Below are 1153433 nucleotides of genomic sequence, written 5' to 3'. Positions count from 1 at the left end.
GGTTCTCCCGTTTCCTCCTATTTTCTTCATTCCACCATTTCACTCATTTCTCATTATCTCCGTCTCCTGTAGCCTAACCGGCATAATCGTGGGACGTTAAACTTAAAGATTTCATTTTTTATTAATCTCTGTATTTTATAGTGTATTCTCAAGCTTAAGGTGATGTATAATTAAATTTTGAATTCAGTTAACTTATTTTGTTTCTCAGATTGTTTTTAAAATGTATGTACAAACGTTTATTTTCATTTTTGAGAGTTTAAAGTGACGTATAGTTATTAAACATAGTATTTAATATTGTACTCTTAACGTGGAAGTGATATACAGTTAACTTTTGAATTCAGTTAACATTTTTCTCTCTGAAATTGCTTTAAAAAGTATGTAAAAACGTTTTTATTTTATTTCTTGAGTGCTAAAAGTGATGCAAAGTTATTAAGCTTACTACTTTATATTGTATTCTTAACCCTAAACTGATACACAGTGCGTTTTTGAATAAATTATGTCAAGTTATTTGAGTGACGAACACTGGTAGAAAATCCTGACTACTACTGGAACATTTTGATTTTAAGGTGACGACTACTGGTGCAAGGATTTTAAAATATTGTTTTTCCTCCAACGGCTACTCCTTTTTTAATTCTAACTACATGGTCATTATAGGAAGGATCAGTGAGTCTTTCCAACTATGGTACAGCTCCGACAGATTCACGATGCTCAGAGAAGAGACAAAATAGTATGTTTTCAACCTTAAAGTGAGAACCACTGGCGTTTTTACCCTGCTATGCAAAAGTAAGTGAGTACTCCAATGGAGTTCCAATGCGGTACTTAATTTCTGCGTTTTAGATATATGGAAATACATGTCTCTAAAATGTAAAGAACTGATTTTTTTTTTTTTTACTGAAAACTGCAACTCGGTAAGCCTTATGGATACCGAGGTATGGGAAAATAAACTATAGGTATGTGGGGCTTGCATACTTGACGCTACAATTCGGAAATTGAATTAAAATATGACTAACGGCTATCAAGATGTTGTCAAATAAAGGGAGGACCAACACAGTTAAGGGGTTTTCGTGTTAGATGCTAAAATTTCCGAAATCGGTCATGGAAAGTTAATAAACACCAGTAGCAATTTCATCTTAAAGTAATTAGATATCTTCATGGGGTGTTAGAACATCATGGAGTCTACCAAAATTAAATTTTAAAAGCTTTTGAAAATATAATCTGACATTTGTAAACAGTATTTGAAATATGTATTTACCCAAAACTTCCAGCTAGTACATCTAACATCTGGAGAAACACTGTGAAATAAAAGCTTGAAATTTCGGAAACAATTATTGGTCGCAACAAAATTAAATAAGATGGTACTTCTATGGGTTAAATCAGTACCTCAGTACAATTTCGATCGAAAGATTAGTTCAGTCCTAGGTTTTCTTCAGGCAATTCCAAGGGTTCATCGAGCTGTGCAAAAGAATGAAAATTCGCTGTCAATATCTAAGATAGTAAATAAGATATAAGGAATTATATATTTTATGACGTGAAAATAGAGATCTTTATGGATTTGTACTTTTGGGTCTTTCCTAAAAGAAAAAAATTCAGAAAACTACTGTATATACCTTAATAGACAATTCAGTGGGCGGGGACACAGTAGCTTAGTGGTAGGGTATTTAACTAATCTTTTTTTTTTTTTTGCAGAAACTATTGGAGTATTCACTTAACCCATAGAAATACGATCATACTTAACTCCCTATTTAATTTTAAAATTAAATAAAAGGAAATATTTCAGTGTAGCGACCCACGATTATGCATTTTAGTCTCAGGGAGATTATGATTAAAGCAAGTGAATGCTGTTGACAGAATTGATGGAATGCAAAGGTGGGAGGAGAGTACCCCGAGAAAACCCACGAATACGATGTCCACTACAAACTGACTTGGCCGTGGATCGAACCAAGAACCCAATACACCAGAGGTAAGCACTCTACCACTAAGCCACTGTGCCCCCGCCCATTTAATTGTCTATTAAGGTATATACGGTTGTTTTCTGAAATTTCTTCTTCTTACAGCAAATACTCAAAAGTACAAATCCATGTGGGTCTCTATTTTTACGACGTCATAAAATACATAATTCCTTATATCTCGCTTGCTATATTAGATATTGACAAAAAATGTTCACTTTATTTCAGAGCCCGATGAACGCTTGGAATTGTCCAAAGAAAATTTAGAGCTGAATTAATCTTTCGATCGAAATTGTACTGACGAGTCTGAGGTTCTCACTTAACCCATATAAGTACCATCTTATTTAACTTTTGTTAGGATCAATAATTGTTTTCTGAAATTTCAAGATCTAATACGCTTTTATTGTATGGTGTCTCTCTAGCTGCTAGATGTACTAGCTGGAACTTTTAGGTAAATACATATTTCTAATACTCTTTACAAATGTCAAAATATATTTTACAAAACTTTTAAAATTTAATCTTGGTAGACCCCATGATGTTCTTAAACTCCATGGAAATACCTAATTATTTTAAGATGAAATTGCTACTGATGCTTATTAACTTTACATGACCGGTTTCGGAAATTTTACCACCTAACACGAAAACCCCATAACTATATGGATCCTCCCTTTATTTGACAATATCTTGATAGTCATATTTTAATTAATTTTCTAAATTGTACTGTCTAATATGCAAGCTCCACGTACCTATGGTGTCGCTTTTTATTTCACCATATTTCGGTAACTGTTAGGCGTACCGACTTGCGGTTTCGGTAAACACACACCTCTAACGTTCTTTAAAACGTTATTAAGACATATTTTAGAATATTTAGAAATGAGAGTTCTGGGAATATCATGGTACCCGAAAACCCCCATCAGGGCGTGTGTGTAGTGTATTTAATTGAAACTACTTTTGAGGTTGTTGTAAGCCCTCGTAATTACGTTTCCGAAACTGCACCATCTAGTACGCAAACTCCACAGTTCTGTAGTGTCGCTCTTTATTTTCCCATATCTCGATATCCATAAGGCTTACCGAGTTGAGGTTTTCGGTAAACAGATGTCAGTTCCTTACATTTTAGAGACATATATTTTCATATATCTAAAAAATACAGACATTAGGTACCCTATGGTAGCCCGAACACCATTGAGGTACCCACTTACTTTTGAATGGTAATACATTTTGAGTTGTTGTTCAGCATCAATAAACACTTCATAGTTTTTCTACGTGCAACCCAAAAGTCCATACCTGACCTAACAGATTTTGTCCATTTAATCTCAAAAATGTTAAGATACTTTGTATTGTTAAGTACAACCAAATTAAGCACACTGAATATAACATTTTAAATATTTTCTGATTTTTGTTGCAGGTATTTCGTGCATCAAACCAGGATTCTGCTTGAAAGACAGTCAAAAGAAGCAGTGTAGGTTGTGGCTAAATGTACGCCCTTTCTGAAGACAGACTCAGTTGTACTTACATTATTTTGTACGAATATATAACCCTAATAAAGATACTGTACTACAAATTATTTCTTTCTTCCATAAATTATAATAAAATATTATCTCTGTTTAAAGAAAATGATTTGTTAAGTCATTTTAATTCTTTTTCTCTGTAATAAGAACATTATCCCTAGCAATATTTTTTATCTTTGTGCTATTGCGATTGGATGAAGTAAAATTCTATACGAAGCACTATTATTTCAGACATGCATTAATAACTAATGTATTGTTCTGTATGTAAGACAATGTGTATACTGAACATGTCTAGCGAAGGTGTTGTTTTAATACAGAATCTATAACTCAGCTTTTCAGTAGTCAACTTTATTGGGAATCCGAAGAAAGAAGTTAAAAAAAAAAAATGTTGGACTTACCAGCGTGTGTGTGTTCGAATTCTGGACTAATCCAAATTATCCAGAGAAATCATTATATATTTCTTTGTTGCTATTTCAGATGTATCCTTTATCCAAGTCGTATGAAACGGAGACTTCATACATCGCTATACTTTGTATGAACTATGTTCCGTATTTACTTAATCACTTTGTAACTTTCTCTAGTGTTGACAAGGCCGCAGGTGTCAATCGAATAGTTTAGTGTTTCACTCATGTCACCTTGTGACTAAGGTACGTCCTGTCGGTATATATATGGTACTGGGTTCAATTAGCGATAAAATACATTTTTAGCGTTAAACAAATGCAAAAATCTATACGAAATGAGATACCGTGATCTCTGACTTACGGATAACACCAAGCAACTAATGGTACTGAGTGTGATTGAGTTTACTAATTACTATTTGGCTAAAATCAGTGTTCCTTTATCTATAGTTCTTTTCGTGCTTTGAATTGCAAAGTTTGAAATAACCGTTTTAAATTATTGTGTATATATATCTTCCGAGTAATTCTGAGAATCATTGCTCTTTCTTTAAGCAATGTATGAGACTGTTAAATTGCTCTTTCCTTAAAATGTTGCACTAAGAAGGATGCATCCAGGAAAGTCCAAATTTGCAGAATGTCTATAGCAGGGAAGAATAAATATGTTTAGTCGATGGCTGCACAACGCCTCCGCTGTCACCACGTTGTCACACAGCGAATACAGCGAACGTTTAAGAGTATTCTGCACTTACTATTAGGTATCGGCCTGGGAACTTTGGCGCATCTACCCAGTCTCCTTCTTGGTGTTTCATTTTTAATGGCGAGTACTGAGTAGGAATAATATTGTAAGCGAATGCGTTTCCGGCTGACACCACACTTTTAATTATTGCGACATTTAAAAAAAAAAAAAACCTGTTAATTAAAATGTACAGAGAAGTTATTTCTGGAAAATTCTATTCAGGCCTCTTGTGGTAACAACTGCACTTTAGTAGAAGATACTATTAAGGAAAAGAATGAGGTAAAATAATCTTTATATCGTACAAGCAATGGATGATAACAGCTTAATAAATGATTGTACGTAAATCTTGTTTGAGTTTGAATATAGGATTGTATAAGGCTGTGCATTTTGCATTATTATTGAGGTGCTGCAACTAACTAACTGCAAACCATATGATAAATTCTTACAGTAATATATCACATATTGATTTACTCTGTATGGAAACGAAAATAGTTTAATATATGGTTAACCTCCTTTGTGCCAGGGGCGGATCCAGAGGGGGGCGATCGGGGCGATCGCCCCCCCCACAAGAGGAAACTTTCTTATTTTATATATAAATAAACCCATCCATAACAAGTTTGGAGCTCTTAAAAGTAGCAGTATTACCGCCGACCGCCCCCCCCAGAAGTCCGTCCTGGATCCGCCCCTGCTTTGTGCCCATAATTTTAAAATTAACGCTTGTGTCACTTTTCAACACTTGACTTTGCAGTAGCTTTCCAACGAATTAGCAGGAAGCCCAAACTTATAGGACACCCTGCAGGTAAATACATTTCTTTGGACAGTTTCACTGCTCCAAACTAAGATTTGAAAAGTGTAGTATTGTTAATTTTATTATTATTGGCACAAAGGAGATCAACCATATTTTAAGCTATTTTTGTTTTCATACAGAGTAAAACAATATTTGACAACATTACAGTAAGAATGTATCATGCACTTTGCAGTATGTTGCAGCACTTTAATAATGGTGCACTATACGTACACTCTAGATCCTGCATATGTCCGATCCATACATTACAAGAAGGCAATACGTATTCGATACAGGTAAAATCTGTATATTTCATATGGACAACCTATTAGCTATATACATCCAATCTATACATTACATATGGCCAACCTGTACGCGACATACGTATAATCTATATGCTGCATGCAGACAGTCTGTAAGCTACATATATGCACTCTGTATGGTGCATACGGATATTCTGTATGCTGTATCTGGACAAGCTGTGTGCGACATAAGGAAAATCTGTATAATACATACGTACAATACGTATACTGTATCTAGTCGTACGTATGGGGCACAAGTACAATATAGATGCTGTCTCGGGGTTGAACGCAAGAAACATACGTACAGAACGTATATTGCATACTTCTTGAAATCATGCTCCGTCCTGATAGTCAGTGTATGTCGTCATTATTAACCCACATGCTACATACGACCCTGACGTCACAAAGCTAGATATTACCTCCGTATATACTTGTTACTGCAGATAACGTCACACGAATGACGTCATTGCACTTGTGCAGACAGTACGTATAATACATACTTTTTCAGCTATACGTTTGCTGCAGGATGTTATATACGGTTGTACGTTAAGTCCAGAAACTACAGGAATTACGAATGTAACCTACGTTTTTAAGTATGCCACCTACATTTTTTTTTCTCAGTGTAGAGACGCACATATTTAATTTTGGATCTGTTGAGTCATCTACTATACGTTTTTTATTAGAAGGTTCCCGTTGTCATCTAATTTTACTTTTCTATAAGTCTCTTCAAAATCGTTTCTTGCCTTCCTAAGATGAGATACCGTCCCTTGTACTTTTTCGATGCAATATTTCACATCGAATGTTTTACTTTAAAGAATAGTAGTATGTCCGTGCGCATAAAAATATGACTGAAAACTTTTAGTAGAAATGCAAAATCGAAATCGTTCAATGATAACACAGCCTTTTGCATTCATGAAAGCTTCGGTGTCACAATTATCTGAACCTTCTGCAGTGTCCTCAAAACACCGTAAGAGCTATATTTGATTTTCATTCACTGCATTCACAATTCTGGAATTGTAATTCCATCTTATATTGGGAACCGTTGGAAATCGCTTAGTTACTTTTGATTCAGCAAGCGTGTTACAGCATTTCGATGAATGTGAAAAGAAATTTGGAATGCCACTTATTGTTCTAAAAAATATTTTACATTCCTTGATGTGATTAACAGACTGTGGAACAACGAGATTGAGTCTGTGAGCATAACAGTGTATGGAGAATTCACTGGGACACCTTTTCTCAAAAGATTGTAAACGGTTCAAATGTCCAGAAAACGTGGCAGATCCATCATAGCCTAGTGCTACAACCTTTTGCTTGCAATTAAAGTGAGAGAGAACTTGGAAAACATGCTCACATAGAGCAGTCACAGTGTAATCACTACTGCAAAACAAACCTTCCATGAATACTGCCGTTATTCACGTACCGAATACGATTGAAAGTTGAGAGAGCTTTGCAATGTCGCAGTTTTGTCCAACATTATTGCTGTAAAAAGTGTATTGTTTATTTCTGACTTAATTTTATCCAGAACTACATCACCAACACATTTAATAATATAATTCTGAATCCTGTTTGAAGTTCCTTTAAACACTCCCGTGCTGTGAAGATGACAAGTCAATTTAGTGTCGTACTTAGAAAGTAACTGAATTACTTCAATATGGTTTTCCTAATTGACAGACTCTTCCTGTTTGTTATGTCCTCTAAATGATAGCTCTTCTTTAGCCATAAAACAAGAAACATGACTCAATTGTTTCATTAGTTCTCTGTTTGAATCAACTTCTGCATTATGCTTTAAAACATCTAACCTTCTTTGCTCACTCAAAAGAAAATCAATTCTCTCTCTCCCGAAAGTTTTCAATTTAGTTATTGTGGCCACGTGTGAATAACACTTTTCGTGGCGCAACTTGGCTTTTTGAAAATCGTTCATGTTACAAAAACCATCATTATTCCGCACGTCCTTTTCTCTGTGGAACAGAATATAAGACCAGCAATACTGTTTGTTTCTTGACTCACATGCAGGTAACTATTTTGAAGAAGCAAAATAATCCGTTTTGATATTATGTATATAATCTTTCATTTTTGTCTGAATGGAAATGCTTGAGTTGGTTTACCATTGGCTATTATTTGTTGCTTTTCTTGAAAACTAAGAAATCCAAATGATACCATGAATAATTCGTCAAGAATATAACACTGAAACGGACGATCAGCACCTCTACTGTCTCCTGTACCAATTGAAGTAATACCACTGCTTGCGCTATCGCTTTGTTGCAAGGGACTCGATTTCTCAGATGAGTCCCCTTCCATGCTTTACTCTTCGAGCCAATTTCAAAATATATTGATAATCTAAAACGTTCACACTTCACAAGATCTTTTATAGTGTCAAGATTAATACTGTAACTTTAATTGCGTTGAAACTATTAAACGTAAAAAGCAAACGAACATTAAATTCGCTTACAACAGAACGACCGAGCTTAGAGCCCAGACAACACGGTATGCGGACTTGCTGGTTGAACCCTGTTCCTTACCCCGAGAAAAACAGATTAAAACCCGAGCGTTTCCGATCTCTACTTAGCTGTCGCACCCACACACAGGCGCGGACTAAATTTGTGTGAGAACAATTGAAGCAGTGTTATTTTACGAAAATAGAGAAATATAAACAATGTTTTCGTTTTCTTTGGTATATATTTATCACAAAATACTTTAATTTAAAATGCCGGGGGACTAGCCAAGTTCCCTAGTCCCCTTGACGGCACGCCGTTGGTAGTTCTCCAGATATAAGGCCTACAAGAAAATTTTCGATTGAAATATATTGGATCTTCTGATGCATTTTTAGATCAGGGGCCACAAAATTTTTGAACAGCCCCTAAATCGAGTTTTCGTATTTTTTGCGGAATAAGCACATTATACTTGTTAAGTGATAGTTTGGGTTTGGCTACACTATATGTAGTTCTCGAGATATAAGACCTACAAGATTTTTTTTTTGCCTGAAATATATTGGATCTTTTGATCATAAAAGAACAATTGATACAATGTTCTTCATCACAAACTCACAAGATCATGGATCGAAAGTGGGGCCACTTGCCATAGTGCACACTACTACTGAGTTACCATGTACCCCTTTTCTTCCTCCCATGTAGCGAACAATAGATTATTGACAATGTATGGGAGGTGATGACATATAAAAGCAACAATACTGGATATGTAACAAAAAGAAGGAAAAATAGTGTTAAGAAGGTAGGTATCTCGAGAAGAGTTGGTACCTTATCCTCCCAGATTTGTTTTAAATAAATTAATATTCTACAGTGTTGCTCTTATGCTAAAGGAGGGCGATGATTAAAGGAATATAAAAAGGGTTGAGGGAATGAGACAATAAGAGAACCGCGGGGATACCCATGGACACTTTTGGAAAGGTACCTGCTCATTTCGGCAACCAACATGAAAAGTTCCTTGGCCATGTGTGTCTCGTGGTAGATAATAATAGGAAAGAGGACACATGGTATTGCCAAGTATTCACAATGGTGAGAGTGTTATTGAAAGAATCAGAGACGATCAAAGTCAACATTTACATAGTGTCATGGAAGACCACATGGACATGTCTAGGAACAATAGTACAATCTACACTGAAAGTACTTCCCCTACCTTCACCTCCCCCTCCCTCTTTGATGTATGAACATATGAGATTATCAGAGGGACAGCGAAACAAATTACGTGTAACTTGGTTACTCGTTCTTTACGGATGCACTCACATTGGCCATAATGGATGAATATAACGTGCCCTAGCTCTGAAACTATGCACTTCTAACCACAGGTCCATATGAACTTTTTTCCCTTATTTTTATGTGAGGTACAACCTCTTTTAGTTTGTCATTAAGCTGGCCCGTATGTAGCATAATAGAGATGCCTTTGCAAATAACATGTATTGTTTGTAAATAAAGAATGCTCAACAGTATGTGTATTAAAACATTTAACAATAATATAGATAAAATACTGAATATTTTCATGGTAAGAAGTACACACTAATTATTGTAGGTGATCTGAATGAAAATTTTCACAGTAAAAAACTTAATGAAGGTCTTGAATCTTTTTCTTCAAACATACAATTCAACTTTCACACTAACAATAATAACAAAATGTAAATATCAAAACGTAAATATCAAATATCATTATGATTCAGATGTTACAAATACAGACTTCTCAGATCATGAAGCACAAATTGTTAAAATAAACATTTTAAAAAAATATCTCGAACTATAGTGAAAACAAATGAAACACATAATAACAAGGATATTTAATCCAAATAATATTAGTTACATTCCTTGGAGACGTGGGATAATATTGATAAACTAACTAACGTGGATAATGTGTATGTGATAACAAGCCTTTGACTTACAAGCAATGTACAGAACAAGGCACAATCAGATCCGACTCAAACTTCGCCCAGAGAACGTATAATAGAAAAGAAAAAATGCCAAATTGGAGCTGCCCCATCCAGAAACACCGGAGATATGCTCCGCAACATAACGCACCACGCGACAATATGATATAAGGTAAACATCGCAAGATACCTGTTTATGTTGGAAACGGAAAGGATGAGCAGCACCAGGATATCAAGATATTTGATATGCTATAACACTGACTTGGCGGCCATCTTGAAAGCAGCCATCTTGGATATAGCGTAAGGTATTGAAATGAGAATATCAATGATATATCAATGTATATATCATTGATGATATATCAATGTAAGGTAAAATGTAAAAGGAAAACCAATGATGAAACCGCGAAAAACATATTGTGATGGTATGGACGGGACGAAGTGTAAAAGGTTCGGGCAAAACAAACGTGTATTCGAAGGGCAGAATAATAGGGCAAGACTTCATGATAAATGGTACCCGACAAGTAACTGCAACAGTGTCTGTGCATGGAAGTGCATCCGCCTTGACAGATTATGCCTTCCGAGGATATTGGGATTCCGTTTGGTACAGTAAAAACCACAATTGCAACCCGCGATACGAGCACTCGTTTGGAGACTACATAAGCTATAAAGGACTATCTCTTATGGAACAGCAATTCGGCACCTCACTCCGGAGTGTAGGACATATCATCTTGGATTGGTGATCAAAAGCACAACCTACCCGTGATTGAAGCCCACTTCTGGACACCGTTTTGTACGTTTCTTGTTCAATTTTCTTGCTATTTCATGTAAGCAAACGACATTTCGGCCCACGTTTGTTTAAACAACACTATCTGAAACAAAGTGTGTACACATGAGAAAGACCAGCAATTTCTGGCTTACATTCCTTTACGAATGCTTATTTTCCTTTGCGCGGTTTGCTGCATTGTTTTGCGACGGTCTCAAATAGTCACAATATCAGGGAAAGGCAGCATTCTGCATTGACTCCATGAATTCCATGAGTTGTTGCAGTCTCCCATTAGAAGGCTAGTTTACAACACAATGAGACGACTCGAATTGTGTCTACTGGTTTCACTGACACATATGGAACGAAGTGAACGTGATAGCAGGGGCCGGCCAGTGAGAATCTATAATGTGTTTGTGGCATTCGCAAGCCAAAACACGCAATATTTTGTGTAGTGAATGTGTCCGCAGTATCGTTTATCTACAAACACCAATGTAGAGCTGCAATGGTGAACCCTCTGAATGTGGTGCTACTGATGCAAAGTGTACTTCCAAAGCAAGTGTAAGTCCAATCTGCAGAACCGACAGTGGACGAACGAGAAGCAACTGAACATATGGTGGAGATTTTGAACAACCACGATGTAACAGAAGTGTATGTGGATGAGACTGTCGGGACCAGTAGACACAATTCGAGTCGTTTCATTGTGTGGTAAAGTAGCCTCCTCGTAGGAGACTACAACAACTCAGGGAACTCATCGAGTCAATGCAGAATACTGCCTTTCCCTGATATTGTGACTGTTTGGGACCGTCGTGAAACCGTGTAGCAAACCGTGCAAAGGAAAAGATACATTCGTAAAGAAATGTAAGCTAGAACAGGACTGGCCTTTTTCATCCGTACAAACTTTGTTTCAGATAGTGTTGTTTAAACAAACGTGGGCCGAAATGTCCTTTCCTTACATGAAATAGCAAGAAAATTGAACAAGAAACGTACAAAATGGTGTCCAGGAGTGGGCTACAATCACAGTAGGTTGTGCTTTTGATCACCAATCCAAGATGATATATCCTACACTCCGGAGTGAGGTGCCGAATTGCTGTTCCATAAGAGATAGTCCTTTATAGCTTATGTAGTCTCCAAACGAGTGCTCGTATCGCGGGTTGCAATTGTGGTTTTTACTGTTCCAAACGAAATCCCAATATCCTCGGAAGGCATAATCTGTCAAGGCGGATGCACTTCCATGCACACACTGTTGCAGTTACTTGTCGCGTACCATTTATCGTGAAGTCTTGCCCTATTATTCTGCCCTTCGAATACACGTTTGTTTTGTCCGAGTCTTCTACACTTTGTCCCGTCCATACCATCACAATATGTTTTTCGCGGTTACATCATTGGTTTTCCTTTTGCATTTTACCTTACATTGATATATCATTGATATTCTCATTTCAATACCTTACGCTATATCCAAGATGGCTGCTTTCAAGATGGCCGCCAAGTCAGTGTTATAGCATATCAAATATCTAGATATCCTGGTGCTGCTCATTCTCTCCGTTTCCAACATAAACAGGTATCTTGCGACGTTTACCTTATATCATATTGTCGCGTGGTGCGTTATGTTGCGGAGCATATCTCCGGTGTTTCTGGATGGGGGCAGCTCCAATTTGGCATTTTTCTTCTTTTCTATTATACGTTCTCTGGGCGAAGTTTGAGTCGGATCTGATTGTGCTTTGTTCTGTACGTTGCTTGTTAGTAAATTATAATGTATTACTAGAAAATTTTCGTTGCTATGATATTAGAGGCCTAGCAAATAAATAGTTTGAAGCATACGTTAAAAATCGGAAGCAAGTAACTGAAATCACAGGAATAATTAATAATAAAAATAAATCATGTGTATCAAGTGAAGAGATTATTAGTTGTTGAGTACCACAGGGATCAACTTTAGGGCCACTTCTCTTTCTTCTTTATACTAGGAATGCAATGGATATACCCGATTGCAATGAAATGAGCTGAGCGAGCTTAAACTACGTAATCAGGAAGCGTTTTTCGGTGATTATTCCTCGATGGTACATCGGAATTTTGATTTCGACCTATGTGGTCACTCAGCACGACATACTCTATCAGCGTGCTAAGTTTGGTTGAGATCGGCCAAACGGTCTAGGAGTAAGCGTTTTTCGGTGATTATTCCTCGATGGTACATCGGATTTTTGATTTCGACCTATGTTGTCACTCAGCACGACATACTCTATCAGCGTGCTAAGTTTGGTTGAGATCGGCAAACGGTCTAGGAGGAAGCGTTTTTTGGTGATTATTCCTCGATGGTACATCGGATTTTTTATTTCGACCTATGTTGGTCACTCAGCACGACATACTCTATCAGCGTGCTAAGTTTGGTTGAGATCGGCCAAACGGTCTAGGAGGAGTTCGCGGACAACCAAACGGCTAACCCGAGTATAAGAGCTTCGCTTCGCTCAGCTCAATAAATGTTTCTTCTGAAAATACCAGGAGAGCACTATAATGATTTACATTTTCGTTTTTAGTTCCAGGCGCAGTAAACCACTGAAGTTGGGAAGGCAGTCGCAGGCACCTATTACTTTTATATACCAACTGGGAGCGTCACTGGCAACTGGAACAAGAGCAGCGCCCTGTGTAGGCCATTTCTTGAACTCCCGTGAGTGTTACTAACGGGCAATATAGAAAGTGATTATGAAGGACAGAACAGGACGTCGTGATTCCTGTGGAAAGAGGGCGTGGCCCTCCTGAAATCCATAGGCGATTTATGGCAGTATGTGAAGAACATGCACCGTCGCGGAAAACAGTGTACAACACATTCTCCGAAAAGGAGGCTACAAAGGAACTAATCAAAAACATCCTGCAGCGCATCGTGCACAACCAGTTGGGGAAAATCAGTGCAAGATGAGTTCCAAAACTCTTGTCTGCAGAGCAAAAACAATGTCGTGTGGACATGTGCAGGGAACTTTTACGCCATGATCATGAACCCGAAGATTTCATGTCTAGGCTTGTGACTGGTGATGAGACCTGCCATTACTGGTGATTATTATGAGCCGACGACGAAGCAAATGTCAATGCAGCAGATATCAATACACAATCCACCGTCAGAGAAATTTCGAACAACACCTTCAGCTGGGAAGCGTATGGACACATTGTTCTGAGATACGACAGACATTGCCCTAATCGGCTGGCTGGAAGGTAGAGCCACGATTAACAGTGCAGCATATGTGGAGACCCTCGGATGCTTACGTCGTGCCATTCAAATGAAGCGGCCAAGGAAGTGGGAGAATGGAATGCTTCTGCAACATGTTAATGCACGTTCTCACACCACTCGGGAATCCACTGCTGCCACGGATTAATTAGAGTTCACAGTGCTGTCACAACTCCCTACTTTTCGGATTTGGGCTCCCATCAATTACCACCTGTTCGGGTCAATGAGAAACCTCAGTGTGGTTTTCAGTTTGCAGATCCTCATATACTTGAATAAGTTATCCAAACATGAATATTTGACTCCAAACACTTGGTTCCTAGATGATCTTCTGAAACTAACACACCACTGGCAAAAGTGTATAAAGGGAGATAATATACTATTACACTCCTCGTATTAACAGTTTATGTGTGACTTTATATCAACTAATACAAATATACAGGTAAGTCATAGGGAAAAATGAAAGCGAATTAGCTTCAAATTGCCAACTGACAATGAACCAAATTTCAAGTTGGATGAATAAAAATTAGCTAATCTATATATATAAAAGAGAACGCACAAAATCCTTTGTCCGCTCATCACGCTAATACGGCTGAACCGATTTCTTTCATTTTTGGGGGGTTGTTAGGATTTGGACCCTAGATGGTTTTTATCATATCACTTTAATTTTCAATTACCAGTGTCTTGAGATAATTGACCAATCAGGTGTCAATACGTAAAAAAAATCCTTTGTCCGCTCATCACGCTAATACGGCTGAACCGATTTCTTTCATTTTTGGGGGGTTGTTAGGATGTGGACCCTAGATGGTTTTTATCATATCACTTTAATTTTCAATTACCAGTGTCTTGAGATAATTGACCATTCAGGTGTCCATACGTACAAATCCTTTGTTATTAGTTCATCATAGGTATAAAAATAAACGTATTTATATGCAACCCGCATGACCCTGTGACTCGGCGGGTTAACATAACTGACAGGCGTTATAAATCACTTGAAAGCGAAAAAGTAAAAATTATCTAAGTAACAAAGTTTATTGCGTTCGGGGGTGACCGCAGCGAAGCGGGGCGGGTTGGGGTGACCGCAGCGAAGCGGGGCGGGTTAACATAAATGACAGGCGCTATAATGTTAACATTTACTGCAATCTTCTATGGTTTTTATCATATCACTTGAAAGCGAAAAAGTAAAAATTATCTAAGTAACAAAGTTTATTGCGTTCCGGGGTGACCGCAGCGAAGCGGGGTGAACGCTGCTAGTTATTAATACAAACAAAGCATGTGCTTTAAATTTTCATATTGTTGAAAGTAATCAAACCAACACAACAATAAGCATAGGTAATAAAACAACTAAATATGTACAAACTTCTACCTTTGTCGGAATTAAGATATCTAATGAGTTCAACTGGGAACCACACATAGAACATGTAGGATGTAAGTTAAGCAAGCTGTGTTTATGCAATATTAGATGTGCAAGATATAAGATTAATGTAAAAACAACTAAGTGTATATATTTCTCAATTTTTCATTCTGTAATAAAATATGGCTTGATAATCTGGGGAAGTACACCTAAAAATCTTTTCATCTTCAGACTACATAAGAATATATATATATATATATATATATATATATATATATATATATATATATATATATATATATATATATGTGTGTGTGTGTGTGTGTGTGTGTGTGTGTGTACAGCGTGACTGGCGGGGTCGAAAAAATACAGCTTTTTGAAGAAGAACAAAACAAATGTTTAAAACATGAAAAAGGTGTTCAAAATGTTTTAAACGTGTTTTAAAACACACACATACGGAAAAAATGCTTTAAACATTTTGAACAGTTTAAAACATGATTTTAAACATTTTTCAAAATCGTGTAATAACGTATTTATTAAGACTTTTTTGCTCTTGCAACTGACCTTTTCATTTATTTTATTCTCTTTAAGGCTACACTGTGTTGGGTATAGAATATTTCAGTATAGATCAGTAATTCTCAACTTATTTCGTATCACGATCCCCTTTTATTACACCCTTTTGCCTGTGACTCTCGTAAGTACTTTTGGTTGTAATAAGCTTTTTAGGTAGGTTTTAAAATCTACCTACTATAGAGATTTCACATAATCTATCATCGTACATGGCAAAACAAGAGTCCTCATCATCCTTGTGTATTGAGAACGGATTGAGGGAGAATGATGAAACTTGGAAGTAGTCTGACACATCAGATGGTGCTATCAAGCAGCATGGCGGACATCTTCGATTGGTATGCCAAGTTACAAGTGCAAAAGGAGTCATGTTACATGTTTTAAAGCTATAATTTACCAAAAATACGGTTGTGCAGTAATTTTAGCCCTAAAGCAAGTCATTTCGGACTTACCTTTCCTGAAAATTTTCCAGTTATGCCTTTAAGAGCTAAGCTCGTGTTTCGCGGAGGCGGATGAGATTTTTGTTGCAAAATTTGATTACTATTTCAGAATACTGACTCTAATAAAATTATTTTAAAATAATAAATTTTGGAAAGTAATGTTTGAACCACACTTCATATTTTCTGCAAGTCTATGAAATTTGTTGTTTTTGAGTCAATAATTTTTCTTTTTGAAAAAAGGTAATATTTGGGGCGTTCAGAGCACAATGGATCCAAATCCATTTTCAATAAAGTTCAGTTTTGCTCAGCAAATGAATTCTATTTCAAAACGTAATATTTTCGCAGTCAAGAGTCCAAAACAAATGTAACTAAAACCATGCGAAACGGCGTGTGATAGTTTCATATGACAGCCGCTAGGCAGGGGCATTTGTGGGACAGGAGGGCAACCGTTTCCATCTCCACTGTGGATTTCAGATTTTGAGGGCAATAAGGCAATTTTATAATTCTTTTGATAAGCAAAGTCTAGCAGAACAAACTTGAGGTCCTTACACCGAATAAATACGGATAACATACAGATGATTAAAACTGGAAAGCTGCTTAGGAGCAATTTCCAGAATCTTAAACATGCCCGAAACTCGAAAGTAGAGTCACCTTTGGATTCCTTGGGCCAAAAAAAAAATATACAAGAGAGCAATATAAGTCTATAGCTCCTCACGGTTAATAGAAATGGATTCGATGTAAGGACTTCAATTTTTTTATGTTGGACTTTGCTCAGCAAAAGCTTTCTAAATCTATATTACTGCCCCCAAAATCTGAAATTCAGGGTAAGGGGCGGATGACCTCTAAACGAACGCTCCTCTCTGGCGGCAATTATATAAAATTCTAGATTGCATTTTGTCATGTAGTTTTTCTTTCTTTCATCTCGGATTCGTGGTTGTGAAAGTATGACATTTTCCGTCGGTGTATTCTTTTGGACAAAGTTTTATTTATTTGACGTAATTATGCATCGTTGACTATGACATTTTGAGCTTGACTTGTTAATCATTCCCACGCTGCAGCGTACACAATATAATGTTAATATCATAAATTTATGTACAAGGAGGGGGAAATTAGCCCTCCCCCCATTCCATCAACGTCTTTGTCTAGCGGTTGTCCTACAAAACTCTAGTCCACACGCTTTCACGTTTTTTTTCTTCGTTTTTTTCATTTATTTCATACCCTACGCTACTAAGATACTACGTTTGCTGAGCAAAAGTGAAACTTTCTGAAAATGGACTTGGATCCCTTGTGCTCTGAATGCTCCATATCTAAAAATATTTTATAAAAACTGAGTTGGAGCCAAATTTATCCTGGAACCCAAGTTTGTTCGAAATGCACACAATTAGGTTGTTTAGTTTGATTTATTACAGTCTTGCATCAGTAGCAGGGCTATATGAGACAGGACTTTTTGTTTGAAGTGGAATCCGAACCACTAATTTTGAAATTTTACGTCGGATCGCAGTCAAAATCTATACAGCAAATTCCGACTTCTTGTGCCTCTACCCTCAAAATTTAATGTTAAAAGATCGAATATTGCGCCCTGTAGCGTGATGCATACATACAACCAGACGAACAAATTGAGATCAAATTGAATCACTGATTGGAAAAAGGGAATAAGTGCATCAGACCTAAGTTTTCAATAACACTAAAAAACCTTCTCGAGGCGTTGTTTGTATTTGTTTTAAAAGTGTATAATTGAATACTTGTAGCAAAACAACTAACAAACACTAAGACAACAAGAAGAATATTGTATTGCAGCACTATAATTGATTAGAAAAGCTTAAAAATGGAAAAAATATTCCCTTTTTCCAATCAATTAAAGTTGGACGCAATTGTAATTGTGTGTAACGTATGTAATGTGCAGTTTATGATAGAGAGCTATGAAAATGTACATGTTGAATGCAATGTTGTATGTTAATCTTGGATAAATGTATTCGAACTATCACACATGTTAGGTTTCTAACACTTTAATTGCCACCGTTCGTTTTTCTGTACAGCACATGTTATTCGTACAGCAACAAAAGTAATACAATAGACAACTGACGTTGTCACAGTAGAATGGGTTTACATAGGGTCCTGTCTGTCTGAATCTTCCTCTTCTACAGTTTCTTGGTCAGTGGTTTTCCATGAACAAATCATCCTATAAAACTGTTTGTATTGGTCAGGTATGTATTTGATGATTTCTGAAGAATCGTTGATCTTTATCTGATTGATCGAGACTTGCCAATCGTATGCCTTTGACGTTGGAAGTGGAACGTTTGTGACATTACTTTTGAGTAATCGAAAAATATCAGTTCTTAGCCCATTGATAAACTTCTGAGCTTACACATAACCTGGAGATTTTGTTTTGTAAACAGTGTCTCTGTTTACTTAGTTGGAATTTCACTGTTTTGTCCACATTGCTACCTGAAGATTTCTTGTAAAACGGTTACCACGAATGTTTAAAATCTAAGATTTCTTCATTGACAACTTCGTAAACCTGAAATGGAGTATCAGTATTTCTTGCATTCGCAATCATGAGGGTATACTGCGCTGGTAAATAAATCCGATTGTGTCGTTTGAGTTCTGGTTTGATTAGAGCAAAATTTCGGTCACATAGTAAAAACTGTGACCTCTGACAGGCAAATATTGCTGTATAGTGTTGAACCGTTATGACACGATTAGGCTGGAAAGCATCCATGTCATCGAAAGATTGCAGTTTTGACTACCACTTGTATCACTGAAAACATGTAAATCTGTAACTGATTGAGGCAAAAAGTTCTCTGTAGATTATGCAATGCGAAAAGAAGGCGAAGTATCGTAACGCCAGCAGAGGGTTCTGGTGGTTGTCTACTTACACACAGTCTCACAGTTGTGGTGGTGTTCTGTAGTGACTGGAAGAAGGAAATAAGAAACGTAGTTATTCCCTTTTTCTAATCAGCGAGAGATTTTGTCTTCTACATTGGTCATATAGAGTTGCCGAAACATTCCTATTTTCTAGTCAACGATGTAACTATCTTAAAGGAACACATCTGCTATCTCAGGTTAAAATCGCAAAAAAAATGTACTTATTCCCTTTTTCCAATCAGTGGTTCAATTGTCCCAGACACTGACGTTCGGCACTGATGTTACAATAAGTATCACGCTTTAATGGTTAGTTACTGAGGCGACTTCCATATCTTGCGCTTTCTCACCTGGTCCCTTCATACACTGAGAAAAAAGTGTATGTGGCGTACATAAAATCGTATGTTACATTTGTAAATCCTGTAGTTTTTGAACTTAACGTATAGCAAACATATAACTGAAAATGCATGTTTTATAATACTTTCTGTATAAGTGATCCATCTGGACGTACTTTCCGTATGAAAAAATATATACGGTCAGGACCTCACATACAAATGAACGTATATAACATATTGCTGACGAAGGTAACATATATATATGCATGTAATTTAAGTAAGACTGTTAGATATCAGACATCCTGTAACGGCATGATGTAACATCTAAGTGCAGTGCCTATGTAGCATACGAATAACGCATGTTCCCTACTGATTTCTGTAGTAAGCAAGAGGATTCCGCATATTTGTACAATATACAACTGTCCGGAGAACGGATTTTTCTCAGTGTACAAGCTATGCCAAGATGTACAGTTTTAAAGAAAATTTAGAACTGAGGTGGGGAAGAGAGACGAAATAAAATTTTCATAACATAATGAGAAAGATATTGTTGATACAAAATTAATTCTTACTTGAAGTTTCTAGTTGCATCTCAACCACAACACTGATATTAGAATCTTCAGAAGCAATTTACGAATCAACACTTTTACCATTTGTTGGGTTTCCAGTTTTTTCACAGCATTGCATTTTTTATAATCACTCTTCATTCTTTGACCTAAACCAACCATTATTCTCTTATACGTTTTGCAACGAGTTCGTATGATCGTTTGCTTATCTGATGGAGTTTGAATTACTTTAATAAATTTCCTCCAAATGATGTCCTTTTTTTCTTCCCGTAAAACTCATGTTAAACGATTCCAAGTTGTATGGAGACTAAGAATCAACATGTACTGTATCAACCAATGCCTGCGATATTTTAATCTCAGAACCGCAATTTAGCAAAGAACCTTTTGCTTGTTTTCTGAATAGAGCACAAACATTTGTTTCCATGATAATTATTTTATTTATTTTTTAATATCAATTCTACAAGTAGTCTAACCTTCGACTACGACACTTTCTCGCCAGGTAACCGAGAAGCATTTAAACAATACAACATACGTTTAAAATAATAGGAAAAAGAGAGAAAATAAATTGTAAATCACCAGATTGACCTGCTGTAGCCACGAGAAATCGAAGCATTCACATGGAAAGAAACTGAATGGGGAGCACTTTTGACAATTTTCTTTCTTTGGCAGATGTTTTTTACAAAAATAAAATAAAAATAAACATATGTTTAAAACAAGTCTTAAAAATACACGTGTTTAAAACAAAATGTTTAAAACGTCTACAAAATTTGTTTTAAACAAAATCAATTGTTTAAAACAAGTTTGAATCATTTGTTTTAAACAATTTGTTTTAAATAAAACAGCCCTGTTGACTGGTAATTCGATGCATTCCTTGCAAGGGGATATTCTACCAGTACTTTGGAACACTTTCACCTATATGAACCGGGAGTGGAAAATCAATAGTTTCTGAGTAATTTGCATTCGTGTGATTTCTTTGAAATTTGCCGGTAACGAAAGGTGCGAGAGGAAGTTTTACCCCGACCCACTTTCAAAGATAGTACAGAAATGAAATTTTACATGTGTAATCCTGCGTACATGTGTAAGTCATATGGTAACGCACGGCTCGAAACTCTGCACCGTTGCTGTGTTATACGTCCGAATGCAAAGTAAGATGTAGTGGTTCAAAATTCATTACTGCACTCCACAAAGCAGTGTGGCAACGTCGCAGAAGTACTTGCTTCTAGGAAATACATGCATGGTTGGGAAGAGGTGAAATGAAGGTGGTGTGCGGTCAAGAGAAAACAAGAACTATGACGGAACTCATACTCAGGGTCGTGCATCTGTCTGGCCAGCATTCAATCAGTGAACGGTAGCGTTGTTTTCCAGGAGGCATACACCTTTTGTCAGCATGCCACGCTCTGGGATTTCACAGAATCCCGCAACGCACCCAGGAGCAAGGCATAGTATATCCTGGTAATTGTGGTACCCTTTGCCTGGAAGACAAATAGCAATACCCCATGCTGATCCGAAGTAAACGTGATCATCACTTTGGTCGCTCAGAATTGATCACGGACTTCCACGTTTTGAGTTATTAAAGCGATGTATTCGATTGCTATTTCTTTCTTTCCTTCTTATTTATTTATTTATTTATTTATTTATTTATTTATGGTAGGAAATGACTCAAGAAAGGGTTCGGACCTCCAACTCCGGAGTCACATCGGTCTTTTAGATAGGTCTGGAATTTGGGAAGGAACTGGCCCTGGCCTTCTGTAAGGTACAATCTCGACCTTCGCCTGTAGTGAGTGAGGAAAACCAAGGAAAACTAGTCAAACTAATGACAGTATGCCGATGTACCACCACCAAAGGAAGTCTGTGTTCAACTCTGAGCGACCGAAGTGATTGAGTAGGAAAAATCAATCAACTCAATGTTGCACCTCCTAAAATTGCCATCACTACTAATCCTAATATTCCCATTTATTTGGGATCAGCATGGAATATTACTACTTTCTTTCCAGGTAAAGGGTACCACAATTACCAGGATATACTATGCCTCACTGCTGCGTGCGTTACGGAGTTCGGTGAAATCCCAGAGCGTGGCATGCTGAGAGAAGGTGTATGCCTCCTGGAAAACAAAGCAACTTTTCACTTATTGAATGCTGGCCAGAGATGCACGACCCTGGCTATGAGATCCGTCATAGTTCTTGTTTTCTCTTGACCGCACACCACCTTCATTTCACCTCTTCCCAACCATGCATGTATTTCCTAGAAGCAAGTACTCCTGCGACGTTGCCACGCTGCTTTGTGGAGTGCAGTAATGAATTTTGAACCACTACATCTTACTTTGCGTTCGGACGTATAACACAGCAACGGTACAGAGTTTCGAGCTGTGCGTTACCATATGACTTACACATGTATGCAGGATTACACATGTAAAATTTCATTGCTCTAATCTCTTTGGAAGTGTTTCGGGCTAAAACTTTCTCTCGCACCTTTCGTTACCGGCAAATTTCAAAGAAATCACACATGTGCAAATTACTCAGAAACTATTGATTTGAGACCCCTGGTTCATATAGCTGAAAATGTCCCAAAGTACTTGTACAATATCCCTTTGAAAGGAATACATCGAATTACCAGTTACCCTGTATATATGTATATACATGAAAATACTGTATAGTAGTGAATTCATTGTCAACAAAGATGTTCACAGTTAGAAAACAAGAAGCAAAAAAAAAAATCACTTGCATACCCACAGAACAAACATATATAATAAATCAATTCCACAAATTTACTCTATTATACAATCTACTTCCATCGTGTATATAAAGTAGAGATGCAAAAAAGCCGGCTTTTTTAAATCGATGGTTTTTTTCACATAAAAAGCCGGCTTTTTTGGGAAAAAAACGAGAATTTTGGAAATTTTGGCTTTTTTCAACTTAATGATTTTTCTATCTAAATAGCTTTCTTATAGTATATTCTATAGTTAGATAAGAATTCCATGACCTGAATGTGATATTTCGCTCTGAAATTCACCATCAAGATGGATGGAGCACATGTTTTACGAATTAAAGCTAACATGAAGAATGTAGTATTTGAGGGTAATTTTAAAGGCTATTTAACTTTATTTTAACTTTTGAGTTATCGACATCTTTTTTCTTCTCTAGTTTGTCATCCGTGTTTCATTTCTAAGAGCTTTTAGTACTCTAGCTTCTAGCGCAAAAGTTAAACTTGCCCGTTTTTCTATTTATCCGTCAAAGCGTACGTTTTTCAATATATCCGTCAAACCGTACTTCCACATTTCTGTTATACTGTAGCTGTGAAGTGATTTAGCAATAATTTTCCGGACACAACCTTGAATACCAATTTATACAAATAATCAGTAGCGGATTTAGAAAAGTACTTTAGGAGGGTTTTTTCTGATTGTTTCGTTTCCTAAAAAGTCCTAATTTTATTTGGGAAGTGCTTGAAGTTTATGAGTACAGGCATAACTAATATTTCGTTTCGTTTATATGTTTAGCAATAATCTTCCGGATACAACTTTAAAAATCATTTTATACTGAGAATCAGTGGCGGATTTAGAAAAGTATTTTGGGAAGGGTTTCTTACTAATGTTTAGTTTTTTTAAACATTCGTAATTTTTGTTTGACGGGAGCTTAAAGTTTATGAGTAAAGGCATAAATAATAGATATTTCGTTTGTTGCAGACATTCCGTAACTTTGGGGAACGGGCTTCAGTCCGAAAGACCGCTCCCCTAACCTTCGCAAAACCGTCACTGCTGGTAATTAGTAATAATAACGATTTAAAAACAATAAAAAAAGAAGTCGCCCAACTCACGCACTATTTCTACATTCACAGATGGAATGAAGAAAAGCTTTGTCAGAATGGTCGAATGCTGGTTGAATCCCGGACTTCCCGATAGAAGCGCAAAAGCTAATCACTCAGTCCTGTTTGTTGTGCAGTTGTATTTAGCTTAACATTCCGTAGTCTTAGCCTATATTCCGTAGTCTTTTTTTTTTGGGGGGGGGAGTTCCGTAATGATATGTTGAATCCCTCTTGTTAAAAATTCAGAAAACTTGAGGATTGGGTAAACTGTGATGGTGGTTCTATAAGACTTAACTGTAGAATTTCAAGAATATACAGAACCAAAAGCTCTAGATGTGCAGCCTTTAAGTGTATCATATAAATCTAAGTATTTCTCTTATGTTTTATTTTAATTTTATTTTGTTTCAAAAAGAGGGTATGGAATATTTTGAAGTAAAAATACTACATACTATTTTGCTAGTTATTTGTGTATTCTTTAAAAAGAAGTGTTTACTTTTAGGGTTGGCTGGTTTACACCAACTTTTTTTTTTAATAACTGGTTTAAACCACAAAAATAAAAAGAATAAAAAATGCGAATCGTGTGAACTTCATGGTAACGTTTCCAGATATCAAACCACCTGCCATAGTTTTATTTCCCTTTCACCTTTTAATCAAGGCGTCCCATGCTCAATTCTCGGTCGAACCACAAACCTTCTTTCATGCGTAACCCAATTAGCGGTTCGGATGTCAGTTTAAGCGAAAGTCTTCTCCTTGATAACCTCGGTATTTCGTAAGGATGTTAAGCCTAAATATACGAAACAAACCAAATTGTATATTTCTGCATGCCTAAATGCGTGTTGTTTTATAAAGAAGCCAATATTGCTTAAATATATTGATAGAAATTGGCAAAATTTATCGATTGCCTACGTAGCTTCCAACATTAGCTTGGATTGGACTTTCAATGATATCTACGTACCGGTACTAAATTTGTAATTTAATACCTCAGTTTTAGCGTACCGATTATGGTACGTTGACCTTTAAATTTTACATGCAAAGCAATAACAGGATTTTCCCGTTATTGTCTTACATTTCAAGTAATGACGGGATTTTCCCAATGGCTAGGGCGGGAGATTCTCAACTTAAGAAATTTACTGACCGCACTTCTTTAAGCTTATGGGAGTTCTTCCGGCATAACCCCGCTGTTGCATAATAACATCAAGGCGAAACAAACTTATTTCTGTGAATATGTAATATAAATACATAAAGCAAAAAATCTAAGTCAAAAAAGCCTGGTTTAAACATCCCCCAAAAAACGGGTTTTTGGCATTTTCAAAAACAACCACTGTTCTTGCCAACTCTGCTTACTTTTGTATATAGGAGGTTAAAAAATTCTTATTATATACATTGGTTAATCCTGTGGAATTCATAATGTAAATATGTTGAAGAAAAATTGTTTGAAATATTTTTTCGAAATTCATAGTTTATTTTCGATGTTTTATATTATTATCAGCATCAACCACTAATTAAATGATTTTTTGTGTTATAGAGAAGCGATGCAAAGTCTGTTTTATCAATTTAAAGCAGTATTTTGAAAAAAAGCCCAAAATTTCCCAAGCAAAAAAGCAAAGCAGAAAAAACCGAGTTTTTTCCCAAAAAAGCCGGTTTTTTCCCGAGCCCTTGCATCTCTAATATAAAGTCAAGGTTTCAATAAACAGATTTAGAATCAAACTTAAATAGCACTTGAGAGAACAATGCTTTTATTCTTTTGAATAGTAGGTTCAAAATAATTCGTATGCGTAAAATTAAATTTGTTCCATATATAATAATTTATATATGTTTATATATATATAAAGTATTTAAAACTGATATGTACAATTTTATTGTATGACAATGAGTGGATGCAATAACTTATTATTATGTTTCTAAAGTTACAAATTCGAGCACTGTTGCCAACGTCATCAGTTTCTTTCTAAACTTGCTCTCCTGCTTTAATAATCGCATCTAGCGGTGAAAGTTGGTCGTCGGTTAGTTGGCAGGAAATCTGATGATTTGAAATCTATTCGTAACATATTTCGAAAGCAACTAATATTTCGATAGCGTATATTTATGTGCATCTTTCTCCTCCGTGTAGGGTACTAGGATTAGTTTTAGAGATGCTTTCGAATTGCTGATAAGATTACTGTTACAACACGAAGTAACAGTCGATTTCACATATCTTCCTTTATTCTCTCATTGTGTATGTGTCGCTCGTTATTTGTTGCTTGACAGGCCCTCAACCAGAGGGAGGATAGGGGGCCAGGTCCCCGTAAACTTTTCGTGGCTCCTCCAGACCTCAATATAAAATGCTATTATTAATGCAAACATCATAATTTAGATATCTAAAAGAGAACTTTTAATGACTTGGGCCCCCTTAATATATTCACGGCCCCCAAACCTTTGTGGCTGGTTTCGGGCCTGTTGCTTGACAGTTAATTTTTTCGGTATGTGACATTTAGCTTCGTGTTTAGGTGTACTGTGAATGTATTTGTGATCAAATACTGATAACAAAAACAGGATATTCTCACACATTTAGAAAAACTGATTAAACGACCAAAATCTGAAGGATAGAGTGCAAGGTTAAAAAGAACACGGAAATTCTGCCTTGATTTTGACATGCCTACTTCTGTATTACGAAATGCGAGACAATGGCAAGAGCATTTCGTTCTAACTCGGAAGCTGAAAATGTCAAAACTGACGATGATTTGACGCTGATCGTGCTGTTAGTAGTAAGTGCTTTTTAGTTTCTAATTCTTTTTTGCATGTAGACTAAAATTAACTAAAATATTATGCATATTTCTTAGCAATAGTGGAATTCTGGAAATATCTTCATATCACATGTCTTTTGACAGTATTAGATCAGGGTTGTGCACGAATATGACACAATTTTGAGTTAATTCGTTGGCAACACGGTATTAGAGCTTTTGTTGACATGTTTCCGTCAGTAATTCCGGCATTATTTGTTTCCTATAGTTTTCAAATGTTTCGCATTTGCTTTTAAATATTATAATGAAATAGAAAACTGCAATTTTCCTTTGAATTTCCGAAAGAAAGAACTTAAAGAACAAATGAATCAAAGATAAAGTAGGTGAGCAAACGTATTTACATGAAACACATAATATGCTTTATTCACCTAGGAGAGCATAGGAATGACTTTAACGACATTATCTTCAAAACATAATGCCAATGAGGTAGCAGACATATTGTTTAGAACCGAGAATATGAATTTTGGAACCTTGCACTTAGGTTGATAATGGAAATGACGAAATTACTTGACATACATAGCGTTAACCCTTTTCTTTTTCGTAGAATGTCTTACGGTTAGGATAACATTTAAACATAGACAACCTCACGTCTCAAAAAATGAAATCTTATATTAGACATGGAACAACTATTCGCAGAAAGAATTACAGATATATAATAATACTGTACACATTATAAAGGAAACAAAACTTACGCAATACTATTAGGTAATAAAACTTTGAGCTTGATCCTTTGTCCGTTACTACAATGCATGTGTAGTTTCCTTCCAGTTCAGCGCTGGCATTGGTAATGTTGATGTTCCAAACAGGATTGGAAGATGTAATATACTTTTTATATGTGCCTAGAACTGAAGCATACAATTACATATAAATTAAGTGTGGCATAATGTTAAGCTAGTGTTATTCTTGGGACGATAGATAACTGTCATAAGGTAACTGATATACCAACGGGATTTTAAATAGAATGGTGAATGATATAAAATAATAATAATAATAATAATAATAATAATAATAATAATAATAATAATAATAATAATAATAATAATAATGTGTCACGTTTATTGCATAATTTACAAGAAAGAGTTGGTATAAGTTCAACTTAAAACTTGTGTTTTTGTATAACTAAAGTTTAAAAGTAACCAAGAAAGTTCTGTAGCTTTTTCACCCAAATTCTTCGAACATCGATGTATCACCTAAGATGTACCTGGAATATCAAAAATAGTACCCATCAGCATAGAAGACCTTCTGCCAACGTTCTGGAAGGCCATGGATTCCATCGCGGTAAAACTTGGTTTGCCGTGAAGCGAAGAAGGTATCAAGTGCATTTTGCACTTCACTACTAGGGTTTTAACTAGCGTCCTCTAAAGTGATTGTCCAAGGAATGTAACATGTGATAATCGTACGGTGCAATGTCCGGGAAGTATGACGAATGCAATAGTGTTTCCCACCCAAGGCGTAGAATGGTGTCCCGGATCACCCTAGCCACGTGGAGCTTAACGTTTCCTATAACAGGAGGACACTTTTGCGATTCGGAAGTGTTGGCTCCAGAGTTTTGAATTTTCTTGAACACGGCTCAACTGCTGACAGTAAACAGCTGCATTGATGCTCTGACCAACTGGTAGAAGTTCTCGATGCACGATGCCGCGAGCAGTCCAGCAAATACACAGAAGAACCTTTTTCTATTACAGTGCTGGTTTCGGCTGTTTGGAACAGGTTCATGGGATGCTAACTAATGATGACGGCGCCGCGCCGTGGAGCTTCGTACGAGACCCACTTCTCATCACATGTCAACACCCTTTCCACAAATGGCTCCTTCCTCAAACGAGAGAGTAAAGAAACATAGGTGTCCGTTCGCGCTGCCTTCTGACCCGGAGTTAAATCATGTGGGACTTATCGACCCAACTTGAAGTACTTCCCAAGATGATGCAGGTGCTCCCGAATAGTTTCTCCGTTCACACTGAATTGTAGACCCAGTCCCTAACATGCCTGGCCACTGTTCGCCTCAATTGCTGCCTGAAGATCTTCATTTTGTACTTGTGTCGGTCTTCCGGTACGTTGTGCGTCTTCGATTGTTTCGTCACCGTTCTTAAACTTGCTAAACCGCCGTTGCACTGTCCGGGTAGTCACGACACCCTCACCAAATGCCGGGCATATCTTCCGCCCCACTGCAGCGGTGTTTGACTCAAGTTTGAACTCGTACAACATATAAGCCCTTATGACGCTCTGTGGAGGTCCCATGCTTACTCTGTCCTTATGCAAGTTCACGGTGTAACTGAACTGCCAGAACCAGGTAGTATGTTGGATATACCCACAGCAACATCTGACCTTTGCCTTATCTCGATTCGCATTCAGCTTACGGTGTGAGGGCCAATTGAACACAGACCTCCACAAAAAGCGACAAAACTTTCTTGGGACTAAAGACTGATAGTTGTAGAAAAGTGCTATATTTTGCCATTTTTACAAGAAATCTAGATTAATTGCCATTTATTGTAATCCCTGGTCATACTTGTAATTTTATGGTTGCTTCTTAAGTTTTTCTCACCTTTCTATCATTTTTTCTCACCAGTCACATTGTTTACCATTATCGTGGAAGATAGGTCACTGAGGGTATGAAATTTAACGCTTCCCACCGGGGAGGATGAATTTTTGTTGATCAACTAACTACATGGAAAGCGTGATTGGGATCCTAAAGTTCTAACATACTTCAAATATGCACCTGTCAAATCGGGAGATGTTGAATGATCGTATTTAAACCGCAAAAGAATCTTAGCAAATACACAATACAATTTATATGTGGACAACTTGAATAAAATGGTTGTGATATCGTGCAATCAGAATAAACTACATGTTGTATTGGACGATAGTTCTATCAAATACATGGTAGGGTTTAAGCAAAATAAGCTTTACTAATTTAAACCGTTAACGGTTTTTCACTATATTAATTAGTATATTTTCTTTTCAGATTTATGTTCAAAATATTAATATTACTTATTGATATATGCTATAATTAATAATTTTCTTCTTTACCATAATTATGATGTTTTCCAATTTGATACTTTCAAAGTTATTGATTAGTGCTATATATTACAATGCTTAATGCTTTTAATATAATCTTTTAATAAATTGGTGGAACAAAAATACAATAAATATATGTGTTTGCAACATAAATTGTCATTTTTAAATTTTACGTACTTTAAAAATTTATTTTGCCATTTTGTCTGTCATTTTCGGTATCTTATTTTGCACCAAGTGCTGGTCTTTAGTAATTGCAAATAAATTAATTAACAAATAAGACCATCTAACACCTTTCGGACTTTTGAATCGGACTATATATATATAAAATTTAAACTTAAATGTATTATTTTCCCGTATAATATATTTAATATGTTTACTGGAATTATAGGCAAATAATATGAATTAATTTCTAATAATGCATGAATAAGTTGAGCTACATACGAAAAATCAATGAGTAACTATTTGTTATGAATTCTTTCAGTGAGAAAAATAGTTTGAGAGGGGCTTCACTCACAAAGACTTCGGTTTTTATAAAAATCACTAGATGTTTTTTTCGGGGGGGAGGGCTTGAAGCTTATACGCATAGGAATGACTAACATTAGATTTTTTAAAAAAGAAATCATGCACTTTGGATGGGCTTCAGCCTCAATGTCCCAAAGCCCGTAAATCTTCCACTGATTATGGTTGGGATGATTTTATTGGGCGTAATGAATAACCAAGCCAAATCAGTTCACGGGGATTGTCTTTTCTGTTCCTGAGTTGGCGTTTTTGTGGGACATATGCTAAACTATTAGAATGTGGTTCCTGTGCTGCTACCAGAAAATGCATAATTTTCTTTACAAATATTGGTAATTCGTAGTAAGTATTGATACCGGTACCATCATTCTAATATCAATATTTGTAGTGTGTATGCAGTTTTGTGTAGAAAGTAAAATGTATAAATACTGAAGGAAAACGTTGCACAGAAACGTTATGTTCATATGTTGAACATACTTTTTTATATGTTGTGCAAAGTAACCCCACCTATGGGGTTACGTTACACCAAAGTTTATATTTCAATAACTATGGTCATACTGAATGTTTACTAATGAACTTGCACTAATGTTTTCCTTATATATATATACAGGGTGGGCCATTTTAATTAATCCACGGAAATATCTGAAAAATGATAAAACATAGAAGAAATGTTTCAAGTACACGTTATATATTGCTAAGGGGGAAACCCAATTCCGCCAAAAGTACCCCTCCCCGCCCCCCTAAATGGGGGTAACGGGGAGTAACTTTGAAATGTCAAATGGGAACATGGGTCGAGTAATACCTCGTTCGAAAGGTCTTGGAAAACTAAGTAACGCTGTACCAAAAGATGTTTCATATTGTGCACCAGTTTCAAAATGGCCGCCATGACATGGTTCCGAAACTCCAGTACCCGTAGTATGAAAACCATGGAAGGTAAATGAATGGAACAAAATTGAAATACGTAAATATCATAGGGCATATCGAATGATGTAATCCCTGTGATCCCAGTGGCCTCCCTAAAGGGGTCTTGTGGGCTAACTTCAAAATTTCAATGTCCGACCGGACAACGGTTCGGGCGTACGCTTGACCTACCAAATGCTGTTTGGAAGGCAGACTTCATGGATAGAGAATTGGTGCACTAAGTTAACGCGGATGGCCACAGTTACATTTTGATTAACTATTAGCATTCATGTCATATTGTGAGCTTGAGGGACGAAACGGTGTGTACGTATATCCCCGAAATGCTTCCTGAATAACCAGCACGCATTGCATAAAAGTTTCTCTTTATTTAGTCACTACAGCGTCATCCTTACAAACAAATGTTTCAACCACACCATACCTATTTGTAAGGTTAGCCTTAATTTACGAATTAAAGTAGAGTTCTCGTTTGAACTTTCTCTTTACTTTCCACCCCACTCACATACTGAGCGCAGGGAGAGATTATTTTGCAGGACTTGGATTTCTCTCTATACATTATGGCAATTTTACTCTAATATTTTTATCTCTGTTGTATTATTCTCGAGCCTTGGAAAGCCTCCGTGGTTTTCCTATTTAATTTTCGTTATTTTCATTTATGTCTAACCGTATTCATACTATGGGCACTAGACGTTTTCTTAGACACAGTCACCATGTCTTTGCGATCATTTTGAAAACGGTGTCTCATGTCGAAAATTTTCTTACAGAAGCTGTTTGATATTAATTTGTCTATGTAACGTGATGTTACTCGCTTCAAGCTGCTATTTGAAATTTTCAAGTTGGCCCCGGATACCTTTCAGTTGGCCCTTGGAGTCACCCCGACAACACCTCTCGATGTGCCTTACGTCAGTTAGCTACTCCAGTTTTTCTTTTGTTGATTTATCTCCAATCGCTTGCATACTACGGGTACTAAACCTTTTCTCTGACACGGATACTATGTTTCGGCGGCCTTTTGAGAACACTGCCATTTCACCTCAATCGTTTTCTCCTGCGAGATGTTTGATTTTGCAAGATTTATCGAACGAGGTACCACTCGACTCATGTTACTATTTGAAATTTTGAAGTTAGCCCCCAAGACCCCTTTAGGGAGGCCACTGGGATCACAGGGACCACACCGTTCGATATGCCCTATGATATTTAAGTATTTCAGTTTTGTTCCATTCATTTACCTTCCATGGTTTTCACACTACGGGTACTGGAGTTTCCGAACCATATTATGGCGGCCATTTTGAAACCGGTGCACAATATGGAACATCTTTTGGTACAGCGTTACTTAGTTTTTCAAGACCTTTCGAACGAGGTATTACTCGACCCATGTTCCCATTTGACATTTCAAAGTTACCCCACGTTACCCCCATTTAGGGGGGCGAGGAGGGGTACTTTTGGCGGAATTGGGTTTCCCCCTTAGCAATATATAACGTGTACTTGAAATATTTCTTCTATGTTTTATCATTTTTCAGATATTTCCGTGGATTAATTAAAATGGCCCACCCTGTATATATACGTATATAGCTATGCGATTTTCTTTAAAATGGCTTAAATCTTGTGCAAAATAACCCCCTCTTACGGTATTTGTAAATGATCCGATTTTAATCAAATTTGCCATGATGGTAGATCTTAATCAGTTATATAGGTGTATAAAATACGTTACGGTTCTCAAGTTATGCTGTAAAAAACGGGGTAGGTACACACACATAGTAGTATTGGCTGCACTTTGCCTAACTTTTTGGCCCCTGGGTCCCTGCCTCAGGACCCATGGTCCCTGGCCGGGGTCAATGACCTAGGGGTACCTAGGACCACCCCCTCTAAATTTTGGCAGGGGTACCATGGCCCACCCCCTAAATTTTGGCAGGGGTACATAGGACCACCCCCTTAAATTTTGGAAATTGCCAAATCTAAAAATTTGGTATGGTAGGGTAGGACCATAGTATGTACCTCTATCAGTATTGGGGGTCTATGTCGTTCCCTTTCATGGGTAAAAAATTGCCAAAAAGTCAAATTTCGGGGGTTTTTGACCTAATTTATCCCCTTGGATGAGGTGTTATTACCCTATATGGTTATATGGGCGTATACAGGGGTCCATTCCCTTTCATAAGACATGGGTATATTAATGCACCCCTTGAAAAATTTGGGAGGGGTACCTTGGCCCACCCCTTAACTTTTGGAAATTGCCAAATCTAAAAATTTGGTATGGTAGCCTAGGACCACAGTATGCACCTCTATCAGTATTGGGGGTCAATGTCGTTCCCTTTCATGGGTAAAAAATTGCCAAAAATTCACATTTCGGAGGTTTTTGACCTAATTTATCCCCTTGGATGAGGTGTTATTACCCTATATAGTTATATGGGCGCATACAGGGGTCCATTACCTTTCATAAGACATGGGTATATTAATGCACCCATTGAAAAATTTGGGAGGGGTACCTTAGCCCACCCCTTAAATTTTGGAAATTGCCCAATTTAAACATTTGGTATTATAGTATAGGACCCTAATATGTATTATGATAAATTTGGATGGTCCACCTCGTTCCCTTTTAGGGGTACCAAATTGCCAAAATATAAACGTAAGCAATACGTAGTACCACGTGTTTGGTTTTGACCTAATTTATCCCCTTGGATGAGGTCCTATTACCTTATATGTTTATATGAGCGTATACAGGAGTCTATTACCTTTCATAAGACATGGATATATTGGTGCACCCCGGGAGGGGTACCTTGGCCCACCCCTTCAATTTTAGAAATTGCCCAATTTAAACATTTGGTATAATAGTATAGAGCCCTAGTATGTATCACTATAAATTTGGGTGGTCCACCTTGTTCCCTTTCATGGGTACACAATTGCCAAATTTTAGTACAACCACGTGTTTGGTCTTTTGACCTAATTTATCACCTTTGATGAGGTGTTATTATCCTATATCGTTATATGGGCGTATACAGGGGTTCATTACCTTTCATAAGATATGGGTATATTAATGCACCCCCAGGAGGGGTACCTTGGACCACCCTTTAATTTTGGAAATTGCCCAATTTAAACATTCGGTATAATAGTATAGGACCCTAATATATATTAATGTAATTTCGTTCCCTTTTAGGGGTACAAAATTGCCAAAATATAAATGTAAGCAATACGTTGTACAATCCGCGGCAAAAAACCTGCAACATGAGCATATAAGTTTATTGTGAAATGACGAAGTCTTTTGCTCCAAAATAAGTGTGCACAGAAGGAGGCCGAGGTTTTTCCTGGCGTGATTCGTTTCACTTAGACGTTATGTTCATTCCCTGTGCTGTTAGGCGTAGTTTCACAATAAACTTACATCCTCATGTTGCAGGTTTTTTGCCGCGGATTGTACCACGTGTTTCGTTTTTTTACCTAATCTATTCCATTGGACGAGGTCCTATTACCTTATACGTTATATGGTCACGTATGGGGATTCATTTCCTATCATAAGACATAGGTACATTTGTGCACCCGGGAGGGGTACTTTGACCCACCCCTTTAATTTTGGAAATTGTCCCTTTTATATGTTTGGTATTATAGTATAGGACCCTAATATAAATTACTATAAATTTTGGTGGTACACCTCGTTCCCTTTCATGGGTACACATTTGCCAAATTTTAGTACAACCACGTGTTTGGTTTTGGCTCAATTTATCCCCTTGGATGAGGTCCTATTACCTTATATGGTTATATGGTCATGTATATATTGGTCCATTTCCTATTATAAGACATGGGTACATTGATGCATTCTTTAAATTTTTGGAAGGGGTGCCATGGCTTACCCCTAAAATTTTGGAAATTTTCCAATTTGAGCATTCGGTATCATAGTACATGCCTCAACATGTATCATGATAAATTTGGGTGGTCCACCTCGTTCCCTTTTAGGGGTACAAAATTGCCAAATTTTAGTACAACCACGTGTTTGGTTTTGGCTCAATTTATCCCCTTGGATGAGGTCCTATTACCTTATATGGTTATATGGTCATGTATATGGGTTCATTTCCTATCATAAGACATGGGTACATTGACGCACCCTTTAAAAATTTGGGAGGGGTATCTTGGCTCATCCACTCGGTTTTAGAAATTTTTTAATATAAGCATTTGGTATCATAGTACAGGACTTCAATATGTACCACTATAAATTTGGATGGTCCACATCGTTCCCTTTCATGGGTAAAGAACTACCAAAAAATCAAATTTCGGAGGTTATTGACACCTATTTAGCACGTTATATGGGTATGTACAGAGGTTTATTACCTTTATATGTTTATGTTCCCTTTTAAATTTGGGAATTATCAAATAACAAAATTCGGTAAACGTTTTCTAGGACCCATTGGTGTTCCTCTTATGACCAAATATTCAAAATTTAAAGGTTATTGACCGGCTTTATTATTGAATAAGTACAGGATTTATTACTTTTTCATAAGACACAGGTGTATTTGTGTACCAATCTTAAATTTTGGGAGGAGGTACATTTCTTATTGTCATATCAATAATTGGTAATTGGATAGTATCTCATTCATTGGGTAAATCATTGTCAAATATGAGTATGATCACGTGATCAGTTATTAACCTATGATGGGATTAGGAGTCCAGAACATTGGTACATTGAAACTTTGTAGAATAATTTGAGAATGCGTCATTGGTTTTGATTATTCCCGCCAAATATAAACGTAAGCAAGACATTGTACCACGTGATTGTCCTTGATGAGGTAGTGTACAGGGATTCATTTCCTTTGTTGTGGTACTTCTTAAGTTTGAGTACACACACACACTTCTAGAAAACAGTTGGTTCTACTCAGGTAAACAATTGACGGACATTATTGACCTTATTGAACATATAATGATATGATTAACTCTAAGACTTAGGTATATCAAGAGAAGTATTCTTTAAATTTGGGAATGGTGATAAACAGAATTTTAACATAAGGTGCGAAATTTGAAACAATACATTGAACTTTAGTCACAGCTCATAGTCTAAGATCATTGGTGGTGATTGATTTGAAATCTGATAGCTAACCTTATTGAATCTTATGACTCATAGACGAAAGGCAATACATGCTACAACAGTTTGAAATTTAATCATAAGGTGATGTAATCTGACACTAGCAAAGTTATTGTTAATGCAATTTGATTGGATGATCACTATCTTTCCTGCAATCTGATTGGTTGATCACTATCTTTCGTGCAATCTGATAGGTTGATGAGTTTTAAATCTTTTTCTGCATTCAGTTTTGTTTTAACATTTAAAAAGTTTTTGAATTTTTTTTGTTTGAAACTTTGGTTTGAAATTTTTTGTTTGAAAATTTTCAAAATTTTGTTTGGGATTTTTTCGTTTGAAATTTTTGTTTGAAAATTTTTTTCGTTTGAAATTTTTTGTTTGAAAATTTTTGTTCGAAAATTTTGTTTAAAATTTTTTTGTTTGAAATTTTTCGTTTCCAAATTTTTTGTTTGAAATTTTTTGTTTCAAAATTTTGTTTGAAAATTTTTTCGCTTCAAAATTTTGTTTGAATTTTTTTCGTTTGAAATTTTTTGTTTGAATATTTTTTCGTTTCAAAATTTTGTTTCAAAGATTTTTGTTCTAAATTTTTGTTTCAAAGTTTGGTTTGACATTTTTAAAAGTTTGTGCACTTATTAGTAAAGAACTGGAACTGTTTAGAGCAAAAACCTCTGGCAACATTGTGGTGCAATAGTACACGTCAGAACATGATAATGCAACGTCATCAGTTTTGCATCATATATAAGTATCGTTCGAGTTAGTATTCATGATAACATCATCATGGCTACTTGTCTGCAGTTTCTAAACACGCGTGATGTGATGAAATCATTTACCAAGATTACTGATTTACAACAGAATGTACCTTATAGAATCTTAGCTAGCCAAATGATCCCTACAAAGTTTGGATTAAGAATCGTAGTGAAGCTTGAAAATGATAAGAATATAATTTTACCAGCAAGATATTTACCCATGGAAGCATCAAAACAAGAAGAACTGCTGCGTTTCTTAAATTCTGGATCTGTATCTTTATGTTACAAAGGATTCTTGGGTCGAAGTCATCAACTTGAATTTAGTACATAGCCAGATTCGTCAGCAATTGTGATGAAATCATGAATTCAAACGTCAGCACATCAGACATAGTTGTATGAATGTGATTGGTCGGCATGACGTCAGCAACTGTGATGAAACTATAAATTCAAACGTCAGCACATTCCTTACCAATGACGTCAGCAATAACTATAAACCAGCAAATACAGTGTCATCCCACGAAATCATTTGAGCAAGTGCTTTTCAGGAGGAAAGATGTGTACTTCTAACGATAAAGAGTTCATCTTCGCAAGCTATTATCCAATAAATATATTTCAAACAAAACATGTGATGATTGGTATCAGTGCTAAAACATTTGAACCTGTGATTCGATTGGGCAAAGCAGAACAATTTGGTGTACAACTGACCTGTGAAGAATGGCAAATATTATGTTCACGAATCGACCAAATGAACGATTATTTTCATGATGAGCTAAATGTGACCATAGTCAAATCATTAGGCTCAAATCATGAAGTGGTGCTGCGTACAGTCCTCGAAGAGAAGATGGTGCTGTTACGTAAAAAGAGTACATTTCATGTCCCTCGCAATATGGTGTATCTAACACAAACGGAATGGAACAAATTCATCAGCGTATTTCAGTGTGCGAAACATGCAGTGGAAGTGTGCAACAAAACTAGTATATTCCTGAAAAAGTACTATTTTGAAAAATGTGTTATGCATATTGTACAACATGTATCTAGATATTGTGATGGTTGTCAACATCGTTCGTGGGTGCATACCTGCATTGATAAACAGTTTATTTGTGATCAAATGGACATTGAGTTTCCACCAATTGATATTGCAATAGACCTTAAAAGACTTCAATTGGAATTAAAATTATATGCTAAAGACAATCTAGTGCACGAAGTTCAAAATACATTGTATCGACAATATCCAGAACCACTATCTGGTATGGATGTATGTGGAGTGTAATAAAATGATCCATTTCAATGAATTGTGTTTTTTCATTTCAAGTACAACCCCAGGTTCTGACGTGTACTATTGCACCACAATGTTGTCAAAGGTTTTTGTTCTAAACAGTTCCAGTTCTTTACTAATAAGTGCACAAACTTTTAAAAATGTCAAACCAAACTTTGAAACAAAAATTTAGAACAAAAATCTTTGAAACAAAATTTTGAAACGAAAAAATATTCAAACAAAAAATTTCAAACGAAAAAAATTCAAACAAAATTTTGAAGCGAAAAAATTTTCAAACAAAATTTTGAAACAAAAAATTTCAAACAAAAAATTTGGAAACGAAAAATTTCAAACAAAAAAATTTTAAACAAAATTTTCGAACAAAAATTTTCAAACAAAAAATTTCAAACGAAAAAAATTTTCAAACAAAAATTTCAAACGAAAAAATCCCAAACAAAATTTTGAAAATTTTCAAACAAAAAATTTCAAACCAAAGTTTCAAACAAAAAAAATTCAAAAACTTTTTAAATGTTAAAACAAAACTGAATGCAGAAAAAGATTTAAAACTCATCAACCTATCATGAATACTAACTCGAACGATACTTATATATGATGCAAAACTGATGACGTTGCATTATCATGTTCTGACGTGTACTATTGCACCACAATGTTGCCAGAGGTTTTTGCTCTAAACAGTTCCAGTTCTTTACTAATAAGTGCACAAACTTTTAAAAATGTCAAACCAAACTTTGAAACAAAAATTTAGAACAAAAATCTTTGAAACAAAATTTTGAAACGAAAAAATATTCAAACAAAAAATTTCAAACGAAAAAAATTCAAACAAAATTTTGAAGCGAAAAAATTTTCAAACAAAATTTTGAAACAAAAAATTTCAAACAAAAAATTTGGAAACGAAAAATTTCAAACAAAAAAATTTTAAACAAAATTTTCGAACAAAAATTTTCAAACAAAAAATTTCAAACGAAAAAAATTTTCAAACAAAAATTTCAAACGAAAAAATCCCAAACAAAATTTTGAAAATTTTCAAACAAAAAATTTCAAACCAAAGTTTCAAACAAAAAAAATTCAAAAACTTTTTAAATGTTAAAACAAAACTGAATGCAGAAAAAGATTTAAAACTCATCAACCTATCAGATTGCACGAAAGATAGTGATCAACCAATCAGATTGCAGGAAAGATAGTGATCATCCAATCAAATTGCATTAACAATAACTTTGCTAGTGTCAGATTACATCACCTTATGATTAAATTTCAAACTGTTGTAGCATGTATTGCCTTTCGTCTATGAGTCATAAGATTCAATAAGGTTAGCTATCAGATTTCAAATCAATCACCACCAATGATCTTAGACTATGAGCTGTGACTAAAGTTCAATGTATTGTTTCAAATTTCGCACCTTATGTTAAAATTCTGTTTATCACCATTCCCAAATTTAAAGAATACTTCTCTTGATATACCTAAGTCTTAGAGTTAATCATATCATTATATGTTCAATAAGGTCAATAATGTCCGTCAATTGTTTACCTGAGTAGAACCAACTGTTTTCTAGAAGTGTGTGTGTGTACTCAAACTTAAGAAGTACCACAACAAAGGAAATGAATCCCTGTACACTACCTCATCAAGGACAATCACGTGGTACAATGTCTTGCTTACGTTTATATTTGGCGGGAATAATCAAAACCAATGACGCATTCTCAAATTATTCTACAAAGTTTCAATGTACCAATGTTCTGGACTCCTAATCCCATCATAGGTTAATAACTGATCACGTGATCATACTCATATTTGACAATGATTTACCCAATGAATGAGATACTATCCAATTACCAATTATTGATATGACAATAAGAAATGTACCTCCTCCCAAAATTTAAGATTGGTACACAAATACACCTGTGTCTTATGAAAAAGTAATAAATCCTGTACTTATTCAATAATAAAGCCGGTCAATAACCTTTAAATTTTGAATATTTGGTCATAAGAGGAACACCAATGGGTCCTAGAAAACGTTTACCGAATTTTGTTATTTGATAATTCCCAAATTTAAAAGGGAACATAAACATATAAAGGTAATAAACCTCTGTACATACCCATATAACGTGCTAAATAGGTGTCAATAACCTCCGAAATTTGATTTTTTGGTAGTTCTTTACCCATGAAAGGGAACGATGTGGACCATCCAAATTTATAGTGGTACATATTGAAGTCCTGTACTATGATACCAAATGCTTATATTAAAAAATTTCTAAAACCGAGTGGATGAGCCAAGATACCCCTCCCAAATTTTTAAAGGGTGCGTCAATGTACCCATGTCTTATGATAGGAAATGAACCCATATACATGACCATATAACCATATAAGGTAATAGGACCTCATCCAAGGGGATAAATTGAGCCAAAACCAAACACGTGGTTGTACTAAAATTTGGCAATTTTGTACCCCTAAAAGGGAACGAGGTGGACCACCCAAATTTATCATGATACATGTTGAGGCATGTACTATGATACCGAATGCTCAAATTGGAAAATTTCCAAAATTTTAGGGGTAAGCCATGGTACCCCTTCCAAAAATTTAAAGGGTGCATCAATGTACCCATGTCTTATAATAGGAAATGGACCAATATATACATGACCATATAACCATATAAGGTAATAGGACCTCATCCAAGGGGATAAATTAGGTCAAAACCAAACACGTGGTACTACGTATTGCTTACGTTTATATTTTGGCAATTTGGTACCCCTAAAAGGGAACAAGGTGGACCATCCAAATTTATCATAATACATATTAGGGTCCTATACTATAATACCAAATGTTTAAATTGGGCAATTTCCAAAATTTAAGGGGTGGGCCAAGGTACCCCTCCCAAATTTTTCAATGGGTGCATTAATATACCCATGTCTTATGAAAGGTAATGGACCCCTGTATGCGCCCATATAACTATATAGGGTAATAACACCTCATCGAAGGGGATAAATTAGGTCAAAAACCTCCGAAATGTGAATTTTTGGCAATTTTTTACCCATGAAAGGGAACGACATTGACCCCCAATACTGATAGAGGTGCATACTGTGGTCCTAGGCTACCATACCAAATTTTTAGATTTGGCAATTTCCAAAAGTTAAGGGGTGGGCCAAGGTACCCCTCCCAAATTTTTCAAGGGGTGCATTAATATACCCATGTCTTATGAAAGGGAATGGACCCCTGTATACGCCCATATAACCATATAGGGTAATAACACCTCATCCAAGGGGATAAATTAGGTCAAAAACCCCCGAAATTTGACTTTTTGGCAATTTTTTACCCATGAAAGGGAACGACATAGACCCCCAATACTGATAGAGGTACATACTATGGTCCTACCCTACCATACCAAATTTTTAGATTTGGCAATTTCCAAAATTTAAGGGGGGTGGTCCTATGTACCCCTGCCAAAATTTAGGGGGTGGGCCATGGTACCCCTGCCAAAATTTAGAGGGGGTGGTCCTAGGTACCCCTAGGTCATTGACCCCGGCCAGGGACCATGGGTCCTGAGGCAGGGACCCAGGGGCCAAAAAGTTAGGCAAAGTGCAGCCAATACTACTCACATACTATATATATATATATATATATATATATATATATATATATATATATATATATATATATATATATAGTATTTGTAAGATATATGTTTACTCTGTTCCTTTAAGTATAAAATTTTATAATTAGTGAAATTTGGTGTACAGTATTTTTTTTCCGAAGTATAGATTTCTGAATGGTACCAAATTTGGTAGAAATGAGGGCATTACTTCTCCATACCCTCTTTATGGATAGTCATTTCTAAATACCTTAGAAATGAGATGTAAAGTAAACAAAAAACAAAAAGGAAAAAACGATAGAAGTAAAAAACAAGCACCTTACAACATCTAATACCAAATACCTTATCTAATACCTTACGGTCTTGTAAATGAGCTACATACCCTCTTCATTTCGGCGAAAATATTAATAGCTCTTTTTTTGAATTCAGGTATCTTAGAAAGCTTCCACACCAAGTTCTTTATTGTAAGTGTTCGTAATTTAGAATGTTTGTCATGCTGCTCGTTAAGTAAGTTACACACTTTTCACGGCATTCATTGAGTGTTTACAAAGACTGGAGTTGATGGAATGCTCAATGCCATATTTAGCAGCTTTGTTGTTTCCCGATTTATGCTTTGATGTTCATTACTGAGAATATATTTCAAGTATTCGGGAAGAGAAATGTGTTTGTTACTACCGGAACATAAGTTCATTCTTAAGTTGATCTGAGCAAAAAGTATTAGGAAAGGTGGATATCAAGTCATTCAGTTTGTCGCATGGAAGAATTTGTTAATGCATACTAAATTTTCTATAATTTATTAGTTTTACAATGACCAGATTTTTGTATTTTTCAAAACTTTCATCTGCACAATTATTGAGCGAAGAATCTAATATAAATAAAATAGAGTTTGTTTGTGTGTCAATATGTCTGTCTTTGTATCTGTGTGCGCCAGGGGACTAGACGGGTGGATCCAGTAACCAAAATTTGGTCACGGGTACCTTGATCCAGGCTTCAGATCAAGACGAAGCGTTTTTTTAAAATTCTAACCAGGGGTGGGGGCGTTTTCCGGGACATAGAAAAGTACTTGTCACTCTCGCGAAAAATATAAAAGTGATAGAATTGCCAATACTTCTCAACTTTTCGTTAGGGGTCTTCTTTTTTTATTCTGATGTTGGAGACACATAGGGACAAAATGTATATACTAATGTTCTTCGAGGGTACGTTTTAACAATTCAACATTTTATAGAGGGAGCTCGAAAGATGGTTTAAAATAAAAACAACCCCATAAGCATTCTGTCAAAGGGCTGCCTGCTCGACTACACTAATTACACCTTCGTCCCGCCGCAGGGTATCCGCCCTAATCCCGACTTTAGCCGATACCCAGCCGCTGAAATTTCCCCACGTATTTCCCCTTGTGTAAGACGTAATCGGATCTACCGCAAACCACGGCGGATTGCCCCACAAAATTTCTCTTCATGCTTCCTTTAATCATCTACTCTCAATTTTGACAACAACGTATTGGCACTTAAGTGATACCAATACATGGTTAAAATACAAATATGTAACACCATTTTTTTTTTCAAGAATTCCATTCCCATCCGGGGATGCGTAGGGTGTAGAAGATTTTTTAAAATTTGCTAGCATGGGCTAGCAACCTCTAAGAGGGCTACACCCTCTTTTAGAGAAGGGAGTTGAGAGGATCACTATGGTAGTGAAGGACTGGTTGTTGAGCTATGGGCTGTGTTATTTATTTATTAAACTTTATTATTATCTTTATCATTCTGGTGGAAAGGTCTTTATGATCTTTACGATCATAAACATATTTGCGGTTATGTTGAAATATAAACAAGGTATAGACATGAGGATAAATACAACAGAGTTTATAATTCAGAAATAGGGATATAAATACATTCATATATAATTACCTTCACATATACATTTACAGGATAGAAAACATATTCGCATTCAGTTAGAGTAGCAAACACAATATAACGAGTGTGAAAAATTTAATACAAGAGACAAAGAGCAAAGAAAGAGAAATCATAAGGCATGATGAAAATGAGTGATGAGGTGAAGTGCACTTGACGCCACAACACAACGTAAGTTTGTTAGAAAGACGAATGAAGTTACCTTCTGCCTAGGGGTAGCTCTAGGCTAATGGAGACGTGTTGAATCCTGTTAGTGAAATGGAATCACTGTGCATAGGATGGAGAAAGATGGGGAAGATGGACATGCAAACGATAATCTTCGAGGATCTGTAGATCGAGATGGTCTTGAGGGACTGCGTAGCAATATAATGTAAAGAGAAGATGAAGTGGAGTATTATGGTAGCGTGCAGGCGATGAGTGAAGTGCAAGATGGTGCATAGTTTCAAACAGTAGAGGATGGTGATGTGTGTAGCGTTGAGTGATAAATTTTAAGCGGAGACTTTCGAGATGGTAGCTGAGTATGGGAAATGATATTATGGAATATAAATCACGGGTTGGGCTGGAGAGAGAAATGCGGAAAGCATGTCTTTCTGAAAGGGCTAGTTTCTGGTAGTATGAGGAAGGAGCGAAGATCCATGCCGGAAAACCATATGTGAGAATGGATCGTAGGAAAGCCTTACATGTGTTGAGAACAACGGGGGCTTTGAGTTCCCAGGTTGTGCCGGTGAGTCATTTCACGAGTTTTAGGTGGTTATAGGCTTTAGTTTTAACTTGAGTAAGATGAGGCTTCCAAGTTAAATGATGGTCGAAAATTATACCTAAGTATGTAACGGTTCGTGTGAGAATGATGGGTGCATTATGGACATGAAGTGACAGAAGAGACGGATTCCGGTGGACTTTAGTGCGTTTACGGGGTGGTATGAATACAATAGCTTGAGTTTTTGTCGCTTTAATCTTGAGTCTCCATTTAGAACACCAGTGGGTGAAACGATCGAAGGCTATTTGTAATGAGAGGTTGATATCCTGAATAGCTTTGCCAAGAGCAAGAAAGGCTGTATCATCTGCATATTGAAACAGGTGGACGTCAGTAGGAAGAGGTGGAAGGTCGGCAACAAAAAGGATGTACAATAATGGGGAAAGAGCAGAACCTTGAGGAACACCGCACACGAGGAAAATTGAATGAGATAGCTGTTCGTTAATGGCAATGTAAGAGATGCGACAGACGAGAAAATGATAAATGATGCGAATGTATGCCATCGGAATTTGAAATTTAATGAGTTTATAAATTAACGCTATATGCCAAACCTTGTCGAAAGCTTTTTCAAGATCGGAAAGGACAAGACATGATAGTTGAATAGAGTTGTAGTGATTGTTACGAAGGTTGTGAAACGAAGTAACTGATCGTTAATAGAGAAGGAGGGACGGAAAGCAGCTTAATGAGGCGGTAGTAGTTGACGGTCTAGGAAATATAGGTGTAGGCGTTTCACAAGAATGCGCTCGAATATTTTGCTGAAATTAGATGTTAACTGAATAGGTCGGTAAGAAGAAACATCGGACGGTGGTTTAGCTGGTTTGGGAAACATGAGTGTCTTAGATTCTTTCCAGTGTGTGGGGAGAAAACCTGTGCGTAATATGAACGTATAAATGAGTGCCAGAAGAGTGAGTAGTATAGCGGGGCTTTCTTTAATATGTCGATAGGTGATGCAGTCGAAGCCTGGTGAGGTATTGCGTTAGTGCTGGATGAAAGAGGTGATTTCTAATACTGTGATGGAAATGGTAAGAACATGATTGGGAAGTGTATGAGAGACATGAGGTTGAAGTGAAGGACAGTTAAGATCAACTTGATCTACTGGATGATTGTTGCCTATGGTATCTGATTCTGAGGGTATGAATATAGTTTGGAGATAGTCCGCAAAGGCATTGGCTTTTTCGGTGTCGGAATGCAATGGCGTATTGTGTAAAAGAATCGGATATGGAGTCTTGGAGTGTTTGCCACAAAGGGCATTGAACCGTTTCCAGTAGCGAGTAGGATGAGTTGTATCGGATAGATGATTACAAGTTTTAACCCACTGGCGCAATTTGTAAGCAGAAACATAGTTGTGGACTGTGCGTTGAAATTGGCGATGAAGTCTTAGAGCTTCTGGATTTCTGATGCGAAGAAATTTGCGGCAAGTTTGACGTGATCGACGGACTAAGGCTAGATATTGTGGTGGTAGTTTTGGACGATATGGGATTGATTCAGATTGAGGGATATAAAGTGAAGATGCCTGTTGAATGGAAGTGGTTATGATGGCAACCTGTTGTGTAAGTTCATCTGGTGTGGTAGGAGGTTCGGAATCGACCAAGACATTTTCAAGATAGGAACGATATTGAGGCCAGTCGGCTTTGTCATAACGGAGTGATAGACGTGATAAAGGTAAGTATTGCGCAGGAGCAAGACCTGAATGATATATGAGCTTGATGGGTGCATGATCACTGTCGATTAAGTCCAGAACATCTATAGTGCAACGATTAATGGTGGTATTTGAAACAATTGCTATATCGGGAGGGGTATTGCTGACAGGGCGAGTACAGTGAGGAGGATTGAGATTAGTGCCTATAGTATGGACTGTGATAAAAACAGTAAAGAAGGTTTGGTCGGCGTGTGAACGATTATGAAAGTTGACATCGGCCAGAATAAAGAAGTGTCTATAAGTGTTTGAAATGTGTGAGAAGAAGGCATGAGGTATAGGGAGGCCAGAGCGCACATAGATGGTAGCAAGAGTGAGAGCTATATTACGGAAATATAATGTAGTGATGACATATTCTAGAAGATGCAAGATAGGACATTTGTGTGATCGAAACGGGATTGTGTGTCGAAAACCTATTGCGGCTCCACCATTGGCTCTCAGTGCTGATATATGACTATCATGACGGAGTAAAGTGTAACGAGAAATAGAGCAAGATGAAGTGGGTTTAAGAAAGGTTTCGTTAAGGAGGAAAGCTGTGACGTGTTCTTCTAGCAAGAGTGTTTCGAATACCACTTTGTGCTTAAGAAGAGAGCGAATGTTGAGAAACAGAATACCGATATCCATGACGAATACGATTATACAGATGTTTCGAGTCGAGTTGTGTGGAAGTGAACGTAGGTTTTTGAATAAGTGGCGTATAATGAGACATGAAACGTAGATTTCGCAGCGACTATGATTTGTTGAAGGACGTGCTGACGTTGAAAATGGCGAATATTTTGTAGAGTAAGAGCTAGAAATTCAAGAAGTTTGCTAACCGTGAAGGGATCGTTAACTGAGTTGTCAGTGGAAGTAGATGATTCGACAGTTTCCAGGGGAACAAAGAGTTCAGGGCGGGACTCCTGAGCGGGAGGTTTGCCTTTTCACTTATAGCTATAAGCTGCGTGTTGATCGGTGCAAGTAAGACATTTCGGAGGCTGTGCCATATTAGGACAAACTCGAGTCTAATGAGGTCCAGAGCAAAAGCCGCATACGGTCGGATTTGGACAGGCTGATGTGTGATGTGGATTATATTGCTGACATTTTTCACATCGTAGCGACAGAGGTGTAGACGACCTGGAGGGCTCAACACGATGTTTCCGTTTGTAAATATATGCTCCATGGGTGTGCAAATTGTCGATTGTGTCCTGGGAGGATGTAAGAATACGCACAATATAGGTGGCACCAACATTGTTTCTGATTCGAACAGCCTTTTGGATAATAGGCTATGCCCTTCATACTGAAGCTCTTCTTGAACCTCCTCATCGGTGTAAGAGGGGTCGACTCCACGAATAACAACTGAAAGACGTGGAGGTCGTTTTGGTGGAGGCATTTGTTTACGTTTGGTCGAGTTGAGAGGTGTAATTTTAGCCTGCTTGCCAAAGATCTCAAATGAGGCTTTATTCCGAATAAGTATGGCGAAATTAGGATCTGATGATTTTAATATAATGCCATTGCCTGATTTGATGACTTGGGACAGAGGAGGACTCGATAAGTATTTGCAAAGTTGAATAGTCACGAATTTCTCGTTGGAGTACTTAGTATGCAAATTTTACAGCATAAATGAGTAAAATATCGGATGAGTTGGTGAGGAAGATGGAAGATGAGATGTATGATTGATGTCTGTTGGCTGGGCTTCCATGTCAGAAGTATCCGGAAGATTATCTCGATGTTGTTTCTTTAATATGGCGTGGCTGTTTAATATAATTAGCATAGAGCTGTTAACTATGTGGTGATCTGGATCTCGTGGAGACATTGGGAGGTGTAGAGGCAGTAGAACTGCTTGATTCCGTACGCTGTCTGTTGATCAAATCCTTCCGCTTGGTCACTTTCACAGCCGAAGCAGACGGAACGGCAAACACAGCAGGAAGGCCATGATGGCGTCCATCCACTGAGGATCCAGTGGCACCAGGAGGATCAGCCATAATAGAGAGGCGTGTGACGAAACAATGAAGCAATGATGAGTGATGTGAGTGGGATGAGCAAAGGTGGGACAAACCGTTTGAATAGTTGTACAGGTGGGGCAACTCCCCTGGCTCGATCTGTGGATCCGGCTGCCCTTGGCTAGATAAGTCTGACAGACAGTTCGTGAGAAAGAGACAGAAGGTGAGGCCCAGGATGTGGAACAGGAAGGAATTTATAAAAATCGTCACCATACAATTAGCGACGATTCAGAGCACAGCTCTGGGAAAGTATCTCTGTAGAAGGCAATACCTTCCAAGCATATCTGAAGTATCTCGTAATTATCAGTGAGAATTTTAATTTTGGAGTTGATTGTTTCCAATGAGCAAAGCTTTAGGCAGTATATTTGACATTTTTGCCAAGTAACAAATAACGTACATGTTCTGCTGTAACCGGTCACGAAACTAGTTTTGTAGCCCAACGAACTGTCTGACAATAGTTATATGAGTACAGTGCTGCCACTTGTTGCTCTTATATCCTAGGTCAGCAGACGTTACCGAGTTCTCTTCTGTTCATATGAAAACCAGAACAAATGACGTTCACCACGCGAAGAATGAAGAATTGTGGGTAATGCAAAGTAGATCCTTTCCCGCCACACGACAGTAAGCAGGGAAACCCGCCACGATCAGTGTATGGTCCGAAGGCTACATCCGTCGCAGTACCGCGTTCGCGATTACCCCGACAAAACCGTCATCGGTCCGCCAGTGGTTGCAGTTACTCAATCGACTCGATGTCACGCCTCGTTCCCGCTCGAAATCCACTTATATACCGTCATAGTAGCGATCGGCCCGACGATGTGCGGCGGACAATTGCTCATGGGGAAATGAGAAGAAACGGCGGTCTGTTTCTGTCACTTACAAATCCAGCTTAAAATAAACAAGATAGACAGCCCTGTAAACGTAGACAGAACAGCAAACTTTTTCGCAAGTACACTCATGTCCAAAATGATTATCGGATATCTATAACTGTCTTCTTGTAAGAATATAATTTGACAATGGTTTTGCAGGGTACTTTTAATACTGATACTATGTGTATAATCGGGAAATGTATATTTGTGGTAAATTTCATAGGAAAAGAATTATAAATACGAAAATTAGAATGAGTGAAAAAGAATGTTGCTAAATGGACAAGAAAGTTTTATTTTCGTTTTATTGTTCTTATTTATTGCTCTTTTGATACGGAATTTGCCACATACATGTCTTTACCGATTATACACATACTAACATTATAAGAAATACCGGGCGAATTCGTTATCAAATTATATTCCTACAATAACATATTTATAGACATGCGACAATAATTTTGGACAGGAGTGTACAACTACACAGCGCGAGTCGTTGGACTTTAACTTCTAACGTGGCTGTTTCTCCTACGCTTCTATAGGTTGATGCAATTAAATAGGTGCAGCAGAGGAATAATGTTCAACAGTGTTGTCACACTTGGTACAATTGCACCAATTTCAGCTCTTTTTGTCATTCGTCGGCCCGTTGGTACCACACTGGCATTTTCAGAACCTTTTGTGAAAAAGTTGGTACAATTCTACCCAATTCAGCACGATTTAACAAATACTTGTCACATTTTCAAAAGTGTCAGTAAGAAGTTTCCTACATCTCACGTTACTCATACTGTGTGTTGGACTTTTCAAAACTGCTGTTGAACATTCATTGTGTGACGTTGGGGACCGCATAACGCTACGAAATTTGTGTGTAAAAATTCGTAATTCGAACTATCGAGAAACAAATGACGCTAGATGGGTGAATTCGCGCAGCGCATAAAGGAGACGAGAAAGAAGCAGCGTAGTGGAAATTTTAGCCTAAAATCTTGAAAAGAAGAAGAAGCACACACATGTTGAATCAAGTGTTGAATATTCTGGCGAAGACCAGTGTGTGCTCAAGCAAGTCTATAATTTATGTGTCGTTGCAAAGATTCTACACCAAAACTATAATAGAACGAAAAAATACGCTGACGTACCGTGCTATGTTGTTTACTAGTGACGTCATATTGATGCTAAATAGAAATGCGCTTTATAGATCTATATCGACGCGTTGTAACAAAGTTTATGTAAGAAAAGGAGGAGCGTTCTATAACTTTACTCCTATTAATTTCGTGTTATAGAGCCATATATTAAACTGGTATAAAATAATGAATTCTGCCTTTTTTTTCAATTTGGTACTATTTTTCAGCCCACTCCAGTGCTAGGACTGTGGCAACACTGATGTTCAAGGTTTCGCGAGACACTTTGTTTTCTGTCTCTCATATGGAAACATTTTTTAAAAAGAAAGAGCTCAGAATAAATTATAGGAAATATTAAGTTCAGAATCTTTAAATTACAAAATTTTAAGTTAGTAATTTAGGACTAATGGCTTAATAGATATAAAATTCTAAAGGGTAGACGCTGTCTATCCTGTCTCCCCTCAAGCCTCGCCACTGTAAATATTACATTGAGCAGACTTGTGGTTCCTGAGTTGTCTGTAGCCAAATTTTACGTTATATTTTTGAAAGCAAACACCCATCAACAAGCTCGTCCGATTGAGATCAAAGTTGGCGTGGTATTAGACCTTGATTTGTTATATAGGCATGAGAAATATTATGTTGTGCAGGCTTTGGCTACCAAAGTATGGGCTCCAGTAGATGGATAACGGGCATTTTGGGCCATCTTTCCGTTAAAAATTCCAACGGGAAAATAAATAGTACAAGCCTCGACAATTTTTAGTCGCGTGACCCTACCCACCAGAGCGGTTGATTTCTCTTACGTGATCCATACCCCTCCCGATTGACTAATATCAGCATATGATTCGTGCCCAGCTCACTAATCCGCCCCGTCCCTGTTCCACGGTTCGTGGTCCCACCACGTAACCAACTTTGACCTCTTTGGTTTCCTTTGACTCTAATTAGAATAGGGGAAACCGGGGTATTCGCGAACACTAGGGTAGTGCAGAACATCCAAGTTTACGCCCAAGGAAGCTTTTTAGAAAACAGACGATTTTGCTGCATGCTACCGAAGAGACCTGGAAAAGTATAACATAAATTTGGTGACAGACAATTGAGTGGATTACCAGGAAGAAGACGTTTTGTTGTTTTTTCGATTCACTTATAACGTTGATTCAACAATTTGGACAGGGTAAATTGGTTCTTATCGTACCTATATTGTTACAGATAAGGCTATATGTTCACCTATGTTTGAGCATTAGTTCTTTGTAATCTTACTACAATGTATATAGTCAACAATTAGTTTCAACTTTAACAATAAAATGGTGTCTTATGAGAAAATGCCAGAGAGAATGTTTGCCAGTACACCGGAGTGTTCGGGATTGCTCCATGGTGTGAAATAAATTATCAAAAGTTTTTAAATAGTTTTATTTTTCGTTGAAAAGTAAGTAATATGTTAATGAAATTGGTTTGAAAAATAGATCATGTCTTGGTAATAAGCGTTATTAGCTTTATTAATTAGAATAGTTTGCTATATTTATTATTTTTGGCCATTAGTAGCCTACTTCATTATCCTATAATCAGTAACCCTATTTTAGATATCTGATCCATCATAGGTCGGTTTTTTTTTCTGTGTGTGATTCACAGAGTGTTTTATAAATTTATTTAGCCTAGTAGCGTCTATTAGCAGTTAGCTAATTTTGTACAGCCTATTAACCACACTTGAACATTGGACTAATAGAGAATACTGTCTTTGGGAGCAAAACATGAATGCTTATGTCTGTGATTTCTACAATTCCAAATAATTTTAATAAATATTTTACTTAATGCACCGTTGTGTCTTAAATTGTTCGAAAAGAGTGTATTTTGTTTAACCTATTACATAGTAGCATTCATTTTTAATATTCTCAAAGATGATGAGGTCTGGTCATGTTTCTTATTAACTTATGTTTGTAATTATAGTTCTTATTAAAGATTTAAATACTAAATTACGGTATAATCTTAATGTATTTTAATGCATTTCGCTTCTTTAGTAAAGGAAAGTTTAAAGTACAGTATGTTGGGGATTACCCCGACCCCTGGAGCAATCCAGAACATAGGTACATTTTTAAAACATTTCAGTGTTTTGTCGAAAAATGTTACTTTTGACTTTCCTCTGCACTTTAGTAAACAGCAGAAACTCCATGCTTTCAATACACAAAAAATCTTAATTTTATTTCTAGAAACAAAAGAGTTATTTATAATCAAAGATTAAGTGTTAGTGAATACCCCGGTCTCCCTTATGTGACCCCCTTTAGTCTCCAGTTAAACCACGTGACTCTCTTTGGCATATCTTAACTCCTTTTTGAGTTCCTGTTGGACCATGTAGCCCCCTTTGGCTTCCTTTGGACCACTTTAACTCCCTTTGGCTTCTTGGGGTCCTATGGCTTCCTTTGGGCCCCTTTATGCCCTTGGAATCTTTTTCACTTCTTTTGGCCTCCATTTAGACCAAATGATTCAGCAGTTAGCTCCCGTCACTGTAGTCCGATGTTTCATTATTGCTTCACAACAGACATAGAATAGTCTGCATTAACAGTGTGGTCTGCCGGGATACACTATCCACGATAATGGAAGAAAGTGGTCCCCTTCACTTTTGAGTTGAGTTGAGTTGATTTTGAGTTTAACGTCCCTTTTCAGCAGCGAGGCTATATGAGACGTGGACCTACTGATTAACGTGGAATCCGAACCACATGAGCTCCCTTCACTTTTGTTGCAGACTTGTGTACCTCTTGCCACCAAGAATACGATCGTTTACTCATAATTGAATCGGCAAATGATTTTTTTTCTCTCTAAACATTTCTGTAGCTGTTGTCATCAATAACACGCAAAATTTAATGACATATTGTTGTTCGCGGAAATTGTCCATGATGAAGCTTCTAGCTGAAAAACAAGAACGTTCACTTTGGATGGCCGTACTCACTCAGATAAACCACTGATGCTTATCAAATGCGCCCTGCTTCCAATTCACATCACCAGGTGTTCACATCTATGTTCGAACAAGAGCGTGCTTCGCTTTTTGGCCGTCAATGGCGCTTGTTTCAATTTTTTTTGAACATCCGTCATACAGTATATACGTACGGTATACCTAAAACACTGAATCCAACGTACGGTACACATGTAGTTCATACTTGCTCCTTCATATTATTTCATGTTTTTGACTAGTGATGGGTAAATTCCCGGGAATATATTTTTTGGGAATACTCCCAGGGAAAATTCCCGGGAAGATTCCCAAAAATGGGAATATTCCGGAAATTTATGTGTAAACAAAAGAAACTTGCATTCTATTACTATATTGATTTAAAAATCAAATTCCTTTTTTTAATCATAGTATATTTATTACTGTTGTCTCCAGAGGATTCCTTAAATTGTATATTCTGAACGGTATTATGTTATTTTATGTTTAGAGAGTACGGACAAATGTATATTTACTTACAATATATTTTATGGGAGTAAATATGTTGAAAACCATTTGGTATTGGAAGTCCACATAATTTTACACCGCTAAACAGTTTATATTTATATGTAAGTGGATTTTCTAAAGTTGACCCTACTACTGATGTTATAAATATATTAAATTTTTAAATGATATAAACAAATTAAGTTGGGCAACTGCCAGAAAACACATGTCTCACCATTTTATCAACATTTGTGCATACATATTTGTCCACAATATTTGCAAGATACTGACTTATCTTTAGAATTTTGGACATAAAATTGCCACACACGACCTTTCTTCCTACCCATATCTCGAAATTTCATGCGTTAATTCACATGTAAGAGAAACCTGAGTACCTATTCAGAAGCTCTGAGTCAGACAGCAGACAGACACGTCTATTACGAACGGTGATTCGGGGTGTATTGATAGTACTTCAACTCTACCTGCACAGAATTTCTGATTATTTTACTGAGTTGTTCCTTTTCATTTATAAATTAATGTTTTGCTACTTTATAGCACAAATGGAAATGGAAATTTAAAAATCATATTATTAACTATCATAAAAAGTACAGTCAACAAATTTCAATATTTTAACCACCAAATTATTTAAAACCTGGTAGTAAATGATAATAAGTGAAAATAAAGTAATTAGTCATATAGTTCTTATAATTTAGAAAATAAAATAAAGAAATAAAAATAAATTTCATCCCAGGAATTTATATGCCAAGGAAAAAATCCGGGAATATTTCCAATTTTTATTTTCCTTCCCACCTGGAATATTCCCACTGCCCATCACTATTTCTGACTGTGGCAACACTTTCCCGTGGGTGATATTTAGTTTCTGGTGATGACCTGGAGAAACATACTGCGATTTTTTTTTTTGCAGGTCAGGTATCAATGAATATATTACATACGTTTTTCATTGTTCACTTTTAAATAGTTTATTTTAAAGTATAAAAACATGAAACACGTTTTTCCCTTTTCTTGTGGGATGAATTAGGTATTTCCTTTTCCGAAAGAGCACTAACAGAACTTTTTCTTTGATTTCGTTCGAAAATGTGTTACCTGTACTTTTTGAGCCAAGAGATGGTTTACTGTGCAGATAATTTGAAATATCCTGAACAATATTACTTTAAAAAACAAAAGTGCAGTAAAACGCTAGAAGTAAATAGTTCACTTATTATTATTATTATTATTATTATTATTATTATTATTATTATTATTATTATTATTATTATTATTATTATTAATGAGAAAGGAAGATGATTTCTTTATTGTAACCAAAATATAAACGTAGAGCACAATGTTCTCTTTAATTCAGTGAATTATCAATTCTTGTAAATGCTCTCGAAATTTGTACGTCGTTTGGGAAATTCACTAACAGAATTTAATATGGTCATATTCTAATAACTTTAAATAATTTTCTAAGTTTCTCAAAATATAAGGAAATATTCAGGAAGAGAGCACATCTTTCTTGAACTACTCTAGAGATTAAACTCTTCAAGATGAAATCTTCGAATAACAATAAAAATAAATACCTTGAGAACCTTGTTGGTGTTGCCAAATGTAGACTATTTCATTGTCTTTTCTCCACGTGACATCTAACAATTTCTCATTTTCTTCTAAAGTAAAATTACATGATAACGTCCCAGAACTACCAAGTTTGATGTACTTTGCATCTACTAATCCTACATGGTGTACACGTACAGCGTATTGTCCTGTAAATATACAAATAATTATTTTAATATTAGATCTTTATTCTAGATGCAAATTTTGATATGAATATAATCAGATTTGCTTTATTATAGCGCTGGAATATGTCCATATTATCTATCACTTCTATTTATGTATACAGAAGGGCGCCGATTTCTCTGTAATTTTTTTTTTGGGGGGGGGCAGGAATTCAGATGTGTGTTTGGTTCCAGACAAGGATTTACGAAGACATATATGAGGATTTTAATATATTAAATTCAAATTATGCCAAATATTGTATATTAATAAAAAATGCATATAACAATACATATAACAATAAAATACATATTCATAAAAATATATGGGAGCCCACATGAACATTGGGGACTCGGTCCCTCCTAGCCCCCCCCCCCTTCCCAGGATCGGCGACCTTGTATATATATAACTAGCATATAGCATACGCAAGTTTGTCTTATGCTAATATTCGGGTGTCTATACAGGAATTCAACAGTGTTTTTTTTTTGTCAGCCCTAGTGAGAAAAAGAAAAGGCTATTGGTAATTGAATTTTTGTTGTCAGAATATAGCAGCGTTTCCCAACCTTTTTCAACCTGCGGCACACTACGGGTGTAACCTGAATTTTCGCGGCACACTCATAGATATTATTATTAGTAGTAGTCGTAGTAGTAAATAGAAAATACCGTCGTATTTTTTTTCTGTGATTACTGATCTCCTTCTCACAGAGAAAAAAGCTCGATCACTAGTTTTCACCCATCGTAAATCATTATACTTATTTTTCATTCTAATTCAAAAATAGAAAACAATTCCAATGAAATATAGGACTCAGGCTTTTAAAAATATACTTTCTTTTTGAAGACTGTATCCAACCTTTCACTAAGGAAGATCACTAAATAACAAATAAACAAACAAATCTCTTGTACTTTTAAAACAGATGGAGGTAATTTGTATGAGTATTTGCTTTGTCGAAAGGGTAGAATGAGATTTTAAATTTCAACTTACCAAATAACCTGTAACAATAAAGAAGCAATAATGGTTATAACAATGATAATAAATACTTTTTTGAACATTAAAAATGTACAGACAAGTAACACAGTGTGAAACTTACAATTTATTAACATGGTTAATACACATCACAATTTTTAAATATTAATAAAATTCTGTTTTTGAAATACAATCTGGGTAGTAGTAATGTATGTATATAAAATAATATATTACAATTACAGTATTTTTTCCATTACAGAGGTTCATAGTAATGTGAAATACAAATACACATTTTTCCTGTCTTGTAATTTGGTTGCTATATAATTAATAATAGGCCTATTAATAATTTTGTTTTCATTTCCTCGCGGCACACCAGCGGCCCATTCGCGGCACACCAGTGTGCCGCGGCACACCGGTTGGGAAACGCTGGAATATAGGATTGACGAAAACTCCATTTAGCGTAATATGAATTGTTGAGCATAAATTAAACATAAGTTTCTTACAAGGCTGTCTATATTCTTTATTATAAATTAACGAGAAATGTTACAGTTTCGGAAGTATATCACTTCCTTCTTCAGACTACTATTCCAACTGAAGGGAGACAACTGGTCAGGAAGTGGAAAGAAGCGAAGAGGATAAAAGAAGTGTACGTTAAAGCTATGAACTTGAATAGTGGTTTGAGTATTAATGAAGAATGGGAGGACATTTTGAAAAGGGAAGAAAGAAGAAAGAAGAAAAGTAGAATATAAGGACAATATAGGGTTAAATTTTATTTATATGTTTTTCAATATTCACGTAGTTAATTAGTAATCAATATTCAAATAGAAAATTTAGTATTCAATATTAGGTAGAAAATTTCAATATTTAGATAGTTAATTAGTATTTAATTTAGTTAATATATGTTAAAAGAAATATAAAGATTAATTAACAATGTATTATTTCTGTTAAGAGTTTGAAATTATCACAACAATGGACATATATTTTGAATTTTAATGAAAAATGAAAAAAATGATTCTTGATTGGTAGAGATAACAAATTATGTTACGTTATCTATGATTTCAGTTGGAATAGTAGTCTGAAGAAGGAAGTGATATACTTCCGAAACTGTAACATTTCTCGTTAATTTATAATAAAGAATATAGACAGCCTTGTAAGAAACTTATGTTTAATTTATGTTTAAGATGGACACAAGGCCTTTTTATAAAAATATCTATGAATTGTTGAGATATTTCTATATTATAGATTGCAGTTTAGTAACTCTAGTTCAACAACTCCTGTGTAAATTAGATCCTTTGAGAAATTGTAGCGGAATCTAATGTATACTTTAATAGGTATCAGCAACAGTTAAGTCTATTGTTACATTTTTATTTTAAAAAGATAAATGAAACTGCAGTGTTTCAAAATGTCTTTGCCGGAAAATATTTGAACTACTTCATTACCCCGTGCCCTACGAGTACCAAATGAACGAGACCGCTCAACCACAAAACATTACAATGATTAACAAGGTTTTCTAAGAGGAAAGGAAAATTGCAGCAAAATCGAGCGACTGTACAGGAAATGAGTATGGTAACACCTTGATATCGTGGCCATATACGAGACCAGCAGTTGAAAAGAAATGTGTAATGATAATAAAATTTCCCACATGAATATGTTTCTTCTCTTTTAACTCTTCACTCCTCGATTGGTAAATAAAAAATATTTTTTAACATCTTATAATGTTATTGCAAGAACATCAAATAGGTAGGGGAGTCCGGGATCAATTGTAACAAATTTTACATTTTATTTTTTCTCATATGTTTATGATCTAATAAGTCTGAAAATTATACAATATCTTAAGTCAAGCTTTGTTGTTCCATTCATTTTTTTTCATACAAGACAATTTCTAATATAGAAAGTTACAAAGCATTTTATGACAGCGTCTGTCTTGTTACAAACGACCCCGTGCCTGGGTCAATTGTAACAGAGCTTTGGGACAATTGTAACATGATGTTTTTAATGAAAAGTTCAACATATATGGCATGTCAAAACAATATATCTATGGTTAAATAATACTGATACTACTAATAATAATACTGATAGGTTTAACAAGGGATGGGGACCATAAACTAAGAGTATAGACTACTTCCTCAAATTTAAAATTAGACTTATTTTTAAAAAAATACAATTTCCACGCATCAATAAAATGCATGAATGATGTGTTACTTGTTAGCGGTACTATGTCATATTAACCCCAAATAACTTTTCTTTGACCTAACTTAAACATGGACAAGCAAGCCAAGATTAAAATATGACCTAACATTAAAAAGTCAGTGACGTAAGAATGACGTTTGGCTTCACTAGGCAAAATCCGTAGTGGCGCCCCATACACTATAAAGTGGCCAAGCCCACTGCGCCCCTAGGCAATGCCTACCCTGCATACCCTATTGTTATGCCACTGTTTCAAGTCCCAATGATATTCTACTAATAGACATCCACACTGCATTTGTAACCTCTATACACATCCCTCACACAACGACGCGAACAGAGAATGCGGTATCGTGCGAGAGAGATTAAGTAAAACAAGTGAAAAGTTACATTGTTGATTATTTCTGATGATTAGAAAGGGAGCCTATTTGACAAAGGGTATTTAAAAATTTATAGGCTATTTAAAGACATCTCAAGGAACAGAGATATTGACACATTAGCCTATTGTGATACAACATCGAAAAGCAGTGATCCCCAGCCAGCCACAGACGTTTGTGAGCGAGTATAAAGTAGTTAGAAGGCTCCATAATGAAATATGGGATGAAATCTTTCTTTCTCTATAGTAACCATAATGATATATAATACGCTAAGGCCGCCAAAGATTTTTTGGGGGTCGAGCCCCTCTATATACTTGTGATCCCAGACAAGCCTACTTAATACATACATTGTTTTATTAATTACATCAATTTTATTATTTTCAGTCATATCTAGTTTATTTTAATAATGTTTCAGTTCAACTTTGTCTAGGACGATTGTAACGTGTTACAATCGTCCCCGATCGCCATGTTACATTTGTACCCGTTCAACGGTCAGTGATAAATACCATGATTTCTCATAATTACATTGAGTCTAAGCATCAAACACAATATCCACGTTGCCAAGGAAAGAACATTATCCACGCACAGGGTATTTGTTTACAGTAAACGCATATCCATCAAGAGAAAATAAAAACAAGTCAGTTAAAAGTTTACTTGCGCCTGTCAAAATCACGTTTCTTCTCTCCAGTCTTCCGTACTTTACTAACGACGCTCTTTTTTCATCCCACATACACCATGCATGAGTGACTTCAATGACAAGTTCAAGCGATATTTCGAAACTCATTTCTACAAGTAATGGCCAATGTTACAAATAACCCGTGTTACAATTTTGCCCGGTCTCCCCTACACGAATCATTCGAAATAATTTGGCGTAGGTATATTTGCACTGATGTTCTCCTCAGACTCTTAACCTGGGTAAGGGGATTTTCTAGAGCTCAACATTTAAAACCATGGAAAGAAGATTTAAACCTTTCCTTGTTTTAGGAAGTTGAAATTTTATATGAATATTCTCTACACATTTTAACGGAGAAACTGTAAGTGAATTAAATGGTTTTTCAATATTATTACCAACTCTTCAAAATGTCCATTCTTTGCACAGGCAGACTAGATGTTTGGAAAGCACTTAAACCAGAAATCTTAGTATTAAATTACCTAATGTCACTTCTTCCCACTTACATCCTTTACCTCTTCTCAATTTACAACAGCTAACTCGAACTTAGACGGCATTGGAGGTGTCAGTATTCATCTCAGTGATCCCAAAAACAATAGAAATGGACACTTATTATTGGGCGGTTTCGATTATTTTTTCACGTCACCCAGTTTCTACTCCTACTCCTCAGGCAGTATTACACTCAGAGACCCCGGAAACTATAGATTCGACATTAATATCGGTTGTCTTCTAGATTTTTTACATGTCACTCTCTCAGACTCCATAGGAGTGTCTTACCCTCACAGTCAGGCACTAGGAATATCATTGTTCATCTCATAGATGCTAAAAACTATGGATTCGACACTTATGTTGGTCATTTTGTTTATTTCTACATGTCACCCTTTCGCACTCCTAGGGGTGTTAGGGGTATCATACCCCACAATATTTGTTACCATATTGTGTATTAATATGTGTACAAAGTTAAGAAAATTAAATTGCTCCCTGAGTAAAAGATTTATGCTGGAGTATACACATACATACATGCACACACACACACACAAATATATATATATATATATATATATGCAGGGTTTTCATAAAGTCTGGACGGATTTAATTTGCTTATAATTTTCATAAAAAATGCTCATAATGAAATCAAATAAAGTGCAAACGGTAGCGGAAGGATCAAATTTGTACTTGGCAACACTGTTAGATAAGCGGCAACTCTGAACACGTTGAGAGAAGGAAAGGGAGGGCAAGGGTCAGTTTCTTACCAAATTCCATCCATTGTTGTTTTAATTGTTCTTTCAATGTTGACTGTTAAAAGTAAGTTGTAAGCTGTATTGGTGTGTGTGTCTTTTAAAGAAATAAATAAATGAAAAACTCATCTGAGAAGACTATTTTTTTTACCGTATCAAAAATGGCGTCGGTGAAAGAGAAAGCGCAATGTGTTCTGTGGTACGCAGAGCTAAAATCACCAATTCTGGTGTGTCGAAAGTTCACCAAAGAGTTCAAAAAGCCGGCACCGACTGAGAGTGCAATGCGAAAGTGGCATGCTAAGTTCTTGGAGACAGGAAGCGTCCTGGACCGTCCTCGAAGTGGGAGGCCGCCAACATCGCCTGCAACAGTGAGCAGGGTAAGGGAAAGCATCATCCGCCTACGCGAATGTGTGGACGTAAATGGCGCCCAGTTGGAGGTGTGGCGGTGAATGAACTGAGCTAGTGCAGATTACAGGTAAAAATTTAATCCTTCCGCTACCGTTTGCACTTTATTTGATTTCAATATGAGCATTTTTATGTAAATTATAAGCGAATTAAATCCGTGTATATATATATTCACGGATATAATATATATATACAGATGGTGATCAGAAAAATGGAAACACCTGAACGAAATTGCAACTTACGCAACTTACCAGTTCTGTGAGAGAGGATGAAAGTGGAAATCGTCGCCGGAGTCGTGTTTCCAAGACAGACCACAGATGTTCAATTATGTTGAGATCTGCAAATTGGGCGGGCCAGGGGAGGTGTTGAACTTCATCCCGATGTTCCTCAAGCCACGCTGCAACAACGCCAGCTGTGTGAATGGGTGCATTATCATCCTGGAAGATGGCGTCATTGTCCGGGAACAACATCCGGACCATAGGATGCAAGTGGTCTCCTAAAATTGCGACATAATCGTTGGCAGTGATTCGTCCGCTAAGTGTGACCACAGGACCCAATGAAAACCATGATATGGCGGCCCACAGCATCACCGAGCCGCCGTCATGTTTCACAGTTGGGCGGAGACACTGCAGATCATAAGGTTCTTCGGGCGTTCTCCACACATAAACACGGCTCGTGGTTGGGAATAGGGTGAAGGATGACTCATCCGACCATATCACACGTTTCCAGTCCTCAGCGGTCCAAGTTGCATGGTCGTGGCACCTTTTGCGGCGTGCGAAAGCGTTATGGTCCCTGATGAGCGGTTTGGCCCGTGCAACACGACCCCGTAAGTTCATGTTCTGTAATTCGCGGCGGACTGTGATTGTCGAAACAGGGTGGGGGAGGTGCTGATTGAGTTCCTCCGTCACTTGCTCCAAGTGGCACGACGGTTTTGCGTGACAATGCGCTTTAATACCCGACGCGATCTTTCACTCATGATTTTCTTCCGCCCACTGTTCCGCTTCCCCGATGTGGTTTCCCGCGTGTTGTGTAGGCCGTCATCACCTTCGACACTGTCCCACGCGACACACCTAACACAGTAGCCACTGCCGTCACAAACACTCCACATAACCGCGCACCAACAATTTGCCCTCTTTGAAAATCTGAGAGGTCTCCCATTTTACACTACCTCCGTCTGCTGCAGCCACTGGACACTGCTGTTCCACTGCGCCTGACGTAGTATGGAGACCGACCTAACACACCACCACCAGCGGTCCGGCGCTGCGGGCGCCGTTCGTTTATTTTTAGTGAGGGGTTTATATACAGAAACATGTTTCTAGCTTGACAGTTTCGTGAGACACTCAATTTTCTTCACATGAATTGAAAACCATCTATGGAATTGGATGTGGTGCTTATTTTAAACATTTTTTCGAAATAAAAACTTTTTAAAAGACAAACTTTCAACTACTTGTGTTTTTGATCCTATTCCTTCGAAATTCGTCATACCATGATCATAGCATAAGATGCTAAATTACTTTGGATATGCTTTGCCCCGTTCGACCCACTTACATTATTGCTGCTAAAGAAGCTACCAAAATTTGGATGTGTGTGATACTTTCATTCGGACGCGTCCTTAGTTTGGAATAAGTGTAAAATTGTAAGTATTCGTTTAAAATATCTATTTGAAAATATAGAGTAGTAGTTAGTGTATGTTTTTAAAATATAAATCCATGTTGCGTTGATAACACTGTTAGCCTGATGGTATCATATAAAATGTGAGACAATGCATTCATGCCGATATGTGCATGGTACACAATGTCATGCTTTTTTCCATTAGTTTCAAAGTTACAAGGACGTATCAAGACAGGTGGTCCATTCTGTAGGGGTATATACAGGGTGTTTCAAAACAACTCCGACAAAGCTTGGGAGGTGATTCCTGACACTAAGATAAAACAAAAATTATAGATCAACCTGCGTGCAGAAATGCTTCCTTTCGGAGTTATAGGCTGCCGAAAACATGAGAAAATGAACTTTAAAGGCACATAGCTCCAAAACTATGAGATCTACCGTAGTCGGGTCAAGAATTCACTTAGGAACTAACATGTGTGCTATTCAAAAATACATGTTTCAGAGTCCCAGGGTACTCACGCAACAATTTTTATAGAGATTTTGGCTATGGGCATATAATTTGAAGCACTCACCAACTCCCTCTAAAAATTGTTGCGGAAGGATTCTGAAACTGGGATATTTGGATAGGGCGCATACTATTTCCTAAGTGGTCTTGGCCCGACTACGGTAGGTCCCATAGTTCTGGAGCTATGGACCTTTAAATGTCATTTTTCATATTTCCGGCAGGCTATAATTCCGAAAGGGAGCATTTGTGCACCCAGGTTGGTTTATACTCCTTGTCTTATCTTGGTATCATGAAACACCTCCCAAAAGTTATCGATGTTGTTTTGAAACACCCTGTATATTTACACACCGTACATACCAAAAAACTAACATTTGGACTTTTTTCTCTTTGTTACACAGCAAACCTGAAAACCTCACAAAACTTCGAGATCCTGTAGTTTCTGGAAGCATCTAAACATTTTGGGATGTGGAAGTAGTCTCATTTAAAATACACGGGGTTGAACTAGAAACAAAACCAAATGGAGAGCATACTAAAAACTTTGTTTTATTATTATTTTTGACATTTTCTTGTTTGCTGGCTCTAAACACTTATGAGCATCCCAAGTTTTGAGTATCTATTCCAATTTCAAGAGTCTAAACTTTTAAGTTTCTTTTTTTAATTGGAAAATAACTTCCAGTTTACCAACAGGGATTTTTTCTTCTTTTAGACCCCCCATCAAACTAAAAACATTCACTTTTTTGGCAATTTTTCTGTAAGTTTTGAGAAGCTACAAACATATTAAACTTCATTATTGTAGTCCTTCCGGAAGTTCGTGAGGGAGTGTAGAAGGTGTCTCATATAGAAGAGTTTTCAGTTCCCCATAAAACTCCACAAAAGTTGGAAATTTTAACTTTTGGTGATTTAGTTACATTACGCTATCAAAAGTCTACAATAATACCAAAGTTAAAGTGTCTATTCCAATTTCAATTACCTAAAACGATATATTATGTAATAAATAACTAAATAATAGGGACTTTTCATCTCCCATTTTTCTTTATATATATATATATATACAGGGTGACCGCGTGACTATGTTACAAAATTTAAGGGATGATTCCTGACACGGAAACAAGAAAAAAAGTTCAAATAAACTTTTGTCCAACGTACATAATTTCGGAGCTACAAGGTGCCGAAAGCGTGGGAAACTGACATTCAAAGCTCTATAGCTCGACTATGGTGAATGATAGAGCTAATGCGACATGGTCACGTCAAAGACACCGAAGCTGCTGTATTCAAAAATGCTTAGGTCGAGATCGTGCAATTCGTGCACAAGGGATTCCCCAAAGGAGCGTAGGGATTCCCGGATAATCTGTCAAGAAAGATGGGTCGAAAAGGATACAGATGAATAGCTGTCCCAACTGCTAGCAATAATGCGCCTGTACTAAGTCGATATCTCGCACAAGCACAAAATGGCGAACAGTTTTATACGTGCCATGTGTGGTTGCATAACGCGCACTAAATAAGAGTGGGGAAAATATGAAAGGAAAATGTGAATAATTTAGTACAAATGGTAAATACATGATAGTACACTGTCCTGTTCATTGTACGTATAGACGCGTTTAATAAAGGGAATAATCATGAAACGTACTAAAATGTTGTACAAACATCACACTATCATTGTTTTCTTTCATGTAGTTTTGTCATTGAAAGCAAGTAAAACTAAGGGGAAAAACCGGGGGATATGGGTGCTTTCTTCCAGGCAGAAACTTTATTTCATTTGATGATACGAGCCGAGGATACTTTTTACGAGAGGGGGATTTTTCCGCCATCCCATGTTAATTTGACCACTGCCAGAGAACAACAGTAAAATATCCGTTTCTTATCATTAGCCGTAATGTGCGTTACCCGAACATTGAAAAAGAACAAGGAAAAACAATTTATCAGGACGTTTGTTTTAGTCGCTGCTTCCGATGTTTTGCAGGACTAATTCCGAGATTTTGTCTAGAATGCTTAACATGTCGTATTGTTATCGTTTAGAAGATATTTTGTTTTCACAGACGGTGCTATCACCTGAAGTACACCACAGTTTGCAGGTTCGATCACAAGCATTTGTTCTTCCTTCTGTCGTAGAAAACAATCGAAGGTAAGGAAAGTATAAGGCAACCCTACTAGAAGGTGTTGTGGAAGGTGGAAGGTCATTCTTCATGTGGTTTTGTTCGTAGCGTACGAGTTCCTTAGTGCAGTTTGTGCTTTGCTTGTTCGAATGTGAGATCAAATGGAGTATTCGATAGCAGAACTTGCGCACATGATATTTGTATACGGTCAAGCAAATGGCAACAGTCGACAAGCTAATAGGTTATATCGACTGAAGTATCCAGAAAGAAGACATCCAGCCCATACTATGTTTGCCAGACTTTTTGAACGCTTACGAGACACGGGGAATTTACAACCTCAATACTACGACCAAGGAAGACGAAGAACCACAAGTACTCCGAACTTTGAAGAACAAGTGCTTGACCGTTTCACCCAAGACCCAACAGTAAGTACCCGGAAAGTAGCACGTGAAAGGGGAGTAGCACAAGATACTGTTTGGAAAGTAGTACACGAGCAACAGTTACACCCCTATCACCCGCAGAGGGTTCAGGCCTTACGTCCAACTGACTTTCAACCTCGCGTTCGGTTTTGAGAGTGGTTTCTCCAACGCTCTGTAATTGATCCACAGTTTGCTTCCTACCTGCTTTTCACCGACGAAGCTTGTTTTACGAAAGACGGGATATTTAATAGTCACAATAGTCATGTATGGGCAGACGAAAATCCTTATGCAATTGTGGAAAGGGGCCACCAAGACCGATTCGCCATAAATATGTGGGCGGGTATTATCAGTGATCAGATAATAGGTCCATATTTACTACCATCACGATTAACTGCACCAGTATATACGAGATTCCTGCGAGACATACTTCCAGAGTTATTAGAGGATGTCCCTCTCGGTGTTCGTCAACGGATGTGGTTTCAACATGATGGCGCCCCAGCCCACTTTTCAGCTAGTGCTCGAGAGTATTTGAATCAAACGTTTCGTGACAGATGGATTGGAAGAGGCGGTCCTTGTAATTGGCATGCACGTTCCCCAGATTTGCATCCACTTAATTTTTTCTTGTGGGGTCATGTCAAAACACTTGTCTATGAAACGTCTATAGACAACGCAGAAGAACTTAGCACGAATACTCGCTGTCTGTGATACTATAAGAACAGATCCTGGGTTGTTACAGCGGATGCGTCAGATCTTACTGCGACGCTGTTACGTCTGTGTTGAAGTAGAGGGACGCCATGTCCATCACCTATTGTAGGATAATTGGGAGATTTGTCTCGTTTACAGGTAATTGATGATGTTCTTGGCTGCATTCAATCCTGCTGTAAAATGTTGATTGAAGACATTATTTCCATTCTTGTGACTTTTGTTTTTAGGAAACAACCTCTTTTGCATTATGGTTGTTTCGGTCAGTTTTGTTTATTTGTTTTCAATGACAACAATACATGGAAGAAAGACTAATAGTGTGATCCTTTTACAACATTTTAGAACGTTTCATGACTATTGCCTTTTATTAAATGCGTATGTTCAATGATAGGACAGCGTAATATCATGTATTTAACATTTGTACTAAATTATTCACATTTTCCTTTCATGTTTCCCATTCTTATTTAGTGCGCGTTATGCAACCACACATGGCACGTATAAAACTGTTCGCCATTTTGTGCTTGTGCGAGATATCGACTTAGTACAGGCGCATTATTGCTAGCAGTTGGGACAGCTATTCATCCGTATCCTTTTCGACCCATCTTTCTTGACAGATTATCCGGGAATCCCTACGCTCCTTTGGGGAATCCCTTGTGCACGAATTGCACGATCTCGACCTAAGCATTTTTGAATACAGCAGCTTCGGTGTCTTTGACGTGACCATGCCGCATTAGCTTTATCATTCACCATAGTCGAGCTATAGAGCTTTGAATGTCAGTTTCCCACGCTTTCGGCACCTTGTAGCTCCGAAATTATGTACGTTGGACAAAAGTTTATTTGAACTTTTTTTCTTGTTTCCGTGTCAGGAATCATCTCTTAAATTTTGTAACATAGTCACGCGGTCACCCTATATATATATATATATATATATATATATATATATATATATATATATATATATATATATATATATAGGATGTTAATGAACTATACCGACAAACTGTAAGAGATGATTCCTTACATCAAAATAAGAGAAAAATTCATATGGACCTGTGGGGAAAAGTGCATAGTTTCAGAGCTGTCCAAACTCGCAAAAAAAAAAAAAAAAAAAAAGCAAAATTTGAAGAGGCCCTATTTCGAATTCGAGAGACTGTGGATGGTGGTCCTTATCAGCGTAAAGGATGTCACACATACGCAATACAAAAATGCATATTTCATTAAGTTCAATGGGTGTACAGCGTATTCCCTGCAGGGTGAATTTCAGATACATGCCATCAACTGAATTTTGAGATATGCTCTGACCTTATGATTGGTCAAAAGTAGGCAAATGATAAACTTTGATAGCACTAAACACGAAATCATTTGACGCAATGTCGGAAGTGTTAAGAATCCTCAGCAGCACGGTCTCTCGTACTTGGGAAAACGCATGCTGCGATGTTTTCTTTCACGTTTATAAGTGGAGAAAACCTGAAATACACCATGACGAAATACATCGCATCACACGTTATTCCGAACACAAAAAACATGGAACTGTCGGTTCTTAACACTTTCGACTCCCCTCCGAAGCATTGGATTTCCATTTTTTTCAAGGCTTACCTCCTGTCTACTTTGGACCATCCTTGAATTCAGCGTATATCTGAAAATTGTATTGAGAGCATATTTGAGAATTAAATCCTGTAGGGAATACCCTGTACACTTATTGAAAATTCATGAAATATGCAATTTTGGAGTGTCTATGCGTGGCTTCCTTTACGCTGATAAGAGACAACATGCACAGTTTCTGGATTCGAAATAGGGCCTGTTGAAATTTAGCTCTTTCGCGAATTTAGACAGTCCTAGCTCTGAAATTATGCACTTTTCGCCATAAGTTCATATGAATTTTTTCTCTTATTTTGATATGAGAAATCACCTCGTACAGTTTGTCCGTATAGTTGATTAACACCCTATATATATATATATATATATATATATATATATATATATATATATATATATATATATATATATATATATATATAGGCTGTAATTCTGCCAAATTTCACCTTGATTTTGTGCCAAGGGGTGAAAATAACACTTTAAAAATACTCGAAACTCACGCTGAGCATAATCGGAAGTATGTGGGAGTTTTGTAACTCTGGAGATTTTTTTTCTTCGAGCCACCCCATGAAATTATCCTTGTTCGTCTTAATATCTACGATTTTTCCAGAAATCTTACATGGGGTTGGAATGCGTTAAATGCGTTTTCTGCCAATCCAATCGCAGTTCAGTTGCAAAAATTTGTACGAGTAAGTACTTATTTTAACACACTGAATTCGAAGAATATTGTTTCAGCTCCATTCTAACGTTTTCTTGCTATCCTAGAAACGTAAATTAAATTAACGTGTCGTACTGGCTTTTCGTCATACATTTCCCCATCAGTTTAAATACAGACTTTCATAGAACAAGAACGGAAGAGATATCAAGATTTGGTTTTTAGCAATCGGTTCAGTTTCCCAAAAGTAGATTCCATCTCCTCCCTTGATCCTTTATTGAATTCGGAAGGGATTGAAAGTAACCATTTCCGGTTTCAATCGCCATAGAACAAAAATGGTAATAGATAGCAACAAGCTGCCTTATGCAGAATCGTTTTGACGTATGATTAGCGTCAAACTAAAGACCTGACTACTGCAGGAAACATACGTCAGTCGAACTCTTTAGTATGGCACTGATCAGGCTTCAGAACGACTCTGCATAAAACCCAAGCGGTTTTCTGCAATCGTTTAAGGATCTCAAGAGTACACTCATGTCTAAAATGATTGTCGCATATCTATAACTGTCTTCTTGTAAGGATATAATTTGATAATGATTTTGCAGGGTACTTTTAATACTGATACTATGTGTATAATCGGGAAATGTATATTTGTAGTCAATTTCATAGGAAAAGAATTATAAATACGAAAATTAGAATGAGTAAAACAAAATGTTGCTAAATGGACAAGGAAGTTTTATTTTCGTTTTATTGTTCTCATTTACCGCTCTTTTGACATGAAAATTGCCACATACATGTCTTTGCCGATTATACACATACTAACATTATAAGAAATACCGGGCGAATTCGTTATCAAATTATACAGGGTTTTCATAAAGTCTGGACGGATTTAATTTGCTTATAATTTTCATAAAAATGCTCATAATGAAATCAAATAAAGTGCAAACGGTAGCGGAAGGATTAAATTTTTAGTTGGCAGCACTGTTAGATAAGCGGCAACTCAGAACACGTTGAGTGTTCCATGCTCAAGCAGTTGGAACATGACGACGTTCTCCTTTCAGCCATCATGTTCTTAGATGAGGCAACCTTCCATGTCTCCGGGAAGGTTAACCGACACAACTGTCGCATTTGGGGCACGCAAAACCCAAAGGAATTTGAGATACATGAGAGAGATAGCCCTAAAGTGAACGTTTGGTGCGCTGTGTCCTATGATCATCTGATTGGAACGTTCTTTTTAGAAGAGGAGACCGTGAATGGAGATTCGTACCTGGATATGTTGCAGAAATACCTCATTCCGGAACTGGAGGCACGTGGAATCCAGAACGACATCGTGTTCCAACAGGACGGGGCACCCCCTCACTATGCAATCAAGGTGAGACAGTTCCTTGACGAGAAATTCCCTAACCGATGGATTGGCCACGGTGGCCCGACCGCTTGGCCGCCAAGATCACCCGACCTTACCCCCTGCGACTTCTGGCTTTTGGGTCATGTGAAAACGGAAGTTTATGCAAAGAAGCCAAGTGGTTTGGAGAACTTAAAGGACAAAATCAGGGCGTCTGTGGCTGGCATTTCGGATCAAACACGGCGGAACGCTGTGAGTGGATTCCAGCGCCGCCCACGCGAATGTGTGGACGTAAATGGCGCCCAGTTGGAGGTGTGGCGGTGAATGAACTGAGCTGGTGCAGATTACAGGTAAAAATTTAATCCTTCCGCTACCGTTTGCACTTTATTTGATTTCAATATGAACATTTTTATGTAAATTATAAGCGAATTAAATCTGTCCATACTTTATGAAAACCCTGTACACCTACAACAACATATTTATAGACGTAATTTTGGACTTGAGTGTACATACCAACACAACGCACAACACTTTACCGAAATCGGAAGTGGTTGAAATTTACTACTAATTCCTGTTTCAACACTGATTTCTGTATAGCAAAAACGGCAAGAGATATCGAAATGCAGTTTGTGTAATTGATTCAACTTCCCAAGACAGGATTCTATCTTCTCTCTTAACCATCTATATACAATTTATATTTGATTCAAATTAACGATTTCCCGTTTCATCCTTTATTGCTATACAACAAAAATTCTTAAGACATAGCAAGCAATTGCATTTTGATATGGATTCAAAGTCCGAGGAACACATTCTACCTTTGATCTTATTAATTTAGTGGATCCAGTAGTTATACATGTACTACCTCAAGTTTGAGTGTTGATTGCCATAGTACGAAATCCACCTTATTTTCACACTGTAAAGCAAAACTCGCCTGTATTTATAGCCAATTTAAATATGGAAGAAAAGGATGTGAAAATTTAGATGTTATGTGGCGCTATAAAATAGTGATTTAGATTCACAGATGTTTTTTCAATAAATCAAGACGCTTGCGAATTCATATTACATACAGCATATTCAATGCTAGTAGTATTAGGAATTGGTTTAAAATTTGAAGGTAATTTTTTAAAATTGAGTCTAATAGGAAAGACTTCATTTCTAACACAACAAGGTAATATTTCCTCCATCATAATCTACAGGTCGATAACTGTACCGTAAATTTAACTGAAGAAGTTAATTTTGTTTCACAATGTAAAACTACGGTAGATTTTCAAACTGTGGGAATTCAACACTCAAACTTGAAGTAGTACATCTGCAGCTACTGGTTGCAATATATTAATAAGATCAAAGATAAAACCTGTTCTTTGAATGCTGAATCCAAATCAAGAAGCCAGTACTCGCTACGACTTACTGTTTTTGCTTTATGTTGATAAAGGTTGGAAGCAAAAATCGTTAAATTGAACCACTTTCGAATTCAATATAGGGTTAATGGAGATGGCGGAACCTATTTTTGGGAATGAGAATTAATTGCATTCTTGTGCCATTATTGTTCTGTGACGATAAATGTTGTAACTGGAAATTGTTAATTGAACCACTTTCGGTTTGAATAGAAGCTTAACAGAGCAGATGCGACTTATTCTTGGGACGGTGAATCAATTGAAAAAAAAAACTGTATCTCTATATTTCTTACCGTTTTTACTGTATGAAAATCAGTACTGAAACCGGAAGTAGTAGTAAATTTGAACCACTTTTGGTTTCGGTGTTGAGGCTTGTGATGGTATGCTTTCTTGAAATATTGAATCAACTACAGGAAACCACTTATCGCCGCTATTTATTACCATTTTTGATCTCTGCTGATAAATGTTGAAACCAGAAGTGGCTGATTTAAACCGCTTTCGATTAGAATAGAGGACTAATGGAGAATATAGAACCTATTCTTGGAACGCGCAGTCAGTTGCAAGGAACCACATCCCGATATTTTTTATATTTTTTGCTCTTTGGAAATCAGTATTGAAACCAAAAGTGATATTAAATTGTAATCTTCGCCACTTAAAAGTCATAAATAAATAAACAAATTTGAACCAGTTCCACTTTGGGTAGAGTATTCGGGATAGTCATGGTACGTTGTCTCGTGACGCTGAATTGTTTTTTTTTTTAAAAAAACTCGCTATCTTTTACCGTTTTCGTTCTATTGCGATAAACGGTGAAACCGGAAAGTACTAATTTGAAGCACTTCTGGTTTGAATGGACAGTTAACAGAGGAGATGAGTTGATTGCAAAAAAAAAAAAAAAAAAAAATCTTACCGTTTTTGCTCTGATATAAATGTCAACAGACGGACGGGCAGAAAACCCTTTCTATAAGACTTCCGACACTTATGCATAGCATAGTTTGAAAGCGTAATGATTCTGTAAAGATTTATTCTTTTTTATAACGATATAATTCTGATGTTTATTATTTGCCTTTGATTTGGAGCGTTCCTTCCACGAAGGTAACTAACGTGCCTAATAGTTATTTGCGGGTGACTAATCGTCATTATTTGCCCTTAAATTCAGCATTTTAGACATGCCTATAATACGTATGTCTTTGGCACACTCCGAATATCTCCACAAGTTATTCGATATTATAGCTCAGAATCGTTCAAGACAAGGAGAAGACGTTGTAAAGCAAAAGTGTCCATAGACCGACTTCTTTCTTCCTTTGGATACTATTGTAACAAATTTTTGGACCAAATTTAACAAAAGACTTCTAGTCTTTGCAAGTTCACACCAGTAACAACATTACCCTAAATACAGTTCTGCTTTCATTAAAATAGGTCGATGTCCTCCCATATTGTTCTGGTTAGTAACTCATGGATAGCCAATTTCTTTCCAATGTCGTTCTAATACAGTGCAACACTCTCCAACAATTGAGTTCGTTAATCAAATTATAAGGATAAATAGTTATATTTGGTAGAATCAACTTGCAAGAAGACACAAACAATTGAAATGACAGCGTTTGATAAATACATACATGTAAATTATGAACAATAAGCTTACTATTTTTCGTAAAATAGATAGCTTTTAAAGCGATCCCTGTATATCCTAAGCCTTACTTGTATAACCACAACTTCTTTATCTATTTTTGAAGAATCAGTAATTTTTATGATGATCTCTTATAAAAAAAAATAAGTAAAAAATGAGATTTAGAACGTGCATGACCTTTCAAATAATCTTTGTTCCCTGTTACGCTAAAGTAAAAACCACTTACCTGGATAATATGATATGAATATAAACAGGCAAAACCACTTCGTGATCATTCCAATACTTGAACTTTTTTGTGTAAAATACTGTTTCCGTTTCAATTACATCAAGAAAACTGGTTACATCAACCACATTCGTACCACAAGTTATTCAAGCACGTTGTTTCAGTACACCACATTGTTTCATTCGACGGTTTGGTTGCTTAGCAACTCGCTAAATAATCGATTTAAACAACTCCTTTTTTTTTTAAAAAAAAAAAAATCTACTTGACATATGGTCAGGTAGGGAGTTGCGTGCTGAAGTAGTATGCTGTAACTGTCTCTCCACCTCTTGCTATCAATAAAAACAAATGAGTTTTGTTTTACAGTTGTATAACTACGGTAGACTTCCGAACTATATGAGTTCAGTATTCAAACAGATCTGTAGCTGGAGGCTGCAATAGAGAGATAGTGACAGATTAAACCTTTAAGTAGTAAATATCCACCACTTCCGGTATTAGCAGAGGGGTACAGGAGAAGATTGAACCTTTTCTTAAGACACTAAATCGATTTTTTTTTTTAAAAATCTACCTCTGTTGTCATTTATGTTTTTTGGCTACAAAAGGTTGAAATGTATGATTTCTAGCACTTTTTGTTTGAATAGAGAGTTAACACAGAAGATGGAATCTACTTTTGGGACGCTGAATCGATTTCAAAACATCATTTCTTGTTATCTCTAATCTTTTCTTTTTTCTTTTTTTTTTTTTACGAAAATAAATATTGAAACCGGAAGTATTAAAATAAGTTTACCACTTCCGATTTTGGTGGAGTGTTAAGGGGTGAAAATGTTATTATTTCTTAACGCATTAAGTCGATTGAATAAATGTCGCTCTCTCTTACCATTTTGTTCTATGGTGATCAATATTAAAACCATAAGAACCAGTGATTGTAACCGTTTCCGATTTTAGTAGAGTAATACAGTAAGAGATGGCACCATTTCTTGGTACATTGAATCAATCTCTAAAAACTATCTATGGTTATTAAAGTTAAAACCAGAAACGATTGTTTTCTAGTACTTCAGGTTTGTCTTGAGAATTAACGGAGAAGATAGTCCATTCTTGAGACGCTGAATCGATTCCAGAAAATCGTTTCTCGTTGTTTCTCTGTTTCAGCTCTACGTGAATCAATATTGAAACCAGAAGTACTAGTAAATTTCAATCATTTCCGACTTTGGTAGAAAGTTATGGCTAGTTATGTATGTTTTTGAGCCACTGGATCGACTGCAGAAATCAGTTTCTCGCCATCTATTATCGTATTTGCTCTATGATAATCAACGTTGGAATCGGAAAATGTTGATTTCTACCACTTCCGGTTTGAATAGGGAGTCAACGGAGAAAATGAAACATATTCTACGGACGCTGAATCGGTTGCAAACGCCAATTCTAAATATTTCTTACATTTTTGCTTTATATAAATCAACATAGAAACCCGAAGTACAGTACAACTTCATTTATCCGGACTAACTGGGATCAAAGGCAATCCGGAAAATTGAAAATCCGGATAATCTGGCTAATATGGGTAATAAATACAGCCCGGATTTATATGCAAAATGCATGTTTGTAGTAACACGCAGAAGCATATGGAAAATATTTTTCTTTCCGACAAACCTGTAAGGATTCGTTTGAGACAAATATGATAGTGCATGTAAGTGCATATTTTGAACTAATTTCGACGTGCATACATATTTCGTAAACTTTGCAGAATATTGCATATTTCCGAATTTTATTGCTGCATATTAGCATATTTCAGAGCATATCACACGGAAGGAGGTTATATTTAAAGTCAAATGAATTACTTTGTAAACGTAGATGAAGAAAAAAATTATAGAATAATAGAATAAAGTGTTGTATCCTAAGTTAGTTCACTTGACTTGTCTTGCACACGGTCTTCATCGAGTAGCAGAAACAATCAGATCCCAATATCCGATAGTAGAGGCGCTTGTATCAAATGTAAAGAAAATATTTATGTGTCACAAAAAATGTTTCTCTACAAGTGGCATTGAGAACAAAGTTAAGCATGCACATCCACTTCTCAAGAATCACTGAAATTATCAGACAATTGGAATCCCGTAAGAATGCTTTGCAACATTCACTCTCCTCGTTGGGCGAATTATCGCAGACTTTGTCCAGTGAAACTCACGGTCTTACGAAAATAGCGTCAGATAAACTTTGCCGAGTAAAAATCCCGGGTACAGAACAATCTGTGACATTGCGAATGTACTTAATGGTGAAAGCATGGAACTGAAAGAGGACTTAACACTGAAAGACATCTTGTGTTTTTCACATGCATCAATGACTTCTGCTGATGCAGAAAAAAAGGAATTTTTCGATATACAAAACAATTTTCACTGATAAACACAGAGGATTTACAGAAGAAAACCTAAGGAAGACGTTCATAATACGTTGCAACACAGGTTATTAAGATATTTTTGTAAGAAATTCAAATTTTAATTTCTTAGTGTATGTTTCAGTGCATATGTTAAATTTTTAAATGCATATTTTAGTGCAGATTTTTTATATTTTTTGTGCATATTTTGGGGTTTGTTTGTGCATGGAATTGTGGCCTCTAGTAATAAGCAAAACAAAACCTTAAATAAACATACTTACCGTTTATTACGATAACTTTTCACATCATTTATTAACAAAGAATTGATCCACTTCTTTTGTTTCAAGCTTTTTAAAACTCGACAAAAAATATTTTATGTACTGCATTTTATGTACTGTATTTATTGTATATACAATTCATTCATTAACTGTACATTTAATCAAAAAGCGAATTTGACATACTATAGTTACATTTTGCTATCATAGTCTAGTTCAAAATTATTATGTATGTGAACATTAAATTTTAGAAAAAAAGTCTACAAATCTGATCCGGATTATCCTGATATCCAGGTAAACGAGGGCTGGATAAACGACGTTGTACTATACTAGTAAATTTCAACCATTCCATTTTTGGTCAAATGTTAGTGTGGTAATCGTATGTTTTCTTGAAACATTGAATCGATTTCAAAAACCGCTTGTCTGTAGGCCCATCTATCAGATTGTCTATAAAGCACTGAGGCTTTTCAAGCCAAAATAGGAATTCATTTATTGTGATTTGAAAATAACATTATGAAATCTAATATGCACTATTTTATTCGATGATCTTCTGCATTTTTTCCGGTAATATAACTATTCAGTTGGTACGGTACTACTGCTGCTTCTGGTTCCAAAAAAAGTGATACTTAATTTCAGATTCAACTTTTGAAACTAAATTAACACTATTCTGAGAATTCAGCGTAGGCCAAAACAAATGATAGCCTGACATTTACAGGTCCGGGCTATACGGTGGGTTTATTGAAACTTGCCAGCGAATTTCTCTCAATTTCTGACGGGTCTTTAAAAATTATGCACTCTGGCATTCTGTCTGTAGTATACGACATCCTCTCTGCTGACTAGTTCCAACCGTTTCCTTTGAATTGCTAGGTGCGCCCGGGCTAATTGTTGACACTAAAGATCCGTGCCAATCGTTCTTCCCGGCAGCAGCAGCTTGCGATGTACGATACTTTTCCAATCCCACCAAACGAACACTATTATAGCTTATCTGATTATCAGTGTGGGCTTTACCACAAACTGTAGAGCATCAGTACCTATCTTCTTAATTGTTTAGTTCGAACTTAAGTAAATAGAAGGAAAAATCGAATAAAACCACTTGAATTTTATACCTAAAGGCGGAGACAAATACGCACATAAAATACCTAAAAATATATCAGTTAAGACGCGAACAAACACTATATAAACTTATGATAGAAAATATTATCGTGACCATAAGAGGGCATCAAGAACTCACTTGAAATTATCACTTCTCAGAGTCGAAGGGATTTTGGGGTTTTAATCTCATCCCTTGAACAAGATATTATGAAAAATATATATTTATCATATTAAACAATATAACAATTCTAAATCGATGGCTTATGAATTAGAAGCTTGAGTCCCTCCTTAATGAAATTTTGGGTACGCCACTGAACTTATGTAATACTACGAAGTATCAAGGCCCCTACTCAAACCACAAGTTAGAAATATAACCCTTTAGCTAAGTTGCAGCCTGTTCCAAAGGTAACCATGCACAGCATTGCACATGAGCATTGCCAGAGGGGTTCGAACGGATAAGTCGATGTCCTTTCACCCTGAAGATTTGGTCACTACTTTCATCTTGAAAATAAGAAAGTTCAAAAAGAGATACTGTTTTCAACTAAATGAAATCTTTATTCAACAAGGCAATATTGACTTTCGCATACGTTACCTAATTCTACATGTATATTTTGGTTTCCAGCCATCTCAGTGTATATTGTTCAAACTCTCTGCAAATAGTAAATCATCTTAAAAGATTATTGCAATGATAACATTGTAATACTGTTTACATTTTAAGAATAAGTGTGCTGCATGGAAGGAATGATGCTTTTATTAAAAGGAACAAAAGGCACTATATGAAAAGTGGTTTTGTAAATTGTTTTGATTGATTGATTTGTACTCTTTGTCAATTGGCACTCTTTGTCAATTTAAAATGGGATCATACCACTGTAGTGGTTTTGATACTTACCAACCGGGAATCGAACCCGAGACCTCGTGCACCAAAGGTATGAGCGCCAGCCACTAGATCAGTGAGAAAATCGTCAATAATTTTGAATCTAACGTCAATTTTGACCACCGAATCTCAGAGCCGTAGCTAGGGGTGCCGAGCGGGATGGTTGCTCCGGGCGCTGATAGCAAGGGGGCACCGGACGAGCAAGAAGAAAGAATAAGTGTTGAAAATGAGTAATAGACGCATGGCCCCGAAAAAAGTCCCCCTATTAAGTCAATATTGTTGTCGGTTTACAAACAGTTTTGTTAAAAATTTTCTTGCTCGCTCCGTTCGCAACCCAAACTTTTCAGTAAGAGTCACAAGTTTTTACTTTTACTTTAAAAAAAATATTATATATGATTTCTTACTATGTGATATACAAGGTACCGAGTAATGACTTATAGTGTACGTGGGAGCGTTTTCAGAATCACGAACGGTCAAAGTCTGAAATTCATGTCGGCGTTTTGATGGTGATCAGTTTGGTTAATTTATCACGCTTTACTACCTTTTCGGATTAATCACGACGGTGAGAACGAAGGTTTGAAAATGAGATGAGTGAAAAGAAACGCGCAATCTTCTGTTTGCAATGGAATATTAAAAGTAAAGGTAAAAAGGATAATAATAACATTTTCGAAGCGTTGTAAAATAATGGCTTAACGGGTCAGAACTTAACCCAACGAATTTGATCTTTTTCAAAGACAAATTACTACCAATGCTTTTCTTATTCAATGACAATTTTTGAGCGTGTCTCGTTGTGTGATATCTTTAGATACAAACACGTTGAGTTAGAAAGGACTTTATAACATTCAAAGCATATACAATTATATTGAAATAACTTAGAGAATCGATATAGGTGTCAATTTGTAGCAAAACATTTAAAGTTTGACTCGCGTAATGCCGTAGTACCATACTCGGCCCCCGCGAGCGCCACCGTAGTGCATCCATAAAATAACTAGTTTCACTGGATCGGAGAGTTCTCAGTGTGTGTTGTTATTTTATGAAACGAACTCTGCAATAGCTGCTCAGCGTAGATTTCATAGGGAACAAGCTAAAGAACCTCCAAGCAGGCCTACAATTTAGAGCTGGCACAAGAAATTTGTTGAGACTGGTTGTGCTGTTCGTCACGTGAAATCACCATGTTGCCTGCCCATTGCTTTTGCTGTTGTCGAACACATTAGGGAAAACTTAGCCCGTAGTACCAAAACGATCAATGCAGCGTGAGTCTCGTGAGACATGCACTTCACAAAAGACGGTTTGGCGAGTGCTATGTAAACGTTGACACTTGAAACCACGCAGATTTATAATGGTGCATAAAATTACTCACGTAGGTAAGGTTGCTAGTGGAGAATTCTGTGTGCAAATGTTCGATCGGATAGAGGAAGACAAGACGTCATTAATATAATTATCTTCAGTAATGAGAGTACATTCCACATCAGTGACATGGTGAACACCCACAACTGTAGAATCTGGGACAGCGAAAACCCCGTCAAACTATTGAACACGTCCGTGACTGTCCAAAGTGTGTTTCGTGCGCGTAGCAAATTTAAAGTGTACGACGGTCCTTATTTCTTCATGGAGAACACTGTCACTGGTACTGTGTATCTTAATATGTTGAAAAATTGTTTAATTCTTCAGATAGATAAAGACAAAAACAACAAGTCGTGACCTATTACTACAGCAAAACTGCTCACCGTCTCATGTTTTCAAGTACACCCTGCTTCAAAAAGAATATACGTATTTCGAATACATATATTTATTAAACTTTACGACATACGAATATGAAATTTCACACACATATTTACGAACCTCTCAAGTTCAAATTACAGTTCAAAGTTCAAATTACAGATGTTCAATATGTCCTCCATCAGCGACACGAACAATATCACATCGATACTCAAATTCCTCCCATAATCGTGCAAGAATGTCCTGCGTCACTGATGTTATGGCAGTACGAATCCGGTTCTTCAGCTCTTCCAGGTTCTGTGGGAGTGCTGGTACATAAACGTTGCCTTTAACGAAACCCCACAGGAAGAAGTCACAGGATGTCAAATCCGGTAACCGTGGAGGCTAGCTGAGACATGCTAAGTCGGCAGCTCCTTGACGACCAATCCAATGGTTCTGTAGAGTTTCATTCAGATATTCAAGCACTTGGTGACTCCAGTGAGGAGGTGCCTCGTCTTGTTAAAAAATGAAGTTGTCTTCGTGCAGCTTCGGAAACAACCAGTTTTGTAACATAGCGTGATACTGCTGATTATTAACCGTGTTTCCATTAAAGAAGAATGGGCCGTAAACAGATGATCGGGATATCGCAAAAAACACATTGACTTTGAGCGAATCTTGTACATGTTCAGTAACTGCATGTGGGTTCTGTGGGTCCCAAATTCGAACATTTTGTTTGTTTACCTGACCACTAACACGGAAAGTCGCTTCACCACTGAACACGATGAATTGTGCAAAAGTGTTATCATTGTCAATAGCATCCAGAATCTCGTTACAAAATGCCATACGTTTGCGTTTGTCATCAGGACACAGAGCTTGTAACAGTTGTAACTTGTACGGCTTCATAATCAACCGACGTCTCAAAACACGCCAAATTGTTGTTGTTGGCACGTATAACTCCTGACTGGATCGACGAATTGATTTTGAAGGACTACGTTGGAAAGCAGTTTGAATTCGTGCAACATTTTCTTCAGGAACACGAGGGCGGTCAGAACTCTTTCCTTTACATACACATCCTGTATCTACAAACTGTAGATACCATCTGCAAATGTTCCACCCATTCGGAGAATCAATTTGGTACCTCAACCTGAAACGTCTTTGCACTGTAATCACGGAATTGCACTTCGCAAACTCGAGAACACAAAATGATTTCTGCTACGGAGTAGCCATTTTAAACATATGACGGTTACCAAGCAAAACAGAAGGCAACTGACATCTAGTGGCTACTAATATAAAGATACTATGTATTCGTTACTCCAATAGCAGAGCCGAGGCGCAGCGATCGATATTTTGGACAAAATAATTTTTCGTAATACTTATATTCTTTTTGAAACAGGGTGTAAGTTCGAGATTTCAATTATATTCGCTTCTCACGCCTGTGGATTGCCTGACTACCTCGCTCCACAGATTTGGCACTTATGGATTTCTTTCCGTGGGGTTTTGTTAAGGATCTAGTGTATGTTCCAGACAATTTTGCAGGCCTGAGAAATCGCATCCACGCTACCTTTGCAGAAGTTAGACACATTCAGTTGGAGCGAGTATGGGAAGAAATTGTGTTCGGTGGTACGTTTGCATCACCAATCGCAGTCAGATCGAACCAAAATGAGACCTTGATGTTAAACTCGAAATGTTTTGCTACAAATTGACAGCTCTCTCGTTCCTGTAAGTAATCTTAATAAACTTATATATGCTTTCAAATTTGTAAATTCCTTTGTGACTCACCCTATACAAACATTAAACATATTCTTCACCTTTATCGATCAGTATTGAGAAATTCTCAAAGAAGGCTCCTGAATTTCGGTTACATTTCATATTTTTTTTTACTGTAAGAGAATAGAAATTAAAATGCTATTTGCGTGGTCCCATACGGAATATAATTACAAAAGTTTATACTTACTACTGGAAATTAATGCTGTTACACATTTCGAACATTTTGAAAGCACATAGTTTGTAATATGTTCAAATTTCATTTCTTATCTATAGTATGAAACGTTAGAAATAGTTGTAAATTTCCACAACTGTTCTCCAAGTGGATTTGTATGCAACCAAAGGCAGTTTTGTCAAGTTTAACAAAAATTCCAAAATAAGCGTGTTTAAAACAGCTCGTATTTGTTAAAGAATACATAATGATCGTATTTGGCTGTTGCAATGGCTTGTTCAAGCAGCTTGATAAAATTTCAGCGTAGTATGACAAAAGCTGCTTCTCTTATATATAAAAAAAGAAAGAAAAAAGAAAAGAAAAGCTTGGTAAGGTGAGTGAAGGGGCGCCGGAATCTCTAGATACGGCTCTGCCGAATCTACAATATAAGACGTAGGACTGTAAGCTAACATGCAATCTGCATTGCAAGAGCCTTACTCACGAGAAACACATATTACAATATACTATTCATGTTTCTGGCAGTGTCCCCACTACCAGAGCAGAAAAAAACAACTGCTTTCGCTGATCATTTTGAGGTCGTTTTCACCCCTCATTCTACTCCACTCTTCACACATCCATCTCAGCCACATTACCTGGGTTGGCGATCCTACCCGACTGTTGTTTACACCTTTCATAGAAAATCACCTTGATGCTACTGAACTACTCACAGCTCCAATTACCAGTAATGATGTTGTCGAAGTTCTCCGTAATAGTCCTAATAAAATTCCTGAAGCGTATACTTACAACGAAATTCGGCAAGCACTATCGGCATTTCATACTGTCTTAGCTCTCCCGTATGCGGCTATTCTCACTACAGGCTCTTTCCCTACCTTATGGAAACTCACCAAATTAGTGGTATTCCTAAAAGTGCATAAAGTTCCTACCAATATAGACTCCTATCGACCAATCAGTCTCACAAATGTATTCAGCAAAACATTGGAACGAGTTCTGGTCAAATGACTCCGCTCTTATCTTATTCTCCTCTGCCATCTACACAAGTATCGACCATTATTAAGTAATGCTGATCAACTTTAGAAATTTTCTAGTTATTATTAACCATTTCAATAAATATATGCCTTCTGTACTAATTTCACTTGATATTTAGCTCGCATTTGATACAGTCTGGCACCAGGGACTTCTTTTCAAGTTGCTGTGCATCTTATAATTAACATATGCCCGACTTCTATCCAATTTTCTTCACCACTGATCAGCTTTAATCCAAATTATTCAAACTCAATCCCACGACTTTGTAGTTCAAGCAGGAGTACCGCAAAGCTCTGTTTTGTTGCCCTCTCTACATCTTATATGCCACAATCTCAGCTACCAATATGTTATCTGCAGTTTGTAGATGATACTGCATACGTAGCATTATGTTCCTCAGTGGATCGTATTAACGCTAAACTGCAACCGGCAATCGAGAAACTTGTTAGTTGGTTTCTCAAATGGAAACTAAAATTAAATGCAAGAAAAACTCATATGACTTATTTGGACTCAAACGCAATAAATATTGTGAATCTGCAAATCGTGATCGTTTACATTCCACACTCTTAAATTCCCCCTTAACCTTACAAAACAGTGTTTAGTATTTTTATGTCACCTTTGACAAACATCTCACTTGGAAAGCTCATCTTTCCAACATTGAAGCTGATATTCGCCGTCGAATCAATTTGTTGCCTAGTTTACGAGGCATCAACTATGGCCTCAATACAAGACTGATACCTTATACTTATGAAGCGTTTGTACGCCCTGCTCTAACTCATGGGCATATCACTTGGTTGTCAGTTTCATTAAAGTTTTAAGACAGATTACAAATCCAAAATGTTATGCTTTACGCCTTACATATTCTCTACCACCTCACACTCCAACACAAGAAACCTATCGCTGTACCGATATACCAACACTTCTACCACATCTCTACCGATTTCACTCTCGTTATATTCACAAGCGTACCAAAGACTCTCGTCCAACTCTGCATGAACTTCTCGAGCAGATTCCATCCTTACCACGTTACACACATTCGTAACTCGTCAGTCGGCCATCACGCTATTCATAAATATGAGCAATCCTCAGCCTTCTATAACCCTCGCATTTATAGTCGAAATTCATACCTCTATAGCGCATGATTTCATCACTGCATTACTTCGTTTTCAGTAACAGTGCTAAAAGAGTATACATCCGCTCTCAGTAGCAAAAAGAGCAGAATATTAACACCCTAATTCAAACTAACACAGGGGGCGCAGTGGCTCAATGGTAGAGCGGTGACTTGGGGTCACTGTTTCGATCCCAGCTCGCGCTGTGTGGACTTTGTGGTGGACAAACACCGTGCTCGTGGGTTCCCCCGTTTCCTCCCACTTTCTTCATTCCACCGTTTCACTCATCTCTCATCATCACCGTCTCCTTTAGCCTAACTGGCATAACTGTGGGACGTAAAACTTCAAGATTTCAGTTCATTTTTTCAAACTAACACATCCCTTGTGCCTTGTTCACTGTACTTTACATCATCATTTAAATCATACGTTCTCTCATAACGTTAATATGTCTTACCAACAATCAAGCATGAATAAATAATTATAATAAACCCTGGAACCATCTCAAATTTCTTACCTAGTATTAATTTAATGCCACGGCCTCGGAGAAGGCGTTACCTTTTGCGGCCAGCCTTTTAAGGATGGAAATGAAACTGCACTTATAGACCAAGGGACTGATAACTTGCCCTTAGGGAACTTTTGCCACTATATTAGAAATATTTCGTAGGGTCCTTAGAATCAAAAAATACTTGTTGGTCAATATATAAGTGCAACACCTGGGTCCTGGGGCCCTTAACCCCTTAACACCCGTGTATATTTACAGACATCGATGGGATCTCTTTAAATAACCGTAAATCAGGCCGTAATGCAATACTGGAACAAGTTATACCTTGATCGATTTGTAAGAGTCTAGGCTTTCAGTTTACGTAATGAATGGGACATTTCTGTATACAAAGGAAAACTAATAGAGGGATATTTAAGAAAGTTTTCCTTAAAAACGTCCCTTCTCGCGATTCCTTTAGTTATTACGTGACAACACTACAAACTAGGTGAATAATAGTAAAGTGTATTTAGGTGTCCTATTTTATGTTCAAATCAAACTGAAAATTTCATCTTGATCCATTAAATAGCAGTAGAGGAAATATATTTTTTTATAGTTTTCACAAAGTTCATAATAACAGATTTTCATTGAAGTACGACTATGACTTCGTGTTGATGTTCTGACCATCAGTGCAACACTTGAACAAGTTATACCTCGATCGATTTGTAAGAGTCTAGGCTTTCAGTTAACGTAACGAACGAGACATTTCTGCGTACAAAGGAAAAATAATTGATTGATATTTAAGAAAATTTGCAAACTAGGTGAACAATAAAATGTATTTAGGTGTCGTATTTTATGTTCAACTTAAATTCAAAATTTCGTCTTCACCCATCATATATCAGCAGAGGAAATGTACTTTATAGTCTTCACAGGGTTCATAATAATTTATTTTCATGGAAGTACGAGTACAACTTTGTGTCAATGTACAGCTATTACGTGGCAACACTGGGAACTACGTGAATAATAAAATGTATTTATGTGTCCCATTTTATGTTCAACTTAAACTGAAACTTTCGTCTTGATCCATCAAATAACAGCATAATAGTCTTCACAGGTTTCATAATAATTAATTTTCATGGAAGTACGAGTGAGACTTTGTGTCACGGTTCAATTCAGTGTTGCCAATTTAGCGACTTTGTCGCTCGAACTAGCGACTTTTGGAAGTGTCTAACGACAATTTTTTTTATTTAGCGCCTAGCGACAAATCTAGCGACATTTAGTAATTCAGATATTTTGTTCTATATTCATATTAAAGGTTCCAAAATTTTGCAGTTCGTGATACTAATAATTACTTTTACATACTCGGTTGCATTACTACTATGTGCGACTTACTTCGTTGGATTTATCGCTACTATGAGGAGTTTGCCCTTCTTCTCTGCGGGATCGGAAATCTGGGAATTTCCCATATCTAACTAGTTGCGCCATAGCTGGTAACTTCTTGCATTGCTCAGTGCGTGTAGTCTGCAGTGACAGTGGCGCTGGACAACATTGTGTTTTTCTTGTTCAGTGTAGTGCGTGTGATTTATATATTAATATAACTGCGGTTGTTCTTAATATAAATTATACAAAATTTTTCGTGGGGTGAGTTGGGTGAAAGGTTGCAATACGAAAGCAATATGAATTTCCCCCTCCAAAAAAAATCGTATATCCAACATTATAGGAAGGAATGAGAACACATTCCATCTGTAGATGATTCTTCGGAAGAAATTGTGGAAGAGGTTTTGGATTCATTTTCCGATGACTCTGATGATGAATAAATGGGTGAGTATGTGCAAACTTTTAATGCTATATTTATTAATTTCGTATTGTTCAAAGTGCGCAGTGCAATGGTCGGTCAAGATGATCATTTGTTTTCAAAGAAAAAATACTCGAGTCTCCCATTGTACATCGAAAACATTTAAATTGTTTTAATTGCTTTGTAAAATTATATAGCGACTTTTTAGCGACTTGACAGGAGGCGTTTAGCGACTTCTAGCGACTTTAGAGTACTAAACTAGCGACATTTCACACTCGCGAGTTGGCAACAGTGGTTCAATTTTCCTATAGAAAACAAGTTATACAAATTATTCTAGTTTATTTTCTCATTCGTTATATTATGACAGATTGCCAGTTCCGAGAATTCCCCCAAGAAGGTTTTATGATTTGTTGGTCCATGGTATAATAGAAAATATTTCAAAGCAATATTTTTTACTGTTGTGCGGTTCCATTATGTTCCTTTGAAAATACTTGTTGTTTTGGTATTCTACAAAGAATACACTTCCAAACATGCCTGTTGGTATAACACAACCAGCGAACGAGTGCGGGCGGCCGGTTTTGGAACTAAAATGCAAGCAGCAGTGTTTCTAACCGGACTACTTGTAATCAATCTATCACAGTTCTGTAATCAACCTATTACAGTTCCGTAATCAATCTATCACAGTTCTTTCTGTCTAGTTCGTAATAAACCACTTCACGCATATGCTAAAGTCAGGGGCGGAGCGATCGGGGTCTTGAGTAAGAAAATTCTTTTGCATTGACATCATATTCGGATGTACTTCAAAAGTTTGGTGAGAGAGAGAACTGATAATCTTTCACCGCCAGGGTCCTACCCGTCTTAACCGTCTCCCCAGGGGTCCTGGGTCCACCCCCTGATTGAGATGGTACATAAATATAATTTTGTCTAATCTCTGTCATTATTTAGCATGGTTTAGTAATTTAAAAAACTATATTTCTGCCACATTTTGAAAACTTTCAAATAAAGTTTTCAAAATGTGGCAGAAATATAGTTTTTAAAAAAATACTAAACCATGCTAAATAATGACAGATTAGACAAAGTTATTTTTATGTACCATCTCAATCAGGGGTGGACCCAGGATCCCTGGGGAGACGGTTAGAAGTGTTGCATTGACGGCGGAGGGGGAGCGATTAAAATGGGGTGCCTGATAATTGAAGGTTCCTTATAACTCCAGCAAAATTCAGACAAAATCTCTGAATTACGTAAAAAAGAAAACATACAAAATACATTTTCAGGGTAACTCTTACAGCCATTACGTTATTCTAAGATTAATTTTACTTCTAAAATTGATTAGAGCGAATATGTATTTGAATAACAAAACCACTTTCATAAGTTTTTCAAAGTATCAAGTTTGAAAAGAACGAAGTTTGTCTTCCATTGTTATCTCATTGCTGAAAGATACCGGTGATGAAGTAATTGGCTGGAAATCAATCGACCGTTTCTTACATCAATTTATAAAGAAGATGAGTGCCAATGTTAGATATGTCAGTTCAGTATTTTAAAAAAAGCCACCCAACCTCTTGCAACCATGCGTAGCGCATTTTAATACTTACATTTGAAATAAAAATACAACTGATAAAGACGATTGACTGTGCCTTTGAATTTCATATGTGAATAACAATATAGGACTTTTCAGATAGAGGACAGGGAGAAGCAGGTTTTATTAAACAAGACCGTACATCTGATATGTTTGAACTATAGGCAACTTGTGTTTACGGGCTAAACTCAGTCCTCTGAAGTCAATCGACAAATACCTTTAAGATGTTCAACAGAATAACGTATCAGCATTATTACATACTACAGACACAAATATAACACTAGGCTCCCAAGTTTCAAAATTATATTGTGTGTGAAAACAGTTAGTAGATTAAATTCTTTGTGACCTGATAGCTAAAACCTGAGAGAAATTCAGAGTTAGTACAGAGGTAATTTCTTTCCTCATAAATAAAATTTATTGTGTGCTGAAGCAATGATACTTACTCTTACACTACCCATACGCTGATGTTTTATCAATACTTTTATTCGAACTCTACCAAAGGGCTGGATTTCTATAATGATCCTAAAAGAAGGGTGCACTGAACCAAATTGTACAAATCAATCCCTAAAGGCAAGTTATCCAATCCCATAAATCTTTAAAAAATGAAGGAAACATTTCTTCACCTCCTTTTCCCCCAAAGGATTCACATTTCTCGAACAAAAAAATGAAATTTCTTTATTTTAACGTCCCATGATTATGTTATTTATGCTAGAGGAGACAGATGATTAATGAAAGTGAAGGATTGTAAAATTAAATTTTGTTCTCTCAATGGGAATCAAACCCAGAACCACATACAATAAAAGCACATGCGCTGGCCAATAGACCAGCGGAAAGGACTTTCACAGTTATCGAGAGGAAACGTTTCGAGATTCCTCCCTGGCTAAAACTCGAAAAAAAAAAATAATTTATTTGTCAATCGATAAACATACACTTAAACAGCAGCATCATGAGCTTAACCTTAACTTGATTTAAACTTACAGTTACAAGATATTGCGCAAAACTCTAAGCCAGCGTTTCCCATCCGGTGTGCCGTGAATGGGCCGCTGGTGTGCCGCGGGGAAATCGAAACAAAATTATTAATTCTATAAAAATCAAATTGCAAGACATAAAGGAAAATGTATATTTGTATTTCACATTAGTATGAACCTCTAGTATGAATCTACAATTTTAAGTTTCATACCGTGTTACTCTTGTGTACAATTTTAATGTTGAAAAAAGTATTGGTTATCATTGTTGTGACTGTTGTTGCTCCTTTATTGTTGCAGACTATTTCGTAACTTGAAATTTTAAAATATCATTCAATACTTTCGACAAAGCAAGCATACAAATTATCTACATTTGTGTTTTGAAAGTAAAAGAGATTTCTTTTTCCGTTCGTTATTTAGTGATCTATCTTCTTAGTGAAAGGTTGGATACAGTTTTTGTAAAAGAAAGTGTAGTTTTTAAAACCAGAGTCCAATATTTCATTGAATTGTTTTCTATTTTTAAATTAGAATGAAAAGTAAGCATAATGATTAACCACGGGGGGAAACCAGTGATCGAGCTTTCTTTGTGAGAAGATCATTAATTAGGAAAAAATACCACGGTATTTTATATTTACAAATAATAATATTTATGAGTGTGCCGCGAGATTTCAAGTTACACCCGTAGTGTGCCGCAAGTTGAAAAAGGCTGGGAAACGCTGCTCTAAGCTATCAACCCAAAATTAATCTTTTAGTCACTGACATTGTCATTCCTGCGTTTTACAGGATGCTACTGTTTTATAATGAAATCGAATAAAACGTAATCAATTTTTATACAATTTCCTTAATACACGGTAGAAGCTCACTGAATTGTCAACTGTGCTATGTTGTTCTTAAATTGGTAATTTCCATTCATAAATCACTATTCACAATACATCTGCATTACTTCAGGAATGGTTCACTACAATACATACATAAGTTACGGCGTTTTTTATTAAGCGTAAAGAGATTAGACTATGCATAACATCTAAACTGCAACTTTAAAAAGCCGTTGGATACACTGCAAAGTGAAACTCTCCGCTCCCCTGTCCCACCGCGCTTGCCAAGAAACTGATGTAAACACAACAGCAGCGCCATCCTCCCAAAACCGCACAGCTATCCTGGTCAGGTTATATGTGAAGTTATCAAACAACTCTCGAAGTTACTGCCTAGGGCATGTATTCTTATTACATGTGCACACAGATAATCTCACTTAATATAGTATGTAATATGAAGTTTTTTAATTGCCGTAATATTAAACTTTTTTTTATATTCTTTGTTTTCGTGTCTGTCTGTAATTTGATAATAGTAGATAATAGTAGCACATTCGCCCTGAAATCCACGTGTTCTCAGTTATTCTGGAGAAGAATGACAAACAAAAAGAAGTCAGTCATACAGACGACAATTGCAACAAGAAAATATATTACTGTTGTGAAAAATCGAAAATTCTGTGTAATACACTACGCATAAAACGAAACTGATATAAGGACGACAAATTTTATATATATATATAAAAAAAAAGACTTCCATAAGAACTTTCAGGTCAAAATACTGCGGCAAGGGACTGACACTGCAAAACTGCACCGCTTAACATCAATTTGCATCCAAATTCCTACAGAATACGACACAAACAAACACGGTCTATCGCTAGGACTACCAAAGTTTCACAAAATTATCACGATTGCTAAGTCAGTCTGCTGAATCATGTATGGCGGAAAACTGTACACTCTTAGTAGATAATTTACCATACTTGGAGCGTACTGCTATACGGCAATGTGTAGCAGCATCCTGTTTAACGAGGATCAGTGCGTATTTGACCAGAAATAGAGCTAAAATGGGGATCACGACAAAATGGAAAGCGTGTTTCATGGGAAACTTCAGTGACATACCAACAGGCATGTTTGGAAGTGTATTCTTTGTAGAATACCAAAACAACAAGTATTTTCAAAGGAACATAGTGGAACCGCACAACAGTAAAAAATATTGCTTTGAAATATTTTCTATTATACCATGGACCAACAAACCATAAAACCTTCCTGGGGGATTTCTCGGTACTGACAATCTGTCATAATATAACGAATGAAAAAATAAACTAGAATAATTTATATAATTTGTTTTCTATAGAAAAAATAAAAATGAACAGTGACACAAAGTCTTACTCGTACTTCCATGAAAATTAATTATTATGAAACCTGTGAAGACTATTATGCTGTTATTTGATGGATCAAGACGAAAGTTTCAGTTTAAGTTGAACATAAAATGGGACACATAAATACATTTTATTATTCACGTAGTTTGCAATGTTGCCACTAATAACTGCACATTGACACAAAGTCGTACTCGGACTTCAATGAAAATCTATTATTATGAACTTTGTGAAAACTATTAAAAAAATATATATATTTTCTCTGCTGCTATTTTATGGATCAAGATGAAATTTTTCAATTTGAGTTGAACATAAAATAGGACACCTAAATACACTTTATTATTATTTACCTAGTTTGTAGTGTTGCCACGTAATAACTAAAGGAATCGGGAGAAGAGACGTTTTTAAGGGAATTTTTCTTAAATATCCCTCAATTAGTTTTCTTTTGTATACAGAAATGTCCCGTTCATTACGTAAACTGAAAGCCTGGACTCTTACAAATCGATCGAGTTATAACGTGTTCCAGTGTTACACTAACGGCCTGATCTACTGTTATTTAAAGAGATCCCATCGATATCTGTAAATATACACGGGTGTTAAGGGATTAAGGGCCACAAGACCCAGGTGTTGCACTTATATGTTGACCGACAAGTATTTTTTGATTCTAAAGACCCTACGGAACATTTCTAATATAGTGGCGAAAGTTCCTTGGGGGGGGGGGAGTTATCACCCCCTTGGCCCTTGGTCTATTAAAGAAACACTCTATATTTTCTCTGGGTTAACCTAACCTATTTTAAAGCTATTATTGCACTCTTTGATGAATACGTACTTCTGAGATCAGTGCAAATACGCCTTTTACTGTGCGGACGAAAGGATTATACGCCTTTTGGAGGATTTTGTACTATATTCTTTTTTTTATTTCTTTTCCTCTAATTACTTCATTATCACGTTACTGCTACCGTAAAACTTGAAGGGCAATAGGCCTTTTACTATTATGGCTACGAGATTCTATCCAGGGTTACCTGCACAGGTATGTGGTCCACTCGTTAGTGATAAACACAAAAATCGTAAAAGGAAATCCACTGGGTGTAACTACTCCTACAATACCAAATCTCTTTCTGTGCGCTCGAGTTATCGATAACCAGGGCCAGTCTTAGATGATGTGGGGCCCGATTGGGAACATTTTGCGGGGCCTCAGGTTTACAACTAACTTGTAGCAAAGTCTATAGAACCTATATATATATATATATATATATATATATATATATATATATATATATATATATATGTATGTATGTATGTATGTATATATATATATATACAGGGTGTCCATAGAGTCGTTGTCACCCCATGTATCTTTGAAACAACTGGGAACATCATGAAACGCAAAAACGCCTCCATTATTATTAAGAGTTGCTTGAATTTTGAGCTATAAAAGATCCATCCCGGACACCCCCATATAGGGGTAAGAGAGGTCAACTTGAAAATTTCAAATGGCAAAGGGGGTCGAGTAATATATCGCTGAAAAAGTCTCAACAAGATAAATATTTTGTCCAAAGTCTCAAGTCACCATGTTGACCCCATCGAAAAAGGCGGGTTTCATATTTCGTGTTCAAAAAGTCCGTTGCAATTCCATATATATCTGCAAAACGACTGCGAATATGACAAAACGCAAAAACACGTCCGTCATTATTGAAGGAATTGCAATTGTATGTTGTAAAAGTTCCACCCCCGACCCCTCCCCCAAATAGGACTAAGGGTTAACTTAAACATTTCAAATAGCAAATTGGGTCGAGTAATTTGAACAGGCTCGACAAAAGATCTTTAGCTGTAAGTTCTAAATTTGCTAGGTTGCCGACATCTAAATTGGCGGTGAAATCAAAGTTCGAAGTGAAGGCATTTGATGACTTTTAGATATATATGGCTTGTGAATGTGGTCTTCTACGTTCTTGTGATTTGTAGGCAGGGTGTAAGTATCGTATAAATGCGCTTGTAAAACTAGAAAATGATGAGTTATTTGGTGGAGACTTTGTTTGTGTTTATGTTGCTCCTAGTTTGGGAAGCGGAGGCCAATTTTGGTGTTATATTGTGTTGACATGAAAGTAAGGTTTTATGGAATGGTTACGTCAAAAGTGGAAATAAAAGTTGCGAAAATATCGACATCAGAAAAAGGTGCTTGTTTTCCCTTACATTTATATTTGCAAACGAATATTAGAAAACAACGATAAATACTATTTCAAGATTAAATGTAATTATGTATATAAAATTCAAACACAACATATCATCAACTTGAATATAATATAATAGTTTACAAAAATCTAGTTGGTTTATGAAAATCTAGTTCCTTTTATGCTTAAGACTAAACGTTTGGAAAATTACTTAGAGTAAACTTGTTTTAACACAATATTTCAAAACAAAATGATCTTAGCAAATGATTTCAAAGACAAGTAATATATTCAAATAAAAGTGTTTCATAACATTTATCTTTTAAAATGATTACAAAAATTCTTCAAATGTTAATTTTAGTAACTAATAATTTTATCATAAAGTATTAGAACTCAAAACTTTTCTCATATATATCTGTAAAGGAACTAATTCACTAAGCAATAATTGAGGTTTCAGGTTATTTTTACAATGTGTCGTTTTTGCAATAAAATAAACGAATATTAATTACGTTAAAATTTATTCACATTACTCAACACAAACAAATAATATTAATATAATAAAATATTTTTATGCAATTATTTCTTTGCATAAAATATTTCAACAAGTAATAACATGGAAAAATACAAACTTGTTAATCTTACACGATAAACAATATTTTATGTTGAGACTTAAAATTTATAATATTTCGGTGCTTTCGAGGTTCAAACTTAATTTGCACACTGCAATAGTTCAATTATGAACATTCTGGTCTTTAGATAATGGCCTACCTCGCTATAATATGAAGAAATCTTACACACTAAGCCAGCGTTTCCCAACCGGTCTGCCATGGCACACTGGTGTGCCGCGAATGGGCCGCACATAGGGAAAATTGTATATTTGTATTTAACATTAACATGAACCTCTACTATGAATTTCGAGTTTCACACTGTTACTTTTCTGTACATTTTTAATGTTGAAAATAGTTTTTGTTATCATTGTAATGACTATTATTGCTTCTTTATTGTTGCAGACTTGAAATTTTAAAATACATTCAGTTCTTTCGACAAAGCAAACATGCATACAAATTACCTACATTTTTGTTTTAAAAGTAAAAGAGATTTGTTTGTTCATTCGTTATTTAGTGATCTTCCTTCTTAGTGAAAGGTTGGATACAGTTTTCAAGAAAAAGTGAACGCTCTGCCATTGAGACACCGCGGCCTCAGGAACGAGAGAGTACTAAGTTTAAAATTCCAAAGAAGAATAATAGGGACGTTAAGAAAATTGCCTATGCTGGACTTTACATAAATATAATACAACCCATATATGGGAGGAATCCTCACTCCATAACAAACGATATCACTTAGCTTTTCTTCCATACCCCGGGAAAAGGCTACGACCGTCTGGAAATTCGTCTAGGGGTTACAGACGCCTGCTTTCTCCAACACAGTTTATGGATAACTAAGTTGACATGAATCTTGTAATTAAGATACTAGTACGTCATTCTGTCTTTTACGATAAACTTTCTGTAACATTATTCAAAGTTTTTCACATATCATGATCTAATTGAAATCGATTATGCAGGATAATGTAAGAATTCCGTAAATTTACTAATGTTATTTCTAACGGAACAAAAGAACAAAATAATTGACTATATAGGAAATCCAAAATATGTATAAACCTCCAAAATTTCTTCCAAAATTGGCTTTTCAAAGCACAGCACATTCAAAAAGACAATTTTCATTCTTCAGAATCCAAGAACAACTTAGGTGTCTAATTTTTACAAAGTAAACAGTCCGGCTACAGAAATGTTTCTCTTTTTCACTATATATACTTGAATTATCTTTAACATAACAATAATTTTGAATTTCATTGGAAAATAGCAGACCAACGGGAATTCATATGAAACTGAATGGTTTCTACCGATTGTATTTGCTTTAGAAAACAAAGGTTTGACACACAGATTGGGTTTCTCAACATTAGCAATAACAAAGTTGTACAACAAATCAATTGACATATTGAACTTTAATTCAGAAGATCGATTCACTTATTTCTGATTTGCATTAAGATATACACCATTTTTCTTCAGTGATTTTTTGCTGCACAAAATTTCCTTTCTGTAACTAAAAATTGAACACTATATTGACTTTTCATTTTCATTTTGTTTTTCAATTTCTCTGTGTGATCTTGATTTATTGTTGCAATAAAATCAGTTGCAAGCTTAGCACTACTAACTATTCGTGATTTACTTTAATTTTGCTACCAATTTTCGTATAAAATACCTATTTCGTATGTGGTTTACTCACTTGATTTTAACAATTTTTACAAAACGGTTTACCATTTTTGTTATTTACTTCCGATACGCGGTCGTCACCTAAAGCAATTACTAACTTATTATTACTACAATAACTAGGTTCAGATTAACCATTCTGTTTTCCAAACGAATCAACAGAATGTTGTTTATTTGTGCGCACCAGAACAGCATCATGTTTACAATGACTTATGGATCTATTGTATTGACTGTTGCATTTACCTATTTAAGATACTTTACAGAAAACATTTGCAAATTTACGAAAAGAATATGATATGCGCTCATTTTCCCTACCCTTTGCTTTAATTTACGTATCAACCTCTTGTTTCGCTGGCATCTTTTTCTACAAATCTACAAATGGTTATATCTCTTGACAGTTTTACTAAGGCAGTTCAGGCAGTTTTTCAATCTACTGAAATTTTGTTGACAGCTTTCGATTCCTTTCTGCCATGTTACTCTATTACAGTTACTGTTGTTAGGTTTACCTGGTTCCAAACTATTTTCAATATTTTCTAAACTTATAACTTCTAAACTTCTAAACTTAAACATACAGTTGAACATACAGAAAGCTATTCAATCTACATGTCTTACTTGCACTTGGTTTAATACTAGCTCACAGCTGACAAAATCATTTCGCCTTGGGACTACTTTAACAATTGCAGTGTTTACATAACGGAAAGTTAGTATGCATACGGATACATTCTAACTTACTTATCAGTAACGAGCCAGATATGCAATCATGCTCCAGCGAAAACAAAATGCCAATAATGTGCATAGAGATATAATTTCTGCCCCCGTTTCTACCTCAAAATGCAACTACATTAGTGCAAACTTTCACAAAACTGCAGGTACAAAACCAACGAATATTTATCAACACTTTGTGCAATGAACAATTTGCTTTTGAAGTATCTATCTGTTGCTTAAACTCTGTTTTAACACTAAATGTATCTAAGATAACAGTTTGGTAGCTCAAACTTTTGTGAACAGCAGACGCATATTTGTCACCCTTTTCTTCATCTACACAATTAGAAATAAAGCCGTGTCACTTACAGGGAATACAACAAATTCTTCGACCTTATAAAATTTAGTCGTGACATATCTAATGGCAGTTATTATTTCTTTTTCTTTCAAAGCATTTGAATTAGAATGCACCATTTCCTTAATTTGTTCAAACATATTGTCAACAATTTTAATATTATCCTCAATAACAATAACAGAAGGTGGTTGAACAATGACAGGTGACGAGATTTTACATTGCTCCGTGGATTCACTTATTACCGTTTTTACGTTTCCTCTTTGGGCTACCGGAGAATTATCCTTTAATGAGCTTTCAAAATCAGATACAATGCAATCTAATTTTGTTTTAGTATGTTTTTTTTTGTTTAAGTACACTACTCTGTTTTTATTATCTTTTTTCTATTGAACACTTTCAAGGTTAACTGCTTCTGCGGATCTCTACTCTAATGTTGCTATTTTAGGAGAATCTGCAAAATTAACTCATTTTAGCTGAACAGCTTTACAATTGGTTTTAACGCAATTTACGTTATGTAAAGTGCTACTTACTGTTTGGTCATCGGTACAAGTTTATTACTGCACATCTCATGATTTTCCAAGTGCTTTCTAATATATTCTTTGAGCTAACTGTTCTTTTGCTTTTCGTATAATGTCGGGACTTTCAAGACACTTTTAATTTATCTTCCATATATGAAAAAGTAACAGATTCCTTTTGATGAACACATTTTTTCCAATTTTTTGATAGTGCTCAGAATTACTTATTTCAAACATTTTTTAATTCATTTCATTTTCAATTTCAGCCTAATAATTTACGTTTGCTTGACAAATGAATTTGTTATATTTTGCTTCGCCTATATACGAAAGTTACACACATCATTCTGTATGCCTAAAGTATTGTCAATTTTATTTATTTTGAAAGTTTCTTTTCAATATTCAAGTTGACTTTATGCTATTAAATATTTCCTTTCTCTATATATGTTTCGCATTTCACGCATTATCTTTCCACGTTTACTCAAGCTTCACATGTTGTTCAAAATAATGTAACAAATAGACATGCAAAATAATGTATTCAGGCATTAGATTCTTTGGTTCCTTGTTTCAGTGATCGCGCCGTGTTTCAGTAGTCACTTGTCACTTTTCGTTACGGAGCCAAAATTATACCGTGCCCTGTTTCTGTTCCTTTTCGTAACGCCAAATTTATAACTATGGTGCTGTCCTCACATCTTCTTGTGTTCAGGGAGCCAAATTTATAGCATCAATGTTCCAGGACAGGTCCCTGTTCGGGCGCTAAATTTATAACATGGTTCGGTTCCGACACTTGTCTCTGTTTGGAGAGTCAAATTTATAACATTAAGGATTCGACTCCAGGACTCGTCGCTATTTGGAAAACCAATATGTAACAATAATTTAGTTCGATTTTCTGCTTGTACTGTTCGAAAGGCTAAAGATATAGCGTAAAATTATGATTTGTGGTTCCTTAACAATCATTATTTAACTCGTATAGCCTAAATTAATAGCACAGTTTTTACACAGAGAACGATTCCAATTGAATATCTCATATGTAATGCACCCTTATCTGGAACGTTAAACCACAGTTTCTCGTATTCCAAATAACGATTGAAATGATTTTCTCCCCGTTTTCGATAGTCCTAGCTTTAAAACTTATGTTCACAACACAACCCAAAATCATTTTTTCTTATTTTAATGTGACGCATCTCCTCTTAAATCATACATCGTTGACTTGGCATACTTCTGAGTGATTTTCTCAGAGTGAATGAGACCGTAGGATATATATAACTTTTTGGTTCGTATCCTAAGGGAGGAGGAGGGAAGCTTCAATGAGGAAGAAGTAGTTTAAAATTGATGTAAGAAATTGAATATATCACGAACTTTTCATACTACGAATATGAATCTCGGTATATAACCTCGTTTCTAGAAACAATTAGCATACTCATATATTCTTATAATCTAAAGAGTACGGTGGTAAGACAAACCTAGGGGAGTGGAAAGGAATATTTGTAAAAATCATGGAAAGTGACTTCCGGGCTTGCTGAGATGAATAGTGATATTTTCCGGTGCCGTTTAAGTCCTACTGCAGCCCCATCGTTAATAGATGGTTAGGGAGCCTTGCAAAATAATATGTCCAAATGATGGATATTAGATTTACTGATATTAACAGGAGTAACACCAAAGGAATTTCTTTTCTTCATATATATATATATAATACTGATATGAAAAAGCGAAAATCGCCAGAGGCGTTAAACTAATTTATTTATATATTTCACTCATTTCTTCACCTTCAAATATGGCATATTGCTGAAATCTTATCCTTCCTGTGCGAAGAACGTGCATATCAGTTAGTATATACTATTTATCATATATTTCTATTAGGATTTATTTTACAACTAATTTGGAGCAAAATTGTCCTTATGAACCGGAGTCGGAATTCAGTTGCTTCGGAGCAATCTAAAAATATTGCAAACTGCTCCGAAACCACTGGAGTAGGAGGGGACACCTTGGGGAGTTTTTCATACTGCGCATGCGCAAACAAGCCACGCCCCCTTTTAGCTGATTGGCTGGCGCAGGTCACGTGATCCCGCCCCCTAGCCCCGCCCACGTTTGGCCACGACCCCTGGCCACGCCCACTGGACTCAAGTACTCGTTCCCTTTTATGACCTACTGCGCAAAGAAAATCTACATCTAGGCCATTCCTATGTCAAACTCGGGATATGGGAGTTTTCGAACATGCCACACTTATTTTACCTGGGTCTTATAGTTTATGTGGGGATATGCCCTTTGTATGACACTTAAAACCCAATCACTCGTCAACGAAGCCGCATATTGAGGTGGTGTTTAAACTCACCAACAACTACATATTCCAAAAATACCGACCATCGAGGTCAAAGGTCAAAATACTTAAAACCTAATAACTCGAAAACGGAGCCACATATTGAGGTGCCTTTCCACATCATCAACCACCACATGTCCCAAAGGTCAAAGGTCAAAATACTTAAAACCTAATAACTTGAAAACGGAGCCACGTATTGAGGTGCTGTTTCTACATGTCAACGAAGCCGCATATTGAGGTGGTGTTTCCACTCACCAACAACTACATGTTCCAAAAATACCGACCATCGAGGTCAAAGGTCAAAATACTTTAAACCTAATAACTCGAAAACGGAGCCACATATTGAGGTGCCGTTTCCTCATCATCAACCACCACGTGTCCCAAAGGTCAAAGGTCAAAATACTTAAAACCTAATAACTCGAAAACGGAGCTACGTATTGAGGTGGTGTAGTAATTGGTCATCAACTACCACATGGCCCAAAGGTCAAAGGTCAAAATACTTAAAACCTAATAACTCGAAAACGGAGCCATATATTGAGGTGGTGTTTCCACATTTAGTAATTGACCATCAACTACTGACCATCGAGGTCAAAGGTCAAAATACTTAAAACCTAATAACTCGAAAACGGAGCCACATATTGAGGTGCCATTTCCACATTTAGCAATTGGTCATCAATTACCACATGTCCAAAAGTGTTGACCATCGAGGTCAAAAGTCAAAATATAAAATCTAATAACTCAAAAACGGAGCCACGTATTGATGTGCTTTTTCCATATTTAGTAAAGAGTATGGACTATTTAACATAGCACAGATTACATAAGAGTCGTTCTCTTTTTCAACTCCTATTTTAACATAGCATAGAATACACACACACACACAATAGATATTATTTTCTTTTACGGTGGTAGCTACCCCAACACTCTTGGGTTCGGCAATGACGGAGTTAAATATTAGCCTTTTTAGCAGTGTTTAAAAAAATAACAACACCATTTAACAAGTCTGGTTATTCACACCCACACACATACATGGTTTACGGAGAACTTAATCTCGCGCCAGTGACCATCATCATCATCATACTCTCATAAATGAATAAAGCATAATATCATTAGCATCAATAATGGTGAGTGAGAATTTGTTTAAGAAATCGCGTAGTGAATAACCAGACGCACGACAAGCTAGATATAGGAAACAATAATGTCCACAAATTTGAGATAAATCACCTTGAATACGTCTATTATTCCATGTATAATACAGACGGTTTCGTTTTAAAAACCTTATATGATGTTGTATATAGGAAGGTATACCATAGCTATCGAAATACAATCTCACACGCATATTAGATATATAAACCGCAACCCAATGTTCACCAGACTTATCACTAGAAAGTGTATTTATAATTATGGCTGCTGGAGATGTATGAATAAACAGAGGTAACTCATCTGCAGCATATACACCAATAACATGATTTTTAGGCAGATTTTGTTGTAGTGCCTCATAAAGTTCAATTGTATTTAACATTTTTTAATTAATTAATATATATTTTCTCTGGAAATCAATTTCTAATTCTGAGGAGAATTCACCATAAATAATTGCTGTTACAGGAGATGGCAGTGCTTCTTTAAAATGAACCTCTAAACGTACACTTCCTTGCCGTTGTGGACTAGTATGAAATGCAGCTCTAGCACTAGAATCGGGGGTTATATCAAACACCAGTAGAGTACAACCATTAGGATTATATCATTACGGCAAGTGAAATATCATTAATTACCTTGATTAGAATAATAAATACCTGAACCTGTAAATAACGTGGAATATGCCTGTATATATAGCTTATTATCAAAAACAGGTTGTATTGGTTTGGATGGTACAGGCGTTCCATCAACATACAATGCAAAAAATGACATACTAAAATGTTGAAAATTGAACGGATTTGTCTGATAAGTATCATTGAAAGCAGTATTAGTAACAAACCCAATAATAACATGTTTAGGCACTATGCCTGAAAACAGATCTGGAAGTGTACTACCCATAATTCCTTGTGGCAGAGTTTGTCTTTACCTGCACTTTTGTTATAGGATATTTTATTGTAAATTTAGGATTTTGTAATACTTTATTTTGCGCTATTTTAACTGCTGGTGATACATCAACCTTTTTCACAAGCAATGTTGCATCTGCAATTACAACTTTTCCATCAACATCTGTGTCACCCATTAGACAAAATGCAGGTTTAGCTGGAATTTCTTTAATACGCAGTTGTAAACCATTCAGTAAAAATTTCTCCTGATTAAATATATCAGCATGAATATAACCCAATAATTCAAATGACTGACTTAAAGTAGTGAGAAGAAAACGTTGTTTAAATCCTACATTACCATCGGACACACTGTCCATATGCCCTGCAGTATCTTTAAACCACATTGATATTTGAAGATGCGTTGATTTAGCATTAGCATTATAATGTAGTAGTTTTTCAATATATGATCGATATGGATATGTATGTGAAGAGTAGGAAATAAGTTGATTATTCAAATATAATTGCACTTCACTGAACATTGCATTGAGAAAATCATTTACAGGACCAATTTTCTTATCGGCAGAAGTTAAATTAGAACCATCTCATTTAGTAATTTTACCTTTAATATATAACATTGTGTGCGGTAAGTCCATATAGTCTTCCCCATGACCGTGGACAACAAATTATATTGGTGCATTATCAGATATTGAAGCCACAGGCTTATATGGAACTATTTTATTACCTATAATACTAGTTTGAGTGGGTAAACCAGCAAATAAATCTAATTCTGATTTCACACACTCACACTGCATTTTTGATTTTTTTCTTTTTCTTCCTATTAATATTCACACAAGTTAAAATTTACAATACCGTATTACGTTTGCGAAAATGTAATTTTACACATACACTGCCATATTGGAAAGGAAGTGGATTACCTGTACTATCTCTTAAATCAACAATAATTTGATCAAATTGTTTACGTTGTACGGGGACATAATGATGATTGTCAAAGTATGTACATTATTAATACCATACTCTGTAATATTTGTATTTATAATACGTAACAATGGAGCTATAGTATAGCCTACCATTTGTGGTTCTACAATATCACTGCAAATATACATAAGTGTAGGTATCGATTTTTGTAAATCAGGTGGATAACGAGCATGATGCACAACTGCAATATCTTCTTGTTGTATATGATCAAAACCTAGTATTCTGGCTAGTTCAGGAGATAGACGTACTTCTATAAGCTTCTCCTGGTCATTGCTTACTCTGCTGACTTCAATTCGTTTTACTGATGCTTTAACTTTTAATTGTAAATTTAATATATCACTTTTATGATTAATTTGAGATAGAATATCATCAACATTATAATAGTGTCCTGGTAAGATTTTAGTTATGTTCCAGCTTTTTGTATTCATGAGACGATAATAAATATTATTAGTATATTTGCAAACATCCTGAAATGAATTTGTATAATGTACTTCAACAACTGCTGTCTCCCACTCACCTTTCTCTGGCACAAATGGATGATATAGTTCGGTAGTATAACATGACAAAGTATTTTGTGAAAATACTCCATAGAACTGTTACTTGGTAATGTAAGATAAAAGCTAGTACTCTGTTCCATATTAATCAAAAATATCACTCTCCTTCTTCCTTTTCTTCCTCTTATTATTTTTACCACCAGTTTGTGCAAAATGAACTTTTCTTCGTTTTCTTCTCCTGCCTGATACTTCCAATACTTGATTTATTTTATTTTGAGCTTTAATTTTTAAATTATTTTTAGCTTCTTGCCAACGTGATTTTAAAGCTTTTTTCAATAGGTCTATTATCACCTAATACATCTCCAGCTACATTAATTCCTGTACGTAACAATTCTTTACCAACAGTTTTTTCACCTTGTTTAATTAATGGAAATACACTTCGAAATAAACCACCTAAAAACTTCCAATACCATAGCCTTCTTGATATGGCGCACTCCTATACACGTTATAACCACCTCCTGCTTGATGCGTATAGTATTTAAAGTATGGATCATTCATTTTTTCTATATACACAAATATAACATTAATTTATAATATTGTATTGTGGCTAAATGTTTTTTAAATGTGACACAGGAATCCATGAATTAAAGGAAGGGGGTATCCACGCCAACGAACAAGTACACGTTTACCTTTAACTTTTAAATTTCGTCTATTTCATAAACTTTAGGCAGAGGCACTCCTTGTAATTCCTCTTCGTAAAATGTACCATCAATTACTTCACCATTTAAATCCTCCAACACATAAACCACTTTCTTTTCCTTATGTATCACCTGTTTTATTTTAAATATTTCTACAGTCCACTTTTCTTTGTACCCTTTTTCAAAATGCCGTTTCGCTTTAGTAATGCGTACAGTATCACCTTTTTTTATATTTTGCAATGTTACTATGAGGCATCGGTTTTTTTTTATTCCAAACTTGTTGAAAAGTGTCTTGGTTCACACTGGCGGGTGGTAATTGATGAGCTCTATGTGGTCTAGAATTATATGCCTGAACAAGTTTCGATACCACATCTATGTATCGGTAAGTCTTCTTTGCTGTAAAATATTTCCACATTCGTTCTTTAAGAGTTCGAGTAAAACGTTCCACTACACTTGCCTTAATATCGAGGTTTTGTGTTGTGAAGAATTTAATATTTTTCTTTTTTAAGTATAACTGAAATGGTTTATTAACAAACTCTGTACCTTTATCTGTTTGTAGACGTAAGGGTCTACGACGGGTAGATGCAAATATTTGCTTAAATGCTTTTATAATGTTTTCACCAGTTTTTGTACGTACAGGCACAGCCCATGAATAACGATTAAACAAATCAATCACTGTTAAAGTATACCTGCAACCATCATTATACTTCTGCAGACTTTGCATATCGTTTAAATCAGCTTGCCACTGATCGTCAATATTGAACACTAAATAGGGATTACGTGGAAACTTTTTACGTGCTGGCTTATGCAGTGTATAAGTCGGCTGTTCTTTTACCCACTGTTGCACCTTGTGTAAAGGAATTGATTTTTTCACAGCTCTTCATAATGTCGTAGCAGTTGAAAACGAGGCAGGGTGTGAAGTGTTATAATAAATATCGGACAGCTTCTTCATATTTTATAATCACGCTATCTGCTGACAACTTTACGCTTACGTGGTGGCTCCTCCTCTTCTTCTTCCTCCTGTTTTGGATCAGCAGCAGCAGCAGCAGATGATGTCAACTTACGAATATATTCTATACGCTGTGGGTTATTTATATATTCTAAAGGTATATTGGATTTTGCTAACAGTACAGCAAAGGGTTCCAACCTGTAAGGGGAATATTTTTCTTGCGACACCTAACAAAATCTGATATTAGATCTACTATATTTGCACCAGGAATTAATTTATAATAAATATTAACATTACCATTGTCATCCCAATGAATGTTGGAATTTTGTTTTATTTACGTAATAAAGGTCTTGCTTTACTCAGACAATTTTCGGGGAGAGTAGATAGTATTTCATCGTCCTCCTCCTCCTCCTTAGTACCAATACTAGTTGATGTTGTGGCAGTAGGTTTTTGCACAATGTGTAAATATTTTTATAACACCTCTTTATATCGTATCCATTTTTCTTCAACACTCATATTTTTAGTATTTAAAATATTTTTCATCTCATCATCTAAATTAGATATAGTTTGATATTGGTGCAATTTTTCAGGCGAAATTAAAACAAGTTTCTGTGCATGCTGCATAATTATTTAACTAAACTAGATAGTATACCTCCAATAATAGGTGCAAGCAATGCAGTAAGAAACCCACCTTTTTGTACAATTATTCGTTTTTTCTTTTGTTTTAATGACGGACCTTTTTCACTAAATACCTCAATTCCTTTTTATATCTTTTTAATTTATTTTTCTCTTTTTTATTTAACGGAACATTTCCCTGTAATACGTTATAGGAACATTCACAAATAGAGCGAATTAATTCGGGATCAGCATTTTGTAAAATTGCTTTACGTACTTTAGGTTTTGCCTTTGCTAAAAGTTTTAGTTAATGCGCACTCTCTTTGCTAATCATTTTTATTTATTTGTACCTATTATACTAAAATTGAATATTAAAATATAAAAGTTATTGAGATTATTTTTTTACTGGTACATAAACATAATTGTAAGAATCTGAGGGGAAAATTTTTGTTCGAACACGATGTTCGTCATGAATGCCCTGTTTTAAATCAAAATCCAAATAACTATGAGTATCTCGAGTTGCGTCCTGATAGGCCTCCTGCACAAATTTTGTTACCAGGATATTATTGGCGTGCTAGATAATTAATTTGAGCCTGGTCTCTGGGATTTTTAAAACATATAATATAATGGCAATTTAATGATATGTCTCGGATACCTTTAGCTTGGTGAAAAATATTTTGCGTTATAAAAATAACACTTAAATTTCGGTGGTGGCTACCTTTAGTAAAAAAAGTCAACGATTCGTGTATCACACTCTCACATTAAATCATCAATAATTACAAGATGTGGGCCAGCTTGTGCTGAAAAATCATCTATTTTGGGGACCCCTTCTTTAAATGTACAACGTGAGGATAGAGTTTCATACAGAGGTTGCCACTCACCATAACACCATACTATATTTTTCCATTTTTCGGCATAATGTTTTAAAAACTCTTTTACCACACCCAGTGGGACCAGCTGTAATACAAGTAAATAGATGTTGAAACTCCATATTCTAATACACCACAAAATAATTATGAATATAATAACATATTATTATTATTACGATTCAAAAATGTGAATACTTCTAGTGCAATACGTTCAGACGGTAGATTGGTAGTAGTAGTAGTAGTAGTAAATTCTGGAATGGTTGTAGTAGTAGTAGTAGTACTCTCTTTCATACATGTTTGAACATACTTTGTTACATCTATACATAATTGAGAAAAGTAATTATGGCCTGCTAAATGCATGGCAAATAAAGCTGGAGTTTTCTCCATGTATAAACACAAAAATTTACCTGACCATTACTATCGTCATCTGACGAGAGAATAAAACACTGACGAATACCTTTAAGAGTATCTGACAATGATATTTCCTAATTTTTACTAACGGAAAATTGTGTAGGCAATGAAGAATTTGTAACAGCATTAAAGTAGTTTTCAATATATAAATAATATGACAGAAAAGTATACCACTCATCAGGTGAAAGACGAATACGATCATAGTAATTATGTAAAGTGATAATAACAGAAAATTCTCCCCCATCATCGTATGCTAGACCAACACATATCTCGATTTCATTAAAATAATAATAATGATTTAAAATTTGATTATCCATTTTTTTACTCACCACTCTCTCTCTACTTAATTAAAAACTTTCGTTTCTACTAATACTGTATTTACCCTATTCGTTTTCTTTTATACCCGTATGGAAGTGTGTCAAAATTTTCTATTCGTTTCCTTTTACTAGCAGTAACCTGATAGATTTTATGCGCCTCAGGCTTAGTAATCAATTTATAATCTTTGACCGAGTACAATTTGTCGACCGAGAGGAACGCTAATAGAAGGTGAATTATTTAAAATCATATCTTTCATCTGTTCAAAGTTAACATATTTTAATGTTTTATTATTCAGTGTGATTCCCTTGATTTAACATATTGTCTTTGTTTTACCATTAAGAATGTTAACAACGGTATAGCCGTAACATTTGGGACCACCAGCACAAAAATTCTTCGATATATGCATCCGGACCATATTCTGCTAACTCATTCTTTCATTCCCCTAAATACACTCCAATTTTTAACTGTGGCTCACAAGGTGATTGAGTGTAAATAATACTGTCGGTATCATAATATAACACACGCTCGACAAGTAAATCCATATAACGAAATAACTCGAGGAGTGCGTGTGTCGTGGTGTATGTGGTGATTATCACGTTAATATTTTTAAAAGGAGCAATAACGCTCTCATTAACACTCCAGTTGAGCATACGGATTTTGTCGCCGATTGGAATTCATGATTTAACTTCAATATTCGGATTTGTTAATTTATCGAAATACTCCTCGGGAGTTTTAATGATAATGATTTGCTCCATGTTTTCTCTTTTGTGCGAACTTACCCCACAGGCCGTTTAACCTCAGCTTTGAAATTCGTTTCTTAGGTTTGTTGCACATAATCTTTTCTCGGTCTGATTGGATACTCTCTTTCTCATAATACTTGTGTATGAACTGGTCTTTGTGTTGTTCAGTGACGCATCCTGCAGGCCAACCGTTACATTCAGTCTTGATCTTCATAAAACAGGTTAATGTAGAGGTCATAAACCGTCCTCTTTCTTTTCAGCGTCATTCATTACAACCTCATAGCTCCATACCTCATGTTTTTCGAGCACTCTGTATCCTTTCTCAACAGCTACCCGCACTTCGTCTACAACCCATACTCCAGTCAAAGCTCTCTCCTCATCCGAATGCGTGTTCTTTTTCATTAAGAGTGTCCGCGCATGTTCGGCATAAGGGGAATAATAACTTTTCACCACTCCCATAGGGCAGCACTGGGTGGTAGAGATTGTCCGGGGCTAATACCGTGCACTTTATTATTCCCTAAATTCCGAAACATCAGGACACTCGTCATCTCCCAAATAAATTTTCGGATGACCCACAGGATAATTTTTCACTTTACAACAATAAGGATAAAGGGAGATTATATCGGTATACATGATACGTTCTCCCTCTTTCACCTTTTTGTAAAGTTTCATGGCGTCGACCCTGCCACCATACAGGGCATCCCGCGGATGAATTGGGCATTTCTTAGCCATGCGTTGGTTTTTTTACAAATATATTCACTGTCGGGTGTTCTTTTAAAGAGTCGTTCTCTTTTTCAACTCCTATTTTAACATAGCATAGAATACACACACACACACAATAGAGATTATTTTGTTTTACGGTGGTAGCTACCCCAACACTCTTGGGTTAGGAAATGGCGGTCAATACTTTTTGGTCATTTGGTGGTTGATGACCAAAACAGCACCTCAATATGTGGCTCCGTTTTCGAGTTATTAGGTTTTAAGTATTTTGACCTTTGACCTTTGGGACATGTGGTGGTTGATGATGTGGAAAGGCACCTCAATATGTAGCTCCGCTTTCGAGTTATTAGGTTTAAAGTATTTTGACCTTTGACCTCGATGGTCGGTATTTTTGGAACATGTAGTTTTTGGTGAGTGGAAACACCACCTCAATATGCGGCTTCGTTGACATGTAGAAACAGCACCTCAATACGTGGCTCCGTTTTCAAGTCATTAGGTTTTAAGTATTTTGACCTTTGACCCTTGGGACATGTGGTGGTTGATGATGTGGAAACGGCACTTCAATATGTGGCTCCGTTTTCGAGTTATTAGGTTTTAAGTATTTTTACCTTTGACCTCCATGGTCGGTATTTTTGGAACATGTAGTTTTTGGTGAGTGGAAACACCACCTCAATATGCGGCTTCGTTGACATGTAGAAACAGCACCTCAATATGTGGCTCCGTTTTCAAGTCATTAGGTTTTAAGTATTTTGACCTTTGACCCTTGGGACATGTGGTGGTTGATGATGTGGAAACGGCACTTCAATATGTGGCTCCGTTTTCGAGTTATTAGGTTTTAAGTAGTTTTACCTTTGACCTCCATGGTCGGTATTTTTGGAATATGTAGTTGTTGGTGAGTTTAAACACCACCTCAATATGCCGCTTCGTTGACAAGTGATTGGAAAAAATGAAATGAAATCTTTAAGTTTAACGTCCCACGATTATGCCGGTTAGGCTAAAGGAGACGATGATAATGAGAAATGAGTGAAAAATGGTGCAATGAAGAAAGTGGGAGGAAACGGGAGAACCCCGAGAAAACCCACGAGCACGGTGTTTGTCCACCACAAAGTCCACACGGCGCGAGCTGGGATCGAACCAGGGACCCCAAGCACCGGAGGTGAACGCTCCACCATTGAGCCACCGCGCCCCCAGGATTAGTAGCATAAAATTATTACAAGAGCTATACAATGATTAAAATAAATAAGTGCATATGAGAAAGGTCTGTACTGTGTTTACACAGTACAAAAATGCTGTATTTTTATTTTACAAGTGAGCGTTACAAGTCTTAAAGCATTACAACTGATATTGGAGCTCGCATCACTGAGAACATCATCCTGTTCTCACTACTCTTGCTTGCGCATTTATTTAACATCGCTGATGCGCCTGTTTCCTACGGACATCCCCTGTACTGCAGCGCGTCTCCATCAGCTTGGCCTTGCCCTGACTCGGTTAGATAGCATTCGTGGGGTTTAGAGGCCTCATAGTACAAGTTAGTTTGTGTTATTGCAGTAGCTTTTATGCCATATGTCCAGATGTGTACTTATACGTATATTGTGAAAGTATTTTAATTTATTTACAATTACTTCTGGTGGTCCCCTTGAATTTCATCTTTGTTAAATGGGATAGTGTCATGTCGTCCAGCGCAAATCTTTTGGAGGACTATAAGAAGAGTGTTAGTGAAGAGTTTTAATTGTTCCACACAATTCTTCCGTGTGCCGTACTTAACCTTTACCTTGCACGGCTTCTATATACATAAAATATAGAAAAATATATTTCTTCATTTCTGTTTGAGAACTTTCATTCTTCTCATGCTTGGACTTCATTCCATATTATCTAGATACAAAGGAACGCAAATTTTACGTTTTATTTTGTGGTGACAAGAATAGCACTTAGAATTAATTGTAGCATTTTAGTCTACGAATTTTGTAAAGAGAGGTATGGAATGAGATTCCTTCTTTATATTTTTTTTTACCACTATATCTTTGTACCGATGGTACAATTGGAGTTCATATGTGGATTAAAGTTTGATTATGTCTTGTCAATACTGATGTTCACTCAGTGTTGCCAATTTGGGGGAAACGTCGCTAAATCTGGGTTACTCGACTTCCAGGATGCATATTTGCGGATCCCAAACGTTTCAGATATCCTCTGATCTGATTGGCCGATACAGATACGATATCACGAGTCATGATCTACATATAGCACAAAGTAAGGAGCAATTATTGTCTGCTCTGGTAGCCGAGTGGGCTAGTGTAACATGCTAGTAAGGAAAGTCGTTTTTCGCGTGGGTTCAACTCCTGCCCACGGAGTTTTTTTTACTATTTTTAAAATTTTTATAACACTTCTTTTGTTAAATTAAGATTAAAAATAATATTCAAAAAGTGATTTAACGATTATTTTTTAAAATTTTCATTAAACTTCTTTCATTAAAATAAGTTTGCCCTTGTACTATATAGATCCACAGCTAATGTAGTAGTAGTAGTCAGTGGCGGCGATTGGACGTTAAAAGTGGGGGGGGGGGCAAGACATGATTTGAATATTTGTATATCAATGTTAGTTTTCCTGGTTGTTTCTAACACTTTGTTGGACGAAAAGTTCTATAACTAATATGATACTATCTTTTTCAGTTAAAATACCGTATATCGTGTTTCATATTTAATTAAGTAAATTGACAAGAGGAACGCACATTAGTTACTAACCCTTGATTCCTTGCTCGTGAACATCTTAAAATTCTGTCTGGAAAATTGTGTGATCAGATTATTTAATAACATATTTGCAAAACAAATAAATAGAAAGGATATTATTAATCATACTAATGAATAATGAGGCTTGTTTTGTAGAAGTTATATTGAAACTGGGGATTAATAAACAACTTACATTTTTAATTCCACACTTGCCATTAAATGTATGTTATTATTCTTAGAAAATGAAAGACTGTAAATACTACAAGCATATGCTACGACGCAATTGTAATATTAATTCCTTTGAATTGCAGTTCCTGTAGCTGCCATGAGAAGACAAATAACCAATACCCACTTACGCAACGACAAATATTATGTGCTAACATTTTTTTCTATGAACCAGTAATATATGCAAAAACTTTATATTTCCAAATGAAACTATATACATTAACCATTTTAAATTATGGCTTTTTAAAGGTAAATTATTGAATTCAGCCAATCAACTATAGCATCATCCCTATTTATCCTAGTATAATGCTTTGTACCTCATTTTCTTCAGAATAGAACAAACTTTCAAACGGCTTCATTTACGTTTTCCTATCATGTCCCTAAGGCGGGAAATTTTGAAGAAAATCTGGATTTTTCCCTGATTTTTTCAAACTTTGATCCCCTCTGGACTCCCTATGTTAACGCACAGATCTCAAAATCAACTGAAAAATATGAAGGGGTGTACTAGATGTGTATAAAAAAAAATTCAAGCTTCAATCTTGAAAACTAAGTGCGGGAAAATGTTTACCAATGAGTTAAGAACATTCCCGCAATGCCCCAGATGTCCTAGATGTAATATAAAATTTTCCTGAGACATCCCTATTTATCCTATGATCATTGTTAGTACATCATTCCCTTCAGAATAGAACACACTTTCAAATGGTATACACCTACCACTCACATGTCTCCATCCTGTACCTGAGGTGGGAAAATCATGAAAAAATGGATTATTTGTTTGAAAAATATTCCTTCTTTGTACTTTTTTGCCCCTCTGTGCCCCCCTGTTTTAACGCAGAGATCTGAAACAAATCTGAAAAATACAAAGGGATGTACTAAATGTGTGTGCAAAATTTCAATCTTCTAGGTACAAAAGTAAGCCCGCCAAAAATAATATATCTACAATACTCCAGATTCCCGTATAAAAAAGGATCTCAGGTAAAAATTTCATGAGATATCCTTATTTATACTAGGATCATGTTTCGTACCTAATTCCTTTTAGAACAGAACAGCCTTTCACACGGTACCATTCACATGTCCCATCATGTATTTGAGGAGAGAAAATCGCGAAAAAAGGGATCTTTGATAAAAATATATCCTTTTTTTTTTTACCTTTTTGCCCCTCTGGACCTCCCTGTTTTATCACAGAAATCGGAAAAGAATCTGAAAAATAATAAGGGGTGCACTGAATGTGTGTGCAAAATTTCAATCTTCTAGGTGCAAAAGTAAGCCCTGCAAAAAATAATAAAAAAGTCATATCAATTTTTTTAGTTATGACGTCATCACACTCTACGTCTTCACTGAGAAAGGCGCGAAAGCATATGTAATGTGTTCTACAATGCCTTCCAGGCTTGATTAAAAAAAAAACAGAAGCAAAAAAAATTTTTGGGTACTTTTTAAAATCGAATAATGAATATTCTAGCCTTTCACCGAAAAATAGATGATATAATTTAAAAGAGTTACGTGGTCACTTCAAAAAAGTGGGGGGTAACTGTCCCCTCTTGCCCCCCCTAATCGCTGCCCATGGTAGTAGTAGTAGTAGTAGTAGTAGTAGTAGTAGGAACGGGGTAGAAGCCCTGCATGGGTTGTTTGGGTTCTCTTCTCGACATCAAATTGGCAAGAATGCTGAAACGTTTGGGATCGGCAAAAATGCTTCCAGGCTAGCAACAAAAACTCATTTTTCCGATTGGCGACTTTTCTGGTGATTTTTAAATGACGATTTAGCTACTTACTTACAAATTTAGCGACTTTTTGCTGCAAATAACCTGTTTATCTGTAGAGAAGCATTATTAGTTCAAAACAGTTTCTTAATGTTTTTTTCTTTCTTTTTGTTTGTTTTAATCAACGCAAGTGATGAAAAGTTTGGAAATAAAATGTATAACCCCCCACAATCCTGCATTGTTATCTGTTACAATTGCCATCTAACGGAGAACAATTACAAACTTGATGCCCTTTAGTTCGCAGAGCTTCCGTTGAGAGACACAAGTAATACAGCATTACCGATAGCAACAAGATTCACTATAGATGCGTGAATAAAAGCGAAGTGGATGTTTGTTATATTTGTCCTTTGGGATCTTTTAATTGTTCTACACTTTTTCTATAAACAAATTGCATAATGTAAGTACTGTAGTGTTAATTATTTCGGTACAATTATGACTCCAAAATATGAACAAAAGTACCCGAAACAATGTGAAATGATCCCTGAATTCAAGGATTAGTTGGGCCCTGTTGATAAAGATGTGAGTACAACATATTGTTTACTTTTACATCTACAACTTTAAAACAATGCTTATAGACAACAGATTTCACCAATAACTTTTTAAAACGACTTTTCACCCAAAATTAGAGTCTTTTCACATCTCATTTAGCGATATTTTGTGTCAACATTTTGGCAACACTGTGCTCACTGTTTGGGTGTCATGTCTGCCCTCATGAAAGCGGGGCGGGAGGTTAAGTGAATGATAATGGGCAATTTTTATAGTTTATAAAAGAATCTGAAGTCGTTTATTTGCCCAAAATTTTCAGCAATTAAAAACACAATGAGCGTGAAGGCATTTGAATTTGCCCCAGTGTTGGAAACATTGCAGTTAACGGGAGAAAAAACTCATAGGGTAATTTGAAAGTGACAAGTATCAGTGAAACCTGTTTTTAACTTTTAGTTTATTTTTCATGTACAAATTTAGTAGGATATATTAATGACAACTCAAAACAAATAAAGGAGGAGGAGGGAAGATAAATTATATTCTAAGTTACTTTGAATGATGATTCTTCGATAGGTTTGAGGTTGTCTAATAAATATAAGCTTACTTCAGCATCCAATATTTAATTCGTGGTCATTCATAATACCTATATTCATTGAGAGTATTCTATTCTGGTATAGTATAATTTTAGGTAAGGCAAACTCATTTGTAGAATCACTTTACATACTGCTTGTGGTAGATATTAAGAATACGGAACACACTTTTAGGGTTAATTCCGTTAAACACTGCCACAAACAATATGGTAAACTAAACAAACTAAGCTAACCTAATCAAAACTAGACCAAACGTATGTTTTATAAGCAGGCGGAGGTTAACGGAATTTATACCACTTTCCATAACAGTGAAATATTCTATTCATTCCTTCGTGTAGATGGTACAGTAATTTGTACAGTCGTCTGTTTCTGACACATGCTGATGTACCACTTGGAACAGGTGAACTTCAGAGGATGCTGCATAAAAACAGAGTTTACAATTTTTCAATAATTGTTAATGCTTTCTAATTTTTTTTCGCCTACGTATGCATTATTTACGTATTTGTAATCCCCGTACAAATTTAAATGCCATGAACAGTATTCCTGCATATTTATATATCATGGATAATGTACCTACAAACACATTCCATTAAAAGAATTACTTGTGAGGGAAACCCATAGCAACCTATGCTATGTAGTCAGTACGAGCAGACATACTCCGGGTCAAGACAATGTAAAACTGGAATGTTTTCGCGATAATGTAAGGATACGTTCGTACAAAGAAGGCACTTAAATAACTGTCGGTATAGAGGAAGACATGCGAAAAATACGCATAACCTGTCTTAAGTAGTGATTAGAGTATGCCTTTGTATTACAGTGCGTAGTAATGACAGATCACTTACATATTCTCCACGGGTACGTGACGTTTGGGCGCCGCCGTTTGGGCGCGGATGTTTGGGCCCCGCCGTTTGGACACTGGACGTTTGGGCGCGAAGCCATTTGGGCGCCAGACGTTTGGGCGCGAGTTAAATTAAAAAGTCATTATGTTAGGCGCTGAGTACTAAGTTCGAATCAAGATATCACAAGGTGTCTACTGTAGTGGAAGTCCTTGAATTATACTGGATTTTGTTTTAACAATTAAATTTTGTAAATTTAAGTTTCAACCAAAGTTAAGTGTGCTTTTTATTTGATAACTTTTCAAGCCAAAGGTAAGTAGACCAGACTAGATATGATTGACTGCATTACGTACATAGTGAGCCTATTCCATTAAAAAACTTAAAGCAGGACTTCTACTGTAGTTATGTTAAGTTTGTTAAGTTAAGTTTTGATTTTTATATCGGAATGTTAATTAAAAAAAATGATACCAGAAATATGGCATACTACAGTTCCTAAACTCAATGTCTTAGACACCCTGTATTAACATCTTTCCCTCAACTCGATTAGGATTTATGATTATTAGATTTCTGGGCTCTCGGCATCTAAGGCCATTTAGCCCGTCACGTTTGAGGGGGCACACTATCCGGGGAAAGTGAAGGAAGAAAGGATTGGGGAAGGAAGGAAGAGGTCTGAACCTATAAGTTAGGTATCACCCCGGCATTTGCCTGGTGTGAATGAGGAAAACCTCATTCAGGGTGGCTGGCCTGAAAATGCTTTTACACTTTTTCGACCGAGTGCCCCTACCGGGAGTCGAACCTGGGACCGCTCGCACTGAAGGCGAGAGCGTTAGCGACTACGTTACGCGGGGCCACTTCTCTCAACTCGAGTGCGCGGAAATCTTTTATTGGTAGTTCTTTATTGGACTTAAGGAAGAGAAGAGTTTGGCAAACGTAATACGAAAGAAAACAAATTTTAATATTCATAAGTATGTAATTATTAACTTTTTTAAAAAATACAAAAATTAGATCAACATTAGATCAGAAGTACAAGAATCGTGAACAAGCGAAAAATCAATCCATGACGAGATTAGGCAACAAATGCTACAAACGCATTAAACTACTTAATTTAGATGAATAAATAAGATAGAGATAGAAAATAGATAAATGAGGTGAGATAAAGATAGAAGTGTAGAAAATGTATATATCTTGATTCGCGCTTAGTTTTCAGTGCCTAGCTTGCTTTATATTTCGTAAATTGTGATTTTTACTATGTACCTCGCGCCCAAACGTCTGGCGCCTAAACGGCTTCGCGCCCAAACGTCCGGCGCCCAAACGGCAGCGCCGAAACGTCCGCGCCCAAATGGTGGCGCCCAAACGTCCTGTCCCGTTCTCCACTGTCTTATATATTATTCTTCCCTTGTGAATTAACATGTTCTACCTGTAAATTTTTAAAGATGTTCGCTTACCCTTAATCTCCATCTTGCTTTATCTGTATTTCCAGTTATAGTAATTTTGGGTATAATTCTGCGCTATTTAAAGAGATGGCGTACATTGAGCGCTGAACTATATTGAAATCACTACACACAGTAATTTTGAAGGGTCGATAGCATGACAACTAGTGTGCAATAATATAGTACAGCTATTTCTTTTTTTTTTAAAGGGACAGCTTTACCTTTAACTCGTTTATATTAAGGGCTTTGTGAGGCAAGGTTGGTTTCATACTAAGAAAATATGAACTTTTATTTATTTAGAATGTACACATAATTGGTTAAACTATACTCTTGTTTACACAAGTTTCTCTTCATTGGCTGGAAATAAGGACGCAAAGACCAGGACTGAGGATAGATTTGTTTTAAACTGTTACTAAGATATATTCCTTGTGAGAACAAGTACAATAAGTTAGAAACTGAGATACGAACAACTGAGCTCTTGAATTTAAATACACGAAGGTTACTGTATGGTAACCGGTTCTCTTTCACATAAAATATCTAGTAAGTGATAAAATGGATTGTGAATCAACACAGCTCTATGCAGATGTAGTTTATATTGCTAGATAGTTGGATCTCATGAAAAATTGTAGTTCTATAGAAATTCGTCGTGATATGTTTATTATTATTATTATTATTATTATTATTATTATTATTATTATTATTTAAGTATTCCTGTTATATTACTGGATACTAAGTCCAGCGCAAACACCTTTTAAAGGAGTTTGGTATCACAACCACTTTCCTAAATGTCATTATACGCGTTACGATTTTGCCTTTTCTAGGTAATCTCGTACAAATTAGTATCTTTACCCACCTGAAAGAGCGAAGTCAGACTAATGCAAAACACTTATTCTGAACTATTACTTTTCATGACGAAGCGGATAATACATGTAGTCCCGAATACCTTACTAGGTTATAAAGCCAATTATGTAATTCAGGCTCCACTGTAAGTTGTACCTTTGCTTTTTAACGTAACCTGCGTGCTAAAAACGACGTTAATCAATCAGCTAATTCACAACATTAATTACGCTCCAATTACGTTACGGTTACAGTATGTTCTTTGATGTTACGCTGATTTCAATGTGACGGAATCCAGTGGGAAATAGCTTTACTTTGAGTCATTCTTTTATATTTGTTTTTAGGATATTGAGGTGTCACCATCTCTCAGACAGCTTCTGGTCGATCGTCAGAATTTCATGCACATGTTGTTGTAACATGAAGCGAGGAACTTTCTTGTATATTTGAACTTATGACAGTTGCTTAGTAATATTTCACACTTGACTATTACCATACTTGTTCGTAATTGAGTACAATATGTTCTCTAGTTGAGATGATATAGTACACTATGCACTATTTTTGATAATATGAAAGAACTGGAGGTATTTACATTTACATAATATATATATAACAGCTCACGGAAGGTGGTGTATGTAAACTTTCCACGCCAGATATTAATATACTGGAACCATTCTATTTCTTATCCTGAAACTAAACAAAGAGGAGCATGAGTCAGCATTGTACAGCACCTGCTGTGAGCTGCATTATATAATCGCGTTATATAAATGTGCTATTTTGAAATCCGACTTTTTGGAATTCAAAACCCTTAATATTAGAGTGCTCCAGCTTTATTTCTTAACTTTAAGAGCCAAAAATGTAGCATCCATTTTTACAACCGACATGAGAATTCAATTGATTTAGTGTTCTGGGAGTAATATAATTTTAATTACTGTGGAATATTATGTAAATGAATGAATTTGGTTACACGTGTTAACGCCTTCGGTCCCAGACTACCAACTTACCAACCTTTTAAAACCATCCTTCAATTATTTGTATGCTGCATCATTTGAAATCATACTTTTCAATTTACTTTTCAGAATTTGAATTTGTTTATTGTTTTACAAGAAAATTCTATGTCCACGTTTGTGCACATTGGTTCAGTAACAAGCAATTGCATATTTAAATATTTGTGAACAATTATGATACATTTTATTCCGTTTCTTGCTATACTACACCTTTCTTTGACTTATTGCATTGCTGTGATACAATAAAACAACAGCTACATTTATATACTCAAAATAGCATGAACGGAATACTGTACTATTTTATTTAGTAATGTTTTCTTTACATTTTTCTCCTTTCTTGAGAACATAACATGACATCAAATTGTTTGTTGTGTTTCTGAATATCCATTTTCTTATTTTTGTGGAACAAAAGCAATTTTCACCTCTACTTTTCAAAAACAAGCATATAGTCAATGTTTTCGTTCTTTTCATTCTTAGGAGAGCTAATCACAGAAGATGTTTTAAATTTGCTTTAGGATCAGATATCAACGATTCAAATAATCCAGATTTTAGGGATGATGACTCCAATAACTCTAGCAGTGAAGATAGCAATGGTGATGTTGTAAGAGACGAAAATGGTAAACAATAAATGTACTCGTTATCTATTCTAAAGAATTGAATTATCTACACAAAGTTATTTGACCAATCACAAGTTTGTTTATTTAGAAGATGTCGCACTATAGATAATTGAAGTGGCCACATTTTGAAATGGCCCTCCGTCGTTTATTTGGATTGTACAATTTTTTTTCTTGGTTGAACAAAATTCTGAGGTAGTTAAAATTCAAATTAGAACGTGTTGCACTACAACTAAATGGACCCACATCTGATTGGCCAAATAACCTCGTGTATGTAATTTAGTTCTTTAGAACAGATAACGAGTACAACAATTTATTGCTTGCCATTCTCCCCTGTTGCAACACCGCCATCGTTATCTTTACTGCTAGAGTTACTGGAGTCATTATCCATAAAATCTGGATCGTCGATATCTGTATCCTAAAGCAAATCTAGAATATATTCTGTCGTTAGCTCTCCGAAGAATGAAAAGAACGAAACCATTGACTATATGCTTGCAGTATTTGTTATATCAATGATTAGCACAAATAGTGGAAATTATTTTAGTTACAAATTCTCCTATACTCTCTAATAATGAAAATGAAATAATGCTATCGTTAAAAATAGATATTTTACTTCTTTCAATGCATTTATATCGTGTTTTGTTTCCAACATGTACAATTTTGTAGCAAAACAAACCTAAAAATGTATACGAAAGAATGTAGAGAAACAAATTATCTAATATAAAACCAGTGTACACAATTGTGGACATTAAAAAATAAGTTTTCATTATTTTTTGTTCTCCAGAGATAAAGCGAAGCTAATAGTCGCCAACAAGTCTCTGAAACTTTAATTGCTTATCACAAAAATACCTTGATTGTAGCAATAATATATTTGGGCGAAAATGATACTTGCTTTTCCAACTTACAAAAGTCTGTGTTCCACCAAGACCTGCCATCTAAAAACAATTGAAAGGTAGTTGCCACTTGCACTCGAGCTTACCGGAAAAAATCTATGTGGTGTTCAGACGTCCACGCGTGTGTACGACAGGAATTAATTGAGCAGATTTAACGAAACGATCAGGAAAAATATATCAATTTGTGTGCACAAATGTGCACATAGGGACCAAAGGGGTTAAAGTACGTAATTGATCAGTTAGAATTGCTATAATAAAATAATAGCCCTACTTATTTTACGCGTTCATTCACAATAAAATAAAACCGCTTATAAAGTAAATGATATTACAAACACATTGGAAAAGGAGTATAAAGTATTTCTTTATATATTTATTTGATAATGGAGGGTGTAAAAAAGTACGAATGACGCTTTCCATAAACACGACGATGCAAGAGATTTGCAACTTGGAAGCACGACAAAATAATAATAATAAAAGAGTGCTGAGATTTGTTTGATTATTAGTTTTTATTCAGATTGTAGCGGTTGCCACCCTTATACAATCGAGCAGTGATCACTTTAATTTGAAGGCCAAGAGAAAAGGAAAATTATTTTAGCAAAGCCACTCAATTTCCAGGTGTGAACTTAATTTTGAAGATACTTTTACATTAGGTCATGAGCAGAAAGTCTGCTACTGAAACTTAAATTATATCAGTTTTAGGAGTCATCGTATTGTGTGTGAAAAGGCTGAATAAAAAAATCCACAAGTCCTCTTTATATTATCGTTTACTTTTCGGTTTTGTTGTATTAAACAATTAAGTATGTACAGTATGCAAGGTAATTTTCTAACATTTTCAACTCACACATTTATAATACCATACATTCAGGATATATTCCAAACATATATAAAGATTTTACTTTTTTTGGCAGTTGAATGCTGCTGTGTTTTATTTGTTGCAAGATTTCATTTTTACCTAACTTTTCTTTTGTCATACCGATTTTTGAAAATTGTAAATAGAAGTTTTGGTTTTGTTAACTTTTGTATGTTCGTGTCTGAGCTGGAAACTTTTCACGAGTCCAGAATCTTTGAAATGTACTCTAGAAATAAGTGCATATTTCTGTGAACAGACATGTATGTAATTATGGAAACAATGGAGGACCAAAGATAAAGTTTGGTTGGTCTGAGCTTGAAAGTTGCATGGTTTTTGTAATTCACATGTATGAACTTAATGTGCTAGTAAAAAATTTGAGCGCGATTCTAGCACTTAATCTTTCCTGCCTCCTGAAAGTGTCAGTTGCTTCCATCTTATGATTACAGAATATATACTGAATATTTCTGGATCCAAGACGGTTGTTTTTACGTGAATTTCGTGCCCAAGAATATGGGTCGTTTTACTTTCGCGACATATAATGTGGAGGTTTTCGTTACTGAACAGAATCAAAAGCTTTCATTAAGCTCTAACTTCACCATCTACCTCACCTACGCTTTAAACTTGAACGTTCGGAGACTCAGTAGATTTTTCAAGTAAGGAAGGTCTGTATCTTATTTGATTTTTAGTGTAATTGTATAGTAAGTTCCAAAAAGATACGCAGTATGTACTCTAGATTTTTCTATATGTTTTTTTCTATCTTTTTTGGTAATACGTTGCTAAACATAAGGTGTCATCTTGGATTCAGAAGTAAGAGGTATCTTTTACCCCTCCCCCGTATATATATAATCATAGCCAACCATTGCCAATTCACTACTGCATTAAGGTCTCTCCAATTCTTCTCCATAACCATATGTCTTGAGCAGTTCTTTTCTACGCTACGCCACAATGCTTCTTGACTTCCTTACACCACCTTGTGTATCAGAAATGAGTAGGAACATAATCACAACGTTGAAGATGTACAACATCATTTTGAAACAGTTATATTTGTTAAGAATACTGTAAAGAGAGAGAGTACCAAAATCAGAAGAGAAGTTTATGTATGTAATTATATATATGTATAAAAGAATGTTAGAAATATTAAAATAAAGTTTATGAGAAATATTTACATAATTTTGAAAATGAAATAATAGAAAATAATACAAATTAAAATGTACGTATGGAAAATAATTAGAGAATATATAAAAAGAAATTAGTAAGGCTAAAAATAGCTGTTTGCAAACAGTTCATATGGAATATTTCTATAATCATTACTGTGTGCGTTTGATAACTGTGTAACTTGAACTGATAATTGTTGTTCAGTTGATTATTAAGTAGTTCAATAGCTTTACCGAGCTCTCATTTATTAAATGTAGGCAGGGACGGTAGAACAGTAGCAGAGGACTTATACCTAATACAAGGAATTTGATGCCTTGTCATTTGAGTTATGATGATAGGAAATATTGTAGCAGTTGTTTTTCTCGGCGTTCTTTTTTTTCACTTTTTACATTTTACAAATTCTTTTATAATTCAATTGTAGTTATCATCAGTATTTTTCAGATTACAAGGCACAGCAGCACAATATTAAACTTTCTTGTAAATATTTCACTTTTTTTAGTATCAGAGGATTGATTGAAAAGAAGGTTGGCCAGGAAGCATTAATCATATTTCTGCACTAGTTATCTGTAGCTATTCGTGTTCACGCTGCTCCGAAAATGTATACTAGTACTTATAATTAATATATGTCACTCGTTCTTTTATTAGACGAACAAGCAGATCACCTTTTCGAAGAAAAAATAATGTTGGCACGGTGACTCAGTGGTAAATGTTCACTTGTGGTGCGAGGGGTTCATGGTTTGATTCTAGGTTACCTGAAATTTTGGTAGAGAAAACTGGTACGTAGTTTCTTTTCAAGGTTCTACATTTTCGCCCCAATTCTTCCACGATCGTTCACTTTTATTAATCACCTGTTTCCTTAGCTTGCATGCCATAATCTTGGGACACTAAACTAGAAATTTCATTTCGAGAAATATTATTTAAGTGTTCTGCTGTTTACTCCTAAGATGAGTTGCTGCTGGTGCAGTCAATTCCATCCTCTTTCCCATCAGATGTATAATGACTATTCGTTACACAAATATGATCCTGTCGATCGTGAATTTACTATTGTTGTCAAATAATCGCAAAGTTCTTGGATAGTGCTGTACTATAGAAAAAAAATATTGTTGAGAATATTGTTATATATCTTTCTTTTTCTAATTTCAGATTGAATGTATAGAGTGCTGTGGCAAAGAATTATATATTGGAACAACTCATAGGTAGGTATTTAAGTATATTATTTATAGCTAGCGAAAAGAAAAAGAAGAGAGCTGCCAGAACAACTTGGAGGATGTGCTAATTTGAATTCTTGTCTAAATTTGGGGAAGGGACATGTGTGAAGTATCTATTGTTTGATAAAAACTGATGTTCGATAACGCAAGTGAGATATCAACTTATGCATTTTCCGTAATGCAATACATAATGAATTATTTACCAGAAAATAATGAACACAAGCTCTCTCTCTGTCGCTCGCTCGCTCTCTTACGGTCACACGAAAGTACAACATACAATCTTTCGCTAAACTGCTTCATCAGATAGGGAGGAGAGAAAATAAGTCAAAAAACAAACAAACAAACAAAAAAAAAAAAAAAGTTGTGAACGTCCAGGTGAGAGTAAATGAAGTTTAGAGAAGGAAAAAGAAAACGGCAGAAGATGGTGCAGAAACGAAAGAATGATAAATTAACAGAATAGGTTCAATAAATAGAGGAAAAGACGCAACCTGTGAAACTTCTCCGATCTTAACCAAACCTGGCTTAGTTGTAGAGCTTGACGAGCATATTTGCGATTAAGGAAAACTGTTGTCTGACGGTTGAACAGAACACGTGGTGCATTGGAGCCGATGTTTTAAAGACTTTGCGGCAATAGAAACAGCAGCTTTGGCAAAAAATTTAGAACATTCACCAAGTGATATTTCTAAAATAATATAACAAGATTCTTTGTAACTTACGATTTCCAAATAACAGAAATAATGATACTTGGATTCAGGATTCAGCTGCTCACAACAGTACAGTCAGTGATCTAGGCGAGCGACTCTCTTCTTGCTTTACAGCTCGTGCAAGTATCAGGCACGAAGTTTTGTTAATCGTACAATAATACGCTTATGAAATATGGTATATAGGCCGTTGGTTCTCAAGTTAAGGTCATCAAAGTTGGGGTTTGGACGTACTCAAATTCTCGTTTATTATTAATAATAATGAGAGTAATAATTATTGCTGTTTAGAACAGAAATACATTGAACAAACCTGCTAAAACATTAATTTGAGCCATAAAGAGGAAATGCTGAGAAGGTTGATTAGCTATGTTGTAATATGCGCTACTTATAATAAAAAAATCCTAAAATCAATGAAAGAAGAGTTTTCTTCGCAGTAAGGAAATGCACTCTTACCGACCTATCCATCTCATTAGTTTTACATTCTTCCACTGAGGTCCACCTATATTCAGCCTGCTAACATTATCACGTGATTTTGTATTCCAACGTGGCGCATTTGGATGTTACATAGCTTTTTCTCTGTTCTTTAATTTTTGTTTCATTACACTGTCTATTTGATGAAATTATTGAAGTTGATTTGGAGTTTAACGTTTTGTTGAGGACTGAGATGATATGATACATGGATCTGTAGCTTAACGTGGGATCCAAACTACATAAGAGCTCCACTCATGAATCAAACTCGTGTCTCCTGCACCAATCTGATTTTTAAAGCTGAAATTCGTAAACTGAACTTTTTAAGTGTTTAATTACATTTTCTCTTGGGACTCCATTGTATATTGACAGACACATCAGTTTCGATAGCTCTTAACGCTCTGAAGAGAGATGTAGTATTATAATGAACTCGTTAGCATTCGATACTTTTGTAGTGTGATTATGGTGTTGGATATTGAGATTTCTATGCCGACTGTCACGTTAGGTAATGTGAAATGGAATTCTTTTGCATAGAAGTAATCAGAACTGTACATGGCTTTTAATTTAACACGTACTTTTATACGATATATGTTGGTTCAGCCTCAGGTTGTTCTTTGGTATCTCTCGTTTAATCCTTAAAAATAATAATAATAATAATAATAATAAAGAAGTGATAATGACTGAAACTGAAATGCTGAACAAAAGCAAAGATGGCATTAGGTTACAGCAAATATTATGAACAGAAATTTATGCTTTTAGTGTATGCATTTAATAGCATTAATACCTGTGCACTGGAGCATGTACTCACGGGTTCGGATAATTTACCGAAGTTTATGTTTGTATTTCAAGGCATGTTTATGCTTTTGGCCAGAAGAAAAGGAAAGGGTGATATGTAAAACAGAATAAAAGGATAAAGGCAAAATAAGTAGAAACTACAATATGTTAACAAGTAACATTGAATTTGTTAAAACGGCCTTTACAGTAACCTTCTACCTGAGAACGTCGATTTCTAGGGTTCAGCTATGTGCTGTTATTCTCTAACAGTCATCCCACAATGTCCATTTTATTTCTCTTGCTACTCTTCCATCATTGTGCAGAAAAATTCAGTAAGCTTTCTCGTCATTTGTCCATCTTTTCTCCATTACAATTTTGTTGAAGTTTTTTGTGCCTAATGTTCCATACTTCATTGTTGTAGCTTATAAATTTAGAGTAAATGTTGAAAAGCTTTTCTTTCAATTTAGTAAGCTTACACAAAAACGTGGAATTGTACATAGCTATACGAAAAGAAATACTAACGTCAAGTTGAAGCAACATATCACGGGAAAAGAAAATCCCGTTTCAGGCTTCATTGAATACTTTTAAAATAACATTGAAGTTTTACGTAAGAGTTGAAGCCTTACATAAAACAACACTGATCAGTTCAAGATTGATCATTATAATCAACGAAATCTTAATGCTGAGCTGTTTAATAAAGTGATGGGTAAAGTTGGGAAACTTGAAAGAATTTGTGGAGTTCATTGGAAGAGTATTATGAGGAATAAAATGGACAACGTAATGTTACGGTGCTGCAGGAAATAAGCACATGGCTGAGCATAGAACTTCGATGTTACCTGGCAAGAGCTTATTGTAAACATGATTTGAAGAAATTCAATGTAACAGATTCGGAAAAATATACGAAGCAGTGGATACGTGCAAGTTTTGAGTAATTGAACAGTGCACTGGTATCAGGACACTAGAGCAAGTTCTTATGAAAGTGTTCGGTTTACAATGTTCCACACGTTTCATCAAGTAATAAAATGATCTGGACAACATTTCGCAAGATTGTTATGAATGGATATGTGGTATTTGCAGAAGATGGCATATTGTGTGAAATTTAGCATATCTGAATTAAGAGTTAAAAATAAGTAAATAAATAAAGGATTTGCATTTTAGATTTAAGACTTGTAAATAAATATAAATAAATAGATTTAAAATTAGTCTCTATGTTAAGTACTTTACAGCTCTAAGTGTGTCAACTTTGAGTAGTTAAAATAAGAAATTGTGAACTAAGAGTGCTTCACAATAACTAAGGATAAAAACTTAGATATTTACCTTGTGAGAGTTGCAGAGGAATGAGACAAATGTTCAACTGGCGGTGTTTTTTTTTTTTTTTTTTTTTTTTTTTTTTTTTTTTTTTTTTTACGTTACTTTTACTGTACCAGGGAAGAGATACAATACAAGTATGAATATCTCTTCATTTACCTTTTGTTTCTGAAAAATCTTCGTCTTAAAGTGTTAAGTGAAAATTAGATGATATTTCATGTAGACGCTAAGGGTGATCTAAGTTTAAGAAATGGAGAATCAAGGAAAACCGTTGCTTAAGTATGAAATTTAACTGGATCCTTTTTAGGGAGAAATATTTGCGGAAGAAACTGCTCTTCCATACTTTCAGTTCAGTCTTCAACTATTTCCTTTAAAGTAATAACAACTGTGTTAACTATAGTCTAATAATTGTTCTAAGTATATATGAATATTTTCGTATTAAATTTAATCTTGTATTATGTAATATTGCAGTATTTAAATTTTTATTGCAGTTTTGTTGTACTGTATGAGTTGGAAGAAAAACAACACCCTAATGGTAAAGTTGTGTACAGCACCAGAAGAATGAACCACAAGTATTTGGATTTGGTAAGTATTTTATGTAAATTTTACCTTTAAAGTTAGAACAAAAATATGAATACCTCAATTGAACAATGTTGAATGTCCATGCTTCTCAGCAGCAAATCCATTTAATGCTTTCTGTCTTTTTTTTTTTCTTCTTTTTTTTTTCATCAACTCCACAACAACATTGTTGAGAATTTGAGTCAATTAAAGAATCGTTTAACTTTTGAGAAACAGTCTATTTCATTGTATTGATATCAGTATATTTCAGTCAGATTTCATCTTGCTGCAGAGCAAAATTCGTCTATTACGCTACACACTCGGAGGTGCCGCATTTTGCAAATGGAAAGTTTCTTTTTCAGGTTATTTATTAGAAAATGTTATTAAATACTTGAAAAGTTCTAACAAAAATCCACTTTAAAATGCCACGTCTTCGCGTTTCCTTCACCCGACGTGTGAACATCTGTTCCTTTTGTTTTTAAGTTTTTCTCAGTGTTCAATGTGTAATTTTATATGCCTGGATATCATATTTGTCCTTAAAAGCCATATTTAGGAACAAATGCGACAATGATAATGATAACTATGGACCTCAATTGAGGATCGTTGGTAGTTTATATTTAAGAGAGTTGTCTATGTTAAATCCTGAGAAAGCGTAATTAATGAATGTTTTAATGAATGCCTCTATTTAATATTTAATGAATGTTTCTATATGAGTACATGAAAATCTTTAGAAACTATTCTGACTGTCTTAGATTGTGTTGAATGTGCACCTTTTTTATATTGGTTGTTCAATAAATGTTTAGGCCTAATTCACGGCTGAAGTTCTTGTAGTCGCGGAGGTTTTTTTTTTTTTTTTTTTTTTTTTTTTTTTTTTTTTTTTTTTTTTTTTTTTCTCCTTCCTTCAGAGGAACTAAGGTATGTACTTTTTTGAACGCCTTTGTCAAGTTGGTTATGATTGGAATAAGCGGAATACATATTCTGCTAGATTTTTTGTTTTCATCAAGTAGCTTTTTTGTATCTTGTTTAGATGTGCATTCCCTAACGTTATTTCTCTTTTGAAAACATCAGTTGCACTTTAGTTTCCGTTTCTGCCGTCTTACACATTTGTGGCTAAGCATACTCACATCAGAACTTGATTGAAATAAAATACGAAATTGCCACCTCATGAGTCGTAGAAACAAGTACAGTAAAACCTGTGAACTTGGCCATCTCTCTAAGTTGGCCACCTGCTTATCTTGGCCTGGTTCGTCTTGAACCTGCATTTTTTCCATAATACATTCGTTACTTATTACTCTGTAAGTTGGCCACCTGTCTATCTTGGAAGTTGGCCACATTGAAGCAATGTTTACCCTATGATAATGGTAAATTTACCTGCGTATCTTGGCCACGCAAAATACCGTTTTGTTATTTTTCTTAATTCTTTCGTATTCCCATATGAGAGGCAGATGTTCTGTATTTGTGACTGGAGACAAGAAGCATGGATTCCCAGGATTTGTTCTTGGAGGTCAATGGCCAGAACACTACCCTGATTAAGGTGGTGGTGAGGGAACATATGAATAAGAAATAACACGTACAGGAATTCAGGAAATGATTGTACGTATTTGCTTATCCTGTTTGTTTTGGTGAAACCATTAGCTGTATCGGCTCCTTTCATTAGTGGGGAGATTTAGTAATTCTGGAAAATTCTCAAGGTTAAAGCTAACCACCTCAATTCTCAACTATTGACACCTGACGGCTTGTCGAAAGGTAGCGGAGGTTATGAGATATGAATATCCTTAGCATCCTTCTCAAAACATTTTTGCTCCGAGGGAAGCACTTGTAGCTCATTAACAAGAGGTAGTTAACTACAAAATTAGAATGTGCATATGTGCCAAAAAGAATACAAGAAATACGTTTAGAAAGAACCACCATGGATAATAATTGTATAATAAATTATTTCTATTTTTTCGAAAGGTATCTACAGAAAATATTTGTCACTCTCGAGAAAAAGTCACATAAACTGCATATAAAGTGTTCAATTTATAATTTTGCTTTTCATATTTTCAATCTGAATAACTTAGTGAGCCACAATATTGATTTCAATAAACTGCGTACAGTTTCTATTTTATGGTTGTTTGTGTTAATGTGTTTTCAATACGAATAATTCAGTGTGCCAAATTGTAGTAATTTTTCCTGGTACTGTATATTATGATTACTCTATATACATTATTTAAAAGTAGCTGTTGTGCCATTGCTTAGTAAAATTTTACAATCAAGTATTACTAGAAATCCTATTCTAAAAATACAATGATCACACTTATTATTTGTAAGTTGGCCACTTTTCAATGGAACCGATGGTGGCCAACATAGACAGGTTTCACTGTATATTTAGTCATCTTCGGCTCTCAATACATTGGGAGAATGGTGAGAAATGCTAACTATAGGTATCGGTTGAAAATTACGAGGCTAATCTCAAAAGTAAGGACTCCCAAAGCGCTGGGGAAGTAGGGGAAACTGTTCGTACCACTGTTGGCAACACTGTTGTATTTGTTGTTTCCCGTATTCCCAGACAAGTCTGCGCGCACCTCGCTGGGATGCTCAATCTTTGCTTGGCAGCCGTTTGTAATGAGACCCTTTTCCTTGTTGCTAGTTCCAAATGCAAAGTTTGCGCAGGTATTCGGTTTTTAAACGCAAAACACATTAAACGGATTGAAATTCATCGCCAATTGATGGAAGTGTAAGACAGATTGTGCATGCATGTCAAAAACGTCCGCAAGCGGTGTAGGTAGTTTGCAGCTGGTCATACTGAAATTCACGACGAAGGGAGGAGCGGAAGACCCTCAATTTCCGAAGAGGCAGTCATGAAGGTTGAGCAAACCAGTGACTAGTACCTGTTTCCTAAGTTGAAAGAATATTCGGCCGGAACGCGTTTTAGCAACGACGTCGAGCTGAAAGATTAGGTTCAATGGTTCCTCAAACACATGCAAGCAAGCTGGTATGACATGGGTATATAGATACTGCCACAGCACCTATACATATAAGCTTTAAAATGATTGAAAATAAACATTTCTTTGTATTTCTAAAAAGTGGAGATCGTACTTTTGGAGGTTCCGTTGTAGGTTCAAAACTCAAATTCTTTTCGAGTATAAATATACTGCTAGACATTTACCATATACACTACTGTTGTGAGTGTCATCTGTTCTATCTCAAAAGATGTATACAAATAGTCACTACTTTGCACACCGTCTCTTCTTTACGTCTTTACTTTGTGACGTCTCGACTTGAAGTATATGAGTTTTCAGTTCAAAGTTTTCTCTTTGCCCATCAACACCAAATTCAGATTCCAGCTTGCTTTCGAAACAAAGAATTTAGTTGTCAAGGCCTTCATCTACAGATAATTAGATGAACCAATAGCAATTTTGAGCACATATACTAGTTATCGAGTATAGGAAAAATAATATAATAATGACATTCTATTTTAAAATAATATACAAAAATGAAATACACAGTGCAATGAAATAATGGCTAATTCTATACGAAGATGACAACATGATATCTACATTTTTGTAGGAGAGCAAATTTCAACCTTTTGAATTGAATTTTAAATGATTTCAGTGCACTGTTCAAAACGAAATATATAATGCTAAATAGGATATATTCAATGAAGCCATTATCATCTTTCTCCAGCATACAGATCTCAGTCTGACCAAATGCTGGAACGAAAAATCAGAAAATGGCCAGAAAGTAAAATGCCATGTTTTAGCATTCTCGTATAGATTTAATTAATAAGGTTGTGATTTGCATTTCTGAAAAAAAAATGTACATACCATGTTTTGCCATCCTCGTATAGAATTATTATTATTATTATTATTTTTATTCTTCATCAAAGTGATATCCAGTAAGAATACCAGGCTAAATACTTAATGAATCTGGAAAATTCAGTTTCTTAATCAGTGGTTAGCTTAATACAAACAATGAGAGTCTATAAGGTGTTCCGAAATTGGTAATACCCATGGGTGACTTAACAAATTTGCATAGTTAATGCTTGTTCTAAATTAATGTAAGTAGGATTATATAAATGAAAATACCTATAAAATACGAGTAAAGGTCGCATGTAGTTCCTAATGATGAATTGTTACATGAAGGAAACTACAAATTCTAGAGCTCTACAGGACCTTGATAAATCAGCATGGCGTTAAGCTTCCACGTGCTGCAATCAGAGCCTCAATGTATTGTGACATCGAATCAAACATGCGCTGGATACCTTCGTAAGAAATTATCTGTGACCTTGCTTGTATGAGAATCCACAACACATCAATATTGTCTTGTGGAAGACTATAACGAACAAGGTACCCACCATCCGTACCCCGTGCGTGTTCAATGGGCAATATATCAGGCGGGCTAAGGAAGCAAGTGAAAGTGCGGGCTAAGGAAGCAGCGATTCCCGTCATTCCTCAAGAGCGCTTGGCCATTCCTGAATACATGTGACCAAGTATCGTCCTGCTGAAATATGACGTCCGGGGTTGTCTGAGGGAGTGTTAATTTTACCTCTAGAGCCTCCCTGATGTAGCTGTCACTTACGAGGTTGCCCTTAATACGATGCAGCCAAGATTTCTTGTACCAATGGCATCCCACACAATTACACATGCCGCTCGGCCACTATAATGTTTAACAGAGCACATTGGTAGATTGAACTTAACCACAGTAGCATCTAACGCGTATACAGCCATAACTGTAGTATAGTTTGAAGCAGGACTTGTCCGAAAACACGACCGTTTGCCATTCAACACGCCAGCGACGATTACACTGTGCAATAAATTTTCAACTTTTTTCTCTTTCTTGAAAAAGAAGGACTGATTCCTATAGAACTTTTTACGCTGATTACAGTGATGTAACTGGAATTTCTGTATCAGCCTCCAATTCCGAGAAATATCCGATTAAGTTTTACTATATATAATATGATTAATATGCTAGGTTAAACATTACAGAACTCGTAAAGACCTTCTAAATTTTGAAGGAACCCTATGAAATTTAACAGACATCTTGCAGATAAATTCCTACTAATGCCTGACAGTGAGTGCCTCAAAAGGGCATTTGCCCCCTTGATTGTCAATTAGAAAAACTGGTTTTATGCAATTTTACCTACAGTCTAAACGATTTGGGGGGGAAATTGCCTACTTTCCAGGGGTTTGTTCCCTTGGGAAAAATTCTGGGGTGTCCATGCACCTGAGAATGTTTTTTGTGTTTGACGGTCAATTGGGAGGACTAGAGTCATCCACGTACCTTATAGTTACATTACAATGAGAGAAAGACCTAAATGTACATATAAACATTAACTTAAAATTCACATAAAATATGTATTAAAACAAAATTAGTGAAACACAACATACAGAAGTGAAATAAAATAATACTGTACTGCTTCAAAAAATGTTCTTATCGGCGTTACCTTTTGTACGCGCTTTCATGTTCTCTGGTACTAAAACAAAATAAGAATACTGTCTAGATTCACAAACTGATAAACATTCTCATCGACGTTTCCTTTTGTACGCACCCTCATATTCTCTTTGCACGGCCCAACAATAGTCAGCTAGCATGGAGACCCCCTCTCATTTCCCCGAGTATCTTTCTTCCAGCACACGCACTGTTTGATCATGTTCATCTGATATTGCACCTAAGTTCTCGGGAAAGAAGTCTAAGTGGCTGTGGAGGAAATGAAGTTTCAAAGACATGTTGCAACCCATTTCTTGAAAACTCAGTATCAGTTCTTCAACAATTTGTTCATATTGTTCAGATTTTCTGTTTCCCAGGAAAGAATTTGCCACATTCTTCAGCGAAACCCACGCTCTTCTCTCGTTTTCGCTTAGGGTTGTGTCGGATTGTGGATCTTTCATCACTTTCCTTATTTCTGGTCCAACGAATATCCCTTCCTTAAGTTTTGCATCTGTGATGCGGGGAAATAGTGCCTTGAGGTAACTGAAGCCACCACCCTCTTTATCTAGTGCCTTGACGAAAATCTTCATTAATCCTAACTTTATGTGTAATGGCGGTAAGTACACATTTTGCGGTTCGACAAGAGGTTCATAACTAACACATTTTTGTCCAGGGGTCCAAAATGTCCTTGCAGGCCATTGTTTTACGTTGTAGTGTTGATCTCTTGCCCTGCTGATCGCACAAAAACCAACAATATTTCGTATACCCCGATTGCATCCCCAGAAGAAGGCCAAGAACTTTAAAATCACCACAAATGTGCTATGGATGTTTCGCGTAGTCAAGTTTCTCAAGTAAAAGTTCCATATTTCCGTACGTTTCTTTCATACCTACAGCATAAGCAACGGAATAGCAGGGTAGCTGTTTCCATTGTGTAATAACACGGTTTTTAAACTGAATTTGAAAAAATCAATGAATAACCGCCAATCATTCATATTGTATTCAACGTTCAATGCAGACATGAGTCTGCAAACATCCGTACAGAACACCAAACCTTCGTGAGAGTAGAAAAACTTCACTAGATCACATCCGCGAAAACGATACGTAATTACTTTAGTGTTCTTCCCTAAAGGTTCCACTCTTGTAGTCTCGAAGCTAGTAGTTCAGCTTGGGACTTGGACAAGTGCAAATCGCTAACGAGATCATTTAACTTACTTTGAGATATTAATTGTGGCTCCAACGATATTTCAGTATACACAGGATCTTCCACTTCTTCAATTTCGGAATCACGATCTACGGAAGTAGCACACTCATCAGAATCAACCATCGACCATTTTCAAGGTGGAACAGGTACAGGTAACTCTTTGCTGTGTGGAACCGGTCGAACAGCGGAAGGTAAATTTGGATATATGATTGACTTATTGGTTTCTGAGGTTATTCCACTTACGTTTGTCAAACAAAAATAACAGTCTGACGTGTGGTCTCTCGGCTCACGCCACACCATTGGCACGGCAAATGGCATTGCTTTGTGTGCTCCATTCAACCACCCCCGAAGATTCACTGCACAAGATTGATAACTCACATGTGGAGCCCATTTTTTATCCTGATCCCCAACTTTGCACCCGAAGTACAATTCATAACCTTTCTTCATAAGCGGTGTTATATGTGTAATATTGGATTTAACAGTCACTCTCCCACATATAATCTGTTAGGGTTATTCAAGCAATTTTTCGGCATGACTCACTGCACACAACACTCACACAAATACTTTTTAGAAGAAAAAAGTATTAGAGTAATATCCAGCAAAACACTTTTATCTTTGTCCAAGTTCAGTTGTCAACAACAAGAGCTGTACATTCCCAGTCCTTCCACCTGCAGCAAAATCACAAATAAGAAAGTCAAAACAATGAACCACAATTCCACTGATAAAGACTTTTGCACAGTGTTGCAACTACAGAGCAGAAAGTGTTGTAAATTCAAGAAGGGAAAACTTATTATTAAAAATTCCCTTTTCCCCCAATTTTGGGAAAATGGAGGCTGATACAAATGAACGACTTACGGTTTTAAGATCAGGGCACGAAATACTACTACAATCAGTGAACAACTTCCAGGAAAGAAAACCACTGTAACACAGTGTAATCATACGCCAGTTATAGTCTGTGCTTTTGTGGTTTTGGGTACTGACACGAAGACATGCATGCCACTACCCCAGCGTTCAGCGACGCCATTGCATAGTGCTTCTGACGCTGACAGATTCTTACGTGTTACCGTGCTAAGGTATGCAACTAACAGTGTGGAATGCGCTGTACACTTTGTCACGGCGATTCGGACAAAATGTCTGTCATCCGTGATGTTACATTGCGCGGTTGCCTTTTCCAAAAGGCCAAACGATTGCCTTGTGAGGCTGGTAGGTAGAGACCATAAGGCACCATTTCAAAGTTGTTACGAAGAAAATTCTACGCTAGAAGTGACCGATGAGCAGAAGCTTTGTCTTAATGCAAATGCATATGAGCAACCTTCCCGGGTTGTTTTGCTTCCAATGCTGGAATAAGCTTAGTCTTCAAAACCTTTCGTAAGATACGGGCTTGACTGTAGTGCCCTGTAGAACACAATGAGTGATAATTACGCCTTTGCTGTTCCAAAACATGACTACTATCATTTACTGAGTACTGGCGGTATCGCAAAATTTCTCTTGTGGCGGGGAGTCTGTGTTCTTCCATTGTAACGATTGACATTTCGCTTCAGGATTGAAAGGTGGTTGGCATGTCTCATCCATTATGACAGTTGGCGAAAAGAAAGCACCATTCATGGCGTCAGCACATGTTAACATTGATTGACACGTTGATATCCGCACAGCTTTATGCATTAATAAAATAATAATAATAATAATAACTTTGCATTTTCAAGTTTTCACGGAGAATGGTATCAAGAGATCCCGTGAAAATGCTAAATTTAGAGGCGATATCACAGAAACCTAATCAGCGGTGTTCCATAACTTTATCGACTCACTGAATCACATTGTCGGTCCAGCATGTTCGTGGTGGAGGCTACTTGGATTCGTTACCACACGACATTCAGCCTTTAAACTTCCCCACCTACGAACGCACATTTTTCACGTCCATTATACCTTCATCACATGTCTTACTGAGTTACAAAGGAAAAACCTTAGGTGCTACAGCAAAACAGATGGAGAAAGCGGATAATCACGCTGCTCTTACACACAATATTGCCATTTGTAGTATCGAAAAGCTGCTCACTTTAGCGGTGGCTGTAGAAACTAGAGCGCTGAAGGGTGCTGCGTGCTGCCTTCTATATCACAAATTTACAAAGGATTTCGTGTATTTGAAAGTGAACTGCATTCTTTTGCACGCGCCTCTAAAATAAAAACTTTTCAGACTAAGTATAAACTAAGTTTATTAGGATAAAGCTCTGTACAGAGCCATATAGGATAATACAAATTGTCGCCATGGTAGGTGATACGTCGCTGACTCTTACATGTTGTTCAAAAGTAATCTTAGAGATTTATTATTTTTATAGTTTATCTATTATTGAAGATAGTAGTTATCTGTGAAAGATATTGTTTTAGTGAATGTTATCTACATCTGGTTGTGAACATATTTTCCAGCGGAAGCCGGTGAAATTGATAAAGGCAGCGTCAGCACTGAAGAGGATCTTGGTTCAATGTGATTCGAGTTTCCTTATTTTAGACATGTCCGATGAGATGGATATTATAGGTGGTGGTCCAAGACTGAGGGGAATTAGCACGTTTTGTGTTAATGAGAACCCCAATGTTTCAAATCCTTTTAGTATTCAGGTAAGTTGTAAGAGATTTTTTTTTTTCTAATATACGAATGAAGCAAAATATTTATAATGTATGTCCTGAAGTATGTTGAACGAAAACTTTATTGGTTTTATTATTTAAAATAAACTTTATTTGCTAACTTATTTAAAATACTGCAGAAAACTGCAGTATTGGTTTTCTGCTTTCAATTTAAACTTCAAAACTAAACACGAAATTTCGTGATAGTCTACTAGCAAAATTGTCAGCAGAAAAAAATATTTCTAGAATATGTTCTGGTAATCAGGATTAAGTTCATACATTTCATCTTTTTTCAGACTACTTTATAATAATAACACTAATGTAGTAATGTAGATTGAGTTGGTGGTAGTAAAATCATGGAGTCACTAAATGAGCTAGAATTGAAACTGTCCAGACTTTTAACAAAAGATTGAAGTGGATTATAATTCTTTGCTTTCCATCTAGAGTAGTACTTTAGTAACATTTCATCTTGTAGCTAGAAGGTTTCGAATTCAAAATATATGATACAATATTTCTAAACTTATTGATTTCCTTAGCTTCTAACAGGGTTGGCAAAAACCATGGTTTTTATTAAAAAAACCAAATAAACCGTTTTTTTTGGTTTAAACCAGGTTTTTTTTTGGTTTAAACCAGGTTTTTATGGTTTAAATAATTTGCTCTATATATTCATATCATATATGGACAGAAATAAGTTTGTTTCGCCTTGACGTTATTATGCAACAACCGGGTTATGCTGAAAGGGGCCACATAAGCTTAAAGCGGAATAAAAACCGCTTCTCGAGTTACATCCGAGAGAAATTGTCCTCCATTTGAACTCGGAACCAGGACTAATTGGTCACAAATGCGATACGTCTACCGACTCATTCATGAAGGAATCCTGATAAAAAAAAATACGTTGTACTGATCTTTACATGCTTCTTAATATAACTGTCAAGAGTCATTTCAGAAGGACAAAAAGATAAACAGTTGCACAAGTGAAACCATTACACAGAATTACATATGAACAATTTTAAAGTACTACGGAGTACAGAAGAACTAATTTAGTTCAAGTTAGTTAACAACTTTTATTGGTCCAAATTAAAGAAATACACCGACTTAATCTGCATATCAATAAGAAAAGTGAGTAAAGATACGAATTATCATTTGAGAATTATTTGGCTCAGACTCATTTATACATAAATAGATACCAAAGATACTTATTTCACTAAATGCCTCTCGTGGGGTCTGTATGACCCCCCCCCCCGCACACACACAAAAAGTACGCATTTTCGATTTTTTTAATCAATAGTAAACATTGAAACGCAACAATATTTAGAATTTTTCTTCGATTGCAATTACATAATAATAATAATAACTACAAAAAATCACAAAATAAACATTTATAAACTTATTAAAAAAAGTTGCTTTTGTAGTATAATCTTTTGGAGTAATGAATGGGGAATTTAGGTCTGAATATAATACGAATAATATACGGGAGTGAAACGTGATAACCCACAAATGTGTGTTCAAGATTTTACAAACACTTACACTTTTACGAACATTTTTTTGTTGTTTGGTTTAAACCAGTTGGTTTTTTTTAAAAAAACCAGCTGGTTTAAACCTTGGTTTAAACCATGGTTTAAACCACCTTGGTTTAAACCAGCCAACCCTGGAAGGACCAATATTGTAATTTCGCGTTGTGAAATTTTAATTTTCTCGCAACGTTACCACATACGTGTTACAAATAAGGAAGTATTTTTTGTTTGTTATTTGGTGTTCTTGAATCGGAAATTAAAACTATTAATAATGCAGCAGTTACATTTATTTTCAATATGTTGTTTTGAAATTCTTATATGAGCGTACCTGTTATTATTTGTAGAGCAGTACTATAAAAGGTGAAACAAAATATTAGCAGTTGCTGGGTGCAGTAAAATCGTAGTTATTTTTCTGTGGATGTGACATAATGCTAAGTCAAAGATTCTAGTTGTTACACTGGTAGAATTTGATTTCTGTCGCAGATTTGTGTCTCGAAGAGGAAACATCTACAGATATTTAACGTAACGGAGGATAAACTAATTCCGGTGAAAGATATTAGTACTGTGGAGCCTGCAACAGCAGTGGCTGCGGATGGGAGCTACATATGTGCAGCGTTGACCACACAGTATGTGGTATATAATTTCGAGACTAATAGCATGCAGGAGTTGTTTACTTACGGAGGCGAGAACTTTTTGCCTGTCATTAGAAGAGTGACAAAGGTGAGATGATTATTTTTCGTGTATAAAAAAAATCTGAATTGATTTTCTTGTTAAAATAAAATGTATTTTTGATGTAAATGTTATCATTAAAGATAAAGTATTTTCCTTTTTTTTCTTAAGTAAAAAAGAAAGATAGGTCTGAATATATTTTGGTAGGTAGTGTTCTGTAGATAACGCTAGTACATTGTACGTCAATAGTGCTAAAGAAAGAAAGATATTCCTTCAGACTTTGTGTATGCTTAAGTGACACAATATATTATCGTGCTCAACAAACCTCAATCCTCTCTTGCCTTTGGCGTGGGAGACCCGGGTTCGATTCTGGTGGGAGCTCATGTGGTTCAAATTCCACGTTAATCAGTAGGTCCACGTCTCATGTAGCCTGCTCGCTGTTAAAATACACTCAACTCAATCCTTTCTCTTCGTTCGGGAGCTTTATTCTTTTAATCAGTGTTGGGCAAAATCAATTGAAATCAATTGCAATTGATCAATCAATTGAAAGTAATTGCTCTGAAAATCAATTGCAATTGATTTCAATTGCAATTGATTTCAATTTGTAATTGACAATTAATTTCAATTGCAATTGAATTCAATCATAAAATTTGCAATTAAATTTTCGTCAATTGTTAATTGTTAATTGGTCACCAGGCAATTGAAACTTTTAATTGTTAATTGTCAATTGCAAAGGGTGCAATTGAAACATTTAATTGTTAATTGCAATTGACAATTGAAACTTGTAATTGTTAATTGTAATTGTTAATTGTAATTGAAATCAGCAATTAAAACTGAAGATAAGAAGATGTGTGTGTATTGTGTTGTCCACTTGTTACTGTTTTACATATTTCAAATAAGGTACTTATAAGAAATGCTGGATACCTACCATCCCTTCCCCCCCCCCTGGGAAGAAAGCCAGGAAACTAAGTATTTTTTAAAATATATTATGTTTATGGTTCTATCCCCCTCGAAAGAACTCTATATGCCCGTCATGCATACAATAGGAATGGGCACCAGCGAGTTCGAGCGAGTTTTCTTTAAAACTCGACTCGACTCGAAGCAGACATCTTTGAGCTCGACTTGAGATCTCGGCTCGAAAAATTTCCCCCAACTCGACTCGAATTCGGATCGAGTTTCCAGTCGAGTCGAGCCAATTCGAGCTAAATCCTTTGTGTAGTTCCAAGTACTACTATCTTCAAGTATCCTACATAGACAATATAATAATCAATGATACTACTACTACTACTATAATTAATTATCATTATAACACCGTGTACCTGTATAAACATGGAATATAGGCGGTTTGTATCGGAATACTAAAAATTAGTTGACTGTCGATCTTGGTCGTCAAGAAATCTTCAGGAGGCAAGGACATCGGTCACGAGGTTCTTGGTTTGAGTTCAGGAGGAGCAAGTATTCGGGCTCGAGCCAAAAATTGTTAGAAGTTATGGGACTCCAGCCAAACATGTTCAAAACTGCTCGACCCGGGCTTAGGGTTGTCAACAGCTCAAGCGGCTCGCTCACAGCTTATTCACTTATCGAGCCGAACCGAGAAGTAAGCCGAGCCAACAGCTCATCCAACCGAGCCAGCTCCAGCCGATGGCTCACACGAGCCGAGCCGAATTGAGCTGATTGCTTACCCCAACCGAGCCCGTTCGAGCCATCGGCTCAGTTGAGCTGACTCGAACCCAGCCTATGGACTCGTTTCAACGTAGCTGGTTCGAGCCATTGGCTCCAATCGAGCCGAGCCAATGACTCGTCTTTACCGAGCCGGTTCAAGCCATTGGCTCAATTGAGCCCAGTCGATGGGTAATCCCAACCAAGCCAGCTCAAGCTGTACGCTCAGTTGAACCAAGCCGAGTCGGTTGACATCACTATTCCGGTTGGGCTTCTACTTTGGCTAAAAAATTGGACCGTGCAGTTCTCAGCCTTGATGGTAAGAACTACAAAAAATGATAAGAAATCTTTAGTTTTACGTCTCACGCTTATGCCGGATAGGCAAAAGGAGACGGTGATGATATGACATGAATGAAATGAAGAAAGTGGGAGGAAACGGGAGAACCCCGAGAAAATCCACGTGCACGGTGTTTGTCCACCACAAAGTACAAACTGCGCGAGCTGGGATCGAACCAGGGACCTCAAGCACCGGAGGTGAACGCTCTACCACTGACCCACCGCGCCAACTGGTAAGAACTACAGTATATACTTATATTGGTGCTCACGGCGTCATTAACTTGTTCCGCCACCAACGAATTTCAAGGTACTTTGTTCTGCATCTTTTGTGCGTGTTTTGTGTCGCTTTATGCGCCTATTCCCACATTTTGTGCATCACCGGAAGTGGGTCAAAATGGGCCTACAAATATGGCGGAACAAGTTATTGCTCTTCTGCCACCAATGAATTTCGAGATTGTTTCCTTCACATCGTTTTGTGCCGTTTTGTGCGTCTACTTCCGTTTTGTACGTCGTGGGAAGTGGGTTAAAATGAGCCCCCAAGGTGGGACGAAAACGATCAAGAGTTCTGCCACTATTAAATCTCGAGGTCGTTTATTTCACATCGCGTACCCTTTTGTACGTCTATTTCGACGTTTTGTGCGTCACTGGAAGACGGTCAAAATGGGCCTCGAAGGTGGGACGAAAATGACCCACTGCTCCGCCACTACCGAATTTCGATATCCTTCCTTTCGCATCGACTACTGAATTTTCGTGCTGTTTCGTGCCCCCATTTCCACGTTTCGTGCGTCACCAGAAATGGGTCAAAATAGGCTTCCAAGGTAGGACGAAAATGACACACACTGTTCCGCCACTATCGAATTTCGAGGTCGTTAATTTTACATCGCGTACCCTTTTGTGCGCCTATTTCGACGTTTTGTACGTCACTGGAAGATGGTCAAAATGGGCCTTGAAGGTGGGATGAAAATGACCAAGAGTTTCACCACTATTGAATTTCGATATCCTTCCTTTTGCATCGACTAGTGGATTTTCGTGCCGTTTCGTGCCCTTATTTCCACGTTTTGTGCGTCACCGTAAGTGGGTCAAAATGGGCTTCCAAGATGGGACGAAAATGACCAAGAGTTCCGCTACTATGGAATTTCGAGGTCGTTAATTTCACATTGCATACCCTTTTGTGCGCGTATTTCGACGTTTTGTGCGTCACTGGAAGACGGTCAAAATGGGCCTCGAAGGTGGGACGAAAATGACCCACTGCTCCACCACTATACCTACCGAATTTCGTGGTCCTTCCTTTCGCGTCGAGTAGTGAATGTTTCGTGCCGTTTCGTGCTCTTATTTCCACGTTTTGCGCGTCACCAGAAGTGTGTGAAAATGGACGTCCAAAGTGTGACCAAAATGACCCATTGTTCCGACACTATCGAATTTCTAGGTCGTTTCTTTCGCATCGTTTAGTGATTATTTTTTTAAAAGTTTTCTGTGCCTACTTCCTCGTCTTGTGGTCACCAGAAGTGAGTTAAACGGGCCTTTAAAGTGGGAGTTAAATGGCTCACTATTCCGCCACTATCGAATTTCGGGGTTGGTTCTTTCGCATCGTTTAGTGTGTATTTTGTACCGTTCTGTTCGCCTACTTCCACGTTTTGAGCATCACCAGAAATGCGTCAAAATGGTCCGAGAAACTAGAGCCATTGTTCCGCCACTATCGAATTTGGGGGGTCGTTTCTTTCGCATCGTATAGTGCCTGCTTTGTACCGTTTTGTGCTCCTATTTCCACTTTAGTGCTTCTATTTCCACTTTAGTGCGACAACAAAAATGGGTCAAAATGGCCTACAAGTATAGCGGAATAACTTAATGCTGTTCCGTCACCATCAAATGAGGTCGTTTCTTTCACACTTTTTATATATGATTTGTGTCGCTTTGTGCATCAGTGGAAGAGGGTCAAAATGGACCTTGAAAGTGGAATGAATATGTCTTCCTCTGCCATATTTGTAGGTCACCTTTGACCCACTTTCGTTGGCCTACAAAACGTGAAAGTATGCGCAGAAACGGTATAAATATGCACTAAACAATGCGAAAAAAGCGACCTTGAAATTCGATACTGGTGGGAGAGTGGATCAGTTTTCTTCCCACATTGAATGCCCATTTTGACCCACTACCATTGATTCACAAAACGTGGAAATAGGCTTACAAAACGGTAGAAAACACGCACAAGACGATGTGAAGGAAACGACCTCGAAATCGTTCCTGACGGAACAACATTAACTTGTTCCGCCATATTTGTAGGATAACGTTGACCCATTTCAGGTGACGCAGAAAACGAGGAAATAGGCGCACAAAACGACACAAAAATGGTAATTTAGCTTAATTACATGGAAATTTTAAGTTTGTAAGCTTAATTATATGGAAAATTTTATACATTTTTCCTTTAAGTTGGTCTACTTTACGTTGATTTGGGACTTTTAAATTGTATTCATTTTTCCACTGAAAAATATGTGTAATTCAACAAGTTGATTTGATTTTGAGTTGCTTTTGGGGTTTAACGTCCCGGTCAGCAGCGAGGCTATATGAGACATGGACCTACTGATTAACGTGGAATCCGAACCACATGAGCTCCCGCAGGGAATCGAACCCGGGTTTCCCACGCCAAAGGCGCGTACGCTAACCGCTTAGCCACGGAGGAGCTCTATGATTCAACAAGGAAATATTTATTAGTTATAATTATAATAATTATCTATTTATATATAATTGAATTCATTGTAATTTGGTCCATAACAAACACTTTACCATTTCGTACTAGCTGTTATACCCGTTCTTCGCACGGATCAGATAAAATATCAATGTAAACAAATTGAACAACGGGAGAACAATTAAGAAACATTTCTAACATTGGATATATTTTGTGTGAATATATATCCAACAACGTACATGTGCTTTCATTGGGAAGGCCGATGGGGCTGAATTTGAACGTAAACACTATCGGGGGTGTCACTATACGTCTGAGCAACCCCGATAAATATGGATTCGACACAAATTGAATCACTGATTGGAAAAAGGGAATAAGTGCATCAGACCTAAGTTTTCAATAACGCTAAAAAACCTTCTAGAGGCGTTGTTTGTATTTGTTGCAAAAAGTGTATAATTGATTACTTGCAGCAAAACAACTAACAAACACTAAGAGAAGAAGAAGAATCTTGTATTGCAGCCCTGGAATTGGTTAGAAAAGCTTAAAAATGGAAAAAATATTCCCTTTTTCCAATCAATTAAAGTTGGGTGCAATTGTAATTGTGTGTAGGGTATGTAATGTGCAGTTTGATAGAAAGCTATGAAAATGTACATGTTGAATGCAATGTTGTATGTTATTCTTGGATATATGTATTCGAACTATCACGCATATTAGGCTTCTAACACTCTTATTGTCACCGTTCGTTTTTCTGTACAGCACATGTTATTCGTACAGCAAGAAAAGTAATACAATAGACAACTCCACAATGCTACCTGAAGATTTCTAAAGCGGTTACCACCAATGTTTAAAATCTAAGATTTCTTCATTGACAACTTCGTAATCCTGAAATGGAGGATCAGTATTTGTTGCATTCGTAATCATGTGGTTATACTGTGCTGGTAAATAAATGCGATTGTGTCGTTTGAGTTCTGGTTTGATTACAGCAAAATTTCGGTCACATGGTAAAAACTGTGACCTCTGACAGGCAAATATTGGTGTATAGTGGGAACCGTTATGATACGGTCAGGCTGAAAAGCATTCATGTCATTGAATTATTGCAGTTTTGACCACCACTTGTATCACTGAAAACATGTAAATCTGTAACTGATTGGGGCAAAAAGTTCTCCATAGATTGTGCAATGCAAAAAGAAGGCGAAGTATCGTAACGAAAGCAGAGGGCTCTGGTGGTTGTCTACTTACACACAGTCTCACAGTTGTGGTCGTGTCCTGTAGTGACTGTAAGAAGGAAATAAGAAACGTAGTTATTCCCTTTTTCTAATGAGCAAGAGATTTTGCCTTCTACATTGGTCACATAGAGTTGCCCAAACATTCCAATTTTCTACTCAACGATGTAACTATCTTAAAGGAACACATCTGCTATCTCAGGTTAAAATCGCAAAAAATTGTACTTATTCCCTTTTTCCAATCAGTGGTTCAATTCTACTACTTTTACATGTCCCGGTGAACACCCCCTCAGACCCCCTTGGTTCGTATTGTGAAACAATCTCCTCTGGCCCCCACCAACCCCCAACTAATACCACGAAAACTATGAATGTGACACTAACATCTGCCCTTTTCTACTACTTTTTACATATGCCTGTAAAAATCCCTATAATCCTCTGGTTCCAATTTTGAAAAAAACAATGCCTCTGGTCTGCAGCCGATGGGGGCTGTATTTGGAAGTCAACGCCTGTGGAAGTATCACCATTCATCTCAGCGACAGCTAAAACTATGGATTTGACACTAATATCGGTCACTTTCCATTAGTTTTACATGTCTCGCAATTCCCCACCCCCGGTGACTCCCGGCCCGCATACAATGCTGGCTAAATTTGAAAATCATCGCTAATGAAAGTATCACCATTAATCTCAGCCACCGCGAAAACTACGGAATTGACATCGGTCATTGTGAATTATTTTTACATGTCTCGTGATCCCCTTCATAATGCCCCCGTTTCTTATCTGATGGGGGCTAAATGTGAAAGTAAACGCGGTCTTGAGTTTCACCAATGAGCTCAGCTACCCCGAAAATTATGAATTTGACATTAATATCGGTCATTTTCGATTATTTTTTTTACATGTCTCGGAATTCCCCCCTCTGGTGACCCAAGGCCCGCATACAACGGTGGATGAATTTGAAAGCCATCGCTAATGGTAGTGTCACCATTGATATCAGCAACCGCGAAAACTATGGATTTGACACTAATATCGGTCATTTTGGATTACTTGTACGTTTCGGTATTTCCCCCCTCCCCCCCATTGACCCACGGCCCGTAGCAGAATACGGTGAATTTGGAAGTTAATGCGATCGGAGTTTCACCATTGATCTCAGCGACCGCGAAAACTATGAAATCGACACTGATATCGGTCATTTTCTACTACTTTTACATGTCCCGGTAAACGCCCCCCTGAGACCCCCTGGTTCGAATTTTTTCGAAAAAGCTTTGCCTTGGTGTGAAACCTGGACCAAGGTATCTTTGACCAAAATTTGGTAACTCTCGGTCGACTTGTCTGGTCCCCAGGCCGGTCCCGGTAAACGTCTCCTGGAGACCCCATAGTAAGGAATAAAAAAAAAACTCTTCGTCTTGGTCTGGGGCCTAGACCAAGCTACCCGTGACCAAATTTTGAAAACTTTCGGTCCACTCGTCCCGTCCACAGGCCGCACAAAGATAGACACACAGACACACGAACAAACTATTTTATTTATATTAGAAAGGTCAGATCCGCTGTTATTGTATTAGTGCGATGCTTGAGCGATTGATCGTAGAAATTCAAACTCCGATGAGTGATAATTTTATAGGCATGTTTTATTACAAGTTTAAACTCTTTAGTCAGTAGAGAAGAGGGCGTGAATCATGGGTCAGAGTTGATGACAATGGGTTTTGGCGGGTCTGTGGGTCACAGTGGGTAAGAGTGATTTATGGTGGGTGGTGGGTCAGAGTGGGTCACGGTGGGTCGTGGGTCACGACGGGTGGTGAGTCTATTGGTCGTGGCTAAAGTTTTCATTGCCCCACGCCCTCTCTGAACTAGTGTTGAAAATTAATCAGTGAAAATCAATTGCAATTGATCAATCAATTGAAAGTAATTGCTGTGGAAATCAATTGCAATTGAATCAATTGCCAATTAATTTCAATTGCAATTGAATTACAGAATTCAATTGCAATTACTTTCCACTGCAATTACTTTCAATCAATTGATCAATTGCAATTGATTCTCCTTTTTTAATGGCCAACTGCAATTAACAATTAACCATTACTTATTTCAATTGTTAATTGCAATTAACAATTAAATTTACAGATTAATTGTTAATTGTTAATTCAATTGAAATTTGCCCAACACTGCTTTTAATCTAGATAGTACGATTCTATATATGTGCTTACAAGAAATGAATATCCACAAGACAAACACTATATGCTTTAATTTGTTATAATTCTATCTAGGGTTAAGTATATAAGAGTTTTTGAAAAGAGGAGGATTTTTTGTTTAATGTGCAGTTGTTGTAAGTCTAGGTAAAAATATTTATATAGGGTGTTTCAAAAGTCCCTACCACCCCTTTTAAAATCCGTACGGATGTATTTATATTGAAATCGATGTAGAAAATATACAACCTTTTGGATGATGGTTCGCGAATCTTGAATTTGAATTTCAATTTTTTATTTCAAACGATAGGTTGGTTATGTGATGACCGTAGGCTATCATTTGATCAGCATGTCCAATTGGAATTAGATTCATATATATATATATATATATATATATATATATATATATATATATGGTGAGAAGTTATTCCTCTTTTTGGAGGTGGTGGACCATACGTTAACAACTGAGGAACGCATCCAGATCGTCAAACTGTGGGGTGGGAGAAGTGCCCGTGCAGTAACAGCCGATTTCAATCTGCGTCATCCACAACGTCACCCAGTGTCACATGTTGCAGTGGCACAGTTATTAACCAAATTTGAGGAGACAGGCACGGTCGCGGACAGAGAGCGTGGTGGACGACCGCGGACAGCAACGGACGACGCAATAGCTCCGGCAGTGCTGGTCTCCTCGATGTCACCACAGCGAAGCACACGTCCTCTTTCCATGCAATGTAGTGAGAGTCCCAGTTCAGTGTACAGGGTGCTACAGAGGCACGAGTGGCATCCGTATAAGGTGCAAATGCAGTGACATCATCTTTAACTGCGGAACAATGCCTGGATATGTTTCAGGATCAGATACTGCCAGGTCTGCTGTCGGAAGATGATACATTTCTTAGTTTTTTCAACAAGACGGTGCGTCACCTCACTTTGGCATCCGGGTACATCATTACCTGGAGGAACAATTTCCTGGGGTATGGATTGGTCGCCGTGGGCCAGTTGAATGGCCTACCCGATTACCAGACCTTACCCTAATGGACTTCTACCTTTGGGGACATATTAAAGCTATGGTGCATGATGTGAAAATTCGTGATCTTCGTTATCTTGAGCAATGTGTCATGACTGCCTGTGAGCAAATTTCCCCAGCTATCCTGTTTTGTGTTTATAGCAATTTGGAGAAGCGTCTGCGTCTGGAGATTTCAGATTTGACATCCTGAGCGAATTCTAGCCTAAGGTCATGTATTGCATGACCCATCTATCTTTGGAATAAAAGATGGAAATTCACGATGGTGGCCGTCCGCAAAGTGTTTGCCCTAGCTGTATTGTATATTTCCTACATCAAATTCAATACAAATACATCCGTATGGATTTTAAAAGGGGTAGTAAGAGACTCTTGAAACACCCTATATATATATATAAACGTGGCTATATTTAATATGGTATATTTTTTTGAGTTTAGTGTCCTTTTCAGCACCGAGGCCTTTCGAGACATGAACCTACAGTTTTATGGTGGAATCGGAACCACCACAATATGTTGATTGCTCTCCTACCGGGAATCGAACCTGGACCACGTGCATCAAAGGCGAAACGCGCTAAACACTAGAATAGCTGGGCAGATTAATATTGCGATAGTTGTCTATTTAGAAGTAACTGCAATCTGAATAAAAATATACGGAAAGAGGTGGATCCAGACAATATGGTAAACTGCAGTTATACGGTACTAAAGGTTACTTAAGAGAGGCAAAGTCAGTTATAGAAATAAATTATTATAACTATATAAATGAGCATATTTGAATCATTGTCTTATTGTACGTGGCTAGTAGAGCTAACATGATAAACGGAAGATCCCTAATTAGGAACTAGGATTCAAGAAAGTTCTGTAAATTGCAGCTCTTAATGTGATTGTTTAGGTTTATTGAATGCAAAAACCGGTTTTATTTACATGGAACAACTGCTTAGTTTAAGAGTAAGATTTTTGAATAACTTATGTCATTTTTCAGGAGGAGTTTCTTCTGAGTGCCCCGGGAGGACTCGGCATGTTCGTGACCTCAGCGGGAGAATCAGAACGTCCGCCAATTCAGTGGTCTTATCCTGTTTTGTCTGTAGCATATTGCCATCCATATATTTTAGGACTAAGTGAAGAAGTTGTTATGATTTACAGGTAATACTCTGAACTTAATCGGTTTAAAATGTTAATCTCCTTTCTGTTAAACCTACTTGAGAGTACCTTGAGATAGGCTTCATGGAATGCATTCCATTTTGTGGATATTTTAAGATTAAATATTATCTAACAGATACATTCTAGAAACATTACAGCTAAGTGGTTAGCGTACGCGCTTTTGGCGTGGGAGACCGGGATTCGATTCCAAGCGGGAGCTCAGATGGTTTTCATTCCATATTAAGCTGTAGATCCCTACTGAAAGCGACACTAAACTGATATATATATATTCCAATGCTCAGTTAATAGTGAAATAATGGACGATGCATGGGTTCAGATTTTGTAATGTCCTCTTTTTATCAGTGACTTAAAAAAGTACATTTTCCTATTATTTACATTAGTTTCTAGTATTTTTTCTACATAGAAGACCGTACTTCGTTATGGTTGTTGACTAATTAGAAGATACAACTGGTTTATATTTGCTAGCTACTGATCATCTTGAATTGATCCTTCTTTCAATCTCCGACTTGTAGAAGCTTGTCGATATTGACTGGTCACAATTTGAATTGTTAATTAATAGAGATGCAAAAAAGCCGGCTTTTTTGAATCGATGGTTTTTTTCACATAAAAAGCCGGCTTTTTTGGGAAAAAAACGAGAATTTTGGAAATTTTGGCTTTTTTCATTTTCATGATTTTTCTATCTAAATAGCTTTCTTATAGTATATTCTATACTTAGATAAGAATTCCATGACCTAGATGCCATATTTCGCTCTAAAATTCACCATCAAGATGGATGGAGCACATGTTTTACGAATTAAAGCTAACATGAAGAATGTAGTATTTGAGGGCAATTTTAGAGGCTATTTAACTTTATTTTAACTTTTGAGTTATCGATATTTTTTCTTCTCGATATCATTTCAGTTTGTCGTCTGTTTCATTTCTAAGAGCTTAGTACTCTAGCTTCTAACGCAGAAGTTAAACTTACGTTTTTCTATATATCCGTCAAAGTGTACGTTTTTCAATATATCCGTCTAACCGTACTTCCACATTTCTGTTATACTGTAGCTGTGCAACGATTTAGCAATAATTTTCCGGATACAACCTTGAATACTAATTTATACAAATAATCAGTAGCGGATTTAGAAACGTACTTTGGGACGGGTTTCTCTGATTGTTTCATTTTCTAAAATCTCCTAATTTTATTTGGGAGGAGCTTGAAGTTTATGAGTACAGGCATAACTAATACTGTATTTCGTTTCGTTTATATATTTAGCGATAATCTTCCGGATACAACCTTGAAGATCATTTTATACTGAGAATCAGTGGCGGATTTAGAAAAGTATTTTGGGAGGGTTTTTCTTCTTATTAATGTTTAGTTTTTCTAAACATTCGTAATTTTTATTTGACGGCAGCTTAAAGTTTATGAGTAAAGGCATAACTAATAGATATTTCGTTTGTTTTAGACATTCCGTAATTTTGGGGAACAGGCTTCAGTCCGAAAGACCGCCCCCCCCTAACCCTCGCAAAACCGTCACTGCTGGTAATTAGTAATAATAACGATTTAAAAACAATAAGAAATGAAGTCAGCCAACTCACAGTACACGCACTATTTCTACTTCATAGATGGAATGAAGAAACGTTTTGTCAGAATGGTCGAATGCTGAGTTGAATTCCGGACTTCTCGATAGAACCACAAAAGCTCCAGTCAATCATGTTTGTTGTGCAGTTGTATTTATCTTAACTTAAATGTATATTCCGTAGTCCTTTTTTTGTGTGTGTGTGTGTGTGTTGGTGGGGTGGGGAGAGTTCCATAATGATATGAAGGGTGTGAGCCAAGAACATGGTAACTAACAAATTTTCAATTGCTGAGTTACGCAGCATCAGATAGGCAGCAACGCATACCGCTTCGTTTAATCCCTCATGTATAGACTTATGTGAAAAATCAGCTTTCCGAGGGGCCGCGGTGGCTCCGTGGTAGAGCGTTCACCTCTGGTGCTAGGGGTCCCGGGTTCGATCCCAGCCCCCGCCAAGTGAACTTTGTGGTGGACAAACACCGTGTGCGTGGGTTTTCTCGGGGTTCTCCCGTTTCCTCCCACTTTCTTCATTCCACCATTTTCATTCATTACTCATCATCACCGTCTCCTTTAGCCTTACCGGCATAACCGTGGGACGTAAAACTCAAAGATTTCATTTTTTCAGCTTTCCGACTTTCAAAATGGATTGTGCAGCAGAAAATTTCTAATTTCTTAAAATAGTAAAATTATGTTCTTATCTCACACCCTTCATGTTCAATCCCTCTTGTTAAAAATACAGAAAACTTGAGGACTGAATAAACCGTGATGGTGCTTATATAAAACTGTAGAATTTCAAGAATATACAAAACCAAAAGCTCTAGGTGTGCAGCCTTTAAGTGTATCATATAAATCTAAGTATTTTTCTTATGTTTTATTTTAATTTTATTTTGTTCCAAAAAGAGGGTATGGAATATTTTGAAGTAAAAATACTACATAGAATTTTGCTACTTATTTGAGTATTTTTTTAAAAGTAGTATTTACTTTTAGGGTTGGCTGGTTTACAACAGCTGTTTTTCTTCTTTTTTTTAAATAAACAACTGGTTTAAACCGAAAAAAAAAGGTACGAAAAATGCGAATCGTGTGAACTTCATGGTGACGTTTCCATACATCAAACCATCTGCATTAGTTTTATTTCCTTTTCACCTTTTAATCAAGGTGTCCCATGTTCAATTCTCGGTCGAACCACAACCCTTCTTTCATGCGGAAACAAAGTAGCGGTTCGGATGTCACTTTAAGCGAAAGTCTTCTCCTTGATAACCTCGGTATTACGTAAGGATGTTAAGCCTGAACATACGAAACGAAACTAAATTGTATATTTCTGCATGCCTGAATGCCTGTTGTTTTATAAAGAAGCCAAGGTTGCTTAAATATACTGATATAAATTGACAAAATTTATCGATTGCCTACGTAGCTTCCAGCATTAGCTTGGATTGTACTTTCAATGATATGTACGCACTAAATTTGTAATTTAATACCTCAGTTTTAGCGTACTGATTATGATACGTTGACCTTTAAATTTTACATGCAAAGCAATAACAGGATTTTTTCCGTTATTGTTTTACATTTAGAGTAATGACGGGATTTTCCCGATGGCTAGGGCGGGAGTTTCTCAATTTAAGAAATTTACTGACCGGACTTCTTTAAGCTTATGTGACCTCTTCCAGCATAACCCCGTTGTTACATAATAACACCAAGGCGAAACAAACTTATTTCTGTCAATATGTAATATAAATACATAAAGCAAAATATCTAAACCCAAAAAAAACTGGTTTAAACCAAAAAAGCCTAGTTTAAACTCCCCCCAAAAAACGGGTTTTTGGCATTTTCAAAAACAACCATGGCTCTTGCCAACCCTGCTTACTTTTGTATGTAGGAGGTTAAAAAAAATCTTCTTATATACATTGGTTAATCCTTTGAAATTCATAATGTAAATATGTTGAGAAGTAAAACTGTTTGAAATATCTTTTCGAAATTCATGGTTTATTTTCGAGGTTTTATATTATTATCGGCATCAACCACTAATTAAATGACTTTTTGTGTTGTAGAGAAGCGAAACAAAATCTGGTTTATCAATTTAAAGCAGAATTTTCAAAAAAGCCCAAAATTTCCCAAGCAAAAAAGCGAAGCAGAAAAAACCGAGTTTTTTTTCCAAAAAAGCCGGTTTTTTTCCGAGCCCTTGCATCTCTATTAATTAATCAATTTTAGTGAAATTGTTAATGGAATTGTAGAAGAAAATGTCCCGAAACACACATTTCGGGCAACAGTGCTCAGCATAGAAAGTGTTATGTCCTTGGAACTTACCAAACAAAGGCAATAGAAGATTTCAAGCTCTTACTTCAGAATTAGAAGGATTATATAATACGTAAATAAAAGTACGGCAGTAGATGTATATGTATGCTGTTTGTTAGTACCAGAAATGTTCGTATATTCATAAATGACACAGATATGTAAATGATTGATCTGTCGTATTTAAACGAAATGTTCTTTCTTTCCAATAGATGATTATCATAATTATGTAATCCGTGTGTTTTCCCAGATTTTATGTTTGAGCCTGGACTGTAACTAAGTTCCTTACTGATTGTATGTTTCAGGGAAGGGTTTTTTTAATTTTCAGAGGGTTAAAATCGGGTCGGAATGACCAGATACTTTATTTTTTATTTACTAGCAGAAGAGCCCGGCACCACTCGGGAAAAATAGTGTACCACTACTCATATACACAATGTTTGAAAACAAAGAATTGAGTAGGAAAAAATAACGAAGAGCAACGTCATCCTTCTGTTGTTTCCTGGGTCTGCTGACGTGCACGTTCTTGACCATACTTGAACGTAAATATCATCGGGAGCTTCTTCGTGGCTAAGCGGTTAGCGTACGCGCCTTTGGTGCGGGTGACCCGGGTTCGGTTCCCGGCAGGAGCTCATGTGGTTCGGATTCCACGTTAATCAGTAGGTCCACGCCTCATATAGCCTCGCTGCTGAACGGGACGTAAAACTCAAAATTAATCAATCAATTAAATATCATCGGGACAGTCACCAGTCAGGCGAGTGTTTCCGAAAGTTATGGATTTGACAGCAATCATGGTAATTTTGAACTGCTGTCAAAGCTGCTAGAAATTAAGTGATTTTCTATTTTATATATATATATATTTTTCTATTTGTTAAACGTTTTATTTTGTTATATGGATTCTGTTTTAACAATATTTCAATTTTTGTTTTAGTATTTTGGACCAACAACAAAAGCAAGCTTTGCCCTTTTCCGGTGGCCTTACAATTGGTAACTTTGATGGACGTATTTATGTATGCTCAGGGACTGTAGTATATGGCCTTATACCTATACCTTGGGAGAAACAAGTACAGGTAATTGTTAATCTAATTATTGAGTTGAAGTCTGTAATTACAGAATAAGCTATTAACAAAATGATGTCATTGTTGTTACTACATGTTATCTGTAGTAAAAACAAATTGAAAATTTGTTTCTTACTAGTACTTCCGGTTTCAGTATTTATTTACGTAGAGCAAAAATGGTAAGAAATATCGAGCTGTTTTTTTTTTCTTAATTTTTTAAAATCCATTTATCGTCCCAAGAATAAATACAATTTTCTTTATTAACTCTCTGTTGAATCCTGAAGTGATAGAAATGAACCGTTTCCGGTTTCAGTATTTCTATAATAGATAGCGACAAGCGTTTTTTTTTTTTTTTTTTTTTTTTTTTTTTTTTTACTGAATCGGTTAAACCTTTCATGAAAGGATATCAGTTCCATCCATATTACTCTACTAAAACCGGAAGTAGCAAAAAATTACTGATACTTTCGGTTTCATCTTTGATCGTCATGCAATACAAACCAGTATAATAGGGATAAGCAATTTCTTTGGAGTCTCTTCGTATGTCTTTTACCAGTATTATCCTACTGAAATTGTAAGTAATAGAAATTTCCTAATACTTCGGGTTTCAATAATGATCTTCGTAGAGCAAAAACGGTAAGACATATCGACAAATGATTTTTCGGAATACATTCAGCGTGTAAAGAAATACGTCCCATCTCCTCCATTAACTCTCTGTTGAAAGGGAAATTTGGTAGAAATCAACCGTTTTCACTTTCAACGTTGGTAGCCATAGAACAAATGCTATTATAGGTTACGACAAGCGGTTTTCTGGAATCGATTCAACGCCTTAAGAAATGAGACCATCTCCACCCGTATTACTGTACTAAAACCAGGAATGGTAAGTACTTAAATAGCTTTTCTTGTTTCAACGTTCATCGCCATGCAACAAACACGATAACATAGAGCGACCATCAGTTTTATGGAATCTATTTACTATGTGAAGAAAAGGTACCATCTTTACCTGTATTATTGTACTACAACCGGAAATGGTAAAAATTACTAGTACTTCCAGTTTCAACGTGATCGCAATAGAACAAAAACGGTAACAGTGACAAGTGGTTGTTTGGAATTGATTCAGCGTCACAAGAAAGGATATCATCTCCGCTCATAACACACATCTAAAACTGGAAATGTTAGAAATATACTACTTCCGGTTTCGATATTGATTTAGAGCAAAAGCAGAAGAGAAATCGAGAAACGGTTTTTTGAAATCGATTCAGCGTCTCAAGGATAGGTTTAATCTCCTTTATTTACCCTTTGTTGAAACCAGAAGTGGTAGAAATCAACGGTTTCCGATTTCAGTCTTTGCTTACTATAGAACAAAATGGTAAAGCAGTTTTTGAAATCGTCTCAGGTTGTCAAGGGAGGATACAAGGGGGGAAGTTGTCAAGGGTATTATTTTTAACCGTATTACCCTACTAATATCGGAGAGGGTAAATATTATTTGTACTTTCTGTGTCAATATTGGTCTCCAGTGAGCAAGAATGGTAATATATATCGAGAATTGACTTTTCGGAATAGATTCATTGTGCGAAGCATAGGTTCAATCTCCTTTTTTAACCCTGTATTCAAGTCGGAAGTGGTTGAAATCATCCAGCTCCGGTTTCAATCTTTTTCACCATAGAACAAAAACGGTAACATATAGCGGTTTTTCCCTATCAATTCAGTGTCTGGAACAAAGATTCCATCTTCTCCTGCATCTCTCTGCCAAGAACGGAAATTATAGAAATTTACTACCTAACTGATTTAATCTCAGACTATGCCTCTAATGCACCCGTAAGTGATAGGTTTGTTTCAGTATTGAAATCACATAGTTTGGAAGTTACCATTGTTTCACAACTGTGTATGAAACTCATTTGTTTTGTTGGTGGATACCCAGTAGCAAGGTGAATATGACTGTGAAATCTGGAACTGACGATCTTATCTGCATATATTATCACATGGAAGAGAGAAAAAAATGATTGTGCCATTGCGTGTTATAGGTAATTAGCATATTGAAATTATAACATTTAAGTCATAAAGCATAGTTATAGGACCCACAGAATACCAGGAGTTTGTGGCCCACAGCATCACAATCGCCACCATGTTTCACGGAAAGTAGGACACACGTCGGAACATAATTTTCTTTCGGCGTTCTTCATACATAAATACGGCCTGTTGTTGGAAATAAGGTAAAAGGGGATCATCGGTGCATATTTCGCATTTCGAGTAATTTGCTGTCCACTTTGCATGCTCCTGGTACCATTTTCTTGACACTAAAGTGTTGTTGATAGCGATTACCGGTTTGAAAATTGCGACCCGACCGCAGATGTTTAGGTTATGCAACTCGGTTATGATTGTGATTGTCACAGTAAGGTATTCCAGGTGCTTATTTTCGTCTGCAGTCACTTTCGCCTCTTTAGCTCTAGCGTTCCTTGGTAAATAGTATCAATATTGTGCGGTTTCTGTCACTGAAACTTCTGTTCCTTTCACTATTACTCCCCGGATATTTTTTTTTTTTTTTTTTTTTTTTTTGTGAGTTTTATACACCGTCATCTCTTTGGATACTGTTACTCATGACAAGCTTAACACATGTTTCATCTTACAAGGGACCATTCCGATTTGGTGAATTCAATTGCTAAAAGTGATTGCTAGCACTGGATTCAGCACCAAAAGAAACAGAAAAAGACAGTGGCAGACCGTATACAGACTGGAAGATAAATGAGGGCAAAGTGCGAAGATAGAACGTAGAAAATGTCTAGATATGTCATGTTAATTTTGAAACAAGTAGAGGGATTGAGGTCAAATGATGATGAATGCATGTAGAGCTCCACTGAATAGGTGAAATGTGAACAGTGTTTTAACTGTCTGTTGTATGTAACTGGTTTGGAGAAGAGTTACCAGTGTTACAACCGGCACGTTTTGTTGGAAGGGGTTATTAATATATCAAAATCCTGAATAGGACAGGTGTCTTTGTGCAAGATGCTACGCCACCATTCATCCAGTCAAAGTACTTCTCATTCCGTTACACGTTACAAATATTTTTCTTGATGTTTTAGGATTCGATTCTACCCCTCGCAGATACAGCGTGCTTATGGAACGTACTACAGAGCCTCTAGTTACTCATTCACGTCACCTTTACGACAGTATTGATACATTGCCATAGCGTGGAACACCTGTTACAGAGGTCTCAAACTGTATTGCCCACTATTGATTTCAATAGATGATGTGCATCAAGAGCCGTAAGTCACAAAACCCCTTTCCCGTATATTATTATTGCGCTAAGTCCAACGTGATGGCTTTTCAGATGTCCTCCATGATTCACAATACGCCTATTCAGTGGAGCTGTACATGCATTCCTCATATTCCACATTTGTCCTCGATCTCTCTACTCGGGTTTCAAAATTAACATCTCATACGAAAAAAAAAAAAAAAAAAAAAAAAAAAAAAAAAAAAAAAAAAAAAAAAAAAAAAACAGGCACCTGTACAGTTAATGTCAAACATGTGCCTGAAAATTGAACACGACTTTTCACCTGCACAGTGCCTGGACTTATCCAATGATTGTGCCTGTATAGACACAGAGAACATGCATTTACAGGCGTGAAGCACATACAAGAAACCTGTACATGCAATGTACAGTATATGTTCAGAGAAAGAAACAGTTTATTTACAGGTGAGGAACATGCTGTTTTCAGGATCACAAGCACAAACACAAATTCGTATACATGCACATGTCCAGAGAAAGAAACAGTACATGTACATTGTGTATAAGGCGAAATACATGTGCTTTTCAGGTATGCAGCACCCATTTAGAACACTCAACACCCATTTAGAACACTCAACACCCATTTAGAGCACCCAACACAATAACTGTGAAGTGTTTGTACTTTGCCTGTACAGGTATATGCACATGTACATTGCATGATTATTATTTTTTAATTTTTTACATGCACTGAACAGACAATGTGTATAATGCTTGTACAGGTTACTTTGTATTGCATGTTGATTAACTTCTTACATGCACTGAACAGTCAACGTGTACAGTACCTGTACAGGATACGTGTGCATTGCATGTTCATTTACTTCTATGATTTTATATTTTATCATTTTATTTTATATGCAGTTAGAATTAAATAAAGAAAATTACGTAATTCCGTTCACATTTTTGCTGACATCTTGTGAGGATATTTTCAATCATTAAACCTGTGCATGTATTGTGGCTGTACTTCACAATTAACATAGCCTTGACAGTTAGCAACCTCAGTTTGCAGGCAAATATTACTAACATGAAAGACATACAAACTACTATAAAGATCCATGTTTCCTTTACACGAACATGCTCTGTATATCAGTGGCGTAGCCAGAAACTCATCGAAGGGGAGGCTTAAGCCATTGACTTACTAGAATATTTAGCTGAGGGGGCATGGCTCTTACTTCTGAGAATTGAAAGAATTTTTCAGTGATCATATAGTATTGTAATGGTATTCTGGAGGACTACATTGCCTCCTGTAGTTACGCCTATGACTTAAACACATACACATATCTCAATATACAAAATACAAAGCTCAGAGTGACTGAATAACTGATTGATTAACGCATGGGTCAAACCACTTAAGCTAGAAACTTGAAATTTGGACAGTACGTAAGATATTTCATGTAGGGTACCAGTAAGGAAGGATTTTTGGAAATTCAACGGGGAAGAGGGAGAATGGGATGGGAAGAATTTTTAAAAGATGGCCGTATCTCCGAATCCCTTTCGGTTAAAGACTTGAAATCTGGTATTTGGATTTCTCATTTGAAATAATTTGACACATGTTTTAGCGTTTGTAAAAACATTTTAGTAAAAAGGGGAAGAAAAGTGGTGAGAAAAAGTTGTGGAGATTACAATTATTGTAATAAGACGTCGATATTTCGGAATCTCTGAAGGTTAGAAACATGAAATTTGGTATTTGAACCTCTTATTTAAAATAGATCTATATTTCTGTTTTTATATCTATATGTAAACTAGAAGGAAAGAAAAGGGCGGGAAGAAAAATGTGTGGAGGAATACAATTACTAAAATAAAATGTTTATATCTTGGAATCTGGGAACAGAGTAATAAAATTTGGTATTTCAACTTAAATTCGGTATGGTTGCAGGTTCATGAAGTGCGAGGCCATAGGCCGAGTTACAAGCAAAAGCGGTGGGTTTGCCCCCTGTTACTTGAACTGAAATTCGGTATAGCTTGGAATTCTGGAAGGTAAGAGACATGACACTTGGTATTTGAACTGAAATTCGGTATATTTACAGGTTTATGAGGTGCGAGGCCGTAGGCCGAGCCATTACGGGCGTCTGAGGGAAGAGGCGTAGCTAGGGAGGATCCAGGGATCTGAACACCCCGAAATTTTTAATAGTTGTTAAAATAGAGCCTAAAATCGCGTTTTCAGTGAAAATTTTTCCGGGAGAAGACCCCCGGCTCTCCTCGAAATGAAATCCTGTCTACGCCATTGTTTGTGTGCGAAGCCTCCAGCTAGCCGAAGGCTAGTAAAATTAAAAGTTACTATATTGGCCATTTCATCACGGCCAAACGATAAGACCGAATGAAATAATTTTTGGTATACAGTTAGGCCCAATCTGGGTTATACAGGGGATTTATAATATTCACTTTGATTATAATACGTACCCTAAGGGGGAACAGTGGTGATTTTTTTTTTCTTAACGAAGGATTAGTATCTCACGAGCTATTCAACTTATTAAGCTGAAATTGGGTATATTAGCTCGTAATTAAAAATAAACAGATATGTCCCCTCGTGTTTTCGAAAATTCACTCTTTTAGGGAGGGGAGGGGATATTTTCTATATTCTATATGGGGAATTGATAATGCGTTATATGTTAAAAAAAAAAAAAAAAAGTCAATATTTGTATTGAATCTATAGTTTTCAGGATCGCTGAGATGAACAATGACAATTACGAAGTCGTTCAATCCAAGTTTAGCCCCCATCGACATTAAGGGAGGGGTAATAAAATATTCAGACCAAGATAAGTATAATACATAGTTGTTGGGATCGCTGAGATGATTAGTACTAATCCAGAAGCCATTCAAATCCAAGTTTAGCCCCATCGGCAAGGTGGGAGTGAGGAGGCGCGGTATTTCATCAATTGTTGGTCTGACGAAGCGAAGCGGGTACGTTCAATGTTAACATTAAAATCTGCTTCTCTGCAAGGAATCTTTCGGTAGTCTGGAAATCGCTTGTACAACACATGTTTAACTATTCCTTGTTGGGTGTTAACCGTGTAGCTGTACATCACCTGTACATTGTTAGCAGTAGCTTTGTATAGCCAATGTATAGTCAATGCAAAACAGACATCAATGCAGATGTACTTTTCTGTCGAATTGCATGTATTCTTCACAGGAACATTCGCTGTGCCTGTAACATGTAATACGCCTGTGTACAGGCTACTGAACAGACAGTGTACAACCCAAGGTTTGAGTGACTGTACAGTGCTTGTTTATTTCAAACATGTTAACGTTAAGAACATCCAATGTAAAGGGAATGTTTCGGAAGTCTGGAAAGGGTTTATACAACACATGTTCAGGCATTTCTTATTAGGTGTTAAACATGCAGCTGTAGATCGCCTGTACATTGCTGTTAGCACGAACTGTGTGCTACCAATGTACGATCAATGCAGAACAAACATCAATCCAGCTATACCTTTTCTGTCGAATTGCATGTATTCTCCAAATATACATTCATTGTACATGCAACATGTAACGTTTCTGTGTACAGGCTATCAAACACATACTGTACAACGCATGTTTTGAACACATGTGCAGTGCCTGTTCATTCCTTATATGTTAACATTAAAAACAGCCTTTGTAAAGGGCGTGTGTTTGGGGTCTGGAAGCCGTTTGTGCAATACGTACTCAACTATTCTTTGTCAGATGTTAAACATGCAGATGTACATCGCATATACATTTCTGTTAACAATAGCAATGTACAGCCAATGTACGATCAATGCAGAACAGACGCCATTCAAGGTATACTTCGTGGTCGATTTGCATGTATTCTTTTAAAAAACATTAATTGTACATGCAACATGTAACATGTCTGTGTACAGGCTATCAAACACATAACATGCAATGCATGTTTTGAACGCATGTGGAGTGCCTGTTCATTTCAAACATGTTAACGTTAAAAACAGTCTCTGTAAAGGGAATGTTTCTGGAGCCTGGAAGTCATTCCTACAACATTTGTTCAACTATTCCTTGTCAGGTGTTAAACATGAAGCTGTTCATCGCCTGTGCATTGCTGTTAGGAAGGGCTATGTACAGGCAGTGTATGGTCAGTGCTCAACAGACGTCAATACAGGTGCACTTTTCTGTCAAATTGCATGTTTTCTTCACAGAATCATTCATTGATATCCAACATGTACCATGTCTGGGTACAGGCTATCAAACCTATACTGTACAACGCATGTTTTGAACCCATGTGCAGTGCCTGTTCATTCCTAACATGTTAATATTAAAAACAGCCTCTGTAAAGGGAATGTTTCTGGAGTCTAGAAGTAGTTTGTACAACACCTGTTCAGTTATTCCCTGTCAGGTATTAGACATGCAGCTGTACATTGTCTGTACATTGCTGTTAGGAAGGGAAGTTACAGACAATGTATGGTCAGTGCAGAACAGACGTCAATCCAGGTGTACTTTTCTGTCGAATTGCATGTATTTTTCACAGGAACATTCACTGTACATGCAACAGGTAAAATGCTTGTATTTAAACTATTAAATATTCACTGTTCAACCACTGTTCAACGCATTTTTGAGCGCTTGTACAGTGCTTGTTACTTTTTTAACATGTTGAAGGCAAAACCAGTGTCTGTACATGCACTATACATTGATGTTACCGAGCTCACTGTACAGCGTATGTCCGTTTACCTCAAAATAGATCTCAATACATGCACTTACAGATCAAGAAACGCATGTTTTCTTTCATGAAACAGGTACGTAACATGCAACATGCATAAAACAGGACCTGGAAAAATGTAACACACGTACTACACATGCGTTTCCAGTGCCTGTACAGTACCTGTACAGATTTTTCATTTTCGTATGGGATGGTATTTCTAGGCATTTTCTACTTTCTGTCTTCACACTTTGTCCTCATTTCTCTCCCACCCTGTATTACGGTCTGCCATTAAACACCCTCTTTTTTTCTGTTTCTTTTGGTGCTGAATCCAGTGCTAGCAATCATTTTTAGCAATTGGATTTACCAAATCGGATTGGTCCCTTGTTAGGTGCATTTGCAGCAAGCAACTGCACATCTACAATTCAGCCTGTTTGAAACTCAGAGAGGTGTTCGATTTTACATCACCACCATCTGAACGCTTCAAAACACAAGCCTTTGTTTATCCCACCTGACGTACTACAGACAATTACCTAACACAACACTAACAACGGCCATGCCCTGTATACCTGTTCTAAGTGTGACCAAATCATAAATTTTACGCGTTGCAAACTGCAGATGCTTTCATTATTTTGGTACCTATATGTAAGTCAAATAAAGTGCTTTGCACTGCGTGGTTTGCGATATGCTGCGTACTCTCCAATGACTTTATCAGTGTTGTGTTTGTACACCATATTTTTAATCTCATATGTGTTGAAATGCAACAGCTCGTAATTTAATAAATTAATAGACAAAATAATTACTGTGTAATATCTCAAATTTTGGAGGCATGGTTTACAAATAGATAATTGTTTCCAAAACAGAGAAAAGACTGATAAATGTTAATAATACGAATCATATCAAATGTTGTACTGGTTGCTGTGTTTTGATGGGAAAATTATTTTTAGTGTGAGTGTCCCAACGTGCTTCCGGCGACACATATATATTAATTAAATGTTTTTGCAATGATGTCTTTCTTAATTCAGGTTTTGCTAACTGATGGGCGTGTAGAGGAGGCTTTGAAATTAGCTGAAAATGCAAATAGAGTAGGATTAAGTACAGCTCAGTTCGCAAGAATATATGATAGGATACGACAACAAGCCGCTTTTATCCATTTCTCTAATGGAAGTTTTGATGAAGCCCTTGAATTATTTCTCGATACTGGAGTAGATGTGAGAGAGGTAAGTACGGTTATTTTCTAAACCATACTTCATTACTCATTTTATCATTTTCTGTTTGTTAATTTAGTGGGTATTACGTATTGTTCTTTTGCTGCTTGCTGCTTCAGAAGTGATCCTGAACATTCAGGTTTACAGTGAACGTAAACATAAGAATTGAAGAACATCAGTATGCGTAAGTAGTTTGCGTTTGGCGAGTCCAAGGCTTGACTGACCGTTGCGTGTCACATTTTCACCGTAATTTAATATTGTAATGCAGTTGGAGAATTGCTTAAATTCAGAAACGAAAACTTCACTGTATTAAATATCACAATAAGAATCACTCATTTGAAAAATAATTATTTCGATAGACCCGGAAACTACAATGGGGCACAAGAGTGTATGTGCTTTTTAAGGAGATAATATTACATACGAAATAGGAGAAAGCAACTGATTTTTCCTTACAAAATATTCCCCATAGGCGCGATTTCAGTGATTTGCCACATGTTCAGGTTTGATTCCAGCTAAAGTCGCACTTTTCCACTAGTTTGATTTATGACAAGTTAAAAGTTCCTAGAGAAGTTCACACAATATAGATATGATGGCAAGTTAGATGTTTGCAACTGATTTGCACAGAAACTGGTGTTGTTATTAGTATCTCACAGAGGGCGCATAAATGATACGTACACACACCGGAATGATATTAGATTATTAAGCTCCCTAAGCTAAATCAATATGATGAGAGGCGTCGTAAATAAAGGCAGAACCATAAATTGTTAACATTTTTTTTTTTTTTTAAGAAAAGAAGTAAAAACTAACTAAATAAATAAATGATATAAATAAATATAATAAATTCTTTTCCAATCGAGTTCAGCGATGATCAAGTTTTAATTCAGAAATAAGCTTCCCATAGAAGTAGAACTTACGTAACATGTATTCGAATAAACAAAATAGGTGCACTCTGTTTATCTTCACAAACATAATTCAGTATTATGTTTTACCCAAAATGACACCCACAGTGAGTTAACCTGGGATCGAGAAAGTATATTTGATGAAGGTAATAAAATAATAATAATAATAATAATAAAGAACGTATAACACGGTTTTAGAGAAGAATTTCTTCCTTTGTTGCATCATTCCTTCGTAATTTGTTTGCTGTACTCTAAACATATTAAATAATATTAATGTAACGCACTAACACATGCCTGACTTGAACTATTCTGATAACTTTCCGAATGAATTCAAATACCAGTACAGAATTCAACGTCATAATCTTCAATATTGCCAGATAATAAGAAAGAAAAAAAAAAGAATAATTTATACCAAATAAACACCAAAGAGAATCAATCATTGATATCCGTACAAAGCAGGGTTGGCAAAAACCATGGTTTTTATTAAAAAAAAACAAAAAAACCGTTTTTTTTGGTTTAAACCAGGTTTTTATGGTTTAAATGATTTGCTCTATATATTCATATCATATATGGACAGAAATAAGTTTGTTTCGCCTTGATGTTATTATGCAACAACCGGGTTATGCTGGAAGGGGTCACATAAGCTTAAAGCGGAATAAAAACCGCTTCTCGAGTTACATCCGAGAGAAATTGTCCTCCATTTGAACTCGGAACCAGGACTAATTGGCCACAAATGCGATACGTCTGCCGACTCACTCACGAAGGACTCCTGATAAAAAAAAAAATACGTTGTACTGATCTTTACATGCTTCTTAATATAACTGTCAAGAGTCATTTCAGAAGGACAAAAAAATAAATAGTTGCTCAAGTGAAACCATTATACAGAATTACATATGGATAAATTTCAAAGTTCCTCGGAGTACAGAAGAACTAATTTAGTTCAAGTTAGTTAACAACGACTTTTATTGGTCCAAATTAAAGAAATACACCGACTTAATCTGCATATCAATAAGAAAAGTGAATAAAGATAAGAATTATTTGAGTCCACTTTGGCTCAGACTCATTTATACATAAATAGATACCAAAGATACTTATTTCACTAAATGCCTCTCGTGTTGTCTGTATGACTCCCCACACACACACACAAAAAAAGTACGGCATTTTCGATGTATTTTATCAATAGTAAACATTGAAACGAAACAATATTTAGAATTTTTCTTCGATTGCAATTACATAACAATAATAACAACTACAAAAAAATCACAAAATAAACATTTATAAACTTGTAAAAAAAAAAGTTGCTTTTGTAGAATAATCTTTTTGAGTAGTGAATGGGGAATTTAGATCTGAATATAATACGAATAATATACGGGAGTGAAACGTGATAACCCACAAATGTGTGTTCATCAAGATTTTACAAACACTTACACTTTTACGAAAATTTTTTTGTTTTTTGGTTTAAACCAGTTGGTTTAAACCAGCCAACCCTGGTACAAAGTATACTACAGTAAGAAGAATAGAAAGAAAAGAACAACAAGGTGCATAAATGGTACACAGCGGTATGTTATTAGATTGCTAGTCCCCGTAAGGCCCACCAATATTACCAAGGCGCCATGTAAAACTTCCAAATCGGTGATAGTGTTGCCAGAGAGAATGCAGGGAGATTTTATTGGAGAAATATAAAAGTAATGAATAGGATAGGTGGATCGTTAAGATTAGAAGGGAACGAAGGAATAATAAATGGAAGGAAACAAAAAAAGTTGTATACCAATAATATAGGAAAGAACAGAAAATCTGATAGAGAAAAATCACTATTAATGAGGAAAGTAACAAATCTATTTATAATGCAAAATCATCTCAGGGGCCGCAGTGGCTTAGTGGTAGAGCGTTCATCTCTGGTGCGTGGGATCCATAGTTCGATCCCAGCTCGTCCTAAGTAGGCTTTTTAGATTTGTAATCGCCAAACACCATATGCGAGGGTTTTCTCGAGATTCTCCCCTTCCCTCCGACTTCTTCATTCCACCGTTTCATTTAATCTCATTATCACGTCTCCTTTATCCTATACGGCATAAGAGTGGGACGTAAAACTGAAAGATTTTATTTCATTTTCAAAATCATCTGAGTCTGTAAGTAACGCTGATTCCTAATAGTAACCAATCTTCGCTCCGCTACATTCGCTACCTGCCTTTATTTGAAAATGTGTACTATTGATGTTTTGTTGTTTGTTATTAAGACAAGTGTTGTATTGTGATGGTATAAACAGTTTCTGATAGCTTTAGTTGTGCTAAAGTGAGTTTGATTTTGATTCACAGTCTTCCCATGTAATTGTTCATATGTATGCGACATTTTTTGAGTATCTTATATGTGAAACTTTACTTTCTTTTTCATATCTATATTTTTCTTTAGCGTCCCAACACGGTAAGAACTCTGTCGTTTGTAATTTGGCTCTACTTTAATTTGGGATATCTTGATTATACGTCTGGGTTCTATGAAGTTGTTGTTTGTCACTGAGATATTCCACGAGGACCTATGGGATCTACTATAAAATTGGTTTGTTGTTCTCCCGGGAAATCCTTGTGATATTACCATTCTCTGTAATCCAAATCATAGATCATAGCCTACCTCACTGCACTAATTTCGTTTCCCCGTACATTTTTTTTAATATATATCTTTTCGTCATTCATTTATTTTTCTTCAAACAAGTCAATATCACAAGAACAGTATATATCATACGTTACCCAGCGAAATCATCCATCTTCATCAAACATTGCGCAGTGGTAGACCTGCGTAGCACACATGTGAAATATTTTCCTGTACAGTCCTTTCGTGCAGTTATTTCACATGAATTTAAAAAATATGTTTCCCAGATACGGTCCTGGACTAACTAGAACTCCCTCAGTTAATTTTGGAAGATCTTTATGTTAAAAATTTAGTTTACAGACAAAGAAGTGGGAGGAAGTATGGATGATTTAGCCTGGGAGTGTCAAAACAAATGTTTGGAAATAACGAAAAGGGATGTAAATGTTAAGATTAAGAACGTATCCTGGAATCCAGAAACATTGAAAACGCAGTATCTGGTTTATCGAAGTACTCATTTAGCAACAAACATTAAAAATTGTCCACTATTCCAAAACACAGATCTTTTTCATTTTGACCAAAGAAATAACACGGAATTTGTATATAGGTAACTTTAATAAAATGTGGTAAATATTATAAACAAGATTTTTCATTGTACCTAACCAAATACATCCCACCCCCTCTCTTTTTCTGCAGAACAATTTCTTTGAATGTTGTAGCAAATGACAGAAAATTATCTTGAAACTAATTTGGAAAGCAGAATTTGCAGTAGTTTTCTAATAACTATGTTTTTCTGCTTGTGTTCACTCATTAATACTAAGATGTTAATGCTAATTGTATTTCTCCTTTTCAGCTTATATCTCTGTTTCCTCGCCTTCTCCCATCATCATCGACGTTTGTACGAGCTATTCCTCCTCTGCATAGTATTGCTGATGTCACCCAGTTGTTTCGAGGAGACGAAGCCAAAATTAACATGGCCAAAGATTTCTTGATTTCGTTTTTGCACAAGTTTGGAAATGTAGTATATCGCTCAGTTCCACATAGCTATGTAAGTTTTCCGTTACATTTGTTTCTTACCTTACATATCAAATCACTGTTGTAATAAGACAACCTAAGTGTTACTTACGTCGATGTTCTATGCTCAAAGTTTATAATTAGAAGGGAATGTTTGAGATGGTTCTGAAATTCATCGTTTGATGAATGTTCTTGTTCAGTGTATGATATTGTTCTGGAAGTATTACATAAGAATATTATAGTTTACATTATTTTTGGTGCATATTGTTAGACCTTCCCGCGTGGGATGTCAGGTAGAATATTTTTTTAGCGATAATTTTCTATTATATGCGATTTTAGCTTACAGTTGGTGTTCCGTTTTTGCTTTTAGTATGATAAGAGAATGTTATACGGAAACGGGCAACGCTGTAGGGACATAAGTTCAAGAATGCAGGTCAATGTGCCACAGTGGGCTGATGAGAATTTTCCCAGACGAGAACATGTTAAAGAGTGTTTCCAGATAATGCCACCTAATGTTTCACCGAACCACACTAGTTTACTCTTGGGACGAATTGTTTGACTGTTTTGTGAAGTACGACTTCTGCGATTTTGTTATTTTGTATACGAATATTTCATTAATACCCCTGTATGGTATGTCATTTTCTTACGGAAAATCTACAAGGGTTAGTTTACTTTTTGTGATAAGTTTTCTTTGGACGAAATTTTCCGAAAACCCCTTAAAATTTTGTTTGTATTTCACAAGAAAATATTTCATTAATAACTGCAGCACAACAAAATTTATTTTAATGAATTGGAGTGACGAAGTTTAGTGCAGTGACCCGTACTTTCATTATCTTTTTATTTCTCCTAACCTCCACTCATACTGTTTCCAGTTTCCTTACTTTCTTTTATCCTGTCTCTTTGCCTATACTTTACAATACATTTGGTTTATTCTCAAACTTCTTAGCAGTAAATTTCTCTGTGCTCTGCTTTCTTTAGACATCTAATCAGACTTTGACACTCTCATAAGATATTCTGCTAATATTTCAATTTACCAATTATGATTCTTGACCGAATTTTCTTTTTATATCTTTCTATATTTGTACAAGGTGCGGCAGCGTTCGTAGCTTAATTTGACCTGCGTAGTACAATGTCGTACTGCATGAATGCGCACCAGCTCGTGCCGCATTCGTGTACTAATGAGCTGCCATTTCGAGTGTGACAGTGATATGGAGCGGTGGAGTGCACAGCATCGTAACTTTGCTGTTGAAAGTTATTTCAAGAATAACGACCCTGTTATTGCTACCCAGCGTCTATTTCGGGAACATTTCAACTTGGAACGTCATGGAAAAGTTCCAGATAGACGGACCATTGTACGGTGGGTACGTGCATTTCGAACAACAGGTCCTGCTTGGCCAAACCGGGAAGAAGTGAAAGAACTGTGCGGACACCAGAAGCCGTGGAAAATGTTCGTGTTGCAATATTGCGTAGCCCAAAAATATCTGCTCGTCGTCATTCGCAAACTGTGCATATGTCCGATCGCTCATTCAGGAGAATATTGCACGAAGATGTCCATTTTCACCCATATAAGCTGTAGATTGTTCAGGTAATTAGGCCTCACGATTGGGTTTCACGAGAAACATTCTGCTTAACCATGTGTGATCTCCTTCGCCAAAATCCACAAATGTTGCACACCATCCTGATGTCAGATGAAGCTCATTTCGAGTTATGTGGTTCAGTGAATAAACAGAATATGCGTTATTGGACTGATGTAAACCCGCATGAACTGCACATCAAGCCGTTGCACAGTTCTCGTGTGACAGTGGTGTGGAGTTGCTTCCTTTGGGATTATTGGACCTTACTTCTTTGAGGATGACAGCAGTGTGGCTGTAACTGTCACCAGTGAACGCTACCTAAAGATGCTGCAAGACTTCGTTCTTCCCCAATTAGGTATGGTCGATGTGGATATGGAACAATTATGGTTTCAACAAGACGGAGCGACCTCGCATACAGCCAGAATTTGCATGGATTTCTTGCGACAGACATTTCCAGGTAGAGTAATTTCCCGTTTTGGTGACATTTCCTGGCCGCCTCGCTCACCTGATCTTTCATGTGCAGACTTTTTTCTTTGGGGCTACCTGAAGCAAGAAGTTTTCCGAACACGTTGTGCCACCATTCCTGAGTTGAAGGATCGCATCAGAACTGCCGTCGGCAATGTCCCAGGGAATATGTTACGCCGAGTTATGGAAAACTTCCAACGCCGCCTAGATGAAAGTGTTGTGCAGAGGGAGCGTCATTTGACAGGAGTCATATTCAAAAGTAATCCACGCAATGGACAATGACTTACACATTAGTAAATGGCATACCTTTAACTATTAATTGACATAAGAGGTAATAAATAAATTACAGTTACTGCCTGATGGTGTGTTTTTAATATCCTACTATGAACTTTGCCGCACCCTGTATGATCTGTCACGAAAGTTTGGTAGTTTGTATCTAGTCTTTTCAATGTTCGCGTTTATAACTGTCATGAAAGTACGATTTATTTTATTTCGATTTATAAAACTATGTAATGAAAACAATATAAAAGTATACTTTTTCAGGGTGCACAGTTGAACACAAAATTGCACACGTGTCTAGCAGTTCATTGTAACCATATATATTATTTTAGACTTACTGTTCATTTTTTAAAAATGTAATCATAGTTTTTTTTATTATTATTTCAAGGAAATTAATACAGCGCTTCTTAAATTATACGCGGAACGAGATCAAGAAGCCTTAATTACATATATTAATATAGTTAAAGGAGACTGTGATATCAAAGATGTTGTCGAGTGGTTGGAGTCATATCATTGCTACCATGCCATAGCAACGCTGCATCGTAATCTTGGAGATTATGACAAAGCTACAGCTGTGTGGGCAAAGCTTGTTACTGAAGAATTGAAAGACGACATGTTTCCAGGATTGAAAGACTTCACAGACAACTTAGCAACGTAAGTGCAGTATAACATTTTATCTTTTCTTCTTTTTTCGTACAGCATATAGTTGTAAGGATATTATCTTAGGTTTACATGTCTAAGACTTTTTTTAATTGTAGCATATGGGCTATCTCCAACTCTTGTGTTTGTTATTTGCAGTTGCCAGTTCATCATGACTGTTGTTTGTTTTTTTTGTAAGACTTTCGCTAGATTGTAATGGAAATTCACTATTATTAGTATCTTCTAGTCAAAGGAGGTAGCGAGGAAAAGCGGACACGCAGCCTATGCTTTCACTTATTTAGCCGCCAGACGCAGGCAAACCGGCTAAGACACTCGTGCTCCTTTTTGTACGTATGTCCAAATTTGAATCCTGATTAAGCTTGATCGTTACAATGGACAAAAGTGGAACGAACAAATGTAAAACACATACAGATCAAGTATACTATAATTGGTATGAGATATTAAAGAGTGCAAAGAGCGAAAGAGGTGACGACGAACCCATGAGTTCTCTCTATATTTATATCTCAAGCACACTTTTTGTACGTACAGCGTATATATATTTCGAATCAATTTAAAATAGATTATACGAGATGAAACTGAGTTGTGGTGCAGTGATTAACTGTGATGGGAAAACAAAGAGTACGTCAATAAAGATCTCTAGGATAGAAGTGGAGTTGTGCGGTGTGTAAATTCTAGAGAGACAAAATGTACGGTTTTGTGGTTTTGTTCCAAGCAGTTTACGAATGAAGGTACATGATTATGGAGAAAAGGGAGGTATTATATTTTAAAGAGGACTGTTTTTATGAATTCTATGTGAATCCGTCATAGCAGTACCATATACTTGTCAAGATATTGTTGATAATTGTTACATATAGCTGTAAAGGTAACTAAATCTGAGCAAAATACAAGGTGAAGTTATTACGATGTAAAAAATCGATCGCCAAAATGTTTTTAGATAACAGACACGTTGGATCCCATAAGAAACAAAACAATACTTGCTCCCAATAATACAAGAAAAATTGGTATAGTACTATGAAATCAATTCATCTCTTAACTTTTTTTTTTTTTTTTTTTTTTTTTCAGTATACCAAATCCTGATGTAATATGGCGATATGCGGATCTTGTCTTGGAGAAAGATGAAGAAATCGGAGTTAGAATCTTTACGGAACGTACCTGTTCTGAATCACAGATTGATGAATTAGCCCCTGACAAGGTTATTGAATATCTTCAAAAAAGATTTCCTAAAGCTGCCATATTATACTTAGAGGACCTTTTAATAAACAAAGAAAAACAGGTAAGTGGATTGTTAGGTGCGGGAATTTATTAATTAATTCTGTCGATTTCTTTATTAACTTTATTTACTTATTTATTTGGTTCGTAAAACACTCATACCCTTTGATGTAGTTTATCGAGTGGATAAGCTAATTGAAATATAGTCCCTATACGTGAAAATTACTCTAGTATGTACTGAGAAGTGCAACTTGGAAACTATTTCATGATTTTTTTTTCTTTATTTTGTTTCGTTACAAAAGCAAAGTAATTATGAACATAACTATATTTCAAAATAGCCACTTGGGGCACATACCAAAACTGAAGTTCTAAAGTGTGACAACTTTGTTTTCAGTATAGAGTGGTTTATAACGATTTCCAATTATTTACTATTATAATGTACCTTAAAGAATTGTAATATGGCGCAGTGAGTCTTTAAAAAGTCAAATGTATAGACTTCACTTTATTCATAATCCTCATGTTGAATGTAATTTACTTTTTAATATTGTTCTGCAAACGTTGATAATTTAGTTGATTGTTCATTTCACACTATACCAGTAGTGTTTGGAGAATCATATAGCTGTGTTAGCGGGAATATATTGATGGAGTATGAGGAGCGCTCTTATTTACTTATATATAAAACAATGCGTGTGTCTTATGCATAAAAATATTAATGTTAATGATGAATAGAAGACTACATAATACAAAGTAAATATAGTCAATGTATGTGGGAGGTTGGTGGAATTTCTGTCTCGGGAGGGAGGTTGCTAGGAAGACCCTTCTGTATTTGTCTTTTTTTTTTTTTTTTTTTTTTTTTTTTTTTTTTTTTTAACTATAAGTGAATTTGCAATGAGTTTCGGCGATTCAGTTCTTAGTATTGCACTTTGTTTCATAAAAAGTGTGATTGCAGTTTTTTTTTTTTTTTTTTTTCATTTTCATTTCTTCAGTGTACCATTTCTGTAAACATCACGTAGCTGAAAATGCTGTTTTGTAGGATTATTACCCAGTAATCCATTTCCAAATAAATATTTTTGCCATATGGCCATTACCAGTTATTTAATTAGAATTATAACAGGTACAAACATTTATGAAACAGTCCTTTTTGTTGGCATCTTTTGTATGTATCTTTTGGCACTATCTGTGCCCATTTCAGATGATCAACTTGTTGACGAGTAGTAATGTCTGCAGCGTGAGCATGAACCTGCAGAAAGTGAAACCACTTCTTCGTGTATTGACAGTTACTGGACTTCTTTCATGTAATTGAAGGAGGAGGATGGTTCACCAAAGCTTCCTCTGGTGAGTAAAGTGATAAAAGGTGCACTCTGCCTGTCTCATTGAAAGAAGATTCTCTGTATCAAAAAATACTCTTGCAGAGGAAAAGACACAGATGTCTTGTAGAACCTTAAACATTATTCTGATAGATAAAGATGCTCTGATAGTTAAACGTGTCTCATTTCGTTCCAATTTCTAAAAAAAAAAACTATTACCTTGGGTCAAATACCAACTGTTTCTGGAGGAACAGTGACCAGCCCAGGAAAGAAGTGCCGCACTTAGGGAAGAGAAAATGAAGTTAAAAATGCAGAAGAAGAAAAGTTGGAAAATGCTAGAAGTGCTAAGAAGAACATAGAAGAAATTGAAATAAAACTTAATGAAAAGAAGTACAGTGACACAAAAGAATCTGGAAATTCTGTGTTTGAAGCCACAGATCGACTTCGAAAAGCTCTTAAGAAGAGGAACGAGGCACAAATTGTTCAAGGGATGTTGAAAGTTATCATGTCTTGGAAAGGAGAGCTCAAGGATATTCAGTCTCGTCAGAAAAATATCATGGCACCATTCTTTAATGTGCAATCAAAGAAAAAGTAAAATTTACTCAGGTGAAAATGCTTTGTCTATTTTATTTTATTTACTTATTTATTTATTGTTGTGTTTCTGAGATGTGTGTCTAAATACAGATTATGTAAATATATCTTTGAAAAAAACAATCCCATCCAGGACCACAAATAAAAGTTTTGTTCAGCTGAAGACTGTGCAGCTGAGTTGTCATTCAGCTTTCTTTACAGATACGTTCAAAAATTAAAAACACCTTTAATCATTTCTAAAAATTAGAAGCTATGCATATATATTACTTTCATTTGTTTCCTTAACGGCCGTATTGGTATGGATAAATCACTATTTTTTTTTTCTTTTAAATGGTACATTTTTAAATATCTTAATGACTGAGTCTTAATGTACGAAGTATCTCATCAGGGAATGGTCAGTCTACAGCGTCTTTTTATTTTATTTTATTTTTTTTTAAATACATGATTTAATTTACAAAGTATTTTTTTTTTTCAATATCATTAGGCAGTCCTTCGCCTGAATTTCCTTTTTAAAGACCTATTTTGGAAACAAAAGTTTTTCGTTCTTTTTGATACAGTTCATTTTATTTTTTTAACTTTTTAGTAGGATATATTTTATTTTTAAGCAAAGTATGTCTTTTAAACATTTTTAAAATTCTATTTTATTTTCTAGTTTGTAGTCATAATTAAATACATTTTCTATTTACCTTTTATTCTGTTTCATACATCTAATATTTACATTTTATTTCTCACTAGCAGAAGACCCTTTCTGCGGTTTATGAAGAATAAGTTTATGGAAAATATTTTAATCGCCTTCCGCCTCAGAAAACAAATTTCAATGAAAATATAGTAATAAAAGTTCATAAGATTACTTTTGACATAGATTTTGAAACATTGTAGCCTCTAAAATACGGCCTTTAATGAAAGTGACCCGATAAAATCCCAGCTTGAGGTGGGTACTAACTATATTCCAAGTCATTTCAAACGGGTCAGCAGTTTTCCTGACACCATAAACTATGGATTCAAGACTAATCTAAGCTAATTTAGACATTTTATTTTTTACACCTCACCCAACATTAATGGGGGAAGGGATAGGGAGGGATGATGAACTTGGACATAAACGGCATTCAGAAGTCATTATTCATCTCATTGATCCCGAAAACTATGGATTCAACACTAATATCCGCGGTTCACGATTACCTTTATATATCATCCCTTTCCTCCCGACCTTTAAGGGTGCTAAAGATGTCTTAACCCCATAGTTTTTTAATTGTAAGTCGTGTGTACCAAGTTTGGTTGAAATTTCTCTAAGCGTTTCCCAGAGTTTAAAGAAGAGCTTACCGACATACACGACGAGGTCGGCCAAGGGTTGAAATCTGTGGCGGCAGAAAACTTCGCTGAACGCGAGAAAGCATAGATTACGATTTCTGAATTGTCTCGTGGGTTCCCTTTTAGAGCTCGCTGCTTCACAACAATTGAACGGCAGAGTCTGTCTGTCTCGTGGGGGCGAAGTCCATTGAACAGGTTTGTCTTATCTCCGTTGTTGGCTTAGCGAAAATTTATATCCCCTTATGTATATAAATGTTTATATAATATAGAATGTTAATACGTGTCATAAATTTAGAAGGTAATGGCGTTATATCAAATGAAAGAAAGAGGTTCTAATAAACATGGGTTGGAAACTCATGAACCGCCGAAAATGCGAAACATAACGTTTCAAAAAGTGCTCACTTAAAAATTATGAAACCTCGGAAGTGTTTTACGAAATTATCGAGAAACTATTATGCTCTTATCTAAATATTCATGTTTCACAATCCACTGTTACAGGCAACCGGTACGTAATCGGTACAGAAAAGTGAATGGGCATATCCGAACTTTATACAATTCCTTACGGCTACACCGTAAGATTGCGTAACGTGGATATTTAGATAGAGCGCATACTAGTTCATGTGTAATTTCTTGAACCGCTTGCAAGCCAAATGGACAACATCGTGTCGGCGGGTTTTCTCGGGGTATTCCCGCTTGCAAGAGCTCCTATAATTTTTAAACTAGGGCGTTTTAAAACATGATGTGTCACAATTTCGACGGTTTATAACACTGAAAGGAGGTGCTTTCCGACCCGTGTGTGTTAGAACTTTGTTCTATCATTTGATACAAGGAACTAATTCCTAAATTTATGACACTGAGTTCATTAACAAATCCTGTATATATACATTGTGTATAGTGCATATACATGGCTCTTAACTGGAAGTGTCTTCGACTTAGGAGGAGGAACAATTTTAAGTTACAGCACAGCAAGAAATGTGTATCTTTAATGAAACATAAAATTATTTTAATTTCCAATCCGTACAGATACAGGATAAGTTTCCTTGAAGTCTCTTTGGCTTACGATAAGGAACTCTCTTCTTCAAAGTAAGCTTTTAAATCATATTTATTTATTTTTCTTTTTCAGATGGCAGAAAAATACCATACACTTCTATGTATGTTACATTTGGAAAATGTGCTAAAATTAAGACGAGAGGGTAATGCAAAATCTTTGTTCCAAGCGCGAAAATCATTCCAAACTTTTCTACATTGGTCAGAGGCATACAGAGTTCAGCTGCTCATAGGCAAAACTACAAGTGCAGGTTTACACGAGGAAACTGCTATTCTCTATGGCAAGGTAAGATTTTGAAAAGAATATAGAAGTGCATCATTTTGACAACTAATAGTGAATACTTACATTAAATTACAAATTTTTGTCCTAATAATGAAATGGTAATTAGCGTAGGTGGACTGATACCTATATCGATTTGTACCCTTTTATGCTGATATTACTTTTTCTTCTTCTTCCAGTTTCAACAGTCAAACACGTTATTTTTTTTTCTGTGTCAGACATAATTAACAGATTTGTTCAGTTAAAATAAGTAAGTTACTTTCTTATCTTCTAACTCTTTTAGGTGATTTTTTAATATCTACTTCTTTTGGATTTTATTTAATATCGTTTGCTACTTGGTTGTATACAAGAGAAAAAGAGCATTATTAAATAGATAAAAGAGCCTTTTTGAAGTGTTGATACTTTACTGACGGAAATATTAAAAAAAAAGCATTATGTGAATGTTCCGAAAAGTAACAAGAATCAGGGGGCACAGTGGTTCAAATAGAGCGCTTACCAGTGGTGCTTGGGGTCCCTGGTTCGATCCCCGGCCAAGAAAATTTGCGATGAACAACATCCCCCATGCCGTAGGCGTCGGAGGACCACCGATGGACAACTAGAGATATCTTGCCTAAAATTGGCAGCCTCGCAGCGACGATCCACGGTGGCCCCACGTCCGTTTTGAAAATTATACCACCAGTGGCCCACAGTGGCAGAGACGCGACGAAACGCCAATGAACAACAAAATTACTCCCCCAAAATATGTTAAATCACCTATATGCGTAATTTGTTACATTAAGGAGAGTCTAAAAACACTTCAAAAAAGTAAACAAACATGTGCCCCAGGGTAGGCGCGAACCACCAAACTTTGGATTACTAGGCGTGTGCTCTTCCGACTTGGCCACGAAGGCGATGGAGAAAACGTCGCTTGTAGAGGCATAAATCGTTGAGATATTTCTAATTTAGCTAATCAGAGTGCTCCTGTAACCGTGTATATTCGACGGTAACCGTTTGGGATTAGGTAAAATCCGTTCGCCATGTAATTTTATAACAAAATGACGCGCGTCTATTTACTTTATTTCATGGTTCTCCCATATTTACTTTCAAATGATCAGCTACAGTTGTCATCTAAATTCATAAAATTATACGCACTCATCTCAAGATTTTTCACTTCATGATGTAGAGCCAGTGGTTACTCTTGACCCCGTAGCTCACTTTAGGAACGTCAGGAAAAAATAATATATAACAATAACCGCATGCACACGACTGGCGATAGTTCGTGTTGGTCCCTTCGCGATTCTCCGCGACGAATCGAAGAAGCGCGGACCAAAATGAAGTCCTCGCTGCTACGCGGTGGTAACTTCAATATCCCGACTATAGTTATCTCTTTCGACTCGACGAAACCCTGCCGCCAGTGGCACACTAGCGGCAGTCTTTCGACGCGTTGCTATAGCGACGATCGACATTTACCGGCAAGAGGGCTACTAGGTATTGGCGACGTTTACGGCATGGGGATCGTGTCCACGGATTTTCTCGGATCGTGTCCTGTTTCCTCCTACATTCTCATTCCATCAATTCTTCCATTATCATTCACTTGCCTTAATCACCTGTCTCCTTAGCCTAAAGGGCATAACTCTGAGACGTTAAACTGAAAGATTTCATTTTTCATTTTAATTGTCGAAAAGTAACAAGATCTTCGGTCAACGTTCATAAACATTACGGTCTTCCAAGTATCAGAGGTTATGTAATATCGAAAGTATCAACTCATTATTGTAGTTATTAGATATTTCGTCAGTTTAGCTATCTCAGTACTTGATTTGATTTGATTTTCAGTTTAGCGTCCCTTTCAGCAACGAGGCTATATGAGACATGGACCTATTGATTAACGTAAAATCCGAACCACATGAGCTCCCGCCGGGAATCGAACCCGGGTCTCTCACGCCAAAGGTACGTATGCTAGCCGCTTAGCCACGAAGGAGCTCACTATTTCAGTATCTTTTATTGTTTCGCCTCTGTTTGTTGTTGATAATACATTATATCATACTAAACTAAAAACTCGTATTTTTTACTGTTGTAGTACTAAATGTTATTTCAGGATTCCTACTGGTCAAGGAAGTCAGGGAAAACTCAGGGATAATTGTGCAGGTCAGGGAAACTCAGGGAAAAGACTGGAAATCAGGGAAAGTCAAGGAAATTTTATAAAATATATTCGTGAGACATTGAACTAAAGAATAACAAAAAGGAAAAAGAAATGTCGCACACGGGAACCCACGAAGCTAATCAGCGTTTCGTAGATACACGTTGTACAGTCCGCAGCATTAAACCTGCAACATGAGCATGTAAGTTTATTGTGAAACGACGAAATCTTTTGCTTCAAAATAAGTGTGCAAGGGAGGACGCCGAGGTTTCTCCTGGCGTGATTCGAACCACTTAGACGTTATGTTGATTCCCTCGGTGTTAGGCGTAGTTTTTCAATAAACTTACATGCTCATGTTGCAGGTTTCTTGCTGTGGACTGTATGCCAATTTGAGCTCAGCTAACCATTAATGATCACAGTTTGGAATGTTGCTCATATTTTTATAGGTAGTAAGTGGAATGTACGTATGAGCAGTTGATTATTATTTTTCTCTATAGAATAAATGTTCTCATATATAAATATTCACCGTTATTTATCCTTATTTATGACGTCATTCGACACCTGTCATGAAAGTCAGGGAATTTCCTGCCAAAGGTCAGGGAGAAGTCAGGAAAATAATTTCTCCAGATCAGTAGGAATCCTGTATTTGTCACTGAAGGAAACTTACATTGAATGTCTGGTACGGTGAACTTTATATTAGTTTATTCAGGTGACTACACTGAATTTTCTGTGATTCTTAAGAGATGAACGAAATGGTTTTAGTGACTATTTTAGTCTTCGTAAAAGGTTAACGTCTGTTTACCTCAGAACACCTCAAGCTTCGACACCACACCCATTAACGATCATCATTAGCTCCAAAGCAAAACTGGCTCCCATTACTAAATACAATGACGCACCACTAATCCCTCGCAATTGCTCGCAATAGTATTGGAGGCGGACTGCAAGATGGTGTGACCTGAGGGAATGTCTGGTTAATATCGCCTTTTATTGTAGTCCTGTGTCTAGCAAATGGTCGTTGGTCGTAGCTGCCATCCTGATTGCAACATTGGTCCTAATATGTAATGTAACCGCCGTGTTATCCGTAATAGTAGCTCATGTGATGCGAATGTCTAGGCATTTATCTGTAGATCGCTGCCATCCAGAAAGGGGCTGACATGCGTATGTAGTTTCCTTGGCGCGGAACGAGCTACTCGATCTCCCGCAAGTCCATGATATGTTCCCACACAAGCTCTATTAAGTGCACGAAGTGTACTTGCTTACGCTGTCTTGGTATATCTCCACCGTTTAGAAGTAGTTTGATGCACAATATCGTGCGGTTTGATATGTTACCGACTTCTCTTACGAGCTAGAAATTTACACGGCTAGTACTCGCTTCATGCTGTGTCCACAGTACGATGCTCATCATGGCATGTGCAGACCTCTACCAGTAACCCAGGCAAATACGGTGTTGCTTTCTTCAGGATGTTCATTTTGTAGTAGAGTATATATACGTATTGGGTGCTGAAGAAATGGCGATGTCGGAGATACCATCATGTAGGGGAACTCGTAGCATGCAAAATGTGTCCATTAAATATACAGGATCAGCCAATAAAAATTCCCACATTTTAAGGGCTAATGAAGCATAAAGTATTGTAGATAGAAAGTTGTTTATTCAAGAAGTATAAAATGGTGTTGAAAACAGTTTGTAATTATTTATTCTGATTTGAAATGACACAATTGACAATACAATTAGAAGACGATTTCTAAAGGCTACAGTTTGTAATTATTTTAAGTTTGCTAAATGTCTGTTACTATCAATACACACTTGAAGACGATTCCTTAAGACTATCATCACCCGATGTCTCATCTCTTGTGGAATAGCTGCTACCTCCGCTTGAATAACTCTCTTGAGGTCGTTAGGAGTGTGGGCCGATGTATGTAAACCTCAGATTTTGGATAACTCCAGAAAAAAGATCATTTGGGCTGAGATCTGGTTAAAGGGAGCGGCCAAGCAGCATCACCACACAACGAGATAAACTTTGCAGGAAGCAGGTCTCTGAGCACTGCCATTGATATCCCATCATTGTGCGTTGTAGCGCAATCTTGCTGTAACCGTACATCAAAGTTATCCACTCCTAGGTTATGAAGTTTAATCGTTAATAAGTTGCCAAGCATGGTAGCGTAATGATGGAACGTCACCGTAAGTGTTGTATCTTCCTCTTAAAAATCACAAGGATTAATAATGCCATCTCTGTAAATTGCAGAAAAGAAAGTCACTTTATCAGAGTGCAGTGGTCTTTCGTGCAAGATTCATGAGTTATTATCAGACCAACAGCAGGAAATTTGTTTGTTTACATAACCACTTAAGTAGAAATATTCTTCTTCAATACACAAAGGTACAGCATTTTCTGGGACACTTTTGAAGTATGTTCTCACACGAGTGTTGACATCTGAAAAAAAATCTCCCGATTTAACTTGTTGGTCAGTCATAATTTTGTAAGGGTGAAAGTGCAGGCTTTGTAAATTTCTTCTTACACTCTCTATGGAAAGCCAAACAGTTACAGCATGCTTCCGTGCAGAACGTTTTTTGGGCTGCAAAATATACTGTCGTCTCACAGCATCAATATTCTCAATACAGACGTACGGGCACTTATACGCCGGCCAGTTTTTTTTTTTTTTTTTTTTTTTTTTTCAAATGCAGAACACGTTGTTCGGAAATTCTCGACCTACAGTCTTCGATCAAGAACAGTTTCATTACATGAAATACCAAATTATAAGCGAAAAGCTCTTTGCACTGTAATCACGGAACTGCTGCTTTGAAACACATTTCGACTGCTTACGTGCGATGAGCTCCTGACTAAACCATAAGGACGACTAAAGACGGCGAGTGAGTGGTGAGTGGAAGCGACGACCATCATTGACAGCGCTACAGTCGACCAAACATTGGGAGGTTTTATTGGGTATTGTCTTTATCATTAATAATAAGTCAGTCTGTCTGTCATCAGATCTTCACATAAAAAGGAGCGACGTAGAACCACCAAATTTGTTATACCCAAGTTTAGGCAAGAAGGGACATAACAGATAGTCCGGGAACTGAGAGGAGCAACTCCAAAGGAGTATCTCTTCGGCCATTCAAATTGAGAGGAATAGTGCCGAAAACGTTGCAATTGGTAATTTTTAAATTTATTTATTACACTCATATTAACAGGGGCAACTCTTCGTTATTTATTTATTTCACTGGTCGGCGTTGCTCTTTCTTCTTTAGTTATCGCACTCATTTCTTGACCTTTAGATATGATATATTGCATAAATCTTATGCTCCCCGTGCGAAGAGCGGGTATTTCAGCTAGTTGACAACAATTGTTGTGTCATTTCAACAAACAAAAGAATAGAGTAATTATAAACTGTTTTCGATACCATTTTATGTTTTTGAATAGATAAGTTTTTATATTCAATACTCCTTGTTTTATTACTCATTTAAATATGGTAAGTTTTATTGAGTCACTCTGTAGGACAGAGAATGCGTCATTCCAAAGTTATAAGCTGGCGAGAACGACGGAAAGTGAACTTTAACGTAACAGGCTGTACGGGTTTTTCGTATACAATTGCTGTAGGTGGCTTAGAATGTCACCAATGAAGCTGACAGTTTTCTATGTTGCAGTGTTTTTGGGAATACATCTTTTTTTTTTTTTTTTTCCCGCTTCATCCTTGCAGTGTTTCCTCTTCCTCAGTCTCCATTGGGCATCCAGGTCATTCTTCATCATCATGTGTGAACTTCTCTACCAAGTTGTGCGCTGCTTGCCGCGACAAACATTTTTCCCTATTCATTGGTAACATTTCATTGCAGGAAGACCTCCCACAGAAATTGGTACAGAAACTACAATCCGCTACTTCTCTAACGTACATTCTTCCAGCACGTCATTTTGTAACACTGACATATCACGAAGTTATATAATCACCTTCAGAAGTTTGTTCCCATAGTTCGTGTACTCTTTGTATATAGTTACATTAATATTCATAACTAGCTTTATGGAAGGCTAAGAAAGGAATGAGTAAAATAAGTTTTATATAAAAGTTAGGTTCTAAGGTATCTGTATGGTATTCTATGGATTAAATAAATCGATTGAGAGAAGTAAATATTCATTGAATGATTGGTGGAAAATTGGAATACCTTCGAAACTCCTTGTCCCACATACCTTTTTCGTACACCTCAAAGTATACGGTGCAAATTGTACGAAAATTGGTACTCCAATAAGTGGTTTATAACTTAACATCTTCATCTTAAGTATTGCTTTCCGTGGACAGAAAAGATCAATTCCGAAAATAATATCGTGAGTTATAATCGCAGTACACCGCATCTGAGATATTTCCGATCAAATTTGACATAGTAAGTTACTTAATCCAGTAGGTCTGGGAAGGACATTTTTAGAAAAGAATTCTGAATGTTGCTATAGATAATACCATTTAGGTTATAGATAGTATTTGATTGACAATCAGCATGCTCAGTTTGATAGTGAAGATAGGTGCGCATGATTTTAGTATAAGGAAGCACTTGTTAAAGATTGTAGTCTTTTGTAGATATGTTGGAAGTGGAATTATTATTTTATCTTAGAAAATGTACACAGAGAATTCAAAGCTATTAAGAAATAATTCGCCCTATATTATGTCATTGTATACACAAAGAAAAGCCTTTTATTTCAGGCTGGTGACCATGAAAAAGCTTTAGGAATTCTAGTACATGAATTGAAAGATTATGATGGTGCCGAGGAATATTGTGTGAAAAGTTCTTTAGGGAGAGGTCAGGAGTACAGATGGAACGTATTTTACACACTGTTGAGCATTTATCTCGATCCTAGTCTTAGGTAAGTGTCTTATAATTATTATTATTATTATTATTTTTTTTTTTTTTTTAATTCTAAATTTTTATATAAATTAGTTTGTGCTTGTTCGTGTTTAATCTGGGTGCTAGCCATCATCTCTTGTGGACAACTTTCATGCATTAGTAAGTTTAAGAGTGTCAGAGTGGAGAACCAGAGTTTAAGCAAAGAATGCCATTTATGGAAATGATAAATCTATAATTGCCATGAAAATCTGGTTCTCCTTTTCAGTTTAGTTCAGTACCAAAAAAGAACAGTTCAAATAAGTATTTCTTTTTTCCTCAAAGGCAATTTTATCAAAAGCATTTTTTTAAAATGTAACTAATTATTCTAGAGGAAAAGTGTTGAAATTGTACATTACAACGTATTTTAAGTATAAGAAATGATGATGTATCAGTAGCAAATAACGTGATTCATTACCGTGCGGACCTGACACTTACATCGGGCATCCTTGTGATGAAATTTCCTGATTTAACTTAATTGATTCCAGTGTATGCTAGGATTGTACAGTCATGAAGTTCTTTGCCACTTATAAAAAAAATTTTTGGGAAGCTTTAGTTGTGTTCAGTAGTTCCTTTTGTATTATTGGAAAATGTACTATGTAAAAGGATACTGAAATCACTAAAGAAAGTAGGAACTTGTGAGGATTATCATTTATATTAATGCAAAAATGACTATATTATATATAGAAGGTAATTGGGACCTACCTGAAATATTTGTTTGGGAATCCTTGCTCTCTCAAAACTTAGTGGCGCCATTTCTTCTGTTACAACAGCAGCTGAGCCTTTGAGGCATGCTCTCGACAAGGTTGACGAATACATCCTTTGGAACGTTCCACCATTACTCATGTAAAATGGGGCCGGTGGCTCAGTGGTAGAGCGTTCACCTCCGGTGCTTGGGGTCCCTGGTTCGATTCCAGCTCGCGCCGTGTGGACTTTGTGGTGGACAAACACCGTGTTCGTGGGTTTTCTCGGGCTTCTCCCGTTTCCTTCCACTATATTCATTCCACCATTTCACTCATTTCTCATTATCACCGCTTCCTTTAGCTTAAACGGCATAAACGTGGGACGTTAAACTTAAAGATTTCATTTTTTTTTCATGTAAAATGGCAAGCAGATGAGCAAAGGAAGTTGACTGTATCTACACAGACTTTACTTGGTATTCCAATTCACTCTAAATGTGTACTGTAAGAGTGAGACTTGAACTAAGTCCATCCAGGCGTTGAGTATTTATCTCTTCATACTACAGCATAGCAGCAGCGGTAACATGGAACCAGGCATTGTCCTGGAAGCAGCAAGGGTGTTCACTCCATAGTAACGTGACAATGTTGATGCCACTTCATTGTGTAGAATTTTACAGTATGACTTGAGTCCAGAGTACACGAACAACATCATTGGTACCACACTAGGGTGGGTCGTTTTGCCACTTTTTTTTTTTTTTCTTTTCGGAACAAAATGTAATACCTGGCAAAAGTGGTCCACCCACATGGACATTACAGGTATAGATTTTTTTTTTCAAATCAGATAATATCTTCTGTGAGAACTATTGCCTCAAAGTTTCAAAATTCCATTGAAAATTACAAAAAATACCAAAATTGTTCATTATTTTTAGTTATGTTAAAGTAAACATATTTTTGGATTTATACATGCCAGATGCTATGAAAACTGGCATTCAAGTCTCCAAATGTCAGTTATATGCCCCTGCGGTGGGATAGGGGTGCCTACTCTGGGGCCGACAAAGGGGGCAAATTCAGTACAATTAAGCGTTTCTACAGCTATTTTCGTCCTTGCCTTTTCCTTCTACTGGTGGTTCATAGTGGTAGCAGAGCATTATTATTTTTCACCATAACACTCCCACCCCTCCACCTCACAGTACTGCAACGCCCTTCTCCTGTCCCGATCTGCGTAACGCAGCGTCACTATCAGGAACGAGTCGGATACGCTTCAAATTGGGCGCCATTTCTCAAGCGCTATATTTGGTTACTGTTGCCTCCAGCTTATATGAATTGGCCGTTACAGATAATAGTTTGCTAAACACTATTTTCACAGAAAATTCTGTATTTCTTTTTTTAAAAAGTCAATATTATTTAATATATCACAAAAATGACTTCAGTGACAATGAAGCAGACCTTAAAGAGAAGGCAGAGGAAAGCTCTTCTGAGGAAGAGACCAAACCCAGAGACAGAACATCTAAACCGAAGCCAGATTTGACTGAAACTGCTATGATTGCTCAGAGATACAGTGTAATCAAAAGGGCTGTGGTACATATAACATCAACTGTGCTTCAGGCAGCTTTAAAGGCTGGAACTATAACCTCTCAACAATCTAGCAACGTAATTCTTCTTTAATTGTGGACAGGAGCAAAATAAGGCGTGCGAAACTTAAGGTTGCTCGGAATTTAAAAGTAAGTTCTCAAAATGATGATCCCATTAAAAGCCTATACTTTGATGGTAGGGAAGACACTAAAACACACGCAGGCATCGTTAGAGAAGAGCACTTATCACTTGTGGCTGAACCTAACTCTCAATACGTTGGTGACGTGACACCATCCTCTGGCTCTGGCCATGACAAGACCACGGCTATTTTCGAGTACATCATGAACCAAATCGAAGGTGGCTTTGATGAAGTAGAGGTTCTTGGGTGTGATGGAACAAATACTAACACTGGTTGGAAGGGAGGTATACGTCGAAAATTAAAGGAACTAACAGGCTATTTGTCTCTTGCATTTTAATGAACTGCTTTTCCGAGCTCTCTTCACGCATATCGGCACTAATTCAAGCCCCTATTCTTACACAGGTCCCATAGGTTCAAAACTATCTGACTGTGAAAAGCTTCCAGTGGTGTCATTCAAATCAACAAAATGTGACTTACCTCATCATAGTCAGAAGAGCTCAGAAAACTCAGTAAAGACCTGAGATACTTATCTCAAGTCTTCCATTGCTAATGGTCCTCGTCACGTCTTTGAGACCATTCATAGGTTTAGATAATTACCAAATGAATACCAGGCTGTAATCCGTTCATCCATTCAGACGAATGCATTTCTCACACTCCCAGAGAATGTTCTTTTCGCCATGATGAATGATGTCTATTTGCTGTCCGACAAGATGCATTATATAAGATTCTTAGTGCTCGAAAACACGAAGCAGAGATTAGATATAACATCATTCCCAGACTGAATTTTGAGGCGAAAGATTACACTGAAATGATCTTTTGGGAAAGCACTGATATTTCAATAGCTGTACCACCAGTTCTAAGGACGGTATCAAACAAACAGCTCGTGGACAAACTTTCACTTTCTGACAACACTGTGCCAGAATAGTCCTCCAACGTCTATCCATGCCACACGATGGCAATAGAACGGATAGTGAAATTAGTCACTGAAGCAGCCTCTGAGTATATGGCAGTGATACTAGGGACGGGATAATCACTTCAACCTTACTTTCTAGGCAAGCTGTGTCTAAATTGCAATCAAAGTCCCAATTTGTGACAATTTTTCCTGACAGTGACGAATTGGATGAGTTCATCCGTCCCTATATATGGTTGGTTGGTTGGGTAGGGCTGGCGCAGGAGCCCTACGTGCACCCACCTCCACGTGGTACACTCTGGGACGCTTGGACAGCCTATATGACCAGGTGAGCGAGTACCTGCACAACCGCTTAAATGTACTGAATTTGCCCCCTTTTCTGGCCCCAGAGGAGGCATCCCTGTCCCCCCAAGGGCAAATAACTGGCATTTTTATACTTAAATGTCAGTTTTCCAAGCAATTAACATGTACTTAACCAAAAAATGTTTACTTTAACATAACTAAAATTCATGAAGAACTTTGGTATTTTTTCTACTTTTCAGTGAAATTTTGAAACTTTGAGGCAATAATTCTCACAGAAGATATCCGATTTAAAAAAAAAAAAAAAAATCTGTACTTGTAATACCCATGTGGGTTGGCCACTTTTGCCAGGTATTACATTTCGTTCCGAAAAAAAAAGAGGTAAAACGCTGCACCCTAGTACCACACCGTAATACATCAAACACCTCCGCCCATGAATGACTACCAAATTTCCCAATGCGTACTATGCACTCTGGTAGAAGACATTTTTCAAGTAGCCACCATACCTATGTACGCTTATCGGGCTCGAGTAGTCATTCAATTGTACAGTCTGCAGCAAAAAACCTGCAACATGAGCATGCAAGTTTATTGTGAAACTACGCGTAACAGCGCAGGGAATCAACATAACGTCTAAGTGGCACGAATCACGTCAGGAGAAATTTCGGCGTCCTCCCCTGTACACTTATTTTGGAGCAAAAGACCTCGTCGTTTCACAATAAACTTATATGCTCATGTTGCAGGTTTTTTGCTGCGGACTGTACAGTTCTAGTAAGGGCTAATGTAACCTCTTGTGACCGAGTAGCTAACGCGCTTTCTTTGAGGTCACGTGATCGTGGGTTCTATTCCCAATGGGGTACTTGCCCTAAATACTGACTCGAGTAGTTCTTTGGATTCCACGTGAAGCAAGTAAGTCCCGTCTCATATCTTTGACACTGAAAAGGAATGTTAAACTCCAGTCAATCATTTAATCATGTTTTCCTAGTATGTTTTTGAAAAATCCCAAAATGCTCAATTTCAATCTCAAAGTACTAACTTTGCTCCTCCAAATCATTATATATATATATATCAGACTTCGATTTTTCACTGAGAGCTGTCAGCATTGTCAACACTTAGGTAAGGAAAAGTGTCTAGTAGGAACAGTACAGTGGCGTGTTGATAATTATGAGGGCCCACTTGCAAACAAGATATTTCAACCCTCCCAAAAATGTAATAAAAACTTTAAGAAACTAAATTAATCACAGTTATGGCTTATTGTAGCAGACAAAAATGCAAGTTAATGCACTGCTTATTATTAGGCTATTTTATCTGTAGGAGTTACTCAGTTATGTAGCAGAGAAATTAATAATCTATATTATAAAATTGAAAGTTACTTTGTTTTTGACTCTTAATCTCTTGAACCGCCCGACCGATCTCGATCAAATTTTTAACGTAGATGCGTTCTGGCCTGGGAGTGATTGACGGTAGAACTTAGGGGGGGGGAAGGGAAGGGGACATAGAAAAAAATAACTAAAACATAATAACTCTTGAACCACCCAACCGACCTTGATCAAATTTTCAACGTAGTTGAGGTTCGGGACTGGGATGATTTTTTTTTTAATTTCACTTTGAAGGAGCAATGTAGGGGAGGGGGAGGAGGGGAAGATATACAAAAATCAATAAATATAAAAATAAAAGTGACTATGTTCGTGAATTAATAACTCTTGAGCCACCCGATCAATCTCAATTAAATTTTCAACATATATGAAGTTCAGACCTCGGAAATTTTTTATCATCTCATTTTGACAGTAGATCTTAGGGGAGAGGGGGAAATATATGAAAATGAATAAAATTTAATAACTCGTGAACCACCCAACCGACGTTGATCAAATTTTCGACATAGATGAGGTTTGGGCCTGGTATTTATCTATTCACTTTGACGATGGAACTTAGGGCAGGGGGAGGAAGGAGTTGAAAAATAAGTAAAACTTAATAACTCTTGAACCAAATGATCAATCTCTATTAAATTTTTAACGTAGATGAGGTTCGGGACTGAGAGATTTTCTATCATTTCACTTTGACGGTAAAACTTAGAAGAGGGGAAGGAGGGGGAGATATATAAAAATAAATAAAACTTAATAGCTCTTGAACCACAGGACCGATCACGATCAAATTTTCAACCTATATGAAGTTCGAACATGAGATGATTTTCATCATATCACTTTGACAATGTAACTTAAAGGAGGGGAAAGACATTTACAAATGATCGAAAATGAAAATGACCGATATTAGTGTCGAATCTATAGTTTTTAAGGTCGCTGAGATAAACAGTGACACTTCTGATGCCTTTTAAATCCAAATTTAGCCCCGACAATTTTGGGAGGGGAGGGAGAATATATAAAAATAATCGAAAATGACCAATATCAAGTAGCGCTTAGTAATAGTAAAAAGTGACTGACTCGAAACATATTATTATTGTTTCTTAATTAAACCCAGCGAAGCGGGTAATTGATAATAGTATTTTTGTATTAATGTAGAGGACATTTCAGTTTTCAGTTACCATACATTATCTGCTGCTGTGTAAGAAAGAGTGAAAATTCTTCTGCATTTCAGACCTACCGTAGCAGGCCCTAACGTTTCGGCACTGGGATAGGATGCATAGAATTTAACATTTACACTCATAAGCAAAAGAACCTCTTGATTTTATTTACGAGTGTAATTTTTGATACATCCAGTCCCCACTAAATACGTTTCCTTACTTAATCTTAATCCTCCCGGCGAACGACTGGTGAGTTTTAATGGAGAAGGTATTGTAGTTTTAATATAAGTTACAAATTGTGAGGATCGACTATCATATAGTAATATTCTGCACGTGGTTATTTATAAACATCAACATGTGCTTTTATTTATAAACAAACCCACGTGTCCTTCTACTACAAGTTACTACATGAAGCACACGACAGGAATTATCGTTACTTGGTCATGTGATGTAAGATGAACACCAGCGCCACTGCTGCTCAGAAGAGGTATAAAACTTCAAGCATCTCCACAATTGACATCAGTTTCGATTGGTCAACTCCCCACTGTTAGCTTTCTTGGAGCTTTGAGGCGTCCTGCCCACTTTGCTTACCTTGAGCATTTTGGGAACTTAACCGCTCTCTTAGCTTGCATGGAGCTCTGATAGATTCCTAACTGCAACCATTCAACTTGTGTGGAGCACTGAGAATCCTGGCCCACCTCCGCTTATCGTGCCTAGAGCTTTGTTGGGATCCTTTTCTTGGGTGCCTGAGCCTTGGGACACTATTTACCTGAATTACTTAGTGGATTTTATATTGATCTTAGTGAATCTGTGTTGTATTGTTTTATAGCAGAAACTTTTATAATAAAAGGTTGTGGGGGAAAATCGAATCCTCTGTGTGAATTGATCTATCTTCTACCTAATTAGGTAATTTTAGAAGATGTATACACGTACATGCTTCATGTTACACATTATCTGCATTTGTTAATGAATATTTACTTTTATTTTGTGTGGAATTGAATTATATTTAGTATTCTAAACCCAATGCATGTATAAATTTCCGGGACCTTGAATTTAATAACTTCCATTTTTTTAATGTTTTTCAGTATGGAACGACGAGAGGAATTAATGAATCCTGCGCTAGATTTACTTAATAAGCGGCCAACTGATTTTGATGCTGCCAAAGTACTTGATATCCTTCCACAAACCTGGTCACTTGGTGTCCTTGGGCCTTTTCTCCGTGGGGCACTGCGCTCATCGCTACATCAGGTGAGTGACAATGCTTGTGTCCCAATAAATGAGGACGATAATAGGTTAGGTGGTGAAGCAGGAATTATCGGTGGAATAGATAAAGAGAAATTGATTTCGAAAACAAGTTTCTTCCTTTATTTCTAAGTCTTCATTACTCATATTCTGTTTGAATATATTCTTGAGAGTGTTTAATATTTCCCATGATTATAAATATAAATATGTGAAAGAGAGATGAAAGATCTCTTGAATGAATGAAAAGTACAGTTAAGTAATTGGTAGTGGTGAAAAGCGGCGAAACGTGTATCTCATCTTAACTTTTTTTTTTTTATCTATCATATTCAGCCATCCGCATTGAATATCAAATTAGATATTTTCAATTTCTTTCATTTCTTTCTTTTTTTTCAATATTCGAATCCTGAAAAACAAGGGATTTTTCAGATTTACAGATTTTCTTTTTTTCTTTCTTTTCTTTTTTTTTAAATACAGTTTGCAGGGCACTATTATCGTAACTTCATAGTGGGACACGTGAACACGTCTACCGGGAGTACGGAAGTTGATGTATTTCCAGGCAGGCGAAATACAAAAGACAGTTGATGCACATGAAAGTTGCACCACTAATGTATCTGCCAGCGAAGTAGTGGTATTTTGCAAGGTGTAATGGCACCAAAAGTGGATCGATTCTAGGAAGACTAGATTGTGCACTTTCCGATGCACACTTTAGTTGCTCCAACGTAGTTAAACAGTATCATAAACTCAAATTTTCTGCTGGATGCTCATTGTAAATGCCGTAAGGCAATGATATGAAACGTAACTGACCCAGGATTGTGTGTTACCGAGTAAGTCACATCCGGAAGACATAAAAATTAAGCTGACCTCACCGGTGTTAGGCGGACTCAAGACACTGACTGTGTCGAAGAATCCATCAACAGAACATGTCGTGACCACCTAGTTCCATGTGTCCCAACCAATTAGCCACAGAGAAAGTTACGCCTCAAGGTGGTCTGAAAAAGCGTATGTTCTTGCTCTGAAAGCCAACCATGTCGTGTAACAAGAAACAGTTGCAGAAAGCTATACGAGTGCCATGTGGCGGAAGTCGGTGGAAGTTTGTAGTCACTGTAGACGAGACATGAATATATATGACCGATTGCTGAAAGATTTGAGGAAGTACTTCTATAAGTGTTGATGTAAAAGGATGAAGCAATTTCGTTCGTTAGTCACCGAAAGTTATTTATGCAGTTTCATGATTCTGACTGGATTTACAGGGCAAAACTAAAGCTAAGAAGCGTTGCCAACAATGTAAAAATGAGTGGTGCGTATTGTCAATATCTCGTTTAGATGGATATTTACAACAACGAAATCCCCACATTGTATGAAGCGAGGAAAAACTAGGTACAACTGCATTATGAAAAGGCCAATCAAATCATCGCTGGACATACAGACTAATGGAAACTAGAACGAGGATTCGTGCTATTCTTTCCACCGAAATTTCATTGAAGAGCCCCTATTCCAGCCCGATGGACTACTGCGCTATTGGAATTCAGAAACACAGCCTTTCGTGTAAGGTGCGTATGATTTATGGCCCCTGGAAAGTGAGGAACGAAATAGATTACCCATTGTACACCTGCAAAGAATTCTTCAGTAGAAGATGCGCTGTCGCGCAGTCGTCAAAAGTGTTGGTAGCCGCATAGAACACAATCGACAGTGTTAGGCTACTAAACACTTTAAAAGTCGTTTGTGTGGAAACCTATTAGCAAATACCTTGTTCAATCTTAGCTAAGAGTAGTATCCACAAACCTGAGAGGCAATTAGTCTCATTTTAAGTATATGTCCCCTGCCCATGATTTCTGTATTCATAAAGTCGCAAAACACAATCTGCTGTTAGAAGCATACTTTCATCGTCTGCTATATTATATAGCTCATCTGTTTGGTATACAAGTTGGTAGAAAGTTTCCTGCTGGCTATGTTGTTAATATATGAGCCTTCGGCATTGGAAGAACCAGGTTCTGGCACTTAACACTGCGTTGGTCGCGCCCTCCACCTTTACGTGAGTGGTCGCGCGTTCTACTATTGTAGAACATCAGTATTTTTCTATAGCGATATGATTTTTGGCGATATTTGGTCTTAGGTATGTAAGTTATAGTATTATTCACGTTTTAAAATAATTAAAATTATTTTGATGGATTAATACAAGAACATTGACAGAAATAAACATTTGGTATATCGTATTTAATCGAACAAGTGTTGAACGGACAATCGAACAAGTGTTTCGGTATAAGTGTTCATATAACAGCATAAATCTTTTTCTATAAGGTAGAATGATTCGATGTAATCTTTTTGAATGTCTGTCTACTCCAAGCAATCGTCACACATGCTTTTCTCCTGGTCTGGGCACACCCATCTCTGGCGTTTTCCAAAAGTTTTTACTTGTTGACTTGTTGCGAGAATGGCCACAAAGGAAACATTTTCCAAACCCAGAATCTCCGTCTTGTGGTAATGGAACACCTTCAGAAGCCAAACAGAAGTCTTTCCATGCGTCAGAGCTCGTTTGGCAAGGATTCCATGGCTAAACGTTGGCTTATTGCTGGTTTTATCAACCTAGATCAAAACCTAGATCAATGAGGAAATCCTTTCGTCTGACATTCTCATTATTTTTATTTGCTGTAAATATATTAAGAGCATTAACAATAGCTACGTTTTTTCATCAATTCGTCATCAATTAGGCATAAAAAAGATGCCTTGCGGGCCAAGCCTATGAAAAGCTGGTATTATATTCGAATTGCAAGTACGTGAGTTTCTTGTTATTATGGGATCTACATACCAGCGAGAAGGTTCTACTTTCTTCTCTATACCGATATAAAACGCACGTGTATCGAGAGACGGTGGTGCAGCAAAATCCATGACTTCAACACTGGCCTGTACTGGTATGTTTTCTTCTTCTTCTTCTTCCGGTATATTACCTCGTACATCTTCGGTATCACTGCACTCAACTTTTTCTTCATCAAAATCTTCCTCGAGCTACTACATGTCATCAATCCCAAATGCACTTTCACAGTCACTTTCTGCCTTTTCTAACTAAAGACGCACTTGCTATCTGTCATGCACTGCCATTTCATATATTACAAACACGTATTCCACAAAAATAAAGTGAAAATGTAAAACGAAATAAATCACTAATACGAAAGAAATTGGTACGCCAATAGTCGCGTGATCTACAATGGTAGAACACTTATGAAATCATGGAACAAATCTGAGCAGGTGCAAGAGCAAACGCTGAAAATTGACTCGAATGTACTGAAGGTTTTCGGAGAAAGGTACATAAACGCTTAAGGTCGAGCGTGTTGCCAATTGCTCAGGATTGTAAAAATAAAACACCTGTTCTACAATAGTAGAACGCGCGACCACTGCAGTGTTAATGGAGAGTTCATGTGGTTTGGATTCCACTTTAAGCTGCAGGTCCACATCTGTCGTATCCTTATTGCCGAATTGAACTTTAAAAAAAGAAATCAACCAAGTTAATATATTTATTTTGATCGTTTCTCAAGTAAATACATTGGCGTGGGAGACCCGGGTTCGATTCCCGACGGGAGCTCATGTGGTTCGGATTCCACGTTAATCAGTAGGTCCACGTCTCATATAGCCTCGCTGCTGAACGGGACGTTAAACTCAAAATCAAATCAAATCAAAATCAAGTAAATACTTGTATATAATACACAGACTCTTGAGGGACCCCGATTAGCCAGTGTATAACTCTCATTTCTGGAGTGAAAGTTTGCCAGTTCGAATACTAGTCGCAGTATGTGGGTTTTGTGGATGAATAAAGTAAGTCTGAATCTGATTTAGTTGATTCTTCTCTAGGACTAATTTTTGTACTTATCACTTCACCAATTATTTCAGAATAATTGTTCTGTTCGTGGACATTTATCGTAAGATTTCATTTCTTCGTGTATTATTTGCCTCTTGTTAATGTTATAAACTGTTAGCAGTATGAGAATAATTTGACTTCAGTCGTGAGTTATTTCTGTTGTGATTTCCATAGTTTTTAAACAGACGAGGGATCACTTCATGTTATGACTTACATTCTCAATCAGTGAACAATCGGTAAAGAAACAGTTACTAGAAATAGGCAAGAGGCAATGGGTAATAAGAATAGAAGTAGAAAGGAAGTTCAAAAATCAATTAATTATATAGTCTGCTCGTATTAGATCAGTTTTCTCTTCATAGACGGGGGGATAGCTGCTATTGCAGCTAACATTTGACGTGAGATAGTAGTTATTTTTATACTATCACATTGATGTTTTAGAAGAAACAGCATCAAAGCAAGATTTTCATTAAATGAAACGCATCCTTTAATATGAATTGGTAAGAATTTCGCAGAAACTAACACATGTAATACATACATTAGAAACTAATATAATAACGTACGTTAAAAAGAATAATATTTTTAAGAGTACTTAAGCCTTTAAATGATTTTGGCAATCATAGTTCGTAAAGAGATATGTTAGTAATGTGTGTTGATGCCATTACTGCATTCGGTAGTCATAGGATTACGTAACTTATCCTTTGTAAAAAGGGAACATGAAAATGTAAGTTGATCGTAAAATATAGAAACATGACGTGAGTATAGACAGGCAGCTATTTGTTGTCTTTAAAACTGGGCACCTTGTAGACATTAGGTGTGATCAGTACTTCTTGCTACGTCGTATTCCTATGTAATAAATAAACATAAAGAAAGTAAAATATGGTCGTGCTTTTCGTCTGATGTTCAGTAGCTTGGCAGGACCTGACCCAGCAAATTAAAAACAAATAATAATTTATGGGTTTTCTCAGAGATGAGTATCTTCCTTTTTAATTACTTTCTCGCTTGTTCTTCAAATATGGATTTTTAATAATAACAAAAATTGATCTTCGGCACTAGTCAACTTGATTTAGGCGTTTCAAGTTTTCCTCTTAAATGTCCGCGACAGGTGTTGGGATAATGACATTAGTTAAGATTAGTCATTTTATTTTGTGTACCCATCTAATGATGTAAATTGTATTTGATGAAACCATCTAAATAAATGGGGTTATTCAAAAAGCGCGCCGGTTTTGTTAAATCAAATTATGGACTTTGTTTTTTCAAAGCTCAAAACTAACAAAATTCATGAACATGTTCACTATACATTCCGATTTCAGGTATGACGTCGGGCATATGACCTCCTCTACTGCACTGGTCGTGAAATTCCTATGACTGCCTGACTAACAGCCACACTGTCACAAACCACCACAATGTTTGGCTCAGAATGACCAATACGATGACACCTATGACTTTTAATGGTCACTGTTGAAACCGTTTCAATGAACTTTTTCGTAAGTCTTCGAACTGTTGATTCATTTAGTGTCTCATTTCACCCTAGAATCGCGCGAAGTCGCCTGACAGTACAGTGTACTAGTCACTGTATGTGGGTTTTAGTACACTAGTACACTTTACGTTCTTTATGTTGGACTATAGTAAACTGCATCATGGCTAGACACAGACTGAAGAAATGTGAGAAATTCAGACTAAGGCGACAATCGGAATGTTTGTGGGTAGAGCAACAATACAAAACAAAGTCGGCAACCGAGAATCAAAAATTTGCCACACGATCCAAAACCGGTCTGCTTTTTGAATAACCCTATAGTTAGAATTTCTTTTGAGAGTAGTCAGACTTGGAATTGCAAATAAAATTAACGCTATTTGTTCTGTTTTTCCGTAGTTTCGAATGTCTAAAATCGAGTGTTCTCTTGCTCGCGGGGAAAATCTACAGAAGAAATTTACTCTCTATGACCTCCAGCGACAAGTCATATCTCTACATGAAATTAAGTAAGTATAGAATGAACTTTTTAATTTGTATGTAGTGATGTTAAATTGTATTAAGAAAGTGATCAGTGACCGGTAATATCATTTCGTATCGTCGTATTCCTAAGACTATGTGATTGAATTTCGATACGTTTCTTCTAATTGCGTTTTTTTAAGTAATTTTAGAACAGTGAATCCAATGGAACTGATTTGAAACCTATTCGTTAATCAGATTAACCCTTTCCGGATCCTGGCTTTTTGGGCTATTTTTGAGACTTTCAGTCAAGCAGCTACTGTATCGTCACTATTTATCCTAGGATCATGGTTCATACCTCATTCTCTTCAGAATAGAGCTGGCTTTCAAATGGTACCACTTGCATGCTCATACCATATACCAGAAGCGGGAAAAATGTCAAAGTGAAAATTTCAGAGGGAAAAATTTTTTTCTCGAACTTTGGCCCCCTGCCCCCCCCCCCCCTGTGTGAACGTAGCCATCTAAAAAGAAAAATCTAATAAATAGTACTTGGTATACTGAATGTGTGTGCCAAATTTCAAGTTTCTATCTTGAATAGTAAGGGCGGGAGAATTTTTATCAGGAATTCCCACCATGCCCCAAATTCCATAAAACACTACGATCTCAGGGAAAAAAAATTCCTGAGACATCCCTAATTACCCTAGGACTATAATCCGCCAATCATTCTCTTCAGAATAGAACTGTCTTTCAGGCGGTACCATTCACATGTCTCCATCATGTATCTAAGGCGGGAAATTCTTGAAAAAAGGGATTTTTTGGTCTAAAAATCCCTTTTTTCAACTTTTAGCCCCTCTGGACCCCCCTGTTTAAACGCAGAAATCTGAAAAAAATCTGTTAAATACTACTAGGTGGACTGAATGTTTGTGCACAATTTCAATCTTCTACGTGAAAAAATAGGCCCGCCAGGAAAAATTTCCCGACCATGCCCCACTTTTACCCTATACAGAAGTATATTTGGATAAAAATTCACTGAGACGGCCCTAATTACCCTAGAATAATAATTCGACCGTCATTCTCTTCAGAGTAGAACTGTCTTTCAGACGGTATGACTCACGTGTCTTCATCATGTATGTGAGACGGGAAAATCGTAAAAAACGGGATTTTTTTGGTCTATAAATCCCTTTTTTCAATTTTTTCCCCCCTCTGGACCCCCTGTTTTATTGCAGAGATCTGAAAAAAATCTGAGAAGTACTACTAGGTGGGCTGAATGTTTGTGCACAATTTCAATCTTCTAGGTTCAAAAATAAGCCCGCCAAAAAAAAAAAAAAAAAAAAAAAAAACCATGTCCCATTTTTCCCTATATAGAAGTATATTTTTCAAAAAATCCCTGAGACGTCCCTAATTACCCTAGAATAATAATTCGACCTTCGTTCTCCTCAGAATGGAACTGCCTTTCAGACGATATGACTCACGTGTCCCCATCATGTATGTAAGGCGGGAAAATGACGAAAAACGGGATTTTGGGGGTAAAAATATCCCTTTTTTTACCCCTTTGCCCCTCTGGTTCCCCCCCTGTTTTAGCACTGACATCGGAACAAAAAATCTGGTAAATACTAATCGGTGGACTAAATGTTTGTGCAAAATTTCAATTTCTACGTAGAAAAATAAGCCCGCCAAAAAATATTGAACATACGCTTAGAAAATGAGAAAAGAAATTTTTGACTTATGACGTCATCACCTCCTATGTCTGGACGCAGGACGGTCTGAAACCATACGTGTAGTGTCTTCTATAAGGCCTCTGGACTTAAAAAAAAAAAAAAAAAAAACGGACGAAAAAGCTCAAATAGAAGAGAAATAACGCAATGTACCATGAAAAATGCGTCTGGTACAAATTGTACCATAGGATCCGGAAAGGGGAGAAAAATGGCCTCAAAGTTGTTATCTTCATACTTCTGCTTATGACAACGGTTAAATTGATCATTCTTAAATACGTTTCTCCTTGCGCTTTTTATACCAATTTGAGGATGCTGAATCTAATGGATCTATTTTAAAACATATGTGTCCATGATATCACACACAAAACTCAAAGTTTCCTTGTTTGAATAATATAAGAAAATATTTTCCTTGTTAACTTTCACCGAATTTATTCGTTTTTGATGTAATAGAGCACATATTTTCATTAATGCTTCTCATTAATCCCAACTGCAATTCCAAATCAGTAAAGAAACAGGGGTAGTATTTATTTATTTCCCTCCACCCTCCGATATGCTCTCTATATATAGTTCAGTGTTAACTTTCGTAACAATTTCCCGTCTCATATAGCCTCGCTGCTGAAAGGGACGTTAAACACTAAATCAACTCAACTTTTGTAACAATTACTAGATTTTTATACAATAAGGTCTATATATATATGGTCTATATATATATATATGGTATATATATATGGTCTCTGAATCTTTTCTACAATCAGTTCATCTGAATTGATTGAAAACTTTGTATCAAAGAAGTAACCTTTAAAGAAAATAACTTAAGCATGTTACATCAGAGTGTCTACTGACCTGAAAAACCTGGAATTTATTTTTTAATCTGGAAAACCTGAAAAAAAGCCTGGAATTTAACAACAAACCTGGATTTTTCTCAATTTTACCTTTTTTCAGTGCATAGAATAGAAAACTCCTCACTTTTCTCAAAGACTTATGTTTTGTGAGTATGTTGATGGCGACCACGGGGATACCTGAGCTGAGTTCTGTCACTGCACCCACTTCCTTGTAACAGACTTTTTTTATTATTATTATTATTATTTCATTACGCTTTCCTATGGCAGAGTTCCCATAGACCTAGAGTCTTTAGGTGGAATTTCTATCTATATTTTATGAGACATTCGAAAACGTTTTTTGCTACAGTATAAACCTAGAAATCAGGGGAAAAATAAGGGACCTGTCAGGGCAAATAGTACTTAAACTGGGAATCAAGGAAAATTGGAGAGTTTTTGCTCAGGAAGTGAAACTTTTTACGTTTTGCCTGTTTGTTCAGCGAGAACCCAATGAACCAAACTGAGGACAAAACATGCCCCAGTGTGCCGTAACACACACTGTTGTTAGCATTTTCTTTTAGGAATCCTTTTTCGGAACCTAAGTTTCAACATATCATATCGTAAAATTAAGTAGTAACTTCTAATATTTTTTGCTGGTAGGGAATATTAACAGCAACAAAATTTTCTTTGTTAAGAAAATAGAGATCTGGAAAATAATATAAATAGACCTGGAAAAACCTGGAAAAAGCCTGGAATTTAAAAACAAAAATCTAGTAGATACCCTCAATATGCTTTTGTATAAAGAAGTGCGTCATAAGTTTGTCGAGTATATTATGTACGATTCATATATACGAATCTTTTTTTTTTTTCTTTCTTTCTTTCTTTCTTTCTTTCTTTAACCGGTTGGAGGTAAATACTAGAAACACTGTTCGATACAAATTATGAATACCACTGTAACATTAAATAGTTCTGATTATTATTATTATTATTTATCGCTTAAGATTTCCTGTAGCTCAAAGACATTCAATGTGGTATCTTCTCATTATCCTCACCTGGGTTTCGTCACCAGTTTTCGTACTTTCCTTAAAGATAATAAGTTAGTAAAACTATAGATCTATGTCTTATATCTAGTAAATACTTTAAGCATCCGTTAGTAAGCTATAATAATCTGCAAACAACCATATTATCTCTGTACCTACTTCTAGAATATGTACAGTTATGCTCAAACAAGTACATTTCCAAAATTTACTGCAAGTTCTGCCTGGTTGTTGAGCTGAAACGTACTATAAAATGTTAAAACCAATTATGAATATTTACTGGTTATGAAAACATTTCTTCTTTTCTACTAATGTCATTTTGTTTGTTACTAAAAACAGTCCAGAACTGTTTCAGTTGTATGGAGTGAAGCATTCGAATTATAACGATTTTCCGAAAAATTTTTAAATCGGAATATTCACGATAATTTTTAGATAACAGGAAATTTTAAATTCTTTTAGATCTTCCGTCATATAGTTAATTACAGAATATCACAGGATTCTTTAACATGAGTTCCGTGATGCAATAATAATAATGATTCTTATTCAAGCATTTTTCATTAAGAACGGAATTTTTCAAAATAGTAAATTAATTTCTGGAATACCTCATTCGGCTCATTTACAGAAGTATGTTATTTTCTGTTGCAAAGAATTTATACAGGTGAAAGAGACATTATGCTTGTTTTCACATATTAAGCTGTCTGAAATATACCCTTTTAAAACATAAAATTCGTTTTAGAACAAATATGTAAGCAATGGAAGCTACATAACAAAAGTAACGTACATTAATTTTCTGTGTTTAATAATTTCATTCCTGTTTGTTTATTCATTTCGTTTAGTAATATATCTATATTAGGTATGACTATACTGGACTGGGTCGTCACAAAACCTCCTCTCGTGAACTTGAAAACAACAGATTCACCATTATTAAAGGAGTAATAAATACCCCTTAGATATCAAACTGACATTACGTACACATATCAGTGTTACTATATTTAGTACATTATGTCAGTACCTTTTGTTGTTGATGAAGTTCAACATCGAAACGTAGACTACATTCGAACCACCGTAATGCATTCAAATTTTAATTCTCTGTCATCGGGAGTCGAAGCTGGGATCCTGTACACCAAATGCACTCGCGCCGGCCATTAGCCCTGCAAAGAGTGCTATATCTGTCTATAGCATTGATAAAATTATTCCGAAATTTTATGACAATTTCATTTATTAATTATCAGTTTTGTTTGAAAATATTAACTGTTCATAATAATCAGTTAATTTTCCCATGTTAATAATTTTATCCATTACATTTTACAGTAACTGTTAAATTTTTCATTATTTTTTTTTTTAACTATGGTAAGGCCCTACGGAAAGTACGAGTATCATTGAGAGTTCACAACCGCTACAGGTCGATACACCAATACTAGCGCAAAACTATATACAGAAATCATTCAACTCTTTTCAGTACTAACATTAAAGAAGCTAAACAGAGAAGGATTAACAGTTGTTTCTGTTTCCGCTTCAAGTGTGAACTGTAAATACATGACAACAAAATATAGTAGGGTAGTGTTGCTGACATATTGTTTCGATTTTCAACAGTTTTTATCATATTTGCACAGCGCACCACCTTTCGAGATTTCACGATACCAAAAACAAACCTCAACTCATAAAACTAGCCAGATCTTAGTGATCAAATTTTAACCTCTTGTTAGTACGCAAATAATATATACAGATGGTGATCAGAAAAATGGAAACACCTGAACGAAATTGCAACTTACCAGATTAATATGGTGTCGGACCACCTTTCGCCTTCAGAACAGCCTTGATGCTACGTGGGATGGAGGCATAGAGGTCGTGAATGGTACCAAGTGGAATTTTACACCATTCCTCGTACAGGGCATCGGCCAGTTCATGGAGAGAGGATGGAGGTGGAAATAGTTGCCGGAGTCGTGTTTCCAAGACGGACCACAGATGTTCAATTATGTTGAGATCTGGGGATTGGGCGGGCCAGGAGAGGTGTTGAACTTCATCCCGATGTTCCTCAAACCACGCTGCAACAACGCCAGCTGTGTGAATGGGTGCATTATCATCCTGGAATATAGCGTCATTGTCCGGGAACAACATCCGGACCATAGGATGCAAGTGGTATCCTAAAATTGCGACATAATCGTTGGCAGTGATTCGTCCGCTAAGTGTGACCACAGGACCCAATGAAAACCATGATATGGCGGCCCACAGCATCACCGAGCTGCCGCTATGTTTCACAGTTGGGCGGAGACACTGCAGATCATAAGTTTCTTTGGGCGTTCTCCACACATAAACACGGCCCGTGGTTGGGAATAGGGTAACGGATGACTCATCCGACCATATCACACGTTTCTAGTCCTCAACGGTCCAAGTTGCATGGTCGCGGCACCATTTGCGGCGTGAGAAAGCGTTATGGTCCCTGATGAGCGGTTTGGCCCGTGCAACACGACCCCGTAAGTTCATGTCATGTAATTCGCGGCGGACTGTGATTGTCGAAACAGGGTGAGGGAGGTGCTGATTGAGTTCCTCCGTCACTTGCTCCGCAGTGGCACGACGGTTCTGCGTAAAAATGCGCTTTAATACCCGGCGTGACCTGTCACTCATGATTTTCTTCCGCCCACTGTTCCGCTTCCCCAATGTGCTTTTCCCGTGTGTTGTGTAGGCCGTCATCACCTTCGACACCGTCCCACGCGACACACCTAACACAGTAGCCACTGCCGTCACACCCACTCCACATAACCGAGCACCAACAATTTGCCCTCTTTGAAAATGTGAGAGGTCTCACATTTTACACTACCTCCGTCTGCTGCAGCCACTGGACACTGCTGTTCCACTGCGCCTGACGTAGTATGGAGACCGACCTAACACACCACCACCAGCGGTCCGGCGCTGCGGGCGCCACGACACCACTGCCAATCCATACATCTGACGTGTTGCCAACTACAGGTGTTTCCATTTTTCTGATCACCATCTGTATATATATTGGAGAAAACTTGAGATTTTTCAAGTGTGCCCCTTTTGAGATATTTAAGGTTGAACATAACTAATTTTCGAAAAATTGCAATGTTTGAAGAGCGGTAACTATATATATATATATAATGCTTTCAGACATCAAACTTTTTTAGGAAGTAGTACACCACAATTCTTATATCTAAAAGGATAACGGTAAGTGTTTTTTATTCTTTCTTGAAACTGTAACAAACTGCAAACATGGCGTTTTTCAAACTTTATCTTTCGATATTTAAAATATTGTGGTATATCTAATTCTCTTTCAAATGTTTTTTGTTTGATGTCAATAACTTTAAGAATAAAGCAGCCATGATATTTACTGCGAAATCTGTATAAAGTGCAAAGTAGGCTTACAAAATATGTAAAATGCTTATACAGAATGGCTGCCCAATGTGGTGGCTCAATGGTAGAGCGTTGCGTGGGGTTCCTGGTTCCATCCCCACTCACGCTAAGTGAACTTCGTGGTGGACAAACACCGTGTGCGTGGGTTTTCTCGGGGTTCTTCCGTTTCCTCCCATTTTCTTCATTTTACCACTTCATTCATTTCTCATGATCACCGTCTCCTTCAGCCTAGCCGGCATAAGTGTGGGACGTAAAACTTAAATTTCATTTCATTTCAAAAGTGCTGCTCAAAAAGAAACTAACGTAAGTATCTGAAAATGAATAAATGCTTCAACTCTAAATACAGTACAATTTTGTGTACAAAAATTTAAGAAAATAAAATTTGACCTTTTAATCTCAAATTGGGTGATTTCAAATTAATTGTCCCTATGTTAAGCTACCTGTGTTGTGTCGACATAAAATATGCTGGAAATTAAAACTGTTTGAGGTTACAAAAGGACAACTGTAGGCTGTTTTCTAATGTGAAGCATTCATACTTCTATTATTTTAATTTTCTCGTTATTCCCTCGCTTTCCTTCATTATTTCCATTTAACCAATCCATTCGGTACCATTCATAAACATTTATCATCCATCTTCTGTAATCGGCAGAGCATAATCTGTGAGATGGTGCTTTTTCTGTTTTCTGTTCACTTCTCGTGAGATGCTCTGGTAAGCTTAATAATCATCGTTGTTAAAAGGTTTTAATAATATTGACAACCAGCAAAAGGAAAAGTGTAAATAACTTCTAGCTTTCTTATTCGTTTTGCAGCTACTGTTGTGTCTGCAAGAAACCGTTTCAGGACGGAACATTCGCCCGCTACCCAAACAACGTTATCACTCATATAGCATGTGCACGTCATAGCAATATATGCCCAGTAACAGGAAAGTTGTTTAAACCTCTACGAACACCTGCAGGAAGTAGGTAGCATTACCCTAGTATGTATGGAAGTGTGAGTTGGTGTTTGAGTTAAAAGTGTTTGCGTTTATAACATATATTTATTATAGTGAGACATGTATGTTAAAACAAGTGCAAAAGTGTATAGTGTATAAATTTATTGTTCCAGTGCTTAAATTTCAAAAAGTAAAAATAAAATGAAATAACAGTTGATTTTTTTTTTCGTAATACAAAGTTTTGATAAATTCACCAGAGTAAATGAAATATTTGTATTCTTGTCATTATCGTCTGCAGGGCGCGTCAGTGAATCGAGCTAATTGAAATATGGTATGAACAGTGATTATCACACTATTTGGTTACAATACTTAAGAGTACAAGGTACACATACCACCATTTAGTTTTCTCAGTTTAATTTACTGAAAACCTGTTCAAAGAACAATTTCCTCAGATGAGTATCATTCCGCTAGGCACTGGATACGTCTATTCATAACGGCACTCATTACTCTTTGCAGCATCTCTACAAAAATTCGTTCTACTTCTTCACAAATTCAGTTTCAACTCCTGAATCATGTAGGGTACTGGAGCTTGAAAATCTTGGTCTTTCAGGTATTTCCAAAGAATAAAGATTGCATGCAGAAAGATCGGTGACCTGGCTGGCCTTTCGATATTCCTCCCTTATGTCAAGATAATCAGGGAACAAGTCCCTCACAACTGCCATAGAAACTCGTACAGTATGGCATATATCTCCACCTTGCTTGAGAAACGTTTCGTCGTTGACTGAACGACTGAATTAGGCTGCTAAGTGGAAGTATTAGCATCCTCTCATTTTGAGGGAATTCAGGAAGAAGCATTGTTGCCAAATCGCCAGATTCCCTGACGCACTCTGTAGTTTTGTTTTCGTTTCCTAAAACCGAATATGCAAAATTAATTTGTATCTTATTAAAGAATGTATTGGATAATATGTAACCTACTACTAAAAGAAGCGAAACGTTTTCGGTATTGATTTGTTATGTTGTTTTTTTACCAAATATGTAAATTTATTAAAAGTTGTTAAATATACTTAGTGTATATGTTTTTGTATTACCTGATTTCCTCTTCCTAATACGCTGTCTTCTACTTTTTTCCCTTTTATGTAAACATTCAAGATGAGGCAAGATTCTCTAGGCACAATTTTACTTTAACATTTGGCATTATATTAATGTAATGACAATTGGCTAAGGGTTCTTTCTTTTCAAATGAAGACTGGCTCATGCAATATATGTATACATTGTCAAAATCCTGCAAATTTATTTCTAATATACAAATTGTTTTTGAGATATATTGTTCGTTTTTCGAATTCGGCTAAGTTGACTATAAAACAGAAGTTAACTACCTATAAGTATAAAATGTAGATTTTTAGCGATTTTCACAGCAATTAAGTTGAAATTTCTTAACAAAATGCATCTGTGTAAGGTGATATAAGAATTAAGTGAAATAGTATTTGGTTGATGCGATGAAAATGATCGATTTTATAACTGGTGGGAAACCACGCTCCGTAACGCAATCAATGGTTGCTCTGAAGTCACGCGTACGACGTCATAAACTACTCTGACAAACCAAATATTGTAGTTTTTGCTTTGAGAGTGATAAATCAGTTAATATTTCAATCTCACCAACGCAATAGAACACAATTTCTGTATTCACAACAAAATCTAGCGACAACATAATCAAGTGAAAACACTGTAATTCTGTTGTATCAGATACTGCTGTCTTGAAAGAAAAGATTAATCGGGGGTTCATTGTATTTCACAAGATCTTAGACTTTGGAATGGATTTTCGTTTACTTATATTTGAAAGATTTGTATGGATAGGTGATAATTACTTAAATAATAATAATAATAATAATAATAATAATAATAATAATAATAATAATAATAATAATAATAATAATAATAAAAAGAAAAAGAAAACGCTTGTTGAGGTATTCAGTGGCTTTGAATGTTTATATGCATGTAGACTTTTCTTTCCTATTCTGGTCTTATCAGTTCGTGAACGATGTGCTTCATGTACGCAGAACTTAATTCTTCTGTATGTTTTACGTACGGTACGTACAACTTATGGAGTCATCTTTTTATATTTCAATCGAGACGCAATATCTGATGCAACAATATTTGATTCATCATCATCTAGATTATTATGCAGTTGGTAGGTTTCGTTATTATTAATTTTCTTCGTTGTCATCTGCAAGTGAAATGGAGTTCAGAAACGTAAGACATCTCAATTATGATAGTTGAAACGTAGAACATCACTCTATATACATACTAAACAAATTAACTGGCCATTATATTCTGCTAGTTTAAACTTGGCAGTGGTGTGAATCGCTGGTGTCAGTATAGTTGCTTAGATCCTTTTCTCAAGCTCTTGCAAGAATGACTAAAGTTCAAGAACTTTGCAGTGCTTAAACATTCATGTAAGTAGAAGAGATTCAAGTTGTCTTGCTTTATAGTAGGAAAGGTCATACTTTTAAATGTAAACCTTACTTTTGAATCAGAAATAAATATTTGCAAGTTACATTTTTATGGAGTTTGCGATGCATGCTTGTTGAAACACAATTGACCTTGATCTCAGCTGCTGGAAAAGTGATAACTCAATGGGAAGCAACAAATGCAGATAAAAATCTGAAACGTCTGAAACGAGACTACAACTTACAACAAGACAGTTTGTATAAATGGAAACTGCAGTGTGTAAAAGATTATTCTTTGAGAACTTTGAGCCAGTTTGCATTTTATAGTACGTACGTCATGTTCGTTTAAGAAAATGTTAAAGTTGTTTCAGCAAGAACAGCCATTAATTTATATATTTCATCAAGAAGCTTGGACCATATCAAAATTTTGTTAAGTTGTTCGTAAATATCAGTAAGTTAAAGAACTTATTCAGATAAAATTTCCAAGTTCTTATCAAGAGTTAAATAATAATGATCTTTAAGTAGGATCAAAAACGAGGAAAGTTGTAGAAAAAAAGAAAGTAAAATTAAACTGAAACTCAGTCTGATTCCTTGCTTGAGATGAGTTTTATATATATATATTATACAGACGTGTGCAAATTATTAGAGTAAACTTCGATTTTTCATGATTTTCGATGAATTTTTGTTTTTTGCCCAATTGTATTATGTACACTTGATATTTTTTAAAGCTAAAGTATGTTCTGGACTTTATGTGTACCTTGACAATAGAAAGTAAGGATTATTTTTATTATTGCTGGCAACAGTGCTAAGAAACTGACGATAGTGGTTAACAACTGCATCACTGTATACTTACATTAGTAGATGAACTGGAGTTGGTCCTTTCTATATACGTCGTACTAAGTTTGCTTTGCATGTTTTAGTATTCCAAATAATATTTTGATGGATATTAGGTGCAAAACACATGAATGTTTGCTTTTTTAAGGTTTTTTTTTTTTTTTTTTTTTTTTTTTTTAACTGAAGGTCTGTAGAAAGAAAATGTATTAACATTTATTTTGTTCTGTATGTGGAGGTTTAGTGAAAGTGACAATTATGGACAAAACCAAAGACTTATCGTCACGTAAAATTGTCTTGACTGAATGTCTTGTGGAAGAGAAACGTTACACATAGCAAGAAATAGCTAGAAAACTGTTTATTCTCAAAAAACAGTCAGTCGAATAAGTCATACACGCAAAACTGCTCAGGTAAATGTGGGCGTAAACCGAAAATCAGCCCTCGTGTTCAAAGGAAACTACTACAGATGGGCAAATCAAATAGAAGAGCTACTAGAAAGGATTTGTCAAATCAGTTAAAGGCGTACGGAAGTGATATATTTCTGTCTACAGTGAGAAAGCGATTATGTGCAGCGGGCTTACCAGCGCGAAGACCCCGGAGAAATGCAAAGTTAACCCCAACAATGGCAAAGAAGAGGTTGACATTGGTAAAGGAAATGAAAAATAGATCTGGAGCTAGGTAAGGTAGAAAATATATAAAAATCAGGTTGGGTCCAGTTTGCTTCCATGGTCACTTTATGTTCGAATATCTCGAGTTTCGACATTCGAAATGTCAAAATTCCTTCAGATTCGTGTTCCTCGTGGTCTAATTTACAAAATATATGAAAATCAGATGGGGTCCAGTTTGCTTCCCTGAAGCCGAAAAGTACATTGGAAGTGTCATCAAAGGAATAAGTAAAAAAAAAAAAAAAAAAAAAAAAAAAAAAAAAAAAAAAAAAAAAAAAAAAAAAAAGCGAAAGATACTAGAGCAGTATTTGTAACACACAAGTTCACATCAGTACTTACGGTTTAGAACTCCCCATTTTTTTTATTTTAAAATATGGCAACCGTAATTTAGCCTGTGGACTTGTACAACCATCGAATTATCCCTTTCGCACAGTGGTGCACATATTACCATAATAGTCTTGGAGCAAATAAAAAAAGTTAAAAAACACATATAAACTAATACAATTGTCTCGATTGATAGATGCTTTCACAATTGTTAAAAGGTGTAATTAAAAACAGCAAACTTCGTTTCTGCTTTGAAAAGGACAAACATGGCTTCGCTTATAAAACCGCAAACACAGTTTCGGGCGGCTTTCGCTTTCGAAAACCACCTTTGCGGTTTCGGTTTTAAAAACCGTGTTTGCGGTTTCGGTTTTGAAAACCGCTTTTGCAGTTTCGGTTAGGAAACCGTACTTTCGGTTTTCAGAAAACCGGTTTTCTCAGAAACCGAAAATAGTAAAATGTCTCAAAAAATCGACAGCACTACTGTCAACTGAAACCTGAGTTTGGTTATCTGGGATGTTTGTACCTTTTTACTTTACAACTTGAGATGGGAGGGGATATGAGCGTCAGGGGACAGCTAGTAATACACCGCTGAAAGAAATGTTTCAGAGCTGTGTCGGAAGCGGCGTGTTTTCTAAATATTTCTTAAAATGTTATCCATTTATAAAATATAGATTCGCCCCTCCTCCTCTGCCCTCTTTTCAATACAGAGAACCAAGTTTTTGCTGAAGAAAGAACCCTGAAACTTCCCCCAAAATACTAAAAGCAACAATAAGTGCAAATATATAGGGTCTATAACAAATCTGTCGGTGAATGAAATAATGCAGACAAATGGGAAGATGATGATGAAATTTCGTTTGAACAGTACTTGAAGCAGCGCAGTCACCACATGTAAATAGCCTTGAAGTGTACATATTTGTGTATATGCCCGTGTTTGTGTGCTTGATTCGGAATATTTATACACTTGTGTCTTATAATTGTTATAATAATATCCACTGGATTAAGTGAAAATATAAAGCGGATTTGATGGCTGCCAAATTCACGTCATCTTGGTAAGTCATTATTCTTAAATATTTAGTAATATTAATTTGGATTATGGTTTAGAGTCCCTTTCAGGAGGAAAGCTCTATAAGATCTGAACCTACAGCTTAACGTAGGATTTGAAACACATTAGCTCATACCGGGAATGAAACAACGGTTGCCAAAGTCGCGTACGCTAACTACATAGCAATCGGGGGGGGGGGGGGGGGGCTTAATATTTACTAATAGGTGTATTAAGCTGTATTTGTATAACTTTCACTAATATAAACTTCACAATGTAGTCTCAGCAAGGCACGTTATCTCTCTTAAAAATAGAAAGCCCTCTCTTGTGTTTCAGTCTTGTGTTGGTCTGCGGGATGATAGATATCCGAATGAGATGTTTTTTTTTTTAATTCTATTTTGTACAGTAGATCCGATCCTTCATAATCTCCGTTTTTCTTTTTTTCCTTTTTACTGTTCACCAGGTCTCTGTAATAGTTCGGCATGAAAACTCTGAAATTTGCACAAATGTTGCTTCAGGCTGTTAATAAGGTAAGTTTTCTGAGAAAAGGGTTCTCCAGGAGCGGTTTTTGGGGTAATTCCTGAGTTTGGTTGAACACAGTCACGCCCCCATATATATATATATATATATATATATATATATATATATATACAGAGAGAGAGAATGATACGTCATTTACCAATTTATTTCATTATCACTCATGACAGTGTCATATTAGTTTTGAACACGAATACAAATATTTCATTAAAATAATGAAGATAAGTAGGGGGCGGGCCTTTAAAATAAGCTCGGAAAGATAATTTCAAAATCTGACATAATACACAAAAATCTAGCATAATTCAGGCCCATTTTTGGCATCATCACGAGTCTGGCAACCCTGCTGACAATGCTATTTCACAACTTCTTCCATTTCCATCAACACATTTGTGTGAACACGGTTTTTCTGCATTAACATCAATAAAAATGAAGTACAGAAATTGCTTGAATCAAGAATCAGCTCTGATTCTCGCACTTTCGAAGATTCGACCAAGAATCGAAGAGTTTTCGTCTCGGAAACCAGCTTACTCATTTCATTAACAGGTTATTCTTCAGTTACTTTTTTTTTTTTTTTTTTTTTTTTAAATTTTTAACATTGTCCTCATTGTGCGAGTTATTAAGGAGGACAAGGGGAAAATCTCCCATATATTTTGAAATTTCCCATGTTAATTTTTTCGGGTGTGCACTTTATCCCCTATAAATAGTTTTTTGATTGACACACTGATTTTCTTTATGTTGGGTCCCTATTTGTCCCCCCTTTTGCTCAACAGAACATGTGTATTAAGTTTAATAAGTTAATTTCGATTTAGTTTCTTTTAAACTACTTCAGGGGTACCCGATTGGGTGGCGAACTGTGGCTAGGGGTACGCAAGAAAAAAGTTTGAATAGCACTGGTGTAAAGAACAAAAAATCTACAGTCTTTTCGAATTACAATATACTTCCTGCTATTGGAAGAACCAGATGTCTACTTTGATCTAACCTCACTCAACCTCACACTCACAAACTCATTTCGACCTTACACTCACTCGACCTCACGCTCACGTCATCAGTCTGACCTCACGCTTACATCACCAGTCTGACATCACGCTCACTCAACCTCACACTCACAGAACCAGCCTCACCTCAAGCTCACATAATCAGTAAATTAAAATAGTAAATTAATTTCTGGAATACCTCATTCGGCTCATTTACAGAAGTATGTTATTTTCTGTTGCAAAGAATTTATACAGGTGAAAGAGACATTATGCTTGTTTTCACATATTAAGCTGTCTGAAATATACCCTTTTAAAACATAAAATTCGTTTTAGAACAAATATGTAAGCAATGGAAGCTACATAACAAAAGTAACGTACATTAATTTTCTGTGTTTAATAATTTCATTCCTGTTTGTTTATTCATTTCGTTTAGTAATATATCTATATTAGGTATGACTATACTGGACTGGGTCGTCACAAAACCTCCTCTCGTGAACTTGAAAACAACAGATTCACCATTATTAAAGGAGTAATAAATACCCCTTAGATATCAAACTGACATTACGTACACATATCAGTGTTACTATATTTAGTACATTATGTCAGTACCTTTTGTTGTTGATGAAGTTCAACATCGAAACGTAGACTACATTCGAACCACCGTAATGCATTCAAATTTTAATTCTCTGTCATCGGGAGTCGAAGCTGGGATCCTGTACACCAAATGCACTCGCGCCGGCCATTAGCCCTGCAAAGAGTGCTATATCTATCTATAGCATTGATAAAATTATTTCGAAATTTTATGACAATTTCATTTATTAATTATCAGTTTTGTTTGAAAATATTAACTGTTCATAATAATCAGTTAATTTTCCCATGTTAATAATTTTATCCATTACATTTTACAGTAACTGTTAAATTTTTCATTATTTTTTTTTTAACTATGGTAAGGCCCTACGGAAAGTACGAGTATCATCGAGAGTTCACAACCGCTACAGGTCGATACACCAATACTAGCGCAAAACTATATACAGAAATCATTCAACTCTTTTCAGTACTAACATTAAAGAAGCTAAACAGAGAAGGATTAACAGTTGTTTCTGTTTCCGCTTCAAGTGTGAACTGTAAATACATGACAACAAAATATAGTAGGGTAGTGTTGCTGACATATTGTTTCGATTTTCAACAGTTTTTATCATATTTGCACAGCGCACCACCTTTCGAGATTTCACCATACCAAAAACAAACCTCAACTCAAAAAACTAGCCAGATCTTAGTGATCAAATTTTAACCTCTTGTTAGTACGCAAATAATATATACAGATGGTGATCAGAAAAATGGAAACACCTGAACGAAATTGCAACTTACCAGATTAATATGGTGTCGGACCACCTTTCGCCTTCAGAACAGCCTTGATGCTACGTGGGATGGAGGCATAGAGGTCGTGAATGGTACCAAGTGGAATTTTACACCATTCCTCGTACAGGGCATCGGCCAGTTCATGGAGAGAGGATGGAGGTGGAAATAGTTGCCGGAGTCGTGTTTCCAAGACGGACCACAGATGTTCAATTATGTTGAGATCTGGGGATTGGGCGGGCCAGGAGAGGTGTTGAACTTCATCCCGATGTTCCTCAAACCACGCTGCAACAACGCCAGCTGTGTGAATGGGTGCATTATCATCCTGGAATATAGCGTCATTGTCTGGGAACAACATCCGGACCATAGGATGCAAGTGGTATCCTAAAATTGCGACATAATCGTTGGCAGTGATTCGTCCGCTAAGTGTGACCACAGGACCCAATGAAAACCATGATATGGCGGCCCACAGCATCACCGAGCTGCCGCTATGTTTCACAGTTGGGCGGAGACACTGCAGATCATAAGCTTCTTTGGGCGTTCTCCACACATAAACACGGCCCGTGGTTGGGAATAGGGTAACGGATGACTCATCCGACCATATCACACGTTTCTAGTCCTCAACGGTCCAAGTTGCATGGTCGCGGCACCATTTGCGGCGTGAGAAAGCGTTATGGTCCCTGATGAGCGGTTTGGCCCGTGCAACACGACCCCGTAAGTTCATGTCATGTAATTCGCGGCGGACTGTGATTGTCGAAACAGGGTGGGGGAGGTGCTGATTGAGTTCCTCCGTCACTTGCTCCGCAGTGGCACGACGGTTCTGCGTAACAATGCGCTTTAATACCCGGCGTGACCTGTCACTCATGATTTTCTTCCGCCCACTGTTCCGCTTCCCCGATGTGGTTTTCCCGTGTGTTTTGTAGGCCGTCATCACCTTCGACACCGTCCCACGCGACACACCTAACACAGTAGCCACTGCCGTCACACCCACTCCACATAACCGAGCACCAACAATTTGCCCTCTTTGAAAATGTGAGAGGTCTCACATTTTACACTACCTCCGTCTGCTGCAGCCACTGGACACTGCTGTTCCACTGCGTCTGACGTAGTATGGAGACCGACCTAACACACCACCACCAGCGGTCCGGCGCTGCGGGCGCCACGACACCACTGCCAATCCATACATCTGACGTGTTGCCAACTACAGGTGTTTCCATTTTTCTGATCACCATCTGTATATATATTGGAGAAAACTTGAGATTTTTCAAGTGTGCCCCTTTTGAGATATTTAAGGTTGAACATAACTAATTTTCGAAAAATTGCAATGTTTGAAGAGCGGTAACTATATATATATATATATATATAATGCTTTCAGATATCAAACTTTTTTAGGAAGTAGTATACCACAATTCTTATATCTAAAAGGATAACGGTAAGTGTTTCTTATTCTTTCTTGAAACTGTAACAAACTGCAAACATGGCGTTTTTCAAACTTTATCTTTCGATATTTAAAATATTGTGGTATATCTAATTCTCTTTCAAATGTTTTTTGTTTGATGTCAATAACTTTAAGAATAAAGCAGCCATGATATTTACTGCGAAATATGTATAAAGTGCAAAGTAGGCTTACAAAATATGTAAAATGCTTATACAGAATGGCTGCCCAATGTGGTGGCTCAATGGCAGAGCGTTGCGTGGGGTTCCTGGTTCCATCCCCACTCACGCTAAGTGAACTTCGTGGTGGACAAACACCGTGTGCGTGGGTTTTCTCGGGGTTCTTCCGTTTCCTCCCATTTTCTTCATTTTACCACTTCATTCATTTCTCATGATCACCGTCTCCTTCAGCCTAGCCGGCATAAGTGTGGGACGTAAAACTTAAATTTCATTTCATTTCAAAAGTGCTGCTCAAAAAGAAACTAACGTAAGTATCTGAAAATGAATAAATGCTTCAACTCTAAATACAGTACAATTTTGTGTACAAAAATTTAAGAAAATAAATTTTGACCTTTTAATCTCAAATTGGGTGATTTCAAATTAATTGTCCCTATGTTAAGCTACCTGTGTTGTGTCGGCATAAAATATGCTGGAAATTAAAACTGTTTGAGGTTACAAAAGAACAACTGTAGGCTGTTTTCTAATGTGAAGCATTCATACTTCTATTATTTTAATTTTCTCGTTATTCCCTCGCTTTCCTTCATTATTTCCATTTAACCAATCCATTCGATACCATTCATAAACATTTATCATCCATCTTCTGTAATCGGCAGAGCATAATCTGTGAGATGGTGCTTTTTCTGTTTTCTGTTCACTTCTCGTGAGATGCTCTGGTAAGCTTAATAATCATCGTTGTTAAAAGGTTTTAATAATATTGACAACCAGCAAAAGGAAAAGTGTAAATAGTTCGGCATGACGAGGATGACGGCAAAATATTTAGCAAGTTTCACTTTATCAATAATTTTCCCCTCTACTTCTGACGCCATGAAGTCAATAAGCTCGTTTTGGATCCTATGCCCGAGGTAATGGTTGTGAGCCTCGTCGTTCTTAATTCGGCGGAGATGTTCTTGCATGGTTGGATCAAATTTGGCCAGCATCTCAACTAAGTCTAAAACTGACCATTGTTCGGCGCATAAACTTTCTCCCCCGTTCTCCCACGAAATGCGCTGTTGTTTTCGGCAAGATACTGTACAATCGCTAGAATTCTTGTTAACACTGCGCGCCAATGCAGCTTTTCTTTTCTAATTCGTTCTACCATCATGTTATCTATTGCGCTACCATTGGACATTCTCCGACCTGATTCCAACCACGCTGTCATGCACTTAACGTGATTTACAGAAGCTTCGTGCTGCTGAATTTTATAGCCAAGATGCTTCCAGTCGCAGCAACCTTCGTTTGCTAACTGGCCTATAGTAGCTGTCGTGCCAAACAACTTACAAGGAAAGCAAAATACTCTGTCTCTGATCTTCGAATAACTTAGCCATTGCCTATCCACTGTTTCTCCGTTCAGCATCCTCCGTGTAAAGAAATTGTTCGAGAAATGTCTATTACCTTCGTCCTTTGGGTGTTCACAGTCACTTAGTCTGATTGGACCCTTCTCCACTAACATGTCACGCACTTCACTGTTAATATGTTTCCAATTACCTGGATCGTATATGTCCTCGAACAGTGTGCTCGTCATTTGAAGAGTGTCAGAAGTATGCAGAGGAATGGTCGCGCTTTCACAGGAGAGGTCACTTTCTGGGGCTGTTGCAACAACGTTGTCCCCAGAGAATTGCACCAAGTTTCCATTGTTGCTTGTGGGACAACAGGGCGTAGAAACAGTTTTGTTGACGGCTAGTTTGTTTTATTCGTCGGACGCAAAATTTGGTATCACAACCTGGTTTGTCGCATCACACCGGTCGCTCACAGTCCCATACAAATCATCATCCGTGTTCTCAAGTTTTTGGTGTTGATCCGCTTATTTTACCGCTACAGCAAACTTGTCCAAAAATCCCTTTTGCTTCTGAATGAAATCTTTATATTTCCGTTTCTTGGCTTTCGCAGCCCCACTTTCGTATTTACGGAATTTGTCTCTGTCTCTGTCACTCATGATGGTCACTTATTCTTTGCCCAGTAAACGAATAATCGGAAGACACTCAGGCACTAATCATAATATTACGTATCCACATCTCACTACGACTGCGCGGTCCGAATTCCGAAGCCAAACTGAGGTGCTACACAAGGCGTGCAATAGGAGCTATTTCTTGGAAGCGATGACTCAGAGGTGTCCGTAGCAACAGGACCACTCTTCTGACCCAAAAGCAACAAAGAACATGACTTCTCACTCTATTTCGACAACAAAGAAAAGTTGAGATAAGGCCATTTAGAGTAACGTGCATGGTATTAGCGTCGCCTTGTTTGCTGACCCATTGTTAATCCGAAACTCAAGGGCGTAATTATTACGGTACTTTAAAACCAAAAATATCATGCTAAACGCTTTCATAGTAATGGTGTAGATTTCTGGAATTTAAGGCTTCTAAAAGTAAAATATTGAGTAAGAAGTTCTGGTTTATGAAAACTGGTTTCCGAAGAAATCCACCACACCGTATTATTGGCCAAAGTATTCACTTAACTCTAAGCTACGGTACATTAGAATGTTGCTGAGGCCTCGCATATTTGAACTGACTGTGACAAGAGAATATCTTATCGCGGGGCCTGGGGCGGACGCCCCAGTCGCCACCTCCAAAGGCCGCCTCTGCTGTCACCCTACGTTTCCATCGCCAATATCTTCGTATGGTGCAAAATTACATCCGAGCATATAAGAAACGTAACTGGATCAGAATTGTCAACACTTTAGCCACAGAAAGTCATCCAACAAGTTACTGGAAACATTTCAATCGTCTTATTGGGAAAACGAGCGCACCTCACTATCCGCTAGTTGAGAACAATACTGCCTTGACCACAGATACAGAGAAAGCTAATGCTTTTGCCTGGATTCTTCAAACCACCTTTACACCAGAAGTCCCTCTTCGAGACAGGTCAAATCTCTATCAACGTGTTGCGAAGTACAGCAACCCTCATAATGGGTACCTAAGAATAAATATGGATCATACTCTGGACGATTAGAATCCTTTGACAGCACCTATAACTCCACTAGACATTACCAAGGTCCTACGCCACAAAAAGAACACTGCGCCTGGCTTCGATCGTATCACTTACCGTCACATTAAGGAAGGTCCAGCTCTTTTATTCCACATTTTGGCGTCGCTGTATACTTTCCTTCTCCGAACCGGCCATTACCCACCAGATTGGAAGGTTTCCAAGGTACTCATGTTTCTTAAGCCACATAAAGATAAGTCAGACCCAGCATCATACAGGCCAATTCAACTGACGTCAACGTTAGGCAAAATATTTGAATGTATAATCGTTCGCAAACTTCATCACCACTTGTCAACCCATGATCTTTTGCCTACACACCAAGCCGGTTTTCGACCTAATCACAGCCTCCTCGATAATCTCGTACGTCTAGTTACTATTCTCACGAATCATTATAATAAAACAGCACCTTCCTGCTTACTTCTCTTCGACCTAGAAAAGGCGTTTGACCGAGTGTGGCACAGTGGTCTTATCTATAAATTACATTTTTTCGTCTTCCCGCTGCCTATCTTCGGATGGTATATCATTTTCTCACCAACCGTCTTGCTTATATTTCAATAAACAACAGTCTATCCCTTCCAATTTTTCCTTGCACTGGCGTCCCACAAGGTTCAGATTTATCGTCTTTATTATATATTCTATTTGTTAGTGATCTACCTGTTAGGCCAGAAGCGATTTACACTTTCACCTTTGCGGATGATACAGCGCTGCTCGCTTGCTGTCAAACCATGCATCAAATCAATACCCATTTACAACGGGTCATTGATGCTTTCAGCAACTGGTGTAGTCGGTGGCAATTAAAATTAAACTGTGACAAAACACAGGCGTTAGTCATCCTTCCGCATAAGAGGCGTAGTCGAGTGAGACGTAATCCATCCTTGCTTAATATTCAAGTCCAAGGTGTATCCATCCATGCAAGTACTACCGCTAAATATCTGGGAGTGATCTTTGATGCTAAATTAAACTGGAAACCTCACCTTCTTTCAGTCAAAGAGAAGGCCCAAAACAGCTTAAATCTATTGAAGCGCCTGGTTGGTATCACCTGGGGCTTACATGCTGACACATTGTTAAAAAAGTATAAATCGTTTTTCCGTCCGTGTCTCACATATGGCCACACTGCCTGGGTTAGCGCTGGAGATGAATTTTATAAGCGGCTTCTTATCCTCGAACGTCATGTATTACGTCTAGCCTACCGCATCACCTTGCCTAGCCCTACTCGCCTTTTGTACGATAAGCTGACCTTTCCGCATATCACTCGACATCTTGAAGACGTCGAATGATCTACTTACAGCATCTACTTACAATCTATAGTTAGAAACATCCAGAGCATCCGGATCAACATTTCTTTCAATCATATCATCCACCAGAATTCAATCATCACGTTTATCCATCACTTGTACAGTGACTCTCATTCTAACAAGGGCTTCCCCATGTCGAACATCAGTGTTGAGTAGCCCCAACACAGAAGATAACCTCATTTGTGACTACTAACACTGCCCTATGAACTGTGGCGTCCATGCACTTCATCTCTTCATCATAACCTTACGACTACTCAGATTTCATAATATTCCTTCCTTGTTTATTTGTTTTCATTTCTAATGTAAAACTTATGATTATTGCAGTCTCATTTTGATGTTACTTAGGCTCTGTGTATTTTTCCTTATGTCTCTAAACTAGTTTACTGGAACATATATTGATTCGTTTAGCCAGGATTTCGTAACGGGGGGGGGGGGGGGAGAGTGACATGAAATTCTGAAGGCACAGGAGCTCGATCAATCTAAACTACTTTACTATCAACATACACCGTGTATATTGGGTTGTTAGGACAATAAAATGAGGATATGTTGGCAAGTATTTTAATAAACTATGAAGAAATTTCGAGCAAAATAATAATAAAAAAAAAGTATTGAAAAAGATTTTACAATATTTACGTCCTTGTTCTGTTTATTCAAATATTACAATTTTCCTTTCGTTATGCCCTCAATTATTATAAAAAGTACATACTCAATACTGTATTGTAAACTATCTTCTAATATAAATAAAATAAAGAGTTTGTTTGTGTGTTTGTCTGTCTGTGTGCGGCCTGGGGACCAGACGAGTGGACCGAGAGTTACCAAATTTTGGTCAGGGGTATCTTGGCCCAGGCCCCAGATCAAGACGAAGCATTTTTTTTAATTTCTAAACAGGGGGTCTCAGGGGGCGTTTACCGGAACCGGCTTGGGAACCAGACAAATTGACCGAGAGTTACCAAATTTTAGTCACGAATACCTTGGGCCAGGCTCCAGACCAGCGTTAAACGTTTTTGTCGAAATTAGAACTAGGGGGGTCTCAGAGGGGCGTTTACCGGGACATGTAAAAGTAGTAGAAAATGACCGATATTTATTTATTTATTTAACAATCACCAGATACAGATCAGAGGCCATTTTACACTGGATATCCAACAACATTAACAATGGAAAGGATTTGGGAAGGTATCGGCCAGGGCCTGTTTAGTAGGTACCATCCCGGCATTTGCCTGGTAGGACTGAGGGAAACCCTGGAAAATGTCAGTCAGGATGATCAGCAGCGGGATTCGAAGCCACGACCTCTCGAGTGCGAAGCCAACGCTCTACTACTTGAGCTATAAGTGTCACATTCATATTTTCGCGGTCGTTGAAATCAATGGTGAAACTCGGATTGCATTAACTTCCAAATTCACGCTATTCGGCTCCGGGCCGGGGTCACCGGAGGGGGTGAGATACCAAGACAGTAATCCAAAATGACCGATATTAGTTTCAAATCCATAGTTTTCGCGGTCGCTGAAATCAATGGTGACATTTCCATTAGCGATGACTTGCAAATTTAGTTACAATTGTATGCGGGCTGAGAGTCAGCGGGGGGTGGATACCGAGACATGTAAAAAAAATAGCCCAAAATGACCGATATTAGTATCAAATCCATAGTTTTCGCCGTCGCTGAGATCCATGGTGATACTCCCACAGGCGTTGACTTCCAAATACAGTCCCTGTGGCGAAGCATGTGTATGTCCAACTAGTTTTACAATATATACGTTCCTTTCTCTGTTGAATCAAATGCTAACAGAACTTCCTTTCAACATAAATTTTTGTTTTTATTATTCCGTCAATTATTGTCGGTTCCAAGTGACAGGTTAAAGGAGCAATAGGAAATTGTCCTCGAAATAACATGTTTGATACTGCAAGGATGCGATGACGAAAAATTATGATTTAAAATATCCACGCTGTTACACAACGGCACTATGCTTTCGAAAGCTTGAAATCTCCCTGACTAGTAGCAGAAATTCTGAGAATTCCATAACTTTTCTTGAAATTTCAAATTCTCTGACTCTTCCAGAATATCTCGCTTATCTCGACACCATATTGCAAATAATATAAATCTCTTCATAAGAAAGAGTAAGCAAAAGCTTCCTGTAGTTTTCTTTTTAATTTTTAACGCTGATCCTTCTTTTCGTCATTTCATTTTGTTTTATCCTTCCTTATTTTTTTCATTTCTGGTCTCGAAGGGGGGGGGTCCGGACCCCCCGGACACCCCCTTGGCTACGTGCCTGCTATATGGGACAGAGTTTTACAATATAAATATATACTAAGCCAGGGACGGTGTTAGGGGTGAGTGATGGAAGATGACACGCTGCCTAAAAAGCTACTCCTCTAACAGAGTGGCTCTAATTGGCTGTCACACATATTCCAGTGCATCAGGAGTATCCTGATCATTCACTTAATTCTGCAAAGGATGAGTGATGGTGGGCATGGGATCATAAGTTTTCAGGTACATATATACTTCCTAAAAGATCATCACTTTAACGATACTTTTTGGATACGAGAAAGCCAGAAACTTTGTCTCCTAGACAATCGTCGTAGTCTGTATATTCGAGTATCTTTAGACTTACAATCTATGCTATGCCTAGGTGTAGGAAATCTGATGGAATGATTACACCTGCCCGTCTATCTGCATTAGGGAATAAACTTTAACAGATAACGAGGATCCTGTTTTTCTTTTTTCCAATTGACTAAATGACCCGATAATAGGATTCATCTCTTCCCTTCGCCCTCTATTGAAACCTAAGTTGTAGAAAACAATATTTCCGTTTTGAATACTAAAGACCACGAACGGTAATAGATAGTGAGAAGCTTCTTTCTTTTTATTTTTAACATAAAGAATACTTTCACTTTTCACTATACCTCTCAACTAAAATCCAATGCTACTTCCTATTTTAAAATTAGTTTTCATAATACAAAAATGACAAAAGTCACCTAAATTATACTTTTATATAGATTCAGTGTCCTAAGAATAAGTTTAATCTCTTTAACGATTCTCTATTCAAGCCAGTTCTGGTGAAAATATACGAAAACTATAAAGGTAACCAAGAAAGGTTTTTTTCGCTTTTTGTGGAGGTCTGTGTTCAATTGGCCCTCACACCGTGAGTTGAATGCGAATGGTGATAAGGCGAAGGTCAGTTGTTGGTGTGGGTATATCCAACATACTACCTGGTTGTGGCAGTACAGTTACACCGTGAATTTGCGTAAGGACAGAGTGAACATGGGACCTCCACAAAGCGTCATATGGGCGTGAATGCAGTAACAGGAAGCTCCACGGCGCCGTCATCATTGATTAGCATCCCATAAATCGGTTGTAAAACAGCCGAAACCAGCACGTTCGTGGCACGAGCCGTGTTCAAGAAAAATTCAAAACTCTGGAGCCGGCACTTCTGAATTGCAAACGAGTCCTCCTGTTAGAGGACAACGCTAAGCCCCACGTATCTACGAAGACCCAGGACACCATTCTACGCCTTGGATGGGAAACACTATTGCACCTGGTATACTTCGCGGACATTGCGCCGTCCGATTATCACCTTTTCCATTCCTTGGGCAATCACATTAGAGGACGCCAGTTTGAATCCCTAGTAGAGGTGCAAAATGCACTTAATACATTCTTCGCTTCACGACCCACGAAGTTCTACCGTGATGGAATCCATGGCCTTCCAGAACGTTTTCAGAAGGTCGTCGATGATGATGGGGATTGTTTTTGATTTTGCAGGTACGTCATAGGTGACATATGGTGTGGTGACATAGGTGACATATGATGTTCGAACGTGGTGGGTGAAAAAACGACAGAACTTTGTTGGTTACTTTTATAATTGACATAGTGAAAAAAAAAACAGTAATGAATAAGTAAAGTAGTTATTTTGATAATGAATCACTATCGCAATAATATAATAATTTTATCTCTGAATTTACTCTTCCTGCAACCAGAAGTGGCACAAATCCACTATCAATCTGCATAGTGCAAAAACTAAGAGAAAACCGTTGGCAACGGATATGATTTTCCTCCGGAATATAAACCCAGAACCTCCTGAACGATGTCATTGCCTCTTAGCCTTCACAACTATCGAGGTCGGCAGTCATCTAGTTTTTGGCATTCAGATACAAACCATCTATCTTTCATGTTTATACATGGTGTAATAATAATAATAATAATAATAATAATAATAATAATAATAATAATAATAATAATAATAATAATAATAATAATAATAATAATAATAATAATAATAATAATTTGTAGTAGTAGTATTATTATTGATAATTAGATTGATACTTGAAGACGTACTTGAAACTATACACATGATTTGGCTCGACCCGAATTCGAGTCGAGTTGGAGGAAATTTTTCGAGCCGAGTTCTTGAGTAGAGCTCAAACATGTCTGGTTCGAATCGAGTCGAGTTTTTTTTTTTTTTTTTTAAATCGCTCCTGCCCATCCATACTATAAATTCCCAATCCAGCTTACATACCCGTTTATGCCTAAACTTGAGATTAAATGTCATCGTAAATGCAACCTAATAGCTTGACAAACTCAAACTATGAATTCGACACTAATCTCAGTCATTTGAGACATTTTGTTTTTCACCTCTTTTCACCTACCATACCAATGGGTGCTTCACTTGGACTTGAACGCTATCAGAAGTGCCATTATTAACATCAGCAACATCGAGAACTGAATTCGACACTGGGACATATAGCCTAGCTGCTGACGTCCCCATTACCCCCCTAATCACTCACTCACTGAATTCGACACTAATGTTGACCATTTTTATTATTTTTACATTGCAACCACTTCTCAATACTCTAGGGTCATTAATAGGGATTAAACGTAGACTTAAATGGTATAGGGAGCGTCGCAATCAACTTATGGGCCCGGAGAACTATGGATTTAATATTAATATTTTTCATTTTTGATTAGTTTTTTTCCATGTCAACATCCTATCGGGTAACTAATGGGGGTTAAACTTGGATTTAAACTTCAATAGAAGCAAACTATGGATTCGATATTAACATCGGTAATTTTCAGTTTTTTTTTACATGTCACAGCTTCACCCCCCTCCAGGATGCTACTGGGGGCTGAACTTGAACTTAAATGGCATCTGGAGTATCATTGTTCATCTCAGAGACTCCCCCTAAAAGAACTATGGATACGACACTAATATCGGTCATTTTTTAATCATTTTTATGTCTGCCCCTCCTACTCTTCCTTATTGTGCTAGTGGAGTCTTACCTCAATAATGCTCTTTTCTGGACTGCAAGTATTATATACACCAAGTTCGGTAAAAAGTGGTCGAGGCGTTCTAGAGTTATGTTGAAACACATACACAGGTATATACATTTAAGGTCTTTTACGAAATACTCTTTGTGAAACGAAGCAGATTTTTGTATATTTGGATTGGGAGAAGAAGCTAATTTTAATTAAAATATCGGAAAATCACTTTGAGTTTTATTTATATATTGCATTACAACCGATTTTTCATAACTATTTTTATAGTCCTGCTAGTATCTTTCACTTCACCACTTCTATTGCTTCAATGCTTTTTGTTTCATTTTCCCTTGTGGATTTTCTTATTTGAGCACTGTAAGTTTGAGACAGGAATTCAGTTCTAGCATGATTTTTCCATTTCTGCATTTCATACTCATTATGTCCGTTTTTCCAGGGATGTATGTAATATTCTGTATTTCTTCGTCTTGGAATTTTTCATTTGAACAGTCTATAGGCTATTCGGTAAAAACTTGAAATGAAATGAAATTTTGAGTTTTACGTCCCACGGTTATGCCGGTTAGGCTAAAGGAGACGGTGATAATGAATAATGAATGAAATGGTGGAATGGAGAAAGTGGGAGGAAAGGGGAGAACCCCGAGAAAACCCACGCACACGGTGTTTGTACTCTGTAAAAACTTGTCCAAATGTTCAGTTTTTGTGAGTGTAGATGGTAGGAAGTAGTATGAAGGGAACTGTAGCCTTAATTTGGTTTGGAATACAATTTTTGTATCAAAAGAAGTAGATTTTTAAATGGAAATATCTAATAAATTTATTTTCGAATATTCGTCATATTCTATTGTGGAGTTTACTTCGGCACGAATAGTGTTTAGACCTCTAAAGAGTTGAAATAGGTTTCGGGGGGGGGGGGGTGCATATATTTATTTGCTTATAAATGGATTTGTTAGCATTTTTCTTTCAAAATGGTTCATGGTGAAAGTTGCTGAGAAAGGTGAGAGGAAGTTACCCATTGCTAACCCAGAGATTTGTTTAAAATATTGATATTTGAATTGGAAACAGTTTTTCTCAAGGTACAGTTATAGAAGCTGAATTGTCGATGTGGTTATGTGAATAGGTGTTTGTTTTTGTTTAGACTTTCTCGTGGATGCTTTCTGAAAGATTTATTTATTTTTTATTTACTATGAATAAAGTTGTGCGTGTTGTATTTGACGTTTACATCAAGTAACGAACAAAGTTTTTTTTTTTTTTTTTGTAATCTTTGAAGTAAGTAGTTTTGTGAGCGTACGCATTTTCTGACAAAAGTTACATTAGCAGAAGTTGTCCAGCTGCTTTCGATATTCTTACACGTGTTCGGTGTATTTCAATCCATAAATCTCTTCGAAATGGGGTTAAGCTAAAAATATTTGACAGCGCGTTGATTACTTAGCTGGTCATTTCCTTATATTCTTTTATTCAGGAAGCGTGGTTGCCAAATCGCAACTTTAAAAACTTTCTCGCCGACTATATTTCCTTTCCCTTAACCACTTATAAATAATTTATGTCATACTTTGTTATTCCTCATAATAGACACTTTAATTTCATTAGAAAAAATGTAATTGTAGTTGTTTGGGAACTGTGCACAAAACAACACCAATAGTTGTAAACTGTCATACCAAGTGGTTGATTTACCCACTGCCATTTTAACTTTTTTCTTCAGAATGCAATGGAGTAGAAGAACCATCATGCTTGTTTCAAAATTTACAAAACTGGAGTCCTAGTGTTGAATTTACAGTCATTTTTATTGTATAAAAAATAAACAGAAAACTGTCTGTTTATAAGAATCACAATTTTCTTTGCAAAAAATAAATTTAATATATATTTAAAATAAAATAAAATCAAACTGTAAAATGTTTTTCACAATTCCAAGAACTTTTCTGAAAGTTTTCATGAAAAATATTTTCGCGGTTTATCACATACTTTAAAATACTACTTGTATACACAAGAAACCTTACCGTTCACTGCGATAGGATGACATATATTTTTATTATTTGAATAAGCAAACATATAGAATAATAGACAAGAATACTTGACTTGCATATTTCGCGTTCGGTTCAATAAATTTCATGGTCCTCAAATGAAAGTTTTTTTTTTTTTGTAAATTTTTATATGTATAGAATTAACACATTAAATCTGCAATTGCAAATAACATTTTGAAACATTTCCGTGTAAGAAACGAAATGAATATGTATATGAAGCTTGAAATAATTATAATTCACTTTTTCATAAAACAAACAAAGAATCCCAGAAAGTGAGGATGGTATCTATTAAAGTCAACGTGAAGAAAGCAGCATTTATTTCCAGTACTATTAAAAATAAATCTACAGGCTAACAAGAAATGTACAATATATACAGATATACAAGTGGAAAAAAATATATCTCATTACAAGATACAAGTGAACCATTTTTTAGAATGTATGAAGAGGGGGATGTGAGAAAATCTGTTTCTACAAATCACAATCATGATGCAGATGAAATGAACAATAGATGAATGGTCTTATGATGTCAATTTGGAAGAATGTATCTTAATTCAAAGAGACAAATAAATTATTCTATCTTCTGTTCTAGATTGGCTTGAGAATAATATCATTTTACAAAATTCAATAAAAATGTGAGAATAATTGTATATATATATATATGGGGTGTTAGTGAACTATATACTGTAAAAGTTGATAACACATCAAAATAAGAGAAAAAGCACAGCTCATATAGACCTGTGGGGAAAGCACATATTTTTGGAGTTAGGGCTGTCCAAAATCGCTGCAAAACTAAATTTCAACACGAGCTATTTTGAATTCGAGAAAACGTGAACTGGCGGTTCATATCAGCTTAAAGGAAGATATAAATACGTAATCCCAAAATACTTATTTCATCAATGTGCAATAAGTGTGCAAGGAATTCCCCAGAGAGTATAATTTCCAGACATGCTCTCAACAAAATTCTCAGATACATGCTATTGAAATATGCTCTAGTTTCAAGGTGGGTTTAGGGTAGGCAAAAGTTAATCCTTGACAACGGTGGACACGGAATGGTTGGGAGGGATATTTTGTGTTAGAGACCGCCAGCACCACTGTCCCTTGTGTTCGGAAACGAGTGTTGCGATGTTTATTTTATGCTTATATATAAAAAAAACGTAAAATGTACCGTGACAAGCATACAGTAACTCCTAGTTTATTTAAATTCGAAATTGCGCCCTTTGACATTTAGCCCAGTAAACAAAGTCCCAAAAAGGAGCTCGAGCTGAAATAATTCTTAAAAATATGAAATTTTCAGGACTTGCTTTTAGTTCCAAATACAATGAAACCTCAAAAGTCCCAAAATATCCCATGTGAGCTTCATCCTCAAAATGGCGGTCAAAGATGGCCGCCAACCCACACGCTCCTGGTTTTCTATTTCAGCCTGAATCTGGTAAACCAATAATGATATTTCAATTTAGAAGACAACATTTTACTCTGCAGGAACTTCACTTTAATTTGGTATATTGTGCATTTAAATAAAATCACACCCAAAACGATTATCCGTGATCTAAATTGATAATTTCGGCATTTTGAAAGGCATTCTGCAGTATTTTGCGCTTAAGCTCCTAAACCATTAGAAAATCGTGAAAACATGTTCATATATTTTTATTATGTGTTTCATAAGCTGCATTTTAAAGGAAAGATCATCAAAATCGGATCATAACTTTTCGAAATATTTACTCCGTTGTGAGCCTAGTTGTTACCGATAAGTTTAAAAAAGCACTAACTGGTGGTTAAATATAATTTTTTATATATTTTATATTTATTTATATTTATTCAACAAAACATGTAGAACCTTCTTCGAAAGAGTTTTGGTGAACGACTGATCGTTACAGAGGGATGCATTGGTTATGGATGGGAATTCATTCTAACTTTCAAGGGAGCAAGTAAGAGATTGCTACACGATGTTTGGTACGAGAAAAGGGAAAAGAGCGAGGAAAATGAAAGAACTCGCATTGTATAAATAGCAGCAAAAATAATTTTAAAAATATTCAATCAAAAGTATAGGATAATATGTCATATCCTCAAGCAGAACAAATCTTTGAGGGGCACAATGATCTCATCCCACCATCACTAAAACTAATGGTCGACGAAGTGACATCTCCAAAGAAAAGTTATCTCAGGATAGCCCGAAAACAGAGCATGATATGTAGTTCTATTAGTTCGTTATGTAGATCCAGAACTTTTATATTTCACAATCAGCTTGCTATACGAGCATACAGCCTGTGTAGTTTTGGTTCTCAGCAGCCAATTGATATCTTTCAAAGTCTTGGAATTTGTGAAAGTTATAATGAGATTCGACGATACGAATTCTCAAGTATTACATATTGTGCTCCACAATCGCTATTACATTTTATTCAGTATTGACTTTGTTAATATACATATATATGGTACACAAATGAAATATTTCGAAGTGAAAATGTCATTTTGGTTATCTTTTTTAAAATTAGCTGTTCACATTTTCTACGATCTAACGAACAGCGGGCGAACAAAATTTAGAAATTAATATTTAATCAACAGTTAGTACTTTTCTTTCAAATCACTGGTAACAGCTAGGCTCACAACGGAGTAAATATCTCTTAAAGTTATGATCCGATTTTGATTATCTTTTCTTTAAAATGCAGCTTATAAAACACATAATAAAAAATAAATGAACATGTTTCCATGATTTTCTAATGGTTTAGGAGCTTAAGCGAAAAATTATATAGAATGGCTTTCTGAAATGCTGAAATTATCAACTTTGATCACGAATAACCGTTTTGAGTGTGACTTTATTTAAATACTTAATATATCAAATTAAAGTGCAGTTTCTGCAGAGTAAAATGCTGTCTTCTAACTTGAAATGTCGTTATTGGTTTGCCAGATTCAGGCTGAAATAGAAAACCAGGCGTGCATGGGATGGCGGCCATCTTTGACCGCCATTTTGAGGATGAAGCTCACATGGGATATTTTGGGACTTTTGAGGTTTCACTATATTCGATACAAAGAGCAAATCCTGAAAGTTTCAGCTTTTTAAGAATTTTTTCAGCTCGTTGAACTACTTTTACTGGGCTAATTTAACTTTTTGATGATTTTGGACAGCTATAGATCTGAAACTATGCACTTTTCTCCCACAAGTCCATATGAACTTTTTCTTTTATTTTTGATGAGAGGAGTATGCTCTTACATTTTGTCGGTATAGTTCATTAACACCAAATATATACAAGGTGTTAATGAACTATACCGACAAACTTTAAGGGGTGATTCCTCACATCAAAATAAGAGAAAAAGTTCATATTGACCTATAGCGAAAAGTGCATAATTTCAGAGCTAGGGCTGTCCAAAATCGCGAGAAAGCCAAATTTCGAGAGGCCCTATTTTGAATTCGAGAAACTGTGAATGGTGGTCCTTATCAGCGTAAAGGAAGTCACGCATACGCAATCCAAAAATGCATATTTCATTAATGTTCAATGGTTGTACAGAGTGTTTCATACAGGGTGAAATTCTCAGACATGCCATAAACCGAATTTTGAGATATGCTCTGATTTTATGATTGGTCCAAAGTAGGCAAAGAATAAGCCTTGATAGCAGTGAACACGGAATCATTTGGTGCGATGTCGGAAGTCTTAAGAATCGTCAGCACCCCGTTATCTCGTACTCGGAAAAACGCATGGTGCAATATTTTCTTTCACGCTTATAAGTGAAGAAAACGTGAAATATATCGTGTCGAAATACATATCATCACACGCTATTCTGAACACAAAAAAGTATGGAGCTGCCGGTTCCTAACCCTTCGGCCTTCTCTCCGAAACATTGGATATCCATTGCTGTCAAGGCTTACCTCCTGCCTACTTTGAACCCTTCTTGAAATCAGGGTATATCTGAGAACTCTATTGAGAGCAAACTACACCCTATAGGGAATAACCTCTACACCTATTGACAGTTGATGAAAATATGCACTTTTGGATTGTGTATTGCGTGGCTTCCTTTACGCTGAAAAGAACCATTATCCACAGTTTCTGGAATTCGAAATATGGCCTATTGAAATTTAGCTTTTTCGCGATTTTGGAGAGCCCTAGCTCTGAAACTATGCACTTTTCGCAATAGGTCCATTGAACTTTTTCTCTTATTTTGATGTGAGGAATCACCTTTTACAGTTTGTCGGTATAGTTCATTAATACAGATATATATATATATATATATATATATATATAAATTTCAACATCAACCTTTCTCTTCAATTTTCTTTTCGTAGCACACGTCTACGTACCAACACTTGTACATTGCTTCTCTTACTAAAATTTATCGACCGAAGTAAGCTATTTTATGCTAACATAATTACAATATAATCCGTACTTACAAAAATGCGATAATTCTTTGGCATTATTTTATATTAATAAATGTCAAAATTAGCATATTTGCAACACAAGCAAAACAATATATAATTAAGCTGTGTAGTTTGTTGTTGCTCGTATTGCTGCAATAAGCAAAAAATCAGTGACCCAAACAGGGGAAATGCAAAGTTATGACACAAAAGTTTCATATTTGATGCGACACCACTCAACAAGAATTATTAAACTTGTATTTCTTCTCGGCCAATCTTCTTTTTGGCATTAATTATCACTTTTCATTTTCTGTAAAACATCGTTGTTCTATAAGAACTCTGAGTTCACATTTTAATCCACACTTTCCAGTAAAAAGAGAAACGTTTTATAAGATTTGGCATTAACAGTTATTAATCTTTTAGTTTATTTCTTCAAAGTCACATTCACACTGTCACAATTTATATCACCAAATCACATGAAAGGGATTGTTCAACTTATATGAAATTTCTTAACTCAACAGAGATTGTTCTTAATAACAAGAAAATAATAATCACACATTACATATCCAGGATTAATTATTTATTTAAGTAACATTCCTTTATTTCTGTTTAAGATGTTCCCAAGTATGCTGGTTAAATAATTATAATGAAAGTCGATAAATGTAACTGTATATATAGATAACTGTATATTTGAAAATATTAGCAAATTGTAATAAAGAAAAGTAAAAACATTGTAGTTTATCTGTCATGATCAATTGCATATATATCTTCTAGTTGTTTATTTTCCTCCATTTGTTGATGCAATTTGATCCAATCCAAAATAAGCTGATTATTGAGTTCCATTATTTAATCATATTTTAGATAGAAAGTTAAATTGATTATTTGATGTTGTCGTTTGATCTTGAAGTTGATTATAAGTGATAAAATTGTCCTTTTTGAAAGAAAAAAATATTATTAAAGCTATTAAGAAATAAATGATTGTTTCTTACGTAATTGTCAAATACGACATTTTTGATTTCGATGTTAGAGTATTTATGATTATCTGATACCTTGGAAAATTATTTAGCAAATCAGCCTTTAAATAAAATAATACTTTCGTATTTCTTCCCATTTTCTAAACCATTTTCGCAAAAGTTTTATCACGGAATTACCTATAAAATTAATCAATTTTGAAACATAAATGCCTATTAAATAAAGTTAATTTCAATATTTATTGTGTACTTTGTAGTAGTGCAAAAAACGTTTTCCTTTTGCTTTTCTGTTTTGAAGGGACGCACAACGTATGTGACACTATAAAATGTAGTTAATTCCCTATTTAACTTTCAAGCGTATTGGAACTTTGGGGTTATCCAACATCAAGAGAAAGTTTCCTCAAAAACTTATGAGTTCAAATTTGTATATAAATTTTAAATTTACTTTTATAAACTGAAAGTTTCAAAATTATATTGTAGGAAAATAATAATTATAATATTTAAATATATAAACTTTCACATAGTGTCAAAGTTTGGAGCATTTATTACTTGATCTTTTATTTTGAAGAGTAAATGTCTTATTTTAGCAATTTACAACATTGATTTCAATTTCCAGTAAAGATCAATTTTCTCTAAATTATGGGTTTTGTGTAATCTTATTCTAATTGGGTAATTTTACTTAAGAATCCCTTTTAAGGAACCAAGATACCTTGATAGTATTTGTTTGCAGTATATTCATTTACAAAATAGAAACATTGCATCTGAACGGAAAGAATGATAAAATATGAATTATTGTTTTCCGAGTACAATTGACACAGTCAAAATATTTGGGGAGGTAAACAGGTAAACTTTTTTCATTGAAATTTTCTGATACCAATATACTCCTTTTCAATATGTTATGTGTTCATTGCTGATCCTCTTATTTTTTAAATATATGTAATGAAATACTGCAAAATGCAAAGGATAATTTAAGAATTTATGCAATTCTTTATCTCAAAATACGATTTACTACAATGATGAATGCTATCCAGGTGTTTCTCATTGTCATCGAAACAAATACATCTTCTAATCAAGTATGTCCTTTTGTGTTTTAGTGACGAACTGCTCAACAAAGGAACACTTTACAAACTATAAATATATTACAAGGAAGTATTTTATAAATATCATAAAACTAAGAAGAGAAATTGTAAAATTATTCCTCGGCTCTTATAATATTTTGATAAATAAAAAAACTGGGTATGGGACTGATAAACTTTCATAAGTTAGTTTAAATATTTGTTTCAGTGGAAGCGTAGTTAGAATAACACATTATTGCCCGGTCAAAGGACATAATTATTGTTGCATTTTTAACTGTCCAATTCTCAGTGCTTGTAACATACTAAAATACAATAGGAATTGAACAGCTTTCTCATTATGCTTTGTATAACGTAGTTCTATTTGTAGTTCTAGTGAACTAAATATCTGGCAGATTATTCGTAATTACATCTAATCATAAAATATATCTTCAAACGCATACTTGGGAGGTTCTTTTCCGGAAATTTATTAGGTTTACTTGACTAGAAATATAGGAGAACTATTCAAATTTATTTGGAAATTTGCACATAACATCAAATAGCAAAATAGGTATTAAACGTTTATGTATATGTGTGTATGTATATATACATATTCATCTGAATATGCAAAGTATTAAAATAACATTAAATGTGAGCTTATTTATTGAGCTTGAATTTAATATGTATTAATCAATAAGTTAGTAAAGAAGTTATAAATTTTAATAAAGCGAACAATGAATTCTATACTTCATAAAATAACAGTGAGCTCTTATAATTTAAATACATGTTCATAAATATATCAATTGACATAAATCGTGAAACATTAATTTGTGCTAAGTGGGCAAAAAGAGTATGGTTCCAAGTTGGCATTTTTATAATACGCTAAATCATATTGTAAATTGCATGTATGTTTATAACGATTTCTAAGTACTGTATTAAGATAATGTCTTAAACTAGTGTTTTACGTAGATCAGAAATTTGAAAAAAAAAGTTTATATGTGAGCGACAAAAACAGTGAATTATTTTAAAAATACATTTTGATAATCTGAACTTTCGCTATTAAATTGAAAAATATTCTAATTGATCATGTAATAGTTCCATACTCATGATTGTCTAGCAAGGCAATAGGTATGCAACATTGATAATCACACCACAAAATATATTTATGTATATAATAGTATATGATACACTTTATACAATTATGTACAACCTTATAATTTACACGTTTGCTTGGCACCATTGTCAGTAACGGCACAATTAAGCGGTCAATCATTATACAAATTTGAGTAATTTTACGAACAGTATTTTTCTTTCAAGTTTAAACAAATAATACTTAAATGTAATAGGAATTTAAAACTTCAATTCCTTGGAAAGCAAATGCAGTCAATGATAATTTTTGTTATGTTATGTTGACACTATACTTGAACCCTATAAGTTTACTCTTTCACAAACGTTTTATTTACTAGTTAAATCTATTTAATGCTCATGTCATTTGACTTTGTTGTCTGTACGAAAAAGTATTAACTTCATATGTCAATTAAGGTGATTAATTTATTCTTAATATGTACAGTGACCGGTAATAGGAAAAGACATATTTTATATTACAAAATGTGAAAATAAACCATGCCGTTTCCTTTTGTAGTAGACTGTACACTAGATGTTAAGCACATCTGTCTATTCTCTTTCATTAAGTTTTGAAAGCTTTCGAAATGTACGATAATGAGTAGTAAACTTATTTTGTTCAAGAAAAGTGCCTATTTTGCGACCAAGTGGAAAGGAAAATAATAAATAGATTATTGATGACCAGAAAAAATATAAATCCGTAAATTTTGATTTGGAAACATGTGATCACGATTTAGAAAACTAATAATGATGTTCACCTTTTAATATTCTCACAAAATACTTCTCACTGTGTACACAAATTAGGTGAGAATATTTCGGAAAATGAGACTGATAATTTGAGCTTGATATATCAAATACTTCGATTTTTTAATGTTTTTTTCGGCATGTTTGAAACATACGAAAAAATTACATTTTAACTCAAAGTTTAGGTCAAATATATTCATATTCAAGGAATTCAGACTCTGTTGTTCAGATTAAAATTTACATTTTTCAAGTTTTGGCCTAATTTGTAATTAGATATCAAAATACGATATACGATTTATGAGTTTTTACTATTGTTTCACAAACTATACAATTTAATACTAGAAAAGATGCAACATTTTTCTATTAACACTCTTCCTTAGAATAAATAAAAGTTCTAAATTTTATTTTTCAAAATGAGACAAGAGGTTGACAAATTATTAGTGATCGTTGCCCTAACACGTTGAAATTAAATTAAACTGATTTTGGAACCTTCAAAGGCACAGGTGAATATAGACCACATTTTATTTAGATACAATATTACATATCTCGCTGCGACCTAGGTATTAGTTGATTTCAACTTGTATCCAGTCTGAGTATTTCGTTTACAAAATTAGGAGTCACCTTAAGACCTTCATTGGGAAAAGCGTTAGGTATGGAACTATGAAACACGAAGGTTGATTTCTTTTTTTTATTACTAATTACTAGATGCATATAATTAATTATAAGTTACGATGGTATCCAATGAATACATATATGCATCCGTAGAAAGATGTTGGATATTTCCAATTTTTATTTCCCTCAGAAAAAAAATAATTGCTATATCTCAATAATGGGCTACGTAGTACTCTCATGGATTGTTTGGTACGAATAGCAAAGTTTGAAAATTTTTAAAACATTAAAGAGAAAGAAAAACATTAAAGCATTTTATACAGTCAGCAATATAATTATTTACATTCTTGAAATGTACAATACGTTCTTACACTTACATTAAACAGTTTACTTCCACATAAAATTTATCATATTGCACATCACTGTTTGTAGTCCTGGGAATATGAACTAGTCTTTCTCAAAGTATGAGCAAAATCAAAAACTAAATAATAACCGAAATGGAAGAGAAGCTTCATTATAGCACCGCTGTGAGTTTTACGCTCATTCAGTGCAGGAGGTCCAATTCACTTCTAGGTTGAATGCATATTGTTTCTTATCCCATTTTAAGCTTTAGATCCAAGTTTCACGTGGTTTCAGTACTACGAAGGCATGTTAAACTATAAATGAACTAACCAACCGAAGCGAAAGAGGTAACTGAAATATAAAGACCATTAACTTATATATGATAAAGATGGCACAACAATACATTCTACTGGAAGCCTAGTCAGTACTGAAGCTTAAGCTACAAAAGTAGCGCCTTAAGGTATAATTTGGAACGTCCAAGATTCGTAAGAAATGGATTCTATGCTTGTGATTTCTTTTTGCTTTTTGGAATTTAATTACTATGAATTCATGCATTGATTTGGTAGCTGTAGCCGTAGCTTTGGATTTTTACGTAGAGGTGTTGTGCGAGAAAATTTGGTGTCAAAACCGTTTCCGGAAGTTAGATTTTGTCGTGTTTATTGTTCAACTGCTTATGGATGAAATTCAAGGATAACCACGGAGTATGAAAATTGACGATAGTATTTTGTGTTTGTCGAGGAATAAAAGTTTGGAGAAGGTGGAAGAGGAGGAGTGCACATGAAGTAAAAATGTTGTCGGTTTGTGATTTAGGATAACAAGATGACGTTCAAATCTGAAAAGTGGAAATAATGAAGTATCAGGTAAATTTTACAAAGGGTTTATGTTTAGGGGGGAGTAGGAATAAGTCTAGAACTTGTTGGTTGAATTTGTTTCCAGGCTAGAAATATGAAAGAACTGATCAAAAGATCAATGATGGTGATGGTGAATTGATATACTCTCCACTTTAATCTATAACTTCGTAAATATGAGCATGGTGCAGCTTACAATACTACTTTTGTTTCCTAAAATGAAAGGTTTCATTACTTGTATACGCCCACTTCGTTACCCTAAATGATAAATACTGTACTTAAATTCCATAATTCTGTATCAATGTAGAAGTAATAAGCCATTAACATTTCTTATCACAATGATTTATTTAGGCTAATGTAACAGAGAAATAGAGAGAGTAAACAAAAATTGGCTTTCTCATACTGATATAGACATGGGTCTACATGTGCTCTTGTTCATTTTCAAAGAAAACTTACATTGATGTGTTATTTTACCTAAGTTTGGAAACATGTTACATGCATTTCCTCAGAACCTACCTCGACAAGATATTTTAAATTAGGCTGCAAGTGTGGATCAGTGTAAACTTCAATTGAGAAAGATATTAAGCAAGTATTGAAACATTTTGTACAGAAATGATCTTTGAAAGTACACATTGTGTCAATATAGCAAGTTCTCATATATGAAAAATATTTTTCGCAAATTTTCGAATATGCGTCATCTATTAAGTAATGAAGCCATGCTTACTTTAACCAGATTCCTTAGTTCACTAATTAAAAACAGATTTCTTTTGTGTTATACTTTTTGTCATTGTCATTTTTAGATATATTGTCAACAGCTGCAAAACAATCGTTTGATAAATTTGAATGAGATTGTTTAGTTAATCATTTGAGATTCCATCTGGTAAATATTGATTTATCTCTCAGCATAAGGTCTTGGAAATTACATGCGTGAGAAACATGTACATTAGAATGATCAGTTTATCTGCAATGAAAATATCTAGATCCAGAGAAGCTCCTCACACCGTGGTCATAGGAATGAATCCTTGAAAGTAAACTGAATAATTGTTTATATGTCTATTATTTGATATTTTCTTAATGGCTAGAAATAGATCTAGGGTACTCATGTACAAGATAATATTTTAGCATTTATGCGTGTTTATGAAAAAATAAGAACTTAATCTAAACTATTCTACAGTATTGTGAATATTGCAAGATTTTCGAAAATATCCCTTCTTCTAAGATCTTTATGCATTGTTTACAATTGAAGTGGAATAATATTTATACTTAGCATAAATTAAAATGTCACTATCATACTTTGTGAGCATTTGTTTTTATTTGAAACATTTTGGTATTTTTTTTAAAATATAAATTAGCTAAGTAAACAAGATAAAAAAAGGTTTGTTAGACTTCTTATTACTGTAGAATATTAATTGATTTTGTACACCTTATTCATAGATTCTTTCGACTATAGTTATAAAGAGGAAAATATATTGATTCAATTATCAGCATTATGACTATTAAACAAGTTAAAAGTCGATATGTAGCAACATTGTATGTGGAGGACCGTTACATTTTGTTAACAAAAATGCAAGTTTAATTCTTAAGAGAATTAAAGAAATGCTGTACTCAAGAGTTAGAAAATGTTACAGTTTATGAAAGTAATTCTATTTACTTTCTTTCCGATAGCTTTTATATGTACTACTTTTGATATATAGATTGTGTCAAGAACAAATTGTCTAGGATACAGGTTAAATTGTTTATCATTGACTGCTAATAATTCGTAATAGTAAACATGAACAATCCCTTTCACTTTGTGCCACACTTATTCTCATTGCCCTATGTCGTGGATGGTATTCGCCTCGTCAGGCATGATGTCATCTCCATTGTTACATGGGCGGGGGAGGCTTGTGCTGTACTGGGTACAGGACTAAAACGACTTCTTTCTTGAATATGGAGTGTTAGTCGTCTATGCTCCTGAAACGGAATCAATAATTCATCATAACAATATAGAAATATAAAATTATAATAATCTGTTATTTATATAAAAACAATGTTGTGATACAAATGGAAGAGAACAAAGTAATTATTCATAGTTGTGGTCAAAGCTTTCTCGTTACTACTTTCACTGACAACAAATATCTTGGAAGAAACAACGCTAGTTGTAGTATAATTGATATTTCCCTTTTTTCTAGCATGCCATATAATAAAACACTTTCGGTATGAATTGACGCGGTCACTGAGTTGATTCAACCCCTGTTAGGAAATAAAGGGAAAGTTAAATCTTATGAAATAATCATCACCAAGGATTTTCATATAATTCACTTTGTCAAAAAATCATTGTGAACTAGCTTTGATTTCTTTAATGTGTTGTTCGGAATCTATATAAAAATATTATCTGTTTTCCCTTGTAATGAAGGAGAATTTAGATTTCTGATCTCACAAATGTATTCCTCATTGTTATTTTAAAGTCCATTTATTTTCAAAAGTTAAGTCACTCAAGATATATATGTGAGCCCGTGCCATGCATACGGATCTTAGTTTGCAAGTCCCAGCACATTGGTCAAAGCAGAGAGCAGGCTGATTGGAATTTCTCTAGAGGACATGTTGCATGCAGTTTGAATACGATTATTCAATACGACCACTGTAGTTTTGTGTGGATCACAGTCTATATTTGCTATGGCAGGGCGATGTCAGCTTATGCCTAGTTCTACAGGATTTCCATTTGAGTGAGTTATGATATTTCAGTAGTACATCTGTAATGTACACAGTGAGAGGTATACAATTCTCACAGCATGGAGCCGTCAAAATTCCTCTTAGATATATGGGGACATATTTCTGCAGGAAGTTCATTCGAGCCACTCTAATCATAGGATGCTAAACGTCAGTCCAAAGAGAACCAGAGTGGGCCACTTTGTGAGAGCAAGAACACTAACGAATCGGTTGAATGCACGTATATGTTTCCACGTTTCTCACACAACGATTATTTCAAACAATTTCTAATCACTGAGAGCTTCTTCGATGGTGTAGGACCACATTGTAATGAGGAGGGAATGGTATACAGTGATGATATTTGTTTCTGCATATACAACGGCAACCGTACACGTATCCGTAGATGTGCAGTTGAGTGGAAAAACTTCTTGTATGCACTCTCTATACAGGATCTGCATCTGACATTTTAGTGTGGGAGCAATATAATGCGCGTTTCCACACCGCCGAAACAAGCCATCGTGCTTTGCTTGATATACGCCACAACTTGCCTGCTAGATTTTAAAATCTAAGGTTTATCGAACACGTGTGGTACATGGTGGATTGGCACCTAATTGCCATCCGGGCTTTGCAAACCACCTTTACCTAGACCAAGATTTACAATAAGAGCTGGATACCATACCCTGGGAAACGGACAAAATCTCGCGACCGAAACATCGCCGCCCAAAATCTCTTGTGCCAAAACCTCGCGTGGCCAAAACCTCGCCACCCAAAATCTCACGTGGCCAAAATCTCGCTACCCAAAACCTCGCGGGACAAAATCTTGCCGGGACAAAACCTCGCCGCCTAAAACCTCGCAGACAAAAATCTCGCCGGGCCAAACATCGCGTTGCCCAACCCTCGCCGCCCAAATTCTCGCGTGACCAAAACTTCGCTTGGTCAAAACCTCGCCGCCCAAAAACCTCGCGGACCAAAATCTCGCTTGGCCAAAACCTTGCGAAACGAAACCTTTCCTGAAATTTACCCAATGAGTTTCTGAATATGCAATTCCATATTACAAATAATAATAATAATAATAATAATAATAATAATAATAATAATAATAATAATAATAATAATAATAATAATAAAAGAAGAAGAAAAGAAGAATATACAAAATATAGTGTGCATGGGCTTTCTCGGTGTATTCCCGTTTCCTCTCACTTTCTTTATTCCATCATTTCCTTCACCCTAATCATCTACATCTCCTTTAACCTGTAAGACATAATCGAGGGACGTAAAAACTCAGATATTATTTCATACTTTCATAATTATTATTCGATTTTGTTAGAATTTTTTAAGATCACCATCAAAGTGAAACAAAAACCATCTCAGGCTCAAACCCCATATAAGTTGAAAATTTGGTCGAGACCGGTCATGTGGTTCAAGAGTTATTAAGTCACAAACGGAGCCACTTTATTTTTTTTATGTATTTCTATATGTCTTCCCCTTTCCCTTCCCTTCTCTTTAAAGTGAAATGATATAAACCATCCCAGGCTCTAACCTGATCTGTGTAGCAAAATAAATCGAAATTGGTCTCGTGGTTCAAGAGTTATTAAGCTTCATTTATTTTTATATATCTTCCCCTTTCCTTCGTTGTGCCGTCAAAATGAAATTATAAAATACATCCCAGGCCCGAACCTCTGTTGAAAATTTCATTGAGATCGGTCGGGTGGCTTAAGAGGTAAGATATCCCAAGTTCTCTCTCCCTCCTCTCTCTCTCTCTCTCGCAATATATAGAGCATTCTTCATTGAAGAAATCGTCGTGACGACGTTTCTTCCCAGGCAAGATTACGTCCCACGTAGTTTAGACCAGGCGAGATTGTGTGTTAGGAGATCAGGACGCCGAGGTTTTGGCCAGGCGAGATTTTGGGTATGACGAGATTTTGGGCGGCGAGGTTTGGACAAGCGAGGTTTTGGCCAGGCGATATTTTGGGCCGCGAGGTTTTGGTCGGCGATGTTTTGGCCAGGCGAGGTTTTGACCAGGCGAGGTTCTGGCTGCGAGATTTTGTACCCGTACTCCATACCCTATACCATTGCTTTCCAATTGATGTGTTGCTGATTTTTAGAATTTAAAAATCAAGAAGCACTTAGTAATGAGTTAAGGTCAATCTGAGACAAACTTTACTAGTGAACGTCTGTAGCGACAGCAACAAAGCTCAGTACTACCTAGTCATTACTTAATAGATAGATACTTACTATCTTATACTATTATAATTTGCAGTATCATCAATAAAAAATCAAACAGGTCTACCGCGATGTTGTGGGCATTCAGTAAATGTGTTATCAGTCACTTAGGTTGATAACCAGTACCCTAAACAGGTATTCAGCATATTTGAGTTGCTACCTCCCCAAACAAGTAATTTTGTATCCGTTCGGGGCTGCCAATGAGGTATTAAGGTGAGTTCTATAAATTTCTTTCTCGCTTACTGTTTGAGTCTGTGTGTGCTAAAGCATTACACTCAATGATAACTACAAGGTTTATTAGAGCATAAAAGCGTGAGAACAATATAAAAGATGCTACATGTTTTCCTTATGAACGATTGTGGAAGTTTAATCAAGCCAACCTGTAGAACTTGTCGTTTAGAGGATAAAAGATGCCGTTAATTAAATATTTTTGTATGTTCAATGTTCAGAAAGAAGTGTATTACTTTTTGGTATCGGGAGATGAATAAACATGGAATTATCTTTGAAATATTCAAGACATGTATCTTGATTAAGGTATGTCACACCAGGATTCAAACAAATAAATGATCAAACTTGAGTAGTGAACATCGTTAATCAACTGTAACATATTGAGCTAATACTGTAGAGATAATATATTGGCTGTTTCTGAAACTCCGGACCTGTTCAGATTTGTTTGCGTGTCAGGGTCTGTTTGAGTTTCCAGACCGAGATCCAGACCTGAATGACCCGGACAAAAATGATGATCCAAGTGATCCGGTGACCCATGACCCGTTCCGTAAATGGAGTATTGTATGTTTATTACTATCAATTATATATATACACATACATATACACAAATAATAATAATAGAAGTTCTGTGCACCGATGTCACACAGAATCAAAATTTCGAAGCCTCAGGACGATCGACAATGTCGATTTTGTTTTATAAGAGAAAAACGTGTGTCCTCCCTATCCAAAATCTCTTAAATTTTTTGATAATAAAAAATTGATACGGTCAATCGTCCTGGGGTTTCAAAATTTGGATTCTGTGTAACAAAGTATATCGAATCCATACCGTAGAGTCCGCTGCACGGAACGTTTGTTTCTTGTAAGGCTGCGTTACACGTATCTCCCTTATCCAAAATTGCTCGTTTTTCGCTCATAAAAAAGGAATTGACATGGTCAATCGTCCTGGCGTTTCGAAATTTAGATTCTGTGTAACAAGATACATAGAATGCATACCCTGGGTCCGGTGCACAAAACCTCTATTATTTTGTGGCTGTGTTACCAATACCACATTCTTACCCCCAAATTCGAGAATTTATACTGGGAGTTTCAGAATGCGTTTCTAGCAGTATATTTATACAATGATCGATTTACATAAGTAATATTGAATTTATAAAGTATCTGAAAATATTAATTTTTACGGGTTAAGAAATATCAAAATAATAATAAAGAAAATATCAATAAAAATAAATATTGAAAGTACTCTTTATTTTGTCAAGGAATGAAGACAATTTTCTACAAATTTAATTGATTACATTTTTGTATTATGCTAGTTTATCTTAGACAATCCATACATCTTCGTTGCAGCTTTTGTGTTGAAAGATGCTCATGTACTTTCATGGGAATCAATAGAGCATGACATTTTCAACTCCCACGTTTAAATAATAACAATAATAATAATAATAATAATAATAATAATAATAATAATAATAATAATAATAATAATAATAATAATAATAATAATAATAATAATAATAAAATTAGAAGAAGAATAAACCATCTTATTTGGGAGGGTAGTCTTCTCCACTGTGGAATATCTACAACCAGGAGTTAAATCAATCACTAATCCAATCACTCCAATATATACTCCCCTTATACTCCAATCACTAATTAATCAAGCTTCACTACAGTGCACAATCTTTTTTATACACGTTACGAGGAAGATAGTGTAAAATCTAAGTGATTGGAGTATAAGGCAAGTGCCAATTATTTAAATTTCTTATCCTTAATCTTAATTATATGAGTTGGTGCAACATATACAAAGTTAAGATGAGGTCTTTTTAGATGAGCTTTATTCAAAATAACAATGTTAGTAATCTCAGTATCCGATTTAAGCTCAAAGACACAAGAAAGTGAATCAATTTTTATATCTACTCCTGAAATATATCTACACCTGAAAAATATATACATAATAGTTACTTAGTGCTGTCAGTTTTAATATTCTAGTGTCAACTATTATAGTTCCTATTGGTAATTTGAAAACACAAGTTGGTGAATCCATTACACAGTAAGCAATTGTAAATCTCAGGCAAAGCTTCTTCCGGATATTCATCAGGTTGATTTGAAGAAAATAAATGAGGTAGTTCAATCAGGATATCTCACTAGAGAAACTCTCGAAATCATTTGAGCTACTCATTTGTGGTTGTAGGGTTTGTATGCCACTGGATCATGCTACCTGAATTATACTTATCATTACACAGGGTAATTAATTGATTTATTTTTGTTTTGCATTATTATGCAACAAAGACAAGATGACAGAAGCTACTTCGCATACAAGCCCTAAATCACACCTTGAAATGAATTTCGTGCAGCTAGAGGATAAACAGACTATCGCGCAAAATAACTTTGCATAGAATATACCTTCTTTCGCCGCATAATATTGCCTGAAGAATGATGGAGTTTGGCAAAACCATTGTGCAAGATGTTAAATAGAAAGATCAGCAACTCAAACAGAATCTATCGGTAACCAATTGATTCAGTAATGAAGATAATTTTGCATTAACGTAAGTTAAATGCACTGTCGGCAACATTCTTATTTTCTTCGGTTTTGCCTACATATGAGAACACTTTGGCACAACACACAACATAATAGTATTTAATGTCAGCCACAATTGACCAAAAATGACGAAGTAATGCAGTGGAATATTGCAATAATTCTTACTTTGAAATGAGCATCATTTCATTTTAAAAAATGTGAACGTTACTTTTGATATAAACCCAAAGCTAGAAGCATAGCAGGGTAATTCCTGGACTCTACTGGGAGTGAGAATTGTTTTCTATGTTCCATTCCAGACGTTACACAGGATACAGAAATTAAGGAAATACTTCATCTTAAAATATGATCTAAAATGGGTCAATTTTCAATTTGTCAAACTAAGGAAACAATGTTTTCGAGTTATATCCCAACGTTCCATGCTCTCAATGATCAGTTTGTCGAAAAAAATGGCTCTGAAATCTTATTGTGCATTAATATTCACTGTTCAGACACACACATTTGATAGCTGTTTCACTTTAATATACAATCGTTAACAAATAGTTTCTTCGGAGAAGAGCATAAAGAAAATGCCGTGTCATTCTTCAACCTTTGTAGTATATTAACATCAAATTAAATAGGTTTTATCCCACAGCTTGATCTTATATAATAATGCAGTTTTGTAGGCAATCAACTATGACATTCACCACACACTGACGATTGAAATCTAATTGTTAATCATTTTGTGGCCGCATCACGGCGCTACATTCTGATAGATAGTATTTTCAGAAACTGTTTCTAAATGAAAAGATTAAAACAACTCAAGACATACTTGATAAAATATATTTTACAATAACATTTTCGAAACTAGTCGTTCATTTTCGTAAACCCTTTGCTTATTATCTACAATTCATTTACTGTCATCGAGTCTTGATAGGAAAATCACTGCTTTCATAATACTGGTTGGAACTGAAATACAAACATAAATATATTTATCCTTACCCGCTGGTCTAATGACTAGCGTGCGTGCTTTTGGTGCATGGGGTCTCGGGTTGAGTTTTCGGTGGGGGAACCTTGAAATTTAAATGCATCTGGTTCGTATTCCACCTTAAACTATAGGTGCATTGGCCTACGTTTCATATAGCATCGGTGTTGAAAACGGATCATAAACTATAATCTGCGGACCAATAAATAAGTTTTAAAACTTGCAAGAACGGAAGGCCTATAGTGCACTTGGTAGAATGGATAATCATCTTGAAATTACGTTCCACACATTGCGAATTTTTATATAAAATGATGTGATTAAGATGTAAGAAGTTGATTAATGTTGTCGAGATTAACAATGAAACAATGTAATTTGTATTAAGTGCGTCTCTTGGAGTTCTTTGATTAAAACAAAAGAACGAAAATATGAAACACCTTCTTCTCTTTTCTGGTAAAACAAATTTTGAATTCTTGAGTAGACATATGTTTCTATCCAACATTTCGTTCAGCTGAACACTTTATTAGACAATGTGTGAACGAATTAGCAGTATGGGAAATAAATTTTAAATATTAATGATAAACGTACTTAGTATTGAGCATGTCTGATAGAAGGGATGTACGAGGATAAGTTGTGAAATAGGATTCCCTTGGCTATTGTGAACAGAGGCTTTTATGCAAGGCAAATAATATTTTATGAAAATAAATAACAATACTTCCTTTACTTTTAAAAATAAGAGCCAAGGACGTTGATGCATCTGTCATAACGTTTTACTACGTTTAAAAACCGGTGCTGGAAAAAGTGCGTGCCCTAAATACAAACAATTTTTCGACAATCTTCACTTCGTCGTTAGTTCCAAAGTACCTACCGCTGAGAACCTTTTTGAATGCCGTAAAGAGATGGACATGAGTTCGATCAAGGTGTCAGCGACCAAGGGATGCTAGACAGCTTTGCGTTATCACTGCCGGAAGGCCACGTTGCTTGTTTCGAGTCAGTGTCTAACAATACTGCTTAGTATTGATTCTCCAACCTCCATACCTGCTGGGCACAGAATGGGCTGCTCATACGAATTTTCTGCTAACACTGCAATAGCACTATTTACAGGATCTTGGAATGCATGGACGGATCTTTACTTAAACCGATGTCTTATTTGTCTTTTTTTAAAAAAAGAAATTCTTGCGGAAAAAGGAGATAAATCTTATTTTCCATCTTCTCGTATATTTTTGAATAGATAGATTAGGGAATGGAGTCATTCGGTCTTAAAGACCAAAGAAGCAAATGCGTTTTATTTAGTGAAAGGAAAGTGAACTGAAGTGCCCTTTAGATTGAGGAAAGTTTTTCCTCAAATTGACGTTCAAAATATGCTTTTAAAATTTTTCTATATACAGAGGCGGACTGGGACGCTCGGATACGCGAAAATTTCCGAGTGGGCCCTGCCCTCTGCAAAATCATTTAAGATATTGCTCGATTAGTTTTATAACTAATTCAAAACTCCATTCACGTTCAAAGTAACCATTGGCGTAACTAACGGGACCGCAGCGCTAGCGAAAGAGGAGTACTAGGTAGAGGGACCCCCAGCCCAACCCGTAGCCTTGTTTGTTGAAAAATCAATAAGGCAATAAAAAAGTCTCAAAAATACATGTAAGTTATTAACTAGAAAATGTAATCTCGTCCATAATTTATTTATTCAATAATATGATGTGCAATCGATATCATATAAAGAGCACGGAGCTGATCCTCCTACGGTAGGGAAACGTGTAAGACATGGAGTTGTTAGGTGCGACTGGTGGCGACAAAAAATGAAATGAAATCTTTAAGTTTTACGTCCCACGGTTATGCCGATTAGGCTAAAGGAGACGGTGATAATGAGAGATGAGTGAAATGAAGAAAATGGGAGGAAACGGGAGAACCCCGGGAAACCCCACGAGCACGGTGTTTGTCCAGCACAAAGTCCACACGGCGCGAGCTGGGATCGAACCAGGGACCCCAAGCACCGGAGGTGAACACTCTACCACTGAGACACTGCGCCCCCCTGGTGGCGACAAATAATGGTCCTCTGAGCACAGCGGTGATGTCAGAAAACGGGCCCCAAGCTCCATAAATCTAGCTCCGAAGTTTCGACCTTGGGTACCTTCTATTCACCAATGAAAATACGTAGTTCTTGAACGTGGGAGGTGGCAATGGAAAGGTCATGGTCCCCTCAGTACAGCCGTGATGTCACAAATCGAGCCCGGGGCGTGATGTACCCGATATCGAGCACCGAAAGTATAGGATCAGGTCCCTTCTATTCACCAATGAAGCGCGGAGTTTTTGGACGTGGGTGGTTGCATTAGAAAGGGTTCGTTTCCTCTGAGCACACCGGTGATTTCGTAAATCTAGCCCGGGGCTGGAAGACGAAGAAATCGGGCCTCAAAGGATGTTCATGCCATATTCTCTATGTTTTTTGCTCACAAAAGTAAGCTTCATTATTATCCTGCCTCAATGTTATTCAACCAAACATTACAAGACAATGCTGTGATGCTGCATGTCAGTAAGGGACTGCGCAATATATTTAATATCGAATAAAAGGGACCTGAACCGAATTATATGGGGCCCGAATTCTTGGGTTTTGGGCCACGGGACCGTTTTCTAAAATCCCCGCTGTGCTCAGAGGACCCAGTTCTTTCCAATGCCACAACACGCGTTTCCAACTTCATGTCTAACACGGTTTCCTTACTGTAGGAGAATTTTCATGAAATATTCTCCATGTTCTTATCCAAGAGTAATAAAGACATTACAAAGCTGTGGGAATTAACAGGGTATTAGTTTGGGACAATTTATTTTTATCGTATATATAAAGTACAAGGGAAATAGTGAACCCCAATAGAAACGCACCACTCCTTTCTTGTAAATCTTTATTTTTTTAACTTATGATTTTTATTTATTATTTTTACTTGTTTCGAGAACTCCGGTAGAGGGAGGTTTCCATTGCTGACGCAATCATAGTTTTTTAAAGTTCGAGTTAATAAAGAGGAAAGAGAGTAGCAAGATGGGGTTTCTAACTCGGTATACCTAACAATAGACCACGAATATTGACGGGGTCACATTTGCGAATATTACGCGGGGTTAGGGGTACACGACCTTAGTTACGCTACTAATAGTAACATTGAAAATAATCAGGCACGTAGCCAAGGGGAGTCCGGGGGTGAGGATCCCCATCAAACCCTGAAATAAAAAAATAAGGAATACATGAAGGTGAAAGAGCGGGATAGCCTGGAAATTCAGGGAATTTGAAATTTCTAGAAAAGTTACGCTATTCTCAGAATTTCTGCTACTAGTCAGGGAAATTTCAAACTTTCGAAAACATAGTGCCGTTCTGTAATAGTGTGGACGTTTTTTAATCAATTTTTCGTCATCGCGTCTCTGCAGTATCTAGCATGTTATTCCAGAGACAGTTTTTTACTGCTCTTTTAATTTGTCATTTGAAATAGACGGTAGTTGACGGAGTAATAAAAACAAAAAAGTTATATGGAAAGAAAGCTCTGTTAATATTTGATTCAACGGAGCAAGGAACACACATAAACGAACCAATTTATGTTGCCAGTAAAATAGTTTAAAATGATCGAGTCTTTGGTGTGATAACCACAGTATTTCATCTCACGGACTCCCCCCATTACGAAATCATGGTTACGTGCCTGAAATAATGCAATTTGAATTGTTTTTATGTGTGATATGTGGAATAATTCATCCCAGGGAAATGTATGGATCACGAAGGTCATATGGGTCTTTAATACGGATTCCCCCTCCCCCGATGCAAATAGGAAAGATATTACCATTATATTGCCATAATTAATCGTTGTCGTAACTTGGAACCCGATTAACTATGAGATTTCTGGTATTTTATTAACACTTCATTTCACAGCGATTAGCAATAAAGCATAATCTCATTAGGGGTAAAAGTGGATCTTTGAAGGTAAGGGGATGGATAACATCACGCAGTCCCCCGTGCCTATCTTTGTCCATTGTATGTTTTTAGGAAGTGGAAGGACACCATAGATAATTTTTGAAAGTAGGGGAACGGCGTCCTGCGTTCCCCTAACTTTTCCCCCTAAATCTCACCCTTTCCAATCACTAGAAAATAAATTTTCTATCATAAAATCACACATTTTTATTAAGTTGGTACACCGATTGTTTTCACTATCATCTAAAACCTTGAGAAGATAAAAAAAAACTGCGCTCTTTGTTGTAACCCGAACTTATTCTTTTTTAAAAAAGATTGAATTGAAAAGCGTTAAAAAATAAATTAGATTATAGCTAAGTAATCACTATTCGAAGTATTCTTGTTTAGTTTCTGTACAGTTCCACTAGGTTTGCAAACCATTGCTAAGAGTTAGAAAGTACAGTAGGCAAATAGCTGCATATTTGTGGCGCCAAAACTGTAGCAAGGATCATGGGCGCTCCAAGGCTCCAGCAGCCGCACAAATAATCTTGTGGGTGTGGCGCAACCACAAGATTTTTAGTTTGATAGGAACAATATAAAATAAATATTTCTCACTTGCCATTATCAAAAATAATAAGCAATTAAAACATTGGGATGGAAGTTAAAATTTCTAACCTGTAAAACATATTTTCTTTTATTTCAAATGTGTCTGTGAAAAGGCAACCAAGCAACAACTTGCCTTCTTCTTTGCCTCTCTCTGGCCTAGTCAAAGGCAGTCCCCACAATAATAATAATAATAATAATAATAATAATAATAAATGAAACTATATTCTGAATATATTCGAGCGCAGCCCTTTATGACAATAAAAGATAAATAAAAGGAAATCAATCAAAAAAATATCGACACTCTCCTGAAAACGCATAACACGTCCCACCATTGATATGCATCCAAATAAATTTTGGAAAGTCGGCGCCGTTGGTAAGGATTATGTTCTATATTCGATACTCTAAGCGTAGAACTCTTTTGTTTGGTGAATTTGGTTTTCTTTAAAATCTGAAAGTGATAGGATCGAGGAAAGGTACACGATTAACACAAAATCGAAAGAATCCGGAAATTCGGATATCAGGAACGTAAAAAGCAGAGAATAATGCACTTTTCTCAGCTAGAAGTGATCCAAAGCAGCGGAAACTTTTCAAGTGGCCATCTTCATCAAGGCCCTTAAGCATCATTCTACAGGTGGGCCTTTGTACTCCCAGTCCGCCTCTGTCTATATGCACATTACCTAACAGAAAGATTTAGGCGTTTCTAGAAAATTTACCTTAAGATAATATAAATGAAACAAAATTTAATGAAACAATAGGAAGAATGAAACTAGGCCACCGGAGAATAATAAAAGAAGTTTGAATTTTTAAGGCGTCTGAACATGTGTTATTATATGTTATATGAAATATTATAAAACAAAACTTAATATTTTGTTTATCATTCAACCTTAGCAAATGAATCATACCAAAGATATCACTTAAAAGAATGAATGGTAATAAGGAATGCGTATAAGAAGCTCAGACAAAGTTTCGAATCCAATTAACTGTTGAGAAATTGCTAGCTAAGGGACATGATTCGGTAACATAGAAAGTAATTTGAAAATACAACAAAAAAGTGAAATATTATTACTTACTTTGCTTGCTGTTTCTAGCTACCGACAAATGGTTAGGCTCTTTGTTTCGAAGATGATTTTGACATCTTGATGTGTAAAGGTAAATTATCTAAGATATTTATGAATGTTTTATTCGTTCTGTGAACATAAACTATGCAGCTTACAAAGTATACTGCAAATAATGGAAATGTGTTTCAAATCACACTTCAGTCATATTGATACCATGTAAAGCTCAAATATGTCTCCTTAATAAGAAAGGAGTCTAACATCGTCTTGAAATATTCTTGAAGGAAATGTCGCAACCCTATATGACATTACCTTTCATAATTATTTTATTAACCTTGGGGTTTATCTTCTGAAAATAAATCTACATTAAAGGAAAATAAAAATGCTGTTTTTATAGATTAAAGAGTTTTTACTCTTTCATTGAGGGAATATTTACCCAAATATCTATCGTGAGTGTTTTTCTAAATGCAGCAACTATTTAATTATATGCTGTTTGTTATTTGTGGGAAAGCATGCATAATACACGAGTGGAAGTTTATAGAAAATATGCAAGGATTCCAAATTTCTTCAATATTGCGAACATTTATTTTGAAGTTGATAAACGGAAATTTTGAAGGTGATGAATGAATGGAAATGAGAAACATTATGACTCTATAATTTACGAATGAGACTCATAACGAGTGCATTTTATCTTGGATTTAACAAAACAATTCTAGAGATTCATGCTTTCTTCAGCTATATTACCGGCTTTTTCGTAAGGTTGATCTGTACAGTCCGTAACTCAATGTCTAATTTATTAAGAATGATCAAAATTGTACTTTCGAGATATGCAGATTTATTATCTGAATTAGCAATTAATAACAGAAATATATCTCCATGAGTGATCCATTCTTTCTAATATTGCAAGAAAAATAAGATCCATTTAAACAAATTAAAAGTTTGTTTATTTCGCTAGGATTAGTTATCTTACCTATGAAAAGGTATAATTGTGTTACTCGTAAACATAAACAGGAAACGAAAACTATTCCTCTAAATTTTTCGATCCAGATAACTGGATCAAATTTACTGAATAATTCAAGATACATTATCAATGATTATGTGCAAAAACGTATCGGTTTACTGTTCTTAATTTGTATGTAAAAATAATACTCGTTTTCGTATGTTTAGAACCTGATTCGCCTCGACTTACCTTCTTTTGCATACTCCTCTAAACACGTGTTTCTGTTTTCTTTCTGTGTTTTTTAAACTCTATGCAATACAACATTTTGGGTTTAAGTATGAATTTAATATATTCTGTTATTTACCAGTTTCATTTTCATTGATGCGTATTTCGCATTATCTAATAATTAGAAAGAATAATCACTACTTTCTTGAACAAACAACAAGGCATACGGAATACAACTCACAACTCATGTACTAAGAAAACAATTGAACTATTTCCTCTTTAATTATGCTTTACCGAAATACTTCATTTGTTAAATACCAGGTTTTGTCAGAATATATGTATAAAGTATTAGTATGATATATTCTTTGTGATCGCTCTTGAGTATTCCCTACTAATTCTTTTTCTTCATCCACGTAGTTTAAGGACATTCGTAGCAGATAATGTGTAAGACATCCAGCTATGAATATTATAAGGAATCCCTGCAATATGGAACACTAAGTTATTATGTATGTTGCTGTCACAATATTCCGAAATACACTGGATATATGATCCTAAGAATTATATATATTTTTATGATTCTGCGATGTTCTTTCCATAATATTATAGAAAATAGCAATTATTTTAAAATACACTTTTTTCACGTGCTTATTATTGTTTTCAATAGCTAACATTCATACCTATGCTTTGCAATTATCATTCTAAAACAATGTACAATTCCCATGGGTTCTCATTTCATATTTTGAAATGTTTGGAAAATATTTTATAAAGTTTAAAAACCAGAAGAAAAAAAACATATTCCACGGATATAAATGGACATAAGAACTATGCTCTATTTGTGTGGATTTCAACTTCTCTTGTTAGCAAATAAGGTATATCAGAGATGAGTCTGTATGATATCCAAACTATATATTTTTTGTACTTTAACCAGAAAATAAACCTGGGCCTTCCACAACAAAGAGAAGAACACGAGTACTTAACCGTATATGAGCCAATAAATATGTACAAAGTATTGGGTTGGTGGATCGAAATGCCCAACTGACTTGTATTATTAGCAAATGAAAAAAAACAACATAACAACAATATCAAAACCAGTTATTCAAAGTAATCTCCAGCTGCAGCCACACATTCCACAGATCAACCAAGATTTAATTCCATGACGAAAGAAACCTGGAGTCTGCAATGCGAAATCATACTCAACCGCACGTTCCACCACCTGACCATCAGGAGAGTTTATCCCTGCTAAGAAATCAACGAGACGTCAGGGAAATACGGTATGGAAGGAAGAGTTTCATACTTCAACACATGGAGAGTCTACACCGTCGTTTGAATAACATTTTGGATTACATTGTCGTGCAAAATGAGTACATGATATTTGTTGACTATTGATGGATACTTGCGGACAAGTTTGCAGTTCATTTCATAGAGTTCAACACTGTAACGATTCGTAGTGATGCTTTCGCCTCAATAGAGAAACCACCTCAAAGATAGGCCGCTAGACAGTATCACGTCACACACAGACCACTATAACTATTTTATCAGACCTTGTTTACATATTGTCAAACTAAACACAACAATACACCGAGCAAGGTTATGTGATAAAAATACACGGAAACACAATCAGGTGACAATTTTAATTCACTAACCGTGTCTTCATCAGACTTCCATTTCCAGGCTTCCACACACTTCCAGTGCATTGTTGTGTTTAGTTCGATAATAGACTGCTATACAGTAATAATACCTTGTGTTGGTGGAAAAGTGACTTAGGAGGAAATCGTCTTGGATGCTGAGCACGAGCAAACCGTTCTCCTCACTGTTTACGATTTCATAGCAGGCCCATTATTTATCAGTAGTCAAAATATGATTGAGGAAACCTTCCAGTTATTCCAAAGAAAACTGCACTACTTATTTTCAAATGTTGTGTCGCCAGCACGGAATTTCATAAACAAACGAAGTATACTGTATTCATTTACCACTCCTATTCCAAATACACTGATTTTAATTTTTTGCGGATAGATGTTTAGAATGTTCCACTTTGAAATAGTAAAAGAAAATGACCCGCAATTATGTACTCTCCATTAATTCTCAATTATGCATTTTTACATGACACACTGTCTCCAGATTGACTGAGTATCCCATCTAATTTTCTGAACATACATGAAATTTTTGAGGATCAATGCGTTCCTCGGGGCGTCCCTGCTGGCCTAGTTGCTGGAGAGCGCGCCTTTGGTACGCGAGGTTCTGAATTTGATTACTGATGAATCTTGAAAGCTTTGAACGCATTACCGTGGTTCTGACTCCACTTTAAACCGTATGTCTACTTCCCATAAAACCTCGGCACTGAAATTGACTTCAAACTCCAATCCAACCAACCTGCGTTCACTCAGACAATCCATTGGCGTTAGAAAGGTTGTTTTTTTCACCAGACGTAAAACTGGACATTTCAATCGCATCAACTCAAAAACTAACATCTTTTGCGTACACAATATATTGCTTGGTTTTCAGACCGCGACTTCTGTTTCAAAAGTACTGTATGTCCTTAAAATTTATGCTATAATCATCATCGCATAGACCCAATAATTGTATGCCTAGTAAAATTAGAAGTGCTCAATATACATTAGGAGGAGCGTATCGTATATGTGTACACTTTTTTGTAATATGAATATATTTAAGTTGATAACTTTTACGTCAAGAGGAAAAGGCAAGCAGAGTATCTTATTGCCTGAAAGCTTTCCTATTTTTGTCTAGTGACGTGCAAGTGACCTGTCGGCCAGAATACTGAAGGCAATGATACTATTACATTGAACTCGTCTGCAAAATATTCATAAATTAAATTTTGTTTAGTTTGAAGATTTTGTGCTTGAAATAAATACTATGCAATTTAGGTCTTCTTAAGATAGGACACATTTAGAAGTTCAACCTTAATTAATTTCTTTCAAATTCAAATCAATTAATGAAATAGCTTGGAATATTAAGCTATTTTTGTTGTAGTTTACTGGTGTTAGTGGAAGTGGAACAAAAACAACTTCTAACTTCAATTTTGCAACTTCGTGGTTTGAAACAGAAAAATCAGCCGTGTATAGATTTCTTAGAAACATTTATGCTGAGTATTTAGATTAATTAACCTTCACTTTTCATATAATTGTATTACACCACGAGACACTGGAACTCAAAAATTATAGCCCAAAATTTAGTGTCAAATTCCACTTTTATTTCCAGAAAATCTTGTGATAAATAACCCCACTTTCCATTATATTTTATAACGCCTAAATCAGATGGAATAAAATTCTGTCCGCATAGTTACGACTAGAGCATCGAGAGTTTTATCTACCATTAATGTATCTCAAAACTGCAGAATTACATATTAATTTCCAAGAGCCAAATAGTTGAATATAGAATTTAACAAAAATCATCACTAAATACTGATGTCCTAAATTTCTTTGCCCTTGTCTTCAACACGAGACTGAAAAATGTAGTAGTGATTGTGCAACATTTCTTAATGTTCACGTTTTCATTAAAATATACTTACGCAATTCTATTAATTTACTGAAGGGATCATATATAAAATTATTTATTTGACTTGTTCTGAGTATTGACTCTTCTATAAAAGTACATGGATTGTGAGATGCTTCATATTAACTATCTTGCTTTGATAACCTTTCTTTAATAAAATAACGAATATAATTTTGCCCCTTTCTTTCTCCCTGAACTATCTTTAAATATAATTCTTCTTAGTTTCCCAAGTTGTATATAACTACTAACTACAACACGCGGTAGTAAATCGTATCTGTATATGCTAAAACAAGCCCTAAAACTAAATATATGCGTTTTTTCGTATATATAGACAATATTATTTTTATGTGTAGTTTTCACAATATTTAAAAGCATTATTGCAAAGCTATCATTGAATAAATTAATAAAATAAAACAAATTATAATAGGATAGACGCGGAAAACATTTTTTCTAGTCATAGTTGGGTGTGGTAAGTAATTTAAACCCTTTTGAAAGGATAGAAACTTATATTTCAAATATTACTATCCAAATTTTATTGCGAATTTTTCAGTTCCTACATGTCAATAATGTATAATAAAATAATATTATTCTTGTATCATATATATATCTTCTACTTTGCGCTGCAAAGTAATGCTTTGCTGTTTGATTTTCGCATTGCAATAGTACATATGCTTTCAGTTATAAATAAATATAACTGACTACAAATTAATGTACATTTATAGTGAAAGTTGTTTGAAATTAACATCTTACACTCTTAGAAAAAAATTTGAACATACTAGTTATACGATTAGCAATACTACCCTTGTTAATTTGCAAATTATACGTTTTTCTTTCATGTGTTTGAGCGAAGCAAGTACTAACAAAAGAAAGGTATGCACTCCTACATTGCATTTTGATAAAAATGAACACAGTGGTAGATGTTTTGATGGTAAACAATATGGTGAAGATTAATCGTTGCATGTTCGCCTAGTTTCGACTAGAGCGATTTTAAAAGTATCCATTGGCGAAACACACTCGCTATCAACGAGCACGCACTCGTGCCGGTGTGCCTGTCAAGCAAAATATAGTCAGCATTATGTCTTCAGTGTTAGAATTGTATAACATTGAAGGATTATAGAATACGAATAGAGTATATAAGATAAATGATCGGAAACTTGGTACTGTAACCAAAGAAAATACCTAGTCATTTAAAGTTAAAAGCATGAAAATAAGTGCCTTACTGTTTACATGTAAAATAAAAATAGAAATAGAAATGAAATCTTTAAGTTTTACGTCCCACGTTTATGCCGGTTAAGCTAAAGGAGACGGTGATGATGAGAGATGAGTGAAATGGTGGAATGAAGAAAGTGGTAGGAAACGGGAGAACCCCGAGAAAACTCACGAGCACGGTGTTTGTCCACCACAAATTCCACACGGCGCGAGCTGGGATCGAACCAGGGACCCCAAGCACCGGAGGTGAACGCTCTACCACTGAGCCACCGCGCCCCCCAAAATAGAAATAGAACCAAATTTAATTGAATTATCTGTCTCTTGCTCTAGCTTGTGGTAATGTAAATCTATGATAATTTGGTCAGGATAGAGTGTAATTTTGTAAAACAATCATGACACAATTGCAGCTTTCTCAAACTTATAGAATTCACAAACGAAATTTCCAACACGGAATATTGTCTCAAGAATATTGAGGAAGTTTGGAACATTTTTTCTGTGACTTATTCATATTTCAACTAAGCGTACAGGTATACTAACATATCTTGAGAAGCTTGCGATCAAAACTGGTGGCAGACTACACAATGTTGTTTTAATATAAATATTCTGCCACGGAATTTGCTTCAGGCTTGTTTTTGATTTGCTCGTGTTTAAGGACCACAAATACACGAATACAAGTTCATGTTACCTCTTAAAGCTGACATGCAGTGATTATGTTGTGTAACATTATTTTAAGTGACACTATCTTCATCGGTATCGTGTTTTGCTTAACAACTACTTAAAATGTGAGGCAGTATTTGTGTCTTTCTGTCAACTTTAGAAATCTAATAAAAACTGGATCGTATTCTTGTGAGATTTGTAGAATGAAAACGTTACACAAATTAAAAATGGTTTACTTTTAGAAGTTCGGATTCATATATAAACTCTCTCTTTTATTTTTAAGGAAGAGAAGAGATGTCATGGTTCTTAGATTTTTGATAATGCTTGCAATGCTATTAGAGGATATTTGTCTGTTTGCAGATATTTTTGCTCAGATTTTTAGATGATAATCATAACTGATAAACTTTGGCGGCGCGAATGTTTAAATTTAAGCCTGCTATATTGTTTACTTGTCACTAAGATGCTGATTTATGTGATAGACGATTCTCAATACCCAACGGTTTTTATACAAGCGTTTTCGTATGCTTGAACACTTTTGTTGTAGATGTGATTACAGGTTTATTAGTTCGTGCCCTTTTTATGTTTAACGTCATTTATATTTAATGCCATTCTTTAAATTATATTTTTAGATAAATAACAACATGGGAAGGATTTTGTTGGAGATGATATTTCATGCTCACTGTTGAAGTACCTGTGTCAATATTATCTCCGGAGATCAATAATTCTTCAGTCTTCTTATATACTCTTTCAGATCTAGTTTTCACATGCAGCGAGTCACATATCACACAAAAAGCGCGCAATTTTTGTGTTTATTATGAGTGAAAACGACATAATCAGAAATAGCAAATGTTTTCTCTTATATTTTTCCTTCATTGGCTTCACAACAGCGTGCATTAACTAGGTTTTGTACTGTTTTTAAAACATATTTCTGACTGGTGAACATCATAACGACAATGAGTCTTAACATACAATAGAATACATACCATAAACTTTTGCCAATTTCCTTCAACGTTGCGATACATTGAAATCAAATATTATGCTTTGCAATTTTACTAAAACCTAGTATGAGCACTACCGATCGATGTAATATTAATTACGAGGACTTATAATTCCAATAGTTGATTTGGAATTAGGAGTGTAAACGTAAGATTAGATGTTTCAGATCTATTGCATTAGCATTAGCGTATTACTAGGGACTGTGCATGACAATGACTGTTACTCGATCGCTATATGCATAATAGTCATATGGGACTCTTAAAAACATAATAACGAGAACACAATAAATAACCATCACCATACTGCTTAACATCGAAAAACTGTAGCATTGGTTTTTATTTGAATTCCGCAGTGAGGGTACATACCTTTACCTTATAAGAACATTATTTTAAGCCATTACAGTTAGGCAGGAGAAATAAAATAATGTCAAAACGTTCAGCAAAGCATTTGAGATCGGAGTTACTAATATGCTAATGCCTCCTGTAGCATTTATTCTTTGAAAATATTATTATGTGAAAATTATTTTTCTACTTAAAATTTAGCTGAGACTTACATCTCAATCAATATTTTAACGATTTGTCTTTCAAGTAATAATAAAAGAAGCAAAAACATAACCTTAGAAATAAATGTATATAATGATAGTACTAATTTCGAAATATTACTTCCCGATATTGATTAGAAATGAAAAGAAACGAAAATGTAGGAACAACCCAATGACTTCTATAAGTTCTGAGATCACTATATCACGTTGAACTGCACGATTTCACAAACTTTAACATCTAAATGCTCACTGGAAATAACCTATAGCATTTCCTTGACAATTCACTGATTTTTGTTTCGTTTTCTCTGGCACAGAGAGTTTTAGATGATGTACAGAACGTATGTGTTCACCACATCTTGCTGAAAATAGAGTATACTTTCAAATGCACTGAAAATCACCAGCCAGCTGGTGTAATGTTATTATTAAGATATTTCTCTTCTTGTCTTTTATCCTGAAGTATGTGATGATTTGAACACTAACAATAATACAAAATTATTTTCAATTCCAATATGCAACGATGTTCTCAATAAGGCTGTATTTTACTGTTTCTTTCTTTTGTTATACGCACAAAAGTTACAACAAAGAATTTCCACAATATCCATAAAAGCTCTACAAACATTTGAGTGTGGAATTCTTTAACATGCACGGACTTAAGATAAAAGAGATACACTGTTACAGATAATTATGATGAATAGAATCTCTGAAGTTCTTAATTTCGTTGCTGAACATTTCTGCTCGTTGGAGGAGTCGATGGTTTATTTAAGTAGTACTCTTTTTTGTTTCACAGAAAATCACAAGCCACTAAGAAGGCACCTCAGTCGAAACATGTAGCCACAAGCCTATCCAGACTTTATTTGCTTCAAAGAAAGTTATGATGAATGAAGAGAGACCAAGTTAAAGTAGCACTTCTTTAGGTGAATGCGAATCTATAACAGGTGCTTGTAGTATATAGTTGAACGCCTGAAAAAAGATGGACGGTTAAAATTTAATGTCGATTCACAATTAGAAGCATGAATACAGTTAATGTTTGTGATGACTTAAGTATTATTAGAAGATCATGAGGAGAAGTGCACCTAACATGATTGAAGCGACTAGAGATCGATATAAAATATCAAAGAAGATAACAATGAATATAGTGAAATATTTAAGTTTATTCAAATTATACTTAATTGAGGACAATTGTTTTAAATTTCCGCCGCAGCAGCTGAAATGGTCCTGTCATTGCATGGGTTAAATTCAAATAAACTATTTGTGATCTTAGGAATACATCAAGTTCTCGCTTTCAGTTGAAAAAGTTAACACCAAATTCAAGAAGTTTTTATATTGATGATTTGAAGAAAGAAAATGATTAATTTTATATGCATTAGTTCGAACATAGCAAATGTTGTTTTGGAAATCTGCTAGTTAGATATTTACTAGAACTATCACATAACTTTACTCTAGATTAATATCTGCACCCACCAATGTTAGTAACTGTTGACCATTAGAAATACAATAACACTGTGATAAAATTTGTTGGTGACCACTAAAGATTGTCACAAAGAAGAAATTAAACACATTATAGTTATATATTTGAATTTAACGATTCGTGAATAATTTTGTGTTTTCAATGAATCTGTGCTGCTGCTTATTTGCATGTTGAGTTTTCATTTAAAGTATTCATTTACTACTTTGAAATTGAACAATCTAAACACGTTATTGATTGGCTGATATGTATTTACGTCATGTGTCATCATTGAACCTACATGGGACGAGACCTACAACTTCAAACTGAGATCCCAACTTCTGGAAATCAAATCCGGGACATCGTATATCAAAAGCGCACGCACTAACTGCTAAGCTACAAATGATTGCTAGAAGAAGCCTCATGGCACGAGGTATATCTTAATAGCATGCCATAAATTCAACTTGCATAAATTTGTTACTATATTCGCAGATAAGATATGATAAGGATAATTGAAGTTCACAACTGGAATCGAAATCTTGTCGAAACGTTCTAAATTCAACGTACTTAATAAGTATTTTGTCTGCTGATTTAAATGTATTTTCTTTAAAAAAAAATGTCTTTCGCTGAACATATTGCAATTTTCTTCTATCACCTAAACCTATTAGAATTGATTTTCTTTCTTTCGGAAATATTGAACAATTACTGTAGATTTGCAAAACATCACATTTAAAATATGGCTGATGCAATTACAATAAGATTTTGGGTAAATTTGAATTGTAACAATATTCCAATACAACAAGACATCATGACGAGGAAATAGGCATAACATTTTCAATAGAATTTGGCTGATCAAATTTAAATTTCATACATTTCCAAAACATACAACATTATCCAAAAGTAGGATAATAATGAAATCGAAATTATTTTGGAATATCTTAGAATGCAAACTGCAAAAGAATTTGCACTAAAAATTGATATTTTGTTTTAAACTATATCAAAGATCTGGGTGTATAAGGGGCCGTCCACACATTACTTAGCGCTACTTTTGATCAATGTTTACCCCTTCCTCCCCCTTGTCACACTGTAACGCAAGGCCGAACCTCCCCTTTGTTACGTAATACTTTTTGATTTTTCTTTTGTCGCTAATTTTGCTTATTTTGGGATTTACTTGGAATAGTAGAACTTTTTATTAAAAAATGCTTGTATTTTGAATATATTTGTAATGATTTTCGACAACAAATCAAAGTATTAAAAATGGTAGCATCTTAGTAATATTTTAACCCCAAAAGGTTGTTTAATTAACCAGTCTTAAATCTTCGAAATTACGTAATGTCGTTTTCCCAAGGAGATCGCACCCATCCTTTTAGGACACCGACGAGTGGCAAGGAGGAAATACCGATGGGAAAATACAAGTAAAAAAGGATTTAAAGAACTGACATTGACCTTTTTTTCGGGTCCAGGGTGCTTCGTGCAATTTGAAGTTCGCCAGTGTCAACGATGCAAAGAAGTTCCCTTCCTCGTCGACCACAGATTCAAAGTCACTGAACACCTGAAGAAGCGGGGACATCTCGTTTATGAACACGTTTACTCTGGACTTTGGTTTTCAATTTTGGAATAGAGTGTGAAATGATTCAAATCAAAAGTTTTAATTAATATTCTTAGAAATAGCAATACGAGTGGAAAGGCGAGGGCATTTTCAAGCGGTGGTTACGATCACTAACTCCAGAAAAGCGTGTGCCGTAAATGAAAATCTGCGATAGCCACAGAAAGGAGTTTTATTATATTGTAATATACACAGGGTGTCACTAGTCATACTGGTGTCTAGTAGCATCTTTGAATACCTTCTGCATGATTCAACTTATATAGGTTATATGTTCGCAATTCGCCAAAACAATAGTAATATTTATTTGTTTATAAAAAAGGAAAAGAACTAAATAAAATTATTTGTTTAAAAGACTGCATATAAGCCTGAGAACAATAGCAATACACGCGTACGTAACGAAGAATTAAACCACCTCCTCCTTCCTGGTCACATTTCGTAACGCAAGACCGAACCCCCTCCCCAATTGCCGCGTTACATAATATGTGGATGACCCCTAAGGTATTAAGTATTAACTGATCCAAACAATGACCGTCACATTCAAGTGCAGACAATTTTTCACATTTCAATGTAACAGGAAAGAATGATTAATTAAACGATTAAAATTGCCCCGTACAATACAATAACTAAATACGGTAAAACGAATATTACTGCAATATATTCGAAATATGAATGACGTTCTGTAAATATGACATATAACCATTATGAAAATGATGGAGTCTAGAAGAATATTAGCCTTTTATAAAAGAAAACATTTCTGTGGTAATTAATATTGAGGGATTTTTTTTAGCAACTTGTCCGTAGCTAGCTGTTTGTTAATGTTTATCGCAGCAAACCAATTGAATCTATTTTATATATTCAAAAATAGCATATTTAGCAATAGTTATAAGAAACAAAACATTTTCCTGATAGATGACACATCTAGGTTGCAAAGTGCAAAAACCAAACTGAAATTGCACAAATTATAAAACTTTCCCAGAAATACAGAATTTTGTATATCAAGACTCACGACATGATATGAGAATAAGTAATGGTGGCTCTTCCAATATTGATCTTGAAGAAAACATTCACTTTAAAATACTACTTTTTTAAGTTTTGGAAAGAGTTACATCTCTTTGAGCACCCTTACATCTAGGTCGTTACTGTAGAATGATCAGTTTCGGGTCTGAGACAATACACACCCAAATAAGGATGGTAACCGCTCAGCTCAATGGGTGCTAAATATTCTTGGATTACATGTTACTACTAGCGTTATCAGCAATATCTCCTTGTACAAGGTAAAATTATAACCTGATTTGAATTTAAAAAAGTGTATGCCAAATATCTTAGAATGATAGATACACACACCTTGCATCCAATTTGAAAGTAAATGAAATATAAATATTAACTTCATTATTTGTGAACATTTTCTCTATATATGAGTATAGACTTAGAAACTCAGAGTGTTTTATCACACCTTAATGTACATCATTAGGTACAAATAATAATATACAACCTGTATTCAATCTTCATCTATATGTTTTACTGTATTGTAGGTAGCACACTGTCAATAATGAAACTATTGTATTAGCGTAGCTGAAGAAGATAACATTCTGGTATTTAGTGCATTTGACTCTTGACAAAATCAAGTGGAAACTGAATAGAGAAACGTTTAGAGATTATGAGATAAAGGGGATGGAATGAGAGCATGTATTAAGTTCAGGAAATTAACTCACCGTCTGCAGAAAATACTTACCATCTGCATTTAATGGCAACCTTATTGAAATATAATTTATGTGCAAGTTAAGGCACAGCGTACAATAACATTACCAGGAAATCGGTTCTGCAGAGAAGAATGGAACTACGATCCTGTCCATCATTACAACTTACCAGATACACAATATGACAAAATCACGTTTGTACTCTCACACATGAGAATCCCTCAAACTCCTCATTATTTCCAATAAACCTCCATGATCCGTGATATATTGCCATCTTCTACAAGGACATTCAATCATGCAATGTTTCATTTTATCCCATTGTAGTCAAAACGCATTTCACAAAGTCTTTCCAGTATGGTTAGTAATCAGTTCTGAAGTTTGTACGTTTCTACGCCCGATATATTTTGAACAGAAACATGCAATGTGGACGAAATATACACAACTCAATCATAGCATATTTAATATACTTGATGGGACAACATTGGAGACCCGTATAAATTTCATCAATAACACCACGGATAACTTAAACTTAACATGCTTTGTGACTAGAAAGCACCCTTGGTACACCCAGATGTTTGCCTCGTTTCAGAACGGATACTAGGTCGAAATATCAACGGTTGCTCAAAGCTGGTATTCATATCGAAAAAAAAGTATCTGAGTCACAGACCTTACAGATGACATTTTGCTTTGTAATAACGTAGCTGTTAATGTTGTGTGTTCATTTCCTCACGGAAACAAAGTACTTGCGTGCATGCACAAAGTAAAAATATTTAATTATTAAATCGCTTGTGGTATAAATTCTGTTCTGAAATCTGAAACCCCCTCCCTTGACCATAAAGGATTTTGGTTTGTCTCCAGATCAACGTATTCAATACAAAAAGCTGATAACTATCATCAATCTTAGTAGCAGCGAAATTTACTCTTTTAACGAATGATTGTAGAAACCAATTTCTATACAGAAGTAGAATGCAAACATCTAATTTTGTATGTTTTGTTTAACTAAGAAGTGCAATATAGTTGATTCCTTCCCAACCTTACCAACTTCAAGAATTTTGCCTAATGAAATTCCATAAGTTACGTTTCTTCATTTGCGTTTTCTAGTTATAACAAAAACTCCAGTTTAATTGATCATCATGATTTATTTACATGTCAGCGTTGATTTCTTGCTTACATCAAATCATCGCCTTTGTGTTTTGCTGGTATCACGGAAGAAACTATGAACTAGAAAGGTTTACGCCAACAAGCGAGAACGACGGATGAAAACACCAAATTATTTCTGTGTTGGAAAAGCAACCTCTAGACGTCGCATGCCTAACCAAGTACCACCTAAAAGCTGAGAACGAAAATTTCAAGACGTCATCAACTCGGAAGAGAATTACACACTAGTCTTGAAAAATAACAACCGTGCACCTAAGATGTCAAAGAACTGGGTTTCTTACGTTATGATCGCCACACTACAGAAGGAAGACTGATCAAAAATATAAGGAGACTATCAAATATGGCAATGCTACTTTGCGGAGAAGGAAAATTCCAAGCCACCAGGGATATTAAACAATTTGGAAGAGATTAATGGATGTTGAGAACTGAAAGTTAATACTATAGGATTTTAGAAGACCACAAAGTCAATATTTGTGGTCATTTGCAGATAAGAACGTATAGAGTCAACAACAGCAGACTTCTACTTTAAGGAATAACTTTCTAGTTTCTGATACAATATCGATGATGTTGGGTTTTATCTACAATTTTAACCTTCTGCGTTCGAACTCTTGACATTATCAGTATAAATATTACGTCCAGTTATTCATAACACTATCTTTGTTTGGATTCGTGGCAATCCAATCACTAGTGTAACAATACACTAATGGAAAAATTTTAATAATACTTTTTACGTACAGTCTGATTCGCACTAAATTTCCACAACGGAATGTGTGTCTATAGAGTGCTGAGCTGAGCTTAGTTTGAAGATCTCAGTACACTGGACACTGTAGTCAGAAGAGTTATACTGCTGATAGAGGAACAAGTTTTATGTGAGGCATGAATTCTAACTTGAGTTAATTAGTTTCTGAGTCAGAAGATATTTATTTGAATACATTTCAAATATGTTCCATTAATATTATGTTATCGTACAAAGAAATGACATTTCTGCTAGTATATGCTTACAGAGTTAGGCAAAAAGTGGTCCCAACTGGAATTGCACCCTTCTACAAAGGTGAGGGACAAAATTTTAATATGCAAAACTGACGCCATGAACGCTAAGTACACCTGATATATGTTCGGTAAGGCACATCAAGAACCGGACCAAATGCTAAAGGTCGGTGTAGGCACAAACTGTAGTGGAAGTATGTCACGGATGGGATCATCAACACTGCACTGCACTATCAGTGGAACAACGGAGTAAATACCAACGGGTATACCATAATTTGTGGAGGTTAAAGTATCAGCAAGAAATACAATGGAAAATTCATTCGTCAGTTAATTTATTGAAGAGAAACTCGAGTATGGTTACTTTCAACAGACAGGCCACGAGCCTATATCGGTAGGATAACATTGTGCCACATTTGCGGATTCTTAGACGTACAGAGATTTGAATCGTTCAATCCGCAAATAATTGAACTCCACTTTTGGTCATTTTGAAAATATTTTACCTTTAAGATCTCTCTCTGAAGTTCCTTTCAGAGTTTAAAAAATCATGTCTAGACATTATAAATAATTCTTATGACGTAAAAAAAGATTAACTTTCCCATGTACTTAAGCGTTCTGTACAAACTTCGCGTATCTTTTTCTGACAATTTTGGTAATTGCACTTTATTTCATTGTGCTCTGAACATCTCATTTTGTTAGCAGAAGCCAGATCCAAAAGGGCACCGTATTACCTCCAGACGGGAAACTTTTGCAATGCTTTTTATTCTGGATATTCCTTGGTCACAAATAACGTTATTCCAAAAAAATCACATTATTGAGAAGCTGCAGCAAGACATTCGGCGACTATTAGTGTATACACCATCTGATATCTGCGATGAATCTTCAGTATCTGTATGACCAGTGCTCAGACGTATCTAGAGAGGAACAACAGTCATTGTTTGCATCCCGTATGAGACGTTTCAGTAAAAAAAAAAGACTTTGTCTCCAACTGTGCTCCAAGATTCTATCTTTGCCATGTCTACTCTTATTTGCACCACTCCATATATGTGATATTGCTCTCTGATTACAAATGAAACACAGTACTAAGAGAAGAAAACTGAGTGGGTAAGATTCTTCTTTGTCTAACAAAAGGATGAGTTGACATCAGAGGTAACTGAAGGTCCAAGTTCAAGTACTTCCGTAAGGTCAAGAAACTATAATTAAGTTTAAAAATGATTTAAAAGCAGCAAAACAGGGTCAGTTAAAGATAAGCAACTTTATGGCACACTGCTGGTAGATAAAGAGACGACAATTGCAGAGACAACAGATTTTTTCAAGCTTTATGTTAGATTCTTAAAATCAGTCAGGCGTACGAGCACTAAACAGCTCTCTCTCGCAGCACGAAACCGGATATTTTGAAACTAAATGTTTTCATTCGTAGAAGTTTCAGATCTTCCATTACCTACTGAAGAACAATCTTTAAAGCAAGATTCAAATATATATAGCTCGTGTTCGAAATTTATATACATACGAGTATGTATTCTTGGCGGGAGTGATTTTCAGTGACCTGACGAAATGCTGCTACTAAGGAAGTGAACAAAGAGTTACCTATACTGTTGTATTGGTGAGTGAGTCCTTACTGGTCCACAGGTTTACTGACAACGATTTGCTAGGATATACAAAATTGATAGTTTGATTTGGCTTACTACTGTTTAAATTGGTAGGTATATTACAAGGTGTATCTGTGAATTTTCGCATAAAAATAAGTAAAGAGTACAAATATACTGAATTGAAATTAAAGTGTGTTGAATGAGATAGACACGTGGAAAATATATAAAAGCGTACAAATTATTCGAAACCAATACATTAATGCTTTTATTACATAAAATATATTTTTCATCAGACTAAGTTTATGAATAAAAGGCTTTTGTTACTTCTTATTTACTTAGGAAGAATGTTCATACTTTTTACTTAATAAAATCTTATATTTTGAGTGCAATTGACAAATGACAACATATTATAATTTGAAACTCTAATGGTTCTACGGATTAATATTTTACCAAATATGAAGTTAAAATAATCAATCAAACAAAAAAATGCAATAATTCAGGAGGTAAATACGTGCAATTTAGAAAAAAAGCAATAGGTGAAAGTACACGAATCAAATTCTTAAATAAATAAGTTTAAAAAGTCAGACACATCTAAAATAAAACTTTTTATTGAAACTTGGAGAGAAGATAGAAAGTCACACTCTATACTAAAGTTGAACACGTGGAACTCAGCATGTTATAAAAGGTAAGACAAAAGAAAATTCGTAACTGCAAGGGTGATAAGTCCAAGATTTTTGGTTTGCTACAGTCCATTTGAAAGATTGGACATTTTTGTAAATTTTGTGTATGGAGATTTGGCATTTTAATAATGTATTTTCCTTACATCTTAAAATGTACATAGACCAACTAAATCATTATGGCCACCTACGTAATATATCACATGTCAAAGAAAGATTTACAATACTATATTTATTATTCAGTGTTCCAATCTAAGGGTGCTACAATCTCACAAACGTCAATGTTCTGGAGGTCTCTACAGCAATAATAACGCAAGTAAGACGAATGATACAATTTATATCCAAAGTGTTTTAGTGTTTTAGTTAGATATGATAAAAAGTTCTATCCTTTCGTGATAGGTGAAAAATGTTGTGACCGAATAGATGGCGATTCAGGAACTGGAATTGATGGTCAGGTTATTGGGAGAAGATTACAGCAGCAACATGCAGTGAGGTGTACTAGTGGTTTGTAAATGAAGAGAGTGTTGTTTCAATCAAATAGAAATCAATAACGAACGCATTATACACTGTTTACTGTTTGCGTTCGATACGACAGTAGTGCTACCTTGGCCTGGCAAAATGTTAGGCAAGTGTATGATGTGGATGCAATTGACTGGTCACTGGTTTCAAAAATTCAAGAATGGTGACAGAAGCTGTCAAGTTCAACCATGGTCCATCAATGGTTTTCGAAGAGGATATAGACCAAACCATAAGTCAGTCCGAATCTAACTGTAGAACTAGTGGAAACGTTCTAAGTACAGAGAATAGCAGCGGAAAGAGCGCTTTTGACGCTGGGTTTCACAAAGTTAGATCATCGGCTTCACATAATTTGAGTGCAACTAAACGAGAGGAACGAGTCATGACATGAGTTTCCTTATTTTCTCGGTATAAAAATGACCCCTTGTTGAAACGGATCATCACAGGAGATGAGAATTGTGTTATGTACCAGACCGTTAAGCGCCGTAGGACTATGTGTCGCGTTTTTGAACTTCTGTCAACAAGAACTTCATCACAAGAATGCTGTTTAAGAATGTGGAGGGATGTCCAAAGCTTATTTCATTGGGAGGTCCTGACGCATAATCAAACCATTAATGCGACTCTCTATTGTCAACTGCTAGACAGACTTCAGACATCGTTGCGGTCGAAGCGGTTAGACCTTGTTATTCACCAAATTGTTATCTTCCAACATGATATCGCTAAGGCACATACTGCTGCGATAACACATTAGAAATTGATGGACTTTGCTTATGAAGTTTACCCCTTTCCCTGCAGACTTCCACCATTTCCACGCTTTGCAAACTTCCTTCACTGGGAAGACCTTTAATGATGCGAAGGCTTGGAAAATTTCTTACGTGATTTTTTTTTTTATCTTCAGACCTGCGGAGTTTTATCGGCGTGGGGTTAACCTTCTACCGGAAGGATAATAAGAGGTCATTGATCATTCCGATGACTTTATACGGTCCTAGGCGAATTACGTTTTGTTTTATTTGCACTTCCATATGCACACCAAACACGAGTAGAAGTTTTGCACCATACCTAATATGATCACGATATTATGTATTTCAAATGAATGGGAGCAAAGTTATGAAGAACTTGAAATTGGACTTTTCTTTTCGAAAGGCTTTATTACGAAAAAGAAAAATACACACCAATCAAGTACATAGTTTTTACAAGACATGTGAAGCAAAATGTAGTTTACACCAATGTGATTTCTCAAGCCAGTTTTGAAGATACAGAAAACATGAGTGTGCTTTGGATGGCCATTAAATCATTTCTTACTTGCGTTATTGCTGTTGAGTCCTTCAGAATTAGCTTGTGAAAAAGTGTGATATTGTAGAATCCTTAGCGTGTAACATGGAATAATACGTTTTGTATTGTAAGTTTGTTTTTAGTATATGAGCTTGAAATTTGTAATCATTTGACGTAATGCCATTTAAAAGTATAACATTTTTTTGGTTGGCAATCCTGCTAACCTTCTGGAATTGCAAAATATGACAAACAATTTCTTCTGTCGATATTTGCATTCTACAAACTTTCAGCGTTTTTCAATATATTAAAGTTACAAGTTTGGATTAAGATAAATGGTCTATTGTGTAGATGCGTTCGTTACTAATTTCGTGTACATTAAATTCGCCTTAGAAGCGCATCACATGCTTCTGATGACAGAGTAAATAATATAAAACTACCATACGGTAATGCTTGGATCCTCTCTTAAGGACAATAAAATAAAACATTTTTCTCCTGCTCCCGCTTTACAAACATCTCCAAGACCGTCAAACATTATTTATCTTCAAGAAATTACTTTGATATCTTATCGTACAGAAGGCTTAGGGTTCTAACGGCTGCTGGTTCTTGTCTGGCATAGGTAAAAGTATAGTTGTAAAAATGCATAGCTTCTCCTGTCGATATTTGCATTCTACAAACTTTCAGCGTTTTTCAATATATTAAAGTTACAAGTTTGGATTAAGATAAATGGTCTATTGTGTAGATGCGTTCGTTACTAATTTCGTGTACATTAAATTCGCCTTAGAAGCGCATCACATGCTTCTGATGACAGAGTAAATAATATAAAACTACCATACGGTAATGCTTGGATCCTCTCTTAAGGACAATAAAATAAAACATTTTTCTCCTGCTCCCGCTTTACAAACATCTCCAAGACCGTCAAACATTATTTATCTTCAAGAAATTACTTTGATATCTTATCGTACAGAAGGCTTAGGGTTCTAACGGCTGCTGGTTCTTGTCTGGCATCTGGCGCTGGCTTTCGAGCTAACATTAAAACCAAATGAATAACCTCTTTAAAAGGTTCACAGAGATAGAGGCGTAACTAGTATTCCTGATTAACATATTACTATCTTCATAGTTTTCAAAACATTTTGAAGCAAGATTACAGCAAACCAAAATATGAACTTATCACCTGTTACTCACAAAGTAGGAAAACATGTGAGTTCAGTGCCAAAGCCATCCTCCTTAAAGCGAAAACCGTCAGACATTGTGAAATTAATATTAGAGGACACTCCCAAACAAAAACTTGAAGTTCTGGAAATGAATATGCAGTTGTGACTGATTTGAATTCAAAGAGCATCGAAGAACATTAACATATATTTTCAGACTTCAGAATGACAAAACGTAGATTAATTTAAATATTCAAAACGTTTCCGAATTAAAATGACATGAAAATTGTCAGTTTAACGTCTCACAATTATGCCCTTTAGGCTAAAGGAGACGATGATTAATGCAAGTGAAGAATGGTGGAATAATTGGTGGAATGAGAATGTGGGAGAGGAAAGTTAGTATCTCGAGAAAACTCACGGACATTCTGTTGTCCACCTCAAACTTAATTGGCCTCGGATCGAACCAGGGACCTCACACGCCAGAGTAAGCGCTCTACCATTGAGCCATCCTGCCCTCCGTTTCCGAACTGACGTCTTGCCAGAAAGGAAAATGATACATTCTATACAATTTTTTGGCGTGGGAGACTCGGATTCGATTCCCGATGGGAGCTAATTTGGTTCGGATTCCACTTAATCAGAAGATCCCGTCTCATGTAGCCTCGCTACTGAAAGGACGTTAAACTCAAAATCACTCAATTCTACACAAATTTGATTTTTAAAAATCTAATTAATAGAACATACATTTTCGAATGGAAATTCACGTTCGGACAATGATCCGGACTTTTTCCTCGGTACTTGTCTCGAAAAGAAAGTACTTTTACAACTGATGTAATGGAAAAGTATAACAGACCGTAACATCCAAATTGATCAATTTTATGATGACATTAGCTTTATGATAAAGAAATACAAGATATTTGTCTAGATTATTTCCTATCACCGTATCCCTAACTCAAACTTGAAATGTCTATTTCAGTTCACAATGTACGGTTTGTAGCGTTAGAGCTCATTGGTTTTTATTATAAGGGGACCCTTTTTAATTTTAATTCAGCAGTTTGGCAGGTTTAAGCATCATCCAAACTTGAGTATTGGTTATGTCAACGCTATTCTGTATTTAAAAGTATTTTAAATAGTAACATCTGGCATGTTTAACGACAAATACTAATATCTTTTAGATGAATGTTAATAGAGGTGAAAAAATGCTTTCGTTCTTCATGATTATTGTCTCCTATTATGCACGAAAGTTTCCGCGACATGTTGAACATATATATACAGGGTGACTGGTAATTCGATGCATTCCTTTCAAGGAGATATTCTACTAGTACTTTGGAACACTTTCACCCATGTGATCCGGGAGTCGCAAATCAATAGTTTCTGAGTAATTTGCACATATTTGTTTCTTTTTTAAATTTGCAGACTAACGAGAGGTGCGCGAGAAAGTTTCACCCTGACCCACTTCCACAAACCGTAGAGCGATGAAATTTTACATCTGTAATCCTGCATACCTGTGCGGGACATGTAATAATGTACAGCTTTTAACTCTGCATCGTTGCTGTGTTATAAGTCCAAACGTGAAGTAAAGTGTAGTGATTCAAAATCCATTACTACTCCTCAGAAAGCAGCCTGGCAACATTGCAAAAGTACTTGCCCTTAGGAAATGACTTACTGGTTGGGAAAATGTGAAATGAAGATGGTATGCGGTCAAGAGAAAACACGAAGTATGGTGGATTTAATACCCAGGGTTGTGCATCAATCTTGTCAACATTTGAGCAGTGGACGGGTGCGTTGCTTTCCACGAGGCAGACGCCCTTCAGCATGTCACGCTGTTTCTATTTTTCACAAGCTTTTGTTTGTGCTACAGTGCTAAATGTATTATTTTGTTATGACATTTTTACCTTCGTAGAAAATTTATAACATTAGGTTGCCATTGTAGCAATTGGTACGGCAATGGTCGTAGTTTTGTTTCGAGATATTAAAGTGGTGTGTTCGATTGCTATTTCTCTCTAACTAACTAACTAACTAACTAACTAACTCTATGGCCTATGGAACCCGGAGGTTCAGTGCCGCGTTCACAAAAGCTCTCCACTGACTTCTATCCTTAGCTAATTGGATCCAGTTTCTACTTTGTATTTCTATCTCTGCGAGATCCATCTTAATATTATCCTCCCATCTGCGCCTAGGTCTTCCTAATGGTCGTTTCCCGATTGGTCTTCCAGTCAAGACTTTGAAAGCGTTTCTACTTTCTTCCATTCTAGCTACATGACCTGCCCACCTAAGCCTCCTAGACTTGACGACCCTAACAATGTTGGGTAAACCGTATAAACTATGTAGTTCCTCGTTATGAAGCTTTCGCCATTCCCCATTCTCGTTCCTCTTGGGTCCGAATATTCTTCTCAGGATCCTGTTCTCAAATACTTTCAGTCTATGTTCTTCCCTCAGAGTAAGCGACCATGTTTCGCAACCATACAGAACAACAGGCATGATTATCGTTTTATATATTTTAAGCTTCAAATTCCTCGACAGAATTGCTATTTCTCTCTTTATTAATTAATTTATTTACGTATGTATTTATGCAAGAGAATGACTCAAAGAAGGGTTCGGACCTCCAACTCCGGGGCCGCATCGGTCTTTTAGGTGGGTCAAGGATTTCAAAAGGAACTAGTCCTGGGTTTCTAGAAGGTACCATCCCCGCCTTCGCCTGGTGGGGGTGAAGAAAACAAGGGAAAACCTAGTCAAACCAATGGCAGCGTGTCGACGTACCAAAGATAGTCCGTGTTCAACTACGAGTGACGAAACTGATGATTTGGGATCGTTTATTTGGGATCAGCACGGATTACTACTTGCTTTCCAGGCAAAAGGTACCACAATTATCAGGATATACTATGCGTTACTGCTGCGTGCGTTGTGGTATTGTGTGAAATTCCAGAGCTTTGCATGTTAACAAAAGGTGTCCTCCTCCTGGAAAACAACGCAACCGTTGACTGCTCAAATATTGGCGAGACAGATGCACGACCATGAGTATGAAATCTGTCATAGTTCGCGTTTTCTCTTGTCCGCAAATCATCTTCATTCCAACTCTTCCTAACCAGTAAGTCATTTCCGAGGGGCAAGTATTTCTGCGGTTTCCAAGCTGCTTTCTGAGGTGTAGTAATGGATTTTGGACATGCCGTTCGGACCTATAACACAGCAACGATGCAGAGTTACGAGCTGTACAGTACCACATGACCTACACAGGCATGCAGGCGTGTAAAATTCCATCGTTCTACGATATGTGGAAATGGGTCAGGGTGTAACTTTCTCGCGCACCTCTCGTTAGCAGGCAAATTTCAATGAAATCACATATGTGCAAATTACTCTGAAACTATTGATTTGCGACACCCGGTTCATATAGGTGAATGTGTTCCAAGGTACTTGTAGAATATCCACTTGCAGGGAATGCATCGAATTACCAGTAACTCTGCATATATATATATGAGTGGTACAAAATGACACATACAAAATATCCATACGATAATTTACACAAAAATAATGAAAACTCCCAATCCATCGGGGTGTTGTTTAGGACTACGGATCCGTACATATTAATTATTTTATATATTTAAGAAATAAATTTAAAACAATTATATTACACGTAGCAACATCTATTCTATAGCGAAAGTAAGAAATAACATTTTAGATTTCATTGGTAAAGATATCATATCAATAGTTTAACGGGATCGAGTAATTACAATTTTTCTCCCTTTCTAGTGAATGCATTTTCCCACACCCTGTTGGAGCAATCATCCAGCTACAAATTCTATGGGAGTGGGTTATGACTTCTTATGTTTGTCGTTGAATTGGCATACAAATATGTAACAGTTTCAGGTATGTTTATTTATTAGAAAGAAAACCATAGCAAACCTAGCTCGATTGCTGATGCGAATCAGTTTTCATTAGTGTGATGATGCAACTAAACGTGAAACTAAAGTTAACACAAAAGACGCTGAAAAGAAGCTTGGTTTTTCGATGCTCTTCGACGCATACCAGTTATTCATAACTCTCTATTAATATTATTTGCCTTTCTATTCTATCAAGGCAATGTTGGTATTCATGAAATGTTGAAATACTTTACCGTTTTCCATATATTGCACATTTTCTTCTTCCAGGAATCAGTCTTATTTGTTTGTGCCAATATCCAATAGCGTACTGAAATGTGAATAATTCTATATTTGTCTATTCAGTTTGACATATCGTTGAATTTCAAAATTCTGTGCTTTTTGAGATTTGTAGTTTTGTTCACAGCTATAATTATCAACTTGCATCACATTTGTTCCTTAATGAAAGATCATAATTTTCTTTTCCAAATATGTATGGTATACAATAAGTTAAAAACAAACACAGATAACATGTTTTATACATAACATTATAAAGCTTCAATGAGAATTGAAGTAGACATGTAAATTTATTAATAATATACGAATATACAATATGTTCCGGAGTATTTCTCGCCCCTCAAAAAGGTGAACAGGCTTCAGATCTTATAGGGAGTGAAACATGAGCATTAAAAAAATTCTGGTATAAAATTACATTTAATCTCTCTTGTTCAATTACGTTTTGAGTATTTAATTATGACCACAATCTTTTCTAACATGAATAAGTATCTCGCCTCCGGTGCTCGGGGTCCCTGGTTCGATCCCAGCTCGCGCCGTGTGGACTTGTGGTGGACAAACACCGTGCTCGTGGGTTTTCTCGGGGTTCTCCCGTTTCCTCCCACTTTCTTCATTCCACCATTTCACTCATTTCTCATCATCACCGTCTCCTTTAGCCTAACCGGCATAACCGTGGGACGTAAAACTTAAAGATTTCATTTTTTTCATGAATAAGTATCCAAATGTAAGTAGGAGCAGAATCGGAAAGTAACTACTATTCTGACGATGATAATTCCAATCTGTCCTAAGATGCTATGGAATATATCTTTCGAAGAGTAAAGAAAGTAGAACCACAACAATCGGCGGTGAAAGCGATGCAAAGCATCGTGATCCCTGGATAAAAGGACTCCTGCAACCGCTAGTTGAAGCTCATATTAGACTTACTTATTACTGTACATTTAAGCTACTCTGTTATTCATTTTGTGTATGGGAACTATGTGCGTTATAAATTTTATATTACTAACTAAATAGTGATCTCCCTTCTTAAAATGGAAGTAATGTTCAAAATGTAAAAAAATAAATAAATAAATAAATAAATAAATATCAAAACCATCAAAACAGCTTACATTGTATAATACAAAATTTGTAATAGATACAAAGCTTAATCTGGGCCCTTGAATATAGTTAAAGAGTCACTGAAATGACGGTGAAACCGGTCGTCAATATTTTCTATCATTATAACAATTATCAAAACTTCATGTGTAATATACTTTTGTTGGGATCGAAAAACCTAGTAGGTTTATTTGTTTTGTTTTAGTGGTGTCACCCGTACAGGCTCTCCAGAAAAAGAGGATAATATCTGTGGGAAGGAAATCCAATAAGAGATGGCTCCGCAGAACCAATCGGGATATCATATTCATAAATGAATTCAAGGAGACCTGTTATACGAATGATTTGGGGTGCCTATGATCCTACAAGCTTCAACTGTTACATTTTAAAATTAACTCACTGATAATGGGCTCTACAAATTCCTTTCTGAATTGAGGCGCAAGAAGAGTTGTTACGGCACTGATAAAAAGCCATTAACAGACAATGGAAAAGTATGTAATAGATTATATATGCTGCAACAAAATGAACTAAGGCAATGTAAACAATTTAAAACGATTATGATAAATCGAAGCGTTATAGTTTCATTTTGTGAAATATAGCGTATCAAATTGTCAACAAATAAAATAATACATATATGTTTATGTTAGAATTATTTGGTGTGGTTAAGTATCTCTATATTGTTTCGGAATAACATACGAAATAACGCATTTCGGAATTAAGTTGTGCCAATGAAACGATGCAAAGTTTATTCTGTCTTGTGACGATAATAAATTTTCCTATTGTTATTTTCAGTGGTGTACGAAGAAAAGATGAACGCCCAGTTATCTTTGTTAGATGGCTATAACATAATGAATGAGGTATACATCGTTTTTCATATGCAATCAATGAAGTTCAGATTAGAGGAACAATGATATACCTAGGATTCAGGAAAGTGTTCATCAAAACAGCATATTTTGAATTGCGTTATGGTTCTTTTAATAAGACATCATTGTTACTTGGATACACAAATACTGTAAAGTAGTGGCATAGCAAGTAGGAAAATCTATGCCTAACAAAATAATTTCACTAAATGCATTTCAATTCCCACATAAAGCAACATTTTTACGAGAGGTAAAATCAGCTTTTATAGTATTCTACTGACACAATGAAAGTATTATGAAATGTAATAATCTTATAAAATTCAAACTATACTCCAAATGGCTGTACACACAATTGTTCAAAACATACAACACGGCCCTGTTCATCCTCTGCTCCCGGTCGATGACTTTTTAGGCTACAAAAGCCTTATTATTCATGATTGCGGCTATTACAGGTAATCCTATTGATCAATGAATACCAACCATTATAATATGGAGTATTATATGTACAATCCGCGGCAAAAAACCTGCAACATGAGCATATAAGTTTATTGTGAAATGACGAAGTCTCTTGCTCCAAAATAAGTGTGCATGGGAGGAGACCGAGGTTTATTCTGGCGTGATTCGTTCCACTTGGAAGTTATGTTCATTCCCTGTGCTGTTAGGCGTAGTTTCACAATAAACTTACATCCTCATGTTGCAGGTTTTTTGCCGCGGATTGTACAATCCATTGTCAGCAATCGTAGAAATGTTTCACAATCTGTGCTGAAACTGGTTGTTCACCCTAACCGAACTCTATGACATTTACGTATCTTAGTATGTACTACTTGCCACTGTTGCAAGAAAGAAAACTAAGAGCATTCACTACCTGGTAGACAAAATGTCTCATATTTCTAGTTAATTCTCTGCAATTCATTATAAAATAATGACAATCTTGTCTAAATCGTATGATTATTACCACTACGGTCTGAGGTAATAGGACCTCTATCCTAACTCTTACATAGAATTTAAATATACAGGCTGTATCCACTTGTTGCGGAAATCTGCCTCTTATGTTTTGGAGTGTTTTCTTTCATTAGTAGCACTTCTAATGTACTACTGACTCAAATATTTGTGCCTTTTTTTAGACATAATTCAAATTCGATTCTGCAGTAAGGCTACAATGGTGAAGCAAACTTACTTCGATTTTGATTTAACGGATTTAATAAAGGAAGGCATGATTGTAAATGTTCGGAAAGTAAATGCTGATCTCTTCAAACCAACTGCACTTACTGGGCTTACAAAACCATCGTTTCAAAACTGAACAGTAAGTGACCAAAACACAGCCACTATAAGCTCATTCTTTGATTATAGGAGAAGTAACTAATAGAGTTGTTTAACACACAAGGAGTATCAGTATACAAATAAGTGCTAACTATGCTGCTGGTATTCACAATATCATGACCGAAGTATGATTTCTAGCATGTTACTGTGAGTGAAGTAAAACCAGAATCAGAATGCGAATTTGCTAGAGAGAATTGAAACAAATTAAAATGTAAATATCCAGTAAGAAGTATCACATATAATTTTTAAAATAATACTAAAAGTTGAATTTTGATCATAGGGAAAAAGCAGCATGATGTGAAGAATTCGATTTTTCATAGTGCCATGTCGATGTTTTTACGACAATGGAAGGAAACAGTAAATTTATGAATCACAATATTGAAGAGAAGTTGACGGTCAATGGCAAAGTGTAATACCACGCTTGGGATAAGCCCAAAAAAATATTGTAGTAATAAGAGAGTAAGATTTGGTTATATAAAAATAAAATACTTACCTTATACTCACCAAATAGTTGAAAGGAAAACAATATTTTTGACTTTAACTTTGTGATTTACAATTTACGTATTTCGTGACAGGAATTTTACTTGAATTTTGCTAGAACCAATGTAAAATATGTAGCTATTTATTACAGAAAATAACTATTAAATCATTATACATTCTTAAATCCCATTGATAACTGTACTTCAAGGAGATTTGAATCTAAAGTATGCATGGAATTATTTATTGTGGACCGGCTATTTTAGATACTTTCGAAGGAATCTAGGACATTGATATACAAGACACACATATACAGGGAGAGAGAGAGTCAGAGAGAGAGAGAGAGAGGCAAAAAGAGAGAGAGAAAGAGAGAGAGAGAAGGATGACAGAGAGGGAGGAGGAGAAATAAGAGAAGAGTGATCAGTGTTATTTTTTTTGATCATCTCATGATTTTATGTGTTTGTGGTAGTTTCTCGGATCGCTGCTTAGAACAACAAAATATCTTCAAAGGAGGTCCATGTGAGAAAGAAATTGAAACTTCTTTCTCCAACTGGTTAAGAGGTGGTAAGCTTAAACGTTCGTATATATATTTTTTCTGTGCTATTCTCAGACTTCTGGTGTTTTTCCAATGTGATCACTTTGCATTGCTAGTGAAACAACGTCTAATTTATATGCTTAGTTTTGCATTGTAAACATAAAATCGCTCAGAAATATTTCATTTCTAAAGCATAGAATAACATGATCTCTGCTTTCTTTTCTTTCTTTCTTTCTTTCTTTCTTTTTTTCTGAGAAGTTTGTGTACAAATTTTTCTAGGAACTTCCGTGCTTTCTCACTTATTGTTCTGTCAGATTTTGACTTTAAATTTCACATTCCTGACACTAACGTGCATGTTATAGCCACAGGAAGCTCAAATAAACCATTAATTCATTTAATTGCGTTAGTAAGTATCGCAATGACTTGATCTATATAGCACAACATATTCTACACGTTTCTAAATTATTCATTATCTGGGATGTTGGAACATTATAATGACATTTCTTGGACATTCATTTCTTGCAAATATATTTAGTTTTGGCAAACAAAATTTAAAATTCCGTTTCGCAAGCAAATTTTGCTAAATTACTTCAGTTCACATCTTCTAAGATAGTATATCTTCTAGCGCAAGTATTTCGTAATCGAACGACCTTAACGATTCATTGTTAAATTATCAGATATTTGTTTTGTTAGTTTCTAATATTTTGTGCAATGTGTACCACTTGTTACTTTAGCAGAAAACTGGTTCCTGTTACAACTATGTCATTCTTATTGTACAGGTAGTAATATATATCCACGAAACTTTCTCGTTTCGAGATATAGTATAATTGAAATTACAAGGAAAGTAAATCAATAGAAAAAAGATACATACTTAAAACACCGAAAACTGACCAACATATGTATTTTATGTTGCTTAATCACACGAAGTGGAATTCTATGAAGTGTAGTATCTAAGCTCTGAAACTACTGTGCTCAGATGCAGTAAGTGATCATTCTATCCCTAGCAGAGAGCTAGTAGCTAGTGCAAGAATTCTGTATTAACCAGTGGGCAGAAGGGTCATATCTGAAATATCTCTATCCACGTGCAACGCATTGTAAATCCCTCTTGTCATATTAGATAAGTAAAATATAATATCTTAGTTATGGCACATTATATGACTATAGAATCGAAAATAATTCAAAAAGTTATGAAATTATTTTCAACTAGGGCAATGTTTATTATCCACACACTACATTATATTGCACAGACATGTACACTTTATGGGATATGATTGGCGATTTGTGCGGTCACAGGACCTTCTGTGGCAATATTTTGGACATACTATATGTGCTGTGTAATTAGATAATATATCAATGCCACGTTGTACTTTTTGGATAGTTTGCAGAATTTGTATATCGAAATAACACAAACTTATTAAATCTTAGTATCATATTAGCAATAACAGTATAACAGATGATATAAATTTTATACAGTCATTTCGTAGTAGTATGCAGTATCAGACGTTCAATATTCATTCTTTATGCTTTCATTCGATATCGACTTAGAAATGTTTCAATCAATTTTAAACTTGAAATCAACCACCTAATACATAACTGCGAAACAAATGAGTGGCAACAAATTAGTTTTGTTTTTTACATGTAGAACTTACTAGCCTGTATCATGTTTGTTAGTTTTCCGTTCCTCCAAAGAAATGTTTGATTTTTATTGTGAAATTAGTTTGAGAAGACTATTATTATCCTCACAATGTATTTCTAATTCCAGTAGGATTTTAGAAGTTCTACGGAATCTTTGACTGCAATAATTGCAAATATTAAATTATTTGATTAATAAAAAATGTAAAGATCACTTAACATAGGTCATATATTGTTTATTCAGCCAAGAGTGCTCTTGCTATCTTGTCTATTGGAATTCATCGCGTTATAGAAAACAAAATATTTCTTAAGCCGTCTGCAAAGTAGCAGCTAGATGAAGGGGATTATCTTAGTTAAATATAATTTAACATTCACAAATTCAGAAGTTAACTTGGCAACGTACCTCCGTTGGTAATATATCACTATCACATGGTCCACCTAATTCAATGTCACCAATATTACTGTCTACCGCTATTGCTGATGCTTCACCGTCCGCGTCGTCGTCATCTCCATCACTAGCACCGTCCAGGACAGACAAGGAAGCTTGTGGCGTTGTGTAGAGGGAAGATGTTGGGGATCCAGGTACTTGTTCGCTCTCTCCCTGATTCGCGGTTGTTGATTGGGATCGTTGCTTTTTGACATTACCACTGGAATTAAACACACAACGCACAATTCCAATTTTAATGCTGAAGACCATTAGCAATGGCAATTCTCAATATTCTAAACTATATATTTCTTATCGTTAAACTTAACGTTTAGACCGTCTGTTTCAATGACCATCGAGTAACATTTAACACATTATCAATAGAAATGATAATTCTACTAACGTTTTCCTGTACCATTTAATATATAATGACTATTTCTTTTAAATAACGCGGAGATCTTTTTACTACTGCTGGACAGTGAGTAACCTACACAACTATATCGTTCCAGAAGCGTGCGAAAATAACCGTGTTGTGTTGCATGACAGACACAAAATTTATTGGGCCTTTATTCTAAAGTTATAATGAATGAAGAGCAATGTTTAGACTTACTGACAGAATCTAACTGATGAATTAATATGGATCAGGACCCTCTACATATTATGCAACTTGAAACTTCTAATTATGCCCTTGATGCCAAAGAATGACTTTATCCGTATTTTTTTCGGAAGATAGCTCAGTAAATGTGAATCTTATGATTGGACTGTCCATAGTCTAGATCTCACACTTTACGTTTTTTAGGGTGAAAAAAGATGATAATGGAATTTTGAAAACTCTCGATCCATTAGAAGGAAGAATTACTGAAGTAGTCAATACAGTATATTCCTAAACATTGTAGACAGCAGATGGTTACATAAAAATATTACAGAAGTATAGTGAACATGGAGGAGGTTGTATTAAATTTTGACACCACATTGAGAAATAATTCTCTTATATTTTAGAAAAGAAACATTTTGTGTCAATAAGGAAAAAAAAATACGTGTTCATAAAATAATTATGTGCTTTTCTAGCCAACGAAAGCACTGTTTACTACCTTAATAGTGTAACGTGCACTATTCAGGAGACCAACTATACAAGTTTGTGGTGCGGGAATTACAGTCCGTGAATATATGCAGCCAAGGCCATACGGCACATATGCACACGATAACTACATTTCTGTTATACCATGTGCTGTTACAGAGAATGCTGTATTAGCTTGCCACCAAAATCCTGAAAGGACATGGGGAATTGGTTTACATAAAATTGGTTGACATATGGTCTGGCGAGCAGAATGGCTACGAGAAAAGTTGTCTTGAATGCAACATGGCCAGTTCATCATTATGAAAGAATATGATTGAGAAGTTCTAGCACGTTTCTGTGAAAATGATGATGGAAGGAGAAAAGAGTTTCACACTATTCCTAGCATATTTCAATCATAAACACTATTCCTTCCCAATTGGATATGTTTAACGTAAATAAGTCAGTAAACAGTGTTTCTCTACTTATGAAACCCTATCAATCTTTATTGAACATAAAAAATAACGATATTGATTTTAAGTAACACCATTTGTTGATAAAATAAAGTGAATCCACATTAATGTTCATTCTTATCTATATTTTAGAGACAAAGTTACTGCACGGAATGTTAAGATTTTACTGACTAGTTTCTTGACACAAATCATACACGTATTATAAGCTAGAGAATACATAAGGCATGGCAATATTTAATTATACGAAGGATATGGTTGGCACATTAAATGACATTTTTATGCTATTTGTATATATAAACAACATCCTAATCTAATTTTATTAAGATTACTTATATCTTATTTATGACGATGATTGGATCCCAAGAATTCATTAAACTCCTTTATTGTTAAATGGTTTAATGTTCTCTTCTTGTTGAATGAGGCTCTTGTTCGATTTGGTAAAAGTACATATAGTTTGGCTGTAGGTTATATTAAAAGTGATTAATATCTGAGACATTTATTAGACAATAATCGATCATTGGACCGATATTGATTGATTGACCCATTATTTGAAAAATTTAACAACTATCATTACATTGAAAAAAGTGTATTTTTTATTGTTTTACCGTGGTTTATGAATGCAATAACACCGGACATTGTAAATTCTTATTGACTAGCTTTATTGACTAGCATTCATTGGCGAATATCCTTAGCTTTGAATGTCGTTTACCGCCAGCTCAACAAGGAAGGAGACTACCATTGAGGAGACGAAATACCAAACTCTTTACGAGAATGGCGGAGGTAAATTCTCCCTTTTACCTATGATTTCTTCTCTACACCGTCTACCCAGTCTCTCATTTTTCAAGAAACCTATATTTATTTCTTTATTCAATGTTTCCAATTACGGCGACATGCCTCATATTTGTTCTCTGAAATACGCATACTGTCTTCGAACCCAGGACTATCACTACTGAGTTACCCCAACAACGTCGTGACAGTTCCGTTTTTCTCAAAATTCCCTTTCGATAAAGGCAAGCATTAAAATATTATAGGTCCACTTCTCATATAGAATCCGTACTGAAAAGGAAACTTCAACTAGTGAACTAACAAATAGTGACAATGTCTTTTCAAAATACGAAGTGTCAGAGAAAAGAAGATCGTTGCTATATTACTAAAAATAATTAAGTTGATGCGTATTGCTTTTGCAGGGATAACGTATCATATCCTCCCTAGCACCGTGAATCGGAGTCACCCGACTCAGCCAATCTCCAGATAAGCATAACTTTGTAAACATTTGGGTCAGCGCTTTGCCGGAAAATGACGAGGAAAAAGTAGAACAAAGAGTCGTCATCAAGTTTCTCGTGAAACTTCGAAAATCTGTTCTGAAACATTTCATATGTCGAGAGAAGTTTATCGTGAAGTGTGCATGGAAAGCATATAAGTTTTTGAGTGACACAGTGGGTTTATGAAGGTTAGGGTGAGTTGTGATGATGATGAATAAGCAGATCACTCGCATTCTTCTGTGACTGAAACAAACGTCAAAATGTTCGTCATGTGAGAAATGACAGCAGATTGAATGTTAGAGCAATTTCTGAGTCTGGGAACATAGACATGGAGTCAGTTACATGCATCTTGACAGAAGAATTACAAATGATAAAAGAAATGTGCGATGGTGGTTCTCAAAGTGTTGATACATGATCATATACAGTGTCGAATTAAATTGTGTATGGACATCTTGGAAAGGATTGGCGACGATCCAAATTTGTCGAATTTGGTTGTAACTGTCAAAAAACTTGGATTTTTACCTACTACTAAAATACAAAAGGACAATTGATGCAGCGGGAGTTCCCAGACTCTCCCTTCCCAAAACGGCTCGAATGTCAAAATCTAAATTTAAGGCAAAGTTATTGCAGTTCTTTGACATTCGCAAGGTTGGGACGATTGATTGAGTACCCAACGGAGAAACTGTAAATCAACATTACCATCTTGGATATTGGAGAAACTTCGTGATAAAGTTTCGAAGAAATGTTCCAGTTGTGGGAAAGTGGATGGAACTTGCAGGACAATGCACTCACTTACAAGGCACCATACGTACAACAGTTTTTGGCTAAAAATATTGTAGTGCTAGAACACCGGACGTACTCACCTGACTTGGTACCTTATGACATATTTTTTCGAAAATCAAAATTCAGCTGAAGAGAACGCATTTTACCTCCATTAATGAGTTTAAAGAAAACGGAAAACGTACTAAAAATCCTTACAGAAGATGTTTTCCAGGAATGTTACAAATAATGGCAGCGACGAATGAAGAAGTGGGTTGAAGCAGAGGGGGACTGTTTAAAGGTGACACCACTACCTCAGAATAATGTTAATATTCTGAGCTATTACTTCATTCTGATTTTTTTTTTTTTTGTGTCACATCTCGTATAATCAAATTTAGTGTTAGCTGAGCAACGTCTTCATGGAAATAGTTCGTAACACTTTCACGAAAGTACTTCATGCTATCCAATTCTACTGTTTTCTCATCTGACTTTCAAGAAATGTTCACTTTTATTCGCCCAGAACGAAAGGTCTGAAAGGGTAATCAAACGAGTGAGTTAACGTAGAATCGAAGGGGAAACAATAATTCTCTTTTACTAAATTTTACTTTATTGATATTATATTGACTAATTCAAAATGTATATTGACTAGTTTGAATATAGTTTTCTACAGGATACATAGAATAATATTATTCGACAACAAGCAAACTTTACACAAATCTATCAATTTATTCTCAAGCTATTTGTAAATTAAACTCTAGCAGTAAAAAGGACTGCTCTTGACAGTACAATGATAAATATCGTATGGAACGCATAAGCTGTGAGCGTATTATTGAAATTCTGCTCAATATACAAGCCTGTGGATGAATAAAGGAAATGAATATGTTAATGTTACGTCTAGATATTCATTTGTCTTGAAATTGAAATTACGAAATGTTTTTCAACACAATATTTTATTTCCAAATCCTACTTTGTTAAAACTGTATCTATCAAAAAGTGGTTTTAATAGAAATTGTGGATGAGGAAACACCAACTTGGAAATATAAACCAAAGTTTTACTTACGAGAAGGATTTTTGATATATTTCAAGTGTCAGGTTACTTTATGACGTTGATCTTATTAGGTTCTAAGATAATTTAATTTATAAAAGTGATATTTAAGAGTATAAATTTAATGTCTTAGGTTAAGTGGTTAAGTACTATTTATAAAATGTTCTTCTGCAAAATAATAATAATAATAATAATAATAATAATAATAATAATAATAATAATAATAATAATAATAATAATATACGATATCAAACGACACTTTCTCTACTATAATAATATTTTAAATAATCTAGAAGAAAATATAAGTATATAAGTATCTTTAAATATTTATAATTAACGAAAGTAATTGCAAGGTTATTTTTGACAATATAAAATTTAAAATACACAATTCTAAGTCTATGATTTGGAGATGATATAACAAATGTGTTGTCTAGTTTAGTATACCTGAAATTCTAAAATTATTATACTGAAAGTATCTGCGTACCACTTGTTACACCAAGCGACTGGCAATAGTATTTTAAAACTGAAGTTCTTCTGTTTATTGAATCTCGTAATACTTATTACTTATGTTGGTTTTATTTTCCTTAACCCATTTTTGAAAGCCAAATTTTGAAAGTACTCTTTATCTGACTTGTTCTTGCATATTTCTTTAGTCTAACTTTCAACAACTTTGAAAACAAAATGAACAGTACTTAAATATTTGAATGAAATTAGCATAAAAATGCAAGTATTATGATGGCAAAAAATAGAAGAATAGGAAAGAGACCACATGTTTAAATTTCTCTTTCTCTTTATTCTTGAAGCAACATACTCATACATTGAAATATTCAAAGAGAGGCTAAATCAAGCATCATCTCTCCGAATAAGTATGAATTACTATATAGTTCCTCGATAATAATAATAATAAAGTACTAAAAGCAGGATTCAGCATTATTTCTTATTTACTTCTGACAAATCTGATATCTGAATCAAGGTTTAAGGAAAAGAAAAAAATGAATTTAAATTACGTTCGATTCTCGGATGATTCACGTAATCAAATGAGCGAAATAGTATTTAAGAACAAAAATTGAATGTTGAGGTATGTTTGCATATATATTAATTTGATTACCTGTGTTGCAAACTCGATGAATTGTCCTTCACAAACTCAAAATTTACTTCCTTCAAAATATTAACTTCGTAATTGTTATCAACAAATTTATTCAGTTTTTGTTATTAACTATTTGAAAATTCTGAATTACATACTAAAGATACGTAAACCGACATACATGTATATCATATGCATAAGTTAATCTGACTTTTTTTGTTTTCTTTTCTAAAACACTTTTTATTTTTAAGCAATCATATAAATACTATGATTCCAAACTAATTACCCAGTAAAATACTATTTGGAACAATCAAAGAAAGGATAAGAACCCAGTCAGATTGAACGAATAAAAATACAAATCTTTGCAAAACAAAACTATATAGCTTTAAACAAATATATTGAGATAGGAATTTCTTTTTTTCATAAATTAAAGATAAGAAAATCTTATTTTATATTTTGTCTGACCTGAATCTTTTAAAAGTATACACGCAACTTAAACTTCGTTTCTACAACGTTAATTAATAATAAATAATCAATTTTCTTCACATATTTTAATATTTCGTTTTACAAACTATTGAAAATATTTATTATATACAGTATATCAAAAGTAAGAACATGAATTGATTTTGGAATTGTAGAAATGATTATGTTCGCTTAAACGTAACGAAAGGAATTCCCTCTCCGTAAATTTTAAATAAAATAAAACGTGATGATTTGATGGTTATGCAAAAAAAAATCTTACATTTTCCATGTACGATATTATTAGTAGATCATATTTTTCTTACTTTGAACATTATCTATCTATCTATATCTATATTCAGATTCAGTTGTTTCTTTACCATATACAGTTTTTCTCTAATTTGTTTTTAAGTAGAACTTCATGCATTTTAAGTATATATATATAATTTAGTAAAAGCAATGTGTTTTAAAACTAAGGCATATTTGTACTTGTTCAGAAATATTCATAAATAGTTTTCATAATTAACTAAATATTATTACAGCTGATTTCTATCTAATAAGCAAACTGAATACTCACGGAGAAAATACTTCTAGATGGAGATCTGGATTGTTGTCTTTTCCTTGTTGGATTTCCTGACAATTGCTTCTTCCAAAACTGCTAATAGAAAATAATTAATTCAGAAGATGTATTTTTATAGAAACATCTACAAACTTATATTCCAGTTCTATTGACTATTTCATGTTTTTTCTTGGTTTGTTAACACTGACAACTTATTTATCCATTTATATAATATAATATTTTTCATTTTTTCTTTGCTTCGAAAGCGATGTGATCAGATATATCCATTAGAGACTCGAAATGAATTCTTTGAAGTGAATGCGTCTTAAAGGTCGTTATTCACGCTATACCAATTGAACTCATTAGCAGTATTAGTCATGAAAAATTATATGGAAACTATAATTTGACATTGAACGTTTACAAGTATTGAATGTCAGTTAAGTTTGATTAATCAGTGATTATTATTCTTATGCTTCGATATCCCCTAGATATAATCATGATCAATTGAGTTAGATATATTTGGGGAAATGACAGTATGCTCGGCTCAGCGAATGTAATAGGAGGGTCCAGTGTGCAACAACGAGAACATCAGATCTTGTACTGGCTATATGAGTGACAGTTGACTACAAGATGGATAAGAGACGAGACCTTAGTGTATTTGATCTTGGCTAGATTGTCAAGTTCGAGCTTATGGGTCACTCCATCTCTGGAGGCACTGAACTTTCCAAGGGCCATCATATCAAGGGAGTACTGTGAGTATGTGATTTCTGGTAAAATCACTGCCTCCAGAGTCGACTGTCTGATGTATGATCCGTTGAAAACAAAGGTCGGCGTTGGCTAGCTCGAATGATAACAGCAGATAAGTGGGCTACAGTGAAACAGATCAATCCTCAATTCAATGTTGGACTAGAACCATATGTGAGCATCCAGAACCATCTCCTCAACATTAGATATATAAGCAAATATCCCACGAGGGTACCTTTGCACAACACTCATCACAAGGCACAACCACTGACATGGGTAAAGAAACACCGCCAATAGACGCTCGAAACATGAAATAAATCGCATGGACAGATTATTTGACGTACCAGTTAGTGCATGGCTGGGTACGAATGCGTCGTCAATCACATGAGGCAATGAACATCACTTTCCAGTAGGGTATAGTTTAAGTGATTGTGGTATCTTCGTATGGGAACTGTTCAAGTAAAATGAAATGGGACCCCTGGTATCTGGCAATTTCCTGCACCGGCGAAAGTTTCGGGAACTTGCTGGCAAATCACACTCATCCTTTTTTTCGAATCTAGCATCCTGGAAACTGCCTCTACCTAGAGCAAGACCCATTACTCCCGATTTATGGCTGACTGAGTACTCCATGAGTACTCCACGGATGTCAATATTCTTACTTCGCCCCCCAAATGACCCGATCTGAATTCCATTGAGCACATATAAGATGGTGTCGAGAAGGTTGTGCGTGTCATAGACCGTACTCCAACCAACCTTCGGGGTTATGGGAAGCTGTGCTGCGATCATGGAATAACATGGATCTCCAACAATTCCACTGTCTCACGAATCCATGTAATGCTGCATTGCTGCCGCCATTAAGATTCCAATTCAATTGCTCATGATTGTATACATGTATAGCAAACTGTAGTTTTTTGACAGTTGCAACATTTCAGGGATGACCCTTATACTTCATGGCAGTAGGTAATATATATATATATATATATATATATATATATATATATATATATATATATATATATATATATATATATATATATATTTTTGTATGGAATTAATGGAATTTTGTCAGAAAAGTACCAAAAGTTATTTCACACAAGATTGTTTCATTTTTCTTTATAGACATAACCTATATATGTTAAGTATTAACTTATCCGATATTGATACGTTAATATGCGATTGCTTGTATAAATTAAAAAAAAAGAACTCATGTCAACCAAGTTTGTATACCTGCTGTGCGCAGTTTATTTGTATCTTTTCCTTAGAAATAGTTTCCAATTATTTCGACATAAATTGTTAAAAATGAACATCATAATTTAATTTTCCTAGGCTACTATTTTATATTATTGAATACTTCATATACAATATATGTACATACTATGTTTCTAAACAAAGATATTATCCTAAAACGAACATGCTGAATTTGTTTCTGTATCCCTAAAATTAAGTAACTGTTGATTTACTTGTTCATTTCACCAGTGGCACTGGGAATGTCGTTAAGTTTTATTCTAAATTTGTCAACAATCATAATTTAATAACGAATATACTTATATCACTATACGCTTCCTTAAGATGTTACTAATATTCAACACTTATACTTGCTTTGATAGTTTCTCTTTCAATGTGTGTTGCTATGGACGAGATTATTACAGTTAAAATGTAATAATTTTACTCTAGTTGTATGACTATTCTGTTTGCGTTAAGAACATACAGCTAATTTAACACTATCAACATCATTTCTGTAATCGGTTTGTAGGATTAATACTGGATTTTCTTTCATTCTATTGCTTTCTCTGTGAGATGTAAAGTCGATGCTTCCCCACCACTACTTGTCACCAGTGTGATGTTATAAAATAAAATGATCTAACTAGAAACTATTGAAAAATTATCAATATTTTCACTTCAATTTACACCGGTAATTATATTATCGTTTAGTCTATGACTTTGTAACTCCTAGATATACCTTCATTAACAGGTAATCTACAAGTGTTAACCTGATTGCGTGATGCCTCCTCACACTTTTAGCAATGATGGATAATTTGAGACTTTTTTTCCCTAAGGTGACGTTTCTCTAGTTGGTGGGCAGTCATTACATTACACCTCTTGCAGTCTTATGCATGAATCTTGAATTCTTACCCACAGCTGATTACTTAATAATGTCGTAAGACGTAAATTCTACACTACTTGTTGCTTGTATCAAATAAAATCATAATAGTGTATGGCCCGAAATGAAATAAGACATAGTTGTTATAAAACTTGCATGTTCTGTGTAACATACCATACGAAGACAAAAAGCGGAATACAAAAATAGCAAAAAGTAACAAAAGAATTACTATAGCAAACTGAATGACTGATATATTTTACCTCTAGGCAAGCCAAACATCATAGACGTCGGCAAAGTGTCTGTGTGCACATAGAAAAACAGAAATAATGTGAATTAATAAAAACGTGCACTGATTGTGATAAAGGTGACACAATGCAAGTAGCACAAGAATAAGGTAAGACAATGCACACAACTGTTACACAAAAACACATACAATACAGCAAATTAGACCCACGCACACACCACTCTCACTCATACACGGGATGAAAATACAAAAATTACCACGCAAAAAGTCTCAATTACAAAATACGAAATTGTTTCATATTTTTACTTGAAATTTATTAATTTCTTGTAAAATATATCATTAGGCAATTTACTTGTGAAATTCGTTAACACATTTGAGTTAAGAAAAAAATAGAAAAATGAAAGTATCAGTAGTGTTTATGCTTGATTTTAGTATACAAAATACTTTAAATATATCTACTGATATGAAACATTTCTATTACGCCAAGTTAAACAAAAAGAATAGGAAGTACGAAAATAAGCAGGTATCAAATTAACATGCACATGCGTTTCATTACAGGTTGTGTAATACGTAATTACCGTTTTGACAACAGCAAGCAGAAGCACAGAAGTAAACCAACCATGTTGGTATAAAGGATAATAGTAATTTCAGTTTCTAGAGTCAACTAGAAAATAAACTCTAAAAGTAAACTGCAAATTGATTTTGCAAATAATTTCATTTATGTCCATTATGTAATGTGAAAATTTAGTAAGTGAGGGAAAAACGTTGTGGATACATTTTCGTTGGTACTGTTCAGCTTTATCATTTAATATCATACCCTAATTTATTTTCTTTCTTTAATTTTCGTAGTGACTCTTTAAGGGGGAAGAAACTTTCACGTACGTTTTGTGTCTCTGTCGTGGTATTTGCAGTGTGATCTGTTACACCTAATATTTCGAGACCAAAAAGAGTTATCGAAAATTTGATTTGACATCAATTCATTTGTCCGTTTCATTGAAATGATATGTTTATCAGTGGCAATGATATCTTCAGAGCATTATTTTAGAGAGCTTCTATTGTGTCTGGAAAAATAAAAGAGAAGTCTATAAAATGATTTTAGATACCGAACTAATACGCTTGATTTATTCGCTGTTTTCAATAGCGTGACCATTGGCGTCACCAGGTATATAGATTCTCCATTCACGTCATGGTGCTTATAGTGCCTTATATCTGGAATACGAAATGACTTATTGATAAACTGTTTTCATATTTTGAACCAGCACCTTTGATTTACTTAATCATTTTCAATGACACAATATATATGCCATGGATTCTCCAAGAATCTATTTCAGTGGTTACCCAAGCCGAAACGAATATAAACAACCTTTGTCGTGTGTTTCTCTACTTGATCGTTTCCAAAACAATATTCATAATCATTGTCGTCGGTAGCAAGTCGCAAACCAAGCCACTCACGTCTATCCTGTATGATTTTACGTTCTACTTAATAATTATTTCCTGGAACAAAAACTATACTGTTGTACGAATATTTGAAGGGGTTAATTTTAGCAAGTTGTTAACTAGAGATAAGATGACAACATTTATTTTTACCACTTATTTTAGACACTAAATACTTTGCGTTGGGTACTTTGATGTATTATGAATTACAAGAAAGTTACTAAACATTATTATTATTATTATTATTATTATTATTATTATTATTATTATTATTATTATTATTATTATTATTATTATTATCTTGAGTGGTTTGACAACAACTTGTAAAGAATATTTTAAACAATTTTAGGTAAGTTAGTATTTATATATGAATACGACTCATAAACCTGATTATAATTAAATTAATGTGCTTCAGCTGTGTGACAAACCTAACTGACCAACAACAAAGAACATTTGATTTATACATTTAATGATTAATTATTAAGGAATTTATCTCTCATGTGTTTAATATTGAGTAAGGTGGTGACCTAATGTAAATGTGCGTACATATGGTGTTCTTACCATATGTACTTCATTCTTTAACGTCATCGTAGATTTTATGGAAACTGTCCTAATGACCTAGTGGGTTAGTGGATGCAGACCTTTGTGATTAGATTGAATGTTATTAAGTTGACATAATTAACATTGATTGACATAATTAACATAATCAACATTTTTTAAATGTATCATTTAAACTAGTTGCTGTCTTTAATTCAGTTATTGATTTTACATGTTGATGACATGTAACGAAAGATAAACTTGTATCGTGATAATAAAATATACTACGAAATAATATTTTGAGAATTAACTCAATATAATAGTATATTATATCGCTTTTATGTAAAAACATGAACGTTATTATGCAATTCAACGTAGCCAAAAACTATACGTAGCCTTTGTTATTTTACACATTATTCATGTTAGCTTAATCGATTTGTACGAGTTTAATTTTTTTTTCGTTTATTCAAAATAAACTCGTATTTTATTTATTGAAAGTTATTGTTTACCAAAATTTGTTGTTTTAATACCTATAAGGTGAACTTGTCTTTGTGTTTTCAAAACTAAGAACTTTATCTCAAATTCCACATAAAATATCTTTTTTTCTTTGGAAATTTGAATTCTGGGGTGCTTGCTATTAGATGTAATTAAATTGTGACTGATTTTTGCTGTGCAGGAATCGATATTATTTTCATTACTTAGTGTTCGGCCGGGGATTAAAATTTATTGCTGAGTAGAGAAAAGCCGTGGCCAGGAACCCACTTACATAACAAATGTAAATGTGCTAACGTTAGGCAAATCATTAGCTCTGAATTTAATATGAATGGTCTTTATTACCGCATTGTGTGCGGGTATTCGTACCATATGTACTTCATTCTTCAACGTCATGGTAGACTTTATGGAAACTGTTCCGTATTTCTGAAATTATATTATTGCTCATTTCAAGGTTGAAATATTTGAACAGTAGACTTTGGAAGTACTAAGTAGGTACAATAGAGTATCAGCTCAGCATGTGATGCTAAATTTTAGTGTACGATTAGCTCAATTATAGTTCCACTAGAGAATAAATAGATTCACTCCACTGTTTATCCCAGCCGATGCAAATCAATCCACGAAATCTCTACTGTGCACAACATGTTATACATGGTGTATCAAAAGTACATAGTCATAGGGTAACTCCATTTTCACTAAAGATACGGTAAAATGGAAAGATAGGAAAGTTATTGGAAATAGGTGGTTTTCAATATAAAATTGTTTTTTTTTTCTTAATCACACTATTCGGTTTGTCTCCACACTGGTAAGGTGCTCTATGTTGAATGAAAAAATCAACCTTGTCAATTCAGCGAGATGTTCCCTTCAATATCAATAATACAGCATTGGTGGGAAACGAATTCGAAGTGGGTTCGAAGAAGGTTCAATCATACAACAATGTGCACGTTCCTCGTGTCAGTTTTGCATGCTTTTACATTTCATTCGAATAGCCTACTGAACGGGAAAGGTTGCTTTGTCATTTAACATAAGGTACCTTATCAGTGTGTAACCCAAACAGTGCAATTGGAAATCTTATATCATTTTAGATTGAAAACCACCTATCTCTTTTCACAGTGTTTCGTATCTTTATTCATAACAGAGTTGGCGTATGGCCCCAGACTTTTCATGCATTTGGTATAGTAATATTTTCAGATACAAATATTCTTCTTTACTATCAAACACATTAAATCATATTGTCTGTTACTAATAGTCATTTAGGCGAGCTAGTTACACGCAAGTAACATTTGAAGTTTATTTATTTGCGCAAAATTGTATGTTTTTTACTGGAAATGTTTACACATAAAGTTCGTGAATGCAAAATAGTTCTAATTTAAGCATGCTATAACTGTATGCGGTACGTAAAATTTATTGAATATTTATCTGAGCTTTCTGTAGTGACTATATCTAAATGTTCAGGATGTATAGTGTAAGAATAATCTAACGTAGTATACAGTGATCAATTCTACTTCTATTTAAAGGTCTATCAACGTAGCTACATATCTAAGTATATTTGGATAAATCTATTTCCAAAACTAAGGAAAACTAAAACTTCTATCTAATGTTTAGTTTCAGGGGAAATATATTGTTCCATACGTACCAAATAGTTTACCAAATATCGATTGCACCTATCTATCTGTTTATGAAGGATATATATAATATTTAGAATAATTGTAACGGTATATGATATTTTCATAAACTTATAATATCATTACTATAAAACACATTATGGTCCGATTGTAATGGTTTCAGTAATGTTAAGCATGTAATACATTGTGCTTAATTTTAGGTTTTTTAAAATGACTTTACTTATATACCATATCTTATTAGATTACAGGAAATTTTGAATGATATATTTCGTCTGTTCAGCTTGAAATTGAATTTCCTACCTTACTATAAAACTGTGCCTTAGAGGCATATGTTGAATTAATTATGCATAGCATAAAAAATCAACACAAATATTAAAAAAGAACTGTTTTAAATCAATATTTTCATTCAACTATGCATTTTTACTGGCTTCCTCCTTATATCTTAGAGTTTTGAAGAATCATTTTGTTTTATTATTCAACCTAGGAATTTTGGATATTATACTTACTAATTTCGTGTTCGTGAATTGACTGTTCGTTTACTGACTTGTTTGTAGTAATATAAAAGACGTAAGAGATCAAGCTTACTGGGTTATCTCCTCAAGACTACATTGCATTAAGAAACTACCCATAGGAAGTAATATCATAGTGTAATATTCGCAAACGATGAATGAAACATGGAAAACTGGAAAGAAAGAGGAAACTGCATCCAATATATATTTTGATAAAAGATACTGACCTGCAATCTTTAAGTTCGGACGACGGGTGTTCAGTAGTTGGGGACTCTGCCGCGGAGGAAGGTTGCGATCTTCTGCTTCTGAAACAAATAATTATGTTTATGAATATATGAATTTATGAATATACATTTATGAATACAATATAATCTCGATAACTACAGTCTTGATAATTCAATGTGGCGTAAGAAGAACCAGTCGGTTACAAACAGCGGCAGTGCGTTTGCCGTTGGCAGTGTGTCTTTGAAGTTAAACAAAAATAAATAGTTATGTTTGAACAACATGGTCTTAAACACACTTAATTCTTTCTTATTTCTTCAATCAATTTATTTTCATTTTACAGCTATTTGGTCCATTTCTGTTTTGTAATACAGCAACCTTTAGTTTGAGGTCTTGACTGAAAGAATGAGTGCCAAAAGTAAAAGGAAGTTCGTTACTACACACACATTTTTCTAGATGTGGTCACAAAAAAAAGAAAAAAAAAGAAATAGTTGCAGAATGTGGTGTGATGAAGAGACACGTCCTTGTAACTTTTAAACAAATGGGCAAAAAATACTTAAATTTTGTACCATGCAAATATCAACAGAGGAACATCGTTTGCCATACCATGTGATACCACAACGCTAAAAGAGTTGCCAATCAGGGATAAAGCTGTATGCTTTCAAACAGCACTAGGACACGTTATTACATATTTCAGATCTCCATATAAAATGAAAACTTACAATGATACTTGTCATGCAGTGTTGAAAACTAAGGACTCTATAATATTAGAAACTTTGTAAACCAACCAATTATTGGAGGATTCTATACTCGCCGCGACCTTATCCTGATAGTCGAGATACGCAGCTTCAATTCAGGCGACTCCGCGCACATTACATAGTTCTTTACGTTACACACGTAAAACATTACTTAGGAGATCAATTCAAAGAGCTAATTGAGTTCAAGTATATAAAAATGTTAACACAGAAACAATATTTAAAATAAAAGGTACTAGATTTATTAGTAACGGGTTATGAAAATGACGTCACGACCCAGAATCGGAAAGAGAGAAGGAAAGAAAGGAGTGAAAAGCCGGCAGCTAAGATGCGAGTCTCTTGCAAGTGTTGCAAGATTATAAACTTGAAAAATCTTATATAAAAAACAGAGGACGAGTAAAATTAGTTAATTGATCAATGTTAGAAACCGTCCACAATGGATAGGAAATGGCTTAATATTTTTATATGATATATAAATTAAATAGAGTAGCTACCCCGTAAGAAACATCTTTGCCTGTTGATAAATGAAACAAAAGAAAGAACGGGACTCACAAGTAACTTCTGCAATTTTTGTGCAGAGAGTAAGACTGCCCTGCCAAATATCGTCTTCGCCCGTGCGTTAGAATGGGTACCTTGGTGTACTGAAACTGAAACCATGGAGATTGTTAAGCGCGAAGTTGAAAATATGAATGAATCCGAATTATCATCTTCTCAGTATTATCGCAAACACGAGGAAGGGAAACCTCTTTAAAGTCAAGCAAAGTAAATTGTCATCAATGTGTACGCTCGACTGAGGGACAGACAATACTATGCAGACAAAACTATTGAATAAATTGTTGAAATGATTGTTGCCGGTTCGCTGCTGGTTTACTCTGCCAATGTAGAGTTGCTGTGCTTTGAGAAAAAAATCGTATTTTTAATTTATTGTGTGGGAGGGTGGCTGCTGTATGTTTCTGTTTATGATTGACCTTTCATAACTTCATTTCTTATCCTTTCTTACCTTAATCAATTGAAATGAATTAGCAAAATAGTTTTCATGCTCTCGGGTTTTAATTGTGACGATTGCAAATACATGACGTACGAATTTCCAATATATTTATTACTATTGTCGTGTCTTCATGAATTATTAAAACAAATAGACCAAGAAACATATTTTTCGTAAGCGGCAGGAAAAGGACGAGAAATCACCGCTCCGTGCATATCAGCTGAAACCCAGAGCAGCGCCAGTTGAAACCCTGGCGATTGAGAGCCAAACCAAAACACACACACACACATACAAATGCTTCTCTGTGAAAAGATTCGCGCGCCGACATGTACTAATGCGCTTGTGATGCGGCTCTCAAGTTAACATTGCTTTTAGTATACAATAGTAATAACGCAAGTGATACGGATGGGTAAACACATCCAAAATACCTTATTGTCGAATATTACGGTCATCATATGACGTATTTCGAACAAGTAGAAACAAAGTTACAAGAAATTAGAAGTTTGACTTTTTTCAGAGGACTTTATTTGTAAAAAGTGTTTAGATAAATATCAAATCCAATTACATACATGACTTTCAAAAGACATGAAGATCGTAATACGTTTACAGCAATTTGATATCTCAAACGACTAGAGAGAGATGAAAAAATGGTGAAATTTGACATATTGCTTAAAATGGAGTATTTGTGGATATTAACTTCTTAAAACATGTTTTATTTATTTTTCTTATATAGCCTAACGACATTACTTTTTGGTAAGTACATATACAATGAGTTTTCGATATTACATAAGTTTAGCAGTGTAGCAAGCTTTAACATTTATTATTAAATCTCCAGAATGGCTTGAAATATCAAATTGCTGTAAATTGTATTGTAACCTTCGTGTTTATTGAAAATTATCTATGCAATTGGATAACGTATTTGTCTAGGCAATTTTTGGAAATAAAGGCTTTATAAGAAATTCAAATTTTGAATCCCTTGTAACTTTGTTCGTATTCATTCTAAATTGATTATATCATAGTCATAATATTATAACTAAAGTGCTTTTTATGTGCATTGTTGCATTTGTCTAACTTACGTTATCACTGCTGTAGAGGAAACCAACATTTTGATGTTTGTGATACTGTAGTGTCCTTAGTTTGAAACATTGAATAATAAATGTAACATTGTAGGTTTTAGTTTATGCATTTTTTAAATATGCAACAACCTGACGTAGTGTTGTTAAAAGAGGAACAACTTTATGTTTTGTCGGCCACACTGTTAATTTTGTGGTATCGGCTGATGTGCCATACGGTGTCCCACTTCCGATGTTTTCCTGGTACAAAATTTCAACGTTTTTGCCCATTAGTTAAAAGTTATAATATTGTAACAAAATAAATGGACCACTCTATATATTGAAATAAGGTAATAATAAAAGTAGATACCTTGTAGGACATCTCAAAAGTGGCAAAAATATCTAGTAAACAGGGCACAAAATGCATATTTCCAGAGTTATACGAAGCCGAAAAGTACGGAAAATAAATTTTAAAGCGACATAGCTCAAGAACTATGGGACTTGTTGCAATTGCATCTACGATTTACACAGGAACTTGTATATTCTATATAACTATCCACGTTTCAGCATCCTCAGATAAAGACACCATGAATTCTATAGAGGAAGTTGGGATATAAAGAGACACTTTTAACTACCACTTAAGCATAAATGAGAATTTGTTGGAAGACAACATTTAAAAATAATTTTCTGCCAGATCAATGATCACTGGTTGATAGAATTCAAGTTTGGAATTCCATTTAACACCGAGGCTATATGAGACGTGAATTCGTTTCATACGAGCTCCCACCGGGAATCGAATTCGGGTCCCCCGCGCCAAAGGTGATTACGCAAACCACATAGGAATATCAACGACCAGGCTTCTTTATCCTACATACATAGTTTCTAACAAACAGTGAGGCTACAATCACTCAATGGTATTCAACAAGTAGAATAATTGTTATTTTCGAACAGTAATAATAGTCGAACTGTTTAATGTAATGCATTTTTTGATAGTTTACTTCCAAAAGAAACAATTAGTAAATGTGCTGTAAGAAAGTCGAGAAAGGATATTTTAAGAATAAAGTTAGATTCCACTTGTTATTAAAACTTTTCTTTGAAGGAAAAATGTGTTCTATGTGGTTGCATTACTCTTGATGATAATAATATTTGGTTCTGTATGTCAATAAAAGTTGATATTACTCATTTTCGATAAGCAATAGAGGTTATTTTTAACTGTTATCTTCCAACAGATTGTTATTTATGCTTAATTAGTAGTTAAAAGTGTCTCTTTAACCCCGAATTCCTCTATAGAATTCATTGTGTTTTTAGCTGAAACATGGATATTTAGACAGCGTACACTAGATCTTGTGTAAATCTTAGACACAATTACGATAGGTTCCACAGTTCTCGAGTTCCAGAACTTATAACTCTGGAAATACGCATTTTACGCCTTATGTTTACTATACATTTTTTCTTATGTTGAGGTGCCCTACAAGGTGACTATCTTTGTTATCGCCATTATTCCAAGCACCCAATATATGTATGTATATATGTGTATATATCGAACCACCAAGACCCTACTATACTTATGTGATAGCTTCATATGCTAAAACCTGAGGTCACTAAAGATTAGAGCAGATTGTATAGTAACCATTCCTTTCTTCAAACCATGGCAGCCAACATATATTCAAGTGAATGCCAAACCAAACCAGCGGTTGAACCAATAATTAAAAAAAAGAAGTAGTACTCCCAACTTTGAAGAGTATACACTATAGTAAAACCGACAAATCGCTTTGTGATCCAGACACCATTGAAGATAAACTATACATCATGAGATTTTCCATAACATACGCCCAGTTCCCAGATAACACGTCTTGTCACAAATTGATTTTACGGTTCAGAGAATGTGCAACTTCAGTTTTCAAGCTACATACTCAGAACTAAGTATTTACTTCCAAATTATCCAAGTGATGGGCATTACAGCATTAATAATAAATAGAAGATGAAGCTGAGCATTTCTCTATAGAAACATCCAATCATTGATAACACACAAAAATATACTGTCGCATCCCATTTAAATGGACACAATCGTACTAAATAAAAGAAAACGACGCTTAAGTAATAGGGTGGAGCGTTTTGCACTTTTGTTGGAAATTCGATGACGGCTAGTGCGGAAAAGGTGCCATTAGTGGCACCGACCTTACAGATTTTTGGGGGGGGGGGGACAACTCCTTACCCTGCCCCAATGGACTTAAAGTTTTTTAAGTTTTTGGTTAGGCAACACGCACAACACCAATGACAGAAAAGCTACTTGTGGTCTTTTTTAGAGTTACCTGATGGCTATAATACAATTATTTTGTCAAAAGAAACTTGTAGCAATGCCAGTCAATAATTTTAAAATGTTTATGAGGCAAAGTACAGCCATATTAGCTCAGTAGTTGGAATGAATGTCCAGATTTTGTTTGGAATGCCACGTTAACGATGATTATAGGCATAGCTCTTGATACAGCACGATTTGTTTTCGGCAACTCTTCGCTTCTTATGTACACTGACAGCAAATGCCATCTAGCGGCAGGCTACACAACTTCGTACTTTGGCCACGCTCTTCGAGCGTCGTCGCAACGTCCGGCTCCGTCCAGAAGATTCACGCACCTCCCGCTCGCCTCGTTGGCTACAGAACCTACGCCGACGTTTCTAGAATATTCTCGCTCGAAGTTCGGCGGTGGTATAAATATTGCGTACTTCGGCCAAACAATCCAACAGGCCAGTTTATTGTAGCTTAAGCTTTAACGGTTTTAGTTCGCTACTGTTTCTGTTAAGACAGAGAGTTTAGCATAGTTAAGCGTTTTCCGCATGCATCTGTTTAGCGTTTTCTGCCAGAAAATCTATAACACATAGTTCTTTCTGTTCTACAAACAAACAGATACTACGCTCATCATGAAAACCTGCTGATAGCGATGACAGCAGATGAAAATCCGCATATTCGAACGTTAGGCAGGAGAAGGACAAAAAAGTGCCTCAGCCAGAAGACTCCGAGATCAAGCCGCCCACATGACTTCATTGTTCCGAAATTAAACTTTACAACTGCAAATTACTACGACATGATTAATTGGCCTAAATGTCTATCAGAGCCGCCAATCACACGCAACATAACGGACAAGCAGTTTGAAGGAAACATCCGAACTTAAGCTACTCTAACAACAACATTCCCTTGCCATAGTCAAGCTGTGGAACGCACAGTGAAGCTGGTGTCCGAGGCAGCGTCGAAAAAGTGCGGCCAGAACGCAAGAGAAATCTACGTTAGAGCGAAACTGAAGTCTAGAACAAGAATGCCCCGCTTCGAGACCAAGAAGAACTACGTGACCTAAGGTCAAATGTCAGCGTATGAATAGTGGGTGGGAGGAATTCGATGTGCAACCACCTCCCAGTGGTGAGTTCTGGGTTATTTTGCGTACAGAGCAAAATAACCGAAGAGTTGCACAAATAAAATCGTGTTATATCAAGGGCTATGTCTATAATCATCGTTAACGTGGCATTCCAAACAAAATCTGGACATTCATTCCAACAACTGAGCTAATATGGCTGTACTTTGACTCATAAACATTTTAAAATTATTTACTGGCATTGCTACAAGTTTCTTTTAATAAAATAATTGTATTATAGCCATCAGGTAACTCTAAAAACGACCACAAGTAGCTTTTCTGTCATTGGTGTTGTGCGTGTTGCCTAACCAAACACTTTAAAAACTTTAAGTCCGTTGGGTCAGGGTAAGGAGTTGTCCCCCCCCAAAAAAAAATCTGTAAGGTCGGTGCCACTAATGGCACCTTTTCCGCACTAGCCGTCATCGAATTTCCAACAAAGTGCACCATAGTAAATAATATACATACATGTCCCACTGTACTCTCTCACACGGAGTGATGTGGTTTATGGTGGTGGAACAGTAACTGGAATCCATATTAAACTCCCATATCGGGAACATAGACGTGTTATTCATAATAATATTGCTGTGCACATCATAGCTACTATTAATTTTAAAGGTTTCTATCTCATTGTCTCTATTCCCAAAATTGGGTGTTGTATGGTCAGCATATAGAATTGCTATTTGTTTCTGAATTTCTTGATATAAATTAGGCATTTTGCTTCTTAATTCAGATACTTCTGCTGGGATTCATGACGCTCGGTCAAGACCAAAACTTAATAAATATCGTCCTATTAAAACAATGAACCACCTAAGACTTTTTTTTTTAGTAAGGTGTCTGATATTAATTTCTCTTCTTCAATAATACTCAATATAAAGGATGAATTTATATTTTTGGTGAACATGTTTGCTAATTTCATATAACGATAAAACAAATACAAACCAAGAAGTACATAACACTGGAAAAAGGAAGCAAAATATTCCACAAGATCGTAATTAATAAAAAAATGTTTAACAACTCAAGGGAAATAATTTTAGCCTTATCTGAATCTAATTTTTGTTTCACCTACCTTCTACTATTTTGTTGCCGTTTGATGTCATTAAGAAGGCTCAAGGTTGACGGCGATAATCGTGCTTGGAACACAGTCTGGAAGTGAGGTAAATACATTTTATATTTCACATACTGAAAATATTTTGTCTTAAGTGTTCTAAAACATCTACGACATAACAGTATGAACATATCTTGTAGAAACAAGCGTTGTTCAATTTAGCTCGAGGATTACTAAACCTATTATATATACTTATTTTTTTTTAAATCGCCATCCTAATCAATACACGTTTAAGATTTAGCAGATACATTAACTCACTAATGAAGATATCTTCAGTTCTTTTTGAGGATGACACGACATTTGAATCTCTTTAGAATATAAATACCATAGTCACTGCGATAATATATCTAAGACGATTATAATATAATCTATAAGCGAATTGATGGATATCTGCACACGAGTCTAATATTTTACCAAACTAATTTTCTTTTAATTTTGATCACAATGATATTTGATCAAGGCAACAATCAACAAAATATGCACTGGGATTTTTCTATATAAACCTTCAAAGTTATTAATAATATATCATCGCAACTAGCAATGAGACATTTCTTAATGTTGAATATTTAATACAGAATAATTGATTTAATGTATTAAATATTATTCAGCTCTTTGTTTTCTTATACATTTCAGTGGAATATTTTAATTTGTTCCAGATTAATATGTCACTGAAGTCAAAATTTTAAAAAAAATCAACTTTTTGTACACAGGAAAGGTATAATACATATCTTAAAGTTATTTCTAAGTACACTTCCTGAATTTGTAAATCGTATTATTTACCATGAAAAGATCTTAAAAGGAAGCTCAACTTGGTGTAGAAACAAACAAACAAACAACAAACAAAAAAAAAAAACTCAACAATCTTTAATTGAAAAGTCATAATTTAAAAATGCATTTGCTTTCTAGGCATGATTTACTTGGATAAGGAAGGGTAATAAAAAATTGCATAGATTTGTTTAAGACACCACGAACTCTATATTCAAGAGAAAGAAAATATGGAATCCTACAGGGTCACAATTCTGATATATTACTTTCAACTTCATCATCTTTTGTTAGGCTGCGCTTTTGTCAACTTTGCAAAAGTTTCTTAAGGTTTGATGCTTATTGCAGTTCCTAGATTCAGCCTGACAATGTAAGATAAAGAATTGACACTTACGAACTGTTGTCATGGTAATCTATTGAAGGAATTGCCGTTGTCAATGCTTAGAACTCAGATGAAACTCAGCACAATACTACGACACTTGCGGAACACTTTAAGCCGCATACGCACATACATGGCAAATAAACAATGTCATTTACGACTAATAAAATTGCCTCACTTAATTGGGTGTCTGACAACCAAACTCAACTATGAGAAAGCAGTCAGAAGTATATTGAATTAACAGATACATAAATAAAATGGCGTAAAGCACGTAGTAGATCAAGCATTTGCCTTGGTGTGGGAAGATAAATTTTACTTTCTTTCTAATGGAAAAAATACCAGGATATGAACGGAATAATTGTCTATTCTATAGTAAAAAAAAATCTTACCGGAAGTGGCATTGATCTCATTTCCCTTAAGTCTAAATTTCTGAAAAAGTCGTTCACGGAAATTTCTTCTATGGAGGGAAACCTGCCTTGTGGGTTGTGGAAGATAAGGTCTAATATTTGCACCACCTGCAAAAGAAGATTCATTTTAGTTTATCCTAAACAAAAACTTACTTAGAAAATAGAAGAAAATATTCCTATTTGACCCCTAAAAGAAAATGTATGGGTGCATAACTGTTGAAATAATGTATAATTTAAACAAAATTGGATATTTGGGGGGGGGGATATGAAAATTATTTGCAATTCGATGAAAAAAGACAGTGGAAGGTTTCCTCTACATTTAAAATATCACTAGACAAATCTTTAATAAAAAACAGCAGGTTCTTAATATTTTCTATCTTTCAAAATATTGTCTATTTTCTAAATACAATTTCAATATTTATACAACTTTAGTCAAATGTAAGGGATGAAAATTGCTATTTGCTCAAAGGTAAACTGAATCTAGGGTCAGATGATTATCCATGCCCCTTTTCTTTATTTGTTTGTTCCTTATTAAGGAGTTCAGTTATTTGCGGCATATTGCAGAGGCGTAAGTTAAATCGTTGTGACCAATAAAATAAACAAAATAATTGCCAACTGGTGGTCGTTTGAACTCATCTTAAAGGCTTCTCATATCCAATACAAAACAAACAAAAGCCATGTTAAAAATCTTACCTGAGGATAGTCCTGGATATCAAGGAGGTGACATGGCATAGGCTGAGGGGTACACAGTTCATAACCAGCACACATTTCAAAAAGTATGTGACCTGAAATAGAATAAAAATAATTTTTAGCTGTATATCAGAATTTATTTCCTTCATTATAACTTTGTACTTACGTCCACAAAAATAATAAACTTGATTTAAAATTCTTGTATTAAGTTAAGTTTGAGTACTTTTGATATCTTGGTTTGCCTTCCCATTGTTATATAAAGGAGGGAGAGGGGTATTATTTTTTGCTTGAAGTGAACAGCGTATTTTACTGCTTTCTTCAATCAATTTTACATCAATGTCTCCTTTTTTTTTTTTTTTTTTTTTTTTGGTGAAAATTAAATATTGTATTTCAGTAATATGAAATTTATGTATGATATCGTACATACTCAAGAACGTTAAGTACTCAATTTCCGATATAGTTTAAGTCTCTAATTAAGTGGGATTTCACAAGTTTAAATCTAAAAGTCATCTCGTAACTTCCTTGAGCGAGAGAGTTGAGGAAGAATATGCCACGACAAGATGCGCATCCAAAAAGTTTTGTTGGGAAAGATTTACAGTTTCGGTGGTTTGATACTATAGGTCACCAAGCCTATGTAGTATTGAACTTGTGTTATTCCATACCTGAAAAGACGATAAGTAATATTGTTAAGTACTGCCATCCATATTCTTAGAAGAAATTATAGAGAAGTAGATTGTTTTATAAGAAAAGAAAGACCATGGAAGTGCAAGATCAAAACTTTAGGCTATGCCAATCATTTCTCTGCTAAACAAGTATAATGCTATTAAGAAAATGCACAAATGTGTGGCGGCTAATATTAGTGCTGCAGCGTTGCGCAGCGACCAAATATTTCAAGAAAGAATATTATTAGCAATAGTAGTAAATAACAGAAAAAAATACTTTCTAATAATTCCATATATACTTTAAATAAAATATTTTTTACTTCTGTAACTGTCCGTTCCGTTAATCCGTTTTAAAAAAGCGAAAAATAATTCGTCACAGAGTCTCTAATTTATACTGTGTTGCAACGAGCGTACAACGACCAGATTCCTTCAGCGTGTCAATTGGAGCAAATGTTAAGTCTCCTTTCCCCTATCTCAGAAATTACAGGCTCTGGTCGTTGCAGTGCTTCTGCAACACAGCACAGTTTCCAGTGAACGATAAGGATTTTCGCACTAAATAAGATTTCTCAATTTTATTTCACTAGCAATTAACAAATAGAATTTGTTTTTATGCATTCATATTTTTAAATTACGGTACTATACTGAAGCAAATCAATATAATGACAATTAAAAAAAAGAGTGATTGCAGAATTACAAAATAAGAAAGAAATATGTAGTAGAGCAGAAAACAAATGAAAGTAGACCCCATTACAAGATAATTCTTAGCTTATATAGATAATGAAGGCTTCTTGTATAGCAATTTGTGAACCAAATATTAATAAGTCAATATATAGAATCCCCCCCCCCTTTGTGGATAGTATTTTAGCATATACATTTTTTTTTATAAAACAAGTGTATTTTATACTCTTGATAACTTTCCACCTAAAACTGCATGATGGGAAACGCCACATTGAATTTGGGACTAGTTAGCAATGCTCAGGGGCGTAGCCACAAGGGTGGTCCACCGGATTCGGACCTCCTCAAAACTTTGAAACTCGACTAACATTTGTAGACTTTCGTAACGAAATATACTTGTTTAACAGAGAAGTGATTAAAGTAGGCTAAATTTTATATTTTACTCCTAATCATGTACTCTTTCTTTTCTTATAAAAATAATCGTTCTAAAAAATATAGGTAAAAATAATTAAGAATCACTTATCGTATTTTCGGGTGCAGTATAAGGTAGTTTCGATATTACGTAGACGTATTGGACCTCCCTCAAATACTTTGAACCCCTCCCAGCCAACATTTCTGGGTGTAGAACTGGCAATGCTGTTTGTTTTGACCAGTACCTCTTTGATTGTTGTCTTCTGTTACATGCTGATCCTACATTCGGCGGATTTCAAGGCTTGCTTTCCAGAAAGTATAACATTGATAAGTGTTGTTTCGCCTCATGTGGAAATATGTTCTGTTCATCGTGCTTTGCGTAACAACCAAGACGGATGATTTGGAATGTAGTTTTTTTCCTTTTACGCATATATGTGTGTGTTGATGTTTGAATATGTGACATTCGCAATTCATATACCAGTACGTCTTTTTGTGTCAGCTGTTTTAGTTATTAGTTATTAGATTTAATTTTATTGTGTGTGCTTTAATTCTGTAAATAACCTACAAATTCTGAATGAATTGTATACCATGACTTCTGTAAATAACTTACAAAAAAATTCGAGATTTCAACTGAGGAAAAACTTGCAATTAAAGCTTAGACAAAACAAGCAAAGGGCAATTCAGGAGTGTGGTGGAAAAAATCCGGTTTAAATTTACAGGACATCTTATGGCAGTAATGTTTGCGCTAGATACATTTCCACAATTTATTTTAAATTTCCTAGATAAACTGTGAATAAAGGGTGTTCAATGTACATTTTTATAACACTGATCTCTGCTACGAACTCTCTTCAGTCTACGCTGAAGAGGAATCCGGATCACTGTCAGGGACTGAGTTTGCTAGAATGAATTGTTTGCAATAATCTAGAAAAACATATTTAGTGAATCTACAAAGCTTCTGAAATTAATATTAACTATACCTATGGCGTCAGCAAAAGAAGAAAAGTTTTTTACACATTAAAAAGAATTGACACTTTCAAGGAATTGAATGTCCCAAGAAAGGTTATCTCCATTAGTTATGCTTTCGAGAGAAAAAGACGTGACAATAAGAATACCAGAGTTCAACCAGCATGTATTAGGCAGATTTGCTCCAATCAAAGAGAGGAAAATGAACTTACTAATTAAATAAGGTGATTAATTGGATAACATGTTCTGCATTTTTTTTATTTTTTAAACACAGAAATTTATTTAATTTCACATGTCACATAGCATTTACATCTGAAGTTATGCTGATTAGTCAATGTGTCTACTTTATATCTTCTTTCTCCGATCGTTCGTACTGCAACACCCGAAACCACAATCCACCGGCCGCCACTGGTACAAATGCATGTAGAGTGACGAATTTTGGGGAGAAGGGGGTCTGGATCCAGTAGACCCTTGCGTGGCTGCACTCTTGAAAGACGCGCACCCAGAATTTTTTGTTGCGAGGGATCCAGTACTACAAGACACTATTGAAACGGTATTATTACAGACCCGAAAATATGAGGAGCATTTGTTAAATAATGGTACCTATATTCCTAGAAAGAGAGAGGAAGCTAGATTTTTTTTTATAAGCAAGAAACAAAACAAAAAAGAGTACACATGAAGTGTAAGATCTAATTTTTATGGTACATCAAATATTTCTCTACTAAAAAGTATAGTTTTCTTTTTTCTGAAATAAAGAAAGTCAACAAATGTACAAGTTACAAATTTTGAGGGGATCCGGACCAGGTGTACACCAGGCGTGTATGCGCCCCTGCTCGCTTATACAAAGTGACTATTGGAGGAAAAACTGAAAAATATATTTAAAAAATGAATGAATGCTTGTTTTCAACTTTCTAAATGAAGTACAACTTTGTGTTAAAACTTTTTTAAACTACAAATTCTATCAGAAACCTTTAAATTTAAAACTGAGTGACTTCAAATATACTGACTCAATTGCTATATAATATAAAAACATATTTGTTTTTACTTTTAATGAAATAATATCACATAAACTGCCTTCACACGATTTTTACATTGCTAGTTACCGCTTTATAATTAGAGGGACAAAATAATAAACTGCAGGGAAACTATTTGCAGCAAAAAATGGAACCTTGTAAGCCGCAAAAGGCCAACTGTGGTAAAATGATAGTAACACATCGTGTGGAATATAAGGACTATGTACACATTAATAATTAAATTAAAAATTGCTAACGTTCAGAAGTCAGAAGTAAAAAATATTGTAATTATATTTGAGATGAATATGCACACATTTAAAGAAATCCGAGGAGGTAGAAGTGAATGAAAGAAAATTCTTGAACAATTTCACCTAAACAGAGAAGCATTTTTACACGAAGTATGTAATTAACTATAACTTAGTACCTACATTAATTGTGTTCATTAAATCAACAATAATAAATATTCTGTTTACAACATGTTTTCTGTTATTTATCAATTATCAGAATAACAATTCTCAAGTTTGTAATATTGTAAATTCACGAGTTTTGCTACACACTTCATGCCCTCTTGCGACCTGACTTGATGGTCGATATATCAACCACTAGAATTTCCCATTTGAAAGAACTGAGGTATAGAATAGTGATATTATTTACCTCAGTTCTTTCATACGGGAAATTCTAGTGGTCGGTATATCGAATATCAGGTCCCAGGAGGATATGCATATATCAGAAGGTGATGAACTATATACCTAGACTTACCAAAACAAACTGTGTCTATAGCTGAAGGCTCGTTTTTAACTCGTGTCCAAATTATTGGGTGAATTCGAGATGTGTATCCTAGAAGTGTGTTTTCCAACCCTGTTAGCCTGAAAAACAGAAGAAAATATTTAACCAATTATTAGGATTTTATTGTTAAGAAATTTTAAAGATAAACATTTTGCGTCATTTAGTAATCTACTCGAAATTTCGCAAATGAAGACAAAGCTGGAGTTCTAAAATAGTACAGAAGTTCATAATGCTATTTATCAAGCGACCACATAGGTTTTACATGTGTATTCTTGAACTAATTGGAGACAATACATGTAATAAATCTGAGCATATGCCTGTTCCTGTGAGGTTTTATGTATAATTTATCTTTATGTTATATTTTTAATTGTGCCTAAGAGTGAAGTTTACTTTATAAGACACTGAAATACTTATATTCTTACCTGGCAACACCGTTTTGTAAAATGATGTTACCAGAATGAAGATGTCCACATGGTGGAAATCCTCGATCCCGTAGAAATAGTAGAGCTTCTAAAATCTGTCTCCCTAGCCTCTGGACTTGAGAAACTGGGAGGCCTGCACTGCGTTGACCGTATTTTTGACTCCAGTCGTCCTGCCACCGGCTCTAAAAAAGAAGTATTAAGTTGTGATTCGATCGCAAATATGATGATGTAAGTATTCATTGAATAGAACTAATAGCAAAAGAAGGCATGCATTACAACAGAATCACAATTCAAATTTTCCGGGACGCACAGTGCGTCGACCAATGGACAAAAATGAGAAAAGAAACAATTTTCTTCGAACTTGCAAATAGCACGGATTGAAGCACAAATGATTCACAAGACAGAAATCCGCAGCCAAAAATTGATGACAACCCGTCAGCCCACAGAGGGCCCGCGTAAAGTTACCACACTAGACCGACCCGAGTCGAGATGACACTCTTACAGATAACAATTCGCATGCATAACTACTATACTAGACCGACCTGAGTCATTATCTCTACAGCGATCGCACTGTGTTTCAGACCAAAGCGAAAGTTGAGATCTTTTATCACTAGTGGGCAGTTATAGCACAGGTGTGTTCTTTCTTTTACGACGAACGATTGGTAATCATTTTTACTGGTATATTTGGAATATCTCAAAAAAGCCTAAACATGTCTTGAGATCTCTGCAGGAATATCTTCCTTTAATGATTTCCTTTGGATTCAGGAATAGTGTGTGTGCAAGTGTCCGCAATAATGACTGTAATTAGAGAAACTGCGAAAGAAAAACATCATGAAAAACAAGGACATTTTTGAAAGATGGATAACAACCACCAGTGCTAGTCGGAAGAAAACGGAAACTATGCAGGCTATTTGTAGTCGTTATAAAGTTGAAGTAAAATTTTGTTGGCTAGAGATAATTATTTCACTTGTATTACATTTTGTTGATTTGTATTTCGCCTTTTTTCTTTTTTTATAATAAAGGATAATGTGTTTTCTATTTTCACATATTTTCAAATCACAAGGAATTAAAGTGAAATAAAATACTGTATTTAAATGATATACCAGAAGTTAATTACTTTATTAATGGTGGCATTTTTTTTTAATTTTGAAGAAGGAACCCCAATATTCTATAGACAGTAAAAATATATATCAAATAAGGTATCCGATGTACGTTGGTATTTGCATATTTTGTTATTTGATTAGAACATTCATATTTGGTTCTTATTTCAACCATTCTAAAATAAGGTTATATCAGAATATAAAATATATAAGAATCGATTGTTGAACCTACTCAGGTCCAATTCATATAACACTAAATGTTTTGAAGTCTGACGAGCACATACCTCAGTTACTAGAGTTGAGAAGGGAACCTCTGAGTCAAGACTTAAGTTGGACAATTAACATGTCTCATCAAATTAATACTATGCTGCAAATTAACACATAAATATGAAAAATTTAATGTCTTTAAAGTAATAACCTACAATCTTAACAATGCATGAAACGTTACGTAATTCCTTTTATAAGATATTGAAGTAAGGTAACTGTTCTAAAGAGCTTTAATATTTTATGGGTGGAAGCCAAGTGTTGGCTTTTCAAATAAATGTTGAAAATTATTTTCCTTCATCACATTAAAGAAGTTAGAATATCATGAACTCCAATGAGTTAGTTTTTCAGACACTTTGCATGAATAGTGTCCTTCTGACAGCATAATAAATTATCCGCTTTCTTGTTTGAAAGTCGATTGAGCAATCCTCTGAAACACATTTTATTTCCTCATTTCGTAATTCAAAATGAAACTTTTGCTACTATACCTGCATCTTCAAACTTCTCACGACTTTCGTTTTCATGTGTAAAAACTGGGCGTGACTTTTATGATGGATAATATAGTTTCTATTTTCTTTATAAATGTAAAACCATTGAAAGGTAAATTAGAAATTTGTAACACCTAACCTTAGTGTATAAAATAGTAGAACTTTTCATCTAGCAGAAACCCAAAGATAAACATACGAACGTTGGAGATTTAGGAATTTGAATTTATCTTCTATTGTCAGTAGAATCACTAAAAAATGAATACGCAATGTTTCCCAATGAACATAATATGTATTAAAAAAAAACTATACACTGTCTGCAGTAGTAACATAATGACGCCAAGATTTACTTCGTGGTTATAAGGTTAGCATATGCGTTTTCGACAGGGCAGATCCGGGTTCGATTCACGGAAGCAGACCATAAGGTTTGGATCTCACGTTAAGCTGTAATTCCGCGTCTCATATAACTTCGTTATTGAACGGGACGCTTAAGTTCAAACTCATGAAACTCGCATAGTGATTCCAGGAACAACGTTGATACATTGAAATTTATTAACTAGCAGTCGTTCACTAATCTAGCCTAAACAAAGGGAACGATACATGAATTTTGAGTGAATCTTAGATTCAGTTAAATAATTGTTATTTCATTGTTTAAAATACTTTAAAATTTAATCTTTTCATTAAAGCAAACATATATCTCTAATTGTATACATTAACTAGCCGAAATACCCATTCTTCGCATGGGTCAGATAAACTATCTATGGAAACAAACTGAACAAAGAAAGGGAAAACATAAGATCATTTTCTACTACTTTTACATATCCCGGTAAACACCCCCTATAGCATATTTTGCACATAAACTGTATATATAATATCCTTATTGCAGATTCTACTAGAAGAATAAAATAAGTATTCATTTTAGGACATACATTACTCAGCAGGCAAGAATTATTTTGTTTCTACGGTATGAATAATAGTTAAATTTAAACTCTAACGAAGATGTTGTCTCTCTATTTTTTTAAAATCTTTGTTAGGTCCTACATTTACATACATTTATTTCTCTTTTCTCTATTTCGCTAATTAACAATCTACTGTGCTGAAATGACGGCAGAATGGTTGCTTTATTTCCTGTAACGTGTCAATAGCTATGTTAGCAGGATTATGCGGGTACAGCTACTAACTCTACTTCAAACATCCGCATTTATATCACCAAAAACCAGATACATCTCTCGATGGACGAACCAAGAGAAACAGTAATTTGATTTTAAGATGTATGCTAAATAGTTACTAAATAAATTTGTTACCGAAATTACTTTGAAATAGCATTAATAGTCTAAGGACTGCAAAACTTAATATTGAAATACGAGTACATATATTAAAGACATTCCATTCACATTTACTAGAGGGGGCACGGTGGCTCAGTAGTAGAGCGTGTACTTCTGGTGCGTGGGGTACCTGGTTCGATCTCCGATCAAGTACGCTTGTGGTGGACAGCATTGTGCCCGTAGGTTTTCTCGGGTACTTCCATTCCTCCCACATTCTCATTCCACCAGTTATTCCATCATCATTCACTTGCTCTAATCATTCGCCTCCCTTAGCCTAACGGGCATAATCGTGGGACGTCAAACTGAAAGATTTCATTTCATTTTTCATATTTACTAGATTTATTTTAAGAGAGTTTACGTATTGTTTTAAGTTTTGATCCAAAGAACGGAAATGAGGTATTTAGTTTGCTGCTACAGATATTATTACAGTAACTAAAACTCACAATTGCAAACTTTATCCAAGCTGTATTATACTCTTTGTTTACAATATGTTAGAAACTTTAGTTCTACCAAAGCTCAATCGGCCTTCCAAAATTGTACTGTTGGTTTTTCACGTGCTGACACTGCTCCTGATCCCTTAGCTTTCATTCCAAGATATTTTTAAGAGTAAGACAATGTTTCTTATGTTAGTGAATGTTTCTTAATTGTAGCTTGTTGCGATCGTTATAACTAAACGGAGACGCCACTAAGGGCAGATCAAATATGATGACACAAAATAGTGTAATGCATAACTGTATGATTTGCGTGTTTAAACTAGGGACAAACACTAATGAGACGGGCAAAAATGTATACAGGGTTAGTTAAAATAAATGTTACAAACAAATATCTCGCGAACTATACATCAAATAAGAAAAATGTTAAGAGTCAATGTACAATACAGAGGGGCCTAAAAATGAGTTAAACACGAGGTTCCCCCCGCCTCCATTTTGAAGGGAGGGGGTGTAGGTGAAATTTTTAAATGGGAACATACGTCGAGTGATAATTCTTTCGAAAGAGCTTGGTAAATGGAACAATTGTTGTAGGAAACAATTTTTGATATGAGGCACCGCACCGTTTTCAAGATGGCACCCCAAAATAGTCCCGTATCAGATAAAATTTCCAGTACTTATAAATCAGAAACGGCTGAGTAGAAAAAGATGAAACAAAAAATGAAAAAGGGAAACGCCATAGGTAACGTGTAATGGCCAGGCCCAGGCCCAAAAAATGGCTCAAACGCGAGGTCCTAATTTTGTACTAACGTAAGCTGTTTGTTATTTCACGATCTATCAAAGAAGGTTGCACTCGCCCTATGTTGCCATTTGAAAATTCCTCATACACCCCTCCCTACAAAATGAGGGGCGGGGTAACCTCGTCTTTAACCCATATTTTAGGCAGTCTATATTGTACATTGACTCTTAACACTTTTCTTACTTGATGCATAGTTTGCTGGATATTGGCGTGTAACACTCAATTTGAACACTGCACTTCGTAAGTGAATGGGGAACCATTTTCGACGTCCATTTTGAAACAGGCTTGCTCGAAATAAAAAATAATTTTGTACTAAGGTGTTTGGCTTTCCACGATCTATCAAACAAGGTATCACTTGACCTATATTCCCATTTGAAATTTTCAAGTTGGTCCCGCGGCCCCATGATGCGGGCCCTGGGGACACCGCGACATCATTCCGGGAGACACAGAGAAGAATGGGAAAAAGATAACTTATTACATTATTTGTTCACTATTCAGGTTTATTTCACGAATATTCAGTCATGCTTTAATTGGACAAGGCATCTATCCTTCTAGGTTCCTGTGTATTGAATACAATGCAAAAACTATGTTTCAGCAATACAGTATTCAATGAATAATTGAATGCAGGGGCGGATCCAGGGGGGGGGGGCGATCAGAAGAGGAAGTTTTCTTATTATATATATATATATATATATATATATATATATATATATATATATATATATATATATATATATAATAAGAAAACTTCCTCTTCTGAAGAAAACTTCTGGTTATATATATATATAACCTATCCCAGAGTTTGGAGTTCTTAAAAGTAGCTCTAAGTAGCAGTATTACAACTCACCGTCCCCCACCCCCCTCACATATGTCCGTTCTGGCGAGGACGGAATTGTTTCGAACGGGCAAGGTGGCAATGCCTCCAGGGTAAAGTGGTAGTGGTCTAATCGTTAAGGCAACAGACTGCTCATCCAAAGGGTAGCAGTTAGAATCCGTAGATGGAACCTTTTATTTTTATTTTTTTGAATTTATATATATATATATATATATATATATATATATATATATATATTTTTTTTTTTTTTTTTTGCGGTGCTTGATAGGTAACGCCAAACGTTGTTTTAATATTTTACTGTAAAGCAAGGACGACATGCTATTGTTGTTGATAATAAAATTATGACAATGACTATTACGTTTATCTGGTCACAAACACAGTAATGTTTAATTTATTCTCTTGTCGTGGGAAAATCGCAATACATTTTGAATCGATTGCTCCAAACCTTGACATGATTGCAATTTTTAAAATTTTAAATATTTTTTTTCTACACTGGGGTTATGTAAAGATGAGACCTACAGTTTAACGTTGGCTTCGAATCATTCGCCCCCATCAGGAATAGAACCTGGAACCAGACGCACCACCTTTGACATGGAAACGAGTTACAAAATGTGTAATTTCCCAAAATTTAAGGTATCACTTTCTATAAACTACTGGACAAATCGAAAAGCGTTTAACACAACTTTAAAGTTTACAATGAATTGTGATAACTTCTCAAATTTTGTTGCAAAAATTTCATAAATATCAAACTTGTATTATATTTAACAGAGGAACATAAGTTAGTTTTAAGTGAAATTCAAATTACCTGAAACACGAAAAAAATGAAATAGCTTATTATACATTGCCCGCTGATTTGCTAGGGTAGACATTTCTGGTTTTCTTGATTAGTCTTAACCTAAACCTTAATACAATGTCTATGAGGGCTATTTTGCCAAAAATAAGAAAAAAATGCGACCTGAGTCTCACGCATTTGATCCTCTCGTAACTGGTTGCGAAATGCACGTATATTTAAGTACTTGAGAAGTTACCCACCTTCACATGACGATCATCCTAAACTACAATTTTACATTGGTTCCTCCCCATATTAGATAATTCCTTTTGAAACAGAGAATGAAAACCAGAAGTTATAATTTAGATTCAAAACGAAGAAACGAGCTAGTTTGTAAGCGCCCTTTCATTTGTGGATGTGATGACTCAATACCAACGTCTAACTGAACAGAGACTTACTGCGTGTAGTTATTGTAAAGGGTTATTTGGAGACGTTCTTGGCCATATATATTAGTAGGATGAAGTGGAAAATAGAGGCAAGTTTCGCTTAAATTATAAATGAAAAACAAGTTTACAACAGAATTTAATCCTCAACCTTCAATTTATTAGACCAACGCAGTAATTATTTACACCAGTGAAAACAACACGCTGCTTACTTTTAATTTTACTGAGTTACGTTTGATAACTAATTGCGTGATGATAGAGGTGAAGTTTGATCATATGTGTTTCGTGTAAGAGTCTTTGCTTTCAAAAATATGACGCAAAATTCGACCACCGATAACTCTGGAACCATAATCCTACATAACAGAATATTTCACACTCTTATATAGGAGGTATATGATTGTGAGAAATTATATATATATTCTTGAAGTACTAACCGAAGTTAGTAAAAATACCATATCTTAGCGGGCGGACATGAAAGGGTGCAGGAGTTAAATGGATTTCAAGCTAATATTGTAACCTTGGGAAATCTTTACAAGTTAGTCTTGAACTTATACAAGCTCTCGTAAGTGTCTACTGACTAGCGTAGCGTATCTTTGGTGCATGTGGTACTGACTTCGATTCTCGGTGAATTGCGCCTGTCCGCCAGATCACTTTACTACTTTTTCCTCGCTCTCTTCCTCATTTACCTGAAAAGGTAACCCTCTGTGTATAAATGTTTGTCCACGTTTCTCTTGCACTCTAACTGTGCAATTTCTGTCTCTTAGATCTTTGTCAGTCTTAGTTTGTCTGCATATAAACATTTTATACAGTAGAAGTTCGGAAAATGAATTTTTTAGTTTAATGTCTCACGATTATGCCCTTTATACTAAAGATGACGAATGACTAATGGAAGTGAATGATTATACAATTAAAAATTTAAGCTGTCCCACTGGAAATCGAACCCGGGGGCCACATGCACCAAACGCACACGTGCTAACCGGTAGACCAGCGAGGAGAATTTGTATAAGTTCCAGACTAACATGCAAATAAGATTTTCATAGATTGCAATGTTAGCTTTAGTTAGCTGTCTTCAGTTCTTGCCATACGGTTTTCCGGGGATAGCCGTACTCTACAGCCTTGTCCAGCAAGACAGATCTATGGCGTATTTGAATATTCTGATATATTCAATTAACGCTTCATCCTGAACTGCAGTTCTTCTATGTCTACCTAACCTCGACGAATTGGATATTTATTATATTCGCTTTTATATTTTGTAACATTAAAGGCTCCAAACCATTGGCCATGGTTAAGTGGTTGTTTTGAGCCTAAACAGAATATTTTGATTAAGTGACGGTAGCCAAATCGGAAACAACGAAGTGTTGAGCCGAGCCTACCAAAAATTACGAAGACGCAGATCGAAAAAACAGAAACATTTTTTGTATATTTGAAATAAAGTAAAAAGGAGGAAAAACACAAAAGAATACTTACTCTATAAATAAGGTCCTTTAGACTGCCTTTTCCATTAAACGGCAGTATGGCGATAACATAGGCCTGTCCACTGATTTCTCGAAAGTCAAGGTCGAGCACAGGGTAGATATACGGGTGTTGCAGAGCGAGGAAGAGTTCCAATAACGTATTGCGCGTGGCAGGGCTACATGGGACGGGGGAATGAGGGGTGCGTGGCACCAAGGTGAGCAAGCGTTCCGTTTTGACCGAGGTGTCCCGCACCAGGAACCAATGTTTGTCCAGTCGTGAACCTGCAATAGAAACAAATTAAACAATTTTGTACATGTGTCCCCAGTGGATAAAAAATATTACAAAATATATAACAAAATACAGTATTATTCACAATACAAAGTGACACAAAATTACCTATAGCTGCGTTGGCGCCTGCAATATTTAAAACAAAATTGTACCCAAAAAGTTCACAGCAAATTAGGAGACATTATCGCCTTATCGCCTTTCATAAGAGTGACGAAGTGCAGCGAATGATATTTTAGACATTTTGGACTGGTTACGAATCAATATTTAATTCGTTACATCATATTTAAGCCACATTTACCAGTGACTATATCAAAGATACTCACAAATGGCATAATTGGCCTACAGAAAATCCGCATGCGGTTGTCACAATGCAATTTCATAATCATAATGAATCATGAAGAAATGCAATATCCTAATGTAACGCATTGTTTCAATTTTAAATTAAAAACTAGCTGATTGCCCTTGAAAATAGATTGATAGGAAATATTTGGAAACTGTATATGAACCCCCTTTCCCCTTAGAAAGTGTATTTCAATCTAAATGGAATAGTGAGAACAGAACTCGCTCCAAGTGACAAATATCTTTACTCGCTTCCATCGTCTAACCGCTTCCGCGTGATTTACTCTTTCTCTGCTGTTCTGGATTCAATAGTGTAATTTATATTGAAATGCTGCGTTAGTAAGAGTGGAAAATAGTTTCTAACGTGCAACAGAAAGAAAGTGTACTATTTATAAGTAATAACTAAAGACCAGGGGCCTTATGCAGAGTCGTTCTAAGGCGTGATTAGTGCCATACTAAAGAGTTTGACTAACATGTGTTTCTTGCAATAGTTAGACTTTTAGTGTGACGCTAATCATACGTCAAAACGACTCTGCATTAGACCCCAGATGTTTAGGCAATAAAAACGTGGAAAATAGTCGCTTATAATTCAGATAGTAGGCAGTAAAATACACACTTATTTTTTAAAGATGGCAGTGAAATAGTACTAAAATCTAACTCAAATTAGTGAAGATAAACACACTGTAATTTGGAACCTTTTTTTTGACGGCAAACATCAAAATATGTTCCCTCTAGAAAATATGAAATTTGACCCTCCCTAGAATTTAAGACGTTAATAAACATTTTTATTACTTCTAGGGGACCCGGCTGGTGCTGCACTGAAGTAAAACCAAGATTACATGGATACTTCGTGTTAGGGTAATTTATTTTTTTAGGCGGTGGGACAACAGCAACACCTTTATTATTTTAGGTTATTTTGGGAACGTTAAGGTGGGTCGATTCCATGCTTCGCTAGTTCAATTGAGGGAAGGATTATTTGACACAACCTAATTGAGAACTACATCTTATTTCTGAGAGCCCTAATAGTAGATATTTTACTAAATGAGCCCAGATTATATATTCGTTTCGTTTAAGTTTTTATACAGGGTATAACAAAAGATTGGTTACAGCGCTTGGGAAGTGATTCTACACATGAAAACATAGAGAGAGAACTGGGATACGCACAAAATCTCGCGGCCAAAACCTTGCCGCCCAAAATCTCGCGGGTCAAAACCTCACGTGCCAAAAACCTCACTGAACAAAAACAGCCTGCACAAAACCTCGCAGACTATAATCCCGCCGAGAGAAAACATCGCCTGACCACCACCTAAAGCGCTCAGAACCTCGCGTACCCAAACCCTCACCGTGCAAAACGTTGCGTGCCCAAAACCTTGTCGCCCAAAACTAGGGATGGCCACAAAGTTCCGGCCCCGGCGGAACCGGTTCCCAGAACCGGTTCTCGGAGATCCGGTTTGCAGAACCGGTTTCGGACCTGGATCCGAAAACCGGGATTCAGAACCGGATCTTAGGAACCGGTTCCAGACCTGAATCCGATAACCCGATTCCAGAACCAGATGTTAGGAACCGGATCCAGACCTGGATCAGAATACCCGGTTCCAGAACCAGATCTTAGGAAACAGTTCCAGATCTGGATCTGAAAACCCGCTTCCTGAACTGGATCTTAGGAACCGGTTCCAGACCTGGATCCGAAAGCTCCCAAAGTCAGTAAAGAGAGGCACAAAGTTCACCTTTAAAACACTACAAAGAGGGCCATGCGCTTGTGCCTTCCCCGCCCAGACCCGTTTGTGCCCCAGAAAAAAAAATTGGTCTACCAGTGGATGTTTAGCCAAATGAGTTGGCCAGTTTGCCTGTTTAGCCAATGAGTTTGCCAGTTACCCAGTTTATTTAGCCAAATGAGACAAGCGGCCGCCGCCTGGGCGCCTACCTGTCGCTTCCACCATTTCATCTAGCACACTGTTCACAGCCTACCAGCTGCTCGGGTTTAGTGTAGGGATGGTCACAAAGTTTCGGTTCCAGCGGAACCGGTTCCGCGAGGAACCAGTTCTTGGAGATCCGGTTTTCAGAACCGGTTCCAGACCTAGATCCGAAAACCCGGTTCCAAAACCGGATCTTGGGAACCGGTTCCACACTTGGATCCGAAGAACTGGTCCCAGACCTGGACCCGAAAACCGTTTCCGGAACTGGATATTCTAGAACCGGATCCGTTCAGTCCCGAAAACCGGTTCCACCAGGAACCGGTTCTGTCCATCCCTACCCAAAACCCTACGGGCCAAAATCTCGCCGTTCAAAGCTTTGCGGACCAAAATCTTGCTTATCCAAAAAATTGTTGGATGAAACTTTTCCATAAAATTTACACAATAATTTTTTTAATATGCAATTCCATTTTACAAATATAATAATAATAATAATAATAATAATAATAATAATAATAATAATAATAATAATAATAATAATAATAATAAGAAGAAGAAGAAGAAGAAGAAGAAGATGAAAAAGAACAGACTTAGATACCATGTTTACTTTAGAGATTAGAAGTCTAAAATATTGACGGGTTTAAAATGAACGGACATATACATGTAAAATAAATTCTCAATCTCCAATTAGTCTTGGGTGACAACACTGAATAATACAATCTACAAACTCCAGAGACGTGTTCAGGATCTCAAGACAAGAACAAAGTTTATCTGCGACTTTGGGCGGAAATGCTTAATTATAGCAATAGGGATAATTGTAAAGGTAAATAGTAGAGTTGGTCATAGGGTGATCACACTGAACAAAACAAGAGTTAATCTTCACATGAATTAACCTCAATACAAGAAAAACGTTTATGTTTAACCCTTTTAAATTTTTTGGCCTGTTTACAGACCATGGCATCGACCTTCGGAATTTGCCTTATAAATCTCTAGTAAAGCTTTTCACATCGTTTTTTTTTTTTTGCATTTAATCAAGTATGGAAGCACCAAAGAACATGTTTTATGTGCATTTTGCAGTCACGCGTGCGATACCTGGGGCAGTGACGTCACAAACAACGAAGGCGGCTTTTTAAAAAGGATAAATTTCACAACTTTTTTTTTCTTTAATCGTGACGCATGCATATTAATCTTAGAAACATAGTTTGTACCTCGCTGGTTTCGTTGTCAAGCAAAGTTTCCAAATGTAGCTCTCAAATTTCCTTATTATGTACCAGATGCGAAAAAATCCCGCACAAATGGAAAAAAGGCATTTTTTTCAGGAGTAAATTTCCCTTTTTTTCTATATTTCTCCCCTCAGGGACATATAGACATATTAGATGTGGTACCATTGGAAACCCACTCTTATTTAAAACAAATCGAGATACAAATCGTGATCCTAGAGTAAATAGAAATGTGCCAGGAAATTTTCCAATGTTTGAATTCTTGCTTTATTTACACATTTTTAGTCAATTAGTTTAGTAAAGTATCTACTGTATTATTACCATTTATCTTAAAATCATGAACCGTACCTCGTTCTCTTCGGCATGAATCGGCCTTTCAAACGGTATAACTTGTATATCCGTATCGTGCACTTGAGGGGAGAAATTCCCCAAAAGGAAAATTTTTGTTAAAAAAGGAAATTTTCTAACCTTTGCGGTGATTTTCTCCCCTCAGGTGCACGATACGGATACCGTTCGAAAGGCCGATTCATGCCAAAGAAAACGAGGTGTGATTCGTGTTCCTACAACAATTAGGAATGTGTCAGGAAATGTTTATTTAGAATTCGGGTTTTTTTCATGCTATAAGGGAACATGCGTATTGTTGAAACATGGGTCAATATTTTTTCTCGCTCTTAGTTTTCAAGATATGAGATTGATATTTCGTACAGTTATTACATACACTATGTAGTATATTTCGAAATATTTTGGGCGCTGAGCGTTACCACCCGGGGCGCACAGAGGGGCCCAAAATTGAAAAAAAAAGGGGTTTTAAAAAATCAATTTTGGGAGAATGGATATGGAAGTGATATGGAACTTATACCGTTCAAAAGGCCGATTCATGCCAAACAAGACGAGGTACGATTCATGTTCCTACAATGAATAGTCTTTATACTGAACCGGATTGGGTAGAAATTGAATGGAACTGTATTATTGAGGGAAAATTGGTAAATCGGCTATAGTGTCAAGACTATTTTTCCCCGTACATTCTTCGTTCTTCATTATTTTCACAATAAAGCAAAGTTTTTTTTTGGTACCATTCGCATGTGTGTGTCATACCTGAGCGGAGAAATTTGCGATAAAAGAGGATTTTTTAAAAAAAATCCCTTTTTCCCACCTTGAGCGTGAATTTCTCACATTGGTACGTAATAAGGAAATTTGACTGCTGCAGTTGGAAACTCTGCTTCATTACAAATAAAACGAGGTACGAACTATGATCCTAGCGGCAATAGTATTGGTACTGTAGCTGCTTGACTGAAAGCCTAAAAAATATCTTTAAAAAAACCCAAAATTTACCAATTCCACTAATTAGCCTTAGTTATGTATTAATACTAAATATATACATATAGCAATATATAGAATATTCTACATCAAAGAAATCGTTATGACGAGGTTTCATACTGACATTTTTTCCTAAGGGATAAGTCCTGCATAGTTTAGGCCAGGCGAGATTTTGGGACTCGAAGATTTGTACAGCGAGATTTTGGGACGCGAGCTTTTCGGCGGCGACATTTGTTCAGGCGAGATATTGACTCGACGAGATTTTGGCGGGCGAGGTTTCAACCAAGTGGGGTTTTCGCCCAGCGAGATTTTGTTCCGCGAGGTTTTGGGCGGCGAGATTTTGGTCCGCGAAGTTTTCGCCGCGAAGTTCTGGCCGCGAGGTTTTGTACCCAGACCTAAAGAACTATGTAATAAAAATTCCAGCGCGGACTCCTACCCCAATTACAGATGCTCGAAGGCGTGAGAAAATGAACTTTAGAGGCGAATAGTAGTAAAACGAGGAGACGTAGAAGTGCGGTGTCAGCTGGCCAACAAACAAACAGAACATGGACTATCCAAAGACACAACAATAAGACGTGGAGCGGATCGTAAAGGATTTCCCAAAGAAAGTGAAGTTTTACGTGGACGTCACGAGGGCAAGGTGTAGTGAGAATGTGTGTGGAATGTGCACGAACACAAACGAATTTCTGAAGTGGGAATAAAATATCATGAGCGCATTCAAGATGGCGGGAGAAGTGCGTGGTTGCATAACCGTACAGGAAAGCAACTCTCCTGTGTACAAGGACGATAGGTTGAAGTAAAACATGTTCGCGAAACAGCAGAATAGGAGGGCCGAAAGTGGGATAGTGATGTACCGCGTGCTACGTATAGGGTTCTCAGGGGTGTAACGAAAAGTCGCTAATGGGAAGGTGGTGCGCCGTTGACGATAGAGGAACCGAAATGAAGGAAATATATGGGTTCATGCTTAAAAAAAGGAAAAAAAAGGAAATATTTTTTGAAGCAATGAGTCCAAATGCAATAACATGTTTTTATTTCACAAGGCATGAGTCTGTCAACCAGCTATTATCAGTCAATTTGGATGATGCAATGGGAGGATTAAAGTTATATGGGAGTCAAAAACATAACACAGTAACACGAAGGAATGTTTACTAGTTATTATACCTATATATTCGTAAGGACTATTTTACACTGTGTTAGACTGTTTTAATAGTCACAATATAAATAACAAATAATTATCAGATCTTCTCTCGATATAACAAACGAAACCACTTGGAATGGCAGCCCTTTGTGGACCTAGGCTTCTCCAACGCCACCTATTTGCGTCCAGTTGAACTACGTCCAGCCTAGTGACTTATACATGGTTAGCGCGCTGCATCGTTCTGGCTCTAACAGGCGTATCAGGAGCTTTCTAGACCTAGGGGCCGTCACATCTTTTATTCGTGTGATTTCCCAGTTTGCCTCACGACGTTGGGTAAACTCCGAAAATTGGGACACACCGGCCAGGAATCGAGCCCAGGAACACGCGGACGTGATCCCCACGCTTCAGCCACTAAATTAGGTATCATCCTGTCGATACAACAAACAAACAAAAAATCTTATTAACACTTCAGTGGCACGTCATAAATATGAATTAGGAGGAAACAGAGGCTCCTTTTAAATGAATTACAAACTACTGTTCTCTTGTAGATCATAATCTATTTTGATTATGGCATCACAGAAATCAGAATTTTTAGGAATTATTCAATGCTACCTTACTTTTTCATTAGTCTATTCAATATGGCAAACCCGAATTGGTTTCATAGTTAGAATTCATGTAGTTCAGTTCCACGCTAAAATATAATTCCACTTTTCATTTGACTCTGTTCTGAAAATAAACGATAAACTAGAAATAACAAATAACCAGTATATTAACAAAATTTATTTAAAAAATATAGTTATTGATGAGAATATTAACGTAGAATAAAATAAATCTTGAAAATATTAAACGCTATAAATTTGATTTAATATATATTAACAATAATTAATGCAAAGTTGTTTGTGATTGCATCACGGCCGAGTAGTTGAAATGATTGACGTAAATGTTTAAACATAGTCAGTACCCATCTTGAACTGCGATTTATATTGTCACTTTCAGTAAAATGTGTACAGTAACGGAATTAGCATTAGCTGAAAATGTATGCCAAAATATAGTATGTATCACCGTAACAATGAATGCATTGGTTACTATAGATGTTGGATGTTAGACAAAATACCTATTTCATGCTCATTCTTATTGTCAGTCTCAGTTTTCTGTACATTTGTATAAAACATTTATAGAAGTTGGTATTCGTCTGTGGAAATTAGAAAATACCTCTTTGTTTCCTGTCAAAGTGCACAGATAAAGAGATACCGAATGGTCAACATTGCGTAGAATTTACGTAGACGGGTGTTACTCGGCAGTCATTTAAAGAATTAGGAACCGTTTTGTAATATTGTAGTTGGCACAACGGAATGTGATCACGGGCCCAAAATATTTTCCCTTGCATCTGAGCAATTACAGGAAACAAATAAAAAAGGAATTGCCCAAGTATTCACTTTGGCAATAAATTTGCTTTGGCCAGATGATGTAAAATTTAAAATTGTTTGTCACAGATGCCCCACCGTACACGAGAGGTGCAACGCCTTTTAAAGTCCTTTCCGAGCTATGATTCACATAACTTATCTAGCACACGCCCTCCATCAAATTGCAGAGGAAACTCATAGTTAATTTCACGAATTCGATGTCTTAATTTTGAGCACCAAGCAAATGTTTTCCAAAACTCGATCTGTAATTCAGTTGTCTAAAGAAATTGTCCCTGAATTTGTTTTACCTCCACAATAAACACTAACGAGGTGGGGTGATTGGATATCTGCTGCTGTATATTATGCGACCAACTATCAGAAGCTAGCAGGTGTAGTTAATTTTCTATTTGAAGAGGATGCATCGTTAATTCGCATAACATAAAGACTATTCAACAACACTGTTGTGCGAAAAAACTTAGCATTCATTGCTATCCATTATTTGATTTTTTCAGCAGCAATAACATTTCTGGAAGATATAAACGGAACACTCACAAATTCTATAGAACATTTTCATTCTGTAGTATTCAAAATTTAAGCTGCGCCAGGTGCTAAGGATGAGAATGTTCGTGAGATATGTGAACAAGTTGGGGCTAATAAAATCTTGAATAAATTAAGAACAATTGGGCAAATACTCCAAGATGAAACTGCTCAAAGTGAACATGATCCAAATGTTCTTGCGTGCTTAAAGTATACTCAGATTCCATCTGTAGAAGTAGAAAGGTCATTTTCAATTTTTTTTTTAAGTGTGTTGTCCAACCGAAGACATAATTTATCAACTGACAACTTCAAAAAATACCTTATTATCATGCACAATTACAGTTAAAGATTTCTTGTGACAGACTGCCGAAGTGTACTGAATTAAAACACATTTAGTAATCCATAATTTTGCTCGAAATTGATCAGCATTTTTTTTCTTTGTGTGGCAGTGTGTACGGATAAAGTGCTATTAAAACTTGGACTGCTGTGTGTGCTAATAAAGTGCTCAGAAACTTCTAGGAAACTACGAAATGACAAAATGCTATAAATGAAATCAAATTAAATCTTTCAGTTTAACGTCCCACGATTATGACATTTTGTCCGAGGGAGAAATTGATTAAGGCAAGTGAATGATGATGAAAAGATTGGTGAAATGGGAACGTAGGGGGAAACGGAAGTACCCCCGAGAAAACCCACGGACACTATGTTGTCCACTACAAACTTACTTGGCCGGGGTAAGTGCTGTAAATATTTATTTTAGTAAATAAATGTGCAAATAATGTCATGCCTCTTTCTATATATGAATAAATATTCTACAAACAACTATCAGATATATATTTCTGAATTCCTTGAATATTATTTACTATTTTATTTCAGGATTTGTATGCCATTCAGTGCCGTAATTTGTGGCAAGAAGTAACTATTCGTTTAAGCTCTTTAGGGTCAGCAGATCAAGATAAAACTTTCTTACTTCATTTGATATGATAAGAACATTCATGTGTAAATGAAGCAATACTTCTGATATTGCATATCAGAAGAAACAGCAATATCAGGTTATATATCAATGCTTATATATAGTGAACCTATTTTTATATATAGTGTGTAACGAAAGGTTGTTAACAATGCTTGGGAGGTGATTCTATACATGAAAACAAAGAGAAGGAAGTATGTAGTAAAATGTTTAGTGGGGCCTCCTACCACGTTACGGACGCCCGAAAGCGTGACAAAATGAACTTCAGAGGCGAATAGTAGTAAAATGAGAAGACATAGAAGTGCGGTGTCAGGTGACCAACAAACAAATAGAACATGGACTGTCCAAAGATGCAACAATGAGATGTGGACACTGCGAGGGCAAGGGATTCCCCAAAGGACTTCAAGGATTCCGTGGAAGTCATGAGGGCAAAGTGTGGTGAGAATGTGTGTTGAATGTGCACGCACACATAAACGAATATCTGAAGTGGGAATAAAATATAATAAGCGCATTCAAGACGGCGAGAGAAGTGCGTGGTTGCATAACTGTACAGGAAAGAAACTTTCCTGTGTACAGGGGCGACAGGTTGACGTATCGCACATTTGCGAAACAAGCAGAAAAGGAACGCTGAATGTGGGATAGTGATATACAGCGCGCTACGTATAGGGTCTTCAGGGGTGTAACGAAAAATCGATAATGGGGAGGTGATGCACTGTGGAAGATAGAGGAACCGATAGAAGTGCAGGTGATATTAGGCGTAGCAGATGAGCTGTAGCTGAGCACTACAATTGCAATACAAAGAATAAGAATAAGAAACTGATTAGTTAGAGGTAAAGAGAGTCACACAGTATTGCAATATGCTAAAACACACCAAAAGTGGGAACACGCATCCAAGAATCAACCGGTAATGCTGCGCATGGACGGCAAGAGTGAAATTCCACTATAATAATAATAATAATAATAATAATAATAATAATAATAATAATAATAATAATAATACAATCTAATCCTGCAGTGTATTATTATAAATACTATCAGTAGTATTATTAGTATTGTGAGCATTATTAGTATTAGTATTAGCACAGTCACTACCATAATTGAACTAACTGTAAGATACCTATTGTCCCAACCATATGCTGACCTAAAGCAACGTCCAATTACCTCTGTAACTATGTATTGCAGATACATGTTTAAATATGTCAACGCACCTCGCAATGTTCTGTGCGTATGCGCAGCAAAGGTGAATCGAGAAACTCAAAGTGTGTGTTGAAACTAGCCTCCATTAGCAGCATTGCACAAGTGACATCGGGAAATGACAGACTCTCTAGTACGGCCAAATACGTCCGGTGTATCGGAAATATGCGCCGCAGCTGCAGAAATACTGGCCATGGGTTCTTCGGCTGTTGCGACTGGTGTTTCATAGACAAGACGTTTCATCTCAGAGAAAGAAATCCATTGATGTGAGATCAGGTGAGCGAGGTGGTCGTGATACTGGATCACCCTTACCAATCCAATCATCACCGAACGTTTCATTCAGGAATCTCCGTACATCTGCGTCAAAATGAGCAGGCGTGCCGTCATGTTGGAACCAGAGTATCTGTATCAATGCCAAGGGTACATTCTCGAGAAGTCCAGGTAAGACTTCACACAGAAAGACAAAATAATTTCCATCAGTAAGACGATTAGGTAAGATGTAACGTCCAATCGGATAGTCGTATAGTATGCTGATTCTGATGCACAAGGGTTGCGTGCGGATTTTCCACAGCCAGACATGACTGTTGTGCTAGTTTAGCACGCCTGGTCTGGTGAATATTCCCTTGTCCGTTCATAACATAACTGTTGGGAAGTCTGGGTTAGCAATAGAGAGCTTCAGAAACCACCGGCAAAAGTCCACATGAAGCTGAAAGTCTGCAGGGATTAAGTCATGCAACTTTTGTAACTTAAAATGGTGCATTTGTTCTTTGTGCACAACGTGGCACACTTTGATGTAGCCTATGTCGAACTCCTGGCCTATGGAGCGTGTGCTGGCTTCAAGATGGGACTTAACTGCATCTAGCAAACTTTTCTCAAATCCAATTGTTCGCCCACTTCAAGGTTGTCGTATTTATTGTCAACATTCTTTTTCTAAGAGATTCTTTATCCCTAAGTCGACGATCGCTAGCTTGAAAGAAAACGTGCGAAGGTATCCTCCTATTCAGGAACCGTTCTTCATACAAACGCCTTGCGTCCCGGCTGTTACCTCTAGTCTTTCCTAAATGAGGACCATATCGGCCAGCTCAGCCAAAGAGTATTCCGCCACCTTATCGGTTTCACTATCACTCAAGCTTCCGGGAGTACCATATTGAACACATTTGCAACTATTTTCATACGTATATCCACACTATCGTTTATAAGGTCAGGCACATACGGGTTAACAGTTGCCCAATTCTATCCACTGACGTTCTCATACACTATTCACGAACACGAACACACATACAAACACGCACAAGAAGCTCAGTTGCTAGAAGGCAACAAGCTTCAACTATGAACGCTGCGCCAACTAAATTGTGGAGTTCAGTTCTTATTCCCGTGTATTTGATACACCACCTCGTGCCAAACCTTAGACTAACGAGGGAACTGTTTCTGGTGTCACACGAAATGTGGAACAAAACTATGGTCAATCGATTTGTGTTAGTGAACACAAAAGTCCATAGGCGGGAAAAACTCTCGATCGCAACTGTTCCGTATATTTGGGAAGAAGATTAGGGGCACTGGCAACACAACACGTTGTAGATAATGAGACGAAATATGCCGCGAGTTCGATGAAAATATGCGTAGAACCACAGCATATACTACAGTGTGACATTATATTCAACAATACTCTGAAAAATGAGGGCAGAGGCGTAGCACATAACGACAGAGGAGGGGGCGGGTAGGCGCAAGTGAAAATACAAATATAATTGAGGAAAACGGAGAAGCAAGATGTCAGGGGAATGGTACATGTCAATAATACATGGTCAAGTAAACAGTCACAAACTATAGACAGCCTGTAGACGACGCGGTGAAGCAGAAGTGGAAGAAAGAGAGCTATGGAGGGGATTGTCCGCAGGGTCCGGACCTCCTCCCCTCTTAATGTCCGATGTATATGGACTGTTGCATACATGTAAGCGCTTATTCTCATATGTTGTTGATGACGACGATGATGACAAAAGTAAGACCACAATATACGCTCCTGTCTGGATGCACTGCTAAGTCCAATACACCACTATACATTGAAAGGTCAGTTCAGAAATTTGGGGGTCGTTGCCCACTTACCTTTCTAATCTCCACCCGTACTTGACCATGTCCATGATATATTACTATGCTATTCCCGGCTCATATGCTCAAGTCCGGCTCATATGTGATCATATCTTCTATGGAACTTTTCCCCTACGCTATACTCCACGCTACCCGCCCTTCTCCTCTGTCGTTACGTGCTACGCCTCTGTCCTCACTTGTCAGAGTATTGTTGAATGTAATGTCACATTATAGTATGAATTTAATTGCGCTTCTATGCATATTTTCATCGAACTCGCGCCATATTTCGTCTCATTATCCACAACGTATTGTTTTGCTAGTGCCCCTACTCTTTCCCCATAAGTACGGAACGGTTGTAATCGAGGGTTTTTCCTACCTATGAATTTTCGTGTTCACTAACACAATTCAATTGACCATAGTCTCGTTCCACATTTCGTGTAACACCAGAAAAAAGTTTCCTCGTAAGTATAGATGGAACTACACATTTTTCGTAGTGAACAAAGCAAGTACGTCACTTACAGCCCGGGATAATTATCTGATTCAATAATAGGCAAAACGTGGTAGTCACGTTATTCTATTGATTACAGTTAGAAACCGAACCAGTACCTTTTACATTCAATCCTTGATTTCATTATTTGCATGTGCTTATTTCTGCCACTTATTTCTGTCTCTGTTTATTTATTGAACGTTCATTATGGGTTCCGGATTCATTATATGTTCAACTGAACAGCATTCTCATATCCAATGAACCGCACTTTATGTAGCTAAATCTAATATCATACCTGTACATCCAAGAGTTTAAAAGAAACATTGAACGACCTCATGAAATTACAGTGAACAAGTACAATCTTATTTGTAGTCTAACAGGGGAAGAGAGGGAGATTATATATCGAAGTGGAAGATGGTTTATATACCAATCGAAAGCACTAATGACGCCTATTACAAAACTGTAATAAAAATTTTCCGAATGCATATACTGTGCGAGTTATATGAATATATAGAGTGTCCAAATAATCCGTTTCCACCCCTTGCAATCGAAAACGATGAGACAGATGTCAAAACTGGAAAACACGTGTTTGATCATTTTAAAAGTACAACGTGTCAAAGCAAAAACTCTTGTCACAAGGCCACCCGCAGTGTACTGGGCGGGGTCCAACTCAAAAATTACAAAAGGTAAAGGGGTCAAGTAGCATATCGTTCGAAACTTCTTGGGAAATGAAAGAAGACGAAACAAGTCTCAATACTCTAAAATTACCCTGCGCAAAATGGCGGCCGGTCGAACTGTCAGCAGAAACGTCATTGTAAAGTCGATGGCCACCCCCAAAACGATCCTGAAACGGTGAGACAGATGTCAAAACAGGAAAACACGTGCGTCATCATTTCAAAAGTACAATGGTTGGAAGTAAAAATATTTGTCTCAGGGTCCTCCACAATGTCCCAGACGGGGTCATACTCAAAATGTTCAAATGGCAAGGGAGGTCAAGTAGCACATCGTTTAAAGCTGTTATTAAATGAAAGCAGATAGAACAAGTATGGACGCTCTACGATAATACTGTGCAAACATCTTGCATTTTAGTTCTTCTTTTTGTAACCGGATTTTAGTTTATTTTCACTTTAATTCTTGTACTCAACGGAAAGAAAGGAAATGCCCCTACTGTGAGATTCTGCTCTTTGATCCCAGTAATGTCTAAATAAATAAAAAATAAAAAAAAAATAAAAGCAAATTAAGAAATAAAGAAAAGAAAGACAACATTTGACATCTTTGAGTATAGAACTGACTAGTTAACATATAATGTACTTCCGCGAACATAAATAAGTAGAGGTTGGAGCCATCAGAAATAAAGACACTTACCTGTAATTATTTATGTTTATGACTGCACAACAGTGGTACTTATGCTCATTACCTGGTTTATCAATTATAAAATGATTCAAACGAAAGAATTCCTTGCACCAGGAAGAGTGAATACGTACAAATGTCTCAGAATGAAAACAAATGCCGATTGCAAAATGGAAAGTGAATGTGCTCAGAAAATCCAAATGAAGATGTACATTTTGACCGGCCGCCATTTTACACAGGGTAATTTTAGAGGATCGAGACTTGATCCGTATTCTTTCATTTCTCAACAGCTTTATTTGACCATATTTGCCAATTGAAAATATTGAGTAGGACCCCGTCTGGAACCTTGTGGAGGACCCTGGGACAAACATTTTTACTTTCAATCATTGTACTTTTGAAAAGATGACGCACATGTTTTTCTTTTTTGACATCTGTATTACCGTTTCAGTTTTTTTTTGACGGGGGTTGGCCATAGACTTTACAATGACGTTTTTGATGAAAGTTTGACCGGCCGCCATTTTGCACAGGGTAATTTTAGAGAGTTGGGACTTGTTCGTCTTCTTTCATTTCCCAAGAAGTTTCGAACGATATGCTACTTGACCCCATTACCTTTTGTAATTTTTGAGTTGGACACCGCCTGGGACCCTGCGGGTGGCCCTGAGACAACAATGTTTGCTTTGATACATTGTACTTTTATAATGATCAAACACGTGTTTTCCAGTTTTGACATCTGTCACATCGTTTGCGATTTCAAGGAGTGGAAACGGATTTTCTGGACACTCTGTATATTCATATAACTCGCACAGTATATACATTCGGAAAATTTTTATTACAGTTTCGTAATAGGAGTCATTAGTGCTTTCGATTGGCATATAAACCATCTTCCACTTCGATATATAATCTCCCTCTCTTCCCTTGTAAGGTTCAAGATAAGCCAGTTGAGAATGCTCCAAGAGCATTGCCAAAACGACCGTAAAAATAATGGAGAGATGGAGCGGGAAGGATGACAGATATTGTTCCAAGATGTAAAGGTAAATCTTTTTATCCGTATCTTCTTCTCTTTCTCGCAAAAATTAGCGAAATATCATGTCTCTATGACTTACAGTTCTTTAGATACGGCTGTTTAAATATCTAGAAATTCTTACTTTTTTGGCCAATATCTGGGGAACGTGCCCAGTTGGCCAGTAGACAGTTAATCAGGGGCCACCGGTTACTGTTTGGTACCAAAATGTTCACATTTTCTTAGGTATTGATCAACATCAATATCGTATTTGTACAACTTAGCTATTTCTGAGCTATTTCTTGTTAAATACCTAGAAATTTGCCATTTTTGGCCAATATCACAGGAACGGTAAGTCATAGAGAGGACATTGATGTTAATCAATACCTAAGAGTATGGGAAACATTTTGGTACCGATATTAATTGGTGGCCACTGCTCATCTGGCCATTGGCCAAACCAGTGGCCAGTTGGACAGTGGCCACCGGTTACTATTTGGTACCAAAATATTTACTATCCTTTTAGATATTGATCAACACCAACATGATCTCTCTATGAATTGCGGTTCCCGAGATATGGCTCCTTAAATCTCTGGAAGTCGGCCATTTTTTGGCCAATATTTCGGGAACGGTAAGAGTGACGCGAAAAATTTATTCGCTTTCTCTGATAGTTTTTGATGCTCCATCGAATGCAGGGTTCAAAATTGAAAAGAAAAAATCGCAATAAACAGACAGACGGACAGACAGACACACATACAGACATAGATAATTCAGTAACGAACTTTTTAAGTTCGTTGATAATTGTACAAAATATTAAATTTCTTGTCCACCACGTTTGAGATCTAATGAAACCCGAGGAAATTAAAAAAAAAAAAAAGAGTTTTCCTCATTCAGGGATCGAATTTCCAAATATCTGCCTTACTGACAATCTAGAGTATAATGATAAAAAATATGTATACCAAATTAGCAACTGGCGCCAAGTGAACTTCGTGGTGGACAAACATAGTGTGCGTGGGTTTTCTCGGGGGTACTCCCGTTTCCTCCCACTTTCTTCATGCCATCACTTCATTCATTTCTCAGCACCGTCTCCTTTAACCTAGCCGGCATAATCGTAGGACGTAAAACTTAAAGATTTCATTTCATTTCATTTTCACCAAACTAACAAAAATCTCGTACTTGACACGAAAAGAATAAGATTAATAAATATAGTCCGGGAACCACATTACATGCCCGTAAAAATTTGTGGGTGCACGGAGTTTTATTATTGTATCGTGTTCTTCGACCTATCGCTTTCTATTTTTTCTTGGGTAGACATCTCAATTATGGTCGCTTATCTCCACAGTCGCCATTTTCCAATATGGCCGCCAAATAAGCAATCAGCATACATAACTAAGGAACTAAGCCATCTAGGAAAGTCATCTTGGTGTCAAATCATAGGTTTTCGGGATCAGAGAATTCAAGTATTATCTTAAATTTGCTATATATTGTAGTCCGATTCAAAATATAGCCAGGGGCATATGCAGAAATTTATTTAGGGGGGGGGTCCAAAGCTTTTCGGGGAGTCCAAGTTCAATATGAGGACAAATTGAATTAAAAGCGGTCATTAACCACTTCCCACCGAGGTCCTAATAAGGAAGAATTCTAAGATAACCTTCCATGCATTATCTGTGGAAACATTTCGGCTACAATAACTGGAGTGCTTGGAGTAAAGAAGTTTCGTGTGTGTGAAGAGAATAGAGCCCACAAATTTCTGGCAGCTGCAAACTTCTTTAAAGATGAAGTATTAAATCGTATTGAAGATTTAGATAGTTCCCACAAGTTGTTTTCAGCCGATGTACTCGCCCATGGAAATTGCATGAAAGCTTATCTTCGAAAATATGACCACCTATCAAATGTTAAAGAGCCGAAAATACAAAATTGTTACAGAAATTCCTATTATTCAACAAACAAGACAGTTATTGACCCTTTGCTCAGTAAGGATTATGGCTTCATGCTTTCTAAAATTAGAGAGCTGTTGAACAACTTCGATGACAGTATTCCAATTTATAACAATGAGTGTGAAGATATTTTTGGTTATCGAATATGAGGACAAAATCAAGTTTTGTCCATCAAAAAACCGAAACGAACCTTTGCTAATATTCTCTTCTGATCTGAGTTCAGAAGTTTTAGCCCAAATGGTTAGATCTCAGAATGCGTAAGGACTGCAGAGATACTTCTACGTAATGCTATTAAGTAAGTAGATATTAACTTAGGCGACAACTTCTGGGATTCCACAGACCTTCTAGAATGCTGGAAGATGACGACGGTGTCTGGTGTTGTATTACCATTCTTTTCATCAATATTCAATATTAGCAAAAGAGTACAACCAAACCTGTTCTTCCGAACAACTTTAAAGTTGCTGAAGATATTGGCATTCATGTATCTAATGAGGCATCCACATGTGCTCTAAAACCTGAGGTTGTTATTTCTCTTACTCGATGTGGTGCGTGTTTAGGCAACACTCAGCCTGTATCACCAAGTGGAGCAATATACACTCTTTAATTTCATCAGAGGTTGTACCAATTAAACAAGTCGGGTTTCTGCCAATTATTTCTTCCTCAATTACTGATTACCTACTGTATGTACTGCCCTTAAAAACGTTTAATCTGTGAGACAACAATTGATACAACCCAATCTTCCGGTCTTCTGTGACAAAGCAGTGTTTTATATAGTTATGGACATAGTACTTAGTAACCCAGAGGAATTTCATGGATAATTGCCAATGTTTGGAATGTTTCATTGCACAAAAATGGCTCTACGTTGTGCTGGGAGGTACCCCCTTGGTAGCGGTTTCGATGATGCTCTGGTTGAAACAGAGAGCTTAGGAGTGAACTCAGTTAAGAGTGCACAAAATGGAAAATCTTATGTATGGGCGTTTCAAGGAATGTTAATCGTCTCTGAGTACTCGAGAAAATAATTTGGGATGCTTTCTGGAGCGATAACGAAGATAAAGCATACAGCAATTTGCTTAAAGAAGTAAATCAGTTTCGACTAGCCTTGCAAAATAAAGAAAAAGGAAAGTGTAAATGCCCCTCTTTGTCAATGTGAACAAATAAAATGTGTCAATATGAACAAACATAATTGAAAACTCCCCTTGATTCGATTTGTAGTTTTCGAGATATTCCCGTGGATGAATTAAAATAAATTCTTCCTTTACATATAAAATGTACTTTTGTCGGTAATATGTTAAAAAAAAACAACTTCAATATATAGCAATTTTATTGTAATATTTGAATTTCCTGACCTCGAACACCTATGACTCGACACCAAGATGACTTTCCTCGGTGACTTAGTTCCTTAATTACGTATGCTGATTATTTATTTGGCGGCCATATTGGAAAATGGCGTCTGTGGAGATAAGCGACCATAATTGAGATGTTACCCAAGAAAAAGTAGAAAACGGTAAGTCGAAGAACACGATACAAGAACAAAACTTCGTGCACCCATAAATTTTTACGGGCATGTACTGTGGATCCAGGACTAATATTGAAAATGAACTTTTTTCTCGTTTCATGGTATCTGTTGACTCAAATTTTGTATCAGTGGATCCATAAAATTATCAGACAATGGCCTCTCGTTCACAATGTCAGGACAGAGTCAATACATTTTCTCGCACTAGAAAAAAGTGAAAAAAGAAAACAATTCCTTCAAATCATTAAGGAACATATTTGTCCTTCCGCTTTTTGGAAAATCAATTTTCTCAGAGAAGCCCAAAAACCGTTTTGGCAAGACTGATACAAAGTTAAATTGCCTTCCTGCAACCGAAATAGAAAGATACTCTGTGAAAATTACTGGTCACACTTCTTAATTCAGAAAACAACTTTTCAAAAGTCGTCTTTAAATGACTTTCTTCATTCTCGAAAGTGGAATGAGGGCTTAGCGGTGCAATAGCCTCGATTCCTGGTAGAGAACATTGTGATTGTGAATTTTCCTGTGTTTTCTTGTTTCCTCTCACATTCTCATTCCACCATTTCCTTCGTATTCATTCTCTTTTGTTAATCATCCGCTTTTTAGCATAAAAAGCTAAATCGTAGGATGTTAAACTAGAAATGTCCTTTTGTTTCCCATCTTCAGTTTCAAACTTTCTGAAATCGCCTTTTATATTTAAAATTATATAATTTTACATTTAAGACACGATTGTATGCTCACTGTTTGAAATAAAACATGTAATATGAATGGGAAATTTCCCTACCCTTCGGATTGAAATTTGTCAAACCACCGTCTTACCTATAACCTATATACAAGCAGAACATTTTTAAAATTTCATGTTCTTTATAGAAAGATTTTATTACTTTGTTGAAGACTGAGTAAAGACTTACCATTTCACTCTCTTACTTGCTGAATTCCATAAAATTCTACCTAATCCATAGTCTAGAATCTAAGGAGTAAAATTGTGCAAAGGTTCTGATTTATACGCTCGAAGTTTTGGAAATCCTTCAAATCTTACCCCTTGTTGGTTGCATTGAGAACGTTTACACAAAACTTCAAATGCGGCTGTGGTGGCTCAGTGGACACTCTGTTTTTCACTCGTAACATTTGCCTTGCTGTCTCATTTCCGGGAAACTTACAAAGCAATATGTTCAAATATGGTTCACTGAAGTGTGCTTTCCTACAACTAAACAGAACACTGTCTTGCTCTTAGATGCGTGGAGCTGCCATTGCGACTATACCAGGTGGTCCATTTGCACTGTACAATTAATAAAGTTGGACAGCCGATCATACAGCAAAGTAAACAGTGTTGCCTGTATCCATAGGCGCCGACACGAAGAAAACATTGGGGAGGCTCAACTACTCTAAATAGGAACAATGCATGTAGGGTTAGTTGGTTGAAAACCAACTGGTTTTAATCAGGGTGGACCTAAACACATTGTAGCCTAAGCCCCCCCTTCTTTCTGGTTAACAGTTTTCATTCGCTTTCTCCCCATGTACGTTCCCCGTTTCTGTGTGAAAATAATGGACTACTGACAGCTCGCCACAATGCAGTTGCAGCCTTCCACTCTGGTCTAGTGGCTAGTGCGTGCAGTTGGTACACAGAGTTCCGGGTTCGATTCCCGGTGGGAGAGCATAGGACGACAGTGGGTCGGATTTCAGTTTAAATTGTAGATCCACGTCTCATATAACCTTGCTGCTGAAAAGTACGATGAATGATAAACAAGTCAATTCAACAATACAATTGCAACATTTCAGAAACGATAATGGCTAAGAATTCGCTATAACCAATAAACTGTTTGGCTTTTTATTTCATAATAGGTTCAGTTAAACCTCTTAATAACGGACATCAATGGGACATGACTATTTGTTCGTATATAAAAGGTGTCTGTAAAAGGGAGTGTTCTCTCCCGTAACAATACACATATTTTTGCTGGGAGGCACAAGAAAAAAGTTTGAACATTTCCAATGTTTGAACGATACAATGAGACAATAAAATAGATGTAGGAATAAGATATGACTACCAAATTTTAAATTTCTTATTAAATTGTAATATTATGTTCATATTAACTTACTTGTATTTAGTTGATTTTCTTCCATCCAGGTTCTGGTTTGTAGGTGGCAAACGGAGAATTACTTCTTTTTCATAGTTGGTTTGCCTGCGAATTTCGACGCGCATTATAAATTCGTCTGCAGTAAGATCAAGATCGAGTGCTGCAGAAAGTTCTTGGTGACAATTTAAAATTGCTAACGCGTTGAGCCGTTTTTGTCCCATGGTAGGTCGTGGATAGGACTTTAGTCGTCTTAAAGAAGAAAAGGATCTTTCCGCTGTGCAAGTAGTGGATGGTACCGTCAAAAATAATCGAACGAACTTAACGATTTCTGGCAACATGGTTTCTGAAGAGAGACATGCCGTACTGTCATTCTTGTTCGACAAAACGGTCGTAAATAAATCGACTTATCATTTTCACTTTGCAGTTGATGAAAGAAAGCCAGTCTCTTAGAGGAATGTTTTACAAAAAAACAATTATTTCCCTAACCAGGTTGAGGACATTTCGACAGCCTGTCACATTTCTTAAAGTATCTTGAACAACCAAGCTAAGAGAGTGAGCAAAGCAATGTACATAAGGAGCCCTCGATTATAATTAAGAAATTTTTGCTTGAAGTCCTCCACGTACGCTAGCCATATTGGAAGCGCCATTATAATAGTGGCCTCTGCAATACGTTATTTCTAGACTGAAACGTAGAAGAACATCTTAAATTATTTTGAAAAGAGCTTCTGAATGTGTGTCATTTGTTGCATAAAAACCTAGGAAAATTTCATCGATTTCAAGATCGTTGGTGACTATTCTAAAGCAAAAGGAAATCTGTTCTTTCACTGAGATATCTGTTGTTTCGTCAATAATCAAAGCGTAATACTTTGTGGATTTTATAGTGGACACAAGTTGCATCACTACAGCATTACTCATAATTGATAACATTTCGTTACATATATCGTGTGATATCCATTTTTTCTCTCTCTCTCGGTCAAGCCACAACTTAAGGATAGGGCTGTCCTCGCTTCTCAATCGGAGCAAATGATTGAAATTGCTTTTGTCGTCAGTATAACTCCTTATAGCTAATCCCTGAACAGCCACATAAGGCAAAGAAGAAAGTATCTTCAGTAGGACAATTCTACTCTTTTCCATCTGAATTCTTTTGCCATCTGAGAGCTGGGAAGATACATTGATCTTGCTGTTCAGAACATGAAGTTTTGAAAACGATTCTCGATGACAATCAGAGCTTTCATGTTTTCTCATTCTTTCCAGCGCATTCTCCCAATTACAGAAACCAGTTTCAATAAAGCTTAACTCCATTTTTGATGAAAACCTCAAAAGTTTTTTCTCATATGCGTCTTTGCAAATTTTACATCACGCCGCGTCTACTTTAGCGTCATAAAACAACCAAGGAAACTTCTCACCCCAATGTACCTGAAATGTTCTTTTATATGGTATAGATCTGTCTGTAGATGAAGACGGCATTGAAATTTCCTCTCTCTTTTCCTCAGCAACAGAAGCACTACTATCAATATTGTCAATCACTGAAATAGAAGATTCATTTTGCACTTTTTTTCCCGTTCTCACTATGACGCGGTCCACTTTTCAAATGTTCAATTAACACTATTTACCCGCAAATAATGAATGAGTGAATAAATAAAACAAACATTTCACTAAAACTCACACTCCTCTTCTTCCAGAACACTGAAACCATAACACGTCACCACAATAATGCTTTATTTGTTCTGTCAACACTATCGATAAACTAACACACCGACACGGCACGAAATCTTTGGAACAAAACATATCGGAGTATACGTTATTACTGACAGCGTTATCTCCACAAAATGACCAAAACTCAATAATTGAAAATATAGAAAGAAAAAATTCAGAAGAAAGGAAGGGAAGCAGGGTTGATTTTCTGCAACCAGGGGTCATAAACACCTATATAAACTACTATGTGTTGCAACTCCTAGCAGGGAAAGTTCAGAGGGCTTCCAGAATTCCTAGAAAGAAAGGTCCACTTTACTTGTCCTTTACATCCGCTCATATAGTAATAAAACGACGGCAATTCTCTCTCTCTTTCTCTCTCTCTCTGTGTGTGTGTGTGTGTATGTGTGTTTTGATGCTCCAGGAGGTAGAGACCTGCACGGGCCGGGCTTGGGCGGGCCGACTCTGTTATTTCTTTGGGCCGGGCCGGGCTTGGGCGGGCCGACACTGTTATTTCTTCAGGCCGGGCCGGGCTTGGGTTGGCCGACACTGATTTCTCCTCAGGTCGGGCCGGCCTGGGGCCGATCAATTGCAATTCTTTAATACTTATTGACTTTCGTTAAACGATAATTGGAATAAAGCCAAACGTTGAAGAAGTGTGTTCGTGAAAAATGTTACAAACAATGCAATAGCTATTTACAGTTTGTGTTGGTTAGCGGCTACACTTTCACTATAGAGGATTGCAGGCATTATGCGGTAAATTGAGCTCTGACCTTGACCTTCACTGAACTCAAAATATAAAAAGAAGGGGTGGGAATGTTTTGCCTGTCGCTAAACAATATTGCCATCTTCACTTTATGCTAAAAATCAATTAAGTTAGATTTTTGTTACAGGGAATGCAGTTTTTGTTTTCTCTATGACAGGCAAAGTTCTAGGAGGCAATGGTACCATTCGGGAGGCAAGCGTCAGATTGTGAACCAGAGTTTAGAAAATGTTTCTGAGGGTTAGGTGAAATTTAGTACTAAATTTTGAAAAAGATTCGGGCTCTATCTATTTTTTAAATTATCGGGCCGGGGTCGGGCCAAAAACTTTTAATATTTATCGGGCCCGGGCCGGGCTTGGGCCAAGAATTTTGAAAAACTTATCGGGCCGGGCCGGGCTCGGGCCGAAAATCTCCAAAACTTTTCGGGCCCGGGCTGGGCCGGGCCTAGGTACGTTCGGGCTGGATTGGGCTCGAGCCGAAATATTCGGCCCGTGCAGGTCTCTACCAGGAGGACAATGCTCACCAATACAGTCCCCAGTAAAGAATTGAAGCTGGGAGCGGGAGGAAAAAAGGTATTCTCTTTCCTCTTTTCAATAAAAGTTCTGAAACGGAAAAATAGTTGTTTGGCGACACTAATTTTACTAAAGAAAACTAAATATTATATTCTGAAAATGAAAACGCACCTCAGTAGTTATTTTCTAAAACTGTCTGGAAAAAGTACTTTGAAGAAATAAGGATACGGAAACATAACTGAAATATTGGGGGGCTCAGCCCCCTCATCGGTAATATTGGGGGGCTGAAGGGGTCTGAGCCCGCAGGTTCCGGCGCTTATGCCTGTATCCAAGGGATAACGTCCTGCATGCACATTGTCTTCGTATAAACAAATGCACATCATACACTTAAGAATTATATTGGAAGTATCATGCGAATCGCTTTTACCGATACTAAAAGAAACACGTTAAAGTCGTATAGCATAAGAGATATGAAAGTTGTTTAGAAATCAATTACTATTCCAAGAAAGTATAGATTTAATAACAATCTACATTTAAGGAAAATGAGGTAAAAGAAATAAAAGATAGAAAAAGCCATTTTCAAAAATCCGAGTGAAGAAAATTCTCGGTAGAATTTCTAAGGTAGGTCACGTGTTTCAGCAATTAGTTTATTATGAGAGTGAGATCCATGAACAAAAGTATGTTGTATCAATCATAAGCGAATGTTTCTAATGAAGTCCAGCCGAGATTCCTGAATAATATACTTGCAATTAGTAATCAAAATACTGATATAAATTATTCATCATTTTTAAAAACTATTTTATTTCAGATAATCTAAACTACACCTGTAGTTTCCAATTGGCAGAAATTAGTAGGTTCCCAAAACTATCACTAAATAATACATCTTCCATCTAAAATAAATATCCACTTGTTACATATGTAAATCTTCGATTGCAACTAATTTTTAAAATCTCCTATTTCATTTAACTAACTTGATCCAGATATGCTAGATAATAACTTTAAATCTATCAATATAAGCATTAGGAATAAAATTAAGTCAAATAGAAACCATCTTGTTTATCAGAAGATATAAGATTACACGATTTTGATTTGCCTAACGTTCCTAAAGAAGCTTGCACACCGAAGCGAACGATAGAGAATACTAGCAAACGAGCATTTGGAGAACGTACGTAGATGTGCATTGCGAATTCCGTGTATCGTTTAGAACAACAACAACAGCTTAATTTGAATCGTGTTATAATAGGCAAGTGCCGAAATATTATAAACAAGTGTCTTTCAAATTGTACGTCGAGTTCCACACAATTTACTTCACACACAGGTTGATTTTCAAATAATCTATACTACACTATGTTGAACATTCATATTAATCCTATTTTCGACTAGTAATTATACTATTATGTGCACAGGATGTAGGAACTTTGACGGTTTGTATTAATACGACGGAACTGTGACGAAATTTAGAAGCATGTGGGCTAACTTGAAAATGGACTGACCAAGACATAGTTGTGGAGAAATATTGTAGAGACTTTCATAGAGCAGTGAATCGACAACGTTGAAAATTATTATTATTATTATTATTATTATTATTATTATTATTATTATTATTATTATTATTATTATTATTATTATTATTATTATTATTATTATTATTATTGTATTGCTAAATGCAGGTCGGACAGTTCATTGTGTCTGCAATTATGTTCAAATAAGCAGGAAAAACACTAAATGCTAAACTGACAGCAATCGAAGCTCTGTCTCTCCGAAGCAGTCTCTTACATGTTGGATAATTGTTTTACCACTAATCAAGGCTCTCTCATCAATTCTTGCTTTACATGCGTGTGTTATTCGTTTTTATTTTCTTGTTCTTCCCAGTAGGAGGTGACCAAATGTTTGCATACAAAATACTCCAGGTAGACATATTTACGTATGTTTGGTCATTTTTTTTTTGTTCGTTTGTTTTCCACGTGTATACACGTTTTCCTATCTTTTCAATTGGAAACGCATAGGTAATCAAGCTTCACGGCACAAGTTGTGGACATATCAATCTAATATTTTATTTCAAAGTAAGTTTACGATTATTATTATTTGGCAGGTTAATAGACATCTACAATATCGAAGTCTGTTTTCAGTATTTCGGAATGATATCCCAGAATAATAGGTAATAAGACAGAAATCCAGTTGTGCTGGGTAACATCTTTAGAAAAGTATATACGCAATTTACTTTAAAGCCTTTGAATGAAGGTTGGATAGAAAGGATACGTTCTCGAAGGCAATTGTAAGATTGAATTATTTTGCTTTACAACAGAGAGGGAGAGAGAGAGAGAGAGAGAGAGAGAGAGAGAGAGTGTGTGTGTGAGTGTGAGAAAGTAAGAGAATTAGAATTAACATCTTAATCGATAAGAATTTTCCTGAACGTAAAATATAATATTGTTCATATATGCATTTATATGGGTAATAAAGACAATGTTTACACGTTGACAAGAGTTGGAAATTTGTTTATATTTTATTAAACTATGGATGGACAAAACCGTTTTTTATAAAAATACGGAAACCTGTTTCCAGAAAAAACGAAATCGATATTTCGGTTCTCTCCAAAACCCAGTTCGGTTTCTCACCAGAGTAGAGTTTCGTTATTCTCCCAAAACCGGATCCGTTTACAACAAAAGTAGTTTTATTTTTAAACATATTGGTTTTTAAGCTTACCGGTTTCGGTTTGCACTTCTTTTTTAATGAGAATTTACACACACTTTTGAACTTCTTTCATAAATGTTCTCGACGCATGTTAAATGCCGTAAAATAAATATATCTGAGAGGATAAAATGCGTAACTCACAAATCCTTATTTTCCAGAAAACAGAAAAGAAAACACTTACTTAGGCATTTGTCCAAGATTTGCTGATTTGTTTTGAAACATATAGAACCAGTTTTGAAAAACTGAAACCGGTTTCGATTAAAAACTAAACCAGTTTTGGAGGAAACCGATAACCGGTTTCGGTGAAAACCGATTTAAGCGAAAAACCGTTTTTTTAAATTCTCAAAAACACGTTTCTGTTTTCCTGAAAACAGAAAACCGAAAAAAAAACGGTTTCTGTGTCGACCACTATGTTAGGTATATAAAAAATACATGATAAAAATATGTCATAGAAATCTGAGCCTTAGTAATAGCTTTATGAACTTATTTTGTAATTCCGTAGAATAATAGCTTGTTATCTGGATTTCACGTGTCATAGTTCGTTTGAGCTGCTCAATGTAAGACAATGGTAAATCACATTTTCTAACTTTCAAGTAAACTGGAGAAGGAAGTTCAACATTCACATTCAACTCAATACCTACGGTATGTATAATGACACATACCAAACAAGCTTTCCCTGTCGATACATTTACAAAATTGAACCACCTACATACTGTTCTGTGTTCCAAACTCAAACCGTTCCACCTAATAACCCAATTTCATAAAAAAAAAGTTGCGCTTACCATTGTCTTTCCCAGAGCTACTCGTTTAATGAAATTATCTTCTACACTTCCAAGTTCTATTAACGTCAGAAGTCACTTTATTTGCAACCACTACTTCCTGGCAGATTACAGGTCAGAGTGTAAGCAAGAAGTACGTACACACAGAGATGTAGCTAGGCCGGCGTATAGGTCCCCCAACTAACCGGAAAACGTTAAAATTCATTTTCATTGTAGACTCTAGGGTGCTGCTATTAAAGTACGTAGAGAAATTGGAGAGTGAGTACTGACAAGTAAATCTGTAACAGACTACAGTAATTAAGAAGGTGTTGGCAAGGGCGCCGATTTCTCTGTAAATTTTGGGGGGCCCGTTTAGATGCAGATATATCAGGATTTTAAGACAAATTGAATTCAAATTATGCCAAATATTGTGTATTCATAAATACAATAGGGGGCCACATGAGCTTTGGTGGGCCGGGCCCCCTAGTCCCACAGGATCGGTGCCCTTGGGTGTGGGCCTAAGTGTATATGCTGGACTAGAAGCCACGCTTGGCTTGTATATGAAAGAACACTACACTTAAATAGATTATTTCGTCCCGAGGTTATTAACAAAATGTGATATATAGGCTGAATGTATTCTTTTGCTGGCTATACTCTTTCTACCGCGATTGCTTTTCAACATTATAAAGGGAAGAACATGAACGTTTGAGAGCGTGTAGTAGTATTTCGAAACAAATTAATATTTAATACGCTTTACTAACAAATTATTATCAATGACTAACTCTAACGTAAGCAGACCTTTAGTAGCCCTTCTTCAGTAATAAATTTTTAATTTCAGTAGTAGGAGTAGCAGTAGAACAAAATACATACAATAATGCTGAAACATTTGTTACAGCATTGTTTGCCAGTAAACCATCTTGTAGTATTTAGTTTAAATTCTTTTCCAGAAGTTACTCATTTCCTTTGGTCGATATCCAATGCAAAGGTAAGGTAGGCGACGTTCCATTTATTAATAAAGCATAACGTACGGTGCCATTTACTACACAGGATCGATGCAGACCGTGCAAACACAATGTCACATCTTGCCGCGCGTCCACTCTCTAGCTCTCCGAAAAAGAAAGGGTAGGTGACAATGGAAATCGATACTTGAAGTATTTCGAAGTTTCATACTGCTTTCTACCTGTTTAGGTAAAGTCTGAAGGGGTAAAGAGAGGCTACGCAATGAGTGGCTATCCTACAGATGCTTCCCAAACACCATCTGAAGAACTTTACGTGACACATTTAGTCACGAAGTGTCCATACATTTTATTTAGCTCAGCGCTTTTACTTCCTCCAGATTAAAGAGAACCATAATACATGTAAATGAAAAAATAGTAGGAGTGTAAGAAAATCCATGCAACACACGATTTCTTTCGGCATAGAACATACATAAATTGATAAGATTTCATACTGTGCTCCATTATTCTGTCCCTTGTGTCGTGCCGCACGTGTTGCATAGTTTATTTAAAAAGTTACTATAGTGTAACATTTGATAGTATAATGTTCTAATTTTGATTTCAGTGTATGTTGTCCTAGCCTAAATACCAATAGGTAATCTTCCTCCTCGTTGTGAAGGGCCCGCGTTTGATTTTCGGTGGGAGTTCATGTGGTTCGAACCTCACATTAGGCTGTAGACCCACGTCTCATATAACTTTCTGCTGAAAGAGACGCTAAACTCTATTTTAACTAACTAACTAAATACCAATATGATAATTCATTATTTGAATTCCACTATCAGTTCGTGTTTCATAGGTACTGAAAATAGACGTTATACTCAGAGGAGATAAACTATAGAAAGTTAGGAAAGTTTGAGACTTTTGCCCTTATTTAAGATTATTTCCTCAGAGCATTTTTTTATTTTGCAAAACGTAACTTCCTTTAGTATTTCAGATCATGCGGATAAAAGTCAAAAACATTGACAACATAAAAACAAAATAAAGTTGTAGGCAGGGCGGCTCTGTAATATAGTCACAAAGTCACGTGCTTTCCCCTTAATCCAAAGAAAATATTTTAAAAAAGAAAGAAACGAATGACATTTATTGCTGTTTAAGAATGAGGAACGACCCAACACAAATTTTAGTTATCCTAATGTGGAGCCTGTAACTCTGACGTCGATAAGAGATATTTCAACATAACGTAAATCACAATGCTTGACGTTACCCTCTGCCCACTGGTATTGACTTTGTCCTTTCTATGTGCCAGCTGTTACTTAAGAACAACCCTTATGTACACCCAGCCACAAAAGCATCTCCCCCCTAAGTGCTCTAATTCCATTACTTGGGTTCCAGGTCTTTTGCAGTTGTGAGAACGCCTAGACAGATGCAACCCAACTTACACGTAACTTTTCTCGGCACTGACAGTAGTTGGTAGCACTGAGTTAAGTCTGTATGGAAGTATAATTGTGAGTAGATGACGCACGAAACATTTCTCTATTCTGAGATCAATTATCTCTGGTTAAGAGCGTGTTGTCCAATGAACATCGTGTGTTAATCTCAATATTGATGTGCATGTAATGTATCTTTTCATTATATACTGTATATTCAAAGAAATAAAGGTACTGATCACATATGAATCAGAAAATGCTTGAAAGTAGCTGAAAATATCAAATCTAGAACAACTGCTGGAAATAACTTTGTAAATGATTGCCTCCATTGAGAGACCTTCTCCAATTCTCCTCATTGCAACATCTTCATCTTTCTGGAGGAGAGAAGATCTTGCTTGTCACACTGGGTATGCATTGAAATTGAAATTGAAAAAGAAACACTTGAAAAAGTTTCATCCTGGCCGGGATTCGAACCCGGGACCAACAAATAGAAGTTTAATGCGCTAACCACTCACCTACCGTGCCATTTAAACTTCCACCCAAACTAATACCTATTAAAGTCGTTTCATGGAAAAATATAAAAAATATACTCAAATATAACAAAAAAAAAATATAAACAAAATATAAATAAGAAAATATAAGCAACTTGTGTGAATGTCTTAATGACTTACTCGAGATTTCCTTGTTTAACTCAAATACAAGTTATTTAGACAAGTTATTTTGCTCAATGAGGAAAATATCACGAAATGTTCTTCAAGTTGACCCTACGTCATCGGCAGAGCCGTAACTTGTGGGGAGCACTGCCTCCAAGAGAAGCTCAACGCCGTGCGAGGGGGCCCATTTTGAGACAAAATTTTCTTACTCCATATACAATACGAACATGAAATTAGAAATGAAGCATCATATAGGATCGCTACATTACATAACAAAACACCACACAAAACGTAAATAGAACAAAAATGAGTCGTGGACCCATTTCAGTAATATTTATTCGTATGGCTTTGAGATATATCAATATTGTCCCCTTAATTATTTTGTCATGTATGGAATGGGCCCAGGGAATAACTAACGGAATCGCAGACCTTGCCGTCTGGGAAGGCCCACAGGCTCGGGGGCCCATAAAGATGAAGAGAAAGCTGGAGAGAAGGGACCCAATAATTAGAAACTCAACTTTTTCTAAGGGGCCCAATAAGTTTATTAATGCTATTTCCTCCCAGAAAAGAATTTAGGTTACGGTGCTGGTCATCGGTTGCAGAGATGGTGCAGATGTACATTATATTTCGTCTTTAATATAACTTCTAATTTCCAAAGAAGAAAAGACAGAAATTATTTTCACATTCTTTGAAATGTATCAACACATGTAGAAATAGACAGTTCTATGTTTATGTTCCATAACTACTAGTTTATTTTCTTATATTCATATGAGGAGTTTGTGGCAAACTGAACCGGCGGCACTAGCCGAGTAATCCCGGGTATTCGGCTTCTGATCAGGAGGCGCAATCCACTAGGGGTTCGAATTCCTCTGAAGAGTAAGGTCGGAACTTTAGTTGTCCTCAGTATTTGTGTTCGTGTTCCAGTAGTATTTAGAATACGTCGAAAGGACATGAGGTGCAAGTGGCAAACAATACTCCGGTTGGGGCGATTTGTTTAAAAAAAATATGTGAAAGCAGGAATCTCCCATTGCAGCTACTTGGGTTCAAATCCCGTCGTGGTAATTAGTAATTTTTCTGAATGGGAAGATAATGTTTATGTAATTGGTATTGTAATTATGTTATTCCTTTATTATTATTATTATTATTATTATTATTATTATTATTATTATTATTATTATTATTATTATTATTATTATTACCACAATGGAAAGAAAAAAGTAGCACAGTCGAAGGTATTCATAGAAACAGAAAAGATATAGAGAATGTCAGATGTTTCTTAGGTTTACACATGAACGCAATAATATTATTACGTTTACGGATTTACAGATAGAATTATCATTTTATGACAACAAGAAGACATGGAACATAAAGATTTGTTAGCTGATAACAGTAATGCATTTTGTTTCGCCATTCTTCTAAGTAGAAAGGTGAGGTGACTTCTTAAATAGGATCATTCTCGTGACTAGCGATCCATATTGTAAGTTCGATCACTATTTGCAATTTGTGCACAGCTAGGAACAATTTTTTGGAACTCATTTTTGGTACATACTATAGCAGTAAGGACGTGTTTAGCCCTTATATGTTCATCAATTCTTGTCCAAACACGTTACTTGCCAGACAGTTACAAAGGTTGATACGGATGACGTAATTTTGTGTTGTTGGCATTTCACCTGTAAAGGAAGTTGTCTCTACTCTTAGACCGAGAGGTATTGAATATTTTTATGTTAATATACATCAGAAGTATCAGTTTTGTAGATTATAAATATTTCCTGAATTGCCACAGCGGGATTCGAACTCGCGTCCCCAACATTATGAAACTAACGCTTAAGCCAACACTCTAAGACATCACTGTTCTGGGAGAAGAAAAAAATAAAGCTGCAGTAAAGTCAATAATTACACGACTTTTACGATTCCAGTGTAATAATACTGAAACTTTCTGATTTTAGTCACGATAAAATAGGAAAGTATTATGCAGAAAGAATAGTTCAAAGAAGCCAACTTTAAATTGACAACTCACATGTACGGAGGCACTGCCGTATTCTATCGCCTCGGACCCTGATTTTTCACGGCAGGGCATTGTACAGATACTTATATTGATTGGAATCTGGCGTTTCAGGGCACTGGATTATTTTTTTTAAGTTAATTAATTTAACGAACATTTCTCAGTACCTTGTTTCCTATTTTTACGCATTTTACTCACTTTTACAGTTTTTCCACTAACTTTTTAAGAACAGGGACAAAAACACAGAAACTTGGAGGACCGTAAAAATCAAAAACACTATTCACGCGTTCTCCCCTTGCCTGAAGTAAAACAATAAAATATGATGACCTTTCCATTTTTGGTCTTCCATGTGGTGTCAAATCCAGAGTTGGAGTGGGTCAAAGTGATCGAGTTTTCTGAGTCGGTAAGTGGGTCAACAGCATGTGATCCACTGCGACACATCATCCACCTTACTCACTGCGACGCACCACCCACCGTGACCCACCTCTCACTATGACGCACCCTGAGCAACCGACCCTCTCTGCTCACTGCATTGTAGACAACATCTTTAGACGCGAGAAAACGCCAACGAACCACAAAATTTCTCCCCCAAAATATGTTAAATCTCCTATATGTGTGGTTTGTTTACATTAAGATGACTCTAAAACACTAAAAAAATAACAAAAACTACCACGGAAGAGGCTCGAACCACCAACCTTATAATTACTGGGCGGGTGTTCTCACGACATCGCCACAGAGGAGATGAAGGTGGCGATGAAGGTGGCTCAGTGGTAGAGCGTCCACCTCCGGTGCTTGGGGTCCCTGGGTCGATCCCAGCTCGCGCTGTGTGGACTTCGTGGTGGACAAACACCGTGCTCGTGGGTTTTCTCTGGGTTCTCCCGTTTCCTCCCACTTTCTTCATTCCACCATTTCATTCATTTCCCATCATCACCGTCTCTTTTAGCCTAACCGGCATTAGCGTGGGACGTAAAACAAAACATTTCATTTATATTTTAAAAGGCAATAAATATAAATGTACTAAAAAATGTAGCTAGTTAACATTTTTTAGTACATAGAGTGAACAAGCTGCGGTGCAAGGTGGATGTGTTGAGTGAGTGCTCTCTGCAAATAATTTAATTTAAAAAGTTCTACTGATTTTTCAACTCATTTGAAGACAGCGACATGAATATGAATAGCCAGAGATTGTGATAATACCATCTGTAGGTGATAGAAGTGAATAATTATCCAGTTTAGGCGTTTAGTTACAAATGTAAACAAACAACTGAGCAGAGCTGTGTCTGTTATTGCAATTGTGAAATTATCTTCAACAAGTAAGTTGAATAGTTAGACTTATATGCTAGAAGTTTAATCTAGTACATTACTGAAGTTTATTTTCCTTTACTAAATACTATTTCTGTGATTCAATCTCAGTATTAGTACTGTATATAGCATACAACATATTACTTATGTGTTTTTGCTTCTCCGAATCCCTGTGTTATGGAAAATTAGTGTGCCAATTTCTAAAGCGATGACTAGCAGCAACCACTATTAAAACTTGCCGCCATTTTGGATCCCGATATAAGTATAATTAACATAGTGTGCTGTATAGTATAAATATACTGTTATATGTGGTTCAATTTGGTTATCGAGAATTAGATTACTAGTGCCAAATTCTTTGATAAGGAGGAACCATACTGAACGGATACCAAAGCAGGAACATAAGCAGAAACGTAAACTTTGACGCCATTTTGAATCCCGATTTAAATATATTTAATACAGTAGTGCGATCACAATGTCTTCTTGTACAATTTGTAATTCAAAAGTTAGTCGCTATGATGACGCACTACAGTGTTCAAAAAAGAATTGTAATAAATTATTTCATATAGTGTGTTACAAAATATCTGTGGAGAAATATACGGACATGAAGCAGACGGGTATTATAAAGGAATGGGTATGTAGAGATTGTAGTGGTTCTAATCCGAGGGAGGTAGTAATTACAAAAACTGTACCACCGAGCGCAACTGAGTCAATGCTAATTAACAAAAGTACATCCTCAAAATTGGATGACAAATCTTTGAATCCTTCTGATATAGGAATGAAGCTTGAGGAACTCTGTGCTCAAATAGCTCAATTAACAGCTAGTGTTCAATTTATGTCTAATCAACACGATGAATTGTTGAAGAAACTTGAACTAGAGATTAAGGGTAATATTCAACGGGATAAGGATATAGCCAAGCTAAAAGCAGAAAACATAGAATTGAAAAAGCAATTAAAATTACAGGATGTAGAAATAAATGATCTTAATCAGTATGGACGTAATAAAAATATTGAAATACATGGTATACAGGAGCGTACTGGTGAAAATTTAAAGGAAGTTGTAATCGACATGGCTCAAAAATTAAGAATAAAATGTGGGGAGGAAGATATTGATGTTGTTCACCGATTATCAAACGGTAAAAATAAACCAAAAGCAATAATTGTACAATTTACAACGCGCACAGTGAGAGATATGTGGTTGACTAAAAGAAATACGGGTTTAGTTAGTAATAATTTAGTATCTGGAAGTAATGATAGTAGAATATTTGTGAATGTAAATTTAACACCTAAAAATAAGCAATTATTTTGGAAAGCTAGAACAGCTGCAAGAAATACACAGCATAAATACTGTTGGGTAAATGGCAATGGACAAATTTTAATTAGGAAAAACGAAAATAGCCAGGTTATGATTATTAAAACTGAAGAAGATGTACCAGGATTTCCAAATTCTATTCCAGTGTAATCTTGAAATATGTAGGCTATAATTTAAGATGGCAGTAGTTAAAAGTACGTTTGATATATATTACCAGAATGTGAATGGGTTAAAAACTAAAATTAACGAATTTTACCTAAGCTCAACCATGTTTAATTTTGATTGTGTTGCCATTACTGAATCATGGCTAAGACATGAAATATTTAATAATGAGTTGTTTGACGATAAATATTTGGTCTACAGAAAAGATCGTAACCTAGAGCGTAGTAATATGAAAGATGGAGGTGGTGTTCTCTTAGCTGTTCACAATAATTATATCTCTGAAAGAATAACAAGATTTGAATTGCCAGATAATGAGGATTTGTGGGTTAAAATTCAGTTATCAGATTTAACATGTATATATATTTGTGTAGTTTATTTCCCGCCACATAGTTCAGAAGAATTATATTTAAATTTTTTTCGAAATATTGAAAGATTTAATGAACTAACATTATCTCAAAATGTTTTTATTATAGGAGATTTGAATTTGGCGCTTTTAACAGATTATTTGGATGGTAACTATTTTTTAAATTTGCCTAATTTGGAGAACAATGTCTTACATAAAGTAAATTTTTTAAATTTCTCACAAATCAATAAAGTAAGAAATCTAAACAATAGAATTTTAGATGTTGTATTTACTAATGTATTACACGTTGAAGTTCTTGAATCTGATGTTCATTTTGTTCAACCAGATCGTCATCACCCATGTTTGAATATTAGTATTCCGTTTTATAAAAACTGTAAAACACGAAATGAAATGGAAGACGTAGTCTACAACTTTTGTAAGTGTGATTTCTTGAAACTTTATCAGTTATTGAGATGTAAGAAATGGGATTCCTTATATGAGATTAAGGATATTGATAATTGTGTCGAGTTTTTCTATTCTGAATTATATGGAGTTTTAAATGAATGTACACCTAAAAATATCAAGAGGAAACGTTCATATCCAACCTGGTTTACTCCTGAAATAATAAAAATGTTAAGGAAGAAAGAACGTTATAGAAAGAAATTTAAAAAATCAAGACTTTACTCAGATTACATGCAATTTGTTGCACTAAGGACACAAGTAAAAAATAGTATTGAAATAGCTTTTCGTGATTATAACAACGCAATAGAAGAGCAAATTGTAAAGGAACCTAGGAAATTTTGGAACTATATTAATAAGAAAAAATCTTCAAACATAAATCAATTTGTACTTGAATATAACAAAGAAAAAATTGTTGACAATAAATTGAAATGCGAAGCTTTTGCTAAGCATTTTCAATCAGTATATAGTTCTGAAATACCTAATATTAAACTATCAGATATTTTTCTGAATGATGTTTCTTCGATTGTAGATACAATGTCACTGGATAGGATCACTGAAACAGAAGTAATCGAAGCTATTGACAAAATGAAAGGCAAAAGGACAATTAGTAATGATGGTATACCATCTTACATTTTTAAAGGTTGTAAGGAATTTATTGTTAAGCCATTGACCTACATATTTAATCTGTCTATCACTCAGTGTTATTTTCCTGCAAAATTTAAAATATCAGCAATATGTCCAGTTCCAAAAATTAATCCTGTAAAATTAATACAAGACCATAGGCCAATAAGTTTGATTTCTTCTCCAGCTAAAATATTCGAATCAGTAATCTGTAAACACCTGTTTAATCACATCTCACGATATCTCTCTGAGTCCCAATATGGTTTTAGACATAATAGATCAACAGTAACAAATTTGTTGAATATAAGTCAAGCAATTAGTGAAGCTCTTACCGTAAGGTCTCAAATTGATGTAGTGTATACAGATTTTAAGCGAGCCTTTGATTTGATTAATCACGAAATACTTCTTAAAAAGATTAAAGGATTTGGTATTTCAAATGAATTAATCCGACTATTTAAGTCATATTTAAGCAACAGAATCCAATATGTAACATATAATAATTGTAAATCTAAACAATATTCTGTATATTCTGGAGTACCACAAGGATCCAATTTAGGGCCTTTGCTATTTTTAATTATGATAAACGATTTACCTGAAGAGTTTCAATATTCTTCGTGTCTAATGTTTGCTGATGATACTAAATTATACAAACAAATTTCTACAAGAGATGATTGTGAAAAATTACAGAGAGATCTGGTGAGGTTGAGTGAATGGTGTCAAAGAAACAAATTTGAACTCAATATTTCAAAATGCAATGTTGTAACATTTTCAATCACAAAGAAACCTGTTATATTTAAATATATTATAGGGAATCAAGTACTGGAGAGGAAAGAAGTTGTCAGGGATCTGGGAGTATGGTTTGATGCAAATCTAAAGTTTACATATCATATGGATATCAAAACAAATGAGGCGTTTAAAATGCTTGGATTTATTAAACGATCGTGCTGTCATTTTAAAAACATAAAAACAATATTAACTTTATATAACTCTTTTGTAAGAACAAAATTAGAGTACGCTTCTATAATTTGGGAACCATATTACCAAAAACCAAAGCAACAAATAGAAAAGGTACAAAAGAAAATGTTAAAATATATTAGTTATAAAATAGATAATATACCAACTCGTTATGTATCTTACAATATACTTCTCAGGAGGTTTCAGCTTTTGTCCCTGGAGGATAGAAGGTTTATTCAATGTGTATTGTACTTGAAAAAACTTATTGATAACCAAGAGGATAATATGTCTTTCTTAGGTAAATTACCATTCTATTGTCCTCGTCAAAACCTGAGATTCAGACAAATGTTTTATATGCCTGACAACAAAACAAATTTAGCAAAAAACTCTCCGTTGTATGGGATATGTGATAGAGGCAATAAAATACATTCTATGGGTCTGGACATATTTCAATTAAGATGCTCAATATTTAAACAAAAATGCCTCCAAATGTTACTTAATAAAGTGTAAAGATTGTTATTATATCTGGTACTTATTGACTGTACGTGAACAAAACAAGAGTAATGGATAGTTTTTAGAATTACTTTACATGTAGCACATTCTGCACCATTATAAAATTAACAATTTGTGCTTTGTAATTGCCTTCGGGTGTTAAGTACAAATAAATTATTATTATTATTATTATTATTATTAACATTTCAACATTACTTATTGTTTTAAATCCATTTCCAATTACACTGTTAATATGTATGTTAAGGGATGTGTAACCGAATTATTTTTTTACAGAGTCTTAAAAAAACAATCTGAAGAAATAGGCTGACTAGCGTTGGAGAGACATATAATTTCCCACTTCTTGATCAGCTTGAATTCTTTGTGCTTAAAAATGTTTTTGAAACTAAGTTCAATAATTGAACGCCTCGTTATGCTTCATTTTCTAACTTCCCAGAAACTAGAAAATAATACTCAAAGTTCTCATGCAACTCAATGCATTGGCACGTACCAAAATATATCCCCGTGCCTTTTGCAGATACATTTCCGGAATAAAACTACCTACATACTATTCTGTAGTTCGCTCAGAACCGATTCAACCTAGCAATACAATTTCACCGAAAGTCGTACTTATCATTATGTTCACCCGAGCCACTCAATTCAGTATGTAAAACTGGATAAATTGTTATGCAATGCCTATTCGGTATTTTTCTGTAATATTTCTACGTCACATCAGAGTTTAAAGACTGCCTTCATAGTGAAAAGTCACTAGAGGCTACAAAACCGGGCGGTGTTGCGGAAAGGGGAGAAGAATTTGGTTTTACTGCCACTCCAAATGGAACTCATCCTTTATTGATCTCTCCAGCTCTAACTGGTTTTAAGTATATTTGAAATTTTGTACAGAAAACTGTTTTAGTATAGAAATCAATGCATAACCCTATCTATCTTGGAATATATTACGTATTACAAAAGGATGTTCGCTTTATATACGACCATTTTTGACGGGTTCTTACCTTAAGAGATACCAAGCCGCCACTACTGATCATGTTCTATTGGATCCCCAGCATTGTGGACTATCACCCGGCATCGCAGTTTTCATTTTAGATCCCTCGCAGGACAGGCATGGGAATTCTGGCCCATTCCTCCCTGCACTTTTTTCATAGACCATTCAGAGTGAATGGGCAGCGATGTTGAAGACTTCGTCTGAACAGTTCAAATGCGTGAAAATCCATTGGACTGGTATCTGGGATTTTCATGGGAATGTCTTCAAACGGAATGACACGAGTTTCTAATTCCTCTGCCATTTCCTGATAAAAACGAAGTGATATTCTGGCGGTATCAGTCGGAGCCATGTTCATACGGAACATCACCTGGTTTACGTCTATTCCATACAATAGTTTGAAGTCTCTTATATAGATAGGTGTCAGAATGGACTCTTGGAAGCATGCTGGATCCACTTTTACGTTTTTGTTCATCGTGCATGTCAACAACGTAGCTTCATATCCGAATCCCGTAATGGCATAAAGCCACGAGGGAAACTTGCCCTGCACTGACGAGCAAAGTTGCTACGCCCCCTACCGTCATTGTCACTTTATATGATCGCCTAAATGCGACCACCAGCAGTGAGATGGACATATAATTCATTCATTGTGACAACTTTCTTCCATTTAGAATCCGCCAGGTACTTTTCATACAGTTTCCTACAGTTCGTGTTACGTTCGGCAATGTGACGTGATAGAAGGTGGTTTACAAGGGTCGTCCGCACACACTTCAACCTGAGACGCTTGCGAATTGTTTTGTTCACAGTTGACGGTGCAAGGTGGAATCTGTGGCCTATATAATGTTGCGCCGGGGAATTTTGTTGGCACGCCAATCGATGGAACCCCCTTAGGACTACGGATGTCAGTTTGCTTGCAGCCCCTCTCCTGGTGGTTTTCGTGGGTAGGTGTTTTGCAAGGGAATCCTATTGTGTATAACGGTCCACAATAGTTTTCTGAGTAGTCATCCCTAGTGTTAACCTATTCTGCCTGCACTATTTCGCAATGAGTACATATGAAAACTTAGTATAGAAAAGGGCCATTATGTACCCTCCCAATATCGGTTGATTTTCGGCGCTAATTTGATAACACACACTACCAATTCTCACGCACCTATAATGCCAGACACAATACTACTCCCGCCAGTAAACTCACAGTTACAGGATGATACGTCAGGTGACAGGACTGATTCGAAAATGGTCGGATATACAGCGAACAACTTTCTATATTTATGTATTGAATGAAAAATGTCCATCATTAACTATCAAATTGTATCTATTGTTGTATGATTTCTCCTAACAGTGCTCCACATAGTACTTGTAAACTAGCGAAAAGCTTTTTTTCCACCTAAACGTTAGAAAGGAAAGAAATTTTTTGTTTCTTTCTGCATTATGTCAGAAAATGTGCGTGTTCCAGTTATCCATTCTATTGATGATTATCAGGGTCTTTATAGGTATTGCAAGACGAATCTTTATATGAAGATTTTAACAGTTTGGGAGAAGATTATTTGCAAGCGACACTTCTTAACTTTAGAGTAAACTGGAGGAGAAAGTTCAATATTCCTTAGAACATTATTTCTCCTCAGAAGCATTATTGCTCAGAAGATTATTTCCTCAGAGCTTTTTCTCATTTTTTGAAACGCAACTCTCTTTAATTTTTCGGATCGTGTAGATAACAGTGACAGTATAACATTGAAAATATACCAAGAAATAAAGTTGCTAGCAGGGGCGACTCTGTATTGTAGTCATAAAGGCACGTGCTTTACCCCTTAATCCGAAGAAAATATTTAAAACAAGAAACAAACAATTATAATATTTATTTCTGTTTATGAATGTGGAACGACCCAACACAAATTTTAGTTACTTTAATATGGAGCCTGTAAGCCAAGAGTAAACTGAAATGTAAAGTTCAATATTCCTATGCAATGCAATACAATGATACACACCGAAAAAGTTTCATTGCTATCTGCAGGTACAATTAAGAATTTAAGCTACCTACATACCGTTCTATGGTGCATTCTCAACTCTTAACTCAATTTGCCTGAAGTGAACTTACCATTATCTTCCCCCGAGCCGCTAATTTTATTTCAATTTCCTTACTTGTTTTCCTTGAATATATGCTGCGCAATGGAATCACTCTCCGAAAGAAATAATAAATATGTCGGTGTATGACAGCAAAGGCAAACAAAAAGGTTTTGCTTGAATATTTATTGCCAGTACAAGAAAAATTTCAAGTATAGGTCAGAGTCACATCAGAAATTCCTTCCCCAAATATTCGCTTATCAATAGAAAACTCCAAAGCAAATATTTTGATAATGTTTACATTTGTCTCTGCTCACGAATTCTTTTGACATTTACCTATAGTATGTTTTGACAATAAATATCAACATATTCTAATAGCGCTTGTCCAGTACTTTAAACTCAAGAGTAAGTAGCTCATGTATTTGGATATAATAGAATGACTACTTACCAATGTCATTGAGCTGTTCCAGGAGAACATATCTGGTGGAGGATCGCAGATAAGTCTGACACATGCTGTGAGCCCGCTCCCGCGCAGCCGACCTCTGAGCCTTCCTCTCCAGCTCAAGACGCTCCTGGAGATTTGAGTCATCCTCCAAAGCCGTGTATTCGTAGCGGCCGCCGTGCCTGTAATGATACAGAAACAGCTGCTGTTATAAAATTCAACATGCGTATAAGCATAACATACATGAAAGTTATAATAAGCAGTTGTATATCGAACATTATTTTGGAAAATACTAAGCGCAAAATTTCAGATTTCAACTCAAGTGACATTAGGCAAGAATTAGTGAGAGAATAAAGCTCAGAATGGTTTTATATTTTCTGCCTTAATATATATATATATATATATATATATATATATATATATATATATATATATATATATATATATATATATAAGGATATTAACTTCTGTACATAGTCTCGTTTAGGAAGACGAATATTATAATCTTTGAACTGATAATTTGCTGGTTTATTCTAGTAGATTTGATAGTTGTCAAAAGCGATAATACTTATGTAGGAGAAATGTAGCGCCATTATAGACAACATGCATCGCATTGCATTATACTGATTATAAATTTATGTAGAAAGAGCATTCGGAAGTCACGGAGACTGAGATTGATAATTTCGATTTTCTTATGTGCCCTTGCAAAATATATAGATCTCCGTTTTTATATATTAAAAAATATTCAAAAACTCATTTATCAAAATCATTTTCTTTTCTAGCATATAAATTATATTCTTCACTAGTCTTTTGTAACAAATCTGTGAAAAATCTTTTTGCAATTGTCATGGGCTATTGTAAATTTAATGAAATCTCCCTCGGATCTGAAAATTTGCTACACATTTGAAATGACTAAAAGTCCATCATTGTTATTAGTACACTATTTTGTCAGTAACTATGTGTTCGAAGAGATACAACACTTTAATTAGTACTAAATGTTAAGTATAATAGTTTTCATTGTATTCGATCCAATATTTAGTCTTGTGAATCTGGAATAATATTAGTTTTAAATAAGTAAATTTAGTAATTAGGTCCAAAATTTCCGAAGGGATTCTTGACCCAGCAAAAAGGTGCCTGATATTCCTTTCCTCTGTGGGGTGGTACTCTACCACCTGGCATATTTACTTGAAATTAAATAGGTATTTTTTTACTGTTGAACTTTCACGTATATTATATTTTTGTCGTGTACCAAAGCATGAAATAATTCTTCCTACTTTCAACATAAGCACTTGTGTCATTTATCATAACTGCTTAAAACTTTATGATAATGGCTGTTTGCTGTTGTGAATTTTGTATGTTTTAATTGATATTTCGATGTAAAGTAAAAGAAAATCTTTTGAGATTATGGTTATCTAAGACACTAATAATCAGAGTTAAAATCAATTAATCAGTTGTCGAGCTGTAAACAGCAAAGAAATCCAGAGTGAGTCCACATCTTTCCTAACACGTAGTTCAACATAAAGGTAAATGTATTATCATTTGTATTAATAGACTCGTTTCTAATTATAGCGGTGATCTACTTATTATGGTGTGTGACAAATGTCAGTCTGTTTTCACTTTCTTTAGTTCTCCTATTATTGTTGCCATAGATGGAAGATACAATTTTCTGTTTAGTACAAAAGATTGCTTTATTATTTGATATTCACTTTGTCTATTTAAATAATACAATATCGTTCAAGATTAACTATATATTATCTCAATTTTTTGATCTTATTTGTTAAAAATTTACTTCCATACTATCTTCCATAATATGTTTTAAAAACTGACACGCGGCCACAAATTTTTGTTGGGAGGGGTCCAACGTTGGGGGTCAAAAACTATAAGACACTACATCCATGTAGTATTGAATCAGTATTTTTATTCATCCGAAAATACTATAAGTAATTTTTAGTTGTTAAGTACTGCCACTTATATTCTCAGAAAAACTCTTCACTAGATTGTTTAAAAAATGAAAATAATGAGTAGAGGTGAAATGTAACATCTTCTTGATACACCAATTATTTCTGTGCTATACAAATATAATTCTATTAAGAAAGCCTAATGTACGTTGAATTACGAACTTTTGAAAGGAGTCCGGGTCCAATGCGCCCTTGTTTTAAAACAATATCCATATTTTTATATGCACTTCTTTAAATAATAGTAAGCACGTTCTGTTTGTGCTTTTGTTGGAGATAGGTTGACAATACATTCGTTTAGCAATTTTGAAATAAATACCGAGAGATATGTTGTTTTGATGCCATGTACGTGTAATGCTGACAACTGAATAGAATTTCTGAAAACATCAATTATAGGTACGTAGAACATCCATTGTTAAGTAGTGGTCCAAAGTTATAGAGACGTGAGTATGTAGACGGTCAAGCAATGTCCGACGTTGCTTACAGCTCCCTTTGACTATATACAGTACAGATACAGCTATTATGGTGCAATAAAGAATGTGCATGGACAGCCAAATGAGACGACACATATTTTCGGATAAATCCTATTTCTATGTCCAGCATCATGATGGTCACATCCATATCTGTCGTTACCGTACCAACAGGTTGTCCGATTCTTATATTCTTTATCGTCACACCAATCCGTCACCGGTAGTTATTATACCACTAAATTACTTGTCTACACACGCTTCATAAGCATTACTATATCTTTGATAGTCACTAGACCAGCCAACTGGCTAGACCTGGTTGTGGTCCCTTTATTGCAGAGCTTACATAGAAGAACTTTCCAATACGATAGCACGAGACAGAAAATGGAACGCAAACATCCTAAAATTCTTAGATGGAAATAGTGTTCAACTGCTTTGTTGGTCGATGTGTTCACCTGTTTCTTCACCGATTCAATTTATCTTGTCCATGGATACACAACACCACGCATACGGGAAATTTCCTTCCGGTCACAGATGCATGACTTACTATTTCCCAGTAGCACATTCCAGATATCATACCTGTTCAACGCACTTTAAAAAGTTCGTTGCTGAATTCTCTATGTCTGTGTGTCTGTCTGTCTGTCCGTCTGTCTGTTATTTGCGATTTTTTTTTAAAATTTGGAACCCTGCATTCGATAGAGCATCAAAAACTATCAGAGAAAGTGATTAAATTTTTCGCGTCACTCTTACAATTCCCGTGATATTGGCCAAAAATGGCCAATTTCCATATATTTAAGGAGCCATAGCTCGGAAACCATAAGTTGTAGAGAGATGATATTGATGTTGATCAATATCTAACAGAATGGTAAATATTTTGGTACCAAATAGTAACCGGTGGCCACTGATTAACTGTCTACTGGCCTACTGGCCACCGTTCCCCAGATATTGGCCAAAAAGTTTGAATTTCTAGATATTTAAGCACCCATATCTCGAGAACCATAAGTCATAGAGAGATATTTTGCTAACTTTTGCGAGAAAGAGAAGAAAGTGTGGATAAAAGGATTTACTTTTACATCTAGAAACAATGACAGTTATCCTTCCCGCTCCATCTCTCCATTCTTTTTAAGTTCGTTTTGGCAATGCTCTTCGAACATTCTCAACTGGTTTATTGAGTAACCGTTCTGCACCTCCACGTTGAACCTACCATACCGACTTTTGGCTTTTGTACGTGCTAGTATCTGGCGGAACATCATACATCTCACTGAACGGTATGTGTAATCATTTTACTATTGTACTACCTTAACTTGTCTATCACATTTGGGGCTTCTTCACCTTCTTCTTGGGATTTCATTTTAATGTTCAGCAGTATCTAATGCTAAACTTATGTATACATGTTCTGAGGAGCTAGCAAAACCCCTCAGACCATTTCCAGAATAGATAATATATTTCTAATGGTGAAGATGCATTAAACTATTATCAATTTCATCATACAAATTTTCTATAAATGTCAATAACTGAATGCAAGAGTTAAAATAAATGCGCACATTTCAAAAATTTTAACTTTAAGGAATAGAGACATTTTTTTACAAAAAATGCACTGATGAATTGTACTATTCATGTACTATTCAATAAAATACGTTAAATAAACTACACTCTTGAATTATGCGATTGATGTGTGGTCAGCACACTGATCCCAGCCCGATCGTTACTGGATTTCTAGACCTGCCAGAATGGTTTTAGTTCACTGATGTATGGTCAGCAAATTGACCACAATACATTTATTACTGGGCTTTCTTGGGTACCAGATGTCATTTAGTTCAGTGATGTGTGGTAGGCAGATCGACCCAAACGCGATTGTTACTGGAATTTCTAGATAAGAGAAACGATTTTAGTTGAATGATGTCTGGTAATCATATCAACTCCAATGCGATTGTTGCTGGGTTTATATGTCTTCCAGAAGGCCTTGGAAATTTGCTCTCGTTGGAAATTAGAGAATCATCTATTTTATAGTTTCACGTCCTTTTAGTTCACAGCACACTGACTTACTACTCCTTCTTACGTAGTGCGGACTTCGGCCTAACATACTACCACCAACAAACAGACCTGACCGTTGCCAACCCAGATATTTGGCGTGCGTGTCACTAGGAAAAAAAAGAGAGGGATCTAACAATACAACGCAATGTTCTAAAATTTCGAATTATGTTTCCCTCAAATTATAATTAACTGTAGCAAGCGCACATAGACGTTTGTCTATACATGGGATAACACTAGAATAACTTTAGTGTTATGAAAATACATCCTTGTTAATATTGTCGATTTCGCGTGTATTTTATTTTTCTTGTTACTTCCTTGGTACCAGTACTACGAAATGTATCTCTTATGCATAAAGTTAATATATTCAATTAAATTGTAAGTTTAAAAACTTTCAGCCTACTAGATCGTTCTGAACAGCATTTATCTTCACAAAATGTGTCAATTTCTTTTCAGTATCATGGCTGTGTGAGGCATAGACGAACCGTCGTGTCGTGAGATCCGAATATGACCTGTCGCCAAGTCGAAAATCAATCTTCCACTTCCCAAGTGTTAATAGTAGTCATTTATTTACGGCTGAAGAAATGAAAATGCAATAGATGCCCTTAAGGGTCGATTTTCTCTTTATGTGCATGTGCAAAAAGAAAAACAAACATACATTTTGGTTTATTAACTAATGGTTAATTAACTAACTTTGATTAATCTAATTATTCCCCTTATAAATAAGAAATACATAAAATTTAGAAGAAAGCAAGTTAAAATTTCCGTGGATCATATCCAGAATTATCAAAATAAGGAACGCGAAAGCATCCACTTCTTTTAATCATACTAAAAAAGAACAGCTTTATCAGTTTTATCATTAATTACCATATATACGCGTATTTTCTCGTGTTAACATATTTTATAACCATTTAATGATGGTGAGTCTGATAATACAGCATGACAAGTCCAATACAAAACATAGAAAACAGTCAACAGTACAGCCAGGGGCAGAGACAAACAGATAAACAATCCTTGCTGGAAGGCATATAAATAAAGGCACGACAAATACTCTACCTATCTTGCAGTATCTCTTCTAAATCTCTTATCTTCGAGCGAGTGCAATGTTGCCAGATGTTTTTTACGATGAAAAAAATATATTTCTTCCAGTGTATGTATCAAAGTGTAATACTTGAAACATTAATCGTGTTTCTTTACATTTTATATGGATGAGTTATTTTTCGCAATATAAAATCTTTCAGTCAGGCTTATTAAAACTGTATCCTAAACATTTCTAGACCTGCCACTGTATAGAATCTTAATAATATTATATTTTCGCTCATTAGTAGAATTACTTATGTATATTTTTCTTTTACTCACAGTTGAGTCCGATTGTTTTGGCTTGGACGAGTAGCCGTTTCAAGGTAACAAACTCCTCATCCTCCGCTAGTTTTTCTTTTTTCTTCACTTGTTTTTATTTATCAACTTTCTCCTCTTTTATGTAAAGGTTCTGCACTGTTAAAATCTGTTCCTGGCAGTTTAAACAAAAGTAATAAAATTTAATCAGCTCAATATAACATTCTTTATACTAGTTCACGGGACTAAATATTTGTAACCTAAAAGAGCTCGTCTGACAATTTGAATAAATAAGTGATCACTAGTGCTGCAACGAGTATGAACAACATTTGCGCAACACTGAATATTGAGAGGAACACATTTCAGAAATATGTTCCTTTTCCATCTCATACGTTTTTGCTGACCGTATAGCATACATAAGATAAAGAAATATACATCTTGTTCCTTTCAAGGGGTGCAAGTTGTTATAAAAACAAAATAGCTATATTAATTTAGTCCGTCAGTTATTTATATCACTCAATAAATTGCTATTTTAGAATTCTTATATTCTTGACATACGGGGGCCACGTTGATTCATTGTACAGCGCTTACCTTTGTTACGTGGGGTCCTTGGTTTGATCCCTGGCCAAGTAAGTTTGTAGTGAACAACATTGTGCCCGTGATTTTCTTGGGGTACTCTCCTTTCCTCTCGCATTATAATTTCACCAATTCTTCCATCATCATTTACTTACCTCAATCACTGTTCCTTTTAACGTAAAGAACAAAATTCGTGGTACGTTAAACTGAAAGATTTCTTGACATCCTTTGTAAATTGTTACGGTAATAGAGGTTGTTTTCGTGTTCTATCGAACGAACAGTTTTACCATAAATGATATATTGCATTTACAATGGAGAGCTTTAATTTTCTAACAAAAATAACGAACAGTTTTTGCTTCATATGAGACCGATTGCATGAATATATATATATATATATATATATATATATATATATATATATATATATATATATATATATATATATATATATCGAACTGTTTTGCCATTGGTGTTCTAAGGAAGCAAATTTGGAATTGTTATTCATTAAGCAAAGAAGTTCTGTTATCTCTCCGTTGTTTAGTTTGAAATTGATTTCATGTAATTCATATGGGAGTTCACATTCATAGTAATTCTACTAACAAGGAAAGCTACTCAACTCCTCGGCGAGTATCGCATTGAAACTTGCACAAGTGGAAGGACATATTGAAAGATGGAAATATGCTTACTCTTACGATTCGCGTCGTCGAACCGGAAGTAGAATGATCGTTCTCCCATAGTCCCTGAAAGTTAGGTACTCTGGTCATGCATGCCAGAATGTGATACATTGGAACCTGTTTTCTCACGAAGACAAATACTGCAAACTCAAGATGATAACAGTTGGTGATGATTGGGGTCTCTAGTGCCTCATTGATGCGAATCGATGTCAAATGGAGCACGATACGATACACCGATCGTATGTTCCAAACGAACACGTTTACCCGCTGGAGAAAAGGGACAGGCTGAAACCACAACGCAAAAATGGCTTTCTATGAATATTTTATTTTTATTATTATTATTATTATTATTATTATTATTATTATTATTATTATTATTATTATTATTATTAGTAGTAGTAGTAGTAGTAGTAGTAGTAGTAGTAGTATGATCAGTATTAATAATATGAGCAGTATGATGAGTAAAGATAATAATAATGAGAAGAAGAAGACAACAAATGTATTGTTGGGCCCGTTCAGTAACGAAGGACTTCAGACCGTCTTCAGTGTCCTCTAGCACTGTTATAAAAGTTTCAGAATCCAGAGACAACCATACCCCAGCCGAGATTCGAAGTCAGGACCCTTGAGTCGCTGGCTTGATGCCTCAATCCTCACGAACACGAGGTGTGCAAGAAGAAGAAATAGCATATGACAGAGTTTCTCACCCTCGGGGTCGCGAAGATAAGGGAAAGAGATAATATAATTAGAATCTAATACCGGAAAATATTTTTAAATAATTATTATTTTGAAATTTGTTCTGATAGATAATTTTTATTTGTATACATACTGTCAAGAACAACAAAAAATTGGTCTACTAAACATTTTCCACAGATGCAGAGTTGGTTAAAAATCAATTTAAATGAAAGAGGTACGATATGAAACTAATGGGAACAGCATATTGAAATACCAGAAGAATGTAATTGCATTTGTTTTTATCATATGGCCCAAAATTGAGGGAGTTATAAAAATTTAAATTATCAAACGGCCTCCATTTTGAAATAGTGTGAAGATCGGATTCAATTTTTGTTATATGAATGAACGGAACAAATTTGGTTTTAATCCATTCGATTTTAGGGAAGCTACTGTATCCACTATATACAAGAAATAGATTCTACTATTATAGAAATAGATGCATATCGTGAGATCTGTGCAATAGGTGTATTAAAAATTCGACACAAGCTTATTACAAACCAGAAATCATAAGGTGGTCGCCGGCAAGAGGATGTGATAATATGGGGTCGTGACCGGAATTAGGTTAAGAACACTGGTATAGGATTATTATTATTATTATTATTATTATTATTATTATTATTATTATTATTATTATTATTATTATTATTATTATTATTATTATTATTATTATTATTTCTTTGTCACCTTCCTCTTCTTATTGCCGACCTCATGTTCGTGTTGGTTGCGGAGTCAAGCCAGAGTTCAAGGGTCCCGACTTCGAATTACGGCTGGGTTATGATTGTTTGTGGATTTTAAAACTTTTAAAGCAATACTGGAGGACACTCAAGAAGGGCCGAAATCCTTCGTTACTGAACGGGCCAAACAATACTTTGTCTTCTTTTCCTTCTCATTATTATTATTTTTACTCATCATACTGGTCATATTTCTAATACTAATCATATTATTATTATTATTATTAATGGTAATAATAATAATAATAATAATAATAATAATAATAATAATAATAATAATAATAATAATAATAATAATAATAATAATATCATCATTATTAATCATTATCATCATCATAGAAAGCCATTTTGTGTTGTATTTTAAGCTTGTCCCTTTTCTCCACCGGGTAAACATGTTCGTTTGGAACTTACGATCGGTGTATCGTATCGTGTTCCATTTGACATCGGTTCGCATCAATGATGTACTAGAGATCCCAATCATCACCAACTGTTATCATCTTGAGTTTGCAATATTTGTGTTCGTGAGAAAACAGATTCCAGTATATCACATTCTGGCATGTATGACTAGAGTACATAACTTTCAGGGGCTATGGAAGAACAACCATTCTACTTCCGGTTCAACAACGTTGCGAATCGTAAGAGTACGCATATTTCCAACTTCCAATATGTCCTTCCACTTGTGCAAGTTTCAATGCGATACTCATCGAGGAGTTGGATAGCTTTCCTTGTAAGTTTTTTAAAAGTATTTCTATAACGAAGTTTACGGTCGGGAATATAAAATCAGATGCTTGTTAACGTCATGCATAAAACTTCAGATGACTACAATGACAAATTGCTCCTGAAAGCAGTCCTTTGTATATGCTTGTCAACAGGAAGCGGTGGCTCATTGCATTATTATATATACATGTTGAACCAAACAACGTTGATGCGCGTCATAATGTAATTAAGTAGAGGAAGTTTGTTTCTTTCTCAGAAAGAAACAAAGACTGTTATTAAAACAGCGGAACTACAGAAGTAAGGTAATGAGAAACGGAAATGGGGTTAACGACGAGATAGCTACATTGTCTGGTTTCGTTTATGGCTACTGCATCTCCGTGGGGCCATTTCATTCAGACCGAAGACAATGAATCAATAGAATTTGATTATATTGTTTCAAATATGGTAAAAGAAGGAATAGTTGGGCTACGATTAGATAATTATTACGGGATGTTAGTTGGAAGAAAGAATAGTCACGGACTTAGCAACAATATCAGTGACACACTACTTGACTTGTAATCATATCTTCACTTTAATTATCAGGTAATGAATAAAGAATTCAAAGATCACTAATACTAAATTGACTCTATTTGTATTTAATAGCTTGCCTTCGTTTGTCTCTTATCAATACCCATGAGACAGTTGATTTAAGCACATTTTGACCTATGTAAAAGCAAAGCAAAGCGTATGGTAATGAAAAATGTATTGACATAGGGATGGCAAACATCCCTTAGGTGAGGGATACTCAGGTTTAATTCATGTTCGATACATGTACGCCCATGTCTCATACAGCCTTGATGCTGGAAAGGAACACTCAACTTCAATTAAACCAACCAACTCTATTCCAGTAGTTTTCTCTTCTATCCCGTAGTTTTAGGGAAATAAAATCTAGGGATGAGAAAGGAATTTAACATCCAGGAAGATGAACGTCTAGTGTAAGAATCATAATTTTCAGAAGTGATATTTGAATTCGGAAGATCAAAGGCTACAAAAGACACATCCGGAATAAAATAAAATAATTCTTATGATTACTTTAAAATATACTGACAATTTATATCCTATACTTCCTCTGTTTTATGTGATAGTCAGAAACTACAAAATTTTAACGTTTTTCCTCCGATCTCATAAGTTTAACTGCTGATTGTATCATAAACTTTTCTTACTGTCTATCGTACGTACTCTATATTTCAGCTTTCAACGTAAATTGCTAAGCAATTAGTTTCGATTTCCATGATGAAATCAATTAAGTCATAGAATTCGTGCAAATAGACTGTTATGAAGATTAAAAATAATGACTCAGTGATATTTATAATATATTCAACCTTCTTGTACTGTAGTTATTTCCATGAAAAGGAAATCTATTACGACTATTTTCTTTAATTCTTTCATATTCCTTCTTACGGTTTTCTACTGCATTAGTGAAATTCCAAACACATGAGATATCAGAAATAAATTTGTGCCTGTTACCATTACTGATAAAGATCGATTATCCGTTTCAATTATCTATAAACATCCTATTAGCGCTAAAATTAAAAAGACATGGAATTGACATTGCCAATTATAATTATAATACAAATTTCATATTAAAATATTATCTCATTTTATTATTTCTGCAATTACGTATAAAATAATATTTATTTCTATTAAGATTGGTTATTTATGTTTACAGTTTCTTTCCAATATAACACTGTTTGAGATGACTTTGTAGGTCAATGTGGCATAATAACCATAATGTATTCTCACCTACATCAGGGATCAATTTCTGATAAACATTCGCTCCCTCGTGGCTATATAGGTAGAGTACGCGCCTTCGGTGAGGGAGAGCCCGGTTCATTTCCTGCTGACAGGTCATATGGTCCAGATCTTGCGTTCAGCTGTATATCCATGTCTTATATGACCCGGTTGCTGAACAGAACGCTAAACTAGAAACTAAACGAAATCCGGGAACGCAAACACAGAAAGCAAGGATGTAGATATGACATATATCTTAATGACTCGGATGTATGAACCATTTCATACTTATGTGTGTACAGTAGAAGGCAAAGCTTGATATGGATTATTGTCAGCCATTTATATACTTTTAATTCTTCAGGATACTGTAAAAATACATAAACAGTTTCTCCAACACCAGTTCATTGACGTCTGTGAAGTTGTCCCGCTCACCTAACGAATGTTTCCTTTTCCAATCTACAACGTTGGTTTATCGTTAGTTTACGATAGTTTTGCTAAAATTATCGTTGTTTCGAAAAAAAATATTTAAAAAATAAATGGGCAGACCAACTTCACGGTTCCCCACTCACAAACGAATTTCAAAAGTTTTTTTATATCACATCATTAGTTTATCGTTAGTTTTAGTTGATAAAACTATCGTTAGTTTCGCAAAAATAACGCTTTTATTCGAGAAATAAAGGTTCTCGCCAAATGTAGTTAGCCCGCCTATAAAGAATTAACATAAATTTCCATCTTACATCGTTAGTTTACGTTAGTTTTACTAAAACTATCGTTAATTACGCCAAAATAACGATTTTATTCGAGAAATAAATAGGTAGGTCAACTTCGCAGTTTCCCACCTGCAAATGAATTTCAAAACTTTTTTCTATCACATTGTTAGTTTAGCGTTAGTTTACGTTAGTTTTGCTAAAACTATCGCTAGTTACGTAAAAATAACGATTTTATTTAGAAATTAAATTTCCCGCCAACTGTGAATTTGCCCGCCCATATTGAATTTTCATAAACTTCCAACTCATATAGTTAGTTTACGTTACTTTTGCAAAAATAACGATTTTATTCGATAAATATAGGTTCTCGCCAAATGTAAAGTTAGCCCACCCCGAAAGTATCTTCATAAACTTCCACCTCATATTGTTAGTATATTTTTAGTTTACATTAGTTTCGGGAAACAGCGACGTAGTCAAGGGTAGGAAATGAAATCTTTATGTTTCGCATAAATAACGATTTAATTTGACAAACAATGCTTCCGACAGCGGTGTTGCCAGGATTTTGTTTCGGGGGATCCGGGTCCCTTCCAGGAAATTTTTTCGCAATTTGTAAACTGGAAACGCAAGTTTAGGCTATATTTTAAGGATCCTTACAAATTTGGTTGATCCAGGAGTCCTACCGCGGAAAATTATTGGCAATATATATGGACTGGAAAGGCAATTTTAGGTATTATTTTTACAACGTTAAACATTTCTGGAGGTCCAGACCCCCGGACCCTCCCCTTGGCTGTAGTGGACAAACACCGTGCTCGTGGGTTTTCTCGGGGTTCTTCCGTTTCCTCCCACTTTCTTCATTCCATCATTTCATTTATTTCTCATCATCACCGTCTCTTTTAGCCTAAACGGCATAACGTGGGTCGTAAAACTTAAAGATTTAATTTTTTCCCCCTTGGCTACGCCGCTGTTTCCCGAACCTAACGTAAACTAAAAATATACTAACAATATGATGTGGAAACTTATGAAGATTCTTTAGGGGCGGGCTAACTTTACATTTAGCGGGAGCCATTATTTATCGAATAAAATCGTTATTTTTGCAAAAGTAACGTAAAGTAACGATAAACTAACGGTATGAGTTGGAAGTTTATGAGACTTCAATTCACAGTAGGCGGGAAAATTTATTTCTAAATAAAATCGTTATTTTTGCGTACTAACGATAGTTTTAGCAAAACTAACGTAAACTAACGGTCAACTAACAATGTGATAGAAAAAAGTTTTGAGATTCATTTGCAGGTGGGAAACTGCGAAGTTGACCTGCCCATTTATTTCTCTAATAAAATCGTTATTTTTGCGTAATTAACGATAGTTTTAGTAAAACTAACGTAAACTAACGATGTAAGATGGAAATTTATGATAATTCTTTATGGGCGGGCTAACTACATTTGGCGAGAACCTTTATTTCTCGAATAAAATCGTTATTTTTACAAAACAAACGTTAATTTTAGCAAAACTAACGTAAACTAACGATATGATTTGGAATTTTATGAGAATTCAATGTGAAAAATGAAATGAAATCTTTAAGTTTTACGTCCCACGGTTATGCCGGTTAGGCTAAAGGAGACGGTGATGATGAGAGATGAGTGAAATGGTGGAATGAAGAAAGTGGGAGGAAACGGGAGAACCCCGAGAAAACCCACGAGCACGGTGTTTGTCCACCACAAAGTCCACACGGCGCGAGCTGGGATCGAACCAGGGACCCCAAGCACTGGAGGTGAACGCTCTACCGAATTCAATATGGGCGGGCTAATTCACAGTTGGGGGGAAACTTTATTTTTAGAATGAAATCGTTATTTTTGCGAAACTAATGATAGTTTTAGCAAAACTAACGTAAACTAACGATAAACTAACGATCTGATTTAAATAACTTTTGAAATTCGTTTGTGGGTGGGTGCTAGGGGTCTCGGGTTCAAACCCTGCTCCCGCCAAGTGAACTTTGTGGTGGACAAACACCGTGTGCGTGGGTTTTCTCGGGGTTCTCCTGTTTCCTCCCACCTTCTTCATTCCACCATTTCATTCATTACTCATTATCACCGTCTCCTTTAGTCTAACCGGCATAACCGTGGGACGTAAAACTCAAAATTTCATTTCATTTCATTTCGTTTGTGGGTGGGGAACCGTGAAGTTGGTCTGCCCATTTATTTTTTGAATAAAAAATTTATATTTTCGAAACAAACGATAATTTTAGCAAAACTAATGTAAACTAACGCTAAACTAACGATGCAGATAAGAAAAAGAAAAATTCCTTAGGTGGGTGGGAGAACTTCACAGACGTAGTACATTGTTCTTTCGGTTTACAATACGCGTGATCAACAAAATACGACAGAAACAGCGAGTATGAGAATTCCATTACACCTGACATTCCTGCAACCCAATTAACGTCGTGATATTGCGGGTTGCCTGATACGGAGGCTGATTCTTGCAAGCTTTCAAAGGTCAAGATCAAAAATTGTCAACGCGTCCAAAGCTAAGCTCAAAAGTAAAATTTATATAAAGCTTCATTGTTATGTAGAACTTTAACAGTTGGGTGAGTATGTACAGTATGTGTAGGCATGTGTATATGTTTAGTTTTCAATGAAACCTACACTGATGTCTCCATTGTGATTACAGATAGATTTCCAACTGCCACATGTTATCTACGTCGATTGACTAATAGTGAAAAGGTGGATGAAGATTTGCAAAAATAATTACATATAGAATTACTGTTATTACATACTTGTAACTATTAAACATAAAGACTGGAAATTTTGTGCGAAAGGTTTTCTCGGCGTAGATCGTGAATATCTCATTCACTTATACTAGTATATGTAGGAGAAGAAAAGTATATGTTAAGTCTCTGCCCATACAGACACCAACATTACATTAATTTACAATTTTTTGTTCATTTCATTCCGAATGAAAAAAAGAAAGCGCTGTAAATGGAGTAAATTGTATTTGCTGCTTTGGTATTTGGTGGCATTTACAAGACGCGATACAAATATTTACTTTTATTAATTTCGGCTTCAGAGTCATGGAAGAGGATTTTTAAAGTATTATTTCATATATTATTTCTGAACGTTGAGAATAAAAAAACGCGAATCAGTATTCTTATTTTTTAACAAACGATAATACAAATATCTCAGAAACTTGCACGGATTTTATAAATTCCATTTCTAAATTAGCATTACAATTTATTTTGTGAATATTTAAATTTCAAAGCTTAAGTTGTTGTACACTTGTGAATGAAGACTATTTCATACTCAGAAGAAAAGTATTATCGGCACATAAAACAAAACCAGCTTTTTTCCTTAAAGGTAAACATTACGATTGATACTACTGGAGGAAATCTTCTTGTGTCCTCTGGTGATAGTGGCAAGTGTCTTAATCTTTATAATGATGACACAATTTTGTTCATTGACAATCTCATATGGACCTAATATCATTTTGTCAAATTCCACTTATACCTTATACGCTTTCTCATATTTCAGAAATATAACCTCAAAGGAGTGAGGAAACGTGAATTTAACTTCATTTATATCTTCCATCTGAACTCCTTGAGAAATTGTCAACAGAACTCTACGCCTCATAATCCTCATAATTCATTAATTCACTTAAATCAGTGGTCGCCAAATTCATGACCTCCGAGTTACCCTTCCCTTTTTAAATCCTACTGTGAGCTACCAATCAAAAGAACTACTAACTCGTCTTTTTGTGTTACATTTGTTTATTGCCTATAAACTTACATTTGTAGTAAATATGAAATCAAACTATCCAAGTTAGCAAATGTCTAATACACATACGAAAAACATAACGTGCACAACTCCACGTTTATACAATCAACTGTGAGATGAGGGTGACAATAACACTACGACCCGAATATGGCGACTATTACGACTTCTACACAGGCGTAATGGAAATGTATGACTGAGAAGCCAGACAGAGTGCGTAACTAGAGGCGGGTGTCCGGAGCAGACCACCCCAACATCTTCTCACCTCAATTACTTGAAAACGCTCACTTTTGAGTCTAGTTTTTTTTTCTTGCATTATGTCATACTCGTCATGTAGTTCAAACTAAGAAAGAGAAAAAATATATCACAGTCTTCACGTTTTCGAGATACGCGCATGAGCACAATTGTTTGCGCATTCTGCGCAGTTCTGCGCAGGTGCAGACAATTCGTTTTAATTCCGGTTAAAAGCCATCATGTATCTACTATGGCTTGCAAAGTTTTCTTGATCTCGGTGGAACCGTTCTCGAGATATCACGACAAATGTCATCTTTAATGAATCAACTGTATCTAAGAAACTACAGCTTTTTCGACAAATTCCAGCCAGTTACATTAGTTTTGCGAGGCGTCCTATTAGTCTATTAAGTTTCATCAAAATAGGTTGTTGTGGCCCAGACACCTTATGGATGTGTCACAGGCCCTTCGCCCAACTTCCAATGTTGAAGACAACTCTGTTCCACTGATCCTCCACAAAATTGTTTTCCAACGTCATCAATATTTTGAACATCGCTTAAAAAATTTATGGGAACGGCCAAACAGTTTTGCGCCGATGAACAAGAACACACCACTACTTGGGTTCGTATCCGAGATATTGTATAACTAGCAAGCTTGGAGTTAAAAAAATCATATAGAAATATTGTGTACTAACTACTAGACTGTGGAGAACTAATACACCGTGTATGTACATTTGCTGATACTAAGGAAGCATCTTCAGATGTATCTACATAGCATATTCGGGATAGATAACAACTGGTCAAAAAGCGCTTTAAATGACATTACAATTGTCGTAGTTCTTTAACATTTCTAAATTGTACTGAAGTGGTTTATGTGGTTTGTTTCACAATGAATAAACAAATTTAAATAGCAACATGCCTAAGTACGATTGAATAACTCAATTGAAATAACATTATGCAAGCATTTCTTTAAATAATTAATAAACTCACGCAATATAACCACTGAATAAATGTTGGTATTAGTGTACTAACATATGCTGAAGTAACATAGCTGATTTGGAATGTCTTTCTTAACCATTTAATAAACGTATTTTCTGATAGTTTGCGCTTGTTCCTTATATGGTAGATGTTAGGTATAACGTTATTTGCCTTACATTTAAAGTTTTAGTGTTGAAGTATACACTCTACAGTGTTTATATATGTTGCATAAAAATGCACAATACAATTTCAAATATCTATACTTATGTAGATAGAAACACTTTCGTTTGTTACTTAACTGAGATGTAACCTATTAGTATTATAAAAATTGCAGTAAACAAATCTACAAGGGAAACAATAGAATATTATTTCAAATGAAACATGTTAATATGAAGATATTCTACCTCTAGAAAAACAACAGAAGTTGAGCAAAAACTCAATACATCTTTACCAAGTGGGAGACGTTTCTAGTTGAAAAGAACAGATCTCGAAACGTTCTTTAAAAATTCAGGAGACAAAAATCAATGGTTGCCTAGAAGATCCTGTGATGCACTCTATACCAACCAAAAATCACAAGAGAATATTGTAGAAGATTGCATTTGGAAATAAGATACAAATTTTCAAATAGATATAAAATTGAACGAATGCATTAACATTTGTTTGAGCATCCAAAGAAACAGTGAATAAATCTTGAGTGGAGGAAAGTTGCAAAATGATTAATTTACTTAAGTTCTTAATTTGTTCAAGTCATTTTCAAAGAATAGAGGTTTATAGTTACCATATGTCCCCTACAACCTCCAATTGTTCTGCTGTAAGTAGTGAGTTGTTGATTTACGTTCTTGACACTTTCATTTAAAATCAAATGCTGTATACTAACTGCAATGAGAGATACACAAATAAATAAATAATGGTTAAAATAAAAAAATAAAATAAAACGGATGGAAACGCTATTTTTCTGTAAAGGGAAGTAAAATTTAACAGAATAAAGTTCCGCATCAATATTACGTAAAAATGTTCTAGTTGAAGAAATGAATAAAATTTGTGTTGTTTAATATATCGGATAATATGAAGTAATTAGGAACTTTGATATATTATAATATGTAAAAATTTAAAATATGGAATAGCATTCCTTGAATTAAAAAAATAATAAATGGAAAATAAACTACAGCAACAGATATGCATATACACTCATGAGCCATTGAATTAGAAGTAGCTGGGAAAATGGCATTGTGGTCGGCCTGGTGAATGTAATAGGAGAGCGAAGATATCACATTAAATTAATAACAGTTAATTACAGGATGAGTAAGACAGGAGGCCTTATCACATTTGATTGCGACCAGATTGTTGAGGTCAGACGTATGATACACGCCATCTATGAAGTCGGACAGACACTGAACTTTCCAAAATTCAGTGCATCAAGTGTGAACCGCGCGTACGTGGATTCTGTCAAAACCACCTCCACCAGGATCAACTGTCATGGTGTACGATGCGTTGATTACAGAAGTCGCAGTCGACTAGCTCGGATGGTAAGAGCAGATAGACGGCCACGGTGCAGTGAATCACTCACTAATTCAATCGAAATGTCGAAACGACATATGAGCAGCCATACTATCCAGAACCATCTCCTCGCCAAAGGGATAAAGCAGCAAATGTTCCACGAGTGTACTTCTGCTCAACACGCATCACAAAGCACAACGACTGATATGGGGAAAGCAACAACACTATTGGATGCTTGAAACATGGAAAAATGTCACCTAGACAAATGAGTCAAGGAATCAGTTGGTACAGCCGGATGGACGTTTACGAGTGCGTCATCAACTACACGAGGCAATAGATCCTTCTTGCCAGCATGATACAGCTCAGGCCGGTGGTAGTGATATCGTAGAATGGGGACTGTTTACATTTGACGAAATACTATACTATACGGCGTATACTATACGCTATTAGCCAAGCTTAGGCGTCTTTTAGCGGAATAAGGTTTGGTGAAAACACTAGTATCTATTGCTTTTATTTATTGGTTTCTATATATGACCTAACTATTTCTTAATACGTTGTTTCCAACTGCATCCTTTTCTAGTCATTATTTTATATTATTCATACATACATACATGCACACTCTTCATGCTGTGCAGCATTGATTTAAGTCTCTGATAATGAATGAGGAGATCTGTTTTGGACTCGCTTCTCTAATGTTGACTATAGATGACGAATGATGTTCAAGTCGGAGGACTAATTGGGTCAGAGGAGATATTGTTTACTCCAAAGTTCCTCAAACCACGCCTGAAGAGATTTCTCTACATACATTGACCATTTTCATTTTCGAAACTGAATCGTCTTTAGAAAACATTTGTGTATTGTCGGATGCACATGGTCAGGCAACATGTCCACATAATACTGGGAGAAAGTCCCTCTTTGAGAGCAGCGTAAGACTATGAAATTTTGGCTCACTCCTAAACCATATTTTAAGGTAGGAGGTATCCAGTCCGATGCAATCCGAGGCCTCTTTGGGGATCCACCATACGTAAGTTCAGTGTTCTGTTAGAAATAAGATGGATAATCGAATCATTTACTCTCTTCCAATCATTAGAGGTTCATATATTGTATTGTCGACACCATCACTAATGACAGTTTAAGAAATTGCGAAGGTTCAACTAGTCTTCGTTGAATGCTGGCGTTGTATAACTGTTGTCGAACTGTAATTCACCAAGATAGAATCAAGTTGTTGCACTATTAAGTTCTCCACTCAGTTGTTCCGAATTAGTTCTATGATCTTTTGTAATAATTTTCTTGATTGTTCGGTGAATCCTCTCATCTACGCTATGCCTTCATACACGATTGCTCTTTTCTGATGATTTGCCACGAATTTGTACGTCGTTATAACTTCGAATATGTCACTCTCATTACAGCAAATACTGATAGTTTAAAACACACTTACTCCAACTAACAGTGGATCCATAATTTGAAAATCACCCTTTACATTACTAATGTATGGATTATTGCAGACATGGATCCGTACTACTTGTCTCGCAAAGTACTCATTACCACCCAACACAATACTAAAACAAGAGAGCTGCAATGTACAAATTTTCAGCGTTTCTGACTCATAGATATTGCCAGTTGCAGTACAGGAGTGCTTAATTCATATATATATATATATATATATATATATATATATATATATATATATATATATATAATAGCTGAAATGCCCGTTCTTCACATGGAGAGAATAGGTTTATTGGAAATATTTGAATCCCCTTCCCTTCCGAATATTTATTTCAATGAAATTTAATGAAAAAATATAGACAATACTCTAGTTTTCACATAAACATTGAAATATCACACCCCCATAGAATACGCCTTTAATCAAATTGATATGATTAAAGTGGGTACTAACTCTATTCCAAAATTCATTTCAAATTGGTCAGACGTTTTCCCAATCTCAAAAACTATGAATCCGACACAATTCTCAGTCATTTTTGTCATTTTATTTTTCACCTCACCCACACCACCCTCTGCAAATGGGGATGAATTTGGACTTAAAAGGTATTGGGAGCATCGTTATTCATTTCAGCAAGTCAGAAACCTAAGGGTTCGACTTTAATATAGGTTATTTTCAGTTATTTTTACATGTCACAATCTCCCCCCACCCTTCAATAGTGCTAATGGGACCTAAACTTGAGCTTAAATGGTGTATCGAGTGTCATTCTTTATCTAAGCGATCCTGAAAACTATGGATTCGATACTAATATCGGTCGTTTCTTATCATGTTTATGTCTATCCCTCCCACTCCCTTAGGAGTGCTCAGGGGGTTTTGCACTCACTGGGGACTCAACGTGGACTTCAACAACATCAGGGCTGCCACCAATTAACTTAGCAACGCAGGAAACTAAAGATTCAACAGTAATATTGGGCCGTTTTCGATATTGTAACATGTCACTGTTTCATCCTCTGGGTGCCAATGGCCGCTTAAATCGGTCTTAAACGCCATTGGGAACGTCACTATTTATCTGAGCGAAATCCAAAACTATGGCTTCGACATTAATAGCGGCCATTTTGAATCGTCCTTTTATGCATTTCTTTCTCCTCCCCCTAGGTGTGCAAGGGGATCTTACCCTCACCGGGGGCTGAATTTGGAATTAAAGGACATCGAGACTATCACCAATCAGCTCATAGACCCCGGAAACTATGGCTTTGACACTAATATCCGTCGTTTTCGATCATTTTATGTCTCCCCATGCCTGTCTCTGCCTCTTTGCTTCCCTCTTTCCCGAATATTTTTTTTAGTAAATTCATCTAGCTTAGCTAGAGTGAAGTACTAAGTCATTAGTACTGGAAAGGATAACCAGTTTATTTTCTCTGTTGTTCTTAAGGGAATAAATGGAAAAAGATCTTGAACTATGAAGAATGCAATCAAAGAAGAGAACTTTCTATTTAAACTGTAGTCTAGATTTTATAAATTACTATTAATATGAATAATTGAGATATAATATTGACTTTACTTGTAATGTAATGAGAAATTACAACTGAAGATTAAAAAAACACACTGAAATTACAAGTTATATTTGTTTTTTGTGTGTTTCACTTTTATTTCTGTAGAATATGAAAAGCATACATGGCGATATTTCATTACAAAGAAATGAAATCTCTCTGTTTCACGTTTCATGATTATGTTACGCAGACTAAAGGGGACTGTGATCATGAAAGTGAATGAAATGGTAGACAGAAGAAAATGTGAGGAAAGGGGAGAACCTCAAGAAAACCAACGCACACGGTGTTTGTTTACCACAAAGACAACTTGGTGGGACCTGGGATCGAACCAGGAATCTCAGGCAGCAGAGATGAACGCACAACATTACGAGCTAATAGGCATATTGTTAATACATCTTCAAGAGAAGAGTATCACCAAACGAATATGGGTACAAAACACAATGGAATTACCATACACTTCATATTTTTCTGGTACCTGGGTTCGCCAGGGAATTTCAAATCACCCCATTTGTTATCACGCCTGCAACAGGGGTAGGCGATTCTTAGCACTCGATTAGATTCTTTCTGAGGAGTTACCAAGGGAGATGTATTGGTGCGTTTCTATACTGTAAACAGGGTACTAATCAACACTGTGGACTGATCTTTCTTTCTCATTCTCATACCAGAAACTACCCTATCAAAAAAAAAAAAAAAAAAAAAAAACATCAAAATGAAATTCCCGACCATCCCCTATATAATCTTTTGTGTTAGTCAACGAGTACAATTAGTGAGTGTTTTCCTTTAAATGTTTGAAACTTATTTTCTAAAATATATTTCAGTTTAGAATTACATGAATTCAAAATGCAAATAATCTACGCAATTTTTCAAAGTTTGTTGCAAATACATGTGTTGAGTCTTGTCGTCATCTAAGTTAAAAGGTTTCCATAAAGTAAATAATAGAAGTATTTGTTAAAGAGAAATGTGTGTATAGTTATGCTAAATTTTCCTATTATTGGACTGGTGCATATTAAAAGTAAATTACATTAATATGTATTAGAAATGAATACTAGAATATCAGTATACTAGAATTTTGAATACTAGATTATTGGTTGAGTAGTCCTACCTTTTCTGAAACGAAGCCGGTGAATTGGAAAATTGTTTGGAATAGAGTAACCAGGTGGTGCCGTTTTCAGCAGGAGTCAATTCTGCCACGTTTAATGTTCGCAGCTTCATGACACGAAATAACAACACCGTCGCCTTCTCCTTTCCACCATCAATAATATCTCTCAACATAACATAATCCATGCGCAGTCTAAGGTGGGGGTACAATCATCAATAAATATATGAGTCTTACGTATACTCGTTATCGGAAGCAGGGAGAGTAAAAAACAAATTACTGGTAGTACCATGCCTGTGACCTTTAATATGAGAAACGTGGCTAAATTATTTATTCTTATGTCTAACGGTAATTTGTAAGATTCACTATTCAGCTTAAGATAATAGCCTAGAGATATATCTTTAAATGAATTTGTGAAACAGGTTCATATAACCTGTAATCAACATAATATGAAGTGGCACAATACTTTTGTCCAGATCGATTTTCTTGTTGAATGTAAATTAAACAATATACTAAATTATTTCCATGACGCACGGTAACAAGGTCATAAATTTAATATTTAATTAAATTTATGGTTCAATAACAAAATATTAATCCACTTTTGAAAAATATGTAAGAGTGTGAATTTTATTGCTACTATTTGATATTTATCAAGAAATTTGCACTATTTATACAGGGTGTTAATGAACTATACCGACAAACTATAAGACCTGATTTCTCATGTCAAAATAAGTTAAAAAGTTCCTATGGACCCGTGAGGAAAAGTGCATAGTTTCAGATCTAGGGCTGTCCAAAATCGCGAGAAAGCCAAATTTCAAGGGATCCTCTTTTGAACTAGAAGTCGTGGAGTGGTGGTCCTAATCAGCGTAAAGAAAGTTACGCATCCGCAATCAAAAAATGCATATTTCATTAATGTTCAATGGGTGTGGAGAGTATTTTTGCAGGGTAAAATTCCCAGACATGCCATCAACATAATTTTGAGATATGCTCTGACATTATGATTGGTCCAAAGTAGGCAAAGGATAAGCCTTGACAGCAGCGAACACGGAATCCTTTAGCGCGATATCGAAAGTGTTAAGAATCGTGAACAGCACGGTCTCTCTCACTCGGGAAAAAGCATGCTGCGATGTTTTCTTCCACACTTATAAGTAAAAAAAGAAATAAAAGAAAAGAAAAGAGAAAAAACGTGAAATATGCCGTGATGAAATACATCCCATCACACGTTTTTTCCGAACACACGCACACACAGACACACAAAAGAAAATATGGGGCTGCCGGATCCTAACACTACCGACTTCCCTCCAACGCACTGAATGTCGATTGTTGTCAAGGCTTACCTCCTGCCTACTTTGGACCCTTCTTGAAATCAGGGTATATCTGAAAACTCTATTGAGAGCATATTTGAGAATTATACCCTCTACAGAATGCCCTGCACATCCATTGAAAATTGATGTAATATGCAGCGTGGCTTCTTTTATGCTGATAAGGACCACCATCCACTGTTTCTGGAATTCGAAATAGGTCCTGTTAAAATTGCGCTTTCTCGCGAGTTTGGACAGCCCTAGCTCTGAAACCATGCACTTCTCGCAATAGGTCCATATGAACTTTTTCTTTTATTTTGATGTGAGGAATCATCTCTCACAGTTTGTCGGTATAGTTCATTAACACCCTGTATATACCAAAATTTAAGTTAAATCAAGATATTATCTTTTATAAAACAAAGGACACTTGTTTTCCGTGTGTTGTATAAAACGTGTGATGGGAATAACAATTACATATGTACAGAAGTGTACTTAATCCAGAAAGATGCCAAAGAAACTGAAGAACATACTTTTGTAATATTGCATACTCTGACATGTTTTATACGATGCATTGGGCTTTATATTTGTTTATTGGAGATGTTTAACTCGTTAGAATGATATTGCTTTAGCAATTAAACAACTCACAGTTCACTAGACACCGACTTTCATGCTGGTGCAATAGCTTCGATTCCCGGTCAGAGAGTACTACAAATTTGAACGCATTACAGTTGTTCGGATTCCACCTTCTTTGCAGGTCCATGCGTATCATTGATGGGTGCTGAAAACGGACGTTAAACTTAAAAAAAAAGAAACTTAATTGGAAACACAAATTCTATAGGTTCAGGTTGTTATCCGTTAACCATAGCAAAATTTAAATTAATTATTTTGTTTTACTCTGTCAGCGCTATGTTTATCAATTTGTTCATTTTAATTTAGGTCATGCTCTGAAGCCTATGAAGCCTAACCCCTGAGGGGAATTGAACTCGGGATCACGATCACAAATTATGCTCGTCATCACCATTAGAATGGTTGGATATCAAAATTCAATATAATGTGTGGGGGGCGCGGTCGCTCAGTGGTAGAGCGTTCACCTCCGGTGCTTGGGGCCCCTGTTTCGATCCCAGCTAGCGCCTGTGGACTTTGTGGTGGACAAACACCGTGCTCGTGGGTTTTCTCGGGGTTCTCCCGTTTCCTCCCACTTTCTTCATTCCACCATTTCATTCAGCTCTCATCATCATCGTCTCCTTTAGCCTAACCGGCATAACCGTGGGACGTAAAACTTAAAGATTTCATTTTCAATATAATGTGTGAGCTCCTTCGTGGTTAAGCGGTTATCGTGCGCACCTTTGGCGTGGGAGACCCGGGTTCAACTCCCGGTGGGAGCTCATGTGGTTCGGATTGCACGTTAATCAGTAGGTTCACGTCTCATATAGCCTCGCTGCTGAAAGGGACGTTAACCTCAAAATCAACTCAACTCAACTCAATATAATGTGCTGATCTGTACAGATCAACTAGATCTGTATTTCTACTTTACTCAAAGAACATGATCTGAAACATCCAAAATAGAGCCAAAGTGTACCAGTTTGAATGTAATATTTTCCAATAATTTAGAATCATTTTAAGTAAGTGTGCTAGTTCACACTTAGATTACAACTGTACTAGGATTCATGATAATTTGATACAATTTTTAACGAATAAAAAAATTCTAAAAGGTGAAACTTCTTGAAAAGTTTTGAAATTATATTTATGTGCAGGTCATAAAAGTTTCAGAATAATTGCACGATAAATGTAAGATGTTCATGTTGTTCTTAATTTCATTGAATTTTTAACTTTATAGACAGGATACATAGTGGGGAGGAAGAAATTTGTCCAAGCTATAATGACCACAAGCTTACACATTTTAAGAAAGTCCTAAAGAGGTAAGCTTTGCGTAGGCATTCATAACACGAATTAGGCGGAACACTTGAGGAAAAGACTTGAGACTACGTCAAGGGCGCAATAAAATGGAGATCTTTATCTTTTATTGAAACGATATACGATCGAAGAGGAACGATGAAAGTTGTATTGGTTGAAGTTTCGCAAGACTATCTACTTCAATATCAATAACAGCACTCATTCATAACAACTGCGAATAAATTTCTCCAAAGATAAACACAGTGACAAAGAAAGTAATTAGATAATCAATCATTTTTAATTTTAATATGTTTTGATGCACTATTATACTATGCATATAAACTTTGGTAATTAATTCTATGCTAACATCACAGATGCTTTAGAAATTAAGGGACGTATTTTATATTATTATTATTATTATTATTATTATTATTATTATTATTATTATTATTATTATTATTATTATTATTATTATTATATTATTATTATTATTATTATTATTATTATTATATATTATTATTATAATAAGGGGAAGAACTTGTATTACAAGAAGGGAAATTTAAGGACAGTACTGAAAATATTTATTGTCGCTAATTAGAAGAACAATTATCGGTAAGCACAATTTGAGAACACATAACAATATTATAATATTATGGTGGTACTTATTTTTTGACTTCTAACTTTTTTGAGTCTCACCTCTTCAAATGATTCTATATCTGAGTAAAGTAATCCATGGGAAAAATTACCTCAGTTGAATAATATTAAATGGTACTCCATGGGACCTTAAGTATTAAATACATTTACCACATACAATATGAGGCAAGGGTATCTCGTAAGTTTGAAACGGCTAGATAGAATGATATCATATTTTGAAAACAGGTAATGGAGGTAAATCTGCCTCTGTTACTGTATAGTACCAATATGGTGAGTAACTTGAAGTCCCTCATCTCAGATTATGACAAAAAAATTTAATAAGAAAAGGTCTTCCAAGATATTGTTTTGGAATAGTTTTTCGCCGTAAATACATATTTGACGGGTTTTCCAACTGATCTATGCTCATTACCTATATACCTTTATAATATAGTTTACCTCCATAATATATGTTTGTTCATTTACAATTGTCTTTCTAAATTTACAAGTTACCTTTACCTCATATTGGATACTGTAAATTCATTCAAAACTTGAGGCACCGTTTAATATTATTGAACTGAGTTAACTTTTCTTATGGGCTTACTTTCGTCTAATATGGAACCATTTTAAGAGGTGAGATTGAAAAAACAACAACTTGGAAATCGAAAAATGAAGACCATCTTAATAAATATTCCTCCTGAACCTTTTTACTAGGCATCATAGAATAACAACACTCGTGCGAATTCTGTATTTCTATACGAGTAAGCTGGAAGAGTATACCTCGCCAAATCACTTAAGGCCATTGAATTGTTATGTATATACATATGCAGCGGACAGACATTACAGCCGTTTTCCTATACTTTTAGATAATAATCACTCATAATGGAAATTGCTCTTTCCTGTATTGGTAGTTTCGATATCGGCAAATGATGCATGATAATGATAAGGTAATGCCGTAAGCCTTCTTCAAGGGCACACGTTACATTATATGATCAATATGTGGACATATGACATGTGACTTGCAAGCACAATTATCTCGTATGCAATGCCATTATCAGAAAAACGAAGTTGTAATGTTTGTTTCCTTGTCCTATAAAAATATAACTCAACTTAAGAAGAATCGAAGATAGGAAATTCAGTACTATATACATCAGTAACATGCAATATAAGAAAAGTTTAAATATTATGAACGAATATTTAGGAATGTTCTTTGTAATTTTCGTACTGAAAGATTGTGCTGTTTTGATATTTGTATAGGGTGCGGCAGAAATAACTTCTGGATTTCATATGTAAATAACAATACCAACGATATACGTTATGTAAAATTTTATGTCACACTTGGAAGGAGCAACTTTTAAAGTTGGAAGTAACAAAATGCATCACTGCGTTGCACAGCTATAACAACAATATGTTTCATTTTTGGCCGAAAATGCGGCAATAGTTTTTTCATGTGACAAAGTTTAATTTGTTACTAAATTGATACAGTCCAATTGCGAAACTGTATAGCCTATTTATCTCCGAAGTTTTGCCCTGAAGATCTACATTACCCTTCTAGGCATGTCTGACGGTATTGCCGCAATTTCCTGTTGAATATCTTCTTCCAGTGGAACCGCAGGGCCAAATTGACATATTCGTTCAGTTGCTGCCGCAGAAAATTGCGTAACATTTCCACATAACCGTCAGACGTTGCTCTAACTGCGTGTTGCTCTTTCTCAAAAGTACAGGAGTCTATTAGATCAGCACCAGTGGGCCTCATAGTAACGTAGTCGCTTTGGGGAGGACGTCCATACAGTCATCAAGGATTATTCAAGACCACAACCTTATTCGCCTTCATCACTAGAGCCAGATCAAGTAGTGTAAAATCAGAAGGTATTACGGTACATGTGAAAAAAAAAAACTTAAAAATAAAACTTGACTATAACGAACACTTATCGTTACTAATCTGTGTTATAGTTTCGGCAAATACTCAGACATATTATGACTGATAAAAACAATGATATATTGCCGAAAATGTAACATGTATTAATAATAAATGTTTGTTTTCCAGATTTTACTTTTATTTAATTTTATGTATAGTCCAATACCTAGAATGAACATTATTCAGATGAGTAACCTTGTTCTTTTCAACTTTGAAATAAAAATATGCATAACATCTATCACTTTTGTTATTTACATATTAAATCGGGGAGTTATTTTGTCGTATCTTGCATAGTACTTTAAGATCTATTATAATGTTGATACAATCTACTATTGTGCAATGGTTAGGTAAGTGTCCACCTCTAACGCGGAGTGCGAATAGTTAAAGCCTAGGTAATGAGGGTTTCTGGTAAACAACACAGTTTGTATACCTTTTCTAAGGATACTTACTTTCTTTCATTTATCCTCATTCCATTTAGATATCATCATAGTCGTTTCCTCTGTCTTGTGGTTAGCACATGACCTTGGGAGTACGAAGTCTTGGGTTCGATTCATGGTGGAAAAGCCTAGAAATTTGAGCACGTTACAATGGTTCGGATTCTATCTTAAACAGTAGGTTCATGTCTAATGTAGTCAAGGTGTTGAAAAAGCCGCTAAATTCCAGCCTGCTATTCGAAATATTCATTTCTCATTCTCTTGATTTTGTCATATTGTGGGAAGATATAATTTCACTTTTTACCAATAACTCATTCCGTGCTATTAAGTGCTAAGAAATTAAATTGATGTTGTTCCTTACGATTCTGGGAAAACATATTTATTTTTTTTATTTATTTAATGGAAGTTTTTGATAGAACCATAAGGCTGTTTAAAACCGAGAACTACGTAGAGAGAGGGAAAGGGTAATTTGGTCGAAAGTTAGCGAGAGCAATATTGAAAAGTACCATCTCAGCATTTGGCTGTTGGTACTGAAGTGATGTAGTTAATATATCAAACCTATTAGCGTGTGCATATATTCGAGCACCATACGAGATTTCAAAGCAAGGATGCTACAGAAATATCTATAGTTATTTCCATATATCATATAATCAGTATTTTTTACGCTTTATACGTAGTGCATGGTCTGCATTCACCATAGTACATTGGAATGTCCTTATCAACTGTAAGAAGGGAATAAATCGAAAGGTACAATATGCATTTAGTTTAATTATTGAAAGATAAATCATTTGAATATTTGATACATTAAACCAAGGATGACTTTGAAAATTACTTAGTATTCCACATACAACAACCTCAGGAAAGAATATTGTTACTCTTCCAGATCAATAGTCTACACAAATGAAACAATGTGTAAGGATAGATTAACATCTGTTGAGATAGATATCCGCTAAAATAGAGATCTCCAATTATAATAAATCAATTAATGAAAAAATAATTTGCGTCATGGACTATACAATTTTGGTGCAGTAGTGTCAAACAAAATATAACTATCTTCACAAACGAGATTATAGCGTCTTTATCGGTCTAATTGAAAAATCTCGTAAAAAAATAACTCGATACACTTTAGTGAAGGAGTGGCGAAGTTTCTAGAAAAACTAGGTATTTTCATACACTAGCCTCTCTACTTATGTTTGACCTCCACCTTTTCAAAAGATCATATTACTAGCAAAGTTCACAAAACCGCTTCGCGATATCTTTTATATCGAATATTTTAGATAAATATTTCTCTAAATATTTTTTCTAAGAGTTTCTTAAGTCACTTCATATATAATTTAACTTTTACCGTCGTAACACTATCACTCTGCCAAAAGTATATTCTCCTACGCAGAAATTTTATCAATGTAAAGATACAGAATAAGAATGCATCTAGATAAAGGAGAAAGTGGGCTACTTAATACCAACCATAGCTGAGATTTCGGAAGCAATAGTTACTCATTTATTTATGTAGAGTTGAACCTCCATTTGTTTTGTGATATTATAATATGAAAACTAAAGTCTATTATGAAATGTATCTTTGCAAAAATGATACAAAGCCAAATATATTTGCAATATTGTAGAGTTGTCTTCAAAGAAACATACTTAAATACATATTTACTATGGCAAAATCTTGGAACGAAAGAAGAGAAATTCGCATAGTTGACCATTACTTTAAAAGTGTATACTTTAAACAAAAATGAAAATTGCAATTTACTTGATAAATCAATTTACAAGATACTAATAGAATAGCTTATATGAGAGGTTATGTATAACATTGTCCAAAACAATCTAAATATCCACCTCTATTGGAAAAGTTCTGCATTATTGATAGACAGAACTAAAATCAAACAAATGCGACTCTTTTGTAGCCCATTTAGATCTTCAGTTCAAGTCAATATTTAAGATTTCCTACCTATAGTTGTAAGATTATGGTATTCCGAACAGAGATGGGTAACCACATTTCTTTGATAAAAGCTGGACTTAATCAGTCAACTCTACATAAAAATAGTTTTTTCTGTATCTTATGATTTAAAAATTTGTTACCATTAACGTATTTCCGCTATTTGCATTGTTTTCTTCTATAGTGATAAAGATTTAAAAACTGCTGCTTCCAAGCTACGTATTTCTTACTCTTCATAGAAATCAACTTTGGGTAAAGTTTCAATTGCGTTCCAGTTTTGTTGTTAGCTCGTATTTCATTTATTGATGTTTGTTTTCTCCCGGAACTGATCAATCAAGCGTAATTGAATGAGTTTTTCGTGACAAACCCACGCATCAAACTTCCCTACTGAAATTTCATCGAATAATATTTTCAAACTTCCTTTTCTATGGTGTAGTTTGGTACACACAAACATGAATCAAATGTCTGCATAATATTAATATGATACAGTACTGATTAATCTTATAAATTACTGGTTATCTTAGAGAAATAATATTTCCACAATTTATAAATTATCATTTCTTTTATTTAAATAATACCTGATTGTATCTTGTTAGTGTAAATTAAGTTAAATATATGCCTGAGCATGATCATCTAAATACTTAGTTTTCTGTAACAGATCTGGACAGCCAATTTTAATATAATAAATAAATTTTATTTAGTTCCTAAACAAAACAAAATCTTACTTACAGATGCTGGATTTTAGTAGGAGACCTGAAATTCAATCTTGAACGAATTTGGATCGAATAAGAGATACCAATATTTTAGCAGATTGCATCTAAGTATGATCCTTGCATGCATTTTTGAACAATTCTAAAGCAGAAGTTTTCAATGTTTTATTGTTTAAAGACAGAAAGAGAAATAAAATTTTGTAGACCTGGGAAGATGACTAATCAATTTTGACTTTATTTACTTAAATTTTAAATTATTATATATTGGAATGATATAACACTCACAACATAATGAAGATTTAGACAGATGGTTTAATACAGTTTCGTGTAATTCCGTGTGGACCTCCACCTAAAGAAGACTATCCTTATAATGTCAACAGCAAGTAATCAATACAAGTCACTTAATGTCAACGGTTATCTCTTAGATTGTGCTTCTACTAGAGAATATTAACTCTTGCAAGATTTTAAACAGTTCTAGGCACTACAGGAAATTAATGAATTTAACAAGAACTTAATAGATATTTTGAATTTAAATTATTATTATTATTATTATTATTATTATTATTATTATTATTATTATTATTATTAGTAGTAGTAGTAGTAGTAGTAGTAGTAGTAGTAGTAGTAGTAGTGGTAGTAGTAGTAGTAGTAGTGTAGTTGCAGTGGTATTGAATCAAAGTTTACAAACATTTTGCTAGAAAATAAATGTTTCGTATTGATAAAATTGTGCGTTTAAAGTAAGCTGATTTTATATGTAGTAAAAAACATATTGTAATTAAACATGATTTGTGACAAGGAAAAATATAAATATCTACACATGGGGAAAAGTACTTTCTTTACAGAGGATAAACTTAATTTCTGGTACCTCAGAAATAAGAGATATTTTTGAATTATATGTTTTCTACTCGTGGTAGTATATCGCATGCTACTTGGAAAAGAAAAAAATCTTACCTGTACATTGATTTTAGCCACCAAAAAACGCATTCACTCATCTCGAATATAAACTTGTGTGATAAATGTCCAACACAATTTACTCCTCTTTTTGACATTAATTATTTAAGTACAAATCTCAATAAGTGTAAATATTTCTTCCACACACTAACTCCATTTCTCTTTATGTCACATGTCGTGGACAGACATATGTTGCAGACACAACAGAAAGAAGTATTTATCGAGTTTCCCGCCACAACTAGCAAACTTATACTAACATGCCAACTTCAGAATAGGATCCAATTTATTATGTTCAGTGAGTATAGATTTATATTCTAATTCTAATTTCATGTTTGACCGCATGAGGGTATACACATGTAATTTAGAATTCTCCACGTTAATTTTCTTTTGTTATTGTTTGAAATGTCGTGAATGACTAGAAATGTTTTTCATGCACACGTGCACGCACTCTGAAAAGAAAACTAAAGCAACACATAATGAACAGTGCAGAATATACGTGACACTGCGTATGGTCCCGCCTCAACATCATTATTCATCAAAAAGTTTCGCTTTTTCGATTTGCAAGCCACGCTATTTGCAGAAGTTCGACCAAAATTCGTGTTGATTCACTGTTTGCACTTCGTGATTGTTATCTTCCATTATTTCTGACATGTTATAGTTTTTCTTTGCCACCATGTGGCGTTCCACGTGACAATTACGTCACTGCTGTTGTGGAGAGATGTTTGGACTTTCATTCCGTCCATATTCCTGCACTGCGCCGCTGAAGCGATGACGTCGTGCTAGTGTTAGCCAATACGAAGACAGAAAAGGAAGTCGAATTCCAGGTGGACTGGTGGAATACAGCTGCAGCAGCATCGTGACGTCACTCTTCATAACCTGCACTCTTCTTCGGATTTGTGAATGGTCTACGAAGGAGATAGATAGAGTATTCCGTTTTCTCTGTTTTGGATATTTTTTGATATTCTGAGCAGCGTGTCTAGGAGTATCTTGTCTTGCCTAAAGATAGAGAGAGAGAGAGAGAAAGAGAAAGAGAAAGTACATTGAACTTACCAGGCATTTCCAAGATACGGATCGAATAAAGGAGGATTTTTGATGTGATGTATGAGCTATTTACAATTTCAATTGAAATTAATTAACTTCAATAAGGTAATAATAATAATAATAATAATAATAATAATAATAATAATAATAATAATAATAATAATAATAATAATAATAATAATAATAATAATTTCGTTCGACATACTATATTATTTACTTACCGTATTTTCTTTTTAAATATTGCTTTGCATTTACAGTTGAAGTTTGAGGGTTTATTGATTTTCTTAATTGACTAAGCGTTCACCTCTGGTGCATGGGGTCCTTGGTTCGATCACAACTCGCAGCAAATGAGCTTAGCGGTGGAGAAACTCCGTGTGTGGGGGTTCTCTTGTTTCCTCCCACTTTCTGCATTTCACCATTTCATATATTTCTAATCATCATCGTCTCCTTTAGCCTAGCCATCATAACTGTGGGACCTAAAACTTAAATATTTCATTTCATTTTATCCTTTATTGACCACAACGAATAATTCTTAACAAAGATTGTTTTTTATTTTGTTGAATTAGGGAAGGGTCATGACTTTTCTGAATCCATACAAAATTACAAAAGTATAATTAATGACTTTTCTAATACTTTCCAATACAAAAATTGAAGGGTGTAACCAAATAAAGGGACAACAGCCACATAGTAATTTCTGCAGAACAAACAATTTAAAAAATTCCTACAGATGCTACACCAACCCAGTGCTGACTTACACTCGCCCAGCTGTTTCACTGAACTTAGCACTAACAGGAAGATTTCAGTAATTGCTGAAATACGATAAGTGAAAACCTAAGCTTCGATAGCTCGCTGAAAATAACGCATTTGCTCAGGTTGAAGCTTTTGCCGCTGTCTAGCCGAGCGCCTCAAGTACATTTTTTTTAAGAGAAAGGCGTTTACAAAATGTCCTCTAGGTTGTGATTTTATACTGTATGGTTAAAAACATTTTAAAAAGTCTTCGTAAGTAGGATAAAAGCGACAAATATTTGTTCTGGCTAGCTTCTTTTATTAAGTCTAATGGTTCAAAAGAAATATGGTGAAGTTATCTCGTTTCACAAATATATTTTCACCTATTTAATGTATTTTTAAATGTTCGTTAATTCTATTATTATTATTATTATTATTATTATTATTATTATTATTATCTACGCACGAGTACGAAATTTTAAGAATCGATGCTTAGTGTTAGCATAAAGTTTAACAATATTACATCTCTGCTCTTCGTTGTAATGTCCAACCTAGGCAGTTTCAATTATATCTTTCACTACTCATGCTGTACAACGATGAATCCCGTGTCAACTATTTCATGGCAGATTGACAGGTAAAACAAGAATTTTAACATCTCGTATTTAGTCTGGAGTAACTTGAAACATATTTAATACCAAGTAACAAAAAAGTAAAAACAATATGTGTTTTCAGAAAAAAAAGTTAAAAAGTTTTATTTACTTTATTTAGATAACCGTCTTTAACTTTAGAATGCCATTAAACTTCTTTTTCAAAGAAAAGAAACAAAATGCAACTCGATGTTTACTTTGATTTATTGTTAGAAGTAGAACGCAAGTTGTAATGCTATAAAATTTAAACTTATCTTCGCATCTTCTATGTCTATATTACACAATAATTACATATAAATTTTGACTTTTCACGCTGATTGCCTAAAAGGAGATATCTGATAAATTGGATAGGTGTGAGACGATTTATTAATATAGTTGGAAAAGTTTCTTGTTACTTTGTATTAATAACATAATTATATTTACAGGAAATAATACTAGTTATTCAATTGTACAAACGAATGAAAGTTCTTTTTTTTTTTTTTTTTTAAAAAAAAGTAAATAATTTCATCATTGCCTTAGTACCAATTTTGATCTCAGCTTACACGAGTAATTTTTAACCTTCAAAGTCATATATTTAAAAGAAAATCCTAGGAAATACATTTTTAATCGGTGTGTGTGTGTGTTGTGTATTCACTCCTACACAATTGATAGGTTTGAACCCCAATCAGTGAAAATTGTGGGAAAGCCTCAAAGAGCATATGCACAATATTATTTCAAAAGGGACTAAATTTTACGGACTATTATAGATTGTGTCTTTCATCGGGCATGAGAAAAACAAGAGGATGTCAAAGTCATTCTTTAATCTTCACCTCGTTCTAAAACCTAGGTGTCGGAAAGAAGTTGAAGTCTCTAAAAATGCTCCATATTACATTAAAATCATGTGAGTATCGTGGAACATATAAGACGTTCCGGGTACTAAGAGCAAACTAAACAAAAGATAGTTTGCGGAAAAAATCATTTTAACTTTCTGCATAAGTATGAACTCCACAAAACGTTTCTCTATCAATTAGTTATTATTATTAATAGGCTTCCAAATTATGCTATGTGTACTGTGTCGGAAGTCTTATAGATCGGCTTTGTCCGTTCATCTGTCTGTGGACACGTATCAGAGCAAAAACGGCAAGATATATCGTGAACTGCTTCCTTGTAATCGATTCAGCATCCAAACAATATGTTTAATTTGCTCCGTTAACTTCCTATTGGAACTTGAAGAGGTTCAGATCGGCCATTTCCGGCTTTAAAATTTATTGCCATTGAACGGAAACGGTAACAGGCACCGAGAAACTTTTTTTTTTTTTGGAAACAAAATTCAGCGTCAAAAGAAACCATATCATGCATATCTACAGGATTTTACCAAAACCGAAAGCGGCTTAAATTTACTATTACTTCCGTTTCCAATTCTATCACAAAGTTCTTTGATATGATACTAGCAGGCTAATCAAATATATCTCAAAATCATGATTTAGCTTTATTTAAAACTTCAAATAACACATATGCCAATTAATACATCATGTTGAACTGAGCACAATGTTATGCTTCAGATCAATAATTCTCAATAAAATCGAACAAAAAGAATTTTTATACTCTTAAAAGTGTATCAGTTGTTGTCAGTAATGATTGATAGTTATAGTTATTGTCTTTACTGTTGTTTGTCATCTTCTATCGGAAACACACATACATACAGTACCAACAGTCACCCATATACTCCTAACAATTACGCAAATACTACTTTTATGTTTTATGGAAATTAACGTGGAACTTAATAGATGATAAATCTAGGAGAAATCGTTCGTGACTGATTTTAACTGCATTGCATAATATGATTCGCCATCAAAGAATATACGGGCCATATTTAATAAAAATCGAATATTTGTTTCGTGAAAAATCATCATGGAACTAATTACTTGTAACTCCGAAGAGGAGCAGTTAAATTCACCTTACTAAACGTGATATATGTTAACTTCAAAAAGTATGGGTAACGTTGAACGTCTAAAGAAAATATACGCTATATTGTATTAAAGATGAGTGATTTTGGTACTTGCTATTGCGGAAAATGATTTTCTTATCGTATACTTTAAAAAATGATGTTCGAAGAAAGTAGCTCCTATTTACTCGCTTATTCGTGACCCATATCAACTACAAACAACGGAGATGGTTTGGAAGTCCTAAAGAATACAAACATACACTGTAATAAAGCTCGAGATATAAATTTAGTGGCCGGAACAGGAAGATGAGGATTCTGGAATCCGAAGCTGTATTATACTTGAGATACTAACTCTTCAAGGTGGGATCCCGAGTACGCACTAACCATTTAAATTCCTACCAAATGGATAGTGTCTCGAGTACGCAGTCGCTAAATGCAGTCTTAAAATAATCGGTATTGCTCTGCACCTAAAGAGTTTTCTTTATGCTTTAAACAGAAGCTTTGAAAGTGTTACTAGCAGGGCATGATTTAAATACCGGTAGTAGCGTAGGAAAGTAGGGATTTAAATGTCTAGTTGAGGGAATAAACACTATTAACATGAACAATCTGGAATTCTGATTTCTTTTAGATAAGGGTGAAATTGTAAATTGAGTTCAATTTTGAGTAAACTAATTTCCATTCAATAATTCCATTTTTTTACATTCCTAATTTATGCGCTCATACAGAAAGTTGTTCGCTGTATATCCAACCATTTTCGATTCGGTGCTGCCATCTGGTGTATCATGCTGGAACTATGGGTTTACTGACAGGAGAAGTGTTGTGTCTGACCTTGTAGTGTCGGTAGTGAGTGCTATGAAATGGCGCCGAAAATGAACTGGTATCATATAATTGCCGCATAATTTCCGTTTGATGTATAATTGATTATGATGTATAATTGCCATGTGATACTCCACATTACTGGGGATCCAATAGAAAATGATCGATGGTGGAGGCACGGTATCTCTTAAGGTGAGTACCCGTCAAAAATAGTCGGATATAAAGGGAACAACCTTCTATAAAAGGGCTATGTTTGTTTATCCGTTCATCGGCCTGTCGAGAAGCATCAGAGCAAAAGCTATAAGAAATAGCGAAAAATTGTTATCTGGAATATATTCAGCATCTCAATAATATATCCAATCTCCTCCTGCACTTACTTCTCTATTCAATGGGAATTGGGAAAAATAGACCATTTCTGGTTTTACCGTTGATCGTCATTAAACAAATACATTAATAAATAGCAAGAAGTCGTATTCCACAATCGATCCTAAAAATATATTCCGTCACCACCCTTATCTCAGTACTAGAACCGGAAGTAGTAGAAATCTACTACCACTTCCTGTTCCAATATTTATCTCCATAAAGCAGAAACAGATAAGATAGAGTGAGAAATGGCTTTTAGATATACGTAGTTCAGCGTTCGAACGATGAGTCTAATTTCGACCGTTATCCCTTTATTTAAACTGGAAGTGGTCTAAATCTGTAATTTCCGGTTTCAACACGAATCGACATGCTGAGAAAAGGGCAATAAGCGCAAAAAAAAAAAAAAAAAAAAACTTTTCTGATATGGATTCAGCACAACATGAACATACTTCATTTCAGGTTGTATTTATTTATTTTTTTACTGCTACCAGTTGTTACACTTGTAGATGTACAAATTGAATTAGTACTGAATAAACTTGGTATTGAAGTATACCGTAGTTTACAACATGAAACGATAATTCCACTGTTCCTTCTTTTATTTTCTTTCGCTTTTTTTCGTGCACTGAGAAAAAATGTATGTGGCGTACATAAAATCGTATGTTACATTCGTAAATCCTGTAGTTTTTGGACTTAACGTACAGCAAAAGTATAACTGAAAACGCATTTTTAATAATACTTTGTGTATTAGTGTTCCATTTGTACGTACTTTTTATATGAAACAATATAGGCGGTCAGGATCTCACATACAAATGGACGTGTACAGCATATAGCTGACGAAGGTAACATGTGCATGTATTTAATATAGGGAAGACTGTTAGATGTCAGACATCCTGCAACGGCATGATGTAACATCTAAGGACAGTACCTATGTAGTATGCGGATAACGTATGCTCCGTACTGATTTCTGTAGTAAGCAAGAGGATTCCGAATATTTGCACAATATACCGCTGTCCGGAGAACGAATTTTTCACAGTGTGAATAATATTTTTTGTATTATTTCACTGTTGAAATTTAGCTATAAACCCTCTATATCTACTTTTGTATATGTATAGTTCTGTACACTTGGAATTTCAAATGCACTTTTATAATTTTAAACAAATACATTTATTAGGTGTTCTAAAAGTGACGCCCACGAACTACATAGCATTATTCTACAACTTAAAACAAAATGAAATATATTTATAATTGTATACCTTTCGGATCCTGGTCTGGAAACGTGAATTGCACTATGAGTGAACGTCGTAGATAAATAATCACATATAAGGTCTAATAATCTATCAAATAATTACATCGATTCTTTCCAGATGGAAGTTAAAGTCGATATACGTTAACACTAGCTACACTTATTAGCATAACAATTGATGTAAGAGCTTGATGGATTTGTAGAACAATGCTGATAGTTACAAGTTAATCTGAGACGTTGCCACATACTGAATCTTTGATTTCTTATAGTGGCTGAAGGAGGTCTTGGAGGGTATGCCATTGAATAGGATTATCGCTTTGTTTTGGCCTGGACAATAGCACACTGTTGTTCGTATGCGTCATGCTTCTTTCTTTCAATACATTAATTACTTTAACAAAAAAATAAATATTTTTTCCTAGGTTACTTGAAAATTGATAATTGTTTTATCACACTAGATACATTTGCACATGTGTGAATGCGCCTCTTTTACCCTCTTAATGTTAACATATTTCAACTACGAACAATAGGATGATTTCAGAAGCTTGTTACATACCAAGTTTCATTTAAATCGGATAAATTTAAAGAGATCTACCGTGAAACAGTCAGACAGAGAACAGAGAAACGAGAAACAGAGAACAGAGAAACAGTAAACAGAGAAATGAACAGAGATGTACAAACGCGGTTGAATGAACTTGCTACGCACAACTCATAATTGACTCTGACTTTTGAGATTTAGGAAACAAAATTAAATATAAACTCATTAACAAAATACTTATTGTTGCTCCTGTCTGCCATATCTGTTAACAACACAGCTTTCTTTTTTCTGTGTAGGTATATGCACATGTCACGTTCAATACTAACATTTATATAATTATAAAATCATATTAAAGCCATTTTTGGCATTCATTTTGCACAGGGTCCGGCAGGAAAATCTGATGGTTTTTAAACTAAAATTATGACCAGAAGGATTATTTCACATATGATTTTTAATTTCCAAATTCAACTATAACTGAAATCATTTTGCCTTACAATAATTAGTTAAGAAATATATCGCATCAACCTTTCTGAAAATTAAGTTTCTTTTTTACGTTTTTAGATGCTTTTTTTTTCATGTCTAAGATCTGTATTCACATCTGGTGTAACTGGAAACTTCTGTTTTTTGTCTTTTGTTCTATTTTTCAAATCAAGTCTGAACAGATGAGACTGTTGAGGTTGTCCGTGACATTGTAACTAGCTCAAATCATTTCAGTCGCAATGAAGCGTTGATCAGTAGAACATCGAACACTCATTGCCGAGACGTTTGTGAAAAAAATCAATGAGTCAGTGTAGTGATTATAACTTAGCATTGCATTTCATTGGTAATTGAATATTCATCGGACTCACAGTATTCCATTCCGCAACACTATACTGTTGTGAGCTACGAAATTAGGGGGGAAACTTGCGACGTGAGGAAGAGATCTTTAGAACAAGCGTTTACCGTTTGAACTCCAATGAGTATTGAAAACATGATCGAAAAAATGTAATTTTCAAAACATATTGATGGTATCTTTCATAACCAGCTGTTATAAGCAAAACGCTTCGAGTTATAGTTTAATTCGGAAAAACAAAAATGCTTATGATAAATAATCAGTCCAGTCACAAGTTCGATTCGAGACCTATCTAAATTTTCTGCCGGCCCCTGTATAACTAAGAGAAAAATCAAGAGTTCTTCTGTCGTAATTGGTATTATATGAAATTGATCCCTGGACGCCTAGTGCAAGAGAGAGTTAGACTACACTACTCTTTGCAGTATCTTCCTTTGAAAAAATTGATTTCTTTTGTTGAAAATGAATCGAAAGTAATAAAAGTTTACGTCATTATGACTTAGTTGTGAATTGTTTACTTATTTATAGTTGGTATCGTGTTGGATTTCTACTCGCTCAAAGTTGGATAAGTGCAGAACAAACAACTTGTGCGTGGATTTAAGTATATAAAACTTGCAATCCAAGCTGCTTGGCAAGAATAATATTGCTTATGAGATCGATGAAGTCATATGTCAATTCTTGTTTGTTTTCTAAAAAATTCAACTTGGAAGTCTTGCTGCAAAAGTAGCAGTCAATAAGTAGATGACATTAAAATTCAACTTTAATGCAGATTTCTCAAGTCAATAATTTATACAGTTCTCTCTGCCTTCAATTACATATTACGTTTGTTGCATTATAGAGTTGGTAGACCAAGTACATTACACGAGCATTTACTATATTATTAATTCAAAAGAAAGACGTCAGACAGTCTCTTCAAAGAGAAGTAGAAGTTAGCTGAGTAGAAAGATTTAAAATATATTTCTATCTGGAGTATGGCAATTTTCTTGTAAAGAGATCCCACACATGTTAGCCATATATGCAAGTATTGTATAACTTAGACAGAGACTACATGTACCTCAGATCCTATGTTGAGTATAATTTTCACAGTGCTTTGACATTTTCATGTGTTGTATACATACAAATAAGTAATAATACTATTTTATCGTATTAAGTAGTGAAATAAATATAGTAAAGTATAATAATATATTCATATCGGTCGAAGTAAGACGAAATAGAACTTATATTTTCGTTTTATTACAACTAATTAAACTCAGCGCTTTGCTGAAACTATTGACGGATTCCTAGTTACGTTCGTAGCAAGAAGTCAAGTAGTATATCGTTATTCCCACAAGCATGGTGTGTGCCTAAATCCTTTATACACTTTTACATATATTTTTATAGATATGACAAACCCACATATGAATTAAAAAAAAAAAAAACTTTGATCATACAACCAACATTTAGGACACGTCAGTAATGATTTTTCATGATTCATACTTTCCATAACCTGCAAAGTTCCTCGAAGAGTTTAGTGATTACTGATGAGCTTTATTTTTGCCTGAGTGGGTTCATAAATGAATAAAATTGCTGAATTTGAGTAGACAAGAAGCCACAATCAATTCATGAAGGGCCTTCTGACAAACAACTTGTTACTGTGTTTTGTGAAATTATTAATAATAGTATATTTAGTACCCCAGTTTTTAAAATAGATTAAAAAGTAACTGTCAATATAAATTCTACAAATTGTTGTTTAATATCCTTTCTGCACTCATTATTCAGTGTGAAACATGAAACCCTGTCCCAATAGTAATGAAGAAACTTGTCACACTGCAGGGCAAATAATTACACTACTCTAAGAGATGTTTCAAATCGTGTTGTGCCTCAAAATAACAATATTGGCTGATCTATGAGATCGTCTGATCTCAGCTCTTGATATCTGATTCTGGATTTCGTTCAAGCAACGATGGTTTCATAAGATTTTCCCGGGGAGACCTTGAATAAACGGGGTAGTAAAAGTAGTATTGTAGTATTTCGAAAATGCTGGTAACCCCGGTTGAGCCGATTGGAAAAAGTGCCAATTCCAACCGCGATCCCGGTCGTTCCCTGAAATCATCATTGCAATAAAGGATGTTCTACATAAATAAAAACAAGAATATTAGCTGTTATGAATGAAATCATATTCATTGTAATTAACGATTACTCACAGCGAACTTTGAAGAATGTTATAGATTGAATGCTATCTACAATTTGTTAGTATCGTGTAAGCCATATGCCGGATATTATTTTTAATTCGTATTGTTTTTCTTTTACTAATAGCATTAACAAGAATACCTGTTCATCTTATAAGGCGTTGTAGTCATAAACAAAACAAATGAGCCTACTACCTTTCATCTTGTATTGGTTCACAGGTAGCATTCACCGACCTGGTTTATAATATTGCATATGTCGTACACTCTATGCAATAAATTGTTTATCTCTTGACAGCTACAATATAGCACACCATGTAATACAATTTGATATAACTATATTTAGAAAGTACGCATAAATGTATATTTATTTACAATCTGGAAATTTACTTTTGACAGGAATATACAACAAATCCTGAGTATTACTAGTTAGTAACCTGTATTCACTTTAACGACGTTTGTCTATAAATTCTATCATTCGTCGTTACACAATTAAATTTCATACATCTTCATCTTTTAATCAACAATAACTATTTTATATTATTTTTTTCTTTTCTAACAAGTTACTTCCTAAGACTAATATCATAAATGAGAGGAGAGTGATTACAAAAGGAAAATTTCGTCCAAAGCTTTTCCCGGAGGGAGAGTTCCTAGCATCGCTGCTACGTTCCCTCTTTGCACAGCCATACTTATTCTTTGTATAAGATAGGATGAAGCTCGGGTGTCTCCTGCGTTAATAGTTATGCGGTGTCCATCTTCCTTAATGAAGTTTAGACCTTCCTGACCCCAGGACCCACAAGTTTCGATGGCTATGGTGACGAAGTGGTATTTGTCCAAGAGGTTGTTATATTTTCGTCTCTTTTCATGTTCCCTACGAGTTGCAACCGTCCCAGCTTTTGTGGAAGATGAAGGAAGATTAGAGGGGGCTAGGGTATCGGTACAAGTAAAATCCCATATTAAAGCCTTCCCTCGTTTCCAAGGCACCAAAGACATTCCGTCAGGTCTCTTGCCATCAGAGCGACTATATCCCATTGGCTCTCTCACGGAAGGCGTTCCCGAGGAGATGAGGGCTCTCATAATGAGATCGTTAACAGTGGAGTGTCGAGAGTATCTGCCAGCACTGTGAACACATGATAGGCCATGTATACCTTTCTTATCCACTAAACTTCCGCAAGCCGGGCACTGGTGTTGTTCACAGACATCTGCTCCCAAACGTAACGCACAAGCGATTCGAAAACTTTCGTCGGGAAGATGTAGCCCTGGGGATGAAGATGGGGTAGCTTGTAACCAGACACCTGCTTCAGGGGAAGAAGTAGCAAGAAGACGTGCCTTATCTTCAGGATTGGTGGAGGACTGAAGAATAGAAGATAATCTGCAGTTTGTAAGAGGAGCGTCCCATGAAGTTTGAAAACTTCTCTTATCAAATTCAGGTAGATCGAGTCCGCCGCACGATATGTTTGTAAGAGGAGGGTCCCATGAAGTTTGAAAACTTCTCTTATCAAATTCAGGTAGATCGAGTCCGCCGCACGATATCCACTGGGAGATACAATCATTTATCTCAGCTTCTGAATCCTGATGAATATCCTGGCGAAGAAGAGAAGTGATCAAAGGCATAGAGCTATACATGAATGAAAGGAAAGATGGAGTGGCCAAGTCAAGGGCTCGACGAATTCCTAGACCTCCGTGATCCACAGGGAGAGATGCTTGTAGTCATGAGTTGTCTGTGAGAGAGCAGTTGAGAAGAGATTCTAGGCCAAGTCGGATGGATTCATCATATTGTTCCAGAAGATCTGTCTCATGTCAGGATGGAGAACTACGAAGGAAATATAACATTCTAGGAATGGCTAATGAGGCCCGTAGGAGATAAAAAGCTGAGTGGGTAGATATCTTAGATAGGCGAGTGAAGAAGAGATCTAATTTAGATATCTTGTCCAATAACAAAATGCGTCGAGTATCAGTGTGTAGTGCGGCACCTAAAAGGGAGGCTCTGTCGGATGATATAAGTTGAATTCCTGGTGCAACTTCGTTGAAAAGGGAGTAAAGGGTGTTAGCCTGCTCGTTTGAGACTCCCAAGAAACCGACTTCACATTTGCAGAAATTGAGCTGTAATCCAATGTCACGAGATTGAGTACGAATCTTTGACAAAGCTTCGAGGACATCTTCCTTGTCTCCAGCTATAGTCACATCGTCGAGGTACCAAATGTTTAATTCAGTATTGATATTTCTGACAATAGATTGAAGTGTTAGCGCAAATAAAGCAGGTCCTAGGGGGTCGCCTTGTTGAACACCTCGCTGGGAGAGTATGATATCTTCACCAAAAAATAGATGACTAGGCTGTGAGTAACACTGATGTATAAAGTTGTATATATAAGGGAAGTGCGTTTTTACGGCTGTAAGCATAGAGTCTCTGTTGAAGATTTGATATAACAAAAACTTAGAAAATAATGCATTGCTTCGTACTAAAATATTTAATTCATGACACGAACTAACTAAAAAGATATCGGGACATATATTTTTATGCTGCGAATGTAATATACAATTTTATTATTCAATATCAACATATTGCAAAATATCTTTTCTTTTATCTGAGCAAGTGTAGGGAGCGATTTCATCAAAACTACTTTTGGCAGAATGACCAAACTTTTCAGTTTGATGGTGGCTATAGGTTTAAGCAGGATGGTTAGGAGGTCATCTTCTGGTGTATTGAGGCAGAAAACCTGTTTCATATTATATTTTCAGCTATCATTTTATTCCTGGTCCAACTAGTCTTAAACAAAAATGTATTGATTAAATTTGCATAATGATTGTGATGGTACGGTATCACACGCCATTCCAAACAGATTATGTTTGAGAAGGGAGGTCAATTAAATGACAACCATTTTCGCGAATGCAAATGTAGAGTAACTAGTTGTATTTTTCTTCTATCCTCTCCAGTAGTTCTTAGATAATTTGTTTCACTTGCTGTCGAATGGCATCCTTAAATTTGTAACCGCACAAAAAGAAATCACATATTAAGAGGTCGGGTAACCGCATATATAGGGAACATCAGCAAATCGTGGTACGACTTGACCTTGGAACATGGCTCAGTATCTCTTGACGGCCTGCAGTATTTGCTGTGGCCCAACACTGTCAATATTTCATTTTCCTTGCCTTGGTCTTTCGTTTTCACAGTTTCGATTCCAAAAAGGCTGTATCGGGCTGAAGTTATAGTTACAGTGTTGACATTAACTTGAAAATAATGGCTCAGTGATGTCATATGCAACAATAGGACATCAAAAAGTCAATTTCGGTCAATGAAATGGTCGTTTATGGACTTCATGTGAATTTGCTGGATCCCAATACCAAGAGTTCTGCTTGCTTACTGCACAATTAAGATGAGAATGCTGCTCATAGAGAATTGCGAGCGTGTTCCTGGCTAAGGCATAAATGTTGCCGATACTTTCCTTCATGTATCTCCTGCATGATCACTATTTTACATGGAAGTAATCCTAAATACTTGTGTAACACTGTGCTTTTATTTAGTTTCCATTCGACACCGTGTCGTCGAGCAGATTGAGTGGAGGCTTCAATCACTCTTTTCGCTTCTTCAGTATTTATACCGTTCCGACAGAGCCAAGTGATTTCGATTTCATTTGAGACGCTATAACGCACCTCACGGATGGGCTCTACGACGCCCTATATTGAAACAAGAAAAAAATGCCACTGCGTTTAAATAAACGATTCACCTCTTTTAACGACAATATCATATGCAAACACTCGATGCCCTAATGCCCACGGCTGCAATACTGGAACTAAAACTGTATGAACTGTCATGCCGCGATGAGCCCATACAATCCGAACACAACCAAGCTGAGCCGATAATGGTTTGGCTGAGCAAGTTTAATGCCCTCTATCCTGTCTCTACCCCGTTTCCTTGCTTTGAATTATCCATTTCAAAGTTATTCGCTTCCTTTGACGTGCTCTGTATCTTATTTGATTGTGAACAGAGTTTGGAATACAACTGTGAAGCAATTTTAACATGAAAATATTCACATTGAAATATGCAATGATATTTTGAAAGAAGTTACCAAGACTTATTTTTAGAGGTACCACCCAAAACTGGCTAGTTGTACTGGGAAAATAAGATTAGAAGCTTCAGTCAGGATACCTGAATATAGATTTGAACCAGGAACTTTTGATTTCGAAGATATAATACTAATTATTCATCTGCATACGCTCGAAAAATGAAAGAAAAACAACAGTTTAGGCTTATTTGAAATGTGGAACACATAAAACCCCACTATTCATATGCAATTGGATCAAGATCTTTGGATTTAAATATAAGTACGGTACTGAACAATGATAGATAAATATATCAAAATCAGACTACGTAAATCACAGTATATTGCATGGGAAAACATTCTATTTTGAAGAGTTGTACAAGTTTTGTTGGCTGTGATTGACATATCAATTATTGGTTTGAATTATGGACACTCATTAAGCACATTTCCCTAATGTCATGCAAACTTACACTTCCAGACATTACATGCAAAACTATGATAATTTATCTCCACTTAATTTCGCTTTCTAGTTCAACACCTTGCCGCAGAACGGCGCAAGTGTGCATCGGGAGACCTACAGGTGTCATGACAAGAGCTCATTACTTTTTTCTGCCACATCAACTACTCTATTAAGATCCGGGAATGTTTTGAATGTTTCTTGAGTTTGAATGGGCGAGGTACATATCACCAATCGATTTGAGAGTTATTAGAAAGCAATATTTTTGGGTTGAGTCAATTTGTGTTGCAAAATTTTCTACTCCCTATAAAAGCAACATTTAATATAGTCAATGGAAACGATTAAATGAAAACTCATGTAGCAAAGTTATACATTTATGTAATTATTTTGTTTTTGAAAAACATACTTGATAGTACATAAAGATTCTTATAATTAATTACGATGTATGACATTTAACATTTATATTATTTATCAAACATTGTTAGGGTCTTAAGTCTAGGAGGCTCAGTTGAGTTGAGTTGATTTTGAATTTAACATCCTTTGCAACAACGAGGCTATATGGGACGGTACCTACTGATTAACGTGGAATCCGAACAACATGATCTCCCGCTAGGAATCGAACCCGAGTCTCTCACGCTAAAGGCGCGTACGCTAACCGCTTAGCCACGAATGAGCTCTGTAGGAGACTCAGATGGGAAGGGTATGTAGCCAGAATGGAAGAAATTAAGGCCACTTTCAAAAATTAAATTGAAACTCCAAACGGCAAAAGACCATTAGGAAGGCCTAGGCGCGGGTGGGAGGACTACATTAAAATTTATGTCGCAGAAATAGGAATACAAAGTAGAAACTGGATACAGTTGGCTAAATACAGAAATCAATGGAGGGCTCTTGTAAATGCAGCATTGAACCTCCGGGTTCCATAGGATATAGAGTTAGTTGCTTAGTAATTAGCTTTTATTTTCTCTGAAGGTAAATACATTTAATTATCTGGTAGCTAATTGTCTCTTGCCATACCAAATTAGTCCAAGAATTTTATTTTTAATTTGAATGTTAAATCAAATTATACTGTATTTATCTTATCTCTGCTCTCAGTATTTAATAAAATTAAATTATTTCAAAACTTATGCCAGAAAAGACAACTGTTATGCGAATGATAGTCATTCAGAACATAAAACTTTTTTGCATCTGTTTTCTTTTATTTTTTTTAAGTTCTCTTTACAGATGATATTAAGAACTACGAAAGTCTTCAAAGTTTCTCGTTTGGCATATTTTATATATATATATATATATATATATATATATATATATATATATATATATATATATATATATATATATATATATATATATATATATTTCGTTTCGTTCTGTGAAGTAACTATTTTTTTCCTAAAAATATACCGATACTATCTTAAAGATTTTCCCTTGTTTAGAGAACCTTTCTTCTTTCTTAATGTTTTTATATAGTTTTTTAAAATATTTAACCGTGTACGGATGGAATGCTTTAAATCTTATTAGGGCACATAAAGTAAAAATGACTACTTTAATTTACTTGCAAAGGAGAGTTTAAGATCCTATTTTTGAATCTCTTGAATTTTACTTAAGAAAACACTTTACGGTCCTGGTGATATACGAACTCATAATGAATCAGATTGTAAAAGAATGATGGGATACTTAAGTTAAATCTCGTTTAATCAGGCTTTAAATAACTCAACAGGTTTTATATAACTCAATTTCAAACACGCTTAATCAACGTTTAGAGATGAAAGAAACCCCACTCAAATTTCAAGAAAAGCATTTGCTACATGCACCTGACCTCATTAGGGTAAAGCCATCGAAAGAATTCCAATAAACTTGAAACAATTTTGTATGTAAAGATGGTATTTTAATTAATCGCTAATTGTGCGTGTAAAATTAATGATGCGTGAAATTGTATGCATGATTTATATTGAATGCAGTGTTTCACTGTGTTGCCTATTTGTATTAGTGGTTTATCGTCGTATCGAAACGAAATGCTCATTTTTTGTTTACTTTTGCCACTAGGGAAGCTAACGGAATTAGAACAGATTGAACAAAAGGAAATACACAATATTTTATTATAAATCCTTAATCTGGTTTGTCTCTCCAATTCAATTTGGATCCACTTCCCATTCCAAAATTAACTTTAAACTTTACACACATACACACGTGTGTGTATATAACGACATACAGAAATCAATAAGTTACTTTAAATAGTAACTAATATATGAATAACTTACCCCAACTAATTCATACTAACATATTTTATTAAAATTTTTTAGATATCTGGTATACCTCTTGATGTCATTGATAACATTTTGTTACCTCTTTAAGTTAAGCATTAAAATAATAACATTTTTTAATTTTTTTAAAGCATAACTGAAAATATAATAAAAGTGATCTAAACTTGTAGTATCATGTATCTACAGTGGGAAAATGCAGAAAAAAAAACAGATTTTATTACATAAAATATATTTCTTCTTATATTGTTGCTCATTTAGGAATGATATAAGAAACATGGAAACAAAAGATGCAAATATACACGGCCTACGCGGCTAATTTCTACTGACGTAATTAGCTTTTAACTGCAAGTCAAACAACATCAACAAGAAAGGAACTGAGCCAGGACTTTTATTTAGCCCAGCACTTGACCAGTAGAACTGAGGAAAACCCGATAAAACTTTAACTAGAATGGCCGACCTCCGAATTTGAGCCCGGCACCTTCCGGTTGCGAAACAATAGCGTTATCAACTATGGAATAGAGGGAAATCTCAAAAGACAGATGATGATATTGTTAAGCATCTTGCTACGACGATCTTAATTCTTTAATAAAATCTATGTTTGATGGGGGATTGTTCCACTAGATGTTTTAGAATTCGAAACTATACTTTTTAATTTCTTGCTTAGAGAAAACTCAGGGGACAGTTTCATGAAAAATCATTAGAAGAAAGTTGAGGATTCTCTAATGGAATAAATCTATCGTTTTCGGGTACAGAAAGTGATCTAACTAGGTATATATATGCAAATCATAATGTAGATCAAAGGAAACTAGATTAAATTTTGGTGGTTAGTATGAAGTTGAAATAAATAATTGCAAAATATCAGCTACAACATTAGTTAAAAAATTTGCGAACTTCTAAAAAAATTAACAATTAGAAACTATTTTCTCATCTATTAATAACTTCTAAGCTAATTCAAATCTCTATTCTTACTTAACACTAAATTCACATCAGTTATATATTTCAAATGTATATTTTATTGTAGACCAACGCTTTTATTTATAGCCCAGTAATTAAACATATATAGTTTTATTTTATTAAAAGTAATTTTAAAATAGCTTTATAGATGTGATTTGATATCGAATTTGTGTATCACTTCTGCAATTTTACCAGGTGGCAATAAATATTTGATTCATTATACATAATGACAGCTCATGTATAAGATTAATACATAGAAATCTACGACTTTGTTTCTTCTTAATTTGATATTCTATTAACCATACTTTGAACTGCATCATATGATATATTTTACCTATATTTATTATGCATTATTTGAATTCATAAGAATTCTATTACTTTGGGTCAGAAATGAAAGTTTCATTTTCAATAATTAAAAAATAGACACAATTTGTTAAGTTTTGATCGGCTTCTTTTGGGTTTCGTATGTAGATTAATTTTATATAATGCAAAATTTACAATTACACATACAGATCCCCATACACAACATATACATATATATCCAGAGTTATCTTATGTCTAATATTCATCTTTATTTCCGTGGGACTATATCATTAATGCTTTAATCAAATTTATTCGTACAATGAAATTATGATATTAACTGAGATAAATAAGAAGGGATTGAATGGTTGATTATGAATCTTTGAATTAAACATTGTGTAGGATAAAAGATTTTAGTACTCTACTATATGACAAATGAAATATCATATTCATCCTTTATATGTTTAGGCTTAGTTTTACATAAGGCAACAATTATTATAGTTATTTTGAGTGACTTGCCTGATACTTGATGACTTGCTCTCAAACAACAAAATTTCTGTCTTAATCCAACTACAATTCAATATTACTAATTTCGTTGGATTCAATCAGTTAATATTCATCGTATGACCAATGTATATTTTCGGTGATTAAGTCGAAAACTAGTTGTCAACTTGGTTGCTTTGCTGGTAAAAAATTGGTTGGTTGGAAACTACTGAGGCAAAGCAGACATCATCAACGTATTAGGAACCGTTGGAAAATTGTGATTCTACCAAAAATTAAAAGTTGACCAACACTCATTTGGTACTTGGTATAAGGCGTATAGCGTTTCAGATATCGTCAGAGGCCTTAGTATACGAGTTCGACCGCTAGGTGGATAGTGTGAAGAACGGCGGTGACAAGAGTAGAGCGTCCATATTGCATCCTCGAGTTTCATACAAGAGCAGTAATCATTGTCCAATTACACTTTCGTACATGATTTCAAAAGTAAACACGAAATGAGAAGATAATACATGATTAGAAGGAGATCCATCTGTTTTCGACGAAACCGCTGAGAGCATAAGAGAAGCGTAAGTGTGAAGCCCGGGAAAATCGACTGTAAAGACATGTATAGTGGAATATTACAACGAATAGTGCGGAAAGTGCTGCTGAAACCAATCTTGCCAGCTAATCTTGACCTGAAGAGTCGGATCCGAGCAGCTGTGACTAGGGTTGACCACCATATGCCCCGACGTGTGTGAGTGGAACGTGTGCCGCGTGACTAAAGGAAGGTATATCAAACATTTGCAATATTTGCAGCGGAAACTTTGTGAGCTTTTATTTTATGGAATATATTTCAATTCTCTTCGCTTTATGCTTTAACACAACATGCGAACGAAATCAGTGAGATCATATATGCTAGCCCCGTCTCTGTTTAAGCTTATGCATATTAGTAAAGTACATTTCAAACAGAACTGAGGTAGCCAGAATATTTTTTAACAATACTACACACTATGATTGATGCAAGTAGCGTTTAGTGCTATTTTTAAAATTAATCCAGCTAAAACTTCTATAAATTCTATGTTTTATTTCTATGGCCAGATCGCCAAAAATGTCTTTCTCTCGAGTTGTGTCGTAATGTTAGATCACTTTACTTATTTTCATGGAATCAAAATGAATTCTGTATAGCATAAAGGGGTTCATACTATGAATATTGCGAATCTGAAGATTGTTTTATTTTTATCTCACCGTTATTAATAGGGAAAATAGACATAATGTATAAACAAGGTCAACAGCAATGTTTCCTTAAAACTTCCCATTCAGAGACTACTAATTATATTAATACTACAGTATTATTACTGTGCCACTTCTTCTTCTTATTGTCAATGGAAATTTTTCTCATACTGTTGGAGAAATGTAGGCAAGCCTAATTTGATATTGACGAAAGAAAATGGATTTAGAAGAACTGCGGTAATGGCAGTTAGTAATTTCTTTTTATCATTGAACTAGCTGTTAGTTGCTAAGTATTCGTCTATTGATAGTATACTGTGTTATATATATTAATGTCATTATGGCATAAGGTCTGTATTTTGTTGAACCTAAACATTGTAATATTTGATGTTTGTGGAGCTAATTCTATAAAAAATAATTATTATAGTGATATATATTTCATATGAACAGAGTTGTCTAAAATTAGAATGTGAATATAGGAAATATATTAGGATACATGTTAGGTGTCAGTTTTAATTAAGTTTGACTATAGTTTTCGCAGTATATTTTGTGTAAACATATCTGGCTTCGTTTGTATGTTTTACAGAGTTTGATCTGGATTGATTTTGTTTCCTTTCGAATTTGGCCTGCGTTCTGTAGCTTCAAAGCTTAATCACGTAATTAGGCTATAAGAGCTGGTGGCTCAATACTTATTAAGTATGGGGCTGAAAGGTAAACTATGCCAAGTCAGTTTTTGGCCGTAATTGAGGTATCATATTTTTCTTACATTAATATGAGGGACACTAGGAAAGTTTTCAGATGTGAATAACTGGAACGCAGAAAGTGAAAATTTTTTCTTTCAATAAACAATCGACGCAATTCAACAAAATATTGTCTGGAAAACACTTTTTCGCTTCTCATATGAAATTAACATTTTATGACTTATACTACTTTACTTCTTAGCCCCAGAAATTATTACGTTTTATATCTACAAAAGGCAGAGATATATCCATAGAGAAGAGGAAAACAGAGGACGACTTCTGCAAACGATATTCTGTCCCCCAAATGAGATTCGTCTGCTATATGTTTATTAAACTTGTTTAATACTTACAACAAATTACAAATGTTTATAGTATAATATGAAAGGAAATACTTAAAAAATAAAGTATGTAAACGCGTTAAAATAATGGCATAAACTGAAATTTATCATTCCCTTTGTTTTCTCATTTGTATAAATGGAGGTACACAGTAGGAAATCGAGTTAGATCTAACTTGCTTGTTAGATATGTTTCAAACCTTTTTACTCGTATATACGCAGTAAAAAGAATAGACCTCCATAAATAGTTTTCGCTTTCTTATTGATATATTTCCCACATCCTGTGATTCTAACTTCAAGTACCATCAAGATCTATGTTTCTTGAAGGTAGTACACTGGAAATATAATAATAGATTCGTATGTATGCGTGTGACATGTATGTATATGTTGTGAGTTAGTAACTCATATTCTGTAATAATACCTTTGGTTCGCTTTTAGTATGTAAAAGCTCCGCCCTCTTCTGCAAAGTCATGAGCTCCCGTAGAAAAACTTGCTTACTACACCGCTAGCCCTCAGTTTAGTTAAAATATATCTAACATTTAGTGTTTTTGATTACAGTATTGCTAGTAACACCCTAAAAAGACAATTTACTATTTTTATTTTCTGTTTTTATACGAATAAATAGATTAATTCTCAATAATAGTAAAAATTAAATCAATTGTAACGTTCTTCTTTTAATATTCTTCTCTTTTATTCAAAGAAGAAATTAAATTTAAGAAAATTCTCATTACAATGCAGAAAATATCAATATCTTGCAGTCCATCGCTATTCTAGACTGCAGCGCTACTCTGTGTTGAAATTTGTAACTTCGAAGTGAAGTTTCTCTTCCAACGTTGTTTGTTGTAGTTTTGTTTCTTTGTAACGAAACTGTGGTTAAAGAGATCTGGAACGGGACAAACATAAAGAAGAACAAGTTATCTCGGAAACACGTATGAACTTGTTGATTACTGGTGACTCTTCTGGTAAACAACACTGACTTCTATAGTTGTTTAAACCTGTTGAAACCACAGTGTATAGTATTTATGCCTTTCATTAAAATTTAACGTTCTTTTAGTTACTATTTTGACTGAATATTACAATAAAATATTAAACGAAAGAAATACAAAATGCGAATCAATTAGAACTAATAAAAATACGGTAATGGATCAACTACACAAATAACTACACTTCTAAATGATATTGAGAAACAATATTGAAATATGAAATCATTTATAAGACGATAGTACTAACACGACTACTACCAATAATAATAATAATAATAATAATAATAATAATAATAATAATAATAATAATAATAATAATAATAATAATAATAATAGATGGAAATATTGAATATTGATTCCCATTATTTCTTTCTAGCTCTTTTCGCTGGTTGAGTGGTTATTACGTCGCGTATGTCTTTGGTGTACCTGATCCCGTGTTTGATTCCTGAAGGGAGAGCACAAAAAATTCACCTTCATTCAGTTTCATTAATCATCCATCTCCTCTGGCCTAAGGGACATGACTGTGTGGGACGTTAAACTAAAATATAATTTCATTTCATTTCTTTCTGTTTGGAAGGAGCAGAGATTGGTAGTGATAGGTTACACTCTGGCAGGCATCTTGTTTGAAGGTCTCAGTACAGAGTTGAGTCGTCTATCACCTCGGTGTAGGAAATACGGATGACTCTGAATATTTCATAATTTAGTATCGTCAACGAAAAGGCAATGACGTGTAGTCAGCCTTCTGTGGTCTAAACGAAACGCAAACTGAAATTGACATACATACATACGGAATTATGGAAGTCTATGTTGATGAATGCGTGTACTACAGTAGATTTGAATAACGGTGTTAAGCTCTTTGAAGAAGACCACATAAACCATAATGACCTCCATCACTCCGGTCAACCTCTAACTTTACAATTCCAACCAGTATCAAAAGCATTGATGACAATTCGGAATGTTCGACGGATTCATCTTTAAACACTGACACCTAATAGCAAAACTTCATAGGGGACAACAAAAGATATTCTGATAGACGAACCAAACTGAAGAGAATGATAAACCCTTCAACCATTTGGTGCAATATATATATAAACCTTCTTGAATGCATTATGAAGTGAATACATATAAGCCGTCGGTATTTCTCTACATATTAAAGCTCCCTCATGGCTAAGCGGTTATTGTACTCGCCTTTTCTGTAGGAGGCCCGCGTTCAATTCCCGGCAGGAGCTCCTGTGGTTCGGATTCCACGTTTATCAGTAGGTCCACGTCTCATGTAGCCTTGCTGCTGAAAAGGACGCTAAAATCGAAACAATCAATCAATCCTCTACATACCAAAAACATGCGAACAGAAAATTATATAAACATTTCCATTTTTCACCTGCCAAGACATTCAGTCATCCATCCTGTTTAAAAGTCTTGCTAACAGAGTTCTGGAATATGCAAGATATTCTCTTAGTGCAGTTTCTTCAACTTCCGACCACTGTTCCTGCAATCATCCACTTTTACACATTATCAAAGTTGCATTGAGAATTTGTGAAAAATTTTACAACTTACATACTTCAGCCGTCAACTTCCCTCATAATAGAGCTTGTTCCTTGAAACGATATATGAGAGGTCAACGATTTGATTCACCTAAAGAATTTCAATCACATAATTAGGGATGCACGCGAGACGCGACTGAAAATTGTATGCGAGACGAGACTAAACCATGCGAGACGAGACTCAGTTAAGTCTCGCACGCTAAGTCTCGCGAGACTTCTCGCAGTCTCGCAACATTTATGAATTACATGTAATTATATATTTAGTGATTTTACATTTATTGAATTTTCTAAGCTGAGCGTTAATGCCTCCAGGAACAAAAAAGTGATTGGCTCAATAGACATTTTATGAGATTTATTATTATCAACGTTGATTTTCAGAATTAAAGCCTTCTTTAGTTTCTAAACATCATTAAAAAAGAAAAGCTTTGTAAATTGGAAATTTATTACAATATCGATTTAGGACTTTATTTTGCGATACAAACACATACACGCGGGCGCGCACGAATACATGAACTTCTGTTTTTGGTCTGAAAAGCGAATAAGACTCCCTATTGCTGCAAAATGTGATATTTATGTTGTTTCTGTCTTTTTCACATTACTACTAGCGATTTATGTTGGGGGATGGCGGAGAAATCCCCTCTCGTCAAAGTTTATCCCTGGTCCGGCTCGCAGAAATAACATGATATTTTTACATGGAATAAGTATTTTCATTCTATATATTTATCAAAAGCATCCCCCTCTAGTTCGGAAGTTTAATTCAAACACTGGTTTGGTAGGATGACCCTATAGGTTTGATGCGAGATGGTAGGAATGGCCCTATATCTGTCAGTAATTTTATTTTCTAGATCTGGCAACACTATATAAGTTGAAAGCGAAAGTTGATAATATGCGATAATGCAACATTGCTACAAGCGCGAACGAACCAAAGGAATTGGGCCGTATTGTGTTGTGAGAAGTTCTTTTGTTGTCTACAATCGCTTTTGATGGTATAAAAACATCTTTATAATGGAAAATCACCCTTCAAGGAAACGACCAAAACGTGTAAATGTTGATAGTGGCGACGATGTTTTAGAAGAGCCAAATATTGCTGGAGACCTCTAAGCTGGAAAACAATGTTGGATCCAGCAACAATTTATGCTGGTTTTGCTGTAAATTTTGCTATTAACCCTTTGGGGATCACACGGTACAATCTGTACCATACGGGGTGTTTCATGGTACATTGCGTTATAACTCTCCTATTTGAGCTTTTTCGTCCGTTTTTTTTTTTTTTGTTTTTCAAGTCCAGAAGCATTGTAGAAGACCTTACGTATGATTTCACACCTTCCTGCGTCGAGACATCGGAGGTGATGACGTCATAATTCTAAAATATATATTTTCTTTTAATATTGCGGGGCCGGTCTATGTTCATTATTTTTTGGCGGGCTTATTTTTACACGTAGAAGATTGATATTTTGCACAAACATTCATTCCACCGAGTAGTATTTACCAGATTTTTTTCAGATTTCTGCGTTAAAACAGGGGGGGATCCAGAGGGTCAAAAAGTTGAAAAAAGGGATATTTTACAAAAAATCCCTTTCTTCGCGATTTTCCCTCGTTAAATACATGATGGAGACAAGTGAATGGTACCGCCTGAAAGGCAATTCTATTCTGAAGAGAATGATGTGCGACACATGACCCTAGGGTAATTAGAGAAGTATCAGGGAATTTTTATGAAAATATACTTCTGCATAGGGGAATTTTGGACATTTTCGGTATTATTTTTGCGGGCTTATTTTTGCACCTAGAAGACTGAAATTGTGCACAAACATTCAGTCAACCGAGGAATATTTACGATATTTTTTCGTACTTCTGTGTTAAAACAGGGGGTGCAAAGGGGCTAAACGTTAAAAAAGGGAAATTTTTACCAAAAAATCCCTTTCACGGGATTTTCTCACCTTAGATACATGATGGAGACAAGTGAATGGTACCGCCTGAAAGGCAGTTCTATTCTGAATGATCCTAGGGTAATTAGAGATGTCTCAGGGAATGTTTAAAAAATTTCCTCTGTATACGGGAATATGGGACATTGTCGGTATATATTTTTTGGGGGGGCTTACTTTCACACCTGGAAAATTGGAATTCTGCATAAACATGACCGTAGGGTAATTAGGGATGTCTTAGGAAATTTTTTACCTGAGATCATGGTGTTTTACGGTAATTTGGGGCATGGTGGGAATTCCTGATAAAATTTCTCCCGCCCTTACTATTCAAGATAGAAACTTGAAGTTTGGCACACACATTCAGTATACCAAGTACTATTTATCAGATTTGTTTAGATGGCTACGTTCACACAGGGCCGCTCCAGAGGGGCCCAAAGTGCGAGAAAAAATTCCCTCCGTAATTTCCCTTTGACATCATTTTTCCCACTCTTGGTATATGGTATGAGCATGCAAGTGGTACCTACCATTTGACAGCCAGCTTCATTCTGAAGAGGATGAGGTATGAATCATAATCCTAGTGTAAATAGTGACGATGCAGTAGCTGCTTGACTGAAAGTCTAAAAAATAGCCCAAAAAGCCGGGTACCGGAAAGGGTTAATTTGACGAAAATTAATGGTCCAGGAATCAAATTCCAGCACAACTTTTCTTTTAATTTGGAGCGGAGGGGACTTAAGTTCGGATACCATGTTGAACTCTAGGTTCCGTCTCCTTAGGATGTTATGAACATTCATCCCATGGAAAGCAATGGCAAATCACCAAGGATTCAGCTTGCCAAGGGACTTTTAGGTCAAATACCTGCCTTCGGACAGAATATCACATCATCATTCATTAACAGCCATAGAATAACACATTGCAAAATTTTGACCAGAATACATGCGAGACTGCGAGACCATGCGAGAAAGTCTAGCGCGAGACGCGAGACGAGACTCAAAATTTTATGCGAGACGCGAGACGAGACTTCACATTTGCGAGACGAGACGAGACACGAGACGAGACCAACCTTTGAGCCTGCGAGACGAGACGAGACTTTTCCATTTCTCGTCTCGTCTCGTCTGGCGTGCATCCCTACACATAATAATGCACAATAAATGTAACGTTACTACCACTCTGGACACACCGCTAGTTTTTGTTTATACACCTACACAACTTTTAGCAAGAAAAAATATAATGCTCTGCTTTCCTATAATCTCTCGTAATAATAATAATAATAATAATAATAATAATAATAATAATAATAATAATAATAATAATAATAATAATAATAATAATAATAATAATAATAATAAGCTAGTTTCGTTTGACTACCAAACTTTTTTGAATTCAACATTCAAACTTAAGGTAGTACATCCATAAATGCTGGTTACAATATATTAATAAGATCAAAATAGAACCTGTTCCTCAGACACTGAATCGATATCAATAAGCCATTGCTCGCTATGTGTTGCTGTTTTGTTCTATGCTGAATGGCGATAAAAACCGAAACCAGAAATTGTTAATTTTAATCGTTTCCGGATTGAATAGATGGTTAAGGGAAGAGATATAACCTACTCTTAGGAAGCTAAATCGATTGAAATAAAAACATCTCGATATCTCTTACCAGTTTACTCTACGGAAATCAGTATTGAAAAAGGAAGTAGTAGTAAATTTCAACCACTTCCGGTTTTGTAGTGTGTTGTGAGTCGTGATGGTATACATTCTCGACAACCAGAATCGATAGCAGAAAACTGTCGTTATCAATTATCACTTTTGTTCTATGGCGATAAATGTTGAAGCTCTAAATGATTAATCTTAACCTCTCCCGGTTCGAATAGGGAGTTAATGGGGGAGACGGGGACTTATTCTTAAGACGCTGAATGAAAAAAAATAGATATCTGTTACCGGTTTTGCTTTGATACCTGTTGACAGACAGACGGACGGACCAAACAATTCTATAAGGTTGCAGACACTTACGTATAGCACAGTTTGGAAGTCTATTAAAAAATGAGTTGTGTCTTGCACTGTAGAAGCGGGAGAAGGATTTTGTTTAAGTTAATTGTTTTAAATAAATTGCCTTTGAAAATTGTGTCTCCAAGAAATAAGAGCAATTCATAAGCCTTCAAGATAACTCATGATATTTTCATGAAAATCAAGCTTTTATTATAAGAACTATAAAACATATATATCCATTATCTGAACTTTATAAATTTTAATAAGTAGGAGTGATGGCAAGCATTATACAAAATAATATGGAAGCCTCAAATAACAAATATGCCATATTACATCCAAATCAGATAATTTTGTTAAAATTTATCCAAGAGTACAGAAGTATTAACTTCTTATCACAGTGCCTAAATAAGGAAACTGCAAGGTTTCGTAGGAGTGTACCTCATTTTTACCCGCTTATTCTTGGCCAATCTCAAACGACAAAAAAATGGGAATTATCAGTAGTAATAAAGGCTGTATAATATATTTATATAAATTGAATATTTTTACGTGGATTATATTGTGTATCATCCTTTGATCTTATAACAGAAATGGAAGAAGCATTCACTGTGAAAAAGTTTGACAGATAAAAATAATTATTATGTCAGATGTTGCAACATTGCAAGAGCTTCACATACTTCACTGGAGTATTACTTTTGAAACTGTTGCGATAAATTCAATAGAATTTGCCCGGAGTAATCAGTCGAGTCTTCCACAGTGATCGGAAGGATTACTGGATTCATATATACAAGAAACAGTAAAGATATTGCAAGTGTAAAGGAACTCATTTTGTAAAATAATACGCCAAAGTTAAATAGAGAATTTTATTAAAGTACTCTATTTATACAATTTTGATTTTTTTTAAAATCAGTTAACCATTAAGAAAGGATCATTCAGTAACTGCTTTTCAATGAAGTTTTTGTTAAAAATAAATGATACATGCATTACATTCATAATTATCAGTCTCAATTACGAAAATGGAGCAAGATTAGTGATCTTTTAAATTTACAATTTTGCTGCTTTTTATCCTTTCGATTACATTTTCTGTAGATTGCTTTGATTACTTGGCTTGTTGCCTTATTGTATCTCTTCGTAAGTATAATTGACTCGCTTTCTTTTTTATATTGAGATTTAAACTAAACCTAATTGAATCAACGGTAGTAATTGATGTTTAGAAGAGAGGGAATTGACTAAAACTCAGGTTGAGATGTTGCAGTTAGAAAACGAAAGAAACTTTTAACATGAGATGGATTTTACTCCGTTATGCTCGATGAATTTCAACAGCAGATAAAAAAAAACTTTTCAAAAGGTTGTAGAAAAATACTTATTTAAAGTAGGTGAAATTACATCAGTTTAAACGTCATTTGATTCTTATAAAACAAAGTTGATACTAAAAAAATCAAATGCATATGCAAATCAAATAACAAAGAAAAATAAACACTTTAGCAACCTTGTGTCAGATTTTTTAAATAAAACTTCGTTGCACCTAAAAATAGATCTGTTGTGGTACCTTTATGTACAGTATTTTCTCTCATCTTAATTTGAATGAGTGAGAAGCGTAAGAAATAGAATTGCAGAGATAGAGAGACATAGAGATCGGAATTCTAAATCAGAAGAGCGTGGAAATTGGCAATATCCTTTGTACGGAGGAAAGCAACTTCCGATAAAAGATTTCATTCTTTTGGATGATTCTATTTGTGACTGCCTCGGAAAGGCAAGAAACACTGAAACTGAGCTTCTTGTTTGTTCTCTTCACTGAGGAAATTGGAGGACAAGAATCAACAGTAAATTTACTAAGACGACAAAATAATCCACAGCCATCATCTGAGTGGAGCCTTCTTTTCTTGTAAACTTCCACATATGATATTCCCAAACTTTTGAGATTAATTTTATTCTAGCATTGAAATTTACCGTAGTATCTTAGATACGTTGTTGAAAGCAAATAATTAATTTAAATTCACTCCTAAATGACACTATACTGCATTCGCGGTAGAGAGAGAGAAATACAAATTTATCTTGAAATATATCTTGAGTAACGAGGAGAGTTCAATTGAGGAGCAGGGTCAGGACTGCTCAATGACAGAGTACTTACATTTAATGAAGGGTCGTAGGTTTTATCCCAGGCCGTGTGTTCTTACGCGGAGAAAACATTATTTACATGACTTTTCTGGGATGTTTTAATTCACATTCCCATTACAGCAATTCTGCTAATCATTTACTTGAGTTTATAACCTCTCTGCTTTAGACTACAGGGCTTTTAGTACATTCGTACACTCTAAGAATTTAGTTGGAAATAAACAACTGAAATATCTTCATATGTCTGAATTTATTCTCTCTCAATTACTCAATTGAAACCATTATTAAATCAAAATTTCTCTCTTAAGTACTCTCATAAAAAAATCGACTAGAAACTAGTGGTAAAGTTTACAATGGAATGCATTAAGTTAGTTTATTTTCTAGCACACTGTTTAGCGACTTTACTTCCATGCAGTAAATGTTGCCAACTTTTATTTTATTACTCACACATTGAAACACTAGGGTCAAACAACAGCATAAGGTTTTTTAACTTTTACGAATAATTTTATTCCGCATATTACAATAACTATTAACATTTGACAAAACTCACATTTCTATGTACATTCTGACACATCTTCTGTTATTCATTGTATCACACAGAATCCCTAAAGAATTAATGAACCAATTTCGCAAACAAAAGAAATCTGACTCAGATCCTTTCTCCAACCATCTATGCAAATAATACCGCCCCGAACTCTAAGAAGGGAGGTATAATTTCAATAAAGAGAACTAATGTTTACAGAAATTGTTTTCAAAAATTCGTTTTGCAGCATCCAAAGTAGTAATGGCAGCACTCTGCCTAACTCTTAATAATCCAATTTAGGGTACCCATGGACCATAGCGAATGAATCAGGGATGCTTTGGCCCGGCATTGCGTCACCTATTGAAATTTTGCTTATGCTTATTCAGGGGCCGCACGTTGGTGCAATTACCTTGGCCAGGCTATGACGTAATAGAATTGGGAGTATTGGATCAGAGGTCATGATAATTCTTTAAAATTATTAAAAAATATGGTCTTGATGATTCATTACGTTATGAAATAGTACAGGTTTACGAATGCTTTCGTTCCCTTTTATGGCATAAAATTTGGAGATTGTTATCCATGGACTAACACGGGTGCAAATGAAATCTTTAGTTTTACGTCCCACGCTTATGCCATTTAGGCTAAAGGAGACGGTGACGATGAGAAAGGAATGAAAGTGTGGGAGGAAACTGGAGCATAATGTTGCTCATCACAAAACTATTTGCGGGGTTTGAACCAGGGACCACATACAGCAGAGGTGAACGCTCTACCACTGAGCCACCGCACCTCTACTGGTATGAATGAATTAGAGGTAGTTGGTTCGAGCTAATATGTTCGTTTGACGTCACTGAACTGGGATTTTTTAGCCTGGAACTTATGATGGCTTGTTTCGATCCCTTTTATGGGTATAAAATTACCAAAACAAGGTTTGATCTCTTTCTTGATGACCTATTACAGTATGAATTAGTAGACCACAGTAATAGTATAAATTAGTATTAGTATTAATATGAAACTCGAAAACTTTGGAGTTCCTTTGTGGCTAACCGGTTAGCGTATGCGCCTTTAACGTGGGAGACCAGGGTTCGATTTCCGGAAGAAGCTCATGCGGTTCGGATTGTTATCCCTTTGATGAGATGGACTAACACTGGTACAAATGAAATCTTTAGTTTTACGTCCCACGATTAGGTTAAAGGAGACTGTGACGATGAGAAAGGAATGAAAGTGTGGGAGGAAACTGGAGCATAATGTTGCTCATCACAAAACTATTTCGCGGGGTTTGAACCATGGACCACATACAGCAGAGGTGAACGCTCTACCATTGAGCCACCACCTCCCTTACTGGTGCGAATGAAGTAGAGGTATTTGGTTTGAGGTAATGTGATTGTTTGACGTCGGGGTGACCCTATTTCACTCTTGGGACCCCCCCCCCCACACACACACATGGACCATAGCGAATGAGTTAGAGATGTTTTGGCCCAGGATTGCATTACCTATTGAAATTTTTGCTTACGTTTACTCAGGGATCAGGGATCACTCAGGACACATATGATCACATTGATTTACATCAGGAGTTGGGGGGAGGGGAGTATCGCACCTCGTACTCTTTGATGAGTATAAAAATATTAAAATTTGGATGTTTTTAACTTATCCTATTATCTTTCACGAGACATTTTTGTTATATAATAGAGTACAATGATTTACTTTTTGGGAGTTATCGTTTCCTTTGGAGCCTTATTACGTTATATGGAGGCATATTTAAAATTATTTCCTTAAATTTGATAAGTACTATGTGATCCATTTTGTTCCGCTTCAGGGGTGAACATGGATACCTTGCAATCGTCCCGAGTTCAATTCTTGGTGCTAGTTTAGGAAATGTCGAATTTAATGTCCCCGCCGATGATGAGAAATGATGAAATGAGAAAACATCATAAACTTACTTGCTTGCGGATTGAAGCAGAGACCTCACACATCAGAAATAAGTGCTGAGTCACCATGCTTCTTCGGTGCGAGCAATTTCACATATGAAAAGAACATGAACAGATTATGTTACATTACTACACATTTCTGCTTGTTATTACGCATAGAAGTTTGTTATTGTGAAATTGCAGAATCTGCTTATACTACATCAGCATTTTTTTCTCAGCTGACGGACTTTTAAAGCGCAACTTTAGATTCATGTTAAAGAGAGTTTCGTAACATATCGATGAGTGTTACATTTTTCAATCAAGTTTAAGGAAAATGAATCACATTTTAGATGTGTTAATTTGAATGCCGTAAGAAACTAACGAGTCAACGGTATGATGTCATGATCAAAATTGCGATACTAAATGTCGTAACGATTGATGTGTAAGGAGAAAAACGTGAATAATGTCACAACCAATCAGATTGTTTCTTACATCACGTTTCGGCTCATGATACATGATGAAAGCTGTGTTTTCATTTGTTTTCCGTGATGTCATTTATTAATTTCCTCGTTTCTGATTGGCTTTTAGTGTTGTCAGTTTATAGTTGAACACTTTTCAGATGTAAATAAAATTCTTAATTTCATTTTCAAATCCTAGTTCCACGAAGATCTTGAATGAACGAAGGTGTACCTCTTGTGTCAGCGTGACTTTACTCCGTTCCTTGAATTTGAGGTATCAACCGCGTTTTCTTAATATCAATGGAGTGCTTTTGAAATGAGGATAATATTGTTATCACCGTTTTATTTAGCATGAAATATTTAGCAAATGGAAGAATAACCCTCACTTACTTGACCGGGGATCGAATCAGGAATCCCACACATTAGAAGTAAGCACGAGAAATTTGTTGATTTTGGTTTAGCGTCCCTTCAGTAGTGGGGGGCTAGGAATACAGCTTAATGTTGAATCTGAGCGCATACTGGGTGTTGAACCCGGGCCAGAGGTGCGTAACGCTAACCACTTAGCTCAGTTTCTGAAAGTTACCATTAACGTAAACAAAGAAACTACGCACGAATTTGTTTCCCGAAAGTTAGACGTGGACCTACAGTTTAATGTGGGATCTGATCTCCCGCCGAGAAACGAATTCGAGTCTTTCTCGTCTTAGCTCGAGAAAAGCAAGCGCATGAGATTTTTGTTTTCGTTTCATGTTCGTTATACGTTTTAAAGTTCAGTGTCAGAGGAAAAATGCTTACTACAATGGTTCTCTCAGTACAGTTAGAAAAAACAATTTCATTCATTCTTTTTATCACTACAGAAACTTAGGTCATTAAATGTTGATGTTGGTCCCGGGTTTGATTTCCAGTATGACGACAATAAAAATTTTTAACAGTAGAAGTGTTTGAGATATGATAATTCTTTTAGGATTGAATTCGTGTAGTCATTTTGATACAGTTAAACGTGTTAGCGATTTTTCTGAATTCAATTTTAATTCGTGTTTTTTTTCTCTCTCTTCTCGTTTTAGATATTTGTTTTCTTTGCCTATTCCTTTTTGCTTATCTTACCTTTTACCTATTTGAATATGGCTACTTCTGGCTTTACTGTCTTGCGAGAAATCAATAGACATTATCGGCGTTTTAATCTTGAAGGACGAATGCTGGAAATTCAAATTAATGCTCCGACCAGTGACACCGATATTGTTGAGTGGGTTCAGACCTCCTTTCAACAGATGTTGGATTATTTATTGGAAAATGTCGACGAATTATCGATGGTTGGATTATCGATTTTATCTCACGATGAGAAGAACAAACCGTTTTATTTATCTTTTCGGCGTGCAAGTAATCTGACACTGGAGACTTTATGGGCTTCCTTCGATCGCATCCTTCAAAGTAACGATAGTTTTCTCATGAACGAACCGTTCATTGTACATTTTCATCATGTGGATGTGCCCCGTGGATTTGGGAGAATGCGTCGAGGTCTTATATCAAACGAAGAGTTATTAAAGTGCAAGACTGGCATTTTACGAGTGAAAAACACCGACAAGAAATGTTTGGCTTATGCAATTGTGATTGCTATTGGCCTAAAGAAATATAAGGATACGAACAAGAAACTGTACAGACAATATCACAACCAGAGCAAGTGTGTCGTTCTCCCAGCCGTACATGAACTTTTGTCTCGATCATCAGTGAATTTAGACCATGGGGGATCCGTGGAAGAATTGCGACAATTGCAACGCTACTTGACAAATTATAAACTTACCGTATACACCAGCTTTTCAGGAGAAGATATTCTGTATGAAGGACCGGGTGGCGAAGACAAGATTCCAATCAATTTAATGTGCATCAATTCTCATTATGACATCATCACGTCATTAACGTCTGTTTTTTCTACCAACTATTACTGTGCTGCATGCCACAAAAAACATGATCATCTTAATAGACACGTTAAGAACTGTTCGGCCATGTGTGAGAAATGTTTGCAGAAACCGCCATGCAGTAAGACCAATACGGAGAAGCAATGTCCAGAATGCAATCGTGAATTTTATGGTGAAACATGCTATATAAATCATCTGACTGTACCATATCATAAGGGCCAACCAATATGCAAGATGGTAAAACAGTGTGCCAAATGTCTACGCATTTATTCGTTTGTCCATACAGGGGAAAGAGAACATAATTGTACAGATTATTTTTGTAATGTGTGCCATAAACACGTTACGTCTACTCACCAATGCTACATGAAGCCTGATACGACTCAATTAAAGCCTGGAGTTCCATCAGTGTTACATGCCAAGAAGGCTATGATTGTCTTCTATGATATCGAAGTCACACAGGATTCTTTCTTTGATGAAGACACATTCATTCATAAGCCCAATTTACTGGTGGCCCAACAAGTCTGTTACAACTGTGTTCAAGATGAGGATATACATCATCCGTGTGAAGTTTGTGGACAGCGGGAACATATTTTTCAAGATGATCCGATCAATGCCTTTCTTGCGTATTTACGTCAACCATGACCCAACATCAAGCTTATTGTATCTTTGGCACATAACTCTAAGGGATATGATGGTCATTTTATTCTTAAATCTTTAGTGGAAGAACATGAATTGAAACCTACTTTGATCTTGAACGGAGCAAAAATTTTAAGCATGAAAGTGAATCACTTATCGTTTATTGATTCCTTAAATTTCATGCCAATGGCTTTAAGTAAATTATCCAAGGCATTTCATTTACCAGCGACCAAAGGATATTTTCCACACTTTTTTTAATACTGCTGCAAATCAAACGTATGTGGGAAAATTACCGGACATCCATTATTATGGTGCAGATGAAATGAAAGTGGATGAACGAGAAAAATTCATGACATGGTACAACGAACACCAGAACGATACATTTATTTTCCAAGAAGAATTGGTAAACTATTGTGTCCAGGACGTCAACGTACTTCGAATGGCTTGTATATCTTTTATGACCACTTTTGAACAAGAAACTCACGTCAATCCTTTCCTGGAGGCTATCACTTTGGCGAGTGCGTGCAATTTAGTATTTCGACGAAATTTTTTAAAACCCAATACTATTAGCATTCTTCCTGCACGAGGATATCGTCACAGAAACAATCAGTCACGGATTGCTCTGCAGTGGCTTGCCTACATGGAGGAAAAAGAGGGTCATTCAATTCTGCATGCTGCGAGAGGAAAAGAAGTTTATGTTGCTGGTTTTCATCTGGACGGTTACTACAAAGATCCTGACACTAAAGAGGAACACGTGTATGAATTTGAAGGGTGCAGAATTCATGCCTGTCCTCTATGTGTCCCTACAGGCCGTGATCAGCCCATTTATGAGAACTCCGAAGAAACAATGAACTATCGCTACGAGAGAACACAGCGTAAAATCAAATTATTACGATCCATGGGATATAAAGTACATGAAATGTGGGAATGTGAATTTCGTCAAGTGTTAAAATCCAATCCAGCATTGGCCTCTTCTTTAAGCACACATCCTTATACTAATAAGACACCATTAAATCCAAGAGACAGTTTCTATGGTGGCCGTGTTAATGCCATTAAATTGTACCACGTCGCAAATGAAAATGAAGGCGAAGAAATAAAATTCTTAGATATCGTTTCCCTGTATCCTTATGTGAATAAATGTGGACGGTATCCAATAGGGCATCCACGAATATATCTACAGGGAGATCCAGAAATGCCCGACATTCAAGATGTCAACGGATTAGTCAAGTTGAAGATTTTGCCTAGTAGAAATGTGTTTCATCCAGTGCTGCCATTTCGCTCAAATAAGAAGTTGTTGTTTCCACTTTGTGCTGCCTGTGCCACAGCATTAAATCAAGATTCTGAATGTACACATTCGGACACTGAACGAAGTCTAACAGGAACGTGGGTGTCCTATGAAATTCAAAAAGCCATTGAACTTGGGTATCAAGTCATTGAAATTTACGAAATTTGGAATTACGACATCACCGTATATGATCCAGAAACCAAGACTGGCGGATTATTCAGCAAATACATTAACACATTTTCGAAATCGAAGCTGGAAGCTTCTGGATGGCCTGCCAATTGCGTCACCGAAGAAGAAAAGCAGCAGTATATTCAAATGGTACAACAACGTGAAGGCATAACTTTGGATGCAGCAAATATAATTACAAATTCAGCACGTCGTAGTCTTGCTAAACTCTGTTTGAATGCCTTCTGGGGACGACTCGCTATAAGAGACAATTTCAGCCAAACGACCATCATTAACGACCCCAAAGAATTGTATCAAAAATTAACTGCTCCAGATATAAAAGTCAACCAAATTTTACCTGTTAATGATTCGTTGTTATACCTTTATTGGCAGTATGAAGATGATGTTCCAGTACAAAATAACAATGCTAATGTTGTCCTTGGAGCATTTACAACGTGTCAAGCTCGTCTGGAACTCTACAAATATTTAGAATTGCTGCAAGAAAGAGTACTGTATTTCGATACAGATTCCGTAATATTCACGCAGCGACCATCAGAGACCACAATAGAACCAGAAGTATTTCTTGGTTCAATGTCAAATGAACTGGAATCAATTGGACCAAAAGCATACATTAAAAAAATTCGTGTCTGGTGGCCCAAAACAATACGCCTTGGAAATCTACAACCCCGACACGAAATCAACCAGTTATGTATGCAAAATTCGTGGGTTTACACTCAATTATACTGCAAGTCAAAAGTTAAATTTTAATAGTCTGGAGCAAATGATCATAAATCAATCCAGTGAAAAAATCTCCATTAGCACGCCACACAAAATTTACAGAACCCACGATCATCATCTTGTCACAAAACCTGAAGAAAAGAAGTACAGTTTCAACTATAAAAAACGCCGATTAATACCAGACACATACGAGACATTGCCTTATGGGTATAAAAAAGCCAGAACAGAATAACAGCCATATTTTTCCCTAATCCCACCAACATCACCACCCAAAGACGGGGCAAAGAATCAAGACGGTGCACGGGACATGCTTCAATGATGCACGAATGGAGACAAACTCAGATGACATCACCTTGCAGAAACCAGTGGAGAAAAAAAAGGAATTCAGGTACGTCCCATTTGCTTTTCTTTTTCTCACATCACTCTCTCTTGAACAGTTAGTTCGATGTTAATAATCTGTTTTTCTTCTTTCACAGGAAACAAAATAAATATTACCATGTATATTCATATGTTTTATTTTCTCTTTACAGAATTTGTACCCGTCACGGACACGTCTTCCTTTGAAGAGTATTCTATGTCACTTGCTAAAAATAAATGTACAAAAACATGATTCTGTGTTTTATTTCACATCCTAAAATCAAATTCTTTTCACGTACTGCGATTTCAATTTCATTTTCCTGAATCAGTTTACCGATAAAATAAAATTTTTAAAAAATGTTTTATGAAAAACAAATCAAACTAAATTTTTGTTTCAGAACTTTGTTTCGTGTACGAAATAAAAAAAAATTGTGTACAAAATAAAATTCTGTTTCAGAAAATTTTTTATGTACGAAAAAAAATAACTGATTCAGAAAATTTTTGTGTACGAAAAAAAATGTTTTCAGAAAAAAATTTTGTGTACGAAAACAAAATTCTGTTTCAGAAATTTTTTTGTGTACAAAACAAACTGTTTCAGAAAAAAATTTTATGTACAAACAAAATTCTGTTTTAGAAAAAAAATTGTGTGCAAAACAAAAATCAGTTTTCGTCACAAAACTGCTCCGACTAAATGAATCGATTCATTCTGATAGTGTTGGCAACACTGGAAAATTTCGGTAAGTATCGCTCAGGCACTGAGTTACAGCGAACACAACTAGATTCGAACCAACAACCTTAAATGTCTGATTCATCTCTAAATACAGCCAACTAAACAATAAGATTATGTGTATACGTCAATGCTTAGCACTGAGTCAGCAAGGTTTTCTTCAAGGTCAAAGTCGCACACGAAGTAAAAAGATGACAACACATATTTTCTATCTTTCTATATGAAACATAAACCTAGTGTAAACTGCTCGCACTGAAATGTGTAATGTAACATAATCTGTTCGTCTTCTTTTCATACGCGAAACTGTTCGCACTGAATGGAGTACGGTGACTCAGCGCTTGTCTCTAACGTGTGTGGTTCCTGCTTCAATCCACAACGAAGTAAGTTCATGTTTCCTCCTATCATTTTTCATCATCGTTTCAAGGGGACGTTAAACTCAACATTTCCTAAAACTAACACAAAAAATCGAACTCGGGACCATTACATAGTAATCAACAAACTGAACTTCTCAATGGAGTACGGTGACTCAGCTCTTATGTCTGATGTGTGAGGTCTCTGCTTCAATCCGCAAGCAAGTAAGTTTATGATGTTTTCTTATTTCATCATTTCTCATCATCGTTTCAAGGGTACGTTAAAATTTTCTAACATTAGCACCAAGAATCAAACTCGGGACCATTACATAGTAATCAACACACGTGTACGGTCGCTTAGCGCTTGTCTCTAGTGTGTGAGGTCCCTGCTTCAATCCTCAGTCAAGGAAGTTCATGTTTTCCCTGTTTCGGTCTATCACCATCGTTTTCGCAAAGACACTAAATTCAACATTTCCTAAACTAACACTAAGAATTGAACTCGGGACGATTGCAAGGTATCCATGTTCACCCCTGAAGCGGAACAAAATGGATCACATAGTACTTATCAAATTTAAGGAAATAATTTTAAATATGCCTCCATATAACGTAATAAGGCTCCAAAGGAAACGATAACTCCCAAAAAGTAAATCATTGTACTCTATTATATAACAAAAATGTCTCCTGAAAGATAATAGGATAAGTTAAAAACATCCAAATTTTAATATTTTTATACTCATCAAAGAGTACGAGGTGCGATACTCCCCTCCCCCCAACTCCTGATGTAAATCAATGTGATCATATGTGTCCTGAGTGATCCCTGATCCCTGAGTAAACGTAAGCAAAAATTTCAATAGGTAATGCAATCCTGGGCCAAAACATCTCTAATTCATTCGCTATGGTCCATGTGTGTGTGTGTGGGGGGGGGTCCCAAGAGTGAAATAGGGTCACCCCGACGTCAAACAATCACATTATCTCAAACCAAATACCTCTACTTCATTCGCACCAGTAAGGGAGGTGGTGGCTCAATGGTAGAGCGTTCACCTCTGCTGTATGTGGTCCATGGTTCAAACCCCGCGAAATAGTTTTGTGATGAGCAACATTATGCTCCAGTTTCCTCCCACACTTTCATTCCTTTCTCATCGTCACAGTCTCCTTTAACCTAATCGTGGGACGTAAAACTAAAGATTTCATTTGCACCAGTGTTAGTCCATCTCATCAAAGGGATAACAATCCGAACCGCATGAGCTTCTTCCGGAAATCGAACCCTGGTCTCCCACGTTAAAGGCGCATACGCTAACCGGTTAGCCACAAAGGAACTCCAAAGTTTTCGAGTTTCATATTAATACTAATACTAATTTATACTATTACTGTGGTCTACTAATTCATACTGTAATAGGTCATCAAGAAAGAGATCAAACCTTGTTTTGGTAATTTTATACCCATAAAAGGGATCGAAACAAGCCATCATAAGTTCCAGGCTAAAAAATCCCAGTTCAGTGACGTCAAACGAACATATTAGCTCGAACCAACTACCTCTAATTCATTCATACCAGTAGAGGTGCGGTGGCTCAGTGGTAGAGCGTTCACCTCTGCTGTATGTGGTCCCTGGTTCAAACCCCGCAAATAGTTTTGTGATGAGCAACATTATGCTCCAGTTTCCTCCCACACTTTCATTGCTTTCTCATCGTCACCGTCTCCTTTAGCCTAAATGGCATAAGCGTGGGACGTAAAACTAAAGATTTCATTTGCACCCGTGTTAGTCCATGGATAACAATCTCCTAATTTTATGCCATAAAAGGGAACGAAAGCATTCGTAAACCTGTACTATTTCATAACGTAATGAATCATCAAGACCATATTTTTTAATAATTTTAAAGAATCATCATGACCTCTGATCCAATACTCCCAATTCTATTACGTCATAGCCTGGCCAAGGTAATTGCACCAACGTGCGGCCCCTGAATAAGCATAAGCAAAATTTCAATAGGTGACGCAATGCTGGGCCAAAGCATCCCTGATTCATTCGCTATGGTCCATGGGTACCCTAAATTGGATTATTAAGAGTTAGGCAGAGTGCTGCCATTACTACTTCCAATATATTTACATTATCGGACATTAATTTATTATGAAATTATACATGGCTACTAACGGTGATTCTAAGAACTGGTTGAAAGTTAAACAAAATAATTGTTCTTGTTTGTGTTTTCATAACGACTTTATGCTACATATACAAACAAAATTAAACCAAGAGCAATCCAGAGAAGAATTCAGTTTCTTTCCCTTTTTTCCACTGAAGTCTGCGCCCACTATAGTAAGACCTCGTTTGTATTCACCAACCATGATCTACTTATATAAAATAATTTCTAATGCAGTGACGTCAATATTTTTCTCTTCTCAGCTGCATTTGCCTCACACTGAAAAATAATGGAGGTTTCTGTGCTTACAGAATGAATGTTTCTCTGCATTGGGCTAGATTTCCGCATGTAAAAACCATTGATTCTCTCTCACCCTAAAATTCTTGGCGCTTGTTTTCAATTTTTAACACGCCAGCTGAAATAATTTAGTTAGTTCTCGTAATTTTACTATTTATTTTAGTACATTGACGTACTAACGTTCACATTGAACTCTTTTATACTCTTTTTTTGTTTTTCTAATCTCAAGAACGAAACCTTGTCTAAATAATATCTAACTGACGTTTACTGACACCCACAAGGAATATGTTTTATGGTAGGCTCGCAATAAAAAATTTAGAAAGCTAAGGAATTGTATCTGTTTTATTGCTGCTGTATGGTTCATTATGCATATCAAACTATATTAGGAAAGTTTGTCATTATGAGCTCATGAAAATCACTCTGAGGAATAATTTTGCTTCTTTTGTTAACAAGAAGAAAGTCCTCTAATACTCTAACGATAAAACAAATCAAGTAATCAGGTGTAAATATTTGAGTTAGATTCTGGTAAGAAAATACAGTACCGCTCAGAAGTTTTCGAACATCCCGGATTTAAGTGAGCATCTCCTGGTGACCTATTATTTTGGCACGAGAGCTTTGCCGCCGTGTGTTATAGGCACTTGTGCTTCAAGCATTAAATATAACGACATTTGGATCGGGATCCGACAGATACTGCTGCATATATGTACATCCATGTCCAAAATTATTTTCGCATGTCTATAAATATGTTGTTGTAGGAATATAATTTGATAACGAATTCGCCGTTATTTTTGTATAATGTTAGTATGTGTATAATAGGCAGACATGTATGTGGAAAATTTCATGTCAAAAGAGCAGTAAATAAGAACAATAAAACGAAACTAGAACTTTCTTGTCCATTTAAAAACATTTATTTTACTCATTCTAATTTTCGTATTTATAATTCTCTGCCTATGAAATTTACCACAAATATATTGCTTAATTGGAATTTAGGATTTGGATTTCTGGGCTTTCGGCATCTAAGGCCATTTAGCCCTTCACGATTTGAGGGATGACGTCCCTCGGCGAGCACACAATCCGGGGAAAGGGAAGGAATAAAGGATTGGGGAAGGAAGGAAGCGGCCTGGGACCTATAAGTTAGGTACCACCCCGGCATTTGCCTGGTGTGAATGAGGAAAACCCAGGAAAACCTCATTCAGGGTGGCTGGCCTGAAAAAGCTGTTACACTTCTTCGACCGAGTGCCCCCACCGGGAATCGAACCCGGGACCGCTCGCACCGAAGGCGAGAGCGTTAACGACTACGCTACGCGGGGCCACTTGCTTAATTGGGATCGTAGCAATTCTTATGCGAGAGTAGTAAGGAATTGGGGATGCACTGATGAACTAACATTTAAGCGAATTAAATGAACAGATTCAAATTTATACCTTTTAATATACGAATTTATTCCCTTCCTATTGAGAAATTAGTCTATTGGCCTAGGATGAAAGTCATATCATACTCAGAGAGACTTTGTGTACATACCTCTTTTCCTGTCCATACCGGGCCCACTACTTCTCCTTTCGTTGGATGTCTTTTCACTTATGATCACAAAGACGACGGACCGAGGTTCTAACGAGAATCATCCTTAGCCTTACTGTAGTCTGGATTTTATTCAGAAGTCACTTCCTAGGTTCAATTCAGCAGTTTTCTATCATTGAACCCGGCAGTACACTAAAGAATGCGGAATCCAGATAGGGTGGTATGATCAGGACAGAGCAATGTACTCATAGAAAATACTGTAAAACTTCAATGGATCGTTCTCTCCAAGTATGATACAAACAATATATTTCCCGATTATACACATAGTATCAGTATTAAAAGTACTCTGCAAAATCATTATCGAATTATATTCTTACGAGAAGACAGTTACAGATACGCGACAATCAATTTGGACATGAGTGTACATAAGAATAAAACTTAAGTGAACACGCAAAAACACCAATAGTTATTTCATGGTGTAGAGAAAGTGTAGAAGATAAGGTAACATATTATTTTCGATTTATACGTATAGGCTCTCATTGAGTGACAATTGAGTACAGAATATACTCACTTTCGCTTATACAGTGCAACATCTATTCCAAATGGTCTTTCCGTGTGTTTGTTTTAAGAACTATAATTAAATATACCATTTGCAGTATATTAGAGATCTCGATCCAACTGTCGCCAAATTTTATGCTTCAAACAGGAGTACCTCTCACACAGAGTCAATATAATAGGTTTACAGTAGATGCTCACTCAAATACGGGGTACTCTCGAGAACTTCTGAAAGGTAATGGAACTTCATTTTTATATTTATTATTTTAAGCAACTTATCAGGATCACGCTAGGGTTTTTTATATGATTATAATGTTCTTATGTCCGTCAGTTACTCCACACGACATCTCCTGAACAAAAGCATTTTTTAGTTCTGCTTTGTTTCCAACAGACAGCTAGAGTGATCATCTCGGCAGAGTTAGTTAATGGAGTTAATCCGTTAACTTCTTAATGGGTGGCGGCGACTTTAACGGTGGCTATCCATAACCCACATTCGTACATGAAATATTGACCGTTTCCTTTATCAGCATAGATACATCATTTATAAGTGTAAGCTTCGCTTGATCCCCTTTACTGTCTTTAACTGACAGTGAGTTTATATGTACCGTATACAATTTTTGTATGTAGTTGTTTAGCGTAGTGGATTGATTTTCTAGAATTAATGGATTGATTCTCATAACTCTTTCACTAAACTGTCCAGAAGAGTCCAGAGAAAAATTTAACCATAAGTAGATAATTTAAAAATAATAACAACAATAATGAAGTCAGTTAGTGAATAATTGCCTGAACATACACTGTATATTAACTCAGTTGCATAACTCGTGACTTTTAAGAAAGGGTCACAGTAATTTTTAGATTTTGCAACAACTAACTGCTATTGTCTTCATCGTATAAATCTCCGAGTTAATCTCTTCGATAATACTTTGACACTATAAATAACGAATTATCATTTTTCTTATACATAAAAACTTCTCCAGAAGAAGAAATGAAGTATAAAGTGACGTATCTTCTTCAAAATAAACTAATGTATTTCGGCAAATTGAAGTTGCATATATTTAATCTTTAAACTAAAGTTAGAGCAACTAATCAAAATCTCCTACAATTAAACTAATCTTGTTGAACGATATCCTTGTTAGCAGTACTTCGTAATTACTTTAATTATAATTTATTAATAAAATAATGTTTACATCAAGGGAGAGCCTTTTCATTTTACACTTGTTCAAATGATGGTCTTTGAAACACACACACAATCATATTATTGAAATAACTGCCCAGTTAAAGCCCTTATTAGGATATCTTACATTGAAATCATTAACAAAATTGAGGTAAAAGTTTTTTCAGGGGAGGAGAAACTCTATCATCTTTGCATTCACCTTTAAAGAGTTTGCAGGGTCCTACTTTGAATATATGACGATTGCGATCTGTGACAATTGCTATTATGTGAAAACTCGAGAAAATTGAGATTACTTTCTTTTGAGGGTTATTTCAAAAAATATGAGTTATGACAACTGCGACCAAATTGTTAATCAGTTTATATGTTTATATGAAATTTAGGATTAATATTTTATATCGAAGATAAAAGCTAGCTGAAGATTGTTGACCGAGAATATTACTCACATAAAGGAAATTGCAAGCTCGTACATGGCAATCTTGGACTTTTTTCTACTTTAGTGGTTGGAAAATAAAGATCAATCAAAGAATCGTACTAACGATAGATCCCAACCAGAGTGATCGGCTGCTAGATTCAATCATGGATTTTCCCCTGTTTTTGAGGCAAGAAAACATTAGGCACTCATAGTACGACTATTCGTTTCTTTTAACAAGATTTCGATTCGAATCTCGTGTTTCACAACTGGATAAAATAATTTGTTTCTTCTCGCTCTCATATGCAGCCAAATTCTTGTATATATGGTAAGTGATCAAGAAGTTATAATGATCTACATTCTTAAATATTTGATTTTTATTTGTTGTCACTCTTTAGGTGAAGACTTTTATGTTGGAAACTGTGTTATTAAATTTATACCGATTCTTCCGGTACTTATAAAAATATAGTACGTTTGTTTGATCACCGGTAAAGGTACAGCGTAGGATAAAAAAAAAAAAAAAAAGAGTAGCAGTTCGGGTTTTACTTTAAAAAGTAGGTCCCGTTTCATATACCCTGGTGCTGAAAAGGGAAATTACACTCCAATCAATGAATTAAAAAAAAGACTAAAAGAAATTATATTTAATAATGTTAATAGTATTTATAAGCCCCTGAAACCATATTTTCAGTGACAATTAACAATGACCAGAATTTAGGAATGATCACCACACTCATTTTCTCCGAAAGAAGTTCTGGCGATACCCATGTCTCAGTCAGCTAACACCAAAATGAGAACAGCTATTACTGCTTATCTAGTAGTTATCGCTTGCTCCTTTGGTACACAGTATCCCGGGTACGATTTCCGGAAGAAGAGCATCGAAATTTAAACATATTATGGTGGATTGGATTCCATCTTAAACTTTAGGTTCACCTCTTATGTCGTCTCTGTTCTTACAAGCGATGCTAAATTTTAATCAACCGAACTAAGGCAAACTTTGAGTCTAGACGAAAAATTTGAACAATTCGGAACATTTTATGTTGTGTTTAAAAGAAATATATGAGTCAATAATTACACAGAATATAACATAATTCAAAAATACCTGTCGATATTTATGTCTCAGTGAAAATAACAATAAAGCGATATTTCTAGTTTCACATTCAACACTTAAATTCTTTAGAAATTCGAAGTCATTCTGCGAACTTAAGGGTTTGATTACAATAAACAATTTTAGCCTATGAATACCACACATTCATGCAGTCACATTACCTATCAATTTATGCTAATCAAACCATATGTCGCATGTTATGATTACTGCTTTAAACTTTGGTACAAAGTTGCAAAATGCAGAATACGAAACCCTATTTCTTTTTAAATAATTCGGTAAAATCATATAATACTATTTCAACCCAGAATTTAGCATTACTATGTTGTGTAGACATGTAGTTACAGTATTTTTCTTCCCTGCATGAATATGTATATATAAGAAGTTATATGTGGTTTGCGTGGACAATATAAAAACGATACATGAAAGAATCGTAACAAAAATATTTTTTTATGAATATCTTCATTCGATAGTCTATAATATACAAATCCAAGACACGACTCTAAGCCATAAACGTCGAGGAAAGAAAACAGTACCAGGCACTATCTATGAACGACAAACTGCTTTTCGTGGAAGATCTGACATTAGATAGCTTTCTTCCCTTGAAATGCTATAGCTCAACGACACCCCTGCCAAGTTGTTTTAGTGATTGCAGGTTGGCTGTACGACTGTAATCGCTGGCATTAGATATCCTTTGGTTTGTTATTACAATGTATATTTATGTGTTTGTGTGTATATACATACACATATAGAAAGAGATATTTGATAAAGTTTATTAGATTTCCTCATGAGTTACTTTATGGCTAAATGGCTAGCGTTTCCGTGTTTGGTGCGGGAAATCCTGTTTCTATCCTTGGTAGGAATACATAGTTTTATATCCAGCTATATACGCTGTATTTACTCTTGATGCTAAGAAGGTACGTTCACTCCAATTAAACAAATATACAGGATGTTAATGAACTATACCGACAAACTATAAGACCTGATTCCTCAGATTAAGAGAAAAAGTTCATATGGACCTATGGCGAAAAGTGCATAGTTTCAGAGCTAGGACTGTACAAAATTGCGAAAAAGCCAAATTTCAAGAAGTCCTATTTCAAATTCGAGAAACTATGGATGGTGGCCCTTATCAGCTTAAAGGAAGTCACTCATGCGCAATCCAAAAATGCATATTTCATTAATGTTCAATGGGTGTTCAGAGTATTCCATGCAGGGTGAAATTCCCAGACATACCATAAACCGAATTTTGAGATATGCTCTGACTTTATGATTGGTTCAAACAGTGGCGGCTAATGTTAGTGTTGCAGCGTTGCGCAACGACCCAAGTATTTCAAGAAAAAAAAATATTATTATCAATAGTAGTAAAGAACAGAAAAATACTTTTTAATACTCGCATATATACACTTTAAATAACATATTTTTTACTTCTGTAACTGTCCGTTCCGTTAATCCATTTTAAAAAGCGAAAAATAATCCGTCACAGAGTCTCTAATTTATATTGTGTTGCAGCGAGCATGCAACGACCAGATTCCTTCAGCGCGGGAATTGGAGCGAATGTTAAGTCCCCTTTCCCCTATCTCAGAAGTTAAAGGGACTGGTCGTTGCAGTGCTTCTGCAACACAGCACGGTTTCCAGTGAACGAGAAGGTTTTTCGCGCTAAAGAAGATTTCTAAATTTTATTTCACTAGCAATTAACAAATGGAATATGTTTTTATGCATTCATATTTTTAAATTACAGGACCATACTGAAGCAAATCAATATAATGACATAAAAGTGATTGCAGAATTACAAAATAAGAAAGAAAATATCTAGTAGAGCAGAAAACAAATGAAAGTAGACCCGCATTTACAAGTTAATTCTTAGCTTATATTGATAATGAAGGCTTTTTCCACAGTAATTTGTGATTCAAATATTAATAAGTCAGTATGTAGAATCGCCCCCTCCCTCTGTGGATAGCCTAGTATTTTAGTATATACACATTTCTTTTTAAAAAATAAGTATATTTTATACTCTTGATAATTTTCACATAAAACTGTATGATGGGGAACGCCACATTGAATTTGGGACTAGTTAGCAATGCTCAGGGGCGTAGCCACGAGGGGAGTCCACCGAGTCCGGACCTCTCAAAAATTTCGAAACTTGACTAACATTTGTAGACTTTCCTAACGAACTATACTTGTTTAACAGAGAAACGATTTTTGTAGGCTAAATATTTTATTTTACGCCTCATCATGTATTCTCTCTTTTCTTAAAAACAATCGTTCTATCATTTTTTTGCTAAGAATATAGGTGACAGTTCTTACTTATCGTCTTTTCGGATGCAGAATAAGAAAGCTATATATTGCATAGACGTATCGAACCCCTCCCAACACACATTTCTGGGTGTAGAACTGGCAGTGGTGTTTGTTTTGATGTTCTTCGACTTTTACCTTCTGTTAGGTATACATGCTGATCCTACATCTGGAGGGTTTCGAGATTTCCTTTCCAGAACATATGACATTGATAAGAATTGTTTCACCTCATCTGGAAGTATATTGTGTTTATCGTGCATTGCGTAACAACCAAGACGGATGATTTGAAATGTAGTTTTTTTTCTTTTACGCACATGTGTGTGTGTTGATTTATGAATATGTGACATTCGGAATTCATATACCAGTACCTCTTTTGTATCACTGTTTTGGTTTTTATTTATTATATTTAATTTTATTGTGTGTGTTTTAATTCTGTAAATAACCTACAAATTCTGAATGAATTGTATACCGTGACTTCTATAAATAACTTACAAAAAACATTGACCAGCTTTCAACTGAGGAAAAACTTGCAATTAAGGCTTAGACAAAACAAGCAAAGGACAATTCAGGAGAGTGTTCGAAAAAAATTCAGTTTAAATTCACAGGATTTTTTATGGCAGTACCGTAATGTTTGCACTAGATACATTTCCTCAACTTATTTTAAATTTTCCTGGATAAACTGTGAATAAAGTGTGTTCAATGGACATTTTTTATAACACTAATCTCTGTTATGAACTCTCTTCGGTCAACGCTGAAGAGGAATTCGGATCACTGTCAGGGACTGAGTTTGCTAGAATGAATTGTTCGCAGTAATATAGAAAATATTTAGTGAATCTACAAAGCTTCTGAAATTAATATTAACTGTACCTATGACGTCAGCAAAAGACGAAAAGTATTTTTCTACATGAAAAAGAACTGACACTTTCAAGGAATTGGATGTCCCAAGAAAGGTTATCACCATTGGTTATGCTTTCCATCGAAAAAGACCTGACAATAAGAATACCATAGTTCAACCAGCATATATTAGACAGATTTCCTTCAATCAAAGAGAGGAGAATGAACATACTAATTAATTAAGGTGATTAATCGGATAAAATGTTCTGCATTTTTTTTATTTTTTAAAAACAGAATTTTATTTAATTTCACATGTCACATAGCATTTGCATCTAAAGTTATGCTGATTAGTCAATTAGTCCACTTTATATCTTCTGTCTCTTATCGTTCGTACTGCAACACCCGAAACCACAATCCACCGACCGCCACTGGGTTCAAAATAGGCAAAGGATAAGCCTTGATAGTAGTGAACACGGAATCCTTGGGTGCGATGTCGAAAGTGTTAAGGATCGTCAGCAGCACCGTCTCTCGTACTCGGGAAAACACATGCTGCAATGTTTTCTTTCACGCTTTTAAATGAAGAAAACGTGAAATATACCGTGACGAAATACATCGCATCACACGCTATTCCGATCACAAGAAAACATGGAGCTGACGGTTCCTAACACTTCCGACTTCCCTCCGAAGCATTGGATGTTCATTGTTGTCATGGCTTACCTCCTGCCACTTTGGATCCTCCTTGAAATTAGGGTATATCTGAAGACTCTATTGAGAGCATATCTGAGAATTACACCCTGCAGGGGATACCCTGTACACCTATTGAAAATATACGAAATATGCACTTTTGGATTGTATATGCATGGCTTCCTTTACTCTGATAAGCACCACCATCCACAGTTTCTGGAATTCGAAGTAGGTACTGTCGAAATTTGGCTTTTTCGCGATTTTGGACAGCCCTAGCTCTGAAACTATTCACTTTTCGCCATAGGTCCACATTAACTTTTTCTCTTATTTTGATCTGAGGAATCAGGTCTTACAGTTTGTCGGTATAGTTCATTAGCACCCTATATATAAGTAGTTTTGACTTATAATATTAACCCTTACGACTCAGTTTAACTTCTAGTCTCTGGGCGTGAGGAAAGTATTATTTCATTAGCACTTAAATAATTCCTTTTTTTAAAACCTATTTCATCACAATACACGAAGCAAAATAAAAAATGATCACCTTGTTTCTTTACTTCTTTCGCCATTTTTAAAATGCAGTTTTACTACAAGTTGTGTTTCTTTGATTTTCAATTAAGTACCATTTAAATTGGGATTACTGATATTCTAATAGACTCATAAATACCAAATTCTTTATTTGTTTACATCCTTGACTAACGTAATTGCTGAGAAACACCATTCCTTAGTGTTATTATGGGTTTATATGACTATCAAATTTATAAATATAAATTTAGAATGCACTGTACGGTACTTGAAGAACAAGATAATTTCATTAATTTATTTGGGAGATGTTCACCAATAATATAATTTTATTTAATAGTAGATTAGCTAGGTAATATAGGTCTCCTTTACACCACAAACATTCCTTGTTTTAATATTCGTAAACAAATACTATTGATAGAATTGTCATTAAATATATATAATAAGTCAACTTTAGGTAATTACGTGTTCTCTACTACCAAAATGACAACATCTTGGAAGTCAAAAACTGAACACTTTGCCAGACGCACTATTGATATTTAAACATCATGTTATACCAGATTGAATACTTTAACGTGTAAAAAAAAAAAAAAAAAAAAAAAAAAAAAAAAAAAAAAAAACTTGGATTTTGACCCTTACATTTGGCAAATTCAAACACATGTATTTGAATACCTTATCAAACGTTAGAATGGTGCACCTGGCGCAAACCAACTTCAGGCGTTTGTGAGTTGATGTGTAGGTCATCATTGAGATATATTTTTAGAAACTAACTTAGTTGCAAACAACTTTAAGACGACAGATTACGCTTTTCTCGCATTTTTCTGAAATCGTTTTTTTTTTCTTTTTTACTTCTTTAGTTGAAATCCATCAAGGAAAAGGCAACAGGGGTAAGTAATCCACCCCATGTTCTCAGTTTGTACAGTCATGCACGAAATGAATGTCGCATATCTACAGCTCTCTTCTTGTAAGAATATAATTTGATAATGATTTTGCAGGGTACTTTTAATACTGATACTATGTGTATAATTGGGAAATGTATATTTGTGGTAAATTTCATAGGAAAATAATTATAAATACGAAAATTAGAATGAGTAAAACAAAATGTTTGCGAAATGGACAAGAAAGTTTTATTTTCGTTTCATTGTTCTTATTTACTGCTCTTTTGACATGAAATTTTCATATACATGTCTTTGCCGATTATACACATACTAACATTATAAGAAATACTGGGCAAATTCATTATCAAATTATATTCCTACAACAACATATTTATAGACATGCGACAATAATTTTAGGCATGAGTGTACATACAAAGTAATCTTGCAGTATAAATTTCTTAATATTTAATCAGTTTTGACAAAACATAGTGCATATAATCTTTACCTCATTTGGATCATCTCCATTCATTGCGGTTGGATTCGGTCAAGAATAAGTGGGTAAAAGATGTAAATTCCTCAAAATTGCGAAGTTTTTTCGCTTAAATAATGTTATAAAAATATATTGTTTAAATTTTATGCAGGTTGGTGCATATTTACTTTTAGGATTCCCAATCATTTCCGCTATTTGGAATTAAAGCCTATCAAGAATATAAGGGTGAAATTATCCTTCCCCACCAAAAGGGTATTCTTTGGTTGAGTTTAAGCAAAATAGCGCAAATCCCATTTGAAACTTCACAATGATTCTCACTGCGTGTTGTTAAAATCAATGGGGAATACTACGTTTTACAATTTAAAAAAAAAATAATCGATTAGGTGGAATATCCATATATTTTTTCTGAAGTTTCGTAAACATTTTCACTATTTTGACTTCAAGTTAGGCGAGAAGGAGCTAATAAGCTCCCCACGAGGTTTAAAAAATGTGTTCCACGGTAGATTTTGTAAAAAAAAGCCTATTTTGGTAGAATGTGGTCTAGCATGCTATGTGAGACTTCCCCACAATTTCTACAACTTGTAGTTGAAATCAGTCGATAAGGAGGAGGTTAATTTGCTGCATCCCTCGATAAGAAAAAAAGTGTCTTAAGAATTACGTGAAAATTCATCAATTTTTATAGAACACAGTGAACACAGTCATACTGGTGACAAATAAGGAGAAGAAAGTCTCCAATGAAACATGTTTGCTCTCTTCTACGATGTACATCACAACTATATTTATTTCTTGTACAGTCAGCGACAAGAGTTCTTTCCGTTTGGTTAACTTTATTTTGGGAATAGCGGTGGTGTGGCTGAAACGTACAACCAGTGCCGGACTGGCCACGTTGGCGATTGGCAAGGACCAAGCGGCCCCGCAAGGATCACGAGGCGTAGGACCTGTAGGCCTTGGTCGAAGTTTCGCGATCGCAAATACTTTCTTGAGTATTCCTACCGAAAAGGTTGGGGAAGGGTAAGTTCGTCTTTCCGAAAGAAGTCTTCTCGGCCCCCTTGCTCATATCAGTACGGGCCCGTGAGCCAGTACCACTTTGTACTTAGCAAATACCTCCTCTAGTTCGTAACGGCCCCTTGCGCTTATATGCTTTTCCTTGTATCTCATACGTACACCGTTCATATATACTACGCTCCTCCCCTCTCCAGGCTTTCCTAGTACTTTTTACACGGCTTTCAAATTTGTTCTTACTCTCCCATCTACTCGAGTCACATGTGAGAGGACATTTTCTAAATTGAAAACTGTTAAAACTGGACTAAGATCTACGATAAATCAAAAACATTTGTCTCATTTACTTTTTCTATTTCCAGAAAATAGATGTATTCCAGAATGTAGACAAAGGAAAACTAATTTATACGATTGCCTCATCAAGTGAAGAACTGTCAAAGTAACTGACGTAACTTCACGATTACTTTTGATTATCTCAGTATTAATGTAACTTTTTTATGTGATCTGTTTTGTACTATATATATTTATTCAATACATATTATTCAAAATAAGATTTTGTCGCTCATCATGTTTTGCAACTCACGTGTTGAATTTTTATATATGGGAGCGGCTTTAAGGACCCGCGCCAAGGCCCTCAACTTGGCCAGTTCGACACCGCGTCTGTCCTTTCATTCCTGTCCTTTTATTCTCAAGTTACTTACGAATTACTAATAAAACTCCAACTGACCAAAGCAGTATATATATTTTAAGATTATATATTTGTGTTACAGTTTCGGCTATGTAACATAACCTTCCTAAGACACATCCTCAGAGATAATGTATCTGAGGAAGGTTATGTTACATAGCCGAAACTGTAACACAAATATATAATCTTAAAATATATATACTGCTTTGGTCAGTTGGAGTTTTATTAGTAATCTTGAATTTCCCAAAGCTGCAATGAATTACTTACGTAATTAATTTCATCAAACGGAAAGAACTTTTGTCGCTGACTGTGCATCGAATTTGATATTGAAATTGTTTCAATGTTCAGTGATAAACATTGCGTGGTACATAAAGCAATCAATTTTATAACTAGATTGCTCTTCTCTCAAAGATGGAAAATCTAAAAGCAAAATACTGTTAAACACATACTTAAATTCAGCCATTTCCAAACTTTTCATTCATAGTACAATAACAATTTGAAACATTACAAACCATTAGTTGATGCTGGCTCTTCAAAATAACAACGTATCACGGAAAGATACCTAACGTTATTTGTTTCAGACATGACTAGCTCAAGCAGCAAATTTAATCAGCATGTTGAAAGAATTAAACTTTCTAAAAACCAGGACACTTCCCCGACCCAAAAATATTTCTCAGAATACTAAGACCCAGCTCAGAAAAGGGGAAGTCTGGTCAATCTGTTCGTAACAAAAAGGAAGCCATGACAAATGTGAGAACGCGATGGAAAAAACTTGTGATTCCAAAACGTTGCATGCAATATTGAATTTCAAGAAAGCATCAAGGGTTCGAAGATATTTTTGTGTTGTGAAGAGAAATGTGGGAAGAAAGTCGATAAAATATACCGTTGTAGTGGTAGATAAACAAAACTTTTTGGGAGAATTGAATAGCTGGAAAGGAAGGCGTTAGAGATGTACATGGACAGATAGCTGACAGAATGAAAATCAAACGAGGTTTGTACAAGTGCATATAAAACTTCACTACCAAATGCGCGGTTTAAAGGAATGTGGTATTTACATTTTGCAAGATTCACATAAGAAAGAGATTTTTCCGAGAATACTATAGTAACAAATCCATATCAGGTATAGTTGTTCTTTTAAGTGCATTTTTAACAAAATGTTTTGTTATGTATGTTCGTCAAAGAGTATATTTTTACTAATCTTTGTTCTAGACATATTTCTCTTTGAAGTTGCAAAAAATATTGAATTTTGTCAACCTCTATTAACGTATATTAGTTAAGAAGAATTTCGTAAACGAGTTTCAAAACAGTTATTACTGACTGTGTACTATGAAAAAAAAAATAATCGTACTTAAGAAACATGAATTAGAATACAAAAAATGTAAAGTTTTCTATAAATCTTCAAGATATATTTAATGAAAAATGTTCCACCGACGCATGTGTCTACACTATCACGAATCTGACATTTTATATGATTGCATAAGGGCACCAATATTTTTTTAATTAAGGTTAACATTCAGAAGCATTATATAAGAAAGCTTGATGTAAATGGAAATAAACCCACACACCGACTTTACAGTTTAAAAGTGTTTTATATTCAAAATGCTTTGTTCCAAGTTCAATCGGAAGTTGGTAATGCTTTGTTCCGGGAAGTTGGTAATTGTACTAATAAAGATGCACTGATAAATTAGTTGGACTTGAATATCTGCTTTCAAAACTAAAGACAATCAAGATGTGTATCCATGGCATAATATGAGATGGAAATAAATACGCTACACTAGTAATTAAAATCGAACATTAAAAATGCAACTTCTAATTCCTAAGTCAATATACATTTGTTTAATTGAAGACAAAAGATATCATTTCTGTAGGTAGGGCCCTGGTTTGGTCTCAAATCGCGACATGTAGGTTTTATGTTGGACAAACACGTGGGCTTCATCGGGGTCCTCTCGTTTTCTATCATTGTTTTCATTCCATCATTTTAATAAGTTTCTTCATTACTGTCTCCCTTATCCTCAGTGCATAATTACGGAGCAAATATATTATATATAGATATTTTGTTTTACTTGATTCCATTTTAGAAAAAGTTAAAACTAAATTTTTAAATTAGACCTTTCTCACTTTTCATGTCCCACATAGCTCTTAGAAAACATGTGTGAATGGACTTTTTCTGATATTCATTTGATGTGTAATCTATACTTTCTTCATATACGCTGTTGATGATCTCCTTTTCTGTCCATAGGTTCCTTTAGCTGTAATATTAGTTAGTTTATTTGCGCGTATTCAATGAGAAACTAGTTGTTTTATCACACCTCAGAATATAATACGAGAGATGTATTTTTTTCCAACCTCTGTTAAACCATCAGAGAACCGCATAAGATGACGTAAAAGGATAAGACTATGAGTGGGAGATCATCACTCATAACCCACATCGGGTAACAACACTTGGTTAACATGTGAATTATGTGGTTTGTGGAAGACGTAGGTTAGAATTTCTACATTGTCTGATCTTGAAACTTCAGAGAACTCGGAAGTTTCATTAGGATTTGAAATTTTGTATTAACATCTCCCTTAAGCCGTAAACAGGAGGCAAGGCGTGATCTTGCAAGATTTATAATATAAGTGTATTTCAGTATTATTACCTACTTGTTTTGAACCACTATGATAGCAGATTACGTGTCTCTAATTTATATGCGCGAATTGGATGCGGACGATGTGAGAAGAAATAGCAGAGAAAGAAAGGCATACAAAATGTTCATAAAAATAAGTATACATACGACAGAATCTTTTGATAAAGTATATTATAAACATAATAGCCAAATTCGCTGCACTTTTCTCAAATGTTTTCCAACAAAATTAATTAAGAAAGCTTGTTAAGCTGGCAATCTGTCTGTTAAGTCATATTATAGGAAAATCAAACAAACTTCGACTGCAAAATCACTTAGAACAATCAAATTGGTAGTTTGTGTATCATGTGCTGTTCGTGATCCGTTTTCCTGGCTACCTGACGAAGCGTTTTGTTTCATGAGTTTAAGAGTATTCTTTAATATTCATCCTCCAAATAGCGATAAAAGCGCTATCACGAAACAGCTCGTGTGTAGAAATCATGGTCATGTCGCGGTGGAATCGATCTTTCTGTTTCGTATGCAACACCAATTCGTTCACCACTTTTCACGCGATCAGACCAGATTGTTTTTTCTTTTCAGGTTTATCGGATAATGATGGAGAAATGCTATGAGGAAGTTACTTTTTTCTCCTTGATTTCAGTGTAATTTTTGAGGGAAAATGCTTAAATATCGCACAATTGTGTGTCTTTTCAGAAACTTTTCTCTATAATTATATATTCTTTGATAAACTAAAACACCATACAGCCTATAGCTTTCCTCACGCAAAGTTGTATTGTGATATTTTTCATAATTATACTTTATGTCTGTCTATTTTCTCTTAAATGCTCATACAACTGCGACACGCATATTTTCAGAGCAGTCATTCTGGTAATGAGAGGGAAGACATTTACAGAAATATTGCTTTTAGCAATATTGTTACGTTTCAGATTGTGTCCTTGATCTATAAATAAAACGATCTATACTTTATTTTTCTGCTAAAGTAGGTATTTAATTTTGGAGGAATGTGAGCTTAAAGTGGCAATAATGAATAAATCGGGAGTATTCGGTAAATTTGAACTGAAGAAGAAAAATGCATTTCGTATCTTGTTGTATCATTTTGAAACAGCAAATTCTAAAATTTATTGGTCTACCACGTAATTTTCAACGTTTCAACTCAGTTAAAACATAATTTTTGAATAACAATTCCACTATTTTTTCTACTATTGTTTGCAGAATGTCTTCTAATATGTTCTAAAAATAAAGTCTGAAGGAACGTATAGGATGAAAGAAGAAGCCGACAATAAATAAATAAATAAATAAATAAATGGAAAAGTTTCAAAACGAAAAATGTCACACAGCGTATTCGTCATTGAATACAATACGGATATTTAAATTGAGATGTCAAGGATGGGTTCGCAAGTCACTATAACGGAAAATATGAATACATTGCATACAAGCGTAGTTTGTAAATCTATGGTAAGATATAACTGGGTAGCCCGACAAAAAGATGGGAGAAAAGAAATAAAATTAGATCTTCCGAGTAATCATAATATTCATTGGATTAATTTTGTCCATAATTCGTGATGCACTGGTAAGCTTTCTTTCCAACGACGGACTTTATAGTTTCTTAAGTCGTAGAGTTAGTTGTCAAAGGTCTTCACTACACTTTCCCTCACTTTTTAAATTTTCGTGGGTTAATTAAGGCGAATGTAAAGGCTCAGGTATTGCCAACAGATGGCAGCACGTTTTCCATATCTTTTTAATGAATTTTCTAAGGAACGACACAATTTACAAATAATTCATTTAAATTGAAAAGATGAGCATTTAGACTTCGCCCAAAGGCAACTTCAATATACAGGTAGTGGACATTAAAACTGAAACACTTGCGCAAATAGCATAGGATATTCACTTGATTCACCAGAAAGATTTGGAAGGATATATCGTACTATCAGACAATGAGTCACATGCGTAGGTCCTTGATAGTCACTCTAGTAGAATAGATTTTTAATTGAACGTCAAATCCGGTGTGTACAGCGATATAATGGGGGACATATCCGGCTTCAAAAGAGGGGAGATCGTAGGCACGCGTCTAGCAGGTGCATTTGTGTCTAAAACTGCAACATTTTGTGGCGACTCACGAGCTGTAGTATCCAGAGTGATGTGTGCATAGAAACAGCAAAAACGAACAACATCCAGGAGGAGCAATTGCAGGGGAAAGCAGAAGTTGTCTGAAAGAAACTAAGATTGTTACACGGAAACAGAGAACCACCGCATCAGCAATCACCGTAAAATTGAATACACACCTTACAAAACCTGTGTGCAAACAGTCCGTCGATATCTGCGTAAGGCCAACATCTATGGAAGGGTTATGATATCGAAATCTTTCGTCAATAGCACAAATCTTGCAAAGCAAGTTCAATAGCACCAGAAGCATAAAATCTGGACGTTGGGTGACCTGAAACATGTCGCATTCTACTTCTACACTATTTTCCAATCAACGGGGGAGTGTTCGTCTGGAGAAACCCCTGTGATGCATACAACCCAGACTACGTGGTACCTACAGCCAAATATGGAGGTGGATCCGTAATGGTTTGGTGTGCAATATCGTAGCAGATTTTGGGCTTCATAATTATTCTAACTATGAGCATTTTGGAGGATCATTTACACCCTATGTTTTGAACACTCTTCCCAGATGGACGTGCAATATTCCAGGATGATAACTGTCTCACTCTCAGTGCTCAACTTGTTACAGAGTAGTTTGATGAGCATGAGACTAAGGTTAAACATCTACCATGGCTCACTCAATCACCAGATCTCAACATTATGGAGCCTGTATGGTGTTTGTTAGAGAATCGAGTGACGAAAAGTTTCCCTCCACACGTGCATGTGCTGAAGTTGTTACTACGATTCAAGAGGAATGGCTGGAAATCCTCTGCAAACATGTAAGATCTCTTACAATCCTTCCTACGTTGTTTTGCTGCTATGCTGGCCGCGAAATGCGTCCGAACACCTTACTAAATACAAATCATAACTTTCTACCGGGTGTTTCAGTTTCAATGTCTACTACCTGTATATTCAAAGGATAATTCGTGTAGTTGTTAATAATTTTGTTTTATTTATTGTTGAGAACATTCAATAATGGTGTTACTGAATAATGGGTTCTCATAGCTCTCACTAATGAGAATTTATCAACGATGAAGAAGAAAAAAACAAGGTATCAACAAACTTCATGTATGATTCTCTAATTATTGATTCAATTTTATTTTGGAAAAGTTTCGAGATCCATTTCTTGGTTTCTACTGAATTGTTACGAATGTTGTTGCTGCCTACCGTAATCAGTGATGTCAAGCAGAAACGCTAAAAAATCTTATCTCGGGAGGCAAAAAATCCCATGTTGCATCTTATTTTCCCACCTTGTACAGTTCTTCTTCTTCTTCATATTATTATTATTATTATTATTATTATTATTATTATTATTATTATTATTATTATTATTAAATATGAAAATGAAACTTATTTGTGCCGTGTATTATTTTTTTAATTGTGACAAGGGAACATCCTATATTGATAGTAGCGTTGCCCAATCTAACAATGTGCAATCGATAGAGGAGTGAAGAAAAGTGAGAAATCCAAAATTTTACAGACCGACACCCCAAAACACAGGAGATACAGAGGAAAGAAGAATCTAGAATAATGTCAAGATAGCAATGCAAAAGATACACTGACACAAAAAGAACCTCAAAATGATTAAAGTAATCAAAATGACATTTACACAACAGTATAGTAAGCAAACATTGAACCCACAGTTTTTGCTAACTGAGCAAAAAATGAAGTTTTGTTAAATGGCACGGAACACAAATTATAACATGTAGAAAATCTAATTATGAGTAGAATCATACCTGTGAAGTCATAATGTACAATGTTGCCAACATTTGAAGATAGGCCTATATGAATTCCTACATGAATCTCGGATGTAGAAGAGTACATTCAGTACCAACATACTGCGGAACGCTTTATCAACAGCAACACTATAAAATTGACTACCAATAACGTGTGAGGTGATACAATATTACGTGCATCAGAAAAGTGAGCCTGCTTATGACTCCAAGAACATGCATCATTTCAGTTTTGTGTGCTGTGTTTGATACTATTCTAATTTTCCACTTGGGCAAACCTGCTTCGAAACTGTGCTTCGTCCCTTATTTTCGTACTTCAGTGATTATATTCTTGTTTGTGTCTCATATTTTGGTTTAAACTAGTATGAATCGTGTACTGTATGTTCTCTTCTACATAGGAGATTCTATAGGAATTCATATAGGCCTATCTTCAAACGTTGAGAACACTGTACATCATGACTTCACAGGTATGATTCTACTCATAATTAGATTTTCTACATGTTATAATTTGTGTTTCGTGCCATTTAACAAAACTTCATTTTTTGCTCAATTGGCAACACTGTATTACATATGATGTTATTGAGTATGTCTGTGGGTACAATGTTTGCTTACTATACTGTTGTGTAAATGTCATTTTGATTACTTTAATCATTTTGAAGCTCTTTCTGTATCAGTGTATCTTTTGCATTGCTATCTTCACATCATTCTAGATTCTTCTTTCCTCTGTATCTCCTGTGTTTTTGGGTGTCGGCCCGTAAAACTTTGGATTTCTCACTTTTCTTCACTCCTCTATCGATTGCACATTGTTTGATTAGACAACGCTACTATCAATATAAGATGTTCTCTTGTGAGTGGTTTATCAATAAATTTCGATCTAAGTTTATAAAATAGTTCGTGAATTACTATTCACCTTAATAGAGAACGAGTATACTTTGTTATGTCTTTGGAAATGCAGTGACTCCATCACACATTTGTAAAGTGTTACCTTATATTGAGCCGAACGATAATAGAAAAGTTTTGTTCTCTATACATTTCGTGTGAAATGTTTAGAAATTGATTGTTTCTCGTTTGAAATTTGTTTTCTTTCTTTCACTCGTTCATTTTTTGATTTCTTCTTTCTTCAAATACTTTCTTCAAATCCAAATACTTAAATTTTCTTTTTATATTACTTGATTTTCAAAAATCATATATGATTAAGTCACTCCTCACTAACGTGAACTTTGTCGATAACAAATCAAAGACTTAAGACGAAAAGTTGACAACACGCTTATTGATGACTCATTATTTTTATTTCTCCTCCGTAGACAATTTTGCTGGCGTGGATTCTACATACAATGAAAAAAGTGTATATTGCCAATTTTGACGAAAATTCCGTTTATCCCATTTCGAATAACTAACAGAAAGTGGGATTTTTTCAACGGGTTGGCATCACTTACCGTAATATATTGGAGAGATAGGGAAAACGAGCAGCCATCCATTGGTGATTAGTACTCCTTTAAATTCGCCTTAAAGACAATGAAGGATATCAAAGATTTAAGAAGAGAGCCTGATTGGATCTACAAATATATAAATAAATAAATAAATAAATAAATAAATAAATAACTCAAATTTCTACGTAACATAAAGAGTCTTGAAAGCAACTATTAGTTTAATAGCGATTTGCGTATACTATGCTGCTGACTTTCTAAATTGATTATGTTGTTTGTTATGTTTAACATATTCATTGAAATTTGAGGAGATGGAAGTGATTGTAGCGAAGACCCATAATATATTAGGGCAGGGATGGCTCAGTAGTGGAATGTTCATCTCTGGTGCATGGGGTCCTTTGTTCGATCCCAGCTCGCGACAAGTGAGTTTTGTGGTGGACAAACACCCAGTGCGTGGGTTTTCTTGGGGTTCTCCCGTTTCCTTCCACTTTCTTCATTCTAACATTTTCATTCATTTATCATCACCGCTGTCTCCTTTAGTCTATCAGGCATAACCGTGGGACGTGAAACTTAAATATTTCGTTTCATTTCCTTAATACACTAAGCAAGGCTGTGAGCTCACAATTTCTTCTAGGTTGCGGCTGATATACTATGATATTCGGTAATCGTTCAGTATATCAGTTGTAGTAATAGTATTAGTATGTAGGACTATGTGTGTTACTGTTAGAAGAAGAAAATATCACTTTTAATTAGACATACACTTGCCATTTACAAAAATAAAAAAAAAATTAAAAATAAATATACAATTGAGGAGTTTGATGCAATAAGGGAGTAAGTCTGAAATATGCATTTGGAGTAAAACGATGCTGAAAATTTAAGTAGTTTTTTCTTACATAAAACAATGGAATATGCAGCATTTTATTCCGATATTAAGTTGAAATTTTGACAGGAGGCTAAACAAGCATAGTAAAAGACACTTATACGTTTGATGCAAAGATTGTGTAACCTCGCTTAACCCTTATTACATCAAACTCCTCAATTAATGGTACAAACATGGGAAAACACAAGTAAGATATATATATATATATATATATAGTTCCACCAATTAGATATGCAAATATATGAATAGAACCCTGCAAAGTCTCCAAACCCAGCCCTCACGACACAAATGAAAGAAAAAAGAAAGAGAATACAACCCGAATATAGATATCCAAAATATATATGTTTAAATAAATAATATTTCGGACAAAAAGACGTAAATCACAGTCACAAATGATCTAACATAATTAAAATACTTTTACACCGCATCAATGTCGGGTTGGAATTTAAAAGAAATCTTATAATCAATGATTATTTTTAAGAGCTTTTACATAAACTGAATAAGGCATAGCATAATCTAAGTACACATATTTCTGTATCAGATTTTTAATATAATCGACAAACTCTTATACTAGGCAAATTTAAATATGCCATTGTTCTACATATGTTGCAAATAAAAGGTAACCGATTTCTTAATTTATTTATTTTCTTTATTTTGTAATTAAATTCCATAGCCTTAGATATTTTGAGCTGTCGACAATTCCATTTACTAAATTCTAAAGGAAAGTTAGCTATGAGTGCTTATATCTAGTTGCCAACAAACTTTAACCAAAAATCCTCAGAATAGTTTGAAACGATACCTTTGCTTCATAAGAATTAATATTGTAAACCTTATAGTATCTTATAGCATCACTTTTGAGGAGTACAAACATATTTTTTCTAGATTTTCTCGAAAACTACTAATGAAGATTTATACGAAGGAATACCATTTTGTTCAGTTGAATGGGATTTATCGATTGGCATATCATGTTTTATCTTTCAGCATCTTTCCATTAAACGCTAATAACATTGTAGAATTTGTTTTAAATGTGTTTCAAACTAAAGTCGAAGTTCAGTGTTAAAGTCCAAGTTCAGCCCCATCGGCATGGGTGGGGGTGAGAAATGATTAAAATAAAATATCTTAAATGACTGAAATTAATGTCGAATCCATAGTTTGGGTTTGTCAAGCTATTAGGTTACATTCACGATTACATATAATCCCAAGTTTAGGAATAAACGAGCATGTCAGCTGCATTAGAAACATACAGTCAACGCGAAAGGCGTTACTTGCATATATATGTTGATGTATGTGTATTTCAGCGTAACTCCAAAACATCAGGAGGGATTTTAACCAAACATGGTAGTCAAATGATGTTCAAACTGAAAGTAATACTGTGGGAATGAGCCATCCAAGGGACAGAGGTTTGAAGGAGCAGTATCTAAAAGTAATGCAAAACAACTGATATTAGTATGCAATCCATAGTTTTCGGGGTCGCTGAAATGAACAGTGAATTTCCTAATGTACAAGTTCAGTAAGACATTGATTCCGGTCATTAGTACAAATAGACGTAAATACAATATGTTTAGTTTAACTTGTGATAATTATATAACAAAATCCCAAGGATATGCTTTAATCTTAAACCTTATAACAGTCAGAAAGAGGAGGTAAACATGTTTCCTCCAAATATCACAGTCCGATAATATCCTCAGATTGAGTTCTTGCAGCCAGATGAAACAGTCTATTACAGAAACGGAAATGAAACTACGGGTGCATATGTCTCTCGAGTGATTGGAGCAAGTTGCATCATGTTCGACCAGTAGTTAATCAGTATAGTTTAACAAAGTTACATGCTACGTAACAACTCGGTCGTGTTTTCAGCCGGACTGCGATCAAGTTTGGAGTAAAATAGGGAAATCAGCCACGGTAACCTGTAGCTTCCTATAGAATGTTTACAGATATGTAACAATTTCTGGAACATTCACATTAAGTGGCACAAATTATTTCGTTAGAATGACGAGAGGACACTATGTTAAAACAAACGAAGATATGACAGAACTATACGTTCCGTGAAAAACCTTACTCACGACAATAAGCTGGGCATCCGGAAAATCAGTAGTATCCCCTACTTAAATAAGGAGACTATTACATGTGTCATCCGTAAAAGTTTGAGAAAATGAAACTGTGTTCCTGTTTTGTGATACAGACTCTGAATGTTAAACAGAAGAGGGAACGAGTGTTAGGTCGTAAATGCCTCGCCACGACAGCATATTGCTTGTCAGATTATCTAAAAAAAAAAAAAAAAAAAAAAAAATTGTCACCGGGGAAGAGATGTGGTGTTTCAAGTACGATCCTCTTACCAAATGACAGTTTTCGGCATGGGTCAGTCAAGGGAAGCAGAAGTCTCCAGCCAAATCTTTTTTTATTCCATTTTGTGGTACCAAGAATAGCATTCACTGCGAATTTGTTCCAGAAGGCCAGACTATCAGTGGTATTTTTTATCTAGAGGACATGAAACGACTATTAAAGCAAATAATCCGTCTCATGTTACAATTAGTAAGTTCCAGTAGAGTTTCCTCCACGACAATGTCGCCTCATACAACTGCGACATTGTCCCCCGAATTTTGACCAAATAACAGGATATTGTCATTCCCATCCACTATACTTGACAGTTATAGCTCCTGCAGACAACTTTCTGTTCCTGGAGTTGGAGTTCCATGTCATATTTGAGAGCGTGGAAACCATGAACACGTGAATAACTACAGAACTGAGGGGCACCAAAAACAAGAGTTTCACTCACTGTCTAATGAGAACCATTGTACATCGAGAGAAGAGGTGACTACGTACAGAGTGGGCCAGCTAAAATAGCCTGACAGGATTATGTGTGGACAATCCTGTAGGAAGTTGATAGGACACTTTATGAAATCACTTTATGATTTTTTTTTTAATTTATGAAATCTGTACGATAACTTTATTACAACAATGTGTATGGTACTACCAACTCTACAACAAGCATGCTTTTAAATGGCTTTGAAACTGCAGTTTCAAGTTTGCAGCGTAGTTTGATATTTTTCAAGGGCACAACTTTTAGTGCTTACAAAATATTAATATGTATAAACTTTAAAGAATATCCTAGTTTTTGAACAATATGTCAACAAAACTAACACAATTACTTTAAAATGTACTGCTTAAGAACAATGATTTGTTTTAGAAAATGTCCCGTAAATACTAAAAAAAGTCCCATCGTAAAATTTTAGTATTGTCTTTTACTTCTTACATAATTTCAAAAGTGTTAAAACGTACTACACATTTCAAAGGAAAATTTTAATGCTGCTCTCATTTTCGCTAGTAGTTTTAATTCTGTTTCACAAAAGTTCAGATCCCATTTTTGATTTGCTAAAACAAATTAAGACTTGTGCTATTTCCATTCTATTTTGGAAAGCTATGGAAAAGTGCATGTATGTTTTATTTGATATCATAACTGAATTAATATTCGTGAATGGCCATTGTTATTTCTTGTTTTCTATTTCATTATATAATAACATAAATTTTCCAATGTTCAACTTGTTAAAGATCATCTTCAGTTTTAGACTATCTAATGATTAAAGCTAGTATTAGAGTAATGTTTCTTTTAAACAATATATTATTTAATAACTTATATCTAGTATAACAATTTATTAACTGACAACATAGTTTTAGCCAAGCAAATTTCACTATTATGTAACATTAGGGAAATTATATGTTCTTTATATTTAAAATTGATTTCAGAGCTACGATTTTGAAGCTATGTTACCTGCATACTGCAGCTTTGCCTTGCTATTTGGAATGGTCGCATTAATCATATTCTCATTGGTCAGAGTATCTCATATATGAACGAGCTAAAGTTATTGTGGTGTAAGTAATTTTTTTCCAAACACAGTTGTATATATCTGACTCACATTGCTTTGCTGACAAACAAAACAGCTGTTTCCTTTACCACTAGAACTTCCAATGGCATTTGTTGCAGATCAATGAAGCTCTGACTTATTTTACATTTTTTGTTAACATATTGTCTTTTTTAAGTGACTTACACCACTGTAAATTTAATTCATCTATATTATTGTTGAATGACTTCTTGTCATAGGAAACCCTCTTGTTTGTTAGTTTCACGTACTGAACGTCCCTTTTCCACTACCAAAGTTATATAAGACTATAATTATAGTTAACTCGATATTTAAAGCCATAAACACCCACGTTGAATTGAACATGGAATTATGTACAAGAACAAATCGCGTCACAAGTACAACTTTAGGAACGTACTAAAATGTTTCTACATATGACAATTATAATGAATAATAGAAAAAGAATCAAATCTCGTAACGAACTCTTAAGTATTACAAAAAGAACTGGCTGAGCAATTCGTAGACAATAGAAGATACAAAACGAGATACCTAACCAATAGCTCAGAAGGGTGGACAACATTCCAACAAACCTTCGGAACCTTTAGCGTTACTACAGCTGACTCTTTGTAACAGATGTTTCAGTTCCCATCACGAACTAAAATCTCTTCTGCGAACAAGCATGAAGGTAGTTTGTTTCTTAAATGACCGATTAGTTCTCAGAAACAGAACAATAATTCTTCAAAAGGAAACTAAAATGATAAACAACACATTTTCTTAACCTAGAATTCACGGTTTTGTTTCCGGTTTGTGTAAACCTGCATTGGAGGAATCTACACAAAGAAACATTTTTTTTTACTAAAATTTTAGAAGGACGTCTAACATTGATTGGTATTTCAGTCTTGAAATTTATGACTTATTAATATTGATTTTATGACAATATATTGACGAAACTAAAGTGTAGTCACTTTCATTGTGTTATACTGTTTCAGCCACTGTTTTGGTGAAATGTACAGTACAAGATTATATATAACTTTCATAATCTACAGGCTATTATTTTCTCAGAAATGTCAATCACTATCTTTGATGAAGTTGTTTCAATACTTTTTCCAAGATACCTTAGATTTTTCGTATTTTGACCTTTTCCGTTAGTACCATAATTTGAACATACTTCCTTCAGTATCTTTGTTAAAATAAATCCAGCTCTTTTACCTAATTTTATAGAAAGAGAGGTAATGAAGAATATACAATTAAACATAGAAAGAGAGGCAGCTAGCATCTGAAAAATGCCACTACATCAAGTAATAAATGTTTTGTAGAATTTTTCTATAGCATAAAAATTTGTATGTTCAACAATTATGGCGTCATGAACGTCCTAAGCAAATTTATGGTCTATAATGAAATATTTGGAAACAGTGTTTAGCTTATTTAATATTGTTTTCTTATAGCATGCCCAGATGCCTTATTGAAAGCTTGCAGGTTCATAGGTTTAGAAGTACACAAAAGAACTAGATATATGGAAATTAGCCGGGATCGTAATACTGTAAATTATAGATGCCTCAAAGTCTCAAATAATTCTTTCGACACAGCGGATACCTTCAAATATCTAGGATCAATATTAATATACCAAAATCATATCCACGAATAAATTAAATATCGAATGAAAGTAGAGAATTATAGTTATTATTCAGTTCAAAATTATTTGTTGTCATGAATTCTGTCGAGCAATTTGAAGCTCAAAATATACAGAATGTCCCAAAAGTAATGTCGAAAAATGAAGCCACGGATTCCTTACACCAAAACAAGAAAAAAATGGACAGATTCTTGGGGAAAGAAACTCCACACCAGCCAGCGAAATAATGATAGGAGCTAGGAAGGGGGTTCAGAAAGACATACAAATTTTATCTGCTTGACATGTTAAATGCATGTTACATAACTGTGTCAGAGATTCTCCATACGTCATTTAGAGATTCACCGAATGTCTGCACGGCAGGGGTAATGGAACGGTACAGTAAAGATGGAAACCATACAGAAGGAAGTTATTACCCATGATGCAATTACACGCACATGTACAATGGTAATCAAAGCAAAGTTCACTTAGCATGGTTGCATAACCTCAGGGGGCAATGGAAAGTGGTATGCCAGATAGAAACTTGTAGAGAAAGGGTAGACATAAGAACAAGTGTAACTAGTTATACCATGTAATGAAATAACAGGCAAAATCCACAACGACGTACTGTATTTGTAACGTAGTATCTTACACATAGTAGCACTACAAACTACTAGGTCATACGTGCTAACAATAAACGCACCTACAGAAGATGTTCAAAGTGCTGTCCTCCCACATCTATGCAACGTGTTAATCGTGAGTTTCGAATGCATTCTATTACTTCCAGTGTGTTGTGTAACTTTTCACACGCATTTTCAATGCGGTTTCGTAAACCAGCAAGTTCCTTTTCCTAAGTGTGAAGTTCCTTTCCCCCACATTCGAAGCTAACTAACTCTGCCTCTATCCACTTCCGGACTATATGCCAGATAAACCTTTTTCTTATTTTGGTGTCAGGAATCTGTGGTTTCATTTTTCACCATTACTTTTGAGACATTCTGTATAAAATGATAATCATGCTTGTTGTGTTGTATTATTGCGAAACATGGTCGCTTACTTTAAGGAAAAGCGCACACAAAAACTATTTGAAAATAAAATCCTGAGACGAATATTCAGATCCGAGAGGAACGGAAATGGGAAATGTGGACACTTCATAACGAGGAACTGCATAATTTATACCATTTACCAAACATTGTTAAGGTCATCAAAGTCTAAGAGGATTAGGTGGGTAGGTCATATAGCAAGAATGGAAGAAGGTAGGAAGGATTTCAATGTTTTGACTGGAAATCTAATCGGAAAATAACCATTAGGAAGACCTAGACGCGGATGGAAGAACAATATTAAGATGAATCTCGCAACGATACGAGTACAAAGTAGAAACTAGATGCAGTTGGTTGAGGACAGAAGTCAATGGATAGCTTTTGTGAACGCGGCATTGAACTTTCAGGTTCCATAAGCCATACAATTGGTTAGTTAATGTCGTTTTCTGGGTACTGTCTGACTCTCTCGCTAGATTTCTGATAATATTTGTTGGGTTAAAGTTACTCATATTCCATACGAAATAAGGGGAGGAGAGCAAAGCCAAGAGCTTTCAAAATTGCGTATTAACGCAGTAAAAAATCGCATGAGCTGTGACACATAAAATGCATTACTGTGTTTTACATGTATTCCTATTTAATGTGCAATTCATATGCACATTAATGAAGCTATTTACATGAATTAAAAACAAACAAAAACAAACAAAAGTAATCTGTTGTTGGAGGATACTGGAACTAGTGCAATAGTCTGTGTGAACTAAGCGATGTGATGAATTTGTGGTCGCCATTAAAATTATAATACAGTAAGTGACATGATGGTGTAAGCTACTTGCCATTAGCTCTTACTTAAGTAGCTTCGGAAGACTGAGCTCTCTATTAGCACTATTTCAAATCTTCCACTCTCAAAATGTTTTATTCCACGCAATGACATATCTAAATAAATGAAATAGTACTACACAAGATCCTTGAAACTATTTAATTGCCAGTAAATAATAAGTATTCTTTTTTGTGTGCTCACGTTGATAAAGAAACATAATTAGATGTTGATAAAATTTAATAATAATTTAGTATTTTTTTACGTGATTGCATGCATATGGTGAAAACCATCAAGACATAGTTTGATGAATCATACAAATATTCATATTTTTAAACATGCGGAATATTATTAGTTTGAATCAGTACTTGAAACTTGTGGTTTTATTCAGAAAAGCAACTACTGTGGTTTTCTATTCAAGATTTTTTTCAAAATTGCACTAGTTTTAGAGACAAAATTAGTAGATATTTGTCTATGCAATCTCAGCCCTTCTCAACTTTCAGGGATAACACTTTTTCGAAACATAAACGCGGCAATGGGAAAACTTTTATGACCTTTGACTGAGAAATTTCAGCGAGAATCACAGAATTCATGGGGTGAATCTTGGTCTCTTCGAATACTAGCAATAAAAAAAATGGCAATACAATATTAGTTCAATTTTGAAATGAAATCTATATGAAGGCATTTCATAAGATCATCTTAGATGTTTACTTATGAATTTGTAATCAGTAAATATTTTCTTTTCCAAATTGGTAGAACACTGATTGAACCGCTGCATCACTAGATAGTCGCTACAGTCTGCCTAGTGGTGCTTTTACTTTAAATTACGGGGTTTAAGGTACAGAGATTAATGGAGTCGTTAAGTACCAAAATGGTTCTTGTCCATTCATAGCAAATCCCAGAAAAACTTAGAAGAAAAGTTGGATCTGCGTGTTTTGACGAATTGGAAATATTTCATTGTGTTCATGTGAAAAACTTGAACATCCTCAAATATATATAGTTCTACAAATCGCAACCATCTTAGTTTGTTTTTTTCGGTTCTCTGGGATTTGATATAAATGGTCAAGAACCGTTTTGGAACTGAACGACTCAATTGATAGTCTTAATGTATTTGTAGTATAGTGGAGACTATTTTTTGTGTTTTGGTAGAACACATTGTTAAGTATCTTCACTAATATTATTTATAGTTTTCCCTATTTTTAATAACTAACTCAATGAAAGAAAAATGGCTTCGGAAGTAGGCCTTGAAACATAGAAATAAATGCAATGATGTAAACTCATAGTTACTCTTTAGACATATAATGTAAAGTTTTGAGTGTTCGACAATTATGAGTTCATTAATGGCGAGACCTGAATTCAAAACTGACCCAAGTCCACCGAAATATTTTTTTTCAAGAGGAACAAAAACACTTTTTTTTTTAAAGAGAAGTATAGCAGTGAACGTTTTTATTTGAAAGTGCTTTTTTATGATTTGTGGTTGTTGACTTAGGATAGTATTCTATTCAGCAGTGACGGATTCAGGGGGGCGATCGGGGCGATCGTCCTCCCCACAGAAGAGGAAACTTTCATATTTTATATATAAATAAATCGATCTCAGAGATTGGAGCTCTTAAAACTAGCTCTAAGTAGCACAACCCACCGCCCCCCTCCCCCCAAATCTGTTCTGGATCCACTCCTGCTATTCAGATGAAATAATTTTGTATTAAAAATAAGATTTTGAGCTTAACTTAATAGATAATGTTATGCATGAATAGCGCTTGAGGCACAGATGCTGCCGAATAAAAAAGTTAACAAAAACGAAAGAAAAGTGGACTTGAAATGCTTTTCAGTTCTGGTCCTCAATTGCACACTGAAATTTCTGACCTATAAAAGAAGACCTGAGAACGATTATAAGTTAATTTAGCACGTATTATTAGTACGTGTTTTATAGATACTATGTAGCTTTTATTATATATATTGGATGTTATTTATTATCTTTGAGACATTCACTAAACTCCATAAGAATGATGAATAGCTTACAATTATTGTCTTTCCATATTTCATAGAAATATTAAGTATTTAGATCAGAATAATAGTAAAAACATGAATATTTTTTTATATAGGACCAACTGATAGGATGGCACGAAATGTCTACACTGAAAATATGTAACACAATTCAAGTGTGAGTGTTCCAATTTTGGCATGTTTAAAGTGGATTCGTGTGTAAAACTCAAGACATGGCTCAACTTTTAAGAGTGCCGTAATGTGCAGTGTGACGTTCGTTGTTTTCAACACGGCGGACACAGGCCAGTTGACGCTTGAGCAGAAAGTGAAAACAATGTTGTCTCACGCGAAAACAAAGAGTGTGGCTGTAACACAGGCACGTTTTCGTGTTCATTTTCGTACTAGGTGGGCATCTTGCAGACAAACTATGTATAGACTATCCGCAAAGTTCTAAACTGATGGCATTGTTTTGGAAACGAAATGACTGCGTCCCTCCGCAGTCCGTACTCCAGAGAATGTTGTCGTGGTGCGAGTGACTTTGATACGGAGCCCACGTAAGTCAACCAGAAGAGCTTCTGCTGAGTTAGGCATTGCACGTCATTCTCTTCAAAGAATACTACAGAAGGATCTGCAGTTATTCCCATACAATATTACAGTGTTGTATAAACTAACCGTGACAGACAAATGTAGGCGAGTTCAATTTGCTGAATGGGCTGTGGTGCACGTTGATGCAGTAATTTACAACACATGGTTCTCTGATGAGGTTTGCTTTCATCTAAATGGTTGTGTGAACAATCATAATGCGAGATTTTATTTAAATTTTGATTTATTTTTTGGTACAAGATGCTCCTAATGTTGTGCACGAGACAGAAAATTATGAGGTTAAAGTGGGGGAGGCGACTTCCACACATAGAATCATTACTCCATTATTTTTTCATTGAGACAGTCAACAGTGCACGTACATGAACATATTGCAAAACAATTTTCTCACCCAACTCTATGCAGCAGGGTTACCAATGGAAACTCAATGATTTGTGCCTGACGGAGCTCGATCCCAAACAGCAAGTGTTGTACTGGATTTCTTGAATGAATATTTTCAGCTCCATGTGATGTCTCATCGATATCCTGAACATTTTCTACATGATGTAATGTGCCCGTCACCCAGTCCGAATCTTAATCCCTGTGATTATTTATTATGGGGATATTTAAGGGAAACTGTCTAGTAGAGGAAATCGCGAAATCTCAGGGAACTGTGAGCAATGAGAGCATTTTTAGGGAATTGGAGATAACTTGTGTCGTAGGTTTATAAACAACGTCAGTCTTCGTCTCAATGAGGTGATACGCCAAAAACGTGCACATATTGATTATGCAATTCATGGTTATTAATCATGCACATCCCAAAGAATAAACCAGTGTTCAGTTGTATCACATACTTTTTTTTTTTGTATTAAAAATTATATTATTGAACTTATGTGTATGACATTTCGTGCGCCACCCTGTGTATACGTACTCTAGGTTTTGTTCACCTCATCGTATTAAATTGGGCTGTATTTACGTTGCAGGTAGTCACAAACATCTATACCTCAGGCTTAAATTGATGGCTTAGTCTTATTACTTTTTATTTCAGGAAAGGAGTCAGACAACTAGACTACACAAAATATTTTGTAATACTCCTACATGAGCGCGGTCTTTTGTTCTTAGGAAAATAGCGTAGTCAATTAGAACTAATTGAGTAAGACAAAGTACATTAGTTAATTAAAAATTATTTCAAATCTGGAAAAGCCATTTTCCTGTTTAACCCACTTTCTGGTCACAGTTGCGTAACGCAACAGTTGCTTTCTAGTGGCTCCATTGGGAGAAAGCTGGTTTCACATTCATTTTGCTTGTCTGTCAAACCCGTATCTCCACAACGAAAAAGAAAAAAAAACTATTGACAAATGATCAACAGATTCGGGGACAGAACCCTTGTTTTACTCACTGTCAGTCGTTTGCAATTCGTAACCTGTCTCTTGTTGGCCTATCCGGAAATCTATTGTGGATAAACTTCGATTAGAAACTTTCTGAAGTCATCTTTTGGTATTTATGCAGGTGATGAGGGCATTTATACGTATATATCTATATGCAAAAGGATAAATGTAACGATATATGGTGGCCAACTATTTGTAGACCTCTGGACAGATTTTGATGAGTTTTGGTACATGAGTGGATCATGACCTCACTAACATTTTTATTACATTAGTTTTCCTGAGACGATTTCCTAGACAGAGAACACGCCTTTCGGAACGGCATTCCAATGCTAATATATGATATATAATTCAACGACTATAGGTTCATTTTGTTCATTTGAACTGCATTTCAACCATAACTGTCTTTTCCTTTTTAAAATACACTTAAATTTTATTTCTAAGATTTTATTATATTGTATTCGACTGCAATTACGACTCTCCTTTAAGTATGCAACTGCAATATTATTAACTAAAAAAGAAATAGTTGTTGAGAGTTTATGCAGGCGAATTGTCATGCATTACGTTGATGCACTTCAAACGGGGTATGTTGTAGAAATGGCAAATATCGTTTTATGTTTGTTGCTATGAAGATAGCCTGTAAAAACACTTCAGAAATTCTTATGTCTAAATACAAAGTATTGTGTTATTTTCAACTAAAATCTGGTAACATTATTACTGATAGATACAATATAACTAGATGCTTCAATTCTAAAGCGGCAAAACGAATTAAAATATGAACATTTTCAGTCAAAAGTTGACCGAATATATATTAATATAGAACAACATTTTAAAAAATAAAAAAAAAAAATATATAAAGCCTTTATACTACTTTACTTCATAAGCACGTCATAGTTTTGGATACGAGGATAAGGCTCACACTTAAGACAGTATATATTAAATTACATCATGTTTAGAACATTCTCTTTAAATATCACTTTAAAAAGCTTAATAAATTATCATAATTTTCACAGTGTTAATTTTGAAATATGCTGAGGTAATAATGAGTAAATCGTGAATCATATTATTATTATTATTATTTGATCTCTTCAAAGATATTTAATCATGTTGTATTAATTAAAAAAAAACACTTCCTAAATGAGATTGATGAAACATGTACTAAGACACAATCAGTCAAATGTTCAAAAAATGACAATTTTAGTGTTGACTTTATATGTAGAACTAAATTAGGAAACAATCTCTAACATAATAAATATTTATTTTATTGTTTGTATGAGATTAGCTATGCGATGCCTTCTACATATATGATATTGTGCTTCTCTATTATATTGCACATATATTTAAAAACTGCGTAACGATTGTAACTTAACTCGTTTTTTTAATGTCATATATTTGTAACTGAAAAAATAACTATTGTTCTTGTTGACACTTTAAACATATTTATACATTAGTGTGTAGGGCTTGAGCTTTAAGTTACATATTGCGGTAGATAACCTTCTTGCTGCTTTTATGAAAATCAGTGAGGTTTTTTTTTTCATTTTGGTATCCTACTAATAGTTTGATGTCCTATGTTTTTTTATTCAGAATACATATTTCCGTGATGGTGAATAATATTCAATATAAACATGTTTGTACGAGATAAAATGGAGATACACATGTGAAGAAATGCTTTCCTTCATGTTTACGTGATTGTTGTTGTGAGCCAAGAGAGTTCAAAAATTTGCATGTGAAAGAAACATAGAAACTTTCTGTTGTGAAGTATCACTTCGTTTGTAGCACTGCGCAAGATAACGCAGTGTTCTACAATATGTACGAAAATAGGCAGCAAATACTTAAGTAAATTATAATTAAAATAAATTTAAGTTCAAAGATGAGAAATATAACGCTAAATAAAAAAATAAAAAAATCAGGAAAACTTTTTTCTTAACCAAAATAATGTGTTAAGAAAAACATGCTTTAGTCTCAAAAGCACATATATGAATCACAACTGGTTATTTCTGTCAGGTTCGATTTATGGTTGAAGTTTATGTGGTTTTGATTCCACGTAAATTGTTAAATCTAAAACATTCAGATTACACGCTCCTTGGTTTACATAGTCATAAGATCAATTCCACGATATGTGTATTTGATAATGAACAATTATACAGTTCATGTGATGTTTCCATTATTCTTTACTTTTAATTTAGTAACCATTTCATTGCATTTATTTGCATTTATTTCAAGCTACTTTAGCTTAAAAGACAAAACAATTGGACTTCAAATTATTATTTGCCACTACATCTACGAATATTAGAAAAAAGTAACGTAGTCAGTTTGAAATTAATCATTTGAGATTAAGTACTCCCTGACTATTGCAGTCTGAACTAAATCTATAATTCTTCGATATTTTTCAAAATATACGGGATCATTGTAAACGACAACCTTGTTGACCAACTAAGAACAAAAAATTTTAATTTACCGACTAGAATAAATTTAACTAATTTTTTATGCTCCAATCTGATTTGGTTTTTCCTCTGAAGTTTTTAGAAGAGTAACGGTGTAAGGTTAATAAGTGAGCTCCTTCGTGGCTAAGCGGTTAGTGTACGCGCATATGGCGTGGGAGACCCGGGTTCGATTCCCGGATGGAGCTCATATGGTTCGGATTCTACGTTAATCAGCAGGTACACGTCTCATATAGCCCCACTGCTGAACGGGATGTTAAACTCAAAAATCTACTCAGGTCAATAAGTAATTTCTGAACAATTAACCCTCTAATTCTTATATGTATGCAAATAGTTTTGATCTATAAACTCAAATATCTGTAGAACAAATTTCATATTCATTTAATTTATATAAAATGACGTGCGTATCTGTTTATGCATCAGATTTGAAATTTTCGCACAGAGTGTCACTTAGACCCACATTTTTTTTTTTTTTTTTTTTTTTTTTTTTTTTTTTTTTACACAGATAGATATTTACCACATCTAAAGCCGTTTTACGGTTTTCAATTCGAGAGAGGATTCGGGTCACGGGTTGTGCAGGTTCAAAAAGTACAGAAAGCCCTCAAGTTAGACAACCAAACTACTCTACTGTGCTTCAGTTCTCATACTGTTCGGTCGTTGCGAAAAACTAGCATTTTTGATAGCAATATATATACGTGAAAACGTTAGCTAAAATGTTTTTCACTTTAGTGTCTAACCTCTGAAAAATAAATTTTAGTTTCGTTCTGTTACTAGTTCTGAAATAGTGCAGTATATATATTGTATGTTTACTTAGTTACTCTTTCCGAATATCTGTGGACAACTTCAAATTAAAATAAAAGTTTTGAAGTCAGTAAACACAATAACTTCTTTTTATTAGAAATTAATACCAAATGAAATAGTTATAAGAAGAAAATCTAAAGTAAACTAAACTGAAATAAAACAGCCCAGGAAAGATTATAGCCATCAAAATTATACTGTTCAATCTCGATAAAGTTTCTGACTTTCTAGACTGGAGTCCTTTACCTCTTAAGTTAACTAGCTTACAATGATCTCACGAGTTTATAATCCAAACTGTTATGAAACATAAGTAAAATTCAAATTATTCTTAATATTATTTTCATCCAATTAATTTGTGACACAGTATGAATTTGAAAGAAAAAACAGAATTGCTAATCCAAATGATAATGATAATTCTGGTTTCTCGATGCTCAATTGTCAACAATGTTTGTCTATAAAAATAAGCAGTGGATAAATCTGAACGGAAATAGCTTCTACACATAAATATTGCATACAAAATAGGGCGACAGGAAGTCATATTAAAAAAAATAAAAAACGCCTATTAAAAAATATTGTTTTTAGTCACTGAATCTCAAATTTGACAACAGATTTGAAATTAATATTGCTACAACATTTGCTTTGGAACTGAAATTAACTTTTCTTATTAGTAAACAAAATTTATCTCGTGTTAAGAGTATGCTATGTAACTTTCTTTGTATTATTACATCTGTATTTTTAGAAAAGGTACACTCTTTTAGGTACTTAGTCTTAACAACTAAAAGTAAAAGAACTAATGACACTTAGCCTGCTGTCATCCTCAAATTTAATCAAAGAATTACCTGAGAGGAAGAGATAATTTCCTGTCAACCATCGCTGTAACTGTTGGTAGAGCAGCAGGCATATGCCGCCATGGAAGCAATGCGGTAAGAAACTTCGTTACACCAGTTGGTCTTTTAGGCGGTTCCGTTTCGTCTAAAGTGATTTCGGAGGGAGGTTTTTTCGGATGGGGCCTTAAAAATTTCCGTGGTGGTCGGTCATAGTTTATGTTGGGTCTGCGGTAATTAAATCTGTCGTGAGCGTTATGCAGGTACGGATTCCCACCTTCAAGTCTACGTCTATAAGAGTCAAACATGGCAACACTACAAACACAATAGTAACAAATTTATACGAATCACTCACACATCCATTGTTAACATCAAGTTGCTTTTTCACTCGAGACATTCAAGCTGCGGAGAACACGTACCCAGAACACAAAATCAGCCGAAGAAACTTGTTTTCTTCGTTTTTCAAATCGAAAAATATGACGACTCTTTGCTAGGTTCCTGTTCTTTCGAGTTGATCGCTCAAAGCTCTTCATAGTATTAAACGCTGCGCACTCTTTCTGACGGTTACCGTGACGTCATAAAGACACGCAAGGCCAACAACAATGATTTGATCGCTTAACTGCAACAATGCTTTCTCGCCGCAGCTCCGCCATTCCCTACCGGCTTCTTTTCACGTCTTTCTTCTTTAATAGCGTGTACCTTAATATTCCCCCTCGCCTTCCCAACATGCTTGCGCTGTTTGACAATTGACTGACGAGCTGTGCGGCGATCAGATAGTTCTACCCGTGACGATATGACGACACGGGAGCTTGATGGAGTTGGTTGGTGGGGAGCGGGCCAAGGTCCTAAGTGAAGATGATGCTCACTTAAGTTAGAGAGACCTACAAAGGCTTCTGATAAATCGCTTCGACACAAAGCCAAGGCGTTTGTTGTCAGAACAGTTGAATGTTCCCAACGCGCTCTCTCTCTTCTCTGTCCCATAACAGCCACCGAAAGAAACAATTACCGGTAGAAGGTCCCATCAACATGTGAAGATATCTGTAGCAACCTGGTTTCGTGGGTCAACTGGAAAATCCATAACTAAAAATAAATATATATTGGCAAAGACTTCGATCAATTTTACTTCTGCCGTGAAACAACACGAATAAAATTCTTTAGCGCGCATGATCTCGAAGCCATTAAAACTGCACGAAATAATACCACTCACACCACAAGATCTGGCATGATAAAGATTGATACAAATGGTTCCCGTGTCCCGAAGTCAATAATACATTAGAGTTAAAATACATCCTACCTCCTTCCCCACTTCCTGCAGGAATGTACACATACATCGCTTTTGGATGTTTGAAAAGTGCCATTCATTTCTTGTTTTATTTTCTCCTTCTTTTTACTTAATGGACGGACAGCAAAGTAAAGAAAAGAAAACGTTCCTTAACAACATAAAACAAAGAAAAAAACATTCCTTAACAACATAAAACAAAGACCTAGCAAAGTTTCAGTACTTATCTTGATTTTTGCGGAGAGTTTACTCTGAACATTAATGTCCCGAAAGAATAGATAATTACCATTTGAATTATGTATAACAGGGATATTTCCTGTACTATCTATATTACTTGCGATGTGGCTATAGTAAGCTATTTTTATTTGTATTATTTTGTGAAAAAATACAAACCGATCTACAAAGTACTTCTTGCTCAAACTTCACTATCTAAATCAAAATTCTACAATATTGCGAGCGCTTAAAAATAGTAATACTATTTTTTTATCAATCTATAGACCTCATCGAGTTGGCATGGATGGATGTAAATCCTCATGCATGGTTCACGATTAAAAAGACATTATTTTACTTAAACCTAAAAGAAAATGATGCCTAGTGCACAATAATCGCATCACCCATCAAGATGAAACTGACACTGAGGCATACACTAATCGAGCTTTTGATCATGGCACTAGCAAGTAAACAGCGCACATTATGGCAAATGAAATATAGACAAAAATTATTAACTCGTAAACTTTTATTCTTGTTTACCGATATTATTGATATATATTTATATATAGCAATTAATACATCATTTCCTGATAAACAAAATTTACATGTTTGTTCATGCTTAATATTCGAGAAGATTGAGAAAAATGACTTTTATTGTGCAAAAATTATCTTATTCGTTGACTAATCGATAGTTTTTTTTTCCATAAACAAAGAAACAAGTACTATTAGTTTGAAACTTAGTTTACATGTATTAAATTTGAAGTAAAAATTTATAGAGGCGAATTTTGCCCTAGTAGGTTAAATGTATGGAAGTTAGGTGTTAACTTGTAGAGAGGGGAGAGACGTTAAAGGAGAATTTCAAACCGAAGTTTTTGAAATGAAAAATGAAATATTTCAATTTTACGTCAAACGGTTATGTCGGCTAGGCTAAAGGAGAAATGATGATGAGAAATGAATGCAATAGTGGAATAAATAATGTGGTAGGAAACGGAAGAACCCCGAGAAAGCTAAAGAACACGTTGCTTGTCTACCACAAAGCCCACTTGGCACTAGCTGGGATCGAACCAAGGTCCCCATGCACCAGAGATGAACGCTCTACCACTGAGCCACCGTGCCCCCAAAATAAGGTTTTGAAGAAATATTTGAAAACGAAATAGTCTACAACTTAGATACAAGTAAATGACGATATTACACAATGCAGAACTTAACAATACATATTCGTCACCATATATCATACATCACACAATCGAGACATCGAAAATGGGAGAAATGCGTTGATCACGCAAAAATACGCACAAGATGTGTGTACATATTTTTAATATGGAAGTTTCTGTTAAAAATTTGAGATGGTCGAGAAGGAGATGGAAGGAGGATATATAAGAACGTATCTAAGGTGACACATACATAATGTAGCCTAAGTAGCAAATTATCACTGAAAGTGTTAACGATCATACCCACTCGTGGATAACTCACGCGCTTTGTGTGTACATGGTATCAGATTCGATTGTCGGTGGAGCACCTTACTTGGATAGAAATCAAAGTAGTGGTTTAGATCCCACTCTAGAGTCCCTATGCAGAGTTGTTTCTAGCATTGCATTAAGAGCTTGACTAACGCGTGATGCTAAGTTCCTTATTTAGAAACACGTTCGTGAATAATAGTAAAGGAAGTAGCAGCAAGTTTGCTCTGCCCTATATTAAAGGTAGCATTCTAACAGTTTCTTTGTGAAGCTGAAGACAAATTTTCAATCAAATTTGGACGGCCACCGGATTCGAATCCAGAACCTCCCGTTGCAAAAAGATCACAGCTAGTCAGCCTCCTATGGTGGATTTTTGTTTGTGCGGCGAAGCACCTTCTGGTTTAATAAGCCACACAAATTAATTAATTAAAACTCATCTGTAAGGTTAATTTAAATTTTATTTCAACTTTGCGTTTTCATTCATTAATAATACATGGAACAATGAAGAAAGAAACATTAGTCGATAGACTCTCGGTTGCCGGATAGATTACCTACAACAAAACCCTTATATGCTCGGTTAGTTTTCTATATTCTTCACTTAATCCTTAGCACTTTTCTGTTTGAAACGAAGGCTATGTATTAATTTTGAATTATTTAATTTCACTGTGAGTATAAAAATCAGTACAACTATTTTCTTAAGATTTGCTCCTTATTTTTTACGTTACGTCTCGAATTATTGCAACAATATTTATCTTCCTTTGAGCTCCATACGTTCCAAATTTTCATCCAGAGAGAGAAAGAAAGTAATATTTCGAAATAGCGATAGATGGCTCTCCTGGTAATCGTTATATCGGTTGACTGTCGTTAAAGTTAAGATAGAAAACTAATACTTTCCCCATACTTTCAATCCTCTTGAAAATTTCCAGACATTTTAAATAATAACAATGTCTACATATTTAATATAAATGAAAAAGGTCAAAAGAAATTAAAAATGGTGAGAATTCAAGGTCAGAAAGTTCTATTCTTAATATCACGACATGAAGTCACGATTTTAATACTCCTTTTATTCTTCTAAAATGTAATTTTTATAACACTTGGATTTTAAAAACCTATGACGTATTTTAAATGACGTATTTCTTTTATATAATATGCTTCTTCATCTTCTATCTAGCTGAATTATACATAAAATTAAAATACCATGTTTTTTTTTCTAAATTTATCAGTCATAGGGGGAAATATATGATTTAGTATTATTAAGTAATAATCATATTTGTGTAAGATTTCATATTGATTGGTATTGCGTGTTAACAGAATCAAGCATATTGAACAACTGAATAAAAATATATTTATTTGAAATATAGGTATTTTACTAGAATAGCATTTTATTGTTTCAAAACACCAGTAAAAACACCAGTAAGAACACCAGTATAGTAAGCAAATACGTTATTGATTCCATTAACTAACGTCTAATTTCTAATAATGCGGATCTTTCAACAAGTGATATTTTGTTCTTCTCTCTCTCTCTCTCTCTCTCTCTCTCTCTCTATATATATATATATATATATATATATATATATATATATATATATAAAACTAAGGGGCCGCGGTGGCTCAGTGGTAGAGCGTTCACCTCTGGTGCGGGTTCGATCCCTGCCTTCGCCAAGTGAACTTTGTGGTGGACAAACACCATGTGCGTGGGTTTTCTCGGGGTTCTCCCGTTTCCTCCCACTTTCTTCATTCCACCATTTCATTCATCTCTCATCATCACCGTCTCCTTTAGCCTAACCGGCATAATCGTGGGACGTAAAACTCAAAAATTTCATTTCATATATATAAAACTACATGAGCTGACATAAATTATTGAGCACTTTCTGTGGAGCTACAATGATTAAATCTGGCATGATTGTAGCTTTCGGAGAAAACCGACACAAAAATTGCCAGAAGTGTATATTTTTAATTCTTAGGGAGTCTAAAGGGGGAATGAAGAATTTCCCCATGTTATTTAAATGGCTGTTTATTTTGTTTTTTTTTTTTTTTTTTTTGACCTATACTCTCATTCCTTAGGTACTTGGAATTGGAATATGAACTTGAAATTAGGTATGCTTGTACGTTTTTGTTAGCGTTAACTAAGTAAATAAGTAAAAATAAAAATTTCTAACTGTAGAGTGGTTTTATGGGTGACTGAAATATGTTTTCCATGTTTTTTATATAGGACACCTTTTACACCCCCAAATTATTGGGCACTTCCTGTAGGACTACAATGATTAAATTTGACATGATTGTAACTTTTTGGGACTAACCGACAGAAAAATTGCCAAAAATGAATATTTTTAATTTTTAGAGGGTCTAAAGGGGAGATGAAGAAATTCCCCATGTTATTTAAAAGGGCTGTTTTTTAGGCATATAATCTCATATTTTAAGTACTTGAAATTGGAATAAAAACTTGAAATTCGGTATGCTTATGCGTTTCCGTTAGCGCTAACTAAGTAAATAGCTAAAATAAAAAAAAATTCCAACTGTAGAGTGGTTTTATGAGGAACTGAGAAATCTTTCTCATGTTATTTATATGGGACATCTTCTACACCCCAAAATGTTTAGGCACTTCCGGCAGGATTAGAATGATGAAATTTGACATGATTGTAGCCTTCCAGGACTACCTACAGGAAAATTCTCACAAGTGAATATTTTTTAGATTTTAAGGGGTGTAAAGGGCAGATGAAGAAATTCCCATGTTATTTAAATGGGCGTTTTCTTGGGATACAAAATCTTATCTTTTAGATAGTTGAAATAGGAAAAAACTTGAAATTTTGTAGAATTGTTGATTTAAGAGGTGCGAGGCCGTAGGCCGAGTAAAGGTGAGGGTCAGGGGGCTAAGCCCTCAGCTGTGCCAAATTCAGGAACTGTAATTAAAGAGCAAATGCACAAAATTCACTATTGATGCAAAGGCTGATACCTAAGAGATGCGAGGCCGTAGGTGGAGGAAAGGCGGGGGTCTGGAGGCGGAGCCCCAGCTTGCCAAATGTTAGTATATATATATATATATATATATATATATATATATATATATACCGATACCTATGAAACGAACATACATTGCCATACATTGGCTTGGCGGTTTGCATTCCACCAGGCGACACTATATGGTCGTCCAATGGGAAACCGTATTAGATGGTCTCCTCTCACCATCGCTAATGCGTAGAAATCAACTTTGAAAATTCACGTTGAAGGTCCCAACGGTGCTGAGATAACTTTTTTTGGGGGGGGTAACTGCAGTCAGGGTTTCATCGGCAGGTGCGCGACAGTCCCGAGCGTATAGCTTGTCGAGCGTATAGTTCAATATACATCAAGGCGCGTTGGATCACCATAAGTTCTCACTTCGCAGTTGGTAGCTGTGATCACCATTGGCTGCGCGCATGCGCTTTGTGCTTTTTGCAGACAGAGAGATTTGTCAAGGTTTCGGAAGCTAGAAAGAACAGCATGAATCAAGGGATCAAGCAACGATAAAAATAATAACTGAAAAAAATACTGAGAGAATATTCAAGACGAAAAGAAAAAGTAATATATATTTTTTTAGCTTGTGCATAGAATAATTGTGACTTTCTGCAGATAATTTTTATAATACGTTGTTTTAAATATTATCATACATATTAATCGTGTGGGATGTCAAATACTTTTAGAAACAGGGTTGGGCGTCTTTGGGCCACTTTCACATGATAAAAGCGGAAAGTTACTGGCAGATGTTTTAAAATGTTTTACCGTCATTTATAAGAAAATTGTCAATAGTTTTATACAATTTCGTCTAAATCTCCGATACGTTGCCCTCAAAGCCGTTGGTAGAAGGGGACGAGCAGGGCGGTTGCCCCGGGCGCTGATAGCAAGACGATGCCGAACGAGAGAGAAGAAAGAAAATGTACTGGAAATGAGTAAGAGACGCATCGATCCTAAAAAGTATTAACGCCCTATGAAATCAATATTATTCTAGGTTTGCAAAAAAAATAGAGTTAAAAGTTTTCTTGCTTGTTGTGCTCTCAACACAAGCATTTCACTCACAGTCCCAACAAGTTTTTACTTTTATGTAACACTTAGATGTTGATAAAATTTGGCAGGTAGATACCACACTTGATATACACGAATACCTGTTTTTTTTTTGTTGTTGTTGTTTGTTTGTTTTCTGCGGAAAAAAAATGTATTATGGGGCAAAATCCCCAAACCAAAATTTTGAAAGTTGACGCCCGAAATGCAAGAAGAAGTGGACCGAAGTGAATGAAATTGTGCACAGACAAGATAGACGTAAAATGAGGGATTTTCCTGGAAAAAATGATTGGTGGGGCACATGCCTCTGGAAAAATTTGATCACAAAATATCAAATGTGCTAATAACAGAATGTCAGAAGTGCCTTAAGGACATGAAGAATTGCAACGAAACTTTGTGTAGGGACAATAAGCAAAAATAAACTAAAGAGTGTTTTGTATTTTCTGCGGAAAAACGATTATTGGGGGCAAAAGCTCCCACCCAATATTTCGAAATTTGACGCCCGAAGGTAATATGAAGTGGACCGAAGTGAATTAAATTGTGCACAGATATTGTAGATGTAAAATAAAGGAATACGTGTTTCGTATTTTCCTTAAAAAAAAAGAACAAACAGTTGGGTGGCACGGACCCCTCCAAACCTTTAATCACAAAATATCAAAAGTGCTAATAACAGTATGCCAGAAGTGTCTAAAAGACATGAAGAATTGCAACGAAACTTTGTGTAGAGACAATATGTAAAAATATACGAATACTTGTCTCTAATTTTCTGCGGGAAAACGGCCTTAGGAGGGCAAAAGTCCCATCCAAAATTTTGAAAATTGAAGCCCAAAAGGCAAGAAGAAGTTACCCGAAGTAAATGAAATTATGCATAGATATTGTAGACTTAAAATAAAGGAGTACATGTTTCGTATTTTCCTGAAACAAAGAAATAAATGGGTGGAGGACAGACCCTTCGAAATATTTAATTACGAAATATGGAAAGTACTAATAAGTATACTTTCGAAGTGCCTAAATTACATAGAGAATTGCAACGAAAGTGTGTTAAGACACAATACACAAAAATATGCTAACGCGTATTTTTTAGTTTGTGCGAGAAAAGTGTGTGGATGCCAAGGTCCTTTCCTAAAAGTAGTAAATAATAAAGCAGAAGCGCAGGAAGGAGTGGACTGAAGCGAATGAAATTGTGTATAGATCTTGTATATGTAAAATAAGGCAATACGTGTTTCACAAGTAGCTAGGGGGCGCTATGTTCAATCTTTGAACTTGAACTTTTGAGGGAAGAAGCACGACACACTCGAAATTCAGTGTATAGATTCCTACTTTTGGGTCATCTATCTATTGGTTAAAGTTCACTTTTTCACACTAGTTTTTTTTTTCCTACCTATAACGTATTTTATAGTATTTCGGGATGCGCCTTTAACCCTTACAGTGTTTTTCCCATAAACAAAAACACGTGTCGATTTATTTTCTGTTTACTGCTGATGTGCCAAATTTGAAGCAAATCGGTATGGGACACTTGGGAAACACGAATTGCTTTATTTTACATATACAATATCTACACACAATTTCATTCGCTTCGGTCCACTCCTTCTTGCGCTTCTGCGGTAATATTTGCTTTTTTTTTCGGAAGGGCCTTGGCCCCAACACTGTTTTTCCGCACAAACTAAAAACACGTGTTCACTTATTTTTCGCCTATTGGCCCTACACAAAAAGTTGCCAAAGTTTCATAGTAATTCTCCTTATCCTTTAGGCATTTCTGATATATACTTATTCGCACTTTTGATTTTTCGTAATCAATGGTTTGGAAGGGTCTATGCCCTGCCAACCTGTTTTATGTTTTTTTTTTCTTTTCAGGAAGATACGAAATACGTATTCACTCGTTTTAATTCTACAATATCTATGCATAACTTCATTTACTTTTGTCCACTTCTTCTTGCCTTTCGAGCGCCAACTTTCAAAATTCGGGGGCTTTTGCACCCTAAAACCGTTTTTCCGCAAAAAAAAGGAGGTATTCGTTTATTTCATGTGTAATATCTACCTGTCAAATTTTATCAAAATCGGAGTGTTGCACTTCGGAAGTGTTACATGTTAGTACTTAAAGAAAGTGATTACTGTATATGATTTGTTAATGACGATGTGATATATAAGGTGCCAAGTAATGATTTATAGTGCACTCAAGAGCGTTTTCAAAATCCGAGGCACTCAAAGTCTGAGTCTGAGGTACGTTGATGGTGATGGGTTTGCTTAGTTAATCATGCTTTTCTACCCAATCGGATTAATCACGAGCACGACTGTGAGAATAAAGATACAAAAACGAGAGGAGTGAAGAGACAAGCGATGATATGCAAGCTGCTGTTAGCGCGGGAATATTGAAAGTAAAGGTAAACAAGAGGAATAATAACATTTTCAAACTTCAAGCTGTTGTAGAAAAAAAGGGTTAAGGAGTCAGAGCTTAACCGAACGAATTTCGTCTTTTTCAAGGACTGATCACTACCAATATATATATATATATATATATATATATATATATATATATATATATATATATATATATATATATATATATATTAGTCCTTTGATATATGAAATGTTTCCAATTTGAAGGAATTGAAATCGTTTCTCCATCAACTACTTGTATCACCAGAATATTTTCTTTTGTGCATATGTATCTAGTTTTCTGATTTTTCTATCAGCATACATACAAAACATATACACATATATAATATATATGTGTGTATGTGTGTTAGTGTATTTTTAATATGCTAATTAATAATAAGTAACCTTAAATTCAGAACTTTCATTCCTTAAGAGATTAAGTAATTACTATTATTTTAAAACGTTGTAGCCAACTATATTTTGGATTTGAAATACAGCATGAAACATATTCTTCAGCTCCATAGATCAATATTGAGAAATTCGCAAAGAAGACTCCTTCTAAATTTCCGTTACATTTCACAAAATATTTTTACCGTAAAAAAGTTGAAATTAAAATGTTATTTGTGTGGTTACCTGCAGAATAAAATTACAAAAGTTTACAATTATTACTGGAAATTAATGCTATAACTCATTTCGAACATTTTAAAAGCACATAGTTTCTAATGTATTGAAATTTCATTTCTCATCGATAGTATGATATATTGTAAATAGTTGTCCTGTAAGTTTCCATAACTGTTCTCCAAGTGGATTTGTATAGAATCAAAGGGAGTTTTGTCAAGTTTAAAAAAAAAATCCAAACTAAGCCTCTTGAAAGCATTTCTTATTAGTAAAAGAATACATAATGATCGATTTTGGTGTCGTAACGCTCTTTCAAGCAGCTTAATAAAAATTCAGCGTAGCATAACAACAAAAGCTGCTTTTCTTATACGGTAAAAAAAATGCTTGGTAAGGAGACTGTACTGGGTGCCGAACTTTATATCGCCCCGGACACCGAAATCTCTAACTGCGGCTCTGGTTGCCGGTATAAAAAAAAAAAAAACTGTTGACATGTAAAAAGTTCGAACGGAGTGCCTACAAAACGGAGTACCAAGCTCAGCAATGGTGTATGGCAAGCTTAAATAATGAGAAAGGCACATAACTTTAAAAAGTCGGCACTATCAAGCCCTTAAATGAGATATGAACTTCCTTCTCTGAACATTTGTAATCTCTAGGTTGAAATTGGTAAGGGCAATTTTAATTTTTCATTGTTGGGGAAGGACAGGGAGATTGCGCTGATAATTACAGTCATCTGCTTTCGAGCTTCTTTAAAAGTAATTTCATGTGTTTAGGTATAAGTGTTCCTCGTTGTTCAATCACTTATTTTTGTCCTTCATGATTCTTTGTTTTTTGCTAGGGTATGTATGCAGTGTTAAAGTAATTGAAGTAAATTATGTAAGTCGGTTCTTAAAATAATTTAGTGCAGACATTACTACATAATTATTGGTCAAGTAATTAAGTTCTATTACTGACGCTTTTATTCAAAGTAACTGATAATCTTTCATATTGTGTGTAAATTGAAGAAATTATTTTCTAATAAGAAAATAATTTATCAATACCTGTATTTTCATTTCAATTATGTCTTTGTGATCATGTTTGTGAAATTTTCCGTGTTACAAGCTTTGTTTACTTAATATACATTAATATCATCGCTGAGCAAATCAGAATGTTTTAATTTAGAAAGTTGAACATTCACATTCAACTTGATAAACTAGTTCTATTTTACCCACGGCCGAAGAAGAGAGTTGTTCCGTTGAAAGCTCTCATTACTTATGTATACTTTTCTCGAGTAATCTTGATGGGTACGAAGTTTTAGTTATGTTGTCAAACCATACCTTGATTTGAGCCTTCCAAATTTCATCCTATTTTCCACTGAAAAGTATCTGTAATTCAATAACGAAATAATTATATATGATAATTCAAATTCATCGTAATTTAGCCCACGACAAATACTTTACCATTTTATATCGTAAAGGTCAGATCCGCCCCATTGTAACAGAGCGGTGCTTGAGCGATTGACCGTAGAAATTCAAACTGCGATTAGTGGTAATTTCACAGCATTGTTTAATTACAAGCGTAAACTCTTTAGTCAGTAGACAGGAGGACGTGGATCATGGGTTAAAGTTGATGACGATGGGTTTTGAAGGGTAGTGAGTCAGAATGCGTCACGTTATGTAGTGGGCGAGATTGGGTCACGGTGGGTCGAAGTGGGTCATGGTGGATGGTGGGTCAGAGTGGGTCATGGTCACGATGGGTGGTGAGTCAAGTTTGCATTGACCCACACCATCTGAACAGTGATCAGAAATAATGAAGCAAGCATCATTCCTTCTGCTCACTGTTCAGATATTTTGTCCTTTATATATTTTCCTTGGAACAACATAAACATCATAGTCTAATACTTGAAAGCTTTGAAGGTTGCTTGAGATTCCGCCATCACTTCTTCAAATTTGACGTATTATACGAAAAGTAACAATGCACTGTCGTGCCTTTCTTTGCTAAACAAATGCATTTTTAATTATATGCGTAACTGTGGTCCCAATGCGGATAAACAATACTATTGCATTTGCTGTCACTACTGGAAGTAGGATTTCTTTATAGAATAATTGGTATTTAAGGCCTCAAGTCTTTTACTTGCCTCCTGATGTGACACTCCACAATGATCACGTAAGGTTGTAATGGAAAATGAGACTGAATTAAATTGTTCCTTACGAAGCAACAAACTAAAGGAGATTTGATTTAAAGAGGGTGAGTGTCGATTTTGTTGCGGATAATGATAGGTAAATATAAAAGTTCGTAGTAAAGCTATACATGTAAGCGTAAAATTTTAAGGGGATGGCAATAGTTTCAGGAAGAAAAGACATATGAAGTTTGTTTACAGGGTGTCCGAAAAGTTCCGTATCATAGATGAAAGCACGTTTGTTCAATGTGCCCTCTGTTGAATTCTACACATGTTTTGAAGCGGAATGGTAAAGGATGAAAATACGAAGGACAATTTGGACAAATTGCTTCCCATATATCGTTTGTTTTCGTGCAAATATGAGCCCCGTCGCGAATTTATACGCTGCATTATAACAGAGATTAACTGTACTCCCAGAAAGCGTAGTTCATCGAACTCAAAGTGAGCCTCGGCCTCCTTGACGATCAACGCAGTTTGACTGAAATCGAGTGTTCAAGTAGTTTAGTATGACCAAGATGTAGCGTGCTAGAGCACCAACTTGCATGAACCATGCTTTCTTTATATATATGCTCTAATGATGTCCAATTCCGGTATTATTCATGCTGACATTGTCAAATAGTTTTTTGCTGTTTACAGCTGCTTTAAAAAATTGAAGACCTATGTTTCCATGCATATAGCTCTCTGCGTCCTCTCCTTTATGTGAGATTCGTATCAGTGACAGAGTTGCCATTAATTCCAAGGCTATCAGCTCCTTTTTTTCTTAATCTTTGTTGCAAATAATTGGGGAGCGTTATATTTTTTTAGACTAAAACCCCTAGCTTATTCCATATTTTCTAAATCACTTTTCACAACAAAGTATCTTTCAAAGTAGTCCTCTACGTTTGATAATAATTAAATCGTCAGGCAAGAATAGAATAAATCCAAAAATCGCAATTTTGAGAAACCGAAAAAAAAGCTGTATTACTGGTAGTATTTTCTTAAAAAAAACACCATATACTTCAATCTCAGAGCAAGTTTAGATATGTAATAGTACTTTAAAAACAAGTTCTATCTACCCAGAATTGTATAGAGTTTTAATAAAGTGGTGGATTTGTTTCCTTATTAAAACTTATGAAGTGTTTGCTGGGTATAAATAGCAAAATAAGTTTAACATGGAAAAGAAAATTATAGCGTCATTTAGTTCACAACTTCCAATTGAAAAATAGAATTAATAATACAAAATTTGAAAATAGTTGGCAGCGCGTGGCGAAGGTGTATTATTCGATTCGCTAAGTTTATGTGCTGTCTACCGATGTGTTTTTGTTGCTCACGATAACTATCGAATGCTTGAACCAATTCTCATAAAACTTTCAAGTTAAGTTCGTAGGGGAAAATTCAGACAAGGCGTTAGGGGTGAAAACGCACTCTTAAAATTGCAAAAATGTAGAAAACATGAATAAAACTGAATTCAATGAACTGTTTTGTGTTATACAAACTTTATCAATATCTAAACATACTTCGGAGATTAGAATGACAGTTTCCGGGCAGTTGTGGGGCAAAATCGGAAAAGTGATGAAAAAAATAATAAGAACGTTAAAATACTGACAGGTTCCGACGAAGCTTCCCAAGGTTATTTGTTAGTTCAAAGTACAAACCAAATCTTTAGGGCAAGAAAATTTGGGAAGGGTATGGCTTAAAAATTATAAAACGGGAGGAACTCTAAAAATGAGTTGATAGGATTTGAATAAAACTTTCAGGGGTTTATAGCGAGATTGCAGTATATCTATACTACTATGAAACTAATACAGTGAAACCTGTCTACACTGAGAAAAAAAATTGTAGGTGGCATACTTAAAAACGTAGGTTACATTCGTAATTCCTGTAGTTTCTGGACTTAACGTACAACCGTATATAACATCCTGCAGCAAACGTATAGCTGAAAAAGTATGTATTATACGTACTGTCTGCATAAGTGCAATGACGTCATTCGTGTGACGTCATCTGCAGTAACAAGTATATACGGAGGTGATATCTAGCTTTGTGACGTCAGGGTCGTATGTAGCATGTGGGTTAATAATGACGACATACACTGACTATCAGGACGGAGCATGATTTCAAGAAGTATGCAATATACGTTCTGTACGTATGTTTCTTGCGTTCAACCCCGAGACAGCATCTATATTGTACTTGTGCCCCATACGTACGACTAGATACAGTATACGTATTGTACGTATGTATTATACAGATTTTCCTTATGTCGCACACAGCTTGTCCAGATACAGCATACAGAATATCCGTATGCACCATACAGAGTGCATATATGTAGCTTACAGACTGTCTGCATGCAGCATATAGATTATACGTATGTCGCGTACAGGTTGGCCATATGTAATGTATAGATTGGATGTATATAGCTAATAGGTTGTCCATATGAAATATACAGATTTTACCTGTATCGAATACGTATTGCCTTCTTGTAATGTATGGATCGGACATATGCAGGATCTAGAGTGTACGTATAGTGCACCATTATTAAAGTGCTGCAACATACTGCAAAGTGCATGATACATTCTTACTGTAATGTTGTCAAATATTGTTTTACTCTGTATGAAAACAAAAATAGCTTAAAATATGGTTGATCTCCTTTGTGCCAATAATAATAAAATTAACAATACTACACTTTTCAAATCTTAGTTTGGAGCAGTGAAACTGTCCAAAGAAATGTATTTACCTGCAGGGTGTCCTATAAGTTTGGGCTTCCTGCTAATTCGTTGGAAAGCTACTGCAAAGTCAAGTGTTGAAAAGTGACAAACGTTAATTTTAAAATTATGGGCACAAAGCAGGGGCGGATCCAGGACGGACTTCTGGGGGGGGGGGGCGGTCGGTGGTAATACTGCTACTTTTAAGAGCTCCAAACTTGTTATGGATGGGTTTATTTATATATAAAATAAGAAAGTTTCCTCTTGTGGGGGGGGGGGCGATCGCCCCGATCGCCCCCCTCTGGATCCGCCCCTGGCACAAAGGAGGTTAACCATATATTAAACTATTTTCGTTTCCATACAGAGTAAATCAATATGTGATATATTACTGTAAGAATTTATCATATGGTTTGCAGTTAGTTAGTTGCAGCACCTCAATAATAATGCAAAATGCACAGCCTTATACAATCCTATATTCAAACTCAAACAAGATTTACGTACAATCATTTATTAAGCTGTTATCATCCATTGCTTGTACGATATAAAGATTATTTTACCTCATTCTTTTCCTTAATAGTATCTTCTACTAAAGTGCAGTTGTTACCACAAGAGGCCTGAATAGAATTTTCCAGAAATAACTTCTCTGTACATTTTAATTAACAGGTATTTTTTTTTAAATGTCGCAATAATTAAAAGTGTGGTGTCAGCCGGAAACGCATTCGCTTACAATATTATTCCTACTCAGTACTCGCCATTAAAAATGAAACACCAAGAAGGAGACTGGGTAGATGCGCCAAAGTTCCCAGGCCGATACCTAATAGTAAGTGCAGAATACTCTTAAACGTTCGCTGTATTCGCTGTGTGACAACGTGGTGACAGCGGAGGCGTTGTGCAGCCATCGACTAAACATATTTATTCTTCCCTGCTATAGACATTCTGCAAATTTGGACTTTCCTGGATGCATCCTTCTTAGTGCAACATTTTAAGGAAAGAGCAATTTAACAGTCTCACACATTGCTTAAAGAAACAGCAATGATTCTCAGAATTACTCGGAAGATATATATACACAATAATTTAAAACGGTTATTTCAAACTTTGCAATTCAAAGCACGAAAAGAACTATAGATAAAGGAACACTGATTTTAGCCAAATAGTAATTAGTAAACTCAATCACACTCAGTACCATTAGTTGCTTGGTGTTATCCGTAAGTCAGAGATCACGGTATCTCATTTCGTGTAGATTTTTGCATTTGTTTAACGCTAAAAATGTATTTTATCGCTAATTGAACCCAGTACCATATATATACCAACAGGACGTACCTTAGTCACAAGGTGACATGAGTGAAACACTAAACTATTCGATTGACACCTGCGGCCTTGTCAACACTAGAGAAAGTTACAAAGTGATTAAGTAAATACGGAACATAGTTCATACAAAGTATAGCGATGTATGAAGTCTCCGTTTCATACGACTTGGATAAAGGATACATCTGAAATAGCAACAAAGAAATATATAATGATTTCTCTGGATAATTTGGATTAGTCCAGAATTCGAACACACACACGCTGGTAAGTCCAACATTTTTTTTTTTTTTTTTTAACTTCGTTCTTCGGATTCCCAATAAAGTTGACTACTGAAAAGCTGAGTTATAGATTCTGTATTAAAACAACACCTTCGCTAGACATGTTCAGTATACACATTGTCTTACATACAGAACAATACATTAGTTATTAATGCATGTCTGAAATAATAGTGCTTCGTATAGAATTTTACTTCATCCAATCGCAATAGCACAAAGATAAAAAATATTGCTAGGGATAATGTTCTTATTACAGAGAAAAATAATTAAAATGACTTAACATTAACAAATCATTTTCTTTAAACAGAGATAATATTTTATTATAATTTATGGAAGAAAGAAATAATTTGTAGTACAGTATCTTTATTAGGGTTATATATTCGTACAAAATAATGTAAGTACAACTGAGTCTGTCTTCAGAAAGGGCGTACTTTTAGCCACAACCTACACTGCTTCTTTTGACTGTCTTTCAAGCAGAATTCTGGTTTGATGCACGAAATACCTGCAACAAAAATCAGAAAATATTTAAAATGTTATATTCAGTGTGCTTAATTTGGTTGTACTTAACAATACAAAGTATCTTAACATTTTTGAGATTAAATGGACAAAATATGTTCGGTCAGGTATGGACTTTTGGGTTGCACGTAGAAAAACTATGAAGTGTTTATTGATGCTGAACAACAACTCAAAATGTATTACCATTCAAAAGTAAGTGGGTACCTCAATGGTGTTCGGGCTATCATGGGGTACCTAATGTCTGTATTTTTTAGATATATGAAAATATATGTCTCTAAAATGTAAGGAACTGACATCTGTTTACCGAAAACCTCAACTCGGTAAGCCTTATGGATATCGAGATATGGGAAAATAAAGAGCGACACTACAGAACTGTGGAGTTTGCGTACTAGATGGTGCAGTTTCGGAAACGTAATTACGAGGGCTTACAACAACCTCAAAAGTAGTTTCAATTAAATACACTACACACACGCCCTGATGGGGGTTTTCGGGTACCATGATATTCCCAGAACTCTCATTTCTAAATATTCTAAAATATGTCTTAATAACGTTTTAAAGAACGTTAGAGGTGTGTGTTTACCGAAACCGCAAGTCGGTACGCCTAACAGTTACCGAAATATGGTGAAATAAAAAGCGACACCATAGGTACGTGGAGCTTGCATATTAGACAGTACAATTTAGAAAATTAATTAAAATATGACTATCAAGATATTGTCAAATAAAGGGAGGATCCATATAGTTATGGGGTTTTCGTGTTAGGTGGTAAAATTTCCGAAACCGGTCATGTAAAGTTAATAAGCATCAGTAGCAATTTCATCTTAAAATAATTAGGTATTTCCATGGAGTTTAAGAACATCATGGGGTCTACCAAGATTAAATTTTAAAAGTTTTGTAAAATATATTTTGACATTTGTAAAGAGTATTAGAAATATGTATTTACCTAAAAGTTCCAGCTAGTACATCTAGCAGCTAGAGAGACACCATACAATAAAAGCGTATTAGATCTTGAAATTTCAGAAAACAATTATTGATCCTAACAAAAGTTAAATAAGATGGTACTTATATGGGTTAAGTGAGAACCTCAGACTCGTCAGTACAATTTCGATCGAAAGATTAATTCAGCTCTAAATTTTCTTTGGACAATTCCAAGCGTTCATCGGGCTCTGAAATAAAGTGAACATTTTTTGTCAATATCTAATATAGCAAGCGAGATATAAGGAATTATGTATTTTATGACGTCGTAAAAATAGAGACCCACATGGATTTGTACTTTTGAGTATTTGCTGTAAGAAGAAGAAATTTCAGAAAACAACCGTATATACCTTAATAGACAATTAAATGGGCGGGGGCACAGTGGCTTAGTGGTAGAGTGCTTACCTCTGGTGTATTGGGTTCTTGGTTCGATCCACGGCCAAGTCAGTTTGTAGTGGACATCGTATTCGTGGGTTTTCTCGGGGTACTCTCCTCCCACCTTTGCATTCCATCAATTCTGTCAACAACATTCACTTGCTTTAATCATAATCTCCCTGAGACTAAAATGCATAATCGTGGGTCGCTACACTGAAATATTTCCTTTTATTTAATTTTAAAATTAAATAGGGAGTTAAGTATGATCGTATCTCTACGGGTTAAGTGAATACTCCAATAGTTTCTGCAAAAAAAAGATTAGTTAAACACCCTACCACTAAGCTACTGTGTCCCCGCCCATTGAATTGTCTATTAAGGTATATACAGTAGTTTTCTGATTTTTTTTTCTTATAGGAAAGACCCAAAAGTACAAATATATAAAGATCTCTATTTTTACGCCATAAAATATATAATTCCTTTTATCTTGGTTACTATCTTAGATATTGACAGCGAATTTTCATTCTTTTGTACAGCTCGATGAACCATTGGAATTGCCTGAAGAAAACCTAGGACTGAACTAATCTTTCGATCGAAATTGTACTGAGGTACTGATTTAACCCATAGAAGTACCATCTTATTTAATTTTGTTGCGACCAATAATTGTTTCCGAAATTTCAAGCTTTTATTTCACAGTGTTTCTCCAGATGTTAGATGTACTAGCTGGAAGTTTTGGGTAAATACATATTTCAAATACTGTTTACAAATGTCAGATTATATTTTCAAAAGCTTTTAAAATTTAATTTTGGTAGACTCCATGATGTTCTAACACCCCATGAAGATATCTAATTACTTTAAGATGAAATTGCTACTGGTGTTTATTAACTTTCCATGACCGATTTCGGAAATTTTAGCATCTAACACGAAAACCCCTTAACTGTGTTGGTCCTCCCTTTATTTGACAACATCTTGATAGCCGTTAGTCATATTTTAATTCAATTTCCGAATTGTAGCGTCAAGTATGCAAGCCCCACATACCTATAGTTTATTCCCCCCCTAAAAAAAATCAGTTCTTTACATTTTAGAGACATGTATTTCCATATATCTAAAATGCAGAAATTAGGTACCGCATTGGAACCCCATTGGAGTACTCACTTACTTTTGCATAGCAAGGTAAAAACGCCAGTGGTTCTCACTTTAAGTTTGAAAACATACTATTTTGTCTCTTCTCTGAGCATCGTGACTCTGTCGGAGCTGTACCACAGTTGGAAAGACTCACTGATCCTTCCTATAGTGACCATGTAGTCAGAATTCAAAAAGGAGTAGCCCTTGAAGGAAAAACAATATTTTAAAATCCTTGCACCAGTAGTCGTCACCTTAAAATCAAAATGTTCCAGTAGTAGTCAGGATTTTCTACCAGTGTTCATCACTCAAATAACTTGACAATTTATTCAAAAACGCACTGTGTATCAGTTTAGGGTTGAGAATACAATATAAAGTAGTAAGCTTAATAACTTTGCATCACTTTTAGCACTCAAGAAAGAAAATAAAAACGTTTTTACATACTTTTTAAAGCAATTTCAGAAAGAAAAATGTTTACTGAATTCAAAAGTTAACTGTATATCACTTCCACGTTAAGAGTACAATATTAAATACTATGTTTAATAACTATACGTCACTTTAAACTCTCGAGAATGAACATAAACAATTGTACATACATTTTAAAAACAATCTGAGAAACAAAATAAGTTAACTGAATTCAAACTTTAATTATACATCACCTTAAGCTTAAGAATACACTATAAAATGCTGAGATTAATAAAAAATGAAATCTTTAAGTTTAACGTCCCACGGTTATGCCGGTTAGGATAAGGAGACGGTGATAATGAGAAATGAGTGAAATGGTGGAATGAACAAAGTGGGAGGAAACGGGAGAACCCCGAGAAAACCCACGAGCAAGGTGTTTGTCCACCACAAAGTCCACACGGCGCGAGTTGGGATCGAACCAGGGACCCCAAGCACCGGAGGTGAACGCTCTACCACTGAGCCACCGCCCCCCTGAGATTAATAACAATGCATTACTGAAGAATGAAAACAAAAATGTTGTAGCTACCTATATTGTATTTACATGTTATTTCTCATTAACATTTTTTTTTTTGATAACTCATGATCAAGTCTAGGGATGCGCAAGAGAAAAGATTTGAGGTTGTCTCCTCTCGAAAAGGTGCCGCGAAAGTTGTCTCGTCTCGAAAACTGGATCCGTTTCTATTGGAAAAGCTCTATCTTGCCTCGAATTTCGTAACAAAAATTGTCTCGTCTTGTCTCGTGCGCATCCCTAATCAGGTCCATAGCCAAAAACTTCATTTCGGAGGGTGCTCGATAGGGCTTTGGGATATCCGAATTTAGATATAGATAATCGATGTCGACAAACTATCGAAACTTGTTCGAAATATCGAAAAATACAGCAATATCGAAATATAAACAATATCAAAAATCGAAAATATAGAAATATGAAAGAGATCAAAAATATGGATATATCGAACAAAAATGGATATATGATCTTGGAATACGATTTGGTGGAATAATGAGGGAGAAAAATAATCATTGATTAAATATTAAATTGAAAAGAAATAAGAGCCTGACGCTCAAATACTTATCTATCCGGCACCCATCTTGATCCCCATAAAATATCATGAAGTGCTTCATTGATTCTAAACCCAATAATAGTAATTTAACAATAAACACAATATATAATTTACTACGCACCTTGAAATGTAGAAATTAATGATTGTAATCCCCAGCTTTCCAATAGACCTTTGATTTCTCCAAATGAAGATTCGGATATCTTGTTTCTTCTCAAGCAATAATGGGTTACAATAATCAGCTGCAGTCCAAAGCCAAGTCACTAAGTTAAGCATAAAAATAAAAGAATTCATTAGTTAGATGCATACAAAATCCTACGCATGTAAATCCGAATCTACTTGTATTAAATTGTAAATTTAAACAAACTAAATTATACTACAGTTATAGTGACATCAAACATACATTAAATAAGGTATACAGGGTGTCTCAAAAGTCCCCTGACATAGGGTAACTCTGTTATTATCAGAGTTACAACAGAATGTAGGAGGGAAAAGCATATCCAATTATGATGTTTTCAATCTAAAGTGAAGGAATTTTTAAAATCGGATGACCCGTTTGCGCTGTACACTCTCTATGCGCCCAATGTGAAATGAAAATGCAACGTTGCCATTTACCTGGACCCACAACAGAAGTGAGTGAAGTTACTGTCTTTTACGCTAACATGTCGATGGCCAGCCCCCGTTTCAAACAGTAACTTCATTCACTTATGTCGTGGGTCCAGGTAAATGACAACGTTGCATTTTCATTTAAAATTGGGTGCATAAAGAGTATACAGCACATTCATCTTGTCCGATTTTTTAAAAAAGTGTTCACTTTAGATTGAAAACGTCATATTTCGAGATGTTTTTCCTCTTACATTTTGTCGTAACTCTGATAATAACAGAGTTACCCTATGTCAGGGAACGTTTGAGACATCCTGTATACATCATAAGAGGTTCCTTTCTTAATTCTACACGGATGTGGTTTCATTGAATGTGAGGTGGGTGATACACATTAGGCCTTTTGGGAGTACGTCACACGGACGACCGTAATTTTGTGTTCAAAATTTTTATGAACTGGTGGGATATGTGATACATATGGCCACGGGCTAGAATTTTCTCAGTATGTCAAATATGCAATCAGATTTCATGCAGCTTAATTTGGTGAAAAGCTATTGCCAATTGAACGTTACATTTACCTCTTTCTTGCAGATGTTGAACCATGCCGTTAGCACGTGAGGAATGGATCGAAATAATCAAACTGTGGGGCGGGAGGAGTATATGTGCAGTGGTTGCCGATTGCAGAGTCATCCACAATGTGACTCTGTGTCACATGTTTCAGTGTCACAGTAATTAACTAAATTTGAGAAGACGGGCACATTCGTAAACATACATCGTAGCGGTTCAAACTCGCGGGACCTTGTTCCTTCCCCATTTTGAACCGGTACATGAAAATGCCATTTACTCCATGTTTGCCTGCGCCGATTTTGAAAATTCCTTCACTAATCGATTTCTCCCGTTGAGTACTACAAGAACCAGTTAAAATCTCGCGGGCCCTTTATTCTTCCCCATTTTGAACCGGTACATGAAAGTGCGATTTTTTTTCATGCTTGCCTGCGCCGATTTTGAAAATTCCTTCACTAGTCGATTTCTCTCGACGAGTACTACAAGAATCAGTTAAAATCTCGCGGTCCTTTTTTCTTCCCATTTTGAACCGGTACCTGAAAATGCGATTTTCTTCATGTTTGCCTGTGCCGATTTTGAAAATTCTTTCAGTAATCTATTTCTGTCTTCGAGTACTACAAGAATCAGTTAAAATCTCGCGGGCCCTTTTTTCTTCCCCATTTTGAACCGGTACATGAAAATGCGATTTTCTTCATGCTTGCCTGCGCCGATTTTGAACATTCCTTCACTAATCGATTTCTCTCGTCGAGTACTACAAGAATCAGTTAAAATCTCGCGGTCCTTTTTTCTTCCCATTTTGAACCGGTACATGAAAATGCAATTTTCTTCATGCTTGCCTGCGCCGATTTTGAAAATTCCTTCACTAGTCGATTTCTCTCGACGAGTACTACAAGAATCAGTTAAAATCTCGCGGGCCCTTTTTTCTTCCCATTTTGAACCGGTACCTGAAAATGCGATTTTCTTCATGTTTGCCTGTGCCGATTTTGAAAATTCTTTCAGTAATCTATTTCTGTCGTCGAGTACTACAAGAATCAGTTAAAATCTCGCGGGCCCTTTTTTCTTCCCCATTTTGAACCGGTACATGAAAGTGCGATTTTTTTTCATGCTTGCCTGCGCCGATTTTGAACATTCCTTCACTAATCGATTTCTCTCGTCGAGTACTACAAGAATCAGTTAAAATCTCGCGGTCCTTTTTTCTTCTCATTTTGAACCGGTACCTGAAAATGCGATTTTCTTCATGTTTGCCTGTGCCGATTTTGAAAATTCTTTCAGTAATCTATTTCTGTCGTCGAGTACTACAAGAATCAGTTAAAATCTCGCGGGCCCTTTTTTCTTCCCCAAGCCAATATTTTTTTGTATATTTTGAATGTATTCAAGTATGGAACAAAAGTATTATATAATTCCCTTAGTAGGCTTCTCAACTTAATATTTTTCAACTTAAATTTTATTTATTTTAATTATTTATTTTCTTGTGACTCAATATTTAATTGCAATCGTTCATTGGGGAGAAGGGTGGCCATTCTCAAATATATAAATATAGTATTCTTAAAATTTATGTGTTCTCGTACTATTAGTTTCTTCCACTAGACCTGGAAATTGCAAAATTAATACCTGGAAAACCTGCAAAATTCAGGGAAATTGAGTTCCATATTTATGTATGAACACTGCTATTTACAATTTTTTTTTTTTTTTCGAATAGGGAGAACTGTACGAAGGGGTGGTTTGAGAATAGTATAACAGTAGGTTTCTGGGAGTGTTGTTCGAAATGAAATCTTTAAGTTTTACGTCCCACTATTATGCTGGCTAGGCTCAAGATGACGGGGTGTTGTTCGGTGGGGGTCAATGTTGCCAATTTTGGGTAAAGTCGCTAAATAAGGGAAATTCGACCTCAACGATAGCGCAGGGTGACCATAAAATTTTCAGTTAAAAACGGGACAGGTTCTTGCAACACTAGACTTTTAGATCTACCTTTGTTCTTATCAGTGCCTTGATATCAGAGTTCCCCCTCTCTCTCTTCGTTACAGAGCGGGTACTTATGAAAAAGGAAAGACACGTTGAAGTTTGTTTAACACACAACCAACTGCTAAAACCTCTGCTGCCTTTCGAGCAGTACTGCGAACTATAGAGTATTTTTAATATAGGGATTTTCAGTTCAATTTTTGCCGCTTTGTTATTATTAATACTTTTAAAAGGAGTAAAGGTACTGGGTTTGTTATTTACTTCTTTCATTTACATAAAACGGGACGAATACTACTTTTTTCCATCTACTGACGGGACGGCCGCGACACGCCCCTAAAACGGGACAGTCCCGGTCAAAACGGGACGTATGGTCGGCCTACGATAACGACAAAAAAAAAAAAAAAAAAATTCCGATTGGAGACTTTGTTGGGTGATTTTTAAATAACGATTTACCTACTTACACATTTAGCGACTTTTTGCTGCAAACAAAATGTTCATCTGTAGAGAAGCATTATTAGTTCAAAACAGTTTTTACGTTATTTTTTTCTGTTTGTTTGTTTTAATCAGCGCAAGTGATGAAGAGTTTGGAAATACAGCGTACTCACTACTCCACAATCCTGCATTGTTATGTTACCCTTGCCCTCTAACGAAGAATAACTACAAACTTGATGTCCTTTAGTTCGCAGAGTTTCCGTTGAGAGACACACGTAATACATCATTACCGATAGCAACAAGATTAGCTATAGATGCGTGAAAAAAGGCGAAGAAGGTGTTTGTTATATTTGTCCTCTGGGGTCTTTTAATTATTCTGCACTTTTTCTTTTACAAAAAATTGCTTAACGTAAGTACTGTAGTGTTAATTATTTCGGAACTATTTTGACCACAACATGAACAAAAGTACCCGAAACAACCTGAAATGATCCCTGAATTAAAGGATTGGTTGCGCCCTGTTTACAAAGATGTGAATAGAACCAGCGGCGCAAATCTGTCTTCAACATTGGGGGGGGGGAGGGTAAGACCGTTACCATACTTTTTTTGGCGATGTCCAAAATACTTATGAAGTTGAAAAACAATGTTGTGGAGGATCAGAGTTGTCTTTAGCGTTAGGAGGCTGCAGATTTGAGGCTTATTCTGGGGGACATCTCACGTTCCTTTGTAGCAATCGGACAAAAATCATCAAATTTCTCCCAAAAAACACATTTCAAATCGGATTATTTGGGAGAAGTCCCCCTCAGTTCCAAGATTGGAGGGGACATGTATCCGTCATCCCCCCCCCCCCGGGATTTGCGCCAGTGAGTAGAACATATTGTTTAGTTTACATCTACAACTTTTACAATGCTTATAGACAATGAATTTCTCGATTATTTCTTATAGCGACTTTTCACCCAAAATTGGAGTCGTCACCTCTCGTTTCGCAAACTTATTGCCAACATTTTAGAAACTGGTTGCGGGGAGAGCTACAATGGATGATTCAAGTTATTTCGTCGCTTCCGCTGTGAACCTAAGTACAAGATTCCAAAAGTCACATTATTTGGTTCCAAACAATATGTCTGCTGGGTGAAAGCATAGACTGGAATGTGTTGCCTTTCCTACCTTAACTTTAATCCCATAGTAGCTCCTTTCCCAAAGTTAAAAAAATGCAATTCTTCCTTTCTTAATAGTACTTATGACCATGGGCGGCGATTAGGGGTGGCAAAGGGAGGCAGTTGCCCCCCCACTTTTCTCAAATGACCTATTAATGTATATAGTTTCAACCAGGGAAGTTTGTATATTAACATTGATATACAAATATTCAGATCATGTCTTGCCCCCCCACTTTTAACGTCCAATTGCCGCCACTGCTTATGACCCAAAGTATTACGTAAGCATTGTATGTTACTTATGTAGCTCACAGAGCCGCAGCTATGGGCAAGCAAGCAAAGCACGTGTCCCGGGCGCGTGGTTGGAGGGGCGCCTAAAAGAGAGGTTATATATTAGTACATTTCCTGGCGGTATTTAATACTTTTCATCAGAGTGCGAAATCATGAAATCAAAGTGAGAGGAAAAAATGAAATGAAATCTTTGAGTTTTACGTCCCACGGTTATGCCGGTTAGGCTAAAGGAGACGGTGATTATGAGAAATGAATGAAATGGTGGAATGAAGTAAGTGGGAGGAAATGGGAGAACCCCGAGAAAACCCACGCACACGGTGTTTGTCCACCACAAGGTTCACTTGGCGGGGCTAGGATCGAATCCGTGACCCCAAGCACCAGAGGTGAACGCTCTACCACTGAGCCACCGCGGCCCTAAAAGTGAGAGGAGACTGGAGGAGTGAAGAGAGAGAGAAGAAAACGCTCGCACTTTTACACTTCAAAGTAAATTAAGTCATTTATTTTTTCTGTCCCCCTCCTCCCCCTCCCCTAAGTTCTACTGTCAAAGTAAATAGCTAAAAACACTCCCAGGCCAGAAGCGCATCTACGTTGGAAATTTGATCGAGATCGGTCGGTCGGTGCAAGAGATTAAGAAAAAATGAAATGAAACCTTTGAGTTTTACGTCCCACAGTTATGCCAGTTAGGCTAAGGGAGACGCTGATGATGAGCAATGAATTAAATGGTGGAATGAAGTAAGTGGGAGGAAATGGGAGAACCCCGAGAAAACCCACGCACACGGTGTTTTCCACCACAAGGTTCACTTGGCGGGGCTAGGATCGAATCCGGGACCCCAAGCACCAGAGGTGAACGCTCTACCACTGAGCCACCGCGGCCCCCGGCCGGGAATCGAACCCGGGTGTCCCACGCCAAAGGCGTGTTCATTAACCACTTAGCCACGAAAGAGCTCATCTGTGAGGCAGTGTAAACCCCCCAAAAAAGAAAGAAAATAAACGCACACTGGATGTTTGCGCAACTGAGGATCAAAACATTCTCAATGGAGTATGAGAAATAGTAAACGTCAATCAATGTGTTCTTTTGCTTATTCATTACTTCGTTAATACTTAATTCCTTCTAGAAATAGTGAAACAATACTATGAAGAAACACTAATTAAACTAATAACAATTACGTTGTATTTCTTACCATACCGTTTTTACCACCCATAGAATTTCAATCTAGCACTATACTGCATTATCACGCCGTAACGAAAGCTGAAATTCAAAGACATGGCACTCGTTAACTGTTGAAGCTGTGTTGTAGCTACCTGTATATCACGCGGCCTTCGTTGGTACTCCTCAACATAAATACGTCACAGCCCAAAGCCAGGAAACATCACAAACAGAAGACAGGGGCACAAGCAGTGCCTGACACTTCACGAACTCAAACCCACCAAGACTCAACTCAACATGACCTTCAATTACGTTCTAGAAACCAAACCAGTGCTAAGGCACAAACTCACCAACTTCCTATATGAAAACACAAGAAAAAAATCTAACGTTTTGGTTCCAAAGTGATGACATAACAATAATACTAAAAAGGTTTTAATTTTCAGTAACCCAAACATTAATTAACTAGGGAACATAACAAAGCAAAAATAAATAAATAAAAATAAATTAAATTAAAAAATAAAAACCTGACAAGTAAGCTCTCCCTGACTACTTTTTTTTTTAAATTTCAGTGAGGCTGTAAAATATGTCAATATCTTCGTTATATATATATATATATATATATATATATATATATATATATATATATATATATATATATATATATATATATCATTGTAAACAAGTTCTTTAAACAAAAGAAAGCTCTGAGAGCGCTTACCTCTGACGCGGTAGGTCCCTGGTTCGATTCCTGCTCCCGACAAATAGGCTTTTGGTGAACACTGTAGTTGTGGTTATTCTTAAGACTTTCCAGTTTCCTTACATTTTCTTGATTCCACCATTATCATGTATCTCATCGTCACCTTCTCTCTTACATTGATGTACAATCATGGGGCGTTAAACTAAAAGAAAAAAAAATCTTGAAAATATCCTAGTAAAAATGAGTTTTCTAAACTACACTAGTGGCCCCGCGTAGCGTATTCGCTAACGCTCTCGCCTTCGGTGCGAACGGTCCCGGGTTCGATCCCGGTGGGGGAACTCGGTCGAAAAAGTATCAAAAGATTTTAAGTCCAGCCATCCTGAATGAGGTTTCCTTGGCTTTTCCTCATTCACAGCAGGCAAATGCCGGAGTGGTACCTAACATATAGGTCCCAAGCCGTTTTCTCCCTTCCGAAATCCAAAAATGAAAATGAAATCTTTGAGTTTTACGTCCCACGGTTATGCCGGTTAGGCTAAAGGAGACGGTGATGATGAGTAATGTATGAAATGGTGGAATGAAGAAAGTGGGAGGAAACGGGAGAACCCCGAGAAAACCCACGCACACGGTGCTTGTCCACCACAAAGTTCACTTGGCGGGAGCTGGGATCGAACCCGGTACCCCAAGCACCAGAGGTGAACGCTCTACCACTGAGCCACCGCAGCCCCATTTTTCCCCAATCCATTCTTCCCTTCCTTTCCCCGGATAGTGTGCTCGCCGAGGGAAGTCATCCCTCATGTGTGACGGGCTAACAAGGCCATTGATGCCGAAAGCCCAGAAATCTAAATCCTAAATCTTCACTACACAAGGGAATTTTCGCGCTGAAAACGGTTTATTAGCAATTATGTTAAGCAGCCCTGTAGTAAATCTGCACCAAGTAATAAATCGTCACATATAAAACGGAATGAATAAACACATAACATTCATTTTGCTATCTTGAAATGTAAAATGTTTCAAAACATTAATATTCAAAGATTTCTCAAAATTCAGATTCACCCATTCCATTGTCCTCAATCATTAACGAGTTTTACAATAGTAAGAGTTGTATTCGTAAACTACATTACTTACTTAGTACTATATTAAAGCAAGTTACACTAAAAGAATATATAATCAATGGAATATTTAACTAAAGTAATAGTTAACTAGTGTACTTACCCAAGCATTTTTCCTTCCTCTCTTCTTTTCCGTTTGTAAACAACCTCGTTTCGCAAGCAAAAGACGGTAGTTCAATGACGTCAGCCATGGCGAAAGAAAGAGGTGTCTATAGGCGGCCTGGATCTCACACACAGATGGACGTATATAACATATAGCTGAAGTATTTAACATACGTATATGTATGTAAAATACAGAAGATTGTTAGAAGTCAGACATCCTGCAGCGACATGATGTAATATCTAAGCGGGTAAAAGGCAGTACCTGTGTAGCATATGGATAAAGTACGCTCCGTACAGATTTCCTTAGTAAACATAACGAATCCTTGTATTTGTACAATATACCGCTGTCCGGATAATGGATTTTTCTCAGTGTATGTTGGCCACCATTGGTTCCATCGAAAAGTGGCCAACTTAGACAGGTGGCCAACTTACAGAAAATAAGTGTGATTTGTGTATTTTTAGAATAGGATTTCTAGTATTATTTGATTATAAAATTTTAATAAGCAATGCCACGACAGCTACTTATAAATAATGTATATAGAGTAATCATAAAAATATACAGTACTAGAAAATATTACTATAGTATGCAAGAACGCCAATTTCTCTGTAAATTTGGGGGGGCATTCAGATGCAGAAGGTATATATATGAAGATTTTAAGACAAATTGCACTCAAATTATACCAAATATTGTATACTCATAAATAAAATAGGGGCCATATGAGCTTTGGGGGGCCCGGGTCCCCTCGGTCCCCCCAGGATCGGCGCTCTTGATAGTATGTTTAATATATATGCATACCTTTCTCTTCCTGAAAACTAGTGTGGTACATTGGATTATTCGGATTGAAAACACAATAACACAAACAACCATGAAATAGAAGTGTATGTACGCAGTTTATTGAAATTGATATTATAGCACACTGAGTTATTCAGATTGAAAACAAGAAAAGCTAAGTTATAAATTGAGAAATTCATATGCAATTTATATGACTTCTTTTCAGTTGTTACTGAATGGTGGTTCATTCTAGACATATTTGCTTTATTCTTTTTGGCAGATATGCACATTCTAATATTGTAGTTAACTACCTCTTCTCGGAGCAAAAGATGTTTTGAGAAAATCTTAAGGGAACTCATATCTCAAAAACTCCGCTATCTTTTGACAAGCCGACAGGTGCCAATAGTTGACAATTGAGATGGTTAGTTTTAACCTTGCGAATTTTTCGGAATTACTAAAGCTCCCCACTGATGAGAGGAGTTGATATAGCTAATAGTTTTATCAAAACAGATAGGGTAAACAAATACGTACAACCATTTCCTGAATTCCTGTACGTGCTTTTTCTTATTCACATCTTCCTTCACCACCCCTTTATGAGGGTAGTGTTCTGGCCATTGACCTCCAAGAACAAATCGTGCGAATCTATGCTTCTTTGTGTCCAGTCACAAACACAGAACATCTGCCTCTCATATGGGAATTCGAAAGAGTTAAGAAAAATAACAAAACTGTATTTTTCGTGGCCAAGATACGCAGGTAAATTTATTATGATAATCATAGGGTAAACATTGCTTCAGTGTAGTCAACTTCCAAGATAGACAGGTGGCCAACTTATAGAGTAGTAAGTAACGAATGTCTTATGGGAAAATGCAGGTTCAAGACGAACTAGGCCAGGATAAGCAGGTGGCCAACTTAGAGAGGTGGCCAAGTTTACAGGTTTCACTGTACAATTAAGTCATTCATCATCTTTGTGGTAACAAGTTGCAAGCTAAATCACATGTCGTAGAATGATTTCTTGTCACCTAGAATTAACGGAAAAGTTTTATCGCAAGATTCAAGATTTGTCATTGATTTTTACTTTGGCATTGTAAGCTGTATCCATCGGGAGTGTAACACCAGTAGGCCCAACTTTTGACTTCTGCAGCAAGAAACTTTTAATTTAACATGGCGATCAACAAACTCGCAAGCAGATACGATCATACCGTAAATGTCAGTATTTTAAAACGGAAAAGATCTCTGTTTTATCAAATGGTATCTTGAATTTATCAAAATACTTGGACCACCAATTTTTAAAGGAAATATATTCTCAGACTAAATGTTTGCCATATAGTAACCGGCACTTCTCGCACTTATGATCATCTCATTTCACTCGCCAGGCAATTCCTATATCAAACATGACCGGTAGATTTTACTTGTCCTCGTTTCATTACTTTCGATTACAGAGTGAGCTGCTACTTATAAAAACAATTATCAGGTTAGACAATGAAACATCTGAGATTTATTCTATTCTGAAACCTTACGCTGACTTCAAGGTCCTTATTGTCCTCTAGGGACTTTTTTCTTACCTCTTAGGTGTAGAGCGTATCTTGAAAATAATGTTGAATACAAAAAATAATTTTGCCATTTTTTAAATTCTCTTCTTAAACCTGACATTTCAATTGTCCAACAGCATCTAAAAGATAGGGTTCCTGTATGATTTGATTAATATCAAAACGTCAGAGCATAGAAATGTTAACTCTTTCAGTGAAAGTTGAATTAGTTCACACCACGACAAACATCTTTTCTTTCGAAACTGCAGTTTTACACTACAAAGTGCAACATTCTTATCCATATTCTTAAAGAAATGACCACATAATTCTATTTTGTATTCACGACCATGGGGATCGGATGGAAAAGTTGTAGCTTAAATGGATTAAATTTTCCTTTGGCATATCGTGAATGGCTAAGCGTTTTGTCTTATCCTATCGTCCTCCCTTCGTTTTCAAAAATCATTTTTACGTGATCCTAAGACGCACTTCTTAAAAAATCATCCCCCAAAACAAGGTACGTCTTAGATTTGAGTTATGCAAATTTAGGCCTACATTTTGCGCTGTTAGTAAGACTTAAGTTAGAGAAGAAATTGATTGAGTTTTGCCGGAGATAGCTAATCCCGTTAGTCACGATTGTGTAAAGAATGTACACTATGGATATCCACGCTTAAAAAAAAAAAAAAAAAAAAAAAAATCGGGAAATTGTTTTATCCGGAAACTGGAAACAGAAGACGAGAATTTTTCATTGTTTGTTTTCCCATGTTTATTTATCTTTTTCCATTCTTAAAAAATAATGCAGTGTAGTTTTTCCGTTTTCACCAAAGGCGCGTCTTACATTTGAGGGCGTCTTAGATTCGCGTAAATATGGTATTTAAAAAATAGCCTACAACACGCTTTAATTGAAACCTACGTATGAAACTGCTAAACTTTTACTCTTAGCTGAAATGCATATTTTACCATTTTTTTCTATAGTCCTCGACTTTGACCTCAGCAAAACTATTTTGAAAAGCTCGGAAGCACTTAAAATGTTCAGAATTGAATATAATGTTTCGATTTAAAAATTTTGTTCGCATACATTTTCAACGCAAATTTGGTTCTACCACTTCTTGTTTATTGCAGCATTTATGAACTATTCTATAGATATATAAATGAAAGTTAACGCTGTATTTTTGCAGAATAGAAAATTACGATTGAAGAAGGAAAAGAAACTAGCCATACATTTTGCCTCAACTGCATATTCACCCTTTAAATGCAAGTAAACTTTATCTATACATATAAATGAGACTAAAGGTTTTAACAAAACGTAACGCTACTTTTGAAACTGAAAGAAATCTTTTCAAACACCAGTTGTTTATTTCACTTAATCCATTTCAGGAAACTTGCAGAATTTTTAAAGTAACATGCATGCAGGGTTTATAAGACCACGCGTCCCAGGCAAATTTCTCGGCTCGTAGTGCACGTAGACACTTCAAACACAAAATTGAATGACCAAATCGTAAGTGAAGAAGCAAATGGTGATGCTTTCATATCCAGTGGCGTAGCTGGAATACTTCCACGGGGTCAACTCCAAAATTACAAAAGGAAAGTGGTATCAATTGTGATTTCTTTGAAAGTATTATTGAGAAAGAAACAGCTTTTACAAGAAACACTTTTCGTTAAATTCTACGGTTTGGCATCTACGTCAGTTGTTCGTTGTTGAATGGCTACTATCTGTCCACCCGTCCAGGCACTTTTCTCGGCTCGTAGACATTTCAGACAACAAACAAGATTTGATGTCCCAAATAGTTCTCTGCAAGACAGGCTGTCACACCAAAACAAAGGATTGGAATTACGTGTTGCACATAAATTAGATTTGAAATACTTTCCCCGATATGTATGAAAAAAGAACTGAAAGCCACGTAGAGCAGTTAGCTGATAGCTTAATGGCCTTATCACAGTAGGAATATCTGAAGCTAGTTTGACTTAATTGAAGAACTAAATATCAATCGCAGATTCAACAAAGATAAACAGAGTGTTGTTACGATTTTTGTTACAAGTTTATGAAGTGACATCCCAATTTACGTACCTGGCTGCTAGCCCGAGAAAACCTGTTCACAAGATCAGAGGATATCTGAAATTCTTGGAATTTCCCGCACACCAAGGTCTACAGGGTCGTTAGTTACGCCTCTGGGCCCGTTCCATACACGACAAATTAATTAAGGGGAACATATTGACAAATCTGACAATAATATACGAATATATATTATTTCTAGTGCCCTTAATAGTAGACTTTTCTTTTTTTTTTTTTTTTTACTGAAATGGACCCACGACTCATTATTGTTTTATTTACCTTTAATGTGCTGTTCTGTTAAGTAATGCAGTGAACCTGTTTGATGCTTCACTTATAATTTCATTTTCATATCGTATATGGAGTAAGACAATTTTGTCTTAAAATGGGAACCTCTTGAACAGCGGGCAGCTTCCCTGGGGAAGGGAAGCAGTGGCCCCCCCTGCCTCCACAAGTTACGGTCCGTCGTCGTGGCAATCATTTTTTCTTAATTGGAAGGTATTGTTTACGTAATTGATTTTGTAATTCTGTTATTTCTTTATTGTTATTATTATTATTATTATTATTATTATTATTATTATTGTTATTATTATTATTATTATTATTATTATTATTATTATTATTATTATTATTATTATTATTATTATTATTATTATTGCAAAGTCGAGACTTTGCTACATATTTTATATTTTATGAAATTTCTGATTGGATTTCAAGTCTTTTTGTTGAATAATCAACACACTCCATTTTAGGGGGTTTGGAGGACGGAAATATTTTCCTATTACTTTTCATTGGTTTACTTGTACGCTACATCAAGCCTGGATACTACATTTCACCTTTCTATATCTACGGGAAGTACCCTAAAAGTTGCGATGATCATAAGAGAATAAGTGAATAAGTGATGAGATCAATGAACTTTCCGTATTAACAACATTTAAAGTATCAGGTTGTCAGAAAAGTCATGACTTATTTCGGTAAAATATGACAAAATGATGGTTTGTGGATATACTAGAGTCATTCGGATCACGCAATAGTTTGTCATGAATAGCTAAGATGTTGAGCGTTTTGTGTAGTAGTATTGTTCTTTAGTTTGGTTTTACAGATTTGATCAGAGATGGCGTGGGTCAATGAAAACTTGACCCACCACCCACCGCGACCCACTTTGACCCATGATCCACCACCCACCTTGGCCCACTCTGACCCACTACCCACCATGACCCACTTCGACCCACCACCCACCAAGAACCACTGACCCACCAAAACACATCGTCACCAACTCTGACACATGATAAACGTCCTCTTTCCTACCGACTAAAGGGTTTATACTTGTAATAAAACCAGATTGTCAAATTCTAACAAATCAGAGTTTGAATTTCTACGGTCAATCCCTCAAGCACCGCTCTGTTACAATAATGATGGATCTGACCTTTACGGTATAAAATGGTAAAGTGTTTGTCATGGGCAAAATTACGATGAATTTCAATTAAATTATCATGGTCTAATTATTTCCTTGTTGAATTATCGATACTTCTCAGTGGAAAAGCTTATGAAATTCGAAACTCCCATATCAAGGTACGTAGACCAGCATACAGAAGCTTACGTTACAAATTTTATGTCTATTTTTCTCACAGTTTTATGCGTTGATTGCCCTGTGCTCTAAGCGCTCCATAAAATAAGCAAGCTTTTAGCAATTATTATAAAGCGCATAGTAAGCATATATGGATATATGATGCGAAGAACTGTATTTTTTGTTGAGTTAAGTTGATTTTGAGTTTAACGTTTCTTTCAGCAGCGAGGCTATATGAAAATGGGCCTATCCCATGCCGTAAAAGTCGCCAACATCTAGTGGCCCACTTGCGGGTAAACGTCGATCGTCAATATAGAGGCGAGTCGAAGGATTGCCGCTAGTGTCCCACTGCTGGCAGGGTTTCGTCGAGTCGAAAGAGATATCTCGCGTCGGGGTGTTGAAGTTACCATCGCGTCGCAGCGAGGACTTCATTTTGGCCCACGCTCCTTCGATTCGTCGCGGAGAATCGCGAAGGGACCATCACGAACTACTGCCAGTCATGTGCATGCGGTTATTATTATATATTATTTTTTCTGACGAATTGTTCCTAAAGTGAGCTCCGGGAGTCAAGAATAACCTCTGCCTTAACATCATGAAGCGAAAAATCTTGAGTGCGATAATTGTATGAATTTAGATGGCAACTATTGTCGATCATTAGAAAGTGAGTACGGGAGAACTATGAAATAAAGTAAATAGAAACGCGTCATTTTCTTATAAAATTACAATGGCGAACGCATTTTATCTTATCCCAAAACAGTTATCGTCTCATTTATACGGTTAAGAGCACTCTGATTGACCAAATTAAAACGATCTCAACGATTTATCCCTTTACAAGCGACGTCTCCTTCATCGCCTCCGTGGCGAAGTCGGAAGAACACTCGCCCAGTAATCATCAGGTTGGTAGTTCGAGCCTCCTCCGGGGTACTTCTCTGGTAATTTTCTTTTAGTGTGTTTTACACTCACCTTAATGAAATCAAATCAAAAATATAGGCGATTTAACATATTCTGGGGTAGTAATTTTGTGGTTCATTGGCGTTTTGTCGCGTCAGAAGATGCTGTCTACAATGCAGAGAGGGTCGGTGGGTCAGAGTGCGTCATAATGAGTCGTGGGACACGGTGGGTGGTGCGTCGCAGTGCGTCACGGTGGATGATAAGTCACAGTGCGTCACATGCTGTTGACCCACGACCTACTGACCCACTACAACTCTGGATTTGACACCACATAGAAATTGGAAAACCAAAAATTGAATGTTCGCCATATTTTATTATTTACTTCAGGCAAGGCAAGAACGCGCGAATAGTGTTTGTGATTTTTACTGTCCTCCATGTTTCTGTGTTTTGTCCCTGTTCTTAAAGAGTTAGTGGAAGAACTGTAAAAGTGAGTAAAACGCGTAAAAATAGGAAACAAGGTACTGAGGAGGGTTCGTTAAATTAATTAACTTAAAAAAAAAATAATCCAGGGCCCTGAAACACCAGATTCCAATCAATATAAGTATCTGTTCAATCCAGTGACGTGAAAAATCAGGGCCCGAGGCGATAGCATATGGCAGCGCCTCCATACATATGAGTTGTGAATTTAAAGTTGACTTCTCTGGACTATTCGTTGTGCATAATACTTTACTATTTTATCATGACTGAAATCAGAAAGTTTCAGCATTATTAGACTGGAATCGTAAAAGTGTGTAATTACTGAATTCATTACAGCTTCATTTTTCCCTTTTCCCAGAACATTGATGTCTTAGAGTAGTGGCTTAAGCGGTAGTTTCGTAATGTTGGGGACGCGAGTTCGATTCCGGGTGTGGCCATTCAGTAAATTTTATAATGTACAAAACTGATTCTTGTGATATATATTAACTTGAAAAATAGTCAATTTCTCTGGTTCTAAGAGTTGAGACAACTTCCTTTACAGGTGAAACGCCAATAACACAAAATCATCTGTATCAACCATCGTAACTATGTGGCACGTAACGTGTTTGGACAAGAATTGATGAACACATAAAGGCTAAACACGTCCTTACTGCTGTAGTATGGGCCAAAACTGAGTCCAAGGAATTGTTCGTAGCTGTGTACAAATTGCTAATAGTGATCGAACTTATAATAGGGATCGCTAGTCACGAGAATGATCATATTTCAGATGTCACCTCTACTTTTTACTTAGAAGAGGGGCGAAACAAATTGCATGACTGTCATCAGCTAACAAATCTCTATATTCCATTTCTTGTCATAAAATGATAATTCTAACTAACTAACTCTATGGCCTATGGAACCCGGAGGTTCAGTGCCGCGTTCACAAAAGCTCTCCACTGACTTCTATCCTTAGCTAATTGCCTGTGAATCCGTAAACGTAATAATATTATTGCGTTCATGTGTAAACCTAAGAAACATCTGACATACTATATATCTTTTCTGTTCCTATAAATACCTTCGACTATGTTACTTTTTCTTTCCTTCTGTAATAATAATAATAATAATAATAATAATAATAATAATAATAATAATAATAATAAAGGAATAACATAATTACAATACCAATTACATAAAGATTATCTTCCCATTCAGAAAAATTACTAACTACAACCACGGGATTTGAACCCAAGTAACTGCAATGAGAGTTTCCTGCTTTCCATTTTTTTTTTTAAAGAAATCGCCCCAACCGGAGTATTGTTCGCCACTGGCACTTCATGTACTTTCGACGTATTCCAAACTCGGCATGACCTGTCACTCATGATTTTCTTCCGCCCATTGTTCCGCTTCCCCGATGTGGTTTTCCCGTGTGTCGTGTAGGCCGTCATCACCTTCGACACTGTCCCACGCGACACACCTAACACAGTAGCCACTGCCGTCACACTCACTCCACATAACCGCTCACCAACAATTTGCCCTCTTTGAAAATCTGAGAGGTCTCCCATTTTACACTACCTCCGTCTGCTGTAGCCACTGGACACTACTGTTCCACTGCGCCTGACGTAGTATGAAGACCGACCTAACACACCACTACCAGCGGTCCGGCGCTGCGGGCGCCACGACACCACTGCCAAGCCATACATCTGACGTGTTGCCAACTACAGGTGTTTCCATTTTTCTGATCACCATCTGTATATATATATATATATATATATATATATATATATATATATATATATATATATATATATATATATATATATACAAAACTACTAATATTAGTGTCAAATCCATAGTTCTCGATGTCGCTGACAATAATTACACTCTCAACAGCGCTAAAGTCCAGGTTCAACCCCCATTTTCATAAAGGAGGAGAAAGCATGAAAATAAAATATTTCACAGCAGTGTGATTAGTGTCGAATCCCGGCAATGTTTGCTGGATTGGAAATTTACAGGCAACGCTCTCAAGGCTTTGCTTCCATATATATATATATAAGCAGAAATCACTTTCTATTCTTCTAGCAGAAAAAAAATATTTTGATGTATCTGTATAAATGTATATTCCAACGTAACTCCGAAACGTCTGGAGGAATTTTAACCAAAGTTGGTAGACAAATGATTTGCAATCTGGAAAAAAAAATGCGCTGTGTGAGTAAGACATCCCAAAGAGTAGGACTTGGAAGGAGTGACATGTAAGAATAATGAAAAAAAAAAATACTAATATAGTGTGAAATCTATAATTTTTGGGGTCGCTGAAATGAATAGTGACGTTCCTAATGCCGTTTAAATCCAAGTTCACCCGCATCGGTAGTGGGCGGGGAAAGTGTTTGAAAAAATAAAATTTCAGAAATGGCTGAGATTTGTGTCGAATTCATAGTTTATAGGACTGATAAATCTCTGACACTTTTGAAATTGCTTTTAGAACATAGTGTCCGCTTCAAGTTTGACTTTTTAATCATGTCAATTTGATTAAAGACGTATTCCGTGATAGCAGGGTGGGGTGTTTCAATGTTCCTGCCAAAGTATCGTACTTTTATACTTTTGCCATTACACATTCATTGAAATAAATATTCTTGGAGGGAGGGTATTAGGGTGGTTCTGAAAATTCGACTTCCGAGTTTTTAAAACTCTAACCCTCTAAAATGGTCCTATATCAGACCAAAGTAACGGAGGAAAAAATGTTCAATTGGATAATATTAGATGTGTCCTTTGCGACTTTATGTTTTGAATGTATTTACAGTATACGATATGAGGCAAGGAGCGATTGGTGGGAGTAACATCATATCCTCGATAGCGCTAATGGAAATAGAACAGCATCTATTCCTGTATAGGGTCATTAGGGTACCATCTTGAAGTTTGCTATCTTGGAGTTTGGTTCATTTTTTTGTTTGTTTGTTTTATAAGAAGCAGTTGTGTGTGTATCGTTTAGGGGCAACTTTTAATCACAAACACACATTTGACGTTATTTCCAACTTATTAATCATTGACTATTTGTTACCTTCAAAATATATATTTATTAACTTATAATTGTTTTCCAAACTTACAACATACCTTTCTCTCGTAAATACATTCGAAGTTTGAGATCGTTTGGGGCACCATTCAATATTATGGAAATGAGCTCGTTTTTTTGTTTTTATCATGGGTTAATTCGACCTATGGAGCCATTTTAAGAGTGAGTGTTAGTCCTGTCAATATGAGTGAAATAAATAAATAAATAACGAACAGAAGCACCTTTGGCACTCCCTTATCAACACGAGCGAAGTAAAAAACATAACAAAAAGTTTCACGTTGTTCTTGTCAATATGAGTGAAATAACTAATAACGAAGAGCAAAACCTTTTGCGTTGCCTTTATCGATTTTAGAGCTAACTGACTTGTCTCGTCTTGCCTAAACTTAAGCTTAAGTGTCTCCAAATAGCTTAGCAAACATGAAAACTATTTATTCAAGATTAGGGGAGACTTGGTGAAAATGACATACTCAGGTAAAATGACGTAGCGGGAGTTCTCGGTGTTGGTGTGTGTTTTGTGCCTGTCAGCAACATAACCCTATGCGGTACTTGACAACGGTGATAGTGAAGTAATGGTACATTAATAAAGGAGGAAGCTATGTTTTGACGGGAAGATTTGTGTTGCGGTAGGTATGTCATTTTCTTCTTATTGCTCTGAGAAATAGCATAAGTTCTTTAAAGTTTACGAGTCATTGTAAACAATATGTGCGTGTTGAATTATGGTTAGTGCTATCATTTTACACCTTCTTCTTGGTTGGAGGTTTCTTGCCCGCTGGTAGAATGGTGCTAGTTTGTTGCAGTATGTTATTGAGGGAAAATGGCACGTCATGGCTTGGTGAAAATGACATATTATGTCATTTTACCCTAATTCTTTGTATCATTAATGAAATGCTACGTCCGTTAATGAAATACTACGATCAAGAAGTTTCGAATTGGTTACGAAGTCATCCACGCCAGGAAGTTATTCAACTTCAAATTACTGTTTTTTTTTTTTTTTTTTTTTTTTTTTTTTTTTTTTTTGCTGTAGCATATACGAAGGCTTCTACAACTGAAATTGCTCTAATTGGATTTAAAAATACAGGAATCAAACTTTTAATCCAACTATTTTCCCTAATCACTTATTTCTTTCGGAGGAAACCACATACAAGCCTCAAGCTAACATGAATATTCCAGACATAGAAAGAAGTGCTGACGAGAGAAGAGTTTGGTCGGATGACTATTTACTAGATATAATGTCTACGAATGACGTGCATCCACACAAGATGCTTCCTTAAAAATAGACGTTTCACACCCACTGACAATTTGTAATAGTCCATCCGATCTATCCAAGAAATCATCCTGTAGCCTTACTCCAAAAAATGTACCTGTTATTCCATCAACAGCTGAAGGTGAACGTCACATTGTCTTTATCCAGGAACATTCTCCGCTTCCGTCTACATCAGGATTAAAACAAAAACGATTGCTTCGTAAGCAAAGAAGCACAATAATTCTAACAAATAGTCCATTTATCAAGGAACAGAAAAAGAAAATAGAAGAAAAAGAGGCTATTGAAAGACGTCGATCTTGTGCAGAAGAACAAAATACTACTGGAGCCCTCAAACACTGAAGTGTGAGTGAGGTAAATGTTGATGACAATGAAAGTAATTGTGCCTGCATTTTTTGTAACGATCTATACTCCAATTCAAAACCTAAGGAGCAGAGGATTCAATGTGAATTCTGTGGACACTGGGCTCATACGGAATGTGTAGGTGTCAGCAAGACCGAAGCACATTTCAAATGTCACATTTGTCTCATGTTACTTTGTTGAGTGTACTTTGATGCTGTATAAGCCTCTTGTCTCAGATAGTTTATGTATGCCATTTTACCATAGTACAATATGTCATTTTAACCTCATATTTTTTTCTTTTCAAAACATAGCACGAAATCTATTCATTTACTATTACTAAACCTTGCCACTTAGATCCTATATAACTAACTAGAATTTTATGTTGAAGGTTTTATTATTGTACTGAACAAATTTTGGAGCTCTGGGGTGTTTATTAATAAAGTTGTATTTATTTCAGTAAAAATATGTAATTTTCACTAATTTTTCTCTAATATCAGTCACTTTGGACTACTTTTTACATCCCTCCATGATGATAGTTGCTAAACGTGGACACGAGCGGTATGGAGAGTGTCATTATTCGTCCAAGCGACCCAGAAAATTACACATTTGATAATAATATCTGTTTTTTTTTTTAATATTTTTGCTTATCATTACAATACAATTTACTACAATTCGCAATAGCTTCACTACAACTTTGCAAATTCACCACAACTTTAAGTATAATTGAAGGCCTGAATTGCAGAACATTCCAAGTTCAGCGGGGTACTTTTGAGATTTTAGAAGAAAGAAAAGAAGATTATACTTGGCATGCTACTCTGTTTAGCTGAAATTATTTATTTTTTAAAGGTTTTGATTTGGATTTATGTATTATGCAAGTGAAAATCCCTTAAAACATAGATGATAACATAAAAAACAAACAATCAAACAAAAAACGCAAAATACGAAGAAAAAGAATGGACTTGGGATGTTATGCAATTCAGGTCTTCAATCTTTGAGACAAATTTTCGACCTTAACAATGAGTGTTTCTAGTTGGTATTAAAATGGTTCGTTTAACAATTGTAAAAACAAATTCGTTTAACTCCACTACCAAATATCCGCTTGATGCATTTGCTAAAGAACGTTCGTCGTATAGTATAATGAGACATATACTTTACAAAGTAGATACTTTTACTGGTTATCCCTGTCCCAAAGTTATAAAACACGAGCTGTGCGAAAATTATTTTTTACTATTCAGAGTAGTTTTAAAGCAGTAATATTTATTGTTTCCTTCAAAACATTTTATTTTTCACTTAATATGCCTAAGTGTAATTATCTAATGTCATTGTCTTGAATTAAGTATTATTCCTATCTAATACAGACCGTTAATTAACAGTAACCACCAAATATTGTCCTTCCTTCTCTCTCTTTTTGTGTTATAACATTCCTGAGAATATTTTTGTTCGGATTTCTTTACAAAATCCATTTCTTCTCTTAAGTACCTGCATTATTATTTTTTCTGTACAAATTCGTTTCCTCGTTTTTCTTTCACTCACTGCCAGATTATCTCTTATGTTGCTTTAATTCTGCTTATACATACTATACAGAGAACTTATCTCGAAGTACAGTTGCGTTCTTCGCAACACGAGACAATGTAAACTTCAACGAAACTTAATTAGAATTTATTAATACTTGTTCAAGATAAGCCGTTATTGAAATGTATCACAACAATCTCCTGGACAAATTGCGCGATGTTTTGAAAACGAAATGACGTGGCATGCTCTCAAAAGGCGTTCTTTCCCTAGCTGACAATGCAACAGCTCATTCATCTCAAGTTGCTGTCGAAAAAGGAACGGCGTGTGGCTTTCAAATATTGCAGCATTCGCTTTATTCTCCCGACCTAGCACCAGGTAAGTTTTTCTTGTTTCTCCAGATGAAGAATCAGTTGCGTGGTTGCTATTTTGACAACACAGATGACGTCATTCCTGAGGTGGAAGAGTGATTTAAAACACAATATGCAGACTTCTACATTGACTGTCTTTGTAAAATGAAGGAACACTGGGAGAAATATAAAAATCTTGATGGTGACTACATAGAGAGGGGTTAACAACTACAAATCACAACTATATCTGTATCCTGACTTTTTGACTATGATAATTAAAATTTTACGATACCTCATGTTACAATTACAATTGTTTCAGAACAAAACGAGTTACCCATTTATGCAAACACAATTTCTTTTTATAATTTTCTTCTCCTTAACCACATTTTTAGCTGCAAGGGAACATCGTATCCTAGTGTCAGCTTCAATCCTTATCTTGCCTAGGTGAACAGAGATATGCACAAGTGTTATTGATTAAAAAAAAGCATTCTACAGAGTTAACTGGATCATTTAAATGAAGATTCAGAATGGCATTGGGATAAACTGGAAGAATAGAAGGATAATAAAAGAAATGTACATTGAGTAATAGTATGAGTAGGTGACACTGAAGCAGAAGAAATAAGCACACGCAAAGGGACAAAGAAGGATGTTTGTCTCCAGCATTGTTCAATATTTATAGTGAGAAACTAGTAGAAAAACATTAAAAAAAACGCAGAAGTAATAATAATGATAGAAGAAATAATACCTGTCATTAAGCGTGCAACTGATCAAGTAGTGTTAGTAGAGTCAGAGAAAGAATTGGAACAGTTGGGAAAACACTCAGAATGGACATAAACGTAAAACTAGGATAATGACAACCAGTAAAAATAAAGGCACTGTAATATATGTAGAAGGAAAGAGGGTAAAAAAAAGTCAAATTTCATTTAAATACCAGGGAAGTCTAGTAGCAAATAATGCAAGTTATGCAGAAGAAATAAGAAGTATAATAGCAATGGGAAAGAGAGTATTTGAGAAAATACAGATATTGTTTACAGCAAAAATAATGCCTATGAATATGATGAAGATATTTGGTAAACATTTTGTTTGGAGCATGATTTTGTATAATTGTGATTCACTGGTGATCAGAAAGAAGAAAAACATATAGTTAAGGATACAGATCCTCAAAGTGCAACTGACAGAGAAAAAAATATGAAATACACAGGAGAATAAGAGAAGAAAGAACAAATAGAGGCAATATAAAGAGGAAAGTTAATTGAAGCATGCTGCGTCGGAATTGTCTTCAGAAAGCCATAATAGAAGGAAAAAGAGAAGGGAAAAGAAGAAGAGGAAGAAAAAGTTTCTAGTGCTTGATGCAGGAAGAAACAAAAAAAACATAGACAGATGAAAAAGACGCACAGAACAGAAAGAAATGCAGTATTTCACTCGCAACCTGTCGTAAAACAGATCTACCAAGAAGAAGAACAAAGGTGTAGAAGTTGTCGGTTTACCACAGCATAGAAAATTTGATTTGATTAATTTGTGAGTTTAACGTCCCCTTCAGCAGTGAGGCTATATGTGAGGCGGACCTACAGGTTAACGTGAGCTCCTCCTGGGATATATATATATATATATATATATATATATATATATATATATATATAGAGAGAGAGAGAGAGAGAGAGAGAGAGAGAGAGAGTAAAATATGAATTCATTTAAAACATATCGAAATTTGAAAAAGCTATTCAAATTTCTTTCAGTGTAATTTACTTTGCTCGAAATTAAAAACATTTTTGTTGTAGAGAGTTATTCATGCTACTGAAATGATAGATGATGACAACTCTGCAACTGCCAGCTCATTCTTTTGACGGGCTTCACTAAGTAAGGGGATGTAATCTGATTATTTACCTAATCAAATTCTATTCCCTGAGGAATAATAAAAACAAACGACAAGTACAAGAGATTGACAGTTTCTGATTTTCTTTTTATTTGAAAAACTGGGAAGGCTAACGTAATTAATAGTTCTACAGATTAAAGGTTTCGTATAAGAGAAACTCACGAATGCAAACGAGAAATAACTGAGGACATATGATATATTGTGTGCTGATATATAGTTGGCGATTTAACGTGAAATACCTAGTAGAAGAACTTGAAAGAAAGTTTAACTAGGCCAATTTTGGATAGGAATGAATATGGGCAAGCTAGAAACAGCTTAGGAATGCATATGGCTTGCTATATATTTTTCTAAGTAAGTTGGTATGTAAGGAGGATATGCAATGGTAATTTTTCTGATTTTCTAGACCAGAGTTCAATGGTTGTTAATTTAAATAGCTTTCCGGTACCTTTACGATGCTGAACCAACACCTAAAACTCTGCAGCACCAGCGGGGATCGGGAGCTGAGAGTGAGCTTCGAAACAAAATGACCTGTAGCCTCACAGTCAGAGAAGTACAGACACAACTATTAGCTTATATTTATACGTAACACAGTTACAAGTATAAAGATCTAGATTTTTTTTTAATTGAAGGTAGATTGACATGAATGATCTTTTTAGTGATATTTATCAATATACCGCAAATGTGCTAGTTACAATGTATGATATAATGCTCGAGGTTGTTTTCTCTAAACCAGCTGAATAGCTTCCTAGCCATGTCACAAAGAATATGCTTATGGAAAATAAAGCAAGTTAAAACGAATCCTGCCACTAAATACATATTATTTTTAAGTCCATACTTTTAATAAGTATGTGTACTTTTCCCCGAACAAATAGTTTGGAAAGGTGAAGAAAAACGTTAATATCAATGCTGCGTAATACCGAGCCCATGCCCTCACTGAAATATACCAGCATGAAGCCCAGCATTGTACGAACAAGACGAGGTCGAATTACACCAAGACAAGGCGTCTAGCCACAGATAGAAAAAAAAATCACTAGGATTTTTTTTTATCGCCGTATGGAACTGAACAGGAATCGTGGTAATTCCTCACATCTCTGTCAAGTGTCCAGAGATGGACTATTGTGCTTTAGGACTGCTCAAAACGACGTCTATCACATCGTCGAGTCCGCACCATCTCCGGACTGCGGAAAGCTTGTAAAGAGGAGTAGGGCGCAACACCCGTGGTCCAACTGCAGCGCTAACTCCTGCAATAGAAACATCGATGCAAGGCAATAGTCAGTAGAGGTGGGCTGCAGATTAAACACAACCGGTGGTGGAAGCATAAATTTACTAGGTAAGGAGCACATTCAAAATTGGCTCAATATAACTGGATCTACTTCTGTATTCTGATTTGTATGTCGTTTCTAATGAACGTTCATGAAAAACGTTTCAATTCTGGCCTCAATGATATCAAATGTCACAGTGTCGAAATCTGGAACATCGTCAGTTTTTTTTACCCTTACTGTACATAAATTATGTACATCGTGAATTGTTGTTATTAGTTTAAGTGTAGCATCCTTTCCCATTATCGAGTATGAGACGTGGATCTGCTGTTCAAGATGGAGTCCTAACCACTGTAATGCATTCAAATTTCAAGAGTCTTCCACTGCGAATCATATACGAGATTGTAAACTTGCACTATCTATTATGCAATATTTTTGTAATAGCCATATGGTATCCATTTTTCAAAGATTTTAGAGTTAATGCTAGGCGAATTCTTAAAAATTATATTAATTAAACTTTCAGGTTATGCTCCGCATAAGTATCGGGAGATTTGTAGAAATGCCATATTCGTCCGTCAACAGGCACCAGACCAAAAAAAAAAAAAAAAAAATACGGGTCACTGCACTAAACTTTCTCGTTCCAATTCGTTAATGTTATGCTGCAGTTATTAATGAAACATTTTCTTGTGAAATACGAACAAAATTGCTCCCGCTAAGTAAACTTTGTGGCGGAGAAACGCCGCGCGCGTGCGTTTCTTCAGGGTCCTCCCGTTTTATCCCACTTTCTTCACTCCACCATTTCATTCACGTCTCATCATCACCGTCTCCTTTAGCCTAACCGGCATAATCGTGAGGCGTAAAACTCAAAATTTCATTTAGAACAAAAAAAAAAAAAGAAGAAGAAAGAAAAGAAAACAAAAAACAGTAATTGATAGCAACAAGTGTTTTCTTTTTAATCGATTCAATGTTTGAAGAAAATGTACAATTTTAACCTTACCTCTCTCCTAAACTAGCGTGCTGTTAATTTTCTATTATCTTTGATCTCAATATTGATTTACATAGAATAAAAACTGTAAGATAAAGTGAGATATGGATTTTTGGTATGAATTCAGCTTCCTAAGAATAACTTTCATCTCGACCTTTCTCCCTCTATGCAAACTGGGAGTAGCGGAAATCCATGGTTTCTGGTTTCAGCATTGATCGCCACAATAAGAAATAGTAATAAATAGCAAAAATAAGTTTTTTTTTTTTTAATGATTTCAGTACCAAAATAATATATGGTGTTTTCTATTGTTCAGGCTTTGCTTTTAGTATACGTAAATTTCATTTAAACTACACGCTGAGCAAAACAATACGTCCTTTTCTTTCTTTTTTTGTAAAAAAATATTAACATGTAACCGTTTCACAATTATCCACATTGGCTTCATCAGCGGATAGTGACTAATGAAGCCAAAGTGGATAGTTGGTGAAACTATTACATTTTAATAATTTTTACAATAAAAATTATTAATTTGCTCAGTGAGTAGTTTCAATTAAAAGATTATATTATATTTCCAACTTTATTGTTCTGTTGTATGAACCAATAGTGATAGATATCAACTACGTCTTCCAGTTTTAATATTGATTCCTATAAAGCGAAAATGATAATGGAAGGTGACAAACTATCTTTCGTATGGATTCCGAAGCTCGCGAATACATTTCTTCGAAGTTTTATTCTTCTACTGAAGCTGGAAGTACGGTTCTGGTTTCAACATTGATTCCTACCTAATAATTATTACAAGAGATATCAAGAAACTGTTTTTGATATGTATTCAGCGTCCGATGAATAAGTTGTGCTTCTCACACATTTCCCTCTATGGCAGCTGAGAGTTACAGATCTACTACTACCGGTTTCAATATTTTGAATTGTCATAATTTGGAAGTCTACCGTAGTTTTGCAATGTAAAACAAAATTAACTTGTTAAAAGAAGATTAATGAAATTTGAATATTAATGAAGTTAGACAGCATGTCATGGAAACAAGCCTATTCTATCGAGAACATTTTCTAGTGCCAGGATCATTACGAGGAGCAGTCAAAAAGTTCCCGGAATACTGTCATAATTTTGGCATTTGTGACCACAATCCATACACTTAACAAGAATGAATCTTGTACAATACAGTCTTTAGATTGCCTAGTTATGAATTTTACATGTGTGAACACGTCATAAGAGGCAGTGTGTGAGTAATGTAGCTGAACGAAGGAGTGAGTAGTGATCAGTTTGGGTAATTTAACAGATTGAGCACCACGGAAAGATCAAATTTAAATTATGGAAAGTCATGTGCAAATTGGGAGGAGTCTGCTTTAGAGACTTTGATAGCCTTAAAAGCAGTTTAGCATCATCGGGTGTTTGGCTCCTTATAAGGCTAAAAATTGGACTTTTTCGTTTCGCTACCGTAGAACAGATCAAACACAACGCAATGTCTGAACTTCGGAATATAGCAAAAGAAGACTTCGCAGGATCGCAGAAACAAGTGTGTGTGTTTCGAAGGTGTCTCTTTCGAAGACTATTGAGTAAATGTGCACTTATATTGTAGTAATAAAGAGTTACAACAAAATTCCGAGGACTATTTGACTACCCCTCGATAGGAAGCAAGCTAGTAAACACAAAACACACAGGAGAAGTAAAATGTTAGATTTCATAGAACAAATTTAATATTTTGAATCACACTGTACCTGAATGGAGTTTTTGCTTCTTCAAATTCCAATAACTGCTCACTTAATAGATTGTTCCCCTTCAAGACTTTTCATTTCTAAATTAGTATTAAAAGTAATTTCATAATATTACAGAAAAATCTGTTTTTTCACATTTTCTTGAACTTCGATTGTTTCCGCCAAATTATCTGAGTCTACGCACAGAATGCAGATGATGAATGAATCCTTAATTTATCGGAATTACAAATCCGCTATTCACATAATTGATCCGTTAAGTGTAAAAAATGATATGGATTACTATTTTCCAAAGTAGCCTTGTATACAGAACTTTATCCAATAACTGTCGATTTAAAATGTCTGAAGTACTAAGTCAAATAACCCTTTTTTGTGTGTCTGTATTTTTTCGTCCTTATGCAACAGTGACGTTATGAAGGGTGGGATCTACTATTAACGTGAGCTCCAAACCACAAGCGGGACTTGAATATGATGTACTTAGCAGATGCACAGATCATCACGCAAAATCGTAGTAACAGTACATATAAAATGAATGAAATCTATAAGTTTTACGTCCCACGTTATGCCGGTTAGGCTAAAGGAGACGGTGATGATGAGAGATGAGTGAAACGGTGGAATGAAGAAATTGGGAGGAAACTGGAGAACCCCGAGAAAACCCACGAGCACGATGTTTGTCCACCACAAAGTCCACACGGCGCGAGTTGGGATCGAACCAAGTAGTAACAGTACAGGCTGTTTCACATCACACTATATCGACTCCAAGAGAGGCGAATCACACGGTCATGCTACTCGTCACAGTTCCAGGAGGAAGAGATTTGTGAATTTAGAGTGTATTCACACTGCGCATAAAACTTACCTTTGAGCACCGAGCCTTATCGGACCTGGACCTACAGCTTAATATGGGATCCGAACCACATGAGCTCTGAGAGGGAATTGAGCAAGGGTTTCCTGTGCCAAAAACACGTACGCTGACCATATAGGAATGAGAGAGCTCGGACCCCAGTTCAGATCATACACTCGAACATCTGGTGATAGTATCAGGGGGTATGAACATATAAAGTTCATATAGTTTCTTTATGCATTTTTTTTCACTCAACAGTTCTGCTTCTTGCTGTATCCCGTGCAATAGCATTGCTGTGTGTATATATGATCAGGTGTTTTCGTACATAAAATCTACAAATGAAACGTCCACCTTTCAAGATAGCCAAGAAAAGCAAGTTAGGCAGAGAGCAAATGAAATAGGTTCATACTGCACGATTATCACGTTTCTTGTACTTTCACCTTTTAAGTGGCATTAAGGAAGTAAATGTTCTTTCAATAGCCCTTTAACGGGATAAAATTTGGATGATCTAACAATATGAGCATTAGGGAATACTAAGTTGAGAGTCAAGAAGTAGAAATGTGAAAAATATCGGCTGTTCAATTGCCTTATGATTCAAATACGAAGTAGTCTGTTTTTCTTTGCAAAGAGCTATTTGAATTAATTTAAATTTGTTAATTTCTGTTAAGAATCCATTTTTTGACACTGCAGGCATTCAAAGTGTGTCTGTAGGGCCTACCGGTTGAATATTATTTGACGTAAGCAATTCAATGGATGTATACTAATGATTGTAGTATAGACGCTATTTTTAGTAAACACTGCATGATCTATTGATTGATTGATTCATTAATTCGTTGTACTTTATTTGATTAACGCACGTATATAGCATGTGTAGTCCTATATATAGAAGTCCTAATCTTACTGTTTACAAATCCCTTCTTTTCTGCTTCTTGATTTTCCATTTCCACATGACTTTGGAACAATATGGAAAGGATACTTGCCACCCCACTCCTGCTGTACCTATTTCGTTGGCAGCATTAGCTACTGTACGTATATAAGCTACAAGCAACACTTGAATCAACAAAGAAGCAAATTTTAATAATGATTGCCATATATGTACTGAGAAAAATCCGTTATGAGGACAGCGGTACATTGTACAAACATACGGATTCCTTATGTTTACTACGAAAATCTGTACGAAGCATACATTATTCATGTGCTACATACGCACTGAATTTTTGCCGCTTAGATGATATATCATGCCGCTACAGGATGTCTGACATCTAACAGTCTTATATTACATACTTACTCGTATGTTACATACATCAGCTACATGTTATATAAGTCTATCTGTATGTGAGATCCAGGCCGTTTATATAGTTTCTTCTTTCATACATATAGATGGAACACTTATACGGAAAGGATTACAAAGCATATGTTTTCAGTTTTACGTTTGCTGCAGGATGTTACATAAGGTTGTTACCTTAAGTCCAAAAACTACAGGATTTCCGCTTGTAACCTACGTTTTTACGTAAGACACACATGTTTTTTCTTTCTCAAAATATTAAACAAATGCAGCATGACACCTAAGTTTTGTAAAAAAAAATTACTTTTAAAATTTGTTTAGTTGTTACATGTCAGAAGTTCATTTGTTTTAATCATTTTCTCTTGTTTATTTGATGAGTAATACATTGCAGCACAATAATAATAATAATAATAATAATAATAATAATAATAATAATAATAATAATAATAATAATAATAATAATAATAATAATAATAATAATAATAATTCTATATAAAAAGGTACATATTGTAAGAAGAATTATAAATGGAAAGAAACAATCGTTACAGTTTTATACTTTCAGGGAACAAAATCTGAATTAATTTCTACTTAAATAAATATTAATTTTATGACAGAACTTTGATCCCGTCACGTAGCACTTGGAAACTTCTGTAATCTACCAGGCACGAAAGTTTCGTTATTGACCTTGTTTTGTCGTTGACTTAAAAGTCTACTGCAGTGACACTCCAGAATGCGTAAACTCGAGGTATCATGCCATATAAGAATTTCATAATGCATATGTTAATTCAGTGGTTCTTAACCTAATTCTTATCACGACCCCTATTTTATCACATTCTCTTGCCAGCGACCCCCTTAATAATTTCTAGTTTATAATAGGCATGTGTGAGATTTTTAATACGTCTATTGTGGAGATCTCACGATATCCATCTATTTCTATAATAGGAGAATCCATTTATTTTATATAGTGGATGCAGTAACATTCCTAAAAGCGAATGGATTAAAACCAAATTTGGCCAGTTCATTCATATTACAAATATCAAATTTGATCCGTCATACTGTTTCAAAATGGAGGTCATTTGAATAATTTTAAAACCTCATAATTCCCTTAATTTTGGGTCATATGGTAAAAACAAATAATGTGATTTCTAATTTTGGTAAAAGAAAACTTAGACACTTGATCAATAAGTTATTGAGTATTTTAAATGAGTTGATATTGTGCGTCACGAAGATTGAACCGGAAAGTAAAGCACTAGTGAAATCACACCATGTCAGGTATCTCATTATGTTTCAATTTTAATTGTATTTCAATATGCAGGTTTTGTGGCATTTGTAATTTTTCTGGTATTTCAATATGCAGTTCTCATTAGTTTCATATCGTACCTCTTTCATTAAAATTGATTTCCAAACAGTTTTTCACCTGTTGAAAATGTTTAGTAGACTTTTTTTTTGTTCTTAACAGTATGTATGAATATAAAAATATGACTATCAGAACCACATTCAAAATAATATTTAAAAACAATTTCCGGTATTAGATTCTAATTATATTTATCTTCTCCGTTAAGCTTCACGACCCCCAGGTTGAAAAACCATGTGCTAATGTATAAGTATGTAGTTTGTAATTCAAAATGAGTCAAAATATTATGTTTGATACGTTGTTTCTTGTAAATTCTACATGCTATATTGCATAATTAATGTATTCGTTGTACTTTTACATTAACGCTTTTATATATATATATATATATATATATATATATATATATATATATATATATATATATATATATATATATATATATATATTACAAAGATTTCAGAATATTACTTCTTTCTTTTATTCAGATAAACCTTGTAACTTGAATTAAAGTAAACATGTCTACTCACATACAGCAAATTTTAATTATTAGTGCACACTAATGCTTTAAATAGTTTCAAACAGTTTGTGATTTGCGAGAATAGTAAATTCATACCTATTTCAGAGCTGTCTTGAGTGTTTCTTCTAAGTTTTCAACTGTTAAAGCAGCATTATAAATATTACTATGAGTTCTCTCGTGGATAAACATCTAGCGTTACTATCATTGTTTCAGGTGTGATTCTTATGAGATTGTTATTTTGAATCTATGTTCAGTTTTAGGCCTACGTCTTACCCTATTACTGAATTAAGTCGATAAACTCTAAACAATCAAAAACAAACTCAACTTACTTTAAGTTGTAGGTAAAATCTTTCACGATAGTTTCTTCATGACAAACAGAAAAAAAATAAGTATTTTAGGAATACCGAATTGTAGCTAGTATACATGCTAGTAATTTTTTTATTGTATATATGTAATTACAATTCAACTGATTGGGTAGCTTTCGAACCTGATTATAACAAGAAATTTGCTTACGGTACATTAGTTTACTTTGTAATGTTATAGTACCAACTCTTAATGGAATTACGTTGGAAACTTAAAATTTGGTAGTTTAGAAAACACAAAGGATCAGTGAAATCATCACAATATGTTATCTCAAAATACATCGATTTTACAGCCTGTCTCTGGGTATAACGCTTGCATCCTTTATTTTCGGTGGAACTAGTTCTGAGTCCAAACTCGAAACTCTTCATTTCATTGTTTTACTTGATCATCATGAAGTAATAAACAAGTATTTGGAAAAGAAAATAATTATTTCTTTTTTTGTAAAACAAATGATATTGACCTAATACAACCTTCAACTAAAAATATGGCAAATACAGTGATCTTAATTTGAGATAGATGACACTAGCCAAATATATTTTGTTGTTAGTATTTATCGAGCCCTTTAAACATGTAATCAAATTAAGCTGATAAGTCACTTTTACAAAACACTATTCCAATAAGTGCCCATATTTAAGTGGCTCGGGAAAAGACAATGTTAAAGGCCATGAAGACCTGGATTACTGGAACCAACAGTAAAGTTGAGCTGAGTTGATTATAGTTTAGCGTTCCTTTCAGCAGCGAGGCTATATGAGACGTGGACTTACTGATTAACGTGGAATCCGAACCACATGAGCTTCCGCCGGGAATCGAACCCGGGTCTCCCACGCCAAAGGCGTGTACGCTAACCGTTTAGCCACGGAAGATCTCAGGAACCAACAATAAAGCACGAATAAGTGAGCTTTTCACACGATTTCGGGATTACAACAGCCCCTAAATTAATAATCAATTTAAGCTAATTTTGCACGTTTGCAACATGCTAGTATAACAATTACTATGTTTATTTTTTTTAAAAAAAGTAGTGTATACATTATGAACTAGGGTGACTCGTAATCACTATTACTGATTAATGGGAAATGACAATTTAACTTTGGGACTGACGTGTTCGTTATGTGCTCATTTGGTGACTATCATGTGCATAATTGTGTTTATCAAATCAATAGGCAAAACTGTCATACCCATTTTACGTTCTTTTTAAAATAACTTCTGGAAAAAAGTTTGTTTATTATCATCTCTTTTCACCACCGAAACTATATTTGACCTGAACCTATAATTTAAGATGGGATCCGAATTACCATGATGCGTTCTCCCACAGGGAATCGAACCCAAAACCGTGTGGAACAAAAACACATTCGAAGAAATTGGCTGGAGTAGAAATTGCAATATTGTTCAGTTAAATTATACTGTGATCCAGATTATTCCCAAAATTGAAGACTGGGCTAAAAAATGAGATTTTCTGATATCGTTAGTATACAACGTATGTGACGAAGGAGCTTACGAGCATTTCGTAAAGAAATTCAGATCTATTTTGAGAAATGGTGTTATAATATCATATAAACCAGTGGATAAATGCACAAATATGCTTTCTTGAAAGTTACAATAGTTAACAATATACAATTGCTAACGTTTGTATATCGCAGATGCCTTTCAAAACTTAAATTTTCATACACTGTATGTCGTATACAATTTACATCTACTTGTATATATCGTAAACCGGTATGGCAGTTTCTAAACTTCTGTAATACAAGATCCTAGAACTACATATGAAACTTTATGCTATAAATTTTCAAACACTAACATTAGCATATTAAGAAATAATGGCCTTTGAAATCCGAAATTGAACCACTATCCATTTCATAAAGATAGGTCCCTGACTTCGCGGTGTTGCCGTGACGTTCATGCAAAACTTATATTGCATTGTCGTATCTCGTTGAAATTATTGGAATGTTCTATTTTCAATAATTACGACATAAAAATTTTCTGTGTAGTGTGTAGTAAGAAAAAAAAAAGAAATTAATGAAAAAGTGCGTATTTTATCGTATTTTATTGGTAGATTAATGTTTATAGGACTATATCTCCGAAACGAGATCACGTGAAGTAATTTGCTGTGCACGATATGTAGGGGCATCTATTATCTGTAAGTTCTTAAAATTTCATTACTCAATATTTGGTAATTTTCTTGTTATTTAGCCAAAAGTGAGACACCATTATCTCTGAATTGCTGCGGTTTATTATCAATCTGAAAAAGCTTTTAAAAGATCTTAAAATAACTTTTTCAACCAAATTGTTTCAATTTGTTTTGAAAGATAAACAATGACAAATATGACATTATGATTTTCTCTGCTATTCGCCCTTCGTTATCGCAGTTTATACGGAGTGCCACGTTGCCCATATTTTCCTTGCGTGTATCTCTCAGCTAGACGGGTATTTAAACTTGTCAAGCACACTGTAACGCACTTTTTGAAGTATTTGTAGAATTGCAAATCTCCACAGATTTTAAACCAATTTCTTAGAAATTAACAGAAAGAACAGTAAACGTACCAATTGTTTAAAATTAAGAAAACAAACTGTTTACCTTGTTTAGATTTGCATGTGATGGTCCTCAAAAATTCGTTGCTCTTTGTCAGTTTTTCACTTACTGCATGTAGTACAAAATACACTTGCACAGAAACAAATACACTCACAAAGTTTATGATATAATACAATCTTAGTTGATATGTAATATTGGGTTTACACTTCACAGAAAATCTGTTTTCAGATCTAGAAGTCAAAGTACTTCTCTTTAGTGCTGTACACTCCGCATAAAAAATGCGACAGTTAACGCCGTGCAGTTAGGCCACCCAATATACACATTCTTATCCCATAATAGTGTCAGGTAAAGAGACCCCCTCTCCCTCCTCCTTTCTTCTCTCCCATACTAAAATTAGTTAACAACATGAGCGCAATTCTTATTTCAAACTATACATGTATTAATTGCGATAAAATGAAATAATAAACCCGAGACGAAACAAGATTCATAAGTTGATGTAGGAAGAAACTGAAACACACACAATGAAAAATTCAAACGAATGAATATCTATTACACAGAGATTCAGAAATGAGGCAGAGAGAGAGAGAGTGAGAGAGAGAGAGAGAGGAGGAGAAGAAGAAGAAGAAGAAGAAGAAGAAGAAGAAAAGGGAGAACGGATAAAACTGTGGAGTTCAAACGTAGTAAGAAAAGAACCTAACATTATAAAGTTCCGTTTCCAGAAATCCAACAGTAATATAGAAAAAAAAAACGTTTGTTTTTACATATTTTTCAGAACTATTTGAATATGTAGATGATGCTTTAAACATTCATTATGTCACTTTCATAATGGATAGCATACTCAATTTCAAGTAGTACTGTATATCTCCGAGATACATCTAGAATGTCAAAAGTGTAACACACATGCTTGGTTTCCACGTGGTTCGATTGCAAATCCAAATTCGGCAGTGTTCATTAGACGTACTGATCAAAAAAAAATTCTAATATACCCAGTAGATAGCGTTGGTCATATCCTCCATTTCAGAATACTAATGCAAACTGAACAAAAAAAAGTACGGGGTAACCATTTTTGCTAGTACGGGGTAACCATTTTTGCAAGTAGTTTCGAAGAAATTAATACTAATGTTTCAGAGAGATTTTGGACTATTAGTTTTAACCCTGAGTTACCTCGGGTTATGAATTCTTACAATAATAATAATAATAATAATAATAATAATAATAATAATAATAATAATAATAATAATAATAATAATAATAATAATAATAATCCCGAGAATATACAGACATCTTGAAATATTCTGTAAATTTTGCTTAAACAATGAATTTGCATATTTTGTTGTATGGTGCCACTGGCTACTTTTATAGCTTTAACAAAAATATGTTGCGCTACGCTGATAAGGTTTCCTTTCGCAGCGAACTGTCTCTTACTAACTTTAAACATTAAGAGTGGAACGTAGCTAATTGACAGCTCACTGTTAGCTGTGTTTCTTGACTTATTTGTCTTGATTATGAGGAAGAATATTCATTTTATTAACGTAGATCTAGAGTGCAATGGATCAGAAAGGGAGAGCACTGTCAGTGGCAGTAAGGAAATGAATATTCTCCGGATTTTTAAAACAGTTTATCTTAAAGCATTGTAAATAACATGAAGTGCATTTTTCTTGTTGGTATTTTCCTCCGCAGTTTTTAAGAGTTGTCGATGACAATTTATTGTCAAATGCTCACTTCAGGAATTATTTTTCATCCTGTATATTCGCATTTTCATAAAACAAAACATTCAGGATTTTAATTGACTTATTTTTATAACACTGTAACTGGGATTGTTGAGAATAACCTTGGAAATTGCAATAAGCAATAAAATCCATTGACTGCGATCTTCAAAATTTTATCAATAAAATAATCTTTAATTTCTTATTGATAAATGAATATTAAGTTAATGGGTTAAATAATATGATATATCACAATCAACTTGTTTTTAAATCATATATAACATATTTACTATTGTATTATATGTTGGGCATTCACTTCAATCTTGGAAAAATGATCTTACAAATGAACACATAGTGGACCACACAATTATTGTAGTCCATGTTTCTTATATTTTTGCGTTGACTACAGAGTTTCTCTGACAAATCCTTGTTCTTCCCTCATTGCCACATATATCATCATTGATTTACTGTTTTAAACTCCTTCAGCATTAAAAACGGAATTATAAATGATAAAAGTAAGAGATTTGTTCTATATGATTATACGTACATATACAAGAAACAATTCTACTAAAATTTTCACTGGAATGATAGCTTGTGTTATACTTATTACTTACTTGTTATAACATTTTGTATGTGGATGGTTCTCGGTTTATATATCATTATATGTAAAAACTGAAATGTTTCACACTTTTAAGTAAAACTAAGTATTACATCCTTTTTGTTTATTCTATATTACATGTAATTTCACTTTTTCAGTATGATATTTTCTACATATTAATTTAACTTATGTACAAATTAGTTATGAACAGAAATTGTGAAATCCTAATTTCTTGATAAAAAATAACAATAGCTTGCCTATTACCACCTAAGTATAATATTGTCATTCCTCGATAATTTTCTGTTGGATTTAAACTTATGAGCACTAAGGAAATACCTGCTTCCCACTCACTTTTTTATAAAATTTTTCTTTTTAGCTTTATATTGTACATAACATTTTGACCTTTCCTTACGTATACTAGTGAAAATTGTGTTGTTCTAATGCTCCTTCATAGCAGTGTCTAGTGTGACTGCTTTTAGTCCGCATGGTTCCTTGTTCAATTTCTGGTTGAGTGTTTTTCTTAGATACAAATCCAAATTCTTAGATACAAATGCTTAGCGTTATATTTTTAGTTGTAGGGCCCATCGCATATAAATCTGGAAAATGACGTTAAACTCTTAAATAATTAATCATTTTTTTGTCCATTTGATTTTCGCTCAAAAATGAAGAAGTCTTTATCGTACGAGGCCAACCAAACTCGGCATGCTAGTAGTGCTTTATCTACTGTATAAGTGTATGAAATAATATGTTGCACAAGCTTTTAGTTTCCGAGTTAGAGGTGGTCAAATTTTGAGTAAGATATTTGAAAAAAAAAAAGTAAACAGAACTTATTCGATCTTGAATTAAATTAGCATAGAGCTTGAACTCAAATATAAGCGTATGGCATATTAAGTTCTAAGCGAGATACGTCCTAAGCGATTTTCAGGCTTACTCTGGACAAAATAGAATCAGAAATTCTTTCAAGCGTCTTTAATGGGAGCTTCGATATAAAATATTATTAAAGACTTCTCTAGAATAGTCTCATACAAGATGTGTATAATTGTGTTGTGTCTGTAATTATGCAATATGTGTTTGTATAGATTAGAATTAAAAATCACAATTACGTCAAAAGAGAAGTGGAAATTAAAATTACCCTGTATTACTTTCTTGGCTATTATTATTTTCAATTTCTCAATCAAATATGCCTGTGTGTGTTAAATTGAGTGATCATATTTTGTGAACAAATATCAAGGCCATTTGTTTATACACTTTATATGACCCAGATTCGACTCTCGGTGAGAGATAATATGCTTCACGCATTAAGCTGTACATAGGCCTATGCCTTATCTAGCTTCGATTCTGCACGGGACGATAAAATCCAAACCAACCAACAATTTTATATATATATACATATATACAGGGCCGGATTTAGGGGGGTGCAAAGGTGCATGTGGAGCCCCCTTCGTTGTAAATATACACTACCTAAAGTGGGAAGCTAGCAGTGAGTTTTGCAAAATCACTAGTTTAAGTCAATTTTCTGAAGGTTGAAGGAAAAGAATTCATGGATAGCAGACACTTTGCATTTCCAAAGGAATTCCTCTTTCACATCACAGATGTCTAAAGGCATTTAAAAAACTCAAATGTAATTAAAATGTACTGGTAGTTATTGGTGCACCTCCTCAGAGAATCCTGGATCCGGCCCTATATATATATATATATATATATATATATATATATATATATATATATATATGTGTGTGTGTGTGTTTGTGTGTGTGTGTGTTTAGGTAATGCTAAAAATCAAATAAATTAATATTATTGTTCTTGAATTGTGGAGACAATAAAAAAAGTCAAAGTTGTATGAATTTGTTTTGTGTTGTCTGGGAAGTCTCCCATTCCTTCAAGCATGAGGCCAAACTTACTCGGCTGAAAAACCAACTTCTTAACTAGTCGTAGCTATTGATTTCCGTTTCTCTTAGCTTTCTTCCAATCAATATGTTGAAAATGTCAACAAGAATAATTCACCATCATTGGCTGGCAGGTAGTCTGTAAAGACGCTGAAACTTCAAAGACGAAAGGAAGGTCTTTTTATTCCTATTCTCATGGTCATGCCACGTGGATTAAGGGATTCAAACAACAAACATTTATCAAAATAAATGGGTTGTTGCTTGGATGAAATGTAGGCAATTACATTCTTAATGTTCATTGGCAAACTTCTGTTCTACACAGATCGTCGTAAAACTAACGCTCATTATATGTTGTTTTTCCCCCTCGTGATTGTAAGAATGAAGGTGAACGTTTTTCTTTCAGCTGATAAAATCAACCTGTATATTAAAACAGAAGTTTCCGTATTCAGATTTATTGCTAGTCTTTATTACTCAAAGAACACTTGCTAATATTGTATCTGACCAAAGCTGAGTTCGATCATTTTTTAAGAGGTTAGCATAGCAAGAATATTGGGAGTCATTGTCAGGTGCAATTAGCTACTTGATCATTCATCACAACTTCCTGAGGTCACGCGTCTAACTGACTCCGTAACCTTTAACTTTCAAGGTAAAGTACATTGATCTCTATAAGTCCAAACAAGCCCGTACTCAGAATACCAACAGTGGAGGTATGCATTTTTTATATTTATTTTTATTTTTTTTTATTTTTATTTATTTATTTATTTGTGGGGGAGTAACTTGCGTTCACCTTAAATTTATATGTACATAGCAACAAAAAATGACAGTTTCTGAAGAGCTGAAGATAGTCATAGAGGCCTCAGAACCTTCCGGAATCCCCGTAGCTAATTACAGGAATGAGTGGGTCCAAGATGTTAAAGTTCAAGTCAGTGTCAAGTCAAGTTCAGTTCAAATCTAGTTAAAGTATACGTTCAGAGAAAATAATTAAAATGAGTTCGTTAAACAGCATTGAAGTCCACCTTGAAACAATTGATTTTTTTATCGTTAACATTGGTCATTATTCACCATAATAGGAGCGCAGTTTGTTTAACAAATTCTTCCTATAAAGTTATTTCAGATTACAAACTATGTTAGACCTAATACCTTGACGTGCTTACTCAAAGCTACATTATAGAGTTTCTACAATATTTTGTTTTCCAGAACGGAACCAATACCAAAATCTAGTCTTCTCTTGAAAATGCCGGTAAAAATTACTCAGTACGTCTCGAATTTCAATTTATTTTGCAAAACATTCCATCGTAAGTATTCTGATCTAGTGGCATTTCAATTTCCAGACAAGAGGTTTTTATGGACAATCGACCTGGAATAACGAATTAGTCTCGTAGTAAAAATTAAACTATTCAATATTGTCAATATTTGTGGATTTTTGAGTAGAAGGCTAAAAAAACAATCTTATAGAATGCCTGATGTTGCGCTTTACGGGACGAAAATATGAAGGGAAATTAAACAAAATCACTAAGTCCCACAACTGTGCCCCCTAGGTTATAGAAAACGAATCGAATCCTCAGTAATTATAAAAATAAGTGATTATTAAATAATTAATGGAATTATAATACGAAAGAAACTGGAGAAGACCCACGGAACCGGTGATGCCAACCACAAACTTACACGAGCTGGAATTGAACCAGAAATGAGCGCTCTAGAACTGAGACACCCTGTCCTCATGAATACTACAGAAGAGCAAAGAAAAAGTAGCAGATACTTTCGGAAAAGTGGATGTGAAGAAAAGTAGAGAAAATTCCCTGATTTGAAAGTTATATTGGAAGTAATTAAAATTAAATCATTCATTCAGTTTAACTTCCCACGATTATACCTTTTAGGCTAAGAAAGGGGAACGGATTATTAAGGCAAATGAATGACTATGGAAGAATTTGTGGAATGAAAATGTGGGAGGCAACGGGAATACCCGCTAAAATCCACGGACACGATGTTGTCCACCACAAACTTACCTGAACAGGAATCGAACCAGAGATGACATGTACCAGAGGTAAGAGCTCTACCGCTGAGTCACCGTGCCCCCAGCAATTGAAATGAGGAAGAGGATAGGTATGGTTAGTATATTGTAAAAGTAAAGAATTTTGAGCGACATAAGTAAAAAAGTGTGGTTGAAATTGTAACATGGAGAAATAAGACCATAATTAAAGAGAGGTACTCAAATATATAATTACATGTTTGCGTACCCCCACTCAAGACGAAAGAGTTCAGTAGAGGATCGTGGTGCATCGAAACTCCTCAATTTGTGAAAAGTTATTTGCTAGAGGTGCTAAAATACTTATGGTAATGAGCATAAATTAATTGCAATGCTTTCTTTTGGTTTTTATTTCTCCTTTCGCCATTTAGTCTAATACATCCATTGAAAGAGAGTGTCTTCTTAAATAACAACAACGAGAAATTGTTCCAACATTTTTCTTTCTATTCTGATTTTTCTCATTTCTAAAAGCAAACCGGAACATTTAATGTTCTAAAATTTTTTATTGAGAACGTATAAAATCCAAACAAACATAAATTTTCGAACGTTGTTAGACTTTCAAACTATGCTATGCATATATTAGTGTCAGAAGTATTGTAGAACAGCTTTCTCCATCTATTGACAGGTATCAGAGCAAAAACGGTAGGATATATCGAGATTAGTGTCGTGAAGGCCTGAAAAATAAAAACCGGAAATTTTGGGTAAAAAAAAAACGTTTCTCCGAACTTAAAAAAAACGGAAAATTTGGGAAAAAATGAAATTTTCGAATATTTTACTACATTATGCTTTTAAAATGAAAACTATTTTATATTTACTAGTTTGCAGTTAAGATCATTGAGACTTATGTTTCTTGTATCAGAACACTTAAAAGTTGTTGCAACAAATATATGTGCACCACACCTTTAAAGTTAGCACCGCGATAGAATGGAGTTATGGCTATAAAAGATACTAAAGTATAAACCTAATTGGAATTATTAATATACAGTGGCTCAATAAAGAAGTCGGACATACACATATTCACACATTCAAGAGAGAATATACATTCCAAGAGTACGCTTCAGAGAACAAAAAGTATATTTTAATTACTCTATATTATCTACTTATGGAAAATAGAAACATCAATAACAAAACTCAATTTCATGACTATAAAAAACACACACAAAAAAATGAAAATACAGCTAAAATCCATGTCAAAAATGAACTCGGACAGATAGCACCATTCTATTTCTTTCTGGGCTTAATAGGGGATTTTCTAAGAGTTTGTGTACTTGACAGTTTTATGTGTCCAAGTGAAACGAGTTGAAGCTGTATTGCTTGTACGTGGGTAAAATTGTGTGCTTAAAATTTAAAATGAGAAGTCAACGTGGGCAAACTTCTTTAGTGGTAAGATAGCTTTTTAAAAAAATATTATTAAAATGGAAAATCAGTTGGTGATACTGTGGAAATAGTAAATAGCTCCCACTCAATAGTTCATGATATTATTAGACGTTTTAAATCAACAAAATCAGTGGAAAATACACCAGAAAGTGGTAGACCTAAAGTGTTTTCAAAGTCAGACGAAATAAAGATTTTTCGTTTAGGAGTACTATGTTATTCGCGGACGAAAGCAAATTTAATTTGTTCCGCTCAGATGGTTAATGTTATATCTGACGAAAACCTAATGAAGAACTCCGATAGTGTAATCTACGATCCACTGTGAAACATGGAAATGGTTTGGTAATGGTTTGGAACTGTAAGTCCAGTGCTGGTCCAGGTAAACTGAGTGTAATCGATGGAGTTATGGACCAAACAAAGTATTTAAACATTCCGAAGCAAAATTTGGTACAAAGTGCTGAAATATTAGGAATAACAGAGAACTTCCACTACTACCAGGATAACGATCACAAGCACAAAGCACTCAATGTGCGTTTGTGGCTCGTGTGTAATTGTCCGCTCGTGTATAATTGTTCTGGAAATACCTTCGCAATCTCCTGATATTAACGTTATTGAGCACTTATGGGCTCATTTGGAAAACCAGTTAAAATATCATACTATTAGAACAAACAGAGACTAGGAATCAGCACTTCAGACTGAATGGGCAAAAATTGATCTTTTCTTCTGCAAAAAAACTTGTAAAATCCATGCCCAAAAAGTTCAAAGTGATCGTGAAAAATAAAGGATTGACAACAAAATATTAAAAATATCTAATATTATTCTAGAATGTTGCTACAAATTAAGTGTCCGAGTTGTTTTTTGACATGAATTAACGCCATGTTTTCACTTTTGGTATTTTTATAGTCATGAAATTGAGTGTTGTCATTGATGTTTCTCTTTTTCATAAGTAAATAATATAGAGTAATTATTTTTTTTTTGTTCTCTGAAGTATACTCTTGGAGTGCTTATTTCTCTTGGAATGTGTAAGTAGGTGTATGTCCGACTGCTTTATTGAGCCACTATAGACGCATTAAAATTATCTTAAGCAATCTTATGAAGTTCTCGCTTCATAACAGGGAAGTGTTAAAATAACGGGGCCAGAATCATTTTAGACGATATGACAAAATCAAATGTATATTTTATGGAGATACGTATCTTCCATGTTCTGTGTAAAATTTCCGGAAATTTTGAACCCATTAGGAAAAATCTTTTGTTCGGAAATATTGGCAAAAACCGGAAAATATAATTTAAAAACTATTTCTTCGCCTGATGTTAATCTTGCTTGCTGTAACGTGTCTGCAGCATATATACAATGTATTTCGCTGGCAGGAAAAATACTGAAAGCAAGAAGTTTTAATTTTACTTTTTAGTTTTCTGATTTCTGGTAAAAATTTCTTTTTAATATTTGCATATTTTTCCAAGAAATAAAAAGAGAGAGACAATTCTATTTACACATATACACATACACCGCACAAGTGAGTAAATTTGAGCATCGAGAAACGTGTTAAAGGATTTAACATGCGAAACTTCCGGTCGTTATCATTAAAGACTTGCAGAATACCCCTTCTTCGCACCGGGAGAATACTTTTCATTTTGGACATAAGGGGCAAAAAAAAAAAAAAAAAAAAAAACTATTACCAATGAATTTAAGGACCCCAAGGCCTATGAATTCCACAATAATATCGGTCATTTTCCATCATTTATATATATATACCCCTTCTCTTTCCCCCAAGTTGCGGCGCTGAATTTGGATTCAAACGGCATCGAAGTGTTACTGTTCATCTGAGCAATCTCAAAAAATATGGATTCGACACTAATATCGGCCATTTTCGATCATTTTAAACGGCATCGAAGTGTCACTGTTCATCTCAGCAGCACAGAAAACTATGGATTCGATACTAATATCGGTCATTTTCGATATGTCTTCCCCTTTCTTCCTCCAAGTTGCACCTTCAAAGTGAAATGATAAAATCCATCCCAGGCCAGAACCTCACCTATGTTGAGAAATTTATCGAGATCGGTCTGGTGGTTCAAGGGACATTAAGTTACAAATATAGTCACTTTCGTTTATATATATAGATAATTTATCGCACTAGAAAACAGGTATTTGTTTACATACAAAATTTTGTACATGAAGTGTATATAATAGTCTATATTAGAATATTAAATAATAGTAATTACTATATGTTTTAGTGCACGAGTATTATGAAATTTGCCTACTGCTCTCTCTTTTAAGAAGTAATTTGTTTAAAACAAAATTTCACCAGATCAAAGAGCACACTAAGAACTCAGTTTCATTCAAGAGTTCTATTTGTTGCAACAGAAACGCTTCGCGAGGGTAGATATGTATGCAACTGTAACGGTTCTGTAATTAATGCACAACCAAGAATAAACGACTAAAAAGCACATAAAGGAAATGAGTGTAGACTATTAATCTTCAAGAATAATTAGAACCGTTTTATTTTCGAGCGCCTCCTTTTTAAATATTCCCAATATTGAAATTTCTCAACTTACATTTTTCACGCGTTCAAAAAAAAAAAAAAAAAAGACAGTTCCGTTACTAATAAAATTAACTTAATACAAAGATTTTTATTATTTCCCCGGTTTTTTCAATTTTTCCAAAAATAAATAAAAAAAATGTTTTATACCAACAAGTTCGAAATTTCAGGAAATTTTACAACACTATGCAATCAATTACACGTCTGAAGGATATATTCCATCTCCTATGTAAACTCTCTATTCAAACCGGAAGTGGTTCAGATTAGTCCTTGCCGGTTTGAACCTTTATCGCTGTATATCAAAAACGGCAACAGCTAGCGAGAAACAGTTCCCAGCAAACGGTTCAGCGTCTCAAAATAACTTAGCACAATTATTCTGAAGACACTATCGAAATCGGTTCGATCCCAGGTCGCGCCGTGTGGACTTTGTGGTGGACAAACACTGTGCTCGTGGGTTTACTCGGGGTTCTCCCGTTTCCTCCCGCTTTCTTCATTCCACCATTTCATTCATTTCTCATAATCACAGTCTCCTTTAGCCTAACCGGCATAACCATGGGACGTAAAACTCAAAGATTTCATTTCACTTTTTCTATCGAAATCGGAAGTTGTGTAAATTTAACATCAGTTTCGGTTTCAATACTGCCTTCCACAGAACAAAATCAGTAAGAGATATTGAGATGTGGTTTTCTGTAATCGATTCATTGTCTCGAGAATAGGTTACATTTTCTTCATTAATCTTCCATTCAAACTACAAGTGGTTCAAATTAGTCATTTCAGGTTTTAACATTTATCACCAAAGAACAAAAATGGTGTTAGGTACGGCAAGTGTACTTCTGCGATCGATTCACTGTCTCAGGAGAGCATATTGTCACAACCCACAACATTCTGCAAAACCGGAAATGGTTGAAATTTATTACTACTTCCGATTGCAATATTGATCTTCATAGGGCAAAAACGGTAAGAGATATCGAAAGTGAAATGAAATAATTGAGTTTTACGTCCCACGGTTATGCCGGTTAGGCCAAAGAAGGCGGTGATGATGTGTAATGAATGAAATGGTGGAATGAGGAAAGTGAGAGGAAACGGGAGAGCCCCGAGGAAACCCACGCACACGGTGTTTGTCCACCACAAAGTTCACTTGGCAGGGAAGAGATATCGAGATGAAGTATTCTGCAATTGAATCAGTGTCCCAAGAATAGGTTACTCTCTTCTGTTAACCCTCTATTCAAAGCGAAAGTGGCTCAAACTAACTACTTCCGGTTTCAACTTGTGTCTTCATAGAACAATATATTCTCTTGCTCCAGCTTCCGAAGAACAGGTTATATCTTCGATCTTATTAATCTATTGCAAACAGATGTATTACACCAAGTTTAAGTATTAAATTCCCACAGTTTGGAAGTCCAACGTAGTTTTACACTATGAAGTGAAACACGCTTCTTTCGATGTATGATTACTTACAGAAAAGTCTACATGTCAAGTATTGAATAGTTAGTACCAAATTCAGTCCAAACGAAAAAAAAAAAAAAATAATACATCACAAGTACCTAGTTTTAATTCGGCCAACTACGTCGGATTTGTTTGTTGTCTGTTTTTAATAATATTTTTAGTATGTGAATACGAAAAAAAAAACAGTACATTAAATGCTGGCACCAATTTGTCAAAATTATCATAATATATTTATGAACAAACTATAATTTTCTTGTCTGAAATAAAATTGTCAAAATGTGGAATTGAAACGTAAATATATGCATTAGAGGTAACGTCTCTTAAAATTGAAAACAATTCTAGATCATACATTGTCTTCTTTGTTGTATAGATTGACATTTTATTTATTTTGTATGTTGTGATTGATGTTTTCATTTTGGAATTCTATGGCGAAAAAAACGCTCATCTTTTTATTTATTTTAGCGTGAATGAGCGACTAGCAGTTTGTATGAATGGCAACAATTGTTAATATTTTCTCTTGATGGTATCTGAAAAAAAAAAGATGAAAAATTTGTTTAGGTGATTATAACGAAGTGTTGTAAATTCAGTCAATTCGTTGTGTTCGTTTAAGTATATATATATATACTGAAACAAACACAACGAATATATATAGGGTGTTTTAAAAATGGCGTCCACGGACAACAGAGCGTTATTCTTGAGGTCAAAATAAAGCGAAAATATTATACAATTGTATATCCTACAGGCCCTCCTTCAGCCTCTATAGATCAATTGTTACGCTAAGGTGCTGGTGTCAACTGACTTGAACTGCTATCTGGAAAAAATCGATGTAACTATTTGAAGGATTGGTAGCTCAAATCTATGGTTTTTCACCTGCGACTGGCTCAGTGGTGGAATGTTCACCTCTGGTGCATGGGGTTCTTAGTTCAATCCCAGCTCGTGCCAAATGAGCTTTGTGGTGGACAAAACCCGTATGCGTGGGTTTCCTCGGGGTTCTGTTTTCTCACCTTTTCTTGATTCTACTATTTCATTCATTTCCCAGCATCACAGTCTCCTTTAGACTAGCCGGCATAAACGTGCGACGTAAAACATAGAGATTCCATTTGCTTTATCTGCGACGTTGCCACATATTGTCTATAGACGAGGACCCAAAAAGTATACTATTATATATAATTTTTGCTTTATTTTGCCTTATAGAATAGTGCTTTGTAGTCCGTGGGTGACATTTTTAGAAAATCCGATATATATATATATATATATATATATATATATATATATATATATATATATGTGTGTGTGTGTGTGTGTGTGTGTGTAGATAGATAGATAGATGAATATAAGTCTGTTCAGAGCACAAGTTGAAACATAGGATCTATTATTTAGATGTGACTTAAGTGAATTTTGTCATCTGACGACAGGCTAAATCAGAAAATTCTGTTGAGTTGTCCGAACGTTTTCTCAGATACAGAAAGGTAATGGCGAGGCTCTTTCAGCAGTCGGCAGGTAGCGTTAATTATCATGTTTAAATGTTCTTTCGGAGAACTACACTCTTTCTCATGGAGAAAATCTTGTAAAAGGTGAAAAAAAAAGAGTGAATACTCTAAGAATTGCTTTTACTATTTCCAAGATTTTCTTACAAACTGTTGATAATATAATCTCATTATGCTGGAAAAACTTTCAAATGAATGGAATAGAAATGTGTAGCCTATCAATGATTTTGTATTAAATATTCAATTTACAAGGACATAAATGTTTGTAGACTTCTTTATATTTTTCTTTAGTAACTTGGTAATAAATTCATAACTATAAAACATGTTTACATCAGTTTGACGCGACATTTATTCGTAGTAGGTATACTTATAACTACAGCGTTTCTCAGAACTTGATATTTTGTTACAAAATATCTAAATAAATAAAAATGACTGTAAAGATTTTTGAGGCCAAATCATCCTAGATTGCTACACTGAATTTGATGATTTCTAGTATATGAGTGGAACGTATATTAACAAAACTTTTTTTTGTTACATTGATTTATTTTGGGGAGGGTTCCCTAGAGAGAGTAAGAAAACGCTCCTAGCAACAACACTCCAGTGCTAGCATATGGGGTAAAATTTAACGACGATGGAATCATTTTGTTTATTTGATTGCGTAGCAACTAGTTTTCTTTTCTTCTTTTCCTTATTATTTTAACTTTATTTCTAGGATTTTAAGGTCATTGATTATATTACAACCAATTGCAATTACGATTCTCTTTAATACAAGATTACAAGATTATTAACTAAGAAAGTAATAATATTTGAGAATTTGAGCAGGCGAATTAGAGGGGAAAACTAAAAGAAAAAACATGTGACAATGTCATTTTGTGTTTGTCACCATGAAGATAGGCAGTAGAAACACGTCAACAATAAATAAAAATCAATATATATGTTACTTGAACTGACATTGTTCGAAAGGAAAACTGAATCACTACAACTTCACTTTCATTAAAATGCGTATCCTAGGGAGGAGAGAGGATTCAAATCTTTCCACAAACCTATTCTTCCGTGAAAAGAACGGGCATCTCAGCTAGTATTCAAATAAAATAAAAATATTTTAACGAATTGAGTATACACGGATAAACCTAGGTAGTGGGGCTGGTTTCGATTAAATCTTCTCCAATATCTTCATTGAATTACGGAACTTATTGTATGCTGTTTATCACACTTTACCATAATAGAGCTAACCAATAGCTTCAAAGTTGGAGCAAGATACGCAGAAATACTTGTATTATTAAATATTTCATGTGCAATTTCATTATTATTACATGAGCTTTTCAACGATTGATCACAAAAGTGTGATGTGTCGCATGTAGGCATCTATTGCTTCAAAGAGTAGGAATATAATATCTACATATATAAATTTAATAAGGCAATCAGAGTGGAATAGGAATATATATTTATGTTGAACATTTGGATGTATACTCACAAAACTTAGTATAGACTATTTTGTACCTAGTAAACGTACATCAGATACACACATTTTTACAACTATATTCCAAAATGTTGGAGAAAATTGACAAAAATTAATATGGAGTGAAATGAAAGAAAGAAAGAAAAGAGAATCTGTTCCTGATCCTTAGGACAAATAGGAACAAAAGTTGTATATGAGGACTTGGTATATATATTACAATGAATTTTTTGTACAGTGTACAGGAAAAAGTCTTCATATACCAGTTTTTGTTCCTTTTTGTCCTAAGACTCAGAAAATCATTCTTTTTTTCTTATATAAATTGAGAGATGAGTCAAATTCAATATCGCAGACCCAAAGGTAAAGAGTGAATGTTCTCTACAACCACGAGATCTGAAAGAAAACAAAAAATGGTACAGAGAGTTATTACTACACAGGACACGAATATCACATTCTTTTGCGAGTTTCAGGCCTAAATGGATGAGAGTAAAGTGGGAGATTTATTACTACTACTACTACTACTACTACTACTACTACTACTATTATTATTATTATTATTATTATTATTATTATTATTATTATTATTATTATTATTATTTTCTTCCATGCCGATGGAAGCTGTGATGGCTCAGTGGTAGAACGTTTATCTCTGGTGCATGAGATTCTTGGTTCTATTCCAGCTCGCGCCAAGTGAACTTTGTGGTAGACAAACACCGTGTGCTTGGATTGTCTCGGGGTTCTTGTGTTTCCTCCCACTTTTTCATTCAACATTTCATTCATTTCTCATCATCACCGTCTGACGTAAACTGAAAGATTTTATTTTTCTTCCATACCGATGAAAACAAAACAACGAACTTATGTAATGTGGGTGCTTCTATATACACAGAATATAAATCAGGCCCGTAGCTAAGGGGTTGTCAAGGCGCCCAACCAATCTGCATCACCTTGATCCTTTCCGAAAGTTTATATATATGTTCAAGTTCGTTGTTTATTTATATATATGTGTGTTCAAAAAATAGCAGTTAAAAATGTAAGTTGAATTCAAAGCAAGCCTCAAATGGTATCAGTTATCCTTGTTTTGATATTCTGACTACGGGCCTAATACAAATATACTATATCATTCATTTTCATCACTGTTGGAAATGCCATTCAGCCAGAGTTGAATACGAATTCCATCCGTATCCCGTGACGGACAACGGGCGAGAGACAGAAGATTTCCTGAGCTATTTGGCATAGAGGTACGAATTTCTACGTAGAAGTTATTAGATACACAGAGTGGAAAATATTGCGTTTACTTGCATCAATTTCGAACTTCCACTTCTAAGGGGGTAGACAAAAGTGGTTTTAAATATTACTTGTCTCTTCTGAGTTTTCTAAAAAATGGCACGTCATGTATTTTTATGTAAAAAATGATAATGTCGTACTCATATTTACAAATGTAGGAAATTATATCACACCAAAGCAGAAGATGAAGTCAATATTAGATATGCGGAGAGGAAGATGGCTGATAAAAATGAAATTCAAATATTGGGCTGAGTTGCACTTCAGAAATTTGAGTTTAACTTTTATAATTCTGCAAAACGGCTGCACATAAAGCTGCAAAGTTTGATACAAGAGACCTTTTGATAAACTAAAGATTATAACACACCATTCACTCTCAAAAGTATTGGAAATTTTATCGCATGGCGAGGAAAAACGAATTAAAAATGGAAAATGTATAAGGAACGTACTTTTTTTTCTTGAAACCTTTATATATAAATAGTATACTCAAAATTTGGTACATTTGGGGATTTTTCATATATTAAATCTGAATATTGCACTAATTTACGTGAATTCAGGATATTACACTTCGAAGGGTGATTAAATTCGAACATTTGACTATAATAAGCTGTTTCTTCTGTGTGGAACTACGAAATGCAGTGGCTTTGATATAAAAGTGCGAATGAGTATTTCACTTATATAGATCTTGAGACTTCTACCACATGATGAAGTATTTTGAATAACATACTTAGAACACAGAAAGTGAGATTTATTCAAACATTTGGATATAAAGACATGATAGTATATATATAAAACAACACCGACATGACGTGCCAAGACAACACCTACAACATTTGGAAGGCGATTCCTGACACCAAGGTAAGACAAAAGCATAGACCAACCTGGGTGCACAAAATGCTTCCTTTCGGAGTTATAGGCTGCCGAAAACACGAAAAAGTAAATTTTAAAGGTCCATAACTCCAAAACTATGGAACCTACCGTAGTCGGGTAAAGACTTCACTTAGGAACTAATATGTGCGCTATCCAAAAATCCATGTTTCAAAATCCTAAGGTACTCACGCAACAATTTTTATAGAGGGACTTTGGCTACGGGCATATAAGGTGAGATTCTCACCAACTACCTCTAAAAAAAATTGTAGCGGAAATACCGCAGGATTCTGAAATATGGATATATAGATAGTGCACATATTAGTTCCTAAGTGAAGTCTTGACCCCACAACGGTAGGTCCCATAGTTTTGGAGCTACGGACTTTTAAAGTTAATTTTTTCATGTTTTTGGCAGCCTATAACTCCGAAAGGAAGCATTTGTGCACCCATGTTGGTCTATACTTTTCGTCTTTTCTTGGTGTCAGGAATCAACTCCCAAACGTTGTCTGTTTTGTTTTGAAACACTATATATATATATATATATATATATAGGGGCGGATCCAGGATATGATCAAGGGAGGGGCTAAACTATATTTTGCCGTTCTATCCAGTGTAAAGCAGGATTGAAGCCCATTTTATCCAGTATAAACTTGAGCGTCAAGGGGGGGGGGGCTATAGCCCCTATAGCCCTCCCCTTGGATCCGCCACTGTATATATATATATATATATATATATATATATATATATATATATATATATAATGTATTTAATTAATGGAACTTAATTAATTTCACTGTGAAGGAATAGGAGAAGGTGGAATTTATCTGTTGTTATATATGTATATAAGGACAATAAGTTTTAATATATGATTGCTTTCTAATGCACGAAGTAAAATATTTCTTCTATTGGCGGAATTTCGAAACTCTCATCCCAAGGACGGGGTAATATTCCACTTAGCGGAGCAAGAGTTGAGTTGATTTTGAGTTAACGTCCCTTTCAGCAGCGATGCTATATAAGACGGAACCTACTGTTTAACGTGGAATACGAACCACATGAGCTCCCACCGGGAATCGAACCCGGGTCTTCCACGCAAAAGGTGTGTACGCAACCACTTAGCCACGATTAGTGGAGCAAGAGAGAGGGACGGTATCTTCTGTTAAATATAAAAGCAGAAACCTTCTATTCGTACCGTTGTGGATATTTGACACAGCAAAATAATATATCACTTACTCATGCAAATTAAGAAACTTTCACCCCAAAGGGTGGACGAAAGGGTAACTTAAGCAATTATTGCACGAAAGGCACAAAATTGTATTTATATCTTCTTTTTAATGAACAGGATACGAATACATAATTCACTTGTAGGGTCTTGGAACTGTATTCAATATTGTGAATTCGAATGAAGAGAGAGTACAATTTTAATTACAGTATTAGACATACAACCATTATTTTTGTATGAGTACTTTTAATAAGTGGTTAAAAATATGAAACAAACTTGTACGAATTTATTAAAGTCTGTGACGAAGCTATCAGAAAAGAAAATGATTAAAAAATTAGTATGACATTTGTTTCGTTTTAAGCGTTTCACATTAAGGAACAACATTCAGAAATTATGCATCTGCTGACTCAAAGAATATGATATCTCATTCAATTCCACAAATTTTCAAAACCACCATCTCGAGGAGCAAGGGGGAAGGAGAATTATAGTAACCCTTACATGTTTTCTTTTGAACTATTTTACGTTAAGGAAACAAAACTTGATATACCATGCCATATACAGATATGCATAATTCAAATATCTCCTTTATTTGTACATTTTTTTTTAAAAGGGAGTGGGTAGATAGTGAAACGACTCCAATTAATCTTGGGACGACAAGTGGGTGGTATGTAGGTACCAGGTACCCTCAAGATACATTAATCCCTCGCGTTTCAAACCTCAACTCTCATTGGTTCATGAGAAATGGCGCAAAATCGATAAAGTGGGATTAATTTATTAAGTACATTTACTCATTTCTCTCTACTGACCCCATAAATTAACGTCTATTTTCTTTCACGTTTTATGGCAATTGTTTCAATGCCATAAAATGGTATACATCCTGTTTGAAAAACTATAATTTTGTGTTGGGATGGCAACACTGCTTTGTGTGACACTACTGTCATGTTCTTGGTTACGTGTCCCTCTCCCGTAGGTATCAGGTTACCTGCACACATTTTTAATTTTCTGCCCTTTTCCAGCGTTTTTGAAGTATAATTCGGCATAGCCTCACACGGCCACTGTTTGGTATATATATTATACGTAGCGGGTAAACAAGGCATTTTCGCACCGAATGATTATCACCAGGATGCTTAGCAATCCACAATTAGCCAATGTCCCAATTGTCATAAATATCTATCTGTCACGGTTCGCATACGTCCCTTGTTAGTCGAACATACATTACTTTTCCAAAGTCAGAACTAGGCTAAATATTTCTCGCATGCAATAATGATAGATTCACCCCGTTTTATGTAGACTGTTAGGTCAGTTGTAGGATAACATTTACAACGGACACTTCAGACCAAGACAATGTTTTTTTCTTTTTTTCTTTTTTTTTAAGATTCAAGGCTAACCCAAATTGCGAAAACGATAGATTATTTTCTCTTAAAGAAAATCCTTATAACAGTTTTCAAGATAAAATTTATTAGTAAGAACTTATTGATTTAGACTATTTAACATATGAATTGTCTACGTCACTTAATGTAACACGTAACATAAGAGTTATCATAATCTCATTCCTTATCTTTGTCTATTTAATTTTCTTCCGAATTTCTTCTGAAGTATTTTAATATTTTTGAGGAGGTGGAAGAAACATTGGTGAAGGGCAGCTGTTCTTTTGTCACCAGACAGTCCGGCACCTTTCGCTTCGTTTATTCCAAACTAAAGAAAACGATTTTGTATGTATTTCATTTCTTGGTCAGATCTTTGATAGGATATTTTACAGCAAAATTACATTTAATAAAAAAGAACAAGATATACAGTGATTATGAACACTCCATGGAATGCACATGAAATGTTTGTTGCTTTACGACATTAGTTCGATGTCACAAGGGATAAGGAAATTGAAATTTTACTTCAATACTAAACACTAATGTTTTAGCATTAAAGTGTAGAAATAATGTCTGAAAATTTAAAAGTACGTTGATGTTACGGGAGCGAATATATGTATTTAGTATTAGTTTACCTAGTTGGAGGACTTTAAGTATCAAAATTTGGGATATTTTCACTAACATATCATTTCAAATATAATTCATACTATTTTAATTTCGCTCTTTTTTAAAACTGTAAACAAAATGAAGGATTATAAGTTCGAAAACTTAGTGTTGTACTTAGACTCACTATGTATTATTAATTCCAGTGTAATATTAGTTTAGATCATACGCTATCGGAAGTTTACTCATACAACTGGCTTTTATGTGCCAGTTTATTAGGGCAAGTTCACAGACCAGGGCTTGCATAAGCAAGGATCCTAACGTAGTGTTGTTAACTCTATGCTTGTGACATCACGTCATGTAGATGGAGCGGTGTCAAATGCTTCAGTTTAAAATGAACTACTTTGTATTGAATTAAAAGCTGATGGGGTTAATTATAATACATACGAAAACAACGCAATCAATAAAGAAGAAGTCATCAAACCCAACATCATTTAACAACTCTCGAAGAGATTTCTATGTATTTCTTTATATTATTTTTATTTGAATTGGTTTAGGAGAGCAATCAATATTATTGGTTGTTCAGTATACCATGAAAAGTTAAATTGTCAAAGGTACTACAAAACCTAGCATAATCTAATTTATCATGTCAATCAATACAATAAGTTTTAATTAGGGAATTAGGAATTAAATTTCTAGACTTTTGGCAACTATGGCCATGTTAACCCATCACGTATGAGGGATAACGCCCCTTGGTGATCACACTATCCGAGGAAAGGAAAGGAAGAATGGCTTGGGGAGAAAGGAAGCAGCCTAAGTCTTATATGTTAGGAATCACTCCAGCATTTGCCTGGTGTGAATCAGGAAAACTTCAGGATGGCTAAGTAGAGTAATCGGCATCCATAGTCCATTTTTGACCTTGAAAGTACTTACACTTTTTGGTACATATTGTCGTTGAAGTAATGAATATTGTAATTACTCTAAGTACTCTCATTGAAGTACAAAGGTTCAATTGTAATTGAATTATTACCGGTACTTTAGGAACAATTACTGACATGTATTTATGCTGTACCGGACTGTAGTTTCATTATTTTGCCTACGTAATAACGACCTACATATTTTTTGTTCACTTTTTTTTATATGCGTTCCTTTGTAGAGCATGTTAAAGTGACAGGATGAATTATTTTTGATAAAGGTTTAAATAGGAAATTGAACGAAATGGTTGGCCGTGCTTGTACTTTATGTTGATTAATTATTTTTGTGTACTTTGTAACATTTTGAATGTCCAAACAGAGCTCGCCCATATATAAAGTGATAAGTAAATGCATTTGTAATGAGGGTGTGACATTAGATGAATTGAATCGGCAGACTTTGTAGTGCTTTGAATTATAGCGACAGATTTAAAGAAAACAACATTAGTTACTGAAAATAAATTGTTTTGGGTTTAAATGAGAAAATAATGTTAATTTAGTTCTGGGTAGGGTGGGCATTTTAATATAAAGGAAGTAATTAATAATGTAAAGAATTTACGCATGGTTTTTGAAGTGTATAATTAATGTTAACCGTTGGATTTTGATAGACTTTTTTTGAAACGGAAACGGAATCCTTTAAAGATTAATTGTTTGGATAAACAGCAGGTAAACAAAACTGCAACGCGACAGGTTCAGGACGCGACAGGAAAATTAATTCAGAACGACAAGGGTTCTTTAAGAAAAGAGACCGCCATCTGTTTTAACATAAGTGCCCGCAGGGGAGGTTGGGCGACACAGAGGATGTAATATATGAGTTACGGAGAGTGAGAGTAATAAAATCATTTAAGAATTTCGTAGAATCTTCTGGATTTATTTTTGTTGGTATACAAACTTTGATGCAAATCAAGTGGTTACATTTGAAGAAATAAAAGCACGATGCGTTTGAGTTGGTGAATTGTATTCTGTAGAAGTTAACAGAGAAGAAGAATTTATCTGTAAGTATTGGCTTTGTTTTTTTTTTCTTGTTTTATGTTTATGTTTTCTTTTTTTTTCATATGAGAAGGGACATTGGAAATGAAATACACGTAAACATTTGTAATTGTTGGGAGTATAAGGGGGACGGAAGTGTTTGTTTTTTATCGGGAATTGATTGCGGATTTTCCGGCATTGAAAAATGATATGACTCGGTGTACTTTTATGGAATTATAACGTGACTAAGATATAGTATAAAGTAATATGTAGGGAATCATCATTAATGATTGCACCGGGACTCGAATTAATATTCTCCCACGTGGAGAACCGTACGCTAAATATTTTTGCTTGCAGTGCGAACTTGTTACTTATACATAGCTATGAATTGTGTAAGACATAACAGGTATATATAAATTATATTGTACAGAAAGTTAGCAGAATGCGTCCCCGGGAATCGAACCAGAGTTCTTCCACGTGAAAAGCCGTACGACAAACATTTTGCTTAGCAGATGTTGTTACTTATATGTAGCTATGAATTGTGTAAGATAACAGGTATATATAAATTATATTGTACAGAAAGTTAGCAGAATACGCCCCCCGGGAATCGAACTAGGGCTCTCCCACGTGGAGAACCGTACGCTAATTTTTTTTTTTGTTCGATGGAGTTTTTACTTATATGGCACTAAAATTGAACACAACCTGTGACTTGCCGGGAATCGAATTATGATCTTCCGCGCCGAAAGCCAAACACAATAAACAAATAGCAAGGAATTTTGGATTGTTTGGACCTCTCCGTTAGGACGAGGCGTAGTTATTATTTTACATATTAAAAGAATAGTTGTATAGACACACAAACGGACACATTTTATAATAAATATGCGATTATTTTCTTGTTCATAGGACCCTAGCATATCTTCAGAATATAAGAAGTTAGTGTTACATGAAAAGACCATTAAATGATGTGTGAAACTGATTACTTATGTAATATGGTATTAATTTTTATTATTTTTGTGTGTGGTATTAACATTTACAGTAGGGGAAAGGAACTGGGTAGCCTACACCTGCTTTGAATTTTGCTTATTTTTTATCTTTAGTACTATTGAATTGAACATAAGTTTGAATTTTGAATAATATTTTTATAATTGTTAGCATATGTCAGTGGTTTCCAACCTTTTTCATTTTGAGGCGCATCTGGAAAAAAAAATGTTGTTTGTGAAATTCAGGAGCTGAATAAAAGCTTGGTATGTGATACTTTTGTAATCATTTTATGAGAAAATTTAGATTTTTTCTTATTGTTCCTTGATGGTACAAATAATCGTATTTGATTTGAAGTTTAGCGTCCCTTTTTTAGCACCATAGTTATGTGAGACATGGACCTACTGATTAACGTGGAATTAGAATCCTTGAGCTCCAGCAGGGAATTCAATCACCACGCCAAAGGCGCGTACGCTAACCACGTAGTCACAAAGAAGATTTATTCGTGTTTGAAACAGTTACGTGAACTAAAATACGGTATATAGTTAATTTCTTTTGGTAAGCTTCGTGTTTTATATTATATATCCACCTCGTGATTTACAGCGGTCCTAAACTAATAGATAGGAGTTTTGTGTTGTAAATGAGAGGAGAGTATTTGAAAATGTTATTTAGCTCAAAGTCGCGTCTCAGTTTCATTAATTGAATGCCGGACAACCGCCTTTTGTAGGTATATAGCATGTGTTATTTCACTTTAACGCCTTAGGCTTGCACTTCCTGGCTATGAAAGATGAGAAACTAGTTTAAAAAAGTAAAACGATTATTATGGTTTATATGAAAGAAGCACCGAGAATTGAATTTGGGCCTACGTGTACGAAAAGCGCCCATGCTACCCATTAATTTATCGGAATATATTAGACAGTATGGAGAACAAGAATTAGTACCAAGAATGTAATTTTACGTGCGTATGTGACATACAGGCTGGGACGTTTTTATTCTAACATTATCAGTGAGATTATTTTGTTTTGCTAGTATTATATATCTAGGGTTTAGGGTAAAGTAGACGGATAAAAGCGAATACTTATAAGTAATTTATGAAGGGAAGAAATAATAGCGGTAGAGGGAAACAGACATAATGTTTCTTCGGATGAAAGGAAGACATTTCGTATGAGACATAACCATACTATTTTATTGAGGCATTAGGTCATAGATTTTTTAGATCAAGAATTTTTAGATGGGGATAATGTAAAAGTAATTAGAACATGATACGGTATTAGTTAACGAAGAATCTTCTTTATTGAAATTCTGTGTATGAAATTAGTACACAGTACTAATACTGCGTACTGCAGTGTGCTAAAATGAACCGAGAATAATAAGTTGTCTAATATTAATCACGTTGATTGCATGGTTTAAAGGCACTTTTTAAATATAGAAAACATTTGTTTCTCGCCGAGCGACTTTGTATGAGAAGTGACTAGTAAGAGGAGATATATATGTAATAACAGGTAGTGTACGTCAGAGACAACTTGTAGTTATCTAAACAAGGTAGGTAGCGACACTTTTTTGTTACGGAATATAAGAGATAAACGTTTATTCGGCAGCGCAGGTAACGGCATCTAATAGTGTGATTAATGTACTTATTATTGGAATTAGCCTTATATACTGATTATAGTATTTAAGTTTATGACAAGATTTATTAGCTTTGAAATTTTGTAGGTCGTCCGCAAATTTCCTGTACACTAGCGCCGTGTTTGCCGTCAGATACGAGGCAGCTCAGATAATAACAACAATTGGCTTAACCGACCTATTAGGAATTACCGTGACTGAGTTACTGAGACGCCTTGTTGTTACAATAAGGATAGTAGTTTTAATTCGGTAACAATATCTACTGTATAAAAACAAGCAAATGAAAAGTGGCTTGTTTTAAGATAGCACTGGATAAAGCATACCCTTTAACTGGCCTACACACCATTTGCATGACGTAACTAGCTCTATTAAGAGTTAGGATGGGTTGCATTTTAGATATAATGAAAGCTTTACGCAGTATACTTGACATTTATGCTACGTAAAAATAACGTATTTTTAAATAATGTTTCATAAGTTTATTTTTGTAAGTTTGTGATTTCTGTGACAAAAACATTGCATTAGGAAGTGTGCTGCAATCTATTTTTGTATTTATATAATTATTACTATAATTATATTTGCTATATTTCAAACAAAATCGAGACTTAGCCCTAATAAATGACTGCTTAATATTTTTAACAAAACATATTGTATTCAAATTGTTTTGTTTGAAATATAATTGTGTTCTCATATTTGATATTGAGGAATTTCCGGCTATACTATGACCGTAAGACTTCTAAGAAGGAAGTGAAGAATAGCAAGCAAAACGAAAATGACCTCAAGTGTGTGTAAATTAGCAATTCACAACTGTTAATGCAAGTTGGCTACTAGTATGTAACTGACAGATTGTTAGATTCTTGCAGATGCTCGCTTGCTGCTAACTTAGAGATCAGAAAACTTTTTAAAGTTTCGCAAGTCTAGTGCAAGTGAAGCGCAAACTTATGCTATGTAGGATGTGACATACTCTGCAATGAAGCAGAAACGGAACTGGTGGGTCACATACCTAGAACAGATAGAAGATGGACGAGAAATAACATACATTGGATTTTCTAGAGATAAGAAGCGATGTACATAGAAGACAATCGAATACAAAATGTATAGATATAACCTGCCGTTTAGCAGAAACTGTACAAATGGAAACGATCAGCTGATGGAAACATGTAGAAGAAAATGATGGAGACCTTCGTTCAGGAGATGATTGATATCATTTGAATACATATGAAAGTTACACTTTTATATTTAAGCTGAACGTTACAATTTTTTCTACAGCGACAGGAAAATGATCTAGCAGTTGGCAACACTGAAAAAAAACGTTAGAAGCACAGACGGTGGATGATTTAAATTATTTATTTTTACGTCCTAATAGTTTTTAGTTTCACATACATTAATTGTATTTTCGTTTCTTTATTATAAACATGAACATGCAAAGCATTTTGTTTATTCAGTTAGTTTTAATTATTTGATATTGTACTGATTGGTATATTATTTCAATTACTAGAAGATAGTTGAAAAGTTTTGTGTAGCTAGACGACTATGGAAACCTTAGAGTATTGTGATATGAGCATGTTTTAAGTTACAGAAGAAGGGTGAAACAGAATCACGATGAAAAGTTGTAGAAGGAGAATGTGTAAGGAAATAAGAGATTCGTGAATTTAGAGAGACAATTGAAATCATATTTAGTTATTAAACTAAAATATTTGATAAAGATTTTTAAAATTTTCTATAATTTTATCTGACATATCCAGTTAAAAATGCGCATGTTATTTACAAGTAATGTAGTTAGACACGTATTTGAAGACATTTAGTGGTACTTTGATACATTTTTAAAGATATACCTGAATATTATTTTTAACGATATATAATTGTTTTGACTATATAGCTGAAAAGCAATCATATTGATATGTATTTTGGCTATATGTTTTGTTTTCCAAGGTCCTAATACGTGATATAAGCTATTCAACATTTTATGAACTTATTTTGTTCATCCACTACTAAATTACATCCATCAGTTGCACATTTAAATCAGTAATTTTTTAACTTATGAACCAACTAGTTATTAGTGTGAAGAATACGTTACATCATAATAAATTATAATTGAGCAAATCAATTATTTCTAAGTCTTTAGCAATGGAGGTTCAGATGTTAACTATCTCAATTGTTCAAAATTGGATTCCAATTGTAAGTGCACTTGTTATGATTACTTTTGATATTTTAGTTTCATATTTAAGTATAAAGTTTGTTTGTTTATTATCTATATAAGTAAATGTTTGTATTCATACTATTTAAAAGTTCCTATAATACATTTTCAATGAAAGGAAAATTTTCTGCATTTTAGTTTATCCGAAGAAACAATATGTAGTGTATTCCCCTGCAAGAGAAATGTTTCTGAAATTCAGTTTAACAGAAAAAGTTGGTAACAAAATATGTTAATAAAAAAGTTTAGTGCAAAAGTTAATGTATATTATAACCAAAACGTTTCTACATTTTAGTTTCTCAGAAGTTAGAAAAATGTAGTGTCAATTTTCTGCAAGAAAACTTTCTGGAATTTAGTTTAACAACAAAAAAAAATAATAAAAAAATAAAGGTTTGTAACGAAATGTTAGTAAAACATTTTTTAGTGCAAAATTTATTTGTATAGTGTTGTATCAAAAAAGTTACCGAAAAGTTTATTTATTTTTAGTTTATCAGGAAAGTTAAAAAATATATAACATAATTTTCTCAAGAAAAGTTTCTGAAATACAATTTAACAGAAAAAGTTGGTAACAAAATATGTTAATAAAAATTTTTAGTGCCGAAAAGTTAATGTTAACGTTGTAACAGTAAACATTCTGCATTCTAGTTTATCAGAATCGTTAGAAACAACATGTGGTGTAATTGTCTGCAAGAAAAGTTTCTGAAATACAATTTAACAGAAAAAGTTGGTAACAAAATATGTTAATAAAAATTTTTTAGTGCAGAAAAGTTAATGCTAACGTTGTAACAATAAACATTCTTGATTTTAGTTTATCCGAAGAAACAATATGTAGTGTAATTTTCTGCAAGAAAAAGTTTTCTGGAACTTCGTTTAACAAAACAGTTAGTAACATAATGTTAGTAAAACACTTTAATGCAAAGGTTAATGTTTAATGTTGCAACAATAAAAATTCTGCATTTTAGTATATAAGACTCATGCTAGAATAAGTGTTTTTGCTTTGCTCTCAAGCCAGAAAAAGAAGAAACTCATATCCACGAAGTGAAATTTCTCGAGTTGCTACTCGCCAAATTTCACAAGTTTCGTGGATACGAGTTTCTTCTTTTTCTGTCTTGAGAGCAAAGCAAAAACACTTATTCTAGCATGAGTCTTATATACTAAAATGCAGAATTTTTATTGTTGCAACATTAAACATTAACCTTTGCATTAAAGTGTTTTACTAACATTATGTTACTAACTGTTTTGTTAAACGAAGTTCCAGAAAACTTTTTCTTGCAGAAAATTACACTACATATTGTTTCTTCGGATAAACTAAAATCAAGAATGTTTATTGTTACAACGTTAGCATTAACTTTTCTGCACTAAAAATTTTTTATTAACATATTTTGTTACCAACTTTTTCTGTTAAATTGTATTTCAGAAACTTTTCTTGCAGACAATTACACCACATGTTGTTTCTAACGATTCTGATAAACTAGAATGCAGAATGTTTACTGTTACAACGTTAACATTAACTTTTCGGCACTAAAAATTTTTATTAACATATTTTGTTACCAACTTTTTCTGTTAAATTGTATTTCAGAAACTTTTCTTGAGAAAATTATGTTATATATTTTTTAACTTTCCTGATAAACTAAAAATAAATAAACTTTTCGGTAACTTTTTTGATACAACACTATACAAATAAATTTTGCACTAAAAAATGTTTTACTAACATTTCGTTACAAACCTTTATTTTTTTATTTTTTTTTTTGTTGTTGTTAAACTAAATTCCAGAAAGTTTTCTTGCAGAAAATTGACACTACATTTTTCTAACTTCTGAGAAACTAAAATGTAGAAACGTTTTGGTTATAATATACATTAACTTTTGCACTAAACTTTTTTATTAACATATTTTGTTACCAACTTTTTCTGTTAAACTGAATTTCAGAAACATTTCTCTTGCAGGGGAATACACTACATATTGTTTCTTCGGATAAACTAAAATGCAGAAAATTTTCCTTTCATTGAAAATGTATTATAGGAACTTTTAAATAGTATGAATACAAACATTTACTTATATAGATAATAAACAAACAAACTTTATACTTAAATATGAAACTAAAATATCAAAAGTAATCATAACAAGTGCACTTACAATTGGAATCCAATTTTGAACAATTGAGATAGTTAACATCTGAACCTCCATTGCTAAAGACTTAGAAATAATTGATTTGCTCAATTATAATTTATTATGATGTAACGTATTCTTCACACTAATAACTAGTTGGTTCATAAGTTAAAAAATTACTGATTTAAATGTGCAACTGATGGATGTAATTTAGTAGTGGATGAACAAAATAAGTTCATAAAATGTTGAATAGCTTATATCACGTATTAGGACCTTGGAAAACAAAACATATAGCCAAAATACATATCAATATGATTGCTTTTCAGCTATATAGTCAAAACAATTATATATCGTTAAAAATAATATTCAGGTATATCTTTAAAAATGTATCAAAGTACCACTAAATGTCTTCAAATACGTGTCTAACTACATTACTTGTAAATAACATGCGCATTTTTAACTGGATATGTCAGATAAAATTATAGAAAATTTTAAAAATCTTTATCAAATATTTTAGTTTAATAACTAAATATGATTTCAATTGTCTCTCTAAATTCACGAATCTCTTATTTCCTTACACATTCTCCTTCTACAACTTTTCATCGTGATTCTGTTTCACCCTTCTTCTGTAACTTAAAACATGCTCATATCACAATACTCTAAGGTTTCCATAGTCGTCTAGCTACACAAAACTTTTCAACTATCTTCTAGTAATTGAAATAATATACCAATCAGTACAATATCAAATAATTAAAACTAACTGAATAAACAAAATGCTTTGCATGTTCATGTTTATAATAAAGAAACGAAAATACAATTAATGTATGTGAAACTAAAAACTATTAGGACGTAAAAATAAATAATTTAAATCATCCACCGTCTGTGCTTCTAACGTTTTTTTTCAGTGTTGCCAACTGCTAGATCATTTTCCTGTCGCTGTAGAAAAAATTGTAACGTTCAGCTTAAATATAAAAGTGTAACTTTCATATGTATTCAAATGATATCAATCATCTCCTGAACGAAGGTCTCCATCATTTTCTTCTACATGTTTCCATCAGCTGATCGTTTCCATTTGTACAGTTTCTGCTAAACGGCAGGTTATATCTATACATTTTGTATTCGATTGTCTTCTATGTACATCGCTTCTTATCTCTAGAAAATCCAATGTATGTTATTTCTCGTCCATCTTCTATCTGTTCTAGGTATGTGACCCACCAGTTCCGTTTCTGCTTCATTGCAGAGTATGTCACATCCTACATAGCATAAGTTTGCGCTTCACTTGCACTAGACTTGCGAAACTTTAAAAAGTTTTCTGATCTCTAAGTTAGCAGCAAGCGAGCATCTGCAAGAATCTAACAATCTGTCAGTTACATACTAGTAGCCAACTTGCATTAACAGTTGTGAATTGCTAATTTACACACACTTGAGGTCATTTTCGTTTTGCTTGCTATTCTTCACTTCCTTCTTAGAAGTCTTACGGTCATAGTATAGCCGGAAATTCCTCAATATCAAATATGAGAACACAATTATATTTCAAACAAAACAATTTGAATACAATATGTTTTGTTAAAAATATTAAGCAGTCATTTATTAGGGCTAAGTCTCGATTTTGTTTGAAATATAGCAAATATAATTATAGTAATAATTATATAAATACAAAAATAGATTGCAGCACACTTCCTAATGCAATGTTTTTGTCACAGAAATCACAAACTTACAAAAATAAACTTATGAAACATTATTTAAAAATACGTTATTTTTACGTAGCATAAATGTCAAGTATACTGCGTAAAGCTTTCATTATATCTAAAATGCAACCCATCCTAACTCTTAATAGAGCTAGTTACGTCATGCAAATGGTGTGTAGGCCAGTTAAAGGGTATGCTTTATCCAGTGCTATCTTAAAACAAGCCACTTTTCATTTGCTTGTTTTTATACAGTAGATATTGTTACCGAATTAAAACTACTATCCTTATTGTAACAACAAGGCGTCTCAGTAACTCAGTCACGGTAATTCCTAATAGGTCGGTTAAGCCAATTGTTGTTATTATCTGAGCTGCCTCGTATCTGACGGCAAACACGGCGCTAGTGTACAGGAAATTTGCGGACGACCTACAAAATTTCAAAGCTAATAAATCTTGTCATAAACTTAAATACTATAATCAGTATATAAGGCTAATTCCAATAATAAGTACATTAATCACACTATTAGATGCCGTTACCTGCGCTGCCGAATAAACGTTTATCTCTTATATTCCGTAACAAAAAAGTGTCGCTACCTACCTTGTTTAGATAACTACAAGTTGTCTCTGACGTACACTACCTGTTATTACATATATATCTCCTCTTACTAGTCACTTCTCATACAAAGTCGCTCGGCGAGAAACAAATGTTTTCTATATTTAAAAAGTGCCTTTAAACCATGCAATCAACGTGATTAATATTAGACAACTTATTATTCTCGGTTCATTTTAGCACACTGCAGTACGCAGTATTAGTACTGTGTACTAATTTCATACACAGAATTTCAATAAAGAAGATTCTTCGTTAACTAATACCGTATCATGTTCTAATTACTTTTACATTATCCCCATCTAAAAATTCTTGATCTAAAAAATCTATGACCTAATGCCTCAATAAAATAGTATGGTTATGTCTCATACGAAATGTCTTCCTTTCATCCGAAGAAACATTATGTCTGTTTCCCTCTACCGCTATTATTTCTTCCCTTCATAAATTACTTATAAGTATTCGCTTTTATCCGTCTACTTTACCCTAAACCCTAGATATATAATACTAGCAAAACAAAATAATCTCACTGATAATGTTAGAATAAAAACGTCCCAGCCTGTATGTCACATACGCACGTAAAATTACATTCTTGGTACTAATTCTTGTTCTCCATACTGTCTAATATATTCCGATAAATTAATGGGTAGCATGGGCGCTTTTCGTACACGTAGGCCCAAATTCAATTCTCGGTGCTTCTTTCATATAAACCATAATAATCGTTTTACTTTTTTAAACTAGTTTCTCATCTTTCATAGCCAGGAAGTGCAAGCCTAAGGCGTTAAAGTGAAATAACACATGCTATATACCTACAAAAGGCGGTTGTCCGGCATTCAATTAATGAAACTGAGACGCGACTTTGAGCTAAATAACATTTTCAAATACTCTCCTCTCATTTACAACACAAAACTCCTATCTATTAGTTTAGGACCGCTGTAAATCACGAGGTGGATATATAATATAAAACACGAAGCTTACCAAAAGAAATTAACTATATACCGTATTTTAGTTCACGTAACTGTTTCAAACACGAATAAATCTTCTTTGTGACTACGTGGTTAGCGTACGCGCCTTTGGCGTGGTGATTGAATTCCCTGCTGGAGCTCAAGGATTCTAATTCCACGTTAATCAGTAGGTCCATGTCTCACATAACTATGGTGCTAAAAAAGGGACGCTAAACTTCAAATCAAATACGATTATTTGTACCATCAAGGAACAATAAGAAAAAATCTAAATTTTCTCATAAAATGATTACAAAAGTATCACATACCAAGCTTTTATTCAGCTCCTGAATTTCACAAACAACATTTTTTTTTCCAGATGCGCCTCAAAATGAAAAAGGTTGGAAACCACTGACATATGCTAACAATTATAAAAATATTATTCAAAATTCAAACTTATGTTCAATTCAATAGTACTAAAGATAAAAAATAAGCAAAATTCAAAGCAGGTGTAGGCTACCCAGTTCCTTTCCCCTACTGTAAATGTTAATACCACACACAAAAATAATAAAAATTAATACCATATTACATAAGTAATCAGTTTCACACATCATTTAATGGTCTTTTCATGTAACACTAACTTCTTATATTCTGAAGATATGCTAGGGTCCTATGAACAAGAAAATAATCGCATATTTATTATAAAATGTGTCCGTTTGTGTGTCTATACAACTATTCTTTTAATATGTAAAATAATAACTACGCCTCGTCCTAACGGAGAGGTCCAAACAATCCAAAATTCCTTGCTATTTGTTTATTGTGTTTGGCTTTCGGCGCGGAAGATCATAATTCGATTCCCGGCAAGTCACAGGTTGTGTTCAATTTTAGTGCCATATAAGTAAAAACTCCATCGAACAAAAAAAAATTAGCGTGCGGTTCTCCACGTGGGAGAGCCCTAGTTCGATTCCCGGGGGGCGTATTCTGCTAACTTTCTGTACAATATAATTTATATATACCTGTTATCTTACACAATTCATAGCTACATATAAGTAACAACATCTGCTAAGCAAAATGTTTGTCGTACGGCTTTTCACGTGGAAGAACTCTGGTTCGATTCCCGGGGACGCATTCTGCTAACTTTCTGTACAATATAATTTATATATACCTGTTATGTCTTACACAATTCATAGCTATGTATAAGTAACAAGTTCGCACTGCAAGCAAAAATATTTAGCGTACGGTTCTCCACGTGGGAGAATATTAATTCGAGTCCCGGTGCAATCATTAATGATGATTCCCTACATATTACTTTATACTATATCTTAGTCACGTTATAATTCCATAAAAGTACACCGAGTCATATCATTTTTCAATGCCGGAAAATCCGCAATCAATTCCCGATAAAAAACAAACACTTCCGTCCCCCTTATACTCCCAACAATTACAAATGTTTACGTGTATTTCATTTCCAATGTCCCTTCTCATATGAAAAAAAAAAAGAAAACATAAACATAAAACAAGAAAAAAAAAAACAAAGCCAATACTTACAGATAAATTCTTCTTCTCTGTTAACTTCTACAGAATACAATTCACCAACTCAAACGCATCGTGCTTTTATTTCTTCAAATGTAACCACTTGATTTGCATCAAAGTTTGTATACCAACAAAAATAAATCCAGAAGATTCTACGAAATTCTAAAATGATTTTATTACTCTCACTCTCCGTAACTCATATATTACATCCTCTGTGTCGCCCAACCTCCCCTGCGGGCACTTATGTTAAAACAGATGGCGGTCTCTTTTCTTAAAGAACCCTTGTCGTTCTGAATTAATTTTCCTGTCGCGTCCTGAACCTGTCGCGTTGCAGTTTTGTTTACCTGCTGTTTATCCAAACAATTAATCTTTAAAGGATTCCGTTTCCGTTTCAAAAAAAGTCTATCAAAATCAAACGGTTAACATTAATTATACACTTCAAAAACCATGCGTAAATTCTTTACATTATTAATTACTTCCTTTATATTAAAATGCCCACCCTACCCAGAACTAAATTAACATTATTTTCTCATTTAAACCCAAAACAATTTATTTTCAGTAACTAATGTTGTTTTCTTTAAATCTGTCGCTATAATTCAAAGCACTACAAAGTCTGCCGATTCAATTCATCTAATGTCACACCCTCATTACAAATGCATTTACTTATCACTTTATATATGGGCGAGCTCTGTTTGGACATTCAAAATGTTACAAAGTACACAAAAATAATTAATCAACATAAAGTACAAGCACGGCCAACCATTTCGTTCAATTTCCTATTTAAACCTTTATCAAAAATAATTCATCCTGTCACTTTAACATGCTCTACAAAGGAACGCATATAAAAAAAAGTGAACAAAAAATATGTAGGTCGTTATTACGTAGGCAAAATAATGAAACTACAGTCCGGTACAGCATAAATACATGTCAGTAATTGTTCCTAAAGTACCGGTAATAATTCAATTACAATTGAACCTTTGTACTTCAATGAGAGTACTTAGAGTAATTACAATATTCATTACTTCAACGACAATATGTACCAAAAAGTGTAAGTACTTTCAAGGTCAAAAATGGACTATGGATGCCGATTACTCTACTTGGCTAGCCTGAAAAAGCTTTTACACTTTTTCGACCGCTTGCAGAAGATAAGTTTTTAACCTGGTCGCTGGTCTAGCGACCAACGCGTGCGTCTTTCGCGAGGTCTTCGGTTTCGTTCCTATGGGAGAGAGTCGAACGCATAACAATGGTTCAGCTCCCACACTGAGAAAAATCCGCTATCCAGACAGCGGTATATTGTGCAAATATACGGAATCCTTTTGTTTACTACGGAAATATGCATGGAGCATAGGTTATCCATATCCTGCATATGTACTGCCCTTAGATGTTCCATCATGCCGTTGCAGGATGTCTGACATCTAAGAGTCTTCCGGATATTACATACGTATACGTATGTTACCTACGTCAGCTATATACTATATACGTCAATCTGTATGTGAGATCCCGGCAGTCTCTATACAGTTTTTTTTCGATCGTACAGAAAGTACACTTATTCAGAACACTTACACTGCGTATGAAACATACTTTTTTGTTATACGTTTGCTGTACGTTAAGTCCAAGAACTAAAGATTTACACATGTAACCTACGATTTTATGTACGCCACACGATTTTTTCTCAGTGCACTTTAAAATGTAGGTCTCTCCTATATAGCAGCACTGCTGACTAAAGACGCAAATGCAAATCAATCAACCAGTCAATGTACATAAAATCTGTCCTAACATAATATAATCTATTACTCGTTTGTTTAAAGCATTGAAAACTTGTTATAAAGAAGAGAATTTACCGGCTCAAGAAACCATGCGCAAATAAATGTAGGTTGAAAGATTTTGCTGTAGATTACATGTGTGGTTTTTCGTTATTATTATTATATTGTACTAGTAAAATTCCAGGTACAGATGAATGAGGCTATTTAATGCGAAACACAATACTTTCAAAGGGAAAACTCTAGCATTTAATGGTTACTTTCTCCGTCTTTAGCATATATGTCGTAGGATTTGATTCTTCGCGAGAGTTCATAATATTTGAATTCAACATAAAATTGCATGTCCACGCCTGACCCTAACGACCCATTGACTACTGCAAATACTCTTTGTGGGTGTGGTACCTGGTTCAATTCCTAGTAGAAGCTTAGTTTCTGTTACAGACCCGAATAATTGCTGTAGTTCCGGTCTTCCATAACCTCGGTGCTGAAAATAGACGTTCAACTTAATCCAGATAATCAAATAGATTCATATCTGACAGTCTCTGTGATGAAAATAAGTTTTCTTTTTAAGTGTAAAAATCCAGTAACAATAACGAAAATTGAAAATAATATTTCGGCAAGTTGTCGATCAAGGTCTAGATATTATACAAACATCCCATAATTTTCCTTTTAAAACTGATGAAGCACTGGGAAAAAATATAAATCAGAATAATTGGCTGTGGGGTTCGAATTCAACAACTCACGTTATTGATGCAATGATTAACGAATCACCTGTGTCCTGTTGTGGTACGAATCTTGATATCAGGATAAATAGTACAACGTTTATATATTTATATTATGTTCTCTTTATAGGTCAGATCATAGGTTCGGTTTTGTATGTACAGAACGATTGGCATCTAACCTTTCCCCTCATATCTATTCCGTCTATCAAAACAAAACTTGGTACACTCATTTCTTATCCCCTATACTATTTTTCGAGATATATTTGGATTGTGTGCTTTTAACCGGGGCCACTCCAGAGGAAACCAAAATTGATGAGAGGGAATTTTGGAGGGAATTTTCTCCGCATTCTCCCAATTCTGTCTATTCAAATACGTTATGGGCCAAAATACATATGACCTCTAGAAAGCTTGTTTTATTCTGAAGAGAATGAACTATAAACCGTGACTTTCCAATGAAGTGTTGATGCAATTGCTATTTCACTGCGAGTCCGATTTTTTTTATACTAACAGGGTTAATGAGCACTAGGGACTTACTCCGTCGTCCATGACACCTATTTTTTTATGCATGAACATATCTTTGTTATGTTTATTGAATGGACTATGCTTGATTCGGATGTCCGGATAACATGTTCATGTCCATTCCTTGCAGTTTGGTGAAGATTGCATAAGTTTCATCGATTGCAAACAATATACGCAATCCTTGTGATTGATATTTTTTTTAAAGGGAAAATCAGATAAAGATTTTTTTTAAAAAAAAGGTACACTTTATTTGGAATAACACAAGGAAAGACTAATTACTCAAAGTAATGTCCTACTTTCTTCTAACACGATTGAAGGAAATTTTGTGGAAATCAATTTGTAAAGGCTGGTTCAAATTTTCTTGTTCAACGTTCCCTAAATACGAGTTGTACACCAAAAATATGTGCTATTTTGTTCTGAAGTTTACACTTTTGTCATTTCAGGAAAGCAACTGCGGTGTCGGAAACCTCCATTCATCATCTCTAAGCAGAGCAGGTTTTGTTTACTAGGTGCCAGCAGTTGAGTCACAGTGTCTGACCGACTGAGACATGTTTCTGGTACTGACCGGGGACATGGTATTTTCGGTTGAAGAGCGAAGGGTAATTGTGAAATTCCTCACCGCAGATGGAGGTCGTGCAGCCGATATTCATCGCCAATTGGAAGATATGTGTGATGATAGTACTGTTGCAGAAAACACTGTTGGGAGGTGAGTGCGTGAATTCAAAGCAGGGAGAACGAGTGTGAAAGATGAACAGAGGCCTAAACATCCTAAAATAGCACCAACTGACGCTTCCGTTGTCCGTGTTGAAACTTCATCATGGAAGATAGGCATGCCATCATGCAGGAGATTTGTGATACGCTCAGGCTAACACCAGGGGCGTCATTTCAGACTTAGCTTGGAGGGGGCAAGAGTACCACCGACATAAGACTTCCCCCTTTTATACTAGTATATTAGTATACAATCGATTAAAGTATATGTATTCCTCAAACACTTGGGGGGTCAATTGTCCCCTCCTGCCCTTCCTAAATGACGCCCCTGGCTAACAATGGAAATAGTACAACGAATAATTACAAACGAACTGGGAAAGCTTTTTTTTTTCGCTGGGTTCCAAGAATGCTTAATAACGTTCAAAAAGAGGCAAGCATTCGATCAAGTGTTGCAAATTTGACACTCTTCAGAAGAGAGGGACACAGTATCTTGGAAAATGTTGAGACAATGGATGAATCACAGATTTCGTTATTCAACCCACAAACAAAAAGGCAGTCGATGAAGTGGAAACACAGATCCAACCTCCTTTCAAAAAAAAAAAAAAAAAAAAAAAAAAATTGCTGTACATTATCTTCTGGGATTTCCAGGAAGTGGTGTTATCCCACCCTCTTCCGAAAGATCATACAAATACAACCGAGTATTTTCATATGCTGTTGGATACGTAAGTTTTCCGAAAATTGACCGAAAAACGAAAACAAATGGCAAATGGCAATTTCATCCTCCACATGGACAATGCACTGCTACACAGCGCTAATTTGTTACCTCATGCTTGGCTTACCACGGTACTGTACTTCTGCTACCCACACCCTGCTCACTATATTGTACAGCTGTATATTGTACACTTTTCCAAAACACAATTGCATGCCCGAATTTTTCTAAGTCCCTTAAAATTTTAAGTTTAGCAACAACGTATTCTGAGTAAGAAGAGGGGAAGGAATGAAAAAAGAAACAAGACTTATGAACACAGCTCATAGTTTGCTGTTTGAAATTCTGAATACTTCTTTTGTTACTTCCAATAACGATACTTCTAGTACAAAACAGTACCTAAGCATTAATGCAGCAAACTTCTTTCTTTTTTAAAAAAGAAAACACATACACTTTTCAACGGAAAACAAAGATCGTCATAAAAACAAGGGTAGTTAAGGAGTTCGTTCTCTATCAATGCAACTGAAGGAGCGTTCTTTAGTGGTTTTGATAGCTATGCGTGTTAAGTAGTCCACTTTTTGTGTTGACGAAATACTTCTAAACCTGATTCGAATCCTACTCGAAACATTTATTTTTTTTTTATTTTGTAATTTTTCAGTCATTCTTGCTGTACATTTTTATAGCATATGTATTACACAGAGGTGATGGACAACTTCTAATTTATCCAAAAATAAGGTGTACAGGCGTAAAATCTTTTTTATATATATCCCAATGTGAGTCCCCCTTAGTGCAAATAACTTCTTGCATCGATCCATAATATTTTCGAAAACCTGTAAATAAATCCGGAGATCTAGTGTTCAGGAAATCAGTATCAGATCTCATACCTCCTTAATCATTACCAGAACGCAATTCGTATTATTATTATTATTATTATTATTATTATTATTATTATTATTATTATTATTATTATTATTATTATTATTATACATGTGTTTGGCGTGGGAGACCCGGGATCGATTCTAGGCTTGAGATCATGTGGTTCGGGGTCTACGTTAATTTGTACGTTTACTTCTCATATAGTCTCGTTGCTAAAAGGGGCGCTAACTCAAAACCAAATATACTATTATTATTATACGCATGTTTGGCATGGAAGACCCGGGTTCGATTGCCGGTGGGTGCTCATGTGGTTCGGGATCTACGTTAAGCTGTAGGTTTACTTCTTATATAGCTTCACTGTTGAAAGGGCGCTAAACTCAAAATCTATTATTATTATTATTATTATTATTATTATTATTATTATTATTATTATTATTATTATTATTATTATTATTATTATTATTATTTAATTATTATACGCATTTTTGTTGTGGGAGACCTGGGTTCGATTCCAGGCGGGAGTTCATGTAGTACGGGGCCTAACCAGTCATCCATTGGTGACACATTCAATACTGGCATGTAATTTATTCATGTAGGTTTTACTGTCCGGATAAAATGCATTCTATTAATTCCTAATCAACAAAATGTGGAAGGGAAGCGATACCAGAGTCCACACACACACACACATACAGAGCTGAGCTGATTTTAGTGTAGCGTCCCTTTCAGCAACGAGGCTATATGAGACGTGGACCTACTGATTAACGTGGAATCCGAACCACATGAGCTCCCACCGGGAACCGAACCCGGGTCACCCACGCCAAAGGCGCGTACGCTAACCGCTTAGCCACGAGGGAGCTCACACACACATACAGAGAGAGAGAGAGAGAGAGAGAGAGATAAAGAGAGAGAGAGAGAGAGAGAGAGAGTAGCCTACTAGAACTAGAATTCCAATGGTCGTGTGATTTTGAAGCTGGGATTGGCTGACATCAATTGGTGGACATCACTGTGAGACACCAATAGTTATTGGTGATAACTGATAAGAAAAATAATTCTTCACATTATTCACCGTCAGTAATGGTTTAATAGTATCTATATTAATAATACAATAAGCTATATGTAGCGCTTTTCAACGCTATTATAGAAATATGAAATTTTAATGTTTTAAAGCTACCAGAGAAATGATCCAAGTGACATGTTCCAGATCTCTAGGTCACATCTAAGCTGAGATATGAGGGGTGCAAATTCCCCATAAAAATAGCATGGGGGCATTTTTAAAATGATCCAAAACGAACAATATTCGAGTTGAATTCATAGTTTTGGGGGTCCCTGAGATGAATAACGACAGCTTTAATACAATTCAAGGTAATATTCCACTCCACATGGAGGAGTCGACATTTTAAAAGTAATTGGGAATGATAGATATTAGTGTTGAATTCATAGTTTTCGAGGTCGCTGAGTTTAATGGTATCAGTTTTCATGATGTTCAAGTTCATCCTCACCCTTAGCGGTGGGAGCGGGAGAGGATGACTTTTTAAAAATAATCAGATAAGCTACCTAAATAGTAACTAATGTAATTAGAGCGAATTAAACATATTAACATATTTTCTTGCACTTGCGCGGGACTCTGCGACTTGCTAGTTTTAAACATTACTTTATTGTGAATCTTTAAAAAAATCCAAAATTTTGCCGCTCACTAAATTCTGCCGCCCTGTGCTAGAGCACAGAATAGCACCTAAATACGGGCGTGCGTACACCACATACATGTTTTTCTCAGTGTAAAAGGGCATAATCATGGGACGTTAAACTGAAATATTTCATTTTCATTTTTAGGTTTTATATGAGTAGTATGCTTTGCTATGATTAATAGAACTGAGACGGTATAATGTCTTTTTTTTCAGCGCTTGCACCACCGATTATTACGGCTCTGCTCTTAACTTGAAACTCATTCAAAGTAACAAACTTCCAATTGATCCTCAAGGCCATAAAGCGAAATGTTAAACGAGAGAAGCGGGGAAAACCTAGAAATTAAGGATAACTGTTAAACAACGATAAAGGAAACTACGTCTGTGAAATGTAACAAAATATTTCATTGTTAAGTTCTCATCACAATCGGATACTACATCTGAGAAATTACGCTTGCAGATAGCACGCAAAAGAGATATATTGTAAACTTATTGCGCTTTAGATTGGCTTCTGTCATTCAATAGTTAAATTAGTAACTGATTTACTATATCATATTTTTATTTTAATTTTAACTTTTTCGTATACTATATATATAGCGAAATTTTACGAAAATGGAATAGAGTCGAAGAGAACAAGTTGTACCACACTTAAACATTTAAGTTATTACTTTCCAATGATTTTTTTTTTTTTTGTTTTGATAATATGGGGACCCTTTATGCAAGTTAGTCATTTCTTCTGCTTTTTCCAGATTCGTTATGATAGGCAATTCTATCATACTAGCGGATGAATCCACAATTATTAGTTAAAAAATGTTAAGGAATGCTATTAATGCTAAGAAAAGATTTTACCAGCAAATAAGAGGCTCATTTTAACAAATGATTCTATAAAATTGATACAATATTATAGAGAATGGTGCTACTTTAGACAGCATGGTTAAAACTCTTCCCAATAAGTTTCCAGTTCGACAGCCGGCGCCAACGATTTTTCTCATTACTTTTTTGTTCCACAGAAGAAATGTCATGACGCTGAGCTGATAAATTTCTTTCTTAAGTTGCACATCGAAACTTACAAGTTCAAAACTACTATAACGGCAGCGATGATTGATAATACACAAATAGGAAAACTTCACGAACCTGATGTGAATAACCTAAAGGAGGTTTGTATAACTTGGAGCACATTAAAAAAAAAAAAAAAAAAAAAACGTATGTATGGAAAAATTTCAACTTCAGAACAGTATTCGGTTCGGTTTAAGATGAACCTAAAAGTTATATCCCTGTGTTCCAGTAAAGTATATTTGATATATAATTGATATTAAGATTGTTATAACAAAATACAAGATTAATATTGGATAATGAACACATTATTCTCTCATTTGAAACTAAAGACGAGTATCATATAATATTTGGGTAAGTGCTGTCTCTAGCACAGGTACATCCTAAATATAGAATTCTTACGAAAGAAGTAACAGTGATGTAGCAATTTTCTTACAATGTAGTTAAAGAAATGGTCTCAAAATTCCATTAGGTCATATTTCTTAATACTGGTACAGGGTGTCCGGTAACGACACTACACATAAAAAAGAACTCAAACTAATAATATAACTCACAAAATAATAAGTTTATTCCAATGCGCTCTTTTCTAAGGACAAAGCAAGTTGACATTTTTTTTTCTTTTTGCTGGCAACAAAAATCCTCATGTAGTGAGGGAAGTTGAATGACACTGTCCGAAAGCCAATATCTAATGTGTTCTCACAGTCCGAGAAGTGATTGGCCCTCCAAGATTATATCATAATTCCAAGATCTCATGATCTGTCACAATTGATTTTTTTTTCTCGTGAATGTATAAAGGACAATGTTTATAGAACTCCATTACCGGATTTATTTGATTTGCGTAGGAGGATTGTGGGTGCTTGTAAAATCATCACATCGCAGATATTTAAAAACATATGGCGTGAGATAGACTTTTATTTAGACGTTTGTAGAGCAACACATAGTACGCACACGGAGATTTGCGATTAGCATAAAAGACTGGTCGAGTTGTTTTATAGTCAAATAACGCATTGAAATACACTTATTACTTACTTAATTATAAAATCTCTTCATTGGACTATGTGCCGAACAGCCAGTATTTCAGTTTCAATTTTAGTTTATAAATGCTTATTTTAACTACTCGATACCACATGTACAGTGTATCTTTAATAAGATTCGTAGTGTAAGAATTGTTTCTTCTCTACAGTCAGTATCTGAAATATCTCTATTAACGCCTTGATTTTTAATTTAGTTGAAGACTAGTACCTGTCAAAGTGCCGAAATTCATGTTCTCTTGTCTCTAAACATCAACACACAGTACTTTCTTACACTTGTCCATGCCGCACTCAATCATTCAATCTACACACTATATCAACACCCGAAATTAAAATGCGAGGTCGTTAGTTCAGTAACGTTAGAATTTACTAACTAACTCTGTGGCCTATGAAACCTGGAGCTTCGATCTCGCGTTCACAAAAGTTATCATTTAACTTCTGTCCTTAGTCAACTGGATCCAGTTACTATTTTGCATTCATATTTCTGAGAGATCCATCTTAATATTGCGTTGTCATCTGCACCTAGATTTTGCAAATGGTCATTTTCCAATTGGAGTTTCAGTCAAAATTTTGAAAGCGTTCCTACTTTCTTCTATTCTGGCTACACGAACTATCCACTTGTACCTCCTAAACTTGTTGACCCTAAAAAGGTTTAGTAAGCAGTATAAATGAAGCAGTTTATCATTATGAAGTTTTCAACATTCTCCATTCCCGTTCCTTTAACCAAATACTTTCAGTCTGCATTATTCTTCCTTCAGAGTAAGGATCATTAGAGTTTACTAATCACTGAAATCAGTAGCGTACACAGGAATTTATTTCGGGCGGGGGTCCAAACTAAATATGAAGGTATTTTATATTAAAATTCCTAAAATTGACCCTAAAATTAGGCTAAATTTACAAAAAGTCGAAGTTTCGGGGGGTCCGGACCGACAGGACCCACCCCCTGCGTACGTCCCTGACTGAAATTTATAATTGCATGAATTCAGTTATCTGTGTACTATTTTTGTTCGTAAAAAGCAGAGAATTTCACTGCTGTACATTTCACTGTGATCCCGAACTCAAAACTAAGCAGTTTTTTTTCTTCACACATTATGACTTATCTACGTGTTTGGGAGAAAAGATAACGTCAGTACCTACAACTCAAAGAATTTCCTTCTACCAGCTTGACTTTTCATTAACCAAAGTATGTTGAACTGAAAGTTAAAGAATGACACAGGCATGCTTTGAATAACTCTCCATATCACTTTTTGCATCCATAGTATTTAGTAATCCATGAATTGTAAATTATATTTCTAAGTATGCCAAAACGAAAAATGAATAGAAGTGGATCAAACGTTATACAAACATATATGTGTAGTAACATGATTTCAATGAAAATTAGAGAGCTGACAAGGGACATCACCCAATTGTCCGGCTCCGATTTTAATGAAATTTTTGTTGCTGATAGAGGACATGTATTCATTACTTGTGATGATAGAAATTTTTGCCATGGTGCATGTTTTCTATTTTTAAATAATTTTTAAAGGTTGTGATGTGGTTAATAGAGATTACTGCAGAAGCCCCTTACTACCCTTTGTAAACGGAGTGTTAATGAAAGAACAACCATGTAGATACGTATAGGGCCTAGGGGGAAGTCGTATGGTACGTATGAACTTGAAGGCAGCCATCTTGAAATCCGCCATTTTGAATTAAGGTCAAGATTTTTAAATCGGAATAGGATAATATGATACATAATTTCGGGCTAGAATTTAATCAGAAAGACAATGGTGAAGTTAGTTTTAAGATGCGCCCATTTGGTGAAAAGTTAAAGGCATATTAATTGTTTATACTTATTATGTGCGTAAGTCGCTTACCTCCGCTTCTAACCCGCGTATTAATGATAATAAGTAGGTAAAGATTTCGGTAATACATATTATGCCTAGACGGAAGGGAAATTAACGTTAGGGTATCATTGACGGCAGCCATTTTGAATTAAAGTGAAGTTTTGAAAACTGAAAACCATAGCATGTAGCATCAAATTTTAATAGTAAATTTTTCCCAAAAGCCAATGGTATGCTTATTTTTGTTCTATAGTTAACCAGTATGAATTTATGGCTCTTCTAATGTGCACGAAACGTCCATTATTCGATCTTTCAAAATGGCAACACTCCTAATTTTCACCGCATGTTTTAAGATTCCAACTGGCACTTTGCGATGTTTCCATGGTTCATGTTTTCTAAATTTAGTAAATTTTTAAGAGTTGCGATTTGCCAGTTCATGAATAGTGTTGGAATAAGCATCCAGCAATTTTTCTGAATTTTGAAGACTTGCCATGTAATTATTAATTTCATAGGCAATGTAATTATTTATTTCCTATACCTGCCCTTCAAAAACTCGTTTACTGTCATGAATCATCGCAGAACGAAAGAACTCCAACTTTGCATTCAGGTAATACCGCAGACGTAGCTTGTAATGGATAGTAGATGAGACGAGAAATAAGTTGAAAAAAAGGAAACGAAGTATGATTGTTGTGTAAATCAATGGTCTTTTGTTTTGTTTTATATTTATTTGTTTATTGTATATTTATTTATTTATTTATTTATTTTCTATGGCAATATTTTAGCTAGTCAGACAAAAAAAAATCATTCGTTTTCTAGCGATTGTTGTCGATGGTTCATGTTTGTAAGATTTATAATCAGTATTGATCGGGAACTCGATTAAGTTACATCTCTTTATATACAAGTTACCTGTTTTCATATTATGTTCATGATACAAACAGCGTGTTGGAAATAGTCATATTATGCCTCTTTGATATTTTCTATCATTGCTGCTGTTGCTTTAAAGTTGTAAAGTTGTATTTATTTTTTTAAAAAATACTGTTTGTCGTTTGCGCAACATGTAGGCAACATTTCATGATAATTTTGAGTTCGTGTTACACCAATTTTTTTTATAATTTCATTTGTATTTCTTTACATCGCATAGGTCCATAGGTTCCTCATGTACTCTGGGTTAAAATAAATAATTACACTGCCTAGGAAATTAATAATTACATGGCAAGTCTTCAAAATTCAGAAAGATTGCTGGATGCTTATTCCAACACTATTCATGAACTGGCAAATCGCAACTCTTAAAAAAAATGTAATAAATTTAGAAAACATGATCCATGGAAACAATTGCAAAGTGCCAGTTGGAGTCTTAAAACATGCGATGAAAATTAGGAGTGTTGCCAATTTGAAAGATCGAATAATGGACGTTTCGTGCACATTAAAAGAGTCATAAATTCATACTGGTTAACTATAGAACGAAAATAAGCATACCACTGGCTTTTGGGGAAAATTTACTATTAAAATTTGATGCTACATGCTATGGTTTTCAGTTTTCAAAACTTCACTTTAATTCAAAATGGCTGCCGTCAATGATACCCTTATCGTATCCCTTCCATCTAGGCATAATATGTATTACCGAAACCTTTACCTACTTATTATCATTAATACGCGGGTTAGAAGCGGAGGTAAGCGACTTACGCACATAATAAGTATAAACAATTAATAAAACTAACTTCACTATTGTCTTTCTGATTAAATTCTAGCCCGAAATTATGTATCATATTATCCTATTCCGATTTAAAAATCTTGACCTTAATTCAAAATGGCGGATTCCAAGATGGCTGCCGTCAAGTTCATACGTACCATACGACTTCCCCCTAGGCCCTATACGTATCTACATGGTTGTTCTTTCATTAACACTCCGTTTACAAAGGGTAGTAAAGGACTTCTGCAGTAATCTCTATTAACCACATCACAACCTTTAAAAATTACTAAAAAATAGAAAACATGCACCATGGCAAAAAATTCTGTCATCACAAGTAATGAATACATGTCCTCTATCAGCAACAAAAATTTCATTAAAATCGGAGCCGGACAATTGGGTGATGTCCCTTGTGAGATGCTTCTGAACTTTTCAAGAAAGGGATTGCGTCATGGAAGATTACTAGATATCAAACAGAAATGCATTCAGCATATTATTATTATTATTATTATTATTATTATTATTATTATTATTATTATTATTATTATTATTATTATTATTATTATTATTATTATTATTATTATTTCAGAAACTAAAAGAAGTAATGTTAGCGTTAATTACTTGCTTCATGATTTGTTGGATCATCTACACTTAGTTGGTTTGATTGAAATTCAGCGTTTCTTCTCAGCACTGAGGCTATATGAGACGTCAATCTATGATTTGAGGTGGAATGTCAGCCACCGTAATGCATTTAAATGTAAAGGCTTGTACTCTGGGACTCGAACCCCAGATCACGTTTACAAAAGAACGTGAAATTTGATCATCTGAAGGTGTCGGAGTCGTTCTTGAAAAGGAGTCTGATTCTGGCTGTTTATGTATTTTTCACCCTAGCACAACTGATTCCAACGTATGAATATTTGTTTAGGTCAATATGTTAAATTTTCTTTCCCTTTCCCATGAGAAGCATTCGTCACATGTCATACATTAAACAAATTGAAACAGATAGTAATGCACTTTACGTCCCTACACTAATGTGCTAAAATTTTATATAATACTGGATATTGCTGTTGGCTAGGGAAAATATGGTGTAAATAGTATTGCATTCCACTGCGTTTTGTTGTTCTAAAGACCGCAGACCATTTTACAGTTTGTGAAATAAAGACTGGAAAGAGAACAGCTCCTGGGGCACTCATGAATAATTCAGAGATCGAGACAGAATGACAGAGATTGCATCCAATTCGCTTCTTTTTTCACCATAAACTTCAATATGTATTCGACATATCAATAGGATGCCAGATAAATTTTATCTGAAAATGCAATACTTATAGATGTAAGATGTTTCTTTTGTGCATATTTGTGTTTTTAGAAGAAGGAAACAGATTTGGTTTCAAACACACAATAAAACAGCAATTCACATAAATCTGTTGAAACTCAGCGTTAAACTTTTAATGGATCTGTTTCTCTTAACATAGCTTACGAGTAGAAATAGAATATAAGAAAGAAAATAAAACAGTTCACAAAATTGACATTTGTTACGTTACTATTAAACAATACCGATCTCGGTTAAGAAGTTTTTTTTTATTTGTAGAATATATTTTCATCTTCATTTTTTGTTCTATGTTTATGTTTATCACTTTACAAATTTTGTAAGTGTTGCTGTTGATTATGAAATATAACATTTTGTTTTCTATATTTAATTCTTAGTATAGTACTGGATTTGAGTTGATTTGTTATTACGTTGTCCTTTATTTGACATTTGTCCAACAAATAAAATTATTTAAGTATGATTGTGCTATTCTTAATTCTTTAAGTAACTTAAATGATTTTCGTGTATAAAAGAAATAAACACTGGTAAAGACAGAAAAGAGAAGCACGTGAACTATTTCCGCTAATAAGAATTAAGCAGATTTAATCACCGTTACCACTTAAGATGTTAACGGATTCACTACATTAACGAAATAGGCCGAGGCAATAGTTGTAGTTATCTATTGCAAAAAGAAAACAATGCTTACATGCGTAAAATATGGGCTATAGATAACTACCGTTAAATTCTCCGTTATCGGTTAATATGTTAACGGATTGAATCCCTTAACGAACTTGGCAGATATAAGCGCTCTAACAATCTATTGGAAACCAAGAGAATTAAAGAAAAGTCTCCTACATGTATTGTATATGGGCTATTGATAGTCACTGTTAAAGTCTCGGATGTCTGTTAATAAGTAAATGAATTGGTTTCATTAACAAGCTCGGTCAATATAATCACTCTAGCTATTTGTTGCTAAAACAGAATTGAAAAACTCGCTTACATTTATGGAATATAGTCTCTAGATAGCCACTATTAAAGCCACCGTTATGCGTAATACGTTAACAAATTGAAACGATTAACGAACTTGGTTGAGGTAATTGCTGCAGTTATCTGTTGCAAAAAGCAACTAAAAATCGCTTACATGCAGGGACAGAGAGGAAACTTTTTCGCAACAATTTATATATTTTGTAGCATTAATTATCACAATTTTTCGCGTTTATGTCTCATTCATTTTTTTTAAATGTGACACAAGTTTTCTTTTTTAATTATTGAACTTTCAAGTAGTATGTTTTTGGCAGTTGGGTGTATGTCTAACACAAAAATGAGGATATATCTTGATTAGGTGCACATTCTAGCTAATGCATACACTGAAATATATAAATTAATGAAAAAATTTAAACTATTCCTCTAACCTCATCCTTGGTTAAAGGATAACATGCAAACATTACCCATTATTCTTTTAAGTTTGTTCTTCTGTCAGTAACAATCATACTATATTTGGATAAGAGTCTCTCGGCATCAACAATCTAGACTCACAACAATATTGAACGTAACAACCTGATAGCAAAAGGCCTGTGGTTAACTTTTAAACTGTTTAACAATGATATAATGTCAACTTCCTTATCCTCACCGTTGGGAACTTCAATAACCTCACTTTTTAAATTAACGGGAAGCAACTAACAGATCATAAACATTTTCACCTCGAAACACAGTCAACGGTTTAAACAACAGTTCGGTTTTGTTGATGTCTACATCTCTATGAAGTGAAACAGTTTCTTAATCAAATACTTCGCAGAGCTTTCTCGCAAATGCAACGTTTTTTAAGTTAAATAATATTAGAAATTCAATTTTTAGTTATTATGAACAATAATTAACAAAAATTCCATTTTTTTTTTAATTTTCATCCGCAGTTATCGCAAAGTAATGCTAATTTCTCAAAAATTAGCGATAATATAAACGTGATTTCTGGCTCTGAAACGGAAAGTTTGAAGTTTCCTTAAACATGTACGCATCTTCTTTTAATGTTTGGCGCATATCGCGTTAACGAAAGAGTTTCGTCTCTATGTATGGAATATGGACTATAGGTATACACCTTTAAAATCTTTTTTATCCATTGATATGTTAATAGATTGACTTCACTAGCAAACTTGGACGAAATAATCACTCCAGATATCTACGGCAAATAATAATAATAATAATAATAATAATAATAATAATAATAATAATAATAATAATCATAATAATAATAATAACCAAAATTTGCTTGCATCTATGTACTATGAGCTATAGGCAACCACCATTAGTATTGCCGTTAACCATTAATACGTTAGCGGATTGACTCCATTAACGAACTCAGCTGAGATAATCGCTTAAAGATTTATTGCAAAAAATAAATAAATAAATAAAATTTTAAAAAAATCACTTACATGTATGGGATATGGACTATACAAATATAGCTGCCGTTGTTAAAGTTTACGTTATCCGCTAATTCTTTAACGGATTGACTCCATTAATGAATTGAGTTGAGATAATTGGTTTAGCTATCTGCTATTGAAATAATTCAAAAATTCGCTTGCATTAAGGCATATGGGCTGTAGATAGCCACCGTTAAAGCCACAGTTATCCATTGATACATTAACGGATTGACTTCGTTAACGAACTCGGTCGGGACAAAGAAACAGAATTGAAGAAGTCTCTTACATGTATGGAATGGGATATGGGCTATAAATAGCCACCGTTGAAATCACCATTCTAAGGGAATCTTTCAACGGATTGTCTCCATTAATGACCTTGACCGAGGTAACTGCTCTCGCTATCTATTGCAAAAAGTATAATTCTTTTTAAAATAATCCATCTATTCAAGAGTTATCGTACGTTTGAAGTATGTACTAATAATCTGGCTTAGCGTTATTAAAAAAAAAAAAATCAGATTATATGTTGGATTGGCAACATTGGTAATCTGGAGGCATTGAATAGTAAGTCAAACAATTTCCCCTACCGATATTTTCATCGTGCAAAATTTTGCGACGCAACATTTGTAATCTATTAGTTTAGAAGTTACACCGTTGTCTCAAGTTAAAAGCTCACCCTATATATATCAGATTTAATTTGATATGATTTGAATTTAGCGTCTCTTTGAGTAGCGAGGCTATATGAGATATGAACATACAGCTTAACGTAGGATTGAGTCACGTGAGCTCCTGCCGGGAATCGAACACGGGTCTTCCGCACCGAAGACGAGTAAGTCAACCACTTAGCCAGGAGGAATCTCTGTACATGTAGTAAAATTAGAGGTTATTCCTAACATCCAATAAGACTCTACCTTTCATTTTTAAAGTTTTCTTCTTTTTTTTTCTTCTTCTTTTTTTTAATAGGTACACACTTCAACTTTTAATTATGTTCAAAGTTTCACTTTCTAGATTACGTTCTTTACTCCAAAAGTTCAGAGATATTAAATGAGAACATAAGCAAGATGAAATTTGATTTATCAAAGGCGCATATTAGGCCAGGCAAAGTTTACTGTATAATTTCTTATGATTTGTAATACCTATAGAACGTTTTACATATTTCCATAAAAGCAATATTTACTTATTCTAAATGAGAAATTCATACATTTTGAGTAAATTGGTATCATTACAATGTGAAGGGACTTAAGATTTTGTATCTCCTGATTAGGTTATTATACTTCTATACAGTGTATTTTCTTTGAAGGGCATCATTCATTTCTTGCATATATGTCTTTCGCAGTTTACGATAAAGGTCTCCCAATGCGAATTGTTTTCTATCCATCAGGAAGAAAACTTGTTAGAATAGCAATGATTTCGTACTTTTCTTCACAAATAAGTTTTGTCTTTACCATTCATAAGTATGAAAATCACGAAGAGCCGTAATTTAATTCCGGAAGGCATTTCTCTGTAACTCAATTTCTTTCTTGATACGTTCTTATTATGTGTTCTAAAGCACTAATTACTCTGTGGCACAATGTCTATTGTTTATAGAGTTAATTTTAACAATGTTCTGAAATAATTACAGTATTCATTTTGCCAATTTTGTGTGCAGAAAATGTGTTGCTTTATGTTCCAAGTAAATAAAAGAAACGTTATACGTTAATAAAACAAAAAAATCAAGATTTGCAATATTACAAAAGGTTTTTCGGTTTATACATAACGAATATCAAAATGTACTTATTTTAAGAAAAGCTTTGCCACCATCGCCACCGATTTATTCTATAACACAATTAGCATTATGAACTATCGCCCAACATATTAATTTCCACTGGAAAACACTACGATGAAACACAGGAATAGGGGTTTCATCCCCGTCGTCTCTGGTTTTCCGTAAGTGGTACGGACGATGTTGTAGACGTCGTTTTAAATGCGCTCAAATTAATTAAGATGTCTCTAGTATTTGACACAATGCCATGAAAATGAATAATACAGATTGCCTTTTTTCGCTTCATGTTATGCTAAATGGGTGGATACTTTGTCCATGTAGATCTACGCCTGGTTCTTGTAGTTTCGTATACACAAGGAACGTCTTTCCAATAGGTTGGGCTTACTATGAATTGCTGAAAGTAACCAGCATTCCTCTTCACGTTTTAGTCCACCTTGCAAACCATCAACTTTCTCTCGTAACCTCATCTAGTGACGATCAAGATTCACTGCGGGAAACATTTCCTGCACTGGTAGTAAAAGTCGATACGTCCATTGCTAGAGGTGATGTCACAGTACAAATTTTCAAAATAATGCCATGAAATGAACATAGTTTTCGTCTAATATGTCAATCGTTTTCACTTTTAACTATTTTGCCTCAAGTATTTTGCGCAATTTACCTTGTTCTGCAACATGACACCTAAGGAAGTTGTGAATCCCTGGAGGTAGTGGTTGACAATGAACTGCAACTACTTTTAACCTCTGCACCATGTCACGTTCACTCTTCTGGCCTGCCAGTCGACAAATTCTACGAAGCACTTCAAACGACATTCTCGTCATTGCTTGTAAAATTGATGGGACACTTCTGTTGACGAATGTCTCTGCATGGGCTCCGTTTGTATTTGGCTATCCGTGACACTTTTAACTGTAGTAACTCGGATGGGTAAACATTTTCCCGACATTGTGCCACTATTTGGTTGTACAAAAATTAGAGTGAAAAAGAACTGCGATTCACTCTTTCCAACAACGTCTCACTTTCGACGGTATTTCACTAGTATTAACAAGACGTTCCAGTACCTGCAATCTGAGGTAAGCACTGATAGCGACTCTGGTTTCATGGATTTGGTGTACGTACATAGTAGGATGGGTAAAAAAAATAAATGTATATTTTTAAAAAATCGAAACAACCTAGTGCGGAAAAATTGTGTACTGATGTATGTAGTAAACACGCAAAATGTGGTTCAAATCTGATATCTTGAGGTGTCACTGGTGCTTTTGTTAGTCACCCATGCAAAACGAGACAATTTTTGACAATTTCTAAGGTTATTCATTTCATATTTTAGTTAGAGAAGAGAGTTATATTTAAAGGCAATAGACGAAAGTTTTCATTTTGTGGATTAAAACATTTGACCAATTAATATTTCTGATAATATTGCCGTCGTAATCCTTCGGCTAGAAAGTTATTTTTTAAAGGCAAAACAAGTCTTTCTAAACTGTGGTTTACTTTACAAATATTTCCACATGAAAAAAAAAAAATCTTCGCGTAGATCAGCATATTTCACAACAATTGCAACACTTGATAATAAAATAAAATAAAATAAAATATTTTAAATAAAAACATTAGTTCTCAAGTACGAACACTTCAAATCTTGCGGTGTAGTATCACGCGGTACTTTTAATGCAACGTTTTATATTTCCGACACTTAGGAAATAATTCTTTTTTCTTTATCGCTTATATTGAAATGCATACTGATTCTTTCCCAGGTGGACGAAATATAATAATTTTGCATTCAATTTCGATCATTCAGTCAGTGTTTCCTTGTATGTGATTACGTATTTTTTCATACATGCCTATAATGGCGTGTCGCCACGTTTGGCCTAATCCTCGTTTCGCCTAACCAATTATCTGACACTTTTATGGCAGATAAATGATAAGATTTGTGTCCGCCATTTTAGGCGAAATAAGGATCCTCGTTTGGCCTAATCCTCGTTACGCCTAAAATGGCGGACAATAAGAAAAAGCCGTGCAAATTCAACACAGGGAAATTATATAAGAGAAAGTTCCCTAGTATATAAAGAATTAAGAAATGCAAAATATATAGATTAATATTATATTAACTATTTTCGAGGAGTTAGGATTACCAAAACTTGTTTATATATTTACTAGGACCATGGATATATACGAATATATATAAGTAAGCGAATAGCAAAACCCGTTAAATTCACATTTTAAAATTTGTGACAAATCGAGAAAAACTGTTTAAAAACGTCATAATTGTAAAATAGCATTAGAAACTAGAGAACATTAAACAATTAAGAATAATGTGAGTGTTGATCTGTGGAAAGCTGTATAATCACATTAGTCTGTGAATTGCGTTATTGAAAAAAAAAATAGTTTGGATTTAACAGGTTTTGCGTCTTTAAATGGAAATAACAGCTTTTGCATAGCGGCCATTTTTGTTGAGGCTCAAGATACAAAACCTATCAAAAAGAAAGGGAGCCAGAGTCAGAAATCAGTATTATGCCTACTAAAATATTGGGGAAGGGGGGAATGTGTTATCAACTATACATTGCACAAGATTGGCACAAGTGAATATGAATACATAAATGCTACATTAATTTTGTTCTAAATTGAAAACAATTGACCCAAATGTGCAAAAAATTGAGTTATGTAACCTCCTCTCCATCATCATCTACTAAATGGAAATCCATATCGTCGTCGTCCTCTGGTGCATCACCATTTTTTCGGTTTTCTATTCCTCAAAAACCTCTTTGTAAAACGTGAGCTTTGAGCTGCTTTCAATCGTCAAACCCTTCGCAACTACAAGCGGAGTTAATGATACCTATCCGTATACATTTCTAAACTGAATGACTATATTTTGGAAGAGTTTGTAACTTTTTATGGAGTAACATAGGGTGAATATTAATTTGCCAATTATCCCAATATATGAATTTGAAATATAGCAAAACAAAATGTGCAAATGATGAGTTTGAGCAAAACAGCGGCAGAAAGAGAATCAGAAATGGTAAATAAGTGGCAATTTTTTAAAAACATGTTGTACCAGAAGCATGTTAAAATTTTGAATGATAATTGACACGAGACATTTTAAGAAAGAGGTTCTGCTGAAGCTGAAGAGGCTGTTTAGAGAAGAACCTAATCCAACAATGTTCTGTTCAAAGTAAAGAATTACCCTGAAATACAAAACAAACGACTTTTAAGCATAGAATGGTCCACTCACCTTGTCTTTTAGGCTACATTTCGTTTCCAGTTTTTCATGTGTCTTGTACGTTTTCTAGACAATTTTGGTGTTGTCTGATAACAAAATTATGATCATCGCTGCCTAGAGTATTGTTTTCTTTCGATTTTGCGTGGATTTGTCTAGTAATTATTAAAGAAAAGAATATAAGCAGAGAAAAGTTTCACGAACAGTTAGGTTAAGACATATAGTGTCTTCATTTTCAGTCCAGGGTGCGCGGTGATTCAGTAGTAGAGCGTTCACCTCCGGTGCTTGGGGTTCCTGGTTCGATCCCAGCTCGCGCCGTGTGGACTTTGTGGTGGACCAACACCGTGCTCGTGGGTTTTCTCGGGGTTCTTCCGTTTCCTCCCACTTTCTTCATTCCACCATTTCATTCATTTCTCATCATCACTGTCTCCTTTAGCCTAACCGGCATAACCGTGAGACTTAAAACTAAATATTTCATTTTCATTTTTTTTCAATTTTCAGTCCAAAAATAAAAAAAAAAGTGAAAGCACACACTTCAAATCCTGCCAAATAAAATTTCGAATGATTTACGAAGAGTTGCAATAAATATTCAGATTACTAAACTCATATAGTTTAATCTGAACTCATAAACTTATATACTAAACTAAATTCAGATAATCCTATACAGTGCGAAACCTCAAATTGTTTGAAATATGGAATTAACCGGGCTTGACTCTACTTTTCTCATGAGGTTATTTGCAGATTTGGGATTTAACAGTTTATGAAACTGAATATGGAAGAGGAATTTAACTGGTTTTGCATCAGTCATGATAGATTTAACAAGTTTTGGTAATTGGCACATATTTCAATCTCAATTTTCAACTAGTTAAAATGGCTTTTTCTACTGAATACTGTTTGGAAATAATAGTTTTCCAACTAAGGTTTCCAGAGCAACCACTATCTCATTTTTTTTAAAGTGAATTTAACGGGTTTTGCCATTAGCCTACTCATATATCGCATGTATATCGACACGTTCTCTAACGATCCAAACGATTTATGGTATGGATTGCAAATCTTAAGAATAGATTTCATCTTAGCTTGAGTCTTCTATTAAAGTAAGAACTAGTACAACTTTCGGTTTCAATATTGATTCCTAAATATTTAAAATCATAAGAGATAATGAGAAATCGGTTTTGATGAGAATTCAGCTTCCGATAAACAGGTTGCATGTCTCACACTATCACTCTATTCCTGCCGTAAGTTATAGATATATTTCCGGTTTCAATATTGAATCTGCATAATTTGGAAATCTACAGTAATTTAGCAATGTAAAAGAAACTCACATGTAAGAGAACAAGGTATAAATGTTTTCATAACTTTGCTCACTGCACCGAACACCAGTAAACCTTAGCCAAGACGGACACCCAAATTAATAAGGGGTTCAGCCAGATAGTAGACAACGTTCGCTTCACCGTATGGACTTCAGAAGCCAATAACCCACGAGGTTACTACTTGTCATTATATGTCACTACCGTTAATGTTTTACACTGGCAACAGAATGCTGTGACTGGACCATAGAAACGAGTAGCATGGTGCGATGCAGGGTTAGCAAAAACCATGTTTAAAAAAATAAAACAATAAACCTTTTTTTTGTTTAAACCCGATATTTTTTGGGTTTGAACCAGGTTTTTTGTTTAAATAATTTGCTGTATGTATTTATATCACATATATAGAGAAATAAGTTTGTTTCATCTTGGGTTATTGTGCAACAACCGGGTTATGATGGAAGAGGTCACATAAGCTTAAAGCGGAATCAAACCGCTTCTCGGGTTACATCCGAGAGAAATTGTCCTCCATTTGGATTCGAAACCGGGACTAATTGACCACAAATGCGATATGTCTGCCGACTTACTCATGAGCGACTCCTGGTAAAAATACGTTGTGCTGATCTTTAGGTACTTGTTAATGTAACTGTCAAGAGTCATTTCAGGACAAAAAGATAACCAGCTGCACAAGTGAAACCATTATACAGAATTACATATGGACAATTTCAAAATGCTGCAGAGTACAGAAGAACTGATTTAGTCCAAGTTAGTTCATTACGACTTTCATTAGTCCAAGTTAAAGAAATACAACAACAACAAGAAGAAATAGACTTAATTTGCATATCAGTAAGAAAAGTGAATAAAGATACGAATTATTTGAGTCCACTTTGGCTCTGACCTATTTGTTTGGGATTATTTGTGTGTTTAGCAGTGTGTGTGCCTTTAGCTGGCAACAGTGTTCAAGTTGCTTAACGCTTTTCTATTGTTTTGGTGTGTGTGAGTGTGGAGGCAGCAAGAACATGAAGTTTTGGTGGACCATATATCATGGTCGAAAATCATATAACATAACATAAACAATAAGCCATCGCATCAAAATCATTTACAACTAAAGACCTTGTGAACATGTTTATTCTCGTGTATATGTTTTGTGTGCAAATTGAAGTTGTAATCATTAAATACAGTGAATTTATATTTGGTTGCATTCATGTGGTGTACGAATCAAGCTTTACAGTCCACTGAACATTGTTTTTAGCATTGTTATTGTACTTTAGTGAAAAAAACAAATATATACATTCATATTGTACATTTGGTCCTATCCGGGCCACATGAGTGCAAAGATTTCTGAGAATTGTTCTGTGCTGTTATGAAGAGAAATGTGTTTGTGTCGGCCTATATGTTGTGCTATCACGTACGTTGGACAATCAGCACGTTTTCTGTGTAGGCGGACAGCTGTTATACCAGGACCACGCTTCTGGAGTATATTTCATAGGTAAAAGAAAACAAAAAACATCATCATCAGGTCAGTAGTTTTTTATTCTTCATATTTCTGCGTAGCATTTAATCATGGCTGAATCACACCAGCGTCTTTTAAGGCAAAGATCTGCATACAGAGGCCAGTTAACCAGAATAAACACCTTTGTTCAGGCCTTTGATCCAAATGAAGGCAATATAGAAGAAATACGTGCACGCTTAAAACATCTAAATAACGTCTGGTCAAAGTTGCAGGAGGTGCAAGATACTATTGAAATTGATCAAATCGAACCCGAAGCGGAAGCAGTAAACGCTCGTGCAGAAATTGAAAATGTGTATTTTTCTTTAGAGGCTCAAATGCAAGCACTTGTTTTAAAGCATGGAAATAAAGAATCAGCTGTTAATAATAACACTAGCAGTAGCGCACAAGTTAAATTACCGGTCATACAGTTGCCTGCATTTGACGGGAACTGTAAACATTGGCTATCATATAAGGACACTTTTATATCTCTTATTCACGAGAATAAAGACATTTCCACAGTACAGAAGTTTCAGTACCTCCGAACTTCTCTTAAGGGCGAAGCGTTAAACCTAATTGAAAATTTACCAATTACCGAAACAAATTATTCAGTAGCATGGCAATTACTCGTTGACAGGTATTCAAATAAAAAGCTAATTGCTTCTTCTTACATTCACGAAATACTACAAATCAAGCCAGTGTATAAAGAAAATGTAAGTCAACTTCGCGCTTTTATAAATACAGCTACTAGTAATATAAATGCGCTACAAGCACTTGAGCCAAACGTAAACCTCACAGACGTAATTGTGACCCAACACTTTGTATCAAAATTAGATGCAACTACTAGGAAGTCATGGGAGCTTCAAAATACGAATTCTAATTTTCCTGCTTTATCAGAATTCTTTTCGTTTCTCGAGAAACGTTGTCAGGTGCTTGAAAACATGAGAACTAGTATTGATGGTGTGAAGCAGGGTAGTAGCGTACAAAACAAACAAGCAAAAAGTATTCAGTCATCAAAGACTTATTTATCAACATTTTCAAATGCATGCGAATTTTGTAATAGCCAGCATCCCTTATATTCTTGTTCGTCTTTTGTGAATGCGGCACACAGCCAAAAGTTAGAGTGCATTCGTAAAAATAAATTATGCATGAATTGTTTGAAAAGTAATCATTTTTTGAAGAATTGTAAATCGAGAGGTTGTAAAAAGTGTTCCAAAAAGCACAATACATTATTGCATGTAGACGTAACAAAGGACAAATCAGTGCGGTTTCCAAGTGTAAGCAGTGCTACGGTGCAAGAGCGTAGTAACAACTCAGATTCCAGTGAAAATTTAGGGCAAGTGTCATATTGTGCATTAAAGGCTAGGCCCAACGCAAGAGTGTTGTTATCTACTGCAATAATAAAAGTAAGGGATAATAAGGGAAATTTGGTTCCTTGTCGCGCGCTTCTAGACAGTGCTAGTCAGACCAATTTCGTAACAGAGAATTTGGTGCAACAATTGAACATCAAACGGTATAGACAGTATACTCCAATTCAAGGTATAAATCAAGCGATATCTAATACAAAGTACTCTGTAGATATTAGTGTCCATTCATGTGTTAACACATTTTCATTGAATATAAGTTGTTCAGTTCTCCCTCACATTACAAGTAAACTACCGGAAGAAAGAATTAATTATTACGATTGGAACATTCCCAAGGACACTGTTCTAGCAGATCCTACTTTTAATACGCCTGGAGACATAGATATTCTGTTAGGTGCGGAAGTATTCTACATAATTATGAAGTCAGGACACAAAACACGGCCAGGTGATTTTCCAGTGCTTCAGGAGACAGAATTGGGATGGATCGTGGCAGGACGCATTCCTCAAGAACGTGACCCCCATATTCCATTAACAACATGTTTTGTGAAGACAAACATAGATCTACAGCAACAACTTCAAAAATTCTGGGAACTAGAAGAAATTACTGTTACACCTAGATCAAGCGAAGAGCTTGCATGTGAGCGACATTTTGTTCAGAATACAACAAGAGATCATACAGGGCGTTTCATTGTACGATTGCCTTTGTTTGAAGACCGTACAGTTTTAGGCGATTCTTATCAGCAGGCATTGGTTAGATTAAAACAATTAGAAAGAATATTCGATCAACACCCGGACTTTGAAGCTAAATATACGGAATTCATACAAGAATATGAAGATCTTGGTCATATGGTAAGGGTAGATGAGAGTAAAAAGGAGGACGTCAGCGTTGCATACTATTTGCCACATCATGCAGTTTTTAAGCCCACAAGCTCTACAACAAAGCTCCGTGTAGTGTTTGATGCTTCAGCAAAATCTGACAGCGGAAAAAGCCTCAACGACATTCTCTTAGTTGGTCCTACAATACAGCAAGATTTGTTTTCTATCATTTTGCGCTTTAGAACTCATTCGGTGGTATTCACTGCAGATATCGCTAAGATGTATCGCATGGTAAATGTTCATCCAGAAGACACGCCATTACAACGTATATTGTGGAGAAGATCTAGAAATGAACCGATTCAAGTTTTTGAGTTGAAAACACTAACGTATGGTACGGTATGTGCTTAATTTGTGGCCACAAGATGCCTACAGCAATTAGCAGACGAAGAAGAACATAGTTACCCTGTAGCAGCAGAAATATTACGTCGAGATTTCTATATTGACGATGTTTGTAGTGGCATGAGCAACATACAGCAAGCTCTAGAGGTCCAGAAGCAATTGATAGAGTTACTGGGAAAGGGAGGTTTTACACTTAGAAAATGGAGTTCGAATGATCCAAGATTATTGGAATCCATCTCGCCAGAGCTTCGAGAAGTGCAGCGTCCAATCCAGTTCCACGAAGGCCAAGGCGTCAAGGCATTAGGATTGTCATGGCATCCAGACAAGGATATATTTCTCGTTGAAAGCAAGACGTCAACAATGAAGGTTCAAGAGTGCATTACTAAACGCCAGGTTGTTTCAATCATTGCCACTATATTCGATCCATTAGGAGTAATTTCACCAGTTGTCATTTCATACAAAATATTTTTGCAAGAATTGTGGCGGCAAAAGGTTCAATGGGACGACAGTATACCAATGGAATTAACAAAGAAATGGACTCAATTGTACAAGCAACTTCCATTAATCAATCAGATTAAAATTGACAGATATGTACTTGTTGAAGGAAACATAGTGGAGATTCAGATCCATGGTTTTTCAGATGCTTCTCAAAGAGCATATGGAGCCTGCATTTATATGCGATCGATCAATCAACAAGGAGAAATATCAGTTAAGTTATTATGTGCTAAATCACGTGTGGCCCCAGTCAAGAAAATCACTCTCCCACGTCTGGAGTTATGCGCAGCAGTTGTTTTGGCAAAATTAGTTCACAAGATTTTACCAAATTTAAAGTTGAACATAAGTAGCGTCCATTTATGGACCGATTTCCAAATCGTGTTGGCATGGCTAGCTTCTCCGTGCAACAAATGGAAACCTTTCGTGGCCAACAGAGTAGCTCAAATTCAAGACTTAACTGACGTTAGCTGTTGGAAACATGTAACTTCTTCAGACAACCCTAGAGACTTGATTTCAAGAGGAATAGATGCAGTTTCCATAAAGGACAATTCATTATGGTGGCACGGTCCACAATGGCTTTCTAGTTTAGAATCTAATTGGTCAGTCACAAGTAAGGATTCACTGCAACCAGATCAAGTTCCAGAGAGTAAGGGAACCATAACATTGACAGTCACTTTAGACAATTGGTGCAATAAAACCATAACAAGATTCTCAAAATTGTCAAGGTTAGTTAGGACAATAGCATATTGTAGACGTTTTGTTCATAACATCAGACACAAGCAAAACAAACTAACAGAAGGTCTTTCAGTACAAGAACTCCACACAGCGCTCCATGTTTGCATCAAATGGACACAAGAAATTGGGTTTCACAGCGAATTGCAGCATCTTCGTAATGGAAACATTGTTCCGTCAAGAAGTAAGCTGAACAATTTACATCCATTTTTAGATAGTGAAGGCATGATCCGAGTTGGAGGAAGATTGGAGAATAGTCAGCTTCCATTTGACGCCAAACATCAAATAGTTCTGCCTTCAAATCAACACTTAACAAAACTTATAGTTGAAGCAGAACACTTAAGATTACTTCATGCTGGACCCCAATTATTAATATCATCACTACGCCAGAAATATTGGATCATCAGGTGCAAACAGGTAGTAAAACAAGTGATCCATCATTGCTTCACGTGTTTCAAGTTAAAGGCCAGTGGTTCAAAACAACTTATGGGACAGTTGCCAGCAGCTCGTGTGCAGCAAGTCAGACCATTCCTAAACGTAGGCGTGGACTACGCTGGAGCGTTTTACATAAAATCAGGAGCAGTTAGAAATAGATCTGTACGTAAGGCATATGTTGCGTTATTTGTTTGTTTATCCACCAAGGCAATACATCTGGAATTGGTAACAGATCTTAGTGCGCAGTCATTCATAGCAGCTTTACGCAGATTCATAGCCAGACGAGGAAGATGTCTCAATATATACAGCGACAATGGCACAAATTTCGTTGGAGCCAACAACGAATTGAAAGAATTGTATCAGCTGTTTTCATCAGATCCTTTTAGTTCTCAAATTCATGATTTTACATCGACCGAAGGAATTCAGTGGCACTTCATACCACCAAATTCGCCGCATTTTGGAGGACTATGGGAAGCCGGTATAAAATCAATGAAATACCATCTAATTCGTATTACAAAAGGTGCAGTGTTAACATATGAAGAGTTTGCAACATTACTCACACAGATTGAGGCCTGTCTCAACTCTCGACCACTTACAGTGCTATCAAGTGAGCCTAACGACATTAGTGTTCTCACCCCTGGACATTTCTTAATTGGAGAAACACTTACAGCTTTACCAGAGCCTAACCTCACCGATCTACCACACAACCGTTTATCTCGTTGGCAGAAGATACAACAACTAAAACAACACATTTGGAAGAGATGGTCCCGAGATTATTTACATGGTCTTCAACAACGCTCTAAGACAACTTCACCGCAACACAATCTCAAGGTCGGAGATGTAGTTTTGCTGATTGAAGACAACGTTCCTGCATTGCAGTGGAAATTGGGCATCATTGAAAAAGTGTTCCCAGGAAAGGATTTCTTAGTTCGTGTAGTGACAGTTCGTACTACAACTGGAACATATAAACGTTCCATCAAGAAACTAGTTGCATTACCATGTAACAAGGATTAGAATTGAGATTTGTGTAATAAAAAAAAATAAGTACAGTTGTAATATTGCTTCAAGTTTTGTGTTTGTTTCGTTTTTTATATGTATAATTTTGTTTTATTTGGTCAGACCTTAGCTGACCAACAGGGGGGAGTATGTTTGGGATTATTTGTGTGTTTAGCAGTGTGTGTGCCTTTAGCTGGCAACAGTGTTCAAGTTGCTTAACGCTTTTCTATTGTTTTGGTGTGTGTGAGTGTGGAGGCAGCAAGAACATGAAGTTTTGGTGGACCATATATCATGGTCGAAAATCATATAACATAACATAAACAATAAGCCATCGCATCAAAATCATTTACAACTAAAGACCTTGTGAACATGTTTATTCTCGTGTATATGTTTTGTGTGCAAATTGAAGTTGTAATCATTAAATACAGTGAATTTATATTTGGTTGCATTCATGTGGTGTACGAATCAAGCTTTACAGTCCACTGAACATTGTTTTTAGCATTGTTATTGTACTTTAGTGAAAAAAACAAATATATACATTCATATTGTACACTATTTATACATAAATAAATACCAAAGATACTTCTGATTTCAGTAAATGGCTCTCGTGGGATTTGTATGAACCCTCCTACCCCCAAAACTACAGCATTTCGATGTATTTTATCAATAGTAAACATTATTAGAACGAAACAATATTTAGAATTTTTCTTTGATTGAAATTGCATAACAATAATAACAAACTATTTAAAAAATCGCAAAAGAAGCATTCATAAACTTATAAAAAAATACAAAAGTTGCTTTTGTAGTATAATCTTTTTTGAGTAATGAATGGGAAATTTAGGTCTGAATATAATACGAATAATATACGGGAGTGAAACGTAATAACCCATAAGTGTGTGTTCACCAAGATTTTACGAACACTTACACTTTTACGAACATTTTTCGTGTTTTGCTTTAAACCAGTTTTATTTATTTATTTATTTATTTTATTTTTTTAACAGCTGGTTTAAACCAGCAAACCCTGGTGCGATGAGTCTCGTTTCCAATCTCATCACGCCGATAGTGATATATAATTTGGTGCCAGCCCAACGAAATCATGCCAGGTTGGAATTGTACAAAATAACGGAGACCATGTTGATTTATAGAGTGTTTTTTTTATAAGCAATGTTTTGGATCTTTGGTACCTACTATTCACCCGTATTGTATCGAAGTACGAAGATCACCAGTATCAACTATATCTTTATTTCTGTCATACGAGTGGAAATGGAGTGTACCAGCAGGACAACCACCCTCGTAACAGATCCCGGTTGGCCACCATCTGTTTGGAGGAGCATTCAACTTCTTCCTGCTGAAAAAACCACCGAGAAGCCCGGATTTCAGTTTCATTGTACATCTCAGAGACTTATGCAATGCACATTCCCGGTATTGTGTGAAACGAGTGGAAATTCAACTCAAAAGTTGTAATTTCAAAAGTAATAATAAGAAATGAAATATATTTTTCTTCTTTCTTTGTCAGTAACACATTGAGATGTTTGAAATGTGGAATTATCCAAAGAGCAATTTGTCAGCAGAGCGATTTGTCACAAATCACTCATTTCGATCACAGTTGTCCATTGTTAAGTTATGAGCAAATTTACGGATCTTTTGTCAGATGTAGCTCGATATAGCTACAAATTTCATACGAATTGCAATTACAATAGAATCACAGTAGGATCCCTTGTAATGCATTAACAGTTACAAAAATGCGTTGAAACTGGAATGAAATCTGGTACAATTGTCGAAACACTTTTCCGAAAGCAAATAGTCCTATTACAAATTAGTTATTGGAAAACTAATTTGTATTTCTCAGTTCTTCACATAGTAGGGATTTTTTTTTCGAAAACTTTCCCTCCAGTCTTATATCCGCGATTTTTTCTATAGTCCACCATTTTAGGCAAAACGAGGATTAGGCCAAACGAGTATCCTTATTTCGCCTAAAACGATGGACATAAAGCTTATCTTTTATCTGTCATAAAAGTGTCAGATAATTGGTTAGGCGAAACGAGGATTAGGCCAAACGATGCAAGATCCTATAATGAATATAAATAGAAATAATCTTAGATGTTTTATCAGAATCGTGTGGAGTTTTCATTGCTAATTTGTACTTTTTCTTTCCGTGAGCTTATAGTTCTTCTCTTCCTTGGGTCAGGGAGTTTACTTCAGAATAGACATTTCCGCTGAGAAATGAGGTAAAAAGACAACAATTAAAGCAGCCTGCCCAATCTTTGGAACACAAACGCACACAAAAAAAATGAATCGAATTATCTTAGCAACAAATAAAGACATGATACATTAATTTCCGTTTCTTAGGTGTAGAAAGAGCCATGTGTTGCATACATTGTTGATATGGTAGCAGCGAAAGTCAAAGAAATTTGGAAAAGAACTTCATCACCAATAATATTGAATAAAAGAATCATGCAAAAGGATTATTTCATTCCACATAAAATACAGAAAAATAAAGCAAAACGTTATAAGCAGTAAGATCAAGGGTTTTGGAAATTTTGTAAGTGTCTTCAAAAGTAAACCAGAGACCACTTTCACATTTGTACTTGCAATACAAAGATCTGCCCAAGAGCACTTACGAAATTAGTAGGAATGTTACAGTAATGTAGAGAATTTTCTTACTGATAGAGGATATACATAAAAATTGCCATAGGAGGATCAGACTAGTATATTACAATAAGATACAAGAAACGAAAGTAAGGAAATACAAAGAAAAGAAATGCGATAATGTATATGTGTTTTCGGTGTGTCACTTAACCGGAAACATGGTCAAACATACAGCCAACCTATTCTATGTATGCTTCTTCTCAATCTGAAATGGAATTGGAAGACTCTGACTTTGTGCCTAAATTTGAAGAACAGACATCACTAAAAATTCAGAACAAAAATTTAAATCAGAGAGACCCAGTGCCATATTCCAAATGTGCATTAAATTGCCTGCACTTGGAAGTCCACGGGAATGGCTTCTGGGAATGCAGCTAAAATTGCAAGTTCTCTGTTACTGGTGTGATTACATAAGAAAATGAGGCGAAAGCGATTGACAAAATTGCAAAGCGAGAGGCAGAGGAAACGTGAATTTTGTGTAAAAGAATTTGATCAAATTGACAGCACAAAATCTCTCTATTTTGATGGAAGGAGGGATTTAATTACTAAATAAGAAAATATAGGAAGAACATTTTACAGGGAGGTTATAACTGAGGATCACGTTGTTAAGCTCGTAAAGCCACAGCCAAAATACATTTTGGCCATGTTACTTCCTTCTAGCAATCCATCCGTATTGAATCAAGGACTATTGACTATTTAAAGGACACTAAAATCAAAATTAAAAATTAATGGCTGTTGGCTGTGGTGAGACTGTGGTGAACCTATGTTGAAAAAGAAGTGTCATGCGGTTAATAAAAGAAATTTGGAAAACCAATACAGTGCTGTATTTGACAGCTGCATGCCAACGAGTTTCCTCTCCGTTACCTGCTGCAATGTTTAGATGGACACACCAGTGATGCTATGAGTCACGAACGTCGTAATCTCTGACCCGAAAACCCAGAGGCAGTCAGACCCATGACCCTCCGAGCCCGTGACCTAGATATAGCCGTGACCTAGACTGACCCTGTGCCCCGATAGTACCCGATAAGGAAACGTTCGACATACACATGGGGATTTATATGGGAGCCTACTAATACAGTTTTAGCAAAAGTGATTACCTCCTCTCTTATCGCCTTTTCACTAAATATGATTTTCTTTCTCGCTTGTTGTTTGCAACTGTCTGTCAGGCATTACACTGGAAAATAATTACAAGGTTTATCAGACTATATAAGCGTACGATTCATAGAAAAGCTAAGTTACATGTTTCTCTTATGAGGGATCGTCAAAGTTAATCGACCTATAAAACTTGTTTACAATGTAAAACACATGCTGAGCCCAAACTGTGTTTTACTGCTGATTCTTTTTGTGTTGGCCATGTTCAACAACCACGGATGCGAAAACGAATAAATATGGAATTATATTTGAGAACACAAGAAATATTCAAAGCGTGATATCTTGATTAAGAAATGTCACACCGAGAATTAAAGAAATGAATGTTCAAGCTCAAGTAGTGAACATCATTATTATTTATATAAAAAAGAAATTCTGAATGAGTGATTAATTGACTGACTGACTGACTGGTCAACGCCCAGGCAAAACCGCTTAAGCTAGAAACTTGAAATTTTGACAGTGTATAGGATTTGTATCGTAACGTACCACTAACGAAGGACTTCTAGAAATTCGACGAAAAAAAAAGGATAATTATCATAGTAAAATCATGATATTTCCAAATCTCTGAAGGATAGAGACATGAAATGTGGTATATGGACTTCCCATTTAAAATAATTAGACACTTTTTTTTTAAAAAAAAAGAAAGAAAACCTTAGGATAGAAGAAAAAGATGCGGTGAGAGAAAAAGAGTGGACTTATACTCTTTATATCGTTATAACAAGATGACCACATCTCAAACTAATTTAAGGTTAGAGACATGAAATTTGATATTTAGACTTCTCATTTAAAATAATTAGAGACATTTAAGCATTTTTAGATATTTTCCCTACAAGAAAAGAAAAAAGTAAGGAAAAAAGGATTTTTTTTTACAATTGTTAAAATAAGATGACCATGTCTCGAAATCTCATAAGATTAGACACACATTAGAAAAAAAAATAATTGGAAATTGTAATTGTTACAATAAAATTACCAATATCGAAATATTTTAAGATTAGAGACATTAAATTTTTCATTTCTATCTTCCTAAGACTGAAATAATAGATTCGAGGATGTAGATTGAGCAAATATGGGGCCTGGGTTTGAAGTCCCCGGTTAACGGAATGCTAGCGTCAGCATCGTTAAACAGAAATCCTGAGTGAGTGAGTTACTAACTGACTGACTGATCAATGACCAGGCCAAATTGTTTAAGATAGAAGCTTGAAATTTTAACAGTACATAAGACTTGTGACTTAAGATGGATTTCTGGAAACTTCATGGGAAAGGGTGAAATGTGTGTGGCATTTTTTATACTAAATTATCCGTAGCTCCAAATCTTTGAAGGTTAGAGACATAAAATTTGGTTTATGGACTTCCAATTTAAAATAATTAAATATATGTTTCACCACTTTTTCTATATTTCCCCTTAAAGGGAAGGGAAAAGGCGAGAAGAAAAATGAATGAGGGTTATAATTGTTATAATAGGATCACCATATCCTGAAATTTCTTAATGTTAGAGACAAGACAAATGATATTTAGAGTTTTCAATAAAATAATTAAAGACATGTTTCAGAGTTCTTTTTAAAAATATTTCTCCTACAAGGGAAGGAAAAAGAAACACCCTTTGCAGTTGTTCGATATTCATTAAGATTAGAAATATGAAGTTTGGTGGTAAGACTTTTCATTTGAAGTGATTAATAAGAACGTGTTTAAGCGTTTTCTGATGTTTCCCTCAGAAGGGAAGAAAACAGACGGAAGTTGCAATTGTTATAATAAAATGGCCATATCTCGATATCTCTTAAGGTTGGACATGTTGGAGATATGAAACTTGGTATATAAGCTCTTCACTGAAAACAAGGGGGCATATGTCACAGGATAACCCCGCAAAAGCCGGGTCCAAATCCATGTTGAATAAAGGTGAGGTACACTCTCCATTTGTCCTCGAGTTCACACACATTATGGTCTCCGAATGTACCCAGTGTGGGGGGGGGGGGACAGATATTCGGGAACTGTAGGGAAACACGTTGCTCTCTTATTTCCAATGTCAAGAGCTGGCTCCTTTTACAGGCGCCAGTCCATATCAGGATAACAACCTAATAGTTTAGGTGCCACTTTGGCTATCCTACGAAATGGGCAACTAGGTCGTGACCTTGAGTCCAAGAGACAAGACTATTTGGTATTTCAACACGTATGAAAGAGGGGTAGTTGATGTGCCCAGGGGTGGATCTGACGCCCTACCAGGAGTTAGGTACAACCCTCAAACAGCGTTTCGTGCGTGCTCTTGGGTCTGGGATAGGATACTTGTATCCTAATGCACACTCGTATCTCAAGGGTAAGAGAGGTAGTACAAGTAATCCTACGTTCCATTTCTCTAGTGCCCGACTGGGTGTAGGACACAAGCCTCTACCAGGGGAGCCGTCGCTCCCAAATGCCCAATGTCTTTAAAGGGATACATCCTACATCATCCATTGGGTCTGGAAATGTACGGTGTATTTCTTCCGTAAATAGAGGAAGTTCCGTATTTCTTCAACGGCCCTATTGAGGTAACATGTGGTCCCTCCCAATGGTGGCCCACACGTACCATTGGGTTCGCAAAGTACCGTAGATATAACTTGTACGTGGTACCTAAACACCTAGAAGATAGGCAACCCCGCATTGCTTGGGCTAGCCTACCACGAAAGGTTCCCGACTCCCAAATGAACATGTCTGTCTGCAGACGGTCTACGTCTGTCATTGGCTCTCGTAATGTACGATGTACTTCTACCATAATTAGAGGAGGTCCCGTATTGCTTGGAGGATCCTACCGGGAAGGGAATGCCATCTTACTGCCTGCAGGAGACTGAACGATGACTACTGAAAAAAGTGTATATTTCCTATCTGGGTAACGGTTTTTAATCCCAGTGGAAGGGAGGAAGCACTGCAGGATAAGAGGAAGACACCAAACTCAAATGGTGACTGAACATGTATCATTGGATCCGGGATGAGATACTGGAGTATCTCGTCGTTTGCGCGGTACCTCTACGCGAATGGCGGTGACCAGTGAACGTATAGAGATAGCCAGGATCGATATTGAACAAGCTGACAACAATCGGACAACAATCGAAGTCTGCAAGTGAAATCTCCAGCTATCCAAAGGTGGTCTGTCCGGGTCACACCGGATCTGAGAAGCGAGATCAAGAGTCGGATAGCCAGGACGAAAGTCTTGACCCAAGTGACTTGGTGACCTGTGAGCCATTCCGTCATTGGAACATACAACATGACTTCAGTCGTCTTAGGTCTGTTGGTAAACAGTTTGAGTCATGCGAGAAGCCGCCGACAATTAAATTAAAACAATTCAGTCTGATCACGAATTGCCAGTTACATAGAGAAGTATTTCCAGCTGTTGAAAGTAGAGAGGCTAGTTCTAGTCAGTAAGAAGCCTGGAAAGCTAGCCAACTCAAGAATGTTAAGAGTGGTCGATAGGATTCTGCGACTTATATCGGCATACCAGAGATAACTCACAATTTGTTAACTGCTGTACAGTTTATTATGAGAGTCAACATTCAAATATGGTTTGAAATAAAATGTAATTGAATGTATCAAGATACTTAAGAGATGATCTAAGGACTGTTGCTAATCTAGTCATTCAGAAAAGCACCTACTTCGCTCACTCTAAAACCATTATCTTGGTAACAGTGACAGGTGAATGATCCCATATCACGTAGTTGGGACTTGAACGAAATCTTAAAGCTATAAACCAGAAGACGGCAGAAAGAGGCATACGATAATTCAAAATTTCTCCTTTGGACTTTGATGCAATAGACTATATAGATCTAATAGATTGGCAGTCATTCAGTTTGATAATCCTTTCTCTGTTAAGAGATATCACTTCTAAAGGGCTAAAACTCATAGTAAGAAGAGAATTGCTGTAGAATCTGAAGATACCTTGTCACACACACATACACACAAAAAAATGCCGAAGGATATATTAACCTTGTTATAGAAGCATCAGAAGAAAGTTTGTGAAGCAGCAAATCGATATGGTTTCATCCAAGCCAGAATTAACGAAAGGAAGATGTTGGCAAAATTTGTATCAAAGAAGTATTTCATTGCCAAGTAGGACTGGAAAAGTAAAGATATGCCCAGTGGTTGGGTTTTTAAGCTGAGCGCGGATGGAACTGGACGTACAGTCATCTTCTTGTGGTGACTTCTGGGTTCTTTCTATACATAAAAAGCGATGAGTTGCATAATACAATGATCAGACCAACATCTATCATTCTGTGCATTAAAAATCACTTCTTAAGCTCAATTAATTTTATAAATCGGTTCTGACTAAAATCAAGGGTAAAGATGGCAATATTTTTGAAACTGTTAACTGGTCAAATGTTGTTAACCAAAAAGCAGAAATTAAAAACTAAAAAAATGAGCTACTGTTAATAATTATAATGTTTCCTGTAACTGAATATGAAATGAATAACATTGAAAACACAAAAAAAAAATGTCTAGTTTCCCTCAAGACGTTGTCCAATTTAAACCAAATTCTGCAGTTTACAACATATACCAGTACAGAACTTTCCAGTTCTAGGTTGTTTTCAATTTCTAAAAAAAAAAGTGTTTGGAAGTCCCATTTTGGACCAACCTTGCGTAAGTAACATCAGTGGTACAAAATGAATCGGATATAAATTGAACAACCTTTTGTGTTTCAGAATCTAAAGCAGAAGTAAACATTCAAAGTATATGGATGCATATTAAAAGTAAGTTGTTATATATTTTCTATAAAGGTAAAAATACTAACGTTAGTGATAACTTACAAAATATTAAGGAAACGTTTCAGTATTCTTTAAATGAAATGTGTTCACAACCGGATTATGCCACCAATAGTAATGAAAATTGGCTTACTTTATCCTTTCTTAGGCGTTGGTTAATGTTATACGCAATAGAATAAACCAGTTATAATATAGTGATGAAACTATAGCCGACTGCAGCAAACTGAAAATGAAAATCACGTGATTAAAGCTCTAAAATTTAGTCCACCAATTTCTTACAGAGTGAGGAGAGACGTATATATAACTTAAAGAAATGAGATGATTGCAGAGCAGGTCATATCTACGGAAAATATTAGGTCAGAATCTCCTCCCCCTGAAATTCTGGAGTTTAAAGATCAGATAAACCCCATTTTACATAATTCTGATGCAACTCCCTTATGTTTCGTTTCATTTTCTTAAAAGACAAAATCCCCTTCCCTATGATTTATCTGGAACTACTTTGTTATGTAGTGAAGTGGATGGCTGGCAGACAGCAGGTAGAAGAAAAAGTTGTTTCAAGGACAAAATACACTCTCTAAATCAGTTAGCTATCTTTACGCATGTTTCTTTTTTTAAAACAGTATTCCCTCCTACAGTTTATCAGTTTCTAAAGAATATAAACAAGACGTTAACTCTTGTAAGTACAACATCAGAGTCATAACGCTATACAAGACTGAGGTGATAACAAACAGTCCTTATGAAGCAGAAGCACTTTATGTTATAAGGCGTCTATGCATCCCTGATATGAAGGCATTCTGATTCTAATCTACGTGAACTCTCGCTGGAAGGGATTTTCCTCTAAACCATTGGAGGACCTGCTATCTGTAAGAAGCTTATTTCTATTTACAGAAAAAAAATATAATTATCAGAGAGAAAGACTGAATAGGTACAATTTAAAGAAAGAAACTTCCAAATACAAATTATTGGGGTTATCAAACACTTATCTATAAAATTAGAGTAAACCCTGTAAACCTAGTCACATGTCTAACTCATGTACTTTCGTGAAATGTGCAAATTCAAGTAATCTAATTATTTGGCTATATATTTATCATATGCTTGGCCATACTCGGACAATTTATATTTATGCTACATTCATCTGTGCACCTCGGCCATTCAAGATGAGCTACCGTAAAATTTGTGTACATTACAGGGTAAAAATAATGGATTAAAATGCAGTTAAAATACTGGATGATTTTAGAACATTACTTTTATCCTGTACGTTTGATCTGATAACCAGTTCTTGTTTCTTCCAAGAATAAGACAATACATTCATAAAAGCATTCTAATATTCCTGTAAAAGGTCGATGTTGAGAAAAAAACAGATAGAAAAGTCTTTGCCAATAGAGATTAGTAACATTTGTCCAGAAAGACGGAAAGAATGAACTACTTTATTGTCAAGTGTTTAACGTCGAAAATTCTGAGATTGGTGTCTGTTGTGAATGGTCTTCTTACGTGCACACTAGTTCTTCACTATTTATAACAATTCATTTGATCAAATAAGAATATAGGGAACTTTTCTAACGCATTAATAACGTTTTACATGAAAACATAAATACATCAGTTGATATCGGCGAAAAGATTAAGAAATGCAACACTACCGTGTTGAATCCATACCAATAAATTGTGAATATAGAAAAGTTTGATACTATATCATTACGTATAATACTTAAATTATTTATACATTTTATAATAACAAATGTTTTTAATCGTTATGCACTTCTCATAATTTATATACTTTTCAATAATATCATTAGGTGTGCACTGTCAATTATTATTTAATTTGTTTTATTTTAAGCTTTCTTACTAGTATATCAAATAATGTGTGTGTGGGTGTATCTCTGTCATCAGATATTCGTGTCTGAGTGTCTGTCACTAGATTTTTGCATAGGAAGAAGTCGCCTAAAGGCACCAATCTTTGCACATGTATATATCTTCACCAGATCTAATCCCGTAGAAAGTAGATTTTCTTTTCGATTTTCGACTCGAGGGTACTGGGAAACTAAAAATTTAAAGTACGTTTATGTACACCGATCCATAGTGTCTGTAAGATTGGCAACCTAAACAATTTCCCCGTCGCGCAGGTTGCATACCTTCTAGTTACTTAAATGATTTTGCATTAACCTTGTTTTTTTTCCGCGCGACAAACGGGCATGCCAATTGGCCCAAGAATCACTAGGAGCAATACCAAAAATATTGCTCGTCGTTATATATATATATATATATATATATATATATATATATATATATATATATATATATATATATATATATATATTCACTAATCCCTTTACTTTAAAACATTTTGCACAAGCGTTATTCTTCCTGTGCAATGAACGTACACTTCTGCTACTATTAGTATACTATTATTTTTTGTAAGTTGCCGACGTTTTAGTAGAAAAGTGATTAACAAACAGAAATGCTTCGCTGCATATTATGCAAAGACCGTGCAAATATATGTGAGTTTAGGAAGTTTCGGGACGCACTTCCCCTCTTCGACCCAATGTGCGCATTTGGTGGTATTCAACAATGGAACATTTTTCGATCAAACAAACTTACTTACAATATAATGCTTTATTACGCAAACAAACCAAAAAAAAAGTTATTATTCCTATATCGTTTAATTTTTAACATCTCCCTATTGGCAAGTTAAAATAGGAAACATAAGATGAACTCAAGGAGCGACTGCTAACTTTTCCCAAAAAAATAATTTTTCACATTATTCAATCTTGTACACCTGAATATTATTCAACAACTAAGGTCAATCAGTTCAATACTATCTTCAGCCTATAATACAGCTTTCATTCATAGTGGAACAAGGAATATAATTCGTGTCCACGTTCGTATTCTACCTTAAACTGTATACTATATAGCCTCGGTGGTGAAAAGAAGCGCTGAACTCAAACCAATCAAATCTAATAACAGTTTCAAAATTACTTTCAGCAAAAGCATAAATGCTTGGCGAGTTTTGGAAAATTTGAAGTGAGTATCCATGAATGAAGCAAGTGAAAAAAAATGTTGGAATGGGAGTTAATTGATTCATTGTCTTTAACAACACTAAAACTATATTAGATGGAACGTATAGATTAAAGTAGAATCCGAATCACTATCCATGTTTTTATCCTTGACTTAATAGCCTAATCGAGGATCGAATACGGGAGCATATCACGTGCACAGAAAGCACACACTTACATGCTTGGACACGAAGGGCTATCATAATGAAAATTACGAGAAATGACTCATTTGATGACTACTTAAAACTTAATTTTTACTTAATGACAGCGGCGTCAAATGCAATAATAATTTAGCTCAGTACTATAATATCTAGCATCAAAGTCAATTTAAGATTGGATAATGTTTGAACATTTAGCTAATAAGGAAAAATACAATTCATGGAGTTCCATATACATAATCGACTGCCTTCTGTGAAAAAAGAAGTACAAAGTTGGGCAGAATATCTTTAGAATAAAATCGTTACTCTTTCCTTGTATCAAAAACAGGCCGCTCGTCACGCAATCTGAAAAAAGAATCAATTCTCTTCCGAATGGTTTCCTGCCCAGATAAAGTTACAGTCGGAATATTTAATGCTTTAGAATGACATCTCTTTTATTTTTTTCACGAGGAAATTCGTTTCGGTATAATCAGTAATCCGTCAAGACAATAATAAAAGTAAACATATTTTCGCAGAAGTTAAAATACATAATGTTAAAGCTTTTCTACAATAGATTAAGCACGCAATCTAACTTTATCCCAAGTATATCATATAGTACGATATCCTACGTATCATATAGTAGGAGTACTAGAAATTAGAATTTTCTCTTCAAAATATTGAGCATAAAAACGATTAAGCAATAATGAAAAGATAATGAGTAATTCAATTTATTTTAAATAATGTACCAGTAGTTACAAAATACCATATTGATTAGAATGTTATTGTTAGTGTGATTGATGGATTCATATTATTTTGTGTGATGATATTATATTTAAGTGTTGCGTGTTATAAACCTTTTAAAACAAAATTATATAGTAATATTTCTACCAGAATGTGGAATATATATCTCTGTTAAATAAATGACTTGAGAGGAACATTTCTCGGCATTCTTTGAAGATGATAGTATATAATTTGTAAGGGTTATCTACATCCTATCGCAATTAATGAGGTAATAAATCTAATCCATTTAACCTTGCAATGAAATGATTTTACGTACCTTAACTTATTTAGACCTCTACATACCACATTTATGTCATATTTGTAGCTTAATATACCCTCTGAAATGTGTAGATCGTCATGAAAACTACTCAATAGCATCTGACGATATGTATTAAATATAGCATTATTTGTGTTTGAAAGTATACAATTGAAAATTTCTAGGTATGTAATTTAGTGCGATTTGCGTCGCACGGAATTCGTTAAAGTTGTTAAGTGTATCTTAGAAAACCTCGAAAATACTTTAAGCCTTAAGTTTTGAAATAAAATGTTTAGTTAGTTTCACATTGCTAAAAGTTGTAGATGCTAGAAGACGATGAGCAATATCATTTAATTAGCAGAGAAGAAGTAAATATGTCTAGATTATGGCTAAATATGTGACGAATAAGGTGTAATTTGTCCACTTCAGATTTCACATACAATGTTTAAGTGCGAACACTCTATCAATAAGCTATCGAGTTCTATCAATTTCTGATTGACCGTTGTAAAGTTTAGCGCTTCTTTGCAGAATCGAAATTATACTACAAGTAGACTTTTAACTTAAAGTGGGATCAAAACAACGTGCAATCTAGCTTGCAATCAAATCATGATATTACGTTCCAAAGGACAAAGCGTTTACCACTTAGCAGCAATGTACCCTTCCATCAGTTTTGAATTCAATATTTTGTTCTTTCATTCATTTAAGACTCCCAATTCCTCATACAGTTCATGTTTGAGTTCATGTATTTTGAGTCTTATGTTTATTATGTGCATGACGTTTCGTTGTAATACGGGGCAACGCTGATTTTACAATTTAATTGAAGAATTTACTATAAAAGTACAATTGGGGAGAGAAAACTCTATAGTTACACTGCAGCAACAACAATAAAATAATCAATACATTTCATCAATAATCATGTACAGCAACAGAACACTTTCATCAATTAAGTAGCAGACGAAGTTTAAAATTTATTTAACGGAGAAACATGAGCAACAAGTTATGACCATTTAGAAATACTAACAATATTGCTACGTTAACAGTAACTACAAAATTGCAATTCTCTTCTTTCTTGATGGGATACGGTGGCTTAATAATAGAGCGCCCATCTCTGGCGCGAGGAATTTCTGGTTTGATCTCAGGCCATGCAAATTTCTGATGGACATCAAGCTCGTAAATTTTCTCGAGGTTCTACCGTTTATATACACATTTTCATTCCACCAATTCTTTTATAATTATTCACTTCCGTTAATCAGCCATTTTCTTTAAAAAATGATTCTTTAAAGTTAATATTTCACAGCTAACCGTGGGCTAAACGAGTCGGATGTTAAGTGAAAGTGAATGATCGTGAAATTGAATGTTTGCGCTCTCCCACCAGGAAACGAACCCGGGATCATATACACCAAAGGTACACACACTAACCACTAAATCAGCAGGGTGTGTTCCATGTTCTTTAACTTATAGATTATAACAATCACGATACGTAAACCTAAAATACTTTTTTTTTTTTTTTTGCATTTCTTTATAAATGAGAGGTTTGTTATTATTTCGTAAGACGTTATGCAATGCAAACGGTATTTATATTACATTTGCAGCTTGATATCCGGTAATTAAATATTGGAAGTAGGAAATGTTTAGAATTAAAAGCTAATTTCGAGAAATTTATTACATGTTCTTCTTTTTTCACTAAATCTCTGAACTGTATAATTATTACTTTTAATGATATATCACAAGGCCGAGTTACTAACCAGACTTTGAACAGTACATACTCTTAAATTTAGTTAGCAAATTTGCTTAATTATGAACAGATAATTCAGACAATTAAGATCTATACACTGTTAAGAAAAAAAAAAAACGACCAAACACGACTAAAACTTAAATATTGAATTAATTTAAAAACAACGAAAAGTATGGATACTCTCGTTACCTAAGTATATACGCAGTTAATTTAAAATGAATTTAGCATTATTCTTAGAAATGTTTAATAAGAAGATTGGCATTATAATGTAAAACATACTACCTGATACGAAGAAGAGACTTTCAATATGCAATTGAAATGCCCACGAACAAAATAATATTGAATGCAATAATGATAAAAAGGAGGAAACAACAGGGGCCATTCAAAGGTTTGTGTAATGAAAGATATAAATAAATATTTAGTAGTTCTCATTTTATTTTGCAACCTCTGGTGATTAGCTAAGATTCCAGGTGGTTTAAATAGATTAAAGGAACTTACATTTCAATTACGATATTTTGGGCTCTCCGCTTGGACTGTGATTTATAAAAAGAATCATAGCATATCTATATCAAGCAATTATTTATAGGCCTATGCAATTCCCAATATAATATTCTTTATTCAGTATTACTATACTTATTTACAATCTCAAACTTTATGAAATGTACATTTGATGTATCAGGATCAATTGCTTGTCATCTATTATCAATTCAACTTATGTGTCATAAAAATGTTTTAAATTATTAAGTTACTTTTCCTCTCAACTTAAAAAAAATATAACAACGATAACATAAATTAAACTTCGTATCAGGAAGAAAAATGCTTATGTGAAGCTTTTAGTTTTAGATTAATGTTTTTTCCCTGGCATTTTAAAGTTCGTATGCAATTTTCATTATTAATTCATTAACAAAGATAATAGAAGAAAATAATGTCTTCATTGTAATATCAAGTGAAGCTAGATTTAACTTATAGTGAATAAAAGGAAACATTGTTTTCGTTAAAGTGCAAAGGTAGAATGGAAACAAGGGAAGGTGTATTAATATGCAAATATATTCAATTAGCAAAAGAGGAGATAAGATTTGGTGTCAGTTGTAATCATATACTCATCATTTTATACTATTGTCTGCTACCATTGACGAGTTGATTATACAATCTTGCTCTTAGATTAGTAAATGCTTTTGTCCGATCCTTTACAAAATATAAAATACAAGAAACGCAACTCATATTACATGATTTTGAGGAACGTTGAATCAGGGTTTAGAAATGCTGCAATATTTTACAGGGATTAATGTAATAATATTAAGTATTGCTATGTTCAGAATACTCACATATTTCACTGTTAAATCCTGAATTTTCGTTATAGGTAATATCGTATCAGACAAGAAGTATTTTATTTTATACTTAAATAACTTACTAAGAGTTTAATAGTAAACAAAATCTAAGTACACTTTAAGTACAATAGTTTAAAGAGAACAATTTTGTAAATATTAGCACCATTAGCTTTATGTATTTAATTTAACGTATCTATTGTGTCAATATCAAACTGTTTAGATGCTCGTTTTGTAAAAGTTTTCATTAAGTCTATGTTTATATTAGTTTCTTTCTTTTTTTGTGATTAGTCCTTTACCAAAGCTTAGCAATTAATTGATGTGTGAGTTATAAGAATCGTATTCAAACTATTATCAGTTGAGTTAGTAACATAAGCACATGCAATATTTTGATATTGACTGATATATTAATATAAGCTATATGAAAAGATGGTAGAAAGAAAATGTTTTTGAGGTTCTATGTATGGTAAATATTTTAAAGTTGAAGTATTTAATAAACAAATACTGTGACACTCAATGTGATTTAAGTATGTAAAATTTCTGTATCTTATATTAGTCTTCAGCACTAGGTTTGTTGAAACAAAACCAAATAAAAGTTGTCAAAATATATAATAATATTTAACGCCAAAGTAAATTTTTCATGTAAATTCACGTGTCGAACTTTATCATTTGTTTTTGCTCTGTACGTAAGAATAATACTGATAAATCACACTTTAAATTGTTGTTATATAAATTGATAATGAGAATTCTAAAGTTGAATTTAAATAGTCGTAAACGTGTTTATCATTAGTAATATTGAAATTTAGTTGAATAATTTATTACTAGTATATAGATTATGTTTTTAAATTTCAAGGGATCCCGAATATCTTGTGCATCAAACATAAAACATATCAATTAATATTAATAATATAAAACATACTCTTTGATCATTTTTTGTTGCAATATCAATTATTAATAAAGGAATATTCCTCTGATTGTTGTTCTCTTCTCTAGAATATGATTGTTTTTTTCAAATGTGATGGAACAAAATACTTACACATTTATATGCCTTTGTGACCATAAAAATGCATTCTTTTATCAATTTATTCTACTTGAACCGTGCAATCACATATTATAACGGTTCTAAGTAAACAAATTTTAAAAGGAGGAGTAACTTTGTATGCCCTCTATAGAATCATTGAAAATCCACCTTTAATTATTTAGTCCAATCTTGAAGTTAAAACTCGAACGTGATCTTACAACCAAGATATGTATTAGAACTAATATATGCAATTGATACATTAAGCTTATAGAAAAGAGTGTCTGGTATACGAAAGCAGAAGCTACATTATTGCAACTGTATATACACACTGTAAAATTTCCTACATGGTTTTCTTGGTGTACTTTTCTTTTATCTGATCAGCTAGACTGTTTTTAATATCAAATTGTTGTTTCATAAATAAAAATAGACAATAAGTAAAATAAAAAAATACAACTACTGAAAAGCTAAACTATGTTTCTGTATTTAGCTCAAATAACCATTTACTATAAAACTCCAGCCGGTAATCATTTACGTTTATAGTAGACAGTAATTGTACAATTTTAATATTAAGTGATTTTCTGCATAATCAGCATATGTTGTTCATTCTAATTTATCAACAAAATCATACGTGTTTCCAATATAACCTTTTTTTTTTCAATTGAGAAATTTGAATTTAGTTGTGATTTTAGGATTAAAAGAAATACCTGCTTACCTTCCTGTTTGCCTACGTGCATTGTTGCCACATGATACATTTCTCATCCCACCAATGGACATACAAGAAAATAATTTCGAAATGGAAGATACAGGTCCTTGATCGTCAACTGTTGCAATATGATTGTCACCTGATCGCAGTGGCGTCCTTTCACCAAAAATGTCTCCCTCAGCGCTTGAGGATCTAACAGGGCCAGATCTAAACGAGGATGATAGTGAAACGTGCAGAAAGCTTTGAGAATTGAACCTTGTAATAGCTGGAACCTTCTTGTTAGGCATGCCACGCTTTCTTCTTCGGTAACTTCTTGCAGGTCGAATTTGGCAGAAACGATCATGACCGGTAACTTCTTCATTTATTTTTGTTCCATCAGGACTAAGTCTATCTTGTTTTGACATAGATTTATATAAGTTAAACATGACTATTCGTCGAAACATACATTCATTGATGAACACATATAATAAATAAGGCACAAACTCACGTTTCTGAAACAAAACAATTCCAGTATCACCTCAAAATATGCTTCCACAACTTGTAAGTATTAACCACCTCCTTATAGCTCACTAAATTATGCAAGAAAATGTACTTGCTAACTAGATCTTCTATCAGCATGTTACAAATTCACTGGCATTAGCAAAATGTATTGAAGAAATGTGAACACATACACACAAAAAACTGTTTTTTCCATGAGTGGAATCATGACATAAACTTCTAATTTGATATATCTTTACTAATATTTCCAGTCTTCTCGAAAACCAGCGCGAAAATGCTTGCACGTGACATGTGACCTTGCCTTAGTGCATGACAGAATTAGAATCACGCTAACTTTGAAGTGCTTGATGCGAAGGGGAAGGGCGGAAAGAAAAGTCGTGTCACAGTTAGCAGACTTACTTTCTTAGCTACCTGATCTCTTATTACGCAAATAATATCGAGCGCAAAATATATCACGTCTGCAGCCGACATCTTCTTCTTAACGTGTGGCAGAATTTTCTAGCTGTCCGTTAAGAGCTCCTTTTCCTCGCTTTGTTAGCCGTTGTCTGACCGAGCGACGGACTCACGCCGTTAGATGGCTTCTTTCTCCGATGAAACTTGTTGCGTAACATCCTGATCCCATTTACATGCATTTGAAAGGTGCCATACAAGGAAAGGTGAATGCATAGGTTACTTAAAAGTTAAAAACAAAAGGAGGAAGTGGGGAATGCGACTCCTTAGAAAACAAAGAATTGTTTATATTTTTCAATTCTATATTTATAATCGTAATCAAATAATAATGTTATTGGAAGTAAACATGATGAGTGATAGGCTGCCATATTTACTTTGTAAATGGAAATTTCCTTTAGATGTATGTATTGGTTGAACTGACACTCATTTATGCTTTCAGTCTGTCGCGCCATACAAATGTTGACTTGCGAAGTCATTAATTTAAGTTGACGCAATTGATTTTTTTTATTCTTGGCCATGGAATGTCACTAGAACTGGTGGTGCGTTCAGTATGTAAAGGAAAGTTGATATTACGAGAAGCAACAAATGTTCCTAAATTTTACAAAGGTTATAGTGTTAAAGGTTATAGGTTACTGTCTGGGGCACCATGACACTAGACATTCGTATTTATATTATAATACATTATATAAGGTTGAAAATGACCTTGTTTGTAATAGCATCATAGGAAAACGGCTGAAACGTTTGAAATTCATTTTTGAATATAGTTATCACCTACCTCAAATTGGGTTTTTATAGTGTTAGTTTGGTTAAAATGTGGATCTTAAGCGAGGGGTGGAAGTCAAATTTTATACGAAAAATTAAGTTTCTCACGATTCCGTTACGTTAGTAACATGAAACTTGGTATAGAATCTTCTTATTAAAAAATAAAAGGAAATGCGTCCCAGTGTTTCTGAACGACCACAGTGTGTTCAAATAAGTGTTTCCTACAAGGAATTGAGCTCGGAACTCCGTGCACCAGAGACACGCGCAATACCTTCTAATCCAGCGAGAAGAGTATTACCTGTAGAAGTTTTCCTATCATAGGATGAGGACATTAAATTATAAAACTTTGAAACGAAAGAAATTCACTATATTTCAGAGAACAATGTAAATACTATATTCAATGAATATTTGGTTTGTTTCGAAGCCGTTATATTCAGCCTTTGTAAAGGTTTCACTTTACTCTGTGTTATACAGAAGAAAAAAACTCTTCTAAGTGAATCTATTTATTTGAGATGATCTCCAATATTATACAACCTATTTGAAAAATATGTATCTTTCGGACGGTATAGGTCATATGTCACTACACTGCGACTACATATAGCTGAAGGGGCCGCGGTGGCTCAGTGGTAGAGCGTTCACCCTGGTGCATGGGTCCCTCGTTCGATCCCAGTTCGCGCCAAGTGAACTTTATGGTGGACAAACGCCGTCGGTTTCCTCGTTTTCTCTCGTTTCCTCACACTTTCTTCACTCCACCATTTCATTCATTTCTTATCATCATCGTCTCCTTTAGCCTAGCCGGAATAAACGTGGGACGTAAAACTCAAAAATTTTAAATATAGCTGACGAATAGTGTTAAAAGATTAAACAAATTCTGTACGAATAAATACGGATTATTTATGGTAAATTAGTTTTAGAGTGTAACGTTTCATCACCAAGGCAATACAAAACCTGCCTGCCTCACCTGCCTCAGCTTAACATGGTACTTTAGCCACCTTTGATCTACCGTTCCTAACTATAAAGCCACAAAGTTCATAAACATTTATATTTATCACAACAATTGATTATAAGAGTAAGAAATTTGGTTTGCGAGAGTTGTTTTGATATAAAAATACTGGTGTATTGTTCACTACACAAATTCAATATGATAAACAACAACAAAAAAAAAGAGTAAATGAGTATGTGAGTAAATGAGTATGTGAGTAAATGACGCATTGTTTGAAATCATTGGACATATACACATGCAATTTGGTATACGTATATGTTCGGCACAAAGTAAATGGATAACATATTCACTTACATAAGCACAAGAAATTATGTCCTTCAAGTCATAGAGGGAAAGAGGAAATCAATATCGCTGTCACCGAGGGAGGAAAGAATTGTTTATTTGAACCGTTACATATAATACTTGGTATATAAGAGCTTTTCAATACACATAATAGCAATATCTCATTCACTTAGAGAATGTTGAAAATTGCACCCAAAAGCGTAGAAGCCTAATTACTATGGGAATGATAGGAGAGAGAGAGAGAACATTTTCTTTTTGAACTGTTGAACAAAAAACCTTAAATTTCTGAAAAATCTTAAATTTACATTTATATAAGAGTAAATGTGCTGACCCATTCATCAACACATCTCCGAAACTATTAGGCGATAAAGCTTTAAATTTTGTGAAAAAAGATCTCTTCTTGAACCCTAGGCTGTAGATAAGATAAGAATTTGCAAAAATATTACTTCTAAAGGGGGTATTTTTTTTTTGTCGTTTTCTAGATTTCTTAAATTATTATGCCTTGAAACTTGAAAATTTACAAAAAAAAGTTTCCTTGCACCCTAGGTTGCAAATAAGATAGGTTTTAATCTTTGGCCCGGGAGACCCGGGTTCGATTCCCGGCGGGAGCTCAAGTCGTTCGGAGTCCACGTTAATCAGTAGGTCCACGTCTCATATAGCCTCGCTGCTGAACGGGACGTTAAACTCAAAATCAACTCAACCCAAGATAGGTTTTAAGAAATACAACCTCTAAGTGTGGGTAGAGAGGTTTGAATTATATTTTTGCTGTTTATTATATCTCCAAAACTGTTAAGCGTAGAACCCCGAAACTGTATACATCCTTTATTTGCATCCTGTGCTCTAAATTGGATAGTATTTTTTACGAAATGTGACCTCTAAGAGTAGATCTTTTTTGTTTACCAGTCTCCGAAAATATTTAGCACAAAACAAAGTAGTTGTGTGTTTATTTACACGTATTTAACACCAAGGACGATAGATAATTGGACGCAGCGAGAGGAAGGGATTAAAAATATAGTCCGCAGTAATACTTGTGAGCATATAATATTGGTCGTGAGGATAGTATTGTATATAATTATATTTTGCAATATAGAATATTAAGATTTCATTCATTTTCTCTAGGTTGAGTTTCAGAAATTCAACCCGAAAAACTAGGTAGGCAGAGATCCGATGTATTTAACGTGAGGGTACATTGAGAATATTTTTGAAACCGCTCTACACAAAGAGACTTTACTTGGTATCTGGTGAAACTTTTATATATATAATAAAATATAGCGTTCATTTCTACGAGTATACAATATTTTTTACAATAGATGAATTTTACAGTTGTTACGCATATAATTTGAACTACCAGAAAACGAGTGCTATATTTTGAAAGTGAAAACTATTATCGAGAAGAATATAAATATTGCATTCACTTGCACTAATTTTGGATTTTTTCATTAAGTGCAAAGGAAGAATTGATTAGGCTACATGGTTTGAACTGTCGTAGGAAGTGTATACAATTTCATATGTGGGTATTTTTTTGTTTGTTTCAGAGAATTAGAATCTGTCAATCATTTATGTGAATGAAATATGATTGACGTAGAAGGTAGCAGAAAAACGGTGACAAATTTCTGAATGCCTAGACATTTAAACTGATGTTCGTGATGCTACAGAATTTCGTATTTGATCTTCTTTATTTTTTTGGATATTATGTATATATTATTTACTTGCACGAATTCATTATAAATGATGAAATAGAATGCTAAAATAGCGACTATAGTGAAACGGGAACGAATTAACTGATTTTGTTAAGAAAATTCATGAACTTGAGGAAGGAACTCATAAATGAATCATGAGGCACAGGTACGTGGGTCTCTAGTTCGATCCTAACTCCCACCAAGTAGGCTTTGTGGTGGACAAACATCGAATGCCTTGGTTTTCTAGATGTTCATCCGTCTTCTTCCACTTTTTTTGAATTCACTCGTCTCATTATCACTATCTCCCTTACCTCTTGTAAATAATCACGGGACATTAAACGAAAAACTGAATTAATTTATATTTTTTTCGGTGAAAAAATGCTATTTAGCTAACATAGACATTGGAAAATCACTTACAAAGAAGACGCGATTCTTCCCGGTATCCAATTAGATTCAATTCATTAATTCCCCCTTCATTGTTAATCTGTTTTTATCTTTCTTCTCATTTAGTGTAAAGGCGTACGGTTAGATCAATTTTAGTTTTGTTTTATTTCTTACGTAAAATTGATAAGTTTACACTTGTGCTGCTCAATTGCATTTTACTCTATTTCAAATATACAGCTACATTACTAATACTAGTATTACGTAAGTGTTTTGAACTGCACATGAAGTAACGTTTAAAAGTACGGGTTAGAGCATAGAATAAAGTATTGTATTTACTTGCGTGAATTGAATTTGGCATTCAGAGGGAACATTTCCCTAAATTTCTGGATGGAGGGATAACTTGGTTTATGGGAGCTTTCAGACGCACGAATACGGGGTTCGCATTCACTTATACGAATTAAAAAGACTTCTTTACAAAGAGTGGAAAAGAGAGGACAATTGGGAGTTTATAAATTAAGACGTTTAGCTTTAGAGAATATGTTAAGTATTAACATAAAGTCAATGTAGATGACGCAGCAAGAGTAGATATATCCAAACTCAAGAGCCTACAAGCTTATATAAAGCCAGAGACCGAGTCCAATGAAACACAAACTTAATAAAGTTAGTTAGCACAAGGACGATCGAATGTAGGCCCCATTAAGGATGGAAATACCAATTTCTTAGTAAGCATGAGTTTATTGAAATTAATGAACAGAAATCTAATTGAGGAAAACGAGGCAGATCTTGAGCGAGAAATAGCCTCACATAGCATGCCTCTTATTGAGATTAGTAAGCGCAAGTCTCATTCAATATAGTGAGTCTGAGCCAACGCAAGCTCAAGTGATCCCCGACTGCAAAATAACCATCCTTAAGAGGGAGTAGCGTACTCATGAACAGATACAACAATTTATAATTGCACTGACAAGCAAGTGTATTTGTTATTTTCTTATATATAGAGAATGTATTATGTTCCAGCATAATTTTGGAGCGGCTAGGGCGATTTCAACCAAACTTGGTGCACTTATGACTTGAAATCTAAATAAAAAAAAGCTTGTGGGGGTAATACACCCCTATCGCCTCTCGGCGTTGGAGTTAGGAAATGGTAACTTTTACCAACAGTCCTTAAAAACCGATTAGGAATGAGTCTGCTCCCGCCAAGTGAAATTTGTGGTGGAAAAACACCGTGTGCGTGGGTTTCTTCGGGGTTCTCCCGTTTCCTCTTACTTTCTTCATTCCAACATTTCATTCATTTCTCATCACCGTCTCTTTTAGCCTAGCCGGCATATACGAGGGACGTAAAACTCAAAAGATTTCATTTCATTTTAACAGACTAGGTAACACTTCATTACTCACAAGTAAACCTTACATTTGGGTGAATCGAGTTGCTGACTAAGACACATATGAGAAAGTAGTACTAAATGTGGTCAGTATTTCAGTGAAGTTGTAGGTGCGAAGCTCCAAGGGTTTAGGAGATACAGCTACCAGAACATCACATGGAAGTACAGAATAGTCTTCATACAGTTGGAGGTAAAAGCTCTGTAAGACCTCTTGTAACGACAAAAGGTGAATAACAAACATATGAGCACATATTAGGACTAGGGGGAAGTCATATAGTAAGGGTATACCTGACGGCGGCAATCTTGAAATCCGCCAATTTGAATTAAGGTTAAGTTTTTAAAATAGGAATATGGTCATGTGATACATGATTTAAGGCGCAAATTTAATCAGAAGAACAATGGTGACGTTAATTTTGATTTACGTGCAATTGGTAAAAAGTTAGAGGGAAATTAAATATTGTTGCATCATATGTATTGGTCCTTTACCCCACCTTGTAAATTTTGTGTTAATGATAATAATTAAATAAAAAGCAGGTGGATAAATATTAGGTCTATGGTAAAAGTTGCCTTGATCGCAGCCATGTTCAAATTCGCCATTTTGAATCAGACAAAAGTTTTAAACAAAACGCATAACATTGACACCTTATTAATAGCAAATTCTACCAGACCTAATATTTATCCACCTGTTTTTTATTTAATTATTATCATTAACACAAAATTTACAAGGTGGTGTAAAGGACCAATACATATGATGCAACAATATTTAATTTCCCTGTAACTTTTTACCAATTGCACGTAAATCAAAATTAACGTCACCATTGTTCTTCGGATTAAATTTGAACCTTAAATCATGTATCACATGACCTTATTCCTATTTTAAAAACTTAACCTTAATTCAAAATGGCGGATTTCAAGATGGCCGCCATCAGGTATACCCTTACTATATGACTTCCCCTAGTCCTAATATGTACCCAAATATTTATTATTCACCTTTTGTCGTTACAAGATGTCTTACAGGGCTTTTACCTCCAACTGTATGAAGACTATTCCTTACTTCCATGTGATATCCTGGTAGCTGTATCTCCTAAACCCCTGGAGCTTCGCACCTACAACTTCACTGAAATACTGACCGCATTTAGTACTACTTTCTCATATGTGTCTCAGTCAGCAACTCGATTCACCCAAACGTAAGGTTTACTTGTCAGAACATTCTTGGTTGACTACACGATAGGGGCAATACCTCACTGAAGAGCATATCTTACGGGAGGACTAATTTTAAATATTTTCGATAAACCTACTATTCTCCCTGTGAGGAGAACGGACATTTTAGACTGGTGAAACGCTATAGATCTTTCTCGTTTTGTTAAATCTACTCAATTCTTTATTTTTGAAATATCATGTATTGCGTAAACATTATTCTTTCCTTGCGAAAAGCTCGTATTCCCCATAACATTTTACATAAAAGAGGATGTCATTTTATGAATAATATTACCACACCGAAATTAGATTGTGGATCAATGTCAACTGCTATATGATTCGTAGTATCATTGGTTTGATTGGCTTGGAGCTTAATGTTCCTTTCAGCATCAAGATGTGGAGCTACAACTTCACGTGAAATCTGGACTACATGAAATGCCACGGGTCTCGCACAACCCCACATGTAAACTACATAGATACAAGGAAAGTAGTTATACCCCCACTTGACTCCACTTTGTGATGAATTTTCAACTTTTCCCAGGTCCGTCTGATCCGAAGGACTCGACTTTCCAGTGTCGCACGATACGCCATGACCCACGTACCGGCCAACCATGGAAAATCGAACACCCCGAAAACTCGTTCTCTTTTATGAGGATGTACTCGTTCCCTTTTATGAGCACTTTTTCAACCCCTACTTTAACATAGCAGAAATTACATAAGACTATGAGCCCATTTTCCAACCCTATTTAACATAGCAAAGGCTACTAGCATAACAGACAATAATGGGAGTGTATTCGTTCTCTTTTATGACCACTTTTTTCAACCCCTATTTTAACATAACAAAAATTACTTAATACAATGAACACATAATCCAATCAGAATCACAATATCAGATCCAATCAGAGACTACGAACATAGCAGAGCTAAAAAAAGACTATGAACACATTTTCAAACCCTATGTAATATAGCAGAAATTACATAAGACTACGAACACGTAGGAGACCTAATAAAACAGTTTGACTTATTTTTCCACTCCTATTTTAACATCGCAAAAATTACATAAGACTATGAGCACATAGACTACGAGCGCACTCCTATGTAACATAGCAAAGACTACTAACTTAACACAGGAAAAATTACACAGAGACTACGAACACCTATTTTTGCAACCCTCCATGTATAAAAGAGCATGGCCTATTTTTAACCACTCTTTAATATAGCACAGATTGCAACCCCTATTTAATTCAGCAGAGAATATGAACTAATAGCAAGAATGTACTCGTTCCCTTCTATCAACGCCTATGTAACATGAGCATTCATCTAGTACTGCATGTCCCAGAAGTGCTGAACATCGAGGCCAAAGTCAAAAATTTAAACCCGAATAAATCGTAAACGAAGCAACATATTGAGGTTCTGTACCCACATTTAGTAATAGGTCATCAACTGCTACATGTCCCAAAATTACTGACTATCGAGGTCAGAGGTCAAATGTTTCAACCCTGATAACTCGTAAACGACGCAACATATTGAGGTGTTGTTTACCCATTTAGTAACAGATCATCCAGTACTACATGCTCCAAAAGTACTTAACATCGAGGACAAAGATAAAACATTTAAACCCGAATAGCTCGAAAACGGGGCATCATATTGAGGTGGTGTTTCCACATTTGGTAATAGGTCATCAACTACTACATATCGCAAAAGTATTGGCCATTAAGGTCAAATATTTAAACCAGAATAAATAGTAAATAGAGTCACATATTGAGGTGCTTTTTCCACATTTAGTAATAGGTCATCAACTACTACACGTCCCAAAAGTACTAACCATCAAGATCAAGGATCAAATACTTAAACCCGAATAACTCGTAAACGGAGCCAAGTATTGAGGTGCTGTTTCCACATTTAGTAACAGATCATCAACTACTACATGTTCCAAAAGCACTGACCATTTTGGTCAAAGGTCAAATATTTAAACCCGAATAACTAGTAAATAGAGTCACATATTGAGGAGTTGTTTCCACATTTAGTAATAGGTCGTCAACTACTACATGTCCCAAAAGTACTGACTATGGAGGTCAAAGGTCAAATATTTAAACTCAAATAACTAGTAAAGGGAGTTACATATCGAGGTGCTATTTCCACATTTAGTAACAGGTCCTCAAGTACCACCTGTCCCAAAAGTAGTGACTATTTAGGTCAAAGATCAAATATTTAAAGGTAAATAACTCGTAAACGAAGCAACGTATTGAGGTACCGTACTGTTTTTACATTTAGTAATAGGTTATCAACTACTACATGTCCCAATAATACTGACCATCGAGCTCAAAGGTCAATCATATCAACTCGAATAACTTTTAAACTTAAGCAATATATTGAGGTGCTGTTTCCAAATTTAGTAATAGGTTGTTAATTACTACATGTCCCAAAAGTATTGACCACCAACGCCAAAGGTCAAATATTTAAACCCGAATAACTCGTAAACGAAGCCGCATATTGAGGTGTTGTTTCCACATTTAGTAAGGGGTCATAAAGTACTGATCATCGAGGCCAAAGGTCAACTGTTTAACCCTTAATAAGTTGTAAACAGAGCGACAGATAAATTTGTGACCTATTCAGTTTTGTACCAAGCTGAAAAAAGCGAAGAATGAATAAATTTGGGTGTCTTTTTTACTTCTGTACCAAACAGAAAAAAAGCAAACATATGCCATTTTAACTAGCTGAGTATTTTATACGATTTTGTACTAGTTAAATAATCAAAGGAATGAATTTGTATCTACCAGAGAAAAAGCAAAGATATGAAATTTTAACTACCTGAGAATTTTGTATCATCTTGTGCTATTTAAACAAACAAAGGTATAAATTTGATTGACTTATTTAATTTTGTACCACGCTGTCTACCAGCGTTTGCAGCAGAGTCACATCAATTTGATTCCATGCAGCGATGATGGCATCCTGCAACTCACGAACATTCTTGTACTGTGTACCGTCATACGAGATGTAGGAAATGCAAGGTTTGTTGTACCATAATAACCAAAGCCCCCCACACCATTACCGACTGCCCTCCTTGCTGTCGCTTAGAGAACATATGTTCCTCCTTCCGCAAATCGTGCCAATAGTATCGCCAGCCATCGGGACCATCCAAATTTAATTTCTTTTTATCACTGAAGATGACATGACGCCAGTGCTGCTTCCAGGTCACATGTGTTTTGGCCCAATTCACCCGTCGCTCGTTGTGCTGAGTGGTGAGTCGTGGCTGTCGCTTGCACATCTTATATCGGAGATAATTGCAGCGTTTCACAGCTCTTGATAAGGCAGATTTATGTACACGAATATTAGGGTCTCGTGCCAACTGTGTAAGGGATATTCCACCACAACTTAGCTTTCGAACAACCTGTCGTTCCTGTTGTGGAGTTAGTTTACGCATCCCAAGTTTAAGAAAATTGTTCACCACACAAGCACTCCGCCCAATTCGACGTGCAATTTCATTAACAGATACACATTCTTCTTTATATGCCACTATTTGCCCCTTTTCGCACTCAGACAATACTTTGCCACGTCCCATTATGCTTCTCTTACTCGCCACCTCACCCAGACGTCCTCACTGTAGTACACTTCTTTACACTTCTATCACTAGTCTGTTAAACATCTCGCCTTCTCGTCCAGCGCCCTCTATGTTCGTAGCAGCGACCTAGCTATGTGTTGTTACGCTAAACATGTCTGCGTTCGTATCATTTTGCAACACTTCTCTTGGACTGTTTTTTAATTTTCGTTTCGCCATGTCATCTATATGCGTCTATTTCTACAATACCTGTTATCGCGTAACATAAATACGACATTCTGTTACTCACCCGCACTTTCATTTTCCGTTTCCTTTCCGATCACATAATATGACGATATCTTGTATCGTTCTTATTATTTCGCAACGCACCTTAGTAGTTGATGACCTATTACTAAATGTGGAAACAGTATCTCAATACGTGGCTTCGTTTACCAGTTATTTACGTTTAAATATTTGACCTTTGATAACAATAGTCACTACTTGCGGGACAGGTGGTACTTGATGACCTATTACTAAATGTGGAAACAGAACCTCACTATGTTGCTTCGTTTACGATTTATTTTGGGTTTAGTTTTGTTTACTTTTGCCTCGATGTTCAGCACTTCTGGGACATGCAGTACTAGATGAATGCTCATGTTACATAGGTGTTGATAATAGGGAACGAGTACATTCCTGTTATTGGTTCATATTCTCTGCTGAATTAAATAGGGGTTGTAATCTGTGCTATGTTAAAGAGTGGTTTAAAAAATAGGCCATGCTCTTTTATACATAGAGCGGTGCAAAAATTGGTGTTCGTAGTCTCTGTGTAATTTCTCTTGTGTTAAGTTAGTAGTCTTTGCTATGTTACATAGGAGTGCGCTCGTAGTCTATGTGCTCATCGTCTTATGTAATTTTTATGTTAAAATAGGAGTGGAAAAATAAGTCAAACTGTTTTATTAGGTCTCCTACGTGTTCGTAGTCTTATGTAATTTCTGCTATGTTACATATGGAATGGGAAATGTGTTCATAGTCTTTTATTAGCTCTGCTATGTTCGTAGTCTCTGTGTAATTTCTGCTATGTTAAAATAGGGGTTGAAAAATGTGCTCATGAAAGAGAAGGAATACACCCCTGCTACTGGTTCATATTCTTTGCTGTATTAAATAGGGGGTGTAATGTATGCTATGTTAAATAGTGGTTAGAAAATAGCCCATACTCTTTTGTTAGCTCTGCTATGTTCGTAGTCTCTGATTGGATCTGATATTGTGATTCTGATTGGATTATGTGTTCATTGTATTAAGTAATTTTTGTTATGTTAAAATAGGGGTTGAAAAAGTGGCCATAAAAGAGAACGAATACACTCTCATTATTGTCTGTTATGCTAGTAGCCTTTGCTATGTTAAATAGGGTTAGAAAATGGGCTCATAGTCTTATGTAATTTCTGCTATGTTAAAGTAGGGGTTGAAAAAGTGCTCATAAAAGGGAACGAGTACACCCTCATGAAAGAGAATGAGTTTTCGGGGTGTTCGATTGCCCATGGTTGGACGGTACTTGGGTCATGGCGTATTGTGTGACACTGGACAATCGAGTCCTTCGGATCAGGCGGACCTAGTAAAAGCGGGAAATTCATCACAAAGTGGCGTCAAGTTTGGATATAACTACTAAGGGACCTCATCTGGTATGTTACAGAAATAAAAAATCTAAAAAACTTAACCTCGATGAGTCTAATTTAATTGTGATCACTTTCTGAATATTAATCGTTGCTTGGAGTTTAGGGCTCTTTTTCAAAACCGAGTCTATGATGCGTAGATCTATTGTTTAAGGTAGAATTCGAAGCAAAGTAATATGTTTCAATTTCAAGATTTTCCCACAGAAAATGAAATTCAAGATCAGAGCAACAACGGAATGCGTGCTAGCCCTGGACAAGCGGGTTGATCTTTCAAAACTTGGATGTAAATGTATGGAAATTTGGTGTATGACGAATTTATTCATAGAATTAAAATACGTTATTGATTCTCACGAATTCTATATAGTGAAAGTAGAAAAGGGAAGGATTTTAGTTTGAACCTGTTGGCGTTTGATTTAAACCGATGAAGATAAAAAATACGGAAAAAGAACTATCCTTCATGCCATTAGTAAAAGTAAACTTTTAACTACGTTATTTAATACTCTTTTGAGGGCACACATTCCAATTTTGAACTATTGTTAAAAAGATATGTTCATTAAGAAGAAGGGAAAGGATCTCAAATTTGGGATATTTATATTTATTCGTAACCCAAGTTTGCGATCCTCTTCCTACTCCATGGGTGGATATATTTAGAGATCGTTGCACTGGACTCTGCGTTTTCAAATTAGTATTAACGTGCAAATAAAAATGAATCCAAATATGGGCGCTTTTAGCATTGGTTCTTTGGTAGAAGTTTCGTTTGTGTTAGAAAATATAAATCTTTAATTTGTTTACATTAATGTGAAATGTGCAAAATTTGAGCGCTGTGGTGACATGTAGTTAAGTTTGCTTGTATTAATATAGTTAAACTTTTCTGTTTATCATGTCTTTGCTTTCCACTTCTTTTTTAATCAATTCTGTACAATCCCTTTTTACATTTATGAATTACTAAGATAGTTAAGATATTTACGAAGGAACTTCGTTTCTAATAAACAAGAACGCGTCCCGTCGTGAAATATCTGTAATTACCAGACATGTTTTAATATTCCATTTTAAACCTCAAAATTGTTATATGCCTCATTGTTCTAATATATCCACTTTAACGAAAGGTACTAAATTAAATATAGAACTATGGTAATAAACTGTAACAGTAAACAACCCACAAAAAGTACGATCCTTATTCTCCTTTTCGTCCAATCGATGCAGCTATTTACATGTGTGCTTTCCCTCTTCTGAGTACAAGCTATAAGTAAAAAGCAAAGCTGTAAAAAAATTTTAAAAAATAAAAATAAACTGGGCGGAAGCATAATGTGTTTTCAGAAATTTCAACCACACCCATTCTGCATTAGCTTTACTCCATATCACGAGAGACTAGATTACAGATATGTTTTTGTATTCACAAGATTCTTTGCTTATCTTTACTAAAGATAATTACTGAAATATTAAAGCTAGGAAATTGTAACTTGAAGATTAAAGCCATGGATAATTATACATAAATATAGTTGTTTTTATAGAGCCTAGATTCTGAATTTACTAGAAAGCTATTGTACTGCTCTACAATAAAAGTTTTGATACCTACATAGTTATTTTTTTAGTCTATTTTTTGTTTGCATGGATTTTAGCGACCCTTTCCAGCACTGAAGCTGTATAAAGTGTGGTTGTATTGCTTCACGGTTATTCATACGGCAAGTGTTCCCAGTGGAAACTGAGTACGGCTCTCATGAGCTAAGACAGGGTGCTGAAATGTTCCTCCTCTCCCGCTCTCCCTTTTCTTCTACATGCAACCTTGACTGTATATTCATATGAAAGCTTACAAGGGAAGTACAAAAGTGGTACTAAAAGTGGTATGTGTTAGATGCCATTGCAAAAGCGTCACCGAGTACAACACATGAAAAATATCTTGCTTTAATGGGGCTTGTAGTTGTGTGGCGACCATTTGAAGAGCAAAAGAAGGCACGCTCCGAAACACCAGAAAACGTGGACAAAATAGGAAGCTATGATGTAATTGTTTTGAGACGTGGTGTTTATATAGGTTTAAAAGGTAGCTGAATACGAATCTGACATCAAATGTTTACAAATCAAAATGGCGGATCGGACATTGTTGATCCAAATTACAAGAAACAAACTATGGATCGGAAATTGGGTATATAGGGATATTCGACGTCACTATATATGAATCGAATAACAAAAGTGTAACATTCAAAATGGCCGATCTAAGATGACGAACAAAATGCAAAACACTGCTATGAAACTGAAACATTGCAATGGCAGTGAAAAGTTGCACGTTTTGGAGTGACAATATGCGTTATGCTTCGACAACTGTCTTTTTGGTATCACATTATGCCGTTTACACTTGTAGCCCCTAGGCATGCACTGCTGTGGGTAACATGCGCGTAAGAGGATGAGGGAAAGAATGTACAATGACTAATGATGATGGTAGAGGGCGAAGAAACAGGTGTAACGCAGGCTTTTGCGGCAAAATGCATAAGAATATACAATGTAGGATACTTTCCATTTGAAGTTGTGGCAAATGGGGTCGTCGAAAGGAAAATTAATGTTGTTGACACCTTGAAATGGGACGTACGGTACATCAAAACCAGCTTTGTACCAAGCGTACCTAAACAAGGGGCGACAAAGCGTCGACTGAAATTGATTCAAAATGAGGCTATGAATTTTCAAGACATTTTCACACTTATGCAGCATCTTGGTACAGTGTCTCTGACGTTTGAGCACTCCAAGCATCAGCAATAATAACAAACTTCTTTGCTGGAAACCTCTCTACTTTAGGTTAGAGGACATTATGGAAGAAATCACCAACCAGTTCTTTGTTTAACTTCCTGGATTGCGAGCATCGAATGATAAGATTCTGATAATTGGGAAGTACTATGGAGGGAGGAAACTGACCCCTAACCTATTGCAAGCAAACAAACATTGGAGATAATAACTGCACCTCCATAGTCAGAACAGATTGTAATTGTACGAAAGCGTGCGAGTATTTAAGTGCGAAACTAATGCTGTTGTAATTTTTTCACCTGTGTGCAATTCGATAGTAAAGTATAATTAAACCCAGATTGGTCGGTATTCAAAATCTGATTTGGATCAAAGTTGGATAAATGGTATCCACAAAATCGAGATTAAATTCAATGCCCTGATCGGCAGTGTCTTCGGTTTCGAGAGACTGTTTTGTAGATGTGAAAACACAGATTATTCTGGATGACAAACAAAACCGTTTCTTAAATGTTTGAATCCAAATATGTGAAGCTTTAAATTCTCTCAGAGCAATAAGCTCGATCTGATAAAGTGCCCACCGTTGAACCGTTTTTCTCGTGAACTGATATCCCTCGCTCTCGTACAATAATGTACTGTTGCAATCAGTATTTGGTCACCAACGAATACTTTTCATGCTGTATTCCGTGTTGGTCAACACAGTTTTGACATCTACGGAAATACGTGTGACTTTTCTATTTTCGAAAACGACCACTGCGGGTAGTCCTTCTCCACCTGTACGACACGTTGTGCATAGTTCAAAGGTATAAAAGCACTTGCAGAAGCCTGTGATTGTTATTAAGCATCCATGTTGTCATAAATTAAATCAATGTCGTCAGTATCGAAAGTATCATATCATATCGAAAGCATCGAAAGTATCGGAAGCACAGTGTATTTCAATCATTTCGTAATCCAATTGACCCTCGTTGTTTTATCGAATTGACCATAGAAACTATTCTCTCTACTAATTGCATCTCTTTCCGAAATGAATTTCCATCCACAGAATTTATTTGACCATCACTTACCTTAACGCTAATACGGGTGAGGTGAATGAGTTTTCGGAAAGCCCTCATGAATAAATTTGGGAAAGCACATCTCGGTCTCGAATTCTAGGTGAGATCGAGACTAACCTCGGTGTCGGTATCATCCCTAAACATGACAGTGGGCGTTCGTCATACATATAGCACACAAATGTACACGGCATAATGTGACGCCGAAAAAAAAGACAGTTATGGAAGCATAACAATGTTCTAAACTCCAACGCACACTTTTCAGTGATTGTTCCGTTCTTCAAATGGGATCTTCAAATAATCGCAACGTACCCTACAAGTGCCACTCAAACAAGATGTTACAGATGTAAAGTATACTTGGTGCGAGCTTTCGAACAATATATAATACATGCCAATACCTGCGTATCTCTTAGGGGGCGGGGAGGGAGTTGGTAGTAAAATAATTACTGTACATAATTGCTATCTGTTCGTATCACGAAACTTTCATGTGCGCTACAAACACTTCCCTGCATTCCGTGTCTCAATTCTGGCGTGACTGTATAACAAAATACGCTCCCTGTTTCTTGTAAAGCATCACCTGCCTATATTTGCCCCGTTATGTACTGTAAGTATTTTGCTACTACATGTGCAATAATGTCATATATCCATTCTGTACGTTTCTTTGCATTTTTGCCCGCCATATTGGATCCATCATAATGCATTTTTCTCTGCGACCACGGAAATCTCTATCTACCCACTTTCAGTTTCATAGTAGTGTTTTGCATTTTGTCCACCGTCTTAAATCTACCATTTTGAATTTTACACTTTTGGTATCCGATTCATACACAGCGACCTCGAATATCTATATACCTAATTTCAGATCCATAGTTTGTTCTTTTTGTAATTTGTGTCCACCATATTGGATCAGCCATTTTGATTTGTAAACATTTGATGTCAGATTCATATTCAGCTACCTTTTAAACTTATATATACACACCACATTCCAAAACAATTACATCATAGCTTCCTATTTTGTCCACGTTTCCTGGTGTTTTGCAGCGTGCCCTGTTCTGATCTTGAAATGGTCGCCATGGCCCCTAAAGGTCCCATTCTAGCAAGATATTTCACATGTGTGGTTTCCTCGGTGTCACCTTTCCAAAGATATATAGCATATGCAGATGCCCGAATACCACTTCTAATACTTCCCTTGTTAGTATATTAATATGTAACGGTGCAAATTTTGGTTTCCTGTAATTAGTGCAACTTTTTTCAGGCTTGAAGTAATGATAGTGAAGGCTCACGCAAGTTTCACACCTTTGGACTATCGAATTATCATGAGATTTTTGTTTTTGCAGGGAAAGTCTGAAAGTACCCACACTCAGATGCCACACTCTTTGAGACAGAAGTGTTCTTCCTACCTACCACCAGAACAAGTATAGCTTGTTTCAAGATTGGCCATTTCACCGTTGAGCCCCACATGGATGGCATCTGAAATCAGTCGACCAGGGAACATTTTATGCCGTCCGTAGGCTAATCATTGAGGGCATGAAACAAATACTTATCTCTATCATTGTATGATATATAAAAGTGAATAGATGTCTGTGTGTGTTTAACCATAATTCTGGAATGACTGGAGCAATTTTAACTAAACTTTGTACATTTATTACTAACAAACTGGAAAAAATGTACTATCGGGGTGAGATCTCTAGCAAATCTGCGGGAGGGGGACATATAAAAACGATAAAAACGACTGATATTAGTGTAAAATCTACGGTTTTGGGGGTCTATGAGCTGACTGATGACAGTTTCGATACCTTTTAAGTCGAAATTCAACTCCCTATTAAGCGCAAGACCATCCTTGCACACCTAGGGGTTGGACGAAGGGGATGAAAATAAGAATGATCAAAAACGGCTGATATTAGTGTTGAATTCGTCGTTTTCGGAGTCGCTGAGATGGACAGTGACAGTTCCGATGCCGTTTAAATCCAAATTTAGCCCCCACTCACTCCTGAGCGGAGTGGGAAAGGTGACATGTAAAAATAATTTAAAATGACCGATATCAGTGTCGAGACATTAGTTTCAGCATCTTGAAGTTAATCGGTGGAAGTTCTGATTCTGTTTAAGTCCAATTTCACACCAATAGGTGCAAAAGCTTCTACCACTCATAGAAGGGAGTGGGATTGACAGACACAAAAATAATTTTAAAAAATGCCGATATTAGTGTCGAATCTATAGCTTCCGGGATTCTTAAGTTGATTGGTGGCCAACCAGATGACCTTTAAGTTCAAGTTCAACCTCCAGTGGGGTAAAATTCCCTAGCACACTTAGTGAGAGTGGAAGTTCGCAACATATGAAATGATAGAAAACGATCGATATTAGTATAGAGTCCATAGCTTTAGGGGTCGCTAAAATGAACAGTGACACTTCTGATACCGTTTAAATCCAAATTTAGTCCCCTTAGCACTCCTGAGAGGGTGGGGCGGTGGCATGTAAAAATAATTGAAAATTAACGAAATTAGTATGGCATACATAGTTTTCGGGGTCACTAAGTTGATTGGTGGCAGTATTGGCGTCCGTTAATTACAAGATCAGCTCCCAGTTGGGGTAAGACCCGCTAGCATTGCTAGGATGAAGGGAGGAAGAGAAATATACAAATATTCGAAAACGACCAATAAGTCGAATCCTTAGTTTTCGGGGTCGCATAGATAAAGAATGACACTTGCGATGCCGTTCAAGTCCGGTTGAATCCCTTATTGATATCTGGGTTGGGGTGAATAGTGACATGTAATACCATCGGAAACGATCGACGTTACTGTCGAATCATTAGTTTTCTCCGTTGCTAAATTAATTGATGGCAATCCTGATTACCTTTAAATTCAAGTGAAATTCCCAGTGAGGACAAATCCCTGATCACCCTTAGGGGGAGAGACACAAAATTATAAGAAACGACTGATATTAAGTGTCGAATCCATAGCTTAAGTGGGCGCTTAGATAAACAATGACACTCAAGATGTCATTTAAGTTCAAGTTCAGCCCCAATAGGCACTCTGGGAGGTGAAATTGTGGTATGTAAAAATAATTGAAAATGACCATTATTAGTGTCGTCTCCATAGTCTTCTGAAATGAACAGTGACGCTCCCAAAGCCGTTTAAGGTTCAAGTTTATTTCCACTTGCAGAGGTGAGGTGAAGGAGGTGAAAAATAAGTCAAAAGTGACTGAGATTTCAAATGAGTCAAATTCATGGTTTTCCGGGTTGGGATAACGTCTGACTCGTTTGAAATGACTTTTGGAAGATAGTACCCATTTAAAGCTGTTTCTTTTAATAATATCAGTTCGATTAGAGGCGTATTCTGTGGGGTTAAAGTGTTTGAATATTTATGCTAAATGTAGAGTGTCTTCTGTATTTTTATTAGCACACTTTCATTGAAATAAATAAAGAGAAAGGGGTTCCACCATTTCCCATAAACCTATTCTTGCTTTACTAAGAACGGGCATTTCAGCTAGTACACAAAAAGAAAAAAAAAATAGCCCAGATATTGGACATCCTACAGGAGCGTATTGGATTCATTTTAATAGCAGTATGCTCTACATGCATAAGCTTTCAGTAAAGTGGGTTTCGAAATGTCTGAATAGTGATCAGAAGGCAAAAGTTGAAGCATCTAAAGCAGTTTTGGTCCATTTTGGGGATAGGAGGATTTTCTCTGGCCTGGTCAATCACTGAAGGTGAAACTTGGCTTCTAGCTTCATATATGTATGATGCTGAGACCATAATAGGTATTGTACTTGATGGATAAATCATTGTAATGGCGCCAGTCTGGGTGTCCGTGGCCAAAGAAGTTCTGCACTCAGAAATCAACAAAGAAATTCATTGCTTGGGACAAATACGGTATTCCGTTGGTGGACCACTTACGACTAAACTGAATTGCGATCAAGTATTAGACTAGCCTATTGGATCAGCTATACGAAACAATTAAAACGAAACGCCGCGGAAAGCTGTCCAATGAGATTCTCATTTTGCACGAAAATTCTCCAGCGCACACGTCCAATTTCGTGGCTGCCAAATTGAACAACCTGGAATTGGTTGACCACCTCCCCTATATGTCTTCCTATGATTATCATTTCTTTCCAAACTTGATAACACATTTTAAGAGATATGGTTTTGAGGACATTCATCATGTTTAACATGTTTTGGAGACCATGTTTCAGCCCAACCGAAAAAAACTTTGAAAGGTCTTGGAAAGCTGCATATAGGACGTTTGCTAGGAAAGGACTATGTTGAATAACTGTGAAATTTCATCCCTTTACCTCTACTCTTTCTGGGTAAAGTCTAAAACTTTTCAGTAAAACATTGTAAATGAGGAACGCATGATTTGAATTTGTACACGTCTGTGTGCTTGGTGACAGTACAGAAACCAATCAATGAAATCATTATACATGCATAAAGGTAGTTCAAATGAAACCCGAACAAGATAAATTCAGGAAATACTAAAGAAATGATTACAAATTTACTACGTCTCAAGAAAAAAAAAGAACTAATTAGATTATAGTATACACCTTATATGACGACTTTGGGGGAGATGGTGAAACTACTGCACTTTTTTCTGAAGTAACTAGTTTAAAACTTTAACACAATTTGGTGCGGCTTTCGTAAAATTCACTTCTAGGGTGTAAATATTTTAATGAATCTAAACATTTTGGGTGAGTGAATGCGATTGTACATTAATCTTCACTTAAGGAGTTTCAATGTCACTGGGAAATCCAATTTTGGAAAATAGAATGATTCTAATAAAGTGCCTAAGTGTACAGTTTTCGCGTGCAAGAAATTTATTTAGCTGGATAAATCTATTGTCTTATTTAGCTTTTTATGTCAGAATATAAATTTACTGTTTTATACAAAATTAAGTGAGTCATGCGGACGAAATGCAAATGCGCAATTGAATTACTATGTTGCCCAATGAGAATCACTTACGTCGAAGATTTGAATGTTGATTTTTAATTAAGCAATGATTGCGTCCTATCTACTGTTTAGCTCAAAAGTATTGAAGATGAAAGAATTATATATTTCATGTGTGGAGTGTATTCATAGCGTACAGTTCGTATTTTATGTTAGGAGAAAATACTTTTATGCGACCTCAAACTCTGAGGAAAAATATATTTGTATATATTATCTTATAGAAGGCACTATTCCAGTATTTTGCTGGTAAGACTGTAGAAAGCCTTGCAACACCTTAGAAGGACTTCGACTCATGCGCTTTCTGCATTATTGGATTGAAAGCCAGATATGTTCCCTAGCAGTATATACGAAGCTGGTTAAATGTTGACTTAATTTTGACATGTTTTCTTGTATAGCAATGCAAGGCCGTAAGTATTTTCTTAAGCATGTTAAAATCGCAAAGAAGCTGCATGTTTGTCCTTAGGTGTCAAAAGAAAGTAAACAGCCGCTACTTAGATACAGTAAATGGAACCTTGTCTTCTATAGAAGGTACTGTTTATGTCGATATCCGCTTACCTTTAAGTTCAATTCAATTTTTTATTATTATTATTGATCTTACGCGTGTTTCATATTCAATGCTTTCCAAAGAGCTTTTCCTTTCTATCTAAAATATTTGAAGGAAAATTTGATTACACTTGATCGATCCTTTTTTTTTACTGTGGGTAAAACAAGGACATTAATGATCAATATATGCTATTTCGCAGTCTTCTTCATCCAAAGCTTGCGTGCTCTTACGTTTGAAGCCATACTAGCGTGATGTAACTAATAATAAATCAGAATTCTTTGAGGTGTAGAAGCATAACATTAAGAAAAGGTTTCCAGCTTTATTATTTCATTGAATATCAATATTAGTGACCTCCATTACTATAGGAGACCAAGGTTGGCTTTCACGGTTGAAAAAAGAGAATATATGAAGCGACTTTATCTATTTTTGTGTCAGAATTATACAATTTAGTATCCAAATCTCATTGTGAACTTATACAAAACCGGGATTTGTAATCAACCATAATCAATGTATTAAAGCTATTACCATAGGTGGAACTAGAGGGGGGCCAGGGAGGGCCGGCCCCCCTAGAAGCAAAGCTGGCCCTCCCCAGAATTATTATACTAGACGAAAATAATGTCATTGGTTTACCTTAATTTACGCAAAACAGTTTTAGTGATGCTTGCATTCGACATATTTAGTAGTGTCTATACTCGTCCCGCATTGGTGTAACTATTTTCCTAGGGGGGGGGGCGCACATGGCCTCTTATATCTGAAAATTGGAAGGATCTTTCAGAGGACCTTGTTATAATGCTTATATATATATATATATATATATATATATATATATATATATATATATATATATATATATATATATATATACCGGGTGCGTCATTTATAATTTCAAACCTTGATGACGGAGAAACCAAAAGAGAGAGAAAAGCGAAACTTTGCATGAAGCAACTATACAAAGGCGCACATTGGTAAACGTATTATTTCACATCACCGGATGAACAGTGTTGCCAACCCAATATAAAGTTATGATTTTTTAAATAAAACGACCTAAATTGTATTTCATAATTTAATTCAACACTAAAAAGGAAGACGAAAGATATGCCACCCGCAGGTCAGTGTTACAAACTTCTCGAGAAATAACGTTAAATATGTGTCACATTTAAATGCCTTTTGCACCCACAGGGAGTGAGGTACACACTAGTTTTGCATAATAATTTAAATATTGGCCAGAACGGTTTAAATTGACACCAAGTTTAGATGGGTCTGTTAAACATTGTTGACATAACAGAAAAGGCAAAAGTCGAGTTTGGATATGGTGCAATAACTCTAAAAAGGCCATAAGTACATTACGGTTTAAAATTTATAGGACAATTTGTTATGTTATAAGAAACATTCTCACTTTTATTTGAAGTCGATAAGTCAAGTACTTACCGAGATATTCGGAATTTTATAAAAGCTGAGAATTTTGCGCTGTAGAAGTTGGTAACGCTGTATCAAATTCCCACTTTTTCCCTCAACGTTGAGGAATTCGTAAAGAAGTGGTTGAAATACAATATAAACATTAATAAACACACATACGATGAAAAGCTTTTTTCAGTACTTGAAATGACTGATTAAGCGTAATTTACTGGATATGAAAAAAAAAAAAAAACGTAAGGAAGTAATAGGACTTCATATGACAAGATAATACAAAGACGTAGAAGACATGTAGGTACCTAGTAGCTACTTTCGCACGATGAAAATATTTATCCTCTTATAAGTTTGGGACACCAAAATCAAAACAATCCAATACTCACTGTGTACATTGCCAGCATGTTACCAATTCCTGTTAACAGATCCATGGAAAAAGTATTCAGCATGTCAGGAGTCACGCATTATTAAAAAAAAAGAAAAAAAAGTACAAAAGAATATTCCACTTCAAAATGAGAGGGTAGAAAAGTGAATACCTTGAAAAACAGTACATGTACTCATAAAAGAACACGTCTGGTAACCCTACATATCAGTATGTGCAAATCTTTCAAACATATGATACATACATTCGTAGCTCAATCCAGATTTGTCACAGTAAAGCAGCTTGACCTGTCGTATCGTTTAGTGATGCGAGTATTGGATTGTTTTGATTTTGGTGTCCCAAACTTATAAGAGGATAAATATTTTCATCGTGCGAAAGTAGCTACTAGGTACCTACATGTCTTCTACGTCTTTGTATTATCTTGTCATATGAAGTCCTATTACTTCCTTACGTTTTTTTTTTCATATCCAGTAAATTACGCTTAATCAGTCATTTCAAGTACTGAAAAAAAGTTTTTCATCGTATGTGTGTTTATTAATGTTTATATTTTATTTCAACCACTTCTTTATGAATTCCTCAACGTTGAGGGAAAAAGTGGGAATTTGATACAGCGTTACCAACTTCTACAGCGCAAAATTCTCAGCTTTTACAAAATTCCGAATATCTCGGTAAGTACTTGACTTATCGACTTCAAATAAAAGTGAGAATGCTTCTTATGACATAACAAATTGTCCTATAAATTTTAAACCGTAATGTACTTATGGCCTTTTTAGAGTTATTGCACCATACCTAAACTCGACTTTTGTCTTTTCTGTTATGTCAACACTGTTTAACGGACCCATCTAAACTTGGTGTCAATTTAAACCGCTCTGGCCAATATTTAAATTATTGTGCAAAACTAGTGTGTACCTCACTCCCTGTGTGTGCAAAAGGCGTTTAAATGTGACACATATTTAACGTTATTTCTCGAGAAGTTTGTAACACTGACCTGCGGGTGGCATATCTTTCGTCTTCCTTTTTAGTGTTGAATTAAATTATGAAATACAATTTAGGTCGTTTTATTTAAAAAATCATAACTTTATATTGGGTTGGCAACACTGTTCATCCGGTGATGTCAAATAATACGTCTACCAATGTGCCCCTTTGTATAGTTGCTCCGTGCAAAGTTTCGCTTATCTCTCTCTTTTGGTTTCTCCGTCATCAAGGTTTGACATTATAAATGACGCACCCGGTATATATATATATATATATATATATATATATATATATATATATATATATATATATATATATATATATATATATTCTGAGTCTCCCTTACCTCGCACTCATTATAAGCTCTTCAAGTTATTCAGTTCTCGTAACACAAGACTGTCACGTATCAGTTCAGTAAAAACATATTACATCATAAATTTGCTTAAAATTGTATATTCCCTATATTCAGTTGCTACTAAATAACTACCTAAATCTACTTTAATTATGAAAACTCAATTTTCTATTACTGTTTTACTCTTGCAATTCTGAGCGAAAGTACATTATTCGTAAACAACTATCATGTTCTCACAAGGAAGGGACATAACCTGTCATCCGGACATGGGAATCAAACCTAGTCCATTCGATAAACATAACAAAAATATGTCCATGCACAAAAAATAGGTTCCATGAACAACGGAGTAAGTCCCTGGGTCCCATTAACCCTGTTAGTATAAAGAAAATCGTAGACTCGTAGGAAAATAGCTATTGAGCCGTTCCAGGTCAAATCAACACAATTTGAAGAGAAAATTTATCTTACTATCTCAGATTGTCATGAAATTTTGCACAAGGATACTATTCATATAGACTAAAAAAATACCAAATATCATCTTTATATATCAACCGGTATTGTAGATAAGGCTATATAAATTTTCAAAAAAAAAAAAAAAAAAAAAAAAATGTTCAATGTATTTTGAAACTGGAATTGCGGCTCTCCTGATTGAGCTAGAGTGCTGGTTGAGGTGTCATTTTACAACATTTTTCATGCTCTTTCCTGTGGCGTGCATCAATATATAGACTAATACAGAATTCTTTTTTTCTAAATCAGAATCAACATTTTATTTCAAAACTTTGCAAAAAGCACATATTTTAAAATTTATAAATTAATTCCATAAATAGATAGTACTCTTGTAAACACCTGGTAAAGTATGAATTTGGGGTGATAATGGGTCCATTGTTAAAAAAAATCAAAACAAACACTAGAGTTTTCATTAATACCCTGTACTTAGCTGAAAAATACAAGTATACAAGGTATTTGTTGTTTTACTTGTGGAAATAAATATGAAGTAATGGGTTTAGTAGAGTAATCGGTTTAAAATATATCATACAGACTTGTAATCGGCGGGCAATACTTATTAGCTTATATTCTAAAAACTCTAACTTAAAGCTAAGTTAAAGTGCTGATACTTTTGAAGTTTAGTTTTATAAAAGTTAATAAAATAATACTAATACAGTTTCAAAATTAAAAATGTTACTGTATAAAAACGTGGTTTGTAAAAAGTATACATCTAGCACTGGTGCAACAGCAGGGTTGGCTGGTTTAAAGCAGGTGATTTTTTTTAATGATGTAAAAAAATGCAACAAATCGTGTGAATTTCAAAGTGCCATTTTTACATATCTCAAATTATCTGTGTCCGTTGAATCTAATTTTCGCCTTGTAATTAAGGGGTCCTGATGAGCCCACAATTTTTTTCCCAGCTGGAAACCGAGTAGTGGTTCAGATGCCACTTTAAGTAATATGCCCAATCCTTCATAACCTTGCTGTTACAGAAGGTTACTGTTTTTTATACTACCAAGTTTTGCATTGATAGACGCAATAGGTATGAGGAGAAAGCGTGTATTGGTATACACGTTTTTTCCTCATATCTATCCCGTCTATCAATATAAAACTTAGTACAGTCATTTCTTATTCCCTATAGTATTTTTCGAGATACTTTTTGATTGAGTGCTTTTACCCGGGGCCACTCCAGAGGGGTGAAAAGTTGATGGGAGGAATTTCTGGAGGGAATTTTCCCCATACCCTCCCAATTTTCCCCGTTCAAGTACATTATGAGCCCCAAACCATTAGCACCTCTGAAAAGCTTGTATCATGCTGAAGAGAATGAACTATAAACCATGACCTTTCAATGAGAAATGTTGATGCGTTAGCTATTTCACTGCGAGTCTACGTTTTTTTTTTTATGCTAACATGGTTAATGGGACCCAGGGACTTACTCCGTTGTCCATGACAGATGACAATCTCGTGTTACATGTTACATGACAGTAACACGAGACTGTCAAGTAACAGTCATGCGACAGTCTCGTGTTAGAAGAACTAAATAACTTGAAGATCTTATATATATATATATATATATATATATATATATATATATATATATATATATATATATATATATATAAGCACTATAACAAGGTCTTCTAAAAGATTCTTCCAATTTTCAGAACTAAGTGGTCATGGCCCCTCTAGAAAAATATCCTAGTTACGCCAATGGCTATTACATAATACTGTGCTATTTTTATTAGACATACAACCTTATATTTTCTAATGTAAGTAAGACAGTTCACTTATAAGGAAAATTATTTGTGTAAGAGGGACATAATATACACAGCGTTTGAACATTTTAGTAATGAGTAGCAGAACGCTCTTATTTTAGGCGGTCTCTTTGGTTTGCTCTATCTTAACTTTGTGACCTAATTCGAGTTCTTAAGCTTCTTTGAACCTCATGGATGATTTCATATTTACAAACCGTGTAAGTACAATGAAATTTTTGTATATACAATGAATTTTGATAAGTAATGGAATTTTAAGTTAATTTGGCTTTCTGTGACACGGAAAAAAATGTATTTATCAAGAACTTGAAATTGAATTACGATACACGTAAATTGACACTGTGTTTGAGATCACTGTATAATCATAATTAATATCTTCCCCGCTCATGAATTCAAATATTGTAAAAAAAAAAAAAAAAATCGTATCATCCACAATTTTAAGTTTCTTTGAAATCTTTAGTTTAACGTCCCATGATTATGCCCTTTAGGGTCAAGGAGACAATGATTAAAGCAAGTGAATGATGATGGAAGAATTGGTGGAGTGAGAAAGTTGGAGGAAAAAGGAGTACCCCGAGAAAACTCACGGGCACGATGTTGTCCAACACAAACTTACTTGGCCGGGGATCGAACTAGGGACTTCATGCACAAGAGTAAAGCGCTGTACCACTGGGTCACCACGCCACCTAATTTTGAGCTTCCAATAAGACTTGACAACAACAAGATATGTTCATGTCATTGGGAGTAAATATCTGGTTTCATTTCCGATGGGTCTTAAGATTTCTCAGTATTGACTGCCAAGTGGAGAGATAATTCAATAAGCAAACAGTGAATAGTTCAACATAAACACACACAAACATCGGATCTTAATACACTGACCACGCATCATTCGTTTAAACTGTCTTTCTGGTCGGGTGGAACCATTTATGATAACACGTTTACTATATAATATTTAATTATGTTTAATTTCCAGATAATGCACTCGTGCATAAAACAACATAGACTGAGGGCTATTTCAAGGTTAAATAAATATATTCTAAAACGGGTTTTCACAAAGTGTATAATAGAAGTCGACCATTTTGTGCGCTTTATTTACATTAATATTGAAAGATTTGAAATGGGTCAAGTCGAGGATGGTGTCAACTCAACGCACTGACTACTAAACCAAATGAGAAATAAAGCGGTCGGATCAATAAATTATAGAACAACGCCGATTTAACTTGACCTGTTGAATAAACAGAGTTTAGCGATCAAAATTGGCTAGTAGCAAAAAGACGGAACTTTTGGTATTCCAATTACTATACAAGAACTTTCTCACAGGGCATTCCTCCTGGCATAGTTCCGGGAGAGTTTTCCCCTCGGAGTTTGACAACTGCTCCAACCCGGAACTAAGATAAATTAAATTGTTATAACATATCACTCCCGTAAAAGGAACGTTCTTCAGAAAATCGTGTCCCAGTACAACACATTCAAGTTTAAATTCCTACTCTCCATCTCTCCAGAGCAGTGTTGCCAACAACCTCTGAAGAAAATAGGCTAGATGGTCTTCAGAAATAAGCTTTTTCAAGCAAAAAATGGCTAGATTTTAAAGTGCTAACGTATAAACCCACATTATAGATTTTAAACCCCTATTTTATGTGTAGGATTATAAGTGAGTCATAGTAAAATTTGAAATGTATTTTATTCGCTGAAGACTAACTAGCTTCATACATAACTTTAAATTACAATAAAATCCATCAACAACTCATCTAATTTGTGAAAGTCAACAACCATATGATCAGTTGAATTGAAATGTTATTATCGATGATGTCACAGCTAGCCGAGGCACTGGAACTGGACACACCATCGTTGGATTTTGGATTGTTGGTTGTGGTTGTGTAGGTGTAGACTGTTCCTATTTTTAGTAGTACTTCTTTCGGCAGGTCATAGTCCTTACAAACACTTCTTATGTCTCCGTACACCCATATGAATCATTATGACTTCATTTTCAAAACGTCTCTTGTCCGTTTTCGATTAAACATTCAGATAGTGAGTAAACTAAGATTTATTTATTAATTTTTGTTCTTATTTTGTTTCAAAACCCTTAGGAAATATGAAAATATGTTTCTTAAGGATTTTGAAATTAATCACGGTAATAGAGGAGTTTAATGCAATAAGGGCGTAAGTCTGAAACATGCAGTTGGAGAAAAACGATGTTGAAAATTTAAGTAGTGTTTTTTTCTTACATAAAACAATGTAATATGGAGCAATTTATTCTGATATTGAATAGAAATGTTACAAAGAATCTAAACAAGCATAGCAAAAGCCACAAATGCATTTAGGTGCAAAACGGGCGTAAACTCGTTTACGCCCTTATTACATCAAACTCCTCAATTATAGCTAAAATTAAAAGAAGGATTTTTTAATTTAACCCTTACCTCAATTTTGAGTTAAAAATGGACAAGAGATGTTTTGAATATGAACTCTTCACATTGAGAGATTTCAAGCTAATTAGATATTCTATTAGTTTCCTTTAATAAAGAAAAACAATCTCTGTGGCTTGAAGAACCGAACAGTTTACTAAATTTGAATTAGAAAACTTTCATTCTTGTTATGAAATGAGAAAATTAAAATAATTAAAAAGTAGCAAACGGGGCCGTTACGGGAGCGACATTAAAATTCTTTCTGAGTCGATAAGTATTGTTAAGTAGTTGTAAATTTGTGGATGGGAAGATAAAAGAAGAATGAAAAACAAGCGTTTGTAGGGCAATAAAACACCGTTTGCCTAGAGAAATAAATTCATATCTTAATATATATTGACAAATAGGCTAATTTTTAAAAATTACACTTTATTTTCAAAGAAAAAAATATTTTTAGAATTAATTTTACAGCTAATAGAAAAGCCAAAAGTGGTCATAAGGGTTTCATAAAATAAGCTATAGTTAAGGCTATAGGCATTTTCTAGATTTGTATGGCTAAATGCTTCTCTAAATATGCTAGATTTAGCCAAAATAGGCTAAATTGGCATCACTGCTCCAGAGACAAGTTTCAGAAATATAAACTGCTCACTTATAGTGTTACATCCAAAGATCTACAATAACTTAATAGCAATATGCAAATGTCAAGTCAGTGGAAAGGCCAAAACTTCCCAACTTTATACCTTTTATTTAATTTACACAGCTTTAATTACCTCACATGGTGTAAACATCATGTTTTTCTTAAAACAGAATTCCAGATTTTTTTTTAAATTGTGATACCTGCTCAGTGGAAAGGAGAAACAAGAGAGAATATTTAAGACAACTGAGGAAACAGATGGGACCGAGTCGTCTTTCAGAAACTTGTATCTTTGTCTTGTTCGGAAGCACGAGTCAGCTGTTTTACCTTGTTGGGAAGCTTAACGGAAGAAAACAGGTATGTTTGTAAGTAGCCATGACGACCTGTGTGATGGTAGTTTCAGGTGGGCAGTGATGTAACTTGAAAGCAAAGAGAAACTCCAAGCCATTTGGGATTTCGAAGCACTAAATGGAAGACGCAAAAGTAGAACACATTTATTTTTTTTTTTTTTTTTCAATGGAAAGCAACGTGAAAGAGCGAAACGTGTCTAGACAGAAATTGCAGTGGAATACCAGCAGATGACCTTAGTCCATTATGGTTTCGTGACGATCGCCGTGGAGATTCTTAAAAAATGCAACGGCGAAAGAGCGTCCCATAGGATATTCATAAGTTTGTTTCATGTCCGAATAAGAGAAGCAATCATCCGCAATTGATATCAATAATTAAGACACTGTTCTTTGATAATTTACTGATGTATTTTAAATGCATTATTTGCTATTTGTGTAATATTTCATCACATCAAATAAAATGAAATGGAAGTTATTTTTTTCAAAAATAACAATTGTTCTGAAAATTTACTTTTAAATATTGAAACTTTAGAGAAAAATGTTGAACATAGATTCTTATATAAAATTCACAAGCTTTTTTAATATGACATGTTTCCGTTGGAACATTAGAAAAATTCCACCACACTCGTGAATAAATAAGTAAATAGAAAACTGTACCATTATTCAAGACAACTTTGGGAAAGGTTGCTTAGTGCTCCTAGGGGAGAGAAAAGACAGTTTTTACCCTCACCATGAAAGGTATGAACTAGAAATCTGTAGTTTGGTCCACAGACACGTCCTTCTCTACATAGGCTATTTACCTCGTATTTCCTTACATTTCTCCCACCTATGGATAATTTCGCTCAAAATATCTGCTTAAAAATCTGCGGAGTGGGACTGGATTTGAGTTTAGCGTCCCGTTCAACAGCGGGACAATTTGAGACGTAGAGCTAGAGGCTAACGTGGAATCTGATCTACATGAGCTTCAGTTGGGAATCAGGCGTACGCTATCAATATACTCACGGGGAACTCTTGTAGCATTGGGGGCAAATCAGGTTTCTACCGCATTAGTGACCTCCAATAATTCGCAGAACGCCAACTCCGTAAATGCTTCTTCATATTTGTAAAGAAAAATAATCGAACGGAGCCAAAATGAGTGAATATGGTGAATGGAATAAAGGTTAGTTAGTCACATTAGCGCACAAAAATGAATATTTCTGCTATTTAGTGTGCAGGCGCATTGTTCACTAGCAACTACATATTTTCTGAGATGAGCTCTGTCTTTTTATTTTGATAGCATCCTGTAACTATTGTAGCAGGTTCTTGCATAATTTTCTGTAATTGTGGTCCTTTTCTTGTAAGAAATCAATGGAGATCTTCATGGTCCCAAAACATTTATAACATGACCCAGCTGGATGAATGCTAAAGTTTAGCTTTTTATGTTCCTCCTTTTTTCCTTTGAGCTGGAGAGAGGCGTGTTTCCATCTTTTACCTTTTTTTTTAATTCAGAGTCAAATAGATTTATCACATGTACATTTATAGTCATTAATCTGTTTACAAAAGTGTACTTGTTCTTGTGGTATAAGTCTGAAACACTTTGTGCATGTTGTACACGCTACTGTTTCTGAAAAGGTGTCAACGAATCGGGGAATTCACATTGCTGCCACCTTGCTCATATGCTGAATATTATGTAATACTTTGTGAACGAACCCACTACCTTTACTACCACTTTTGGATCTACATAGTTTCGGAACGACCTCTTGTAACATCTTGTAGACTTAATATGATCTTAAAGCTTTGCTGGCGTCTACTATTAATCCAATGTTCTCGGGATTACTGCCAGGGTGAGTGTTGCTGTGCTCAGCTTTCGTTACCATACAGCGGCAACATTTTCAGAGCTATGTCGACACACGATTGCACGATTCTACCAGTCGACTACATGCATACTCACAATGAGGCCATTTCAAAGTATGTCAAGTGTTAGCAACGTTGTTACACATGAGTAAGCGGCATTCTCCGTGGTCTTCTACGATTATCAATAATCGTCTGAAGCTGCGTATGCCACTTATAGGCCTATATCCCATCAGACTTGATAATACTGCCTCGTGGTGACAGCACCAATGCACCCTGGTGGCCTTCTAACCGTCACAGATCATTACATTCGGCCTTTCGTTACTTCACACGATAGCTTTTCTTGTGATCTTTTTTATTGCCTTTACCAGAACTTATTTCTGATCTACCTTTTTCAGATAATCAAAAGTTGTGCGTGTGCCATTGTGTACTACCGAAAACTGACCATAGTTTTAGTTTTAAATAAAAATAGAGCAAAGTTTCTTTCTAAGAGCAAATACTACTAGAAAATGGTATCCCATCTTATAGCTCCCAGTTAAGAATTTGTATTCAAATCTAATATTGAGACTTTAAAGATGACCTTTTCAGATCTTTGTAATTCGTGCCATGTTTGTCCTTCTTGCACATTATACTGACGTGCTTTGACTTGATATTTTCTATACCCTTTCAATTTTATCTGGGTATCACTACACTTTTGAACTACGAGACATTCAAGAAATACTTTTTATTTGTAAAAATAAATATATGATTGTTGTACAATACAATAAGAAAAATTTGTGATACAATGTTTTATGCTTCCTCTCTCTGTAACCGCCACTATCTCCTTTTATATCTGTTTGTAATGTTGGCCCATCCCCAATTTGTTTATTGGATTCAATGATGTATGACTATACAAAGGTTGTAAATTCTAGCTCTTGATTTCCTGTTCCCATATGCTGTCAAACCGTGCTTCCTTATGGATTGGTTTCTAGTTCGCTTCTTTGGGCTCGAATCCAAACCGCTGCACGGAACAACTCGGTTGCATGTGGAAACAGATGCTCAATGAAAGCATATTTTCAAACGAAGCTTTCCCTTTTAAGGTTACACATTCCTGGTGAATCATTATGAAGCATGTACGACAAAAGGTGGGTTACCATACTAAAATGTAATTGCAGCTTGTTTACTTGTTATATATGTGAGATTTGTGGTTTAATATATCAGAATATTAACTCATATTTGTTTCACCACTTTCTAACGTAGACATGGAATTTATTTTTAGGAAAAGTATGGTAAGAATACCTAAAACATCGTAGAAGAGCGTTTTATGTTTTTCTACGAAATGTGTTTGTTTAATTAACATTTCTTGGTTTCTACAGACGACATTTCTTAGAGAGTCTGCTATGCACTGAAAGAAATGGGGAGATATTTAAAGAATGGTGCAATTTTTGTACTATTCTATCTTCACCTTCCCTATAGTTAAGGGAAATCCAGTAAAATTCCGGAATAAAAGAACTGTGCATATTTAAAAAAAAAAAAAAAAAACATGTTTCGTTTTCGAATTAGAGAATGACAGTGCGTTAATTAACACAATTAATTAAGTTTTTCTAACAGTGATTTTGCAGTTATCGAAAAAATAGTTTTCTCTCAGGTAGAACTATTTAAACTCTATAAATTTAATAGAAACAGTTTTAAAACTTACATTTTGTATCTTAATTTTACAAATACTTTCCTGGTGAATAAACAAGCCTAACTGAAATTTATATCTTACAAACAAACGTTAGCTTCTTGGCACAGGGAGAGAAAAATAATAATAAAATAGAGAAAACTGGAAGGATATATACTATTCTAGTTTATGGCTTCGGAAACTCATTAATGCAAACTTAAATTCTTCCTTTGATTTTTTTTATCTCTGAATAAATCTTATCAAAGTCCACCACTTAGGTAAATTTTTTCATCGCACTCAAAAACGGCAAATTCAGCCAATTTCATAGGAAACGTTAGTCAAAATTATTAGCTCATTACTGAAATTAACTGTCATATTTTCTAAAGGTACTTTACGCTTTTTAAAAGAAGAAACCGTAAACGTAACTATATTACTTCAACGTACTTGAAACGAAGACATTTACCATTTCAATAAAATATTTCGCTTACGCCCCAGTCCGATGTAAGAAGAGTGTTCCAAAATTCACCCATACTACAAACAACTACTCATGTCGCCTTCTTGCATCTAAAAACTGTTGAATAATTGTGCTTCATACAAAATCATGAGCTTTGCTGATCCTGGTCATTCTTGAGGAAGAGGGAGACCCAAAGTCAGCTGGTTAGCTTGTGTTTCCATACCGTAACCAACTACGCTACCTCCAGGGCTTTACTCCTTGCACCATATTTATTGAATATGAGCCAGTAAATAACAAATTTGCTTTCTCTGAAATATAAGTCATCAGGACAACACATGTCCTACTGTCACGTCAAGTTATTTAAACATTAGATCTGGGCATCAAGGGAAAGGTGATAATAGGAAAATTCCGATTGGAATTTCCAGAATTCCCGCAAGTAAATTGCATATTAGTATTATATGTAACAAAAAAGCTTGTATTCGAAATTATGAGCTTATATGTAAAAGAATGTGTAATAATAATAATAATAATAATAATAATAATAATAATCATAATCATAATAATAATAATAATAATAATAATAATAATAAAATAATAATAATAATAATAATAATAATAATAATAATAATAATAATAATAATAATAATAATAATAATAATAATAATAATAATAATAAAGCCCTTAAAACACAAAATAATTAATTATCATTATCTATAAAATGAAGTCTGTGCCAAAAAAAATCTCATAAAATTATCACCGAAACTAATTTTATATTAGGTATTGATTTGTTTGGCTTGGCAGGGACTTAGTTTTTTCTCGGCTCAGTTGTAGAGCGCTTACCTCTGCTGCGTGGGGTTCATAGTTCGATCCCCGGTAAATAACTTTGTTTTGGACAACCTCGTGTCAGTGGATTTTCTCGGGGTTATCCTGTTTCCTCCCACACCCTCATTTCACCAATTGTTTCATCATTACTCACTTTCCTTAATCATCTGTCTCCCTTAGCCTAAAGGGCATAATCATGGGACGTTAAACTGAAATATTTCATGTGTTTCCAATCGTATCTACGATATATATTCCACCATAGCTGTATCTAATAAGATGTTAATGTTTTGCTTGATAAGTTTCCATATGTAAAAGATAAGCGCTAGCTCTAAAGAATGATCACTGAATTATGGTTTTCAAATAACAAAGTAACAAAGTTGAATAAACTCTACTGAGGACAATAAAGAGGATCACGCTAAGCGTATATTATTAATGAATGAACGTGTTAACGTTTACAATTTTATGAACGTTTTAAATAAAGATTAAGCATATATAAATATTTTCATTTATATGTTTACGCAACCCGTGAATTTGGAATGTCTTCAAGATTGCATATTAGTGCTATTCGAAACGTACATGTATAAATGAATGGAGTATGGATGGCTTCTGTTAATGTCACCACAAGCCATGAAGATTTTAATGAATGAGCTCCACTAAAGAACTCGGACGACATGAGCGCTCTAGTTATCTATTGTAAGAAACAAAAGTGGAAGGGTTCAAGATCAAAGGAAATAAGTAATTAATATAAGCTTATATACACAAGGAACAACAACAGAAAGAATGTCATTGGAATTGTCTCGAACAAGAATATGAAGAATAAATGGTTTACGTGAAGAGAGTAAGACTTCCCGAAGAGCATTATTAGACTTCCCAAACTATACTATGCGCAAGTGCTGCAAGTCTTATAGAATGGTTTCGTGCGTTGATCTATCCGTCTGTCATAGAGGTCTGCACGGGCTCGGACCAAGCCCGCGGGCTGGACTCGGGCCTACAAAGGATATATCACTTCAGGCCCGGGCCGGGCTTGGACCGTAAATTTTAAAATATACAGCCATATTTCTCGGCGTTTTCGGGCCTAACTTTACAAAATATACTACACAACGATATTTATTGGACCATTTTTTCTGAAAAACTCCTAAAACACAACTGCAAAATTAAACCTTTTACTGCTGTAAATAAAAATACAGTTTTGCATTAATTATTAAGTTCATGTAATTCGGGCTTATTTCGGGCTCATTTGATTATTACAACTGCTCGAGCCGGGCTCGGGCCTAAATACTAAAACATATTTCGGACTCGGGGAGAGCCTCACATTATCAACTCATGGGCCAGGCCGGGCCCGAGAAAAAAATCCGGCCCGTGCAGACCTCTAGTCTGTCAACAGGTTCCAGCGCAAAAAATGGTAAGGTGTATTGAGATGCTTCTTTTTGCGATCGGTACAGCGTCCCAGAGATAGGCTCCATCTCCTCCATTAACTCTTTATTCAAACCAAGAATTTGTTCATATTAGTCATATCCAGTTTCAAAGTTTATCCTTATAGAATAATAAACGAAAACAAATAGTCCACGAAAAGACGTTCCTTGCATATGATTCATCGTCTAAAGACAAAGCAAGATGACCATCCCGAACACTCTACCAAAACCGGAAATGGTTCAAATGTAATATTGCTTTGGGTTTACTATTCATTTGTACAGTATAAAAACGGTAAGACATATCAAAATGCGGTTTTCTGCAACCAATTCATTGTCCAGGAAATGTTCCATCTTCTTCATTAAACCTGTTTTCAAACCCGGAAGTGATTCAAATTACCCATTTTCAGTTTCAACACTTATTGCCATAGAACAAAAGTGGTTATGAATAGCGGCAAATGGTTTTCTGCAATCAATTCATAATTTCAAAGGAGCATATCATTACAATTAGTAACACTCTTCCAAGTCGGAAGTGGTTGCAATTTACTACGACTTCCGGTTCAATACTGATTTTCGTAGGCAAAAACGGTAAGAAATATCTGGATTCGGATTTGTTCAATTGATTCAGTGTTCCAAGAATATGTTGTAGCTACTCCGTTAATCCTTTATTCAAACCGGGAGCGGAGCTCCTCTGTGGCTAAGCGGTTGGCGTACGCGCCTTTGACGTGGGAGTCCAGGGTTCGATTCCCGGCGGGAGCTCATGTGGTTCGAATTCTACATTAATCAGTAGGTCCACGTCTCACATAGCCTTGCTGCTGAAAAGTTACGTTAAACTCAAAATCATCATCAAATCATCAAAGCGGAAGCGTTTAAAACGAACCGTTTCCGTGTTCAACATTTATCGTCGTAGAACAAAAATGTTAATAGATAGTAGCAAGTGGTTTTCTACTATCGGTTCACTGTATAAAGTGTACGTACTGTAACAGCCCGCAACACTCTACCGAAAGAGGAAATAGTTGAACTTTACTACTTCTGATTTCAATACTGATTTCCGTATAGCAAAAACAATAACTTATATCGAGATACTTTTTTTTTTTTTTTTTTTTTTTTGCAATCGATTGAGCTTCTTAATCTATCTCCTCCCTTATTCATATATTCAATTCGGAATTGGTTTAAATTTACGTTTCCCGGTTTCAACTTTTATCAAAATAGAACAAAAACAGTAAGACATTGGGATTAATGGCTTTTTGATATGAATTCAGCGTCCGAGAAACAGGGTCTATCTTTGATCTTATTCATCTTTTCCAGCCAATAGCTATAGAATTTTGAATATTGAATTTAAATAGTTTGTAAGTTTACTGTAGGTTCAGGTTGTGAGACGAAACTTACTTGTTAAGCTCGTGCTAGGAGAGAGAAACCTTGACAATAACCAGCGCTATGCCCATAAGTTTGGTGTGATGAAGAGACTAAGGAAGAATTTTGAATGGACCTAGATAATACTTTGCAGAATTGTTCGTTACATGTGAAGCATGCCCTAGTAGGATCTAAATGGGCATGTAGGCAAATCAAGATCAGGATATGGAAGAACATATGGAGGATATGGATAGGAAAACATAAATAAGAAAGGTGAGAACATACTACAAGGTCTCAGATCAACTTCGTCTTATGGAGAAGACAAAACCTACATGATGCAAAGAACTGCAAAGTAATACCAGGTGAGAGTCTAACGGAGCAACACCGCCTTGTAGTAGCCGATATCTTCATCAAAGGAAAAGTTGGAAGAATACGACAAAATGTTTCCTTTCGAACGAAGTAGTGGAAATTAGATGCTACAAGTGCTGAATATATTTGAAAGGAAATTATCATAGTTCAAGTACTGCAGATAAAGGAAAAGAAGATTAATGCCTAAGAAGATTGCACCAGGGTGTCAGTAGCACTCGAGAAACAGCAAGAATTTTTTTTTTTAATTTCTGGAAAACAAAAGAGAGGCCTCATTGAGAAGGGAACGTGGTGGTGAAATAATTGAAGTTCAACCACCTGTAAAGGAAACCAGGAAACTATACAAAAGATGGTGGAACTCTGGCAATCAACAATACCTCTAGGATTACAAGGAAGCAAAGGTAAACGTCATGAAAGGAGGTAGTGCAGCAAAAGGCAAGGCTTATGATCAGTTATACAGCAACCTGAAAACAAAATATGGACAAGAGACGTTATAAAACTTTTCGAAGGTAAGAGAGAGGCAAAAGAAAGATATTTTGCATATGTGCTGCATAAAGGATGAAGATAACGAGATTTTGACAAGTGAGTAAGAGATAAAGAAGAGGTAGAATAAGTATTTCCAGAAAATTCTCAATGAAGAAAGCCTGATAAAAAAAATGCGAAAATCTACTTACGAATCAGGGACTGGTTTGACCTGTGACCATGGTAGAGGCAGAAAATGTTAAAGCTCTAGGATCGGATAAAATCCCTGTCGAAACAAGTACAAGATAAAGAAGAAAGAAGTAAAGAGGGAGTGGACTTTTACTTACTTAATTGACTTTTTAATAGGATATTGAAAACAGGAAATATATCAGAAGAATGGAGAAGCAGCTGCTTTGTGTCATTTTTTCTTTTTTTTAATAAAGGAAATGTGGAAGACTATTGTAACTACAGTGGAATAAAATTTATGAACCACGCAATGAAGCTCTGATGGAGAGTGATAAAAGCAATATTGAGGAGAAAGACCGAAATAAGAGACAAACAATTTTGTTTCATGCCAGCACAGTCGACAACGGATGCACTATTACACTTACTAGGGATGGTTCCATACCGGGACCAAGTACCTGGAGAAAACCTATATACCGTCTGAAAGCTCTTGCCATGAGAAGTACGAAACTGTTTTCAAATCACGGGCAAACCCGCAACTTGAATCTTTAAGAGCTCGCTTTGTTGGTGTTTGTGACCCCATGTATAGCATATTCGACAAAATAAAAATGAATGTTTAGATGTATCACACGTAAGCGCCTGAGCCCATAATGTTCTTTCTTGGCTCATTGCTAGAACGTGACTTGGGCGAGGGTTTTACAATATCACTTTACACTCTGACGTATCCATTTGGTCAGTGTTGCCAATGAACTCTAAATACAATGTGGAAGATGGTTTCTGTACTACTGACTGTATATCCATGAAACGTGGCATAAACATCATTTGTCATTGGAGAAAATATATTGCGGACATATTCGTCTCCCAAGTACCCCAGTTTGTCATTGTTGCCAACCAATTGTAAAAATGAGAAGTTGTGAAAGAGGTTCCGTAGGATGAGACGTTTATACACCAGAAACATCGCACGACACTATAGCAAAAAGAAGTTGAGTATTACCATCTCCCAACCATCCTAGGTTACCAGTGTCTTCAACCATTCTAATATGCATTTTCTCGAAAGGTTGCCTCACCATGTCATAATGAAGCTCCTATGACCAGATGTATGCATGACTCATCCAACCCTTTCTTCCTATACGAGCTCCTAACCAGTGCCGTTTGTTGCTATGTGGTCAACAGTCATGTCCCATGATATATGTTCAGCTACATGTTCATATTATTAGATAATATAAAAATACCGCCAAGCTAGTGTACTGTTATTTGAAGAACTTTCATTTTGAAAACGTTAGCAATACTGACAGACGGGTTTTTGAGGAATGGTATCAACCACAGTATGTTAGCTGTTGTGCCGAATGATGTTTATTTCAAGTTTTGTCTCTACGCATGCAATGGTCAGGCAACCTTTCGAGATAATGTATTTTAGAATGGTTGGAAACACTGACAATATGAATGCTTGTGGGTATACACTAACATACTACAAACTAGTATGGGTCGCAGTCTAATTATGTAAGCCAACGCTCTCGACTTCATGTGAAAATCTTGAACGTTCGCATTGGATGACAACACTGCCAAACTGAGGTTTTTGGGAGACGGAGACATTCATACTATGTTTTCCATTGTCCAATACTGCTTCTGTCACATTTATTCTATATTCGTTCAATGGTACGCACACCATTTGCAACATTATGATGTTTCCACTTAGTTGATAACACTGACAACCTAGGATGGTTGGGAAACGGTAATAATTAACGTCTTTTCTCTATAGTGTCGTGTGATATTTCAGCCAAGCTTGGCGTATAAACCGTTCATTGTACGGAACCTGTTTTACAACTTCTCATTAAAAAAAAAAAAAACTTGGTTGGCAACACTGACAAACTGGGATACTTGGGAGACGAATACGTCCACAGTATATTTTCTCCAATGACAGATGATGTTTATGCCACGTTTCATGGATATACATCCAGTAGTACAGAAACCATCTTGCACGTTGTATTTACAGTTCATTGGCAACACTGACCAAATGGGTACGTCAGAGTGTAAATTGATATTGTAAAACCCTCGCCCAAGTCACGTTCTAGCAATGAGCCAAGAAAGAACATTATGGGCTCAGGCGCTTACGTGTGATACATCTAAACATTCATTTTTATTGTGTCGAATATGCCATACATAGGGTCACAAACACCAACAAAGTGGCCTTTTATAGGGTCAAGTTGCGGGTTTGCCCGTGATTTGGAAACAGTTTCGTACTTCTCATGGCAAGAGCTTTCAGACGATACATAGGTTTCCTCCAGGTACTTGGTCCCGGTATGGAATCATCCCTAGTTAGGTTATTCAGGAAACGTATTGATTATATTAGAAGGACTTTAATATGGTTTTCATCACCCTAAATAAAGCGTAAGATAGAATGCCACGGGATCTTATTTGATGAGCACTGAAGAAGAAGTGTATTCCGAACACATGCCTCTGTATAATCCAATATATGTATGATGGATTTAGGACAGAAGTGAAAAATGCGTGTGAAATAGCAGAAGAGTTCATGCGAATATTGCATTGTTTTTAACCATAGCTTTTATTTTTAAGATTAAAGCTAAAGTACCAACAAATCTAGCTGCGAGCAAACACCGGATAGGAAAATAACTTTTTCTGCATTGCAAGGTCATGACACTAAGAATACGGTGAAGTCTTGAATGTGATTATTATTTATTGTTTTTTCGCCTCTTATAGAGTCACACAGGTAATAATGGAAATAAACCTAATTTAATTTAATTTAGTCTATGCATATCTTTTGATTAATTCTCTGTCTTAAATCATTTTGTTACGATTTTATTGCCTTAGCTACTTTGTAATAACAGTTTTGCGTCTACGCATCAATAGATACAAAGTAACAAGGTAAATGCAAACACTAATGTGTTCTACCCAACACTTAAACGAAGCATCATACTACATGAATATCAGTTTGCAAGGCCAATGATACCGAAGTGAGTGTTTGTTCAATTCATCAGTGGGTAATGTATATTTTATATTGTATAATATAGTTTACTTTCTTGATCATTCTAAAATTTTATTTTTGCAGTCTGTTTAAGCGAATGTTTTGCCTTGGTGTACAATAAATAACTCACCATCAGGTAACAATTGTATTAGTACTAGCGCTTGCTTTTGTTCTTGCTTAGCTTATGCATTTTTATAATTGCGTATAGTTCAGGATAAGGTTCGGAATCCGATAAGGTTTTTAGATGAAACATTTTAGTGTTAATAAAGGCTGGTTTATAATTGTTTCGGTGAATGATCAAGTATTTAAAGTAAATATCAAGAGTGTAATAGGCTCATTGTTTTGGAATACTTCATCTTTTAGTTCACAAAAGTCATTCTTCGTTTAATTGCTTCCATATTTGAAAATTCTAGGAAAAGCAAAAACGATAGCTGATTATCTTTGTTTTAGCTCTTATGTACTGACATCATAAACTGCTTTCAGAGTTTTTGTGTATCCAGTATACGTTAATGCAGTTATTTGTTTCCATTGTTTTGTATGAAAAGAATCCATTATTTAATGTCCATTGGTTGTTCTGTTTGTTTGATTTTTCTTGATGTTTGATTTAGTGTTCGTTAAATACGCGTTTTACATCAATGGTGGCTTTCTATGTTATTCTACGGATTAATGTTGCAGTATTAACGCACTGAAGAAGGCAAAATGAAATAAGCCGTAAATTGAAACTCCCCAGGAGCGAGGAATCGAGGAGGTTCAAGCGACCTTCTCCGCATCTAGCCTCTACAAGATTCGCGTCTCTAATTCTTCCAGAAAGTCAGGAGATTGATTTCCGAAAGCGAATAAATTAATACTAAGCAGTGATCTTACGAATTTCGACGAGCGAGATTGGCAGAAATTAATTGAAATCGACATTCCAATCGGATTCTCTTCTGCTTGAAAGTCCAAAATCTATCATGACACGTTATTCAACCAAAGCATATTTCCGACATTTTTTAATTTCATGTTATGTTGGATGAAATCGTTTTTCTATGCGTTGTAAAATATTTAACATATTTGTATAGTATTTGTTATAAATACATTAGTTTTTCTCGATACAAAATCATTATTGTTATAAAATACAGTCAAATAAAAACGAAAGTTCATTATTCCTATTTATACCGAAAGCCTTACTTCGGCTATCACCTTCAATTATACAAAAAGATAACTTCAATCGTACCCACATACAACGGAAAGCACACTAACATCATTATAATGAAAGAAACATTACAGTTAAAAATAAGTTTATATAAATATATTTCTCTTCATAAAATGCTGATCTTAAAAAGATATGGAAAGAGAGAGGCACAGGATAATAAGCAATGTCCGTATTTCGCCTACTCCCAGAGGGACTAACGGTCAATATTAGTCTTTAACCTTCTGCAATATACAGAGGGGTCTGCCCAAATAGAGATCATGCCGTCATCACTGATCTACTGGCCAGCACATGTATTTTTACCTTATATGGTTCCGAATTCCATTCCCAGTAAGAGAGTGTTAACATTTGATAGTATTATGGTGGTTGGGATTCCACCTTAAATCATAGGTCCATATCTCATATAGCCTGAATTCGGGAAAAAATACTTAATCTGTAATTAGGGTCATTTAGGTACATTTCGACACGTTAAGAAGCAACTGGACACTACTCTGAAAGTTACGATAATTTTATTCTGCAAAAGCAATAATACTTGACAATAATCCTTGCCTTAGACATAAATTACAAAATCTTCCCCGTGAATGCAGTACTTGCAAATGTAAGAACACATAAACGGAAAGGTGCGGAATAGTAGATTTTGGAAGTCTTGCGGGAGAAATCGACATTTACTATGGAAGATGTCGACACTATATATACACAATGAAATCCTTCACATCTTTGAAAACAGTCTTTTAAACGAAACAAAAAACGCAATGAAATAGTAGATGTAAGGTTTCTACTTTCTACATATGACTTATTTGCAAACTTTGCTGCGTTTCATTACAACCTAAGTTGAAATACAATAACACTGAAACAATGTAAACTCGTTAATAGCAAACTTGTTTTCAACCTGTTTTGCAACATATTGCTTTCAATATCTTACTACGCATAATATTCAATAACCAAAAATTACAATTTAACACAATCATTTTCGGAATCCATATGCGAAGAACCCAACAGAGGCTGATTTTCTTTCAACTGAACTAACTTTATCATAGCCTGCTTTCACGATATTTTGCCAGGGTTCCTACGAACAAAATTGTCCTAAGTTGAAATTGTTTTTCAAACTGCGGAAGAAAGATACCTTAAGGATTGAAAAATTTCAGTACTGTGTAGTGGGAGCATTAGAAACTTTCTTTAATACATCAGGATCTTTGACACATGTACTGTACTAATCTAAAATCAAAGGTACTTTACCATTAGGCTTGTACCGGACTAAATGACCCAGAAGCTGAGAAAGTGTGTTTGTTATGTAACCTAAACCTATAATGTATACACTAAGATAAACCAGACGGTAGTCCTTTTGTCTGATGACTTTCCTTATAACAAAGGAACTACACGGTTATGCCGGTTAGGCTAAAGGAGACGGTGATGATGAGTAATGAATGAAATGGTGGAATGAAGAAAGTGGGAGGAAACGGGAGAACCCCGAGAAAACCCACGCGCACGGTGTTTGTCCACCACAAAGTTTACTTGGCGGAAGCAGGGTTTGAACCCGAGACCCCTAGCACCAGAGGTGAACGCTCTACCACTGAGCCACCGCGGCCCCAAAACATGCGAGGAATATTCCCATTAGACTAAAGGTACCATCATATACATTAATAATGATAATGAAGTAATTGATGAAATGAGAAGTAGAAATAAGAGTATCAGAAAAGCACTCCTCTACGTATGAGGTTTCTGAACACAAAGCTTATTATATGACTTAGTGGGCATTAAATGTGCAACTCTGCACTGCTGTAATAACATCTCTATCAGTGAGCGCCGTGACTCTCTATTAGGCAAATCATGTTTTTCGTCGTTTTCTTTGAAAACGTTTTAATCAATTCACAAAGAGGAAAACACTTTCAAATACAACGTTTTCCCATCTTCTTTATTTGCTTGTTCTTAATCTCTATTCAAGGCTTTTCGGGGCCACAGTCAATAGTAGAGCGCTCACCTCTGGTGAAAGGGATCTCTGGTTCGATCCCAGGTTATCCAAGTTTGTAGTGGATAACGTCGTATTAGTGGTGTTCTCCATGTTTTCACGTATGTTTTTCACGGGGTATCGGGTTCGATTCTCGATGACTCTACTTTAAAATGTAGACCTTGTCCAATATTGCGAAATCCTTGATAAAATAAGTAAATATAAAAAAGCAATTGGCCCAGAAAAATTATAGACTCATTCCAGTTCATAGTAACACATACACCAGAATGTTTTCGCTTTTCAGTCCCCTTAGAGGTTCTTAAGCTCTATACGTTATGCTGTAGGCCAACATCACATGTAGCGTTGGTGTTGAACGGGACGCTAAACTCCCAGTCAACCAACCACCTAATATATCAAATACTACTTTGACTTAGCTCCGCTAGCCTGCTACACTTCTGCATGACACCCGTGAGACAGTTCAGAACAAGTCCGGTGGGCTATTAAAATATTAACAAAAATAAACAATTCATTATTTATTTTTTTCTAATGTTGTTTCATCAAAGGAAACAACGAGAGGTAGCTCAGAACCAATACGAGTTTCCAATAAAGACATTAGCAAAAGTTCATTAAAGTTGTTTCAGTAGCTTGTAAATACATTCATAAAGCTTGTGTACCCAATCCATTATGATTTAATATATTTATCTACATTGGTCAACTGGATGCTCTATGAGGTCTCAATTTGCTACTCCTTTTTTCAGAACATCACACACATAGAGAAGAAGGATGCAAAGCTAGCAAACAAGCAAGTACCTTCCTTGGGAATAGCTCATTACATTAGTGAAACATGCATCAAAATAGTCTAAAGAGTAGTCAGCCCTTTGTGCATGACACGGCGTAGTGTCTCAACTCGCAGAGTATATGACTGACAGCGAGTCCGGTCTAACTTAAATCGACATCTAATAGTTAAGAGTAGAAGATATACAAAAAGTGTTACAATTCTTATAATTAGACGTAAAATATTGTACCACGAAGATGAGTAGAAGTGGCGCAAATGCTGCTTGTCAGGTGACGAAATTTGTACACTCCGCATCAAAAAACTTGCGACAGCTAACGCCGTGCAGCTAGGCCACCCAATATACACCTTCTTATCCCATAATCGTGTCTGGTAAAAAGACCACCTCTCTCTCCCCTTTCTTCTCTCACATACTAAAATTAGCTAACAACATGAACGTAATTCTAATTTCAAACTACACATGTATTAGTATCGATAAAATGAAATAACACAACTCAATTTCCAGTAGAACTGTAGATCTCAGAGACACATGTAAGATAATGTCAAAAGTTTAACACACATGCTTCGCTTCAGAGTGGTTCGGTTCTAAATTTGGTAGTGTTCATTAGACGTACTTATGCAAACTACATTCTAATAAACCCAGTAGGTAGCGTAGGTCATATCCCAGGCTACTAATGCAAAGTGAACTAAAAAGGAAAAAAGAAAACGAAAAGAAAAAAGAAGAAAGAGAGAATGATAAAATTGAATGAGTGCTATTTTACTGATAATTTTTTATCACAAATATCCTATATTAAAAGTCCAAACCGTATCAAAAAGAAAAGTTAGAAATATTCAAAATGGAAAATTGGATGTTTTTTTTTTTTTTTTTTTTTTTATAAATGTAGCAGAGCCTGCATGTTTCAAATTTCAACGTGAATAAATCACATTGAATTATAAGATGGAAACAAATTTGTGTGGAACTAGTTTAAATAAAATTTTGTTTTCAAATAACTAAAGAGGTTGCCATTTTCTTGTCTTTTCCGAAGATTTATCTGTTCAGAACATCCAGCATCACTTTCATCTCTTGCGGATATAACGTTATAATTTGCACAGATAGAATGAACACGCTAGAGCTCAAACGGATCGTAGTGTCAGTCGGATGATGTTGGTTAGCTTATGGACCACCACTGGGTCGAGGATTCAAACCCCTAGTGGCCCGGTAATTCGACTGAGACTTGGTCACCCAGATGATAAAAAAAAGTTATTTTGTTTATTCCGTTGCGTTTAAACAGTATTTATTTCAGAGACGACCAGGACTGGAGATGTTATGCCCAGAGCACGAAAAACTCGACGCTGAAGTTGCCAGTTAATTACATTCTCCACACCAGGTCTATCGGTATCTTGCTCCGTTTTAACTTTGGAAAACTATGAATTCGACAATGATATTGGTTATTTTGATCATTTTTATATGTCTCCCCCTCCTCTATGTTACGGGCTGAATTTGGATTTAAACTACATCAGAGGTGTCACTGTTTATCTCAGCGACTCCAAAAAATATAGATTCGATACCAATATCTGTCGTTTTTAGTTCTCTTTTAAATGTTACTATCCTTCCCCCTTCCTTTAGTTACACCATCAAAATGATATAAGGAAAATCATCTCGAGTTCGAACTTCACCTAGGTTGAAAATTTTATCGAGATTGGTACGGTGGTTCAAAACTTATTAAATATTATTTATATTTTTATATCTCCCTTTCCCATTCCCCTTCTTTAACTTTTAGCGTCAAAGTGAAATAAATACCATATCAGGCCCGAACCTCATCTATGTTAAAAATTTGATCGAGATAGGCTGCGTGGTTCAAGAGTTAAGTTTTGTTTATTTTTATATATATTTCCCCTCCTCTCCGCTCCTCTAAGTTCTACCGTCAAAGTGATATAATGAAAACCACTCCAGGCTCAAACTTCATTCATGTTGAAAATTTCATGCAGATCAGTCCGGTGGTTCAAGACTTATTAACTCATTAACATAATCACTTCTATTTTTATTTACATTGATTTTTTTATATCCTCCGTCCTTCCCCTTCTCTACGTTCCACCATCAAAGTGAAATGATTAAAAGCATTCCATGCACAAACGTAATATATGTCGAAAATTTCATCCAGATTGGTCATTTGATTCAAGTTTTCTCTATTTTTTTATATTTTTCCATCCTCTCCCTCCCCTAAGTAACACCATCAAAACGAATAGATAAAAATGCTCCCAGGTTCGAACATTATCAGTGTTGAATATTTGATCGAGTTCGGTTGGGTTGTTCAAGAGACTATAAGTCATAGTCACCTTCCACTTTATAATGTAGGTTATTATTATTGTTATTATATTATTATTATTATTATTATTATTATTATTATTATTATTATTATTATTATTATTATTATTATTATTATTATTATTATTATTATTATTATTATTATTCGCGTACTTTTGAATTTGCACGGCGAAACTACTGAATAATATGTTTTTATTTCTGTATTTTTCTGGATTGAATGTGGTTTCCTTTATTAGTGGGCATTAATTTCTCCCCAGGTCGTCGAATAAATGAATTTCGTTGGGCACTTAGGTGCAAATAACCTTACAGGAAGAAGCTTGAACGTTACAATGAACAAGGCTGCAGTAAGTAATATTTGGCTGTTACTTTCAGGTGGCATGATAGTGTAGCGGTAAAGTAATGGAGTTACGACTAATATAGCTGTCCAGCATAGTTTCGAATCCTGTTCACTTCAAAGTTACATTTTATATAAAGTGATAGTGAAAAATCGATTTCTCATATTAGACGTGCAATGTTTAAGAATGTGGAAGAAAACACCTTTGTCATGATAGAGAAGATTTACGAAACCTGGTTGGGAAAGGGCAAGGGATTTACCAGAACCTTCGAAACACTTCATTGATCTGCAGTAAACACTTTTCGTGTTATCGTTTTCAGAAAGAAATACTACAGCATTGTTGAACAAAGTTTGTGTGAAGCAATCGGTGGTGTAGTGGTAAAGTACCAGAGTTCCAAGCGGAAAATCTGGGTTCGATTCCCCGCCAGGTAGTATAACATTTTCGCATAAAATAATGGCGGCAAACAGAGATTTATCTTCTTTTGGGAACTTACAAAGCACCACTGGCGAGAATTCGAATAAACAGTATGTGCGTTCTTCATCATGCACTGTTATGATCAGGGGCGTCATTTAGAGGGGGCAGGGAAGGGCATTTGCCCCCCCCCTGAGTTTGAGATTTATATAGATTTTATCAATATAGTAGTAGTAAATGAGAAAAAACGCGAAATTTTACTTATATCGAGGGGTTTCGCCCCCCCCCCAAGCAAAATCTGAAATGACGCTCCTGGTTATGATAAGTATGTTTCATATTTATATTCGTCTCTCCCCTCTCGCTTTCTTCACGTTTCCCTATCCTGTCGTTGCATCTCTCACTTCTCTCCTCTCTCTCTCACGTACACACGCACTTCGTGTGCGTGTTCCAAAGTTAAAACGGAGCAAGATACCGATAGACCTGGTGTGGAGAATGTAATTAACTGGCAACTTCAGCGTCGAGTTTTTCTTGCTCTGGGCATAACATCTCCAGTCTTGGTAATCTCTGAAAGAAACACTGTTTAAACGCAACGGAATAAGCAAAATATCTTTTTTATCATCTGGGTTACCGAGTCTCAGTCAAATTACCGGGTCACTAGGGGTTTGAATCCTCGACCCAGTTATGTACGTAAGCTAACCAACATCATCCGACTGACACTATGATCTGTTTGAGCTCTAGCGTGTTCATTCTATCTGTGCAAATTATAACGTTATATTCGCAAGAGATGAAAGTGATGCTGGATGTCCGGAACAGATAAATCTTCGGAAGAGACTAGAAAATGGCAACCTCTTTCGTTATTTGAAAACAAAATTGTATTTATACTAGTTCGACACAAATTTGTTTCCATCTTATAATTCAATGTGATTTATTCACGTTGAAATTTGGAACATGGAAGGAGCTACATCCATAAGGAACATCTAATTTTCTATTTGAACATTTGTAACTTTTCATTATGATACGGTTTGGACTTTTAATATAGGATATTTGTGATAAAAAATTATCAGAAAAATAGTACTCATTTAATTTTATCTTTCTTACTTTTTCTTTTCGTTTTTTTCCTCTTTTGTTCACTTTGCATTAGTAGCCTGGGATGGAAGATATGACCTACGCTACCTACTGGGTTCATTAGAATGTAGTTTGCATAAGTACGTCCAATGAACACTACCGAATTTACAACCGACACACGCAGAAACAAAGCATGTGTTAAACTTTTGACATTACCTTAGATGTATCTCTGAGATCTACAGTTCTACTGGAAATTGAGTATGCTATCCTTTTTGAAAGTGACTTAATGGATGTTTCAAGCATCCTCTGTATGTTCGAATAGTCTTGAAAAAAATATATAAACAAACGTTATTTCTATATTACTGTTGGATTTCTGGTAACGGAACTTTATAATGTTAGATTCTTTTCTTACTAATTTTAAAATTCCACATTTTTATCTGCTCTCCCTTTTCTTTTTCTTCTTCTTTCGCCTCCTCTCTCTCTCTCTCTCTGACTCATTTTTGAACCTCTGTGCAATAGACATCCATTGGTTTCAATTTTTCATTGTGTGTTTCAGTTTCTCCCTAAATTAACTTATGAATCTTGTTTCGTCTCGGTTTTGTTATTTCATTTTATCGATACTAATACATGTGTAGTTTGAAATTATAATTACGTTCATGTTGTTAGCTAATTTTAGTATGGGAGAGAAGAAAGGAGGAGAGAGAGGTGGTCTCTTTACCAGACACGATTATGGGATAAGAAGGTGTATATTGGGTGGCCTAGCTGCATGGCGTTAGCTCTCATATTTTTTTTTTTTTTTTTTATGCGGAGTGTACCATTTATGGGAAAGATATTTATCAAGACCAACAGACAAGATATGGTTTAGTTGCTTTCGATCTGGAAATTTCGATGTTGGGCAACCAATCGTAGAACACGCAGACGATATTCTCGTAGAAGTTAAGCAAGAACATCATGGAAGCAATCATGACATCGTCAATGACCTAAACATCCATCACCAATCTTAAAACTATTTGGAGAAACGGGACTACAAAGAGTTCTTAACCCCTTGGTTATTAGCAACCCACTTTACTTCATTGATTTTCTGGTTGCATTTTGTTTTAGGATATGCTATTTCTCAAGCGTTGTAAGAATTATTTATTTAAAAAATAATGAATTAACTATATTTTTCAAACCTTTTGTACCTAAGAACTTTCCTTGGGAACAGCTTATTCGATTAGTGAAAACCCCTTTGGAATGTGACTGACGGTTCTCGATATAATTGCGAACATACTTACAAATATATATGTATTTATATCCACACAGGCATACACAAACTGATAACCTCCTATTTTTGAAGTCGGTTAAAAATTATATGATACGAAATTCCATTCACATGTTTTCTTTTCTTTTTTCTTTCTTTTTTTTAGTTTGACACAGTTTATGTATCACTAGAGTTGCAAGCAACATATGCATTGGAACATAGTTTGCCTTAGTGAGTGCCATCAGTAGCATTCAAGACATTCAACGTGTAACGTATTGTAAAGCTATTGATAAATGTAATATGAAATGGTTTGCATGATAGTCCGATAGATGCTCATGTCTGTTTGGCTCTAAACGCTAGCCACTTCACTGCTAAAACTTTCCCCGTCGACCAATAGATGGCTCTGTGAGTCTTTGTTGTAAGATATCCATGAAAGTCTATCGAGGTTAACATTCATGTATCATATTGCTCATCTTTAATACGACAGAGCTGAACTTGTCAAGCGTAATTAGTAATAGCCGGCAAGTGTGACGATCTTGATACAGAGCACGCATTTAAGTCCTTATCTTGTTTCCCAATATACTAGACATTGATTAACATGCTTGGAGAGTTTCGTAACCTCTGGTTTTTTGATAAGCTTGTACAGTAATGCATTAAAATTTATGATAATGCTCCGTGACCTTGATTCTAATGATATCCTATCCAATAGCAAAAGACGATACTTGTATCTTAACCCTTTCTCCGCCCTTTCACTGTATCTACCCTTGTTCATTCAGCTATTCCGTAGTTTTAATGGAACTGTTAAATCACGAAAGAATCTTCTACTTTGCAGTATCATATTTCAGAAACCGTTTCATGCAGATAACACTCAAAGAAAGATAGAAGTTCACTTTTCTCTCTCCTCACACACACACACACACACTGCATTAGTGAAAGTGATATTCATATCTTGAAATTTTAAGCTCTTTTTCGGAAAATGGAGTAGATTAGTTAAAGAAAGGTTTCCTACTTTTCAATTCAAGGGTCTAGCCTAGGATTCTGTTTGTATACACGAAATAAGGATGAAAGAAAATAGTTTTTCTTTTTAATGAAAAAGATCGTTACCGACAATCAAACTTTGGTTGACGATGAATAGGAGCTTAGCATCTTTTTTTCGCATAGACGCTATATGAGACAGACCTACAGAATAGCGTGGAGCCCAACCTACACGAGCTTCCACCTGGGATCGAGCCTACATCGAAGCACATACGCTAGCGCTTGTTTCATACAGACTCAATTGTGAAATGGGACATTAAACGGAACAAATCAATGAGGAAGCAGGTTGGTTCAGTGGTAGCAGAGCTCACCTCTGGTGCGAGGAAACTGTGTTTCGTTCCCAGACCTTGTAAGTTTATGGTGAACAACATCGTACCCGTGGTTTTCCGGGGTTCTTCCTTTCCTACCATATTTTCATTCCACCAATTCATTCATAATCACTCGATTTCATTAATCAGCTCTCTCGTTTACTCTACAGGGCATAATCTTCAGACCTAAAACTTTAGATTTCATTTATGCCGTTTCAATAAATCAATTGACATTTTGAAACAACTCCATCATAGCAAAACAAATGCATATATTTTATATACTTTGAACATTATTATTTAAAGACATTACTTAATTTGGTTGTAGATTATTATCTGATCAATGTATATGCAAATCAAATAACTAATCTCAAATATCTCAAATAAATTCAAATAAATATATTACAGATTTACAGAATTTGTAAATCTATTACAGAATAGATCAATTTATATGAAAATATTTTCAGATGTTTTATCTCAAATAACTCAAGTAAATTCAAATAAATCCTCTACAGAATTTTGAAATTATATTGCCTATTCTACGTTACAATTTATTTAATGATACTTAGTGATATTATTATCCTTTTATTAAATTTATTATCCTTTTGTTAATTTCTTATTCGAATGTATAGGAATACTGTGAGTACCACCTGAGCCCCCTCATGGCTATATGGTTAACGTACGTGTCTACAACACTGGAGACCCGGGTCGGTTCCCGACGGGAACTCGTGTGGTTTGGATCTTACGTTAAGCTGTAGGTTTAGGGTCTCATATAGCCTCGCTGCTGAAAGGGATGATAAACTCCGATCCAAAACATCAATCTCATTGACTTCTGTCCAATAGCTTTTCCATCGTGTTTTTCTGTTTCCCAGTGAAGAATGATGAAACGGTTTCAACTACATGGAACTAGTCTAGGTCTTTCACATGCAAGAGAAAAACGCAAAACATTAACCCTGGAATAACCTCATGATTTTTTCCCCTCTTTTACACGAATTTTATTGAACTAATTCTCAACATAAAACAATCATTCGTTGTGATATTTTTACTTTATTGATTTATTTCATTTATTTTTACAAAATTATGTTCATTATTATCCACAAGAATAGCGATATATATGCATACTTTGAGAAGAAAGTCAAGTTTTCCTTCCAGTGTTTGCAACTTTCAGTATATATATATATATATATATATATATATATATATATATATATATATATTCCAAATTGAAAATAGAACTCAGAAAGGAAATGGAAAACTGAGAAACGAAGAAATCAAGTGAACAAAAGAAGTTCATACAAAGATACTCATTTTTAACACAACTTCTTATACACATTTTCCCGGCACCCATTGAATGGCATCTACGAGAGAAGAATAGTTGTTTCGGTAGGTCGGAAAACTGAACGAGAAAGATCCTATGGAAGTTCGTGCTCGACCGCACAAGTATGTACTTAGTAATATTATGAGAAAGAGATAGCAGATTTCCCCAATTTTATAAACACGCTAAAGGAAAATGTTAGAAAAGTGAAGAAAAATATAGTAAAATAAAATTCGTTCTTTAGTAGAAAAATAGAAAACGCTATAATACTCCGTTCTACCGTGATTTGTTTCTTTCATAACCTCCAAATTATTGTTATCTGCATTTTCTGTACTTTTGTGCTTGTTGTAAATATTAAATTGTAGTGTTACAATATGGTAAGTTTAAAACACATTCGTAAGCATTTTATAATAAATGATCTAGTGACCAGTTAAACATTACCTTATATTTTCACTTTGCATTAATTTTATGACTAAATATACAGACAAGCTTGTTATGGTGATAATGATCGCGTACAATAAGCTAAAAATGTTCTTTGCGCTTGGTAAAATTTATTTTGGGAATAACGACGGCTGGAACGTACAACGGCGGTATGGCTTGAATATCCAGAAAATTAATTCTTTTTTTTTTAATTTACTAAAAATTACTCAAATTGTCCTTCTATTCTGAAGTTATTTACGAAACTAATTTCATCAAACGGAGAGAACTCCTGTCGCTGACTTACATACCGTACTGCCTGGGAGCGAACTTAACACTCCAGAGGATAATGTATATAGTTCAAGGGTGAGTAATTATGCATAATCGAAACCCGATTGTCGGTTCTGCGAGAGACGACACATACCGAATAATTCGTTGTTCATCTTGGAATAATATTGAATTGCGAATGTTTCGATTGAATTTCTCAACACTTCGAAATATAAACTGCTATACGAAAACAGTAGTTCTTATTTCCCTGGAAATTAAACTGCAAACTTGTGGCTAGAGAGAACGAAACAATCGTTAACGAGGAACAAAACCATTATGCTATGACTTACATTTATTTAGCGATTTTGGATATTTACTTTTAAACAAATTTTACAATATTATGAGCAGTTAACTAAACAAGATGCAGCTGTGCTGATTTATGTGTATATATATATATATATATATATATATATATATATATATATATATATATATATATATATACAGGGTGTTCAATAAGTAATGGTCATAAATTAAACCGTAGATAGTACACGCCAAAACTAACAAAAAAGTCTTAGTAAACATGTGTCCGCAAACGCGTCGTAAAGGAGATAGCGGTTGTCGAAAGTGTGGGAAAGTGAAGTTTAGAGACGAATATCTCAAAATGTATGAATCGGACAGAGGGCAGTCCAATGAATGACTACCGAAGTTAGACCTACGCTATGCACGCTTTCGTGGTACCAGGTCGAAAGCTCGAAAAGATACAAAATGGTGGACAATGTTTACGTGCCGTGTGTGGTTGCATAAAAAGCAGGAAATGAGAGAGGCAATCGAAGTGTGGTGATGTACGTTGTATATGGCTCCAGGAAGAATTCCGACAACTAATGCACACGTACAAATGTGGCAGCGCTTAGGTAAACCAAACGGTATGCAAGGCACTGATTAAGCATTATGTGCTAAGCAGTTAACGTAACGAATATCCGCAAACTGGATTGCAATGGGAAAAGCATGACAACATTCGAGTATGTGGGAGGCGAGTATGGTACAGTAAAAGACTACTCTGTACATGTGCATTCGTCTTAGGAATGTCCTCTGAAGTAGTTCACAACATGCACCACCACCTTTCTTCGATTGCCTCTCATTTCCTGCTGGCTATGCAACCACACACAACACGTCAGCATTGTCCGCCATTTTATTTCTTTTCGAGCTTTCGACCTGGTACTACGACTTATGAATTACTGGTGGATAGACGCGCCCTCGATGTTCATCTTGAGTCCCCTTTCGTCGGACAATTGTCCGGGAATCCCTCCGTTTCATTAGGGAACCTTGCGCGCGCATTGAAGTTATCAACCATGCATTTCTGAATAGCGCAGGTCTGACTTCGATAGTCATTCATTGGACTGCTTTCTGCCTGATTCATACTTTTCGAGATATTCGTCTCTAAACTTCATTTTCTCACACTTTCGACAGCCCCTATCTCCGTTACGAAGCGTTTGCGGACACATGTTTACTAAGACTTTTTTGTTAGTTCTGGCGTGTACTATCTACGGTTTAATTTATGACCATTACTTATTAAACACCGTATATATTACTTCTGGCTAAAAATTCTATAATTCCGTCATTTGTTTTTACATTTAGATGGTGAAACAACTGGGCCAAAATCATTTTGCTGTTCCAATTCGCACACAGCTCAGTAAATGTGAGAAACTACCAGTGGTAAATTTTGACAGTGTTTAGTGTGAGTTTCCAGAAATTGAACGAAAAATTTTAAGCAAAAATCAACAGTACCTGCTGGACATAAACTTCGCTATTAAATCAGAAAACTATCCTTAAGATTTAGCTGTTCGTGAACCTGGCCCACTTTCCCATTCAAGATTGTTAATAACAGCGAATGGAGTTCTCCGATTGTATTTAAGAATCGAAAACCCAATAGATGAGCATAAGAACTCAGTTCATTTTATCCTAAAATCTTATATGATATTAGGGTTTCATATATATATATATATATATATATATATATATATATATATATATATATATATATATATATATATATATATATATATATAAGTAAATACTTCACAGATGGACCAAAATATGTATTTGAAGTTATAGAATCGTCAAGATTCCTGCCAGAAAACTTGCTAAAAGTCATTGGCCCAGTAATTGAGAGAAACGCGTTCTTGCCCATCCGGAAAACTTGTTTTTAAGTGCGATAGTAGATGAAGGGGATCATATAAGAGAGTTAGGGTCCAGAAGAATTATAAAGGTTAGATACTTACGTCTAAGAGGAAGTCAATAATGAGTTTCCGACCACCTAAGATCAATTTCCTACTTACAAACTACACCGAAATGATTTACTGGAACACTGTTACACTTTCATCTCAGCCTTTGCTACGGAGATTTACCGATCACGATATTTGGTCTAAGGTCCAATCAGGTGAAACAGCAGCTGAGTGGAACTTTGAATATTCCCTTGCCACACCCAAGTATTAGAACGATGCGTAAAGCTGGTAACTGAAGCGTCACAAAAAGTCGTGGGTTTCAATTCCAGGGATAGTTCTATAAAAGCTACACTTTTGTCAAGATATTCAGTGCCACGTTTTCCAAGCAAATCATTTTTCAAACTACAAAAAAAAAAAAAAAAAAAAAAAAAAAAACCTAAAGACAAGTAAAAGACTATATTTCATTACAAACTGAAGTTATACACAATCAGAAAAAAAAAGTTTGTTTCAATTGAAATTTGACTTTTTTTAAGTTTTTATATAAGTGTAATACGATACTAATAATTTGTAAATGTATTCCTTTTCCATTTATTTATCTTTTCTATAATTTTCTCTATTGAAATATGCCTATAGCTACTTGTTATAAAAGTCATTTGAATTTTCTCCATGTATTGGAAAAGTTATGAAAATCGTATATTTTCTCAAAGTTTAGGGTCGTTGCGCTACCGTCAGACGTAAACAAAAAAAAATATTTCTTTTGCATTTCATTTATCTACCATAGAGGCAAGTTTTCCGCAGTATAGGGTTTCAAACAAAGAAAAAAAAATTCGGCCCAAATTAATATACCTATATATACAGTATATATGGAGGTAGCAGGGGTGTTCGGGTATGTGTGGTTCGTTTCTAGGTATCTTAGCAATGATGCAAACAAATATAACCATATCTTAGGATGTCCAAGGAAACTTTAGGAGACCCAGATCGGCGCCCATGTTAGAATGGGACATACACCAATCACCAGATCTCATTGAGCAGAACTAAATGATGTTGGTGAGCGTAAATTGTCATGCGTAGTTTTCGAGAAAATAAAAAATAAAACATTATTAGTAAACCTGAAAATTGTTATCCCTTATTAATATGAAGCCGATACTGAAGTGTATTTATGACGCTAGCAAATCGACAGCCTAGCATAATTAATGAGATAAAGACCAAAATTATGATAAACTCTTAAATTTTAAATTTTATTGAATAATAAGGCCTTTCAATGATAAGACATAGCCTATATCAATTGATAGAGGATATTAAGCTGAACAAAATGGTGGGCTTGAGGGTAAATTTTGATGCGTAGTTTTTGAGGAAATCGTCAAGAAATCAACTGAATTGCGTTAAACAGTATGTTGTTAGTTACTCATAGGATGCCGTTGATAGTTTTTTTTTTATTTTAAATTTTGCTATTAATGGTAAGTTATTTACTTTCGTACTATATATAAGTACCAGATCGTATTTCTCTTAGTAGTGATATACATAATCCAAACAGTGAAACATTTACTACTTCTAAGACTACGAATTTTCTTATTAACGAATATTGTTGTTTGAGAAATTATATTTAGAATTTACATTTTTCAAGGTTCATGAATTATTGTTCAAAAAACATTATGTAATTGCCTACATATCCTATATTTGATGTAGTACTAGAGGTGACCAACATTTCAGAAACCTCTTGACTTTAGATTATTTATTCGCACATGCATAGGAGGAAGCACCATAAAGTAGATTAACTTGTTTCCTCCTCATACAGTCTCAACGTTTTTATTTATCTTGGTCCAAAAAAGATAGCGTACTGCAGATGTTGCAACAATTCAAGCAAATTTTGACAGCAGTGCTGAACACCATACCACTGGACGATTTTCCTAGGACGTTCTAGAGGCTCTACGACCGGTCTCAAAAGTGCGTAGTGCAAGAATGGATGCGCATAGAAAACTAATGGGGTATTTTTTTCTGGCAGTTGTTAAGTATATTAGCAAGCCGCGAAAAGTTCGCGAAAATTATTGAACACATTGTACACTCATGTCCAAAATCATTGTCGCATGTCTATGAATATGTTGTTGTAGGAATATAATTTGATAAAGAATTCTCCCGGTATTTTTTATAATGTTAGTTTGTGTATAATCGGCAACGAAATGTATGTGACAAAATTTCATGTCAAAAGAGCAGTAAATAAGAACAGTAAAACGAAAATAAAACTTTCTTGGCCATTTAGCAACATTTTGTTTTACTCATTCTAATTTTCGTATTTATAATTCTTTTCTTATGAAATTTAACACAAATATACATTTCTCGATTATACACATATTATAAGTATTAAAAGTGCCAAGCAAACTCATTATCAAATTATATTCTTACAAGAAGACAGTTATAGATATGCGACAATCATTTTGGACATGAGTGTGCATATAGAGCACGGTTTGTTTATTCTGCCTTAGGTGACCTTTTTTTCTTTTCTTTTCTTTTCTTTCTTTCTTTTTTTTTTTTTTTTTTGAAAACAGGACGCCAAACGAGAACTGGCAGGCAGAAACAAAGCAGAAACGTCAAAAACTAGGCGTTAGGCTGATATATTCAGTTACATTAGAGCTCAGGTAGTTTTTTTGCCATATATACGTAGGGCATTAATGAACTATAGCAACTAACTGTAAGATAATTCCTCACAATCAAAATAGGGAAAATGTTCATATGGACCATCTAGGATAATTTATTTGCGCCCCTGATTTATTTATTGATAAGTGAAAAGCCTAAGTTGATTTATTTGGAAGATAATAATTATATATATATATATATATATATATATATATATATATATATATATATATATATATATATATATTATTATTATTATTATTATTATTATTATTATTATTATTATTTGTAGGGAAAGCACAATTCAACAAGGCTAGCAAAATACAATTCATTTCATGGAAGTTCTTATAACAGATCACTGGAAAGATTTAAGCCCGTGGATTAGTGAAGAACGCAAAATTTTAGGATTAAGATAAACAGAAAGTAAAGATTTAGAAAGAGTTTGAAAACTTCAAATGATAATTTTAATCTTGATCGTGCAAAAGAGATTAAGAATAAACTAGAAATGAGAAAAAGCAATTCTGTTTTCAGAAAGTTACAATAGATTTAGAAAAAAAAAAAAAACAAGAGTGTAGAGCGAATATAAAGATCTCTGTATCCATATACAAAACAACACTCGGATAATGCTATTACACGCAACTTACTACCTAAATACAGTTAATTTCTCGTTTCTACATTCCATTTAAGCTTCCACACTAATCCACTTCGAATTGCAACGTATTTCTTTTTCCTCGGGAGATTTTGAAATTTCATGGAGAAGTGAGTTTGGAAAATTGGGATACTACTTCCATGGACTCTAAGATGTCACAGATATGTGTTCTTGCCCTATACTATTGTGTACTGTTGCAATTGACAGTAAAACACGTTTGAAACGATATTTTTTCTGTTGTTATATCTATATGATGGTGTGTGTATTCATCCATCTCTCAACTAAAATTTTAGATTGTATTTTATTAACCAATTTACATACTGTCAACTTGCCAACGTCATAATGAAGAGCTTCATGAGGGTATAATTAAATGTTGGTCTCATTTTAACAGGTGGCATAATTTTCATTTAGCGTCATTTTGTTTAGGATTTAATAATAGTTTATCTCATTTTTTTTCTAAAACTACGCATGGAATTTTATAGTGTCATATGTAACTTTGTTCACGTTAATAAGTTTTATCGACTGGTATATGTCTGATCTTTGGATATTTTGTTTTTGATTATAGAATTTATGAAACTCAAACAATATCATTAGAATTTATTTCAAGGGAATCGCAAATGTTCGATTTCGTCGCTGCTGTAATTTGCCCATTTTTAACCGTCCTTGGGATAAATTCAAACTCTGTAGGAAGTTTCCAGAAAAAAAGTTTGATACATTGAATCTTGAGCATTCTATATCGTACATGGACGTGTAGGGAAAAAAAAAAAACTAAGAGATGCATAATAAAAGAAAAATACATTTTGACTTGTAAGAGTCACGAAAGTGTAACTATGCTAAAATGGAAATTTTATTCAGGGTTAGAAGAATTTCTTACTTCTACCGTTGCTTAAAAGTAAAACAAATATATTAACATTAGCATTGAAGTACCTAATTGTCATTTACAAGGCGAGCACGCTTCTCCTGTCCCACTATTTAAGGATAATCAACATTGGAGTACCGGTATGCTACTTTCATTTACAAGACAAAAACGCTTCTGCTATTTCACTGTGTTTGTAGAAAATAAGACTGTATACAGCACTCAACTAGGTTATTGTGTTTCAGTGTTTGTAATGTCATATTGATATAAGCACTTTTTTCCATACGATTTATGTATAGTCAAGTTTTACTGAACAATCACCTTCCTTCTTTCCATATACTATATACATCATTTTTTATTACAAAGGAATGAAGCATTCAATGACGTTTTACCCTTTAAAGTCTTCCCTGCAAGTTTATGTACCTAAATATGCTATCTATAGGACTTAATAGAACGTTTTCAAATAAAAGTTAGGTGTTCATTTTCTTTATTGTGAGTTCATATTAAAGGGATACAATTTGGTAACTTTAAACTGATGAGTTAATTTTAGTTGCAAAATATGTGCGACGAGCATTGATATTAAAATAGAAAAATATTGAATTCTACCAGAAAGAAAAGGTAACGTTCTATCAAATAGCCTGGTTTACAAGGAAAGAGAGTGTACGTGAAATTGTCTGAAATAGTAAAATATTTACATAAACATATCGTTCGTGTTTTTCTAAGTAGTTTTAGATGCATATAGAATTTCTGGATGCATATAGAAAACATTTTTGTAATATATATGTATATATATTACTTGTAAATCAAAATCATGCTTGTAAATGGTTGAATGTAAATTAACCCTAAAAACACAGCAATGGAGCGACCTATGCCAGATTAATTGACTGCAAATGGTTGTATATACAAAGTCAAAATGACAGTATCGTAATTCTTGGATATAACACTATGTTACGTGAGTGATGTCACATTGTAATTAACTATACCAGACAAAAATGTCACTTTAATATATCGATAACTGTCAACTAATATATTTCATGTGACCTGTGAATAATTTATTGAACGGTAACTGCAAACGACAAAAGTAATGAGGATGTAATGCTGTTCTGAATCTACAATGAACGAGTGTCATAAATAATTCCTTTTAATCCTTGCCATGCACATGCGTTCTCTCTGGTGAGACTTCCATATCATTTCTCAGGGGTAACACACCGTACATAGTAATCCTTAAAGTAAAAAAAAAATGATACTAATTCAATCTATATACATTGCATTAACTAAAAATGCTCGATATCTCTGGATGTTAAATTAACTAATAATTTCCTTGTTAGTTTTATAAACGCCAAATATATTAGGACGTGATAGTAGAATTTGGTCTGAACTCTTACTGGGAACCAAATACTATTTATAACAATTGAAAGAGTAGTAACGCTGGATGTTTGGAAATCTCTTAAAATGATGCATCAGTGTTAAATAACATGTTGGATCCATGTTTAATCATGGCAGTGTTTGGCACCCTTGAAACTAGAAACTGTCTCCGTGTGTAACTGCGGACAGCATTTTACACTTCTTACTATGTGTGTTCCATGTAAGACAAATTTTCAGTGTCAATTCAAGGAAGCTTTTAGTGGTCAACTGACACCTCTTATGATAATTAAACCACCATAGCAACATTACATTTTCCCTATTTTCTAGTTCTAAGATCTAGAGTTTTGTTTTCAAAAAGTCAAAAGCTTGAGTTGAGTTGATTTGAGGTTTAACGCCCCGTTCAGCAGCGAGGCTATATGAGACGTGGACCTACTGATTAACATGCAATCCGAACCACATGAGAAGTCAGAAGCTCTTCGGTAGTTTTGAGGTATGAAAAGACAGGTATAGTGCAGTCTCTTTATTTATAGAGACGTTGGAAGAAGCCTTGTCTTCTATTAAAGACAAATGTAAGAATTATTATTTTGTTTCTACTGGAATTGATATTTTAAACTAAGCTAAATTCTAAATTATGTTTTATTATGTGAACATCAGCCACATACATAATAAATTAATTTCCATTGTAATTACGTATTACCACCAGATGAGTTTTGTTACATGAACAGGAGGTAACGTGGATAAGTGAACTCCATATTCAAAATTAAAATCTTTCAACATTTATTAATTGTAACGAAGACATCATTGCATTCCAATAATTGGCTTATTTTTATTTACTCAAATATTTATTTATTTATTTTTAAAAAAGTCAGATAATACAGATAAATTAAAATAACGTTTAAAGTAAGGTACTTGCGGCAAATAAGGCCCGCCTAAGTATAAAAGCTTTATTACTTAAATACATATGTTGTAATAGACGAAAATTTATATGCACTTTATTTATCAATGTTTTATCTATCTTATAGTATATTAATTTTAACAAACATTGAGCTTAATGTATGGAAAAACGTATTGAAAGAGAAACATATCAAATGGCCTTATTACCCGCATGGTAGATAAATAAGGCCCACCGTTTGAAAAGTAACATTTACGACCTGCACTAAGAAAAATCCGTTCTCAGGACAGCGGCATATTGTACATATATACGGAATCCTCTTGCTTACTACAGAAATCATTATGGAGCTTATGTTATCCATATGCTACATACGAACTGCCCTTAGATGTTACGTCATGCCGTTGCTGGATGTGTGATATCTAACAGTTTCCCGTATATCACATGCATATGCTTATGTTACATTCCTCAGCTATATGCTATACTAATGTTATATACGTCCATTTGTATGTAAGATTCTGACCGCCTATATTGTTTCATACGGAAGGCACGTATAGATACGTTTATTAGATACGGATAGATACGGAAAGTATTATAAAACGTGCGTTATCATTATACGTCCGCTGTACTACAGAAATTACGCATGTAATCTACCTTTTTAAGTACGCCACCTACATTTTTTTCTCAGTGTGAGAGACCACTGAAACTCAATTAACACCTAACATTTTTATAGCACTCCAAATACTAATAATATTTAGTAGAATATGCAATATAAATATGAAATATTAAGGATAGAGGTAATCTACCTTGTGTTACGCAGTCGTTAGTCGTGGTAACTAACTGAATTTTAAAGTATAAGCTTGGACATGTAATAAACAAGTCACCATTGAAAACAGATTTCACACTATGTTTCAACAATGTTTATACTTGATAACACTTTAGCAAATTAATTATTCGGTGTCGACCAAGTCAATGCATTCGTCGTGAACACCCACCGCACCCTTTACAGCTTCGCATGTCACCGATCCATTCTTTGTCGCATAATGAACGATACCTCGAACGATCAGAGCTGCACGAAAATATGCTTAAAACATACCCCAAAACAGTAGTATGAGCCATTCGCATCCATTAAAAATAGAGATTTACATTATGAAAAACAGCAACGCAGAACTCGTAACCGCGGTCCCCATAGTCAACAACTACGCGCGATCACGACAGACCGCTCTACTACAGAATTGGCCAAGAAAGAATAACAAAGTAACACACATTCAAATGCTAGTTCCTAAGTATTCAACAATACATATACGTTTTATAGGGTAATGAGGGCCAGTTGATTTTTGATGGGCCTTATTTACCGACCATGTACTCGTCATTTTATAAATCATTATTTACAAACATGTTTTGAACAAAACGAAGTAACTACTATCCCAAATAATAAACACTTTGATCCTCACAAATATACAAGGTATTTCGGGTTAGCTTTATTCTACACAGAAAAAATTAACTTACTTTGCCCCCCTAAATTATATCAACACATGGAAACTGGCTTCTCGATGCATCAATACTGCCAGTAGTCCGTCTAACCATGCACAAGAAAATGAACTCTCTCAAGCAGACATTGCGTAAGCAATCGCTACTTGTGATGTTGTGAGATTTCTCCTACAGTGATTCTAACCTATGAAATTTTGCACTGGGCCTTATTACAATCCGGGCCTTATTTGCCGCAAGTACCTTATTTGTTAATCGTGATATTGGAAAGATTCCAAAAGTAAAAATATACCTTTTATAGGCAAGTAAAAATGTGGTTTTACAAAATTATGTATTTCGAGGGACATAATTCAGGTTACTGTGTAGTTCAGTAATTGAGGTAGGTTTATATTTTCCAGAGATCGGCGGGTGTTCTATGATATAATTGTCCATGTAGGGTTTGCTGTGTGCGACTGTTGTTCTACTGGATGCCAACTAGCTAAAAGTAAAATATGCCGGTAATCTGTGCATAGCATTTTTGGAAATTTAACCTGAGGAGGATAGAGGAGGCTGGGGGAACAAAATAATAAGACTTAATAGAATTGCTATTCAAAACATTTGAGGAAAAGATCTTTGGACAGACCAAGAAGAATGTAGGAGAATACAATGTAGATGATCCAGTGGTGCCCCCCCTTATGTCTATGACGCAACCCCACAATTGTCTATCCGTAGGTGTTCTTCCATGAAAAAATCTTCTCTTCGATTAATTTTACCCCCCTCATCAAACATATTTATATAGATTTTAACCCCCCCCAAATATTCAATGACGCAGTTTGCGTCATAGCCCCCCCTTGTGGGCACCCATGAATGATCTAAGGGAAATGAATTTGCCAAGTTCTGGTTGGATTGTTAGAGTTCAAGAAATGGTCCATTGACAGAGAGAAATTTCATCAATTTTTCTTCTACGGCAATAAACATTTGAATTCCCTAAGCTACAATTACAATTCATCAGAATAAAGTCTGGTATGCCCAGATGATTATAGTATTTATTTTTGTTTTACTCTTTCAAAATTTACTACGTTTCTCTGTACCTTAATTTTCATATGTGTCATTTTAGTGCAAATTGCACTATATTTAACTATCGTGTCTTTTAGTCTTTTTTTATGAAGTTAATCTAATTTCATTTACGATTTGGAAATTTACTATGTATCTTTCACTTATACTGATCTAATAAAGGACTAAATTACATTTGTATTGTTTTTTTTTTTTTACAATTTTCATAAAATATATAACTAACTAATTTTTTTTATTCTTGAAACTGAATTTCCGAGATATTTGTAAAAAGAAATTTAAAACTACACATAAAATAGATATTAAATTCATTTAAAAAATAATTCCTCATTAAAAACGAGAATCGACATACAATAAGTAGTACATATTTCGTAACTATATCATATTAATATTGACTTGAATACATTGAGAAAATATATATTTTGATAGGGTCAAGAAAAGGCGTGTAAAAATAAATGAACATCTAAGTAATGTTGGTAATAACAATTCTGTTACAGATTTAATTGCAAAATGGTATGATCTACTATTTGAATTTCCTTCAGGATTCTTTAGACATGATGAACCGCGGTGGCTTAGTGGCAGAGCGTTCACCTCTGGTGCATGGAGTCCCTGGTTCGATCCCACCTCGCACTAAGTGAACTTTGTGGTGGACAAACACCGTGTGCATGGGTTTTCTCAGGGTTCTCCCGTTTCCTCCCACTTTCTTCACTCCATCATTTCATTCCTTTCTCATCATCAAGGTCTCCTTTAGACTAGTCGGTATAAACGTGGGACGTAAAATCAAAGATTTCATTTCATTTCATTTCCTTAAGGCATGATGCCACCCACATTTAGCATTGTTTATTGCGGTAACTTATATTTATAATATACTGGTAGAGAGTGAAAAATGAACACAAATAAGGAAGTGACGTTGCAAATAATATTCGTACATGTAGTGTTGTGCATGTAATAAGGAGCGCTGTACTTTACATGTAGTAAAAAGTGATTACTGATAGTAGAAAGTCTGAAATCGTTGTATAAGTTGGTAACTCCTAAAGGAGTAATTGAATGTTTCAAATGCCGAACTGTGCGTCAAATCATTAATGGACGTTGGAGACATTTTCGGATGCCGTGTGAACTCAGTTCAATGGACGAATACATCATAAGTTTGTGATGGGCTAGGAGGTCGTTCCGTAGGAACACTCAGAACACTTCACTTGAAAAGTTCAATGTAAATTAATAGTAGCATCGTTTGTAGGAAGATGTTGCTCAACCGTGTCAACTTGCTCTAGGATACCAATGATAAATGGACTCGGGTCTGAAGCTGATATTGCAAATCGCATGGTGACCGCATCCCACATTAGGAACGATGCCTTAGGATCATCTGCAACTGTTTGGTTATGGACGCTTCTTGCAAGAGTTTTACCACTTTGCAGTCCAGTTCTGAATGTGTCCCGAAAGAAGTAATTGGATGAATGAATTGCCCGTAATTGTGTTTAGTGTGATTTGATTGTGCTTGTGAGCAATCGATGATTCTTTGTGTTTGGCATGGTCGGTTGTATATACTTTGCACAGTATACACTTAAAACGAATTTACACTTGCAGTATTCACAAAACATTATCTTGTGTAGTGTAATATACTTCCAGAACATCTTTCAAACCGTTCTACTGCCCTTTCCGTACCATCAGAAAAATGCTTTATTCCAATAAGTGAATCCTAGCCCATACACTACTCGTGTCGCACAACTCACTCATAAAATGTGTTGGTCTGTTCGATCACCAGATCTATATCTATTGAATGTATCATCGCTTCACCTCGTAAAACCGGTATGTTACACTTTGGTAGAAAATGAGTTACGTAATGCAGTATGAACAGAAAATCGTGTGAGTCAATCGATACGAAGTGGTCCAGAACAGATTGCTCGACCATTTCCGAAAATTATAAAACATTAAGTGTGATGAACCTTGTGTATGAGAAGGTCATTAACATCATTCGCGTTGTCGTATGTACAAGAGTTCCTGAATGGTGGCCATCTTTGTTATCAGTGGAGTGCCAATTTTTGCATTTGTAATCCTTTGACGAAAACTACAGTTGCTCAGGATGTACGAATCAGACAAACACCAAACAAAAATGAATGTTTACAGGAGAGACTGGGGTACAAGTAGAATATAAAATTTTGCATCTAAATATATATGCAGGGTTGCAAACCAATACATGAAATCACCCGAAAAACTACAGAAAATGACACTTTTAAAGGAGCTATATTTTGGAATGGTATAAAGTGGGGGCTTCAAAAGTTTTGTGCTGAATACTATTGCATGTAAAGAATCTGCAAAAATATCCATAAATATAATATTATTGACACCGTAGATTTATGGGGGTCCGAAAGTTGGAGTTTGTGATTTTGATGCAATTTTTGGGGCGTGATATCTCAGAAGGTCAAAGTGCTAAAAACTGATGCTCAGGCCACTAATTAATTCTGTATGTTAATAAACTATTGAGAAAATTCATGAATGATATTACATGGAGAAAAAAAAATGAGGCCATGATAAAAACGGGAAGAAAGTACGTGCGCGACGATGGTCGTAGGCCGAAAAAATCTAAATGTTTGGATATGTTTCATGCTAGATCTCAAGGACTACGCATGGTGTAGCAATTAGACCCGCTTTTGTTTGTGTTTAGTTGTGCAAAAGCTTGCAAGTGGCGTTCGTTCCATCTTTTTTAGCTCCATGACCATTGCCATGTCTATATAGTAAGGGGGTTAGCTCCGCCTTGCACCCACGACATCCATTGTCGAACTGGACCGCGGTATTAAGGCACTTAATGTATCAGCAAAGTATCATTGAAATCCAATCTCAGTTACATAAGTTAATATGCTTACAAGGTTGTGTTATATAGGATAGAACAGCCTTTGGGTAGTTAGGGTCTCCGCCTCCAGACCCCCAAGTTTTCATGACCTACAGCCTTGAACTTCTGAAACCTACAATTCTACCAAATTTCAAGTTTCTTTTCGTATTTCAACTATCTAAAAGATAAGATTTTGTATCACAATAAAACACCCTTTCAAGTAGTATGGGAATTACTTCATACACGTTTAGACCCCTTAAAAACTAAAAAAATATTCACTTTTGGCAGTTTTCCTACTGGTTGGTCCCGAAAGTCTAGAATCATGCCAAATTTCATCATTCTAATCCTGCCGGAAGGGCCTAAACATTTTGGAGTGAGAAGATTTCCCACATAAGTAACATTGGGAAGATTATTCAGTTCTACATAAAACTTCTCTACGGTTGATTCTTTTTCTTTTTGGTGATTTACTTAAATAATGCTAACATAAACGTGCTAGCATATCGAATTTCAAGTTCTTATTCCAATTCCAAGTACGTAAAATATTAGATCATAAGTCCTAAAAAGGTCCATTTAAATAACTTGAAGAATTAATTTATCCCCTCTTTAGACCCCCTAAAAATTAAAAATATTAACTTTTGGCAATTACCTGTAGGTTTGTACTTGAAAGCAATAATCATGCTAAATTTCAACTTTCCACGTCAACCGGAAGAAACCCTTTAATTTATGTCAGTTCATATAGTTTCATAGATAGCTAGAATAGATATAACGCAACTTTGCGAACATATTAACTTCCGTAAACGGAATTGGATTTCAATGATACTTTGCTGATACATAAGTGCCTTAATACCACGGTCAAGTTCGACGATGGGTGTCATGGGTACAAGGGGAAGCTAACCGCCTTACCATATAGACGTGGCAATGATCATGGAGCTAGAAAGACTGAACAAAGTTCTCTCGTAAGCTTCTGCACAACTGAACACAAATAAAAGCGGGCCTAATTGCTGCATGGGTAGTTTTTTTTTTTTTTTTTTTTTTTTTTAAGATCTAGCATGAAACATATCCAAACATATAATATTCTTCGAGCTACGACCATCGTCACACACATTCTTTCTTCGCGTTTTTACTTTTTACCTCACTTTTTTCTCCATGTAATATAAGTTGTAATAGTTTATTCGCATACAGAATTACTTTGCAATTTTTTTAGCGCTTTGCCCTTCTGAGATATTACGCCTCCAAAATGGCATCAAAATCAAAAACTTCAAATTTCAGACCACCATAAATCTACGTTGCCAGTAGTATCACAGCTGTGAGTATTTTTGCAAACTCTTTACATGCAATTATATTCAGCACGAAACTTATGAAGCCCCCACTTTATTCCATTCCAAAATATAGCCCCTTTAAAAGTGTAATTTTCTGTAGTTTTTCTGGTGATTTCATGTATTGTTTGCAACCCTGCATATTTATTTAGAAGCAAAATTTTATATTCTGCTTGTACTCCAGTCCCTCCTGTAAACATTCGTTTTTGTTTGGTGTTCATCTGATTCGTATGTCCTGAACAACTGTAAGTATCGTAAACGCTTGCAAATACAAAAATTGGCACTCTACCGACAACAAAGATGGCCTCGATTCGGGAACACTTGTACATACAATAACGTGAATGATGTTATTGATTTTCTCATACACATGGTTCGTCACACTCAATTTTTGTTATAATTTTCGGAGATGGTCGAGCAACCATTTTCACCATCTTTGGACCACTTGAGATGGATTGACCTGTATGCTGCTTCGAAGGCTCTTACATTCATATATTTGAATTATTAATGCAAATGATGAAAAAGCACTTATTGTCTTTTCTTTAAAGTTGCGAGTTCTACACATAGCAGTTTTTCAAGGTGCAGCAATGTCATCTAGAACTTGATTTGACATGAGTTGACGGATAACAATTCCCAGGATTAATCTTAAGAAAGTAAGACACCAGGTGGAAAAAAAAATGTGGAATGACATTTTCGTGATGGAACACAGCACCACTAAAACTGTCTCCAAGCAAGAATGCAAACCTACATGGTAAATGGATGACGACACACAAAACACTGATAAATAACCTTTAGATACAAAGACAAAATTTCTTCAAATGTGTAGGGACCCGTCAGCATAATTACCAACTATGTATAATTTACACACATAGAGTATAAAATCTTAATTCTTGTTGAACTATGGTTTCCCAATATTCATTTTCACTTTTAAAAGAAATAGGACAGAAGGTACTGTGATAACAATAAAGAAACCGAATTTGAGATTTTGATGAGAATTACTAGTTTCATGAAAATATAGAAGTCAAGAAAAAAAGTTATTTTGGAATGTCTCCAGTTGTTCATTTGTCCCCATACATCAACACTCACCTACAGACCATACCGTTTATTATATCAAAACCAATTTTTAAGCATGAGATTGATAAAATTTTCAGGTGAATGTTCCACTTTTCACTTCCCCCAAAATTAAGGGTAGAAAACTGGAGGATGAACATAAAAAAATAAAAAAGTCTCACAAATGGTTTTAATGATGCTATTTATATTTGCTTATATGTCTCCTTAGCAAACATATATTATAGTGTAAGTAATTTCACTGGGAACATTATGGAAGGAATAGTTTACTCTTGGTGATAAGTTCTTCTCGGACAATTTTCTCAGAAATGACTAACGTGATTTTGTTCGTTTTTTTTTTTTTTTTTTTTTTTTTTTGTTGTAAATAAAGTTTAATTAATAACCATTAAATACAGAGTAACTCATTTGCTCTCAAAAAGTTTTCAAATCATAGTTTTCTCACGAGTGAGAGCTTTTCAGATTAATATTTCATAAATAAAAATGTACCCAAGGGGGTGATTTACTCTTGAGAACGGTCAATTTTTCTGGTAGGCAGTTTTGTTCATATTTCATAAACAAATGACTCATTTAATAATCCTAAAATATCAGGTTATCATAATATAAGTATCGCTGTTCAGAGGACTCTGGAGACGTAACCACTGGACAGAATGCAACCAAACCTGGTAGGAGCATATTTGGGAACATGCAGAAACGATTGGTGTAGAAAATAAAATTAGTTCCAATTTTCGCCACCAGGAGTAATATTGGCGCTGCACAACACCAAGTAAGTGCAGTCGGGAACTGAAACGACACTAGTGATGGTAAATGATAAGAAAAGCTGTAATTACCTCTCCTGTGGGGCTCGTGGCATTGATTACCAATGCTGTTAATACCCCGTGGTCAGTAGCGGATTTACGGGGAGGTGCTTTTGAGCTGAAGCGTCCCTTTAAAATTCTTTGATATCTTTCAGAAACGAAGTTAGATGTTAGTCTTTTCTGAGCTCATAAAATGCAAGCTCCCTCTAAAATACCAGGGAAAGATTAGTGTCAAATCTCGCCTTTAGAGATCGTTGTGTTTCTGTTCAGTGAATGTAGTATGGAAGACAAATTGATAATCAACGAAAGAAAGGCCATAATTATGCCCCCCGTGCGACGTGTGGCATTGATTTGTACTACTATTAATAACTCCGTGGTTTAGTGATGTGTTATGGAATACGATGATGATGTGGGGTTCTACTCATAGGCAGGTCTTTGACGTTAAGGTCCTGGACTAGGAAAACGGTGGTGACAAGTGCCTTATGACGTGATGATGACTTTCTAAGTACGGTACCTAGAGGTTAACATGGAATCTGACTCACGTGCCTTCATCGGAAATCGAACCCGAGACTCCTTGAACACAAGGAAAATAATGTGGGAAGAAACAAGAAGCAAACATGGGATCACCATAATTCACTTCTAGCACATAGTGGCGCTCAAACCCGTATCACTGAAACACATGCAGGCATGAGTAAGCATCTGGAGAGGTAATTACAGCCTTTCTTACCATTTTGCATCACTACTTTGTCCAACGCTGCACCAACATGGCGTTGCACAGCGCCACAATTACCTCTGGTGGTGAAAATTGGGACTATTTTTTTCCTACACCAATCGCTTCTGCATGTTCTAAAATATGCTCCTACGAAGTTTGGTTGCATTTTGTCTCGTCGTTACGGCTCCAGAGTTCACTGAAAAGCGATACTTATTTTAATGATAACCCGGTATAATAGAATTTTTTTTCATGAAACAATATCAGAGTAGTTTACTATTGATGATGTTTTCAACGAACAAAGTTCACCGAAAACAGATATTACTATAAGCACTTAGTAACAATACTAAAATTAAATTGCTCATGACTCAGAAGACATTTCCACTCTTCCTATTGTGATGAAAAATCAAATTTGTTTCCGAGTAAGGATACATATGCCCAAGATCCCACATTAAACTGAAGATCCATGTCTCATATAGGCTTGGTGCTGAAAAGAGATTATATTTCAAAGTAAAAAGCAATGATCAAGTACATTTTGATAACGATATACTAACTAGGTAAGGAGTTTAGTTTCCCAAAACTACTTTATATATTTACTCTGTCCATGTGATCGTCCGTCCGGGAGACAAATATCTCAAAAACTCTTGATGGATGTGCATGAATTTTGCCCAGAATGTAGGGACCCAAAAATTAGGAACAGTTTTTCTTTCTTTTCTTTATGGAAATGAAATGAAATCTTTAAATTTTACATCCCACTGTTATGCCGGCTAGGCTAAAGGAGACGGTGCTGATGAGAAATGAATGAAATGGTGGAATGAAAAAAGTGGGAGGAAACGGGAGAACCCCTAAGAAATCCACGCACACCGTCTTTGTCCACCACTAAGTTCACATGGCACGAGCTGGGATCGAAACAGGAACCCCATGCACCAGAGGTGAACGCTCTGCCACTGAGCCACCGCGGTCCCTCTTTTCTTTATGGAAATGATATTCAAGCAGAACAGGTAGAAAAACTATTTCTGGTTTAAACGTTAATTACTATAGAGCAAAGACGGTAATCTATACATATAAAATTGAAAATCACTATGTGAATCTAAATCTTCTGAACCGCCTGCCCGATCTCGATCAAATTTTTTAACATGGATGAGGTTTGAGGCTGAGCTGGTTTTAGGCTATTCACTTTGATGGTAGAACTGAGGGATGGGTGGGAGAGGAAGTATAAAAAAAAATAAATAAAACTTAATTAACTCCTGAACCACTATACCGATCTTGATCAAATTTCCAACATAGACAAGGTTCAGGCCTGAGATCGTTTTTATGGTTTAAATTGACGGAGCAACTTAGGGGAGGACAAGGACGGGGAGATATATAAAAATCAATTTATATAGGCTAAGATTGAAAAAAAATGAAATGAAATCTTTGAGTTTTACGTCCCACGGTAATGCCGGTTAAGCTAAAGGAGACGGTGATGATGAGTAATGAATGAAATGGTGGAATGAAGAAAGTGGGAGGAAACGGGAGAACCCCGAGAAAACCCACGCACACGGTGTTTGTCCACCACAAAGTTCACTTGGCGGGGGCTGGAATCGAACCCGGGACTCCAAGCACCAGAGGTGAACGCTCTACCACTGAGCCACCGCGGCCCTAGGCTAAGATTGAAAGTGACTATATTTGTAACTTAATAATTTGGGTGTTTTTTATATAAATAAAAATGACCGCATTTGTGACTTCATCACTCTTGAACTACCAGACCGATCTCAATCAAATCTTCAACATACATGAGTTTAGGAGCAGGAATTACTTTAGGCTATTCACTTTTACGATGCAACGTAGGAGAGAGGCAGGAGGAGAGAAATTGAAAAATGATCAAAAATGGTCTATATTAGTGTTGAATCCATAGTTTTCGAGGTGGATGGGAGAAACAGTGACATTTTTGTTGCTGTTTCAATTCAAGTTTAGCCTTGATAGTTGGGGAAGGGGAGGGGATAATTGAAAATGACTAACTTAGTTTTAGGAGTAGCTGAGATTAACACTGACAATTCTGATGCCGTGTGCCGCATCGCGGAGCAGGGGGAGGGGGAGGGGGAGCTATATTATATTCTGTTTTGATTATATTAATGATCCAAAATGACCAATATTAGTGTCTAATTCATAGTTGTGGGGTCTTCAGATGAACAGTGACATTTCCGATCTGGTTTAGCTCCAAGGGAGAAAGACATATATAAAATGATGTAAAATGGCCACCATCAATGTCGAATTTATAGTTTTCTGGGTCGTTTAGATGAAAGTGATACCTTCGATCCCGTTTAAATTCAAATTCAACCCCACAACTTGGGGGAGGGGGAAGAAGAGATATTTAAAAATCATCGAAATGACCGATATTAGTGCTGAATCCACACTTTTGGGGGTCGCTGAGATGACCGGTGACACTTCCGATGCCGTGCACCGCAACATGGAAGAGGAGGAGGGGGATATATATATATATATATATATATATATATATATATATATATATATATATATATATATATATATATAAATGATCAAAAATTGCCGATATTAGTGTCTAATCCGTAGTTTTTAGGGTCGCTGAGATGAAGAGTGACACTTCCGATCCCGTTTAAAACCAAATTTAGTCCCTCAACTTGGGAGAGGAGGAGATAATAAAATGATCGAAACTAACCAATATTAGTGTCTAATCCATAGTTTCGGGATCATTCAGATGACATCTCCGATCCGGTTTAAATCCAAAATCAGCCCCGCCACTTGGGGGAGGGGGAGGAAGAGATATTTAAATATCATCGAAATGACCGATATTCGTGCTGAATCCACATTTTTTGGGTCGCTGAGATGAACAATGACACTTCTGATGCCATGGCCCGCAACATGGGGGATGCATATATGCATATATGTAAATGGTCAAAATGACCGATATTAGTATTGAATCTATAGTTCTTGCGGTCGCCGAGATGAACAGTGACACTAATCGGATTACGAAAACAATTAGTTACTTCTGCAGTATCAGAACACGAATCACATTTAATGTTCAACTAAGAAGAAAAGATTGTTACTACGTCATAACGTTCCCAAACGTTAACAAAAAAAAAAAAAAAAAAAAAAACTGTGTAAATATGCTTGCTGCAATAAACAATAAAATACATGAGATACAAAGATGTGCATTTAAATAATTTACTTCATCCCAGCGAAGCGGGTAATATATGCTAGTAAATAATATAAATCGGTTTCCAATCGTTAAGCGTCCCAATAATACATTTAAACTCCATCCTTAACTCTTTACTAAAATTGGAAGCGACAAAAATCAACTAGAACTCCGGTTTCAATTTTTATCAACATAGAGCAAAAGAAAAAATAACAGTAAAGATAGCAAGAAACTTTTTTTTTTTGAATTGATTAATCGTTTTAGTAATGGGTATCAACTTCTCTCATAACCCTCTATTCGAGTCCCAAAGCGGAGGAAATCAAGCACTTCCGGTTTCAACGTTGACCGCTATAGAGCATAGACGGTACTAAATAACAAGAAACGGTTTTCTGCAACCAGTTAAACGTTCTGGGAATATGTTTTACATCTCCTCTATAATCTCTCTACTAAAACCGGGAGTGGTAGACATATACAGTATTACGATTTCTGGTTTCAATAGTAATTGAGAAAATATCACACAACACAAACCAAACTTATTTGCGTGGTGTACAGATGACAATACTACTTGTTTCAAATACCACAGTAGAATTAGTATAACTGTTTAAAATGTCCGAAGGAAATTTCTAATTTTGCCACTTTTCCTTTAATGTCTCAGTAAAATCATTCAAAATAAAGTTTTGTAATTTCGTTTGGTTATTATTCTCTGGACTGATTAACTTACAAAAGATCGGTATAGGTCTAAATTTCAAAAAAAAGAAAAAAAGAAAAGAAAAGAAAAGGAAAAAGAAAAAAAGAAAACTACGCATTAATGGAAGCCATCTGGCCACAAAAAACAAAGGCCAAAGAAGCACTTTTGTCTTTCAGTTGAGTTAATGAAAGTAATCATTTCTTATACACGCTTCCTCAACCATGTCATCATCAAATTAAAGGAGGGAGAAGGGGAGAGCCGATAAAGACAGAAGATCGATAATGAAATGGAAATGTTTAATTAGAAGAGATGACGGAAAAATTGGAACCATAAAGCAAGATATTAAATTGTAACTTTTCTTTTTCTATTGTTTTTTCTTCCTATTTTTAGAAAACCAGAAAAGAAACTAGCAAATCAAGTTATTCTGATTTCAAAATTTGACACATTTTTGCATAATACTTCATATAGATAATTATACATAGTAAAAATATATTAGAAATGGCTGTTGTCGTTTGTAATACTAGTTCTTGCGCCCAACTAGCTGTACACTATAGGTTAATAGCGTGATTAATTAAGGGTACAAATCATTTACATTTAACTTGTACATGCTTAGTTTGCCCATCAACTAAGTTGCTTTTACATACTTATTAATATTGAAATCTAAAGATTGTAAAAATTTAGCTAGTGTACATCTAGTTGGGCGCAACAACTAGTCCTTTTAGGGTAATGCTAAAAATGGTACACGGAAATTTTTGAACTTTCCCTAATTACTTTTTCTACTACAAAAAAATTATCTTATGTACAATAATAACTAATTACAGTTCAAATATTAAGTTGATCTTAGATATTTGGTGATTTGTTGGTGAGTTCGTAGGAACCCAGTGACCCAGCGTCCTAGGGTGACAGGATCCAAGGCTCTTGTAGCCAAGGATTGTGTAGATACCTCGCGGAGACTAGGCGTCCTAGAGAGTGGTAAGCATATAGGAGCTCTCTAAGACCAGGTGTCAGAGAGTGGTAAGGATAAAAGAGTTCTCAGTGTTCGGGCGTCCTAGAGAGTTGTAAGGACAAAGGAGCTCTCAGAGATCAGGCGTCCTAAAGAGTGGTAAGGATAAAGGAGTTCTCAGAAATCAGGCGTCCTAGAGAGTGGTAAGGATAAGGGAGCTCTCAGAGACCACACGTCCTGAGAGCGGAGGTGTTGATCAATCGGTGAAGATGGATGCCTTCTACCGTTATGGCTTCTTTTTATCCAGAAATGTTGCTGACTTCATTCATCATCATTACTTGAAGATTGTTGACTATAGTCGGCGATATCTTCTTTGTGGTTGTCGTTTGAAATTGTTTGCAGCTAGTACGTGGTGTTGGGAACATGTGTAAAACCTTGCAATATGGTTACAGCCCTTGTCCTTAAACTAAACTGCCAAGCACGTTAAAGTTCAGTATCATCATTATCCATTATCAAATAATTCAATTGAAACAATATACAGAGTAGTTTCACTTGCAATTGAACTGTCACAATGTTCATATTACTGGATAAATACACAAGTATTAATATTTAAATCTAACATTGTTATACCGCTTGTCTTGTTTTGAAATAATTAAATTGAAACAACGAAGCTTTCAAATTACAACTAATTCGTCACAATATTTTTAAATTTGCATTTCTTGCTTGTTCTTCTTCTTGTTTGAAGCACCACAAATGTGACGTAAGAAATATTGTCACTGCCTTGAACAAGACTTGTCGGTAATTTACACAGACAAATAAACGTGTATAATGTAAATATTTGATTAGTAAAAAATCAAATTGCCGTTTTTGATCTGCGAAAATTAGTACTGAAACCCGAAGTAGTATTACAGTTTAACAACATCCAGTTTTGCTCGAATGTTGAGAGCTGCAACGATTTGCTCTCTTGAGACACAGAATCGAATGTAGGAAACCGCTTTCAGCTATATATGATCATTTTTGTTCTACGTAGATAAGTGTTCAAACTCGAAATGGGATGAAGCACTTTCGGTTTGAATAGAGGATTAATGAAGAAGATGGAAGCTATTCTTGGGACAATAAGTCGATATCAGAAAACTTCATTTAATATCTCTTACCGTTTTTGCTCCGCGGAAATCAGTGTTGAGACCGAAAATAATATTAAATTTGAACCACTTCCAGTTTAGGTTCGTATTCGGAATAACCAAAGTATGTTGCGTAAGACACTGAATGGCTTGCAAAAGAAAAAAAGAAAAAAAAAAGATTTCTTTTTGTGTTACCTTTTCTTCTATGACTATAAACGTTGAAATTGGAAATGACTAATTTGAACCATTTTCGATTTGAATATAGAGTAAACGGACGAGAAGGATACTTATCCTTAAGACGCTGAATCTATTGTGGTATCTCTTACCGTTTTCGTTTTGATATCCGCCGACAGACGGACGGACGGACGGAAGGACAAATCCGTTCTATAAAACTTCCGACGTTTATGTATAGCATTGTCTAAAAAAAACATAAAATAAAATAAACTGGCAAAAGAAAATGTAGTTGGACAAAAAGAAAAATCAATCAATTAGTAACATGCGTAACAATTAACCTAACTTTGTTACTGAAAAATATTCATAGTTTTAAATTTACGGATTTTTTTCTAACACATTGTATTTCTCAAGAGTGAAGAAAGTATCGATAGGCTTTCCAAACACGTTGCGTTTTCAAAATTAAAAATAGGTAAGAAGTTAAATGAAATATTTAGTTTAACGTTTCACGGTTATTCCCTTTAGGCTAATGGATAGAGAAGAAAGAAATAAAAGAAAAGAAGTCGAACCTTACATTAGCACAATTTCAAGAGCATTGTTTTGTTTCTATTCACAACATTTTAGCCTACAACGAGTCCACTAAATCTCAACATTATGTTATGGAGGAACAATTTACTGCAAATCTTCAGCTTGTGAGACTTGTGAAATTATATCTGGTTATGATTACGTAAAATAATCTGATCACCTAATAATTTTATTACTATTTTATTGCGTTTTGTGTTATAGCATTGTGCTCTGTAGGCTAAAGAACAAGTTGAGAAATACATAATTAACGATAATGAAAGAAGTGAGGGATTAAAAATACTCATGGTTAAAGCAAGAAAGGATTCGGAGCCTGTAATAATTTAAAACCTAACGCATGAGTTCGTTCTAGTATGGAAGTAGGGTAATTATATTTGACAATATACCTTTCTCGTTGCTATATTTTTGTTTCTTCGTTAAAGATTGGCGTGCCTTCTCAGCCAAGGCTGTAAGGGGTGTCAAATTACAGTTTGAGATGGAATCCAGACTAACGAAATGCTTTCAATGCTCTCAGTCTGGGAATCGAGCTGGGGACTAAGTACATCCAAAGCACGCACACTAGCTCCTAGACCTGCGATGAGGGTTCTTAACACGTGTGTTTTCTGCGTTGTTGATTCGAGTTAGATTTCTCAGATTGTGGATGAAATCTGGTTCCATCACTATGATCCAGATACTGAAAAAAGAAACTGGTGTAGATGCCAGTTCACGAAGACTAAGACATTTTGAGGATCTATGTTAGAGGATTGAAGTAGCAAAATTTTCTGTATATCTTAAGGGATTAGATGGCACTCTCTCATTGAATATTTGGAGCAAGCTATACGAGGTATGTCCAAAAGGTATCGAATTTTTGGTTGGCAAAAAATACATTTGGAGATCCGAAACACTAATTACTTTCAAAGTAATCTCCTTGGTGCACACACTTCTCCCAGTCCTCCCGCCATTGTTGGAAAAACTTTTGGAACGCAGTTATTGGAATGGCGAGCAACCATAGTGTCGCATTGCGCATGATGTCTTCTCTTGACTCAAATGGGATCCATGTTTGTGGCATTTTCAGCTTGGGAAATAAGCAAAAGTCATTGAACAAATGTCGGGTGAGTAGGAAGCATGACGACACACAGGAATGTTGTGTTTGGCTATGAAAGCCTGAATTAAATTTCGCGGACACTCTTCTCATGCCCAAATTCTCGTTCAGAATGTAATGTAATGATCCGGTTAAATGGTTTCCGCTTGAGCATCGCCAAGCTTTTGCCAAAATTTGACGCAATATCACTGCTCAAGTTTCTTTTGTCATTTTACAGAAAAAAAAACTCCGACGACCGCACACTACACATCTTCACTCGTTGGCCTACTGCCAGCGAGTGACGCTTTCTGTGGGCGGAAAAAATCACAACCGCGCATGATTATCTCCTCTACATCTACACTGAAGAAAGTTTCAAGCGCCTCATTGGTTTAAAATAAGCTTCGATAATTTTTGTACATACCTCGTATAATAAACACTGCGAATAGGAAAGATTGTAAATGGGATTACTATTCTTTAAAACAAAGCTCTCTTACACAAATCTTATCGACCATTCCTGGAATTCAAGCACTTAAGTTTTCGATTCCACGAAGAACTTGACCACTCACCTGAATCTATTGATTTCATACCATTACATCATAATTTGTCTCCACAATTTGAAATTTACTTTAAAAGAAAGTGTTGTCAGGTCAATCATTCAGAAGTTAATGCTGTCAATACCCGGCTTCAGGACATTATTTTTCAAGAATTAAGTTAGTTGCAAGCTATTTTATTTAGCCTATTGTTTAGAAATGCATTGACGTATAGAAAAAATATGTTGAATAACCTAGTGTTTCCATTGATTTATATGTACTCCTTCTCTGTTTGACCGGAAGCTTTTTAACCTTTCCTTTACATTCCGATGGGTACCGGTACGCTATTTCGAGCGAAAATCGATTCCTGAAGAAGAATCGACAGCAAACCTATCCAAATTTATTATAATCTTGATTTCTAACATGTTGCGGAATACGACGCTTTTCTATTAAGACTCTTTATTATTTCCGTTTTGTTAGATACAGGGAGGTGCAACGTGCTTCGTGTGCATTGGCCTTTATACTCTTTTCTCTCTCTCTCTCTCTCTCTCTCTCTCTCTCTCTCTCTCTCTAGAAGAAATACGAGGAATTGAGACAATTTAATTACTGCGGGCAGGAACACGAGGAAAGAAAATTACTAAGAGACCTTGTTTCCCTTCAACGTATGCTCCAATTTAATACCATCTGTTTCGTTCACACAGACCGGCAGCTTTTGCGTACATTTGGATTAATTACTCAACTTTCAGAGGAAGATTGACGATGCATGTACACAGAAAAAAATATTGATTTTTTTCCTTTTATCTCAGAGAACAGAATGGTCCATGGTAAATGGGCAAGATAAAGAGAAGTTCTAACGTTTTTTTTTTTTTAATAATGCGACACGTGTACGGATATCAAACTAGTTTACATAGGTCTAACACCATACTGGTATGTTGTTTCATACGATGATATTAAGAAAAAATTCATCGCTTCTTGGGTGATTCCTTGGTACTTCAGAAGAAAATTAAAATGAATTGAAATCGTTCAGTTCAACGTTCCACGATTATGCCAGTTAGGGTAAGGGAGAGGATGGGTAAGATAAGTGGATGATGATGATGATGATGATGATGAAAGAATCGGTGGAATGAAAATGTGGGAGGAAACGGGAGTACCCGACAAACCCCACGGGCACGGGTAATGCCCACCATAAACTTACTTGACCAGGGATCGAAACAGGAACCCCGCACCAGATGTGTGCGCTCTACCACTGAGCTACCATGCCCCAATACTTCAGAAGACATGTAAGACATAAAAGGTCAACAAATGTTTTTAATATATTTTAAAAGTAGGTAAAAGAAAGCTATCGATAGAACCTACAACGGGCTATGGCCGACCGAAAGACTATAGAATGAATGACGTGTGGTGAGCACATGAAATTCTACCGTCATTAATTCTAGAATTGTATTGAGTATTATGCAATGCTTAATTCAAGTAGCATACCAACATCCTCATGGTGGTGATTCAACATAGAAATTATTTGAGTTCATTATGATTCGAAGTCAGGACCGTGTATACCTAAGACATGCACCCTAATCATTCCGATGAACGGAAACACTTAAAATATCTTATAATTTTGTAAATAGTTGATTGATGCCTAAACCAAAATATTAATTCTATTATTTTGGTGGATATTCATTAAATATCATTTAACTACTACGTATGACACTCTTCATACGAAATGCAAAGTATATCAAAGAAACTTATCAAATAACGGTGCTCGTTACATGACATATTTTTAAACTATGTATATTGTAATTTACTCATGCAAAGTATCAGTTCATTCATTGGAAAGATTCCATTTGTACGGTATTCAAAAATGTAGAGTTACACGGTTTATTGTAAAATTATAATCTAATGATTAAACAATACAATTTCATATATACACATTAGTTTCAATCTAAGCTCTTTCCTGATGTTAAGGTCAACAGACTTTCCCAGATCGCGGCATCACTATAGATGAGAACACATGTTCTGCACTTAATTTTCACTAAAGTGCATTATTCATTCATTCATTCATTTATTCAATTATTAAGATCAAAAATGTGTGCACAATTGACCACTTCCAAAGAACCAAAAGTACGCTAATCATAATGGTAACCAGTGACGTATATAATGGAGGGTATCCGGGCTTAAGCCCCCCAAAATTTTATTTACTATTTAAAGTAAATAAAATATATTGCAGAATTTTTACTTTTCCAGGAATAAAGTTAGCAAAGCCCCTTGAAACAAAATCGTGAATACCCCACTGATGGTAACAAATATTATACTGTTTGAGTAAAATTAAATCAAAGTCTATTTCTTAATTTTAGTTATTAATTTACCTATTTGTAGGACTGTGAACTATATATATATTATGTGTGTGTGTGTGTGTATTAATTTTGATATTTTTTTCAAACCGTGCATAATGCTTTAAACTTCTTTGCAGTGTATCCCAAACAAATACGTTAATTTTTGTTGGCTTTAACATAATATTTCCACTGCCTTTTTAAAGAAACTTTAAAGGAAAAACTTTGTGATAGTATTCGTAGAAACGAATCCATTGTCGGGTGTATTCTTCCTCATGAATACTAGCGAATAGAGAGTTTGAGTGACTGTATCAAAGGATGACCCAAATTACGTCTCTTTGTTGGCGATCGCCTGAAAAACTGTTGCTTCTCGGCGAGCGGTGTCACCAAGACCTACGTTGTGAGCATTTGGGGTGAGACTGAGTAATTGTGGCGATGCACCTCCGTCGATCGATGGCTAACACGCGATATTCTGTTCAGCAGACAAGTGGAGTAGTTCGTCCAGCTAGGAAGTTGAATGAGACCGGGGACAAAGTCAGATTAGTTGGAAACAGACGGTTGCCAAGCAACGCTCCCACATATTGGTGTAAGCTCTACCTATTAAATCCATTTGTTTTGCAGAGCACACAGAAGAAATGTTCAAGAGACTTCTTTTTGCTACACCAACTGAGATAGTCATTACAGACCGTTGATTCATATTTATAGTCTAGAATAGTCTTCAAAGTTATTGAAAAGGAAAAGAAAATAAAAGAGATAAGGAAATGTGCTCTGAATCGAAATGAAACTAAACGAACAGAATTAAGGGAAGATTTGGGAAACCTTATGGGTGATCAACGTTCTATATAAAGTTACCAATGAAGTGCTGCCTTGAAAGCTAAAACTATAACTATACTATCTGAAGCTAGGAACATTGGAGACTAATATTCTAGATATTACATAACCATACATAGATCTAGAATATTAGTCTCCAATGTTCCTAAAACATTCCTGAAAAGTTTCCAGAACAAGATGAAACATTTCAAGTGGAATGTTTAAAGCAGAGATGGCCAATTTCTAACATACAGCGGGTCAGAACAGAATAAGAATCGAACTTGGGAATCACGCAAGATATTTTCACTCTAGCTTCCGACAAAGAACTGAACGTCAAAGCACATGGGTGCTCAGGGGAAATGGTCGAAAAAGAAAAAAAGGACGCACGAAGTATGTGCTAGGCGTTCGAGCGTTCTAAAGCAGCGCTCACATTCTGAAGCAAAATTTGCTGGAGCTTTTCGTTTGTGTCCCAAGCTATTCGATTTCTGGAGCATTTGGATTCCGGAGGTAATGTTATATTTCCACAGTTAAAAACCAAGTTTCGTTTCAGGTATATTATGATGGCAAGCTACACACTTCTTGGTGCAGTACACCTGATATTAAAAAAGGAAGCACATGTATTACCTTTCCGGTCCGCGGGCCACCATTTAGCCATCACTGTTGTAAAATATTACTTCTCTGACTTTTAAGGAGGTTTGAAACAAATTTTGATGCATGTATTACTGGATTTAAAATGAGACTGAATACTTTAAAATATTATAAGAGACATTTCTTATTGCCCAGTAACTCTCAAGTAGAAAAAAATGCAGTCAGTTTTTGAGAGGGCACAATGGAATATCGTTGTATAAATAATATTTAATTAGTTCAATGAAACATTAACCTGTAGAGAAAAAAATATCGTAATATTGTGTCTATGTGTTTTCTTGACATTCATCACCTTCAATTATCTTATTTTCATAAGATCTTAAGCAATAATTAATTAATTGCATTTGTTATACTTAGCTTACAGGGTTTTATCTTGGAATGTTAAAGTAAATATTTCCTTATATTTCGTTTTGTGATAAGTTTATTTGTTTAATTAGTAGAAGAAAATGAAACAAAATGATGATTAATTATACAGATGAAATTTAAAGATTTTACTGATCAAAAATATAAATAAAAAAGATGATTATACCTATATCTGTCAAAATTTAACAGTTTATAGCTGCAAATGGTAAACGTGTATGGATCTTCATAATAAAGAGAAAAATGCATTTATTAACTAATATACATGCCTATAGATAATTGAACTATATCCATCCTTCAGAATAATGGATTCGGTTTTTCTGCTACGTGAATTTTGTAATGAAGGAGGTGTGCCTCGCTAGTAAATAGCTACGAGCTTAGAGAGTGAGTTTCCGCGTAGTGAATAAACACACATTTTATCAGTGCTTTGAAAAAGGTCAGGTCAGATTGTAAGGTCCCGAATGGCTGGTACTTCAATTGTGCAAACGGCTGGACGTCCGAGAGCAAATTAATGAAAGTGCATCAAGAATTGTGTCAACAGAGGCGAGTGGCAACCGTCGGAAAAACATAGAGGAAAGCACAAGGTTAATCTTAGAGGGTTTGAAATACAATTGTGGTCAATTCCCAAACATCTCTTATAACCACACATCATACTGTCATTCATATGAATTTCTCACCAGACTCACCCCGGTATCACTCGCTCCTCATCTGGGTTCAGCAACTCTAACGATTATCTTGGTACAACTAACATGCAAATTATACGATGGAAGGCTTGCAAAAGTTTTTCTGGTTTGTTGAGTCACAATTTTTCCTCCGTTCTCGTGGGGGTGGATGTGCTCGTATTTGCTGGAAACCCCAAGAAGCATTGGTGCTCTCGTGTATAGTGTCAACAGTGCGGATCGGTGACGGATGGTGTAAGTTTTCAGTCAGTTTCACGCGATGTGAAGTAGGTCCCTCTAAAGTCAGAGGCAAACACGGGGCTAAGTCCAGTATTGTAATATTCAAGGTGAGTATATCCCCTCATACTACACTTTGTTTCCATAACGAAAACTATAAAGTGCCTATCCACTGCGTAGCAATAGGTTCAGAATCATTTCGCGGATTTGCACCATTTTCCACGTCTCATAAACTCCCCGGATTATAATCTCATTGAGCAATAGCAATCAGTTTTTTAGGTCCTCCGAACTACATCTCAGCATTAAAGGTTGTGTTTATTATATGCAGTTTTATTGATCACACCAATCTTCATTTTGTTACAAGTTTCATTTTGATGTCTTTCATATTACTATGGATATATTCCAAATTGTGGCCATTAAGCCTATTGGTAGGACGATTGAATGTTTTTATTTTTATATAAATATTCTGAACAGTAGCGTTTCAGACTTTGCTTGGGGGGAAGGCTCTCAGATGTACATTAGAGTGCATCGAATTTTCACTTTTCTTTTAAATCAGCTTACCCTTACGATTTTTTTTTCTTTTGCGAAATGGTCTCTATATGCCATATAGAAAATCGCACGCCGATTAGTTAATTTCTTTAGGTGCCACTAACGGCCTAAAGTTTCAAAAAGTTGTAAAGAAATACATTTTTTAAAAAAACAAATTCTACATATTTATTTTTAAGAAAACATTTTACCCTTAGTAATCATTTTTGTCACAAATGTGCATATTTTGCGTGAAAAAAATTAGCTTGATTGGTCAAGTCCTTCAGGTTCCACCCGCGTCTTAAAATTTAGACAAAACGCCCCAAAAATATATTTTATTCAGTGTTTTGTAAAAAAAAATATATCGAGTTTTCGTCTATTATAAACAGCTAATTAGGTAAGAAATGGAACAATCAAGGTAAAAAAAAGAGTAGACTTTATAGTAGAATAAATGTTATCTAATAAGACACATACCGGTACTTGTCCACTTATGTTCGTAGCGCAAAAAATAAGAAGTGATTATTTTTGTAGTGATTATTTTTGTAGATAAAACTCCTTTCGATAAAACACCTGCACTGCATAGAATGAAGTCGCCCAAAAGCAAGTTTGTCGTAAAATTAAAAGTGGAGTAGCATCGAGAGAAAAGACAAAAAAGTGACTCGTTGTTAGTGTGTCTGCAGATGAGATTAGGAGTAATTTTGCGTTGCTTTCTAGTGGGGATGGAAAAAAATCCTGAATTCGGTAAAAATCCGGATTTCGGAAAAAAATATTTTCATTTTTGAAATCCTAAGAATGTATGATGCAAGATAAGCTGAAACTTACATCCTGAAGTATACACTACTAAATCTTTCCATGGTTAATGAGATGTAGCCCAAAAGTATAACGTACCCCAATATTTAATTTTTGTTTTACTGTGACATTGTCCAGAGATAAGACATATATCACACCGAGATGAACAAAATGACATAATTAAGATAAGTTATCATGCGTAGTTTCCGAGAAAATCGTGAGATACGAATTTTTATGAAGTTAAAATATGCGTCGCTTGTTGCCAATGTGATGCAATTGATAACTTTTATGCTGGATTATTATTATTATTATTATTATTATTATTATTATTATTATTATTATTATTATTATTATTATTATTATTATTATTATTATTATTATTATTATTATTATTATTAGTTTATGTGCTGTAAAATAAAAATATGAACCGTTAAGTAGGAGAGTTTATCTATATTTTTTTATATATCTTCTAACAGTAATGCACATACTACTTGTAAATATGCAATGACTATCAAGGACAAGGGCATATTAATGTAAGGAATACTTTACAGACTAGCAATAAATAACAGATAAACAATTGTTGCAACAAAGTGACTAACTTGGGCACGTCAGGCCGCACATCCACATTGCGCATTATGTTCGCGAGAATATAGGGACTCATTGAGACTCTAACAAAGAGCGCCCCGCGTGGCGTAGTCGCTAACGCTCTCGCCTCCGGTGCGAGCGGTCCCGGGTTCGATTCCCGGTGGGGGCACTCGGTCGAAAAAGTGTAAAACGCTTTTTCAGGCCAGCCACCCTGAATGAGGTCTTCCTGGGTTTTCCTCATTCACACCAGGCAAATGCCGGGGTGGTACCTAACTTATAGGTCCCAGGCCGCTTCCTCCCCTCCCCAATCCTTTCTTCCTTTCCTTTCACCAGATTGTGTGCTCGCCGAGAGACATCATCCCTCAAAACGTGAAGGGCTAAATGACCTTAGATGCCGAAAGCCCAGAAATCTAAATCCCATCCCATCTAACAAAGAGCGTGGTGTTATCATGTTCGTTTGGCTAATTTTAATAAGGTGAGCCTGATGTATAAGTTGTTAAAGTCATCTTATTACTCCAAGAGCTGTACAATGGATGCATTAACGTTAATATTAATAGCACTAGTGAGCACTTACATTACTCCAAAGGTTAACCTCATTTTTGAGAAGATTCTTAGATGTGGATCTATTGGCATGCAGTTACAAGACCCATATTCATCATTTAGAAGGTACACGTTATCTGTAGAGTACTAACGATTTGCGTCACTATTGAACACAAACGTAGCACTAGCGACGTGTAAAGTCGGAATTGGGGCCTGACGTAAGTGGCTTGTCAACTTCATGGACATTATATTTTCCTTATTCATAGCATGTTTATGTCACCCGGGGCAAACATGAAATTCAGGGCCCCCTACTTTATATGTACATCTATCTATCTATTGCCCTTTTAGGCGCCCCTCCAACCACACGCCCGGGGCACGTTCCTTTCCCATTAGTAGCGGTCTGTATTCATATATACCTCTATATTTGGAAATAGTCCTGACTGAGTGAGTGTCTGACTGACTGATCAACGTTCAGGCCAAACAGCTTAAGCTAGAAACTAGAAATTTGGACAAGACATACAGTAGATACCTCTAGGAAAGAATTTTTGGAGATTCGACGGACCAGTAGCGGAAGAGGGATGACAATTACTTTCTTAAAATACCCATATTAGTGTTACCCACGAAACGAGGCGAGACGAGAAAAAGTTTTGTCTCCTCTAATTTTTTGTAAAAGTATCGCCTCGGTTCCCAAACGGTTCTCTCTCGTCCCTAATCGTTTCTAGGCAAGCCTTTTCCGTATCCCTTCGAAAATTTCTCATCTCGTGTGTCGTAAATACAGTAGACTACCAACTATCCGGTCTAATGTTGCAGAAGTTTAGTAGAACGTTTACAAAACATTTCTTATTTTTTTACGGAGATTTCTCTCTTTCTTTCTTTTTCTGTCTCTTAACTAGGCCGGATGGTGCAGAGTCTACTGTACTTGACTTTTGGAAATAACGCAAACAGTAGTCTTTGTTGAATAATTTATTAATAGGACCAGTGGCGGTTCGTTTCTGAACCCAGCAAAATGAAGTAGCAATTTGCTTTGAAGCTATCTGGATACAATATTCTGATGGACTGTAGGATATCCCCGTGTCCTATTCGCTTGGTTTGCACAAAATTAATGTAGGAATTCGGGAAATTTAATTTTGACACATATCAGTAAAGTATGCTTTGACCCCGTGTGGCGTAGTCACTAACACTCTCGTCTTTGGTGCGAGCGGTCCCAGGTTCGATTCCCGGTGGGGACACTTGGCGCCAAGATATCCCCTCCAAATGTCATCACCTCTTTCTCGAAAACTATCAGGGTACAAACAAATTTTTTTTCGGTACAAACGGTACAAACGATTTGCTTTCGAACGGTGTATTTCAATTTTTTGTGCTGTGATACGGGGGGTCTACCTTGGCGCCAAGATAGCTCCCCCAAATGTCATCCCCTGTTTCTCAAAAACTATCAAGGTACAAACAAAACTTTCTTTTCGGTACAAACGGCACAAACGATTTGCTTTCGAATGGTGTATTTAATTTTTTTGTGCTGTGATACGGGGGAGCTATCTTGGCGCCAATATACCCCCCCCAGTTGACCTCTCAAGTAACCCTATAAGGAAAATGGTACAAACGAAAATATTTTCGGTACAAACGGTACAAACGTAGTACAAACGAATGACTTAGTTGTTGTTTCAATTTTGTAAAGTGGGGGGGGGCTATCTTGCCATAGTCTAATGTACATACCTAGTTTCTTGCTTTTTATTAGTGTATTATTATAGTGTTTAATAAAACGTATATAAATACTAGGCGTGTTTTCTATGTAAGTACCGTTTTGAAATCGGACGCTGCAGCTATGAGGTCGACATCCCACGTATACATGCTATGTGCACCCGTGTCCAAAATGATTGTCGCATATCTGTAACTGTCTTCTTGTAAGAATATAATTTGATAATGATTTTGTATGGTACTTTTAGTATTGATACTATGTGTATAATTGGGAAATGTATATTTGTGGTAAATTTCATAGGAAAATAATTATAAATACGAAAATTAGAGTGAATAAAACAAAATGTTGCTAAATGGAAAAAAGGTTTTACTTTCGTTTTATTGTTCTTATTTACTGCTCTTTTGACATGCAATTTGCTACATACATGTCTTTATCGATTATACACATTCTAACACTATAAAAAATATCGGGAGAATTCGTTATCAAATTATATTCCTACAACAACATATTTATAGACAAGCGACAATAATTTTGAACATGAGTGTACCTACTTATGTTGACATGCCACAGATGTCATTAGGAAAACATTCGACTGTGTTTACGTTTGTTTATGAGTAGCTAAAATGCCTCCGCTGCACAATATCACATTTTGATGATTTAGGAGGACAGAATTCATTTTTTCAAGTGATTAATATACATACAGTGTTATTGCGCAAGTTTGCGCGCTTAAAGGATTTTGGTTTCTAATTAAAATGGTTCTACAAATTCCTTATCACAGTTTATTTGAGATATGGTTACAGAATTTAAGTTCAACGAGATTTGATGCCTTATTGACGGACGTAAAGCGATCAGTTGGCTTCTTCCCATTATCTGATGATTTATAGTCTATTAGCGCGACACTTACGACTTTTAGTCACAAATTTGAAGTGAAGTGGAAAACATCATCAACACATCGTGAATGTTTTCTGCAAAATAATTCCTCCCAGCTTGAAAGAAATCTTCAATTTCCTGAACTTATGACATCGCAGCTTTGTACATCTCAAGGTCATGTTGGAAGGCCACAGAAGTCCTTCAGTGACTACAGCCGAAAGTCAAAGAAACGTAAAGTGAGGAGTCTGATTGAAGAAACAAGTAATGAGGAACTGTCGTTGGCATTGGCGTAAGTAGGATATTTTCCTAGGTGAACCATGGCCCCTTAGTTCTAAAAATTGGAAGAATCTTTTAAAAGACCTTGTTATAATGCTTTTATATATATTTCTTTCTGAATCCCTCTTATCCCGCACTCATAATCGTCTCTTCAAGTTATTTAGTTCTCCTAACACGACACTAACAGTTCGGTGAAAAGTATTACATCAGAAATTTGCTTACAATTGTATATTTCGTATATTCTGTTGGTACTAAATAACTACCTAAAATCTGATATATATGAAAACTTACAATTTTCTGTTACTGTTTTACTCTTGTAGTTCCGAGTGAAAGTATATTATTTGTAAACGTTAACTATCATGTTCTCAGTTTACTCTTTCATCTAATAATAGGGTTGCCATATGTCCGTATTTTGTACGGACTGTTTGTATTTTGGGTCCGTGTCCGTATCGTATAAAGCATGAAACAGGAAAATGTCCGTATATGACAGTTTTTGGAGCTGCTCGAAAATTTCCGAGTCGGGAATTGCTAAAATCTCGGGCGAAAATAATTGTGTCTTTACCATATAATTTATACTGTAGTTACTATTAATAAAGTAGGTTATTTTTTTTTTCAAAAAGTGTCTTATTTTTCCATTCCAGGATTGAAATGAAATCTGTGAGTTTTACGTCCCACGGTTATGCCGGTTAGGCTAAAGGAGACGGTGATGATGAGAGATGAATGAAATGGTGGAATGAAGAAAGTGGGAGGAAACGGGAGAACCCCGAGAAAACCCACGAGCACGGTGTTTGTCCACCACAAAGTTCACTTGGCGGGGGCTGGGATCGAACCCGGGACTCCAAGCACCAGAGGTGAACGCTCTACCACTGAGCCACCGCGCCCCCACCATTCCAGGATTCTTTTAGTTAGATTTAATATAAGTAATTTAGTTGCATGATTTATTATATTTGTGTTAATGAAAAAATATAAAACATGTTAGTTTCCAATAGTGTTTTAAGTATTACAGTAAACAATTGTGTGGTAACCTAAAAATGTGATACGTAAATTTTCATGCACTAAAAACTTCTTCCTGTACATCTACTAATCTGTTGATAGTGTGTACGTTGTTAGAGACGTGTCTGCAGAAGGTCCCTTACAGCGATTGTAAGGCACTTCTGCAGACACATCTCTAACAAATATTTCTGGCGGATAACTTTTCTCTTTCGCAGATTTTACTTTATGATATGATGAGTACAGTCTAGTCTTCAACATGAATGCATGAATAGTGTATTGGAACTTGTAGTGAGATGAGTTGAGTTGATTTTGCGTTTAACGTCCCTTTTCAGCAACGAGGCTATGAGACGTGGACCTACTAATTAACGTGGAATCCGAACCACATGAGCTCCCACCGGGAATCGAACCTGGGTCTCCTGCGCCAAAGGCGCGTACGCTAACCGCTTAGTGGAACTTGTAGTAAGTAGGGTTGTGATGGTTCTGAACAAATCAGATACAGACAAAAGTTTTCCGAAGAATATCACACTGACGCAAGCCTTTTTTTTATTTTTTTCTTTTGTAAAAGGTAATAAATTATAAAATAATAAAATAGAATATAAATGGCATGGCTCAAAGTGATAAGGTATCATACCAAAAAAAAAAAAAAATAGCAGCCTTGCCTCATCCTGTTGAGGTTTCAAAGAAGAAAAGAGGAGAGAAAGTAAAGGAATAAAATAAAAAATAGCAGAGAGAGAGAGAGAATAAATTGATAAGGGGCAGTTGCGTCTGCCATGAATAAGACCAAACGAATTTGGCCAAGGCAGGGGAAAGTGGAGGCTTAAAAATATCCAAATTCATGTATTCATGCTCTATTTCAATAACTAATCGTACAGACTGTTTTTTCTTTTTTTTTACAATCAACTTTTCTCTCGCTTTCGTTTCTCTTGATGTGAACAACTCTTTCTTCTTCTTTTTATTTAATGTGTGTTTGCGATGGTTGTTATTGCTGCCGTGGATTTGATACTAATGCTTTTTTTTAATGTAGGGTTCAGTCTTTTCTACTATTATACCCTAGAAACGTACATTATGAAATTTTAATGTGATAGATTCTTGATATAATTTTGTCCTTCTAGATTTCCAAAATGTCACACTGTGCGCCGGTTGAGAATACCACCGACTGTGAAATATGCGCTGAGATTCGTTTCTCTTTGATAAGGGCGTGAAAGTGGTTGAAATTCATAGACAGATTAGTGAATTATATGGAGGAAACATTATAAGCGGTAGAGTGGTGCGGAAATGTTAGAGCTTTTAAAGATGGCTGCACAAACGTTCATGATGAGGAACGAACTGGGCGACCTTCTGTCATCACTGACGACTTGGAGGAGAAACTTCATAAAAACGTGAAAGAGAACAGATGCTTTATGACTTCATCGTTATCTGATAAGTTTCCTCAAGTTTGAAGAAGTGTTCTTTATGAAATTGCCCCATATTTAAGGAAACACTTGGGTGGTCAGCACCAGACAACGATGACGAGGTCAAAATGTCAGTGCTTGTCAAATTAGGTGGCGGAATTCTGTGCGTACAGTATTCAAAAGCTTGTTGTACGATACCATAAGTGCCTTAATATTAGTGGAATATATGTAGAAAAGCAGATTAAGGTACAGGCTTTCGTGTAAGTATAAAATTGTTACGAAAGGTATACTTGTTCTTTAAAAAAAAAAATCAAAGCAGTACTTAGGTTAAAAAATGCACTCTTCGTATGAAACTCGAGGAGTAATTGCGCCCCTTGCTCTCGATGTATGTGAATTTTTCGGCTTCATCACTTTGGACATGCAGTACTTCTGCATATAGAAAAAGAATAATGCAGAACGTTTTATCGTTGTCGCGCACAATTATTATTTTACTAAGTAATTTTCATGCTCTGCCAACGGAAAATTAGGTTACTGTCATTCCAGTGGTGTAACATTTCTGGTATCTCGGATTACATATCACAATGAGCCTTCAAAAAAAGTTGGAAGAAAAGTGTGTGAGTTAATCAACAACCACTTTATTACCCATTTCCGATTTTTATGCAGATAGACTTGTTATTGCAGATTGTGTTTTCTGTTATTGTTTATTGGCAAAATAGAAGTTGCATATATACACAGAACGATTTAATCGCTAACAGGTTTAAAAAAGGGGAAAATCAGATACAAACACATATTGAATTTTCTGCTTAAAAATAGAATGAATGAATGATGATGATATGGTATTGTGTAGTCTTGTACATGTTGTATAGAGACAGATATAAAATGAATGAAACAAATTGTATATACGAGTAGTTTCTTGTAAATTAAAGTGAATATATCGTCTGTTTTCCAAGGTAGCTAAACATAACTGCTAAAGTCGTGTCACCACAAGTTTCAGTGAATTCTTGAGTCAATGATGCCTTACTTTAACCATAATTCAGTTTACAACATTAGTTGCACCATATCAACAACATCTGTTGGATAATTGTACAGATTTCAAAGTTGAAACTTCATAATAAGAGCTATATAAAGTTCAGTTTAATTGAATGAGCAAAAATAGTTTTCCGTTAAAGGTGTATCCGTTACTTCTATGCAGTGTTCGAAGTGCAAAAAACAGAGGCAGTATGTTTTAATATGATTTTGACTCAACATGACTGTTATTTAAATATTGTCTTGATCACTGAAAAACCAGAGACGGTATGTCCTCATTATTGAAAAACCAGATATGGTATGGCATACCACCGCATACCGTCTCACTTCGACCACTGCTTCTATGGAAAAATCTTGAAATATATCACATGTCGAGGATCAAAAATACACCATAAAAACTTTAATAAGTAACAAGTTTAAGTACATCTATGACATAAAAGTTTGCCAAACTTTTGTGAACTGAAATTGAACTAATTGTTGGAAGAAGAAAATAAACGGCAAATTGTAAATCTAATTTTATCCTGAATTTAATTTATTTCTACATCTCTGAAAAAAACAAACTTTTTGAACTCTTGATGTAAATTTCAAAATACTGGAGTAAGATAAGGAACTTTCCTTTATATGTACAAAGGGGAACAAACCCTGATCAAACCCCGGTTTTCAATTTCGTTTCCTTCTTTCCAATTCTTTTTCATATTTATGTAAACATATTGTACAAGATTCGAGTAAAATTTAAGTCTGCTTATTAATTTATACTTTTATTTATAAAGCACATAAAGTGCAAATATAGCCAATAATAGCAAACAGTGTCATATGACGCTTTAAAACCTTATCACTTTTTTGTCGAGTATGTATAATACATTGAGTTGGTAATCCCAAGATCTATATATTCTAACCTCATTCCGGGCTTGAATGTTAAATGTTGTAAGTTCACAGTTATTTCTTTACCATCATTCAATTGTATTTGTCTTCTGTGGTATAAAGGGAAGACAATGAACATGAAACTCAAAAATTCATTGAAATTTAAAAAATAACATATGTGAAATGTAGTGTCCTAAGATTTTGTAAATATCGTGCTTTCCGTACGGAACAATGGGTTAAGTTTTGAGGAATCATACGTAAAATAAATATACATATAAAAAATATTTCAATTTGCTATTGAAAATTAATTTTGGTTACAATAACGGTTCATTAACTGGAGCCAAATATGTATTAGAAAATAGCTTGTGATTCGGATAAACATACATATTTACAATAAAATGTTTGTTCTAGAACAATTTATGCTTGAAACCTATAATAAAAAAAATAAGTTGTAATGATCGTTTTCACTTCTTTAAGTGCAATTTCTTCAATGTTTCCCCTAACTAACACATAACACACAATAACCAACTATACCTGAAGCAAAATAAGAAACGAATTTAAATTGGATGAACGCATGTTATATGTTGTGATTTTACTGTTCATTTCTCTTAGGATGTGCTACCTTATCACATCATGGGTATTCCACTGAGGCGTCCGGTGTGCTCCTTCCACCGAAACATGGTTACAAAGTGGTAACGATGTACAGTGTAATTTGTTGTCCTGCTTTCCTAAAGTGTTCAACTTGAAAGTGCTACAATAACGTATATGATTAGTCCCTCAGAGTTGTCTTAACAACTCTCTGACGTAGATTCCCTTGGCAACACAAATTTAACTGTAAACAGTTATCCCATTTAATTTAAAATGTAAGTACAGGTTAATATGTTTATTACATACCCCACTTTCAGTTAGAAAGTTCTATCATTATTTAATATAAACATACTAATGATGGCAGCTTCATTGGATATACAGGGTGGCACATAAAATGTCATATACTTAAATTACCTAATATAAGGTAGGTGCAGGTAAATACGCCATGTGGTGTTGTACGCTGGTAAGGGTGTTGTATCTTTTATGACCTTAATTTTCTTGAAACACACACAAAAATAAGACATGCTGGTTGCAGAGTAGTAATTTTCGCGTGTAGAAAAAATGTGGCAATGATGACACACTTCTATTTTGTACCCAAAGTGAAAGAAAAAAGTGTTACAAAGTGGCACATTTACCAACACATGCAGGTAATTACGTCAAGCCTAGGATACTACTAGAAACCTGTAATAAATATTGCAACTACTTACATCGTCTGTATTATACGAAGTCAAATATTACTACACAACATGGCTGAAGCAAAACTTAGAATAACTAAAGTGTAAGATGAAAATGAAAAGATATAATGTAAAAATGATCACCTCCAAAGTCGAAATGGAGTTGCAAACTGAAAATTTTTAGTCCATAAGAAGATAAACAAACTAGAGATGCAAAAAAGCCGGCTTTTTTGAATCGATTGTTTTTTTTTTTTTTTTTTTTTACATAAAAAGCCGGCTTTTTTGGGAAAAAATCGAGAATTTTGGAATTTTTTTTTTATTTTCATTACTTTTCTATCTAAATAGCTTTCTTATAGTATATTCTATAATTAGATAAGAATTCCATGACCTAAATGCCACATTTCGCTCTAAATTTCACCAGCAAGATTGATGGAGCACACATTTTATGAATTAAAGCTAACGTGAAGAATGTAGTATTTGAGGGCAATTTTAGAGGCTATTTAACTTTATTTTTACTTTTGAGTTATCGACATTTTTTTCTTCTAGGGAACATTTCAGTTTGTCATCCGTGTTTCATTTCTAAGAGCTTAGTACTCTAGCTTCTAGTGCAAAAGTTAAACTTACGTTTTTCTATATATCCGTCAAAGCGTACGTTTTTCAATATATCCGTCAAACCGTACTTGCACTTTTCTGTTATACTGTAGCTGTGCAACGATTTAGCAATAATTTTCCGGATACAACCTTGAATACTAATTTATACAAATAATCAGTAGTGGATTTAGAAAAGTACTTTGGGGGGGGGGGATTTCTCTGATTGTTTCGTTTTCTAAAATGTCCTAATTTTATTTGGGTGGAGCTTGAAGTTTATGAGTACAGGCATAACTAATATTTCGTTTCGTTTATATATTTAGCGATAAACCTCATTGAAGATCATTTTTTACTGAGAATCAGTGGCGGATTTAGAAAAGTATTTTTGGAGTTATTTTTCTTACTAATGTTCAGTTTTTCTAAACATTCGTAATTTTTATTTGACGGCAGCTTAAAGTTTATGGGTAAAGGTATGACTAATATATATTTCGTTTGTTTTAGACATTAAGTAATTTTGGGAAACAGGCTTCCGTCCGAAAGACCGCCCCCCTAACCTTCGCAAAACCGTCACTGCTGGTAATTAGTAATAATTACGATTTAGAAACAATAAGAAAGGAAGTCGGCCAACGCACAGTACACGCACTATTTCTACTTCACAGATGGAACGAAGAAAAGCTTTGTCAGAATGATCGAATGCTGAGTTGAATCACGGACTTCTCGATAGAAGCTTCCACTCAATCATGTTTGTTGTGCAGTTGTATTTATATTAGGTTAAATATATTCCGTAGTCCTTTTTTTGGGTGGTGCTGGGGTGAGGAGAGTTCCATAATGATATGAAGGGTGTGAGCCAAGAACATGATAACTAACAAATTTTCAATTGCTGAGTTATGCAGCACCAGATAGACAGCAAAGCATACCGCTTCGTTTAATCCTTCATGTATAGTCTTATGTAAAAAATTAGCTTTCTGACTTTCAAAATGGATTGTGCAGCAGAAAATCTCTAATTTCTTAAAATAGTAAAATTGTGGGTTACCGTGTTCTTGCCTCACACCATTCATATGTTGAATCCCTCTTGTTAAAAATTCAGAAAACTTGAGGACTGAGTAAACCGTGATGGTGGTTATATAAAACTGTAGAATTTCAAGAATATACAAAACCAAAAGCTCTAGATGTGCAGCCTTTAAGTGTATCATATAAATCTAAGTATTTTTCTTATGTTTTATTTTAATTTTATTTTGTTCCAAAAAGAGGATATGGAATATTTTGAAAAATACTGCATAGAATTTTGTTAGTTATTGTGCATTTTTTTAAAAATAAGTATTTATTTTTAGGGTTGGCTGGTTTACAGCAGCTGTTTTTTTTTCTTTTGTTTTAAATAAACAACTGGTTTAAACCAAAGAAAATAAAAAGAACGAAAAATGCCAATCGTGTGAACTTCATGGTGACGTTTCCCCACACCAAACCATCTGCATTAGTTTTATTTCCTTTTCCCCTTTTAATCAAGGTGTCCCATGTTCAATTCTCGGTCGAACAACAACCCTTCTTTCATGCGTAAACAAAGTATCGGTTCGGATGTCACTTTAAGCGAAAGTCTTCTTCTTGATAACCTCGGTATTACGTAAGGATGTTAAGCCTGAACATACGAAACGAAACCAAATTGTATATTTCTGCATGCCTGAATGCCTGTTGTTTTATAAAGAAGCCAAGGTTACTTAAATATATTGATATAAATTGGTAAAAATTATCGATTTCCTAAGTAGCTTCCAACATTAGCTTAGATTGGACTTTCAATGATATGTACGTACTAAATTTGTAATTTAATACCTCAGTTTTAGCGTACTGATTATAATATGTTGACCTTTAAATTTTACATGCAAAGCAATAACAGGATTTTTCCGTTATTGTTTTACATTTAGAGTAATGAGAGGATTTTCCCGATGGCTAGGGCGGGAGTTTCCCAATTTAAGAAATTTACTGACCGGACTTATTTAAGCTTATGTGACCTCTTCCAGCACAACCCCATTGTTGCATAATAACACCAAGGCGAAACAAACTTATTTCTGTCAATATGTAATATAAATATATAAAGCAAAATATCTAAACCCAAAAAAGCCTGGTTTAAAAAAAAAAAACTAGTTTAAACTCCTCCCCCAAAAACGGGGTTCTGCCATTTTGCCAACCCTGCTTACTTTTGTATGTAGAAGGTTAAAAAAATGTTATTATATACATTGGTTAATCCTTTGGAATTCATAATGTAAATATGTTGAGAAGTAAAACTGTTTGAAATATCTTTTCGAAATTCATGGTTTATTTTCGAGGTTTTATATTATTATCGACATCAACCACTAATTAAATGACTTTTTGTGTTATAGTGAAGCGAAACAAAATCTCGTTTATCCATTTAAAGCAGAATTTTGAAAAAAGCCCAAAATTTCCCAAGCAAAAAAGCGAAGCAGAAAAAATCGAGTTTTTTTTTTTTTTTCGAGCCCTTGCATCTCTAAAACAAACAGTGTCACTGTACTGTGACTTTGAAAGAAAACTACACCTATATTACATGGAACTTGCGGGACAAATTAAAACATCTTTGTCTTCTACAGTCAGTTCTGCACAAGCCATGGCGTATTTCGCTGCACCATGCTTGGTATTGCTTTAGTAGCCATGGAATCACAAACCATGCTTGGTATTGCTTTAGTAGCCATGGAATCACAAATACTGAAGTTACACTTGCGAAACAAAGTGTTCCTAAACGAACACGAAATAAGATGTACTTTGCTGTAAACAACCGGCAATGTTCTGAGTTAGCGCGGTACTAATAACGGATTCTTAGGTCTATCAAAATAATGACGTCCTTCCACGGAATCTTCCCAAAGCAAACAACACTGCATGGCGTGGTGGTCTCAGTTCTGTCTCCCAGATTATTCGTCAAATTGGACTTGTCAAAGTCCGTGGCATATATTGGAGGTGCATTTTAGCGGATTTCGTCGGAAATGTCCCAGCATTAAACACTTGGCGTATTTAGCTGCACTGGCGTATATACCTGCAGTTACCTTAATTTTTAATATCGATATATAAAATATGAGATGCAAAATGAAATATTTCAGTAAAACGCCCACGATTAAGCTCTTTAGGTTAAGGGGAAGGTGATTAAGACAAGTAAATAATGATGTAAGAAATGGTGAAATGAGTTAGCAGAAGAAAATGGGAGTACCCCGAGAAATCCCACAGAGACTATGCTGCCCACACAATATGTGACACAACTGAGTATTGATTTATTCTTTGAAATTTACATGATTAATTACCATGAAGGACATGCTCAATATGTGCACATTCTTGGCATATCGCCTCACTGAGACGAACATTGAGCTATTTACAATCCTACGACACAAGTCCTCAGTTAAATCCCTGAAAAAATGCCAGGACGATTGCTTACAGTTTCATGAGATTTCGTGATTTACTCTGGTAGGCTGCTTCCTTTAAATATCCCCATAAGAAATAATCACAGAGATTAAGTACTGGACTGTGTGGTGGCCAAATTACACCATGTGGAAAACGTTCAGGATATCGATGGGACATCACATGAAACAGAAAACGATCATGCAGGAAGTCTAGTACAACGTTTGCTGTATAATGGCGAACTCCGTCTTGCATGAACCACTGTTTTTTATTGCTAAGCCTGTTACATAGAGTTGGGCGAGAAAATTGTTTCGCAATATTTCCATGTAGCGTGCACAGTTGACTGTCTCCATGACAAAAATGGCCTAATTATTCCCTGTGTGGAATTCTCAGTCCACACACACACACACTTTAACTTGAGAATTTTCTGTCTCATACACAACATTAGGACCATTTTTTGTCTCCCTCCAAAAAATGCATATTATGCTTGTTCACACAATCGTTTGGATGAACGTAAATCTCGTCAGAGAACCATGTGTTGTGAATTATTGCATCAACTTGCGAAACAGCCCATTCAGCAAATTGAACTCACCTACATTTGTCTGTCACGGTTAGTTTATGCAACACTGTAATATTGTATGGGAATAACTCTAGATCCCTCTGTAGTATTCTTTGAAGAGAATGGCGTGCAATGTCTAACTCAGCAGAAGATCTTCTGGTCGACTTACCGGGGCTCCGTGCCGAGGCCACTCCCACCGTGGCAATATTTTCTGGAGTACGGACTTAGGTAGGATGCAGTCGTTTCCTTTGCAAAACATTACCACCAGTCTCAAATTTTGTCGATAATTTATACATAGCTTCTCCTCAGAGTGTCTACTCAAAACGAAAATGAAAGCAGAAACGTTCTTGTTTTGCAGCTATGCTATTTCCGCGCAAAACAACACTGCTTTCACTTGCTGCTCAAGTGTCAACCAATTTCGTCCGCCATGTTGGAAACAAACGAACACTACACCGCACATGCAGGGAATTCACAAAAGTTGAGCCATACATGAGTCAAAAAAAAAAAAAATACCGAAATTAAAATACACAAAACTTTCACACTTGTACTTTATTGCATATTTTCAGTATATAATATTTCGTGCTCCACCCTGTATTTTAGTAAGTTATAGATTAGTCTTCCTCATTAATATATATTAGGATTTTAAATCTCAACTGTTATAACTTCTTTACAAACAAAGTTAAGGTTTATAATATCTTACTTGATTCATTTTCTGTATACGCTTAATCTTTCTTGAGTTCTTCTGCAGGTCGCAACCGTTGTATAAAAGTAACCAAGAAACTTCTGTCGTTTTTTCACCCTCCACATTCGAACATCGATATGTCACCTAAGACATACCTGGAAGATCAAAAGTACTCTCCATCAGCATCCACGACATTCTGCCAACGTTCTGGAAGGCCATGAATTCCATTGCGGCAGAACTTGGTGGGCCGTGAAGCGAAGAATGTATCAAGTGCATTTTGCACCTCTACTAGAGATTTCAACTGGCGTGATCTAAGGTGATTGTCCAAGGAATGGAACAGGCGATAATCGGACGGTGCAATGTCCGGAGAGTATGGCGGACGCAATAGTGTTTCAAATCCAAGGTGTAGAATGGTGTACCTTGTCATCCTCTCCATGTAGGGCTTAGCGTTGAATTGTAACAGGAGGACCCCTTTGCGATCCAGAGTTTGAGTTTATCTTGAACACGGCTCAACCGCTGACAGTACACAGTTACATTGATGATCTGACTAGCTGGTAGCAATTCCCGATGCACGATGTCACGAGCAGTCCACCAAACACAAAGGGAACCTTTCCTCTGGTGTAGTGCTAGTTTCGGCTGTCTTGGAACCGGTTCATGGTAGGCTAACAAATGATGACGGCGTCGTGGAGCTTTGTACAGAACCCACTTCTCATCACATGTCAAAACCTGTTCAGAAATGAGTCCTTCCTCAGACGAGACAGCAAAGAAATACATATGTCTGCTCGAGTTGCCTTCTGCTTCGAAGTTAAATCATGGTAGTGCTTCCAACTTGTAGTGCTTCCCAAGTTGATGAGGGTGCAGCTGAATGGTTTCTCCACTCATACTGAATTATAGTTCCAGTTCCTCACATATTTAGCCGCTGTTTGCCTCAATTGCTACCTGAAAATCTTCATTTTGTACATGTGTTGGTCATCCGGCACGTTGTGCGTCTTCGAATGTTTCGCCACCGTCCTTAAACTTGTTAAACCACCACTGCACTGTCCGCGTACTCACGGCATCGTCACCAAAGGTCTGGCATATTTTCCGCCTCGCTGCAGCGGCGTTTCACCCCAGTTTGAACTCGTAAAACATACACGCTCTTAAGACGCTCTGTGGAGGTCTCATATTCAGTCTGTCCTTACGCAAGTTCACAGTGTAACTGAACTGGCATAACCAGGTAGTCTTTTGATATACCCACACCAACAAATGATTTTCACCTTATCTTCATTAGTATTCAACTAACTGTGTGAGGACCCATGTAACACAGACCTCCACAAAAAGCAACAGAACTTTCTTGATTACCTTTATAGATACAATTTTAACTCTTGTGCTCAATTCTTGTGCCTTATCTACATGTTATCTTCTTCAAAATTAGGTTATCTGAGAACTGTAGTTGTATTTGTAACTTTTTTCTTGAACAATTTGAACTTTAAAAAATCTGTACAATTAGCAACAAAAATTCTGTTACCTTTCTCTCTATTTTTGCAGCGGTCCCGGGTTTGGCATACGGTAGGGACACCCGATCGAAAAAGTGTAAAACGTTTTTTCAGTGCAGGCATTGTGAGTGAGTTTTTTCTGGATTTTCCTCATTCACATTAGTTAAATGTCGGGATTGTACCTAACATACAGGTCCCAAGCCACTTCCTTCTTCTCCAATCTTTTTCCTTCCTTTTCTCGGATCGTGTGATCACAAAGGGACGTCATCCCTCATATACGATAGGTCAGCATGGGCACAGATGCCGAAATCCCAGAAATCTAAATTTTAATTGTAATCCTCTCTCTCTGAAGAGATTAGTCAGAATGCTACATATTGTTATTCATCATGTTATTTAAAAATGTGTTATTTAAAAATTTTAAGAATAATTTCGGCATTGATAGGATATAGAAGTTCTGTCCGACTGATTTAACACTTTAAGAAATACTTTCTTGTGAGTTTTGAGTTGTACTATCTTGTGAGTGGTTAGAATACTTATATATGAACTTCCCTTTTTGTTCCAAATGTGCACAGAATGAATGTTAATGGTACATTTGATCGTACTTTATAATGGATATACTGCTATATGGAGTTGTAGACCCTCTCCTGTATATAGGTATGATATAGATAGTTCCGTCTAGCATGGAAGACTGTTGGGAAGATGTGAAAGATACGATGTTGCTGTTATTTTGTACACTCATGTCCAAAATGATTGTCGCATATCTATAACTATTTTCTTGTAAGAATATAATTTGATAATAATTTTGCAGAGTACTTTTAATACTGATACTATGGTATAATCGGGAAATGTATATTTGTGGTAAATTTCCCACAAATAATATAGGAAAATAATTATAAATACGAAAATTAGGATGAGTGAAACGGAATGTTGCTAAATGGACAATAACCTTTTATTTTCGTTTTATTGTTCTTATTTACTGCTGTTTTGACATGAAATTTGCCACATACATGTCTTTGTCGATTATACACATACTAACATTTTAAGAAATACCGGGCAAATTCGTTATCAATTTATATTCCTGCAACAACATATTTATAGACATGCGACAATAATTTTGGACATGAGTGTACGTGTCGATAAGCAAGATGCTACCTTCAAAATTGTAACTTTGTGAGAAAACCTTTACTTTTTAACCGTTTTTCTATGATAAACACAATGGGCTCTATGCAAAATTAATTTAAAATAGGATAAATTAATTACTTATAAAAGAAAATAGGTATCTTTTACTTTGATTTCTCCTAATGTGTTTGAACAACCCTGCAAAAAAGTCGAGATTGGCCATTTTTATATAAATCGTTGTTAACTTCACTAATATGTTTCTAAATACTGAAGTTAGCCTTCAGTATTTACGCCATTCAAAATCCTAATACGACCTTTAAAACGACTCTTCGTAGGATCCAAAGTATTTATGCTTAGTGATGGGTGAATGAAACCAAGTCCTCTAAAGTTATAATTTAAAATTATGGGAAGTATTATAGAACTTTATGTATTATATCTCTTTCCCATAATTTCAAAATGCATTTTATTGAGGAGTTAATAAAGGAGTGAAATTCTGAGAAGTTTCAACATCAACACCAATTAGCCTCAGTATGTTAAATTCGTTGCCAAGATTTTTCACATCACACTTTGTAAACAGTATAATAGTAAGTTCGGATGGGTCCGATTTTATAAACAAAAAGCCATAATACCACGGTTAAAGAAAACAACAGAAACTGAGTTACGCGTTTTATGACACTTTATGTTATCTAGTAAGCTACGGTCTCTTATGTTCTTCATGCAGTTCCCTATAGAATATATTTTTCTTCGTTTTATACAGATATTTTACGCTTTATCACATAACATAAACGGAGTACATATTTCATACCAATACTGGTTGCTGGAAAGAGAGGCGAAGTTTTGCTTTTTTACTTTTCTTTTTTCATTGCGGTTATTTCATTTTAACTGGTCCATCAGCTGATGCATCTAACCCACAAAGATGTCTCTCGTACTACGAACAAGGACTTCCTACAAATCCTGATAAGAACGCGAGTCGCGTCTATATTCCGTCTCGGATTTCTCTCGTTTGGAATAACAACATTTTTGCGATCTAAATCCGAAGACCAACGTCCCCAAATCCAATATACAAATCCTGTTACCCGAGATAGTCGATGGTAAAGAAAAAAGGAAATAAAGAAAGGAGGACGCTTTCGGCCGTGTCTTGAGGATCTCTTTCACAAACTTTATATTTCTTAATGTGAAACGTGAATGGAGTAACGGAAACTGGCACTTACCTGCACCGACGAACCCACCACGCTAACGCGGCCAGGAGGCCTAAGACTACCAGTACGAGCAACACTACGACCTGAAAAGTACAATAGAATCATTAACAAATAATACGGAATTTGCTAATACTAAATAGAATTGCATTCTGATAAGTACTCTTTTTTTAATTTAAAGAATATATTTTAACTGTATACTAATGCAGTGACTCTCAACGTGATCCTTAACGCCCCCAGAGGGCGTACTCATTTCCAAAGGGGGTGCCGAAAAAAGGGGCAATATACGTTTAAGAGAAAATGGAACAAAATTTTATATTATTTGATAAAATGTTTAACATGCAAAAGTTGTGAAGAGTAGGTTGTTTCTTCAGTACTTTTTTGGTTAGCCACTTAATAAAACCGAAATATTTGCTGCATTTAAATCACGAGTTTAATATCAATTTTGTTCGGTTATTATAGTTTTAAAAAAGGTCGGTCAAAGAAACGCTCGTTTGTTCCGTTCTTTTGGAAAGTGAGGAGGGCAAGCGAATGTATTTTTTTTTTAAATGGATAAAAGTGCATTTCTCGGAGGAAAAAATGTAAGGGAAATGGCAAATGAAAGACAAATTATAGAAAGAAAATAATTTCCTTTCACTCAGTTAACCCTAAAACTCATACAAAAATTAAGTTTTCCCTACAGATTTGTGTCTTGTGAAAATTTTTCACATCCTTCGGTACATTTACTATAAACCTGGGTTTGATTCCCTATTGGAATAGATGCGTTTCGGATTAATCAACAAATTTTCCCGTTCCTCTGTCTGAGAGATAAAAAGAAATATATGTCCGTCCGTCCAGGAGACAAAACATCGCAGTAACTGTTTGTTGAACCACTATAAAATTTAGCCAGGATGTAGTAGGTTTAAAGTTATGAATGACTTCCTTGATGAACATTACATTTAAGCCAAAAGTGGTAGATATCAACAATTTCTGGTTTTAACGATGATCACTATATAGCTTTAACTGTAATCGTTAGCAAAAAGGTTTTTTCCACAGTCAATTAAGCATCCCAAGAATACATTTCACCTCCATCACTGACTGTCTATTAAACCGGAAGTGAAAGAAATTCACAAATTCCAGTTTCAATATTAATCTGCATAGAGCAAAAACGTTAAAGAATAGCTAGACGCGTTTTAGGGACCCGATTTAACATTCTAAGACTACCTACTTTCTTATTCCTTAAATCTCTATTCAAAGAAGAAGTTGCAAGAATCAACCAATTTTGGTTTTAATGTTCATCGCTACAGAGTAAAAACGCTAATATATAGCAAGATGCGGTTTTCTATAATGTCCCAAGCGTCCCAAGAATATGTTTCAGCACTATTGTAATTTATGTCTGCTAAAACCAAAAACACAAATTTATTATTATTTCTGGTTTCAATATTAATTGAGAAAATATAACACCGTAGAAATCAGAATTTTTCCTGCTGTACACGTAGCACTGGTATTTTTATTCTACCAATTATTCATTTTTCACTTGTACGTATCGTCCGTCTCATTTAGCTCTAGGCAGTCAGTATATTAACTGGTTTCCTTTTCAAAACAATAGATTGCAATAGTTGAATGTCTAGTCCATGAGGGAAAACAACACCTATTAATGTTCATTCAATCTATAATTTCGGAACTTTAATTTGCTTTTAATGCCAATATAACAACTAGAAATGTAACCGAAAACTTATGAATTAGTACTTCACTGCTTCATAAGTAGCGCAGTGACTTTACTTTGTAAACAAAAAGGTATTCTAATGCTTTATGATCTTCCAAGAAACAGGATGGCAACTAGGTATAACCAAGTAACTACCAAGCTCCAGTTAACTCTTCATCGAATAGTTTTCTAAGATATGACCATAAATACTATATTTTAGACACGTGAACGAATTAAAGTTGACGTTTGTAGTATAAGTGGGCTTCTTTGGCTAAGGTTGCATTTATAGATTCAGAAGCAGAGCTCAATGACACAAGATTTTTATTTCCTCAAGTGAGAATGATAGCAAACCTATACCTACATGAGGGCTTTTTCCAGATCTACTTCTGTCCTACAACTTAAATTTTGTTATCTAAGCTGACCTTATATTACTAAATACTAAACTGTAAAACATTGAAATATTAAATGGGCAGAGCGCATCTTCAAGAATTTCCCAACTTCCACTTTTTCCACACAACTTCCTAACTTACAGGTATAAGTTTTGGATTTAGAAAATTATAACACATATACAGTTTAGCCAGTAACTATCTCTATTGCGGATAAAAACAAATCTTCACTGATTTAAGGAAATGTTTATTTTAAGTATGCATTGCACTTACTACATAGATAACCAACCATCTAATCATTATGACCCAAATTAAAGTACACCATGTTTGTTAAATTTATTTTTAATCAAAATAGCAATGAGATACCTTAAAGCAAAAAGAAAATGACTTAGTAGAGTTGACTAAGATCGCGAATTTCATGCTCTCACCTCACCAAAGAAAAGTATGCAAATAAAAATTAGGTTGTCGAGTTATAGGTCATCACGCAATTAAGGCGTTTATAGCAAAAGGACACATGAACAAAGTGGTTACAAAAGTAGACATAAATATTTACGTAATACTTAATTACAGTGAAAACTTTACGCTGCATTACCTTATAGTAACTATCTACAATAGCCAGACAAGAATCTTTGAAGCTCTAATAGGAGATTTAGACAGCGTTCTTAAAGATAAAATATGTCCAAAAAAATCTTACTTGCTTCCTTTATACAGTGGACACTCCACTAACGAGGGAAGGACGTGATGTCATTCGGAGATAGTTGCAACAAATTTGGTGTACGAGTAGATAATGGGAATAGAAAAGAATGCGTGGATGCATTCGTTTCGCAGGCGTTCGGAATCAGAGATAATGGGCCCTACAATTCTGGAAAAGTATAGCCTGTCAATCAGATATTTGCGGGACGGAGCCTTTGCACGCTGTTGCGGCCAATGCAGAAGTTAAGTAAAGTAGGATGAAAACAGAATAGATGAGCTGAACAGAAAATGCGCCAGTGTCCGCCCTCAGTCTCACCAGGCAAATGCCGGGATACTAAATCTATCAACTGCCCTGCTCTTGCCGTCACCAGTTGAGTGTGCATCACTAGTTAACTTAATGAAATTATATTTAAAAACATAAATAAAAATATACATAAATTAATCATGGGCGTGGCTAGAAGTTTTCCAGGGAAGAGGTCGAAATGAAGTTGCATTTCTTCACACTATAAGATCCTATCAGTACGTAAGTATTAAATGTTTGAACCCAGTGGTGGCGATTAGACGTTAAAAGTGGGGTGGCAAGACGATCTGAATATTTGTATATCAATCTTAGTTTTCCTGGTTGTTTCTAACACTTTGTTTCACGAAAGGTTGTATAACTAATAGGATACTATATTTTAAAGTTAAAATACTGTATATCGTATTTCATATTTTATTAAGTAAATTGACAAAACCAACGCAAGTAGGTACTAGACCTTTGTACTCTGAAATAACGAAAATGTAAGAAGAGATTTGATTCCTTGCTCATCAACATCTTAAAATACTGTCTGGAAAATTATGTAATCAGATTAATAACAAATTTGAAAACCAAATAAATAGAAATAATAATATTAAACATAGTAATGAATAAGGAATCTTGTTTTGTAAATGCTATACTGAAACTGGGGATAATTGAACAACTTAATTTTTAATTCCGCACATGCTATTAAATGCATGTATTACTCTTAGAAAATGAAAGACAGTAAATACTACAAGCATATGCTACGACATTGAAAGCAATATTTGCTTTTGCAGCTTCTTGAAATATGTTCGTTGCCATTAGTTGCAGTTTTCACTTTCTTGGAACACATCAAAAGACAACAATACTTAGAATAACTGTACACTCTAGCTATACAAAATAATCCTAAAACCTAGAATTATGTTGAATTCACTAAATTTAATTGTATATACAGTTACACCCCTAAACACACACCACTTCACTCGTATATTACATTACAAAACAATGGAAAAGGTAGAAGTTGTTTCTTATTACGCTCTTTTTAATCAATATTCTTTACTTTAGAAAGAAGAGAAGACATTTTAGGAATTGTCAATTTTTGTGCAATTAAAGAGTAACTTGTGAAATACTTTTTTTTTTTTTTTTTTTTTTGCGAAATGTTCTCTCAATTAGTTTCAAAGCAGCTGACTAACATATCAAGCCCTTGTAAGAAGAGAGTATAGAAGCAAAACCTGCTAAATCCATTTTTGAATTTTGTCTGGAAACGAAGAAAAAGTGACGCTCTCATGTTTTCAGAATTGTTGAACAACTTTTTTGTTTAATGGTTGATTTCACTCATTTGTATTAAGTAGGGACCTCTAAACAAGAAAATTGTTAAAAAATTCTGAAACATAAGGGCATCACTTCTTCGTTTCCTGACAAAACTGAAAATGGATTTAGCAGGTTTGGCTTCTGTACTTCTGGATTGAAATTATGATCGAATTGTTGTGCTCCAATGGGTTAATTTTTGGGTTGTTTTCCGTCGCACTTAAAACGCAATTCCTCTAGCTTTCTTAACTTCACGGGAAGACAATCAACACGTACTCACGCAACGGTAAATGTTACATAGCACCATTTTTCTTATGAAACAGTAATACATACATAAACTTTATATTTCCAAATGAAACTACGGTATATATATTAATGGGTTGCTTCAAAAAAGTGGGGGGGAACTGCCCCCCTTTGCCCCCCCTAATCGCCGCCCATGTTTGAACCCAACAATATTAACTGATTTCATTTATACGGGTGTTTGAGATCTACGACGTGGTGCCCACCTAAATTAAAATATTGTGTGTTTCAAGCGAATTAAAATTTATATTTCGGGATTAATGTTTTTTAAAATGGGAACGACTGTGGACGGCCATAACAAAAAATAACCGTTTGAATACATACAAGACTGTTCATTAGCACAACTATGTTAAAGCAAAGGATAAAGGAAATATTTGGATTTTGTCTACTCACCGCTAGAAAGCATCAAAATATATTAGTCAGAAACAGCTCGTAACAACTGCGTTCAAGACTCCAAATATGACTCACGCATATTTCACAAACATTGCACTTTAATAGTGTGAACACAAAACAAACATGAGTGTTTCGCTTCTGTTGCCTAGCACACATGAGACAGAACGTCTTAACTGTCTTACACACATGCCATGTTCATAAAGTTAGCTTCCAAATTGGTCTCAACAAGATTAGAAAATACCATAGTTAACCATAAGGTACCGTACATGAGCTATATACTATTTTTGACATAATGAAACAGTTGTTAACAGAAATGTTAAAACAATATAACAGGCACACATAATACCAGGAACTGTATTCAAAAATAATTATGCTAACAAAAACCAAGACACGTTCAGTCTGAAACAGATGAGACTGTCTTTTTTAAAAATTTATTTCAATTCCTTTTTATAGAGATAAGGTGGATAATGACAAGGGCAGGGAGTTGATATATTTAGTATCCCGGCATTCGCCTGGTGAGACTGAGGGCGGACATTGGCGCATTTTCTGTCCAGCTCATCTTTTCTGTTTTCATTCTACTTTACTTAACTTCTGCATTGTTCGCAACAGTGAGTAAAGGCTCCCTTCCATCAATATCTTATTGACAGGCCATTCTTCTCCTGAACTGTATTGTCCATTATCTCTGATTCCGAACACCTGCGAAATGAATGCTTCCACACGTTCTTTTGTATTCCCATTACCTACTCCTACACCAAATTTGGTGGAATTATCTTTGAGTGAAATCGCGCCCTTCCCTCGTAAGCTAACGTTATTGAAGATCGAATTATATATATTAGGGTGTTCCTGTCCCTTATATGAGGTAATTCCGTGTTACGATACGCACACCCAGGAAATGTATTATATGTTGCCATAAACACACATTAGTGAAATAGCAGGTCCCTACGACAACGTTAACCCGTGCCGACTTGACAACAAAGTCATGAAAAAAATGAAATGAAATCTTTGAGCTTTACGTCCCACGGTATTGCCGGTTAGGCTAAAGGAGACGGTGATGATGAGTAATGAATGAAATGGTGGAATAGAGAAAGTGGGAGGAAACGGGAGAACCCCGAGAAAACTCACGCACACGGTGTTTGTCCACCACAAAGTTCACTTGGCGGGGGCTGGGATCGAACCCGGGACCCCAAGCACCAGAGGTGAACGCTCTACCACTGAGCCACCGCGGCCCCAACAAAGTCATGAAATGACGTTTCCATATTATAACATAATTTAGAATGTGCAATCGTGATAACGGAGAAACCAAAAGAGACAGAGAAACGAAACTGCATGAAGCAACTAGAGAGAGGAGGGCACCTGTATCGATGAACATAACCGGATGAACAGTGTTGCCAACCCAAGAGAAAGTTATGTTTTTGCAAATCGAATAACCTAGATTGGATATCATCATTGCAAGCAACAATGAAAATAAAGACAAAATATATGGTAAACGCAGTTCAGTGTTGCAAACTTTTCGAGAAATAACGTGAAACATGTGTTAGATGCAAACGCCGTTGGCGCACACAGGGAGTGAGGTATTAAAGTTTTGTACACTTCATATTAAATATTGACAAGAACTGTTTACGCTGACTTCAAGCCTAGAAGAGTCCGTTGAACACTGTTGCCATCTACAGAAGAGAAAAGTTTAGTTTGGAAAAGGTACAATACCTCGGAAAAGGTTACTAGTGCAGTTATGCTTAAACATATTGCAAGGAGGTAGAGCATGAGAAGCAGTACTTGGTTATGTGAGATAGATAAGTCACATACTAACTAAGATATTCAGTATCTTGTTAAAGCTGATAAATGTGGTTAATAAAAGATGGCAATACTGCGTACGTAACTGGCGCTTGCATTTAACACATGTTTGACGTTATTTCTCGAAAAGTTTGCAAAACTGATCTGTGTTTACCGCCTCTTTTTTATTTAATTTCATTGTTGCTTCCAATGATGATATCCAATTAAGGTCATTCCCTTTATAAAATATAACTTTATCTTGGGTTGGCAACAATGTGTAAACGTCATTTCATGATTTTGTCGTCAAGTCGGCACAGGTTAACACTATATAGTGTATATATGGTGTATATACTAGATGAAATGTCCATTCATTAACGGGGAGAATAGGTTTATGTAAAGTCTTTGAATTATTTCCTCCCGTTAATACACGTATGGGGGATAAATTTGGGAAGCTCGATTTCAACGGCATCAGATCTAATGCTAATAAACTCAGCAATCTAAAACTTATCAATTGGACACTAATATAGGTCGTTTTCGATTATTTTTACATGTTTTCCCTCACTACTTCTCCTCTCCTCACTGAAAATATACAAAAGACCTAAGAAAGACCAGGGTCCAGGCATGCACCGAAAATCATTAAAATCAGTGCACATGTTTAGGAGGAGTTAGTCTTCAAATACATCATGTATCAAATACATCATAATTTATGTATCAAAGTTCTCACTCTTCAGCCCTTGCCGAAAATGTGCTAAACACATAAGGTAACCCAAGGCACACTCATGTACCAAACATAATCAAAAATAACGCAGATAGGAGAAGTTCGCACATATATTAAGTGTATCTCTTACCCTCCTTTAAATGGAGATACTAACTAGGGATGATTCCATACCGGGACCAAGTACCTGGGGAAAACCTATATATCGTCTGAAAGCTCTTGTCATGAGAAGTACGAAACTGTTTTCAAATCACGGGCAAACCCCCAACTTGACCCTATAAGTGGCCGATTTGTTGGTGTTTGTGACCCTATGTATGGCTTATTCGATAGAATAGAAATGAAAGTTAAGATGTATCACACGTAACCGCCTGAGCCCATCATGTTCTTTTTCGGCTCATTGCTAGAACGTGATTTGGGCAAGAGTTTGATAATATCACTTTGAACTCTGACGTATCCATTTGGTCAGTGTTCCCAACGAACTATAAATACAATGTGGAAGATGGTTTGTGTAGCACTGGATATATATCCATGAAACGTGGCATAAACATCGTTAGCCATTGGAGAAAATAAGACGTATTCCTCTCCCAAGTACTCTAGTTTGTCAATGTTGCCAACCAATTGTAAAAATGAGAAGTTGTAAAACAGGTTCCGTAGGATGAGACGTTTATACACCAAGCTTGACAGAAACATCACACGACACTATAGCAAGAAGGCCTTTAGTATTACTGTCTCCCAACCATCCTAGGTTATCAGTGTTTTCAACCATTCTAAAATACATTTTTTTGAAAGGTTGCCTCACCATGTCATAACGAAGATCCTATGACCAAATGTATGCATGACTCATCCAACACTTTCTTTCTACACGAGCTTCTAACCAATACTGTTCGTTGCTGCATGGTCAACAGTCATGTTCCATGATATATGTTCAGCCACATGGTCACATTATTAGGCAATATAAAAAATATCGCCAAGTTCGTATACTGCTATTTGAAGAACGTTCATATTGAAAACATTAGCAATACTGACAGACAGGTGCTTGAGGAATGATACCAACCACAGTATGTTTGCTGTTGTGTCGAATGATGATTATTTCAAGTTTTGTCCCTATGCTTGCAATGGTCAAGCAACCTTTCGAGAAAATGTATTTCAGAATGGTTGGGAACACTGACACTATGAATGCTTATGGGTTTACACTAACATACTACAAACTAGTATAGGTTGCAGTCTAATTATGTCCGCCAATGCTGTCGACTTCATCTGAAAATTATGAATGTTCGCATTGGTTGGCAACACTGACAAACTGTTTTTTTTTTTGGAGGGGGAAGACGGAGACATTCACTCACACTATGTTTTACATTGTCCAATACTGCAGCTGTCACATTTGTTCTAGGTTCGCTCAATGGCACACCATTTGCATCATTATGATGTTTACACTCGGTTGGCAACATTGACAACCTAGGATGGTTGGGAGACGGTAATACTCAAGGTCTTTTTGCTATAATATCGTGTGATGTTTCTGCCAAGTTTGGCATATAAACTTTTTATTGTAGGGAACCTGTTTTACACCTTCTCATTTTTACAGAAAATGGTTGGCAACACCGACAAACTGGAGTACTTGGGAGAGGAATACGTCCACAGTATATGTTATCCAATGACTAACGATGTTTATGTATGCTACGATTCATGGATATACATCCAGTGCTACAGAAACCATCTTCCACATTGTATTTACAGTTCGTTGGCAACACTGACCAAATGGGTGCGTAAGGGTGCAAGGTGATATTATCAAACCCTTACCCAAATCATGTTCTAGCAATGAGCCGAAAAAGAACATGATGGGCTCAGGTGCTTTTACGTCATACATCTAAACATTCATTTTTATTATGTCGAATATTCCTTACATAGGGTCACAAAACCAACAAAGCGGATCCTTATAGGGTCAAGTTGCGGTTTTGCCCGTGATTTGAAAACGGTTTTGTAGTTCTCATCGCAAGAGCTTTCAGACGATATATAGGTTTCCTCCAGGCACTTGGTCCCGGTATGGAATCATCCCTAGTAAGACACCGGTGCTTATTTATAATGAATAATTCATATATCAAGTTTCATCCTCCCAAGTTGAGGGAACTTTGAGATACCCAAATTATCGCAAAAAATGGCCCTCATTCTCCCATAAGGATACGCATATTAATCAACGTAAACCTAAGTTAAGCCGTTGCCCAATCGTGTACTAAAAATCATGAAATTCGTTGCAGGGACCTAAGAGAAATTCACGGAAAAAACATCGTTTCATTGACTTTTATATAGATAGAACATGCCGTCCCCTTAAAAAGGAAATTTTTAAGATGATGGGACACGGTTCAGAGTAATAAAGAGTTTATGTAACAAGTTTTATTTTCTTGAGAGAGTTGTGAGATACTCAACATTTCCTATAAATTTTGAACGCTCTGCTCTCCCCTTAGTGTACGTATTTTAATCAACGTATCATGATAACTAGCTTACGTTATGTCCGGCCATTTAACAAAAATCATCCATATCAGTGCAGTGCTATAGGAGAATATCGTGGTTAAACATTGTTACATTAATTTTATATACATATAAGTTACTGCCTTGCCCCCATTAAAATGGGAATTTTGCAAAATGCTGGGACACAGGATCTATTATTATAAATGAAGAGTTAGTGTACCAAGTTTCATCTTCCTACATTGAAAGGATTGTAAGATACTCGATTTCTCGCATAACTTTCGAACTTCTCGTTCTCCACTTAGGATACGCAACTTAATCAAGCTAACATGATCAAACCCTAGGATAGGCGATTGTCTAGCCATATACCACCAACCATCAAAATTAGTGCAGCAGTCTAGGAGCAGTTCGCGGACAAACATCATTACATTCATTTTTTTTAAAAAAAACATAAACTAGCTGGACCTGTGCTCATTCACATATGAGCATGAATTTCCTTGTCATTCCTCACAACATTTCTACATGTCTCTTTACAGACACAAGCGAAAGACGTCCTGATAAAATCAGCAACGGTACCATAAAGGGGAGATTTTTTTATTATTATTTGTTTTTCAATATCTCGCACCGTTGGCAAGATTAACCCTACTTCCTGTTGGAATTGCTAATTTATGTATGATAAGTTTTCTTCTTGCATGCAATATGTAATAAGCAAATGCATTACATACACAATTAATTGTAATGTCAGTGATATATGCTCTTCATTGGAAAAAAACGCTCCAAACAATAAAGATTCATCTTAGCCTGGAGAAATGGTTATCCTTCGTTTTTCATTATCATTTGACCATGAAACTAATACCTGAGAGTTATACAACCTCGATATACAACTATGTTGTGTTGAAAAATATAATTGAAAGGGTATGATGCTTTACTTTTAAAAAAATCAACACTCGAAGTATACCCCTAGAAAATGTAATAAAGAAATAACAGACACGTTCTTTTTTAAAAATTAAATTAGAACTGGACAATCTACACTAAAGTTAGAATCTACCAGCGAACGCTGCACGCTTCTAGCACTTGTGGTTTTCGAAATCTCATTGTCGAACATGTGTTGCGTTTGCCGACCGTTTTTTTGTTTACAATGTGTCATGTGGACCTTCCTCTTCCGTCAGCATTAACCAGTTCACCTGTGAGTGTCGTGGTGTGAAAGTGGTGCGGTAAAATGGGTAACCTGACAGACTTCCAAAGAGGCATGATCTTTGGTGCCCGTCTGGTTGGAGCTTCAGTGGCAACAGTGACGAACATTGTGGGAGTATCGAAAGGCACGGTGTCCAATGTCACGAGGGCATACACAATCCATGGGCAAACGACGTCTGCAAAGCACAACAGTGGTCGAAAGACAATCGTGTCAGATAGGGACCGGAGGGCATTAAAACAGATTGTAGTAGTTAAAAAGAAGACTAATGCAATGAAAATTACGTCTGAACTCAATTCCGGCCTACAAAACCCGGTTTCAACGAAAACAGTGCGACAGGAACTTCATAAAATAAAACTTCATGGCTGGGTCGCTATCGCCAAATCCCTGGTCACAGCAGTAACTGCGAAGAGGCGTATCCAGTGGTGCAAGGACCACAAGCCGTGGACTCATGAGCAATGGAAACACGTAATGTGGTCCGATGAATCGACCTTCACCTTGTTTCCAACAACCGGTGGTGTTTACGTATGGACACCGTCACAAGCCTATGATACAGACTGTCTGCTTCCAATTGTAAAGTATGGGGGTGGTTCTGTTACAGAATGGGCAGTCATATCGTGGTTCTCCGCAGGTCCCATCATAGCCCTGCATGGAATGATTAATGCTAAGGCGTATGAGGCCATTTTGGGGGACCAGGTTCTACCCATGGCCCAAATATTGTTCCCTGGTGGTGATGGCATGTACAAAGATGATTTGTCACTCTGAAACGCTGCAGAAACGGTGAAATCATGGTTTGAGGAGCATGACCAGGAGCTATCACACCTCCCCTGGGTCCCACAATCACCAGATCTGAACATCATTGAGCCATTGCGGTCTGAATTAGGAAGGCGTGTTCGGTCTCATTACCCTCCACCAGCATCCCTTAAGGAACTGGAGCATGTTTTGGAGAAAAAATGGTATAAAATTCCACAACCACGATTCAGGAGCTGTATACGTTCATTCCACGTCGGATCCAAGCTGTTTTGGACGCAAAAGGGGGGGCCCCACACATAACTAGGTATGATTTTCACACTTTTGCAAACGTTTTAGACATTTTGTCCAACTCCTGTATATATATATATATATATATATATATATATATATATATATATATATATATATATATATATATATATATATATATATATATATATATAGATAGATAGATAGATAGATAGATAGATAGATAGATAGATAACATTGTATTCCCTTAGGATATATTTACACAAGACAGGATATACCCTAGAACGGAAATTCTTAAAAACTCTGGTCCACGGGTCCTATTATTTGAATGACTAATTTATATGCCAGGTTTGACATTCCTAAGTAAGGACTATTTTTTTTTGCATAAATTTCTCGCCTTCTTTTAGAGTACATTTTTAAATCAAAGTAACATGATAAAAGCCTAGGTCACTTTATGGTTCTGTCATGTACCAAATATTATCAAAATCAATTCAGTGGTCTACGCTGAAGTTTACCGAAAAACATAGTTTTATTTGTTTGAATAATGTGTCTCATTAACCCTTTAAAACGCGAATTCTAAAAAAAAAACTTTGTTATACATCATTATCATCATCATAGGTATTCTGCCGTTATTGGAAGGTCACATGCCGCAGCTGAGAAGCTTCCATGCCCCACGGTCTTCCGCTAACCTTTTCGTCTTCACGTACGATTTCCGTGTTTTGATATTGTGCCATAATTGTGATCTTCATCCCTCCCTTTCTTTCCGGCCACCATACCCTCTAGGACGTCCCTCATGATACAAGTTCTTCTTAGGCGATGTCCCAACCAGTTTCTCTTCCTCTTCTTAATAATATCTAAAAGTGTTCTTTTCTCCCCCACCATTTCTAACACACTTTCATTCGTTTTCTTCTTGACCCAACTAATTCTTTCCATTCTTCTCCACACCCACATTTCGAAGGCTTCCAGTCGATTTTCATCACTTTTACGTAATGTTCACGTTTCCACCCCATATAGTACAACACTCCACAGGAAGCATTTTATGAGTCTTTTTCTCAACTCTTTATTCAAGGTCCCACAGAACAGACTTTTCTTCTTCCTAAAGGCTTCTTTCGCCATTCCTATCCTTGCTTTTATTTCACGTTCGCACTTCATGTCATTACTAGGAATACTACATAGATATCGAAAACTGTTCACGTGTTTTATTTTCTCCCCCCACTTTTGTATTTGACACAGACTCCTTCATTCCAATCACCATGGCTTTTGTCTTTCTAACATTTATTTTTATCCCATATTCTTCAAAGCCCTTCCTCATTTTTCTAACATTTTATTGACATTTTTTTTTCAGATTCTGCAAGAAGCGCTATATCTTCTGCAAATCTTATGCATCTAATCATTCTACTTTCTACCGAAATGCCGTCATTATCATATAGGATCTTTTTCACTATCTCTTCTAGATAGACATTAAATATTCTTGGCGAGAGGCAGCATCCTTGTTGAACTCCCTTCCAATTGCACTCTCTTCCGTCAGTTCTTCCCCTATCCTAACACTTACTTGTTGGTTAAATGTATAAGTTTCTTATGAGTTTTCTATCTTTCCATTCCATCCCTATTTTCGTTAGAACTCTCAACAACAATTCCCAATTCACTCGGTCAAAAGCCTTTCCTAAATCAATTAATACAACATACACCTCTTTCCCTTTTTATATGAATCTTTCACCGATCGCCCTTAATAATCCAATTGCATCTCTTGTGCCCTTGCTTCTTCTGAACTGAACTGCTCCTCCTCAACTTGTTCATTTGTTCTTCCATATAACCTTCTTTTTAGTATTCGTAGCAGAATTTTATCTGCATGAGATATGAGACTAATAGTTCTATAATCCTCACATCTCTTTGGGTTCAATTTCTTAGCCATCGGTATCATGATCGTCTTCAGAAAGTCTTTTGGCCACTCTCCTGTTTCATATATTTCATTGCATAGTCGGAACAATTCTTTCTTTCCCTTGTCTCCCATATTTTTAATGAATTCGATTGGTATGTTATCTATTCCGGTTGTCTTTTCATTCCTAATCTCGGATATAGCCTTTTCAAACTCATCCCGAAGAATATTAAATCCTTTATCTTCCTCGCCTACTTCATTTTCTACTTCAACATTTAGGCTACACGGTCTATCCCTACTCTCATATAAGTCTTCAACGTATTCTTTCAACCTTCCTATGACTCGATTTCTCTCGCTTATTACCTTCCCATTCTTATTTTCTACTGATATCGTAATACCCTTTGTTTCCTCCGAAATTCCATAGATTTCACCTCCTTGTACATTTCCTCATATTTCCCAACTCTTTCTAATTCTCCTATGTCCTTGCATTTTCTTTTGTAAAACTCTTCCCTCGCTCTGTCTGTTTCTCTTCGTAATTCATTATTTAACTTTCTGTGCATCTTTCTCCCCTTTACTCTATCAACCTGTTTCCACGTCCTCCTCTCCCTCATTTTCTGCAATATCAGCTCTGTAACCCATGGTTTCTTAGCAGTTTTGTGTTCGCGGTAACCTACTGCTTCTTCTGCAGCCTGCTGTAAGCAATGTTTAATATGTTCTCACCGCGCGTTACTACCTGCGCCTATCCTTTCCTCGTTTTAACATTTTTTTTCGAATTTTTCAACGAAAAGATTTCTTACTTTCTCATTTTTCAATTTTTCAGTATTCAAAACTCTGTTGCCTACTTTTCTTCTCCCTACATTTTTAGTTGAATATCTACTTCGGCCAGCACAAGATTATGATCAGAGAAAATATCCGCCCCGGGAAGGGTCTTCGCGTTCTTTAACGTATTCCGATACCTGTCCTGAATCATAACATAGTCTGTCTGATATCTTCCGCCGTCTATTGGTGATTTCCATGTATATATTCTTCTCTTGTGCTGATCGAACCAAGTGTTCCCAATTACTAGTGAATTCCGTCTACATAAATTCACCAGTCCCTCTCCCCTTTCATTTCTTTCGCCTAAACCATATTTGCCTACGATACTACCTTCCTGTTTTTCTCCCACAACTGCATTGAAATCTCTCTTTAGAATTACGCATGCACCCCTCTTCTCCTTATCTATAATTTCTTCTATTTTCTCATAATTTTCCTCTACTTCTTCAGTTGCATGCGAAGTCGTTGGTGCATATGTCTGTATCACCACTAGATCCTTCGTTTTCCCGTTAAGTCTTAACATCATAACTCTATCATCAATAAATTCTAGCTTCACTACCTTTTCCTTTAAGAGCTTTCCAAGAATTATTCCTACGCCATTATGACCACACTTTTCATTACCTGAGTAAAACATTCTATAACTTTTGCTGTTTAACACCCATTACCTTCCCATCTAACTTCACACACGCCCACCAAATATAGATTATTTTGTTTCATTTCTTCTTTAAGATTTTCTAATTTGCCTCCCTGTAACATAGTACGTACATTCCGTGTCCCTATCCTAAACCTTTCTCTCTTCAATTTCTTTCTTTCTCTGTCTGTCTTCTCCCCATTATTACTTTCTCGTCCAATAGTCCTTCCCAAGCCATCCCTCTCCCGGAGATCCAATGGGGGGATATTTTACCTCCGGAACTATATTTTGACCTGCGAAAGACCATTGTACGTATGTTCTCTTTTTGCTGCCAGCAAACTAGAGAAAATAGAGTGGTGGTTTCCCATGCACTTATTTTAAATGACGAATTAATATGTCAAGTTTGATTTTCCTAAGTTCAGAGGATCGTGAGATTCTATTTCTTTTTACATAGAATTTGAACGCCTCGCTCCCACTTATGATAGTATTTTAATTAAAGTAACACCATAGAAACATTAGATAGGCAAGGATCAGTTCAGGTGCCAACAATGTTCAAAATCGACCCAGCTACCTAAGATGAGTTGAGAGACAAACATAGTTACACTAATTTATAAACACCAAAAGAGGAACGAAAACAGAACGACGATTTAGTTTACAACAAACAAGCTTGGTAATTACAGAGAAAGAAGATAACAGCCAAATTCAAGCTGATCATCTATTATTTTAAGAGTTGTATACTTTTGTTTCAACAAATCAGTTTAATGATTACACATAAACAAAAATTTTGTTTAACTTTTAGTTTAGTGTCTCTATCAGCAGCGAGGATATATGACACGTGAACCTACGCTTAAAGTGTAATCCGAACCACATGAGCCGGGAATCGAACTCTGGTCTCTCACGCCAAAATGCTGTCTGCTTAGCCACGAGGGAGCTTGCAGAGAAAGAGAAAATAACAGTAAAGTTCAAGAAAATTGTCCAATATTTTAGGAGATATGTAGTTTTGTAATTAGCCTCGTGAAATTTTTTAAAAAAAAGTAAAGAAGAAAAAGCAAAAAGGACAAACTTAGGAACGAAAGGTCACCATCAGAAGTCAGCTATTTTATCTCCATTGTGACAACTCAATCTAAATGTCATTTACTCTGGTTAAAGGAAGTTGGCTCAACGTTAGTGCTTGGGCAAACGTTTAATGATGAAACCAAGTTGCTAAAACATTTTGTTTGCCCATGTAAACATTGTAAGTGCAGGAAGCGGATTGCTTGATTCATGATTCCAACCAGAACCACAAACCATAAAATTACAACCACAGAGTTCAAGGAAACAAAGTAACCTAGTTTACAACCATTTCTAGAAGAAGCATTAGGTAAAGAGAGACAGAAGCATTACAGAAAAGAAAGTCTTTTGAAACAAAAATAAGTAAGATGTCATTTTTATTTAGGTCCGTTAAAGCAATTTAAGCAACGATGTGACTTTTTTACTATATTTTGTAAAACACATTTGTTTTATAGTTTTGATGTGTTGTAATTTTAATGAGGTGTAGTGGTGGGCATTAAAAATGTAAAACAAGAAAGGAACATCGCATTGACCCTACATTTGTAAAATGTGTAAAGGACGAGGAAAAATGTTAGAAGTGCATCCTGAGTCATCACGTGCACTGGTTACACCTACTGAGACAGGCCAAGGAGCCACAATTCAGTAGTATTTGATTCTTGTCGTAGGGTATACTGAAATTTTGAAGAGAAAAGTTTTTTTTTTGGTTGAATGGTTTCGTTTTTCGAAAAAATGGAAAATAAAGAAGAGAATTGTATATCTTTTCTCCGAATATACACTATCTTTACTATACTATACATAAAATTCTATACTTCCTGCTTCAAGTATGACAATGATGATGGATATATTTCCCCCAGTCAATAATAATGAAATTTAATGAACAAAGAAAGGTCTTGATTCAACTCCTAGATCTATCTGTAAATGTACTGATTGACTCGTCTGATTCATTTATTACTAGATCCTTAAAACTATTAAGAGCATAGCTTTGAAATTTTTGTATAAATAATATATCTTTGTATTCTAGATTGCAGATAAGGTGGAAGTTTGCGAGATTGGAACCCTGAAGGGGGTCTTGAAACATTTGTTGTTGTTCATTACATCCCCGAAAGTATTATACGTAGTAAATTGAAACTTTGAATAAAGATTTTTCCATGTACGGTGATCGGAGTTTCTTACCTAGAATGTAGGGACCCCTAGGGGATCGTGAGAAGAATACTTTGGAATCTCAAAGGGAGGTGAACAATATAAATGTAATTAAGATCTAGTAACAGGAAAATATACTAAATATTATTCTGAATTTTTTATTTTGATAGATATTTATTTATTTTTATTTACACACTTATTGTAAAAAACATCAAAAAATCTTAAACAACATTGTAAACAAATAAAGAAAGTTTCATAAATAATCGAAATGAAAGAGGAATGAAATTAACGGGAAACTGCATACTGATATACAAGAGCATGCAAACAAAACTGTGATAGGTTGCAATAATCAAACAAACTTATTACAAACGGAAATGAATTTACCGGCGTCCCTGCAAAGAGGGTATGATAAATGGAGCCAGTTCGTGATATGAAATAGATTAAGGAAACCTGCTCTAGACTGACAATAAGTTTGAGTTTGACGAAATGTGAACATTAACGGATACGATGGAGTGAGCATTTACATATCCCAAGTAAAATTTGACTAGCATCAACATATGATTAGTATTTTTTCAAATAAAAATTCAGGACACTTTTGGTTTGCATAATACGCGATCTGTCTCCATAATAGTTACATTATGTAACAAGTGAGTTTCATGTTGTTGTGTGAAATACAGAAACTTCGAAACTATGACAATTCTCGAACTATGAAATATTGAAACTTCAAGTAGTACATATATAACTATAAAAGAACCAAGAAAGTTTTGTCGCTTTCTGTGGAGGTCTGTGTTCAATTGGCCCTCACACCGTGAGTTGATTACGAATGGAGATAAGACGAAAGTCAATAGTTGGTGTGGGTATGCCCAAATACTACCTGGTTGTGGCAGTTCAGTTACACCGTGAATTTGCGTAAGGATAGACTGTACATGAGACCTCCACAGAGCGTTATATAGGCATATATGCTGTGCGAGTTCAAACTGGGTTCAAACGACGCTGTAGCAGGGTGGAAGATATGCCAGTCCTTTGGTGAGGGTGTTGTGGTTACGCGGACAAAGCAGTTAACAAGTTTAATTACAGTGACAAAACACTTGAAGACGCACCACGTGCCGGAAGACAAACACATTTACATAACGAAGATCTTCAAGCAACAATTGGGGCGAAGAGTGACCTGATATGTGAGGAACTGAGACTACAATTCAGTGTGAGCGGAGATACCATTCGGAAACACTTCCATCTACTTGGCAAGCACTACAAGTTGGGTAGATGAGTCCCACATGATTTGACTCCGGGCCAGAAGGCAACTCGAGCAGACACCTGTGTTTCATTGCTGTCTCGTCTGAGGAAGAAGACGTTTCTGGACAGGGTATTGGCATGTAATGATAAGTGGGTCCTATACAAAGCTCCACGGTGCCATCATCATTATGTAGCGTCCCATGAACCAGTTCCAAAACAGCCGAAGCAAGTACTGTACCAGAAGAAAGTCCTGCTGTGATTTTGGTGGACTGCTCGCGGCATCATGCATCGGGAACTACTGCTAGCTAGTCAGAGCATCAATGCAACTGTTATTGTCAGCAGTTGAATCGTGTTAAAAAAAAACTAAAAACTGTGGAGCCAGTACTTCTGAATCGCAAAAGGGTCCTTATGTTACAGGACGAAGCTAAGCCCCAAGTTGCTAGGATGACCCGGAACATCATTCTAAGCCTTGGATGGGAAATACTATTGCATCCGCCATACTTCCTGGACATTGCATTGTTCGATTATCACTTGTTTCATTCCTTAGACAATCACGTTAGATGACACCAGTTGAAATCCCTAGTAGAGGTGCAAAATGTACTTGATACCTTCTTCGCTTCACGGTCCACCAAATTCTGCCGCAATGGAATTCATGATCTTCCAGAACGTTGGCAGAAGGTCGTGGATGCTGATGGAGAGTACTTTTGATCTTCCAGGTATGTCTTAGGTGACATATCGATGTTCTAATGTGGAGGGTGAAAAAGCTACATAACTTTCTTGGTTACATTTATACTTGTTGCAATAGATTTATAAGATCAAAGATAGAACTCATTTCTCAGGTGCTTAATCCATATCAGAAAGCCATTATTCGCTATGTCTACCTGGTTTGTTGTATGGTGATAAAGTTTGAAACCGGAAATCGTAAATTTGCACCACTTCCGGTTTTGGTAGTGCTGCAGGTTGTGACGGTATATTCATTTGACACCCTGGATAGATTGCAGAATACAACTTGTCACTATGCATTACCATTTTTGTTCCATGGTTCTATGGCAATAATTATTGAAACTTGAAATAGATAATTTTAACCACTTCCAGATATAATAGAGGGTTAAGAGAAATAAAGCTTACTCTTCGGAAGCTGAATCGATTGCGAAAAAAAGAAAACGCATTTTGATATCTCATACCCGTTTTGCTCTGACACTTGTCGACATGCTGACAGGCAAAGCCATTCTTTAAAACTTTCGATATTTATGCATAGAATAGTTTGGAAGTCTAATAAAATGATATTTTGCTTTTAGTTTTTTTTTCTGTCGGAATACTTTTACTCAATATTTTGATGGCACATGAAGAAATAAACCTAATTTTGATTCATAGCAAATAACTATCATATCGATTGAGTCATATTTAATATCACCGTGTCCGCAAGTAGCACTATTTTTACAACAAAACATTATAAGAAAAGTAGAAATACAACTTATAACTGTAAGCGATGGGCAGCAATAGTAATAATAAAGAAACTGATTACAAACTTGAAATTCTTATACCGCTCACAGGATGTGATAAAAGGGGCCATGATTTGAAATAGGTTAAGAAAGCCTGTCATACGCGATTTACAGAACTTATTCGGTCTGAACCAATCTTGAGGCAAACATTGACTTGTTTACTAGCTAGTAAGCAAGTGGAACATTTTCTTCTGCAAACCTTTGCTTTCTAAGTTATTGACTATCAAATTTGTAGTTCACGCTTACATAGTCAAATGTTCGCTATATATATATATATATAGTGAGACATTTAAAACTGTTTTTGGAAATATGTGGAAAACTACAAATCGGATTTTTAAAAGAGTTGTAACAAAAGTTGTTCGCCTCGAAGGGGAACATCCAGCGATACCATACTCGACCCCCGGCCCCAGCTACGGGTGCAGGTTTGAGCTCAACTTTGAAATATTAAATAGGAACCTCCATTTTTTATAGATTTGTATTTTCTGGAAAAGCATACGTAACTTTTGTATTGAACTCTTTTTTTGTTGCGTGATAGTAAAAAAAAAAGTCAAAATGGTTATGAACAGTTGAAAAATGATATCTCAAGAAATACACATCAGATTAGGAAAACTAAAGTAGGTAATTTAGATATCCTTGCAAATGCTATGAAATGGCACCATAGTTGATCCCTCAGCGCCATCTCAGGAGTTTAGAAAGGCAGTTATTCTAAAATCTTTAATGAGAAACTGGTGTTTTACAGCAATAACACTTGATTCTCCAGAACATAATACAATACTTTGTCCACATTGTTGGTGTAATTTATGTTATCGATGTAGGTTAAATGGACAGCAGTTGGAACCATTTATTTTTTTTCTTTTTTGTGGATGATTTAAAATGTAGTTTTAGCGTTCCTTAGGAGTAACGACGTGGACGTAGTAACAGTTTGTTCCCTTCGGGGTGCTTTTTTAATGTGAGCCCCCTTGTCTCCCATCATCGGGATGCTTGTTTCAGGTTAGTCTTCTTGCCTCTCATCATCGAGGTGTTTGTTTTAGGTGGGTCTCCTTTCTTCTCACAATCGCAGAAGGGGAGTCCCCTTGCCTCTCACACATCTCCATAATTTATTGAGACAAATGCCAGAAATGGCGCCTGTTTTCTGCAGAACATATTGCAAGTGTTACCCTACAGCGAGAGTCTAACCACGGACTGCGACACGTGATAGCAGTTCTTGCTTTAGAGACAGTAATTTGAATGATAAAGAAATGTATCGCAGAAAATAGTCACCATTTCGAACATTTTCTTGTCATTTGTCAGCGGTGTTTAATTATTTTGATTTTTGTCTATTACAGCGCCATCTTTCACACAACAAACCCAATGTTACATAACATACTCACAAAGTACGATCACACGTCATACAGGCTTATGTCATTGTTTGTATTGGTGAGAATAATTTCTAGTTTCAAGGATTAGTTCCTTGACCTATAGTTCAATTGTGTCGAGCATGATTGTGGATTTCACTTTTGATGGGATGTTAACTGAAAGAAAAGAATATGGGTAACAGGGCAATAGTCCGTATCATATGATGCAGTTGGGTGTTGTTATGTAGTTAGAGACTGTGGTCAATGATGATGAAAATAGTTGTTTATTAGTTACAGAAAAATTTCTATTATGGGTCAATTGAAGATACCAGTAACTTTAGGTGACAAAGTTAAGGAGTTCCGGTAATTCTAACCTCACAAAAAGAATTGATAATATTTTAGAACAAGACTTGATTGACATCAAACACTCCAAATGGTGAGAAGAATTAAAAATATTTTTCATGATATAACTGCTGGATGTAAAAGGTTTTCAACGTCACACGTGTCCAAAAAGTGGTTTCAGAACACCCCTTGTCCTTGTTTTAGTTTCAAAACTCTCTTGTCCAAAATATTTTCCTCAATATTATGCAAATAATTAGTGTAATAACACCAATTAGCTTTAGAACACACTCTTAACATACGTACGCGCCTTTGGCGTTGGAGACCCAGGTTCGATTCCCGGCAGGAGCTCATGTGGTTCGGATTCCACGTTAATCAGTAGGTCCACGTCTCATATAGCCTCGCTGATGAACGGGACGCTAAAATCAAATCAAATCAACACTTTTAACATAAATATTTCAAACATAAAACATTTCAACGTTCCGATAAGTTTCTGAAGCATTGCACGTTTTTTTTTTTTTTTTTTTTTAACTGTACAAAAGACGTTTTGAATATACACTCGACAATCCCTTGATACACAAACTGTTTCAAACTGCTATCCATTTCACCTACATCTGTGATATAAATTACATGACCAATGTGGACGAAGTAATTTGTTATGTTCTGGGGAATTAAGTGTTATTGCTGTAAAACTCCAATATCTCATTACAGATTTTAGAATAACTGCCTTTCTCACCTATGATGGCACTAGGGTATCAACTATAGTGTCATTTAATAGCATTTTCAAAGATATCAAAACTATCTACTTTAATTTTTCTAACCTAATGTGCATTTCTTGAGATATTATATTTCAACTGTTCATAACCCATTTTGATTTTTGTCGATTACAGCGCCATCTATCACGCAACTAACTAAGTGTTAAATACAAAAGTTACATATTTTCTCCCGAAGAATCCGAATCTGCAATAATAAAAAAAAATGGGGGTTCCTATTTAAGATTTCAAAGTTGGCCTCTCTCCCGTCCCCGAGGTGTGGGCCAGGGGTCGAGTGTGGGATCGTTGGATGTACCTTTGAGATGAACACGTTTTTTTTAGAACTTTTTTTTAAATCCTATTTGTAGTTTTCCAGATATTTCGAAAAAAAAAACAGTTTTTAAATGCCTCACCCAATAAAAGAATGCTATTCAGAACAAGAATTAGCGGAAACTACAAGGAACAAAAGTGACAAGACAATGCAGGACGAGGTCTCTTAGACCATGTTGTCATGATAGAAGAACTTGTAGCTGTCATAAGTTTTCTTAGACCATTTATTAAAGCAATGTCAAACACTTATGTGAGGAAAGGCTATGTGAATACTAATCCATAGTGAGATAGATAGAAAGTAGTTGAAGTTCTTACATGGTTTTTTGATGCACAAAAATACAAGGAACCTATAGCATAATTAAAATATTATTTATTTTGATAGAGTTCTCTCTGGGGTATACTTGAAACCTTTATTATTATTATTATTATTATTATTATTATTATTATTATTATTATTATTATTATTATTATTATTATTATTATTATTATTATTAAATTCAGTGTATGTATACGACTTTCAGAATGAGACAGGTGTTAATAGGACAAGTGATTTTGAAAGTATGACTATACTTACAATAACACAAGAAAAATCTTAGAACATTTGATTTTAATTACAAATAACTTTGACTTCTATTCCATACAAAATTCTGAAATAATTTCATCTTTATTTACACTTTACAGCTAGTTTACAGGCCAAAATGTGTGACAAAGAACTTATCTATGAATGAACTATGCCAACTTTGGTGCGCGCGGAAGTCAATTTATTGATTACTTCCTGAGTCTGAGAATCTGCTGATCACGTTAGAATGCTGTACTTACAATACTACCTCACGATTTCCTAAATACGCAGATTCTCGCTAAGCTTCAGTGGATATCATTATTTGCCCTGTCAGTGTTTTAGCAGCACCAAATGAATGGAGGTCTCACATTTGCAAAAGTAGAAATAAAATACAATTGCTCCTCCCGCGATGTTATAAAAAAATAATGACATTGAGTATTTTTCATCTATATTGCAAGTTGTGCAATTTCTTTTTAAAAACAGAAAAGATTTACATCAGTAAGTAAGTGTTGCAATTGAAAAATATTATTTCAACAGTTTACTTTTATACAAGTTGAAGAATCGAAACAAAAACCTCTTAATAGTTCGTGAATTCGATCCCAGTTCATTTAGTGCAATAATATATGAAGAGTAAAAACAATTTCACTTCTAATAATTGAGCGGCTTGAGGGAACATAATGGTATATAACACTTTTTAAATTTCAAGTAAACTTGAAAAGGAAGTTCAACCTTCTTATGCAATGCAATGCAATGACACATACCAAACAAGCTTGTCCTGCCATCTTCAATTACATTTACGAAATTAAACTACCTACATACTGCCCTGGTATTTGATCTCTATCTATTCCATTTAATGTTTCAATTTCACTGGAAATGGCACTTACCATTGTGTTTCCCCGAGTCACTCAATCATTTATTTTCTACTTCAGATTGATAACCTTTAATTTTTTACCATATAACATAAGGAATATTTTCTGTTTCGAGCAGATAGCGCAATTCTAATTGTGTATAGTTGTTTTCTTACACGGTTGTAGATTATCACCATATTATAAGAGGTACGGAAAGTTGGGTAGCAAATCCCAGCCAAATTATCTGATTTATGTCAAGATGCCAATTGATGTAATATAGTCTTACATTATCCTGAAAGAAAACGTACCTTGTCAAAACCTTCCAGGTTGATCGTCCTGAATCACCCCCTTCATCCCCCCCAAAATACGCCGCTTTGCAGTAGCAAGCAGCACTGCGGCGTCTGTCGGCAACCAATTGATGAACATAGCTTCCTAACGATAAAAGAAAAAATCTATATATAATGCTCAGAATTAGGGGCAGACAACATTTTCTTAATTTCTTAGGTAGTGGTGCAAGATGTTTCCTTTATTAGCTTATCCTGTTATTCACTTTCAGATATGCTCTTGCATCTGTTCGATTGAACGCCAAACGTAGCAGATCAGCTGCACTGCTTCTCCTTTCTTATAATTTTTTATATCAGTTAAACACTGTAGTATGCAGCAAATCTCCGCTCCGTTCACTACATTCAGTCGTCGAAAAATCTCTGCTGACAGCACACCATTTCGAACATTTGGTGGAATCCATCCATACACTTCTTTAAATTTTAAGGGCGACTGTTTCAGTGCGAATAAAACAAATTAACATGTACATCTAACAAGCATAATACATGTGTTGGAAAACACAATTAGATTTTAAATAATTTCTACATACGGAGAAGCTATAGGGTCAGTCCCCTTATTTAGCGTCCTTATTATAAAATGAAAATTTATCATAGTCTCTGAGTAACGCTAATTTCTAATCGTTAACAATTGATTTTCGTTTCACAGTATGAAATTACGGTAGATTTCCAAGCTATGCGAATTCAATACTCAAATTTGAAGTAATACATCAATAACTACTGGTTACAATAGATTAATAAGATGAAAGATTGAACATGTTCCTTGGAGGCTGAATCTACATATACAATCTACTGCTCACTGCCTTTTACTGTTTTTGTTCTATGGAGACAAAGGTTAAAACTGAATGTCGTTAATTTGAACCACTTTTGATTTGAATAGACGGTTAAGGAAGGAAGAACGCACTCTCGGAAAGCTGAATTGATTAAAAAGAAAACGCTACGCGACACATCTTATTTTTCACTCTACAGAAATCAATATTGAAACCACAAGCGCTATTAAATTTCAAACACTAGCAGTATTAGAAGTTGAGGTGATACATTCCCTCGAGACCTCAATCCAATTGCATAAAAGAGCTTTTCGCAATCTATCACCGTTTCTTTTTGTTGTTATTGTTGTTGTTGATGATGACGGTATAAGTTGAAACTGAAAATGATTAATGTGAATTTCTTTTGGTTTGAATAAAGTTACCTATTCTCGAGGTTTGTTCGAGGAGATGGAACCTATTCATGAGAAACTGCTCTATGGAATTCGGTACTGAAACCGGAAATAATAGTAATTATGTCAACCACTTCTGATTTTGGTAGAGTGCTGTGGGTTGTGATCATATCTTCGTTTGAGATGCGAAATGGATGTCAAGAAACAGCTTGCCGTTGTTTATTACCATTATTGTTTTATGGTGATAAGACTTGAAGTAGGAAATCTTTAATTTGAACCACTTTGGATTTCAATAGTGGGTTAACGGAGAAAATAAAAACCTACTCTTGCGACAATAAATCGATTGGCGAAAACCACATCTCGATTTCACTTACTGTTTTTCGTTGTGGAGATCACATCGGTACTGAGCCACTTCCGGTTTTGGTAGATTATTGGTTATTATCATGAGATGTTGCCTTAGGATGCTGATCATTTGAAGAAAGCTGCTTCTTGTTATCTGTTAGCATGGTAATAAGTATTGAAACCGGGAATGTCTAATCTGAACCACTTCCGGTTTGAATAGAGAATTACCGGATGAGATGGAACCTACTCTTCGAACGTTGAACAGTTTACAAAAGGAATTTCGCGATATCTCTTACTGATTTTCGAATGATACTTGTCAACAGACGGGCAATCGGACATATCCGTTCTACAAGACTGACGCTTGCAAATCACAGTTTGGAAGTATAATAATAATTAGAGTTACAAACTGAGACATTTTAATCTTACTAAGAGTTGTAATGATTTGATTGCAACCAAATTTAGATTTTAGCATTATTATTTGTGTAATGACATGATAGTTGGTGGCCATTTTAAACTTCCAAACGATGCTAGTATAAGTGTCGGAAATCTTAAAGGATAGCTTTGTCCGTCCATCAGTCTGTCGACAAATAATAGAGCAAAAGCAGTAAGAAATATTTAGAATATGTTATTTGCAAACGATTCAGCAGCGTCTCAAGGCAACAACGCTGAAATCTACGAAAAACAAAAATGATTCAAGTTTACTATTACTTTCAATACTGATCTCCATAAATTATAAATGGTAGGAAAAGCGCTTTCTTTGCAATCGATTCATTGTTTCAAGAATAAGTTTCATCTTCTCTGTCAACCCTCTATTCAATCTTGAAGTGGTTCAAATTAACCATTTCCGATTTCAACATGTACCAGCAGAGAACAAAAATGGTATTAAATAGTGACAAACAGTTTTCTGCAATGGATTTAGAATTTCAAGCGAATATATTATCACAACCTGCAGTACTCAACTAAAACCGGATATGGTTCAAATTTAATAGTACTTACGGTTTCAATTGTGATTTGTAGACAACAAAAAATATATAAGATATATCAAGAGATTTTTTTTTTTGTAATCGATTCAGCGTTCCAAGAATAGGTTCTATCTGTTCTCTTACCTCTCTATTAAAATCTGGTTAAGAACACACCATGAAACAATAACAATAAGATATAGCGAGTAGACCTAATGGCTTTTTGATGTGGATTCTGTGTGCGAGGAACAGATTATGTAGTTGAAATGAAAATGAAATATTTAAGTTTTTCGCATGGAATCTTTAATCTTTGACGTCCTACGATTATGCCGGTTAGGCTAAATGAGATGGTGATGATGAGAAATGAATGAAAGGGTGGAATGAAGAAAATGGGAGGAAACGGAATAAGCTCGTGAAAACCCACGAGCACGGTGTTTGTCCACCACAAAGTCAACACGGCGAAAGCTGGGATCGAACCAGGGATCCCAAGCACCGGAGGTGAACGCTCTACACTTTTTAAAGACTTAATTGATAATTTAATTACAGTTACATTGGGCAGTTACAAAAGTAATACACAAGCAATGTGGCTGAAAAATATATAAGTAAATTGGTAAAAATTGAAAGAAAAAATTTAAAAATAAAGAAAGAAGTAACGATTGACAATATGAATAGTAAACGCAAATGCTATGAAGGTAAGACGATCAAATTATTGCAAAGAGTTTATAGTCATTACATTGGGCTGTTGTTCAGTCGATACAAAACAATTTGGTTAAAATATAGATAACAATTGACAGTTAAGAAAAGTAGATACTAGTTTATGAAGCTAAGACAACTAAATAATACTTTTTGTTTATAATGCGCAGGAATTTTCTGCAAATGGTGCCAGAGATTAGTCGAATACACATCAACATGACACGGTCGATGTGTGGTAAGCACATATAGAAGAGTATATGCAGCGAGCCAAATTACACTGTTATTTCTTGCTTTAGGAAAATAATTAAAATCAGGATAGATAAGAATATTGGTTGCCGTAATGTATTATGGAGACGAACGACAAATCTTACTTATAAGTAAGCTAAAATCTCGTCAGATATTTTGAAATCTGTACAAAATTGTAAGCAATGTTCAAGAGTATCTATGTTATTGTAGTGGAAGCATATGTGGTGATCCACTATTGCTAAGTGAAAGAGTCTGTCTAGCGTTTCGTATTTGCTGTTTACTATAACATTCCAAAGCGATTTCTGTTGAGTAGGTAAGAAAGGAGCATTAATATTTCGCCAAATATAAGGTCAGTGAAAGTGTGGTTCTTTCAATTGAATATGAGACGTGACGAAGTGTTGTGTCTGTATATAACGGTGTCTAAATTGCTCTAACAGTCATGAGGTCTAAATTGCTTCAGGCAACCAACCCATAGGCTATATCAAGAACTAGTTCTCGCACGTGTGGGAATTTATATCTCCAAAGAAAAATATTAATAGGTGTTTCGAGGTCGACGCAAGCTAAACAAGCAGAGATACCATTACTAAAGACACTGTTCTATCGGTCGTATAGACGTCGATGGTTCTTTTCAACAGTAGAGCTTGAGCTTGAAGCGCTATATCTTGGAATGCGATTCCACCTAATGCCGGGGATAGCACGAGTTGCTGACGTGAAACACGAAGCACTTTATTATGCCACAGAAAGTACAAAGCTTGACTAGTGAGGAATTTGTATGTTTGTAGGAGGAGAGAAAAATAGAGCAAAAAAACACACACACACAGAGAGAAGGCTATTTTTTGTGTGAGAAAGAAATTTCTAGTGATCATGTTCATATTGCGAGGTTTATGTCGTATTAGAAGACCACATACTTTGTGTGCTATTATAACATAATTGAAAGTGATGGTTTGTTTGATGTTATTGAACAATTCAACACCCAGGTTTTTTTACCGAATTAATAGCCGTGTAGTACGCACTTTGTTGATCCAGGTTTTTGGGATAAATACAGAGGAGCTTTGTTTTTTGTTTATTTCATCTTGCTCCTGAAATATTTTGATACTTGTCTAAAAGACACTGAATATCATCGAGGGTAGAAATACTATTCACATAGAAGTGTATATCATCTAAGTATTAAATAGCTCGCGACTGAAATAGAAGGGTGGCAAATTTTAATGCCATTGAGGTTGGTTTGTGCCCCGTTTATTAGAGGTGCGATTGAGAGACTAAATAGGATACTGAATATGGTTTCACCTTGAAGAATTCTAGTACACAAAGTGAGAACGGAGCTTAAACCACCATTGATTTTTAACTAAGTTATTCTGTTGTGATACACTCCCTGAAGCATGAACAGAAAAATGCTATTTAATGCAAATTTGTGGAGAACTTTAAAGAGATAGTCGTGTTGATACCCTGTCAAAAGCTTGTGAGAAATCGGTGCATAAAATGGCCACAAGGCTGGGGGCGGCAGACTCATGATAAGCTATAAAATCTCTTAGGCTAGCTAAAGCTTCATAAACTAATGCATTTCATCCATGACCGTATTGACAGGAACTAAGTAACTTTTCCATATAATTGTTCATACGAAGCGCTATACATCGGGTTAAGATTTTTAAATCTGCACATAAAAGACTGATCGGGCGATAATTATCAATAGACGTAGAGTTAGGCTTTTCAGGTATTAAAACAGTAAGACCCGTAGAGAGAGATTTTCCTAAAGTAAAATTTTCTCGACATTCATTGCAGAGATCCGTGAGAAAGGGGCAAGAATATCAATGAAACTAAGATAAAATTCTAATGGAAGGGAGGCAATTCCAGTAGATTTTCCATGTTTGCGTAATCTAATGGAGGTCTCAACTTCATAGATGGTAAAAGAACTGTTTAGATACTCTTGAGCATTAACATCTAGAATTCAAGGATAAAATCTAAAAGAGATTCATCCACATTCGTTACCTGAGGTGCAGAATACAGTTTTTAAATAATGCTTAACAAATTGGGGAAGTATATGCAAACCTTCATATATTTGACCATCCTTGTCCTTAATGGACGAGATAAACTTTTGTTTCCCTCTGAGTCATTGTTTTTGAATTTGTACAATGATAGCCTGATCCGTGTCATCGGCTGGAACAATTTTGTTTCCAACCAAGAAACCGCACATTCGTTGTTTATGCAATGACAATAGATGGGCTTTGATTTCTTGTATTTGAGGCCTAACCAGACGGCCTCACAATTGCTCTTGCATGTATTCTGTGAGTAGGTGCGAGTAATAGTTGTATTGAGTATTATATGCTTGGTTCCTTTGGATACAATATTGCTTACTTACGGATAGAAATCTAGGTTTAACTCTCTTGTCCCCAAAATACATAAGTTTGCCCTGATAGTGTGATATTAACGGAAACAAGATCCTCCATTCCTCTCGAATTAAATGCTGATATTCAGGGTCCATAAGTAAAGAAGTGTTAAAATACGAAAGGGAACTACGTCTCAAAAAAATTGACACTGGTAGGGTTATTCTCATAATAAGAGCATCGTGATGACTAAAACAGACAGTTTTGAGGGTAACATCTCGTACTTGGGCAACCAGTGAGCAACTTATGTAAAAACGGTCCAAGAAACTGGATGATTTTGACGTATGAATGAGTGACCTGGGTCAGTGGGTCGAAAGTGACGCCACACATCAACTAGATTATATGTGTCTACTATTCGCTGGAGTTCAGGAGAGAAGTTAGCAAAACGGAATTATAATCTCCACCTAATATACAAGGGTTGGTACTTTTAAATAAAGCCTGTGCAAGGTCAGTGTTGAAGAAATCCTGCCTCTCTCACTATTTGTGAGAACCAGACGGGATATTCATATTACATAATTTGATGTGTTGAAGCATCCCAACGGAGATTCGTTCATTTGCTTGATCATTAACGGTCTTAAACTCTAGGTCACTACGATAGATGATAGCTGTACCTAGCCCATTCTCCGTACAACGAGAATAGCATGTATGATTTGAAAGATAACCATACTCTTGAAAGGCCACTTCTTGAGCGAACAACAAATCAATATCTGCTTTGTAAATAAAGTATCTTAATGCTTCTTGTTTAACAGGAGATGTAAATCCATTTAAGTTAATGGTGCCAAAACTAAAACTATACATAAAGATAAACATAAAAAATAGAGTGAAGCGAAATGGTAAACACTGCATAAATGGCTGAAATAGAGACCTCAATATAACGAGGAAGATAATTATAAGTCGTCCCCAACGGGGGTACCAGCTTTCAACTTTCTCAAAGTGGCCCGGGTTCGTGCAATTGAAACTTGGGTAAGATCTGAAGTACGGCCTCCTTTAGAATTTTTTGAAACTCCACTAACATTTGCCTTTAATTTGGAAAGTTTACGCTTTTCGTATACAGGGGCACTGAGATCAGATTCACTGGCAGAGTCACTGGTAAGTGGTAGTACATTCCTATCAAGGGTGATGTTTGAGTCTGCTACCAAGTGTACGTCAGATTATCATGGTCTATGGGAGCACTCAGATCAACTTTTAAATCCTGAACTGACGGTTGGTCACCTACCTGAGCAAGTTGTCCTTCCTGGGCAATTTACTGGGCCTTGGGACCAGAAATAGATGGGGGTATTGCAGTAGTTTCCAGAGGTTCAAGAACTTCCGGGTCAGTAGAACGTACTCTTTCCATAGGTCGGGGCGAATGTCAGGATCGTGGGGTGTTTCAACTGCTGGAACATCATGACTTGAAGAAGCACCAGGGTGAGCAGAAGTAAGCAGAGGAAATTCCGTGTAGTTATTAGTATGCAAAGAATCTTTTTCGTGAAGATTATGAAGTATACGAAGCGGTGGCGGTTGGAAACTTCGAACTTGCAGATTAACTTCGAAATGCGGACCTTTTTTGCGGGGGCATTCTTGAACAAAATGATCCTGTGAATTGCACAACGTGCAAGTTTGGATTTGTCCTTAGTAACTGCAAAATAGCTGTAAACCACACACTGTAATAAATGAAGGAATAATTTGTTTAACCTTCACTTTAATTAATTTACGTCCAGTACGGGTGATATACACATGGCCCGCAGAATACTGTTCGTCTAGGATTGACTGTATTTCACCATAATGTAAAAAAAAAAAAAAACTCGTGTTAACTGTTGATTACTAAGTTCCATGTGACACAAAGACACTTTAACGACTGTAAAACTGTTGTCAGCAAGATCAATAGGAAATAAATGTCCTTGTCACTCTCGGTGTATTTGACTTTATCATTAGTTGAAGAAAGAATTCGTTTACACAGCACCTTGTTGTCTAGCTTAATATGCTATTGTTTTCTCATGTAATCCAGTTCTATACTATGGATTTGATCAATTGTTAATTTGAATGTGTTTCGTATCCATTCATGTATAAAAATTGAAGTAAGCTTGTGACTTACTTGACCAAAATTGATATGTAAGGTATTCTCGCGTAAGTAACTCATGTTGAATTTTCGTCGTCCACAAAAAATCCCTTCGAAAGAAAAACATATATGCAGAGCCAAAACACTAAGAAAAACTGAAATATAACACTAGGATATTAACACAGTACACAAACTAATTTCGTGACTTGTCGTTTGTTACAACACAAACAGTCAGAGAGCGAAAGACGGTGTTACTAGCACGAAGTCTCACGAACGTATGACTGAGCCACCGCGCCCCCGATTATGTAGGTGATTTTTTTACTCTGTTGCAACAGTAGTTTTAGGTATATGGGATATTGAATCCGCATAATTTGGAAGTCTACGTTTTTTGCACACTGTAAAACGAAAGTCACTTGTTTTTTAAAGTGAAATGGAAATAATCACTAGCTTTGATTAGGGAAAATTTTAACCTATAATGTACAGCCAGCCAAAGGCTTGAGAGAACAACTAGTATCTATGACATCTGAAATAAAGTGTATGGGGGTTCCAGCATACTAAAGGCTATGGTGAGTTGCAAGTTTAACTATCTGATGAGTGATGGACACATCGACAGCCAACGGCATTATTTATGTTTTTCGGAGTCCAATATTTCTTAATTGATGTAGTCACAAAACTTCCTGCTCAAGATGCTTGATGAACACCAAACAATATACACTGGCTCAATAAAGAAGTCGGACATATACCTACTTACATCTTTCAACAGAGAATAAACATTCCAATAGTACGCTTCAGAAAACAAAAATATATTTTAATTACTTTATATTATTTACCTATGGAAAATAGAAACAGCAATAACAAAACTCAATTCCATGGCTATAAAAATACAAACAAGTGAAAATACAGCTAAAATCCATGTCACACAAGATCTCGGACAGATGGCAGCACTCTCTTTTGGGGCTTAATAACGGAATTTCCAATATGGTGTCTACTTGACAGTTCTAGGTATCCAAGTGAAACGAGTTAAGGCCGTACTGTCTGTACGTGGGTGAAACTGTGAATTTAAACTTTAAAATAGGAAGGCAACGTAATCAAACTTCTTTAGCAGTAAGAGACTTATTTTAAAATGTAAAGGGTGGAAATCAGTTCGTGAAATTGGGAAAATAGTAAATAGGTCAGACCCTATACTTCATGACATTATTAAACGTTTTAAATCAACAAAATCAGTGGAAAATAAACCAAAAAGTGATAGACCTAGAGTGTTTTCGAAATCAGTATCAGAATATCTTAATAAAAGTGTACATCCCGAAATCATAAGACTGGTTTTAAGAAGAAGCAATTTACATGGAAGAGTAGCCCGTAAAAACCGTTCGTGAGCAAGGGCAATAGAAATCCGAGACTCAATTTTGCAAAATATTATAAAAATAAAGATTTTTTGTTTTGTTTTGGAGCACTGTGTTACTCGCGGATGAAAGCAAATTTAATTTGTTCCGCTTAGATGGTTAATGTTATATCTGGAGAAAACTTAATGAAGAACTCCGAGAACATAATCTACGAAACATGGAGGTGAAACATAAATGTGGCTCGGTAATAGTTTGTGGCTGTATGTCCGCTGCTCATGGAGGTAAATTTTGTGAGGTCGATGGAATTATGGTCCAAACAAAATATTAAAACATTCTGAAGCAAACTTTGGTACAAAGTGCTGAAACATTGGGAATAAAACATAACTTCTAGTACTTCCAGAATAACGATCCCGAGTACAAAGCACTCAATTTACGTTTGTGGCTCCTGTATAATTGTCCGCATGTGATGGAAACACTTTCGCAATCTCCTGATATTAACATTATTGAGCGCTTATGGGCTTATTTGGAAAACCAGTTAAAAAAGAATCATAGGTCTACTATTAGAACAAAGGGAGACTTGGAATCAGCACTTCAGACTGAATCAGCAGAAATTGATCCTTCCTTCTAAAAATAAATAAAAAAAAAACTTGTAAAATCCATGCCCACAAGATTGAAAGCCATCGTGAAAAATACAGGATTAACAACAACATATTAGAAATATCTATTAATATTCTAAAATTTTGCTATGAATTAAGTATCCGAGCTTTTTTTTTTTTTTTTGACATGCATTTACACTGTTTTACTTTTTGTGTTTTACATAGTCATGAAATTGAATTTTGTCATTGATGTTTTTATTTTCCATAAGTAAATAATATAGAATAACTAACATATATTTTTTGTTCTCTGAAGCGTACTCCTGGAATGTTTATTCTATCTTGGAATGTGTAAGTATGTATATGTCCACTTCTTTATTGAGCCACTGTATATATTAGAACCTCAGAGTTTTTTTTTTTTAATCTGATCTCCCCTAAAATGTTGTCATATCAGAACAAATAGCCCATTAGAAAAGTTAGCACAGTTAAATTATATTAGACGGTGCACCAAGTGACATACATTTTAAAAACATGTACAATATGCAGGCAAAGATCTTTAATAAACCCTTGTAAGTCAGGAACGGCTGAAGAAAGTTGGACCAGAATGATGATAAGGATAATGGAGGGGTTGTATCGTTTTGACTGCCATCTTGAATCCCGCCACCTTTAATTCATGTTCAAGATTTGTAATGGGAAGGGAATCATGTGACAGGTATCTTTCCCTACAAACACATTATTTTAACTTATTTTTAATTGTTTACCACTAATAACATTTATAATGTGTGCTTTCTAACTTACCCTTTTATGTCTACAATTTGAAAAAAAAAAAAAAGAGTTTGGCAAGGTAAACAAAAGGCACAAAACAAAATAGAATGTTACACATATAAATTATTTGATGTAAAATTAAAAGAAAAAAATTATTCATAATGTTGGAACAAAACTAGACAGTACTTCCACCTAGTAATACAGTTATAACACTTCATATAATGATGAAGTTTAAATTACAGTGGAAATGGTAACTACGTTTACAATGGAAACAAAGTGAGAGTCGAGAATAGAAATTTAGTTATCCAGAAATACAATTGTAAATTAATGAGCATAATAACTATAAAACGATCAGATATTAGTTAAATAATGCAAAATTTGTGCGTGTGATAAAAACAAAAAATACCGCAAAATTATATGACACATGACCCCCTTCTATTACAAAGGGCCTATCAGGTTTCAATGATGTGAACAGACTTTGGGGGAGATGGCTGAAATTCATCTCAAATGTAGATTGGACTATGTAAATTCTATATTCCAAAAACAGATTGTCCTAAAATAGATGGAACGTACTCGAAAAGCACGAAACATTAACATTAATGTCGATGAAAAATCAATGAAAAACAAATAATTCCTCCACTTATCTCAAAAATGAAACAAGGGAGATGGCAGAAATTCAGCTCAAATGTAGAAGAGACTATGTAGATTATATACTCTAAAATCAAATTTTCCTAAAGTGGGTGAAAAATAGTAAAAAAAAAAGTGCAAAACATTAACTTTAATGTCAATGTAAAATTAATGGAAAAATGAAGTCATCCACATAACTCAAAAACTATAATAAAGAGATGGCTTATTGAAAGTTTATTGCAAAGACATAATGAAGAGCTTAAAAGCGATGTATAGCACGTAATGTATGAAATGTGGATAGAACATTGTCAAAAGTCAAGCTGTTTGAGTAAAATCAATAATAATGATAAATTATATGCATCTTCTGCGAATTACCCAGGGCGCCACACGCGGAGGTTAGGTGCTTGAAACGTATCACATCTGGATTTGGAATCTCCAGACTAAATTTAACACGCAACGTTACTTTTGGCCTGATCACGTTACACAGTCTGGTCCTTATGGCAAACCGGATAGGCTCTTTGGGAAATGAATCAATCAAAGCTGGCGGACTTAAATATAGCTACCACGACAAGACTACACAGTAGTAAGTCCTACATGCAGTTCTATCTCTTTTACCCTTGCCTATAGTATAAAATCTCTCTACCAAGACAATATTCCTGCTAACTGGGTACTTCTTACGCAGGATTTTCTTATTAACAAAAGCTTTGAACTGATGTATCATTCTCTCTATTCACAAGACCTAACTCTTTATTTTTTTCCCCTTTCAACAACGAAGGACCTCTTCGTAGAAGTACATTCTTCAGCCGGGCTGCTCTGACATCAATGTCTTTCCAACGGTCTAGACCAGCGTTTCCCAACCTTTTTCAACTTGCGGCACACTATGGGTGTAACTTGAATTCTCGCGGCACACTCATAGATATTATTATTTGTAAATATAAAATAACGTGGTATTTTTTTTCTGTGATTAAAGATCTTTCTCACAAAGAAAGCTCGATCAATAGTTTTCCCCCGTGGTTAATCATTATGTTTACTTTTCATTCTAATTTAAAAATAGAAAACAATTCAATGAAATATTGGACTCAGGTTTGCAAAACTACGCTTTCTTTTTCGAAAACTGTATCCAACCTTTCACTAAGAAGATAGATCAATAAATAACGAACGGAAAAATAAATCTCTTTTACTTTTAAAACACAAATGTAGGTAATTTGTATGTATGTTTGCTTCGTCGAAAGTATTGAATTATATTTTAAAATTTCAGGTTACGAAATAGTCTGCAACAATAATAGAGCAACAATGGTCATAACAATGATAAATACCTTTTTCAACATTAAAATTGTACACGGTATGAAACTTAAAATTGAGTAGAGGTTCATAGTAATGTGAAATACAAATATACATATTCCCTTATGTCTTGCAATTTGATTACTATAGAATTAATAATTTTGTTTCGATTTCCCCGCGGCACACCAGCGGCCCATTCACGGCACACCAGTGTGCTGCGGCACACCGGTTGGGAAACGCTGGTCTAGACACTCCCGCAAAGAAGCGTTCTTGGAAACTGTAGAATCGTACTTTCAATGTTGCAAAAAAATCTGTATATATAAAGGGAGATTGCTTTGAGGGTTTCAAGTTTATAGGTAACTACTTTGTAAAAATAAAAACAATAGTATTTCGTGCAACAAATAAATAAAATAATAAATTCAAAAATAAAAGTAAAATATTAAAATAAATTAACTTAAAATAATCTCATTAAAGGAGTTTTCTAAGTTCAGAAAACCGTAACATTTTTTTTAAAATTAAGTAATTGATATAAATCACAAAATACGCTGGTTTATATTGGTTGCGTTTTATCTCCTCTGTCTTAAAGATGGAAGTTCTCATGTTAAATGACGCAAAGTAGATCTTTTCACTCCTATAGACCGTTGCAGAGGAAGTGCAGTGACAGTGTTGAGATATCGAATTTTCCGGCCAATTTGGTGTATGGTTACGTATATACAGGCAATCTTCTGAAATGTCTGCAAATTGCATGTCGAGGTGATGCCTTTTCCCTCTTTTCAGCTCTATATTTTCTTGTCTTGTTTCTTGCGGAGAAAGCTTTTCTCTGTGTGGTGTTGGTATCGATGAGAAGCGCCGTTGGCTATCTGCAAGTGGTGAATACGTTAGGGAAAGGGGACATGGCTTGCATTTTCTCCGAACGTAGGTTGGGAGAGATTGGAGTCCCTTGGGCAATTTTAACTTCTCTACAGTCTCACCCTGATTCCACGATGCTTAAACTTTGTCTTTTCCTTGTTCGTCCAACATCTATTTAAGATTAAACAAAATTTTACCTTTCTCTTGTTTCGTCTCTTGAAATATACTTTATACATGTACATTTGTTCAGTTTAAATCTTCGCTATAAATTTGTACACAGACATGCAGCCATTCTCCAGAAATGGGAAATTTTGACCTATTTTTTCCAAGGCAAAGAATGAGCAAAAACATAATTATTTTTTTTTAAAAAAATATTTTAGAGCATGCTGACATAGTAAGAGTATTTTGTAGGCCAACAGAAGTCAAAACTAATTTTTCACTTTTTGCTGTTATTTTGTACATTTCAGAGAGCTGACTATACTTGGCACGGAGTTGATAATCAATGGTACGGATCAGGTAGTAATTGCATAGAGTTGATCCTCAATATAAAGCAATGAAGTTCATGTGCATATTCGTTTTCACCAGGCTTACAAAACTTAAGAAAAAGGAAATTATATATAAAGAAGTCACTATCAATTAGTTTTGAAGCTTAATAAGTAGTTTGAAAAAAAAAAAAAAACATAAATCCCATTTAACTGAAATTTTTAGGTCAGGCGGTTTCTTTTATAGAATATCACACAAAATGTGAGACTTGTCTTTAGATAAACAAGTGGAATGTTTTCATCAATAGTTATACGAAAGTAGCTATAAACTTTTCCAAACTCGTAGTAAAAAGAAATTCTTGTTAGTGCATAATTTATCCGAGGTGACTGTCTAATATGAAAATTATAATTTAAAAAAAAAAAAAAATTCTACAACTTTTTCAGATCTTGGTGATCTATGTGAAATTTTCTTCTCAATAATCGCGCTCATTGGCTTCAAACATCTATTCTTATATATATATATATATATATATATATATATATATATATATATATATATATATATATATATATATATATATATATATATATATATATATATATTCTTCATGGAAAACTCTGGAAAACGGCTTATTTTCATTTTTATTTTTTTCTCCCTGATTCGCTGATTTGTGCAATTAGTAATTCATTGAACCTGAACCTTTCTTCACCTTTGTAGGCAATCTTAGATCTTTCCTTATCTTTTACATTTATTTTAGAATGTTTTTTAATTTATTTTACCTTTCCAGCTGTCCAACATTTGAATATCCAATTGTCATATTTCCTTTCGTACTTTCGATTCCCGGCGGGAGCTCATGTGGTTCGGATTCCACGTTAATCAGTAGGTCCACGTCTCATATAGCCTCGCTGCTGAAAGGGACGCTAAACAAAAATCAACTCAACTCCTTTCGTACTTTTTTGCACTTACTTTTCAAGTTCTTTAATTTTTTTGCACGCTTTTCTAATGTAGCGTCTTACGTTTTATTTCGTATTTTGTTTGCCTATCTACCAGAAGATAGACAAAAATAATTTCTTGAACTATTATTTTTATTGATATCGTGAGAGCGTACAATAGATTTAGAGTTAGATACACTAGGTTCGGACGTCAGTTGATCGAAATGAATATGTCAAGATGGATTTTCATTTGTATCATGACCAGGGCTTGATCCAGGCCTGTCAATGTAAATCTATTACACCTCGTTGTATTAGTCCTAAATACGCTTAAAAATAATAAGGATGGGTCCTACGGTTTAACTTCTACTCCTATCCACGAGATTAGTAGTAATGTACCCACATGTTCTGAGCATGACTCGAACTTGACACCCCTAAATCCAAAGGTGAATAACGTGCTCCATGCTAGTCATATATATATATATATATATATATATATATATATATAACGAATACTCTCAAATGCAAAATAGAAAATCCTTTGCCCATTAGTTCATTCAACAAGGTACTTGCGGCAAATAAGCCTCGGATGGAAATAAGGCTCAGCGCAAAATTTCCTATGTTAGAAGCACTGTAGGAGAAATCTGGCAATGTCGCAAGTAGAGATTACTCTCACAATGCCTGCTTGCGAGAGCTCGTCTTTCTGTCCCTGGCTAGACGGAACGCTGGTAGTATTGTATCATCGAGATGTCAGTTTTCATGTGTTGATATAATTTACGGAGGCAAGACAAATTCATCTTTTATGTCTAAAATAAAGCTAACGCGAAATATCATGTATATTTGTGATGGCCATAGTATTTAGTATTTGGGATAGTAGTTATTTCGTTTTATTCCGAAACATGTTTGTAAATAATGATTTATAAAATGACGAGTACATGGTTGGTAAATAAGGCCCATCAAAAATCTACTGGCCCTTATTACCCTATAAAACATGTATACGTTGTTAAATAGTTAGAAACTGGCTACTTAAATGTGTGTTTGTTTGTTATTCTTTCTTGGCCAATGACAGTCTTTGTAGTAGGGCTGTTTATCATGTTCGGGCCTAGTTGTTGACTATGGGGATTCGCAGGTTCGACTTCTACACTGGTGTCTTTCATAATGATAATATCTAATTATATTATATGCGAATGACTCACACCATTGTTTGTGCGTATATTCCAAGCACATTTTCGTGCGGTTCTGAGCGTTCGAGGTATCGTGATATCGTTCACTATGCGCCAAAGAATGGATCGGTGACATGGGAAGCTGTAAACGGTGCGGTGTATGCGTATATGACAAATGCATTGTCTTGGTCGACGCCGATGATGAGGATTTCATTTGCTACAAGTGTTGTCGAGTGTAAACATTGTTGAAAGTTAGTGTGAAATCTGTTTTCAATGGTGACTTGCTTATTATATGTCCAAGCTTATACTTTAAAATTCAGTTAGTTGCCACCTCTTAACTAACGACTGCATAACACACGGAAGATAACCTATATCATTATTACTTCATATCCATATTGTTACTAAATATCCTTTTGTTATTAGTATTTAAAGTGCTGTAAACATATTAGGTGTTAATTGAGTTCCGTGGTCTCTCAGATCGTAAAAATTTACTTTTGAACTAGTGGGTATTATTTACCTGCCGCGCGGGCAATAAGACAACTTTGTATGTTTCTCTTTCAATACGTTTTTCATACAGTTAGCTCAATGTTTAAGTTAAAGTAAATATACCAGAAGATAGATAAAACATTGAAAAATAAAATGGATATTAATTTATATCTATTACGTTATATGTGTATACGTAATGAAGCAATTTTTCTTAGGTGGGTCATATTTGCCGCAACTACCTTAGAAAGTTTCTTTAACTAACCAATATACGGTTTGCTCACTTCATCTCATACTATCAGATTCATAAACCTGAATAGTACACGTAGTGACACGGAGCTGAAGAAACTTTCTATAAACGTGGTTGTGCATCTTGTTTCTCAAGGAAAAACAATGATGTAGTGCATACAAACTTCACTTGATATGATCTACTAGTTAACATTTCTATTGAAAACAAACATCTACAACTATTCTTTATAAAGTGCATCTTGGAGTTGATGAGTAAAAATTGTGGCATAACTGTACCATAAACTTATTTACATCCAATATGGGATATTCTCTCCAAGAGACGCATCTGCTAACATTCAACATTGCCAACTAGTAAAATTATCTAACTTTCATTATTTCCATGGAGCAGTGTTGGGCAAATTTCAATTGAATTAACAATTAATCTGTAAATTTAATTGTTAATTGCAATTAACAATTGAAATAAGTAATGGTTAATTGTTAATTGCAATTGGCCATTAATAATGGATAATTAATTGCAATTAATCAATTGATTGAAAGTAATTGCAATGGAAAGTAATTGCAATTGAATTCAGTCATTCAATTGCAATTGAAATTAATTGGCAATTAATTCAATTGCAATTGATTTCCATAGCAATTACTTTCAATTGATTGATCAATTGCAATTGATTTTCACAGATTAATTTTCAGCACTGTAGTTAAGAGAGGGCGTGGGGCAATGAAAACTATAGCCACGACCAATTGACTCACCATCCATCGTGATCCACGACCCACCGTGACTCACTCTGACTCACCACCCACCATGAACCACTCTCACCACTGTGACCCACAGACCCAATAAAACCCATTGTCATCAACTCTGACCCATGATTCACGCTCTATTCTCTACTGATTAAAGAGTTTAAACTTGTAGTAGAACAAGCCTATGAAATTATCACTCATCGGAGTTTGAATTTCTACGATCAATCGCTCAAGCACATCTCTATAACAATAACGGCGGATCTGACCTTTCTAATATAAATAAAATAGAGAGTTTGTTTGTGTCTGTCTGTCTATCTTTGTAGGGCCTGTGGACCAGACGAGTGGACCGAAACTTTTCAAAATTTGGTCACGAGTAGCTTGGTCTAGGCCCCAGATCAAGAGGAAGAGTCTTGATTTTTTAATTTCGAACTAGGGGGTCTCAGGGGGACGTTTACTGGGTCCGATCTGGGGACCAGACAAGTTGACCGAGAGTAACCAAATTTCGGTCACGGGTACCTTGGTCCAGGTCCCACATCACGGCGAAGCGTTCTCGACAAAATTCGAACCAGGGAGTCTCCGGCATGTAAAAGTAGTAGAAAATGACCGATATTCGTGTCGATTTCATAGTTTTCGCGGTCGCTGAGATCAATGGTAAAACTCTGATCGCATTAACTTCCAAATTCACCCTATTCGGCTTAGGGCCGGGGGTCAACGGGGGGAGACCGAAACGTAAAAGTAATCCAAAATGACCGATATTAGTGTCAAATCCATAGTTTTCACGGTCGCTGAGATCAATGGTGAAACTCAAGACCGCGTTTACTTTCACATTTAGCTCCCATCAGCTAAGGAACGGGAGCATTATAAAGGGGATCACGAGAGTTGTAAAAATAGTCCGCAATGACCGATATTAGTGTAAAATCCGTAGTTTTTACGGTCGCTGAGATCAATGGTGATCCTTTCATTAGAGATGATTTTCAAATTTAACCACCATTGTATGCGGGACGGGAGTCACCGGGGGTGGAGAATTGCGAGACATGTAAAAATAATGGAAAATGACCGATATTAGTGTCAAATTCATACTTTTCGCTGTCGCTGAGATGAATGATTATACTTCCACAGGCGTTGATTTCCAAATACAGCCGCCATCGGCTGCGGGCCAAAGACGTTTTTTTTTTTTTCAAAATTGGAACCAGAGGATCATAGGAGCTTTTACCTGTATATGTAAAAAGTAGTAGAAAATGGCAGATGTTAGTGTCACATTCATAGTCCTCGCGGTATCGGCTGGGAGCCAGAGGAGATTTTTTTTCACAATATGAACTAAGCGGGTCTGAGAGGGCGTTCACCGGGACATGTAAAAGTAGTAGAAAATGACCAATATTTGTGTCAAATCCATATTTATCCGGGTTGCTCAGATGTATAGAGACACCCCCGTTAGTGTTTACTTTCAAATTCAGCCCCCATCGGCCTTCCCAATGAAAACATATATATGTTGTTGGATATATATTCACACAAAATATATCCAATTTTAGAAATGTTTCTTAATTCTTCTCCCGTTGTTCAGTTTGTTTATTTGTTTGTTTACATTGATATTTTATCTGATCCGTGCGAAGAACGGGCATAACAGCTAGTACGAAATGGTAAAGTGTTTGTCATGGACCAAATTAGAATTAATTCAATGATATAGATAATAATTTCCTTGTTGAATTATATATACCTTTCAGTGGAAAAAAGAATAAAATTTGAAAGTCCCAAATCAAAGTAAAGTAGACCAACGTAAAGGAAAAATGTATAAATTTTCCATATAATTAAGCGAACCGTACAAACTTAAAATTTCCATGTAATTAAGCTAAATTTTCATTTTTGTGTCGTTTTGTGCGCCACCGGAAGTGGGTCAATGTTATCCTACAAATATGGCGGAACATGTTAATGCTGTTCCGTCAGGAACGATTTCGAGGTAGTTTCCTTCACATCCTCTTGTGCGTGTTTTCTACCGTATTGTAAGCCTATTTCCACGTTTTGTGAATCAATGGTAGTGGATCAAAATGGGCATTCAATGTGAGAAGAAAAATGACCCACTGTCCCACCAGTATCGAATTTCGAGGTCGCTTTTTTCGTATTGTTTAGTGCATGTTTTGTACCGTTTTTGCGCATATTTTTATGTTTTGTGCGCCACCGAAAGTGGGTCAAAGAGGACCTACAAATATAGCAGAAAACGACATATTCATCCCACTTTCAAGGCCCATTTTGACCCACTTCCACTGATGCATAAAGCGACACAAATCATGCATAAAAATGTGAAGGAAACGACCTCAACATTCGATGGTGACGGAACAGCATTAAGTTATTCCGCTATACTTGTAGGCCATTTTGACCCATTTTCGTTGTCGCACTAAAGTGGAAATAGGAGCACAAAACTGTACAAAACAGGCATTATACGATGCGAAAGAACGACCTTCAAATTCGATAGTGGTGAAACAATGGCTCTTTTTCTTCACACCTTGATGGACCATTTTGACGCATTTCTGGTGATGCTCAAAATGTGGAAGTAGGTGAACAGAACTGTACAAAATACACACTAAACGATGTGAAGAAAACGTCCTCCAAATTCATTGGTGGCAGAACAGCATTCACTTGTTTCGTTATATTTATAGGTCCATTTTGACCCACTTCCGGTGATGCACAAAACGTACAAAACAGGCATTAACGATGCGAAAGAAACGACCCGAAATTCGATAGTGTCGGAACAGTGAGCCATTTAACTCCTACTTTAAAAGCCCGTTTAACTCACCTCGGGTGATGCACAAGACGAGAAATAGGTGCAGAAAACTTTTTAAAAAGGCACTAAGCGATGCGAAAGAAACGATCTAGAAATTCTATAGTGGCGGAACAGTGGGTCATTTTCGTCACACCTTGGAAGCTCATCTTACACACTTCTGCTGACACACAAAACGTGGACATAGGGGCACAAAACAAGCACTCTATGCGAAAGGAACGACCTCAAAATTCGGTAGTGACGGAGCAGTGAGTCATTTAACTCCCACTTTGAAGGCCCGTTCCGATGATGCACAAGGCGAAGAAGTAGGCACAGAAAACTTTTTAAAAAATAGGCACTAAACGATGCAAAAGAAACGACCTAGAAATTCGATAGTGGCGGAACAGTGGGTCATTTTCCTCACACTATGGAGGCCCATTTTGACACACCTCTGGTGACGCACAAAACGTCGAAATAGGCGCACAAAAGGGTACGCGATGTGAAATTAACGACCTCGAAATTCGATAGTGGCGGAACTCTTGGTCATTTTCGTCTCATCTTGGAAGCCCATTTTGACCCACTTCCGGTGACGCACCAAACGTGAAAATACGAGCTCAAAACGGCAAGAAACTGGCACTAAATGATGCGAAAGAAGCTACCTCGAAATTCGTTGGTGACGGAACAGTGATTCATTTTCGTCCCACCTTGGGGACTCATTTTAACCCACTTCCCATGACGCACAAAACGTGGAAGTAGACGCAAAAACGGCACAAAACGATGTGAAGGAAACGACCTCGAAATTCATTGGTGGTGGGACAGCAATAGCTTGTTCCGCCATATTTGTAGGCCCATTTTGACCCACTTCTGGTGACGCACAAAATGTGAGAATAGGCGCAAAAAGCGACACAAAAAGTACCTCGAAATTCGTTGGTGGCGGAACAAGTTAACGATGCCGTGAGCACCAATATAAGTATATACTGTAGTTCTTACCATCAAGGCTAAGAACTGCATGGTCCAATTTTTTAGCCAAAGTAGAAGCACAACCGGGATAGTAATGCCAACCGGCTCGGCTCGGTTTCACTGAGCGAACGGCTTGAGCTGGCTTGGTTGGGACGACCATCGACTGGGCTCAATTGAGCCGATGGCTTGAGCCGGCTCGGTAGGGACGAGTCATCGAGTCGGCTCGATTGGAGCCAATGGCTGGAACCAGCTCCGTTGAAACGAGTCCATAGGCTGGGTTCGAGTCAGCTCAACTGACCCGATGGATCGAACCGGCTCGGTTGGGGTAAGCAATCAGCTCAGTTCGGTTCGGATCGTGTGAGCCATTGGCTCGAGCTGACTCGGCTGGATGAGCTGTTGGCTCGGCTTACTTCTCGGTTGGGCTCGATAAATTAATGAGCTGTGAGAGAGCCGCTTGAGTAGTTGACAACCCTAAACCCCGGTCGAGCAGTTTTGAACATGTTTGGCTGAAGTCCTATAACTTTTAACAATTTTTGGCTCGAGCCCGAATACTTGCTCCTCCTGAACTCAAACCTAGAAACTCGTGACCGATGTCCTTGCCTCCTGAAGATTTCTTGACGACCGAGATCGACAGTCAACTAATTTTTAGTATTCAGATACAAACTGCCTATATTTCGTGTTTATACACGGTGTTATAATAATAATTAGTTATAGTAGTAGTAGTAGTAGTAGTATCATTGATAATTATATTGTCTATGTAGGACACTTGAAGAGAGTAGTACTTGGAACTACACAAAGGATTTAGCTCAAATTGGCTCGTTTTGGCTCGACTCGACTGGAAACTCGATTCGAATTCGAGTCGAGTTGGGGGAAATTTTTCGAGCCGAGCTCAAAGATGTCTGCTTCGAGTCGAGTCGGGTTTTAAAGAAAACTCGTTCGAACTCTCTCGTGCCCATCCCTATTGTATGCATGACGGGCATATAGAGTTCTTTCGAAAGGGATAGAACCATAAACATAATGGGCCTTATGCAGAGTCGTTCTGACGATCGATTATGGTCATACTAAAGTGTTCTACTAACATTTGTTTCCTGCGGTAGTCATGCTTTAATATGACGCTAATCATACGTCAAAATGACCCTGCATAAGGCGGAATATATTTAAAAAAAATACTTAGTTTCACGGCTTTCTTCCCAGGGGGGGGGGGCAAAGGGATGGTAGTTATCCAGCATTTCTTATAAGTACCTTATTTGAAATATTTAAAACAGTAACAAGTGAACAACACAATATACTCACATCTTCTTATCTTCAGTTTTAATTGCTGATTTCAATTGCAATTAACAATTACAATTAACAATTACAAGTTTCAATTGTCAATTGCAATTAACAATTAAATGTTTCAATTGCATCCTTTGCAATTGACAATTAAGTGTTAAAATTTCAATTGCCTGGTAACAAATTAACAATTAACAATTGACGAAAATTTAATTGCAAATTTTATGATTGAATTGAATTGCAATTGAAATTAATTGTCAATTACAAATTGAAATCAATTGCAAATAATTTTCAGAACAATTACTTTTAATTGATTGATCAATTGCAATTGATTTCAATTGATTTTGCCCAACACTGCCATGGAGCTGACGTGAAAGCTAGTTACTCGAATTTAAAATACACTAAAGATAAAACCACTTTTGGATCAAAATATCCAATATATTTTAGGCAAATTTTTCTTGTAGGCCTTATGAGAACTATATATAGTGTAGACAAATCCAAACTATCACTTAACTCAGTATGATGTGCTTATTCCTTAAAAATATACGAAAACTCAATTTAGGGAACGTTCAATATTTTGTGGTCCCTGATTTAAAAATGCATCAAAATGTTCAATAAATATCAATCATAAATTTTCTGGTACGCCTTATATCTGAAGAACTACATATAGTGTGGCGAAACCCAAACTATTACTTAACCCTTTTAAGATATATCGTAGTTTTTCCTACGAAATGATAATGACTTCAAATTTCGATTTAAAGAGAACTAATAAAGCTATTTAGTTCCGTTTTTTTTTTTTTATTTTACAAGAGAGAAGGCAATGAAGAAAGCCTTGGAAGGGTCTATACGCTTCCGAGCATCGGAACATAGGGGGGTATGACGTCATCATTTTACAAATTCTCTTTTTTTTAGTGAGGCCTAACTTCAACATCTTTTGGTGAGCTTCTCTTTAATCCTAGATTTCTGAAGTTTTACACAGACAATGAGTGGACCCTTAATTTTTATCTGATTTTTTTCGGATCTCTTCGTCAACACAGAAGGTGTGTTCAGAGGGACTAAAGGGCAAAAAAGGGATATTTCTTGACCAAAAACCCCACTTTCACGATTCTTACTCCTCTCGGGTACAAGATAGGGGCATCTGAGTGGTACTTTCTAAACGCTTGCTCTATTCTGAACAAAACGACCTATGAATCTTCATTCTACGATAATTAGGGATGCATCAGGGAATTTTTAAAATAATACAATTTTTGTTACTACTGTAATTTGGAGCGCTTTGCGCGCTTTCCCCACATGGGAAAATATTTTCCCACCCTTAGTATTGAAGATAGGAGATTGGTATTTGTCACATGTAATTAGTACTACAAGCACTATTTTTGCAAGTTATTTTCAGATCTGTATGTTTATCTAGGGCCGCGCCAGAGGACCTCAAATTGGGAAAAAGGGATTTTTCACAAAATTCCCTATTTTCCTAATTTCTTTCCTCATTAGGGACGTCCGAGGGACATGTGAGTGGTAATGTCTGAAAGGTTACTCTAGTATGAAGAGAACGACGTATGAATCATCATCCTACGGTAATTAGGGACTAATCAGGAAATTTTTAGTTTATATTGGATCTTTGACAAATTCTGGGGATATTCGCAGAAGAGGTAAATATTTTTCCCGCCCTTAGTGGTAAAGATAGGAAATTGGTACTTGTTACAAGTAATTAGCACAACAATTACCATTTTTGCAAGTGATTTTCAGATCTGTATATTTACCCAGGGAAGCGCCAGTTTCCCAGAATGGGGAAAAATTGATTTTTTCACAAAAATCTCTATTTTCCTCAACTTCTCCCTCCTTAGGGACTTCCGAGGGACATGGATTGGTACTGCCCAAAAGCCTACTCTATTCTTAAGAGAACGGCGTTTGAATTGTGATCATACAATAATTAGGGAGGTGTCAGGAAATTTTAAATTTAGTAGGGCGCATTTTAGGGAAATTTTAGGCGTTTTCTGATGCTCTCCCAACATGGGTAAAAAAATTCCCGCCCTTACTATTGAAGACAGGAAATTTTAAATTGTCACAAGTAATTAGGACAATACGTAGTATTTTTCAAGACCTTTTTCGGGTTTGTCCGCATACCCGGGGGGGGGGGGGCTCAGGGGGCCCCACACTTTGAAGAAGTTTTTTTTTGTCAAAAAATCCCGACGTCCTTTCAAAAAAATCCCATAAGGTACATAATAGGGACATGCGGGTGGTACTGTGTGAAAGCCTACTCTGTTCTGAACAAGCGGGGGTGCGGTGGCTCAGTGGTAGAGCGTTCACCTCTGGTGCTTGGGGTTCCGGGTTCGATTCCAGCTCCCGCCAAGTGAACTTTATGGTGGACAAACACCGTGCTCGTGGGTTTTCTCTGGGTTCTCCCGTTTCCTCCCACTTTCTTCATTCCATCAATTCACTCATCTCTCATCATCACCGTCTCCTTTAGCCTAACCGGCATAACCGTGGGACGTAAAACTCAAAGATTTCATTTCATTTCTGTTTTGAACAAAACGACTTATGAACCATAATCCTACGATAATTAGGAATGATGTTGGACCTTCTTGACTGAAAGTTAACGAAAACACCTAAAAAAAATCTTAAAAGGGCTAACTTAGTATGATGTGCTTATTGTTAACAAAAACAAAACAAACAAACGAAAACTCGAATTAGGGGATGTTCAAAATTCTTTGACCCCTGATCCAAAAATGCATTAAAAATCAAATATATTTCAGTCAATTTTTTTTTTCTTGTACATCTTATATCTGAAAAACTACATATAGTGTAGTGAAACCCAAACTATTACTTAACACAGTATTATGTGCTTATTCCACAAGAATAAGAAAACTAAATTTAGGGGCCGTTCAAAAATTTTGTGAACCCTGATCCAAAAACTGATTATTGGCCAAAATCGCAATCATTTCGTCCATTTTTTTTATCATTCCTAAAATTCTTATTGAAAGACAAAATAGTGTAGATAATTCCTCAGATATATTTTTAAAAAATCAACAATATTAATACACTACCTACTGCAACAATCCATCTGAAAATGTGGCCAGTTACAGTCTATAGAGGTGACATTTTATATATAATTATATAAATTTAAAAAAAAAATTTCATGTTTAAATTTTAAAAAGAAGCGTACCAATACCTTCCACTGATACTTTTTCTTATTTTATTTACTACAACTAAGAGATTGTTCATACAACACCACAATGGACCAGTACCAAGAAATGTCCGATTTCTGGAGAATTGTCCATTTATATAAATATAATATATTTGTATTATTTATATTATTATATAATATATATTATTTATTAGTATATCCTAGTAAACAAATTTGCATATTTCAGTCTCTCACACGCCATTTCTTTACAGTAAACATTACGCTAATAGATATAACTACATGCATTATCTTTCGCTACGTAATGATTTAAACCAACGCAGTGCTCTTTATAAGGAAGACCTTGTATAAGTGTATAAAATTATTTGGAGTTTTGGATGATTAGTAGGCAGAATTAAACAAAAAATGTTAAATATAAACTATTCTATTTTAATAAATCACTGTTTTAAACTGTAGAGTCCGGCAAGCCGAAGACTTAATAACAACTAATACATAAAATATGATGATCTGATTGCTCACGTGTCAATGTATAAATTTAATTAAACACATAATTCCCAATATTTCAGTTGATCTAAAAGATGTAGGTTCTGACGATCTATAGTATATTTTTCAACAATCCTTAGGTTCAGCTAATAACGAAACGGAGACTACTGTAACATTCATCTGCTCAAAGACCACTAAAACTACTTTTTCGATGTTTAGTATGCTGCCTTTTTTCTGTACGAAAAGGTAGTCCTTTCACACGAAATACAATATTATGCTACTTTATTGTTTGAACTATTTTTTTCGTAATTTTTCTTCCATAATTTGGAAGTTATACTATTTGATAAACTTAAAATGTCGTGTATATAATAGCATGTTGCCTTTTCTCAATATGCTGTTATCACAAACCAATAATATAAGACAGAATTGAAAACGAAATGTATAATTCATAGAAAATTGCAATAAAAACAGTGAAATTTAATTCATGCAAAATTGGTTAGCAGAGAAAATATGAATATAATGCATGATAAATGAACGTGCCAAAGCAGATCAATGACAGCTTGAAGTGAAATGAATAATAATTTTGCAGTAAAATGTTAATTTTCATAACAAAATCACTTACTAATTCTTCATGTTTCTATCTACAGTTATCTTTAAAGCAAATTTTCTTCGAAAAGTTTATTTTCTCAAAAACTTCAGAAGAAATATACATATTTTTATAACATAGAAATAGAAATGGTGTTGCGTAGTTACAAAAAATATTCTACGAACTACAAGTATAATTTTTAAAGTCCTTTAATGACAAATGTGTAATTCAGCCTAATTTTTACGTATCGAGAAAAAAAGTTTCCAGAAAAGTAAGTTCAGTGTCTTGTAATTAATATATTACAGCTTTCGTTCCACCTTAGAGGTCATTGCAATGCATGTATATTCTTTTTATAAAAATCTGTACATAAAATATTCAGTACTGCGAGTGAATAGAGTCATATCTCGCTCTGTAAAACATTATATTGGGAACATTATATGTTAAGCATTTTTGGGACAATATACTGCAACAGTTTTTATCAATCTTTTTCTCAGTTTTTGACACTAGCAATGTAATTAAAAATTCTACTGTGCACTCATAAAATAATAACATTTTCTATAGCTAATACTAATCTACTTTGTATTTCTGGTCATAAATAAATATTACATACCAAACTGCATCTTTCTGATTATCAAATGGAAAAGAAATAGTTATTTTTCTCTTTTAGAATATATAAATAACTACACGAAATCTCTTTTTTTTTTTTTCTTACAACCAGAACAGGTATATGATAAATGTTTGAAATATATAATTGGATTTTCTCTTTTCCCCTTAGGATACTTACTTGAATGGAAATTAAATTATAAAGACTCACCTCAACGCAAGCTAGTTATGTTAAAAAATAATTTGAAACATTGCAGCCTTTATTCCTTGTGGGAAAATTACCCTCCTTTCCTAGCATAGGATGTACATTTCAATCAAAGTATAATAATAAAAACACAGATCAACCTAAGTAACTTTTTTCTTTCATAAAATCATTTTAAAAGTGTTTATCTGTTTCCTCATATTCGCAATTTTATGAATGGGAGGCAAGAAATTAAAATATTATAGAAACTGACATCTTTCCTGCTTACAAATGGAACTTTCTAAAACACAGATCACTTGTCCACTTACTTATAGCAGTCAGTCTATATAACAAGTTTTATTTTCCTAACACGAATGGTTTGTGATATAATCTAATTTCGGTATACATTTTAAACCCTCTAATCATCCACAGGATATAGAGCTTCCTCATGGATAAACGGTTAGCGTACGCGCCTTTGGCCCGGGAGATTCCCGACGGGAGCTCATGTGGTTCAGATCCCACGTTAAGTTGTAGGGCCATGTCTCATATAGCCTCTTTGCTGAAAGAAGCGTTAAACTCAAATCAAATCATGCTCTTGATACACATTTTAATAGAAGTAATATTATAAAAGTCTAGCTCGAGGTAGGTACTAAGAATATGCAAATATTTGTATCAAATAGTTCAGCCGTTTTCTCATGATGCCATCACTAACATCTCTTTTACTTTTATTTGTGAAGGTACTTTTTTTCAATAAAACGTTATGTTTCTCCCATCACACCAACGGTTCCGTTGTTGCACACTAGTTTGCTGGTGTACACTTTTTGAAAATGGCTACATTACAGTCTGAGACAGTATGTGCTTTATTCTTGAAAAAAATATTTTTTTTTCTCTTTAACGTCTCATGAAGGTAAGGAAGACTGATGATTAAGGCAAGTGAATGATTATAGAATAATTGATGGAATGAGAAAGTGGGAGGAGACTGGAGTATCCCAAGAAAATCTACGGACACGATGTTGTTCACAATAAACTTAATTGCCCAGAGGTCTAACCAGGGACCCACGCACCGGAGATAAGCGTTCTACAACTGAACCACTGTGCCCCCTACGTTTTATACTCGAAATAGTGTTGCGAAGTAGTAATTTTATGTATAAATATTGACAGCAGATAATACAGTTTTTAAACCGATTTCATCTAGACTTAAAAACAGAGTAGACTTAAAAACAGTGCGTAGTAGAATGGTTAATCTCTACTAACCGTTGTATTCAGTAGTAAAGAAAAAGATAAAGCCAGCGCATTCTTATGTAAATTCAGTTATTATTGAACATGACTGGTAAAATATATTACTGGAACATCAAAGACCAAAAAGAAAATGTAAAATATAGTTCCATATTTCAGTAATGTTTAATGTAACAGTACGAACCTAGAGTAAGTTACTCACCATCGTCAAAGAAGAACGTCTCTTTCAATGTTCTACCGTCACTATTAAGTATAGACTCTATATTTACTTGGCAAACAGAATGGTCATTATTACTTTTTTTTAACTTCCACATATCTAATTATAGTTTACTAAGTTACAAATTCTTTTAAGTTATAATTCTTGTACTTGAAGTTATCAACGCTATTTCTTCTTTAATTTTGAAGCTTGTTTTTATTTTATTTTTCTTTCACATGTAATAGGCCTACCATTTCGTCCCTAAAATGTTTATATACGCAAACTGTAATACATGAAATGTTTTGAAATCCCACAGTTAAGCCTTTAGGTTAAAAGAGAGGAATGATTACTGGTAGTGAGCGATGACTGAAATAATAGGTCGAACGAAAATGTGGGAGGAAATGAGAGAATCCCAAACAAATCAACATACAGGATGTTCTACATCACAAACTCACTGTGGTTAAACTAGGAACCCTTCACACCAGAGGGAAGCGTTCTGCCCCTGAACAACCGTGCTTCTAGATATATTTTGCTTATTCATTGGTTTGAATTAAATGCATCACATTGAATTGCTTCGAGTACTGTATAGAGAATTGTATCTTCACTACCTCAAAGAAAGAGTCGTTCTGACGTAGTGGCGGAAGTACGTTGGTGTAAGTACCAACGTTTGCTAATGAATGTACAAAATAAGTTTCCTTTTAGATTAGTTTGCGTGTAATGAAGCTAGTTAAAGATAAATGTGGTCACACATCGTGTATTTAGACGTTTTACCTGCTCAAACTAAAATGCAAATTTATTAGATTGACCACACTTTTCGATTCTGTGGAGATAGTCCCGAAGACCCCTTTCTCCACTAATGTTCATGTGCTTCGGGAAAACTTATAAAAATATGGTTGCTGAAGGCGGAAGTTACTACGCACACAGACAGTTACATTGATATCTAATCAAATAATCAATCAAGAGTAAGTCAGGTTTAGAATTTAAGTATGAGTAACCACTAAATAAAAATGTATTTTTGCATTTAACTCCCACATTACCAAGGTAGTTTTGTAACGCGGATTACCAAGGAGGGTCATTTATACCCACCTGCTAAGATTAAATATATCTCACAAAAGAAACAAATATGAAATTCTCATAAAAATCTACAGTGACTGAAGTGAACATATACGGGATAAGAGCTATTTATTATACTGCCATCTAGGGAGGATACTTCTAAATGTCAATCATATCTCCTACCAACGGAGGGTACTTTTTGCCCACCAACTTAAAATATCAAATTTATGAGTCACACTAACGTTCAATCTGCACCACAGTCAGGTGTAACCTTTAGTTCAAAATGAGGAACAATAACATTTTATTTTTCAATTTTAAAGAAACGATTAAAAAAGTAATTACAAGAAACATACTGTGGTGGGCACAAAGCCTCATCGTTGGTAGTGCGAGGGTTAATAAGCTAAATGAGAATCTTGTGATTGTATCTAGCATATTAAATCAAGTTAGTATCTCAACTCTCCAAATTCGTATACTTGATAATAGGAGCAAGAAAAATGTTCCAAAATGTATTAAAATCCTAATTGTTATTTTTTTTTTTCAAAAAGTAGATTAAAGAAATAAAAATAATGTTGAAATCACTAGCACTTAACATAGTTTTACAAGTTCGTTCGCTACCAAGAATAAGTTAACAATTGTTTTACAGTCATTCAACCAACTGTACTTCCATAAAACATTTTCATTAATGACATCAACATATTACACCATTTTTTTTCTGGAAGCAAGCAGCACCACTACCAACAAAAAACATTCAGATGTTGAAATACTTCCCAAATTGATCTCTGATGTGCCAATCCCAGCGGCTTTAGTAGAGCGCTTGGACGCTTACCACCGCAATTCATCTGCTTAATTTCAACATCAATTTTTCAGTGCAGAGATCAACGATTTGGCAGAACGCCAACGGTCACTCATGAGTTACTGAAGGAGCTTGTTTATTTGTCCTTCTTTTGCTTTGGGCGAACCAAGAACCATTCCAGAAGAAAAATAAGCCATTTCTTACCAGTTGTAGTATCACATAAAAGGGAGAACACCTCGTAATGTCAATGAAATAAGAATTCTATTAAATTAGTGTTGAATTGAGCAAAGAGAAAATGAAAAAAAAAATGAAATAAAATCTTTCAGTTTTATGTCTCACGTTTATGCCCTTTAGGCTAAAGAAGATGATGAGTAAAGCAAGGAAATGGTGATGGAATAATTGGTGGCATGAGAAAGTAGGAGGAAACGTGTTTACCCGAGAAATCCTACCGACAATATGTTGCCCACCACAAATGTCCTTGCCTGGGGATCAAACCAGGGACCTCATGCGCCAGAGGTAAGTGCTATACCATTGAACCAACGTTGCCAAATTGAATAAAGAGATTGCTCAGTTAAAAATGTGTAACTGAAATTACCACTTGATACATGTTTTGTTGTAATGGCTCAGTTTTCTTTAGTCCAGAATAGTGGTCAGGCTTCCAAATAATCCTATACATAACGGTGGCGGATCTAGAAGGCAAAAACTTCGGAGGGGGGGGGAGCAGCCAGAACCCAGACTATGGTTAGTATATTATGAGTTTACTCCAAATGGAATATTCCGATTTTCTTTCCCTTATAATGGTAATAGCATCGCTCATTGTGACTTTATTGCATGGAAGACTCTTCACCAGCTTAGCCTGATGTCAATGCGTAGAAACGGAGGTAACATTACATCATTGTGGTTTGATGTTCAACAATTAAAATAATTTTTAAAGTCCTACAAAATAACAATTTATGTTTTCCATGTGCATATATGCAAATCCATGATTGACTTTGCAATCACTGAATTGATTTCGATGAATCTTTTATGGAATTGTTAAGATTAATCCAGCGATAGCATATCTTTTAGTACATATTTTATTGTATGTTGACAATATATTCCTTTACGTGCTAATGAAGTCAGATGGAGCTCCCTCATAGCTATGTGTATAGCGTACTCAAATTTGACGTGAGAAACTCCTTTGATGTTTTTGAAGCTTGACGTCAATGACTCGGCATTTATAAACACACTCTATCGTTTCGATACCATTTCACCATTGAAATTATATGGTACTATACCTACTGCTTAAAGTGGGATCAACCCACTACATGGTTCCATGCAATTCTTGGTATCACACCGAAGACAGATCTCAGGTCTACTCATATAGAATTTGCGCATTTGTAACACAAAAACCTCGGTGCTTAATGCTATGTTTCTTAAGCTGGTTCTCGATTGTACAGGAAAAATAGTCGATGTCGTCCAATGTTTACTTATTTGGCTCACATCAAATAGTTTGTTTATATAATCAAATATTTATTTCCACATTACCAGTAGCTTGCCTACTTCTTGTAATACCAGTCAAAATTAAGGAAACCTCCAACTTTTTGAGTGACGATTTTGACAAATAACGCTTATATACTATTGTGAAATAATCAGTAAGATGGAAAGCACTTAGTTTGGGAGTCAAGCAAAATGGAGGAAATTTGAATAATAACTAGACGCTTATATAATGTCCATACTGATTTACAATGTTTCTCGTTTCCCTAGTGATCGCTTACTGTATTTTCTTACAGGAATTAAATAAAAAAATCTGAAACATTTATACGAAACAAAGAATATTATTAAATTAATTTTGTAATCCGCGTAAACGTAGACAAAATAATTTAACATTAATTGCAGGATTATTTATCATTATCAATAGGATAGGATTTGGCCCTCACCCCTGGTCTGGTGGCTAGTGTGTGTATCTTAGGTGCACGTTGTGGCTGATTGGATTCCCAGTGGGAAAACATTAAAATTTGAATTCATTACAGTGGTTTAAGTTCCGTGTCAAACTGCAGGTCTACATCCCATATAGTGTCGGTCCTGAAAATGAACGCTAAAGTTCAATAAGTAAAATAAAGATTGGATTTAAATTAAAATTGGTGTATTCTATTGCAATTGGTTCTATGCTGTATTCTTACTTTAATGTGTCATTCCACTTATATTAACGTTTCTGTAAATCAACGATTTGATTATAGAATTAACACACTTGCAACACAAACTGATTCTGTCATTTCTTTCACTCTCACGATAATAGCTACGTTATATTCGTACGTCGAGTGTAAAAGAGGAAAGGAAGAAGTGACTATAAATTAGACTAATAAATAAATCTAAATCCTTGTCGTCCGGCCTGTTTTGCCAGTAGTTACAAAGATCAAAATTGTTATGTTATATTTTCTTTCCAAAGAAATGTAATCAATTAAAGAGTAACCACTATCAGTACTCAAAGCAGATTGCAGATACAGAAACAAACTCAGTGTTGACATTTCTGATTACTTAAAACAGCTTGAAGAAAATTCTAGTGAACTGAAAACTACACTCTTATTCGACACTAGATACTTTGTACATGATACATTCTGTCAGATTGGCAGGTATTGTTCTCACTATATTGAAGTTCGTAGAAACGTTTTCTTTGTATATTGCATGACGATCGTGAAAGCTTTGATGTCATATTTGCATTGTTATCTAAATATAATATGACAATAAGATTGGAATTCCCATTGTGAAACATCTAGTTTTAAGCCGTCATATCTTTAGATACGGGGTCAAATGGAAAACGTGAATGATGGTTTCAAATTATTATTCTACGTTCTATTACTCGAAAATATTACTTTATAGATTCGACGTATAATAATAATAATCAGAAAACGTTTTGAAATAATACATTTACCTTATGTTATGAAGATAACATTCCGTCGAATATTATCTTTGAAAAGTGACTGATACTGTCTCTTCAGCGCACACGACTTCTCAAGTTGAGACACGCAGCTGCTTGGCAACTTTACCTCCTATGGACAGCCAGTGATGCCAACCCATTTTGTGGGATTTTTAAAATAAATGTAAAGGGAATTTTGTAGAAATTGGCAGGATGTATGATATTCTTATATGCTTAATTCATCAACGCCAAGAAAAAAAATAACGGGCGGAAAGTAAGCTAATAAGTTTACAATATGTGTGAAATCAGTGCAAATTGTCAAATTTTTTTACTGTAAAATGTATGTTATATGAAAATGTTTACACAGTGGGTTGAAGATCTCAAGAAACAAGTATCAAGTAACAAGTAAATTGTAGTCTGATATTTAAAAAAGGAAAAAAAAGAAAGAAAGAAAAAGTACAAAATGAGTTGAGTTGATTTGAGTTGATTTTAGTTTAGCGTCCCGTTCAGCAGCGAGGCTATATGAGACGTGGACCTACTGATTAACGTGGAATCCGAACCACATGAGCTCCCGCCGGGAATCGAACCCGGGTCTCCCAAAGTACAAAATGAGAAACAATCATCTTCCAAAATGTTGGACTCGTAATGACGCGAGAATGATGTTTGTCTAGTTTCGTTAGGTTTCGTAGAGAACTACAGCACAAAAACGTGCTTAAAATAAAAACTTATGACAAAACCGTGTACTTGTTTTCATCACCATTTTCAAGTATTTCTTGCAGTTAAGGAATATATTTTCTCATGAACTATTTGATAAACGTAGAAGATTGGAATTAGTGATAATTCGCTCGTATATTGAAGAAAATGTGACACACAGTAGTTTCAATTTTCATATTTTATAAATTTTGAATTTTATAACTTAGGACAGCGTGGGAAATTCAGGAGCAAAATGGAAATTTCTGCCTCTCGAGATGAGATTTTGTAACGTTTCAGGTTGGCAGCACTGCGCACGAGTATCCGCTTAGCCGTCCACCAGCAATGGCGTGTACTTTATCAGCCTTACTCTCTAGTAAGCGTTCACATTCACTTCAGTCGTCCAGACATTCAATACATGACAAGAATAATATATATGGTGGACTATTTATCTTGAAACTCCCCTGTTACTCTTAAGCTTAAAGATGGAAAAATATATAAAAAAAGAAAAAAAGATTGCACGATAGAAATATGAGCATCGACTAGAACAAACCGTTTAGAGTACTGTGAAATACTACCAGATTAACAGTGTTGTATGTAATATGAAGTTGTATGTTTTTTTTTTTTTTTTAATAGGAACACGTTAAACAAATACTTACAATGTTATATTTTTATTCAGTGTTACAAATTATGAACGCTAAAGTATCGCAAACATTAAAATTTTTAGAGACCTTTATAAAAGTACAGCACGTGAGACAGAAGGAGCAACTCATATCTAATGCAACATAGTGTCGAATGCTATGATTGTGGTATGATGTATTTCGAATAAATATGAAAAAGATTATAAGAGATTAAAAAATAACTTTAATTTGAAAAAAAAGTTTTATTTCGGAACTCTATCAAGATAAGTATCATATCAAATTAGGTAGATAGTTTTAATTGGTCGTTCTTTACGATAATTGTATATTTGTTTGTGAAAGACGTTTGTGTTAGTGTCCATAATTAATTTGATACACTGAAAATAAATGTGATATTGCAACTTTTTGTTTAAAATGTAAATTTGCAATATGCAATAATTTGACATTTGAAAAATAATACACTTTATATTGAGTTGGTAACACTATTAATCTTGTGGTATTGCAAAATATGGCAAAATACTTTCCTCTATAAATATTTGTGTCGTTAAAGAGTTGCAGCCTTTTTCCTTTATCTATTAGGTTAAAAGGTTCAAAGACGTTTCAAGATAAATGGGCTATCCTGTATGTATGAGCAACATAAAACTCATATTAGAACAGGGGGCCGCAGTGGCTCAGTGGTAGAGCGTTCACCTCTTGTGCTTGGGGTCCCGGGTTCGATCCCAGCCTCCGCCAAGTGAACTCTGTGGTGGACAAACACCGGGTACGTAAGTTTTCTCGGAGTTCTCCCGTTTCCTCCCACTTTCTGCATTCCACCATTTCATTCATTACTCATCATCACCGTCTCCTTTAGCCTAACCGGCATAACCGTGGGACGTAAATCTCAAAGATTTCATTTTCATTTCATATTAGCAACACTGTGTTTATTCGTGTCTGTCACACTAACTTCCTGTTGATCATAAGAAGCGAACTTTAAGGTTGTTCGTGAAATATTTCACAAAATAGAACCAAACTTTTGTTCTGAGTAGAGCTTAAGAGTGCAATGCCATCTCAACCAAATTACGGTATTTCATTTCCGAATCACTGTAGTTAACGTAGAAACAAATTTCAAACTCGCTGCAGGTGTACGGAAAGGAAATAATGTTTCAGGAACTTTTATATTTGTTCCAACTTTTAAATACAAGGAATATTAATTTAGTTTTCTTTTATCAATTACACACGCATATTTAAATTACTCATTGTATTTTAAATGAAGTAAAAAGCAATTATACTTTACTTTCCAATACATACTGTTGTGTGTGTGTGTGTTCAAATTAGATACTCTTAAATAAATATAAATAGAGGATGGTTCAAAATTCCTGACACAGGAAAGACTGTTCTGTTGGGGGTATACATTATGTTTGGGGGATGAGATCTCAAACCATGTTGGCGTCCGCCATCGTGAATATCAGTTTATTATTATTATTAATTTTTAAATAGGAAGATCAGCATATGGCACATGATGTATGTTCAGTTGTTTTGCAGAAGTGCAATGCCGTTGACTGTTATATTCTATCACTAATCTTTCACTAAATGTGGCTTGTTTTATCATTGCAGGTGTCAATTGCTAGATAATACCACTGACTATTTTGTCTCATTAGTAGTTGTTCACTAATTATGCTCTATTTTATATTTTGCAGGTGTCCTTATCTGAAAACATGTATGCATAGACACAATCCTGAAATTGTAGCTTCCATGCAGTAGCTGCAAATTTTGATATGCTACACTTTGATGAAGAGTTCATTTCCGACAATGGTGTGGCCAAACTCCTCAGCAGCTTCCGAAAGATAGGGTCTGTGTCTGACAGAACTCACAATGCCGTCTGGAAACATCTACATATCAGGAAACCTTTCTGTCTGTACACGTCCCATTCAGTAAAAGTCCCCAACGTTTATCCCAGGAATGTGGGGTGAGTCCAACAACATATGGATGACACTCTCCGTTCACAAGATCCACAGCATCAGCACAGTAGATCAGTATACTATAGAGGAAGATCCAAACCATCGGATGCAATTTCACGAATGGGGACGAAGGAACTGGTAACCAGCTGGATCTCCCTTGAGCGTGTTGTTCTCTGGCAAGGGATGTTTTTACGTAAACGGAGAAATAAACGAATCAAACTATTTTTACTTTAGTGACAGTAGCCCATATAGGTCTGATACATCAGGAGTTGTGAGTGGGGAGAAAATTACGGTCTGATGTGGTAGTTTGGCACGTATCATTGTACCTTTCTTTCATCTACGGCAGGATAAATGCCGAAAAATACCTGTGGCTGCTGGATGAGGAGATCCTGCCATTAGTTTTGCCCGAGGACATCTCATACCCAACTTTCTTGCAGCAGGATTGGGAGACTCTCTCTATCTATTACGGAAGTGGTGTTGATAATTATGTTGATCATAAGTGTCCTGGGAATGGGTCGGTGTTGGAGACCGGTGGAGTAGCCAGCACACCCTCCAGACCTGTTACCTTTGGAGTTCTATGTGTGAGTGTACTCTCTCAAGATCCGAAATTTACAGCATTAGGTGCGGTGAATTAACGATATCCGTACTACAGTGTATCCATAAACATTACTACTAGTTGTGCATTGTAGAAGAATCATGTGACGCACACCATTGTTGCGCAGGATGGTCGTTTCGAGCATGATTTTGAGGGTATCAACAAGGAGAAAAGCAGATCATTATTAGTGAACGGTTAATTATAGGACGAAATGGTTATCGGCATTGCACTCGTTGCAAGTGAAACTGCATAAACCGCGTGTCGAATATCGATCTAACTATTTAAAAAAAGATAGAGTGATATTGAATATGGCGAACCATAAGATGTCGGTCGTGGTAGTCACTTGTGTTTTTGAGGTTGGGTTACGTCTCAAACATCATGGGCAATGTGAACTCCAAATTTAAAAATACATCCTTTGTCAGGACTGTCACCTGACATTTGACCTATCCTGTATACGCAAACAAATGTTCAAATTTTCCACTGACCACAAAAGTCAGAGATAGATGAAATGGAACTTTTCAGTCTTTTATTTCCCGCTTAAAGTGTATCTAATTATTTAAAGAAAATGGCACAAAACTGCGGTAGGAATATCTATACTTATATTTTCTTACTATTATCATCCTCCATTCATTGCAATTACAAGTAGGTTTTCGTGCGCCAGAGACAAGAAAGATATGCAAATGAAAATCTTAACTTTTAATATTTCACCAGAACAATATACTTAATAATTATCTCTACTGCTTTTTAGTTGTTACTGGCAAGTTTCTTCCTGGTAGAATACGTGTTGTAAATTGCCGCAATATGTAATGTTTGTAATATTTGTAGTCTGTAACTCTTGAACATCATGGTCAACTATGCCCGAGAATAGGGAAGAATGGAGCTATACATAACACTATTTTAAATAATACTACAGTATTAATATTAATAAAAAAGTGTAATTTTGTTGATTTGCATTGCATTGGTCACGTACGATCTTAGCACCGCTCATATTTTGTTATTTGGAAAGAAGAAAACTTTCGAAATAAAACTTTTAAGTTATTTCACCCTGATTAAGCAATGCCCTGAGTAATATTTTATGCGCTTCAAAAACATTTTAATCTCTCTGAGTGTTAAAAAAAAATCAGTGGAAGCGCGATAACCATGCACACAGCATTAATTTAGACAAAGCTTAAGATATATACTTTACAAAATAGTTTCATTTTTTCATTATTTATGAGCTTTTTCCCAATTATCTTATTACTGATTGCGATATTCAGTGTATTAGTGCGTGGTATCACCTCTCTTATCTCCTTCCACGCTGGCCTAATCCAGAATGCAAATATTTTACTAATGCTTTTGTATATACTAAGCCAATGATTTCTTTTTATTATCTTCAGAGGTAAGAATTGGGAACTTAATACAAGAACTTACGACCTAGCTCCCTCGTGGTTAGCGTTCTCACTTTTTTGTGCAGGCTGGTATGAATACATATGGTTAGAGCAGCCTCATGGCTAAGGGGTGAGCGTACGCGCTTTTGGTGTGGGTAACCCGGCATCGACTCCCGGTGAGTGCTAATGTGGTTCGGATTCCACGTTAAACTGTAGGTCCATGTTTCATATAGCCTCACTGCTGAAAAGGACGTTATACTCAAAATCGAATCAAATCAAATACATGTGACTAGGATTCTACACTAAATTATAAGCCCATAGGAGCCACGTTCCGTCAGTGATAGAACATTCAGTTCTGTTGTAATTTCTGATTCGATCCCCGTAAACTAAGCTTATGGTGAACAACGTCGCGTTCTTCAGTTTTTCATTTCCTTCAACATGTTCATTCCATTAATTATTTATGGGAGACCCGGGTTCTATTCTCGGCGAGATCTCATGTGGTTAGGATTCCACATTAAGCTGTGGGTCCATATCTCATATAGCATCGTTGTTGAACGGGACCCAAAATTAAAAATCAAATCAAGTTCACTAATTATTTAATATTCACTCAATTAATTTAATATATCCCTTTGTTTTTAGTTCAAAGGTTATAAGCGTGGGACGTAAGCTCAAAATTCTAGTTATGAACTAAAAGTCCACTTTTGTTATTCCTTGTTCTGTAAAGAGACGTTAAATTAAAATCAATCAAATAATACACTTTTGTCTGGATCATACTATATTGTTAGTAATTGAGTATTCAAGGAGTAGAATCTGTTAAGGTTAACTCTTTTCATTTTTATGCAACAATGCCGGAGTATGCATTTGAGAATGTTGTGTAAGATGTTCCTTACATGGACAGGCTTTACTTAACCGTAAAGAAAAAAATGGGAAAGGAAACAAATACAAGGAAATAACATGCCAAGAACTCATTAAAAATTGTACTCTTGTAAATTTGAACAATGACCTTCGCACTTTGTTCCCCAAGACTCTACAAATTATACATCTCATCCTACACTTATAGGCATGGGCTATTTTAACGAAAGATTAAAGAAACTACACATATAATTTTAAAAGAACATAATTTTTATATTACCTTATCTGGTGGTTTCACCCTGTATGATAGGCACCAGTAACAGACGCTTAGAGACACTGCCAAAATCCAATGAGTATGTTGAGTTGTGGTAAAGAGACTTGAATGTTTATTGTATTTGTACTTGGAAATAATATGTTCTATTTCAGTGACTTCCTCAAAAGCAATTATTGAAATCCAAGGAAACCCTTTAATAGTGTACTTTAATAAATAGGGTGAAAGTGAATGATGTGCACAAACTTCGGGAGGTGATTCGTAACATCAAAAAAAAAAAAAAAAAAAGCCCTTTGCATGTTGTCGAATCCGTGTCGTGTACCAGTGAGAGAGGCGCCAACTTCGAATCGACAGTGTAATTCTGACAATTGGGACGGAATAGAAAGATGTACACAAACTCCAGGAGGCGATTCGTGACATCAGAAAAAGAAAAAACAGTCCTCTTGCCTGTTGTCGAATTCAGTGTTGTGTACAAGTAACAGAGATGCCAACTTGGAATCGACAATCGAATCCTGACAATTGGAACGGAACTGAAAGATGTGCACAAACTCTCTTTGACTGTGCAAATGCCTAATGTATCATTTTACTGGTGTTCATAGCCACATTTAAATAGTTTTGATACCACGAATCACTTCCCACAGTTTGTGCATATCTTCCTGTTCCATTCCAATTGTCAGGATTCGATTGTCGATTCCAAGTTGGCACCCCTGTCATCCATACAGGACGCGGTATTCGACAACATGCATTTTTTGTTTTCTTTTGATGTCACGAATCACCTCCTGGAGTTTGTGCATATTTTCCTGTTTCGTTCCAATTTTCAGGATTCGATTATCGATTCCAAGTTGGCATCCCTGTCACTAGTACAGACTCGGAGTTGGACAGCATGGAAGAGGACTTTTGTCTTCTTTTGATGGCATAAGTCACCTCCCGGAGTTTGTACACACCTTTCAGGTTCACCCTGTATGTATCAGATATAGTACAATCTTATTAATATTTTGTTATTTAATGCTTCGATTAGCGCTTGCAAATTAGTTACTGCTAAAGATTTATTGCGTTGAAACTGAAGTCACGTAAACCGAATCGCCCATGCAAACGCACTATGGGTTTGACCTTCCCGATCAATAACGAAGTGATGGAATAGTTTAGTTAACTAACCTGGAAAGCATGAGGTCGGCATGGTTATCCATTACAATCATATATTATGTTGAGGATGTTGAATGCATTTATATCAAAATAACTGCTTGGTACGTATGAGATAAAAGGATAGAACGAATCATTGTTAAAATTTGAAATCAACTTCTGACATTTCATCGATTGGGTAACAATTAGTAAAATAATATCTCCAAGACAAAAGCGCTTATTGGGGCTTATATATATTCTTGTAACAAAACCTCATTAAGCAAACCTAATTAGTACACTTTACAGCTTAATTGGTCAATATATATTTCAGTTGTGTTTGTAATAGAAGAGCTAAAGCTTGAATAATCCTTGCGTGTTTAATAAGACCTATTCACGATATGAGAATTCAGGCTCCCAAACCATCCACATTGTTTCATACAATTACATTGTATATTTCCATTTCGTAGAACGTATATTGTGTGAGGGTTTCGAAAACTTGTATTGGTTTATGTATACTTACATGATTTTATCTTGCTTTACATATTAGCTTAACATTTTTTTTTCTTCAAAATATAGTTGAATGTAATATAATACTGCGTGTTTGCATTAGTGTTATCTTATAAACGAGTTTATTGTATGTTTTTTTTTTTTTTAATTTGACATCTCTGATCTTTTTTGCTGCATTTTTAGAAATTATATTAGAATATTTATTTTGATTGTTTCTCAAAATTTGATTTTATCATATTTGCTATTTGGAGCAAAAATAGGAAAATTAAATGATGTATTGTGACTTTTACATATTTGATGAAAAAAGAACTACAGCTTTCAGCATAATCATCGCATGAAAAAGTATAACCAATAAGTTGTAAACTTGCTAATATCAAAATAATACTCCATATCCATTGATGGGAGGAGGGCCCACTTAAAGAGAACTAATTCTTTTATAAACAAATGCCAATAAGCTGTCATTCAATTGTACTTACCCAGTAATATTGAGAAATAAAACTTCGAATAATAGACTGTCCCAGCAGTCCACGGTCAGCAAGACCAGCTTTCATCGCAAGTATGTCTCGTGGATGGCGAGACTAGTCTCGCAATCTACGAGATCTTCCACTCTCTCCACCTGTCAGAGAATAAAGGCTTATGTATTCATATTATACTATAACTAACAACATACTAACTTCTACATGTACATGAAACTATGTGGTAAGGAAACTAAACACTATAGTCTAACAAAGCTGATAAATTTTACTTCTATATTTAAAGAACACAAGGAATGTTTTGATAACTAACGTTATCTTCTATTTTAAATATCTAACTGGGTTCTAAACTAGGTACAAAGTACACTAACAAGGAAAACTATCCAACTCCTCGGGGAGTATCGCATTGAAATTTGCACAAGTGGAAGAACATATTGAAAGATGGATATATGCTTACTCTTACGATTCGCAACATCGTAGAACAGGAAGTAGAATGATCTTTCTCCTATAGCCCCTGTAAGTTGTGTACTCTGGTCATACATGCCAGAATGTGACAAACTGGAACCTGTTTTCTCACAAAGACAGATACTACAAACTCAAGATGATGATAGTCGGTGGTGATTGAGATCTCTAGTACGACATTAATGTGAATCGATATCAAATGGAATGCGATACACGATCCTAAATTCCAAACGAAGACGTTTACCCGATGGAGAAAAAGGACACGCTGAAACCACAACGCAAAAACGGCTTTCTATTATTATTATTATTATTATTATTAGTAGTAGTAGTAGTAGTAGTAGTAGTAGTATGATTATCATTATTAATATGAGCAGTATGATGAGTAAATATAATAATGAGAAGACAAGAAATTAGGCTATATTTTTGGGCCCGCTAAATCACGAAGGACTTCGGTCTGTCTTGAGTGTTCTCTAGCACAGGTTTCAAAATCCACAAACAACCATACCCCAGACGGGATTTGAAGTCTGGACCCTTGAGTCCCTGGCTTGACGCCTGAACCAAGACAAACATGAGATCGGAAATAAGACGGAGAAGACAACAAAGAATTAATAATAATAATAATAATAATAATAATAATAATAATAATAATAATAATAATAATAATAATAATAATAATAATAATCACCATCATCATCTTATACCAGTGGTTCTCAACCTAATTCCGATCACGAACTTTATATTATCACATCCTCTTGCCAGCGACCACCTTATAATTTGTGGTTTGTAATAAGCTTGTGCCTGATTTTTAATATACCTATTGCGGAGATCTCACTATTATTTCTATAATCGTAGAATCAATTTCTTGTATATAGTGGATACAGTAACTTCCCTAAAAGCGAATGGATTAAAACCAAATTAGGTCCGTTCATTTATACTACAAATATCGAATCCGATCCGTCATAGCAGTGCTAGAGGACACTCAAGATGGGCCGAACACCTTGGTTACGTAACGGGCCCAAAAATGCATTTGTTGTCTTCTTTTCCTCATTAATATTATTTTTACTAATCATACTGCTCATATTAATAGTACTAATCATACTACTACTGCTACTACAACAACAACTAATAATAATAATAATAGTCATACTAATAACAATAATAATAATCATAGAAAGCCATTTTTGCGCTGTGGTTTCAGCGTGTCCCTTTTCTCCATCGGGTAAAGGTCTTCGTTTGGAATTTAGGATCGTTTATCGTATTCCATTTGACATCTATTCGCATTAATGGCGTACTAGAGATCCCAATCACCACCGATTGTTATCATCTTGAGTTTGTAATATTTGTCTTCGTGAGAAAGCAGGTTCCAGTTTATCACATTCTGGCATGTATGATCAGAGTACATAACTTTCAGGGGCTATGGGAGAACGATCATTCTACTTCCTGTTCGGAGACGTTGCGAATCGTAAGAGTAAGCATATTTCCATCTTTCAATATGTCCTTCCACTCGTGCAAGTTTCAATGTGATACTCGCCGAGGAGTTGGATAGCTTTCCTTGTAAGACTCATATTTAACAACTATTGTTATAGAAACTTCATTTCGTTTTAACCACTATCTAATGCACTAGTACACACTTTCTCATCTACTCGTAATATGTGTGGCAGTCACTTCAGGATCAGACCAGAAACGACTAATCTATTGACGAGAAAATGATTCATACCTTTCTCACCAGATCAAGAATCAAAGTACTCATCGTAATGCATCTAAGACTTGTGAGACTCACTCTGGAAGTTTAAACTCGACATATCATAAGTGGCAAAAACAAAAATCATTGAGGGGTTAATTATAAGTTTTATTCTAATTAAGGTTAAAATAGTTACTTGGATAATAATCACTTTTCAAATTAAGAAAAAAAACTATGTATTTATCATATTATACACATATGATTAAAACATATTATACATAGATAAAGCATGTTCATAATGTATTTAGGCAAATTTGAGTTATTTTCAACCGTATTATAATTGCCACTCATTCCAGATTTCCATTGTGTTAAGAAAAGAAAATTAGCGGACAACGAAGAAGTCACACTATTCCAAGTATGCTTATTATTAAGTAAATGTGTATCTCAGAAGTGATGTTTTCCGCTAATTTTCTTATTTTTCTGAAAATTATCAACAATGTAGTGAAAGTTATATATATGTATGTGTGTATGATAGTTATCAGAAGTTCTTTCAAAACTTGGGCATCTGTTGAAAATTAACCGTGAATATCAATTGCAAGTTTTGTTCTAGATATTCGGCTTGGAAATCGATCGTTTTCATTGTGGCCAATGATGAAGTGCTTACTCAAATTATTACAAATATACATATATAAGTAAAATATTTCTTTCAGCAATTCAAAAACTTGTTGAACTAATTGCTCTAGGGATGCGCACGAGACGAGTCGAGACAGGATTTTTCTGACAAATTTCGAGTCGAGACACGGCTCTTGCAATAGAGAAATATACATTTTTCGAGTCGAGACATCACTTTTACGGCATATTTTCGAGTCGAGACAGCCACAAATCTTGTCTCGTGCGCATCCCTAAATTGCACCATTTAGCAGAACTTAATGTAGCTTTACTCAAGCACTGCGAAGATTTCAGACTTTTATTTCTCCATTATTTCACCTTTGTCTACCCATGTTTTACTCTTGTTGTTTTTAATTATTTTTCTTTTAAATTAAGAGCACCGTGACGCAGCGGTAAAACTTTTGTATCTGGTGTATGGGGGAGCTGGTTCGATTCTCAGCCAAGTAAGTTTGTTATATACAACATCATATCCGTGGATTTTCTCATGGTACTCCCGTTTCCTCCCAGGTTCACACTTACCAATTCTTCCATTATCATTTACTTGCCTTAATCATCCGTTTTCCTTAGCTTAATCGTGGGACGTAAACTCAAAGATTTCATTTCAATTAATTTATTGAACATTTAACATATCATGAGTATCCTCTGAAACTAAGGGAGACGGTAATAAAGATAATGAACAAAATGGTGAAATGTGGAAATTGAAAGGAAATGGAAAAAGCTCAACAAAACCCACACATTTGGTGTTCGTTCTCCACAAAGTCCAACTGACTGAAGCTGAATTTCAACCGATGATCCCACGCAAATAAAACTGAACGCTATACTGGTGAGCCACCGCGGCTTCCATAACATTTTTGTTATCACCGTTCCACAAACTGTACATCTTCATGACCAAAAACGAAACCCATGTCATTCAAAACTCGCCGGATCCAATTTCGTGTTATTTTTTCCTGTTTCCTACACTGACATTTCGCCTGGGGCACGGTGGATCAGAGGTAGAGCGCTTACTTCTGATGTGAGGGTTCCCTGGTTCAAACCCCCGCCCAAGTAACTTTGTGGTGGACAACCTTGTGTCCGTGGGTTTTCTCGGACTACTCCCTTCTCCTTCCACTTTCTTATTCCACCAATTCTTCAATCAACATTCACTTGTCTTAATCATCGTCTCCTTTAGCTTAAGCGCCATAATCGTGGGACGTTAAATTGATATTCCGCCTTGAAATGTAAAGAATTTACACTATTCAAGAAATTTAGGGTTGCCCGAAAGAGAACTCCCTCAAAAAAAAATTGCAGAACTATTTCCAGTGTCGGCGACAAGCTGAAATTGGTGGATAGATGGAGCAAGAGTCCATAAATTGATAAATAGCCTTGTATATAGTGTTCGTGCTTTATAAAAAAAAAAGTATAAAGTTATCGTATTATTAATTTATCTTTCCATTGGTTACATTTCCCCAAAATTAGGAAAACTATATCCTATAGAATCTTATAGTAACAATGTAAACTAAAGAAATATTTGTAATCTAGGTCGACGTCTTAAATCGATGACTTTGGAACTTTAATGAATTTAAAGCAAGAGAAAGAGAGAGAACCGTGTAAACCTTATAGCTGGCAATGCATTACGGGAAAACTTGCGAAACAGAAGAGAAAACAGAATTTTATTGATAAACTCCAGATCATCAGCGTGATAAAAGTTGGAAGCAGTCTTCCTGCTAGACTATTTCCTTTGATTACCTCCCCCGCCCCGTTATGTTGCCCTCCAATCCTTAGCGACGGGTTAATAATACGCAGCCAAGTAAGAAACTCGGCAGTATCGGCGCCATTCGACTTTCTATTATTTTCTGTTGTTGTATACACAAAATATTTGTTTTTTTTTTCTTTATTTAAACTTGTCATATATCATATTTGTTACGGAGCATTAGTAGTTCCACTCACATAGTTTGCATTTTTGAAAATACTCACAACACGAAAAGAACAATCTTATAGTTTTATTGTTGAATGGGACACGGATGTACTTTGCCATGACAAAAGAAGTAGTAAAAGGATTATAAGTTTACAGTTTCCCTTTATTTTAAAATGCTCCTGGCCCTTAGAAGAAGAGAAGAAATGTTGAATACAGGAATGCAATTTCAGATTTTGCTTAGAAGAAAAAGAGAAAATATATCTCTCCGACACATAAGTTTCACGCTGTTATTAGTACGCTAGTATATAATTATATACTATTATAATTGATTTAAAATATTTATATTTCAAACCTAGTGGCGACAATTGCTCCCGGTCCTCTCTTGAATGAATAGTTGTTTGTATTTATCTTCTGTTGTAAGTTACATCACATATTTATTCTAAATCAGTAGTTCCCAATTACTTCAGAATTGTAGACACTCGTTTTAGTTTTAGGACATTAGGGACCTTACACCTTTAAATTTTGGTATATGTACAGAAGTAATAGATTAATGGTAGGTGGCATAGTTTAATCATCAGAATAGCATAATATAGCATAAATACCAAAATCTAAATGTCATAGAAAAAAAATATTTTTGTTTCGGATAATGCTTCCACCTCTGGTTCAATATTTACTACTTCTAGTTTTAAATCAGGTTCAACATCATGGCGATTTATTTTTCAGGACTTCTTTCACAAAGATATGTACAACAAAATGGAGCTAGGAGTTTCATTGCTCTTCCACCTACCTACTTGCATTCAGAAAATACCTTCAACCAAAACTGATCAAGCGAAGATTCTTTGAAAAATATTTTAAGTGAGCTGTTACAAGTAAAGTCAAAAAGTTTATCTTCTCTTCCTCAAAGATTTTAATTGTATTACATCATTAAAAGTGTAGCTATCCTCGTCTTCCTTCAATGAAAGGTAATAATTGCCGTACTTACAAAATTTAAAAGTTTTCCATACTTGACGTATAACAGAAGTCGATGCACTAACGCTGGGTCAGCACTGCAATTCGAAACAACTACCATTTAAGAGAAGACATTAAGAAACGTACGCTTCTTGCTGGGGTCCACTGTGTTTTTAAGAAATCAGTCTTTAACAATATTCTTACTTAAACAAAACATCAACAACTGCTTGTACTATGAATGCAATAAAAGCACTAACAGACTGCTTAAGTAATAATATTGTATTAATGTAACCGTCACAGGCGTTTAAACTTCTACATTGAGAATGGGTGCTAAGTTTGTCAAATTGGTGTGAACGTTGATACGCTTAAGCTTTCACGAACGAGTTCAAGACAGAAAAATAATTTCTAAAACTGAATATATATTAGAAAATATTGGTGATTACTTGGCAATAATGGAGTCTTAACTTCGATTTGGTCACTTTTACTGACAGATCGTTGACGTAATGAAATTCTTACGTCTGTACTATCGAAGATCTTATGAAATACTGGTTTACCAAAACTAATTGCGTTATAAATTATAAGATGCAAATAATGTCATGGACCCCCTATGTTTGTTCAATGGACCACTAGATGACAAAGATGATTAAAAACCATTGCTTTGTTTCCTTACAAATTTTTTCTATATATCCAAAAAAATCCACCTACTGCAATAAGCATTTTCTACTGTTTTATTTTGTCTGTCCTAAAACAACTATATTTCTCACATCTTCATCCAACAACTATACTAAAATCGTTGGTTGGTTGAAATGGAGTTCAGCGCTCATGTCAGGATTTGGGCTATGTTAGACATGAATCTACATCTTAACGTGGAATTCGAACATCGTGAGCTCCCACAGGGAATCAAAGCCGAGTTTCCCGCACAGAAGGCGAGCACAGTAATCCTATAGCCACCAGAAAGCTTCGACTAAGATCTCATACAGAGGTAAAGTGTTACTAGGGAGTAGGGACAGAAGGAGGAATGATAGCTCAGTAAAGAGCACTCACCTCTGGTACATGGACTCCCTGGTTCGATCCCACCTCTAGAAAAGTGAGTTTCTTGGTACATAAACACTGTTTGCATTGATTTTCTTTGAATTCTCCCATTTTAAACTACTTTCTTCATCCCTCCATTTCGTTCATTTTCTTTAACACCGCCTCCTTTAAGTACAAAAAGTTAAGTACAAAAACGCTTCCCACCGTTGCTGCACAGAGGTTGAGATTGACGATTAATAATGACCCTGCCCTTAGCAGCTGAATCTAGGATTCCTCCTCCCCGTTGTAGCACAGAGAAAGGTAATAGCTCTTGTATGTTGCATCACATAGATTCCCTGCCTGTAGACTCACTGAGATAGGATTCGAAGTTTTTTTTTTTTTTTTTTTTTTTTTTTTTTTTTTTTTTTTTGCCCGTTGTAACTTGGAGAGAAAAAGGTATCTCTTGCCCGTACCAGCTACATATACTAATTGAAGAGTGACCAGTTGAAAACTGATCCCTTCTGTCTTGGAACATACGCTTTTACAGTCAGTACTTTTTGGTGCTTGCGGAAAGATGTCGAAGGGGGTCTTCTTCGTGCCCCGTCGGTGACTATTATATCTGTTTCTGCTTCCTAGTAATGATTTCGAAACAAGTAGCTTTGTTTATCAGTATCAGGTAAGTGATGTTCACTTTAATGACGGGATATTACAATACATAATTTCGAAAATTGAAATTTAATTTATTTGCTTACAGCACTTTTCACCTAGTACACAGCCTTTTATTGTAAACAACGAAGCTTTCGTGCACTCTCGATCAAATACAAACATGCAGTATGTACTTGAACGTCTGTGTTACTGGGTTCATTTTAGATGAGAATGAATTTAATAAGTATTGATTTATCATATTTTAGGCCTATACGCTACTATATTTCATTAGCTCGCATCCTCTCTATTATAACATAGTTCATTCACCAAATTCGGAAATATTATTTTCGTATTTTAAATTAGACTCGAAAGACACATTTAATGAATATTCTTCTTGATTGATTGATCCATGGAGGAATGCGAATTTATTTATTGTGTTTGTATTAGTTGTAATTCAATCAGATGCCGAACAACTATGTATTAATTCTATTTCTACAAGAACAGTTTAACTATATAAAGGAACCTCAATATAGTCTTCAGACGTCACTGTTATCCGTTTATCTGCGGATATTCTTGTTCAGAATCAAGAGTTCAAATTCACTGAAAAGTTTAATAGGACAAATCATCACTACTAAAATTTGTACAGTATATAAAGCATGATTTAGTATTTTTTCATTGGCTTTAACAGATAAAAATGGTCGATCAAGTGATTACGAATTTTTAACACGCTTTACTTTTGAATACATTATAAGTAAAAATCACTGTTCGGAAGTGAATTTTCCTTTCCCTTGGCAACACTACTGCCAAGAGAAAAACAATATTGAGTTTACTTTGATTAAACCTTCCTGATCAGACTACAGTATTCTGCGAAATCGCATGCAAGCGAAATTAGAGAATCTGCAATAGCTAAATGTCTTCTGAAGCCCTTCATTTTGTTTATGCAACATGTTTCAGGTTCTAAGGACTCATTAGTCTTGTAATATAGCGTCTCATAATTACTTTCTTGATTGCACAAGGCAATAATAATAATAATAATAATAATAATAATAATAATAATAATAATAATAATAATAATAATAATAATAATAATATGCTTTTGGAGCAGTTTTATTTTGATTCAAGTGTATTCGCAACAGATGAATAAGAAAAGAAAGAGAGGAAACGAGAAAGTAACTATTAAGCAAAATAATGGTATGTTGGTTGAATAATGATTATAAAAAACATATAAATTAGAAATTCGTATTACTGTAAATTATTACTAGCATAGTGCATACGTGAAAATTATTATAAAGCAACTGAAATCAACTATAGATATGTTAAGCTAAAAGCTTATCAGGAAACAGAATTAAACGGTTGTGTAGTATAACATAAAATGTAAGGAAGTAAAGAGCTATGTAACGTAATTTTGTACATAGGGCAAGCTGTTATTTCTAAGCAGTTTGCTTTACTAGTCTAAAATCCTTTACATATTTATTGTGTCTGTCCGCATGTCTATGTCCCATGGGGACAAAAAATCTCAAGAAATATTTGATAGGTCGCCAGCAATTTTAACCAGGACCTTGTCAGCGTGATATATACGACACCGTTTCTGTAGAGTTATTATTTTCGTTTCTTTTGAATTTCTAGATGTACTCGTGTAAAAATTACTGATAATACAGGTAAGAGTCTATCTTTTACGTGGCCGCAGTAACTCTTGATACACGATGCCCTTGCTATCCTATCAATTTACAGCATAACGTTCTTGGACGTCAGTGTAAACTTTGATACAAACTGTGGACCTTCTGCTCGCTTTGATTTTGCTCCTTTTTTGTATATTGTTGTCATACATGGAAGCTGTCCACTTTTCATCGTTTGTGATTAACCAATGCAGAAATTACTCGAGTTCGTTGCCTTTCAATAGAGATTCGAAGATGAAAACTCAATTGACTAAATATGTTTGAGTTAGATCATATGACACCCAAACGTCGAAGTACTTTTTGTAGCCAGCTTTCTCCAAATTGTTTCAGACTGTTTGGTGATGAATGTTTAGATCATTGGCGATAACTTGACTACTTACATCGATTGTGATCGATTGTACCAGAATATCATTTATTTTCGCTATGATTCGTTGGACATTGCAAAATGCACAATGGGCCGCGGTGGCTCAGTGGTAGAGCGTTCACCTCTGGTGCTTGGGGTCTCGGGTTCAAACCCTGCTCCTGCCAAGTGAACTTTGTGGTGGACAGACACCGCGTGCGTGGGTTTTCTCGGGGTTCTCCCGTTTCCTCCCACTTTCATTCCACCATTTCTTTCATCTCTCATTATCACCGTCTCCTTTAGCCTAACCGGCATAACCATGGGACATAAAACTCAAAAATTCCATTTCATTTTTTTTCAAAATGCACAATGGACATCGAAATTTCTGTAATGAAACCGACTGGACTATCTACTTGCTCGCATCTTTTCTATAAACAGCACAAGTTTCTTTACGCGTATGCACATAAATCAAATTGGTGAAGTGCAGTTTTACGGTAAGTTCACTCATCTCTACACCGGGATACCTTACGTCTGATTGTAAGAATTCCAACACTTTCTGTACATCTACTAGCGTCAGCTGTCAGCATTTAAATGACGTTAATCTTGCCCCGCTACAGCTTATGTGCCCTGAGATTTGGGACACTAACGCCATCTCGTGTGTAAAAGTCTCAATACTTTTTAGATGACTTGATATCAAATCTTGGATCTATATACGAGAATTTGTCAGGAATATTTTGCATTGGTATTCAATACCTGGTGGGTTTGTGATAGTTTGAGACCAGAAAAGTATTTTTTTAAATGTAAAGTTAGCATCTAAGTGCCGACTAAGTACATGGTAGTGATCTCTCCTTATCCACATGCTTATAACACCATTCGTCGCGTTGTTGTGACTTTCGTAGTGCAGTATTTGAAATTGCGTAAATTCTAAACCAGTGAACGCAAAATTGTCTATCGTGAGCTACTACTAGCTCACGGAGAAATTCTCGGTAGATCGCGTTAGGCCTACCGCTCACTGGCGACAAAACAGTTGCGCAACTATCTCGTCGTTGTCGCCTGCAGTCAGCAACTTTACGGAGACAAAACAGTTTTGTTGCCATACCCTCGCTCACTGGCGACGGCAACAGAAAAGTTGCCGAGCATTTGATATCACAATTTACATAACCGGCAACCGGAACAGTTCATATAATCGCTGGTTTCGGGCATTGAAAAAAACTATAGCCCATTCCAATGGTTAAATAAATAAATTTAAATAAATAAAATAAGACCTGTTTGGATAAATTTCAAAATCTTCCTTTTCTACTAATTTCAAAACGTTCAATCCAATAGAACTATTTTCTTAATATGTCCCTCTCTGGGGTCTCGAGAAAAATAATCTCAAAATTGTGTGGATTGAGCGTCCTCAAATTAGTACGAAAGGCTTATTAGTCATGTACCCTATCGTGGACACCTTTACCATTCACATGAGGTGTTTTTTTTTTTTTTTTTTTTTTTTTTTTTTTTTTTTTTTTTTTTTTAATCAATTCACACTCGGAATTAGCGTGCACAGGTTTTCGGGCGTGTTACAGGTGTATAAGTTCAAAAAAGTCATGAGTGGAACTAACAATGCGGAACTAAATAATTTGAAAAGATTAACAATGAGGACGGGGGATGGATTCAGACGACATAACATTCTAATAACAAGATCTTCTAAAATGTTCTTGCAATTTTTAGAAGTAAGGGGCCATAGCTCTCCAGCAAATTATCCTAATTACACCAATGCTATCAAATTTTGGAAGGTAGCGTCAACAGGGGCGTCATTTCAAACTTCGCTTGAGGGGGGCAAGAGCACTACCGACATAAGACTTTCACGTTTTGTACTAGTATATTAATAGAAAATAGATTAGAGTATTTATATATTTCTATATATATATATATATATATATATATATATATTTCTCAAACTCTTGGGGGACAATTGCCCCCTCCTGCCCCCCTAAATGACGTCCCTGAGCGTCAATGAGTGACAAAAATATCAGCAGTATGTAAGCTAATACGAACGGGAACAATTATTCGAATTAAAAGATAATAATAATAACGAAAATATAAAACGACTGGAAAAAACTAACAGAACGAAACTAACAAAAGCGGCAATCCGACAACACTGTACTGTAATTGTACTCTCAAATGTTCTACGTATAGCCATAAAATAAAAATTGACTTTCTTCGTTCTTCCCGCGTATTCTTCACGTTTTAAAATCGGCCATTTTTATATTGTACAGTTTTTTCTTTTTTATATTTGAAATGGAAAGAAAATTCAGAATGATCATTTTATCTGTATTTTTTCTAGTTGTGGGAAATTAACGGAAGTAGTAGTAATGATAATGGCAGCGATGTGTCATTATCAAATAATGTACATTCATGTCCAAAATGATTGTCGCATATCTATAACTGTCTTCTTGTAAGAATATAATTTGATAATGATTTTGCAGGGTACTTTTAATACTGATACTATGTGTACAATCGGGAAATGTATATTTGTGGTAAATTTCGTAGGAAAAGAATTATAAATAAGAAAATTAGAATGAGTAAAATAAAATGTTGCTAAATGGACAAGAAGTTTTATTTTCGTTTTATTGTTCTTACTCTTTTGACATGAAATTTTCCACATACATGTCTTTGCTTATTATACACATACTAACATTATAAGAAATACCGGGCGAATTCGTTATCAAATTATATTCCTACAAAAAACATACTTATAGACATGCGACGATAATTTTGGACATGAGTGTACCTACCTGTGTTGTTTTTTCTTGGCTGGAAAGGTCATTCTAGTTTCTCACAGCAGCAAAACACACTTCCTTCAACAATTTCTTCTTTATATATATTTCTTCTTTAACGCTGGGCGTTTCTCAATTTCCTCAATTATTTTTTCATAGTCTTTATCACTAATTAAAGACATGCTAGTCACTAATCATAGAATGTGTTAGTTTCCTTTGCGAACACTTCTTTTCACGCGCTACACACGAAACGAACTGTTACGTGAAAAAACTTGTAGAAAACATTTATTTTTTTTACCTTTCTACTTGGCGGTACATCGGCAACTTTTCTGTCGCCGTCGCCTCAGTGAGCGGACTCCCATAAGACTCAATGCATTTTTAGATGTTGCGCAACTGTTCCGTCGCCGAGCTGTTGCCCTGCTGTCGCCCTGCTTGGCGACACCTCGGCAACTTTTCTGTCGCTGTCGCCTCAGTGAGCGGACTCCCATAAGACTCAATGCATTTAGCCAGAGCAACAAGATAGTTGCCCGACAAAATGTTGCCAGTGAGCGGTAAGCCTTAAAGCTTCGGTTGGCTAACCTTGATTTCTCTACTGAGCTGACGCTAACAACAGAAGAGCTGACAACAACAACTGCTTGTTTTTCCCGCTCAACTACCACTGTCAACCTCATCTTACATTGATTGTATACGCGTGAAGTTGTAAACGTTATGTTTTTCGTATTTATATTAGACATTTGCTGACTTGGATAGTTTGATTTCATATTAACGAGAAATGCAAGTTTATAGGCAATAAATAAATGCATTTTTTTTAAAGGAGTTGGTAGTTCTTTTGGTTGATAGTTCACGGTAGGATTTAAACACGATACATTAGCCCAGAAGCTTCCCAAGTTCGGCAACCACTGTTCTAAATTAATATATGAGGGTAGAAGTTTTCTTCATAAAGAATGTTTTTTAAGGGGAAAATGTGAGTTAAGGTTACAAAATTTAAATACCCTTCCGTCAGTATCTTCAAGTGGCGATTTAACCTACTGCATCATTAAAGAGTTAAATTATTTTTTTTTTTTCATACTGTTGTATCTAACTTTTAAGACTCAAATTCCAGAAAAAGAAATATTAGAGATACTAACACAGAGAAAGTTTGTAGCTCCTTCTCATGGAGTAAACTTCATAAACCGAACACTTTGTCTGTTAGAGCATCTGTACTACTTTCTCAGTAGTGGCTAAACAGTGACAATATTCCTAACAGCACAAAATGTGCTAGACTTGTCCATTTAGGTATCCCAGCTTTTTTTAGGTACCCGACACTTGGCACATATGGTATTCATGTGCTAAGTATGTACTTCAGCTACCTAAACTTTTAGGTTCTTGTTAGACTTAACTGATCTTTGCGACTATGTACCACAAATGTAGAATTTATATACTTGGCTCAGTTTCGCATTGTGACAGTCATTTGTTTCTATATCGTTACTTGGGACATATATTTTTCAAGTTTTAGGTGCGTACTTTAGATGGATACTTTTTCAGGTACTTATGGCACTTAATTGATATCTGCAGCAACGCATGAATAACAGTCAACTGTTTTCATTTCTCATACGCAGTAACATGCAACTGTTTCTCCCACTTTCTGTTCCTGTTTCAAATGGCAAGCGATAATACGTATGTTTAGGTAACCTTATTTTCAGTAGTGACCATTGTGGACCTGAATGTAGTAGTTATGTACGTATACGGTATGCTAACTGTTCTATTTATTTTTTGAATATTGTTAGGTAGTATAATTTGTTGATGAGATACGATGGAGAAATTTTATTTAGAGCGGTTGAAGACACTGTGAATGGACTTTCCCTAACAGCACACGGTGTGCTAGGCACGTGTCATTTAGGTGTTCCGGCTACTTTTTAGGTGCCCGACACTTGGCACATATGGTATTCATGTGCTAAATACGTACTTCAGCTACCTAAAGGTTTAGGTGCTTGTTACACCTAATTTATATCTGCGACTATGTACCACAAATGTAGCATTTATATACCTGGCTCAGTTTCACACTCGATAGTCATTTGTTTTTATGTCGTCACTTGGGACATATATCTTTTATGTTAGAGATACTTCCTTTAGGTGCATACTGTTTCAGATACTTCTGACAAGGATTTTATAAAATAGAGGACCTGCCCTTACAACAAAATCCTGAAGCCACACGTCACAGTTTCGCCACCCCTACTCTGCCCACTCCGCCCAATAGGATCGCAATGTTTTGAGCCAACAATCATGGCGGAAACGAAAGTAGCCAATCAGGCGATGGCAGAAACGAGAGTAGCCAATAAGACGTGCCGATGCTCGGTTGTTTTTGGCTTCATCGATTAAATAGGATGAAGATACATATGGGCAGATCCTCCATTTATAACATCCTTGACTTCTGACACACAATTGATATCTGCAGCGACGCACGAATGACAGTCAGCTGTTTTCATTTACTCATACACAGTAACATGCAACGGTTTCTCGCGCTTTCTGCTCCACTTTCTGTCCTAGTACACAATCCCTTAGAAAAAAGAAGCAACAAATGCATCAAATTTGGAAGAAAGAAATGACGTAACTGATCAATAAAATTTAAGATGAATCTTTCATTCAAATATGAACAGTTAATTATTTACGTAGTTAGGGATAAAGAATTGTATTTTTTAAAATGCTAACTGTCCCCGATCATTTGAAAGTAAATATGGAAGAACCATCAAATAAAGTAAAGAGACGCGTCATTTTGTTATAAAATTACATGGCGAACGGATTTTATCTGATCCCAAACGGTTATCGTCGAATATACAGGGTTACAAGAACACTCTGATTAGCCAAGTTAAAAAGACCCCAAGGATGTATCCCTTTACAAGCGACGTTTTCTTTATCGCCTTCGTGGCCAAGTCGGAAGAGCACTACCTAGTAATCAAAGGGTTGGTTGCTCGCGCCCCAACAGATAAAAAAAATGGACACAAGACAATTGGCATTGTAAAATGCTGCCTGAAGAGTAACGTTATCATGTATTTCGAAAAAAAAAAAATGTGCATGTACTGTATGTGTATGTCGATAACCAAATGAAGTCAGGGATCGATCTTAATATCACTTGCGATGCAAGATCTCGGTGTTTATGTAATAGTACCCCGTAGTTATGCGGGGTCGTTGAAGAGAACAGGGACCGGTAGTGACACTACAGTCAAACTTGACAGTGCGACATATAAAGTTGTTCTGATGGGGCTTGAAAATGAAAATGAAATGAAATATTTGAGTTTTACGTTCCGCAGTTATGCCGGCTAGGAGAAAGGAAACAGTGATAATGAGAAATGAATGAAATAGTGGAATGAAGGAAGTGGGAAGAAACGGGAGAACCCCGAGGAAACCCACGCACACGGTGTTTGTCCACCACAAAGTTCACATGGCGCGAGCTGGGATCAAATCAGAGACCCCATGCACCAGATGCGAACGCTCTACCACTGAGCCACCTCAGCCCTCTGATGGGCTTCCTACATCACTTTATGCTTGTCATATCTCCTGGTGGTGTGTTTGCTAACAATAGGATAACACCACCTCTATAGCATTAGTAGCACTACAACAGACCGTGCGTTACTTAATGCCATGCAAAACTTGCTACGTTGAGTGTCCTTGACCTTTGACACTTCATTTTAAATATATTTCGAAGCTGACTATCGCATTGTGTAACTCAACTACTATAGTTAACCAATACTTGGCAATCTCATTTATCAAAGAATATTTTCATAAATATAGTGTGTGTGTGTGCGTGTTTGTAAGAATAATTACAGATATCAATATAATTTTGACGAAAATATTTATTTATAATTACAGATATCAATATATTTATAGCAAAATATGGGGTTAGTACGGAACATTTTATGTTCATTTCTTCATATATGTGATGTAAGTAATGGATTTTTGCTAATTTGTACTAAATACTACCTTAATATTTTATTTTATTTTATTTATTTATTTATTTATTTATTTATTTATTTATTTATTTATTTATTTATTTATTTTTGAAATTTTGGTCACCTAAAATGAACTTCTGTTTCAAAATGTTTTGTTCTTGACATGCAAGTGTTCAGTTAATCACAAAGAGTGATAAGAAGGTAATTCAGCGTTTCCCTTTTGCTTAGGTGGTGCGTGTTGCCCTTTTAACTATTTCTCTTGTATCTGATACGCTGTGTTGCTTTGCTTTTCTAACAAAACTCACTTAAGCGTAGTTCTATATTAATATTAGCATTACTAACTAAGACTAAATTAAGAAATATCAAATATAGGGCATTAGGACCCACAGGAGTGGTAGCTTCTCCCAAGAAAATACGTTTTCACAGACAGTTTTACTATGAGTAATTTACTACGGACTCAAATAACGAATATATGGAGACATATCTTCATCGAATCAAGTTTAAGTGCACCATCTGAAAGGAACGAGCGTCTGCCTGATAATCTATGAGTAATAAAGTGCTCCCTTGCTCTACGACCGGTTAAGACGGCAACCAGTGAACGTCTCTTCGTGCAACGAAGAAATGGCGCAGAGAAAGGTTTATGGGAGGCTAGATCAGCGGTAATCAAACACAACGTGCACACTACGGGGATCTTTACAGCTCAAAGAGCATGTTTCACTAGACATATATTATATGATACCTTCAGAAGATAACCCAATCAAACGAAATACAACTCATACAGTAGCTTATCCATGAACTTTCTTTTTGCCTGGAATACTATTACAAAAAACAGCATTTCAAATCAAAGCTTTCGGATTACTTTTTTCCGTTACAATATTTGCTTCCAAGAATACTAGCAATCGTATGACCTTGCTGCTCAAAAGGTTGAGATCTGATTTCTAGTTTAATATTCCATTTTCTGTAGGATATTTCGTTCTTCTGGATGTGGTATCATTTTATTTAAATGCCAGAGATCATTAGTCATTACAAATTGCGATTACTTGCTAACTGACTATAACGATTGGGAGAATAAATATATTATTTTAAAGTTGGTCTTTATATATGTGTTGGAAAAGAAAATAGCAAGAGAAGATTAATCAGATATCATATTAAACAACTTTCAAAAAAGAAGAAAAATATAAAGGAGAAAACTGTTGCAGAGTTGAAACATGAAAATAAAGAGAAACACTGCATAACAGAAGCGTAATGAAAGTCATATCACTAAAAATTAAAATATTTTTTTTCTCTTAAAACTAAAAGAAAAGGATTTTTTAATGTACTATTGTTGTATACAAAAGTTCATACTTTGCACATCATGGGATAATTTGCACAAAATATGAAAAGAGTTTCACAGTCCTCTGTCGGTAAAACCATGAACAGTAAAGGGGAAGTTTCAACTGCCACCGTAAGATAGAACATCTATCTGTATTTTAGCTACAATGTTGGCGGTTAGCATCAGTTCTAATTACCGAGAGGGTTCGTTGTTGTAGAGGTATGGAAAGCAATCACTGTAAAGGCCGCCAAAATTTGAAAGATATCTCGTACAAGAATTTCCTTCAAAGTCAGTTTCGTAGAATACTATTGTGTATAATGAGACTTTGGTGCAATAGTTGAAATTGAAATGTGAAACGTTTTAATGTCATGAAAAAGTAAAACTGGGAGAAGGCGGTTTCAGCCTCTACTCGGGATTACTTTGCACCGGTCCAAAATACCGCTTAGATAGAAAATTATTACCACTGCAACTTCCTGCATGCTAAATTTAGGTAAATTATCTATTTAGGTAGATGCCGGAATGGATTTCTTGCTGGAAAATAAATTATGAACAGTGGCAGATGCAGAAAAGTAGTTGGAGAGGGGCTTCACACAAAAAGGCTTCGTTTTCTTATAAAAAAAATCACTAGACTTTTTTTGGGGGAGGGGGTTTGCAGCTTACACGCATAGGAATGACTAACATTAGTTTAAAAAAAAAACAAAAATAAATGCGATTTAGGTGGACTTCAGCCTGAAAACCCCAAATCCCGTATATCTTCCAGTGATTACGGTAGGAATGATATTCTTGGACATAAAGAGCAACCAAGGCAAATCAGTTCACGGGGAATTTTTTTTTTCTCTCCCTGAGTTGGCATTTTTGTGGGACATATGCTAAAGTATTAGAGTGTGGTTCATGTGCCAATACCAGAAAATACATAATTTTATTTACAAATATCGATAATTCAAAGTAAGTACTGATATCGGTGTCATCATTCTAATATCAATACGTGTAGACTGCATGCAGTTTTGTGTAGAAAGTAAAATGTAAAAATACTGAAGGGAAAACATTACACAAAAACGTTATATTCGTATGTTGAACATACGTTTTCGTATGTTTGCAAAGTAACCCCACCTATGGGGTTATTTTGCACCAAAGTTTATATTTCAATAACTATGGTCATACTGAATGTCTACTAATGAACTTGCACTGTTTTCCTTATATATTTAGCTATTATATGTTTAAGATACAGTGTTCTAAATCATTACGTTTGTATGTTACATGCGATTTTCTTTAAAATTGTTTAAATCTCGTGCAAAGTAACCCCGTCTTACGGTATTAGATAATCTTATTTCTCTAGTTTCAAGCAATAAAACTTTAATTTTTTACCAGTGAAATTTCCCTCAGAAGCCGCCTCTGCTGCATAACAATCCACAACTGACACTAAAATACAAGTTACCACACTTAGAATAGTAACTAAAGAAGCGAACTTTTTTTACAAAAAAAAAAAAAAAAAAAAAAAACACGAGTCACCATTTTACTTCTTAAAAAAGTTCTTTTAGACAACTGTAAGAAAAAAAAACAAAAAACAAAATTATCTTTTGATTTGATTGGACTGAATTAGATTTGATTGGATTTAGTTGGATTGGATATGATTTGTTTGGATTTAATATCATTTCATTTGATTTGGTTATTTTAGTATAGTATCCCTTTCAGCAGCGAAGATAAATAAGACGTGGGCTTGCAGCTTAAGGTGGAACCCAAATCGCATGAACTCCCGTCTGGAATCAAATCCTGGTCTACCTCGCCAAAGGCACATATGATAACCACTTAGCCACGAGGGAGCTCAAAATTATGTTTAGAATGTGCTGACATTAATTTGTAATGTAGATCTACGCAATGAAAAGAAACCAGCAATTAAACTGAAACCTAAACTCCCTATATACAGGTTGTTTCCAAACAACCGACAACGTTTAGGAGGTGACTCTTGACACCAAGATAAGACAAAAAGTATAGACCAACCTGGGTGCACAAATGCTTCCTTTCGGAGTTATAGGCTCCCGAAAATATGAAAAAAATGAACTTTAATGGTTAATAGCACCAATACTATGGAACCTACCGTAGGCGAATCAAGACTTCACTCAGGAACTAATAAGTACGCCCTGTATATATTTTGAAACACCCTGTATATATTTTGTGTAATCAATTTAATGAATAAGCAGTACTGTCGTGTGTACATCACGTGAAGAAGTTTTGTTTGTAACATTATATTATCTCAGTTAATATTCAAACCGGAAGAGATAGTAAAATTTAACCACTTTCAATTTTAGTAGAAAAATTAGAGATTAGGGATGGGCACGAGCGAGTTTTCTTTTAAACTCGACTCGACTCGAAACATACATCTTTAAGCTCGACTCAAATTCAGCTCGAGTCTCGAGTGGAGTCGAGCCAAATCGAGCTAAATCCTGTGTGTAGTTTCAAGTACTCTCTTCAATTATCCTACATAGATAATATAATTATCAATGATATTACTACTACTACTACAACTTATTATTATTACATATTATTGTATTATTATTATAACAACACCGTGTATAGCCATGAAATTGTATATGAATATTAAAAGCTAGTTGACTGCCGATCTCGGTCGTCGAGAAGTCTTCAGGAGGCAAGGACATCGTTCACCAGGTTTTGGGTTTGAGTTTCGGAGGAGCAAGTATTCGGGCTCGAACCAAAAATTGTTAAAAGTTATAGGGCACCAGCCAAACATGTTCATAACTATCAACGCCTCGAGCGAATCGGCTCACAGTTCATTCACTATCGACTCGCCCAACCGAGCCGGCTCGAGATTAACCGAATCGAGCTGATGGCTCACCCCAATCGAGCCGGTTCGAGCCATGGGCTCAGTTGAGCCGAGTCGAACCGAGCCGATGAACTCGTTTCAACGGAGCTGGTTCGAGCCAATGGCTAATGAGCTTAGTCGGTGGCTTATCCCAACCAAGCCAGCTAGAGCCATCGGATCAATTGAACCGAGTCGATGGCTCATCCCAACCGAGCCGCCTTAAGCCATGGCTCAATATTGAGCCGAGCCAGCTGAAGCTGTTCGCTCTGTTGATCCGAGACGAGCCGGTTGACAACACAACCCGGGTTGGGCTTCTACTTCGCACAGAAATTCGACCGTGCAAGTTTCAGCCTTGATGGTAAGAACTACAGTATGTACTTATATTGGTGCTCACGACATCTCAGGCTGTCTCGTAATAAAGATCTATTGTCGTTTCGTTATCGACACGAGATGAGATGCGAACAGTGTCCCCTCTCGTGAGCAATTCCACATTACTGCTTACAGTCTTTATGGCTTTTGCTTTCCAGTCTAATCAGACCATGATTTCAAAACGAGTTAAAACGAGCTAAATGAGCGAGCCATTTATCAAACTCAACTCGACTCGAAACTCGACCTCAAAAACTGCGACTCGGTTCGGAACTCGACTCGAGAAAGTTACCTTTGACTCGACTAGAAACTCGAGTCAAATTCGAGTGGAGTTTCGAGTCGAGTCGAGTTTTAGCTCGACTGTGCCCATCCCTATTAAAGATGGGATATATTCTAGAGACGCTTAATTGATTGCAGAAAACCCCTTACGGGTACCTTTAATTTTTTTTTTTTTTTTACTCTATAGTGAGCAACGTTGAAATAAACATTTGTTGATTTCTCCTGCTTTCAGTTTGAATATAGGATTAAGAGAGAAGGCCTTCCCCGCTTTATTCATGAAAATGGAGTAAAATACTTGTCATTATCTGTCAAGTGATGTTGCTGTTGGGCCCCGCACCTCTTACGTCAGTTCGACTTTGTTCGAAAAGAAACAGGTCACAGGGGGGCCCCGCAGACCCCGCATTGCGAGGACTCCAAGCCATCATGGGGGCCCTCAAATCGTGAAGTGTAACGTGGAGAAGGGCCCCCACTCTACACTGTCTGCGGAGGGCATCTCCAGCCCTTTAGTTACGCCACTTCCAGGTCATATAATATTTTCGCTGGTCAGCATATGGTCCAAAATTAGCTCTTAAACTTGAATGTTAGTGGAATGATAATATTGTCCAAATATTATTCACATATTAATCGATAAATGGCATCAAACTGAATAAAATAAAATTCTTGGAGATATATTATTGTCCATAGTTTATCAGAAAATAATAAAAAAAAAAATACGAGATTTGATTTTAATGTCCTGTTAATGGCTATATGAGACGTGGACCTACTGATTAATGTGGAATCCGAATCACATGAGCTCCCGCCGAGAATCGAACCCAGGCATACCACGCCAAAGGCGCGTACGCTAAACGTTTAGCCATGGAGGAGCTCAATACGAGGTTTTATGGGTAAAATAATGTCTTTTTTTTATCAATCTGAGTTAGTTGATAGATAGTTTTTTTTTTTAATTTGGATAAAATAGATGTTACGTTAGACTTCCAAACTATGCTATGACTAACTCTTATAAAGCGAATTTGTCTATCCGTCCGTCTATCGACAGGTGTCAGAGCGAAAATGGTAAAAATTATATCCAGTTCAATTTTTGCAATCGATTCAGCGCCAATATATATATATATATATATTTCATCTCCTCCGTTGACTCTTTACTTACTGGAAGTTGTAGAAATGAACAATTTACGATTTCAACGTAGATTGCCGTAGATCAAAAACAATAATAGAAAGTGGCAACTAGATTTTTTTTTTTAAATCGGTTCAACATCTTAAAAAATAAAGGTGTTATCTCCACTCGTATTATTTTACTGAAACCGGGAGTGGTAAAAATCACTAGTATTTGCAGATTCAATGTTGATTCCCATACAGAAAACAGTAACATATAGCGATAAGTAGTTTTTTAGAATCAATTTTATGTCTTAAGAGAAAAATATCATTTCCACCAGTGACACTCTACTAAAAGCAGAAATGTTAGAAACTCTCTACCACTTCCGGTTACAATATTGATTTCCATAGCGCAAAACCGACAAAAAGAAGTAAGAAATGGGTTTTTGATATGAATCCAAAATTCTAAGAATTATTTTTATCTCGACTTTTATCTATCTACTCAAACTCGAAGTAGTGAAAATCGACATTTTAGGCTTTCAGCACTGATTAAAACTGACAATGGTTAAAACGGAAGTAGATAGCGGCAAGCAGTTTTTGATATGGATTCAGTACCACAATGATATGTTTTACCTATAATTTTATTCCTCTTGCAACCGGAAGTGAAGGATATCAATTAGCACTTCTGGTTTCAATAATCTCCACAAAGCAAAAACTATAAGAGATAGCAAGTATTTTTTTTTCTTTATTCATCATTCGAGGAATAAATTCTATCTTTGATCTTATTCTTCTATTGCAACTACAAGTTAAACATACACTCGATCACGTATAGAAAAGTTCGCCAATGGGAGTGAGAGGTTCAAGCTTCCAAGTTCATATAATTACAAATGATTATACTAACTAACTAACTAACTCTATGACCTATGGAGCCCGGAGGTTCAATGCAGCGTTCTCAAAAGCTTTCCACTGACTTCTATCTTTAGCTAATTGGATCCAGTTTCTACTTTGTATTCCAATCTCTGCGAGATCCATCTTAAAATTGTACTCCCATCTGTGCCTAGATCTTCCTAATGGTCGTTTTCCGATTGGTCTTCCAGTTAAGACTTTAAAACATTCCTACTTTCTTCCATCCTGGCTGCATGACCTGTCCACCTAAGCCTCCTAGAAGTTTCCGCCATTCCACATTCCCGTTCCTCTTGGGCCCGAATATTCGTCTCAGGACCTTGTTCTCAAATTCTTTCAGTCTATGTTCTTCCCTCAGAGTAAGCGGTCATACAGAACAACAACCATGATTATCGTTTTATATATTTTAAGCTTCAAATTCTTCGACAGAATTCACAACGACAAGAGATTTTGAACCGAATAGTAACACGAATTCCCTGCTTTTAGTCGACATTTAATTTCTTCGTGAATATGATTTTCATCTGTTAACATTGATCCTAAATATTTGAAAGCATCCACTTTATCAAAAGTATTATTTAATATTTTAACGCATCCATAATTTGCCGTATTACGGGCCCACGCACTTCCACATATTTAGTTTTCTCTGCATTTACTTCTAAACCCACGTCCCTGCAAGCGTGTAATCAGATCTCTGCATTTCTTTGTATTGTTCTCCTATCATCCCCTATTAAATTTACATCATCAGCATATGCCATAACCTGGTGAATACCGTTCAACTCTAGGCCGTGGTTGCTATCTTTGATTTTTCTTATGGTGTATTCCAGCACAAAGTTAACCCCTTCAGTGTGTAATTTTCAGATGCGAACCGCTGTAAAAAGTTTTTTTTTTTTTTTTTTTTTTTTGAGAACTTTGGATGTTGTTTCTAAATCTGTTTCAAAATCACTTACATTAGAATCACTAATTAATAACTCTTCCTCGATGTCAGCATCGTTGAAATATCGTTTTGAACCCATTACTGTGCTGTCTGCTCTGAAACAAAACAAAGAATGAAAACTGTATTTGACGAAACCCAAACTCTATTTTAATTTCTTTCTTTTTCCTCTTCATCATTTAATTAAGCAACAATTGAAACCAGTTGAGCGCAAACTCGCTAAATATTGTCGGGATAACATTACTCATACTATGGGCAAGTTTATTCGCCATACGCAATACAAAATAGCCAAAGCAAAATTAAAGCTTATATATACGCCATCCGGACAGCACGTGTGTTTTGAAGATACGAGTTAACTCGCCACCCATACTGAAGGAGTTAAATAATAATGGCGACAACGCATCTCCTTGTTTCAGGCCATTTTCGACGTGAAAGCTCGTGGTCAAAAATTTTCCTACTCGGACTTTACTTTGGGATTCATTTAAACATATCTTAATTAATCTAATTAGCTTTCTCGGTATTCCAAGTTCTGTAAGAACGTTGTATAAAGTTTCTCTCCTAACCGAGTGGTACGCCTTTCTAAAATCAATAAATAATTGATGTGCCAGAGTATTGTATTCCCACTTTTTTCTTCGAGTGTTTGGCGAATGGTAAATATTTGGTCGATAGTTGATCGATTTCGTCTAAATCCTCACTGATAATCTCCAATAATCTCATCTGCGTATGAGATCAATCGTGCTAATAGAATATTTGAAGATATTTTATAGGATGTTGACAGAAGAGAAATGCCTCGATAGTTATTACAGTCAGTTTTTTCGCTTTTCTTGTGAATTGGAACAATGATTGATTCTTTCTACTCTTGTGCCAATTCTTCCTTGTTCCAGATAAGGAGAATGAGTTTGCGTATCTTGTTCCACAATTTTTCACCTCCAGCTAAAATTAACTCAGACGGAATTTCATCTACACCCGGAGATTTGTGTTTCTTTAATTTATTTACAGTGGTTTCTACTTCTATTCGGTTGGGTTCTGGAATATATGTTTCTGCGGTGTGTATCTACTTTTCCCCACGCACATTAGTTTTTGGCTGCGTGTTAAGCAAATCGTCAAAGAAATCTTTCCATCTATTTAAGATGCTATTCGTATCAGTGAGAACTGTTCCGTCAGCTTTCTTTAATATATAAGCACAAGATTGATAGCCTTTCTTAAATTCGCTGATCCCCTTATATATGTCCCGAATATTTTCATTTTCATTATTATCTTCGAGTTCCTCAATTTTAGCTTTCAAAAAATTGCGTTTCTTTGTTCTAAAAGTTTTGGAAGTTTATCGCCAGATACCTGCGAAATTTTGTGTAGTTATTTCATTCGGATTTTGTAGTCATCGTAATTTTGCCTGTTTTCACTTCTCTGCTAGTTTAATGCATTCATGGCCAAGCCATGGTTTCTACCTACGTATTTCCGCGTGTCCCGAGTTTTCTATTGCTGAACTTTTAACGCTATCTCTAATTTCAATCCAAGTATCCTCAACACTAGTGCACTCCGACTCTTCTAAAACCGAGAATCTATTCGAAACTTCAATCTAGTATTCCTCTCTTACCTGGCTCTCTTCTATTTTTTTTCAAATTAAATCTCTCCGTTTTCGGATCAACGATAATCTCTCTCTCGTATTATCGCTACTACCAGGTAGTGATCAGTGTCACAATCAGCTCCTCTAAACGACTGGACATCAACTAGGCTAGATTGCCTTCTTCTATCAACTAAAAAGTGATCAATTTGATTATGTGTTTTTCCGTCTGGTGATGTCCAAGTGTATTTATGAACGTCGCGATGTGGGAATTTTGTACTCTTCACGATTAGGTTTTTGGATGTTGCAAAGTTCACGAGTCTAACACCGTTGTCATTACTTTCCTTATGCATACTTTCTTTCCCTTTAATCGGTTCGAAAATATCCTCTCGTCCTACTTCCGCATTGAAATCGCCTAATAAAATTTTCTTATGGTATCGCGAGAGTTGGTCAAATATCCGTTCCACTTCTTCGCAAAAACTGTCTTTTATACCGTCATCCTTATCTTCAGTTGGAGCATGTACATTTAAAACAATATCACACCACCGTCCTTTAAGAGTAATAAAAGAAAGTCTGTCAGTAACAAATTCAATCCGTTTAATTGCTGGTAATAATCGTTTGTGAACGAAAAACCCTGTTCCTAACTGGTGATTTTTATTTCCTTCCCCGTAAAAGAACGTAAAGTTTCCGGAATTCACAGATCCATTTCCTTCTCACCTAGCTTCCTGAACTCCTACTACGTTCATCCTGTCTTTCTCTAACTCACTCGTTACAGATTTTAACACACCTGCCTTATAAAGACTTCTAATATTCCATGTTCCAAATCTCATGTCCATTTTCTTTTGCTCAGGTCGTGCCAAGTTATCAGTCCTTGTCCGTGGCTTTTGTGAATGTTTCGGAACAAGTTCCTTTTTTTACAGGATGAGGTTGTTAGCCTTACCCGAACCCCCAAGCTGGAGGACCACTCCTAGTCGGCTGTCCGCGACTGCTTATTCACGGTGTATATTTGCAGCTAACCTCTATATCTAGAGGCCTTCTTCTCGATCCGCAACCTGAGGACGCGCCATGCCGTGGTGACAGGAACCCACATTATACGGTTCAAATGATTGTACTGTATACATATGTTAATATAATAAATTGATGTTTTTGGACCATAGTTTGCTCGAAGGGGTAAAAACCCCGAATTCATTCTGACATACGCCATCGAATATACTATTTCAGTTCCGAGTATTGAATTCACATAGGTTGGAAATCTATCGTACTTTCACACTGTGTAATACACTGCACATGAAAAGCACACACTCTTAGGAAATAGATTGTGTCTATTGGTTTTCAGTTTTTCCTAACAGTCATAAAGATACTCCTATTAATGGAGCTTATACGCTTGGCAGTGGTGCATCACATAATCACAGCGGAGATCTATATACTAATTGTAAACTTGTTTTAGTACTCTTTCAGTTCATTACGGTGAATTTGACAAATATTAATATCATGAACCTGACATATTAGGTGTCAAAAATCTGTTGCTTTAGAGCAAAGGGGCGCGCACATGCAGTAGTCTACCGGGTCCGCACCCCCCCTTAAAATAACTTTGTAACTCGACATACATTTGTATATTTTCTTAACAAAACTATACTTGTTTAGCAGGGAAATTGTTGATGTATCATTAAAAAAATGATCTTACTTTTCATCAATACTCTTTCTTATAAAAGCAATCCAGTTATACTATTTCTTTCTGAGAATATGAATGGTAGTACTAAACAATATTACTTATCGTCTTTTTGAGTGAAGAATTACACTGAGATGAAATGAAATCTTTGAGTTTAAAGTTTCACGATTGTGCCTGTTAGGCTAAGGGATACGATTATGAAAGCGAGTGAATGATGATGGAAGAATTTTTGAAATAAGAAAGTGGAAGGAAACGGGAGCCCTGATAAAATTCACAAGCAAACTTTCTTGGCCGGGAATCAAAACGGGCACCCCACGCGTCATTGGTAAGAGCTCTACCAGAGAGTCATAGCGCCCCCTAGAATTACACTGGTTCAATACTATATATGCATGGTATTTTGTAGTATACTACAGAGATATGGTGTCCTGTAATATTGAATACCCTAAACTTTGGGCCCCTGCCAACAAACATTTATGAGTGCGTCTGTAAGGAGCAATATCATTGGATAAAATGGTTAGAATTTAATCAAACGCAACAAAACTTTCAGATTATTTCACACACACACACATACACATACACAAAAAAATAACATTATTTTTTACCCTTGACCCCACTTTCGTGAAAATAAAACTAACAAGGGAACCTTCCGAAAATGATAGTTGCAGTGAAATATGTGACCTATGCCAGTTGAAAGAGCTGTAATAGAGATGAGCATTCCCAAAATATTAGCTGCCCATAGCAATAGGTTCAAGAAATATAAGGAGTGGAAGTTCGGAAAACAGCAAGGTTGGACAAGGGAGGAAAAGTACAAATTCCGCAAAAAAAGGGGGCACGGCAAAATACAATGCTGACAAGTGATGTATAGAAAGAGACTTGCCACAATTGGGAACAAATGAAGGCCCCCAGTGGGGTTAACAGTGTTGCCAACTGCAATGAAAAGTACATGTTTTGCAAAGAGCACTATATGAAGTGAGTGCAATATTCAGTGTCAACCTGTCATGTAGAACATAAGATATGACTTGTATAATCAGTGGTACAATCTAACAAAAGAAAATAGAAAAACAGAAGTACGAAAAATACGGAAAAGACGGCGTTGGCCATAATGCGCCACATTTGATCACGAGCTGTACATATTAGAATCAACAAAACAAGAATGCACCAACTATGCAGGTAACCGACGTACCTACAGTCGAAAAGAAAAAACGAGTTCGAAAGTTGGCAACACTGGTCATGAAAATCCAGACGATTCTAATATAGTTAGGCCACTCGCTTCACAAAAAGAAAATTCCGGCAACAGGCATCACTCGGAATACATCATTGCTGGAGTGATTGAGGCAATGTCAAGTCGGGGAACATGAAATGGTTGGGTTGAACCAACAACCGATAATAGAAGTAGTGAACATTATGTCATGGTTGGGTCGTATGTGGGAATATACAGGGTGTCCCACCAAACTTTGTGACCTGAAAGATTTGCGAAAGGAACAAAAATGTGACTGATCCAGTTGTTCAGGAATGTACCAATGTCAGGGGGTGATAAAAATCTGTAAAAAGCGAGTGCCCACAGGATCCCCATCATAGGGCCCCACGAGCCAACTTCAAACGTTCAAATGGCAACAGGGACCGAGTGGTACCTCTTTCGATAGATCATGGAATGTGCAACAATATCTATAGGAAACATTTGCTGTATGAAGAATGGTTTTCAAAATGGCCACCACAAATATATGTTGTGTCTTAACATGGCATCGAACATTGTGATCTCAAATTGCTGCGAAGCGAAAAGATATGTTGCAAATCCAATTGCACAGGAATATACTCATGTCGAGGGCCAAGAAAAGTTTGTAAGAAGCAAGTCTCCCAGGTCCCCCATCATAAAGCTCGAGGGGTCAAAAGCAACATTTCAAATGGGAACAGGGGGCGGATGATATTTCTTTGGATAGATGCAACACAGCCTATAAGAAACATTTGCTATATGAAGCACGGGTTTCCAAATGGCCGCCAGAAATGCAGATATTTTGTTCTTATAGGCTGTTCTTGTCACCGAGCAGATATTTTTGGCGGCCATTTTGACTTTTTGTCAACTCTTCCGAATATTAAGGCCTTCCCAAATACACTCGCAAACAAGCGGCAGAGTGATTTAAGCGTGTTTTATACCAACGTGTTTTGGCCAAGTTTGACAGAAAGAAACCTAACTGATGTTGTGCTACTTGTTGATTCTTGGACAGCGAACAAAGACACCAACTTACTCTATGAGCATGTACTATCCGGAGTGAATTTCAAAGTTGAGCTGATCCCTCCTGGTTGTACGGGTCTGATACAACCACTTGATGTTTATTTTTTTAGACCATACAAGGACTTTGTGCGCTACGTTATAGAGCTTGTGTTATCAGATACTCACTTTAACATTTGGTCCCGCGAGAATTTTCTGAAACTTCCAGCCTTAACCCATTACCAGTTTACGACATGATTATTCAAGCCTTTGATTATGTATGCTTTCTACAGGTGTGGATATGTGATAGACTACCAAAGACTCCGACACCTCTAGAGTACTGTTTCGAGACATTCACAGGCGATCATTGTGCCATGTGTGACGGATTGGCAGTATTCCGCTGTGCTCACTGCAAATGTATCCTCTGTTTGCACCATTGTCTCATCGAACAATTGCACGTACAATGTTGACGAGCATGCACAAATGATGCGAAGGCTAATGCCCGTTGCAGGAATTTTCTTTCTGTGAAGCGAGTGGCCTAACTATATTAAAATTGTTTGCATTTTCATGACCAGTGTTGCCAACTTTGGAACTCGTTTTTCTTTTCGACTGTAGGTACGTCGGTTTCCTGCATAGTTGGTGCTCTCTTGTTTTGTTGATTCTAATATGTACAGCTCGTGATCAAATGTGGCGCGTTATGGCCAACGCCGTCTTTTCCGTATTTTTCGTACTTCTGTTTTTCTATTTTCTTTTGTTAGATTGTACCACTGATCATACACATCATATCTTATGTTCTACATGACAGGCTGACACTGAATATTGCACTCACTTCATATAGTGCTCTTTGCAAAACATGTACTTTTCATTGCAGTTGGCAACATTGTTAACCAAACTGGGGCCTTCATTTGTTCCCAATTGTGGCAAGTCTCTTTCTATACATCACTTGTCAGCATTGTATTTTGCCATGCCCCCCTTTTTTGCGGAATTTGTACTTTTCCTCCCTTGTCCAACCTTGCTGTTTCCCGAACTTCCACTCCTTATATTTCTTGAACCTATTGCTATGGGCAGCTAATATTTTGGGAATGCTCATCTCTGTTATAGCTCTTTCAATTTGTATAGGCCACATCTTTCATTGCAACTATCATTTTCGGAAGGTTCTCTTGTAAGATTTAGAAATAATGAAATCCTACACTACCGGACGACCAGGACCACAAGCTCACTATAGCAGAATACCTTGAACGGCTTGAAACAACAACAGGGTTATCGTATATATTGGAGTAAAATAGGAAGCTACAGTGAAGCCAGTGCCATTCTGCAGAAAAAAAGTCTAGCCGTTTAAACTGTTTGCTCTTCATCCCACAAATTGCATGCATCAAACAGAGAGTTCGGCTACAGAGACCATTAAAAGCAACATTAGTTTCCACTTAAGGTAATTTAAATTATAATGAGTGTAACGACGTTTGTCCCTGAACTCCTCCTAGACCGCTTGACCAATTTTGATTACTTTAGGGACTTGACTTGCCTACCTTACGTTTTTATCATGTTACTTTTGTTAAAATGCGTATTCGAAGAGGGGAGCGAGGTTGCAAAATTTGTGCAAAAAATTTAGTTTCTCATGATCCTCTCAACATAGAAAGATGAAATTTGGCATAGCAATTATTCTTTTAAAATGAAAGGACACATGTCCCATCGTTTTTTTAATTCCCGTTTTAATGGGTGGCAAGGGGTGGCGTGTTGTTTGCCAAGACTCGATTTTGGTGTTGTTTCCGATCATTATCATTCCGATCTTATCAGGTCACATTATCGTGAAGATTTGCATATACCTGGGTAAAAGTAAGGGTTTCCAGGCACCTCTATGTTTGATCCCCTGGAACAAATGGTGAGTGTTGTCGCCTTTGGGACGAGAGAAGTTTCATTAGACTCACTACTGAAAGAGAACATTAAGCTCCAAACAAATAAACACAAAACATCATTAATATCACAATTGCTTAGTAAAATATAATTGCATTTTCTCTTTTAACGGAGTTCTTAATATCACCTCCTATTACATAATGTTCTGTTTTTCGTTATGCTACGCGACTAAAGAACTAGATTTTATATACTTAAGAAACATGAAATATTTCAGTTTTACGCCGCTCGGTTATGCCGTATAAGCTAAAGGATATGGTGATGATGAAAATGACTGAAAAATAGTGTAACGAAGAAAGAAAGTGAGAGAAACATTAGAACCCAGAGAAACTCACGCACACGGTGTTTGTCCATCACAAAACCCACTTCGCGCAAGCTGAAATCTAACCAGAAAAAAAAAAACGCCAGAGGTGAATTCTTCACCACTAAGTCACCTTTGCCCCTATATACTTAAAAATGTATATATAGTAGTTCAGGCAGTCATAAGAATAGTAAAAGTTACAAAATGTCAACTGTAACACAAGTATATACGCTAACTTACAAAGCTCAAAATTGGTATCATATAGCTCCTCTGCTATATCTAATTTGTTTCTGATATCCCGCAGCAGGGCTTTCGATGGAGATAACATACTGCAGAGTAGAATGTATGCTCCCAAATGCATGAAATAAGGTAACGAATATAACACCATATCACATTTGGTTCACACACCTAGGCGACTCGATTATACCGGCGGAAACTTCTGGTGAACAGGACGCTTAACTCAAAACAACTTCAATTCGTGTACACTGCATCTTGTTTCAGAAAGGCTATGAAGGAATTGAACGCGCATATATTTTAATAATATTTGTAGTAATTTTTGTTTCTAGTAATTTTTGTAGTAATTTTCCAGGCGCCTGTTCAATATGCAGATAATAATCTTTCCAGTGTGGGAAATAAAGCTAATGGTTCTGTGATCACTGCACATTTTTGCTTTTTTTCTAGAGGGGAGTAATGCAACCACTGTAACCTCAAAAATCCTTTGGCATTTTCCACTCAGATTGAAATTAAACATAAATTACACAATACTGACAAGGGAACCTTCCGAAAATGATAGTTGCAGTGAAAGATGTGACCTATGCCAGTTGAAAGAGCTGTAATAGAGATGAGCATTCCCCAAAAAAAAATTAGCTGCTCATAGCAAAGGTTCAAGAAATATAAGGAGTGGAAGTTCGGGAAACAGCAAGGTTGGACAAGAGGGAAAAAGTTCAAATTCCGCAAAAAAAGGGGCGGACACGGAAAATACAATGCTGACAAGTAATGTATAGAAAGAGACTAGCCACAATAGGGAACAAATAAAGGCCCTCAGTGGGGTTAACAGTGTTGCCAACTGCAATGAAAAGTACATGTTTTGCAAAGAGCACTATATGAAGTAAGTGCAACATTCAGTGTCAACCTGTCATGTAGAACACATGCATCTAACACGTGTATCTAGTGGTACAATCTAACAAAAGAAAATAGAAAAACAGAAGTACGAAAAATACGGAAAAGACGGCGTTGGCCATAACGCGCCACATTTGATCACGAGCAGTGCATATTAGAATGAACAAAACAAGAAAGCACCAACTATGCAGGAAACCGACGTACCTACAGTCGAAAAGAAAAACGAGTTCCAAAGTTGGCAACACTGGCCATGAAAATTCAGACAATTCTAATATAGTTAAGTCACTCGCTTTACAAAAGGAAAATTCCGGCTACAGGCATTAGCCTTCGCATCATTTGTGCATGCTCGTCAACATTGTTCGTGCAATTGTTCGATGAGACAATGGTCCAAACGGAAGATACATTTGCAGTGAGCACAGCGGAATACTGCCAATCCGTCACACATGGTACAATGATCGCCTGTGAATGTCTCGAAACAGTACTCTAGAGGTGTCGGAGTCTTTGGTAGTCTATCACATATCCACACCTGTAGAAAGCAAACATAATCAAAGGCTTGAATAAACATCCCGTAAACTGGTAATGGGTTAAGGCTGGAAGTTTCAGAAAATTCTCGCGGGACCACATGTTAAAGTGAGTATCTGATAACACAAGCTCTATAACGTAGCGCACAAAGTTCTTGTATGGTCTAAAAAAATAAACATCAAGTGGTTGTATCAGACCCGTACAACCAGGAGGGATCATCTCAACTTTGAAATTCACTCCGGATGGTACATGCTCGTAGAGCAAGTTGGTGTCTTTGTTCGCTGTCCAAGAATCAACAAGTTTCACAACATCAGTTAGGTTTCTTTCGTCATCACGTCTTCATCACATTCGTATATGACAATGCCTGTCATCTCTGCTGATGGAACTCTCTTGTCACCAATGTATGTGCAAGTGGCAGAAGGCAAAGGAACATTACCCCAGAAGACCACAGACTTTTTGTCAACTCTTCCGAATATTAAGGCCCAAATACAACCACAAACATGCGGAGGAGTGATTTAAGCGTGTTTTATGCCAACGTGTTTTGGCCAAGTTTGACAGAAAGAAACCTAACTGATGTTGTGCAACTTGTTGATTCTTAAACAGCGAACAAAGACACCAACTTGCTCTACAAGCATATACCATCCGGAGTGAATTTCAAAGATGGTTGAATCCCTCCTGCTTGTACGGGTCTGATACAACCACTTGATGTTTATTTTTTTAGACCATACAAGAACTTTGTGCGCTACGTTATAGTGCTTGTGTTATCAGATACTCACTTTAACATGTGGTCCCGCGAGAATTTTCTGAAATTTCAAGTCTTAACACATTACCAGTTTACGGCATGATTATTCAAGCCTTTGATTATGTTTGCTTTCTACAAGTGTAGATATGTGATAGAAAAACCATCAAAGGTTCCGGCACCTCTAGAGTGCTGTATCAAGACATTCACAGGCGATCATCGTACCATGTGTGACGGATTGGCAGTATTTCGCTGTGCTCACTGCAAATGTATCTTCCGTTTGGACCATTGTCTCATCGAACAATTGCACGAACAATGTTGACGAGCATGCACAAATGATGCGAAGGCTAATGCCCGTTGCCGGAATTTTCCTTTTGTAAAGCGAGTGACTTAACTATATTAGAATTGTCTGAATTTTCATGGCCAGTGTTGCCAACTTTGGAACTCGTTTTCTTTTCGACTGTAGGTACGACGGTTTCCTGCATAGTTGATGCTTTCTTGTTTTGTTCATTCTAATATGCACTGCTCGTGATCAAATGTGGCGCATTATGGCCAACGCCGTCTTTTCCGTATTTTTCGTACTTCTTTTTTTCTATTTTCTTTTGTTAGATTGTACCACTAGATACACGTGTTAGATACACGTGTTCTACATGACAGGTTGACACTGAATATTGCACTCACTTCATATAGTGCTCTTTGCAAAACTTGTACTTTTCATTGCAGTTGGCAACACTGTTAACCCCACTGTTGGCCTTCATTTGTTCCCTATTGTGGCAAGTCTCTTTCTATACATCACTAGTCAGCATTGTATTTTGCCGTGTCCCCTTTTTTTGCGGAATTTGAACTTTCCCCCCCTTGTCCAACCTTGCTGTTTCCCGAACTTCCACCCCTTATATTTCTTGAACCTATTGCTATGGGCAGCTAATTTTTTTGGGAATGCTTATCTCTGTTACAGATCTTTCAATTGGCATAGGTCACATCTTTCACTGCAAGTTTCATTTTCGGAAGGTTCCCTTGTGAGAATACCAATCAGACAATACTGATTTTCCGCACTGCCCTTCTCGCTAAACTGTTATCAGTAATTTAATTCAGTGATCTTTCATTTAATTTATTTCTACTAGTGTGATATTCTTCATGGATTTTTGCAAGAGAAATGAATTATACCATATTTTAGTGTTATTAATGAAAAGTTAATTTGCTAAGTATGAAATAAATCATCACTTTTGTCTAGTTGCAGTCCGTAACTTTAGATTACGAGTAAAATAGCCTTATTTTGGGTGTACCGGAAATTAGAAAACCACCCTAGAAAATCCCTGTGGCTCTATGTCTCTACACATGTAGAAACGTGAACACACTAACGGACTAACATACCTCCAATCCCACTTTTGTTTGTCTGGATATTCCGTGAAATATGCACATCCGCTGAAATCTCAAATTAGATTTATTTCATGATTATTTGATTTTTTTCACTCCTATAGCACCTCGAAAATAAATGAAATAAAATATGAGAAAAGCTCTGAAAAAATAATTTGTAACCAACGGTGGCTTAGAGACGGGTCAATAAAGATCGTTAATAGTGTTCAATTACATCATATACATATGTATAATAATCAGAAAACATATTGAGGTAATTAAAAGCTAAGTTATAAGATGGGAAGCATAAGTAGCTTGCGTTGGGAACACAGATATGGTATTTAGCGTTACTTATTTTGTTTAATTGAATTCCATATACGGTCTGTGTGACCAACTTATGCTGAAATCATTAACAATAGACAAAAGAAGTGAAACGAAATTGGCCAGGCTTACGTGTATATGCTGTTTGAAAATGCTATGCCAGAATCTGCTAAGCGGACCTCAGGAAAAGGTGGAGAAATTTGTCTGAATTACTAATAGGTGAGTTTAAACAACAAACGTTCTGTTTATGAAACAAAGGCGCTAACAATGCTACGCATGATTGACTAAATCAATGGAAGAAGGACGTTTGAATGGGTTCAAAGGAGTTGTATAATAGTATAAAGCAAGTTTTCTAGAGATAAAATGTGCTGGCTAGATTAATTAATTAGACTACAAGTCACCTTTCAATTCCATGTTTATATAAAATGAGACTGATTACTACTAAAATACCACTTGTTTCTCCTTTGTCCTAAGCAAATTCTTTCAATAGGAATCGAGACCAAATCCATTTGAGCACGAAGAGAAAAACTGGGAACACAATGTTTCAGTGGTAAAGCACTCATCCCTAGGGAAGGAGTTCCTGGTTCAATTGAATCAGTAGGTTTGAAAAGGTCAAGAGTCAGAAAATGGCGAGTTTGCATTGAGTACACTTTTTGTTGAAACCAATTCCTTTAACCAAGTTGTTTATTAGGGGGCCCGCGGTCGCTCAATGGTAGAGCGTTCACCCCTGGTGCTTGGGGTCCCGGGTTCGATCCCAGCCCCCGCCAAGTGAACCTTGTGGTGGACAAACACCGTGTGCGTGGGTTTTCTCGGGGTTCTCCCGTTTCCTCCCACTTTCTTCATTCCACCATTGCATTCATTTCTCATTATCACCGTCCCCTTTAGCCTAACCGGCATTAGGGTGGGACGTAAAACTCAAAGATTTTCAAGTTTTTATTTCTTGCAATGACAAGGAAACTACTTTTTCAAACAAAGGTCGATCATTTCATGTCTAGCAGGATTTAGAAAGAAAATGATTTTTTTTTTTCAATTTTCTCATAACTACTTATGATCTTTCCAAAACTATTGATTTAATTTCAGGCCGTTAAATTTGTGGTGTACAATATCCTCTCAGTATTTATAAGGTTATTCCTTTTCCTTACACATTTTCATTCCACCAATTATTAAATAATATTTTAATTATATTAATCTTCCATCTCTTTCAATATAAAAGCGATAATAGCGAGACGTACACATGTCATATCGTTTCAGGAAGGGACACTAAACTGGTTTGGAGCAGAATATAACCTTCCATTTTTCTTTTAGATCTGTGGTGATGAATATTTGGTTTCCTATGTCATATAGCTATCTCGTTAAATGTTCTAAAACAAGTAACCTAAGAACTTTAAAAAATAATTTCGAAAGCTTGTGATTGGGTTTTCTTTCTGACGCACGTACTAACGGACGACTATTCATTCAGGATGTTTCTTAGAAAAAAGATTTTAAAGGGTTCCTTTTATGTTCACCGTTCAAAAGAAAAACGTTTTTGGGAAAAAGAACAAAGTTGTGGAGCGATATTGATTTTTTTGTGTTAAATTTAGTAACCTACATATTCTTCCACTAAAATAATATTAACTCCAAAATTATGCTGCATTCAAAGAAGCTCTGCAAAAAAAAAAAAAAAAAAAAAAATCCATTTGATTATTTCCAGTTAGTGTCTGCCGCCTCTGTGAGCAGGCTTCTTAGTAAGTTGTACAGAATATAACCGTTTCCACAGAACAAAGAAAATCAATCATAATTTGTCGTCAACAAGCCGTTTCGATGTCAGCCATAAAAATATAACTTCTCATTAAGTCTACAAATAAGGGATACTTAGTTTACTTTGTCCTCTCTTTTTTCTTTACTTTTCGTTTTCTTTTCTGTACTGTTCTTTTATCATTAAGACGTTTGTCATGAAAATCATTCCACAAGCTACAACAGTACAAATTAGTGTCGACCAACATCATTTTTATAATACCAAGTATCTTGGAAACAATGGATGAGGGCAGTTTTAATAAAAACAAGAATGCAGAAAATCTATATTTTGTGTCTAATAAGTGTTCTATTTTAAGTCAATTATACTTAAGTTTTAATATCCCATAACTGTTTTAAAAGCTCCGAGAACGGAAATACTTGATTTAAAAATGAGCATAGTGTGTTTTAAAATCTGTAAGATACGGATGTAACAACAAAGATTTTTTTTTTAAATTTGGCGGATGATTTTTTTTTTTCAAAAACAATCGTGTTTGATAACATTTATTAACTAGGGTTCGTTTAAAATATTAAAGGGGAGCATAGTAGGTCAGTAGTGGAGCGCTTACCTCTGGTACGTGGGATCCCTGGTTCCATTCCCGGGTAAATAAGTTTGTGATGGACAACATAGTGACCGTAGGATTTCTAGGGACACTATACTTTCCTCCCACATTCTAATTCCACGTATCCCTCCATTATCATTCACTTGCCATATCATTCATGTCCTTTAGGCTACAGGGTATAATCAAGGGGCGTTAAACTGAAATATTTCGTCTCATTTCATTTTAAAAGATTAAAGCTCTAAGTTGCTGTATGATGGAAATCCTTGATTAGTCCATCAAATATGACGTTGTTGAATGGGCTTCACCATAACCTGTGGATTATACAACTCACTATGTTATATTTGTGTTTTGTTGCATAGGGTCCGGGCTTGAAACTGATAGATCTTTCTGAATTAGCAAAGAAGGATATGTTAGTTGTGATACCTGGAAGAATAAGTTGAGTATACTCGAAAATGTAACAATTCATGAAGATAATTTGTTCAGTGCTTGAACAGTAGGAAATAATTAGAAAAGAAAAGGGAAAAGCCGTTAGAGAGAAGAAAAATATTATTTTAAGACTGTGTTGTATCTTCCCCTTCCCTTCTCTCTTGTGCGCTCTCCCTCTTGTTCTCTCCCGTTCTCTCTTTTTGCAGATTCATGTATCTCTAATTATCTGGCGACGAGGATATCTATGAAATTGTTGTCTAGCATTGTTCATTATTGTTTTCTTCTCTCCGCTTGTAATCTGAAACCATGACCATCTTCCGCACTACATTCACTTCTCATCAAACACTCTTCGGCTCGTGTATACGTATTGAGGAAATATTCATTGTAGTTTAAGAGATACTCGCAAACACTCACTGTTATAAAACAAGACCAGAAATTGAGTCGTAAATATGTTAATTGAGGATCGATTAAACCTGTAATAAGTCGAACTGTAATCCAGCTATTATTTCAAACATTTTTGCAGATGTTTACCTCTCCAGCGAAATACCTCACAACATCCTTCAGTGATATTTATAGTGCATTCAAGTAGTGTATCTATAACTACTAGTTACAATAGTTTAATAAGATCAAAGGTACAACCTGTTCCTCGAACGCTGAATCAATATCGAAAAGCCTTAATTTCTTGTTCTACAGCAGTAAAGGTTGAAACCGGAAATAGTTATTAATTGAACCAATTTTGGACTTATGGATAATTAGGAGAAGAGATTGAACATACTCTTGGGAATCTTAATCGACTGCAAAAAGAAGAAGAAGAAGAAGAGAAAAGAAAAGAAAAGAAAAGAAAAGAAAAGAAAAGAAAAGGAAAGAAAACTACGTTTCGATGTCGCTTACCGTTTTTCTCTACAGAGGTCAGTATTGAAACCGGAAGTAGTAAAAAACTTCAACCACTTCCATTTTTGGTAGAGTGTTGTGGGTTGTAATGGCGTGTATTCTTGAGGTCCTGAATCGATTGCAGAAAACTCTTTGTCATTATTTTTTACCATTATTGTTCTATGGCGATAAATGTTGAAACCGGAAACTGCTAATTTTAACCACTTTCAGATTCAATAGAGTGTTAAAGGAGGAGAATGAACCTACTCTTGAGAAGCAGAATCGATTGCAAGAATATGCATTGCGATATATTTTACTCTTTTTGGTGTACCGAAATCAGTATTGAAACTGGGAGTAGTAGTGGTAACCTTCCGATTTTGGTAGGGTGTTGCGGGTTATGATTATGTTTCCCTAGCACTCCAAAGCGATTGCAGAAAATAAATGTCTCTATATATTAAAATTTTTGTTCTTTAGTGATAACTGTTGAAACAAGAAATCGTTCATTTGTACCACTTTCGTTTCGACTAGATGGTTAACAGAGGATGTGGAAACTATTCGTGGGACGCTGAGTCAATTGAAAAAAAAAAAACTGCGCCTCGATATGCTCTATAAAAATCAGTATTGAAACCGGTTGTAGTAGTAAATTTCATCCACTTCGGATTTTTGTAGTGTTGCGAGTTATGACAGTATGCTTCCTTCAGACATTGAATCGATTGCAAAAATCTCTTGCCGCTATCTATTACCGCTTTTGCTCTATGGTGATATGTGTTGAAACCGCAAATGGTTAATTTGAACCACTTCCAGTTTGAATAGAGGGTTAGCAAAGGAGACGGTACCTTTTATTGAGACGTTGAATCGATTTCACGAAACAGCATTTCAATATTTCCTATCGTGTTTGCTACGTGGAAATCAGTATTGAAATCGGAAGCAATATTAAGTTTGAACCACTTTTGCTTTTGATAGTCTTCGGGATAGTCATCGTACGTTGCCTTGACACGCTGATTTTTTTTTTTTTTGCAAAAAAAAAAAAAGTTTCTTGCTATATGTTACAATTTTTGTTCTATATTGACACATGTTGAAACCGGAAATGAAAAAAAAATAAACCTCTTCCGGATTGAATAGAGATTTAGCTGAGGAAATTGTACCTTTTCTTGGAACTCTAAATAGATTAAAAAAACGCATCTCGATATCTTTTAACGTTTTTGCTCTGGTACTTCTCAATAGATGAACGGACAAAGCCGTTCTATAATACTTCACAAATTTATGTACAGCATAGTTTGGAAATCTAAAACCTACTTTGATACATGTTCTGTAATTCAGTGCCCTTTACTCGAAGTTGATAGACAATAACACAAATTACAGCACAACACTCAGGAAGCTTTATCATCGACAAAAGAATTCCAATTTGCGTAGTTGGCTATCACATATTTTGCAGCAATTTAGTTCGACCCTGCAGTTTCAGTGTTGATCTTCATGAGCATATTAATCAAGAAATTATAAATCCATTGCAACGTTGTGCCGTTACTCTACTGTTTAAACAGAATGGACACGTGCCTATTCTAGTCGATATCGATGATGCCGTGAAGTTAACAATTGGTACACATGTGAGATGTGTGGTATGAGGGATGTCAGCCTATGCGTAACAGTGTGCGATGAACTGTATGCTTAGGTACACTTGTGTTTTGTCCATCTGCTGTTAATTTTCTCACACTTTGTATCGTTTCCTGTTTTTACTAACCTTGACAATCTACCAGGTCTGCCATCTTTAGTGCTGTGTGTTCGCCCCATGTCTTGTGGTTTGGTGCTGGTTTCACCGTAGTTTTTCCTACCATTGGAATACACTAACCACAGTAGCTCGAAAACATCCGACAAGTCACGCTGTTTCTTAGATGCTTATTCCCAGCCGGCTGGGCGTCACAATCTTATTCCTACCAACCCTGATAATATCGCCAGCCTTCCCCATTCTATGCACAAGCATCACACTGACTGGTCGAGTAAGATTCCTGTCATTGTCTTCCGAGTGGTATTGCAGGGTCCCGTGCCTTTTATGTCAACATAGCTACTTCGTTATCAGTCCTGGTCCGAGGCTTCTGTGAATATTTCTGAACAAGTGTTTTTTATACAGAACGAGGTTGTTAGCCTCACCCCAAACCCACAAGCTGGAGCACAACCCCTTGTCGTTTGTCATCGGGACCGTAATGCTGCAAATTATGGGCATGTTAAAATATCAAATAATGTTTTCGATAAAGTGGATACTTTCAAATACATAGAATTAATATTAGCAGACGAAAAACATATTCACAAGGAAATTAAATGTCGAGTAAAAGCAGGGAATTCGTATCATTATTCAGTTTAAAATATTTTATAGTCAGAGTTTCTACCGAGAAATTTGAAGCTTAAAATATACAAAAAGATAATCATGCCTGCTGTTCTGTATGGTTTCAAAACATGGTCGCTTACTCTGAGGGAACAACGTACACTGAAAGTGTTTTAAAAAAAATCCTGAGACGAATATTCAGTCCCAAGAGGAATGTTAATGGGGAATGGAAGAAACTTCATAATGAGGAACTACATAACTTATACCGTTTACCAAACACTGTTAGAGTCATCAAATCTAGGAGGTTCAGGTGGGTAGGTCATGTAGCTAGAAAAAAGTAGGAACGCTTTCAAAATTTTGACTGGAAGTCCAATCAAAAAAACAACCATTAGGAATACCTAGGCGCAGATTGGAAAGACAATATTAAGATGGACCTCACAGAAATAGGAATACAAATTAGAGACTGGATTCAGTTAGCTAAGGACAGAAGTCAATAAAGGGCTTTTGTGAACGTGGCATTGAACCTCCGGGTTCCATAGGTCATAGAGTTAGTTAGTTAACAACTTCTTTTAGAAAGTAACGAGTATTCATAATGATTTTGATTTTCATGGCATGTGAAGACAGTATTATCTCTAATCGATAATAAACGACATATTTGTTTGTAACACATAATTAATGTGTGTGTGACTTACTAAAAAATACCAACTTATTTTGTTCTACGATTTATTCATTGGATTGGCTTGGAAAGGCTGAGAAGAGTTTACCTTAGTATTTATGAGTATCACTACTGAACTGTTGTGAAACAAAACAGCTGTAAATAATATTTCGTATTCGATAACGAAAGTGCATAATCTCCTTACGTATTTATTTCTCATTAATCAATATTTAAGTTTATGAGATAACTAATTTGAACATAGATTTATGTAATTACACTTTATATTTATGACAAGGAAATTTGTACTGAAATTCATCCATTTGTTGTAAGTTCTTGCAACAAAACTTATAGACACAAATTACCGATTTTTGCCAGCATATATATATATATATATATATATATATATATATATATATATATATATATATATATATATATATATATATATATATATATATATATATATGAATTTTATTAAAATGGGCAAGAGAATTGAGTCAATATCCGCCAGGCACTACTTTTTATACTCAGTTTCTTCAGATACTAGCAAGTTGAGTACACGCATTAAAAAGGGATAAAATAGCGAAGTAGCAGGGATGTGCAGAACTCAAGTTTTTTAAATATTGGATAACAAGAACTTATTACTGATAGTACTTTCAACAAACATATAAACTTTTAATATACATGGTGGCCCATTTTAATTTATCCATGAAAATATCTCGAAAACGGTTGAACATAAATGAACCGAACAAAAACTCAAATAGGAAATGTCATGGGACAAATCGAGTGATGTCGTGGCGCTCTTCAAGGGGGTCCGGGGCCAGGCTTTAAAATTTTAAATAGAAATATGGGGCGAGTGACACCTCGTTCGATAGATCTTTAAAAACTAAAAAGCGATGTGGCAAAATATTTTTCACATCGGTTACCGTATTTAAAATGGCCGCCAAGATAGGTTACCTGTATCAGATAGACGTCCAGTAGCACTAATATGAAAACAGTTGAAGACAAATAAACCAAACAAGAGCTCAAATAGGAAAGCCATGAGGGTACATCGAATGATGTTGTCTCGGTGCTCCCCAGGGCAGCCCTTCATGGCGGCCCAGGCCCAACTTTAAAATCTTAAATAGAAAAATGGCTCATTGATACCTCGTTCAGTAGGTCTTCAAACACTAAACAAGTTGTGACAAAAAAAAAAAATCATATCGGTTGCCGTATTCAAAATGGCCGCTAAGACATGACGCCTTAATCCGATTAAGCGTCTAGTACCACTAATATGAAAGCTATTTGAGATAAATGAACAGAACAAAAAGCGAAACAGGAAAATGACATAAAACACGCCGAATGATGTCGTGGTGACTCCTAGGGCCGTGTTTCATGGAGACCCAGGGCCCAACTTCAAAATTGTCAATGGAAAACACATAGGTCAAGTGATATCTCGTTCGAAAGAAGTGTTGTGGCAAAAGATTTCTCATATCGGTCACCGTATTCCAAATGGCCGCCAAGACATGGTGCCTGTATATGATAAAAGTCCAGTACTACTAATACGAAAACGGTTGGAGATAAATGAACAGGATAAAACTCGTATAAGAAATCATAGAGGGTATTTATCATTCTACGCCTCGAAAATAATCCAACGGAGAAAAAGATTATTAAAGTATAAGTGACATAATGCTAAAGAGGAAATCTAATTCTTAGAAAATTATCTTTCCGAGCTCCCTCCGTAAGTGGGAGAAGCGGAAATGAATGGTAAAATTTCAAATGAGAACCCCACTTTTACTTGCAATAGGTATGGTTTGTCTGAAGCACTTTGGTGTACAAGTGACTGGTACTGTAATGAACCAATATGGTGCAGACTACTTTCGAGCAAAACCAACGTTTGTACACGTTGTTCTAAAATTGCATTGTTCGACAAATTGGTTTCGCATTTCAGTTGATTCATTTTTTGCACAAATCATTGCCTGCAATCAAAATAGAAGGTACCATTTAACAAGAATTTTACCTATTTTTATCCATTCCAAACATCAATCTGTTATAAAAAACACATTTCAGATAATTTTGTTGTGTAGATACAATTTACAAAAACTAAGGTTTGCAATTTCACCGTTCATTCCCGTCCCGCTTCACCCACTTACGGAGGACGTTGGAACGACGGTTTTCTAGGAACTAAATTTCCTCCTTTGCATTATGGCAGTTTTACTCTAATCATCATCTCCTCTGTTGCAACATTTTCGAACCCTGGAGTGATAAATACCCTCTGTGATTTTCCATATGAGTTTTATTCTATTCATCCGTTATTATCTTCAACCGTTTTCATATCAGTGGTACTGGACGTTTTATCTGATACAGGCACCATGTCTTGGCGGCCATTTTGAAAACGGTGACCCATATAAACAATCTTTTGTCACAACGCTGTTTAGTGTATGAAGATCTATCGAACGAGGTATCACTTGAAGCATGTTTTTATTTAAAATTTTAAAAATGGGCCTGGGCCCCCATGAAGGGCGGCCCTGGAGAGCACCGCGACAACATCATTCGATTTGTCCCATAGTTTTCCTATTTCAGTTTTCGTTTGGTATATTTATCTTCAGCCGTTTTAATATTAGTGCTAATGGACCTTTATCTGATACATATAACATATTTTGGCGGCCATTTTGAATACGGTGACGGATATGAAAAATATTTTGCTACACCGCTTTTTAGTTTTTAAAAATCTATTGAACGAGGCGTCACTCGTCCCACATTTCTATTTAAAATTTTAAAGTTGGGCCCCGGATCCCCATGAAGAGCGGCCCTGGCGGCACCGCGGCATTACTATTCGATTTGCTCCATGGTATTTCCTATTTGAGGTTTTGTTCAGTTCATTTGTGTTCAACCGTTTTCGAGATATTTCCGTGGAAAGATTAAAATGGGCCACCCTATATATACTGTACTGGGCATTTCAGATAAAACGTCTAGTGCCTGTGTGCCTCATAAATGGTTTAAGGCGAAAAAAATGAAACAACACCTGACATGGAAAAGCGTTAGAGGGTGCATCGGATGGAACTTTGTGATTATCCCACAAGATCTCCTATCATTGGGCCACTGGAGAACAGCCGAAAATTTTATATAGCAATGTATGCAATACTTTACATAATTGACAAATACATGAAAAATCAAACTAGGTAAAAGTATTTCGTGTAGGGCATTGTTTACGAAATAGCCACCATTTAACAGTGTTTTATCTGACTGTATAAGAATTTACAATTCAATAATGGCTATTTCGTAAATGGCGTTTCATATGAAAAGCTTTTCTCAGGAAAGTTGTTTAATTTGCCACGGACTTTTTCAACGATGTATCATATTTCATACTTTACCATTTATAACTTTTAGTATACCCCGGTGTTCTACGATGACGAACATTGTGGAGCAAGGAATAACCTCACTTCGGTGTGCCTTGACATTTTTTGTGTCTCACTTTTTGTTTCATCGTTTTATCTCCAGCTGTTTCTGATTTATAAGCATTTGACTTTTTTTGTTTGTTTGTTTGTTTTTTGAACACGGCACATGCAGCAAAACCTGACTGCATTATACAGAAAATGTACAACTTTTCTGTGCTGGAAAGTAAGTAGGCGAAGAAGTTACAGGGATGACCAAACTTAATTGATCTCACTGTATTTAGCAACTATTTCTTGATCAGTTTATTGTTAAGATAATGTTCTATAGTCTTGCCTCATAAAACGATTTTCACACACAATTTTGTAAGTTGAATACAATATATATTACACTATTACTACGAGAGTTTTCCCTTTAATCTTTTTTATTCCTGTATATATATATTTTATTTTGTGTTACAGTGTATTTGATTTAATAACGTTTTTTTTTTCCAGAATTTTATAAGACTAAGTGAATTCTGTGATAAGAAACAAGAGAAGTATGAAGTTAATTTCTTGGAAAACGCAAAATTATATAAATGCAAATGAGAAAAGATGTTTATCTGACATATTCTCTACCATCTTCCGTACTTTACTCTAGAACACGAGTGAGATAAGTGCAAGTACGACGTATATATATATATATATATATATATATATATATAATATCCAGCGTTACTTCTTAACTGTTAACTCTGACACTCTGACAGATACATTGCATTTATAAATTTCATAACAAGAACCCTAATATGTAGTGGTCAGAATATGAGAAATTCCTTTAACGAAATTGCATGGCAACTCACATTGATATTTCATATGGAAAACTAATATTGAATTGTTTACTTATATATACTTATTGTAGAAGAAGGATATAAAATCTTAACGTACAAATATGGAATTTAGTAGTCCGTTTGATATAAAGTTATATTATTAATATATAAAATACCCATATGTTATGTCACACCGAAACATAATTAAACCAAATGTTTTCGAATTTAATCGTTAACAAAATGTTATTGATAATCAAAAGTAATAAACCCAATTACAGGAATCATGCATATGCCATGTAAATAAACTTTATTTAAACGTTTGTTTCAGTTGTATCACAAGAGAACAGAATGTTATTTCATCCAACTTTTTCTTCTTATTATTAAGACTCTTTAAATTTGATCCTAGTTAAATCCACCATCAATTTTATTGCTCAGTATTTTATATGAGAATACAAGACTACTACCCTCATATTTTGAATGCTTCTGTCTTTACATGTTAGAAATCAAATATTTTGATTTCATAATTGCATCTGCCTTACATATAAGAAGAAAGTTGAATGTCAGTTTCTAATATGTTTTACAAATCATCAATTTCAATTCCCAAATGCTTTATTTATTATATAAGAAATATGTGCTGCGAATGTTAGATTGCTGTCAAAATAGATCCAAGATCTCTCACTATTTTCACTTTGAAATGAAATCCTGTTTAACGAAAGCTGGTAATTATAACTTTTTTTTCTGTGTTACATGAAGAAGAATATTTACATTAAAAAAAAAAGGCATTCAAGTGTGCTTTCTCTTTGACAAATACACACATTCACAAAATCTTACTCTGGTTTCTCAAGCATTAATCGATGTAATTTCAGTATATACCGTGTATTAAGACAATCAGCCATTAAGTGTGGTTTAGAAGTTTACAGAATCGGGTAAATCATTAATGAGTTATATAGGATTAAATTTCATTTTGGATGAATTTTAAAAAAATCTATAAGCTTTACGTCCCACACTTATGCCATGTAGGCTAAAGGAGACGGTAATGAGAGAAATGGATAATATAGTAAAATGAAGAAAGAGGGAGGAAACGGAAGAACACCGAGAACACCCACGTGCATTGTGTTTGAGGAAGGATTCTAGACCAAACTTCTGTTCCCTTATAAATGACCTCCCGATAAAGAACAGATTGCCTGAGATTTTTAAACAAAAAAACGTCGTTTCGGTATTTCACAGATTTAGAAAAATTAAAGAAACTGAATTTACGGATTACTATCTCGTGATCTACAGTAACACGTACTTTGGACACGTCCGTATTAGTGTTTTATCTACGATAACAAAATACTGTGCTATTACTGCAAAGTTCGAACTAGTTGATACTGTAAGAAAGTTATAAACATTTCAAGACGAGTTACTTATAATTATATCAAATGAAACATGTTAGTGCGATTCAACAAAGGAAGATAAAATGTTCATCTGCCTGTAACAGTTAATGCTACATTTGGAACCTGACTTTAGTATAGAGCCGAAAAGATTTTCCATTTCTTTAAACATGTGAAAGTTCCAGTGGCCAGAGATAAATGTGGATTTCTCGTCATAATCGTAAGTGATAAGATACAGAAAAAAATAATATTTTAACTTGACTTGTGTATAAGTGCATTTTACTCGGGTCTAGGACAAATCTGCCAATGACCAAATGCGCCAATCGTGAAAATGGACAAATCTGCCAATTGACAAATCCGCCAATTACCAAATCTGCCAATTACCAAATGCGCCAAACGCGAAAATGACCAAATGTGCCAATTGTGAAAATGGACAAATCTGCCAATTACCAAATCTGCCAATTACCAAATGCGCCAAACGCGAAAATGACCAAATGCGCCAATTGCGAAAATGGACAAATCAGCCAATTGACAAATCTGCCAATTACCAAATCTGCCAACGACCATATCTGCCAATTACCAAATCTGCCAAATACCAAATGCGCCAAAAGCGAAAATGACCAAATGCGCCAATCGTGAGAATGGACAAATCTGCCAATTGACAAATCCGCCAATTACCAAATCTGCCAATGGACAAATCTGCCAATGGATAAGTCACCGAACTATCATTTTATTTTAGATGTATTCTTCAATCATCGTCCCACAGTATTACAAAGAAGAAGAAGAAGGAGAATTTATGAAAGAGCGGAAAAGGGTATTTTAATTTTAATGTGTGTTACTTTTATAAATTCGCAATTATGTTTCAAAATGAATGTTTACTGATGTTGGTTGTTGGATTTTAGTATCCCATTACTTAGGTTATATGAGACGTGACGTAACACGTTTGAATTTTAATGCCCTCTCACTGGGAATCGAACCCGAAAAGACTAATGTTAGTTGTAATTATTGGATAGCCAACAAGCCTATTTGGTCTTTCACATAAATAGCTATTGGTTCAATTCTGTTCATCCGATTATCTTGGTTCATATACCGTTCACTTCAGAATAAACCAAGCTTGCAAATGGTACTATGCGCATGTGTACATGATGTATAAGAAGAAGGAAATTCAAGGTAAAATTGGGAATTTCCCGTCCAAAAGTCCCTTTGTTCAAATGTAGCACTCCTTGGTTAGACCCCAACTAAAGGCACCCAAATATAATATACCTTTAAAGCTACTGTAGTTTATAAATAATATATGTGCCAAGTTTCATTGTAATACCTACAATAGTTGTGACGGAAAAAATATTTCTCAGTTCTGTTAGACAATACCAAATTTCATATAGGAAGAAAGTGAGATAACTATAAAATCAAATGAATCCGAACATTCACGGAACATCGGATGACAACATAAGATTTCTATAATTTTGATGCCGCATAAAGCTATTATAAGTTAGCTACATTCAAAGATCAGAACGGTGTTACTTTTCCATAGCAAAAGTTAAGATGGCTAAGATTCACAAAATACGAAAATAAGATTCTCTTCAAGGAAAGGATGACAGAGCCTTTCAGAGAATCCTCACATTCAAGATCCTTCCGAACACCTAGAAAGAAATATAATCCTTTTCATCTGTACTCAGGACTGCTACCAATTTCCAAGGAAATGAAGAATGATTTAATGAAACTCTGTAACACTAAAGTAATACTATAAGAGTATCACAGCTTTTTCATAAGTCCTGTTACAATCGATTACGCTAAGGACTACTTAGAGATTTCCTACTCGGGCACTCAGTAAAAGTACTTGTGCATAATCTGAAATAGCTAATGAATATTGGAATTAATCTTGTTATGGGTAAAAATCAATCAGCACTATTGAATCTCACTATTGCATCTCTATGTATGAAAAAAAAGGTATTGAATATTCTCTTTCGTTATCTTGGTTGTGTAAACAGAACGTGGTAAAGTCCAATCTAGAAAAATTACTATTCCTCTGATAGAAAGAAGTACTGACGGAAAGGACTACTGTTATAATTGTATTTTTAATTCATTGTGTATAATCTGTAACTATTTTTATACTGTTTTATTATTGCGTAAGTAAACAACAGCGGTATGTTGAAATGCATTTAAGTACTTTGTTGGAAATAAATTGTTTATGACAAAGGGCGTATGTACGACACTAACATGTAGAAATTCAATAAAAATGTTATGTATGAAAATGCACATGATAAAGGGCATAATAAATAAACTTTGACCTCAAATATCAAAATAACAAAAAAGATTTGAGTTTGCTTCTAATCTGAGAGAGTACCGAGAGAGATTCAAATCAAGCAAAATCTTTTTTCCTCTCTCCTTTAAAAAATTAAAAATGCAACTTACGCCCCTCTGCCATGTGGCCGACGAATATTACTCACATATTTATCTTCATATTCTCTTGTATTTCTTTCATTATAATATATTCATAGGCATGTTCAATTTCGTCCTTTGGAACAAATGCTATAACCTCAATAAAAATATCACAAATTGCCTACTTATAATACAGTATATATAAAGTATATATATTCTCTTATTATTTGGGTAAGTGTTATTCTCTTACAATTTTCACTTTATGGTTTCAAATGAATAGATTAGGTTCCCTAAAATAAAGATGTGTATGACATGTTCCTTTTTCTGTATTTATAAATTTATTTATAACTATAAACTTATTTACACAAAACTTAACATTTCGACTCATATTTCTTTGATTTACATAACTACTGTAGTTATATATTTTTCATTAGTCATTTGGATAACCTGAGAATAGATATAAACTATAAATTTATAAAGTAAGTAGCCGTAACTTCGAAATCAACATGTATTCTTCTTCCATTTCTTATTCAGTCACCTTCTTTCAGATATAAAATGTACTTTTTTTCTTTTTACAATTGCAAACATAATATAGAGTCACAATTACACAATTTAATGGCATGTATAAATATTATAATGTCTTACGTATGTTCGTTAAAATGTTCATTGAAGCTTATACATACACGTTCTTGATAAAGTTATTAGAACCCATTACATGTCAATAGAGGCATCTTAGGAAGAAGGGCAATGCATTATACGACATTACATTAGTAGAATCGCTTTTGGTGTTCTTTTAGGTACCTCATTGCAACCACAACATTGGCCTACACCACGGGGATAGGTGCTGACTGCCACAGCCAATTATTGGTGCTGACTGCCACGACTGTCGCTGATTGCAAATATGAAGGTGCTGACTGCCACGAGCCTGGGATAAACTGTATTTGGAAAGAGCGGAATTAATCCCTCATACTAAATTTATAATTATTAATTAATTTAGTAGGGATTAATTTAGTAATCATCACAGTAAATCTATGTGGCATCCTACAAAGTTGCTCACTAAGTGGAACGACATACACTTGGATGTTTATAAAGATATTGTTTTTCTGTTATATGTACAATTTGCACATTTCATTGTTTATATTAATTGTTTTACTGTATTATTTAATGGATATGATGGTCTGAAGCCAGCTGACAGGGGAAGTTTGGGAGAAGCACTCGCCTGCAGAGAAATAAGCATGTCATTTGAAGGACCAATTCATGCTGATTACAACAGGTAATAAAACTCCTGTACGTTGAGAACTGTTCGAGATATTCAGCTTAGAAATTTATATGAGAAAATGAGTGGATGGACGTTTCAATGCGTTAAGTATTCTCTCCCATGGCGAAGCCTGATGGTTTGAACCTGCTATTGCTTGATCACTGGGGTCCATTCACAGACAAATTGTCCATTACAAGTTGCATGACGGATGGCAAAGACCTAATGGTTGAGAAGATACCAAAGAATTGCACACGATTTGTGCAACCATTTGATGTGTTTTGATTCCGATCAATCAAAGATTATGGCAGGAGATTTGTATATACATAGTATGAATCTTCTTCATTTGGACGTTATAATGTACCAACGAAACAATCAAATAAAGTTCGTGTCCATACGAATCACTTCCGATCACCGCGATACATTGGGTTGTTTCAGTTTGCGTCCTGCAAGGCAGGTTACAAACAAATTATAGGCCTATAACTTTTGAATCACTTGTCGAATTTGATTTTTGCTTTGGTTCTGCGAACTGTTCTCTTGACGGATGCAACGCAATTGCACATATAAAATGTTCATGGTGCAAGGGAGTCTTTTGCCTGCGTCATTTCTTCATAAAACAGAAGAACAACAGTGATCAATTTTCATCTCTAACCTATGATTATTGTGAACAATGTAATGACTAATTGTATCTAACAAACCCGTTAGTTATTGCGAAACACTTTTTTTCTGTTACTTCCGATAGCTTCCAATTCGTATGTCAATATTCGTTACTAATTATGTTGTACCTAACGCGTATAAATGCGTATATCCTCATTTTCTCATATAAACTTCCAAGTTGAATGTCTTGAACCGTTCTCAACCGTACAGGAATTTTATTAGCTTGTTATAATCAGCATGAATTGGGACTTCAAATGGCATGCTTAGTTTCTCTACAGGCGAGTGCTTTCTTCTGAACTTTCCTTGTGAGGTACAGCCAGCAATGCTTTTTTGATGGAACTTTCAAGAGCTGCTCGAAACAATTTGCACAGCTGTACACAGTTCATGCTGACATAGAGAGTTCAAGTGAGAGCAAATAAATCGTGCCAATTTTGAACGCACCGCTCCCTAACAAAACTGAAAGTACACTCATGTCCAAAATTATTGTCGTATATCTATAACTGTCTTCTTGTGAGAATATAATTTGATAATTTTGCAGAGTACTTTTAATACTTATATTATGTGTATAATCAGGAAATTTATATTTGTGATAAATTTCATAGGAAAAGAATTATAAATACGAAAATCATAATAAGTAAAATAAAATGTAACGAAATGGACAAGAAAATTTTATTTTCGTTTTATTGTTCTTATTTACTGCTCTTTTGACATGAAATTTACCACATACTTGTCTTTGCCGATTATACACATTCTAACATTATAAGAAATACCGGGCGAATTCGTTATCAAATTATATTACTAGAAAAACATATTTATATTCATATGACAATAATTTTGGACATGAGTGTACATAGAGAGACCTGTTTACCTTTGTTAGGTGTTGGTCTCAACAACACGATCCTAAGGATCATATAGTTTCTTTCATGCTTCTTGGCGTCCGGTAATGTTACGTCTAGCAACTTTCTCTCAGGCTCGTGGCAGTCAGCACGCGATCGTGGCAGTCAGCACCTTGATATTGGCAATCAGCGCCAGTCGTGGCAATCAGCACCAATAATTGGCTGTGGCAGTCAGCACCCGTGGCAGTCAGCACCCCACCCACCACGGGATGTAGAAAGAGTAGAAACAACATTTTGATTTTTTTTTCCAGTGATTATGTAACAAATTTAAGAAAAAAAGACGATAATAGTGAAATGAAGAAAGCGAGAGTAGCCGGAAATAACTAGAGAAAACTACACGATGTTTGTCCGCAAGGCGCATTTACTGGAAGCTTGGATCATAGCAGGGTCCTCCCCCCAAAAAAACACTAGATAAGTGTGTTTAAGTCTGATGAAGATACTGTTATAGTATTGAAACTTCACATCTTATACAGTGTTTTTACTAAAAAGTGTTGTACCTTGTTACGACTATTGAGTTAAATATAAAATATCTTGACAAGGTCTACAGGTTTTTTATTTAACGTTAGAAATATTCTTTGAACATATCGTTGTGCATGTTAAGGAGATGCAAAGAATTTTCACCTATACAAAATTAAACATCACTTTCATTACTGCTTACAGTAACTGTACACACATACGTAATTTTCAACTTAACCGGTGGTTTTCATTTGATAATCAGACAAAAGTGTCTAGGATAAGTGCATATTATAATTACACATGAGACTGGATTTGAGACAGGTCTAGTGCCTAGGAGATATCTGCCACACAGGAAGTCCTGGGTTCGATTCTCAGTGAGAGAGATTTTAAGTTTAAGCGCACTGCGGTGGTTCGGATCTCATCTCAAACTGTAGGTCCAAGTTATATATAGCCTCGGTGCTGGAAAGAAACGCTAAACACTAATAATTAACTAATTAGATGGGTGCTTCTAGGATCAAATATTTATAGAGGATTTTTGATAGGCGTTCAGCACCCGTAGAATTTTCGCTGGAATTTATTTCGAAATTTATCCACTCTGATGCCGATCGATGCAGAGGAGAAAATGATTGTCACCTAAATTGAGCTTAACCAATGAATATCACTATTTAATTGCACGAATCACTCTTAAAACGGTAGTTACAATCAATCCAACCCACTTTCCCTCTACAGTTTTTATCAGGCGCATACGCAGCAATTTCTTTCTAGAGGGGGGTCCAATTTCAATTTGAGAATAAAGAATTTTAAAATTTGTAAAATCGCTCCTAAAATCAGACTAAATTTACAGAAAAGCAGCTTTGAGGGGGAGGAGCTGAGTCCGGACCACCAGAACCTATCGCCTGTGTATGTCCCTGGTTTGTATTTTATTGGTTAAACTAGCTGAAATGCCCGCCCTTCGAACGGGGAGATCAGGTTTATAAAAATATTTGAACTCCCAACTACCCTAACAATATACATTTCAACAATTATTTACACGGTTCATCCCGACTATGCATGTCACCCCCCATGTGACCCCGAAGGGCTGATAGGGGTTTATTAGCCACCTTTGGACATAAATGTCATCGGGTATGGCACCATTCATCTCCACAACACCGAAAACCATGGATTCGAAACAAATATCACTTATTTTCGATTATTTGTACGTCATTCCTCCTGTGACCCCCCTAGAGATGGTATGGGTATCTGACCTTCACTGAGACTGAAACGCTATCTGGATTGTCACCATTTATCTCCGTGACCTCGAAAACTGAGAATTCGACACTAATACCAGTCATTTTCGATTATTTGTATATGTGATCGCCTGTGACCCTCTTGGGGATGGTAAGTATATCTCACCTCTACAACATTTTGTCCTGGTTATGAGTAATATATGTACCAAATTTCGTTAAAATTGCTCCGGGCGTTCCAGAGTTATGCTAGACAATATATAGATACATACAGACACACCTACATACATTATTCTTTTTTACATATCATCCTCCTGCGACCCTCCTAGAGATGAAAGGGGTATCTTTCGCCCATAGTGTTTGTTTCCTCACTGTAAGCAATACTTGTACCAAGTTTGGTTGAAATTGCTCCGGGCATTCGAGAGTTATGCTCGAACATAGATACATACACACACACATACATACATACATCCTTTTTATATGTATAGATAATGCCTTAACAAGTTTGAAGTTTTTAATCTACGTACAGTACACCCTCGTTTATCCGGCCCTCGTTCACCCGAATCTCCGGATAATCCAAACCGGATTTGTAGAAACTTTTTAAAATTTAATGTTCACATAGACAATAATTTTTAACTATGATAGCAAGAACGTAACCATAAGTACGACAAACATTTTCTTTTTGTTTTGATTAAATGTACAGTTCGTGTATAGATTTCACAGTAAATTGTGGTAATACTGTACATAAAATGATTCTTATCGAGTTTTAGAAAGCTTTACTCACAAGACGTTGAAGTGAATTGAGTCAGGATTCGTTTTGCTTATTATCCATATTATCAGGAGTATTCGGATTTTCGATTTTCCAGATTGCCTTTGCTCCCAGATAGTCTGGATAAACATGGATGTACTGTATATAAAAAAAGACGTATGTATGAACGTATGTAGACCCTATGTGTATGTGTATATGTTCTAGCATAACTCTGGAACGCCTTGAGCAATTTCAACCAAACTTGGTACAAGTATTACTTACAGTGAGGAAACAAACACTATGAGAGAAAGATACCTCTTTCATCCCTAGGAGGGTCACAGGAGGATGATATGTAAAAAATAATGTATGTAGTTGTGTCTGTATGTATCTATATATTGTCTAGCATAACTCTGGAACGCCCGGAGAAATTTTAACGAAACGTTGTACACATATTACTTATAACCAGGAAAAAATGTTGTAGGGGTGAGATACATCTATCATCCCCAAGAGGGTCACAGGGGGATCACATATACAAATAATCGAAAATGAATGGTATTAGTGTCGAATTCTTATGTTAGTGTTCGGGGTCACGGAGATGAATGGTAACTCCCAATGCCATTACCGTAAAATATTGCCTCCACTGGTATGGGAAGTGATGGGGGAGTTAAAAATAAAAAGTCACGGTGAGTATGACACGAACAAAGAATAGATTCAGTCGAAGTAAACCGGGTAATCAATCTTTGAAATGAGCATTATATGGGGAGTTGGGGGATTCAAATATTTTTCACAAACTTCGTCATACTGTGCGAAGAACTAGCATTTTAGCTAATATATATAGTGAAACTTGTATAAAACGGAAGGCGGTGGGTCCGAATTTTACTCCAAGGAATAACAGCGACAAGGAATGTGAGGAGTTTCCGTTATAGACAGATTTCCGTTTTATTCAAGTTCCGGTTTCTACAAGTTTCACTGGATATATATAGTCAACCATTGTCAATACACTGCTGGATGAAGGTCTTTCCAACTCTTTTCCACAACAACCTATCTTCCATTTCCACTTACACTTCCTCTTGTGAATGGCTTGTAGTAGGTGCATACACTTGAATCACTTGTAGTGTATATCTCTGGGAGAGTTTGACTACAAGCCTTGCTACTCGACTAGATATACTATCTACCTCAAGGACCTTGTTTTTCAATTTTTCGTTGATAAGAAATCCCACTCCGACAGTCTTGCCACATTCTGATCCTCTGTAGTAAAATAAGTGTCCTTTCTTCAATTCGACTAATTCTTCTTTTCTTCTTATTTCGCTCAATCCGACGATATCCCAGTTGACTTTCTGTAGCTCTTCTTCCAGCTCCTGGAATCTTGCTTCTGAAGCCAGGGATTTTGCATTGTATGTAGCCATGGTCAGTTTTAAATAGCAACCTAGTCCGTAACTCCGGGGATTCTTAGCACCCTCTGCCTGCATGTGATTCTGAACGTTGCCTTGCCCAGACACAATTCGGCTTTCGGAGAATGAAGGTCTTGGCTTGTGTCCTATCATGATTGTTTAAACAAGTTAAAGGTATTTGGCAAAAATCACCGTGCCGACCAGGCATGTTGGTGATAGCCCTCCGTGTTCGCCTTCCTATCATTAGGGAAACCTGTAAGTTTCACCGTGGACAGGAAGTTACCGGCACCAGTCTACACCACTAATCTTTGTTTCACCCTAGGAAGAATATAAAACGGAAATACGTCAAACGCGTCAAACCAGTGTAGCCAGTAGCAAAAAGTGCACTTTTCTGTCAGAAAGGATGAAAGACTATTGTCCCTTTATACATGTGCATATAGTCTCATACAACAAGGTTACAGACCTTACGGTTGCCTCTATTCGTAGAACAAGTGGGAAGTGAACAACACAAGTCACTTTATGTAGTTATTTATATCTTTACTTAAAATAACTTAATAGCGTGTGTAATCCAATTTTATGTATGGCCAAACGGCAAAGCAGAATGAAAAGATTTTCGGTTTATATTAGACCCCAATCCCAATTAAGATGTTATCATATCACATTAATTATAATAGCATACCAAGGAGGAGTGGGGAGGAGTCCGAATTTTTGCAAAAAAAAAAAAAATAAGTATCTCACTAGCCGCTCAACTTAGAAAGCTGAAATTTGACATTTTTTAAAAATAAGCCGACAGCCCAGGAATTTTAGCGTTTTTGAGAATTCCCTTCAGATTCTAAACCCTTCTAACATTCAATTTTTTTTACACACCCCCCTGGATAGAAAAGGAATCCAATTCTTTCTTCAAATCCAATTCCATCAATCAGTGTTGTATGTTTATTGCATCAATTAAAAAAAAAAAAAAGGTTTGCTAATTTCTTTCCTTTCAAAATATGAAGTAAACACATGCTCATGTCTGGTTTTGTAAAGCACATGATTTCATTGTTTCGGAGTTTCGATCAAGACAATCAACAAAATAGACATGCTTAATCCTTCTCTTTTGGGCGCCGCAGTTCCTTCCGAGAAATAATTAAGCTTTTTTTTTTTTTTTTTTTTTTTAAGGAAAAATGAAGGTTGAAAGGGAAGAGACCATTAAACCAGTTATCACTAATAGTTGAGTTACAGAATATATTGCTTTGTAAATACACCCCCTTTTGTTTTGAACATCCCTGTAAGAAAAAGTTCCTGGCGTACGTATTGACTCCCTTTTTAGTGGGAGGTCGCGCTTTTAGTATATTACGAGTTGGTAGTGGGTTGATATGTAAAAATAATCGAAAACGATTGATATTAGTGTCGAATTCATAGTTTAGGGGTCACTGAGATAAATAGTAACTCTCCCGAAGCTGTTCAAGTCTAAGCTTAGCCCCATCCACATGGTGGGGATGAAAATTAAAATGTCCAAACTCATTAAGATTAGTGTAGAACTCATAGTTTTCGTGGTCGCTAGATGAATAGTGACAATCTCCAACTTGTGCAAATAGTGTTGCTCACGAGACGAGAAATTAGGTTTTATCGTCTCGTCTCGATCATGGAAGACTTACTTCTCGTGTCAATTATCGAAGGGTTAGTTCTCGTCTTATCTCAAAATTTATTCGGATTGTTTTGTAAATTTATTTATGCCCTGAGTTTTCTTAACTTCATCCACAAATTATGAGATTCCCTCCTCATCACGAAAGGTTTACGAAAGGTAACAAAAATTTAAACTATGTTAACTTTTGTAGCAGTAGTGTGGCCAGGGAGGACGATCCGGGGCTATATACCCCTAAAAGTTTTTTTTTATTCCTGCATTATTATTTTTGTCAAAGTTATAGGTAGCCAATTTTAAAACTGTCAAAGTTAATAGCCTATGCTATTCTTATTTTCAGTGCACTGTATTTTTTTATGTATTTTATTGTTATTTACGATGTAGAACCTGTTTAAATGCGCTTGCCCTTTCTCTATTGAAAGTATTTAAGCAAAACTAAATTCGCTTGAACAAGTCATTGAAGCGGTGGGGGAATATAAATTTGTAGTAGGAGGTACGGATAGGACATAAGTGGCTAGCTAGCCCAGCCGGTTCCATACGTTGTCGACTCCTTCTGATTTACTACTAGACACCATTTTGCATATATATATATATATATATATATATATATATATATATATCGTCGTCGGCAATTCAAAACCTGCTATGTGCATTTTGCAGGAGAAGCGAAAAACAGTATCCTGGTTAGATTTTTCGCTTTATAAAAGTGATGTTATAAGTAATATTTGATGCTGCACGTAACTTGATATCTTCTCAAGTTACTTCTCCTGCAAAATGCACATAGCAGGTTTTGAATTGCCGACGACGATATATATATATATATACCGGGTGATTCAATAAGAACGTACCAGGCCTATATCGCAGCTAATACTGCACGTAGAGCCTTCAAACAAAAAATTGCATTACCAAATCGTATGTGTAGAATCCAATAAAAATAGTAGCGAGACCAGTGGCTTCTCGTGAATACCTCCAACGGGGGCAACTTCGAAATTTGCAATGGAAAGTGGTATAACTGTAGAAATTGTTCAAAAGGACATTAAATGTGATGAAACATTTAGAGGGCAAACTTTGTTATATCCCTTCCCATTTAACCGCTAGAGACGTTGTTGCAGACTTTCATCTGACTACCCGTAGCAGGCCTTTCTCTCAGCTAATAATGCACATAGAGCCGTCAAACAAAAAATTGAACTACCAAATCGTATGTGTAGAATGCAGTAAAAATAGTAGCGACACCAGTGGCGTATCGTGAATATCTCCAACGGGGTTCATCTGCAAAATTTGACATGGAAATAGGGGTTGGTTGTGTCTCCATTGAAACAAGCGCACAATGGGAGAAACGTCGAGATGAAACATCCTCGCACCATCTGACTTTCACCTAGTAATGCGACCGTGTTGCTGCCAACGAGGAAGAAATATGCCAAGGTGTTTCCTCTCGACGTTTCTCCCATTGTGATTAGAGAAAAACAAAAAGAGGGAAGGGAGCGAAACCTTGCATGAAGCAACTGTAGGAAGGGGGACACCTAGCCACGTATTGGTTAATATCACCGGATGTAAAGTATTGCCAACTTAACACAAAGTTGTATTTTTTGAATAGCACTACGTAAAATTATTACAAATTTTAAGTCTACATACAAAACGAAAACAAACAATACCATTTTTATTGTTCAGTGTTGCAAACTAATTATGCTATAATATCACAAAAATCCAGAAACATCCCAATTTTGGAGGTCTCTATAACAGTGATGACGCAAGTGAGACGGATGGTGCATCGCACATCGAAAGCACCTTAGTGTCGAATACTATGGTCAGCATATCAGCATATGATGTATTTCTATCAAACAGAAGAAAAAAGCTACAAGGAATTCAAAATTTGACTTCTTGCAAAGGGCTTTATTTCGAAAAAGAGCTGTGATAAGTATCACGTCTAATTACGTAGATTATTTTCAAAAGATGTAATGATCATAATGCCGTTTACAGCAATTTTATATTTTACACCGTTTAGGAGATATGATAATGAATGTTAAAGTTGGCAATACTGCTAAAAGTCGTGAAATTAGGAGAATATGTGGTAATCACAACTACCAAAAACTGTTGGTCAAGTGTCAAAGGTGCGAAAACAAGCAACGATCGCTTTATAAATTTCTTGCAACTGCGTCATTTTAAAAAGTATTGCCAACTGTAACATGTATATATGATAATGTCAAATGATGGGTGAATTCCCGGGAAGATATTTTTCCGGAATATTCCCTGGAAATATTCCCGGGAAGATTTCCCAAAATGGGAATTTTCCGGGAATTTATCTACAATCACAAATAAAATTGCATTCTATTACCGTACTATATTATGATTTCAAAGTTAAATTCGTTTTTATATCACAGTATATTATTACTCTTGTCCCCAGAGGAGTCTTTAAAATGTATATTCTGAACGATGTTATGTTATTTTATTATATTTAGAGAGTACGTATAAATCTATATTTATTTACAATATGTTCTACGAAAGTAAATATGTTTCAAAAATGGTATAGTAAGTCCACATACTTTTAAACCGCTAAAAAGTTTAAATTTACATGTAAGTGGATTATCTGAACTTGACTCTACTACTGATATAAACATATTAAATTTTTAAGTGTTATAAACAAATTAGGTTGGGTAACTGCCAGAAGACACATGTCCCACTATTTTGTCAACATTTGCGCTTGCAAGATACTTTCTTATCTTTATAGTTTTGCATATAATATTGCCATACAGGACCTTCTTTCCTACCCATTTCTCGAAATGTCATGCTTTAATTCACATGTAGGAGAAGTCCGAGTACCTCTTCAGAAATTCGAGTCAGAGACAGGAGACAGACCGACGTCTATTACTAACGGTGGTTCAGGGTTTATTAATAGTACTTCATCTCTATTTCTACATAATTCTACATTACTTTACAAAATGGATTCTTTTCATCATTTGTAAATTAGTACTTCGCTACTTTTGGCTATTGTTTAGTTTGGTGGCTCCAGATTTTGCACCTACTTTTTTGCGATATTCTATTCCGATACGGTTGTTTTATGGTTTCATACGTTAAATTACGTTACCAACATTAAATTCAGACATCATTGCCGAGCGAGAGTTAGCGAGTGAAGGCGGAGAAGAGCCCCACAGGGCACGTTGTTTTCTATCTTCGTTACCAACAATTCACTTTCTTTTCTCATATAAATCACTTCCAGTTACCTTTACGGTTTCTACAAATCCCCTACTGCCCTAAAAAAAATTGTGTTCAATACTTTCTGGACTACTTGAACACCACTATCAACTAGAGACCTGCACGGGCCGAATTTTTCGGCCCGAGCCCAATCCAGCCCGAATGTACCTAGGCCCGGCCCAGCCTGGGCCCGAAATCTTTTTGAGATTTTCGGCCCGAGCCCGGCCCGATAAGTTTTTAAAAATTCTTGGCCCAATCCCGGCCCGAGCCCGATAAATTTTAAAATTTCATTTTGTAACATTTTTCAAGGGCACACTTCTTCAACATTTGCCTTTATTCTAATTATCGTTTAACGAAAGTCAATAATTATTAAAGAATTGCAATTAATCGGCCCCAGCCCGGCCCGACCTGAAGAGAAATCAGTGTCGGCCCGCCCAAGCCCGGCCCGGCCCAAAGAAATAACAGAGTCGGCCCGCCCAATCATAATACATTAAAATAATATAATTAGTCATACGGTTCTTATAATTTGGATGATAAAGTAAAGAAATGGAAATAAATTCCTTCCCGGGAATTTATAGGCCAAGGAAAAACCCGGAAATATTCCCATTTTTAAATCCCTTCCCACCGGGAATATTCCCACTGCCCATCACTAATAGTAATGTCCAAGAGGTCGGGCGCCCCAAAATATAATCTCAGTGTAGAAAGTGGCCAATCACTTCAGCAAATAACAAAAACATTCATTTTTAACAGTTATAAGTTCATCAAAATTAACTCATAATTACAAGCAAATTATCTCTCATTGCCTTAGAGCATGTACGATTTATTGAATTTTTACATCATATGTCTCTCCGGTCTTCAGAAAATAACCAACTTTTTAAACATATAGGGGAGACCGGGGCTGGTTGGCGAACTTTTCATTCTTTATTTTTTTTATGAGCAGATTGTGCACTATATTGCAATGTAATGGATGTGTACGGACAGACCAATGTTTCCTCTAATAAATTCCATTTTTGTTTTTGTTTTGTTGCTTAGAGTTTTCGAGAAATAATTTTTCTTTCTTTTAAAACGGAGTATGCCAACCGACCTCTACTAAGGGTCTGGTTGGCTGATATTGTGGGGCTAGTTGGCATTCTTTTTAAATATAGCAAACACAAACAAAAATTGGATTTATTAGAAATAAACGTTATTTTTCTAAATTCTATTATATGTATTGCAATGAAGTAGGCTATTTGAAGTTTGAAATTACTTTTATTCACAACATTTAACCCTTTCACAGAGGAAGTCGACTTTTGTCGACAGAACCAAATTTCCTTAACATGCGAATGTCGACTATAGTCGACGTGTTAAAATTTGTTTGTCCGTATCTTGGCTTTGTCGAGAGTAGTCGCCAAAGTTGTACCGTTCATTTTTGTTTGTGTTCTATTGTTTTCGATAAACAATAGAAATCACACAGAAAACCTTTGGCGACTACAATCGACAAAACCAAGATAGAGACAAATTTTAACACGTCGACTATAATCGACATTCGCAGGTTAGGGAATTTTTTTCCGTCGCCTTCCACAGTGAAAGGGTTAAAAGAATCAGCATTATAAAATATGAAAACTTCTTTCTTTCATTCTAGCTTGGTTGTCATGACATTGAAAGCTACAAGATTATAAAACCACATCAGTTTCAATATGATTTGGTGTAGGTTAATTCTTCATATTATTTCAAAATGTAATTAAAATAACTGAACTATCAAGAAAAGTAGTTTATTTCCCGCTGTTCACGAAGTAGCTAAGAGAAACTAAGATATGTTTTAGCTGAATTATCGAGAAATACAGTTTATGTCCTATTTTCCACAAAGAAAGAAAAAGCAATAGCTAGGCCTCTTTTTTTGTAACAAAAGAGCACATGCAAAATATTCTTGATCCTGAGAATTAGGCCTATTCAGAAAATTCAGAGTCCGGCATACAGTCTTATCTCGATTTCTAAATTTTGACAGCAATCCAATACGTGCATGCTATTCTATAACATTGAAATAAAAGATTGGTAGAATTGTAAATACATAACAATAAAACAAAACAAACAATGTAACAATAGAAATAAAATGAAATAAAATTTCACACGAGGTTGTTTGGCGCACTTGTCAACCAACCCCAAATGCTATACGCCAACTAACTCCAAGCCCATTTTGTGCAACAAAGTTGTAATTACTCAGCAATTGTTTGGCATTTACGTTTCATTGTTTGAATATCCATAAAAACAAAGTTTAGATCTAACTAATGCTATATTACTTACCTCTGTACTCCAAGTAGTGACGATTCTGTGATGTAACAGAGAACTGAAAAAAATACTTCAGACTGGCAAAAACACTCTTTATCTAATAGACATCATAATCCGCAAGTTACAAATTCCATATGAAGGTGGCAGCTGCATCCATAGGTCGCTCTTTTATGACAGCAGGAACAGCACATTATGTTAATTAATGAAGGAGTTATATGCAGTTCGTCAACCAGCCCCGGTCTCCCGCAATAAGTAAATGTTAATGCTATTGTAAATGGTTACCTCGTTCAAATCCTCAAATATTTGGGCGATGATTTAATTACTTTCTATTAATTACTCTTAGTTTCTTGCTTGTTATTCATAAATACTTTCTTTCTGTATGGTTTTTACTAGATTATCCAGTTATTTGATGATAATAAAAACAGAGTTGAGCGTTTTCCGTTTGGCAGAATTGTCAATTGGAAGATTTGTCCATTTTCACGATTGGCGCATTTGGTCATTTTTGCGTTTGGCGCATTTGGTAATTGGCAGATTTGGTAATTGGCAGGTTTGGTAATTGGCGGATTTGTCCATTGGCAGATTTGGTAATTGGCTCATTTGTCCATTCTCACGATTGGCGGATTTGGTCATTTTCGCGTTTGGCAGATTTGGTAATTGGCAGGTTTGGTAATTGGCGGATTTGTCAATTGGCAGATTTGGTAATTGGCAGATTTGTCCATTGGCAGATTTGTCCATTCTCGCGATTGGCGCATTTGGTCATTTTCGCGTTTGGCGCATTTGGTAATTGGCAGATTTGGTAATTGGCAGGTTTGGTAATTGGCGGATTTGTCAATTGGCAGATTTGTCAATTGGCAGATTTGTCCATTGGCTGATTTGTCCATTTTCACAATTGGCACATTTGGTCATTTTCGCGTTTGGCGCATTTGGTAATTGGCAGATTTGTCCGGGTCCCTTTTACTCTAGTTTAACCTGAACGTAAGTGATGTATTACATGAAACAAAATAACAAACTTGCTATTGTATTATTTGAATAGCTGTTTGTTTTGACCAAAACATTAGTACTACGCTTAAATGGTAATTATTCCAGTCTGTGGTGTCCTTATCCTTGAGTCCTGTGCCACCAGTGATCAATATGACAGAAACATACCAGCTAAATGAAGGCAACAAGAAAGAAATTATCAATCTTGCACTAGAAAGAAAATCTTTCCAAGCAATTGTGTGTTTTCGTGCTGATATTCAATACATACTGAATGAATTTAAATACAACTTTTCTTTTAAAAAAAAAAGTCTTTTCTAGAAAAGGAAGGAAAAAATAAGTGATATTAGACTAAATATTCCGTTGTCAGACAAGTGAGAAATCTTCGGAGAAGAAGTGAAGAAGTGTACAAGCATTTGGCTCATTGTTAGAGAAGAGATCAAGAAAAGTAATGAGTTGAGTTGAGTTGATTTCAGGTTAGCGTCCCTTTTAGCAGCGAGGCTATATGAGACGTGGACCAACTGATTAACGTGGAATCCGAACCACATGGGCTCTCACCGGGAATCGGAGCCGGGTCTCCCACGCCAAAAGCGCGTACGCTAACCGCTTAGCCACGAAGGAGCTCTAAGAAAAGTAATGATCATCCAAACCATTCGCCGTTTTATTCGCCGGTATCTTCTAAACATGCATGGGTAAATATCGGATTTGGTTCTTGTTTTTAATATATAACACAAATTGCAATCATATTTATTCTATACTAGTTGAATATACCCATGCTTCGCACGGGGGCTGTATTTGGAAGTCAACGCCTGTGGGAGTATCACCATTGTTCTCAGCGACCGTGAAAACTATGGATTTGTTACTAATATCGATCATTTTGAGCTATTTTTTCCATGTCTCGGTATCCCCCTTCCCCCGGTGACTACCGGCCCGGAGCCGAATAGCTTGAATATGGAAGTTAATGCGATCGGAGTTTCACCATTGATTTCAGCGACAGCGAAAACTTGAATTTGATACCAATATCGGTCATTTTCTACTACTTTTACATGTCCCGGTAAACGCCCCCTGAGACCCCCCTGGTTCGAATTTTGACAAAAACGTTTAACTATGGTCTGGAGCCTGGACCAAGGTATTCGTGACTAAAATTTGATAATTCTCGGTCCATTCGTCTGGTCCCCAGGCCGCACAGAAACAGACAGACATACAAACACACAAACTTTTTATTTTATTTATATTAGATTTGGTAAAATAATTGTGTTGATTTAAAATCAGAATTTCAAGTGCATTTTAAAAAAATCACTCTAGGGAATCACTTGAAAATGTAATACTAGGATTATGTATGAATTTCTTTTGTATCCTGACGCTAAAAAGAAAATACCATTACTTTTGACACAAAATAAAAAAAACTAAAAACAACTGTACAAATAAGATTGTTACCTACACTCATTTCCAAAATTATTGTCACATGTCTATAAATATATTGTTGTAGAAATATAATTTGATAACGAATTCTCCCGGTATTTCTTATAATGTTAGTATGTGTATAATTGGCAAAGACATGTGGCAAATTTCATGTCGAAAGAGCAGTAAATAAGAACAATAAAATGAAAATAAAACTTTCTTGCCTCTTTAGCAGCATTCTGTTTTGCTCATTTTAATTTTCGTATTTATAATTCTATTCCTATGAAATTTACCACAAATATACATTTCTGGATTATGCATATAGTATCAGTATTAAAAGTACAAAGCAAAATTATTATCAAATTATATTCTTACAAGAAGACAGTTATAGATATGCGACAATCATTTTGGATTTAAGTGTACATGCAACAATGAAAAAAATATCACTACTAAATGTACTGGGATACGAAATGTTAGCACTCTTCATTTATTTACACATTACTGGAAGTGGTTTAATGTTTAAAAAAATACTGGAGCTCTCCTTACTAATTTAGAAGTCTCCATGTGAACACACTAGATTTCAACATTGTCTGACAAATATTTTCCGGAACGGTGATCCGGTGTGTTCTGGTCCAATTAAATCACTGGTTACTGGTAATAGTGTAAATCTGCTACATTTGTTGCTTAGGATTGTTTCTAGTATCCGGAGTGTAATAATTATTATCATTATTTCAAAGGTTTTCATCCTTAAAATTAGAACGTTTACATTGGATCAAAAAATGCGAGTGTGTGGATACATATAGGGGATTGTTTTTAACACTACAGAAAATAGTAGCTCCTAAATACAATTCATGTACTGTGAAGTGAAAAAGCTTACTTGTATATTTTTTGTACATTGTTCAAAGATTAATACATCGAATGGAATGTGTTTCGTGAAGAGGAAAACATGTAGCAGTTTAACGTGCGCATCATGTTAAGAAGTTTGGTTTCTATAGCGTGATATTTTCTCAATTAAAATTAAGCTAGAAATAGTAGTAGATATCTTCTACTTCTGGTTTCAGTAGAGAGGATAGGATAGAGATGGAATATACTCTGGGACGCTTAATTGCTTGCAGAAAACCTATTATCGTTTTTACTCTATATCAAGAGGCCGCGGCCGCTCAGTGATAGAGCGTTCACTTCTGGTGCATAGGGTCCTTGGTTTGATCCCAGATCGCGCCAAGTGAACTTTGTGATGGACAAACACCGTGTGCGTGGGTTTTCTGGGAGTTCTCCCGTTTCCGAACACTTTATCATTCCACCGTTTCCTTCATTTCTCATCATCACTTTCTCCTTTAGCCTTGCCGGCATAACCGTGAGACATGAAACTTAAATATTTCATTGTCATTTTTTATTCTATGTCTGTCACTGTTAAAACCAAGAATGATTGAATTTTTCCACTTCCAATTTTAATAGAAATATTTCATTAGAGATGGATATAGTCTTATGATGTTTAATTGATTGAAGAAAACCGCTGGATATGAAATGTATTCTTGAAACGCTTAACTGATGTATAAAACCACTTCTTCCTAACGATTATCATTTTTGCTCTATAGTAATAAACGCAAAAAAGCAGAAATGTTAAATTTCTACCATATTCAGTCTTAGTAGAGGCTTCAGGATGAAGAATAATTATGTTCTTGGAACGCTTGATCGTTTACAGGAGACAGCTTCCTGATATCTATAACCGTTTCTGCTCTATTGTGTTCAACATAAAATGCGGAAACTGTTTATTTCTACCACTTCCGGTTTGGATTCACCTCCATTAACGAGACCCATTTCTAACCTTTGAAGCCTTTATATTTCAACCAAATTTGGCGGTGATCCATCAAGTAGTTCTGGTGACTTTTATGTCTCCCGGACGGATGGACAAACAAGCAAGATAATGTATGTATCGGAATTTTGACAAACCAATTCTTAATCATACATATTGTCACTTATAGTGCATACTGTCTCAAATTAAATTTCCACACAGTAAACCAAACAACCATTTCCGTTAACCTGCAACCCAAAATTGAGGTGATAAAATATTTCCTCCTTACGAACACATTTTTGATTAACTAAAGAAGCTATTTAGCGCTGTACGAACAACAAAAGGTAAACAATTTGTGGAAAACAAAGTAATATTTTATGTTTTTCTTTGGCGCAAGGCTGAGTATGTGGGTACGTGGGAATGTCATTATTGAATCATACAATGATTTGCTATTTTCTACCTTATGTCGGCCATCTGTCTATGTCGACTTGTGTTTCTTTTCACTGCTTGATTGAGTTGCATCAAAATTAATAGGGTGTTAACTGACGGCCTACTAAAGCCACTTGACAAAATACGTTGAGATCAATCAATGCAAAAAGACAAGACCAACAAATACCTTGAAAATGACCTGAAATTATAGCAACAAATCTAGCTAAATTGTTGTTCAGTTGACAATCGGCAATATATTACTATTTTAGTTCAAGATGATTCTACAAATAATTAGAATTATACCTAAGCTAGATGGTGGAAAATGTAATATCTTCAAAAGTATTTGATGAACGTATTGAAGTGGGGTTAAAAAATAATCGTTCTTTATGTAAAGTAGTTTAAAATGGGTTCATTATCACAGTTGCAATCACAGTCAGAGTTGAAAAGTGATAGAGATTTGGGTTTAATTTGTCTTAAATCTCCTAAATAAGAACTTGAAATAAATGTGGACCTGGGTGCAATAGTGGTCGAATCAATATACACATTACAAGTAGGTTCACAATATAAATAGGAAACACATACAACAAAAATATGAGCTTCTACATAGTATGAATGTACAGTGCACCATATAAATTGAGAGTGTCACTGTACTAATTGTCAGATATAAGCTGTGAAACAATTTTCAGAAGGCAACGGAGAACTTTAACCTTGTGTTTCTTATTGTTCCAGGTCCACAAATTTTAGTACTGTTATTCACGTCTAAAACTGTAACTGCAATGATAGTCATTAAACAAAATAATTGATTTCGCTTATGGCGTCTGAAGCTATTTTCTAAGTTCAAGAGAACTAGGGATACATAAAAGTTGTAAATTCTATGAAATGTCGAAGTACAAGAAGAAAATTAGTACAAAACAGAAGTTTTATTTCATCAATTATATATTGTATTCTTTTCTTTTTATAATTTTAAAAGTTATTAACCTTGAAAGAAACTTTTACTTTCATTCCGCGGAAAACGTATTTTAAAAGGAGTCTCAGAAATCTTGAGTGCCAGAGTCTGGGAATTGCTTGCAGCAAGAAACTAAAATGAATCACCTAGCAAAGGGTTTTAACGCTGAAGTAAAAGGCAATTGTTCTTAATAGAACGAAGCAACGGATTTCAAGTTTCATTTTGTGGTTGGTTCTTCTCAAAGAAGTTAGCTTCTTTTCTCACGGAGAGAAGGAAAAATCCTTTTCAGCAATTATTTTGTTGATATTGTGCTCTTATCTGGCGGGAATAGAATGTATTTGGTTGAAGTATCATGAAATCTCAGCCGTCTTCTGTTTGGAGAAGATGAAACTTCCTCTTACGCGATTTTTGCTTCCATTGGCAAGGGGGAGAAACACTGTTACTTAAGGGAATTTTCATTTACTTTATGACGGTTTCTTTAACAGCAACTACTGGAGTTTCAAGATTAAAGTTATTGCTGATAAGGATTCCACGTTCTAATTAAGTTATAGTATTTTACATCTGCACTTTTATTTTTGTAGTGTGTAAACAGTTTCTAAGAAGTAAACCTTACGTTTGGGTGAATCGAGTTGCTGACTGAGACACATATGAGAAAGTAGTACTAAAGGTGGTCAGTATTTCAGTCAAGTTGTAGGTGCGAAGCTTCAGGGGTTTAGGAGATACAGCTACCAGAACATCACATGGAAGTACAGAATAGTCTTCATACAGTTGGAGGTAAGCTCTGAAAGACCTCTTGTAACGACAAAAGGTGAATAACAAATATATGGGTACATATTAGGACTAGGGGGAAGTCATATAGTAAGGATATACCTGACGGCGGCCATCTTGAAATTCGCCATTTTGAATTAAGGTTAAGTTTTTAAAATAGGAATAGGGTCATGTGATACATGATTTAAGGCGCAAATTTAATCAGAAGAACAATGGTGACGTTACTTTTAATTTACGCGCAATTGGTAAAAAGTTACAGGGAAATTAAATATTGTTGCAGCATATTTATTAGTCCTTTACCTCACCTTGTAAATGTTGTGTTAATGATAATAATTAAATAAAAAGCAGGTGGATAAATATGGTAAGAGTCTATGGTAAGAGTTGCCTTGATGGCGGCCATGTTCAAATCCGCCATTTTGAATCATACAAAAGTTTTAAATAAAACGCATAACAGTGATACCTTATTAATAGCAAATTTTACCGTAACTCCAACAGTATAACCATTTTTGCTTTATCATTAACCAGCACAAAATTAAAGGGATCGCTCCTTACGACTACTGCTTTGACGGAATTGTTAACGACAAATGTGTCAAGTGTAACTCGATTGCTTTTGTCAGGTGTGCTCACTGTGAGCAGAGCATTTGTGCAAGTCATGCACTCTTTTCTGAACGACATATTGATTGTACTAATTAAGGACTTTTCTGGAAGAAAGACCCAAGTTCAATTATGACTCAATTCCACTTTGGTCATTTTTCCTTAAATTGGCAACTTGTTTATGCGATAACAAATGCTGGTTAATGATAAAGCAAAAATGGTTATACCATTGGATTTATGGTAAAATTTGCTATTAATAAGGTGTCAATGTTATGCGTTTTGTTTAAAACTTTTGTCTGATTCAAAATGGCGGATTTGAACATGGCCGCCATCAAGGCAACTCTTACCATAGACCTAATATTTATCCACCTGCTTTTTATTTAATTATTATCATTAACACAAAATTTACAAGGTGAGGTAAAAAACTAATACATATGCTGCAACAATATTTAATTTCCCTGTAACTTTTTACCAATTGCGCGTAAATTAAAAGTAACGTCACCATTGTTCTTCTGATTAAATTTGTGCCTTAAATCATGTATCACATGACCCTATTCCTATTTTAAAAACTTAACCTTAATTCAAAATGGCGGATTTCAAGATGGCCGCCGTCAGTATACCCTTACTATATGACTTCCCCCTAGTCCTAATATGTACCCATATATTTGTTATTCACCTTTTGTCGTTACAAGAGGTCTTACAGAGCTTTTACCTTGAACTGTATGAAGACAATTCTGTACTTCCATGTGATGTTCTGGTAGCTGTATCTCCGAAACCCCTGGAGCTTCGCACCTAAAACTTCACTGAAATACTGACCACATTTAGTACTACTTTCTCATATGTGTCTCAGTCAGCAACTCGATTCACCCAAACGTAAGGTTTACTTGTAAGACATAAACTAAATATCATGAAATCTCGATACTTCAAAGAGTTAAATACTACAGTATTGTATTTCTACCATAATTTTTACTAATTCTGGCTTGAAGAAACCAAGTACAGTAGAATTGTAGCTAGTACTTACGTTTTACGCAATGCCCTAAAAGAACTTTCCTAGCTGCTTTACTAGGTAGCAAAAGACTTACACACACGTGGTTCACGTTTCAACTCCGGTGGGAAAACATTTGCATTTTAATGCATTACAGTGATTTGGATTTCACCTGGAAGCTGTAAGTCCACGTCTCATATAGCCTCAGTGGTGGAAAGCAACCCTAACTTCAAAAAAATATGCTCTTAGATTATATCATCTCTCTCGAAACAAAAAGGCGTATTTCATTTTTTTTAAAATTTTTCCAGGAGACAAGTTTAAGTCTTTTCTCATTATGTATTCTATCTTATTTTAAAATTTAGTTTAATTTCCATAGGTTCAGGTATACAACTTACGAGATCAAATTAAATGTTTACAGAGCATGATAGAATAAATTATGATAACATTTTTAAACTTGTGTCTTGGAAAAGTTGAAAAAAGTGAGAAAAATAGCCCCTTTGTCTCGAAAGGGACGATATATGTTCCTACCGAAGTGACAGCTTAAATAAAAATTCTTGATCTTTCACTCTCTGTTTTATTTTCCTCAAGAGATTAAACTCTACAAATTGCAATTCATGAAGCTTAATCTATTTCAAACGTCCTTTTTCTTTAAAATAGAACTTTAATCATTAAAGGTTTGAAAAATATTAATTGTATTTTAATAAAAGTAGAGAGTAGCAAGTGGAAGCGTTCTCTCCCAGTAATCTTGATTTTCCACATTCAATTTGGGACTTGAAAGTTGTGATTGTAATTTACTTGAATTTTACTCCGTCTACATGGTAAAGGCATATTACCATTTTTATTTTTATACTTTATTCTTCAGAGGCAATAAGTTTCACTAAAAATTCAATATTCATATGTAGGTGTTAAAGCTGGTTTGGCACGATAGCCTACCCTTTCCCCCTCCCCTATTATTTGTTAGTGTGCAAGTATGAATTACGATTCAAGTTTTGTTTTAAAAATTGCACTATGAAGATGCATTATATCCTTCCTTCACGATCGTTATCTGCATCCATATGTCTGTTTCAGTGCTTCTTTCAGAAGGGAACGTGAAGGCAGCAGTCCGGAAATTATTAACGGCTTCAGCCCAGAACACGGATGGTGGAACTGACAGAACCAGTAAGGGACGTCAGTCAGGATTCCTAGAGAGGGCAGCTGATCGAATCCAGATCTCCGGAAAGATGTTTGCTCGGCTTATACAGACTCCGAAGTCATCGCTCTCAATGAAGCTAATTACAAATCCATGAGTAGGAAAATGACTTCTCGTGTTGACCCACTTGGCGTTCTTCTTTTTTTTTAAAATCTTTGAGCCGTTCTCGAGAAAATGTTGGTCTCCATTGCGTTTTGAACTGTGTTATTTATCGAGTCTATGTCGAGCATGTATGAAAAGCGTATCACTTTCAAGAAAAAAGTGCATGAATATGCGATAAAAATTAATTTGTTTGATCATTATATATTTTTCTAATGAAATAGCACATATCCAAACGAAAGACAAGTTACTACAGAAATAGGTTGAGAATAAAACTTTCTATTCTTCTCATTAGAGTATTAAAAAGTATAATATTATTCTGATTCATGACTGGGTTTCGCAATTAGGCATTTCATGTGAATGTTTAGATTCTCAAATGTCATGTTCCCGCTGTACACAGTTAATCAGTTTTCTAGTCACGTCAACTCTGCACGAATAATCACACTTTCGTGCAGTTAACATCAGTTCTTCATACAATACAATACGTTAGTCTGAATTTCATTTATTCTGCTAATCAGTTTCCAATCAATAAATGTGATTATCTCAGGTGTTTACAGTTTAAATTATAGGCGATCACTTGTTACACAATTTGATAACTTTATTCTGAACTCTTAATGGTAGATATTTGTTTAAAATTAAAATTCTTATGTTTCTAAATGAATATAGTTTTGACAGCATAAGAGTGTTTCTTCTTAGGAAATAGTCTACACACAATGAAAATAATGAAGTAAATAGTATACCATAAATTTCAAAGTAACATGTCACCGTAGTGTGTTTCTGGGCTGATTGAAGTAAACTTACGTGGCTGATTGGCGTTTAGCGTCATTTTCAACACTGAGGCTACATATAAATGGACCTACAGTTTAATGTAGAACGGAATCACCATAATTCGTTTAAATGTCAAGGCTTCCCACCGAGAATCTAAGCAGAGGTTCAGTGCACCAAACACTAGTGCAATAGCTACTAGGCTAGCGAAGAGAGCTAAATCAAAGAAAACTATGAAATAACATTAGAGTGATTATACTAAGCAAGACCTCAACCTGATAACCACACAGCAACTTAGATCATTAAGCATACACTGTTGAAGGTTCTTCTTAATCCCAGTATCTTATTTGCCTCATTAGTTATTGCTAGATACAAATTCAATGTTTTGAAAGGTCACCAAATGTGCAAATTAACTTTTGTTACCTTAAAAGTAATTCGAAAGTAACTAAATCTACAAAATAAACGTATCAATGTTGCTTCTCTTCTGTGCCAATACTTACTGCCAACAATGTGAGTAGCGGTTATTGAACAGATTTGCATAGGATAATTACAAGCCATCTGATTTGCTGACGTTGTCAGTAAACAGTGTACTAGCAAGGTTTCTCTAGATACAAAATGCGTTTCTGTGAACGGAAGTAGATAATGTATAGGGTTGACGCGTCAAAAACTTCAGTCGTATGGCTACGACTGGAAACTGTTCAAACTTTCTTTCAGTTACAAAGAGATACTGTGTGGGATTTTTTTTATTTATATGGAGGCTTCGGTCAACTTCTGTCCAAAAACCTCTTTTTAATTTTGATGGAAGAAACAGTCCTGCAAAATTGTTTAGAATAGCGATATTGACACGTTCACAATATGCACTCCTCACCGAATGTATTGCGGAAAATTAACTTAAATTAACTTTTATAAGGAAAAAAGCCAAGTTGAAAAGAGCTCGTGATGTGTTAGCTAGAATCTTGTTGGTAGGCTAATAACATAAAGTCGTATCTAAAGGTAAAAATGAGTAACAGCTCCTATTAGATTATTTAGATATAGGACAGGGTCTAACGGTTTTACAAAATCACGGTTCGAATATGTTTTACCATTTTATTTTTCACTTGCATGACTGTCGAAAAGAGGAAAAAGAAGAATTAAATGTAAAAATGTTTCCATATATGTTTCCATATTAACAAAGCGTAATGTAAACAACGGTGGTTTTTAAGTCTACATTTGAAACATTTCGTTAAATTATAGTTATTGAAACAGAAGAACAGAAAATTGTTTCATTTTGGCTGAAAATTTATGGATGAAGACATTATTGGATTTCGCTTAGCGTATAAGTTAATATCTCTTTTGAGTATCAACTCACGAAGGAGTAGTCTCTATTTAGCACATAAACACACATAAGTACATTTATATTTGTGTGTCTGTTTGCATAAATAAGTGTGTCTCTAATTTCTTGTGTGTGCATGCGTGAAAGTGTGAATAAACAGTGTATGATCCCATGAATAGTAATTTAACTCATCAAACAAAAGAAATTGTATCCTGCGAAGGTTGTAGTGTAGATAAGTATTACATACTAAATTTCAATAGCAAGTAATTTGAGCCTCTATTGTAGTGTGTACAACAGAATAAATGCGTTCTGAACATAGGATCGATATAGGGACGGGCTATTCAGAAGAAAATATGGTTCCATAATTACATGTTACCACACTCAATATAAGGATTTTCTATTTCTTCTCTCTCTCTGTAGCAAACACACATTAATATTCTATGTATATGTACGAATCCAGAAACAAAACAGCAAAGCATAATAAGTAATCATTTAACCACAAACTATATTAAACAAAATTGACATACAAGTTCAGATAATATACCACATGTTATCTACATTGTATGGTAAAAATATAAATAAATAACTTTTTGTAATAATATATAAGATAATCGTATATTTTCTAATACATTTTTTTCGCCTAACATAGTATAAGTAAGATATAAGTATTTTAATTTTAGATATTAAGGTTTAAGTACTACAAATAGAATGAGATGGTACAGTACTGTTGATATACTTAATAATATCTTTGAATATATGTCATAGTACAACTTGAGTTACAGAACAGGTTCCTAATCTTTTTCTAATCTGCGGCCCACTTGGAAAACTTGTAATTATATTCTTTTTGCATTGTTCTGATCCCTTGTTCGATTTCACATGGATTTATATTGACTTGTTCTCATAATTTGCTTTGCTTATACGGCAAATATTAGCTTTCAGTAGCCTTCATCCTTATTTTTGACTTTCAGGCTAGCATGTTGGAACTGTTGACTTACGGTTGGTTGACACACAGATAGGCCTAGATGAAATTATAGTTTCTATTACGGTTACACATATTGTTAATTATGAGAATGAAAGTCTAAAATAACAATATAATAAATCCATCACCATTATCATCAATTAGAAAAGTAGGAAACAGTGAATTTCAAATTCACGAATTAAAAAAGTTATAGTAAAATATTTCTTTTCTTACTTTATTTCATAAAAATGACTATGAAACTGATTTCAGTTTCACATTACACTTATGCTTAAGTATTGATGCGTAATCATGTTGCATGGTAAATTAATTTCGATAAAATCAATAAAATTGTCATTAAAATTTTTTAAGCATTGATTAATACACATCATAGTTGAAATGTGTCAAATGATATCAAGTTGGATTTAAAATAGAAACTACCGCAGGCCTTGCGATACTGATTTGACACAGAAACGGTATGGAGCGGTGTGATGAGCTAGAGAACATTGCAGGAAGTATTTGAGACGGAGCCGCTCGAGATGATACAAAATATGAGGAATCGCCATTTAGTGATAGAGACCTAAGTTGGGCTGGGAAGTTTGATACGGTAATCAGTTTGAAGTGCGTGGCGTTTTAGAAGTTTAAGTTAGTCGTAGTAGGAAAGGTGCCCTGCAGCCAAGACGGGGTGTTCATACCGGCAGGAAAAAAAAAAAATATGTGTTTATCACTAGTTCTGACTGAAGATCCCATGTCGTGTCAAGAAGGAGTTTTAGAAGATTAAGAAAATTTTATACATTGATTTTATGTCTTGAAGATGTACTTTCTAGATGAGGTGCCTCTCTGATGTAGGCCCCAAATATTTGACTGTTTAGGAAATAGAGAGTCATATTTTATTAACAAAGGCAGAAAGTAAGCTCAGATTAGGATGAACTTTGGAGCGTTTTCTTTTCATTTTTTTAGTGTGCAAATTGCTTTCCAAGTATATCATAAATATCTAGTAACTAACATTGAGAGTTTGTATCAATATTTTGTTTATTTATTTTTCGCTATGAACAAAGCTTTACGCAGTACATTCAACATTTTTATATCAATTAACGAACAATGTATTGTATTACTTGTAATATCTCACGATAATAGTTTTGTGAGCGTTCAATGATTACATGACTAGAAATGCTGACATCTATTGTTCCTATGTGCACTACATTTCTCTTCGTTACACACTATAATTATTTCCTCGTAACTACTTAAAATAATTTATACTTCATATAAGTCATATTCATTTAATAAGAATTATAATGTATTTTAGTAAAATAAGATTGGCAACAAAAGAAACCATTATAGTATTTCTAAAATAACTCCTGTCATGTCAGGTGGTTATTTTAACGGCTACCATTTTAACAATTTAGTCCAAAGTGTGATGGAGTTGAAGTAACAGCAACCAAATGTCAAAATTTAACACAACATGTATAACACAGATCCATGATGTTGAATTAACACAGTCGTTGCTTTACCGTGTAGCCATGATTTGAATAACTTATATTAGTCGTTATTAATCACATGAATCAATAATACGCTTAATTTGTGTATGAAAATGACTTACATTAGGAGAAAGTACTTCTTTTTATATCCCAAAAAAATAATTAATTTTGTGCACTTTTTTGAAATCCTGGAATACTTTAAATAACGCTAGTTGGTTCGAAGAAATGTACCTAGGTATGTGCTATGCAATAAAAGCGTTATTTGACGTCTAATTACAACGTGTCTGATACCTAAGCCATATTTATTCCTCACAAAAATTTAGGATAAGAAACAAATTTAAAAACGAAAATATGTATTTTTATAAACTAATCAATACACTAAATCCTTTTAAAAGCATACAAGTTGTAAAAAAAATAATAAACACATGAAGTATTGTCAGTATTTCTTTAATCGTAGATAAAAAAATGGCGTGCTTTGTAACCTAATACAGACGAACGATTATTGAAAGTGAACAATTGTGAATGTAATAGATGGAATCAAAATAACGGAAGATTGGGAAAACCTCGAGAAAAACTATGGAGACGATATTGTCCATCAGAAACTCGCATGGCCTGATATCAAACCAGGGATCCCTGCCACTAGAGGTGGCCACTCTACTACTGAAGAATAGTGCTAATTTTAGACAATATCATCATGTCACACGGTAGTATTTTACTCAGGCTTATTCAGTATTCCCGTCAATACTTGTATTCATGCTATTTAATGCTTTTGTCATGTACTTTTTTTAATGAATTGGCAAATCTATTATATTGTCAATTTGAGAAATACTTCTATTTTTTAAACTTGATAAACGCATAGACGTAAATTCCTGAGAAAACATATTTTCTTTATCTGTCGTATTAAACAATTGGTGCTATGAATATATAAACTGTGCTATTATAAGCACTAATTTGATTATGTGTTTGCTGTTTCAAAATTTAAAGTTATGCCTTGATAACTAAAAACCAGAAACTTTACTTTTTTTTTTCAAAAAAGATCATTGATTTTTTCTTGATTCTTCTGTTCCTAAAGGTATGCAATAGTAAAGCATTTTGTTCAAAATCGTATCATGCAAGGTAGATATTGTAATTTATCTAATTCCTCACTTAACAATGATTTTCCAATTACTATCGTGTAGTATTAAGTTGTAAACGTTTTCCTACAGCAATCTAAGACTTCCACGAAGTTTATTATAATTATGTTGTAACAACAATGCATCAATAATATATTTTACTCAAACTACCAACAACAAAATTTCGGAGAGCGATAGTATCCAAATTTTAAAATGTACGACTAGCTTTGTTGAGAAAAAATCTAGCTTCCAATCTCTACTCCATCTCAAACATATATAAAAAACGTTTCGTGTTTTCGTTCTAAATAAAGATCTCATTTTTAAAAAAGCAAATTGTTTGATATAGTAGTCTCATATATAGATATTGATCCACAATTTTCAAAAGAAAAAAAGAGAGGTCATATTTTATTCAACAAGACTATATAAACATATTCACTTTCATAAACCTAATGCTAATTTACAAAAATTATTCATTTCTCATCCGCAACTTTTGCTTAGAGTATCATGTTTTATTTTAGAAGTCGCTCTATACTGGGAGATACAACGTCTGTTGCTAATTTCAGCGAGTACTGGGAAAGACATTTGTACCTCTGTATAATTTATTATTGCATGTTGGTGAGAGTGTATGCACATTTTCGTGTGTTTATGTTTACTTGGTTCTTTTACTATTCCATTATACGTACAGCATCACTATTATTATTATTATTATTATTATTATTATTACTGTAGTCAGTTCTTTTCTCAGCGTTATAACAAAAGCTTGTAGTTTGATGTGCCCGCAGAGCATTTTGCACATGACGTTTATTGTACTATTTTTTTTCATGTAATATCTACTTACATTTCAAAGCAGATGATTTTTATCTCTTGGAATTGCATTCCACTAGTAGTTTCCGATTTGCAGAATATGCCCAACTTCTTCAAGGCATTTAACAACTTATATTACACACTACCTTGAACATTATTGACACTAAAATGATTTTATTCAGAAGTTTTCAATTGTTTAAAAAATAGTATCTAACTCATTTTATTCGAATATTTTTGCAGTCCTGTTTTTCAGTACTCACTTCTAAGAGTATAGACTATTATATGTTTGCGTGCAAGAAATTTATTGTAAGTTAGTAATAGCAAATTCAACCAATTCCGTGATACTTTACGTTAAGCGAAACACAATTGAACGCAATAACAAAGTAGATCAACAAACAACTATTCTAACTCTCAAATACTTATTCATAGCTAACATCTTTAAATATATTTATGCAGTAATTTTATCTCAGTTACGTTACTTAAATGCTGTTGTTGTAACTTATTTCTGCTTTCTTCGCTTGCAGTCATATTGCTTCACATTTAAAGCACTTCATAAGAAGGTAATGCCAGAAACTGACTTTTTTAAAGGTCACTAATTCAATTGTAACGAACGGTTTTAGTGTCATTGTGAAGGAAGTTCAGGAAGGACGTAAGGCAGCAATCACATATATTTTGAGCGGAACAAATTAGAGAGAAAAGGATATGATAAATTTCTGCAGAAAGAACACTTGGTTCTACGTAATTGAAAACACTTGGTTCTACGAATGCCTGAGAAGTAGTAAGTGAAAATTTCAATCGACAAAATTATGATTCAGACGACATTTAAGAAAAGTATATAAAATCCCTCGGGTCGGGTTCTGTGCTGATTCTCATATGTATTGTTTTCAATCTGTTGGACTCACGAATTTCACATGAGTTGACGCTGGCTAACAAGAATCGTCATTTGGAGGTGTGCAGTTCTATGGGTATAAAATAGAACCGGAAAGCTCCCTGCATCAGGTTGTCACTTTTGATGAAAAATGGTTCTGCTATTACTATTGTAAGTGATCAGAATAGTGATTGGATCTTGATCAAAATCCAAAATGGTTGCCACATCCCCTGATATAATCTTCTTGCTGATATGGTGATCTATGGTGGAGTTGGTCAGTCATGCTTTTCTCTGTCGAGGTGAAACCATTATGGTGGATTTTTACAGAGTTGAACTTTATGAAATGCATTGCCAGTGTGTCCGCAAGCATCCACAAATGTTCAAGAGAAAAAAAATTGTGTTCCAGGACAATGCATACGAAAACGTCATTCAAAAGGCGTTGCAGACTTATTATGAGTAGCAGTATGAAACCCTTCCACACCCAACTTATTCACCTGATATCTCTCCCACCGCCTATCATTTCTTCCGGCATCTCAAGCACTTCTTTGGAAGGAAGAACTTCCTGGAAGATAGGGTGGTACAGCCTAAGATTGAAAACTTCTTCCTATCGCAGATTCCACATTTTTTTTTTTCTAAGAAGTCCGATCATCGGTAGAGCGATGACAAAAAAATGTGTGGTACCAAACGGTGACTATTTTAATGAATCAGGTATTGCAGTGTTCATTCTTTTGAACTTTGGAATGACGTAGTTTGGTCGGACATCTTATTTGCACCAACCTAATACTATGCTAATCTTATATAAATAAATCTTATATAAATAATAATAATAAATACTTATATAAATATAAAATGCTTTGGAAAATACATTGATTGGTTTAGATTTTTTTTCTAAATCAATCAAATGATATTTAACGGTTAGAAGTAAAGCTTCTTTGGTTCCTTTCGCAGATAAAAATTACTTAAAAGAAAACAAGATTATTCACAAGGGCAAACATTGAAAGAAAGAAGATATATACTCTTTAAGCGAAACATGCGACGGACCAACGATAAAGGCGTTGACTTCTGATAATTACATTTTAATGGTCAATTAACAATGTCATATTACCACTGTTCGCAAAACTGTGTCGTAAACTTTTTCCCCCGTTGGAGGAATGAGAAGGTCAAACATCAATTGCTCTCAGTTTAACTGCGCACTCTCACTGTAAAAGTTGTCTTAAATACACTAATAAAACAATGTTTATGTTTTACAATAAATCATCAAAAATTGAATAAATAATTCAAAACTTTCCTTAAGTTGCTTTTTCTTCTTTTCTTAAAGAACAAAGTGTTTTTTCAAAGATCAAAAGGAACTACTGTAAAATGTTTTACCGACAAAGCTATTTAGACTTTTTCTGTAGCAAGATCCATTTTGTTAAAATAATCAGGACTCTTTTTTTAAACTTTATTTTCTGACGAAATAATATCAAATCCCTTGTTTCGATCTTTTGTCAGAAATTGAATTTGTCGAGTTTTCTCCACAAAATCTCAATGATTTTTTTTTAAGTTCAAAACAAATCTTAAAATTTCGTAACAATTTTATTATATGGTCTATTTTATTTTAATTGCAAAATTGCCTTCTAGTTAAAGGGGAGTTAATTTTGAATTGTACCTAATACGGAACTAAGTAAAAATTTTCTTCAGTATACACAGATAAAATATTCTAGTATATAAAATAACTTTGACTACATTTATCTTGAAAGTACAGGGTAACTACATTTAGCTTCAGATTATATGTTTCTTTAAATGGTGTAGCTATTTCCCAAAAGTTTATAATTCTTAATATTGAATTCATTCTTTTTGTTGATCTTTTCCATAGTTAATTCATTATATTCTTAATATTGAATTCATTCGCCACCTAGTTCAGCAAATGAAACTGAAAATAGTGTAACGTAGTAGCATAAGCTAATATAATGTTATATTAAGAACTAGTAGAATTTTAGTGAAATAAGTACATCAATTCGTCCTCCCCGTTGGTCTAGTGGCTACTGCGTGCCTTCGGTGTACAAGGTTTTGGGTTCGATTCTAGAGAGGAGAACCTTGAAAATCGAACACGTTACGATGGTTTGGATTCCACCTTAAACTGTAGACCCACGTCTCATATGGTCCCAGTGTGGAAAATACATTGACGCTATAATCTAAACAACCAAACGAACATTTTATTCAATTGTTATATGAACATTGTGATTCTAGTTTCAATTTGGCTTTATATATATCCATATCTATCTGTCTTATATATATATATATATATATATATATATATATATATATATATATATATATATATGTGTGTGTGTGTGTGTGTGTGTTCGCGCGTTTTGTGACAAAACTGAGTTATTGGGAAATATGTTGGAAATATGTTTAGCACACTCTGCTTATAAGATGTCACAATGGTCCCATACCTATCCTTGAATATCCATGCTTATAATAGAGGTTTTGGGAAGAATGGAAATATTCGCGGCATTTCCCTTGGATTTCAGTGGTATGGTACTGTCACAGGACAATATTTGGACGTCCAATATTAATCATGTGATTATCATGCAAAGATCTCAAAAATGTTGTACAGGAATCCCACACGAAGTCTAGTTTAAGAGACGTAAGTGTACAATTCAATTTTCATAGGTTTATTCACTGGTAAAATGAAACGTCGCATATAAAGCCTTGTTCAAAAATATCTATGCTACCCACTTTGCTTCAAAAGGTCACATTCCTTCAAACGTACGTTGGTAATGCTAATGTTTATGCTTTAAATATATCAATTGATCAAATAAACTTTACCTCTGTTTGATTTAATTCCAACTGTGTGTAAGAGTGCATGGCTTTTTAAAGTAAGGCGACTGTCCAGTTCTTGTTTAACAATACTGTGCATATTGATATCCAAAGACTGACGTTTCTTGGACGTTTAACTCTTTCGCTGCCTTCTTGATTTCACTATCTGAACCCAATGTGACACCTACACTTTTACAACATTTAGCATTTTGCAACAAACTAACTACATCTAGCCGAAACCAAACACACTACAGAAAATGACCCGGCCAACACTGTATGCCACGAGAGTATAAAAGCTCTATGCCTGCTTGTGGTCTGCACGGGCCGGAATTTTTATCCCGGTCCCGGCCCGGCCTGTGAATCTATAATGTGAGGCCGACCCGAGTCCGAAATATGTTTTAGCACATAGACCCGAGCCCGGTCTCAGCTCGTGTGATAATCAAATGAGCCCAAAATAAGCCCGAATTACAGAAACTTAATCATTAACACAAAATTGTATTTTTATTTACAGCAATTACAAGTTTAATTTTGCAGTTGTGCTTTAAAAGTTCTCCAGAAAGAACGGTCCAATAAATATCGTTGTACAGTACATTTCCAAAGTTAGGTCCGAGAAATAAGGTTGTATATTTAAAAATTTACTGCCCGAACCCGGCCCGTGCCCGAAGTGAAATGTGCTTTGTGGGCCCGAGGGCTCGGACCGAGCCTGTACAAACCTCTAATACCTGCGTGTCATTTTACAGAGAATGTCTACAATGTGAACTACATCTTGAGAGCAAATGGCGTCAATGATGCACAGCAATAGGTGTGAATGACGCCATATGGCGTCAAGTGGCAGCAAACGAATGTATCTGTGATGTATGTGATGAAAGTTAGTAAAACTAGAATAAAACTAAAACAGTAAACTAACTAACTAACTAATTCTATGGCCTATGGAACCCGGAGGTTCAATGCCGCGTTTAAAAAAGCTCTCCACTGACTTCTATCCTTAGCCAACTGGATAAAGTTTCTACTTTGTATTCCAATCTCTGCGAGATCCATCTTAATATTGTCCTCCCATCTGTGCCTAGGTTTTCCTAATGGTCGTTTTCCGATTGGTCTTCCATTCAAGACTTTGAAAGCGTTTCTACTTTCTTCCATTCTAGCTACATGACCCGCCCACCTAAGCCTCCTAGACTTGACGACCCTAACAATGTTGGGAAAACCGTATAAATTATGTAGTTCCTCGTTATGAAGTTTCCGCCATTCCCCATTCCCCTTCCTCTTGGGTCCGAATATTCGTCTCAGGATCTTGTTCTCAAATACTTTCAGTCTATGTTCTTCCCTCAGAGTAAGTGACCATGTTTCGCAGCCATACAGAACAACAGGCATGATTATCGTTTTGTATATTTTAAGCTTCAAAGTCCTCGACAGAATTCGCGACGACAAGAGATTTTGAACCGAATAGTAACACGAATTCCCTGCTTTTAGTCGACATTTAATTTCTTCGTGGATATGATTTTCCTCTGTTAATATTGATTTTAGGTATTTGAAACTATCCACTTTATCAAAAGTATTGTTTAATATTTTAACGCATCTATAATATGCTGTATTCCGGTCCCGACGCACTTCCATGTATTTAGTTTTCTCTGCATTTACTTCTAAACCCATGTCCCTGCAAACGTTAATAAGATCTCTGCATTTCTTTCTATTGTTCTCCTATCATTCCCTATTAAATTTACATATGCCATAATCTGGTGAATACCGTTCAACTCTGGGCCCTGGTTGCTATCTTTGATTTCTCTTATGGTGTATTCCAGCACAAAGTTAAATAATAATGGCGAGAACTCATCTCCTTGTTTAAGGCCATGTTCTATGTGAAAGCTCATAGACAAAAATTTTCCTACCCGGACTTTACTTTGGGATTCATTTAAACATATCTTAATTAATCTAATTAGTTTTCTCGGTATTCCACGTTCTGTAAGAACGTTGTATAATGTTTCACTCCTAACCGAGTCGTACGCCTTTCTAAAATCAATAAATAGTTGATACACCGGGGTATTGTATTCCCACTTTTTTCGAGTATTTGGCGAATGGTAAATATTTGGTCGATAGTTGATCGATTTCGTCTAAATCCGCACTGGTAATCTCCAATAATTTCATCTACGTATCGGGTCAATCTTGCTAATAGAATATTTGAAAGGGTTTTTATAGGATGTTGACAGAAGAGAAATGCCTCGATAAATATTACGGTCAGTTTTGTCGCCTTTCTTCTGAATTGGAACAATGATTGATTCTTTCCACTCTTGTGGCAATTCTTCCTTGTTCCGCATAAGGAGAATGAGTTTGTGTATCTTGTTTCACAATTTTTCGCCTCCAGCCGGAATTTCATCTACACCCGGAGATTTGTGTTTCTTTAATTTCCTTATAGCGGTTTCTACTTCTATTCGGTTGGGTTCTGGAATATACGGTTCTGTGGTGTGTATCTCCTTCTCTCCACTCACACTAGTTTTTGGTTGCTGGTTAAGCAAATCGTCAAAGAAATCTTTCCATCTATTTAAGATGCTATCCGTATCAGTAAGAACTGTAGCGTCAGATTTCTTTAATATATAAGCACGAGGTCGATAGCCTTTCTTAAATTCGTTGGTTCCCTTATACATGTCCAGGATGTTTTTATTTTTACTGTTATCTTCAAGTTCCTTAATTTTAGCTTTCAGAAAATCGCGTTTCTTTGTTCTAAAAGTTTTGGAAGTTTTCCGCCTGATATCTGCGAAATTTTGTTTAGTTATTTTATTCGGATTTTGTAGCCAGCGTAATTTTGTCTGTTTTCTCTTCTCTGCTAGTTTTATGCATTCCTGGTCGAACCATGGTTTGTTCCTACGTATTTCTGTATTCCCAATTTTTCTTTTGCTGAAATTTTAATGCTATCTCTAATTTCAATCCAGGTATCCTCAACACTAGTGCAATCCGAATCTTCTAAAGCCGAGAATCTTTTCGAAACTTCAATCTGGTATTTCTCTCCTACCTGGCTCTCTTCTAATTTCTTTAAATTGAATCTCTCCGTATTCGGATAGTGAATATTACCTTTATTCAACGATAATCTCTCTCGTATTATCGCTGCTACCAGGTAGTGGTCAGTGTCACAATTAGCTCCTCTAAACGACCGGACATAAATTATGCTAGATTGCCTTCTTCTATCTACTAAAACGTGATCAATTTGATTATGTGTTTTCCCTTCTGTTGATGTCCAAGTGTATTTATGAATGTCGCGATGTGGGAATTTTGTACTCTTCACGATTAGGTTATTGGATGTTGCAAAGTTCACGAGTCTAACACCGTTGTCATTACTTTCCTTATGCAGACTTTCGTTCCCTATAATCGGTTCGAAAATATCCTCTCGTCCTACCTTTGCATTGAAATCCCCTAATACAATTTTCTTATCGTATCGCGAGAGTTGGTCAAATATCCGTTCCACTTCTTCGTAAAAACTGTCTTTTATATCGTCATCCTTATCTTCAGTTGGGGCATGTACATTTAAAACAATAATATCACACCACCGTCCTTTAAGAGTAATAAAAGAAAGTCTGTCAGTAACAAATTCAACTCGTTTAATTGCTGGTAATATACGTTTATGAACGAAAAACCCTGTTCCTAACTGGTGATTTTATTTCCTTCCCGTAAAAGAACGTAAAATTTCGGGAATTCACAGATCCATTTGCATCCCACCTAACTTCCTGAACTTCTACTACGTCCATCCTGTATTTCTCTAACTCACTCGCTACGGATTTTAACGCGCCTGCCCTATAAAGACTCCTAATATTCCATGTTCCAAATCTCATGTCAATTTTCTTTTGCTGAGGTCGTGACAAGTTATCAGTCCTTGTCCGAGGCTTTTGTGAATATTTCTGAACAAGTGCTTTTTTTTTTTTTTTTTTTTACAGGATGAGGATGTTAGCCATACCCAAACCCCCAAGCTGGAGGACCACTCCTAGTCAGCTGTCCGCGGCTGCTTATTCAGTATATTCGCAGCTAACCTCTATATCTAGAGGCCTTCTCCTTGATCCGCAACCTGAGGACGCGCCATGCCGTGGTGACAGGAACCCACGTTACACTTAAAACTAAAACAATACTATTAGTAAATTAAAAAGATAACAGTCTGTAACTAATACTAGTATGCAAACTTCAAAACATTTAAGAATTACGGGTTAGATAAACGTCTAGGCGATATTACTTAGATATTCTTAATCCGTATTATGAACACAAGGCTCCTCATTGTAACAGTTACATTAATTCCAAATAGTTCATGGTCAATTGATAATTGTTGCCAGCTACACCGCCTCTTAATTGACGCCAAGAAATGTTGCTACCTTTCAAGCAATTTCCATTCAAGTCGAAGGTTTGGAAAGGGAAGTACAAGTGCTACCGTGAGTTTCTATACTGTGTATCTGAAAAGCTGACATTTAGTATGTTTGCACAGTAACTAGAATTATATGAATGGTTTTAATGTTTCTTAAAAGAACGCAATAAAACGAAAGCAAATTTCACGTGCTATATTCTTGCTCTATAGAGAGCGTCTAACATTTAACTTGACCATATGTTTGCTGACGTCAGCTTCTTATGGAGGATCGGACAGAAGGAAATGACTTTTACATTTATCTTCCATATTATTTTATCAAAGACATAATATACAATCGTACTCTTCTCTCTCTCCCTGCTCACGCCAAGTGGACTTTGTGGTGAGTAAACACTGTGTGTGTTGCCTTGGGGGGGGGGGGACAATCCTGTTTCCTCTCACTTTCTTCATTTCATCATTTCGTTCATTATCACTATCATCGTCTTCTCTAGACTCGGTGCATAATTGTGGGACATTAAACTAGAAACTTCCTCTAATATATATATATATAATTTAAGAGAAAATATTAATTTTATGCAATTCTATTCTCATTAGGGCACCTTAATATTCGCTTAACACTCTGCATTCCTGAATACTTCAATAACTTTGAACTATTTCCCTACAATTTTATTTAATCTGTAGCCTTCTAATAGGAAGCAAAAGAGTAAAAGAGAAATATAAAACAACGAAACAGTATTTTATGTTCTTTTACTTCACAAAAATGTCACTACGACAAGTTGTTTATCTCAATACTGACTCTTGACTTACTGCTATTATATGTAATGCTTTGTGATACGAAAGCTCATGTCATAAGGACAGAGAGAGATTGAAATAGCGAATAATTAAATTATGGTAATATAATATGTGGTATAAGTGGAGGATTGTAGAGTTATTTTGAAAAACTTGACGTAAACGACAATAGTCTCCCACCGAATCAACATGGAAAAGTGAAAAGGAAATAATGCTACAGAACAAGAAGTACCCAACTGAACTATTACAAGTAAATAGTAAAATTGTAGCAATTCTTTAACACTAGATAAACTCTGTCATGGCTACAGGTTTAACGTAAACACATTCGGCTCAGAAAATGCTGGTTCGATTCCCTGTTAGAGCTTATGTGGTTCGAATTCCACATTAAGCTGTAGATCCATTCTCATATAGCATCAGTGCTGAACGAGACGCTAAAGTTAAAATCAACTCATGAACCCAAATGCTAAATTGAACTGAGCAAACCAATCACCTATCTGCTTGCAATTTGTGAGTAAGCAATCCAGCAAAAAAAAAAAAAAAAAAAAAAAAGCATATCTCAGAATCTCAAATGAGAAAGACATCGCTTGCTAAAACGTGACTTTCTAAGTCGACTCTCAAAGTTACGGCCACAAAATATGTTATTCCAAAGCTCAACGTCTACTGTAAGAATAGATTTAAAATTTCAATTACTTCTCGGGGGAGAATACTTTTTGAATCCCTGAAACTCAATCCTAGTGCGTTTCTACAGAGCTGGATCCTAACTACGTAACTTTGTTGTGTTTGAAAGTAAGGAGATGAAACATGGGTAAGTACAGGTAAAATTTTTGAAAGTACTGAGTAAATCTCTACATGCATCTATGTGATGACACTTTAAAATTAGTTCAAGCACAGTGGATATTTAAGAAGAATTGCATACTTACATAAAATAATTTCGTGTATAGAGTACTTAACAGAATAACGCAGAACTGGCTGTTGGACTGTCGTGGACTCAAATCTCGATTTTTCTTTCGTTGTCTACATTTGAATAATAAAAAAGTAAAAAAAAAAACTGTACGTATTATCACATTTAGTTTCTTCTCTATTCTTCCAAACAGCAATTTTAAATATTACTTAATCACTAAATACATAATAGAGTAAAAAACGAAACATAAAGAGATTGAGAAGTTTGTGACTTCAAAATTTTAGGACAATCAACTTCGTGAATTATATGAAAGATTTTGAAAACAAATACAAACACGTATTTGATCATGCAATAGCAGTTAGTGAAGATCAAAATTGCTCGTCTTCAAACATGTTTATATTGTTTATTGTAGTTAAATATATATGTAAAAAAAAAGGACACAAGAGTAAAAGATACAGTCCACCACATTAAACTTTCTAGCTCTCAACTTTCAAATCGAATCGTGTCATATTGCTGTTCTTACTGAATTATTTGTTTCTAAAATATGAACAAAGTCTTCAGAACAATTCTTGAGAAAAAATTCCGATAAAAATAACTCTAAAAATAAACAATTTTTTATGACTGTTTAAATGAAAAAGGCGTACGACACTGTATGTGAAATATAAACAAAATCGCTTAGGTTATTTTTTGAGAAAATTGTTCTAAAATTACCTGCCATTAAGAGTAAATTATTTCTTCTGGATTTTTCTTTTCCAGAAAAATGACTTACACTATATAATAACTAAATGATTTTTGGAAGTAAAATCATTAAGGCTATTTTCTGACAAATTTGAAAGCTTGATACTCACTCTCTAGTAAGCTACCCATATTTTGGAGGATTGAAAAACACTTCAAACCTTCTGCCTGTAGAAGCTACTAATAATCTTAACTTTACGAATAAAACTTTTTGAGTACGTTGAACTTGTTTCCGGGTAAGTGCATATGAATGGGGACGGAAGAACGTACAGACCCGAAAACACAAAAAAATATGTCTTCGACAAGCTGGAGCCAAGGAATATAAAAAACCGTTAAAATCTCGAATTCAAATTCTTTCGTGATTACCATAAACCATTCTCTTCAATTGTCTATTTAAAGTGGCAAAGAGAGAAAAAAATATGATGATAAGAAGAATGAAATCTTTTTATATAAACTTCCAAATGTTATGCAGTTCAACAGTATAGGCATGCATTTGCAATTACGTGTACTTAAGACTTAGAGCAAATTTCCATTTTAAGTGAAGAAGTTTTCCAGCCAGAGAGTACGATTGGTGTTGGCTACCCCTATACACAGTGTAGACATAGTTTGTCTGTTCTTTTTTTTTTAACTAAAGTCTCATGAAAAAATTTAAAACGGCGAAAAAATGCAAAGTGAATGCACTAATGTCTAACTTTGTTCAACTGAATGGCGCTTTGTATTAAAGTTACTGTCATGAATAACAAAATGATTGCATGATCTTTCTGTACAATCTCAAAACTCATACAGAACAATGATGGAAAATTTCAAATACATTGTAGGCTTTAAAAAAAATGAGAACAATATTTAGGCGTCATTTTCTTAATTCATTTCCTCTCTGATGTGACGATCCTCTGAATATGCTGAAGTCATACATTTTCTTAATCTATGTTCTATTCTGCGTATTAGTTTGCTTATTTCGTGTGTATAAGCTTATTAAAGCCTATACTATTAAAATTTAAAAGTAGATCTACGAAATTACATATTTCTAAACATTGGCTTAATAATAAGGCATTGCCCTTTAAAATAAACTTTGTATATACAGTACAGCCAAAATGAAAGTCTCGATTCAGATATATTATGATGCCAGCTCTACTCTTCTTGTTACACATGGATTATTTTAATTATATATTTTTCCTTTTTAATATTATTTATGGGGCGCGGACCGCCACTTGCCCATCACTGCAATAGCATATTTACTTCTAATTTGTTATAGATTTAGCTTTAGTAACGATTTTAACCGAATGTATTAAGGAAACAAATCTTGTTTTCAATTAAAAGCAATTACAGTTCACACAGATCTAAGTAGACTGAACAGAAATAACCACTCAAGTGAAGCGTTCGGTAACAGGTTGTGAGTACAATTAGGATCTTGTAATTAGTTCGAGAAAATCAATACGTTGACAATTTAAGCAGATGCGAATGTAACACTCTCTATGGATTCTCGGTGTGAGAATATGTAGAAAAGCTTGTAATGTATCTCTTTACAAAAAATCTCAGGTCTGATTTATAAATGTTTATAATGATGACGGGTGTAAATGTATAAACAAATATATTGCTTAGTATTCGTGCTAGTTCAGAAAAGATATTCACTGAAAAACGTTAACCAAGTTTTTAATCTGGTATCCAAGAACCAAAATTGTATATATAAAAATAATCTATAGTTTATATATACATTTCTCCATAGTGCATGTTTTAAAGAGGGTTTTATTATTCTCTATCCTAATGCTAATTTATAATATATATAAAACTTCATGAACTGGCATAAAATAAGGGATACTTCCGGTAGACATGGAAAGTTGAAATTTGGCATGATTGTAGCTTTTTGGGACTAACCAACAGGAAAATTGCCAAAAGTGAATACTTTAATTTTTATGAGGTCTAAAGGAGGGATGAAGAAATTTCCCATGTTATTTAAAGGGACCATTATTGGACTTATAATCTCATATTTTAGGTACTTGGAATTGGAATAAAAACTTGAAATTCGGTGTGGTTGTACGTTTTCGTTAGCGTTACTTAAGTAAATCACAAAATATAAAAAAATTCCACATTTAGAGTGTTTCTTATGGGGAACTCAAAAATCTTTTCCATGTTATTTATATGGGACAATTTCAACATACAAAATGGTTAGGCGTTTCCGGCAGGTATATGATGATGAAATTTGGGCATGATTGTAGCCTTCGAGAAAACCTCACAGGAAAATTGCCAAAAGTGAATACTTTAAGGGGTCTAAAATGGGGATGAAGAAATTCTCTTGTTACTTAAAAGAGGGTTTCCTTTTCATACAAAATCTTATTTTTTAGATAGTTCAAATAAAAACTAAACTTGGAACTCAAAAGAATTTTGGTTTTAAGAGGTGCGAGACCGTAGGATGAGCAAACTCGGGGCCCTGGGGGAGGAAAACCCACCTATCCAAAGGCTAATCCACCTCATAAAACTTCTGTCAATGTTTCTTTCAGAAAGAACTAAATAGATATGACGTTGGTGTTGAAAGAATCTAAAATCAACTCATGAATTGACATTGAGTAAGTAAATGTTATCATGGTCGACTATTTCAAGTTATTTCTTAACTCATCTGCATTTAATCATGAAATTATGTCGGCACAATCACAGCTAAATTCTGTGTGGTATTTATACGGCTTAGGATCCATACTTCTTTAAAATTAAATGTTGAATGATTTACGTACACAATTTGATGATGTATTAGTTTAAAATCCTCACAAATTTCAGATTTCAACGAGTTATCAATTTGCAGTTTACTACTACAGCAATATTGTGATATTACTTTATGGATTCTTTTTTGGCTAATTGAGGCATAAATATGGTGGTACATGTTCTAATATATCAAATGGCTGATATTCTATATAATATATGATAGACTGTAAACAGCTTCCTTTTATCTTTTTTTTTTCTCAGTATTTTGCTTGATGAAACGGGGTTGTTGAGATTTAAAATAAATACTCACGAATAATGGTAAATAATATTTAGCCATTGTAAAGATTTTTAAAAAAAAATCATTATATTTTAACTCACGTCAAATTCAGCGTCTGTGCTTATTCAAGTTCAAAAATTTAACTGAATATACAAGTTAATCTTGAACTCAACATTTGTTACTATTCAAGTTCAAGAAATTTTGTTTAAAACTTAAAGGCAAATGCTGCATGACTCTTTGTGTGAAAACAAAATTGATTTTTATTTTAAAGTATTGTAATCTTTATTTTGTTTAATTTTTGTTTTCTGCCAACTTCCGGAGAGTTACTTTTCTTTCTTTTTTTTTTTTTTTTGTATCTGAAGCACTGACTCACGCGACAGGTCACGTGACTTGAAAAGGCTCGATCGACCAGTGTGGAGACGCCGTTGCCCGGGCAACAGGCTCGTGAATCTGTGTCAGTTGGGTCGTAGTTGAGATGACGGGCGTTACTATGGTGACGAGGGAGCCGGTTCGTATTCCAAAGGCAGCTGGCGGGAACCAGCTGATCAAAGAAGCCAACAGATATTTCAGGCGAAAGAAACCGACAGAGAAGGAGAGAGAGAGAGAGTAAGAGACAGGGAGAAGGATGATAAGAAAGACGCCGTCAACAGAATCGTGTAACACGTGTTCTTTTACGAAGAATCTTCAGTCTTCGATGTTAATAGCCAATTTAAACACAAAGTGGAAAATGAGGAAGGTAGGACAGAGAATGGAATATTATTGATGCAGAAAAAAGAAGTAGTCTTTTATTTGGACTAAATTAAAATTCAGGAAACGTTTCCTAGTTTCAGGGATCTAGAGAAAGGAAAGAAAATTAACAGCCGCCACAATGGGAACATTCTTTACCTTCTTTTCTGTAAGTTAAGTGTGTTAGCTGTGTGTGTTTGTGAAATACTAAATGAGAAAGAGAAGGAGAGACAACAAAAGAATGAGTGGAGGGAGGACATTTTGGAACTAGAAATTATTCGTATACAACCAAATAAGTTTATATATATATATATATATATATATATATATATATATATATATATATATATATATATATATATATATTCCCCATTTCAAATCCCCGAAACAAGAAAAATATTGACATTCAAATGAAATGTGCTCAGTACATTTTTTTTTTTTTTTTTACATTTGATTCCAGAGAGTCATAAAGGAAATATTATTTCAAGAGGAATATCTAAGATTCGTTGCACTAACGATAGAATCCTATCATACTGTTATGATGTAAGTTCTTTAGTTAAATAAGAAGATTTCTTAAACTCTTAATAAATATTGTCATGATTTGCTCTTAAATAAAAAAAAGTATCTTAAATTATAGCTGTATAAATTTGTTGTTTTTTTTTATTTATTGATGTTAATGGTGGCGTATCTAGTTCGGGGCCGGAGGGCTAGATCCTTCCAATTTTTAAGTAGCAAAAATAATTTAAGCTATTATTTATATATCATTGAAAGTTTATAGTAAACTCATGATATACCTATAGTCTCGGTTCTGGCTTGCCAGTTTCTAAAAAACTCTTATTACTTCAGTTGAACTTCCTTAAACCTTTCATGACTAGTGAACTCGATACAAACACTAGCACAGAAATATGGAGGGTATTTTAAACCTCCTATACTCTTCAAAGAGGCTCGAGGATGGACCCGACGCCGACTCTAAAGCCCGAGATCATTCAGCTACAACTAGCAGTTCCATTAAAAGAGTGGGGTGGATATGAAATGTGTTGCTTTTCCTAACGCAAAATTTGAATTTAATTTTAGTGAAAATTTAAAATTTCAAGAATTCCAAAATTATGATTTGTAAGGTATCGGATACATATGAGAGACACAAATAAACGGGAAAAAGAGTGATCAGATTATTGGCGAAGTGACACAATGGGCAGAAGCAGAAATGTAGAGAAATATCACCGTTCACATACACAGATTGTGAACTCGACTTTTCCCATCACGTTAATATGATTACAATTATCTTTTTTCCTTTCTTTCTTTCTTTCTTTTTCTTTTCCTTTTTTTGCTTTGAATCTGAGAGTTCTCCGCTAAATAACTTCGCTTCTTGAAGGTGAAAAACTTAAAATATTTAAAAATTACTTGTCAAAGTACGTTAAGTAATGAATACTTATGTGATCATAGATACTGATTTCATACTTTGTTGTATTACGGCTTTCAATACAAGTAGTAAGTGCATTATTGCTAGGAGTATGTATGTTACCGTTAGAAGACAAGAAGCAGTAGATACACTCAACTACTTAACAGTGTGTTTTTGGCTCAGATCTTTTTTTTTTCCTTTCTAATGTAACTTCAATTTACGTAAAATAGCTCTAATTTTACTCATTTAAGACAAAGGAGTATAGGTTTGACGAAAGATACGTCAACTGATTCTTGGATTTATTGTGAAAATAAATACAATAAATTTTAACAACTAAGGATCATTGCATCTCAGAATGATGTTTATGTAAGTTTCAAGTAAATATTGAAGGGAGCTTAGCATTAAATATTGAAAAATTGAGAAAACTAATGGGAGTGACGGCTTTCTCATGAATTATTCCTTCCTCTTCTTCCAGCTCTTCCAATACTTTAAACTAATGAAATACACACACACACACGTGTGTGTGTGTGTGTGTGAGTGAGTGTAGAAAGAGAGACTTACTGGTCCTGCAGGGAAATATTAAGTCTTTTGAAAGCATTTGCTGTAGAAACATATATATGCTGGTAGTTTAATAAATTAATATGCTCTAAGGTAAGTAGTATAACGATCCTCTAGGACAATTATAAATTAAAAGAAACATTGCATAAATCTCCCAACAAAACAGAATAGTTTAATTGCAAAAATGAATATTTATGCGTTGTTCGTTTATATTAACACAAGCATTCTCGCGTTATGGTTGTATGATTTAGCACAACAATTGTTTTAAAGGTTAGTGCATTATTTGCTATTAGTATCATTTCTGGCTGTCCAGATCGATGTTCCAGATTGAAGTTTTAATTCAAGCATTTTCCCATTTTCCTTGTGATGCTGGATCTTCGCCATAAATTACTCGTAATGCATACTTATATTTGTTGCCAAATTTTATTAATACAAAGGTCAAAGCTTTTTTTAGTATTTTTATTTTGTGAAGGACTGATATTTACCGAAATAGCATTCAACAAAAATATCAACGACAGTATTATTCAGCTCTTGTAGAGAAACACAATACACTCTAAAGAGCATTCTAAACATAGGGATGATATAACAAGGGAGATCAACTGACCCATTTTATTCACGTTACCGATTTCCATTTGTGTGTACCCTGTCACCCAATCCGTGTTATTTATCCTTTGTGTTTTAAGCTAGAAGCTGTAGCATGAAACTATGCTGCAATCAATGAGAGCGCAGATTGAACTACCGTTATGGTTAGCTGGTATTTACCAAACACAGAAGCTAGCTCAACATTTCAATATTGAACGCCTGATGATGGAGAGATTCAATTCAACATCTTTACATACCAAAATTATTTTTTACTTGTTTTATCACGATAGAAAATGTTTGAAGATTAGGTGTTCTTGCCAACGGCGTTTCATGTTAACTGTGATCAGGAAAAGCGTATCCATGCTTCATAGGGTAGTTTTAATGAACACACTAGAAAATGACGTTCAATTTTGTCATATATCATTCCTTAATTCAACTGTTGTAATGGAGGGGAAAAAATAAAGAAATCTCAATTATGATCAGGTAAAGAAAGGAACTAACTAATCTTGCTATAACTAGCACCCATTTTTTTTATGTTCAAGGGTTAATCAAAATACCAGAGGTGTTAATAATAATTTTAGTATTATTCAGTACTGAATTTGTTCTTAAGCCATGTAAGCAAATTTACCATATTTTTAGAACGTGAAATTGGTATACTTACCTGAAACTTTCTAATTAAATGAAAGAAACTTAAAAACACATGACAATTATTGACAATTTATCCATAAAGTTATACACGTTAACCATAAAGCATGTAAGCTTTGTAAGAAAACATATTAATGATTGTGATATAAGATAACTCGTCATCATCATATGTATTGTACGATTATTGGCAGGGCACTTGCCGCAACTGACAAAGAGACTTACGGACATGTCGCTCACCGATTTGAATGAAACTTTGCATACTTGTAGAACATCGAAAAGTAATCTACACGTATTTTTTTTTTATTTCGACAATGGCGCGAGATTAAGGATAGAAACCACCTTTTGAACGGTAGGGGTGGTCTCCAAGCATAGACAGAAAAGAGTCATTTAATGCAGAAGAAAGCATACTGCCAGTGGAGTTTTAGAACAGCTGATGCATAATCTGACGTAAAAATAACAAAATTCGAAGTGGCGGATCCTGTATAGTGATTACAATTACACAATGTCTTCTGGTTTGAAATATTCTGTAGTCAGGCAAGAACAGTCATAATTGACAGGAGTTACTGCAAAAAGATTCCTGGCCGATTTGAAATCCCTTTCTGTATGTATTTTAACGAGATGCTTGATTGCTCTTCTCAATTATATCTAAAATTGTTCTTTTCTTTCCCGCCCCTTTCAACATCCTCTTATTCGTTTTCTTCTTCACACCCACATTTCGAAAACTTCCAGTCCTTTTTCATAATTTTTCCGTAATGTGCATGTTTCTTACCCATAGAGTACACTACTCTAGGCAAAGCACTTTATGATTCTTTTTCTCAACTCTTTATTCAAAGTCTTACAAAACAGAACAATACTGAAATTGAAAGCTTTAATGGATCTGTATTACTTTCTTTTTCAGTAGAAAATTAAAAACTAAGATAAAGAGTATTCTTGGGATGCTTAGTCAATTGAAGAGAACCGCTTCTCACTATCTGTTTCCATATTTTGCTCTATAGTAGTCAATGCTAAAATCCGAAATGGTTTATTGCTATCACTTCCGGTTTGAATATCATCTGCAGAAACGAACTCTAAATTTTGATCCTCTATGTGTTGGCCAAAATTGAAAAAAAATGAAATAAAATCTTTAAGTTTAACGTCCCACGGTTATACCGGTTACGCTAAAGGAGACGGTGATTATGAGAAATGAGTGAAATGGTGGAACGAAGAAAGTGGGAGGAAACGGGATAACCCCGAGAAAACCCACGAGCACGATGTTTGTCCACCACAAAGTTCACACGGCGCGAGCTGGGATCGAACCAGGGACCCCAAGCACCGGAGGTGAACGCTCTACCACTGAGCCACCGCGCCCCCTGGCCAAAATTGACGATGATTCATCAAGTAGTTCTCTAGATTTTTCTCTATCGGACAGACGGACAGACAGTGTAAATATACAAGCGGAACACACTCGGTGAATCAAATTCAGAAGCTCCCGGCGTGCAAAGTTGTTGTTGCCGAGCCGATACTTTTCTCTCCCTAAGACCGGCTGCCAAATATAACGATCTTGATTAATTAAATGTTGGGCTACTTGTTCACAAAATCTGAGGACGCATAATGGCTCAGTGGTAGAGCGCTTATCTCTGGTGTGTGGGATTCCCCTTAGATCCCCGGTCAAGTACGGTTGTGGTGGACAACACCGTGTTCGGGGGTTGTCGGGTATTCTCTTTCCTCCCACAATCTCATTTCATCAATTCTTCCATCATCATTCACTTTCATTAATCATCGTCTTCCTTAGCCTAAAGGGCAGAAGTATGGGACGTTAAACTGAAAAATTTAATCTAATTTCTTTTTCCACAAAGCTCTATTCAGATCCGGCCAATAGCTATCAAGAAATAAAGCCGAGCCGAAGCTGTCCCTGGCCGAGCTCAGGCACGAATATAGGGACATTTATTCTCTAGAAGAAAGGTTTTTTCGGGGTATTCCCGTTTCCCCAGACATTCTCATTCCATCATTATTCACTGGCCTTAATCATCATCTACGAGAAATAAAGTACCACACACACACACACACACACACAAATACACCTGTGGTCTATATTCGAAACTACTACTCTTGTAACACTACTGTAAAACTTTTCAAAATCAAACGTTTTACAATTGCATATGCTACAAAACGATGAAAAATTAAAGATATCAGCGTTATATTTAGGGTATTTAGAAATGACTTCTACTACCATTCTAGTATTTTTCTTTCATGGTATTTTACAACTTGTAGAAAAATATTACAACAGTAGTAGTTTTGAGAAATAGGCACCTGGATTCAAACTATAAAATTGCATATGTTTACTCCTACAGCTAATAAATGAATTTTCAGGAATTTAACAATAATCCTTGTAAATTTATTATTCCTTTTTCTTTAATGTGACAAACTATTGGATCACTTATACACAAAGAACACAAGAAAATGTTATCGATATGCGGTAATATGATAAAATATTTGATGACCTCACACCACATGCTGCATCATCCTTAGATACCAAGTGTCTGATAAGTTATGCTGTTGTATTTATGCGGAGATATTGGCTGGAAAGGTTGTTGAGTAGATTGATATGACTGTTTTTCCGTATTGCTTAACAGGATTACCAGAATATAAAAACAGGAAAAGTCATTTGTTCTGTTGGTCGTATATGATACTTAGAATGATTGTTGTGATTTGAAGTCAGAAATAAAACACCAGAAATTCTCTCACACAAATTTGATTAGGTTCAACTTGTATTATTATTATTATTATTATTATTATTATTATTATTATTATTATTATTATTATTATTATTATTATTATTATCATCATTATCATTATTTGTGAAAATGCAGCAAACTTCACATAAAAGCAGAGCCTCTGACAAGACTGCAATAACTTACTTGTAAACGTCACTTGTAAACAACGAAATTAGTTTAAAATCTTGTCATCTTCACAAATATACAAAACGTGTAAAACAACCGATTGAACTTTTAAAGGTTAGTGTTAGTAACAGTCTATTTGTTGTAGCATCCCAGCCGAGACGATATGATTATCTGTTTTATTGAGAACAGATTATACGGGCTATTTTATCCTACCTAATATAATGAACAAAATTTGAAAATGATATAACAGACCTGATTTTATTTGATTGGTTGTTTAGCTGATTTGGTGTTTAGCAGCTCGCTCAGCATCAAGACTGCATTAGACATGGACCTCTCTACAGTTTAACATGGAGAAAATGAGATCTTTGATTTTTACGTCCCACGCTTATGCCACTTAGGCTAAAGGAGTCGGTGATGATGAGTAATGAATGAAATGGAGGAATGAAGAAAGTGGGAGAACCCCGAGGAAACCCCCACACACGGTGTTTGTCCACTACAAAATTCACTTGGCGAGGGCTGGGTTCGAACCCGGGAACCCAAGCACCAGAGGTGAACCCACTGAGCCACCGCGGCCCTAATTTAACATGGAATCCGAGACATATCAACTCAAATCGGGGATAGAAGGCGAGTCACCTACTTCGAAAAATGAAATGAAATGAAATCTTTAAGTTTAACGTCTCACGGTTATGCCGGTTAAGCTAAAGGAACGTTAATAATGAGAAATGAGTGAAATGGTGGAATGAAGAAAGTGGGACACCCACTTCGAAGGCGCGTACGCTAACGATATAGTCACGAGAGAGTTCCTAGCTTTATTTGCAATCGTGTTAAGAATTTCAAAACCTAGGAGGAGCCGATGATGTAATATTCAGAAAATATACTCTTCTAAACTATGTGCTCTTGTGTTCAACCATAAAATCTGAATTTACTCTTCCTAATAACATGAAAACTACTACGATCCTGTAACATTAATAGATTAAATTCATGGGTATAAAGCTAAAGACAGATAAACGTGACAAATAGATGTTCATTTATCACTTCACTAAAACTGCTGAAACCCTAAGTATTCATTCTGATGGAAAGTAGAAATTGCCATTTTTTGTTAAGAATTTAAATGAATTATTTAGAACAAATAGTAAGATTTACAAATAATTAAGTACTTCTGACAGAGGAAGAAATATTCGCTGGTAAGAGGGATAGTTTATTTATTTTTAAGGTTCCAGATAGAGACAAAATACCGTTTTACACTGGAAGTATTACTAACAAAGCAAGGCAAGATATAATTTGAAGGGAGTCGGTCAATCCCTACATGTTAAAGGTACCATCCCGTCCCGTCCTGGCTGTACTACGCCTCCACTTCACTGCTTTGATCAATATGCAGCTTGCCTATGTCGATGGGCTTTTTGCAGAATAATCACAGGATGATAATTTGACATTCATATTGTTCCTTGACCGGCACATCCCACTGAAAAAGGTAACAAGCTGTTTTCTGTATTAAAATAAGCGTCCAAAGAATATATTCCGTCTCCACTCTAATTTCTCTATTAAAATCAGAAGTAACAGAAAATCCCATGTGACGTGGTTTCCTGTCACCACTGCTTTGTGCGTCCTCAGATTGTACATCGAGGAGATCCAGAGGTTAGCTGCGAATATAATGAATAGGTAGTCTCAGACATACGACAAGGGGGTGTTCCTCTAGCTTGGGGGATTGGTGTGAGACTAACAACCTCATCCTGAAAAAAAAATAGTACTTCTTTAGAAACATTCACAGAAGCCAGGACTGATAACTTGGCACGACCTCAGCAAAGTAAAATGGACGTGAGATTTGAAATATGGTATATAAGAAGTCTTTATAGAACAGGCGTGCTAAAATCGGTTAGGTAAATATAGGATGGACCGAGTAGGAAATCAGGAAGTTTAATGGGAAAGAAAGGGACCAGTGAAGTCCGAAACTTTTACGTTCGTTTACGGAGAAGGAAATAAAAATCATCAATACAAACACGATTTTTTCGTTCACAAACGAATAAAATCAGCAATTAAACGGGTTAAATTTATTAATGATGCATCTCTATTACTCTTAAAGGTCGGTGATGTAATATTATTTTTCTAAATGTGCATGCTCTAACAGAAGATAAGTATAATATAAAAGTAATCGAAAAGTTCTGTCGCTTTTTGAGGAGGTCCGTGTTCAGTTGGCCCTCACGCCGTGAGGTTAATGCGAATGGAGATAAGTCCAATGCTAGTTTTGGTGTGGGTATATCCATCATACTACCTGGTTGTGGTAGTTCAGTCACACTATGACCTAATGGAAGGACAGAATGAACATGAGACCTCCACAAAGTGTCATAAGGACGAATGTGCTGTACGAGTTCAAACTGGCATCAAACGCCGCTGCAGCTGGGCGGAAGATATGCGAGGCCTTTGGTGAGAGTGTCTGACTACGCGGACAGTACAGCGGTCGTTTAACAAGTTTAAGGACGGTGACGAAACACTCGAAGACCCACCACGTGCCCAAAGACCAACACATGTACAGAATGAAGATACTCACGGAGCAATTGAGGCGAACAGTAGCCAGACATGTGAGGAACTGCGACTACAATTCAGTGTGGGTGAAAAAACCGTTCGGCTGCACCTGTACCAAGTTGGGAAGCACTACAAGTTGGGTCGATCGGTCCCACATGATTTGACTCCGGACTAGAAGGCAACACGAGCAGACATCTTTTTTTTTTCTTTTGCTGTCTCGTTTGAGGAAGGAGCCATTTCTGGTCAGGGTGTTGGCATGTGATGAGAAGTGGGTCCTGTACGAAACTCCACGGCGCCGTCATCATTGGTTAGCATCCCATGAACCAGTTCCAAAACAGCCGAAACCAGCACTGCACCAGAAGAAGGTTCTCCTGTGTGTTTGGTGGACTGCTCACAACATCATGCATTGGGAACTGCTACCAGCTGGTCAGAGCATCAATGCATCAGTGTACTGTCAGCAGTTGACCCGTGTTCAAGAAAACCTTAAAACTCTGGAGCCATGACTTCTGAATCGCAAAGGGTACAGTACAACGCTAAGCCCTACGTGGCTAGGATGAATCGGGATACCATTCTACGCTTTGGACTGGAAACACTATTGCATCCGCCATACTCCCCGGAAATTACACTGATCGATTATCACCCGTTTCACTCCTTGGGCAGTCACCTTAGAGGACGCCAGTTCAAATTCCAAGTAGAGCTACAAAATGCACTTGATACTTTCTACGCTTCTCAGTCCACCAATTTCTACCGCGATGGAATTCATGGCCTTCCAGAACGTTGGCAGAAGGTTTTTAATGCTGATTTGGACTATTCTTTGATCTTTCAGGTACGTCTTAGGTGACATATCGATATTTGATGGTGGTGGGTGAGAAATTGACAGAACTTTCTTGGTTACCTTTATAATACAAAATACATATTTTACGAAGAAATACAACGGATATTTGACCAATTCCCGCGATACCATATACAAATTCTATTAGGAAATTTCAATGCGAAGGTAAGACGAGAGGATATTTTCAAATCGATTATAGGGAATAAAAATCTGTATAAGGAAAGTAATGGCAACGGCGTTAAACTTATGAAGTTTACAACAGCCAAAAACTTACCGTGAAGAGTACAAAATTCCCACATCGTGACATTCATAAATACACTAGAAACTTTCAGATGGAAGAAAGCACATAATCAAATTGATCACGATTTTAGAAGATTGAAGAGGACAGTCTAGCATAATAGATTTTCGCTGTTCAAAGGAGCTGACTGTGACACTGATCACTACCTGGTATCAGCGATATTAAGAGATAGATTATCGTTGAATAAAGGAAATATTCAACATCGGAAAACGGGGAGGTTTAATTTAAAGAAATTAGAGGAGTGCCAGATGAGACTGGAATACTAGATTGAAATGAGGAATAGATTCTTGTTTTTAGAAGGTTTGGAATGCATTACCGTTGAGGATACTTGGGTTGAAATTAGGAATAGCATGAAAGTTTCAGCGAGAAAAAAAAATTGAGGCACGTTTAATATATAGGAATAAACCGTGGTTGGACCAGGAATGCACTAAAGTAGCAGAGAAGAGGAAACAGACAACGCAACACTGGCTACAAAATCCAAACTATGTAACTACACAAAATTTCGTTGACGTCATGCGGGGAAATTCCAAAACTTTTAGAACAAAGAAGCACGATTTTCTGAAAGCTAAAATTAAGGAACTTAGAGATCATAATAAAAAAATCATTCATTACATGTGGAAGGCACCAACGTATTTAAGAAGGGCTATCAACCTGAAGCTTATATATTAAACAAAGCCGACGGAACAAGCCTCACTGATACAGATAGCATCTTAAATAAATGGAAAGATTTCTTTGACGATTTGCTTAACATTCTGCCAAAAATTAGTGTTCGTAGAGAAAGAGAAATGCACACAGCAGAATCGTATATTTCGGAGCCTAACCGAACTGAAATATAAATCGGTATAAAGAAGTTAAAGAAATACAAATATCCGAGTGTGGATGAAATTCTAACTGAGTTAATTTTAGCTGGAGGAGAAAAATTGTGCAACGAGATACACAAATTCATTAGCCTTAGCTAGAACAAGGAAGAAATGTCACAAGAGTGGAGAGAACCAATCGTTGTTCCAATTCACTAACTAGAAAGGCGACAAAATGACTGTAATAACACAGGTCTGCAAAATTAAACTTGTTTCTTGATGCCCTGCATATGTTTGCTGCTTCGTATTGATTTCGACGTGCTAAAACTGAAAATGACCTCCGTTGCCCTGGATCATATCAGGTTTTCAGGCAAGTGAATAATTCCCTTAAAAAATCCATTTTTTCGTGTTTTGTGTAAGTTTTTAATTAGGGACGTATTACCCCGCCCCTGATTATCGTAGAGGAATGAGTCGTACCTTTTATTAATCGCCAGAGATCACGCCTTCAGAAAATGTAAGAATACTTTTAGTCAAGTATACTGCTGGGAAATTATGGACTGAAAACTGGGAAAAGCACCATTTTCTTAAAAAAAAAAATCCGATCCTTTTTGCGGGCTAGCAACCCTACATGAAAAAACATAATTTATACTCAAAAAATAATTTTTAAATATTGGTAACATAATCTACAAATTTGATCAGAGATGGATAAAACTGAAGTGGAAAATATATTTTGTATCTATTTCCTCCTAAAAATGTTCCCCGGCCCATCCTGATTAATTTAGAAATTTCTTATGTCCTCCGTAATTGCAGCAGAGAAATAAATTCTATATCAACTTATTCCTCTAATACTATGTTTCCATACGATGTTACAAACATTCTGGTACCCAGTACCAGGGGGAAATTAGGTACCGAGAATACATGGAAAAATCCCTCTCTTGAAATAAAACAGTAATTGTTTATATTTGGTTGGCAACCCTGAGCTATACTTGCAAGTGAACAAAATGTCATTCAAATCATTCTACGCATCATGAAATATTATACCCAAAATCATTCCAATATCTATCGTAGATTCAGAGAAATATTATATTAATAATTACAAGACATTTATGAAATTGGAATAAAGCTTACTTGTCATTGAGGCTTATGACAGTGTTTATCTTTGCCTTGTAGACTTCTGGTGCATTTCTGATTTTAGGATGTTACTGGAATGTCCCTGACAATCATCCAACAATAGTCCACCATCATGTTAACACTGCATTTGCCTTGATATCTTCTTTCCATTACATTAAGTCCTGATCGAGCCGCTCCCCTTGTTCTTCACTGTAAGCTCCCAAGTTTTCTGGGAGGTAGTCACCACGAGAATGCAAGAAGTGGATCTTTTAGCTCATGGAACAATCAAGAGCTTTGAATGCTGCTAACATATTTTGCACATTTCCCTGTAATTTTGCACTTTACAATTGCTCAAGAACTTTTTCACTTCTACGAAAGCAATCCAAACTTGTTTTTCAGTGTCATTCATACTTTCAAGGAAACGAGGATCGGCGACCAGTTTCCTTATATCAGGTCCATCCAAAACCCTCCTTCAGTTTTTCATCTGATAAACCTGGAAACTTCGAGCACAGACACTTGAAATATTCATCATCTTTAAGGAGAACTTTAATGCATTGCTTAATGACACCTAACTTGATGTAGTGCGGTCGTAACAAAACTTTATTAGCAGGAATTAGGTCCTCCCTCACAACATTTGCCACTCCAGGTTGGAGAGCATCTCTTTGTGGCAAGTGTTTGTCGGTACAATGACTTTCTTTGTCACGACTGCCCCATAATAAAAGGAAACATTGATATTTAGTATAGCCCGCTTGTTGTCCCAATAACATAGAGATCACTTTAAAATGACCACAAGCCAACTATCTGTGTTCCTCATACTTTATTTTGTCCATTACTAATTTCAGACTCTCGCACTTTTCTTTCACGTGAGTGGAGTAGCCAATTGCAAGAGATTTATATGTATTGCCAGTATGCAGGAGGACAGCTTTTAGACTGTTTTCAGATGAATAGATGAACAACCTCCAATCAGATGCATTGTATTGTATTTGACACTGTCCCATCAAATCTCAAATATCATTACAATATACAAGAGTTTGCTCTTCATCGAAATATGGAGCAAACAGATTTTCACGAGACCACTACAAACAAAACGTTGTACCTATCGCAAGTAGTATTTTTTTATTATTTCAATCGAGATCCTAATAAATCAGCAAAATCTTTAGGCAGTGCAAGATTTTTTTCTTCAAAACTGTGTTGTTTTTAGTTTTGGCAGCACTGTTATGGTTGTCTTCTTTTTATAAGGGTATGGAACGGTGGAGCCTGAGTGATATTTCTTTGGAATTTTTGTTCCATAAGCTTTTCAACGAGGTATCATTCATGTTCCTATGACAATTTGGTGTCTCCAGGGCCGCCAAACGGAAAAAATGGTGATAGTGGGGATATACAAGGTGACCATAATAAAGTCGAGGTTCCGAATTTTTTCTCCCTTGCCACTGGATCTACGCTCCTCATTTTTTATATGCGTGGACTCAATGTCTGATCTACATGTGAGTTTTTTCCGTGCGTAAGCCAATGGTCGAAGTTGCCAGAGCCCGAAAGATAAAAATAAATAAATAAAATAAAGAAAAGAATTTTCTTCTTCCTCTTGTTCTGCTAAAGATATGGAACGGAGAAGCATGATTTATACCTCGTTAAAATCTGTGTACCATAAGTTTTCTAACGAGAAATAATTCTTGTCCCTGTGATAATTAGGGACGTCGCCAGGCCTGCCAACGTAAAGGCCTACTAATCTTTTGAAGTTCCTATCCGGCGTCTCTAGGATAATAATAATAATAATAATAATAATAATAATAATAATAATAATAATAATAATAATAATTTTAAGGAAAACGTTACGTGATGGGAAAATTTTGACTTCAGTTTCGGACTCTACGCCCCAAAATCTATAAGAAACGACCAAAACGTCCCGGGCATCGTTTTGGTCGAAGAACTGTGTAATTATTCGGGCACAAAATGCACACAAAGTGGCACAGATTAATACTTCCGTTTCTAACATTGATCGCCATAGAACGAAATCCGTAATACGTATATAGCAAGAAATGGTTTTCTGTAATCAATTAAGAATCCCAAAAGCATAGTCCATCTAATTTGTGCACTGAAATTGGAAGTGGCAGAGATTAATTACTTCCAGTTTTAATGTTGATTGTTTTAGAGTGGAATCAGTGACAGATAGCGAGAAACGATTTCCTGTTAATGGATTAAGCGTCCCGAAAATATTTTCTATCTCCATTCTCATATATCTACTGAAACCGGAAGCGACAAAAATCAACCACTTCCGGTTTTGGATTTTTATGATTTTTATTAATTGAAATTGGTACTAGATTGTGGGAAGTGGTTTTCTCAAATCGATTAAGTGTCTTAAGGATACATTTAATCTTCATTCTAATCTCTCTACTACAAGCGGAACTGTTATAAGTGTACTTAAACTTAAGTTGTCAATAATAATTGAGGAAATATCACATCATGTTCACGACATTGTTAATTATATATATATTAAAATAACATACACACTTCTTTATCTTGTCTATAAACTTTTCTTTGCGTACAGAATCCATTGTTTCTTGAAATAAATTAATTAAAAGTTGTCAACAGTGTAGCAGGTTGCAACAACACATGGTGCTTATGCAAAGGGAGCAATTGGACCACTTGGATGCCAAGTGGTTTAACCCCAAACATGAAAAGAAAAAGTGAATAATGATCTCATTCTTCTTTAGATGGATGTACAAAACAACAAACTACATGGTTATGGTTTTAGTTGCCAACATAACGTAAATATGAATTGTTTACCAGATACTAAACTCCAAATGTCATTCCGGGAAAATTTCAATTTTATGGTTCAGGCCATTCAGGCCATTTGGCATCCAATTCGTCCAATTATCTCTCGTGTAGTTAAAACACCTTTAAGCAACTCTTTTGGTGTACGATTTCTAGAACATGGCAACAGTTTTTTATAAACGCACCTTCAAATCTGTAGGAGCGACAAACATAATACGAACAATATATTCTCATTGAATTTGAGAACTTCGCAATTTTTGTTACAAAACACTACGACAAAAGTTGCAATATATGAAAGTGTCCTTACAGATGGAGTTATAGCTTAAAGTGGTACGCGAACCACATGAATTCTGACCGGCAACCAAACCCGGGTGCTCTGAATCAAAATTACATATGCTAACCATAGCAGTAATTGAGACTGATATGTTAATTTGCTTTTGAAGGACAGGGTTTTAAAACGCTTAGAGTTGACACTACGTGGCGCCAATACTGAAACAAGAAACAAAGTCCAAAGCGACCAACAAAATGTAATTAATGAAGTTTGAGGAGAAGTCAAAGTATTAGTTTTTCTTATTTTCTGTGTCTTCCCTTTTCGTAGGAGATAATTTTAACCTATGTTTCCAATCACCTTTAAATTGAGAAGACAAAATTATATACATCTAGTTTCACCAGGACAAACCTTGCCGATGAAATAAATAAGTAGACTTCCAAACCATACTATGCATAGGTGTCGGAAGTCTTATAGAATAGCTTTTTCCGTCCGTTTGTCTGTCGACAGCTATCAATACAAAAACGTTAAGTGATATCGAGAAACAGTTTCTGCCATCGATTTAGCATCCTAAAAATAGATTCTATATTTTCCATTAGCCTACTATACAAATCAGAAGTGGTTCAAATTAATCATTTCCGGTTTCAACGTTTATCGTCATAGAACGAAAACGATTGAACGGTAACATATAGTAAGAAGTGGTTTTGTATACGAATCATCGTCTCAATACAATATATCATGACTACCTACAATATTCTACCAAAACCACAAACGATTCAAATTTTCAATTATTACTTCTGGTATAAATACTGATTACCGAAGAGCGAAAACGGTAAACCATATCAAGAATCTGCATGTTGCAATCGATTAGGATTTAGGATTTAGATTTCTGGGCTTTCGATATTTGTGGCCATTTATCCCTCATATTTGAGGAATGATGTCCCTCGCCGAGCAAACTATCCTGGCAAAGGGAAGGAAGAAACGATTTGGAAAGGAAGGAAGTGACTTGGGACCTATAAGTTAGGTACCACCCTTGCATTTGTCTTGTGTGAATGAGGAAACACAGGAAAACCTCTGTGTTGAGGGTGGCTGGCCTGAAAAAGTGTTTTAAACTATGTTGCAATCGATTCAGCGTCCTAAGAATAGGTTCCATGTACTCAGCTGAAGCTCTAATTGAACCTACAGCAGTTCTAACTAACCATTTCCGTTTCAACATTTATCACTATAGAACAGAAGTGGCAATATATAGCGACAAACGATTTTTTTTTTTTTTACAATCGTTAAAGCGTTTCAAGGGTACACCGAAAAGTACAACCAGCAACTCTTTATCGAAACCTTAAATGACTGAATTTACTAGTACTTCTGGTTTCAATACTGATTATAGAGTGAAAATTGTAAGGTATATCGAGAAGGTCTTTTTTTTCTTTTTGTGCTATCGATTCAGCTTCTCAAAAATATGTTATATCTCCTCCTTAACTCTCTATTCAAACTGAAAGTGATACAAATTAACGATTGTTTGTTTTAATGTTATGGTCATACAGCAAAAACCGTAAGGGATATCTAATAACGGCTTTTGATATGGGTTCAGTGCCCGAGAGACAGGTTCAATCTTTGATCTTATTCCTCTATTGCAACCAGCAGTTACAGATGTACTACTTCAAGTTTGAGTATTGAATTCGCATACTTTAGTAGTCTACCGTAATTTCACGTTGTGAAATGAAACTCATTTGATAAAGTTATGCCGTTAGGAAGTGTTCACTTTCGAAGAAAACTTCGGATAACTTTTATCTACAAAACTGTTTGTTTCTTACCCACTCTGAGAAGATAAGGAATCATATCCACTAGTGAATTAGTTTGTTGTTTTTACTTGTGACTCATTTCCTCTTCCCTATCTCAACAAAGTAAAACGTAGACACTTTTGCTTAATGCTGATTCAATCTAAAGATATAACCTTCATCGGTTGGTGGTTTACCTCTGTATTAAATTTGAAATTCAGGAGAGAACCGGAAGAACGTAGAAGTTCAGTCTGTCTTGAAGAAAGGCCCATTAACCTGCTTGGAAGGTATTGACTCGCTCGTAGAACATGGTGGAACTCCTGAACATCGAAAAAAGTTTCTCGGATCAAGCTTGTTACATTTACTGCAAGATCTTACGGTGCTAAGTTTTATGTAGAACTGGAAAGTAACTTTTGTGTTCATCAGATAACATGCGTGTCTTGATTTTGAAACAAAGTTATTCAAGCTTACTGCATCCATGTAAAGAGTATCTAAATTCACTATAGTATGTAAGGCATGGTTTTAATTATAAAATTATAATCGTAATGAAAGAAAAGGAAATACATTTAGAATGGTAGTTTCACTTATTGTAATTATGCAAATTTTTAGTTTAGTAAGTATAAAAATAAAAATTAAACTAAATGATCATATTAAAACGATGTTCATTGATTTTGCTAAAACAGGAAACATTGCAATGCTTCAAAACTATGAATAAATTGTTCAATTCAGACTTTGCATGCAAGTGAAAACGTTAGAATACTCCATTATGTATATACATATTCAAAGGGTGTTTCAAAAGAACACCGACAACGTTTGGGAGGTGATTCCTGACACCAAAATAAGGCGAAAAGTATAGACCAACCCAGGTGCACAAATGCTTCCTTTCAGAGTTATAGGCTGCCGAAAACAAGAAAAAAAATGAATTGAATTGAATTGAATTGAATTGAAAAAGGCTTTGAACTTTAAAGGTACATAGCTCCAAACTGTGGGACCTACCTTAGTCGGGTAAAGACCTTACTTAGGAACTAATATTTGCTCTATCAAAAAAATGCATGTTTCAGAAACCTAAGGTACTGACGCAACAATTTTTGTACATGCGGTTTGGTTACGGGCATATAATCTGAAGTACTCACTGACTACCTCTATAAAAATTGTTGCGGGAGTACTTTATGATTCTGAAGCAGGTATTTTTGGATAGGGCATATATTAGTTCCTCAATAAAGTCTTGACCCGACTACAATAGGCCCCATAGTTTTGGAGCTATGGACCTTTAAAGTTCATTTTTTCACGTTTTCGGCAGCCTATAACTCCGAAAGGAAGCATTTGTGCACTCAGGTTTTTCTATACTTTTTGTCTTATCTTCGTGTCAGGATTCACCTCCCAAACGTTGTCGGTGTTGTTTTGAAACACCCTGTATATATTTCCAGACATACGCGAAACAACTATGAAGGTTTTTTTTCTGTGAAGTCATTAGTTGTTTCGCTCGATTTACTGCACAATAGAAATTATAATTGGTCTTAATTAGAAGCTGTAACAGTTTATATTTAACAAATTTATTATTTATTTAGTTACTTAGTTAGTTTAGCCACCAACCAACATGTGATTACACAAATATTAATGGTCAAATTTAACTATGATTAAAGTCCTTGTTATATTTTGAAGTAATTAGAATGAAACAGTACAGTTTTTGAGGTGTAAATAAGATATCACTATAATTTAAATCAGAAAATCATCTACACTCTAGTGACAATTATAAGCATCAAGCAAACGATAGTGCAGGTAGCAACATGTCTCAGTATTTGTGTTTATTATCAGAAAACAACCTGATCTACTGAGACGTTTGTCATTTGTAAATAATGTACTCACACAATTTAAGTTACGTGCTAGGAAAAATGATTTATCACCTTCTTGTTGTTGTGTTGTCACAAGGCCATGTAGTGTGAGCGGGCTTTGAAGTAGATTAACATATATGCTAAGGTTATATGTAAGCACTCCTGAGAACGCCTTCCATATGATTTCACCATTAGTTAAAACAGAAACTTCCAACCTTTTTTGACTGACGGCACAATTTACTAAACACACATCGTCAATCTTTGTTTGATTTTTATATTAATAATAATGTAAATTATAATAGTGCAAGACCATAAGTTAGCATGAAATAGTGACTCCTATGCAGTACTGAGCCTTGCCACTAACTCTGGAAGCGTTAACTCATACACTCTGTCTTAAAATCGATTTTAATTAATTATTAAGTGCTTCATAAGTTTTAAATTCTAAACTTTCGGTACACACCTTATCAGATTGCGCGACATATCCATCTGTCGCGAAAAACCTGTTGAGAACCACTGTTTTAAGGAGTAGTTTCTTTCAATTTTACATTTATATTTACATCGGATTAAAACACAAATTTGGCAAACATAAAGCAAAAACATTGAAATTAAGAAATGATCACACGCAACAAACTTTAATGTTTGGGAATATGAAGTGTACAAAATTTTCAGTTACATGTTTTACTAAGTGAATCATTCAACAGAGAAAAAGCTTTTAAATTGTCATGTTCTTGGTATCGTTGTTCATAAATATTTTGTACATATAAAATTCATTTAGTTCATTAACATATCCTACTTATTGGAAATGTTAAATGGATGCCACACGATTTTTTAATCATTAAAATTATATATATATATTTTTTAAACATCTGTCCCAATTTTAAAAACATTTTATATTTTGTAAATTATAGTCGACTAGATGTTTAGTTGATTTAGTGGATTTAGCAGATTTCATCGATTTAGTCGATTTAGCCGATTTTGTCGATTTAGTCGAATATGTGTAGATGTATATATAAAATTACACCAAATTTATGCTAACTTGCAGCAATAAAAATATTAATAATACGTTTTAATATTACTTTTGTCGAAGGTATATTTTATTAGTGCTGACAGTGAACTTATTTTATATTATCACTGTAAATTTTACAAATGGTTTACTAATGTAGAACGTTAATCAAGAAATCTGTAAGTATTGCAGTAATTGAACTAAGGCTTAGCATAACAATACAGTTATTTATTTGAAACAACTTATAAAGGTTGTATAAATCATATATGGCATAATATTAAAAATATTTCAGTTCAATTTCAATGGTAATAAATCTGTTTCCCATTATACATTAAGATAATGTTAAAAGTTTAGCTCACATACTAAAAGGTTTTAATATCCGCATATTCTTTATGTGTGAATTCGGGTTCAATTTCTAGATATATATGGTGAGTTTTCTTAAGAATTTTACATTCTCTCTTGTCTTATAAATTATTTCATTATATTTCTTTCTCATCTTACTTTTGTCCTCCGCCTCATGTTATACAATATTAATGTATACGAGATTTAAAATCAATATATTTTCAGTGTTGGATGAATGAAGAGTTAAGTGTCAATAGATCTCATTATTTTTGTTAAAAAAAATAGAACACAAGTCTACCTACATGTATCGAATACGTGCCACTTTGATTACACCAGAATACAACCCTCTTTGGCTTTCAAACCTATATATGTTTTTAATTTTTGTGTGAAAAGGCGTAGTTTGTATATTGTTTAAAGAAAATATTGCTCTTCTTGTATTGCAAGTGTTTCAAGATGACTACGGTAACTTAATAAAATTAAAACTGAAATGTGTAGCCTGTGTAATTCCTATATTAATAAAAAGTTTAACCTTAGTATTATTAAAAATTGAAAAGTAAAATTTCACAGTTTTTTTCTAACTGTCAAAATAGCACTGTAAAAAAACTTCAAAATAGACGAGTAGAGAAAACAACTTTACTATTATTATGTTAGGATGGGCTTACCGATTTTTTAAAGCACATTTCCATTTATTGATTCTATAAAACATCCTACATACTATAAGTGGTTCTTCTCACGCGAACACTTTAGTTCAATATGTTTTGGTATTTTTAGGAAACTGTATGATCGTTACTTTTTAGAGGTGTCAAGAAATATAACTAATTTATATGTTCACACTTTTAACGAAATGTCTGATTGTAACAAAGTACCTCAGTGATATAAAATTCATCTCAGGTCCGAAAGGTTATTGATGAGATGCTGGGTTTCATGAATTTACGGTAATCAGCATTATGTCCAAATGTTTTCTTTCATTTCTTCCGTTTTATTCAATTTTCTTTATTAAATAATGCCACAGTTATTCACTTACATGTTATCATCCATTTCCTTAGCCTACAGAATAATTGTGGGACGTAAACTAAATATTTTATTTGATTCCTTTCAACATCTGGTTAGGGCTGTTGTTAAAGGTTCCGACTCCTTTAGGAAATAAAATAAACTAATATCCATATCATTTCATAGTAATAGTATGATGAATAATACTATGAATTAAGTATTAGTATATCTTCAAAGCAGAAACGTCCTTAGAGTTTTTTCCATGGAGGTCGAAGGGTGAAAGACCAACACACAGACGAAGTCACATATATACATTACAATGAGCACAATAACTTATTTCATATACAATCGTTATTATTGACACACATTGCGTACCTTTATTAACTACAGTAAACGTATTAAATAGTGTAGTGGGTGAACAAGCAAATATACTATTTTTGACATGTATTTCAAAGAACCTGACCCCTTTCAAATCCAGTGAGACGCATTTGCTCCCTATTTCCCCTGCTGCCTGAGCTCGTGTTTAGGAGTAAACGTTTGAATCCATCAGTGGAAGTCTATTCATAAAAACAAATAAGTTGTACTGTCACGTGTACACCAGATGAAGGAATTTGGTTTATGTGGTGTGATATTTTCTCAATTAACATTGAAACCGGAGGTGATAGTGGACTTCTACGACTTTCAGCTCACTAGAGAGATTAGAGCAGGGATGAAATATATTCTTGGGACGTTAATTGAACACAGAAAACCGATTCTCACTATATATTAGCGTTTTTACTCTACAGCGACCAACATTGAAACCAGAACTGGTTGATTTTTTCTCACTTCTGGTTTGAATAGAAAATTAAGAGAGAAAAAGATACTTATTCTTACTACGCTAAATCGATTACAAGAAAACTGCTTCTCGCTACCTTTTATCGTTTTTGCTCATAGGTAAGCAAATATTAGAAACAAAAGTTGTAGTGGACTTCTATCGCTTTTGGTTTTAGTCGAGTTAAGGGTGGAGTTGAAGTGTATCCTTGAGACGCTTAACCGACAGCAGCAAACCGCCTTCTGCTTTTTTTTTCTATCTATAGTGGTCAATGTTAAAACCGGATATGGTTGGTTTCCACCACTTCTGTTGGATCGATCACCTCCATCAACAGGCTCATTTCCTGTCTTTTAACAGGCTACATCCTGACCGAAATTCATGGTGATGCATCAAGTAGTTCTTGATTTTTTTTGGCTCCCGGACAGACACACTTACAATTCTACATAGCTCAAAGAGTTCATAAGCGTTTCTCCCTCAGTTTTCACCATATGTGGGTCCTTTCTCCTCCTTCTGTACTGGAGTGGGCTGGCATAGTAGACCTCTCTAAGATATTAGACTGGTGGTCCAAAAACTGTCCATTGCGGGTTCTAGTCGTACTCAAACCACAGGTATTGTATATTGTGATTTGTCCATTCATTTCTCATCGTCTCCTTTAGTATAAAGTACATAACCGAGTAAGTTAAAGCAAAGGAAAAATCCTGGATTTTAAAATGATTTAATTGTTTAATTGTTTTCTAAAATTATTATTTAAAAAATGAAATGAAATCTTTCAGTTTAACATCCTACGAGTATGCCCTTTAAGTTGAAGGAGACGGATAATTAAGGCAAGTGAATGATAATGGAAGAATTGGAATGCGAACGTGGAAGGAAACGGGAGTACACCAACAGAACTCATGTGCACGTTGTTGTCCGCCACAAACTTACTTCGCCTTGGATTGAAACAGGGACTACATGCACCAAAGGTAAATGCTCTACCACTGAGCCACCGTGTACTATTAAAAAGGCACTTGAGAGTTACTAAATTTCATATTGCAGTTTAACGTCCCACGATTATGCTCTTTCGGCTAAGGGAGACGATGATTAAGGGAAGTGAATGACGATGAGAGAAATGGTGGAATAAAAATATGGGAGGAAAAGGGAATACCGCGAGAAAACCCACGAACACGATGTTGTCTACCACAAACTTACTTGGCCGGGGATCGAACTAGAGACCCTATGCACCAGAGGTAAGCGCTCTACCAGAGCCACCATGCCCCCGAGAGTTACTAAAAAAACAGTTGAATATCTATATTGATAGTAGCTTTTTTCGTACTATTTATTAATTATATCTGAATGTAATTTTGTATAATGCAATTTACTTGTTTCATACAGATTGATTGACTACTTCTTGCGTTTTGTATTGACATGTATACCACAAAATCTTACAAAATACAAAGAAACGGCTTTCTAAACTGCGTTTAAAGCACAAGAGAAAAAAGTAAAAGATAATAGGAAGTAAAGAAAAATGATCGGTACGGGCAAAAATGTGAGCGCTTAACTAAGGTAATTAACAAGAGACGGCTGAAAATCAGAAGCTAATCCAATAGGAAGTAAGGGAGAGAGAGGAAAATGTAGACAAAGAGACAGATGAGGAGGAGGAGGAAGAGGAGGTTTTTGAAAGTGGTGGGGCTGGTCGAGGATCATGAAGAGTCGCGGAGTCAGTGAATGGAACATTGAGTCTGTAGATGTGTCAGCAAGCGCGACTGCACAATCAATACCTTGTCCCACGTTATTTTTTTTTTCTAAGAAGTAGCTTTCCAGATCATGGCAGTTGCTTTTGTCACTGATGAAGGGCCATTGCACTATCGATGAATGCATTTCCTTGTTTGGTTTGATACAAAATGTACACCCATTTGTTTCCTTTTGTTGCTCTTACGACCTCCATAAGGACGAACAATGAAAATTGACTCATAACCCTGTTGTGTGGGCACGTATAGAACGCTTTTCAGCTAGATAAGATAACGATAACAAGAAAAAAAGAAGGTTTATATGAACGTCAATTTCTAATACTTACTTACTTCATTCTTTTGTACTTTTGCTTCCTGTTAGGTAGATGGTTTGTTGCTGAAGACGAAAGCAGTTTTGTCTAGTTTGTACATGTTTTCCTATGTACAGAATGTTTATGAACCATATTGACAAACTGTAAGAGTTGGTTTCTAACATGAAAATAATATATATATATATATATATATATATATATATATATATATATATATATATATATATATATATATATAGATATATATATATATAGATAGATAGATAGATAGATAGATAGATAGATAGACTTGTGATCAAAATCGCGTAGTTCCAGAGCTGGGTATTTGTGAACGCCTGAAAAAGAAATCAACAAGCGTTATTTAGAACACGAGAAATTGTGGAGTGGTGACCAATATGAGCGTAAAGGAAATCACATCTATAGCATGTACATGAAAAAAAAATCAAATATAGCCTTTAAAAATATATATCGCACTCTACCTGGGTACTTTGGACCTACAATTAGTTCAGAGCAATTCTGAGAATTCTTGTGGTAGCACGGCTGGAAATTATGCCCTATAGAGAACACATTGAGCACCGGTTGCACATTGCTTAAACATGCATAGGTGAGACTTCATAGGTGTAATAGGTGAGACTTCCATGACGCTGATATGGATCGCCACTCCATGATTTCTTCTAGTGTTAGAAACAATTTGTTTTGGATAATATTTTTCCATGCTTTTGGACAGCCCTAGTTCTGAAATTATACACCTTTACCCACGGATACATATAAACTTCTTTTTTTTCTTATTTTGATGTGAGGAATTACTTATTACAGCTTGTTGGTATAGTTCATTAATATCCTAATGTCACTTGAACAAATTTAAACACGTTTTAACAAGTTTGATGCGGTTACTTTATTTATTTTTTTTAATTGTCTTACTTAGTAATAAATGTACCAGTTTGTATACATATAAAGACGATATTTGAAAGGAGCGTACATGTTTCCTTTTTAAATTATACTTTCATTTTAGTACCTACTTAGGTAGACATTATAAAACGTTGACATACAATTCAACATGGAATTCAAAGCACATAAATTTAAGTGAGGATAGAACCCAGGATTTTTACGTTGGAGGCAAGTGCATGCTAATAATTGGGCCACAAATAAGTGAGTTATCAATGTTATTATTCTTCCTGGTAAGAAGTGCAATATAATCATTGGTCTAGAAGAATTTTGACCTTATTTCTATTCATTAAAAACTTCGACGAAAATGACTCAAATTTAAATGTTAAGATTCTTTTAAAATGTTTTAACTACACGACAGAAAAGTTTCTCCCATTTTTATTAGAGAATCGTTACTTAATAACCATAACCAAATTGATCGACTACACTTTAGTACAGTTTCGCTACTTTCAAGTTTATCCAAAGATCGGTTTGATATCTATTTCACCTTCATTACAGTAAGAGATTTTACTTAGAATAAACGAAATATATACTTGCCACAGTACAATAGTAATAATAGCTCAAACACAAATATTGCAGCAATCATTTTTAAAGGATATCACATTTAATATTTTTTCTTAAAATTACAATTCTTAAACACTTTTTTTTCGTAATGTGCTAAGGATAAAATTCACTCAGTAAAATTTCTAGTTGATGTGATTTTGAACAACATATTTGCTAAAAATTTCCAGATTCACAAAAACATTCACAAACACCTTAGTATTCACAATGTGATATTTCCATATATATATATATATATATATTTGGGTGTCCCTTATTTTGGGTAATTTCGTGTTGCGATACGCACACACCCCAAATGTATTCTATGTGACTATAAACACGCATTAGTGAAATAGCAGCTCTCTACGAGAACGTTAACCTGTGCCGACTTGACGACAAAATCATGAAATGGCGTTTCCACATTATAATATAATTTAGAATTTCCAACCGTGATAACGGAGAAACTAAAAGAGACAGAGAAACGAAACTTTGCACAGAGCAACTAGAAAAAAGGCGACATTTGTTCGTGCATTGACAAACAGCGCCGAATGAACAGTGTTGCCAACTCAAGAAAAAACTTTTGTTTTTGTAAATGGAATGACCTAGATTGAATATAATCATTGGAATCAGCAATGAAAATAAAGACAAAAGAGATTGTAAGAGCAGATCAGTGTTGCAAACTTTTCGAGCAACAACGTGTAATATGTGTTGGCGCAAACAGGGAGTGAGGTACTAACTTTTTGCACACCTTAAAGCAGATATTGACAAGAATTGTTGGTGTTGACTCTTAGTCTAGAAGCATCCGCTGGACAATGTTGCCATCAACAGAAGGGGGAAATTGAGTTTGGAAGAGATACAATAACTTGGAAAAGGCCACTAGTGCTGTATGTTTTAAAACCTATAGTGCAAGGCGGTAGAGCATGAGGAGTAGAACCGTGGTTATGTGAGATCAAGAACTGACCGACATATACGATATCTTGTAAAAGCTGACAAGTAAGGTTTGTGAAAAGTGGCAACGCTGCGCAGCGTGTTGAAATCCCAACAACCTAGTTAAAATATAGAAACAACATTCAATTTTCATGGGTTAATGTACTCGTGCGCTTTTGAGGACGCTGAAAAGAAAACCGCTGCTGTGCAGCGTTGCCATCTTGTACAAACCTTAATTTTCTGCTTTAACACGATACCGAACATATTTGTCAGTACGTAAGTTATCAATCTCACCTAACCACAGCTATTCCTCATGCTCTTCTGCCTTGCATTATAGGTTTTAAACCATACAGCACTAGTGAACTCTTCCGAGTTATTGTATCTCTTCCAAACTCAATTTATCTCTTCTGTTGATGGCAACACTGTTCAGCGGATGCTTATAGACTAAGAGTCAACGCCAAAAATTATTGTCAATATCTGATTTAAGGTGTACGAAACGTTAGTACCTCACTTCCTGTGTGCGCCAACGCATATTACACGTTATTGCTCGAAAAGTTTGCAACACTGATCTGCTCTTACAATCTCTTTTGTCTTTATTTTCATTGCTGATTCCAATGATTATATTCAATTTAAGCCATTCCATTTACAAAAACAAAACTTTTCCTTGGGTTGGCAACACTCTTCATCCAGTGCCTTTTGTCAACACACGAACAAATGTCACCCTTCTTCTAGTTGCTTCGTGCAAAGTTTCGTTTCTCTGTCTCTTTTAGTTTCTCCGTTATCACGGTTGGAAGTTCTAAAATATATTATAATGTGGAAACGCCATTTCATGATTTTGTCGTCAAGTCGGCACGGGTTAACGTTCTCGTAGAGAGTTGCTATTTCACTAATGCGTGTTTTATAGTCACGTAGAATACATTTGGGGATGGGGTGCGTATCGCAACAAGAAATTACCCAAAACAAGGGACACCCTAATATATATATATATATATATATATATATATATATATATATATATATATATATATATCTTGCATCGGCAAATCATTTTGCCGTTTACAACATTCGATATCTCAAACCGTTCCATCAACACTGCTGAAAATGGCGTATTTGCGGAAAATACTTAAATTGATTGTTGGTTTTACTGAATTACAGCAATATCTCTTAGTAGCTGTAATTACAACAAGTTCTTGCAATTACATGATTTAAGTAGTGTTGGAAACTTCAGCAATGCTGGGGGCTGGAGTGGCTCAGCGGTAGAGCGTTCACATCTGGTGCTTGGGGTCCTTAGTTCGATTCCTGCTCTCACCAAGTGAACTTATGGTAGACAAAGATCGTGTATGTGGGCTTTCTCGGGGTTCACCCGTTTCCTCCCATTTCCTTCATTCCACCATTTCACTCATTTTTCATAATCACCGTCTCCTTTAGCCTAACCGGCATAGTCGTGGGACGTAAAACTTAAAGATTTCATTTTTTTAGCAATGCTTTCCATATCTTCCAAACTATTTCAGATATCGAAGTGCTGTAAACTGGCAAGTGATCTGTTTGCCAATTATAGGTATTTAGATATTATATTTGTCTGAGCATGTTTTCGAAAAAAAAAAAAGAAAAAGAAACATTTCAAGAAAATACAAGCCCTTTCAAGTTCGTTCCTATTTCTTCGAAATAAGTAATACCATGACCATGGTATCCAAAACTAAAGTACTTTCGATGTTCGTTAACCAGTCTATCTCCGTTGCGCTGTACGTGTGATAGAGGCTTCTAAGGTTTAGATGCTCGTGATACTATAGCATCCTGAGTTTGCAACACTGAATAAGAAATGTGGTATTTTAAGTTTTAGTTTGACATGTTGATTTGAAATATGTAATAATCTGACTTAATAACATTTGAAAAAAATAACTTTATATTGGGTTGGCACCACTTTTTGTCGGGCGTTTCTGCTAATACGTGCAAATATGTCTTCCTTATACTTCGTGCAAAGTTTTGTTTTGTTCTCTCCTTTGATTTCTTCGTTATCGCGGTTGGATATTATAAGTGATGCACCCTCTATATGTTTGCACATAATCACGTCTAAAATGTGGTGCTAAAAACGGGAGCATTTTGGTTAACTGTTCAGGAGTATTGTATACCATTTGCTCCAGTGGTTTGTCTAAAAACGTAGTATTAAGAAACTCCAGATAACTAGGTTTCAAAGTTACATCGAATAGTTCGTTCTTTACTGAGTAACAAAGACTTAATTCAAACCAGGTATTTTTATAGAAACAACATCCAGCGTCGTGTGTTTGTTTCGCACAGAAGATTGAATTTCCTTGGTTGGAACCGTGACCAGTCAAAAAATATCGTAATTGTAATCGATTGATTGTAATTGTTCCATGGAAATATCGTAATTGCATGTTGATTTTAGATTTCAGATATCCTGTTGAAAGATCATTTGGATACAAACGCTCTACCTTTAGAAGATTTTAAGCCATACATTCCTACATATATAAATGAAAAATTACATATTTCGGCTGGATGTAAGACGTAATACATTTGATTCTTATTACGGATATCATTTTTGGCTTAAATTTCAATATTTAATAACAAAATTGTAACTGATTTTCCTCCGTCATATCAGACTGAAATGAGGATGAATATTTTGAAGCAATAAACTAGTCTCATTTGGTTTGTACATTTTGTATAGAATTAGTTCAATATTTCTGAAATTTGTTAAAAACCAAGTATTTTGCTGTTTGACATTAATGAATACTCAAAAATTTAATTTAAACTTTTGAATATTTGGTATATTAATTTAAGCAGTTTCTAACATTTCCATGACCTTCTTTGATTTAAAATTCACAATTCGAAAATACATTCACCATAGGGGAAATACAAAATTATCTTCCGTGTCAAACTTGCTAAAATTTAGAAAGAAACTGAATACTGATTGTGTAATGAATACTAATTGTCAAATAAACACAAAACTTTCAAATAAACCTTTCAAAAAGTATTTCTCATAGGTTTGACTCTAGTAACTCGGTTTATATTTTTGTTATTTAATGAGGAATTGTGGTTAACATCCATAAACATTTAGTTCACATTTTTTAATGTTTTCTTAGGAATAAAAATGTCAATTGCTTTAAATGACAATACAAAACTGAAACCATTTATAAATTGAACCAAAGCTCTACACTTATCTTATGAACTTATTCAGATTTTACACTGGAGATTTTGCATTCGCACAGAAATAGCTTTCATAAAATTTAAAATAACTATCAATTATTTTAAATATTTCAGGGTTATGTTCTGTATTCAAATACAATTTGTCCAAAATATGATTTATAATCACAAATTTTGATAAAAAAATGTTTCGGTAAGAAATTTGTTTTTCAGAAAATGTTTCTAATATTGTGATAATTGCAGCCTCTTTATAATTGTAAGTTTTAAGCAATATTTAAAATGAAAATGTACTCATTTTTTATTTAATACAAAAGCCTATTTTGTTCTATTTGCGATATTGGTATATGTTACAAATGTGTTTTTCATCTGTCTGACGAAATGTAAGAAAAATAATTTATTTCTACAGTTTAATCCTGACAATTGGTGTTTTGTAAGATTAGAGAAAAACTGTATTAATTTTAATGGTTCAAATTATAAACCAAGGAAAACATTGCAAATAAATACCTAATATATAATGCCATTCACACTCGATCTTCTCACTGGTCACTTAATACTTCCTTCCTCAAGTTATAGTTCTCTATAACAAAGGGAACTTATGAGGTAGGCCTGTATCGGGAATTGAATTGTGGAACTCTCGTCGTAAATTCCCCACATTAACCACTGAGCTGCCTCACTTGGGAGCAAACAGATTGTGACGAGAGTAATCCATCCTTCATAAGATGGCTATTCATTACACTCTGTATGTTGCCGCAAGTGTAATTGACTGTCCTTTGAAACGCAACATTAATCACTCTGTTCCTGGCACTAAACCAACGTTGGTTGAGAACTCTCACAGATTTGTGTCACTAATCGCCTTATTAAAATGTGGCTTGCTTTAGGCAGTTTGTAATCTGCGTTGGATAATTTTTGGTGTATCCGATCATTAGAAAACAAAACATACAGGGAGAATTTTGTGCTTCTTTCTGTCATTCTATCCTTCTATGGTGTTGTAATTGTCTACGTAAACTGGAACAATTTACACAATTAATTATTATATTTATAAGCCTATCTGAGAGTGGTAACATCAAACCATCCATTAAAAGTATATAACTGAATACATTTTTTAAAAAATTATGAATGGTGGGATGTTCGATGATTTTGATTTTCATACAACTGCTCAATGTAGTGTTTATATATATATATATATATTTGCTCTCATGCTCTTAATTGTTAATCCTATAACAAATATGATAATACCCACAGAACCCAAACGAATCATGTTTTAAAGATTTAGAACAACTAATTTCTTCTCAAAAGCTCGTATATTTGAGCGGTTCTGATGAAGACAATGGTAAGCGCTACTTTCGGCGGCATTGAGCTATTATTAGATTAATGGGTTGGGATCGAATCACAAAATAATCGTGATATATAGGTAGTTTAAGTTTGGAATTGTACCTGCATAGCGCGGAAGAGATTGATTAGTATGTGTCATTGCATTACTTTAACTTTACTTTTCAGTTTTCTAGAAGCTTAGAAAATGGTGCTTACCATTTGTCTTCCCCCGAGCCGGTCATCTATAGCCATCAGTATCATATTTTGATACATTTGTTTTAAAGAAAATCATCGTAATATGGGGCTATTAAAGTGATTTGGAATTATTAGATAGTATTTATAGTGAAGTAATGAACATAGGACATAAAGATTATCTGGAGATAGCTATTAATAGAAACAATTATGACGCAAGAAGTAAGGACAATTTATTTTTGCATGGCTTGGAAGTTTAAATGCGTTATTTGAAAAAATTAATAAGATTTAACAACTACGAAATAAGGAAATTAAAGATTGTCATAAATGTGGTATGTAAATTGTTTGGAATAAAATGTAAGTTTAAATTCAAAATTAAATTTACTATCATAGTACAAAGAAGTGTACACTATATATATATATCTACGATCCTACAGGAAAATATGGGATTTAGGTCTTCTAAAACGTACGTATTGAATTTTAGTTATACATGATCTTACATCTAGAGATCTAATACGTATAACTCTTCTATAGGGCATGCTTTCAAAAGACGTTTTTAAGATGAAGCAAGCTAACATTTTGCAGTATATGAGCACGTGAAGGTAAAAGAATCTGTATGTTCGAATTTGAGGTAAAATTTTTACCTTTAACTACAATATTGTTTTGTCCATCTTTATCTCTTTATATAAAATGTTTAAATAGTCTTAGCTTGTCTCATACTTACGAAAACTTCTTTGACTATTGTTAAAGAATATTTACTTACATAAAATTTGATTTTTATTTTAAATCTTGTTGATCTTTGGGAAGATAGTTACACGTAAGATAGTTTGTATTATTTATTTGAAGCATAGCCTAAGAGATTTATATTAAAAATTTGCTTTCTCACGATATCCAAAACTAATCTCATATTATCAACATAAATTCTTAATTCCAAACAAATGTGATGAAACATGGCTTAAGATACAGGTACAATGATCATTACATCTAGATATAAGTCTATAATATGAATCGAAACATCTACTTCCTGGTCAATAATGTATCACATACTGTAAATGGAAAAAAGTGTCTTAATTTTATTTGACCTTGTTCAAAGATTTAATTACTAATGTTTCGAATAAAACTTACTGTTATCATTGTCCTTAGATCGATTATTTGATTGTTAGAGTTTAACGACGACACTAGATGCAAGGTTATGTGCCCCGTCACGAGAAAATCATCTTCAAAATTTAATATAAAAGTATAAAGCAAACGTTATTAGGCTATTACATTAACACTTGATTGCCATTAAGAACTTTTCATCGTTAACTACCGATTAAATGTTAGAACTATAAACTTATAACTATTGTCCTATGATCTTTATAATACTTTAATTTAACCCCGAAATGAATAAGTTGCCATCAATTTTCAAGAAATAAACAAATTATTGTTGATAAATTCAAATCTTGTGTCTTGATTTATCAATTTTTAACTTTTACATAATCATCAAATAGCATAAGAACAAATATTGTCGGTGCATTAAATAAAAGAAGACATCAATTGCTATTAGTCAATTTACACAACAAAATGCATGTTAAAGAGAATCTTAAAATTTTGAGTTCAATGGCATGACTGGTCACTATAAAAATAATAAATATTGCATTGCAAGTTGTGAATAAAATAAGTATATGGATTAATATGTCAGAACTAGTACCAGTGTTTTACGAAGCATTGTATATTAAGAAAATATACAACCCGCACATTGTGACCTGTTACCAATTATCACATAAATTTTAACACATAGTGGTTGTGTCTTAAAAATATTTCCCAATATATTTTCTTGATCTTGCCTATGCTGCTTATAATTGAAATAAAAAAAAATCTGCGTCCTGCACTCACTAATATGCAACTCGGAATTCAACCATGGATCATGAACATCTAATAAAATCTTGAATAGTTATTGGAACATCTTAAAATAGTATATCTTAATACAGAATATGCTTCGATTATCCAATTTTGTCATGGTTTACCTCTGTATTAAACTTCTATGTAACTTCTCTAATCTTTAAAATATTATTCTAGAGACAAAATTAAACTTAACAAAAGGATATAGATTAAACTTTCTCTTTTGTTGCTATAGGTCATTACATATAGAGTTAAGATTCTCCGATACGAGTTCTCACTAAATCATATTTGAAAATTAACATAAAACTGTATTATTTCTATCTCTAATTGGTGGGTGCACTATGGTTTATTCTCGTTTTCTTTCACTGTAGATAATCGTTGTAAAGTTTGAGATTCCGTGATTGTTTATTTTAAGAAGCTATTCATGTTTCTGTTGAAGTTACGACTTCAGTTTTTGTCTAGAATGAAAGCTTTCCAAATGCAATCAATGCGTATCAAATTAATCACAATATTTATACAAACTCTTGCGTATCACACACACACAAAACATTTAAACTTTAGCAGTGCTTTTTATTATGAAGAATGAATTTTCCATAATTTCAACTTTTGCGCACTCTAAAATTCTTAGTCAAATTGGTATACCACTAGTGTGTTTTTTATTGTGTTAATACTGCCTAATTTTTTGTATCCTTCATCACCCAAGAAGAATGTCGTTTCCAAGACTAAACATATTTCAAATAGGTATTAAACAAACAATTGTCGGTGGACATCTCACTGGCACTGAAAAATTTATTTGTGATCAATCTTCTGTAACCCAGTCTGCCGTATTGAATGATCTGAAGCAATTCATGATAGTTGGAGGAATCATGGGGAACAAACGAATACCATCATTGGCGATGAATTGAGTCTTGAAGAGAACATTCGGCCCATCAGTCGTGAATAGGCTTTCCGAACAGTAGTTAACATTGCAAGGGAATTATCTACAGAAAGTAGTCCTATCATGTTTCTTTACATTATCTGTATTCGTTTCTAACAATCTTGACTGTGTGCATATCATAAAATGCTCAACGAACTAAGATCACATTCACCTACAAAACCAAGTTTCCGAAGTTTGGAATGTGTGAAACGCAGTACCTTTGTCCTACTACTGGTCAAAGCCATAGCTGAAGTACTAGGATCTCACTGTAAAACATTGTGCGTAACACCCTGATTGTAATTGTTGTTTATCTCCAAAAATATCGACCCACTCGTTCGTATTGATAGCATTATGACATAATTAACTTATGGAACATCCTTCAGTTTCATACTTTCTTATTAGCAAGTCATTTCGATGTAGTTGTATTTTCCAGCATTACGTTCATCCTAACAGCCGTGTAACTTAGTCAAGCTTAGACTTGATGCCAACAATGATCAGCTTTTGTCCTGGTCGAGCTAACTAGCTAACTAGAATCCCATTAAACACATGTGCTTGAACAAGAACTCGAAGGACTCACTAAATAATGTATCGGATTTGGATCAGAAATATGTTCTATTATATTGAGGAAGGAATCGAATACCAGCCCTCATGCTTTGATTGAGATGTCCACGTGATCATTAAAGGGCAAATATCAGTTGTTATTCTCCAATTGGATTTACTAGAGACCATTAACCAAGGGTAGAATTACTTAATAGACTATGATTGTAATATCTGCTTTTTTTATCATTGTGTATTCTATACAGTGTGTTTCGAAACAACCCCGACGTTTGGAAGGTGATTCCCGACATCAAAATAAGTTCGTATGGACCTATAGGGAAAGGTGCTTAGTTTCAGAGCTAGGGCCAAAAAGTGTGAAAAAATGCGCTGTTACAACTGCAATTTCAAACACAAGCTGTGGAGTGACGATCCATATTAGCATAAAGAAAGTCTCACATATGCCATACAAAAATAACATATTTCAGCAATGTACAATACACACGAATTGATTCCTCACATAATTTCCAGTCATGGTACCAATAGAATTACAAGATAAATTCAGATTTAAAGGTTGGCCTAATGTAGAAAAGAAAACAAGCCTTGACGGCAGTGAACGTGTAATTTGTCGGTGGAAATCAGAAATGTTAGTGACCGTCAGTTTCAAAAGGATAACGCGTGCTGCGATGTATTACTTCATACTCATATGTGTAAAGAACGTGAAATACACCTTGGAACAATAGATGAAGCCGTAGTGTTGGTGTTCTTTAACACTTTCGACTTCACGTTATCACATTTTCTATTCACTGCTATCAAAGCTTAAATTTTTGCATACTTCGACAAGCCTTTAATTCAGGGTATATCTGAGAATTCTGTTGAGAGTTTATCGAGTATGTCTGGAAATTATTTGCTGTAGGGAATCCCTTGCACACACATGCATTTCCTGGAACATGTATTTTTGGATGGCATACGTGTCACTTTCTGGACTCTGATATGGACTGTCACTCCACTGTTTATCGTGTTCGGTATAGCATGTGTTGCTATGTAGAATTATCACGCTTTTTGGCAACCATAATTTGAAATTAAGTACTTTTGCTCACAGGTCCATATGAATATTTTTTTCTTATCTTCGGCTCAGGAATCACCTCCTAAACGAAGTCGATGTTGTTTTGAAACATCCTGTATATTGCTGTTCGTAAGAAACTTTAAATTAATATTTAGTAAACTTTTTTCGGGATATGGAGAAGATTTTGCAGTTGTATTTACAGAGATTAGCATACATCTACATGAATATTTTGTATTAGGAAAACGTTGTGCTGCGAAAATAAATATGACTAATTTTTGTCAACTACGAGTACTTTAGGAAAGAAGACAGAATAAAATAACATCCAAAGAGATACAAGCAAAATCCAACTAGAACCATTCTAATTAAAAGACAATGTGCTAACTAATGTTTCTTAAACCTTTTATTTTCTCCAAAATAATTTATAATTTGTTTTTATCCATTAATATTCTAGACCATTAAAAGTATGGTTTTCTCCTTTATTAAAACATTTTTATTCAAAACATGTTCTGCATCCCTCAGAAATTTGATGTAAATTTATACGGTCATTTGAAATTTATTTGCGGTAATCCACGAAGACCAAAAACAAACCAAGAAGCCAAGATTTGCGGTAATAACAAAAAAATCATGGCTCTTACAATGTCCGGCTATTTCGTCGACAATAATTTATGGCAAAGTAGTTCAGGATTATTCATTACAGCCAATTGGCATTCTTCCAACGAGATACTACGTCGTTATCTTCACCCGACTAATCTTGAACGAAGCAAATTGTTACAAGTACACAGGAATACGAGGGAACATACATATTAACAGTACAAGAATATCTGCATTGAGAACAAAACTTGACGGACTTAGTCATGAACAAAAGTATCAAAATAAAAAGCTTAAAAACATGTTTATATCCAAGTAATTGCTTCAATGATATCAGATATTCTGTGAATGGGTATGTCATTTCAAAGAGCAAGGTAAGATTCAAGATTTACGCTTCATCGTCGAGAGACAATAGACCAGACACAGAATCATTTTCTTCTAATTATTATGAGCAATCTTTCATTCAATAAGTAGCGTCAATTACCCTCTTCGCTGGGTTAAAATAAGAAAAAAATAGTATTATGTACAGTTAGTCAGTTACTTTTTACTGTTACTGAAGCGCTTTCTGGAAGACGATGTTTTTTGTCGTAAAAAGATAAATATTACTATTGTTGGCTGAATTTGGGTTTAAATGGCATCGCATGTGTCACTGTTCATTTCAGCGAGCCCGAAGCTATGACTTCGACACTAATATCGGTCAGCTTCGATCATTTTCATATATCTCCCACTCCTCCTTCCCCAAGTTGCGGGGCTGAATTTGTATTGAAACGGCATCAAAAATGTCACTGTTCATCTCAGCAACCCAGAAAACTATGGATTGGACACTGGTATCGGTCATTTTCAATATTTTTATATACCTCCCTCTCCCCTTTCCGTAAGTTGCACTGTCAAAGTAAAATAACAAAATTCAACCCAGGCACGAACTTCATCTCTGTGGAAAATTTGATCCAAATCTGTTGGGTAGTTCAAGAATTATTAAGTCACAAACATAGTCACATTCATTTTTATGTATACAGTTTACTAACAAGAGAGTGTATGTAGTCTTATTTGCACAGAAATCATGGCATGCCATTACAGTTTATAAAAATTAATGTATAAGTGTGTGTGTATGTTTGTGTGTTTCTCAGGATAACTCACAAAGTTCCTCCAGAAGACATAAAATCTATAATTTACTTAATTGTTTCATATCCTGTATTTTAGATCATTTTTGCTTTTACTAAATTGAATTTGATCCCTAGAAAAGGACAAAACTCTAACACGGTGAATCACATACTGAATAATACTGTAGCATGAAACAATTGCAATGAATCAAAGTAACTTACAGTTTTGAATGTTTTCCCACCCAGAACATCTCAGCAAATATATAACAGAGACGCAGGAGGTCAATTTTCTAAAATTTAAAACTCACACTTGACAACAATTACCCACTTAAGCATGCATATTTTTCCTTAACTGCAAAATTAAACATACGAAAGAAGATGAAATTTATTATTTGCCACCACTACTTTTTCTTCAATTCAAAATGATAATTCATAGAACCGAGTGACAAATTAAATGAAAAATTTCTCAACTCACTCTCTTATCTTTTCTTCGTATTTTTCTTCTACATAACAAACAGGAAAATGTAGGCATAATGTATCAACAGAGAAAGTGACTGTTGTACGTTTCTAACACAATAGACTAACTAGTAGCTTGGTAGACTCTCTACATTTCATTAATGGAAAGTATTCTAGAACACCCTCACTTTTGATCTAGAAGCACACTTGTAGCCTTATACCTTAAAAAATAAAAACTCTAATAGAATGAAACCATATATTAAACTCTAATACTACATTAAATTGCTGTTCCTTCGACGAAAAGAATACAAAAGTATAGTTGATGAAGAATCGAACGTAGATCAGATGATTGGTAGGTAAAGAACGTTACTTACTACGCCATATACTCACGTGCTGCCTTCTTGTTATAAACTTAAAACATACAGCTTGTGATTTTTGTTTCTGTTGTCTTATCATATAACGGTTTCTCTGTTTTCCCTGCTTGTTACACTATTTGTGTTATGCATTGTGTAAATTGCACTTGCAAACGCAATATATTTTATTTTGACATGATCCACAGCTTTAAGAGTTTTAATAAGGTCGATTACATTGTTAAGCAACCTGATTTTCTCATATCTTCCATTGCTTCAAGGGGCAAGATATACTATCCCGCAAATAATAATAGATAATACATATAATGACATATACATATAATTTCTTTTGTGAGAGGTAATACATATAATGTACGTTTTAAATGATTCGATTTGATTGGTTGAGGTTTAATGGATTGAAGTTTTACAATATAGGAAGCGTGAATACAAGGAAATAATAGAATTCACCAATAAGTGATATGATCTTGATATTCAGTTAAGTGATATGATCTAGTTATTTGAATACGAATTTTTTAAAAAAATACAAACCATAAGCACATGTGGCGTTAAAGAAAGTGTTCTTTATTATTTGGAAACATGAATATTGTGACAAGGCAATATTACATAATTCAGAAATTTGGAATGATATGCAGGGTATTTATCAAATTGTCAAGATTCAGTTGTTTCCAAAAAAAATCTTCCACTAGATCCACAAAGTTCTAACTGGTATAGTAGTGTCAACTTGAACTACGACTAGCTCTAAAATGTTTAAAATCATCGTATCTAAATCAATATTTCCTCTGCATAATTCTAATGCTTTCATTCGAATTTGGTGTAGATTATAACTCTGAGCATATGCTTTTTTTGCACATATCTAGGTTTAATATTTTGTTTACATAGAATTACCACTTTCAATATAGATTACCACCTTCAAATCTAAACCTTGGAAAATTAATTTCTGAAACACTCTTTATAATAGAATATTCTAAATAACACCATATTTTTAGATATTACGTACCTAAAAGGAAGTTGATATACGCCTTGTACATAGATACAAAATTGTTTTTAATGATAGTCAACATCGAGCAAAGTAACTTTAATATTATTTTTCCTTGAAAATATACTTCTCTTACCTAACAATTTCCTAGTTAAATGGGTAGTGAAAGCTAGTTGACAATTCTTGCTTACTCTTCTTGTTTGCTCAATTGATTCGCTAACTCGAGCTCTTTCTCGTTTCGTATCACAAGAAGTTGTTGGGTAGTGGGTTGCGCTTCAAATTGCGTTTTAACATATGCAAGAAACATGTTTTGAATAACTATCTATGTTCCACTAAGCTCGTATTTGACTTGCAAACACGGTGAACACGCATGTACAGCTGCTCCCTCACAGAGAACATTTGAATTGATTAGTCGCTGAAAGGGGGTATATTTCAAGTGATTCTTTCTCTCTTAAACATGCTTGAATTTTCTTATCAGGCACGAATTTGACACACTTTATTATACAAATGTGTGTAAATTATCTAGAGTTATCTTTCTCATGCACGAGAATTTCTAATTTAAAAGTAAATTTGTGTTTTAAAAATCTTCTACAGTTAGTAAACTTTCTCCTAACCTAAATAGGCTTAACAATGAAAATGTAATTGCATTTTTTTTATTAAAACATGATGATTCATTTGTAAAAGAAACAAAGATGTTACGTTATGTATATATTCGTAACTTTTTAATTTGAATTCTGATACTCGCAATATGCTAGACGAGACGTATTGTATATATGAGAATAAAACAATGCTAGTAATCAATAAGTCGCTATCGCTCTCGCCTTGGCGCCAGCGGTCCCGGGTTCGATTCCTGATGGGAAAGGTATAAAATATTTTTCAGACCAGCCTTCCTGAGGGAGTTTTTTTTCTGGAATTTCCTCATGCACACCAGGCAAATGCAGGGATGGTACCTAACATAATGGTCCCAGGCTGCTTCCTTCCTTTCTTTCTTTCCATATTGTTGTAGAAATACTGAAATTCTAATACTTACATCTCAATATTGTTACGGCCCTTGTCCTGTGTTGAAATAATTAAATTCAAACAATACAGTGTTGAATTTAACATCATAATAGTTTTGAATTGCAAAATTGCTTTACGCTGGATGCAAACAAGCAAGCAATATCGACATTTTAGCGTCGCTGCTTTTAGTCGGGAATTATTGAGACTTTTATAAATAGGACATTCATATATACATAAAACACCGGATTTCAACGGATTCGGAAATAATAATACTCGCCTTCGCTTTTGTACACTATAGACAATCTCACTACTATGCTATGTTAGTTATGCAATAGCAGAGCACAAATAATGTAAACGATACGTACATTTTTGTTTGTTTTAGTTATGCTTTGGTTTGTAAATTCAAATTTTCAAAACACAAAACAAAGAAAAATATCAAAATTTTGATTTTATTCAGTGTAGAATTTAGAAAGTAAAATGAAAGAAAGAAATTACTATATATAAAATTAATGTCCATTGTTATATAATATAAATTATGTTGTATGAACAGCATAATAGGCAAACGAACACATAATACAGTGGTACACAATGCTTCAAATATTTTAACCGCATCGTTTTATAGTAATCTTCAGGTATCAGAAAGAGGGATGAAAGTAACTCAGACGAAATATAATATTCGTGACATCCAACAAAGTAGTTTTAAAATAGGGTTAACAAAAGATAGAATATAAGTTACTACTAAAAGGATTTCGGGGTAAAAAATGTTTTCATAACTTGTAATGTGAATCTAAGTACAATATATGATTTCGTTCATTATAAGTAAATTTCGTTAACAACATTCATTCTTCTAAAACATTTTAATAACCATTTTATCCTATGTGTCCTTAAAGACTACATTCGCAAACCTCTGTTGGTGCCATCCGTCTGGTGGAAGGTGTATGAATATGTGGAAGATGTATGTAAACATATTTCTTAATATTTTCACGAAACGATCAAAGGGAACGAAAACCATACCGTTAACTCGAACGAATGTTATATGTTTTATGCCCGTCAAAATCATGAGTTATAAATATGAGAGTCATTGCACAAGCAAGAAATTGAAGATGTCTAACTACCTTTTCCCTTAATTTTGTCATGCTCTCATGTTTGATGCTTCATATGAGTCTTATACAAAAAATATAATATAATTGTGTTCAGAGAGAATATAAAAAATCATTCAGTTATAAGAACACCCGAAAAATGTTATCGTCTTCTTAAACTAGCATTTGTCCTCTAGCATTCTATCGTTACAGAAAACGCTGTAATGGTAACACGTGACTAAGTGACCAATTACTGTTGATGCATGACTATTCCAGTTAGCAGAAATGAATGTGCCAGCATGTTGTACGGAAACAGCTCGTCAAGATAGGGTGAAGTAAATATGTGATAGCATGCAGAAAAGATGTTTTATTTTACGGGCGAGTCAATGGCCACACAGTCAATCAAGTGGCCGATTTACTGGTGAAGCAAAGTAGACTCACTGCCTTCAACAAGTGGTCTAACACGCGTGTGAATATAAGAAGGCGTCACAACTGTGGTTCTCCATATATTTGTTCAGAGGGGTTATATAACGTAGGGAAGAGAGGTGAAGACATTTGAATCTCTCTCTCTCTCTCTTTCTCTCTCTCTCTTTTTTTTTTTTTTTTTTGTAAAAAGACACATGTCATGTTTTGTCAGACACTAAATTAGCAACAATATTGTGTTAGCTACGCGTGGATACACATTTTGTGAAATATCTACACCTGTCAAGCTGTTACCTACATTTGCTATACTATAAATAAATAGATTTTTGTTTTGGAGAAACTATAGTGTGTAGTATAGCTTTTCTTATTTTTTTTTTCAAAATTTGGTTTCTCTGACATGCGTTATTTTACTATAGAAAAATGATTCATTTGTTAGTATAATACATTTTTGTAATTATTTATATTTCTAGTTTCCCTCTCAGTTTGTATATGAGTTAAATTTTAAATTACACTCCCTGTTTATACTTATGTGAAATATATATATAATTTTAAAGAATAATGTTATAGAAATGATTATGCTGTATAATTATGTTACTTCGAGGAGCAAATGTATCATTTACGCGTATAGATACATAAACACAAAAACGATAGAATGAAATTCTAGCATTGTTGTGATTCACATAAAAAATATATTTTTAGAAAACTTACAAATACAAGATGATATTCTTTAGAGGAAGTAAATTTTTAATTTTATAAACCTCTATATATAATTCCAAGGGTTTTATACGTAACTTGAGATAAAAATATCAATATAAACCTAAAAATGCTGAAATTATTCATGACAATAAAATTCATAAAGCATATTCAAATTTATAAAAAGTCGAACGAATACGTCTGTTCGTTAGTTGTTTTGTTTACATAATAAGGATACATTGTTTTGTGAGTTGTTAGTATTGTACCCACACACAGTTTTTGAATATGCAGAGCAAAACAAATTATTCTATTTAGAGCCTGAAGAACATACACTGCAGACTGCTTTACAACGTTAAATCACAACTTTTAGTACCTATAAGTCACCAATTCAGAAGAAAGCGCAACCGAGAAAATCTAATCGGAATTTCTATAAGCTAGTGCTATTATTGTTATTACTAGAAAATGCAGCAAACTCGGTAAATAGATCGAAAAATATTCCAAAGCTGAATAAGTTATACTGTCAAACCTTCCCATGACTTCACAATCAATACATTGCTTATTGCTTTTCATAAGTTAAATCAATTGATATTGCTCTACCCGTTTCCGTTTCATAAAGAAAACAGCAACAGTGAACAAATTAGAAAACATTAAAAAAATATATCGAAGAAAGATGGCAATTTTAAATCATGTGTTATGCAACCCATTCAACTTCACTGATGAGTGGGTTGCATAGAAAGATAGTGTCCTGTATGACATTATTATGGGCTGTAAACTAAGAACGAGATATCATCCTATAGTATTTACTTATTTATTTATTTACTTAATATTTAAAATGGCGGAGTTAAGGCATAATCTTTTCTTCCACTCAACCATTTACATTTTTCTTTTACAGTCGTTTTTTTACTACTAGAATAAAAAGGATATACACTTAGGTACGTTAAAGAGTTACCGACATACAGAACAATACAGAAAATAAAACATGAAAAGTGAAAATGAAACTTATTACATATAAAATAAACACTAAAATAAACAAGCGACAATGCTGAGGACATGTTAAACTTTACAAGGAGAAACAAAGAAATCAATCTTGATTATATATAACATATAAAATACATTCCTATGATTGACTTTGTATAGATAAAATGATGCACATACTTAAGTGATTGTGTATAATATATGCGTTCATACACATGTATCAGAAGGGAATAGAAAAGAAAATAAGAAGAAATAGAAAGAGAGAAAAAAGAAAAAACGAACAACTGCATGGTAACGCAAGGAATAGTTTCGCGTGTAACTTTTTTTCTTTTTATTGAAGACCTTCATTAGAAAGATATTCTTTAAGCCGACGTTTAAAAGTTCAGTTTATATATACTGTACTGTATATTAGTTCCTGAGTGAAGTCTCGACCCGACTATGGTAGGTCCCATAGTTTTGGAGCTATGGACCTTTAAAGTTCATTTCTCATGTTATCGAAAAGTCCGAATGGAAGAATTTGTGCATCCAGGTTGATCTATATTTTTTGTCTTATCTTGGTGTCAAGATTCATCTCCCAAACCTAATTGGTGTTGTTTTGAAACACCCTGTATATGTAAGGTAAATCCAATGGCACACTCATCAATAGATCCCTAAACTATTAGGTGTACAACCTAGAGATTTTGTACAGATGTCTCGCTTGCAGTTTAAGCAAAAAATAAGACTATTAAAAAAACTGTAGTCTCTAATAGAGAATAACGAGCCTTCAGTGATTTGTCAGTCACACTTCCGATACTATTAGATTTATAATCTTGAAATTTTGTACAAAAGTTTTCTTTGTGATTCAAGGTGTAGATAAGATGGGATTTTTTGGAGTGTGGCCCTTAAGATGGTTTAACGTGTTTTGAATATGTTTTCGCCGTTAGCCACATCTCCGAATCTATTAGACATACAACCTAAAAAGTTTGTACAAATACTTTCCTTGCAGTTTAAGCTGTAGATAAACGGGATTTTTTTTTAAAAAAGACCTCTAGGAGGGATAACATGACTTGATGACTATATAATACGAAATAGGGGCTCTAATGAAGAATAACTTGCATTGATTTTTTTTTTTTTTTTTTTTTTTTTTTTTACTGTTCACCAGATATCAAGAACTATTTTGAAACTTTTGTGTGTACATTCTCCCCACCTGTAGGAAGACAAGCTGTAGGTAAGACAAAATTTAGAGAAGTGTAGTCCCTAAAATGATAAGGTTTAAATTATTTTTTTCTCTCCAAATCTCCGAAACTCGAAACTATTAGGAATAGAATTTTGAAACTTTACGTAATTGTTCTTCTTACACTGTTATTATTTTTCTTTTCTGAATGCAGTCATGCGGGAAAGGAGGTTTCAATATTTTTAGCCGTTATCCGGATCTCAGAAATTATCGGGCGTAAGACCTAGGAATTTTGTATCTAAATATTTCCTATGTTCAATAGACTGAGGAAGTAATGGAGGCTTGCAGGTCAAAAGAGGCCCTTGTACGAATGCTCTCCTTGAATCTTAGTTATGTAAAGTATTACAAAATACCACTCCTACAGGGAAGATAACACTCCTAAAACATTTTCCTTCAACTCATACCAAATCTTTGGAACTCTTCTACGTAGAATTTGAAACTTTGTATAACTTTGGTCATTGAATCTTAGACTGAAAATAGAATAGATTTCTACGGAAAGTAAACCTAAGAGGGAAAATCGACTTGGACTGCTTTCTCTGTTTACCAGATCTCCAAGATAGTTGGGCGTAGGTAATTGAAAATTTCTCAAAATGTTGCACTCAGACTCCAGACTACAAATAAGATGGAAATTTCTGAAGTTAAAGATCTAGGAAAGTATGAGCCTATTCTACGTATAGGAAATTTCTAAAATGGAGCTTAGAGTAATTTTACTCCTTGGCGTGCAAAGCTTACTAAAACTTTAACATTATTATTACGGATTTCTTTTGAGACATTCAGCATACAGTCATGAGATTTGTATACTATAAATTTTGACATATACAATATGAACGCCTCATACAAAAAGACAATTTGGGTAACTATCGACACTGAGAAAAGGCCTAAGGTTGATTTCGAAAAAGTCAGTTTGCGGGATACAAATTTTTAGCAAAATTTTCCACGAAACGGAGAAAATCTTCCGATCTCGGGTATAAGAGAATGATTTTACAACATAACCATGACAAAATAGGCGTCTATAAAATATATATTCTCTGATGACGGAAATTGACTGAAAATTTGCCTAATGATTTCTATGGATTTGAGTGAGTCCACTATTTTCGGATGCGAGAAAACAATTTTTGTCTGATTTGGCATAGTGAAAAGCTATTTAGGGGCAATTCAGGAGCATTTGTGAGCATAATTGCAACGAAATCAAACTGACATCGACAAATATTTAAAACCAGAAAAATGTTGTATAGAGCTTATAGCTTTAAAATGTTTTCCATAAGTCTAATTCTTTCCTTGCGAAGAACGGGCATTCTGCTGGTATCTACTAAACGAAATATACCCACTATCTATAAATGAAACAAAAATGTATTTTAGTAGCTAGCCTGATGGACTTTAGGTGCGAAGACTGCGTGAAGACGTTTTTTGTATTGATTTGAGGTATTTCCGAAAAATGGTAGAATCATATAAGGCCCATTCCGGTCCAACATATTCAACCAATCCTTGTTTCTTGTTACGTTTTCATCTCCACTCTTTGCCGATAATAATGAGGAGCTTGGAGTTAAATGGCGTTAGAAGCGTCACTATTCATTTCGGCGACCCAGAAAACTGTGGATTTGACACTAATATCACTCGTTTTGCATTATTTTTACATGTCACTCCTTCCAACTCCCCCCTTCAGGGGTCTTACTCCCATAGTACTTTTATGCTCAGGTTGAAAGTCGTATGTCTACCAAGTTAAGTTAAAATTGCTCCATACATCCCGGAGTTACTCTGGAATATACATTCATACAAATATATACAAACATATATACATATATATAGATGTGCGAGCACTGCCTTTGACGTTGCACCTATAAACTCCCAATCTAGCTTACATGCTTAAACTTGGAATTGAATGCCATCGCTATTGTAATCGCATAGTTTGACGAACCCAAACTATAGATTAGATGTCAGTCATTTGAGACATTTTATTTTTCACCCCTTCTTACCTCTCATCCCGAAGGAGGCTGTACCTGGACCTTAACGTTATCGAGAGTCTAATTATTAATCTCTGCGATATCGAGAACTATGGATTCCTCATCAATACTGTCGTTTTCTATATTTGTTATATGCCACCGCTTCACACGTCAGACTTAAATGCTATAGGGAGTGTCACCAATTAACTTAAGGACCCTGAAAACTATAGATTCCATACTAATAGTGATCTTTTTTGACCATTTTATATGTTATCCGTCCCACTCTACCTAGATGTGCTAGGGAGTCTTATCCTGCTGGAGGCTGAACTGGAATATCATCAGCACTGCTACCAAAAACTTAGGAACTCAAAAGTATGAATTTCACACTAATATCGTTCATTTTTAATAATTTTTACTTCACAATTTCATACTTATGGTACCAATGGTGGTTGAATATGAAGTTAAATGACACCTGGAGTGTTGCTCTTTATCTAAGCAGCCCCGAGAAGTATGGATTTGACACTAATATTGGTCTTTTTATTATCATTTTTATGTTGGCTCCTTTCATTCCCGTAGGAGCGCTAAGGAGATCTGGCTTCCACTGAGGATCTGAACTGGTGCTTACATGGCATCAGAACTGCCACCAATTCATTTAACAACACTGAAAACTAGTGATTCGACACAAATATCGGTCATATTAGATCATTTAAACGTATCCCCCTCCATTAACTAAGTGTGTTACGGGTCCTTATCCTAACTGGAAGCTGAACTTTGATTTAGAGGGCACCAAAACTGTCAGAAATCAACTTAGGGACATCGAAAACTATGGATTCTAGAATATTATCGGTAGTTTTAAATTATTTTTACATGTCACTACTCTCCCACCCTTGAGGAGCACTAATGGACCTTGAATGTTGATTTAGAGTGCATCGGAAATGTCAACATTCATCTCAGCAGCCCAGAAAACTACGGATTCGACACATATAAGCCATTTTCGATCATTTTTATATTTCATCTCTTCTACTCCTCTAGGTCTACTAGGAGTTCTACCCTCACTGAGGGATGAACTTGGACTTAAAGTTCATCAGAACTGTCAGCAATCAGCTCACCGAAGCTCATGGACCTCGAAGACTATGGATTCGACAATAATATAGGTCATTCCCGATCATTTGCACATTTCTCCTCCTCCTAATTTCCCTAGATATGCAAGATTGTCTTACTACAACAGTAACTTTTGTCAGACTCTAGGTAATACATGTTCCAAGTTTGGTTAAAATTACTTCAGGCATTCCAGAGCTATACAGGAACATACACATACATGGAAATACATGTATTTTTACTTTCGAGCGACTAAAGAACATAAGAAAGTTTTGTGATCGCTAAAAATATAAGAAAAAAGATTTCGAGATTTTAACGGATTTACATTTTTCATTGTCCATTGATACCGAAAAAGTGAGTTTTCGTCATCGGTTCGTCTGTTCGTCCTGATATACACTCACCGGGAGGCTGTACTGTTCAATGTATCTCAACCAAATTGTGAACTTCAATATTTTTATGATCCTTCAAGGGATGAGTTCTTTTTTTCTTTCTACCTCTAAAATAAGCTTAGTTTACTTAAGTCTAAAAGTAAAAAAATTCAATTGTCTCAAAAATGGCTCTAACGATTTTGTTTATATTTTTATATCAATTTTCCGAAACCATCCTTATCATGTGGTATGTCATTTCTCTTAGAAAAATCGAAACGGTGTAGTTTATTCTTGAGGCAAGTTTTTGTTTGGGCGATTTTCTCAAAAACGATTCAAGTAAATTTTCTCGTACTTCATATGCAAATATTTCATTATTAACATGACAATTTGGTGTAACTCGTTTGTCCTGAAAACGTGTACTAGATGCCGTTTATTCGCTGAGATGAGTATCTTTTTCGGGACAATTTTCTCAAGAACAAATTAGCGAGTTTCTTCAGATTTCATAAATAAGTATTTCGTTAGTAATCTGGGAATATAGTAAAGCTCATTTGTGCTGGAAAAAAAAAAACTTCGAGAACTAGATTTGTTTCTTGAGGGTAATTTTTGGACGATTTTTTCAAAAGTGACCCAGGTGAATTTGTTCATACTTTATAAGTAAATATTTCATTAATAGTGTGGCAATACGGGATAACTCTTTGTCCTGAAAATGTACAAGGGGTACTTTATTTTCGGGGTGATTTTTGAACTATTTTCTCAATAATGACTCAGGTAATTTTGTTCATATTTCACTAATATTGTGTAAATTATTCATTATGGGAAAACACAAAAGGTAGTTTACTCTTATAGTGAATTTATTTTCAGACTACTTTCTCATAACCGACACTGGTATTTCGTTCAAAATTCATCAATAAATACTATTATTCTTATAATATTGCACAGATCACTTTCATGAGAATATCCACAAGGGGCACTTTACTCTTAGGGTGAGTATCTTTAAATTTTGCAATTTTTGTTATTATTGTATTAACAAATATTTCATTAACTACCTTAATATATGAGATAAATTATTTTTTATGAAAAAATCTAAATGGAAAGTTTAATTTTGGGGGATGAGTTTTCTTTCTGGGAAATTTTCCGAAAACGCCTTAGAGAACTTTGTTTGTATTTTGCAAATAAATATTTCATTAATAACTGCAACACAACATGTTTTAGTTTAATGAATTGTAGCGAGAAAGTTTAGTGGGGTGGCACATGATTATCTTTTATGATCTTTATATAAATATTGTCAGTTATAATATCATCGATATATTGTGAGACATACGTTCAAATGGCTATTACTCAATTCATTTGCATTTATAGGAACTTACACAATAACTGGACTGTTGTTATGTTTAACAGCTGGTACATTATTCTACAATTTTAAATGCGCCGATTTTCATCTCATTTGTGAAAATTTTACTGGTACGTTTTGATAAGAGTTTCCAAATATTAGACTTTCCTTTGTGTTTGTTTCAGTAACTAAAGAAGTTTTCCTCACTACACTTACTTTAAATCCTAATGATTTAGTTGTATTATGTAGAGTTTGAGGTACAAAATTCACTTGCATCTTCTTGAAGAGTAACGGGGTCAAATCTCTAGCACTTGTACCTGAATGATCCTGCACAGTACGAATAATAGAATTGTCCTATTGGATATGTTGTTTCCTACGTAGAGCTCTATGAAGTATAATTTGCAGTAAACTGTTCGGTTTTGTGTTTATCATTTATTTACAACTAGAATTAACTTGTCTGCGATAAGAAATTTATTCTTAAATTTTGGCTTTCACAAATAACTTTACAATTTGACATTGAATTTCTATTGCTGTTTCTCTACTTTCTCATCCATATTGTTAGTTTTGTTTTGAACTGCTGTCTTACTCTACTTTGTCAACTGCTTAAATGTATCAAAAAGTGTTTACCTTACCAGTCCATTTGAATTTTTTCAACTATGAGTATTTTCCGTATGCGGTGCGTCTTATGTGATTAATACAGCGCTGATTCACCTTTAGTACAGTCGATAGTACAGCTAGCACTTGTCTTGAAACAGAGGCATAAATCTTGTAAGTAGTTTTCGTTCAAATATTGGATCACTATTTATTGGTTATTTTGTTCGAATGAAATTTAAAGTCTCATTCAGCAGCGAGACTATATAGACACGAACCTACAGCTTAGCATGGGATACTAACCACATGAGTTTTTGCCAGAATCCTTGGATTTCTGCGTTGAATAGGTCGTCATTTATGCAGTGCAGCATTCTCAAATCTTAAATGGGGTTTGTCACATATAAAAGTGTAGAGCGAATGTGGCAAAACTGACTTTAGAACTCGGTAAGCATCTGGAATAATATGTTTCTACAATTACAATATGACGAGAACAACGCAAGTGTTAATTTCATGATATTCCATTAGCTCGTTTGATATTATCATAAAACAAAATAATTGTTATCTTTACGTGGCTGTTCTGTGTTATAAATAGTTACCTAGTAACAGTGTAGCTTTCCAAGAGGATAATAACTTATTACATAGAGTGAGATCTGTTGAACCGTGGCTGCAGAACATAATGAACTTAAACCTTTCTTCTGGTAAGTTCAATTCTCCAATTTGTATACCATCAAACATCCATTCAGTTTTAGAACAGCGAGATCGGTGCAGGTTTCCTTTTTCATAGTTACTGAGCAACTGAGTACTTCACAGCAAGACAAAAATGTCCCACTATTCCTCTGAAAATGATTCCAACAGTTATATTTCAAAGTCCCCCACAATCACAAGCTTTATTACAGGCTGAAGGAGGTCTAACCACGTGCCAATCAGGTATGGTAGTTCATTAAGGTGGTGTTGTTATTTTAGTAACTATCTGAGCAAATAAATTATTGATATATAGGTAACGTAATGGTATTATATTTTTTGTGTCTTATGTCTCACCGTTCTGTCCATTAATTAGCAATGCATTGAGAAATACATTACTTACATGGCCTGAGCAAACCAATGCAAAACATACATAACCTGAGAAGGACCCGAACCCGCGACTGACATATCTCGTGATCGCCAGCCTTATGCTTAGATCGCAAGACAATGGTATCTGGCTTTGAAAAAATAATTGAAATTATTGTATTTTAACCTATTGGAAATAATCATATTAGTATTCTGCTTACTAAAATGTTCAAACCAAATTATTTTTACTTTTTTTTAGAAACTGTACTATATCCTCAAATGTAAACATCACGAAAGTAGCATTAATTTCACCGAAAAATATGGAGACATTAATTATTTTGATAGGAAATCGATAGTTTAATTTTTATTTTATGAAATTATTAATTCGGAGCTGAAGGAATTTAAAAACGCTAAAACATAAATCATAAGATAAATTGTTAATATTGAGAGTTGAGAACGAAATCACTAAGAAAAGGACGTACCACTTACGTATATATCTTGCCATAACTGGGATATCATAGTGCAATTAAAAGATATGTATGAATAGAAATGCTTTAATCGCGACTCGTGGTATTTATAAATACTTAGAAATAGTTGTTTTTTCATCTATGATTCGTGATTAAAATATTTTGTACTCAGTGCATTACATTGTTGATTATCGTAAATATTTCTTGTGCTTATTTGAATCATTTTAAAACTAAAATAATTCGTTTTTTGCGTGTAGTAGTAGAAAAATATTAACTTATCAATATTTGGTAAGTATTCTTGAAAAATTGTAAGTACAATAAAACAATAAACTCTAACAACAAAGGCTTTTTCATAGTTTAAAAAGATGTCCTTTCCTTAGCCATCCCTTTGTTATTAAGGTCAGAGTCTATAAATGTTGGATAATAACAAAGCGAAGAAACAATTTTAAAACGTTATGGCTTCACATCTTACGTCAGTATTTTTGTTTCAATTGAAAGAGCTTCCACCCAATAACGTTAAGCTTTCAGCTGACGGTCTGCGTGTTCTCATATTTGATCTATTGCTTTTGAAACTCCTTGGTGATATAGAAGAATCATTGTTAGTGTTATTGGTCGTTTATGCTATCCACTCTAACGGCATGAGAGCTCGTGTAACATATTGTGAGAAATCAATATTGAAAACGTGCTTAAAAACTCTCCCCTGAAAGGAATATCACATTTTACTCTATTGCGGCACAGTATGCAGTCGTTTAGTGGTTTTCACAACTTCTGGCGGCGCAAAATGTGCGCACTTGGCTTCTCCATGTAGCCCACCACAAAATTAAATTTTCACTTAAAAGCGTCTGAAAGTTCTGTCACTCTGTTTGTTTCCTCCCGAAGGGATTACAATCTGCATTGCAAGGCTGTTACAGATAGGATCACTGTTCCCTGAACGCCACTACACGATTTACCTTTCAAGTTTGAATTCCGAAACAAATACGAAAAATATTTTGGTTTGAGAGTTTTTCTTTCAGCATCTATCTGCAATATTCTCGTTAAATTAAATTTTGCTACTCACAGTGATAATTTAGTCGAAGTAAGATTATGTGTAATATTATAGTCTTTTTAAAACAGCTTTTGTAGAGAGAAAAAATGAATTTGAGCAGAATTGTCTGGGACTTAAATTTTCTCTTGAAAGAAATACACTGCTTCCCATTAAAAATACAAGACCAAAACGAAGACCAAATAGTAGCATTAAAGTTGGCAGGCAGAAACCTTATTGTACAAGTAACTAATGATTAAACTTACTGCTTTGTGCGATGTGTCACAACGTTGTGACAGCGGACCAAGACTGATGGCGATGAATACCATGTGGGCGAATATGAGCAGTCAGAATTGCTGAAACACGTCGACGTATCCAGAGGAGAGCATTTGGATATCATCCTGAGATATGGCAAAGCATGGGTCTTCAATACGGTGGCACAGCTTATCAACTGTAGCTGATGATGTTCTCAGGTGTAAGAGGCGTTGTGCGACCATCGACCACAGAAGTTCAAGTGGCAAGATATTAGAATTCACCGGCCAAGGAAACAGGAAAACATTGTGTTCAGCCAGGAAGCTTAAGGCAGTACGTACAATGTAAAAACACGTACTGTCCTTCTGGAATGTAGTTCCTGGCAGGAAATGCACAAAAGGATAAAAATCGGATAGTGGCAAGATATCAGAATTCACCGGCCAAGGAAACAGGAAAACATTGTGTTCAGCCAGGAAGCCTAAGACAGTACGTACAATGTAAAAACACGTGCTGTCCTTCTGGAATGTAGTTCCTGGCAGGAAATGCACAAAAGGATAAAAATCGGATAGTGGCAAGATATCAGAATTCACCGGCCAAGGAAACAGGAAAACATTGTGTTCAGCCAGGAAGCCTAAGACAGTACGTACAATGTAAAAACACGTACTGTCCTTCTGGAATGTAGTTCCTGGCAGGAAATGCACAAAAGGATAAAAATCGGATAGTGGCAAGATATCAGAATTCACCGGCCAAGGAAACAGGAAAACATTGTGTTCAGCCAGGAAGCATAAGACAGTACGTACAATGTAAAAACACGTGCTGTCCTTCTGGAATATAGTTCCTGGCAGGAAATGCACAAAAGGATAAGAATAGGATAAACACCTCGTTAATATACCGCTGGCTGGTCAAATGTTTATCAACGCTTTGGAAGCACGAACATCCACGGAATCCAATAGCATCCGAAATAATAATACCCTGTTCCAAACTGAAGTGGCTATGTAAATTGAAAGTGTCGCTCAACCTAGTGCCATGGTAGTTCAGGTAGTTCAAGATGCTGATGCGGTCATGATAATGCTGCACACAGAAGTTGTATTCGTCGGAAAAGATTATGTACTGACATTCATCGTATGCTTCCATGCACAACACCATTAAAGACTTTCATGTTAGCAGAAGTAGAAGCAATAGGTGTCGTGCAAATATGTCCCGCTCTGCCAGAATACGTAGAAGTGTGAATCAGATCACTGAGCGCTGTGCAATAGCTTCCAGTACTTGCACAGTGTGAGAAATGAGGCTCGTTAATCCGCCAGCATCATATGTACAAGCCGTCTGTTCCAGGGACTCGTGATTTGGCATGGCCACTGGAATCCTACGTGTCGCTTTGTAGTGCCTTTGTAGAGCAATTTAGTTAATATGTTGCCGTATTCCGTCTAATACGAGCACCAAGGCCGTAAAGGATAAAACACACTAGCGATAGGCCACTATTAGTCCGCGCTTAAAAACCGAAACCTGCTGAAACGACTGCCACATATTTTCACCTTATTCACACACACAGGTCACACCACTCTTCATCTACATTGAGCTGTGTCTCTGTGTGCCAAAACAGCGGCCTCCTCTTGCTTTCACTGGATACCATAGCAGGCCTATATTTCTACACTTCGCTATCGTGTTAATCAATTGTTTGTCCTGCCATGTTCTACATATTTTGAAAATTTGAACATTTTACGATGTTCCCGTCTTCGTGTTACATTGTAATGGTGAGCAATATAGTTATGCAGAACGTCCTACATAAGTAAGTTTCTTTCCAAATAATCGGGAAGGATAATTGACTGCTGCACTGATGCCAGAACATACTTGTTTCTTTTTTAAGTTAAGATATTCCAGAAACTACGTCTTTGTTATACGTATCTGTCATATTATTGACGGAGACAACAATTATGATATTAATCAACCTATTCAAAGTATAAATTGTGAATGATAGTGTTGTTAAATCATCATTACAAACCATATTCACTGTTATCTCCCTCACATCCATTTTATTCTTAGATTAGTGTTGACAGATAAACATTTTGACATAATTATATCACTGTTTCATTCAAATGCCATTATAATGCTTTGGATAGTAGCTGTTCTAGTCGTCTTATTTTCATTAATTTTTCTATCATATTTTCGGACTTTTGTATAGATTGTTGACTTAACTTTGTGAAAGGAATAACCATATTGATGTTTTTCTTTATATATATATATATACTAGCAGCTAATATACTCGGCGTTGCCTGTGAAAAATTCTATATCATCTACGGTCTCTCGAAATTTGACCAAAAATTGGTATTTCGTGGCTTATAGTGGTCTGGTCTCTTGTAAATAGTTGAAAAGTGACCAAAAGCACACGAAAAAGTGACCAAAAGCACACGATAAACTTACCAAAATGTGACCAAAATCTCATCATGTCCCTTTTCCTACTTTGTAAATTTCACTATCACCTCTCTCTTTGTTTGTTGTTTTGTTTTATCTTTCCTTCTTTACTTCTTTTTGAGTTTCCTCCTTTCTTAGGTTTTCTAAGTATGCTTTGTAGTTACTGTAAGCAGACTTAGCAGATGTAAGAAGCTTCTCAGTAAGTGGAACCAGTTCTGGCCTTTTCCCGAATTTCTTCATCCCAGACAATATGTTTAACTTAGCATTGAGAGTTCTCAAAGCCATGAAATATTCAAATTCATCACCTACTCTTAAGAAGAACATACAAGAAGCATAACACAAGATGAACATGAACCACACAAACACACACACACACACAACGTTGAGCGGAGCGTTAACTATTACGAGATAAAACTAAAAGACTATTATAATAGGAGGAAGAGTAGACGCAGAGGGATTCTCAACCCCACCTTGAGAGCTTAAGTATCCACCAACTATCCACTGTGCTTTAGAAAGAATAAAGGCTGAAGTGAGAATAAAGCTGGCTGTTTCACATGTTTCAGGTTTCAGAAGAGTAATAAGTAACAAATTTCTGCCTTTTTTCATTTATTTTTATAATATTTTTCTTAGAAAACTACCAATGCAAAACATAAATCACACAAAAAATCACTTTACCTCCCCAAAAAGTAACTATTAGTAACAAATTTGAAAACAAAAGTAACCTTTATGGACCAACTTGAAAAAAAGTAACTTTTAGTTAAGAAAAAAGTGACTCGCTATGAGCCCTGGTATTTACATCTATAATGATTATGCCTTTCTAAAGTAAACCTGCATCAAGGAATGCAACGTTGCTTAAGAATCGATTTTATCGAAAAGGCGAAATACGTAAGTAATCATTTCGTGTTAGTACACTTACTTTGCCACCACCACCACCGAATACCCTCGGTCTCTCCTTTTCAGTTATCTTTGAATACCAAGCCAACGGTGTGGATTTGTATACGCAAAAATCATACATACATTCAGCTTTATATATATAGTAGCCTTTGGCTAGTTGAGGCTCCGCCCCCAGACCCCCGGGGCTGCTCGGCTTACGATCTCGCATTTCTTATCAATTGGCCTTTGCATCAAAGTGAATTTTGTGAACTTGCTCTTTATATTTCCTGAATCTTCTCATCCGGGGGCTTCGCCCCCACATACTGTCTTTGCTCGGCCTACGGCCTCGCACCTCTTTAACCCGCAATTTTATTGTTTCTTTTCCTATTTCAACTATCTAAAAGATAAGACTTTGTATCCCAAGAAAACGCCCATTTAAATAGCAATGGAATTTCTTCATACCCCTTTAGACCCCTAAAAAATTAAAAATAATGACTTTTGGCAATTTTCCTATCGGTTAGTCCTGGAAGGCTACAATCATGCCAAATTTTATTGTTCTAATCCTGCTGGAAATGCCTAAACATTTTGGGGTGTAGAAGACGTCTCGTATAAATAACATGGGAAAGATTTTTCAGTTCCCCATAAAAGCACTCTACGGTTGCAAATTTTTATTTCTGATGATTTACTTAGGTAACGTTAACGAAAACGTACAAGCATACCGAACTTCAAGTTTTCATTCCGATTCTAAGTACCTAGAACATGAGATTATGGGTCCAAAAACAGGCCCATTTAAATAACATACGGAAATTCTTCATTCCCTCTTTAGACCCCCTAAATTTAAAAATATTCACATTTAGCAATTTTCCTGTGGGTTTGTTCCGAACATGCCAAATTTAATCATTGTAACCCTACAGGAAGTGCTCAATAATTTGGAGGTGTAAAAGTGCTCCATATAAATAACATGGGAAAGATTTTCAGTTCCTTATAAAACCACTCTAAAGTTTTATTTATTTATTTTTTTTTTTTACTGATTTACTTAGGTAGTGCTAACAAAAACGTACAAGCATATCCAATTTCAAGTTTTTATTCCAATTCTAAGTACCTAAAACATGAGATTATATGTCCAAAAAAGGCCCATTTAAATAACATAGGGACATTCTTCATCACCTCTTTAGACCCCCTAAAATATAAAAATATTCACTTTTGGCTATTTTCCTGTGGGTTAGTTTTGGAAAGCTACAATCATGCCAAATTTAATCATTGTAGCCCTACAGAAAGTGCTCAATAATTTATGTCAGCTTATATATATATATATATATATATATATATATATCTTTCATTAGTAACATTTTCCTCACATGAATCAATGTTGTATAGATCTTGGTGTTAGTAACTGAGACAAACAAATAATGAACCACACATAGAACTTACCTAGTAACGCGTAGCTCTGCCTTCTGTCCGAATAACCGACCGGAATCTGTTTGGAAATAACCTCCAGAACGTGTTGCAGGTATTCTACATCTACATTTATAGATTCTCAGAATCTCTAGATCCGGTAGTTTCAGCGAAATAAAGGCATATCTATTTCTGTGTTTAATCAAAATTCCAAACAGTCCCACAAAGTTTTAACTGGATTGAAATCTATGAGATTTGAAGAATGGTATAGATGTGACGAGATATTTATTGTTACTAAAATAATTCACCAATGCTTTGAATATTGTGAACAAGGCAGTTATTGTCTTCAAAGATGAGAGTATCCGCTGTATATTCATCAGAAAGATGTTGAAGAAATGGTAATATCGGTCACTGAGAATGCCCAAATTAACATGGTGCTTGCACGGTTCTATATACAGAAAGAAATGCAACACACTGGACAAAACTGCACGTTTCTACGCCGCTACAGTCCAATGTCTCTACTTTTAAGCCTATTGAAAGATGCTGCTTTTTGTACTGCAATTATAAGTGCTTTATATTCGATTACAAGTGTTGGTCACATGAAGTCGCCGTTGTGATTTTATTTTTGAATTGACTAGGAAGAACCTACATTGTTCACTGATTATAGAAATTCCTGCCAGTTAAAAAAATCCTTAACCATGCTTGAAACACGTCAGCAATTCTCCTGCGTAGTTTTTTTCTGCAATCACAGTTATAACATGGTTTTCGCTCACATATCTTTTATACCATTTCCCGCAGATATATTGTACTATAAAGTTTAATTTGTCAACAAATCGGGTAACTTCATTAACTGTGTGACTTGGGGACACGTTCAAACATAATGATTCTTTTTTATTATTCTGAAACATCTTTACTTCGACCCACGAGCTGCTCCCATGCATCCGACAGGCACAATCACTTCAGTTAATTGCAATGGTTATGAGTCACCGGTTATGGGCATTTATTCATGTGCTGCTACAATGACAGGAATGGACTGTTGGTTCTAGACGAGGTGACTATAATTTTTACCCGCTGCACTTACTACCGTACAAAGGAAATTGTGACATATCTGAAATTATAAATTATTGTGAATGCGATTTATGATTATGGTTTCCATGAGAAAGAAAACACCACATTTCTACGGACGGAACTATCATGCTCCACACCTGTCATCACCGATCACATCTTTGACTGTAAAGGAAAATTGCAGTTGTGAGGAAAATCAAGGGTTGTGAGGAAAATCAAGGGTTGTGGTATTCAGAAGTGAGAGTCGTTCTGTCTCGGATACTTGGATAGCAGTGAATGGCTATAGATGTACAGATGAACGAGATAATTCAAGTTGCTTAGAGGGTAATAAACTACACATACTACTTGCCAGTTGACTTCATTCAGAGAAGTATACCTAATGCATCATACGTTAGTGAAGTCGACAATACTATCCTTCGCCCTTCTCATGACATTTTGGTTACCCCATGTTTCATAGCAACCTTGGTGCTCTACTGGTACACGTTATGTACATTGGGCTGCTAGGCCTCCGGATTAAAGTTCTATCGACCAAGTGTAAATCATGGTAAGAAGGTGTTTGACCACCAGACAGATATCGACAACTTATGCTTAACTCGACCAATATTTATATCAAGCCTGGAATATCGTACCCCATTCTAACATTCATTATTTGGACCTATGTTTTTAAATTCATTTACAATTTTTCATGGGTCTTGCAGAAGTTTTCCACTTAAATCTCTCCCGATGGATATCATTGCTTGTTTGAGATTGTGGACCTCAAGTTTGTTTTACACATTGCATAACAGGAAAACTTCAACTGAAACCATATCTAATGTTCCAAACGTTTTCCACTAGAGAATAAAAGGCAACATTTACAGCAAACTTTCAAAAATATATAAATAATAGCTTTAATTACTTTTGTCACTCAAAAAAAAACTGAGGGGCTTAGGCCTCCCGGCCCTGGGATAGATCCGCCACATACAAATCATTGAACTCTGTTATCAAAAACTAAAGTAATAGTTGAATTTCTTTCTTTCTTTTTATTTCATTGCATTTATTTTTTTTTTTTTAATTTCTTAAACTCCACTTTTCAGCAATGAAAAATATTGGAACAAATAATAAACTACTGTCACAGAAAGCAACTTTCTCAAACATTGAGATCGATTTCAGCAACTGACACAGAAATGCAAAGAGCTTGGCAAAGAAAAGTGAGTAGAAAGGATTCAACAAACGGAAAATAGGTCCAGGAAGCAATGCTATATATTGTATATTTGAGCAACATGGTCTTTCTTCCGCCAACAGGTTGCAGTGCGTTTCATGCGAAAAACTCAAGAAGAAAATCCCTGGAAGGTAGCCAATACTGTTGATGGATTTTTCAAACTTGAAATTTGTCTCGAGAGCGTATGTCGCAGAACTTTATTGGACTCCGGTGCATGCAATTTCCGGTAGTAGAATACAAGAACCAACTTTATTGGTCATAATTGCCGGCACAAGAGAGATATTTTTGATATGAATACGCATAAGTCTATATGCTCTGCAAGGGTCGATTGTTTCACAAAACAAAACAAAAAAAGTGTCCTACACTCGTCATGATATGAGTTCGCTTATTAATCCTTTTATTATTTCAATAAAAGCTCAAAATTGCCAACCATGCAAATATAAAATTGAATATACATACGTGTGTATGATATACTTTGCATTACAACTACTTCTGAAAAACAAACTTTTTTTTTTTTAATTAGGATGTCAAAATTACAAACTTCAAAATGATCTGCAACTATTTTGTAAAACATAAAATTGCTTTTCAAAGTCAGAAACATGATTCTAATTTTGAGTCGCAATGATTAAAAAATTTGACATTTTAGGAAAATCAGAGTGAAAACATAAAATGTTTAATGCATTAATTTTAACTTACTTTAATAATAAATAAAAATATTATAGGATTTTACCATTTAATATTTCTTCACATTCCATAGATGTTTGCAGCATTCCTTGCGTAGCGAAAATTTTCAAATTTCATACTTTATTTCATTTAAAAAGATCTAAAGCAAATTAATAACAAACTCTTATTTTAGAAAAAAGAAAGAAAACAAACGATTATCATACAACAGACAATAGCGATTTTATGTCGAGTGCATGCTAACAAAGGGCGTTTAAAAAGTTTTGCACAAAGGACCATAACTTTTTAATAGTTGCACTTGAACTAGGACCATGAGATTTTGTGTGTGTGTATCTGTGCCCTTTATACTGAAGTTGTGTGGCGAATTTTCTTTCTCTCTTTAGATATACGGCACAATTGAGAAGGAAATAAAAAGCCGCATCCAACGATCGGCCTGTACAAGACTGGTGGAGTTCTAGGTCAAAAGTGCGCAAACAATAACAGCGATGAGCAAGAACAGAGAATGCAAATACAGCGTGTACAAAACCGGCGTATGAACAAAAACCGCGCACAGACAAAAGCAGCGCATGCAAATACAGCGCAGGCAAAAACAAAGGATGGACAAAAACCGCACATGTAGAAAAACAGCACATGCAAATGTACAAATGTATAAATGTACAAATGTACAAAAAAGCATGTACAAAAAACTTTCCTCAACTGGGATAGCATTCAATTCTCTCGAATGGACTCGCGCTCACTCGGGATCGCTCTCACTAATTCTAAGTGAGCTCGCATTTCCTCTGACTCGGCCTCACTAAGGCTCGCGGTCACTTCTCACAAATGGGCTCGCGATCACTTACCTCAATTGAGCTCGCGCTCCCGATCACTTACCTCGACGGTTCTCGCAATCACTGGCACTCGTGATCACTTGAGCTCGCGCTCATCTCTCTCGACTGGGCTAATATTCACTCAGGCTTGCATTCACTCGAGCTTTCACTCACTCGAGCTTGCATTCACTCAGGCTCATGCTCACTTCTCTCAACTGAGCTCACACTCACTCGGACTCGCACTAACTTCCTCAACTCGGCTCGCGATCACTTCCCCAAACTGAATTGCTGCCACACAGGCTCGCACTCAATTCTATCAAGTAAGCCTGCGCTCACTAATCCTAAGTGGACTCGCGTTCATTCGGACTACAGCTCACGTCTCTCAACTAAACTCGCGCTCACTTTTCTCAACTGGGATAGCATTCAATTCTCTCGAATGCACTCGCGCTCACTCGGGCTCGCTCTCACTAATTCTAAGTGGGCTCGCATTTACTAGAACGCGGGCTCACTAAGGCTCGCAGTCACTTCTCATAACTGGGCTCGCACTCATTCAGGCTCGCGATCACTTACCTCAATTGGGCTCGCGCTCCCGATCACTTACCTCGACTGTTCTCGCAACCACAGGCGCTCGCGATCACTTGGGATCACGCTCACACCTCTTGACTGGGCTCACGGTCACTCGGGCTCGCATTCACTTCTCTAGACCGGACAAACTCTTATTGGGACTTGCGCTGAATTATTGAGCCCTAGTATCCCGGCTGAGCGAGAGTGCCGAGCTCGAGAGCTTCAGGCTCGCCAGTTTGGACACCTATAACAAAAACAGCGCATGCATGGCGCGCAATGCACATCCTTTACCAAAGCAAACATTAAGGCAATAGTTGCGAGACTAATCTAGTAAAGCACACTAGCTCTTGCGCTGAACCCGATTTTTGGCTATATCGCGCTAACTTTTAGTATTTCAAACTTTAGTATGGACTTTATCTTACTGCTGATTACTACCAGTCAGGATTATACTAAGTCACGCATTATGTAAAATGGAACAAATAGAGCATCTAAAATGTCAATGCGAAGAAACAAACACACCAGTACATCACGTATTATGATAAACATTACTGGAAAAACGGCTAGTGGAAAGAGATTAAATAAAACGGAAAGAAATAAACGAAATTATAGCTAATGAAGACTACTATAGGATATTAAACAAAATAACAAATGACTAATCAGAATTAAGAAGAGAAAGATATACCGGGTGTTCAGAAAACAACTTTGCAGTGCCATGTTCTTGTATGCTAAGTGATGACTGATTGTCAATTAATAATACAACATTTTCCATTGTTTAACGTATTTGAACCATATTTGACCATGTATTTCTATTTGTTCACGGGTCTAGATTGATTCAAGACCAACATCTTGTGTGGCATCATTGGGATAAACGTCAAAATGCTTAGGATTGAACAAAGAGTGTTTCTTCTGGAGCATGTGTTTCGCAATGGAGACAATTTTACCTCAGCAGTAGAAGCTGCATTTGCATCAAAGTTCCCAGGAGTGAAGATGCATAACCGCAATGTTGTACGGAACCTCATTACCAGGTGTAGAAATACCAGAAGCGTTCATAATGTTCCAAAACCAGGTAAGCCACCCACAGCCACATCCGCAGAGAAGGTGACGGAGGTGTAAGACGTGATGCTGCACAGTCCAAAGACATTGGTTAGACGACTAGTTCAGCAGTCCCACGTGTCCGTGGATTTCGCTCACAAGATTCTCCGGAAGTCACTTTCCACGTATCCGTACAAAATTTCTGTCGTGCATGAATCGTGCATGAACTGAGAGCCACCGATCGCCCGGTGCGTGTGAACTTTTGAAACTGGTTCCTCTCCTTCTTGCAGGACAATGGTTCGGGAGATTCTTGACAAAACGTTTTTCACGGATGAGGTATGGTTTCACCTCTCCGGTTACATGAATAGCCAGAATAGTTGAGTATGAAGTACGGAAAATCCTCATGAATTTCATGTGTCCCCACTGCATGGTCAAAAAGTTGGTGTTTGGTGCGCCGTGACTCGTAAACGCATCATTGAAAACATCTTCTTTCAGGACATCATAAATGCAGAACGGAGCCCTTCCCAGGTGAACTGAATTAAAACGAAATTGAGAATACCTGGTTCCAACAGGATAGGGCGATTGCACATACCACACGCAAGCAATGAGATTTTTACAGGACATCTTCAGTGACCGCATCATCTCTCAAGGACTCTGGCCTCCGCGTTCACCCGAATTGACTCCAATGGATTACTTTCTATGGGGTACGTTGAAGGGTAAGGCATATGAAGGCAATCCGCACACCACACAAAACTCCAAGGTGAACTGACACGTCAAATCGCAACATCACTCCCGATGTTCTGTACAAAGTCCTCAAGAACATTCATTAAGTATGCAACTGTGTCTTGAAGGGCAAGGCGATAACTTCCATCATATCTTATAACTTCCATGACATTAAAGTTTAGCTTCGAGTTAATTTCATTTGTTTAAAGTGGTTTATGGAAAATAAAATACGGCAAGTTACGAACTGCATAGTTACTTTCTGAACACCCTGTACTGGGACAAATGATTAAAATTGTAAACAAAACGGAAAAAAACACCGCAATAGGAATGATGTTTATAATAGTGTAGCTGAATGAATGAAAGAGTGGCTGTGAATCTTTCTGGACCGGAGGACTCCCCCAGGAACGTCGTTACCCCGCGTGTCCCAGAAAAAAAATGTATGAGTGGACTCGATATATCCAAGGGTAAAATCGGATACGAACTCCGGATACATCGACAGAGCGGTGCGGTTCGTTGCTTTTTTCGTGTGTTTCGGAAACGGTGTCGGAAAGTGTGTTTTGTGTAAATAGTAAATTTATAAATACATTTAATGAAAAAAATGTCTGCGAACGGAAGCAAAATCCATTATCCGCATTACCGTATTCATATGACGTGCGGATCCCACAAGGAACAGACATGAATATGTCCTCCGGAATGCGAATCAAACTTAGGCTATTCGATAAATATAACAAAGCTATGTGCATGCACAAATGTTTGGTGCCATGGACAACGGAGAAAGTCCCTGGGGCCCATTAACTCTCTTAGCATAACAAAAATCGTAGGATCGCTGTGAAAAAGCTATTGCATCAACACTGAATATTGAAAAGTCATGCTTTATAGTTCATTCTCTTCAGCATGAAACAAGTTCTCCAGAGGTGCTATGTATTTACACCCATAATATATTTGAACACTTAAAATTGGGGTAATGTCGGGAAAAATTCTCTAAAAAAAAATGGCTCAACCTGGAGTGGTCCCAAAAGCACACAATCCAAATGTATCTTGAAAAATGCTATTGGGGTTAAAAATTAGTGTACCAAGTTCGTTTTGATAGACGGAATAGATATGAAGGTAAAGGTTGTACACCAATGCGCTATGTATATAAAAAACGAAATGATGACTTGACCTATAAAGAGAACGCAACATAAAAAGTATAAACGCAATACTACTTATTGAAATATAAGAAATCGTACAATATTTGCTTTGGGAAAGGATGTCTATTGCGGCCCATGGATGCACTGTTTTTCTCATAGGTGTCCAAACTCGCAAGACTGACGCTCGTCAGCTCCGAGCCCCAACGAGATAAGTCAGCGCGAGTCCGAGTGAGCTTGATCCCAGTCGAGAGAAGCGAGTGCGAGCCCAAGTGAGCACAATCCCAGTTTGGGGAAGTGAGCGCGAAATCAATTGAGAGAAGTGAGCGTGAGCCCAAGTCAGCACGAACCCAGTCGATAGAAGAGAACGCTAGCCCAGTTAAGAACAGTGAGTGCAAGCACGAATGAGTGCGAGCCCAAGTGAGTGAGAGCCCAGTCGAGAGAGGTGAGCATGAGCCCAAGTGATAGCGAACACGAGTGATTGCGAGAACAGTCGAGGGAAGTGATCGCGAGCCCGAATGAGCGCGAGCCCAGTTTGAAGAAGTGAGTTTGAACGCGATCGAAGCCTGTGCAAAATGTCCATGCGCTGTATTTGCCTGCTCTGCTTTTGTCTGTGAGCGGTTTCTGTCCATGCGCTGTTTTTGTATGTGCGTGTCTTCTGTCCACGCGCTGTTTTTGTTCACGCTGTATTTGCATGCACTATTTTTGTCTGTGCGCGGTTTTATTCATGCACTGTTTTTGTCCACGCTGTATTTGCATGCGCTGTTTTTGTTTGTGCGCGCTTTTTGTCCATGCGCTGTTTTAGTTCATTCTGTATTTACATGCGCTGTTTTTGTTCACGGGCAATTTTCGTCATTGCGGTGTTTCGACCGGATACCGACCGGTGGTTACTCTGCATTCGACACAAATTGCTTCTTGTATATGGGGATGAGACGGTGGACCACACTAATATCCAGTAATGGATACAAAGTTCCACAGTAGTGACTTCAGTCTACTAACCAAACACGGCCAAACAGACCATCAACTGCAGTGAACAACGTTAACAAAGACCACATTTACAAATGTGTAACCACACGACAGCTTTCTGTAGCGACTTAACTATCTGTGCGTAGAATTTCTAACATTAATACACTCTTTAGGTTACAGAAAACTCTGTGCCCGTTGGATGCCACACCTGCTCACAAGCGACTAGAAACAAATCCAATCTGTCAAACACTCATAGCAGACAATCAGAAGTATAGGGTGGGAAGTGGTTCCTCTACCCTCTTACAGTACGAATGTAGCCCAGTCAGATATCTTTCTGTTTGGTTACTTGAAGGATCACCTTCATAATAGGCAGTTTTCCAGTGACCAAGAACTCATTGTTTGTGTGAAACAGTGCCGTAATAATCATTGTTCAGGGTTTAACCAAAGGGCATTTACGGCATCCAAACAACATTGGGCTAAATGTGTCACAGCGGATGAAGGATACATTGAGTAAAACGTGTATGTACACAAAGAACACGCGTACGTCCACATAAAATTCCATGGCTCTAGTTGAATAATTAACGAGGTTATGGCCCATTATGCAAAACTTTTTTGGACGCCCTTTGCACAACAATGCATAAAGACAAAGCGGACTAACTAATCAGAAGCTACTATTTTGATTAATATATTCATTTTATTTCCTTTATATAATTATTTTAATTCCGCCTTTTTTGATTTGAATGAAACGCAAGTATAATCTGTGTAGAACGTACTTGTGATGACGTGTTTTTATGATTTATACCTGGTTATATTGACTGTTTGTCAAGGCAACATGGTTAATTCTACGATATCATTTTCGTCTAACGAAAGCAAAAATAAAGAAAGATGAGCCATATACCAGTCGATAGATTCAATGAACAAAATTATATAGGGGACTTCAAATCCTCATGCGTACTTTCCAAGAAATTGACTAAAAATAAGTTTATTTTTGTAGATCCAAAAATGTATGCCGTAGCGATATTCATGGTACCTGTTAAAAGATGCAACTAATCCTGAAGTCCAGTCTCATGAAGATTTTAATTATAACAACAGTACACAGAGTATGGCTAATAAGATACAGCACAATGTACATCGAGCTAAACAAAATAAGACGCATGAGTTTTTGAGAAAATATGACTTGTATGTTGCTCGTTGCCAATTACAAGGTAATCAAAAAAACTTCTTACCGTTTTTAACTTCCCATTAATTATGCGCTCACAGAGAATAAACGAAATGACGCACGTGCCAGTCAATCGATCGGGAGCTACTCTGACCATTCATCTTCAATAGTACATGCACGTTGCACACACAGCAATCATAGCTCGTCAAGTGTCGAAGAGAAATAGACATATCAACGCAGCTTCTTCGTGTGCGTTTCTTGCAGGACTTTAAATTTGACCTGCCAGCTGCTGCATGAAGTCGCCGCATATGCCAGTCATTTGGGGAGAATGCAATGGACAAATGAGCCGCCAGGCATTGGTTCTAGAAATTCTGTTCTTGTGATGTGAGCCTTTAGGATGAACCTCGCAATAGACGATTATATATGTTGGATGACGAGGACCTGAAAGCGTCCATCGAGGAGAACAGTGTTCTAACATGTGATGAACTTGCAGAAATGTTCTATGTTTCCCCTCCAACAGTCAGATTGCATCTACATGGGATAACGAAGTCAAATATATTAAGCAAGTTGGTACTCCACACATTATCAGCAGACAACAAGGAACGAGTGACAGCAAGTTTGTCCTTGCTCACTCGGCACATGAACATACCCATCTTTGATCGCTTGCTCACTGGTGATGAAAAGTGGGTCCTCTATTACGCTTCCAAGAGCACCAGACATTGGACATGACCCTGTTTCACACACTTCAAGACTACCTCTGCACCCACGAAAGGTTATACTGTCTGTATGGTGGAATTGTCGGCAAATGGTGCATTGTGAGCTCCTTGGTCAGACCATGACTGCTGACCTCTACTCTATAAGTTGCAAAGGGTATGGTGTTCCTGTACGACAATGCCAAGCCACGTGTAGCAAAGAGAACCTGGGAGACCCTTCAGCAACTTGGCAGGGAGACACTGTGGTACACAATATTCAGCAGCTCTGGTGCTAACCAATTACCACCTGTTCCATACCCTCGACCAGTACCCCCGTGGAAGATTGTTCGTAAATGAAGGGGACCGGGGGGAAGGCACTTACAGACATTTTCTTGGATTCACGCCAAGTTTTACCACCAGGGTATTGTGCAGCTTCAAGAACGTTGGCAAAGGTGTTGGATGCTGATGGAGATTACATCGAAACCGAAAGGCACGTACCGTTTACTGTATTACTCTTGATTTAACACTGCTCTAGAATGGCAAGAACTTTTTTGATTGTCTTGTATAATCCATAATCTTTATAATGGTGGAAGAAATTGTTTATTTAATTATGCACTTTATATGTAAAAATATATGGTATGATACCATATTGTATCTGTAGTTTTTCTCTTAGCAGTGACACATATACCCCTAACAGGACAAGATGTGCTAGGCATGTGCCATTTAGGTGTCCCAGCTACTTTTTAGGTACCCGATACTTGGCACATATGATATTCATGTGCTAAGTATGTACTTCAGCTACCTAAGTTTTATGTACTTGTTACACCTAATTGATATTTGAAACTGTGTACCACAAATATAGCACTTATATACCTGTCTCAGTTGCACACTCTCACAGTCATTTGTTTTCATGTCGTCACTTGGGACATATATCTGTCATGTTCTAGGTACGCCCTTTAGGTACATACTGTTTCAGATACCCTAAGAGCACAAAATGTATTAGGCATGCGCCATTTAGGTGTTCTAAATTCATCTCTCACATTTGATGCATTTATTGCTTCTTTTTCTAAGCGATTGTGTACTAGAAGCAACTAACGCATCAACTTTATTAGGTGGCAACTCTCGCCGATCATTTGAAAGTGAATATGGAAGAACCATGAAATAAAGTAAATAGACACTCGTCATTTTGTTATAAAATTACATGGAGAGCAGATTTTATCTGATCTCAAACGGTTATCGTCGAATATACGCGGTAAAAGGAGCACTCTGATTAGCCAAATTCAAAAGACCTCAACAATTTCTCTCTCTACAAGCGATGTTCTCTTCATTGCCTCCGTGGCCATGTCGGAAGAGCACGCGGCTAGTAATCCGAAGGTTGATTGTTCTAGTTCACCGTGGCGTACATTTTTTTTACTTTTTAATGTGTTTTTTAGACTCACCTTAATGTAAACGTTACGCATATAGGAGATTTAACGTATTTTGGGGGAGTAATTTTGTGGTTCATTGACGCTTACGGTATGGGGAACATACCTAGAACATACTAGACACGTTCCCAAGGTACATGTCAAGCATGCGCCTAGGGGCGGAGATAGACTGTGACTATCACTTGTCATCCATGTGATTTCTTTCTCAGAGGTACAAAAAGCACATACTGGACACATTCCCATGTACCTGTGGGAACATGATAGGCATATGACTGCTATGTAATTGTGCTGTTAAGGACAGTAACACGATGGTCGTAAGAGAGACACACTTATTCCTAACATTGACATATACGTTCATAAGTGTAATATACATAACAATTGTAATTACGGGCTATCATTGTCTATATTTTTTCCAATTCTTACTTCTTTCTTGTAGATCTTTCTTTTTCATTATTTTACACAATTCAATATGTTAGTAGTTGGACACTCTGAAACCTTTTAAATACAAAAGTAAGTAACAAATTCTCAATGGATATATAAAATAGAGACAGTCTCAGCAAGAGTTCGTACTTTTCTCTTCATGAAAGATGGATATATATTTCCAACATAAATGTTGGTGCCATAACTCAGATTTGGCACTTCCAAAGACGATAGATATCCAATGGCTTCACTGTAAGTATCCTTTAATTGAGTTTTCTTTCTTTCTTTCTTATTTTCTTTCTTTGGTTTCCACTCCAGTGGCGGAATTGATCCGATAAGTGTGAGAGTAATGGAAACAAAGAACACAATAGACAGCGCTTTCAAGATCTTCAGTTTAGTCACTAACAGACACAAGCCCACAGGAAAATGTTGGCAACTTTCTAGGTAGGGAGACATTTATTAAATTTACTGCCAAGCCATAATGGTTACTGAAATTTAATAATGCTCAGGAAATTTAAGAACGAATGGAAACAAACTGATAAAGAACTATCATATTTTTACAAAAACATGTCTATTTCGTTTGCATATTTGGTTGTAGTTATTTTCTGGAAACTCTTCTAGCTATTTCATGAAGCTTAGCGTCCCTATTCACCATCGAGATTATACGATGCGTGGACATACAACTTACGGTAGAATCCAAATCACTCTAATTTATTCAAATTTGTTTTAATGCTCTTTCACTGGGAATCAAATCTCGGACCATGATCAAATCCGGGGCTACTAGACCAGCTGCAAGGACATTTCTGGAACTAAAGAGTATCTCAAAAAGTACACCGGAATACTCATTATTTTATTTACTGTTGTTGGCAACATTATTTTTGCATGTTTTGTTATCAGTAATCATTGAGGTTATGTTTTGATATTGTACTTTTGTGGAATACAGTGTTTGTGGAATACTGTCATCGAAAGATACTGTACGGAACAGCTAGTGTAGATTGTAAAAACTCACTACAAGAATGGTGAAAGTTTCGCGGAAACTGTTCGGATATTCCGTACGATTCTTGGACATAACAATACACCAAATGAATCCACTGTTCATAGGCTGATAAAGAAATTTGAACAAACTGGTTCAACAGTAGGCATCAAAAGCCCTGGACGGCTAGCCGGAGTGAGGCAGATGTTTTCTGTTACTGTGAGTCCAGGAAAATCATATCGCCGTGGTGCTCAAGAAATGCGCATTAGTCCAGCAACAATTCACTGAATCTTAACGAAATTTTGCACTTACACTCATACAGAGTTCGTTTAACACGAGAACTTAAACCAGCGGACAATGCAAAACGACGGAAAATTGCGCAGTTGATCCTGGAAATGGAACGAGAGAGACATGGTTTCGCAAAGCGCATCATTTTCTCAGACGAAGTTCACTTCCATTTAAACTGCTGTTTGAATACGCCGAATATTTTGAGATATCAGAGAAACCAAGAGCGCTTCACGAGCATCCTCAGTGAGTTACGGCTTGGTGTGGAATTTAGACTGGATTCTTAGTCGGTCCTTACTTCTTTGAAGATGAACAAGGAAGGGCTCTCATGGAGAATGAAGTTCGTTGTCGTGCGATGCTCACTGTTTTCCTTTGGTCCCGTTTGGGTCAAATGAACATCTACAATTTATGGTTCCAACAAGACGACGAAACCTGCCACACTTCAGGAGACACAACCGATCTGATACATGAAAATTCCTGCATCTCGTTACAAGGGGACCAAACCTATCCACCTCGGTCTTGTCACTACCAGGCATTGTATAGGTTTGTTACTTAGAAAGGACTAATTTGTACAGTCGAAAATATACGGAAATCATGTGTGTCCTCCGTCAGTACGTACATGATACAGAAAATCATGGTTATGTACTTAGATAAACATTAGCTGGTTGTGTACCGACACTAAACAATCCCATTCTTGTGTTTGATTTGGATATTCCTTATGCCGGAAATAAGCATACGAGGAAAAGAATTGGAAGCATAGCAACATCAAGTAAATCAATATGAAACATATGCACGAAAATAAGGAGTACGTACGCATTATGTAGACTGATCTGGACCGAATGCAGTGCAGAAAATTTGCAACAGAATCCAGATTGCAGGTCTCCTGTTGCGGCAGGAGCAACGCCAAAGAAGAAGCCTGTAGCCGTTATCTACGTATTTTCCATCTAAATGCGCTCAATTTTTCTCTCCGTGTTAATAGCTCTATGGCCTGTGAAACCCCGAGGGTCAATGCCGTATTCGAAGAAATTCTCAATTATTGACTTCCGTCCTTAGTCAAGTGGATCCAGTTTAAGCTTTTTATTCATGTTTCTGCTAGATCTATCTTAATATTGTCCTCTCATCTGCCCCTAGGTCTTCCTAATAATCTTTTTCCGATTGAACGTTCAGTTAAAAATTGGTTTGTGTTCCTACTTTCTTGCATTTTGACATCACTTACCCACTTCACTTAAAATAATAACAATGTTAGGTAAACGATATAAATGGTGGATTTCCTCGTTATGAAGTTTCCGCCATTCTTCATTTGCTTTCCTCTTGGGTTCGAATATTTATCTCAGGATTATATTATCAAATACTTTCAGTCTCTGTTCTTTTTTCAAAGTAAGCGACCACGATTAGAAACCATACAGCACAACAAACATATTTCAAACATAATTATCGTTTAACCCTTTCACCACCTTGCCCTATAAATACGACAATGATTTTAAACCTTCTTTTTTCTTAAATTTTAGTTTCACATACTAATATTGATCCTGTCGTATCTTTGAAGGTTTCTCTTTTAGTATTCGGAAGTTTCGACAACAATTATACAAAATTGTATTTGTTGTAATGCATACTTTGAAGGTGTGTTTCATTAAAAAATGAAATCGAAGACGTGCTCCGCTGAAAACAGGTCGAGAGGCTTAAAACAAAAGTAAATTCGAGAATTTTATTTTTTTCTGATAAATTAGATACAAAATATATCAATCAATTAGTTTTGAGGAATTTATACTCAAACTGTTTCATTCAACGTGTTTTTAAAAAATGTGCTAGATATAGGACAATGTGACTGTTATTTGCCTGATCGGTTCGGATTCCGAGAATGATTTAAACGTGAACAAAGCATTGTGTACTCCGTTTGCTAAGTTCCATGCTACACGTTTGAAAGGTTTTATCTTTTTTCGTTCAAAAATGGACAAAGAATACTTCCGGTGTTGTGGAAAAGGTGAATCAGGAGTTAGAGCAAACAGAAAGAAACTCAGTTTTGATGAAATTCTGTCAGTTTGATGAAATTCAGTTTTGATCGAAAGTGGTGATATACCAAATTTAGAAGATATATTTGACGAAGAAGGTGACGAGCTCCAGGATTTTAGAGCTTATTTTTCAGGGGAAGAATCTGAATCGTTACTGGACGTCGAAGAATTGGAATCAACTCCTGTACCAGACAACAATCCGAGTCTCGACTCACAATCAAATAATTATCTTGTTTATATGAACGTCAATAGTAAGCAATCAGTTACTGAGAGCGTTACCAATAATGTTCATACGTGCCTAACTGGAAAATAATTTCTAAAGCAGTATTTTTGTGCCAAAGGTCTAACCGAGAAAAATTATATTACTTAGATACAAGGACCCAGCTTTGAGACACCGCCTATGGAATCTTTTGTGAACACCGTGGAGTTACGAAACCCAACTCAAGGTATTTCACTTCAGATCTCCTTGAGGATATGGTTTTTGCAACAAACTTCTACGCAGTTCAAAGATATTGCGAATTTCCGTTCCACGAATATTGATGAAATTAAAACTTTTATTGGAATACATCTAATAATGGGAAACTTATGTCATCCTCGGGTTACGGTGTGCTAGGAGCCAGGGTTTCGGAATGGACTTATAGTAGCTAACTTCGTCGGAATTGGAAATAAAGACACGTGCAGATGGAACAAGAAAACAGACCAATATGTTAAAGTTCCTGAACCAAAAGTGATAACACTATAACATGAGTTTGGGAGAAGTGGATATATTTAATTTTCTAATTGAATTATACCCTCCCTTCATTCGGTCTAGGAAATAAACATTATTTTTGTTTGCGCATGCGGGGATATGGCCATTAGTAATTCTCAGCTCGAATATCGCAGAAAAGGCATACATATAAAATTCCCGAAAAAAACATAATAGATCTCATTCATTTTCGCCAGCATGTTGAAAAAGCTTTCATGCTATTTGGAAGACAGGGTTGTAGGAAGAGGGGTAGGCCCTCGCACGAAGAAATCATATCGGATATGATATGAAGATTTCTGCTTTAGTTATATGTGAACTTATAAATTTGTATCGCATTACAATAAAATACACAATATAATGTATAAATAAACTTCATCTTCAACTGATCCATTCTGTACTAATAGATGTAGCTTACTACTGGTCACGATGTCCTATATATAGGACTGCCCGAGGTAATGGTAGTCACGATGTCCTATATATTGCACGGTCCGAATCTCGCAACCTATAAGCGACATTTAACACTTTCGTGTATTTTACATTTAATATGTCCAAATAACGTTATAAAACAAGTTTATATATATATATATATATATATATATATATATATATATATATATATATATATATATATATATATATACAGTGTAACAAAAATTCGTGACTAAAAGGGTTAATATAAGATAAGAGCTTACATTTCGTCCAATTAATCAGCTCAATGTAGTCATTGGCATCAGTATGTATTAAGGTAGGCATAAAGTTTCTTTTAATCCTTTCATCTCTTGATTATTAGCTTTCAGTGTTTTCCTACTGTTTGGTTCGATATTAAAAATTCAAGCCTGAAGTCCGAGTACGCACTCGTGATTAAATGCCTACCTAATTGGTGGGATCCCGAGCACACACTCGTTAAATGCAGAGAATTAAAAATTCGTAATTATTCTGAAAATTATGTACTTTTACTGCCAGAAGGGTAGGGAAGTAAAAATTTATATGCCACCTTGAAGGGTTAGAGGATACCAATAACTGATATAAGTTAAAAGGTCTGTTTTTAAGGTCTTGCAAACAGTAAGACATATTCCTAGGAACATTTAAGAAATGATTGATCCAAGGATTAAGAGAAACGTGTTCTGCCATACTGAAAACATTGTAATAGGGGCTGAGAGACAATACACATGAGAGGTGGGTTACAATAGGATACGAAAAGCTAAAATCAACAGACAACGAGAAAATTTGTTAGATTAGTTGTGCCTAATTCAATACACTTTGATGCCAAGGATTACATTGAACTGATTGATTGGACGAAATGCAAGCGGTTATCCTCTCTAGTGATAGCAAACTTGGCACCAGAAATGATCATTTCTGACTAATAAAAGTCTGGGTTTGAATTCGTAAATATCAGTTGCCATACCCAAATAATAGAGATATGTGTAAAAATTTGTTACAAAGTTTGGCAGAAAAATGTGCGGACAAGACAACAGAGATTACCATATTAGAGCAACACTGTAGTCTTTGATGCCTGAACTCAACCGGAAATCCGATTTCATGATGACGACCTTGACTGATAGATAATGGTAAAACAACATAAATTAAGACCTCCCTCGTGGCTACGTGATTAATGAATTGCCTTCAGTTAGCGAGGTCCGGATTTGATTGCTGGTGAGAGCTCAGATGGTCTGATCCCACATTAAGCCATAGGTTCATGTCTCAGATATCGTGTTTAAAGGGACAGTAAACTCCAACTATACAACAAACCTTAACATGTTCTGAATTGTTGGATAGTTGAGAACAGCGTGGATAGAATTCAAATTGCAGCTGTCACTACGTGGTGAGATCTGGGTCATTTTAGCAATAATCATTTTGCGAAATGGAGAAGAGCATCAACTTATCTTATATATAAGCGCATTTGCTTGTAAAACTATTTAAAAATCATTTTTTCACCGAAAGTCTCTAAACTTAGACCATATGTGCAATCTTTTAAAAAATATACCATTGTAATTTTAAAAACATATTTATCATTTAAAAACTAGAGTGAAGTAATTTCATGCAATTAGATGTCGAAAAGCTTAATCCCTAAAATTTGAACATTAAGAAAATAATTATGTTTTCGGTAATTTTTGAAAACTCTAAGTCTTTTGCGCTAACTGAAGATAGAATATATGACCTTTTCTACATTTTCTCTCTTTATTAGTATACGAATACTCGAATTTTCCGCACTATCAGAAATCGATATTCGAAAATCCACTTTTTTCGACTCACTGTACTGTGCATTGTTCTGCCCCAAATGGAGAGAGTCCTTTTCATTTTTTTTTCAAATATTAACGCCGAATGAATAATGCATTTAAACTAAAGTTCTTTGTAAAAAGATTTACAAGACAAGACTCGTGTTCACGATTTGCTGCAAACGGTAATAAACAATAACTACAGGAAACTCATTCCAAATTCTATTATGAAAAGTTGAAGACGTGTAAATCAAAGGAACAAAATTTTACAGAAAAGGTAAAAGAGTGACCAAGGTAGAATTCAATCATAGAGCACTGTACTACAAGTTTTATTTTTTGTATCAGAAAAATGATGATTTTCACAGAAAAATCAACAACACGTCAAAACTATTATTTTAAATAAGAGTTTAAATATCAAAAGCTGAACAGGATATCACTTAAAGTGTCGTTTTTTCTTCAGTTGCTATACATACGATTTAACTAAATGTGCCTCATTTTATCGCAAAATAGAGATTTTACAAAATTTATTAAGGTTATTCATTAAAATGAATTTAATTACTTGAAAGCATGCGTTTCAAGAAAACCAATCGACATATACCGCGAGTACTTAAGTACTACACTTGTCTCTACTCCGCAGAAGCTCTGAAGTTAACCTCAAGGCCAAGCAAGAAGAAGAAGAGCAGTGCTGTTTCTGAAAGCCAGGAGAAGAATTATAACCTCTATTTCAGTTGATTTGTCGCCTTTGAGGAGCCATGACCTCTTTTTTTATCGCTCGAAAGAATTGCACATTAGAGTTCAAGTCTGTAATAGTGATCAAAACCTCCATTTGAGGTCACGCACATTTTGATAAGAATCTGAATTATAAATACAGTTACAATCTAGAAAGGATGTATACACGAAAACGATACACATCCACTCCCTCTCTGAATCATGCAATTCGGAATGAAATCTCGCAAACACAGGAGTTGAAAGAAGACATTGTAAGAGCTTATCGAGGACAGGAAAATTAACAACATAAATTGCTGTGGCCACTGTTCCCCATGATACAAATGTGACTTTAAGTAAAACAAAATTGGTGTTGCGTAAAGCCATTGTGTTTGTGAAGAGAAACAAACACACTAAATTTCATTTTGCTAGTAGTGTAACTTACTATCAACTTAGTAGTTTTGTGTTTCTATTTTTTTTAATTGCTATTCTTGTTGAGATAAAAAAAACTACTAAAGTATTACAAAATAATTGTTCAATAACTCTTAAAATTCACAATTATTATATTAACTTATCACGAGAATTTTTTACAATTTTAATATTGTTTTCCTTTATCAGATATAAATTTCACGTACTTTAAGTAATATTTAGGAAGAATAGTATATCAAGCAATACTTTATAAAGTGTAGAAATAGTAACGTTTCCAATCAGTACGTCTTATGCACTTAGAAGGTAAGTTTCTATAGTATTGAGAAGTCGTCCATTTAAAAATTCATTTTGCCTACGCATGGTAACTACTATACTTGTCAGCAGAGCACATGCATCATTCATAACATAGAAAATATGCAGAAGAATTATCAATCAGAAAAATGGTCCATTTTATTTCAGAATTTTAAATAAATGTTTTTTCAGCACAATCCGTCAAAGAAATAGATATGTCTAGGTCATACGAAAAAAGAAAACAGGAAGAGCTTCATTGTACTTTGACTCGCAAATAGAGAACCATTTGAAATTTTGTTATGACTTCGTAGGATTTGGTTGACATTTGTTGCTTTTGATCTACGAATAAACCGAACAATACTTCTTTAGAACACACTCCGAAATTTATGTATTCATCTTTAACATTCTCCAGAAAGCAAATCTTGTTGGAAACATGATTTTACAAGTGAACTGCTTAGTGCCAAGTAGCCTAAGTCCTGAAAAGTTGAAAATTAAATAGTTCTTTCATTCACTTCTACACATGGATTATCTTTTTTATTTTTTTAATAAACACTAAATTTTAAGACCATAAACTAAATAATTATGGTTTCGGTGCCAACATAACAGAAATATATATTTTGCAAAATTTCAATTTTGATATTAGACCACTTGGCACCAAAGCGGCTCAAATATAATTAGAAAACTATAGGGGAAAAAGGAAACAAATCAGTTTTTTCTAATAACTTTACACAATTGCCCTGTTTTCCACTGGCTTACCTATTACTTCCCTTGTAGGCGAAATTTTTAGCATTAAATTTCTTAGTTACTAACCTTAATTAGATACCAGTATGGCAAGTTAAATATTGCTCTGAAAATTATTTGATGTACTGTTGCAACAAAATGTTAGAATAAATGTCAAAATCAACTGTAAGTCTACCCATTTATTTCGTTTTTTAATTAATCTGTGACATAAAATGAAATACACTTAGACTATAGATTAATTTAGAACAATCGAAATGACATGAAATGAAATCTTTAAGTTTTACGTCCCACGGTTATGCCGGTGAGGCTAAAGGAGACGGTGATAATGAGAGATGAATGAAAATGGTGGAATGAAGAAAGTGGGAGGAAACGGGAGAACCCCGAGAAAACCCACGAGCACGGTGTTTGTCCACCACAAAGTTCACTTGGCGGGGGCTGGGATCGAACCCGGGACCCCAAGCACCAGAGATGAACGCTCTACCACTGAGCCACCGCGCCTTTTATCTCACCAAATTGGCTACTAAAGTGAAATATATTGATCTAGAAATTATGTCTGTGTGTTCTACAAATACTCCAATGGAGAAACATCTGCTATACTTGACAAAGTTTCCACTGGATTACAAACCTTGTCATTTCGAATCGTTGAGGGAATACAGGAATACGGAAGTGCGTTTATCAATCAAACCGTTGTACTTTTCTTTATGATATGGCAACATTACAGTGATTGCCGAAAGCATAGCGAATCTATTCTCTTGGATAGTGAGTACATAAGCGTTTGGCAGAATTTAGTGCAATATCTAGGCTTATATTCTTTGTCATCTTGCTGTAAATAGAAACCCAATGGCCATTCACCAAATTATGTGATGCATAGGCTGACTGCTAATTATTTATCCTCTCTGTAGGTGGAAAGAATCACGCAAGTTTATAACTCCGCGCTGCACCTGTCCATTAGAAAAAGCCTCTCATGATTCATTTCTTTCAGTACAAAAAAGAATTCCATAAACAGACAAGGAAATACAAATTATTCTAAAGAGACATATTTGCAAGACTTGGTGGATATTTGGCTAATACAATTTATATTCAACGAAATAAAGCATCACAGAGATTACAGAAACGAAATAAAGAATTACAAATTTCGATAAAGAAAAAGTTAGTGTACAGATAAAAACTGTTGGTAATAATTTCCGAGGCACTTAGATACTTGATATATCTTGTCTAGATTACTGAAACAAACTGGACCATCATATTACATTTTTACAAGACAGAGATATTTATATAGTATTCTTCTTGTTTGCTCTGAAAATTTACCTCAAAATTGATAATTAAAGTAAAATATGGAATATTCCTGAATATGGAAGGAAACAATATTTTTCCTAGATAAAATTGTGTAACGTTCCATCATTCCGTCATTTCATACGCAACTAAAATCTCGATTTCAAAATAAAAGTCCATTTTTTTAAAATAGAACAGGACGTAATAAGTAATATGAAGATTATTTCATGTAAAGCTTACTCCATTAAAAGTTTTCTAATTAACCTTTACAATGTGTTACAATTACAGAGCACAATGTGTTAGTAATAAAGCGATCATTTATGATACATTGATTCAAATATTCGTTGCCAAATATTTTCAACTAGTTTTAGATAGCAGTCCACCAATAAAGTTTCTCTCAGTTTCCGTATGACATTCTACACCCAAAACGTTCCTGCACTTAGGTTTCTTTTATAAAAACTGATTTCTTAATTTCTTCTACGAACTACAGCAATTCAGTAAATTTTCATTGCGTTACACAATTCTAAATAAGAGCACTATTTTCTTAATGCATGACTGTGCATACGATGTTGATTACAACTAACAAATAAATAACAAACCATATTTAAATAAACAAAACAATAAATTTCTATTGGCAAAAATCTTTTTTTTTAAATGGTTTAGATCTTAGTCTAACCTGACTCGAAAGATATGTAGGCAGTTTGAGAGAGAAACTTCAAAATATATTAAAAAACTGACAGAATAAAACATAAACAACAAACTAAAACTATCAATTCCAAAATCTTAGTACTAATTGCAGCACTTGATCGAACTTGGCTCTGATTGATTGATGGATGTCACGTGACCTAATCATAGGGTATGACGTCATAGGGGTCAATGCCCTCTTGATTTCGTCAGAGGTACCTTGGCCCACCTTCTAAATTTTGGGAAGGACGCCTCGAACTACTCCCTTAAATTTAATAACTCGACAAATTTAAAGATTTGGCATGGTAGTATAGGACCAGGCTATGTACCTCTATAGATTTAGGTTATGCATTTCCTTCATTACATGGTTAAAAGATTTGACAAAATCCAAATTTCAGAGGGTTTTCCATTATTTTATCCTTTTTGATGAGGATTTACTATCTTATAGGTTATATGGTTGAGTATAGGAATTTATTTCCATTCATAGGACATGGGCGCGTTAATGTTCCCACCTTAAGTTTTGGGAAGGGTACATAAGACTATCGCTTAAATTTAGGACTTGTTAAAAAGCAAAATTTAGTAAATTTTCTCTACGATCACAATCGTATATTTTCGTACATTTGTATCGTCTTCTTTGTCCTTTTTATGGGTAAAATAATGAAGAATTATACACAAGTTTTACGATTAACCGTGAAATGTTTTTCTTATCATAATAGTTCTGCTGATTAGTGTTTGTTTTGGTAATGTAGTTGAGCTCTTAAGTTGAAAATGTTTGTCGTGTCATAGGAATTATTAAAAACAATTAATGTATAACAACAACAGCTTCACACTTTGAACTTCGCGAAGTCATATCTTTAAAGAGTCTACTAAATCCACTTCAAAATAGTTTTATTATACTTAATGCATAACGATTGAACTTCTAAATGAAAGCTACAAAAGAATATAACTATGGTGACAAGATACTTTTAAGGGTCGATAATTTTAATTTTACTATTAAATTAAAGAAAATGTAATCTTATTTGTTGCATATAAGAATCATTAAATCATCATTTAAACAATAGAATATTTACAAATCCGTAATTAGTGTCTACTAAGCATCCACAAATTTTAGTCGAGACGGTACACTAAGATATAAGGATACTCTTGTGGGTGGAAACAACTATGTTGATTTTGTTAATCAATACACCTCATATAACAGAAAGTACAATTAAGATTCACACGTGTAGAGAGATTGTTTTATTCTCTTTTCGTGTGAAACGTTCTTTGTTTTAAGCACAGAGTTTTGATAGGACTTATGTGGCTTATAAAATAAAGAAATAGTAATGAAAAATATATTTTAAAAAATCCACAAATGATTTTTTTGTTGCCAATTGAAGCGACTACTGTGAATAAAGTAACATTTTTAAATAATGAGCAAGGATTATTAGCAAATATAACACCGCCACTTGTGTAATGCTGTTGTTTCTTTTTCTTTATTTTCGTAAATGGATGTGCCACTGAAGTAAAATAATTCCTATTCTCGGAAAGAGCAAGATAGCTATAGCGACGAGCACCTAACTTACACATAGTCCAAGGAGATTCAAGGTAACGAAAACTGCTTAAGAAAATGGAACTTACCAAATTAAAACGGTGTTAAAACATCTTTATCCTATAGAACAGCTAGTATTCGTTGCCAAAGTCGATATTCTACGTAAAGAATGACTTCCAATTCCAAGAACTACGATTCTCGATTTGTATAGGTCTTTCCCTACTAGAATTCAAGCTACATTGCGTGCTAAAAAAGACTGTCTAATACAGTATTAGTAGACGAAGTGCCTATTTCCAGAAATGTTTCTAATGATTTGTAGCAGAAGAAGGGGATATATATATATATATATATATATATATATATATATATATATATATATATATATATAGAGAGAGAGAGAGAGAGAGAGAGAGAGAGAGAGAGAGAGAGACGAAAGCACAAACATTAAGAAAATGATGAAAGTATAAAATTAATCTTACAACAGGGAGAGAAAAAGAAACCATTTACCGCGGTGGCTCAGTGGTAGAGCGTTCACCTCTGGTGCTTGGGGTCACGGGTTCGATCCCAGCTCCCGCCAAGTGAAGTTTGTGGTGGAAAAACAACGTGTGCGTGGGTTTCCTCCCACTTTCTTCATTCCACTATTTCATTCATTACTCATCATCACCGTCTCCTTGGCATAATCGTAGGACGTAGAACTCAAAGATTTCATTTTTCATTTTCAAAAAGAAAACCATTACTTTTCTTGACGAAGCATAAAACTTCAAGCACACATTTCCAAATGTTCTTTTTTGAAGTAAGAAATAGACGCATTTTGTTTCTAGTATCATAGGTATAAAATTTCCTTAGCGCTGGAAGATTAGAAAGGAGGTAGCAATATCCCTAGATTCCTACATTTTTTAATTTAGTTTTTTTTTTATGACGCGCAGTAATTCTCTCTTTTAACGTCTCGTTTCCGAGTACATTTTATTAATATTAATAGCGCGATTAACCTGTGATTTGATCAAAATAATTTCATTATATGATGCACAAAAATGCAAACGAAACGTGGTCTGAAATGCATAAACCCACTATGCATTATTTTCACAATTTTCTATTTTGTTAATCCTAAGGTGTATAAAAATCAATATATGTCATATCAAGAAGTACAACTACACTTTTTTCCTAGGCACGTAAATGACGTATTTCAAGAGGAATTTGCTTGCGTGGCATATGTAAATGTGTGTGTAGTTCATTCTGTGTATGCAACACACCCTCTTGTTGCTTCCTGTCACGCATATTTGCCCTGGAAATCATTGGCTGGGTGTGGTTGTGGACATCTCTCGTGCAAATGGCCCGCGTCGAAATTGTTGGCTTCAATAACCATAGCGAAACAATGACGCACTTGAATTAAATTACAACACTGGGAAAGATCGATCTACACAGATTAAAATGTTTCTGTGACGACAGAGTACAGTACATTATTTTGAATTTAATCACGATTTCTAATGAGTATTTTATTAATGTATTGGTATTTATTTATTCGTGGTGGACATCGTGAGATATATCGCTGGTCCTCTCTTACTCAAGAATATGCCTTCATAAAAATACTTGAAATATAACTCTCGTGCAACATGTAGTAATTTAATGTGATTTTCTATTACACGATTACATACAGATATATACTATTTATTTCAAATTACGAAAAGGAGAAAGAAGAAAGAAATGAAAAGAAACACTACGTTTGATTATCCTATTATAATACAGAAATATGTCAGTCTGGGAGTAACACCAATTTTCAATAGTATACTGTCAAACTAATAGGTGTCGCAACATTCACTACTTGCCTGGCTGATTCTTGTAGACGTCACTAGCATCCAAGCAATTTGCAGATTTAAAATTATTGTCACGGTTTAATTGGAACTTACAACTACTGTATATATACTTCAATTTAATTTCAAAATGAGACAAGGGTGTAACCACATTCAGATTTAAGCATTAACATTTGTGTATTTCTACAGTAATATAATGGTAATAAGATAATGTGTCGATAAACTAGAGGTGGTTATAGTAGATATGAAATTAAACAAAAAGTGTCTAAAGAATATGAGTCGAAAGTGGCATCAAGGTAAAGCTTGTGACTACACATTAAGTAGCACCCGACAAATGCAATGACGTACAGATAAGAACGCCTCGGTCGCTTTAACGGGGATCCTAATAGAAAGGGAATACATGAGTATATTATCCATCTGTATCTAAGGAACTATGTTGTACAGCACCCGCTCTGCATCCATCTATACGCCATTGGATTTGTAGTGTGCGACTTTCTGTGTTGTCCTTTGACCCGACAGCTATGTCTTTCTGCGTTCGTGAGATATTCGGCTCCATATCAGAACCTCCGTCAGTTTTTCAACACAGCTCATGTGAAAACGGTGCATCTTTCAACCATGTTCATTAGACATTTTTTGCTTAATAACGTGCCTAGTATCATCTAGTTTGTTAATGTAATATCTTACCACTGTATTGTGAGGTTAAACATAAGCGTGATATCTTGTACAATATTAAAACAAATAAACTATTATTAGAACTTTTAATTAGCTACAATTTTAACCTTTACTGTACAGAGGGCTTACCGGTTGGGCGAAAATCGCTTTACTAGAAGAATATATATTATTTATTATACACTACCAAGGCATTATTATTATTACAACTACTAATAATGAATTCATGTTGTGGAACATATTTTTGTAATTGCGAAGAGAGGTAATTAATTCATACTACACGAGGGGGCTGAATTAACTGGTCATTGTTGGCTGGTCTCAATCCCAAGTATTGGGTATTATGGAAAAGAGTAAACTAAATTGTACATTATATTGTATCAAACTCGAATGAATTCTAGAAAACTTTCTTGAAACTAGAAAAGTCGGTGGAGGGCTAGGAGGGTAAACTTACTACTTCATTCTGTACTGATTTTAACTTCATGCAGAGCGGATTGTTGGGAAACCTCATAGATAATGTATGACAAATTACGCCAAAATCGAACATTTTTTTAAACAAAAAATATAGTGGAACATGCTTTTGAAATTGAGGGAGGGAGTAAAATCAGACTTTCATTTTTGGCAGATTTTTACCCAAAGCCTGGTGATATTTCCAATACAATAAAGAAAATATACGTTAAGTTTTGTGCCAATCGAATGTTTCCAGCCAGTTTGTTTGGAACGGAGTACTTTTTTTTAAGAAGTCTATTTTACAGGGAAAAGAAACAGAAATTTTCACTTTTTTGACCTTGTGATTGTCTTATTCAGTTATCACCTTTGATTAAATGTTGTGGATCCTACAATTTAAAAACTGCCCCTACAACATCAATTATTACTTATAAGTTGTATATTAAGTCCGACACCGGCTATTCTTAATTATTTTTAACTGGTATTTCATTTTTTAACTGGTATGCAGCAAGTTTAAGTTATATATAACAGCATATCAGAGCAGTCATGTTGGTTGTCTAGCCACCTTACAAAAGTTACACATATTGGCCTGTTTTATTGATTGTCTAAACTCAAAATATAAGACAAGAGAAAAATATCATAAACTTGTTTTTTTTTCTATAAAATTTCGATTACATCTCGTTCTCCATTCGGGAAACACTTTTTGTGTGCTTCATATAGTCTATTGAAACATAATATAAGTTCAGTTTACAAAATTAAAAAGCCGTAAACGGACATTTTAGTTATAATGTTACTTTAATGTTAGTAAAATATATTTTTACAGAATGCATTCTTTCTTTAGGGTTATTAACTAACTCTATGGCCTAAGGAACCCGGAGGTTTAATGCCGCGTTCAGAAAAGGTCTATTCTGACTTCTATCCTTAGCCAGCTGGACCAAGTTTCTACTTTGTATTCCTATCTTTGCGAGATCCATCTTAATATTGTCCTCCCATCCACGTCTATGTCTTCCTAATGGTGGTTTTCCGATTGGTCTTCCAATCAAAACTTTGAAAGCGTTTCTACTTTCTTTCATCCTAGCTAAATGACCTGCCCACCTAAACCTCCTAGACTTGATGACCCTAACAATGTTGGGTAATCTTTAGTGTTATATCATGTCGATATTGTTAAGTTCTACTAAGCAGGTACAAGGTAGAACAATCACACATAGGAATTGTTTCTTCCACTACCAGTTTTATTACAAAATTTCCTGTTATAAACTGTATGATACAATATCACTGTAAAAGTGTAAAATTCTCTAATAACTAGGAAAAGTAGGTGTCCCAAGGCTCAAGCAGCCTAGGGCAGGGCCCGCACAGAGTTCCAAACAAACTAAGTTGTGTGGATTTAGGATTCTCAATGGTTCACACAAGCAGAGAGAGGTTAGAAGGCCACAAAGCTCCACACAAGCTAGGTGGCTGAGATTAAGAATTCCACAATGTTCCAGGTAAGCAGAGTGGGGTGAATAGGAGCCCTTACAGCTTCGTTAATACTAAAAGGTTTGGATTAGGTACACTCATGTCCAAAATTATTGTATCATGTCTATAAGTATATTGTTGTAGGAATAAAATTTGATAAAGAATTCGCCCGGTATTCCTTATAATGTTCGTATGTGTATAATTGGCAAATACATGTATATGGCAAATTTCATGTCAAAAGAGCAGTAAATAAGAACAATAAAACGAAAGTAAAGTTTTCTTGTCCATTTAGCAACATTTTATTTTATTCATTATAATTTTCGTATTTATAATTCTTCTTCTATGAAATTTACCACAAATATACATTTCCCGATTATACACATAGTATCAGCATTGAAAGTACCCTGCAAGATTATTATCAAATTATGTTCTTATAAAAAGACAGTTATAGATATGAGACAATAATTTTGGACATGAGTGTACCTCTGAAAGCTTCAGGCAAGTTGAGAGACTGGAGTTGACCAGCCGAAGACTGATCCAGATGTGAAGGTTCTCCTGGTTTTATAGCTGCTCCAGTGTAGCGGTGGTGCAGGTGGTCCTTCTTTATCACATGGCTAGTAGTGTTCCTGTCGTCTGCCACTGTAGTAGTTTGTAGTAGGACACGTGGTGTTATTTATAATAATACAAGTGCGTTGATTGTAAACAGAGCCATGTGCGGGATATTGCAACATATGAAATAGGAAACTTCAATGTAGCATCTTAATCTGCCCCCTCCCCCTTGAATTTTAACTGCCTCAATAAATGCTATGTACACAGACAGACAAATAAAATTGTTCCTTCTAACCTCCAAGATTAAAATTTCTTTAGCTCCAAAAACGTTACAATGCACAAGTTTATTTATGCATAAATCCTAAATGACAATTTGTGCCACTAAGTTTAACTACTACTTTTTCTGAACAATTATTGCTACTATTGTTAATATTTTACTAAAACATTTTTGTCGTTGAGCACTACTCTAACAACTCTACAAACAATTCGTTCAAACTAGAAAACCCGTTGTGTCCATCGATTTGATCTGTTTCCTCCTCATCAAGAGACAGATTAACCTTGATTATAAACTTCTCTTGATTCTCACCCCCCCCCCCTCAGAATGTAGTTATTAAATGCTTTTCGTGTTATAATGCGACAATCAGGGTGAATATACTATTATTTCCTGAATAAAGTTGAAGTATTCAGAAAAAACATAAAATATTCCAGGCAAAAAGCCGTGTGAAAAGTTTTGTTTCTTTTCTTTCTTCAAGAGAAAACCCTTATTTTTCCTCACGTTCTTGCATCTCTAAGTGTATGTTACCAGAATTATGGATTTAATAACTGTTTTGTCAACTTGACTGTAGTTCAAAGTTTTAAAAATGTGAGTGCCAAACCACGCCTACTAGCTGCGTTTAATGCGCAAACATTTGTAATGCATTTTAGTATCGGAATGATAATGATAATGATGATTATAGTATTTTAAAGCTGAATGAGAAAACAAGATCAACGGAAACCGCTTACAACAAAATTGACTTACACAGAAGTTTTATCATCCTTTTCAATCTTTCCCCCTCTCCACTTTAATTAACTTTGAAAATGCTCTTCGTTTGCTTTGTTTTATTTATTTCCATGTTGAACCCACGCACTCGGAACTTGAGTGAAAGGAACAGCTTTACTTCCTCCTAGCCCTCCGGGTAGATGATCAAGGAGATGGCAGCAGCAGAGGTACAGTCGGCCACGGACGTGTGTTCTCTGTCCGCATCACGTATCTGGAGATCACGGAAGCATTAATTAACTTCATTGACTAGGTTGCCAGGAGCAACTGCCAACCCCAAGGCGACGACTTTGCTCAAGTCCATCAGCTTGGAAAGAAGTTCTTGCAATTTCATTTAGTGCACTAGTAAATTTTCAATTTGAAGAAATTCTCCAAGATAAGCTTTGATGTATTATCTCCCTTGTTCATTCCGTTATAATTAAATATAATTATCCAAATATGTCAGAGGTGTTAGGTCAACTATGATTCCATTACACAATTGTAGAAAAAAACACCACTTCTTTGTTTGTATCGTTTTTATAACTTCTGTGAACGGTGACAAAATTTATCAGAATTTTATTACATTTCTGCTTCAAATATCAATAGACGTTTGACAAAATGAAGAATACTCTGCGTGAAATTCTTCGGTTTTTTGTTGCCTCTTAATTCTAATAAAATGTATTGCAATAGTAACTTAATTAAAACAAAAGAAAGAAATGTTGAAAACATGTATATGTAATCTAGTGGTGCGAGCAGTCACTGGTTCTGTTCCCGGTGGGAACACTCGATCGAAAAAGTGTAAAAGCTTTTTCAGGCTAGCCATCCTGAGTGAGGTTTCCCTGGGTTTTGCTCTTTCACACCAGGCAAATGCCCAAATGGTACCTAATATACAGGTCCCAGGCGGCTTCCGTTATTCCCTAATCGTTACTTCCTTCCCTTTCCTGGGATAGTGTGATCGCAGAGGGAGGTCATCCCCTCATACGTGACGGGGTAACATGGTCATAGATGCCGAAAGGCCAGAAATTTAATTCCTGAATCTGTATATGAAATCTATATTAAAAGGAACAAATTACAGATATGCCAATGGCTTTGAACAAATTCTTAATCATTTGGCGGTTTATGTGAATAACGTTTAACAGTGATTAACGTTTATCAAAATTCACTATACCTTCAAAGTTTGGATTTCATTATAGATGTTTTTGTTCGTATACTCAACACCAAAATGCATCCATCTTTTATTGTAGGAAGATCAGTATTATGTTTTAGAAACCCTTAGAATGAGCCTCACAGTTTATCTCTAAAGATGCTTACGCACAGTGGCGGTTGACTCGAGGTGAAAAAGGGGGCCACGGTGCCTCAATGGTAGAGCGTTCACCTCTGGTGCTTGGAGTCCCGGATTCGATCCCAGCCCCCGCAAGTAAACTTTGTGGTGGACAAACACCGTGTCCGTAGGTTTCCTCGGTGTTCTCCCATTTCCTCCCACTTTCTTCATTCCACCATTTCATTCATTACTCATCATCACCGTCCCCTTTAGCCTAACCGGCATAACCGTGGGATGTAAGCCTTAAAGATTTCATTTCGAGGTGAAAAAGTCTGCAGCAGACTCGCAACAGACTCTTGTGGGCGTCTTAGATCAACCAGTTCACACGAGCTGAAATATCTGCAGCAGAGTCATAGTTTCTTCCGTGTTTATTGATTTAAGCAATGACGAAGAAAATAAAATCGTATGAGCAGCACTCCGTTTCATGAACTCTTAACGAAAATAAGTTATAAAATTAAAGATGAAAAATGTTTTCATGATACTTGTATCCGCAAAACGAAAAATATTAAAAATAAACAAAACAATAGCGATTTCAAATATGGCAATCACTATGATTTTTTTTAAAAAAAAATCGAGAATTTTCTTCTAGTTGAGAAACACCATACAATAGCGTAATGATATCCATAATGCTATAACGCGATAATGCCATATGCTGTTATATCGTATTTTTCAGCTAAAGACATATTTACGTAAATATTTTTCATTTTTTTCTTTTGTACTTCCATATTGTAGACCGATGTTTTAACATTTTAACACTGCTCTGGTTTGCAGATAGTTGAAAGTTACAAAATGGTGTGGAATATAGACCGAATGATAAAGAAGAAATATCGGATACTGACTGAGTTCATTCGAACATAAGTTCTTGACTGCATAAAGAAAATTTCATCCATGTTCATCAGGCCTATAGCGAAGGAGGGTACCCGAGCATATGTTCCTTCTCTATGTAACTGAAACTAACCCCAAAAGATATTTGTAACACAATATTGTATTTGAAGTCTTGCACCTATGGTAATAACAAAAAATGCGTGGTAAACTGAGGTAAACTTATCACATGATTACTTTTATTCAGTAAAATGAATCTGGAGGGACCAACGATGCTCTCCTAGTATCTCCTACCCCTTTAGTTAATCCTATGTGTAAAGCGTATAAATATTATGTGAATCAAATTAAAAAAAAACTAGAGAAATGGTTATGGGCATGATGCATACGTAATGAAACAAGATAACGGTTTTGATTTGTATTTTCATATTATATAATTAATAATAATAATAATAATAATAATAATAATAATAATAATAATAATAATAATAATAGATTTCCAAATTATGTTATGCATAAATGTCGGAAGTCATAGAATGGCTTTGCTTCTCCGTCCGTGAGTCTGTCGAAAGGTATCAGACAAAAACTGTAAGAGATATTGGGATGCGATTTTTTTCTTTGCAATCCATTCAGTGTCCCAAGAATATGTTCCGTCTCCTCCGTCAATTCTCTATTAAACTGAAGGTGATTGAAATTAGTCATTTCCGGTTTCAACTTTAATCGACATAGAACAAAACGATAACAGATGGAGGAAAGAGATTTTTTGCTAACGATTCACTATCTCAAGACAACGTACTATGACTATCCCAAATACTGTACAAAAAAAAAAAAAGTGTTTGAAATTTACTACTACTTCCTGTTTCAATATTGATGTCTACATAACAAAAACTGTAAAAGTTATCGAGATTCTGTTGTCTGCATTCGATTTAGCGTCCCAAGAATAGGTTCTATTTTCTCCATTAACCCTCTATTCACCCACCCCTAACCGAAAGTGGTTCAAACTAACCAATGTCCGGTTTCAACGTCTATCGCCATAGGACGAAAACTGTAACAGGTAGCAAAAAGCGACATTTCGCTCACGATTTAGAGTCTTAAGGTTACGTACCATGACAATCCCAAATACACTATCAAAATTAGAATTGGTTGAAGTTTACTACTACTTTCAGTTTCAATACTGATTTCCGTAGAGCAAAACTGGTAAGATATATCGAGAAATGTTTTCTTGCAATCTATTCAGCGTCCCAAGGATAGGTTCCATCTCCTCCGTTAACTGCCTATTCGAGCAGGAAGTGGTTCAAATCAGGCACTTCCAGTTTCAACATTAACCGATATAGAACGGAAAAGGTAGTAAATAGCGCGAAACGGATTTTTGCAAACGGCTCAGCGTCTCAAGACAACATAAAGAATCTGTCCACTACACTCTACCAAAACTGGAAGAGGTTCTAATTTACTACACTCTGTAAAGAAAAAATAGCGACACTTGCTCGGATATGGTTTTCGCAACATATTTTAATCAATATGATTTTTTACATGAATTCCTGATAATATTACAATGCATATTCCTAATAAGCAGTTCATTCTTAATACTTGCGCCAGAGTTTCAGGCTTTTGACATGAATTTAATGAATTTATATGCATATATAAGTAGCTATATGTGTTTTGAGCAAAATCGTTTATTGGAAGAGTTATACATAAAACTGAAAAAGATCAACAACAATAGCAGAAAACAAGAAATGGAATTTCTTAAGGGTAAGACATATTATGTGCAAACATCGGGAAGTACCATACACCAAACTAGTATTTTGTATGTGCACCATGGGCTTTCTGCAGTGCCGCGAATCATCGGAGCCCTTTGGTAACAAGGTTATTGCAAAATGCAACCTCGATTTCACGGAATAACACCCGGATTATCTGTTCCTTGAATTCCATTCTATTTGAGATATTTGTCTATTGAATCTTCTGCTCACCTTGATCCACAAATTTTGAACTGGATTCATGTCAGGTGAGTTTGTAGGCCACACGAGTGCTCTAAATAGTCATATTCTTGAACCACGTATTAACGATTTTCGCTCGTTGACATGAAGCATTATCGTCCTAGAAAAGGAAGTAGTCAAATTTTCTTCAGAAAAGTCGTCTTTAGCTTTTGTAAGAACTTTACGTACTAGAAATTGAAGATATTTTCGTGCATCAAACGATCCTTCACATATATCCGTCGTCCTGACGTCTTTAACGGTGAACCAAGCCCATACCACTACTCAGTAACTGAATATTTGCATTTCTTAAACAAAATCCTTGTCAAGTTCCTTGCTTGTTGGTACCCACAACTTCACACCACCATCGTTTCCCACTATTCTAAACATCTTTTCAACGAAGAAAAGGACGTGCTTGCAGTTGTCATAAGTCCAAGTTGCATATCCTACATGTTGAAGTCTTCTGTGTTTTGTCAGTTTCGACTTTCTACGCGGTTTCTTCTTTATAATATCCTCTTCATACAGTCAAGACGATACAGTTGTACGAGTAACTGCAGTTCCAAGATCATGTCAAACTACAGAAGCGATTTTTGGGGAAATCACTCCTTACATCTGCAGTGCTATTGATTTCATTTAGCAAACGGTTCAGGGTGATGCTTTCTTTTTTCTTTCACACTGTTAACGAAGGGATGATTTGTTATGCTGTTTCCACTTGTGAATTACTATTCCTGCCGTAGAATGATGGATTTTCAGTATTCCATTTATTCCCTTAGACATTTGCCTTAGCTGCGCAAAGCAAGAACTATGTCTTGTTCACATGACAACAAGTCACATTTCTTACCCATCTTATTTGTTTACAGTCCACATGTAGCAAAAATATCACACACAAACAACGCTGCACAACAATAATTTTTCCATTTGATACTGTCCAAACTATGAGAAAGCAAAGAACAAATCATAAAATGCTTTTTACTTCAACCTACACATCACAAATGCAATGCATAATTCTCACTACAATAATTTACGAGACGCACTCAGTACCATCTAGTGAAAATATTACTGATACACAAACAACTGGCAAGCGATGAGGTACACCACAGGTGCCACAGATACTGCAAATGAACTATCCCACTCTTCATTTCCTTCTATTCCTCTTCTAACGGGCTGCAACTATGATTTTCTGTGTAAGTTAGCTTGAGAATTGAGGTGTCGCTATTTTTTCTTTACAGAGTGTATTACTTTCCGTTTCAATACCGGTTACGTTTATCATCATAGAACGGAAACGATAACAGATAGCGAGAAGCTGCGTTTTGTGGACGATTCAGCGTCTCAAAATAATATATCATGACAATTTACAACATTTTACCGAAAATGAAAATTCTTCGAATTTAACATTACTTCCGGTTTCAATATCAATTTTCATAGAACAAACACGGTAAGAAATATCAAGACACACATCGTCGAACTGGGCCGCAGTATTAAGACATTTAATGTATCTGAAAAGTGACATTGAAATCCAATCCCACTTACGGAAGTTAGTACGTTCAAAAGGTTGCGTTATATCTATTCTAACTATATATAAAACTACATGAACTGACATAAAATAAACGGGTACTTCCGGTTTACGTGGAAAGTTGAAATCTAGCATGATTGTAGCTTTCAAGTACTAACCCACAGGAAAATTACCGAAAGTTAATATTTTTAATTTTAAAGGGGTCTAAAGGGGGATGAAGAAATTCTCTATGTTATTTAAATGAGCCCTTTTTTGGCATATAATCTCATATTGTATGTACTCGGAATTGGAATACAAACTTGAAATTCGATATGCTTGTATGTTTCTATTAGCGTTACTTAAGTAAATCACCAAAAAGAAAAAAGTTCAACCGTAGAGAGTTTTTATGGGAAACTGAAAAGTCTTCCCAATCTTATTTATATGAGACATCTTCTAACCCGAAAATTATTAGGCACTTCCAGCAGGATTAGAATGATGAAATTTGGCATGATTGTAGATTTCCGGGACTAACTAACAGGAAAATTACCAAAAGTGAATATTTTTAGTTTTTAAGTATCTATTGGGGGGATGAAGTAATTCCCATGCTATTTAAAACGGTGTTTTCTTGTGACACAAAATCTTATCTTCTAGATAGTTCAAATACGAAAAGAAACTTGAAATTTGGTAGAATTGTAAATTTTAGGAGCTCGAGGCCGTACGCAGAGCAAACGCATGGGTCTTGGGGCGGAGTCCCCCGCTAGCCAAAGACTAGTCTATCCTATATAACGCAACTTTGTGAACATATTAACTTCCGTAACTGTGATTGGATTTCAATTATACTTTGCTGATACATTAAATGTCTTAATACTGCTGCCCAGTTCGACGATGTCTGTCGTGGGATCAAGGAGGAGATAATCCCCTTTCCATATAGACGTGGCAATGATTATGAGACTAGAAAGATGAAACAAACGCCACTCGCAAGCTTTTGCACAACTGAACACAAACAAAAGCGTTCCTAATTGCTTCACCATGCATAATGTTTTTAGATCTAGCATGAAACATGTCCAAACATTTAATTTTTCCGGGCTACAACCGTCGTCACGCATTTGCTTTCTTCGCGTTTTTACCATGTCTTCACTTTTTCTCCATGCAATATCAGGCATGATTCTTTTGCAATAGTTTATTCACATATAGAATCACTTTGTGGCATAAGCAACAATTTTTAGCACTTTGCCTCCTGAGATATTACGTCCCAAAAATGGCATCAAAATCACAAACTTCAACTTTCGGACCCCCATAAATCTACGGTGCAAGTAGTATCATAGCCCGAAGATATTTCTGCAGACTCTTTATATACAATAGTATACAGTACAAAACTTATTAACCAACCACGTTATGCCATTCCAAAATACAGCCCCTTTGAAAGTGTAATTTTCTGTAATTTTTCTGGTGATTTCATGTATTTGTTTACAACCCTGCATATTTATTTAGACGCAAAAGTTTATATTCTCCATGTACTTCAGTCTATTCTCTAAATATTCGTTTTTGTTTGGTGTTCGTCTGATTCGTACATCCTGAGCAACTGTAGTTTTTGTAAACACTTGCAAATGCAAAAATTGGCACTCCACCGACAACAAAGATGGCCGCCATTTAGGAACACTTGTACATACCAAAACGTGAATGATGTTATTGACCTTCTCATACACAAGGGTCATCACATTCAATTTTTTTATAATTTTCGGAGATGGTCGAGCAAACACCTCTGGACCACTTCTTATGGATTGTCCCTAAAGTAACAAAGAAACTTACATTGTGCTCCTTTTAACAAGAGGGTGTAGCTAGAAAATTCAGCCAAGCAGTAGATGGGCTAGCTTTAGTGTTAATCTCAGTTTCTGGCAAAAAAAAAAATGATTCGTTTTCCTTACTAGACTTGGCAAGTTTTCCATTTTATTTTATTTTTGCTTTCCTTTCTCTTATTTTCTTTCTTTTGTAAACTGCTAACTTCTCTGCTGTCCTAGTTTTTAAACTTTATTTTCCTTCTCCTATACAAAGAATTAAGCAGATTATATTAGCTTCCTCTAAGAACTCATCTCGTCGTTGTTTTCTTTATGAGCAAATTTCCATTGAGCTGTAAAAGAACTTATAAATATCTGAGACCAAGAAATTCACATATTTTGACATGTTGTGGTAATCTTCAATACCTGTAACAGCAGTAGTCCAAAAGATTGAACTCATTTATTTTAAAACTTTCAGATATGGAGACTACATATACTTGGCAAAATTAAGAATAAAGTAAGAAGGAACTGTGTGAACATCGATCATTACCCATATTTTGAAAGTACTATTATAGTATCTACCTGATGAAACTTAAGAAATATTAGGGAAATATCAATCACAATGGCATACAATGTGTTTCGAATCCTAAACCACCACATCAGCTTACTCTTAATCTCAACCAGTCAAAAAAAAAAAGTATGCATGTGGTTATCAAAATAATAGAAACACCTAAAGAAAAGACGTGCGACTTACTAAACCAATATGGCGTTGGACCTCATTTCTCCCTCACAGAGGCTCTGATGCGAGGTAAAATTTAGCCATACAAGTCTTGAATGGAGTAAGTGGAATATTACACTATTGCGCGTGCAGCGCATTATCAAGTACTATGAGAGATAGTGGAGGGTCAAATATGCGTCAGACTTGTGTCTCCAAAAGTGATCACAGGTGTTCAATTATGTTCAGATCCGCTGATTGGACGGATCAGGGGAGATGTTAACTTCATTCCGGTGCTCCTCAGACCGCGCCCTAACAACATCAGCTGTGTCAAAAAGCATATTATCATCTTGGAACATGGAATTAATGTACAGAGACAACATTTGGACCATAGGATGCGTATAGTCTCCTAAAATGCACATGGGCATAATCACGAGCAGTGAAGTGACCAGTAAGCGTCAGTACAGGATTCACTGAAAAGCAGGATGTTAGATCATTACAGAGACGCCGCAATGTTTCACAGTTGGGGAGAGACACTACAGGTAATACCCTTCTATTTTGCGTCCGCCACAAAGAAACACAGGCTGTAGTCTGAAACAAGGTGAACGATGACGAATCTGACCATATCAAACTTTCAAGTCACCAGCAGTTCATGATACACGTTCGTGACACTATTGGTACCGTGCTAAAAAGTTATAGTACGTTATCAGCGGTTTCATTTGTGCAACACTGTAACCAATGGATTCGAGTCACTGTTCGGGCAGTAATTATTTGTAACCGTTTCTGTTCGAGGTCTCTATTTGGGTGAACATTTATTTGTAACCAACTCGTGTAATCTGGTCGCTGTTCGTGGTTCGTGGTCCTACCAATAAGTATTCTCCTGAGACTGGAACTTACCTGGACAGGACGAAGGACCTCTCCAAGAAGAGTTACAAATTGTTCTCAAATCGCTCGTCGGTTTCAATGATGAGATGAGCATTAGGCGCCTAGAGGTTCGGGTCTCTCGTCTCGAAAACCTCACGGACGATCAGACGGTCATCCAGACCATAACGCACACAAACATCACTCACACAAACAACGAAAACACACTATATTAAATAACGCTATACTTATTTATTAGAACACTATTATATATAAAAAAAACAACGAAGAGGAAGCAACACAACACTGAACACAGAATATGTGTAATAATTTTCATCACTGAAATCACACTTTGTCCTTCTATGCAATATAGCCCTTTTTATATATATGTGAGATTATAATTCAGATTTCACTGCAAATGCTTCTCTCACACCATTGACGCACTTGGGTGATTAGCACTGGGGAAAAGTTGTTGGGACAATTCCACGAGAAATCCAGTTGCTGCGCCAAACAATCCTGAAGCGTAAAGATGACTTTTCAGCAAATTAAAGAGAAAGTAGAATGCTGATGTTGGAGGACGCGTGTATAACTTTTTAAACGCACAAGGTCTGCGGATCTGGGACTTCACTAGTTGGGGGCTAGCCGTAAGAAAACGTCCTTCACCGGCTAATAGCTTGTGCCCCTTAACACACAATCGTACTTGGTTCCCGACGCAACGTGCGTGGTGGCTGCGTACAACACCGGAGTCAAACTCCCTGAGCACCAAAGCTCAAGGTACGGGTTGCAGTGGTCAATTAAAGAGGGTTGGCAGTTCATTTCAAAAATCACTCAGTTAAAGGACCTATATGCACATGCAAGCAGAATACGGAAAATAATTTGTGTTAATTTTAGTCAACTGCCTATAATGCACTAGACACGGCGATAACTCTGGCCTGAGAAAGTACAGATAACGAGCTGCCAAACAACGCAATTGGTGCCGCTTCGGTCTCTGGAACATCTGGTCAGTCCGTATTTCTCCAATCTATGGCAATGTTTCATAAGCGATTAAAGAAAACATTTTATTCAGTTACCAATAACTATAGAATATATACGTACTGTGCATATAATAAGTCAGGGAGAAACACTGAAATAGTTTGTCACTAACTGAAATGTTCTCACCAAAAGCAATGTTTTAAATATATATATATGAAAAAACAGTGAGAGACTTCTTTGTCCAATTGTGTGGGAAGGAAGCAATTCCCACCGAAGAAAGAACTTATATGCGTCGCAGAATAAAGTATAATTCGGAAATATTAATCACTGTCTTTACGAAATATACAGAGTGTCTACAAAAAAATCCTTATATAACCTGGTAGCGGTTATAACACAACCCTGTAAGTCTGTCATGTAACTCGTGCCTGACTATGATTGTCGACACAAGCTGTGGGACGCGCTGTTTTAGTTCCTTCGTCACTTTTACCACGGTATCACGATAATTCTGAATGAGAATCCACTTTAACGTTTGCCAAGACCTATAACTGAGGGTTTTCTCCGACTACTATTCCTCTTCAATGATATGGTTTTGTTGTGATCTTTTAGGCCGCCATCACACTGGACACTGTCCCTCCTAACATATAAAACTCATCCATCATTTTCGTCACGCTCGTTCGACATAATCCAACGCCAACGATTTGCCCTATTTGGAAATCATAGAGGTCGAACATTTTAGACTATCAGAGTCTGTTCAATTCAGTGCACCTTTATTTCGAAGAGTTGGAGCAGATGTGTGCTACACTACGCCAAAAATATCCTGCATTACTGAACCGAAAACGCACCTTGCAGCAACAGAATAACGTGGAAACTCGCTCGACTCGAAAAACACAACAAACATTCAAGAACTTCAATAAACTTATACTACCTCGGCATATAGTCCTGGCCTTGTTCCTTCGGATCATTATCTATTTTGGTGCATGGTACACTTCCTGAAATCAAAATGCTTCACTGACCAACAGGAGTTGGAATCAGCAGTGGCTCTTTTTCTTCTAAGCACAAGACGCGGTATCGACGTGGAATCGGGAAACTGGTAGGAAGGATGCTGCAGACTGTTCAACATGAGGGGATGTACTTTGAATGTTAACTGCTTTCACTGTATTGTAATAAATATAAGTACGTTGTGTATAAGAATATTGCAAGACTTATGACTTCTCTGCGTTTTGCACTGTTCTAAAAGTAAACTTAAAAAAACTGGCTGTAGTTTATATACTATGATCATGTTGCTCAGTTACTAAATTGTATTGTTCTTGACATGGCATATAGGTCCTATGCAGATAGTCATATAGGCATATAGGCATGCCATATAGGTCCTATATAGGCCTATTTTATGTAGATTACCACCTGTTTACGTGTTGCAGTTGTTGTGAGGTTTTATCTTGTTTATTTTGAAGGTTATGCAACTAAATTCAAATAATAATAATAATAATAATAATAATAATAATAATAATAATAATAATAATAATAATAATAATAATAATAATAATAATAATAATAATAATAATAATAATAGTCACCAACGTCATCAATAAATATGATAGTCAGGACATTCTAAAATCCCGACAGAGTCATGTCGGGACATGGGAGATTTTCTTCGAAATCGGGACTCTCAAGATAAAATCAAGACATTGGGGTAACCCTATGTGTGCAAGGTGTGTTGAATTTAATGAAAAGCGCGAATCTGTTCCCAATAATTATACAAGAAAGGGATCAATTCCCATACTAATGAATAATGTCAATATTAAACGACAAGAGAATTGCACATTAATCTATATTAATTAACTGATTATGTAATAATAAAGAAAATACCCATAAGTGTTGTAAATATTGAAGAGAAATTACCAGAAGGACCTTTGCTTATGTAAGGTGTCCTGCAGTTGGATTTCTAGAGATCTGAAGCAAGAGTGAATTCGAGTCTTACAATAAACTAGATAACAACTGTAATAATGTGATTGAAAATTATTTCCACATCTCCCATACAGTCTAGGTTTAGGGCTTCTTTGCTTTCCATTTCTTCGATCTCTTAAAGAAACATTTAAATAGCACTTACTTTCACTCTAAGGGTACACTTTAAATGCATTTGCTATAATGCTTTAGAATGAGAACTCCTTCTATGATGCTTGGTGTTGACATATCAGACCTGTACATTTATGCATAAAATGTCGTGATGTAAATAGAAATTGCATTGAAAATTAAATATTCTCTGATAGTTGTGCTTTTGATTGTACTTGTGTAAAAATGAAATTCCGGTCTTTTCGTGAAACAATCGCCTTATTTCTGAGTTGCTATATGTATGACTCTGTTTTAAAATATTATTACTCTAACGTTTTTCATAAGTGATGAAATCCGTCCTGTCACTTTCTTCCTTCATGTAGCTAGGAGTGAATGGCACTTTGCCAAGAGCTGTTCTAAATCCGTGTACAGAACAATGCCGAGACTTCCTCTGCAAAACATTGCAGCATGCTCATTATCCCTTGCATTGTTGTAAATTGCTAACGTTCTAAGCTACGGGTTCATTTGCTTCCTAAATAGTTCCCTGTTTGACAGTGCATAGTGTAAGGATAAGACAGTTAAGCCGTAATTATAGAGAGAAAAAAATGGAAGCTTCTTAAAAAATAAAAGAAAACAAGAAAATTAACTGAATAATTTAACATTTTTTATTACATGAAATCTGTATTCTAGTTTGGTCGGATGATAACTTACTGTCACTAAAAATAGAGTAAAGCTGGATTACATATTTAAATGACGGTCACTGTGACATTTTTCTAACGACTTTTACTTAATGGCATCGAGATTTTTTACATTATCCATTTTCTGTTTCATCAAAATGAAAAAAAAAAGATGAATGACTAAAATATCAATTAACATCGCTGTTATTTCTATGTACTCTTTGTAATTGTGTGTTCATGCAGATCGTACAAAGAGAATTATTGAGTGATGTATTACTGTTTCTGACAGATTCAACTACTCTTGTTTCAAGGTTGTTTCCTCTATTACATAAAACCCGAAATTATCATAATATTCCGCCTCTGTAAGATGTATTTTTTTTAATAGTGTGTAAAGAAACTTTTAAATGTGTGCGTTTGATCTTCGTACCATGGTGGTAATGGTTTGATTATTTTTAGTTTACATACCTTTGGCGGACGAAAGTCTGGTTCGATTCTTGGTGGAAGTTCATGTTATTCGGATCCCACATTACGCTGTAAGTCAACGTCTCAAATAGCGTTGCTGCTGAACGGGGCGCTAAACTGAAATCAAATCTAGTCCAGTAATAATCTTGCTATTTAGTCTTTTCAATTCTTTTCATTCTTTTATTTATTTTGTAGCAAAGAACATAATATTTTGTAGTAATAAATTTTCACGATGTATTATAATAGAAAGTACAGCATTCAATGCATTGATTTTGGGTGTAGTTTGATTCCCGGCGGGAGCTCATGTGGTTCGGATTCCACGTTAATCAGTAGGTCCACGTCTCATATAGCCTCGATGCTGAACGGGACGTTAAACTCAAGTCACGTCACGTCACGTTTTGGGTGTAGTTTAAAAGACGTCTTACTCGTATAGTGAAAGAAAGAAAATATTAACTGAACAAAAAACATATGCCATATTTGATTTTTCCTCTTCAAGTATTAACATTGTAAATACACACTTAGTTTACAGTACATTGAATACAATCTGGCCGATCCCAAAGTATTGATATGGTTTTACGAAAGACATCAGAAACAATTACTAAATTTGTTTGGCTGGAATATGTCTTAAGGTTAAAAAATAAAAATAATTAAATTAAAATAATAAGGAGAAGTAGACAATTTTTTTGCAAAACAATCGTGAATTTCTAGCATACACGGTCACAAAGTACACTGAGAAAAATCCATTCTCCGGTATCCTCTACAAATATACGGATACACATATACAGTATCCTCTTGCTTACTACAGAATTGAGTACGGAGCATACGTTATGCGTATGCTACATAGACACTGCCCTTAGATGTTACATCATACCGATGCAGGATGTCTGACATCTAAGAGTTTTCCGTATACAACATGCATATACTTATGTTACATTCCTCAGCTATATGTTATATACGTCCATTTGTATGTGAGATCCTGACCGCCTATATTGTTTCACACGGAAAGTACGTATAGATGGAATACTTGTACGGAAAGTATTATAAAACATGCTTTTTTAGTTATACGTCTGCTGTACGTTAAGTCCAAAAACTACAGGAAATACTCATGTAACCTATCTTTTTCAGTACGCCACTTTCATATTTTTCTCAGTGTAGGACTATCATTGGTGCCCGACTCTAAATAAACTCAAACGTACTGCAGAAGACACATGTAAGTATGTACCCTACTCGTAGCATTACAGTATACGTTTGAAAATATTTAGCACATAGAGAAATTATGAATTATATTTTCCAAAGTTGAGGCTGAAGGAACTGGATTTACGTTAAATCTCGTCCATCATTCCGGTAAAATTAGTTTCCAGTATGCACTTATATTATAATCCCTACAGACCCTTGTTTATACTTGCACGGCTAATGCATGTTTACTACAGAGGAATACATAAAAAAAACTTTTGAGATGTTTTTCCTTAAGCCAAACTGAACAAAAGAACAATTGAAATGAAATTAAATATTTCGTTCAAATTTCTATCATTGTTTGGCATATACTAAAAAAATGATAAATTCGAAAGATCATTGATGCAAGAGTAGGTGTCACGTCAGAAGTGCCCGGAAAAAAGGGTGAGGACAGAAAGGCCCGAGTCAAGACGGCCCCAGTCATAAGGGCCCGAGTCAAAAGGGCCCCGCGACAAAAAGACCCCACGTCAAAAGGACCCGCGTAAAAAGGACTACGCTACAAAAAGGCCCCACGTCATAAAACCTGAGATATATCCTGAAAAACCTCAGAAGTATAAAATACCTATTAGATGAAAAATATTCTGTAGACAGTACCTGATTTATTTGTGTTGAAAGAACATACGCATGGAAAAATATAGGATTAGTAAAAAATATTACGACAGACAAGCCATAACGATACGCGTGGATGGAGGAAAAGTAAATATTGCAGATGGTTATTGATGCGAAGACTGCATTGTATGGGGTATGGACGTCATGGCAAATACTTTGTATTCCGCGATATTTGATATTACACAATATTTTTTGAATGGAAAGAGGTAAGTTTTACACATCAATTTAGGCTATAATGTTCTCACGGATGAGAGAAAGAACTCATTTGTTTTAATATATCTTCATTCGTTTGCGAAATAGGGTGCTACGTTTAACATTTGTACCTAGTAGACCAAAGTATCTGGACAGGCAACGAGACACTTAGACGTAGAAAAATAAAAGGTTGCGGGTGTGTGTTGATGCGAAATCTGCACTAAGTGAAGGCGTGGACATAATGACAGCCATCTTGGATTTCGCCATTTTGGTTATCACTCTATATATTTTAATTGAAAAGAGTAAGTTTGGCACATCAATTTAGGCTTGAATTTTCCCACAAACAAGAATATGATTATTTTTTTTACCAAGCCTCATTCTTTTACGAGGAAGGTGTGCTATGTTTGACATTTGTGTGTAGTAGACAAAAGTATCAGGAGAATCCAGTAATAATGTGGTGGAGGAAAAGCAAATGTTACAAAAGTATCTTGTTGGAAAAACTGTATTGAATGGAGATGTGGACATTGTTGATCAGATAAATATTCAGATATTATTAAACAAATTACTATGAAATGTCCTCAAAAGTTTTTCTTATCCCTCCAAGTTAATACAGTTAGTATTTACTAGCAAACACACAACGATTTATAAATTCCTGTAAGCATTCCGGCATCGTTGTTACAATTTTTCCTGGCATAGTGGGGAAAAATATTGTTCTACGCTGTACGTAATGCTTTTCTCAAACCTTCTTTCACCGTAACTCGTACATATTGACCTTATGTTGCAATTCGTTCCAAAGATTCTCAATGGGGTTAAAGCCGGTACTGTGGGCTGGGGTTTTACGCACTCTTGAGCAGTTTTAAAACAATCATTTCTTTACAACATATGTTTTATTTGGGATCAATATCTTGATAAAATTAGAAGTTCTCCTAAGAACGTTAAGATATTTCTTTTTTTCAGAATCTCATCAATACACACTATCTCTCTAACGTCTGGTGGACATATATAACCCAAACCATTACACTTCCTCATTACATTTTAGAGTAGGCTGGATGTTCTTGACATTTATCTCTGTATTTATTTGTCGGAAAACTATTATTCTGCCATGATATCCATGCAGGTTTAACCTAAATTCTTCGATAAACAACACATTCCCGCCAATTTTTGGGTTTATCTTTGAAAGCTCTAGAAAATTTAAGTATCTTATATTTCTTAATTTGGATAATACGTGGTTTCTTTCTAGCAATTCTACCATTATATCGTTCCCGTATTAACCCTATATGGTACAATACACTGACCAGTTTGAAAGAAATCATTGAGCTTTACTGAATATTCGAAACTGCACATTAAGAGTATTCGATTGCTTTATAGTCGTAAAGTAACAATTAACCACAAATATACTTACTATTAAAATACGTTATACTTACTATTAATAAATGTGTTAACTACACAATATTTTACAAACGGAAGCAAACAAACAGAAACGTTAATAATACAATGAAGCCCTCTTTATTACTTGCCTGTCCCAACACTTTTTTTCTACTAGAAACAAAGGTCAAACGTAGCACACACTATCTTATAAATGAATAGCGATCGGTAGAAAGTCGGTTCAGATGATCGTTTCTAGGAAGATTCTATCCTAAATTTATGGGACACAAACACCCGTTTCTATCTAAACATATTGTATGGTATATAATATGCGGAACTCAAGTTGGCTGCCATGATCATTTAACGCAGGTTTAACACCAATGCCAATCTGTAACATTTGCTTTTCCTTTGTCCACGTGTCTCTTTGTTACTGCCTTGACATGATACTCTTTTTCTATTAGATGCATATGTCAAACACCCTGTCTCATTAACAGATGGCTACGAGGTGTTGCAATTAAATAAATAGACTGCCTATCTCCTGTCGCGCAGGATCGTGGTGGGAGGTAGCTAATGATTTGTTGTTGATCCTGAACCGTCATGAGCAGCCACGGTGTGTTTCATGATTCTGAAAGCTTTCCATTTTAATTGCAGGCTTGCAGGAAAAGGACAGTGTTTTGTAGTACCGGAATGATAGTGAACAGTAAAGTTGAGCAGTGCATTAACATCAAATTTCTGGTGAAATTTAAAAGAAACACCGATGGAATGTTGTGCAATGTTCAAAGAGGTGTATGGTGATAATGCTATGTCACTTGCGCAAATTCTCGAATGGCACAAACAATTTTCAGAAGGTAGGGAGGAGGTTTAAGATGATAAGCGACTCCTCCTCCCTTTGAGTTCAAGAACGGACGAAAATGTTCAAAAAATTAATGAACTTGTGCGGAAAGACAGGCGTCTGAGCATTCGGATGATCGCAGAGATGACGACCATTAACAAAGACAAATTTTGCATGACAATTTAAACATGACAAAAGTTTATGCAAAAATTGTCACGAAAAACCTCTCTCAGGAACAAAAAGACATTTGCAAGACCATTTGTTGTGACGTCATGAAAAGACTCAAAGCAGAATCAGACTTGCTAACACGTGTCATCACATGTAATGAAATATGGATTTTTCAGTATGACCATGAGACTAAACGTCAATCCACGCACTGGAATACTCCCACATCGCCAAGAATGAAAAAAAGCACGAATGAGCAAGTCAAAAGTGAAGGCAATCCTCATCGTTGTTTTCGATATCAGGGGTATCATCATGACTGAATGGGTGTCTCAGCCTCAAACGTTAAATCAGACCTACTACAAATAAATCAGACCTAATCAAGCTGAGAAGAACGATGCATGGATCCTCCACCAAGACAATGCGTCTACCCAAAATGACCTTTCTGTGAAGCAGTTTTTAGCAGCCAAGCGCATTCCTATGCTCGACTTGCGGAACTTTTCCCGCCGCGCGGCTCTCTGGCGTTCGAAAAATGTGAGGGGTGTGGGAAATGTGCGTGGGACCTTCCTCTTTCAAGCGGAACTTGGCCCAGTGCGCTGCGAGCAGCGGTTGAGAAAGCATCGCTGTCCGCGCGAACGTCGTTTTGGTCGTCGGTCACGTTTTTTGAGAGCCGAAAATTGGGAAGATGTGATGTCCCGTACTCGGATCTCTGAGTGGCACAATGCCTTCAAGGAAGGCCGGAAGGACACCGATGACGAACCACGCTATGGGAGGCCGTCGACGTCGAAAACCGATGAAAACGTCGGCCGAGTTCGCGAATACCTGAACCTGGACCGTCGGACAACCCTCCGGGAGATCAGCGAAGAACTTAATTTGACATACTATGCAGTGCAAAAAATTGTGACTGAAGAATTGAACATGCGGAAGGTGTGCGCCAAACTGGTCCCCAAGGTGTTGACCGAGGAGCAAAAAGAACTGCGAGTGAAAATGAGTCGTGAAGTGCTGGATTGTGTGGAAGCCGACGAAGAGTTATTAGACAGTGTGATCAGTGGAGATGAAACATGGTGCTACATCACATCTTCCCCAAAGGCTTCCTTGAGCAGGCCCTGGGTCTCGGTGAACGTCTTTCTTAGTTTGACACAAAACTTGATGGCGTAGCGTTGGTCAATCTTTGACTCCATTTTCGGCGCTCAAAAAACGTGACCGACGACCAAAACGACGTTCGCGCGGACAGCGATGCTTTCTCAACCGCTGCTTGCAGCGCACTGGGCCAACTTCCGCTTGAAAGAGGAAGGTCCCGCGCACATTTTCCCCCACCCCTCACATTTTTTGAACGCCAGAGAGCCGCGCGGTGGGAAAAGTTCCTGTAGTTTTCAATCACACCCCGTATATTCTTACAGCAAAAATAAAGAAACATTTTCAAGAGAATATTGTTCATATGTGATTTTATACTTTGATTCAGGGGCAGAAATAGAATTTTAGAACTAAGGGAACACCCATTAAAAGATTAAGTTTCATTGGACTATGTCTTGAGAATACAAAATCAGAGAGACGCGGGTGAAAACAAACTGTCATCGAGAACCGACTTAATAAATAGCGATTGTTGCAGAACAAACAGCAACTAAACAAAATTAAGATCGCCATTCAAATTTCTTTTTTCTTTCTAATAACCACTGTTGGACAAACACTTCTACTTAATAAGGAGACACTATCTCCTCGTGCATGAAATGAAATGAAATCTTCGAGTTTTACATTTCAATGTTATGCCGGTTAGGCTAAAGGAGACGGTGATGATGAGTAATGAATGAAATGGTGGAATGAAGAAAGTGGGAGGAAACTGGAGAACCCCGAAGAAACCCACGCACAACTATCCCCTTTGATTTCCACTCCAATTTTGATTTCAGTCTTTCTGACCATAGGACCATTTCTACCGGGCCCTTTTGACTCGAGCCCTTTCGTCGCGGGGTCCTTTTGACCCCGGCCCTTTTGACATGGGGCCCTTTTGACTCGGTCCTTTCTGCACTCACCTTTTTGTCTGGTTAACATACATGAAAATGTTTGTTTCAAACATCTGCAAGATGTGTATGAGGGATTCCCCAAAGGAACGTAGGAATCCGATATAACCTGGCAAATAATCTCTACGTTCCTTTGGAGAATCCCTCACACACATCTTGCTGAGGTTTGAAGCATACACTTTTCAATCAATCAGGTATAACTTCGAATATCATGTTCTAAACCGTACTCTCTACGTTGCGTTGTTTTTAAATTACAGCCCTCTGAAGTTCATTTCTCCCACGCTTTCGGCACCTTATATCGCTGAAACTATCCCTTACTGACCAAAGTTCCAGAGGACTTTTTTGCTTGTTTCGGTGTCAGAAATCAGCTCCCGAAGTTTGTTCAAATAGTTTCTTACCACCCTGTATATATACGGTGGCCCATTTTAAACTTTCCACAGGAATATCTCAAAAACGGTTGAGCATCAATGAACGAAACAAAAACTCAAATAAAAAATGTCATGGGGCAAATTGAATGGTTTTATTGAGGTGCCCCACCACGGCTGCCCATCATGGGAGCCCAGGGCGAAACTTTAAAATTTTAAATAAAAACATGGGACGAGTGATACCTCGTTTGATAGATCTTTTAAACCTAAACAGTGTAGTGGCAAAAGATTTTTCGTATCGGCCACTGTATTCAAAATGGCCGCCAAGACATGTTGCCTGTATCTGATAAAGGTCCAGTACCACTAATATGAAAACGGTTGAACATAAATAAACCGAACAAGAACTCAAATAGAAAATGTCATGGGACACATCGATTGGTGTTGTCGCAGTGGCTCCCAGGGCAGTCACTTGTACACACAATTGTATCAGACAAACCAAACCTATTGCAAGTAAAAGTAGGGTTCTCATTTGAGATTTTACCAATCATTCTCGCTTTACTCAGTTACGTAGGGAGGTCGGAAAGATAATTTGCTAAGAATTACATTTCCTCTTTTCCATTATGTCAATTATACTTCAATAATCTTTTTCTCCGTTGCATTATTCTTGGGGGGGGGGCACGGTGGCTCAGTGGTAGAGTGTTCACCTCTGGTGCTTGGGGTCCCGGGTTCGGTCCCCGCCCCCGCCAAGTGAACTTTGTGGTGGACAAACACCGTGCTCGTGGGTTTTCTCGGGGTACTCCCATTTCCTCCCACTTTCTTCATTCCACCATTTCACTCATCTCTCATTATCACCGTCTCCTTTAGTCTAACCGGCATAAACGTGGGACGTAAAACTTACAGATTTCATTTCATTTCATTTTTGCATTATTCTTGGGCCGTGGAATGATAAGTACCCTCTGTGATTTCCTATACAAGTTTTATTTTGCTCATTTATCTCTAACTGTTTTCATATTAGTGGTACGGGACGTTATATCTGATACAGGCGCCATGTCTTTTTTCGACCATTTTGAAAACGGTGACCCATATGAAAAATCTTTTGCCACAATGCTGTTTATTATTTGAAGATCTATCAAACCAGGTATCACTTGACTCATATTTCCTTTTAAAATTTCTAAGTTGGGTCCTGGGACCCCATGAAAGGCGGCCTTCTAAACATCGCGAGAACATTAGTCGACCTGCCCCATGTCACTTCCCTGTTTCAGTTTTTGACTATTCAGTTATCTTCAACCGTTTTCATATTAGTGGGAATGGACGTTTTATCTGATACAGGCAACATGTCTTAGCGGCCATCTTGAATATGGTGACTGATATGAAAAATCATTTGCCACTACGCTTTTTAGCTTTTAAAGATCTATCGAACGAAGTATCACTCGCCCCATATTTCTATTTAAAATTTTAAAGTTGGGCCCTGAGTCCCCATGAAAAGCGGCTTTGGGAGGCACCGCGACAACACCATTCAGTGTGCCCTATGGCATTTCCTATTTGATATTTTTGGCTCATTTATGTTCACCCGTTTTTGAGTGAAAGATTAAAATAGTTGGCTACAGGCATAAAATTATAAATCCTCATTAACTATATATATATAAAAATTGTTGCTAAAGTACTACAGGATTCTGAAATATGGATATTTGGATAGGGGATGTACTAGTTCCTAAGTGAAGTCTTGATCCGACTACGGTAGGTCCCATAGTTTTGGAGCTATAGGCCTTTAAAGTTGATTTTTTTCATGTTTTCGGCAGCCTATAACTCCGAAAGATAGCATTTGTGAACCTAGGTTTTGTCTATACTTTTTTTCTTATCATGATGTCAGGAATCACCTCTCAAACGTTGTCGGTGTTCTTTTGAATATATGTATGTGTGTTTCTTTGTTGACATGTATAACTGTTAGGTTTCATGAAAATATATTATCTGTTATTTTTGTATCTTCTTATTATAGACACTGAAACTAAATATTGTGACTTATCGAAGATTATCTTTGAAAGATTCCTTTAAAACTAGAACATCTTTGAAAATACCTAAAAGAAAGTGTAATACCATTCAAGCGAGAATAATGTTTTATTTATTTAACTATACCAAAATTAAAAATTTTAAGGTAATTGCAAGAGTCTGTGCTTATTTTTTATCAATACAAAAATCTGTTGTAAATTCACTAGAGTCTATGGTCAGTTTCATTATATTATTCTGTATTGCTCTTGTTCAAAGTTCATATGTATATAAGTTACTATACTTTGATCAAGTGAACAGAATACTTTTCACGTGAAAAGATTTACTTTCTTAGTTTATATTTTGCTTTCAGAAATAATATTATTTCTCCAAATGGTTGATTAATTGATATGTTGATTTGAAGATAAACGTTCTTTTTCAATACATACTTTCTTCAATTTTGATGTTAATTTCTATTATAAAGATCCATTTGTACCTCCAGTTTTGGAAAGCCATATACTGGCATAAATAAAAAATAAAAATAAAGATTCATTGTTAAATTCAGGTGGGTCGTTTTCGTTGTTGTAGAAAGAACTCTAATGAGATTTAAAATATACCTAAGAATCGATGAGGACATGGTTGGTTATTATTTAGCTCAAATTCACATAATAAGTGTTAGCTCATGTCAATTTAACTTAATAGTTGATATACTTAATTACGTTTATCATTTCCAATTAATCCAAATTGTGTTACTTTCATTTACAGAAGAAAATGAAATTGCTTTACTAAAATTTGCGTGTTTTGTCAACAAACCATTCTTCTATATAACGCAGAAGAACAAGCTTGCCAAAAACTCATTTCTACTCCTTAGTTTGTCTCTTGAATGTCTGTATTCTCTGTTTTCTTTTCATTTGAAGGAAAGTACATGAAAGAAGCACAACAAAAAAGATGAGGATCTTCGGAAAAGATCGTGTCTACGAAAGGATAACATACGCCACAAGGAAAGGTTGAGATTATGAAAAGAGTGGATACAAAAATCCTACTTTCAGAGCTTTCTGAGATGCAAGCGACAGGCACCGTGCCAACGCGAAGAGCGGGAAGAAGATTAAAGGGAACAGATCAAAGAAAGTGTGGAAGATGGTTGAAATAGGTTTTAGAAAAGTGAGAGAAGAGGAAATATTGTAGGATGAAAGTGGCAAATATTGCTTTTATTGCACTTAGTTCTTAACCCGTGCCACTTTTGTGACAAACAGTTTGTTTGACTTCGTGTATGCAAATATTGAAAACATGTCACATTCTTAATATTTATTTATTTATTGAAATGAAAATAGTTAGAACGATTTATAATTGTAAATTAAACATTTTATCAATTTTCTATTATTCAAACAACCGTGTTAAGTTCTCATAGTTTGTTATTCTTTACTACATAACGGTGGCAAATTCACAGAGAGCCTAGATGGAGCGACTGACCCCCCCCCCCCAAATGTCTTTGGGTCGTCATTTTCGCGAGTGATTAGCGTCATACTGAGGGCCTGACTACTGCATGAAATATATGTTAGTCGAACTCTTTAATATGGTGCTAGTCACACGTAAGAAGGACCCTGAATACGACCGTATATTTTTTCTTCTGAGCTCAGTTGGTTTTGTCATACGAAGAGCCACATGCACCTCTATCACGTAATACTACTCAATAGAATCCCTGGAAATGGTACAAACATTGATTACGTCATAGGTTTTTAAACTGATATGTACACTCATGTCCAAAATTATTGTCGCATGTCTATAATATGTTGTTGTAGGAATACAATTTGATAACGAATTCGCCCGGTATTTCTTATGTCAGTATGTGTATAATCTGTAAGTACATGTATGTGGCAAATTTCATGTCAAAAGAGCAGTAAATAAGAACAATAAAATGAAAATAAAACTTTCTTGTCCACTTAGCAACATTTTGTTTTACTCATTCTAATTTTTGTATTTATAATTCTCTTCCTATGAAATTTACCACAAATATACATTTACCGATTATACACATAGTATCAGTATTAAAAGTACCCTGCAAAATCAGTATCAAATTTTATTCTTACAAGAAGACAGTTATAGATATGCGACAATTATTTTGGACATGAGTGTACATCTATCATCTCAAGTATGTTATATACAGTAAGTGATACAACGTTCAAGTACAAAAGTTATCGAACGTCGCGTCGTAGAGAAATGTTGCCCTAGTCCAAAATTGCATCAAATATTTACATCCACTGTTTCCAGATGGCAGTTAAAGGAGTACACGTTTGTAGTAATCCCATATATTACTATCAGCACACGAATAGAAAGAAACAGTGATTTGATAACAGAAAAGTAAGTACACATATACAAATTTCCAAAGATGTGACTTTTCTTGGAGGAAGATTAAACTTGCATTATTTTAATAGATGGAGTTAGTATCAACGTCTAATACATGTAACAGCCATCTGAAGAGAATCGGTGTAATTACTTGATGGATTTTTTTTAGAGAAATTTAACTCTACGATGTTGTAATATCATCAAACTTTGATGCTTCTTGCACTTGAAGGAAACTTCAGAAGGTATACAAGTGTGTCGCATTTTTGTTTTATTTTGACCTGTTATGTGGTTGTGCACATTATTTTTAAAACACCCAGTGTAGATACATATTAGATTGATCCTTATTTCCCGACTTTCGAGCTTTTGTTAGCTTCACCTCTTAAAATGGTTTCATATAAGACTAAAGCAACCCATGAGAAAAATTACCTCAACTGAATAGTATCAAATGGCCCCCCAAACGACCTCAAATTTTGAATAGATTTACAGTATACAATATGAAGCAAAGGTACCGTGTAAGTTTGGAAAGATAATTGTAAGTAAAACATACGTTTGAAATAACTATTACGTGGTTAAAGATAAATTGAAAATAACACTAGATGTGTATTTGTGGTGAAAAACTATCCCAAAACAATGTCACATGATACAATTTCTATTAATATTCTTTTGAATATGAATACAAGATGGTGGACTTCAAAATAGCTGCAGTGATGGTACTATACAGTATAGATGTAGTTCTACCTACAACACCCCATCCATGTGAAGGTGTAATTCCCTTCAGCCGTTCCAAATTTACAAATTGCCTTTGCCTCATATTGTATACCGTAAATGAGTTAAAAACTTGAGGTTGCTTCAAGCACTATTTAATATTATTCAATTGAGCTATTTCTTTTTTATTCGTTACTTTGGCCTGATATGGAACAATTTTAGGGGATAATACTCAAAATAACTAGGAAGTCGGAAAAAGACCACTCTAAAATATCTCTAATCTATGTTTATTTTGAAAGAGACTATTTTCTACCCCTCGAAATGACCACTCAGTTCCACTAGTGCTACAGGACGGGTGAAAACACCATCCCTTGTGTGTGTGGTCCTATTATGAAAATGCTAGATTGATATTTGTATTATTTTACAGTGGCATATATGTTATTACTTACTACATTAAGTTAACTTCTTTGTTAGAGATCGCAATGAACTTCACAGAGATGAGCAATCGATTAAGTAAAATTGTGTGGCGGCATTCTGTTGCCCAGGTCAAACGCTGGAGAAATTTTCAACGTTGTAATCATGTTGTTCTGGAGGCAAAAGTAATCAGAAACTCTCATGAAATACTGATGAATACCACTTAGGGACATCAAATCCATCCAACAAAGTTTCTTTTTGTCCCAGCGTACGTTGCAGTCTGTGACATCAAGTGAAGTATAACATTGAATAGAAACGGCAACAAGTGGAATTTTGGGATGAAAACTGTTTTAGTATGATGTTATTGTATGCTTATAAAATTGTTATGGAAACTTTCCTTACGTAAATGAAGACGACATTTTCAAATTTGATATTCTTTTACGTAAGGGCACTCAAACCTAATAGAATTCGGACATTTTCTAAGAAAATGACAGCAGTGTGTACTCCAAAAGAGTATAGAATGGGGAAATCAATAATATATTTATTTTTGTGTGAAATAAATTAAGAATTTGGATATATATATATATATATATATATATATATATATATATATATATATATATATATATATGTGTGTGTGTGTGTGTGTGTGTGTGTGTGTGTGTGTGTGTGTGTGTGTGTGTGTGAATTGAGTACAAATGAATGTAAGAAATGTGTGTATTTAGCACAAAGAAACAATTTATTTTAGGAAAGTGTGCTAGGCAACAATGGACAGAAAGTTTCTCAAAGTTTGATTATATTACAAGTATAAATATTCAATGTAGAATATCTTGTCACACACAGGCTACCATGTCAGCAGCTATGGATTCAAAGGAAGTAGATATACAACGTTTTAATTCAGTTACATTTTATGGCATTGATGGCACAGCAACATTTCCATATTCCCATAAGATACACTCGCAAGAATAATGTCAATTTGAAATACGTGGCCATTTGTCATATCTTTCATTATTGTCCTGAATCCAGCAGAACTCAGGCGTTTATTTAAGAAAACGCATGTACCTACTTCCTTGTGAAAATGAGGTGGTACATTCTCTTGTAGGAACAAATAGTAGTTCGAATCATTCTCTTGATTGATCCTCTTATTAGGAACTTATATATATATATATATATATATATATATATATATATATATATATATATATATATATATATATATATATATATATAGTCACATTATATAAAATGAGAAAAATTGGCAATAGACTTCCTCTTACGGAATGTTCGTGTCCCATTATAGTTGAGTGGCTAGAGCGAGTACTTCCTGAAGTGTGACCCCGAGTTCGATTTCCGGTGAAGCAACTTGCCCTGGAATCAAAACTATGTAGTTATTGGATTTATTAATACTAAATCTCATTTTATAGTCTTAGTGTTGAGTAGGGTTGTTAAACTTTAACGAATAAACAAATATTCAGTGAATCCTAGCCATGCCCGATTGTTTTGTGAGAGTTCTCTGTGACCCCATTGTCGCATCAAAGTAATGCACTTTCAGTTTAATGAAATACAGCCTTGGCTAAGGAAACTAGGTGCTTACAAAACGTTTATTTTCCCTTCTACTACGTCCGTGGTCTACTTGCATTTTTACACAGAGCTGATAGCGTTTGATCTTGTTGTTGATTCTGATCTTAGGCGCCATGCGCAACTTGAGTGGTTTCATTATTAGCTTTATTCGAAGATTTTTTCATTTTGTTGGAAGCAGCTGTTGATCGTGATTTATTTAATATGCGAATTTATTAAAAAAGTGTGGATTTGCATGAAAGTCTCTTTAATTCTATCGACGTTGTCATCCGATACATGTTAGAATTTAAAACTTGTTCATTTATTGTCTCTTTATTCTGACGTCGCTAAGAATTGATAGGTATTATTGAAACTTGTATATTTAGCTAGAACGTTTGCGGAAATTTCTTTGCACTGTTGTAATTGATCCGTCATAGCTAATTATAATTAACGCAGCATACATCCTCTACTCATTCTTCACCATCTTTCAATAATAGCGTCCCTAGGCATTTGCATCAAGGCCCTATACAATACTTACCGTACATAAAATTTGATAGACTTTCCATTTTCTATATATATGTTGCTTCACGTATTGTCTACAGTGAGTAGTATCTTTGTGGTAGTACGCAAGTATTTGTTCTTCGCCGAGCTAACCAGAAAACTCTTGCAACTATTTTGGAGACGAAATCTACTGGATGGACAGTTTCGTTTATTTCACTTAACTTTTATTTTTAAGCATTTTGTAGTGCATTGTTATTAGCACCATTTATATAATTAACGTTTGAAATGATAGTATCAAATCTGTTACCAGCATAACTCCATATAGCATTTACGACTATCAGTTCATAAATAAGTTGGTAGTATAAAATGGCAAAGCATAAAAATGGGCCTGATGTCAGAGAGTATCTCTTCACTGTTACATACTGGTGACGTCACAAACATCGACATCTTTCATTTTAAATTCATAGTAGCACTAGTTAACAGTCAGAAAGGAATCTGAGAGATGTCAAACGTAAATAATTATGAATTCGAGGAAATACACCATCTGATTGGTCATTTGTTGTCAAGCAGGTACTTCACATACTTTCAGTGCATGTCATTCCATGTTCAGTTATAGATAGGGTTGCTTGCCTCAGTTACAAACTTGAGTAGTGCTTCGAGTCCCACTTACTGCAGTAGTCCTCGTCTTGTATGGCCACACAAGTAAACCTTACGTTTGGGTGAATCGAGTTGCTGAATGAGACACATATGAGAAAGTAGCACTAAATGTGGTCAGTATTTCAGTGAAGTTGTAGGTGCGAAGCTCCAGGGGTTTAGGAGATACAGCTACCAGGACATCACATGGAAGTACAGAATAGTCTTCATACAGTTGGAGGTAAAAGCCCTGTAAGACCTCTTGTAACGACAAAAGGTGAATAACAAATATATGGGACTAGGGGGAAGTCATATAGTAAGGGTATACCTGACAGCGGCTATCTTTAAATCCGCCATTTTGAATTAAGGTTAAGTTTTTAAAATAGGAATAGGGTCATGTGATACATGATTTAAGGCGCAAATTTAATCAGAAGAACAACAGTGGCGCTTATTTTGATTTACGCGCAATTAGTAAAAAGTTACAGGGAAATTAAATATTGTTGCAGCATATGTATTAGTCTTTTACCCCACTTTGTAAATTTTGTTTTAATGATAATAATTAAATAAAAAGCAGGTGGATAAATATTAGGTCTATGGTAAGAGTTGCCTTGATGGCGGCCATGTTCAAATCCGCCATTTTGAATCAGACAAAAGTTTTAAGCAAAACGCATAACATTGACACCTTATTAATAGCAAATTTTACCATAAATCCAACGGTATAACCATTTTTGCTTTATCATTAACCAGCATTTGTTATCGCATAAAAATTACCAAAGTGGAATTGAGTCATAATTGAACTTGAGTCTTTCTTCCAGACAAAGTCCTCAATCAGTACAATCAATATGTAGTTCAGAAAATAGTGCATGGCGTGCACAAATGACTTGCACAACAACTAACATTGTAACGCCACCATTGTATTTCTGATTAACTTCTAGCCCGAAGTCATCTATTGCATTACTCTATTCCCATTTAATTTTGTGCAGGTTAACGATAAAGCAAAAATGGTTATACCGTTGGATTTATGGTAAAATTTGCTATTAATAAGGTGTCAATGTTATGCCTTTTGCTTAAAACTTTTGTCTGATTCAAAATGGCGGATTTGAACATAGCCACCATCAAGGCAACTCTTACCATAGACATAATATTTATCCACCTACTTTTTATTTAATTATTATCATTAAAACAAAATTTACATTGTAGGGTAAACGACTAATACATATGCTGCAACAATATTTAATTTCCCTGTAACTTTTTACCAATTGCGTGTAAATCAAAATTAATGTCACCATTGTTCTTCTTATTAAATTTGCGCCTTAAATCATGTATCACGTGACCCTATTCCTATTTTAAAAACTTAACTTTAATTCAAAATGGCGGATTTCAAGATGGCCGCCGTCAGGTATACCCCTACTATATGACTTCCCCCTAGTCCTAACCTGTACCCATATATTTGTTATTTACCTTTTGTCGTTACAAGAGGTCTTACAGGGCTTTTACCTCCAACTGTATGAAGACTATTCTGTACTACCATGTGATGTCCTGGTAGCTGTATCTCCTAAACCCCTGGAGCTTCGCACCTACAACTTCACTGAAATTCTGACCACATTTAGTACTACTTTCTCATATGTGTCTCATTCAGCAACTCGATTCACCCAAACGTAAGGTTTACTTGTCAGTGTGAAGAAGAACCTTTAACTCCAACCAACCAACCTGCCTCTATTATTTTTTAGTCCACAATATAAGGTGAAAAGACAGATTTATTGTTCTTCAATTTAACTCTATTATTTTCGATGAAGAGCTATATTATCGAAAATGGGGTTCTCACTATAGCCAAGGGTTATATCCAAAGACTGTGACGAACGTCTTAAATTACGTGAAACGATGCTCGCATGTAATAAACATCACTCTAGCTTTTTGAAAACAGTTCTTCGAGTGAGATGAAATATGTTTCCTGTACTGTTTTTGTTTGTCAACATAATAGACATTACTGGACAAGTGGTATTTTTCAAGAGAATGTTGATGAACATAAAACACCCTGTGACATTGTGACCAACTAGCACCTATTATCGTGATGTTACATTCTATTTGATACGTGGTACCACAAATATTTATCATTACCAAGGAATGATTATAACATGTTGTGGCATGGTGAAAAAGAATTTCTGTGTGAAAAAGATATATGCACTTCTATATTTCTAAGATGATTATCTTTTGTGGTTTGTATTGTATGTAGGAATTGGTTTAATTGAATATTTTCAAAACACTATGGCAGCGAGAGACTCATACAATGAAACAGTATCAAAGAAGCAGAATTTCTTCCATATACGTTGCTCATAAACTTTCACATAAACTACTTTTTCTTATAAACTTCCACGGAGAAGCTTCGAGACAAACACGATTCTCTCCGACCAAATTCGATATACTGTACATACTTTTTAAATCAACATGTGACTAAGCACTCACACACTTTTTTCTAAAAGTACTATAGATTCTAATCTAGATACTGAGAAATCCAGATTCTGTACCAATCGGTCAAGTGAATTGAATATTTCCTTAGCTTTTATGAGTCAGAGCGAATGCTTTACGGTGAGAGTTTTCCTTAAAAGAAGTTAAGTATGACAGAAGCAGTTTAGAGCTATTGCAAGAAAAAGAGTGAAAAACGTAAATGTCTCGCAAAGCGAAGAGAGTGACTTAAAATAAAACAACAACAATATTTTCTCTTTCTGTTTCTACTTGTCAGTGAGAGCAGTATTCCAACAACGTCATAGCTCCAAGCTTCTATCATTACTTATTCATCTGTCAGAATGGCAGCTAGATTTCTGACAATGACCTGGAGATACTCCTTTTCTAGATACTTACTCACAAAGCAAAATATATCAAAGATACGGAATTGAAACTAAATCCCTTGAAGAAATACTGAATTGCCCACCAATGTACTCCATAGCTTGTTTAACTTGACTTTATTCTATTGACTGATGTTTCTCATAATAATAAAAACTGTTATATATATATATATATATATATATATATATATATCAAACAAACCTTTACAGTAATTTTATTATGGGCTACCTGAAATGCCAGTTCTTTGCACGGGAAAAATAACGTTTAACAAATTTAAAAACGGAAATTTAAATATTGCAGAAATTGTTTCGTCACTTCTGTTTTCCTTTGGAGACAGAAGTTTCGAAAACGTTGAAACACGTATTTAGTTATTTATATACCAAATTTTACACCTTCAAACTATGGGAATTCTCACGTTGGGCACATTCTGAATAAAGAAAATGAAATGTTACAGAAATGGACTCTTTCCTTCTTTAATGTTTTCAGTTATTTTTAATGAGTTTACGTGCCAAGTTTAATCTCCCTAACTTCAAGTATTCGTGAGAAAACATTGAATCTCTCTCTACTTTTTTAGGATGCGTATTTCAAAACAATAGAAAGAGTACAACCTTCGAAATCTATGTGAAAAGAGGTTGATGATCTCCGTCGTTATCAATTAAGAAGTTTTGTTTCAAGTTCTTTTCAGCAAACCTGAAATTCAGCAGAACTTGGCTTTGTTGCGGAAGTAAGCTGAAAGGATATGTGAATGAGTTGAAAATTTAAAAAAGAAAAAATCTTCAATTTGAATGACCTGAGATTATGCCTTCGAGGTTGAATGAAACGGATGACATTTGAAACGAAATGGTGATGGAACAACTGATAGAATGGATATGTCTTCGAAGAGACGTAGGGGCAACGTAGTGTGCACAAATCGCATCATAAAACCAAGAACTCTATCTTAAAAACTGAACACTCTACTACTAGCCGTCGTACTGTCCTTGTTATGAGGAGTTAAATAGTGATTGTCAGTTCACTACTAGAATTCTTGCTTATGGAGAGAAAAGCTACGAATTCATTACTAAAATGAGTCAAGTAGTATTTCCATGTCTTTGTCCTTGGTTATTATCTCAGAAAGAACCACTTAATGACCGATTGACTAAATGCGCACGTGTTTTTTTTTTTTTTTTTTTTTTTTGTAGTTATGGTTCTACATTCTACCCTTTGTGAGGATACAAAGGCTAGATTAAAAATCTGGATAGAAATTTAGTCTAACTTGTAGTTTCTGTCTTAAGTAGTCTTAGTGTTGAAAAGGAACGTTAAACTCCACTCAGCTAACTAAAAGATCTTTCGTCACTAAAAGAGAAAAAAATTAGAGCTCCATAACTTCACACGCACTTGAATACCAAAGTTTCTGCTATTTATATGATTATTAGATATAAACTGTAAGAAGTACAAAGAATAGAAAGTGGAACAAGAGGAACAAAAAAAAAAAGCGAGTGGATCTTTTGATGAAAATTCCGTCTTGGAGTTTGAATGAATAAATTACTCCGATGCCTTGCTGCCAAACAACAGAGTCAGAAACAATAAGAATAGTCACATCGGGGAAATGTAAGTCTTTAATCAAACAAACAGAAGAAAAATGAGTTCCACCCGTCAATAGGCTAAAGAAAGATCAGGCTCACATCTTTTTTTTTTCGTTCTTGCGTTTCGCTGTAATTTCTCCCGCCATTATCGACAACTGTATATCACTTCTTTACTTCTTCCATTCTCGCAAGATCAATAATGATGAGAGTCGTCTGGTACTACGCGCCATCCGATTCGATTCTCGACATGTTCGTGTGACTCTAGAGATGAGTATAATTCTGGTTTGCATTTCTCGTGTTATTCTAGAATCACTTACTAATTGGCTATAACGCATCAGTGTCAGATTCTCCAAAAATAGTTCCTGTTTCACGTTTATTAATCTTCGTGATCATTAAACAGGCATTTGCATCAATTGTGCGATTTGTTTCCTAGCTTCTATGCACGCAACACTGGGAACAAACTTTTCTCGTTAACAACACAGTTAATTACGAATTTCAAAGTTTGTTTCTGTTCGTGAAGATGAAGTATTTGAAGCTACATATTAAATATGGAAGTTTAGGTCTTAATCCACAGAATATATCGGAGTGTCCCCAGAACTCAGTCTTTGAAAAACCTAAACGAGTGGAAGTATTCTGTACCACATCAATTATTTCACTGAATTTCATCATTTTCTATGCACCCTGGGGCAAATTATAACGTCGTTACCTCTTGTTGAAAAAAAATGATTTAAGACTTCTAATTTCTTGTAAGGTAATTGCAACTAAATTTTGTATAAAAACCATCAGTCAGGCTGCTATCAAATGTGTTGTAATTACATTAGGAACAATACTTGCAAAACCTAGTACAAAAAATAAAACGAACTATGAGGTTGCTCCGACTGGTCTCGACACCGCTTTGTATCTAGAGCATGACTATAAAATCTCAAACCAATAGTAAAGTTGATGAACACCTCATTACTCTAATACAAAACTGACTCAACACGTCTGTCAATATTCTCATCACATTTCTTCATGTTGCTTTGAACTCTCTTCAACCTGTAAGGGTCTACCAAAGTCATTGCACTGCATTTTCTAATGTACATGATTTAGATCCAGAAATTTTGAAGCATATACCTACGAGTTAAAAGTTCCTCATATTACAAAAGACTCACGTTTTACGGAATTTGAGGTTATGTGAACGTGATGATCAGTTTACAAGGCAACACTTTAAAAAAAATCATCATGTAGAAAGAGTTATATATCCAGTAGTGCATATTTTCTACATAATACAGTAGTGCTATTGATTTCCTCTTTGTAGGAAGACTTAGTCTTTCTCATTCTCTCGACGAAAATGTTGTGATGGTTCCTTCAAGAGTAAATTTTAAAAAAGATGTATTTTTTTAATGATTTGTAAAAGACATAAACCTTAAAGTTAATTACAAACTCACAACAATTAAACGTTTAATGAATTTGTTTCATAACATCGATATTAATATTTTGAACTTATGCGAGAACTCTTGAATAATTCAGGGGCCGCGGTGGCTCAGTGGTAGAGCGTCCACCTTTGTTGCATGGGATCCTGGGTTCAAACCCTGCTTCCGTCAAGTGAACTTTGTGGTGGACAAACACCGTGCGTGTGGGTTTTCTCGGGGTTCTCCCGTTTCCTCCCACTTTCTTCATTCCACCATATCATTCATTACTCATCAACACCGTCTCCTTTAGCCTAGCCGGCATAATCGTGGGACGTAAAACTCAAAAAATTCTTTTCATTTTCTTGAATAATTCGAAAGAAGCTTATACATTGGCAAATAACCTCATCACAATGCACTAATATATTGTAGACAAATATATTACTAAGGCCTCTTTTACTCGTCTGGAAATTATTTAGATACACACCATACTCTGATTAAACTATTAATTACAATGCCTTGTTAGTTGACTCTAAAAGAAACAGCGAAATTGCAGTTTGGATTTTTTTTAATTCTTTCTTTTCCGAGTCTCTTGCTTACAAAATTCACGCTACAAAGGCTTGCCTTGTAATTGGAATGTTGAATTGGAATGAGTTTTCTCTATATAGATACGTTCAAAGAATTCATACGTTCGTTACTGAGTTAGGTAGGAAAACAACAGACACACACACACACACAGAGAAGAGGTTCATACTGAAACCCACGCGTTAGAGTCACACAACATTCCGTAGCTGAATGTACCTAGCTCTAAAATCGATTTCCCCCCTCATGTTAAAAATACAAAGCGTCCCAAGAGGAAACTTGTACAAGTTTAATCTGACGCAGAGAAAATCAATATTGTGAATTGTGCTCTATTCTTTTAGTGATTTGATGGATGATTCCGACTAGTTGCTGGAAAAGTGATTTTAGCAATTGGATTTTTTATTGCTCGAGTGCTTGTTTTAATGCATGTTGTATCGACAAGGAATTGCCTAGTTGGTATCCAGTACAGCTAAATGCATGTACAGACAATGAAATTTTAGTTCTAATATTATTTTTCTAAGCCCTATTTTTTCGTGCTTCAAATATGCTCCTTTTATATTTAAATTTTAATTATCAACTACCCGTTTATTCTACGTATAATACAGATATAACTTGTAGCATGTATATACTATTCCCGGTACATCCTAGGCTATTTCTAGAAATTTAATAAGTACTGTCTGGTAGGAATGAAAATTTTCATGTATTTTGTATTTTTCCATACGTGTAATTTGTATTTAATTTTAAAAATAACTAAATACTTTTCACGTTACTTATAAGAAAACTCATTTCTCTGCTTCTTTAGAAACAATAGCGTGTACCACCTTCCTACTGAGCTGTGAATAACGTAAAGATATCATAATTACATATTATGATGTAAATGTATAATTAAAGTAAAACTTAAGGCTATGAAATAGAGTTCAAAATTGTTTGCACTATTTTCGTTGTTCAAATTGTGCTTCAATTGAAAAATGATGAATTGTGTTTAATATAGCATATGTATACAAATAGTATAAGTTAAGCTTGAGTAATATACTTGAAGTATTCTATAAATGAGGATTTTCAGATGGGGACATTTCCACAATTACTAATTTTACAGTAGAAACAAAAAAATAAAATGAATATGTTTTCGTTTGGTAGAAACGACTAACTTTACATTGTGATTTCTATCATAAATGTTCGCATTTTATAAACTATGTTGCTAATCCTACAAAGTTCATCAGAAAAATTTAGAAATTGTTGAAAAGTGAAGTTCGGAAAAGCTGGAAATGTTCTCTTTTAAAAATAAGCTCATCAAATGTGTTTGAACTACGCTGCAACATACAAATGCAAATCGAACTTAAAATTGGGAATTACAATTCACATATTTATTATAGATAGCCAATCCAATTATAGACTAACAAAAATGCATAGCTTTAAGCCACAAGACGTAGGAATGAAAAGTTAGTATTAAGGTACATTTTTCCAGTGCATTGCCTTAACAGTCTGCCTAAAACCTAAATGTTCCAGGTTTGATTGTCGGTAGGGTGGGATTTGTTCTTACTTTCTCCTGTCTTCCACTTCTGCTTTGGAGATTTCAGCCTCTCTAGAGAAACCTGATGAGTAAAGGTCACCAAAACGTGGTGCTGACAACACATCTCCTCTATATGCTGAATTCAATTAATTGTGGACCCTGGCCTGCACACCATATATGCGCCACATTGGCCGGATTACAAATGTGCCACCTACAGTCATGTGTAATGTCCCGAGATTTCTAATGCGTGTCACATAACTTTTGCATTCAAAAGAGACGTTAACAATCAGTGAATGAAGTCAGTGGTATCTGGTTCAAATCAATTAAATTCACACACACATACACACAAAATGAGATTTAACATCAAGGAACTAAAATAAAACTAAAGAACCGGGTTAAAATTTAAAAACAAAAGAAAAATTCCCATCCAAGGTCGCAGTGATGGTGAGCAATGTGTATGTTTACATTTGATATAATCTATATTTAAGTGTTTGTTTTGTTGAAATATAATAGTTTATGTCAAAGTATAATTGTAGAGTATAGCTTTTCTCAGGACAGAATAAACGGTACGGATAATCATAGGTACGAGAAATTTAATCTTGGTTCACCAATATAATTAAACGGTTCAGTGAGTCATATTTCCTTTACCCTGGAAGAAATTACACCAATAATGAATAAAAAATGTAATGTGTTTTAATGTTTATTCTGTGGATGCCGTAAAAGGGGAATGAGTCCATGAATGGTTATATTAGCCCACACGGAGCAAATAGTTTTGAAGTGCAGTGTAGTAGATAAATAACTTCTACAATTTCACAGTGTCACCTATGTGTAATGAACTGCATTAAGATAATGCACTGTACCTGAATCGAAATAGACATATAAAAAACGTTTTATTTCTTGTTTGCATGGTTGAAAATTTACGCAGGTGCTTTCATAACAAGAAAAATGGTGGTACAGGTGGAGAAAGTTTGAGTAATGGAATTTTGCAGGATTCTACTCTATGACCATGGAGCAAAGACCTTTCGTACATTGTAAAGGATATCGTGCACATGCTACCGTCGCTGTGAGGTATGATGAATCTACTACCACAAGTTTCTGCTCTCATTCATACCACCAACGCGGAGTTATTTACCTGTGTGTGATAAAATCTCGCTCATCGTGTAGATATGTTCAGCATGGCAGGAGGTGCTTAACATACTGAATAAATGTAACCATGAACTTCAACTTTGAGAGATTTCTTCACATTGACGTATAAGATGTATATGTATTGCTGTTCGTTACAAAGCGTGGTATTGTAGTAGTGAATATACATATTTTAAAATAGCTTGAATTACAAGTAAGTAAATTTAATACCAATCAACAATTGTATAGGTCAAACGACAGTCAAATTTTACTGTAGTAATATCTCCCTCTACTAGGATTGCTAATATGAATGTCGGTACGATGACAAGTCCTCATTAATTTTTTGTTGTTGAATAGACTAGTGCTTTTGTGAGAATTTCCTTGTAGTGATTTCCCGCAAGTGGTTATCCCGTTCCGTTGGTACTTGACGGATTTTACTGAATGAGTTTAGTTACGAACTCATGTCTCTTATGTGTGATTTTTATTTGACGGTATTTATGATGAATATGATTGTCGATGGGAAGCAACTGAGGCGTCCCCATAATTATAAGAGTTTATAAAAAAATATTTGATTTATAAATGGAAGTCCAATTACATTAGGAAGACCAACGATCATTAGGAAGACCTAAGCACAGATTGGATGACAATGTTAAGATGGATCTCTCAGAAATAAGTATCCAAAGTAGAAACTGGATCCAGTTGGCTAAGGACAGAAGACAATGGAGAGCTTTTGTGAACGCAGGATTGTACCTCCGGGTTCCGTAGGTCATAGAGTTAGTTGGTTAGTTACGAAAATTACCCAGACTGCCTTATTCATTTCTACTACAGCTGTTGCCGAAACGTAACCTAACTCTGAGTGTACATATATGTATTATACTGTGCAACTTTGGCCTGGTTTAATTACACTATATTTGTTATTAGTGACATAACAAAGATAAAATTCTCAAGTAGTAACTCTATTACATTACATTTAAAAAAAGTAATGTTCTTGAAGTAAAAGTTGACACTATAGTCAAATTTTTAATCTGGTTATCCTATGCATTTTTCTAGCATAAAATGGTAAGTTTTTATAAAATATAAGCTAACATCATTTTATTATTATTATTATTATTATTATTATTATTATTATTATTATTATTATTATTAGTAGTAGTAGTAGTAGTAGTAGTAGTAGTAGTAGTAGTAGTAGTAGTAGTAGTAGTAGTAGTATTTCTGCAACAGCCTAGGCTCTCTCTCTCTTTCAAATGTATCATAACTAACATTTCTAAACCCAGTAATGTAACAATACTTCCTGGCATGATATGTTAATTTATGTCGCTTGACGTTAAGCATATTTGAGTAACTCTTAATGTTTTTCTACAGATTAAACATCTAATACTATTTATGTCTTCCATTGAAAAAAAATACAAATTTTGCCAAAAGGGGTTGAATGAATTTGAGATTGATTAGTTGCGTTTTACACAAGCTGTTCGCTCCAGTAAAACTACTCGACATGGTAATTAAATAAATTCACTTGTTGATGTTCAATCTGTGTTCTATTTATTATATTTTAGCTTACGTTTCAAACATGAAGCACAATTCAGACAGGACTTGGGAAAAAAAATTGGTACTCATACCCTTCTTTCGCAATTCCCCTAATAAAATAAGTAGGTTGTTAAATAAATACGGAATAACAGCAACTCACATGCCACCTTTAAAGACAAGGAAAATAATACGCTCCCTGAAAGATCATAAAATATTAGGCACACCAAGTGAATGTGACTTAACATATATTTTGCAAACAGGACGTGCAACAAAAAAAAAAAAAAAAAAAAAAACGTTGTGAGGAGCATACAAAATGTATGTATGATTAAATCAACAGAGGAGTCAGCATTAAGGCAACATGCACTAGAAGAACAACATAAAATTTAGTTTCGAAGTGTGTCCGTTATATACAAACTTACTCAAGGATATAAAATTTATTAAGAGAAGCAATAGGAATTACGTGATATTGTAATGTATGGTAGAGAAGCAGTGTATGAGTTTATCCCTCACTTTTTTATGTAAAAGACTGTACAGTTTATACACTGAATTACAAATACGTACTGTCTTTAATAGTTTTTTCTATAACTTGGACCTCCTCCCTAGAGCAGCTTGAAGGTCTTGTGGTTTGTTGGTTAGAAAACTCTTTCCCGTATCATCGCTGAGGTGGGATAGTATATACTGCCTAGTGCAGCGCGGAGATTGGTAAGAAATCTCCTGCCCGAAGCAGCGCAGAGTAAGGTTAGGGAATTTCTTTCCGCCAGAAAAGCTTGGAGACAAAAGTAGGAATTGATTAGTTGGAGACTGATGTTTTCTGTCTCTTTGTGTCTTCTTTTATAGTTAGTTTTGGAGACGGAGCTAGTTTTGGGATGTTTTGTTACAATAATAATAGTTTAATAATAAAGTTTAATAATAATAATAATAATAATAATAATAATAATAATAATAATAATAATAATAATAATAATAATAATAATAATAATAATGAAAACTGCTATATTATAAATTTGAATGAAACAGTGAATTATAACATATTTGATAACAATAATTATACAACTTCTCGAATTAGTAAATATCTGACGATTGCCGCAGTCAGTACGTTTCAAATGTAATTTAAAATAAAATAAATAGAACACTCATGGAACATCAAAAAATTAGTTTATTTAATTCCGTACATTTCCGTGAAAATTATGTGAAGCATGTACTTAATATGGTGTCACAAATATTGAAATAGAAGCACTGATTTTGCTTCCGAGGTTTTCTCATAAAAAGTTCTGGCTGCTTGCATTAGCAAATAGAAACAGGGCAGTTCGCGGACGAGCAGAATTCTAAGGTAACATTCTGCACAGAGTATAACATTTTGCATAATGTATATACACGTAAAAGTAAAGGATAACTGGACATAACGTTTAACTATGGTGTTCGCAAACGCTAAGCTGTGTTGTACATAAGTAATGTTACATATAGCGGATACAGTATAGATATATATATATCTATATATATATATATATATATCAACAGAACGTACAGAATTCAATTGGTATTCTCGATTTTGCGGGAACGAGAAAGTTGGAATGAGTTACCAGGAAGCCATTATACGTATTTTGGAAGAATACTCTAAATACAGTAATAGATGTTACTCGTCAAAAAGTCTGACAAAATATTTTTTTTAACGATACCGGAACTAAAACAACAATTTTCAAAGACCATGCAAGTTTTAAAATATTAATCAAATTTCTCTAAACAAATATATGACAAAGAAAGCAAAAGATTGCTTACAAACATAACCATTATCCCAAGCATACCAGAATATATGGGCGCATCACCGTGATACAATACAGACCCAGTTTCGCACTGCCCAAAATCGAATAGTTGCAAACTACCATTCATTCCAAGCAAGCTGATAGACAGTCAAAACAAACTCCCTTATTCTTGCCCTCTTTGCCAAAGCAAAAGGAGAAAGCAAGTCCTTGACCTTGGCGGAGGAGAGGGGGACTTTTGTTCGGTGCTATTTCGTGTTAAATCGAAATTTCCACCCAAATTTATTCTCATTTAATGTTGCTGAGAAATCATTTTAAAAAGTTGCTTTTATCTACTATCGATCCCTGCTACCAGCAATAACCATGTTCAATTTTCGTCTTTTAAAGATCCGTTGATTATAACTTACATATCAAAGATTTGGTTTTAGTCGTATTTTAAATTGAATTTCTGAAAACAAAAACTCGTTTGTAATCAAGTTAATTTCAATAATTCTCTTATTTCATATTCTGATTAGTTTAATGCAAATCAATCTTTCCAAATCCTACCTCTGTGTCAAATTTCAACAAATGTTAATTTCTATTAGATTGGGCAATCGAATATGTGCAGCAGGTATGTCAAACTCAGAATCTCAAGTATTTCAGTAGTCACTAGTGAACGATAGCGCGGGCCACAAGAAACGAAATCATTTTCATGTATCTGAAAGTGAGTAAATACATAAAATCCTACATAAGAGTGTAGTTCTTTAAATAATAGAACAACACAAAGAATTCAGATAGTAGACGGATATCTATTGTTTCTCTGCCGATATCTGGCATATTTTCACTGCAAATATCTTTCGGATCTCTGGAGATATGCTGCTCGCATTTGCAGTTTTGCAAAAAAGAGATTAGATCAATGTCTGTTAATTTGGGTTTCACTGAGTACCTGTTTCTTTTCATAAGGGAAAAACGTTGTTAACAGTATAAAAATATATTTATTTTTGTTATTCTCTCGGGCTAATCCGAGGGCCGCAGAAAAACGAATCAAAGGCCGTATGCAGTCCGCGGACCACAAGTGTGACACATCTGATGTAGAGTATTGATTTGGTAAAATATTCCTTCGTAGTACAATGTAGGCCTATTTAGTGTTCAATGAAGCAAACATTCGTGTCTTGCAGTTTATATAAATATATATATATATATATATATATATAATACGGAAACATCAGTTTATTAATCAGATGAGGCAGGTGTTTTTGTAATCATTTGAAGTTCTGTTGTTATTATATTAGCTCTCTGACACACTACCTATAAAGATTGAATTGACTTGGAATTTGATAATAATGTGATATTACCATATAAATACAGTAGGTATCATTTCAATTTGCAATCCTGTCATCTCTTGTCATTCTAACACGACCTCACAATGACCGATTACCAAATAAACGGAAAATTTTGGAATTAAATGTGTAATTATACTTAAAGATTGTAACTTATCTCACAAACTGACTAATATAATTGTTTAAAAATATGCATTGTAATTATCAAACATATAGTTTGTTCTTTATATACGTTTAAATATATTCTAAATCTCAATGTGTGGGAATTGGTGATAAGAGCAACACAAATATTTATGTTTATCAACCCCGAGCGAGGGTGTAGTGGGGTGAGGGTTTATGTGATATTCTACCAGGTTAGGTGTAATGCATAATAAATAGACCTCAGTAAACATCTCTTACATAGAGGTGGGTTCATGCATTCAAAGTTGATCCGTGATCATCTTGTTAGCACAGTTCACGTTAATATCCATGTTTTCTAATTTGCCTTGTTATAAAGCATTCTCCTCTACACTGGCCCTGTTAGCGCACTTTGAAGTATGGAAAAGTAAATGCATATTTTTAGACAAAAATAAGCAAATCTTTTTTAAAAAAAAAATATTTTTTTATTACTGTCAAAACGAGAGAACTGCTCACCTTACCCCTATAATATTAGAGCTTCAATATTCGGAATTTAATACAAAAAGAGCACAATTTATAGTTATGTTTCAGATTTATTTTCAGAAGTCCTCCTGAGGTTTTGAAAATACCGACCAACCATGACCAAAAGTAACTTTTTGTATGTAGAAAAAAGTTCGGATTTCTGAAGAAAATTCTGTCTACGCCAGTGTGTCATGAAAAGGTCATAGTTTTATTCCAAAAATCTTGACCACCCACTTTGCTTTATCAGGCTATTTCCTGGCAAAGAAAACATATCATGATTATCAACAACACTCTACCGAAATCCAAAGCGGTTCAAATTTATTATTATTTTCGGTTTTAATACAGATTTCAGTAGAGCAAAAACAATAAACGCTATCAAGATGCGATTTTCAGTTCAGTGTCACAAGAAAAGGTTCAATCTGCTACGTTGAAGCTCTCTACAAACCGAAAGTGGTTAAAATTTCTCATTTCCGTTTCAGCATTTATCGTCACATAAGCACGGTAATAGATAACGAGAAGCGTTTTTTTTTGTGTGTGTGTGTGTGTGAATGATTCATCTTTTCAATACAACATATCATGATTATCCACAATATTATATCAAAACCGAAAAAGCTTCAAATTAACTCTCATTTCTGGTTTCAGTACAGATTTCCGTATAGCAAAAACGGTAAAAGATATGAACAAGTGGCTTTTTGCAATCAATGCAATGTCCCAAGAATATGTTCTATCTCCTTTCTTAGCAGTGTTTCTTTCAGAAACAATGTTCCGGGGGGCACAGTTAGTATTCCGGGGGGACTGCTGATACTATTCTATTAATTATTATATTATAGACGTATTATTTTGGTCTTCTCCGGGGGGGCACTCTCAGAGCTCCGGGAGGACAGTGCCCCAAAAAAACAGGTCTGGAAGAAACACTGTTCCTTAGGCCACTATTCAAACCGGAAGTGGTTGAAATCAACTATTTTTGTTACAATACTTATTACTATAGTACAAACACAGTAAGGAATAATGAGTAATGACTTTTAGTCCTAGAAGCGACAGTTCTATTAGCGACAGGAACTGTTATCTGTCCTATGAGCGACCGATTCATTCACATTGAGATGATGGAAGATGATATGATTCCATCTCGAAATATGTCTGCCTCTGGTGTTATTAACGTCCGAACAACCTTGGTATGGAATACGTGCCAGTGATGCTGTTCGTCAAAAATACTTTTCCTCTACTCTGAGTGCAAATAAAACTTATTTTAATTTTGAGCTAGATTTGACATAAAACATATCAAATAACTTAGCAAGACAATAGGGATATTTTCATGAAAAGCATATTCCTATGTAATTATTGAAAATCTAGTTGTAGCATCCCATTTATTCAAAAGCTCTGCTTTCTGAACTTAATTTGATTCAAATCTAATTACTCACTAATCACAGTAATAGACTATATTTTATTTTGGAAAACTTAAAAGTGTAACAGTTTCGCCAACTATATACTTTTTAGACTTCCTAAGACACTGTGAATAAAATAAAAAAAAATCAATAATCAAAGACTTCTTTTGAGATCCCTTACATCAGATTGACTATTCTCAACCAATCCCACCAATTACAATGCAGTTCACTCTAAACAATCCAAAAGGTAAATACACTCTTTAAACTACTTTTTCCTTTATTGTAAGCTACTAAAACGTAAACTAATTGCTTAATTTGCTTTCCTCCCTTGTTTTGACGTATACATAAAAGCTTGTCGTATAGCAATCTGAAATAATCCCTTCTAACTAGACGAACTGTGAAGTCCTGCGAGAGATTTGTAACTTGTGCAATAATTTCTTCGAATACACAAGAAATAAGATTTCTTTGTTATTAGATTTCTTTGATATCCTCAAGTGGTGAATACCCTCTTTCCATGGGCGCCCCCTGGTATAGAAAATTTATACGTAATATCGCAAACCACGTATATTAAATACCAGATATACCAGACGTGGTTTAGCAACCATGGAGATGCCCCTGCCCGAAAAAAAATCTTCGGACACCCCTACCTCCTTCTGATTTCTTTCTTATGCCATAAACATATTCAAGCTAAATTTATGCTCTGTATCATTTTAACATGAAATGTTTAATTATATTAGAATCATAGACAAAGACGATAGTCAGTGTATTCATAGAAATTAATTCAAAAATGTAATATTACGGAGAACGTATAAAAGATTGTTAATGTAATGAGAGCATTTTCACGTATTAAATTCAGGTGGAGCGAAATTTTTCATAGTACATTTTGTTAGGTTCTAAATCACATTAGCATTAAACAAGTTAAAGAAGAGAGAACCTTATTTTATTCCATTATCTTAGTATGAACGAATCGGTGACTCATAGGGCAGTTAACAGATCGAATCGGTAGCTCATAGGACAGTTAACAGTTCCTGTCGCTAATAGGACTGTCGCAAGTGGGACGACACCGATTCAGCTTCCGAGGAACAGATTGTATATTTGATCTTATTACTCTATTGTAAGCAGTACTTATACATGCACTACTTCAAGCTTCATATTGAATTTCTGTAGTTTGGAAGACTTAGTTTCACACTGTGAAACGATATTTACTTGTTTCTAAATTCAATCCTGACTTTACATAAAAGTGTAGAGCTTTTAACCCTTTAATAAGCAAACATTGATAGCATTACCATTAAGATATTTAGTTTGCTTTTATGGTTGAACCATGTCTTCCTTATCATAATTTTGTAGTGTTTAAAGTATTTTGTACTTTGGTTACAAAATACAGGTTGATTATTTCAAAACAACATTGCCATAAAATAAGTCTTACTTGTAGCTACTGAGCAACATTGTCCTATTATGGTCAAATATCATAAGAATACTCTCAGTAATTACCAACAGTTTCGTTGAAATATTTTCCTACAGAGCAAGAAACCACAAATAAAAAAAAAGAACTTTCATGGAACGTAGGAATTAAAGCTTCTACAATACAAAATTTAACTGTCCCTTGTTGAAGAAGATTAGAAATATCTAAAGAAGCGATCTGCAAATCATATATATAAATATTGTATTAAAGCAATAATGCCAATTAAATGATCCCTGACGTTATAATTCGTGTGGATAACGCAATAGAATGCGATGTTGCTTGAGAGCAACACTGTAAAATAAAGGGTTAGAAACGAAATGGGTGAACAGGTGCTTCTAACAAGACTATAAATGAATCAAATTAACGACATACCTCAAATAACTTAAATCTACAGCTTTGAATTAGGATTCCTCATTCTAGTTATATTTCACTTTAAGTACTTCATAGTTCTATAAGAAATTTTAATTTATTTCTTCCTTCAGCTTTTTTTCATAATGAATCGTCATAAACTTCCATAAAATGAATTTTAATTCGTAAGTTGAAGAAGCTCCGATTTGTGGTATTCATGTTTACGTTTGATTAGTGTGATGCTGCATTATATAAAGTATACAAAAACACACAAACAAAAAAGCGCCGCTACGGTAAATAGTCGCAGAAGTGACACTTGCAACTTGTACCAGGAAAATTGAATTTTGGTTCATATAATTTGTTGCTTTCAGAAGGTACAAGAGCGACTGCTGTTGGGAATATGTTTGTTCTTCCTGCACCAGTTTCTTTAGTTTTCGTTCGTAATAACCAGACAACCTCCTTCACAAGTCACAATTAGTTTCGCATTGCAGTCAATGAAAGCCTTTGCTCCCGAGAATTCCCCGCAGAGTCCTATTCACTCATGCGGAAGTATATTTACGACTCACCGCCGATTCCCATAGCAACTCGAAAGGTTTCCTCCAGCTGTTAGGAAACAAAAACAAAACTTCCTCCTTTTGTTTCCCTTATCGTGATTTTTATACAAAACTTGCCAAAAGTAAACAATACAGAAGGAATATATAAAATTGAATTATGTAACATGCAGGTCAAGGATAAAACAAATGAGTCGATTCTAACTTCAAGGACAAATATTCTTGTTAATATGAGTTTCAGAAATAGATGGTTACGTGGTAATAATAAAAACAAACCAGTGTGTTTCGATAAGAATGTATTGTTATTGAAACATACATAGTTTTATTTTTATCCACATAAAGGAATAGGTTTGAAGGAAGATCCAGGATTAGTCCAGGAAGCTGCAGAAAAGTGAATTGCACTTTTCATATTAGAACACAAGTTTTTATTATTAAAGAAATTGGAAACTAGTAGTTTTTTTCTTTCTTTTTTTTTAGCTGACAAGGGAACATTCAGATTTGGTGAATTCAATTGCTGAAAATTATTGCTAGCACTGCATTCAGCACCAAAAGAGGCAGAGAAAAAGAGGATGTATAGTGACAGACCGTATACAGGGTGGGAGATAAGTGAGGGCAAAGTGCGAAGATAGAACGTAGAAAATATTTAGAAATGACAAGTTAAATGTGAAACTAGTAGAGGGATCGAAGTCAAATGTTCGATATTAGGAATGCATGTAGAGCTCCACTGAATAGGCGTAATGCGAATCATGAGGTACATGAGAAAAGCGCAATAAGAATATACAAGAGAGAGCTAATGTGACACATGGCTCTTGATGCAAATCGTCTATTGAAATCAATACTGGCCAATACTGTAACATGAGGTGTTCCACGCTATGGCAATGTAGTACTGTCGTAAAGATGAGGTGAATGAGGAACAACCACAAATGTGAATGAGGCCACTTTCCAACCAATCAACGCCCCTATCCACCCAATATTCATTCGCATGCTGATTAAAATGCAAATATGACCAAGGATAACCTGAAAGAGTTCATGACTGAAGTTTTTTGGTCTTCTATAGAGCAGATAAAACTGCTGCTCCTCATTGTTTCACAGAAAACCAATAAAAATGAAGAGTTGGGGCGGAAATCGTTTTTCGTTCTTCAAATGCGCCCACTGTTGTTTCCATTTTTGTATCAAACACATAATCACTCTTAAGGTCCATAACAGTTGCTATTAAACAGAGGTCTCCCCTTTCCTGTATAATCTTCTTGCGCTAGTTCCAATGTGGCGGCTTTTCAGATGTCTCCCATGATTCGGATTACCTATTAAGTGGAGCTCTACATGCATTCCTAATATAAAACATTCGATCTCAATCTCTATACTTGTTTCAAAATTAACTTGGTATTTCTAGACATTTTCTACCTTCTATCTTTGTCCTCACATCTCTCCCATCCTGTATACAGTCTGTCATTAAACACCCTCTTTTTGGATCAAAAGATCCAATATATTTCAGGCAAAAATTTTCTTGTAGAGCATATATCTCGAAAACTACATATAGTGTAGTCAAACCAAAACTAACAATTTACTCAGTATGATGTGCTTATTCCGCAAAAAAAAAAAAAAAAAAAAAAAAAAAAAAAGATTTAGGGACCTTTCAAACATTTTGTGGGCCCTGATCCAAAAAATTCAATATATTTCATACAATCAAACATTTTCTTGTACGCCCCATATTTCGAAAACTACATACAGTGTAGCCAAACCGAAACGAACAATTTATTCAGTAGGTTTGCTTATTCCGTAAAAAATATGAAAATTGAATTTACTGGCCGTTTAAAAAAATGTAGCTCTTGATCCAAAAAAGTGGATATATTTCATTGTCAAACATTTTCTTGTATGCCTTATATCCGGAGAAATACATATAGTGTAGCCAAACACAAACTATAACTTAACTCACAAGCAACATCACCCAATTGTCCGCCTCCGATTCCAGTGATTTTTTTTTCTGATAGAGGACATGTATGCATTCTTTGTGATGACAGAAATTCTTGCCATCGTACATGTTTTCTATTTTTTCATAATTTCTAAGAGTTGTGATATGGTTATTAGAGATTACTGAAGAAGTTCCTTACAACCCTTTGTAAACGGAGTGTTAATGAAAGAACAACCATGTAGATACATATAAGGCCTAAGGAGAAGTCGTATGGTAGGTATGACCTTGACGGCAGCCATCTTAAAATCCACCATTTTGAATTAAGGTCATTTTTTTAAAAAGGAAATAGGGTAATATAATACACAATTTCGGGCTATAATTTGATCTGGAAGACAATGGTGAAGTTAGTTTAAGATACGCTCATTTAGGGAAAAGTTACAGGCATATTAATTGTTTATACTTACTATGTGCTTAAGTCCCTTACCTCCGCTCCTAACTTTACCTCCACTAATGATAAGTGGACAAAAGTTTCGGTAATACATATTATGCCTAGAGGGAAGTGGTACGGTACGGTAAGGGTAGCCTTGACGACAGCCACCTTGAAATCCGCCATTTTGAATTAAAGTGAAGTTTCGAAAAATGAAAACCATAGCATGTGACACCTCATTTTAATAGCAAATTTTCCCCAAAAGCCAATAGTGTGCTTATTTTTCTTCTATATTTAACCAGTATGAATTTAGGACTACTTCTAATGTGTACCAAACGTCCATTATTCGATCTTTCAAATTGGCAACACTCCTAATTTTCACCGCATGTTTTAAGATTCCAACTGGCACTTTGCAATTGTTGCCATGGCTCATGTCTTCTAAATTTATTACATTTTTAAGAGCTGTGATTTGTCAGTTCATGAATAGTGTTGGGATATGCATCCAGCAATCTATCTGAATTTTGAAGACTTGCTATGTGATTATTTATTTCCTATACCTGCCCTTCAGAAACTCGTTTGCTGACGTGAATATCGCACAACGAAACAACTCCAACTTTGCATTCAAGTAATACCATAGACGTAGCATGTAATGGATAGTAGATGAGACGAGAAATAAAATGAAAATTCGTTTCACAAAGGAAATCGAAATATGATTGTTGTGTAAATTTTGGTCTTTTGTTTTGCTTTATATTTATTCCTTTATTGTTTATTCATTTTTTTTATTTTCTATGGCAATTTTTTAGCAAGTCAGGCAAAAATGTCATTTATTTTCTAGCGATTGTTGTCGAAAGTTCATATTTGTAAGATTTATAGTCCGTTTTGATCGGGAACTCGATTAAGTTATACATTTTTATAAACAAGTTACCTGTTTTCATATTATGTTCATGGTACAAACAGCGTGTTGGGGACAGTCATATTATGCCTCTTTGATATTTTCTATCATTGCTGCTGTTCCTTTAAAGTTGAATTTATTAAAAATGTTTTATTGTTTGTCGTTTGCACAACATGTAGGCTACATTTCCTGATCATTTTGTGTTCATATAGCAATTTGTTATTATTTTTATTTGTATTTCTTTACGTCACATAGGACCATAGGCTTCTCATATACTCTGGTTTGAAATAAATAATTACATTGCAAGTCTCTAAATTCAGAAAGATTGCTGGATGCTTATCCGAACACTATTCATGAACTGACAAATCGCAACTCTTAAAAAATGTAATAAATTTAGAAGACATGAGCCATGGCAACAATTGCAAAGTGCCAGTTGGAATCTTAAAACATTCGGTGAAAATTAGGAGTGTTGCCAATTTGAAAGATCGAATAATGGACGTTTGGTACACATTAGAAGCAGTCCCAAATTCATACTGGTTAAACATCTAACAGTAGTCCAAATTATTGTTTCTTCACTGTATCCATATTTCCTGAGCTCCTCCCCTTCATTGCCCTATATTTCCCCTTATTTTGTACTTCTTTTCACTGTTTTAGAATTCATTATTGATTACAATAACAGCGCACAAGATAATTCGTGCAATGGTAGATACCGAAGCTGTACATCCTAGGTTTTCAAGAAAATCAGACGCGATATATTTTTTTGAGTATTTTCCCGTATTCAGCATGCAAAAATCTATAAGAATGAAAGTAGGACTTGCATGCAGTTTTCTGGTCGCAAATGTAAGTAATAGTTAAAATTCCGCTGTGTTTCTCTTTTGTACATTTCCTTATGAATATTTTAGAAGTATGGAAATAAAGTTAACATTTGCATTAGTTGATCTTTAAAATGAATCATTTTGTTTCCTATATTTATTCCAAGTTGAACCTCTGCATGGTTACGGCTGCTTTTCTTACAATGCTGAACATTATAGAAAGTTTGCATTACTGTGCTTTGTGCATCAAAATTGCAATAATATAAAATATACTACTTGCGCATTAAAAAAAACGCATTTACTACGTCGATGGCTGTTTCTATCAGTCATGTTTTATTCCGATTTTTAAAAATGTTTTACGTCACTGAGTAAAAAGAATTGATTTTTAACACGAACTCTTTTCTAAGAATAGAATTCACCTTATGCAGCTGGGAAGGATAGACATCGAAAGGGTAATATTTCAGAAGTATTCCTGCAAATGCTTAACTAAGTTTTTCTTGTAGGGAACTTTAATAACGTAATATTATTCAATACAATTTAGAAGATACGTACAATATTGTCAGCACGTACTCTTTATATATCAAAAACATAAATAGAGAAATAAAATCACTTTTTTGTGGAACACTTAAAGAACTTGAGAAACGTGTTAGATATTCTTCGGTTTACAGCCAGTTCAGTACTATATAGACACATTCACTCAATGAAAATAAAATACCTTGACATTGAGCATTTGTACAGTTTTAGCAATTATGCCAAATGAAATATGCATTTGAAAGACCAATTAATAGTAAGAAAAAAGTAGTAGTGTCACGTGTATACTAGTGGAGGACTTCGATATGTATGGCTTGGTACTTCTCAATTAATGTTGAACCCAGAAGTAGCAGTAGATTTCTAATACTTCTGGTTTTAGTACATAAATTAGAGTGGGAGATAGAATATATCTTTGGGATGCTTAATTGACTGCAAGAAATGACTCTATTTCTGTTTTTAATCTACAGATATCACCGCTAAGACCGGAAATTGTTCATTTTCTTTCACTTGCAATTTTGATAACTAATGAGATTAGAGTGGAAATGGAATATATTTTGGGGCGTTTAATTGATTACAGTAAACCACTTCCCGCTACCTGGTATTTTTTCTTTTATTCTATGACAAACCATGTTAAGACCGGAAGTGGCTTAGAAGGTTATGTAAGAAGATAGTACCTGTTCTTAGAGCGTCAAATCGATTCAAAAAGGAAGCGCTTCTCATTACCACTTAGTGCTTGCTCTATGTGGATCAATATTGAAAGTTGAAATTATAGTAGATGTCTACCATTTCCGGCTTTATTAGAGAATTAAGGATGGTGATTAAATTTATTTTGGGACGCTTATTTGATTGGAGAAAACCGCTCTTGCCTATTATCTTCCTTTCTCTATAGTAATCAACGTTAAAACCGGAAGTGGTTCATTTCTACGAATTGCAGATTGGATCGGCTCCAGAAAAAAAAATCGATTCATAACTTTTCACCATAATTCATCATCAAATTTGGTGGTTATTGGTCAAGTAGCACCCGAGAGTTTTGTCTCCTGAACAAACACACAAATAGGGTAAATATATAGGGGAAGTGCGCACAGTACCGGACGTTAACCAGTACCGGACAGTAGTTGTAGAGTCCGTATCCGATAGATGACAGACGTGTACTGGTTATCATCACCATTGTGTAAGTTCAAGGTGTAGGTGAGCAAGTTGTGACTTGTATCAGGCCATTGTGGAGAAAGATATTGGCGTTTGTAGCTGAATTGATGTGTACGTTGGTGCTGTATTTTAAGTTTTGTCTACTGTGTCGACTGTACGGGTAAGCACGTGAGCATTTTATTATATATATGACTTCTCTTATTGTGTGATGTACCCAAGAATGAAAATAAATATTGAATTACGGAACGTATTACTACGTGACCCAACATTATATGTTAACATGTTAATTTCCCAGTACCGGGCAGCATGTATGTTCCCAGTATCGGACAAGGACACAATGTCGTCGTTACGGAAATTTTAGTAGCTTTTCTCGTTGTTGTTTTTTCCAGGCAAGATGGCAAGCAAGAAAGGGGGGAAATGGGTGGAAGAGGATATGAGGAAGGCAACACAAGCAGTCATGGAAGGGCAAATGAGTCTGAGGGAAGCAGCACGTAACTTTCTGGTACCTAAGAGCACTTTAGAGGATAGAGTGAAAGACTTCAAAATTGGAAACAATAGAAATGACTCCTTAAATGGGCTGTTTTGATACATTTTCAGAAGAAATGGATTCGCAGCTTGTTAATCATCAAAAGGACATGGACAACCAATTGCTGTCAATGAACAAAAAGAAGTTTTTCACTTCACAGGGTAAAACACAGTTCTGTTAGCACGATTTCTCGCTCAGCTCAAGAAAGGTCTTCATTCGATCCTAGTATGCCGTCAACTTCAAGACAATTTCAGACAGTAGCTCAAGAGATCTACTTAGTCACAAGCGAAACAAACAGCAGGTTACCAATGAGAAGAAACAGAAGTGAAACCAGCCAAATTCTAACATCTACGCCACACAGGAAAGCATTAGAAGAAAAAGTAAGAGGAAGCAAAGCACAAGTGATAGAAGAAACGAAACTGAAGAGCATGCAGTTTCAAGTAGACGAAGACAACTCAATGAAAAGGTAGCTAATGAAAGCGAACAGACAGGTGCAAAGAAAAGTAAGAAGTCAATAAGAAAAAACTGACTTTGACACCAGTGGCACAGATAAGTGCAGCAGTGGATTAAAAGCCATCATCACTGAATGCATCATTTGTTCTGAAAGTGGACGAAGAGTGAGTGCAGTGTATTTTGTGCCACAAATGGGCTCATGTTGCATGCACAAATCAAGAGAATATTGACTATTATTTATGTGATTGGTGCAAATTTGTTTAGTGCTTGTTTATGTTCAGGTGAGATAGGACTAATTTACATCTTCATACTCCTTGTTCAGTACTGGGATATTGGCTTGACATTTCTTTGTTTGTATTATTATTGTTTCTGCAACGAGATGTGTTTTATTTACTTAAATATTTATAGAAGTGCCTTCAAACGTTTATTTACGTTTATATATCATACTATTCGTTGCATATAAAAGGAAACAATGTATTTTATGTTGTGTCCGGTACTGGGTAACGTTTTTGTGTATGCGTGAATTTGAACCTGATTTTCATTTTTATTTTAAACATATATGCTCTCCATTGTTGTAGTCTCTTTTACGTCAGCTCTTATAATACATGTCCAACTTTAATATGGTTGCATTACTTTCATGATGTACCTCTTACTTATCTCGTGAATTCGAAAAAACCTTAGGTGTCCGGTACTGTGCGTACTTCCCCTAAAGCAGTTTTCAAATTAAGCTCTTTAATAATAATATATGATGCGAGATTTTGCATTTTGATCATAGTTCAGACCTTTACTATAAAATAAAATATAATAGACGCAAATTAAAATTTGTAGAAATGCCAAATTAATGAGTTGGAAATAAACTGGAGCTTTTGAAGAATGCATGGACACTATGTTTGTCCACCAAAAATGTCAAACTTTCTGTAAGTTTCAAACAATAGTGTTTCACTACATACTCACATTCCTTAAATTTGCAAGTATAAGTTGGCTAGAAATGTATATCCTTGACTACGATATAAGATAATATAGTTTCTGCGAACAGAATACAAAGTGCGTCAAACATAAATTCGATGCATCTAAATGTGTCGATTGATACGTCTTTCTGTACAAAATAAGCCAGTTATGATAGGCAGTTGGTCTAAATAAAATTAACATACAACGAGAAAAGTGTATAAAACAAAAATATACATATAATCATCCTATAGTACTAAATAATGCAATCACGCTGAACTCATAATAATATAGCAAAGAATATTATTTGTTTAATATATATTCAATCGCCACTGTTATTTTAATGTATTGTCATGTGCTTTATAAAACATTTTTAGCTCATAAAGACTTGAATTTTACCCAGACTAACGCGTTATTGGATTCTAAATGTGTTAGATTGATTGATTAAACGCACATAACCTTTACTCTATAATAATGGCATCCGTAAATTTGTATTTCATTTATCTCTTTTTTATTTCTCTTTATTGAATCAGAAGCTCAAGAGAAAAAAGCCGTTAAAGAATGATCAATTCTACATGAAAAAAAAAGACTCAGTTCTGAGAGAAATATATTCTCAATACAGACAAAAAATATATATTTCTCTCTCTCTCTTTCACACACACACACACACACACACATATATATATATATATATATATATATATATATATATACGAAAAGATCAATTGTCATTCGATCATAACTTCATAACTTGAACTCCTTCGAACAGATTTAGTGCCCAAGAATAAAATAACACTTGAAAGCTCTAACAAAAAATCACTACACTTCATGGATCACTGACAGACTATTTCCGTGTCGTTTTGTGCTTCGTGATCGGAGAATTTATAACAAAAAAGTCTTAAAAGGTTAGCGTTAGATGCATTTAATATCTTTATCTTTTCTCTTTGCTTAACGTGAATTCAGGAGCAAGTTAAAGTAATCATTTTGATCAAATGTGCTCAGTAAATACAGAAGATGATAGTTGGCGTCTCCTTAGAATAAAAATTTGAAAATAATTATGATATATTTACACGTCTTTATATATATATATATATATATATATATATATATATATATATATATATATATATATATATATATATATATATATATACGTATATATACGTATATATAAGCTGAAATGCCCGTTTTTCGCACGTGGGGAATAGGTTTATGGGAAATATTTAAATCTCTTTCCCGTTATAATATTTATTTAAATGAAAGTTTAACGAAAAACAGAAGATACTCTTCTTTTGACATAAATATTGAAACCCTACTGAATACACCCTACAGAATACACCTTTAATCAAATTAATATGATTGAAAACTCAGCTTGAAGTGAATTCTAGCAATCTTTGAAAAGTCATTTTAAACGAGTCAGAAATTTTCCCGGCCCCAAAAACTATGAATTCGACACAAACTTCAGTCATTTTTGACATTTTACTTTTCACCTTCCCCACCACACCTTCTGCAAATAGGGATAAACTTGGACTTAAACGCATTGAGGTCATCACTATTCATTTCAGCGACCCAGGAAAGCTATGGATTCGACAATAATGTTTCATTTTCAATTATTTTACATGTCATGATTACCCCCTCCTCCCTCAAGGTGCTACGGGGCTGAACTTGAATTTAAATGGCATCTGTAGTGTCATTCTTAACCTAAGCGACTCTGAAAACTATGAATTCAGTACGAATATCCATCGTTTCTTATGATGTTTATGCCTGCCCCTCCCACTCCCCTAGAAGTGCTCAGGGAGTCTTTTACTCACTTGGGACTGAGCTTGGACTTAAAACGGCATAAAGACTGCTACCAATTAACTCGGAGGCGCTGAAAACACATGATTTGAGACTAATATCGGTCGTTTTCGATCATTTACTCACACACACACACACACACACACACATATATATATATATATATATATATATATATGCCCTACCCCTAGGTGTGCAATTGACATTATTCTTGCGAGTGTATCTTATGGGAATATGGAAATGTTGCTGTGCCATCAATGCCATAAAATGTAACTGAATTAAAACGTTGTATATCTACTCCCTTTGAATCCATAGCTGCTGACATGATAGCTTGTGTATGACAAGATATTCTACATTGAATATTTATACTTGTAATATAATCAAACTTTGAGAAACTTTCTGTCCATTGTTGCCTAGCACACTTTCCTAAAATAAATTGTTTCTTTGTGCTAAATACACACATTTCTTACATTCATTTGTACTCAATTCACACACACACACACACACACACACACATATATATATATATATATATATATATATATATATGGCCGGATTTAGGGGAGGTGCACTGGAGCACATGCACCCCCTTCACTGTAAATAAACACTATCTAAAATGAGAACCTAGCAGTGGAAAAGCATCATTTTCCGAAACTTTCTGCTGTCATGTGTCCGTTTGAGGATTAAAAGAAAGCTTAGTTTTGCAAAGGTAATAGTATAAGTCGATTTTCTGAAGGTTGAAGAAAAAGGATTCACTGAACAAAGTAATATTCCTCATTCAAACCACAGATGCCTAAAGGCTTTAAAAGACTTAAAAATTTAAATCAAATGTAGTGGTAGTTATTGATGCATCCCTGCAAGAAATCCTGGATTCGGCCCTGTATATATGTTTAATACATGTAAAGGTAAAGATGTACAGAGGGATAAAAATGTACTCACTATTTACTGATCCATGTCTAGTAACAAATTTGACTTGACGTGACAACTTTTGGCGCTGGCAAGATTATGATGTATACTAGAAATGACCGCAGGAAGCCCCTATACAACGCCCTACACAGGAAGCCTCGATAATAGTGAAGTGGGACTCCATCTTGTTGTTTGTATAAAAGTTCATCACCATACAGGTTTTGGATGGCAGACAAAACTCTTGCCTGAATCTTATCAAGATACACCTCACCTGTTACGGTACCCTCTAGGAAGAAGGGACCAATCATACCACGCACTGATAAACCAAACCAAACAGCAACACTCAGCAGGTTTTCTGCTCTGATCACATGAGAGTGAGGATTACTAAGAGCCCAGTAGACCCAATTGCGGAGGTTCACAGTACGCCTCGCCAGTCCAAAGAAATTTCCTTGCAAATTCCGCATCCTCGCTAACAATGTGCGAAAACATTCACAACAATCCATTCTTCGATTTGGGTAGTCCTCATTCATCGCGTGTAGCAGCCTTGGAATGTACACTTTCTACTTTGCCCTATTCAGAATGCCTCTTACACTTGACCAGATCATCCCACTTTCGCGCGCTGCATGGTTCACTAATTTTTGTGGTGATCGGGTGAAATATTGCAACCACCCCAGCACTGGGCCTCGGACTTGAAGCTGTTTGTGATCGGCTGGATCTCTCCTTGTGCACATCCTTAATTGTTCCTCGCTTCGAATTTATCGCGAATGCGGGCAATTGTTCGACGAGTTAGTGACAGTGTTCCAAACTCTCTCTGCCAATGCCGTTGTACTTCGTTAATGTGCTAGTATTTCAGTACCATTTCAATGCGTTCAACAAACGATAAACGAATCTCAACCATTACTAGCACTTGACTGCCTTCTGCTACACATGATAACATGGCTGACTCGTTCCACCACCAACCACCCGTATATGAGTGCGTCAGATTGATTGAAGTCATTTTTAACTATATCCTATCAGCAATGGTAATTTTTCCAAAGTGCCGAGGAAATTCCAAGAAAATCGATCTATGGTGAATCAACCCAATACCGTCAGATCACGTATGGCGACAGATAAAACAACAATTTTGGCACTGTTGGCATCATTCAGTAAAAGTCCTAAGAGAAGCTCGCGTAGTATACTCCAAGAAAGTGGTCTTAGTCCCTCCTCAACTATAAGCACTATATCAGTGATTAAGTGGCACCTTTGAAAACTGTAACTTTCCCAACACCTTACAGAACATAATACAGATCGTCGTCTGGAATGTGTTCAATGTGTCACAGAGCAGCTACAACAAAACTCCACATTCTCCTCTGATATATTGTTTACTGAGGCAAACTCTTAAGTATCGGACGAGGTTAGCAAACAGAACGTGATGTAATGGTCGGATAGTGATCTGTATTGGTTTGACGAATTCTCAGGTATTCCCGACAAGGTGGTGGTGTGGTGTGGCATGTGGGGTACTCGCGTTGTGGGTTCATTCTTCATCATGGGGACTCTAACGGTGATGGGTTATCGGCGCATGTTGTAAGAAGACATATTGCCATCACTACTGCAGAAGGATGGGTCATTCCCGAACTTTTCACGCCTCACCCATTACGGTACCTGTGTCGTGAGTACATCGTTCATCAGTTTCCTAATTCGTTGTTTAATCAGTAAGGCTCTATAGAATACCCCTGTAGTTCCCCTGACCTGACCCCACTGGACTATTACCTGTGGGGTCATGTGAAGTCTGTTGTTTATGCAGTAAAATTAGGGATGTGCAGCAATTCAAGGAACGAATTGTGAACGCATGTTTGAATATTACAGCCGAGACTGTGAGCAAAATTTGTATGACTGGAACTCAAAATGCATCTGACAATCGACCGGAATAGGGGAACACATTGAACACGTTTTGTAATAGGCCGTGGTTATCATATGACTGACCTCTTTTGTTGGGGACATAACAAATAAACAGTCATACCTTCATAATGCTTAGAACTAGATCAAAAATAACAGTGCCACTGAATATCTACGAAAATTTATTATTAAACTTATGTATCACATGCTATAGTTTTCATTTTTAAAATTATGTAAAATTCAAGATGGTGGACGTCATTTTGATTTGTCCTCAAACATTTCCCCATCCATATTTCCTACCTACATTGTCACTTTGGTTATATTTTGCCGCGCTTACCACTTACTAAGGCGTTTCCACAATTTTGGACCACACTGTATATAAATAAGGCATTCGTAGTAGAATACTAAACTATATTTTTTTATAGTTTAGACTGAAAGTGGGATAGAGAGGTACAGATATGGGGTGTGGGATGTTTATTGAACTTTGAAATATTACTTACCGACGCATATAAGCTTTCATTGACTATCTGAGTTTATATTTCCATTTGTATATACAGTATGTCCTATTAGAGCATATTGTTTCTTGTGATTTATTAATAAATTGAGTCGTGTGGATAACTGGTCCTGGATAACGCAAACCCTTCTTATGTATTGTAGATAGTAAAACAAAAGATTACACTTGTTTATTACCAACATTATTTAGTGTAGACTAATGGAGATAGGTTGTAAATGCAAGTGAAAAACTAATAGAGAAAAAGGGAACTCATAGGAAACCACCATGTGACGTGGAAACAAATTAGTAACTATTTACACTAAAGGAGCGCTCTAACCTCCCTTGTCAGTGGACAGAGAGCAAATTTGTAGCCTAATACAAACTGTTGTACTGTACATGAAGCCGCCATACTTGATAAAATAAAATATATTACTTAAATAATACTAAAATTGCAAACGCATATTAATTGCCAAAAAACAAAGTATGTGACTATTTAAATACATTTAAGGTAAGATAATATTTTGTTTTCCGTTATGGTATTTATAAATGTGTATCGGAAATAGGCATAATGAAGTAAAATGCTCTTGTGGACTAATCTCAGTTTTCATGATACTTTACAGTGGATGGAAATTTGTACTCAGCAATTTAGCAATACAGTTAAAGGGAACTGAAATAACTAGTTAACTTACCCAAATAGAAATAAGCACGGACAAATTTTGAAGTATTCGGGAAAGTGATACAAAGTAGCAAAGTTGCGTACAGAGACAAAGTTACTTCGCCTATGAAGAATGAAAGTGAAAATAAGATTCATGATGTAAGTGTGTAATACACGACTCTTTACGTATGTTTTTAACAACAACATATAATGTGAAAAGATCGGTTTTACGAGAGAAGATTGTTGGGATGCACAATTGGAAAACATGCTTTGTTATTCATTGTTCACCAAATGCAACAAGCAACTAATGTCTTGTTTCATTGATGTGTTCTCATTTATTTCTCTTACTTTACTTTTTAAATTTATGTAATATTCTGGTTTCCAATAATGTGAAAATTATTTTTCACTGTATATTGCTTCAGTTTTTTACTCTTTTTTAGGATTTGTTGTACAGGCTTGTTCAGAAAAGAAGTCCTTGCACCCACCTTTCTCTAAAAATCATTGCACCCTAGCCAAAAGTGAAGGTTAATAAACCTTCTTTCTCAGTTTAGCAACTTTATTTCAAAATAAAATACTCAATTATTCTACTTATGATTGAGGAAACATGCCATTCTAAACAGTGATGCATGACCAGTTGCTCTTTGACCAGGACTGAGCCTGGAATCTCTTTTTTTATATTTTTGCAAGACTATATTAGTCGAGTGCACTGGTAATAATAACTACCATTGTTCGTATCTAGTGTTCTTTAGCACCAACCACAAAATTGCGACACTGGTTTAAGTTCTCTACTGCACTAACAGCTAGTGCGTGCATCTTTGGATCTTGGGGTTTCAGATTCGATTTATGTCGGAAAAGCCCTTAAATTTGAATGCATTGTGGCATTTCTGATTATATCTTTAAAATATGTCTACATTTCATACAGCTTTGAAAGGGACGCTAAACTCCAAGTATTTAACCATACTTGTTGAAGAAATACCCCTTAGAAAGCAGTAGAGATAAGGGTTTCAGAAAAATCCAAGATCCAAGGTTTGTTCTTCTTGTTGTTTCCATAAACTATAAAAGTTCGATTTCAAAAAGCACAAAAGAGTCTTTGGAAACTAAAAGTGTTAACTATGTTGACAGTAAATCCATCAATAGTTATTAATTCTAAACACGAAGGACAAACTTTTGGCAATGTCTCAAATAAAAGGCAGTTATTTCATATAACCCTGGATCTGCTTTTAGAACTTCAGTATTATGAGAATAATATTTACGCTTAGCTGCTGCCTATTGGTTGCTGGTTGTAATTTAATATTAAGACCTATTGTTAGAATCATTTATGAGTGCACATTCATGCTGCTCTATATATATTTTATATTTCATGAAAAAAAAAATTCTAAGTAACTTTTGAGATTTGATATTATTTCCCTTTAAATAACATGGATTTGCTGTAAAAACGAATCAAGAGAAACACAAAAGTAAGTTTTAATGGTTTTCAATTCTTTATTATTACTGTTACATTATTATTATTATATCACGTGCTCGATCACTTAAATTAAGATGTAGCAAATTCGAACATAGAATTAGGCAAAAGAGAAGTTATGGTTATAAGAGCTCATGTGCACACCATATCACTCGGTTATAAACTTGGCTCTTTGAACATAGCCATTTGCAGATTTTAGCATGACGTTATTAACAATAATAACACTAGTCAACAAGATTTTGGCACAGAAATGAAAATACCTGATTCTAATAGAACTTTTCACGTAGAATTCGAATCTGCAATCAGTTTCTTCTCCACCACCCTCAGTTTCCCTGTGACAGAGCAATTTTCGGGAAATTTCCCCTCAAATTTCCCTTTCTTTTTACAATTTTTGTACCTGTAGCTCGGGTACCCTTGAGTATATAAACACACAAATTGCATTGTATGTTAGCTTGATTTATACTTAGTAAGCCCTCTAAGTTTCATAAGAATCGCATTATTCTTTCTAGAGAAATAAACATATTTATATAAAAATATGCTATGTGTACTGTTCGTTTTACCATATTCATTAGTGCAGATAAAATCACGTATAACTTCCACGAAAATTACAATATAAGCACGGTTTATACCTCATTGGACTTCCAATAAAACATATTTTCAGTGATGTGTACACCATGTCGCCATTTTTGTATGAGGGAATTTCTGGAGGGATTTTGTGGGAAATCCCCTCCAAAAAGTAGTTTATAAAATATTTTTGTCTCAACTTGCTAATTGTATATAGTGATACAGAAACAGGAACTGCACTAAAACATAATTTTATGTCTATATAATAAATAATGTTAATTTCATGTGAATAATATTATTCTCTCTAGAGATATAAACTATTGTATCTATTTATAGGTAGTAAAGAATATGCTATGCAAGACTTTTACCAAACACAAAAACCTAACGTTGATGTATTATTGTCGGCGCATAGATGGATTCTCAAATACAAGCACAAATACACGCATGCTTTCTGTGGAAAATAAGTCACTTCGTAATATTTTGATCTGGCAACAATGCATAAGAAATTGATGGCTCACGTAGCCTGATGACTGTTAGTAGCGTTGAGTGACGGTCCAAGCTGGACGTGTTTTACATGTGGCCGCGTGTAAGTTGAAGTGTTTGTGCATTGTGGAGTTAGAATAGATTGTGCTGTGTGGTGATGCACTGAGTTAGATTACGTTTGTGCTGCTTCACACATTCGTGTGTGTATGTGTGTGTGATACCTTACAGGATATAAGATTCCAAGGAAATGTGTAAATCACCCGGATAAGTTCTGTTATGTATGTAGGGAGCTGACATTTAAATCTCAACGTCGATGTTTTACTCCACTTATGAAAAAGTATTATCAGTTATATTTTGGTTGCTGTGTAGGAAACCAAGATAAGAATTGGGCTCCTCAGTGCATTTGTTGTACTTGCGTGAAACGTCTGACAGGGTGGGTGAACGAAACATGAACTTCGCAGTACCTATGATCTGGAGGGAACCAAAAGATCATTCTTCAGACTGCTACTTTTGTATGACACAGATAAAAGGAATAACCAGTAAATCTAAGCACACAGTACAGTACCCTAATTTGCCATCAGCAATTAGGCCAGTTCCACACAGTGCAGAATTACCTGTACCAGTACCTCCTGCTCATCTTACGGTAAATGAGGATTATGTACTTGAGACAACTACTGAAGTTCCAAATGAAGAAGATGATCCTACTTATGTAGGAAGCACATCTACATTGGATCCCCATCTGATAACTCAGGGTGAACTAAATGACCTCGTATGGGATTTAAAACTCTCCAAGATACAGGCAGAACTTCTTGCTTCTGGACTTAAAGGCTGGAATCTGCTCCATCGTGACACTAAAGTGTGTATTTTTCGAAAAACCGTCATACAGAGTTTCAAAACTACTATTCTCAAGAAAATGATTTAGTGTATTGTAATAATGTCTGTGCTGTGATGGATATATTCGGACATGCACATATAAGTACAGAGTGGAAATTGTTTATTGACTCTTCCAAAACTAGTTTGAAGGCTGTCCTTTTGCACAATGGCAACAAATTTCCTTCAGTGCCTTTGGCTTGTGCAACTAATATGAAGGAAAGCTATGAAAACATCAAAATAGTGTTAGAAAGAATTCAGTATGAGAAATACAAGTGGACCGTTTGCTGTGATTTAAAAGTTATTTCTTTGTTAATGTGTTTGCAGCTTTGTTATACGAAATATTGTTGTTTCCTCTGCGAATGGGACAGCAGGAACAAAGCAGAACATTACATCAAGAAGGAATGGCCAAAGCGTGTATTAACTCCTGGACGGAAGAATGTTGTTTATTCCTCACTGGTGACCCCTGTTAATATAATTCTACCTCCTCTTCACATAAAGTTGGGGCTCTTCAAAAACTTTGTTAAGGCAATGGACAAAAGTAATGCAAGATTTTGTTACATCAAGGAAAAATTTCCTCGGGTTAGTGACGCTAAAATCAAGGAAGGGATTTTTGTAGGCCCCCAAATAAGATGTTCGATTCGTGACCAAAAAATGTGAGGATCTCTTAACTCCGGTTGAGAAAGCAGATTGGTGTTAATTTAAATGTTTAACAGAGATTTTTTTAGGAAACCAGAAAGTCCCAAATTACCGTGAAATTGTGATTTCCTGCAATCATTCAAAGAAATGGGTTGCAACATCTCCCATAAAGTTCACTTTCTAGACTCCCACCTGGATTTCTTTCCTGAAAACCTTGGTGTTGTTAGTGACGAGCATGGGGAACGTTTTCATCAGGACATTTCCTCCATGGAGAAGAGATACCAGGGACAATGGAGTTCACAAATGCTAGCTTATTACTGTTGGACACTCAAAAGAGATGTTCCAGAAGCCAAACACAGAAGAAAGTCGACAACTAAAACATTTTAGTTAAGGTAAGTAAGTGTTCATTTATTAAGAAGATACCACTCACTTCTTTTGTATTATTTATTAAGTAGACATAAAATTATGTTTTAGTGCAGTTCCTGTTTCTGTATCACTATATGCAAATAGCAAGATAAGACAAAAAAAAACTTATAAACTACTTTTTGGAGGAAATTTCCCACAAAATCCCTCTAGAAATTCCCTCATAAAAAAGGTGATACGATGTATACATCATTGAAAATATGTTTTATTTCAAATCCAATGAGGTATAAACCGTGCATATATTGTAATTTTCGTGAAAGTTATATGTGATTTTATCTGCACTAATGGATATGGTAAAATGAACACAGATAGCATATTTTTATATAAATATGTTTATTTCTCTCGAAAGATTAATGCGTTTCTTATGAAACTTAGAGGACTTACTAAGTATAAATCAAGCTAATATGTAATATAATTTGTGTGTTTATATACCTAAGGGTACCCGAGCTACAGATATGAGAATAGTAAAAAAAAAAAAGAAATTTGAGGGGAACTTTCCCGAAAATCCCTCTCTCACGGGAAAACTGAGGGTGATGGAGAAAAACTGATTGCAGATTCGAATTCTACGTGAAAAGTTCTATTAGAATCAGGTATTTTCTTGCGTGTGCCAGAGAAAAGTATTTTTTTCGACTAGTGTAATTTGCAGCAAGGTATTCAGTTAATAGTCACATCATTTATAATGTAAAAGCTAATGGATCTATGTAATAATAGCACACATGAAATTTAAAATATTTAGCTTAATCACTTGTCCCAATCACCTTGTTACCAAAGTTCTAATGCTTATATCAAAATGTTAGAAAAATAATTTATTGATTTCGACAAGAACAGCTTTAAATATTATCTAGTATTGATTTTTACACTCTGAAATGCATATTCAGGTGCTATTTTCCATAAATAAAATATAACAATTATAGGTTTCGTGGTCATCCCCATCATCCCAAAAATAAAATCAATTTGTATTGCTATATAGAGGACATAACGTGGTCGAATGGCTTATCACATACATTTACAACTAAAGGCCCAATAACTCTTTATGTGATAGTTTATGTTATTCCTCTCTTTCTCTCTTTATTTTATGAATGCAGCAATTCAAACTTTAATAATTCCAGCTACTAATGCTGTAATGTTGCTCTCTGATCAGGTATGATGTGTCGAGCTGCGAGAGAGAAGTCCGACCAACACAAACTGTTGCTTGATGACTGGCAGGCTGCCAGCATTGAAATAAATGAGCAATTGCAGGGTTGAATGGATGTACGCTAAAATGGAAGGAGTACAAAAGGCAGACGAGTTTATTCAGCTGTAAATTTCAATGCTACTAGATAGAAGAGGAAAATCGACCAGGATACACAAGAGATGGACTGATGACCCTTCTGGACTTTAAGTTTCGGTTACTGCTTGATTTTTACAGCTTGAAATTAATATATTTCTTTTCCATACCTACCGTATACTCTAACCTTCACGTTTGTACATTTTCAAACAATCATAATGATAAAGGTATATAATTTTCTCAGCTTTTCTCTTCTTGCAAATTTTTCAAATATGAAAATTACGAAAGTAGAAGAAAAATTATTATAATAATGTTTCAATCAGTAATAACCAAATGGTGGGTCTGTGGGCCGGTTCCAGTCCACGAACAAAAATGAAAAATAAAAAGATGTAGGATGATTTGTTCATTTTTTTAGAAGTCCACACGTAACAAAAAAAAGTGTACTTGATCATAATCGATACACATAAAAGAAGAGTACGCATAATAATACATATATCACAAAATGTGTCTCACGCACATTTAGCAAACTGTAGCCTTCGTGAGGAAGAAGGAAAACAGAAGGTGACCCACTAAAAATGATTCTTATTTAGTTCTGACCCGCAGTGTGTTATGAATTGGTCATCACTGTTTTAAAGCGATTGTTCTCAACTTTTTTTTTTCAAATTTGAGTCTCACCACGAACTATCCTAAACTTCATGGAAACAAGAAACACAAAGCAACTGTGACTGTTGCACTTACTCATCCCTGTTTAGAAACGCACACACAAACAAGTAATCAGTGCTTAACATAGATTAACTCTTAAATTTTAAAACATATCAAGATTTTATCTGTATTTGGTTTCCAATCCAAACCAGAACAGAACCTTCTTCCTGGCTATATGACCATCGTACACATCTTCGGAGTGGCATCTCCGGGTTTGATTCCCGGTGAGAGCTTGTGTGATTCAGGTCCTGCTTTAAGCTGTAGATTTACGTCTCAACAATAGATGTTAAACGAGACGCTGAAACTTCAAATCGACTAATAAATTAGAACAGCATATTGTTTCGCCTAAAGATTCATCCGAAATTCCGTAGCATGAATCCCTTAATAACAATTAAAATAATGCTCAAAAATTTTAATTAGGTTGAGAACCAAAAACTTGAAAGATTCAATAACACACATCTTAGAAATAAAATGAAAACTTTTAGTTTAACGTCTCACGTTTATACCCTCTAGGCTAAGTGGGACGGACCACACATTTTAGAATGAATGTTCAAAATACTGGAAAATAATTTCACCGTCACTCACAAGAAAACAAATCCAGCTACAAGAGAGCACATTGCCACATTTGTAATTCGCTAAACTCTGCTGTGAATTAAAGGTCCATGAATCGGTCCTAGGGTATGTGAGCTTGTGGTGGATATATCGTGTCCGTTAATTTGTTTGAAGGTGGCTCGTTTGATTCGACATTCCTTCATTTAACCATTCTTCAATAATCATTCATTTTCATTACTTCCTCGTTTCCTTTACCTTAAGGGGCATAACCGTGTGATTATATGTTGAAAAAAAATAATTTTGATCTATTAAGTTACTTGGGTATTGAACAGGAAAAGCATAACTATTTTTTGTGAATATTTGTAATGCTGGAAGTCTGTAGCCATTGCAATAGTTCAAGTTAGGCAGCAATGTATCTTTCACTTACTTCTCCTCTACGTTGTCTATATTAAGGGGAACTATTCAGTGTCTTTTATAGGAACACAATTTACAAGAACAAACAAAACCACTATTTCTCAATTTGTATTGTAATTCTATATTCTGAACTAAAGGGAAAAAATACCTCAAAAGATTCAACAGCTTTCACCATTTACAATCTCTTCGTAATTTCTTCCATTCGATGGAAGGATTTGCACTTCAAGGAAAACACCTTTTTATCCTATGCAAATAATGTATCCGCAGCACGGTGTGACAGAAGTTATCACACAATTCTCTTGCTTTATTTTTTATTTTCTTTTTATTTACTTTTTCTACTTTCTCCCTGAATCTTATTGATAATGTCACATCCGAGATCACAAGTTTTCAGTGATGTGAAATTCATGAGATGAGAGTTTTGTCTGGCATCTCAAAGGAGGCTGCAGACATCCATGTTTTAAGCAGTTGGTCTCTTGCCTCTTTCTTTCTCCTGTTACGTATTCCTATATGCTAAATCGTCAGAAAATAATTCAACACATTGTTCAAAATAAAGTCAAATGAGATGTGCTAACATCTGCTTACACGTGGTAAGTTCAATGATCTTGGGACTGAGAAACAAATAGTTATCATTGTCTATGCATGTCATAAACGTCAGTCTGGAAAATTCAGTGAATAAATTGTCAAGTGTCTTCACATTTACATTTTTCGATAACGAAATAAAGAATTTGTATTTACCATGGATGATTTCTCGCTCAAATGCTCTTTTGTAAATTAAGCTCGCCACCATTAATAAATTACTTTCCCTGGACTTTTGGAGGATAATTAATTATGATTTATTCCAAGGGCAGCGATAATATAGCTAACGTAATTAATAATAAAGCCATTTTCTTTCTAAACGTATTTCTTTATTAATCAGTAGTTTCTCCTTATTTGAGGGTGTTACAAGGAATTTTAACTCAAAATAATATGCCAAATCTACTAAGAATATTCGGACGAAAACTGAGAATTTCGTTAAATTGTACCACATATATTTGGCAAAACAGTTTCTTTTATATTACAATCTAATATATCTTAGTACTTAGCTAGAATCCATTCTTAATGTGTTCTATGCAGAAACTATGTATGAAAAGTGCCAACCAAAGAGTCCATGTCACCAAAAATTTCAAATTGAGATTTAAATTCAATATTATTTTTTGTTTGTACTTCCATCGAATAAAATACGCAATTTCAACCAGAAAAGTGCTTCTCCCTATATTTTACCACCTGAAAACTTGTAGTTTGTATGTAATCATATCATGGCTGTCAGTGGCGTCGAAAGTATTTTTCAGCTGGGGGAAAAACTGATTTTGACCTACTGTCTTGAAAATAGACGCGAGAATATAACATACGTAAGATAATACGAATATACTATGCTCATAATGTAACAATAATTGGATTTGGTTGGACAATATAATAATAATAATAATAATAATAATAATAATAATAATAATAATAATAATAATAATAATAATAATAATAATATAATGCAGCTGTAAACAGTTTCGTGAGGGTAAAATTTCCATCTATGAGAAACATCTTGGTTTACATCTTTAAGATTAATCAAGTGCCAATTTAGTGCTAGATTTTTGTATGTTGCAGAAATTTTCCATCACTTAAATCACAGTTAAAAACAAATAAAATAGGAAAAATTGTACTACTTACAAAATAAGAGCTGTTTGCAACTACAATTTTTTGCCATTTTATATGCATATATTTTTAACTATGTTTAACTGTGTTGGAAATGCCCACACAGACATTATTCGGACAATGGATTTCGCTTTTCTAATATGCTCTGAATTTGTCTGTGGCTTTTTCACAGTTATTGAACCCTATGGCGAGAAAAGTCAATTCAGCTCCTTGCATCAGCATTTTACCTGTCAAATGATATGCCTTATAGAATCAAAACACAAAACATATCTCTGACTGTATCATAATGTAACCAATAACCAGGGAATATATGAAACCTTTCCGCGCGGTAAGATCGGTGTGCAGTTCGTGAAAAATTGAAATCCTTAGTCGGCTGAGTTTCATTTTCTAAAACTGGAATTTCAAACTTTTCCCCGTGATCCGTTACACAAGATCTTTCAGCAAGTTCTTTAGGTAAGTCTTTGCTGCTTGGAGGTGCTCGTGGAATCCTGTACTTCAAGTGAGGCACATAGCAGAGAATTCTGAGATGTATTTTGTTGTGAGCTTACAGTACCAATGCTGGCACTGGTAGTTGGTGAAGTTTTTTTCATAAACACCAGGAAGACTTGTATTTTTCGAAATTTTCTTTGTTGATGATGTTAACCATGTGTCAAAAAAGGTTCCTTTTCAGTTAGTCATAAAGTAAGGAATAAAGTAAGAAATAAAGTAAGGAACACATGTGTAACATATGCATTTCCTTGCATTCCTACATAAACAGCAAACGATTTAGTAACGCAAAGTTAACTCTATATTTCAATGTCAGACTGATTTACAGGTTTCAGCACTCTCTCCTACAAGGTCTAAATGAACGTTATGTGATTTAGGTAGTTATGGGGTTCAGGCGATCGTTAATGCGTAAACTGAGTGCTCCTTTCTAGAATTTAATCAGTGTTCGCTTTGCTTTCTGTTGTGCTGGTAAAGCAACGATAGAACACAAATACAAACACTCAAGTTCAAATATCACTTATATCAAAATTACAACTAGGTGAATAATAATTGTGCACTGAAAAATTGTTGCTAAAGTTCGCCAACTAGTAATTAGATCATCGACTTTGCGGATGGATAGGACTTGAATTTTTATGGGCCCTTTAGCAAATTTGTCTATATTGGTTATTCACGTGACAGGGATGATGTCCCTCGGCGAGCACACAACCCTGGAAAGCAACAGAGGAAGGGAAGGAAGAAGTAATTAGAAGAGGAAGTCACGGCCTCTAAAGAATACCATCCCAGCATTTGCCTGAGGGAAACCGTGAAATAACCTGTCACGATGGCCGGCCTCGGGGATCGAACTCCGGATATCCCTAATACAGAGCCGTAATACTACCACTGCGCCACGTTGCTCGTTATCGATTTAGTAGGGCAGATAAACAAATAATAATAATGCTTGCAATATTCTATAATCACAAATCATTAGGTTCACAGCAAACGAACAATTAATTAGAGAAATACCTATAATTTGATTTTTAATCCAAGAAATAAAACATAAAGGAAATGTTTCTACTTGCTCTATAATTTAGAAAAGCTGTCGCATCTGTTAAAAAAAATGTTGATTTAGTGTATCTTGGGTAATATGAAGAAAATAAATTTATCGTTAGATATAGGACACTGTGCCTCAAAATGTTATACCGTATTTGCATAGAAAAAGGCACACAAATATGGGGAAAACGAAATTCATAAAAGAGAAACACCAAAACAAACAGTATTATTACACCAACACGGTTGGTGCACTAACTCAACTACGAACAAGTATACTATATAATTTATAAATGTTAAGATATTCTTTTAAAAACATATGTACTATATATATATATATTTATGTAATGTCAATTCTCGGACTTCCACCCTCTTGTTTCTTTTTGTTTAAGAATGCTATAGAGTTTTACTAAAATAAAATAAAATAAAAGTACTCTCGAACTCTGGTATGGTTATTGTAATTATTCCATTAGCGTTACCCACTGGTAACGAAAAATGTTGATTATGATATTTTTTCATACTACTCGTACATAATTAGGTCATAGAGATAACAATTACTGCTTAAATACAATCTTTTGCACAAACGCTATAATAGACTGTTGCTACTTTCCTAAGAATGAATATAGGTTACTCATTTTTTTCTGAAAATAGTTACATCCAGTTCTGTATTTTTATTTTACTCTTTCTTTGTCCAAAAATCATAGGCCTAAGTTTCATCTCATGCTTGCACTTTTAATATAAAAATGTTGAATAATTATTCAGGAAACATCATTACCAATATTACGATGTTGACATAATGTCGACAGTAAATGTTTACACAGAAGAACGGGACTTGGAACATCCGAAAGCCCGCCCACCCCTTTCAGGAAATCAAGTTTTTTTCGCTGTAAATTCTCTTCGAAAGTTAGGCACGTACACAGGAATTTATTTCGGAAGGGGTCCAAATCTTTTCGAGGGTCAAAATCCAACATGAAAATATATTATATTATTTGAATATACAGAAAAGTCGGGATTTCGGGGAGGTCCGGACACCCAGAACCCACCCCGTATACATCCCTGTCAGAAGTGTCCTTGCTGATGTTTGTAAACGTGTTCCGCCCTGTCCTCTCTTCAAGCAAGAACGCCCTAAGTACTGTCATTCGTTAGTACTCACAAGGGATAAATTTTTCCTCTTCTCCATAAAACTTACTGCATTAAGAATAATTTAAATATAAGAATAATTTAAATTTATAGAAAATATATTTAAATGTCCTCTTACGCATTTACACTATTATCTTTTTTAAACTTTAAAATCTCGCTCAACGACTCGCTTCGTATTACAGACCTACGATTACTTAAACAACAATTCTTAAAGAATTTATAGTGTTTTGAGAATGTACACCAGTTGAAATAAAGTAAATTTTCAATTCTCTTTCCTAAATTTTCTGTGTAACATGGGGTCAGAAAAAGCGCCCAGTTTCATGTTTCAAGGAGAAAGATGAATGTGTTATAGATACTTTTTTCACATTATCATAAAAAAACAGTTAATATAATCACTCTTGTGTCATGTTTTTAGTCTGAAAGTTTAGGAGGAAAACAAGTACCTTTCCCTCCATGAAAATTTCAGGGGCGCAGCTGCCCCTTTGCCCCCCCCCCCCCCCGCCGGTTCCGACGCCCCTGATGGCTGTAGATTTTTCATATTTTCCCAAAATCTGTTTCAAGTAGCCAGGCATATTTTTTGGAACGCAGCTCCTCATATTTCGAGATTCATGTGATCGTTCATTTTTGAACCAATAACGCTCCCCATTCTCTGAAAGATCTAATCATTTAATAAATGCAAAGCTAGAAATCCCGTGGTTTAAATATGCACTCGCTTCTAAATTAATCAATATATTAAACCTTTTAATGAAGTTTGATTGAATTACTGTACTGCGTACATAACTGTTTATTATTTTAAGGATAGGCTACAACACCTATATGAAACAAAACGGAAACAATAAATCTAGCCTGTTTACTGCCGATATTGTTGACGAAGTATCTACTTCATCATTTCTGCCTGGACGGGATGGTCAGATACCCTATCCAATTCCGGTACATTAGAAGCTAATATTGGTCTGTAATTGCACAGCGTGCATGATCGTTCGCTTGAAAGTGAATGCTGCAACGAAAAAAAAAAACTTCTAAAGAAAGGCAACGGGACACTTCCGCTAGCGCGATGAACCGAAGTTCATCTTCCATTTTACCTACTGGTGGAGGGACTCTTCTACAGAGCAGGAGTCTATCAGTTTCTTCAGTGTTAGGCCAAGTGCTAAGCCAAGCTGACCTCGACAGTTTGGCTCCAAAGTACCGAATACCACAGTACGACCACAATCGCGCAGAATTAACTGATTTCCAGGAACCCCTGGAAGCCAGGGGGTCTACAATCCCAGCCCTGTCTAAATGAGTTACGTTCAAATTTCGTGCTGACATAAACACGTACATTTGAGAGACAATAGCATTTGTTAGTTGCCCATTTGGATATGGGACAGTCCTCTTAGAGGTGGCAATTTTGCGATCGGAGTACACTTGAGCTTACCCGGGCTCAGGCTAACTATCCTGAATGGGTTCGACTTTATCAAACTTAATGAGGTTCAAGCCAACTCAGTCGAGCTCTCTCTTGAGTAAGATCTCCCTATTCTTATTAAAACTCGTGTTCGCTCGAACACGGGCTCTGGCTTATTCTACATTTATAAACCTCTTGTTCACACGTACTTGCTCTTATTTATTGAATTCGAGACCGATACAGCTCGGGAGCTGAGTTTGCTAGTTGGGACATCTCCGCTTCTTCCCGGTGAGATGTCCTTTACTGCACAAGGAAGAATAATGCGTCGTACAGAGATTTACTTCTATTCACCTCTCCACCATAGCAAAGAAACCTCCAAATACGACGCTCGACGTCCATAAACTACAAATATTTAATATTGGAGGGGATTTACTACTGATAACAGTGACACCTTGTGGCGTAGTTCTAAAGCTTTTGCTCCCACTGGTGTCGATGGCGATAAAACATAAAATGTAATTCCATGTAAAATATAAGTCCTATATGTTAATAATAATGATAATGTATATAATATTTTTCTCCTTTGAGAAAGAATATACTATTGGAAACTAATGCAAATATCTATATTTTTCAAATTGTATCACCACAGTTCTTATAACTAGTGCAGGTAAAATTCAAAAGAACGTCTAAAATTTATATAATGGAATGAGTCGTGTTTCCGGTCTACGTGGAAAGCAAATAAGAAATTGAAACATCTTAAGATTCATAACTATACTAATCAATCATTTCCAGCTGCCATAAATTTATTTTGCACAAGAAACCTAAAAAGACTCCCTACTGACTCAGTGGCTAGTGCGTTCCTCAATTTAAATTTAAATGTATTAAGTTGTTTCGGATTCCACCTTAAACTGTAGGACCACGTTTAATGTATCCACGGTGCTAAAAAGGGACACAAAACTTCAAACAACAACAAAAACTGAAGAAAGAATTGTTAAAGTTTGGTTTAATTTTCAGCCACTACAAATCAACTAACTGTATATCGTTCTGTACTGCATGATTAAAAATGAAAGTGATTAAAAGGATGGAATCTACATGATTCTCAACGACAACGTTTAATCAAATGTTTGAAGTGATGCATGATGATTCGTTGAAAATTTTGGAAGGATTCTTATATATATATATATATATATATATATATATATATATATATATATATATATATATATATATATATATATATATATTTGACTTGGACGAAATTAAATGTTATTTGTCCAGATTCATGAATAGAAGGCGATAAGTTTGGGTCTGTAATTGCCATATTTGAATATTATGACTTACTTGCAGTAAGTAATTTTGCTTAACAGTTTAGTGCTTCTCGAATGAAATTTGAAACAACAAAAAATCTCACAACAGTTTCAAATATAAAGTAAAGGAATTTGCGTATTTTTTTCTTGAGCTTTCTGCAGTATTCTGTATTTTAAAATCTGAATTTTCTTAATGATCCTACTTAGAATACTAATAGTACAATCAATCGTACCACTTTGCGTTATTTTACTATTTTGTTTCAGAACTTTTACATCATAAGATATAGATATCCACAGCAAAATAAGCAAAAAAATCGTAATGAATACTTAAGTTCTAGTAAATTCTCCCATTTAAAATATGTATAAGTGTACTATTAACATCTGTTAAAAATTAAAAAAAACGCTCTATAGCGTAAAGGAGTGAGATGATCAATGAAAGTAAATTATGATGAAATAGCTGGTGAAATGAGAATGTGGGAGACAACGAGAGAACCTGGAGAAAACTCACGGACAAAATGTTGTCCACCTTTTACCGTATCCAAAGGACCGATCGAATCATGGATCCCTAGCACTAGAAGTGTATGTTCTACCACCGAGGCACGAAAAAATCTTTCTGTGCATGCTCTGCATGATGTGTCTATGGGAACACGGCTGCTGTAGAAATAATTTGTCTGCCATCATGTCACGATACACGCGATCGAAAATTCTGCGACCACCTGGCTTCTTGGAACTCTAGTAAGAACTTACATGGACACGCCCGAAGTCACTTAATTGCACAATAAACGATTTATGGCGTCATCTTAGGATTGCAGACATAGACTTCGATTCACACATAACGGATTTGCACATACAATTACACTCCTTGCCGTGTTATCCCACGACCTTCAAACTGTAAGTAGCATGTCTTCAAAAAGAAAAAAAATGAAATGAAATCTTTATGTTTTACGTTGAAATGGTGGAGTGAAGCAAGTGAAAGGAAACGGAAAACCCCGAGAAAACCCACGCACATGGTGTTTGTCCACCACAAAGTTTACTTGGTGCGAGCTGGGATCAACCAATCACTCCATGCACCAGAGGTGAACGCTCTACCGCTGAACAACCACGGCCCCAGCATGTATTCAAATGTTACTACAGTATAATCTGCCTGTTCTGCACGTTGGCAAGTGTGTCCAGATTTTCAAACTCAGATTTCCTTCCATGTCTTCTACAGAATTACATTTTGTGTTGTCAGTTTAAGAAGACAGTGAATATAGGGTGTTCTCAAATGTGTTTCTACACATTGCAGATTATTCTTTTTCAGTTCAATATCCCACGATTATGCATCGAGGCAAAGAGGCATGGGATATGAATGATAATGATGCAATGATGAAAGTAGAAGGAAGAGAGAGAACTCATACACACAGGTTTGTCCACCTTAAAACACGCTTCGCGGGAGGAGGTATTGAATCAGTGACACCATGTGCCAGAAGTAACCGTTCTACCACTAAGCCACCTCGAACTCTCCGTTATATATATATAATATATACATACACACACACACACACACACACACACATATATATATATATATATATATATATATATATATATATATATATATATATATATATATATATAACAGTATTGGTGTTATAGTTTAGTATATATATTAGCTAAATATCAGTATTATATTTAGTTTAGCATGTATATATATATATATATATATATATATATATATATATATATATATATATATATGTATGTATGTATGTATGTATGTATGTATACTATGTGATCAAAAGTATCCGGACACCTGGCTGAAAATGACTTACAAGTTCGTGGCGCCCTCCATCGGTACTGCTGGAATTCATGATAGTGTTAGCCAACCCTTATCCTTGATGAGAATGTCCACTCTCGTAGGCATACTTTCAATCAGGTGCTGGAAGGTTTCTTGGGGAATGGCAGCCCATTCTTCACGGAGTGCTGAACTGAGGAGAGGTATCGATGTAGGTCGCTGAGGCCTGGCACGAAGTCGGCGTTCCAAAACATCCCAAAGGTGTTCTATAGGAGTCAAGTCAGTACTTTGTGCAGGCCAGTCCATTACAGGGATATTATGGTCGTGTAACCACTCCGCCACACGCCGTGCAGTATGAACAGGTGCTCGATCGCGTTGAAAGATGCAATCGCCATCTCCGAATTGCTCTTCAACAGTGGGAAGCAAGAAGGTGCTTAAAACATCAATGTAGGCCTGCGCTGTGAGAGTGCCACGCAAAACGACAAGGGATGCAAGCCCCCTCCAAGAAAAACACGACCACCCCATAACATTACCACCTCCGAATTTTACTACACACGCTGACAGATGACGCTCACCAGGCATTCGCCATACCCACACCCTGCCATCGGATCGCCACATTGTGTACCGTGATTCGTCACTCCACATAACGTTTTTCCAGTGATAAATCGTCCAATGTTTACGCTCCATACAACAAGCGAGGCGTCGTTTGGCATTTACCTGCGTGATGTGTGGTTTATGAGCAGCCGCTCGACCATGAAATCCAAGTTTTCTCACCTCACGCCTAACTGTCAGAGTACTTGGAGTGGATCCTGATGCAGTTTGGAATTCCTGTGTGATGGTCTGGGTAGATGTCTGCCTATTACACTTTACGACCCTCTTCAACTGTGGGCGGTCTCTGTCGGTCAAGAGACGAGGTCGGCTTGTACGCTTTTGCGCTGCACGTGTCCCCTCACGTTTCCACTTCACTATCACATCAGACACAGTGGTAATGTTTAGGAGTGTGGAAATCTCGCGTACAGACTTCTGACACAAGTGACACCCAATCACCTGACCATGTTGGAAGTCCGTGAGTTCCGCGGAGCACCACATTCTGCTTTCTCATGATGCCTAATGGCTACACAATGACTAGTGGGTGGCAGCACAATGCACCTAATATGAAAAACGTATGTTTTGGGGATTGTCCGGATACTTTTGATCACATAGTAGAAAGTAGTTATATATATATATACTGCCCTGCTAAGCGAAAAGGCCTTATCTCCATTTCACATACTTTCGAGAAAATAAGCAAAACGTGTTTTGGCTAAGGCTGTACGTTCAAATTTGTTGTATTTCAGTAAAACTTTATTAAATATATTTTCACGATCTAAAATTTGTGTGGTAATACAGTTAAAAATTTTTGCTTATGAATTGCCACTTAAGGTCCTTTTGCTTACTTCGGTTACAGTTTTGAACATAAAGTAAACACTCATGACGTCATTATCCCCTACCTATTGGTCAAACCACGTCAATTTCACTTTAGATAGATGCAGAATTGTACTACAAACATTTCCATACCAATATCTCGAATTTGGAAAAATCTGGAGTTAAGGTCTTTTCGCTTAGGAGGGCACAGTGTATATATATATATATATATATATATATATATATATATATATATATATATATATATATATATATGAGTGTGTGTGTGTGTTTCCCACGAGACGAGGAAATTCATGGCTCATCTCGATTCTGAACTCGAAAACAAGAATAGAGCCGAGACGAAGATGAATTTTCAAATTCAAATTCGAGACGAGACGAGAAACATGATAATTCAAGTGTCGTTCTCGAGACAGCACAAGAAATTTCTCGAATCTCTTGAGTAACACTAATTCATCCAAGTCTTAGATCTATTTTTTTTTTTGGGGGGGGTTAATGACTCACAGTATGAAAGCTATAAATCCTTAAAATGATTCTACGAACATAATTCAGAGAATATACCAACGTTTTAAAGATAAGCAAGTCATTACATAATAAACTCTAACAGGAAATTTGGTTTAAGTGTTGTTAGATCATACCGTTCTTGGACCTTGCGTGAAGCGGAAAGATTCAGATAACTTTCAGATAAAATTAAGAGAACAAATGAGAGAATTAATTGTGTACATCAATTTGTACGTCAACTCTGTTTCTGGGTTATTTCCTCAGAAATGACTGAGGTAATTTTGTTAAACTTTCATAAATAAACATTCAATCCTAACCTAATAATATGGCATAAATCATTTATCCTGAAAAAAAAAATACATAAGGGATTCTTTGTTTTTGTGATTAGTTTTTCCTTGATCAATTTTCTCAAAAGCAGCTCAGGCAGTTTTTTCATACGTTGTACACACGGTGTAAATAAATATTTCACTAATAACCTAATAATATAGCATTACACATTTCTCCTGAAAAAATCCCAGAAGTAGTTTACACTTCAGAGTGTGCTTTTCCCAGAGACGTCTCATGTCAGACAATTTTGTTCACATTTCTTAAATAAATGTTTCATTAATAACCTCACAATACACGATATACCATTTTTCATGAAGTAGTCAACAGGAGGTAGTTCAGATTCAGACGATTTTCTTCATAGTTTATAAATTAATATTTCATTAATAAACTATAATGTTGCGTGTATTAGTTCTTATGAAAATGTCCACAAGGAGTAGTTTACTTCTGGGGATGAGTTTTTTTTTTATTGAAGTTTCCTTCGAAAACTTCTATAACTTCGTTCGTATTTCACTAATAAATGTTCCAGTTTAAACTGTTGCATAACGTGATTTAGTTTAAGAAATTGGAGCTAGAAAGTTTAGTGCGGTGGTCCGTACGTTTTATTCGTAGTCCAATATTATAACATCGTTTGAAGTTAGCTAGCCAGGCTTTCCAGGCTTTAAATTGTTCATAACCAATATCAGGAGCAACATAGAATCCCGTTAGTTGCTGATCACTATCGCATGCAGTTTGCAAAAGTACTTCACGTGCAGGTATAAACTAACCGTATAATATCGTCCGTAAAGAGTAAGTCTTGTGTTCCTGTGATAAGTTCTTGATTCGGTTTTCTTAACAGCATGATCATAGGTTCATTCATTAATACATTTTGCCGTGGTTTGGTTCGTGTCATGTAGTCAATAATTTGATTCATTTGTCAACCGAGTAAAGCGTCTGATGTACACCCTGGGGCTTTTGGTCTTATGTCAGCATCGTTGAAATCTATTGTATAATTACCCCTCTGCGCCCATACTCGATTCATGGTTGATTATCTCATGATGTATCTCCTGTGGAGCTTCCAGTGTGCTCTATTTTGAATTCCAGTGCTTCGTTAACTAGAAACCCAATTATGTCATCTGCGATTGCTTGCTTTTCCCTATTCTGTGATGTTCGTTGATTTTTGTTTGAACCGTAACGTCTACAACTATTGCAAATGTTGTAACTAATTATGTACGACTTTGAAAGTTTGTTTTTTAAGATTTGTGTCTCTCTGAAATCATACACACTTCGCGTCATACTCTAAACTGTCATCGTCGCTGATACGACCAGGAATATTACTAGCATCCAGTATTTCTGTTCTCGCATTGTGGTGCCCCCTATTACCTACAGTTGCAGTTTCAAGTGTGCAAACGCATTAGTGAAGTGTTGAGGTTAGAACTACCTTATGAATGCTGTTGACTTGTACTTCTCGCATTACTGTAATTTTGTCCGGTAAGAATGCTATGTGTGGAGCAAATTCATTGTTAGTATAGCCATCTGTTATCTGCCACAAACAGCAAGTTTGTCAACTTCCAAAGTACCATTAAGTTTTGAACCCTTCCAGATGCGAACAAACTAGTACATTGCATTTCTCGGAATATTTCGTTGTTTGATAAAGTATATGACCCACTTTTCATTTCGAAGTTGACGTTGATCCAATATGGCGGTTTTCAAGAGGTCAGATAGAGGAAGAGGTACAAATATGGAATACCATTTACTTTTTGTTTGACGAAATCAATATATTTGCATAAATTAACAAAAAAAAACTCTATAAATACTGTGTAACATATCCTTAAACAATATCCCAATTTTGTGCTGCGTAAAAGAATGGGAAATATTTATAAACATCAATTTCCAATAAAGTTGCAAAATTCTTACTTTAGAAAACGGGGTACAAATATGGAATACCTTGAACATTTTCGAACAAACATTTTCAACAAGCAAAATTAGTGAGCTAAAAATGTTGAATATTAAACCAAGTTATAGGAACAAAGTAGAAACGAACACCACTGACATATTACGTCATTGTACAGTTCTCTTACATAAGTCACAAACGTAATAACCATGTTCATAACTTGCACAAGCAGTGTGAGCCCACTCAGTGCACATCTGGCACATAACCCATTCTTCCCCTTCCTTATCACATGAAAATTTGCCCGAGCAGAAGATGCATTCAGCGTCCTCGCTATAGGGTGTTCCCCTTCACCAATATCAATATCAGAAGAGTCGTCTCTCACACTAAATGAACTATCACTATCACTCGCAGTGTCGGACGTTTCACATCTTGCTGGTCTTCGTTGTCTCTTGTTTCGTTTGGCACATTGCTTCCTTGCTCCCAGGGACCTTTCAATGGACGCTTTATATGGTGATGAAATCAGAATATTGGCAGTTCCTGATTTTCTTCACCTGCTTCCCCTTTTCTTCCCTACGTAGGGCACAGGTGATATGTCCCATGGAGTAATCACTGTACCGGTGGTAGATGCTTCTGCTTCATCGGCACAAGAAACACTCCCACTGCTTGGCCCAATTCCTTTCTGCTCAGCTTCACTGACACTGTCCGTTGTTCCACTAGATGCAATGAAATCTGCATCTGTGAAAACATTCCGATTTACTGGGTAGAGCCCTGTAATTCGAAAGCCATTCACGGCGATCTCACCAGTCTGGCAATTGAGATAGGCCTTACCAAAGAGTTCAGCAATCCATGTTAGTCAGAGGCCTGTCATGAAGCCTTAGCCACATCCGCACTTCCTCGCTATAGTAAGACTTCAGTGGACTCATGAACGTTCTGTCCAGTGGCTGCATTTTGTGAGTAGCATGAGGGGAAAGACACAAAATGCAGACATTATTCTCTCGACCCAAGTTAATGACATCCAAATTTTTGAAGTGGCTATAATGACCATCCAAAATCAAGAGAACAGGTGACTCAGGTGACGGTTTCACTTTGTCGATGAAGTGGAGGAACCATTGGGTAAAGAGATCATTCTGAATCCACCCTAAGGGATGACAAGCAGCGACAGACCCAGGCGGGGCACCTCTCATCAGCTGATTGTTCATGTTCTTGCGGGGGAAAATGAACATGGGTGGAACGAATATTCAACTAGCACTCATGCAAGTTACGACTGTTACCAGAGAACCTCTCTCAGCAGAACTTAGTGCTGCCACCTGCCGCTTACCCTTCACTGCAAGAACTCGTGGTACTTTGCTCTGCACCACACTCAATCCAGTTTCGTCAACATTAAATATCCTGTCTGCTGGGTATTTTTTCTTCTCCATTTCTTCAGTTAGGAGGTCGAAAAATTTGTTGACATTTTCCTTTGTGAAGCCGGTGGCCCGTTGGAAAGAAGTTGCTGTTGGCTTTCGAAAAGAGCATCTATCCTTATGGCTTTTCAAGAAGAGGCGGAACCATCCTCTACCAGCTCTGTCTCCCAGAAATGGATTTGGAATCCCGTTTCTTTTGGCTATCTGAAAGGCCATTGTTTGTAAGTCTCGTCTGGTCAGTCCAAAAAATTTGCTTTCCATTGTTAGAGCATATTGAAGTAGTTGTTCTTCAATTTATTGCGGCAAAACTGTCTTCCTCCCAAGTTTGGTTTTGGTGGGTTCATTCACTGTCACGTCTGATTTAGCCAGTCGGAAGAGAGTTGCGCGTGGAGCATTAAATGTCTTGGCTGCCTTCAAATAGCCCATCTTTTTCTGTCGCGCCGATTTTATTGCCTCCTGCATAGCAACCTCATCCCACACTTTTCTAACAGGTGACAATTTTCTACCTTTCGATGTTGTCGCCATATCTACAGTTGAAACACAGTTCTAGAATAAGGGTCTAAATATGGAATACCAGGTATTCTATATTCGAGCCCCTACTGGCTTGCGAAACAAAACGTCAAAACACTCACAGTTCAAACAATAGAAAAAAAATTAGATATGTGGTAATGTCGCTACAAATGTCATCTTTCCAAACGAACAGAAGTGTATTTGAATAGGCACGTGTATTAGAAATATACGACGAAATGCTCCTTACCTACAAAAAAATCACTTCACCGGGAAAACAACCAAAAGAAACCGACGCGTTGCTTTCGGCTTTAAACTCAACAATGACTACTTTTGTTAACAAAGGAAGGAAGGAGGGATTGTTTTACAGTTTGTTCGCTAGAGTACTCACGTTACCTTACGAGATATTATAGTATTCCATATTAGTGCCCCTATTCCATATTTGTACCAGTTCCTCTACGATACGAAAATGCAATAATAATAATAATAATAATAATAATAATAATAATAATAATAATAATAATAATAATAATAATAATAATAATAATAATAATAATAGTAATAATAAAGATGACTTAAATCGATTTACATTGCTGACGTCAGAACTATTGTATCGGCATGTTTCAGAGAACATGGGTCTTGGAACTATAGAACCACACTGTACATCATCTTCTCACATCGATTCTATTTGCTTTTCCTTACTTCCAGTATTCATTAGCAACTAAAATTTTGAGTCAATACATTCATCCCTACTACATTCCAGTTGTGGTTTGATTTTGGTAACACACTGGCGGAGTGGTGAGGTCTACTTGTTAGATATTAAAACTGCCCTTTCCAAACTATTCTCATTGTCAGAAATTTTGACACTACATTTTAATATATTTAAAGTTGATATAATGAAGAATAGTAACAGAAAAAAAATAATGAAGTTTATTCTTATGATAATGAAATTCTGAGGAATATATTAGAATTGTCCATTATTAAATAAGTAAGATATTGCAAATATTGATTTTCCATTTTCATTATTTATCGTTTAGAGATTCTTTTATGCTGAATACTTCACTGATAATACCAAGTGATGGAACCAATAGGATAACAGTAGGTCTGAGTTGTCTTAACACAAAACGTACTACATGTGTCAGTCACAATTCTTATTACATTGCATAATCTTGTCTATTATATTTCTTTTATTTTTTAGTAGTACGAAAACAATAATTGAAGCGCTTATCTTCCCTTAAAGATGATTTAGATCCCCAATTTTTACAATATATACCTAAGCTTTTTGTTTTCATTTGCAAAACTCATGCAGTTATTCAGGCCAGGTGACTAGTAATTTGCGCTGGAGCCGAAAGATATAACGGCAAAATAACGAATTTCGCACAGAAGTATATGTGAACATTCCTCAATATTTTGAAGGTGCTAGAAAGCCTACTAATTTATTACTTAATAACATACACCAATTTAAAGAAGGATGGACAAATTCGGACTTTTGCCCCATAATAGGGGGCAAAAGTCCTATCGCAATGGGGCAAAGGTCCGCTGAAATACACGAAGTAGGAAATAGACATACAGGCATTTTTATTGAATTATTTTGTTTTCTACAAGAATCTTAAGATAAACAAAGAGCATACGAAGAATGAAGTGGTTCTTCATATTAACAGAAAAGTTAGAGTTGAGTTGATTTTGGGTTTAACGTCCCGTTCAGCAGCGAGGCTATATGAGACGTGGACCTACCGATTAACGTGGAATCCGAAAAACATGAGCTGCCACCGGGAATCGAACCCGGGTCTCCCACGCCAAAGGCGCGTACGCTAACCGCTTAGTCACGGAGGAGCTCCAGAAAAGTTACTAACAAGGGACATCACCCAATTGTCCGGCTCCGATTTCAATTACTTTTTTTTACTGATAGAGGACATGTATTCATTACTTGTGATGACAGAAATTTTTGCCATGGTGCATGTTTTCTATTTTTTTATAATGTTTAAATGTTGTGATGTGGTTAATAGAGATTACTGCAGAAGTCCCTTACTACCCTTTGTAAACGGAGTGTTAATGAAAGAACAACCATGTAGATACGTATAAGGCCTAGGGGGAATTCGTATGGTAGGTATGACCTTGACCGCAGCCATAATGAAATCCGCCATTTTAGCCCTATAATACCCCGCGTTACATATATGTAACATTGGGATTTTATTTCTTTATATTGAATACAATGGTGTTTTGCTGCTAATGCCCACTGTGACACATCTGTAACAGTACGCTCAACACCACCTACTGGATTATTGCTGAACTTCTTGTCATTTTGTCATCCCAGAAGTACTTGAAAGCATATTTTTTTGATTCTATGATATCACACTCTGGGTATTATAGGGTTAAATTAAGGTTAAGTTTTTTTTAATGGGAATAGGGTGATATGATACATAATGTCGGACTAGAATTTAATTAGGAAGACAATGGTGAAGTTAGTTGTAAGATACGCCCATTTGGGGAAAAAGTTACAGGCATATTAATTGTTTATACCTACTACTATGTGCGTAAGTCCATTACCTCCGCTTCTAACCCGCGTATTAATGATAATAAGTGGATAAATGTTTCGGTAGTACATATTATGCCTGGAGGGAAGTGATACGATAAGGGTATCCTTGACGGCAGCCATCTTGAAATCCGCAATTTTGAATTAAGTAAAATTTTGAAAAAATGAAAACCAAAGCATGTGACACCTTATTTTAATAGCAAATTTTCCCAAAAATCCAATGGTATGCTTATTTTTCTTCTATAGTTAACCAGTATGAATTCAATACTGCTTCTAATGTGCACCAAACGTCCATTATTCAATCTTTCAAATTGGCAACATTCCTAAATTTCACCTTATGTTTTAAGATTCCAACTTTGCAATTGTTGCCATGGCTAATGTTTTCTAAATTTCTTACATTTTTTAAGAGTTGCGATTTGTCAGTTCATTTGTCAGTCCTCTATCAGCAAAAAGAAAAAAAAATCATTGAAATTGGAGCCGGACAATTGGGTGATGTTCCTTGTAAGCAAAAAATAAGTTTGTTTCACTTGAGAAAAACTCAATAAACGTACAAAGTATGAAGTTATTCTTCGTAGTGATAAAGTTAAATTAAAAAAAAAAACGAAATTATTCCACTTATTTACGAATACCACAAGAACACACAAAGCATGGATTTTCGCCCTCGTATTGAAAAGTTACACTAAAAGAAGAAATTAGGCTATCCCAGTTATTTATTTTATAAAAAAAAAACACACAAAAACATACAAACCATGATGTTTTTGTTCGTGTTAAGTTATACTAAAAGAAAAAATCTTCCTTACTTAAGAAAAGCTCAATAGACACACAACGCATAAATCTTTTCTTTTCATCAACAAAGTTAGAGTAAAAGAAGAAGTTATCCCACTTATTAAGAAAAGCACATAAACTTATGAAGTGAAATAATAACAAAACCAGGCTTGGGTCTAGGCATTTGTCACATACGAACTAGCCTCCTTCATAAGCTGTGCAATCATAATGCCACCATTCTTCGCAGGAGTTACACATTATCCAGTTCTTATCCGGTGGATCGACATATTTGCCTTTACACAATGGACATACATATTCCACTACTTTGATGTTGAACTTTCAGCGGATGTAAACAATTTCATCCGTGAGGTAGACTTCTTAGGACCTTGCTTCTCTTTTTCTTCTCGAACAGTACGTAGCTCTTTTCGTAGTGTTTCTAATAGCAAAGGACAAATCTCTCTCAGCACCGATGAACCAAATGACTCCAAGAGCACTTTTCACACCTCAACAGATGGATTCAGCAATACAAATAGGTATGTGTTAGCATTAATCCTAGGCTCCGTTTACACCGCTGATATGTGAGTAGTGCCCTTGGTGCCATCGGTGCACTAATCAGTGTTGAGCGTGGCTTGACCAAATTCAAAGATCAAACTCCGTACAGGCCTACATAGCTTTAGTTAAGCTAAAGAAAGCCTACGTAGCAAACGAATTTAAATAGGTCTACTGTGAGAAACTGGAATTTAAATTTAAGAATAAACCTATTTACAAATTTGAGAGCTGGGGCAAAAGTACGCGTTCGGATTCTTGCCGCACAAAAAAAAAATCGGACTTTTGCCCCATTCGCACTTGTTTTAATTACAATGAAATGCTGACGTAATAACTGGTACCGGGAAAAGGGAAGATAGTATATATTCTTACTCATGAAGTGTTTTCATATGAAACAGCAATAAAATAAGGCGTGACTTCTCCCACGGACTGTAGTACTATTTCCCATAAAACAAAATATTACTTCAAAGTAAGACAAAATGTAATTTATCTCACTGTATTAACAAATTTCACCGCACACCTTTACTATCATGGACGGTACACCGCCGCCATTTAATCTTTCTGCAGCACAAGCAGTGTTGCACAACTCCAACAAAAAGTACCCCAATATCCCAAAAAGGACCTTTGTCCCCTGCGGACTTTTGCCCCCGGACTCTCTCTCTCTCTCTCTCTCTCTCTATCTATCTATCTATCTATCTATCTATCTATCGTGAAACTTTCGTGAATCTGGTTGGTTTTGTGAAACTTTCGAGTCTCCCCTATTCTCAGCTAATTTCTTTCTTTTACTTCCCTTTCCCTGTATTATTTGGTCCGTATATCTCAATCTCGGCCATTCTCTGAGTATTTTTCCTTTCCTTTTGTTTTCTTTTTCCTCCATAGCCAGTGGTTCGTTTCCTTATCTCATAATGTGTTCAATCATTCCAGCTCTATTTCTCGAAACAGTCATTAGTAAAGAAGTGATTTCTTGCTTTTCTTTAATTCACAATGGTTGAGGAATGTTTCCAAATCTTACAACGTTACTTTTCAAACATTTTGCAACCTCATAAATTGATGTAATTCAGAAGTCTGGTAACAAAACAATATCTTATGTTACTTTCATATTAATCTTGATACATCTTTGTATCTTTTAAACTAATGGTAAAAAAAAATGAAATTTTGTGCCATGCAAATATCGGCAGAGGGACATTCTTCGGCATATTTTGTAAAACGTAACTTTATCAGTGTTTTCACGTTCCGCGCAGTGGGCGTATATCCCATTCCCTGAGTGTAAAATTGGGGAGAATACAAGTGAAGAAAGAAGTAAGTTTTACTTCACAGTGTGAAACTACGGTATATTTCCAATCTATGTGTATTCAATACTCAAACTTGAAGTAGTACATCTATAAGAACTGGTCGCAACACAGTAATAAGATCAAAGATAGAACCTGTTCCTCGGACATTAAATCTATATCAAAAAGCAATTATTCGCTATCTCTTAATGATTTGTTCAATGGTGATAAAGATTGAAACCAAAAATCGCTTATTTCAACTACATTGGGCTTGAATAGAGGGCTAAGAAAGAAAATAGAACCTATTATTGGAATTATGAATCAATTGCAAAAAAAAAAAACGCTTCTTGATATCTTTTACCGTTTCTGCTCTAAGGAAATTAGATATTGAAACCGGAAATGCAAGTAAATTTAAACACTTCCGGTTTTGATTGAGTGTTGTGTATAGTTATGTTATGTTGTCTTGAGACGTTAAATCTTTTACAAAAAGAAAACTTTTCTCGTTATCTATTACCGTGTTTGTTATGCAATGATAAACGTTGAAACCGGAAATGGATAATTTTAGCCACTTATGGTTTGAATAGAGCTTCAATGGAGAAGATGAAACCTTGCAAAAACGGAAAAAAAGAATTTTGATAGACTTTAACGTTCTTATTCTACGGAAATCAGTATATCTACTACCATTTCTATCCTGTAGCAATAAACGTTGAAACATATATAGAAACCGGAGGTAGTAGTAAATTTGAAACACTCGTTTTGGTAGGGTGTTGCGGATAGATATGTTACGTTGTCTTGAGACGCAGGAGACAACTTCTTGCTATCTGTTACCGGTTTCCTCTTGTGACGATAAACATTGAAGCCGGAAATTGTTAACTTAACCACTACCAGTTTGAATAGAGGGTTAACGGAGAAAATGGAACCTTTCCTTGGGGCGCTGAATCGACTGAAAAAAACGTGTCTTGATAGTGTTTACCGGTTTTGCTATACGAAAATTAGTATTAAAAAATCGGAAACAATAGTAAATGTGAAACACTTCTGGTTTCAGTAGAGTGTTGGCGACGCGAAATCGCTTGAAGGGAAAAAAAACTAACTACCATATGTTACCGTTTCCGCTCTATGACAATAAACATTGAAACTGGAAATGAATAATTTTAACCACTTCTGGTTTGAACAGAGATTTATTGGAACAGATATAATCCCATATTGGAACGTAGAATCGGTTGCAAGAAACTGAATCTTGATAGTTTTTACCCTTCTAGTCTTACGGAAAATAGGATTGAAACGAAAGTAAATAGTAAATTTGATTTTGGTAGTGTTGGGGATAGTCATGATACGTTGTCTAAATACACGTAATCTTTTTTTTTTAAAGAACATATTGTTTCTAGTTGTTACTGCTGTCATTCTATGGTGGTAAACGTTGGAACTGAAAATGGCTCATTTTAACCACGTCTGATTTGAATAGAAGGTTAATAGAGTAGACGGAACGTATTCTTGAGAAGCTGAATCAATTGCTTCTTGATAGCGTTTGTCGTTTCTGCTCTATGAAAATCAGAATTGGAACCGGAAGTAATAGTAAATTTGAACCAATTCCGGTTTTGGTAAAGTATTTTGGATATTCATATTATGTTGCCTTGAGACACTGAATTGTTTAAAAGAAACGCTCCTCGCTTATCTGTTTCTGTTTTTGTTCTAAGGCGATAAACATTGAAACTGGAAGTGGCTAATCTTAACCACTTCTAGTTTGAACAGAGGGTTGACAGAGCAGATAAAGCATATTCTTCGGATGCATAACCGATTGCAGAAAATCTAGTCTCGATATATCTTATTAATTGTGTTCTGATACCTGTCGACAGACAGATGGACGGATGGACAAAGTCGTTCTATAAGACTTCCGACACTTACGCACAGCATACTTTGGAAGTCTAAATTAAAAGAAATCGTAATAAAAGTAGAGAATAATTCTGTGGTGAAGAACATTACTTTTAAAAATATTTGTCTATGCGAGACGACTATAAAAAAAAGCATTGTGAGCTTTCTGATTTACTAATAAATTCATTGTTTATTGCGATACATTTATATCAAAACTCCTCTAATAATTTTCTTTTTCCTTCAGCATAAATATATTTTCTTAAAGTAATTGCCTTGACAATATAAATATTTTGTACGCTTAGTACAATTTCTTTTACTACGAAATCGTGTATTTAAAAATATTGTTCATTTTATTTTTATATCATTCTGAAAAATCTTTCATTTGGTATCTTATCCATCCATTCTTATTATCGTCTTACTTTCTCTCTCACACACACACACTGTACATCGCTTTCCCACATTCAAGATTCCATTTGCTTTTCACATATTTTTAATGCTCAGTATCAGCTAAAATTTGCGTCAATATGTTGCATTTACCCCTGCTATATGTTAGCATTTATCTCATTTTGCTAACGTACCGGTAAAGTGGTGAGATCTATACGTTAAGTGAAACATAAGTTGGAAACTCAAAATAATCTTAACTGCAACGGGTAAATCTTAATAATATATTTATTAAAAAGATATATTTTATGTTCTGTATGCAAGGAAATGCAGACTAAGAAAGTCTGATGAAATACGAAGAAATTCAAATAAATTAAAAATGAAATGAAATATCCGTGTAACGTCCCAGGTTAAGGGAGATTATGGTTAAGACAAGTGAATGACGATTGAAGAATTGGTGGAATGAAAAAGTGGGAATAATTGGAAGGAACCCGAGAAAACCCACAGACACGATGTTGTCCACCACAAACTTGCTTGGCCGGAGATCGAACCAAGGGCCCGATGCACCTACAGTAAGCCTTCAACTACTGTGTCACTGTACCATCTACGAAGAAATTGGAGAAAACAGTAAAATGAGATGAAAAAAAATGAAACAAAATCAAATTTGCAGTTCTTTATTACACATTCATATCGCGCTGCGTGATCAAATGCACGATCCTGTCCCTTAAAAGCTGAACTCTTTATTACTGATACACCATGTCAACTTTCATCGTATTACCTGTTTCCAACGATATCATCCATTTCTAAGATTATATCTTAACATCCTGCCTAAACACAAATACAAGTGCAGAAAAAAATAGTATGCGTTATATTGTATGCTTTTTTTCTAAAGGTAATTTCAGCTCTCGCAGTCTGTGTCGCTATTAATGAAAACGGATGAGAAATTTTGAAAATACAGTGAAGTCAAATAATCAAGAAGGTATATAATGTTCTCTTCCTAAGTACAAGTGCATATTGAACAGGAAGAGTTAATGTTTCTAACTTTCAGTACTCCACTCTATAGGAAAATATGTAATATTTCATAAATACATCTTCTTTCGAGTACACCTCTTTATTTGAAAATTTAGTATGATAGGTTATGTTCCACTAAAGTATTTACGTGGCGCCATTTATACTCAAACAGGAGTAATCGAACAATTATATGTATTAAGATCTGCGGCCTTCTTCTACAGGTTAAAACTAATCACCAAAAATTTCCCTTTGTGTATCAAGTTTACCTGCAAAAGTACACCTATTTATCATGAATTTATAGAATTTCAACTTGAGACTTATAAACAGTTTCATAAATAAAACAACGGTCTCATAACTGATCTAGTGATTACAGTGGTTCAGATTTCACTTTTAACTGTAGGTCTGACTCGTTCTATATAATCTCACTGATGAAGAAAGCCGTAAAAACAAAACAAGTTATCAAATACAAGAAAGCCGTAAAAACAAGAAGTCTCACTACTTTCTTTCTATTGCACACCATGATAGTTTTACTTCAAAATAAACACACAGTGGTAAAAATATGTTTTTTTAGGTTGTATTCCTTCTACATAAAAAATTAGTTCTTTTCTGTTTTGAAGTATTTAACTAGTTTCTTTAAGTAATATATTACTTTTACGTGAGTCTAATTGGTTTTTCATTTGTGATTGTTTATACCCCGTTTTCTTCTGTTTTAATGTAGTTTAAAACAATGTATGCACGTAGTTTTTTTTTTTTTAACTTTCAAAAGCACCAGACACAAAATATAGGAATTTAGAACTTCAAATTGCATTATGTTCTATTTTAAACATTCCCGTAAATTCATATTGACACTTTTCAATTTTAGAAACTAATTACTTAAGAGAACTTCATATTATATCCATTATATAATGGTGACACCGAATTCTAAATTTTGACCTAGCGTCGTGAGGCAATTGAAGAACTACTTGAAAAGAGTTTCGACTTGTGGTTAAGAAAGCGAAAACAATCGCATTGGAAGTCAATACACTAACTTTTCATTACGAAGTTAAATACGTGTGCCCCTGGCTGCCGATAATCCATCATAAATGGGTGTATTGTGTTTGTGATTATAATCTTGCTCAGATTTTGTTCCAAGATAATATGTTTTACAGAAAGAAAGTTGAAACATATTATAGGTGCAGCATACTTTAATATATTTCAAAAATTCATATTAATAATTCCATAACTGAGAAATGTTTACGGACCATACATTCATTAACTTATTATTCTAAGCACTTTTCACATTCCCGAACATTTACTAGTATATTACCGTGTTTCTCGAGATCTAGTTAAGTACTATTGGTTAGAAAATAACATTTATTTATTACAAGCTCGAGAGAGCGTTCCAACTTACCAAACGCCCATCAAAATATTCGGTAAAACGTTTCTTCCGAAGATACCTTTCAACTGAAGAAATTATGAAATTGTCTAACCGGTTAATAACAAAAAAGAATTATTTCAGTTTGCAAAATTGTATTTATATATAATATAATACTGCTCGTTTTCCGTCGACAGTCCGTCGCATAAATCATTAAATAAAAAGCCAAATAAATCGTTACACATATTTATAAAGAAACAAAGCGATTGAATGGGGAGGTGTAAAAAACACATATTCCATGATTTTGCGTTAAGGGTCAAACTTTTTTATCGAACAGAAAGCCAATGGACATTTCAGAGAATCATGCCCTTTTCAGCCACAGCTCATACTACGATCTAGTAAATTATTTTGAATTTACAACAATAATCAAAATAATTATTTCAATAAAAAATCAGCTTGTAGACTCAACTGTGTGTATAATAATTTAACAAAGATAGTGACTTTATTATTTAAAATGTGTCATTTAATATAAATTATATTTGATCTTCAGCTTCTTTTAAGTTTGCCTAGTTTGTGCCATATAAATCTTTTTTAACAACAACCAGGCGAACTTTTATTGTTTCATTCCAAAGTATGTAACACAAATGAGAATCAAGATCATGATCAGAATTGCATATCAATTTAGAAGTGGTTTCTCTGTCCTTTTAAGTAATTTCTCTTGAATAGCAAATTTCCTTAAGTTGTATATTTAATACTAAATGTGCGTTAATTTAAACGATGGCTTTTAATAATTGGAAATTATTTATTCTCCCTTACATGTCTTCCATTAATGTTTGTTGATCCAATAGATAACACTGTGCTTCGTGAAATAATTATAAGATTGAAATAACTTCTTTAAAAATATAATTGTAGTAATTCACCCGGTATGGAAACTAAATATTTCATGTTTTACAAAGTATTCAATTGATTGAATGTTCTTTGTGATATAATAACTTTGAATTTCTCAACGAAGCTAAGTTGACTAGATATTCTTTTCGTCAAGAAAACTCAAAGTTTGAGAAAGCAGTTTGAATGTAGAAGAATTCATATCAAAATTATGCACAGGATACTATGATAGAAAGATAATATTTCCAGAAATATGTATATGTAACTAAAATAAATTATCACGAAAGCATGTATAGTTATACGAGTAAGTAACGTAAGTTTTGGTTAAATGTCTGTCTTGCTTTAGTTTGCGTTTAACTTTTAAAAATGTATTGAATGAAGTAAAATGTCTGAAAAAATAACTTGAACAATAATTTTGATTATGCGTGTATTAAAGGCGATGAGATGTAAAATATTTCATACCGTTTTTATAGTAGGAGAATTTATTTTTTCTTCTATTATTGCATAAAAAATGTGGTCATAAATCTCTACACTATCAAACTTCATGAATATTTCAATTGTTATTTGAAATTTATTTAAAATTTAGTACTATTCGAGACCGAGGTTTCTTGACAAAAGTAAAATTGTTTGAATTTATGAAAAAAATTAAAAATGTTCCCCAGTGTCTAAATTATTCGTAACAATTAGACTATCAATATTACCTGAAAACTTTCGATTAATTGCTTATGATCTGAGAAGAGTGTAAATGTAAACAAAGGAGTGATTCTCCGATTATCCCTTCAAATTTTGCTCGTGACAATTTCTGTTATGTCATGTTAAATCTAATTTTCTATATGTTTTACCGGAAAAGGCTCAGCTGCTTGTCAAATGTCACCACAATAGATGTCAGTCATTATGTAATTTGTAAAAAAAAAAAAAATACACTTGATAGGTCAAAGCTCATAGTCACATGTTTTTATCTTCGAAATAAACACCAGTTCAGCGTGTAAGGTGAGCTTGTTTAATATATCTGTGCTGGATCCGCGTTTGCTTTTATTCAATGAATTCTTTGCAACCACTACTTACCCATTCTTCTATCTTTCCTATATGATTCTGTCACCCTGGAGACCATTCTTACTCCTGCAGGTCAAGCAACTTCAGCACACACCGAGCTGACCCACTTTGTAATCCTACACTGCAAGACGATTTGAAAGGCGAGCGCCGTAGAGTACCAGCCAGGCAGGAGCTAGTATCGAGCGGTGAGGCTACAGAGACATCTGAAGGGCATGAATGAAAGCACTAACGAGAAACGGGTTGCTCAAATATCAGCTGAAGCTGTAGCAACACGAGTTCAGACTCCAAGATTAAACACGCGTAGGAAGGCAACTCGTGTATTGCTGGGATGAAAGTTATATTATCCGCGGAACACTACGGTTGAAGGGGGATGGTTTAAACAAATATTTGCTAAAGTTACCAACCGCTTGAAAATAGTTTCGTAGTTTTGTTTGAATTATATGCACAATATTTATTGTAGCAAATTTAAAGCTTGCAGGTGTATCATAGTAGACGTTGATGATTAATTGAAAATAAAGATTAGTTTATTGAAGTAGTAGCCAAAATACTATGGGTGCTTTCTCTTTGCTCTGAATTATTTTGAATTTGCGAAAAAATATTATTATTATTATTATTATTATTATTATTATTATTATTATTTGGTAATTATTGCTTACTATATACTTCTTTGCCGGCTAAAGGAAGTGTACAACCCTCCTAGGTTAATTCATCAGTTTACGCCCCAAAAGCTGAAGAGTACAAATAAGTAAAATCAATCGTTCTTTTGTATTGATTCATACTATAACTGCATCATAATTATAATTACATCTTACAGTAAGATCCATTACAGAAATGCAACTTTTCGGGCTTTTACCTTAGCAAACGCATCAATCAAATCTGTCATCTGAATTTCATTTAATAAACTGCTCTATGAGAATTGTTGCTAAAATACCTAACCCAACCTCAGTAAGTAGTGCGTAAATACCTTTTTAATTAAATTTAACTTTAAAAAAAAATCGCTCTGCGCTAGCTATTGACACAAGCAGAGTTACAAGTATTCTACCTTTCTTGTTGTCGTCATTGCAAATATAATTCAGTAATTGCATAGGCGTTAATCCGTCGTCAAAATTACTATGTCAAAATATTGAAGTTCATGAAAGTTCAGGCTTGAAATGACTTTTGGGTTTTATCTATCAGTAATAGTTATAATTTTGTACAATCGCTTAGTAGATCACTTTGAGTCATCATTATAGATATTCGGAAATGATAAAAATGAGAAAAATATTATTACTTGCTTTTATTAATTTAAACCTTTCGTGTAGTGTGTTTCTTGCATAATCTAAAAATTCGTAAAAGATGAAGATTTTGAACTTTCCTTTTCATTCTAATGTTAGATGTTTTCGTGTTCTGGAAACTTTAAAGTGCGTTGGAATATGTGCGAGCGACTTCTTCTGCATTTTCACTGTTGACTCGTTTTATACTTTCAAACTGTTCTATTCATAAGGGTCGGAAGTCCTATAGAAAAAATTCTTTCGTCCCTCCGTCCGTCGACAGATATCAGAGCAGAAACTGTAACATATGTATCAAGATGAGAGTTTCTGCAATCGATCTATTCAAGCCGAAATGTTTCAAATTAGCCATTTAACGCTTCAACGTTTTATCGCCATAGAACGAAAACGATAACAGAGAAATGCATTTTTTCATTTTTCTTTTTTTTCTTTTTTCTTTTCTTTCTTTTTCGCAAACGATTCAACGCTTCAAAGTAATATACCGTAACTATCTGCAACACTCTACAAAAGCCAGATGTGGTTCAAATCACTATTACTTCCGGTTTCATTGAGAAAAAACAGTAAGAGATATTGAGATTTTTAATCGATTGAGCATCCCAAGAATAGATTTCATTTCCTGTGTGAACCAACTATTTAACCTGGAAGTAGTTCAATTTAACCATTTCTAACACTTATCGCTATAGAACAAAAATGGTAATAGACAACAACGACAACCGTTTTTTTTTTATTTTTTTTTTTGCAATCAATTCTGAGTTTTAAGATAATATTTCATCACAACCCACAACATTCTACGAAAACCAGAAATGGTTCAAATTTACTACTACTTCCGGTTTCAATACTGACTTTCATGGAGAAAAAGCGGTAAGAGATATCGAGATGCCCTTTTATATTTTTCTTTTTTTCAATCCATTGTGTTCCAAGAATAGGTTCCAATTCCTCCGTTAAACTTGTATTCAAATTGTACGGGACACTAAACTCAAATTAACTACAAGAATAACTAAAAAGGGATATTCTAGAGAAGGTGCTCTGTAGACCATTGCTCTTTTTTTTTAAAAAAAATGAAATTTTATTCATATCAAACAGTACCAACATCTATGTAGAACAAAATTTCTGTAAACCTTCCAAAATATTCACAAACATTTAAAAATGTTTGATGTATGGGTTCTATCAAAAATAGATTTTAACAAGGAAATTGGGCTATTCCAGGCATTATTAAATTTGATTAGTTCCTACATTTGCTAACGATACGTTGACGTTACTTGTTCTTTCTGAAAGATATGCAAAGGTAAAAAGGTTTTGACCTCACACCGACATCCAGTGATAATGTAATTTCTTATGTTGATTTATAAACAAGAAAGAGGTGGTGGTTCAGTGAGACACTCAGAGGATTTATAACTACTTTAATCAGTTTGTGTAGACAATATTGTAGCCACGGGACGTTAAACTTAAGTGAGTTCCTCTGGACTTAAAGTTCTTAACATATTTAAGATTCTGTCGAAAATCGATTCAAAATGTACATTATTTCAAGGTGTAATATAACGTATCTATTCAAGAAATTTGTGTTTCAGCGTATAAGGAAGAATATTTTTGCTAACGTTCAATAATTTGCAGTTAATTTTAGTATAAACCATGGCTTAATTTATCACAAAATTATTCATAATGTTTATCACTCCATCTTCAATATTTTCAAGTATAAATGTATTCACTTTTTATTTATTTATGTAATGTAATGTGAGCTCCCTCGTGGATCAGCGGTCAGTATGAGATCCTTGTTGTGTGAGCCATGGGTTCGATTCCCGATGGGACTTCATGTAGTTCGGATCAAACGTTACCCTGTACGAAATCGTTTCCCATAGCTTCCTTTCTGCAAGAAACACTAAACTCTTATTATTAAACCAACCATTGTCTACTTCTAAATCGCTTCATCCAAGCATCGAAACTTGGGTATTAAATGAGACGAGCCACGGGCTTCACAGATTGAGTACAAGTAAATTAAAACTCAAGGACTCTGATATAGACTACCCATGATTTGCCATTTTTATTATTATTTCCTTACTAATACATTTCCAGACAGAACTGAAAGAGGCTATTTAATAGGTGCACAATGTCTTGGAAATAAACTCAAATGTTAGTTAGTTGAACAGTCAGTTTCATTGCCTATGGCAAGGAATCTTGAGTTTGATTCTCTGTGAGAATACATGCTGTTTAGATTCTACATCAAACAATAGTCCACGTGAACATCTTACTTGGTCACTGGCTAACGCGGAACTTTCTGCGCATCTCTGCGTACTTTCGATTCCTGTCAGGAATATTTGCCATGGGTGCAAACCCGAGTATTAGATGAGCTAAACATTAAACAACAATGCATTTATTGTTTTATACTTTATTTATTTCATTGCAATTAATTGGTTGGTATTTTCCCTCCCGTTCCGTTTCAAACAGTCTCGGCGCTGGAAGGAAAAGTTAAAAGCTAACTCCATCAGTCAATAAGTTCATGTTTGATGCAGTTTCCATTATGATTATTTTTAAAAGTATGAACTTTAGAAAATCTTTAAGAACTTAATTTAAAATGTATATTTCGATGAGAAGTCGAGTTACGTTCCAGATATTATAGGTATCACCTTATCACATTACTTGTGACACTGAGGCAGAAGGTGGAAAATTCTGCTCCTAAGGAAGGAAAGGGCCAATTTTTATGATATGGAAATTTCTCTTTATGTATGAGCAAAGTGCCGAATTTAGGGGTTTTCCTTTTCTTTATTAACAAAATTCCTATTGTAAGTATTTGTTAAAGTGTGAGATGTAAAAATCGATATATAAACTCTTAAATAAACGTATTTCAGCGTCTGCAAAAATTTCCCTTCAGAAAAGGGTAAGGGGGCGATTTCTATAATACAGGGTGTCAGAGAAGTCCTTCCCTGATTACAGAAATTGATAACTCAGGCTAGAAATAAGATAGAAATATGAAACTGGTGTTGAATTGTTTACAAACTATAAAAGTTTTTGTCTGTGTTAGGTTTGTTCTGTTTTACCAAGTCTCAATTTTGTTTGTTTTAGGTTTGTAGTACGTAAGTAAGAAGCCCAAGAAGCCATGCCAACCAACCAGGAGAAGGCACAGTGTGTCCTGTGGTACCATGAGACACGATCACCAACCACGGTGCAGAGACAGTTCCAGACAACATTTGGGAGGACTCCACCTGATGTCAAGAGCATTAAAGCCTGGTATGAGAAGTTCAAGAACCCAGGGTCGGTTGCTGACCTTCCGAGGTCTGGTCGACCAAGAACCTCAGCAGACACGGTGGAGGCTGTGCGGCAGTCTTTTCTGAGAAATCCTAAGAAATCGGTGCGCAGAGCCTCACGTGAATTACAGATGCCAAAATGCTCTATCCATGACATTTTACACAAACGTTTATTGTTTCGTGCTTACAAAATGCAACTCGTTCAGGACTTGTTGCCCGACGACGGTACACGTCGATATGACTTTGCAGTCGAAATGCTATCACGTATTGAGGACGATAATGGTTATCTCAGACGAATTGCCTTTTCCGACGAAGCGACATTCTTTGTCAGTGGAGTAGTGAATCGCCATAATGTACGCATTTGGGGTTCAGAACCCCCCAGGGAGGTCAGGGAGTTCACCAGAGGCAGTCCAAAGGTGAATGTTTGATGCGCGTTATTGCACGATCGAATTATCGGGCCATTCTTCTTCGCTGAGGATACCATCACATCTGCAGTGTACCTGGATATGTTGCAGCTGTATGCTGTTCCTCAGCTGCTTCAGTATCGCCCCGATGTCGTTTTTCAGCAAGACGGTGCACCACCTCATTGGGGTTTGGACGTCCGTGCCTATCTCGATAGGACATTTCCTGGGCGATGGATTGGTCGTGATGGACCAACAGCTTGGCCTCCACGCTCTCCTGACATAACCCCATTAGACTTCTTTTTATGGGGTTATGTCAAGGATGAGGTCTACCGAACACGTGTACCAGATCTTGAAACCCTGCAGCAACGAATAACCACAGTCGTTGCATCGATCCCTCCAGTGATGTTGGCTAATGTGTGGATGGAAATTGAATATCGCCTAGATGTGCTACACAGAGAAAAATCCGTTCTCCGGACAGCGGGATATTGTACAAATATACAGTATCCTCTTGCTTACTATAGAAAGCAGTACTGAGCATACGTTATCCTTATGCTACATAGGCACTGCCCTTAGATGTTACATCATGCCGTTGCAGGATGTCTGACATCTAACAGTTTTCCGTATAGCACATGCATATACTTATGTTACCTTCGTCAGCTATATGCTATATACGTCCATTTATATGTGCGATCCTGACCGCCTACATTGTTTCATACGGAAAGTACGTATAGATGGAACACTTATACAGAAAGTTTTATAAAATATGCGTTTTCAGTTATACGTCTGCTGTACGTTAAGTCCAAAAACTACAGGAATTACGCATGTATCCTATCTTTTTAAGTACGCCACCTACAAATTTTTTTCTCAGTGTACGTACTACCAAAGGTGCTCATGTGGAAGTGTACTGATGTGACCAAAACTTTTATAGTTTGTAAACAATTCAACACCAGTTTCATATTTCTATCTTATTTCTAGCCTGAGTTATCAATTTCTGTAATCAGGGAAGGACTTCTCGGACACCCTGTATTAAGATTTCCCATTATTTATTCAAAAAATGCTTACAATGCGGATGTGACATTCATTATTAAAAAAATTCTTAATTAAAAGAAATAAAAGAAACACGTGTTTAACATTTTCAAAAATTCCGCTTGTTGAAGGTGAAGGGGGCAAAATGTACAGTACCATCACATGGAAGAATGAAAGCGATTCACCCAAATACAGGCCATGTAAATATATGTAGCAAAGAGATATTTGGACAGAAAGCTCCTTTTATTACGAGAACAATGAATAAGAAAGTATGCATTTTTCATGTATATGTTAAACAAGGTAAAGAGAAAAAATGATTCTACCAAGAATACAGTATCACATAAATCAATAAAATTGGAGAGAGGATACTCTACCTAAAAATCTTCATTAAAAATAAGCGGACGCTTATCCCTCCCTTTCTTAAAATTCTTTTTCAAGAGGAAAGATACATTTCCTATTATTTTCCCTTCCATATTGAAAGCAATATTGTCTGTTATTTGTGATCACATCATGGGAAAGTGGCTGAAAACTTTCAAATTAAATTTGGAATATACTTGGTATTTACCTCAAGCTAGGCTTCAATCACTACTTTGATTAAAAAACTTACCTTAAGGGGCTATGGGGCTCAAAATTAATGAGGTGGACAGAATATATCTTGGGCTCCTCAAGCTAGGCAAATGTAATATATATAGGGTGACCCATAAGTCCGTTTACATAGGTCATCTCGATAACTATTGAAGATACGAAAAAATGATAAGAGAACAATGTTATTGGAAAGTATGTGTTTTCAATCTAAAATGTTGGAATTTTCCGAATAGGACCAGCCATTTGGGCTCTACGAGCGCCCAATGGTAAAGAAAAATGAAACGTTGCCATATCTTAGTTGGACAACAATAAAGGACAAATTGTGTAATTTGAAGTATCCTGGACCAAGGAGAATAGAATTTACGACAACAATGAAGGATATGAAGAAGCATCACACGTTACGTCAATCCAATGCAGTGGCGTCACCATCAGAAGGGGCTCAGGTACGAAAAAGAAAGTGAATTGAATTTAGCCCTTTCTAATTTTATTCTATTGCTCTTGTATCATGTTGTTGACATCACGTAGATATTAATACGAGCTTGCCGTTAATAAATTCAGTTCAATTTATTTTTCGTACCTGCCCCCTTCCTTCTGATGGCGACTCCTTTGCCTTGGATTGACATTATGTGTGATCCTTCTTCATATCCTACATTGTGGTCGTCCCTTCGATTCTTCTTGGTCCAGGATACTTCAAACCAGGCCCGTATCCAGGGGCGTCTAAGGGACGATTTTTCCTAAATTTTCCCTGCCCCCCCTAAAATTTTCACGGTAGGCTTGCAAATGAACTATAATACTATGATAAACTATAGTATGGTTGGATCGGGACCCCCTAATTTCAGCCGGACCCCCCTTCATTTTTGGGCTGGCTACCGCCCTGCTTCAAACTACACACTCTTTCCTTCATTGTTGTCCAACAAAGATATGGCAACGTTGCATTTTTCTTTACCATTGGGCGCTATACCAGTGTAGAGCGAAATGGTTGGTCCTATTCGGAAAATTCCAGCATTTTAGATTGAAAACACATACTTTCTAATAACATTGCTCTCTTATCATTTTTTCGTATCTTCAATAATTACCGAAATGCCCTATGTAAACGGACTTATGGGACAGCCTGTATATATATAAAAACTCTTCATTACAAATAAGCGGACATGTGAATCAGCATTTCTAAACAAAATCTAGTTTTAAGGAGGTGGAAGATGCAATTTATATATTCTGTCGCCACATTGGTATAGATGTTGTCTCTTGTTTTTAATCGCATCACAGTAACCGGCTTACCCATTTGAAGTGGATCTTGCAATATAACTCCTGCCTCAAACCTCAAGTTTCTTTTCATGTAACATTGATCAAGGAACGTATCATAATGGGTTAGTGAGTTTGAAAAATACACCGAAAATAGTGCATCACATGGACTTTTGTAATTACACTTTTATTGAAATGTATATCTTTACAGGGAAAGGAGTTCAGATATTTGTCATAAGCCTATTCTCCCCCGTGCAAAGAAGAAGAATTTTAGCTATTTAGATTTGTTATTTGTCCTTTCGTTTATGAAACAAAATACAAGAATTTTAGGAAAACCAAAAATGGATCAATAAATTGCGATTTTGGACAATAACTAGATTTTGGATCAGGGACCACAAAATTCTTGACCTACCCCTAAATCGAATTTTCGTATTTTTTACGGAATAAGCACATCGTATTGAGCTAACTAATAGTTTGAGTTTGGCTACACTCTATGTAGTTCTCCAGATATAAGGCTTACAAGAAAATTTTTGATTAAAATATATTGGATCTTTTGATCCAAAAATTATATACAGGGTGTCCACATGAAGCATCATGATTACAAGTCTTAAGTGCATGGAAACGGTTAATGCCAGAGAATAACGGTTTACGCCATCTTGAAGAGCAACTCAAACAGTTCTTTGTTGCTGATTGTTAATCGCTGTTATTTGTTGCAGGTGTTCAGTAACAAAGTTTAAATGATTTTTTGTAATTTGTTGCAGGTGTTCATGAACAAAGATGACAACAGCAAAGAGAGAGTGCAGTGTGCGTTGTGGTTGGCTAGGACCAAATCATCAATTACCGTGAAAAAGATCTTCAGACGAAAGTACTAACGGTACTCACTAGACGTCAAGATATTAAAACATGGTTTGATAAGGTTTCAGCCACGAGGAGTGTCAACCGACAGCCTGGCTCTGGCAAGGCACGAACGTCTGAGGAAACTGCGGATGAGATCAATTGGGCCTTCACTAAAAGCCCAACAAAATCAGTTCGCAGAGCGTCACGCGAGCAGAATATCCCACGTTCAACGATCCATAAGGTGCTCCATAAAAGACTGCTTTAGTAAGCATATAAGGTGCAAATCATTCAGGCGCTACAAGCCGGTGATCTACCAAAATAAACCAAGTTTGCAATGGAGAATCTTGAATGGATCAAGGATGATCCCGATTACTTGGGGAGGGTGATTTTAAGTGATGAGACAACCTTCCACACATCAGGCAAGGTGAATCATCATAATGTGCGCATTTGCGGTTCTGAATCCCTATACGTTCTTCGCGAATATGCTAGAAATAGCGAGAAATTGAATGCTTTGGGACGCGACAAAATTATCGGACAATTTTTCTTCATGTAGCACACAATAACCGGTCCCGTTTATCTGGATAAGCTTGAACATTTGAACACAGCTACTCCCTTTGCAACCAAACGTGATATTCCAACAGGATGGTGCCCCACCGCACTGGTGTTTAGATGTTCGTAGGGCTTTAGACCAAACATTTCCAAGGATTGGATGCAATGGACTCTCCTTGGCCACCGCGATATATGGTTTTATTTAAATGCATTTTCTACTTATAAATGTCATATAATACATTGTCAGATAAATAAAATATTAAAAATGTAACTTCATAGAACAAATATAGCTAAAAATTTAACAATATGAAATAGTCATTAACAACAAAAAAAAATTAAGTATTTTGCACACACTCTTCGTAATTTACCGTGTTTTTTCACTCGTCAGTTAAGAACTCTACAACACCTTCCTATCACTTCGCTCGTTACAACTTAGAGTAGAAAGTAGTCAAGAAATGTAGAAAGTAGTCAAGTTTGTTAGTTCCTGCAGTAGACATTTCTTTTGGCATGAAGCAGGTGTTTGTTATCAACATGCATGGAAGTGCATGGCAGGCAAGTTCCACGAAGAAAAAAACTGGCCTACACTGCCGTAAGCATGTTATACACAAACAAGAGCTCTGAGTAAAGTCGCCGATTTCGAGGCTCTGTAAAAACTATGATTAAAGGTAGAAATATGAAGTTTAGAATTTAAGGAGATGTCCGAGAGATGTGTTCATATACCAAATCTCACATTCCTAGCTTCAACTATATTCAACTATTGTACCCCTAAAATATACAGTTTTCAGACTCACTTACTCACTCATCAAATTGATTAGGTACTTCTCAATAAGATAGAGACGTGAAACTCAGGTACTTTGTAGTGACTTGAGTACGGGAAAAATCCGAAATTTTAGGAATGTCTATGGAAATTTTTATGGGCAAAAAATGTCCTTAGACATGCAGAAGTCGTTTCACTCACTCACTTATCTCATTGATTAGCTGCTTCCCAATGAGATAGAGACTTGAAGCTCTGAATATAGGTACCTTATATTGACTTGAGTATGAAAAAAGTCCAAAATGTAACGAATGTGCTATGGGAAATTTTTCATTGGCGAAAAATTGTCCTTAGCCTAGCTGAAATCGGTTCATTCAGTTACTCATCACACTAATTAAGTACTTCGTAATGAGATAGAGACATGAAACTCTGCATATAAGAACCCTATAATAATTTGAGTATGGAAAAGGTCTAAAATTTTAGGAACGTGCTATGGGCCATTTTATGGGTGAAACTGTCCTTAGCCAAGCAGAAATCGGTTCATTCACTCACTCATCACATTGATTTGGCACTTCCCAATAAGATGGAGACGTAAAACTCTGCATAAAGGACCTTATAATGACCTGAGTATGGAAAAAGTCCGAAATATAAGAAATATGCTATGGGATTTTTTTATAGGTGAAAAGTTGTGGTTAGCCAAGCAGAAATCGGTCTATTCACTCACTCATCACTTTGATTAGGTGCTTACCAATGAGATAGAGACGTGAAATTTTGCATAAAGGCACCTTATAATGACTTGCGTATTGGAAAAGTCCGAAATAAGAGGAATGTGCTAGAGGAAATTTTTTATAGGCGAAAAATCGTTCATAGTCATTAGGTACTTCCCGATGAGATAAAGATGGGACCTTCATAAATGTACCTTACAATGGCTTAAATATGAAAAATGTAAGAAATTTATGGAATTTGCAATGACAATTTTTATGGGCAAAAAACTGTCCTTACCCAAACAGAGATCGGTTCATTCACTCACTCATCATTGATTAGGTACTTCCTAATGAGATAGAGCGTGGAACTCTGCATAAACTTTGCATAAAACTACCTTATACTGACTTTAGTATGGAAAACGTTAGAAAATTAAGGAATGTATTATGGGAATATTTTAATAGGCGAGAAACTCTCCGTACCATTAGATACTTCTTAATGAGATAAAAATGCGAAACTCTCCATAAAGGTACCTTATAACAGCTTGAGTATGAAATTTGAGGAATTTTCTATACATTTTTTTTAATGGGAGAAAAATTGTCCTTACAATCAGAAATCGGGAACGATTTCGTTATTCAACACATCGTGTGCATATTGATAATGTTGTCAATCGTCCGAGTGGTCGAGTGGGCTAAGACATGTATCCTCGTCGCCATAAGTGCCTTTACATCGCAGTGACGGGTATGTGACCGCGCAGTACTCCAAGGAAGGGATGGTTGTATAAGAATTTGTGATTAATTTTGAAGAGTTTTTATTTTGACTAGGGAATTAACATAGGTGAAGGGAGTAAAGACACAGATTTGAAGCATCAGTTCACTGTTATTGAAGCATCAGTGCACGAAAAGATTCGTATTCTCAGTTTTTCTATTTATTGTTTTATATGTTAAGTTAAACACCACAATATGTATCATTGATATCGCAGATCGTATTATTTTTTAAAATCGTGTTTGTAACCTATTGTCAAAACATTCATCTCCAGACATGATGTAGAGAGAAGAGAAAGAGATACGACATCTGTAATATATGTATATGTGATTCACTAAGTAACTGTAGAAATTAGTTAAAGGTCACATAAGAGAGCGAAAAGGAGGTCTAGAAGTCTGAACTTTTTAGAAACGTCCTAGATAGGTGAAAATATAGTTAAAAATTGCAAAGGGTATTATGTAATTAACCTCTCTTTTCTTATATTCTAGTATACTTTTTCTTTCACATCCAAAGATCCCTATTCAGATTTACGAGATAAAGGTGAAGAGAGAAACATTTCCATTTCAAGAATTATATAAGGAAAAAAATCTTTTGACTTAGACTAGATTCGAACTCGCAACCCTTGAATCCATGGCTCAGCGCTCTACCAATTGAGCTAACAACTTCGGTTGGAAAAGCCTGATTTCTACAACTACTGGTTGCTGAATGATGTGTATTAACCAAGTTTGCCGAGATAATTGCTTCATATAGCTATTGCAATAATAATAATAATAATAATAATAATAATAATAATAATAATAATAATAATAATAATAATAATAATAATAATAATAATAATAATAATAATAAAGCAGAAGAAGAAGATCAGAATTTAAAAAGTCGCATATGTTAAAAGTTTGACGTGCAGAGTAAGTCCTAATATGAGATTTTATTAATTATATATAATAAATGTAAGCGTGGTTTATTCGTGCGTGCTATTCAAACTGCGTAATTCACTACCTAGTCCCATAAGGGTTGTACAGTATGGTACAGTAGCCTTGCGTCCTCCAACCGTGAAGAATGTTTCGGTTTGAACCTATGCGTGTCCTAAGAGGAAGGAGGGGATTGAAAGAAAGAAAAGTGGCTTAGAAATTATGCAAACGTAGAATATCTCACGAGGTGAGGTGATATAGAGTTCAGCGTGTCTTTCAGCTACTACTCTATACAAGACGTGCATCTACGACTTAACGTCGAACCCGAACCACACGACTCCTGACGGGAATCGAAACCCGTATCACCTCTAGTTCTATTATGGGAGACACAGGAACATATAAAAATAATCGAAAATGAACGATATTAACGTTAAATCCAAAGCTTTCGACGTCCTAAAAATTCGTAATTGAAAGATATGAGTGTCTATTCAATAGTTTTGGGGTCGCTGAAGTGAATAATGACACTCCAGATACCAAGAAAGCCCAAGGCTTTATTCTTCGTTAGCGGCAAGTTTATTCAGTTGTTCCTGCTGGAAATGGATTCGTACTATTTCATTCCGATTCAAATACGTATTCTACTGGGAAAACTAATCTCAAATATATCTAATGGTTATATTTAATGGAAATAGACATATGCATTTTTGAATATTGTATATGAATTGCTAATTCATACTTTATCTAGTAGAAAATGGTGCATCCAGGATATATTCTGAAGTAATAGGGAGAACTTTTGGAGGTATATTTTATTAATCTACTGTCGAGTTTAGTGTGCAATAATTTCACACAATTTACTTCGGAACTATCGAGACGAGACTGAGATAGCTATTTGTCGATTGAAAGGGGACTAATACTGTAAGTAGTCTCGTTTTGATACCAGTCTTACTTCGGGGCTTGTTCTCTAGTAACTGGTTGCGTAGTGCACCTACATAAGACGTCGTATATTTACATGTTTGAGAACTTACCCCACCTCCAGTTGACGGATCGTTCTATCTAAAACTACCAGACCGTTTATGTAATTTTTCGTTTAAGTACAGGTCCTATTCTTATGTCAATTATTTTCTTGCAACAGAGAATGAAAAATGTAACAGTTATAATGTTGATCGCGCATAATCCTGTATAGATAAAAGGCACTTTATAGAGTGTCGGACTCCGTGGAGTAAACTGCCTTGGTGAGTTCATCACTGAACGCGTTTCTGTCCTACTCGTGCAATGACGTCACCTTTGACACTCGCTCGGGACAGAACCACAGGAGAAGTAACGCTGTTGTCTGCTTACTCGCTTGCTGTTGTGTATTCTCTTTGGAACCTGATGTGAAATTGCTGTTTTCTTCTTACTTTCAGCTGTCTTTTGGTATTTCTAATTTAGATGTCTATTATATTAGTGGAATTTTATTCCGTCATGGAAATATATTTTATTTCTTTTTAAATGTCAATAAAAAGAAAAGTCTATTTGGACAACTTTCCCCACAACTCTAGAGTTATTGTCTGTGGTGCGCTTTTCTTTCCTTTTCCTTAAGGGCCCCGGTGGCTCAGTGGTAGAGCGTTCACCTCTGGTGCTTGGAGTTCCGGGTTCGATCCCAGCCACCTTCAAGTGAACTTTGTGAAGGACAAACACCGTGTGCGTGGGTTTCCTCGGGGTTCTCCCACTTCATTCATTACTCATCATACCAACCCCCTTTAGCATAACCGTCGGACGTAAAACTCAAAGATTTCATTTTTCTTTTTTTTCCTTAAGTTGTATCCCCAGTTGGCCTAATCCAGTTGCGTTTGTCAATCAGAATTTCTTTCCAGAACTTTTAATTTTCTCACTTCATCACTTTCTTCATTTGCTTGTAAAATGTTCTTTCGGAGAAAGAACTTTTCAGTTGCTTGTTTAGTTAATTTATACTTATGTATGTTCTAAATGGGATAAAATATTAAAACCTCCGGTTCACACTTGCTAACAAATTCATTTTTTTATGATGCCTGTTAATTTTCTAATGATGTTCTTTCCTTGGCTCACTTTTCGGCTCGGCTCGGTGGTTACTGAGCCGTGATCCGATCCGCTCAAGCCGTTGACAACACTGGTACTGTTGTAAATAATTCATCATGTAGTGCCGAGTTTCTCAAGTATATATATCTTCAATTAATGCAGATGTTACTGTTCCCTGCTGTGTATAAGGTTCTTCAATGGCTTCAATATTTTTAGGTAGAATGCTTTTCCATTATATACCCTCTTATCTGTACTTAAATCTTAGAGAATCCGGATGGTCATTGCTTGAACTCATTAGTTTTCTAGGTATCAGGACATTTGCGGTAAAACCAGAACACCAGTTTTTCTGGGATATTTGCGGTACTGTTCAAAACTTTCCCTTAAACAGTAGGACATTTGCGATACACACCGTGGAACGTGCGCCGAAATCATCCGTTTCAGCCCCGTTAATCTAAATTAGAATGAATACATTAATAAAGAGGTTGGGTATGCAGATGCAACAGCCTAATATATGTGATTCATTCTGTTTGGCTGATTTTAGTAGGTCATGAATATATAAGAGGAGATCACGCGGGCTGCTTAATGGAAACTATCACAATAATCGAAACATCTAAGAAACCATGCGTTTCTCAGCAGGGTTTTCAGTACAGACAATATTGAAATTTCAAGAACGGGAACATATCTTGAAGGAAACAAATATTGTCCCTTGGATCTTCGTCCTTTTACCAGCAAGAGATAGTAAGAGATATCAGAGTTTTTCAGTTTGGTGAAGGTTAATATTATGATTGGAATCCGAAATTAAGCAAATTACGTTTCGAGCAAAAAGCAATAACATCTCGAAGAACACTGTTCCAGAAAACGCACATTACTTGGTGTAAGTTCCATTTTAATCAGTGCTTGTGGAGGAAGGTTCAGGAATTAGGACTCAACTATAAATCAGTTCCAGAGGTGAGGCTCCGCCTCAGAATTTCTTTTGCCCTACCATTTCTCCCTGTAGATGATATTGCTATTGGGTGGCTTTCCATTATCGAAGATGCATCACATCACGAAAGACTTTAGGTTTTTAGATTATCTTGCAGAACAGTGATTAAGAAATAATGCCGGTTAAATAATACTGGTATTGACATATTCATGTGAAACTACTTGAATCAAGAGCACAGAACGAATAATGCTGTTGAAGGTGGAATTACAGAATCAAATCATTAATAAGTAAATGAACTCCTAAGTGTGTTGTTTAGAAGTATCTAAAAAATGAGGCTGTGTACAGCAGCTAGCTGTATCAAAGAAGACCTTTAAACATTGAAGGGAAACGTAGACAACAAGCGTACATAGAATTGGACGGAAGAATAGAAAAAGCATTAACTGATTATGTATCCTCAAAAGATGTCAAGAAATTCTTGAGGAAAATGGTACACATTCAAAAGTTGGAGTAATTATTGTTTCTTCCAGAATAGAGGCTACGTTGTTTATTGTTTTTATTATTGTGATTGTAAGTTGTCTCAATCTATCCATCATAATTATCTGTAGTTCTTGGAAAAGTGTTAATGAAAGCTATGAAAGAAAACAAAAATATAAACATTTCTAGAAGTTTCCTTTAAATATTATGGACAGGCATTTGACCAATGAGAGATAAGAATTTGTTTACATTTTCCAGTTTTGGCCAATCAGAAACAAGCATTTGTTTACATCTTTCGGATGTGTCTACCATGTATCCTAGTAAATGTTTTTCTTTTCACTTTTCTGTATAATTGATCCTTATATTTGAGTTTACATGTTCTTAGTGTTCTGAGAAAAGTTTGTATGTATGTATGTGAGTTAATAATGGTTTCATATTCTGAAAGAAGATTTTTAGTCTGCTTTTAGTATGCAAAAACCCGAGTCCCCTAAAACAGTCATGTTATTTTCCCCTAAAACAAAGTGCTAGCTACACCAATGTTATAAAATTTGGTCGTTGTGTAGCAGTTGATACTGCGTGCTTATCCTGTAACTAAACACTCGAAAATATTTTCTCTTAGCAAAGAGAATAAGAAGTTATTTCAAATAGTACCGCAAATGTCCCAATACCACAAAAGTCAATACTCGAAGTACCGCAATTGTTGCAGTATCACAAATGCCGATACCGCAAGTGATTCCCTTTCAATTTTCTAAACAATCTTCATTTAATTCCTTTCTCAAAAGCAATTTTCCTGCACAATTCTGTACTTTGATTTTTCTACAAAACGAAAGGAACAAATAGCAGCTGAAATACAAACGGATAAGGACGAATTTTACTTCTTTCTGTTCCTTGTTTGATCTACATAAATAATTTTAGAAAGAATAGGATTATTTTTTTTTAACGATACATGTAACATTAGGGTGGTCCAAAATCAAATGCAAAAATTCAACTTGTTCAAAATAATAGTCCACAAGGCTTATTTTTTCCTCTAGCCATAACCTATTTACTTGCTTAATTTCAGCTCTGTTGCTTAATATTTACAGGTCGCTCCATTTTAAATCTTTTTGTTTATGTAGTATTACCAATGAACTAACGCTAGAAGTTTTCTGAGGTATACGCTGGACCGTTCTCAAAAATATAGCGTATACCCTTCTCCGTATATACTCGTTCATTCGTAAATTTAAGGTAAATATATGCTGCACTAGAAAAATATTAGGTTCCTAATGGGTATTATATTCATGTATACTATATTATAGGCGTCAAGACTACAATGTAATTTAACACAGTTGCTGTGCTAATAGCCGGATAGCCGGATAAGTTCGTAGCTTTCATTGTGATCATTAGATGGTGTCATCATGTTATGGAGGTAGTCCTCTCTAGTGTCTTAAAAAATAAAATGAAATTTTTGAGTTTTACGTCCCACGGTTATGCCGGCTAGGCTAAAGGAGATGGTGATGTTGAGAAATGAATGAAATGGTGGAATGAAGAAAGTAGGAGGAAACGGGAGAACCCCGAGGAAATCAACGCACACGGCGTTTGTCCACCACAAAGTTCACTTGGCGGGAGCAGAATTTGAACCCGGGACCCCATGCACCAGAGGTGAACGCTCTACTACTGACACACCACGGCCCCTCTCTAGTATCTTCAAATGTTTGTTTAGTCCGGCAGAAGGTCTATCAACTTCATCGTTCAAACAATTTCATAAACAGTGCTCATCAGTAAATCAGGATGATTTACAAAGATAACTGACGACCTATTTGAGAGTCCAGTGATGCACAGATGCTATGCACGAAATCCATTGAAGCACAAACATATCAGATGTTAAAATATTTACCAAGTGCTCCTTAAGCCAAGAAGCCTAGAGATGATTATAAGGAACTTTTGCGTTTATTTCTCATATTTCTTGGTGGATGCAACGACAATCAGTCATTTCGAGCTCGAGACCCAAAACATCACGCTAGATGGATGGGGAAAGGCATTTAAACAATGAATTTTTTTTAAGTCTCAATTTAGGATGACTACGCGAAAGTAAATTATCACATGTTTAGCGCTGTTTGTCAGCCTTGTTTATGTGAAAAAGTGGAATGAAGCTCCCCTTGTCAACCAAATCCCTCTCAATGACTAACTTTATGTCAGTTTTGAAAACTTACTCAGAGGATTGCATTTCTAGTAGTGCATGTGCAGCGTTTTTGTCTGCACTTTTATCAGAATTAGCTTTTTTTTTTATGAGAGAGTATCAGAAGAAAGAAAGGAAAAGATGGTCCAAAGCCTGCAGCGGCCAGCATAACCAAACATTCCACTACGACTTAAGTTGACAAAGAAACCCGAAGATCTTAATTTGGAGGATCTAGTAACAGCAAGAACACTCAATATTTGATGTCCTAATGAAAAAAGGCAAAGAGAAGTCTCAATCTTTCCTCAAACAAACACTACAACGCTGCCGAGATAATGCTTTTTTTTCAAGAATTTTGTGAATTATCAAAATAAATGGCTGTGGTGAATAATGTAGCTGAAAGAGGTATCAGTCTCATCCAAAAGTATAATGAAGCCTTGACAAAAGACTAGGAACAGAAACAGTTTATTCTTCGATTGGTCGAAAACCATCTTAAAAATGTTTCCACTCCACTGAAGAAAGCGTTTTTTAAATTGAGATACAAATAGTGACATTTTTCTAAAAGTTTTGGCAACAAATCAGGGGTAAAACTGAGGGGGAATGGGGGGACGCCGTTAGCCTCACTTCAAAAAATATACATGGCATCTCCTACTTCCTAAAATATTACAAATGACAAAAATAGGCACGCGGGACAGCGTGACCGAATGCGTCCCCATGCCTTTTCAGATCCACTTTTAATCCTACAATAACTAAAACAAGGCAAAAATGAAGCGACCTGTAAATATGACTTAATTGTACTGAAATTTCGTTGGTTATTTGTATACATCACAAGGAATAAAATAAACCTTGTGGACAATCGCCTACTGTTCGTTTTATATTTTGGCCCACCCTAATGTGACATATTAAAGGAGAGTGCTTAAGATTGACATTACTGTATAACAAAAGCCTCAACTATGAAAATATTCTAATAAATTATCTTCTATCTTTCTGATAAAGAAAATAAAGTTGATACCAGATATAAATAACGAAAAAACATATGAATTTAAATGTAAAATTTGAGTCCAAAATACCCACTTATAAACAACTGCTGAATTTTAGAAAATAAACACATGTAAATTGAAGTTATGTGATTAACTTGGAGCTTCAAAAACCAACACCCAGAAACCGCCGTGTAAAGTTTAACTGATGCAAATTTTTTAATTGCATAACTTGCTTTCGGCTAGGCGGGGAGTCCGCCTCCAGACGCTTGCATTTGCTCTTTCTCCGGCCTCTCACTTCTCATATCCCTAAGATCTCTGATCTTAAGTGGTTTCGAGATATGGCATATCTTATTCTAACAATTTCAACCCCCAACTTTGTCTTCCTGCTGTTTTTCTTCTAACCGTAATATCAAAAAACTGAAATACATATTTAATCAAGATGTTTCTACTCTTAAGGGATTTTGGAATATGGCCATTCTATTTTACCAATTACAATTTAAACCTTTTTTTTCTAAGGAAAAATGAAAAAAACGCAGAAACATGTCTTTAATTCTTTTACTTGCAAAACCTAAACACCAATTTTCATTCCCGGTGGAAGCTCATATATTTCGAATTCCGCGTTAATCAGTAGGTTCACGTTTCATATAGCTTCGCTGCTGAATGGGACGTTAAACTCAAAATCAACTCAACCAATTTTCATGTCAATAACCTTAACGATTTTCGAGTTATGACCATCCAATTATAACAATTGTAACTTTACCCTATTTTCTTCCTTCCTAGGGCAAATATCATAAAAGCGCTTACATACATATCTAATTATTTTAAATGAGAAGTCCATATACCAAATTTCATGTCGTTAACACTCAAAGATTCCAAGGTATGGGCATTTAAAGATAATTGCCACTCCTCTTTCTCCCTTTTCCCTTCAAATTTCCAAATATTCTTCTTTTAGTGGGACCTTACATTACAAATCATATGCCCTTTCTAAACTTCAAGTTTCTAGCTTAAGCGGTTTGGCCTAGCGTTGATCAATCAGCCAGCCAGAACTAGTTATTTTATATAGAAAGATACATAATAAGCAAATTAATGACAAAAATATTATTACAGAAGCAGTATAGCAAAGAACTCATATACTGTGTTAAAATATGTAGATATTCATTAATTTGGTAAAATTCATAAAACTAAGGGCACAAGCTTAGCGTACGCGCGTTTGGCGTGGGAGACCCAGGTTTGATTCCCGGTGGGAGCTCATGTGATTCGGATTCCACTTTAATCAGTAGATCTACGTCTCATATAGCCTCGCTGCTGAACGGGACGTTAAACTCAAAATCAGCTCAGCTCTGCTAAGGGCATAAGCAGCGTGGATCTACGGCTTTTTGGGTCCAACCACAGATGACAAAATTACACCCCTATTGCTTTACAATTGCTGTATATCTCCCTGCTTTGGAAATGAACGGAACTTAACATTCTCTTCACCAACTTTTCTATTTCGTGTGTTCATTTTAAAGCCGTACACAGCGCATGAGGGCATTGCTAAAGTTTTCAAAGTCAATGTAAGAAATACAGATGAGTTCTATTTACACAACGTGTACAGTACAAAATATACAATAATATTCCACATAGAAAATATCATACACAACAGTGTGTAAGAAATTCATCAAATGTTTAAAAACCAAAGAAAACGTACTTCAACACAAATGCAATTAAAACCTGACTCTGAGAGCGCGACAATATTATCTTGTTCGAAGGGTCAGTGATTTTTTGTCGAACAGGCTGAGCGTGGGCTTATCTTGTCTTATGTTTCGCAACATTGCTCTTGGTCAAGTGCCCTATTGCTTGTGCCTTTAGGTATTTGCCCTAAAGCTATACAGCGAGTTGTGTGCGTTCTGTTACTCCTTCCCTGCCCCTGGCTGTTTGCGAAAATATCATTTGCTTTTCATGCATTGGGATAAGGGGCAAGACACCTTGGAAGGGAGTAACATATAAAATGATCGAAAACGACAACCGATGTTCATTTAGAGTTCATAGTTTCGAGGTCGCTGAGATGGTTAGGCGTAAAGCTATCAGCTATTTTCTGTTAGTGATTTCTTCATATACGTCTACCAAGTTAACGAATCAGTGGTAGAGCGTTCACCTCTGGTGCTTGGGGTCACGGGTTCGATCCCAGCCCCCGCCAAGTGAACTTTGTGGTGGACAAACACCGTATGCGTGGGTTTTCTCGGGGTTCTCCCGTTTCCTCCCACTTTCTTCATTCCACCATTTCATTCATTACTCGACCAACGATATAAAACCAAGTGAGCATTTTATAGTAAAAGAAAGCTACAAAACGTGAAAGAAGATAAGAGGCAACCGAAGGCTCTAAAAAGTTTCTTTCGAGTTGAGTTGATTTTAGTTTAGCGTCCCTTTCAGCAGCGAGGCTATATGAGACGTGGACCTACTGATTAACGTGGAATCCGAACCACATGAGCTCCCGCCGGGAATCGAAAAAGTTTCTTTCGAGTGCTGGACAAAATCATACAAATATTGAGGTGGGGAGTTGTCAATATCAGTCACTGTTAACGAAAGAATTTGCAGGTCGACATTCTTTTGACTCTGTAAATTTATTTTACCTGATTACAGTAATTTAATTGTTGAATTAAAATGGAACGATACGGTCATTTCGGTTACGGGTCTGAATTAAATTTCGTGTATTTCAAAATTTGTTTGAATACAATTAGTTTTCCCGTGGCATATAAGTATATAACTTGAAAGGATAAAATCGAAAGCGACGAAAGGTCATTTGGATGACAAGTATTATTTTCAGTACTCTCACTTTCAATCACAGCAGCGTATACAGATGCTCGTTTTATTATGACAGATAACAATAATTATTAGCGTACGCGCCTTTGGCGTGGGAGACCCGGGTTCGATTCCCGGCGGGAGCTCATGTGGTTCGGATTCCACGTTAATCAGTAGGTCCACGTCTCATATAGCCTCGCTGCTGAACGGGACGCTAAACTAAAATCCACTCCACTCCACAATAATTATTAATCCATTTTCTGCTAATAAATTTAGATGGAGCTATATTTTAAATTAGTAATAATTCTAATGCAAAGTAGAGTTTTGATTATTAGTTACTTGTGTTCAGGGATGTACCGACATAGGTGCTACGGATGTGCACGAGACGAGTCGAGACAGGATTTTCCAGACTAAATTCGAGTCGAGACACGGCTCTTCCAATAGAGAAATATACATTTTTCGAGTCGAGCCATCACTTTTACAGCACATTTTCGAGACGAGACAGCCACAAATCGTGTATCGTGCGCATCCCTAATAGGTGCAGTTTTCCATTCAGAAAAAATCTTCCGGGGGGCACACTTAGTATTCAGAGGGCCACTGCTGGTACTCTTTTATTTATTATTATATTATAGACGTATTATTTTGATCTCCTCCCGGGGGGAGTGGCCTCCTAAAATATGTGTGGACGAAACACTGAACAGGTAGTCTGAGAGTCTGGATCTCCCAATTAGCACAATTTCAGGGGGCAAATACACAAAATTATTTGCATTTTGTAGGCTATTCCGAAAAACTCTTCGGACCCCAAAGAAAAATCTTGGGTGCATCATTGCTTGTGTTTACATAGTGTTACTGCCTGATTTCGAACGTCTATGTTGGAAAGAAACATGAAAGAATTGAATTGTTCTATAGGCATAAAGGGCCCTGAAAAGAATTTTTGCGGAGAAACCTGATTTTAAAGTTCTGCCACTGATCGGGGACAAATCTTATATATAAAAGAGAACGCACAAATCCTTTGTTCCCTCATCACGCTAATACGGCTGAACCAATTTCTTTCATTTTTGGGGGGTTATTAGGATTTGGACCCTAGATGGTTTTTATCATATCACTTTAATTTTTAATTACCAGTGTCTTGAGATAATTGACCATTCAAGTGTCCATAACGTACAAATCCTTTGTTAGTTCATCATAGGTAAAAATAAACGTATTTATATGCAACCCGCATGACCGTGTCACTCGGCGGGTTAACATAAATGACAGGCGATATAATGTTAACATTTACTGCAATCTACTATGGTTTTTATCATATCACTTGAAAGCGAAAAAGTAAAAATTATCTAAGTAACAAAGTTTATTGCGTTCCGGGGTGACCGCAGCGAAGCGGGGCGGGTTAACATAAATGACAGGCGATATAATGTTAACATTTACTGCAATCTTCTATGGTTTTTATCATATCACTTGAAAGCGAAAAAGTAAAAATTATCTAAGTAACAAAGTTTATTGCGTTCCGGGGTGACCGCAGCGAAGCGGGGTGAACGCTGCTAGTTACATATAAATTAAGACACACACTTTTGTCATTTGTTGTGTATTGAACTAGTTTAACTAAAATTAATAAAGAATTATTAGAAATCAAGTATATCTCAAGAACGATTAAATGGACTAGCTTTGATGGCCATTGAAAATGACATTCTGAATGAAATTGATATGGATGCAATAATAAGAGATTGTGCCAAATTGAAAGCCAGAAAAGTGTCTTTATAACATGAACTTTACAGTAACAAAGAAAACGAGAAATTAAGCTAATTACCATATTTGTATCACTAGAAAACACTATTTAAATATACTTTTAATGAAGTGTAAGAGCATATCTCTTTGTCAAAATCAAACCTGTGATAATGTTAGACTTGAAGCTCATTAGTTTTATTCTATTTCGACTTTTGTTTCAACTGTATTTGTCAAAATACATCTTAGGTATACATTTTAGTTGTTTCCTGTGCTTATTTAATAAAAAAAGATATAAATTATTAAAACTGGAACTTTGGTCATGATTCATCCACAGTTAATTAGGTTTAATTTCGCCATTTTCCTTTAATACTCACAGGAAGACTGAATTATTATATATTGAAGAAATTTCTAATTGTAACAATTATCTGAAGAATTTTTGTCCATTACAGCATTCTATTATTTTATTATCATATAGGCGGGGCGCCTAAATATTGTTTGCTTACAGTTACGAAATGTCTACAACCGACCCTGTTACTGTTATATATATATATATATATATATACTAGCAGCGTTCACCCCGCTTCGCTGCGGTCACCCCGGAACGCAATAAACGTTGTTACTTAGATAATTTTTACTTTTTCGCTTTCAAGTGATATGATAAAAACCATAGAAGATTGCAGTAAATGTTAACATTATATCGCCTGTCATTTATGTTAACCCGCCGAGTGACCCGCTTCGCTGCGGTCACCCCGGAACGCAATAAACTTTGTTACTTAGATAATTTTTACTTTTTCGCTTTCAAATTGCAGTAAATGTTAACATTATAGCGCCTGTCATTTATGTTAACCCGCCGAGTGACACGGTCATGCGGGTTGCATATAAATACGTTTATTTTTACCTATGATGAACTAATAACAAAGGATTTGTACGTATGGACACTTGAATGGTCAATTATCTCAAGACACTGGTAATTAAAAATTAAAGTGATATGATAAAAACCATCTAGGGTCCAAATCCTAATAACCCCCCAAAAATAAAAGAAATTGGTTCAGCCGTATTAGCGTGATGAGGGAACAAAGGATTTGTACGTTCTCTTTTATAATATATATATATATATATATATATATATATATATATATATATATATAGAGAGAGAGAGAGAGAGAGAGAGAGAGAGAGAGAGAGAGAGAGAGAGAGAGACAGAGACAGAGAGACGGAGAGAGAGACAAAGTTTTGACTCAGAAAAAGTACGTTGAACGTACGATGCTACATGAGCTCCTGGAGGGATTTCAAATGAATTTAGTATACGTATACATTACCATCTGGACAATTTACCCCTAAAAATGCTTTCGATCACTGAAATAAATTCCTGCCGATGTCCCTGTAAAGCAGTAAGAATTTTAGGGACTGATCAGGGGGTAATGCCTCCCTGGAGCAACGACAGTTCCCCAGTATTTGTGTGTTACCACTCTTCACTCTCAGTGTACTGAAACTTAAGTCAAAGGAACTGTTCTGAAATCTTCACCGGTTCTCTCCTCTGAAACCGCATGCAAATGGGGCCGACCTTGGTCATATACCACATCTGGAATATTACTATTTATGTCAGAGATACCGAAAAATATATATTCGACACAAATATATTTGGTCTAGGAATTAATTCGTGCGGGTGGACAAGAGATGGCGCAACGAACGGAGCGTCCCACAGTTCCGTGTATCCACACATGTGTTGCAAACCCCTGTCATCGCGTATCGTTCGTAGTATAGGGCAGTGGATTAAAGCGTCAACAACACCAGTTTGTAGTTAAGTGAACATGGCGCAATTTGTGCCTGATAAAATGTTTTTGCGGGGTGTCCTGCTGCATTACTTTAACATGCAGAAAAGTGCGACTGAAAGTCATCGTATTTTGGTGGAAGTGTATGGTGACCATGCTCTAGCTGAGCGAACGTGTCGGAAGTGGTTTGCACGGTTTAGAAGTGGTGATTTCGGCTTGGCAGACCAAGAGCGAGCTGGACAGCCAAAAAAATTTCAAGACGAAGAATTGACAGCATTGCTCGAGCAGGATTCGTGTCAAACGCAGGAACAACTTGCAGCAGCATTAGGCGTTGATCAAACAACAGTCTCCAAACGCTTGAAAGCCATGGGAATGATTCAAAAGATGTCACATTGGGTTCCACATGAATTGAAAGACAGAGACGTTGAAAGACGAAAAACCATTTGCGAATTGCTGCTTCAACGACAGAGCAGAAAGGGGTTTCTGCATCGAATTATTACGGGTGATGAGAAGTGGATCCATTACGAGAACCCTAAACGAAAAAAGGCCTGGGTGAAACCAGGTGAACCAGGTCCATCACAACCAAAACGAGATATTCACTGTGCAAAGGTTATGCTGTGCATATGGTGGGATATGAAAGGTGTGGTGTACTATGAGCTGCTGCAACCGGGTGAAACTATGAATGGAGAACGTTATCGACGACAATTAATGCGTTTGAAGCAAGCTCTGGCCAGAACACGACCAGAATGGGAGAACAGACATGATAAACGTATTGTTCAACATGATAACGCTCGCCCACATGTCGCAAAACCGGTCAAAACCTATTTAGAAAATGTCGGATGGGAAGTTTTACCCCACCCGCCGTATTCACCAGACGTTGCTCCTTCGGACTACTACTTGTTCGATTGCATGAACAACGATTTGATTGGACAGCGGTTTACTTCTTCAGAAGATATCGAAACATGGGTCTCTGACTGGATCGCTTCCAAGGATGAGGACTTCTTTCGCCACGGAATCCATACATTGCCTGACAGATGGGCGAAAGTGGTGGCTAGCGATGGACAATATTTTTCTTAAGGTATTTATGTATTTTGTGTTTGTACTACAGCTTCAATGTGTGCGTACCAACTGCACGAATTAATTCCTAGACCAAATAGGATATTTTCGATTTTATTTATTTATTTATTTATTTATTTATTTATTTTTTGCCTGTCACCCTCCCACTCTGACCTTCATGCCAACCAAGGCTTAACTTGTTCCTAAGCAACATCGACAGCGTCACTATTCATCTGCGACCACGAAAACTATGATTTCGATACTAATATTGTTCATATTTGACTACTTTTACGTGTCCCTTCCCCCCTTATTACAAATGACTTCAGTGTCTCGCCCCACTGGAGCAATTTCAACAAACTTAAGTATAGCTATACCACCTGTAAAATAAATGTGCGGGTGATCTTTTTCGGAGAGGAATTCATTAGCTACTTTTCCAATGTGGTGGCTTTATTCGCTTCCCATGCTAAAGATTGCCAAAGAGCTCAACTTTATTTGCACCACTGTGCTATGAATATAGATTTTAATGGCATTCACTTTACTGAATGCTCGCTTAGGTGTTGCTCCCGTCACAGGAAAAGTGAGATACTGTTATAAATGAGTAGGGATATAAACAAATACGGAAAACTGTTAGCAATGACACCACTCGAAATGAGTTTTCGCAATATAATGGGGCAGTATTTTATTCGAATGTGAGGGAAATCATTGCGTAAATTGTCCCTTCCCCTCCTTAGAAGTCTAAGCTACAATACGTATCTAATAATTTTGAATTAGAAATATATGCATCGAGTTTCATATCCTTAATTTTAAAGTGTCCTGAGTTAAGTAAATGAATAAACTTCCTGCTAACGAAAGAGTAAAGTTTTGGGCTTTAATAGTATCGGGAGTGTAATTATTCATTTCAGCGACCCCGAAAGCTATTGAATAGACAATCATATCTTTCAATTAGGAATTTTTAATTTTCACCCCTCCAATTAAACCTCCATGGCGATAATGCTAAACTTTGATGTGAACGATATAGAGGGTATCATACATACTTCATGTACTCAAAAGCTATGGATTTAACATTAATATCGTTCATTTTCGATTATTTTTACATGTTCCTGTGTCTCCCATAATAGAACTAGAGGTGATACGGGTTTCGATTCCCGTCAGGAGTCGTGTGGTTCGGGTTCGACGTTAAGTCGTATATGCATGTCTTGTATAGAGTAGTAGCTGAAAGACACGCTGAACTCTATATCACCTCACCTCGTGAGATATTCTACGTTTGCATAATTTCTAAACCACTTTTCTTTCTTTCAATCTCCTCCTTCCTCTTAGGACACGCATAGGTTCAAACCGAAACATTCTTCACGGTTGGAGGACGCAAGGCTACTGTACCATACTGTACAACCCTTATGGGACTAGGTAGTGAATTACGCAGTTTGAATAGCACGCACGAATAAACCACGCTTACATTTATTATATATAATTAATAAAATCTCATATTAGGACTTACTCTGCACGTCAAACTTTTAACATATGTGACTTTTTAAATTCTGATCTTCTTCTTCTGCTTTATTATTATTATTATTATTATTATTATTATTATTATTATTATTATTATTGCAATAGCTATATGAAGCAATTATCTCGGCAAACTTGGTTAATACATATCATTCAGCAACCAGTAGTTGTAGAAATCAGGCTTTTCCAACCGAAGTTGTTAGCTCAATTGGTAGAGCGCTGAGCCATGGATTCAAGGGTTGCGAGTTCGAATCTAGTCTAAGTCAAAAGATTTTTTTCCTTATATAATTCTTGAAATGGAAATGTTTCTCTCTTCACCTTTATCTCGTAAATCTGAATAGGGATCTTTGGATGTGAAAGAAAAAGTATACTAGAATATAAGAAAAGAGAGGTTAATTACATAATACCCTTTGCAATTTTTAACTATATTTTCACCTATCTAGGACGTTTCTAAAAAGTTCAGACTTCTAGACCTCCTTTTCGCTCTCTTATGTGACCTTTAACTAATTTCTACAGTTACTTAGTGAATCACATATACATATATTACAGATGTCGTATCTCTTTCTCTTCTCTCTACATCATGTCTGGAGATGAATGTTTTGACAATAGGTTACAAACACGATTTTAAAAAAATAATACGATCTGCGATATCAGTGATACATATTGTGGTGTTTAACTTAACATATAAAACAATAAATAGAAAAACTGAGAATACGAATCTTTTCGTGCACTGATGCTTCAATAACAGTGAACTGATGCTTCAAATCTGTGTCTTTACTCCCTTCACCTATGTTAATTCCCTAGTCAAAATAAAAACTCTTCAAAATTAATCACAAATTCTTATACAACCATCCCTTCCTTGGAGTACTGCGCGGTCACATACCCGTCACTGCGATGTAAAGGCACTTATGGCGACGAGGATACATACTGCCGTAAATTTGGTTGGTTGGAAACCCAGACAAGGGAAGCTAATATTTTTTTTTCTTTTTTAGGTGAATATTTTTCATTCATTACAGTCATTGGTATTAAATAGATATTGAAATTAAATTGATAATTAAGAGAATTTCGAGGTTTGGATATTTAGTATTAATGAGGTTTTCTAAGAAATGAAAAATCCATTTGTTGGACTTTTATATGAGATATGTTGGTGGCAAATATAATTAAGTTTACAAGCTATTTAAAAGGGTACATCATTAGAAGGAAAACCCGAGGAAGTATGAAACTGCGCAACATGCGCATCATATAACGAACTCCGTAATTTTGCAATGTGGAAAAGTAAAGAACAACTAAGTATGTTGAAACACCAGCCATGTCTTCTGATGTTGCATCGAGCATTCAACATTAAGGGTTTTGTGGCCCTGTTTTTGTAGCTTGGATAAATGAATTAGAATCTCGTCACACATTAGAATCCCAATATATTATATTTATATGGTGAACTACGTAAAGAAGTAGAATCTGAACAAAAACACCAGACCTGCAAAAAGTGCAGCCAAGTTCGTCAGCCTCAAAAAGAGTTAACATGAGGATGGATGAGCCAAGTTCCTTGGCCACTGAATCTGAAACGAACTCTGGAACTTTGTTCGAGGTCTCAAGCAAAATAATGTTAAGGAGCCTTAGGGATAGTAGTGGTAGGTTTGGGGCCACCACTAACCTTAGGAATATCAACTTCACTAAGGCGCTAAGGCATATATACAGTGTACTGCAGTAAGATTGGTAGTTCGAAACCCAGACAAGAGATACTTATAATCCTCCACGAGGTGTCAAGGAAAATGATGTTGACGAGCCTTAGGGATGGTGCTTGTGAGCGTGGTGGATTTGGGGATCTACCACCAGCCTTAGGGCTGAAATGTCCTTGCCGTGAAACTAAGAACAGACATCTTGGTGTATTCGAATATGTTAGACACCTCGTGCCAAGTTCCAATGTTCGTTTCAGACGCAGTGGCCAAGGAACTTGCCTCATCCATCCTCATCTCAACACTTTTTGAGGCTGACTAAGTTGGCAGCACTTTGCATCTCTGGTGTTTTTGTTCAGATGTAGATTACAACAATTCCACCAACGGTTAATATCATGTTCTGTTACCATATATTTTATTTAAAAAATCTCAGACATTGGAAGGGTTCGAATCACCAATCTTGGGTTTTATCGTTTTTGTATGTTTCGCGCAGCCTACCATTTGATTATTTTATCACTAAATGTTTTTCTCTCCTTGCTAATTCATGCAAACAGGCCGAAGTCAAGTGTGCACTTCGCGTTTTTTAAAGCTATTTTCAAAGATGTACTCCTTATATATGTAAATTTATGTTATAATACTGCATTATCATGTCTAAGATAATTTCGTGGCAGAAAAAGAATGTTAAAATATTAATCTCGGATGATACCAGGTTTGGAAATTATATTTTAGATTCTTACAGGGTTATGCATTGGAATATATTGCGCAATATAAAGCAAATTTGATGTAGATACATCAGACTGAGACAACTAAACAAATAAAAGTAGCTGCTAAGTTAAACATTAACGCAATCGCAGATTTTAGTTAAATGTTGCTCTACTTCAGGAAAGCAAAGGAACGAAAAACAGATGTGGAAAATTTGCAAAATTTCTTATTTGTTTCCATGAGCTCAAGAGTTCGTTATGCAGTGAGAAGTAACTTAAATATGCATGGATATAAGCTACTGAACTTTTAATAATGATTTATGCTATAAGAAAATCTCTTTCAGTAGTCGAATACTGTTAATTTAAAATGTGTAAAGATTATCTTAACATAATGATACATTAGCGTTATTCATGCATTATAAATATTCTAATTTCTCTTCCTGGAAGGTAGTATTGAAATGAAATTTAGCTTAAAATTATTTTCAGCTAACATAGAAGAACATTTTTGTTTAGTTTAACGTCCCAGACTAAAAGAAACAGATGATAATGATAGAATGCCAAAATTAGCAGGAAACGAGAGAACTCCGAGAACACTCATACTCGTGGCTTTGTCCATCACAAAGTCCAGAAACCTCATGTACCAGAGATAGAAGTAAGAAACGAATCATTATATGTTTTGTAAAACTTCATAATTTTAAAGATTCTTCTCATAGTATTTACATGTTTATTTTGAACAGTAATTACAGAGCAACTTCCTGAAACACTTCACAGAAAATAATTTATAAAAGCTTTTATTTGTTTTTGGATCAAAAGATCCAATATATTTCAAGGCAAAAAGTTTCTTGTAAGCCTTATATTCCAAGAACTACATATAGTGTAGACAAACCCAAACTATCACTTAACTTAGTATGATGTGTTTATTCCGTTAAAAGATAATACGAAAACTCTATATATGGACCGTTCAAAAATTTTGTAGCCCCTGATATAAAAAAAATCCAATATACTTTATTCAATCAAAAGTTTTCTTGTACAGTGGGCCACATAAATTCTCGATGTGCAAAGTCCGCAAGATAGGCAACCCAACTAGCGCCTGCTCCAAGATTAATTACGCCTGGTAGAGTAGCTAGAACAACAGCATGAAGTTGCCACACCTGTTACAAGAACAAATCGTAAAGTGTGTTTTTGTGCAGGAGTGAGGAGAAACGCTGGCTGACGAAATGACAAAAAGGAGTCTTTGGATGATTGTACTCACAGTAAACAGCACAATACCACAAAAAATATACGGACACCAGAGGCACCGATGAGAAGATAACATTTGGGGAACTTAAATAATCTTATAATTAACTCAAATGAGGGATTATAAAGAAGTTAACTTACTTCAAATGACTATGCATATATGCGTATCAAATAATATACGGATAGATTAAACGGTATATGTATTAGGTTATTCTTTTAATTAAATACAAAGCCTTGCGCTGAGTTTTGAAACTATTAACAATAGTCCTACCTGCAAATCAATTGAACTATGAATGGATTATTCAGAGGAAGAACCCAACCCCAAATGAAAATTTTGGGTGTCTAACAGGGCCTGAGCTCTTAGGTTCTGGCACCACTGATTAATACGTAATATTACTTCGAAAGAAGATCTTGTCCGATTTCATTATTCGTTAAACGACTTTTGAAACTGTTAAATTTTGGTATGCAGTAATATATTTGTAAATATTAAAGATGCAAAATTCGATAACACTCAAACGAGTTGGAGAACCTATCCGTACTAAGCGTATTTCCCCTTAGGTTGTAAATAAAACTGAATGTTCTTGATTTGAATAATATTTGTGAAAATTTACACATTGAGACGCAAGGAGAAAAGAGGACAATATAGTATCAATAAACAACAATTTAAAAATGCACGAAATTAACGGTTAATATCAAATATAGAATCATTAACAGATTTAACTCTGTAGCTCGTTTTCTTCATTCATATTTCTTTCTTTATTTTCAGGATTACATCATCACTGAATTTCTCCACTGGAGATTATCTTTCATTTAACAGCATCCAACTGGAGATCAGCCATTGTAAATGAAACATTTTAGAAAGTTGTAAACGGCGAAGGGAAGACTCGAACTCGGATCACCGGTTTAGAAAACCACAATGCTAACCACTCACCTAAAGCGTTACTTATTGGGCACGATTAAATAAAGAGCCTTTTGTGTTCGCTCAAAAGAGTAGCTTGTTAATAGTCAAATTCAAAACACCGGAATATGTAATAGAGAACTCGAATATCACTGTATTCACTAAACTATTAACATTTCAGATTTAAAAAAAAACTCATTTATTTTGAATAAAATACGGCGCGTATATTATACTCGTAAACAAACTAGCGTTCACCTCCGGTGCTTGGGGTCCCTGGTTCGATAAAAGCTCGACCCGTGTGGACTTTGTGGTGGACAAACACCGTGCTCGTGGGTTTTCTCGGAGTTCTCCAGTTTCCTCCTACTTTTTTCATTCCACCATTTCATTCATTTCTAATAATCACCGTCTGCTTTAGCCTAACCGGCATAACCATGAGGCGTAAAACTTAAAGATTTCATTTTTTTCATTTCCTAAACAAACTAAAGACGAATCAATTACTGCGTAGTAATCGTGGTTCAGTGGTGAAGGCGCTTGACCAGTAATCTGAAGGTAATCAACTCGGATCCACGAACGACCTGTACATTTTTTTACTTTAGAATTTTCGGTGGCGATTGATCAGCGATGACACATGTCTATTATCTTCAGATATTTGAATACTCAGATGTTTCAATACTTGAACTATCAAATCTTTAGGAATAATAATAATAATAATAATAATAATAATAATAATAATAATAATAATAATAATAATAATAATAATAATAATAATTTATTATCACTCAGGGCATAACATTACAGCCAGAAACATGATATTTGGCAAGAATACTTCGGTTTTGTTTAGTGTTGCCCACGAGAAGAGGAATTTCTCATCTCGTTTCTAAAACAAAACAAAAAAAAATTGAGACGAGAATTAACATTTCACATTTGAGACGGGACAATGCTAACTCAGATTAGCGTCTCGCTTTGGAGATGAGAATTGAGACGAGACGAAAAGTATCCTAATCATTTCTCGTTTTATCTCGATTCTCGGAATAATATATGTCCATTCTTTAAGTAACAATTGCTTTTTATACTGAATCTGATACGCTATTTTGTTACTTTGTATTTCGGAGCTCATAGAATTTATTAAGTTCTGTGTAGGTATTTTTGTATCAAAGCTATTATAATTACTTCTGCATATACTAAAAGTTAGTTTATTTTATGCCTTACTGTTCAGTGATATTCAGTTATTTTTTATTGCAGTTATTTTCCTTAAAACGTACAGTAGAATACTTTCTACATGAAACTATAGTGGAACACTTTCGTTCAAAATTTTCGTAGTTGCATAGGTGTGTCCCGAAGGTCCGGACAAACTCCCGAAATCCCGATTTGTCCCTAAGTTTTGTCTAATTTTAGGGCAACTTTAAAAATGTTAATACAAATACATAGTAAGACGCTTTCTTTGGATAAAAGACTTTGGATTATGTATGGGTTATATTGATATTTTAACAAAATATACATACGAATATAAAAAAGAATAGTTCCTATTTACAAATTTTGGTTGAACGGATATATGGAATGTGTTGAAAATGGCGAACGAAAATATTATTATTTCTAGCAGTAGGAGTAATAGTGGGAGACGTTCGGAATAATTGCTAGGAAACATTTATGGCCCATACTAGGCCCTAAGCATGATACTTATGTATTCATGAATTGTTTGTTAACCACGTTACGTTCTCCTACATAACGAATCAAGGTTGTAGACAGACATGTGACGTCATATTGCTACTACAATATTTCCTCTGCGAAGAAAGCCGTTTCCACTCTAACTTGTAAGACCGAAAGAAATTGAGTATTTTTCATTTCATTACACATCAGAAGTATGAATACTGTAGTTTGGTAAAAACAAATTACCGAAGCGGAGATCGAACCAGGGACCCCTGCATTACGAAACGACTGCTCACGCCACTACTCTAAGGCAGCTCTGCTGAGTAAGATTCGAAAAACCTTCGTGTATGTAGCAAATTGCACACGTTTGCGATAACGACGAAACCCACTGATTTCGGCCATGATAAAATACTATAGACGAGAGACTTTAAATTTAAATTAGAAAACAAAAATAGACATACAAACATGCAAGAACATGAAGTAGAAACTGGTTTTAAGAGTAATTCGACCCTTTAACTGGAATCTGATGCCTCAGACCATTTTCTTTTCTGGTTCACGAAAACTATCTTCGTAACTTGTCTCTATTATACCTAGTAATACTTGTTTCACACTTATTTTCAGTAAACTAGAACGACAGGGACACGAACACAGATACATCGAGGACATACAATTTCAAAGGATCACCCACCGGGAATCGAACACGGGATCGCGAGCACTGAATTATATGATGCAGTGATGACGTAGGTAAATGAACAACTTGACCCACCACCCATCGTAACCGCCTCTGACCCACCATGGCCCCCACTTACCGTAAACCACTCTAACCCACCACCCAACATGACCGACTCTGGCCCACAACGACCCACCACCAACCGTGATCCACTCTGACCCATAACCCATCGACCCACCACCCACCAAAACACACCAACCATCTGGAGAACTACATATAGTGTAGCCAAACCCAAAATATCCTTAAACTTAGTATAATGTGATCATTTCGTAAAAAAGAAAGAAAGAAAGAAACCTTGATTTAGGCCCCATTCGAAAATTTTTATGATGCCTGATCCAAAAAATCCAATATATTTTATTTAATCAAAAATTTTCTTGTACAGTTTTATCTGGAGAACTACATACTGTGTAGCCAAACAAATACTATCAATTAACTCAGTATGATGTTCTTATTCTGCAAAACATACGAAAACTCTACTTAGTTCCCATTCGAAAAAGTTTTGGCCCATGATCCAAAACATCCAATATATTTCATTCAATCAAAAATTTTCTTGGACGCTTTATATCTCTTGAACTACATATAGTGTAGCCAAACCAAAACTATCACTTTACTCAGTACAATAGGCTTATTCCACACACAAAAATAAATAAATAAATAAATAAAAATACGAAACCTCGATTTATGGCCTGTTCAACAATTTTGTGGCCCCTGATCCAAACGATAATTATTGATCAAGATCGCAATATTTGATACATTTTTATCATTCCTAAGGTTCTTGGCCAAGATCGCAATCTTTTGGTACATTTTTGGATCATTCCTAAAATTCTTGTTCTGACAAAAATATCGTTTTAAGAGCCCACCCTAAATAAAAGAAGAAAAGTAATCGCTTTACCCCCAGCAAAATTTATTCTGATTTTGGTTTATTTTCAGCTGTTGTAATACTGACATTGAATAAATGTGATTTTACTTTGTTTCCTGAAATGTAGTTCCCTCTCAACCTCCTATGCAAAAGACGGGTGGGATGAATCACATGTTATACCAGAAAACAGCAGAATGTTTTCAAATGTTGTTGCTTTTACCCTGCTGACTTCAATGCGTTTCTCATAAATTACTCCTTAATTTTTGACTCGATGGAAGGTAATTGGACAAAGATGTATTTTGAGGACACTAGAATTGACAGTGAAATAATTAGCAAATCGAGTAAAGCAGATGGTTAATCACTGCAGTCTGTCTGTATTTTCCCTACTTCCATCACTTATTTAATCGTTCTATCATATTTGCGACTTAATTACCGTAATGTTCTGTTTCTGTACTGTAGTTATTTTGTTTCACTACAATGACATTATCATATACATATTGCAATATTATCGTTCAATTCCCACCCTCTGACTGTGGCAAAAATGTAGGGAAAAAGGCAGGGTTAAAGGAAATTCGTAAGGATCTAGGGTCATTTATGAGACTTACTGTTAGACTCTGAAAGACAGTCCCACTTTTTATGTGCAGAACTGTATAAATAATTAACATAATTATCTTGCATTGTTCGAGCAAAATTGTCTACTACAATGCTTTAGAAAAAATACTTTTCAAAAATATACAATGTGAGTAAGATTATATTGGTTTTGATTTCGTAGTTTAATCTAAAAGCATACAATGTGATAATTGATTTAAATCCCTGTGAATGTATTTCCTGACAATGGAAAATATATTCATAACGCTAAATATTTCTGTGAATTGTACTTTGAAATTCTCGTAATTGTGCTAAGGATTAGTGAGATTACTTTAAGCTTTGTGCACTATGTTAAAATAAACTTTGATAAGTGGGTTGTGAGCTGATGAATATTATTAAACATTCCATTTTACAAAGAAAGATACATAATATGCTCTTATGCATGATTTGAAAATAACATAATTTTCGGACAGAGATTATTAGTATTGTTATACTAATATGAACCCGGTCAAAATCAATTTATTGTGTGAATTATTATTTTGTCCTGAAGGTCAAAATTAATTCAATGGTTCAAAAGATAGTGAACATCGTCTTTTATCACACATATGTATTGTACAGACTTAAAATAGAGAATAAAATCTTTTTAGTTAAAAGTTAATACTTCTCTGTTCATTTATGTGTACAGCAAATGCGCGGTTGTCCACAATTAACTTTTGAACCAGTGAACTGACTTCGATGATTCTTCTATAAAATTGTTTAAAACAATATCTTCCAAAAGAGTTTTAGTTAAGCTAGCTATTGATTCCTAAACAAATGCTGCGATATAGGCAACCCAATTGGCATAGCTCTATATTGGGTTGCATAACGTGTAAGCTAGAAGTTTCGCCAAGATTTTTTCAAACTCTCCAGTGCTATGCCATATATTCATTGGGAGAGACAATTTTCTATACTGATTTCTCTAAAGCCTTATTCGTGGATAACTGTGTATGATCCAACTCCCGTTAGTTACTCTTATACTTTTACTTTCCATTAGCGATAGGAAAGAAGTGAGTACATCATTGTGAAAGAAAGAAATCGAGTTCAATTTTTAAACGAATTTACATATTTCATGGGGCCTATCTGCCGGAAAAGTGATTTTTGAATGTTATCCCACTGATGCTCTGTTCGTTTATCCGTCTTGATGTATGTAACCGCTCTTGAAAAGTATATTTTATACGTACTTTCCGTATAAGTGTTTCGAATAAAGTACTCTCCGTAGGAACGAAAGAATTGTGTATAGGCGGTCTGAATCTCACATACAGATAGAAGTATGTAACATATAGCTGGCGTATGTAATATACGGAAGACTGTTAGATATCATACATCCTGCAACTGTATGGTGTAACATCTAAGGCAATGCATATGTAGCACATGGATAACGTATGATCCGTACTGATTTCTGTAGTAAATATAAGGATTCCGTATATTTGTACAATATACCGGAGAACGGATTTTCTTTAGTGCGAGTTGTGCACAATCGAACTTCTAAATGATTGAGCATAACAAAAGCATAATAAATGCCGTTTAAATACCAATTGAAGGCCACTCTTTGACAAAAAGAAAATAAATAATAATCTAATGAAGGACGACCATTTAGGACTATGTATATTTCACTTTATATATATATATATATATATATATATATATATATATATATATATATATATATATATATATATATATATGTGTGTGTGTGTGTGTGTGTGTGTGTGTGTGTGTGTTTCCTGTGAACATACTTAAAGAATAGTTTATAAATGAAGCAAAGTTCTTTTTAGATGATTTTATGAAAACTACAGACTATTTTGTAAACAGTTAATTCATAGATGTTCATTCCTTCTGATTAATAGTCCTATAATATGTTGTTAGTAATTTCCGCTGAAAGAAATCCACAAGGGTAGTTTATTATTCGAATTAGCTTTTTAAAGTCGATTTTTTTTTTAAAAAAAAAAGGCTTAAGCAATTTTGTCCAAATTCCATAAATACATACTTTATTAACAATCCTACAAATCACTCTAAGTAATGTATCACTTCAAAATTCACAATCTGTAGTTTATTTGGTAGCAGTCTTCGGACCATCTGCTTAGAAACTACTAGAAAATTACATTCATGTTTCATTAAAAATATTTCATTAGTAGTCCTACAATATTGCACAAATTCTTTCATAGAAGATAGATCCCTAATTGATAGATTGCCTAATCTTGGAGGGATTAGAGTTCTTCGGACAATGTTATCCAAAAATTCAATTGTAATTTTGATCACATTTCACAAATAAATGTCCGAGTAATAACCACGAGAGCGTGAAAATTTAGTATAACAATCCATATAATTTATTATTTTTTAAATTTAAACTATATTGTTGAAAACTTAGTTCGATTCAGTTAGCCAAGTGTAGGTCTTTTAATCTCTATTGAACCTGTAAATTATTCAAATTTAACCATTTCCGGTTTCAACATTTATTGTCATAGAACAAAAATGGTCAAAGAGAGCAACAACCGGATTTCTGCAACCAATTCAAGGTCACAAATGAACATATAATTACAACCCGCAACACTATACGAAAATCGAAGTGTTTAAACGTTACCATTATTTCCGATTTCATTATTGAGTTTTACAGATCTGAAACGGTACGAGATGTGATTTCTTGCAATCGGTTCAGCTTACAGAAAATAGATTCCATCTTTTCGTTTAACCCTATATTCAAATCGGAAGTTGTTCAAATAACTTTTTCCACTTTCCACATTTATCGCCATAGAACAGAAACGAAAAGATATATCGGCAAACGGTTTTTTCGCAATCGTAACCCACCCTCCTCGCCCTCTCATGCTTCCTTGCTAACCATCAGTAGATTGCCTGATGAAAACTACTGGAGGCAAACTTCATCTGAAGAAGTGTTTTTTTTACCGTGTTACTTCCTTGTATACACGACTCCAAAAGTGCATTACCACCTGCAATTCTCCCTTTCCTGCAATAGCAGGCAACTCAAAATGCTTGGCGCTCCGGTTGGTTGCGAATTCGAAAGGCGTTGGACCAAACCTCAATTTTGTTACAAATATATCAATGTGGCAAACTGCAAATAAGAGAATAAAACAAATTGTTAAAAATGACAACTTTATTATTGTGACGGAGTTGGATGACATCAAAAGTTAGAAAATGATCTTACTTAAGCAGTTCAAACAAGATGAATGGCAAGAAACAGATATCAGAGAAAACCATTTCCATCTTTCCATCCGGAAGAAGAATTTCATAAAAAAGAAAAAATACATCATGTAAAGGTTTAATATAAAAGACAATACCAAAATTTTCAAAGCTGACACCCGAAAGGCAAGAACAACTGAAACGAAATGAGTGAAATTGTGCACAGATATTGCAGACGTAAAATGAAGGAATACGGGTTTCGTATTTTAATGAAAAAACGGTTGGGTGGGGCATGGGCCTCTCCAAACATTTGATCACGAAACTCAAAAGTGCTGGTAAAAGGATGTCAGATGTGTATAAAGAACATAAAGAATTGCAGCGAAACTTTACGTATGGACAATACGAAAAATCAAACGAATACGTTTTTTTATTTTCTGCGGAATAACGGTTTTAGGGGGGAAAAGCCCTAACCCAAAATTTTGAATATTGACTCCCAAAAGGCAAAAAGAAGTGAACCGAAGTAAACGATATTGTTGACAGAAATTGTAGACGTAAAATGACAAAAAAGGTTTTAAATTTTCCTTGAAAAAAAGGGGTTGGGTGGGGGACGAACCTGCAAACTTTGATCACAAAATAACAAAAGTGCTAGTAACAGTATGTCATATGTTTGTAAAGGATATGGAGAATTGCAACATAATTTTGTGTATGGAAAATACGCAAAAATAAAAGAACATGGGTTTTTTATGTTCTGCGGAAAAAACATTTTAGGGGGCAAGATCCCCAACATAAAATTTTGAAAGATGACACCCGAAAGGCAAAAACAAGTTAACCAAAGTGAATTAAATTGTGCACAGATATTGTAGAAGTAAAATTACAAAAAACGGCATTCGTATACTCCTGCAAAAAAGGGTTGGGTGGGGCAAAGACCCCTCCAAACCTTTGATCACGAAATATCGAAAGTGCTAGTAACAGTATGTCAGATTTGTGTCAAGCACATGAAGACTTGCAACGAAACTTTGTGTATGGACAATACGCAAAAAATAAACATATACTGCTTTCTATTTTCTAAAAAAAACGGTTTTCGGGAGCAAAAGTCCCTACCTAAAATTTTGAGTGATGACGCCCGAAAGGCAGAAAGAAATGAACCAAAGTGAATGAAGTTGAGCACAGATATTGTAGACATAAAACGAAGGAATACGGGTTTAGTATATTCGTGGAAAAAGGATTGTTTGGGGCACCGACCTCTCCAAACCTTTGATCACGAAATATCGAAAGTGCTAGTAACAGTATGTCAGATGTGTGTAAAGGACATGAAGAATTGCAAGATAACTTTGTGTATGGACAATACGCCAAAAATAAACGAATACTGTTGCTTTTATTTTCTGCGGAAAAACGGTTTTAGGGGGCTAAAGAGCCCACCCCAAAATTTTTAAATTTGACTCCCGAAAGGTAAGAAGAAGTGAACCAAAATGAATTAAATTTTGCAGATATTGCAGATATAAACTGAGGGAATACGAGTACCGTATTTTCCTGTAAGAAACGGTTAGGTGGGGCACGGACCCCTTCAAACCTTTGATCATGAAATATCAAGAGTCCTAGTAACAGTATGTCAGATGTAAAGGACATGAAGGATTTGAACGAAAGATTTTGTATGAACAATACGCAAAAAATAAACGAATACGCGTTTTCTTATTTTCTGTGGATAAATGGTTTTAGGGGGCAAAAGCTCCCACTCAAAAATTTGAAAGTTGACGCAAGAAAGACAAGAAGAAATTGACCGAAATGAATGAAATGTGCACAAGTATTGTAGAAGTAAGATGAGGGAATATGTGTTTCGTATTCTTCCTGAAAGAAAAAACTGTTGAGTGGACCGAGGCTCTGAGGGGCGAGAGGTATGGACCAAACCGAATAAAATTGTATGTAGATATTGGGTGTGTAAACTATGGCCCTTCGTGTTTCACATGTGTCGTGTCTCCATCCGATTTCTTTAAATGTTTCAGATCAGCTACAAGCCCAAACAGTATATCGTTTTTAATAAAATTTCAGGAGGCACTTTTAACCCTTATAATGTTTTTCGCATAAACAAAAATACGTGTCGATTTATTTCCAGATTGCTCTTGATCTGCCAAATTTGAAGCAAAACGGATAGGGAAACTTGAGAAACACTAAAGGGCTTATTTCACATAGGGTGTATATAATATCTACACACAATTTCATTTGTTTCGCTCCACTCCTTCCTGCGCTATTACGGAAATATCTACTTTTTTTAGATGGGGCCTAGGCCCCAACAGTGTTTTTCCACTGAAGATGAAATACGTTTCATTTATTGTTTTGGAATATGCGAAGTTTCGTTGCAATTCGAAATATTCTTTAAGAACATCTGACATATGCTTTTTTGCAATTTTGATATTTAGTAATCAACGGTTTAGAAGGTCCGTGCCTCACTCAACCGCTTTTTTCCAGCATAATACGAAACCCAATTATCTCATCTTACGTCTACAATATCTATGCACAATGTAATTCAATTCGGTGCAGTGTTCCTTGCATTTCGTCCTCAAATTTAAAAAATTTGGGTGTGGCTTTTTCCCCCTTAAAACGGTTTTTCCGCAGAATAAGAAAACATATTCGTTTCTTTGCGTATTGTCCCTATACAATGTTTTGTTCCAATTCTTCATGTTTCTCAAGTACTTGTGACATATTGTTATTAGCACTTTTGATATTTTACGATCAAAGTTTTGGAGGGGTTTGTGTATAATCTAAACTGTTTTTGTTTTCAGGACAATAAGAAACCTGTATTCCCTAATTTTATGTCTACAGTATCAATGAACAATTTTATTCACTTCAGTTAACTTCCTCTGGCCATTCAGCCTCAATTTTCAAAATTTTGGGTGGGAGCTTTTGCCCCTAAAATCTTACTTCCGTAGAAAATAGAAAACCCGAATTCGTATACTTTTTCCATACTGTCCCTACACAATGTGTTGTTTCAATTTTTCATGTCCTTCAAGCACTTCTGACATACTGTTATTAGCACTTTTGATATTTCACGATCAAAGTTTTGGAGGGGTCTGTGTCCCACCTAAACGGTTTTCTTTTTTTCAAGAAAATCAAGAACCAGTATTCCCCCATTTTATGTCTATAATATCTGTGCACAATTTCATTGACTTCGGTTAACTCCTTCTGGTCTTTCAGGCCTTAATTTGAAAACAATTTGGGTGGGGGCTTTTACCCCCTAAAACCGTTTTTCCGCAGAATATAAAAAACCCGTATTCCTTTATTTTTTGCGTATTGTTCCTTCACAAAGTTTCGTTGCAATTCTCCAAGTCCCTTATACACATCTGACATACTGTTACTAGCATTTTCAATATTTTGTGATGAAAGTTTTGGAGGGTTCCGTGCCCCACGTTACCGTTTTTTTTAAAGAAAATACGAAGCAGGCATTCCCTAATTTTGTCTGCAATATGTGTGTAAAATTTCGTTTACTTCTGTTCAATTTCTTTGCCTTTCGGGCGTCAACTTTCAAAATTTTGCGTGGGGGCTTTTGCCCCTTAAAATTGGTTTTCTGCAGAAAATACGAGACACGTGTTCGTTTATTTCATGTGTAATATCTACCTGCCAAATTTTATCAAAATCGAAGTGTTACACATCGGAAGTGTTACTTGTTAGTAACTAATATTTCTTTAAAATTTTGGAGGCGCGGTGGCTCAGTGGTAGAGCGTTCACCTCCAGTGCTTGGGGTTCCATGTTCAATCCCAGTTCGCGCTGTGTAGAATTTGTGGTGGACAAACACCGTGCTTGTGTGTTTTGTCGGAGTTCTCCCGTTTCCTCCCACATTTTTCATTCCACCATTTCACTCATCTCTCATCATCACCGTCTCCTTTAACCTAACGGCATAAACGTGGAGTGTAAAAATTAAAGATTTCATTTGATTTTTTTCTTTTAAATTTTATGAACAAATAGTGGGAATTAAAGATTATACAAGAGAAAAATTGAGATCTATTGTAAGTTTCGGCTCCTTTCAACATTGAAGGAAATGACGGCATAGTTATTTGGATTCAAGGTAGACATAAAATTTGAAACTGAGATTTCACTATATTTCTGTCATCATTTTAATGCACACTGTAAAGTTCTTAAATTCTAATTTTGTATCCAAATTGAGTTGCAACATAATAATTGTTAGAAAACCCGAATTGGCAATGCAAATTTAAGATTAGTCGATGCTTTAGATAGCATGGGAAAAAGGGGAAGAGTGTAACCTAAGTGTGTGGCCAAGTAGGTTGCGAGGCGATGTAATAAATTACATGTCTTCTACTTGCCAGAGTCCAACTCAACCGTTTCATTTTGTTTTAAAACAAAACACTTTTATCATGAGTTACATTAGCATACAGTACATGAGTGACAATTTATATTATGATAGAATATACTATGAGTTTTAATAGATAGAAAAATGCAGACACTCGATAATTATTACGTAGTAAGATTTCAATAGATTCAGTGCTTGATCGTGCCATGTGTGAAGTTATGAAATAATTATCGCCTTTCCCTTGACCCTCTGGTATACACGGGATAAAATGGGTTTCGATTCTACTTTATTCACTTTGGATAAAGTTGGAAACTATGCTTTAGTCCCTACCTTGATCATATCCTGGTTCGGAGGGTAGGTTTCCGAGACGAGACGAAACGTCTCTTGAAATGCCCCGTCTCCTCTCATGTCTCAAAAATGCAAACACAGTTTTTTGAAATTGTTTAACATTTTATTAACTCGGAATAAATTATTGCCTTCGAAAGTATACCAGCGTTTATTATTTCAAATGAGACCGTTTATTATTTCAAATCCGTTCTGTATCTTTCTAAGTAATAAATACTGGAATTGGTTTCAAGGCTGTTCTGAGTGAACACTTTCTTCAAAATAATATTAAAAATTATAAAAAGATTTTCGAGACATTCGAGTCGAAAAATACATTTGTCTCAACACGTCTCGAATTTTACAAAGTGTGTCTCGACTCGAATTCCTGTCGAGGTTCGACACATGTCGACTCGTGAGCATCCCTAAATATTTATATTTTAAATGTGCAATACTACCTCCCGAAAAATGACACCGAAGTTAATTTACCAAAGTCTACCTTCTTCTTGTTAGATTAGTGATCGTTGTTTAGGATAGATTATGCAAAGTCAGATATGGTTATGTATGTTTACACTTTCGTTTCTTTCTTTCAAGGGGGTGCGGTGGCTCAGTGATAGAGCGTTTACCTCCGGTGCTTGGTGTCCCTGGTTCGAGCCCAGCTCTCGCCGTGTGGACTTTGTGGTGGACAAAAACCGTGCTCGTGGGTTTTTTCGGGGCTCTCCCATTTCCTCCCACTTTTTCATTCCACCATTTCATTCATTTTTCATAATCACCGTCTCCTTTAGCCTAACCGGCATAAGCGTGGGACGTAAAACTCAAAGGTTTCATTTTTTCTTTCTTTCAAAATGTATCCCTAACTATTCCCATTTATTATTAATAATTTATTTCTTGGATTTATTAATAACTATCTGAAAAACCCATTATTCGCATGGTGGCTTTATTTGGAAGTCAACGCCTGTAGTAGTATCACCGTTGACTTCAGCGAGTGCGAAAACTATGGATTTGACATGTATATCGGTCATTTTGGATTATGTTTACATGTTAGGGTATACCCTCCGGTACCCCCACCCGCAACCAAATGGGGTGAATTTGGAAGTTAATGCAATCGGAGTTTCACCATTGATCTCAGAGACCGCCAAAACTATGAATTCGACACTAATATCGGTCATTTTCTATTACTTTTACATGTCCCTGTAAACGTCTCTTGAAACCCTCTGGTTCGATTTAAAAAAAAAGAACGCTTCATCTTGATCTGGGACGTGGACCAAGGTACCCGAGATCAAAATTTGGTAACTCTCGGTCCTCTCGTCTGGTCTCCAGGCAGCACACAGATACATATAGGGATGCACACGAGACGAGTCGAGACAGGATTTTCCTGACAAAATTCGAGTCGAGACACGGCTCTTCCAATAGTGAAATATACATTTTTCGAGTCGAGATATCACTTTTACATCACATTTTCGAGACCAGACAGCCACAAATCTTGTCTCGTGCCCATCACTAAATACATACATACAGACAGACACATAAACACACTTTTTACTTTATTTAAATTAGAAAAAATGAAATCTTTGAGTTTACGTCAAACGGTTATGCAGGTTAGGCTAAAGGAGATGGTGATGATGAGTAATGAATGAAATTGGTAGAATGGAGAAAGTGTGAGGAAACGGGAGGACCCCGAGAAAACTCACGCACACAGTGTTTGTCCACTACAAAGTTCACTTGGCGGGGGCTGGGATTGAACCCGGGACCCCAAGTAGCAGAGGTGAACGCTCTACCACTGAGCCACCGCGACCCCTTACTGTGTTTCTTCCAGAAATGTTTTTAGGGGGCACTGCCCGCCCAGAGCTCTGAGAGTCCCCCCGGAAGAGACCAAAATAATACGTGAAAATATAATAATAAATAGAAAAATATCAACAGTGTCCCCCGGAATACGAAATGTGCCCCCCGGGAACAAAGTTTCTGAAAGAAACACTGATTTCAAACACAACAGATAGAACCAACAGCGCCGACTTTCAAAAATGTATGTGGGTGCATATCTATGGCGGGGCGTGTTATATGTTTTCAGGGGAGTCTCGATATTTTTTTTTTTTTTTTGATTGATTTCTTTTCAGTTAAAATCTTTTATGAACACTGTCATAAAGGGCTGTGCTCTGATAAAGTAAAATATACCAGTAATATAAGGATAAGTTGGGGCAATCCTAGCTCAGTCGGTAACACGGCTGGCTTAAACGTAAAGAAACAGGTTTAAACCCGTGTTGAAGTTTAATTACTGTAATGCATATTCCCAACATATACAATCGTGATATTTAGTGTATATTTTCAACAACTTACATGATAAAGAATGTGTGCAAGAAGCAGTGATATTATTGACACGTTACTAAAAGAAAATACAACATTCATACAAATTAACATGAAAAAGTCATCATAAAAGAAAATAATTTTAATGTTATTGGAGAAAGAACTTGCAAGGATTTTTTTTTGTGGACATAAAATATAGTGACTAACTTAGTATGTTCCTTGGTTGCCTTTGCACAAACAAACTTGAAACGAACAATTATGCTTTAGAGGTTAGAAATTTTCACTTCCATCTCGTTGTTTTAATTGTTTATTTTTTGATAGTGGCAAGTGAGAAATATTTATTTCATTATGTTTCTATGAACCTAAACATCTTGCCTGCAGCGCCCTGACAAGTTTATTTGTGTGAGTGGTGGAGCCAGGGAACACCCACGTAGTCGGCGCGCATGGACAAAACAACTCCTAGCATTTCTTACACAGTACATGGTTGTTTGGCGTAGAACGTTGCTACTATACTAGATAGTTCCAGCTAGTTAACCCTTTTATTAACAGCCGGAGGCAGCATTCTGTTATATCGTTGTAGTGAGTCGCGTGTTAAAATACTCCTAGTACCAGCGTTTTCATTCTTCTATTGACCTTGAAGAACAAAACAAATGCCTTTCAAGGAATACAAGTTCCCTTTAATTCATGATGTTGATATAGAAATCACCTTCCAACCTATGCTGAGCATAAATGCTGGAAGTCTTTCTAAGACGAGCGGAACGAGCGACCCATTTATCAAACGGCTAGACTCGAAACTCGCCGTCAGAAACAGTGACTCGTCTCGGAACTCGATTCGAGAAAATTACCTTTGATTCGACTCGAAACCCGGGGGGCGCGGTGGCTCAGTGGTAGAGCGTTCACCTCCGGTGCTTGGGGTCCCTGGTTGGATCCTAGCTCGCGCCGTGTGGACTTTGTGGTGGACAAACACAGTGCTCGTGGGTTTTCTCGGGGTTCTCCCGTTTCCTCCCACTTTCTTCATTCCACCATTTCACACATTTCTCATTATCACCGTCTCCTTTAACCTAACTGGCATAATCGCGGGACGTTAAACTTAAAGATTTCATTTTTTTCTACTCGAAACCCGACTTGAATTTGAGTCGAGTTTTAGCTCGACTCGTGCCCATCCCAAGGCATTAGAAAAAATGGCAGTATATTATTATTCTGCTAAACTAATTATATAATAATAGCAATGTTGTTATGTAAAATTAAAAATACAGAATATAGAGAAGCGTAGGATATGCAAACTGATCTGAAAGAACTCCAATATTACATACCATCAACAAACTATTTTCTAGTAGTACAGTAGGCCTGCTCATCAGAACACCGTTTATTCATATTAACCCCTTACTGTATATCGTTAATTATGGTACCCTTGTTTTCAGGGTGGGAATTACCGGAGGAATGAGGGGGATTTTCCCCATCAATCACATTTTGTTCTAATGTCAATCTAATTTCCCCACTATTTTCACCGTTGCTTAATTTAACTATAATATTATGACTACAGTTGTTACTTGCAACGGTATCCTCATACCCTTCAGTTCGTCGTCGTTCGTAAATATAACTAGTACTAATCATAGGTGTCCAAACTCGCGATCCCGACGCTCGTGAGCTCGGCATTCACGCTCAAGCGGGCTCGGGCTCAATAATTGAGCGCGAGCCCGAGTGAGCCCGAGCTCCAATGAAATAAGTAAGCGCGAGCCCGAGTGAGCGCGAGCCCACTTGAGATTAGTGAGCGCGAACCCAATCGAGAGAAGTGAGTGCGAGCCCGAGTGAGCGCGAGTGCGAATGAGCTCGAGCCCAGTTCAGAGAAGTGATCGCGAGCCCGAGTGATCGTGAGCCCAGTTGGGAGAAGCGATCGCGAGCTCAAGTGAGCGCGAGCCCAGTTCAGAGAAGTGATTGCGAGCTCGAGTGAGCGCGAGCCTAGTTGGGAGAAGTGATCCCGAGCTCAAGTGTGCGCGAGGCCAGTTGAGGGAAATAATCGCGAGCCCGAGTGAGTGCAAGCTCACTTGAGAGAAGTGAACGTGAGCCCGAGCGAGCGCGAGTTAAATTGAGTGCGAGCCCGCGCTCACTTCACACTCACGTGGACTCATTTGCTTTAGAGTCAGAAAAAAAATAGGAAACTTATTCCATGTGCAGAATTGTAAAGGAAGAATGAAACAACTTTACAAAAAGAAAAAGCACATTTTTGAGGTCTGAGCTGTCATTATATTGTTCAGAGGACTTCAAACACCTTTCGATAGAGAACCGACTTTTTCATGGTTTTTATGAGAGAATGGTATTTGTTTGAGGCAGGTATTTGTTTTTGTTGTTTTAGTAACAAGTTCTATGACCCAAGTTTTTTTTTTGTGAGATCATAGAGTAAGGAAACTACTTGACCTTGAGAAGTAGGAAATTTATTTACTAGCAACTAATGAGTCTGTGCGTTCATAGAAAAGTCGAGGGAAATAATTATGTATTATTTAATTGCAGCTTTTTTAAATCCCAATAAACAAGAGTAGCTCTTAAGAATGTTGATAACTTGCACCATAATGGTTATTCAGCCCATTAATTTATATGAGGAAACATTGTTTTATTTTTTTGAAATAAAAGAGTTTTAGCCTGCTAATTTTACTGACTACTTCTTCTTGGGATCTATAAATGTATTCTATGCGAAATTTAACTACTGTATTATGTAATTTTAATATATACCGGTATAAATAAAAACTAAAACAACATTACATTGAATATTTTTAAAGCAAGGAACTCTTAAATATGACAGAAGAAGAAATTAGTAAAATTGAATGATTAATATCTCGTCTATTTAAAAGAAAAATACTTCCTCATATAAGTCAATGGGCTATTAAAAAAGAAAGATAGCAATTTAACATCCAAAAAAAATAAGACACACAGACACACACAACACACACATACACACACACACACACACACACACACACACACATAAACACCTCCTTTCATTAAAGTCTTTTTTCGAAAGCTACCATGAGACGATAGCGTGTCGTTTGTTACAACTAGAGTTAAAAGTGAGGGAAAACACGGGGGACATCATCTCCCGCTTCCAAAAATATCTATGGCTTCCCTCCACTTCCTAAAAAATATAGTGGGCAAAGATAGGCACAAGGGACGGCATGACGTCATGCGTTCCCCAACCTTTCCAGATCCATTTTTACCCCTGGTTATAACTCGATTTTGATGTTGTTTGACACAATATTTTCATTGCGGATTTATCAAATCTTATTACCGTGAAGATTAACACATACCTGACGAAAGAGCTAAGGGTTGCCAGCAGCACATATGCTGCTAAGATGGCACTGGATAGTAGATTACACTCTAGCGCGGGACCCGACTGGGAGCAATCGGTCCAATCCGCTGAAGTTCGGCCCTGATTATTGTATACGACAATTAATATAGTAGGAAAGTTTTCTTCTTATAGTTTGAAGCAACAAAAAGTCTTTTAATTTTTATCCGTGTTACTTCTCTTACAAGCTCCCTCCGATTAAAAGTACATTTTAAAAATTAGAAAATATTTTTTCTACATTTCCTTCTCAAAAATCGCTAATTTTTAATGCTTTTATTAGCACGTCCCTGTAGGATAGGCCGGAACTCCTGCAAGTATTACTGGAGCCTATGAGACCATTTATATTGCAATACCCTCTCAAGTACTATTATTTTGTTGTGTTACATTCAAACCGATATAAAGGGGTCAGAGAAAGCTCCCTTTTCCCTTTGGTTTGCTTTTAGCTTCCACAGAGGTAGCTGTTTTATTATAAAATGGTTTTGACCAACACTTATAGTCACTTATATCAGATCCTGTTACTTCCTTTAACAAACGTTTAGCAGACATTCGGGAAACGTTTAGTTCTTGTTATTATAAGGTCTGGAATTTCACGAATGTTGAATACCTGTAATGTCTCCTTAAATTTCTACTTCTAATTTTACTTCTAAAGCTGTCTTCTCACAAAAGTATAAATAAATAAAAATAAAAATCTAAGAATCTGTGTGTGAGATAAAAACAAGAGATATCTATGCGTAATGTGGGTGTCGGACATAAGCTCACCGGACATAAGCTCACGACAGTCTTATATTATAGGGACGGACAAAAGCTCACCGATAGCAAACATAAGGTCCCTTGAGGGACTTGTAATAAAATTCACCGAATATTGAAATTCAGGTGTTAGTTACTTCCTAAGCAGAAAATGGAGCTACTATCTTATATGACTTACCCATCAGGTATAAAAAAAGTAATAAGGACGTTGCGGAGTTGCGTTGTATTAAACTTGGGCAGACCTTGAGGAACTTGTAATAAAATGCCCTGGCTATTAAAATCTAGCTTTTGACTACAATTACAAATAGACCAAATAACTCGGTAGAAAGCAGAGCTACTAATGTCATATAGCAGTTATCAGATATCAGAATAAAATAGGGATGTTGCTAGTTTAATGTGTGAAGCATAGGCGACAGTAAGTCTAATTTTGGCCCTGGAAATTTTCGAACCAAATTTTTCTTATAAGCCTGACAGTTCATCAACTGCATTAAAATAATTTCATGATTCGGCATGAATACTTACATAATAGAATTTGCTTGCTAACAGGACTGTTTTTCTTAAACGAAATCATCATACTCAGATATATTAGGCCTTGCTTCTTAGTGCTGCAATCGTGCTTGCAGACGAACTCTCAAAGAAATCTTTTTCTTATTTACTAACACTAAGCTTTTTTTTTGGTTCATAAGTTGTTTTGATCTTAGTAAATAAGAAAGAGATTCATTTGATGAGTATTGGTCTGCAAGTGTGATGACAGCCTTAAGACTTGAACTCTGCAACACACTTAATATTTTATTCTGATGTCTGATAACTCCTATATGACGTTAGTCATATAGCCTATTTTCTATTGAGGAACTAGGCCTACTAGTAGTCAAAGCCCAGATTTAAATATCAGGAGCATTTTATTTCAAGTTCCTTAAAGTCCGCCCACGTTTAATACATTAAACCCTGCAACATCCTTATTATTTCATTTTTGTATCTGACAATTCATATATAGCATTAGTAGCTCTATTTTCTACTGAATTAGGACTACTGCTAGTCAAAGTCTAGATTTTAATACCTCTTTAATACCTATCATACGTTTTTTCTAAAGCAAAATGAAATATATCTCAGATACTTTCAGCCATAGCGAAAAAAAAGGAGATACCCTTTCCCCAAAATCATTTTCCGATATTTCTGTGCTGCAAAATTTCTTGAAGCAGCTGTTTTAACGAAGTTTAGTATTAACGTGTCAGGTATTTCTATGAGATAAGAAAAAATCTTATTTTGTAACTAAATGATAGCTCTATTCACGTAGATTCTGCAAACAGAAACAATGATTAATCGATATAAAAGTGACTCACATTATTTTAACTAAAATCGATTTAGATAATAGTTTGGGCTGCCGCAAAAATAGGAAAAGTAGAAATAGGAAAAGAAAGTAGAAAAGTAGAATAGGAATAGTAGTAGTAGATTAATTGTAACAACTCCATCAGGGGTTGAAATTGGAGGGGGCATATGCCATTAATCAGCCCATTAAGGTGTACAAGCTCGCGAGCATGGCTCTTGCGCTCAACTGGGCTCGGGCTCTATAATTGAGCCCGAGCCTCAATGAAACAAATCAGTGCGAGCCCGACTCAGAGAAGTGAGCTTGAGCTCCAATGAAATACGTGAGCGCAAGCCCAATTGAGGGAACTGAGCCCGAGCCCGAATGAGCGCGAGCCCAATTGAGAGAAATGAGCCAGGGCGCGAACGCAGTCGAGAGAAGAGAGCGTGAGCCCAAGTGAGCGAGAGCCCAGTTGAGACAAGTGAGCGTGAGTCCGAGTGAGTGCGAGCTCAGTTGCGAGAACTAAGCGCGAGCGCGAGTGAGCGCAAGCCCGGGTGAGTGCAAGCCTAGTGGAGAGAAGTGAAAGCGAGCCCAAGTGAGTGCGAGCGCGAGTGAGCGCGAGCCCAGTTGGGAGAAGTGATGCGAGTCTAGTTGAGACAAGTGAGCGCGAGCCCGGGTGAGTGCATGCCCAGTCCAGAGAGATGAGCGCGAGCCCGGGTGAGTGCGAGCCCAGATAAGATTAGTGAGTGCGAGCGCGAGTGATCACGAGCCCAGTTGGGAGAAGTGATCGCGAGCGCTAGTGATCGCAAGTCCAGTTGCGACTAGCGAGCGCGAGCGCGAGTGATCGCGAGCCGAGTTGGGAGAAGTGATAGCGAGCGCTAATGATCGCGAGTCCAGTTGAGACTAGCGAGCGCGAGCCCGAGTGAGTGCGAGCTCAGTTGAGAGAAGTGAGCGCGAGCGCGAGCCCAGTTGAGACAGGTGAGCGCGAGCCCGAGCGAGCCCAGTAGAAAATGGCCACCTCTGGTACTAATTGCGCTTTACAATGTAGAATATGGATCTATAAATGCTCTTAGAGGTTGGCCAAGAAGTAAACAAATAGCTTCTTCCATCATACTCGGGCATGTCATATCCATCCTCTACATTTGTATCGATTACCATCTTGTTTTAATTTTTGTTATAGTTCATTTTAGTTTGCAAGTTTGCATAATATTTGTAATATCCAATAAATAGAACAAGTGGATTTAATAGAACATAAGTGGACTATTATTGCGGAATATAAGTGGACTACAGTTTATGGAAACGAACCTTTGACACTGTACTCAAAATCTGAGTTCGGTCTATATATTCTCTCGTGGCTATATGTTAATGTATATGCTTACGATGCGTCCGTAGTGAGCAGACACGTTAGTGAAAGTGAGTAAGAGCATAAGATTTGTTTTAGCATTTGCTAATACGACTGATTCTCCGTGTCATTCATTGTCTGTCCCCCTCATCTCTCCGGTAATTCCCACCCTGAAAACATGGGTACCATAATTAACGATATACAGTAAGGGGTTAATATGAATAAACGGTGTTCTGATGAGCAGGCGTACTGAACTACTAGAAAATAGTTTGTTGATGGTGTGTAATATTGGAGTTCTTTCAGATCAGTTTGCATATTCTACGCTTCTCTATATTCTGTATTTTTAATTTTACATAACATTGTTATTATTATATAATTAGTTTAGCAGAATGATAATAAGCTGCCATTTTTCTAATGCCTTGGGATGGGCACGAGTCGAGCTAAAACTCAACTCGAATTCAAGTCGAGTTTCGATCCGAATCAAAGGTAATTTTCTCGAATCGAGTTCCGAGACGAGTCACTGTTTTTGACGTCGAATTTCAAGTCGAGCCGTTTCATAAATGGCTCGCTCGTTCCGCTCGTTTTAGAAAGATTTCCAGAATTTATGCTCAGCATAGGTTGGAAGGTGATTTCTATATCAACATCATCAAATTAAAGGGAACTTGTATACTTTGAAAGGCATTTGTTTTGTTCTTCAAGGTCAATAGAAGAATGAAAACGCTGGTACTAGGAATATTTTAACACGCGACTCACTACAACGATATAACAGAATGCTGCCTCCGGCTGTTAATAAAAGGCTTAACTAGCTGGAACTCGCTAGTATAGTAGCAACGTTCTACGCCAAACAACCATGTACTGTGTAAGAAATGCTAGGAGTTGTTTTGTCCATGCGCGCCGACTACGTGGGTACTCTCTGGCTCCACCACTCACAAAAATAATCTTGTCAGAGCGCTGCAGGCAAGATTTTTAGGTTTATAGAAACATAATGAAATAAATATTTCTCACTTGCCACTATCAAAAAATAAACAATTAAAACAACGAGATGGAAGTGAAAATTTCTAACCTCTAAAGCATAATTGTTCGTTTCAAGTTTGTTTGTGCAAAGGCAACCAAGGAACATACTAAGTTAGTCACTATACTTCATGTCCACAACCAACTCCTTGCAAGTTCTTTCTGCAGTAACATTAAAATTATTTTGTTTTATGATATTTTTTTTCATTTTAATTTGTATGAATGTAGTATTTTCTTTTAGTATCGTGCTGATAATATCACTGCTTCTTGCACTCATTGTTTATCATGTAAGTTGTTGAAAATATACACTAAATATCACGATTATATATATTGGGAATATGCGTTACAGTAATTAAACTTCAACACGGGTTTAAAAATGTTTCTTTACGTTTAAGTCAGCCGTGTTACCGACTGAGCTAGGATTGCCCCAACTTATCCTTATATTAACGGTATATTTTACTTTATCACAGCACAGCCCTTTATGACAGTGTTCATAAAAGATTTTAACTGAAAAGAAATCAATAAAAAAAAAACAATATCGAGACTCCCCTGAAAACATATAACACGCCCCGCCATAGATATGCACCCACATACATTTTTGAAAGTCGGCGCTGTTGGTTCTATCTGTTGTGTTTGAAATCAGTGTTTCTTTCAGAAACTTTGTTCCCGGGGGGCACATTTCGTATTCCGGGGGACACTGTTGATATTCTATTTATTATTATATTATACACGTATTATTTTGGTCTCTTCCGGGGGTACTCTCAGAGCTCCGGGCGGGCAGTGCCCTCTAGAAACATTTCTGGAAGAAACACAGTTTGAAATACACCTAATCTAATATAAATAAGGGGTCTCTGTGGCTCAGTGGTAGAGCGTTCACCTCTGGTACTTGGGGTCCCGGGTTTATCCCAGCCCCCCCCCCCAAGTGAACCTTGTGGTGGACAAACACTGTGTGCGTGGGATTTCTCGAGTTCCTCCCGTTTCCTCACACTTTCTCCATTCTACCAATTTCATTCATTACTCATCATCACCGTCTCCTTTAGCCTAACCTGCATAACCGTTTGACGTAAACTCAAACATTTCATTTTTTCTAATTTAAATAAAATAAAAAGTGTGTTTATGTGTCTGTCTGTATGTATGTATCTAGGGATGCTCACGAGACAAGATTTGTGGCTGTCTGGTCTCGAAAATGTGCTGTAACAGTGATGTCTCGACTCGAAAAATATATATTTCACTATTGGAAGAGCCGTGTCTCGACTCGAATTTTGTCAGAAAAATCCTGTCTCGACTCGTCTCGTGTGCATCCCTATATGTATCTGTGTGCTGCCTGGAGACCAGACGAGAGGACCGAGAGTTACCAAATTCTGATCTCGGGTACCTTGGTCCAGGTCCCAGATCAAGATGAAGCGTTCTTTTTTTTTAATCGAACCAGAGGGTTTCAGGAGACGTTTACAGGGACATGTAAAAGTAATAGAAAATGACCGATATTAGTGTCGAATTCATAGTTTTGGCGGTCTCTGTGATAAATGGTGAAACTCCGATTGCATTAATTTCCAAGTTCACCCCATTTGGTTGCGGGTCGGGGTACCGGAGAGTATATCCTAACATGTAAAAATAATCCAAAATGACCGATATACATGTCAAATCCATAGTTTTCGCACTCGCTGAAGTCAACGGTGATACTACTACAGGCGTTGACTTCCAAATAAAGCCACCATGCGAATAATGGGTTTTTCAGATAGTTATTAATAAATCCAAGAAATAAATTATTAATAATAAATGGGAATAGATATAAATACATTTTGAAAAAAAGAAAAAATGAAATCTTTGAGTTTTACGTCCCACGTTTATGCCGGTTAGGCTAAAGGAGACGGTGATTATGAAAAATGAATGAAATGGTGGAATGAAGAAAGTGGGAGGAAATGGGAGAGCCCCGAGAAAACCCACCAACATGGTGTTTGTCCACCACAAAGTCCACACGGCGAGAGCTGGGATCGAACCAGAAACACCAAGCACCGGAGGTAAACGCTCTATCACGTAGCCACGCGCCCCTTCAAGGAAAGAAACGAAAGTGAAAACATACATAACCATATCTGACTTTGCATAATCTATCCTAAACAACGATCACTAATCTAACAAGAAGAAAGTAGACTTTGGTAAATTAACTTCGGTGTCATTTTTCGCGAGGTAGTATTGCACATTTAAAATATAAATATTTAGGAATGCTCACGAGTCGACATGTGTCGAATCTCGACTTGAATTCGAGTCGAGACACACTTTGTAAAATTCAAGACGTGTCGAGACAAACGTATTTCTCGACTCGAATGTCTCGAAAATCTTTTTATAATTTTTAATATTATTTTGAAGAAAGTATTCACTCAGAAACAGCCTTGAAACCACTTCCAGTATTTATTACTTTAGAAAAATACAGAAAGGATTTGAAATAATAAACGGTCTCATTTGAAATAATAAACGCTCTTATACTTTCGAAGGCAATAATTTATTCCGAGTTAATAAAATGTTAACAATTTCAAAAACTGTGTTTGCATTTTTGAGACATGAGACGAGACGGGGCATTTCAAGAGACGTTTCGTCTCGTCTCGGAAACTTACCCTCCGAACCAGGATATGATCAAGGTAGGGGCTAAAGCATAGTTTCCAACTTTATCCAATGTAAAAAAGTAGGATCGAAACCCATTTTATACCATGTATACCAGAGGGTCAAGGGAAAGGCGATATTTTTTTCATAACTTCACACACTGCACGGTCAAGCACTGAATCTATTGAAATCTTACTACGTAATAATTATCGAGTGTCTGCATTTTTCTATCTATTAAAACTCATAGTATATTCTATCATAATATAAATTGTCACTCATGTACTGTATGCTAATGTAACTCATGATAAAAGGGTTTTGTTTTAAAACAAAATGAAACGGTTGAGTTGGACTCTGGCAAGTAGAAGACATGTAATTTATTACATCGCCTCGCAACCTACTTGGCCACACACTTAGGTTACACTCTTCACCTTTTTCCCATGCTATTTAAAGCATCGACTAATCTTAAATTTGCATTGCCAATTCGGGTTTTCTAACAATTATTATGTTGCAACTCAATTTGGATACAAAATTAGAATTTAAGAACTTTACAGTGTGCATTAAAATGATGACAGAAATATAGTGAAATCTCAGTTTCAAATTTTATGTCTACCTTGAATCCAAATAACTATGCCGTCATTTCCTTCAATGTTGAAAGGAGCCGAAACTTACAATAGATCTCAATTTTTCTCTTGTATAATCTTTAATTCCCACTATTTGTTCATAAAATTTAAAAGAAAAAAATCAAATGAAATCTTTAATTTTTACACTCCACGTTTATGCCGTTAGGTTAAAGGAGACGGTGATGATGAGAGATGAGTGAAATGGTGGAATGAAAAATGTGGGAGGAAACGGGAGAACTCCGACAAAACACACAAGCACGGTGTTTGTCCACCACAAATTCTACACAGCGCGAACTGGGATTGAACATGGAACCCCAAGCACCGGAGGTGAACGCTCTACCACTGAGCCACCGCGCCTCCAAAATTTTAAAGAAATATTAGTACTAACAAGTAACACTTTCGATGTGTAACACTTCGATTTTGATAAAATTTGGCAGGTAGATATTACACATGAAATAAACGAACACGTGTCTCGTATTTTCTGCAGAAAACCAGTTTTAAGGGGCAAAAGCCCCCACGCAAAATTTTGAAAGTTGACGCCCGAAAGGCAAAGAAATTGAACAGAAGTAAACGAAATTTTACACACATATTGCAGACAAAATTAGGGAATGCCTGCTTCGTATTTTCCTTAAAAAAGAACGGTTATGTGGGGCATGGAACCCTCCAAAACTTTCATCACGAAATATTGAAAATGCTAGTAACAGTATGTAAAATGTGTATAAGGGATATGAAGAATTTGAAGGAAACTTTGTGTAAAAACAGTACGCAAAAAATAAAGGAATACGGGTTTTTGTATTCTGCGAAAAAACGGTTTTAGGGGGTAAAAGCCCCCACCCAAATTGTTTTCAAATTAAGGCCCGAAAAGCCAGAGAAAGATAACCGAAGTCAATGAAATTATGCTCAGATATTGTAGACATAAAATGAGGAAATACGGGTTCTTGATTTTCTTGAAAAAAAATGAAAACCGTTTAGGTGGGACACAGACCCCTTCAAATCTTTGATCGTGAAATTTCGAAAGTGCTAATAACAGTATGTCAGAAGTGCTTGAAGGACATAAAAAATTGAAACAACACATTGTGTAGGGACAGTATGGAAAAAGTATACGAATACGGGTTTTCTATTTTCTGCGTTAAAAGGTATTAGGGGCAAAAGCTCCCACCCAAAATTTTGAAAATTGAGGTCGAATGGCCAGAGGAAGTGAACTGAAGTGAATAAAATTCTTCATTGATACTGTAGACATAAAATTAGGGAATACAGGTTTGTTAATGTCCTAAAAAAAACAGTTTAGATTATACACAAACCCCTCCAAAACTTTGGTCGTAAAATATCAAAAGTGCTAATAACTGTATGTCACAAGTACTTGAAAAAAATGAAGAACTAAAATAAAACATTGTGTAGGGAGAATACGCAAAAGAAACGAATATGTTTTTTTTTCTGCGGAGAAACCGTTTTAAGGGGGCAAAAGCCACACCCAAAATTTTTAAATCTGATTCCTAAAAGGCAAGCAAAACTGCACCGAATTGAACTACATTGCGCACAGATATTGTAGACGTACGACTAGATAACTAGGTTTCGTATTATCCTGGAAAAAAGCGGTTGATTGAGGCACGGACCTTCTAAACCGTTGATTACTAAATATCAAAATTGCAAATAAGCATATGTCAGACGTTCTTAAAAAATATTTCGAATTGCAACGAAACTTCGCATATTCCAAAACAATAAATGAAACGTGTTTCCCCTTCAGTGGAAAAACATTGTTGGGGCCTAGGTCCCATCTGAAAAAAGTAGATATTTCCGTAATAGCGCAGGAAGGAGTGGAGCGAAGCAAATGAAATTGTGTTTAGATATTATATACACCCTATGTGAAATAAGCCCTTTAGTGTTTCTCAAGTTTCCCTATCCGTTTTGCTTCAAATTTGGCAGATCAAGAGCAATCTGGAAATAAATCGACACGTATTTTTGTTTATGAGAAAAACATTATAAGGGTAAAAGTGTCTCCTGAAATTTTATTAAAAACGCTATACTGTTTGGGCTTGTAGTTGATCGGAAAAATTTAAAGAAATCGGATGGAGACACGACACATGTGAAATACGAAGGGCCATAGTTTACACACCCAATATCTACATACAATTTTATTCGGTTTGGTCCATACCTCTCGCCCCTCAGAGCCTCGGTCCACTCAACAGTTTTTTCTTTCAGGAAGAATACGAAATACATATTCCCTCATCTTACTTCTACAATACTTGTGCACATTTCATTCATTTCGGTCCATTTCTTCTTGTCTTTCTTGCGTCAACTTTCAAATTTTTGAGTGGGAGCTTTTGCCCCCTAAAACCATTTATCCACAGAAAATAAGAAAACGCGTATTCGTTTATTTTTTGCGTATTGTTCATACAAAATCTTTCGTTCAAATCCTTCATGTCCTTTACATCTGACATACTGTTACTAGGACTCTTGATATTTCATGATCAAAGGTTTGAAGGGGTCCGTGCCCCACCTAACCGTTTCTTACAGGAAAATACGGTACTCGTATTCCCTCAGTTTATATCTGCAATATCTGCAAAATTTAATTCATTTTGGTTCACTTCTTCTTACCTTTCGGGAGTCAAATTTAAAAATTTTGGGGTGGGCTCTTTAGCCCCCTAAAACCGTTTTTCCGCAGAAAATAAAAGCAACGGTATTCGTTTATTTTTGGCGTATTGTCCATACACAAAGTTATCTTGCAATTCTTCATGTCCTTTACACACATCTGACATACTGTTACTAGCACTTTCGATATTTCGTGATCAAAGGTTTGGAGAGGTCGATGCCCCAAACAACCCTTTTTTCCACGAATATACTTAACCCGTATTCCCTCATTTTATGTCTACAAAATCTGTGCAAAACTTCATTTACTTTGGTTCATTCTTTTTGCTTTTCGGGTGTCAAATTTCAAAATTTTTCGTGAAAGGTTTGCCGATAAAACAAATTTTCCGCAGAAAATAAAAGACAGTATATGTTTACTTTTTGCGTATTGTCCATACACAATGTTGAAATTCTTCATGTCCTTAACACACATCTGAAAAACTTTTACTAGCACTTTTGATTTTTTTTATCAAAGGTTTGGATGGTTCGGTGCCCCATCCAATCGTTTTCTGAAGGAAAATACGAAACCCACATAATCTTTTCACGTCTACAATGTCTGTGCAAAATTATATACACTTTGGTTCACTTTCTCTTAGCATTCAGCAACACATTTGAAAATTTTGGGGTGATTTTTTTGCAACCTAAACACCGTTTCTCCGCAGAAAATAAAAAAAATGTATGCGTTTATATTTTTCGTCTTGTCGATACACTATATTATCTTGCAATTCTTCATGTCCTTTACACACACACATCTGACGTGCTGTTACTAGTACTTTCGATATTTCGTGATCAAAGGTTTGGAGGGGTCTTTGCCCCACCCAACCTTTTTTTGCAGGAGTATACGGAAGCCGTTTTTTGTCATTTTACTTCTACAATATCTGTGCACAACTTCATTCACTTTGGTTAACTTGTTTTTGCCCTTCGGGTGTCATCTTTCAAAATTTTGTGTTGGGGATCTTGCCCCCTAAAATGTATTTTCCCAAGAACATAAAAAACCCGTGTTCGCTTATTTTTGCGTATTGTCCATACACAAAATTATGTTGCAATTCTCCATATCCTTTACAAATATCTGACATACTGTTACTAGCACTTTTGATATTTTGTGATCAAAGTTTGGAGGGGTTCGTCCCCCACCCAACCCTTTTTTTCAAGGAAAATTCAAAACCCTTTTTTGTCATTATACGTCTACAATTTCTGTCCACAATATCGTTTACTTCGGTTCACTTCTTTTTGTCTTTTGGGAGTAAACTTTCAAAATTTTGGGTTGGGGCTTTTCCCCCCTAAAACCGTTATTCCGCAGAAAATAAAAAAGTATTCGTTTGTTTTTACGTATTGTCCATACGTAAAGTTTCGCTGCAATTCTTTATGTTCTTTACACACATCTGACATCCTTTTACCAGCACTTTTGAGTTTCGTGATCAAATGTTTGGAGAGGCCCATGCCCCACCCAACCGTTTTTTCATTAAAATACGAAACCCGTATTCCTTCATTTTACGTCTGCAATATCTGTGCACAATTTCACTCATTTCGTTTCAGTTGTTCTTGCCTTTCGGGTGTCAGCTTTGAAAATTTTGGTATTGTCTTTTATATTAAACCTTTACATGATGTATTTTTTCTTTTTTATGAAATTCTTCTTCCGGATGGAAAGATGGAAATGGTTTTCTCTGATATCTGTTTCTTGCCATTCATCTTGTTTGAACTGCTTAAGTAACATCATTTTCTAACTTGTGATATCATCCAACTCCGTCACAATAATAAAGTTGTCATTCTTAACAATTTGTTTTATTCTCTTATTTGCAGTTTGCCACATTGATATATTTGTTACAAAATTGAGGTTTGGTCCAACGCCTTTCGAATTCGCAACCAACCGAAGCGCCGAGCATTTTGGGTTGCCTGCTATTGCAGGAAAAGGAGAATTGCAGGTGGTAATGCACTTTTGGAGTCGTGTATACAAGGAAACTAATTGGAGAAGAGAGGGAGAGGTAAATTTTGGGAGGAAAATTTGAAGAATGGCTCCATAATACTGATGATCAGTCCTTTTGGTAAATACCACTCTACGAATATTTCCATTGACTATCTATCTGTGTATATATATATATATATATATATATATATATATATATATATATGTGTGTGTGTGTGTGTGTGTGTGTATGTGTGTGTGTGTGATGTTATTCAACTTTACAAACTATACCTGGAAAACCATATTTATGATATCTCTAACATTTATACAACAACGTCTCTGGAATATAATTGACAATTAGTAATAAAACAAGTACATTTATTAATTAATTAAAAATACAAAAACGAAAGTTAGCTAATATTACTTATAATGCTATTATTTACATTTACGTTAGAGAACTATTTAAAAAACAGATAGAATAATATGAAGAAATAGCACAAACTTACCATATATAGATATATTTTAATAAAAGTGATATAACGCAACGCTTGCAAATGCGGCAGATGTCCATACATAGAAGCCTTTAAGTTGACTTCTCAAGTTTATGTACTGTCTCAGGTTATTATAGTTATATATTTTTCCCACAACGATCCACCAGAACGATGACATTTAGTGTAATGGATTTTTTCTACACTAATAGCCTTTAGAACTATATTTCACTAGTTTCTTTAATGCACTATATTTCAAAATGTAGTCATATCAACACAGAGATTGTGGGCGTATTTGGTAACTTTCATAATAAGTTATTGCCAATTTTGCTATTTTACACCTTTCATATTGAGGTTCTGAACACAATTTATATTACATACTTGTCAACTTCGAAATTCGTCTTTAATCTACGAATCTACGTCTAATTGAATCTACGTCTGTAATTTACTTTCATAGAATACTTATTTTTGTGTGAATCATAACGTGTTATTCACTTAATTATTACGTATGTATCACTGATAATTTTAGATTGAGCCTGACAACACTCAGAAAAACCATAAAAAGATAATATCTAATAAATTATCTATTTGATTAAATTATATGATATAATAGATTTATAGTGGATTCCCGGAAACAAAATTTTTTTTTCATATAAGAAATAATTTAAAATTGCTGAGAATAACATATAATTAATATTGTAAGGGTCTCCACCTTCAGCGCAAGCACGTGTTACTACAACATGTGTTACTATTTACAAACAGTACAAGCAGGCGAAAAACTACAACCAGGAAGACACTAAACCAAGACGATGGAGCCCGAGGAATAACGAGCCACCAGGAGACCATCTATAAAAACGCAGCCTGATGAGGGAACAGCTATCAGTTTGACCGCTGATCAAATAACTAACATCTGCTCCGAGGTCGCTTTGGACTAGGGGGTTCACCTTTACCTAAACCCGAGGTCGCTTTGGACTAACAGATACTAACTACAACCAAACCTCGCGAAGCTGCTTTGGGCTGAGGAGGTTTCCCACAAGACTCACCTAAAACCCAGAATGTGCTCTGGAGCCTGCTTTGAGTAAAATGGGTACCATGCAAAACACCTTTCTCCTTCATCTTGGAAGCTTGGAAGGACAGTCTTAAATTGTTCTGTGTAAATTCAAAGATATTTGTATTTAAATTTTGTAATATAATTGGTGAAGGAGAAAACACCTGGACCGTTATTGACTCTATCTCAAATGCATTACAATATTGATTCTAATTATTAAGAACTTATTTACACGCCTATAACTATCAAACGAATATTATATAGTTATCAAAATTATTATCAAGAATAATTACCTGGTCAAACTTTCAAACTTCTTAATACTGTAAGTTTTTACTACTGGCTGCCGTCTCCGGAATTCTATTCATCACTACCTTGAATGTCAGTAACCTCATGAAATGATCACAACTTTCTGCCGCTACTAGAATATGAATTTCTACAAGCTTGAAATAACCTAGAAATATAGGTTATTCATTTATCTATCCGAGTTATTTTAAAATTTTGAGTACTGCCACTAACGATAATATTTAGAAATTTCGCTTACAATATCAATAATATGTAACATTTCAAAAATCGTTCAGATCTCCTACATAATATTATGCGCAGTTATTATCTCTTTACTTTTTTCTTACTTTTTCAAGAATCATATTTCTCAGACAATACAAACTGCAGAGGAAAGAGGGGCAGTTTTGAGGGCATTATTTGTACGAGAGATTATCGGACAGTCGAGAAAGCAGAGCATACGCAACAAGAACTCCATTAAGTGGTGTATTTTAGTTAAAACTTAGCAAAATACGGTTCGCCCAGTTAATGGGGCGAACTTAGGTCAGCTTCACATTACATGCTAATAATTCAGCTTTAAAACTTCCAACTCATTGTTATGTATGTATTACTCAACAAAAAACGATATACATTAGCCATCATTATAACAAAATAAACACAAAACACTTTTGAAAACCTACACACTTTGTAACACTTATTACACCTGTAAAAAGTCAGGCAATATTCCTCAAAATTTGTATTAAAATGAGTTATTCATAACACAAAAGCCAATTTATCTTTTGATTGCACATCCAAAGTTTGACAAGTTAACCCTATTCTCCTCTGGGCGACTACAATTTATGGTATTAGAAAAACTTCCGTCATAGTAACACTGCAACTTCTCTCGATAGTTTAATGGCCTACTTAAAATCTATAATACCTATCCACTTACTTCACATCCATAACTTCTCCCTTTGTATTATAATATATGCAAATATAAATTTCTTACTGGAAATTCTGTTTTACAAAAACACAAAACCAAAGCCCACTTACTTCTTTCACTTCCTGTTCTTTTTTCAGTTCCCTGCAAAAGTGTCTCTCGTTTTGTCCCATACCCTTCACTGCACACATAGCTTACAATTTTAGATTCTTATATCGTTGGTGCATTCAAAAGAATGCTTTATGATTTAGTATTGTGACTAATAAATAAATAAAAATGTACATTACTTGAAATCGTTACATTACTGATTCTTTAAATAATTTATGTCCACCAAAATAAAATTACTATCTGAGATTCGCAACTTACACAAAAATTTTATGGGAGCTACACAAATATGCATATGCGATGTGTACGTTACACAATCAATACAGGATCCGAGGGTATATATATATATATATATAACCAGAACCCGCAACACCACTTGAAGGTGAGCTCCTCTGTGGCTAAGCGGTTAGTGTACGCGCCTTAGGCGTGGGGGACCCGGGTTCGATTCCCGGCGGGAGCTCATGTGGTTCGGATTCCACGTTAATCAGTAGATCCACGTCTCATATAGCCTCTTTGCTTAACGGGACGTTAAACTGAAAATCAACTCAACTCAACTCAACCACTGGAATGAGTTTAATTTACTAGTACTTCTGGATTACTTATTGTTACCTCCCTAGTACTTCTTGCTAACTTCCTACAAATTATTGTACTGCGTTACTAAGTGTGGAGAAGGAACGGTAATCAAATGATCTGGCCAATTTCGATTAATTTTACTTTCATGAGGAGTTAACAGGATACCTTGCTCATTTCCTTACAATATTATGTGTACTATGTATCTTAAGGTGAAAGAGGATTCAAATATTTTTCATGAACCCATTCTTCTCGTGCTAAGAACGAGTATATAAAAAGAAACTTAAAAATTAAAAATAGTCTAGTAATACTCATTGGATCACTTAATATGCATGGATTGACCCTTCTCGTTATAAATAGGTACGATAACACTATCCCTCCATTGATTTAGCATTTTTTCCTGTTCATAGATTCTGCATTGGATCCCCTATTAACACCTTCTGCCACCCAAATTCTTTCATGTTTCGGGGCATACTGACTTAGTGTTAGAGTTCGCTTTTGGTGCATGGGGTAACTAGTTCAATCCCAGTTCAAGCCAAGTGGGCTCTGTATTTGACAAACGCCGTATTCGTGGATTTTCTCCTGTTTTTTCCCTGTTCCTTCTACTTTATTCATTCCCCATTGCATTCATTTGTCATGTTCACCGTCTCCTTAAGCCTAGCCGACTTGAGACATAAAACTGAAAGATTTCATTTCTTTTTGTCTTTCATGCTTCTGCTGGTATACCATCCAGAGCTATTTCTTTCCCGTCTATATTTTCTTTAACGCTTTCTCTAAGTTTTCCCAGACTATTTTTTTATATATTTCTCCAAAAATTGGAGTTCCATCGTTGAAAATTTTCCTCCTATTTCCTTCGCTTAAAAGCTTTTCGAAACAAACGGTCCATATCAGCGGTAACCTGTTACGAACCCCTCATGGAAGCTAAATGACCGGAATCGGACCAGATCGTTTGATCGTCGTTCGAAAATGAAGTAAAACCAGGTCTTTCAATTTAACGCCCCACAATCATGCCCTTTAGGCTAAAAGAGATAGATTACTAAAGCAAATGAATAAAGATGGTAGAATAAGAATGTGGGAAGAAACAGGAGTGCCTCGAGAATGCTCACAGACACAATGTTATTCATCACAAATTTACTTGGCCGCGGACCCCGCGCACCAGAGTAAGCGCTCTACCACTGAACCATTGTGCCCCTTGATCGTCGTTTGATCGTGTTTGATCGCCAACAATCAGAATTTGAACACCGTGAGTAATGGTGTATTACGCACAATGTTATAGAGGGATTAACAATTTAAGTTGTTAACCCTCACCATGCAAACAAAATTGATCGAAATTAGGCCAGATCGATAATCTTCGTTTGATCGCGTTTGATTGGCAACAATTATTGTTTGTTCGTCAATAGTAGTGACGTAATATGCATAATTTGTAGATGATTAGCAAGTTAACTTGTTCGACCCCATGGATTTTGTTTTATGATCTCTGTAGGAAAGTTATCTTTTTTTAATGGATATATAGTGCATCTTTATAAAGGAAAAGTATAGTAAAATTTTCAATTAGATATTTGACTTTGAACAAAGTTATGAATTTTCAAATATTCATGTTTACACTTCTTTCATTAGTAGGAAAACATATGTTTATACTACTTTCAACCATTTGTTTCTGAACTAAATACTTTATTAACTTGGATCAAACAACACAACGTTTTAGACCAGCGAGGCTATGTGAGTCATGGACTTAGAGTTTAAGGGGGAATCCAAACCACCATAACGCGTTCATTGCTCTCCCCACCGAGAATGGATCGTGGGAAAACGTGCACTAAAGGTGTGGTTGCTAAACTTTTCTTTATCAATTCGTCTCAACAGTGCATTTGTGTCCATGGTCGTCTAATTAATCTATTCAATTTGTTATTTAATCTTATGCGACAGAGATAGGAACATAGAAACTTCAAGGACAGTTTAGTGCTCATGTTCTTCAGTGGAATTCGAAAACCAATTGGATTCATCTCACTATCATCAGCACACTCGACTATATCACACTGTCACCACTAGACCAGGATGGAGAGAAGTTATGTATTTATTCGCGAAACAATGCAAATAAGCATAATAATGGATGGAAAAATTAAGTAGTTCTATCTTGATTCACGATCAGTTGATATCATTTTGCTAATTTTATAGACTGACAATGAAATATTACATGATAGTAGACAATGCGACGAAAGAACTACCGTTATGCAAAGTGTACAAGTGCCCACTATGGAACAAATTTCTAATTGCGCCTTGTTATATTAATCTGAAAACGCAGAATCCAATAGGCCTATTTTTTACACATACCAGTTCACGGAGTCGATATAAAAATGACATCAAATTTGGGATATTTATACATGTTTGGTCTTCAAATTAGTATAACGTACACAATTGGAAATACATCATCGCATGGACACTTTTACCATTGACATGACCGGTAGTTCTTTGAATATAATTGAAGAATTACACATTTGAAGAACAAATCAACTATTACAATGATTTAATCAATAATGCATAAGTTCACATTGTATTTTTACAATAATGCATAGAAATTTTATAATTTGGTGTCTATTATTCTCACGATATCAGAAAATATTTTGAGAAATGAATAAATCCATACACAGTACTAAACCTTTCTGATAACGTACTGAAGGGAATGTTATGGTTAGAACTTTTTCATCAATTTTTCGCCGGATAAAATGCCTTCCGAATAGAAATTCCTATTTTTGAGGCAAGTAATTCCTCGGATTGTTTCTAGGAATGTTCTCATTACAAAGTTAGAGTAGAACGGCTGGCTTGCAATGGGTTAAACATCAAAAGTCTTTGGTTTCGAAAGGTAAACTTCGATCTGTTAAACCTCTTTACAAGCTACTTTAAAACTCAGTTTCTCACCAATTTCGTCGATTTAAAAAAAAATCAAGTAAAGAATATTGTATAACTAGTAAGTTTTTTATATAAAAGTTAATAAATAACCACTTCAATACAAATGTAATTTACAAGGTATTTGTCCACCATTGGACAAGATCATCTGAATCACAAAACTTTCATCTGGGGCAAAATAAACAAAAACAAATCTTCTAGAAGTTTGAAGTAGTGGCGTAACTAAAGGCTTGGGGGCCCTCCTGCAGACAGCGTGGAGTGGGGCCCTTTCTCTACGTCCTGCTTCACGATTTGGGGGACCCGGATGGCTTGGGGCCCTCCCGCAATGCGAGGTCTGCGGGGCCCTTATTTACGCCCCTGGTTTGAAGGACCTGTAAGTAGTATTATATTATATTAGTGTTATATTATCTCGTTATTTCTTAGAAAATAATATTATAATTATGACTGAAAGTATAAAGTTGAAATGTATATAAGAGGTCATTGAGCATTTCATGTATATCATTCAAAAATCCCTCAAATATGTTCCGCAATTTTAGCTTAGGTCCGGCTAATTGGACTACTTTCCTGCCCGTGTTACACTGACTCTTTTCACCATATATATATATATATATATATATATATATATATATATATATATATATATATATGTCTACATAGAAACACTACTCGCACAGGGAACAAATTCTAAAATCAAATTCGTACCTATTTCTCTTACTTTAATTTCCTCTTACTCGAAATAAAAAATCAGGTCGGTCTATCTTTATTAATCAAAACAAAACATCTGATTCACGCAAGAGCATTTTCGAAAAAAACACCAATGGCCACATCTCACTTTATTTTATTAATAAAGGTATTGACGGAGATCTAAATGGTGAAACTACAAGATCATTTGTCCATAATTTTCATTAGCTATTCGAATTTTCCGTTACCCATCATGAGACATTATATGTTATCCATTATCTTAATATTTTCCGTTTTCCATCAGGCGGATATTATCCTTAATCTGAAATGGATATGGTATAAGTTATCCTTATATTTTGACCATTGCTTCCCTGCAACAGAAAGTCCAATAGTGTGAAAAGTACAGAAAGTTGGACTGACAGTACTTATCGTTTGTTCTGACTACATCTGCATCAGGATGTTGTGCTATAACACATGACAATCATAATGTATTTAGCGTTGTCTTATTGCCAGAATAAATACCGTATGTAACTATATCTACTTTTTATTCATAAGTAAAACATTATGTCGGTGGGTTTTCTCGTCGTACTCTCGTTTCCTTCCACATTATCATTCCGCCGATTCTTTCATTATCATTCATCTGCCTTAATCATCCGTGTCACTTAGCCTAAAAGGCTTAATCGTGGGACATTAAACTGAAATATTTCATTTCATTTTAGTCATAATTAAAAAAAAAAAAAACTACTAGGGCACTATTTCTTTGAGATAAGAAAGCTATGGAAGTTGTAACAACCTATTGGAAAATGCTTTCTGAACGTGGTAATAGAAAAAATACGTTTTAATGGGCAAGATCATTTTTGGAAATGCCATGAATAAATAGGTAACTGAATAAGCAGAACGATATGATTGCTGTCTCTTTTTAGCTTTAGAATAGACCTTCTCCTAATTGAAATTTTGTTGTCAAATTTTATTCAATGCTGTTTGACTTCAACTTAATATTAAAAATTGAATACTACGTCATTTAATCTACATTTACTCAACGTTAAAAGTAAGTGTTGTCACATTAAAGAGATATGACTATAGATATTAAGTATGAAAACAAGATTTAAATTATAGTACAATGCAAATAATAAATTTAATTTGAAAAGCTTATATCCCGAAAAAAAGGCTAAGATTTTCTTTTTTAGAATGACACAGATAGTTTATGTTGAAATGTTTCTCATACTTTTTTTCACAAGAGATAATTTTAATTTCGTGAATTCCAAAATCATGAAAAACTTGAGTTAGCTTTTAAATGATGCTCTTCCCCACGGCATCCACAAGAAAAAATAAAGCGGGAGGAAGTTAGAAGAGAGAATAAAAGGACAGAGGAATAGCAGATGCAGGAAGTCAGAAAAGAAAATCTAAACAGACCATTTTAGTGGAGAACTCATTCTGGTAGGTAATTATATTCTCATCCTCATCCTATCTTTTATGCATCCAGCCCGTGCTGGAAGAACTGGAATATCAAAGGTCAAAGTCGCACATGCACACACAAACACACACAAACGCAATTTTCTCATTCGACGTCACCGCTGCAGCACATTTTCCGGGCAATAGCGCGAGCCACTAAAGGTCAACATCCCACAAAGATCCATTTTGGAACAACCACCTTTTTCTCTCCGCCAAGTCTCTATGAATGAAGTTATTGAGTCCAACTATCATGATTCCGTTCTCTTAATCTACGTAGCAGTTGAGAAAGTTTGGATTTAAAATATTTTGTTAAAAATAGTTACTCTCTTCAACTATAAAAATAATGAGTAGTGATAACAGTTTTGCCGTTTTCACAACGATAACATCGCTAAGTACACAATTTTACACCTTGTTGACTATCAATTGCATCTTTTGTCGCTTCAGGTTAAGCGTAGTAGTGTCAGCAAATTTTGCTCCTTTTGTCTTTGTGTTTCGACTACTCTCTTTTTAACACGACAAAAGTATTTTAACTAACAGCTACCCGAATTTGAAGATAAGAATAATATACTAATTAATTTATTAACTTACTTAAATTTTTCCTAACTTTATGAGAAAATTATCCGTTTTAACACCATATCAAATGAAGTCCCTTCTGCCCTCCACCATTTTCCTTTTACCATATTAAGCGTATATGGAACAATCAAAGGCAGGCAGCTCTGATGCTTCATGAAGTCTACCTTGTGCATGTATATATATATATATATATATATATATATATATATATATATATATATATATATATATATATATATATATATATATATAATAGGAAGAAATCAGAGAGAACTTATATAGTAAGGGAGGACTCTATAATAGATGAACTGCTGAAGTCTGCATCATCCACTACATTTGGGAAAACAAGAAACCCTGGAGTGGCTGGCCCTGAGTGCTTACCTACTGTATCATCAATTGTCGCGCTAGATGACTCATCTCAGACTCCAGACAAAATTCTTTTCTGTTGTGTCTGCTATTGTGCAGTGTGTGGCGGAGTGTGATCTCTGAGCATTCGGCATTTTGTTGATTGTTTATTTACGTACTGTGCTGTTCTGGGAACAAAATCGGGTGTGTCTCTGAGTGTATAGTTGTGTGTGTGTGTGTTAACATATCAAAATGGAAGAAGTTACAACCAGCACCTCTTTTAAGCGTAACAGTGGTCAAGTGTTGAAGAGCAAAAAAAAAGGCTATTGTTATGAACGTGTTTAATTACTTAAAGCAGAAAAACCCGGGTAAAAGTATAAGTTGGTTCGCGAGTGAAACAGCTGAAGCCACGAAAGCTTCCAGGACAACTGTTTTCAAAATTCGAAGCGAGTTATAACGTGGACCTTTAGTAACACCGAACAAGAAGCGATTAAGAAAGAAAATTGCAAGAAATTGTTCCCATAAGACCAACAGTCCACTCTTAAGTCTGGATAAGCTATAATCGTAATGTGTTTGGGAAACTGACTCTTTATTCAAGACTGCAAAGTACTGTAATACTACTATTATTACTACTTCTACGAGTACTACTACTACTTCTACTATTACTACTACGACCACTGCTAATACTACTACAACTGCTACGACTTCGCGTCAAAATTGACATGTCTGGTGGTACCGAATTTACCTTCTAAGTACAGAAGAAAACAGAGAAATACTAGTTATTATGGCCGGTCTGCGTAGAATGTGAACCGATGCTTGATCTAGGAGGGACAACGGTGGCTCAGTAGGAAAAGTACTCATATCTGGCGCTAGAGGGTCGTCGGATTAATCCCTGCTTGTGCTATGTGAGCTTTGTGGTGGACGAACACCGTGTGCGTGTGAGTTTCCGGGGTGGTTTCGCTTCCTCCCACTGTTTTCGTTCCACCAATTCATCCCATCATCATCCATACGGCTTGAGCCGTAGTTACCTAAAGAACGTATGATAAAGTCAAGTACTTGACCTACTAAGTAGAATTTGGTACGCTACCATAAGACCACGGAGGCCAAAACCGTGAACTGGCGTGCTCATAAGATCAGTGCAATTTGTAGTAATGTTCAATTAGCAAGGCAAATACCAAATGGTGTTACATGTTTCTGTATTGTTTATAGCATGATACTTTTTATAATGTCCTCCACTACCCCTGCCTTGGCCGTGTTCGTACGGTCTTACTGGCAGACGCATTTGGCCCTAGTTCTCTATAATCTGTCTCTAGCACTTTATCTCCACTCTCTTTTCGTTTTAATCTCTCCCAAAAGCTGAGTGTGGGGCTCATTATTATTATTATTATTATTATTATTATTATTATTATTATTATTATTATTATTATTATTATTATTATTATTATTATTATTATTATTATTATTATTATTTGCCTGATACCTTATTATTACATCAGGCCTTCTATCCTTTATTTATTCCTTAATCTGAAAATTGAAAACAAATATTATTAAACAAAGTACATAGATACATACAAATAATACATATAAAAGATACAACATAACAATACAATACTAATACAACAACACACATAAGCAATGAGTTTGTTATTTAAGTGAAATAATGAAGATAAATATTATTCTAAAATATTATGGTTTCTCACCTATTTCAGTTTTTATTATTATTACTATTATTATTGTTGGTCTCTCTCCTGTATGAGAGTTTTTCACCTGGAAGCACTTATAATTTATTTAAAGTAATAAAACCCATTTTAACAGGTTTTTCACCTCATATAGTTCTCTATTTAATTTATTAAACGGTCTTCCGAATCTCTCAAAAAACAGTTATTAAAGTATTTATTTTTTTAAATTTTTCTCCTTTTTCAACTGTGGACTTCCTGCAGTAAAAAAGTAAACTCTTAGAACTCATTGGCATAATTACTCTCCACGACACTTACATACTACCACTATACAACACAACACAAAATAGTAAAAAAAAATAATTATCAAACTTGTTAAAATGTATTTGTTATTTAAAGTTGATAAAGTATTTTCTTGGTTATATTAATTAAAACCGTAGATGGGACATACATTGTTATTTTTATTGTTGTCACTATTATTATTGTTATTTCATTTTCGATTATTCATTCTGTTGTCTCCTTGCAAGGTCTAGTCCTATTTGAACTCTGCTGATCTCTAGTATTATTTACATAGTTTGTTTAGATTCTTCCTATGGTGTTCATTACCAATTATTTCGAGTAGTCCATAAGTGTCTCTAATTTGTTTTAAGTCTCTGCTTACTCCTTGATCTTCATTCATTAAATGTACTAAGTCACAGTTGAACACTAGATGATCCGGGGTTTGCATTTGTCCACAGTCACATATATCGCTTTCTAAAAGTCCTATTTTATAAAATGTTGTCCGAAAGGGACCATGGCCACTTAGGAATTGAATAGCGTGTTTGTTTAAGTCAAGATGTCCTAACTGCAATCTTTGTCTTATATCTGGGAAGATTTCATACACTCTTCTTGCTTTCTCAGAAGAATCCCAGTTGTCTTGCCATCTGGTAAGAATAAAATTATATACGTCGTTCAGTAAAATTCTTCTTTGAAATAATTTCTCAGTTTTTCCGGGATTCTGCTTTAGGATCCAATATTTTCCAGCTGTCTTTAAGATTGCTAAGTGTAATGGTTCTATTCCCAATATAATTTGTAGTGCTTCCACTGGTGTAGTCGCCATGGTTCCAGATATTCTTAACAAAATTGATCTCTGAGCACTGTAAATCTTCTTCCTTATTTTTATATTTTCAACTATTCTATGACTCCAAGCACTGGCTCCATACGATACTATCGCTTGGAAAATTGTTTTATAGTATACATCACAGTGCCTTGCTGATAATTTGTATTCTTTGGTCATAATGTAGAAAATTTTGTTTGCTATTCCAATTATTTTTTCTTTTTGTTTCGTTACATTACTGTCGAAATGTAAGTGTTCGTCTATCCAAATACCTAGATACTTAAAGCAGTCTACTCTGCTTATTGAATTATTGGTTATTTTAATAATGGGGCTTCTCTCCAGCTTTTCTTTGACCTGAATGAACTTTGTTTTATTAGTAGACTCTTCCAATTTCGTAGATTTAGTCCATTCTGAGAGAGCCTGCATGGCCATGTTAGCCTTCTCTTCTAGTTTTGATCTAGTATTTGCGTTTATTACTAGGGCCAAATCATCAGCATAGGCGACGACGCTGGAGACTATATCTAGTCCATTGATTCTCTCTAGGCCCGGTTGTAATACAACGTCCCATAATAATGGCCCCAATACGGAACCTTGTGGGCAGCCTTTTGTTACAATCCTATTATTTGTTTATTTCAAATATTGGGCCATTATATGTTACTATCCTATCCGAACAATAATTCTTAATAATTTTGAGTAATTCCTTATTTAGATTCAGTTTTTCAAGCTCAGAAAACATCTTCGGCCACCACAAATTATCAAAAGCGCCGGATATATCCACAAAGATTACTATTGTATATTTTTCTCCCAGTTTAGTAGATGTTTCAATATGATTCATTAAACAAGTGATGGCTTCTGTTGTCCCTTTATTTTTCCTGAAGCCATATAGTAGTCTACAATTTCTTAAATCTCCTCTCTTGGCACTTATTCTACTAGCTAGTACCTTCTCAAATATTTTACCCATATTGTTTAATAAACATATGGGTCGATAAGATTTTGGAGTTTTAAGTCCTCCTATATTACTTTTTTCTAGAATGGTTAATTTAGCCATCTTCCATCTGTTAGGGAAAATTCCAAACTCTATACACTTATTGTACAATTTAGTTAAGTATGGAATCCAGAATTGACTATTCATTTTAAAAATTTCTCCTTTAAGTTTATCAGGTCCAGCTGCCTTATTACTTTTTATGCTTTTTAAAATTTCTTCAATTTCCTTATTTGTGACCATCATGACCCTGTTTATGTTATTATTTCTATAGCTAAATGTATTATATTTCTGTCTGATTAACTTATTATCCTCATTATCGTTGTCCGGGTTGTCGTCTGGGAGCAGTTTGTTGATGATGAACTTTAAGGTTTCTTCAATATCTCTTGTGTATTCGCCATTTTGTTTTTTAATGCGGTTAGTGTAAGAGAAGGCTTGATTTTATTCATTATTATTTTGTATGGCATTCCCCATGGGTTTGTAACTAATTTTTCTTTCACAAACGAATTCCAGACCTTTTGTTTCCTTTCTTTGAGTTTATCTTTATATTGCGCTAATAATCTTATATATTCTTCCTTCCTTCTTGCCTTAAGGTAGGGATCGTGAGTTCGCTGATACTGCCTTCTCTTTGCTCTTGTTTGCTTTTTTAAGGACTACGTATTATTATTCCAGAAAAACGAATAATTGTTCTGTTTAAAGTTTCTTCTGCTATTTATTTTTTGAATTGTTTGAGTTATTGCTTCCTCAATATCGAAGACTGCCCTATTTAGTTCTTCTTCATTTTTGCAATCAATATTTGGTAATTGAACTATTTTATTAAATCTTTCCAAGGGAATTTTTTTAAACATTATAGTTAAAGCTATTATTTTAGTTTGCTATGTCTACGTTTGTAGTTTGGTTTATAGTAAATTTAAATAGTTGATGATCACTAGAGGATTCATCTTCTACCACGGACCAGTCAAGGATTCCATTAGTGAAGTTATTTGATACTAATATGACATGTATGTTTGATGTATTGCCGTTTCTGTTACGATAAGTTGGAGGATTCCCTGCTTCATTTACAATATGTAAATTAAGCTCGCTAATTGTGTTTTCTAACATTTCACCTCTAACATCTAGAACGCCTGAGTGCCAAGAGGGAGATTTGTCATTTGCATCTGAGCAAATAAGTATCTTTTCGTTCGGATATGTGTTGCAAATTGTCGTTATTTCTTCTAGAAATCTATTAATTGGTAATGAATATTGGCAGTACAGGTTAATAAGAATAAAATCTATTATTCCATGCTTGACATGCAAACAATTCGTCCATTTATTTCTAAAATGTATTAAATTTAATATCTGAATGTCATTGTTTAAAATTAAAACGGAAGCTAAGCACTCTGATTATTGTAAATAAGTCTAAAATCGTTTTGGGAGGCATTTAATTTGTCCTCATTTATGTAGGGTTCCTGTATACACACTATATCTATCTTCCAAGAGATACTAAGTTGTACTATTTCTTCCATGACTAGTTCTGATCACATGGTGTTGATTTGCAGCATCTTGAGAGTACTACAGGTTATGCTATCCATTTATACGTGGTAGGTTTTAACCCACACGTTTGGCCATTCGTTCCTATGATTGTATACCGTGCGACCATACAGTCTGACAAAATGCACGTAGATTCTATTTAAGTCAAGATTTAGCTTTCGTCTGGCATACGCCACATCAACTAATTCTAGTAATTCTCTTGGATTAGTTGGCAAATTGTTCAGGCTTAGCTCAATTAGGTCATCATCTTCTGATTGCGGAAAAACTATCTGCTCCCCGTTTTCCTTCAGTTTCCTAATGATGTGTCGTAAAGCTAATCTAAGGGTGCTCGATTATTCAAGTCTAGATAATTTAAGTGTATGTTCAAATGTGTCATAAATTGGCGTTGGATCCCGCACGGTGCCTTGCTCCAGTTTGGGCTTATTGATAGATTCGCAGTTTGATTGCTTTCTCACATCCGTTGACTGTGATATAGGTTCATTTCGTTGCACTAATGTAGTAATTTCCGATCTATTTTTAACTTCTTTGATCCTTATCTTCTTGAGAAAACTGAATAATCCTTTCTGTTTTAAGGTTATGACCTGGTTTGTGGTTCCTTCTTGACGATCATATTTTTTTTTATTTTGAAGCTCACGTATTTTGTTTTCTGAGATTGTTCCTGTTTCACTGTTCCTTCCATCTGTTGCAGTTTCTAGTGGTTGAGGTTTTGGTTTAGTTTATTCTACAATATTACCTTTATCCTCTTCTTCTAGTTGTGTTCCCGTCTCCTCTAAGATTGTCGGAGAAACATGAGGCTCCTTTTGGGATAGTCTAGTTTTCTTATTTAATTCTTGGACTTCGTCATATAATGTCACTGCTGGTTTTCGAAGGTTGTAATCAAATTTTTGATCATGCAGTCTATCTCAACGAATAATTGGGTTTTATCAGTGTACATCGTGAAATAGATTCCTTGGTCTGGTGTACTATAGTATTATTTAAAGATCTGGAGCACTTTTTTAGGATGTATCTTCCATAGACCCATGCCGATAGCCGGAATCATAATCAGTCTAGGATCAATTTTCATCCTAAGGTCTTGGAAAAATTTTAAGACTGATTCCAGATCTTCCAGAAAGGATTCTTTGCTTGAGATTACGTGTAAAAATTTACAGTTGTATGTGTTTGTAGAATAAAGGATTTTTATCGATTTTCCCTGTTCATTTAATATTTCTAAATCGTTGAAATTCTGTATTTCGAAAGTTTCGTGTGAGTCTGCGATTAATTTAGCGAAACCAGCAGGAAATGTTTTTAAGGAAGGATTGATGAAGTGCAATATACATTGCCCTCCTTTTCAATATTAAATTGGGTTCAACAACTAACGGTTTCCGTGTAACAGGGCGTTCTGGAGGCTTTGGAATATTTGAGAGTGCCCACTGTAGGAATTTCTCTTTGTTTTTTTGTAAATTGTATGTTCTCATCCTTTCTTGATCTTTTATTATTTTACTCGGTGATTTAGAATTTAGAATCCTATTTGTGACAGAGTTCTCGTCCAACATGTTTATTTTTCCTTGACTGTCAATTCTTGGAAGATGAGCTATCGGTCTTGGCTCAGTTATCTTGGCCATAATAGTATTTACTAACTTCCTTGTCATAGAAATATTTATATGTTGGACAGTGCTGATCTTTCTTCGCATTACACTTTTTCTAATTTGACAAGGAATACATGTTTTTGGTTTATCTTTGTCTTTGCAGTCCTTCTTTTCATGTTTGCCTTCTCCACAGTGTGAGCACCTGGATTTTGTAGCTTTACAGAATTTCGCTATGTGACCAAGGTCCTGACATTTAGAACATCTGGCCACACTAAGAAACTCTGTAACTGAGAGAGACTCATACATTAGGATTTTTTTTCCATTGATCAATTGATTGTAAAGTTTGATTGGCGCTTCAATTACTAGGTGACACATTGCGGTGTTTTTTGGGTCCCGTTCTAAACTTTACTTTCAATTCCTTTTCCGCCTGTTATTTGTCTTCGTCGTCCAGATTTTGTTCGATCAAAGTTTCCAAAAAAAAAAATCGTCCGAGTATGATGATGGAACGTTGTATACAATCAATTGAGGATTTCTTTTCTTTCGTTTTTCCATGATAAAATCCTTTTTCAAATTTTGGCTTGTTTGCAACTTCTCTAAGTCTTCCTTTGTAGCCGTCTCTATAATCAGAGTTTTGCCAGTTGCCCTGGTAGACATTATCTTCACTTTCTCTTTTGCCGGATTAAAAGTCTTTTTCAGCTTCTTTTGGAGTTCTTTTCCATCAATTTCTTTATTTGCGCCTTTTAAAAAGACCACTGGACGCTGCTTTTTCAATGATTCTTTTATGGACTTGCTCCGTGCTGAGTCATCTCCTTTGATTACCGCAGCATATGAAAGGGCTGGGAAATTTGCATCCTTTGTCTCCATTGGTTTTGTTTCTTTTAGCAAACAATTTTCTCTTCGTAGGTCATTATTTTCTTCTCTTAGTAGCCTGATCTCTTCCTTCAGGCACGCAATTGTCCCCTCTAATCTTGCATGTAGTGCAAGCCATTCCGTTATTTTTTGTTTCAAGCTCTCGATTTTCAGCCTCCCAACCTTGCTGGTGTCTAGTGTGGTATCAATAAATTTCAACATTTCCTCATACTTCTTCCAATTATTACCTTCAGTGATTTCACCATCTTAATTTTCTATCTTCTGTGATATTGATTTGCTCGGCGATTTGTTTCCTAGTTGGGATAGTTGAGCATCGAGCATTTCCTCGTGGCTCCCGAAACTTGCACGCGCGGTTCTATCTTGGTCTGTCCCGAAATCTTGGTCTGTCTTTTTCCCTATCCATGATTGCTACAGTACAGATTGCCCCTTATTTCTACGGATAACCCGCACTGCAGCCGCGCCCGAAGGGTTGCCTAACTCCAGTCAGACAAGATTAATACAGTACTTATTCTACCTATAGCAATATTATTATAATATTATAGGGCCTATTATAGTCACTCAACGCCTCAAATGTTAGGCAATTGAGTGTTACACCAAAGTCAATGGGTTGCTTACGCACCAGTCATAATACATACCACATATAAGCTACAGTATTCACAGTACATATTCGAGAGAGTTTGTGAGTATAAGAGTTCAAAGTCCAATACGGAAAACACAAAACTGTTAACTTTGCATTCTTTGATGTCAATGCATACAAATGCTTCCTGTTAAATGAATGAAATTGTCTTTTAAAGTCACTCAGAACGCTATGCTTTAAAACATATGTTAGTATATTAAAGATAACGTTAAAGTTTAATAATTAATAGCGTTCTCATTATTTATCCGAATAAAATGAAATTTGCATACCTTCGCCAGTGTTATAAGAAGGTCCTTTTGCCGCTTCAACCGAGTCTGTATCTTCAGTAGTTAAAAAGTTTCGAAAACCCACCTTTGGAGGAGGTGCCACTTCCACACTTAAAACACTACACCACTGCACTACAAACGTCAAATTTACCGAAAACGAACATTGTCGCGTGCGTTTCTCCCGATAAAATTCATTGTTATTGTGGAGCGAAAAACTACACATCCGCACGCTTCTGTCCCATATGATGAGTACAAATATAACTACAAATATAACAAAATATAAGGATGAAATGAATCACCAAAACGCCAGGGTCGATTAGATGTTCCTGGAACAGTGGGTCAGTAGTTGAGCGTTCACCTCTGGTGGATGGGGTCCCTGGTTCGATCCCAACTCTCGCCAAATGAACTTTATGGTGGACAAATGCCATGTGGGGGGTCTCGGCGTTCTCCCATTTCCTCCCACTTTATTCATTCCACCATTTCATTTATTTCTTATCATCACCGTCTCCTTTAGCCTAGCCGGCATAATTATGGGACGTAAAACTCAAAGATTTCATTTGCATTGTTTTGTTTTCGTATTACTAGTAATACGTCTATGAGCTGTATTATTGTAGAATAAACATGGCTGGACAGACCAAGCACAGAAGTAGTAGGGACCCCCGTATATTGAGCCGAGTCAGCAAAAATTTTTGTGACGTCATAGGTCAAAGGTCAATGACCTTGGCCCGGGGTCAATGACCGAGGGGTACCTAGGACCACCCCCTCTAAATTTTGGCAGGGGTACCTTGGCCCACCCCTAAATTTTGGCAGGGGTACATAGGACCACCCACCTTAAATTTCGGATATTGCCAAATCTAAAAATTGGGTATGGTAGCCTAGGACCATAGTATGTACCTCTATCAGTATTGGGGGTCTATGTCGTTCCCTTTTATGGGTAAAAAATTGCCAAAAATTCAAATTTCGGAGGTTTTTGACCTAATTTATCCCCTTGGATGAGGTATTATTATCCTATATAGTTATATGGGCGTATACAGGGGTCCATTACCTTTCATAAGACATGGGTATATTAATGCACCCCTTGAAAAATTTGGGAGGGGTACGTTGGCCCACCCCTTAAATTTTGGAAATTGCCCAATTTAAACATTGGGTATTATAGTACAGGACCCTAATATGTATCATGATAAATTTGGGTGGTCCACCTCATTCCCTTCTAGGGGTACAAAATTGCCAAAATATAAACGTAAGCAATACGTTGTACCACGTGTTTGGTCTTTTGGCCCAATTTATCCTCTTGGATGAGGTTCTATTACCTTATATGGTTATATGGTTATGTATAGGGGTCTATTCCCTATCATAAGACATAGGTACATTTGTGCACTCCTTTAAAAATTTGGGAGGGGTACTTTGGCCCACCCCTTTAATTTTGGAAATTGCCAAATCTAAAAATTTGGTATGGTAGCCTAGGACCATAGTATGTACCTCTATCAGTATTGGGTGTCTATGTCGTTCCCTTTCATGGATAAAAAATCGCCAAAAATTCAAATTTCGGGGTTTTTTTACCTAATTTATCCCCTTGGATGAGGTGTTATTACCTTATATAGTTATATGGGTGTATACAGGGGTCCATTACCTTTCATAAGATATGGGTACATTTGTGCACTCCTTTAAAAATTTGGGAGGGGTACTTTGGCCCACCCCTTTAATTTTGGAAATTGCCAAATCTAAAAATTTGGTATGGTAGCCTAGGACCATAGTATGTACCTCTATCGGTATTGGGTGTCTATGTCGTTCCCTTTCATGGATAAAAAATCGCCAAAATTCAAATTTCGGGGTTTTTTTACCTAATTTATCCCCTTGGATGAGGTGTTATTACCTTATATAGTTATATGGGCGTATACAGGGGGTCCATTACCTTTCATAAGATATGGGTATATTTGTGCACTCCTTTAAAAATTTGGGAGGGGTACTTTGGCCCACCCCTTAAATTTTGGAAATTGCCCAATTTAAACATTTGGTATTATAGTACCGGATCCTAACATGTATTATGATAAATTTGGATGGTCCACCTCGTTTCCTTCTAGGGGTACAAAATTGTCAAAATATAAACGTAAGCAATACGTTGTACCACGTGTTTGGTCTTTTGGCCCAATTTATCCTCTTGGATGAGGTTCTATTACCTTATATGGTTATATGGTTATGTATAGGGGTCTATTCCCTATCATAAGACATAGGTACATTTGTGCACTCCTTTAAAAATTTGGGAGGGGTACTTTGGCCCACCCCTTAAATTTTAGAAATTGCTCATTTTATATATTTGGTATTATAGTACTGGACCCTAACATGTATTATGATAAATTTGGGTGGTCCACCTCGTTCCCTTTTAGGGGTACAAATTGCCAAAATATAAACGTAAGCAATACGTTGTACCACGTGTTTGGTCTTTTGGCCCAATTTATCCTCTTGGATGAGGTTCTATTACCTTATATGGTTATATGGTTATGTATAGGGGTCTATTCCCTATCATAAGACATAGGTACATTTGTGCACTCCTTTAAAAATTTGGGAGGGGTACATTGGCCCACCCCTTTAATTTTGGAAATTGCCCCTTTTACATGTTTGGTATTATAGTATAGAACCCTAATATATATATTACTATAAATTTGGGTGGTTCACCACGTTTCCTTTGATGGGTACGAAATTGCCAAATTTTAGTACAACCACGTGTTTGGTTTTGGCTCAATTTATCCCCTTGGATGAGGTCCTATTACCTTATATGGTTATATGATCATGTATAGGGGTCCATTCCATATCCCCTTAAATTTTGGAAATTTTCCAATTTAAGCATTCGGTATCATAGTACATGACCTCAACATGTATCATGATAAATTTGGGTGGTCCATCTTGTTCCCTTTCATGGGTAAAAATTACTAAAATATAAACATAAGCAATATGTTGTACCATGCGTTTGGTTTTTGGCCCAATTTCTTCCCTTTGATGGGGTTCTGTTACCTTATATGGTTATATGGTCATGTATATGGGTTCATTTCCTATCATAAGACATGGGTACATTGACGCACCCCTTGAAAAATTTGGGAGGGGTATCTTGGCTCATCCACTCGGTTTTAGAAATTGTTTTAATATAAGCATTTGGTATCATAGTACAGGACTTCAATATGTACCACTATAAATTTGGATGGTCCACATCGTTCCCTTTCAGGGGTAAAGAACTACCAAAAATCGAATTTCGGAGGTTATTGACACCTATTTAGCACGTTATATGGTTTATTACCTTTATATGTTTATGTTCCCTTTTAAATTTGGGAATTATCAAATAACAAAATTCGGTAAACGTTTTCTAGGACCCGTTGGTATTCCTCTTATGGCCAAATATTCAAAATTTAAATGTTATTGACCGGCTTTATTATTGAATAAGTACAGGATTTATTACTTTTTTCATAAGACACAGGTGTATTTGTGTACCAATCTTAAATTTTGGGAGGGGGTACATTTCTTATTGTCATATCAATAATTGGTAATTGTTCTTTGGGTAAATCATTGTGATCACGTGATCAGTTATTGACCTATGATGGGATTAGGAGTCCAGGACATTGGTACATTGAAACTTTGTAGGATAATTTGAGAATGCGTCATTGGTATTGATTATTACAGCCAAATATAAACGTAAGCAAGACGTTGTACCACGTGATTGACCTTGATGAGGTAGTGTACAGGGATACATAACTAACCTTATTGAAACTTATGACTCATAGTCTTAAGGGAATACATGCTACAACACTGGCAAAGTTATTGTTGATGCAATTTGATTGGTTGATCACTATCTTTCCTGCAATCTGATTGGCTGATCACTATCTTTCGTGCAATCTGATTGGTTGATGAGTTTCAAATCTTTGCTGAATTCAGTTTTGTTTTAACATTTAAAAAGTTTTTGAATTTTTTGTTTGAAATTTTGGTTTGACATTTTTTCGTGTGATATTTTTAGTTTAAAAATTTTTGTTTCTAAAGTTTTGTTTAAAAAAAATTTGTTTGAAATTTTTGTTTCAAATTTTTTTGTTTGAAAATTTTTTGTTTGAAATTTTTTGTTTTGACATTTTTGTTTCAAATTTTTGTTTGAAATTTTTTCGTTTGAAATTTTTAATTTTTTTTCGTTTCAAAACTAAAAACATTTTGTTTGAAATTTTAGTTTAAAAAATGTTCGAATTTTTTCTGTTTAAAATTTTTTGTTTGAACATTTTTGTTTCGAAATTTTTGTTTGGAAAATTTTGGTTTCAAATTTTTAAGTTTGTGCACTCATTAGTGAAGAACCGGAACTGCTTAGAAGAAAATTTGGTTTGAAAATTTTTGTTTCGAAAGTTTTGTTTGAATTTTTTTGTTTCAAAGTTTGGTTTGACATTTTTAAAGTTTGTGCACTCATTAGTAAAGAACCGGAACTGTTTAGAACTAAAACCTCTGGCAACATTGTGGTGCAATAGTACACGTCAGAACATGATAATGCAACGTCATCAGATTTGCATCATATATAAGTATCGTTCGAGTTAGTATTCATGATAACGCCATCATGGCTACTTGTCTGCAGTTTCTAAACACACGTGACGTGATGAAATCATTTACCAAGATTACTGATTTACAACAGAATGTACCTTATAGAATCTTAGCTAGCCAAATGATCCCTACAAAGTTTGGATTAAGAATCGTAGTGAAACTTGAAAATGATAAGAATATAATTTTACCAGCAAGATATTTACCCATGGAAGCATCAAAACAAGAAGAACTGCTGCGTTTCTTAAATACTGGATCTGTATCTTTATGTTACAAAGGATTCTTGGGTCGAAGTCATCAATTTGAATTTAGTACACAGCCGGTTTCTTCAGCAATTGTGATGAAATCATGAATTCAAACGTCAGCACATTCCTTTGACGTCAGACGTAGTTGTATGAATTTGGTTGGTCAGCATGACGTCAGTAACTGTGATGAAACCATGAATTCAAATGTCAGCACATTCCTTTCCAATGACGTCAGCCGTAGTTCTATAAATCAACCAATACACTGTCATCCCACGAAATCATTTGAGCAAGTGCGTTTCAGGAGGAAAGATGTGTACTTCTAACGATAAAGAGTTCATCTTCGCAAGCTATTATCCAATAAACAAAACATGTGATGATTGGTATCAGTGCTAGAACATTTGAACCAGTGATTCGATTGGACAAAGCAGAACAATTTGGTGTACAACTGACCTGTGAAGAATGGCACGAATCGACCAAATGAACGATTATTTTCATGATGAGCTAAATGTGACCATAGTCAAATCATTAGGCTCAAATCATGAAGTGGTGCTCGAAGAGAAGATGGTGCTGTTACGTAAAAAGAGTACATTCCATGTCCCTCGCAACATGGTGTATCTAACGCAAACGGAATGGAACAAATTCATCAGCGTATTTCAGTGTGTGAAACATGCAGTGGAAGTGTGCAACAAAACTAGTATATTCCTGAAAAAGTACTATTTTGAAAAATGTGTTATGCATATTGTACAACATGTATCTAGATATTGTGATGGTTGTCAACATCGTTCGTGGGTGCATACCTGTATTGATAAACAGTTTATTTGTGATCAAATGGACATTGAGTTTCCACCAATTGATATTGCACTAGACCTTAAAAGACTTCAACTGGAATTAAAATTATATGCTAATGACAAACTAGTGCAAGAAGTTCAAAATACATTGTATCGGCAATATCCAGAACCACTATCTGGTATGGATGTATGTGGAGTGTAATAAAATGATCCATTTCAATGAATTGTGTTTTTTTCATTTCAAGTACAACGCAGGTTCTGACGTGTACTATTGCACCACAATGTTGCCAGAGGTTTTAGTTCTAAACAGTTCCAGTTCTTTACTAATAAGTGCACAAACTTTTAAAAATGTCAACTCAAACTTTGAAACAAAAATTTCAAACAAAAATCTTTGAAACAAAATTTTGAAACGAAAAAAAGAATTCAAACAAAAAATTTCAAACCAAAAAAAAATTCAAACAAAATTTTGAAACGAAAAAAATTTCAAACAAAAAAATTTTAAACAAAAAATTTTGAAACAAAAGTTGTCAAAAAAAATTTCAAACAAAATTCTCAAACAAAAAATTTGAAAGCAAGAATTTTCAAACAAAAACTTTCAAACAAAAAATTTTCAAACTAAAAAATTTTTACGTTTCACGGTTAACCGTCAAACTTTATCCGGTTTTTAACTATTCGATTAACAAATAAACGGTTTTGATCATATTTATCATTGAGTGCAAAATGTTGAACGAAAACAAGATTTTTAAATGTAAAACAAAACTTAAAACTGAATACAGCAAAGATTTAAAACTCATCAACCAATCAGATTGCACGAAAGATAGTGATCAGCCAATCAGATTGCAGGAAAGATAGTGATCAACCAATCAAATTGCATCAACAATAACTTTGCCAGTGTTGTAGCATGTATTCCCTTAAGACTATGAGTCATAAGTTTCAATAAGGTTAGTTATGTATCCCTGTACACTACCTCATCAAGGTCAATCACGTGGTACAACGTCTTGCTTACGTTTATATTTGGCTGTAATAATCAATACCAATGACGCATTCTCAAATTATCCTACAAAGTTTCAATGTACCAATGTCCTGGACTCCTAATCCCATCATAGGTCAATAACTGATCACGTGATCACAATGATTTACCCAAAGAACAATTACCAATTATTGATATGACAATAAGAAATGTACCCCCTCCCAAAATTTAAGATTGGTACACAAATACACCTGTGTCTTATGAAAAAAGTAATAAATCCTGTACTTATTCAATAATAAAGCCGGTCAATAACATTTAAATTTTGAATATTTGGCCATAAGAGGAATACCAACGGGTCCTAGAAAACGTTTACCGAATTTTGTTATTTGATAATTCCCAAATTTAAAAGGGAACATAAACATATAAAGGTAATAAACCATATAACGTGCTAAATAGGTGTCAATAACCTCCGAAATTCGATTTTTGGTAGTTCTTTACCCCTGAAAGGGAACGATGTGGACCATCCAAATTTATAGTGGTACATATTGAAGTCCTGTACTATGATACCAAATGCTTATATTAAAACAATTTCTAAAACCGAGTGGATGAGTCAAGATACCCCTCCCAAATTTTTTAAAGGGTGCGTCAATGTACCCATGTCTTATGATAGGAAATGAACCCATATACATGACCATATAACCATATAAGGTAACAGAACCCCATCAAAGGGAAGAAATTGGGCCAAAAACCAAACGCATGGTACAACATATTGCTTATGTTTATATTTTAGTAATTTTTACCCATGAAAGGGAACAAGATGGACCACCCAAATTTATCATGATACATGTTGAGGTCATGTACTATGATACCGAATGCTTAAATTGGAAAATTTCCAAAATTTAAGGGGATATGGAATGGACCCCTATACATGATCATATAAATATATAAGGTAATAGGACCTCATCCAAGGGGATAAATTGAGCCAAAACCAAACACGTGGTTGTACTAAAATTTGGCAATTTCGTACCCATCAAAGGAAACGTGGTGAACCACCCAAATTTATAGTAATATATATATTAGGGTTCTATACTATAATACCAAACATGTAAAAGGGGCAATTTCCAAAATTAAAGGGGTGGGCCAATGTACCCCTCCCAAATTTTTAAAGGAGTGCACAAATGTACCTATGTCTTATGATAGGGAATAGACCCCTATACATAACCATATAACCATATAAGGTAATAGAACCTCATCCAAGAGGATAAATTGGGCCAAAAGACCAAACACGTGGTACAACGTATTGCTTACGTTTATATTTTGGCAATTTGTACCCCTAAAAGGGAACGAGGTGGACCACCCAAATTTATCATAATACATGTTAGGGTCCAGTACTATAATACCAAATATATAAAATGAGCAATTTCTAAAATTTAAGGGGTGGGCCAAAGTACCCCTCCCAAATTTTTAAAGGAGTGCACAAATGTACCTATGTCTTATGATAGGGAATAGACCCCTATACATAACCATATAACCATATAAGGTAATAGAACCTCATCCAAGAGGATAAATTGGGCCAAAAGACCAAACACGTGGTACAACGTATTGCTTACGTTTATATTTTGACAATTTTGTACCCCTAGAAGGAAACGAGGTGGACCATCCAAATTTATCATAATACATGTTAGGATCCGGTACTATAATACCAAATGTTTAAATTGGGCAATTTCCAAAATTTAAGGGGTGGGCCAAAGTACCCCTCCCAAATTTTTAAAGGAGTGCACAAATATACCCATATCTTATGAAAGGTAATGGACCCCCTGTATACGCCCATATAACTATATAAGGTAATAACACCTCATCCAAGGGGATAAATTAGGTAAAAAAAACCCCGAAATTTGAATTTTGGCGATTTTTTATCCATGAAAGGGAACGACATAGACACCCAATACCGATAGAGGTACATACTATGGTCCTAGGCTACCATACCAAATTTTTAGATTTGGCAATTTCCAAAATTAAAGGGGTGGGCCAAAGTACCCCTCCCAAATTTTTAAAGGAGTGCACAAATGTACCCATATCTTATGAAAGGTAATGGACCCCTGTATACACCCATATAACTATATAAGGTAATAACACCTCATCCAAGGGGATAAATTAGGTAAAAAAACCCCGAAATTTGAATTTTTGGCGATTTTTTATCCATGAAAGGGAACGACATAGACACCCAATACTGATAGAGGTACATACTATGGTCCTAGGCTACCATACCAAATTTTTAGATTTGGCAATTTCCAAAATTAAAGGGGTGGGCCAAAGTACCCCTCCCAAATTTTTAAAGGAGTGCACAAATGTACCTATGTCTTATGATAGGGAATAGACCCCTATACATAACCATATAACCATATAAGGTAATAGAACCTCATCCAAGAGGATAAATTGGGCCAAAAGACCAAACACGTGGTACAACGTATTGCTTACGTTTATATTTTGGCAATTTTGTACCCCTAGAAGGGAATGAGGTGGACCACCCAAATTTATCATGATACATATTAGGGTCCTGTACTATAATACCCAATGTTTAAATTGGGCAATTTCCAAAATTTAAGGGGTGGGCCAACGTACCCCTCCCAAATTTTTCAAGGGGTGCATTAATATACCCATGTCTTATGAAAGGTAATGGACCCCTGTATACGCCCATATAACTATATAGGATAATAATACCTCATCCAAGGGGATAAATTAGGTCAAAAACCTCCGAAATTTGAATTTTTGGCAATTTTTTACCCATAAAAGGGAACGACATAGACCCCCAATACTGATAGAGGTACATACTATGGTCCTAGGCTACCATACCCAATTTTTAGATTTGGCAATATCCGAAATTTAAGGTGGGTGGTCCTATGTACCCCTGCCAAAATTTAGGGGGTGGGCCAAGGTACCCCTGCCAAAATTTAGAGGGGGTGGTCCTAGGTACCCCTCGGTCATTGACCCCGGGCCAAGGTCATTGACCTTTGACCTATGACGTCACAAAAATTTTTGCTGACTCGGCTCAATATACGGGGGTCCCTACTACTACAGATAACAAAAAGACAGACAGAATAGGGATATAGAAAACAAACCTGGGGTAACTTTTCGCACGATTTTCCCATTCGAGAAGGACAAATAGACATTGCAATATTATGACGACACATTTCTCATTTTCCATTGCATATTGAAGGATTGACTTAACTTATCAACTTGATTGTTCTCAGGTCGGTTACGCCCTGCCCGTTTGTGCCCGGCCCGTATAGAGCCCGGCTCGTTTGTGGTCGGCCAGTTTAGGGTCCGGCCCGTTTGTACCCGGCTCGAGATTCGGGCCGGGCCGAGTCGGGTCGGGTCGAGCCAAGCACACAATACAGATACATCCGGGCCGGGCCGGGCCCATCTTCGGGCCTGGGTTTGCAGGGCTCTGGTTTGCACTCAGATCTCTTGTATTTATTGAGTCGAATCTCTCTCCATGGTACTCCGGAAGTTATATAATCTATTTTTATATCAACTCATTTTGGATACAAATTTATTTTTAACAATTAAGTTACAACATTAGGCAAGAGAGTTGGGATACAACAGATAAGGCTAATATTAGCATTTGCTTATTAACCGATTTTTAGCTGTGGGCTTCATTCCTTATTTGCCATCTCCGAATTTGCTAATCGCAAAGCAACACCATTATGTGCAAAGCAATTATATTTGCTACATTTTGTTACCGCAAAAGAAAACGCAATTTTTTCGTTGCGTCTACTCAACCGATAGAGAATGACGCCCTGGATTTGGAATAACATGGATAATTATGAATTTTCTTGTCTTTTCAAATGATAAGAATGATTTTTTCCTGCTAACTGATAAGCCAATATAATTTTAAAAATAAATAAACAAATACTGTCAATAATAGTTAATTATTGACCGCTTAAGCTAAAAAAATGGAATTTCTAAAGTAGATAGGATTTGAGAATTAGTAGTTTTGGAAATTCGTCTGGGAAGGTAGCTTTGTATTTGAACTGAAGTTCAGTATGGTTGCAGGTTTATTAGGTGCAGGGAACAGGGTTGTTTTGTTTAAAACAAAATGTATAAAACAAATTTTATGTACATTTTAAACATTTTGTTTTAAACACGCGTATTTTTTAAGACTTGTTTTAAACATATTTTTATTTTATTTTATTTTTGTAAAAAAAATCTGTCAGAGAAAGAAAATAGTCAAATAGTGCTTCCAGATCCGTAGCCAGGAGGTTCTAGAGGGGCACAGCCCCCTCTAAATTATTTTTTGCCCCCTCTAAAAACACGCTGAAGAAAATTTTCAAACTGACACAAAACCAGTACAATTCTTGCTATTATAATTACCAAATTAAATTCAACTTTGCAAATTCTACCCATTTATGTGTAAAATTATATGTTTCTTTGCTGGATGTACCAAAAATCTTCAACTGCCTTTACCCATTTCAAGAATTTGAAACCATGCCATGTTATTGCCACCGCGACAAGCATCCAAGAATATCAGGTGCACTTCCAAACAACAGTATCATAGTCCACAACGTTAGTTGTGAATATAAATAAACTGTAATGTCTCTCTTATTTTGGAAGGTAGAAAATTGAGTACAAACGTTCAATAAAACATATACTTCTATTTTGTATTGATATAATCTAAAGTTGATGTAATATAATTTTGTTCTAATGTTTAAAAAATAAATACTTCAATTTTAATTAATATGAAACAAAGTACCTCGCAAAGAGCTCGTATTAAGCACACAAAAATGAAACAAAAATTACGTTCGATTATACATACCATATATAATAATATTCTCTTTTAAGTTTTTCTTTATTAATAAATGCAAGTGCTTTGGTCTCAGTACTTTTATCTCATCATTCGTAGAAGTTAATACAAACAAAAAGCTGCAGTAAAGGCTTACGAGGAATTAATAATTTGTAAAACAATACTCCAAAATAGCCCTTACCGCTGGTCTAGTGAATAGAGCGGGCGTGTTTGAATGTGATCTCGGGGTTTGATACCCATGGAATTCTTGAATTCGAGAGCAATGTGGTTGTTCGTATTCCACTTTAAACTGCAAGCTTCGCGTTTTTTATAGCCTCGGTACTGAAAAAAAAAGATGCTCAATTTTAACAAACAAACAAACAAGTTGGCCTTCTACAAAATGAGAATGTGAAGGAAAATAGTTTTATTGTTATTATTATTTAGATAGAAACATAAATCAATTCTAATGAACATATAATGATGTCATTATACAATAAAAATTAATTGGAGTGTTTTGTTGTTACAAAAAAGTCTATGTCAAAATATTCTGTTTATAATATTTTGTTTCCTGTAAATGGAACAATCCTGGTTAATGGGTCATGTGCTCACTTTGACATTCAGTTAATTAGCTTTTGTTTAGTGTAAATGCGACGTACAATGACGTTCCTCATCTATGTTTACCATAGCACTATATTGCCCCAAGCACCTCAATTGTATTGCACTGCAGTTTATTTTTTTTTATTTTTATCTTTGTATGTTAATGATCAGTGTTCTTAATCTTCAATTTGTGTACTGTGATATTGTCAATACAGGATACTATGTATAAAATAAACTATAGATGTTACAGATTTTGTAAATAATAAATAAGTATGCAATTTTATGGTGTTGTGTCATGTCTTAATCATTGCCCCGTCAGTATTCACTTCTGCCCCCCTAAGAAATCAGGCTGGCAACGGGCCTGAGTGCTTCTCATTCAAAAGACTATTTTCTTCCCATGTGAATGTTTTGATTTCTTGTGGCTACAGCAGGTCAAGGTAGTGATCTACAATTCATTTTGCCTCTTTTTTTCCCTTGTCTTTAACGTTTCTTGTATTGTTTAAATTAGGGATGGCCGGATCCGGATCTGGCAGAATCCGAAGATCCGGATCTGATTGGGTCCGGATTCTTTGGATCCAGATCTCGGATCTGGATTCGGATCTCGGATCTGGATTCGGATCTCGGATCTAGGTTCGAAATTCGGATCTGGATCGGAAATCCGGATCTCAGATCTTGATTCTTATCCAAACCCACATCCCACCCAAATTGTGATAAACTTGAATATTTAAAATTCGCCGAAAGTAATTTCACGACGTCCTGACAGTGAAGAAGAAAACAGAAAATTAAGACGAATATTGACAAGTCTATTTGTCTCCTTCATTCTATACTAAAGATCAAATGCTTGCCTTACTAAAAAAAAGAAAAGAAAAGAAAAGAAAAGAAAAGAAAATCTGATTTGATCCGGATGAAGTTCGAATGTCGAATCTAGGTCCACTCGGTTGCAGGACCGAGATGAAATACACACATATTTATATTTGAAACCGGAATACAATACTGGAATATTTAAAATTCCTCAATACACTTATTTCATTGACAGTTAAGACAAGTATTGACTAGCTTTTACGTGTATTTATCTTGCTCAGTCTGCTCAAAATATCAAATGTATACCTTACAATTAGATTTAATAATTATTTAGTAAATCACAATATGAGCACCGAGAATAAACTATGAATTTTGGTGCCCCTTATCTAGATTTGAAATTTCGGATTCGTACATAGAATCAGGCTGAAAGATAAAAATTTGAGATCTGGAAACCGAAACATGTGCTAGTACCAAGTTCGTAGCCGTTTGTACCTAGGTAATGCGAGCGGAAGGCACTTGCACTAATTCCGCATGTAGTTTGGGGAACACGAGAAACTAAAAACAGATAAATATTCTTTTTCAGGGGCAAGTCGCACTTTAACATGACTTTTCATGAGTGTTGTGTTCAAATACGAAAACTGTAATGGCGACTTGTTTGAAATAAAGGCCTTTTCTTTTTTAGCAATAAATTTAGGTACTTTCACATTGAGGAAAAATTAGCAAAGCACATTCCACTGATTAGAGTGCTGGTTCTTATGGAAGCTTTCACACTGAACCGAAGATTTCCTCATGTGGGTATCGGATTTCCACAATTCACCTTGCTAAAAGGCGTGGTTTATCAGGAGGTCGGCCAAGATTCTTTTGGACTTAGCCTGTAGACTGCTTCTGGTCTCAACTATTCACATATAACAAGACTAACCATATATAAAGTTGGTTCGAAATGATTTAAAATATCACTAATTGACCTTAAGGGGATAATCGCCATTTAAATATTCGTAAATCAGAAGAGGTGTGAAAGTTAAGCGTTAAAATAAATCCGATAATTCCTAATGCAACCTAATGATAGCAATAAAACTCCTTATGTAACATTTTCAAAGCTAAGATTAACAGTTATCTTCTTGAAGAGGGTTTACGGCAACATAGAATATTATAAATCCAATTATCATAAGTAGTACCTCTGACAGCCCCGTATTTCGCATCACCATCGCCCTTCATTCTGACATGTGGGCAATTCACTTACCACAATAACTTTTCAGGCGTTCCAGTGACATGAATATCTCAGTTTGGGTTTGGTATCATGCATCGGTGAACCTTGACTATCATCATCAACAGCTATTAGAGAATCAGAACTTATTTCTGTATTAGATAATGTGGGTAACTATAGCTTTTCATCTATAGAAGACTGAGAGTGTATGGTATTATCGCAGGAAATATTTGATACATAAGACAGATTGTCAGTATGTAGGAGCAACTTTTAAAATAATCAGTTACTTTATATGTGCTAAGGATTAGCCGAGAAAACCCGGCAGCCATAGTCGAGTGGTCTGCGGCATTAGGCTGTGGATCGTTTGCTGTGAATGTCTTGGATTCAAATCCCGCTTTGGGCATAGGTGTTTTTAACTGTCCTCGTTTACTTCTATGTTTGTGTGGGGTCATAATGGTTACAGTGTAATCCGTGCAAAGTGTTCAACAGGTTAAATAATCTGATAAAAAGCTGTTACTTTTTTATATAAAAAAGTGGTTATCGCGTGCCTTCGGTGCCCGTGGTCATGGGTTCAATTTCCGGAGAGGCACTCAACAATTTCGATGTTGACCGAGCATCGTGAGGACAATTGGGGAGTTATCTTAAGTAAGAGGTAGCGGACTCCAGTCTAGAAAGCCGGCATTAGGGATTTCGGGTGTCGATGCGTTGACTATACATCCCCACTTTGAACGTAAGCCCGCTGCTAGGAACCAAAGGACTGTCGTGCCAATAATTTAGTTTGTTTTAATTATCATAAATGCCTTCTTAATTATTAAATTTTATCCAATATTTTCTTTTCAGCTGATTTGCGAAACTCAGAGCTAGCTACTTGTTTTCTTTTTAATTCATGTTCATAGTTAGCACAACTAATCTCTAAGGAAAAACAATCTTTTCAATAAAATTCGCCTCGCGTCCTTCGCAGCTCTAAGTTTAGTTACTTTTAGCTCTTTTTTTTAAGTTGAAGGGCGTTTTTTCATTTTCCCCTCGCCTTCCCTATTTTCTCCTGTTTTACCTATGTTTCTTTGCACGGACATTACGCATGTGCTTAAGTGTGTTCGTTTACAAAAGCGGGCCATTTTCCTGCCACTATAGAAAGTAAGAGTGCTCTGTATCAGAGAAATATTAATTGACGTATGTAAGTGAATATATCTGTGATGAAGTCATAATTTATCAGTTTTTGCATCGTACATAGTTTCCTCATCCTCATTAATCTCTTCACCCCCGTTTCCTGAATTCCAGTTCTAGTATTCTTTCTTGATGGGGGACTGATGTCTCATGTAGGCTTATTAACTATAACATCAGTAATAAAGAAAGTAGGGTTTAATTTGCACTAATTTTAAAACATTACGTTAATTAAATAATAATAATAATAATAATAATAATAATAATAATAATAATAATAATAATAATAATAATAATAATAATAATAATAATACGGAGCTACTTGTTAGGATTCTTGCTTCGCAATTGGATAATACCGGGTTCAAATTCGGAGACCAGCCATCCTGACTGAGGATTTTCCAGGGTTGTTCCTCAGTTATACTGGGCAAATGTTAGGTTAGCACCTTGATCTAAGGCTCTGGAGACCTTCCTTCCATTCCTTTTCCAATGTTTCATCTGTTGATTACTACAGTGTAAAGTGGCCTCTGAGGATGTATCTGGTAGTTTATAGTAAATAAACAATAACGACGTAATATATTTTCACGAAACGTGTGGGTTAATTTAACTACAGCATTACAGTCCCAATAGATAGCTAAAGTTTTAATATCAATTTCCTGACTTTTAAATACTATTTTCATATTGTTTCAGCTTTCAATTTTCTCATGTATGTTCCCACCGAGAATTGAACCTGAGATCACATGAACAAATGCGAATATTTATTTATTTATTTATTTATTTATTTATTTATTTATTTATGTTAAATATTTTTCAACACTTTAATATACAAAACACAAAACGCTTCAATGATACGATGCATGGATATGTTTTGGTTACGTCCTGCAATGTATGATTAAAGAAACCTGGAGGGTGAATTAAAAATAACAGAAATCTCTTTTATATTTACTCCTTCAACAAACTCCCGACCTCAGAAGGGCAAGCCAGAAGTTAGGTAATAAAGCCATACAACGAAAATAACCATATCGCTCTCCTGAAGTTCTCGTGTGTATGTTTAAAAATCTACTGTTGTTCCACGCCAACCAGTCTATATTTTTTTGTTGTATGTATCTTCGAAGTGAAAGATATTCATTATTACATTTGTTGATGGTTGGACTCTAGTGAGTCAGAAACTACTATTAATAAAGAGTTTGTTTTGTCTAGTATGTCTGCGATTAGAAGGGCCTTATTTAAAAGATATTTCATTTGTATATGAGAAAAGAAGAAAGTTTATTTTCTAAGAATAAAATAAATATTTTCAATGTGAAGCTAACATTAAGTTTCGAAGAGGAGCTAAACAGAAGAATTTGTTACCATTTACATCAGTTTTCAGACAATTCAGTATACTCTGAAATGGAAAGAAGTTAAACTTGGAAACATTTTACTAAAGAGACTTCGACAGAAAGTGCAACATGTAAATATTGCAAGGTTAAAATAAAATAAAGAACAAGGATAGCACAAACGTGTTATGGACACATTTAAAAGCACAGCAACCTACTATATTAGTGAATCCGAAAAGTTTTGACGAATTTTAGATATTTAATTTTATCATCACAATTTCAGATGTAGGTTTGGATACGAATCAAGATCCGAGATTCGAATTTCGGATCCAGATCCGAGATCCGGGTATAGGTCCGGATCCGGCAAGATCCGGATCCGGATCTCACTGGATCCGGGATATCCGAATCTGAAAATTTTGGCCATCCCTAGTTTAAATGCTTATCAGTTAACTTGTGAGAAAGTGTCGTAATCGAAGGTTAGACTACTTATAGAACTGATATTAAAAAATAAAAAAAAGAATTATCATGGAAACAAGTTTTTGTGTTGTATTCAGAAAACAAAGGGTTCTTTGCTAAATTGTGCTACTGAAATATCGCTGGCATTCGTTGACAAAGTACATGTTGGTTCTCAGTTTCCATACATAAATACTTTAGAGAAAGAAAGAATCCGAAATGAAAGAAAGAAAAACTATGTGGCAAGGTGGAATCTAGAGTTTTATATGATTGCCGCTGCAGAGGGGCGTCCGTTTAGAGGTCATCCGCCCCCCTTCCCTGAATTTCAGATGTTGGGAGCGTAATGCAGATTTCTTGAGCAAAGTTCACAGAAAAAAATGAAGACTTTATACCGAACAAATACGGACTTTAATCATCATATCTATTGACCGTAAGGAACTATAGGCCTAAATTGCTCTCTTGTATATGTTTTGGCCTATGATTCCAAATGTTTCACTACTTTCGAGTTTCGGGCCTACTTAAAATTCTGGAAATTGGACCTAAGCAACTTTCCAGTTTTGATCATCTATATTTCATCCGTATTTATTCGGTGTAAGGACCTCAAATTTTTCTGTTGGACTTCGCTTATCAAAAGGTTTCTAAAACTGCCGTACTGTCCCCACAATCTGAGATTCATGGTAGGCTGCCCTCTTGCCCCCACTGACGCCACTGTCTAATGGCAGTCATATCCCACGTCCTTTCACGTGGATTTAGTTTCATTTTTTCGGACTCTTGACTGCGAAGATATTAAGTTTTGAAATAGAATTCATTTGCTGGGCAAAACGGAACCTTATTAAAAATGGACTTGGATCCATTGTGCTCTGAACGCCCCAAATATTACTTTTCTTCAATAAATTATTGACTTGAAAAAAAAAACAACCAATTACATAGGCTTGCAGAAAATATTCTAAAGTTAACACAACGTGAAGTGTCAACCAATTACATAGGCTTACAGAAAATATTCTAAAGTTAACACAACGTGAAGTGTGCTTCAAATATTACTTTTCGAAAATTTATTATTTTAAAATAATTTTATTAGGATCAATGTTCTGAAGTGATAATAAAATTTTACAATTGAATTCTCACCCGCTTCCACAAAACGAGAGTTTAACTCCTAAGGGCATAACTAGAAAACGTTCAGAAACAGTAACCCCAAAATGACTTGTCTTAGGGCTAGATAACCGCACAAGCGTATTTCTGGTAAAATTGTAGCCTCAAGACATGTAAAATGACTCCCTTTGCATTTGAAATTTCGATTTGCAATCAAAGATGTCCGCGATAATACTTGCCATTCACCATCTGATGTATCAGACCACTTTCAAGTTTCATCTTCCTCCCTCAACCCGTTCTCAACACACAAGGGTGATGAGGACTTTTATTTCACTATGTATATCGATAGACTGTGTGAAATCTCCATAGTAAATAGATATTAAAATCTACCTATAAAGCTTATTACAACCAAGTAAGTACTTATGAGAGTTACTGGCAAGAGGGTGTAATAAAAAGGAGTCGTGATATGAAATAAGTTGAGAATTACTAATGTATACTGAAATGTTCTGTGCCCAACACAGTGTAGTCTTAACCGGGATAAAATAAATTAAAAAGTCAGTTGCAAGCAGTGGTGCTATTCAGCCGGTTCCAACCGGTTCGCTAGAACCGGTTGTTAAGTATTTCGAGCTCGCAGAACCTTTTGTTATAACCAGACATAATAGTAAATTTTACCCAGTTATACCCAGGAACAGTAAATTTTAGTTTAACTATCTTTGTTTTTATAAATTCTGACAGCTAAAGAGTTAAACAAATGATTCCGTAGAACAAAATATAAGCGGTTTATTTCTTAATCTCAAATGCTCAGATATCAAGAATGAAAACTGGGATCACATGAGTGTAGTGATGAGGGTGATTTACGTATATTTGAAACGCATACATATTATCAACACTTGCTGATCCATTGTTATATTAAGGTCTTTCCAATACTTTTTGACAACCATCTATGTTGGGTAATTCGTTTCCTAGATATTTGCAGTAGTACCTAATTTCGTCACACCACCTTGTATGGTATCCAGTAAAAAAATGCTTTTGTCTACCTTGTACGGTTTGTTTCCTAAGAGAGTTATATCTATTTATCTACCCATCCATCTACTCTCTCTCTCTCTCTCTCTCTCTCTCTCTCTCTATATATATATATATATATATATATATATATATATATATATATATATATATATAAGTATAAAGGTATATAAACATGATATGCATGTATTTATACAGAAACAGTTGTTAAAATAAAAGAATAACATCACTGGTTGCTAGTAAAGGGCAAGAAAACTTAACAAATAAGTTACTACACGATTTTGAAATATATGTTTAAAATCATGTTTCAAACTGTTCAAAATGTTTAAAACATGTTTTTTAGTGTGTGTTTTAAAACATGTTTAAAACATTTTAAACACCTCTTTCATGTTTTAAACACATGTTTTGTTCTTTTTCAAAAGAAACTTTTTTTTTCAACCCTGGCAGGGAACAAGGCCGTCCGAATGGGGATATAATAAAGTGTTCATATTTGGGAATCCCGGAAAGTAAAAGACATGAAACTTGGTATTTGAACTGCAATTCAACATGGTTGTAGGTTTTTGAGATGCGAAGCCTCAAACCGAGTAAACACGGGATATGGGACAAAGCCCCAAACTATACTAACGCTAATACAATATACAAATGCAAACATATGTAACCTTATGTTTTTACAGAAAATTTTAAGAATTCCCAAACTTTTATAGTTGGTTTGAAATTTCTTGACTTTTCTAGGTTTTTCAGGAGTACAGCAACCATGGTATGTACTATATTAATATTTCATCTTTCTTTCCAAAGAAGTCTTGGACCAAAGTCTTTATCTTATTTCTCCAAATATTGATTATCGTTGAAATAATTGTTATATGAACCATTTTATAACAATGATTTAAGAAATTTATCTTTTAAGTAAAACTAGAAAAAAAATGTTTAACGTCCCAAGATTATGCCATTTACGCTAAGGGAGACGATGATTAAGACAAATAGGTCTTATGCAGAGTCGTTTTGACGCGTGATTAGTACCATACTAAAGAGTTCGACTAAAGCCAATCAGACACCGTCATAGTTTTCCATCAAATGTTGTATCAAACTTTTCTTTGATAGTAATTTTGTCAAATAGCTTGGTTAAAACTTTTCCAACCATTATAAACGATCAAACTTAAGGATGAATATCTTGCTCATTTGTTTATATATCTTGATTCAATTGTTAGATTACTTGAACGTACGTGTGTAGTTTTGTGGACATACGTTGTCGAATAACTATAATGAATAAGGTGGTAGAAATGAATGGAATGACTACTCACAATTACTTCTGCCCCATTTTCTTCCTTTATTGCTAATTCCAAATAATTCTTGTTTTCATGCTTTATTTCTTGTTCATTAAATACGTATCAATTTATATTGTATTTGCTATTAAAAAAAATAAATAAATGTGTCCTCGAATAAGTACTTGAGTAGCAAAACGTGTAAGGATGCGATTGAAATTAAACAACATATATTTTAGTATTAAAATGAACGTACTCAAATGAGCACTTGGGGACTGTAGAGGTTAAGAGGATAATGGAAAATAAACATTATATATATAAACACCTGAAATTATACGAACTTGGGAGCTTAAAGCCGTCTTGACGAACCTTTGCATACGCCCCTGGGTGAACTAATAATTATGATCCTTTTACGACCAGGTTTTTAAGTCAAGGTTGCTAATATTTAATATTTAATCTACCTTTTAATAGGCCTATATATAAAATAATGCACCACGTTATTCTGAATTGATGTAAAACTGTTACGTATTTTAGGGCTATATTATTCGTCTAGGAAGAAATCTGCCCCCTCCAAACGACACTTCTTGATCCGCTAGTATGTGAATTCATCATAATGTACAAACCCACTCTTTAGAACATACACTGTATATGTTCACTGCCGTGGTAATATATTTATTTCCGTTTTTCATCTTCATAATTAAACTCAGTGATAATTTCAAAGTCCCCCCCCCGGATATTCTTACCATACGTCCGGGATTCAATCCTGCGTCCGGAACATTGTTTGGAATTAACTGATGTCCGAAATTTTAGGGAAAATGGAAGGTCGGGAAATTTCACTATGTTTGGTCAAATGGTAGGCTTGCAAATCTGCCTTGTGCTGATATTTATGAAAAAATCAATAGCAATAAGGTGTTCTTCGGAAGAATACTTTACTCAGAAAAATAATTTAAAAAATAACTAAGACAATAATATAAAAATATATTTTAGTAAAGAAAATGAGCATAAGCATTTTTGGATCTTAAGGTTAGACTTTTTTAACTTCGCAATAAACACACACCATTCAAAAAAAATATTCGGGGTTTGTGTCCAGAAATTATAGTAGTCCTACCCCGGGAGATTTTGAATACACGGAGGGTGAAAGTAGCAAAAATACTGGTAACCCAAGGTGAACACGATCAGGCATATGTTTGTGAGGAAATATCCCTCTTGAGCAACCCCCTGAAATCACCACTGATTTGATTAACATTTATTTTACTGACAATCGAAAGGGGGAGTTTGCGCCGAAAGCATCATCATATCTGATTGCGGCAATGTGTGAACTAGAGGCCATTGAGAGAGAGAAAACATGACAGAAGATAACACATTTGGCTGAAAATACAAAATTTTGGTACAAAATTTTAGCAATACCACACATGATTAATATGGTTGATTTGTTGGGTCGTATACTATATCCTACGAAGAGCAAATTACCGAATATGTACGTTTCAGACCATAAGTCTGGCAACACTGATACAATAGATGGTCAGCAAATAACAAACAAGAGTTATGGGGCGTTTACACTTGGTCGATTTAGTCGCACGACTAAATCGACTCGCTGCATTTGCCACTAAATCGAAGCAACTAGGCCGAATCAGATCGATGGATGTGTTCAATTATTTCAACCACATAAAATAGAACGTCTTTTAATTTAGTTGCCAGTCGATTGGTCGCCTTCGATCAACAAGCGATTAAGTTGAAGTCCCGTTTACACGGTCGATTAAGTTGAAAGTGACGTCAATTCAACTGAATCGAACGCAAATCGACTAAGTGTAAACGCCCCATTAGAATTCAGGAAGAAATTGAACTTCCTGTGTATGTGTGTCGAAAACGCAGTCCCTTTCTGCACGCTATCCTTCTTCCTCACATATATAACTTTGCAATAACTAATCAGATGATAAAAATTGTCTGACTAGTTTGGCTGCAAGAAACTTTCATAATATTCGTACTTTCGATAATACCCGAAACTTCGATAATACTCGAACTTTTGAAAATACCCGAAACTTCGATAATACTCGAAATTTTGATAATACCCGAAACTATGATAATACTCGAAATTTCGATAATACCCGAAACTTTGGTAATACCTGAAACTTTGATAATTTCAAATACTCGAACCAGCGTTGCCAACATGTACGATAATTATTGAATCATACGATAATTTTTAGCCCTGTACGATGCACGATAGCTGGTGTACGATAATTGGTAAATATACGATAATTTAACAATTCCTGGTAAGAAACAAAGGTAATTCTGGAGGTACTGGAAATTCGGAAGAAATTAATTTATTGCGTAAAAAATATACGAATTTTCGAACAAAGGAATATGTGACAAAAATTACTTAAAACATTACAAAGATGACCAACGCCTCGATAGAGTAAATAACGCAGGCAAATTGAAGTTAATCACGTAATAATTTAAAAGGGCCTAGGACAAATCTGCCAATTACCAAATGCGCCAATCGTGAAAATGGACAAATCTGCCAATGGACAAATCCGCCAATGGACAAATCTGCCAATTGACAAATCTGCCAATTACCAAATCTGCCAATTACCAAATGTGCCAAACGCAAAAATGACCAAATGCGCCAATTGTGAAAATGGACAAATCTGCCAATTACCAAATCTGCCAATTACCAAATGCGCCAAACGCGAAAATGACCAAATGCGCCAATTGTGAAAATGGACAAATCAGCCAATTGACAAATCTGCCAATTGACAAATCTGCCAATTACCAAATGCGCCAATCGCGAAAATGACCAAATGCGCCAATCGTGAGAATGGATAGATCTGCCAATGGACAAATCTGCCAATGGACAAATCTGCCAATTGACAAATCCGCCAATTACCAAATCCGCCAATTACCAAATCCGCCAATTACCAAATCTGCCAATGAACAAATCTGCCAACGGATAAGTCACCAAACTATCATTTTATTTTAGATGTATTCTTCAATCATCATCCTACAATATTACGAAAAAGAAGAAGAATTATTTATGAAAGAAAGCGGAAAAGGGTATTTTAATTTTGATGTGTTTTACTTTAATTAATTCGCAGTTATGTTTCAAAATGAATGTTTACTGATGTTGGTTGTTGGAGTTTAGTATCCCATTGCTGTACATAGGTTATATGAGACATGACGTAACGCGATTGAATTTTAATGCCCTCTTACTGGGAATCGAACCCGAAAAGACTAATGTTTGTTGTAATTATTCGATAGCCAACAAATAATTTTCAGAGTAAGTTTCTCTTTATGTAGTTAATACGTTTAAAGTGGATTGAATATGATCCAAGATTAGTTCATATAAAAGGAAAATTAGTATAATTGAGTTCACTTCGCATCTATTAGTAAATACACATTAGTAACTGGTGTTTTGTAACTTGTATGCTTAGTGATTTTGTAATAATTTTGTGATCCTGATTACAGATTTCTAAAGTGAAAAATATTAACTGTTAACAATCGGATTGTACGTTTTGTTACTTGATTTCTCTTAACACTGACACACATATTTCTAAGAATGAAACGCGTAGTTCTAACAGTCTTCCAATGACGAGACATATATCATTCCATTGATAATATTGAGGTAAACAAAATGTTATACATGCGTGTAAAAACCCATGTAAACTTTTCTAGAACATGTAGTAAAATATCGTATTCGTAGATATGAACATTGATGCTCTGTTACAGCTACTTACTGATATAAAAGTGAAATTGAATTATATCGTCATTAACCATGCACACTGACCTTGGAATTGGCCTCCCTGGATGTAGATATCTTTATTCGAATTTGTGACAAGGATATACACATATTTCAATACCTCCCCAAAATTATACAGAAGTCGTCGTCGCTGTCATTAAGATCTTTATTACACCAATTCTAAGACTACATTAGTTAATGAGATATAGTCCACACTGTTGATTGATTTTCTTCCTTTAAAAATAACATTGTCAAACACATTATATATGTATAAATCGATAAATCACATCGAACCAAATAAAATGAGATGCTCGAATACAAGTTTAGTTTATTAAAAAAATATATATATATATATATATATATATATATATATATATATGCTGCACTAACAACTGTATCTTTTGTTGCCAATAATCAGTGACAGCTTTCATTCATTGTCCTGGCAGTAGTGAACTAGCAGTTTCCTTGTCTTTTCGTAAGGTGACACATACACTTTTTCGAACATGATAGTTGTAATCGTAGGTAATAACAATCAAGTTAATTAAAACGTCTTGGTAATAAGTATTTTCAAATTGGTTAAAATGAATACGAACCTGTTTTCGGAACGGGTAATTTGAATAGGGACATCAAAATATAAGCCGTCACTTTAGAATCTTTTTAAAGAAAATTACAAAAGTGTTTACTTAAAATATTTACTTTATATTTTACAAGGCTATGAAAATATTTCTTCACATTCTTTCAAATATTCACAACTTTCACAATTACAAACAAGAATTTCTCACCAAGTACAAGATCGTATAAAAAATAAATACCAAAATTTATAGTTGTAAAAGAATTTTTTTCTGTTATTACTTTCGATTTTAAATTTCACGACTGTAAATCAGGTCAAGAGGACAAAAGTTACTTGTAATATGGGCAAAGTTCCTACAATCTAGAACCCCGCAAACCTGACTCTTAATAAATTATATAGAAAAAAAAAACTATATATTCTAAACGTTCTAAATAGAGTACTCAAAAAAGATCTCAAGATACGTGTTTGCAAACAAGTCATGATTATACTAACTACTGCCTACTTATTAACAATGTTATTATTGCTAAAATAATTGCGTTTCTTCTTACTTTCCTTATCCATTTTCTGTTAAAGATTATGGATTCTTGTTCAAGACTTTTTATTATTAACTTTTACCGACTGTATTTTTCTACTTATAATAAGGAAAAGGGGGCGCGGTGGCTCAGTGGTAGAGCGTTCACCTCTAGTGCTTGGGGTCCCGGGTTCGATCCCAGCCCCCGCCAAGTGAACTTTGTGGTGGACAAACACCGTGCTTGTGGGTTTTCTCGGGGTTCTCCCGTTTCGTCCCACTTTCTTCATTCCACCATTTCACTCATCTCTCATTATCACCGTCTCCTTTAGCCTAACCGGCATAACCGTGGGACGTAAAACTCAAATATTTCATTTCATTTCATTTCATTTTTTTTATAATAAGGAATACATATATTGGTTTATT

At 35.4% G+C, this 1153433-nt stretch overlaps 6 protein-coding genes and 2 non-coding genes across 11 annotated transcripts in view; 3 read left to right on the top strand and 5 right to left on the bottom strand.

The window, feature by feature from the left end:
• Window positions 1–73517, bottom strand: part of LOC145688294 (uncharacterized) — a gene marked incomplete in the record, with an annotated part of 187839 nt that extends 114322 nt beyond the window's left edge. The window contains 3 exon segments of the mRNA XM_081762297.1: window positions 27406–27558; window positions 55115–55294; window positions 73304–73517. Of these exon segments, the coding sequence (XP_081618423.1) occupies window positions 27406–27558; window positions 55115–55294; window positions 73304–73352 (382 nt within the window).
• Window positions 73518–113185: 39668 nt separating this feature from the next.
• On the top strand, window positions 113186–204125 carry LOC145688292 (transforming growth factor-beta receptor-associated protein 1-like). Its single transcript, XM_081762292.1, has 16 exons — window positions 113186–113395; window positions 122340–122392; window positions 126147–126240; window positions 135245–135433; window positions 137437–137673; window positions 147689–147849; window positions 152635–152773; window positions 161688–161882; window positions 166200–166394; window positions 169067–169332; window positions 170401–170611; window positions 174877–175086; window positions 181877–182037; window positions 189256–189418; window positions 195133–195239; window positions 202941–204125. The coding sequence occupies exons 1-16, from the start codon at window positions 113324–113326 to the stop codon at window positions 203095–203097; spliced, it is 2610 nt and encodes an 869-aa protein (XP_081618418.1). The 5' UTR covers window positions 113186–113323; the 3' UTR covers window positions 203098–204125.
• A 9712-nt stretch (window positions 204126–213837) lies between these two features.
• Window positions 213838–214410, bottom strand: LOC145687353 (zinc finger MYM-type protein 5-like). Its single transcript, XM_081760809.1, has one exon. It carries the CDS (start codon window positions 214408–214410, stop codon window positions 213838–213840), a length of 573 nt encoding a protein of 190 aa, XP_081616935.1.
• Window positions 214411–224743: 10333 nt separating this feature from the next.
• Slob (Slowpoke binding protein) lies at window positions 224744–1048502 on the bottom strand. Of its 4 annotated transcripts, XM_081762291.1 has the most exons (14): window positions 1048399–1048502; window positions 775514–775653; window positions 708687–708757; window positions 357644–357819; window positions 316321–316589; window positions 308406–308587; window positions 307957–308063; window positions 303477–303568; window positions 302766–302891; window positions 301197–301273; window positions 293943–294020; window positions 286048–286128; window positions 279314–279557; window positions 224744–236426 (listed from the first exon to the last, which is right to left on the bottom strand). In XM_081762291.1, the coding sequence occupies exons 2-14, from the start codon at window positions 775586–775588 to the stop codon at window positions 236289–236291; spliced, it is 1716 nt and encodes a 571-aa protein (XP_081618417.1). In that variant the 5' UTR covers window positions 775589–775653; window positions 1048399–1048502; the 3' UTR covers window positions 224744–236288. The 4 variants fall into 4 exon arrangements, with proteins under 4 accessions (XP_081618417.1, XP_081618414.1, XP_081618415.1 ...); XM_081762288.1 differs by lacking the exons at window positions 708687–708757; window positions 775514–775653; window positions 1048399–1048502 and adding an exon at window positions 467053–467715; XM_081762289.1 differs by lacking the exons at window positions 708687–708757; window positions 775514–775653; window positions 1048399–1048502 and adding an exon at window positions 467053–467713 and having other exon boundaries at window positions 286048–286125.
• On the bottom strand, window positions 432011–432084 carry TRNAR-UCG (transfer RNA arginine (anticodon UCG)). The gene has a single exon. It is a non-coding gene; the product is annotated as a tRNA-Arg (tRNA).
• TRNAR-CCG (transfer RNA arginine (anticodon CCG)) lies at window positions 690843–690916 on the top strand. The gene has a single exon. It is a non-coding gene; the product is annotated as a tRNA-Arg (tRNA).
• On the top strand, window positions 935212–935517 carry LOC145687352 (histone-lysine N-methyltransferase SETMAR-like). The gene has a single exon (XM_081760808.1). It carries the CDS (start codon window positions 935212–935214, stop codon window positions 935515–935517), a length of 306 nt encoding a protein of 101 aa, XP_081616934.1.
• LOC145687351 (uncharacterized) lies at window positions 1035648–1036010 on the bottom strand. The gene has a single exon (XM_081760807.1). The coding sequence runs from the start codon at window positions 1036008–1036010 to the stop codon at window positions 1035648–1035650; it is 363 nt and encodes a 120-aa protein (XP_081616933.1).
• Window positions 1048503–1153433: the final 104931 nt, after the last annotated feature.

The sequence above is a fragment of the Thermobia domestica genome, chromosome 6 (genome assembly GCF_964235325.1).
Source record: "Thermobia domestica chromosome 6, izTheDome1.hap1.1, whole genome shotgun sequence".
In the NCBI taxonomy this organism is placed as follows: Eukaryota; Metazoa; Arthropoda; class Insecta; order Zygentoma; family Lepismatidae; genus Thermobia; species Thermobia domestica.
Note: the sequence above shows the minus strand (reverse complement) of the source record. Positions and strands in the feature narration are given on the sequence as shown.

Excerpts from the sequence above, each read along its gene's own strand:
- LOC145687351 (XM_081760807.1), bottom strand. The coding sequence starts at position 1,036,010 with ATGAACAATCAGCTGATGAGAGGTGCCCCGCCTGGGTCTGTCGCTGCT.
- LOC145688292 (XM_081762292.1), top strand. The coding sequence starts at position 113,324 with ATGAGCGTGAAGGCATTTGAATTTGCCCCAGTGTTGGAAACATTGCAG. Across the intron at positions 135,434-137,436 it reads CAAATCCTTTTAGTATTCAG|ATTTGTGTCTCGAAGAGGAA; the intron begins GTAAGTTGTAAG and ends TTTCTGTCGCAG. Across the intron at positions 137,674-147,688 it reads TCATTAGAAGAGTGACAAAG|GAGGAGTTTCTTCTGAGTGC; the intron begins GTGAGATGATTA and ends GTCATTTTTCAG.
- LOC145687353 (XM_081760809.1), bottom strand. The coding sequence starts at position 214,410 with ATGACGAGCACACTGTTCGAGGACATATACGATCCAGGTAATTGGAAA.
- Slob (XM_081762288.1), bottom strand. The coding sequence starts at position 467,345 with ATGTTTGACTCTTATAGACGTAGACTTGAAGGTGGGAATCCGTACCTG. Across the intron at positions 302,892-303,476 it reads ATATCCAGGACTATCCTCAG|GTGGTGCAAATATTAGACCT; the intron begins GTAAGATTTTTA and ends CTTCTTTTGCAG. Across the intron at positions 286,129-293,942 it reads TCCGAACTTAAAGATTGCAG|CAGTTTTGGAAGAAGCAATT; the intron begins GTCAGTATCTTT and ends ATTTTCTATTAG.
- LOC145687352 (XM_081760808.1), top strand. The coding sequence starts at position 935,212 with ATGTTGGATGACGAGGACCTGAAAGCGTCCATCGAGGAGAACAGTGTT.